This window comes from Aotus nancymaae, unplaced genomic scaffold (genome assembly GCF_030222135.1).
Source record: "Aotus nancymaae isolate 86718 unplaced genomic scaffold, 86718_ANA_hifiasm-v0.15.2.pri h1tg000008l, whole genome shotgun sequence".
NCBI classification, from domain to species: Eukaryota; Metazoa; Chordata; class Mammalia; order Primates; family Aotidae; genus Aotus; species Aotus nancymaae.
This window is the reverse complement of record NW_026988419.1, coordinates 12,956,070-14,109,502: the sequence shown is the minus strand read 5'-3', so window position 1 is coordinate 14,109,502 and position 1,153,433 is coordinate 12,956,070. Positions and strand designations below refer to the sequence as shown.

Sequence of the window (1,153,433 nt, the reverse complement as noted above, 5' to 3'; positions counted from 1 at the left end):
AGGACAAGGGAGAGTGAGCAGGAAGCTAAGCAGGGTGAGATTTCAGGTGATCTTCTAGCCTCAGCCTCATCTGTGAAGTGATCTGGAGCATAAATCACCCCACAGAGTTTGCACCAACTGAAGTGAGGGTGCTGGGCTTTCATATTCCTTCACCAATCAGGTGATGGCTATGGGCAACCCCCTGTAAGCTCACAGGTGCTTCTGGGTCTCCAAATATGTGGCCAGAATGGTACTAGGAACCCAAGGGCTGCCACCTGCAGGTGCAGCCAACCAAAGCACATGGAAGCTGGAGAGGAGCACACAGAACCTATGTGAGATCTGAGGGCATCTGGGTGGCACACCGGCAGGTGCTATGATATCTCAGAAGAGAGCCTTTGTCCACAGAAGCTTGGGGCCTGTCTCATTTACATTTCTTGACCAAATCCCCCTCTTTTCTGTGCCTATCTGTGCTCTAGTCAAAGGCGTTGCTATACTATTATCTACTTATATCTTCCCTTTTATCCCTGTATACTTTTAGTCTCTTTGCAGAGAATGACTCCTCCCAGCCCCCTCTTCTCTAACTCAAAGACTCTGCATCTTTTCTTTGCCTGTTTATATGCCAACTTTGCAAGAATGCCCCATTTTTTATACCTTCTCGGTCAGAGGCATCTTCCCATCTGTACTCCCCAGAACTTTGTACATTCTAGTGGCATCACTACCTACTGCAATGCAGTGACTACATGCTCCCTGCCCTTCCTCTTATCATTCACACAGCAGTAAGTTTTATAGGAACATGAGAAACTAGAAAAGATGGTAATGGATGACGGAAGTCTCTGAGAGTGAGCTGAGCACCCTGGGTTGCTAGCTATGTAATACCTTGGTACAAATTAGGCAAAACAGCCTCTCTGTATGGATGCTGCTCTGAGCAAGGGGCGTGACTAGATAAGAGCACACAACTTGGCTGGTTCCCTTTGTGCAGTGTACAGTCTTCACAACCGTATACTGTGGTGCTACCTGGAACACTCCTCCTTGAGCTGGGTCCAGGGAGGGAACCAGATATACATGTGATCGAATTGTAGAAGAAAGGAACTGTTGCCTGGTTCCCAGAGATAGCCAGGAGATTGTTAGGTAACACAGTACATATGGGGAAGGGTGGAATTGACTAAGAAAGATGCAGCCCAGGCCCACTCTGCCCTCAGCATTGGTGCCATCACTTCTGATAGCACTGTAGCAGATTTAAAGACTTACCACAAATTCTTTGATGCTTCTCAAATGGAGACATGGAATACATTCCTCTCTCCTTGAATCTTAGTGGCCTCAGTGACCCACTCATAGCCATCAGATTGCAGTGAAAGTAAAAAACATGACTCCTGAGGTTAGGTAAGAAGAAGCTGTATACCTTCTGCCTTTGTTTCTTGAAACATTTACTCTTGGGATGCTTCATTTCAGAACCCAGTTGCCATGGTGTGAAAAATTGAAACCACATATAGAGGCCACATGTAGGTGCTTGCTACAGACAATGGCCCCAGCTGAGTTCCCAGCCAATGGCCAGCACCAACTGCCAGCCATAGGAGTGTATGATATCCAGCCCAGTTGGGCCTTCTGATGACTGCAGCACCAGCTACCCTGGGACTGCAATGGCATAAAAGGTCTTGAGCTGATCCTTTCCCCAATTCATGATCCATAAGATCATGAGCAAAAGATCTTACTGGTTGTTTTAAACCACTAAGTTTTAGGGGATTTGTTATACTGAATAGGTGCTTAAAATTGCCTTTCTGCAAACCTTTGCATCAATAAGTTAAAATCTGAACCTTGATTTAGGATTTTAGGGGGGTAGAGAGAATCAGCTTTATGCTGCCTTGATTGAAGGTTACTTAGGATGAATTAATTTAGGAAAAGGATGCACTCAACATGAGGGGTTAGCGTGAAAATCTCGGGTCATAATAAAATGTTACTTTACTTTGCCAAAGTGTTTTGTGTTGGGTCTGGATAGAGAGAATATAAATTTTCAACAAAGCTCCCCAAGGTTTCCACACTGGTTTTCCCATGTTTTTGCCTAGATGTTTTCTTGTTTATATTTTTTGTGGTATTTCACAAATATTTGGGGCTGGGAAGGCTCAGATGTAATGGGTTAAATTTAGAGGTCACTTGCTTGCATTGTCAATAAGAACAGAAGCTCTTTAAATAAGATTTAAAATGCCTTTCAATTATTTGCAGTTGGTTAAAGCCATTTGAGGAATGTGCATAGCAATGCCATGTTAAAGAGAAAAAGTAAGTAAAGGAAAAAAAAGTCCGCAAGTTCTTTAATAGAGTCTGAGTTACTGTTTCTAAAAATTCTTGGCCAAGATGTTGCTGGATTGTGCTACATGGAATTGGTGCCATATTTATTGTCCAGAAATCTTCCATGGAACTTGGAGAAAGACAAAAGAGAATCCCATCTAAAGTCTTCCATTAGCTCAAAGTTGCCAAAATATTTGGGGTTTGAAGTTGAGCAATTTCACTTTCTTCCTTCATTTGTTGGAGACTGATAACTAAAAGTTGGATTTAGGGATTCAAAGAGATTATTACCCAAACAAAATTTTTATTCAGTTTTGTACAAGTACACTTCAGGAAATTAATGAAACCTGTTAAGTTTTAATATTCTGTGGGGCCATAGATTTATTTGGAAGAGTTCTCACATCGGAGGCATGGTTATTACCATGTTCTGACTGGCTGCTACACTAGGTAACCTATTCATAGCTGGCTGATTTAACATGTCCTCTGTGAGGGCGTCACTGGTCACTGCAGATCCAGTATTTGGACTTAGGGAGATAAGTCTGATTCAGAAGTTGTCTCAAACAGATTCATTGATCCCCATTCTTCAATTTCCAGGTTGCACTGTGATTTTACGCATGTTTCAGAAGAACAGTCCTCCTGCATATTAATCCATGCATGTGGGAATGGAGCAGGGAAGTAGGATGTGAACACAAAATTCCTTTTTTTGAGTTCTTTAGCTCCCCAGGGCAGATGGGGGTACAGGCAACAAGCCAATTTAGTGAGTTTGTTTTCTAACCCTTTTAGGAATCAATTGATACCTTTTTTCCCTTTACTGTTTCATGTTTTCTTCCCTTCTTCTCATCCCATTGGGTCAGTCTAACAGAGCTCTGGCTTTGAGAATGAACCCTTGGGCTGGGCGCGGGGCTCATGCCTGTAATCCCAGCACTTTGGGAGGCTGAAGTTGGTGGATCACTTGAGGTCAGGAGTTTGAAACCAGCCTGGCCAACATGATAAAACCCCTTCTCTACTAAAAATACAAAAATTAGCTGGGCGTGGTGGTGTGGGCCTGTTGTCCCAGCTAATTGGGAGGCTGAGGCAGGAGAATCCCTTGAATTTGGGAGGTGGAGGGTGTAGTGAGCCAAGATTGCACCATTACACTCTAGCCTGGGTGACAGAGTGAGACATTGTCTCAAAAAAATAAAAAAAAAAGAACACTTAGATATTCCTTGTACAAATTATACTTTACAGCCTTGAGCTTAAAGGATAGAGCAAAAGAGATGGGCTGACATCAGGTTGGGTTCTACCATGAGAGAGGTACTCAGATGGTGATGAGGGTTAGCAGTCTATCCACATGGAGATGCCACAGGTGGCAGAAGCTCTGAAGCTGGGTTTTCCCAGATTCCTGGGCTCCCATCCACATCTCCCTGAAATTCTAGCCTTGCAACAACTTTTTTAAGACAACCATGTTACCTGGGATTTATTATTAGGGCTCTGGGTATAAGCCCATGCTATGTGAAGTGTGCTATATTTTTGCATTAGCCGTAGGCTGTACACTTGCACTAATAGAAAGCGCATGTGCCTGGTGGCATTGTGATTACATAACGATGTTTGGTCTGTTGGCACACCCAGTCATTTACCTGTGGTAGCAAGAAGCTGGGAGGACTGTGCCCCATAGTCTGGCGTTGGCATACCACACAGTTTTATCTCCTTCTACCCACTGGTCAGCATCTTCTTGGGAGCATAAACGTTATTGGTTTTTCATGAATTTAACAACATTCATGAAGAACCTATTATGCCCCAGGCATCATGCTGGGCATAAGTGTAGGATGGGTGAGCAAGATAAATGTGATCTCTTTCCTCAAGGAGTTTAGAATTGAAGGGGGAGTAGGTATTTATACCTAGAGTGTGGCCCAGCACAGAGGGGTATGAAGGATGTGCACAGGGAGCTATGATCAAGATTCACAGATCTCTCTGAGTCAGTGGCATTTAACCTCCAGCCTGAAGGATAAGAAGGTCCTGTCTTTGAGAAAAGGCAGCACTGGCGGAAGGGGAGGACAATCTCAATGAGGAGTGGTTTATGCTTCACAGTGAGTTTTGAGGGAGGTTTATTACATCTCCTTGGTGGATTGACCACCTGAGTCTTGGCTCTCACTGGGGGATGAAAGGCTGTGTCTCATCTGAAGACATTTCCAGGCCCTGTGGACTGGAGGAAGATGTTTATTTGGCAGCTGAGGGCACTTACTATCACCTTTACGTGCAGGTCGAACTTGGGGTAGTCTCCTGGGAGTTCCTGAAGTATAGCAAAGGTCCCTAATGCCTGCTTTTTTTCAATGTAGGCTGACTGTGATTCTACAGGAGAAAGGAGCCAAGAAGCTTTGGGCCCAATAGGTCTCTGCAGGGCACTGGAGCTGGAGGGGCTCCCTGTGGTGTCATTCTGCCACCCCAGAGCTTGGTGGAAGGGGGCGTAGGCCTCATGTGGAGAACCCTGAGAAAGCAGGGCCCTCTAACCCCATTGCTGGCCCTGGTATCACTAAAACCACCTATTCTGTTTCCTTGAGTCCCATATATGAAGATGCAGCAGGCCAACCCACCACCAAGAAAAAGAGGTGTGGCCCACATGCACACGCATGCTGCTCATTAATCTAGCCACGGCAGGACAGAGATAGTGCCTACAAACTCCCCAAACTCATTTAAAATTAAGAAAATTCCTCAAAGTCTTCTTTATCTATTAGAAGGTCAATTTCATTCAGTTGTTCTATGTCAAGGTTATTTATATAGAATTTGCTGGAGGGTAATGCTTTTTCTTCTCAAGAGCTTTTGACACAACTCAGCATCCATCTTCTTGGAATCTGGTTCTGGACTCTGCCTCATGTCTTGATTACAGTGGCCTTTTACCCATAGCTCACCCCAATCCCTCATGTCCTGGGATAAGCATGTTTTTGTTTGTCAGTCTATCCACTAGGGACTCACAGGATATCTTATTGTGAATAATGTCAGATGAGATTTAGGGAGTCTCACCAACTATAAATCAGTGCCTGGAGGCTTTGGGATTATTCCTACTCACTTTTTCTCTTGGAATTAGGCAGTTTAGTCCCTGTGGGTATGGTTTAGCAAGATCTCAGAGTAGAAATTTATTGAAAATAATTTCCAACGCAAGTCTAGACTTTCTTGAACATCTCTATTAGCATAAAATCTAGTTTTTTCCCTCTCCAATAAATAAACACAGCATTCAGTTCTTCCACCCTAATTTGTGAGAGAAGGAAGTGTTATAACCCTAGGTTGGGATCATGTTTGTTTGTCACTGAAAGTTCCTGAGATGCATGAAGTCATGGTTTAACTTCACAGGATGTGCTGAGCACCTCCTCTGTGCCACGTCCTGTGCTATGCATTGGGTGTGTAATGCTGTTCAAGATACAGCATCTACCTTGGAGAAACTAAGGTCTGCCTTGAGAGAACACACAGGTAGAGAATTAATCATAGAATGAAATGACAAGGCCTATAAGGGAGATATTTATGTATTAGTTATATATACTACAGGAATGAAAATGTAGAAGAGAAAATCCTTCTGCTGTTTGGGGTGGTGGAGAAGAGGCATGGAAGGGAGGGATCTTGGCCTTTAAAGGACATTTGGCAGTGTCTGGAGACATTTTTGTTCTTTCAACTAGGGGAATGGAATTTGTTACTGGCATCTAGAGGCCAGGGATGCTGCTGAGTAACCTACAATGCACGAATAGCCTCCGACAGGAAAAACTTATCTGGTCACAAACGTCAAGGCTGAGAAAGAGTGCTATAACGGGGATGTTTGAGTTGAGCCTTGAAGATGACTGGAGTCTGCTAGGCAGCAACTCGGGAAGGCCATTTTGCTCAAAGGCTTCATTCCACTGCTAACTTTGTGGACCAGAGAGGAAACAAGACCAAGAAGAGATGAGGCTCTGGGTTTGGAGGGTCAGCTCATAGTGATGGTGTTCCTGGGCGGCTCAGAGTCGGCTCCAGGTGGTTCCTGCTCCCACTGTGGTGCAAATTAGGGGTAGTCGGGCAGGAGGATGACATTTTCTCCTTTTTTTGTGGTAGTTTAAAAAGGAGAATTGAGGAATTTGTCCTTCTCTTGATTCTGAAGAGGGTGGGTGGCCAGTGTTCCAGGAAAGGCATGCAGGAAAGAGCAGAGAAGACATCTCCCATTATAAGTAAATTGATTTAAGCCTGTGGCTTGCAACAGTATATGAAGTGGCCAGACCACTATATATGAACACTCAGAGGTAGAGACTTAGGTGTCAGTTGTTAAACCCGTTCTACTCCAAAATCTGGAATGGAAGGACTAAGCTGTACCATTGATTCTGCAAAAGTATCTTTGGATTGCTATCAGAAAAATGTTCTTTTTTTAAATTTTTATTTATTTATATTTTATTGCATTTTAGGTTTGGGGGTACATGTGAAGAACATGCAAGATTGTTGCATAGGTACACACGTGGCAATGTGATTTGCTGCCTTCCTCCCCTTCACCTATATCTGGCATTTCTCCCCATGCTATCTCTCCCCAACTCCCCACCCCCCACTGTCCCTCCCCTATTTCCCCCCAACAGACCCCAGTGTGTAGTGCTCCCCTTCCTGTACAGAACAGAATGTTATTAAGTGAAGTGCAACATTATCTAAATGGACCCTCTCAATAACCTTGTGAGGCTGGCTGATAAAGGCAATAGAACATTGAAGCGTAATAGTACAATGAAGGAAACAAACCCAGGGCAACTGAGGGTGCTGCTCTGTCCACAAGTGTCACTGATTGGGAGAGTAGAAGGCCAGAATCCTGGTCTGGCTCGTGGACCAAGTTGAGCTCTTTGCAGGGATTGTCTCTAGTCCTGAGCCAGTCCTGCGCTTTATCCATTGGACTGTTCCTCTCATCCATGCTGGGTTTTGTTTGTTGTTTTTCTGTTTTCCCCCATGTCTTAGTCAGTTTTTTGCTGCTATAACAGAATACATGAGACTGTGTAATTTATAAACAAGAGGAGCTTATTTAGCTCAAGGTTCTGGAGGCTGGGAAGTCCGAGAATGAGGGGCTGCATCTTGCAAGGGCCTTCTTGCTGCATCATAACCTGGAGGAAGACGTTACGTGGTGAACATGTGAGATCAAGAGAGGAAATAAGGCAAAACTTGTTCTTTTTTGAGGACCCCACTTCTGAGATAACTAACCCACTCCCACAAAAATGGCATTAATCCATTTGTGAAGGTGGAGCTCTTATGACCTAATCACCTCTTAAAGGTCCTGTCTTTTAATACTGTCACAATGGCCATTACATCTCAAAGTGAGTTTTGGAGAACACATTCAAACTACAGCACCCCAACATTTATTAATCCTCACAATAAGAACATTATAAGGTATAAGAACTCCCACAATTCCTCTCCCTAGGACAGTTGTTCGGTTTTGTTTCCTGCCATCATCCACATGGATCCATAGTTAGCAACATAATGTAATTGCCATTGAATTCTTTTTCACATAATATGATGTGCTTGTTCATGTTCTCACATAGACCCCATGAATCATTTCAGTGAACCCCTATTATCCATCAAGGTCATGTGTCATCATTTACCTATCAATTCTCCTTTTTGGTCACTGTGGAGGTTTTCAGAGTTTCGGTATCACCAGTAACATTGCAGTGAGCATCTTTGTATAAATAGGTTTTTTTTTTTTTGCTTCCTTTCAAAGATTTCTTTACGATACATTTCCAACAGTGGGATTAATGTGTCAAAGGGTATGAATATCTTCATGGATCCTGACATATATTGTCAAATTGCTTTCCAGCAGAGTGTAGCAATTTATATACCTGACATGAATAAATGAGTGTAGCAGGCTTGCAAAATATTGCCAGCATTGGATGTTATTATTTTATTTTCAAACTTCTTTTGCTGATTTAATAAATATAAAATGATACCAATCACACCTAGGTAACATGCCTAGCAAACTGTTTGACACTGGTTGTTTTTGCTAGTGTTTCCCTGCAGCTTAGGATTCCTATCCTTATCCTTGGACTACAGCCTAGACCTTCTGTCTGTCCTACATGGCTTCCAGCCTGACCTTGATTGCTGTCAGTCTCTAGGGAGCATTTGGCCTTGGCTTGACCCAGTTTAATGATGATGCTGAGTGTCTAGATAGAGCCCACAAGTAGCATTGTGGGTTAAAGGATGCCCATATTTATCTTTTGGATCCCCAGTTTATAAGCCGTGTGACCTTTGATAAATTTTAATTTCTCTAAACCTGAGATTAATCGAGATCATGTATGTTAAGCAAGTAACACTGTGCTTGATACAGAGTAAGTTATGTTAGTCTTAATAATAGTAATAATAATAATCTATTTTAATAACTCACAACCTTTGAGATAGGTGCTGATATTATCCTCATTTTAAAGATAGACAATTGAGGCTCCAAGAGGTTAAGCCCTTTGCCCAATATGTGCAGTCTAATGCAGAGTGACTTCTGCCCTCTGTCCCCAGCTTTGTGACATGGGTGAGTGGTCTCAGTGAGTAGTAGGTGTATTCATGAAAACCATTTCTGTAACAGGACAGCCAGCACTAACTTACTTACACACAAAAGTGACTACAGATTGCATACACGTAGACCTCCAAACTCAAACTAAAGATGAACCCTTATCTAGATTCCAGAAATGCCAGCAGCCACTCCAGTACTCTGCAGTCTGAGGGGAAGTAGGCTGGAGGAAAAGTTAGAATGGCAAGAGAGGTGAGTCATAACCAATTGTGGTTAAAATGTCTTTCTGTCGAAAAACTTACAAAAACCTATGACCTTAAAACTTACAAAAACCTATGAACTTATTTCTTGGGGCCCTGGAGCCGGAGCCTCATTAGCTTCATGGTAAATTGGACACTGTCCTGAACTCATGACTAGCAGTCAACCAAAAATGGGACGGCTAGTTACTTTTGATTGCTTGTTGCTTTTTTTCTGAATTAAAACTTTGTTATTAGCATAGTTCAGTCTGAGAGTTACTGCCAGGGTGGAATTACTCTAATTAAGAGGAAAAGAAAAATATGTTGCTAGTCATTAATTTTTCTTGATTAGAGGGTGACCCAGTTTGAGGTTAAACGAAGAGGACTGAGGTAGTAATTTAGCACTCTAGGGGGTTTGTGGAGATTTTTGTGAGCTGGAGAAGCAACAGCTGGATCTTGGGGTTGCCACCATATTTGAATTCATAACTAGTTGTAAAAAGATGTGTAAGAAATCTTCAGGAATGTCATGCTTATTTTTAAAATGAATAAAAACAAGGATAGGGTCAGGGCACAGCACTATAATTTAAATGCTACCAGTGCTGCATCTGTGTCCCAATAAATGAATGAAAGCTTTTTCTGTGTTAAATGTGAAAATATCGTATTATCTTGATTTCAGGATCCTGGCTTTGACTTGTCAAATTCTGGGGTAGCTAGAAATTTTACCTTTGGCATATGCCCATAACACTGAATATATGTTAAAATGGGTATAATATTTCACTCACTTAAGTACACATTATTTGAGGTGTCTGTGATGAAAGCAAAGCGCCCTTTAGTGCAAAGGGCACAGACTTGGAGCCAGAAGACCTGGATGTGAGTCCTGCCTTTGCTAGCCCTGTACTTTGAAGGTAATCTTTTTGAGCCTCTGAACTAGTTTCCATATGGTAAATTGTAAGTATCCTCACTCATATATTATACACCTAGTTTAATAAAACATATGGAAAAGTAAAGTGATACATAAATGTTATTATGATATCATTGAGTTCTCATATCACTTGTAAGTTGGGACTTTGTATAGTATCTTTGAGAAGGCCAGGGGAGGAAAGAGTGAAAACCTTGGGGTAGCTTCAAGACTGTAGGAATCATTCTTTTTTTTTTAAGAAAAGCTTTATTGAAGTATAATTGACAAATAAAAACTGTATATATTCAAAGTGTACAATATAATGTTTTGATATACACATATACTGTGAAATGATATTCCTAATGAAGTTAATTGACATGTTCATAAACTTAAGATCTACTGCCTTAGGGATTTTCAAGTATTCAATACAGTGTTGTTAGCTATAGTCACCATGCTGTACATTAGGTATCCAGAAGTTACTCGTCTTATAACTGCAACTTTCTATCCTTTGACATTTCCCTTACTCTGCAACCCTTGGTAACCACCATTCTATTCTCTGCTTCTATGTGTCAACTCTTTTACATTCCACATATAAGTGAGATCATGTAATATTTGTCTTTCTGTGTTTGGCTTATTTCACTTTGCATAATGTCCTCCAGGTTTATACATATTGTCACAAATGGCAAGATTTACTTCTTTTGAAAGGTTGAATGGTATTTTGTTTATAATATATATGTGTATATGTATGTGTATATATATATGTATTATATATATATCAATTTCTTTATCCATTCATCTATCGATGAACCATTAGGTTGTTTCCATATCTTACAATGCTGCAGCAAATGTGGGAGTGCAGTTATCTCTTTGACACACTATTCATTTGCTTTGGATATCATATCCAGAAGCGAAATTGATGGATTATATGATAGTACTATTTTTAACTTTTTGAGGAGCCTCCTTACCATTTTCTGTAATGGCTGCACTAATTTACGTTCCCACCGGCAGTGGACAGGGGTCCTCTTTTCTCTATATTGTCACCAATACTTGTTATTTTTCGACTTTTTGATAATAGCTATTCTTTTTTTATTATATTAATTTTTTTTTATTTTTCATTTTTGTGGATACATAGTACATATATACATTTATGAGGTATATGAGATGTTTTGATACAGGCATGCCATGCATAATAATTACATTATGAAAAATGGAGCTTCCATCCCCTCAAGTATTTACCAAGTTGTAGAGTTCGTATCCCCTTTGTGTTACAAACAATCTAGTTACGCTTTTAGTTATGTAACTTATCCAGAAGATTCAACACCAATTCAATGTAAAATTTATTATGTAACTAAAAGGTGTAATTGGATTGTTTGTAACACAAAAGGGATACAAACTATATATATTTTCAGTTATTTAAATTACTATTGACGATGGTCACCATCTTGTACCATCAAATTCTAGGTCTTATTCATTCTTCCTATTTTTTGGTACCTTTTAACCACCCCTGTCTTTTTCCCAGTCCCCACTACCCTTCTCAGCCTCTAGTAACCATCCTTCTATTTCCTTTCTTCATGAGTGACTTCAATTGTTTCGATTTTTACATCCTATAAATAAGTGAGATCATACGATGTTTGTCTTCCTATACCTAGCTTATTTCACTGAGCATAATGACCTCCAGTTTCATCCATATTGTTGCAAAGGATAGGATCTCATTCTTTTTTATGGCTGAATAGTACTCCACTGTGTTTACGTACCATATTTTCTTTATTTATTCTCTGCTGATGGACACTTAGGTTGCTTCCAAATCTTGGCTTTTGTGAATAGTGCTGCAATAAACATGGTGGTGCATATATCTCTTCTTTGATAATAGCTATTTTAATAGGTGTGAGGTGATATAGTTTTAACTTGCATTTCCCTGACGAGTAGTAATGTTGAATATTTTTTCATATACTTGTTGGCCATTTGTATGTCTTCTTTGAAAAATGTCCATTTGGGTCCACTGCCCTTTAGAAAATTTGTTTATTTACTTGTTTTTGCTCTTGAGTTGTGAGTTCCTTATATATTTTGGATATTAAACCCTTATTGGATATATGGTTGGCAAAAATTTCATGGGCTGCTTCTCATTTGGTTGATGGTCTCCTTTGCTGTGCAGAAATGTAGTTTGATGTAGTCTCATTTGTTCATTTCGCTTTTGCTGTTTGTACTTTTGGTGTCATATCCAAAAATATCATTGCCAAGACCAATATCATGAAACTTTTCCCTTTTGTTTTCTTCAAGAAGTTTTATAGTTTTAGGTATTATATTTAAATCTTTAATTCATTTTGAGTTGATTTTTGTGTATAGTATAAGGTAGTACCCAATTTCACTTTAATTATTTATTTTTTTTGGCATGTGAATATTCAGTTTTCCCAACACTATTTATTGAAGAGACTATCTTTTCCCTGTTGTGTATTCATGGCACCTTTGTCAAAGATTAGAACACCAGGTATGAATGGGTTTATTTCTGGGCTTTCTATTCTGTCCCATTAGTCTATGTGTTTGCTTTTATGTTAGTAGCATCCTGTTTTGATTATTATAAATTTGTAATATAACTTGAAATAAGGAAGTGTGATGCCTCCAGCTTTGCTCTTCCTGCTCAAAATTACTTTAGCTATGCAGGGTCTTTTGTTCATTCCATATGAACTTCAGGATTGGTTTTCTATTTCTTTGCAAAATGCTGTGGAAGTTTTGATCTGTAGATTGCTTTAGGTAGTAAGGACATTTTGGCAATATTGATTTTTCCAATCTACAAACATATACCTTTGCATTTCTTTGTGCCTTCTTCAATTTCTTTCCTCAGTGTTTTCCTTTATAGTTTTTAGGTACAGATCTTTCATGTGCTTAAGTTTTTTCACAGGTATTTTATTTTTTGATGCTATTATAAGTGAGACTATTCCCTTAATTTCTTTTTTCAATTGTTTGTTGTTAGTGTATCAAAATGCAACTGGTTTTTGTATGTTGATTTTGTATTTTGCAAGTGACTGAATTAATGTATTTTAAATAATTTTTAAAATAAATAATTTAAAAATAATTTTTAAAGATCGTGTCATGTGCAAACAGAGACGGTTTTTTTTTTCCTTTTTCCTTTCCAATTTGGGTGTCTTTTATTTCTTTTTCTTGCCTAATTGCTCTGGCTAGGAGTTCTAATACTGTATTGAGTAGAAATGGCAAGAGTGTGCGTTCTTGTTATATTCCTGATCTTAGAGGAAAAACTTCCAACTTTTTATTATTAAATATGAGGTTAGCTCTGGGCTTGTCATATATGACTTTTACTATATTGAAGTACATTACTTCTGTAACTAGTTTGTTGAGAATTTTTATCATGAAAGGATGTTGAATTTTGTCAAGTGCTTTTTCTGCATCTATTGAGGTGATTGTATCATTTTCACCCTTCATTCTGTTGTGTAGTATATCACATATTTTGACTGGCATATATAGAATCATTCTTTCATCTCACCTGGTGATGGTGGATGATTCTTTTAGTGTGGTGTTTAATTCAGTCTGCTAGTATTTTGTTGAGAATTTTTGCATCTATTTTCCTTAGGGATATTTGGAAAATAGATGCAAATTTTTGGAAATAATAATAATAATTTTATTATTATTTTTAGTGTCTATATCTGGATTTGGTATTAATCTGGCCTCCAATATGAGTTTGGAAGTATTCCCTGCTCTTCAGTTTTTTGATGGAGTTAGAGAGTGTTGATATTAATTCTTTAAATGTTTAGTAGAATTTATCAGTGAAGCCATCAGGTCCTGGGCTTTTCTTTCTTTTTTAAAAATTAAACAAATGTAATCCCAGCACTTTGGGAGGCCGAGGCGGGTGGATCACGAGGTCAAGAGATCGAGACCATCCTGGTCAACATGGTGAAACCCCGTCTCTACTGAAAATACAAAAATTAGCTGGGCATGGTAGCGTGCCCCTGTAATCCCAGCTACTCGGGAGGCTGAGGCAGGAGAATTGCCTGAACCCAGGAGGCAGAGGTTGCGGTGAGCCGAGATCGTGCCATTGCACTCTAGCCTGGGTAACAAGAGTGAAACTCTGTCTCAAAAAAAAAAAAAAAAAAAAAAAAAATTAAAAAAATTGATTGACACAAAATTGTACATATTTTGGGGGGTACATGGTGATATTGCAATACATACAATGTATAGTGATCAGATTGGGGTAGTTAGTATATCCATCATCTAAAACATTTATCATTTCTTTGCTAAATATCCTCCAATATTCAATATCCTCTAGCCAGATATTTGAAACATATTATTGTTAACTATTATCATCCTACAGTGCTATAAAACATTAGAATGAGATTTTCTTTGATGGAAAATTTTTGAATACTGATTCAGTTACTACTCATTTTTGTTCTTAGATTTTCTGCTTCTCCATGATTCAGTTTTGGTAGTTTGTATATTTCTAGGAGTTGATCTGTTTTTTTCTAGGATATCCAATTTGTTGACATATAAGTGTTCATAGTAGTCTCTTATGATCCTTTGTACTTCTGTGCTATCAGTTATAATGCTACCTCTTTCATTTCTGATTTTATTTGAGTCTTCTCTATATTTTCTTAGTCTTGCTAAAGATTTGTCAGTTTTGTTTATCTTAAAAAACTCTCGGTTTCATTGATCTTTTCTATTGCTTTTTACTATTTTATTTATTTTTGCTCTGATCTTTGTTATTCTTCTTTCTACTAACTTTGGGCTTAGTTCTCTTTTTAGTTCATTGAGCATAACATTATTAGGTTGTTTGAGATCTTTGCTCTTTTTAATGGGAGTGTTTTCACTATAAATTTCCTTTGTAGAAATGTTTTTGCTGGGGGGATGGTGGCGTATGCCTGTAGTCCCAGCTATCAGGAGACTGAGACAGGAGGATTACTTGAGCCCAGGAGTTCAAGTACAGCCTGCAGAACATAGTGAAACCCAGTATCTAATTTTTTTTTTTAAAGTCTTCTTTAGGACAAAAGACTGGATAACTGTTTTGCTGGATCCCATAAGTTTTAGTATGTTGTGTCTCCATTTTTATTTGTCTCATGATACTTTTAAATTTCCCTTTTGATTTCTTCTTTGACCCATTGGTTGTTCAGGAGTATGTTGTTTAATAGTCACATATTGGTGAATTTCCCAGTTTTCCCCCTTTAATGATTTCTAGTTTCATATCATTGTGGTCAGAAAGGATACTTGATATGGTTTCAATCTAAAATGTGTTCACACTTGTTTTGTGGCCTAACAAATAATCTATCTTGGAGAATGTTTCAGTGCACTTTAGAAAAATGTGTATTTTGCTGCTGTTGGATGGAATGCTTTGTATATGTCTTTTTAGTCCATTTTATCTATAGTGTGGTTCACATCCTCTATTTCCTTATTGATTTTTTGTCCAGATGATTCATTGATGTTGAGCATGGGATACTGAACTTCCCTACAATTATTGTATTGCTGCCTGTCTCTCCCTTCATATCTATTAATATTTGCTTCAGCTAGTTAGGTGCTGTAATGTTGAGTGAATATGTATTTACAATTGTCATATCCTTTTAATGAATTGATTCCTTTATCACTATATAATGACCTTCCTTGTTTCTTTTTAGTTTTTGAATTAGTCTATTTTGTATAAGCATAGCTATCTCTGCTCTCTTTTGGTTTTCTTTGCATAAAATATCATTTTTCATTCCTTCACTTTCAGTGTAAGTATGTTCTTAAAGCTGAAGTGAGTCTTGTAGGCAGCATATAATTATATTATATATATATATATATATATATTTTAATCCATTCAGCCATTCTATGTCTTTTGATTGGATAATTTAATTCACTTACTTTAAAAGTAACTATTTTTAGGTAATAACTTACTGTTGCCATTAAAAACTGTTTTCTGGCAGTTTTATAGATCTTTTGTTCCTTCCATCTTCTCTTATTGTATTCTGTTGTGATTTGCTGCACTGGTATGCTTTGATTCCCTGTACTGATATGCTTTTATTTCTTTCTATTTTTCTCTCTTGTGTATCTACTAGATTTTGCTTTGTGGTAACTTTGAGACTTACAAATAATACCTTATAGTTATAGCAGTGTATTTTAAGCTGATAATAACTCAACTTTGACTGATAGAAGTCTACACTTTTACTCCCCTTCCCCACATTTTATTTTTTTGATGTCACAATTTACTCTTTTTACATAATCTGTCAAATAGAAAATTATTGTCACTATAATCATTTTCAATAGTTTTGCTTTTAACCTTTATATTAGAGACACAAATGATTTACATACCACTATTACAGTATCTGGGTATTCTAAATTTTACTGTATGTTTACTTTTACCAGTTAATCTAATACTTTTATATGTTTTTTTTTTTTTTTTTTTTTTTTTTTTTGAGACGGAGTTTCGCTCTTGTTACCCAGGCTGGAGTGCAATGGCGCGATCTCGGCTCACCGCAACCTCCGCCTCCTGGGTTCAGGCAATTCTCCTGCCTCAGCCTCCTGAGTAGCTGGGATTACAGGCACGCGCCACCGTGCCCAGCTAATTTTTTGTATTTTAGTAGAGACGGGGTTTCACCATGTTGACCAGGATGGTCTTGATCTCTCGACCTCGTGATCCACCCGCCTCGGCCTCCCAAAGTGCTGGGATTACAGGCTTGAGCCACCGCGCCCGGCCACTTTTATATGTTTTTATGAAACCTATTATATATATTTCATAAACATATGCTACTAATTAGCATCCTTTTGTTTCAGCTTGAAAAATTTCCTTAGTGTTTCTTGTAAAGCAGGTCTAGTGGTGATGAACTCCTTTAGTTTTTGCTTGTCTGAGAAAGTCTATTTCTCCTTCATTCCTGTAGATAGTTTTGCCAGGCAAAGTACTCTTGGTTGGCAGAAATTTTTTTTTTCTTTCAGGGCTTTGAAAATATTCCATTTTTTCCTGGCCTGTAAACTTTCTGCTAAGAAGTCTGCTAGTTGCCTTATGGAGGATCCTTTATATGTGAGGAGTTTCTTTTCTCTCGCTGTTTTCAAGATTCTCTCTTTGTGTTTGCTGTTTGACAATTTGTTGTAATATGTCTTGGTGAAGTCTTCTTTGGGTTGAACCTTACTGGAGACCTTTGAGCTTCGTATACCTGGATGTTAATATCTTTCTTCAGATTTGAGAAGTTTTCATCCATTATTTTTTTAAATAAGCTTTCTTTTTTTTTTCCCCCATATCTTCTCTTTCTAAAATTCCTGTAGTGCAATGTTAGCTCTCTATGGTGTCTCATACATTGTGCAGGCTTTCTTCAAGCCTGCTCTTGGTGCTATTTATTTTTTATTTTATTAATTGTATTCTTCAGCTCCTGAATTTGTTTGGTTCTTTTTAATTTTTTTTTTAAATCTCTGTTGAACTTCTAGTTTTATTTATTGTTTTCCTGATTTTTTTTGAAGTTGTCTATCAGTGTCTTGTAGCTTGGTCCAAAGTAATTACTTTGAATTCTTTGTATGTATATTTCTGTTTGTTTGGTATTGGTTACTGGAAAATTATTGTGTTTTGTTGGTGGTGACATGTTTCCTTAGTTTTTCATAGCTAGTTGCCTTGCATTGATGTCTGTGTCTTTGATGAAACAGTCACCTCTTCCAGATACTACAGACTGGTTTTCGTAGGGAAAGAACCTTGCCAATAGGTGGGTATGAGGGCACTGGCTGGGTGGGGTACAGTGGCTTCCACTCCAGTGAAGGTACAGTGGCATAGTGTTCATGCAGCTCTGTCAGATGAAGTTGGCATCAGCAAAGCATCCAAAGACCCTCAGTGGCCAAGGCTGTGGTGGGTATCCACAGTTATAGTGAGGGTTATTAGGATCTCCAGTGTTAAAGGCGGCTGGAGTTTTTTTGATCTCTTTTTCTTACATGGGGCAACTTGTGGCTGAGAGGATTCCTCTTGGCATTGAGCCTGGCTCACGGTGGGCTCATGGCATGGGAAGCACTGGCATCTGAAGCTCAGTGCCAATGGAGCAGTCATAGAGCCAGAGTCTGAAGTGTGTGCTCATGTGGAACTGACAGTGGCTCCAGGGTCTGGAGTGTGGGCGTGTGCAGAGCTACCACTGCTTCAGAGATCAGGGTAGTGGTTCCTATGTTGCTACAGTGGTTGCTATTGCATCTGCAGTGCTGGTGCTCACAGAGCAGCCACAGAACCAGGGTCTGGAATGCTGGTACACATGGGCTGATAGTGGCTTCAGGGTCTGAGGCAGGGCTAGCACATAGTGGTGGTGACTCTGGTGTCTGAGCTTCAGCTGTGAATGGTACAGCCATGGATTTGGGATCTGGAGTGCAGACATGCACAGAGTAGCTCAGCTCTGAGGTCTAGGGTGCAGGCAGGGTTGGGGGGTGGCAACCCCAGGCCCAGGGTGGCACAACATGGCTTTTTCTTGGTGGGAGTGGGCAACAGTGTCACCCTATCCCAGAAGTTCTCAGTGGTGATGGCTGTTGGTTACTTCAGTGGTGAAGACTGCCAGTGTCCTCTGCAGAGCAGGCCACTGGGGAGCAAGGTGGCACCTGCCATATGGCTGATACTGATCGCCTCTACCCTTCTTTGTTCCTAGCTATCTCTAGATGTCTCAAGTATGTCTATCACAACAGCGATTCTTTCTGTGTGTCAATTCTTTATTTTTTGTTCCACTGTGTTTCTGCAGGTTCTTTTTTGAAACCTTGAGCCCTCCCAGGACTATTTTCATTTGTGGACAGCTGTCTCATTGTTTTTTGTAGGGGGATTAAGGCTGGTATCTCCTACTCTGCCATCTTGCTGACATCCTTCTCAAGGACCATTAATCTTTAGTTAATGTGGAAGAACCTCTTTTCACTGCAGTTGAGTTGCCGCAGCACCTCTGTGCTGGTTGCCTGTTGGTTCTATTAATGTCTCCTTATTATTCTATTTATCTTTCTTCTGAATTGCAGTGTTCAATCTTTCAAAGAATAACTATTGCTTCTCTACATTAAGTGCTTCCAGAGACATTGCCTCTAGTCTTGGCCATAGCAGTGGACATAAAATCCAAGCCTGGTCAACTACAATATTTGCCATGGGATGGCAAAAGTGAGTCAATCAGAATGCTTCTTGGGGACTTATATGGATACTAGGCAGGAGAGCCCTTTCTTTCTTCTAGGACTGATAAACTGAAGTATCATATGCCACACAATACAAAGAGAAAAATAGACAACACTTTTTGAGACCTTGCTGTCTCTGAACCAGATCTATCTATTATCAAGGTTTAAAAACAGTAAAGAGAGATTTGGTTTTGGGAACAGGGATCTCTTTTGCTCCTTAAATCATATGACATTGTGGGTGGCTTCTGAAGAGGCCACAGTAATTTCCCAGAACCCCACATCATCCTCTGTTCTTTATATGGACACTTTCTGTTCACACAAGAACAAATGGGACAACAACATCATCAACAACAACAACAAAACTGATAGAAGAGAAGGAACTGGTGACCTAATCCAGACTTAACTGCCTCACTTAAGTGCCTTCATGTTCTACCACATCAGAAGTGCCATAAGAAGTCACAGAGTAATGAAGAAAACCTGTTTTAAACAGGTTCTTCATGTGGTTATTAATGCAATAAATTTACTGAGTGTCTGTGTGTTCAGGTCCTTCTCCAAGGACTGGAACTAACTGCAGTGAATAAAATGGACAAACACCCCTGCCCTCAGGAGCTTACTATTGGGGGTGGGAGACAGGGAGGATGTATATGTATGCACACACATGTGTGTGTGTGTGTGTGTGCGTGCACACGCGTGCATGTATGTGTGTAAGAGGGGAGTTTGGAGGGTTGCAGTTTTAAATGGGGCAGTCAGAGAATACCTCACTGAGAGGGTGATAATCGTGTAAAGATTTAGAGGAGATGAGCAAGGGGCCCAGCTGGTGTTGGGGGAAGAGTGTGCAGAGGGAACAGCTGACACAAAGGCCCTAAAGCAGAAATGCACCTGCTGTGTTCTGGGAATGGGAGCAGAGCAAGGCAGGGAGATGTCGGGGAGGTCGGCAATGGGAAGATGGTGCAGAACCTGGTGGGCCTACTGTGGACATTTGAGCTTTGGCTCTGAGTGGGGTGAGAAGCCTGTGGCAGCTGCCAGGCTGAGGTTTTATCAGACTCATGCTGGCATCTCTGCTGAAGGTATTCTGAAGCCATGGCAGCTGCCAGGCTGAGGTTTTATCAGACTCATGCTGGCATCTCTGCTGAAGGTATTCTGAAACCATGGCCATCTGCAGCCCCTGCTAATCTAAGCTGCCTCCCATATAGAGCCAAGGTGGATGTGAAATAAGCCAGTGTATGGGAAGTCTCCAGCATGAAAGTGATTGGCTTCCAGTACCCTCCTCAAAGCAGGGTTGAGGGGGCAGGGAGAGAAAGTTTGTCATTGAAAAGAGGCAGCGAGAGAGAGAAAGAGCAGCTCCAAGAGAGTAAGTGGAGGTCGGGCCGTTCCCTACATATCCCAGATTTTCTAAGGGCTGGTCCAAGAGCCTGCTTAGATCTTCATGCTACTCCGAAGTCCTTATGCCATATGCAATATTGCCTGGCACAGAATGGATCTTCATAAATTAGTGTTGAAAGAATGAATGAATGCAATCCAGTTTTGCAGTTTCTTTTCTGAGTCTCCAGTCACACCAGTCACCCATGCCCTGAGCCACTGAGTCACAACTAACTCAAGGACAGTTGGAAGAAAAGTGAGGTCTCCAAGACTGCATCTGAGTACTAGGAACATGTGGTAATGGTCATTATGCCCATGTTCACTTCTAATCTGAGTATCTGTTGCTGTCTGTTAGCGTCTAAGTTTCATTTTAAGGGCAAAACTGCAGGAATTACAAGATGTGGATGCATCTCTGAGCTGCAGGAATAGGCTGCTCAAGCCCCCTGGGACCACACACCTTCCTCTTTGATCTGCAAAGTCTCGCTTGGCCCCGGAGACTGTGCACATTTTGGAACGATGTAAGTTCATAATATTTTTACGGTCTTTGGGGCTGAGTTTAAAGAAGAGATGGTGGCTTATAAAATTTTTTTATTTATGACATGACTTTCAGAATTCAGTGTTCACAAATACTGGCAAGGTTGAATTTATGAAAGCAGAGGCTATTTTAATATGTTATCTTCCTAGTTCATAAAACGTTGCCTCTGAAGGGGATGTTAGAATTGGATGCAGTGAATAGCATCATGGGAGCTGCTTGTCCTCAATAAGCACGTTCCTGAAATTGTATTATGACCTGCGGTTGAAAGGCTAAACAGTATGCATTCAACTAGTAATTCACATATAGATTTCAATTTGGCTGAAGAAAGTTTTGTTTTCCTGGGTCTGTTCTTAATTAGTAATTCGATTCGAGTTTAATTAACATTGCCTAGTGATTGTTTTTGCTTCCTTAGCATTCTTCAACCTATTAGCTTTGAAATTTGAAGTAGCTATCTCAAGTGGATAAAGAACATTTTTTTTTCTTAAAGACAATTTCTTCAGTAGGAAATATTGTAATTCAGTTATTTGCAATTGGTAGCAGCTGGTGGAACAGAGACTAGGGGTTTCAGCAGAGGTCGCAGTAGTGACCATCCCCTAAGACCCCTGCTGCCCACCTGCCTGCTGATGTAAACACAGGATTGGACCGACTCACAACCAGTCTTGATCCAGTGTGTGGACGTAAAAACCTTCCTGGCATATTTTTGAAACCCAAGCTGCTCTTTGCAAAGGAGGTTTTTTTGTTTATTTGTTTTTTAAAGGGAAAGGCTGAGTATTTAAGAGGCATGAAAAGAATGGATCATTTTAGAGAGATTCTATATGACAAGGGAAATAAATAATGTCATGCATTCAACTTTTCTTTTTAAAAAAGCTTTTCAGAAATGTGTAGAGAAACCCAATTATGGAAACAATTGATAATTGCTAGAACTGATGTTCTTTACAACAGAGTGTATTCAGAAAGAGAAACCTAGGAGAAAATTCATTAGCTTGATCTACAATGTAGCAAAAGTGTTGGAAGAAAAGCAACTCCCAAGTGGAAGGGAACAGGCTGTTGCAGTTGTTCAAAGCCTCTTAGGGACTATTCCCAGAGGCCTTCCTTCAGGAACTGGAGGATGACAATATACGTTTGAGCCCAGGCTCAAACAACTGCCCCGTTGATGACTTTTTTTTTTTTTTTTTTTTTTTTTTGAGACAGAGTCTTGCTCTGTTACCCAGGCTGGAGTGCAATGGCACGATCTCGGCTCACTGCAACCTCTGCCTCCTGGGTTCAAGCAATTCTCCTGCCTCAGCCTCCCGAGTAGCTGGAACTATAGTCATGTGCCACTGTGCCTGGCTAATTTTTTTGTATTTTTTGATAGAGATGGGTTTCACATGTTGGCCAGGCTGGTGCCAAACTCCTGGCCTCAAGTGATCTGCCTGCCTCAGCTTCCCAAAGTGCCTGTTGATGACTCTTTTGTGGCAGGTCTTTTAAGTTAGTGGTAAAGAGCTCAGATCTGGGCTGGAATCGTATGACCACCGACAGGTCATATGATATTGGACGAGTCACTTTATCTCTGGGTCTATAAAATGGGGAGAGCAATCATGGGTAGCTCTTACGTGGTTGTGGCGGGTTAAATGAGATCGTGTATGATAAGTGTCCTAGCCTGTGGTTCCCTCCTAGTTTTAGCCACTGAGAGCACAACTGGTCAACCTCTCAGAAAGACAAGGGGGGTTATTCTCAAGAGAGACGGGACAAATCAGCCTGCTTTAGAGACCCTTGTCCTTCACTTGGAGATGTTCTCCTTTCGGCAGAGGCTGGCATTTTGTGGTCACCCACCAGCAAGGAGAGGCTCGGGCTAGGACATAGTGTAGTATCTTGGCATTTGGATTCCTCCTCTGGGTCTCAGGTGAATGGCCCAGCAGATAAATACTCATGATTCCCTAGGGCTTGGGAGGTGAACTGGGAAAGGTGAAGCATTCTGAGAGCAGATGTACACAGGGGGTCACCTTGTTCCTGGGCAGCTCATTCTGGCAGGGATTATAATGTGGCTTAATCCAGGTATTGCTTCTGCACCAGGGTCAGATAGACATGAACATGCCTCTGAGTCTCACTGAGCTGTGTGTCTTGTCTTCCTCAATTCTGAGCAAGGCCTGGGTTTTTACAGATTAGAACCTCTTGGGGGGCCGGGTATGATGGCTCACACCTGTAATCCCTGCACTTTTGGAGGCTGAGGCGGATGGATCACCTGAGGTCAGGAGTTCAAGACCAGCCTGGCCAAGATGGTGAAGCCCTGTTTCTACTAAAAATACAAAATTAGCTGGGTGTGGTGGCAGGCCCCTGTAATCCCAGCTACTCAGGAGGCTGAGGCAGGAAAATGGCTTGAACCCGGGAGGCGGAGGTTGAAGTGAGCCGAGATCACGCCTCTGCACTCCAGCCTGGGCGACAGAGCGAGACTCCATCTCAGAAAAAAAAAAAAGAAACTCTCTTGAGGGGTTTTATAAATTCTCTCTGGTGGATGTGTGATTACCCCATGTCCTTGCCTTGCTGATGCTTTTATATTACTCTCTCGGCTTTAAAGTGTGAGAAGCAAAGAAAAAAGATTCAGATATTTAAAGGCTTAATTTCTAATTATGTTTACAACCCAGAAGTAGATGATTCCATGTACGTTGTCGAGTGCTGGTTTGATTTTCCTCTGTGTTCTTCCTTCTTCCCTCCTGGGAAGTGGAAGCAAGCAACTTTTGGTGACTCTCCCTACTTTTTCTGATCTCATCTCTCCATGTAATTAGTTTTATCTTTCTAAAAGCAAGTGATGAGCCCGAGATAAGGTACCATCATATTGTGTATGTGTGTGTGTTTAGAGATTCTATACATGTATTTTCTTCCCCACAAAATGAGTAAAAATGGAAGTGCCAAACCCAGGTTCCATTATTGTAAACGCCAACAAGGGCAAACTGAATGAAAGATCAAAAGCAAGTTCTTCATTGCTCTTTCCTTTCCACCTCTGCCCTGGAATGTCCCAATTTCCAAGAAGCACTCTGGGGGACAGTGAATCACAGCTGTCTCCATCCTAGTCCACAAAATAACAAATGAAAGGAAAAGAGTGAATACAGGGTTAGCACAACGAGAGCCGCCTGATTGGCTCATGTCCTCTGCCGACCATCTCTCATTCCTCTAGTTCCAGGAGGGCTTTCCTGAGGCCTGGGCAGTGGGGAGTATGAGATGCAGCGTGCTTGAAGCCTTTATGTTAAAAAGCTTAGCTTTGTCCTTTGAAGGTGGGAAATGGTTTCAAAAGAAATAACCTTTTTTGTCAGGATCAGACTGGAGAGACTGCAACCTTCACAGAACTGTAGAATTTCAGAGTCGGATGGATCTTGTCCAATTTCATTTTTCAAAGGAGGAATGGGAGCCCAGGGATATTAAATGTCTTCCTGCATGTCCTACCACATCCACCTTATGCTAAATCTGGCTTCCAGGGAGTGGAGAGACAGTGAGGACCCAAAGTCCGCGCTGTGAAGAATAAAGAGTAGGCAGGCTCTTGACTGGAGCTCTTTGTTCCTTGATAAGGAGATGATTGCCACTGTTTCATTCACACAGTATCTTGTCTGTGGAAAAAAGTTTCTAAAAGCCAAATTTGAGCATACATTGCTGAATATTCATTACCTACCTAGTGGATACCTGCTATCAATATGGTGCCATAGAAAAAGTTCTGGGGGCTGGGCACAGTGGCTCATGCCTGTAATCCCAGCACTTTGGAAGGCCGAAGTGGGCAGATCATTTGAGGCCAGGAGTTTGAGACCAGCCTGGATGACATGATGAAACCCCTTCTCTACTAAAATTACAAAAATTAGCTGGGTGTGGTGGCTCATGTCTGTATTCCCAGCTTCTCGGGAGGCTGAAGCATGAGAATTGCTGTATCCGGGAGGAAGAGGTTGCAGTGAGTCAAGATCATGCTACTGCATTCCAGCCTGGGCGACAGTGAGGCTCTGTCTCGGAAAAAAAAAAAAAAAAAGAAAAAAAGTCCTGGATCGCTCTGGGAATGGGTGGGGAGGGGTCAGAAGACCTGGTCTAGTCTAATATGTGTAATGGCAAAGTCACTTCTCTCTTCTGGGTCACAAAATCCTCATTTGTACTATGCAGTGTTGGACTGAATAATTTCTAAATTAGATAATAACACTAAAGTTCTGAAACTTTATGATTGTACAAGCAGTATTTGTTGGGACATGGATATGGGGCCATTTGCTGGAATATGGGTATTATTATAATACTCAACCCAAAAGTGGTGGGGTGCCATGTTTTGTCACGAGTATGGGAAATCAGAGCAAGCTGGTTCTGGGACAGAGAGGGATGAAGCAGGTGTTCAGAGAGAGCAGCCCCCAAACACTGCAGGGCCGGAGGAGGAAAGGGGCTGTCCCTTTCCTCATGGCTCTGCCAACCATGATTCAGTTTCCCTTAAGGTTAAGATGCGTTTAGATTTATTAAAGCTCTCTTTAAAATACAACGTGTAACATAGGGAAAGCTTTTTCTTTTTTAAAAAGGATTCCTAAACAGTTGAGTTTTTTTCTAAATTAAAACAAATCTTAAAATCTCGTGTACCATCTTAACAGCTAATGGCTTGCAAATTTTAATTTTCTGCTTGTCACTAAAAGTGACAACTCAGAGGAGACTATAGAAATTGATTCACCTAGCCAAACTTATCCAAAATCGGGAAGCTAAATAGGTCAGTCGATGGAGACCAAAACCACAGTGTCTTTTTCCAAATAACACAGCAAGAAATCCACATGGGAAGGAACGGAATGCAATGCAATGGTTCAGAAAGGATATTGGAAACAGCTCATCTTTATTTTAAAGTATCTTCCTCTAAGTTAAATGAACATGTGAATTTGAAAAAGATCATAAGTTGGTATTAGAAGACAGCACTCACTATACATTTATAAGTTGACTTCAAAGGAAAAAATAGATAGGTAAGTCATCCAATTGCTTAAATAAAATTTAAGAGTGGAGATTCTAATGAGAAAGAGTTCATGCTGTGAATCTCCCTGTATGAAATATGGAATCTACTAAAAGAAATATATTAGAGTAACATTTCAATTAACTGGAACCCAATTCATCAGAGCTTTCAATTATTATTATTCTTCTTAAGCCCACTTAAATCAGGGATGTAATAAAAACAAATCAAGTCCTAGGGATTGTCCTAGCTTTGGGCCTTTGTAATTTTTTTTTAACCTCTGACACATATCTAGAACCAGATAGAATTGGCTAAATAATTGGGTTTTTGAACTAGTAAGACTTGAAGGCCATCTAGTATAATGGTTTTCAACGTTTGTCATACATTATGATCACCTGGGGAGATTGAAAAAAATCCTGATGTCCAGGCTGTACCCAACATCAATTAAAGCAGAATCTCTGGGAGGTAGGGCCAACCTGTATTTAAAAAACAAATTCCAGATGATTCCAATGTGTAGTCAAGCTTGAAAACCAGGGGTCTTCTTCTGCAACTGTCCCAAGAAATGAAGTGACTACTCAGATAGCCAGCTAGTAACAGAACCAGGCCTGTAATCTGGGACTTTCCAAAGCAGTCCAGTCTCTTCCCCCATTGTACTACTCAGGCCCCTAGCTACACAGGGCCAGCACGCACCATCCCACGCTGACAGATCAGCCTGTGCCACTCTAACTTTGATGTGCGTCCCGCTCATCTGGAGATCTTGTTAAGGGCAGCTTCTGATTAGTAGTGCCCGTATTTCTAACAAGCTCTCAGGCGGGGCTGATGCTGCTCATCCGAGGACCGTACACACTTAGAGAATCTGTTCTAAGCTGCAATGGGGCTTTCTCTTCACCCACAGCACACCTGCCTAGCACCCGCGGGTAGATCCGAACTCTTCTCATCCTGGTTCCAAGGACACCACTGCTGTTTGTTGAGGCATCTCCTTATTTCTCCAAAAGCCACTCTGTTCACCCAGAAGCTCAGAATCATCCAGAGCTGCACTTTCTTATTTGTGGGATTCTCTAGCCGTTGTGCTTTGCTGAATAGCAGCATTTGGCTGCAGCATTCCTGAGCAGGGTTTTTTTTTATTCTTTTCTTTTGCTTAGCTTCATGGAGGGAGTAAAAGATGTGCTTCATAATGGGCAACACCAAGGAGGTGAAAGTTCACTGACAAGGACCATTCGTTAGGTGGGATGAGTGTCTAGCTCCGCTTATCAGCCTGCACATGTGGCTAAAGATGGAAAAACTGGCAGGCGGTAGAATGCAACCTGGGCACCTGAGGAAATCCAGGCCTAATCCCCTCCCATAAAACGAAGTGGAAACGGTTGAAATCTGAAAGCAGATGGCTGAGTTCCTCCATATTGTGCTATAAAGGGGGACTTTCGTGATAGGGTATTTATAGATTTGGGGAAACCTGACAAGGTGTTGCTATAAATGCCAAGAAATACACAGCATAGTGATTTTGTTATTGGAACACATCTCATGAAGACTGTAGTGAGGATGGGGAAAGATAGCTGCTGTGTGTGTGTGTGTGTGTGTGTGCGTGCATGTGTGTGTGTTTGCATGAGTGTGGGTGGAAGGTGCTGCTTTGAACAAGACTGATTTGGTCCTTGTGGGGAAAGGGCTGCAAAGGGAGACCCCTTCAAGGGCATATGCAGAGACAAGATGAGCATTTGGTCACAGAGGGGCTGTATGTGGGGTCTGAAAGTGGAAGCTGGAGAGTTGGGGCTCATAGCTTTAGTGTTCAACTTAAAGAGCTGCTCAAAAGAAAACTGGGTCCAAAGAGTTGCAGAATGAAACAGGTACAAGTTTATATGGCCCTTCTTGTCCCAGGTGATTCCATTACCTGATGAGGCCACAATCTTGCCTTATGCATTTCAGAGCGATGCTGCCTTCTGTGTATAGGTATTGAGCTGTGATGACTATCTTTCACTGATCAGTCAGTTATTCCTCATCTTTTAAGGTTCTATGCTTGTTCCTGGTCTGACCCAGAGAATACCTGTGATAGATTAAAAAAAAAAAAAAAAGAATTCCTTAATATACAAAGGATTAGCCAGCTGGACCTTTGAAAGCCATTCTCTCTGTTAGAAAAAAAAAGTACCATATGGACTATTTAGAAATCCAAAGAGCTTTTAAAATCCAAAGAGCCCCTTCGAATTGCAGTCCTGAAACAATCCTGCCAAACCACGTGATTTGGGAGAAGGGGCGGCCCTTTTGTCTCCAACTCTGAGGAACGCATGCTCTCTCTGTTTCAAAGTGGGTTAATCAAGGAAGATTTTTGATTGTAGTTTAAACCAAGTGGACCCTTCGGACTTTCCTGGAGCTTGGCGAAATTCTATTTCTGGGAAACTGCATTGTGATAGAGAAAGACAAGAAGGGGGAGAGGGGAATCAGAATGAGAAACACGCGAAGGGAAAACAGATGTCTCGAAGTCACATGCAGAGCTCTCATTTGCAGTGTTCGGGTAAACAGAGCCCAGTCTGGAGAAGCAGCTTTAGACATGAACAGTAAACATAAACAAGAAGGGAGCAGTGGCCTGGGAGCCCCACTGTGGGATCACTCCACACCTGCCAAGCCTGAGTCCTCAGACAGCAACCGTAGCTGCCCCCATGCTGGGAGCTCGCTGGCAGTGTGGCCTCCTGGCAGGAAAAAGAAGCAGGGGTCCCTCTACTTCTGACCTGATCCCCCAGTGAGTTCCTCCTCCCTAGAGCTGGCTGGTGTAGGTTGGATCCTTGAGCAGAATGAGATGTGCTGGAGCGGCACCTTCCCTCGGTTTATCTTTCTTAGCATCTGCTGTTGAAATTTACAGCTCCAGGGTCAATATTTAGAAGCAATATTCACAGCAAATATTGCTCCTAAAAGTTTGTATGGGTGGTTCTCAAACTCCAGGAGGAATCATCAGAAGGTCCATTAAATCACATGGTGCTGGGCCTCACCCCCAGAGCTTCTGGCTCAGTAGATCTATGGTGAGATCTAATAATTTCCACTTCAAGTCCCTGCGGTATCTGCCCTTGCCAAATGGCAGATGCCAGTTCAGTGAAACCATCAGTGTCTATCAGTGTGGCCTAGTGGTTCTCAACCTGTGGTCTGTGAGCAACAGCAGCAGCAGCACCACTTGGAAACTTGTAGAAGTGGAAATTCTCCGGCCTCATCCAAGATCTACTGAGCCAGAAGCTCTGGGGGTGGGGCCCAGCACTTTGAGATTGAACGGACTTTCTGATGATTCCTCCTGGAGTTTGAGAACCACCCATACAGACTTTTATGAGCAATATTTGCAGTGCAACAGAGGAAATCATCTATGGGCAGAGATGAATCTCCTGATGGGAATTTGGGCGTTGCAGCACGTCAGTGGAGGAGATAAAATTTAGGGGAGCAGCTGGGACCATTTTTAGCCCATTAGATGGCTACCTATTTTGCCCATGTGTTAGACCCACCATGGGGCCATCCTTTATGAAGCTGGCCTTGGGTAGGTGATGCTCCACTGATAACAGGGTTATTATGTCCTTGAGAGGGCTCCCCAGGCAGCAGGTTGCCTGCTCACCCACTGCCAACGCGCCTTCCTGTCACTCCTCCTAATTCTCCAGCATGACTTGAATGTGTTCCCTCTTGGGGCTGCCTTCTTTGAAATTGCTCTCACTCCTACCCTCACATGGCCCCAAATGTGCAAACGCACACACACCATACATACAAGTTCCACATACCAAATACACACACACTCCCTCACGCACACTCTTACACTTGCTCTCACATACACTCTCACACGCACATTCTCTCATACACTCTTTTCTTACACACACTCACTTTCTTACACACACTCTTGCATTGTCTTTCTTACACACTCACAGTCTCTTACCCACACGTATGCAATGCCGAAGACACAGAAGGCATTCTGCATGCTTTTACTTTCTTTCCTCCTGGGAAATGAGCCCAAGAGAGGTAGGCAGCAGAGTTTCTTTGATGAAAACGCTGTGAAGTGTTGCTCACAGAGCCGCTTTCCACATGTTTTGGCTATAGAATTTCCAGTCGCAGATTAAATAGTGCATGCGTCTACTTAAATTTACTCCTTCTTGCCCTCCATCCTCAAGTCAACCATGCTGTGTTACTGGTTTCCCCTGCTTGCTGCCTGGATGCTGATGGGTGATTTAATGTGACATATTTAGCAGAGTCTGGCTTGGACACCTGTCATCCGTGGTGCTCTCTCTCTCTCCTTGGGACTCAGGGTTTGAGTCTGGCTTTTGGTTGCAAGGACCAACCTCCTCTTGGGTCCTCCACACATTCTGGGCCTTTTTCTAAGTGTCACTGGAGGAGGCTGGCTACACCCTTTCCATTTTCCATCCATCTCCCTGGAAGGAGAAGAAAATTAAATCCTGACCTTTCTAGAAGGATCCATTATGCTAATCAGGGGGCAGCCATCTAAAGATAAGAAGGCCCCTTTCCTCTTGAGTTTGGCTCCCAAGATGGAGCTGAGAAGAAACCCTCCTGCATTTCTTTTTGGATGATGCTGGGGGAAGATTTAAGTTATGAAGAACTTCAATTGGTCCTCTCTCATGTCATATTCCCTTTTGCAACTTGTCCTAACTCTGCAGTAAAGAACCTCCCAAATTCCTGCCCAGCCTTATATGGGTTTCTAGGAGAGCGAGGGGACAGAGTGTAAAGGGGCAGGGAGGCTCCCCACTTCATAACCTTGGAGACTTCAGGGGGGAGAAGGCAGGAAAAGGGTACAGAACCCTCAAGTGGTGGCCCACTGAGTCCTGGGAGAAGAAAGTCCCAGGTGGGGAGAAGAGGTCCTGTGGGAGCTCCAGAAGGGCAGTCAAGGTTACCTCACACATCGTGGATATCTTGGTATTTAAGGGACAATGTCATGGGAACCCAGGCAGGGACCAAAAAGTCAGGCCTTGAGAAGAGCAGGATTGGAGGTTGAGCTCAGAGCCCTGAAGCTCTGAGGCTATGGGGAACACAAGCATTTATGAATGTGGACGTATGCATCATCATTTCAGGGACTCTGCTCCGCTCACAGTCTGCTCATTTTGTGGCTCCCTTTCCTCTGTTTGCCTGAATAGCTTCATTTAGCCCTCCAGATCCACCTTTCACCCTTCCTTCCCTGCTCTGTGCCTGGGAGGTTGGACCATGTAAAACAAAGACCATTAGAAGCCAAGACATGCAAATTGAGTTCGTTTACTTGCCAGACAAATGAAAACACACACTAGTGAATAAATCCACTGAGTTGTTCTCAGAGGATGAAGAATCAAGTTTTTTTTTTTGTTTTTTTTTTGTTTTTTTTTAAGACTTAGGAAGAGGGTTTCAGGGTGGCTATCCCAATTAAGGATGGAAAACTACCACTCTTGATATGTGTGAGTCAGATTGGTTAAAACAAGTTCTATTCTTTATTGGTGAAGGAGGAACCTGTAGAAGGGTCCAGTAAGGGCCTGGCCTACCTGAGTCATTCAAAGTTCACAGTCGATTCTCCGTTTCAGCTCATCAGAACCAGCTGCAATACAACCCAAGCCCGGTTTTGCTATCTCCTCTGCAAAGAGCTACTATAAGGGGAAAAGTTTCCCTCTGCACTTGAATGGATTGCACTGGCTGTGGTTTGGTTTGACCCATAGAGGCAGGGCAGGAGAAAAGGAGGCAGGAGGAGGGTGAGGTTGAGGCAGCATTCCCCTAGCTCCTTTCCTGTGGGGTTGGTGTGGGCGAGCTGCAGCCCTCTGCCCAAGGCAGCTCTCTGAGTTCAGCTCCTCTCTCGTGGTTCTGATACTCTTCCCTGCCTGGCCCCTGCTGTGACTAGCTCTCAGGCAGTGTGTCCTCCTTCATTAGTTCCCTTAAACCCTGCCCCCAGCTCTGAACATGAGCTCTTCATCCAACCTTTCTCAAATCACTTGGTTTGAGTGTGCAGTCCTTTGCCTGCCAGGACCTTGACACGTAGGTTGACAGGCACAACCTACAGTGGTTAACTTTTTTCCGCCTTCTTATTAATACTTTTTATATCCTTCAAACTTTAGATTGCACGGGGTCTATCATGGTCCTATCTTCTGCATTATGACTTTTCAGCTTTAGCTCTTACTACGAAGGACCTCCATTCCTTTGCATTTCTAGTTAAAATTTTTTCAGCAAATATTAGATGGGCTGTGTATTAGTCTGGGTTTTCTAGAGGGACAGAACTAATAGGATATATATATGTATATACACACATATATATATATAATGTGAGTTAATACTACTTAATAAACTCCCATACATAAATATAAATTTGTGAGGAACATCTGTTTTCTGTAACGTCTGTACTAATTTACATTCTCACCAATAGTGTATAAGGTTTTCCTTTTATATATGAGAGTTTATATATATATGGGAGTTTATTGAGTAGTATTAACTCACACAATCACAAGGTCCCACAATAGGCTGTCTGCAAGCCGAGGGGTAAGGAAGCCAGTCTAAGTCCCAAGGCTGAAAAACTTGGGAGTCCGATGTTCAAGGGCAGGAAGCATCCAGCACCGGAGGAAGATGTAGGCTGGGAGTCTAAGCCAGTCTAGCTTTTTCACGTTTTTCTGCCTGCTTTATATTCCCTGCCAGCTGATTAGATGGTGCCCACCCAGATTGAGGGTGGGTCTGCCTTCCTCAGCCCACGGACTCAAATGTTAATCTCCTTTGGCAACACCCTCACAGACACACCCAGGATCAGTACTTTGCATCTTTCAAGCCAATCAAGTTGACACTCAGTATTAACCATCACAAGCTCAGACCCTGTTCTTACATTTGGACCACATCATATATGCCTTGTACACCTATAAACTGGCTCATTTGTTCAACACTCTTGGTTTCATCTCCTATGGCTAGGGGTGGAGGAAGTAACATAGTACAGAATGTGTGAGGTGGGGGCTGTCTGGGGGTGTAGCCTTGGCAGACGCTGTAATGGACATAGACCTTTTAAAAATTGTGCTAAACTATGTATAATGTAAAAGTTGCCATTTTAACCATTTCCTCCCAGCTTTATTAAGGTATAATTGAAAATTTAAAACTATATATATTTATGGTATAAAGCATGATGTTTTGATATAGGTATACATTGTGAAATAATTAATTCAAGCTAATGAACATATCCATGACCTCAAATACTAATCATTTCTTTGTGGTCAGAGCATTTGAGATCTACTCTCCTGGGAATTTTGTAGTATATAAAAATAGATAGTATATAAAATCTATATGCCTGTAGATTACAGACATGAGAACTCATTCATCCTGTCTGACTGAATGTTTGCATCCTTCTTTGACCAACATCTCCCCAGTTCCCCCCATGCTCTACCCTCTTTACCCCTGGCAGCCACTGTTCTGCTGTCTGCTTTTATGAGTTCACCTTTTTTTGGTTCTGCATATAAGTGAAATCATGCAGTATTTGCTTTTCTGTGCCTGGCTTATTTTACTTTGCACAACATTCTCCAATTTCACCCATGTTGTTGCAAATGTCAGGATTTCTTTCTTTTTAAAGGCTGAATAGTACTCCATTGTGTGTGTGTGTGTGTGTGTGTGTGTGTGTGTGTAGTCCACATTTTCTTTACCCATTCATTTGTCAATGAACACTTAAATTGATTTCATGTCTTGACTATTGCTAATAATACTGGAATACATGCGAGAGTGCAGCTATCTCTTCAAGACAGTGATTTTATTTTCTTTGGATATATACCTAGAACTGGGATTGCTAGATTACATGATAGCTCTATTTTTAATTTGTGAGGAAACTCCATATGTTTTCTGTAATGTCTGTACTAATTTACATTCCCACCAATAGCACACAACGGTTCTCTTTTCTCCACATCCTCACCAACATTTGTTAGCTTTTGACATTTTGATAATAACTGTCTTAACAGGTGTGAAGTGATAGCTCATTGTCGCTTTGAGTTGCATTTCCATGATGATTGGTGATGTTGAGCATATTTGCATATACCCATTGGGTATTTGTATATCCTCTTTTGAGAAATGTCTATTTGCATCCTTTTGCCTATTTTTAAATTGGGTTATTTGTTTTCTTGCTATTGAATTGTCTGAGTTTTAAAAATATGTTTTGATTATTAACCCCTTATCAGATGTATGATTTGCAAAAGCCTTCTCCCATTCTGTAGATTTTCTCTTCACTGTGTTGATTGCTGGGCAGAAACATTTTTAGTTTGATCCAACCCCATGTTTATTTTTGCTTTATTGTCTGACCTTTTGAGTCATATCCAAAAAATCATTGCTTAGATCAATGTCAAGTAGCTTTTTCTTGGCTGTGCGTGGTGGCTTAGGCCTATAATTCCAACTCTTTGGGAGGCTGAGGCAGGAGGATTGCTTGAGGCCAGGAGTTTGAGACCGGCCTGGGCAACATAGCAATACCCTGTCTCTTTAAAAATGTTTTTTCAAAAATAGCCAGGTGTGGTGGTGCATGCCTGTAGTTCTAGTTGGGAAGCTAAGGCAGAAGAATTGCTTGAACCCAGGAGTTAGAGGTTACAGTGAGCTATAATCGTGACACTCCACTTTGGCCTGGGTGACAGAGTGAGACCTTGTCTCAAAAAAAAAAAAAAAAAAAAAAACCACCCAAAGAAGTGAGGGTTCAGTTTCATTCTTCTGCATGTGGATATCAGTTTTTCCAATATTATTTATTGAAGAGTCTGGTTGTTTCCTATCATGTGTTCCTGGAAACCTTGTAGAAGATCAGTTGACTGTAAAAGTGTGGATTTATTCCTGGGCTCACTGTTCTGTTCCATTGATCTATATGTCTGCTTTCATGCTAGTACATGCTGTTTTGATGCTGTATTGAAATCAGGTAGTATGATGTCTTCAGCTTTGTTCTTTTTGCTCAATATTGCTTTGACTATTTGGGATTCGCATGAATATTTGTGGTCCCACATTAATTTTAGGATTATTTTCTTTTTAACCATTTTAAAGTATATAAATTCAGTGTCATTAAATACATTTACAGTGTGTGCAACCATCACTGCTATCCATTTTCAGAACTTTTTCATCTTCCCAAACAGAAACTTTGTACCCTTAGAGGGTTTAATACAATAATTCTTCATTCTCCCTCTTCCTAGACCCTGGTTTCCTCTGTTTTATTTATGAATTTGCCAGTTCGAGGTACCTCGTGTAAGTGAAATCACACAATAATTGTCTTTTTGCTTGGCTTATTTCACTTAGCATAATGTCCTCAAAGCGTAACCACATTTTAGCATGTATCACAATTTCATTCCTTTTTAAGGTTGAATAATATTCCATTGCACATATGTGCAACATTCTGTCCATTCATCATTCTTGGACATTTGTGTTACTTCCACCTTTTGGCTATTGTGAATAGTGCTTCTACAAACACTGGTGTACAAAACAGATAACGTTAAAAAAAATTTAAAAACTATTTTGTAGAGATGAGATCTTGCTTTATTGCCCAGGCTGGTCTTGAACTTCTGGCCTTTACTGATCCTTCTGCCTTGGCCTTCCAAAGTGCCGGGATTACAGGCATAAGCCACCGTACTTGGCCAAACAAGTAACTTTTAATCCATATCTTTCTCCTCTCCCTGACTGACTTGTAGGCTCCTTGGGGGCCAGAACCACATCTTTACTGTCCTTATATCCACCAACGCGCTTAGCCCAGTTCTTTGCCTGTGGGTGTTCATGGAGTCTAGTGAGTAGGGGTCTCTGCCTTTGTAGAGACCCTCCCCTTCCCTGAGGAAGGGAGCCCTCACTGGCTGTCCAGTTCAGTTACAAAGAGGGAGGAATGGCTTTGGAAACTGTCTATTCACATTAGCTTTTCACTTTCTGAAATGCCTCAATCATCTTTCTCATGGTTGGATCCAATTTCTCTCCACTCCAAGGCAATTCTCTTTCTTATCAGCCCTGCAGCAGTGAGCAGGTGAGCTGACAGGGCCAGAGTCGGCTGGGGAGCTTGTCTGCCCTTGTACCAGACACAAGGGCGGGGGAGTAGAGTTCATGTTTCTCTGTGCCAGCCTTGAGCCCTTGCTAACGACATTCTTCATGAAAAGAGAAGTAGCTGACAATTTTTCAGCACCTACTTGGCTTCGGGCACTCTAGCATTCTACCTATGACTTTAATCTTCCCCACACTCCCATGATATAGGTATTATTCTCTCTATTTTACAGATGAAGAAACCGAGCCCCAAATAAATTAAGCACGTTGCCAAAATCCAGTGGCATGACTAGGACTTGGACACTCATTCAAGCCCTTGCCATTTCTACTCAGCCACATTTACAAACACCTAGGGTGTGAAGGATGATGTCCCATGGCAGGTGGACCCTCCACTGCCCATCTGCAAGGGGCCTCTAGGAGCTACCAGCTGCCTCTCTCACCTTGATTTGGCTGGATAGTTTTGGAGTCACCTGAGTGAGGGACCTGTCATAAGCATATTCCCCCCTACGTGCCCTGTACTGTTCCACAGATAGGAGACCCTCAATGAGTTCACAGAAAATTTGAGTTGCAAATGAGAAACAATTGGAAGTAGTTTTGATTAGGTAATTTCTTTTGGAGGGGGACCAAGGTGGAGGAGAAATGGCTATAAAATAATTTCCCCTGGCGATCATGCTGACATTATTTCTTACTTTTCATCTCTTTGTCAGAGCCTTATAAGAGTAGACATTTGCTGGCCTCCATAAGTTGGAATCCAATCAAAGTGCAGCAAAACTCAGCCCTTTGATATCCTATGTCAGCAGACTATAATTTTGAGAATTGCTTTTTTGATTGGCTATTGTGGCTAGGTAAGAAGAGGCTGGCGCTCAGGTAGGGCAGCAGAAATGCTTCTGGAATTCCAATGGAGATATGCTTTGAATGCTGGGTACTTATTCATGAGAACTCTTTTACACAGAATCACACTTTCCTCACAAATGAAAATATTTATATGATGGTATTCATGCAATTTGAAAAAAATTGCAGCCTGCAATGCTTCCCTTTCCTCTGTGCCTGGCATCTCAGAGTATTTTCTTTCCTCCCCCAATATTAATGAAAAAGAAATCAAACTTTTGCAGGCTTCACTTAGTTCCTGACTTTCAATCAGATAAATTTGTGACCTGAATATTTCCTTCTCCTCTTTCAGTATTCATGAAGGATTGTTTGTGGCTAGACCGGTGGATTTAAGCATTTGTGTAGTTCAGGAAAAACAGATTTATTCCCTAGGAGTTGTGTGTAACTTACAACCTACGTATTTCTGCCCCCTCCCCTGCTTTCCCCATCCTTTTTCTGTCTTTGGATTTAGAAGGCATCATGTTTTCCCCCGCTGGTTTGTTGGTAGTACAACATTAAGGAGTTTGCGTTTAAAATATTGATCTAGCTTCTCCCACAAAGACTTTGGTTGTTGAGTTTTGCAGCTTGCCATGGCTGACTGAAAGTAGTCTGGGTTGAATTTGCTTAATAGGATGTTCCACTCCCCTGAGAGTCAATTTTTATTCACTTTATCAAGTTACTTATTGATTACAGCTCTTGTCATGTGCACATTGGTTTGCTGGGAAACTTAAAGATATGTTTTGTTTCTTGCTTACAGTAGGCCAGGAATGTCATGCAGTCTAGTTCACCTGGCACCCCAAATGCCCTAATATTTAAAGAGGATTCCATTCTCTCTTAGGCACTTGGCTCAGAATTGCAGGAATGACATTAGTCATCTTGAGTAGGAACACAAATAAGAAGTTTCTGGGTTTTTGTTTTCATTTTACTTTCTGGTAATGTATAGAGGCAATCTCATTCTTCTTCTTCTTCTTCCCCTTCCTCTTTCCCTTTCCCCCTCCTCCTCCTCCTCTTCTTTTCCTCCTCCTTCTTCTTCCTTCCTTCCTTCCCTCCTCCTCCTCCTCTTCCTCCTCCTCCTCTTCCTCCTCCTCCTCCTCCTCCTCCTCCTCCTCCTTCTCGACGGTCTTGCTCTGTCACTTAAGCTGGAATGCAATGCTGCTATCTCAGCTCACTCCACCTCCGGTTCAAGCGATTCTTGTGTCTTGGCCTCCTGAGTAGCTGGCATTACAGGCATGTGTCACCAGCTGGGCTAACTTTTGTATTTTTTGCAGAGATTGTGTTTCACCATGTTGGCCAGGCTGCAGCAATCTCATTTTTGAGTAAAGGAAATAGAAGGAATGTACTGGAGCAGAAATTCTGGACTGGAAAAGAGGAATAGAACAGAGACAAGTAAAAGTCACTGGTCAAGTTCAGGAGAGGATGCGGCTACGTGTTTCATGCCTACGAAGAAAGTGATTTGGAGAAGGGAAGGATAATAAGCTTTCTGCTTTTTTACCTTGGGCCTGGCCAGCTTTTCAAACATCTTCACTGTCTTTAATTTGCTATCAGATATGGAAAAGTCTGTCATGAAAGCAGTGGACTCTAATGAGCTTGATTTGGAAGATTTGGAATGCCTTAGTAAGTCATGTATTTCCCTAATTATCGGGGTTATTGCTGCCAAAGGAACACAGAGCACCTAGGAACACACTAAAAATGGAAACTTATTTTTCTCTCGAATTGCAACTTTGTATGTGCAAATGTTGTTTCTAAGCCCAAGTCCAAGTAGAATTGTAAAGTTGCCTTCTGTGCTATCTTATCTCCATTTCTTTACATAACTCAGAGTAGTGAATGTTAACCAGAACATATATAATTTGACATTTACTTATATTAAAATAAGAAAACATTATTATTGTTATTTTGAGACAGAGTTTCGCTCTTGTTGCCCAGGTCTGGAGTGAGATCTTGGATCACTGCAACCTCTGCCTCCCAGGTTCAAGCAATTCTCCTGCCTCAGCTTCCCGAGTAGCTGGGATCACAGGCACTCACCACCATGCCTCGTTAATTTTTTTGTATTTTTAGTAGAGTTGAGATTTCACCACGTTGGCCAGGCTGGTCTTGAACTCCTGATCTCAGGTGATCCACCTGTCTTGGCCTCCCAAAGTGCTGGGATTACAGGTATAAGCCACTGTGCTTGGCCTGAGAAAACATTATTTTATATGTTATTAGTTTTTTCTTCTACCAAAGTGTCAACAACTAGAAGGCAGCCTTTGTACCTAGGAAGTACCAGCAATGAATATTCACTGTTATGGGCTGTCCAGTCTTTTAACACCTTTCTTCGTTTTGGAGAAACCCAAGTGTAGTAGCCAGGCTCCGAGAAAGCTGACACTGACCCCTGTCCCTTGTCTTCATGCCCTTGTGTTGCCCCTTCTCACATTGTGCCAGGGTTATTCTGTGTGACCAATCGCAAATGGCAGAAGTGATGGTATGTGAGTATGAAGCTAGCTTATAGAAGACACTGTGGCTTCTGCTTTGCTCTCTCAGATCCCTTGCTCTGCGGAGAGCCAGCTGCCATATTATGAGTGCACCCCAGCAGCTTGCTGGACAGGTCTACGTGGTCAAGCACCAAGGCCTCCTCCCAATAACTAGCTGGCCATGTGAGTGAACCACCTGGGGAGGGCATCCTTCAGCTTCTGTAAGCTTCTAGATGACCACAGCCCCGGCCAGCATCTTATCTGCAACTTCATGAGAGACTCTGAGCCAGAACTATCCAGCTAAGCTGCTCCCAGAGCTCCAGCTCTCAGAAACCGTATAAGAGAATACATATGTATTGTTTTAAGCTGCTAAACTATGCGCTGATTTGTTGCACAGCAATAGACAGCTAATACATGAAGGAAAGCATGTCCCATCTCCCACAGTGCCAGCCAGAGGAGGGTAGAATTTTTCTCTCCCAGCTTGGCACTAACTGGGACTAACTGGCAGTTAGGGCTTGGGCATGCAACCTTAACTAAGCCAATTAGATATTTATGCTTGGGCTTGTAATGTACAGTGGGCCAATCAAATACTTGTTTGTAAGACTTTGACTCGGCATTATAATAAAACAGAGGCCAGTTTAGAATTATCTCCTCCAGCAGCAGCAATAGCAGCGGACGGTGTCTCTGGTTGGTAGGGCCCTCGGGTGGTGCATGATGTCTGTAGCCTGATTTTTGCCATGGCATAATTTTGGATGTTATTCTGCCTGTTTGGCCTCTGTTTGTTTCCCGTGTTTTCAGAGTTGCATACTCTAGCCTTCCTAGTAATCCCTCCAATGAACTCATTTTTATTTAAGTTAAACTACATTAGTTTATATATTTTATGCAACCAGGAGCCGTGACTAGGGCAACATAGACGTACATTTTTATAACGATGATGGGATCTTCTTTTTCAATACATCCATTGCACTGAATGCAGGCTAGGCACAAAGCGGGTGATGAGTAGACCTTTGTGGATTGTACATCTAGTTAGTGATTATCTTTTTTTGTGTGTGTGACTCTATAATTTACTAGTGGCTTTGTGGAAATGGCAATGCGGTACTTGCTTTAAGGGAGTTTAATCTAGACTAGAGATTACCTATTGCCGTAGCAATCTGTTCCAGGGATTTGTGAGAAGAGGTCTCTCTCTCTGGAGACTGAGCCACTCCACCTATTGCCGTGCAATTTAGGAAAAGTTTTGACATCTCAGAGTCTTGTTTATCTAAATGGCAAAATCACAACCCTTGCCACACTGGCTTGCTGTGAGATTAGATCAGGTAACATGTGTGAGTACACAGTAGTCAAGGAAGGTCATTACTGAGCACTTACTGCTAAGCTCTGGTTAGGGGCTGGGCTGCCTTGCTCTGATAAATGAACGGTGAAACCTTAGTCATTCCTCACCTTTACTTCTGCTCAGTTTCCTCATCTGAAAAATAAGCAAGTTGGATTAGAACTGTGGTTTTCAAACCTTTGTTTCTTTATTTTCTTGAAAAACAAAATCGTATATAGACTTCAACATAAAATAAATGGTGTTTTATTAGCATGGATTTTTAAAATAAATTTGCCTATTGTAAACTGAGTCATGGAGAACAATGGGGGCCATTCTGATGAATGTAAACATTTGAAATTAGGATTATAGATAACATTTTCAATCCAGGCTTAAGTATTAAATTTAATTCTGCAAATTATTTTGGATGTACATCAATGAGAAACTCCTGTTTTATCTACATATGTAGTTGCAAATGGTAATTGTTTTCAATAGCATGTTTTGTAGTCTCAGTGTAGTTCAACGGAGAAGGCAGGAGAAGCTATGGAGACTGTATGAACAGGAGCTCCTGGAAGTACATGCTGATGTGCAGTGGGTTTAAGTGTGGTCTCTACCCCACGTAGGTGTGTCTGTGGAACCCTAGAGAAAGCAATTTACAACCCCCTGAAATAGATGATGCCATGGCTCATTTCCGCTCCCGGGTTTAGTGGATCTAAGGATTGACAAAAGGTTGATATCTACATAACACCGGTCAGTCATTTATTTAACGTACAAAAGTAGTATGCGAACATATGCTCACTGCAAACAATTCAAACAACACAGAAGCATAGATCGTATCCATTAGGATATAATAGCTTTTTAAATTCCTAATTGGTATCTGATTTTTTAAAATTGCTATTTGATATACAAAACTATAGCCAACACGCCTGGCTAATTTTTGTATTTTTGGTAGAGACGGGGTTTTGCCACATGTTGGTCAGGCTGGTCTGGAACTCCTGACCCCAAGTGATCTGCCCTCCATCACCTCCTGAAATGCTGGGATTACAGGTGTGAGCCACTGCACCTGGCCCTATATCTCATTTTAATTTACGCTTCTCTGGTTCCTAGTGAAGCTGAGCATCTTTCCATGCTTACTAGCCATGTATGTTTCTATTTTGATGCATTGCCTGTGACTTTGGTTTCCCATTTTTCCATTGTGATGTAATAGCTTTTTAAATAAAAAAGAGTTTAATCCATGTGACCACTTCCCCTTATGTCCAGTTCCTTTCCCTTTTCTCTGGGTCTTGTCGATTGCTGTGTGTTCACACATATACAGACATAGGTTGTTTCTGTTCACATAAATGGGATCATACTATGCATATCATTCTGTGACTCTCTCTCTCTCTCAATAACATATCTTGGCAGGCATTCTATGAGAAAAGCTCCACCTTATCATTTGAATCTCTTATTTAATATTTGATAATACAAATATTTGTAATTCATTGTGTTCTTCTATTAACAAATATTTAAAATATTTCCTATTTTTGTTATTATAAGCAGTGTTCTGATAAAAACCCTTGGGTAGATATCTTTGCTGGTCTCTCAGTAGAATAAGCTCTGAAAATTGAAATTGCTCCATCAAAAGGAATGTACATACATTTTAAAATTTGATATATGGCCCAATTTCCCTTCCAAAAGTCTGTGCCAATTTATACTACAACAAGGATACATGAGAGGGCTTTTTGCCTATACTCTTGTCAGCATCGAATATGTTTCCTCTTATTAATATCTGCCCATCTGATGGGTAAAAAACCATATATTTTTTTTTGAGACAGAGTCTCACTGTAATGCCCAGGTGAAGTGGTGCAATCTTGGCTCACTGCAACCCCTACCTCTCGGGTTCAAGCGATTTCTCATGCCTCAGCCTCCCAAGTAGCTAAGATTATAGGCACACACCACCACGCCTGGCTAATTTTTGTATTTTTGGTAGGGATGGGGTTTTGCCACATGTAGATCAGGCTGGTCTGGAACTCCTGGCCTCAAGTGATCTGCCCGTCTTAGCCTCCCGAAGTACTGGGATTAGAGGTGTGAGCCACTCCGCCTGGCCCCACATCTCATTTTAATTTACCTTCTCTGGTTCCTAGTGAAGCTGAGCATCTTTCCATGCTTACTAGCCACATATGTTTCTATTTTGACGCATTGCCTGTGACTTTTGTTTCCCATTTTTGCATTGGGGTATAATAGCTCTTTAAATTCCTAATTGGTATCTCATGTTTTTAAAGCAGTATTTGATATACAAAACTATTCCAGAGAACCAACAAATCTGAATGGATTTCTTGGAACTTGATGCAGCAGCAATTGATCATATAAGTAAATGTTTTTATTCATTCATTAATTTACTCAATGAACATTAAAAAGTTATTATTATGTGCTAGGTATTAGAAAAACTAAAATACCAAAGATAGCTTCCTTAAACTCAAGATGCCCACAATTTACTTGAAGATAGATACTTTTATCAACTACAATATTCTGTGATAAGTACCCCGACAGGTATATCTGGGGAGCTGTGGGAGTACCAGGTACGCCAGGTGTGGGTTATATGTATAGCATCATACCCTATTAACCCTGAAATCGAGCAGTGGAGGTAGCCATTCCTTTCTTTATGTTAACATTTTTTCAGGGAATACATTTTAGAAAGCTGAAATTTCAATAAATGTTTGAAAAGCTGGAGAGGGAAGCTTAGCAGGCTTAGGGGAAAAAAAAAAAAAAAGAAAATGGCATGGGAGAAAGCCTCGAGTCTATCATGGGAAAATTACTTGAGTAAGGGAGTGAGTAGGAGAGATTGGGAGTAATAAAAGAGAAAGTGAGGAGTAAAGAAAAAAAGATGATGAATAGTTCCTGAAGTTAAGAGGATCTTAATATAGATATTCATGGAGTTTGGGGACAAGGAATTATAATGTCAAACAAGTCAAGAAAGAAGACTTCATAACTGCCACTGAAGATTTATGAATGCCGACTATTGCGGGAGGAGGCTGAGTCCCTGAGGGGAATTATATCAGCTCTCCTAGGAAGCAGTCAAGAGCGTGGCTAAAGAATTGGGTTTCAGGGACCGGGAGAAAATAAGCACTTACACCTTTTTTCTTTTCTTTTTTTTTTAGAGGCAAGAAGGTAACATTTAGTGTTAGAAAGTGGTAGCGTAGGATTAAAGCTGGGAATCAAGATAATGGTTGTCTCAGCCTAGAGTTCTCCTAGAGTTCTCTGAAACGAGAGCTTGAGACAATGGTTAAAGGGTTGACGCTGTTTGGGAGGTTCAGGCTTAGGGCAGTGAGGATGAGGAAAAAAAGGAAGTGAGGCAAGGAAAGTCGTGAAACGCCAATGTGTAAAGCATGATTACACTGGTAACTGCTTCTCAGTGAACCTCAACAAAACACAGACGTGGCGGATCATCAGCAGGTGTGTTTGCTTCGTAGTAGGACTTTTTAGGGAAAGAATTGGAAAGATAAACTACATGTTAAGGAGAAACTGCATCTCAGCGTTGTCCACAGAAGAAATAAAGGGAGGGGAGTTTAATGGCCTGCTTCTTTCTTCCTACTATTTTCCATGTATCCAATTTCACTCCATGGGCAGTTGATTGCCCTGTGCTCCAGGTTGTGACATTCAGCATTTTATCTGTGTCCAGAAGCTAAAGTGCTGACCAAGAAATGAAGGAGGCAGTTGAGGCAGGATGAGGAGGAATCCAAGGTGGGTTTTTGTCCTGGCTAATTCTCAGGCTCTGGTCTCCAAATCCCTTAACTGTCATGAACGATACTCGTGTATGTCAGATCGGGACAATAGCAGACCTGGACTCTTGTCCCAGTTTGCCACCTCCTTCGGGAGGTGACTTGCTCCTGCTGATCTCAGGCTCCTTGTCTATAGAATGAGGCCTTGTCTATAGTAGAGGGCCTCTAAGATTCCTCCAAGTGTCAGTGTTCTTGGTATATCCCTGCTGGCCTTGCCTATATTTTATTTTATTTTATTTTTTTGTAGAAGGTAGCCAGGTACATTGAAGAGAACCTTGCATTTGTAGGCAGAAAGCCTTGCTTTGAAGCTTAGTTCCGTCAAATACTAGCCATGTGACCTTGGGCAGGTCATCCAATTTCTTTGTGCTTCAGTTGTCTCATCTGAAAAATGGAGAACTAATACCTGTTCCATAGCATTGCTGTGACAATGAGTGTGAGAGCATATTAACGTGTACAGGCATAGTAGGCACTTGATAAATATTGGTACAAAGTTTCATAGTGCTGTGAAGGTAATAGTAGGTTCACAATGGACAGAATTAAATATGGAACAGCAGGAAAAATAGTCTAAGCCTGGGTATGTAGAAAGCCAAAAGGATTTAATTAAACCAACGGTTAAACTCCAAACAAAACTATGCCACATTGATTTGTCAAGCTCTGGAGTGAACTGAAATAATGAAATAGTGCATTTGTTTGTTGTTGTTGTTATCAAGCTGCTGGGCACTAATATTTTTGGATTTCCAGTAATTTTTGACACACACACACACACACACACACACACAGAATGAGGAATTGGTCACATGATTGTGGAGGCTGAGAAGTCCAATGATCTGCTCTCTGCAAGATGGAGACCCAGGAAAGTAAGAGGTATGATTCAATCTCAGTCTAAAGGCCTGAGAACCAGGAAAGGTGATGGAATAAGTCTCAGTCCAAGGTTAGGAGAAGACCAATGTCCCAGCTCAACAGTTACACAGAAGCGGTAAATTCTCCCTTCCTCTGCCTTTTGTTCTATTCAGGCCCTCATGGGGTTGGATAATGCTCACTCAAACTGGGAAGACAATGTGCTTTACTGAGTTCAGATCTTACCTAATTCTATTCAAATGTCAATCTCTTCCAGAAACACTCTCATAGACACACCCAGAACAATGTTTAACCAGATATCTGGGCACTTGTTGATATAGTCAAGTTGACAGATAAAATTGACCATCATGCCTTGTAAAAACACAGGGAGATGATGGCTATCTCCAAGCCAAAAAGAGGTGTCCCAGAATAAACCAACCCTACCTTGATCTGGCACATCTAGCCTCCAGAACTGTGAGAAAATAAATTTCTGTTGTTTAAGCCACCTAGTCTGTGATACTTTATAATGAAAAGTCAAGCAAGCTAGCACAGAGCCCCATTTTCTCAAAATAGGAACCTGAAAAGTAAATTTCCTACTTCCTTCACAGCCAGAGCACAGGCTGGTGACCTCAGTTTCACCCACTAGAGGTCACAAAGGTAGACTTTGGCTTAGACATGAGCAACATGAGGACACAGGCTCAGTGTGGATTCCATTGGTCTGGGGAGGGTGGCAGTAAAGACATCTGCCTGTTGAGGGTGGCAGTGGCTACAAGTCAAACTTGCAAAGCAGACGTGGGAGGCTTTCACCCTGGGCAGCGGATGGTCTGTCACATTTGTGTATGCACTCAAGACTTGGTGGTATCAATGTCGGAGGCTTTTTTTTTTAACCAGGAAAAATCCTGTATCTTTGTGCATGGTGTTGAATGTCATTTCTGAAAACTTAGCTTAGAGCTGTTTCTCCAGCTTACTCAAGGAGTTTATAAGCTGTTCAATACCCTTCTAATAAACTCCTTTTGCTTCATCCACCAGAGTCAGCTTCTGTTGCTTGCAATGAATGACTCTGACAGATCCAAACGCTGATGACCTGATGGGTCCCCATCTCCATAGCTTGCCTCTCCCCATACTTGATTCAGCCTGTAGTTGCCAGGACCAATGGCGTCCTTAGAAAATTTAATTAGCTGAGGTGATTCACCATCAAACTGGCCATTTTCTAGCTGGTCCCTCTCTGATCATAGGCTCTGCCTGTGGAAACTCCATTTCTAGCTGTTCTGTACTCCATGGTCGGTTCTATGTCTTATCCCTACATCCCTTCCTTATAACCTAGGTGAGATTTATAAGGAAGTAGATTTGAAATTAATATAACTCAACCCCAAACTGGGCCTCATGTGGTACAGCCTTGGCAGAGAATTGCACTCCAAGGAGCACAGTCCAGCAACCAAAAGCAATTAAATTAAATGAAAACTATAGTGATATCTCTGGAGAGAATATCAAGGGAAGTAAATATAATTTTAATGTACAGTAAAACTTTAACATTTCCCCATCTCTGATATTCTCTATATCCCTCATCCCATCAAACTTTTCTCTCCTCCATTCTGATTCTAAACCCACAATTACCCCTATCACTCTGGTTTTGTGGGTTCCTTTTTTCCCTCTTCCACCTTTTCTTCTACATTAATCCTTTTTTATTTTCATCATTTGAGAAAGAATTGGCTAACAATCAGAACTACTCAATGATGGAATGGACTGCCTTATTAGGTAGTGATTCTCCTATCACTGCAAAATCAAACCAAGGCTGATGCTCACTGCTCACGGATATCGTGGGAGGGCTCTGTTTCTGGGCGAGGTTGGATCAGATGATTTAGAAGCTCTCACTATATCTAAGATCTCAGGTTTAGGGTTGTGTCTCTGTTTTAAACTGTATTGGGATTGAGTTACATTACTTTTTCCTCTCTTTAGAAATCTCTATGCCAGCAATGGGGAGTCCTGGACCTTGAGCTTGATGTAACTCTTGTCTTGGTTTTAATTTCTTTGAGAAAAGTTGATCTTTTCTGCATTCCTGCCCTTTCTGATAGAATCAATAAGCACAATGACACATGTGTTCAAGTGTCTCAGACTCCCCATCATTGCATCAACTTCACAACCTAGCTGTGCCAGGTCCTCACTCAAGGACTCTTTGTTTTGCTCTGAGACAGTATTTTCCAGGGAAGGAATGGGCACTGGCAGATGCTGGAGTAGAGGGAGGCAGCAGCCAGGAGCGTGGGTTTCCCAGGTGAGGGGATGGGGCAGGATGGTGGGCTTGCCAGGGCCACCGTGCTCTGGGGTAGCCATGTTGGGGGAGAGGAAGTGCATGCACTTGGGGGCAGGTGGCTCTGGTCTGAATCTGCTGCTCCCACATGAGGAGTATTAGTTGGGACACCTTGGGTTGCAAGTGACAGAATTCAAACTTGTTTGAAAAAAAATTAAAAGGGAGAGAGATTTCTTGGCTCCCCAAACTGGGAAGAGCAGCCATTGCCGTGTCCAAGAACTAGGGGCTTGTGAAGCCTTCCTTGCCTCTTCCTCAGTCTCTTTCTGTCTCCCTGCCCTTAGCACCCCCTTCTACATTACTTCATTTTCAATCCCAGTGGGAAGAAATCTTCTTTCTGAATAGCTCGAACTAAATTCTCAGAGTTGAATCTCACTGGCCTGGATGGAATCACACGTTCGCCTCTAACCCAGTCTTGGTGGCTGTGGGATAGAGTGTGCCTAGTGGCCACTTTCCCTAAAGGGAAAGTTAGATTTTGTGACTCAAGACAGGGAAATGGATCTTTGACTGACAGAAACAGCTCACATCCACTACAATATAATATTAGCAGTTAGTCATGTCTCTGAGCCCAGTTTCTTCCTGGGTAAAATTCCCACTTCATAGCACTGTGGGGAAGACTGTAAATAATAAATGCATAGCACCTGTCACATAGCAGGCCTTCGATAATTAGTAGCAATTCTTATTGTTAGGTGCAGAGAACCAGCTGGCAGGAGGGAGAATTTTTTTTTTCTTTTAAAAAAATTTTTTTTGAGATGGAGTCTCGCTCTTGTCACCTAGACTAGGGTGCAGAGGCATGATCTTGGCTCACTGCAACCTCCACCAGAAGGGGAATTTTGCCCAATGGGAAGATGTGTGTGTGTGTGTGTGTATGCATGATTGTGTGTCCATGTGTGCACACCTGTGTTAGTTATCAGGGAGGAGCAGGTGAATAAACCTTGCTTTCTACCATCACAACCCAACCTTTCTTTCTTTTACTTCCCCCTTTGCTCTCTGACTCACTCTTTATTTTTCCATCTTTCCTTCTCACCCATCCTCTCCCTCCCCACCTTCTTTTTCCTTTCATTAGCCATATATATATATATATATATATATATATATATAATATATATAATATATATACACACAGAACAACATGGTATTTTCTTGTGACGTGAATTAAATTTTTTTAAACATATTGACTTTATAAAATGATTTGAGATAGACACAGAAACATATGCCATAGAATAATATAAATAGCTGCAGAAATTGGAGTGGAGAGAATAAATAAAGAGAAAATCAAATTACAAAACAAAATATAAGCCACCCTGTCTTATATAGTTGCTACAGGTATGCTCTATTTACTGAAAATAAAGCTTCATGTTCTCTAGTCTTAATTTAAAAATGGAGCAAGTTGCAAATTTTCTATTTTCTCTAAAACAAGTCAAGCAATAAAGTCAATTGCACATGACTGTGCATGTGTAGCCCTTGATCTTGTCCATGGGACGGTGGCTCTCGATAGCAAAAAGGTCCCACCTTAGTTTATAGGGACTAGAGAGGGTGTTAAAGATAAATCAAGATGGAGGGCTAACCAGCCTCCAGGCAGACAGGAGAAAGGAAATAGCAAAAATATCTTCTGAGGTCCATAGACTTTTAGAGAGGAAAGAGATTAGTACAATGGAGGTATCTGTTGGAATGAAAATGTAAGTAAAGATGAAGAGGAAAATCTGCCTTGTTAAAACCCAGCTCCCAAAAGAATTAGACACGTGAGTTTGCTTCTGTGCGGAGGCCATCTTTGGCCAGCAGGCTAGCTGTTTTCAGGCTGATGCTTTTTGTGAATGTCATTGTTGCTGGGAAAGATAGTCCCATGTCAGAGCTATCAGCAGAATGCCGCCATCTGGACAGCCATGTATAAGCCAACTTACCGCTTCTTGAATGCCACCCACAAACATGGTTACCTATCCTTTCTTGTTTGAAGGGGCACCAACGATACTTGGTAAGATGGAAAGCAGACAGGACATTAAGGCGGAGATGAGGAATTCTGCCTTGCCTCGTGCACTCCATGGAAAAGGGAGGAGGAACGGTAGCTGGGAAAGCTGTTGAGCTTGAGCTGTGGATGGTCTGATGGGAAGCGGGTGTGCACAGACTGGAAGCAGGAAGAGAGGTTTGGGTATAAGGCTAAGCCATAGTTTACCAGATTGCAAAGGACCTTAGCCTGACTGTGGACATGAGAGTGCAGGAGGGTGTACACTTTCTATCCACTGTCATGTTGTCACAGGAGAGTGAAAGAAAGAAGGCTCTATTGATCTCAAAACTCACCCGACCCCTCACACCCTGGCTGAGTCTGGGGGATCTTTTCTGGGCCTTGCCCTCCTCTTCTGTAAGCGAGGACCCTAATCCTTGCTTCAAGTCCTCCGTGGAGCTGTTGCGGAATTCCTTTATTTGGAAAGAATTCACCAAGCTCCTACCGCACATTCAGCTCTGGGTCAGACACTTTGGGGAATAGGGAACGAGGTTAAATCTCAGCCTTTATCCTTAAAGAACTAGCAGATGTGAAGGGACTTTCAGGAGTGGTTAGGGGTGTCTGTAGATGAGATATGCTGACTGAGGTGGGTAACCCACCTGGCCAGGCCTGGGCTCCGTCCTGCTCTGCCCCTCACTGGTGGGGCTGGGAACCGCCTTTCTGGGCTTCGGGGACAAAACAAGTGGGTGGGAATGGTTTCTCTAGGGGGTCTCTTCGCGGTTGGGCCTACGTTAACCTGACCACTCAAACCCTTCACTTGTGAGGTGCAGAGTAGGAACAAAACCTAACACCTGGAGGTGCTAGGTTGTTTTTTTTTTTTCTTTCTGATGGAGTCTCACTCTTGTGGCCCAGGCTGGAGTGCCACTGGCTCACTGCAACCTCCGCCTCCAGGAGGTGCTAGGTTTTTATGGCAAAGCCGGGTCATCTTCCCCACCCCAAAAGTTTCTTCAAAGTACTGCGACCTTCCAAGTTGGAGCTGTGTGAAAGCAGCCTGGTTGTTCTAACCCTGGCCCCCTGCCTCTGGTGCCGGGGTGAACTGGCCTGTCCTGACAGGTAAAGGCTGAGCCTGACCTGCTGGCTTTGCTTGCGGAGGGACAGGGGCACTGGCTAGTGTCCTGATATCAGGTGGAGGGTGTGTGGCCGTGGGCAGTGGGTGCCTCTGCCTTTGGTACAGGTGCCATCTTTGTTCTTTTCTCCTTATGGGTCTGATCAAGGCAGCTGGATACTCGCGGAGGCTTTCCACAGCCACGTGTTTTCCTTTTTGTCTTGGCTGGGCTCCTGGTGCTGTCACTCTCAGAGGCTGCGGGCAGGCTGCTGTTCCAGGAATGTTCTGCGCACCCCGCGGGTCTTCTCCAAGAGCCACCTTCGTGGGGAGTTGAGGGCATTCCCCGAGCTGGAGTCTACACTGCAACTCACTCACAAGCCAGAGGCAAATGCCCGCACCTCGCCCTCCTCACAGCGTGCGCGCAGCCCGCCTCAAGCAGACGCTCCCCAGGCGTCCTGCTTTAAGACAGTGTAAAGAAAAACAGGTGCCTGCTGGTCTAGTCACATCCCCTATAAAACGGCTGGAGTCTCTATTTTTTATAGGGAAACAGCAGAGGGGGTTGGGCTAATTAGTTACCTCCCAGGAATCTGATGAAGGGAAGGTTAAGCAGTGTGGGAAAAAAAAGGGAACGGCTCTGAAGAACTGTCACCAAAGAGAGGGTTTGAAAGTTAATGGCTGCCCAGAGGCAGAGGAGCGTCCTGGCCCAGGCCCTGCTCCAGCAGGGGCCTCAGTCATCTTGGGGAGGAACGGGCACAGAGGTGACTAATGAACTCGGCAGAGGTTGGTGTGGAAAACCTCGAAGGTTGGCATTGACTCTGAAATGGTTGCAAAGCTGAGATTCAGGAGAGAGGACAGCTTTTCCTCCTATTTCTACTCTCATGATTAGCCAGACACCAAGATTTTGACTCTTATAAATGCCTCTACTCCTGGCAGGGTGCTATGGCTCACGCCTGTAATCACAGCACTTTGGGAGGCCAAGGCAGGTGGATCACCTGAAGTCAGGAGTTCGAGACCAGCCTGACCAACATGATGAAACCCTGTCTCTACTAAGAATATAAAAGTTAGCCGGGCATGGTTGAGGGTACCTGTAATCCCAGCTACTCGGGAGGCTGAGGCAGGAGAATTGCTTGAACCTGGGAGGCAGAGGTTGCAGTGAGTCAAGATCGAGCCACTGCACTCCAGCCTGGGCAACAGAGTGAGACCCTGTCTCTAAAAATAAATAAATAAAATAAATAAATGCCTCTACTCCTTTTTAAAAACATTTTTTTTAATGTGGTAAAATACACATAACATAAAAGTTGCCAATTTAACCACTTTTGAGTGTACAGTTCAGTGGCATTAAGTACATTTGCATTGTTGTGCGATCTCCATCATCTGTCTCCGGAATGTTCCATCTTCCCAAGCTGAAACTCCATACTCGTTAAATAACTCCCTGTTCTCTCCTCCTCGGCCCCCGATAACCACCATTTTGCTTTTGTTTTCATGAGTTTCACCACTCTAGGTACCTTGTGTAAGTGAAATCATACAGTATTTATCCTTTTTTTTTTTTTTTTTTGCAACTGGCTTACCTCACTTAGCACAGATCTTCAGGGCTCATGCATGTGGCAGCCTGTGCCAGAATTTCCTTCCTTCTGAAGACTGAAGAGTATTTCATGATGTGTCTATAGCACGTTTTGTTTATCCACTCTGTTATTGGACATTTAGATTGTTCCCATTTTTTGGCTATTGTCAATAATGTTCCTATGAACATAGGTGTACAAATATCTGAGTCCCTGCTTTTAATTATTTTGAGTATATACCCAGAATTGGAATAGGTCAATCACATGGTAATTCTGTTTGATTTTTTCAGGCACTGCCATGCTGTTTTCCACAGCAGCTGCACCATTTTACACTCCCACCAGCAACACACCAGGGTTCAGTGCCTCTCCTCTTAATGAGCCCCTTTTTCTTCAGTGCCCTAGCACTGAGAGGAAGTCTGATAAGAGATGCGCCATTGTGCTTGCCTCTGCCAGGACCATCAAAAGGGAGACAGAAGGGCAGTCAGCTCCGTCTGGCCTCAAATGCCGGAAAGCTGGAAGGTAAATAACCCTGGAGTAGTTGGACTGCATGAAACATTTTACAGGAAGGGCCCAGTCACCATCACAAAGGTAGGAGAGACCTGGGTCTTCTTTATTCCTATTCTAAGGAGCATCTGTGGCTCTTTAAGGCAAGGTTTGTTAATTTCATATGTCTCTTTCAGCGCGGGTATCAGTATTTGTGTGTTTTTTTCTCTTCTCCTACAGCCCTAACAGAGCCAAGCACATCTTCAGGACCCAACATTTATTAAACACTTACTATGCACCAGGCGTTGTAGAAGTACTTTAAGTTCATCTCCTCCTGAATCCTTGTTAACATTTGGAAGGCGTGTGTCCTGAGAGTCACTGAAATCAAAAATACCTCTGTAGCCTGACTCCCTCCCCCATAAAATGCAGTAGAGTATGACCAAAGTTTCAAGTGAGCACTGAAGACCCTTAATGAGGGTTTCTGAGAGTGGGACAATAGGAGGACAATAAACTTCCATGTAGATTTGGAGGCTGAACTTTTGGACTCTGACCTTAGGCTGTATGCCTTTTAATTTTCCTGCTTAATGAATCTTCACTGATTATCTTGCTTCTACAGTGACTCAAAGTCACGTCAATTAGCTGTTTCCTAGCCTGAGTCTTCTGCCTAATTGTCAACTCAACTTAAGACAAAGATCTAAGTGATGAGTTTATTCTTATTCCTCTCTGGAGTCAGAAAGGGGGTTATAGAGCTGCCTTTCTAAATCCAGAATGGAAAAGCATTTTTCTTTGCTTTCTGGACTGGTAGGTGCATCTCTGGCACGCTTGATTTAGTAGATGTGGTTTGTATTTGCTCTTCCTTCCTGGCTCTGACCTTTACCCTCTCTCTTTGCCCAGGTCTCCCAAGGGCACCTAAAATCTGTCTTCCTAAGCATTCTGACATCTCCAATGCCCATGGTCATCAGGGGCATCCTGGCCTTCCAAGCCTTCAGCCTTGGAGTCACCTTTGACTGCTTCCTCTCTCGGACTGTTTCTTTCAGAATGGGCTGGCAATTCTGTCTCTGGGATCTGACCTTCTCGAGCCAATGACACAGCCAAGCCTCCCGCGGAGTCCAGGCTCTGATCTCCTCACATGCTGATTTCTGGAGCAGCTTCCTTCCTAGAGGGTGTTTTCACCTGCAGCCTCACCCCTCCTGGTACATTCTGTAACCAACAGCTAGGCTAATTTTCTCCGAGTGCTATTTTGATTTTGTCACTCGTCCATTCAGAAATCGGCAGGAACTCCCATTTGCCTCCTACCTTTAATCTAAACTCCTCAGCATGTGTTTCAAGACCTTTGCAAACTTGCATTTAACTACCCTCATCTTCTGCAACCTTCTGGCTTCTCATCTTAGCTCATGGCACACAGGTTGCTAGTTTTGGGGCACGACTCTGCCCTTGTCCCTGAGTCATGTCTATTCCTATTAGGACACAACAAAGATATTATGAGCAGGGACCCGCCAGGTTTGTTTGACATTATATCCCTAAGTCCTTGCTTGTCACATAATAGTTGATCAATAAATATTCATTTAATGCATGAATGTTAAAGACACATCTCTTTGAATAACACTCCTTGCATTAATCAACACACACATAAAAGACTTTGAGCTAAGTGTTTAGGCCACAAAATGAATAAGCTTCTTCTCAAGAAGCTTGCATTTTAAACCTAGAAACATATGCCACATTTCCTTGATTATAAGATGGATTGAGGCCCGGCATGGTGGCTCATGCCTGTAATCCTAGCATTTTGGGAGGCCAAGGTGGGCAGATCACTTGAGGTTAGGAGTTCGAGACCAACCTGGCCAACATGATGAAAACCAAACTTGTCTTTACTAAAAATGCAAAAATCATGGCAAGATGTGGTGGTGGGTGCCTGTAATCCCAGTTACTTGGGAGGCTGAGGCAAGAGAATTGCTTGACCCCGGGAGGTGGAAGTTGCAATGAGCTGAGATCACACCACTGTACTCCAGCCTGGGACACAGAGTGAGATTCTGTCTACAAAAAAAGAAAAAAAGATGGATGGCTTGTAAGATGCAGTGTTAATTTAAAAGGAGATTTTGGGGATAAAAGAAACATTACCACTTTAATTATACATAATGAATATTAAGCCTTCATTTCAGAAACTATGAAATGGAAAAATGCAATACATCATGGAATGGAAAAAATGAAGTGTTGCCATATGGGGCTTTGGTGCTGTAACAGAGGGATGTACAAGATTCAGGGAAGGACCTTTTGGACTCTGTCTGAGCTGGATCTTGATTGGTTTCCCAGGTAGGCTGGGGATGGAAGTAGACATTAGTAGGCTTTGAACACTTGCATTTCGACCTCTCAAAGCTGTGGGGCCTGAGGTAAATGACTTAATCTCTTTTAGCCAAGTTTCCCCTTCTGTGAAATGGAGATAATAATAGAACCTACCTAGTCTCCAGTAGCTGCCATTTACCAAGCAGCTACTATGTACCCAGCCTGGGCCAAGTGCTTTATATGTATGTTATTTAATCTTCAGTCATAGAAACTGTTAGCCTAATGCTGGCACATGGTAAGCACTCACCAAATGGATTGATTTAGTGGATATGAGTTTTGGTTGTTGTAGATGTTGTGGTGTCTGTCTGCTCAGTGTTCATTCACCCTTTTTCTGGTAACAGCATTCAGAATAGAATACCCTTTGGGGAAACACCTCTCCCACTGTGGGCCCATATTGGTGAGGCTGCTCCCTCTGCCCCTCCTCGTGGGACCCAAGGGTAGGTATACGACCCCGTCTTAGCCAATGAGATGTTGAATCTCCAGGCAGCAGTGATTGGTCCAGAGATGGTGCCTGACCTCAGGCTCTTGGAACTAGGAAGAGGATGCTTCTATCTGTTGGGGTTGGTAGATTGGTGGGAAGTGAATGTGAAGGAGCAGGGAGCATCTTGTATGATATCCTGAGTACCTGGCTAGGGGGAGGGCTGGCAGGAAGGAGATGGATCCTGCTGGGGCATTCGGATTCAGCTGCACTGGTTCACCCCAAGGATTTTCAGGGAACATCTCAGTTACTTGAGTCAATACCTTTCCTTTTAAATTTTTTGGCTTAAACTTATTTTGCTTGGAATGTTATACTTTACTTAAAAAGTCTTCTTTGATCCAAACAGAAATTCTTCTTATAATTATATAATTATTATAATGATTCTTAGTGTGTTCTTGGAGGGTGAGAAGAAACTCAGTGTAACTGGAGCATAGGGGTGTGTGTGCGGAGTGAAGCCCATGTCAGGCACTTGAATATCTTAGCTGCAGTAAGCTTAGCTACCCATGAACAGCCTATGGGTTAAGTAATTGCACAAGACTGGAAACATGTTCAGAGAAAGAGTGGGGCACCTGCGAGTTGTTGGAAGACTTCCAAAGAGGGAGGGAGCTTGCTGGGTGGTTGAATTTTTTAGGACTTGGGAAAGGTGAGATTTGAGCCTGTTGGGAAGACTGTGTCCTAGTAAGGAGGAGGGGCTGGTGCTGCAGGGAGCCGATGAGCTGTGCACACAGAGGGCAATACAAATGCATATGGGGACAAAGGGAGTAGATGGGAGAGGAGGGGATGCAGAGCAGGCAGACCAGTCTGGGAGCTGACGCCAAGGACTTTGGGTCTAGCCTGGAAGTGGACGCCAGGTCCTCCCTCTTCAGTAGCCCCTCATTATGGAAGCACCACGCTTTCATCTGTGAAGCAGGGTTGTCAAGCAGTTGCCTGTGTGCTTTCTTTGCTCTTCTCATGTGTCTTTCACTTTTCTACATGAGAGCGTGAGCTCCCCCGTAGGAAGCAGTTCTGTCTTTTGTTGCCATTTTAGCATGGTGGTGGCTCATGCTCAGCCTGTGGAGTGGTCTGCCTGCGTTTGAATCCTGGCCCAGCACTTGCCAGCCCTGACCCCTTGGGCAAATCTCTCATTCTCTGGGTGTCTCGGTTTCCTCATCTGTAAGATGGGAATACTAAGAGTATCTTTCTCAGACAGGTGCTGGGAATATTAAATGAGCCAGCACCCGGTACATAGTAAGGGCTACATAGTGTAAGCTATTCATGATTGTTATTATTATTTCCACTCGACAGTGTTTTTTGGAGAATATTAAAGTTTTCAAAAGAGGAAGCCCAGGCAGAGTGGTGAAGGCCCTTGCCTAAGGCATTAACTGACTGGGGGAGGATCAGTACATTTTTGCAGTCTGGGGAGGAGCCTTAACATCTCTAATGAAAACCTAGCTTGAGGGCGTTTGTGGGGGAATTGGCTTTTCTCCCGATTCCCCTGCCCATTCAATCCTTTGGGGTTCCATCATTGACATCACCTGTCTGGGGGCTGCTGGCGGGGCAGAGGCCCTGGTCGGTGCAGCAGTGAAATGCCCCCTGGCTGTGGTCTTGCCTTGAGTTTCCTCTCCTCCTCAGGCTGCTTTTATTTTGAATGCCAGGAGCATCTGTTTGCAGGGTTTCCAGCACTCCTGGGCTCTCACAGCAATGGGGTCTCACTGACGTACGGCTCCTCGTTACTACACGGAAAGACGATTTACCTAACAGATGGGCTCTTTTGAATATTTATGTCTGGACACATCTGTTCCGGACTTGAAAGTTTAATAAAGCTTTTCATTTTCTGACGCGCTGGTGAAGCCTGTCTGTGGTGAGCTGACAGCCCCCCCGGTCAGCTCCTCTGTCGTGACTCTGGGGTATGGGGTCCAGCTTGGGTCACCCCATTTGGCAGGCAGCCACCCTCTCCAACCCCTCCTTTCTCTCCGTGGCAAAGGAAGGCAGGGCTGAGGGGCCAGAGACAGGTGGTGGGGTGCTAACTCAGTGGTCCAGTTGACTATATCCACAGAGAGGGAAGTAGCAACAGTTATTTGCAGAAGGGAAAGTGTTTTCTTGCACTCTGTTGGTCCCTAGGAAGGCAGGTTCTCTGTGATTGGGTAAATATGGAGCAGCCTCGCCCTGTCTAGGTCTTTGCCCCTACAGCATCCTGGGGCTCCTGGGGATGTCTACACGGATGTGTAGAAAGAGGGATTGGACAACAGTACTCTCAAAGCTGGGATGTCAGGGGAATTTGTCTTGAGTACCTCGGCTTCTTAGTTCTTACAGTCCATTCGGTCCTCTCCTGACCTTGGTCGCGTGCCCTAACAGCCCCACCCACATGGGCCCTGTTCCAGTCCAAACAGGCTCCCGGGAGAGAATAATAAAGTAGTTTCAAACCTGCCATGCAAACATGCATTGAATTCTCACCTGTGCCCAGCACTGTGCTAAGCTTTTTAGCTTTATTATCATTCTGGTTTTCACCACAGCACCAAGGTAATAACTCTCTCTTATTACCTCAATTTTCCAGATGAGGAAACTGATGCACAGAGAATTTAATTGATTCGCCAAAAGCCACACAATTACTAAGTAGGGCAGCCAGGATTTGAACCCAGGCCATCTTACACCAGAATCTAAAGTGTCAATGCTTCATTGCCTGCTGTTTGGAATCTGTCGGCCAGTATTTTGTAAAGCGTTGTTTTTTGGAATGCAAGGTGCAATGATCAGGTAACTCCAAAGGCTATTTCTCTTCAAGTGAATTTAAAATAGCCATCAATTTCATAAAGTCTCTGAGGAGTTCTGCTGTAAAGAAACTTTGCATAATGATGTTTTCAGAATTTCTTTAAGCACAAAAATTTCTTTTCCTTAATACCAATTAACAAAGCTACTTTGGGAAACGTTATTGAAAATGAGTGTTGGCTTAAAGTCTTCTCTCTCCAAGGTACACTTGCTCTGAACAAAGTTCAGAACTTTAAGTCCGAGAAAGCAGGAGGATGGGAGTGGGTAGAAATAATTATTGATGGGATTTTAAGTATCATTAGGTAGAGAGAGTTTTCTTAAGGGGGACACTTTAAAAAGCACTGATTACTGTCTATATACATTTAAAATTTTTATTTTAAAACTGTTTTAAGCTTACAGAAATTTGCAAAAATTGTACAGAGAACTCCTGTACATCCTTTGCCCTGAGACCCCACTGAAGTTTTGCCAATGTCCCAGAGACATCCTTTATAGCAATGGATCTGTGCTAGGGTCACAGGTAGCCCTCAGTCATTGTGTCCCTCTAGGCTATTTCAACCTGGAACTGTTCCTCCTCTGTTTTTCTTGGACTTTTATGACTTTGAAAATTCTGAAGTCAACAGGACAGTTATTTTGTAGAATGTCCCTAAGTTTGTGTTTCTTCTTGATTAGACCAAAGTTATGTATTTTGAGCCCAAATATCAGGAATGCTGGGTTCTTTCCATTGAAATCTACGGGTGGTAGGCACATGATGTCCATTTGACCTGCTACTGGTGATATTAACTTTGCTCTCTTGATTAAAATGGTGTCTGCAGATTTCTCTGCTATAAAGATACCCTCCTCCCACCTTGGTATTTAATAAATGTTTTGTGGGAGGTATTTCAATATTGCGTAAAATCTCATCTCTCTCTCCACCTTAAGCCACTAGTTGTAGCCTCGCTTGACGTTTCCTGCCTGAATTAATGTTATTATGGTGGTTGTCAAGAGGTGAATTTCTAATGTCAGGACTCCTTCTGCATTTAGTAGTTGTCTTTCTACCACAAAAAAGCTTTCCTTCTGCCCATTCATTTATTTGTGTAAAACGTATATCTATATATAGATTTATGGATTTCGATTTTATTCTATGGCTATAATCTGTTAGTATAATAATTTATTTTGATGCTCCAAGTTTTCCAGATTTGGCCATTGGGAGCCCATCCAAACTGGCTCCTCTATTTTTGACATGCCCCGTCATTCTCAAAGCACTTCCTTACTTTTTGGCAGCACAAGATGTTCCAGCTCATCTTCTGCATTCCCTGCCCCAGCCCCGGAATCAACGATTTCTCCAAAAAACCCTGGCTCCTTTTAGCGAAAAATTATTTTTAGAAATGAAAAGTTGGGTAATAGATGTGCTCACTGCCAGGGGGATATCACTGCCCTCGGGCGCTATCAATGGGTAGAGCTAGGGAATTACACATTATATTTATCCATATAAATTTACATCTCTATTTATTTCACATAATATAGACATCATCTTTTTCTATATATTGAATTCCATGAATTCATACTGATGCTTCCAATTCCAATCCAATATCAGAGGGTACATTCTAGTTTTCTTCCTTTCTGTATTCGCACCTTCCTTTTTGATTGTGAGAAACCCGGCTTCTCCTAGCTCAGTCCCCCTCTACATAGTTAATCTCTCAGTTCGCTGATTCCTGCCTCCCTTGCATGCGGGCCCTGACACCAGCGTGGGTCTGCCTCTCCCAGGGCTGCTATCTCATTTGGGCCTGCCCAATGATGATTCGATGGAAAAAGGAAAAGAAGGAAGGAAGAAGGGAGGGAGGAAGTGAGACAGGGAGAGAGGAAAGAAAGATGGAAGCTAATAAAAGAAGAGAGAGGAAGAGAATGGGAGAAGGAGAGCTATATGGATTTTGAAACTTGATTTTTATACTCAAGATGAAAAAATTGGGGTTTGTGGTAAAATCAGTATGCTTTGATACTCCGAGATGTTAATTTATTGTAGTCTTAGTATTCTCATGGGCAGAACTGAGACCAGTAAGTAGAAATTAATGGGTGGCATATTTCGCCATAGTATAAAAAACATTCTCCAGTCAGAGCTACTCAACAATATGGCCTTGGTTGTAAAGGAGTGAGCTCACTGTCAAGAGATGAGTTCATTTCAGGACCACAGGACCATCAGCAAGAGTGACCTTGCACTGGGAAAGAAGTTGGTTAAATGTCCATGGCGTTCTGTGCTGAGGTGGTGATAGTGGCATAGCTAGAGGTCAGCATTTGACCAGGCTCCCCAAGGAGCAGTGACAGCAAACACCCCCACGGGTGGCTGAGGAGGCAGCCAGCCAGCAGTGACGGGGTCTCCCGAAGTCCTCTGGGGATACAGCTCCGGAGCTGCACAGCATACGCTGCCCCCACGTGAAGAGATATGTGTGTATTTGCAGGATGAATTTGCATCTCGAGATGAAACATAGCTCCAGATTGAGACAGCTCTTAGTTCCAGTGCCAACAATCTAACGTTGGCTTCAAAGGAGAAACTAAAAATGTTCTTGGAGCTGGTTCTGGCCCTTGTAGTTCTTTTATGGTTCCCAAATGGACCACATACTGGGGCGCCTTTGTGATTGCCTAACAACAGTAACCTGTCAAACACAACAAGCAAAGTCCTAAACGGCTTCTTCTCGGGAGCAAATCCCAGCATCAGATGTTTCTATTCTCTCACCGCCTCATTTTTACAGCCTCTGCCCAATCAATCTACCTAGAACTTTACCCTAAAGAAGCTAGAGTTTTGACATCTTTTAAATGTTCAAACAAACTAAAGACTAAAAGGTGTTTTTTTTTGTTGTTGTTGTTGTTTTGAGATGGAGTCTTGCTCTGTTGCCCAGGTTGGAGTACAGTGGCACAATCTCAGCTCAGCAACCTCTGCCTTCCAGGTGCAAGCGATTCTCCTGCCTTAGCCTCCTGAGCAGTTGGGATTACAGGCGCCCACCACCATGTCCGGCTAATTTTTGTATTTTTGGTAGAGACGGGGTTTCACCATGTTAGCCAGGCTGGTCTCAAACTCCTGACTTCAGGTGATCCGCCCGCCTCGGCCTCCCAAAGTGCTGGGATTCCAGGCATGAGCCATCCCGCCCAGCCTGAAAGTTTTATATAGTGCCAGAAGACATGCCATCAGCTGCCTGGCACCAGTAACAGTTCAACAAGCATGAGTTGAGGGTCTTCCTTGTGCCCAGCTGCTATGCAAGAATGAAACAAGATATTCAGGGTCCCATTTCATAGAGGAAAAAACTGAGGCAGAATCACAAGCAATGACCGGCAGTGTCAGGCTGCATCTTCCCTTCTCACTTCCCACAGAGTGAAGCGGTTGCCTTGTTGCTGGGGAGGCATGGAGGGGGGCTTACCCATCTTTCCCAAAGTAAAACTAAATGGCAGCTTTCATGACTGTCTTTTGTTTTGCCAACGAAGGGGCTGCAAATCAGAACCATTTTGGACTGGCAGTCGGATCTTGTAACACCCTGCATCTGGGCACTTCTTTCATACGAAGTCCGATGCTTGTCATCTGGTTTGTGTTGCTAGCTGGTTTATGTAAATGTTTATGTGCATATATTTTTTTTCAGTACGAACCGTTTGTGCTTTGGATGCATCTTTTGTAGGCAGGTACACACTTTAGTCACTGTGAATCCTGAAGAACAAGCTGTACCACCAGAGAATAGCAATAATAGTGGCTGTTTATTGAGCAAATTGCTGCACACTAGGCCCATATGTGCCTTATCGCCTTAAACCTTCACAACAGCAGAGTGAGGGGGGTTAAATTGCAGATGAGGAAACTGAGGCACAGAGAGGTTGTCGTGTATTTCACCCAAAGCCCCACAGCTAGAAAGTGGGAGAGTCAGATTTTAAACTCAGACTTGTCTGACTCCAAAGGGGCAGTGCCCACCATCCAACACTGCCCCTTAGAGAGCACTGCCCCCAAAACCAGTGGGCAAACATTGGAAGCAGTTATAATGGGTGGCGATGGGCCACAAAGGGGCCTGAAGAAATGGGATGCATGAGAGTTAAAAAAAATTCTGCCAGGGAGGTTTTTCATGTGTCTTTTCCAAAGTCCAGAGTTCAGATGTATGATGTTGGAATATTTATGAGTTGCTGCAGTGTGCAATATTAGGGTACTAGGGAGAAAAGTTTCCTGTGATAGAAATTAACCTAAGGCGAGGGCTTCTCTGAACTAAGGTTCAGATATGGCAGATGTGATCAAAGCAACCACACATCCCCCCTAGGAGGCTGGGGATTCACGTCTTAAAATGGTAATTAATGATTTGGAACGTGGCAGTTCCTATTTTCAGTCGTCTGCCCAACCATCTATCCATCCATCTGTTTGTTATCAGCTATTTGTAAAACCTGCTACTGGAGCCAAAAGAGGTATACCAAGACCAACCCAAACCAGACCAACCAAACGAATCCCTCATAAGTAGCTTTGGATCAAGTTGGGATGTGATAGATACATGTAAGAATAGATAAACTGTAGGGCAAAGATGTGTCTGATTAAGTATCAAAATGAGTGATCCAGACAGCAGATGTTTTGCATCCAGAAGAGGGAGGTCTTTGAGGATGTGGTGTGGTCTGGCCATGTTGGTTGCCTACAGGGATTATTGTGGCACTCTTTTTTTTTTTTGAGATGGAGTTTCGCTCTTGTTACCCAGGCTGGAGTGCAATGGCGCGATATCGGCTCGCCGCAACCTCCGCCTCCTGGGTTCAGGCAATTCTCCTGCCTCAGCCTCCTGAGTAGCTGGGATTAGCGGCACGCGCCACCATGCCCCCATGCCCAGCTAATTTTTTGTATTTTTAGTAGAGACGGGGTTTCACCATGTTGACCAGGATGGTCTCGATCTCTTGACCTCGTGATCCACCCGCCTCGGCCTCACAAAGTTCTGGGATTACAGGCGTGAGCCACCGCACCCGGCCTATTGTGGCACTCTTGAGACTGCCTGGAGTCCAGTTAGTTTCCATCTTGATATAAGATGAATGGAAAAATTGGATTTATGGTCTGCCCACTACTGAGATACAGTCTGGGTCTTTTTAGCCCTGTTTGGAAGTGAGATGCCACCTTTAATCTTGAATACCAGTGTGGTGGTTCTAAAAGATTGAAAGAAGATGAAACAAGCAGGTATTCATTTGAGAAGGACTGTTACTCTGCATCCCCTCGTTTGACTGCCAAAATATAATGAGAGTTTGTATGTCCAACCAAAGCCAGAAAACACAGGTACAAAACCAGCTTTCCAGCAGCAGACTCCCCTGGCTTTTATGACCTCAAGGGCTACAAGGTTGACAGTAGGGGACCCAGACACTGAGGGGGCTTTGAATATGAGGTGCAGGCATATGTGGCATAATTAGGCAGCCTTTATGAGGCAAGCAGGGAGAAGTCATTAGGGCTGCTGTTTAACAAAGGGAAACTTCCTGCTCCCACCACCCCTATTAAAGAGCTGCTTTTCAACTGTGTTGTGCTTCTTTGATCCCCAAAGGCTCCTGATGTTTTGCTCACATCCTGTCATGATATTTAATGATGCTTCACATGTGCACCAGGAGCACGGCCCAACTTAGCATCATTTGGGGAAGGGCATTGTAACATGACAAGGGTTTGATGTGGTTCCTTGCACGGCCAGGTTAGTGAGGCAGCTATGCAGACATCAGTGACTGTACTGATTCCACTTGGCGGTGAAATCAGTTGAAAGAAATGATGGAGAGATCAAGATATTGCCAAGTTCTTCTGCATTTCTTTATTTTGGGGTCTATATATCAGCTGGTACTCTGCTCAGGAGAAGAGAGAAGGAATTTGGTCTTGGACAGTCTTCTTTCAAAAGGCTGGGGAATGTTCTGGAGGAATGGGTCTTCTTCCAACCTGTGGTCATATACATGAACAGCTGCTAAAAGAAAGACGAATAGGCCCTTAGGGACCACACAGCTCATGCCAGATGTATGACTCCTACAAAATGCCTGGGAGGCACTGTTCAGTATTCTGCTGTCTGCCTAAATACCTCTGGAAAAGAGGAACTTACCACCGTAAGGAAGCACAGCTATTGTACTTGTTCTGATGATTTAAAAGCTCCTCTTCATTTAGTTGTTTTTGCAGCTCCTAACATGGGCCAGAGTGTTGCTTGGTGACTGGCTACACAGAACTGGGCTCCTCTTGGTCAGGGTTCTTAAAAACTGAAAGGCACTTGGGGCGGGGGGTGTCCCCTGATTATTCTCATTTCCAGGTAAGAACCCTATTTCTGGGCCAGGTGCTGTGGCTCACGCCTGTAATCCCAGCACTTTGGGAGGCCGAGGCGGGTGGATCATGAGGTCAAGAGATCGAGACCATCCTGGTCAACATGGTGAAACCCCGTCCCTACTAAAAATACAAAAAATTAGCTGGGCATGGTGGCGCGTGCCTGTAATCCCAGCTACTCAGGAGGCTGAGGCAGGAGAATTGCCAGGAGGTGGAGGTTGTGTTGAGCCGAGATCGCACCATTGCACTCCAGCCTGGGTAACAAGAGTGAAACTCCGTCTCAAAAAAAAAAAAAAAAAAAGAACCCTATTTCTGCTACTGTTCCTCCCATTCCCCGGTTTCTACACCCGATGGTCCTTGGAATGTCCTGGTAGGACAGCTTTACCACCCTTGTTCTTTAAATGCTGATTAACTTTGCTTTGGCCTTTTTGGTAGATATCAAGCCCAAATCTCTGAAATGGGGCAATAATCTCAACATACAAAGGCAATAATTTGGGTTTCCTGTGAAGTTCCAGCACGAATCCCAGTTCATATTTCAAGTGTTGGCATGTGTGAACATTCCTTTTCCCTTCCAGACTATTTGGGTTAAAAGCATATCAAAGGCTAACTGCTTGGACTTCTCTCTTTGGTGCTGTCACCCAGAGGACAGTCTGACTGCCTCCTAAGTGAACACACAGTGGACTGAAGCAACCTTTCCTAGCTGCCGTGCAGGGGAGATGCTACTCAGTCCATCCACTTCCATCCATCTACATTGGTACCAACTTGTCTGGGCCCTGACATTGCTCTCTTGGATCATAGCCAGAGTGTCCTAATGATTTCCTACACATATTCCTGCCCCTTTCTAATCTGTTCTCTACATAGCCTCAGAATATATATAAAACATAAATTGCTAGTAAAACCCAAACATGTTATCATGGCTTTCAAGGTCCTGCAAGGTCTGGCCCCTGCTTACTTCTCCAGGGTCATTTCGTACCTCTCTTCCCCCCACCCTGCAGTATTCACAGGGGACACCTTTCAGGTCACTGAGCCTGCTGGCTTCTTTCTCCCACACTGAGCTTTTACATGTGGTTCCCTTCACCTGGAATGTTCCCCTTTCCCATCTCCCTGCCTGGGTGCTTTCTTTGTAACTTCAGACCTTAAATATCATCAGCTTCCATACTGCATGAAGAGAGAGACCCTCCCATATCTCAGATTTCCTGTTATTATTATTATTATTTTTGGTAGAGACAGGGTCTCACTATGTTGCCCAGGCTGGTCTTGAACTCCTGGACTCAAATGATCCTCCTACCTCAGCCTCCTAAAGTGCTTGTCCCCCTGTTATTATTATCTGACCCTACACTATTTACTCTAAGGGAGTGATCATTATATATTGTCATTATATATTTGTTGGTTCACTTGCTTATTTTCTGTCTCCCCTTGCCTCCCCCACCACTACCTGCCTCTAGATTCTAACTCTGTCTAGAGTTAGGGGTCTCTCTGCTCTGGTCTCATATATATCCTTAGCCAGAAGCTTAGCTCGTGGTGCATGATGAAGGTTCAGTGTATAGTTGTGGTTGAATGAATGAATAAGTGAATGGGTGAATAGATGCAGTGGGATAGTTGAGTGTTACCTGTCCATCAACTTGAATACAAGATTTATTATTGAGTTAAAGCCTTTACATTTTAAGAGAAACTTTTAAAGACAAAACAGTCTTGCTGAAATAATCATCTCTTTTGATTTCTTTATTCTTCGTGTCCCAATAAGATGGAGTTTTATTAGCATCTCATCAACAATGCAAATGCAGGCCTCAGTTGTCCTGGCCAAATTACAGATCTTCCTCTTAGATTTACATCACTTTTATTTTTGACAGGTTGAGAATATTTTTAAAACAGCCCTTTCTGAGTGCTTTAATGCCTCATCCAGATGAAAAAAGAAAAGAACAAGAAGTTGAGACTTTGAGCACCATTCCTCTAATTCCAAAACAAATGATTCAGATGCCTTTATTTTTTATGTAAATTTAATTTCCCTGCAACTCCACCCAAAAATCACACAATGAAGCGGGATGATTGTAATCCATCTAATGCTTTTTAGGTGTAATCTCTGAACTGGAAAATCTCTCAAGGCTGCTGTAACAAAGTACCACACACTGGATAAAAACAACAAAGTGTATTCTTTCACAGTTCTGGAGGCCGGAGTCAGAAATCAAGATGTCGGCGGGCTGGTTCCTTTGGAGGCCCGGATGGAAAATCTGTTCCGTGCCTCTCTCCCAGCTTCTGGTGGCTGCCGACGGCCCTTGGCATTCTTTGGCTTGTAGATGCATCACTCTCGCCTCTGTCTCCATGTCTCCCTTGATTTCTTCTTATAAAGACGCCAATCATTGGATTTAGAGGCCAGCTTTCCAGGATGATTTTGAGATCCTTAATTTCATTACATCTGTAGCGACTCTATTTCCAAATAAGGTCATGCTCTCAGATACCAGGAATTAGGACTTGGACATATCATTCTGGAGAGCACAAAAAACTGGGTTGTGAGATTCAGAGGGGCAAAATGACTTGCCCAAGACACATAGGTCCTTACTGATACAATCAGAAGCACAACAAATCTTTTGACTTTGTGCTGTACTATATGATATATTGTCTCTCAAAGGAATGCACTCTTTTGCTTCTAAGGCAGTTTTTACATGTATATATTGATATGGTTTGACTGTGTTCCCACCCAAATCTCATCTTGAATTATAGCTCCCAGAAGTCCCAAGTGTTGTGGGAGGGACCCAGTGGGAGATAATGGAATCATGGGAGTGGTTTCCCCCGTACTTTCTCATGGTACTGAATAAGTCTCACAAGATCTGATGGTTTTATAAGACGTTTCCCTTTTCACTTGGTTCTCATTCTCTCTTGTCTGCTGCCATGTAAGATATGCCTTTTGCCTTCTGCCATGATTGTGAGACCTCCTCAGTCATGTGGAACTCTGAGTCAATTAAACCTCTTTTTCTTGATAAATTACCCAGTCTTGGGTATGTCTTTATCAGCAGTAAGGTGGCTGCTGGCAGCTCTTGGCATTCTTTGGAGAACATAGTGATACAGTAAATATATATTTATATTTTATACACATACATACATACACACACACATAAATATAGTTTCTTTATTAGAACTCCTTTGATCACCTGGAAATCAGCTGTGCAAGCCTCTATAGGCCCAAACCACATTAGTCAATCTAGTCCACATAGTAAACTAGTTTGTGAAGGTGATTTCTTTTCTGTTTGGAAAAGAAGATAAAGGATCACAAAATAAATTTCTTATTGAGCTGATTATATCTATCTAGCATAATTATATTTGTTGATGATCAATGGCAGCCACTAAAGTCCTTGTTAATTATAATCTCCTCAACCTTGTCTTTGACTGTACAAGCTGGAAGCATTTGGTGCCTCTAGTTAGAGCTTAACAGGTAGCAGCCATGGTTGGAGTGGTTGGCCACAGGTGGGGTAGTGGCCCTTGGCCGTGTTCTGCCCCAATACCCACCCCAGATGATGGTCAGATAGAGTATACACTCCAGTAACTCCACCTAGGTTTTCATAGGATTCAAAGCATTTTGCAGGAAAATAAAGCAAATGGAACCACAGTCATTTCCTTTTTCTCATTTTCTTTTCTGTTTTTGGTGGGGGAGGAGTGTGAAGAGACTTGATATTCATGAAAGCATTTTACAAGCATGTGAGTAATGAAATCCATGTTTTAAAGATGTAATGCATTTTACAGGCTCCCTTAATCTGCCGTTGCTTTCCTTCTTCCTTATAAAAAATTTAGTGATGATTAAATTAAAAGAAAACGGAAGTCATAATAAAATAAAAACTCACAAGCTCCACAGTAATTTGTCATTGCCACAAGTATTCATGGTACATCCTTAACTGGCACCCACTACTCCTGCGGTCTGGATAGGATACGAGTGTTAAGTTCCTTTTATTTGGCTGCTGTACTACCCCTTCGTCTTCTATCCGAGAGTATTTGGAAGGCAAGCGACTGGATAGAAAACTAAAAACAATCCATTCCTAAACTATAAGGCTAAAGATTATAATTATTCAGCCATATAATAGAAAATCCAACTTGAAATCCCTTTAACAATAAAGATTCATCAACCTCAGCACATGAACTTTGTCCTCAGACCACTGCCCCTCATAGTTGCAAGACGGCTGGTGCAGTTCCGTGTAGGTGACATCCAAGCAAGAGGACATTCAAAAGTGTGTTAGTCTGTTTTTATACTGCTACAAAGACATACCTGAGACTGGGCAATTTATAAAGGAAAGAGGTTTAATTGACTCACAGTTCCACATGGCTGGGGAGGCCTCAGGAAACTTATGATAATGGTGGAAAGCAAAGGGGAAGTGGCACCTTCTTCACAAAACGGCAGGAAGGAGAAGTGCTGAGCAAGGGGGAAGCGCCCCTTATAAACCATCAGATCTCGTGAGAACTCACTCGCTATCTTGAGAACAGAATGAGGGAACCACTTCCATGATTCAATTACCTCCACCTGGTGTCTCCCTTGACAATGGAGATTATGGGGATTACAATTCAAGATGAGATTTTGGGTGGGGACACAGGCAACCCACATCAGCAGGGAAAGAAAAGTCCCTCTTGTATGTTTTTTCTCCTAAACAAGAAACCTTTCTTAGAAGCCCCCACAGAAACCTCTACCTCCATTTGATTGGCAGATTTAGGTCACATTCGCACCCTAAACCAATCTCTGGTGAGGAAACGGAACGTCCACCATTAGTTTACTTACCATATTAGTTCAGTAGGGGTATAGGTTACCCAAACAAAATTGAGATTCTGTCCCCCCAAAACAAGGAGGTATAGCAGGACGATTTTGTTTACAAGTATTAGGACATCCAGATAAAAATGGCTTAACAATAATAAAAATATCATTGTCTCACATAACAGGAAGACAGCAGCAGGTGATTTGAGAACTGGTAGCTTCAGCAGTGCAGGGATGCCAGGCTTCTGCTGGCCTCTTGTGATTCCCTTGGCTTTATCTTGGTTTTACTTGTGTCTGCCACAGCTCAAAGCATTGTCTACATTTCAAATGCAGGAAAAGGCCAAAGTCCCAGGCTTTTGCCTTCGTTTTAGAGAACTGGAAAATTTCCCAATGATTCACAACTTTCTCCTTGTATCTTAAGGGTCAGGGTTACATCACAGGCCTACATCACAGGCCTAGGTCTGTATCTATCACTGAGAGGGGAATGGAATCAACAGGATTGGCTTAAATAACTTAACGTTTAACATTTACCCTTGGGATGGGAGGGGGTGTCCTTGGCTGAAGACCCAGGGGAGGAAGGGAGGCTTGCTGCAAACATCTGGAGAATATTCTAGCCTCTGCAAGGAAGGAAGAGGCTGGGAATGGCTTTTGGGGAGTGCGCCACACATGAGAGTCTTTATCTCACTAGTGGGAAGGATTATAGCATGTATCTAACATGAATGAGGGATGTTGATGTTGGATTGGAAAGATTTAAGGGCCACAGACTTCTCAGTGAGAAAGATACAGAATGTCGTAGTCACCTCTAACTCATGGGAGCAGAAGCCAGGAATGCTATTTTCAGGATTTCTTCTTTGGGTTAGAAGCAGAAAGAACTGAGACTCCTTTAGTAAATATGAGAGATACTGAGATGGGCTACTCATAAGAACCCTCCTGGTGGGCCCCTGGCATGCAGGGACTGGGAGAGGTACTGACCTCTTGGTTCAGCTTCTTGATTTATATCTGGGAAGGGAGATTCAGCTCCTCTCTTCTGATGCTCCTGATGGCCTTTTATCTCCCATTTTCTCCTAGTCATCTAGAATACCTCTGGAACCTGTGGGTTTTCTTCCTCCTTGACTTTTCCATGGGACACCACTGAAAGTAGGCAAAGCAAGTCAGGGGGTTGTCTATTATAACTTTTCATCAGGATACAAGAGAGCTGTGCACTTTTACTGTTCCAGGGAGTCAGTTTGGAGGGCATCCCCGCTAGACTCCAGTCTCCACTCTATTACCTTCTAGCTTCTTACTTTTAGCAGTTTGTCTTAACTTGGTTCCCCAGCTTTGTCACTGGCTGTTCTGCAGGCTGGAGTGGGGGTAAAGCCCTGTCACGGAGGAGTGGTAAGGCCCTGAATAAGTCTCCACAGTTATGAGGCCTAAGTTCTTTGTCTCAAAAATTGGGACAATTACCCTGGCTTGGTAAAAGTGATGCATACTATGCAATGGAAGACGTTTGTACTGTGCAAGAATCCCCTTTTTCCCTCCTCTGAAGCTTTGCTACTGCTCCTTTGCATTTTAGAATCTGCTTGTTTGCTTGTTTACTTATTTATTTATTTATGGCAGTGAGAGCGAGACCCCTTTACCTGATGGCCAGGCTCAACAGCGACTCCTCTGAACTCATCCTTCATTAATATTCACCCGGTGCAATGCAAATCGCTCTGGAGGCCTCTCCTCTATGGGACGCTTTAATGTGGCAGTTATGAAAGCAGCTCAGACCAAGCTCGATTAGCATAATAATGAGGGCTTGGCAGCAGTGTTCCCATCCTCAAAGGAAATAGCTGGAGTGGTCACAGAGCCTTTAACAAGTACTGCTTTAGGATAAAAAAAAGACAGGGTAGGAGGTGATGGATGGCAAATGTGGAATACGGGAGGGGACTAGTGGGGGGTGGGAACTAGCAGGGGAAGGGGGAAGAGATTGTTTGCTTTTCTTTTGCCTGGTTCCTAAGAGATGTCATCTGCAATGACAGAACTTCCATTAGTAGTGACCCTTTAGAAATGCATAGGTTTCTGCATTTCCAGAAAAATGTAACATTAGTGCCTCTTCCAGCTGTAGAAGAAAAAAAAATACCCAGCTTACAAGAACACCGCACTCTGTCAGATGTTCAGTAACTCCCGAAAATAGGTGGGTGGGCATTATTATCTCCCTTTGACAGATGAATGCCCATCCATATATCCATCTGTTCGTCCACCTTCTGTCTTCCTCCAGAAGTGATTTAAGGCAGTTTCCAGATGAAGTACCCAAATTCTCAATGCCAGGCAGAAGCATTGCTCCCATTTGAACTCGAATCTGCTGCTACTCTTCTCCAACACCACTATTCTCTTAAAATCAATTCAGAATTCGAACCAAGGGCCCTACTTTCCCAACCCTTGCGGTTAATTGCCAAGAAACAGGTTCAGCTGGGTTTCAGCGGATCCACACGTCTTGCCTCCCAGTTGTTTTTGTGGCAGAAGGATCCTCACCTGAATGTGGAGTGTGCCTCCACAGGGCACCTTAATTGGCCATTGACCCAACCTGGGCCAGTGTAGTAACTTCCATTTGCTCATTTAAGCTGTTGACTCTTTTGCTGGATTTTTACAAATCGGGGATCAGCTGTTCTCTCATTATACAGACATGGGAACCAGCAGGAAATCTGAAGCACACCTAGGCTCTCTCCAGCCATGAAAAATCAAGCACTAAGTGGGAGGAACAGACTGAAAAATTCAAGAAAATCTCAAGGCCCTTGCTGTCCTTCACCAGCACAGGCATATGGAGCAGAAAGAAAAAAAAATCTCTGTTGAAAACAAGACCCAAGTGGCTGAGCATGATGGCTCACACCTGTAATTCTAGCACTTTGGAAGGCCGAGGCGGGCAGATCACTTGAGGTCAGGAGTTCAAGACCAGCCTGGTCAACATGGCAAAACCCCATCTCTACTTAAAATGCAAAAATTAGCTGGGCATGGTGGTGGGTGCCTGTGGTACCAGCTACTGGGATGGCTGAGGCAGGAGAATCGCTTGAGCCTGGGAGGTGGAGGTTGCAGTGAGCTAAGATTCTGCCGCTGCACTCCAGCTTGGGCGACAGAGTGAGACTCCATCTCCAGAAAAAAAAATGCAAAGGGCTGCAGCGGGTTTTCTCTGCCAGGCCAATGGCAGACTCACTTTAGGGAGATGGCTCTTTGTTTAGGAAATGACCATAATGGCCTATTTGGTGTGAAAGATGAAGCCTCTCCTCCCTACTGCCTCAACTCCAGAGGATGGTTTGGAAGAGACAAAGGGAAATCAGGACGACTTTGCATAATGAAAGTGAGAGAGCACAGAGCAGAAGTCAATGGGAAGAGCAGGGGAAACGACGCCCAGACAGAAGCCCTTTGATGGGGGAGTGGGATGCGGAGAATGACCAATGTCCAGTATGGGAGGCCCTGGGGTGGGAATGGCCCAGAAGCTCTAGTCTTAGGTAGTTTGTAGAGTTCTGATAGAACTCTCTCTATAATCCCCAATTTTCAGTAAAGGTCTGTTTGCAATATGCAACAGCTTCGAAGGGTCAACAGACAAGGGCACCTCAGCTTGGTTCAGGACAGAAAGTAGAGGGTGGTCGCAGAAGGGGAGATGTGACAGTGTGAGAGATCACCAGGACAGGCAATCTGAGCCAGAGGTGACCCTGGAAGACCCCTGGGAGTCAGCCAGAAGCCTTTCAATTCATGGGATGGAGTTTAAGTCATGTTTCCTCCCAGATGAAGAGCAATGGGTCCCCAGCGGTTTACCTAGGCAGAATATATTTGCTTCTGTTTTCATGAAGTTTCGATAGAAGTCTGAGTTACAATGATGTCGCTGCTTCAGGCCTCTGTATCTTTTTGCAGCTTGCCTTCCATGATCAATTGCCGAGACGTCACATTCCTATAGTTCTTTACAATTTATGAGCACTTTGCGTTATTTTACTTAATCTTCACAGCCACGTTGGGAGGGAAGCTGAAAACCCAAATCACCTTGGAAATACTGGTCTATTGTCATTAACTTAGTTTCCTCTCACAAAATGACTTAACTAGTTGTATATGCAAACACAATACACAAGCCATTGTGTATACAGGAAAATATTACCATTGCAAGGCTCTGGGTTGATGGAGGAACAGGTAAGGGGTATCAGTTGCAGCAATAGAGCAGTTTCTCTTCTGATTTCTTTTTAAGTTTCTCAGTTTCTCTACAAGTTTTACGTACAAGCGAAGGATTAGCGCATGCAACCCTACTGAAGCTGTGACCACATGTGTTCCAGTTTCATAGCTGTAGTTAAAAACAAAAGCCTGAAAGGCAATTTTATGAAATCTTCAGTTCTTACAAATTTTGTAAACATCATGAATTGGATACAAGCCAAGAGCAACACTTCCAAACATTTGCCATTTCTGTTTGATTAATTCTATCGGATTACCTTAGTTCTCCAGAGTGGCTCTTCCTTAAACTTTCTGAAAAACTACTCCCCCAACATCAGGCCCAGCCTTGGTGTCTCTATTCCTTCTATCCCTTGGTCTTCCCCACCCCTCCCCTAAATTCTGCCTCACAAAAGCTCCAAAGAACAAACCTGGCAATAGCAGATCCCTCCTTAAAATGAAAGGAGGGGAGGAAACTGAGTCAGCAAAGTTCGAATATGCTTTTGTGGTAGTGGAAAGAGAAGGGTTAAAAATGTTACTGATAACTGTATGCCATTACATTTACACAAACATTTCAGGATTGTAAGAAATAAATGTTAAAAGTTAATGCAGCATTTACTAATATTCATGCTTTTTTTGGTTGTGTATTAATTAGGTCATAAATGGTAATGGTTTATGCCAATGATGGTACTATTTATTTTTAAGGAAGAAACTGTGTTTTTATAGTTGTTTTTTACTGGCTTTGCAAGTTCTTCAGTGTTTTTAGATAATGCTATCCTGTCGATTCTTTGCCTGACATCATATAGTTTGATTCTCATCTCAGACACCCAAACCAAGCATACTCACTGACATAGATGTGTCAAAAGACAGATACTTACATCTAATTCCTCAGAAACGTCAGTTCCAATAATATTTCTTTTTTTTTTTTTTTTGAGACAGTCTTGCTCTGTCAAGCTGGAGTGCAGTGGCGCGATCTCGGCTCACTGCAATCTCCACCTCCCAGGTTTAAGCCATTCTCCTGCTTCACCTCTTAAGTAGCTGGGACTTCAGGTGCGTGCCACCATGCTCAGCTCACTTTTGTATTTTTAGTAGAGATGGGGTTTCACCATGTTGGCCAGGATGGTCTCGATCTTTTGACCTTGTGATCCATCTGCCTCAGCCTCCCAAAGTGCTGGAATTACAAGTGTGAGCTACTACACCTGGCCAATATTTCCACTATTCCTTTATGGCCTAAGGCTGCAGATTACTGTGCAAACATTTCTTTATTTCCATATATTTTAAGCTGGCTTGTCTTTAAGATCAGCCTTATGGGGTGATCTACACACAGGTGTGATGTCATTTTGAGGGCAAAAGGAAGGTCCTTCTTTTCCTTTCCCCTGGGTCGTCTCTTGCTACGTGCTGAAATTATTTTCAATATTCTGAGCATTCCGTTCTTCTGAGCTCAGGGAGAGGTAACACTTCTCCCTGAAGTGGGGGCTGAAGTCATTCTCACCTTTCCAAATAAGCTGAGTTGGGAGGTGTTTTAGGTGCTAAAAGGGTAACTCTTACCCAGTTTTGAGGGCACCACATGCTAAGATACCCATGTCTGACTTTTTAGGAACTTAGAGTCCACACTTTTGACTGTCAATGAAGAGTCAAACTCTGTAAAATATTTAAAGGTGTTTTAATCTGAGCCAAATATGAGTGACCAAGGCCTGAGGACTAGTCCCAGGAGGTTCTGAGAACACGTGCCCAAGGTGGTCAGGCTACAGCCTGGTTTTGTACATAGGGAGACGTAAGATAACAATAACATACCAATCAATACATGTGAGGTATGCATTGGTTTGGTCTGAAAAGGTGGGATGACTTGAAGTGGGGTGCTTACAGGTCAGAGGTGGCTTCAGAGGTTTTCTCATTGCAAACCAATTGCAAAAGCAATTGGTTGAAAGAGTTATTATCTAAAGGCCTGCAATCAATAGAAAGGGGTGCCAGGGTAAAGATAAGGAATTATGGAGACCAGGATTCTTATTACGTAGATGAAGGCCCTTGGAGAAAACGGATGGTAAGTGTATCCTGTTCAGACCTTGAAAAGATGCTGGACTCTCAGTTAATCTCTCTTCAAGATTGGGAGGGCCTGGAAGGGGAAAGATCTAGTTATGTTAAAGGAGATTCTTTATAGATTCAATTTCCCCCCACAAGAACCGCTTTGCAGGTTATTTAAAAATATGGTAAGCACTTTGGGAGGCTGAGGTGGGCAGATCACGAGGTCAAGAGATCAAGACCATCCTGGCCAACATGGTGAAACCCTGTCTCTACGAAAAACACACAAAAATTAGCTGGGCATGGTAGTGTGCACCTGTAGTCCCAGCTACTCAGGAGGCTGAGGCAGGAGAATTGCTTGAACCCGGGAGGCGGAGGTTGCAGTGAGCCGAGGTCGTGCCATTGCACTCCGGCCTGGCGCGTGGTGACGGAGTGAGACTCTGTCTCAAAAAAAAAAAAAAAAATATGGTAAAGAAGCATATTTGGACATAAAATATTTTGATTTCCTTCTTTATAAGTAAAATTTCGATGCTGCAAAAGAAATAGCACTAGAAGATAAATCCTCTCAGCAAGGCAGTTTATTTCTATAGAAGGGTGCAGCTCACAGATGGAGCAATGGTGACCGTATGCTTGGACAAGGTGGGGAGGGGTACTTATGCCAGATGGAGGTTGTCCCTACTGCTGTGTCATTCCCCTATTGGCTAGGGTTAGGCTGCACAAGCTATACTAATCCTGATTGGCTATTTTAAAGAGAGCAGGGGTCCAAGTTGGAGTGGCAGGGTGGGTGGTTTGGCAGGAAGGACAGTTATGGGCAGGTCAGCAGGTAGCCAGGGGTGACCTAGGTCAAAGGTGACTGGAGCAGGTGACTGGAGCAGGTGACTGGGATGAGTCAGGATGGAGCAAGGGGCTGGGGGAACAGATGTGAAATACTGAGTAGAACCAGTGGAGAAGGTTGTTTACTGGAATTTCAAGGAAGTTAAACTTTAAAACAGAGAATTAAAGAATAAGAGAGCTGAACATACTGACATACTGATTTTTGAAGAGAAGCTTGGGGTTCACTATAACATTTATTTGTCATGTGATATTATGCCCAGAGTCAGGTTGGAAATTAAGCCATGTTATGTATGGTTAAATACTGATTCTTTGAAGAGAAACTTGGGGTTCACTGTAACACTTATCTGTCATTTGATATTATGCCCAGAGTCAGGTTGGAAATTAAGCCATGTTATATATGGTTAAATACTGATTCTTTGAAGAGAAGCTTGGGGTTCACTATAACACTTATCTGTCATGTGATGTTATGCCCAGAGTCAGGTTGGAAATTAAGCCCTGTTATATAGGGTTAAATGAAACTGTCATGGGCATGCAAACCAGAGCAACTCCATCTTGCATAGGGGCTGGGTAAAATAAAGCTGAGACCTACTGGGCTGCATCCCCAGACAGTCAGGCATTCTAAGTCACAGGATGAGATAGGAGGTTGGCACAAGATACAGGTCATAAAGAACTTGCTGATAAAACAGGTTGCAGTAGTAGAGACGGGGTTTCACCATGTTGGCCAGGATGGTCTCGATCTCTTGACCTTGTGATCCGTCCGCCTCAGCCTCCCAAAGTGCTTACCATATTTTTAAACCACCAAACCCAAGACGATCATGAGAGTGACCTCTGGTCATCCTCACTGCTACACTCTCACCAGTGCCATGACAGTTTTCAGATGCCATGGCAATGTCAGGAAGTTACCCTATGTGGTCTAAAAAGGGAAGGCACGAATAATCCACCCCTCGTTTAGCATATCATCAAGAAAAAAACATAAAAATGGGCAACCAGCAGCCCTTGGGGCTGCTCTGTCTATGGAGTAGCCATTCTTTATTCCTTTACTTTACTGATAAACTTGCTTTCACTTACTTTATGGACTCATCCTGAATTGTTTCTTCAATGAGTTTCAAGAACCCTGTCTTGGGGTCTGGATCGGGATCCCTTTCCTATAACAAAACTTCTCTGATGAGACTTTACGGTTTAGGGTATGACACCCCAGTCACCTTAGAAAGAAATTTGGACAAGAGAAAGAAAAGGTCAGAGTTCAGTCCCTAGCCAATTCTGCAAAATAGGCATGAAAGCACACAACTGCCACACTGGGTTGTGTAGGTGGTTAGGTCAACATGACCAGCAGGAAAGGGAATTTTGGTGAGATTTTCTACAGCTTGTAAGAGACTTCTCCCAAGGCACTTGGAAGTTGACTGCTGATGTCTTGCAGGCCTTGACTGTTCTTTCCCCCAGCTGCAGGCAGGGGAGCTTGTATTTCCCTTCCAGGTAAGGATGGGAAGGGAATGGTTGTCCATTTACCATGATATTTTGGGGCTTTGGGTCCTCTTGTCAGAGGCCTTTGGACCAGAGTGACTCCATCTTGAATAGGGGCTGCGTAAAATAAGGCTGAGACCTACTGGGCTGCAATCCCAGGAGGTTAGACATTCATAGTCACAGGATGAGATAGGAGGTTAGCACAAGATACAGGTCACAAAGATGTTGCTGATGAAACAGGTTGTGGTAAAGAAGTCAGCCAAAACCAAGATGGTGACAAAAGTGACCTCTGGTCATCCTCACTGCTCAATATATGCTAATTATAATGCATTCATGCTAAAAGATACTCCCACCGGTGCCGTGACAGTTTACAAATGCCGTGACAATGTCTGGAAGTTACCCCATATGGTCTAATTAGGGGAGGAAACTTCAGTTTTGGGAATTGCCTGCCCCTTTCCCAGAACGCTTTTGAATAATCCACCCCTTGTTTAGTATATATCAGAAATAACTGTAAGTATATTCAGTCGAGCAGCCATGTTGCTGCTCTGACTATGGAGTAGCCATTCTTTCATTTCTTTACTTTCTTACAAACTTGGTTTCACTTTATTCTGTGGACTTGCCCTGAATTCTTTCTTGCACGAGGTTCAAGAATCCTCTCTTGGGGTCTAGACAGGGATTCCTTTCTGGTAACACTATAGTTTTTGACCTACTGAAGAACAAAGAGGAGGAAAAACAGCTGAAAGTCTTACCTGGAGCCCAGTCTGGCTGTAATTTTCTTATTTTTCATTCTATCTTTAGCTCTTCTTTCTTCTCTGCAGGTAATCCAAGGCTACTCTCCCCCACGCTCTTCCTCTCCCACGTTGTTATTTAAAGTCCAAGGGTTTCTGGATACCTCCTCTTTGCCTCTGAGCTGCAGGGAGGGCAGGCAGGGCAGGCAGGGATCGAGGGGGCAGGTGCTCACTGTCATTCTTCCAGACAAGGTGGGGCAGGCTCTCTCCTCCAAAGCCTCAGAGCTAGGGTTGATAAGCGGCTGTGTCAACTGCTTTCTGCCAGAATGGTCCCTGAATCTCCCTGGAGTGAAACACCTGCTCCTTGGGTGGTCTGCAAGCAGGAGAGGCAAGGGGCGAGAAAATTGCTGGAGGTTGCACTAGTCAATTAATTAACATCATATAACCAAGGGGAGAGGGAGCTCTTGAACTTGATATGCAGACTTATGCAAAATAATATGTAGATTTTTTTCAGGTTTGGAATGGAGAGTTCTGGAGTTCTGGCATTTTTCTTAAATAGGAATTTAGTACTGCTGAAGCTCAGAGAGAACAGGAAGTGGGCATATTTTGAGTTAAACAGTTAAGTCCTTCCTAAGTCAAGTGCATGATAATACCCACTGTGTAAAATTTGGCAAATATAGATAAGGCTCACTCCACCTATCTGTTTAGCTATATCACCCTATTCCCCAGAAAGTTCAGTCTTGAAGGCTCTAATTGACCTTTTGTCAGAGGTGTGGAACCAGAGAAACTCCATCTTGAATAGAGGCTGGGTAAAATGAGGCTGAGATCTGTGGGGCTGTATTCCCAGGAGGTTAGGCATTCTTAGTCACAGGATGAGATAGCAGGTCAGCACAAGATACAGGTCACAAAGACCCCACTGATAAAACAGGATACAGTAAAGAAGCTGGCCAAACCCCACCAAAACCAAAATGGTGATGAAAGTGACCTCTGGTAGTCCTTACTGCTCATTATACGCTAAAACTTTAACATGCTAAAAGACATCCCCATCAGTGCCATGACAGTTAACAGATGCCGTGGCAACGTCCTGAAGTTACCCTATATGATCTAAAAAGGGGAGGAACCCTCAGTTCTGGGAATTGCCCCCTGTTTCCAGAAAAAGTCATGAATAAGCCACCCCTTGTTTAGCATATAATCAAGAAATAACTATAATTAGTTGAGCAGCCCATCCTGCTTTTCTGCCTATGGAGTAGCCATTCTTGTTTTTATTTTTATTTTTTATTTTTACTTTAAGTTCTGGGGTACATGTCCAGAATGTGCAGGTTTGTTACATAGGTATACACGTGCCGGTGGTTTGCTATATGTATCAACCCGCCGCCATCTAGATTTTAGGCCCCACATGCATTAAGTATTTGTCCTAATGCCATTCTTTCATTCCTTTGCTTTCTTAATAAACTTACTCCCACTTTACTCCAAGAACTTGCCCTGAATTCTTTTTTTGCGTGAGATCCAAGAACCTTCTCTGGGGTCTGGTTCCAGACCCCTTTCCCATAACACTTCCAGTCATGCTGGACCAGTATATTCAGTGCTCCCGGCCACTGTGCGTTTCCATCCCTGAGTTTTGCTTAAATCTTTACGGAGTATCAAAAAGCCATGCAATATGTTGTGGGGGGTGGGTTTCAGAACTAGACTTGGGTTTGAAATCTGACCTTGGACGACATTACATAACCTTAATGAGCCTTAATTTTCTCTTCTATAAAATGGAGATAATACCAATTCTACCACGGTTTGGTGACAAGTAAATGAGATATGTTGCCAGGCACATCGTAAGCTCTGATGATTATCCAAATCTGATGCAAATTTTAAGGCCCAGCTTGAGTTCTACTTCCTTCGTGAAAGTTTTCATTTCCACCACAGCTTGAAGTAATCTCTATGTTCTCTTGAAGTATTAGCTATGCAATTCATCTGGAAATTAAAAATGCATTGCTTTATGATTTGTCTTTTGTTATTGTCTTATTAATTAACCTTGTGTTGTTCTTTAATTAACTCTTTGCTTCTTTATTTCTTGTCTTCCTAACTTGACTACGTCTTTGAGGATGGAAACTATGTCTTATGGTTTTTAGCCTCCCAAGATACCTGGAATACATCTGCGCAACAAATACTTGAACATGTTACTTTCCACAGATTAAGAACCAGAAACAGACACATCGTTAAATACTCGTAAGTGGTCACCTAGACCACAGAGGCTTTCTTCCACAAGGAGCTTATACTCTGACAACATGAAAAGCCCCATTTGTGCTCCTACCCTCGTTTTCCATCTTGCATGCATGATCTTAACGAGGAACAATAACGTCCAATGCCAGCCCACAGTTTCCAGCAGAAGTGAATAGCAGTGGACAGAAAACTCATGGAAAAACCAAAGGAAGAGGTGGGAAGTCTTCTTAATTAGATGCTGCTTAAGGATCAGGAATAGGACTTATCAGGCGTTACACCTCTCCGTCTGATCTTAACAAGCCTTGAGAGAACCAGCTGTAGCTCAGCTATCCCGTAGCCCTGTTCTGAGCCCCGGGTGTCTGGGTTTCCGGGTTGGAGCATTGTCATTGCAGAATTCCTGCTTTTCCCTGGACTGAAGCAGATGCTCTCAGTGAAGTTCAGGATGTCATTTACAGAGTGAAATACGTTGATATGTTGCTTATAGCTCTGGAGAAATCTTAGGGAGCAGATAAGAAGGTTTATGTAAAATTGGTCAGTGTTTTAGGAGAAATCTTAGGGAGCAGATAAGAATGTTTATGTAAAATTGGTCAGTGTTTTAAAAGACACACACATACACACACACACAAGCACACACAATTTTCCACTTTAACCACACTATGATAAACAGGGTTATTCTGTAAAGTGAGACACTCTATATTTGGGGTTATGTTTATCAGACAAGGCCTCTTATTTTGTATACAAGTTCCAACATGAGACCAGAAAATGTGTACAATCATAAAAGTTCTATATTTCTCCCAGGGTCGTTGTGAGGATGAATGAAATCTGCCAGAACCTCAGTTTTATATCCTTGGTAGAAACAGCTGAATACAAAAACAGGTTCCGAATACTCTGTTTTCCTTTTGAATGGCATGGTTAATACTAAATACTCCATGAACATTTGTTACATTTGCATATAAATATGAGTTTGTCTGAGGATCTGGGTGTTCACAAGAATTCAGACCAAATAACAAAGCCATGTAGATAAACCTGGTGTCTTCAGTACCTTGTCTTGGGTTGGCTCTGCCCTTTGCTCTACTGGGTGGATGGTTGGCACCTACCCTCAGGTTGCTGCCCGGTGGGTTCAATGTCTTCTTTCTTTTTGATCTTCTGCTCTTTCTTTTATTCTCTCTTGCTTCTCTTTTTTCTACTGCATCTTTTTCTTTCTACCTCTCTCTTCCTTCCACCTCCACCTCTTTTTCTGCCTTTTCTTTCTCCCTTGACCAGTTTTTCCCCCAGTAAAAGACCAGTAAGTTATACATTCAGTAAGTGATATCTGGCAGGCTCTTTATTCTTAAAAAGTACTTGCTGGGTATAAATAAACAGGTTTCAGATATAACAGAATTCTTGTAAAAGAAAAATAAATAAACAGGCCAAGTGGCCCCTGCCTGTAATCTCAGTACTTTGGGAGGCCAAGGCAGGAAGATCACTTAAGACCAGGAGTTTGAGAACAGTCCAGGCAACATAGTAAGATCCTGTCTCTAGAAAAAAATTAAAAAAAAAAAAAAATCCAGGCATAGTGGTATATACCTATAGTCCCAGCAACTGGGAGGGCTTAGGCGAGAGGATTGCTTGAGCCCAGGAGTTTGGGGCTGCAGTAAGCTATGATCATACTACTGCACTCCAGCCTAGATAACAGTGAGACCCTGTTTCAAAGCAAAACCAAAAATAGCCATAACATTGATAAAGATTATCTTCTTGAGAAAACATCATAGTCAGGCACTCCTGGACTTTTTTTTCTACTAGGTGTCTCTGCGTTGTCCAATTTTACCAAGAATTCTGCTAAGACAATTTAACCAGAACCACCCCCGAGCATCTTACCTCCTCTGTATCTGATCACCTTCAGTATCCAATATGTAACCAGATTCCTCATTTTCCTTCATTCCCCAGGGTGATTATTGATCACTCTGGTCTGCCTTTGAAAGCATTTTATTAGATTGGTTTAGCCAGAATTGCCCCCTTTCCCCTGGTATTTTCTTTCAGTAATTTTCCTTCCACTGACCTCCCCCTTCCTCCTTGGCTGTAAAATTCCCGCTTGTTCATGCTGTATTCAGAATTGAGCCAAATTCTATACTGAGGTCTCTTTTCCCTTATTGCAACAGTCCTGAATAAAATCTGTTTTTACTGTTTTAACTACTGTCTAGCTCTGATTGACAGTATCCACAAACAAACTGCACACACAATTTTGCTCTAGTGGAATTATGGAAAGGAGAATTTTTTGGTGATTAATGCTATCCAGTGGGCCATGTTTCCAGACTCTCACATAGGTACAGGTGGGAAGGAAGTGATTCAGTTTTTAGCCCTTTTCTTTTCTTTTCTTTTCTTTTTTTTTTTTTTTGAGATAGAGTCTTGCTCTATTGCCCAGGCTGGAGTGCAGTATCACCATGTTGGCTCACTGCAACCTCCACCTCCCGCGTTCAAGCGATTCTCATGCCTCAGCCTCCTGAGTAGCTGACATTACAGGCACGCATCACCATGCCTAGCTAATTTTTTTTTGTGTTTTTAGTTTTTGTTTTGTGTGTTTTTAGTGGAGATGGGGTTTTGCCATATTGGCCATGCTGGTCTCGAACACTTGACCTCAGATGATCTGCCCATCTGATGACTGAACTCAATGGGAGATGGAAGAGTAGCCATTGGGTCTGGGCCCAGGAGGAGACCCAAAGATCCACAGGGTCCTTTTCCTGCTATGAAAAGGAATTGAGAAAACTTCCTGTAGGTTGTTAATGGTAGGCAATTGAAACTCTATAGTAGCATAAAATTTTTTTAACTGTTATATTTTGATTTCTTAAACTTAGGTTTTGGGATGAATCTACCACAGGTTTTAAGTTGTGAGTCCTGAAAATTTGAATGCCCAAGTCATATTAAATCTATATATTTAGCCTATATAGGTAGAGGTATGTGTATAAATTTATATGTAAATTTCTCTCTATATATGTGTTTTATTTATTTATTGTTTATTTATGTTACCGAAAGAGTAATAAGAGAAAGTACTAACTAGGTTGTTTTAAGTGTGTCAACTTACTTCTGTCTAGAAAGTTAGAATACTCCCTGTCCATAAAATCACAGTTGTGGGCCATTATTATTATTATATTTTATTTTTTATGAAACATTTGGTTTATTATTTTCACAACAATTTAAACACGTGTACAATTTGCCAATTTTGTGTATTTTCTGCTTTGCAGGTCTCTGCATATCTCTTTAATATCTTTTTTCAAAACATTTTTATTTCCATACGTTTTTGGGGAACAGGTAGTATTTGGTTACACAAGTTCTTTAGCTGTGATTTGTGAGATTTTGGTGCACCTATCTTCCCTGGGCCATTATTTTTGAAGATATTGAAAAATACTATGTACGAGGTCCTGTTCTGTTTGCCTTTGATTTTTAGCAGTGTTCTCATACTGTCCCTAGATTTTCTTTTACAATGAATCCCCCTGGAGTTCTAGATCTGTAGTGTAATTCCTTTTATGAATTTTGTAAAAATCCCAGTCACCATTGCTTCAAATATTGTTTCTTCCCAATTCTTTCTCCTGTCTTCCAAATACAATTACACATTATTAAATCTCTTCAGCATATTCTTTATGTGTCTTATCCTTTGCTGTTATATTGCTCATTTTGTTAGTATTTTCATTTTTTTAATTCTGTCTTCCAGGTCACTAATTCTCAGCTGGTCTCATCAGTTGTTAAATACATCCATTGGATTATTAATTTCTGTAATTGTATTATTTTGTTCTAGTATCGCCACTGAATTATTTCTTAGTTTCAATTCTCTGATGAAATGGTACATTTTATAATTTAATATTTTGAGCATGGTAGTTGTAGTTATTTATTTATTTATTTATTTTTGAGACGGAGTCTCACTTTGTCTCCCAGGCTAGAGTGCAGTGGCGTGATCTTGGCTTGCTGCAACCTCTGCCTCATGGGTGCAAGCAATCCTCCTGCCTCAGCCTCCTGGATAACTGGGATTATAGGCATGCGCCACTACACCCAGCTAATTTTTGTATTTTTAGCGGAGACATGGCGAGGTGGTGGGAGGGATTCATCATGTTGGCCAGGCTGGTCTCAAACTCCTGACCTCAGGTGATTCGCCCACCTGGGCCTCCCAAAGTGTTGGGATTACAGGCTTGAGCCACTGAGCCCAGCTAGGTATAGTTATTTTAAAGCACAAGTTGAATAACATCAATGTCTAGATTTTCTGTGTTTATTTTTATTGTCTTTTTTTCCACTTGGATTTTGATTATTTCTTACCTTTTTGTTTGCTTGGCTTGTTTTGACTGCATGCAATTGGGCATTATATATGAAAATTGTAAGGCAATTTGAGGCTCTGGGTCGTGCTTACTCCAGGGAGCACTGACTTCTTCTTCTAGTAGCAGTTAGGCTAAGGGCAGATAATCTTAATCCAATCAGAGACTGAGTTGATTGGAACTTCATTCTTTGCAAGAATAAAGAGCAAGATGTGGTCTACTTATGATTTATTCTTTAGATTGACCAGGGTGCATTATGTTGGTAGGTCTTGGAGTGGAGCATTTGATCCTCCAATCCATGGGGTTCTGGTTGGCTCTACTTACCTTCTCATCTATCAGTTGCTTTTACTTTCAGAATCAGCAATTTCTTCAAGGGCAAAAGTGGCCCTAAGACGCTAGGATTACCTGTCTGTATTTCTTTTTCCAGATCTTGGCCCCTCAAGTTGTCACCATCTTAACTTGCCAATGCTGTCAAATATATATGATATATATATTACATCTATTATATATATTACATCTATTATAGGTGTAATATATATATCATATATAACATATGTCATATAGCATATAACATATGTTATATATAATATTTTATATAATATATATGATATATAAAATATGTATATTATATATGATATATAATATATATATCATGATATATATGATATATATATTTTAAGATGGAGTCTCGCCCTGTCGCCCAGGCTGGAGTGCAATGGTGTGATCTCAGCTCACTGCAACCTCCATCTCCTGGGTTCAGGTGATTCGCCTGCCTCAGCCTCCTGAGTAGCTGAGATTACAGACGTGTGTCACCACACCTGGCTAATTTTTTGTATCTTTAGTAGAGATGGGGTTTCACCATGTTGGCCAGCCTGGTCTTGAACTCCTGACCTCGTGATCCACCCGCCTTGACCTCCCAAAGAGCTGGGATTACAGGCGTGAGCCCCGCGCCTGGCCCTAGATAATGTTTTTAGTAAACAATTTGTTCAGTTTTTCTGAGTCATCTCGGTGGGAATGTTGGTCCATAACAACCACCTGTGATTGCCAGAAATGGAACTCTAACAGGCATACATTATTGTTTTGGTTATTCCCCACAACAGCTGTATAAAGAAAGTAGTATTATTATAATCCTCTTTCACAGGTGAAGAAAATTCTCAGAGAGGGTTAGGTAAATAGTCCAGGTCACTTGATTAAGATGTCCTGGGGCTGGAAATTGAACCTGGGAAGTCTGACTATAAAGCCTCCTCAATCTGTTTCAAAGATATTGCCTCTGTATACTGTAATTAACAGTTTATTTGTATTTATTTCACTTGCTTTATTTTACATTTTACTTTATCTCATTGTCAATACCACAATACTTGCCATTTCCATGATGTCTAAGTTATGTATGTTCTTCAGGGCTGCCCTGATGCCAGATGAAAGTTTGGTCATCAGACTCCTATCTTTTTCTTTTAAATTTTGTTCTTTTTTGTTTTCTTCCTCTCTGCCTCCCATTCAGCCTTCCAACATTTAGTGGTTTCAGTTCTGGAATTATAATCAGAGATCTCTAGTTTTGAGGGTTAGCTTTATCTAGAATAGAAAGGCTTTGGCTCAATTCTCCATCCCAGGTATTTCTGGAGCCTGGAGCTCCACTGGTATTTCTCCCTGGTATTTTTGCTGACTTGTAAAGGATGCATGTTCCTGTGGTTGCCTCTCATTCTGATTTCTTGTTCCTGCTGAGCTTCTAGCTCTCCTACATGTCTTGCTGCTTTTATCTCATTTTTCTGTCCTGCATCATCTTGAACGTTGTATGCAGCCCCCACTTTTTTCACAAAGTTCCTCCAAACCCAGGCCCTTGCCTATAGTATATGTTACCAAAGGGTTGGGACCACATTGCAAAGTAGAGATGATATTTTACTGACAGTTACTTGACCCTTTCCCTCATGGGAATTTCTCTCTCACTCCCATCCTTAAATCTCTGAACTCTCTCATTCAGCTGGGGGTCCTGCCACTCTCAACTTTTTTCTCCTTTTCATATTCCCCAAATCTCTACCAGTAAGCAGCTAACTTCCCAATTCCGATGACTTACCTAGATAAAACAATTTACCACTTCTTTGTGCAAAGCTTTTCCAGGGGCCCTCATCTTCCAAAATAAAATGTTTTGATACTTTTTTTTTTTAACCAAAAGAAAAGTTTGCTCCTCCAAGAGAAATATTGTCTTCCTTCTAAATCTCCTGGCTCAAAATATACTTTGCTTATAAAAATAATAGTTTTCTTCCTTCCTATTACATCATCGGCAGGAGACTCACATCCGTGCTGTATCATTTTATTTTCTGTTGGCTTCTAGAAATAAGGTGATATATAGTACAGAGTTCTCATAGTTATTCAGTTGGTATTTAACCCTTATTTGTGCATTATTATGTTTTTCTTTTAAACATCAAATGAATTGTTTAGGATCAATGATTAAAATCATTTTTATCTTAGAATCAAGTTGAAATCCACACTCTAAGATGAAACCATAAACTGAAGCAATCAGGTTTCATAGCCCCTTTTTTATTCATTTGCACAAGTGTGGAAGAGATTGTAGGGCAAAATAAAACAATGCTATCTGATCATAAACCCACATGGAGCCTAGACTGTGGGTCATAACATTTCTTTACTTCACCATCAATTGGAGTTTCAGTTGATATGGATTTATACTGGATGAGCACCTGAGTCTCTTGTCTCTTGGTCTCACTGCCTTTCCTTCCTACTGCCCACCCTCAAGTTATCACCCACCCCCAGGTCCTGGTGTCACCCCAGTTTACCAGGCAAAGTTGGGGGCTCCTTGATGTTGTTCCTGGCACCATCCTAATGGCTATGGCTCTATAGAGTCCACTAGGCTTATGGGGAGAAAGAGCCACATTAGTGAAAGGAAAGAAAACGTCCTCCAGGCATGCATCATTCATGAATGACATGGGTTTGTAGCTGGGTAGCAGTGGGCCGAGGGAAAAGGTGATACAAAAGCCAAGATCTGGGTTTCTAGGGCTTTGCCCATAGGAGAAGCTCATGGTCTGGCATATATTGAGAATACTTATTTTGGAACTGTGTGGAGTAGTGATCCTGTGCATTTGTTGGAGTGTTTGCATTTATCAAACTCTCTGATTTTTGTAACATCCCAACAAATTTCCTCTCTCCACTAGTAATTACTATGTAGGGTTCTAATTTTGCTTGGTGTCCAGACTGGCTTCTCCCTCGGGCAGTGTCCGTGTTTGCTGTAATTGGATGATGCCACACAACCCACTGCCGTTGCCAGATTTCATTATAACTTGGCGTCTTCTGTATTAATTCCCCCACTTTGGGGGCTGTTTTGCAGCAAGTGAGACCAATTTCCTTTTCAATAGCACAAATCTGTAGACTCAATTTGAGCTGTGAGCTAAGTGGGTACATTTGCTTGGCTCTGATTGACTGACAGTGTTCTCTTTGTTTGACTTGATTTTTTTTTTTTTTTAATGAGAGCTTGATCCTGAGAGGCAGCTGGCACTCGCTGGAAGCCAGAGGACCCATCCTTGGAAAGCCCAGCAATACATTTGGGCAGCTGGCTTTGTCCAGAATTATTTTGATCTAGTTTAAGTTGTTGGGGAATGGGACCTGAGGTCTGCAGTTCTCAGGTCAGGGCTGCTTCTCTGCAGCTCTCACCCCAGGAGACCAAGAGGCCCTTGTGGTCCAGTCACTGGAGGAATCTGGATCAGAAGGATGTAGGAGGGTGTGAATAGATTCACTGAGTAAAATACAAGATTCCTAGTTAAATTTGAATTCCAAATAAACAACAACTAATCTTTAGTATATCTCATGCAATATTTGCCCAGTACTTTTAAGTGTAGGTATGAGCCTTGCAGTTTCTGGGAAGAATTGCCTGGTACATGTTTATACTAAAATATTATTGATCAATTATATGAAATTCGAATTTAATTGGGTGTCCTGCATTTCTATTTGCTAAATCTGGCAACCCTACGTAGGTATAATATGAAAGAGTAAGTGTGGTTGGGATTACTGTAAAAAGCCAGGAGGATGAATGGATAAAATCCAAACCCAAGGGGGAAAGAAGGTTCCAATGGATTATTTGAAAAACAAGAGCACACCTATGAAAAGCTCACTTAATTGGCACAAAATAAAAATAAACATAGCTCATGGGAAACAAATTTGCTATTTTAGCTTTCCTAGCAACAGTAAAACAGGAAGAGTTAGTTTCTTAATGATTCATATCCCCACTTAGACATTGGTGAAGATTAAGCATTTGTGATTTGGCAGCACATAGACCAATAAGTGTGCCTCACACTTACCGGGAGGGCTTGTGAACACACAAATCGCTGAGCTGCATGCTGAGTGTCCAACTCAGTAGTTCTGGTGTGGGGCTGGGATTTCGTGTTTCTAACAAGTTCCTGGTTGATGTGCATGTGGCTGATCTGGGCACCACATTTGGGGCATTTTGGTTTAAACTTGTGCTATCAAATATAGTGGCCGCTAGCTCTTGAAATATGGCTAGTCTGAATTGAGATACATGGTGTAAAAACACACCTGGTTTTGAAGACGTAATATGAGAAAAGAATGTATAGCATCTCCTTAGTAATTTAAAAATACTATCATTTTGACTATGCACCAAAAAGATATTTTGGATATACTGGTTTAAGTAAGAAATATTATTAACGTTAATTTTACCTGTTTCTCTTTTTTAAAAAAATATGGCTACTAGAAAATGTAAAATCACACAAATGTAAATTGCACATTTGTAATTTAACTGGCCATCCTATTAACACAGCTATTTCCATTGGCTGGTGTTGTTTCAGGCCACCATTTGGGTCTAAATCTGGACATCCATTCAAGACAGATAAGAATGCCTTGAAATTTCGTGACTCATTCTTGAGTTTAGTCTTTTCTAAGACTTACTAAATTCTCTTCCTTGGGTATATCTTTTGAAAGGTTAATCATATTCCAGCATCCGGTGTTTGATGCAAGTAGGATTTGGGGAGAGCCCAAGTGGTGGTAGAGTGGGCTGTGAAAGGCAGGCTTTATCCTGGGGGAGGGGATGCGAAAGAGGACCAGCTGTTACTCCTGCTCAGGGACCTCTGCTCTGATAAAGGGGAGATGGTCACCATCAGGAAGGTGACCACTTCCATCCCTACAGTTACCTCCTTGCCCTGTTTTGGCTATTTGTTGGACTGGAAAAAGAACTCAGTGATGGTGGAATCTATAAATAAACATGGGATGCCCAGTCCTTAAGAGGTCCCCGTTTTCTCCCTTTTTTCTCTGCAGTCAAAACTCAGCAAGAAGCCTGGGTCCAGGTCTGGGTTCTACAGCTAATAAGGACATGCTGAACTTGAACAAGATTAGAAAGAAAGCCCCAGAGAAGGTTAAAGCATCAGAAAATTGAATTTCTGACAAAAGGCCAACGTTGGACTATTTCCTTTGGAAAAGAAAAGCCTTCAAGTACCTGAAAGGTTACTCTACAGATGTTGTAGATAATTGTTCTGCCTCTACCAAGAATAAAACTAGTAGAAAAACATTTGAACTGCTACACGGGGGATTTGGTTTTCAGGCAAAGAAGAATTTCCTGACATTGAGAATAGTTTATCACTGGAAGACTTTCTGTTATTGTCTACCCGGCCCTTTGCCTCAAATTTCTTGCCTAGACTGCAATGACATTCGTGGGTGATCTCTACTCCTTCAGTATGGGATCAGGAATTGTACCCTGAGATGTAGTGGAAAGCCTGGTGTCATTTTGGGCAGGGAAAAGATGCCAGAAGACATACCTATTGTACATACCTTTGATACAATACCACTGGTCTTTGCCCAATTTCTTATTCCCAACCTTTGTAATCATCCCTCTTGTAGCTGATTATAGTTACCCATATTTTTAGTTTAAAACATTAAGTGAGCTTAACCAGAAAAAGAATTTATTAAGAGATTTTAAGCAGTGGTGGGCTGGAGCCAGTATAAGCTCCAGAGCCTCAGATGGGTGGACTCAAATTGTTATAATTTCAGAAATTTTGTAAACTGGTTGGTGTTACATTGTTAGCTTGAAATCAGCAGTAGTAGGAATATTTACACCATGGAAATTGGCAAACAATACAATTTGGAGCCCTCTGCCCCATCTTTCCCCAGGAAAGCCAGTTGTTAAACACTGGCACCCACAACCAGAGGTTCAGTAGCATAACAAATGCTTCTTGTGCTCATGTCACGTCCCCTTGGGTGACCTCTGTCTAACGTTAGCTGTGGCTGTCTAGTTGGTTCAGCTGCCCACGAATTGCATCTCACCCCGTGTCCTCTGTCTGCATGCTCTTCTCTGACTCAGGGCTTCTCCTGAGGCCATGAAGTTTGCCCAGTTCTTACAGAGGGCAGCCTGGCAGTACTGGGGAGTTAACACTTCCAAGTGCTACCTCAACAAATGGGGTTGGAAGCCAGGGGATAGATGCTTCAGACATTTATCCTTTGGAAGGAGAATTTTGCGTTTCATTCTGCATGATCCTTTAGTGGGTCCCCACTAGGACTGAGCCCCAATAACTCATTAACTTTTCTTTCTTCTTTGTTTTCCTCTCCTCTTTCCTTTACTCCTGATTCCTGGGATCACCAAATAAATTACTTGCACTCGTATCCTAGGCTTAGGCTCTGCTTGAGGGAACTCAAATTGAGACAGTTAGCTCAGAGAGTTCCTAGAGAGGCCAGAAAATCAGGTTGGAGGCCACATAGCCAGAAATGATGGCCCACATTGTCCACAGAGCTGAGTGTGGATATTGCTGCCACCCCCACTGGGCCACAGAGATGTCACTGCTGATCCTGGGCATTAAACATTACTGCTAGAAGCTCTGCCACTGCCCTCTGGAAACCAGACATGGTTGCTCCTACTCTTGACAGATGCTTTTTAAAGCCATTAGCTTCTGGGGAAAGCCTACAGTGAATAAAGGCATGTGTCTAATTGGTGGGCCTTAGATCACATCACATTTACACTTTCTTTCTAGCTGTAAGGAAGATTGGGATGTGTTTCAGTCATTTATTGCTGTGTAACAGACTGCTCCCAAGTGTAGTTGCTTGTAACAACTATTTTATTTGCTCATGATTAATAAGTAGCAGGTTGTGCTGGGCTCAGCCGGACAATTTGTTCACCTTTCTCGCCTGGAGTCACTCATGTGGCTGCACCACCTGGCCGCTCTCCCGGGCCTGGATGGTCTATGGTGGCCTCACTTCCATGACTGGTGGTTGGCCTTGCTGTCTGGGCCTCTCTTTCTCCATTGGCTTTCATCTTCACGGAGACTATCCTAGGTTTCCTCCCGTGGCAGCACTGAGTTCCCAGAGGGTGATAATGGCAATTGCAACATCTCTTGAGGCCTAGGTTCCAAAGTCACTAAATATTACCTGTGCTCAGACTCAAGGGGTCACGTAATAGATTACCAGCTTCTGATGGGAGGAACAGCAAAATCATATTGCAAAGGGACAGGCAAATGGGGATAAGATTATTGTGGTCATGCTGCTAACAATCAGTGTCCTTCACGAGGGAAGACAGAAATTCACAGGGTGGAGAATTCCCCACTATAGAGAAGGCATTCAAAGGTGTTGGGTGGGTCAGAGGAGTGCACATGTTCACTATAATTGGCTTTTTCCCCAGCTGGGTGATTGCATCTCCCATTCTTATCCCCCAGACCTCTCCTGTGCTACTGATCTGCTAGAGGGACCCCTTCCTGCTTCCAGTCTCATAGGTACATAACCAGGGAGGGATTGATCCTGGCTTTTGTGACCCACGTGATACTGAGTGGATGCAGCATAGAAACTGTACAGAACTGGAGTCTGATGATGAATTTCACTTTTGAATAATTAAGATGAGAGTTCTTAAGAAGGCATTGTTTAGAAGAAACACACTGATTTGTATAGGCATGTACTGTTTATTAACATTTAATAATTCAAAAAAATTGTGGATATTGACACTTAGAATCAGACCAAGGCTCATACCAGTGATAAATCTTGCTTAAATTATTGACTTTCTTCAAAGGAGAGTATGATAATTAGACAGGAAGAGGTAAGAAAATGAGGAAGGGAAGCTAATGTTTCTGGGCACTGATGCTGTGGCGGATGCTAGGCTAGATACTGGCTCATGCATGCATTGCTATCTCCTTACCATCCCTATGAGATGGGGAAGCTGAGGCTCAGAAAGTTAACACATCTTGACCAGAGTCAAGACTCACTGAGACTACCTGACACAGTGAATCAAGATTTACGTTTGTCTGACTCCAAAACCTTTGGTTTCTGCAACTACTATCCTTTCTACCAGGGTATAAAATTTCAGCACCTGCCCGAGGTTTCTCTAAAGAGCTCAATCATCTGCTGGTGTGTTTGCTGTTTAAAGGCTTGTGCCCTAGATTTGGAACAGACCTAGACGTTCTAATTCTGATTTTGCTACTCAGGAACTCTGATCTCAACTTCTTAGATCCTCAGTTTCATCATCTGTAAAATGGGAATCATAACTGTAAGTCTCTACAATGTTAGTAAGCATTTAGCATGGTGCCTGAGCTAGTACATTATGGGAATACCAGCTGCTATTGTTAATGATAACTATTAGCAAGTAGTTTCCTTTCCTGAATATGTTTTATGCTCTGTTTATACCGTTTAGTCCAACTGAAAAAATATTGTTGATTTACTTGTTGGGGTAATTATAAGTGCTGACTATGGTACAGTTGGTAGAGTTCCTGCATAGATAATCTAATTTAGTTATTAGGTGCTTAAATTCTTGTTGAAATGAATTGTGGAAAAAAAAAAATCCTGAAAGCATTGTTTCAGCTGTTTAATGATATGTTTGGTAGAGATGTGATAATGATGGAATTGGATTAATTATGGGGTCTTTCAATGGACTATTTAGTAGTAAATTTGCAGATATCTTTTCAGATAAGTCCAGGTGTCAGATGAATGGTTTGCGTTTTAGGTTTACCTGTAGCAGCATGACAGATGGAACAGGTCATTTCTGAAGAAAGACTTGTAAAAACAAGTATCTTGAGTCTTTCAGGATGTGGAAGTTGATATCATTAAACTGCAAAGAAAAGAGAAGGAAGAGTTGTGCGTCGCTGATTTATGTTTATTTCTCTCTTGGCAAAACTCACACTGGGCTTCGTGGGAAACATTCTGCATAATCGTAATCACCAGAATCTATTTAGTGCTCACTGGTTTCCAGGCACCATGCTAAGTTCTTTACATGTATTTCCTTATTTATTCCTTGCATGAAACCTAAACTAGTAGAAACTATAAGCTTTTCCCTGTCTATACACAAAGAAAGTAGTCTTTTACTAAGAGAGTCTAAGTAACTTGCTCAAGATCACAAAGCTCAAGAAGCGATAGGATGGATGTAAACCCAGGCCGGCTGACTGCAAATCCCTCACTCTTATCGAAACAAAACTTGTGAATGAAAGTCCTTTGTGTGCAATGAGATTCCTGTTGACTGAGGAAAAAGGAATGGTCTTCAGTATGTATCAGGCACAGTTTAATGTCTATGCTTAAAAGTGGCCCCTTACTTCCTTGCTCTTAAGAGAGATGGATGGGAAGCCAGACTCTCCTGCTGGATATGAACAGGAGGCATGTAGCCTAATTGCTATCAGCAGCTGGCCATAAAATGGAAGGGAGCTGGCCTTAGGCTGAAGCCAATGCTGCAAACAGCGGAGTGGGGAGATGGGAAACTCCTGGGTCTTTGATGACATCACTAGATTGACCCAGAAGCCAGCTCTGTTTCTGAACTTTGGCTAATGTAATCTATTTCCTTATTGAATATGGCAGAGACAGCTAGTTGCCTCTCCAGTGTCAGTCTTTCCTCTAATGAAACCCCAATTTTGTTCAATGTGGCCATTGCCAGTTAGAGCCTTGTATTTCCCTGTCCCTTTTGTGTGGGGTGGCTGTGCAAAATAGTTCTGGCCAATGAAATATAAATAGAAACCCATGCTGGGCAGTTCTAGGAAAGTTGTGCTTTTCTGATAAAGACATTACTTCTTCCTTCCTGATTCCTGGAATACTGGTGGTTGGAGCTGGATGCATGAGGAAAAACAAGAAAATTGCAGAGACCTGGGCTCTGGGCTGCCAAGGTAATGCCAGGAGGCCTTGCCTTCATGTTATGTGAGAGAAAAGAAAATCCTAATATGTTTAAGGCATTGTTTCTCTGTCTTTGATATTGGCATACAAATGCAATTCTTTGTGGTTTTTGTTTGTTTGTTTTGAGACAGGGTCTCACTCTATCACCCAGGCTGGAGTGCTGTGGCATGATCTCGGCTCACTGCAACCTCTGCCTCTGGGGTTCGAGCGATCCTCCCACCTCAGCCTCTTGAATATCTGGGATTACAAGTGCCCATCACCATGCCTGGATAATTTTTTTTTTTTTTTTGTATTTTTAATACAGTTGGGGTTTCACCACATTGGCCAGGTTGGTCTCAAACTCCTGACATCAAGTAATCTGCCTATCTCAGCCTCCCAAAGTGCTGGGATTACAGGCATGAGCCACTGCACCTGGCCTACAAATGCAATTCTTAGTCCAGACATTGAAATATTTCCTTAACGTGAATCCTTTCTTGGTTTTCTCGATATCTATTGCTGTATAACAAACTATCCTAAAACTTAATGCCTTACACTTATTTTATTATTTTTCATGTTTCTGTGGGTCAGAAATTTGGAAGAGCCAGAGAAGACGGCTCATCCCTGTTTCAGAAGAATGTTTTGGGCCTCAGATGGGAGGACTAGAGTAGATGGACTGGGATATCGAAGGTGGTTTCTTGATTCACATGTGGCGCTTTAGTGATGTCCTCACATGGCCTTTGTCTCTATCAGCAGAACCTGGTCTTACATGGTGGCTTAGACTCCAAGAGGGAGAAAGCAGAAAGTGCCAATCCTTTTAAGGGCTGTGCCCAGAGCTGGTACTGTGTCTCCTCCACCCCATTTGATTGCTCACAGCTGCTCAGGTTGAAGGGAGTAGAGATCTACTTTTCACTTCTTGATGGGAGGAGGGAAGAAATTGTTGGTGACCGTCTTTGGAGACGAGTATCACACTTGGTAAATTGGGAAGGAAGGATTTGTGGATTTGTAGGCAACTCCCCCTTTTTAGATATAAAGGCTAGTCTTAGAACTTAACCTGTATCTGCAGAGTTCAGTGCTCCCTTGTGGGTTATATGGTGCTGTTTAGCTCTTTATATTTTTCATTATTAGGCAAGACTGACAATTTGCCATTTTGCCGTGGCACGTTTGCAAGGTTGGCAGAGAAGACAGTCATGTGCAAAGACAGGAGAATGCCAGTGGTGGATTAGAGCATGAGGATCTGGGAGGGGTGTGTGTGAGTGAAAGTGGTCTTTCACTAAGAAGGAGATCATTTAAAATTGAGTGTGTTGAAGTGAATTAATGAAGAAAGAATCTGCTAGTTGATATTTGTGCCCAGAAATAATGGGGGCTTGGTTGCCATCTGAGAGATGTTGAATCGTTTACCTACCACCAGCCCGGAACTGTGCAGCTATGAACATGGCAGATGTAGGTCCCTTTACGTTCAGTAAGGAAATGGGGTCTTCACAAGATGAAGAGGTCAGAGTTATTTCCAGTTATGGGGTTTCAATAGATTACAAAAGGAAGTAAAGCCAAAATCTGTAGTAGATTTCAGTGCTTTCATTCAACAAATGAGTACTTTGAACATCGACCCCCTAAGCAAGTAAACCCAAACCAGACTAAGCCAGTGACTGTGTATGCCCTCATGCGGAGGAAGAACTAAGGTTTTTAATCTCAGGCCCATGTGGCAGGCCTCACAGATTCTAGACATGGGTCTCTACTGCCAGAGGCAAAAGGATAATGGAACTTTATAAAAAGTTGACCCCGAAACCTGAGGGTCATGTGGTAGTAGAAGGGTTGACAAGGGTTAGGATGCAGCCTGCACTGCCCATGGAGCAGCTGTCCTGGTGGACTCCACTCCTGAACCAGGGCTTGGTTGAGACTGATGCAGGTTGATATGGTGTAGAGTCGGGTCCCTGTCCAAATATCATGTTGAATTGGGCGGACCCAAATCTAAACCATATCACCCCGCATCCCTGTGATGCAATCACCTGGTGAATATCAACCCGCATCCCTGTGATGCAATCACCTGGTGAATATCACCCCGAATCCCTGTGATGCAATCACCTTGTGAATATCAACCTGCATCCCTGTGATGCAATCACCTGGTGAATATCACCCCGCATCCCTGTGATACAATCACCTTGTGAATATCACCCCCCACCCCCCGCATCCCTGTGATGCAATCACCTGGTGAATATCAACCCGCATCCCTGTGATGCAATCACCTGGTGAATATCACCCTGCATCCCTGTGATGCAATCACCTGGTGATAGGCGATGGTAGTATCACAGGGATGAACTTCCCTCTCGCTGGTCATGTGATAGTGAGCGACTTGTCATGAGATCTGGTTGTTTACACGTGTGTAGCACCTCCTCCTTCACTGTCTTCCTCTTGCTCTGGCCAAGTAAGATGTGCCTCCTTTCTCTATGCTCTCTGCCATGATTGTAAGTTTCCTGCAGCCTCCCTAGCCCTGCTTTCTGTACAGCCTGTGGAACTGTGAGACAATTAAACCTCTTTTCTTTACAAATTACTCAGTCTCAAGTAGCTCTTTATAGCAAGGTAGAACGGACTAATTCACAGGTGTCATCACAGACTGACCATGAGAGACCCTACACACAATCTTGTGACAGAGCTGGAGAGCGTCCTGGGAGAAGATTCTAATGGTTGGGATTAGACTTTTATAAAGCCACCCTTCACGAGTGCCTATTTGTGGTCACTCACCATAAACATGTATTCAATTTCTGCTGCCAGGCACTGGTCAGGAGTCTTTTCTTGCCTGTGGTTTAGAGAACACAGAGTGGGTGAGAAACCTATCTTAGTCTATTTTCTGTTAATCAACCCTAGAAGGAGACTTATGTGTTTGTTTATAGGTGGGGAGGGTGTTTATGTATGATATCAGTTTTCTTCAGGTTTAAACTAGAAATTCTGGGCTCATCCACAATACTTCCCTCTTTCAAAAAATTTCATTTTATACTACCCTCCCTAGAGGGAATAGGGAGATAGATTGATGGAAAGATGCATGGGTGGTTATAGGTTGAGGACAAAGATGCTATGACGAGGGTGTGTGGAGATAAATTGGCATTAGGGCTCCCCTGCCAACCACTGAGCTACATGGCATGGCCCGTGCTTCTAAGAAATGACTCCTACTGACCAGGCCCCAAATCCTTTGGTTTACTGTACATTTTGGTTTTGTTGAGGCATGAGGCAGGTAGATAACCTTGAACCAAAATGGGAGAGATGGTTGCTGATGTTTGTGTCAATCAGGAGAGCATCTGGAGGCAGTCTGCCAGCATCTATCTTATTCCAGGCCACAGAGGAACCCAGAGAAGATTGGAAGAGGGTCTGGGGAGACTCCTGGCTTCCCCTGTATGAAGAAGGGTAGATTAGTCTATTTCATATTGCTGTAAAGGAATATCTGAGGCTGGGCAATTTGTAAAGAAAAGTGGTTTATTGGGCTTATGATTCTTCAGGCTGTACAAGAGGCAGGACACCAGCATCTGCTTCTGGTGAGGGCCTTAGGGAGCTTCCAATCATGGTATAAGGGTAACGGGAGCCAGTGTGTCACATGGTAAGAAAGAAAGCAAGAAAGAGAGGGGATGGAGGTGCCAAACCGTTTTTTACAACCAGAACTTGTGAGAACGAACAGTGAGAATGCACCCAATCCTGCAAGAACGGCATCAAGCTGTTCATGAGGGAGGTACCCCCATGACCCAAGCATCTCCCACCAGGCCCCACCTCCAACATCAGGGATCAACTTTCAACATGAGACTTGGAGGGGACAAGTGCCCAGACTGTGTCAACTGGCAACTCATTGCTTACCTCTCCTGAGCTCGAAAGAGGGAAATAGATTCATTTTCAGAACGAAACTCTAGGACCTGGATTGGCCCAGAGGCCACATCACTGTGGGAGGTAGAAAGGAGCAAACAGGGGAAATACTCTCTCCAAAAGCACCAGCCTGATGCCTATTTTTCCACTATTAGAGACGCATTCCTCCTACCCTTCCAGTTTTTCCCAGCCTCAGGAGTCTTCTACTGAAATGCAACTACCTTCAAAAACTGATACTTTAAATTTGTGCTTCTCCAATTGCCATGTGCAGTGGTATAAATGGGGGTGGAGAAGCCCATGTGTTAAAGGTAATGCAGTTGCCTGCCCCAGAAAAGGTTGCCATTTGCCTGGTAAGAAATGCACAGTATTCTTTCCATATTAAGATTAGCCCAGATGCAGTGTGACACAGCACACATTTGCATGAGTGTTTGAGATGTATCTTTGAAGAATCCAGAACACCATGTCACAGGGTCAGGCTTTTTTGCAATAAGGGGTATGCAGTCAGGCTTATGTGATTAGAGCAATTGCATCTTAAATTAGTCCTCTGCTGAGATCAGGGCTTTGTGGGAATCCTCCAAACACCACAGTGGTAGGGGGTAAAGGGGGACATCAGACAGAGTTGCCTATGTGGGAGCTGTCGAGGAAATGATTCTTAACTTTCCTTTTATCATCTGAAGTAAATTTCACAGATTTTCTTAGGACTAGTCCAGACTAGGACTGTGCATTAATTTCAAAAACCCAGTTACCTGGTATTAGCTACAGGCATATGCCAGGAATATCATGAATATCACAAGAAATCAAGCCACCCAATTTTTTTGGTTTCCCAGTGCATACATAAAGGTTATGTTTATACTACACTGTAGTCTATTCAGTGTGCAATAGCATTATGCCTAGAAAAACAATACTTTATTGCTAAAAAATGCTAATGATCATCTGAGCCTTCAGTGAGTTGTAATCGTTTTGCCTTTGTGGAAGGTCTTGCCTTGATGTTGATGGCGGCTGATTGATCAGGTGGGTGGTATCTGAAGGCTCAGTTGGCTGTGGTAATTTCTTTAAACAATGACAAAGTTTGCCACATTAAAAGACTTTTCCTTTCACAAAAGATTTCTCTGTAGCACATAATGCTGTGTGATAGCATTTTACTTAACAGTAAAAATTCTTTCAAAATTGGAGTCAATTCTCTCAAATCCTGCCATTGCTTCATCAACAAAGGTTATATAATACTCTAAATCCTTTGTATTCATTTCGACGATGTTCATAGCATCTTCACCAGGAGTAGATTCCATCTCAAGAAGCCACTTTCTTCGCTCATCCATAAGAAGCTACTTTCATCCATTCAAGTTTTATCATGAGATTGCAGCAACATCTTCAGGCCCCACTTCTGATTCTCATTCTCTTGGTATTTCTATCACATCGGCAGTGACTTCCTCCACTGAAGTCTTGAATCCCTCAACGTCATTCATGAGGGTTGGAATAAATTTCTCTCAAACTCATGTTCATATTGATATTTTCACTTCTTTCCATGGATCACAGCTGTTCTTAATGGCATCTACAATGGTGAATCCTTTCCAGTTTTCAATTTACTTTGTCCAGATCCATCTAAGGAATCACTATCTATGGCAGGTATAGACTTACATAATTTTATTTATTAAATCGTTAGACTTGAAGTAGAAATTACTCCTTGCTTCAGGATCTGCAGAATGGATGTGGTGTTAGAAGGCATGAAAACAGGATTAATCTCTTTTAACATCTCCAGCAGACATGTTGGGTGACCAGGTGTATTGTGAATGAGAAATAACATCTTAACAGGAATCTTTTTTTTCTGAACAGGTCTCAACAGTGGGCTTAAAATATTTAGCAAACTATGCTGTCAACAAATGTGTTGTCACCCAGCACACAAATGGAATGTGTCATTCCATTTATAGAGCACACACAGAGTGGATTTAGCATAATTCTTAGGGTTCCTAGGAATGGTAAATGAGCATTGGCTTCAACTTAAGGTCACCAGCTGCATTAGCCCCTAGCAAGAGAGCAGCCTGTCCTTTGAAGCTGTGAGGCCAGGCATTGACTTCTGCTCTCTAGCTATGAAAGTCCTAATGAGATTATCTTCCATTCGAAGGCTGTTACACTTACCTTGAAAATCTTTTGTTTAGTGAAGCCACCTTCGTCGATGATCTGAGCTAGATCCCCTGGAAAACTTGCTGCAGCTTCTCCTTCAGCACTTGCTGCGTCACCTTGCACTTTTATGTTACGGAGATGGCATCTTTCCTTCAACCTCATGAACCTTTGCTACCTTCTCACTCCTCTTCTGCAGGTTTCTCACCTCTTTCAGCCTTCATAGAATTGAAGAGAGTTAGGGCCTTGCTCTGGATTGCCTCCTTTGACTTAAAGGAATGTTGTGGCTGGTTTGATCTTCTATCCAGGTCACTGAAACTTTCTCTATCTTTATCAGCAATAAAGCTGTTAGCTTTCTTATCATTCATGTGTTCACTGGAGTACCACTTTTAATTTTTTTCCAGAATTTTTCCTTTGCATTCATGATTTGACTGTTTGGTGCAAGAGGCCTATCTCAGCTTTTGACATGCCCTTCTCACTAATTGTAATCGTTTCTATCTTTTGATTTAAAGTGAGAGATGTGAGATACTTCCTTTCACTTGAACACTTGGAGGTCATTATAGGGTAATTCATTATCCTACCTTCAGTATTGCTGTGTCCCAGGATTTAGGGAGGCCCGAGGAGAATGGGAGAGACAGGGGAACGGCTGGTCAGTGGAGCAATCAGAACACACACATTAAGCTCTCCATCTTGTGTGAGCATGGTTCATGGTGCTCTCCCCCCAAAAAAATTACAATAGAAACATCAAAGATCACTGACTGCAGATCACCATAACAGACAGAATAATAACAAATTGTTTGAAATATTGTGAGATTTACCAAAATGTGACACAGAGATAGGAGGTGAGCACATGCTGTTGAAAAAATGGTGCTGATAGACTTGCTCAAAGCAGGATGGCCACAAATCACCTGTTTGTAAAAAATGCCATATTTGGGAAATGCAATAAAGTAACGTGCAATAAAACCCAACATGCCTGTATTTGAATATGTGTATGTGCTGTCTAACTATCTAACTTTCAGTAGTCTCATTGCTGTCTCCTTCCCCTTTTAGAATCTCAGAATCTATTGTCTGACCACCAGCCTCCCTTCTGTGGGACTTTCTTGCGTGGTTGGTCTTTGTGGCCATCGCCTGGGTGACTGACCTGGGGCTCATTAATTCTGACACCTTGACACCTCGTTGATGCTGCTTATGCTAATTGTAGGTGCTGCTACAGCCTCCGTTCTACTTGATCCTTTTTGCTCTTTTAGCTAAAACCTCGGGGGACTGGTTTTGTCATGTTGCTCATTTCCATTTTTCATTGCTTTTCATTATTTCTGTAGTAGACACAGTGTCAGGCTGAAAAACGTGTCTTCCTATTTTTAACACAATCTAGGAAAATCCAGAAGGAGAGAAGACATAAGCATGATTTTTACTAAAACCTATACAGTTCTTCATTTTTCCCTGTGGTATTTATTATTTATTTTTAAAACAAAGACGTTGGACAGTCTTAGGCAACTTAAACACACAAAAAAACAAAACAAAAGCTGTCATACCTGCTCAGACATTCTCCCGCATGTGGTGTGAAAACAAAGTGAAGCAATCGCTTACTCCAGCAGATTCCTACACTTTGCTAAATACCCTAACAACTGGGCTCCAAATATGACTATCTGGACGAAGGGGACTTGGGCTGAACAATGACAACAAACGAACCCCGCTGACTGGTTGATGAGATGGAGGATAGATGATTACAGATCCGAAGTTGGGGATGTGCTGAAATAGCACAGAGCCACAATGGGCAATGGTTCTCAGCTCTTATTTTTTTATTTTTATTTTTTTTGAGACAGAGTCTCACTCTGGTGCCCAGACTGGGGTGTAGTGGCACAGTCTTGGCTCATTGCAACCTCCACCTCCTGGGTTAAATCAATTCTCCTGCCTCAGCCTCCCGAGTAACTGGGATTACGGGCACTCACCACCAAACCTGGCTAATTTTTGTATTTTCAGTAGAGATAGGGTTTCACCATGTTGGTCAGGCCAGTCTCACACTTCTGACCTCAGGTGATCCACCCGTCTTCGCCTCCCAAAGTGCTGGGATTACAGGTGTGAGCTACCACACCCAGCTCTCTTGTTCATTTTTAAATTACCAGTCTGTGGTTGTTTGGTAATGTGCACAGGGCCCTGTGGGGTGCTGACATCCAGAGAAAGTGACAGAGGCTTTGGAGTGGGGGTGCTCTGTTGGGGAGAGCTGCAGTCTGGTGAGAATACTGACTATATTACTGTATGTTTTTGTGTGTCTTTGGAGCGAATGAATATGGTGGGAAAAGACCCTGGAAGGAGAGGTTGAGGTCAGACAAGAAAGACCCTGAATGCCACATCAACTTTGCCATGGGCCCCACATTCTGGTGACACTCGTGTTAGTCAAGGTTCCAGGAGACTCATCGTAGGATAAATTGAGGAGAAGTTAATAAGAGGATCATTTGTCAAGGGGTGAGCATGGTGTGGGGAAACCATTCAGGGTTAGTGCAGTCCCTGGATTTAAGAAAAGAGAGTGCAGCTATCACCTGCAGGCCTGAGGGTGTGAGAGGAGGGCGTGGCTCCTTTACCCTGAGATGGCTGGGGCTGTTTGCAGACCCCGCAGGGGAGGAGCTAGGAGATAAGTACTTGCTTCCCTTTCCCCATCTGGTCTGATTTCCTAGCGTTGCTGCCGGTACTAGTCAGGGTGCTTCAGAGAAACATAACCACTGTGGTGGTGGTGGTGGGGTGTGTGTGTGTGTGTGTGTGTGTGTGTGTGTGTGTGTGACAGACAGAGAGACAGACGGAGAGAGGAGAGAGAGATTCATTGGTTTACTTAAGGAACTGGCTCATGCGATTGTGGAGGCGTGGTGAGTCTGAAGACTGATGGGGTAGGCTGGTGAGGCTGGAGACTCAGGGAACATTCGCAGTTTAAGTTCAAAGGCTGTCTGCTGGCAGAATTCCTTCTTGCTCAGGGGGAGGTCAGTATTTGTTCTATGAAAGGCTTCCACAGATTGGATAAAGCTCACCCCCCTTAGGTAGGGTATTCTGCTTCAAGTCCGCTGATTTAAATGTTATTCTCTCCACAAAACAGCTTCATAGAATCATCTAGAATAATGTTCGACCGTGTATTTGTGTACTGTGTCCGACCAACAGATGATACATTAAAATTAATGATCACACTGCCCATCCGTCGATCTCAATCAGAAGCCAGAGGGCAGAGAACCTGGATGCTTTGGGGATGTGCCAGCCTCCGAGGCAGAGTGGTAAAGGCTGGACATCGAGGGGCAAACCACTTACCCCAATGTGATGTGGAAGAAAGCAAGGGGAGGGTTTTGCCTTTGCACCCTCTCTCTTCTGTCTAGAAGCTTGGATTGGGGTCATGGGTCTTTCTGAAATTTAAGTGCTTCCAGAGACCCTGTATAATACAAGCCCTCCTCCTGCCTGCCTGCAAATGAGTACAAGCATCAGGTAGAAATGAAATCTCTTAAAACACTGCTGGTTTTCCTTTATACTTTTATTCAATTTTTTTTCTTAAATTACATGAATGGCAGTATAAGCCATGTGCGATTTCAAAAGGCAGTCACCTAGACAGTCTGGAGAAACAGCAAACTTCTTTAATCTTGAGATCTGTGTGCCGATTTCACTGTAATAATCCCCCCACACCCTGCAACCTGCACCCTGGCTGTTCTGCACTTGCAGAGGATGGCAGAGAAAGACTATGTTGTTTCAAGAAAGATTTAAGTGAGATCGGATAAGCAGCCTTGTTACCGAGGCTGTGGAATATTGGGAGGGGTTCTCTCCATTGGGCTATTTTGGATTTTGGACTTTACTTAAAAGCAAATAGGCCAGGGTCAAATTCACATCAGAGCAACACATGTAAAATGGAGACTTGAAGAGTTATTTAGCTATTCGAATGAGAAATGGTTTTTAATAATTGGATAATTGCCTTAATTCTCCACTTCATTTTGTATGATGCAATGTGTTTTGAGTTCTGCAATGATGTTCTACAGGAAGTGGCAAGAATTTGAAAACTATTATCACCAACAGATGACAAAGTGCTGTACTGGAGATACCATAGGTCTAAATTCAGCTGACCTCAGGGATGGCTTCTAGAAGCAGAAAAGCCATGACGGCAGGGGCCACCCGGGTAGGGGGTGCAGACCAGCCTCTGCCGTGGTTAGCAGGGAAGGAGCAGGCTGCTGCTGCCTGGGCAAGTCTACTTCCCTCTCTTGGGTCTTCCTTCCTAAAATGAGGGTCTGCTCGTGTCCCGGAACATGGAGCAGAGCTGTGAGCATCATCTCCACCAGAAAACACAGCTCAGATCATTATTCACATGCATGTCATGTATGGCATGGCTCGTGGGTAGAGAGAAACCAACCTTTCTATTCTGGCTATAACTGATTGGATTGGGCAGATATGCTGAGGTCACAGAAGGGCTGTGTCTGGGTTGGACATAAGGGATGTCAGAGGCCCCTGGGGTTCCTGGGGGAGAGTCTGCCTAATCAAGGTGCCCATTCGACTAGTAGAAATCAAATCAAATCAAATGAAATCAATTAAGTGTGTTATTATCTTTCAAGTTAATGCTAAGAAATCTGGCAGGTCGCTTGAACTTGCTACCACCCCGAAATGCCGAGTGATGAATCTGTCTCCATGAGGTCGCTGCATGTTTCAGAACTGGGATGCAAAGTTCAACTTCTCGTGACACCCCATTTTCATAGGTATCCTTGCAATACATTACCATAATTCCAGGTGATCTGAGTCCCTCTTTCTTGTCTGCTTGACTGGTTTGACTCACTTGACCAGTACAATCCCATCAAGCTCTAACAGTGTGAAATTCCAATTTGACTGTGATGCAGTGGGGTGGCTGGGAGGCAGGGTGGTGAAGGAGCTAAGCTAATGGGCTCTGGGGTCACACTACTTGGGTCCATTTTGAGCTCTGCCAGTTAGGTTGGGGTAAGTTCAACTCCTGTAGCACAAACACCAAGTAAGAATGCCTTCAACAAGCAAGGTGGACGTTTATTTCATGATCACGTAACAGTGTGAGTGTAAGCAGTTCAGGACTGATATGGCAATCCTAAAATCTGTGGGATCCAGGCTCTTCTTGTCTTGTGGCTTCACCGTCTTCAGGGCGTTTCTCTCACCCCTATGTTTTAGGTGCCTTCCTACAACCATAATCCTATCAGAAGAAAAAGGAAGTGGGGAAGGGAAGGCACGGAAGGGAAGCTGGTCACCGGGCAACACCGACTGCAAAGGCATTTGGGAAGTGTAACCTGCATTAGTTTGTATTGCTGTATACCAGATGAGCATAGACTCAGTGGCTTAAATGACACAACTTTGTTATCTCTCAGTTTCTGTGGATCAGGAGTGCTTGTCCTTTGCTCTGGGTCTCATCAGGCTGCAATCAAAGTGTCATCCAGGGCTACGATCTCATCTGAGGCTCAGGATGCTTGTCCAAGGTCCCTGGTTATGGGCAGGATTTAGTTCCTTGCGATTGCAGGATTGATGTCCCACTTTCTTGCTGACTGTCAGTTAGTCCATTCCCAGCTCCTAGAGGCTGCCTGCTAGTCCCTGCCCTGTGGCCCCTTTCCACAACAAGGCATTGCATCTTCAAGGCCAGCAAGAACATTCCTTTGAATCTTTCTTTTCAGCAAAGGCCCAGTTTCTTTTAAGGGCTCACCTGATTAGGCCAGGCCCATCCAGAGTCATCTGCCTTTTGACTGACTCAAAGACAACTGATGTGGGACCTTAACTCTGTCTGTAACATCCCTTTACTGCTGTCATATAATACAGCCTAATATAAGGGAGCGATCATTTCATCCTATTACCAGTCCCACTTGTACTCAAGAGAAAGGGGTTTAAAGGGTATATACACCAGGGGGTAGGAATCTTGGGGACCATTTAGAATTCTGCCTACTTCATAATCTTTATTTGGGTGGCTATATGCTCAGTCAATAGTAATCAATACGATTCTGATTTCTGAAGTTCTATGACTGGAGAAGAACGGGAAAAATGATATTGGGGTTATCTAGCGGTCTCTGCTATAATAACTTATTATCCATGTTACCTTGTTATTTAATTTTTCTGTGCTTCAGCTTCTCCTATAAAACAGGGATGATGAAAGTACTTCACTGATAGGTTTGTCGTGAGGCTTAACTTAGCTTGCATGCAGAGCAGTGCTCTACACATATGAAAATACTCATTAATGGTCAGCAATAATTCTCCTCTTCTTCCTCCTCCTTCTTCTCTCTCTCCTCCTCCTCCTCCTCCTTCCAAATCATGGATGAAACACAGAAATAAAATAAGGGAAAAAATTCAAGAGTCATCAAAAAATACAGCCATATCTTAATGACTAGGAAGTACAAAAGGGGCTTGTTGAAGTCTTTCCAATCTTGACCTTTTTTAGACAAGTGCTAGACAGGTGGAAATCTGCAGAATATTCCCAGCACCTCAAACTCACCATTGCATAACAAATGATGTCACGCCGTGGAGATGCCCGTAGCTGACATCACATCCTGGGAGGAGGAGCTGCTAGGGTCAAACCTCTAGAACCTGATGCACACTTTGCCAGGGAAACCAGAGTTGCACAATTTCTATGAACTTAAAAGTGAATCCTGCCCAGTATGGAGACGAAGCAAGAGCGTGCAAATGTGTGTGGCATGCCCGTGTGTGAAATCAGCCGCATACTGATCATACTTTCCTACATGCTGAAGGGATGGGGTGGTTTTGAGAGCTGCTGGAAGAGACAAAGCGATGAACTTATCATGTTGCTTGACTCAGTGAGCTCTGGGATTTAGAAACAAAATCTGAGCCATTAGCGTGTGGCCTTACTTTTTTTAATAGGAAAATGTTCCACACAGGTCTAGCGACGTTCGTGTTAGGGTTTTTAACACTTTTGTATGCGTCTCAGATAGCCAACCTGGAGTGGTCCTTGAGTAACTCACAATACAAACAATTATTTCAGACATTTCAAAAACGAAGTGCTACCAGCTTCATTGTGTCCCTCAGCTCTGTTGAGTAATGAAAGACATATTCTTAATGTGAAACAAAAGAGGATTGTGAATATTAAAAAAGCAGCCCAGCCAGCTAGAGTTAAACCGTCGGGATAAGATATTAACTTAAACCACATGTGAAGTGCAGCTGTTTCTGGTGAAGCTTTCATCAGGCTCAAGTGGAAAGATTGGTGGGTTTTAATATGTGGTTTCCAGCAAAGCCAATAGGAATCTGGGGAAAATGTGTGTGAAATCAGGCCTCTGCCAGGGGGGTCTCGGGCTCTGGGCTGGCTTTTCTTTCTGTGAACATAAACAAAGGTAACCTAATGCTGAGGGCAAGGCCTGCTCCATCCAAAGCTTTAGCTGAAAGACTCTGGAGTGACCAGCCAGCCTGTGGAGTTTCTGGACTCTTCATTCTAGCTTTCAAGAGGAATGCATGAATAGGTCCCATGGTGTTAGGAGTGGGGATGAAGGAGGAGTCTTCTTCTGTCTGTCCTCTGCCACTTCATCTCAGAAACATCTAGAATTTGTTCAGCTCCGAATTACTGACAGCATCAGAAGGTGCCAACTGTATTCGAACTTACTGGCATGCTGGTTGGGTTTCACCTCTGAGGATTTAAATTTGCTAAGCAAAGTGGTGCTTTACACGATGCAGTACATACCTGTTATATGAACACAAAGATATTAGGAATTAATGAAAGAATATGAGATGAGTGTAAAAACAAGGATTCATTGCACATTACTTCTTTACAAAGACTAAATTAGTTAAATAGCTTAGAGGCTGGCTGGGCTGCTGCCTGATTTTGTCCAGCCAGTTCTGGAGGCCCTAGATGATTGCTTCTGGACTCACTGCTGGGTGATGCTGTCAGCCTTCCACTGTGCACCTCCAGCATCACGATATCGCTTTCAGCTTCAGAGGTGTGGAACAGAAATAATCTTTATGGGCCCACAAATTCAGGAGTTGTGGGAGAAAAGTGGAAATGTCTGATCTGTACTCATTGACCTTATGAAAGCAGTTGAAATATTACCATTTCTATGTATTGATTCATGTATTTAACATTTATTAGGCAGCTAGACGATTCAAGAGACTTTGCAAAATGCTTTTGGGGATGCAAAGATGTGTAAGAGGGAAAGGAATTGACATTTATTGAGAGTATACTATATGCCAGACATCATAGAGGCCATTGGATTACATTTTCTCATTTAATTCCCAAAACCTTGAAAGGGAAAGATTATAAGATAAGATCTGTGCTCTCAAAAGCCTTCCAGTCTGTGATTAAATAGTAGGTAAAAGGCATATTCAAACATCCATGAAATAAGATATTCTAACTATATGCCAAAGGAGAGGTTTTAATGGGAGTTAAGAGTCTGGAGTCATTACTTGGGGAATGAAAGAAAGTTTATTGGAGAAGACCACATTTGAGTTGGACATTGAAGTCTGGGTAGGATTTAGATTCACGGAGAGGGAGGACAAGGCATGACCCAGGTGAAGCAGAGGATGAGTATAGGGAAAGCAAAAGGAAGAAGTAATCCCTATGAGTCTCATGCTACTCAGAGGTCAAGGGAAAATCACTTATAGAAATTTCCCTTATTATCACTTCATGGGTCTTGTACCAGGTGAGGTCCATACCTTAAGGCCACACTGTATGAAAAATGCAGGGCTTTAAACACTTGATGCACATTCAGTGTGGTGAGATGCTGACACCATCAGAGGCCTGATCAGATTAAGGCCTGGTGAGGGCAGGGCAGGTCCTCCTTTCCAATCTCATGCGCACCCTGGGCCCCAAGTGCGTGAAGTGGGATGGTTGGCCCAGTGGCCAGCACTGTTTCATGTGTGGTCATCACTCTGTCTAGTTACGATGGGGCTGTGCCATTGAACTTCAAAGGTTAACTTCACTTAAAATTTGATTATGAAGACTGAGATAGGGACCAAAATACAGAGTCAAGTCACTGTGGGTGAGTGTACATGTGTGTGGAGGTGCAGACAGTGTTGGAAGGTCAGGGTGTCGGGCAGGCCAACCCTAGGGGGTGACAGAGAGCCAAGGATGGGTGTTTGGACTGCATTCGGTGCAGGGTTTGGTGGGAATAGGGTGTAAGGAAAAGTTTCAGGTAAGCTTGTTTTAGTACATTGGGGCTATTGGATTGCAGCTAAGAAGTAGAGTTGTATTCTCTGAGAATTAGTTTCCCACATTCTACTTCATCATGTTGTGGCAAAAACCGCAATTACTTTTGCTCCAACTGAATAGAACTTGTTGAATCTGAGAAGAAAGTAAGTGCCTTTTCTAAAGCAGCCCGATTCCTGAAAGGATGTTGAGGCCGAATCCTCATGCTTGAGGCTAAATCAATCAAGTCACTAGGCACCAGGCTCTAGGGAGGCTGCAAGGAAGTTTGGGGGACAGTTTCTATCCTCAGGCAGTGAATTGGCCTATTATATGCTCATGAGAAGGTGACCAGTAGTATACGGTGAGTCAGGTGCCTATAAACCCAACCAGTGGCCTGAGATGTACTGGTCTCCTAGGGCTGATTTAACAAAATACCCCAAACTGGGTGGCTTAAACAATGGAAATTTATTCTCTCATAGTTTTTGAGGTTGGAAGTCCCAATTCAAGGTGTCAGCAGGGCTGCACTCTCTCTAAAGGCTCTAGGGAAGAATGCTTCCTTGTCTTTTCTGGCTTCTGGTAGTTTCCAGCAATCCTTGGTTTGTACCAGCATAACTCCAATCTTCTCTGTGTCTTCAAATCTCCCTCCATAGAGGGACACAAGTTTTTGGATTTAGGGCACACTCTGATCCAGTATGACTTTATATTAATTCTATCTGCAGATACCCTATTTCCAATTAAGATCACATTCATAGGTATGGGGTGTAGGACTTCAGCATATATTCTTGGGAGACACAATTAAAGCCTCAGCAGATGTCAATGTGCAGGCTGGCTAGATAAAAGGACCCTATGAACTGGGTGACATCTTGGCATGATGGAACTTGAGCTCTTTCTCAAGGATTTGTGGTATTTGGATGGAGAAGTGGTGGCCTGGACTTCAAGGTGGGTGGAAGGGGAAAAGGGAAGGGATTATATGGCTGGGATCACAGAGATTGATGGAAGCAGATTAGAGACTGGCAAGGAGGCAGCTTGGCAGGGACAGAGGAATGAACTTTGGAATGAACTTCATTGAGACCGGGGGAAGATTGAGACTGGGGGAAGAAACTGGCGCCAGATTGTGGAGATACCCAAGAATACTGGAAAACTGAATGGCTGGGCTGCAACCGTATTTCCCATATTCTGGAAAAACTATTCAACATCCCCCAAAACCTTCAGAAGACAGAGGCGGTCATACATGAAGAGTTTTATGCCCAGTCTGCTTCTGAGTATATCCACAGACATCTTGCAAAAGCTTATGGGCCACCCAGTGAAGTGGGTGCCTTGGGTTTAGCCTGAAGAAGATCTATCAGCCCTGGCAAGGGCACTCATCAGGTTAGCCAATATGTCATTAGCAAGGCAGAGCAGCAAGCAAAAGACCTGGGATCCGCAGTTCTTCTCTTTGGGGATCAGTTTTCCCATCTGCAAAAGCAATGGATTTGCATGTGACATGCTGCAGTTACTTGACTCTGTAAAATGGTGTAAGTTATATTTGAATAGATTTAAACTAAGCTCATCTGTAAATATTCCTTCATTTGATATAGTATCTCTATGAGATGGATAGAGAAAAGTTTTTACCACATTTTGATAGATGAGAACATGAATTCAGAGGAAGTTCACTGACTTGCAGAGACACTCAGCTGGTTAATTGTGGAGCCAGAAATTGAACACAGGTCTTTAGGATGCTAGTCAAGTGTTTTCCATTCCACACAATGCCTCCTTTATAATCAGAATCTCTCCATTTGCTCATTCATTCAACAAGCAAACATGTATTAAGGGTCCAATATGTGACAGGTAGTCTGTTAGGCCCTAGCAATACATGGATAATTAAAGCAGGGTCCCTACCTCAAGAAGTTCACAGAGTGCTGGTCCAATGCAAAATCTTGTACATAACAGTTGGGCAGAGACTAGAATTCAGGTCGGGTGTCCTCATCCCACCAAACCAAGCCTACCATGAGATCAAGGGTCTACTGGGCAATGCTCTTGGGCCAGTTTTTTAAAATTTCAGTTTATAAACATGGAGCTGCTACTGAAGGCACTTCTGACTTGTTGATTAGTTTAGTCAGTATCTACTATATCAGCAACACTTAACATCAACTAGAGAGAGGATTGTCAAAAGGGAGCGTCTGAAGTTGAGTCAACTACTCTTACTAAACTTGTAACTGCTGTGAAATCACTCTCAGGCCACGGTCTCTTAGATTTGCCTTGCATCTCTTAGTTTACAAAGTCTTTTAATATGTGGTAGCACTTTGGTAGGTGTTACGGTCTGAGACAGCATCTCCTTTAGGATCATGCAGACCTCAGACCCCACCAACTCTAGGTGACTGACCTTCACAATTGCTTAGCACAATGAAACCTCCAGCTCCTCATCTGCAAAATAAAGGTGGATGATAATGGTGCCAGTCTCATAGGGTTTCTGTGTAGGAGGATGTGTGTGAGGTGCCTGGTTGACCTTCTAGAAACCTGAGTTCTTTCCCCAACAGGGCAATGAATAGCTCTCTTGAGTGAGGGAAGCATCCCAGAACGCTCAGCTGGCAGGCTGTTCTCCACATATGTTTTAGACGATGCTGGCCTTTGAGGGAAAAGAACGTTGTTCTTCTTACTCCTGTCTCTGCTAAGATTTTCACATAGTTCCGTAGATTAGCTTGGTGCAAAAGTGATTGCGGTTTTTGCCATTCGCTTTCATTGAAAATAATGGCAAAAACCGCAATCGCTTTTGCACCAACCTAATAGAGATCAGTAAGGTAGACAAATCAGTGAGGTATAACTTGGGAGACCTCTGACTGAATCTACCATTTTTAGTTGCTTTTAATTTTATCACATTTGTGCCCAGATGCTTAGAGTGATATGCCCCAGGTCATGGTCACTGGCCTGTGCCTTCAAACACAGAGTTCTTTCCGTTAAGCCACTTGTCCAAGATACAGCTCTCAGAGGTGGCAACATCCTCCATGTGTACAAGAAAGGAAATCTTTGGAGATGCTGGATTCAGAGGCTACCATTCTCAAAGTTCAGCTGGGAGATGTGGAATGAAACACAGGGCTTTGTTTTACAGCTAATGTTTTAACTTAATTTGTTCTGTTCAGCTTGTCTGAATTCTAGGTTGCTAATAAATCAGGATGATGGCTCACACTCTGGTCCCACCTACCAGGGATAAAAGTGATCCAGAAATATGTGGAAGCCCCGGGAGCGTTTAGATAGATTCCTTAAAATATGATTCTCCACCCAATTGCCTTGCTAGGGTTGGAGTGTCACAGGCATAAAAATACGACTTAGGGCGATGAACAGTTAAAGTCTAAGAACTTGCAAGCAATAGAAGTGGGAATTATTCACTCTTACCAGGGCTGGCTGTGTGTCCAGCGTCTGCTCGCCATCTCATACATCTCTTCAGAAGGAAAAAAACAGCTAGAGCTTGCCACTGGGACACATGTATTCTTTCCTGCACTGGAGCCGATGGAGCTGTTGGAAACACTCTATAAATCTCGTCTCCTGTACCGTGACCTTCAGCCCTTGGGGGCAGCTCTCACTTTATGTTCATCCTGCAAACTGCAGTAGATGAGACTTGTAGCAAGACCCAAGGGCTCTGTATCCAGCATCCTTGCCAGGTGAACAAAGGGAAAGGAGCTGCCGAGGCCTGGACTGTTGTTAGGGGTTGGGCTCCATTTTCCCAGCCAGAAATCAAGCTTACATTCCAGCCGCCAGAGAACAGCAATGCACTAAATGAGGTCACTGTGCTTGGAAGGGGAAAACAATTATGTGCTTTTCCTCTCACACTTATTACTCACAGTACTTAATAAGGAGGACATAGCATCTTTTTTGTCTGCCCCCGAAGAAGGTTTAGAAAATAAAACTGGGCGCAGAAAGAGGCTGACTTTGGAAGAAGGTGCCTCACATTTTATTGGCTAGAAGGTAGATTCCTTTTGATTTTATTTTCCAATTTAATACAAAGTGTGCCTTGAGAAATGCTTATGTTAATTTGAAACAGGAGTAAAACAGTGCCAGGCCCCTGTGTGGCAAGGCCCCGTATGTCTGATCGTGCCGGGCACCTGGTCTATAAATCCACACCAGGGCTTAGACTGGAGGCTGGCTCCCAGGGCTGGGGGAACCAGGGCAATGCTGGGAGTTGTCTGGCTGCAGGAGACCAGCCTGCCTTGCTCTCCAACCATGCGGTGTGTGACACATTATCTGGGGTAGGAGATTCAGAAGGAGACATTGCAGAGAGATTTGTAGAGAGGACAGTAGCCTTGCCCTAAGTTGAGGTGTGGTGTTGAAGGGTATATTAGTTTGTTTTCATGCTGCTGAAAAGACATACCCAAGACTGGGTAATCTGTAAAGAAAAAGAGGTTTAATGGACCCATAGTTCCATGTGGCTGGGGAGACCTCACAATCATGGTGGAAGGTGAAAGTCACGTTTTACATGGCGGCAGCAAAGAGAGAATGAGGGCCAAGTGAAAGGGGTTTCCCCTTATGAAACCATCAGATCTCATAAGACTGATTCACTACCAGGAGAACAGTATGGGGGAGCTGCCCCCATGATTTAATCATCTCCCATTGGGTCCCTTCCACGTGGGAATTATGGAAGCTACAGTTTAAGATGCGATTTGGGTGGGGACAGAGCCAAACCATATTAAAGAGGTTCAGAGGTGGCTCTGTTTAAAATTCTGTGTTGCATCACGAACTTCTGAGTGCAGCCCAATCATCAGAATGGTCATGGTACACTCCCCAGTGATCACCGTAGGGCTCCCTCTCATTTCAGAACCTTTGACAAGCTCGAGTTTGGTACGGTACTTCATTTTGGCATGTAACTTTCTTCAGCTATTGTCTGTGACTTTTATTTTTCCCCACTGAGACTGCCCAGTTTTTGAGGGCTCCCTACAAGTTTCCTGCCCATGTCTTACTTTAAGCAGACCGAGACAGGAGAATGAAACCCGCACCAGCACAATCCTGCCTCGGCCTCTACTCTGCCCTGTTGATGATCTGGCCCTTTTGTTAACGATTCTGCATTCTCAAGGCTGAGAGGCCCAGGAACTGAAGAATGGTCCAAGGCAGAAAGAGGAGGGCATCCTTTCTCTGCATTATGCCCTCTGGCCAGGCTTGCACGGTTCCCAGGGAGGATGGGCTATGGGAGAGTGGGATGCAGGAAGCAGAGGTGCTTCATGGCTCCTCCTCTGAGAGTACGTCTGCAGTGGCTGGCTGTGTGTCTCAATTTGTGTCTTACCTGGCTGCCAGCTCTACCTTTGCCCACCTTCCTGCCTCGGGGAACCATTGTTGGGGGAGACATTGTCATGTAGTGCAGCCATGAGACCCAGGTTGCAGTACTAGCATTGGCAAATCCAATCTCTGACCCTGAGCTTGACTCAGTGGCCTTATCTGTCAAAATCAAGTAATAGCTTATACCCTCTGAATCTTAGCCAAGCTAAGATCCAATGCCAGATCTGCCTGGTTCTGAGGGCTGAGCCCTCCTCACTGCCCTGAACTTCAAGGGGTTAAGCATGCAGTCTCTGTGGAAGCACAGAGTGGGGATGACAGACGACACCCCTGAAACTGTCTACAGAGCCACCCACCTGCTGGCTTGTCCAGGCTGTCTTCATTTCAGCTCTCGTGTGAGTAGCTGGTGTGGGGCAGGATGGAAGCCAGCACCAGCGAGGACAGACAGACAGAACTTATGGCTCCCTTCTCAGTGTCCCAGATCCAAGGCTCTGTCCTGGCCTTTGAGGAGCCTCAGTTAGGACTGCACTGTTCCACGATGACGTGCTCTTGGGCATCTGCAGATGGTTGGAGAGAAGATATTTTCAGCATTTTCTTAGGCATAGCAAGCAGACTTATTTGCCTGTCATTTGCAGGGCTAAAAACAACAAACCCCCCCCGCAAAATCAAAAAAAAACCCAGGTCTCATGCTGGCCGTTTCTCAGCTCTTCCTTAGTTACTACCACCGTCCTGGCTCATGAGAACCAGTGCAGATCTTTCAGTTTTCTAAATGTTTCTGATAAGTTGTAGGGTGCAGCTTTAGCACAGACAGTCTATCTTTCTAGCCCGTATAATTTGCCTTAGAGAATGCTTCTATGTGAGCTCGATTTCCCTCCTCCCTCATTCATGTTGGCCGTCCTGATTCTAGTTTAATGATCTTGGGGGTGAAGTGGGGAGGGCGCTGGGGATGAGGATGAGTGACTTTGCATAAAAATAATACTAAAAGCTCTGTCTCTGGGATCACCTGACATTTGCTTTTTCTCAGCAATCGATAAAAGTACAATAATGTTCTTTGGTTTCATCTTTCTGATAAGTTTGATGTTGGTCTGGTGGACGGGAATAGATTTTGGAATCAGTGAGATTTAGGTTCAAACTGCTCCTCTGTCACTTATAGGCTATTTAATCTTGTACAAGTTTGGGAATAACTGGAGCTTCTATAAGAAAAGGAAGGGACCTTTTGTGACAAAGGAGGGCTATGGGATAGCTGTCAACAGCCCTCAGGTTTTGGGGGGGGGAGTGCTCACTGTACTAAGAATAGATTACTTATTGATTATTATTATTATTTTTCTAGTAATTCAGACAGAAGAAATAGTAATTAAATGCCATTTACTGCTTATCAGGTGCTAGAAGCTGTCTATTCATGCCTTTGGTCCTCACAATGAGCCTATGGGGGGAGGTATGATTATTATCTCCATTTTTCAGACATGGAAATTAGGGCTCAAATAAGAAATTTGTCCCAGGCAACCCTGCCTGTAAGTGGCAAATCCAGGGCTTAAATCATGGTGAATTTACTTCTTGTTTTAGGAGATTTTCCTTTGAGTTCTTCCATTTTGTTAAAACTCCTTTAATATTAAGTTCTACTTTCACCCTGTGGACAGAAGAGTTTTAACAGTAGAGAAGATGAGGACTCACTGGTTAGAAAAGACTTAAAGAAACAGAAACCCCCCACCCTGCTATGTATCCTCAGAAAAGCAGTGCGGTGTAGATTATCGGTGGAATGGGTCTCAGCTGTGGCAAGAGAAGGGCGAACAAAGTTTGAGGGATCGAAGACACTGTGGCCACCCAATGAGTTTTATCTTAAGCATTACGAGAAATTAAGTGGCTCTTCTGAGTCTTGGAACTTTGATTCTGTCATCTCTGCCTTGAGCCACTAGAGATGTTTAGTCTTTCTCTTTATCATTCATCATGGAGGCCAGCTCAGACTTGGTTGAGTTCCTTTAGCTATTGATCCAGAAAAATGGAACCCAAGTTGGCTCCCTGTTCAATGAGCCGGATAATAAGCACCCACAGGGCTTGTCCCCGAACCATGGCGACGATGCCGTGTGAATGTCAACGGGGAATTTGTATTTGAAGCCTCTTTGTAAGCTCTAAATGGATAAGCAAATACAAAGACGTATTATTACAAGTGTAGTGGGTATTGAAGGTTGTAGTGTTGGGGTTGTGAAAGGAAGAGGAACTGTTCGAGTTCTCTGTTGGAAAGAAATGGTAGGTAACTGGATAGAAATCATTTTAAGTAAGCAATGTTTAGAGGCAGATTAGAAATTGGGCCCCTACAAGGCTAACTGTGAGTGGGCGTGATGCTTGGAAAAGATAGAAGGGCCTGAATTATTGGAGGAATTTAGGAAAGGGTTGGTAGAAAAGCACCTGAACATTGTGTTAAACTAAAAATACGTTAACGGAGTATGGGGTGAGATCAAGGAGAAGAGAGTTCTTGGCAGAGATTGCTTCTGTAATTTATCCCAGACCCTTTAATTCCTGACCGTGACCCTGGGGAGGAGATTATCACCTCCCCCAGCTAGCACAATTGGTTGGTATGGAGGTTGTTAACTTGAGAAAATCACCAGAGATAGTACTGGGCAACTTCAAAAGTCCACTGTCTTTTTCAATGAGCTTGTTGTGAAAGGGCTTAAACAGAACACTAATAACAGCTAAAGATCTAGCTGCAGGTGGCTGTCTAATTCCAATCAAAATAATCTTCCCCCAGTCTTAGTGGATAAAGGAGGGCAGAATTAAAAAGGGAACCGAGAGTGATTTTTGGCACGGGCACCAAGTCTGTTGTGGAGGAAGACTATTGGTGTTGGCAGTGCACAGTTAGGTTTTTTTCCCAGCAACCAATTTTTGTCTTCCCTTGATGGCTTGGAAGGTCTGTACACAAATGCCTTTGTGTCAGTTGTATACAGCTGCACACACCATGTGGTATTTGCTTTAGTTAACGGTACAGTGGAGGGAGAGTAGGTTGTTGGTTTTTGTAAGAATCAGAATTACTATATACAGGCATCTTTCTCCCTTTCCTAGAAGCTCTCATGCTGACTTGAAAATATACTGTTTTTGAATTACAGATTTAATGCCCTTAGAGCTTCTTTCTTTGGGGTAGTTTGTGTTTAATCAATGTTCTACTACACTTTCCAAGACACTGATCCTTGGTAATGGACGTTACTTGAATAAGGTTTTCTGTAGTCAGATAAGATTGCCAAATGCTAGATCTCACAAATTTTAACAGGTATCTTTATTGCAGGACTTTCCAGAGCCTTCAATGTGCAAATTAGTTTCAAATCATCTACTAAGTGGTATTTTCAATCCCCAAAATAAAAAAAAGTTTGCTCCAAATCCCAAATTATCTGGTTTTGTTTCACAGATGCATCCTGGGAAATACTGTTCTCTTTAAAACTGCAGGAGTGGCCCCCATTGAGATACAGATAGAGCAAGCATTTCCCTAGAGTCCTGTGGTCCATAGCATTTCCACTAAGATGCCAGGCTGTCCTGGAGGGAGACTGGAGTCAGGTTCAAATGCAGCATCTGGCAGCACACGGCACAGGTGTGTGTGTGTGTGGCATGCGTTTGAGCTGGTGGTTGGAATGAGGACCACAGAAAGAGGAATTTGGAAGAAGAACCTGCTCCTCCCCTTAGGAACACCCAAACTTGTGCATTCCTCCAAGAATCTTCCTTCCTGGGCCTCAAGTGTCAAAGCCTAGTCATAGGTGGAATTGTTGTAAAAGTCATTCCCAAGTGGCTCAGTATTTATAGCTTGTCATTGACGTGAGCGGATTTCTGCAGCTGAAAATAGTGACATCCAGTCATTTGGGCCAATTGATGAATTTTCCTCAGGGATGTGAGCTCAGGGAGGTAATTTCATGCCAAGAAGAAAGTCACTGGAAACAGTTGTTTTCCTGAGAAGACATGCCCCCTATTTCCCTTAAAAAGAAGACAGGAACTCTCAAATGGCTCTAGTCCAGGCACCTCAAATACAGTTGGTGAATAATCCTCCATAGCTTCATGAATTCTCTTGGGGTCCGTCATTTTGCCAGTCTTCCTTCTTGTTCCCTAAAAGGGTTTGAACTCAAGGTTTCTGGATCTGTGAAAGCTTCCACCTTTTCCATCGAAATCATTTTTATTTTGCTAGACTGCAAGAAAAAACCACACCAAAAGGACTCTCTCCATATCTCTCAGACTTCACGAGTGAAAGGAGAGCATGCCAGTAATGGCAGAGCCAGAAAAGCCAGAAAGATACACTTTTTGAACTACAGTCTGGAAATGGAGCTTACAAAGGTTTTTGCTAAGCCTTGATTATGCCAAGTGAATTCTCCTTCAGTGATTAAAGAAGGAAACCTAGCCCCCTAAGAACTGAAGTTAGCAGCTATATCAGGTCAAAGGAAATTGGGAAGAGAACACAATTGTTTATTAATCTTATAGTATCTCTTTCCCAATAAAACCCCAATAGTCTGCCTTATGCATGTCACCATAACACTCAAACCAGGTCTGTTGGTTATTTATTTATTTATTTAAGATGTTTGGCCTGTTTGGAAATTAAACACTTTCTTGGATTTCATCTCTTTGGGCCAATGGCAGACCTGCTGGGGGGTGATCCTAAGAGGATACAATAATAAAAGCCTTAATAGGGTAGCACAACGGGAAAAAGCCAAAATGAATTAGCTTGCTGTGACATGGCTAACATCATTGCATTTATATATGTTTCATTAAGTGGGGGCTTGACAGCTTTATGAGGAAACAGTGGGGTTTGCAATGGAGGAAGGCCCTGTAACCCTGCCAAAGCTGATCTCGGCCTGTGCCATGCATGCTCTTTAATAGAATAATATTTGCACAGTGAAAATGTCATTTTAAATGACTGGTTTGATAATCCCTTAAGCTTTTAAATGATCTGCAAAGTCTGGAAATTCTACCCGTGTTTGAAATTGACGGGAACATTAACGAATGCAAACATTAAAGGATGGTCCCCAGCTTTGTTTCCCGAGTCAGACATCACTTACTGGGGTTTCTTTCCTTTTTGTCCCTTGTGCTCTTTCTGCAGCACAAGTGTGCTCACTGAGCGGCTGCATCCCTTTCATGGCAGAGATGTTTTTGGGGAGGGAGAGCTCAGTCCATGGTGGGACGTGGACTTACCAGCATTGCTGCTAGCATGCGGTTCTTTCCTGCAGAGTAGAAAAGGCATCCGCTCTGGGAGGGAGCCTGCAGAAACAAACCCCTTTGGACAGAACAATTAGCAAAGGGCATGTGTCTCTCCAGCTGGTGCGTCCCGAGCCAGGGTCTTAGCCTGGTGAGCACAGAGTAGGAAGAATTTAGCCCCAACTGGAGCCCTCTCAGGGAAAGTCCTGCACAACCATCTGCAGCATCCCTGGTGATGTCTATCTTGTTTTGTTCAAACCCCCTTTGGACCAGGATAAAAGCCTCCCTGTCCCCTGGACAAATATCTTGTGCTATATGAGATTTTGGGAGGGCTTTTCCTTGGGAGGGCAAAGCCCCACTCAATCCCTTCCTCCTTTCAATGACTCTGGAATAGGGTAGGAACGTTTGTGTAAGGATTGCCTTCTCATGAATAGATCAACAGATAGAAAGGTTGACAAACTAAAGCCTTGGGGCCAAATCTGGCCCTCTGTTGTTATAAATAAAGTTTTATCGGAACACAGTCATATCCATTTATGTATTGTCCGTGGCTGCTTTCCTTAATAAAGTTTTATTGAAACCCAATCATATGCATTTATGTATTGTCCGTGGCTGCTCTCCTGTGACAATGGCAGTGCTGGATAGTTGCAATAGAGACTGCATGGTCTACAGACCCTAAAAGATTTGCCATCTGGCTTTTTACAGAAAATTCCTGCAGATTCCTGCCCCAGAACACTGGACAAAATGAGGTAGAATCCCTGTCTGGAGTCCTGGCTATGGCAATTTTTGTATATCCTTGTGCAAGTTACTTAATATCTGTTTCTTAGTTTTCTCATAAGTAACATGGGGATATTTCTGCTCTGCCTACTTCATGCAGCTGCTGTGAGGATTTAATGGTTAAATAGAAAAGTGCTGTACATGTGTGAGTTATCCATCTGAGGTCTGCCAAGGTCTAGCTACGGGATCTTGGGGAAAGCCTCTTGACCTCTTTAGAGCTATTTCTTCATCTGTAAAACAAGAGAGGTGCTCTAGATGAACACTCCTCAGACTTTAATGCCCATATGTTCACCTGGAGGTTTTGGTAAAATGCAGATTCTGATTTGGTAGGTCTGGGGTGGGGGATGAGATTCTGCATTTTTTACCAGCTCCCAGAAGATGCTGATGCTGCTGGGCTGGTGTATTTGTTACGGTGCTCCAGAGAAACAGAACCAATAGGATGTATATATATCGAAAAAGATTTAAGGAATTGGCTCACTTAATAATGGAGGCTGGCAAGTCCAAAATATACTGGGTGGGCCATCAGCTCGGAAACTCAGGAAAGAGACTTTATTGCTGTTCGAGTCCAAAGGCCATCTGCAGCAGAATTCCCTCTTGCTTGCAGAGGCCTTTTGTTCAATTCAGGTCCTCAGCTGATTGGACGAGGTCCAATAGGGAGGGCAACTGCTTTGCTCAAAGTCCGCTGATTTATATGTTAACTTTATGTAAAACCACTCACAGAAAGATCCAAAATAATGTTTGACCAACTATTTGGGCACCCTGTAGCCCAGCCAACTCATAAAACCAACCATTACAACTGGGTACCGCACTCGGAGGAGCAAGGGGCCAGATGATCTTGCTGGTACCCTCTGCTGGTGTAATTGATGAGCAACCTGCAAATGCTGTTGTAACCAGAACAGCCACTTTCCCAGGCAGCCCTCTCCCACCACATGCCTCAGCAGAGGGGTCCTGCATTTGTCCCAGCTCGCAGCCTAACCCTGCATCTGCTGAGGAGGGATGGTTATTTTCCCACTTCCAGGAGGGCTCTGGTCAAACCCTTCTTCTGGCAGCCAGGTGGCTTGGCAGAGCAGCTAGTGGCTGGCTGAACCCTTCCTGACTGGCCCCAGCCTGGATGCAGCTGGAAGATATCCCACCTCCCTGCTTTCTGCCCTAGAAAACAAAACTAGTTAGTGGCAAGCTGGCATGTGGAGATTGCAGAATTTGAATCCTCCTGCATTTCACTGGAGTGATGTGTCTCCCATGCTCCCACTGGCTGCTAGCGCTGCCAGAAAAGTCTCTGAGGCTTTTGTTTCTGACCACATTTTCCACAGGCCAGAAGAGGCTACTGGCTGTTTGTCTCAATTGCCGCCTGAAGCCGATAGGGCCTTTTAAGGAGAGGATTGTCCTGTAGGCAGGGTCAGAGCCAGGGTTTCTGTCTCTATGGGGTGGAGCAGGTGAGAGAGGAGGGAGCGGGAAGATGGGTCTGCGGGTGGTGGTAGAGAAACACATTAAGGTGATTATTTGCCACCAATTGCCCATCAGGTCAGGGTGCTAGATTAGACCCAGACACACTGGGCAGCAATACAGGACTATGATGTAAAAAGATGTAATTTTAGACTCAGACGAACCTGGGTTCAAATCTCACCTTTGCCTCTTTTCCCAGTGGCACTTGGGCAAGATTCCTAACCTCTCTGTAGTTCAGTTTTTTTTATAGCTTTGTTGTGAGAATAAATGAAATGATACTGATTTTTCCATTCAGAAACCTCTGGGGCTCCCTGTTTCCTTCTCGTCAGCTTCCAGATTCCCTCTGACTGGATCTGGGATCCTACTTAGCTCAGTCTCTGGCACTAATAGAAATCCAGCAAACATTCAGCCAACAAATATCAGGCCATGAAGGCCATCCACACAATCTATGTTTTTTACAAAGGAAAATGAAGCAGACTAAAGCACTAACTTGATCGATTCACATTTCAATCCTTCAGCTCATGGGATCTGGAAACTTCAGCAAGTTCCTTGACTTGTTTGTGTTTTGGTTTCTTCTGTAACAGGATAACCGCTGGGCTTGCTGGCCGGGATTGTTGCGAGGATTAGATGAGATAATACGCCAAAGTTTTAGTGCAGACCTGGTACACAGTAAACCCTAGCTCTTGGCTTTTGTTGCACCTGTTACTTCAAGATCCCCAGGTGTGCTCAGCTGTGTTAAGAAAGGGTTTGCAGAGTAGTGGATGTGGATTCCCTGTGCAACTATGGCCTTCAAGGTGCTTTAAAACCTAGCTGGGGTACCAGGCCTAAATCTCTGGGCTATGCTTCCTCACAAACCTCGGGTAGAGAAAACTTAGGGTAGACCTGGCCCACAGTTTCACTTGAACTGGACTCTTGAGCCTTCTTTTTAACCCTTGCCCTTTTCGCCCAGCACACAAGGCTGTTTGAGCGCTTTATTGCTCATTCCTTGAAGCCACCTATATGCTTTCTTCTTTACACCCTGTATCTAGTTTCTCATCAGGACCCTTGAGTCTTTCTTTACCATGTTTCACGCCAGCGCTTCTTTGCTGTTTCTATTAGCCCACCTCGCCTTGGCCTTCTTCCTTGGCCATCTGGCCTGCTGTAATATCTTGAGGCCAGCAGCTTTCAACCCTGGCCACAGCAAAATCACCTGGGGGAAGTTTTAACGAGAGAATGCAGTCCTAAAGCACCAAGCCCCAAGATTTTGATTCGGCGTGTCAGGGATGGAACCACATCTGTGTTTTAAAGTCTCCCCAGGTGATTCCAATTTGGAGCCTGGGTTAAGAACCTCTATTAGAGGCTTTCCTGTGTTCAGCTGCAAAATCAGGAGCCCAGAAGCTTTTAGAACTTCGCTTTTCTCACCTGCAGAGGATAAAGTCCTGCCGTTCACCCAATGAGATGGATGGACACTTCAACCCCAGCTCAAACGCCTCTTCTCCCATGAAACAACCAACCATGCTTCTCTCTGATCATGTTTTGCCTTGCATTGTATTTACTGAGCACTTATGTGCTTCATTAGACAGTAAGCTGCTTGGGAAAGGATCCACAGCTTGTTTAACTTTGTACTTCCCATAATGTTTAGTATAGGGCTTGACACATAGTAAATATTCAATATTTGATCATTGGATTGATTTTCAGTTGTTTTGTGTGCCCTGCAGGGCCTGGAAGAGTACTGAGAGCATAGTAAACACTCAATAAACACTGAGTGATTGATTAATGTATCTACTCAAAACCTGTATAGAGAAAATGGAGGGCACAGAAACAGACCCAGCCCTATATTAACTGAGTGGCAGTTGGGAAGTAATTTGACCCTGAGTGCCTTTGCCTTTGGCGTGGGTAAATGCAAGAGCCCATGGAAATATGTGTACACAGGCACTGACATTAACACACACATACGGAGTTCTTGGAAATTCAAGAACTGATCATCTGCTTAGGCGATCCTATCTGCTACCACTTGGTAGAAACTGAAATGTCAAATGAGGACATTGTTAGGGTTAGTTTAGTCATGCTTACAGTAATAAGATAATTTAATATAAAAGTGTTTTGGAGAGTACCAACACATGCAAGTTATTACAAATGAGTTAGGAACCAACAGGTTGGGGCTGTAGATGCTTGGGCACCACTCACCTGTTGGACAATATTGGCCGTATCTCTTAACGCCCGTGAACTTCCATTTCCATGTCTGGAAATAAAGCTTTGGATTAAATCAGCAATTCTTAGGTCCTGAAATGCAACCTAAAGAACACTGATTTCTCAGAATATTAAAGATGTTAATAGATCAAGACAAAGCAACCAGTAAAAAAAAACTCTGGGAAACAAGCAAAAGTTGTTTTGGACATTCTATTATACTTCAGCCAAATGAGATAACTTTTTCTAGGACTTCTCAGAGACGTTATTATTATTATTATTATTTTATAAAGATGGGGTTTCACCATGATGGCCAGGCTGGTCTTGAACTCCTGACCTCAGGTGATCCACCTACCTCGGCCTTCCAAAGTGCTAGGATTACAGGCATGAGCCACCGTGCCCAGCCTGAGATGTTATTTTTTGATTGTGACTCACCAAGGGAATGTGGACAGGTTTCTTGCAAGCCATTTGGCTCTGAAACACTCTCCCTCCACCCCAGAAAGCTTATTAATGATCAGAGGCATTTGCAAAGTGTCACTCAGCAGTGGCTGGTCCTCAGTATACCCTGGTATTTTGCTAGCATAACCACCTCACAGGTTGCCTCTAGGCACTGGCTCATTACGAAGAAAATCTCCTTGTCTGTGACGCTCTTACCTCAGTTTTGTTGGTATATAGTCTTACCTGTCCTTCATTAATTCACTCTTTCAGGAAGTCGTCCCACCTTGCTCCATCCCATAGTGATAGCCCCTGGCTTGAAAGCAATTAATGCAGCAGAGTGAAAAGAGGAAGGACTTCACAGTCACACAGCCAGGGTTTGAATCCTAGCTCCACCAGCTGTGTGGGTGCCTGGTCAAGCCACAGCCTCTCTGAGTCTCATTGCGCTTGTCTGTACTTTGTGGGTAATATCCTATGGGCATTTGGGGTTTGTACCATGCAGTATTTACGTGTCCTTTTTTTTTTTTTTTTGAGATGGCGTCTCACTCTGTCCCCCAGGCTGGAGTGCAGTGGTGCGATCTCGGCTCACTGCCACCTCCACCTCCTGGATTCAAGCAATTCTCCTGCCTCAGCCTCCTGAGTAGCTCAGATTACAGGCACACACCACCATGCCTGGCTAATTTTTTGTATTTTTGGTAGAGATGGGGTTTCACCATGCTGGCCAGGCTGGTCTCGAACTCCAGACCTTGTGATCCTCTCACCTTGGCCTCCTAAAGTGTTGGGGTTATAGGTGTGAGCCACTGCATCCAGCCTACTTGGCCTTTTTTTAGTACAACATTAGGCAAAATTTCTCTCTGGGGCCCATCCCAGCCATGCTCTGAGCCCAGGTGTGGGTAGGTGGCCAAGCCCTAGGCACCATGGTGTCACATTCTCCTGGTCAAAGCAATGGACCTAGGACACAATCAGGATCAATGAAACACAGTATTATTTTGCTAATATTTCTGAAAAAGAGGCTCTCGCTTTTTTCTACTGGATTTGAAACAGAAAAGATAAAGCCTGAGGATGCCACAATCATCTTACAACTATGAGGGAAGAGCCTTTCTGTTAATAGAATCAACACAGTAGAATATAGGCTTAATGGCTGGAGTTTCAGCAGCCATCTTGGACCATGAGGTGACGTTGGGAATAGAAGCCATAGAAGATGCCTAGGTTCCTGCCACCATGAACACTATTCCAGTTTTGAACTATTTCTTATCATTTCAAAGTGAGAAGTAAATGTCTATTACATTTAAGCCATGGTCACTTTTTTCTATTATTCACAGCTGAACCTCTCTTAACCCATAGTTTGAATCAGCTTTTTTTTTTTTTTTTTTTTTTTTAAACACAAAGGGTCCTATCTGACATAGTCTCCCACCCCCATGGTAGGATTATGTTATGGGTTGAACTATGTTACCCCCAATTTCATATGCTGTCATTCTAATCCCTAGTCAACAAATGTGACTGCATTTGGAGACAGGGTATTTAAAGAGGTAATTCTATTAAAATTGGGTCTTTAGTGTGGGCCCCAATCCAATATGGCTGGGAGCTTTGTAAGAAGAAGGAATTTGGACACAGTCATGTGTGCTGAACAGAGGAAGGGGAAGAGAGAGAAGGTGGCCACATGCAAGCCAAGGAGAGAGGCCTCGGGATAGAACCAGCTCTATCAAAACCTTCATCTTTGACCTTCCACCTCTGCAACTATGATGAAGTAAATTTTTGTTGTTTAAAACCACCCAGTCTGTAGGACTTTGTTACGGCAGTCCTAGCAGACTGCTACAGAGCACATGAAATAATAATGTACCGTATGCATCTAGCTCCATGTTTGTAGCTAGGAACCCTCAACAAATGTGACTTCCTGCTCCCCATGCACTAACTCATACTGTCAGGAAACTCTCTATGGGGCAGTGTGCTCCATTTTCCTAACTAGATCCTTGAAGGCTCCAAAGCACCTGAGTCAGGACTATTATGCATGTTAGAATGCTCAATAGATGCTTATTGATTAATTAAGACTCCCTAGGCCATGCTAGGCAGGCAGAGATGGATTAAGTTGTTTAATAAAGTCTACCCTAATGCACCATCCTTCTCTGGCAGCCTTTTTCTTTAAAGGGAGAAAAGAAGGAGAAGGCAGATTTTACAGCTGGTTGAAATATCCTGGAAAAACTGTCAGGGGAAATAGTCGTGGAGATGAAGTTGACAGAGTGATGGCCAGGCAGCCCTTTACGATTAGTTTCATGCTACCAGTTATGTCTGTTTTAATCTGGAGGATGTTTCACTAATGAAGCGAGTGCGTGAATCTCAATAATGCAAAGTTAATGTTGTGAACACTGGCCACCGTCATGGCTTCACTTTTGTCCAACAGGGATTTTTTTTTTTTTTTTATCCTCCTTCAGAGCTGCAATAGGATGGAAATATTCTCACTCACTGTTATTTTTGAGAACAGTAAGTGAATGTTAGCCCTTCTGCCCCTTAAATCCATAGCAACAAACCTATTCCTTTTAAAACCTAATTTCAAAACGGTGGCTAGACCTAGAAATCTATCCTTTTAAGCTCACATGTGGTATGGCAGAGGTTATATCTTCTCTCCTGTAATTTTCCTCTGGACAACGACTAGACCTTCGCTAACAAAGTATTGGTTAAATTTCACCCACTGGGAAAAAGAAAACTGACAAAAATGTGTCACATTGCCTGGGTGTAGGGCTGCAGACGAGTTCTGTTTTCCTCCTGTAGCTGGTAAAGATGTAATGATGTCATTTGATCCTGCGCCCTTCTCTGGGTAAAGTGGAAAATAAGGTATTTATCTGGATAATTAAGGAAACGTGAAAAACAGAAGGAAAACCAAGGAAACAAAATACATATTTTGTCTGGGCTTTCTGAAGTTTTTCCTGAGATAAGAGCGGGGAGGAAAGGTGAGATGAAATTATTCAGATAATTGCCTCACTTCTCTAGTTCACTTTGCGTGGGGAGATGGTCTCATCCTTGGAGGTCTAGCCTTTCTGTGGTGCTGGCTCTTTTTACACCGTTATCAGGATAAGCTGTTTGAGAGTATCCCCTGTAAAACCATGCAATTTTCTTCGAAGGGATGCCACAGAAGGTCCCTTAGATAGCTAACTCCTATTAAGTACTTTAGAGGAATAATCTTGTCTCATCGGGGCTACTGGTTGAACTGATACATCTTATTTTAAAAATTTCCTTGTATCTGATTCTGTCAAAAGGAATATTATTTTAAGAAATATCCTGATTACTAAGCATTCTATTAAATGCTTTATGGCTATTTTTTTCCCTTACCAATTAGCATTAGATAGCATCAGCTTCTAAAGGCCCTATTTCAAAAGAAAATTTTAGAAAAACTCACCATTATTTCTATGTTTCAACCTTGACTAACATAAGGAGAATCTCATTGTTAACTGTTAGTTTTCGGATGTTTATCCTTATTTGTCTATAGTTTGCAAAAAGAGTCTGTAGACAGGTGTGTGTGTGTGTGTGTGTGTGTGTGTGTGTGTGTGTGTGTAAACAGAAGAAGAGTCTATTTTTGATTCTTAGAGATACCTGGAAGGACTATTGGTTTACCCATGGTCAGCAAACCGTGATGGTCTGAGACAGGGAGAGATTCTCATCCTGCCCTGGATACATAGGGCATCCTTGGAGTTGTTGGCCAGGTCTGCTCCAGTTACCGCCTTCAATAAGAGTTCCCCTCTCTCCCCAGCGTCATCCTGTGGGTGATAGACTGGGCTCTGTGGGTGGGAGAGGGGTTAGCATGGAGGCAGCAACCAAGGGCCTGCGATGGTGGCCTCTTCCAAGGGGGGTGATGGGCACTCAGCAGGTGTTATATAAATGGGCCAAAGATAGTCTCTATATATTGGCCCCTGGGTTTATTTCTTCACTCCAGGCTGAGACTCATTAGCTCAAAATCCTATCGGTGCCAAACTCACACTTTTACATGTCCAGTTATTTTAAAAATAGCCCAAACAAGCAGATTTTTAGCCACTTAGGGCCTGCTTGCTTTGCATATCCTGCAAAGCCTCACCTCCCATCTGCTGGCCTTTGAAAGGCAGCGCCTTATGCTTGTAAGACCCAAGCAGCTCCCATGCTTCCATGTTCTCTGACCTAGACGCTCTCCACCATCCTGCTGAGCAACGTCTCCTGGACATAACCCTCCTCTTTGGTCCCCCTTCTGGTCACCCTCTCTCCCAAGACTTCCCTGGCTCTCTTCCTTTTCTGAGCAGTAGTTCCCTCTGGATGGTCTCATAATATGAAGGGCTTCTCCTCTAATGCAACCTTGTCCAAGTGTCTCCCAGTAAAACTCACTGTTTTTCCCCCACTTTATTAGCCCTCAAATTCTTTGAATCCTCACGGTATATTACAATCAAGGTCCTGTTGCTCTTGGCCATCAGCTTCATATCCTGTCCTTGAACTAAAGGGCTATACATAGGTTTGACTGCACTGCTTTTTTTCTTTGTGTGTGTGTGTGTGTGTGTGTGTGTGTGTGTGTGTGTATGTCCCTCTTCTAATTGGGACAATGTTCAGTCTTCCAAATCCTGTCTATTCTGAAACACTCACAGAAATAAATTATCTTACCTACTAAGAGGCAATCATTGGTAATGTTATCGCTGCTTAAGTATAATGGAAAGTATATAGATGTCATTTTATTATTATTCTATAAACTGCAGTGGATATTTCAGCCTTTGTGATTATATATACACACACACACACACACACACACATACATATATATAAAAGGAGTCAACTTTTTTTTTTAACAGAAGAGAAGGGAAAGAGTGGAGTTTGTGGTGGAGAAAGAATGAGACATAGAAATAAAATTAGTATTCAATGATTTAAGACTGCTTCATGTCATTTGCTAATCTTGTTTTTATAACTAGATTACAAACTTCCTAAGATTGTGGATAAATATCTTATTCCTTTACCATCTGTGTCCTGCTGCAATATTGGATTAGTATTTGTTGTCAATAAATTTCGTGAAGGCAAAGATAGAGAAGAGGGAGTTGACTGGGGGAAAGAAGAGATGGAGGGAAATAAGAGGATAAGGGCTTAGCAAGGAAGAGAGAAAACTAGGAAAGGAAGCTTAGCAAGTGACCTTAGGCAAGTCTTTGAGCTTCAAATTACTAACCTATACATGAGGAAAAGATGGCAGGTGTGACTGGATAGGGATATGAAATAATGTTTTTTTTTTTTTTTTTGAGATGGAGCTTGCTTTGTCACTCAGGCTGGAGTGCAGTGGCAGGGTCTCATCTCACTGCAACCTCCACCTCCCGGGTTCAAGTGATTCCCCTGCCTCAGCCTTCAGAGTGGCTGGGACTACAGGTGTGCGCCACCATGCCCAGCTAATTTTTTGTATTTTAGTAGAGACGGGGTTTGACCATGTTGGCCAGGATGGTCTCCATCTCCTGACCTCTAGATCCGCCCGCCTCGGATTCCCAAAGTGCTGCGATTACAGGTGTGAGCCACTGCACCCAGCCTGGAATGACTTTTAGTGGGACATAGATACACTTCTGGGTTGCGTCTTTTCCTAGGCCAAAAAACCCATGAAGATGGCCCTCAGAAGAGCAGGTCCCCTGGACTCTGGAATCACCTGGAAAGTCTCAGAGCATTAGTTAGGAAGAATGTGCCAGGGGCCCAATTTAGAGGAGTAGCCCCTTTGTCTGGGGAAGATGTTATCTAGTTAGGCTCCTTGCATTTTTAGGGCTCAGAAAGCAAAGTCCAGACCTCTGGGCAATGGATCCTAGGGCAGGAAAGGAGCCCCGGGACTAGGAGCCCTGGGACTCTGTGTTGGAAGATCCTGGTCCCTCCTTCACCAAGCGCTCTAGGCTCACGTGGCAGCTGGTTGTGGTCACGCGGTTTCCACCTGGTTTACAGCTGGATGTAAAGCAAAGCTCTCAGAGCTAGATTTGGGGGCCCAGCCAGGAGGCTTCCTCAGAGAAGCTGAGCACTGAGGGAGTGGTCGATGTTCCTAGAAAGAGGTGTAACCACCGGTTCTGCAGAAATGTTCACAGCCAGTGTGGATTATCAAAGGGTGAGAGGAATCTTAAAAGGGAGACATCAGACTCCCTTCTAATAAGGCCTGTGGAGATTTGGATGATTGATTAGAAGAAGAAGAGACAATGGGATTCACACTTGACATTTGCGAAGCAGTTCCACCGGTTATACTGTGATTAGACGTGCAGCCTGCCTCCCCGCGCACGAGGCACTGAATGTGTATTCCAAGGCAAGACAAGGACAATTAGAAAAAGATTTAGGAAGATGCCAGGGTTATGGATTGGAAACCTCTGTTGTTCTAAATTGTGTGGCATCACTTGGGCTTTCTCCCTGGTGCAATTATGTTACAGAAAATCACGTTCATACTGGTGTCCACAGCACGTGGGTAAAATCAGGAAGTTTAAAAGGCCTTCATGGTTGAGGATCTTGGATTGAACACCATATAACTGGTTTCAAAAAGTCTGAAAAAAATGGATACTTGAAAATTTATAATAACTTACCTAGAGGATCACTTGATTTTTTATTGAAGGTAATTAAAAATAAAATGACTTCTTCTTGATTCAATTTGTTATTCTTCACCCTCACCTGCCATTGCCAAAAGTTATCCATTTCATTGAAATTTACTAATATGTTTATATACTGGATACATTTTTTACTTATAATTTAAAAATCTCCTCTGCATTCTACTATCATCTTTCATTCCTAAATGCATTTATTTATGATTTTGCTTTTTATATTTATCGATTAGCTTATTCAGAGGAATTTTACTGAATTTTCAAGGAAACAATTCTTGGTATCATTTATCAACTTTGCTTTTCTATTTTTAATTCATTTGGGTATTTATTTATCTTTATTATCTTCTTCCCTTGCTTGAGTTTTATTTTGCTATTTTTTTTTGTTTCTTGAGTTGAACACTTTATTATCTTACCATTAGTAGCAAGTATTTGTGGTTATGTTATTATATGAAAGTACAGTTTTAACCATATCCTATAAGTACGTGTGTGCATAGAAATATAAATATGTGTGTATAAATAAAAATAAACGTAAAAACAAAAATACTGTACAATATTGCAGATATCTGTTGGTAAGGCCCGGTGAGGCCTCAGGAAGCTTCCAATCATGGTAGAAGGTAAGGTGGGAACAGGCATATAACATGGCAAGAGAGGGAGCAAGAGAGATGCCAGGCTGTTTTAAACAACCAGCTCTTGTGTTAACTCACAGAGTGAAAACTCACTCGTTAGCATGGGGAGGGCACCAAGCCATTCATGAAGGATCTGCCCGCATGACCCAAACACCTCCCACCAGGCCCCACCTCCAACACTGGGAATCACATTTCAACATGATATTTGGAAGGGACAAATATCCAAACATATAACATTTGTTATTAATTTCCAGTTTTATTGTGTTGCATTCAGAGAATGTGGCCTAATCACTTCTAATTTTTAGAAAGCATTAAGGAGTTTTAGTACAATACTTAAAAAGCAGGTGTGTTCTCTGTAAGATAGAATATGCACACACACACACACACACATACATGCAATGTAACCTTATAGATTCAAAACATCATTTTTTCTTTTCTGATTTCTTGACCTGTCATAGATTGATACTGATATAACAAAGTCTTTATTTGTAAGTGTGTGTCAAATGCAGTGTGATGAATTAATGCTTTGGAATTAGAAAAACCTGTTTTTGGATCTCAGCTCCATCACTTAGTAGCAAAGATTTTCCCAAAAGCAGTACCTAAGACAAGGATTTGCGTACAAGTCAATTATTTGGGAGGTGACAGGAACACTGGTCAGGAAGTTAAGAAATGAATCGGAGAAGACGAGGCAGCACTATTTTAGTAAAATAGGTTCCTGTGTTGCTTGATATTTATTTATTCTTTTAAAATTGAGGTTTAATTTATTTGCTGTGGAAACCATAGATCTTAATTATACAGTTTGGTGAATTTTTATAAATACAAACATCCGTGTAACTCATACCCCTATTAAGGTATAGAACATTTCTATCACCCCAGAAAACTCCTTCCTAGTCGATTCTGTCATCCTCTAGAGGCAATCATTATCCTGACTTCTATCCCATAAATTGGTTTCACCCACTCTACGACTACATAAATGGAATTCTGTACCGTGCACTCTTTTGTATCCAACTTCTTTCACTCAGCATGTCAGTGAGATTCATCATGTTTTTGCATGTTTCAGTGGTTAATTTTTATTGCTGAGTAGTATTCCATTGTATTAATATATTATAATTTATTTTTCTATTGTTTGTTGATAGTCATTTGCACTGTTTTCTGAAGAATATGAATAAAGCTGCTGTGAACATTCTTGTATCCTGTTTCCTTTGGGAAATTTGTCTTTATTTATTTTGAGGAATGTTGTGGTTTGAATGCATTCTTTCCAAAATTTAGGTGTTGCCAGTGTGATAGTATTAAGAGACAGGGCTTTAAAGAGGTAATTAGATCACAAGGGCTCCCCCCTGCTGCATGGGATTGAATAGAAGAGGTTTCAGGCAGTCTTTGGCTCACTTGCCCTGTCACCTTCTGCCAGATGAGGACACAGCGTTCCCCCCTCTGCAGGATGCAGTCCTCACCAGACAGCTGCACCTGCTGGTGCCCTGATCTTAGACCTCTCAGCCTCCAACACTGCAAGCAAGAAATTTCTATTCTTTATAAATTAACCGGGCTCAGGTAATCTGTTGTAGTGGCGACAGAATGAATAAAGACAGAAATTAGTACCAGAGAAGTGGGGGTGTTGCTATAACAAAAACCTAAAATTATGAAAGTGGCTTTGGAACTGGGAAGTGAGTAGAGGCTGAGACCGTTTTAAAGTGAATGCTGGAAAAAGCCTGTATGGTTGTGAACAGACCATGAAGGGCAGTTCTAGTGAGGGCTTGAAGAAGAGAGGTGTAGGAATAGTCTGTCTTCTTAGTGATCACCTAAATGGTTGTAACCAGAATGCTCACAGAAACACGGGCAGTAATGACTGTCTTGATGAAGCCTCAGATAGAAGTGAGGAATAAGGTATTGGAAACTGCAGGAAAGGCCACTCTTGCTATGATGGCAGAGAACTTGGCTGAATTGTGTCCATATCCTAGGACTTCTAAAAGGCAATAAACTAGGATATTTGGCAGGAGAAATCTCTAAGCAGCAAAGTGTTCAGGGTGCTGCATGGCTTCTCTTAACTTCTTATGGCAAGATGTGAGAAAATAGAAATGACTTAAAGACAGAAGTTATAATGAAAAGGGAAGTAGAACATAAAAATTTGAAAAATTCTCAGCCTGGCCATGTAAAGAATAAAAAAGCATGTTTAAGAGAGAAAACCAATGGTATGACCAGGTGACCATTTGTAAGGGGGTTAGTGTGGCTAGAAGGAAGCCAGATGCTCTTCATCAGGACAATGAGACAATGACCCTAAAGCTTTTCATAGATCTTGAAGGCTGTCTGCCCATCACAGGCTACGAGTGCCAGGGTCTTGAGGGCATAATGGCTTTAATAGAGGAGTACAGGGCACCCATGGAACCTTGGATCTCATTGCTCGGCTACCTTATGTCTCTGCTCCCTGCATTCTAGTGCAATGCTCCATGGCTGCCCCAGCTGTGGCTCAGGCACACCCAGATGCAGCTCAAGCTGCTGCTCTAGAGGGCACAAGCAATGAGCCTTGGTGGTGTCCATATGGTGCTAATTCTGCAGGCACACAGAGTTCAAGAACTGTGGAGGTATGGCTTCCCCCACCTATGTTTTAAAGGATGCCTCAGAGACCTTTAGGACTTAGGCAGAAACCTGGTGCAGGGGCAGAGTCACCATAGTGTCCTCACTAGGGAAATACCCGCATAGCCATGGGGCTGGTGCCATCACAGAGAGTAGTTACTAGGGCAATGCCTAGTAGAGCTGTGGGAATGGGGCCACTCCTGAGATCCCAGACATGCAGAGCCACCGGTGTGTAATACCAGGCTGAGAGCTGCAGGCAGTGTACTGCAGCCCATGAGAGGTGACGCACGGGCTGCTCCCGGCAAAGCCAACGGGGCAGAGTCCCCTGGAATCTTGGGGATCCAGCCTCCACCCCAGTGTGTCTGGAAGGTAGGACATGGAGTCAGAGATTATTCTCAAACCTTCAGATTTAATTTTATTTGTCTTGTTGGGCTTTGGACTTAATCTAATACTGGTTACCCCTTTCTTATTGCCCATTTCTCCCTTTTGGAACAGAAATGTCTGTCCTGTGCCTGTTCCACTGCTGTATTTTGGAACCATGTAACTTGTTTGATTCCACAAGTTTGCAGCTGGAGGGCAATTTGCCTCAGGATGAAACACACCTTTGAATCTCACCCATATCTAATTTAGATGATAGCTAGATGAGATGCTAAACTTTAGACGTTTGAGTTGATTTTGGCATAAGCTAAAACTTTTGGGAGGCTACTGGAATAAAATGCATGTAATTTGCCTGTGAGAATAACATGAATTTTGGAGGGCCAGGGGCAGAATGCTATGGTTTAAAGATGTTCCCACTAAAATTCAGGTGTTGCCAATGTGATAGTGTTAAGAGGTGGGGCCTTTAAAAGGTGATTAGGCCACGAAGCTCGAGTGGGATTAAGGCCCTTATCAAAGAGGCTTCTTGCAGCATTTGGTTTGCTTGCTCTTCTGCTTTCTGCTGGGACATGGTGTTCGTCTACTGTCGTGGATGCAGCCCTCACCAGACGATTGAATCTGCCAGTGCCTTGTTCTTGGACTTCCCAGCCTCCAGAACTGTGAGTAGTCTGTTTCTGTTCTTTATAATAATTACCTAGTTCCAGGTATTCTGTTATACCAGTGCAAAATGGATGAAGACAGGAAAATATCCAGGGATTAAATTGATGGGCCACAGGGTAGAAGTATGTGTAACTTCATCAAAAACTATCAAATAGCTTTTCAAAAATGGCTGTGCCATGTTATGCTCCTACCAGCAGTGGATGCACGTTCTAGATGTCACACTTTCTCACCCACCTTTGGTGGTGTTAGTGCTTTTAATATCAGCTATTTGTGGGATGTGAAATAATATATCATTGTGATTTTTAATGTGCATTTTCCTATCGATTAATGGAGTTGAATATGATTTCATGTGCTAATTGACGAGTTTTATAGTTTTCTTTTTGCAGTGCTTAAGTCTTGGGTTGTATCTTTTTTATTATATAGTTGTAGGAATTCATTATTCTGCATACAATGTTTTTTTGTCAGATGTATGTGTTGAATATATTTTCTCCCAGTTTGTGACTTGCCTATTTATTTTCTTAAAAGTATCTTTTCATGATCAGAAGGTTCTAATTTGTATGCAATCCAATGTATCAATTTATCCTTTATAGTCAGTAGTTTCTTCCTCCTGCAGTGTACAGATCTTTACCTCCTATATTAAATTCATTCTTGAGTATTTCATTTTCTTTTTGTTGCTATTGTAAATGGGATTGTTTTCTTAATTTCTTTTTCAGATAGTTTGTTAGTGTTAGTGTATAGATACACAAATAATTTTTGTGTGTTGATTTTTGTACCCTGAAACTTTATTAAATTTGTTTATTAGTTCTAAGATTTTTGGTGGAGTCTTTAGGGATTTCTAGACAACAGGTTATATCATTTGCAAACAGGCAATTTTACTTCTTCCTTTCTAACTTATGTGCCTTTTCTTCCTTTTTCTTGCTTAACTGCTTTTGCTAGGACTTTCATTACTATACTGAATAAAAGAGGTGAGTGAGTATGGGTATCCTTGTCTTGTTCCTGATCTTATAGAAAAACTTTCAGCATTTTAGCATTGAGTATGATGTTAGCTGTGGGCTTTTCATATATGGCCTTTATTGTGTTAAGGCACATTTTTTTATAACCAGTTTGAGAGTTTTTATCATGAAGGAATTTTGACTTTTTCAAATTCTTTTTCTGCATTTATTGAGATAATCATATGATTTTTATTTTTTATTCTGTTAATGTAAAATATCAAATTCATTGCTTTGTGTACACTGAACCATCTTTCCATCCTAGGGATAAATCCCACTTCATCATTGTGTGTGATCCTTTTAATGTGCTGTTGAATTTGGTTTGCTAGTATTTTTAAAGGATATTTGCATCTATCTTTACCATGGATAGTGGACCTACAAATTTTTTTCTTGTAATGTGGCTGTCTGGCTTTGGTATGCAGGTAATACTGAACTCATAAAATGAACATGGACGCATTTCCCCCTCTTTAATTTTTGGGCAGAATTTGAGAAACATTGACATGACTTCTTTAAATGTTTAATAGAATTCACCATCAAACCATCAGCTCCTGGACTTTTCTTTGAGAGATTTTTGACTACTGATTCAATCCCGGTCTGTTCAGATTTTCTACTCTCTCATGATTCAATCTTGGTAGATTGTATGTTTCTAGAAATTTATCTATTTCTTCTAGGTTATCTAGTTTGCTGGTAAATAATTGTTCATAGTTGTTTCTTATGATCTTTTATATTTCAGTGATATTAATTATGTTTCCTTTTTATTTTATTTGAATCATCTCTCTTTAGTTATTCTAGCTAAATGTCAATTTTGTTTATCTTTTCGAAATAGCAACTCTTAGTTCCATTGATGCTTTCTGTTGTTATTCAAATCACTACTTCATTTATTTCTGCTCTGATTTTTATTATGTCCTTCTTACTGCTAACTTTGGGCTGAAGTTTATTCTTTTTCTAGTTCCTTGATGTTTTGTAGTTAGGTTGTTTATCTGAGATCTTTTTGTTCTTAATGTAGGCATTTATTCATATAAATTTTCATATTAGAATAGCTTTTGCTACATTTTGTAAGTCTCAATACGTTTTGTTTACATTTTGTTTGTCTCTCTATATATCTGTGTGTGTGTATATATATATTTAATTTCTCTTTTGATCTCTGAGCTATTGGTTGTTCAGGAATTTGTTGTTTAATTTCCATGTATTTGTGAAATTTCCAATTTTTCTCATTTTTCTCCTGGTTTTATACAATGGTTATAGAAAATGCACTTGATATGATTTTCATCTTAAATTTGTTAAGACTTGTGGCCTAACATATGATCAATCGTAGAGAATATTCCATGAGCATTTGAAAAGAATGTTACCTCCCTATTTGTTTATTCTTATACTAATGTCATACTTTCTTAATTACTGTGGCTTTATAGTAAGTCTTGAAAACAAGTTGTGTAAAAAAAACTCTTCTGGGATTTTGATTGGGATTGTATTAAAACTATAGATCAATTTTAGAGAACTGGTATCTTAGCAATATTGAGTTTTCCAATGAATGAATATAGTATCTTTCTTTATTTAAGTCTTCTTTAATTTTCTCTGCAACGTTTATGGTTTCCAGTGTAGTGGTCTTACATGTCTTTTGTTAAACTTATTCTGAAGTATTTTATGTTTTTGATTATATTATGTTATTTTTAAAATTTTAATTTTTCAAATACTTGTTGCAAGTATGTAGAAATACAGTTGGTTTTTTTTAAACATTGACATTATATAGAGCAACTCTGCTAAATTCACTTATTAATTCTGGTAGGTTTTAATTTTGATAGATTCCTTAGAATTTTCTACACAGACAACCCATGTTGTCTGCAAATAGATAGTTTTACCTATTTCTTTCTAATATTTATGCCTTATAGTTTCTCTTTTTATTGCTTGGGTTAAGACCTCCAGGTATTAAATGTTTGGTGGAACTGATGAAAGCAGACATATTTGTTTCCATCTTAGGAGGAAAGTGTTTATTCTTCTACCATTACATATGATGCTTCCTTTCGGTTTGTGTTTATTTTTTTCTAGATGCCCTTTGTAAGACTACATGATTTTCCTTCTGTTCAAAGTTTACTGAGCAGTTTTAAAAAATATAAAATTAGAATTATGAGTGGGTACTGAATTTGGTCAAATCTGTATTTATTTAGATAATCAGGTGATATTTTTCTTTATTCTGACTTGTTACGTATTTATTGGCTGGTCTATTGCTGATCAATAAGTCAGAAAATCTGTCAGAGATTATAGCTTAGCAGCAATGCTGAGGAATTTCTGGTGAGTTCTCCTCGGGGGAAAGTAACTGAACATGGGAACTCTGTGTTTCTGCACACAGGGCACTGCACCAGAGTGTGACACCATTAGAGGTGGCTTAGCTAAAAGGTAACATTGATAATCTACCACTAAGTATTCCCTTGAGAAAAGATTTTGTGTGCTTCTGGGCTAGTCAGTTCCGATATTCTGGCAAGTCGACAGTCACAAACCATTAAAGTCCTGTCAGTGTCTGCCAATCAAAAATGGAGACAACCTCAGAAACAGAGTGTGAAGAAATGTCAGGGAGAAATGCAGTGAGATTTGGACGCTGTAATCCTTCAATATAGGTCCATGAACTGGCTGCTTTGGAATTATTGCAACCTTTGTTAAAGGTTCCTCAGCTCTACCTCAGATAGTCTGTACAAGATTCTTGGTCAAGGTGAACTCTGGGAATCAGCACTTTATACCAGTACTCTTGGTGATTCTGACACAGTCAGGATTACAAACCTGTGGGATAGAAGGAACACCGGATTGGACATTGAATGACCCAGAGTGATCCCACTTTATTCACTAGCTCAGTTTCTCCATCTGGTTCTCGGTGTCCCCATCTGTACAATGAGGGGATTGTACCAGTTGGCAGCTGAAGCCCCTCTGGGTTTGAGGTTTTTGGTATTATCATCTGCACTAAGATTCTCCAGCTTGGCAAATGGAAGATGGGCTGGCATGCATGGTACCAGCCAAGTTACTCGTGCATCACCACACATCATTTCTGACAATCCCGTCAAGGCAAGAGAACCGAAAACAGAAACTGCAGCTCCAGCATGGGAGTAGTCTCCGAAGGACCCGACAGAACAGCCGTTGGCTAGAAGTTGTCGAGTAGCAGCTGGTTGGGTCTATGAGCTTCTTGCAGCTGTTTGTGATATGTCACATGAATTTTTGTTTTTATGTGTTAATGTACTCTGAGCTATTTTACAGTGCATTTGACATTTTACTGTATAGTAAAGTGTGTACATGCCTAATTAAAACAGATGTGCATTTGATAAAATAATTACTGGATATGCTAAAGAAAAATGGCTAATTATATATACAGCATAAACACCTAAACATACGCTATAAATATATACTTGAAGTACTGGAAAGTAGGTATAATTGGCTGCATTCTCTGTTCATGCCCAGACTTAGAGTCATTCCTTTAGATTTTCCTGGCCTTGGAATTCTCCAGTATTAGAATTTTCTGCCCAAAATGTGACCCCCGCCCCTCCATATTATCCTTTTTTCTCTCCTGGAATGAAGATGAAGAAACATCCTCCATTGAAATGAGGCAGAGTTAATACAACCAAAACATTTAAAAAAGACAGTTAATGTGTGTTACTATGTTCCAGGCATAGTGCTAGACACATTATCTCATTTAATCTTCACACAAGCCCCGTGAGGTAGCTGCTATTCTTCGTCTTTTACAGACAGGGAAACTAGAGGCTCAGAGAGTTGTTAATTTGCCCAAGATCTCTAAACTGGGAAATGGAAGATCCGAGATTCAAACCAAGGTTTCATTGCCGAGCCTATTCTCTTTAATCACGACCTTATACTGCTTCTCTGAGAACGTCTTTCTGCCCAACCACTGTGCTCTCAGTTGGGAAATATTGCTGGTGTGGGAAGCTCATCTTAAATGTCTCTGCTACCACTTTGTACACTTCAGAATATCCCAGCTTAGGAATTCTATGATCCAGGCTGAGTGGCAGAGTGAAGCCTGTCTCTAGAAAAAAGAAGAAAAAGAAAGAAAGAAAGAAAAAGAATATCCCAGACCAGACTTCTTTAATAAAAGGTCTTCGTGCTTTTTTTTCGAGTGAGTGGGAAGTCCTCACTAAATGCCCACGTGCCCGGGTTGTGGTACATGCTCCCAGGCTCTGGGATGCTGTCAGCTGGGTGAATGTGTTGATGTTAGGTGTTCAGAGGCAGAGTTGGACGCCTGTGACTGCTGGAGGTGGTGGGGTAAAAAGTGTTTGGGATGTGAGAAATGTAGAAAATATTGAGAAGCCCTTTAAAAACTAAACAAGGATTTGTTTTCTCAAGAGGTGTCAAGTGGACGTGGCCTTTTTATAAATCCTCCAGTTTGCTTAGAGTGTGGAGAAGACTGAAACAGTTATCAGATCCTACTCATGGGAAGCAGCTACAATCAACCTGTTTTCTGACATTTTGGGGAAATGGGTTATCCTGGTTCTCTATGACTGCATATAATTCTACAAGGATCCTGAAAATAATGCAGGTAGTGATGATTCAGGAAATGCCTGAATCAGAAAGTGGCCATACCACCCAACACAACAGGAATATTGAATGTCAGAGAGTATAAAATGTATGGTTAAAGGCATGAGCTCTTCCTTCCATCTGCTGTGTGACCTCCGGTCAATGTTTTCAATAGGCTTCAGTTTCATCTGTAACATGGGAATAGAGTACCCGCCTCATAGATTGTCATGAGGTTTAAATGTGATCATCTCTGAAGTGAGGCACTCAGCACAGTGCGTGGCAGCAGTGAGCAAGCGTGCATTAGATCAGTTTACTGATCACCAAATTATAATCCTGGGTTGGATTAGAGGGTAGCCACACCTACCCTCTCTTGACCATAGTGCTTTCATCTGTAAAACAAAACGAATGGATTAGAGGACCCTTTAGGTCACTCTGGCTCTAGGAATTGATGACTCCAGGTTACACATTCTCTAACCTTCTTTGGCCTTCTCAGTTCATTTCTTAGCTTATGAGAACCGTGCATCCTTAGAACCCAAGTGGAGGGAAAGCCTCATGTATGGTGCAAGAGTAAATGCTGTGAAGATTTGCAAAGGGCCAGTTTTATTGGAAATACGATGTTCTAAGCTGGTTTTCTTCCTCTCCTTTAAGTTCCTTCTACTCTAGAGTCTCACTTGGCAGGCATGAGAGTGAAGGTGGAGGACCCGGGAAAACTCCCCTGGGCTCCTGTGGTGAGCAAATTCTAGCCAAGGCCTGAGGTCTGTGAGCCACTTTGCTAGTTCAATCAACTGGCCCACCAGCAAGTGTTTATTACAGCAACCTGATGGAAGAACTGTTCCAAAGTGTCATGATTATAGCTCTGCTCAAGTGCGGGGAGGAGGCAAGGAGGAAGACAACCATTGGCACAGGTGGCTTGAGAATTCTAGGGTACTGGCCCACCCTTGTTGTGCCCCAGGCTGTAACCCTTCTTGGGCTCTGCATTGGCAGCTCACTAGGGTGGCATGAGCTGAGTTTCTTTCCTCATCCTGTACCCACAGGTGGACTTATTGTTAAAGGGATTAACCATGTTTGGATATATATGTGATATTGGGAAAGCATTACTAATGTATGGTTTAAATAATTACCATGTGTTGTGAATTTTTTTAAGGAGCAAAATCAGTGCCTCTGCTTATTAAGATGGTGTTTGAGCTGTAAGAATGCTATTTTCAGATTCCCTCACACCTCTGCTGCTCATTGCATTGTGAATTTGGCCTCAAGCAGACCAATTTTTTTTTTTTTGTCACAAGAGGGCACACCTACATAAATGGCATAGACCATGTTTTTCTTTTTCTTGTGACTGCAGAGATGAAGGGAATGAAGGTTAGCTCATGAATGGTATGAGGCTGGTGTTTTGGAGTATACTGGGAGTGGCAGCAGGAGTAACTATTTGGGAGTTAAGAGGTCCTGGGGCTGGATCTAAAGATGGATTGTGGCAAAGGACTACTATGAGAAAATAGAAAAGAAGGCAAGCTGTAATTGTGTTTGTCAGTCCTTTTGAATTTTACAACTTCAATTTCTACAGAAGAACTGATTGATGGATGTCAAGAAAAATGTGTTTGGGGACTTAATCCTTGGAGTAATTAACACATAAGTGAATGAAATACACTGTTCTCAACTGATACTCAGTCTGTTTCTTTAGCTAAATCTTATGTTTGGATTTAAAATGACACGTCTCACAATGGAAAATATTCTTGTTAAGAAATAAATCAAGCATTTAATATTTATGAAAATGGAATATTCCCCTTATCCTAAAGGCAGAAACTGAAATCTAGATTGATACAGATGTAGTTACCATTGCCTATGGTTTATGAGAGTAGATACATCCAGAGTCCCTGAAAGAAAGAGTAATTCATTTCATCCTGGCCATAATTTTGTACCCACAGAGTCACAGTGTGGGTGGGCCAACTAAATTTGTAGTCACCAAGCAGATATAAGTACAAATTAAGGTTACAGAAGGAGATGATGCAAATTAATGGGTCAATGGATTTTTTGGCTCAAGTCTTTTTTTCATCTTTTCTGATGAAAAGCAATAAGGTCATTATATAAATTACTTCTGAAGTGACTTCTTGTTTTGGAAAAAAAATCCAATTTATTTAGCTTGATTCTCCAACTTAGCGGTTGGAGAGCAAGCTTTACAGTATACAGTTGGAGGAAAGATGAAAATTGGCAGGAGAGACTCAGAGCCTATGCTAATTTCTAGTGAAGAATTTGGAAGGGTTATAGAGAGAAGTAGTTCCCTAGAACTTCTTTTCAAGATTGTTAGTGATGGAGAGGATAATTGTGTAGACTGATTTTATTCTTTTCCTAAGTAAAGAGGTAACATTTTTGATGTCCTGAATATGAGTAATTTACTGTGCTTTAAGTAGATGGGAAGCTACATCTCATATGAAAAAAAAAAAAAAAAAAAAAAAAAACCCTGACAAATAACACATTTTCTACCAAAACAACGTTCTCTCTCATAAGAAAAAAAAAATCCCTGGTGGGTGTTTTGAATCCCACCTAAAAATAATAAGATGAAGAGAAAATTGAATACTATAAGAGACTAACGACATGTGTGGTACAGCTTAACATTTGGTTCTTTTGAGAGGCAAATTTAGTGTTCTGAAGCCGTCACATCTCATATGGCCATCTGATAGCTAGTGATGTGCTGTGTGGGGGTGTCTAGTTAAGACTGTTAGGGAAGGAACTGCTGCACCATTTCCAGATCTATTTGTGAGATGAGAGCTTTTCTTCTTGCCCCCACCCCACCCTCTCTCGTAAGGAGGAAGAAACAGATAATTAATCTGGCCTTTAACTATCCAACTTTAGTTTTAAAATATTGTTCTAAAGTATGGATCCCTTTTAGGCGTGTATCTTTTTCTAGGTGTGGTTTATCTGAAGATGGTCATTCTAGACTCTGCCCAGCTCTGGGTTTACAAGTGGCTAAGTTCTGGAAGAAAATGTATGACCCTTCTGATGATGTTCTTAATATACACAAAACCTAGCGATCAGAATTAATCTGTCAAGCACACAAAGAGGTATTTCATGACTTTCATCATTAGGGGAATTCAAATTAAAACTGCACAATGAGATAGCAATATGAGCCATCAGTATTGATGAGGATGTGGAACAACCAGAATCCTTATACATTTCTGGTGGGAATGCAATTTCTTATAAAGTCTAACATATACTTATCCCGTGACTTAGCAATTTTACTTCTAAGAATTTACCCAAGAAAACCTAAAACATGACCATACAAAGACTTATATTTGCCTGTCCATAGCCATTTTATTCATACTGCTCAAAACTGAAAACAATCCGGATACCCATCAACTTTGGTATATCCGCATAATACTACCCAGAAACAAGAATGGATCAGGCATGATGCCGCATGCCTGTGATCCCAGCAAGTTGGGAAGATGAGGCAAAAGAATCACTTGGGACCAGCCTGGGCAACATCATGAGATCCCATCTTTACCAAAAAAAAAAAAAAAAAAAAAAAAGGCTGAGTGTGGTGGCTGGCATCTGTAGTCCCAGCCACTTGGGGTTCTGAGGTGGGAGGATCGCTTGAGCCTAGGAGGTTGAGGCTGCAGTGAGCCGTGATTGTGACACTGAACTCCAGCCTGGGTAACAGAGCAAGACCCTGTCTCAAAAAAAGTTTTAAAAAAATGAGTTGATACAACAGTATGGATAAATATCAAATGCATTATGTTAAGTGAAAGAAGCCTGACACTATGATTCAACTTGTATAAAATTCTAGAAAACCTAAACCAATAGTGATAGACAGTGGTTTCCTGGGGTTGGGGAGTAGGGAGATGGCATTGGTGATGAAAGAGCAGGAAAAAACCTTTTTGGGGTGATGGCAATTTTTTATGTCTTGATTATAGTGGTAGTTACATGATTATAAACATTTGTTAAAATTCATCCAATTGTACTCTTAAAACTGGTGAATTTTATGTAAAATTGTAGCTCAATAAAGCTAGTTTAACAATATATAGTCACTTGTAAACATAGCTCCTTGTAAATCCAGAGCTTGGCAATTTCTTATAAAGTCAAACGTGTAGTTACCACATGACTTAGCAATTCCACTTCTAAGAATTTACTCAAAAAAACATAAAATATATGACCATACAGAGATTTGTACTTGCCTGACCATATTAACCAGTCAACATGTATTTGTAGAGAGGCTAAATGTGCCACCTTTGCTAGGTGCAATGGGATAAATGTTGGGTCCCTTTCTAAAAAGAAAGAGGTTATGGTCTGATTGAGGGGAAAAAATTTTTCTCTCATGTTTCATTATAGAACAAGACCATATGTTAAAATACAACTTCACATATTCATAAATTCATTCATCCAAAATGTATATTGAGACATGATTAAAGCCTAGCACTAAACAGTACGTAAGTGATTGTTGCAGATATATCTGTTGCTCAAAAAACTACAAAACTGAAAAATTTGGATGTTTAATGAAAATAATACAAGGCTTTACAAACTAGATCATCCTGGAATTCACTGGCTATGTTAGGTTCAAATCACTGGGCTGTTTGTGATAATGAGAAAACAGTGGCACTGACTGAACTCTTGATTTCAGTTTCACTCTTGAGCCAGAGAAATGGAATTCTCCCCGACTGCAATTCTCCATCTAGTCTTCAAAGACTGTGGGCCCTCCCTGAAGGACAGCTCTTCCGGTTAGTGAGAGGATGAGGTAGACGTATTTTCACTCTGTGTATATTCTTAGAACTTCATGGTTAGTTTTCAGTGTGATTATATAATCCCCATGCAAATGCCATCTGCCATATTTGGCACTTATAAAATATTTGAGATATTTATTCATTTTGCTTGAAAAACAGATTTTAAGAAGTCAGATCCCCCTCTTCCTGAGAACACAACTCTGTAGAGAGTTTGTACAAGTTCTTTCATGCGTGACTATGATTACTATTTTTATCTATGGCTTAGGCTATCAACTTGGTGTAAAATTTTTGTTTAAGTTTTTGTTTGCCATTTGGAACCAGAAATTATAAGATCAGCTTTAAGGTTTGCCTGCTTTTTGTTTTCTCATTAGTATGATTTTTTACTGTTCTTTTTAAAAGGCAGTTGTACTTTTAGAGTAATATAGTGAAGGCTAACTTCTAGACTTGGATGACTAAAATCTAAAAGAAAAAAGAAAAAGGGAAAAGACAAAAATCGATCATTATTTGGGTTAAAAAGGAGACTAGTTTTCTCTAACATAGTTGATCTCTGATGCATAAGCATGTAACTTACAAATGATGTTTACATGTAAGTAACCGATCCAATCATTCAGAGAGTTGATTGCTGGCCTCTACCCACATCCTAATTTCTTCCTTCTATTCCTGGATTCCTGGGAAGAAGAGAAACAATAAACTATGAGCTTGGTGCAAAAGGAATTACGATTTTTTGCCATTAAAAGTAATGACAAAAACTGCAATAACTTTTGCACCAGCCTAATATAACAACACATCTTGGGTATTTGGAGCTGTGGGTTCAAAAGTAGAAGAGGAAATAAACAATGGTAATGCCTGAGGGAATGGGATGCAGGAGAGCTTCCAGGCCAGGCTCACCTCCCTGTGTGCTGGATTCCTTAAATGAAAACAATGATTTCTTCTACATTCTCCAGAAAATTTTACTTCACTTTCCCTCCTACTGATTGTAATTTTATCAATCATTAGGAGATAAATCAAATTAATGGAATTTTATCAATTTTATTACTCAGGACAATTAAAATTCTAATGACTCACAAGGGTTCTACTTAAAACTTTTTTAATTTTTATTTATTTATTTTTATTTTATTATTTTAAATATATATATATTTTATTGTACTTTAGGTTCTGGGGTACATGTGCAGATCATGCAGGATTGTTGCATAGGTACATACATGGCAATGTGGTTTGCTGCCTCTATTCCCCCATCACATATATCTGACATTTCTCCCCATGTTATCCCTCCATAACCTACCTACCTCCTGCTCTCCTACCCTAGTCCCCCTCAACAGACCCTAGTGTGTGATGCTCCCCTCCCTGTGTCCATGTGTTCTCATTATTCAACACCCACCTATGAGTGAGAACATGCGGTGATTGATTTTCTGTTCTTGTGTCAGTTTGCTGAGAATGATGGTTTCCAGGTTCTTCCATGTCCTTACAAAGGACACGAACTCATTGTTTTTTAAGGCTGCATAGTATTCCATGGCATATTTGTGCCACATTTTCCTTGTCCAGTCTATCATCAATGGGCATTTGGGTTGGTTCCAGGTCTTTGTTATTGTAAACAGTGCTGCAATGAACATACATGTGTATGTGTCTTTATAATAGAATGATTTATAATCCTTTGGATATATACCCAGTAATGGGATTGCTGGGTCAAATGGAATTTCTATTTCTAGGTCCTTGAGGAATCGCCACACTGTCTTCCACAATGGTTAAACTAATTTACACTCCCACCAACAGTATAAAAGTGTTCCTATTTCTCCACATCCTCTCCAGCATCTATTGTCTCCAGATTTTTTAATGATCATCATTCTAACTGACGTGAGGTGCTATCTCAATGTGGTTTTGATTTGCATTTCCCTAATGACCAGTGATGAGGAGCATTTTTTCATATGTTTGTTGGCCTCATATATATCTTCTTTTGGAAAGTGTCTGTTCATGTCTTTCATGAACTTTTGAATGGGCTTGTTTTTTTTTCTTGTAAATCTGTTTTAGTTCTTTGTAGATTCTGGATATTAGTCATTTGTCAGATGGGTAGATTACAAAAAATTTTTCCCATTCTGTTGGTTGCTGGTTCACTCTAATGATTGTTTCTTTTGCTGTATAAAAGCTCTGGAGTTCAATTAGATCCCATTTTCTATTTTGGCTTTTGTAGCCAATGCTTTTGATGTTTTAGTCATGAAGTCCTTGCCTTTGCCTAGGTTTTCTTCTAGAGTTTTTATGGTGTTAGGTCTTATGTTTAAGTCTTTAATCCATCTGGAGTTAATTTTAGTGCAAGGTGTCAGGAAGGGGTCCAGTTTCTGCGTTCTGCACATGGCTAGCCAGTTATCTCAACACCATTTATTAAACAGGGAATCCTTTCCCCATTGCTTCTTTTTGTCAGGTTTGTCAAAGATCAGATGTTTGTAGATGTGTGGTGTTGCCTCCAAGGCCTCTTTTCTGTTCCATTGGTCTATAGCTCTGTTTTGGTACCAGTAAGCATGCTGTTTTGATTACTGTAGCTTTGTTGTATTGTTTGAAGTCAGGTAGCATGATGCCTCCAGCTTTGTTCCTTTTGCTTAGGATTGTCTTGGTTATGCGGGCTCTCTTTTGGTTCCATATGAAGTTTAAGGTGGTTTTTTCCAGTTCCATGAAGAAGGTCATAGGTAGCTTGTTGGGGATAGCATTGAATCTACAATTTACTTTGAGCAGTATGGCCATTTTCACAATACTGATTTTTCCTAACCATGAGTGTGGAATGTTTTTCCATCTGTTTGTGTCCTCTCTTATTTCTTTGAGCAGTGGTTTGTAGTGTTCCTTGAAGAGGTCCTTTACATCCTTTGTTAGTTGTATTCCTAGGTATTTTATTCTCTTTGTAGCAATTGTGAATGGGCGTTTGCTCTTGATTTGGCTCTCTTTTAGTCTGTTATTGGTGTATAGGAATGCTTGTGATTTCTGCACATTGATTTTGTATCCTGAGACTTTGCTGAAGTTGCTTGTCAGTTTCAGGAGATTTTGGGCAGAGATGATGGGGTCTTTTAAATGTACAATCATGTCATCTGCAAATAGAGACAATTTGACTTCCTCCTTTCCTAATTGAATGCCCTTTATTTCTTTTTCTTGCCTGATTGCTCTGGCTAGAACTTCCAATAGTATATTGAATAGGAGTGATGAGAGAGGGCATCCTTGTCTAGTGCCAGTTTTCAAAGGGAATACTGCCAGTTTTTGCCCATTCAATATGATATTGGTTATGGGTTTGCTGTAAATACCTTTTATCATGTTGAGATACGTTCCATCGATACCTAGTTTGTTGAGAGTTTTTAGCATAAAGGGCTGTTGAATTTTGTCAAAGGCCTTCTCTGCATCTATTGAGATAATCATGTAGTTTTTGTCTTTGGTTCTGTTTATGTGGTGGATTACATTTATAGACTTGCATATGTTGAACCACTCTTGCATCTCCAGGATGAAGCCTACTTGATTGTGATGGATAAGCTTTTTGATGTGCTGTTGCAATCAGTTTGCCAGTATTTTATTGAAGATTTTTGCATCTATGTTAATTATGGATGTTGGCCTGAAGTTTTCTTTATTTATCGAGTCTCTGCCAGCTTTTGGTATCAGGATGATGTTGGTCTCATAAAATGATTTGGGAAGGATTCCTTCTTTTTGGATTGTTTGGAATAGTTTCAGGAGTGTTACCAGCTCCTCTCTGTATGTCTGGTAGAATTCTGCTGTTAATCCATCTGGATCTGGGCTTTTCTTGGTTGGTAGGCTATTAATTGCTGCCTCAACTTCAGCCCTTGTTATTGGTCTATTCAGGGTTTCAACTTCTTCCTGGTTTATGCTTGGGAGGGTGCAAGTTTCCAGGAATTTATCCATTTCTTCCAGGTTTACTGGTTTATGTGCCTACAGTTCTTTTTAGTAATCTCTGATGGTAGTTTGTATTTCTGTGGAATCGGTGGTGATATCTCCTTTGTCATTTTTTATGACATTTATTTGATTCTTCTCTCTTTTTTATTAATCTGGCTAGTGGTCTATTTTGTTGATCTTTTCAAAAAACCAGCTCTGGATTTATTGATTTTTTTGAAGGGTTTTTTTGTATCTCTATCTCCTTCAGTTCTGCTCTGATCTTAGTTATTTCTTGTCTTCTGCTAGCTTTTGAGTTTTTTTTATCTTGCTCCTCTAGCTTTTTCAATTTTGACGATGGGGTGTTGATTTTAGATCTTTCTTCACTTCTCTGGTGGGCATTTATTGCTATAAATTTCCCTCTAGACAGTGCTTTAAATGTGTCCCAGAGATTCTGGTACATTGTGTCTTCATTCTCGTTGGTTTCGAAGAACATATTTATTTCTGCCTTCATTTCATTGTTTACCCAGTCAACATTCAAGAGCCAGTTGTTCAGTTTCCATGAAGTTGTGTGGTTCTGAGTTAGTTTCTTAATCCTGAGTTCTAAATTTGATTGCACTGTGGTCTGAAAGACTGTTTGTTATGATTTATGTTCTTTTGCATTTGCTGAGGAATGATTTACTTCCAATTATGTGGTCAATTTTAGAGTAGGTGCAATGTGGTGCTGAGAAGAATGTATATGCTGTGGATTTGGGGTAGAGAGTTCTGTAGATGTCTATTAGATTTGCTTGGTCCAGATGTGACTTCAAGTCCTGGATATTCTTGTTTTCTGTCTCGTAAATCTATCTAATATCGATAGTGGAGTGTTAAAGTCTCCCACTATTATTGTGTGGGAGTCTAAGTCTCTTTGTAGGTCGTTAAGAACTTGCTTTATGTATCTGGATGCTCTTGTATTGGGTGTATATATATTTAGGATCATTAGCTTTTCTTGTTGCATTAATCCTTTTACCATTATGTAATGCCCTTCTTTGTCTCTTTTGATCTTTGTTGGTTTAAAGTCTATTTTATCAGAGTCGAGGATTGCAACTCCTGCTTTTTCTTTTTTTTTGCTCTCTATTTGCTTGGTAAATCTTCCTCCATCCTTTTACTTTGAGCCTGTGTGTGTCTTTGCATGTGAGATGGTTTCCTGAATACAGCACACCGATGGGTTTTGACTTTTTATCCAATTTACCAGTCTATGTCTTTTGATTGGGGCATTTAGCTCATTTACATTTAAGGTTAATATTATTATGTGTGAATTTGATCCTGCCATTTTGATGCTAGCTGGTTGTTTGGCTGGTTAGTTGACGCAGTTTCTTCATTGTGTTAATGCTCTTTACCATTTGGTACGTTTTTGGAGTGGCTGGTACTGATTGTTTCTTTCCATGTTTAGTGCTTCATTCAGGAGCTCTTGAAAGGCAGGCCTGGTGGTGATGAAATCTCTCAGCAATTGTTCGTTCGTAAAAGATTTTATTTCTCCTTTGCTTATGAAGCTTAGTTTGGCTGGATATGAAATTCTAGATTGAAAGTTCTTTTCTTTAAGGATGTTGAATATTGGCCCCCACTCTCTTCTGGCTTGTAGGGTTTCTGCTGAGAGATCCACTGTGAGTCTGATGGGCTTCCCTTTGTGGGTAACCCGACCTTTCTCTCTGGCTGCCCTTAGCATTTTCTCCTTCATTTCAACCCTGGTGAATCTGACAATTATGTGCCTTTGGATTGCTCTTCTTGAGGAATATCTTTGTGGTGTTCTCTCTATTTCCTGGACTCGAATATTGGCCTGCTTTTCTAGGTTGGGGAAGTTCTCCTGGGTAATATCCTGAAGAGTGTTTTCCAGTTTGGATTCATTCTCTCCATCACATTCAGGTATACCTATCGAATGTAGATTAGGTCTTTTCACATAATCCCATATTTCTTGAAAGCTTTGTTCATTTCTTTTCACTCTTTTTTCTTTCATCTTGCCTTCTCATTTTATTTCATTGAGTTGATCTTCAATCTCTGATATCCTTTCTTCTACTTGATCGATTCGGCTATTGAAACTTGTGTATTCTTTAATGTTCTTGTATTGTGTTTTTCAGCTCCATCAAGTCATTTATATTCTTCTCCAAGCTGTTTATTCTCATTAGCATTTCATCTAACCTTTTTTCAACGTTCTTAGTTTCTTTGCATTGGGTTAGAACATGTTCTTTTAGCTCAGAGAAGTTTGTTATTACCGACCTTCTGAAGCCTGTTTCTGTCAATTCATCATACTCATTCTCCATCCAGCCTTGTTCCCTTGCTGGTGAGGAGTTGTGACCCCTTGGTGGAGGAGAGGCATTCTAGTTTTTTGGTGTTTTCATCATTTTTGTGCTGATTTCTTCCAGTCTTTGTGGATTTATCTCCTGTGGTCTTTGTAGTTGGTGACTTTTGGATGGGGTCTCTGAGTGGATATCCTTTTTGTTGATGTTGAAGTTATTTCTTTCTGTAAAAATATGGAACGCTTCATGAACTTGTGTGTCATCCTTGCGCAGGGGCCATGCTAATCTTATCTGTATTGTTCCAATTTTAGTATACGTGCTGCCAAAGCAAGCACTACTTAAAACTTTTAAATAACTTTGAGAGGATTGAGAAGTTGTTAGCTGATCAGATATTGGCGTAACATTGTTCAGTTAACTTGCCTTTGACCTATTCCTACCTTTGGCCAATGAAAGCTTTTAAAATTTTCAACATTTTAAAATGGAAATTTTCAAATATACAGAAAAATTCAAATAATTATGTAATGTACAGCCATATGTGTATTATATTTATGTATAAGAATCCTGTTGCTCCTATACAAATTACCATGAATTTAGTGGCTTAAAAGAACACAAATGTATTCTCTTACAATTCTGATGGTCAGAGGTCTAAAATGAGGCTTATAAAAAATCAAGGTACTAGCAGGATGTGTTACTTCTGGAAATTCTAGGGGTATCTATTCCTTGCCTTTTCTGGCTTTTAGAAGATGTGCAAATTACTTGGCTTGTGGTCAAATCATCCTTTGCTTCTGCAGTGATAGCACTTTTTCCACCTCTGGCCTTCTGCCAGGATCCTCCCTCTTTAAAGACCCTGAGATTACATTGCCTCCATTCTGATAGTCTAGGATAATCTTTGCATTTTAAGACTCTTAATCCCATTGGCAAAATCCCTCTTGTTGTGTAAGGTAACATAGTCACAGGTTTTAGGGAGTAGGGTGTGCACACGTTTGGGGATCATTATTCAGCTTACTATAAGCTACCTCCTATGTTTTCACATTGGCATTTTGCTTTATTACATAGCTGTCTCTTCATTCCTGTGTTGGCTGTGTCCCCACCCAAATCTCATCTTGAATTCCTATGTGTTGTGGGAGGAACCTGGTGGGAGGTAATTGAATCATGGGAGCAGGTCTTTCTCCCACGATTTGGAAGCTATATGAGCATTTAAAGCAAAAATCTAAAGTCCTATTTATTGTGTGGTTTATGACACACAGCACTCAGCATTCTCCTAAGCAAGACTCCCTCTACCCTCCTCCATTTTCTCACTGCTTTGGTGAGTTTCTAAGGCCTTAGGGTTAATTTTTATATTTTTAAAAGAGTTTATAGTTGTTTCCTATGAGAGGGTTAGTCTGGTAGGAACATCTCCTCTATTCCCAATGGAGTTCTGATTTAAACAGATAAAGATGAGTTTTTAGCACTGGGTGAAGAAAGTGTAGGCCTGAGTGCTACTTTGATGAAGCACTGGGAATGTAATTCACAATGTGAGATTGAGAAATGTCAAACATAAATGTTTATTACTTCAGAATTTTGTTTCAGGCCAACATATTTCTCTACCTCTACCTTCTACTTTTTCCTCTATGTCTATCTTCTTCACTTCCTCATTCTCTTCCCCCAGTATCATGTCACCTGACTCATTTTAAGGCCCAAACCTTAGCAAAGCTAGTGTCTGGGCTATTCTCCAAGAATGTTAAGGACTAAATAAGCATTTCTAGGCTACTTAGGGAATGAAACCACCACCTGTGAATTTGGGTTCTGAACATTTAGAAGCCAGCCTCCGAATAAAGCCTGCTCATACTTCAGCATGCAACTTGTTCTAAGTTCCAGTCCAGTGCCAGGGGTTTGTTCCGTGTTCCATCCCCTTCTTTTGCCAGTAGCTCCTAAGAGGTTATCTCTGTTAGGCCCCTAGGATATAATTGTTGCACTTGGTTGCTAACTTGTAAAATATATTACTTTTCAGTTCTCTTTTTAGAAGGAACACTCTTCTGTTCTAAAGTCCTATGCCTCTGTTTATTTCTCTGCCTATGGTACAACCCACTAGACCATTTCAGCCAAGTTAGGTTTTTCTCGTGTTACTAACAGCAGAGTACAGAACAGCCAGTTGGGTTAGGGATGGTCCATGTTGTTGTTTTAGCCAACCAAGTCACCCAGCCTTTCAGCAGACAGTCGACCCATCTGCCACAATAACAGAAAATGGATGATAGAAAGGCCACTTAGGTAGGGTGGAGAGAAATGGTCTTAAATTCTATTAGACTCAGATATTCTTTTAGGAAGAAATGACTCAAATTTTACAGCTGGAAAATTGAGAGAAGGAGGGAGTTTAAAATTTCCTTATCATTATTACGTTAGAGGGCAGACTTTGAAAGCTTACTACTCCTGTTCAGAACACTTGTTTTCTTAAATCTTCTCTTATTTACTCATACACTCTTTGGGATATGCATTGAAAACAGATTCAGTTTACTGGAAAAAAAATCAACTCTAAAAAACACCTAACTCACAAAACAGCTACATTAAGAGTTCAATGTCCACAGCACTAAAGGGTTATTTGTTTTTATAAAATATTTCTCTGAAGTGTTCCCTAAAAATACCAAATTCTCTTGATGCCTTTAAAGTGAGAATCACATTACAAAAATCCTATTTAACAGAACATTCTGGGAACATACAAGGTGTGATTGTAAAATATTATGGCTGATTTGAAGAAAAATTCCAGGACTTATACATTCAAAGGAGCAGTGTTCCCTTCAAAGTAATCACTGTGTGGGCCTTTACACTTACCTCATGAAACATGAGGATGACAGTGTCTCCCTCACTGTGTTGCCCTAGAGGCTGACGTGAGATAACTAAGAAAATGCACGGGTGCAGTAAATGTTCAAGAAAAGAATAGGTTTTGTTTTCAGTTCCAAGGAAACTATAATTACTCATTCATCACTAGAATTCCAATGTGAAAATTATTCTGTGTGCCCCAATGACGGTTAATCTCTGGTCTGGGGGGGATGAATTTGGAGTCAACCATGGAGAGTAAGGTGCCTGGTTAATGGACTGTGTGTGTGTGTGTTTGTGTGTGTGTGTATTGTGGGTGTGTACATGCTGCAATTTTTTTTTTGGAGAGACTGAGTCTTGCTCTGTCTCTACCGGCCAGGCTGGAGAGCAGTGGTACAATCTTGGCTTACTGAAACCTCTGCCTCCCAGGTTCAAGGATTCAAGCAATTCTCCTGCCTCAGTCTCCCTTGTAGCTGGGACTACAGGTGCATGCCACCCCGCCCGGCTACCGGCTAATGTCTTTTGTATTTTAGTAGAGATGGGGTTTCACCATGTTGCTCAGGCTGGTCTCGAACTCCTGAGCTCAGGCAATCTGCCTGCTTCTGTTTCTTATTTTTATAAGCTCTTAAATTACTAATCTCATAGGATGTGTGTGTGTGTGTGTGTGTGTGTGTGTGTGTGTTTGTGTCTTGTAGACAAAGTAACAAATGTAAGAAGCCATGTTTGGTCATTTCTACTTGCCAGCATAATTTCTCAAAGCCCTGACTCTGTGACAACCTGTAGCTCTGTGGAAAGATGCTTTGAAGACAAAATAGGGTAAGGCATGTGCTTCCCATGTCTCTTGCCTGAGTCATACTTAGCTTTGCTTTAGAAGATAATGTCCCCGAGGCGGGTGGATCACGAGGTCAAGAGATCGAGACCATCCTGGTCAACATGGTGAAACCCCGTCTCTACTAAAAATACAAAAAATTAGCTGGGCATGGTGGTGCATGCCTGTAATCCCAGCTACTCAGGAGGCTGAGGCAGGAGAATTGTGTGAACCCAGGAGGCGGAGGTTGCGGTGAGCCGAGATGGCGCCATTGCACTCTAGCCTGGGTAACAAGAGTGAAACTCCATCTCAAAAAAAAAAAGAAGATACTGTCCAATGGGGTTGGTGACTATGCTTCTATAATCTATGACCAGATATACTCTCACACATAAGCCTTGATGTGATCTTTGCTTCGATGTAACATCTGAACAAGTTGGAGATGAATTTGCACATTCGGAACCTCTACCATCTGTATATAAGCAATGGGCTAAAACACTGCCTTGGTGCAGTCTGGTGGGCCTGCTCCGTGGCTGGAGGACTTGGTTTATAGTCTTACTGTCCACTGTAAGGTTTTCAAATGAAACTAACTTTAATTCTTTAAAAGCTTGACATCTTGTTCCTTTAGCCAATAGTGTGTATGTATACACAAATATGTATATATAACATATAACATAGTCGTATGAGTTATTTACATATTTAATTTGGCAGGGTGGTGGGGTAAAGGTGAAACAAGTGCTGTGTGTCTGCAGCATGGGATATAAACTCAAATGCCCACGGTAGTGGATCTCAATCTTTGCCATATATTCAATTGCCCAGTAAACTTAATTCTGATCTCCTGCCACACCCTATGCCAATTAATTCAGAACCCATAGGAAGAGACGACAGTCATTTTTAAATCTCGCCAGGTAATACCAATGTGCAGCCAAGTCCCAGAGCAGGAACCCGGAGGGTCCTCAGTGGTGGATGCCTCTTAGAATCACCTGGAGAGCTCTCATAACTTACCAGTGCCTGGGCCCTGCCCCTCCCACTTATCTGGGTTGGAGCCTGGGATATGATTTGGGGTATTTTTTGAAAGTTCTCCTGCTGATTCCAGTGTGTAGCTCTGAACCTCCAAAATTTGAGACAGGTCTCAGTTAATTTAGAAAGTTTATTTTGTCAAGGTTGAGGACCTGCAACCACGACACAGCCTCAGGAGGTCCTGACGACATGGTCTTAAGGAGGTCAGAGCACAGCGTGGTTTTATATATTTTAGGTCGACATGAGACATCAATCAACATATATAAAATGAACATTGGTTCAGCATGGAAAGGCAGGACAACTCAGAGCAAAAGCGGGAGAACTCAAAGCAACTTGAAGCAACTCGAAGTAGGAAGGGGGCTTCTAGGCCACAGCTAGATGAGAGACAAGCAGTTGCATTCTTTTGAGTTTCTGATTAGCTTTTCCAAAGGAGCCAATCAGGTATGCATTTATCTCAGCAGAGGGATGATTTTGAATAGAATGGGAGACAGGTTTGCTCCATGCAGTTCCCAGCTTGAATTTTCCCTTTAGCTTAGTGATTTTGAGGGCCCAAGATATTTTGCTTTCACATAGCCAGGTCTGGAACTGGTGGCTGCAGGTGCCCAGCTGGTGAGGGAGAGGGATGAAGAGGGCATAGGCGGTGGTCACACAAAATGGGAGAGCATCTTCTCTAAGAGGGCAGCTGCTGTGCAGATTTCTGTGGGGATGTGGGCCCACTGTCACCAGCTCCTCTATTTTTCAAGTGACACTGGAAGTCTGGGTATTTATGTAGAAACATCTAATTTTTAAATTGTGATAAAGTAGATGTAACATACAATTTACCATTTAAACTGTCTTTAAGTATACCTTCAGTACATTCACATTGCTGTGTAATCATCACTACTGTCCATCTCCAGAACGTTTTTCATCTTCCCAAATGAAAACTCCAAACTGTTAAACAATAACTCCCCATTCCTGGTAACCAGCGTTCTATTTTTTGTCTTCATGAATTTGACTACTCTAGGTCCATCCTGTAAGTGGAATCATACAGTATTTGCCCATTTGCGACTGGCTTATTTCACTTAGCATCATGCTTGCAAGGTCCATTCACGCTATAGCACGTGTCAGAAGTTCCTTCCTTTTTAAAACTGAATAATATTTCACTTATGAAGGTTTGCACTACGCTTTGTTTATCCATCTATCTGTTGATGAACACGTGGGTTGCTTCCACCTTTTGGCTATTGTGAATGATGGCTGTACAAATATCTGTTTTACTGACCTGCCTTCAATTCTTTTGGATACATATGTAGAAGTAGAATTGTGGGAGCACATGGTGATTCTGTGTTTAGGAACCACCATACTGAGCTTTCTAATTGTTAAATGTTTGCAAGTAATTCCAATTTAAGCAGCAATGACAGCAAACAGCCATTCTGCTAGACTGGCCTTGTGATCTCAAGACTGGCATTTTCCAGAACAGTCTGTAAGTCCACAGGTTCCTTCTTTCTGGGTCTCAGTTTCCTCATCTGTAAAATGAGGAGACTGGACTACATCTTTCCTGCTTCTGTTTTGTTCAAAGAGTCCATGGTGTTGGAGTCAGTATTCTAAATTGATTGCAGTTCTTATTCTTGTTTGTGGAGGTTGAGTCTCAAGACCAGCATTCAGTATCCTGGGGCTCAAATCTCCAAAGCCCACATGATCCCAGCTGTCTGGATAAGATAGAGGGAATCAGACCAGACACATTGTTTGGGTCCAATTTGACACAAGTAAAGTCTAAATCAGCCAAGATATAACCTGCTCGTGTTAGCCACAGAGCAGTCAGCATGCCCTTTTAAGGAGAGAATAATCTATTTTCCAGTCCCAACAAACTTCAACCACATTTGAACAGAAAAGATCACATTTCCAAGCTGTAAGTAAGACTGCTGAGGTTGTAATATGATTCTTTGTATGTTTGTGACAGTCTCTTAGTGGGAGCTCTTTGTTGGCTTTTTAGAGGAAGATGTAGGTCCAGACTTTTGAAAGTTTGTTTGCTTATTTTTATGAGCCCCTTAAATTACTAACCTCTCAGGACTAAAGCACATAGCAGACAGCTGCTCCCAGAGTCCTGTGGGTCCCCCCACTCTCAGGCAGATTTTACCTCTCCATGCTTTTGTACCTAAAGGACTTTAGTTTGTGTTTTTATTACTATTTAAACAGGTATAACAGCTTCTTCAGACACTTTTCTCTCCTTGCTTATTTTGAATTTGACTCTGATTTTTTTTCATAACGTACTCACCAAAAGGAAACCGATGTTTTTCATACCCTTGAAAAAAATTTATCTACTATTTATTGAGTCATGTCAGGGTGAGATGGAGCATGGACCCCTCTTAGGGGCCTGCTGGCTCCTCCCCAGGGTTGAAAATAAAGAAGTACCTGGAGTTTCTTTAAGGGAAATTCCAGGCATCTAGTTAGCCCCGAGAAGTCAGTGAGTGACTTGAGAAAGAAAGTAATAATAGCCTCAAACAATAGCCAAAGAAGTTAGTCAGGAGATGTTTGGTTCCCTTTAGAAACTAAAGATAACATCTCAGTCCCTGGGTTGCTTTTCTGAATCCCAGACCCCCACCTAGTGACTCCACTGGCACACAGACCTCAGATAAGGGGGAACTGAGGACTGAGTTTTGAGAGTCATTCTTTGTCCTAAATTTCATCCAGAGGGGCCTGGAAGAAGTCACATCTGTGGGCCAGATCTAACATTCTTTTCTGCTGACCCCAAGTGTCTAGAGAAAACTTCCCTTCCTTAACCAGTGAGAAAATCTTCGAATCTACCTATGACCTATAAGCCTGTGCTTCAAGATATCACATCTTTTTAGGACAAACCAATGTATCACCTCATCTGTTGATTTATAATTTTGCCTGTAACTTCCACTTTCCTGAAATTTACCCCTGCCTTTAAAAACCCTTGCTTACAAGCCAGGCTTGTCTAACCCACAGCCCGTGGGCCGCATGTGGCCCAGGATGGCTTTGAATGCGGACCAACACAAATTTGCAAGCTTTCCTAAAACATTATGAGATCTGTTTTGTTATTTATTTATTTATTTATTTTATCACCTATCGTTAGGGTTAGTACATTTTATGTGGGGCCCAGGACAAATCTTCCAATGTGGCCCATGGAAGCCAAAAGATTGGGTACCCCTGTTATAAGCCATTGTGGAGGTTTGGTCTTAAGCATGAACTGCCTGATTCTCTTACACAGTGCCCTGTAAACAAACATCCTCCTTTCTCTTTCCTTTTCTGAAAAAATCTCAGCTGTAGATGTTTGGCCTTACTGCACTAGGAGAGTGGCCCCCAGTGTGGTTTGGTAACAAAGGTTTTATGCCATTCGTGATTTATTTCAACAAATGTTTTTGGTTTCTGATCATTAGGGAGGAGATGATGCCGGAGTGAGAAAGCATGGGATGTGGGGACAGGCCACCCTGCCCCACTCACCAGCTCTACCATATTCTTGCTCTGTGACTTTGGACAAATGCCTCCTTTGGTTGAGCATTTGTAAAATAGAGACTATCTATCATCTAAGGTTGCAACAGAGATTAATAATGTATGCATAGTACCAGGGGAGGGATATGGCACCTAAGTATTCAATAAGTGGAAGCCATTATTAATAATCTCTGACCCCTTTCAGATAGGGACAAGAGGCAGAGAAATTCTGGGCAGAAAAGGGTGGGTCCCTGGTGAAGGCCCCACCCTCAAACTAAAAAACCTGATAGTGTGGCCCAAAGTGAGAACTTACATGCCTGTTTTCCTGCTTGAATGTTGCCTTTTCCAAAACCACGAATGGCCCACCCTGCCCCCCACCCTGTGCCCATAAAAACCCCAGGCTCAGTCAGTAGAGAGGAGAAGCAGCTGGATGTTAGAGACTGTCAGAGACTGTTGGAGACTGTCTGAGGCTATGGTTGGATGTCAGACAGAAGTGGCTTGACTTCAGAGGGACAGCTTGATGTCGTAGCTTTGAAGATTACCTTTCCTACTCTGTCCCCTTGTCAGCTCATCTTCCAGCTGAGAACCAATTGGCAATAAAATCCCCTGCATTCCCCATCTCCAATTCGTTCATGCAACCTCATTCCTCCTGGATGCCAGGTAAGAACTCAGGTGCCACAAATGTGGGTGCAAAAGGCTGTCACACTGACCCTCCACTGAGCTGTTAACACTTAAGCTGTTTGCAGATGGAGAAGCTAAAAGGGCACTGTAACACTCCTTCTGGGGCCTCAGGGGTCATGGGCACCCCACAAGATGCTGCTATGGGGCCTACACAGAGTTTTGCTCCTGTTGGGGCCCAAAAATGCTTGCCTTGCCTCCTGCACCCACTCATCTGTGCATCCCCTCCTCCCTTGAGGGGTGGAACACAGTGGGGCTGAGCAAGTGGAGTCCACCCCTGCTGGCATCAAAGCAGCTGGCTAGTTCTAGCTCCTGTGCACTGCAGTTCCCACCTGTGAAGGGGTCAGGAAAATATCCCACTTCATTTCTAGGCATTGAGAAGAAAACACAAGGGGCTGGGAATTGGGAGACTTAGGTTGATTCTGTTCCTAATTAGCTGTGATCTTGGGCAAGAGACAAACTTGCTGGGGGTCAAACTCTGCATCATTTATTTAACAAGCACATATTAATTGCCTACCAGTAGGCAGGTCTTGCCATAGAAGTTGAGAGTAGGAAGATGAATGGGATTTGGCCAGCTCTAAGGAGCTCACCAGTTGGTTGAAGAAGACAGGGACTCCAAGGTTGGGGGTAGGCATCAGAAGGGCTAGATGAAACTTTAGTTAGAACATCAGAGACTCAGCAGTACAAAGATGCATTAACATTTGCTGTGAGTTACAATAATTTTAGGTAGAGGCAGTTATGGGGCTCCCGAGAGCTTTAGAGGTCTTGGTTACCATGTTCTAATTGGAATTACCTTCTGTGTACAGGGATTATTTACTAACCCCTGTAGTGAGGCAGAGAACCCCTCCCTGGGCATCAAGGCAGAAAATTAGGTTTTGTACAAACTGTTATATATAAATTCTTGTTGGCTGGCTCTGATAAGAAAGTCAGAGTAAACCCCCAGTGCTTTGTTATTTGCTTTGCAGCAACTTTGCCACCAAGAGTGACCGGCAGGGTGTCTGTGTTTTACTTCAGCTCCTAGTTGAAAGAAAATCATTCTTTGTTAATCGTTGTGTTGTAATTGTGAAACACCATGTTTGAGGAAGAGTTTCAAGGCAGAAATAGCCTTAAGGTCTAGTTCTCTTGTTTTTTAATTTGGAATGAAGAAAATTCTCTCATCTGAATTATCCTATAGCCTGCAGGCATTGGCATTCTAAGCAGCCTGCACACAAAAAAACAGATCATGTTTTAAAAGAGTCTTCTTTCTCTCATTCCATTTACCTCTGTACCATTCAGGAGAATGTGAAAAAATGGGAATCTTCATTTTTTAAAAAGTGCCTTAAAAAATAACATCAAAAAGTCAGTCTTTGCTATTTTCCAGTGCCTGGGGAATTGGCACATGTCTTCCATGCTAAAAGAATGTACTTTTCATGTTGCTTTGCATTGCAAGTGAGCTTCATTCTTGGAAGACCTGACAGAGCAGGGGTGACACCTTCACCATTTGGTTTCCTGATGCCCAGAATGACATGGGGATTCATGAAGTCCAGAGTGGCTGGTGGATAGGATACTGGCTGGCAAAAACTAGTAGCTCTGGCTCCTTGTCAATTCTGAGACTCAAGACCTCTGTGCTCATCACATGTGCAGGAAGCAAGGATTTAGGATCAGCAGGGGGGCTGGCACCACCCCTTCTAAATGTAGGCATGGAAACTACAAGGCGGGCAAATTTCTGAGAACGAGAGAGAGAGAGAGAGAGAGAGAGAGAGAGAGAGAGAGAGAGAGAGAGCGCACACGAGAGACAGAGAGAGAGAGACTATGAAACTTTGAAAATCATCTGTAGTGATTGAAATACCAGAAAAACACATTGGTTTCTTGAATCATTTTCAAATTATTTAGTTCCCAAATGCCACTCCCCCATGGATCCTCTTCTGAATTCCCATTGTCTGTTCCTCCTCACCCATGGTCTTGAACTTTCCCCTTTCAAGCCCTAGAACACTTGTGAAACTGCCTTTGCAAAAACTGTAACAGTGAGAAAATTATGATGGTAAAAGAGATCTAATAAACCAACCCACATCTCATCTTTAACCTCCACACTGCTCTTAATCATTCCTGGGCTTAGGCCATGCTAACTTTGGGAGCTATTTAGTTTATAATTTGAATGATAATAGCCCTTCTCCAAAACTAAACCACCTTTGTAAAGCTAATGAAAGACCAGGGGGTTAGGAGAAAGAGGAGTCTTGCCAGCCATTATTCCAGAGGTCACAAGATTTGCAACATACCCAATTACTCCTGAAGATAACATCACTATTGTAGAACCTAAGATTGGCCTTTTGAAATGTCTTTTTGGGTGTTTGCATTTCTGGCAACTGATGGCTCCAACCGGGAACTGGAACCGTCAACCAGTCCTTTGGCCCCACTCAGAAGTCAATTCCCTAGTCTGCCAAACTATCCTTGAGAAATCCTAGCCTCTGAATTGTCAGGGAGATTGATTTGAATAATAACTCTGACTCCCAAGTGGCATGACTGGCCTTGGGTCAATTAAACTTTTTCTTTATTGCAATGCCACAGTCTCAGTGAAATGGTTTTGTCTGTGAGATGGGCAGGAAGAACCCATAGGTGGTTACACTTGTGCTTCCTTTGGCCTGACCTCCAGCTTGGAAAGAGCAGCTGGGCCCCAGGGTCCCTGTGGGGAACTGAGCTGGGCCCTCCGGTTGGGTTAGTGAATGCATTAGACAGTTCCCAGTCCTCTGCTGCCTTTGTACACATTTCCACACATCTTGCTTTCCCATTACTTCCCTCAACATTTTTTCCCTTAGTGTCCTAGCAACTGTCATGTCCACATATTAACCTGAGAAAAATGTTGAAAAGGCACCACTCTACAGCCTGTGCTCCAGCTCCCCTGCTTCCTCCCAGCTCTGCCTCTGCTTCCTCTGCCTTATGGTACAGTCATTAGTGGCTCCTCGGATTCCCCACTGGGCTGGCTCAGCTGCCTCTCTGCGTGCCCCATTCCCATCTTTCTGTGTGCTGTGATCCTCCCTGTCTCCTCCACTAGACCATAAGCTTCTTGAGCAAAGGGGCTGTCCCTTTCCACTGTGTAGTCCTGGTACCCCCAGCACAGTTAGGATGCACCCAGTAGGCATTCAGCAAATGCTTGCTGCATTAGGTTGCACATATGGTTCATATTTTCTAGGAATGTCTGTTTGTTCTGATTATCTGCCAGCCAAGTATACTCTTGGGTAGAAAAAGGGAAATGGACTAAAAGATGTGGTTCAAGGAGTAGTCAACAGCCTGCTCATAATTACTAGTGGGAATGGAATAAGCATAAACTTACTTGCATAACTAATCAATATCTTAATATATCTCCATTAGTGAGGGTGTATTTTATGTTATTGATATTAAAATATACCTATTGTGTCAAAAAGGTTTCAGGGTAATTGTTATTGATGGTTAAAATCTTGTCAGCTGCTGAATGTAGATTTTTTTTTTAATGGATGATGATTGGCTGAGATTTATTTTTCCTGTATTGCTATAAGCCAGATTCTCCATTAAGCTATAAAATATTATGATACACTTGAAGCAATGTAATGTGATCCAAACACGCAGTTATAAGTCATTTCATTATTAGTCACATGTGCCAAGACATTAGAATAGCAGTTTACTAGTACTGGGATAAGTGGTACTCAGGAATATTTTTTAACAATCTAATTGCATTAGTGCCAGTTATAGTTTAACTATCTGATGGTTATAATCACATGCTTAATGATAATTGGGCAATAGAATGCTGACATGGATTTTGGAGGCAGAATCTCTGTTTTTATCTTTAAATACAAAAATCCAATCTAGAGAACAGTGTGGTATCTACCAGCATTTGGTAGATTTCAGTTTGTTAGAAGAGGCTCCAGTGCCCTTACTGTCCTCTGTGGTTGGTACCTTAGTTGTAGCTATTTAGAGATGAATTTCTGGAACAGTCTAAATTTTCTGTGCTATTCTCATTTTTCCCTGTACTATCCCAGAGATATTGAGGAAGGAGAACCCCTCCTCTTGAGCTTCTAAGGCCATTTCCCCTTTAGCCTTCTACACTGCATCTCAAAAGGAGAATTTAAAAGTCAGCCAGAGGAGGGATCCGTTGGTAACGCTAGTCAGGTCTAAAGAATCAAATCCCCTACTGCTAACCACAACTCTATCTATAGATCATGGACATGGTATGGAGGAATTTTCCCCGGAAGGCATTGTTCTTGCTCAACTGCTCAGACCCCCACCTAGTCACATTCCCCACGCTCTCGACCCTCTCACACGTGCACCTCTCAGACTGTAAGCCTTTAAAAGGGCCAAGGTTTTCTTTGTCGGGGAGCTTGGTTGTTGAGGCATCTATGCTGCCACAGCTCCTGGCTGAATAAAATTACCACTTCCTTCCCTGTTCTGTGTTCGAGAGGTTTGATTGCGGCCCTCCTGCTTCATTCTTTGGTTCCCTAATCAGGAAGTGAGTTTCGGTTGGTGGACAGCCAGGACACCTCCCAGGCGGTTTTGTCTTGCCCTGCAGAGCATCCCTGCAGGGGACTCCAGCCTGCTTGGGCGACGTGAGTCCTGAGAGCCCTCCTGGGTAGGCATTGGCCCCGATGGAATGCCTTGCCAGAGCAAAGCAGGGTAGGCCCCCACAGTGGATCCACCCAGTGGCTGAACGCTGAGCAGGAACGGGTGCCTGGAGTGTCTGGATGACAGAAACACAGTAGGACCGGTCCTGAGACACTTGCCCACCTTCTTTAGGTGGCAGCGTGGCCTGATCACCCACATGTGCTGAATTTGGCACTCCTGAACTTGGTGCTCTCTCTCTCTCTGTAACTAACCTTGAAAGTCTTGCTTTTGGTTTCAATTTGGGTGGTGGGAGATGTATGACTGTGTAAGTGATTGGAGGAGTCCAGTTGAACTCACTAGCCATGAAATGTGGGAGCGGCAAGTCCGTTAGAGGGGGCCATAAGCTCCGAGCATATTGTGGGGCTGGCTGGAATTAGGGGTGATCCGCATGTGGCTAGAAGGAGGTACCCTCACAATCTAGGTATTCTGGGGGAAGTAACAAACTCTTCAATGCCAAGCAGTGTCTGAAACACTCCTGAGAGGGAGATGGTCCTACTGGCTTGAAGTGAAATTGAAAGCAAGTATGTCACACGGTGCAGGGTGGGAGAAACTGAGGGTGGAGTAAGACTCTCTTTACTGCCTGTGAGTGCTGTTTCTGTGCAAAAAACATGAGTCACACTCATAGCAAGCCTACTTCTCTGGGGACCATGCTGAAAAATTTCAAGAAGGGCTTTAGTGGAGATTATGGAGTGAATATGACACCAGGAAAGCTGAGGACCTTATGTGAGGTGGACTGGTCAGCATTTGGGGTGGATTGACCCTCAGACGGAAGCTTAGACAGGTCTCTTGTCTCCAAAGTATAGCATAAGGTTACATGCAGGCAATACATCCTGATCAATAGCCATATATAGATTAATGGCTGCAGCTAGTTCTAAACCCCCCACAGTGGCTAAGAGGACAGGCAGCAACTGTACTGATGGCAAAGGGGCAGGCAGCCAGGGAAAAACCCCGCTCTACCCACCGAGGGACACAGACTCCTAAGGTCCTGGCAGATCCAATGGCAGAAGAGCCTTTGCCAATGATACCTCCCCCTTATCAGGAGGAAGGAGTCCTTGCCCCTGAGCCTGAAACCTCAGCACCCCTGCTAGAATTGCATACCCCTAAACCACCCAGGGTAAACAAGAAAGAATGTGGAGGGACTCCTCCCATAGCTGCCCACCTCCCGAGAGGAACTCCTCCTCTAGCAGCTCATCTGCGACCCAAGGCAGGGGTGCAGATGCCTTTAAGAGAGCAGAGGTATACCAGAGTGGATGAGGATGGCCACATGGTGGAAAGACATGTTTTCACATACCACGTACCTGCCATTCACCTCAGCTGATCTTATTAACTGGAAAGTAACAAATAATACCCTGTCTTATACCAAGAAGCCACAAGCTCTCATTGACTTACTGCAAACGATTGTCCAGACTCATACCCCACTTGGGCTGACTGCCACCAGCTGTTTATGTATCTTTTTAACACTGATGAAATGTGGAGAGTACTCTAAGCCGCTTCCAAATTGTTGGAGGAGCATGTTCCAGCAGATTATCAGAATCCCCAAGAGTATGTCAAGCCCAGCTACCGGGGATTGACCCCCAGTGGGCTCTAAACACCCCAGAGGGCATGCAAAGGCTAATCGGGTATAGAGAGGCCTTATTGGAAGGATTGAAAAAGGGAGCCCAGAAAGCTACAAACATCAATAAAGTCTTTGAGGTTATTCAAGGGAAAGAGGAAAGCCCAGCACAGTTCTATGAGAGGCTATGTGAAGCCTATCACATGTATACTCCTTTCGATTCTGAGAGCCCCGAAAACCAACGCATGGTAAATATGACGTTAGTCAGTCAGTGTGCAGAAGACGTTAGGAGAAAGCTACAGGAGCAGGCAGGATTTGCGGGCATGAATACCTCAGTTACTGGAAACAGGTAACCAGGTGTTTGTGAACAGAGACACAATAAGCCTTAGAGAAAGGTGTAGAGAAAATGAGCGTCAAGCTCCACGAAGTGCTGACTTGGTAGCTGCTGCTATTAGAGGAGCGCCCCCAAAAGGGTGGGGAAAGGGGTGCTCCTGGAAGGCTACACAGTCTAATCACCTGTGCCTGCAGTGTAACCAGTGTGCTTACTGTAAGGAAGTGGGACACTGGAAGGACAAGTGCCCCCAGTTGACAGGAAAACAAGAGATCTTAAGCCCAAGGCTTCAGATGAAAGTAAAGGAGCTCTGTTGAATCTAATGAAAGGGCCACTGGACTGAAGGGACTGGGCTCAATTGCCCCCAAAGAGCCCCTGGTCAGGATGACAGTGTGGGGCAAGGACATTGACTTCTTGGTCAGCACCGGGGTGGAGCACTCAGTGGTGATGCAACCCATGGCCCCGTTGTCCAGCAAGGCAATAGACATACTTGGGGCAAGTGGAATTTCAGAAAAGCAGGTTTTTTGCCTACCACGAACCTGTTCGGTGTGATTATACGTCAGTTCTTGTACATGCTGGACTGCCCCCCACACCTCTTGGGGAGAGACTTGTTAGCAAACTAAAAGCTACTATCACCTTCACTGATAAGGGCTCCTTGCAGCTAAAACTGCCTCAGGTGGGGATTATCATAGCTCTCACAGTCCCTCTGGAGGAGTGGAGACTCTTCCTGACTGAACCAGGACGAGAATTAATAACCCCTGCTCTAGCCAAGTGATAGCCATGGGTCTGGGCAGAGGACAACCCCCTAGGGCGGGCAGTAAACCAAGCCCCAGTGGTTATTGAAGTAAAGCCAGGGGCATTACCCATCAGACAGAGACAGTACCTGGTCCCAAGTGAAGCTCTTGCAGGCATCCAAGTCCATCTCAAATGCTCAAAGGACTATGGAATTATAGTTCCCTGCCAGTCTCCATGGAACATGCCCTCTTGCCTGTTCCTAAACCAGGGACCAAAGACTACAGGCCAGTGCAGGACTTGCATTTGGTTAATCAGGCGACTGTGACTTTGCACCCAACTGTACCCAACACGCTGTTGGGATTATTGCCAGTGGAGGATAGTTGGTTCACCTGCTTGGACTTAAAGGATGCTTTCTTTTGCATTAGACTGACCTCAGAGAGTCAGAAACTGTTTGCTTTTCAATGGGAAAATCCAGAAACAGGTATAACCACCCAGTACACCTGGAGCTGGCTACCCTAGGGGTTCAAGAACTCTTCTATCATCTTTGGGGGGGGGGGCACTAGCACATGACCTCCAGAAGTTTCCTGCTAAGGACTTAGGCTGCATGTTGCTCCAATATGCTGATGAACTTTTATTGGGACACCCCATGGCAGTTGGGTGTGCAAAAGGAACAGATGCCTTACTTCAGCACCTGGAGGACTGTGGGTATAAAGTGTCTAAAAGGAAAGCCCAGATTTGCCAAGAGCAAGTGCGATATCTGGGGTTCACTGTCTGGCAGGGAGAGCGCAGCCTAGGAGCAGAGAGGAAACAAGTCATTTGCAACCTGTCGGAACCCGGGACCAGAAGGCAGGTGAGGGAGTTCCTGGGAGCTGTGGGTTTTTGTAGATTGTGGGTTCCACACTTCGCAGTACTGGCAAAACCCCTATATGAAGTTACGAAGCAGGGAGACAAGGAACGCTTTGAATGGGGATCCCAGCAGCAGCAGGCCTTTCAGGAGCTGAAAGAGAAACTTATGTCAGCCCTGGCTTTGGGGTTACTTGGCTTAACAAAGCCCTTCACATTGTATGTGTCGGAAAGAGAAAACATAGCAGTTGGAGTTCTAACACAAACAATGGGACCTTGGCCCAGGCCTGTAGCTTAACTCTCCAAGCACCTGGATGTAGTTTCCAAGGGATGGCCCCCATGTTTAAGGGCCCTGGCAGCAACCACTCTGCTAGCACAAGAGGCTGATAAGCTAACTCTGGGGCAAAACTTAAATATCAAAGCACCCCATGCAGTAGTGACTCTAATGAATACCAAAGGACATCATTGATTGACAAATGCTAGGTTAACCAAATACCAGGGCCTGCTATGTGAAAATCCCCACATCACCGTCAAGGTCTGTAACACCTTAAACCCCGCCACTTTGCTCCTGGTGTCAGAGGGCCTGGTCAAACACAACTGTGTTGAAGTATTGGACTCAGTTTATTCTGGCAGGCCCTATCTTTGGGATCAACCATGGATGGTAGCAGACCGGGAGTTGTATGTGGATGGAGGCAGTTCTGTTAGTCCACGAGGAGACAGGTGTGCAGGCTATGCAGTAGTAACTCAGGACACTGTAATCAAGGCCATGCCACTGCCTCAGGGTACTTCGGCTCAGAAGGCTGAACTTATTGCTCTGACCCGAGCCCTAGAACTGAGTGACAGTAAAGCTGTGAACATTTATACTGATTCCTGCTATGCCTTTCTAACTCTTCAAGTACGTGGGGCACTGTACAAGGAAAGAGGATTGTTAATTTCAGGGGGAAAAGAAATAAAGTACCGATATGAAATCTTGCAGTTGTTAGAAGCAGTTTGGAAGCCCCGAAGGGTGGCAGTCATGTACTGCCGAGGACATCAGTGGGCCCATACCTCTGTGGCCCTGGGAAATTCCCAAGTTGATTCAGCAGCTCTTAAGGAGGCATCTACTCCCTATCAAGCAGCAGTTACAGCGCCTCTAATTCTCCAGATACCTGACTTGGTGCCCACTTATTCTAAGGAAGAAAAGGATTTTCTCCAAGCGGGGGGTGGGGGTGGGGAAAATAATTAAAGAGGGATGGGTCCAGCTATCAGATGGAAGAGTAGTGGTGCTGCAGCTATTAGGGGCTGCAGTCATACAGACCGTACATGAAACCACTCATATAGGCCAAGTCACTCGAGAAGTTGTTAGGCTGGTATTTTTACATCTCACATTTATTGGCCCTGACCAAAACTGTGGCACAGCGATGCATTACCTGTCGGCAGCACAAGAGGCAAGGTTCATCTATTCCCCCAGGCATTCAAGCTTATGGAGCAGCTCCGTTTGAAGATCTCCAGGTAGATTTCACTGAAATGCCCAAGTGTGGTGGACATAAGCATTTGTTGGTCCTGGTCTGCACATATTACGGGTGGGTAGAGGCCTTCCTGACTAGGACTGAAAAGGCCCGTGAAGTAACCTGTGTGTTTCATCAAGATCTCATCCCCAGGTTTGGACTGCTGTTGAGCACTGATTCAGACAACAGACCAGCATTTGTGGCTGAATTGGTCCAGAATATAGCAATGGCATTGGGTATCACTTGGAAGCTGCATGCCGCCTACCTACCATAGAGTTCTGGAAAGGTGGAACAGATGAACTGGACCATTAAGAATAGCTTAAAGAAAATGTGTCAGGAAACAGGATTAAATGGGTGCAGGCACTTCCCTTGGTGTTATTCAAAATTAGATGTACTCCCTCTAAGAAAACAAGATATTCCCCCTATGAAGTCTTATATCATGGGCCTCTTCCCATGCTGTGGGCACTACCGGGAACTCCTCAGGTGTGGGGAGAAATTGAGCTAGGATGACAATTACAAGCTCTAGGAAAAATCACTCAGGATATTTCAACCTGGGTAAATGAAAAATGCCCTGTAAGCTTATTCTCCCCAGTTCACCCTTTCTCACCAGGTGATCACTTGTGGATAAAAGACTAGAATGTTTTCCCTCTGAAGTCATGGTGGAAAGGACCCTGGACCATGATCCTGACCACCCCCACAGCCATAAATGTAGAGGGAATCCCAGCCTAGATCCACCACAGCTGTGTAAAGCCTGCAGCAGCTGAAAACTTGGGAAGCTAGACCAGACCCAGACAATGACTGCCAAATCACCTTGAAAAGGACAACAAGCCTTGCTCCAGCCACATCCTGGAAGCTGGCTGGTCCATGCATGGCTGAAGCATGAAGAAACTCATCGTGGCACTTGTTCTTCTTAAAATTTAGACTTACACCGTAGGGAAATTAACTGATTTGGGAGAATGCTTTCAGTGTATGTACCAGGTTACTGAGGTAGGACAGAAAGTTACTGCCATTCTTTTGTTCTACAGTTATTATGAATGTGCAGGGATGCAGAAGGGAACTTGTTTATATAGTGGTATTCAGTATAAGGTGTGTAACCCAGGGGATGGACAACCCAATATCTGCTATGATCCATCAGAACCCTCTATGCATACAACTTTTGAAATTAAATTCATAACCAGGTGATGGCACAGCCCTACTAAGTTAATAGCTAAAACAGAGGAAAAGGGAAGCCCAAAATAGGTCACCCTAAGGTTTGATGCCTGTGCAGCCATCGATGCCTATCATTCCAATGTGGGGGAAGTGGGGGCTGTGGTTCACTCAGATGGGAACAAAGTTACACAAAAGAGTAGAAGTATATCCGCCAGAGAAACTACTAGTGCAGTGAATGTGTTTATTGGTCATGCCTCATCTGGGCCACATGGAAAAATGATAAAAATTATCCTGTTCACCTTATAAAAAGGAGGGACACCATTCCATGGGATAATGTTCCCTGCATCTTGGGACGTTGTAATCCAGTAGAATTAATAATCACAAACCACCAAGACCCCAAATGGGAAAAAGGGAATAGTGTAATGTTAGCAATTGATGGAAAAGGACTTGATCCTGAAGTCAGTATCCAGATTCAGGGAAAAATCCGAAAATGCTCATCCCAGCTAGTGTACAAGACCTTCTGTGATATATTAAATGAGCCAGTGCTGGAGCTTCCAAAAAAGACAAAGAACTTGTTCCTCCATCTTGCTGAAAAAGTAGCCCATTCCCTTAATGTCACTTCTTGCTGTATACGTGGAGGAACTACTATGGGTGATCGGTGGCCGTGGGAATCTCATGAGTTAGTATCCTCTGACCCTGTCCCTGACCCTGTCTCAGTTCAAAGAATTCAGACCAACAGTTTTTGGCTTTTAAAGTTTTCAATTATTTGACAATACTGTTTGGTCAGAGAAGGAAAAGTCTTCCCTGTTCCAGTAGGAAAGCTTAGCTGCTTAGGGCAACAATTGTGTAAGGGAACAGTGGACACTGCAACCTGGTGGAGTTCAACTTACACAGAAAAGAACCCCCTTCTGAAATTCCCAAAATTACAGGATGCTTGGAACCATCCTGGGTATTGGAGAGACTGGACAGCCCCGCCTGGGTTGAACTGGATATGTGGACATAGAGCATATGTGCAACTGCCTGAAAGATGGACAGGTAGCTGTGTCATAGGCACCATTAAGCCTTCTTTTTTCCTATTATCCGTTAAGACAGGTGAGCTGTTAGGATATCCAGTCTACTCCACTCGGGAGAAAAGAATTCTAAAGATAGGCGAATGGAAAGATGATGGGTGGCCACCTGAGAGAATTATTGAATATTACACGTCAGCCACATGGGCAGAGGACGGTCATGGGGATACCAGACTCCTATTTACAGGCTCATCAGATCATCCAGTTGCAGGCTGTCTTGGAAATACTCACTAATGAAACAGGCAAAGCTCTGTCCATTTTGGCCTGACAAGAAATTCAAATGAGAAATGCGATTTATCAGAACTGGTTGGCCTTAGATTATTTGCTAGCAGCTGAAGGAAGAGTCTGGAAAATTCAATCTAACCAACTGCTGCCTACACATAGACAACCAGGGTCAAGCAGTTGAGGACACTGTAAGAGACGTGACCAAACTGGCACACGTGCCTGTGCAGGTATGGCACAGATTTAACCCTGAGTCCTTGTTTGGAGGTTGGTTCTCATCCTTGGGAGGATTCAAGACTCGCATCATAAGTGTTGTAATAATAATAGGTGTTTGCTTGCTACTCCCTTGTTTGTCCCCCCCATTCCTTCAGATGATTAGAAGATTCATCACTGCTGTAGTTAACCAGAGAACCACATCACAAGTATATTATATGAATCATTATCAATCAGTTTCTTTAGAGGATCAGGAGAATGAGAATGAGAGTGAGAATGTTCACTGTTATAGGTGAAGCTCTTAAAGTGGGGGATGAGGAAGGAGACCCCCCTCCTCTTGAGCTTCTAGGGTCATTTCTCCTTTAGTCTTCTACATTGCATTTCAAAAGGAGAAGTTAAAAGTCAGCCAGAGGAGGGCCAGGTTGGCACTGGTCAGGTCTAAAGGATTAAGCCCCCTACGGCTAACCACAACCCTATCTATACATCATGGACATGATATGGAGGAATTTTCCCCAGAAGGCATTGTTCTTGCTCAACTGCTCAGACCCCCACTTAGTCACATTCCCCATGCTCTTGACCCTCTCACACGTGCATCTCTCAGACCGTAAGCCTTTAAAAGGGCCAAGGTTTTTTTTTGTTGGAGAGCTTGGTTATTGAGGCACCTATGCCACCACAGCTCCTGGCTGAATAAAATTCCCACTTCCTTCCCTGTTCGGTGTTTGAAAGGTTTGATTGCGGCCCTCCTGCTTCAGTATGAAACCACATCATCCAGACTGCGGTTTATACCCAAATGTGGTTCAGAAATTCACTTTGTCTGAGCTGTTGTCCAGATTTCTGCTGTAGGCACTTAACACCTCTTCCACGGAATGCTGCTGGGATAGAGTGCACGAATGGCCCCAATCCTTCATTCTCCCCATGCTTGCATCCTCTACATTGTGACTTTGCAGTTTCTGCCACTAAAAAGGAGTGACATCTCCCTGCCCTTTGACTTTGGGTTTGGCCATGTGACTCGCATTGGGCTGTTAGATGTCACGTGACTTATTCTTCACTTCCTGACTTTCCCCACCTGGTGTTCCTTTGTGCTAAATCATGCATTTTCCTGGAATGCATCACAAACCTTTGCATCACTTATTTCCTGTTAATAGTTCTACAATATTTTCTCATGCATCCCCATATCCACCAAACCCCAAGGACACCACACTCTTTCAGGACATTGCTTTCATTCTTCAGTCAACACATAGTCAAGAATCATCTCCCAAAACCTCCTGCCCTCATCCCCCACGTGCCCCAGTGTCCTTCGGGACCACCTTCTGTTGCTGCACTTGTTGTCTTGTTTTGTAATTTCTGCCATCTTTTTTTATGAGTTCCTGAAGGGCAGGGACGTATTCTTCTCTATATTCCCATGGCCCAACACAGTTCCTTGTGTGTAAGAGGTAAGCCAGCCAGTTTCAGCCCTTTTTCCTTTGGTTGTCACCTGCTTTATTCCAAAATAGGATGAGTCATGCTAAAAAAAAAAAAAAAAACGGAAAAACACAGGGTAAAAATTAAGTAGATGAAAAATTGAGAGAGAAAGGAAATAAGGGGATAAAGAGATGATGAAATAAAAATTCAAGTTGGAGTCCCAACCTGCCAGAAAAATCCTTCATAGTTATTATATTTAGGCCTTTAATTAAGCTCTAAGCTTCCAAGTAGCCAAAGCAAAGGAGTAAAAACAGGAAGAGTTATAATGTTCACAGTTTAGATACTTCACAAAAGAAGATGTATGTATGGCCAATAAGCACACTGAAAGATGATCAACATGATTAGTCATGAAGAAAATGTAAGTTAAAATCATGAGATACCACATTGTACTCACTATATTGGTTTAAATGAAAAAGACTGACAATATCAACTGCTATTAGGATATAATGCAACTGGGACTCTGATACATTGCTGGTGAGAGACCCAAAGTCTGGCAGTGTTTTATGAAGTTAAACACATACCTGTCCTGTGACCCAGCCATTCCACTAAGTAACTGAGGGACTCGGTCATGACTTGCATTCAAAAGACTTGTACATGAATGACAGCAGCAGATTTATTCATAATCGCTAAGAACTGGAAACAACTTAGTTGTCCCAAGGTGAATAGATAATTGAATTGTTGGTGTATTCATACAATGGAATAGTACTCAACAATAAAAATGAACAAGTTGCTGATATATGCAACATGGATGTATTTCACAGATATTTGAGAGACAGGAGCCAGAGAAATAACATATATATTATATCTTGCCTGGGATGGGTATAGTATGTGGAGAATTTACTGTAAAGAGACATGAGACAATTTTCTGGTATGATAGCACTGTTCTAAATCGAAGTCAATTTCTTCTGCAGAAGGTAAGATGGTAAACATATTAGACTTTTCCTATCACATGGTCTGTGTTACAACTACTTAGCTCTGCCATTATAGCCAAAATGTAGCCATAGACATGTAAACAAATGAACATAGCTGTGTCTCAATAAAATTTTATTTGTACATTGAAATTTGAATGTCATATATAGTTCACATGCAATGAAATGTTATTAATTTTTTTTCAACTATATGAAAGTATAAAATCCATTATTTTCTGACTGTACAAAAATAGATGGCAGGCTATAGTTTGCCAGCTCCCATTCTAAATCTCAACCAGGGTGGCGGTTACTGGGTATATCCATCTGTAAAACTCATCAAACTACTGTCTAAGTTTTTGTGTTTATTTTGTACTTAATTTTAAGCATAATGTAAATTATATTTAAAAAAGGATTTAAAGTTTACATGTAAGATAAAAAATGTATAACCCAGATTTTCAGGATAGAAATTTCTCCTCTGGGTTTAAACAAGGTAGAGATTGGTAGTTGCTGTGTGGCCACTGGTGGGCTGGCTCTTGCCTGCAGATAGGTTTTGCTTGGCCTCAGAGTGTTAAAAATACGTGATTTGAATTGCACTCGCTCTTTGGGCAACCCTCGCTAGTTCCGCCGACCCCATCATTTCCTGCTATCTTAATTGGGCTCCTTTTTTTTTCAGTCAACCTCTCACTATTCTTTTTTTAAAAAGACATATTATTATGATATTTTATTATTTATTGAGACAGGGTCTCACTATTTCTTCTAAGCTAGAGTGTGTGGTGTGAATGTGGCTCACTACAGCCCTGAACTCCTGGGCTCAAGGGATCCTCCTGCCTTGGGCTCCTGAGTAGCTGGGACCACAGATACATGCTACATCTGGCTGGCTTTCTTTCTTTTTTTGCAGAGACAGGGTTTTGCCATGTTGCCCAGGCTAGTCTTGAACTCCCGGCCTCAAGCAGTCCGCTTACCTTGGCTTCTCAAAGTGTTGGGATTACAGGCATCAGCCACCATATTTAAGTTGCATCCCCTGGAAGTAGTGTATATTTGGAACATGTGCTCATTTTTATTCATTTTTATTTTTTAGCATCTTTAAATCATTTGGGGAACAAAATGTGAGGGTAGGGACCCTCATGCATAAGTACATTGATGAAAAAGTGTCCTTCAGACAATCTTCACCGTATTCATTCCTCACAAGGGAGTTTTGATAAGAATTAAGATGACGTTGTCTGGTAGGAAAGTAGAGTGATAAAGTCAGTAGTTGTCCCCTTCTATGTGTGCACAGTGTGAAGAAAGCACAGACAAATAGCATGTGATCTAGACCTGCGTTGCTCAGTATGGTTCAAGTGTGGCTATTGAAATTTAAATTAATTAAAATAAATTAAAATTGAACTTCTCAGGTGCACCAGCCACATTCCAAGTGCTCAACACCACACATGGCTAGTGTATGAGATGGCACAAATATAGAACATCTCCATCATCAGAGAAACTTCCATTGGACAGTTCTGATCTAGAAACACACCATTTGTGCTAAACAATTACAGAAAAGAGAAAAATAGTATAGTTAAATAATTTCTAAACCTTCAATATCAGATATTGCTATACAGTAGGCAAACTGTGGCCCCAAATGCAGTTTTTGTACATAAAATTTTATTAGTACACAGTCATATTGATTAGATTACATTGTGTCTGGCTTCTTTTGCAGTGCTGTGGCAGAGCTGAGTAGTTGCAACAGAGATCATATGAATGGAAAAGCCTAAAATATTTATTATTTGGCCCTTTACAGAAAAAAAAAAAAACTTGCTGATCCTTGATACACAGCATGAAACTGAATTGTATTTATGGCATTAATATTTTAAGTGTGTTTTGTCAAAAATTCTATATACCGAAAAGCAATTGGAAGAAAATAGAAATCTTATTTTTCAACTCAGATAATCACTGTTATCCTTTTGGCAGATATCCTTTTAGTCTTCCCCCCATCACACCCCACCCCACCCCACCTACCCCACCCCACTCCACCCCGTGTTTGTATATTTTTTAACCTAAAATACATAATATATAAAATATTATGTTTTTCAAAATTGAGATCACAGGGCACAAACTTTTTGAAACTCTCACTCCTACTTCCTATACTGTCTACATTTTCTTTCTCAAGACAAAGTATTTTATGATGTGATTTTTTTTAATGGCTGTATTTTATTCCTTTATGATTCTAGAGTAATAGCAATTTATTTAATCAACATCCTATGGATAGATATTTGGATTGTTTATAGTTATTGCTAAATGCTAAGTTTTCGTTATTTTGTCTTTCCCAAGTATGCATTCTCTTTCACATTCTATTAATGAGTAATTTTAAGGTCCTCAAGAAGATTCTTTAACTTGTATTTTTCCAATTGTAAAAATCCAGCCAAAACTGTATCTCTGAGTCACTTCTAGATAATATTTGAAATTTAGCATACTATCACAGTGTTCCCCTTTTCTTCCCCAACTTTGTTTATATAATCCGGATTTTAAATCCTGGTAACTGTAATATAATGCATTTTTTTTTTTTACATTATATGACTTGGCATTCAAGAACAAATTTTGACATTTGTATATGGTGTTACAGTCACATTTGCCACAATTATTTAGACTTATCTTTATGGTTAGCTGGGTTTAGTGTGCATCATCAGTTCATTTACATCTTGATATCTTCATTCTTAAAATCTTAATTCTGTTTAATCTCTTGGTTGATTGAATTACATCAAGTGATTTTTTAAAAAGAAAAACTAGATGAGTAATATATATTTTTGGCCTTTGTATATCTGAGAATAATTTTATATTGTATTTACACATGAAAGACAAATGGGCTTCTGCCCTTCAAACTCATTAGATACTATTTAATTTTTTTTGGCAATTAGTGTTATGGAAGAGAAGTCTGAGGCTGAGTCAATTATTTTTTCTTTCATAGATAACCTATTGTTCCTTATTTGGATGTTTGAAGGATATTTTCTTTATTTATATACTTTTTAGAAATTGCAAAATTTAATCTAGGTGAAATGTCCCTTTCCATTGATTTTTTTTTTCTGGTTTATAATAAATCCTTTCAAGCAGAATCCAGCATATCCATATTTCTTTTACCTAAGATAGTTTCCCTTCATCTTTTATTATTGTTTTTGTTTCATTTATTCTGGTATTTTCTTTAGAAACACCAGTTATCCCAATTTTTACTTTTTATTTTTTATTTTTCCTCTTCTATTTCCTTCTGTATTTACTCTCATTGTTTCATCACTGCCCATTGCATTTTCAGATAGCATCTCAAGTTAGTCCTGTGATTCATTGATTTGACTTTTTATTGTATTTTATTACCTTTCTCATTGTGAATGTGTTACTGTTTTTGGTTTGGGATAGTCTTTTCCTATTGTATTAGTCCATTCTCACACTGCTAATAAAGATATAGCTGAGACTGGGTAATTTATAAAGGAAAGAGGCTTAATTGACTCACAGTTCTGCATGGCTGGGGAGGCCTCAGGAAACCAGTCATGGTGGACAGGGAAGCAAACATGACCTTCTTCACATGGTGGCAGCAGGGAGAAGTGCCATGCAAAGGGGGAAAATCCCCCTCATTAAACCATCAGATCTCGTGAGAACTCACTCACTATCATGAGAACAGCAGCATGAGAGTACACTCCTGAGATTTAGTTACCTCCCACTGGGTCCCTCCCATGGCATGTGGGGATTATGGGAACTACAATTCAAGGTGAGATTTGGGTGGAACCATATCACTTATCTGACCTGATTTTTCTCTTCATATCATTCTGTTGTTTTCTTTTATATGTTGACTTTTTAATAGAAGCCTTGCCTTGTATCCTTTTAAATTTCAGCTTTCCTTAACATTTTCAGCTTTTCAGAAGTATATCCTATCTCTTAGTCTTCAGGACACTGTCCCCTTTCTCTTGTCTGGCTGCATTTCCCCATAGACCCTATGATGTTTGGTCTTCCTTCCTTGAATAAGGCAAGATCTACATAGACCCAGAGTTTGCCAAATGACAGTGTTAGTCTATTCACCTGCCATTCACCCTTTTCTCAGTCCATCCAGCTGATGGTTAATGCTCCTCATTTCTTGAGTGGAAGTATGCTGAAGATACAATTCTATGAATGAAAATCCCCATATAGAATCCCCATATAGAACAGGCAACTCAGCTTCTGGGAGTCCACTGCCCATTTCATTGGTTGTTTGAAACAGTGCATACACAAAGAAAATCACAACTCCCAGAATGCTCTCCTCGCCCTCCCTGACCCCAAAGGACTACTTTACCTTTGGAGACCACACTTACCAGGATGTAGTACGCCACAGGTAGCTTGTATTATTTTGAGGGGAGGCAGAAAACCAGCTTCTGGGTATGTTTTTATTAGTAGCATGAGTACAGACTACTATAGAGGTGGATCCTTCATATGGTACAATGGGGGATTTGGGTGTCCAGTTTAGTTTAATATACACTAGAGACTCTTTGTGGATTCCAGAATTAGATTGACCTCCACACTGGTTTTTGTTGTTGGGAGTTTTGGCATTTCCCAGTGCCATGATACTCTTTTAGTGGGAAGTTAGGAGAGGCTGTGCTGGGTGGGTGATTGCTAGCTCAATAATATTTTCAGCTGAATGCTTGACTTATTTTTTCTAAATTAGGATTTTCCTGGCAACTGTGTTGTTTATCATTCAATCACTCTTCCTTCCAAAGCCAGCAGTGGCATTGCTGAGAAGCTCCATGATTTCAGCTTTCCTTTTAATGGGCTTCTGCCTAGGTTTGCCTCTAATGGGGCCACCCTTTCCTCTCATTCTGAACAATTCAAACCACATTTGAAAAGACCATTTGAAAACAGGGTTATAGAGTGATTTCTTCAAATCTAAGGAAGCATTAAAAAAAAAAAAAAAAACACCTCAGATAGCAGGTGAAAAAGGTGAATCCTTCTTTCCCTGTCTGGTTTGGCTTGACAAAGGGATAACGAAGCTATTGTTGGTCTCACTGGCAACTCACAACAAGGATTTTCTAGTTGTCCTGTTGAAGTTTTGAAGGACTTTCTGAGTTAAAAAAGGTCAGTTTTGTATTGAGGACTTGCTATTTATTTTAGAATTTAATTACACAGTGTAGTGACATCTTGGCTCAAGAGACCTGGGTGGGTGTACCTAATTTTGAACAAAGTAGGAGATCACTGAAAAAAAAAAAAAAAAAAAAAAAGATGTGAAATGGAATTTAATGGAATTTACTTCATCACTCTACAGCACTTACTAGGAAATAATTTTCTCAATGATGCATTAATAATAGACGTTGATGTACAAATGCCCAATGAGGGATTCCATGAGGTATGGTATTTATGGAAACACATATTATTAATGAGAAATTTGAAGTTATTTGCAGATATTCACACATAGCACCACTTACTGAAAGCCACAATGGTAATGTGATACTTGACTTCAAAGTTGAGAATGTGAGTCTAATTAGTGGCTGAGTTTACTGTTCTTGCTATATCCATGGGTTTTTATTTTGTGTTTATTTTGTCAGAAAAAGGGAAGGACTAACAGCAAGTCTAACCCCAATTCACTGTGTTGCTTTAGAGAATTCATGTCATCTCTCTGGGCCTCCTTTCTTCAAGTACAGAAAAAGGATGTCTCGGAGGCTCCTCCCAGCCTACATTGTCTGACTCTTTGTTAAATATGCTTTGCAAGCACAAGGTGGGTTTTGTGTGGTCAGTCCACATTAACTACCCCACGAGCAGCAGGGATCTAGAATTATTTGCTGTGCTTGTTCTCTAGGGCATTCTAATGAGCTATGGCAAATTGGAGCTGTTGAATCTTTCAGGCAAGTCTGTTCCCCCAGTGATATGTCCTGAGATAGCACATTACAGAAATGAAGATGTGTTTTCATGGACTCTATGCTATAAAATATTTATGCCCTGCCTTTGGTTATATAAAGTATTTTGCAGTGTAGGTCATCTTCTCAGCAAAATGTTCTACTCTGAGAACAGCTTCCTAAAGCCCCCATGGATCTTTAGGGCAAGCGCATAAGACAGCCCTATAGAATAAGACACTGTCAAGGCTAATGCCTGAATATAAATGGATCATGCATGACTTAACCCTAAAGGAAGATTTGGTGTGAATAGAATTTCCAAGATGTATAATTAACTCTTTTATATTAATGAGAAATATAACCTCCAAAGATGTTAGCTGTCTCAGGATATAGCGAACTAAATTTTAACTCTTTCCCTCCTCCACATGGAAGAGTGCTCCACTATTCAAATCTGCCTAGGTGTGCAGGGCACAGAATGATTAGAATTGCTGACCCTTTTGTCCTGTGTTTCTTTTTTGGGGGACAGTTTGATGTCATAGTTATTTATTGGGTCTCTGTGCTCTACCTGCCAAGGTTTTGGCTACTCTGCTGGAGGCTGCAGAAAAATATAATATGATTGCTGCCCACAAAAGACTGTTTCATTGTTTCATTTATTGGAGAGTTAAGACATCTCCCAAAGAAAGAAACAAGTTAAAGCAGCATATGATGAAATATGTATTATGTGTGATGGGGTTGAATTCTAATTTATATGATGCTGATAATGAGTATGATCCTAAGAACAAATAGTAATGATTAATGCCAGCTGTGGGGGTTAAGGAAAGCCTTTTGAGCAGCAGAGATTTTAGCTGCCCCATGAAAGATGGGCAGGATATGGGCAAGTAGTAAAAGGGGAGAACTTGTGTGGCTCACCGGGTGAGAAGGTTTACCAGCTGCTATACACACAGAGAAGGCCCTTAACAGCTGTATCAGGCAGGATAGTCTAGGTTATGCTTCAGTAATGAATAAGCCCAAATCTTAGCTTACATCAGTTAGAGTTTCTTTTGCACTTGAGTTACAAAACCAGGCTGAGGACTCTGCATTGTCCTCTCTCAGGGATGCAGGCTGATAGAGCCACCACTCTCTGGAATGCCTGTGGTTACCATGGTGGAAAGAGAGAAAAGAAGATCACACACTGGCACTGGCTCTTACAGGCTTCTAACTGGATAGGGCACATGCAGCTTCTTAGGTCTATGGCTAAAGCAAATCACATATATATGCTTAATGTCAAGGGGGAAGTGGATTCCTCCTTTGTTCCTAGAAGAAAAAGTACGGGAAATATCAATGAGTATCTCTTAGAGCACTGCAATGCTCTGAATAGGTCCCCACAAGTTCCTGTGTTGAAACAATCCCCAGTGTGGTAGTTTTAAGAGCTGGAGCTTTTTGGGAGATGATTAAGTCATGAAAGAGGGCTTTGCTTTCGTAAAAGGATTAGTGCTTTGTGAAATGACTGGAAGGAACTAGCTTAGGCTTCTTCCTCTTCCTCTCTTCTGCCATGCGAGGACACAGTGTTTGTCCCCTCCAGAGGACCCAGCAATAAGGTGCACTATCTTGAAAGTTAAGATCAGGCTCTTACCAGCTCCCAAATGTCCTCATTTTAGACTTCCCAGCTTCCAGAATGATGAGAAATACATTTCCATTCTTTACAAATTACCCAGTCTCAGATATTTTGTCATGACAGCACAAACAGACTAAGAAACACCAACCACATGTCCAAGGCGAGAGAGGCTGTGTCAAATAGTGGACAGCACAAGGGCATTGTTGATAAGTGCACCTAGATTGGAACATTCTGTCACTTACCAGCTGGGACTGCATCCATGGAATGAGATTATTCTGATATCACAAGGTTGTTGTAAGGACCACACATGCCAGTGACTGCTGGTCTGTTTGGTTATTACCTCCCTCTACTAACAGCTAGTTTTTTGTTCTAATCTTACATGATATCTACTATATCTCTTGCTCTTGGGTTTCAATAAAATACCTCTAGTCTTTCAATAATTTTCCCTGTTTTGCTTAAGCTAGCCCAGGTGGATTTTACCCAAGGTCTCTGCTGGTCCATGGGGTGCCTTTGCAAAGTAGAAAAAGGCATACCTTATGGGTGGGGCTGCCTAGGTTTGTAGGCATACAATGACACAGTGACTTTGTATGATTTAAGAAAGGTTCCTTTTCTTTTGATAGTGCTATGCCAGGATGTATGGTTTGGTAGCAGAGCATGGGTCAAATTTCAGCCTCGCTTTCCTTTTTGGGGGATACCCCTATGCAGTGAATATTGTATATAATCACAAGTGTTGGTCCTGGCTTTAGCACCTTTTAACAGATTCCTGAGAAAGACAATAGTCTGTTTATTGTCCATCTTCATTTTGTAAGATGAGAGAGAACCTTTAAATGTTATATATTTGGTCTTACAGAGTGCTACACATAGAATCCCAATATATGAATTCCCAAGAAAATAACTAAGAAGCATTATGCTCTCATACTCTTAGAATATCCTCACTTCTCTGCTATGTTTCAACTCAGTACTATAGTTATTTATAAGCAAATCCCACTGATCTTAATGAGTTTAATGAATAAAGAATGAGTATAATAAATGAGTTTAACTTCACCAGGAAATAATTCCTCATACAAAAGAAGTGTGATATTAAACTACCCCCAAATATAATATAATTAAATCACATTAATTCTCTTAGGTATAATGCAATTGTCTGTGCTGTGCATAGATAAGAAGCTGAAAGCAAATTTCTGGCCTGCCTTTGAGAAGAATTTGTATAACTTTAAAAATAACTCAGAGGAAAACAAGGCCAGAATTGAGTTTTCTAGTATTTTTTTGGTTTAATTTTTTTCAGGCTAGATCTTGCTCTATTGCCTAGGCTGGAGTGCAGTGGCATGATCGGGGGCTCACTGCAGCCTCAACTTCGGAGCTCAAGTGATCCTCCCGCCTCAACCTCCTGAGTAGCTGGGACCACAGGTGCATGCCACCACACCTGGCTAATTTTTGTACTAGGATTGAGAGAGTTTTCAAAGATTTAGGAGTTGACATCACTTACTGGAACAGTGTCTGGTTTAATGATCTTAATTCATAGGTGAGATTAGACCTTCCTAGGGTGAAGTTGGGAAAACATTGACCTCAGCTTTCCCCTTGCTCTGTGGGGAGAGGGGACCTCTTATTGGAGGCAATAAGGAGAGAAGGGAAATCACCTTCTGTGTGGACACAGAGTCTCTGCATGCTAAGTGGGGCCACCTTCTTTTGTGTGCACCAACACTGAAAATCTGAACAAGAGTGTAGTTGGCTGAACAGTACCCTGCCTCCCCTAGATGTCTGAGATGTCCCAACCTCAGGAACTTGTGAATATTTCACTTTACATGGCAAATGAGATTTTGCAGATACAATTATATTATGGATTTTTACATGGACAGATTATTTTGCATTATCCAGTGGGTCCAATGTAGTCACAAGGGTCTTTGTAAGTAAAAGAGAAGAAGGCAGGAGAGTCAATCCTAGGCGATGTGAGGACAGAAACAAATCGGAGTCATGCAGCCAGAAATGCCCACAGCCTCTGGAAGTTGGAAGAAGCAAGGAACAGATGTTTCCCAGGAGTTTCCAGAAAGAATCGTATCTACTGACACCTCAAGTTTTAGCTCTGTAAAACTCATGTTTGAATTCTGACCACCAGGACTGTAAGAGATTAAGCTTATGTTGTTTTAATCCACTAAATTTGGGATGATTTGTACAGAAGAAATAGAGAACTATTACAAGGAACAAGGGTGTGGGGTCTTGTTGAGGAAACAACTAGGGAGGGTGAGGGTGGAAGATATATAGCTGGGTCAGGAGTCAGCAAACTATGGCCCAAGGGTCAAACCCAGCTGGCCACCATTTTTGTACAGCCTGTGAGCTAGGAATGATTTTTAGCCAGGCACAGTGGCTCACACCTGTAATCCCAGCATGTTGGGAGGCTAAGGCAGGATTGCTTGAGCCCAGGGGTTCAAGACCAGCCTGGGCAACATAGTGAGACTCCATCTCTAAAAAAATTAAAAAAAAAAATTAGCCAGGTGTGGTGGTGCATACCCTGGTCCCAGCTACTCAGGAGGCTGATGTAGGAGGGTGGCTTGAGCCCAGGAGTTTGCACCTGCAGTGAGCTGTGTTCATGCCTGGGTGACAGAGTAAGACCCGGTCTTTAAAAAAAAGGAAGGCCAGGAATAGTGGTTCACGCCTGTAATCCCAGCACTTTAGGAGGCTAAGGTGAGTGGATCAGCTGAGGTGGTCAGGAGTTTGAGACTAGTCTGGCCAACATGGTGAAACCCTGTCTCTACTAAAAATACAAAAAATTAGCCGGGTGTGGTGGCGGGCAACTGTAATTCCAGCTACTCATGAGGCTGAGGCAGGAAAATCGCTTGAACCCAGAAAGCAGAGGTTCAAATTTATTTTATTTTTATATTTTAATTATTTATAGGGATGGAGTCTCTCTATGTTGCCCAGGCTAATCTCCAGCTCCTGGGCTCAAAGTGATCCTCCCACTTCAGCGTCCCAAAGTGCTGTGATTACAGGTGTGAGTCATCATGCCCAGCTACATTCTTATTTTCAACAAAATTTGTTTTGCACCTTCTATGTTCTTGGCTCTGTTCTGTGGATCCCTGGAGGACTATTAAAAAGCATTGACTGGTGCTACAAATTATCTTTCTTGTTGTTAGTGTTTTGTTTTTCTCATATGGCAAGGAAATGACATTTTTGACCTGATTTCACTGCTACTATGGTTCACATGTTTATGAAATGTAATCTAGTCAAGAGAAAAGCAGACATTTGTCTCTCTGTTAAGGCCTGTAGGTTTGCCATTGAACAATAATGATGGAATTTCCAAATTCCTATTAGTAAGAAAACAACATATTCTTAGTGGGAAGGAGGAGGGTGAGTCTTTGAGGGGAGGAAACCTTGGTCAAGAATTATGTAGGAAAATGAGACAGAAAAAGAATACAAATTCCTAAGGGTTTTAGTGACAACCCTTCTAATTTGTGCCTAGAAGATTGTGCCTAGAGAGATTACTACACTGCGTTTGAATTCCAACAAATAAGATCATCCACCCAAAGCATCTGGCTTGACCCAGGAATTGAGGAATATAAAAATAGTTATGGGGAAGAAGTTTTAAAGAAAACCGGAATAGTTTTAAAGTTGGAATGGGATCCATTTGGTCAATGACTGTATTTTACAGGTGAGATCAAATCAGACATACTTGAATTATTTACTTTTAATAATTTACTGCAACTCGTTATAAATGGCAGGGTTGCACTAGTATAAGTATAGATTGCTTTAAGAAAACCCAATATTTATAACCTCACAAATGTATAAATTTTGAATTATGAATTAGGGGATGAGTATCTCCATTATAAAATAATTCACCTTCAGGATTCTCTCTTAGAATATTCTATTTAAAATATGACTTGATTTACAAATATGGTTTACAGAAATACATCTGGGAAAAGTAAGAGTACATACACACAAATGCTCTACTGGGTTTAGATTCTTCATAAAGCTAGACAGATGGCATATTATGTCTCAGGATAACTATACCTGCTGTAGGCTTGTCCTTATGCAAACAGCCAACTCTCTTAACAATCAGGGACTACCTATTGTTGCAAGAGGCAATCCACCATAGCGTCTGAGCATCCCTGCAGTTTTTGCTGGCTATGCTAACAATGCAAAGCTCTGACCATTCTTTACCTGGCCATTTCTTAGGATTGTGTTTGCTATGAGCAGATTTGAGAAATATGGTAATACCTTTATTTGGGATAGGAAACAGGGTTGCTTACTGCTTACTATAAAACAACATGTTCACTAAGCTCAGTGTCCCTCATCTGTGCTGCGAGCCTACTGTGTGCACGGCATCCATCTGGGCCCACAACACTGCTCCAGTAGGATTTGGGGGCAAGGAGAACTGATAAACATACTAATGCTTGTGCTTCTTGATGTGCCATAAGTAATAACGTCCTTTGTCTCTGACCCAGGAATCTCTTGCATTCTGCCAGAACCCGTGAAACAGTAACCAGCTAACTTATTAGCTTGTATGCAAGGATAAAACCAGATCTCAGTCCTGACACTTTTCAGTTTGGCTGTGCTGGGTCTAGATCTACGGATTTGGGATTATCTGAGTACTTTGTTGACTTAGCATAAAAGTATTTAGTACTTTATTTTCTCAACTTTTGTTTGCTTTGGACTGCATGCTATATTATTTTTAAGTTTTAATTTAATTTTTAAATTCAAATTTTTCTAGAGATAGGGTCTTGCTCTGTTACCCAGACTGGAATGCAGTGGCATGATTATAGTTCCCTGCAGCCTCTAACTCCTGGACTCAAGGGATCCTCCTTTCTCAGCCTCCCAAGTGGATAGAACTAGAGGTATGTGCCACTACATCCAGCTAATTTTTTTAAAAGACATTTTTCACAGAGCTGGAGTCTTGCTATGTTTTAATTTTTTGTAGAGACAGAGTTTTGTCATGTTCTGTAGGCTGGTCTCAAGCAGCTGGCCTCAAGCCGCTGGCCTCAAGTGATCCACCCACCTTGGCCTCCCAAAGTGCTGTGATTATAGGTGTGAGCCACCACACCCAGCTACTGTTGCCGTCGTTATGGTCATGAGAACCCAATGTTTAGGTAGTTTTGAACTCCTGGCCTCAAGCAATCCTTCTGCCTTGGCCTCTCAAAGTGCTGGGATGACAGGGGTGAGCCACCTTGCTCAGCCAGCATGAAACAGTAGTAGCTTCTTTCCACATAGCTTGTATACAAGGGTAAAATTTTATGTCTTAGGGCTAAGCTAGAGGAGCTGGTGTTTAGCTTAGATTTTTGTGGTTGTTCTCTTTTGTATATAGGAAGGGAAAATCACTGATACTATTGAATTAATGTCATATTCTCCAAATATAACTACTGATTATACATGGAAGGGAGAAATTGATGACTATCAGTGAATCATTGAGGGAAAAAAAGTGAGACCGAGCCTGTATATAGGATTTATGAACTGACTACATATATATGATGTGTATTTTAAAGGTATCTTTAAAATGCTCCTGTGCTATGTATGGAGTGCATCTTACTAGGATGTATCTACTTGGGCCACATGAGATGGTACTTTGTGTTCTGAGGATTAGAATTATAGCTCTAGGAAGAGGTTTCTCTTTTGCCTTCCCTCACCTGAGTCAGGTACCTCATCTCTTAAGCAGGTTTCTCTTCTACCAAAACATCTGGGAAGCAATAAATACTACTCTTAAGGTAGAATATATGTGTGGAGTATATATGAGTGCTTTTTTTTTTTTGAGACAGAGTTTCGCTCTTGTTACCCAGGCTGGAGTGCAATGGCGTGATCTCAGTGTACGAGTATTTGTAGATCTGATTTGATGCATATATTTGCAAATGGGCATGGCAATGAGCTGGATTTGTTTTAAGTGAACATCAGAAATTTTCCAAAGGGATGTCGTTTTCTTTAAATCATCACCTCAGAAATCTAAGTGTTATTCCCAAGTTATTTCCAATATCATGGCTCAAACTTTCCTATTACTCCTTTTATGGGAGTGCATTCAGGGTCCAAGGTCCAGTGGTGATCAAACTTTGTGCTTTTTAAAAATTTTCCAAAAATCATGCAGAGCCAATTCTATGAGTAAAGTGTGGGATCAAATGGTGTTAAAAAAAAAAGAAGACACACAAAGTAGTAAAATTGATATTCTTGAGTGGTTTGCAAATAGACCTCAGAGGCTCTTGCTGAGCAAACTTCTGAAAACTCTTTAGATCAGGGGCCCCCAACCCCAGGCCGTGGACTGGCACCAGTCTGTGACCTGTTAGGAACCGGCTGCACAGCAGGAGGTGAGTGGTGGGCGAACTAGCATTCCTGCCTGAGCTCCACCTCCTGTCAGATCAGCGGTGGCATTAGATTCTCCCAGGAGCACAAGCCCTATTGTGAACTGCACATGCAAGGGATCTAGGCTGCGTGCTCCTTATGAGAATATAACTAATGCCTGATGATCTGAGGTGGAACAGTTTCATCCTGAAGCCACACCCATCCTGTCCGTGGAAGAATTGTCTTCCATGAAACCAGCCCCTGGTGCCAAAAAGGTTGGGGACTGCTGCTTTGGGTGATGGCAGCCACTCAGTGTATGGCTTTTCAATGTCAGCTGTGAAGGGACCAATGAATGTGTTCAACCTATTATACTTAGCTTCATGACTGAACTATGCCAGCATGTCAGTATCACCATGTGTCTATGTGGGATGGTGGACAAATAAGTAGGTGCTTCGTGGTCACCTGCACAATTTGATTAGAATGGGTCCCAGCCAGTTGATTTTTACTATTCAATTTCTTGCTTTGAGCTCTGTGAAAAGCCAGCTTCTTTAATAGCAGTGAAAAACTATTTTAATGACCAGTGACATGTTGGTCATGTTAGACCAACATTTACGGCTTACGTGGAGACGTGGTCTGTTTTCCACTTTCAGGATTACGGGAGAGGTGCAGGGACCTGGGGCATTCATCTGGCCCAGTGTTTTCCAAGTTTCCATCATTTTGTATCACGATTTTGCAGCATATAGCCAATGATGTTATCTTCTTGAAAATAACTCATTTGAAAAATTATACATTTATTAAGAAAGGAAACTTTATATTACTGCTATGAATGAATAAAACAATTGATACAAATACAAGAAAACCATAAAATAAATATTCTGAAATAAAATAATGCTATTAAATTCTTACTAGATACTGACTCTCTGAACCTGAGTTTTGTTTTTGTTTGCTAACAAGGGAGATTACTAAGTGCTGGAAGGATGTAAAAGACATAGTAAGCCTGTGGTGAATCACTGACTCTGAATCTGTTTATGCTGTTGTTTATCCACAACTTTGGGCAGTCTCTTTCCACACTGAGTTCATTCTTGGCCATGTGACTTGCTTTGACCAATGGGCAATAGTAAATGTCATGTTAGCAGTGACTTGAAAAGTACTTGCACACTGGGGCTTTTTTTCTCTGGCTGTTCTTGGAACCTTTGACCAGCACATGAATAAGCCCAGGCTAACCTGCTGGATGATGAGAGACACATGCTCCAACCACCCCATCCCTCCAGTCAACAGCCAACCAATGAGCAGACGTGTGACTAGGTAGTTACCCCTTGTGAATCCTCCAGCTGCAAAAGTGAGTTCAGCCAAGATCAGCTGAGCCTGGCCCAGGTTAGCAGAACCAATAATCCCATAGACATGAGAGCACTAATAAATTATTGTTGTGCCACTAAAACATTTCTAGGTGGTTTGTATTTTCTCTACTTGAGTGATTTTCTTTTTGTTTGTTTTTAGTTTTTAGAATTTGTTTGTTTGAGACAGGGTCTTGCCGTGTGGCCCAGGCTGGTCTCAGACTCCTGGGGTTCACGTGATCCTCTTGCCTCAGCCTCCCAAGTGGCTGGGACTACAGGCACGTGTTACTGTACCTGGTCAGGGTGGTTTGTTATTCATCTAGAGTTAACTTGGACCCTAACCTAAGATTTGTGTCAGGCATTTCATAGCATAAAATTTATCAGTACTATTTCTTTAGTGTTGGTTTTGAGTACAACCACGTGGTCTACAATGAATGGTATATATCTCATACTTCAAGTAACACTGATCTAGTCCAAGCCCTATCTTTTAGGTTTAACAAATAAAGTCTTAGAGAGGTGAAGTGACTTCACTCAGACTTCATACTTAGCTAGTAACAAAGATGATACTACACATCAGGTCTTATGTGTCCAACCTGAGTTTATTTCCAGCATTTTGCTGCCTTCAGGATTGGTGTGTTTAATCATATTGAAGTAATGAGTAGGATTTTAGGAAGTTACTGTGTCAGCTTACGATATCTTTATCCTCTCCTGAAGGGAGCAGGAATAAAGTTAACTCACAGAATTGAAAAAAAAATGTTTTTAAAGTTTTGGATTATCTTGTGTTGTGGATCGAATTGTATCCCCTTCCCTCAAAGATAGGCTGAAGTCCTAACCATCAGTAGCTGCAAATTGACCTTATTTAGAAATAGGATCTTTGTAGATATAATCAAGTTAAGATAAGGTCACGCGGGATTAGGGTGAGCTCTAAATCCAGTGTGTCTCTGTGTCTGTATTCGGATACAGCCACAGGAAGACAGAGTCAGAGACTGGAATTATTCTGCCATGAAATGCCAAGGATTGCTGAATATCACTAGAAATGAGGAAGAGGCTAGAAAGGCTTCTTCCCTAGAGGCTGCACAGAGACTATGGCTGTGTCTTGGTTTCAGAATGTGAGAAAATAAATTTCTGTTGTTTGAAGCCACCTGGTTTGCGGTATTTATCTTGCTTGTTTACTTTTGTTTGGAATCATGTTCTACGTTGCACACTAATATGTGCAGTACAGAAATTAACAGAGAAAACAGGAAAGTCAGGACCTCAAAACCAAAAACCAACCCTGTCCCTTTCCTAGAAATAAGCCACCAAATAGAAAATACCTGCGTGACTGAGAGCTGAGTGTGTGCGCAGACACAAGTGCAGCCCTGTCTTAGATTTCTTTCCATCAACAAAGAAGAAGGCTCGTTGCATTCCCTTGGGCAATTCTGTCTTAGCCCTTGTGCAACAGAGCGAGTCTATCAGGCATTATCTTTTCCAGAGTTCATAAAAAATGTAGACATTCAGTCTTCGTAGGGGAATTAACATTCACTAAAGAATTCTCTGTAAATTCATTTTATTGGGGGCGTGACAGACATCTGTATCTTCTGTCAGCGAAACCGTCTTCTAGGAGTGAAGATGGGTATGCACAGAATTGACGTTACCTCCTTTCTTCCTCCTAGTGGCATTGTTATCCTAATGCTGGTCTTCCTATTCAGCAGCAAGCGATGTTGGCGCTCACTGTGAATTACCACCTCTGCACTTTGTGCAGTCAGCAGCACCTCCTTTTCTTGGTTGCCTTAGTCATAATCCATTTACAGTCGTTTGCATTTTGAAATCCTTATCCTGCTGCATCAAAGCATTAATGAGGCAGCGGGGCAGGGTTTGCAGGGCAGCTGCACCAAGGCAATCTGCTTGGCTTCTGAAAACCTCCTCCAGATAATCCAGAAAAATCCTTTACTATGGGGACCCTAATTGTCTGATTACCTTTTTCCAGCAGATGCTGGGGTCATATCCTTAGACTTTCATATTTGTCACTCTCATTTGGTTAATTCTATTAGTGGCTTATTCCAGACATGAAAGTCATTTGCTATTAGAAACAACTGTTGTCATCTTCAAAGGGAAATCCCAGGGCCTCCTTTCCTTCTGAACTTCATATTGACAGCAAAATCTGGATGCTCAAAAGTGCTACTTTGCATTAATTGTCTTCTATCCACCTACACCTCTTTAGTATTTGGGAAATAGTGCCCTACAGTGAAGAAAATGAGGCCGTGATTAACACAGGGGATGGAACACGTGAAACTGTCCCTCAAACTGGATCTGGATGACACAACCAAGGCTCATTCCAACTTGGAAAATTTAGTGGGTGAGTTTCTCAGTGACTCCTAGCTGCCTCAGAATAACCTCTCACCGCTTTTTCCCTAAGTGTGATTTCATTGGGGCCACCAATGTGCTTGATATGGTTTCGCTGTGTCCCCCTCCAAATCTCATCTAGAATAGTAGCTCCCCTAATCCCCCTATGTCATGAGAGGGACCGGTGGGAGGTCTCTGAATCATGCGGGCAGATCATCCTCTGTTGAGGATGTCTGGGAAAATTTTCCTCTTTAAATATAGACATCTTTCCTTCCTCTTCCTGGCCCAATTCTCGTCCCTCTTGCTTGGAATGCCTGTGAAATTTCTGGAGCTGGATCTGTCATCTTGGGACCATGCAGGAAAGGCCAACAGAGCTGCAGAGACCTTGCCCTGAGGCACTCAGCTATCAGACCAATGCCAGGAACTGTCTATCTCTGGACTTCTAGTGTCATGAGGAAAAATAATCTCCATTCTATGCATATCACTGTTAAGTGGGCTTTCCATTCCTTGCAGCCAGAGTAGATGTCTGGGTGATATGGGGGGTTTCCAAGAGTCTAGTGTGCTGCTGATGTCTTCGGTTAAAGGGTTATTGGGAGCCGGAAGGAAACTTGAGTCGGGCAGGGAGGAGGAGCCCAGCAGAGTAGGAAGCTCTGGTGTCCCCTATGTGTGACCCTCTGGGTCTCTTATAATTTCAGTTCACCCTATGGTTCAGAGTTTTATTAGTGTTCTTAATAATTTGTCAGATGAATTCCTTGGGTTTCTGTGCCCTTTGAGGAATTTCATTTAGTGAACAACTACTTTGCTCATTTCCTCACTAATTTTCTATTGCTTGAGAGAAAAAGAAAGCTCTGACTGAGATGAAGATGAACTACTATGCCTTAGGAAAGAGCTGTGCACCTCTGAGTGGATTGGGGAGGAGCAGGATACATTTCGGGGAATTAAAAATGTCACTTAGTACACAGAAGTCATTCTGATTAAGGACAAATATATTCCCTAAAAGCAGAAATGTGGCTGGACTACCTCATCCCTTTTCCCCACACGCTTTAAAAAGCTTGTTTGAGAATGTTCAAGTAATTATTTACCACCTCAATCTGAAAATTAGGAGTCTACTGGGGTCTCATGAAATAGTTCTGCTGCAACGATGATTGGGGGGTAGAGTATCCGTGGGGGTCCCTAGTGCATGGTAGGGAGCTCTGAGCTTGCTCCTGGTTTCGGGGGTTTCTGTGGATCCCCCTCATGGCCTTGAACCTAAACTTAGAGAAGGACAGTCGGTGTGGGCAGGGCTGGAGGGTGCAGAGGCACAAATGTCTGTACAAAGAGAGCTGGAAATGCCGCTCGGCTTCACTCTCAGCATCTTTCTGGTTAGGCCCTGGGATATCTTGTTTTCTTTTAATTGCTCTGGCTATTCTCTGCACACAGCCTGACACAAAACACACCTCCTTCGACAACACAGAGGAGGCAGAATCCAGTCTCTAGGATCTAGAAGAACTGGGTTCTGCCCTAGTTCTGCCATGTATATGCTAGCTGACCTTAAGTAAGTTACCTAGACTCTCTGAGTCTTGGTTTTCCCACCTATAAAATTAATTATTAATAGTACCTACTATTGCTACATAATAAACAACCACAAAAATCTCAGTGGCACCCATCAGGAAGCATTTATTTCTCATTCACAGGACTGCTGGTCAACTGGGGCACCCTTTCTCAGATCACAGAAGCATGAACCTTGGACCAAGTTTGGGTCTGTTCCATGTGGGTTGCTCTGGGCCCCAGCTGGAGGGCAGTGGTTGCTGGCGCTGGCTTTTCTGGTGGAGCTATGAAGCTTCCAGATGGGTGACAGGGAACCTGAAACTCTTCTTAAGCGTACAGTTCACGTGCTGTCACTTTTGCCATTTCATTGGCCAAAGCAAGATACGTGGCCAAGTTCTATATCTACAAGCTGCATTTCCTACAGAGCAGGAAATGCATTCCTACTATGGAGGGAGGTGGGAGTGAATATTTACTAAACCATAATCTAATTGCCACTCCCGTTGGAAACAGATATTTTAGAGACTTAATGAGATAACGATGAGGGGCATTTAGCACAGAGCCATACACATAGTTTACTCTCATTGAATATAACTTTTTTTTTCTGCTGCTGCTGTTGTTGCTATCTATTCCTGTGATACTCCCATCCTCAGCCTAAGAGATGGAGTTCTAGAGAGGAATGCATGTGAGCAGGCTGTGTACCAGTCCAAGCCTTGCTGGCTTGGAGAATCGAAGCTCCCTCCTTTCACCCCAACATGTAATGTTCTTCCCTTTGACCTCAAACGGGTCCATGGAAGCTTCTGAAAACTCCAAGTCCTTGTATATCCTATTACATTTAAAGCACATTCATGCCCGTTCTCATTTGACTCTCTCTCATTACTTGGGAAGTAAACTCAGAAGCCATTGCCACTGTCATTTTACAGAGAAGAGGTTGGGTTGATCCCAGGTGACATCTGTCCTTCGGGACTTTCTAGTCTAAAGCTCAGATGGCACAAAGTGTCATTCTCGTTTCTATTTTTTTCACTTTTTTTTGAGATGGAGTCTCACTCTATGGCCAGGCTGGAGTATAGTGGCACAATCTCAGCTCACTGCAACCTCTGCCTCCTGGGTTCAAGCGATTCTCCGATTCTCCTGCCTCAGCCTCCCGAGTAGCTGGGAGTATAGGCGAGTGCAACCACGCCCAGCTAAGCTTTGTATTTTAGTAGAGATTGGGTTTCACCATGTTGGCTAGGATGGTCTTGATCTCTTGACCTTGTGATCTGCCCACCTTGGACTTCCAAAGTGCGGGGATTACAGGTGTGAGCCAATGCTCCGGCCTCTCATTTCTATTTTTAATTTTAAATTTTTTTGGAGACAAGATCTTGCTCTGTCACGCACGCAGGAGCATAGTGGCACAATCTTTACTCATGGCAGCCTCTGCCTCCCAGGATCAAGTGATCCTTCCGCCTCAGCCTCCTGAGTAGCCGGGACTACACGTGCTTGCCACCACACTGGGTTAATTTTTTGTTTGTTTTTGGTAGAGATGGGATTTCTACCCAAAAGCCCAGGCTGGTTTCAAACTCCTGGGCTCAAGTGATCTGCCTGCTTTGACCTCCCAAAGTGCTGGGATTATAGGCATGAGCCATGGCGCCCAGCCGCGGGGTGTCATTTTCATGATACAGGTATTAGTTGAGGTTAGTAGAAATCAAACATAAGCATTTGAAAATTTAGTCTTCATTTCATCATTCATTCATTCACTCCTTTAACAAAGCGGGCCCTTTTGGAACCCTCATTATATGGTCCGTAAGCATGTTACGGTGGACGTTAGCAAAGTCCTATAAGGTGTTAGGGGCTCAGCAGGCTCTGTGGCAATTTCAGGCACATTTGGGGTTCAGATATTGGCAAGGTGTTGGCAGCAAGGGCCGGAGACAGGAAGCCTGAGCCTTCTCATTGCTCCTGCCTTGCCCATTCCTGCGTGCCCTTCATCAGCCATGTGCTGTCTCCTCCCACATCACCTTAGAGCACCCACTAGGTCCAACTAAACCACCCTTTTAGGATGCATCAGGGCAGTTCAGGGTCCCAACATAGCTCTACTCTAATAGGCACACTTTGATGATAGGGCAGCCAGGTCTGATGCCTAGAGTTGGGGTCTGGAATCTGCGCTGCTGCACTGACTCTGTGGCCGGTCGGGAGTTTGGGAGGCATCTAAACGCATCCTCTTCTCTTTCCTTTTTCATCTTCCTGTCTCTGAGCTGGAACTTGTAATAGATTGAATGGAGATGGTCTTGATTACTTAGTTCCTTTTTCTGAAACCATAGCTAAATGTCATAACAATTTAAACTTATGAAATAGACGGGGACCATTTATCCCCATTTTACAGATGAAGAAACAGGCTCAGAGTGAGCAAGAGACTTGTTTACTGTGCTGCTACAATCCCAGCTGACCTTACACATCCTTCCTAGTCTTCAGATTCCTTAGTACTTTTGAATTCGCAAATGCCTACTGTGTGTTGTCCTTGCGGTGCCCAGGGCTTGCCAACCCTTAGCTGTCAGTGGTGTGAGGACGCGTGCGGTAGGAGCAAACAAGGAAGGAGAATTTTTCCCTCTTCCTCCCGGGGATTCCTGGTTATCTACCACAACTCTTTTGTTCTCTACCACCCCACAACCCTGGATATTGCAGGGGAAGGAAAGACCCATTCAGGACCTAAGCCCGTTGTAGCCATTCATGTCCTGGGTTGAGCTGGGCATGGCTGCTCTGTGTGGGGTGGGCACCCTTGCACCTCTACCAGTCCTGGTCCCTTGGCCTTTGATCGTCTCTGGCCTTGGCCTGTTGTGGACCTGAGGTCTCTTACTTGCTTTGTCAGTCTCCCTCCTACCCTCTTGATGAAGCTCTTGACTTCAGAGGACCTTTCACAAATAACAAAGGTGTCTGGGCTGCCTGGAGTGTCTGCTCTATGCCAGCACTCCACTAAGTGCTTGTATCTGCAGTTTGCTCTGAGTGAACTGAATCCCCAGACTCCTGTGGTATAGATGATGTCTTCTTCGTTTTACAGACAGGGAAACTGTGAAGCTGGGAAAGTCTATGTATTTTTCTCAGGGTGACACAGCTGGTAAATGAAGCTTATGCCTTCTATCACATAATTTTGTCTCATCAACAATTGCTGATATGGGCCAGGGGCTTCTTATCTATTATTTGCAATCCTCATAACAACTCTGCTGTCTCATCCCCTTTGTTTACCGGGTGATGGAATTGAGGCACAGAGGGGTTAATAACTTGCACTGGGTCACACAGCTAGTAAGCTGTAGCTGTGAGATTTAAGTGTGAGGCTCTAAGACTCCCAAACTCCTCTTTTATTCTCTTTCTCTTGAGATTTCTTAGACTTCCTCATGATTTCACTAAGCCCTTGTCAAATAACTGTATGTGTTAGAAATCTGGTTAAAAGAACATCAAGAACAGAGGTAACAGGGAAACCATGTCTCATTTACAGGGCAGCCTGCGTGTGTGGTGTGCAGAGGGCAATGGTGGGAAGTGAAATCCCATCCCTGGTCTTGGTAGTTCATGGGTTGATTATAAGAATTTGAGACCCTTTCTTTTTGAGCATCTCCTGTGGCCGCTACCTCTTTTTCTCTTCCTTTTGACTTGTAGGGTCTTTGGTCAGTGTTGCCACTCCACACACTGACTTGCCTCTGGCTGGGCCTGTACCCACGCCCCCTCAAATCATTTGAGTGTCTGCCTTAGTAAGGGAGTCCACGAGGCACTAAAGGTACCAGGAAGTGAATCAGGGCCTTGTCTGGACCCCCGCCCAAGCCCAGACCATGCAGCCAGGAGGAGATCACTGGAAAAGGGTATTAGCTCATTGCGAACTTTAGCACCATTGCTGTGGCTTCTTTCCTGCCTTGGAAAAAACTGCCTCCTTTCTCTGATGACTCCCCAACTCCCTCATATAAACCCAGATGCTTAGGGCCAAAATCCATTAGGGCAAAACACACCCTGCTCACCCCCAGGCTGTGAGAATGGCTAGACTTTGTGCATCTTCTAATCTGATTACATTTCCAGTCCCAACCAGCTGCATTTTTTAGCTCCTAATTGATTTCCCTGCTTCCACCTCTCCAATTTATTCTTTGCTCAGCAGCCACCCCAATCCTCCTAAATTGTGAGTCTGCTCATGTCACTCCTCTAAAGAACATGTCTCATGTTCTTTAGAGAAAAGCTGAATTCCTCACAGTAGCCTACAGTGATCAAGGGAGGGACTGGCATCTTTTTTTTGGGCAAAGGGGCAGATGGTAAATACTTTTGGTTATGTGGACCATTGGTGTCTCTGGCAACTATCAGCTCAGCCGCAGCAGGAAAGCAGCCACAGTATGTGACGCACAAAGTCTAGCCGATCTCACAGCCTGGGGTGAGCACACAGGAGGGTAGCGGGGAGAGCGTTCGCCCTTTATATTCCTTGACTGATGGAAATAAAAGTCCCTGCCTACCTCATAGGGAGTGAAAATGCAGTCATGCTGGTGGAAGGACTCTGGAACCACACAGTGCTGGGAAAATGGAAGTGATTGCAATTCTAGTGGACCTTGTAGGAGTGTCAGGAGCCAGCAGCCTCTTCCAGATGCTGCCTGTATCCTGTATAATGAGCCATCTACAGGCAGCATCCCTGCCCGCCCTCCCTTGTCCATCTACTAGGAATGACTACCACGCTGGTGGGTCAGGTTAGAACATGGGGAGCCCAAGCACTTTCTTCTTTCCTCCCGCTTCTTCTCCAGAGTAGGGAGGGTTTAATGACCACGATGCCAGGCCCTGCATCTTTCTCACTGGCCTTGTCTTTTCGAATTGCCTTATTAGTCATGGAGAGTGTTTTGCTATTTCAGTGTGCCCCAGTGCGTGTCCACCTTTACTTCTCACATTCACACTGAGGCTCCTCTTGGCAGGACTGCCTCAGGACACTGGAGCACTTCGCACACACAGCTAGCCAGGAGTTCCGGGGAACCTGCTTGTCCCCAGGAGGCTCTTGACCAGTGGTGTGGAGGTACACAGGCCCAGTTCCCTTGGATGACTCAGAGTGTAACTTACACCCCACAGTGCCTCTATCCATCAGGGTGAAGTCACTTCTGGAACCTTTGGCCTGAGATTGCACTTGCTCATCGACATCCCCTTCTCTGACCTGGGAGTGCCTCCTTAATAAGTCTTTTGCAGGCAAATCCTCTCTTCAACATCTAAGAAACCAGACCTAGAACTTTCACCTCCCTTCTCCCCTTTGCAGCGGGTCTTGTGTTTGGGAGGTGCTGCCTCTATAGACACATGGCTGCTTTCCTGTAAAGAACAAAACAAAGGCCTTGTTTTCATTGTACTTTAAGTCCAAAGGGGAAGACAGACAACAAAGGTCGTAAAAATAAATTGAAACACTGGTAAAGATAAGCGCTATAGTGAAAATTAGGCTGGGCGGGGGACAGATCGTGGTGGAGGCTCACGTCTCTGTTTCTCTGGTAGTATTTGACTTCTGCCTGGCCTCATCGCTAAGATTTCACGAGTTACAGCAACAGTGACATTAGCTCCCATTGCTCAGCTTAGAGGCTGTTGCTGCAGAGCTGGCGCATCTGACAAAATCCCAGCGCCAATAGGGGGCGCCACAGACTGGGGAGAACTGTGTGCAAAAAGGTGTGATCAAGGCAGGGGCAGCCAAGCTTCTGCACGCAGTGGCAGGGAAGATGAAGGCTGCAGCACAGGGGCAGGGAAGTTGGAAGCTGTGGGATGTAACCGGATCTGAGCACAACTGCCTGCACTACCTGTGTTTTTCATGGAGTGCTGCCTAAACTACAAGGTGTTACCGAAGAATGCGCCTCTAAGTTGGATGCTTCATAAATCAGCCAGGCATGCCTTCTTGTGCTGCAACAGAGCCCTGGTTATGTCTTAATGCTCAGTGATACAGCACTGAATCTGGGTTGGGCTCTCTATCATCTCGGACGTGCGGCAGGAACTCGCACGGTTCTAATTGCTCTACGTGGGAATGGATTCATTTGTGCTTTGGCAGAGTGACTCATTCTGATCAACATGTAGATTGAAGGGGCCTTACCTGGAATCACAGGCTCAGAGAGATCTAGAGACCTTAGAGTTGATCCTAGTCTAATCTGCTCATGCTGCAGATGGGAAAAACGAGGCTCACGGAGAGGAAGTCACCTGCCCAAGGTCAAAAGTGGCACCTAGGGACACAAGTCAGACTACTGATTCTGAGTTAAATACTTGGGTCACCATCCCAGATTCTCAGGACAGCCACTGTGCCCCTTCTTAAGTCTGCAGCAGGTGCCTCTGATGGTGACATTCTCTTGCCGTCCGACTCAAGCTGGAGACTGACTGGAAGACGCTGTGCCTCGTTTACTTGAACACAAATGGACGACCCGTTAAAAAACAACAACAGACTTTCATATTTTATGGATCCTTAGGGACTTAGTGAACTCATGCTCCCAGATTAAAGGAAAGAGGAAAACCATACCCTTCTTGCTGAACTATGCTGCCTGCTGGTTCCCCAGCGCACCCCGGTGTTCTCCGGAATGAAGACAGCCTTTAGGACAGCTGGAGAGCATTATCACTTGAAGGCTTGCATTCTGGCTTTTATATTTGATTTACATAGATCTGCATACTGTAGGCTCTGGGCATTGTTTTCTGTGTCATGCCATCTTCACAGCCCCCCTTCTCCAAGCTCACTTGGCATTTTGGCTTCCTCAGCTCTGCTGGGTGAGATGAACGCAGGGTTGAAGTTTGATCTGGAGAAGCATGTGGAAGTTTCACCTTAGTGGGAGGAGACTCTGAGACAGAGAGTGGCTGCTGAGGTTAGTGATGTGTCAGAGTCCAGTGGCCAAAAGTTTCCTGAATGTTCTATAGTAAGATCTTCTTATCATACTCCTTATCTGTCTCTGTTCTAAGGGCCAGGGTTAGCCCATGGGATTGGAGTGACTGTCTATATGTCAGGCAAAGTAGAAACTTTAAGATGCCATGGAAGAGATGGCCTGCTTTTGGACACTCTAGGTAAGAAATGCAAATTAAAGCCACAGTGAGATTCTACTACCCTAGTGGGCTAAGAAGACTGCTAATACTAAGAGTTGACAAGGTTGTGGGTCAAGTAGAGCTCTTATACATAGGTGGTAGGAGTCTAAATTGATACAATTGTTTAGAAAATTACATGACAGCACCACCTAGAGGTAAATATATGTCTCCCCTGTGACCCAGTCATTCTATTCTGAAGGCTTTCACCAAGGAAAGGGAGCACACGTCCATCAAAACACATGTACAAAAATGTTCATAGCAGTTTGATTCATTATAGTAAGATATTGGGATCTTACTTACATTCATTAAATAAGATCTAACTGAGTGGACAAGTAGATTGGACATAGTGGACTAGTGCCTGACAACAAAAAAGAATGAACTACTTATATTCCACTTCTACATGCAACAACATAGATGAGTCTCACAGATGTAATGTGCAGCAAAAGAAAATAGATACAAAAGAATCTATCTTATAGCATTCCATTCCTGTGACATCTAAGAGCAGCCAAAGCTGGTTTATGGTGATAGAAGCAGAACTGTGGTGAAGGGAGTGGACTAGGAAGGGGTAAGGGGAAGCCTTCTGGGGTTGATGGAAATGTTACATCGATATGTAAAAATTCACTCATTAACTTAAGTAAGGTTTATGCACTTTACAGGGTGTCTGTCATAACTCAATAAAGCCGAAGGAGGAAGAAAAGGGGACTTGAGTGAGAAAGCCTCAGGGTCATTCTGGTAACATCCATGTCTCTGACTTTCAGGACTTGGCCTCTATTTTCAGACTCCTGACACCAGCTTGCTTGATGGACCATGCTCTTCAGCATCTCCCAGTATCAGCTCTGCTACTTGCCTACGGGCTTGATGTTCAAACACATTCTGAGATTGGTACTAACCTCTGACACTTGTACAGTGTACGCTCAACTTCAGGTTTGCCCAACTCCAAGTTGAGCTGATGCTATCAGAGTTTGCCTGCACCAAAGTAGCTTTTCTGGGGCCTGTCTTTCCCACTCTCCAGCCCTCTTAATCTAACACTTGGTACTCATGATGAGATAGGTCCAGGAACTCCTCATACCATATCTTCCATAAGCTGCCCACAGCTGCCACAAATTCCTAGGGGAACCTACAGAGTTGATCAATCACTTCAGGTCAATGTACAGTCAGTTCCTGGTTGTACAATAAACCCAGGGAGTCTTAGTGAGGTAGACTACTTAGAAAACTCTGGACTCCTTTGGGCTATGCTAGAGGCTGGTTTCAGGCCTAGAATAAAAAGACCTTCTTGCATCCTTTCCTCTAGGCCAGGGATGGCAGATACTTCACATATGGGCTAATACATCTTCTCCAGCTCCTTCCTATCCCACAGCAGACATTAATAATCGACTACAACAAAAATCCTGGATAGAAAAGAGGTCCAAGGAATGCACAAGAAACCAACAATGTGTCTAAGCCTCTGGAGAAGAGTTGTTTTCTTAAGACCTCGCTAGGCAGCACCTCCCAAACACCAGGCCAGCTGCAAAGGGGAGAAGGGAGATGAAAGTTCTAGGTCTGTTTTCTTAGAAGTAGATGCTGAAGAGAGGATTTGCCTGCAAAAGACTTATTAAGGAGGGACTCCCAGGTCAGAGAAGGGGATGTCGATGAGCAAGTGCAATCTCAGGCCAAAGGTTCGAGAAGTGACTTCACTCTGATGGATAGAGGCACTGTGGGGTGTAAGTTACGCTCTGAGTCGTCCAAGGGAACTGGGCCTGTGTACCTCCACACCACTGGTCAAGGGCCTCCTGGGGACAAGCAGGTTCCCCGGAACTCCTGGCTAGCTGTGTGTGCGAAGTGCTCCAGAGTCCTGAGGCAGTCCTGCCAAGAGGAACCTCAGTGTGAATGTGAGAAGCAAAGGTGTACACACACTGGGGCACACTGAAATAGCAAAACACTCTCCATGACTAATAATAAGGCAATTCGAAAAGACAAGGCCAGTGAGAAAGATGCAGGGCATGGCATCATGGTCGTTAGTCCCTCCCTACTCTGGAGAAGAAGCGGGAGGAAAGAAGAAAGTGCTTGGGCTCCCCATGTTCTAACCTGACCCACCAGCGTGGTAGTCATTCCTAGTAGATGGACAAGGGAGGGCGGGCAGGGATGCTGCCTGTAGATGGCTCATTATACAGGATACAGGCAGTTTCTGGAAGAGGCTGCTGGCTCCTGACACTCCTGCAAGGTCCACTAGAATAGCAATCACTTCCATTTTCCCAGCACTGTGTGGTTCCAGAGTCCTTCCACCAGCATGACTGCATTTTCACTCCCTATGAGGTAGGCAGGGACTTTTATTTCCATCAGTCATGGAATACAAAGGGTGAACGCTCTCCTCACTACCCTCCTGTGTGCTGCTTCTTTAATTAGTTTATATTTTTGTCTGAAAGTGACCCTTGATTGTATAGATCCATGGCTGAGCTGGGGAGGGTAAGGAACTTGTGTTAATTTTCCACCTTTAAATGGCTCTCTCCTTACTCTGTGTAATAGAATGATTTCTTCTTCTTTTGTTCAAAAAGATTTGGACTCTGGACACCTGGCCCAAGTATTGGCTCAGCACCTGCTTGCTATTAAGATTCTTGAAACTCTCTGGGCCTCAGTTTCCTCATTTGCAGTATAAAGAGGTTGGCCTAGATTACAGCTTCCGTCCTCGCTCTGAAATTGTGTGCACACATGGCTCCAGGTTACGAGAGTTGTGTTTCTTTGTTCGTTAGGAACAAAGAGCAGGCCATACTTTCAAAGGTTGCTACTCTCTTTTGGCTTCAGTACCTTAATTTTTAGGTAGCATTTTTCTTTAAGAGGAGGGAACTGGCTGGTATAAGGAGACCTGCTTTTCTCTTTTCTTTCTTTTTCTTTCTTCTTCTTCTTTTTTTAAACATTAAAGCCCCTGTCTTTAGGGAAGAAGAGGCTGTTGGATGTGTTTTGAATGTTTCAAATCAAAGCCTGCCAAGGGATGGAGAGCTATAGGTTTCAATAAGCACCTCTTTCAGTAATTTTAAGAATTTCACTTATGAGGATAATGAAATCTTCAGAAACCCTAGGAGACATACCAGAAAAAATATGACTCATCAGTGGAATTTTCCTAAATACTCTATCCCTCTTCTACATTTGTCCATCAGGAGGGTCTCCTCTGCAGATTGTGGAGACGTCTGCAGCCTAATTGGATGATTTGATTTGGGAGCGGGAGAACCTTGGGAGCTTGAGTACCAATTCCCACACTTCTCGGCTCCCCTCAGGTCCGCTGTTGAGCAAGCTGACTCTGGGGGCCAGGCTCATCACCATTTGTTGGCCTGTTTGCTTGTGGCAAATGTTCCTGCCAGAAGTCTGGGCCATCGAGAGCAAATGCCTGTTTCCTTGCATCCATGGCTTCTTTTTTTTTTTTTTTTGAGATGGAGTCTCGCTCTGTTGCCCAGGCTGGAGTGCAGTAGCGTGATCTCAGCTCACTGCAATCTCTGCCTCCCTGGTTCAAGCAATTCTCCTGCTTCAGCCTCTTGAGTAGTTAGGATTACAGACGTGTGCCAATACGCCCAGCCAATTTTTATATTTTTAGTAGAGACAGGGTTTCACCAGGTTGGCCAGGCTGGTCTTGAACTCCCCACCTCGTGATCTGCCCGCCTTGGCCTCCCAAAATGCTGGGGTTACAGGTGTGACATGATGTGGCTTTAATAAAAACAGGTAGAAACTGTCACTGTTTCTGTGACAAGTCGTGTAGCCTTCTTCAGATGTGGAATCTCTACCCTGGGTTTACAGGCCTCAGTTGGATGTTAAATGCCCTGAGGTCTATGTGTGTAGACCCTGTACCATGAGCCCTGCTCTCATGCAGGAGAGAGGGGTAGAGCCGACTTCTTCCCTTTTGTAGATTTTCTTGAGCTGTTGCCAAAACTCACTCCCAGCTATTTAAAGATTAAGAAATACATTTTTGAGAACTTGATTGGGTGTAATTTCAGAAAAAGACAGGTACATTTAGAAAAGACAATGTAAAATCCTAAAAGACCCCATTGAAAGAGCTAGTCAATGTTTAATTAAAAGCAGTGGGCATAAATGGATTCTGAACATTTTCAAGGATCAAATTACCTGGAAAGAAAGAAGACTTGTGGGATGGGTATAATATAAACAAAAAGGGGAGTTAAAATGAAGACTTTAAGAAATTAAAATCAAAAGGGACTCTTCAAAAAGAGTGTCCATCTTGGGCCTTAACCTCCAACATTGAAATGAAAACAGTTTTGAGAAGCTTAAGAAAAAAGACAGCCCACATTGGGGCCTGCTTCAGATCTGTGTGCTTGAGCTTTCTGTGGGAAGCTACAGTTTCCTGTCATTTGCTTGCTGGGTCTAGCATTTGTTCTTTGCCATGTGCACCTATGATTTCTTACTAACTATCCAGAGTCACGCTGCCTTGAAAGAAGAGGACACGTGGACGTTCTTCTAAGCAAGGCCCTCACTACACTAACCTCAGTGCAGTGGTTAAAAAATGCTGAGCAGAGACCAGGAAGCTTAGGTAAGAACCTAAGCCAGAGCTTATGTTTCTGTTTCTCACTCATTGCGTGACTCGGGGGAAATTACTTTCCTTCTCTGAGACTCAATTCTCTCATCATAAATGAGAACCTTTTCAGTGCTGTCCAAAGGGACTTTCTGCCATGATGGAAATGTTCTTGTATCTGTGCCTTTCCATGCAGTAGCCTCTAGACAGGGGCTTTTGAGTCCTAGAAAAATGGCTAGTATGTCTGAGGCCTTCCGACTTCATTTAATTTCAGTTAATTTGGATATACTCTTAAATAGCCGCATGTAGCTAGTGGCTAACATATTGTACAGAGCAGTTTGAGATGTTGCCGAAATCCTTTCCGGTCCTAACATTCTACGATTCCATACTCTGGTGCTGAGGTTTGCATTGCTGGCCAATCTCAAGCATTCATCAAACTGTTATGCAGAACCTTGCCTGACCCACTTCTCATTTCTAGGGAAAAAAAAAAGAGCAGCCAGGCAGAATTCTTCTTCCCAAAGAGCTCATAGTCTTGGAGAGAATCATACACTTCCAGAAATTGTAGGATGTTTAGGTGGGGACTCCTGGGAAAATGAAAAGTAGAATCAGCCTTCATCAGAATTTGTTACACAGGGATTAACATTCCCTGAGCAAGGATGCACCGCCAGGTAGTTTGTTCTGTCTAGGTCTGGCCCACTTTTCCTCCTTAACCCAGAAACTAAAAGTAACCTGGACATTCACCCGCTGCTGAGTTGAATGTGGTTATTTTTAGCTTTGGGAGCCTGGAAACCTAGTGAGGGTAAATGACCTAAAAGAACAGGAGTGTGGGATTCTGGGTTTCATTCAGCAGGTAAGCACTTATTGCATGCATCTTGAGTGTCAGACACTGGGTTAGGCATTGGGGGATATGATCGTGCATGAGACAGGCAGCTTAGGAGAGGAGGCAGGCAATGCTCGGGATAGAGGAGGATTTCAGATAGTGTTAAGAAAAGAAGATGGTGGCACTCATGCAAATAATAATTTAAAAAATCATTCAGGACACCCCAACAAAATCTGCTGGTCTTTACCTTGTGGTCTCTGGTTAGCTGTTGGTGTGAGAATAGTGAACTTGGAGTTAAAAAAAAAATGAGTTCTGGGCCTGGTTGTGCTGCTTACTTTGGTGTGAAGTTGGGGAAGTACAGGTTTGTTCTGGGGATGGAATAATGTGTGTGAAAAGGCCGTATCATCAGCTGAGCAGTCTACAATGGTAAGATTCCATTACTATCGTGTAGGCTGCAAAATCTCCTTGTAGATGGCAATTGACTAGTTGAGGACCTCTAATTTGGAACACAGGAGGGAAGGAGGGACTCTCCAGAGGGACAGAGAATGTCGCAAGGAACGTGAGAGGGACGCTGTGGGTGGAGGGGTCCTCAAACTGTCTTCTCTGGAGTCCCTGGCTTCTACTGAGGGGCTTCAGCTGCAGTATAGGCTAACCTGCTAGCCCAGTGGGTCTGACCCTAATTTAGCTAGAACCAAGTATCTTAACTCTTCCCTATGCTGTACATACTAGCTACGTGTGAAGTGTTACTAAAGGTATGTTTTGGCAATTAAAAAAAAATACTGGTTGGGTGGATGCTCAGAGTAGGTGAACTCAACAGGGGAGAGGGGTCAAGGAGTGTTGCGGGAGCTCGGGCCAACCTGCCCTCACTTTAAGATCGTGCTTCCTCTTAGGAAGTGGGTGTGAAACTGTGAGGCTGGTGGGAACCTGGGAGAGTCCCTGGACCAGGCTGGGAAGGGGCAACGGCTGCACCAGGCGTCTCCACCTTATTTGTAGAGCACCTACAATTCCCATTGTGTTGCCCAAGTCCTGCAATTCATCTGTCCCAAAACAAATACAGTTAGGACTGACTGGTTATAAATTGCATTAAATTGTGGGTATAAACACACAATGTGCTTGAATCATAGCACATTAGACCGGAAAATACCTCGACTCCTTGAATCACAGCACAGTACACCGAAACATACCTAAACTCATCTTATCCCCTAACGTTTTAATTTAACGGACAAGGAAGCAAAGGCCAGAGTGGGGAAGGGACTCGCCGAAGGTCCCAGAGTCAGTGGCAGGGCGATGACACCGAGGTTCTAGATTCTCCCGCAGAGGCAGAAACTTCAGAACCAGGAGAGGGTGAGGCTGAGTGGTCTCTTCCCGGCCCCCAGTTTTCCTTCCCTAGGGTGCCTCATCTGTGTGGCGCCCCCTGCTGGTAACACACAGGAAGCTGTTGGTACGCACTGCAAGCGTGTTCCAGGCACAGCACTAAGGAATCTACCACCTTGCCTCGTCGAGTTCTTGGTGCTCAGTGTCTCCCATTGCCCCTGCAGATCCACTAGCTGCTGGGTGCCCTGTATGGAATGCGTTAGGGGCTGCCTTGTCTGCTGGGTTCTTTCGATTTCAGCTGAAGGGACGTATGGAGACCCCAGGGGAAGGAGGAGAGTGCGGTTGATGCATTTATTCATAAGCCTCCCTTGCTGTCAGGTTGCTACCAGCTGGCTGCATGCCTGCATCGAAGGTCATAGCTCACATCATGGAGCTCCCACTTTCTTTGGATGCGGATACCCACACTCCTCCGCGTGCCTCTTCGGGACTGCTAATGACACCCTCTTTACTGGCCTCCGGGTGCTGCACCCTCCCTTGTGCCTTTGCTTCACTTTCCACAGTCCTTTGTCAATAGTTCTTTTATGAAACCCTCCTTGGGTTATCCCAGTGTGAGTGCACCATCTGCTTCCTCCTGGGGCTCTGACGAATGTTCCACACAGCGACCCCATGAGTGTACATTCATTACTCCCATCTCACAGGTGAGGAAATGGAGACACAAAGTTAGGAATGGACCCAAAATCACACAGTTAAGTGAACGCAGGGGGTTCCAGAAGCTTTGCTCTTGAGCGAGGCATTACAGCTCCTTGAAGAGCAAGTGAGGAAGGTGGGTGGGTGGGTGGGTGAGAGGACGGTCCGGGGCTTGACTTCCATCACAGAGAGCTTCTGCCCTCTGTCCAAAGTCTCTTTGCTATTTGGGCTTCCTCATTAGTCCCTCCTGTCTATCAGCCCAGCCAGGGCCACTAAATGCCTGGCGGACAGCCTGTAAGAGGTGGCAGCATGGTGGGGCCTAGAGAAAGTGGACCACAAAGTTTATTTCTGTGGTTAAAATAAAAACTAAAACAAGACAACCCCTAATTAATTGGAGCAGAAATTGCTCTGGATGTGGCCAGGGCTGACGGCTTCTCCTCGATGGTTTCATTTGGTGGTGATGCTTTTGCCAATACTACATACTGCCCAGAACCACACATAGTCTCTTCTTCTGTCTGGGAATGTTTTTCCCCCTTTGAGTTGCACAAGCTCAGGCTGGGAGTGACAGAAGCCAGCCTATAGCTTCGCTGACCTACTTCCCGCTGTCTCTCCAGCCAGCAGCCCACGCATCATCCATTTTAACCAGCTTTTCAAGGTCAGGACTTTTCAATGCAGAGGATGGCTTTTGCTTGACACAAAGCCAGGTACCATCAATTGTCCTGTTTACTAAATTGTCAGTATTCTCTTTCTTTAGCTGAGCAAAAAGTATGGGTTGGGCTCCTGTTTAGGACAGATAACAAATGCAGTGACTTTAAGCCTAAATTGGCCACTTGGTCTATACTTCAGGTGCTGAAAAAGCAGGTTTTCCACTATTAATGGAGCACCTGGGCCAGACCAAATGCAAACAGTCAAGGATTTAGGATGTCCCAGTAGACGGCCACACTCCCCCCTTTTATTGTGATGCAGACAAATGTATGCTCCACGTAAACACAATGTCTTATTTTTCACTTTTATGAAAGAATCATATAAAACCAGCTCTTCACAGATAAAAAGCAACTGCTTTGTGTATCTATTACTGTACCTTTCATCTCGACAGGCTTTGTGAGAAACTTCCAGCTGGAGGTACATTCTTTTCTGGTTTGATAAAGATAAATTGTATTCAGTAAGAGAGAAAGGGGAGTATTTTCTTGATTATTCTCTAAATACAAAGTCAGGGGAAATGTGATTTTTTTCCCCCAGTATTCTAAGAAGTTAGTCCCTCTTCAAAATGACCCCAAATTTTCTGTGCTCCTCAGCATACTAAAACTGTTTGATCTTGAGAGAAGCTTGTTACATATGGAGTTCTGGGATCTCATTAGAGAATAATGAGGACACAGCGCTCTCTCTACTAATATCTGCTAATCATTGATGGTAAGGCACAGGCAAGATGGTGTGGTGGTTTATGGCGTAGACTCTGGAGTTTGAATGTCAGCTTTTCTCCTGCTATTGTGTGAATTTTTACAAGTTATTTAAATTGTCCATGCCTCAGTTTCCTCATCTGCAGCATAGAGATAAATAATAGTACCCTCATAAGGAATTGTAATGGGTAACTATTAGGCGTTTCAAACAGTGATTGTGTGTAGTTAGCTTTTGTCTTAGCCTGTTCTGATTGTTGTAACAAACAAAAAAATAGAGTGGATAATTTATAAACAACAGAAGTTTATTACTGACAGTTCTGGGGCCTTGGAAGACCACAATCAGAGAGCAGGTAGATTTGGTATCAGGTGAGGGCCTCTTCCTCATAGGTGGCTCCTTCTCACTGTGTCTTTTTGTGGCAGAAGGAGCAAACAAGCTCCCTCGGGCCTCTCTGGATGCCTAATCGTGAATCCCATTCACCTACATCACTTGCTAAAGGCCACATCTCTTAGTACTATTGTGTTGAGAATTAGATTTCAACATAGGAATTTTGGGGGGGCACAAACTTTCAGATCATAGCAGCTTTTTATAAATGTTAACAGTTATTTGTCATACGAAGGATAGAAAGTCAGTAAGAAATGCAGCCATGTATGTATGAATACATGTGTGTGCACATGAGTGTGGAACTGAGCTGGTTGTTTGCTGAGAGAAGGGAGCCTGGAGAAACAGGGAGCAAAGGAAGAGGGAGATTGGCGGATATTCTAAAAAAGGCTCAGTGAGATCCTGAGGACTGATTCTCTTCTCTGCTGACTTTCAGCACAAGAAGGAAGACAGGAAGAGAGAGTCACTGCCTCTCAGGTTGTTGTCCTTGCCTGGATGATGAAGCAGAGAAACGTAAAGGAATACATTCACAAATACACGTACACAAAGGCAGAGAGGAAAATACACAGAGAAAGGCGTAGACTAGACTCAGGGAAAGTGAGAGATTTACAGAGGCAGCCACACAAAGAGTGAGGGAGACAGGGAAAGAGACACATTACATACAGGTGCAGAGAGGTGCATGTACACACACATATACACACACATACACACACACACTCACACACTCACACACACCATACACACACACACACACACACTCACACACACCATACCAAGGAGATGATAGTTGTTCTGGCGTGTTGACTGCTAAATTTTTGGATGTAGCAGGATCAACAAACTGCTAGAGTCAAATTGTGAGGTTGAATTATCTTTTTGATCAAATGGCAACATTAAGATTATGTATATAAAGTTCCTCACACAGTGCTTGATAAAGAAAAGTTATTAATTTTAATAGAATCATCTTTTAGTGCAGATACTGGCAGGAGAACTCCTTTCCTGGTTGGAGGACCACTTTTATGTGCCCTCACAGAATTTTTCCTTCCCAGGATGAGTGCATCTTGGTTCCAGAACCTCCTCATCTATTGACATGTCCCCACCCCTTTCTGATTTGCTCCTGGGAGTCATGATGGACAAATGGGATATAACTACTATTTCCTCTCCACTAGCAAGCTGGCAAATGTTACTTGGAGAGGAGGAATGGGGGCTGGTGGGCAAAGGAATTTGATCAAAGAACAGACAGAAATAAAATGTCCCTGACTGGGGCACCATATACTGTAAGACCCATGCCAAGCAGTGTTTCATGTGACTGTTTCACAATCTCAAAATCCTTACGGTTTCTTAAATCCCAAGGAAATGGACCTGAAGACACAGAGAATGTAAACTAGATCTTTGAAATCCCCTTCAGTTATTCTCTAGAAACTCATTTCTGCAGAAGTGCCTTCTGATTGACAAAAGCTCACTTTTATATTCACAATCTCACCCTGTCAAGGCTTAGTCTGAAATCACCCTCAGAGAATATTGTGCAGTAACTTTTAAAAAGCCCAAATCCTCTCGATTTATGCATTTAATTTATTGTTTTCCTTGGTCAGAGCTTTGCTTTGGACATAACCAAATCCCAATTTTGAGTGCCTATCGCATTCTGCTAAGCCATGATGTTGGAAGGCATTTTTTAATTTAGAGCTTGAAATTCCCTTAGTTTACTTTCAAGTCCCTAGTCCTTTGGAAATTTATATAAAACTTCCCACCCCCTCCCAACCTCCTATTTTCTGCTCCCTTTGGAAGCAGTTAATTAATTTTATTTCTCAAAGATGCTTTGTTTCCTTAAGTAGTTCAGTCTGTCTAGTCCTCCTCTGGATATCACTTTTCACCAGCATTTTATGCAAACTCATTCAGAAATAGCTCATTGTGGGCCAGTTTTCTCTGTTTGGAAGGACAATTGCTTATGAGGTCAAGGTCCTTATGCATCACTAAAGTTATTCAACAGCCTTCCATGAGTCCCTGATTTGGACCATGTCCTCAGGATAAAAAGACTTGACTTCTGTCAATCCCTACCTCCACCCCATAGAGGCCCCGGTGGATGTGATTGGAGCTGAGTGGGGTCCTCACAGGCACCTTGTGTGTATGTTGGGTGGGGGGTTATCCCGAAAATAAAAAGCATGAGAGCTGATGAGTAAGACCAAGCCAGTGCCTTTGACAGGGCATTGAGAGATCAGGAGAATACACTCATCTGTCAAGCCAGCAGGACTATAAATGGGAGATAGAACCAAGAGTCAGTTGCCAGACAAACAGCAGATCAGAAAGGGATTAGGGAGAATCAGTTCCAGGATGCCTGCTATGAGCTCTGTTGGGGTGTTGACAGCTCAGATTTATGGTCTGGCAGGTACGCAGTGCATGGAATATAGCTCAGGTGCACAGTGGCTGGACTAAACGTACATAATCTGGAAGGGGTCTGTCCTGACTTACCAGCCCTCAGGTCTTCCATGCAATATGGGATGGAGTGGGCAGCCCCCATTTCACTCAATGAAAGTACGGTGGAATATTCTGGGACATTCACACCCAAAGCCTGAGGACTGACTTCTTTTCTGGGTCATCTCCTTTGCATAGTTCTAGGTGTGGAGCTGGAAAAAGTGTCTGTGATAATCTAGTGTTTCTTTTATTGCCTTCTCCAGCTTCCTGTCTTGAGCTAGAGGCTGACTCTTGGACTAGAGACTAGGAGAAGATCACAGGTGCAGACAGGTCAGGATAGAAGGAAGTGGTAATCAAGAAAGTGAAGGGGCATAGATGGTGTGGCTTGAGGCAAAAGTCAACATGGTCATTTACTGGTACGACTTAGGGTGGGTCTTTGGCAGAGGCAGATAATGATGACTGAGACACTTCAAGAGTGGCTGGGCTGATGGAAGCAGACAGAAGTCCAGTGTAGACTCCAGCCTGGGTAACAAGAGTGAAACTCCGTCTCAAAAAAAAAAAAAAAAAGTCCAGTGTAGAAGTTTATCATTTCAGTTAGTGCATTATCAGAATTGCATGTGGCCTTAGAGAGGTGATAGCTCTATTATAAAATCTACAATGATGATTTTCAAGGAGTTTTCAGGTTTGAGAGCAAGGGGTCCCTTTGGTTGTCCCTCGTGGGCGTTATATTAATCAGAATTGCATTGGATTTAAAATTGTGCCCAGGCCTCAGGGATTTGCTTACCCCTTGTACCCACTGCTACTTCCAAGCCCTGTTGTGTGGGCTTCTCCATGGCTTGTGGGGCTCGATGTTGGGTAGAGGAGACCCACTTACAATCTGCTCATTTAGGGGATACCCAGAGTGTCTCAAGTCATAGACAATCCCTGCCTTTTATGCTGAATTACCTTAATGAAGATCACCTGTGCCTGGCGTAAGGCACCAGTTTCCTGGGCAGGAAATTCCTCGGAGTAGGGTATTTGTCTGTTGTGTCATAGGATAAGAAAACTGCTTAGCAGTGCGAAGGTACAGCATTAAATAGAATTTCACCACATTTGAAGGTCCAGAAGTAAGACAGTTGATGTTCTAACACAGGCCAGTGTAGAGCACAGACAAGATGGGTCACAGATGACGGATGAAGGATGAGGTGCTTTAGCAGTAGGAAGTGGCAGTGTGGTGGTGTTTTTTAATATATAAAATCATTATTTTGATTTTCATCCACAGTTCTTGGTTCTTAACTCCCACAGCCCTTGTTACAGTCTTTTGTTACAACATTGGGTGTGTTAGGTGTCAGGGGCAGGCCTCAGGAAACAGAATCTAATCTTCCCTCACCTTTCTGATTGAGTCAAGAGACTCTCATTCCAGAGGGGGTCCCATGCTGCCTCATATTGTCTGGGAAGGACTGCTGACATCATGAAACTTCCATAGAAACCCCAGAGGACAGCGTTCAGGGAGCTTCTGGATAGCTGAACACATGGCGGTTCCTGGAGGGTGGCACACCCACAGAGGACAGGGAAGTTCGGCACCCTTTCCCCATACTCCACCCTACACATCTCTTCATCTGTATTATTTGTAATATCCTTTAAAATAAATGACTAAACATAGGCAAATGCCTCTCTGAGTTCTGTGAGCCATTCCAGCAAATTAATTGAACACAAAGAGGGGGGTCTTGGGAACCCCAGCTTGAAGTAGGTTGATTGGAAGTTCCAGAGGCCTGGACTTGTGACTAGTGTCTTATGGGGAGGGCGTCTTGGAGACTGAGCCCTCAACCTATGAGCTCTGACACTCTTTCCAGGTGGGTAGTATTGGAACAGAACTGGAAGACACCCAGCTGGTCTCTGCTGCAGAACTCGTGGCTTCTGTGGTAGTGGGGAGAAAACCCCACCCATTTGTTCACAGAAGTCTTCTCTGCTGATTGTTGTGATGGTGTGAGAGCAGAGGAAAAATGGGACTTGTGAGTTTTCCTGAAATAGGCAGAGATGACAGTTCTCGGCCTAAGCTTTAAAGAGGCCAGGTAGTTTCCCCCCTTTCACCCTGGGGAATTCTGGGTGGCTATATCATAACTGAGAAGTGAGGCACAGCATCTGGGACTGAGCTGTCTGTGTTCTTGCTGAGTCCAGCCTATCACCCACCCCTGCCGAGGTGCCAGACAGGTGAATGTTCAAGTCCAGGTGAATATTGATACCCTAGATTCCTTCAGATATAGAAAACATCACATAGAGCAGAAAAGTCACCCAGATGGACCCAGTCAATGCACAGAATCATGAGATAATCAAATAATTGCTTTAAGCCACTAGGATTTGGGGTGTACGTATGTTATGAAGCCATAGGTGGTAAAAACAAGAGACATATATATCCTTTATGGTTTAATCTATTATAAGACTGGTAAGTTATGACTCATGGACCAAATCTGGCCCACCATCTATTTTTGTAAATAAAGTATTATTAGAACACAGTTATGTCCCTACTCATTTAATTGTTGCCTATGGCTGCTTTTGCACTACAATGGCAGAGTTGAGCCGTTGCAATAGAGACCATATAGCTCACAGAGCCAAAAATATTTACTGTCTGGTCCCTTATAAGCTGACTGCCGACTCATGAACTACCATAGTAATCTATAAAAAGGAGAAAAATAAGCAGACTGATCTCTTTTAGAATGGCATGTAAGACCCAGTGTGCAAAAAGCGGAGGGGTACAGGAAATGGTTTGTCTCAATGTGGAGGTACTTTCTAATATTTCTTGGGCTGTAACAGAATTGGGCTTTTGCGACAACATGTCTTCCTGCTACCATAGAGTACAATAGAGTAGATCTGTGGCAGGATTCACTCTCCCTCCTCCACCTCCGTGGGAGTCAGTTACTTCCCTACCACCCCTCGGAGGTACTTGGCCACGACGCTTGTTTTGGTGAGTGGAAGGTAAGAGAATGTGACATGAACAAAGTTTTAGCTGTGCTTATGTGGTTTGGCTTAACTTCTGGAGCCCCTGCTGTCTGCCGTGAGGTGAGCATGCTCCAGGTAGCTGTAGCTGATGTTGCCTGGATCTCAGAATGAGTGACCATAGAGCGGAACTAAACCTGGCCTGAGGTCTTGCTGGCAAGTGAGTCCAAATCCAGCTGAGTCCAGCAGAGCACAACAAACCTACAGACACATGAAAAATAAATAAATCTTCCTCCTTTTCCTCCCCCTCCCCCTCCCCCTCCCCTCCCCCTCCCCCTCCCCCTTCCCTTCTCCTTCCCCTTCCCCTTCTTTTCCTTCCCCTTCCCTTTCCCTTTCCATTCTTTCTCTTTCTCTTTCCTTTATCTTTCTCTTTCTTTCTCTTTTTCTCTTCCTCTTTCTCTCTTTCAATATTCAGTGACCTACAGCAGCAGCTCTGCATTAGTCACTGAATTTTTTGGAGTTGTTACTTAGCATCATTGCAACCATAGCTAACTAATAGCCCCAGAAACATAGAAAGAAAGAGAATATTCTGTATGTATGAATTCTGAGAGCCCATTTAGTACCTTTGTGAAAATTGAAAAAGGTGGTCCTCTGCCAAGATGCTTTCTTTTCCATCTTTCAAAAATTCCCATGTAGTGTAGTAATCTCCCCTTACCCATGGGGACACATTCCCAGACCCCTAGTGGATGTCTAAAACTGCCGATAGTACCAAACCCTAGATATACCATGTTTTTTCCGATACATACATATCTATGATAAAGTTTAATTTATAAATTGGCTCAGTAAGAGATTAACAACAACAACTAAAATAAAATAGAACAATTATAATATCCTATAATACAAGGTACGTGAATGTGGTCTCTTTTACATGTGGTCTCTTACTGTACTCACCGATTTTCGGACTGTGGTTGACCTCCGGTAACTGAAACTACAGAAGGCAAAACTGGATAAGGGAACTACTCTAATGCTTATGCTATTACAAGACACTCGATTGCGAACATCAGACATTGTTATGATAGATAAGTGAAGGTATGAGATCCACAATGTGAACGTCACGCAATCAGAGGTGTTACCTTTGTGCCATGTACAACATACACGGCTGTCAGTGATGACTCTATACCTTGAGAGAACTCAATGAATTGTATTGTCCTGAATTAACTCTTAAATGTTAGAGGCAGGAAGCAGAGTTGGTATCGTGAAAGACGTTAGCTTGCTGCAGAATATTATTTTTGAATGACAAAAGGTATAACTTATTTTGCATAGCTACCTCTTTGCATTTTTTCATGAACAAATTTGATTTGCCCCCCTTGCAGATTAGAATCTGATTGCGAAGTTGGAGGAGGGCAAAAGTAGTGTACTCAGAAAGGGAGAAAAGAAAAGCTCATTTAAAATGTTAAAATATTACCATTGCTTATGGATGGAAAGATTTTACACTCGCTGGTCTTCCTATTGGGGCAAATGCAAAAACAATGCCTCTCTCTTCGTCTTTCTCATTTCTTTTATTCTCCCCTAGGGTGAAGAGAAATACATAGACCTTGGTTTACTGGAGAGTCAGAACTGAACTGGGTATGATTAGATGAAATTTTCCCAGTGACTTATCTAAATTAGTTCAGGCTGAGGTGTATAACTTCCCAAACGGCGTCAGTTATCTAACTAAGGTCTGTGCATCTTAAAGCCCTGGTGAGCACACCATACACCGTAATGGAGAAAACCTAGATTGGATCGTTGTTTTTTTTTTTTTTTTTAATTTATTAGTGACCCAAGTTTCAGTCTTCTCATTTATATAATAGCAAAATGAATTCTTATTTCAAAGAGTTGTTATGAAGGTTAAATGAGATAATACACAAGAATAATCCAGAAGAACGTGCTGTATATTAGGCATTTGCTGTTAGTAATCTTTCCATTTCTCTTCAGACCAAAGGAAAAAAAAAGCACAGTGAAAAGCTTATATCTTTGATGTCTTCTCATCTCTCTTTTCTCATCTTTAGTGTTTTATCTGCTATTTCTCTAGCTCCTCTCTTGCTATCATTTTGTGAATGCTCAGGTCTAGATTTTTGTTCACACAAAGTTGTAGAAACAAGTGCATGATTGTAGCATGTGTGCTCCTTGCTCAGTTAGATCTAGGCAAGCCCCCGGCACATCTGCATCTCTTACTAGATTCTAAACTCCCTCAAGACAGGGACCTATAAATCTCATCCACACTATATGCAAAGGCCCCAGCCAGCACCCAAGTTAATCATGAGCAAGTAGTGATGCCGATTGAATTACAAGTGTATTGCGCAGTAATAGTGAAATTATAACTGTATCACGTTGTAATAATTCTTCCATCTGCCCATTTAATAAATACTTATTTCTTGTTCATTGTCTTCATGCCCGAATTTTATGGCTATAAGTAGAAATGGTGATATTGTTGGAGATTTAACTTGGAAAGCAAATGTTTCCTAGCAGTCTTCTTCAAGCTTCTGGGTCAGTTTAAGATATGCTGAAAAACAGCTAACTAGAAGTATAAACTGTACATCAATGCTGATGATGTGACTGCTATTAAACTCTATAAACTCCTTATTTTAAAATGTTGTGTTACTCAAAGCTACGTTTCACAAAGGTTGATCAAATTTCCAACAAGTAAATGTTATATAAGTTTGAATTTATAAAATGCAGTGCTAACAATATTTACCTATTTATCTATTCTGTATATTGAACATCCTGATAAGATTTTTATTTGAGAAAATTGCTGTCATACATTTGTTTAATATTGTTGCTGCCTTGGCATCCATTTTTAGGCCTGACAGAAGTTATTTAGTTATTCGGGCTTGATGCAAGTTATCACCCTTGGCCTAAAGTATCTCTTCTTCCTGTTTGTGATACGGCCCATTTGTTCCTCATCTCACCGCTCCAAAACCTAACAGATCACACAGCTGCTGACCATGTGATATGGTTTTTGCTGTGTCCCCACCCAAATCTCATTTTGAACTACAGTTCCCATAATCCCCAAGTGTCGTGGGAGGGACCCAGTGGGAGGTTACTGAATCATGGGGGCAGTTACCCCCAGGCTGCTGTTCTTGTGACAGTGAGTGAGTTCTCATGATATCTGATGGTTTAATGAGGGGATTTTTTCCCCCTTTGCTTGGCATTTCTCCTTGCTGCCATTATGTGAAGAGAGACATGTTTGCTTCCCCTTCCTCATGATTGTAAGTTTCCTGAGGCCTCCCAAGCCCTGTGGGACTCTGAGTCAATTAAACCTTTCTTTTATAAATTACCCAGTCTCAGGTATGTCTTTAGTAGCAGCATGAGAACGGATTAATATACCACACTAAAACCTAATGGTCAACCAGGGTTATGTAAATAAGTTTCTCCCCTTCATAGAGATTTTCTTTAAATTAGCTAATCAATAGCCTCTTAGGAAAGCCTAAAGGATAATAGTACCCATGAAGCTCAATAAAGGGATAGTCTCATAGGTTTTCCCTCTTTCTCTCTCCTTTCTCTCCCTCTCCCCTCTCTCCCTCTGTCTTCTCTTTTTTTCCCCACTTATCCCTACTGGTTGAGTTTCCTGCTGCCTCCAGACTCCCGCTGTGGGTACCTGTAACCTCTCTGAGACTTGTGAGTAATAAATTTATTTTGTTTTATTAATTTTTGTTCAATTCCTCATTTTGTCTTATTTGACACACACCCAAATGTAACTTTCCCCTATCAGAGCTCACCTAGAGAGTGGCTATCTTGGCTTGCGGTCATCCTCAATAAATAGGATCCTCAAGACCAAATTAAAAAGAAATCACAATAATAAAAATCACAACAACACAACTGCTGAGAACACTACTCTAGAGCCATTAGCAAACTTTTTCTGCAAAGATCTAGATAGTAAATATTTCCAGCTTTGTAGACCATATGGTCTCTTTTGCAATCTCTCAGTCTGTTGCAGCATGAAAATATCACAGATAATAAGTACAAAAATGGGTATGGCTGGGATCTAATAAAACTTTATTTACAAGCAGGCAGCGCACTCGGGTTTGGCTTGTGGGCTCTAGTTTGCCAACCCCTCATCTACGGGAGAGAGGGTGGGCTTTATGATCTATGGACTTGGGTGAGTCAGTCAATCTCTCTCATCCTTAGTGTCCTTACTTGTGGAGGAGGGATAATAAAACCTACCTCACCAAGTGTTGAGAAGATTAACTAAGATGGGGCATAAAAACACCTAGCATTGTCATAGGTTTCTTTCTTGATTTTTTTTCCTCCAAATAGCCAATGCTGCAATTCATTCTTTGCTTTTTTTATTACCTTGATTGGAAGAGTTGCATTGCTTTGGTACAGCTACTTGATCTAGTAATTGTTATAATTTAATACTCACAAAAAAGATTACTAACACTTAATGCTCCCAGAGGAATTTGCATTAGAAACAAGAATTGACTAGCCTAACTGATAGAAGACACTTTGAAAGTGTAAACTAGACCAGTGGATTTTAATGTAACAGAGTATAATCAATTACTTGATAGGGTTTCGGATTCCACATTGTAACCAACATTTAAGTTATCACTAACTGAGTTTTGATGAAATATCAAAGAAAAATATCTGTAATTATCTGAAAAGGCTATTAAAACATTTGTTCATTTTGTTTTCACTGCTTATCCTCACACAGCTGTTTGAGGCCAGGTTTTCTTTATGTTTGGACCAAAACAACATATCATAACAAATTGAATGTAGAAACAGATATGATAATCCAGCTCATTTGACCAAGCTAAACATGAAAACTGACCTTCCAAAATAGAAAACAATGCATTTCTTCTCATAATCTTGTTTTTGAGAATAGTAATTTGTCCTAAGAAAATATTTATTGCATTGAACATGAATTGTGTTTAGATTTTAACATTTTCTGAGTTTTAATTTTTAATATAGTGAATATTTATAGATATAAAGCACATAAACAGAAACGTTTTGGTGCTTAATAATTTTGAAGAGTATAAAGGGATCCTGAGACCAAATATTCAAGAACTGCTACCATAGTATAAGAAGCAAAGGAGCTCAAGAATGATGAGAAGTAGCAGCTAATGCTTGGCTTGGCTTCACTGTCAGGGAGCGATTAGGGAGTGGTGGGGTTTGTGGCAGCCTGTGAAATGCATACTTTGTGTAAGCAGCACAGCTCTCCTTCAGTGCAGGCTGATTTTTGCCTTGGGGGAAGGCATATTCAGAATAGCCAGATGTTCCGGTTTTTAAAGAAAAGCCAGCATTCCAAATCTTAATGCAAAATATCTCGAGACTAATATTGGCCATGCATTCAAGAAATTGTTAGCACCCTGTGTAGGCCAAAATAAGTCCACCCAGGGACAGGATGCTGCCTGGGAGACGTCAGGTGTAGCCTGTGGTCCAGGTTTGTGGGTTGACAAAGCTCTGTAGTACCGGGGAACAGTATATGTCTATGATGATAATATTTATCAGTAAGGGTTTCAAGAATGGGTAAGGATTTCAGAATTTTGTGTAGAGGATAAAAGACTCTTTTTTAAAAAAAAATCACAAAAAGCACAAATAGCTTGATTATCGTGTTCAGCCCATTGGGGAGCCTGGAGGAAGAGGGGGCTTTTCTTTTTTTCTCTGAATTCTTTTTCTGAAAATGAGTGCTTTTTGTTTCTACCCCTCACTGTAAAGAACACCAACTCCACACAACATAATAGCTCTTTGTTTTGTTAGTGTGGTTGTGTTCTGTTCTCAACTATTTGTCTCCTTATACGTTGGCAAAAAAAGATATGTTGCTGGATTCCTTAAAGTTCTGCAGTTTATAGCTCCACTTGTAACAAAAATGAGAGACAACTCAAAAGCAGCACGATTGGAAAATTTGTTGGGATTGTCTGAATAAAATGCTTTTGCATTTAATCTAACAGGCTAATTTTAAGAGAAAACCAATCCATACAAAAAGTGCTTTTATGTTTCTAAATTAAATAGCTCTAGATTTGTAAAAGGTTTGAAATAACAAGTATTGCATATACCCAAATTTTCTTTAACATTTTTTGATATTCTGTTTATTTACAACAAACAAGCCCTTCTACAGCCCAACCATCAATTATTATTTTCCTCCTAGCAATTATGTCAACATTTTTTTAGCCCTGACATAATCCATCTTTTTCCTTTGTGTGATGTGAGAATAAAATCGATTTTTGAGGTCTTTGGTATAATGGAAACAGGGAGGGTGGAGTCAGATAGATGTTCATGGATCTGAATTTTCCCTCTTTAATTCATATTAACTACGTGATGTAATTTTAAACAAATGGTGGAACTCTATAAAACCTACTTCATCTTTTGCAGCATGGAAATGATAAGGCTGGTTATGCTAGCACTGAACACAGGGCCTGGCAGGTGGGAATAACTACAACGATAATAAGAGTTAACCTTTAGTGGGAGTTTATCACTGCGTACTAAGTATTGATTTAAACCCTCTACACAGATCAACTCATTTAATACAAAGGCCTCTTGATGGAGGTACTACAATAATTCCCAGAGATTAAGTAATTTACCCCAAATTACATAGCAAGAAAATTGAAGAGTCAGGATTTGAACCCCCGACAGTAGAGCTTAATAAATCTTTTCTTCATCCTCTTCTACTCCCTCTCTGCTTTAGACACTTGGATTGTGAGGCTACTGGGTCTGTGATGCATTTGTGTAAAAGGAAAGGAGAGTTGGTGGGTGGAGCACGTCAGTGATACAGCAGAGCGTGCCTCTGCCAAGAGCTCCAAGGGTTGGGTGGAGCCGAGAGCTATGTTCAGACTCAAACCCCGTTGTGATGATCACTCTAAGTTTAACACAACTTTGGAAATCAAATTTCATGGATGCGTTTGAAGAAAAAGAATACAAAATTTGTCTAAAGGTGAACAGTTATTTAGGATGATAAAGAAGCAATCTATTTTTAACAAGCTGATCAGTTTCACAAGCACCACAAAATCCAGATACAAATGCATGTTTTCATATGTCAATGATTTCATAATATAGTTTTCCATACCAAGAATATAAAGATAATTCAGTTTGTTGGAACTTTAAAAAAATTATAAATAGTTGAGTAAAGTTCCTTTGAACTTCATAATTTGTTCTTGGTAATGTCATTTACATTCAGGTTGGCTGTTGGCTTTGAGAAAACCGCTAGCAAGTTTCATTTGTAATTGAGCTGTTACAGGCGACGTATTCAGTTTGTGGTGCTGCTATGGGTTTTTTTCCAGGAGATCCAATAATTCTGATAAATTTATTTCACATGTTTCCCATCAAAAAGAAAAAAAATCAATGGTGCATTTATAATTGTATATGCTACATTACTGAGTGTATTTCCTCAGTAAGAGGGAACTTCTGTTCTTATTAGGCATTAATAAGAACCAAATCTACTTACAATTGTAAATCTCTGATGATTGGAAGAATTTTTCACAGACTGCCTTCTGGTTCCATACATTTCCAATTATGTTTCTTCTCTAATACATACTTCCATCCTGGATACCATAAGATCTCTGAGTATTTTGATATGGCCTTTGGCCCTGATCCTAGTGCCACATAAGTGGGCACAGTGGCTGATAGGGGTGTTCCTACACCAGGACCGTCAACAGTAACTTCACTTTGCACAGAAGTGACTGTGAATCACCAAAAGACACCCACTGAACTCTAGCGAAATGTGCCCCAACTCATCTTCCTTTTGGCTTGATTTCTAAAATGGCTGTAGCCACTCTAACACCTGGCACAAGGGGAAAGCTGGATGGAGAGTACATGTGAATAGAAAGCCTTACTAGTCTTAACACACAGCAGCTAAACTATCTTACTTTTGCACATTTTAAAAAGCAGTTGACTATGTGAACCATCGCTACGTATCTTCAACTGAACTTTGTGGCAAACTCACCAAGTAATTGAAGAAAGATCATGTCACTGGCTGGTAGAGAACGGTTTAAAAAAGACACATTATCTTGAAATGATTTTGATGAATGTTAGCTAATCACCTAACTCAGAGGTTAAAAAAGAAGGAGGCAAAACATTTAGTTCAATTTATTAATTAATCCTGAGGTGATGGCCTCATAATTACAAGCATTGGATGCCACTATCAGCCAGCCTTTTAAAGACCACTTGAAAAAGCAATAGATATTACGTTATAGGAATTTTGATGAATGACAATACACCCTGTTCTACAGTTATGAGACTGGGTACTTGTGCATTGGGATAAAATATCCAGTGCAACACTTAACAGTTCAGTCTCATACACAACCTAGATAGGAGTGAAGATGGTCTGCTCTGGAAAACTATGTAATATAAAAACACTGCTATCTGAATTGTTTGTGAATTGAAAAGGCAGTGTTGTATGACTTTTTATAAATCTTTAAGTATATATGTATAACTAAATAAAATATTATAGCTAGATTTAATGATTTCAACCATATCTCCACTATATTCAACCATATTCCAATGATAACAAGCAGCTGCAAAATCTCAGTAGTATAAGCGACAGGCATGCATTTGTCACTCTTGTGTGTGTGTGCAGGCCTCCTGGGGTTGCCCTGGGCAAGCCTAGGCTCTCCCTGGGCCAGGCTCCAGGCTGTGGGCTCTGTCCAAGTTGGTGTCAGGTGCTCTCATTCTTCTGAAACAAGCAGGCTGTCCAGGCATTTTCTTCCCTGGCAAGGCAGAAGCATGTAAGATGAAGCCCAGCTATGTAAGATGCATGTAAGGTAAAGCCCAACTATGCAAACACAGCTCAAGCCTCTGCCTGTGTCCTATCCACTAACATGCTATTGGCCAGCAAGTGATGGGGCTGAGTTCAAAGACAAGGGGCAGAGACACAGTTTCCTTTTGTTTTGAGATGATAATCAGTCGCATGGCCAAGTTCTGCATCAGTGGGGCAGGGTCTATGTGGGGTGATGAGGTGAAAAGCTTTCAAACAATAATCTAATGTACCTCTTAGTTTCTGAAGTCTGCTATAACAAATTACCTCAACCTTGATGGTTTAAAACAACAGAAATTTATTCTCTCCAAGTTATGGGGGCCAGAAATTCAAAATCAGTGTGGCTTGACTGAAACCAAGATGCTGGCAGAGCTGTGCTCTCCCCAAAGGTTCTGGAGGAGAAGGCATTCCTTGCTTCTTCAGTTTCTGGTGGAGGCCGGCATTCCTTGGCTTGTGGCCACATCACTCCAATCTTTAAGGCAAGCATCTGCAAGTCTCTTTTTCCTCCTTCTTCATATTGCCTTCTCTGTGTGTGCCAAATCTCTGTCTGCCTCCCTTTTCTGAAGACACTTGTGATGGCACTTAGGTCTCACTTGGACAATTCAGAAAACCACACAGATGTCATGATCTTTGATGTAATCACATCTGTGAAGTCATTGCCATGTAAGGCAACATCTACAGTTTTCAGGGATTAGGACCTGAAATTTCTGGTGGTCACTGTTCTGCCTATGAACACCACAATTCCTAAAAATATATAGGTAAGAATTAAATCTTGTATTTGGAAATGATGAATTGTGGCATACTTAGAATGGCATTATATTTGGTAATTTAATTGACCATGTGGAATTAGAAAGATTGGGAATTAGGGCAAACACTTGTATTCAGGTGTTCAAGCCTTAAATCCAAAGCCTTTAACAGCTCAGCTGCGCAGCCCTACTAAACTTCCCTGCCTGTTGCCTTTAAGTCTCTGACCTCTTGACCATTCCCTTTCTGATAAGATACAGAAGCATGGTCAAGGAGAGATTGATTTCAGTGGTTACGTGGAGCTACAAGATACAGACAAGAGGTAATAAAACCTGTATTTTGTTGATATTCAGGCCAGAATGCTGCTAGGACATCTCTGCCTGTGAAGGGAAGGCTGGATGGCACACTGGGAATGGCTTTCTAGGATGACTTCCTGGTGCTACAGAGTCCACGCAGCACTTCTGGCCTTTATGATGTCTGAATAAAGAAGGCATAGGATTTTCACCCAAGGGGAGAGTCTCTTGTGACCAGTTTCTTAAAGACTTTGGAGATTTGCTTTGGGGGCGAGGAAACTGTGTAACTTAGAGTTTTCAAGTGCACAGCAGCTTAAGGAGGTGCCTCCTAAGAAGATAAAGCTTGTGCTTTTATCAAATATTATGCAACCTTCTTAGGGGTGGAAATAATAGGGCAAGCTTAATCCAGTTGCCTAACTTTACAAATGGAGTAACTGACACCTGATTGATTAAGATTTGCCAAAGATATATTACTTGCACCAGGGCATGGACTAGAACCAGGGTGTTTGGAGGCCAGGCTCAGTGATTTCCCATTGCCATCGCAATGGGAAAAGTAATGTAATAGTTGCCATTTGTTTGGGTTGCCTGGCTTACAAGGACTTCTCTTTCTCTGGGAAGAGACACAGGGGGACTTTTACCAGCATATTTATTCCATTCATTGAATGGCATGAAGGCCTCTTATGGAATTACACAGAAATATCCTGAAGTTGCTTTTAGACATTGCCATTTTTTATTCTGTAGAGTTAATTGAAACTGCTGCTATATATCTAATTTATGCAAAGCTTGTGACACGGGGGGATTGATCCCAAAGGCCATAGTTGTACAGTATGGCCCTGCCTCCCTGTTGAGGGAGGGTCTCCTACCCACTTCTGCCCATGAATCTGAAATCTGAAGTAGGGGCACCTGGATAATGGCAGCAAATGCAGCCGTCCCTTTGCTCTATAAAGAAGGTGGCATGTGGGGGTCGCTTGCAATCTTGGCTCCAACACTCATCAGCTCTGTAACTTCGAACAAGTTACTGACTTACCTTGCCCCAGTTTTCTCACCTGTCAAATGAAGATAGTGACACCTACCTTGCAACATTGTTTTGAGGACTAAATGAGAAAACCCCTTTAAAATGTATACAGCTTTATCAGTTACACAGTAAATACTGAGCGTTCCTCAGTTCTTTATCTCCTGCCGGCGGGCAGGAGAGCCCCCTGAGGCACCTGTACTTTCTGAGTCCTGCTTGTTCAAGTCTCCTTTGATCCTGGCTAATAACTTGGGATCCTTCCAATAAACATCTTTTCTTTCCCACCTTTCCTTAAACAGGCCAGAATCGGCTTGTGTTTCTTGAAACAGAAATAACTTAAAAAAAATTATTGATGGTCATGCATAAGAGCATCTACATTCTAGAGAAATTATATAGAATGTGATGGCTTTCGCCCCGATGTGTGAGTGTGTATGTGTGTGTATCCTGGTAGCAAAAAATGAGAGCACACGTTCTATTTGACAAAAAAATTAAAAATCAATATTTGAGGGAAGGCATACTAAAAAGTAATGTGTGCTGATGATACTTTACGTCTGTGAATGGAAGTTGAGCCAGTTAAATCTATATAAAGAGAGGATAGACAAATTGATCCAGATAATGATGTGTAGTGAAATGGATCATCATTAATATATTCAAGAGCTTGTTATCAATGCTTAAATTACCAAAATATTGACTTAAGTGACTTTATCTGTCAACGCTAGTAGAGAAAATTGCTGCATCTCACCATATTTATCAGCTCACATAGATCTAAATAGATATAATATACAACTATAAATAAAGTTCAGCTATTCTATTTAGGGGAGAAAGATCATTTTGTTAGCCTATATTTCATAACATTAGAGGGAGTGATTCCTAATATTATGCACCAAATACACTATTGTTTAGCAACTTGCTGTCTTTGTGCTTTGCATAAATTAGATATATAGCAGCAGGTTCAATTAACTCTACAGAATAAAAATAGCAATTTCTAAAAGTAACTTCAGGATGTTTCTGTGTAATTCTACAAGATGCCGTCATGCCATTCAATGAATGTAATAAATATTCTGGTAAAAATAGCATTTGCATTGAATCTGGAGTGGAAAATAGAATCAGTGGGGGATAATAATAAATACTAAATCTCCAAATGAATCTCCAAGTCCATTAAGACTTTTAATGTTGTATCTGAAGCTCGTAACTCCAGGCAATTCCCTGTCTAACTTAGCTTTGGCAAATGTTTATTTTGAGAAATGCTCAGTCATCTGTTTTACAAGCTCGTTCTTTTTCACCTAAAACTTTTCATAAGGAAGTTGTTGGCATAAAAATTAATTCCATGTTTTGAAGTCTTCAGCTCACCTGCTTTAGGGTTGAGGACATACATGAAACGAATTATGACCATCTGAACAAGGAAGAATCTGAGAGGATATCATAACCAGCCCTGCATTCACAGATTGGAAATTGAAGCTGAGAGTGAGGAGGTACCTGTGCAAGATCACACAGGAATTTGGTAGGGCCAGGATCATGCTCAGTCCCAATCCAAAAGTCTTTTCACCACATCCATGTTAACTGTCATTTTACACACAAAGGGACAGTATCCTGGAGAGGTTAAGTGACTTACTAAGAACGTCAGATGGCTAGTTAATGGCTGATGGTGACTAGCAGCCCTCTTAAGGTTTGTCTTCTGGTTTTGATCTAATTCTGATAAAGATCTGAGCCAATGGGCCCTGCAAACTGTCCTGTGATCTAAAGATGATTCTATATCTTCTCAAGTATATATCTTCTTAGGTTTTGTTTTAATGAGGAAGATACCCCTTTTGTTCATGATTAGACATTGGGCTGAAAATGAAAACTACCCTTGGGAAAAATAATGGCTCAAATTTGTCCTAAAGCATTCTGGATTTACAGAGACCTCAGCACCTAGTGAGTACAAACAAGATACCAGTAACATTAGGACCCACATTTTTATGGCTCATGGCCTCTACTGGCATAGACAAAAGTAGACTGGGCTCCTAGCTTAGGCTTTTCTGGGATATATGGCCATATAGGGGTATAAATGACAAGTAGGAATGAGAAGCAGAGGTACTAGAATGAAACTTCGCCTATTGTACCATTGTGCCTTTAGACAGTCCTGCATATACCCAGAGGAGTTTCAACAACCTGGCAGTGGCTTTCAGTAGCCCTGTTGCTCATGTCAATGATTAATTTTTCTTCTTCTATTAAACTTGTGACTTTCCTTCCTCAATTCATTCACTCAACAAATTTGTATGGAGCTCCCATCTACTAGGTTCCAGGAACTAGGGATGCCATGATGAATGGCCACATGTGGTTCCGAGCCTAGAGCTTATATTCTGGAGGGAGACACAAACAAGAAATAAATAAGCAAACAAATATACCAAATATTTACAGATTATGATAAGTGCAAAGTAGGAACTATACAAAGTGTTAGTTTATATAAAGAATAATGGTGGATGTGAGAGCAAACCCACTTTGTGTAGGGGTGTCAAGAAAGGCCCCTGAGAGGATGACACAGGATGAGACATGACAGATGAGGAAGGGCCAGACATATGGGGACCCAGGGAGGCAGCGATTCCAGGTGGAGGCATCAACAAAGGTGCTGACAGAAGGCTAATATGGCTGAGGGGTGTTGAGCAAGGTAGAGAGAGCCAGGGGATACATTTCTAAAAGAGACCTAGGATTTTTTGCTGCTCCTGGGTATATGCGGTATCTGTGTATAGTGGATACTGTAATGCTGTGTGCAGATCTCTACTCCAGGGTTGTTGTACCCACCCTAATCCTAGCAATATGACCGTTCACAGCTGTACCTATTACTGGGAGTTCCCTTTTCCCTACAGAAGGCAACTACCCAACATTATGTCCATCACCGCTCTTCTGAGAGCAGCCCATGACCAATGACTTCTCGATGTGGGGATCCAAAAGTCTGGGATTCTTGACTCAATTTGGGGTGACTTTCAAGGACCATTCTAGCTCCCCAAAGCATTGTGAGGTCTCTTCCCAATCTCACATTTCTTGTTGATTCTTTATGGGCTTATCTCCTGTAAAATATCCACAACCCGATAAACATTCAGCATGCTATTCTCCATCTTAGAGACTATTTCTGAGCAATTCAATCTAGTATAGTTAGTCCTAGGTGTGGCCCTAGAATGCTGACTCTAAAGTGGAATTTTTTATATGAGTCACCATTTTTTCATAGTGCCAGTGATGGCTGGGAATATCTATCCCTGGTGGGACAGACCCGAGCAGACTGAGGCATTGCAAATGTTAAAACTTTCACTAGCAGTGAGCTGAAATGGGATACTAGTGGAAGGGAGGCTGGCACAGTATTATCGGCCACTGAGGGGTGTGAGGAAAGGGGTAACTTTAAGGACTATGGCATTGGGTGACTGTTGCTGAGCGCAATTAATTCCTTGAAGAGCAGCAATAGCAGGCTCAGGGTGATTAATCACCATTTCAGGGCAAAATGTGAAAGCAACAGGTCTCCTTGGCAGCATTTAAGAAAACCCTAATTTACAGTTAGGGGGATGACAAAGTAGAGAACTTATTCTTAAGAGTAGTGGAGCTTCAGTGAGGATTGAATTCTGAAGCCTTGGCAGGTCTCCTTTGCTTAAGTTGAGGACCTTACAGAGAAGGAGAGGGAGCTATCACGTGTGACGGGAATATCCGCGTAGATGCACTTTAGAATTTTGAACTCTCGCGTTCTTCTAAACCTGCTGGGCCTGCAGAAGTGGCCCATCCCCCAGTTAGAAAATTGTGGTTCCCCTTTGTTTGCTTGAAGTTCACGCGGGGGCTAAAGTGAAACAGATGAGTTGTAAGATAATGTCCTGCTCTCTCAGCATCCACCTCTCCATCCCCCCTCCATTTTTTTTTTGCCATTTCACAAATAATGAGGGTCAAATTATGACACAACCAGGCTGGGGAGGAGCTGGACCTGCTGGGGGAGGAGCGGGACCATGCAACAAAGTAGCCACAGATCCTGGCCAATACGTGCGAGCAAGAGCTAAGAGACTATGCATGGGACTGGAGCCTGAAGAATAAGCAGGGCATCAATTTGGATGGGGAGAGTTTACAGATATGGAATTCTATAATACATAATTTAATACGCTGGCAAGGATTCCAAGAGATGGTACTTACAAGCTTCTAAAATGGCTCGTAAAACTTGGAGAAAGTGAAGGTCCACCTACACTAAGTGAAGTAGCGGGTATGACAAATGACAGAGGGAGGAATAAAAAGATCCCCAAAAGTGGGCATGCTAGAGTAGATACACTGTGTAAGACCAGAAAACTCACCTGTTGACTAAGCTCTGCGGGGAATCCCAGAGAGGCACCAGCATTGGTAAGAATCTCAATAGGGATTGGCTTCTGTAGGCCAGGAATGATGGCAGGAGATGTTGTTGTAGAACAAGACTCCCTGATGAGGAGGATGTGAGGCTGTTGGAGGGAGAGAGGCCAGGTGGCTGCATCAAGGAGTGGGATGAATGATTACAATGAGCAGTCAAAGCCAGAAGAACAGCCATGAGGCCAGCCGATAGAAAGATAAGGGGCTTGTTAGCAGAGCATGGAACATGGAACTCCTAGATGCAAGATGGAAGGACAGCCAACAAGGATATTGCTTAGTTTATGCACATCAAAAGAAATCCAGAATTAAGAGGCTGGTGGTTGTCACCTCAATAAAAACTTGTGATATCTTGTCAAGTTTCTAGGCCTGAACTATTTCTCAGATCCAGACCCATTGATAAGAATCTGGGCTGTGCCCTATGAAGAAGAACTCTGGTGTGGCAAGTGTAGTCAGTAGTATTTCCCTAGAGTGTTTCACAAAAGACCCATTTACTCGGATAATTGTGCATTGGGGAAAGAGAAATAACAAGCTATTTTGATGATTGTTAGAGAGAGAGTCTGAACTGATAGTAGTATCAGGAACCCTAAAACCTTTAAAGTAAAGGTTATCAGAGCCAGGTAGCAAAGAAATCCTGGGACAGACCTAGATTACAGTGGTTCCTCTGGATCTAGACCTACTTGATGGTCATTTTCCTAGTCCCTGAATATGTAACTGGAATGGACCTACTTGGGAGTTGGCAAAATCCCCTTGACCTGAAGGATAAGAGCTATCTTAGTGGAAGAAGCCGAGTGGAAGTCTCGGCCAGTGCCTCCTCCCTCCCGAGCCAAGAATGAATCAGAGACAGTACTGCATCTCAGACATCAAGTAACTAAAGAAGGCAGGAGTGATCATATTCCCATTTTATTCTCCAATATAGCTAGCTCCCCCCAGACCAGGTGGATCATGGCGGATGACAGTGGCTACTCTAAACTTGACCAAGTAGCTTCCACAGTTGTAGTTCTTAGCCGGAGGTGAGGTTTTTGTTTGGTTGTTGTTTTTTGTTTGCTGGAGTAGATTAACACAGCCTTGGGCTAGGTATGTGGTCATTAATCTGACAAATGTGTTTTCTTCCATTTTTATTGAAAACACAGTTTATATTTAATGTAACACATAAGAATAGTCATTTATAATTTTGTTCCAGGTCTATGTTAACTTTTCTCCCTTGTCCTGTGTAGTCTGAAGGGACAAGAACCATCTAAATATTCCTTAGAATATCAAAATAGTCTACTATATTGATCATGCTGTGTTAATCAGACTAGATGAACAGGAAGTGGCAGGCACATTGGAGATCGTGATAAGTCATGTGTCCTCCAGAGTATGGGAACAAACTCTGTGAAGATTCAGGGTCCTGTCCCATTAATGAAGCTTTTAAGGTTCAATGGTGTGTGTAATGCTGGGACATATTCTTCAAGTAAAGGAAAATTTATTGCAATTTGCATTTCTCACTCACAAAAAAGAAGCACAGTGCTTCAGGTTCTGGGGGCAGCATATTTTGTACCATTCCTACCCGTTGACATGAGGTCATAGAAGTCTGTCTGGTTGAAGTGGGGTCCAGAGAAGGAAAGGGCTCTGCAGTAGGCCTAGGCAATGAAGGAAGCAGCTCTGTTGCTTGGGCCACATGGCCTGGAAATGTCTATGGAACTAGATCTACTGTTGGTAGTAAAAAAAAAACAAAAAACAAAAAAAACCCAACAACTGCATGGTATTTATGGGAAACACCAGTAGGAAAATACCAATGTGGACTCCTAGGACTTTGGAGCTAGGCCATTTTATCAGCAGCAAAGAAGCAATGCCTGGCACACTGCTGGACCTTGGTGGATATTGCATTTCTGACTGTGGGACATCAAATGACTTGTCCATTATGAACAGTTTGTGTCTAACCCCTTCCAAGTCATAAGGCAAGGTTAGCCATCAGTATTCCATTTTTAAAATGGGAGTGGGGCACCCAATGGCCGCTGTATGGTGTTTTCTCCTAGGTCTGGAAACCGTGGGAGAAGTAGTAGTGGTCCCTTGCCATCACCCTTGGCGACTTGCTTGGAGAATTCCTCCTTCCATTTCCCGCCACTGTAGGCTCTGTGGGTCTGGAAGTCCTAGTTCTCAGAGGAAGGATGCTTCTGCCACTGGCTGTACCCCTTTTGCCTTTAAACTGTGGGTACTACCTAGTCACTTTGAGCTTCTTTTGCCAAGAGACCAGCAGCCAAGGAAAGAAATTCCATTCTGTTACATGTAATTGATCCTCACTGTTAGGAAGAGGGAAGGCTACTGCTATAAACAGAGGGTGAGGAAGAAAATATTTGACTCCTCTGTGATCTGCTGGGGTACCTTACCTGGTTTTAATGAAAAAAGAAAAGAAAAGAAAAGCCACTACTGCCTGAGAATGACATGAGAATCAGGAGCTAGGAACCCTCAGAGAAAAAGGTCTGGGTCATCCCCTGAGATGTAGCATTTGGACTAACAGAAGTTCTAGCCAAGAGTGAAAGGAATCTAGAATAAATGTGGTCAAAGAGAATGGTGAGTATCAGTTACAGCCTTGAGACCAACTGTAGCAGTAAGAATTTTCTTTTGTAAGTTTTTGTCTTAGAAGGTTTTTTCTTTTTTTTTTTCTTGAAGGTTAATAGTTTTTTTTAAATTAATTTATTTTACTTTAGGTGCATACTATATCTGGCATTTCTCCCCATGTTATCCCTCCCCACCCTCCCCTCCCTCCCCACTCCCCACTCCCCACTGTCTCTCCCCTACACCCCCCCAACTGCCCCCAGTGTGTGATGCTCCTCTCCCTGAGTCCACGTGTTCTTGTTGTTCAATACCCACCAATGAGTGAGAACATCTGGTGTTTGACTTTCTATTCTTGTGTCAGTTTGCTGAGAATGATGGTTTCCAGATTCATCCAAGTCCCTACAAAGGACACGAACTCATCGTTTTTTATGGCTGCATAGTATTCCATGATGTATACGTACCACATTTTTTTTGTCCAGTCTATCATTGATGGGCATTTGGGTTGGTTCCAGGCCTTTGCTATTGTACACAGGGCTGCAATGAACATACGTGTGCATGTGTCTTTATAGTAGAACGATTTATAGTTCTTTGGGTATATATCCAGTAATGGGGTTGCTGGGTCAAATGGAATTTCTATTTCTAGATCCTTGAGAAATCGCCACACTGTCTTCCACAATGGTTGAACTAATTTACACTCCCACCAACTGTGTGAGAGTGTTCCTATTTCTCCACATACTCTCCAGCATCTGTTGTCTCCAGATTTTTTAATGATCGCCATTCTAACTGGCATGAGATGATATCTCAGTGTGGTTTTGATTTGCATTTCTCTAATGACTAGTGATGATGAGCATTTTTTCATATGTTTGTTGGCCTCATGTATGTCTTTTTTTGAAAAGTGTCTTTTCATATCCTTTGCCCACTTTTGAATGGGGTTGTTTGTTTTTTTCTTGTATATCCATTTTAGTTCTTTGTAGATTCTGGATATTAGCCCTTTGTCAGATGGGTAGGTTGCAAAAATTTTTTCCCATTCTGTTGGTTGCCGATTCGCTCTAACAATGGTTTCTTTTGCTGTACAGAAGCTCTGGAGTTTAATTAGATCCCATTTGTCTATCTTGGCTTTTATTGCCATTGCTTTTGATGTTTTAGTCATGAAGTCCTTGCCTATACCTATGTCCTGGATGGTTTGGCCTATGTTTTCTTCTAGTGTTTTTATGATGTTAGGTTTTATGTTTAAATCTTTGATCCATCTGGAGTTAATTTTAGCATAAGGTGACAGGTAGGGGTTCAGTTTCTGCTTTCTGCACATTGCTAGCCAGTTTTCCCAACACCATTTATTAAACATGGAGTCCTTTCTCCATTGCTTGTTTTTGCTGGGTTTGTCAAAGATCAGATGGTTGTAGATGTGTGGTGTTTCTTCTGGGGTCTCTGTTCTGTTCCATTGGTCTATGTCTCTGTTTTGGTACCAGTACCATGCTGTTTTGATTACTGTAGCCTTGTAGTATAGTTTGAAGTCCGGCAGTGTGGTGCCTCCGGCTTTGTTCTTTTTGCTTAGGATTGTCTTGGCTATGTGGGGTCTTTTGTGATTCCATATGAGGTTTAAAGTGTTTTTTTCCAGTTCTGTGAAGAAGGTCATGGGTAGCTTGATAGGGATAGCATTGAATCAACCAGAATACTAGATGATGGGGGCAGGTTTGCTATAAAAAGCCAGTGGATTTGAGTTTGCAACGGGGTAGGCTGCAATTCATACTGTTCTGCTCCATCCAGATCCCTCTTCAGAACAGATGGATCCATTCCTAGCTCCTGGGACTATTTGCTGATAATGGCTCACGGCTCTGTCCCTCAATTAAAATTGCTTTGCAGTTCCAGAGAACTGCCTCATCTAAGATGTGCACCCCTTCCTACGAGGTAGCCATGGCCACATAACTGGCTAATGTGTGTATAGAAGGCCTGGCCTCTTATTTCAGTTTGGGACAACTCTCAGGGGCCAGCCCAGCAACACAGTCTGCAATCTGTGTTGCAACCACATCGTGGGTCAGTTTTTTCCTCTGCACAATCCTGCCTTCCTCATTTCCCTACATCCTGACAGCACTCCCCAGTAAACCTTCAGCAGGCAACTTTCCATTTCGGGGCCTATTTCCAAGAACTCCAGTTTAAGATGCGATAGAAGTGGAAACATAAACCAATTATTTGGTGCTTGTCCTTGAAGTCAAGGCCTAGAACCTTGATTGGACGGTATGTATCTGTCCTCCTGGGAAAAGGGTATAAACAAGTTTGAACGATGTTGCTCTGAGCTATTTGCATCTGGAGCCCAGGCCTCTGTTGGGGGTTTAAATTCATGAATGATCATTACTCTGTGCCTCAGGGAAAATGTATGGGTTTTGGGAAAAGGGGCGGTAGAGTTGGGGGTTGTGGAGAGGACTTGGACTGATGTTCTTGTAAAGGGAAGTACATTTTGTAACAGTGACAGTGTGATAAGGAATTCAGAGTAAAAGAGGGAGATGGAGGAAGGAGATAACTGTTTCAAAAACATCCTGGGCTGCTTGTACTGGAGGTTTTGTTGGAGAAATACATTTGGGAGCAAAGGACCCCTTCCAGCATCTCAGAAATCACACCTTCCTTTCCTTTTGAGCTGTAAGCTGTGCCTCCCCCGTTTTCTACCAGCAATGATGGGAAGGTAACCTTCATCACCTCATTCACCAGCCTCTCCTGATTGCCATCGACTTGAATAAACAAAGCCTCCGGGGGATGGGAACTGTGGGGGAGTATTCAGGGTGACCTCGTTTAGCTTACCGTGTGTTCTTGTGCTCTTGTTAGGGGAAGGGGGCTTGCTTGTGTGGTGAGATCTTAGTATTGGCTCCACTTCCTGCTGGGCCGTGGGTGGCCATGTGCCATGGCTGGGGGCTGGAACTGTAGCTGGATACTCTCGCATGCTTTATTCTTGCCCTCCTGGGTGGTACTCTACCCCTAAGGCCATGGGGACCGGTCCAGATTGTGCAAAAATGGGTTCCCTGCTCAGGTCTATAGATGAATTGCCAGGCAGAAAAATGAGATCTGCAGTAGGCTCTGCCAGCTGCAGCCTGTGGGCTGGGAGGTAGAGTGGGGGAAGGCTGCTGAATAGGCAGGGGGTTGTCATTTTTAGACCATGACTAATAAGAAATCTGGATTTTCTCAGTTGTAAAACCTCTTCCCACTCTTTCCTTTCCCTCTCCACAATGTAATTGCAAAAGTCTAGAGCTCTGGAGTTATTTTATGCTCTCTTTTGATGGCCTAAAGTGAATTAGAAGCTGGAAAACATTGTACATGGGAAACACTATATGTGCATTGTGTATTACATCTTAAGCTAAATGTTATATGAGAACAAATGGTTTAAGGGAGCTTGTGTGCACAAGAGGTTGGCAATCATTTTGAGCCCAACATTTGGCTCACATTAGCAATTTTCAAATATTCATGTTTACATTTGAATACAAAGATTTCTTATTTCAAACCAATTGCTGCTGATCAGTAGCATAACTTCAAATTTGTTATAGCCTACAGAAATGGGGAAGCAAGAAGGGATGGAGTGAAGTGGAAACTTTGAACTTGAAGTTAGAAGACATTGGCACTCAGCTCTTCCATCTGCTAGCTGTATGATCTTGGGCAACTTATTTTTTATCTTCCCCCAGTTTACTCAGTAATTAAATGAGGATAACAGTTTTATCTCATAGGGATATGGGGATGGTCAAAAGAGATAATAAATGTGAAAGTGTTTTGAAACGCATTAAATTCTACGTAAATGTTAATTATTATTATTATAAGTGTTTGTGAAAGTGGTACCAAAGCTTAAGAGGATTCTGGTAAAATTCAGGTCTCAGTCCTAATTTTAAAATCCTAATGAAAAATTCAGGCCCAAAAAGGGTCAGATGTGAGTCACAAACAGGAATATATAAAGCCCTGGGAAACGTGGCTGTCACTGAACCCAACTCCTAGTTCCACTGAGTATTTTTCCATGTGTCCTGTATCCTCACAAAATAACTTTCTTTTTCTCTCCACATTTTATGATTTTATGTAGTTATTCGTCACTAACCTTCTAGTCTTGAACAAGAGATACTTCTGTTCCATGGTCTACTTCCCTTGGAAGTCATTACTATTGCTTCCAGGTTTATCTCTTAGGATTTTTTTCAGCCACCGGGACTTCAAACTCTGCAGATTTTGTCTTAAAAAAAAAAAAGAGTCATTCCAGTTCTACAACATACCAGTTTCACAGAATAGTTCACTAAAGCCATCAAACATTTAATATAATTGCAACGTTAAGAGTTTAGTGCAAACTAAGCACTTCTACCCGTACATCTTCTCATCACATTACAGACACTTCTGACAGCAATCTGACTGTGTGTTAGGGCGAGGAGAGAGGGATGCAACCAAGTTAAATCTGTGTTCTAAAGCCTTTGCTAAGCTTTTCTATTTGCTATAGGACCTTGTAGCTATTAGGGTGTTTTGGGCTGCAAGTAACAGAAAAATTCCCATTCAATCTGGACTAATCATTAAAAAAATGTATTAACTCACCTAAGAAGACCCTAGAGATTGGTTACAGGCTACAGGTTCAGTTCATCAAGGCCTGGCCTTCCCCTCTCTTTTTGTAGCCCTGTTCTCTTCCGTATGTTGATCTCATCCTCATACTATTAGTTAGATGGCTCTAGTAGTTCTAGGTGTGAAAATGGGATGCAGAAGTTCTCCTAAAGAAGAGGGCACATCTCTTCCAGTCTTACCTTTTTAGCAGTGAGAAGCTTTTCCTTGAAGCTTCAAGTACATTTTCTTTCATGTCTCATTGGTCAGAATTTTGGGTCCTATGCCAGTTTATAGATCAACATTTGGCAAAGGAGGATATGATTACCATACTTGGATAAGAACAAATCAGGATCTACCCCCTGGAGCTTTGAGTGAAGTTGCCTTTCTCTGAGTCTTGTAGACACCTGAACAAATTCGAGTTCTGAAAGGATGGAAAAATGGGAAGAAATTGGTTGGGTGGGCAACCCAATGTATCTACTTCTTACCTTTCAGAACAGACTTCTTACTGTGCAACTTAAAATGTTGAAAATTGCTATCCCTTGCTGAGAGTACTATTGTATACAAAATGCTTTAAATAAGAACCCAGACAGGAAAGAAACCAAAAGGGGTGACAGTGGAGCAGTGGTAAAAGTGAGCGGACGTGGGAAAGTGCTCTTCCACTCCTTCCAAAAAAAAAAAAAATCACACATACCGGAAAACGTCCTTTAGACAGAAAAATCCCCACAAAGCTTTGTAGAGAATTCTGGCAGAACTTTTGTTTTGTTTCCTTTTATTTAAAGTATACAGAAGGAAAGTAGAACTCTGTGGCTGAAAGTTGTGATAAGTTATTTCAGAATTAAGCTGTAAAAGAAGAAAATCACAATTTCCTAGGCTGAAACAACCACAGCTGGCAGTTGGGAAAAGCAATATAGGTTTTTGATTCTAAGTTGGCTTAAAGTCCAAAGCAATCCCAAGGAGGGTTTGACTCTGAAGTAATTATAATTCTGGGTGATTTGGAAAGAATTCTAAACGAATCCCAAGAATAAGGCTACATTAAAAAGCTACCATTGATAATAGATATTATTTACTCTTTTTACAGACACTTAAATGTGCTTTCTATAAAAGCGTGCTCCATAAAAATCATCAACTATATTGGTTACTATTGTTCAGGTAAAGAATTCTTGTTATGCTCCTGTGAAGCAGCCTGGCAGAAGAATCCCCAGTGCAATAACATCCAAGAGGGAAAGCACCCATCTGTCCGATGCAGCCACTGCAGTTCTACAGTTGGGAAGGGAGGCAGTCATCAGAGGGGTGGGGTGACACTCAGCTTTTGTGGGTGTTCCTGCCCTTTGCTTCGGGTCTGTGATACCACTGCAGCCTAGGTGGTCTGCTTCTACTCAAGAAGGGTCACCTCTTCACCTATACTCCTTGTCCCCTGCCTTGATTTCTGTCTGCGTTTTGCTAGATCTGCCTCATTGGAGATGATATACGTGGAAGTCTGAAGCATCTCTTCTCATTTCCAAGCCCAGCCACTCCATTTTAATTGTCCATTTTTAACTTCTTGGCTTTTGAAAGGCCCCTAGTTCCTTAACTTTGCATATGTCTTTCTAGGCAAGGCTGTTTTCCGACTTAGTCCTGTTTTCTTTCTTTTTGTAAGATGAATCTTCCAGGACTGTTGTTGGTGAGCTAGACTTGTCACCTGCTGTCATCAGGCTCTGTTGATGAAACATCTCAAGAAGACAGATGGGACAGTCTGATCAAGCCATGGGCTGTCAGAGGAGGTGGCCTTTCATAGAGCAGATTATTGGGGTCCCCAAAGGATTTAATGCCCTTATAAGTTTCAGGTGACGCTCAGATTTTAATACTGCAAGGATAACTGTGGATAAACTCTAGCAGTTGCTCAGCAGGGTCCCACTGAAAATTTTAGATGTGCATGCTTGTATTATAAGACACAGAGTCCTATTCCTAACCAGTTGTTGACTGACATCAAGTCTGCTGGCAGGGTTAGAGACTATGGAGTGGTGAGTGCTATGGAGAGGATCAGACCAATCTGAGCACCAATCTGGGGTCCATGGCCGAGGCTGGGCCCGTCAGATAGAGATACTACACAAGAAGGAGTGGAAGAGGCAGATGAGTTGTAACAGGGTGTTATTAAAGAGGAAGCTGGACAAACTGAAGTCCTAGTAATGACCAGCAGGGCTATGAATATTCAGATCTAAAAGTCTGTGAATATTTGACTTTTAGATCTTTAGTCAGTCATGCTGATGGGGGCCCCACAGTTTTTGCCCATTTCCTAAGGATGATATAGGAATTTGTGGGTAAGTTGATTTCTTTCTTTCTCTATGAGATCTGTGTTGGGAAGATGTGAGAGGCAGCTCTGTGCCCGGGAAAGGTGAGCGAATAGATCAGTTTAATGTGAGGCTTCCTTATGAAGTTGTTTATATCCTACCCAGCTCTTGCATATGTTCTAAATATCATTACATTCTTAGGTGAATATGCTTTTACTTTGTTTTTATTTTGTCTTTGATAATAATAATAATATCATTTACTGATTTTCTTCTATTTTGTGCTGTTTTATATACCTATCTAATTATATCTTTTTACCTCTCACAAAAACCCTACAAGTTATTATTACTCACATTTTATGAATAAAGAAATTGAGGCTCAGAGACTTGACTAACAGCACATAGTAAATGGTGGAGGTGGGAAATAAATCCAGGTCTGTGATTCTCCGAAGCTTCAATCTACCCAGTATACCATGCTTCCCCATCAAGCCAGGACGGAAAGTGAACATATGATTCTTTGCAACCCTCCTCCTAGGTGACTTAAAGGTTAGAGGATGATGGTTATGCAAATTAGTCTTTCATAATTTAAGGATTCCCACATAACCCCACAAGTACCAGATAATATGATTTATTTTCACAGAAGACTATAATGATCCTACCACTTTAAGATGTCAGCATTTCTGTATGAGAGATATTGTTTCTCTCCAAGCCTTGTGACTGAGAGGAAGTCAAATCAACATATCCTAAATTCTATTTTAAAGTAGTGATTAGATCCCACCCTGTACTGCACATAAGAAAGTGAATTTAGAGTTAGAATTGATGGGTACCAGATGGCCTGAAAAGCAGTGGGATTGTGGAGGGGAGTAACATTCAGCAAGAAAAGGTTAAGCTTGAGTGTTATTCAAAGTTGTACAAAGCAAAATTTTAGCCTTGACCACTGCTCTAAGGCATCTTTCTATCTTCCTCCTACCGTGTAATTAATTAGGATTGAGGCTAAGAGAATGAGGGGAGAAATGTCAATGGAGTAGAACAGATGAACAGTTGAGTGGAGGCCTTGTTGAGGTTTGAGTAAAAAACTGGCTCGAAGTTTCTTTACCTTATTTGTGTTTTGTTTCTAGACTTAAAAATATGTATGTGTGTGGTGTTAATGTGTTTAACAGTATGATTGATTTAACAGATACTTGGAGAGACTGACCAGGAGTCCATTCTTTCAATGGCAGAACATCAAGCTTGAGCACATTTCATTTTGAGTCGCCAGCCTATAAAACAGCAACTTCCCTGGGCTTGTTCCTGCCCTCTTTGGACTTGCTGATGAGCTGAGCATGATACTTGGCAATGGTGCCATTATGAGACAGGGTGGCTGGGGAAATGGCAGCGCCATTGCACTTACTACTCTAAATCGAGGCATTGGGTATATAAATAAAAGACTGTCATGGCTTTCTTGGTTTTGGAAGAAAAAAGCTTTTCAACAGCAATGTTATTCAATTCAGCTCCTGCTTTCTTTGCCAGCAGCTCATTGAGGAGAAAGGGGCTTGAAAGGGGATGGGGTGGAAGCGGGGCAGCCAGTGAGCCTCATTAGCCAGCCACTGGAATCATCTGGGGTCAATATGTGGTGACCTCCCACTATGGCTCCATTGCAACAAAAGACGTTGAGGCCTCCCAAACACATATCAACCCTCATATATCTGGAGGAGTGACTTGAAAAAACAATGTTTAATACATAGAAGAAGGCTTTTCTCTCCTTGATTGCGAAGGTGATGCTTCTTTGACTCAGGAGGGTCTACAGTTATAGCTTACCACTTCAGGAGCAACATAATCAGGATTATTCAGCGGAATCTCCTGAAATCCAGAATATATTTCTTTAGGCAGAGACTGGAGAGGATCAATCCTGAAACCTGTATTGTGCACGACCTTCACTTGGCTTCTGTTCTGGATTGCTCTAGAATGTCCTGGGCAGTGTGGAACTGGGCTGTGACGGTGTTTAGTGTTGTATGTTGCAGGAAGGTTACTGGTTCCCAGTGATCTGAGCCTGTCACGGTGTTTTCACTGCCAGAGAACCTGGGCTCGTCATTCGTGCTCTTGGCAGATCTGAACTTATTAGTTAATCTTGGTGTGTGAAAGCTGGAAAGGACTTTGGATACTATTTTTAGGTAATCCTTTTCATTTTATTGCTGAGAAAGCAAGCCCAAGGAGGACAAGTGACCCATCTAAGACCACAGAGCCCTGGCTACAGAACCAGGGACTAACCTCTCCTCTTGTCTCCTAGCCTCAGTTTCTCTGCTCGGTCCATTGCCCTGCTTCTTCTGGGTCTCCTATGGGGCTTTTCCTGGGTTGGGTCTCTGGGATTTGCCGAATCCTGGTCCTGCCACAGCAGAGACTTGGCTGAGGTCCTTAGAATGTCCTTGGGAAGCTGCTGCCGAAGAGGCTTCATTTTTGAGCAGCAGACAAGCTTGTTTAGCACCTTCCAGGAGGTGAAAGACAGTGGAGCCAATTCCATGTCCAGAATACTGGAACCTTCTTTTCCACATCTGATTCTCTGGTCTCCCATGGTGTATGAGATTCTTGTTAAATTAATGTTTGCCTGTCTGGAATGCCAGAGGGATAGACATTATAGGCCAATTAGAGATAAAAATCAAACCAACCAGAGTTGTCCTTTTAAAAATTAAAAGTCCTTTTTATGTGCTGTGGAGGTGTTGGCATTATCATAAAGACTAATTAGGACATTTTACAACATCCTGGTAACAGGAGGAAACAATATTGTTGGTAACTTTAAAGATTATTAAGCATCTTTAGCACTTCAGGTCAGATATTTAAGACGCTTTCTGTGCTCACCTGCTGTTGCTGCAGGAAGTATTTTATTGTCTCATAAGAAGAAATGAGCATTTTGAAGGCATAAATGCCCGGCTGTAATGGACGGTCCTTCACTTTGCAGAGCCCTAAAACAGGGTCTCCAGGAAGAGTTGACTGTGACTCCACATGAGATTTGTAACACAGTGTTTATCAGCCTGCGTTGAAGGCAGTTTCCATCTTGACCACCTGGAGAAAAGCAATCCCCTCAAAGGCAGAAATTACTTACAAGGAGGAGGCTTCGTTATGGCATTGGCAGCAGGAACATGGAAAGCAGACTGTGCATGTTTCTGTGAAAAATGCTGCCTTCACTTGTAGGCAGATGATTCTCCCACATTCTAGCAGACAGGTTCGAAAGCACCGAAGCATGAAAGAGTGAGAGTGGGAATGGGGTCCATGGAGCAATTCTCGAGGGAGATCTTGTTTGTGATTTGCCAATTTCTCCTAGAAAGCACTGTGAACTCCAGCAGATTCTTCCGAACTTGATTGAAGACAAAAGGCTTGTGGCAGATGCCGACTGGATGCTCAAATTGCATGCCATTGTCATTGAAAGTCTTGAAATTCAAGTTGTCTTGAAATTCAAATATCCTTTAACAAATACGGAAATTAATGTGAAGGTCAGACAAAGCAGAAGGGTAAGTTTTAGTGTCATGAAAATACCTAAAACATAAGATCTATGTGCAGAGATTTCCAGGAAGCTAAGGAAATCTTAAACAGTTCCCAGTTCCAATCTTAAACACTTTATAGGCTGTGCATTTTTATCTGTGAGACTATTCGAGAGACTTCCACATTTTCAGCAATTTTAATTGAGACTAAAACCACACAATTAGGTTTTACTTAGTTATCAGTGAGAATAGTAGCTATTTACTTTATAGTCCTAATGATATTACAAATGTAAAGAAAGTGCGGGGCAGAGTTAATACTTAATTCTCAGCTTTGTACTCTGGTATTTTGCCACATGAACTCTTCACTTTAATTGGGATTTTTATAGTGTGATTTCAGAATATGACTTTGAAACTTTGCCATTTCCTGCAGGCTGGTCTGCCACACTCCGATTCTCAAACAACAATTTCTATTTTTTAAAGGGTATTTTAAAAATAGTAACTAAAATGTGGTCTTATTAAGCAGAATCTGAAAAAAAAAGGAAAAACTTACCAACATACACTACCCACATATAGTTAATGTCTTTGTGTATTTCTTTTCACCTTTTCACCCTTATGAATAGATTTATTTAGGTTTTATTTAATTGTAACCACAGTATTTATATGATTTTATATCCTACTCCTTTCACCTAATATATTGTAACCTTTGCCCATGTTATTTTATGGTATTTGTAAACATAATGTTTAAGGGCCTCATAATCTGTTATTAAGTGACTATATTACAGTTCCCATAACCAACCTTCTCTTTTAGACTTATAGGTTGCTTCTAGTCTTTCCGGATAGGTTGCAGAGCTAGTTAGAATTAGGTTTGAAATCCTTATCTAAATTTGTTTTTTGCCCCTTTCCAGACTGCAAATATGCAATGTGAAAGTCTGTTTCACTACACCCTAGCCAGCATGGGTCTCTTTTTTCTATCTGAAAACCCTTTGCTAACTTGATAGATTACAAATGGTATTTTGGATTAACTCTCATCTCTTTGATTATTTATTCAGACTCTTTCCCCCAATGTTTTGTCAATGAGTTGTACTTCCTTCACCATGCAAAATTATTTCTCAATTAACCTCTTTATTTTAGTTATTTTATCTTATTATGTTCAGAGGTTTAAAGTTTTTATTCAGTTAAATCCATGTAGCTTTCTCTGTGGCTTTTTCTAAGCTCTTAAACTTAGAAATTTCTCTTCATTCCAGAGGTTTGACAAATATTCAATTTAGTTGAATAGTTTTAGTTTCTTTCGATGGCTTAATTCTTTTACCGTTTACTCTTTAGTGCACCCGGTATTTATTTTGGTTTATGGTGTAAGATATAGATATACACTGTTTTTGTTTCCAAATTACAGAACTATTTTGCTGACTGAGTTCCTTTTTGCGTTGTGATGACTTCTTTATCAGATATTAAGTATACATATGTGTGTGTGCGTGTATGTGTGTTTGTGTGTGTGCAAGCTTTAGGCATTTTTCATAAGAACTATATCAAAAGCCATTGGGATCAGTCACTTTTATTTACATATAAAAGTATTTACGTATTTGCATTGTGGTAGGCTCCTTTGACTAGGCAATTGTATGGCTTATTTTGGAGTAAAAAAAATTGGGTGATTGTGAACAGCAGACTGTTGTGTGAAAATCCCTGAGAAGGTCAAGAAAGAGTAGACTCTTGAGTACCCTGTCTGCATTAAGGGTGCTCATCAGATTTGTTTATGGAAACCAAAAAATGTACACATACAACCTTGGGCTCTATCAATAGCAATTTTCACTTAGTAGGTCTTAATTGGGGCCTGAGCATTTCTGTTGTATAAATGCTGCACAAATGATCCTAATTTGCACCCCCAGTTGAGAATAGTCTGGAGCAGGGGTCTGTAAACTATGGACCACATATCAAATCCCAGCCCACTGCCTGCTTTTGTGTGACTCATGAGCTAAGAATGGTTTTTATATTTTTAAATGGTTAAAAAAATTTAAAGAATAGTATTTCATGACATGTGAAAATTATATGAAATCCAAATTCCAGCATTCAAAAATAAAGTTTTATTGACACCCACCTGTGCTCACGCATTTACGTTTTGTTTATGGCTGCTTTTGTGCTATTGTGGTGGAGTTTATTCATTGTGACAGAGACTGTATGGCCTACAAAGCCGAAGATATTTACTATCTGCTACTTTATGGAAAAAGTTTGTGACCTCTGGTCTAGAGCACTGAAATGAGAATTAGAGTTCCTTGGTTCTATCTAGGGTGTTATGGAAGCACACTGCTAGAATGTTTTGTTGTTGTTCATCTCAGTCAAAAATACTATAGTTGTGTCAAGGTTCTAAGGGCAAGAAACAGTGCTGAAAAACATTATAAATTGCAGGTCTGCCATCCTTTGCAATGATGTGAATTTGACATCCTGAAATCCTGCTAAAGAATCGTCCAAAATACTGCATAAAATAGAAATAAACCACTCTTTAAATACATGGCTGAACTGGAAAGAAATTTAGGGTAATTTTTAAAGGCATCAAACAAGTTAGAAGGACAAGCCCAGATGGCTGAGAGTACACCGAAGCTGGCAGTTGGCTTAAGGGAATCTTCTGATCCCTGATGATCACGTGGGGAAACCAGAGACAAGGCCTTGGGCCAATGACAGCAGGGAGTTGGAGCGTCACTCCCCCACAGTAACACCAGGACAGTATCCTGAAGGACAACATCCTTACTGAAAGGGTGACCTAGAAAATAAAGGCACACAAGGGGAGATAAGAAAGAAACTTGCTATCTTGGCCTTTGGTTCAGAATAAGGAAAAAATTCTCCCCTGAGAATTCATAACACAAACTAGCCCATATGCAGATTTGGGGCCTGGATTCACACAAAGTACAAGTTGTGAAGATTCAACAATTTAGTTTAGTTTCAAGTTGATGGTGCCCCTAGGTACCTGGCAGTAGCAAATACCTATCTTCTCTGGAGGAATAAACTATTCAACATGTGGCTTTTATAATTCTCACATATAAAGTTCCAGTAGGCATGAACTCACACATGGATATATACACAAATAACAAAACACATGAGGAACTAAGGCACCATGAGTGAGAGTCGAAACAGATAACAAATAGTGGAAGTGGTCTTACAAAGGAACTATTGGATATAGAATATAAAGTAAGTTTAAAAAAATTAAAAAGTCAAAAATATGAGTAACAAAACAAGAGTCCATTCAAAATGACCAACGGATTTGAAAAAGGATAAAATAGAACTTCTAGGAACACCCACACACGCAAATAATTAAATAGTGCAATGTCAATTTAATCCACTGTCTGACCTTTCAGGAGAACAAGTGACTGCACTAGATGGGTGATATAGGTGGATATAAGATAGTTTAACAATGACCTGTAGAGAGCTCGGAAGCACAGGCTGAGGAGTTTGGAACTTATTTTGTATGCCCTGAGGAACCTCTGACATCTTTTGAGCAGGATTGATGATAGGAAGATTCAGGTCTCATCATATTTAACTCCAAGCCTACCATCTTTCAGAGAACACAGTTATATACCTCCTTAAAAGAGTCAGGGGCCAGGCACAGTAGCTCTCGCTTGTAATCCCAGAACTTTAGGAGACTGAGGCAGGTAGGTCACTTGAGCCTAGGAGTTCAAGACCAGTCTGGGCAACAGGGTGAAACCCTGTTTCTAAAAAAAATACAAAAATTAGCCAGGCATGGTGGTGTACACCTGTAGTCCCAGCTACTTGGGAGCCTGAAGCAGGAGGATCATTAAGCCCAGGAGGTGGAGGTTGCAGTGAGCCAAGGTCAGGTTATTTCATTTCAGCCTAGGCAACAGAGTGAGATCCTGTTTCAAAAAAAAAAAAAAAGTCTTAAGAACCTCAAATATTGCAACTCAGTTGCAGGGTGAAAATAAGGGGCATGGCGTGCAAATGGCAAGTCCAATCCTATCATCAAACAGACAAACCAAGACATTAATGTATGTGTTATTGATGTAAGCACGGCCACCAAGAGGCAGGAAAATGAAGAGCAAAAGAAAGATGGTGGGCTGAGATAGAGAAATTCTGTAGGCAAATGGGAATTGTGGCAGGGTGAGTAGGCAGGTAAGTTAACAATGCGTACAAGTGAAGATGCGAAGGAAAACAGTCAAGAATGAAAACACAAAAAGGCCAGTGGTTGTTTAACCTCAGGACACACAGTATCAGCATGTTATGCTCTGAACGTTGGTGTCCCCCTGCAAATTCATGTGTTGGAACTTAATCCCCAATGTGATAGTACTAAAAGGTGGAGACTTTAGGAAGTGATTAGGTCAGAAGGATGGAGCCCTCGTGAATAGAATGCCTGCACTTGTACAAGAGGCCTGAGGAAGCCTGCTTGCTTCTTCTACCATGTGAGGACGTAGCAAGGAGGCGCCATCTTGGAAGCAGAGAGCAGCCCCCAGCAGACGCTGAATCTGCTGCTGCCTTGACTTTGGATTTCCCGTGATCCAAAACTGTGAGCAGAAAATTTCCATTGTTTGTAAATTACCCAGTCTAAGGCATTTTGTTATAGCAGCTGAAGAGATTAAGACACAGCACCAGGGAGTTATCAGAAAACCAATCTTATGTGGATCCCAGGACATATGTAGCTGAGAGGGAGAGAATTTTCTCTCATTCTGAAGACCGAAGCCTTGATTTTATAATCATTCCTAAAATTATTTGTTAGTATTATTTCCCTAAGAACTCATCTTTCAAAATTACACATTAACCCTTCTTTGTAACACTTATTATTTTGTTTGATGATGTTATTCATTTAACATTGCAGCCCCCCGCCACCCGACCCCACTGGCCTCTTAACACCCTGACTCCACTTTCTGAAGCTTAACTTTTTCAAAAATTTCCCAGACGGCTCTGAGGAGGTTCTCTGATTCTGCTTACATCCCGTTTTCTGTCTGATCTTCGTAGGTTAATCTCACTGTGAGATGGCAGGCAATTAATGAGACATTATGTTAATGAACACACCAGTTATTATTTAATAATTATGTTAGCGATAAAAACAGTTATGGGCTAATTGTTACAATTACTGTTAAAATAACAAACCGAAGATTTAATTTATGTCTACAGTTCAGTTAAAAAGAAATTTAAACATAGAATTGTGAGCAAATGACTGATATATAGGAGACAAAGAATGCGTTCATACGTGTACATGTTGACAGCTGTCAACCCCAACCAACAAACGTGGCACAAGAAAGATGTGGATGCTGAGAGACTTTGTGAAGAGTAATCGTAGGCATTTCCTAAGGAAAGCAAAACTACTAGAAAAAATCTCAGTTTGGAAGAACATCAGTGAATAAGATACTGGGATTTTATGACTGATTATAGTGACAAGGTCAAAAAGGTATCTACACAGGACACAAGCCATAACCAGATCAGGTGAGCTGTCTTCTTAGTCACCAAATAGCCATTGACTTTTGGCAGTTCATCATGGTCTCTTAAATAAGAAATGAGTATTTATAGAGATGTTGCTTCCCAGACATCAAAGTAACCTTTACTAGAGTTGGCCTCTGTATCGATGGTTGTGTGTGTGTGGGTACGTGTGTACATGCACGTACACAGGCACATGCAGGCACGAGACTGCAGGCAGACTTCTATGATTAGTCTATTTGCAATGAGGATTCCTTGTCCATAAATCATTTATCTTAAAATTTCCTTCTTGAGATAATACATGCAAAAACTATTTGTTGTTAATGGCAAATCAGGCTATGAGGACATACCTGGATTTGTGAAGAGAGTGTCACGATCATAAGTCATGTCTGCCTTTCTGTATCTTCTTTATTATTATTTTAAAATGTAGTCTTTTAAAAAACACATCATTTGATCTTAACTAGTTTTCTTCTTTTTTTTTTGGCTTGGACTCATAGGCTATTCATCTGGGAGGGAGGCTGGAGCTCAGCTAGTCCAATCCATTCATTTTCCAGATGAGACAACCAAGGACCTGAAAGAGAAAGTTATTCGCCCAGAGTTACCAGGTCAATTTGTGTCAGATTTGGAACTAAAATTCCAGCCTTTCACTACTTCTCAGACACTGTCTCTGCTCTGTCCTTTCCAGGACTCATCATCAAGTACATCATAAATAATGATTTCATTTTATATTTGTAAAAAATTGTACAGTTTTTAAAATACTTTGGTATATATCATCTCACTGACCCTCATAACACCCAATGAGATAAGCTCAGGCATTTTTATCTATATCTTATTATTTTTTTAAAATACTTACTGTTGTATTCTTTTTTTGTGTGTGTGACGAAGTCTTGCTGTGTTGCCAGGCTGTAGTGCAATGGCAACATCTCGGCTCACTGCAACCTCTGCCTCCCAGGTTCCAGCGATTCTCCTGCCTCAGCCTTCCGATTAGCTAGAACTACAGGCACATGCCACCACGCACGGCTAATTTTTTATTATTAGTAGAGATGGGGTTTCACCATGTTGGCCAGACTGATCTCGAAGTCCTGACTTCAGGTGATCCACCCACTTCAGCCTCCCAAAGTGCTAGGATTATAGGCGTGAGCCACCGTGCCTGGCTTTTATCTGTATTTTAAATAGATGAGAATCCTGAAATGTATTTGTCCAAGGTCATGTGCTAAGTCAATGTTAGAAGTGCTACCGAAAGCCAGTCTTGACAGTTCTGGCTTACTGCTCTTGCATTGCTCCAAGAAACAGGAAAACAAGGGCTGAGATAATAGGGATTTATTGAAAAAACTGGGAAGCTACTTTAAGTTTCCCTCATAAATATTTTTTCAAAATATCAGCCCATCACATCTGAAGAATTTCCCCTAGGCATGTTCTGCACGAATTCTACAGAGTCTATGTGGCAGTGAGGAAAGCCAGACAGACATTTGAGCTGTGAACAGTATGAATCTATACAAACTTTTCATAGACTGTTTAGGGTCGGCATTCCTAATCCAGTGATGCTAAGCAGTGCCACTCACGAAGCCCAAAGCCCTACCTCCTCTATAGGCATTAAAGAAGGAATGCTAAAAGGTAAGAAGTTAGAAGAATAAGAATGAAAGAAATGACATAGGAGACAGGGGTAAAAGAAGAAGATGGAACAGTGGTGATGGGTATTATACCAGTTGCCATTGCCTGAAAGTCTACTGGAGTGTCAGGGGTGGGAGATTACCAGTGTCAGACACTCTGAGTTGGCATTTAGAATCACCCCTTTTTCTAGCTCTTAACCGATCTATGTCCTTGCTCCATTTGGGATGGCCTGGGGTAGTAGTCCACATAAGCGAACCTTTCACTTAGGTTTTTTCAGGTCCCGGTAGACATGGCCAAAATTAATGAAAACAGCTGATAGCTATTAAGAGGAGCTGAAACAACAAAGCTAACATTTATTGAGAGTCTTCTGAGTGCCAGGCTCTATTCTAAGTCTTCTATGCATTTTAGCTCATTGAATTCTCACAGCTCTATGAAGTAATTTTCTTTTATAGATGAGAAAAATTGATGCACAAAGAAGTGAATTATCTTGTTCAAAGTCACATAAGTGGCAGAGTTGAGATTCAAACCAGGGCACTTGGGATTAATCACCATGCTTTTTAGGTAAACGCTGAGTAAATATTAAATGATTCCAGCAAGGACTGAGTCCCTCAGCCCTCTAATGCCATCGAGGCTTCTAGGCATGCTGCTGTGTTACTTGGTGCAAACTGCGTGCAAATAAGAGAAACAAGAGCAAAATAAGCCCTCTGTGGACTGACTTTGTGTAGACTGGTGATTCCATACCAAATATGTTATTCTCCTAAAAGGCTGTAAAAATCAGTTAGCTGAAGGTTAGGCAAACCACAGCCTCATGAAGAAGCACTTCTTCCTGTGATTTAGAATATGCCATTCTCAATGGACTTCAGCTCAAGAGTGTGGATGTGACATTTCCAAGTCCTCCTTCACCATTGAGTTCCAGGGATATACGGTATTCAGCCTTTCAAAGGCAGAGGGAGAATCGGTCCTGAGAGGTGTTAGAGTCAGGCCAGGGTTACTGGCAGCTTTCTGTGAAGGAGGAAAAATAAATTAGGAACAAAAGTAATTCTCTGTCTTCATTGATTTCAGAAGCTGTTTATTTACAAGTGTTCCTGCAACTTTCCTTCTCTTTTTCAACAAATTTATCGCTGGTGGAGGGAAAAGGTTTGCTCAATGGTGGCTCCAAGAGTCTTGCAGAGCTTAGAGCTGCCAAGATCAGGAAATGAAACACATACTTTTTGCCAAGGCAGCTTTTTTCCTCATCAGATCAGTGGTCATGCAGCGAAAAGGAACATTTGACAGGTACTCAGGCAAATTTAGTGGCAAGAAAATAGCCACAGCCTCAAATGTGTTGTAGCTTCTGATCAGAGCCACTTGAAATAGTCTGTTCAGTTAAAACAGGGGCCGGCCTTCCAGTGTTGACTTCTGAGTCCCTGGCTTGAGAAAGGTTGAGTAGAATCTAGGTCGTTGCTTCTGTGTAGCTGTTACAAGGCATTATAGGACTCAAGAATCCAATTAGAGTAGAGCAATAGGAATGAAAACAACGAGAAATGATCAACCTTTGGGGTTAGAGCATGCAACATTTCCTTTGTTCTCCCAAGATGATTTGGCATTTTATAGATTACAGGTCTGTGATGATGCCAAATATTGTTTGAACCTATCTAGTTATCCAGCACATTTAGGAGACATTGGGGAGGAGATAGCATTTTACTCACCCCTGTGAAGCATTTTCAGTACCTATGCAACCATCTGTTGTTCACTTTCAGTCTTGTATTCAATAAATTACATGAGGTATTCAACACTTTATCATAAAATAGGTTTTGTGTTAGATGATTTTGCCTAACTGTGGGGTAATGTAGGCATTCCGAGCACACTTAAGGTGGACTAGGCTAAGCTCTAATGTTCATTCGGTTAAGTGTATTACATGTATTTTTGGCTTATGATATTTTCAACTTATGATGGGTTTATTGGGATATAAGTTGAGAAGCAGCTGCATGTGTTTTTCAGATCAGAAGGGAGAAGATGTGAATGTTATCTGGCAAGTCCAGGACATTATCACTAGCTGTACCTATTACAAACATTTCATACGTTCTCATTTCTTTTGAGTACAGCAAGGCATAAAGAGTGAGAAGGGCCCCCCTCTGCTTCCCCGAAGGGTTTCTCCCTAGGGTTTTGATTTTGAGTAACTTCAGCAAAAGAGAAGCAAGCTCCTTGCTGCAAAGCCTAGAGAGCTCCTGGGGAGGACATTTGCTCCCTGCTTTCAAGTCAGCATGGCACAACCAGCTGAATGGTGGCAGAATCTCCACTCCCCGCTGGACCTGGGCTCTGCCCTTGAGTGTCCCCTTTGGGAAGTGCTACTAAGAGCTGCTCAACCATTGAGGCAAAGGTGGGCACTTGGAAAAATATGTCACAATCTAAGCATCTAACAGGAGCTTGGTGCTTAGGAAAAATTGAAGTATAACCAATCAGCAGTTGTTGCTGTTGGGACCCTAGAGTTAGATGTGTGTTTCTCTTTGAATGATGTTGTCTATCCCATGCTAAAGATGTCACCATTAAGGGAAGGGGAAGAGTCTGTAGGCAGGCCGCTTATGATAGATCAAAGCAAGGAACATTTCTCCATCAGAAGCTTTGTGGAGCAGACCATACGGTTAGGGTTCTTACTCTTTGAAGATTGTGTGGGAAGACTGATTTTCTGCAATACAGCAGGCTGGAGGTGGAGGTATCGTACAAGGACAGCTGGGCATCAGAACAGCTTTGTCTGCTCTAACAAGGATAAGGCCTTGACTGATGCCAAATTTGGTTTAAGAACTGGGAAGACCTGAGGTTCCTATGCATTCCTGCAACGGAAGTACGCAGATTGTTGCTGTCATGGCAATGTAAGCCTGAGCATAAATGGACAAGAATTCTGCTTTTTTCCCAAATCTGGCAGCTGGAGAAGCTGGGGCAGAGTGTCTACACTTGCGTCTGGTCCAGGAATTCTCCTTGTTGCCTCCTCTGGATTCCCTACTTTAGCTGTGCCTGTGCGGCCTCTTCTCACCATTTGTAATGCTGCAAATCATTTCTCCGATATAACTATGTTCGTTGTAAGATGGCGGGTGGGAGGGTAAGTCAAGCCAAATATGGCAACTAAGTCTACTCAATTTTCTGAAATTTGAGTTCAACCAAGGTGTTATATAATGGCTAAACTGTAAATGAACCACCTTAAAAAAGATCTAATGAGTTAATTTGAGTCAGAATTAAGGTAGTACTGTTTTTAACTTTTTATTTTGACATATGTTCAGACTGAAGAACAAAGTTGCCAGAATAGTACAAAGTTTTTTCAAATGCCTTTAATCCAGAGTCCCCCAGTGTTCACACTTTACCGCTTTTGTTTTCTCTCTTGCATTCTCTCTCTATATTTATTTGACAGATTAAGGAAAAGTTGCAGGCAGATGGTTCTTTACTTGTGAATTCCTCAGGATGTGTTTCCTAAAAATAAGAACATTCTCTTACACAACCACAGTACAATCGAAATAAAATTAGTATTAATGCAGTACAATCAGTTGATCTGTAAACCTTAATCTGATTTTGCCAGTTGTTCTAATAATGTCCTTTAGAGTGAGTGTTGCATTTAGTCTTCATATTCCTTTAGCTCAGTCTGCTCTGGAACAGTTTACTAGTCTTCCTTCAAAGCAATACATATTTAAAAGCATCTAGAGTAGATTAAAGGAAAGAATCAAAATGTTACTGAAGGCAACAGTTTTCCCTTGATCTTTGTAATAGAATTACACACTGATAGAATTTTTAGTTGGATACATGGTCACCCTCTTAAAGACTTCATTTTCCAGATGTGTCCATCACACTTCTCTGGATGTGACCATGGGGCTAAAATCCTGGGTAGTAAGAAGTGAGTAGAAGTAATGTGTACAACTTCCAGATCAAGTCCTTATAGGCAAAGAATATGGTTTTCCTTTCTCCTATTTTAAATTTTTGCAGTATGGGATAGGATGTGCTGGTAAAAGCAGGAGTGCTCCTTGCACAAGGAGAATGATCAACAAGATATCTCTAACTGTGAAGGAACACTACCAGCTCTTGGTTGTCTTACCTAATCACCTCCACTCCACTCACTCTTCTCTAAAATTTAAGGACTTAAAATAAAATAAAACAAAATATAACTACCATGCTGTTATCACATATAAGAAAATAAAGTTATTATTTAATATTACTAAATATTCATATTTTATTTTGTTTTTATTATTATTTTTAAAAGTTTTATTTAATTTCTTTTATTTCTGAGACAGAGTCTCAGTTTGTCACCCAGGCTGAAGTGCAATGGTATGATCATGGCTCACTGAAGCCTCAACCTCCTGGGCTCAAGTGATCCTCCCATCTCAGCCTCCCAAGTAGCTGGGACTGCAGGCGCGTGCCATCGCACCAGGCTAATTACTTATTGTATTTATTGTAGAGACAGGAGCTGATCTCCAACTCCTGTGCTCAAGTGATCTGCCTGCTTTGGCCTCCCAAAGTTTTGGGTTCCAGTATGAGCCACTATGCCTGACCCTTTGTTTGTTTAAATGAGGAAAAAATATCTATCTTGTATGTGTCATTATGATTTGGGATTTCTTTCTGACAGCAGGTGTACCAGTAATCTGACCCATGCAATTGTGTAAGCCACTGTTTAAGAAAATGTTCAAATCTCTGGAAGTATTTTTGCCAAAGGAAAAAAAGAACACCAAATTTTACAGTATAATAGTGTAACAGTGAGGTGAAATCATGTAAAAATTTTATATTGCTAATTTTATCATGACTGAAAAATTTTGCCTCCTTTAGACTTTTAATTAGCTTTTAAAAATCATTACATTTTCTCATTTGCATTAATGTCAAAGTGTATTCCTTGTGAAATTACAAGGCTGTTTTTGTTATGCAAATTTAGTCTCCTTAGAAGAATTTTTGCTTTAAAGGTCTACCCTTGCAATTTTAGTATATTGGCATCAGGTGGCAGTAGAGTTGTGCATGTTCTGAGCATCCTCGCCCACAGTTCCACTGATGACCTTAGTGTGAATCCCTAAGCTCAATGTTGGACAAAAATATGATGTACTTTAAAAATGTGATACAAACTGAAGAAAATTGGCTTTACAGAAAATACAAACAGATCGTATATTTTTTCATGTGTTCTTTAGCATAATGAAGCTAAAACATGGTCTTAATGTTAAACTGGCATAAATTCCACTTTCTAATTCTCCTAGAACCATTCTCATTAACACCCCTTTTTCTTAATTGCTTTTTTCAAGTCAGGGAGTTCTCTCTCTCTTGTAATCTAGACACAGTTAGCCTTTCTGGTTATCTAAAATGTCCTGAATTTAAACTTTTCTCTTTAGCTTCTTGCTGAAATTTTTCTCTTATTCCTAAAATATTGAGAGAAAATATTGTAAATGGTAGCTCTTTAAGCCTATTAAGATCTTGTGTTTATCACTGATTATACTACATATGGTGTTTTGCTACTCAGAATTCTTTCAAAATTTTCCCCTCATATAAGTTAACAGAGTTTGGAAACCTATTGGACCTAATCTGCATATATATATTTTTTCCTTTATTAACAGTCTTGTTTAGCATTTGGGTTACCAAAGGTAACACCACAAAGAAGACAGAAAATGGAAATAAAGCGAATAAGATTTGAATTAGTTTTTGTTACTTGCATAAAGATAAATCTTCTCACTTGATTTGCTTTTTACCACCAACAGGGTCTACAGGGGAGAATGAGAAGGGAATTCTCTACATTTCCCAGTGAAGCTGCAAAGAAGCAAGGAACATTTTGGTTATAAAGCCGGGTGGGAATAAGTCTGGTGTAACTATGTTGCCTGATCTTTTTCCTGTGTCTAAGTCACTGTATATGGCATTTAGGGGCATTTCCTCCTTGTTGCATTTTATTTGGAATTACCTGTGTCATTTGAACTAGAAATAACTGTTATAAATGTTAGGCACAGATTTTATGATTTGGGCTTTGAAATCATTGCATAAATTAGAAAATAAAATCTGTAGCTCTTTGTCCTACCCAGGGGCAAATATGTCCTTGGAAAGTTGCTTCCTGTTACAGGTAGATTTGGACCTAGAGTCCTCGACAGTGTGACCTAGATGTTAGATCTGGAGTCAAAGGAGATCATTTTGGAGCTTTAAAATTTGTATGCCCCACTGGAATTTAGTCTTGCATGGTTCCTATAACTTTGTTTTGGCCGATTTCTCTCATTTGGAATGGCTGTTTTTACCCAATACCTGTACCCTCATTGTATCTAGGAGGTAACTAGCTTGCTTTCGATTTTTACAGCCTCATAGGCAGAAGGCACTTGCTTTGTCTCAGATGAGACTTTGGACTGTGGACTTTTAGGTTAATGCTGAAATTAGTTAAGACCTTGGGGTCTGTTGGGAAGGCATGATTGGCTTTGAAATGTGAGGACATGAGATTTGGAGGAGCCAGGGGTAGAAGGATATGTCCTCACACAGATTTCTTCCTGAATTATACTCCCATAATTCCCGTATGTTACGGGCAGGACCTGGTGGGAGGTAAGTTGAATCGTGGGGGTGGTTTCCCCACGATTGTTCTCATGGTAGTGAATAAGTCTCATGAGATCTGATGGTTTTATCAGAGGTTTCTGCTTTTCCATCTTCCTCATTTGCTTTTGCTGCCACCATGGAAGAAGTGCCTTTCATCTCCTGACATAATTCTGAGGCTTCTCCAGCCATGGGGAAGTGTAAGTCCAATTAAACCTCTTTTCTTCCCAGTCTTGGGTTTGTCTTTATCAGCAGTGGATGAATACACACACACGCATATATATGTATCAATGTAATTTATAGCTTTATTTATAACAAGGAAATACATAAAAATATGATCCAAAATAAAATGAGCTATTTATTCATGAAATATTTATTGAGAACTTACTATACATCGGATGCTATATTAAGTGATATGACATTAAAGATTTTAAAAATAAGATTTCTTCTTCCATGGGGCTCACATCTCTTCTATGTAACACATACTAGAGTAGATTAATGAGAGACTTGAAATATTATTGAGACTGTTAGTTTTCATTTAATTCTCACTTTTTGAAGGTATGAACCACTGAGCTATATAACACATACTTAGTCTTTGTTAGAGCCTCTCTTTAACAAAAAGAAAAATTAAGGGAAAACTTCTAAAGTGTGGGACTGAGACTCAGCTACCATGTGACTCAGACTCCAAAATGGGCAACTTTCTGGAAATAGCAAATCCATTTATAATAGGAAACAGTTTTCCAGTGACATTTTTGCCCCTAGGGAGGACAAATTTTGCAAGATTTCCCCCTTCTGTTCTTACCCACTCAAATTCTTTTCCATTTATTAAAACATTCAGACCTCACGACAATGCGAGGCAGTAATATTTCTATCTTCATTTTGTATATGAGAAAACTGGCACACAGTGTGTACTAACAACTTATCCCAAGGTCACATAGCCAGTACGTGCTAACCAGGATCTAAACACAGACAACTGGACTCCAGGATCTGTGCTTTTAGCCACTTCTCTATGTATTGATAGCCTTAAGCAAGGGGAGAGGGATCGGGTATCTATGACAAAAAACATATCCCTCATTTTGAAATTTGAGGGATATGCAATGCCTCTAGCATGAGTTGAGAAATCAACATGACCCAGCAGTGGTTTAGGCATCAGGGACTGAGTCTTCATGAACTTACCATGGAGTAGGGGTGATAGACATATCTACAAATAGCTATAGTGAAAGGCAGAAAGCAACCAATGCTCTAAGAAGCTGATGCTTTGTCAGCACAAAGGAGGAAGAAAAGATATTTCATCAGGATCTTAGTAATTGGAAAATCTTACCTAGAGATAATTGTTGGTTTGGGTTCTGTTTGTTTTGGATAGAACTTTTGCTGCCCCTTTTATTTGGAATGGACGATTCTTGGTTTTATTCTTGTTGGATGAGCTTTTTTTTTTGACCCCTGTTATTTGGGAGTAATACCTATCGACGATCAGCAAATTTATAGATTTGTGCTTAGGCTGGCACTTCTGTTCAGCCCGATGGTTACTTTATTCAGCAATCTTGTTTTGGCTCAGAGAGTTTCAGGGTACTCACGTCATTGTTGTGTGATTTTAAACTGGTTGATATTATCCACTGAGCATAGCTCTTTTTGGATGGAGGGAGCACTTTTCAGCTGGAGGCCCCAGACCTAGCCTGGGACCAGGCACTCACATAACAGGCACTCAAAAGTGAATGTTCATGGAATGAATGAAATGCAAACAATTCACCATGAGAATGAGGACTCCTCCCTATCTATTTATCATATTGCCGAGTCCAATACACTTTTGACATCCTACCCTTTTAATGAGGACAGAAGTGGTTCATTAAATAAATTAACCATTAATTTGAGAACATGAATGTCAATATAGACACAGGCTGTTAATTTGCCGATCACTGATGCGTCCAGTGCCCAAAGGACCTGAGACCTCACACATATTGAAACAGCAGGGGATTGGTACACGACTGAGACAGACTGGGCCAATATGGAGCCCACACAATTCCACGGAATTGCAAAATGAAATTCTCTTCTCCCTTGAAAAATGGATACTCCTTGGCATCAAACTTTGAAAATATCTAAGTGATTAAGCCCTTCCGTTCCCCTTTGACTGTTTTATTTCCATTTTAAAATAGATTGTACACTTTCTTACTTGTAATTTGGCCTAATGTTGCCTTGAAATAAGAGGGTGATAAAGAAAAGGAGAAGAAATCTTTGATCATCTGTCATACTGTGGAAAATCTGACAGTGTCTTCAATTAACAGATGAGTCCTCAGAGCATTTCCTAGCCTGATCTTCCTCTAGTCCACTGACTAATTGAGCGGAGGAAAACAGCCTTTGCTGGGACCTTGGATGGCTGCCGAATGAAGCCATCGTGTTTCAGTGAGGCTAAAATCTCTACCATGCTCCGGGCTTTTTTTGCATGCTGCTCTTGCTGGCTGCTGAAGCATAGCAGTCCAAGGATGATGGCATTAGTGAGGTGCAGTGAAAAAAGCACTGGCATGGAACACGGGAGAGTTGAGTTCCCGCCGCCTCTGCTGCAACCAGCCTTCAGCTTGCAGGTGCTCCTTGCCCTTTCTGGGCCTCAGTTTTCGTATTTGTACATGCCTGGATCAGGGTCTCCAGGGTCTCTTTCAATTCTGACATTTGGTGAGTCCTTCTTGCCATGGAGAAAAGAGAAAGGAGCTTAAAAAGGATAGGTTTGAAAGATCTTTGCTTGGCATTTATAAAATGAATATCCTAGAAATGGAATGTTTAGAGTGTTTTTGGTAAATGTGAAGACAGGTGAGGCCAGAGGGCAGGATAGACTATGAGGATGGTTTTGGAAATGCGTCTGCAAAATGCTTCACTCTCCCCGCCGCCACCCCCGTCCACCTCCATGCCTACTCATTCCCTACAAAACTGCTAAAGGGATCATATCTGCTAAAATATGAATTCAATTGTATATTTTTTCTTCTGAACCATAAATGCAACAAGGGTAGGGACCAAATCTATCTTGTCCACTGACGTATCCCTACTGCTACGCCAGTATAAGGCCTTGCTCGGGGGGATGTTCCATTAATATTTGTTGAATGAATGAATGCATGCATGCTCAAAGCTTTTCAGTGGTTAACCATGGATTCTAATTTCCAAATTGAAACTCAATACTTTTACCCATAAATAACCTTTGTGATTTTGCCCTAGTGACCTCTTTATCCTCATCTTCCACAAGCCTCCTGAAAGTATTCTTCCCTCCAACTATCCTACATTATTTCCAGTTCTCCCAGCTTGTCACGATGTTTTGCACTCTGAGTCATTGTGCGTGTTGCATTTTCCAGGAATATTTTTCTTCTAGTTTTCCTTCTGGTTCACTAGTTCATCAAAACTCACTTCAACTCTCCATTACTCCTGAAAGCCTTTTTTAACTCCTCTTTCTTGATTGCGACGTATTTCTCTTCACCAGTCTGCCGTGGCATCTGATGCACACCTCCATCTGAATAACATGCTGTTCTCCAGCTCTCACAGTGTCTAGCACACTGTCTAAATATAATACATGCTCAGTTAATGTTTGTTCAGTGAAGATTCAAGGAGTTAAGCTTTCAGCCCCTATTTCAGGCTCCAAGTGCTTCCACGTTTTCTCCTCTTCTTCCATGGGGCAGGTCCCAGAGCCTGTCTGCTTGGGGTTCTTCTACCCCTAGAACCTTGGCTGCAGAGTAGAGGTCCATTTTTTCTGTTCAGTCCTGGTTGTTGTCCCAGTGAAAGTTCACAGGTTCTTTTTGTTTATTTGTTGATTACTTCATGGAAATAGGAGATAATAAAAATAACACGCTGGTCCTGGTAGTTACAGAGTTATCACAGTGGCTATTTCCCACTACCCTCTCTACCCAATTCTGATCGTTTTCCCCTGAGTTTGATCCTACCTTTAGATATCTTGTAAAACTCTTCCTTTATAATCTATCTCTCTTAGGCTTGAGGATATAGTCAAGGCAGAATATTAATTATTTATTGTTATGTAATAACTTATCTACTTAAGATAGCAAACATCTGTTATTTCACACAGTGTTTGAGGGCCATGAATCCAAAAGTGATATAGTTGGGTAGGTTTTGACTCAGAATATCCCGTGAGCTGCCATGTTGTTGGCTGGGCCTGCAGTCTCATCTGAAGGCTCAACTGAGGGAGGATCGTCTTCTAGTTCATTCCCACGGTTGTTGTTGGCAGACCTCAGTTTTGGCAGGCTCCTGGCTGTTGGCTGGAGGCCTTCCCTCAGCCCCCCTGCGTGTGAACCTTTCCATAGGTCAGTTTACAACATGGAAACTCAGAAGTCTCATATCATTACTTTTGCCTATGCTATTGGTCACATAGACCCAGCCCTGGAACAGGTGGGAGGGACTACACCAGAGTGTGACTATCAGGAGGGCAGAGCATCGGCAGCCATCTTGAAGGCTGATGACCGTAGGCAGAATTAGGGCCTTTCATCTCAAGAAGAAAATAGTATTTTAAGAGATTCCCACCTAGGTGATGCCTAGCTTGGATGATTTCTGGTGTATTTGGGGATAATTTTCTCTTTTTCTTCTTTTGTTATGGTCTATAGGTTTGTGTTCCCCCTCAAATTCATATGTTGACACCTACTCCAGTTCAATAGTATTAAGAGATGGGGCATGCAGAAGGTGATGAGGTCATGAGTGCAGATCCCTCATGAATGGGCTGAGTGCCCTTGTAAAGGAAGCTCCAGGGAACTTGTTTGCCCCTTCCACCATGTGAGCACAAAGTGAGAATATGCCTTCTATGAGAAACAGGCTTTCACCAGACACCAAATAGGGGAGGAACTTGGTTTTGAAGTCTGGCATTAAAGGTCATAGCAAATGTTTGTGATAGAGCATAGGTTTCTCTTTCAGTTTCTCCTAGGAAGTTCCCTGAATGTCTCATTTTTCTAAGATGATCCTGGTGCCTTGATCTTGGGCTTCCCAGCCTTTAGAATTGTAAAAAGAATACATTTTTGATGTTTATAAATTACCAAGTCTAAGCTAGTTTGTTATAGTGGCCTAAATGAACTGACACATTTCCTTATCAATGTTATGAAATTATAATCCAAATGCATTTTTATAATTTAGGTACATTATTTCAGCTGATGCCACTTTTGACTATTTGGAACAGAGCTGAGCAGCCCATGCAGTTAGGAGTGTAGAATGCAATCTTGGCCTTAAGCCATCACATTTTCTAGAGTCCAAATGGCAAATTAGAATCAAAATTTCTAATTTTTGCTTTATAAGCGTAGCATTATTTTCAGCACACTGAAAGGAGGTGTCAGGAGGGCAGAAAAGTGCCTAGGCATGCGAAAATGATAGATTTTAAAAAATCACCTGCTTTGTGGTTACTTCTATTGCTTATAAATTATACTTATGCATTATTCACATAAGTGATTTTCTAATTAGTTAGAATAGAAGTCCTTAAGGAAAGACAGCCAATGCTGTTGCTCCTCAGAATCTAGTAGATAAATTGACTTGACAGAAACATTTCCAAGGGAATATACTTTAGGGCCCAAGGGTCAGAATGTGGTGTCATGAAGTGGATCAGCACACCACCACACAAAGCCTCCTGAGCCACACAGCTCTGCACCTTCGTGGCTCAGTGCTGGTCGGTGATCTTCAAGGTAACACTTGCAGAGTCTTAGGAACAGGGTACCATGGGGAAGGGCGGTGACAGTTAAGGGTGGCCATGAACAAGGAAGGTTCCAGCCCTTCCCGTCTACCCTTTATGCAAGCAGAGAAACTCTGTATTTTTTGTTTTTAATATTGAGCTTCACATAATCACAATTTCATTTTAAGAAGGGATTTAGCAGCTTCAAAAAGAAAGCTAAGAACCTGTAGCCTGGGAGACAGTGTAACCGGAGCATCTCAGGAAGGCATCCCTGAGCACACGGCAGCTTTCTTGGTAACCAGCCGAGTAAGCAGAGAGATCAAATGAGTTGTTCCTCTTCAAAATTTTCCTTTGGGGATACTAAATTTTTTTCCTAGTGATGTTGATTTTGTTCAATATGCTGTTAACTGATAAAATCCTATCAAAAGACTCAAGAAATTCTTCCTAATAATATCTCAATCTTCTGAGGGAGGATTTCACTGTCCTGAAGTCCGTTGCAGCTGAGTCCAACATGGGGTTTCTCAATTGTGGTATTGCTGATATTTTTGGCTGGATGATTCTTCACTGTGGAGGACTGTCCTATGCACAGCAGCATCCTCGGCCTTTACCGCCAGATGCCAGTAGCACCCCACTTCCTAGTTGTGACAATCAAATGTGTCTCCAGACACTGAGTAATGTCCTCTGTTGGAGGGCAAAATCATCCTCCCCTGACCTCTGTGGAGAAGCACTGGTCTTTTGAGTATCATGAACCGCCAAAACAACAATGCCGTTTTTGGCCCTAAATCTGAGGTTGAGTATGATGCACTGCTCCAGCTTTTCATGTGGTTGGCTCAGAAACAGACTTTGAAGGAATTCTCCAAAGAGAAATGCCAAGACGTTTTGAATAGAGTCCTGGCATTGCTGGAATAAGTGTTAAGTGTTTGGTCTCCTCAGATAATTTCTTGGAAGCTGGCAGATTCGTTTGGTTGTACCAGTCTAGTAGGTTTGTCGTAATCCAGGCCTGCCTGGTACATTACAGGTTCGTGTTGTTTCTCACCAAAGTGTCTTCCTCACCCAAGGAAAAATGGAAGAGGAAAGAAACAGCACTGTGCAATTAATCTTGTTGTTTTAGTAAAATTTTGGAGGGAAAAATAGGAGAGAAACTCGGTTTTGAAGTCAGGCATTAAAGATCACAGCAAATGTTTGTAATAGAGCGTAGGTTTCTACTCCAGTTTCCTTCTGGAAGTTTCCTGGATATCTCATTCTTCTTAGCTATCAGTGCAATCTCTTTTTGTTATTTAATCACAAAAGATACTTTGTTTCCCTAGCTGACACTTGAATAAGTTCCCGTTTTTCCCTTCTGCCTGACTTCAGGCTAAGAACAACATAAACAATAACAACAAAAGAAAAGCTTTATTTGAAGAGAATCTGTCTCTAATCAATTGCAGCTGTAACTTATGACACCACCAATTAAAAAGCCTGGGCTTCAACTGTTCTCAAATGGGGAGGCCACGTGCTGACCTAGTGATTGGTCACCTTGGGGGCACCAAGAGTCGAGGGGCACATGTTTGTCATTTCCTGTCACAACAGTGCCATTTGCAGGAATGTCCAGGGTGCACACAAGGATGGTATGGGCGTTCTTCATCAGACATCTCCTCTGATTATTTTTTGGAGAGGGGCCCCAGGAAAGAAAGTGATTGCTTGGTGCTGAGCTGGGGGACTCTGTTACAGGAACAGAGACCCCTGAACAGCATGTGATCCCAGGCTGGGCTACCCTTTGGAGGAGAAGCCCGTGTGTTTCCTCAGTGAAGACCAAAAGCAAGAATAGAAATTCTACAGAAAAATGCAGTTCAAGAGACCTATGGAGTCCCTAGTTGCCACGGTGTGAGGAATAAATGAACAGAAAACTAGAATTTTTATAGGTTAGATGCTTTCAGCAGAAAAAGCTATGTAAATATCTAGAAGAATAAACTGAATATATTTCCAGGTTACTTTTTTGTTATGGGCTAAGGTCTTCAAAGGATGGGGTTGATAATGAGATCTGCCTGATGTAGGAAACATACTGAGATAATTGCTGTAAGCTACCAGAGCTTGGTACCTAATAAATGATAGATCAAATTATAAAAATAATGACCATCATTAGTATTAATAGCTCAGAGGCTGTTACATATCCCTGTACATATCCAAAGGAAAGGAGAGAACAAGGTAAATATCGAGATGACTTAGATCTTCAAGCTAATTGTGTCTCAGTTACCTGTTTTAGGCAAACTGGGAATGATGCAGATAATTCTCTCTGCCCTTATATTAGTTTCTTGTGGCTGCTGTGACACATTACCAAAAAATAGGTGGCTTAAAACAGCAGAAATTTATTCTCTCACAATTCTGGGAGTGTGAGATCTGAAATCAAGGTGTCCGTGGCGCTGCGTGCGCTCCCATTCATCCCCAGAACAAATCCTGTCTCAGTGGCCTGTGTCCTCACGGGCAGAAGAGAAGGCTGTGACCAGGGTGGTGATCCAGGCAGGATGTCCTGACAATGGCATTCCCTGATTCATCCATGTCCCTATGAAGGACACGAACTCATCGTATTTTTATGGCTGTGTAGTATTTCATGGTGTATATGTGCCACGTTTTCTTTATCCAGTCTATTGTTGATGGACATTTGGGTTGGTTCCAGGTCTTTGCTACTGTAAACAGTGCCGCAGTGAACATACGTGTGTATGTGTCTAGGGAGGGATAACATGGGGAGAAATACCAGATATAGGTGATGGAGGGAGGAAGGCAGCAAACCACCTTGCCACGTATGTACCTATGCAACAGTCCTGCATGATCTGCAGCATGTACCCCAGAACCTAAAGTACAATAAAAAAAAAATGGCATTCCCTTGGGTTTGTTCACACTTAAAACAACTCTTCCCTGTGGTTGAGGAAGAGTGAATGGAGAGGCTTTGAATGGAGATGACAGGGCTTGGTCCCAGATTGCGTGTAGGGTTGGAGGCCGAGAGTAGCCAATGATGACGGATTTCTTGCTTCGGAGACTGGCAGTGTTACTGACAGATGTAAGGAAGCCAGGAAGGTGACCCATGCTGAGAGGGCAGCTGGTGAATTTGCTTTTAAAGCGTAGATGGCCTCATTAAAGCGTAGACAGCTCCTCCCTTCTCCATAGAGTCACCGTAACTTCCTGTCACCAAGGCCACTTCTACATTTCGGCTTTTCTGTTACCTTGTCTGTGTGTGTGTGTTTTGGGGGAAGGGCAGGTAACACGTCAGCTTCACATCTCCAGGATGTCAGTAGTTGGAAAATAAAAGCTCCTTGAAGCCTCTTTTTTTGATTGGTCTGCAGAACAATTTCTACCAACTGTTTGTAAATGATGTGTGTCGCTTCAAATGATTTATTATTTTCAAAGGTAGGAAAATATACAACTTCTTATACTTAGTCAATAATTAGTTAATAATAAATTCCCCCAAAGAACTTCTGTAATTTTCCAAGTACCAGATGTTTTACTTCTCCGATATCTGTTTTTCCAAGTCATTGACTGCTATTTGACATTTAACTGGTTAATATGAGCACCAAGATAAATAAATGAAGACCTTTTAACCCACAGAGTTTGAGTGACAGCTTGGACTAAACCATCAGTCCCCTGCTAAAAGAAAACACAAAGGCAACCCTTAATGAAGTTAGACTCAGACGTGTTTTGAAGGTCAGGTAATTTATTTTTTTGAGCGAGAAGAAGGGTAAAGAATTAAATTTTATTAATTATATGTATATTTTTAGTCTCAGGAAGAAATATCCATTTAGTTTTGCAATACTAAGGAACTGCACAGAATGACTCAAAGTATTATAAATTACAGAAGAGGTCTAGACACAGAACGTTTTCTAAATTAAAGTTGTTTTTCTCTACCTCCTGGGTTTTTGTGTTCTGTCACAAAAATGTTTTTCGCTACAATGATTTTGTACCATTTCAGTACTTCTGATCAGATGTAAACACCTGAAAAAAATATATAATGTTTTTGTTCTCTCAATGTGATTTAGCCTTGAATTGGAAACACTGTCATATGAATTTATGGTTTGTACAATCCAGGAAAATGAAATACTAAAACATCCTGTGGTTTTGCAAACTGCAATTCAAACATGCACACATGCCCAGGCACACACATGTACGCACATGCCTAAACAGGTATATACACACGTATGCACATACACAATATCTGAGAAAAATATGTCCAGTCGGAAGGCTGAAGATTAGAAGTAGAATCAAAACATCAGACACCCTGGAGAAAGCTCCCAGAGACAGGTTGCCTCATCAGTAAAACACTTTCTTGTCACTTCCTCAGCTCAATATTGAATTGCTCCAGCATTCTCATGAGATTGTATATTAATTTAATAGACACTTCTGTTGGAAATATTTCTCCCCCAGTCATGCAGATTTTTTTTTCTCTTTGCCTTTTCATTCCTCCTTTCCCAAAGTGAGTCATTAGAAACGTGGGATGTGATCCCACACTTGGTTGTGTTGAAGCGTAAGTCATTAATAGATATTAAAGATTCTTGGTCCTGAAGGGAGATCCTCTTTCCAGGTGGGGAAGAGGAGGGATGGGTTAAAATCTGGGAGTGTCTTTGGTTTGTCTGTTTACACCCTGGCACTCCATCAACAGGGAATATCACTCAGGAGCCCAATTAAGGGGCAGGTTTGCTGGACAATTCTTCAGAAGTGTTAAGACGTCACTGGAAAATTTGGAAAGGGCCTGCCAATTAATTCAGGTTATTATACTTAACCAGAGAAGTAGGCAGCACCTCCAAATGGAACTTCAAAGATGAAACATTCCTTTCCAATGCCTTCTCTACCCCACTAAATAAATACTGGATTTAAAGAATATCAATCTGAAGTGACCCCCCAATTGTTGGGCTGCCTGGTGCACCCAGATGCCTAGAGACAACTCTGACCAGGGCCACTCAGTGTGGTCACTCACTTTTCTGACCATTGCCTGTCACAAGTGATGGGCAGCCCAAGAGTGCCCAGAGTAGGACAGATGGCAGGGCAGCACTTCTTGGTTGTGTCCGTAATGAACTCTTGGCCCTAATCCCTGCCTCTTACAAACATTAGTCCAGTCTATCTGCAATTATTTTCCCATTAAATAACAATGACTAATATTATTTCTTGCAAATGGCTCTCCTTGTTTCTGCCTGAAATAAATGACTTGCAAAGTCATAGTCTGCGTTCACAACATTGGCCTTGCTCCTGGCTTCTCTCTCCTGACCTCTATTAATCCCATCCTCCCATCCTCCAGTCCCACCTTCCCAAATTTCTACCTGTGCCCACCCTCACTCTACTGTCTGGGGCCAGCCTCCACAGAAGCCCTGCCTGTGGGTCGGATGAGCTTGGCTGTGGAATGGAGTATTGCTGGCTGACTTTAGTCAGGATTATGTTTTAAAGTAACTATATCCAGACCTTGATAAGAGTGAAAAAAATTTCCACAGTAGTAAAAACTTAGAAAACAGTCTCAAATTAGCCACAATAAAAAAGGTGCATTATACATGATTATAGAATGCCTGGTAAGTTACAGACAAGTTTGACCTTCTCTGGAAAACTTGAAAGGGTCTGATGTGCAGAGTGAGGTGAGAGTCTTTGTCTTAGGAGCTCTATCTCTCTCCGCTTCAAGTCAAGTCTCAAGTATCATATCCCAGATCACAAAGAGATTTAAGAATGTAAATGGTCACAACTCTCCTAAAAATGTTGCCTGATAATAAACCTACAGGAGTTACCTGTAATTTGTACATTTACACATTCCTAGAAAACTCTTGCTCCAAAACAAAAATTCCCACATTTTATTGGTGTATTTTCAGGGGGGTAGCAGACCCATGAATAGAAAGGAATTAACCATTACTGAGCTATTACGACGCAGGACTCAGGAGGATATTGAGCTATTATGATAGCTCAAATTTATGACAGCTCAAATTTATGATAGCTCAAACTCCTGAGTCATAGTAGCTCATTGTTATATATATATGACACACACACACACACACACACACACACACACACACACACACATCTTTACTTTTTATCAAAGTATCACAAGTTTTTATGGACAAATATTAGGATTAGTGTTAAATAAACTCCTGAATTTCAGTAGCTTAACAACATAGCTCTATTTGTTTTCAGGACAATGATATCGAAGATGAGGTGAGTGTCAGAGGTGGAGCCTCTGCTCCACATAGAGATTCAGGGACCCAGGCCGATGGAAACCTTCTACAACATATTGCTTTCAAGTGTACCTTTGATCTCAGCATCCAGAGGGAGAGAGTGAAAAGAGCATGGAGAAGTGAGTGTGGGAGGTTTTATAATTCTGGCTTCGAAGTTACATGTGATCATTTCTGTATCCATTTCATTGACTAGAACTAAGTCTCAGGGACACCCAGGACTTCAAGGTTGACTGGTAAATGTAGCCTAGCTGATAGGAAGAAGAGGACTGGAATGTCTAATGGATAGCTAGTGGTCTTTGTCACAGCCACCAAACTATAGAAAGTATGATTCCCATTTTACAGGTAAGGAAGCTGTAACTTGTCCAAGATAACTCAGCTAGTGAGAGGAAGGATATAGGGAGTACAGGGACCCTGGGGGTACAGGAAGCCCTGAGACCTCCAAAAATTTATGATTAAGGCACTGTAGTAATTATGCTTACTATTTATGAAGCACTGTGCCTTTGTTTTTTTTTTGAGACAGGATCTCATTCTGTCGCCCAAGCTGAAATGCAGTGGCCTGATCCCGACTCACTACAGCCTTCATCTCTCAGGCTCAAATGATCCTCTCACCTCGGCCTCCCAAGTAGCTGGGACTACGAGATTCTTGCCACTGTGCCTGGCTAATTTTTGTATTTTCAGTGGAGACAGGATTTTGTCATGTTGCCTAAGCTGGTCTTGAACTTCTGGGCTCAAGTGATCCATCTGCCCCAGCCTCCCAAAGTGCTGGGATTACAGGCATGAGCCACTGCTCTCAGCAGAGCATCATGCCTTTACTTCACAATGATAGTAAAACGTGTATTTTATTATCCTAGAAGAGCCAGGCAGGGAAGTTGAGGCTAAGCATTGTACTGTGTATACAACAAGAACAAAGTTGGACTAAGATGCAAACTCATTTCTTTCAGGCTCAATAACCTATTTTTGGCCAAACATCTATAGTGCTTCTTACCTTGTTTCCTTAGATTCATCCCTGAATTCATAATAGCAACTGGATGGAGGTTGGGGGAGGATTGGGTCAACTAGGTTAGGTATAAGTACGTTTTGAGTACAGTTTGTCATTAATTAAATACAACTTTCTTACTTCCACTATTTTAAGAAACAATCCTCCCACTGATTGATGCAACTTTGATTGAAAGTCACAGCAGCAAAACGTGCATTTAAATTGTGTAAATATTATGGTTCTTCTTTCCCCCACATATTTGCAGTCATTATTCTGCAAAAAATGGGGGACCGGTGTTATCATTGTAAACAAATGTTTATTGGGTACCTTATTCCAGAAAAGCTCATGATGCTGAGAAATGGGAAAGTGTACCATAGGATCCCTGTTCTCCCCAGACTTACCGATGGACTGGGGAGATGGAGCATGGATATATAAAAAGATAAATGATAACACAGGGTGGAGTTTGCTAGGAGCTGAAGGACCAGTGCCAGTAATAAGTGCTATAGGATGTCTGAGAGATGGTTTTTGAGCAGCTGCTAATGTGCTGGCCTCAGTCCTGGGTGATTTCATGTTATCACATGAATCCTGCAGGAATTCAGTGGTGGGAGTAATCGCTGTGGATTGGGATGGCCAGAAAGTCTTCAGAGAGGAGGTTAGACTTGAGCTAGGTTGAATTATATGGTGATATTTCTCAAGAGTAATGAAAGCTGGCTGAGCTAAAACCCAGAGCATAATTTCTCACTGACTGGCTGCTCCAGATAGTAATAGCTTCAGTGCCCTTCAGAATGGAATTTTTCTGAGCCTGTGAAGATGTGTGAGGTGTGCCCGGCAGGTAAGCATTCTTCCATTTGCCTTCTACCCATTGCTTTAATTAAATGCACTTTGCTTCTCCTGGTTAGTTCTTCCAAGCCTCCAGAAGTTCTGGAATGTTGCAGCAGCAGCTGAAATGACAGTTCATTGAGTGGAAATGATGCAGACAGGGGAAGGGATCTTTTAAGTCCTTTTTTTCACATTGGTGATGGGAGTGGAGGCAAGGAGAGGGTGGGGTTGGGCTATCGGACCAAGGGAAAGAACGATTCCTGGGAAGATTTCCTCTAATCTCTGACTCCTTTTCTGATTTGATCGCTGCTGCTTTTTTTTTTTTTTTTTCTAATATAGAATTCAGTTAGATTTGTGGCAGGAGGCTTGCAGATTTACACTGTTCCTCCAGGAATTGGGAAATCACACAAAAAATAACTACAGTTATCGAGGGTTTTATATGATAATTTTAAACCCTCCATATGGATTATTTTATTTAATCCTTACAATATGCAGGTATATTTTACTGATGAGGAAAAATAGAAGCCTAGAATGGTTAAACAAGTTGCTTGAGATTATATTGCTATTGCTACTAAGAGGTTTAAAGAGGAATTGGAATTTTCAATATTCTTTAAACTTTAAAAAAGTATCGACTTTATTAAGATATAACTCATGTACCTTACAATTCACCCATTTAAAGCATATAATTCAATGGTTTTTAGCATATTCAGGTGTGCAACTGTTACCATAATTGTTTTGGAGAATTCTCATCTTTCCAAAAAGAAACTCTGTGACCACTAGCAGCCACTCCCTATTTCTCCCCAACCCCTTGCTCCCCTTCAGCCCTAGATAACCACTAATAAACTTTCTGCCTCTATGGGTTTGCCTGCTTCATGTGAATGGGGTAATATTACAGGCAGCCCTCTGTCACTGGCTTCTTTCACTTAGCATAATACTTTCAAAGTTCATCCATAGTATAGCATGTGTCTGTATTTCAATTTTTACAATGGCTGAATATTGTGTGGCTATAACACGTTACTTAACCATTAATCAGTTAATGGAAATTTATGTTGTTTTCATTTTTTGCTACTATGAATAATGCTGCTATGAATATTTATGTACAAGTTTTTTTTCCGTAGGCATGTGTTTTTTATGTCTCCAGGATTACACCTAGGAGTGGACTTGATGGATCATAGAGTAACTCTATGTTTAAACTTTTGAGGAACTGACAGATTATTTTTCAAAGTGACTGCACCATTATAGATTTCTACCAGCATGGAATCCTCCGTGTAAACAACTTACAGGGTCATTTATATCTGGTCACTTTTTGTACACACAAAATATCCGTACAGCTTACTCTGGCTCTAATAAAAACCAGTGAGAAACTAGAGAATTTTCTTAATGAGGAACTTTAAAGCTGAACTCCAGGTTTGGAAGCTTCAGTGCTTTTTGATTTGAAGATGCCACTTGAGCTAAGTGCTGAAGAGGTAAATGGTGAGAGCTGCCATATTTGTATGTCCCTACGTCCCTTCATTTCCTGAGGCATTAGGAAGATTTTCTTGTTTCTTGTTTCTAGAACTGAGTGGTTTTTAGCAGTACTTGTGCAGGTGTGGCAATAGCCCAGGACTATTATTCTGAAAAGCCATTGACATTTGCTGAAAGACAGCACACAAAAGAAGACACACGTAATATCTATGCATATGTCATGCTGATCTCTTGAAATGTTAGGTACTCTGGGCATCAAGTTTACTGTCACTTAATTGCAACCGACATAAACCCAAGACCATTCTTTTAAGAGGAAATAGGAGAAAGGAAACCCAAAAAGTCGTTCTTTTTTCCTCCTTGTAACAGATATCTGAAAGGGGCCTAAAAGGTGATTTTCAACAAGGCATACTTGAATGAGTCTTGAGACTTTCTGTCTGGGAATGGAGGAGCATTTGCTGAGTGTTTATTCTGAGTGCACTGGCAGATGTGAGAAGAGCATCAGCCATGGTCTCTCCCCTCTGGCAGTTTCTATCCTGTGTTACCACAGAATAACTCGATGCTAAGCTGTGACTGTAAGAGCTACAGGGGTTGAGGGAAGGGAGAGGTGGAGTGTGCAGGAGTGGCAGCTAAGAGAGCTTATGCAGGAAATGAGAGCAGCCGTAAAGAAAGCCAAGCCTAGGACGGAGTTAGGCTGGAAGAAATGGCGTGACTCTTCCAGGTGGGATCAGTGGCACCAACATGACAGAAGCCACAATGTATTTAGGGGTCAGTGGACAGATGGGCCTGGCTGGAGCAGATGACGTATGATAAAGTTGGAGTGAGGAAAGGTTAGAAAGCAGAATAGCATCATGGGAGGAGCATGGGACAGGGAATCTGGACATATGGATTCTGCTTTTATTTTTGCTACAAACTAGTTTTCGATGTAGGTTCTGTGATTTAGCACCTTGGGCCTTCTGTTTCCTTTTTCTTTTCTTTTTTTTGAGACAGAGTCTTGCTCTGTTGCCCAGGCTGGAGAGTAGTGGCATGATCTTGGCTCACTGCAACCTCCGCCTCCCGGGTTCAAGTGATTCCCCTGCCTCAGCCTCCTGAGTAGCTAAGACTACAGGCATGCACCACCATGCCTGGCTAATTTTTTGTATTTTAGTAGAGACAGGGTTTCACCATGTTGGCCAGGATTGTCTCAATCTCCTGACCTTGTGATCTGCCCACGTTGGCCTCCCAAAGTACTGGGATTACAGGCATGAGCTACTCCGCCTGGTCGGGACTTCTGTTTCTTAATCTATCGACTATGAAAGCTGAACTAGTCCTAGTTCACAAATCTGGTTTTATATTACAATTTTTTTGAGTGTTTATTTAAAATACAGACTCCTGAGTCCAACCTGTGAATGCCATGTTTCCCTAGATATGAAGTGTGGTCCCAGGGTCGTGGTTCTCTTGCTGCACAGTGGAATCATTTGGGACGTTTTTAAAGCTAGGGATGCCTTGGTTCCACCTGTAGAGATTCTGATTCAGTGGGTCTTGGGAACAGTGTAGACTTTGGGAGTTTGCAAGGCTCACCAAGTGATTCCCAGGGGCAGCTAGGCTGAGAAGCACTTATCTCTGGTGGGTTTGGTGCCCCTGGAAGTACTGGAGGCCTGGCTGGAGACCCCATGGGAACAGAAGGACTCCAGATCTAGTTCTAACTCTGAAGGACTTTGATTCTGTGAGAAGCATGTTGAAATCAGGCGGTGAAGGGCCTTAAATGCTAGACTGACTTATACCATATCTTGTTTTATAGGGAGCAGGAAACAAGTAAGATGTTTGAACCGAAGAGTAGTTTAAGACGTCTCACCGTTGTTCATTGTTTTAGGGCATGAGAGCCACCAACAGGGGAAGAAAAGAGAAAACTGCCTCTTCATTCATGAGTTTATCTGGAAGGGTGACCATTGCCAGTTCCACTGTGTGACGGGACCTAGTGTCTCTGCACAGCACAAACAGAAACAGTCAAGGGGGAGAGGCGGGACACCACCTGAGGCCGCAGGGTGGTGTAGTGTGGCTGTCACCAAAGCGCAGGCATCCTTAACCAAAGGGCGGGCCACACTGGTGGACTGGAGAGGACGGCAGGCAGGGTGGATTTTAAATTATGTTTTAAATTACATCCCCTTCTCAATTCTTCTTTTAATCCTCAGATGAATCAAGGCAAGCCTCGCATGGTTCTAATGGTTCTCTAACATTTGCCAATTTCCCCTTTTGACAAAGAAGCAGCAGGATCCTCAGGCTTAGAGCCCCAGACAGGTAACATATCTAGCTAGAATTTAGCAATAGGACGTTCCCCCTGCAACCCCTTGTCTAAATCTGTCTGGTCCTTCCCTTCCGGGGAGTTCAGATAGGGAGGATTGGGACCTTCTATAAATTTGCCTCTTGAATAAACTTGACTAAAAACATTAGTTTTAAGAGAAAGTTAATAATAGCACAGATGGAAAGGGGAGGCAGAAGGAAAATGAAACTTTGACAGGCTGTACAAATAAATGATCCTCAGGAGACACTGGTGGGATCTCTCCAGAATCTGACTAGAAGTCAGAAACCCCAATCCAGGTTCGTAGTACTGATGGGCTCCTCCTGTCTTTAGTCTATGACAATAACAGTTGGAGTCTCCACCTTACAATCTTTAAATTTCTTTTCAGGTCTGAAATACTACATTTCCATAACAATATTTCTAAAATACAACCCCTTCTTGGAAGACTGATCATATCTGGTTATTGACAAGGGGTCATGCTGCCACCCTCTCTCCCACTGGCATTATTCCTGTGGAACCACCAGCTCCAGGGTTCCTCAGAAATTGCAGGGCAAAAACATTTTAAGGAATGTGGGCCTGCAGACTAAAACATCAAAATATTTCAAGAGGAAAAAAAAACAAAACAAAATGAAATGAAACAAAACAAAGCTGATGAAAACCAAACAAACCAAATAGCCTTGTAGTGAACTGGATTTTCTCCACTTTTTCAATTTTTTTTTTGTTGTTGTTGATGGGGGAATGTTTTTCTTTCCTAAAAATGTTTTGTCAGGGAACAGATGATGTGTTCTACTAAAAATGCATTTGTTGCCACTATTGGGATGCTTCACAGATCAACATGAGAAATTCTTCCCCAAACTCCTCTTCTTACCAGGAAAAAAAAAGTGTCAAGTATCATTCCATAGATGACTTGGGAGAAGTTTTGTGGTTCTCTAATCTGTGATTCTCAAATGGAAAGCTTGCTAAACACGAAGATCCTTGGCTCGGCCTCAGTAATGTGATTTCAGAGCTGTGAGACAGGGCCTAGGAGCAAGGGTCTTTTACGAGCTTCCCAGGTGGTTTTGATACTGATGGCTTAAGACCACCGTCCAAGATCCTGCACTGAGGGAAGGTAGGTGATGTAGTCTCTAGCCAGGGCATCCTGAGGGTTGTGACAGGAACCTCTGCCCCCTACCCATCCCCTGCCCAATTTTTACTCAGGTCTTAGATTAATATCAAGGGCAACCCTGATGTAATTAGTATCTCAACAACAGCGGGTAGGATAGGTTTAAGGGCGTAGTTGGAGAAGTTCAAAAATCTATCTTTAAATCCCTGTTTGCTAGCTTTGTGACATTGGGCAGTATTATGGTTAGGCTTTGCATCCTGGCCCAAATCACATCTTGAATTGCAATCCCCATAATTCCCATGTGCCAAGGGAGAGACCTGGTGAAGGTAATTGAATCATGGGGGCAGTTTCTCCAATGCTGTTCTCATGTTAGTGAGTTCTCACGAGATCTGATGGCTTTACAAGGGGCTCTCCCTGTCTTCGCTTGGCACTTTGCCTTCCTGCTGCCTTGTGAAGAAGGTGCCTTGCTTCCCCTTCGAGTTCCACCACGATTGTAAGTTTCCTGTGGCCTCCCTAGTCATGCAGAATTGTGAGCCAATTAAACCTCTTTCCTTTATAAATTACCCAGTCTCGGGTATTTCTTTATAGCAGTATGAAAATGGACTCACACAGGCAGGTTGCTTGTATCAGATAACCTTCCCATCTCAACCTCCTCATTGTTAAAATGAGCGTCCTAACAGGGTTGACTCTGTTAATCCACAGAAAGCCCCTGGGTTGTGGTAAGCATTCAACAAAAGTTAGCTCTTATTATCATGGTAGGAGTTAGGAGATGGGAGGCATTGTGAAAGTGGAAACAGAAAGTAACAAGTGTAGGCGAGGATGTCAAAACACTGAAAGCTTTGTGCACAGCCCTTGTTTGTGGGAGTGTAAAATGGTGTAGCTACTATGGAGAACAAAAAAAACAAGTGGAGCTTGGATCCTATGGGTTACAGATAACAGGGGTGAAAGGTACCTCATCCTGTCCCAGGCCAACTTCTGTGGCTCCCTGGTACCCTGAGTAGCAGCAAAAGTCAAATATCACATGGGGTTGGAGTCCAAAGCTTGGATCCTAAGCAGGAGAGGAAAGTGATTCTCAGCTTGGCAGGCACAGGATGGAGGTGACTCAATGTCAAGTTTCTGAGCATTTGAGGGCACCTGGCGACATAACGGAGCTCATAGCTAGGCATCCCATCTCCAAGTGTACCTTGACTATATCCTGGGCTGTTCTCAACACACCAGCCCCTGGGCAGCCTCCAGCACTTGGGGTGTTGGCTAATGCCTCCTGGAAAAGGCTTTCTGGGGGTGACTCAGCAAACAGGGGACTGTTGCTTCCAGAAGGTCAGCAGGGCTTTGTTGGTAGATTGCTCCTGAGCCAAAACATATGCTCTAGTTTTCCCAGGTGCCTCTCAAAATTTGTGCACAAACAGTGCAGGCTTGAGGTATGTGAAATAAATTCCCCGTATCATTTTTCTGTATGCAAAAGCCCTGTACCTTGACTTTGACAGAGACAGCAAACCCTTCTCCCCAGGGGTGTGTCTGAGTCTCAGAGCATGAATTGAGCCTTTTTGAGCTCTTACAATGTTTTGTTTCAGTGGTAAAGTCTGCTGACAAGGAAATATGAATAAATTTGAAGAGTAAAATGAGGGAGAATTTTCCTGTACGGAAGACAGAAAAACTAAGGTAGTCAGTCTAGCTGCTGATCCCTGCTGGCATTGATGCTGGAGAGGAGGAGAAAGTCTCTTTCCTAAACTTACCTATCCATTTTCCCTTTCCCTACATCCCTTTTTTCTTTTCTCTAACCACTTACTTCCATGAGATGATGAGGAGGAAGGGAACAAACACAAGAGCAGAGCAAGGAATTGTCTTTTTGGAGATAAATCTCTGATTTTTATCATATTTGAAATTTCTAAAGTTACCTTCCAGTCTTGGAATCCAACTTTATAAATATCTCCCACATAGCAGAAAAATAATTATTTTGACTTAAACACCAACAATGACAGGTTTTATTATACTTAAGACACAAGTTGTTACAATGTACAAACAAACTGCGAAGTTTGAAAAAGGGAGAACTTCCTCCCTTTGTTCTCTGGCCACCAGGATATGCTCTTTCTCTGCCTCCTTGCATCTTGAGCCGTTCTTTTCTGCCCACTGTCAGCCCGGCATGAATCCAATAAGGGGCTTCCCCCTGTGCCGCCAAACAAACTCCTGATGCAGGGGAAAGATGCAGAGCTCTGACTCCAGCCAATAATAACAATGTTGTAACATGTTCTAGATTTGCCTCTTAGGCACACTGCTTGCTTTCCCCACCTGCCTTTAATTTTGCCCTTACCACAAACCGATAGAGATATGCATCAAAGACTTATCAGATGAGTGCCTCCAATAGAACTGAAACATTCAGTCTGTCTAATTTAGCAAATTCTAAATAGCTACCTTCAACTAAGTTCAAAGAATATTATTGTTCCCATGTTCCTTCTTTAAAAAACAAAGACGAAAAACGCTCCTTTGGTGAACTGAATCAAGATAGCCACTAAGAGCATGTCACAAGGTATTTTTTATATATGGAAATGCAAGAAAATGGAAAGTGAACAGAATATTTTCAAGTGGCAATTTTAGTATTCACAAAGGCTTAGGTCCTAGTATTCTGATGTCATTGAAATATCCCTGGTTTAAATGTAAGTGCCTTAATAACTAGTTAGGGAAAGAAAAACTTTCTTTCCCAGGCAAGCAGCTCAGGGAAGCTTTCTGTTAGATGCCTTTGATTACAATAGTTCTTTGTTAACAGATTGTAAATTTGCCCCAGGATGGGCGATAAGCTCCTAAAAGTGAGAAGACTTGTCCCTCCTGGGAAGAGAAACTGTTGACCCTGAAGATGGATTGAAAGGAAAATACTCAATGCCTGGCACCTAAACTCTCTTCTTATTTGTCTTTACTGTCTCTTTGCCTGAGAGGTCTGACAAAAATCAACATTAGTGTGGAAATAACGTAAAGCCAAAACAGTTATCCAGCAGGGGTAGATTTTACACCCAAATGGAAAATATTATTCACACTTGTTGCTTGGAAACCCTTCCCAAATGGGAAAAATATCGTCATCAGGAGGTGTGTCCCTGCCACTCTAAGCAGAAGTTTGGCAATGATGGGATTCATTTGATTAAGTGAGATATCAAGAGAAGAAAATACCCACCTTCGAAGACCTAAATAAGCTAGCCTGATTTAATAGTGATCGAGTTAAACAAGTCACCAACTCAGAAAGTCACACGGGAGTAGGGAAGTTAATGGGGTTTGGGTCTCACGTAGGAATAATTTCATCAGAGAGTGGACCAATTCTTTTATAATAATGTTTTAGGCCATATTTCCTATAATGAAATCTAGGGTGCAGAACTGAGGAGGAACTTGAAAGATAATTCCATTTCCTCCCATTTTAAAGTCAAAGAAACAGAGGCTTGAGATGTTACACCCAGCTGGTCAGGATTAGAATCCAGAGCTACCTATTTCTAGGCCTGAGGGGCTTTCTGTCTCCTGCCACTGCCTTGTTATTTGCTAGTAGAGGTTTACAAATGAGTTCAGATATACCCCAACCCCATCTTGTGAATGCAATTTCCCCTCCTCTGGGTACCCTCCTATCTGTGTCTCCTTTCAGTTCATTGACTGTCATGGTCAAGGGAAAAGGAAGATTGCATAAAGAAGACAGAGGTAGAAAATGAAGGATTAAGAAAGATTTGGAGGAAGAAGTCAGAGAAGGAGCCCAGGAAAATGGCTGGACCAGCTGGGGCGGGTTTCCCTTCGCCCAAAACAGGGAGGAAGAACCCTGCTGTCCTTCTCTTTACCCATCCCGACACCAGCATTGCTTGCTAAGCGTCTCTTCCACACTCCATCTCCATTTCCCCCTACGGTGGATGAGTGTTTCATTCCTGTTATGCCTGAGAAAGTTCCAAAAATACACAGAGAAAGTCTGGTTCTATGGTATTTAGAATTGGCCCCAGAACAGAAACTACTTTGGAAAGGAGCTTGTTTTCAGTGTCTGTTTGCCAGGACCCAGCCTCATTGGGGAGATGGGAAATTTGAAATAAGCGCTTGCATATTTGTGTTTTGTTCCAGCCCATCTCAAGCATTTGAGTTCTTCTCATTGGCTAGGCCCAGTTGATTTAATGATAATACTGCAGGGAAGAGCCCAGAACCTTTAATCAGGCAGACAGGAGTTGAATCCTGGCTGGAGTGCTGCTTAACCGTGGGCAAATTTCTTAATCACTGCAGGCTCTGATTTTCTCACTGACAGTAGGAATAATACGTCTCCTGGGGTTAATGAGGAGTAAATAAGATAGTGTTACTAAGGGGCTACCACAGTGTGTGGCAGGTGGTTACAGTGTAGTAAGCGGTGATTGGCATTGTCATCCAGTTGTAACCATGCACCAGGTCTTGACACGCATCTGTGCTTAACACAATGTTAAACCTGAATTCGGGGCTTTCATAGAGTAATCTAGAATTCTTTTTTCCCTTTTTTTGAGGATATAACTATAAGTTTAATTTTCTTTAGCTACCTACTTTGGGAGGATCTTGGCAGAAGCAGAGTCTGGGCATGCCAGGCTGAACCTGCTGGTGATGAACTGGCTTCAGTCTGAACACATCATCTGAGAGGAGGGTGGCAGGCATGGGGAGAGAGGGGTCAGTCATTTGGTTCACACTGAGGTTCTGAGATTTATTCTGGGCAAAGCCACAACCTGAAGGTCTCCATGGAAACTTTACCCTCATCACCTGCAACAGGGACCACTCCAGGTGCAAAACTACTTCTCTCTGGGGATCTTGCATGGCAGGATTATAAAGTTCATGAGATTCTTTCGTGCTGAGAATTCTTGACTCTAATATGATGTACAAAGAGAATGTAACTTCCCAATTGTCAGGGATTTCTAGGAATCCCTGAATCCCACCTTACCATGCCTACTCTTAAGACTTGGAATTACACCAATTTTAAGTTAATACCCTAGTGCCACCATAGACTAGTTGTGGACTTTGGCAAGTTACTCAATATCCTTGAGCCTCACTGAGAATGCTTCGGTGGGAACTGACTTGTCAGGCTACTTGCCCATATAAGGGCTGGATGAAGAGGTGGGCAAGGGAACGCAATCAAACACTTCTGATAAATGTCCATGGTGTTGGCATTGACCTTAGGTAGTAGAAGAGGGGGGCATGATCAGGAGAGTTGGCATAGCCCGAGTTCCTGGAATTTCTTAGGATCTCTAATTTTGCAAGAAAGCTAGATCCAGGCAGATGTCTTAGTAGCTTTTCAAAAAAGTGATGGGTAGGTCCTAAATACAAGTTGGACTATGTGTTTGGGTTTGAGAGTCATCATGACATAGGAAAAATTCCCTGACTTCTCTGATCCTTAGTTTTCTTGCGTTGAAAAGGGAACAATAACTACTTCCCTGTTCACTCTGCAGTGTGCCGGGAGACTCAAGGTTATTTTTGTGAAAGTGCTTTGTAAAGTTGCTTATGCAAGTGAAACAAATTCATAATATTTTCTTACCAAAGGAGATGACAGAGTAATCCATAGCTGACTTCCTTCTATCCTTTTTAATACTCCCCTTTCATTCTTCTTATCACCACTTACGTGAGGAAGGGGGGCATTGTGCTACTTAGTGCAATATAAGAAAACCAGTTGAAATGATGAGGTATTTAGAAGACTTATCAACATGCAAGCGAAAAAAGTTCCCATTTTAATTATATTAGACAAAAGGTAAATAAATGATTAATTTGTGTTTGACATTTGCAGTCAGAAGTGGGCTTTGCTTTTTCCTAATAATGTAAAAACAAAAGGACTTGAAAAACAATTAGCTGATTTGATGGCTTATAGCATAGTTTTGGGATCAGGGAGGGGGATGGTGATGGAGACTTGTAATTGAAAAATCAGCCAGAGAGATTAAAGTCTGGAAAATGCCCATAGAACCTATTCAGTTCTACAAAGGAAATTTCCATATCAGAACAGACCACTTGACCATATGCATTATAGCTCTGCCTGCCCCTGGTTTGAACTTTTATTAGGTTATTCCATCTGGCTCCTGGTCACAATTAGAAAGTATTCAACGTGAGAAATCTCTACAGTCTGAGGTTTTAGTTCACAGAGAATTTGGATAATTCTACTTATCTTTATTGGGCTGCTTGTAAAGAGATTGAAGCTCTTTAACCAAACACTGTCTCCAAACCCATATGGAAAGAAGATGATGGGTAAGCGATTAAGATGTTAAAATGGAGAAAATGCAGGATCCGTTAATGGTCAGAAGGGAGATGCCAGGTAGAAGATGTACTAAGCTATTCGGCTGCTTGTCTGGAATACTTAATGAGTGGTGTGTGTGTGTGTGTGTGTGTGTGCGCGCGCGCGCGAGCGTGTGTATGCACATGTGTGCATCATATCCAGCTTAGGTAAAATTGTGATCGAGGCTATTTCTAATCATTCCTCCCTCTTCTTCTTTGTGTTTTCACTGCTTCTCCCTCCTAGCCTGATACTCTGATACTTTATTTCTCTTCTTCCTCTCCTCTCTAACTTTGCTCTTCCAAATCTGCCCTAGGCACTCTCCTGCATACCAAGGGTAATTGATCATTAACAGCTCAGAGTGGCATTAGCGGGGGTAAGGGAGACCTTTGCTATTTTAAGTTTATGCTTCAAAGAAACTCTTGAGCTGAGAAGGGTGGAAATGTTGACTAGGACTTCATGACAGGGGTCTAGTGCTTGGAAAAGTCCCTTTGCCCAACCACCGGAGGATGTTTTACCTGGAGAAGTGTTTGCGAAAGGGAAAAATGAGAGCTGTCTTTAAAAGGCAGTAACAGAGATGAGGGAGATGACTTTGGTGTTGGTTCACTGCGTCGAGTAGAAGGAGCTGGGGATGTAAACTGTAAAGGGAGAGATTTCATCTCAGCTCGTGACGGGGCAGGGTCCCCCATGAAGTGAGGCAGCGGGCTCTGAGACCCTGGCATGGCTATGGAGAGCATTCTTGCAGTGAGCAGGGAGGCAGGGCGGGACTCTAAGTACTCCTTGGACCAGTTGTCGGGGGAGGTCGTCCGTGGAGTCAAAGTCAACCTATGTTTTTAATAGAAAATGCAGCTTTCCTTTACTCTTTTGGGTTGCGAAAGCAATATCAGGTTTTTAAGAAGGTTTAGGCTGTGCCGCTTTTCCTGCCAAATGCTATTTTTTGCTGCTTCTTCAGTGCTTTGTTCTATATTTTTCAAGTGGTGCTTGGATAGCTCAAATTTGCTAATTTAGACTTTCACAATTTCCTGGAGACCGAATAAATTCCTGCCTTGCAGTTCTCAAGTGCAAGGTCGTTCAGATGACATGAGATACAGCGGAAAAATGGCATCGTTCTCATTTTCAATAAACATCTCCGATTAGTATTCATTGGAGGTATTAAGAGTGCCGAGAGTAAACACCAGGGTTTTATCCCCTCATCTAAATGGGCATTAGCTCAAGGTATGTCCCTTCTGTGTTGTCCTGATTCATAAATCACCTGCCTGTAAAAATCAAAGGCTGAGAATATTTGGTCAACTGTGGCAATGATGGACTTTCTATCAATGACATTTGCCTTCCTGCACTGGTTTCTTTGTAAGTTCGGGAGCCTTTCTCCCTTCACCTTTGACCTGGACTTCCCGTCCCAGCATAAACATCTCCTCTGTTTAATTCTGAGTGACTCCTATAGAAGAGCAGTGAAACGTTACAAGACTTGGGTTTGTTTGTGTTTGTTTGGTTGTCTCTGCAAAGTGGTCTGGCTGAATATAATCAATGTTATTCCTCTGCTTTGTCGAATGAGCTTCGAGTAATGATGTGCAGATGCCAAATGTGACATGTCTGGGCACAAGGTAGTTTAATTCTAGTCTCATTTGCAGAGATGACTTGGTATCATTAGAGGCTTTGTCTCCAAGAAGCCAGCTGACAGAAAGAGAAAGCCAGCCCCTGCTCGGCGGTGAGGCAAATGCACGCTATAAAAATGCCGGAGCATTCACTTAGCTATAGACTCCAAGTAGGAGCATTTGAGAATGGAGCTAAATCATTGTGGCCTTTCTTTTTTTTCTTAAATGGCAGTTATGAGTCTGTCCCTCAGTTTGCAGCATTTGATGTAGGGAATTAGGAAGATTGCGTCAAGAAAGCAGACCAATTCAAAAGGTCTTGAGGCTGGGAGTTTGGACTGAAACTCAGACTATAAATACCTTGTTAGCATTCTGATTATGGAGTCTGTTGAGTGGAAGGTCTATGTGTTGATTCTTTGGTGACCTCCTGGCATTAAGTGCCATTAGTTACAAATGAAGAATCTTCCCTTGTCTTCAGATGTCTGGCACTGGGAATAAATCCTGATGAAATTATTTATATTAATCATTTTTTATTGTGATGAAATATACTTAACCAGGTGCGGTGGCTCATGCCTGTAATCCCAGCACTTTGGGAGGCCGAGGTAGGCAGATCACGAGGTCAAGAGATCGAGACCATCTTGGTCAACGTGGTGAAACCCCATCTCTACTAAAAATACAAAAATTAGCCAGGCATGGTGCCACGCGCCTGTGGTCTCAGCTACTTGGGTGGCTGAGGTGGAAGAAGAATCGCTTGAACCATGGAGGCGGAGATTGCAGTGAGCCGAGATTGCGCCACTGCACTCTAGCCTGACGACAGAGCAAGACTCCGTCTCAAAAAAAAAAAATGTTACCACTTCAACCATTTAAAAATGTGCAGTTCAATGGCATTAAATGCATACACATTGTTCTGCAACTGTTACCACCATCCATCTCTAAAACCTTTTCATCATCCCAAACACAATGATGTTACAGTAAACAGTAACTCCCATCTCTCCTCCCTGCAGCTCAAAGTAGCCACTATACTACTTGCTGTCTCTATGAATTTGTTCCAGGTACTTCATGTATCTGGGAGATTGTGGATATCCCCCTTTTACCCCCACTTAATCACTGCTTCTCTCCTTAGAGATGTCCACTGCCAGTAGTGTGGTGCATCCTTCCAGCTTCTTTTCATGCATTTACATGCTTATATCCCTCCCTATACACATTTCTTAAAAAACAAATCAATGGGTACTCAGTATTCTAACTGCTCCGCAATTTGCTCTTTTTATGTAATATGTCAAAATTTCCTCTTTTACTGGTTTCATAGTATTCCATAATACCACAATTTATTTATTTATTTATTTAATTTTTTTTTTTGGAGATGGGTTGTTACCATGTTGGCCAGGATTGTCTTGAACTCCTGACCTCAGGTGATCCACCTGCCTTGGTCTCCCAGAGTGCTGGGATTACAAGCATGAGCCACCGTGCCCAGCCTCACAATTTATTTAAATTGCTCTCCAATTGATGATCATTTAAATTGTCTCCAGTTTTGTACTATATTGTACTATATGATATTTATAAACAACTTTTAACATCCTCCTCTGTGCACATGAGCAAGTACTTTTTAACACATGATTCCTGAAAGTGGATTGCTCAGCCAAAAGATGTACACTTACAATTTTCATAGACGCTGCCAAATTGTTCTTGAAAAAGGCATCACTAAGTTACACATTCCCTAAATGAATGATAATGTTGCATTTCCTGGCATCTATTTCAGCATTTGATATTATTAGTCTTTTAAACTTCTGCCAATCTGAAAAGAAAATCTTAAAACTTGGGATTCATTGGCTGGGTGCGGTGGCTCATGCTTGTAATCCCAGCACTTTGGGAGGCTGAGGCAGGTGGATCATGGGGCTAGAGTTCGAGACCAGCCTAACCAACATGATGAAACCCCGTCTCTGCTAAAAATAAAAAAATTAGCCGGGCGTGGTAGTACACACCTGTAATCCCAGCTACTCAGGAGGCTGAGGCAGGGGGAATCTCTTGAACCTGGTAGGCAGAAGTTGTGGTGAGCCAACATTGTACCACTGCACTCCAGCCTGGGTGACAGAGCAAGACTCCATTTCAAAACAAAACAAAACACAACCAAACTTGGAATTCACGTTCATCTACTATTGTAAAAGACGAATCTAAAGAGGGATTAGGAAAGCAGATGCATGGAAAGGGGAAAGGGAAGGGAAGGATAAAAGAATTGTTCTGGATGTATTGGCACCCTCTGAGGAATGAGAGGCTAGATTAAGGCCAGTAAGAACAGGGATTCCTAAAGGCATTTGCCAGCTCACTTATGCTGCATTCACAAGCATGTGGCCTCTTGCTGTGTGGCTGGGGAGTGCTCCAAGGCTACCTGTGTCCCCATGAGTTGGCCACAGTTGCCTCTGTCCACGGCAGAGGCCAACTCTTTTTTGCTCTCAGAAGAGCAATGCTTTTTGCTGTCCTGAAGCTTAGCTTGAATCCGCTTTCCCCTCCTCACTAAAGATTTCCTACACTCCCCTGTGGTTACCATACCCTCTCTCAGATTATTACAACAGTGGCTTTTGAGCCCATCTTCCTTGTCCCTAAAATCCCTTTTCTCCAGCTAACCCAGTCTTTCTGCAGCAGCAGGAGTAATATAAGGTTGAAAAATCAGATCATATCCCTCTGTGCTCACAACCCTAGAGCTATTTCTTGTGGGATAAAGTTCAGAATCTTTAATATGACCTTCTACGCCCTGATTGCACATGACCTCGATCTTGCCTTCACCTGCTTCTCACCCTCAGCCATTCTCTTCTCGACTCCTACTGCTTTTCTCACCATTACTGGGATGGTCAGCTTCAGCCTCAAGGTTTTACCCACAGTGGTCTCTCTGCCTGGAACTCTTTTCCCCTAACTCTTCATCTACCCAACTGCTCACCTTCAAGTTAATTTGAAGGTCATTTCCCAGGGAGACTTTCCCAGGGCCCCATTGGTCCGATTCTTTTCCTTCAAAGCACTTGTAACAGCGCGGCTAAATGTTTGTGTGCTGATTGTCACTGCCTGTTCATAATTGTCAAGAATATCTGTCTCTCCTGCGGTGTAAGCTCAATGACAGAGGGAAATGGGTACATGAGAGTCATTGTGGCATCCTGCCTGTCACTTAGTAGGCATTTAATAAATACTTGTTGGATAAATCAAGGAAGGCTGGGCATTTCCAATTTAGAACATTATTGCTTTCATTTTAGAAATGAGATAACTAAGGTCTAAGGAGGTTACACTGAGTGATCACCGCCTACCAGGCACAGTTTTCGGCACTTTGCTTAGTATGCAGAACAGTGTCTACTGCACGCTTGATTCTTTTCACCTTGAAGCAACCCTATGAGGTGGTTATTATCTTTATTCCCATTTTGCAGAAGAGAAAATACAGAACTTCTACTGGTAGTGAAATGAGGAAGATCTATTTGCATCATAGCTAGGGTTGGTCCCTGACAACTTTGTAAGAAAGGGAAAGCCAGTTAACCCTGAATTTGTTTGTCTTCATTTAAACACTGACAGGCAATTGGCTAACTTCTCTCACACCAAATGAGCTAAGGAATGAATTACTTAGGTATTTCTACTGGGGTCCTGTGCATTTAAAAACGATTCCTGGTGGACACTGCTTAACCAAAAGGATAGCTCTCCTGTGGAAATGCCAGAGTCTGTATGTAGCATGCTGGGGGAAAGATTCACAGTGTGACCTCACCCTTCCTGATGTCACATCAGAGAGGATCAGTCCCCAACTCTCCCAGGTGAAGATGTCTGGCCTTGGATGAGGCTATGCTTGTATCACTCTCTGCCTAGGTGAAACTGCCTCTTACAGGGGAAATTGTCTGAATTGCTTCATGGAGATGGACGAATGGCCTTAGGACTTTTGCTTTCTCCTGGGCTCCAGAACGCATTTAAGAATCACATTCGCAGTCTCAAAATAGAGACAAAAACCTACTTTAATTCATTTAATTTACTGATTTATATCCCAGATTTTCCACAAAGGGAACCTATGCTTGATAGCTTTGAGGCAGCCTGGAATCGTGCAGAGAATGTCTGGGGTCAGACTGGCTTGAGTTTGACTTGCCTTGAAAATAGTTGTCCTTGAATTGCGGCCCTGCTGCTTATTAACTGTGTTTTAAGCTTTCTGATCTAAAATTTTCCCTTCTGTAAAATGGAGGTGAGAATTCTTACTCTACATGTTGGACTGGGAGGATTAGAATAATATCAGTAAAGCATCCAAATGAGAGCCTGGCAGATCTCAGGTAAACATCAAAATAGTAACTACAAATTTTCAATTTAAAGAAATTTACAAAGTCAAGTTTTTTTTTTCACCCCGAGACAGAGTCTTGCTTTGTCGCCAGGCTGGAAAGTAGTGGTTCGCGATCTCGGCTCACTGCAACCTCCGCCTCTTGGGTTCAAGCAATTCTCCTGCCTCAGCCTCCCCAGTAGCTGGGATTACAGGTGCCCAACATCACACCTGGCTAATTTTTGTATTTTTAGTAGAGACAGGTTTCACCATGTTGGCCAGGCTGGTCTCAAACTCTTGAGCTTAAATGCTGTGTCCACCTTGGCCTCCCAAAGTACTGGGATTACAGGCCTGAGCTACCACATCCAGCCTGAAGTTAAGTTTTGGGGCCAGCAAATTCTCCTCAACTCTGCCCTTATAAATTTATTAGGTTTTGCAAGACTTTAGAAGCATCGTTGTGTGTTTGATTTATGTGTTTTGTTTCTACTTCCTCCTAATTCATTTCACATTATAACGTTATGAAAAAATGTGTGACTCATCTAATAGTCGCATTAATCCTGGAGAATGCTTTTTAAAATTAGCATGTATCTTTCAATTATTTTTATATTTTAAAATCCTTACCTGCGTTATGTTTTCTCTCTTTAGCTACCCGTAAAACCATAAATGATTTTATTTTATTGACAGTCATTATCCTGGGACCACAGTTAGGACACATCTCTGAAAACATAATAATTGTCTTTGAAACTTCTAATGATGTGGAATGATTTTTATTTCTGACATTAGGATTTTCAAGTAATATATGTAATAAACAGCAAAGCTTAATAAGTATTATATAATTTAAAAAAATCTCAGCATTTTGATATTTTGTTTATACTTAGTCAAAAATTGATTGAAGATTGAATATAAAGGGGAAAGGAAATACGGTTCTATAGGATAATAACCTGCAGAGGGCTTGCTTTGATACCTACCTATCCTATTTATCCTTGTGTTCTCTGGACCTAGCACACAGTAGGTGCTGAATAAATGTTGATTGCATGAATAAGCGACTAGGGAGGAAAAGTTTTTATATCTCCATGTTGACCTGTGCAGTTACAATACATCTCAAGCCCTTTGTTAAAGTTTTCATTTGTTCATTTGTTCCACAAACTATTATCAAGGGCCTGTATGCCAAGTACTGAACCTGGGGGTAAACTGGTGAGCAAAGCCAGATATTATTCTTTGTACTCTTGGATCTCTGATTCTTATGAGGGCAAGCCATCACCTGGATAAGAATAAAATCACAACTGTTATGTCACTGGTGCAATCTAAGAAAGGGATAAACCAGAGCGGTGAAGGGTAGAGTGTAAGTGTTAATGGCATGTGAGGGGTCTGGAGAGGCGGCCCGAGGACAAGCCCAACAAGGCCATTGTATGGACTGAATTATGTGCCCCTCAAATTCATATCTTGAAGCCCTCACTCTCAATGTGGCTATATATGAAGACAGGGTCTTTGTGGAGATAACTAAGATTAGATGAGGTCATAAGGTCATAATTCAACAGGACTGGTGTCCTCAGACAGACATCTGGGTGCACACACACAGAGGAATGCATTTGAGGACACGGAGACAAGTTGGTCATCTACAAGCCAAGAAGAGAACCCTCACCAGACACCAACCCTGCTGCCCCTTGATCTTGGACTTCCAGCCTCCACAACTATGAGAAAATAAATTTATGTGGGCTAAGCCATCCAGCATGTGATATTTGTTATGGCAGATGGAGCAGACAAATATAGCCACATAGGCATCTTGAGGAATCTGGCTGCTACTCCAAGAGTAATGGAAAACTCTGGAAGGTTTTTAAACTGAGGTAGCATGATCAGTTTTGTATTTTGGAAAGATTACTCTGGCTGGAGTATGAAAAAGCAATTGGGAGGAAATAAGAGAAAATATGGGTCCCTTTGGGGGTGAAAAAAAATCTCAGGAGTATCAATGTAGAGTCTTTCCGTTACGCTGCTCAGAGTTGGGTCTCAAACGTTTCTTCCAGGGTGGTTTCTGAGATGAATGATCAAAAATGACCATAAAGCCTCATTTGGTCGCCAATAATGGCTGTTACAGTTTATGGAAATCTCTTCCTTGGCTTCTCTGATATCAAACCAACCAGGAAACATCTTGCAGGAAGACAGGGGATGTTGGTGAAAATGTGCCTCATCTGCATTGCTCTTCGTAGGCCTGGCTCCTTTCTCTCTGCCTCTGAGGTTATTTTTGGTTGAATTCACAGGCCAACGAGAGAAGGGGAGAAAAGTAAGTGGAGTTCAAAGCAGAATGCTACAAGATACCTTCCTTGCCCAGCCATCCCACCTTCTTCCAAACTATCTCAGTGTTTGCGATGGCTAATACAGAGTATCACCTTGATTGGATTGAAGGATACAAAGTATTGATCCTGGGTGTGTCTGTGAGGGTGTTGCCAAAAGAGATTAAAATTTGAGTCCATGGGCTGGGGAAGGCAGATACACCCTTAATCTGGTGGGCACCATCTAATCAGCTTCCAATGAATATAAAGCAGGCAGAAAAACACGAAAAGGAGAGATAGGCCTAGCCTCCCAGCCTACATCTTTCTCTTGAGCTGGATGCTTCCTGGATATATATATATGTAATATAATAATATATATTATATTAGTCAGGGTTCTCTTAGAGGAACAGAATTAATAGGATATATATTATCCTATTAAGGGGAGTTCATTAAGTATATATATATATATATATATATATATATATCCTATTAATTGTGTCCCTCTAAGAGAACCCTGACTAATACAGTGTTTCATCCCCAACCAACATTTCTGATGTCCTAAAAGCAACTTTAATGAGAAAATTACCCCCAAATTGGTAAAACTATTATCTGTTATATTCACTAGGCAAAATAAACAGAAAATTGATTAGAAAGTTTGATGGATAGTTTTAAAGAATAAACTTTTCTTCCTTTCCTTTTTAAACTGAAGATTCTGCAGGTTGGCAATTTCGGCTGGGTTCGACTAGATGGCTCTGCTAACATAGACAAGGGGCTGGCCAGCCTCGTCTGGGGCACAAGTCTGTGTCTGGAGTCCGCAGCTGGGTCAGCTTAGGGGCTGCTGATGTTAGCTGGTTGTCTCAGTTCGGCTTCATGTCATCTCTCTCACTTTTCAGCAGGGTGGCCTGGGAGAGAGGGCAAGCCCAATGAGCAAGCATTTTAAGCTTCCCCTTAGGGCACACTTGCTAATCTGGCCAAAGCAAACCAGAAGAGCAGCCAGAATAAAGGGGTGGAGAAATAGACTCCACCTCTTGATGGGAATTGCTGCAAGGGCACATCGTAAAGGACTGAGGAAACAGGGAGGGGATCATTTATGGCTGGTTTTACAGTTAAGCTCACTCTCCAGCTTCTGTCATTCTCTGGGCAATGTCGACCAATTTTGCCATGGGTGTTCACGTATCATCCTTATTTGGATTTAAAAGCATCAGGTGAAACTTAACGAAAGCTATTCTAGCCTCATCCTAAGCAATATCATCTGTGAAATCACAGACTTCATGGGCTAGTTATTGTCAATGAGTTGAATGGTGCCCCTCCAAAATTTATGTTGAAGTCCTAACCTCCACTACCTCTGAATTTGACCATATTTGGAAGTGGGGTCATTGTAGATATAATTAGTTAAGATGGGGTCATACCGAAGTAGGATGGGACCCTGATCCAATGTGACTGGTGTCCTTGTAAGAAGACGGAGAATGCCATGTGATGACAAAGACCTCTGTCTTTAGAGTTTTGCATCTTTGAGTCAAGTAATGCCAAAGATTGCAGGCAAGTCCCAAAGCCAGGAAAAGGCAAGGAAAGATCCCCCTTCAGGTTTCAGAGGAAGCATGGCCTGCTGCCACCTTGATTTCAAATTCTTAGCATCCAGAACTGTGAACCAATAGATTTTCATTTATTTGAGCCACCTAATTTGTGATACATTGTCATAGCAGCTCTGGGAAGTGAATACAGTTATTTTTAAAGATGAAACATTAAGCAAAACGATATGAAATTGCCACTTTTTAGAAAATGTTTGAACAATAGCACTGTCACATTAATAACTACTTGACTATTAAGAAAGTTTGTGGACTACCTAAATTTGTCTTGTATACAGTCACTAGTATATCACTATACTTTTGAAGATGTTGATTTAAAATGTTCTATTCAAAGATAAGGCATTTAAATTTTCTGGGAAGGTCAGGCTGTAGTTAACGTTTCTCCCCTATGATACTGTCTTTCCTCGTTTTATACACTTGGGGAAGGATTAGGATAAAAATCATAAGAATTCATTTGCAAATGCTCTAAACCTGGCTATTTTTTTTTAAGTACCAAACTTAATTTTTTTAAAGCATGTAAATTATCTGCTGACCTTGACATATTAGAAAATCAAGGAGTAAATTTTCTGAAATAGGCAAAATGTGCCATTTGGCTGCTAAATAAAATATGTGAATTGAATCACGTTTCCTTTATCAAGGCAGTCCAAATTAACTTGTAACTACTTTAGTAGAATTAGATCCCAGTTATTTTTGCATGGAAATAATAAAAAGAAAGTAATGAAATCTAAAATTTCTGAATCTTGCAAATACAAGCTCATTAGGAGACTTTATCTGTCATGATTATTTTGAGCAACTGATCATTTCCATCAATCAACCAAGCAACCCTGATAAGCCAATCATTTTTTAATCGATGTTGAGCCACTGAAAAGTTGCCATAGATACCAGATTCTACAGCCATCACAACAGAAAGTAAGGTTAGAATTGGAAGTGACAGGTGTATTCATCACATAGTTAACAAGCCTTTGAAGGGAAAGAGAGAGTTTGTCAGAGTCCTTAGGCTGGGTATAAAAGATTGCTAAGAACACTCAAACAATTCCCAAAGAGCACTTCAAAAGAAGGGAGAAGAATCCGTTTTTCATTAGAAATGCAGGAGGATGTTTGCCTGAAATTCAAGCTCTAAGTAACAAGTTCCTTGAAGTCCTGCTTGGCTGTCATTTACCAGGGGTCACCAGCAAGTTATCTTAAAAGTAGAGAGTTTCCTTTTTTTTTTTGTTTCCTTTCCTTTCTGCATCAAAAGTAATAAGGATTGTTGAGAACATGGGGTAATGATGACTATGGAATGCAGTCGTGATTGTGCTGTATATAAATGTGGAAATTTGAATGTATATGCATATATATATTTGCCCATACATGTGTGTATACATTTATATGTATATTTACTTGTTCATACTTTTAGAATCAAAAAGTAGAACCAAAAAGTATATTTTGAGAGTCACTGTACATAAGCCAGTGTATATTACTAGTAAAAATATTGCATGTCTAGAACTTTGGGGAATTGGTAAAAAAGGAAAGGACTCATTTCAGGTGAAAAAAATTAATATATTTCAAAAGTATAGCACACGACTTCCTTCGGAGCAGGTGGGGCAAACTGGCTTCTCGTCCTCATTATGCACATCAGCAGTGGGACTGTGTGGAAACATAGGGGCATCCCCAGGCTCCAGGAATGAGCACTGGAGACAGAGTCAGGGGAACAGGGTTCCTACCCTGGATCTGCCATTTACTCAGGAAATGCAAGTTTCTCCAAGACTGTGCAGACCAGGAAGGGAGGAGGGTCTGTCTAGATTGCTAAAAGTTTCATCTTGCTCTAACATTCTTTGAGTCTGGGGTTATTTGTATCTATGCTACACAGCCAGCTGTGGCTTACGGGGACCAGTGTGTGGTTTGTGGATCCTGTCAATCATCGGCTCTCATCGGCTTCCTAACGCTGTATTCTAGGGATCCCTGTGCACCATTTCGGTTTCATGCTCCTAAAATGCTCCCTAACATCTGGGCACCACAAAAACAAACCAGTCCAAACAGTCTGATATTAAAGGAAAGTAGGTCTGAGTAAGTTCCTGAAGGGCATGCAGTGAGCCGGGTGTGGAACCAAAGCAGGAAGAGGCTCTGTTCATCCCCTAGGAGGGTGGTTTCCCTGGGTTGCTCGCTCTGGGGAGCAGAATCTTGACCTTCATGCCCACTTGTCCAAGCATTTTGTTTCTCTCTCCTCTATGGTACCTGGAGGAGGAATTTGATTTGGAACTTTATTATCACAACCAAAATGTCAATGGAGAGGAACCAAATCCATATCATGGCATAAACAGTTTACCAAGCAGTCTCTCTAGCTGTCTGTCTGTCTGTCTGTCTGTCTACCTACCCACCTACCTACCTACCTGCCTACCTCCCTCTATCTATCTATCTATCTATCTATCTATCTATCTATCTAATATATCATCTATTTATCTTTCTGTTATCTATATCGTCTATCTAATATCTGCCATCTCTCTCTCTCCATCATCTATCTAAACTTATGTGTAAAACCCAGTGTGAGTCTGATTATTAAGTACTTCTAACATTCCCTCTTCTTTTTTTCTGTATCTCAGGTCATGGGTATGATCATAATCAATCCGTGGTGAGTAGTGGCTTCTTTCTAGTTTGTATGTTTGTCTGTGTGCCACTTAAAAAATTCCTACACTTCAGTCCTCTCCTGTCCTCAATATAGTCAATGATTTAATGTATTAATGCCTTGCACACCTGCATTTCTAATATGCAGAAATGGATTTTTTGTGGTAGATCTCCTTCTGTTTCTTACCTTTTTTTTTTTTTTTTTTTTGAGACTGAGTCTTGCTCTGTTGCCCAGGCTGGAGTGTAGTGGCATGATCTTGGCTCACTGTAACCTCAACCTCCTGGTTTCAAGCAATTCTCATGCCTCAGCTTCCTGAGTAGCTGGGACTACAGTTGTGCACTGTTACTCCTGGCTAATTTTTGTATTTTTAGTAGAGACAGGGTTTCAGCATGTTTCCCAGGCTAGTCTCAAACTCCTCGCCTCAAGTGATCTGCCCACCTCAGGCTCCGGAAGTGCTGGAATTACAGGTGTGAGCCACCATGCCCAAAGTGCTCCTTGCATTTTTAGTCACCAAACTATACAGATCCATCCTTATTGCTGTGTATCTTCATCTTTTTGATTTGATATTCATTCAGCAAAATATTCATTGAGAATATAGTATGTGCCAAGAACTGTTCCTAACTGGAAGATACAGTAATGAACTCTGAAAACAGGATCTCTACTCTCTTGGAACCTACATTTTACCGGGAAGAAATAGACAATAAAGTTAACACAAAAACAGGATAATTTTGGGGAGTGATCAGAATAATCACTGTGAACAGAATGAAAGATGGGAAAATGATGATGCCTGGAGGTCTACTGTAGATGTGGGGATGGGTCAAGGTTGATGTAAGGAGGTCATAGTTCAGTTGTGACCTGGGAAAGATCATTCCAGGCAGAGGGTACAGCAGTGTGGTGTTTACAAAAGACTTATATGTTCAGAAGCAGAACTTCGTAACCTATTGAGTGATTGGTGAACCTCATAGGCAGGAGCAGCTAAGGACACTGTGATGCACTTTGAACTTTTTCAGTCCTTTGTTCCTTTGCGTCCTTTCCTGGGCCTGACGTGAGGTGTGGGTTTGGGTGGACAGCAGTGGGCAGCAGCCACAGGACAGTCACTGAGTTGCCAAATGTTCTTCCTTGATCACAATGAATGGTTCTCTTTTTCTCCTGCTTCCCTCCCTCCCTCCCTGTCTTCCTTCCGTTCTTTCTGCCTATATTTAATATTTATGATGTGCTAGGTGCATTGCTAAGGGAGCACACTGGTCAGCATAGTCCTTTCTCCCACAGAGCTTATACTCCAAACATTTCTTCTTCTGTGTTACATCTGAGGATGTCCTATTTCCTTCCTATCTTCTTCAAAAGCTGAAAGATAATGGGAGAAATAACATACTCCCTTCTTCTCCATGTTTCCCAATAGGGAAACCCCTCTTCATCACTACCTTCTCTTATCCTAGTGATTGCCCAGGGTTTGCAGTCTGTCAAAGCCTATTCAGAAGGATTTTATTTAGTTTTTTGCTAGAGCCATTCACAAATAAATAAAATTAGATTTGCTAAAAAACAAAATGAAGAATCCAGTTGAGTTTCACAACTTCAGATGCACATGATGAGTTCAGTAAACAAATGCGTATGTTGGAAGAACGATCCTGTGTTCTGTTGGCACAGAGGATAGTACCTGATGAATACCACAGTGCTCTCTCTAAGGATGGGCTGGTACTAAATGGTCATTTGTAAGAGAGATGTTAAGGAGGATGGGCACGTTCCTGTGAACACGGGTCCTGTGGCGTTGGGTCTTGAACCCTAAGCACAAACCGCTAGTTAACTCAGAGTATATTTAATGAATTGTCCAAGTTGTCCAGTTGCACTCTGAAACCTAGCCAATGTGTAACGGTGTCCAAAGGCATTCCCCATCAAGATGATTCCCTCAGCTGCTGGTCTGATTCACCATCTCCTCTCTCTTTCCTGCCTCTCCCCAACAATGTCCTCACTGGTCTTTTTGCCTCTGTCCTATGTATCTCATCAGTATCACAGCCACCTAGAATGAGATTTCCAAAATACAAATCTGGTTACAGTCCCCTACTCCTCAGTCGCCCAAACTCAGCAATGGTTCCTTGTTGCCTGCAGAATGAGACTAGACTCCTAACCAGGATTCAGGATCTGCATGGTCACTGTGTCACTCACCTTTCAAGTCTCCGTCGCCATGCTCTCCCCTCTGTGGCCGCCTGCCTCTGCTGTGCTCCTTTGGGCCTTCACTTTGTGCCTTTGCTCATGTTGCTTCTCTTCTCAGAATACCACTTCCCCTTGGCTGTCTGGAAATTGCTTCTCCTTTTCAGGATTTCAATCAGGAGTTCTCTCTTTCTCGGTTACTCTTCCCACTCCTGGGAGTTGTCTGTTCCTCTTCCCTAAGCATCATCCCAGTATCTTGCACTTACTTCTTTGCATGTCTCTCTCCCCAGTTGGATGTGGAGCTCCTTGAAGCCAAGAACTATTCTTATTCACTTGAATCTTGAGGTCTTGGTGCAGCAAAGGTGGTCAACAAGTATTTACATAGATGAATGTGTTCCTACTCACGATACTGGGACCAGAAATAAGGGTTAGGAACAAGGTTCCACATCCTCACCCCAGGGGCAAAGACTCGAAGTGGGTTCTGGGATGAGGAGCACAGTGATGGCTTAGGACGGGCTGGGCTCTGAGTGGTCAGTGTATGCAGATGTGTGTGGGTGTGTGTGTGTGTGTGTGTGAGAGAGAGAGAGAGAGAAAGAGAGAGAGAGAGTGTGTGTTAGTTCTTGTGGGCTGAACCCTAGGGTTTGTGCACAAGAGTTAAGAGAAATAAGCCTGGAAAGTTAGGTTAAGTTCTCAAATGCTAGACTAAGGCATTTTTACTACTCTCTTTGCAATGGGAAATGCCAAATGTTATTTGAACCTGGAAATGACATAATCCCAAAGGCATTCACTTGGGATTGACACACTGCAAAAAGCACTTTGGGACACTAATTAGTCCTTTGCAGCTGGTTTGACGTGGGGGAGAGTTCAAGCAGGGAGACTAGTTTCAGGATGGCTGGGATAGACTAGGGACGACCTGATATGAATCTGAAGGGCAGAAGTGTCAGTAGGAATGGAAGACAAGGCCTTGTAGAGTTTGTCCTGATCATCAGGCTATTTAACATGGACTCTGTGAAACGTTTGACATTCCTTGAAATATTTTATCAGTGGCCCATGTCTTTGAGCTGCTTTAGAGCTCTTTCAGGGTGGGCCTATGACTGCTGGCTCTCCAAAGCAAAGCAGAGTCAGGAGTGAGGAGGATAGAGCTGAAGCTTGCATCTGAGGAGACGGTGACCCACCTAAGGATGGATGATCTTTCCTCCTAATTTGAGATGGAGATATGTTGTTTTATATTGAGGCTAACAAGAATTTTGTGATCAGCAGGACTTCTTCACTCAAATTCACATCTCACTGGGCATGAAGACAACATCCACAATTAGGCTTCATGTATAGGCTTCAACTGCTCAAATGTGCATAGTGTAAGCTAATGTCATCCCATGTCAGATGAGCTCTACCTCTCAACTTTGGTGACTGCAGAGCCATGATAATATCTTTACATTAAATCTACACCTAAAAGCAGAGTAGGGGCACTCAATGTCAGAGACTCTTAGAGGTCTTCTTTAGCTGCTAAATGTATCCAAGTCCTAAATGCTGGTGGATAAATTGACACAAAGGATCCACAAAACAGCGAAAATGTTTGGAAGAAGTAACATTGGCTTACCTTTCCATTGAGGTGTGAAAGCTAGGACATCCCTCATGCCCTGACCCCATTCCTCTTTGCCGGCCATGTACTGCTGTGGCACAGCTTCGTGGAGGTGCGTGAGAGAACCTTGCCCAGCTACCCTGTGCATTCCTCACTTACTTCTGTGAAGCTTCTCTGATGATGAGGTGTAGGACATTCTAGGAGCCCCCTCAACACTCAGGCCCGTATTGCCTGGAAGTGTGAGTGAGTTATTGTCTGATGGGGAGATTCTTGCCAATGGGGACAGGAGCTGGTGTTAAGTACTGTCTTTTGTCTCTCAGGTGGACAGTTCCAAGGGGCATTCTGCACAGAGTAAGCCCTAGTTTCTTTAGTTGTGCCCAACTCAACAATATAATGTATTGACCTGCCTTCCTTCTCAGTTTCATTCTTCAATCCCTTTCTCCTGTTCCTTGGGATCACCTCTAAAAAGAAACCACTGGCATGTGAGCTTGTGTCTCAGGTTCTTCTTTGTGGTGGGCAGGGAATCAAGTCAACCCCAGGATTAAGGGATTATCCTTTCCTGCAAGTGGGTTTATTAGAAGTGGTGGCTGGAAAGGCAACATCAAGACTTAGTCTGTTTAGACTTTCATGCCAGTCTCAAGTGCATTGTGAATGTCTTCACCATGTATGCAGAAGAAACTGGGCAAGAAAATGTGTGTTCCATGTCTTTTTGGGATAAAGCAATTCAATCAAGCTGGAATATCACTCCAAGCACAGGCCTTAGTGGAGAATAATCATGTCGGCATGCTTAACCTGTGACCAGAGTCAATGATGACGGTGAGAGATAGACCACTGGGTTTTGGCTTGTTGCTCCAAGGGCTTTTTAAAAGGCAAAAGATGTTTTAGATGAACAAATTCTCACTGTGCAATTGTCATCTTACACTGCAGTAAATTTTCCCTCAATCATGAATGCATCTGAATATAAAAGGACCATTTGGATTTTCTGGTATATATTTTATTTTCATAATTCTTCTCTTTCTTCCATTTCTGCTCCTTTTTCTTCTCTTCTTTCTCTTCCTCTTTGTCATCCTTCCTCTGGCTAGGAGCTCAGTGCTCTGGGTATCTCTGGCCCTCTGAGAGGGTCAATGCTTGCCCTCATATCATGGAGCCATGTTACCTGCTACATCCCCCATCACCTTCCACCATGTTCTCAGTGCATGTGCTTTGGCTCTGTCACTCCCTCTGGGCTTCTCTGTCCTGAGTGTCTTCCACACCCACCACCTCCAATCTCCAGTGGTAGAAATAAGACAGATATAAAAACCTTTAGACCCTCTATTACCATCTAAAATATTTCTTTGCTTCTCACATCCCCATCTGGGTTTCTGACTGCCAGTGGAGTATCCTTTCTCAGGAGGAAAATTCCCAAGCACTTCCAAGCAGAGCATGAAGAGGAATATGAAACCACCTTTATGGCCAAGTCTCAGGAGAAGTCCAGCTCTTACCTTAGCTAGGCTAGACTGGCACGTTTAACAGTCCCCAGTTCCCTACCTGGAGGATCAGAACCTAGGAGTGGTTATCCTCATTCCCTCACAGAAGGACTCCAATCCTCTGCTCTGAACCCCAGATCAGTTCCGCCAACTTGTGCCCAGTATTCCCTGTTCAGCCCATCCTCGTTGGATGGTGACTTTTTCAGATAACAAGGGTGACACTCCCACTGGCAGAAACCCTTCCCCTCCTTGTGGCTGCTGCCCTTCCCTGGGCTGGGACGTTGAACAGATAAAGAAGCACATGGAGAAGAAGAGTTGAACTCTTAGCCCTGCAGTCCTCACTGCTATCTCCAGGACTGCTCTTAAGGCGCTATTGATACCAAAGTCTTTCCCAGCAACCATTGAACTTGCTCTGACCTAGGCGAATGTTGAACCTTGGCTTAGCAGGGACAAGTGTTCAGCCCACTGTAGGAGGAAGCATTATGCAGATGGGGTGAGCAACAGCAGGACTGTGTTTAGTATGACCACAGGGGTTAACGTAGGCCATGGAAGCAGACAAGGTTAGCCACGATTCATGGTCAAGCAAGTGAAGGTTCCACAAGTAAGAGGTCCTGGGCTTCCAGCCAAACAAGGCCTCTTCACTCACTGATCAAGGGCTGTGCTTCTGGCATATGGTTTTCTTCTCATGCATCTTCTGTCTTACCTCTTTATAATTGCAATTTGTGATGTTCCGTAGGTGTGATCTTCTCAGGAGAGTGAAGCTCTTTCCTTTGTTTCATGTAAAAGTAGAGAAGGCAGCCAGAAAAAGCAGCCAGGTCCTGCATCCTGATAGGTTGCCCATGGCAATAGGGCTGGCTTGGCCACAGATGAGTGGTTTGGGAGAAGATCAAGGACAGAGAAGATGATGAATTGCATTGTGTGAGTGGAACTCCCATCACTCTGAAGTTGATAGTTAGGACTCTAGTTCTTAAAGTGTGGGCCCCAGACCGTAAGAGGCACCTCACCTGGGACCATGCTAGAAATGCAGTTTGAGGGCACTGCCCCATAACTACTTAATCAGAAACTCTGGGGTTGAGGTCTGTCTAGCAATCATCTTTTTTTTTTTTTTTTTTTTTTGAGACAAGGCCTTGCTCTGTTACCCAAGCTGGAGGGCAGTGGCGTGATGTTGGCTTACTGCAACCTCTACCTCCCATGTTTAAGCGATTCTTGTGCCTCAGCCTCCTGACTACCTGGGATTACATGTGCATACCACCATGCCTGGCTAATTTTTGTATTTTTAGTAGAGACTAGATTTTGCCATGTCGGCCAGGCTGGTCTCTAACTTCTGGCCTCATGTGATCTGCCTGCCTCAGCCTCCCAAAGTGCTGGGATTACAGGTGTGAGTCATTGCACTGGCCATAGCAATCATCTTCTAAAAAGTCCTCACCTCCAGGTGATTCTGATGTCTGATAAAGTTTGAGAACCACCGAATTCAAGGGAGTTGACTGCCTGATTAAATTACTGAATTATCTGGGAAAGTGATTAGAAATATCAGTTCCCCAGGTGGCACCCCAGAGTAATTAAAATGAAATCTCTGAGGATGGGACCCAGGTATCAGTATTTTTTGGAAGCTTCCTGTGTGATACCAATGAGCAGGCAAAGTTGAGAATCACTGGCCTATTAGCTCCTAGGGAAAGGGAACATCAATGAGCTGAAAGTGTTTCCACCTCACCACATCTTTTCCTTCTCCTCCATCTCTCCAAACTCAGGGAGAAGACTGCTTAAAAGAGCATTCAAAATGCCCTCACTGGCTGAGTGCAGTGGCTCATGCCTGTAATCCCAGCACTTTGGGAGGCTGAGGTGGGTGGATCACAAGGTCAAGAGATAGAAATCATCCTGGCCAACATGGTGAAACCCCATCTCTACTAAAAATACAAAAATTAGCTGGCCGTGGTGGCAGGCACCTGTAATCCCAGCTACTCAGAAGGCTGAGGCAGGAGAATCGCTTGAGCCCAGGAGGTAGAACTTGCAGTGAGCTGAGATTGTACCATTGCACTCCAGCCTGGTGACAGAGCAAGACTCTGTCTCAAAAAAAAAAAAAAAAAAAAAAAAAATGCCCTCACTATTGGATAATGTATTTCTTGTATATCTGTTTTATCATAGTCTAAATATGCATATGTTAATCACTTGTCATAATTTCCTTTCTTCCTGAAGCGTGTGTCCCTGGCTAGGCTATGGGCTGGTTCAGGCACTTTTTGCCTAATACTGGCCTGGCTTCTGGAGCTAACCACGTGCTGTAGAGGCCCTTGGATTAGGTGCCTCCATCCTGCAAACTGAGGAATCCAACAATTCTCTTTTCTTTTTTTGAAAATATCTTTGGACTTCATCTGAGATAGTCCTGAGAATTTATAAAATTGAGTTCTGCTCAGAAGAGCATCATCACTGTAATATGTGGCGCTCTTTGGGGCCCCTCTTAATTCTGTAACTGGGAATGTAGACAGAGAAAGAGGGAGAATTTAGAAATGTTTTTGTCTTTAGATTGGAAAATGACTAGGTCATAAGCACATGGTTTAAAGGGGTCTTCCCCTGGGAAGCTTTAAAATCATGGCCTGTCAGTGCGTGAAGGGGCCTGAGAACACCCTTTCAAACTCCCTCATTTTAGAGATCTGGCAACCAAGGCCCAAGGAGGGTTCATATTTGCCCCAAATCACACAGCAAATTAGCGGCAGAATCAATCCCAGAAACCAGATTTCTCAACTCCCACTCGGGTGCCCTTACCCTCCTACATCATGCTGCCTCTTATATTTTAATTTTTTTTTTTGGTAACATGGGCTTTATTCCATCCTCTCTCTCCCGCTAAGGGTTTTTATTAAGCATGCCTGTTTTATTTTTAAGTGGCTGATAGAACTCATCAATTAGGTAATTGAAATGGTTCTGAGGATGCATTAAGTCATTTTTATATATGCTGGAAAATGAGTCTGTAAAAGTATAATGCAGGGGTAATGAGATGTCAAAAGTCATGGAAATGAGAGGATCTGAGTAGAATCATGGAGACCCTGAAATAGGCTTTGGAATTTTCCAGGATTTTTGGTGCATTTTTGTTGTTTATATTTTATTGGTTGTATAATAATTGACATGAAAAACCCAAATAGCCACATTTTTCCATTTGGGCCCGTGATTCAGAAGACCAAGGATCTTTTTAGAGGATTTTAACTATTTACCACACCTTTAATGAGAAAAAAAGGTTCAAAAATTCCTTTATTTACTTTTTCACATGTTTTATATTTTCTGGATTTCTTAGTGGCAGCTGTAAAAAGGGCTTTTCATGTGATCATTTCATTCAGTAATTTGTCTAAACTGAGGCCTTTTCCCTTTTTTTAAATGCATGCCCAGCTGTCACTGTTGCCTGCTAAAGTGATTTTTCTCTATTATGTTGTCACTTTACACTCCCACAGGGTCCAATCCTGCGGGCCGTACATGCATGGAACTTGCATTAAAGTCATGGGAAGCTTTAACATGTGAGAATGTGTATTTAGGGCTCAGAGAAAGGGCCTGACTGTGGTGAAACCTCAGCTCTGGAGTGCTGACCCGCACCGCAGTCGGAATGCTGGGATTCGGGCTTATCTCTTATCTCCCTGGGGACCTTGTGACGCTGATACGGCCAGTGGCCAGGGGATCTGGGGGCAGATTCTGCATCTATCCAAAGGGTAAGCTTTCTAGAGTTTCATACTCCAAAGTGTATCCTCTCCATCCTGATTCTACCATTTGAAGTTGACATCCAAAGCAGAAAAGTGAAGAACCACAAGGGAGGTGAGGACATATTATATTAGATTCAGTATTTTCTTTTGTGTTTTCTAAGAGGAGTGGGGTTGGGCAGTCAGAAAATGCATTCAGCAAGTATGAGAGGAAGTGGAATTGTGCTTAGAGAACGAAAATACCCTGGGAGCGGGAGGAAAGCTGGTCAGTATGGAGAAGGCCTTGGTTTTCCGATAGTGAGTGTTATTTTTTTTCCTTCTGATGGCTTGCTTCTGCCTGCTCACATATGGTTTCAAGGTGTATGTTCAATTGATCTCCTGTGAACAAATCAGGACCAAGTGGTTCTTGGGTCTGAAGTGTTCCATTTTACCTTTTCATCCCCATTTTTCCTTTAAGAATTGAAAGTACTACTGCTTCCACCAGGAAGCCCTCCAGGAGTACTCCACCCCCCCACCCCCCGCCCAATGGCAGCTTTGTCAGCCTCTCAGAGCATGCATGACAGGAAGGGGTAGCTTCAGCTGGCACCGTTGCTACTTGCGGATCTGACATGAAGTACGACTGGGATGGGTGTGTGTTGGGTTGGAAGAAGAAGTAGGACTTTTCCCATGGAGAGGGAATTCTCTGAAATGAGAAGACTGGCTATCTCTCTACATACCTCAAAGGAGGGCTTGAAAAACAGGATCCCTGCTGAATTGTGAGATCCTGGGCATATACACAGGGGAATTTAGGGCCCAGAGATACAGAACTGGGGACAGGGCTCTTTTCTCCAAACGCCTCACAAATCTCCATGTAGTTCTGGTACTGGGAGCCCCATGTGGGTAGCCCCAGTGAGCCCTACAGACCGAGCCCTGCAGAATCTCACTGAAGTTACTACCACACAGACGGAGGCCCAGCCCCTGCCTAGGAGGCCAGAGAAAAGAAACTCCACAGACTTATTCAGGAGCACAGGGACACACCCAGGACCTCCTTAACATAACCAGGGGAGATTTTGAGGAAAGACTGCAGTGCTGTGAGAACAGATACGGGCTCAGAGCTCTACAAATTTGGATATTAATACTAAGGCGGACGTCATAGATGCTTAAACTCTTTTTGAGAACTGTAGGAATGTGACTTATTTTAGAATGAAGGACAACCCTGGATGTGGCCAGAGGGAAGACCTAGGTATGAGGGAGGGGCCCAAATGAAGACCCCTCCACCTCGTCTCACCCTCTACTTCCCAGGCCAGTCCTGGGATGAGGCTGGGCTCCTATCTGCACACTCTAAGCACTCTCGAAGCTAAGCACCTTCCCAGAGGGAACATTCCTCTGTTGGTTTAAGTATTTATCCATGTTTCCGGAGCTATTGACCTTGAACTTCCTGCTCCTGAGGGATCTATACCAATCTGGGGTTTGTTTACATGCTGTTTTATTGTAGACATTTTGTTGCTGACTGTCCAATGACACCATGGGGCAAGTGCCACCAATGCAGTTAGGCATGCATGCCACAGGATAATTTTTTGAGACCTCTTACTATGTTGTGGGCTAATACATGAAAAAAATGAAAACAAAAGAAGTAGGGAAAAGATACTTGATCTTGAATCAGAAAAGCCAACTTGAATGGTTCTGCCATTTCTAGCTTTATGTTTTGGGGCAAGTCACTCAAATGATGAATCTCAATTTCATCCATCTATTTCCCAGAGTTTGAATGAGGCTCAAATATTTTACATATATATTACATATGCAAAGATGTATAATATTCATGCACATAATATGTAATTGACACATAAATACATGGTATTTATCTGTGTATGTTATATATGTGTAAATAGTATGTATGTAAGCATACTAAAATCTTATTATACATATACAGTTTGGAAAACTCTAAAACATTGAACTGCATATATATTTGGCATTTTTATTTTTGAGATAATGTGGTTCTCACAATCCTCGTTATGTGTTAGTTTTGCTGAAACATGTTTCCAATGACGTTGGAATTTTAAACAAGAATCGCTGTGATATAAGAGCTCAGTTGTTTTAAATGAACTGTCCCTTTTCCTCTTGGGGAAAATGAAAGTAACCACAGAAAATCATCTAGTATGCGCCTCTGTTTCTACCTTCGATTTACTGTGTAGGCACAGGAACAAAGAGAAAGGTAAGTCGATCAGCTGTAAAGGGAACGGTGACCTTCATTCATTTTTACTCTCTCTTTTTGTGACTGAGAAACAATAATAATAAATTCTCTCTTCTCCTGCCTAGTTCAAGAGAGAGAGAATTTAAGTGTGTTTTATGACTTGAGCTTCTCTTAGGCCAATCTGCTTCCCTAGTAATGGTGAGTTAACCCTGGACGTCCATTAGCATAAATGAATGTTATTTTATTAACTCTGATGGGGGCCTAATCAACGCTGATTCTCCCTTTGGCATTGTATTTTGGAGGGTGCACCCAGGTGCTCTCCCAGATGTGAAAAGGAGAGAGTACTGCCTGGCTCCCTCCCTGCCACCACCCCAGAACCTTCAGCTGCAGACGGTTCATGCCTGACTGAGAACCACTCAAGTGTTCTGTGAGCCACACACTCTGCTGCATCTAATAAAATCTTTCTGCCCTAGTCCTTCTCTAGGAAAACAGACACAAATGTGAGTGGCGAGAGCCTGCTCATGGCCCAGGCTGGCTGGCAGCCACGTGCGGAAGAGGGTGGCAATCACATGCTCTGGCATCTCTGCCAAGAGAGAGCAGATCCGCAGCCGGGGATCCGTCACGTGACATTGACAAAGTTCCGGCACAAACGTTCAGGGGTTTCATCTTCTTTTCCTACAGGGGGGGTCCTTGCACTGTGTAGCTTAGCTCCTTCCTGGCAGTGTGTGGGCTAGCGAATGAGTGTGTTTGCAGGTGTGCCTGTGTATGCTGGGTGGAGAGAGGAAGGAGGGGGAAAACAAAGCCTTGAGATGCTAAACCATGAAGAGAGAAAAAGTTCCCAGCAATTGCACTTAGCTCTGCAGGGCAGAAAGTAGATGGATAAGCGCATTCGGGAGTTAGAAGATCTGAGATTCAACACAAACTTGAGCATCTCCTGGAAATTAATCTTTCTGTGTCTTAGAGTCTACAGTCTATCTGTAGAATAGAAAACGATACTTGTCCTACATTCTTTTTTTTTTTGAGACGGAGTTTCGCTCTTGTTACCCAGGCTGGAGTGCAGTGGCGCGATCTCGGCTCACCGCAACCTCAGCCTCCTGGATTCAAGCAATTCTCCTGCCGCGCCACCATGCCCAGCTAATTTTTGTATTTTTAGTAGAGACGGGGTTTCACCATGTTGACCAGGAAGGTCTTGATCTCTTGACCTCGTGATCCACCCGCCTCGGCCTCCCGAAGTGCTGGGATTATAGGCTTGAGCCACCACACCCGGACTCATTCTTTCCAGAATAGCTTGAACTCCTAATGACAGCTATTCTTTGTAAAGGATTGTCCAGTTTCTAAAGTGCACTTAAAAGTAACAAGGTGAGCTGTAGTATCTCTCGGAGTGTGGGCTGACTATCCCCTGGGGATTAATTCTGTGATCAGAATTAACCACACAGCTCCTCTGGAGGCGCCCCTAAGGGACCCCCAAGCTTGGGGACATGACCCAAAAGTCAGTCAGCAAGATGCTCTGTCCCGGGAGTTTACATCTGTTTATGAGCCACAAGAGAACAGAGGGCAGCTTGCAGTGAGATCACAGCCATTCTCCTGGAACTGCCCCACAGAGGCTGTCTCCGAGACCCTTTTGCTGGGTCCCCAGCACTGCTGTGGCTCCCCTTCTTCCTGGAATTCCATCTCCTTCAGTTCAGTAAGTCTCTCAGGTATTCTTCTAATAAATTCCCTTGTTTGGCTTAAGTTAGCCTCAGATCCTAACTGATAGCACTTCCAAGCTTTCTCAACTAGAAACTTTCCATGAAGGACCACTGTGAGCTGGCCTGAGTGGGAGAAGTTTTCTCCATCACATTGGGTTTGGTCTCGCTCTGGGTTTCACAGCAACAGTGCCTTCCACTTCGATCAAAATAGAAGAGGCACAGCAGAGGTCTCCAGGGAAGTCCTTGCTATCAGTGTGTAACTCTTCTGGGATGTCTGGAAAATAGTCATGTTATGAGGCAATACCGTGGTGGAGCTTCTTGATGGGCAGAACAAAGAGGTGTTTGAGATCACAGGTTCCTGAACCAGTTTACCTGGCTTCATATCCTGGCTCTGCTGCTTACCAGCTATGTGACCTCCCAGGCTACTGTGTGCTTCACTTTCTTCCTCTGTAAAATGGGGGCAATGATAATATGACATCACAGGCTATTATAATAATCAAATAACTTAAAACACATATGATGCCAAGAATGGTTCTTGGTATGCAGTAAATGCTTAATAAATGTCAGCTGTTAGTATTATCCTGATACTGGATACTCTTCTGTTATCACCATGAGAGTAAACATATAGAAGAAAATCTCAAGTTGGGTTAATGGAAAAATAAAAGCATTTTTAAAAATAAAAAATAAATGAAATGAATGAACTGCTTTTTGCTGGTGTCTAGAGAGATGTGCTAATGGCAGAGTTCTCTTGGATGGAGGCAAAACTTCATACTGTTGACTCCAGACTGGACAGTTCCATCCAATAAAGGAGAGGTTTCTAGCCCAGCTTTCTCTCAGCAGTTAGGCTGGAAGCTACAAGGGAGCTAATATGGCCAAGTGCAGAGATTGCATCATGTTTTAAAAAACAGACTTTGCTTTTAGACATATTTTAGGTTCACAGCAAAATTGAGCATAAGATACAGAGATTTCCCATATGCCTCTTACCCCCTATCTGTACAGCCTCCCCCATTTTCAATATCCCTTTCCGGAGTGGCACGTTCGTTACAGTGGATGAACCCACATTGACACATCATTATCAGTCGAGGTCCACAGTTTAGAGTTCATTCCTGGTGTTGTGCATTCTATGGATTTGCAGAAATTTATAATGACACGTATCTATTATACCATTATAATAGCATGCAGAGAAGTCTGACTGCCCTAGAATCATGAGATTTTTTGCTTACCTGGGTCTCTTGAGCAGGCATTGAGCACACAAGGGCTCTCCTGTTGGTGAGAGAAACAGACTTCAGGGCACCTTGGAGGGCATGGGGACTGATGACAAATGTGTGTGTGCACCACAACACCCATGTAAAACGAGTCTACCTGCCCCGTGATGAAAAACTGCTCACCTTGACAAAACAGGCATGATATTCATTTGGAGCCTTGCTTCTAAGAAAGATAAATCCTGCTGTCACTGCACAAAGAGATAAGAAAGACCGGATGACAGTTTTTCATTGATAAAAGATTCTGTCTGTATTTTAAAAGAATTTACTTTCTTCCCCTCTACTGATACCCACATGAGTTAAGGCAGAGATACGCTATCTTTCATGTTTTTGTCAGAATGTGTTATTACTGCGGGTGGCGGTGACTCAATTGCTTCATTTAGTGATCTGACTGAAGCAGAATATCGCCTGTGCATGAGCTACAGGGCCCAAATAAAGTACAACCTCCAGAATTAAGAAGCAAGACCTGGAAGCATTCTTGGCTGGAAGGGAAGCTAACAAGAGTTCATGTAAAATGGGGGAGGTTCGCTGTGTGCAGAATTCTTCCTAGAAATTAATCTTTCCTGATAGAAGTTTAAAAAATTTGCTGATGTCCAGGTTGTTTCTGAAAACCTCACTGGGAAGACAATATTGTACAATAATTAATATAAGATAAGCAGTCATCCAATTGATTTTCACATAAAGTAATGTGTCAATAATGTTGAAAGAAAAGAAGTAGAGAGTAGCCATTCTGTTTACAGAGTATGGGGCAGAAGTGAAAGTTCTGTTCCTCCCGCTGGGTCCAAATCTGAGTGAGCATGCTCTCAGTTATAAGTGTGAGCCGAATGATGAGAACAATGGACACATGTGGGGAGAACGACACACACTGAAGCCTGTTGGAGGAAGTGGGGCAGGGGGAGGGAGAGCATTGGGAAGAATAGCTAATGGATGCTGGGCCTAATAACTAGGTGATAGGGTGATTTGTGCAACAAGCCACCATGCCACATGTTTACCTGTATAACAAACCTGCACATCCTCCACATGTACCCCTGAACTTAATAAAAGTTGAAAAAAATAACAATAGATACACTTAGAGACTTACCTATGCATATATTCATCATGGTTACTTATAGTAAAGAAATGGAAAACCTTCAATATCTAACAAGAGAGGACTGGGGCTGGGCGCGGTGGCTCATGCCTGTAATCCCAGCAATTTGGCAGGCTGAGCCAGGCAGATCGCCTGAGGTCAGGAGTTTGAGACCAGCCTGGCCAATATGGCGAAACCCTGTCTCTACTAAAAATACAAAAATTAGCTGGGCATGGTGGCGTGCACCATTGTAATCCCATCTACTGGTGTGTGCCTGTAATCTCAACTACCTGGGAGGCTGACGCAGGAGAATTGCTTGAACCCAGGAGGCAGAGGTTACAGTGAGCTGAGATTGTGCCACTGCACTCCAGCCTGGGTGAGAGAGAAAGACTTTGCCTCAAAAAAAAAAAAAACAGAGATGACTGGTTAAAGAAACGCTAGTTTACCCACCCATTCTAATGTAGCCATTACAAATGATAAGGTTAAGAAACTTAAGGCATGGAAAATAGTCATAATTTTATAAAATGTATAAAGTATTTATAAAATAAAATATGTGAAAAAAACACCTTAATAAGAGTATAAGGCAAATTTGTGGAAAACTTACCTCTGTTTTACACTTCAGTAAATTCAGGCTAAACCAATATCAAATTAACCAGAATTAAGATTAGGGCTCAAATCTTCTGACTTCTGGTCTAAATTGTTAGGCTTTCCCCACCCCCCCACACTATGTATACTTTCTTAAATCTAACACTTTCTGAAACTGGAAGTTTTACTTCTGAGGATTATAATACAGCATGTCATATACTGAGACTGGATATAGCACAAGAAGCTGAGTAAAATTCATTTTAGAAATAGGTGAAATTTAATGATGAATGTATTTGAAAAAAAAATCTGGGTGAGCAGGCATAGTCCTTCCAGATCACACTAAGCAAAGAAACTTCTGATCCTCATTTGGTTCCCCAGGTAGATTTTTCCATCGGGAAGAGAATGCAGTGGCCAGTTGGTGTGAATAGTCCAGTCTGCTTATCACTGTTACTTATTAACAGTACATTAATCCTCCCAGCAACCCAAAGAAATAGGAACTCTTATTAACCTAGCTTTAAAGAGTAGGAAACTAAAGCCCCGACATATTAACTTACATTTAAAGGGTTTTGGCATAGAAGATGTTATTGTCCCCATTTGACAGATAAAAACACTGCAGGTCAGCACACAGTGGATAAGAACTGGGCTCTGGAGTCAAAGTTTTGTATCCCAAGCTCCTTCACTCACTAAGGCCATCTTCCTGGTGGCCTTAGGAAGATACTTGTGACAGAGTGTCTTGACTGATAATAACCACAGCAACATTTCTGCTCCCATGTGCTCTTCTAGAATCTAGCCTTTCAAGGGGTAGAGTCTGTTTTCCCTCCTCTTCAAGACTTTATAGGCAAGACTTTATAACTACCTCCATGAATACAATGAGATGGAAGTGATGCTGCCTGACTTCTAAGGGTAGGCTATAAAGATGATGCCATTTCCACCAGGCTCTCCTTCTCTGGGGGGTCTTTTCCCTTGGAACCTGCCGCCATGCTGGGAGGAAACCCTCACAGAGAGACTCCTGTGGAGAGGAACTGAATGAAGTTCCCAGCTCACAGCATCAAACTCCAGACATGTGAGTGAATAAGACTTCAGATGATTCCTGCCCTCTCCATTTGAGTCTTCCAGTTGAGGCCCCAGACATGGTGGAGCTGAGATGAATCATCCTTGCTATGTCCTATTCATACTTCTGGGCCCCAGCATCCATAGGCTAATAAATGACTTCTTTAGAGCATAAGTTTGGGGGTAATTTTCTACACAGATAATAGTAACTGGAACAGTATTTAAGATGCTCTTTGCTATCTTCCTGTCCTTGTCTGCAAAATGGGAGCAACAGCAGTATCTATTTCATGGTGGTGGTGAGAGTTTGATGTGCACAAATTGCTCAGTGTACTTCCTGGAAAATAATAAACTAATGTTTACATAGCACTTACTCTGGGTCAGGTATTGCCCTAAGAACTTTACATATGTTAACTTTAAATCTTTAAAACCATCTTTTTTTATTTTTTATTTTTGAGACAGAGTTTCGCTCTTGTTACCCAGGCTGGAGTGCAATGGTGCAATCTCGGCTCACCGCAACCTCCGCCTCCTGGGTTCAGGGCAATTCTTCCTGCCTCAGCCTCCTGAGTAGCTGGGATTACAGGCATGCGCCACCATGCCCAGCTAATTTTTTGTATTTTTAGTAGAGACGGGGTTTCACCATGTTGACCAGGATGGTCTCGATCTCTTGACCTTGTGATCCACCCGCCTTGGCCTCCCAAAGTGCTGGGATTACAGGCGTGAGCCACCGCGCCTGACCTTTAAAACAATCTTATGACGTAAGTGCTACTTAAATTTTATTTTGTTGAGATGAAATGGATATAGTAACAATTAACCTTTTTGAAGTGAGCAATTCGGTGGCATTTAATACATTCACCATGTTGTACAACCACCACCTCTCTCTGGTTCCAAAACCAGGGAGTACTACAAGGTTACTACTTTACAGTTTAAAGGGTACTACACAGTTTACAGAGGAGGAAATTCAGGCAAAGAGAGGTCACGTAACTTGTCCACGGTTAGACAGATAGTAATGGCAGAGCTGGGATTAGAACACACTTGGACTTCAGGGTCTGTGATCCTTGCTGTCACTCTGGGCTGCCTGGTGTACAAGTGAAGTGACTTGCCCCAAACCGCACAACTGCTACATCCACTGGCAAAGCCTGGATTGCTCTGCTCTGTTCCTAGAGCTTGTGTATTTTCTGCTGAAAGAAAGCTTACATTGACCGCATCAGTCAAGCTTCTGAACACCCTGAGTCAATATGCAGGATCTGATCATTCCATAAACTCACCATGCTGAGGGTCAGACCCTGAACCTTCCTAAACAACACCCACCCTCCCCCACAAGGTGTGGTGGTCACCCACTGAGGTTGCACTAGAGATGGCCAGCTCCTCTGAATATCTTAATTGCCACATTGATCTCTTCGGAGTGAAAAATGTGTACTACCACTCTGCAGTAAAAAGGCTATTTGTCAGAGAAAAACATCCCTGGTCCAAAATGAATAATTCTTTTACTCTGTGGCCTACCAAAATATTTGCATAATTGCTTTAGCTAGAGCTGCCCAATCTTAGACTTCCTGGCCCACGGTGGTCCTTCTGTAGCTGCGTAGACTCTGCATGCATATGTGTGCTGCCCTCATAAGAATAGAGTTTTATGCTCTACAGACTCAGTGTAGATTGGATTGATTGCTTTTCCTTTCTTTCACAGTGTCAACACTAAAAATACAGAATCCTACACATGAGTTGAGGCTCGAGTCTTAGGCAGGTCCAAGGAGCTGTGAATGGTATGGGTGTAGCAGTCAGGCTCCAGTTAGGAGACAGAAACCATATCTGTTATTGACCAGAGGTTAAAATCAGTTCTGACTAGTGTGGGTGGGGTAGGGTAGAGGTTGTTTATGTGGGCCTGGGAGCCCGCTCAGAGGTGGAATGCCAGGAATTGAGGGAACATGCAACTAGGACCTGACTGTTAAGCATGAGGCTAGCGGAAGACATCTGGGCCTGACGGGGCAGTGGAGTGGAAGCTTTGTCTCTTGTTACTTGGGCCTCATACACACACCATATTTACCACATGTGACAGGGAAAAGGATGTCTGAGGCCCTAAGGGCAGGCACTCAGTGTGCTAAGAATAACCATGCTACATGTTCTGCAGGGACATGCCACTATTAATCCATCAGCAGCAAAGCATGTGCTTTGAGTGGTTTTGCTTTTTCCAGCAGTCCTGGGTCTGTACTGCACCATCCACAACAGTTTGACAAAGAGGAAGGAACAGAGATTTTGGATTCAGTCAGATCCTGGTTTGAGCTCTGGTCATGTCGTTTATTAGTTGTGTCACTAGGTCACGATCTTCCTGGGTCTCAATGTCCTCATATGTATTATGGGACTAATAACATCCTTATGGCTTATTTTTGAAAATGAATGCATGGAATGCTGTAACGTGTACCACATGTAGAAGGTGTGCGATGACACGCAGTAGGTCAGCATGGCTTGCATATGCAAGAGAGTGGGGACTTTCTGACTATAAACGGAGCCAGTTAATTAGGCCACACATTGAACTTTAATCTTGGCCTTCACAGCATCCTACTCTAACCAATGTGCCAGGCATATACTTATGGTGTTGAGTTTATAGAAACTTCAGCTTCAGTGATTTGAATCAACATCAATGTTTTATTCTGGAGGCAATTAGCAACTCCTCCGTCACTTTGTAAATCCACTTTGCAGTTGCCATTTTGAGACAGAGCTGGCATTACGAGGCTTAATTCTGGCAGGTAACCGTCGCAGTTGCCCAGCGGAGCTGCAATCTAGTAATGGAAAAGTGTTTCATTTTAACTATGAAATTTAACACAAAGAATACAGCTGCTCAACCGGGCAGTGACAATATATGTTAATTTGATTTATATACATGCAATGTACCGTGCCTAATGTTGAATGTTGGAAGACTCCAGCAAGCCTGATACCAGCCACATAAATGAGACACTACCATTACGAATTGACTTCACGTGTAAAAGCTCACCTGCTTGGAGCAAATAAAGCTGTGGGAGTCAGTCTGTGCAAGAGAAACGAGAAGGGACATTCTCCTGCCTGGCACACATGAGGGCTGGATTTTCCCAAACCAAGGATGTGGCTTTTTGAGAGGTAGTCCACAGGATTCTCACTATATGCCCAGTTCATTGGCAGGACTGGGACATTGCGACCAAGTAAATAAAGAATCTGTGGAGTGGGAAGTGGCTTAGAGCTCCCTGTTGGCTCACAGCGTGTCCTACTTGGATAAGAAACTTCTGGTTAACCAGAATCCCTGAGAGCAAAATTCTTACAGAAACTGACAGCCATGTGGAATGCACATGGCAAAAAAAGCACATGAATATGCCTCTGTGGGGCATGTGGGGGTGTGTGTGGTATTATATGTTGTATGTATGGTATGTGTTGTGTGTACTGTGTCTATGGTGCATATGGTATGTGTGTGTTGTGTGTCTGTGTGTTGTATGTATGGTGTATGTTGTGTGTATTGTCTCTAGGTATGGTGCATGTAGTATGTGTGTGCTGTGTGTCTGTGTGTTGTATGCATGGTGTGTGTTGTGTGTATATATGGCATGTATATATGTGTTGCATGTGGCATATATATGTTATGTGTGTGTTGTGTGTATTATGTGTGTTGTGTGTGGTATGTGTGTTTGTGTTGGGTGCATTGTGTGTATTCGTTCATGCTGGGTGCGTGTGTGACATCTGGCACTCATATTCACTTTGGACCAATACTGTGTAGAGATCTAGGTTCATCTTGGGTACCCTGGTGCATGGCCAGATCACTTTCTGTCTTCATTTTCCCACATTATAGTAAAGACAGGCTATTGACATATGGACAATGTTGAAAGTAGAGGGGAGAAATCACCCCATTCCTGCAGCCCCCTTACTCTAAACTACTGCTAATTTGAGATCTTCTCTTATGATGTTTATCCACGAGTTTGAGAGTGTATTTGTATTAATCAGTGGATGCTGCATCTTATGATAACTTTCCATGTTAAATTTCTACTTAGTCTTCATAACTCTCATCCTTAATGGCTGTATAATATTCCATCAGCACTGAATCATTACTTCTAGTTAGATGGCTTTAGAGCGTTCTGTATAATAAATAGCACCACTCTGAATATTCTCCATTCCGTCTGCCCTGGTCCACCTTGTCTTCTTTAACTCTGAGATTGGTGCAAGCAGTGGTGGCTGTGGCTGTGGCTGGAACAGCTCATCTCTTGGCATGGACTGGTTTCTGCACAGTTGAGGGCATGGTTGGCTAATTCATCTGCCTCCCGTTTCAGCCCTTCATCAAGGCCTTGCATAGGCTGCCACTCCGGTTAAAAATGCCACGAGACAGCTCTTTCACCTCACCCCCGAGTGTGCTGCCATTTCTTCAGTGCCCAGTACAGTGGCACCCGTTGCTGGCGCTTCAAAGCCCTTTATGCTATGTTTACCCTTTTGCTTTTCCTCTTTGTCCCATAATAATCAATTTCCAGAAGATGTTTCCTCTTTATCTTGAAATGGGCAGGACTTTTTAGAGTGGGCTAGAGCCCTGTGAAGCAATTTATTCTGTGGCCCTCCTGGAAAGGGTAGACTGCTTAAGTGATTTTCTCAGGATTTCCATGGTTCTCAGGACTTTGTGCTGTGTTCCTTGCTGTCCCCGGCCCCCAACACACAATCCTTTGTTGGGTCTGCAGGTGGGAGGTCGTGCATTTTTCCTCGGCGCTCTTCCCTAAGGTGTCCCTTATGCTTCCTCATGAAGCCTCTCGTCCATGTCTCCAGTCTCCCTGATGACCCCACAACCTGCCCTGCTCTGCCCTGCCCCTGAGCTGGCACCTCGTCATCCATTGGCCCCTGTGCTTCTTTCCCAGCTCTTTATTCCGAGGCTGCTGGTCTTGGTCTCTGGAATCATCTAATTGTGTGAGGATCATATTATTTTCCAGCATGTAAATCACCTGTCATGGGGTAGGCACCATATACCCTGGAGCAGTAGGGTAACTAGGAGGGAGGAGTTGGCAGAAATGACTCATTGGTACCACTTCCAGTTTCCTGCTATGCTCTTAACACTGGAATTCGGAGTTGCCACCCCAACTGGGAAAGTCAACCTTCCACTTGCTCAGGCCATCTCCCTCATTCCTCTTGGAGCTCATCTAACTTGGTCTCCTTTTCACTGACGCAGGAAGTAGAAGACTCTGGGCTTATGCCCTCAGTGTCCTCTTCCTCTACCTTCTCTTCTTTCTCTAACTGGTCTTTTGCAACACCCAGTGCCCGTTCCCCTAGGAAATGCTGCTCTCAGAAAGGAGTACCGCAGAAGTGATCCTCACCTCGCTGAGGAGTTGGGGCTTCGTTTCCTTTTTCTGGGGAGGCAGTGTGGTGGTGAAAGACTGTTTGGTCAGGCAGAGCTGAGTTAAAATTCATACTCTGCAACTATTAGTTCTTTGGCTTCAGCTTTCTGAACCTTAGTTTTCTCATCTGTGAAATGGAAATAACACCTACCACTGATGTCATAAGGTTTGTAAAATACCAAAGTTTCCACGCATAACGACTACTTATTGACATGGATTATTTTTATTTGAACCTTTGGTCTATTTGTGGGATGAAAATATTTGAAAAAAATTTGAACTGCAGCAGCAGATTCTGGTGAGCGCTGGTGTGTGTGTGTGTGTGTGTGTGCACATGTGCATGCATGGATATCCATGGATGCCTGCATGTGCAATGATTTGGGGGAAGCTGGGAAATCTCTGAAATCATACGAAGAAAGGAGTCTTCTCTTCCTGCTATTAACTTCATCCTACCCATTTCACATGGATGCCAGTTCTCTTTGGCTCTCTTGTTTTAGTCTTTAACCAGCCAATTGTATAGTTTTTCTAAGAGTGGTGCTTTTCATGATCATACCTCTTGCTTTCCAAACATCCACAACCTTGCCTTGAAGTATCCCCAGGCCTCTGCCCTTCAGGCACAGCAGTGTCAAGCCATGAATCTCCAGGGAAACCAGAGTTCAGAGCCCTGTTTAGTGAACATGGGCAGAGTTGTTGGCATGGCAAGAACATTTTGGAAAATGTAGTCTTTTGGAAAGCAATTTGATAATATCTATAGACATTAAAAATATATACACCTGATTATTAACACCATTAGGAATCAACCCTAACTCTAAAGAACATTTGCATAATATGCATAAAGAAATGTATCTCAAAAGTTCATTGCAGTGTTATTTGTTGGTATGGAAAACTGGATACAACTTAGCTGTTTATCAATGTGGGAATGGTTAAATAAGTCTTCCATATAATGGAATACTATATAGCCGTGAAGAAATGAGGTTAATTTATCTGTCTTGCCACAGAAATCTTGCCAAGGTGTTGTTGAGTTTAAAACACAGACACACACATACACACACTCACATATACACTAACATTTACAATCTGACCACATCTAAAGAAAAATGACAGAGAAATATTTGGGTATATACCTCTATATTGAAAAAGAAGTGACAGGATGAACACCAAACTGTTGATAGCTATATCAGTCAGAGTCAGTCAGGGAAGCAGAAGTATGAAGTATTATGGAATAAGGATTTTTATTGTAGAAATTAGTCCGTATACATTATGAGAAGAGCTGACCAGGAAGGATCCAAAAAGGGAAGTTGAAGGATCAGAGAACAGTTACTCCCCTGCTCTGGTACAGCAAATGGGTGAGAGTACACAGGGAAATCTAGAATCTAGCATGTTCAGCTGCTGCAGCAGGATGCAAAGGGGGTTTGGGGAAGGTTGTTGACTGTTCATGGCTTCCACCTCTGTAAGTTTATAATGAAGCATCCAGAGGTTGCCAAGAGTCACTGTTGGTCAAGAGGCTGGCAGTTGGAAAGGAAAGCTGGAAGTGGAAAGGAGAAGACCGTGATAAACTGGACTTGGCTGGCATCTCTGCTCTGTCTCTCATCACCTTTGACCAATAACAACCTTTAGGATGTAATGACTGCTGCTTCACTGTTGTCTCCCAAATCTCAAGCAACTTCACTTTTTGCCAACTCTAACCCACAAAGGGAAGGCAATTCTGGGAAATATTGTTCCAAATTAACCAGGTTGACAGTAGAATAATTCAGCAGAATAGGATTTTCCCTCTGAGGAAGGGAGTAAGAGCTAGGAGGTCAAGGGTTACTTGTACACTATGCTTCACACTGTCCTGAATCCTTCACCACAGAAATGCGCACATGGAGTGCTTGTGTGTGGAAACCAGGACAAAAAGGAAATCAGAGTCTCTTGACTTTTTTTTTTTTTTCAAACTCTTAGCGGGCTTTCTTCTATTCTTCCATATAATTATCTCCTGTTGCCTTATTGGTATTATTCTTTTCCTCCACGAGATTGCTAATGATTTCATTTGTTAAAAACAAAAACCTGAAAAGGTGCACATGTGTACAAGTGTGTACGTATGCACATATGTGAGTGTGTATATGTGCATGTGTGCTGCATGTGTGTGACCCCCTATCTGGTTTACTCTTGGGTCCTTTCCCTTTAGTAATGGTCCTGTGACCTATGCCAAAGACACCCAGGGGGCAGGAGAACCCAGGAGGGGGGTTTGGTGAGAGAACAATGGAAATGTAAGCTCCCTGGGAGATAAAACTCATGTAGCACACAGGGGGGTTTTGTTCCATTAATTTTTACTGGGAGAGGCACATCCCCTGCTGCTATAGACTGCCTCTCCCTCAGGCACAAAGCCAACTGTGTGTTCTAATGCAACTGCCTCTTTGCAAATAACATAGGAAAGAAGATGCAGGGTTGAGATAGGTGCATCCAGCACGGAAGCTACAGTTCAAGGCCCTTGGCTTCCTCCTGTGGGGCATAGGAGATTGGGGGGAAATGGTGTGAGCCAGGAGGGGCGCTGCTTGCACCCCATCAGTGTGCAGCACAGTCCCCTTCAGATGCTGCTTGGGAGTAGAAGTGTCAGTGGACCAACATCGCAAAGGAGAACTTGGTGTTGGGGCCTCTTGTTCTCCTGGGGCCAGAGCCTTTGGCGTTTGTCTTCTATCAGACTGAACATCTGCCAAGGAGCAGGGGAAGTCACTTGAGATGAATATTCCCTTTTCTGAATTGGCCACCAAGTGACCCATGTCCAAGACGTATCACCATTTTCTGAGGGTGGTGGTGGAGCAGTCTGTGGCACAGACAGCATCTGAGATGCCCCAGTGATCTGTAGTTGAACAAAGAACTAGGATACGGACATTAACCCCTTTACACCTTATAATGAGTTCCTCTGTAAGTCCAGCATCCAAGAATTCAGCTGGGCTCACTCAGAGCCCCTTTGTTCCTCCCCTCTGGTAACACCTTCCTCTGGTGGTTAGCAAGCTCCTTGCAGCAGGAACCCAGTTGCTGGATTTGCATCCTCAGTACCTAGTACAATGACTGGCTTAAAATTGAGCTCCCTCTGCATTTGTCCATTGCCTCAGATACTCCCTGCGATCCACCTGACTCCATTTTCTACTCCTAGTTTCCTTCCTCACTCTGCCTCTGTCATGATGATCTCCTCCTTGTAGGCATTTGGATGCACCAGGCATACTCCAACCTAAGTAACTTTGCGTTGACTATTCCCTATGCTCTTCCCCAGAGACCCGCAAGGCTAATTCCTCACCTGTTCCCAAATCTCGCTCCCAACCATGCTGCCTCATTTAAGACTGCAACCTGCCTCCTCACTCCTCCCACTGCACTACACCTTTTACTTTACTTGCCTTTCCTTCCAGAGTATTTATCATCTTCTAACATAATATGTAACTCACTTTTTGATTACACGTTTTTGTTTATTGTTTATATCCTCCCATGTAAAAAGTAAGTCTTTTGAGGGCAGGGATCCTTGTCTATTTTGCTCACTGATATATCCTAAGAGCACATAGAGCCTTTAAATGAATATTTGTTGACATTTGTTGCAATTCATGGACAATCTTTCATGAAGAAATTGCTTAGAGATATTTCACGTTTTGGGACATTCAGCTGAGAGGACTTTTGCAAGTTAGCACTAAAATGAAAGAAGACTGGTATTTCAGAGCTTCCTCAAATTCCTGCAGTGTCAACACAGACTCAGGATGGTGTAGTGACAACAACAATAATCATAAATCACAACAAAGAATTGATTCCTAACCACTATATAGTGTTCTACAGATGTTGAATGCCTTGTATTTGAGCTTCACGATTAGAGAAAGGCAAGGCAGATAGCATTACTCTCATTTTGCTTATGTGTAAACAGCTTCAGAAAGCTTAAATGATGTCCTGGAGGTCACACAGCTAGGAAATGATGTAGATGGTTCATCAGCTTAGGTATTGTGATTGTTAGTCTGTTCTTCTCTGTCACGAGGACTGCCTTTCATATACAGGCTGTTCTTGATTGCCACATCAAAGATGTTCAGGACAGAATGGCAGGATGAGGCACAGAGGCTGGAAACATAAGCTTGGAGGTTCCCCTTGTGCTGTGGGATTCCTAGGAGTAAGCTATAAGCTGGAGCTTTCAATATCAAGAGGTAGGATTTTAGAACAGAGCAAGATGGAGCTGTCTGCAGAGGTTTTGTTATTTATTTATTCTTAATTGCATAAAATCATAAACGTATGCAGATAATTTTTTTTCTTTTTGAGACAGAGTCTCACTCTGTCACCTAGGCTGGAGTGCAGTGGTGCTATCTCAGCTCACTGCAACCTCTACCTCCTGGGTTCAAGTAATTCTCCTATCTCATCCTCTTGAGTAGCTGGGATTACAGGCATATGCCACTACACCTGGCTAATTTTTATATTTTTAATACAGACACGGTTTCACCATGTTGGCCAGGCTGGTCTTGAACTCTTGGCCTCAGGTGATCCGTCCACCTCAGCCTCCCAAAGTGATAGGATTACAGGTGTGAGCCACCATGCCTGGCCATATGCAGAGAATTTTGATTGAGATTTCACTGTGAAGAGTGGGTAATATTGCCTTTAGCCAGCCTGGTTTGTCTAGTACCTTTTGTGGGCAACATTTTTTAGAGTCGTGTTTCTCAATTAGACAAATCTGGGGGACATTTGGCAATGTCTGGAAATATTTTTTGTTGTCACAGCTGGAGACAGGGGTGCTATTGACATATTGTGGTTAAAGGTCAGAGATGCTGCTATACATGCACAGGACAGCCCACAAGAAAAAATTATCCAGCCCAAAATATCAATGGTGTTGAGATTGAGAAACCTTGCCTTAGACTATGCTGGGAATGACTGTTCCTGGTCCCCACCTTACCCTGGTTTTTCTGGATCTCTAGTTCTTTTCCTTCAGAAGGAGTAGAGAATGGGCTAAAAATCTCTCTTTAAAATGATTCCTTCTAGGGAATTAATTGGCAAAAGGAACAAGGAGTTGCAAGCTTCCAGAGCCATCAGCTTGCCACCTGCTGCAGCATCAATCACGTTCCTGCCTATGCCAAGCCTGGAGGTGGAGAGTTGTGCTGCTGGTGCGGGTCTGCAGACTTCAGATGCCCTCCCTGGACCAGGGATGAGCCAGTGAACACCAAGGTAGGAGGGTCAGCACTCTATGTTGTCAATTGCCTAGATGCCTAAGGCATCATGTAACCCAAATGGACTCCTGGATCTTATCTTTGTCTTGACAGTTCTCTGGTACTGCTAGAATGCCCAGGGATATTTGTTCTAACTTATCCAATTGGTATTGAAATACTTTCCAAATGAAGGATAAGGCTGTCAGCGACTACTCTGAACATTAGCATATGCCTGCCAGTGTTTGCTTCCCTTACCAACAGAGTCAAATCACAGTTTCTCTCCTGTACACAGTGCCTTCCAGTTCCCAGAGAATAATATTGGGTCATGAATGGACACACACACATATCTTCACATACATAATTTTTAATAGAATGTTAAAACTGATAGTAGAATGAGAAAGAAAAACAACTCCTTAAATATTATTTCTTCCTTCACTATTAGCGGCACGGAAACAGATCCTGAAGTGATTTAAATTATATTCTAAGACTCCAGAGTTAGTAGCAGACCAGGACTGGAACTGTGGTCTACAGGACTCCTAGCTGTGAGCTATTTCTGCTATCCAAGGATTAAATAAACTATCAATTACTAGGATAAAGTTAGCCCTTGTTTAGATGAAACTCATTTTACAAAATGTTAAGTTTAGAGATTTGAGCAAGCAGGACGTTAATCCGCATCACAGAGACATGAGGCTTGGCCACCTCGTGCTTGGGTATGCCATGCCTTTGACTTAAAACACCTTTTACTGTCTGGTTTTCCTCTAAGCTCTAGGAAACCTGATTTCTAGTCTCCTTGGCAGGCCCTTCTTTCTCTGGCAGTCCTTAACTTCTGGGGTTCCTTAGGATGCTTGGGAGTTCTTTTCTTTTGTACTTGACGATTTCTCCTGGGATAACCTCAGCTCTCCCTTGTCACCAGTTGCTGTATTAGTTAGCTGTTGCTGTGTAACAAATTATCCCAAAACTTAGATGTCTCTTTGATGATGTGTGCCCAATCTGTCCTCAGCCCAGTGTATGTGTGGGGTGAGTTTCAGGCTCTGTGGGGAAGGGCAGGGATGGAACTAGGAGGCTAACAACAGGCTTTGTGGGATGTACATCTCATTGGGTGAGGGTCTAATCTCTCACAAGATCCTGAGTTCCACCAGGCTCTGTATTTCTTCAGGGCCTAGCAAAATGCCCAGCATCTTGATACGTAATCAATGAATAGATGAATGCAGAAGGAGTTGCTGCATTGATGTGCCTCCAGGACTAGTGGGCTGTGGAGTTGCCTACGTTCTTTAGTTATTTACCACCCAGTGTTGGTTGTGCAGTGGAAGAATCTAGAGGACTTCTTTATAGCTAAGGATGCCAAGGCCTCACTTCAGACCTCCTGAATCAGGACATTGGGATGTGAAGTCTGGGCATGTGTGGTTGTAGAAAGTTCTGCTGATAATTCTGTTGTCTGCCTGAATGAAGAATGAATAATTCACAAATTATCTACTGGTTGATTTGCTTTTCTGTGAAAACACATCTTTAGTATTCCATAGGAAAATAGGATCCCCTTTTTGTCATTCCTTCGCATACCTGTCGAGGTGTCTGTTGTATTGTCAAGTGTAATCATTGTCTGTACTATCTGAACTCAAGTAATATATATTCTTGCTTCCACTAGGTATGTGTTTGAATGTCCTGTTTTTGCTGATTCCTGATCCACTAATGTGTGGATATCTTAGATACCCACCTCATTTATTATTAAAAGTAAAAGATTAATTTATTTAACTATTTTAGGTATGGCAATCATAGTAATGAACACAAATAGACAAGTATTTTTGCCCTCACAGAACTTATAGTCCTTGAGGGAAACAAACAGTCAATAAACAAGATAATTAAAAAAGATGTATATATCTGGATGGTGATAAAGGCTGTATTAGTTAGCTATTGCTATATAACAAATTATCCCAAAACTTAGATCTTAACACCATAACAATTTATTTCATCAAAGTTTTTGTGGGTCAGGAATCTGAGAGTAGCTCAGCTGGGTGTTTCTGGTTCAGGATTTCTTAGGAGGTTGAAGTAAAAATATTGACTGGGGCCGTGGTAAGTCAATGGCTTGTCTGGGGCCAGAGGCTCCTCTCCCAAGATGGCTTACCCTGTGACTCCTGACAAGAAGTCTCCATTTCTTTCCATGTGGACCTCTCCATAGAGTTGCCTGGGTGCCCTCTTTACATGACAGCTTATGTCCAAATCTACATCAGCAATCTAAGAGCAAGAGAGTGAGCAGGAGGAAGCCATGACACCTTTATATGAGCTTGTTTTAGAAGAGTATCCCATCACTTCCACCTGCTTGTCCTTGTTAAAAGTGAATCACTCAGAAAAGCCCATACTTTAGAGGAGAGAAATTGGCTTCTACCTTTTGAAGGGAGAAATATCAAAGAACGTGTTGATATGTTTTAAAACCACTGCAAAGGCTAGGGGGAAAAATAAAAGCAGAGAAGGGAGATATGGAGAGCTGGTGCAGGCTGAGCTGTCATTTGGGATAGGATGACTGGGGAAGAACTTGAGACTCACATGAATGTCTGGAGGAGGCCATTGTGGCTGGAGCAGAGCGTGCAAGAGGAGAGAAGCAGGAGGTAAAGTCAGGGAAGTGACAAGAGGCTGTGGAGCGATTGGGAAGGGCTTTTTAGACCATTGTAAGGACTTTAGCTTTTACTACAAGTGAAATAGGAAGTTAATGGAAGCTTTTGAGAATGGTGATTTTCTGTCCTATGAAGAATAAGACAAGGAAACTAAGGATAAAATGGGAAGATCAGTTAGGGGTTCTTGTCATAATCTAGGTGGAAGAGGACCATGGTTTGACCTTAGAAGGGGTCAGGGTGTGGGTGATAGTGAACAACCAAAGACATGGTCAGGAGTGGCTGCATTCGGGATGTATTTTGTAGGTAGTGCTTCTAGATTTGCTGATAGATTGGATATGGGATGTGAGTGAAATACAAACATAAAAGTAAGGATTGTTTGCAAGGGCTTTGCCTCATGCAACTGAAAGAATGGAGTTGGCATATGTTAAGATGCGAAGAAAGTACCATACGTCTGGACAAGCCTGCTGCACGAAGCAAATTCAAGCTTCTTCAGCGAAGGTGACCATTTTTCCTTGAACATTTTTAAGGCAGCACAAAGACTCAAAAGCAAACTGATTATTGAAACCTCTGGTGTCTATTTTTTCAATTAATACTCAAAAACCATCATTATTGATAACCTAAAAAATAAAGAAGACGGTTATTAGCAGTGTCTACAAATGACCATAGTCCCTGACAGTAGTAAGCATAACTTTAGAGATGAACTAGAAGATGTCTTGGACAGAAAGATAATCAATGAAGGTGAGAAAAAGAAATCCATATAACAAGAATGTTCTACATGCAAAACAACCAAGCAAACTCTTGCTCATTCAGTTTAACATTCTCATTTAAAATATTTGAAAATTCATTTATCAGTCATCTATCCTACAAATATTTATTGATAACATAATATGCGTTAGATGTTGTTCAGAGTTCTCATTTAAGGCAGAAATATTGAGTTGAATCACATCAACTTGCTGATATTTGACCATTTGTGGTTTACCACGATGGCCATTTCATATTGTTCAAGGTAATATTTTATGAAAAAAATTTGATGTACAGGTTGCTTGCTCTAATCAACATGTCATTTCATCACGTATGCATATGCTAACGTTCGAGATTTTAAGGTCCATTCCTCCTACACTATCCTAATAATGTGGTTCTTATTTAATAACTTAGTTGTCCTCATTTCTGTCTTTTTACACCTGTCACACCTGCCTATTGTAATTGAAATGTCATTCTCTCTTTTCCTGTCCCTTGTGTAAATGGAGCACAGCTGTTTCCTGTCACCTGTGTGGACAATGTCCCTTCATGTACTTGAACCTATCTGTAAGGTCGTATTATGAGGTATTACTAGGCCTGAGGATGTACTTATAACTAAGTACATCACATCTCAGCTGTTTTTGGTATCAGTTTAGAGTATTAAAGACCAGTCTGAGCCAGTTATAGCCTGACTCTGAGCCCCAGCTGTGTGGATCTTGCACAGATATGCTGTCTTGCATGTAACATTTGTGACAAGCTTAAGCTGCTGGTAATAGTGTCCCAGCCTTGAGGGCAGGTTTAGCCAACACCAGTTTACAGTTACGATCATCATTTGATAATACTTTTCAATTTCTTATTTCAGAGCTGAATGTCTGTGAACCAAACCAGAACTGTCTCTAGGTACACAGGCAATTTTATTTAAGATTGCAATAAGAAGTGGTGTGTTTCTCACTTCCCTTGGACTCACCTGCATTTTTTATTCCAACACAACATATGCTCAGCTCTGTACATCTCAGAAACAGAACATCTTATCACTCTGTGGGGATGTTACTCTCTTCCTATTATGTGGCTTCTCTTGTGCTCTACAACTTCATTTTGTATCATCTCATTCTAGAAAATGACATTCTCAGAGGCTTTCCTGAATTAAGTAATACAGTTACATTGGAATAGCTGCAGCTTGTGTCCAGGCTGGAATACGATGCTTGTGCTATGTGAAACAGGGTTGCTGTTATTTTTGCCTGTCTTACTTAATTAGTATTCACACAGCATGACTGGGGTCCAGTCCCTACCCTGTTTATTGGGGTACATCATGAGGTAGAAAGAACATCTATAGAAATTGAGAAAAGAATTTTTTTTGATGGTACATAAACAATTAGATGAACACAGAGAGAGAATTATCCAGCACCTGTATTCTCAGAGACTCATCTGATTGCCTTGAAACCCATTATATTGTTTTTCTCCCCTTTCTTTATTGCATTTGGCTACGGGTGCAGCGGCTGTCTCTTACAACATCTATTGTTTGATTGCATCCGTTGCTTTTAAAAATCCAGGTCTGTGAGCCCAGTTCCAACTTCAAATGGAATTGGTGCAAAGGGATGGAGACAGCAGATCCTTGCCAGACATGGAGTGATGACTCCATTCCAATTGCATTTCCCTTTAATGAGGATCCTGATGCGGCTCTCATTCCTCTGCAAGTGCCATGCTGCATCCGGTGTAATGGCTGCACTTGATGGATAATTTATGCAAACAGAACACAAACAAGAAGTCATTAAGCCACCCAACGAGGGTCCTTGACTTTTGCAAAACCAAACAGTTATTCTGATCCTGATGAGTTTAATTTTACTTTTGGTTGAGTACCGATGAATACATTATATTTTAAATAAATATAATATTATCAATATTCATGATCAAACTGAATGTCATTTGGTGTTTAGTGTTTCTTTTTTTTTTAAAGAGTGATACACAGAGCTTGAATTCAGAGTCACAAAGTATTCATATTTAGATCTTTAATCCTAAGTCTGTTTTTAATGGATTCCAGCATAGCTAGTGAATAAAGGAGGCAGAGGGGAATCTATTATTTGCATATGTGTGAACATGTTTACTTTTCATTTGAATAGTTCTTGTTTGGTATTTGCAGCTCTAGAATGTAGGTAAATGTGAATTTGAGAATTTGACATGAAGAAACTGTAAAACCCTGGACCACATAAAGAAAATTGATATCTACTTACAAGGAAATTAAAATTAAAAAAATAAGTCTTTAGCATGCATAATGCCTTTGTTGTAACTCAAGGGCCATGTACGTGTACAATGTTTGGATGTCAGTTTACATAATGTGTTGTGTTCTCAGTGCTTTCCAGATGCCCAGCAGTTTATTTTAGTAATTTTAATTTTATTACAACAGCATCCTATGACTCGGTTGCTGTACAGCTTCTCCGGGAGCACTCACGTGAAAATCATTAAAGCCTAAATGATCCTGGCAGGTAATCTCACCATCTTTTCGTCTTCCATTCCCTGGAAGGTGGCCCCTGTCGATTGTTTAAAGGAAAAGAAACACTGTTACATGAGGCACAAATAACAATGCTGCATCCTGATCCATTCCCTGTAGGGAGGAAAATAAGGCGGTTGTCAATCTGTGGAGTGGAGGCTTATCTCTGGGGTTTCCTGGGAAGAAAATATGCCTCCCAGTATTAGGAGCCACATGGCACCAGCCTCTGGGGTTCACTGAGGCCCTTTAACCTCAGTCAACCCCAGAGAGGACAGGACCTCCTGACATGTGATGGATAAGCCTCCCAGACCAGCAGCTGGGGCAGCCAGATCTACTACAGCCACCTCTTCTGTCACTTTAGGGTGACATGGGAAATGAGGAACTGGTGTGTTGGGTCCCCCAGTTTCAGGAGAAGGGGTCTCTTGGGGAGGTCAATGTGAAGCAAAAAAAGAGGGAGACTGGAGGAGGACTGCAGGGAGGAAGGGAAGCAAGCTTTTTCAACTGTCAGGCCCCACTCGTTTTCCCCAGGAAAGGGGAAAAGGGAAGGAAGAACTATAAATACACAGTCAAGAGGTGGAATAGATCCCCAGGAATAGGACTGGACAGTGGGCAGGCCTTCTTATGGATGATCGATCGAACAGAGCAATACACCATTGACAGCTATAGGTGAGGTGAATTGTTAGCATCACTGGCTCACCTTGGAAGGAATGCTGGGAGCTACAGCCTGAATTTCTGGTTGATGCCAAGGATTTCCTACTCCTGGCACCCTTATTCCCAAAGTATCTTAGAGCCTCTACCAAAGATACAATACTCAGGTTCTATGTCTAGATTTACTAGTACTATGGGTCTGGAGGTTAGGTATCTAACAATAGCCTCTAAGTGGTTCTGATTTAGACAGCCAGGATCATGTTTTGACAATCATTGTCTTAGACTCTGAAGTTGGGCATCTTGCAGCTACAGAACTCCCTCCAATCTATAGTTTGAAGACATTTTCATTTAACTTATGAGTCTCTGAGGACAGCTAATTTTCTTTGTCTTCCCTTTCTGATAATTTCCCTCTTCTCTCAATGCCTTAAACCTTCATACAAGAGTTGGAGTGATTTGGATAGGAGATTATTTTTAGTTTGGCATCTGTGCAAAATTTCAAGACTTCTGTAGGTAATATGCCAGTCTGTGTCCCTTGACTGCGAGGCTGGAGGCATGAGACTCAAGAACAAAGAAAAGATTCTTGCCTGCTCCATTTGAGAGAGGGGAGATGTTTTTGTTTATTAATAGGAAAATGTTAATGGATTAGGGAGAAAAAACTGGGCATATCCCTAGGATATGGACATAGCCTAGCTGCCCCCACCCCCTTTTTAAAACCTTATGGCCTGAAATCATATCTGTATTTATCTATTTATCTAGCAATATATTATTTTATCTGTAACTGCTTTGCTTATAATCATGTGGCTGTTATTTCTCAGGCTTTCTTGGTAACTGGTATATGAGTGGGTTTGGTCAATGGAGACACTTACAGAAGACTACAGCAGGGAGAAGCCTTCGTTTTTTCATTGTGGCTGCATCTCTTCTATGATTCTAGCTCCCCACGGTTTCTCCCTCCCTAGTTCCATCTCTTACCTGGAAGCTGCTAAACTGGTTCAGGGAATATTACCTTCTTCTTGTGTTCTTTCAGTCTAAGGATGACAGCAACTTTCTGCTGTTACTAATTCCCTGATTGCTTCACCAGTTTTGCTTCTTAGCTCTCCAGTTATGTGTAACAAATTCCCTAATTAATTTCCTCTGCTTAAAATACCTGGAGAGGAGAGGTTTCTGCTTCCTGGTTGGATCTTGATTGATTCACTGATCACAGGTAGGCAATCCCTTGCGTAGAGCTTGGTAGCATTTAAGGAAGGTGGGGTGGTGGAGTATGACAGCTCTGGACTCAGAATGCTGGAATTCAAGTTTTGACTACAGGCAAGGAATTTCATTTCTTTGGACTTCTGTTTTTTTGGTTGTGAACCTCCAGTGCATAGACCCATTCTTGACTTCTCTTTGTCCCCACAATAACTCTCTCACACAGGGAATAGAATTTAGACTTTAATAGGCTGATTGAGAGCAATAGAAATAGCGTGATGATCTGCCTTGTGTTATGGCTTATTATAATTACTCATCATAAATGCTCACTATATATAAATACTCATTATAAATATAAGCACTCTTTTATGCCGAGCCCAGGCATAGCTTCACTGATGCTTTTCAACATAATGACCCTGGCAAAGGATGAGATTTGGCAAGCAAGTTGAAACCCATTTTCCACCCATGAGTCCAAGTCTTTATTTTTGTTCAGATTCAGAGACTGAAGCCCAGAGAGACTAAATGCATATCAGATGCAAGGGAAAATACATTTTTATATTAAAATTATGTTGACATGTCAGCATAGTAACTCTTTTGTTGTATATGTGTAAATACACACATATATATATACACATATATATGCACATAGATGTATGCTTATGTGTGCATTTTTTTTTTTTTTTGAGACGGAGTTTCGCTCATTACCCAGGCTGGAGTGCAATGGCGCGATCTCGGCTCACCACAACCTCTGCCTCCTGGGTTCAGGCAATTCTCCTTCCTCAGCCTCCTGAGTAGCTGGGTTTACAGGCACGCGCCACCATGACCAGCTAATTTTTTGTATTTTTAGTAGAGACGGGGTTTCACCATGTTGACCAAGATGATCTCAATCTCTTGACCTCGTGATCCACCCTCCTCGGCCTCCCAAAGTGCTGGGATTACAGGCTTGAGCCACCGCGCCAGGCCATGTGTGCATTTTATATATTATGTATATATGATATATGTATGCATATATTTAAAATTATAGAATTTGTTTCACTTGGGAAGGCAGCTGTGCATTCATTCAATCCAATACTTTCATTTTATGGATGTGAAAAATTAACCTCAGTTCCTGAAAATGGGTATGTGTGTAAGTTCTATAGGGAAGTTGAAGGAAAACAAATTTTTTTCTTTCATTTTAAACTATCAGTACATCCTTTTTTTTTTTTTGACTGGGAAGTAGTCCACCACCACTAGATGTGGTATAGTTTTTGTACCTTTATTTTGACAGTTAACACACTTACCAACTTTATGTTTCATTTTTGGAGTTTGGAGAATGAAAAAGTTATTCTGTGCATTGTCACAGAAAATAGAGGGAATGAGAAACCCATACATACTTTTAATTTCTCTTAAAATCTGCCATGTCTCAAGTCTGATGAAGTCAGCTTGTCTTGAGTCCCCTGAAGTTCTATCTTTTATAGTCCTATATAGAGGTAAGAAAACAAAAGATGGCAGGCAAACATAAAACTTCTGAGATTTCCTTTAGTGGTTCGTTTTTGGCAGAGATGATGAGATTGCAGAATATATGAAACTCTGCTTTACTTTCTGTAATCTGTCTACCTGATGAATTTTTTTAAACGTAAGTGGTGTAACAGTGATTGCTGCAGATTTCCCATTCACTGTAAAAATGTAGGCGTTTGAACTAAGGAGCAGAGGAGTCGATTTGTTTGGTACATTTCGCAGGGACAGTCCATTCCCCATGTATGTGCTCCAGATGTTGGTGATCATTAAGGCAGAGCATTTCAGAAACCCGAGGTCGAGATTTTTCCTTGCAGTTTTGTCCATTCTGTTATTTGCATGCCATAGGTTCTCTCAAATTCACCCCTCTGCTATATCAATCAAAGCCTTTAACTTTTTTTTTTTTTAGTGGGGGGTGATTGTTGTTGTTAAACTGTGATTGTCTCTGTCTTGAAGCATTTTCATTTAAATGTTTATTGTTCATGATGCACAGCTCCTGAGCCATACCCACCAGAGGGAGGGAGGAGAAACAGGAGGACATCAGTGTCTCACCAGCTGGGTTTACAGCTTCATCGTCTGGCCTGATTTTATGAGAAGAAAGTGCATGGTGGTGGAAGAGAGAAATTGCTAGGGGGTAAACGTGTCCTTTGAAATGCCACTCTTGGCTTCCTGACAAGGAAGAAAGAAAAAGCCTATGGTGGATTCGTTCAAGTACCTTGATGGAAAAGAAGCCAGGGCTGAGATTTTGGCAGGGAGCTGAATTTTCCCTTCTCACGTAGAGATTAATGTTCATGGAGGGCACCCTCCCTCCCTGTGTGGGAACAGCATTATCTATCTGCTCAGCTAAATAGAGGGTTGGATTGTCTGGAGAGCCTGGGGGGCCTCAGCAGGATCTCATTGGCCAAGCAGCTTGATTTGTCATTAACTCTGCATCCTAATTATCAGCCCTAATTCCAAGAATCCAGTCAGCCCTCCGATTATTAATAGTGATCTCAGCCATCAACCAGCTCCCATACTTACCTGCCTCAGGGAAAAAGAAGGGGCAGTATTCTGAGGCTGAAGAAGCTGCACCTTGGATTTAGGTTGCCTGCGTACAAATGTTATCTTTGCTTTCCACCAACTGTATGAATTGAGCAAATTTCTCATTTCTTTAAATCTCAGTTTTCCTAGCTATAAAATGGGCACAAAACTATAACGTTATCTTACTGGATTGTGGGGCTTCAGGAAGATCATTTGTGAACAGAAATTTGCACAGTGTCCGACCCGTACTGAATGCTCAGTAAATGTTGACCTTTTTTTTTTTTCTTAAGAGATCTTGCCATGCATTAAAAACCTCATATATGGGCCAGTCATGATGGTTCATGCTTGTAATACTGGCACTTCAGAAGGCCGAGATGGGTGGATCACTTGAGCCTAAGAGCTTGAGACCATCCTGGGTAGCATGGCAAAACAATCTATACCAAAAATAATACAAAAGTTAATTGGGTATAGTGGCACGTGCCTATAGTCCCAGCTACTCATGAGGTGGAGCAGGACGAACACTTGGGCCTGGGAGGTGGATGTTACAGTGAGCCAAGATCATGTCACTGCACTTCAGACTGGGCAACAGGGCAAGATTTTCACACACACACACACACACACACACACACACCCACCCCATATCATCATATATGCACCAAATACATGTTTAGGCAACCTCTAGGACTGAGGAATGTTAGGCAAAGACAGAGGGAGACTTCGGATGGGGTGTTGGAAGTTTGTCTTTCTTTGATTTCTTTCTCCTTTCTATAGGAAGTGTGCACTCCCTACTCATAATGGTGAGATGCAGCCTGGTGTCTTCTTCTTGGGAGGCACATTTGGCTCTGGAAGACTGAGTAAGCCAAGGGTGTGACCAAAGTATAAGGAAACACATTTCTGTCTGCTTAGTGCTGATTCTGATGGGATATTGAAGTATGAGAGGGATGAAGGAAACCATGAGGTTTCTGTATTGTCCATCTCAGCTGGGTATCACAGAAAAAGAGTGGAGCAGGAGCTCTGTCAGGAGTATCATGAATTCAATTGAACAGCACTTTGGTTTTAAATCTTGGAGATAGTATTTAGTTGTAGAGTTGTAGATAGGTATCAAGACCACATCTGACCACGTAATGTGAAAAGTTGGTTAATTTCTGATAATTATGGCCTATTAATACCAAACTAGAGAAGTCAGGGCTATTTTCCTACCCCAATTTCCATAGTGTTTCTTAAAAGTAAATCTCTTTGAGGGTATATACATGTTTTGCTGAGGGAGAAACTGGGATATGAAGTCTTGCTGGACACTTGCTGGAGTGCAGTGGCATGATCTCAGCTCACTGCAACCTCTGCCTCCCCAGTTCAAGGGATTCTCCTGCCTCAGCCTCCGGAGTAGCTGGGACTACAGGCACGCACCACCACACGCAGCTAAGTTTTGTATTTTTAGTAGAGATGGGGTTTCACCATGTTGGCCAGGATTTTCTCGATCTCTTGCCCTTGTGATCTGCCCATCTTGGCCTTCCAAAGTGCTAGGATTACAGGCATGAGCCACTGCACCCACCTGGATACATCTTATTCATAAATTTAGTAAGTAGTTATTGCGTACGTGTTATGTGTCAGGAAGTGTAGTAGGCATTGGGGTACTCTTGCCCTCACAGAGCTCCTGGCCTCTCATCTCCTCACAGGCAAGTGTGGTGTGTAAGTTTGTCCACAAGATGGCTGCCATCAATCCCTTCCCTCTCTTTACTCAAATGTCACTGCTTCGACCAACAGAACATGGTGGAACTGATGCTATACCAGTTCAGAGCCTGGCCTTTAAGGGGACTAATAGGTTCTGCTTTCCTTATTTCCATTTCTCTGGATCCATGGCTAGTCATGTAAGAAGTCTGACTACCCTGCAACTTCCATGTGAGGAAGTCATTTGAATAGGCCATGTCAGGGAAGAACCGAGGAATCTGACAGATAGCCAGAAACTACGCCACACACATATAGTTCTAGCAAGGCTATCCCAGTCTTTTCAAGCTGTTTGATCTACTCCTTTGTGTTCTCACTAATTCCTTGACTTCCACAAAACCATGAGCATGTTAAAACAGTGGTTTTGTGCCGCACATTTTGGGGGTGGTTTGTGAGGCAGCTGTTGATGGTTGGAACACTCAGTGTTTGGTCCATCTTTGATTCCCCAGCCAAGTCCAGTGATGAACACAGCATGTGCTCAATAAACATGCTTTGGACTTTAATAAGCTGTGCTTCACTCTTCCCTCACATTTATACCCTTGCATTTGAGGACCCCCATATTTATCCTGAAGAAGAGTCAGACCCAAACTTCTCAGAGGAAAAGTGACACAGAAGCAGAAATTAGGGCATAAGCTGTTAAGGTTTAGGCTGATTCCATGTGATCTGATTTCCCCAGACACCCCAAAGACAACCTTGGTCTCTCTTCACCTCCCTGCCCGCTATACACCCCTTTCAGAATTTCAAAATTGGCTCAGCCTTTACATGTAGATTCTTGAAGATGTGGCTCTTGAAGATGTACCACATGCAGTTGAGGATGCCTTGCCTCTGTGCTAAGAAAGCTCTGTGTCCTATGTCAGTGTATTAGGAGGCATGTGGAGGCATGCTTAGTTCTTCAAATTACCCTTACAAGGCCTGAGGCTTGGCCTTGAACTTGGCTGACTCTGAAACTCTCCAGCTCTGACTCTCGGCTTGTCTCTGGTGATGACCTTCAGAGAACTTAATGCTGAGCCAATTGGCTGCTCTACCCACTCTGGTTTTTTTAAGTCAACCTTTCTTAGTTCCTGAGACATCCTCATGTTCTGTGCTGAGTCCTGGTGCTCCCATGAAATCCTTTGTAGCTTCCTAAAGGATTTTTTTCTGCATTCAAAAGGACTCAATTCAGTGGCATTTTGCTCATTTGGAACCTCTGTGACCGGCCACCATCTACAGGCTGCATCTCAGACTTCTTGATCTATCTCAAGTCTTCCATATTCAGATTCCAGGCTATCCTCGCGTTCCTCCTGCTCACAACATGCCCCTTGCCTAACTCCTTTGCTTTGGTCAGATTTACTCCCTCACTCATGATCTCCATCCCTGTGTCTTCCCCTAATAATGCTCAGGGGTTTCCTGTTTTCCTGACTTGGCTTATGTTCCACTTCCCCCTGGGGGGCCCCTGCCACTCCCCCGCTCCTCCCTGCTTATCTAAAGCCATCCCATTCTTGGTGCAAATTCCCTTTTCTCCTTGAAGCAGTCCTGGTTCATTTTCCCCCAGCTCTGTCTCTGGTCTTTGCATGGCTCTAATCCTCCCCTGCATCACTGTTAGGCAATTAAGCATGCACTGGCTTGTGACACTTCTTGTACGGCATTGAGCTGTTATCTCTTGTATATGCTTTCACTTTCTTACATTTATGTCTTATCCCTTTGAGTTCCCTGAGATCACAGAGCATCTCTTTGGCATTCTTTTTTATCCTCCTCAGTGCCTTGCTTGCATGTCATAGCTGCCCTATAAATATTTCTGTAATATCAAGATTTAACCTTCCTCAGGTTTTGCTACATTTCTTTCATAAAAGTGGTCTCTGAGGCTCTAAGCCAGATAGTGACTATTGTGGACTTTTTCCAATGAATAGGGAAGCAGTGGAGGGATACATTTTGGCATATAGAAGCCTTCAGGTGTTCTTTAAGTCTGTTAATAACTATGACTCACTCATCCTATGGGCTACCATGCGCCAGGCTCTGTGCTAAACCCTCTATTGTAATACTGTTTTAGTCCTTACCATAGTCTTATGGGAGTAATTACTATCATGGTTCTAATTTTCCAGATTAGGAAACTGAGGTACAGAGAACTTCCATCATTTTCCTGAGACCCATAGCTCATATATGTGATATGCTGAGACTTTAAATCCTCTGATCTGACTCCAGAGTGTGAAATTTTAGCCATTATTCATAGCACACCCTGACCATATAAGCAAAAAATTCAGCCCTTGTCTATATACTGTTATGCCATTTATAAACCACTTTCATACATAGTGCCTTTATCTGAATCAACATTCCTAAGAAAAAATTAGGGCACTCTTATTTACTCCTATTTTTATTATTTATATCCTAAATTTTGTTTATATTCTAGATATAATTATTTCCTGTAATCTCAGATGTTTTATGCTGTTGTTAAAATGTAATACAAGTAACATGTAAATGCATTCTCATTGCTAAAATAAAATCCAGAATGCCAAAGAACGCAGGATAAAGTGAAAAATCCATTCTTAACCCACCCCAACCATACTCCCTTCCCTGGAGAGAATTACTGCTGTATCTGTATAATGCATAACTATCCCTTCACACATATGTATAAGCACGGAAGGGTATGTCTCTCTCTCTCTCTCTCTCACACACACACACACACACACACACGTATACACAGGTTGAGATCCCTAATCCAACATCTGAAATCTGAAATGTTCTAAAATCCAAAACATTTTGAGTGCTGACATGAAGCAACAAGTGAAAAATCCCACACCTGACCTTATGTGATGGGTCATGTGTTTCTTGCACAAAATTATAAAAAATACTGTATAAAATCACATTCAGTCTCTCTATAAGGTGTATATGAAACATAAATATATTTTATGTTTATATTTGGGTTCCATTCCCAAAATGTCTCATTACATATTCAGAAATACTTGAGAATATAAAAAAAAATCTGAAATTTGAGACACTTCTGGTCCCAAGCATCTTATATGAGAGATATTCAACCTGTATATATCTATAAATACAGACACATATTAATATGTATTTTTCTGTAAACATATGGAAATTTACAGTTTTCTACATAGAATTTGCTTTTTCTGTAAGTGAGAAGATCTTGTCAGTTTTGATTCTTTGATTTGCTCTTTTTCCCTTTGTAGTAGTCAGTGTGTCTTAGAAATCTTTCCATGCTTGCACTAATAGAGCTCTCTCATTTTTTATCCCAACTCTAGAGTATTCCCTCTATCAGATGTGCTATGGCTTAGTCTTTCCTCTGTTTCTGAATGTTTAGATTGTCTTACCTGGAACAATAACCTGAGTTTTGAACTAAGAAGGTACAGTTCCATAGGGGAGCAGTGAGCTACGTCATTTGCACAGCTAGTTATTTAGGTGGAATGCTTCCGAGCCAGGTGTCAGGATTCTCCCACCCTGTCCATTTCCCAAAGCTGGCATACAGCTGAGTAAGGCTGTGGCTGAAGCCGCTCTGTGGGACTCCACAAGGAACTTGAAGTCACCTGCGACAATTCCTTTGGCAGTACTAATTGGTGTGAAGATCACACATTGAAAGACTTCTAACCAAATAGCTGCCAGAGACATAGACATGTTTTTATAAAAAGTGACCTCACAAGTTTTTCTTCCTAAAATGATGTATTTCAAGCATTCATGATTTCTTAAAAGGAGGTGATTTTGGGAGTTTCCTAGGTATAAAGGGGACAACAATGCTGAATCTCTTGGACTTTACATTCTTCTGAAGATCACAGTGGGAATTATCATGCCACATTAGGATGGTTCCAGAGAGTCATCAAAGTCTTTTTTACCTTGTTTTGGAATGGGAGTATATTTGCAACAGAGCTTGTTTGAAAGTGTAACATGTACATTAACACTAACACAGGCAAAAGGCAATGTGATCATACAATGCTCTATTAAAATCTTCAAAAGATCAAATAAAAGCTCAGCATATCTGTATGTTCTGCGGATTGGCAGGAAAAAACCACCTGCTAGAGTGTAGTTTGTGGCAGTTCTCAGTGAGCAACTACTTGAATGAATGCACAACGTTCATTGCATTGTGTAGAAATGCTCTCTGATTTCCTTAGGTATGGAGTAAGACCTGGACAGTCAGGGCATAGGTTGTCAACTGTTCCAGATATTAATCAAGGTCAAGTGAAGGTGAGTGCTGGATGGCAGTAGAAGATTTTCCTTTTGACCTTAGTTGGTGCATACAAACCAGAAGGAGAAAATTTCATTATAGGAAAGGAAAAACATCATTTTCTCTTATTTCTTTCAAAGGCAAAGATTATTTACATAGACTAAAATGTTCATTTTCTCAGAAATCAAAGCCACTGGCAGACTGTTAAGTAAAATTCATGTGTGTCTGATTAATATTGGATGACCTCTTGCTCTAGTAGAACCTTGTTTTTTCAAAAGACATATGGAACTCATTCATGCTTATATTACACATATCTGTGTGTTCTTATAGAACTTTGACTCTGTGTTCATGAAATGTCATAATTTCTTTTACAACAGACTTGGAAGAGAAAATGCTGCTTAGAGCAGAATGTTATGAATGGCAAAGGAAATGAAAGTGTGTGTCAGTGAACTGAAGATCATGACAGTGACCTGTGTTTCTATACTGGATAGAAAACTTTTAATAAAAGCTAGAATGCAAGGGCCAAATTTTAGAAATGGGATTTTGCCTTTGATTATAATTCTCTGGGTTTGGACTGCCAATCTGATGTTCTGTTGATGAATGTTTGCTTTTGCATTAGCATCTAATAGGGGAGATTTATGTCTGTTTAGGAGCTACCAGCTTTGTTAATTCATTGGCTTGCAAATGTAATCAAAGAGGATAAGTTTGCTTTGGGGAGGTGCAAATACCAGTTTCTCTTGGGCTTCCAGCAGAAGAAAAGGGAGTCCTTTTACAGATATTAAAATGGATAATTTTAGGAAATTAGATAAAACATACCAAAATTTTCAGAAATAATTTTCATGGTAAGTGCTCTGATTTCAAAAACAAATAAAATTATTCCCACCTTCAGAGAATTCTCTGATTACAAAGAGTGTGCAATTACATAATTCAGGCAATGAAGGCTTCTTATTAACTCCATAAAAATATAGTGATATTGGAACAATTAAGCAACCACTGGTAATTAAGTGCCTTGGTAGTTCAGATAGTCATGGCTGCACTGAGGTCTGGGCTTTGGCTAGCAACACTAGGCAGATGGGAAACTGAAGCACTGAGAACAAGAAAGTAATCTGGGAGGTCATAACAATTCTCCTCCTCCTTCTCTTCTTCCTTCTTCCTCTCCTGATGTTTCTTTTGCTAAAATCAATGCCTACCTCTTGGTTCTCACTTTTCTGATCACTCTTTCACCATCTCTTTTGCTGGTTCCTTTGCAGGCTTCTGACTTCTAAAAACTCAAGGGCCACATGGTTCATTCCCAATCTGTACACATCTCCTCGGTGATCTTATTCAGCCACATGGCTTTTATACCATCTGTCTGCTAATGGCTTCCAAATAGATCTTCTAGCTTGAACATCTCCCGTGAATCACATATCCATATTTCCAATTGCCTGCTTGGTCATTTCAGATGGTCCAGTAAGCATCTCAAACTTGACATTTCGAAACCTGAGCTTCTGATAATCTTTGCTAACCAACTCTACCAGAAATTTCTTCGTCTTGATTAATGCAATCTATTTTTAAAAAATCTTGGCACTGTCCTTTTTTAAAAAGTTTTATTTTTAATGGACAAATAATAATTGCTCATATTTATGGAGTACAACATGTTTTGATACATGTATGCATTGTGGAATTATCAAATCAGGCTAATTAGCATATCTGTCACAAATATTTATTATCTCTGGCGAGAAGACTTAAAATCCTCTTTTAGCTATTTTGAAATATATATTATTATTAACTAATTATAACTAAACTATTAACTGTTAACAGTCATGTGCTATGCAATAGAAAACCAGAACTTATTCCTTTTATCTAGCTGAAACTTTGTAACCACTGATGAAGATCTTCCCTTTCTGACCCCTCACCTACACCCTAGCCTCTGGTAACCACCATTCTACTCTCTACTTCTATGAGTTCAACATCTGTAGGTTCCACACGTAAGTGAGATCTTGGTGTCTCTGTGCCTTTTAAATTTCATTATATTAATATCTTTAATATCTTCACTTAATATCTTGTTTCATTTAATGTCTTCTAGATTTATGCATGTTGTCACAAATGACAGAATTTTCTATTTTTTTTTTAGGCTGAATAGTATTCCATTGTGCATATAGACCACATTTAGAAAATCCATTCATCCATTGATGGGCACTCAAGTTGTTTCTATATCTTGGCTATAGTGAGTAGTGCTGCAGTAAATATGAGAGTGCAGACATCTCTTTGACAAACTGATTTTAATTACTTTGGGTAAATAAATACCCAGTAGTGGGATTGTAGAATCATACGGTAACTCTATTTTTAGTTTTTTGAGGAACATTTGTACAGTTTTCCAAAATGGCTATACTAATTTATGATACTACTAACAGTCTATAAAGAAGGGTTCCCCATTCTTCACATTCTTGACAACCTTTTTATCTTTTTGATAATAGCCAATCTAACAGGTGTGAGATGACATCTCATTGTGATGTTAATTTGCATTTCTCTTATAATTAGACACGTTGAGCATTTAAAAATTTATCTGTTGGTCATTTATATATCTTCTTTTGACAAATGTTTGTTCAAGCCCTTTGCCCATTTTTTTAATTGGGTAATTTGTTTTCTTGTTATTAAATAGTTTGAGTTCCTGGTTTATTGTGAACGTTAGCCTCTTAACCAATGTATAAGTTGCAAATATCTTCTCCCAGTCAGTGGGTTGTCTCTTCATTCTATTTACTGTTTCCTTCTCTGTGTGGAAGCTTTTATTGCTTGTGCTTTTGGGGTTGTGCTGAAGAAATCATTGCCCAGACTAATGTCATGGAACTTTGCCCCTATGTTTTCTTCTAGTAGTTTTATAGTTTTGGATCTTAATATTTAAGTCTCTACTTTGAGTTGATTCTTGTATAAAAGGTGACATCAGAGTTCATTTATATTATTCTGTATGTCAATATCTAGTTTTCTCAGTACCATTTATTAAAAGATACTGTCCTTTCTCCATTGTGTGTGATCTTGGAACCCTTGTTAAAAATCAATTGTCCAGAGATGTGTTTTTTTTTCCCCTAGGCTTTCTATCCTATTCCACTGGTCAATGTGTCTGTCTTTGTGCTGGTAGCATCCTGTTTTGATTATTATATCTTTGTAATTTATTTTGAAATCTGGTAGTGTAATGCCTCCAGCTTTGTTCTTTTTAGTCAAGATTGCTTCAGCTATTAGGGGTGTTTTGTGTGTCCATATGAATTTTAAAATTATTTTCTTGATTTCTGTGAGGAATGACATTGAAATTTTGATAGGGATTGCATTGAATCTGTAGATTGCTTTGGGTAGTATGGACATTTTAATAATATTAGTTCTTCCAATTCATGAACACAGATATCTTTCCATTTATTTGTGTCATCTTCAGTTTCTTTCATCAATGTTTTATAGTTTTCAGCATACAGATCTTTCACTTTCTTAAATTTCCTTTTTTTGTATTTTTTATATTATATTTTAAGTTCTGGGGTACATATGCAGATCACGCAGGATTGTTACATAGGTATACATATGCCATGGTGGTTTGACTTCCTCAAGTACAAAGGTAGCATTTTATTCATTTGTGTCTTCAATATCTTGTACAGTCTGACATAAATAGCTCCCAATAAATATTTGGTGAATGAGTGGGTGAATGAATGAATGGACAGGCTGAGAACATGAACACCCTGTTTTAAGATAGCTCTTATATACCAAAGAGTGGGAGTAAGGTAAAGATTAAGAAAACATGCAAACTGCTGAGGCATGATGAAATGAACATGTTTCAGAAATCAGGTTAAATAGGATGCAGGACTCTAACAGGGCAGGGAGAGAAAGCAGGACTGGGAAGCACAGATATTGAAATGAATTGGATTTGAGATGATGGCTGCCTGCCTTTTGGCCTCTTGGTGATTCCTGATGGTGTGGCTGGCTTTGGCCCCATGGATGACTGTAGGAAGATGTGTCCTGCCAGAGGGTGAGCTAGAGGCCTGTGGGCTGCACTCTGTTTCTGAGTGATGTGCTGCGGAAGCCCGAGGATGGTGAGCAGGTTGAAACAGCTGTCTTTTTAGAGGCCCCAGGCTACACTGGCCTTGGAATAGAATCTCAAATAATTTTTAATTCAAATGAAATAATGGAGGAAAATTCCCCTGTATGATGGAACATTCTGGCCTGGCCTCAAAGCTGGTGGTTTAGGGCTGAGGGTGAATCTGGAAAGGTCCTGCCCCTGCTTGTTGAAGTGGGCCCTTCCTTTACAGACTGTCGACCTGGACATGAAAAGTGCTGGTCTGGAAAGAAACCTTCTTGTGTGATAGCTGCATTTCCCTACAGTGCCTAGGAGTGAAATGAAGTGATAGTTATAGGAAAGATAAAGTTAAATAGTGCTAAGATCCTGCTCAGTTAGATTCTTTATTCTGCTAGGATGTTTCCCAACAAGAATACATAGGGTTGGATAATAACAGGCTATCTGTCTGGTTACATATACTCCCATGTGCCTTCTGGGGCCTAGTGCAGTGCCTTGCAGATGGTCAGTGTGCAGTGAATTATCCTACAACATACAGAAAAACAGTTTGTATGTACAACATACAAACAACAGAAAAACTGGCCAGGGAGTGAGAAATTTAGCGGGTCCATTTTGCTGGGATTTATCTCAGATAGTGAGACTGAAAGGACAAGATCTCCTGTAATTTTGTTTCATAGCTTAGCTATAGAAGACAGGTTCACCCCAAATTTTTCAGTCTGATCTGAGTTCATGGCCTTTAAAATATATGTTATCGTTAGTGAGGGGAAGAGAATGATTTCATAGCATGCTTGCAGTTAAGGGAAATTTACAAGCATGGATTTTCGGAGGCAGAATCTCTGCTTAAAAATCTTGTCTCTGACACATGCTAACCAAATGATACAGAAATCTTTTGTGTCTCAGCTCCCTGTTTGTAAGGTGGGAGTAACAGTGGTACCTATGCCATTGGATTAAATAGATATGTAAGGTGGTTGGCATAGTACTTGACAATGAATTACTGTGAACTAATAACACTGGGCTTGATTTCTACAGAATAAAGAAGATGAATTGGTAGTGTGAAGCTATGTCCCCTTTGTGCAGGCAGCTGTGAGGCCTCAAACCTTAAGAAGGTCAAACTCCCAAGAAGAAAATCCTAGTCTGGCTCTCTAAGAATGGAAGCTCCCGATGGGGAGGAGTAAACTGAAAGTCAGTGGCTTTTTGTCTGAGACCGACCTGTGGAATAACATATGTTGGGTAGTGGAAAGATGTCAGACAGAGTAGTTGGACTTTTCCTTCCCTAGAGACTGCCAAGCTTCATGAAGATTTGCTGGATCTTCTTTGAGTGCTCATAACACGGATTTCTTTGTATATATACAATACTTCACAGTTTCTAAACAACCCTGTGTGGTGAGCTTCCCAAGCTGCAATGGGGGCTTTTAGCTCCCCATTGCCCAGGGAGGAAGAAGGCTTCTTTTTTCTCCAACAGAAAAGGTAGAACAGTGAGTCCTATAGGGGCCTGGGAGACACCAAGGGGGGATGCCCTTGGGGTTTAAGTGTGGGGTTCAGATATGCTGTGGAATCTTGAATCCCTGATTACCCCTGGGGTTGTCCATTGGAGCTTCACCCATGCAATGTGCCTGTAGCTAATTTTCCACAGGAAAATGAGAGTCTACAAGGAGAAAAAAGCCATGGTCTTCCATATCAGTAGTGATATCCAACCCTTGACTTCTGAAATCAAACTTTTCTGGGACTTCAGCTTGATGTCTGTAAATCCCACTTCCTTTTGGATCTGCATATTAACCACTTTCCCCATTGTGGCCCTGAAATGGTTCGGTTCTGTGTCCCTACCCAAATCTCATGTTGAATTATGACCTTCAGTGTTGGAGGAGGGACTTGGGGGAGGCGGTTTCTCATGTTGAATTATGACTTTCAGTGTTGGAGGAGGGACTTGAGGGGAGGCGGTTTGATCTTGGGGACAGATTTCCTATTTGCTGTTCTCATGATAGAGAGTGAGTGCTCATGAGATCTGGTTGTTTAAAAGCATGTAGCATCTCCCCTTTTTTTCTTTCTCCTCCTCCACCATAGTAAGATGTGCTTGCTTCCTCTTCGCCTTCCACCATGATTGTAAGTCTTCTGAGCCCACTCATCTCTCCCAGCCATGCTTTCTAGACAGCCTGCAGAACTGTCAGTCAATTAAACCTCTTTTCTTCGTAAATTACCTGGTCTCTGGTAGTTCTTTATAGCAGTGTGAGAACAGACTAATACAGGCCCCAAGCATAAGGGACCCTGAAGAGGGCAGAATGGGAAGATGGGAGCTCTTCCAGGCCCACCCAGTCACTGCCCTAAAGGGGCTGGAGTGAGAAGGGCAGCTGAGCCTGCATGTGTTGAAGGAACTACAGGCAGTGGACGCTTGTCAAAAGTTCAATCATCGGTAATAGCTGGGAAAGGTCTCACTGCTAACTCTCAATCCCCATGAAAAAGAATTGAGGGTATCAATAGGCTCACAAGATATTATTATTTATTGGAGTGACCTTTGTTGCTAAGTAACAGCATGATTTTCAGACTGTATTAAAAAATTATAATTGGCATGAGCTTTAAATAATGTGAGCTGGCTTCAGAGACATTAAGCCACATGGCGGGGATGTAAATTAGCCAGAAAGGTTCACAGGGGGGTCAGTGCAATTGTCAGATAATGCTGAACCAAGTCAAATTAATTTCTAATAATTTGTAGAGGGTAGGCAGCAGAGAATCACCAAGCTCCTGGAAGCTGTAGGGACCGCAAAGCTTGGGTGTCAGGCTAGAAATATGAGGACTCACCCATGCCAAAAAGCATTAAAACCAGTAGTTGGAATTCAAGGAATGACATTTTTGAAGTTCGGACTTAATCTCATTCCAAGTCCTATTTCCTTAACTTTGCTTGGCAGAAAATTAAGTAATGACAGAGAGCTAGAGAGGATCTCCAATGCCTGGGCTACCTGCCTAAATGCTGTCCCTGAATTTTTACCAGAGTTAGAACACCTTCAAGTGTCAGCAACAGGTTAACTGTTGAACTGATCATTAAGCTAGATCCAATTCCTTCTCAGCAGGCTGAAAAATCTAAATAAGCTAGGCAGGCAGAACACCAGGTAAATTAAGATACATCTTATCCTTTCACCCCACTGTGAAATGCAATCTTAATATACAGAGGCCCTGTGGGGAGAAGAGTAAACTCTGGCTATGGAGTTGGAGTGGAGGGGTAAGAGAAGCTGGAACGAGAGATGCCTCCAGTGGGCCTTGCTGCCATTCCCCAGGGTATAGACATGTGAAGGGCAGAACACATGTCTACTAGTTAATTCTTGTGAGCTCCTGAAGCTAGGAAAGACAAAGCTGAGATTCTGTGGCTGGGGCTGTTTAAGAGGCTTTAGTGTCTTGCTTGGTACTAGGCTGTGCGTGGCACTGCAGACCAGCCTCTTGGTGGGGCTATTCTGGAATGATGCTGAGAGCAGAGGAAGGGATTTGAGTGGAGGCTACACCTCTTGCTGGACCATTTTAGGAGCCTTTGCTCCTTCTGCTTCTCAGGGATGAGCTCTGGGATTGAGGACTCAGAGAAGGAGCTCCTATTCTGTCTCTGGTAGACACTGTGAATGCTCACCAACGTCTATGCCCTTCTCTTCTTCTTGGGCACATAGGCTGACGACATTTCTTGCTTGGAGGAGAGGCTGGGGAAGGAACTCACACTGGGGAAAGGAGCTCCATCATAGAAAGATGTCCTTGCAGTAAGATTTTGAGTATCATGAAAGCCAGTGGGAAACATTATTATTAAGTACTAATAAGTATGGCTGATTTATTATTCTATGACTTTCTCAAAGAAGCATGGCCTACCTCCCCATCTGATTAATAAGCCCCAAGTGACTGGGTTTTGTGGTCAGACAAATCTGCATTCACATCCCAGTTTGCCACTTACTTAGCTGTTTGATCCTGGGCTAGTTATTATACTTAAGTTCTCTGGGACTTGATGTCTTTTTGGATAGGACAGGGATAGTAATAGGCTTTCCCCAGAAGCTTGTGAGGATGAAATGAAATGAGTAGAAAAGCATGTTGCTCAGTGCCTGGCACAGAGTCACTGCTCGGTACAGCTTTGGCTGTATAACACTGAGAGCAGCAAACTTCTTTATTTTATTTTATTTTTGAGACAGAGTTTCATTCTTGTCACCAGGCTGGAGGAATGCAGTGGCGCGATTTCGGCTCACCACAACCTCTGAATCCTGGGTTCAAGCGATTCTCCTGCCTCAACCTCCCGAGTAGCTGGGATTACAGGCACCCACCCACCAAACCTAGCTATTGTTCGAATTTTTAGTAGAGACAGGGTTTCAGCATGTTGGCCAGGCTGGTCTTAAACTCTTGATTTCAAGTGATCCACCTGCTTTGGGCTCCCTAAGTGTTGGGATTACAGGTATGAGCCACTGCACCCAGCCTGAGATCACCAAACTTCTTATTCTGAAGACTTTATGAATGGAACACGAGACAAGACATGTTCCTGTGAGCTCCATGGAACTTCTAGATCTTAATTGTTAGCTCAGAATGCCTAGGAAGTGTTTAGGAAATGTCTGTTGGAGTACAGTTCTTTAGATTCCTAATTAATCAAGGAGAAATTGTTTCTGGAGGTTAGGGGTGTTCAAGAGATGGCCTAGCTCCTCCTTGGAACAAGCACTGACTTTGAAATCAGACAATCTGGTTCAAGTCCTAACTCTGTCACTTTCTAGTGGCATGAACTTGTTTAGGTGATACAGTTTCTCTAAGCCTCGGTCATATTGTCTATAAAAGGAAGTGATGATTCCTTTGTCACAGGGTTGCTATGAAGATACATTATAAAACAAACAACTGACTTTGAGCCGTCTGGAAAATAACCAACACATAATTTGATATCAATAGAAAAACAGATTTTTTTTGTTTCTTGTTTTTTCGTTGTGTTGAGAATTCAAGAGTTACACAGAGCTAAGGATTTTTAACATTTTATTCTACAGAATTTCTGAAGAATTTAAGAAAATCTGCAAATATATATTCCACGTTATAATAATATATGCTCATTATAGAACATTTGCAAAAAATAAACACACAACATGAAAATCATAAAAAATCATAGCCATAAACTATAATTCTGCAACCCAGAAATAATACCCAGTGATGTTCACATTTCTGTGTCTTTCCTTCCAGCCTTTCTTTCTTTCAAGAATATTCAGAATCATACTATGTGTGCAGATTTTTTAAAAAAGACTTAGAAATCCTGAATTTTTGTTACATTATGAGCATACTTATATTATTGTTACTCATTAAGAATAATGATGGCTTGTCATGGCTACACAAATATTCTATTGTTTGCAGGAGTGATTGTATATTTAATTATTCTCCAAATGTTGGGAGTATAGGTTGGTTTTTAACTATAAATAATACTTTGAAGACACCTGGGTTGGGTATCTTCCTTTTGCCTCTGTAGATCCGTTCCTTACCTTTCTCTATCCAGCTTTCTGCTCCAGGAGGCTCAGAATCTGCTTTACCTCAGTTGTGCTTTTGCCCTTTTACTTGCTCTTGGTTTTGGCCCATTTAGGACCCAGGCAATTGGTTTATCTATTTTGTTAGCTTGCTGCCTGCTTTGACGGAAGGTCACAGAACCTCCTAAGATGGCCCTCTTCTTACAGCTCTTTCTCAATTGTAGCGCCTGCTTTCTCCCCATACACTTTCAGACTGGGAATGTAACAGCCACACTGTGAGTCCTGGAGTACCAGTCTATCCATTGTGTACTTTCTACACCTGCCCCCCACTTCTGTAAATAGTTCCTCATAAAACCTCTTAAAATTAGCCCATTTTGGGTCTGCCATCTACTTCCTGCTGGAGCCCTGACTGTGTTTATACATTGTATACACAGTTGTATGTTTGGCAGTCTTTATATATATTCCAATCATTCCTTCTATCTAATATTAATACATTTCTACAAGCCAGTTTAAAATAGCTGATCCTTAGTTCTCTCACCTGTAAAGAGACATTAATAATATCCAAATGGTGGCTTGGAGGATAAATGTGATAATGTATGAAAATTCTTTATAACCTATAAATTGACTTTTACATGTAAGACATAAGCTGAAAGGCTTTGATCTGGTTCCAGGATGAAGTTTTGCAATATCAACCCTTGAAATGTTTTCAAACTCCCAAAGCAGCTGTGGCTAACAGATTTTGGCACCCTGCTACCATAAACTTTACATTCTTGGCTTTACTTTTTTATTTTTTGAGACAGATTCTCACTCTGTTGCCCAGGCTGGGGTGCAGTAGAGCAATCTCAGCTCACTACAACCTCCGCCTCCTGGGTTCAAGCAATTCTCCTCCCTCAGCCTCCAGAGAAGCTGGGACTACAGGTATGTGCCGCCATACCCAGCTAATTTTTTTTTTTTTTTTTTAGTAGAGATGTGGTTTCACCATGCTGGCCAGGTTGGTCTTGAACTCCTGACCTTGTGATCTGCCCACCTCAGCCTCCCAAAGTGCTGGGATTACAGGCATGAGGCTTTACTTTAAGAAGAGGTGATCTTAGGAATCTCTGTGTTGTCTGCATACCTGGTAAGTCGTTGTTTTTGCATTAAATTTATTAAGGATCTATAAGCTAAGTATTCTCTTGGGAGGTATATACTAATATGTGTTTTGAAGTACTACTAACCCAGGAGAAGTCATTTTTCAAACCAAAGTGAGCAGTCTCTTTTGAGCTTCTGGGCTGATCGAGTCCATTACATTCAGCATGGATCTGTTTTTAAACAATCCATTCAAACACATAAGGTGAAATTTGCCTTAATGACTTTTTGTCTGAAATTCTGGCAGAGCATAGACAGATTTCAGCATTTATTGCTCTTTGAGTGATTTCCAGCTTTGTTCCAGGAAAAATACAATTAATCTTGTGGCAGCCATGATATCAATCCGTATGAGGGACAAATTGTTTCAGATATCACCAGGGTCTCTAACTCCTTTGACTTGCTCATCTTTTTGGCTGAATGTGAGTGTAATATCTGCCCAGGGAAGCCTCTTGCCTCCACTTGTGCAATTGTCTGCAAAGCCCCAAGACTTGCATGGGTAGGGGTAGGGGTCTTGTGGATCCAGCTGTGCTCTATCAGCCCCAGGAACACATCTGGGAAAGTAGGTGTGAGAGGCCCCCATGAGTAGATGGGAAGCGGGGGTACGATAAGCGTCATGAAGGAGCATGAGTAAGATCTGGTTGACTTGCATTTGTCCTTTACACAATGGATGCTGTTTGACTCTGGCTGGGTGAAAGAAGTGAGGGCTGTAGTCCTCATAGTTGGAGAGAGTGCCATTGGCTTCCTTCTTCACACAATCTTTGTTTTCGTAGTGGTGTGCTGTAGCATGGAGCTTTAGTAGGTCCAGGACAGCAGAAGGCCCTAGGGCCACTGAACATATTTCTTTGTAACAGCTTTGCTGAGCCTAGTCTTAGCCCCACTCTGAATCTAGCCCCAGTTGATTTAATTTCTCCACCATGATTATCACCCATGCTGATCTGGGGGCACAGAGTATTTCAGCCCTCACTCTGTAACCCAACCAAACTGTGTTCTTAAACAAGCTGCTTAATGTCTCTGGGTCAGAACTTCCTCGTCTGTGTAAGAAGTTGGATTAGATCACAATTTCTCAAACTTCTTTCTTTGAACTGCGAGGACACCTCCGACTCCTTCCCACAAGTGCCCTGCTCTTCTGCCAAACTGAATACATTGTGACTCTTTTGTTTCCCAATAAAAACTCTAATTCATCCCTTGCTAATTTTATCCATGAAAACTGTCCATTTCCTCCCATCTCCACAGCTGTTGCCATGGCCACATTACGTGGGCAGACAATAGCCCTAATTGTCTCCTGGTGTCCAAGCTTGCTCCCATTCTGGTGTCAGAGTGCTCTTGTCAACTCCTCTCTCTGCATTGCTTGCAACCCTTTCATGCTGTTCCCATTGCTCAAGTGATAATCCAAAATGTTAGGCAGATGACCCACAAGGCATTGATCAGCTTCTGTGGTGTCACTGCATGTCACTCACTCTTCCCTCACTCTCTCAGAAGGCCACCCTGGCCTCAGTCCAGTAGGACTTTTGTGTAAACTGTTTCCTCTGCCTGGATTATCTTTGCCAGTTAACTGACTTTGCTAATCAATTTCTCCTCATCTTTATATTTCATGGGTCAGTTTTCCAGATGCAGTCAGATTCCTCTGTGATGGGCTATGCAGCTTAGTGCCCCTCCCTCGCAGCATCCTCTCAGGGGGTCATCATGTGGGATCTGCCCAACCAGACCAAGGCTGTACCTACACCAGGCCCAGCATGGTATCCCAGCATTTAGCACAGGGCCTGGTACATAGTAGGCACACCATAGATAAACATTAAAGCAAGAAAGGAGGGAAGGAGAAAGGGAGCCCTAATACCTCCCTTGTTTTGGATAAATTTCTAGTTTCCACTGGAATCTTTTAAACAATGGGTATAATGTGAAATGCCCCATCTTCAGGGTACTCGCACTCAGGCTGGAACTCCAGTTGCAGGCAGCGGGAGAGGGATCTGTCTCTCCCTACTTCCAGTGGTACCATCCTTTTTATCACTGCCGTGGGTGGAGGGAGGTGATGCTGGTGCCAGTAACAGTGTGCAATCTGTTCTTCTGAGTGGGCACTGCAGGGGTCAGGTAGAGTAGTAATACAGAGTGCAATTTGACACAGGGATTATTAGTGGTGGCGACAGACGTGAACAATGATGGTAACATGGATAATAGGTTTTCTTTTTTCTCCTACTGCAGAGAAGCTTAGAAACCATCCAGCCCAATATGTCTGCAGTTTCCTTATTCATCAGCATTTCCTGGGAATTTTGCTGAAATACAGATTCCCAGGTCCAATGCACACATTCTGATTCAATGAGTTATGGAAAGTCTGATTCAGTAGGCCCGTGGAAGGACTTAGACCTCAGTTTTATCAAGTAGGTTGGGAACCACTGACCTAGCCCCCAGTCCCCTTATTTTACTGCATCTTCATTATAATGCTTTGAATATCATATCAACATGAAACTACCAATACAGAATTTTTTTGTTTTGTTTTGTTTACTCTCATTAAGAAGGCCTAGGCCAGGCTCAGTGGCTCGTGCCAGTAATTCCCACACTTTGGGAGGCCGAAGCAGGAGGATCACTTGAGGTCAAGAGTTCAAAACCAGCTTGGGCAACACAGGGAGACCTTGTCTACAAATTAGCCAGGGATGGTGACACATGCCTGTGGTCCCAGCTGCTCAGGAGGCTGAGGTGGGAGGATCACTTGAGCCCAGGAGCTTGAGGCTGCAGTGAGCCATGATAGCACCACTGCTCTCCAGCCTAGGTGACAGAGTGAGGCCCTATCTCAGAAAGAAAGAACGAGGGAAAGACAGAGAGAGAGAACGAGAAAGAAGGAAGGAAGGAAGGGAAAGGAAAGAAAGAAAGAGGGAGGGAGGGAAGGAAGGAAGGAAAAGAAAGAAAGAAAAGAAAAGGAAGGAAGGAAAAGGAAGGAAGGCAAGCGTACATCTTTCGGTTTCATATTACATTTAATTTTTTAAAGTGCTCTCACTTCTCTTATCTCATTTGATTCTCATAAAGACCCTTTAAAGTCATTGGGACTGCCACCCACCACCCTCTTGAAGCTTTTGTGGGTGCCGAGAGGGAAGGTGGCCCAGGGGAGCACTTGTGGAGGGTCCCACAACATGTCAGTGGCAGCTCTGGTTCCACAGTCTTGACATTTGTTTTCCTCTCTGGGAGATGCTTTCATTTAATTCTAGAATGCCACATGCCTTATTTCATACTTTATAGTATTTAACTTCTGTATTAAACACTGCAATTAGCCTTAACAAAAATAACTGATGGCTGGAAACCCTTTTGGGTGCCCCCTTCCTCTGCATGAGGAAGCTCTCTCTCTCTCTTTCTCTCTCTCTCTCTCTCTCCCCCTCTTCCTCTCTTTTCTTTTTTTGTCTATTAAACTTTCCGCTCCAAAAAAAAAAAAAAAAAAAAGATTGATGGCCTTTCCTCATTTTTAAAAGGGGTGCTTAACAGATACATGAAGGTAAGAAACTGTTAGAGGAGCTTTTATGGCAGATGGTTCTTGGCAGCAACTGCTTTACTTTTATGGCAGTCTGGAAATTTTCCTGGGTAATAACTTTCTTTTCTTTTAACATAAAACAAAGAGGTTCTAGATAGTTGGATCATTATCAAATGATTTTCCAAAGACAACCATAAATTGTCCATAGCATTTAGGCAAAAACAAGAGTTGCCCACATCTGGAAATGTAATGCATAAATTTAAATATTTTCCTCTTTTGTGGGTCATGATATTCAGCTACCCAAACTGTTATTCCTTAAAGGGCAATTAGAGTGGGGAGCTGGGGGAAAGAAGTTTGGGGAAAGGTATTCATGTAACTTCCCCAAATGGTAATATTTCTCCTGTGAGCAGAGAAATTTACCTTTGGTCTTGCTCTCTGCAAACACAGTGAACAAAGCAAGCTTCAGTTTAGGCAAAGGAGGCAGAACATTTAAACTGTGAAAATTTGCACATAGAGAAGTTTGATGGGACTGAAAATAAAACATGCTACTTGTGTCCATTAATTCACTTAACCACTATTTTAAACCCCTGTTATATGATTATATGCCAGGCTTTGGGCTGGGCACTGCAGATTAAGGTGCCAAAGAAGCAAATGTAGATTACAGCCTGACAGGAGAATGTCATTGGCTAGAAGCCTCGTACTGTGCTGTGTAAAGAAATCATCATCCAAATCACAAATGCTGATTTATCGAGTGTTCACTTTATGCCAGGAACTGTGCCTTATACACACTAACTGGCTTAACCCTTACAACAACCCTGAGATGTAGACACCTTTATTACTTTGATTTTGTCACTAAGCAAGGCAAGCAGAAGTTAAGTAACCTACCCAAGGTCATCCAGATAGTAAGCAGTACTGGGATAGAAATCCATCAGTCCAGTTCCTAAGCCCACGCACTTTTAGGGCAGCCTCTCTCTCAACAAACCCTTGCTACATGAATGAATGGATGAAGTAATTGCAAGTGTGCTGAGATTTCTCAAAGGGGAAGTACAATATGGCAGAGGGGTTTAATCCAGTCTACCTTAGACGGCCTTTCTGAGAAAGCAACATTTAAGCCGAGTCCTAGGATGGGCCATGGAAGGAAGTGGTAGAACTTTGTAGAATGCGAAGGTCAGGAAGACAGCAAAGATCTTGAACCAGCAGGAATCTTAAACCTTAAAGATCATCTAGTATGATCTCATTTCATAGATGAGAAGATAGGGGCACAAATGATGGTGCAGAAACCTGGGATGACTGGCTTTAGGAAAAACCCTGACATGGCTAACTATAGTAAAAATTGAGAGATACATTCTTAAAAATCCATTTACTCTGTTACAGCACATCATGGCACACATAAAAAATGGCAATATTGGCTGGGTGCAGTGGCTCACGCCTGTAATTCTAGCACTTTGGGAGGCCGAGACGGGCAGATCACGAGGTCAAGAGATCGAGACCACCCTGGCCAATATGGTAAAACCCTGTCTCTACTAAAAATACAAAAAAATTAGCTGGGTGTGGTGGCACGTGCCTGTGGTCCCAGCTACTCGGGAGGCTGAGGTGGAAGAATCGCTTGAACCCAGGAGGTAGACTGCAGTGAGCCGAGATTGTGCCAGTGCACTCCAGCCTGGCAACAGAGCAAGACTCCATCTCAAAAAAAAAAAAAAAAAAAAAAAAGGCACTATTTGGATGGTAAAAGTAGGTTAAAAGGAGGCAGCTGTTTGTGGCTAGTGAGGGCCACAAGGACTCTGGGTGCTCTAGGCCCGACTAGACAGCAGCTGGGCACATCTGTGACCATCCCCGGTACGGAAGACCCAGCTCAGATGCATGTGAGTGGCTCCCTGGCACCACACTTCTCTGTTTCTGTCTCCCACTTTGCTGTCCTCCTGGTCTCATCCCTTGTATCTTCAGTGTGTGGGTCCACACAGGCCCACCCTCATAGACACCTCTGAAAGCCTGGAATCTGCACTTGGAAATCCCTTCTCCTCCCCAGCATAGCCTAGTGCTCTAAGCCGACCTTTTTTCCTCCAATCCAACCAAATGGCCGTTCTGTCACCGTGAACCTTTTTCTGTTGGACAGAAACAACCAATCACACTCACGTTTAGTTGTGAATGATTCGTTCTCTATTCCCTTACGACAGTATCAGGGTTTATTTACCCTGTGAAGGAAGTGCTAGTTAACTAAAGGGAGTGAATATTAAGTCACAGTCATGTTGCCTGCTGAAGAAGGCCTCCCTCCACTAGTTCCACGAAGATACCTGGGAAACAAGTCCCTTTTCCCCAGCAATGTTAGCAGCGTCCTGCCTCTCCTTTCAGCTATAATGCGTGCTATAGTTCCATAAGCCCAGACTAGGTAAACTTTCTTATGTTTTTCTATCTGGGAGCTTACTGGTAGACTCTAGGTTCTCTTAGTTGCTGGTTGGTTGCATAGGGAATGCTTAATGTTACATGGAGAAAAGACATTGACAAGGTGAAGTAGATCTGGCACCTTAGATGTATTTGCATGTGGATGAGAGTGTCTGATTGAAAGTGTAGCTTGTTTGTTTTTATTATCAGTTCCAGGTTGGGCAGAATCTTAGAGGTTACCTTCTGGTGGGAGGGAGAGAAGAACTGTTAGTGTCTAAGAGTCAAGGAAACCTAACTTGAGAACTTCAGAAGTAAGTAGTGAATTCAGTGGTGGACAAGTAGAGGTTGCTTGCCTGGCTTATAAATTGTCCTCTGTGTCATCTGTGTACACTGCTATTGGGCTAGAGGCTCCCGCGGCACTCCATCTCCAACCTTTTTGCCTCTCTCAGTTACCAGTTTGATGTGCCAATTTCTGGTTGATAACGACACGCCTGACCTTGTCTCTTTCTGTGCTTGGATTCGACAAGTGGGAGACACACAACTCTTCCTGATAGAGCATTCTTTGGTCAATTAAATATTCAGATGATGGCTGCTTAGCAGAAGTTCGATTTATCTTAGCAGTGTGGGCCTGGCCAACAGTTATCTTATCAGCAATTTGAGTGGTAAGGCCTTAGGTGGAGGTCAGGGCAGGTTAACAATAATTAAGGATTCACCCCAACTTCACTTATGTAATGTCAAGCGTGAGATGTTTGCTGTGCCTGTTACACCTGAGCAAAGGGCACTGCAGCCTCAGCCACTCTCTAGACCAGACTGCAATCTGAGGTTGTTACTCAAATTCTAGAGGTGGATCCCTAGTGGGAGTTTCTTAGCTGTTGCCTGGAAGAAAAGAAATTTGGGCTTCACTTAGCAGATGCCACTGTTCTAATTTCTAGGGAGTACTACCCAACTGGGATGTTCAGATATATCTTTAATCTATATGTTCTTTCTTTTGGAGGGAGACAGGAGTTTTATTATTATTCAAATTAGTCACCCTGAGCATTTGGGGATCAGAGTTTTTAAGGACAACTTGGTAGGGGCAGCAAAGCCAGTGAGCTGGGAGTGCTGATGGGTCAGGTCAGAGATGAAATCATAGGGAGCTGAAGCTGTCTTCTTGTGCTGAGTCAGTTCCTGGGTGGTGGCACATGATCGGATGAACCAGTTTATTGATCTGGGTGGTGCCAGCTGATCCATCAAGTGCAGGGTCTATAAAATATCTCAAGGCACTGGTCTTAGGTTTTACTCTAGTGATTTTATTCCCAGGAGCAATTTGGGGAGGGTCAGAATCAGAATTTTGTAGTCTCCTGCTGCATAACTCTTAAACCATAATTTCTAATCTTGTGGCTAATTTGTTAGTCCTACAAAGGGAGTCTAGTTCTGGGGCAAAAAAGGGGTTTGTTTAGGAAAAGGGCTGTTACTATCTTTGTTTCAAATTATGAACTGTAAACTACGTTCCTCTCAAAGTTAGTTTGGCCTATGCCCAGGAATGAACAAGGATAGTCTGGAGGTTAGAAGCAAGATGGACTGGGTTAGGTCAGATCTCTTTCATTGTCTGAGTTATAATTTTGCAGTGACAGTTTCAATGCCTCCCTTCGGGTTTTATAACACAGACCACCCTTCTTTCTGCTGACCCGTGGTGGAGTTGGGGTAGCTGTTGACCCCAAGGTGAGAGGAGTGGAACTGCTTTGCAACTGAGTGTCTTCACACAGGCCTGGCTGGGATCCCAAGGCTTGCATGACAAAGGCATTAGTATTGTCATCTGTAGCTTTAGTACCACATTGAAGGGGAACAAGGTACTATAAGGTAAATAATGAGTACTAGGATAATGAGTGCAATTCCCAGTTTTAAAAGGGAAAATTTGAAAGCATTACTTTGGGGACTTGTAGCCCACAAAGAATTTAGGATTTAGTCCAAACTGCAGAAAAAAACTGAAGAACAACTGACAATAGGTGTACTATAGATTTTGAAGCATATTTTTTCTCTCTCCAGTCCCCATTTTTATTAAAAACAAATCATGATGGGACTGATTTGTTTGTGAAATAAACTTTAGTCTTGTTATACTTGGCCTGATTATTTGCATAAAGTACAGCAAGAATAATTATTAAATTTTTTTAACATACGTTCTTTTTAATATTGGGTTTGCCAAAACTTTGTTTTATAAGGAATCTCAGACTGTACTTTTTAAAAGCCTTGAAGCCCAGCCATGAATTTATCTATGCCTGCAAGTACCTGTGAATTTCTCACCTTGAGGTCCCAAGATAACGTGGGGCTCCTGGGTCTGTCAGAAAGTGACATTCTTTACTTACCACAGGTCAGGAATCCTGTATAGGAACTGTGTAGACAAGGTATGAGGCCAGCTTTCTTGAGAGACTTTTATTGGCTCTATAAGTCAACGTTGATTCCTTAAAGAAAGCATTGGTAAAATAACCAGTCAAAGCTTTGGTAAAATAACCAGTTTATCCAACTGTGGCCTGTTGCTAAAGAAAACAGGTTCTTATTGCACTATGCTGCTATAGTTGAGAATACTCACAAATGGTTTCTAAGTTCTGGAGAAATCAGGTAGACAGAAAGCAATATGCTTCAAATTATGCTCCCAGGAGTATACTTTTCTCACTTTCTAAAAGTTGTAAATAAGTCAAAAGAGATAAGTTTTCTTGACTCTGAAAACAAGATTTAATCAATATTTAATACATCAGCTCTCCACGAGAGTCCTAGAAGTTTGGTTTTTTCCTCTATTCCAATAGCACAATTTTTAAAGTTATCAGAGACCTGCATTCAAAGGTAGCCATCAGAGTCTTATATCTGATTATAAACTACTTTTTGAAAGGGATCAAAGAAAGACAAAATTGTCTGTGGATGACAAAATTCTTAGGACAGCCACTGTTGAAGATAACATACACATGTCAGAATTATAGGAATATTACACAATTCTGTGTAGTAGGATAAAGAGTACAATTCCCTTACACAATTACACAGAATATTACACAATTCTTTGTAACATTCCTATAATGTTCTCACATAGAGATGTCAGAATTATAGGAATCTTAAACAATTTTGTAACACATACTAATAACATATTTATATAAATATAAACAAAAGAAAGTTAAACATCATTTTGTATTTAACCTATATGTTCTTATGCAAAGGAATAATCTGTAATGAGACCACATCCCCATCAATCTTAACAAACACCTGTTATCTACCTGGGTGTGTGAGTTCAGTCACTACTTTAATGTGTGTCCTTTCAAGTAATGACCTCTGGAGTAGAAGAGTTTTGCTCCTTCCCTCTTCCTCCTCCTACTCTTCTTTCTCCTTTTCTCTTTCCCTACCTCCCTTCTTTTCCCTTTCTCTCTCTCTCTCTTTCTTTCTTTCTTTCTTTCTTTCTTTCTTTCTTTCTTTCTTTCTTTCTTTCTTTCTTTCTTTCTTTCTTTCTTTCTTTCTTTCTTTTGAGACAGAGTCTCGCTCTATCACCAGGCTGGAGTGCAGTGGCACGATCCCTGCTTACTGCAACTTCCGTTTTCCGATTTCAAGCAATTCTCCTGCCTCAGCCTCCTGAGTAGCTGGGACTACAGGCATGCACCACCATGCCTGGCTAATTTTTTGTACTTTTAGTAGAGACAGGGTTTCACCATGTTGGCCAGGATGGTCTCGATCTCTTGACCTTGTGATCCGCCTGCCTCAGCTTCTAAAAGTTCTGGGATTACAGGCATGAGCCACCATGCCCAACCTCCCTTTCTTTTTCTTTCTCTTTCTTTCACCTTTCAATGTATCATAGCATAATCCTTTATGTTCCTCTGTGTGAGTTTTGTAGCATAATAAACTTACGGACATTTAATTTTTGTGATACCTTGGGAAGGTAACAGTATCAGCTTTTGCATACAGATGGGAGAAGTAAATCACTGACGGGAAGTGTCTTCACCATACTTGAAATATATTAGGATGAGATCTCATTTGTTGAATTTTAAAATAAATCTAATATGGTTACATGTCACTTAATGACAGGGATATGTTCTAAGAAATGGGACATGGATAATGTCATTGTTATGTGAACATCTTAGATTGTACTTATACAAACTTAGATGGTATAGCCTGCTACACACGTAGGCTATATGATATAGCCCACTGCTTCTAGGCTGCAAACATGTACAGCATGTTACTGTATGAAATACTGTAGGCAATTGTTATACAATGGTAAGTATTTGTGCATCTAAACATAGAAAAGGTAGAGTAAAAATACAGTATTATAATCTTATGGGACCACAATTGTATAATAATCTTATAATAGGACCACCATTGTATAATAATCTTTATTTATTTATTTTTATTATACTTTAAGTTCTGGGGTACATGTGCAGATCATGCAGGATTGTTGACATAGGTATACACATGCATTCCCCTGTCACCTACTTAGGTATTTCTCCTAATGTTATCCCTCCCCAATCCCTCCACCCCCTGCTATTCCTCCCCTACCCCCTCCATCCCACAACAGGTCCCAGCATGTGATGTTGCCCTCCCTGTGTCCATATGTTCTCATTGTTAAACACCCACTTATGAGTGAGAACATGCAGTGTTTTGTTTTCTGTTCTTGTGTCAGTTTGCTGCGAATGATGGTTTCCAGCTTTATCCATGTCCCTGCAAAGGACATGAACTCATCATTTTTTATGGCTGCATAGTATTCTATGGTGTATATGTGCCACATTTTCTTTATCCAGTCTATCATTGATGGGCATTTGGGTTGGTTCCAAGTCTTTGGTATATACCGGGTAATGGGATAGCTGGGTCCATGGTATTTCTAGTTCTAGATCCTTGAGGAATTGCCACACTGTCTTCCGCAATGGTTGAACTAATTTACACTCCCACCAACAATGTGAAAGTGTTCCTATTTCACCACATCCTCTCCGGCATCTGTTGTCTCCAGATTTTTTAATGATCGCCGTTCTAACTGGTGTGAGATGGTATCCCAATGTGGTTTTGATTTGCATTTCTTTAATGACCAGTGATGATAAGCATTTTTTCATATGTTTGTTGGCTGTATAAATATCTTCTTTTGAAAAGTGTCTGTTCATATCCTTTGCCCATTTTTTGATGGGGTTGTTTTTTTTTTCTTGCAAACTTATTTAAGTTCTTTGTAGATTCTGGATATTAGCCCTTTGTCAGATGGGTAGATTGCAAAAATTTTTTTCCCATTCTGTTGGTTGCTGGTTGACTCTAATGATAGTTTCTTTTGCTGTGCAGAAGCTCTTAAGTTTAATTAGATCCCATCTGTCTATTTTGGCTTTTGTTGCCAATGCTTTTGGTGTTTTAGTCATGAAGTCCTTGCCTATGCCTATGTTCTGAATGGTATTGCCTAGGTTTTCTTCTAGGGCTTTTATGGTGTTAGGTCTTATGTTTAAATCTTTAATCTATTTTGAGTTAATTTTTTGTATAAGGTGTAAGGAAGGGGTCCAGTTTCATCTTTCTGCACATGGCTAGCCAGTTTTCCCAACACCATTTATTAAACAGGGAATCCTTTCCGCATTGCTTGTTTTTGTCAGGTTTGTCAAAGATCAGATGGTTGTAGATGTGTGGTGTTACTTCTGAGGCCTCTGTTCTGTTCCATTGGTCTATATCTCTGTTTGGGTACCAGTACCATGCTGTTTTGATTACCGTAGCCTTGTAGTATAGTTTGAAGTCAGGTAGCCTAATGCCTCCAGCTTTGTTCTTTTTTGCTTAGGATTGTCTTAGCTATGCAGGCTTTTTTTTGGTTCCATATGAAGTTTAAGGTGGTTTCTATAGTTCTGTGAAGAAGGTCAGTGGTAGCTTGATGGGGATAGCATTGAATCTATAAATTACTTTGGGCAGTATGGCCATTTTCACAATATTGTTTCTTCCTAACCATGAGGATGGAATGGTTTTCCATCTGTTTGTGTCCTCTTATTTCCTTGAGCAGTGATTTGTAGTTCTCCTTGAAGAAGTCCTTCAAGTCCCTTGTTATTTGTATTTCTAGGTATTTTATTCTCTTTGTAGCAATTGTGAATGGGAGTTCGCCCTTGATTTGGCTCTCTGTTAGTCTATTATTTGTGTATAGAAATGCTTGTGATTTCTGCACATTGATTTTGTATCCTGAGACTTTGCTGAAGTTGCTCACCAGTTTCAGGGCTGAGATAATGGGGTCTTCTAAATATACAATTATGTCATCTGCAAATAGAGATAAGTTGACTCCCTCTTTTCCTAATTGAATACCCTTTATTTCTTTTTCTTTCCTGATTGCTCTGACCAGAACTTCCAATACTATGTTGAATAGGAGTGGTGAGAGAGGGAACCCTTATCTAGTGCCAGTTTTCAAAGGGAATGCTTCCAGTTTTTGCCTGTTCAGTATGATATTGGCTGTGGGTTTATCATAAATAGCTTTTATTATTTTGAGATATGTTCCATCGATACCTAGTTTATTAAGAGTTTTTAGCATAAAGGGCTGTTGAATTTTGTCAGAGGCCTTCTCTGCCTCTATTGAGATAATCATATGGTTTTTGTCTTGGGTTCTGTTTATGTGATGGATCCTGTTTATAGATTTATACATGTTGAACCAGCCTTGCATCCCTGGGATGAAGCCGACTTGATCGTGATGGATAAGCTTTTTGATGTGCTGTTGGATTCTGTTTGCTAGTGTTTTACTGAAGATTTTGCATCTATGTTCATCATGGATATTGGCCTGAGATTTTCTTTTTTAGCTGTGTCTCTGCCAGGTTTTCATATCTGGATGATGTTGGTCTCATAAAATGAGTTAGGGAGGAGTCCCTCTTTTTGTATTGTTTGGAATAGTTTCAGAAGGAATGGTACCAGCTCCTCTTCGTATGTCTGGTAGAATTTGACTGTGAACCCTTCTGGTCCTGAACTTTTTTTGGTTGGTAGGCTATTAATTGCTGCCTCAATTTCAGACCTTGTTATTGGTCTATTCAGGGATTCAGCTTCTTCCTGGTTTAGTCTCAGGAGGGTGTAAATGTCCAGGAATTTATCCATTTTTCTATATTTACTGGTTTATGTGCATAGAGTTGTTTGTAGTAATCTCTGATGGTAGTTTGTATTTCTATGGAATTGGTAGTGATATTCCCTTTATCATTTTTTATTGCATCTATTTGATTCTTCTCTCTTTTCTTTTTTATTAGTCTGGCTAGTAGTCTTTTGTTGATCTTTTCAAAAAATCAGCTCCTGGATTTATTAATTGTTTGTAGGTTTTTTTTGTCTCTATCTCCTTCAGTTCTCCTCTGATCTTAGTTATTTCTTGTCTTCTGCTAGCTTTTGAATTTGTTTGATCTTGCTCCTCTAGTTCTTTTAATTGTGACAATAGGGTGTCTGTTTTATATATTTCCTTGCTTCTCATGTGGGCATTTAGTGCTACATATTTACCTCTAGAAACTGCTTTAAATATGTCCCAGAGATTCTGGTATGTCATGTCTTCATTCTCATTGGTTTCGAAGAACATCTTTATTTCTGCCTTCATTTCATTATTTATCCAGTAGTCATTCAGGAGCAGGTTGTTCAGTTTCCATGTAGTTGTGCAATTTTGAGTGAGTTTCTTAATCCTGAGTTCTAATTTGATTGCACTGTGGTCTGAGAGACTGGTTGTAATGATTTCGTTGTTTTGTATTTGCTGGGGAGTGACTTACTTCCAATTACATGGTCAATTTTAGAGTAAATGTGATGTAGTACTGAGAAGAACATATATTCTGTGGATTTGGGGTGGAGAATTCTGTAGATGTCTATTAGTTCCACTTGGTTCAGATCTGAGTTGAAGTCCTGGATATCCTTGTTAATTTTCTGTCTCATCGATCTGTCTAATCTTGACAGTGGAGTGTGAGTCTCCCATTATTATTGTGTGGGCATCTAAGTCTCTTTGTAGGTCATTAAGAACTTGCTTTACGTATCTGGGTGCTCCTGTATTGGGTGCATATATAGTTAGGATAGTTAGCTCTTCTTGTTGCATTGATCCCTTTACCATTATGTAATGCCCTTCTTTGTCTCTTTTGATCTTTGTTGGTTTAAAGTCTGTTTTATCAGAGACTAGGATTGCAACCCCTGCTTCTTTTTTGCTCTCCATTTGCTTGGTAAATCTTCCTCCATCCCTTTATTTTGAGTCTATGTCTGTCTATGCACATGAGATGGGTCTTCTGAATACAGCACACTGATGGGTCTAGACTCTTTATCCAATTTGCCAGTCTGTGTCTTTTGATTGGGACATTTAGCATATTTACAGATTAATTTTGATTAATTTAAGATTAGTATTGTTATGTGTGAATTGGATCCTGCCATTTTGATACCAGCTGGTTGTTTTGTCCATTAGTTGATGCAGTTTCTTCATTGTATTGATGGTCTTTACCACTTGGTCTATTTTTGCAGTGGCTGGTACTGGTTGTTCCTTTCCATGTTTAGTGCTTCCTTCAGGAGCTCTTGTAAGCCAGTCCTGGTGGTACAGAATCTCTCAGCAGTTGCTTGTCCATAAAGGATTTTATTTCTCTTTCACTTATGAAGCTGAGTTTGGCTGGATATGAAAATTCTGGGTTGAAATTTCTTTTCTTTAAGAATGTTAAATATTGGCCCCTCACTCTCTTCTGGCTTGTAGAGTTTCTGCAGAGAGAGCCACTGTGAGTCTGATGGGCTTCAGTTTGTGGGTAACCCGACCTTTCTCTCTGACTGCTCTTAGCATTTTTTCCTTCATTTCAACCCTGGTGAATCTTATGATCATGTGACTTGGGGTTGCTCTTCTTGAGGAATATCTTTGTGGTGTTCTCTATATTTCCTGGATTTGAATGTTGGCCTGCCTTGCTAGATTGGGAAAGTTCTCCTGGATAATATCTTTAAGAGTGTTTTCCAGCTTGGTTTCATTCTCCCCATCACATCCAGGTACACTGGATCAAATGTAGATTAGGGCTTTTCACATAATCCCATATTTCTTGGAGGTTTTGTTTATTTGTTTTCACTCTTTTTTTCTCTAATCTTGCCTTTTCATTTTATTTCACTGAGTTGATCTTCAATCTCCAATAGCCTTTCTTCTTTTTGATCGATTCAACTGTTGAAACTTGCGTATGCTTTGCAAAGTTCTTGTGCTGTGTTTTTCAGCTCCATCAAGTCATTTATGTTTTTCTCTAAGCTGGCTATTCTAGTTAACATTTCATCTAACCTTTTTTCAATGTTCTTAGTTTCTTTGCATTGGGTTAGAACATGCTCCTTTAGCTCGGAGAAGTTTGTTATGACCCACCTTCTGAAGCCTGCTTCTGTCAATTCATCAAACTCATTCTCCATCCAGTTTTGTTCCCTTGCTGGTATGGAATTGTGATCCCTTGGAGAAGAGGCATTCTGGTTTTTGGTTTCAGCCTTTTTGTGCTGGTTTCTTCCCATCTTTGTGGATTTATCTACCTTTGGTCCTTGAAGTTGGTGACTTTCAGATGGGGTCTCTGACTGGATGTCCTTTCTATTGATGTTGACGATATTTCTTTCTGCAATTTTGTTTACACAGGCAAGGTTAGAACTGGCTCTGTAATGGCAGACACCCTTCCCTGCACTGAGCTCGACCATCCAAGGTCGAGCTCAAACTGCTGTGTTGGCTGTGAATATCTCAAGCCAGTGGGTTTCAGTTTGCTGATCTTTGTGGGGGTGGGACCTGCCGAGCCAGATCACATGGCTCCCTGCCTTCAGCCCCCTTTTTTTCAGGGGAATGGGTGGTTCTGTCTTGCAGGCATTCCAGGTGCTGGCTAAAATGGCTACCTGCTTTTGTGCTGGAAACCTGTGGTGCTGGCTAAAACGGCCACCCAGTTTTGTGCTGGAAACCTGCAGCACTGGTGTTATGGGCATCAGTGGGCATCTCCTGGTCTGTGGGCTGTAGAGACCATGGGAAAAGCACAGTATCTGAGCCAGAGTGCCGGAGTATCTGGAAAAGTCCCCAGTGGCCTCCCTTGGGTAGGAGGGTAGTCCTTCGGCCTCTGTATAATAATCTTATACAGTATAATAATATTAAAAGTGATCTGTTCACTTACAAGATCTGTTCTACAACAGATCACTTATAAAATTATTATACTGTATAAAATTATTATACTGTACTTTTACTTGTACCTTTTGTGTGCATGGGACATGTGACTGTAGAGATGTTGGCTATTTCTGTGTAATAAGCCATTCTATAACTCAGGAGCTTAAAACAACAATTATTATTATGTTTACAATATAACATAGTAGTTATTATTATATTATTATATATTATGTTATTATATTATTATTATAGCTCAGGAACCTGTGGGTTGGCTGTGGGCCTGCTGATCTTGGCTGGACTTGCCTGGGTGGCTCTGCTGATCTTGGCTGACTCATGTGGTCCCTCTAGGCTGGGCATGGCCAGATTTGTTCTGTTCTTATATCCCTCATCTTCCTCTTGGGCTAGCAGGTTAGTCTTGGCAGGCTTTTTGCATCATGATAGCAGAGACACAAGAGGGCAAGCAGAAACTTGCAAGGCATTTTAAGTCCCTGGCACACCATACCATCATATCTATTCCACTCTATTGGCCAAAGTGAGTCCCATGCTGAACATAAATGAAGGGTGCAAGGAAGGGTGAAGAACTGGAGCCTAGAATGCAATGTATCACATCTAGTAGATGACAGATTCACATATTAAATATATATTTTTTCTTGGTGGGAGTGGTAAGAAATGAATATGGACAGTACAGGAATTAGTCAAAACAGATGTGATCCCAAGACCAACAGTACAGCTTGTTTTGTGTGCATGTGCATGCACACACAATGTTAAATAACAAAGAGATACAGTCATTTTTAAAGACTTAGAAAACAAATATTCCTACTGTTTTACTGGAACATGTTTATCCCCTATTCTTCCACATATTGTCTGCGTTTTTATGCTTTAATTTATGATTTAATTCCTACCTTAGCTTATTTACTCAATTAAAAAAGAGATTCAACCATGGAAAACTCCATCACTCATCATTCAGTAAGATTTGCTCTGGGAAGGAGTGCATATAATTTTGCAGACTCATTAACTATTCATTTTTTTAATTGCACATTCTCGGTGCTGTTGGTTTATGTAAATGTTTCTTTGGTGTTAAAAGTGACCTTGTTTATTACCTCCTAGCCTAAAAGAAACTACTGCTTATTAAAGAATGAGAAGATAGGTCACCTTTTGAGGTTTGCAGAAAAGGTTGTCACCAGATGAACTGGAAAGGTTTAACTCAATCAATACCAACTTGTCCTTTCAAGTCATGGAAGGAACATTTATTTAAAAAACTGCAAGAACAGGCCCTTGCCCTAAATAAAATTATGTAAGTATTAGCCTACAGGCAAATTTGGAAAAACAAAAAACAAGTGTACCAAAGGAGAGATTAAGTGAAATTTCTTAAACAGATTTTTAAAAACCGTTGTGAACTCCCTTTGTCTGTCTTGAGTAAGTGTGTTACTGTTTAATGAGATTATTTTGATGTTTTCACCAGGTTTGAGTGCAATGTATAACAAAGCGTCCTTTCTGTTCTCCTTTCCTTCCAAGGAAATGTCTTTCTGTTAGGCTAACAGTTGATAGCTGAGTTATTGTACCCAATTGTTCTGATTTATATATTCCAGTTCTGCCTGTAGGATTTTATATTCTGCCTGCCTTTGGGCTATGTCTACACTGGGGAACCAGCTCAACTGCCTTTTTTCTTTTGCCATCTCTGGCAAGTTAGTGGCACTGGCTGTGCTGATTCTCCATCTTTGCCCACTCAAATGTTGCTCTCTGACTCGTGTCCCTGAGATGTAGTAAAATGTTCTCTGTGCTACAAAGAAGGTAGTCTTAGGTTTGGCTCCCATGGAAACAGCCTATGATATTGGGAGAAATGCTTTCATCCTCACAGTCTCAGTTTTCTTATTGCAAAACAAGAGAGTTAAATTAAGTAATCTCTTTACAGCTCTAACATTCTTGGATTTTACGTGCCCTCCAGTCTCTGCTGTGACTCTTTGATGCCGACTGAGAACTTCAGGGAAGTGAGGAGACTTGCAAGTACCTGGAGTTGGTTGGAAGCAGCGTAGGGATAGCATGTGCACTCCAGAGTCCAGGGCAGTGCCCATGCTCTCACCCATATCCCTCTTCACAAACCATTCCCCTTGCTAGACCTCTAGTATACAAAATGTCTGCTCTATGCACTTTGACACACACACACACCCCCACACACACAAATATACAAATATACAGTATAACTTAGTGGTTCCTTTCTTAACTTCAGTTACCATTTTCTGAAGTGTTCATGAGCTCCTGGAAGATAGGACTATGGCTTTTCTTTCTTATTTTCATCTGACAGTAGTGTATTCAACAATGAATGCTTATGATGTGTTAAGGCACTGCACTGCATGTTGGGGATGCAGTGGTGATTGAAAAAGATAGATGTGAATTAGGGCAGAAGCTGGAGGTGGGTTTGATTTCAAATAGGCAAAACTTTGCCTGGGACCCAGTGTCAGGTTACTTTTGCTCTGGTTTCCTTCTAAGCCAACACATTAGAAGATACAAAGGAGATGAAGATGCAGGTTGCTGATGACACTCCCCCAGGTCTCTCATGTAATTGTATGGAGATGTGTCAGAGGTTTTGTGGTCTTGGCAATCTATGTGGAGGGGGTGCTCTTTGAATTTGATAACTCCAGCTACTTTAACATCTGTAAACTATATATATGTGTGTATGTATGTGACTATATGTATACACACACATATATTCGCATGTACATATAAATGTATATATGACTCAATTGTTTTGACACTCATTGAGGCATGTGATCCAAGTCTAACGCCCAAGTCCCATATTCTAGGCCTGGAAAAATCTTGTTGTATCAGCACTGAGACAATCTCTCTTAGCCTGATTTCAAGACCAAAAGATTTTAAACTTACATCCTCAAAGTATCTTCCTATAATCTCTTTCCATAGTCCTGGAGCTCACATGCTCTGTGATTGTCTGGTGTGGACTCACAGTGATCTCAAGGAAAACCAGAAATCCACATTTAACCATTTGTTGTTTTCCTCCTCTAGGAGTGGAAAAATTCAGATAATTTATGTACACTACTTAGTGTTTTCCCATGAAATTTTTCTATGATTCAGCCACAGTCCTTTCTCATAGAAAGAGGAGCTTACTTTTTCTCCTGTTTAGGCTGATTTTGTCTGTGTGCTTCTGCTTCCCATGTTGATTTATGGAAGCCCATAGAGTTTGCTCTCTTGTGTTTGTAGTTGAGGTCTCAATAAAAAATTAGGTAACATCTGTCTTATTTTTTTTAATCTCTAAAATAAAGATAATCATCTCAATGGCATTAGATTCTTGTAAACATTTGGTACCATGATGCCTATGAGAGAATTTAGCTCTATACAAGAGACTTAATATATGCTCAAGCATTTGTCCTACCTGATTTAGTTATAAAGTTATTAAAAAATATACAAAGATAGGGAAATCTAATAGTACCATTCGTTATTATTACTTGTATTTTCATGTTAAAGGCTTAAGTGTTAAGGACTTGGAAGCCAAAAGACTTGAGTCCTGTCACTTACTAACTTGGAAAATTTACTTTTGCTCCTTATGGCTTAGTTTCCTCATCTGTAAAGTGGAATTGGTACTACTACCTACCCCATAAAGTTGTTGAGAGGATGCAGTTATTTGTATAAAACACCCAGTACAGCAGTAGTGTATAGCGGGCGTAAATGTTAGCAACTGTCCTTGTTCCTTTAAAATTTTTCTTCACTTCCACGTGCATGTTTATTTCACTGTAATTTTAATATCGGTACAATTTTGTATTCTGAGATTTTACTTTAAACAAGTTTGCACAGAAATTTAATTTTAATTAACTTTAATGGATTATGATAGTCAATAAAACTGATATACTGTCTGCTACTCTTGAATATTTAGATCATTCCTTTTTTAAGTGTATAAATATTCCAATAATGAGCAGATTAATATATTTGATTTTGTCCCCTCTATTGAATAATAGCTTTACAATAAATTCCCCAAAGTGGATTACTGCATTAAGGGGTATATATGTATATATGCCTTATGGATAATTATCTAGTGCTATACTGCTTTCCAAATAGATTGCACAAGTAGGCATGGATGTTTCAAAGGTTTGCAGAAGGATTTTGGCAATTCAGCCACTAGGTCTAGTCTTTTAAGCAGTCACCTTGAGGACTTAGCAAAGAAATGAGAGTAATGTCTGCTTTGTCCCTCTCCTTCCCTGCTTCTCCCCTACTGCTCCCCTACATGTATTTTCATGCTGCTGATAAAGACATACTAGAGACTGGGTAATTTATAAAGAAAAAGAGGTTTAATGGACTCACAGTTCCAGGTGGCTGGGGAGGCCTCACAATCATGGTGGAAGGTGAAGGGCATGTCTTAACATGGAGGCAGGCAAGAGAGAATGAGAGCCAAGTGAAAGGGGAAACCCCTTTTAAACCATCAGGTCTCTTGAGACTTATTCACTACCAGGAGAACAATATGGGGGAAACAGCCCCCATGATTCAGTTATCTCCCACCAGGTTCCTCCCACAACACCTGGGAATTATGGGAGCTACAATTCAAGATGAGATTTGTGTGGGGACAGAGCCAAGCCATATCACCTACCTATTACCACACTGTGGGAGAGAAGAGGCAGCTGTTGGTGGGCAGCTGCCCTGGACTGAGGTATTGCACCACGCTGCCTTCTTCTTGGCCATTCAGTAGTTTCCTCTTACATGCTCACTCCCAACTCATTCCTCAGTATTTGCCCAGGCAGGTCTCAGGTCTTGGAAGCCTGTTTTTGGATCCTGTGTCCTGGTTTCCTAACCTGACTCTTTACGCCAGCCTTCTCCCAACACTTATCTCCAATCAAATCCTCCCTCACTTGACGCCAGGTGGCTCCTAAAGCCCAGGGTAAACTATCCTCTCAGCTGTGGGAAATTTCCACCAGCCTTCCCGGGGAGTACCTAAGCTCTTGATTTGATGCTGGCATTTTGCACCTGCCCAGCAGGTAATAAAAACAGTCTCCCCTGAGCACAAAGAGCAAACACAAAGAGGGGAACTGAACTGAGAGCTATGAGTGCAGGTCCTAGAATCCACTTCTTAGATCCCACAGAGTCAGACCTCCATGAAAGAACTGCTATTTCTCTAGAATAGCAGCAGCACCTTCTTCAAAAATACCTGCAGAAGAGGAGAATCATTTGGAACTATGTATTAAAGTTGAATATCTGCATATACTATGACTTAGCAATTCCATTCCTAGGTGTTAACTCAACAGAAAGGAGTTTCTATGTCAACCAAAACGCATTGTGCTAGAATGTTAATAGCAACACTACTCATAATACCACAAAAATTGGAAAAACAATGTGCATTTAAGGCAAATGGATAAGTAAAGTGGAAAATAATCATGCAAAGGAGTTCCATTCAAAAATATGAATGAACACATGGAATATACATGCAACCACATGAATGAATGTTACAACCATAATGATAAATGAAAGACACCAGTCACACAGGAGTGCACACTGTGTGCACCCATGCAACGTCAGCCCAGTGGCTCCCAGTGGTGGGGAATAGATGGGAAAGAGCATGAGAGGGCTGCTGGCATTCTCACAATGTTCTGTTTCTTCATCTGGGAGCTGAATATAAAGATTCGTTGAGTTCCACATTTATGATTGGTATACTTCTCTGCAAATGTAATCAACAAAGAATATTCCAGAACCCAGCCTAAGTGATACTTTATTTAGAATTTAGGATTTTTTTTTCTTTTTGGCTACCTATGTCAGCATTGCTTGGCAGTTCGAATGGAAGGAGATGACTAGCAATGGCATCTCTGTCTGTGATTCTTCTGTCTTGGTATTATCTCTTAGTAGGATGCAAGATTGTCTTATACATCTCTCTGCCTCTGGTGCTTACCTGAGTGCTTGGCACATACAAAGTGATCAATATGTTTAGATAAACCATTTGCTGAAGAGGGCAAAAGTCCTCTCTAGGATTTAGGTAACTAAGGATTCATCCAAATAATTGTAGCAAAAAAAATAAAAAAATCAGAACTTGCTTAGCAATGTGGTGAGTATTGAGTAGTCCCAGGAGAGTTGGTTCTCTGGAAGAGGATGAGCTGTTTTCACAACAATCCTAATGAGGACGAGTAAATCAGAAGGGTCAAGTCCCTTGGTCAGGCCTGTTAGGCCGCAAGCGGGGAGAAGGCAAAGAGAGGTTTGTGCTTGAGCCCATCAAGCTGCAGTGAAGGGAACTTGGTTTGAAGGTGCTGCGGTGAACCAAATGGGTGCAGTGCTGGGAGCGTGGGCCACAGCCACCAGTGTGCACTCTACATATCAGTTGCTGGGGCCAATCCAAAGAGTGGGAAGTAGAAGGTTGAAGCATGGGAGCAGTCAGGGATTGGTGGTTAATGCAAGCAGAGGCTTGAAACTCAGGGAGTCAAATAGCAGGAATATGACGTTAATATGTAAAATTTTGACACATGTTGGATTGAAGGATCAAGGCCAGTTTATGAAGCATTTTACTATGTGCAGACATTTTTGTAAGTAATTAAAAATACTAATTTAATACCACAACAACCTAATAAGTTTAATATTACTGTACCTATTCACAGTTAAGGAGCTGAGTTCAGCAAGGTATAATTCATTCAAGATCACATAGCTTTTCTGCCTCAGAAATGTAGCTTCTTAGCCACCAGTAGTAGTAGTAGTAGTAGTAGTAGTTCTTCTTCTTATTATTATTCTTATTCTTCTTCAACAGGGTCTTGTTTGATCATCCAGGCAAAGTGTGGTGGCGTGATCATAGCTCATTACAGCCTCAAACTCCTGGGCTCAAGTGGTCTTCCCACCTTAGCCTCCTGAGTAGCTGGGACTACAGGTGACACCACCATGCCTGGCTGGCTTTGTTATTATTATTGTTATTTTCTAGAGAGACAGGGTCTTACTGTGTTGACCAGGCTGGTCCTAAACTCCTGGGCTTCAGCCATCCTCCTGCCCCAGACTCTCAGAATGCCAAGATTAGGCATGAGCCTGTGCATCCCATCCAGTTTTATAGTCAAGATTCAAGTGCAGAACTCCAGTTTTTAGATAAAAGTAAGGAGGGAGATCAGGGCTGGGAAGAGGAGGCAGGGCGTAGTTTGGTAGGCACCAGAATACTTGCACAGGTATTCAGGGCAGAGGTGGCAATATAAAGAAAATGGAACCCTGTGCTGGAAATGAACGCATCAGACACAAAGATGAACTAATAATAATTTTCTGAGCTATTCAGCTGTACCTCTCAAAGCCTGAAAAAGGTGAAGGATCAAGTGGCTTTAGCCATAGGGGAAGTGAACTTTGGGAAGGACAAAGGCTGGGTCAGGGCTATTCTGCTTGCCCGGCATCCATTCCCTGTTCTTCTAAAAAGAGCACCTGGGTTTGCTTTGGGGAACTGCTGCTTTTCCTTTTGAGACAATCTTAGTGAGTCTGTGAATCAGGGTGCCCCACCCTTATGTGGTGAAGGGGTGGCTATGTGGCACAACAGAAGCTGACTAAAATCTCGTGTGGCATGACAAAAGCTGAAAAAAGAGCATTAAGCTACAGAGAAGCAACCTGAAGGCTCCATGTACTTTTCTTACCAAAAGGAATCTGGCTCCTGTCCTTTCTGAGACTTTGTTCTTGGCTTCTATGAACTCACCCTCATCCTTCTGAAAATTTCTATATTTTAAAGCTAAGTAGAAAAGGTTTCTGTTTCTTACAACTTGAAAACCCTGTCTGATTCAAAGGCAATGCATATGAGGATAGTAAAAGGCCCAGATGATGAGTTTCTTGTAAGAAGGGACACTTTCTTTTTTGATTCAGAGGTCCTAGTTCAATGCCTTGCTCATGATAAGTGCTCAATAAGTGTTGGTTTAATGAACAAATAAATAAATGAATACAAAGAAGACCTTATATCATTCAGCCCACTGTAGTCTGGTAAGGCAAATCCGTCAATAAGGCAGCATTTTTAAGCCTTCATGCCAATCATTTTAATTCAGCCAAGAATACTTCCTGTTGTGGAAGTAAAACAAAGCACATCTTCATTTTTACTGCAGCCACCATTTCTCCCGAGAGAAATGGGGTTATTGTAATTCTTAGTTGAAATACGTAAGGCTTACTCATCCTGTGCATAAAATTGATAACTTGTACATCTGGGACTGCCTATTTCTTTCCTATTAATCCATTTTAGACTTTATAAGTCAACTGAGCATTCAGCTTTTGAAAAATGATTCTGGAAAATTATTTTGCATAAGTACTAGTAAATACTGGCATGTGTTCCTGGCAGGGGATGAAAATATTCCATTTAGACTCTGGTGGCCCCATGAGCAGAAATAGTGGCTGGAGAATTGGCTGAGTTGGACGGCAACAAAGCATGTGCATGCTGGTCAGTTGTACTTTCCGAGTTCCTTTCTATTTAATGAAGATGATTTATTTTAAAATTTCACAAGGGAGGACCAGGCAGATGAGAGAAACACACACACACGCATACATATCAATAATGAGAATGACTAGTAGGGGAAAATTCTTAGCTTTCTTCCTTGGGTTCATGTATGTGGCAAATTGGAAGAGTCAAATGATGTCATTAAGTTTATGTCTGTAGACTATAAGCAAGGCCAAGCTGTTAATCTTTTTATAAATTGTAAGCAACAGAATATTTTGCAGAAAATGACATGGCCCCTGGCAAGTTTAGCCTATTTAATTCTACTATTGGCCATCTCTCTGTGCTGAAGGAATGGAAATAGTGGCTCCTTAAAAATGCCTTTTTGTGGACCTGTGAGATACTAAAATCTTTATAAGATGACCCAGCACTATTGTTTAGATCAAGGGTTATTGGATTAGCTGTGGTTGCTACTATAGGCGCATCTGACTTTAGAACAGGTCTCTGTCAAAATGGTAAATGGAAGATTAATAGAATTAATCCTATAATTAAAGTGAAAGCAAAATTTGCAATCTAATATTTTGTGGATCAGACTTATTTTAAGATCCAAAACTTGGAAAATTGTTGCAGCTTTCCATTTACATTTTTGTTAGTATAAACCTGAACTAATGTAATCATTTCATCTTTGAAGAAATTAATTTATTTTTTATAACTGGCCCCTCTACTAGTCTATTTTATTTCCTGCCTTGCTGTGAAGTTAACTAATTTTTTTTCTGCTTCTCAAAATTAGTTTGAGAAACTATGGTAACTATGTGTGAATGCCTAAAGCTGTATGAGAATTGCATGGGTACAGGTGGATGGATTATCGTTTTCACCATTATGAATGTGATCCTTATTTGAAATGTATAAAAAGCAAACTTGAAAAAAATTCACCTTTGGAGAATGAATGCTCTGGTTGGACTGTGCCAGGTCTGGCAGGTGGTGGAAGCCAGTTTTGGATCCAGTGAAGGGAGATCTCAGGAAGCCTCTGGCTGAACTCAGGATGGACTTAGTGGCAGTGGCTGTGGCAGAGCCCGAGGCCTGGTGCTGGAGACAGATGTGACTTATTCCCTGAAACCACCTGTATTAGCCTCAAAATCTGGGTAGTCAGGCCAATGCCAAAGGATCAATCAGTTTTTCAGGTTGGGTCCAGCGAATACAAGTCTGATTTGTCAGTCAAGAAGAACAAAAACACAAAAAAAGAGTTAACAGGAGGTAAGTCTTCGGAAGGATTTTGGAATCAGCAAGTCAGAAACCAGGCAAAGAAGCTGAGCCCCAGATGAGGCAAGAGTTTGAGGTCAGAGTCTTGTCATGGGTTAAATTGTGCCCCTCAAAAGACATAGTTCCAAATCCCAGGACCTGTGAATGTGGCCTTATTTGGAAATAGGGTCTTTGTGATGTTATCAAGTTAAGATGAGGACATTAGGGTGCGTCTTAAGCCAAGATGACTAGTGTCCTAATAAGAAGAGGAAATCATCCCAGGAAGACAGGCACACAGGGAGAATGCCATGTGAGGACAGAGGCAGAGACTGGGGTGGTGCAGCTGCAAGCCAAAGAATGCCCAGATTTGGCCGGGTATGGGGGCTCATGCTTGCCATCCCAGCACTTTGGGAGGCTGAGGTAGGCGGATTACTTGAGGTCAGGAGTCTGAGACCTGCCCTGCCAACATGGTGAAACCCCACATCTACTAAAAATACAAAAATTTGTCGGGCACAGTGGTCATCTGTAATCCCAGCTACTTGAGAGGTGGAGGCATGAGAATTGCTTCAACCTGGGAGGCAGAGGTTGCAATGAGCTGAGATTGTGCCACTGCACTCCCACCTGACAGTGAGACTCTGTCTCAAAAAAAAAGGAAAAAAAGAATGCCCAGGGTCTACCTCCCCAATCACTGGAGGTTAGGAAGAGGCAAGGAATTCTACCCAGAGCCTCAGTGGGAACATGTCCCCACTGACACCTTGATTTTGGACTTGCAGCCCCCAGAATTGTGAGACAATCAATTTGTTGTTTTTAGCCAACCAGTTTGTAATAGTTTGTTATGCAGCCCTAGGAAACTAAGGCAAGTCTCCTTGTATGTTTCCCACTGTGCTGGCTGAAACCCTGAGTAGATTCAGTTTCTTAGATGGTGGAAAATTTCCAGATAGAAGTGGGAAATGGGAAGAGGGTGAGGAACAGTTCTTGTCTACATTAGCGGATCATAAACCTGAGGGCTGACCGGTCTTTCCTCTGCCCACGTCATGGGCATCTTGGATGGGCAAAGCACGCCTATGTTCAAAGTATGAACAGGAGGAGCATGATATAAAAAATGGTTGTATACCTCATTCTGTTTCTCCAGTTTTGCATTCAAAAGCTCACATCTTATGTTATCCATATGGTAGAGCAGAGAGGCAGAGAGGTAAATGTTGGCAGAAGCACAAAAGAATTTTCTTAGAAATTAACCCCTAGTCTTCAGGGAGTGCTCATGGCACAGAGAGATGCTGACACTAGTTCTCTTGGCTGAAGACCCGCTCTAATGTCCTCATCTTAACTTAATTATATCAAAAAGAGCCTATTTCCAAATAAGGCTCTATTCACAGGCACTGGGGTTTGGGACTATGACATACATTTTGGAGGGCACAAGTCAACCCGTAGCAAGACTCAAGAATCCACTCTTGGTTGTTTGCATTGAGTTGGTGAATGCTGGACTGGAAGCTGCCTGGGCGCCATGTGGTTAGAAGTGGTGGGGATGGGGGTAAACTGGAAAGCATTCCGATACGGCGTTTTTCTTCAAATGCTACTGCCCTTTTTCTCTGCTGCCCCCAACACCAGCAGGCTGAATTCTCTCCAAGCACCAGTGTCCCGATGCAGATATGTTGGGAGGCTCTGGAACTAGAATCATCTCTTGGTTCCTAAACTGGCATCCAATATAGCACTGCAGAGCCACATGCGCTGACTCCTCACAGAGGCTTTTACCTTGGGCTGTGCTGATCTGAGCACCAGAGCCAGCCCTGAACTGACCAGGGGCTGACATAGCCACCAGCTAGGCCATCCAAGAGTCCTGTCTTCCATCCTGGGCCACAGTTTCAGGGATGCCCTCTTCTTTCTCAAGGGCCCTGGGATGCCACCTGCTTGCCTTCCCTACCACACTTTGCTTTTCCTTCTGGGGCTCTCATTTTCCCAGACTGGCTGCAAAGCAGATAAGAACACCAGGCTTCCCCACTTCCTGCTGTTTCTCAAGCTTTTTCTCCACATCTAACCTCCACCCCTAGCCTCAGGAAGTTTCTTTTTTTCTCTCTAATTTTTTTTTCTTGCTAACCATCACAGGGGAAACAGAAGAGGTTACAAAGTAAAACTCATGAACAAAGTTACAGAAGCTCACAAAAGGCTGTAGGGATAAAAATTATTATTTCTTTTGGTCCTTTCCCATTTTAGTTCTCTGTGACTGCAGTCTCTGACTTTCTAGATAGTTCTATAGGATGATTTGTGTCAATTATTGTCTGTTTATCCTTGAGAGAGGGGCTTACTAACTTTTTTGTTTTTAATGAAAGACCAAATGATATAATCTTAATTTGTTTGTCAAAATATTGTAAACTCATTAGCACTATGACTACTGAGTATCAACCCAGCATAAAATAATAAAAATAACCTTTTCAGAGTGCCAGGACTCTGAATAACCTCACTGGGGACACCAAAGAATGTCCATCTTTTCAAAGAAAATAGAGGTCAAATGTATCACAAACATAGCATGACAGGACAACTATTATATGATTCCACTTATATGAGATACCAAAATAGTTAAACTCATACAGACAGACAGTAGAACAGTGGTTACCAGGGACTGGAAGAGAAGAAGGAAAGGGAGTTATTGGGCTTTTGGAGGGGATGGAGTTTTGCTGTTGTCGCTCAGACTGGAGTGCAATGGTGTGATCTCAGCTCACTGCAACCTCCATCTCCTGGGCTCAAGCAATTCTCCTGCCTCAGCCTTCAGAGTAGCTGGGATTATAGGTGGCCACCACCACACCCAGCTAATTTTTGTATTTTTAGTAGAGACGGGGTTTAACCATGTTGGCCAGGATAGTCTTGAACTCTTGACCTCAAGTGATCCACCTGCCTTGGCCTCCCAAAGTGCTGAGATTCCAGGCGTGAGCCACCATACCCGGCTGGGAGTTATTGTTTGATGAGTACAGAGATTCTGTTTGGGAAGATGAAAAACTTCTGGAGGTGAATGCTGGTGATAGTTGCACAATAATGTAAACGTACTTAATGCTACTATACCGTATTTTTAAAAGTGGTTAAAATGGTATATTCGATGTTATATTTATTTTCACATATGCCCCCACGCACACGCACACACACACAGACTGAGAAATGCATGGCCAAAAGTAAGGGTAAAAGCAGATGAATGTGAGGTGTCTGGAGTAGGCTTTGCAAGGCACTATTCCTTCTGTTGTCTTCCCTTTTCCACGGAGGTCATCTCAAAAACAGATGACTCTGAGGTAATGTGGCTCGGGGAAAGTGATATTCCACAGACCTTTTAGCAACAGTTCTGGAGCTGCGAATCTGCACCATGAAATCTGTGGGCTTCTCATATTAAAAGGAAAAAAAGGTAACACAATACCACTCACCAAATGATGTAAAACGAACATTCTTGTTTTCTCTGGCTTCTCACAGCCTGCCAAAAAAAAAAAAAAAAAAAAAAAAAAGAGGTGCTTTATTTGTAATGCAAATAGAAGAAAACAGAGAGTATTTTTGAGACCCTTTTGAAATTTTCTTTTGAAACTAGCATTTTCTTGGAGAGATTTATTAAATTCTTAGAAACTGAGAAGCAGCTTTTTCTGATATGATAGAATTTGCCTCAATAAAGATTCTTAAATACTTGGGCTTTTAAGAATTATCTATGAAAAAAAAAAAAAAAGAATATGCTTTCTGGCATCAGCATTGAGGTCCATGTCACATGAGAGTACTTTCTGAGAATATTAACATTATAATATCATCCTGAAATTATTCATTAATAAAAAATCATTCTTCATATACCTACAGTAATTAATTATTAAACACTACAATAAGCTATTCCAATCTTATTTAAACACGCACTGAAAATACCTACCTAATATTAACTTATTCTGGGAAGAGTTCCCTAGGATGTCAGAGAATGTTCAACCTCTTTAGAATTACGTTTTAAAAAGGATTTTAGAGTCAGACGAAATTGGTTTATACCCTTGTCCTATGACTTTTTGGTTTATATGACCTTGGACAAGTCACTTAATTTTCCTGAACCCCAGATTTCTAATATGTAAAATGAGGCTGATGATAGTTCATATCCAACAGATTGGTAAGATAATTAAATGAGATAATAAGAGACTTCGAAGGGGAAGGAAGAGCTGGGGAATCTATGAATGCTTCCTTTGGCCTTTTCATTTATGCTCATTCTGGGCCACATATTGCATTTCCTACTAGGAATTGCCTGAATACAGAATTGGTTTTATGAAAATCACTGTGAGAACGTATGAAAAATACTTAATACAGTGCTTGGCGCATATAAGGGCATCAGTAGCAGTAGCCTTGCTCATTCACAACCAACTCACCCATTGATTCATCCATCTATTTAATCATTTATTTAAGCAAATATTTATTGAAAACCTTATCTATACCAGGGTCTCTTCTAGCAGCTATAAATGAGATAGACAAGGGTTTTGTCCTCATCGAGTTCATATTCTAGTTGTGGAAAAGCGACAATAAAGAGTAAAACATAAACAATTCTGTAAGTTATCTAATGCCAGAAAGTAAATACTCTTAATTGGCTAGAGGGTGATTCAGGTGGAGGCCAGGCTTGCTCTTTGGCAGTTATGCAGTGTGGTTAGGGAATTCTTCCCTGAGAATTTGATATCTGAGTAAACACCAGAGCAAGAGGAAGTTAGGCCTATGAAGATATCGAAGAATGGTGTCCAGGGACTTGAAAATCCATTTGAAAATCCAGAGTTTGGGGAAGACATTTATGAACTAAAGCTGTGGCAAATTCTGCCCATTTCTCGTTTAGGCTCTGGGACCCCAGGCCTGACTTCAAAGACTTCAGATGCTGGTGTTGTCTGTGTGCTCACCACTCTCTAAGGAGCTGCAAGTTGCTAGCTCCTGTCTCAGCTCTTGTACCAGCAGCAGGCTCTATGCAGCAACCACTTTCTGGGCCTTAGGCATGCATCCCTGGGCTTTGGGAGGTATGTAGACAGGGCCCTTGAAGTAACACAAAATGATACTGTGGTTGATGTGAGCAGAGAGAATCCTGCTTTTTAAAAAATATTTCTGTCTGGGCATGTTAGCTCCTTTCTATAATCCCAGTACTTTCAGAGGCTGAGGCAGGAGGATCCTGTGAGCCCAGGAGTGTCAGATCAGCCTAGGCAACACAGTGAGAACTCATCTCTATAAAAAATTTGAAAATTAGCTGAGCATGGTGGCATGCACCTGAGGTCCTAGCTATTAGGGAGGTTGAAGCTACAGTGAGCTATAATCATGCCACTGCACTTCAGCCTGGGCGACAGAGAGAGACCCGTCTCTGAAAAAACAACCTACAATTCTTCCCAGCCACACAGGACATTGTGGCTTTGTTGTGCTGGAGACAACACTAAGGGAGGGATGAAAATCAGTGAATGAACAGACAATCTTGACAAAACCATTCCTTCGAATTCGTGCAGCAGGTCAGAAATGGAAAAAATAAGCAATAGTGGAGATCCAAAGGTGGGGTGAAGGGAGGTTAAGGGCTGGATGAATTCTCTGAGACACACTGGCAGCCACACATCCTCTAAGTAGAGTGTCTGCTGCCTTGGTCTTGGGTCTGAAAGTTGCTGGTTCAGTCACTGAATGGAGCTGTTTGTGAGGGAAGCCTTGGGTCTCTAGCAAGGCAGACTCTGAATCATCACAAGGAAAGAGGAGAATGTGGTGGGATTGTTTAGTTGTTGGGTGTGTAAGGGCTCTGGCAGATGGTCCAAGGAAATCAGAGAGTATTAGCTCGATGTGTATGATTTGTTCCAGATTATATCTAGGCATTGTGGGGGACACATTTTGGGGCACTCTATAGTAGTAAACCCCATAATTTCAGATACCTCAGAGGCCATGTGGTCTAACCAGTGCTTGGAATCCCTCTCTAGAAGGATTCTAGATGACATTCCACTACTTCATTGTATTGTAAACCGTGGAAGTATTACCTCACCCCTCAGAAATGACTTCTTCCTCTGTAAGCTGTGAATAATCCCACTCTGATAATGTGTAGGTAGGTACCTTATAAACCAGCAAATGCTGTACAAATACAACACTTTGTTTCAGTGAAAAGAAGAGCAAAAGACACCATGGAAATAGTGGATGGTTATAGATGGTACAACATGAATGTGGCTACCAGGGCATGAGACCCTTCCAGAGTAGAGTCTCACTGATGGCAGGACCTTGATGAGGCCGAGTCTTCAATATTCAGAAGTTTAAAGTCTTCAGATTTGGAGATACTCAGATTGATTTTTGTCAGTTAGTTCAGAATGATCAGTCCCTAGGGGACTGACCCATGCTATTTAAACTCAAAACAGACTGATGTACACCAAATCACTAATGATCTATTCAAATGCTTTCCAGTATCAACATTCTAAGGTGTTTTTTTTTATTTTTGGTTTGGTGATAATCTTTATTCTGTGATTAAATAGATTTTACCAGTAGTCTGGGTTTGGATTAAAGCATGTAACTCAACTGTTTTTTAGGTTTGAAACTAAAGCTCAACTCTTTTTGATTGTGGAGCAAAGAGACAAACATAGGTTAAATAACTCTCACATGTTGCATAAGGTTTCAGGGGAGTGGAGTGGAGAACAGGGTGGTGACCTCCCGAGTGCTTGGTTTTACCACTTCTTGGAGAGACCTGGTGTAAGAAACTAATTTTAGACCTCTTTTTACTAGTCATTGTCCTCCCATTAAGTGGCTTCAAAAAAATGCCCTTACACAGCCTTGATTCAGACTTTTACAAGGTGTTGGTACATTTTTTCAGAATACAATTGGAGAAATAAATTTGGCTTGCCTGTAATATTACAGGCAAGAGTCTAATACTAATACCAATATTAGATTGTTAGCATACCAATTTGTATAAACTCCCCCATCTACCCTGGTTGCCATTTGGATGCCTCCCTGCCCACCACACTCACGTTTCTCCACGGATCAGGAGGGAAAAATAAAATCTAAAATATTTACCAATTACCTCTTTAGTATAGAAAATGTGCATAGGATTCCTCAGAGAAAAAGAAATGAACTACTAAAATGTTAAAAACATGAAACTAGACTTTCCTTAGTTTGCCCTGGGAAACACAAGGGACTCTTTCGTGAGCTAATTTAATAATAAGCCAGCGGTCTGCATCTATGTGTGTATTCAGAGACTCAATACATTTTCAGAGGAAGGCTCCCGCTGAATTGGTTTTTGATAAGACATTTTAAGGGAATATTGGGGGCTAGATGAGTGACCGTCACAGATCTCTTCAAATCAAGAAGGTTATTCCCATTGATATTCGAAGGATCAGGTTGGAAATTTCAGTCCACCCTACATCTGATTTGATAGCCAGCCAATGCTATTTTTTCCCACACTGTTGCATAGTACTAGTAGTCTGTAATAGTCTACAAAACACTCTGATATTAAAAATACAAACCTTATTAATTCTTTGAAGAGTCTGGGAAGTAAAAATTATCATTACCCTCCATCCACAGATGGTGAAGTTCACAGAGGTCCAGCAATTTTCCCAATGTTACCTGGCAGGTCAAAGATCCAGGTCATCTGACTATGGACTTTGTATATATATATTTTGAGACAAACTCTTGTTCTGTGGCCCACACTGGAGCACAGTGGTATGATTTCAGTTCACTGTAACCTCTGTCTCCCAGGTTTCAAGTGATTTTTCTGCCTTAGTCTCCCAAGTAACTGGGATTACAGGCACACACCACCATGCCCGGCTGAGTTTTGTATTTTAGTAGAGACAGGGTTTCACCATGTTGACAAGGCTGGTCCAAAACTGACCTCAAGTGATCCACCCACCTCGGTCTCCCAAAGTGCTGGATTACAGAGTCGCGTTCTGTACCCCAGACTAGAGTACAGTGGCTGGATCTGAGCTCACTTCAGCCTCTGCCTCCTGGGTTCAAGAGATTCTCCTGCCTCACCCTCCCAAGTAGCCGAGATTACAGGCACATGCAACTGGCTAACATTTTGTATTTTTTAGTAGAGACGGAGTTTCTTCATGTTGGCCAGGCTGGTCTCGAACTCCTGACCTCAGGTGGTCCACCTGTCTCAGCATCCCAAAGTGTTGGAGTTACAGGTGTGAGCCACTGTGCCCAGCTCACTTTGTATTCTTAATAAAATTTTATCTATTAGGGGCCAGATGAAAACACTCCTTTTAGGTAAATTTACTTAAATGTAATCCAAATTCACAGAAAATACATTATTCACTTTACAGAACAATTCACAACAAAGTTCCTTAAACTATTAGGATCTCCAGTGTACTTAAAATGTGGTCTAATTTACAAGCCACTATTCATATCACTTGAGAAACACAACTCCAGCATGAAGATTCCTTCGCACAGCAGGGCTGAAGGTGAGGGAAGGGAGCCATTCTTGTTTGCAATAGCAAAACACTGGTAGATCTCAAAATCACCTTTGGGTGGCGCCATTTGACAAATCCCTTCGTGAGGGTGTGGTCTATGTTCAAGACAAAAAATATTTAATTATCCAAATGCTCAGAACTTAAATACTCCAGGGAGTTGTTTATCTCGTTTCAGGAATGATGGGAAACTTCAGTAGGGATTTCAGCCTTTTTATTGTCATTGTGGCTAAAGCTACCTTTTGAGTGCTGATGAAAGAAAGTATTTCAATTGCTCAAGTTGGATCGGATCAGAGAAGACGTTTAAGAAATCAGGCAAAATCATTCTACCAACAGGATTAGTCCAGAGGATGATGACTAAAGAAAACAGAGAAACTGAAAGGAAAGACCAAAAGAACTTTCATTAGAGTAAGCCCATCTTATTAAAAGCTCAACCCTGTGGTCTTGCTGACACCCTCACATCACTGAAATTGGCTGCTGGTAGGGTGTGATTAAAGCTATGTCAATACAATAGCAAAATACTAGGTTGAAAAGTGGAAGTTTCAATTAATAAACTGTTTTGTTTTTCTCCTAAAAGATGCTGAACAACTGGTTTTGTGACATTTTTCCTCATTAAACCGAGCCAACCAGCTGGTCTGGTATCTCAGGAATATGGTCTATGAAGTCTCTTTGAAGGCTGCTTCTCTTTGCTTTTAAGTGTTCATTTGTAGATTTCCTTTCTTTCTTTTATCTGGGATTCTATAACAATGCCTAGGACTTTTGAAACCGCTATCCAAAGGTTTCTATGGAATTGAATGTACCCCAAGTATTTTGAGTTAACTAACTTTATTCAGTGATTATCACAGATTCTTCATTTCCCAATGTTTGCTTAAACTGATCTCATCTGTGCATTCAAGGATCAATGTGGGTGGGAAATCTAATTACATCAATATTTTATTTTCAGAAAAATAGCAAGCAGGAGGGTCCACGGAGACCCATTATATTTTCAGAGTTCAGCACGATTGAGTGCTATTAAATAAATCATTGACATCTGATCAACTGCCATTTATTTTAGTGTGAAATGATCTGTTACACTAGATAGAAACCATTCAATACCATCGACAAACAGAGAGTTCATAGCCTTAAATTAGTTAGCCTATTTTTGTAATGAATAGAGACTTAATTTGAGTTTTCTCATCCTGGGAACATGAAACAAAATTATATCATACAGTGAGTAACGGTTTGAAAAATTTTAATTTAGTTTGGCACTGTGGGTTCTTCTAATTATTGCTGACTCTTCACACAGCAGAGACAGTGACCCTAAGCCCAGGGGCAAAACAGCTGCTTTTCACCTGCAGACTCATTATCGAACTAATTATCCTTCAAATAATTTTATAATATTCATGCTGAACACAATTCTGAACCTATAAATATAGGTTTAAGTCGTTATAGTATGTGCTCCTGCTCATTCCTCTGCCCCAACCCCACACCGCATGGTAGAGAAATTGCATGTTCCAGCTACTCAGAGGGAAATTTTTTGTTTTCTATCTTGGAGAAGAATTAGTGATCTGCACTTGTGTTTCTAAGCCCAGTGCGGCCCGGCTTTGCTTGTGGCCGAAAGACTGTAGATTAAAATCCTGAATCAGTTGTCAACATTTGGAAATGGGAAATGCTGCATAAGAATCCAGATTCCTGACTTTGCTTGGAAATTGGACTACCTGGCAGCACGGAAACGCTTTTCCCAGGAGATAATTAACTAGAGCTAAGTGACAAGTGTCTTTTAGAAGGAACATGCACTTGCCCATTTCCGGAGCCAACATGAAAGCTCAGTGTCAGTTACTGATCATTATTTTACACCTTTCTCTATTCATTTTATTTCCTGCTTGCTTCTAAGATTGTTTAAGAATTTCATGGGCTCTAGGCATTCTTACTTTAAAGGATCCTGTTCCCCATCATATGAAATATATTTAATCTACATCTCACATTAAATATGGAATTTCTTTTTTGGTCGTAAATGGTTTAGTAAGGATTGTATAATTTTATTTTTGAAAATAATTCCCATTTTTCATTTTTATTTTTTATGTTACAGAATACATATGCTATATAAACACAAATATATATATTTTTCCATTTTCAGGCAATTATCATAGGCCATGAAAAAGCCCAGGCTGGGCACGGTGGCACATGCTTGTAAGCCCAGTTACTTGGGATGTTGAGGTAGGAAAATTGCTTGAGCTCAGGAGTTAGAATTCAGCCTGGGCAATATAGTGAGACCCTGTCTCAAAAAAAAAAAAAATAAATAAAAAGTACACAGGCCCAAGCTACTGTGGCTGTAATGCTGTAATACTTAAGGAGTCAACTGGTCCCCTGGATCCCCACAGGCATTTGAAGCTCTGACCCCTGGCTAGATTCAAATCGGCATTTTAGAGAGCTTATTGGAGACTGGGCAGTGTCCCAAGGAATAAAGAAGGCAGAATTCCACTGGCCTGGGGGTGGAAAGAAGGGTGTGACTTCCCTGATCTTTTTGAGTTTTTGAGATTTGAGGTTTCCTTAAATGACAGCTTCGGTCTTGCTTGTCTTGCACCATGCTTCCTAGCTTAGAGTGGGCCAGGGCTGTGGGGTGCTGAAGGGATGGTTTTGGGTATTAGAGATCTTTTAAGACCTTGTTGTTTCTAGGTATGTTCACTTTTTTTGGTTTGTTTGTTTGAGATGGAGTCTTGTTCTATCACCCAGGCTGGAGTGCAGTGGTGCAAACTTGGCTTACTACAACCTCTGCCTCCTGGGTTGAAGCGATTCTTGTGCCTCAGCCTCCTGAGCAGCTGGGATTACAGGTACATGCCACCATGTCTCGTTAATTTTTGTAGTTTTGGTAGAGATGGGGTTTCACCTTGTTGGCCAGGCTGGTCTTGAATTCCTGACCTTAGGTGATCCTTCCGCTTCAGCTTCCCAAAGAGCTGGGATTACAGCCGTGAGCCACCGTGCCCAGCCTACATTCACTTTTGAAAGCATCGCTTGCATGTACAGTCACACTGCATGATAATGTTTCAGTCAGTGACCGTGGATCTATAAGATTACATAATAATACAGTATTTTTACTGTGTTTTTTCTATGTTTAGATATGTTTAGATACACAAATACTTGCCATTGTGTTACAATTGTCTACAGCAAGCTTGTCCAATCCATGGCCCACAGGCCACATGTGACCCAGAACGGCTTTGAATGTGGCCCAACACAAATTTGTAAATGTTCTTGAAATATTATGAGACTTTGTGTATGTGTGATTTTTTTTTCCAGCTCATTGCCTATCGTTAGTGTTAGTGTATTTTATGTGTGACCCAAGACAATTCTTCTTCCAATGTGGCCCAGGGAAGCCAAAAGATTGGACACCCCTGGTCTACAGTATTCAGAAGAGTGACGTGCTATGCAGGTAGCCTAGCTGCCATGGCCTGTACCCTAGAATGCAGGCATGCCGTCAGTACACTCTATGATGGTCACGTGGTGATGAAATTGCCTAATGATGCTTTTCTCAGAATGTATTTGTGTCATTACGCAACACATGACTATGATTTAATTTCTTTTTAGTTGCAGTTGACTAGTTTACTAAATTTTACAGTGTAGACTTTTAATTGAACCATACATTAATTTTAGATTTTATAGCTTTCTTTTATATAGATATATATTTTGAGGCCAATGCGTTTCTTTCTTCAGTGCCCCAACTCTTTGATTTGTCCTCAGCACTGTCTTTGGCATGAGACCTGTTCCTTTGCTGACTTAGAGGTGTAGCACCTCCTCTGTAAACAAGTCCATGGTATCTCAGAGGTCTGTAAGGTTTCTGTGTAGACGGATGATACTTCACTCTGAGTTTCTGTGGCTTAGATTCTCCTCCCAGGGTTTAGCAGATGATGCATATTCGTAGGGAGAGCTGCTTTTTCTAATATGGCTCTTTTGAAAGGTCCTTGAGACCCAAGTCCATAATGGTATTGTAGGCCCCTTGATGGGACAAAGGGGAAACTCAATGCAAGCCAAGGCAAACAACTTCCCGATATATGACATTCCTTCCTTCACTGTTTGTCCTAGCCTTGCACAGCACCGTCACAGGTGGAACCACTTGGGAGCTGTTACAAAAGCAGATTCCTGGCTCTGCTCCATTCTTACTGAAGCCTTAAGCCAGGAATTATTTCAGGATGCCTTTTAACTTGATGGTAAACAACAACAACAAACACAAAAGCCCTTTATTTTCTCTAATTTCTAATTGAAATATTAGCAGTTATGATAATAGGCAACAAGCCACAGTGGTATTAGCAACGCCTATGACTTGTCACCTATGGAAATCACAGATAGTTTCACATCACATTATGGTGTTTGTAGGTATTTTGAAATGTCTTCTCTGCTCATTACTTCAAAGTCAATGATGGTTATTAGACTAACTAGATCTTACTATTTAATGTAATAATAAAGAAGCTTCTATATTATATCACCTGTTTCTTTAATATTTGGATAACTGCATTCCAATATTGGTTTTCTTTTTTTTTTTGAGATGGAGTTTCGCTCTTATTATCCAGGCTGGAGTGCAATGGTGCGATCTCGGCTCACCGCAACCTCTGCCTCCTGGGTTCAGGCAATTCTTCTGCCTCAGCCTCCTGAGTAGCTGGGACTACAGGCACGTGCCACCATGCCCAGCTAATTTTTTGTATTTTTAGTAGAGACAGGGTTTCACCATGTTGACCAGGATGGTCTCGATTTCTTGACCTTGTGATCCACCCGCCTTGGCCTCCCAAAGTGCTGGAATTACAGGCGTGAGCCACCGCGCCCGGCCCTGGTTTTCTTTATTAGTCCTTGTGTTTTATTTCAGATGTTTAAGAACATTATCCTGAGAAGGTGCCCACAGACTTTCTGAGACTGTCCCCAGGATTGATGCCACTGTAAGGTCAGGAAGCCTGGACTGGAGCTGAGACTGGATGATCAGCAGATTCACTTTCTGTGATCAGGAGAAATAAATGCCAGGCTATGGGTTGGAGGTGGTTAGAACAAAAGCCCCCGTGTGAGAAAGTGGCAAGGATTTAAAGAATAGAAAGGGGCTGATGAGTTTCGAGTGTAGAGAGTATGGGAAAAGTGAATGTAGATGGATCAGGGCCCAGGGCAGGACTGTGAATTGTACTCTGTGTGACTAAAGGCAGTGGAGGGTTTTGGCAGGGAAGAGATATGATTGCGGCTTAGAGTAGACAGTGGAGTAGAAAGTAAATTTAAGGGAAGGTGTTTTCTTTTTCTTTTCTTTTCTTTTTTTTTTGAGACAGAGTCTCACCCTGTCATCCAGGCTGGAGTGCAGCGGTGTGATCTCAGCTCACTTCAACCTCTGACTCCTGGGTTCAAGTGATTTTCCTGCCTCATCCTCCTGAGTAGCTGGGATTACAGGCACCTGCCACCACATCTGGATAATTTTTATATTTTTAGTAGAGATGGGGTTTTGTCATGTTAGCCAGGCTGGTCTCGAACTCCTGACCTCAGGTGATCAGCCTACCTCAGCCGCCCAAAGTGCTGGGATTACAGGATTGAGCCACCATGCGTGACCTAGGGAAAGGTGTTTTTAAGTACAAAAACCTCCCCAAAATTCTAGGTATAAATGGAAATGCAAAAGATAATGATGTTAGAATACAGTATCAAAATATGTTCTTAAATTGTTACATAATATATGTTATATAAAAATATATAAAATACACACACACACACACACACACACACACACACACACACACAACAATTACCATGGTATAGCAAGAATTGACAAAGATTCTCTGCTTGGCCTAACTTTAGTCAGGTTTCTGAATCTTCTCCTTGGCCCATCTGTGTGTACTTCCTTGTAAAATCCAGTTTTAAGAAAGAGCCCTGCTAAGTCAGTCTAGCAAGACCCCCCTCACCTTTGATATCTGATCATCCTTAATATCTGATCAGGTTCCTCATCCTCCACCATCTCCGAGGTGATGTTTAATCATTCTGGCCTGTCTTCAGCAAGAATTCTGTTAGGTTGGTTTAGTCAGAATCTTTCTTAACCCTAATGTTTCCTCTTAGTAATTTTCCATCCACTGACTTCCATACTACTTCTTGGCTATAAATTTCCACCTGCCAAGGCTGTATTCAGAGTTGAGCCCAATCTTTCTCTCCCACTACAAGACCCATTTAAGTGGTCCTTATACCTATCTTACTGGTTCTGAATAAAGTCTTCCTTACTGGGCTTCAACAATATTAAATTTTTTTTCCCTCAATGGAATAGAAGCAGAAAAGAGAAGAACAGAGTTGGAAGACTCACTTCAAAACTTACTGCAAAGCTACAGTAGTTAAGACTGTGTGATACTGGCATCAAGATAGGTATATAGATCATTGAATAGAATTTGTGGTCTAGGAATAAACTCTTTCATTTATCGTCAACTGATTTTCAACAATGGTGGCAAAACAATCCGATAGGGAAGGAATAGTCATCTCAACAAATGGAAAACTGGATGTCTACATATAAGAGAACAAAGTTGGACCTTTTTCTGACACCACACACAAACATTAACTCAAAATGGATCACTGACTTAAATAAAAGAGCTAAGACTATAAAACTCTCAGTATGAAGAATAGGAGTAAGTCTTAATCTTGGGTTAGGCAATTATTTCTTAGATATGACATAAAAAGGGCAAGGTTAAAAGGAAAAAATGGATAAATAAGACTATAAAAATTAAAAATTTTTATATTTAAAATGTCACTGTCAAGAAAGTGAAAAGGCATCCTGCAGAATGGGAGAAAATAATTTTACTTTTTTTTTTTTTTTTTGAGATGGAGTTTCACTCTTTTTGCCCAGGCTGGAGTGCAGTGGTGGGATCTCAACTCACTGCAGCCATCACCTCCTGGGTTCAGGTGATTCTTCTGCCTCACCCTCCTGAGTAGCTGGAATTACAAGCACCCACCACCATGCCTGGCTAATTTTGTGTTTTTAGTAGAGACAGGGTTTCACCATATTGGCCAGGCTGGACTCTAACTCTTCTCAGGTGATCCACCCACCTTGGCCTCCCAAAGTGTTGGGATTACAGGTGTAAGCCATTTCGCCCAGCCAAGAAAATATTTTCAAATTATATATCTGATAGGAAATGAGCATCTAGAATAGAAAAAGTCTTACTACTCAATGTCAAAAATACAGACAACCCAATCATAAAATGGACAAGGGATTTGAACAGATATTTCTTCAAAGAAGCTATGCAAATGACCAATAAGAACGTGATAAGATGGTCCACATTGTTAAAATTAGAAAAATGCAACTTAAAATCATGATGCAATACTAATTTATACTCACTAGGATGGCTATAATCAAAACACAGGTTATAACAAGTATCAGTGAGAATGTGGAGAAATTAGAACTGTCCCTCACACATTGCTGGTTGGGAATATAAAAGGGTGCAGCCACTTTGCAAAAACAGTTGATAAATTCTTCACAGTGTTAAACACAGATTTACCATATGACCTAGGAGTTCCGCTCTGGGTATCTACCCAAGATAAATGAAAACATATGTCTATACAAAAATTTGTATTACAGTGATATTCATAGCAGGGTTATTCACAATAGCCCCAAAGTGGAAGCAACCTAAACGCCCATTAACTTTTAAATAGATAAACAAGATGGGCACATCCATACAATAGAATACCATTGGACAATGAGAAGGAATAAAGTTCTGATGCATGCTACAAGTCTGATGAACCTCAAAAATAGTATGCTGTCAAAGAGTCCAACCACAAAAGGCCACGTAGTGTATGATTCTATATGTAGGCAAAGATAGGAAGTAGATGAGTGGTTATCTTGGACTTGGTCTTCGGAGGTAGTTATGTAGATGGAGAGAATGAATGGATTCTGCCCACTATGTTATTATGTTTACGTAGTAAAGGTGCTAAGACTTGCTGGTAGAGGGGATGGGGATACATGTGAAAGAGAGGGCTTAGAAGTGAAGCAAATCTGGTTCTCCTCACAGTCCTCTCCTGCTCTGCACATTCACCATGCGGCAGTTGGGTGGCCAATGAATTCATCCAGCTGGGTTACCTGGGCTCTAGCTAGTTGGCTCTGGCATGGGGAACTAAAGAGATCAAACTACAGTTACATGCATGGTGCTTGATGTAGTATTTATCTTGCTAGAAACAAAGGGAGGTGTCCAGCATTCAGTAAGAATGATGTCTCTGAATTTTCTCTTCAATTCTGGAAAAGTTGGCTATTTGCAGGGCTCTTGAAGAGTAATAACCACTTTAGTCTCAAATGTTCGTATATAGGTCAAAATCATCTTTCTTCCTTATAAGCATTTCCTCTGAGTGTTGAGGGTCTGCTTTCAAGATTAAAGCAGCTTTTTAGTGGTATCATCTCTTTTAAAACAGGATCAGAAGGTAAATGTTCTGGAGAGACTAAAATCACCTGGGTAACCATTATAAAAGACGCACGCACATTTAAAGACCACAGTGCTACTGAGATAGGAAACTTTCAGTGTAAATTCAGCCCAAGCTGAGAACATTTATTTTTTTTTCCCCTGGCTTTTCTGATGAGAAATAAGAACGGATATTTGGAGAGGAGGAAATTTCATATCCAAAGGGTTTTTTTCATCAGGATCCAGCTTGAACATGATTACCAAGAGACTTGTGAAATGCATAGCCACTCTGAAAGAAGATGCTGGCCTTGCTAAAAGTGACAAATTGCCATCCAGCATTCTAGTTTTATTTCAGAAAACTTACGGACGCTATGCATAGCCAAGGGACCTAGGGACAGAACAAGCTACAGGTTTATACAAGAGAAAGTAAAGCTGCCTGGGCTACTGAAGGTTTTTTTTTTTTTTTTTTTTTTTTTTCCTTTCAATATTGACAGCCATTGACAAAGCATGAGAATAAAATTCCTTTGAAGATGGACTGTTACCTGGACAGGATGCACTATTTAAATCAGTGACCTTAACCTATTCAGACTCATATGAGGGTAGGATAAGCACAGTCTCCCCTGTACACCAGGATTCCCAGTCACTTAATCAACTAAAGTTTGTGTAGCTTAATGCTTTTGAGCACTAGCTTTTTGTTCAGACTTCCTAAGTTCAGATCCCAGATTCTTTGCTTATTGTACATATATCATAAGGCAAATTACGTAACTATTTTGTGCTACAGCTTGCATATTTTACAGTGCAGATGATTAGTACCTAACTCATAGGGTTGTTTGAGAATCAAATGAACTTATTTGTAAAAAATACTTAGAACAGTGCCTTGGTACATACATGTGCTCAGTAAATATTAGCTAGTATCATTTACTGAGTGGCCATTATATGTCAGGGAAGGTACTAGATGCTGAGGATACAGTCATAAGCAAGATAGGAAAGATCCTTGTGCTTACAGAGCTTATGGTACGTTGGAGTCTTATTCACATGGTTAGCCTCATGACACGTGGGGTCCAGAGATAAGAGATTCTGTTCTAGAACTGTCCCAACCTCCACTTCCCTGTGGTGATAGGGAATTTATTCATGACAAAGATGTGGAATATGAATGCATGCACATGAAAGTCAAAAAGGGGTTCTTAGATGTGGGCAGAATTGTGGCTGCCCAAATGACTCACTGTTAGTGATGGTAGTCATTTAGGGCGGAAATAAGCCTGTAAATCACTGGCTCACACCTGAGGAGGTGCTGAGTGTGCTAACATCTTTGTTCCTGACTTGGTAGTGACTGTCTGAGGAAAGGGAAGAAGTGAGTTGACAAGCAGGTTTTCCAGAGGGAATTACAGCTGTGATGGCATTGGTTTATCTACCTCCTCTTGGTTTCATTGTTTTTCTCTTTTAACTATTATTGGGATGCATTAGTATTTTGTTATGAGAGTGGATTGGTATTAGCAAGAGGGAGGTTTAATGATGTGGAGAAACAGGAAGACATAAGTCTGCTCCTCTGAAGGGCTGAGTTACTACGAATGGTGAAGAATCCATTACTACACTCGTGATACAAAGTCTGCAGTGATAGTTTCTATGATATTGATGAACAGCCTTCTGCTGGAGGGACTTAAAGGCCACCCAGTAGAAAGAGTAATTATTTTCTCTTGTTCTCTAGACTCCATGTATATTCTTGATCAAATACTGGTATGATTACTTTCTTTGGGATAATATTCTATATTTTCATGCTTCTGTTATGCATGGGGGAAGAAAGGAAAGATTGCAGAATCTTAGAATTCTAATTTTCATTGAGATTCTACAGGCTACAACCAGCTATCTTCTGCCAGTTCTCATCATTGAGCCAATTACCTATGATCATTCTCATTTCTTTAAGAAACTAGAATCTGCCTTAAGAGTAGTAACAAGAACAAACAAAGAAAGTCCTAAAACAAGCCCATGCCTGGGATGGGATATGCATTCATTCTGAAGTAGCTCGATGTATGTGAATATGGGAGTCTCCATATTCTTTAGCTACTTAATAGTCATCTTGCAGGGACCTCAATTTATCTGATTACATAATGGAAAGAAGAAAATTATCTTATTAAGTTCATCAGTCAGGAAACTGCAAGGTTTAATTCTTACTCACTAAATGATCGTAGATTATAACACGTTCTGAGACTCAGTGTCCTCATCTGAAAAAAAACCCCTAACTCATGGGTTTATGAGACTTGTGAGATGTGTTTAAAATTACACAGTAAATTTTGAAGGACCACACAAATGTAGGGGATGATTATGGTATATCCCTCACAAGTGCATATTTATCTTCCTCCCAGCATGGTGAGTTACTGGCCCTAGGGACCAGAGGGTAGTAGGTTAAATTGAATTATTAGTATGATCTTGCTCTGGTAATATTTTTTTGTTCCTCTCTCTATCTTGTCTCTCATAGAGCTACTATTTAATACCGTGTGTCTCAAGTGATCCATCTAAATTACAAATTGTAAATGTAACCATGCTATTTTACTGATTTAAAAAGTCAGGAAACAACAGATGCTGGAGAGGATGTGGAGAAATAGGAATGCTTTTACATTGTTGGTGGGAGGGTAAATTAGTTCAACCATGGTGGAAGACAGTGTGGCAATTCCTCAAGGATCTAGAACCAGAAACACCATTTGACCCAGCAATTCCATTACTGGATATATATTCAAAGGATTATAAATCATTCTACTATAAAGATACATACACATGTATGTTTATTGCAGCACTGTTCACAATAACACAGACTTGGAACCAACCCAAATGCCCATCAATGATAGACTGGATAAAGAAAATGTGGCCCATATACACCATGGAATACTATGCAGCCATAAAAAAGGATGAGTTTATGTCCTTGCAAAGGACATGGATGAAGCTGGAAGCCATCATTCTCAGCAAACTAACTCAGGAACAGAAAACCAGACACCACATGTTCTCACTCATAAGTGGGAGCTGAACAATGAGAACACATGGACACAGGGAGGAGATCATCACACACCAGAGCCTGTCAGGAGGTTGGGGGCTAGGGGAGGGATAGCAGGAGGGTGGGAGACTAGAGGAGAGATAGCATTAGGAGAAATACCTAATGTAGATGACAGGGTGACGAATGCAGCAAACCTTCTGCTCCCTGGCCTCTTCCTGCTCCTGGTGCCCTCTTTGGAGAGGAGCAAGGATGTGGTTGAGTCCAGGTGCTATTGCAACCTGGCTGGGTGTGCATGTGCTCAGGGTGGTACTGACACACTAGCCCCCTGATGCCCTGACCTTCTCCAGACTTTGAGCACTGACAAGCACAGGAGGGAGCCCAAACAGGGGTTGAGAGTGGCTCAGGGCATGCCTATAGGTGCCCCTCGGCATGAACAGCCTGGGTGCCATGGATAGCATGTTGATGGCAGGAGGCAGAGAGGTTCCCAGGTAGAAGGAGGTGAGTCCTGGTGAAACCCCATCATAAGCCTGGGGGCTGGGCTGCCAGTTCTGGGTGGAGTCTGTGGCTGGAAGGGAAAACTTACGGTGCTATTTTTGGGCCCTCCTGTGGATCAATCAGCATGTACTTCCTCCCTTCTGAGTCCATAAAACCCCTATGCTAGCACATGGAGCTGATCACCCTGCCACAGCCAGAGTGCCTGGCTATGCACAGTGGCTGGACCCTGTGCTCACTCACATACCCCGTGCTGCTCTATGCCTGGCTCGCCGTTGGCAGGTGTGGGATCTGGGCCGGTAGCGGGAGCCAAACACAGCCTGCTGGGTTGAGTGGGCAGAACAAGTCCAGTGGGCCTGAGCAAAACTCAGGCAAAGATGCCACCTGCCACAGAGGTTTTGAGCTGGAAAACTGATACCCCCAAGGATTTTGTGACAGTATTTCAGTTTAAAAGATTCATTTGTATGGAATTACATTATTTGGACAATTACCTTAAATATGAATTTCAGCTTGTCTGTGTAGACATAACCTACATCATACTACAAGAGATAAAATATAAGAAAAAAATGTTACACAGATCTTACGTTCCATGAATGGTTCCACCTACACAAATATAGTACATTATTCTGGTGATTCTAATGTGGATTGGCACGATTTTTTTAACATGATGGCTAGCATAGCTGCTTTTTAAAAATATAAAATAATTTCCTTTTTAAGCATTGGGCTATCCATCTATTTTTGTCTAATCTTGCCTATACAAATTCCACAATAATTGTTTTGAAACATTGAAAATTTTTAAAATTATTGAATCATGAACAATACATGTCTGTATTCAGAATTGCTGCTTATATTTTTAAAGTTCTGGGAAAAGAAAGCGTAAAAGTAATAGAACCTTGCTTACATCGATGATGATTTAATCATGGGGATGCTGAGCACATAAAATATCTCATTGTTAAAAATCTCTATTTGGCATTTAAAAATACATGGATTCAAGGGTGCTTTATTTTATCTTCAGCATACCACTCATCACAACTTAACATTTTTAATCGTTACTTTTTTTACATTTTTATCACTAATATGTTTTGGCTCCGTGTCTCACCCAAATCTCTTGTTGAATCCTAATTCCCCATGTTGGGGGCAGGGACCTGGTAGGAGGTGATTGGATCATGGGGGCCGATTTCCCCTTGCTGTTCTTATGATAATGAGTGAGTTCTCACAAAATCTCATGGTTTAAAAATGTGTGGCGCTCCCCCATTCACTCTATCTCTTGCTGACACATGAAGATGTGCTTGCTTCTCCTTTATCCTTCTGCCATCACTGTAAGTTTCCTGAGGCTTCTCTGCAATACTTCCTGTACAGCCTGTGGGACTGTGAGTGGATTAAACCTCTTTTCTTCATAAATCAGGTAGTTCTTTATAGCAATGCGAGAATGGACTCATACAATTGCCATTCTGCACTGCTGTCGGGGGAGGGGTTCTACGGTCTTGTTTTCTGCTCTGTCCCTGGTGCCTAGAACAGTCCCCAGTACACAGAGGTGGCTTCATAAATATTTGTTGTCTGACTCACCGCTTTCCTTTTTGCATTACTTCTGAATGAAATATGAGAAAGATAAAGAAGTGACTGACCTTCCTGGCAAACACTTCTCTGGGAAGATGTTGTCTAGATCTTCTTCCACTCCACCCAGCTGGGCCAAGCTCTGAATACCCACTTATGTGCACAGGCACTAAAAGAAGAGGGAGCCTGTTAATTGCAAACTGTTTTTCAGTGTTGTTGAAAGGTCACCACTATCAATTATGACATATATTTGAAGAGAAGGAAGTCCTGTCTATATGGCAATATATTCCACGGTGTCTAATTTGTTTGCTGTAATAAGGCCAGGCCCAGTTATTGATGAATCAATCATCCGTGTCTTGTATGCTGATGACACCACCTAAGTCTCTCTCTCAGATAATGGTGTTGCATACAGAGCTTGTTGCTGGGCTGTATATTATTAAACTCCATAAACATGTTGAACATTAATTGCAACTGCTGTGCAAGAAAACATTTCTTTTCCTTTTTGTGGTGGAGAGTTAAGTAATTTATACAGGATGACTCAAGCCGTGTCTCTAGGCAGTGGTGAAATGCTGTTAAATCAATCCATATGGCCGATCTCTGCAAGAGAATCAATTGTATGACCTGCATGGGTGAATGACACAGGGTCTCTCAGCTGTGCTGAGTTCTTTCTTGCTGTAAATGGACTAGCCTTGAGGTGTTGTCTCCACATATTTCTTGAGCAAAGAAGTAGCAAAAATTACAGGGTCAATTTAAACCAAAATCCAATGCTCATCTCAATTAAGTCAAGTGAATAGGACTTTTCCTTGATTTTCTTTTCTGTGTGCGTTCTGCCTTCAGTATACAAATAATGATGTTAATGCCTCATTTCACTTTTCTGGCACAAATAGCTTAGTTCAGGGGAATAAACATCTTCTGATAAAGATAGGAGGTGAGGTCTGGGGCCAGGTCTGGGACAAGGGGGCTTGAGGTTTTAGTTCCCTGGAGAACCAGATGTAAGGCTGGTGCTACCTTTTGATTATTTTCTTTCTGCATGTTAGGGCTTTGCTTCAACTCTTTTACTTTCATTTATTTTCACTGTAGTCTTTCAACTAATTTATTACTTTTAAAAGTGTTTTAAAGGGCAACTTTTAAGAATGTCATCAGAGAAAGCAACTGCTTTCTCACTCCTCTGTTCTCCTAACCCCCCCAGCTTTGCTGCTGGCTTGGTTTGATTGTAATGTATTAGGGAATAATAATACTCCCTTAATGGTAAGGACTCACCTGCATTTTCTAAGAAAAATATGCTTCTTAAATGGTAGATTCAGAGTTAGTTTTCCCTATGCATCCACGAATGACATTTATGTAGAGTTATAGACTAAAGAATAATTGGACTCATAGATTTATAAAAATTTAGCTACTCTCAGTTTTCAAGAGAAGCCTGGTTAGATTGTATCTTGGATTTTCTTTAATGGAGAATGAAGAAAATGAATCTTATAGAATGCAGGGCAGGTCAAAGCATATGTATTCGTTTTTTAGTCCTTGATTTTCCATTGGCAAGCATCAGTTGGAAGCCAGGATGACCCATCTTGATAGTGATTTGTAGAGGATATATGTAGGTTTTCTGTGAATTTCTTCATGCAACCCTTATTCTGATATTATTACTTCTTCTTTCGATGAGCGTATGTGGGTGGAGAGAAGATTCCTTTCCATTATGTATTAGTCCATTTTCGTACTGCAATGAAGAAATACCCAAGACTGTGTAATTTATAAAGAAAAAGAGGTTTAATGGACTTACAGTTCCACATAGCTGGGGAGGCCTCACAATCATGGCAGAAGGTGAAGGAGGAGCAAAGGGACATCTTATGTGGCAGCAGGCAAGAGAGCATGTGCAGGGCAACTGCCCTTTATAACACCATCAGATCTCATGAGACTTATTCACTATCATGAGAACAGCACAGGAAAAACCCACCCCCATGGTTTAATTACCTCCCACTGGATCCCTCCCATGATACATGGGGATTATGAGAGCTATGATTCATAATGAAATTTGGGTGGGGACACAGTCACACCACTTTATTGGATTCTGATAGTGTAGAAGACAACTGCATTAACCATAGCACATAGAAGGGGTCATGTGGTGGGGACCAGATTAATCTTAGTGTCCCATCCTCTTGGTGGTAGTGATCAGCCCAATGATGGATTTGAGACTCAAATCAAGTTGATGAGAATTTTCCCATGGAATTTTTTATGGACACAATATTTTTGGGTTGCTAGTTGAGATGTTATAAGTCTGAATTGTCTAACTGGGCATTCCCTAGCACCCTCTCAGCCTATCCTTACTCATGGAGGGAATGTTGTATGAAAGAGAGAATGAGAGCAACATACAAAGATAAGCAGTGGGCAGCAGAGAGAGAGAGAGAGAAAGAGAGAGAGAGAGAGAGAGCACAAGTGAGAGGAAACTATGGAAAGTATTTAAGTGCCCATATTCCATTGTTTCTTGAAGCCAACTCCTCTGAACTCCCTTGTTTCAAGTGCTCATTACATTTCAGAGGTTTTGTGTTAGTTTTCTGTCATGTTCAACTACAGGTTCAAAATAATATATATACTTGATATTAAGCAACAACCACTGCCTTACTTGCTGGGAAGGACTGAAAAATCTCAGATTCTTGGGAGACCCAGAGTTTCAGAGAAAATATTATAGAATGGCCTTGGAGTTTAACCTGCCTGAAGACGAAGTGGCAAGAAGTTGCATTTATACATCAACCTTAGGCACAAGTAATTTTTCATCCTAACCAACACCCTAACATTCTTTTGTAATGCCCTCAAGCTTTTAAGACATGACTTTTTTTTCCTTCAGTTCATTTTATGTTTCTAGATTCAGCTGTCAACAGTTGCTTCTTTATTTTCTTGCTTCTATTTCTTAGTTTTTTTTTTCATCTTTTGAGATATACTTGCATGACTGGTAGTTAGTACAAAGCCATGTTGACTATTTTCTTTGAGCAGGGGAAAATATGTCTCCCCTAATTCTCTAGGAATGCAGACACCTAAGCAACCATGATCCTTTGATAATTTGGTGATCAGAGTCTTTGCTTTGTTCTCCTGATCTCGGACTTCTACAGATTCATGACTACATGTTGCAAAGAATAGCTGCCTTCCCTGTGGAAGTCTCAGGATCTGATGTTAGGTTTGTCATGTGGCCTTAAAAAATGTGAATCAAGTCTGAGAAGATTCAAGGGTTGAAGGAAGCTTCCACCCCTAGGAATTACCTCTTATCTTTCAGGTGGTGCAAGATTCTGCCTGCTGTGTGCTGGTTCATTTTTTAGATATGTGACCATTTTTGATAGCTATTGAAAAGGAATGCAGAAGAGAAAATCCTTTGAGGTGATTCGAGGTCTCCCATTTGCCGCCCTTATTGCCAAGAGTACAGCTTCATTATAACATTTACTGGGGAAGGAGATGGCACAGAGTGGAATGAGTATTGGACGTCAAGTTGGAGAGCCTGAGATGGGAGTCTCAGCTTTGTTCAAACTAGCTCTGAGGCCCTGGGTATGTTACTTATGTTTCGTAACCCTCAGATCAAGCATCTGTGAAATGAAAGAGATGGTAGTACTTGCTTCATGGACTTCTTGTGAGATTCAAAATAAAAATGAGGATATAAATATGAAAGTACTCTGTGTATGGAAGAGAGTGGCTGGAACATAAGGCAGTGTTCTTGTTAAGATGCCATACGTTAAAAGGCACAACACATTCTAGGAGCATAACGCAAAATAAAAATCAATTCCGCGTGGTGTAAGTTTGTTTTTTTGGAACAAAATATTTTTATTAGGAACTAGCCATTTGAGGAGGATTCTGTGTTTATAATCTTTGTGTAACTTTAAAATGAAAAACTTTGTATCTACACTGGGGGACAGGTAAAGTCTATGAATTGAACCAGCATGTGCGTTCACAGTGAGTAAGATTGTTCTGCTTAAAAATTGCTAATATGTATTTACTAGTTTGGTGCATTCAGAATTGTCGATTCAGATTGTATAATTTCATAAAACTCAATATGGATGTGTAGACACGTGCAGTTCTGTTGGTTATTTTGGCTGTGCTTAAACGTTTTCCCAAGAGAGAAATTGGGATCTGGGTTTTCCTCATTGCAGCATGTGCAACTCTACGCTATGCACACACATACGCATACTTCCCATCCACCCACCAAAATTGCCAAATCACTGGAGTACTGAGGCTTCTGTGATATTAGTCAGGAGCGTTATGAATCATCTAAGAATCTGCAAACTGTGGAGACTGACTTTGCCTGCGCATGAAGCCTGCCACTCCCCTTGGTCATTAGGTCAGATGGTATAGGCTTTTAGGGGCCCTATAACTTGCCATCCCCAAACCCCCAGGGACCATGAAGCCAGGAAAGGGTTGCAGTGTTTAAACTGACAACTTGACAAGGGGATGCTGTTTCTCATAGCCCTCCTGGTGTATCACAGAATGGCTTGATTGCATGGGCACGTGATGAAAGGCTCACTGTGATATACTAGGGTTCTCTGCCTCTGTTCATGGATGATTTTGAAAAATAGCTCCAGAACAGCTAATTATAAAATAAATAAAAGCAAGTCTTTCTGTGCAGAAGAGTTCTGAAAACAAAAATAATGTCTTTTTTCCTCACAGCTTCCTTTCCAGATAAGCCTAAGGCCAAGAAATAACTCCCTGAGAGCAGGTTAGAAGGGGAAGTCTGAGAATATTTTAGAAATAGAGTTCACCAATTTATTCACATGTATAAAAGATGATTATATCAATACAGGGAGGCCTGGACTTTCATTAAGAAGAAAATAACGCAGAAGGGTTTTAACTAGCCAATTACTGAGAAATCTGTGGAATTATTTGGCAAAAATAAATAAATAGCAGGCAACAGTGAATAATTAAATGTGCACTGTAACACAAGACTTCTTCAAGAACTTACTGGAGAAAGGAAAACAGCAAACCAAATGTATAATCCACTAGCTAAGTCTGGTTAAGAAGGAATCAACAAGAGAATCCCATGGAAGGCAGATGCAAATTATTTTGTTTTCTAAGCATCTAATTCCCATTAATGCCACCCAGACCTGCAGCACAGGCTTAGCTGGGTACGGTGGCTCACGCTTGTAATCCCAGCACTTTGGGGGGCTGAGGCGGGTGGATCATGAGGTCAGGAGTTCAAGACCAGCCTTGCTAGCGTGGTGAAACCCCATCTCTACTTAAAAAAAAATGCAAAAATTAGCCAGGTGTGGTGGTGTGCACCAGTAATCCCAGCTATTTGGGAGGCTGAGGCAGGAGAATTGCTTGAACCCAGGAGGCAGACGTTGCATGAGCCGAGATCGTGCTACTGGACTCCAGCCTGGGTGACAGAGCAAGACTCTGTCTCAATACAAAACAAAATGACAAAACAAAAAAACCCCACAGGCCATCAGCTCCATGGGAGAAAAAAGGAATGGAAGAGGCTACAGGGAGGAGAGCTACAGAGAGTGGTACTCAGGTGCATAAGGCTCAGGATGAAAGAAGAACAGGGAAATCCTGGGGAGAAGGTTGGAGAGGGAGTGACAGAGAGAAATGCAGGGGCCTAAGGGAACAAAATGGGGCACTACGTGGGGAATTGCTGTAGGGAAAGCCTGTGTCCCAGCCCAAGATAAAACGTGGAACCTTTTTAGTGGCGAGCTGGAATTAGTTGAGAATTTGTTGCCTGAGTAGGTTTAGCATGCTTTCTTCCAGAGTGTGTCTTCCTCTGAAGCTTCCTACAAGAGCCCCAGTCTCAGGCAGAAACATGTGAACTTCCCTGCAGTATCTGTCTTGTGCTCCTGCAGAATGCTTTTGCTCAGGGAGAATCCGTGTTCCGATGGTTGGAGATGGGGAGGCTCCAATGGGCAGAGCTTCCTATGGCTTTCAATCTGTCCTGGGTGAGTTCCTTCTGAACATTTTCTACGCACAATGAAAGTGAGAACTCCAGACGGCAGGTCTGAGACCAGCAGAAACCTAGAGTAGAAGCAGATACACAATTTTAATCATGAAGGTCTTGCTATATCAAATTACACTGGAGACAGAGCGCCTCAAGTGCAACGGGTTGTAGCCCGTTTCCTCATCTGTCACACAGAATAGACTAGATGAGATAAATGTGCTCAAAAAGGGTGGGATACTTGAGAAAGGCAAGTGACAATTATTGCTATTTTGTATCAGAAGATATGTGCCTCTATTTTCACATGGTTTAAACTAGGGCATACTTCTGATGTGATTATCTGACGTTTAGGCCCAATAAACAGGTTTCTATAAACCATTCACAGAAAACATGGAAACTCCTCTTCTTCTTGCTCTTCACTTTGTTAACATGGGGTATTAGGACTCAGAAATGGACATCTGTGTTCATGTAGTCCTAATTGAAGGAACTGAGTTTCAAGTGCAGGAACTGAGGGCCCGAGAGGTTAGGTCATTTGCCAAGTCAAGCCTTTTCCCTGCCAAGGGCCCATTATAGGATACCACTGTGCCACTCCAGAGTGGTGCTTAGGTGCATAAGACTCTGTGCCTTGCAGGTTCACTATCTGTACCTCATCTCTGCTCTGGCCTGGTGTCCAGGATGGGACACAAATGAGCTGACCATAATGAACCCCACTTAGTGCTGAGAGGAAAAGCTGCAAAACACAGGCATGTAAAGGATTTGGGAAATGAGTTAAGCCAAATTCTACATGAATCCAAGGGATGAAAGTCTGGCTAAAAGGTTGGTTTTGAGGTAGTTGGCAGTGTTCACAAGCAGGTGACTACAGTCAGTCCTGTGTGATGACAGTGCTGGGTGGTCAGATTTGTGTGTGTGGGAGCCAGAAAGTTCCTAAATTACATGGAACCAGGAATCTGGAGGAACGTTGAGCAGGTGGAAAACCTGGAAAGAAGCCTAATCAACAGCCAATTAAGCCTGGATCTCTTTGCAGCAGTGGTGGCAGTCTTGATGGCACCAGCATTCTAACTTCCCGGTATAGAATACAAGGAAGGCACTTTTGAGTAAAACCAACGCCCTTTTGATTTGTCTCCATCTGTATGCTCCCCAGCACCTTCCTCACATGCATAAGCTTCTGGAGATGCTCCAGATCCATGAGGAGGCTGCCTAGATAAGCAACAAACAACTCCTCTTTACCTGGTCTAACCAGCGTTCTCTGTTGCAGATGTAGCTCTTCCAGGCAGAACCACAGTTTTAGTTGAGTGAGAAAGAACACATCCTACCAATCTCATTTAAAGAGTCCTGTGAAATTAGAGATAAGAGGTTATTTTATGGAAACCATCACAATGTTTTCTTGGCAGATTGCATATAGAGACAGGATATAGAGACAGGAATTCCCACACAATCACAGTCTTTTGAGTATCACTGTAGATCATGCACTGTCACCAACATGGGGAAAGGAGGTTTTCTTATTCTCCTGCTGCATCCTGTGTGCTATATTCACCTTCCCCTTCTCCTTTCAGGTCCTGTAGAGGAAGCTATACTTGCTACCAGCCATCTTGGTCTATGGGACACTGGCTGGCAACCAAATAGGGTCAGTTCTGTTTCTGGAGGCCATGGCATCTGGACCCATGGCATCTCCTCTGGCCTCAGGACCACAGACTGGCCTTTACCAGAGCTCTACTCAGGTGCTTCCCCTAGCGATGGAGTCTGTGTTGCTTCCTCCTCAGCATGCACCAGTTCTTAAACACCATGCTCCTCATTGTTCATCTGCGAGCACTCCTGCCATTCCCCTATACACGCAGCTTCCTTCTTCTTGAAGAACACATTAAAGTTAGTTATTGTCTCCAGAAACAAACAAACCAAAAGCCCTCTTGCTTCTTTGGGGGTTCACCCATCCCAGGGTGTGTTTGTATCCAGCTGGACTTTTAGACCATAAGAAAGGTCCGTCCTAACAATCCCATAACCAGGCTGATTGAGGGCAGCCTAGGGTGCATGCTCTTCAGTGTGCAGTCTCACCCTGGGTATACGCATCATGCGCCCTTTCATTTTGAGGGGTTATTTTGCCCGGAACTCTGCTTTGGGGTTTCTTGTCCTCACTTCTTCATAGTTAAGGTGCTTCCTTGTTCATTCCTTTTGATGTAGTTTGGCTGTGTCCCCACCCAAATCTCATCTTGAAATGTAGCTCCCATAATTCCCACATGTTGTGGGAATGACCAAGTGGGAGGTAATGGAATCATGGGGATGGGTCTTTCCCATGCTGTTCTCATGATAGTGAATAAGTCTCATGAGATCTGATAGTTTTATAAAGGGAGTTTCCCTGCACAAGTTCTCTCTTGCCTGCCTCCATGTAAGATGCCCCTTTGCTCTTTCATCTTCCAATGAGCCAATTAAACATCTTTGCTTTATAAATTTCCCAGCTTCAGGTATTTCTTTATCAGCAGTGTGAAAACAGACTAATACACCTTTTGATGAAATAAAAGAAAATCTGGCTTGGTGCAGTGGCTCACACCTGTAATCCCAGCACTGTAGGAGGCTGAGGTGGGTGGGTCACCTACAGTCAGGGGTTCAAGACCATCCTGGCCAACATGGTGAAACCCTGCCTGTACTAAAAATACAAAAATTAGCTGGGTGTGGTGGTACATACTGTAATCCCAACTACTCGGGAGGCTGAGGGAGGAGAATTGCTTGAACCCAGGAGGTAGAGGTTGCAGTGAGCCAAGATTGTACCAATACACTCCAGCCGGGTGACAGAGTAAGACTGCATCTCTAAAAAAAAGAAAGAGCAAAAAATCTCTGAAACCTGAGCTTGGCTCCTGATGTGGCCCAGACACATTCTAAGACCTAATTCCTTTTCAAGTTTAGTGTCCTTTACAGACTGGGAAGTTTGAGGTAAAGAAAGGTCAGGAGGACCAAAGACTATTTAATTAATGCATTATACAGAAACCACTGCAGATATTTTAAGTAGAAGGACATTTAATACAAGGAATAAGGTGGTTATAAAATCCACTGGGCCGGTACTACTAGGCCAGATTTTCAGGAATGACTTCCAGAAAATTATGGAATTGATCTTCCAGGGTATCACCTCTCTAGCTACCACTGTTTGTATATTCAAGAGCACATCTCATCAAGAAGCTGCCATCACTGCTACCACTGTGTTAACCTTCCAGGAAGCTGGAGGAGGGACCCTGCACACTTGCAGAAAAGCCTCATGTTTCCTGGACTGTGCTTGTCAGGGGGATAGCAGCCAAGAGGAGCAGGCAGGTGGTCACTGCCTCACTCCTGCCTTTGAAATCTTATAGGAGTTAGTGCATCCAGGCTTCAGGCAGAGCCCTAACTGCAGGAGAGTCTGGGAAACATAGCTTTTGGGTTTCAACTTCTCTAACTGAAAGGATGGTAGCACAGAGGTTTAGGAACCTAATTCACAGCATTCACCTCAACTGTTGATGGCTTTTATGCATCTGCTGCATAAATTTTCAGAGTTACAATATCATTATAGGAAAATATATTGTAGAAAGAGATCTTGAAAATTATATATGTAGTATCTGATTTTAGAGGTGGACAAACTGAGGTACAGAGAAGTGAAGTGACTCTTCTAAAAGCCACAATGCTCATTCTCTGCAGAGTCAGAGCAATAATGCCCACCTCTTGGCTCTAGATTATTTCCAATTCAGCACTTTTCACTTAGGAGTCCCTGGGCCTGCAGGAGGGCATACAGGGTTGTGTTAAGTATACAAGCTAACAGGCCAGGTGTGGTGGCTCACGCCTATAAGCCCAGCACTTTGGGAGGCTGAGGCAAGCAGATCACGTGAGGCCAGGAGAATTGCTTGAACCTGGGATGTGGAGGTTACAGTGAGCCGAGATTGCACCACTGCATTCCACATTCCAGCCTGGGCGATAGAGTGAGACTCAGACTCAAAAACAAAACAAAACAAAACAAAACAAAACAAAACAAAACAAAAGGGCCGGGCGCGGTGGCTCACGCCTGTAATCCCAGCACTTTGGGAGGCCTAGGTGGGTGGATCACAAGGTCAGGAGTTCGAGACCAGCCTGGCCAATGTGATGAAACCTCATCTCTACTAAAAACACAAAAATTAGCTGGGCGTGGTGGCACACGCCTGTAATCCCAGCACTTTGGGAGGCCGAGGTGGGTGGATCACGAGGTCAGGAGTTCGAGACCAGCCTGGCCAACGTGATGAAACCTCGTTTCTACTAAAAACACAAAAATTAGCTGGGCGTGGTGGCACATGCCTGTAATCCCAGCTACTCAGGAGGCTGAGGCAGGAGAATTGCCTGAACCTGGGAGGCAGAGGTTGCAGTGAGCCAAGATGGTGCCACTGCACTCCAGCCTGGGCGACAGAGTGAGACTTGTCTCAAAAAAAAAAGTGCAAGAAATCAGAGCAAAATAAGGTTAATGCTGAATTAATTTTACATGTAATTTTAATTATGGGGGAAATAGTGTTGTTTGCCTTAAACCAAAGCACTATGTTAATGTGCACACATTTGTATGTGCACACATTTGTATTATAAATGGGATTTCCTGCAAGGGTGAGACAGGCCAGGTTTCAGGACTTGCTTCCAGGGCCTACTCACTTCCTTGTGCTGTTGGGGATCATTCTGGGAAAGAGCTTGAGAAGCTTGGCAGCACCCCATGCTGCCTTTCTCGTCTCAGATATTGTCATAATATACTTCTGATGAGTGCCATGTAAAAGTAAGTTTCATTTTCACTCAAATGCCACTTGTTCTGTGAAGTCTTCTCTCATGCTCCCACTGTAATTAATTGCTCCTTTCTCTGCACTTCCAGTGCCCCATATTTATTGCTGGATTAGAGAACAAATTACAGTGTGCCTTGTTTTATGGTAAAATCCACATATTCCTATCTCTTTTATAAGGATGTGAGGCCATCCTTATAAAAGAGAATTTTTTGCATTCTGTATATATACATTCTGAATTGTATGTGTACATTCTGAATCCCAACACCTAGCACAGTGCCTTTTCATATGGAATGAAGTGGTGGTGGGCATGTGAGTGTTTCCTCTCATTCTTTCCTCCTCTTTGGGTAGCATAGGATGGGACTACTCTGTTCCCTGTGGCAGGGCCATGTGCCTTGGTCTAGCTGATGAAATGAGGTTGACACGGGTCACTTCTAGTCTGAAGCAGTGAAATGGTCTTGTGTGAGCCTCCAGCATTTTCTCTTCTGCTTTGATAACTGTGGAGGTCTTATATTGAGATGACAAAGTCACAAGAAGGAAATCGGGTGGCTTCCCTGGAGAGTCGCTCCAACCCAGAAAGGACTTGGCCGAGGGGAAATAAACTTTTGCTGTGTTCAGCCATAGAGACTCTAGGGTTTGTTTTCCCAGCCTGGCTTAGCCTTTCTTGACTCAGACAAGTGGCCTATAATTCATGGAATTGCATAGAGAGCCCAGGTACCTATAGATGTATTTCCTCAATCATACAATTTATTTGCAACTTTCCTCTTCCTCCTTGATATAACCTCACTTAGACGTTGGGAATTCTGAATGAGAAAGTGTAACATGTTGTTTAACTCTACAGGGGCCATAACTGGAAAGAAGTTGTCACCCAATTCAATTATGTCATTACCCAGTCTAGGAAGGACTGAGGGCGTTTGGAAAGCCGTGAATGTCCCCAGCAGATGGGAAGTTACCATATCTCACCCAGGAGTTGCTGTACCTTTGACATGTGAGGGAAATTTACAACCCCAGTGGCTCACCTCCCTCACCTTGGCACATGCTAATTTTACTTTATTGTCTGTAGGGAGCACAGGGAGACATGGGTTGACTCAATGACGTTTTACTCTCCCTGCACAAATTTTACTTTGTGTATGTGTTCTTGGTAGCTTTCTGCATTCATTATAGATGTGCATTTATCTTTTATACATACATTGCGATCACATATATGCAACATTTGGAGATGATTTCTGGGAACTTCAAAAAAAAATCAGAAGACAATAACTGTTTCAAACTGATCTTGTCTTTTACTGGTTTAGTCTCAGAATATTTTTCCATCATTGACAGAAAATTTTATTCTGGCTCAACCTCAGGCAGGATAGTTCTCCTCTCTGCACATCCATGTCCCTCTCTGAAAAGTGAGGCTAAAACTTACTCTTCAGGTTGTGGGGGGATTGGAGAGAATGTTTAAAGGATCCAGCTCATTACTTGGCAATTTGTAGATATTTTATAACAATAATTGGTAATACATATGTGCTATATTCAGATAGAACATCGCTGCTTGAAAATACTTTATTTTTGAATTTCAATTGACCCTCACCATGGCTCTTTGAAGTAAATTTTATTTATTTTGTAGCAGAAGAAAGTGACGCTTAGGGAGGGCACAGTGAGTTGTGCAAGGTTGTAGACTTAAAAAGTCTATGGGAGAGCTAGAATCGAATCTGACTCTCATCCTGGTGCTGTAGTTGGGAGGTGCCTTGAAGCAGGGATTAACAGCAGAGCAGGGAAGAAAACAGCCTGGGGTTCGTTAGTACAGTGCCTGAAAGAAAGTAGGGCTTCAACAAATGGTTATGATTATTGTGTGATAGGTACTGGTACCCATTAACCACGTCTCCCAGTTCATTATTTCAAAGTAATTTATCATCAGGGACACTTTGGCCTCATCCAATTGAGTTCTACAAATAAAGCAGATGTATTGTTCAGACCATGCAATGTAAACCACTGTGAATAATCAAAGCATTTGAACAAAAGAGGAACAAATTATTAAAAATTATCAGGTGGTACGAAAGTAACTGTGTTTTGGCCATTGAAAGTAATGACAAAAACTGCAATGACTTTTGCACCAAACTTATAGTTTGTATATAGTCATTCACCAGTCAGAAAGCCATTCTCTGTACATTAAAATGTTAGAAATAAAATATGGCACTTCTCTGGGGTACAATATAAGAACCAGAGGTTTGTGCCTTAAAGAAGTTACCATGTATCACATGTCATATGCTTCTTTTCCTCCCAGATGCCAGAGAGCCAAGATGCTGGCTTAGTTTAGGATGGAGAATAATTGTGCATGTCAATATTTATCCTATCCCAACACTCAAATTAGCTCCTCTAATAATCAAGCTGGAAAACACACCTCCCCGCTTGTAACCTGCTCTCCTACATGCAGCATTCTTCTGATACAGTTACTCATTTCAATTAATCTGAAAACAGAGGGAGTTGAGCTGCCCATCCATTTGGCAAGGGATTTGGGAATAGGATCAAAGTTGGTTTTATTTCAATAGGGTCCCTGGTGAGCTGTTAATTACTTGGGTTTCAAATCTGATGGCATTTGAAATAGAATATTGAATTACACCTGTGTTTGGGGGTCGGTTTATCTTCTGATATGAAGGTAGATTTGTGGCAGGAAGGAACAGGAGGAAATGAAGTTAGTTTTCTTCCTGTGTTTGATGGGGGAAGGTCTTTGTTGCTGAAATATTCCTCAGGGCTTTGCATACTGGGTTAAACCAATCGGGAAAATTATGTTTCAGGAACTCTGAGCAAGAGCAGACCTCCAATTATCCCTCAAACAGATTAAAAACTGTAATCTTAGACGTGTTAATATGAAATATCACTTGCATAGTTATACAATTTCATTTTTATTTTTTTAGTTTTCAGTACATAAGGTGAATTGAAAACCAGTTTGGTGGAAACCTGAAAGTGGAATTAATGTTTCTGACTTTACTATTCTAATATTTGTCTAGAACATTTAGATTCTAAATTTATTGAAAAATAAGCGTTTTGTCTATTTGCAAATTTACACTTGTCAGAGGGAGATATCTTATTTTGGAATATTTCACTTGCTCACTAATCTCCAAATACGCCTGCCTCCTTTCTGTTCCTTAGACTCCCCAAGCTCTTCCTTGCCCTGAGCTGCTTGCTTTCTGCCCCATCTGCCATTTCCTAGCTCTGTGTGTTTTATTGTCTAGGCTTCAACTCCAATTTCACTTCCTCCCAGAGGCTTTCTCTCCCACTGACGGGGTCTCATCACCCTATGTATTCCTTCCAAGCATTGACCACAATTTGTATGTATTTAATTAGTTTATTTGTCACAGTATGTGGTGTGCTTTGCTCATGGGAGAAGGCAGGGGAGGGGTGTAGGCTGTCTCCCATACTCCTGTATCTTCAGTACTTAGCATGGTACCTAGTATCTTGTAAGAATCTGGTATTTCTTTAGTGAATGAACAAACACATGGAATGAACACAAACCATGGCCAAACCTTCTCTTTTAGTGCACTGACCAAACCATTTGGATAGTATGCTATTCAGGTTCAGTCTTTATGGCTTAAAATATAATTTTATGAAGCTGGACAGTAACTGAAAATCTGTTGCAAACCTAAGCCATTTTTGGCCGGAGAAAACTTTGACAACACTCTGTATTTGGGAGCCGAGCTGTTTATACACTAAGGACTGCTGCAGCTTCTTTCCTGATTTCCCTTTAGAATGTATCTTTGTTTCTACATCTGTGGGTCTTTCCTCTTGTTTCCCCCTCTCCCTTTTTTTTACATTCTGCTTTTTGCCTTTATTTCTGCCTCACACAAACTGCTGACCATTTTCTCATGGGTTAGCTAAGAAATAAATACAAGCTATCTTTCTTTTATCAAATTCATAATAGCTATTACTAGTAGAACTGATGGCAGCAGAATAAAACTGACAACGACTAAAACAACTTATGGTAGAATTTGTCATTGGCTAAAAAAAATTGATGGCAAAATTAAATCTTCTTGACAAAACTTAGAAATGCAAAATTTGATTTAGGAAAATTGAACTTTCTCGAAGTAAAGAAAACTCAAAATGGCAGAAGCCATAACTGTTAAAATTTGATCTGGCTAAAAGAAAACGCTGATTTTAAAAATACTTTTATAAAATGTCTAAGGAAAAGGATTGATGCTGACTAAATAATGTCAATACAATGAAAATGACGACAAGATGAAAGCATTTGCCTTTTAATCAAGAGAAGGTGAGGCTGGAGGAAACTCAGTAAATACATCTTAAAGTAGAGGAACAGCTATTGCGCTGAAGAACGGATCGTGTTCTTTTCCACTGACAAAGAGAAAGGTCTGGGAACATAGGAGGGAGCTTTGGAAGATCTTCTCATCCACAGCGGGCTGGGAGGCCCTAAAATGCATTAACACAACCTGACCAGTGAGGGATTGTAGAAGTACGTATGTGGTGGGGGGAGCCCACTCTGAAGTTTCTGAAAGAAAATGTAGTAGGAAGCTCTCATTCTGAGGTGGTTTAAGTGCATTCCTTTCTGTCTGAAGACACAAAGATGAATGAGGAGTTTTCACCCTCTCAAGGACTCTTTTAGGCTCATATTTCTGTGACTCTATGACATTTAAAAATTCTGTTTTGCTCTTTGGTAAGAAAGTGAAATTATGCTGTTTCGAAAATGGAATGATAAAGCTTTGTTGAGAAGTTGCTTTATATTTTAGTGTTAAAACTTTAGTGTGGTTTAAGTGGTTTAAAGATTGTTGTGTTCCTTTGACTTAGGTTTTGTAACTCTAATATTTTTTAGGAATTAGTTTTGTGTGCGTGCAATTCTGTGAATAAAATGGTCACTGTGATGACTCCTAAGGATCATGGGTTTAAATTTGGAATAACAGAAGTTTTCACTTCAAAGTAGGAAACATCTAAAGGTTGAGGAAGAAAAAACGATCCTTTGTGATAGCAAAAATGTAATTACAATCTTTTGGAGAAATAACATACAGGCTGTATAAATGAAAAATCTTTGATGATAGCTTCATATACATATATATGAAAAATGCAGTCTATCATATAACTGATTGTGATTTCTAGAGCTACAAGTCTGTAATAAAGGGTTGCACCAAACAGGTGGGATGGGAGACTGAATGAAAAGATAGGTCCCCAGAATCATCCCAGAGGACAGGAAGTGACTCTGATCAAAACGGGAAAAGGTTACTATGAATGGAACCAAGATGACAACCATCAGTAACAGGCAAGATAGCTCTTCCTCTGATGACTGGGTGAGTTACTCTGCTTTCTCTGCTCCTCTAGCATGTGGGCATCATGGGGGAGGCAGTAATTGTGAAGAAGGGATCATTAGCATTCAGGATGAAAGAAGCAAAGATATATAGTATGTGGAAGGAGGCTGTGAACTAGAGAGAAACTGAAAGAGAATTCTAGCCTGTTTCTCAGTAATTACATTCAATAAAATCCTGGGAAATGCTAGACCAAATATAGCAGTGAGGACTATACTTCTCAGAAAAGTGGTAGGTAATAAACCATCAGTGGTTATGGATGAGGTTAATGTATTTTGCAGACCTAAATGCCAGGAATTCTAAGGTACTGTTGGCCATCTCTCAGGCTAATGTTAGGTACAGACCATATAGCATGTTTTGTTAATATAACTTTGTGGTAAGAATATTTGTCTTGTATTTCAAATACTCCAGGAGTGCAGGAAAATGGAATATATGCCATCTGCTGACAAAACATGAAACAAAATACCTGGAGGAAATCATGGAGTCTTGCACAAGTATGTTATGGCACCAGGAAGGCAATGCATATTTTTCTCTTTGCTTAGCTTAGAAAATAGTCACATATCTAGTTTTTAAAAATATCAACTTTCATGGGGATGATACCAGTAGAAAAGGAAAGCTACAAGGGCTGGATTAAGTTATTGATGCCTTTTGTTGAGGATTAGAAATTGCTAAAAGAACCATGTGAATATACATAGACACACCCATAAATATGCACACACACATGCATATACTTGTTTTTATCCATGTTCTTCTATTGAATTTCTTACAGTGATTAGTAATAAAGTTAAGTGTTTATTTTTGTTTTTAAAACTAAAGTATTTTTATTGTTATTTTTTATTAAAGTGTGTGTAATTAAATTATTTATTTTTAAAGGCATATCTGAGCATATCATACTTTTTATTTAATAATCTTGTCATTTAGACCTCAAAGCCACATCTATGACTCTCATCTATCTAGAGAAGAATACCCTTGTTTCAGGCAAAGTACCTAGGAGGGACAGTCTTACACACCCAGATTTCTAAATTGATGGTTTATGCCAGGGCATATCTTTTCCATAATCCTCTGAATAATTAACGTTTGATATAGAGGAAAAACATAGAGAATTGACCTTAAACAAGATGCTTTAGTTCTGTATATTTTTATATGAATTATGGGTCTAACAGAAGCCTGGATGTTCAAGCCAGTTTTGAACATTAGGAATGTAGGCTGTTAAAACGTTAGTTTATTATAGACAGACATGAATTTTTAAGTGATTTACATTGGTCAGATGAAGTTGTTTTATCTGCACTTCTTGCTGAATAGACAAAAAGTCTTCTTATGTAAATTGTTTAAAGATAGTTTTTTTGCATGTGAAAAAGTGTTGACAAGTAAATCTAATATCGACAGGATTATATCTTATGAATATTTATGACAACTAAGTACCCTTATATGGATTTCCTGTTGTCTCCTGCAACCCTCTCCTCTCCAAGAAATTTCAGTGTGGAGAGAAAGAAAGTTTTACCATTAATTTGTGCCTGAAACACAAGATGAACAGACGTCTTCTGCATTAAAAAAGGACATAGGCATGCATTAAATCCCTTATGTCTTACTTTTTAATGATGCAATTGTGAATTATGTTCTTGTTGCATTTGTAATTAGAGGCTGCAGCAGATGGTGAAGACTTATTTTAAAGTGATGTGTCTATTAAAATAAGCCACACTGCCAAATGATTGTTCACTCTAACAGCATCTTTACACCCCTGAAACACTCTGATGCTTTGTTGATGTGCAGTTGATTACCACAGCTGATTACATATGTGCACATATTTGCTCAAAAATGTATCAGGGATATTTGATATGTGCAATACTTTATTTTAAAGTTTGTGTTATCACAATTACAGATAATGAAGCTTTCAATGAATTATTCAGTTACACCATCTACAAAGGGAAAGCACTGATTTCCCTTTTCAATAAAATTAGGCATGAATCTTTCTAAACTATTGAGGCTGATCCTCCCCACACAGTGGAGAATAGGGAATTTCTGAGTATTGAAAGATTCTCTTATCCAAAATCTTGAAAAGAGCAGGTTTTGTAAGGTGCATTCAGTCCATGAATAGTGATGGTTTCTCCAGCTAAATGTGGGGATATGGGGAGACAGGGATTGAGTAAGGGCCAGGTAAAAATACAGTAGAGTAAGTAGTGAAATTGATGGCACGTAGGAGAACAGGTTAATCTGTGATAACAAACAATACCTAAATCTCAGTGGCTTACAAAGAGTCACTTCTCTCTGACTACATGTCTAGCACGGTTTATAAAAGGGACTCTGCATCACAGTCCATAGGGACCAGGCTGATGGAGACAACACCTCCATACAGCCTTCTGCAATCCCTTTGCCAATTTAAAAAAGATGTGGTGGCCTATATACTAGCCTTTAAACTTCTTTCTGGAAGAGTCACATGACATTTCCATTTATATTCAATTGGCCATAGCAAGTCATGTGATGAAACCTAACATGAAGAGGGCAGAGAAGTACAACACTACTCTATGCTTGGACACATTTAGTGAACTACAGTCATGACCAACTCATGGTGTGATTTGCTGCTAGGCTGTGTGCGCTTTTTCTACCATCTACTCTGACTGTTCCAGTTCTAATGTTGTGGCCTTGAAATAACACCAGATTGACCCTTTTATGTTGAGCAATGTATGTAGAGACTTTTAGAAAAAGGTTCAAGTTACCTGGAGGGGCAGAGAAGTCCTCAGTTTAACATTTCCCAAACTGTGCTATTTTAAGAGGTGTTAATGCAGAAGAAACAATTCCGTGGTCAACTGAATCTGGGAATCTTGGGTAAGCAAAGTTATACAAATGTCTTTACTGCTTAGGGCCTTTAATATGTTACTTTAAATATTCATATGGCCACTACTGTGTGGATGATTTCTCAATCCCGCAGCATCCCTTTTCAGGGAAATTTTTATGGGACACGATTCTGTGGGAACATGCTTTGGCAGTGCTGCTCTGGTCTCTCCCAGTGGTGCCCGATAGTAGGTTTGGTCATCATTTTGGCTTTTGGGTTGGTGAACACATTGAGGTGCTGGGAGGATGTTGCATTTGGAGAGGGTCTGGAAGCTGCTGGCCCCCACCCATCATACCTTGCCCTACATATTTCCACCTGGGTAGATTGTGTCAGAATTGAACTTAATTATTGAATACTCATTTGGTGTCTGTAGAATCAGAGAATCAGTTATTAATTTGGGAAAATGCTGCAGAATCGGTTTTGTTTATCATCTAGAAGATATAGAGAACTTCCATTGCTATATCCTCTTCCCCAACCCTCACCATCTCTCTATCCTGGAAAGGTAGGAATATGATTTTGATGGAGTAGGGGCAGAGAAGAAATTCTGTGATAGGAAAATGCATATGTTCTTTGAAGATTGAGCAAGGCTGACAGTTTTAGGGTTGGGAATGCTCTGTGCCCTGATTCCAATCCCAAGAGACAGTTAAAATACTTCTCTGATATTGAATAATTTATATGTATAAAACACTTAGAACCAGGTACATTGTAAGCAGTATGTGTTATTATTGTTATTATTATTATTATTGGGCTACTAAAACAATAGCAATGACAAAAATAGCTAGTAGCTTTGAATACGTTATAGGTTCTAAACACTGTGCTAGGTTCCTGGATGATCTCATTTGGTCATTAAAACACCCTGTAAGAAGTAGCTACTCTTATGCCCATTTTATAGATAAGGATACTCAGGTTAAGATAGGTTAACATATTTGTCTAAGGTCACATAGCTAACAAGAAGCAAAGGTAAGATTAGATGAACCCTGGCAAGTTGACTATGTTCTTAACCATTCTGCCACTGTAACAATTATTCCTTACACCTACTAGTGTTTTATGGTCTTTAAAGCACATTTGTGTAGGCTATGCCACTTGTTCTCCACACTCAGTCAAATGGCATGTTCATTTTTAGGGATAAAGAAATGAATCTGAAAGAATTTGTTGAATCCTCTAAGAACAGGCATCTTAGCACTTTTCTATATTTCTTTTTCTATGATATATCTTATTCCTTTTCGTTTTATTTTTCTCTAGCTTTTTTCCATTTTATTTAATTTTTTTCTCACTTATCCCTCCATTCTGTAGTTTGAATTTGCAGCCTGTGAAGAACTAAAAAACAATTCCTTAGGATAGTCACAAAAATATCCAGAGAAGTATTAATATAAACTGCAAATAATGTATCTGATCACCTGAGTCCAAAATATGTTAATTCAAATGCCACTGGATTTTATTTAATTTAATAAAATCTTCACTCAATGTAGTCTGTGTGGCAGGTCTTTGGGGAAGTAAAAAGTATGTCCAAAACAGACACACACACACACACATACACATACACACACACACCAGACACACCTCAATGACAGAAGATTGAAAGATCCAGGCTACACAAATCCTCTGAGATGAGCATGGTGGGAGGCTTCAACAGCCATGGTCTCTGTGCTTTGGTCTCCTCTGTTCTCCTTCAAAACTTCCCCTTCATCATGCTTTATTCAAGAAATAAAAACAGAGGGGAAGACAGGTCTATAGGGACAAGGAACTGGAAAAGGGGAACTAGGAAAGCTCTGGAAAAGTGTGAAAAGAAAGGGTGATTAACCTGCATGAACATGGTTTACTGAGCGGAATTTTAGCTGCCTTTCAGCTACACAGTCCAAGTGCTAGGTATGCTGGGAGAACTCCAGGAAGCCATGTGGGAATGACACCACCACACTCTCCATGTAGATGAAGGGTATCTTGAGTGTAATAATGACCAGCTGTCTTTTTACTCAAATGACAACATGAAAGGGAGAGGCTTGGAATTTCAGCATTTGCCACCAATGTTTAATGCAAGGTCAAGTGGCAGCTGTTCTGGTCCTGGGTCAGGAAATGTGTGTGAGGGGCAGGGTAGCACCAGTGAGCACAGCAAAGGTGGGACCTTCAGGAAACCAAAGAGCCTGAATGCCTGAAGGTTCTGAGCCTTCAGAGTTCTATCCTTTTACTTAAATAATAAAGGTTTTTTTTTTTTTTTTGTAATAGGCTGAATTACTAAAATGTTGAAAAAATTTTTAAGAAATGTATACAGGATTACAGCAGTCAGACAATTTTGATGAAGTGTTTTATTTGAGTTGATCAATGTTTATAAAAAATTGATTTTCAGTGCCTAAGTTAGCATGCATGCATTCTCCAGGTAGTCCAGGAGTCGCTTGGTGGAAGTGGCTGGCTCTCCAGAAATTTGTGAGGGCTCCCTGAGGGATCCACAGGTGGGTTCACTTTAAATGTCAGTATTTAGAATAACAATAAATCTGCTTGTGATCTTCACAAAAATAAGTAACTGCAGTTATGTAAACACACTCAGGCCTTCATAAATAGACGTAGTAGAACAATTAATCTAATGAGAATATCAGGGAAGTGGCTGAGGTAGCCTTTAAGCAGCCTTCGTGCTGTAAGTCAATGACCATTGTATTTTTCCAAGAGATGAGCCAAGGTGGCTTCTCAGCTAATAAGAAGGCAATAGGATATAGCTGAATGTATATGTGGAGTCCGGGACCTTTATTTTAATTCTGGCTTTGCCAATAGCACCGGGTCACCTTGTGAAAATTGCTGATTATCTCTGATTTTGGTAACTCATCTGAAAAATGTGGAAGTTGGTGGGATGATCTCCAAGGTCCTGTCTAGCTTTAAAATTCTATGATGCTAGGAATATGGTTTGCCCATCAGTGAAAAGTCACTGAGCCGACCTTGGAAATTGCTTCATGCCAATTAATCTCTTTCCTCCCTTTAGTGGCAAATGATCAGAAAATGGTTTCATCTTATAAATCATGAGTGTTTCCTTGGAACTCCTCCTCCACTGCCATATGAAAACCGGTGGCCGAAATCCACTTGTGTCTGAGATAAATGTTAATAAACAGACACTTCGAGTACTTCCATGAAGTTAACTCTTGATATTGAGCTTGCTCAGGAGTACAAAGAGGTGGTTCTGAGAAAATTTTCACTTTTATGGCGCTTTTTAAAGCTGCCCTGCTGGGAAATCACTTTGATCAGCACACATACACACAGAACGGATCATTTTTGGCTATTCTTATATTGTAAAGCCCCCAGTGGTGCTAGGCATTTGTGAGAATGAGAGTTGTTAGCTGGGCACAGCCTCTGTTTTGAATTATCTTTTCTGTGCTTGTCCCTCAGTCCCTCCCCCTTGCTTATTTGCCATTCACTGAAGCTCTGAACTTGATTCTGGTTGTCCTCTCAGTATCCTCTGCTCCACTGTCTAACTGGTCCCAAACTTCCTTGGGGTTTGGGTTCATTTTGATGGGATGTCAGAGATGTATTCCAAAAGACTCACATACTTTCATGGTTTTCTTCTGCAGCAAAGAATTCAGGTCAGATACATAGAATAAACAGACCTAAGAGTGCATCTCATACTAATCTCAGACTCTTATTATCATTTGACCAGGCTTATTTTCTAGAACAAATCACAGGAATTAAAAAATTTCTCTGCCCTATTAGTGATCATATGTTCCAAATTCTCAAATTAATATAATTTATTTATTCTTATTTAAAAAGGTGACAATTTGACAATATAAAAATAAAGAATACTGAATTTTATATCATTGGGATGATATAAAATTTTCTTTTTCTAATGATTCCTTTTATGTCAGTTTACATATAGGAAATATTTCTTCATCAGACTGTGCCACTGAATTCTGGTTTCAGAAATTGGAGTCCCAGTGACTATAGACCTATGTCTGATAGCCCAGAAAGAATATTCAAGCTGAGGTTTTTTTTTTGAAAATCAAATAGTATTGTCATATAACAACATGGTTACGTATCTTCATCAGAACCAAACCAAGAACAACAACAAAGACTCATTAACTTAGGTTCACTCCTCACATTGGATTAGTGGCTGAAATTAGATGATGAACTTGATTGTTTGTTGAGCTGCATACTAATTGGATTAGCTTGTTTCTATGTATCCTTGATGAGTACCTATTTAGGCCCAGACACACAGGCAGGGCATTTATGGGTTTCCAGTGAACTAACAGACAGAGTTCAGTGCTGGAGACTGAGGACGTTTAGAAAACAGCAAAGAGATGGGATTTTCCTTGGAGGGGTGTGTGTGGAGTACTCCATCATGAGGCATACCATAATCAGTAAGAAAGACACAGTAAAACAATACAGCCCAACCCAAAGTCAGACAAATGAGCAGCTGCTCAGGAGCATCGGTTAGAGTTACTTTAGCAGTGTGATAGAGATTTCTGAAAAGGCTTCTTCCTTCTTCCAGTCAAGCAGCCTTTAGAAGAAGAAAGGCTATAAGCAGATCCATGGGGCTAGATTCAGAGATAGAAGGGGGATGCCCAGGCAGGAGCAGCCAGTTTGGAGAGGATAGGTGGTGAATGTGAACTTGGATTCTGAAGGAGGTGAGGGCATTCAGGAAGGTCAGAGGAAGATGATGAAATCTTATGACAGAGACATACTTGAGGAGCTGAAATTTAAAATGAAATTAAGGACTGGTTGAATTACCTTCCTGGATGAAAAGACGAAGGAAAGTTTCAGAAAATGGGCAAAATATATTCTAGCCCTGAGGAAAGTCAATGTGTTGGTTCATTCTCATGCTGCTAATAAAGATATACCCAAGGCTGGGTAGTTTATTAAAGGAAAGAGGTTTAATTGACTCACAGTTCAGCATGGCTGGGAAGGCCTCAGGAAACTTACCATCATGGTAGAATGGGAAGCAAACACATCCTTCTTCACATGGTGGCAGGGAGAAGAAGAATGAGAGCCAAGTGAAGGGGGAAGCCCCTTATAAAACTATCAGATCTTATGAGAACTCACTATCAGGAGAAGAGTAGGGGAAAACTGCCCCCCATGATTTAATTATCTCCACCTGGTCCCACCCTTGACACATGGTGATTATTATAATTCAAGATGAGATTTTGGGTGGGAACACAGTCAAACCATATCAGTTAACAAACCTGAACACTGGACTCATATTGGTTCTTCTCCTTTTGCTTGCTCCTAGGTATGGTTTTTAGTGTACAGTCCTACTTTGTGATACTAAAAAATCTAATTCCTCTCTTTTTTTTTCTCCCTTCCATTACTAAACTCTATTTATGGATTAGAACCAGCAACGAGAGGTCGGTCCCCACAAGGCAGATTTTTATTTTGGTGGCAGGTCAGAAGTAGGGTATTGGGTTCTCCCCTGCCGTTTCACCTCCTGGTGAGGACTATCAGACATCAGCAGACAGAACAGCCTGGAGTCAGCTGCCAGTTCCCAGGGCACATCTGCCTGCCCTGACTTGTTTGGGATGACTTCTTTGAGGGCAGCAAACCAATTCTCAAACCAAGTCATCTGAGCCTCCCAGAAAGGGTGTGTTTCACTTGTACTGACCCAGGGAATATGATTCCTGTTCTTTTGAGTAAACAGTTCTATACAGTAGAGGGTGGGGCCAGATTAGAAAACAAAAGCCTAGAATGACATTGTTTATCTAGCGCCAACTTCCCTGGGGTGAGTTCATTGCTCAGAATGACACCCTGCTAGTCTGACCCACCTTTTTTGAAATTTAGGGTAGCATCTGCTGTCCTCTGCTCTGTTGCAACTGGAATTCACTTCTTTTGCATGCCACTTATAATCAGACGGAGTCCCTTTAAGATCCCCAGATAAAACATGTGTAGATATGTCAGTTGTTAACCTGCATTGGATTGATGCACAATTTTCATTTCTATTTAGACATGTTTTCTTGAGAAATACAGATAACACCAACACATATTCTTTAATGCTATTGGAGCTAGTGGCAAGGTATACCCTGTTTTCTACTTTATAGTTTTAAAATTCAAACTATAAATGCGAATTACTTTTCTGTCTGATTCCTCTGGTGTAGGCTATTGTTATGCTAATTCAAGTGTATGTCTTCCCAGACCTTCTAAGTATATAAATCTTGTGTTCTTTTGAACAAATTAGATGGTTAATCCTTTAATCAGTTATTGGGAAATTGCTACAAGCACAGAGAGAAAGCTGGACTTCTAAGCTTAGCCATTTGAAGGTCGCCATTGTTATTCATTTCGTGTTTCTCCTTTGTTTTTTTTCTTCTATTAAATGGGAAAGTTAGGCTAATCCTACAGCAAGCACTTTCCTTGAAAGTGGAAAGGTGGAACTGTGGGAGGAGAAGGAGGTTCTAGTGATCTAAACCACAGGTAATGCTGCTTATGGGAGCAGTCTCTTGCTCTCCCTCTTTCTGTCCCTCCCCCACTACTTCTCCTTTTACATGTGTTAAAATAAAATCCTTTGCCAAATTAAATTTAAGGGAGTTTAACTGAGCAAAGAACAATTCATGAATCCAGCAGCCTCCCAAGCCAGAGTAGGCTCAGAGAGGTTCCATGCCAGCCACGTGGTGGAAGAAGATTTATGGACAGAAAAGGAAAGTGACATACAGAAAATGGAAATGAGGTACAGAAACAGCTGGGTTGGTTTCAGCTCAGTGTTTGCCTTATTTGAACAGAGTTTGAACAGTTGGCCTCCTTTGATTGACCAAAACTTGGTGAGTGGCACAAGAATAGGTTGCAGTCTGTTTACACCTCCATTTGGGTTATAGTTGATGATGTACAGAGAAACTTTTAGGCCAAACTTAAAATATGTAAGGAGGCAGCTTTAGGTTAAACTTAATTTAACACATATTTTCTGAGAACAAAGATCTGTCTCCCGCAGGCTAGCTGTATTTGTCATTTAGATGATCCGTTTTCTTAGCAAAGTGTTTATATGGATTATGTAGAGAACCTTTTATTAGCATAAATAATTAGGCTGTTTTCCCTTGATCTGTCCCTGAAAATATCAGTTGAGACTCCATTAATTGCTCAAATAGGTGAAATTCAAACACATTATCATCTGTTGGCAGTGTCTGATCTGTCATCGAGGGAGGAGGTTTAAGTTCACGTGAATGGTTAATGCTGACAGTAGAAGTACAGTGAGACTTGTGGCCCTCAGGTCATCTTTTGTAAAGGGCCCTGGCTGGAACTCTGTCCTACTTGGGTTGATGATGGTCTCTTGTCCTACTTTGTTTCTACAGAAACGTGTTCTGAATCTATATATTTATAAGGACTGGGTCCACCTTTCTGCAACTCAGGCTGACCAAAGGCACACCATTTTATAGATTCCCTTCTCCCTAGGCTTCAATCCACAGAGTCTGGGCAGAACCATTTTAGGGGTGCTTGTCCAGTGGAAATGGACAAGTTCCATGTGGAAATGGCATCAAGGTGGTACAGTGACCACTATCCACTTGGAAAATTGAAGCAAGGTGCAGAAATTGGAGGAAGTGATAGACATTGCGATTCTGACTTAGAAGAAGAAAAAATTCTTTGTAAACCTTCTCCCATGGAATAAAGTTGAGACCCAAATCAGAATCTGAAGTGCCAATGGGAGTCACAGACAAATGTCATTTACATTTTTGTGACTCTGAGGATTTAAAAATGTTCTTCTTTTTAAAAAGTTGCTGCCTAAGATCTGTTTAAAATCTAAAGTACCTTACCTGATGTTCTTCCATTGGCTCCTGTGTCTAACACGGGGCAGCTGGTGTGATCACAACTGTTTCTTTGTAGGACTTATGTTGAATAGATACAGGTGTTCAAAGAATTCTACGTTGGGCTGCACAAACTTATAACGGAGGAAGATTGCTTAGGCAACAAAAATAGAAGTTCCTCACATTGAAAATGAAATCAATGTATTTAGAAATACAGGCCTACAGTGATGTGATAATCATAGTTACAAATTTGTGAGCATTCATGATGTTTACTACTGCAAACTGGGCATTACCATGTACCATTTTATAAAGGAGAACACTGAAGTTCCAATTAGTTAAGTGAGCTAGTAATAACAGAGCGGGGGTTTACACTTTGATCTTTTGGCCACAGTGATTGTTTCAGAGATAATCATGTGCTGAAAGCCAGGCCAATGGACAATTTTAGAAATAATTGGAAAGAGAAGCTCTCTTGGGAATCCCAAAAAGTGGATGTAAGCCTGAAGCTCCTGTGATAATGTCCTAACAGGAGCTTGTTTAAGAATAAAGCCAAAGCAGAAGAAAGCAGAAGAAATGGAAAAAACGGGATCTCTGAGGACATGATTTCAACACGTGGACACAGCTATGCCTGAAGCCCAGCTGCTTCTGGAACGTTTAGTTACATGAAACAATATATTCCTTTCTTGGTTTAAGCTTCTTTGAAAGACTTTTCTGTCCTAAAAAATGAAAAAAGAAAAGGTCTTGACCATTCTGTCCTTTTTTTGCCAAACTTTCTGAGTTCCCAAGAGATTTTTTATCTCTTGCCTCAGCCTCCTGAGCAGCTGGAATTACAGGCATCCACCACCAAGCCTAGCTAATTTTTGTATTTTTAGTAGAGACAGGGTTTCACCATGTTGGCCAGGCTGGTCTCAAACTCTTGACCTCAGGTGGTTCACCCACCTTGGCCTTCCAAAGTGCTGGGATTACAGGCATGAGCCACCATGCCCAGCCTTCTTCTACCCTTTTCTTACACCTGAAACCACAATCAGTATTACACCATCACAATGAATGGTGGTTGCTTTTTGAAGCACTTCAGTCCTTTACTAGACTGAAAAATTCTGCAGGGCAGAGATAATGTCTTTCTCTCAGTGTGTGTGTGTGTGTGTGTGTGTGTGTGTGTGTGTGTGTGTGTGTGTGTGTATGTGTGTAATTACTACCTATAGACCCAAGTTGACCCCAAATATGCAAAGTAATCTTCAGAATTTATGCAACAAATTCTTTAGGTAGCATTATGCATCAAGAAGATGGTTTTCCAACCCCTTCCCAGTATAATAGGGCCTTGCTTTTTAAACTTTAATATGCAAAAAAATCCTCTGAAGGTCTTGTCAAAATGTAGATTCTTTTTCAGAAGGTGTGGGATAGGGTCAGACATTCTCATATGAGTAGCAAAATATTGGATATGTGTCACCAGTCCTCTTAAGGGAAGATGTCAGGTCAGAACATGTAAGGACATTCTCATAAATCTTTGACTTGTTAAGTGGTGAAGATATATTTTTTAAGGGTTAATCTTGAATCCAGACTTAGAGATTAACTTAATATAATGTGAGATGCATAGAGCTGTGATTTTCTTAATGTGTGTTGAACCAATGAATGTTGACACATTTCCCAAGTGATCAATGTATGCTGTTACAAAGTCATGCATAAGTGAAAGATCCAAATGTAGGTTTATTGATATAGTTTTGGATTATTCATTGTAACTAGACATTAAGAAACTACCACTTGTAGAGTTTTAATGTTGCATCAGAGACTGTGCATGCAGTCTGTGGTGTTGCATCCACAATTAATTGAAAAGGCTAGTGAAATACTTTTCCCTTTCCACATAAAACATCTGGATGAGGCTGGATTTTCTCCATATAGGTTCATGCAATTGACATATCACAACTGATTGCATGAAGAAGTGGATATAAGAATCCAGCAGATACTCTTAAGGTAGGCAATAAAGAGGTTTGAAAAAATATAAAACAGTGCTGCTCTTCTCAATAAATGATTAGTTTTGGAAAATATAGTTATTTTTCATAAAAAGATATATAAACATAATGGATTTATCATTTTTTAAATGAGCTCATTTATATTTATAAATAAAAGTTTTTTTCAGTTGTGTATTAAAATATGAGAAATATTGACAGATATAATCTACACAAACAAATACTCTATGGGATCCTCAATAATTTTAAGAGTATAAATTGATCCTGAGACTAAAACTTTTGACAGCTACTTCTTAAGAGCAATTCATCTCTTTGGTTGCTATCCCAGTTCTGCCATACAAATATTTGAATTTGCTTAAGCAGTGACTAAATTCCAGGTGCTTAATTGTTGCTAAACATGGGAAGGAGGTGTAATTATTAGTCTCATTTACAGTCAAGGAAATTGAGATTTACAGAGATTTAAAAACTTGCCCAGTATCTCATATCTAGGAAGTAGTAAAGATTTGAACTTAGGTGCCTGACTCCAGAAATTCCACTCTTAACAACCTTACAACCCAGCTCAGCTGAAAAGAAAGGTTTAAAAAAGGAAAAGAGTAAAAGGTTTTTTTTTTTGTTAACATACTACACTCTTCTTTGATAGCAGTGGTGTTACAGGTTTATTATAAAAACACTTTTGTTGTTGTTTTGGTTATACTCCTATAACTCCTCCTGCAAGGAGGACCACTTTACTTCATCTCTGTGAGCTGAATGACTCCTCCACTCCTGGCTGCAGCCTGGGAGACAAGGTCCCAAATGTGCCTTTGTCCTTAGACCACAGGCACAGATTGGCTTTCTTCTCTGATTGCCCAGCAGTTTTTCTCCTTGGCTGTTTTTTTCAGCACAGTTTCCATGTCTCTTCCAAATTTGCCATTTCTCCAGTGGATGCTCAGCTCTCAGCCCACAGCTGAGCCTGAATAAGCACATGGAGCACAGGGATTCCATCAAGTGTGCACGTGGCACCAAAGCCACCCGCTGGGTTCCTGATAGGGTGAATTGCACAGCCCAGTGACTTTTTCAGGAGATGTTCTCTTCTGGGTCTTCCAGAGCCATAGTCATGCCCATGTAGGCTCAGGAAACAGGAGCCCTCTGGGTCATGTGATAATTGGTGATCACCTTGTCACCACTGGTTCTTGCTGTAAAGATGAAGTCTGGAGGTGCCTTGACTGGAGGGTCTCGGTTTGTGTAACAACAAGTGGCATTTCAAGGCACACCATCTGGAAAATTCTCCCATGATATAAACACTGTAAATATTTATTTAAACTTCCCCCACCTCCCACTGCCATTTCAGAAGCAAATTATACAAGAGGCTAGATTTTTACACATAGTGTACATAAAGAATACTATGGGCAGTGAGAGTGTAAACAACCCAGCCGTGCAATCTAACTCTTAGTAGAAATTACTCTCCTTGGGACTGAGATGGCATTCCAGATTAGAAATGGTGATTTATGGTGCTTAACCAGTTTGCTCAAAGTCGTACAGTTAGTAAATGACTTTGGAGTCAGACAGAATTTGGATTAAATTCTGTTCTTGTTAGTTATCTGTGCAATTTCTGCATGTTGCTTAATGTTACTGAGTCTTGAGTTCTTTACCTATAAAATGGGGATAGGAATGCTGTGATGATTAAATAAAATAAGGAATTTCAAGTTCTGAGCATATTGGTGCATAACATATGCTCAATAAATTTTCAATAATGATCATTGTACTGTTATCTATCTTATTATTTTACAACTCTTATCTATTCCCATGACCATTCCTCTACCTACTGGTGCTGTGAACAGTAAGTTGTCTGTGTTCAGTCAATGCCTAGGTCAATGCTTAATATTTGGGGTTCTTAATAACTGTTTGAACGAGTGAATGAAAAAAAGAATGAACAAATAATGAGATCATGACAGATTTTTATTGATCAGTGAATTTCTAAATGGAAATGTTGGGAAATCTTGTTGGAATTATTGGAGGCTCAGCAATTACTGCTTAGTGTGAACAGTGAGGAACTGGGTGAAAGAACTTCCTTGGGCGGGAAGAAATCTAGAAGGCAGAACCTCTGCCTCACTCACGGGGGGAACCATGCACTGTCTCTGACTGATGACAAACCTGTCCTAGAGGGCTATTAAAATGGTTATATATTTAGGTAACTTTTGAACTAGGTGTTGTGCAGGGAAATAGGAAGTTTCTTTGACTTTTGAAAATCTGCCCCTAATTGAGTTTCTCTGGTTAGGAAATGATTCCTCTGGATTAACTAGTGTTTAGGGTAGTATAACTACAGTTAAAAAACAAAGACCCAAGTGTGCATTTCTTGCTCTTTAACCACATTGGGAGGGAAAATATGTATTAATACATGGGATGGCTATCTTCCATTAAATAATTCAAGGAATCTAGGTTAAGAGAAGTTTGCCAGGGGGTTATCTCCCTTCCAGTCAGCTGAATGTGGAAAGAAACATGGGCTGCATGGAAGGTTTCTTAATAGTAGCACTCTTGTCTATGTCTCATTGGCCAGAACTCAGTCACATGACCACACCAGACTGCAAGGGACTCTGGGAAATGTAGTGTTTGGCTGGCACTTTCTAGTAACGATGTGGAATATATGAGGAGGAATATAAATATGTTGTGAACCATAAGCTGTCTTTGCCATACTTTCAAGGAGACAATACCTCTGGGAAGGATGATTTAGTGTAAATTAGTTTGTCCCTGCCAGAGAAAGGAGATCCTTAGCAGGAAGGTTTTATCCTAGAAAAGGTTGAGGTAAAAGGTTCCGAGCCATCAAAGCTGAGCAGTGTAGTCCAACTGTGGGAAAGAGAATGAGGCAAGCCTATGTCCTATGGTCCTGGACTCTTCAATGTGAGAAGTGATGCTTCAGGACAGGATAGAAATATAAGATAGAGGCATAAAGTCACCTAAGTCATAGTCTGCCAAGGGTAAGAAATGTCTGCCCTCCAAGGAGGAAAATGGTGCTTGTGGGCGGCCTTTGCAATAAAGCACTTACAAGCCATTTGGGGGCTCTGCTCAGGTGCCTCAAGCTGTGGGGAAAGAATAAGGACATGTTTCCCCCATACTACTTTTACCCCTTCAAGAAGGAGAGGCAGGCTCATTATGTCTCTAGGTGGATTTTATAGTTCTGGATTTGAGCCTACAAGTTGCATGTGGTTTTCAAATACTTATTTTATCACACTCCATGATTACCTCCATTATGTGTGGCTAACATTGAGTCTTTTCAGATTTAGTAGGGATATAAAAGGTTTAAATAAGACCAATATCAGATGTGTCTGGGATTCCATTTCTTGCATGCACACTGTAAATAAACGTTGATGAAAAATATTTGAGTTCCAAATTCTGCCACCCCAAATCCTACAAATATGCACATTAAAGCCCCATAATCCCATAAAAGCCTTTTTACTTGTAAATAACACTATCTTGTTTTCCATCTCAAATTTCTTCTCCTGTAGTTACACAATATTTGGTTTCCCCTTTTTAGGCAATTCAAATTAAAACTTATTTCATTTCATAATTACAAACATTCATTTTGAGTAAAGACTAATCTGTCGGGAATTTGGTTCCAGTGATATTGTAACCCAGACTTATAATAGCAAAGCAATCCATCTCCTGACTAATGTCTTGGAATTTTTTACAACTCTACCCCAGCTAAACATTTGCATTTGGAAAGTTTTATCCTTTTCCTTGAAATAATAATGCTTTATTAAGAGCACTGTGTGATTTGATTTTTTTAAAAAAATAATGATTTAAATCAAAGACTTCAAGATATAAAGAATTTAAAGGGTAAGCCATCCCACTCTCTTAGTTTTGGGTTATTTTATAACTCCCATGAGCTTTAGAGTGAAACATTGCTTAGAAAATGTTCATTATTAAGTTAGGTTTCAACTGTTTCCTGAAAAAGGATAAAGAAAATATTCTTTGTCTGGGTATCATAATAGGTGATAATTTTGAAATACTAGATAAAGTAAATGTTATTGCTATTCTGTGTATAGATAGAATAGAATAAGATCATGGCTGACTGATCATTTAGGTATAGAGAGTCAATATCTAGGAAAACACAGTGTTCATTAACTAAAATGAGAGAAAAATGTCAGATGGAGTGTTTGCAGGGTGATCATGGCTTATCCATTAAAGTGTAAAAACTGCTCCAAAACATGGTGGTTAAAAACAATGATTCATTATGTCGATTACAACGATTCATTCCTCTCCTGCGTCCTGGGGATTGGTGAACTCAGCTGGACGGTTCTTGCTTGTTGGGGTCCCTCACGTGGTTGCAGTCAGATAGTTGCTGATGCGGAGACATCTGAAGCTTCTACTCCTCGTATGTCCAGCCCTGAGGCTGGAACACCTGGGGGCTGTTGGACGTTTCTCTCTCCAATGGTCTCAATGTGTGGCTAGCTTGGTCTTGTGCACAGCATGGGGGTGTCTCATGTTGTGAAGAAGTGCAAGTAGTAGTCAGTTTTCTCACATGGCAGCTTGCTTCCCTCCCAAGGAGGTGCTCTAAGAGACCAAGGCAGGTGCTGCAAGGTTTTTGTGAGCCTGGATTTGGAATTCCTGGAGGATCACTTCTGCTTCATTCTGTCTTGTGAGTAAGTCACAGGGCCAGTTAAGTTCAATGGAAGGGGATTACCTACAGTCATGAGTAGAGGAATGCGCAGGTCATTGGAGGGCCATCTTTGGAGACTGCTGACCACAATCATCAAGCATTTGGTTCGTTTGCCTACTTAGATTATTTTAATAGGTGAAATGATCACACTAAATCACAAGTGTTTATATTCAGAAGGATTTGAAGTTTGCAGGAGCACAGGGAGCAGAAGAACCAGAGGAACGTTCTTTGTTAGGTCTACCTCACAACTCTTTGAATAACCTGTGAGTGTGTGTGTGTGTGTGTGTGTGTGTGTGTGTGAGAGAGAGAGAGAGAGAGAGATATATTGGTGGAATTTTAGATTACTTTGACTACAGTTGTACAATTGACCCCTGAACAATGTGGGGTTAGGGACACTGATCCCTCACAGTTGAAAGCCCACATATAACTTTGGTTCTCCCAAAAGTGAACTACTAATAACCTGTTGACCAGAAGCCATATTGATAACATAAACAGTAGAATATCATGTAAATAGACTGGTATGTAGATTTGTTTTATTCATTCACTACATACCTAACTTTTCCTAGGCTCTGTGGCTCATCTTTGAGGTTTTTCAAATTGTTGCAAATCATTAAAGATTTTTACAAAATATTTATTTTAAAAAGTATTCAGACAAATTGTTCCACACAGTTCAAACTCATGTTGTTCAAGGGTCAAGTATAGTTTGATTCAGAAGGAGAGAAATATTAAGTGCTTCCGTTGTGCCAAGTGTTGTGCTACACACTTGAAGCACTTAATATGATTATTGGGAAACTGGTAGGTTAGTGGTCATGTTCAAATCCTTGGTGGCTTTGAAACGCACGAGGGTGAGTTACTTAACTTCAGTGGGCCTCTGTTTTATGATGTGTAACATATTTGAGGGGCTTTTGTTCATGGAGCGAAGCAGTCAGTTCCTTTTGCACTTTTTCAGTATCCAGTTTATTAGCATTATGAATGTATTAATCAATGAGTATTTTTAAAAATAAAAAAGCTTAACATTCCTCTACCTCTTTATATACTATTTATACAACAAATAAATTAAAAGTTATGAATTTAGCAAATTATATTTTCTCAAATATGTAAATAATTATTGGTTAAATCTAGGATTTCTAAATATTTAATTAAAATTATAAGTCTAACTTATCATATTCTTGTGAATGTTTTAAACACTCTAGAAGGCAGACAACACTCATACAATATTAATGATTTTATGGTACTAATCAAGAATCTTACACGAAAACCTGGTATAAAAATGTGAATACATTTGTTTGTTTCTTCATTATCTCTATTCTAATTCTGTTTGCTTTTCACCTGGTAGGTTGATTTGGTGCATTTACTCATCTGGAGATTCAGATGACCTTCCCAGACCTATTGATGTTGTGGAGACGTTATAACATTTTTGTTCTCTGCCCCTTCCCTCAGTCAGAGTTCCATAACAGCTTCTACCGTTACGGTCTGCATGTATACCCCTAAAAAACATGTGTTGGAACTTAACTGTGAATGTGACAGTATTAAGAGATGGAATCTTTAGGAGATGATTAAGTCATGAGGGTGAGGCCATTATTTTTTATTTATTTATTTTTATAATTTATTTATTATACTTTAAGTTCTGAGGTACATGTGTAGATTGTGCAGGTTTGTTATATAGGTATACACGTGCCATGGTGGTGGCTTGCTGTATCCATCGCCCTGTCATCTATGTTAGGTATTTCTCCTAATGCTATCCCTCCCCAATCCCCCCCACCCCCTGCTATTCCTCCCCTGGCCCCCACCCGAGGCCCCAGTATGTGATATTCCCCTCCCTGTGTCCATGTGTTCTCATTATTCAACACCCACTTATAACTGAGAACATGCGGTGTTTTGTTTTCCGTTCTTGTGTCAGTTTGTTGAGAATAATGGTTTCCAGCTTCATCCATGTCCTTGCAAAGGACGTGAACTCATCCTTTTTTTATGGCTGCATAGTATTCCATGGTGTATATGTGCCACATTTTCTTTATCCAGTCTATCATTGATGGGCATTTGGGTTGATTCCAAGTCCTTGCTATGGTGAACAGTGCCGCTATTAAAGGACTTGAGGGAATAGGTTCCCTTTCTTTCACTCTCTTGTCATGTTCGGACACCTAAATGGTGCCATTTATTAGAAATAGTTCTTCACCAGACACCAAACTTGCTGGCACCTTGATGTTGGACTTGCCAGCTTCCAGAACCATGATAAATAAATTTCTAGTGTTTATAAATGACCCAATCTGTGGTATTTTGTTATAGCAGCACAAATGAACTAAGATAGCTACCCTTTATTTTTCTTCATATCAATTGTTATCAGCTGCTATGCATATTTTATGTATTTTTTTGTCTGTATATCCATGCAAGAATATAAAATCTATGTGGACACATTTTTTTTTGGTCTGTTTTGTGCCCTGCTGTGTTCTTAATGTTCAGAACAGCACCTAGAGCATAGAAATTGGCCACAAAAATATTAAATAAACAGATGATGAATTTTGGACCATGATAATAATTAGCCTACACGAGTCAGGTGCTTTCTCTGTAGAGATTCCCAGGTGGGCAGGCTCTGATCTAAGTCAGGTGTTTTCCATTATGTGATGAACTGTTCAAATTATTGCCTTTGACTGAGGTCAAGAATTTCTCCTGAATCACACTGATTTGTAGCCTATATTTATAGAAACTAATATAAGTCCATTTTAGAGCTCCATTTTGAACTGGAGCCTAGATTATGTTAGACTAAAATCTAAAATTTAGAGTCGCTTTGCTGCCTTGCAATGACAAGTTTATTTCTCATTGGCCATAAAGACCTATAGTATTGAAACCTATATCACAATATTGAAGAATTAGATGGGATAATCCACATTAGGTAAGTGGAACAGCACCTGACAGATATTAAGATCTCAATATTATTATTCTTATCAATAGTGCTGTTTTCAATTGTCCTTGCTACAAGGGCATTTGTTTTCTTATTGGTGTTTCTGAGGAATTCCTTAGTCCAGTCTGAATGACAAGATATGTTACAAGTTATACATAGAAATAGTTACTTGACAGCAAACCTGTCCATTATATGTTATACCTATAGAACCGAATGCTGTATCTCTCACAATGAGCTGATAAGCAAATATAGGAAAATAAATAACTCCTAGAGTAGTAAAGGGTTATCTGATCTCAACTTTTCCTTTTTGCACAGATCCTTGGTCTACAGAGTGTATGAGTACAAATGTATAGGAAGCTAATATTTGTTGATTGCATCGTATGTGCCAGGAATTTTGCTATTTTTTATTTATTATAACTAATAGCCAACTGAGATAGGAGCTTTTTCTTAAAGATATGCCTTTTTCTTTTGTTTGACATGTACTTTATGGATATGGGAACTAAGGCCTAGCTAGAAAGGTGAAAAAGGCCAGGCACAGTGAATTATGCTTGTAATCCCAGCACTTTGGGAGGCCAAGGCAGGTGAAGCACTTGAAGTCAGAAGTTGACTGACTTCTGGTCAACATGGTGAAACCCTGTCTCTACTAAAGAATAAAAAAAATTAGCCAGGGGTGGTGGCACATACTTGTAAATCTCAGTTACTAAGGCGGCTGAGGCAGGAGAATCGCTTGAAACCGGGAAGTGGAGGTTGCAGTGAGCCAAGATGATGCCACTGCACTCCAGCCTGAGTGACAGAGACTCCATTTCAAAAACAAAAACAAAATAAGAAAGGTGAAAAAAAAAATCCTAAAGTCATGTAGTTAGCAAGCATCAGAATAAGAGTTAGAACTCAAACATGACTCACATAAGGCCGACTGGTTTTTTTCCATTGGACCTTGTTTTGGGGGAAGGGCAGTGCTTCTGTAGAACATACATTGTTATGGCTTTGACTGTTTAATTAGTTTTTCAATACCATCCAATATGAGTTTATCACTTAGCCTCTACACAAATTTTATTAAGTAAATTTTCCAGATGAAAACTTGAATCCACTATGGCCAGATACCTGTTGCCAAATATATGAATACAAATGGCATTTATTTGTTGAATATAAAGTAAAATTATTTAAATGTAATAACAGTTTGTTATGCTAACATATAATTATGCTAGTACTTCAAGAAGATAAAGTCCTAGAAATGGAATCACAAGTATACACATTTTAAAATTAAATGGATATTGTAAAATTATCCTCTATAATAATTGTAGTAATTTACCCCTCAAAATTCTTTTGCTTGTATAGATGTTTCCAACTTTTAAGTTTTTAACTGCTATTCTAGATACATTCTATTTTAATATGTATTAATTTGTTAGTGATATTGTGTGTCTTTTTCTTTATTAGCCATACAATTTCATGTGTTCTATGAATTCTTGTTCATGTTTTTGCTCATTTTAATGGTAAAGGTGTTTTCTTATTCACTTTTAGGAGATTTTCTTATACTCGAGATATTAACCCTGCCCATTATAAGTGTTACAGATGATTTTTCACATATTCTATCATTTGTCTTTCAACTTTGGCTACAAAATTTATTTTTCTAACAAAATCATTTCAAGAATAAGTTTAATTATTAACATAAGTAACAATTTATATAACCATAACTTATGTAAATAATTTTAACAATATAATTTATTATGAATGCTGGTATGATAACAGTATTTAATAAACATCTGTTTAATGAATGAGGCAATATTCACAGAACTATCTATCTTCAGGGAAAAAAAATACCTAATTCAGTATATGAGAGAGTTAACCATGAAAGACATAACAATATAATTTTTAATTGACCAAGAGTTTAAAAATATACCTTAAACAACATAATTTTTGGAGAAATCGGCCACAAATTAGAATGAAAATAGAAATATTTGAGACTGTAATAGCCAAAGATGCTCAAGAGAGGAGCATCACACACTGGGGGCAGTTGTGGGGGGAGGGTAGGGGAAGGACAGCGGGGAGTAGGGAGGGTGGGGAGGGATAACATGGGGAGAAATGCTGGATATAGTATACACCTAAAGTAAAATAAAAAAAAAAAATAGGTAGAAGGAATGAATAAGACCTACTATTTGATAGCACAACAGAGTGACCATAGTCAATAATAACTGAACTGTACATTTTAAAATAAAGAGTGTAATTGAATTGCTTGTAACTCAAAGGATAAATGTTTGAGGGGGTGGATACCCTGTTCTCCATGATGTGCTTATTACATATTGCATGCCTGTATCGAAATATCTTATGTACCCCATAAATGTATATATCTACTGTGGGGAAAAAAAAAAAAGAGTTGAGGGGAAAAATAGAGTACTAAGGAAAATTCTCTCTTAGTAGCTCAAAATGAAAAAAAAAAAAACCCACCAATTTGAAGAAAGGACTCTTGGGGCCAGACACGGTGGCTCACACCTGTAATCTCAGCACTTCAGGAGGCTGAGGCAGGTGGATCACCTGAGGTCAGGAGTTCAAGACAAGCCTGGCCAACGTAGTGAAACCCCATCTCTACAAAAAGTACAAAAATTAGCTGGGTGTGGTGGTGCATGCCTGTAGTCCTGGCTACTTGGGAGGCTGAGGCATGAGAATTGCTTGAAACTAGGAGGTGGAGGTTGCAGTGAGCCGAGACTGCACCACTGCACTTCAGCCTGAGTGACAGAGTAAGAATTCATCTCAAAAAGAAAAAAAAAAAAAAAAAAGAAAGGACTCTTTTCTGTTACCAAACAAACCACCGGGTAATCTCTGTTGATGGGTGCATGCATCTCTTGCCTTTCATTTGTCGCCAGTGGCCTGCAAGGGTTTTTACTAAGCAGTTTGACTGAGAGAGCAGTGGGGCAGAGCAAAATGTTTTGTCTCTACAACTTATTATCTGTGTAGAATTAAGTGGTTTACTTAACTCACCAGCCTCAGTTTCCCCTCTGTCAAATGGGAATGAGAATGCTGACTCATGGGATGGTTGTGAAGATTAATGTGAGCCAGGACATATGACACTATTTTAAAATCCATACATTCTTATAAATCATATGTTGTTTTCGATGACCATTCATAACATCATTTTCAAATAATGGGCAAATTAGGCAATTCAGTTATCTTTTACTGAGGAAATGAGACATGAGAAGAAAAGAAGACATAGGTTCTGCTTTAATAGACCTTAAAAATCTAATAATTATAATTAGCATTTATATAGCATCATAGAATTTACCAAGTGCTTTCACCCTCTGTATTATTTATTCATTCATTCATTCAACCATGGAACTACAATGGTGATAAATTAGATAGAGCCCCTGACCTTGTGGTTAGGGAAAAACAAATACACACAAGAGTAAATAAAATACTTAAAAGTTTTAATACTTCCTGTGAAGGAATTAAGCATAGGGTAGAATGGCAAATAATAGATATGAGTGAGAGGGTGTATTTTAGGAGAATGGTTGGAGAATGTCTATCTGAGGCAGTCATAGACAAGCTGAGACCTAAAAAGACCAGCAGGGTTTGGCTATGTACAGAATTGGGAAGAGTGTTCCAAGCAGAAGAATCAAGTGGCCAAGAGGTCTGGCAGCAGGACAGACTAGAACACACTAGGCTCAAAGCCAGAGGGGAGATGCAGAGCCGGGTTGGGTCACAGACGGCTGGCGAGGCCACACTAAGAAGTCTGGATTTTATTCTTAGTGCAGTGCCAACCTGCTGGAGGCTTGTAAGCCAAGTAATTTCTAAACGATGAGAAGATCATTTTACTGCTCTGAGGAGAATGGATTGAAGGGGATAAGAATGGAAATGAGGAAACCACTAAAGGGGCTGTTGCATTAGTCAGGAGAGAGAAAGAGAATCTTTATTTAATTGTGACCAGTGGAATTTGTTAGATATGAGAGTAGACACATAAGCTCTACAGAACTAACTCTTATCTCATCCCTGGGGTGTCAGGGGTTCAGAGGAGGAGATATTATTTCATCTAGTTCCAGGATGGCAGTACTCTTTATTTCAGTGGTTTTGAGAGTTGAATTAAAATGATCATTGAAATTAAGCAATTGTTTTGCAGATTTACTTTAACTGATCTGTCATGGATTTATCCATGTCAAACATCTACAGTTTGGGATTCTGATATGGCTTGGCTCGTGTCCCCACCCAAATCTCATGTTGCATTGTAATCCCCATTTGTTGAAGGAGGGGCCAGGTGGGAGGTGATTGCATCATGGAAGTGGATTACCCCATGCTGTGCTCATGATAGTTAATGAGTTCTCCTGAAATGGTTTAGATCTGTGGTTTAAATCTGATCGTTTAGAAGTGTGGCACGTTCCCCCACCCCATCTCTCCTGCCACCATATAAGACATGTTTGTTTCCCCTTCACCTTCTGCCATGATTGTAAGTTTCCTGAGGGCTCCCCAGACTTGCAGAACTGTGAGTCAATTAAACCTCCTTTGTTTATAAATTACCCAGTGTCAGGTAGTTCTTTACAGCAGTGTGAGAACATACTAATACAGATTCTGTATTAATTTGCTATGGCTGTGAAAACAAAGTACCACAGACTGGGTGGCTTAAACAACAAGAATTAATTTTGTCACAATTCTGGAGGCTGGAAGTCTGAGATCAGATTGTCACTGGAGTTGATTTCTTCTGAGGACTCCCTCTCTGGCTTGTAGATGGCATCTTCTCCTATGTTCTCACATGGTCTTCTCTCCATGTCTGTCTGTTGTAATCTCTTCTTAAAGGGACACCCATCATATTGGACCAGTGCTCCTCTTAATTATCTCATTTTAGCAACCTCGCTCTCTCTCTTTTTTTTTTTTTTTTTTTGGACACAGAGTCTTGCTCTGTTGCTCAGGGTGGAGTGCAGTCGGGTGATCTCAGCTCACTGCAACGTCCACCTCCTGGGTTCAAGTGGTTCTCCTGTCTCAGCCTCCTGAGTATCTGGGATTATAGGTGCATGCCACCATCCACCATGCCTGGATAATTTTTGTATTTTTAGTAGAGACGGGGTTTTGCTATGTTGGTCAGGCTGGTCTCGAACTCCTGACCTCAGGTGATCGGCCTGGCTCGGCCTCCCAAAGTGCTGGGATTACAGGTGTGAGCCAACATTCCCAGCCTTAGACTACCTCTCTTTAAAGATGCTACCTCCAAATACAGTCTGAGGTACTGGGGGTTAGGTGTAAACACTTACATTTGGGGGAGATGCAATTCCTCCTAGGGCAGATTTTAAGAGGATATCTGTTTTGTGGGAATCAAGTGTGATCATAAAAGTCAGAATACAGTTAACTTATTTCTGGCATTTGCTGAAATCGTTACATTTCTCCTAAGTCTTCAAGAAAAAGATGTGGTTTTCTTTCCTAATTAGTACCAACTGTGATGACTTAAATGCCTCCTCAAGGGATTGTTCGGCACATTCACTAAAACTTTGTTAGACCACCAGGCTACCTCTTGTTAATATTCATGCGATTTGTGCTTTGTTTGAGAGTAATATATTAACTTCTCTTCAGCTAGGGAAAATTTGGGGAGAAATGTGATAGGAACAAACAGGAGCTAGTGTTGATGCATTTTGCAGTTATGTGCTTTCTCCACTTTCTCTCTGGTACATAGTTGAAAGAGTCAATTTTCATGCACATTTTGTAGCCGTGATGCTTAGAGGCACCACCTTCTCTGCTGAAGCAACCATAGGTCAAATCACAAGTTGTTCAGGAGATATTAGCACCTCTCTTGCTGTACACAGCCTGAGCACCTGAAAAGAAGACACTGATCAACCTGAGAAGAGGCCCAGGTCAGTGAACCTCAGAAGTCTCTCTGTGGGCACTATGTGGACCCATGCTCACTCACTGGTTAGCAGTTTTAGATTTTCTTTCCTTTGGTGAGGAGAGAGGTTTATTGGTAAATGGAATTCAGTTGGGTTTTGATATTTTTGTGTCATGAAAATTTTGATTGAGCTAGTTACAAGGCTTTGAGACTAATAAGGTACATGAGTGTTTACCAGCCCATGAGTAATGGGGAGTCGCAACCCTTGGAAAAGCTCTCTGTTCCCCACGTGAATTATCATGATCAGAACCAGGAATGACTATTGGCATCTTCAGGAATCAAAGCTTGAAGCCAGAGAGTTTTTCTGGAAATTGGTGTTGCGCTGTAACCTGTGGTGTTGGGCAAGGTCCTTCAATGAGGAAGGCCTTGATATTCCACCAGAGAACTTTCACTGGGTTACTTAGGAAGTTGCTGGGGACTTTGGTTTCTGTCACCCTAGATGAAGCAGAAAGATAACTGGATTTGGACTCAGATGCTAGCTGGACCACTACTAATTGTGTGAACTCCCTGAGCCTCAGTTTCTATACTTGAAAATAGGGATAACTCATAAATGGCTTGGGTCATAAAACAAGCTTAGTAAATACTTGGAGACTGAATGAACACTTCCCTCCTTACCTCAGTTCGTCCTCCCTCCAGCCTGCTGTCTTCTAATTCTTTGTCTCTGTCTTTATCAAAAGCACTTTTTAGAGATGGTTTCTTTAGATATTAATATATCTTCATGTAGATTTAGCATACTGTCATCCATCTTAGGGCTATCTTTAATCTGTGTCCTTTACTAAGAAGAGAAAATTCTGTGTCCTCTTAAAGGGTTTTAAAGTATCATTATTTAGGAAATAGGTGGGTAGGCATTGGTGGCACCACCCGAAGTATGGAACAAAGTGAATGGTTATAGGAGTGACTGTTTTGATAGCCTCAAAACTGTTGAGCTTCCATATCATAGCTATTAGTCTTTCTGTCCCTATTGTCTATACCATCACTCAACCAATGGAAATAACATGGTCTTTCAGACAAAAACGATTTCAAGGCTGACTTTGCTACTTCAAACTGTGTGAACTTGGGTAAGTTTCTTAACTTCTCTGAACCTCAGTTTCCTCATCTGTAAAATAGGAATAATATATAAATGACAACATTGAAGAGGTATTAGAAGCCTAAATAAAAAGAATGCATTTAGTGCACCTAGCACAGTTGTAGACACATGTAAGTGCTCAGTGAATGGTAATTATTATTATTCTTATAATATTGATTCTAATGTATTTTTAAAAAGCGCCTAAGAAAATGTATAGAATAGAGTATGCTTAGTATATAGTAGTAATGGTTACTTTATTTTGATTGTTACAAGAAACCTTTAAATCTAACATAAGGCCAGGCACGGTGGCTCACGCCTGTAATCCCAGCACTTTGGGAGGCCGAGGTGGGCGGATCACGAGGTCAAGAGATCGAGACCATCCTGGCCAACATGGTGAAACCCCATCTCTACTAAAAATATAAAAATTAGTCGGGCATGGTGGCATGCGCCTGTGGTCCCAGCTACTTGGGAGGCTGAGATGGAAGAATTCCTTGAACCCAGGAGGCAGAGGTTGCAGTGAGTCGAGATTGTGCCACTGCACTCCAGCCTGGGGACAGAGCAAGACTCCATCTTAAAAACAACAACAAAAAAAAACTAACATAAATATTCTACCCAATGCTATACCTATAAAGGAGCCTAACTAAACCAGGACCTAAACTGCTGAGACCCAACAAAGGTGAGCCTTTAACCTGCAGCCTCAATGCCAGCAGTTGTCTTGGACTTTCTTATTTTCATAATCCCTTTTGCTCTTCTATTATCTGCTGTACTCCTTGCCTTCTTACTTCTGATTTCTCAGCCTGGCCTTGCACTCCTAGCTCTGTACATGTCCCTAAGGACCATGGATCAGGTGGCCGGCCTGATCCTTCTGTTTTAGCTTGGGGACTGTGTACATGGCTTACCTTATCTTCGACTCCCACAAACTCCTGCCTTTCCCCTGGCCTCTGCTGGGCTCTGGATCCCCAACAAGGGCTTGGGTAAAATTTAGCCATGATCTGGGTTTGGCCATTAGGAAGTCCTTGATCATTTTTTTTTAATGTATTACTTCCAAATATCTATTTGGTACCAAATTCCATCTTGATTACTTAACTATACTCTTTAAATGATCTCCCTTCATCTCTGCTGATTTATTTTGCTTGTAAGAAGATTCTAAGATCATTCATCTTGTCCTCATGGTGAGAAAGCTGCTAGCTATCTTCTGCTCATAGTATTAGCAATATTTTGTTGATTCTGACTCTGTCACTCTCTGGCACATAATTTTTATGAAGATTGCTTTACAGGATGTCTCAGTCCATTTTGTGTTGCTATAACAGAATAATACAGACTTGGTAATTTATAAAGAAATAATTTTTTTTCTCATCATTCTGAGAACTGAGAAGTCCAATATCAAGGTGCTGGCCTCTGGTAAAGGCCTTTTTGTTGTGTCATCTCATGGGGGAAGACAGAAGGGCAAAAGAGCATGTGAGACAGCAAGAGAAAGCTGAGTTCACTTTTATCAGGAGACCACTCCTGAGATAATTAACCCACTTCTGTGATAATAATGTTACTCCATTCACGAGGGCTCTGCCTTTTAAAGGTTCTACCTCTCAACACTATTGATTAGGGATTAAGTTTCCAACACATGTACTTTGGCGGACATATTCAAAGCACCAGAGAGCCTGGTCTAATGATTAGGAGGATCATTGACCAATGGGTAGAACAAACTGAAACACTTTTGTCAAAACTGCCCTGGGTCTGTGCCAAAATGTCTAGAGAGGAGAGACCAAAGATCTTGCCAAAGCCCCTAGTCCCACTGCTGGCCCATGAATTCTGCTAGTTAAGGGGTTCAGCCAGCTTTAATTAAAAGCTTGATTCTATAGTTAGTTGCTTGATATCTATGCTATTTCTTACCCATTTGAATTCTGCAGACTTCCATAACCTATTACCAAGCGCTATTTAATACAGGTTGAGCATCCCTTATCTGAAATGCTTGGGAGCAGAAGCTTTTCCATTTTGATTTTTTTTTGGGGGGGATTTGGAAATATTTGCATTATGCTTATTGGTTGAGCATCCATAATCTGAAAATCCTAAACGCTCCAATGAGCATTTTTTAAAGCAATCATGTTGGTGTTCAGAATGTTTTTAATTTTGGAGCATTTTGGATTTCTGATTTTCAGATTAAGGATACTCAACCTGAATATACACTTCAGCAAATCCTTGTCAAAGTAAGCCCAATAAATAAATATGCTGGCTTAGCTCTCTAAACTGTGATTTCCTGTCATGCAGAAGCTTCTTGATAACAATTAGTAAACTGTGGTCATGCTGTCTGTGCCCCTTGGGATCTGAATAGATTTTCATTCCATGCAGAGAAGTGGACAGGTCGAATGCTTAAAAGAAAATACATACCCACACTCCAGTAAAAACAACCCAACATTTATTTCAGGGTCATTCCATCAGGCAAAAAGGATGCCTTTTAGCTGCTTCGGTGCTTTGTGAAACCTTTCAAGCTAGGAAGAGAGTGATTCTGGTTTGTGTGGCTAAAACACTAGAGAGGATGATTGGTTTCATTAGTCAGAGAGGAGTGATAATATGCTGCAATACTTCTCCAGTTATTGGGCACTTTATGCTAATAACTCATAATGGCTTGAGTGTTTAGGTATATATTTCAAACTCAGTGTAAAATACCATGCCATTAAGAATTTAAACACATTCTAATTTAATTATGGCCAAGAACTGGTTCAAGCAATCTTGTGTTTTTGTTGGCTAGTTTTAGTATTGCAAATTTCAAATATAGAAAGATTTATTTTCTTTTACTCTTTGCTGTATTTAGTCTGGATTGTTAGAAACCTTAATCATTTAAAAGAGCACAGATTTGGAAAATGAAGTGCAATTGAAGTTATGGAAAATTGTATTTTTCTTCAATACTATTTTGTTTTCCATTTAGTTTTGTGCCAAATTTTTCCTGCCCATAATAGATTGATTACTCACATGTTCTTTTTACCTTCTTTTTGTCCTTAAATGACTTTTCCATTCTTTGAGCAGCTACACAGTTGACACATAATTTTTCTGCCATGGCCTAAAGTGAAAAAAAACCCTACCAGTTGAAAAATATATCAAAGAGATTATCATTTAATTACCATCCCACTCAACTTGGGATATAACAAATTGAGATGATTTCCCGGGTCCTGACTTCTGGGGACTCCTGTGTAGTGACTTAGCCAGGCTACTGTGAGGGGGCTGCGGGGGGAAGAGTTGGCACAGGACAACTGGTAGTAAATAATATCTGGACTTATGTATAAATCACAAAAGACTACCTTGTCCTATGGTTCCAGAATCCTTCAACACACTCTTCATACTAACTCCTTTTGGTTTTCTTTGATAATCAGTTTAACTAGCTTATATAAAAATATTTTTACAAATAAAATCAGGGCAAGAAAGGGGTTCCTGTTGCAGGATTTCCCTTAAATCTGAACACCCTGAATCTCTTGATCTGGACTTTTCAACTTCTAGGGATGAACTTGGTTATCAAAGCCATTTGGGGAACTGATGAATGGTATGCATTTAATGCCTATGTGTAGCTTATATTCCTGATGGCAGCTTTTTGGGGCCAATCCTCAGTTCTCTGCTATCTCTAGCATGGGGTAGACAATAGGCTCCCTAAATGTAAATCTTGGGTCTTTGAGTTCTCTGTGACTTTAAATTGGTAGCAAGCAGTGAAATGATGGATCCCTAGGGTGGGACAATGTGTCCCAATAATTTTGTATTATGTTATTTAATTTTGAAAAAAATATAATATTTAACTCGGAAAAAGTACAAGCATGTCAATCTGGTTTTCTTATATAAACTACAAAATGAGAAAAATAATTGGTTGCTTGAAATATGAAGACAAAAAATTGTAAAGATTTAGATATAACTTTAGGGATAGAGTGGAATTATCTTCTTAATTAGCCTATGAATTAGCTTCATAATTATATAATATGTGCAAGTTATAGATATACGTATATATGTGTCTGTATATATATAATGTATAGAGGCCATTTTACCCTCCAGGTTTTTTAGTTAGCCATTTATAAATATTTTTCCATGTGGCTTCAGAAGCCTTCATGCGTTATATGTCTAATAGATGAGAGCTATCTCATTGAGTTGCTATAAGATAATTTTATTGAACTTTATGCCCTGTTGAATTTTTGGTGTGAGATTTTTGAGTAAAGGGTAATAGACAGAGTGATAACTCTTGCTTTAATTGCCTTATTGACCAAAAAGCTGGCCCAGATTTACATGACAATCAGCGTAGAGAAGTGAACCAATTTTCAATTCGACTTTACCAGCACATTCCCTCCCAGAAGCCACTTTCAAAATATTACCTCCCACATTGCACACTCCCCTTACCATGAACACCCACAGCCATTTCCTGAGACTTGTCTCTATAGGACACCAAAACATTTAAGGGGAAAGTAAAATGCTCCAAATGCTTCCCAGATGTCTGAATGTGTGGCATAATTTGGCATCAAAATGATTGGAGTTTTCATTTTCCAACTAGATGGTTTGGTAACATGCAAATGCAACCTTAATCTAGTAAGTAAGTTTTTTTGTTTTTCTCAAGTAGACAAATTCATAAAGTATTTAATGAACACAAACTATGCACCAGGTACAGTAGCAGGGATTAGAAAGCTTTAGTAAGTATGGACCCATAATGAGGTATATGCTTTCATGAAAAGTATGCATACTGCATGTATGGTACAAATATAGTAAATATTCATGGTTTTAAGCAAGGAGATTGTATTTGTTATACACCTCTTTAAATTGATAAGTTTAGTATATTAGATTCTGGACAATGTGTCAATTATCTATCAAAATATTTTTCACATGTCAGAGGACAGAAAATGGAGACAAGGATGGAACAAGTCCAGGATTGTGAGAAGAGGGCAACACAGAAACGTGCTGCCCTGTTCTCAGCGGCTCATCTTCCTCCCTCCAGGCTGTAAGAATGTCGAGTTGTCCTGCTGGTGTGGACTCATCTCAAGGAGATACAAAAAATAAAAAAATTGTGCTCATCACCTCCCCTAGTCAGGATTGTTGTTCTGAGGTCTGATTGTTCCAATCATACAATCTCAGTGCAAGAGGCAGACTTAGAAATCTATCAATAAATATGTATCCAGTGCTACTCTGATCAAAGCATTTTTTTTGCTAGAGAATACCCATGTGTGCACCTCCAACACACGCTGTAGGTTCGTGGCTAATTGGAAAGCTCTAGAGCACTGGTCCTTGATCTTTTTGGCACCAGGAACTGGTTTTGTGGAAGACATTTTTCCATAGACTGGGATCGGGGGACATAGTTTTAGAATGAAAGTGTTCCACCTCAGATAATCAGGCATTAGTTACATTCTCATAAGGAGCACACAGCCTCGATCCTTCACATGCACAGTTCACTGTAGGGTTTGTACTCCTATGAGAATCTAATGCCGCTGCTGATCTGACAGGAGGCGGAGCACAGGTGGTAATACTTGCTCAGCTGCTGCTCACCTCCTATTGTGCGGCCCAGTTCCTACCTTCCTCCCATGTGTTAGTCTCCTGGATGCTTGCTTTCTTTTCCACCACTTGATGCTCCATGTTCATTCCCTAGTGAGGAAGAGGCATAAATGGGAAGAAGTGAATGATTATGTGGAGCTAATTTTATTTATTAAGCAATCTCTATTTCCCAGATTCCACTTCTGTTATAGATTGCAAAGATGGCCCCAGGTCTTTACCCCATCCTGTATCCATATGATTTACTATGCAACTCTGTGGCTTTTCCTATCAAGAGGCAGTATCCATTGCCAACCCCTTGAATTTAGGCTGGCCTTGAGACTGGCTTTGACTCATGGAGATTACCAAAGTCTCACTGTGCCAGTTCTGAGCCTAAGCCTCAAGAGGCTTGCATGCTTCTGCCCTCTCTTGGAAATGTGCCAACATCTTGAGATTAAGCCTGGGCAACCACATAGCCCAATCTCCCTTGTCATCCCAGACTGCAGCTATCCTAGACCAGCTACTCCACAGCCCACCTGCCACCTGGCTGCAGTCTTATGAGTGAGTCCAAAAGTCAGCCATGTCTGCCCTAGGTCAACTACACCACCCAGTTGGGCAATAATAAACGCTTACTGTTTTTATCCAGTGAGTTTTGGAATTTTTTTTTTTTTTCTCAACAACAACAACAGATACAACTATAATAGTGTCTAGTCATGTGATCTTGATTTTGGTGCATATTTTTCAAGTCTCTGCATTCTGAAGGGCAGGAAAAGTGTCTGGCACACATTTATCCTGGCTCAGCTGGATTCGTGCAGCTTTCAAAAACTGTGGCACCAACATAGGTGTTGTCCTTGTGTGGCATCTCTCAGAGAGACAGGCTTCTAGGAGGATGCGGTTAGCAGCTAGAGGGCTATAATGAAGTCAGGGGTCATGCAGCTTCTGATACTCTGGTTCACTGAGTCTTTGCTTATGGGATCCCCCATGAACATCAAAGGTTTGTCCTACTTAATACTCAGATGCAGCCTGCTAGGGACTGAATTGTATCCCTCGACACCCTCAATTGTATATTGAAGCTCTAATCCCAAATGTGATGGTATTTGGACATGAGTCTTTGGGAGCTGATTAGCTTTAGGTGAAGTCATGAAGGTGGGGCCCTCATGGTGGGATTAGTGCCCTTAAAAGAAGAGACACCAGAAAGCTTGCTGTCTCTCTCTTCCGTATGAGGACAGAGTGAGAAGGCAGCCCTCTGGAAGCCAAGAAGAGAGCCCTCACCAGGATCAGACCGTGCTGGCACCCTGATCCCAGACTTCCAGTCTGCAGAACTGTGAGAAAATAAACGTCTTTTACTTAAGCCACCAGTCTATGGCATTTTGTTATGGCAGCCCAAGCAAACTAATACATAGCTGTTTCTAGTTAGACAGATGTTTAGCATTGCTTCAGGGGAAAATAATCTGAATGGGCAAATGCATTTTTGATCCAAGATGTTTTCAAAATGTGAAGAGTTAGCCAACATGTGCTTGTGGCTGTCCCGGGGAGTAGTTTCTGGGCAAAGAGAGAAATTTCAGGAGGGGCCAGAAGAAGCTTCCTTCTCTTCCCTGCCAGGAAAGCACATGTTTCTTTTTGGAAAGAGGGTGACAGAAATCTACATGCAAGTCACTGGCCCATGGAGATTTATGAAAAGCCTATAACCCCCTTCTTTTAGCTGTAAACAGACTGTAGTAAGCAACCCCCCTGCTAGTGTGCGATTCTCTCCCTTCTTTCAGATACTGGTAGCCTCTGTTGAATTTGTGATTGAAAATTGCAATAAGTAAAGTCTTCACAAAGTCAAATGAATGAGAAGCAAAATGCAAAAAAGAGGAAAAGTGATGACTAGGGCTTGTGCCAAGCAGAATTCCCAGTACCCACCCAACTGGCGGGTCTAGAGGCTTAAATATTAGGCATAGACAAATGTGCCCCGCTGAGACTTCCTCCGTTTCCTGAAAACCAATAATTCTGATAAACAATTCTAAATTTCTCAGGTGTGACTTGGAGAGTCGGGTTTTATGACCACACAACTGCAGGTTGAGCAGTTTTTCTGTACGTGCCAGATAACAAATATTTTCAGCTTTCCTAGCTACATATGCAATAATAGCTTTAGTTCTACAGTCGTCTCATGAAAGCAGCCATATACGGTGCTTGAATGAATGAGTGTGACCATGTTCCTAAAACACACCTAAAAGAGGTGACAGGCTAGATTTGGCCTGTGGGCTGTGTGTTTGCCAAGGCTTGCTCTACTGGGTTAAATGAATCAATGGCCACAAGGTGCTTTAAGCAGTGCCTGTAACATGGTGATCTCTTCTGAACTGTTCGCTATTGGTTTTCCTTGCCTGGCATGGAGCAAGACAGCAGGGGCTGTGTGCTAAGAAGAGTGGGTTAGGAAGTAGTAAATTTAAGATTCAGTCAAATAAATATAAGAACGGGGTAAATTGGGTGGAGGCACACATAGCCCCAGAACTTGGTAGAGAATTAATTTAAAGAATGTAATTCTCGGGCCGGGCGCAGTGGCTCACGCCTATAATCCCAGCACTTTGGGAGGTCGAGACGGGTGGATCACGAGGTCAAGAGATCGAGACCATCCTGGTCAACATGGTGAAACCCCGTCTCTACTAAAAATACAAAAAATTAGCTGGGCACAGTGGCATGTGCCTGTAATCCCAGCTACTCAGGAGGCTGAGGCAGGAGAATTGCCTGAACCCAGGAGGCGGAAGTTGCAGTGAGCCGAGATTGCGCCATTGCACTCCAGTCTGGGTAACAAGAGCGAAACTCCGTCTCAAAAAAAAAATAATAATAAATAAAATAAAATAAAATAAAGAATATAATTCTCTTGTGGTGCCAGAAAATTAACATGTCATGTCCCATCATGAAATAAGCTATCTTCCCTTTCTCTTCCATGTTAGCTTTATGAACTAACCGTCCATAGACATTCTGCATGCATAAACTCCCCTGATACCCTGTACCCCACTGTATCCAGCAGAATTATGAGGCTATCATTGTGACAAGACAAAGCAAACAGAGCTTTAAATCTCAAGGCATATCATCTTGCATGACCCAGATTGTGTCCACACTAATGTTATGTCCAAAATTCTTACATGATTTACAAATCTTTTCACTCCGTTCTGGTTGCATTGGCTCAATTCTGGATGCATTGCTATATTAGCTTTGTGCAGGTGTGTGAAAATATTTGAGCATGATGAATTGTTTCTCCAAGAGCCAAAAGGTAAATGATGAAAGAATTGGATAGAAAACATGTTAACAAGATATTTTATATTAGCTCCAAGGAGCTAGATCAATTACTATGACGTGTTACATGTTCAGAAGTCAGGAAACTGAATTATGGTTCCCAGTATGAACATAACTCAGCCCCTTTGCACATGCAATATTTTATATGACTGTATATGGTGTTAACTTTAATGCTTTAACATCTATGCTTAATGTGGCAACTATAAATTTGAATTTCTTGACTTTAGAGGTTATAACATTTAACCATACAGCTGCATTGACATACTTACTGCTTTCAAATATTTCTTGGGGTAACAATTTGAAAAATAAATCTCCTATATGTATGAACCTGGTCTTTTTAATTAATATGAAGAAAAAAAAAAAGTGTGGTCTTGTCAGCGTTTAGCTCTATGGGCCTCTCCAGATCATTTGAACTAAGTGGCTTGTGACTGAACAACTTTCACTTCCTGGTGGTTTCTACATCAGATCATATCTTGAGGAAGAAGGATTTTCTGAACTTTGTTGTGTTATTTATTTTAGGAAGTTTGATCATCCTAGAGGTGATATGAAAAATGTAAGACATGTGAAGAGCTTAATTCCAGGTTGCATTATTTTCACTATAATAACTGTGAATAGAATCCCCTTCATTTTAAAATCCAACAAGAGAGTCAGATAGATTTATAAATTATAAAATTCTGCATGGCTGAGGTATAACAATTTTTTCCCATTAAGAAAACTGATATTGTGGCTAAGTGTGGTAGCTCAGACCTATAATTCCACCACTTTGGGAGGCTGAGATGAAGGATCCCATGAGCCCAGGAGTTTGAGAACAGCCTGGGCAACACAGTGAAACCTTGTCTCTCTCTGTCTCTCTGTCTCTGACTCTGTCTGTCTGGCTGTCTGTCTCTCTCTCTCTCTCTCTTTAAAGAAACTGGTATCAGGGGCACTTGTTTCTTCTAGATATATTCTTTGCTACCATATGCACATTGTTTTATGCAAAGAACTTTCTCTAGTTTTAGGAAAATCCATCTCTCTTTTCCTCATTCCCATACTATTCAGGGATACAGCTTTCTCTGGTTTTAGCAAATAGGTTGTGAGACAGCTGTTCGGACCACTCTTGGCGAGAAGCCGGAAGAGTCAGGAGGGAGTCTGTACTCTTAAACCACTTTGCCATTATAACTACTCCCAAGTTTCTTGTTCTTGAGCCAGGTACTCGGCCCCTCCACACAAACCTACCTGTAGGTACAGTCAGTATGGATCTTATTTCATAAGATCAGGTGTACAGGAAATTTGGTTTTCTTTATTTTCTTTAAATTGATTAAATTTTAACTCCTGGCACCCATTCTACCAGGCTGTATTATATGCTGCTCATAAGAGCCATATTTTAAGTATAAGGATATAGAACAGTTGAAAGCAAAATAATGAAAGATGATATTGACATAGTTTGAATATATGTACCCACCAAATCTCACGTTGAGTTGCGATTCCCAGCCTTGGAGGTGGGGCCTGATGGGAGGTGTTGGAGTCATGGGGGCAGATCCTTCATGGCTTGGTTTGGTGCTGTTCTCATGAGATTTGGTTGTTTACGTTTGTAGCACCTTTCCCGCACTCTCTTGCTCCTGCTGTCACCCTGTAAAGAGCCTGCTCCCACTTCACTTTCTGCCATGAGTAAAAGCTCCCTAAGGCCCCCCAGAAGCTGAGCAGATGCCAGCCCATGCTTCCTGTAAAGCCTGCAGAACTATGAGCCAATTAAACTTCCTTCCTTCCTTCCTCTCTCTCTCTCTCTCTCTTTCTCTTTCTCCTTCCCTCCCTCCCTCCCTCCCTCCCTCCTTCCTTCCTTCCTTCCTTCCTTTCTTCTTTCCTTCCTGCCCTCCTTCCTCTCTTTCTCTCTGTCTCTCTCTTTCAACAGAGTCCTGCTCTGTTGCCCAGGCTGGAGTGCAATGGTGCCATCTCAGCTCACTGCAACCTGTGCCTCCCACATATAAGTGATTTTCCTGCCTCAGTCTCCCAAGTAGCTGGGATTATGGGCACATGCCACTACAACTGGCTAACTTTTGTATTTTTAGTAGAGATTGGGTTTCACCATGTTCACTAGGCTGGTCTTGAACTCCTGACCTCAAGTGATCCACCCTCCTCCACCTCCCAAAATGCTGAGATTTGCAGCATCCTGGATGAGACTGGAGACTATTTTTCTAAGTGAAGTAAGTCAGGAATGGAAAACCAAACATCCTGTCTTCTCATTGATAGGTGGGAGCTAAGCTATGAGGACGCAAAGGCATAAGCATTATACAATGGACTCTGGGGACTTGGGGGAGATAGGTGGGGGGACAGCGAGGGATAAAAGACTACAAATATGGTTCAGTGTATACTGCTCAGTTGATGGGTGCACCAAAATCTCACAAATCACCGCTAAAAAACTTACTCATGTAACCAAATAGTACCTGTATCCCAATAACTTATGAAAAAAAAAAAGTAAAATAAAAAATGTAATACTAAATTTTTATGACCCTAATAGTAAAAATCAAAATATATAAAGTAAAATCCAGCTGAAGTAAAAGGAGATCTTGGCAAATCCACAATTACAATTGGATTTGTTAGAATAAATAGCCAAAGCTATTATAATAAGCAATTATTCTAATACAACTGTGGTTAGAATTTCTACACAACTGTTAGAATCTGTAGACAAATAATAAATAAGGATGTAGAAGAGTTTATCAACATTGTCTACCAACTTGACTCAATTGACATGTATAAAATTCTTCACTCAGCAACTGTGTAAGATAAATTACTTTCAAGTACACACAGAACATTTATTTAGCAAATATTGACCACATGCTGGGTAATAAAATAAGTCTCAACAAATGTCTAAAGATTAAAATCGTGCATAGTAAATTCTCCAACCATAGTGAAATCAAGCTAGAAATAAATGCAAAATGATCACTAGAAAACCCTCGAATGTGTGGAAATTAAGCAATACACTTTCAAGTAAATCCATGGGTCAAAGAAGAAATCACAATAAAACTTAAAAACTTTTTATCACTGAATGATAATGAAAACATAACACAGTAAAACTTCTGGGATAAATCTAAATAAGTGATTTGAGGGAAATCTATGGCTTTAAATGAACATGTCTAAGAGGAAAGGCTGAAAATCAAAGGTGTTATCTCACATTTTAGGAGGTTAAAAACAGAAGAGAAAATTAAAAGGTAGGAAAATGGAAGGAAATGATAAAGAACAAAAATCAATGAGATACAAAACAAATTTATAATAAAGAGAATCAACAAACCAAAAGTTGTTTTTCAAAGTATTCTAATGAAATTGAGAAAACTCTAGAAAACTAACAAAGCAAGCAAACACAAATGACCAATATCAAGAATGAAGAAGGGAATTATCGTAGAGGTCCTGTAGATATTAAATGTATAATGAGAGGTAATTATGAACAAATAATGCCATAAATTAAAAAATTGACAAGATGAACAAATTCCTAGAAAAATTTAACAAGGCTGAAAGAAAAAAGTAGACAACCTGAATTTTATAGTTTAATTTTAAAAATGGAATGTGTGATGAAAATTCCCCCAAAGACAATGATGGGCTCAGATGACTTCAGGATTAATTTTTTTCTAAATATCTAAGAAAGAATTCACACCAACCTTTCACACATTCTTTTATAAAATAGGAAAAGAGACATCACTTCCCAACTTGTTTTATGAAGATGAAGATGGAATAATTTATATGCCAAAACTTGACAAATGTATTATTAAAAATTCAAAATCACAGATCAACATTTTTTATGAACATAGATATAAAAATATAAATAAAATACTAAGTAATGCAGTATGATTAATATATATAAACTGTGCGTACACACACACACACGCACACATGCACACGCATACAGCACTACTGCTGTCAAGTTGAATTTATTTCAAGAATATAGGCTAGTTTAACATTAAAAAATTAATCAATGTGATTCATAATAACAGAATAAAAGAAAAAAGCTTATTATATCAACTTCATAAAATTCAGTACTCATTCATGATTAAAAATACTTTTAGCCAACTAAAAACTGAGGGAAATTTCTTAATCTAAAAGGTATCTGAAGAAAATCTAGAGCAACATCATATTTAATCATAAAATATTAAGTGCCTTCTCCTGAGGTAGGGAATGAAATAGGTTGATTACCATTACTTCTCCTATATAACATTGTACCGAGGAGCCTAGCCAGTGGAATAAGGAAAGGAATGAAGTAAAAGATATATGGATTGGAATGGAAGAGATTAAAATATTTTCTTTGATGAAAATATTATTCAGTTTGTAGAATATTTGAAAAAATATTATCAATCAGAATTCTGCAAAGTCATTGAATGAATGTAAGGTCAGTATGCAAAGTGTTTCTGTAAATTAGCAAGAAACATTAAGAAATCACTTTAAAATGATACCATTTTCACATGAAAACTATCAAACATTTAAAAATAAACTTAATGCAAGATATGTATAACCCCAACAAAGAAAACTATAGATGATTATTGAAATAAATTATAGAAGAACTAAATAATGGAGAAATATACCATGTTCATGGATTAAAAGACTTAAAATTATAACAATTTCAATTGATTTATAGATCAATTCAATGCAATCCCAATGAAAAATCTCAGCAGGTTTTTCTTTTCATGGAAATTGACAAGCTATGTCTAAAATTTATATAGAAATCCGGAGACAAGAATAAGATCAACAATCTTGAAGAATAACAAAGCTAAGAGATTTATAATACCAGATACCAGATTTTACTATAAAGCAAAATGAATTAAAATGTGATAATAGTGGCACGAGCACAAAGCGTACAACAGAATAAGGAATACAAATATAGACTCTCACATATGCGATCACCTGATTTATAATACAGGCATCACTGCATTGCAGTGGTGAAAGGAATGCCTTTTTAATAAATTTGTTCATTTCTAACCATCAAGAGAAAAAATAAATCTTTACCCCTATTTCACACCATATACAAAATGTCAAATTCAGAGGGAACAGTAACCTAACCATAAAAGCTAAGACAATAAAGCTGTTAGAAAATAACATTTGAGAATGTCTTCGAAATCTTAGGTTTAGGGAAAATGTCCTAAACAGAACACAAAAAGCACTAACCATGAAATGTACGAATTGTAAATTGCAGTACATTAAAATTAAGAACTTCTGCTCATCAAAAACTCTAGTAAGGAAGTAAAAAGGGAAGCCAAAGGATAGATATATATGCAATACAAATAACCGAGAAAGGATTCATGTTCAGATTTTAAAACAACAGAAACACAAACAACTCTTGCCTTAGCCTGCTTGCCTGCTTGAGTTGCCATCACAATATACCACGGACTGCATGCCTTAAATAACAGAAATTTATTTTCTCATAGTTTTGGAGGCTGAGAAGTACAAAATCAAGGTTCTGGTGGGGTTTGGTTCTTCTTGACTTGCAGATGGCTGCCTTTTTGTATCCTTACATGGTGGGGGGAGAATGAGAGAGAGAGAGAGAGAGAGAGAGATCATCTGAATTGCTCTCTGCCTTAGGAATCAATTTTTGCTCACTTGAGGGCATTCACACCTCTGTTGAGCATGTATATTTAGAGAGAAAATTCCTATGGCTACTCACTTAGAACATTCCTATTTCTTTTTATTTATTTTTTCTCAGCCTTGTTTGTTCAACTCTTTGTTGAATTTTGTGAGATACTGCTTCATCTTTTACTAACATTCCCTTTCTGTTACTTATAACTAAAATAACCTAAAGAGAAAAGCAAAATATTTACTAGTAAAGGCTTTAAAAAAATCTATTATGTTTAAAACACCTGGGGGGCTACTACAGGAATTTATGCCACGATACTCTTTATCAGATATGTTTTCATGTTAGCACCTGCTTTTTGTGCAAAAAAAGGTAGATACTAGTTTTTAATTCAAACTGAAGATACTCTGAATGCCACATTTATATCTACATGTTATAGAAAAGGCAACAGAAAATTGCTTTGAATAATGGAAAATACCTCTGTATCTGAATAATTTAGATACTGAACCTATTTTCATTTGCATTTTACACATGTATACTAGCCAGCCCACAAAATGCTGAACAAGTAGAAGAATCAATATCTGAATTTAATTTTGCAAAGAAATTTAAAAGCTGGCAGAAATGGAAGATTAGAAGAAGGATCTTATTTCATCTCATCTCATGCACTATTATACCATCAAATCAAATCTGAGATTAGAGTGTGAGTTGTTGTTTTCTTTTAAGAAACTTACTTTTAAAAGTACTATCTATATTTAAATTTATTTTAAGATATCTTTAATAAGACTGGAGTTCTGATTATTATATTAGGTTTTTATTCCTGACAGTGTACATACGTGTTTTTGTTTTTACTTTTGTTGGTAATGCAACTTAAAGATTCTGTTTTCTATTATCTTTATAACTTATTAATCTGGTTGTTGGTGGTCTATCTTTTGTTCTCTTTATATTGTCATTCTCCTAGATTGGAGAATCATTATTGTAACTTTTAAGTCTTGTCTCTTTTGCATATATGTTCTTTTCTTCACTACTTCCATGTTTTTGATAACACCCATCTTGAAATCTTTAGATCATTTTTCCATGACTCTTGATTTTAAGAGAGTTCTTAGTGCTTCTTTATAATTGTGTTATCTTCTCTAATATGCAATTGTTAACAACCATAACATAGAAGTAGGATCAAGCATCTCTCCTCTGCATTCCTGGCTTTACATAGCTTCCACTGGGGCTTTACAAATCTCTGCCTTCAATGGCACAGGTGAATATCAATCCTTTATTAACATATACATTTGAAGGAAATGTGGCTGCTTCTGCTTTTTCCTTTGGATGGGAAGACAATTTTTAGATAATGTTTAATAATGTAATTGATTAAAATAAAAGCCTCCATTCATTGAGTGCTTTCCTGGACATAAAGCATTATATAAGCTTTTTACATATGTGATATGAGTTAATCTCAGGACAATGCTAGGATGTAAAGTTATAATTCCACACCTCAGAGGGTTGCTTAACGAAACTGAACCTTGCAGAGGTTGCTGGTGAATAAATGTCACAGGGCTGGAGAGTGGTAGGAAAAAATAACATTCAAATTGAAATAAAATATAGGTCTATATAATCCCAAAGCCTAAGCTCTTTCCACTCAGGTAAATATTTCTGAAAAGTTTGAAAATATTAACTTAAAGGATAACAGATCCATGAAGATTTATGAAAGAACCTGAAGCGTTTAAGGGATATATGTGTGCCAGGAGCATACTAGGTACTCACTCCTTGTTTGCTTTAGACTGGATGATTGATGGATTTGTTAATAAATCAATGATTTAGAAGATTAATTGTTTTGTGGAGTCTTTTTGAGCCAGAAGACTAACCAGGTTGGCCTCTTTTTCTAATGTACTTTGCATGTTTGTGTATTTGGTGCTGTGGAGATGTTTCAGTCAAGTGGGGAAATTCATGGTTTGTGTAGGTGACTGGGAGTTGATTAAAGAAACATTGTACGCCTTTTCCCCATGTGTCTTGCTTTGGCTCTCACACCGCCCGAGCTAACAGCCAGGGCACCTGCAGTCTGTGGGCTCAGCAATTGCTTTTTGGGCTGACAGCAGCTGTCAGCTGAGGGCCCAGGGGATTTCTCATCACAAAGTGATCAGATGATCTCATCACAAAGAGGAGGTTGGAACTTTGTCCATTTCCTGGGCAAAGAAGAGCTCTCTTCTGGTTAGGATGTAATCAGGCACCCTCTTCTAATCAAATTGCACATGGGTGCTTCCAGTTACTTTGAGCTGGTATCTTTGCATCCATCAGCAGATTGACTGGGGAGAGACCCGAGGGGAGGGGGCCTGTGTTTCCGTTGAAGACAGCAGAATTGTCTTCTATGAGGCATTGGAACAGTTTTCATTTTTATTTGGCCAAATCACAAGATTCAGCAGCAATGGGGAAGGCCGCAGAAGTCAGGAACTAAGCCTAAGAATATGTAGGTGTCAGAGCAAGTATTGTGGGTCAGAGAGGCATGTTCTTGTTTTCATGGGAACAGACGGGAACCATAGATGCACATCCATTCTGGCCTCCCAGCCAAATCTCTGCAAGAATGAAAGCCTGGCTCACTTCCTGTATTATCCTTTCTGTTCTGTGTTCATTGGTATTTGGATAAATGATATTTATACAACATCTACAAGAAGCCAATCTCAGTGCTAGATGACATTGTAGAAAAAATGAGAGAAGAAAAATTCTGGAATTTAATAGAATGTCCGGGCAGAAGATTTTTATACAGATAAGACTTATATGACCACATGAGATGGCATGGAATTAAAAGATTAATGATGATGCATGCAGCTGGCAACACCACTAGACTGCAAGCTTCATGAGGGAAGCTGCTTTGGGTCTTCACTAGTGTATCCCCAGCACCTAGAAAAGTGCAGGACTCACAAATTTGCTGAATGAGTGAATGATCAGAGCATAGAGGAAGGTGAAGCAGTGTGTATTATAGCTAAAAGATTAAGCTATGAGACTTCAATCATGGGCCTGCGCCTCACTGTCTAGTACTGGGCTAGATTACTGTTGTAATCTCTCCAAATCTCAGTGTCCTTATCTGCAAAATGAAATTTACATGAGCACCTAATTCATTGCATTGTTATGAAAATGAAATGAGATCATATATAAAAGGAGATAAGAGCATTGCAAGGTTTATAGTAAAGGGTCAATACATCTTAGTTATTTTTGATATTGATGGCTAGAGTGTCAGTGTGGTCGATTTTACATGGAGATGAAATCAGTAGATTGAGGCAAGACTTGTAATCTACTAGCAGCTCTGACACTCACAAGATGGAACTTTTGGGGCAAGTCAGTTCCTTTTTCTGGATCTCCAGTTCTTCATTTAGAAAAGGAGGTGGCTGGAGAAGATGGTCTCCAGGATTGCATTAGACATTTTCAGTTTGGAGTGGGGTTGCAAAATCAAATGCCTGCAGAAACCTGGCAGGTAATAGTAACATGCCGAGTGAGCTAAGTGTAAGAAAAACTTGATCTCTACAAAAATACAAAAAATTAGCTAGGCATGGTGGCGCGTGCCTGTAATCCCAGCTACTCAGGAGGCTGAGGCAGGAGAATTGCCTGAACCCAGGAGGTGGAGGTTGCGGTAAGCTGAGATCACGCCATTGCACTCCAGCCTGGGTAACAGGAGCGAAACTCTATCTCAAAACAAAACAAAACAAAACAAAACAAAACAAAACAAAACAAAACAAAACAAAACAAAGCTTGATCTCAGCATCAGGGACAACTGAAAGGAGTGGAGACTCAGTAAACTGTGTTCTGCTGCTGAATGCTGCTATGGGGAAATGTGTGCTCCGCAGTACCATATATTCTGAATTTTTTCAGAGAAGCTGGGAATTCACATTTTCTATGAATTCTTGCAGTTTTTGAGAGCTAGGAATGATTTCAGTTATTTGTCAATTTGTTTCAAATGTTGTTTGGGCCACTACTTGTGAGCCAAACAAAATATGTCCGTGGGTCACTGTGGTTTGCTGCTTCCTTTTGGGTCCAGGAAGTTAAGAAGAAACTAGGGTCTGGAAAATGAGAGTTTTCAGGGCAAGTCTTAACAAAAGCAACATCACTTGCTGACTGTGAGATAGAGTGGCTTAGCTTCTGCTTTGCTTATAAAAATTTCTGGGGATGGACGATCACATGCCTACCAATACAGAAAACCATCTGCAGGTAGTGAGAGGACTGAAATTCAATCCTGTTGCTGGCTGGGATAGAAGTATTTAGGTTTTTTCTTTCTCTGCTATTTTCAGCCACATTTGGGCTGTTTGAGATCCTTAAGGGTGTTAAGAATGGCATAGGACTCCTGAGAGGGAACCTAAGTTGATACATACCCATGTGCCACTTTTCATGTATATGTTAAAACTCGCTTTAAATAGGAGATTATCAATTGGAAAGGGGGATGACCTTTCAGAGTTTCAAGATTAGGGGGAGATATAGTAGGAAGAAGCCTCCACACCCAGGTATTTTTGATAGGTTTTCTGTAGGATGGAAGCAGGAGACATGGGATTTAACCACATTATCCAGAATCACAATTTCTGAGTGTGAGGTCTTGGGAAAGACAGAAAATCTCAGTGAATCTCAGTCTAGCCAGGGCCAATCAAGGATTGCGTGAGATCTAGGCTGCTGGTCCAGTAAGAATGCCCTTTTGGATGTGTGGCAGTCAATTTCTACAGATGGAAAATTCATCTTGATTCAACCGACTGACCTCATGTAGGCATCAGCAGGAATCAAACTGAGCATGATATGGTCTTTAGATCATTTAGCAGCTGACCAGATCAATTGCTTTTTTTGTAACTGCAGCTTTTCATTTGGCATTGTAAAGATGCAACCTAAATAAAGCATTAGCTTCTAGAATGTGTTTAAATTGAGTTTCTGGATACTTTGGCATGTATCCAGTTTTAAATATGTTCTGATCTAACTCTAATCTCTAATCAAAGGATCCTAGTATATGGAACATTCCCGTTAATAATGATACCTTAGACATCCATTAAGTCTGGACATTAATTTTATGGAAATTCTCAATACATCTCCATTAGAATTTTTTTCTGGGGAAAATTAGTAATAAAAGCTTTTAATAAATGTCATAAATATCTATGTTCAATCACACTATTATCCAAATTAAAGCCAGACCAAAATAGAAAATAGTTACCCCTGCTGAAAGTCATGACCTTCAGAAGACATTTTGAAGAAAGAAATTATGTGCTCTGTGATTACTCAGAATGCATTTGTTACAAAGAATAATTAGCTAGTGGGAGCAAATTTGACTAGTGCGTGAATTCCCTAGTCTTTCATTGCATGCCTAGCAGCTCATACAATAAACCCTATGGTCCCTCCAAGTTGTAAAAACAGGCATAGCAGCCAGGAAAGTCAAGGTTTGAGTCCTGAGCTCTTCTTTGACTAGATCTGAGATCCTGAGCAAGTTATTTACATTTCTTGAATCTTGCTTCCACCATCTTTAAAAGGAGTCTTACCAAGTAGGCGTATGATAGATTATGAATGAGGAACGTCTAACACTGCTTTTGACTCATGGGTGGTGCTAGCTAAGTGCAAGCCATTATTGTTAATATCTGGCATTGAGGGGGACGTAGGTGTACAGGTTTTCAGAGGATGGGAAAGAAGGATAACGAGGAGTGAGTGCTGGCTTTTATGCAGACACTTTCCTGCCCTTCTTGGGCCCTTTCTTGTATTCTTGGTAACCACTGAGCTAGAAGTGACAGAGGGAAACACATGCTCATGAGCTCTAGTTCTTTTTTTTCACACCTAAAGCTATGCGCTAGGGTATGATTACTGCCTAATATTTGCCCCATTTGACCTGGCCTCTAAAACCACAATAAAGCAAATCCAGTTCTTAAGAAATGAGGGTGGTAGAAGCTTACTGGAAATGTGGAAAGACAAGACACAGAACCAGAAACACTGGCTTCCCAGCTGCCAGATGGGTGTTGCCTTGCTTTCAGCCTTTATTATTTGGCCAACACCTCATACTTTCAAGCTTCAGGCATCTGGCCTGAGACTCCTTTGTTTCCTGACCTTTTGGCCACCACCTGCTGTCCTTATATGTAGGTGGCTATAATTTGGAAACATTAGAAGTTATCTAGTTAAAGGATTTTCAAACTGTTTTTTAAAGACAGCATGACTGTTTCTTTAAACAAAATCTTATGAGGAAATATAAATGAATAAAAGAGATAAAAACTATAATTGCTCTGGTTTTAAGCAAGAGTGGATGGAGTAGTTTTTCCCATTCATCCTCCTCATTCCAGCCCCCTGCTATTTCCAGGAATAGCAGTTAGAACCATAGATTCTAGTTTGATCTTCCCTGAAAATAAGTTCTGAGAGGATAATTGATCTGCTCAAGGTCACATAGTTAATTAATGGAATGATGAGTCTAGGGCACAGGTGTTCTTACTTGAGGGTGATCATATTATTTGCAGCTCTGGTGTTGGACTATAACATCAGAAAATTCTCTCCCCTTTATTCCCTGTGCCCCTGCCTACCACAACGCTGAGAGAATCTTAGGTCAGTGCTTCTGAATGTAACAGAATAAATGTCTGGTTTGCACACATAAATACATGTGTGGGGAATGGATGGTAATATTAACAATGGCATCACATAGAATGAGTAGCATGGACCCATTATTTCTGAAGACTTTAACCACTCAAGTTCTGTCTGCATCCAACCCAGGATTAAAAAAAGCTTTTTAGTTTTTTTTTTTTTTTTTTAACTATCTCCAACTCCTCTATCCTTCCTCTGGCTCTTTCTTGCTTTTATGTCTGACTTAAATGCAGCTTAAATTTCCTAAGAACTAGGAAAGCGCTATCTCTTGCCTGAATCTCAGATTGTAGATCAACTGGCTCATGGGAGGGTGGGTCTGGCTCAGGCAGATTTTAACTGAACTCCATCTTTCTATGTTGCAATGTAAAATCAACAGACTCCACAGACAAACAAGATGAGATTGAGTCTATTACAAAGGAGAAAACTGTAGAAAATTTGGTACACAAAGCTAAGCAAATGGAAAAAAATAAAAGTCACCCACAATTAACTATAATGCAATAGTTAAAACATTTTGGTATGCTCCTTCTCTTTTGTTTTTCTTCCTTTTTTCCTTTTAAATATAGACTTAGTTTATCTTAAGTTTTCCATGATTAACAATGTGTTTTTCATTCTTTTTTCCTTTTATCAACAATGTTGTTACAAATACTCTTGTACCTAAGTTTTCCCATGTTCTTTTGATATACTCTAGTACGTTGGCCAAATGGGTTATTGGAAATGTGCAATTTTAAGGCTTTTGATATATGTTGCCTGTTTCCCAATTTTGATCTTTCTTTTGAGCTTAGGTATGGTTTATTTACTTATTTTTCTACTAGGCTCTTTTTTTTCAGTCTATTACTGAAGCTCTAAGCAATCCTTCTGTCTTATAACACACTCCAGTTCTGATCATCACTAACAAAAACCATCAAGAGACATTATCTCCACATGATTATAAAGGTGTCTTTCACAGGTGGGCAGTGAAAAAACGAACACAATTTGAGTTGGTGGCTCAGGCCACTTGCACCATTCTTTTGTTCTATTTTTGTTTTTCGTGTTGTGGGTTACACTTATTGAGCACTTGGTCTGTGAGCCAGGCCCAGTGCTGACTAGTTGACCCTCATCATTTCATTTAATCCTCAAAGTAATGAATGTTTCTCATTTGACAGAGAAAGAAACTGAGGTCCAGCAAGACTGCACCTTGTCGAACGGTACACAGTTGATTTGGTCGGCAGAATAGTAGCCCCTAAAGGTCCATGTCCTGATTGCTGAACCTGTGAACATGTGATAAAATAGATTTAGGAGATACGACTAAATTAAGTATCTTGAGATGGAATGATTATTCTGGATTATCTGGGTGGAGGCCTGGTGTAAACCACTAAGGGCCGGGCACAGTGGCTCACGCCTATAATCCCAGCGCTTTGGGAGGCCGAGGCGGGTGGATCACGAGGTCAAGAGATTGAGACCATCCTGGTCAACATGGTGAAACCCCGTCTCTACTAAAAATACAAAAAAAATTAGCTGGGCATGGTGGTGCATGCCTGTAATCCCAGCTACTCAGGAGGCTGAGGCAGGAGAATTGCCTGAACCCAGGAGGCGGAGGTTACAGTGAGCAGAGATCGCACCACTGCACTCCAGCCTGGGTAACAAGAGCGAAACTCCGTCTCAAAAAAAAAAAAAAACGGGCCTTATAAATAACAGAGGGAGGTGGGAGGGTTAGAGGAAGAGGAGACATGAGGATGGAAGCAGAGTGATGTGATTGCTGAAAGGGGGTGCATGCACCAGGGGGCACAGGTGACCTCCAGGAGCTGGAAGAGGCAAGGACACCGACTTCCAGAAGGAGAAGTTAAAGAACTTTCCTAGGATCTTATAATTAGTACAACTGTCACCCAGATGACCCCAAGCCTATACCCTTTTTATTTTCTACTCCTTTTTATTTTCTACTGTCTTTGTGGACAGTTTCAACTATTTATGGAGAACCAAGAATGATTTTAGCCAAAGTTGCTTCTTCAAACAAACTTCCAAACTCTTTGAGGGAAACTGGTTTGGATAGAAAGACTTTGCTACCCACACCTGTAAAAGCTGATCTATTCCTTAGAAACGTATTTGACTGTCAACCAGAGTGGGTGTACAGCTGTCAAGCTAGCTTTCTGCAATGACAGGTGTATTGCAGATTGGCATTCTGTGTCATCTTGACTGATTTTAATTATTCTTTGGGTTGGAGTGAATACAACTTTTGTTCTAAAGTTGATAATGATAGCCTTCTATTGCCCCTTTTATTTCCACGAGGGATATATCTACATTTTAAAATTCCATTACATACACATCTGTGGTTACTCTCTTAGTTTTCTAAATGTAATTATCCAGCTAGGCTAAATTATGGAAAAGAAATTAGAAAAATCTTTTCCTGCCAACAATCTGAATGTGGCCAGCACATTCTTGGTGGTTCAAATGTTGGGTATAGTTTCTTTTTATTCTTTCTTCTTCCCCGCTGCTGCCCCCAGATCCTTTTAAATTCCAACGTACTTTTTAGTGGGACTGATATTTCTTAAGGTGTTTCTCTGAGCAGTGCACTATTGCCAACTACATATTTGTACATATTTTGTAGGAATTAGGTATATTATAACTTTTATATTAATTTTGAATTATAGTTATATAGAAAACAAAAATACACATGGTAGCTTTTATACATTATGAAATATTCATAGAATGAAGTCATATTTAAAAATCACAACTGGGATTTGGAATGTGGCATTAACACTATGTAATACACAATCTATTTTTAGTGAGAATAAAAATAATGGCAACAATTCTTAACAAAATTGGCTTAAGTTAAAAGGGGTTTAGGTAGAACCATGGCAATTAAAAAATAAGAGATTCTAAATTGTTTTTAGTTATTCAGTTGTGCTTGGTCACAGACCCTATAAAGTGCTAACTGTTCTTACTCACACATCATTGATGGGAGGGTAAACTGTTATAGCGTTCCCGGAGGGTGAACCGACAATAGCATAATGTATATAAACTTAAATATGTGATTGCCTTACACCCTGGAAATTTCACTCCTGGGTAGGTGCCTCAGAAACTTGCAAAATTTCTCAAGAGACAGATACAAATTAAGATGCACCCTGCTTACTATTTATGGTAGCAAGAGTTGGGAGTAACCTGGGTCTCCATCCCTGGAGGAATGGCTTTCTCAAATCTGTTCTGTGTTTTTGATGGAACACAATAGTCAGAAGCAATGTGCTGGGTTGCCCTATAGCAACGTGGAAGTCTTACAGATAAGCTGGGCTGCAAAAGTAAACATTGCATTAGGAAGCATGTGGTCTAAAGCAGTGGCCCCAACCTTTTTGTCACCAGGGACTGGTTTCGTGGAGGACAGTTTTTCCATGGATGGTTGGTGGAGTGGGAGATGGTTTCAGGATGAAACTGTTCCACCTCAGATCATCAGTCATTAGATTCTCATGAGGAGCGTGCAACCTAGATCCCTTGCATGTACAGTTCACAATAGGGTTCGCACTCCTGTGAGAATCTAATGCTGCCACTGATCTGACAGGAGGTAGAGCTCAGGCTCTAATGCTTACTTGCTTGCCCCTCACCTCCTGTTGTGCGGTCTGATTCCTAACATGCTAGAGAATAGTCTGTAGCCTTGGAGTTGGGACCCCTGGTCTAAAGGAAGAAACAGTAATAAGGAAAAGTCTTCATCATTCACTCACTCTTTACAAAGAGGCAACTGCTGGAGCTGGCTGGCCTGGCTTGAAATCCTAAGTCTAGCTTTGTGATTTCTTTCTAGTTCTGTGACTTTAATCAAGTGATTTAACCTCTTTATGTTTCTGTGGCCTCAACTGCAGAATTGGCTAATACTAGTACAGAGCTCCTAGGGCTTAAATGCGTGAGGCACAAATGAGTTAATATTTATAAAGTACTTAGAACAGTGACTGGGCCATAGTAAATACCAAATCAGTATGCTATTATTATTATTCACTGGTCAATGAATGTTTATTTATTATTAAGTATCAAATGTCTGAGATATACAGTGTTTGTGTCATCCAATCAGAGAAGGAGGAGCCAGAAAAACTGAGAATTTGATATTCAACTGTAACTAGGGTCATATGGTATGATTCTGGCCCTGGGAATGTCAATAAATAGCAGGGTATTAAAGCAACTTTGTTAGTAATTTTCCTTTGATTGTGTAAATTTAATATTGAGTAAAATACACAACTCTGAATTGAATCTTACTAGCTGGCTACAGTGTATGACAGAATACTTCCTTGGATTTCAGAGATAACCGCAGCTGCCCATTTCTGCATTCTGGCCGCATTCACACACCTGGCTCTCTGAAGTCAAAGCTTGTTTGTCACCATAACTTTGCTCCCAGATGCCTTGTACCCCCAAGAAGCATGCAAACAGAAGTAGGAAAGTAGAGTGAATAGGGAAGGGCCTGGAAAAACTGGAAATGAGCACTGTGACATTGGACTCTGTTCATACCCCAAAAAAGTTTTATGGATGTTGATCAGTTGCAGCCTAAGAAGGCGGAAATCATTTCCGCCTGAGTGCTGAGAGCCCCAGAAGTATCTTTGCCCTGCATTTTCTCCCAGCTTGTTCTCTTTTCTAAGCTTGGCAAGAAAGGTTCATTCAGTCCTACTCAACTCATGGTGGAGTATGGTATCCTGCACGAACAAACCATAGCAGTCAGTGGGCCTCTATTCAAACTTCACTGGGTCCTTTTATTTTCTCCCTAGTTCTTGGGGTGGCTGACCCTAAAACATCATTGGGTGTTGGCTTGGCTCCATTCCAACCAAGTCACAATAATGAGATGTTTACTGACCTTTGGGTTTGTGTTTGTTTTTTTTTTGGGGGGGATCCTTAACCCTAAATCATTTCTTCTCAAACTTGGTGGCACATTAGAATGATCCAAGGGCCCTTAAAAAGTACGGATGCCTTTGTAGGGGTCTCACATTGGGAGCTTTAAAGGTCTTCTGGTGATTCTAACATGTAGCAATATGTGAGAACTTCTGCCCTAACCCATGATCCACATGGGCTTCTCAGGGGTCAAGTGCACCCTTGGATATAGGCTGTTGCGTGTGACCATGCAGTGTAGAGAATTATCCTCCAAGAGTCTCATGTTACCCATCTGAGGGCTGCTAGAAACTTTTGCAGTTTTTCCAAGATCAGTGTTCCCATCACTGAGGACTGAGGTGACAAAGGCTGAATTGAGATACAAATAAAAGCAGCACAACTTGAATCTTAAAAATGTCTGGCTGGTTCATAATGACGTGATTTCTTCTTTTCACTAAACTTTGTTCAGAAAAACTCTTAAGGAGGTTTTCTCTGAAAGGGAGACATATTCTTTTGTTTTCTGTTATCAGATAAAAATTACAATGGGTGTACAATTATAAATAAAGAAAAACATATATGTGTATGTATATATGTATATATAATATTAATGTGCACACATTTGCATGTGCACACGTGCACACACAGACACACACACAGACACCCTACAGTGGAGACCACGAGACAAGGTCTGAAATGGGTGGGGGCCAAGTGTTTTCCATTTACTTCTTGTACATATTTTCAAGAAGGAAACGAAAAACAAAAGAGAGAATTTCAGGATCTGTTGTTGTGGAGGTGGTTAAAATCCTTCCGGGTGAGCCTCACAGGTTCTGATGAACTGTTACAGGCAGTTCAGTTTATGTACATTTCATTTAGCAAATTGCCTTTCTTTTATGGTTTTTATTTTCTTGATTTTGTGTATTCAAATACTACTCCATCTGCCAAAGGTCACAGATCCATCCAGGCACCAGCAAGACTTCCCCTTGAGGAATGGAGTTATTGATGCCCTCAGCAGGGGGTTTCCTGCCCCTGATGCTACAAAGTTAATTACTGGAACTAACACCATTTCTAGTCTGTCATTCTTCAGGCCATGCGTACTGCTGCAACTTCCAAAAAATTGTTTTGGGGCTTCTTAGGATACTGATAACCCTGTGTGGCATATAGTATCATTGTATTCTAAGCACACACCCCAGGAGATCTAGAGATGTGCGGTGGAGAGGCTTGCGCCTCAGCATGTGCTGTTTAAACACTTTTCAGTGTTATCCAGACTTCTATCTTACAGATGCTTACCAGAATGTGAAACGAATTAACCATTACAGACTGTGGATTTCAGCATGACTAAATAGATCTGCGTTGGCAAGACAAGTTTTTCAATATTTGAGAAAAATATCTGAGTACATGCTCTGATATGAGCCGATATATTACTTGGGAAGTGGGACTTACTCTCTGAAACCAGAAAGGCTCCATATAATATGAAATGCACATTCTTCCCACTATTATAAGCTTATTTCCTCTTAAATATTATTCCTATACTTTTGGTAGCTTTCAAATGGTAAATGGTAGTCCCCCGATCCATGCATAGACAATTGAGAGATCTAATAGAACAACGGTCTAATGGCTTAACTCTACTGTTAAATAAAATACATTGTTAAAATAGACCAACCAACATCTGTTATTTTCAACACACATCGATTTTGTGTTTAAACTAAAATAGCATTTGGAGCAAGTTTTCATAAAATTATAGAGCTGAGAAATACTTGAGATGTTACTATGTCTGACCATGCTTAATCCCTTTAAAAATCTGCCCCAGCAATGAACTCTGTAGGCCTCTGCATGAATGGAACACCTAGTGGAAGCTCTCTATTCCAGGAGTCTGCTCCACGGCTATCCTAAGTCACCTGCTCATACATCTGTCTTTTTTTTTTCTTCCACGTCAATACCTTTTACTTGTTTTCTGGGTCATTTTCCTAGAGCTTCAGCTTTATGGATTGAGTACTTTTCAATAGTTTCCAGCCTGGGGCCTCCTTTTCTGGCTTCTCAGCTAATTACTTACCCCTAGAGTTAATTATTTCCTTCATGGTAAGAAAGAAAAGTGCCTCCTCTGACCCTTGTCTGCTTGGAGCTGTCTGCTTGTAACAGCTAGACCATAGTGCTCTATAGGACATAGACAATTTCACAGAATGTCAGTATTAGACAATACCCATCTCCAGCGTGGATGGAGCAAGACAAAAATAAAAGAACTCTAGACATGTTCGATCAGAGTCAAAGACAAGAGCATGTCCAGTCCGAAATGGCCAAACATTTTCCCTTTCTGGGCTAATATGAATCGTTGCTGCTGCTTTACCAATTGTAGCTTTAGCCTCACTGTTTCTCCTATAAGAAAAAAAAGTATTAAGATACCCAATAATATAATTGCCCTCCTTTTTGATAGTGCCTTATGTGAAACAAAGCTGCTTTCTTGAGCCTTTCTTTAAATTACCAAATCCAAATCCAAATCCTAACACAAGGCAATTCTAAAACCCTGTAACTGAGATGCCCATTTCATGGTTCTCCATAATATGGTGTCTTCTTCAATATAATGAACCAATACACCTGATTTTGTTGAATATGGCTATATGTCTGGTGCTCTTGGGCATTAGCAATGGAGACCTAATCTCTGTGGAATAATTATTCAATGACAGCAACCCTTCTTGCCATAATCTGTGGTCTCTCAAATATCTAGTACCAGCCTCGTAAGCAGTCCCACCAGGAACAGATCTGTCCTATGAGCAGACATGGGCCATCTAACCCAATTTCTTCAATTTTCAAATGAAACAAAACCAAACACAAGCATTTTTCCTTTCTGAGGCCATTAGGTAGTTGGTGGCAAAGTGGTGATTAGCACCCAATTTTCTGACGCCTGGTCTAGTGTTTTTCTGCTTTACAGTGCTGACTATTCAAAGAAGTACAAATCCCAAAGTATAATGCACCTTTGAGCACTAAATTCAATTTACTATCCATCTCTACTTAATTGAGTTTGTTTCCATTCTCTCCTTAGAAAACACTTTAACCTTCAAATATTGGGCTCTGTCCAAGGCATGGCTACCCACACGTTACTTTGAGCTTTGATTTTAAAAGCTCCTATGGGTACTTTTGGTAGGGGCATTAATTTCTTAGGTGTAAGAATCTTATTTAGCTGTTAACTCCGGTCAAAGCTCCTGTTCCCTTTTCTGTTTAGAATTGGCAGTGAGTTCTGTAGTGTAGCTAACCAATGAGAGTTTTTATTTTATTTTTTAAAATCTCTTACCTTCCATAGTTAAGACAGAGAAAGCTTCAGAAAGGAAAAAAAAAAAATGAAACAAAATACAAAAATTCTACCACCTGGCTTTCCTGTGTTAAGAAATGGTTACTAGTGAGACTGGATTCTCCCAGACGATGTTTTTTGCCCCAGCTCTTTTACTTCCCTTCTTTGTTAATCTCTAAGTTTTCTACCTTTCAAAGAGAATTCTTTAAATACACTATAGTTTTGCTACGTGGGTTCATATCAGAGACACATTGCTTTTTGAAAAGACTTTCTTAAAAAATACACTTTTGAAGAGACAGAATAGTTTGTTTATGGAAATCACAAAAATAATATTAAGGAGTTTTTAAGTAAGAAAATGGAACTTTGCTATACAACAAACCTGTATTTATTATTTTCATATTGCACGCATTTCTATGTCTTTTGAAAGAGGGTAGGCAGATATACTATTTTCCACTTAACATTATATAATAAATATGGCTTCTTATTTTTTTATGGATTCCATTGTAAATAATTTCAAGGAAGCAGAATATTATTAAGTTAATGTGTCATAAACCTGTTTTGGACATTTAATTGTTTCTAGTTTTTGAGGTTTTTTTTGTTTGCTTTGGCAGTGTAGAAAAGACTATAATAAATACCTTTGTGTAGATAGCCATTTGATTTTTCTGAATTCTTTTATGTTAATTCTCAGAATTTGGATAATAGTATTGCTCTTTAGAGAACAGGGTCATCTCTATGGCTCTCGTTATAGATTACCCTATTGCTCACCAAAAGGTTGTAGGCTGCCAGGAGTCCTTGCATTACGGAAACCTCATCAAAATTGCATATTATCACTAAAAATATTTGCTCCTTGATTTTGAAACTGTGCTATCACACCTCTGCATTATTTTGTTTTGCATTTCTTTTCCATTAAAAGGGAAAATTATCTTTTATCATGTGTTTACTATTTTTTTTTTTTTTTGCAATGGCAATTTCAAGTTCTCATGCTGACCTAAGGTAAATAGGAGGCTATTTATCTTTTGCTGCATCTCCAGTTGTGCACTCTTTAAAGTATTCAAATTCCCACCCTGGAAAGGGGCCAGACTTCTCTGAAATTTGGGAAACATTTGAGAACAGAAAAGCATGAATCTTGTAGTCTTTATCTAGTGAAGAAATGGGAACTTTTAATATGCTTCTTTGTGCCCAGAATTTATTTTTAAGACCTATTCTGCTCTCCTGGCTTTTGTGGGCATTTTAATTTTAATTCTATAATAATTTTCATTCTTTCTGGTTTTCTTTAGCTGTAATATTTCTATTGGGCACTTGCCTTCTCTTCATAAGTTGGGAGTAGTATATATGCAGTATGGCAGATTTTCTTTTTTTTCTTCTTATTTAAAAGGCAAAAGTAACAATCATTAGAGTGAATCAGCAACCAACAGAATGGAAAAAAATTTTTGCAATCTACCCATCTGACAAAGGGATGATATTCAGAATCTACAAAGAACTAAAACAGATAGACAAGAAAAAAACAAACAAGCCCATTCAAAAGTGGGCGAAGGATATTAACAGACACTTTACAAAAGAAAACATATATGAGGCCAACAAACATAGGAAAAAATGCTCATCATCACTGGTCATTAGAGAAATGCAAATCAAAACTACATTGAGATACCATCTCACGCCAGTTAGAATGGCGATCATTAAAAAATCTGGAGACAACAGACGTTGGAAAGGATGTGGAGAAATAGGACCACTTTTAAGTGGGAGTGTAAATTAGTTCAACCATTGTGGAAGACAGTGTGGCGATTTCTCAAGGACCTACAAATAGAAATTCCATTTGACCCAGCAATCCCATTACTGGGTATATACCCAAAGGATTATAAATCGTTCTGTTATAAGGACACATATACACAAATGTTCATTGTGGCACTGTTTACAATAGCAAAGACTTGGAACCAACCCAAATGCCCATCGATGGTAGACTGGACAGGGAAAATGTGGCACATATACACCATGGAATACTATGCAGCCATAAAAAAGGATGAGTTCGTGTCCTTTGTAGGGACTTGGATGAACCTGGAAACCATCATTCTCAGCAAACTGACACAAGAACAGAAAATCAAACACCGCATGTTCTCACTCATAGGTGGGTGTTGAACAATGAGAACACCTGGACACGGAGGGGAGCATCACACACTGGGGTCTGTGTGGGGGGAACTAGGGGAGGGACAGTGAGGGGTGGGGAGTTGGGGAGGGATAACATGGGGAGAAATGCCAGATATAGGTGATGCGGAGGAAGACAGCAAACCACATTGCCATGTATGTACCTATGCAACAATCTTGCATGTTCTTCACATGTACCCCAAAACCTAAAACACAATAAAAAATATATGTATATAAAAGGAGGCCAAGAGAAAAATTTCCTTTCTTTAAAGGAAGTCGGAGTAACCTTTTGTTGGAAGGGAAGTTTCACTTGCTTGTGAGAAGCCTACGTTACATGTTTTCTACATGTTTAGCAATATTCCCTTTTAGCTGAGAAAAGCATGATGGTTCTTTCCTTATAAAATTCAACAATTCCAAAATGATAATACTCTTTGGACGATACTTCATGTTTTCTAAGTTAAATTTAAGATTATGGGGACAATGGGATAAATTATTTATAGATAATACTGGATGTCCCAGAAAATTCAGAAAGCCATTCACTATAACTCTGGGCTATCTATGCATAGTCTTTTAACCATATATGTGAAAACATAAAACTTTATTTTTATGGTGGACCTCACCTTGCTTTGAACCCCTCAGTTTTGTTTATGGTGGAATGGGGGGGGCTTGATCTCATCAATCAAAGATGATTTAATCAGTGGCATTTCTATTAGTTTCTTTCAAATCGTCATTTGAAAGCTCAAAGCAAGTTTTCTTCCTTTGAAGAGATCTCCTCTATTCTTCCTTCTTCCCAATCACATATAGTGCAAGAGGAAGTCTTCATAAGCTATGGAGGGTGGGGATTGGGTGGTAGGTGTTGGTGGGTCCTTGCTGGATTCCTCTGAGAGGTCCTTTGTTCTCTCTGGTCACTGGCATCTGGTGCTACGGCATGCTGAGTGTAGCTGGGCTCACCTGGTTTAGGGGAATCACGTTGGCTACTTTTGCTGAAGACCACGGTCCATGCCCTGGCTGACCTACAATCTCAATAATCCCATGCCAGCCCACTGGTCCCCATAGCACTCCTTGCTGACAGGATTTGCTGAAATTTCTGGGCTCCCAGATGTCACACTTGGTCACAAAGATACCTATCTCATCAATTTGGCTGTATGCCCAAGTTTTATCTTCTCAAGGAAGCTAATGCTTTCTGTAGTGTTCATCTTGAAAAGCAAGAGGCAGGTACCCACCCCTTTGGGGATCACCCAGATTAGTCTGGGAGCTCCCACCACTTCCTTTTCAAGCCTGAGGGTTTATGCTCTCCCCTCCTTTAGGCAGTAATAATGGGATAGTTTGTTTTTTGTTTTTGTTTTTGTTTTTCCAGGTGGCAGGACTCAGATTACTGAAAAGGGAAATATATCAGAAGCCATATCCAAAATGTCATTCTCATTCTAGCGTTCTGGAAGATCCAGGTGAGGTTAGAATGAATGGGAGAAATGAAGAGGTGAATTCCTTGATATACATTTTAGAGAAAACAAAAAATTGCTTATCATATTTAAAAAGATGCTTGAAGGCTGCCTTTATAGCTGTCTCCAGGGCTGCTTTAAATAGTTGACATGTACATATACATGGCACACATATATACACATGTATTAACACATACACATGGTGTTTGCCATTACTAATAACTAGGAGGGCATGGCCACTCAGTTTTTATAACCAGGGAGATAATCATGGTTCTAAGTTTTTTTTTTTAATCGGAATTTTGCAGCCAATTACACATTTTTTCTATGTCTCAAGTCTAGTTAATAAACTGATTTCCTCATTCTCTCCTTGTTTACTTATAATTTGAAAAGGAATTGCTTGACATATTTGGGCTGACTACTGAATAATAGCAGTAAAATAGCTGTTACTTACAGGATACGTCCTGTGTAGCAGGTAGTTCTAAGCCCTTCAATTTATTAATTCATTGAATCTTCCTAACAACCTTATGGGGTAGTTACTCATCAGTGGCCGGAGATTATTCTGATTGGTAGTCATCCAGTCCTTCTGCAACTCTGTAAGTTTGGCAGAGACTAAGAACCTGGGGCAGTTTCTGGGGTGGTGAGATGTAGACTCTCTAGCTGGCTTCCCCTTGGCCTGCACCAGAATGCATATAAGTGGTGCAAGGCAGAGTTGATGCCACCCTGAATTGTGTCCCATCTCTGCCCATGCAAGGACTTTTCTGCTGTAGTGAATGCTCCTTTTGATGAGTAATACAGGAATCTTGTTTAAATGACAGGTATTTGGGATTGTTACTTGTGCTCATGGCAAATTCCTAAGAGGACCATGAATGGTTTGGAAGGGATATGGGGGAATAGGTCATGTATCAAGAAGTTCTTCATGACGATGAAACGAAATCAGTCTCTTCTTGTACTGCTATACAGAAATACCTGAGATTGAGTAATTTATACAGAAAAGATGTTTAATTGGCTCACAGTTCTGCAGGCTGTACAGGAAGCATGGCTGGTGGTGGTGGTGGTATCTCAGGAAACTTTCAATTATGGCTCAAAGTGATGGGGAAACCAGGCACATCTTGCAGGCACATCTTAAGTGGCTGGAGTGGGAGGAAGAAGAGAGGAGGGGGCAGTGCTACACACTTTTAAACAATTAGATAACCCACTCAGTATACTAAGAACCGCACCAAAGGGGAAATTCACCCACATGATCCCGTCACTTCCCACCAAGCCCACCTCCAACACAGGGGATTACAATTTGACATGAGATTTGGGTGAGGACCCGGACCCAAACCATGTCACCACATTAGACCCATTTGCAACAACTCTTCATCATTTCACGCTAAAGTCTCAGGATGACTAAAGCATTTCTTCTTGGTTCTCACTCAAATGGACTTCTTCCTGCCTTAAAATATAAACTACTCCTCAGGAAGCACTGTGACTTACTAAATAAACAGTGAGTGATTCTCAGTGCTCATCACAGTGCTGGGCACTTAGTCAATGCTAAAAAATGTGCTGAATAAATGAATGAACAAAGTTCCTCCTTATGATAGAATTCACTGGTCTTAGCTTTTATACTGTTTCTTTTTGTAGACCTTTCCACATTAAGTATTTGCGTATGTCTGTAATTTCTGCATAAATAACTCTCAGTTTCTTGAGGATAGGGGCCTGTTTCCTATTAATTTCTCTAAGTCCAGCACATTGTACAGTGCCAAGCGCAGAGTGGAGGCCCTCAATATAGGTCTTCTGAAATTCGGTGAAATGAAGGCAGTGTGATCTGATATTTTGGCTGGCTTTCAGAAAAATCATCTAGTGTAGGAATAGGAAAAAAAAAAAAAATGAAGGGAGTCAGGGCTACACTCCTCAGGAGTGATAAATTGAGAAGTAAGTTTTAAGCCTAGGAGTGCATTTCAAAGCAAATTGGCAAGAGATATGGGCCATAAGCATATTTCAAGATCTGTGTCATTCCTTCGTGGAATTTTCAGAGGCTGACATAGCCTGGAATGGTCTTCTCCTTCACTGACCTCCTGTGTCTGCCATTAACATCTTTTTGTTATTGGTTTCCTGCCCTGTGCTATTAAGGGTATCTTTCAATGTTTATATTTCATCTTTACAGCTTGATTCAGAGCTATTTGAGGGTGATTCTTTCTTGGGCTTTCTTATATCTCCCTTTCACCAGGTTCTGGGAGCCTGCTCCCCTCTTCCAACATCTCTTTCTTTATGGCGAGCCTCAGGGAAACTCCCTACCCTCCAAAAGCCTCTTCCCCACCATTGTGCTTGAGGTTTCTGGCTCTAGTCTTGTAACTCTCTGATTTCTTTCTGCCTTTTCTGCTTTTGCAGAGAGGTTTTGGTTCAATCACCTGTTTCCTTCTGATTTGCAACTTTGCCTTCAATGAAATCCTTTGGATTCCTTGCCCTTAAAACTCTGGTTGCAGGCCAGTCCTGCCTCTTTCTCATTTCTCCATCCAGTCTGATTCTCATAGTTTTCCCAGGTTCTTGGTCGCGGGTCCTGGCTTGTCTTGGAGGAGAGTTTGCCCAAAGTGAAGCACTGAGTAAATATTTGATACCTGATGACACATGCTCTCCATAACTATTTCTCCCAGTCAAAGAGCTGTCATTATTAGTTTTTTTAATCAGAGGAATTTTATCATATATATATATATATATATATATATATATATATGTATGTTTATTAGGTTATTTAATTCCATCTAGATCTTAGGAAAGCGTGGATTACTAAAATTTCATATGTGGTACAATATTTTGCTGCCTCCTTATGAAGCATGACTTGGAAAAAGAAATACAAAGTCAGCTGGCTGACCCTGGTTGCTGTCTTGGGCAAGTCATTTACCTCTCTGAACTTGGCTCTTTTCTGTAAAATGAAAACAGAAACAGAGATCATAGATATGGCATAGAAGTTTTGTGAGGCTCAGTTGTGTTAACATTTGTGAAAGAATTGGTAAACATTAAAGTTTAAACTTTATTTGTTATGCACATATAAACATTACTATTCTTATACGTGCCTAAAACTGTAGCCAAGCAGTCTAAAAGAAAGTTTTCCTCCTACCCAAGAGATATCAAAACAGAATACTGGGTTTTATTATAACTAGCTAAAACAATTAAAGAACTTGGAACCTGAGTGACTCCCTTACATCAGTCCTTACTGAAAACTTTCTTTACCTACAAACAATAGGACCTGTTGGAACACTCAGGTACATAGCGCAGCACTATTGGCTCATTCCGCACTGTGCAGAGAGCAAGTTTGACATAACCACTGTCAACTCATTTGCAAATACAGGTTGAACATCCCAAATCCAAAAGTCAAAAACTAAAACGATCAAACATCCAAAATGTTTTGAGCACCAACATCATGCTCAAGGGGTATGCTCATCGGAACATTTAAGATTTTAGATTTTTGGATTTAAGATGGTCAATCAGCAAGTCTAATGTAAATATTCCCAAATTTAAAAACGTCCAAAATCTGAAACACTTCTGATCCCAACCATTTTGAATATGAAATATTCAACTTTAAAACTCCCAACTTTTACCTTTCACTTAGTTCAGCATATTTCTTCACTGGAATATATTCTCTTGCCTGGCAATCAAATAAAATGATGCATTTTAAAAATATGTATATATTTATTATTGCTACTTAAGTCCAATGAATTTTATTGCTTTGACAGCATTATCTGCTGTCCTAACCTCACCTCTTCCTGCATTAATCATGAGTTTTCTTCTTGCTCCATCTAATTAAGTGCTGGGAACACATCTACCAACCTCAAGTCCCACCTCCTCCATGATTCTTCTCTGATTCATGTCCAGAGATCTCCTCCTCTGCTGAATTTCTTTCATGGTAAGGAGCATTTGCCATCTTTTGGTGGCACTTCTTGCATTCCTCCCTCCTGACAGCACCTCGGTGCCCTTTGGGGGAACTACTCAATGGGTGGCAGCGTAGATTAATGATAAACCCAGAGGCTGAGAAGTCCATGCAGGTCTCTTTCACTAGATCCTTCCTGTTATTGCCCCAATATGGACAAAGGGACCAGCTCACTGGACTCTTGCTACTGAGACTTTGAATCTTGAATAGAATCTTGGAAGACACAAAGAACTGTTAATTCATTTTGAGGCTTCATGCCTCTTCAGCCTTCTTTTCTATCCCATGATACCCCATGGGCTTATGCTAAGTTTCCTTTCTACTTCAGTCACTGTTTCATGCAGCAAACAGAACCCTAAATGGTGTGTTATTTCTTTCATTTAATTAAGCCTGCCATCTAATGCAGGTTTAAACATTTCCTGAGTGCTTGTCTTGTCAGCTAGATTATTCAACTAGATTATTGTATTAGCCTATTAGTCTATTCGTCAAGTAGATTCTTTGCTCCATGAGGTCAGAAACCACATCTTATTTTTCTCTGGATGCCTCTCCCTGTCAGTATCCTAGGGTGTATTTTATTACAAATAGCTAAAACACTTAAAGAGCTATAAACCTGATTGACTCCCTTACACCACTCCTTACTGAACTTAACTGAAAATTTTCTTTGCCTACAAACAATAGGATGTGTTGGAACACCTATGTACCCTGTACAGATCTTTCAGCTTATTCCACTCTGTCCAAAAAACTAAGATTGCATGAAGTTTTGTTGATTAGTAGATTATAGACAGCTGGAGCTTTTAATATCAGACTTGCCCTCCTAAAATTTTGGGTCAATGTGCTCTAAAGAGCTGTGGCAAGGACGCTGGCTCCACTGCTGCATGTTTGAGTGCCTCTGGACAAGTCTTTAGAAATTTTCCTTTAATTTTCTTTTCTTCCTCCAAGGGGAAAATGAGATGAATAAATGACCTCCATCAACTAACTACACAGGAGTGATTTGATGCCAAATGTGGCTGTGCTTTGAGCTTCTTAGAAGGATGTACTGTATAAATACTATATGGGTGTAACCAGAAAGATTTTTTAAAACTCATAGATTTATTTTCGAAAAAAAAAATGTACCCTTCCTGCTCCTCATAACCCTTTCTTATTAATCTTCCCCAGGGATATGTATATTTCAATAGGAAGAGTAAAGCTGGAGTTTGGCACTTCCCTGTTTCTTCTCTCCCTCTTCCTTTCTCTTTTGCTCACAGAATCTGCCGTCATTACACACTGACACGTTACCTGGTTAGGTCTGTTTATCCACTCAATATATCTTTATTGGGCACCTACTCTGTGTGAGGTCCTGGAACAGGTTCTGCAAACATGATGTATAAAAATACTAAAATACTGTGCTCGGGCCGGGTGTGGTGGCTTATGCCTGTAATCTCAGCACTTCGGGAGGCCGAGGCGGTTGGATCATCTGAGGTCAGGAGTTCAAGACCAGTTGGCCAACATGGTGAAAACCCATCTCCACGAAAAATACAAAAATTTAGCTGGGCATGGTGACATGTGCCTGTAATCCCAATTAGTCGGGAGGCTGAGGTGGGATAATTGCTTGAACTTGGGAGGCAGAGGTTGCAGTGAGCCAAGACCACACCACTGCCCTCTAGCCTAGGTGACAGAGTGAGACTCTGTGTCACAAAAAACAACAACAACAGAACTGTCCTTGGTCACTAGGTAAGACAGACAGGCGTGCATACCTTCATTTATTTATTCAACAAATATTTATGGGGTTGACTATGTGCCAGATACTCTTCTAGGTTCTGGGATATGGTAATGAATAATGTAAGCAACTCTTTGAATTTTCTAGGACACATGCTACAATAGAGGCACATGCAAGTTTCAGTGAGAATGATCTCCCAAGGGAGCCCTCCTGGGACTGAGTCTCAAAGGGTATACATGGCAGGAATTAATAGGAGTGGAGGAGGACACAGATGAACTTGTGTGGGTTGTGGGGACTGGAGTTCCATATCATTATAGAAGAGCACAGAAATGTGAAGATGGAACAGATTAAGGACCAGGAGCCAGCAGCAGAAAGGACTGATTATTTTATGAATATAAAACAAGTCCCTGATAACCTGAAAAAAACATTTAACTGTTTGAAGCTTCCTCCTCCAAATTCGACCCACCAATGATGGGTCTGAGAAATCTTACCTGCTTGGTTTGCAAGAGGCATTTGATGTTTACTATTCAATTTTTCTATGGAGCAATGATTGCAGGATTGGAAATTCTTTGGATTAAAAGCAGCAGCTACATAGTGTGGTATTCCTGAATTTCTCTCATAGTCAGAGGGCATTTTTATTGTTTTAAGATGCAAGCCAAGTATTATCAGAAGGCATAGGCACTTGGGAGTTACCAAAATTTCAGATGATTCACAAGCTGGCGGTTACAGACCGTGACATCTTGATTGAACATTCTCCTGGTGAAGAGAGAAACGCAGCAATTTTTAAAACTGCATCCATGACTCTGTTTGGGTCACTTTTGAACCATTTGTATGTAATTTAGGATTTATTGGATTTTTTTGAACATTCATGTGTAATTCCAGGCTTAAGAGTTACTCTGCAAACGATCAAATATTTATATTGTTTTTGCCAAATGTATTTATTATTTACTGTACAGTCTATGAAATATTTACACTGATTTTTAAAGAAAAAATATACATTATTTACATTGTCTCGAACTTTCTCTTGAAGCAGGTAAAATGACAGCACAGAAGGCTGGAAGACTCCCAGGCTGCCTCTCAGGTTTGTCAGTAACCACACGGAGCCTCTGTCCCTCAGGAAAACACCTGACAGTGGAGTTACGTAATTAAAACAAGGTGAGGACCACCCGGGTTTCCTAGGAGCCCCTACTTCCTCTTAGTTCTTGGGTCTCTAATGGCAAGAGGGAAAGTTGAAACGGTCCCTACCAACGTCTCTCTTTATTCTCCCAGGTTTCCAAGTGACTTTCTCTATAGGACGGGCAGAACCTTGATTTTCTCTCTAGGACCCAAAATATTCCTAGGTGCAGAAGGAATGATTTTTTTTTCAGGAAAATAGAATTGAGGTTGCCTAGATCAAACTGATCATCAAACATAACCGACAATAGTAGTATTCAAGTATTCTCTGTCTTATCCCAGGAGATTCGAAGTGTGTCAGTTTGGGATGCTGCCTGGTAATCTGTATTCTTAAAAATATGTCTGTATGGGAGGATTGCATGAGGCTAGGAGTTTGAGATCAGCCTGGGCAACATAGTGAGACCCTGTATCTATAAAAAAGTACTTAAAAAATAGCCAGGTAGGCCGGCTGTGATGGTTTACACCTGTAATACCAGTGCTTTGGGAGGCTGAGGCAGGAGGATCATGAGGTCAAGAGATTGAGACTATCCTGGCCAATATGGTGAAGCCCTGTCTCTACTAAAAAATACAAAAATTAGCTGGGCGTGGTGGCATGTGCCTGTAGTCCTAGCTACTCAGGAAGCTGAGGCAGGAGAATCACTTGAACCTGGGAGGCGGAGGTTGTAATGAGCCGAGATTGAGCCACTACACTCCAGCCTGGTGACAGAGCAAGACTTCGTCTTAAAAAAAAAACAATAATAATAGCCAGGTACAGTGTCATGCACCTGTAGTCCTGGCTACTCTAGAGGCTGAGGTAGGGGGGAGCACTTGAGCTGAGCCCAGGAATTGGAGAATTCAGTGAACCGTGATTGTGCCATTGCACTCCAGTCTGGGCAGCAGAATGAGACCCTGTCTCTAAAAGGAAAAGTGTGCCTATTGATTCTGATTGTCTACTAAGTGTCGAAGCCTTTGAAGGAGAACCTTATTTATGTGCATTTTCTTTTAGTTTAAAACATACTTAGATGATCCTCAGTCTCCTCTCATCTGGCTGTCAGCCCTCTCTTACCTTGTTTGTAGATGTCTGAAATCACCCTACTAAGTCTTGGTGTATGACTCACCCCTACTCAGGGATGGTGTGGGATATTGGTATGGAACATTATCAGGCCTGCCATTAGCACATAACCTAGCAAAACAAAGTGGATTGTTCTCTGGGTTATCTGAACTGTTCTATTTTGTTGATAACTGTCATGTGATTTTTCTCCATGAAATGCATGATTTTTGGGGGCCGAACAATTATTTTGTAAATATACTGAACAGTGTCAGAAATATCACGGAGAGATCAAGCAAATTGTCCTTTTTTTTCACTGAGAGATCAAGCAAATTGTCCTTTTTTTTAAAATTTTACTTTAAGTTCTGGGATACATGTGCAGAATGTGCAGGTTTGTTACACAGGTATACATGTGCCATGTTTTTTGTTGCACCTACCAACCCGTCATCTAGGTTTTAAGCCCTGCATGCACTCGTATTTGTCATAATGCTCTCCCTCCTCTCTCCCTCCATCTCCCAGCAGGCCCTGGTGTGTGATGTTCCCCTTCCTGTGTCCATATGTTCTGATTGTTCAACTCCCACTTATGAGTGAGAACATGCAGTGTTTGGTTTTCTGTTCCTGTGTTAGTTTGCTGAGAATGATGGCTTCCAGCTTCATCCATGTCCCTGAAAATGACATGAAGTCATTCTTTTTTTATGGCTGCATAGTATTCCATGGTGATTTGGGTTGGTTACAAGTTTTGCTATTGTAAATAGTGCTGCAATAAACATACGTGTGCATGTGTCTTTATAATAGAATGATTTATAATCTTTTGGGTATATACCCAGTAATAGAATCGCTGGTATTTCTGGTTCTAGATCCTTGAGGAATCACTTACTGTATTCCACAATGGAATACAGTGAACTAATTTACACTCCCATCAACAGTGTAAAAGCTTTCCTATTTCTCCATAGCCTTGCCAGCATCTGTTGTTTCCTGATTTTTTCAATAATCGCCATTCTAACTGGTATGAGATGGTATCTCACTGTGGTTTTGATTTGCGTTTGTCTAATGACCAAATGGTCCTTTTCTTAGGCAGATGTACTCAGGACAAATTGATTTCAGGAAATGATACTTTGATGTTTTTATCTTTGCAATTACTCCTTAACTTTCTTTCCTGATAGTAACATCTTCAGTCCATGCTTCCCTGAGTCACATGAGCTACTTCAGCTTGGTTTACAGCTACTATTACAACTCTGCCATACCTGGTGTTAGATTTGCCATTAGATTCTCTTAGGATCTGTCTTGAATGAAGAATATAGGACCTAGGATACTATTTAAATATGGTTTTTTGTTTGTTTGTTTGTTTTCCACTTAGTGACTAGAAACCGGTTTCTGGGAACATTTTTCCTTTTGGATCTCAATTGCAATGTTGAAATTTTTAGGTTGGCCCAAGTCAAGTAGAAGATACTGTGTATCTAGGCCTGTGATTAATGCTGTGGGGTAGAAAGAAGGGTAAGACTTTGCCCCTTCTCCATGAACACGGATAAAGCTGGAAACCATCATTCTCAGCAAACTGACACAATAACAGAAAACCAAACACCACATGTTCTCACTCATAAGTGGGTGTTGAACAATGAGAACACATGGACACAGGGAGGTGAACATCATGCACTGGGGGGCCTGTTGCGGGGTGGGGGGCTAGGAGAGGGACAGCATTAGGAAAAATATCTAATGTGGATGACAGGGTGATGGATACAGCAAACCACCATGGCATGTGTATACCTATGTAACAAACCTGCACATGTACCCTAGAACTTAAAGTATAATTAAAAGAAAAAAGAAAAAAAAAGTTGACATTCTGGTCAAGAGGATAAAATCAATGTATATATGTTAGTTAGGATAAGCTGCAGTAACAAACAACCTTCTTTCTAGTTTCAGAAACTTAAAACAGGATTTATTTCTTAGTAAATTACAAATCCAGCAAGAATTATCAGAAAGATGCTGCTTATTTTTGTTTTGTTTTGTTTCTAAATCACTCCATTGAGGTAGAATTTATGTACAATGTACTGCATTTATTTTAAGAGTCCAGTCCAATGAGTTATGAAAAATCACCATAATCTAGATATAGATCATTCCTATCACCCACAAAATTCTCCTGGTGCCCTTTCACAGTATGCCCCTATCCTGTGCCCTATGCAGCCACTGATCCAGCACTACCGATTTCTGTCACTATAGATTAGTTTTATCTGTTCCACAATTTAATAGATATGCAATTATACAGAATATATTCTTTTCTATCTAGCTTCTTTCGGTTAACATGTTTTTGTGATTCATCCATGTTAGTGTGTGTATCAGTAGTTCATTCGTTTTATTGTTGGAATAGTGTAGATTCTGCTTATCACGGTCACTTAGGATCTAGGCTGATAGGGGCTTGTCTCAACAAATGCTTCCAGGATTGATGACTGGAGATGAGGAAAGGGTTCTAGAGGGTCTCTTACCAGCAATTAAATGCCGTAGCCTGAAAGGGATATGTCACTTCTGACTACAACTCCTTGGCCAGAACTATTCATGTGGGCTTGCCCCACTCCAAATGGCAGGAAGGGTGGGAAAGGACAATTCCCTTGTGTGCCTAGAAGAACAGAGTATTGGCATTTACAATAGTATGAGGAAGATATAGATTAACCCTGGAACAATGTGGGGATTAAGGGTGCTGAACCCCCATGCAGTAAAAAATTTGTACAAAACGTTTGACTCTCCTAAACTTAACCAATAGCCCACTGTTAATCAGAAGCCTTACCTATAACAAAAACAGTCAATTAACAGATTTTTTTGGTTAGATGTATTATATACTATGTTCTTATAATACAGCAAGCTAGAGATAAAGAAATGTTACTAAGAAAATCATAAAGAAGAGAAAATATGTTTACTATTCATTAAGTAGAAGTGGGTTATCAAAAAGGTGTTCATCCTTTTCATCTTTACACTGAGTAGGCAGAGGAGGAGGAAGAGGGAGGGTTGGTCTTTTTGTCTCAGGGTTGACAGAGAAGGAAGAAAATCCAGGTGTAAGTGGACCCATAAGTTCAAACCCATGTTGTTCATGGGAAATATATATATAATATCAAGTGCTGAGTGCAACTCATACAGTACACACAGTGAAGACAGAAACTACCTGAGAATATAGGGTAAACCTTTGTAGGTGGGTGGAATAGACTAGGCAGCATAACAGCAGCAACAATGTATTTGGTCATGAAGTGTATGTTATATAGTGCCAGGAAAAGGGCTAAAAAATTAAATCACCCTCCAATTTAATCATGATGACAACCATTTGAGATAGATGCTATTTTTATTAATATCTCCATTTTATAGATGAGGAAATTGAGGTTTAGAGAATGTTAAATACATTTTCCAAGATCTCAGAGCTAATAAATGGTGCAGCCCAGGATTTGAACAGAGAGAGTATTTGTTTAGAGGATGGAGAAAATTTGAGTAAAAGCAAGAAAATGGAAATGGGCCTGGTGTATTTGTGGCATGAGGAAGAGACCACCCTGCCACAAACAGCAGGGTGGTCTGCAATTAGTAGAGGACCAAAGTTAGCTTTATTTCCAATTCCACTTACAGTACAAGCAAATTTTGAAGACCTTTTGGGAAATAAGAGTGTTTGTGGTCTTAAGTAAAATAAGATTGCTGCCTTTGGTAAATAACTTTGACTTTTGAGGATTTGACCTTTAGTTTTTAACATGCTTTAAGACATTGCTGACCTATGGGATTATGCATAATTTACTCCTACCATCAATTTATAAACCTCCCCTTCCCTTGCCAAATCTTGATGGGAATGAAAATGACTAAAACTGATGTATATGGAAATTTGGATTTGTGGTTCCTTTCTTTTCAGGAATAACACCATAGAACTTATTTGTGAATGGAAACAAATTTGAGTGACGGACACATATGGTAATTTGGAATCATGAAAACAGCCGTGTCCATCATTTTGAAATATTCACAGAGGATGATGTCTGTTGAAATGGTTCTAAATTGGAATCCCTGTTGATTCAATGTGTAGTGAGTTACCCAGCCCTGAATTACTGGGCACCTGAATTATTGGCCATTTCTTCTAATAAAGAGAGGGAGAAAACTGAGGAAAGTGTAAGCATGATTCAGATAAAAGGGTAACACCACACAGCAAAACCCTCAAAAAGATACAAAAATATACGCCAGCAAGAACAAACAACGAATGATTCTGAAAATTTAACTCTTGCAAAATGTGGTTATCAGAAGTCAAAGGGATAGCTTTATGTTAATCATTCGTAGTACCTAACATTCATTTAATTTTTATTATATATTAGGAGCTTGGCTAAGCATCTTTCTAGAAATTTTCTTATTTAATTGTCACAACTCTTTGAGGTGCGTAGTATTGTACCCATTGTACAGATGATGGAATTAGGGCTTCTAAGGAAAAGTAACTTGTTCAAGGTAACAGAACAAAAATACAATTAGGCTAATGCTGTTATGTCTCAGTTTTTCCTCTTAATTGATATTTGAAGATACAGTCATCATAAGGATTTGAAGCCTTTACAGATAACTTACTTATTCAACCCATATTTACTGAGCTCCTAGTATGTACCAGAGGCTATACAGGGCTTCAGAGTATGTAGATGAATGAGACACAATCCTTGACTTTGGGGACTTATTCAACCTATATTTACTAAACTCCTACTATACATCAGAGGCTATACAGAGCTTCAGAGTATGTAGATAAATAAAACACAGTCCTTGACTTTGGAGACCTCACAGTGTTTGAAGGAAACATATAAATTAATAGGCAATGGTAAGAAATTCGTCTCACTGGAATGAGAGACCCATATGCAAGACATTATGGGAGCAAAGAGAAGCAAAGGAAGTTCTCTGGGAGGATAGTTATTACAGGATCTCTGATGTTAGCCAGGGTACAACAGTTGGGGGATTCTAGACAGATGGCAGAACCTAAGCAAAGGTCCAGAAGTGAAAACAGCCTGGGATATGTAGGGTCTCTGAAAAGTTTACACAAGTGGTCAAGGAGTGACAAGAAACAGTTAGAGTTGAACCAAGGTCACAGACACCACTCACGTGCCCGGTTAAAGCCCTTGGTGCTTAGCCTGTGAGTGAGGGAGCCTCTGAGGGATTTTAAACAGGCGTAACTGTCAGAGTGAGCCTCTCAGTGTTCAAGGTCAAAGGCTATGGCATTTGAGTTGATGAAGGACAGTATTTGGAATTTCCTGATTGCTGTCTTCAACAATCTGTCCTTCCTCATGTTCTATGATGTTTGAATAATATCAGTATTGACACTCCTTTCCTTTCTTATTTAAAACCAGGATGTATGTCATCTTCCTTTTATGTTTTCTTACCATAACCCATGAGAACAGGCCTGTGGGAAAACACTGCATTTGCTTTTCAAGTAACATCCCGGCCCAGGACAGTGAGGGAGACAGTTGTGGAGCAGGACAAGGGAGAAGAGCCTGGTTGTGGTCATGCCATTATCACCAGTAATCCCTGCCTTTTTGTGACAGCAAGGTGTCTGTTGTCTATTGGCACAATGAAATTCAACAGATGATTAACAAAGAATCAATAATAAGGGGCCATTTCTAAAACCAGGATACATTCCACAAAGTGACACATACATGTTGTAATAGAAAATAAGTCTGGTGATGCTTTCTATCAGGAATCAAGGGCTACAGTGTATATAGCATATCCAAGGAAAAGGTTTTGTTTAACAGCATTATTGAAATTAGGGCTCCAAATATTTTTCATGAGACAACATAGCTTTTAATTTCTAAGTGTGCTTTTTCCTTCTTATACAAGTATAATAAAAAATTTAGTTTGCAAAAAAAAAATCATCCTACATTTGGTTCTACAAGGTCACAGCCAACTGTCTCTGGAAACTTGGTCTTGATAGGATAGCAAATTTGTGGTTTAGGATAATCAACTACAAATTTGGTAGAATGTAGAGCCTCATATGATAAACAATTATTACTACAACAAAGCTGTTCAGAAAAAATAAATTCAACAAACCAGGAAGAGATATCCTATACTGATGAGAATTGTGGGCACTTCAGATTTTAACTGAAAAGAAATCCCAATGGAAATACTATAATGTTGAGATGAAATTTTATTTTTCAAACACAAAACTTTACGATGGCAAAAGTAATCATTTAGTCAATCAATGAATACAAGATTTTGTAAATGATCACACATAGTTTTCTGTTTTGTGAATGGAAAGTGTCTTCTTCCTTTTGCTTCATACAAAGTCTCTTGTTCTGATAATCATGTCGCATGCTATTTACAGAGCACATGCCTGTTCTATTGTCCTTGAACGCTGAGTTGGTCCAAATTTTCCTGAGTGCAGTGGTCATGAGCAAGGAAACTCAGAGGCTGCCTGCTGAAATGCCGGACTGCTCAGAGTATGAGAGGCTGCCTGGCTGAGCGACAGGTTCACATTTTAAGGCCATGAATCCACTGCTCTGAATTAGGAGTCATGAAATTGTTGATAGCAAATCACCACCATGGCCACATAATTCTTGAGGAGGCCTAAAATTGTGCTGCCACAGCACGGGTGCCATATGTTTCTTCCTGCTCTGCTGCCTTGGAATATAGAGAGAGTTCAAGGGCAATTGTATCATTTAATCAAACTGCAGCATTAATGAGTATCAGAGGCAAAATGAAACCAACTATGAAAACACTATATATACATACACACACATATATATGTGTGTATATATATTTTATAGGGAAAATATTTTACAGGAAATCAAGAAATGTTTAAATTAAGTTTGTCTATACTGCAAAATCAACCATCCATGTTTTGTAGAGAGCTATGTCCATGGAGCACATTATCTGACCTAGTAGGTATATGTTTATGACCAATTTTGCTCTTGGCAAATATTATCACCTTATTGCATAGATTTGGGGGTTGAAAAGGACGTAGGTGATGCCTTTTACAAAAGAATGAGTTTGGACAAATTGCTTCATCTCTTTAGACCCCATAGTTTTCCCATAGGCAAAATTGAGAAAATAAAAAAGCAGTTTCCTATAGTTGGGAGGACGAAGTGAAATAATGCACTTCTACAGCCTAGTAGGTAGCAGAGACCAAGGGATGCATTGCTGTTGCTATATGCATTGATATTGTTGTAAATGTATCCTAATTAGTTATGAATAACACCTGGCTTCCAAATGCTTTATTTGTATTATTATTATTATTTGAGATGGAGTCTCACTGTTGCCCAGGCTGGAGTGCAGTGGTGTGATCTCGGCTCACTGCAACCTCTGCCTCCTGGGTTCAACTGACTCTCCTGCCTCAGTCTCCTGAGTAGCTGGGAGTATAGGTGCCTGCCACCACACCCAGCTAATTTTTGTATTTTTAGTAGGGATGAGGTTTCACCATGTTGGCCATGTTTGGCCCGGTTGGTCTCGAACTCCTGACCTCAGGTGATCTGCCCACCTCGGCTTCCCAAAGTGCTGGGATTACAGGCATGAGCCACCGCACCTAGCCCCAAATGCTTTAAGGTGATTATAAAACAAAGTAACCAGTTGTGGATCCTCTTATAATTATGAAGTCAATCATTTTGACCAACTAATTAGAAGATGAGAATTCATCCAATTCTAGAATGTACTTCCTCCACTAAACTGTAAACTCCCTGAGAGCTCTTAGCTCACCTCTAAGCTCCCAAAGCCTAATAATACCACAAGTTCACCAACTAAATAAAAATGTATTGAATTATATATATTTATTTTCTTGACCAGTAATTTTTTTTTCTTAAAGATTTATAAGGGCTTTTTAAGTATTAATAACATTAACTAACCCGTTTGACTGCCATATTGTTGCAAATGCTTCTTTATTTCTTTGTCTTTTTATGATATCTAGAAAATCACTTTCCAACTAGATATAAATTAAATTTTTCCTTTACAGTTTCTTTTGTTTTTATTTTCTGATATGGGATCTTTCTATGTTTTTTAGGCTGTTCTCAAAGCCCTGGGCTCAAGTAGTCCTCCTTGCTCAGCCTTCTGAGTAGCTGGGAATACAGGGATGCACCACTGTGGCTGGCTTTGTTTTATTTTATTTTTTTACATTTATCTCTTTTATTGGTTTGGAATTTATTTTAATACAAGGTAAAAAATCTAATCTGATTTTAAAATTTTTTTTAAGCAAAATTTATTGGCCAACTTATTATTTACTCTGTGAGTTTGTGATACTTCTTTGAATATACACACATACTCTTACATACACAGACATTTATTAAATGCTAAGAAATATATATTTATATGTATATATGTATACATATGTATGTGAATATATATATATCTATATCTATAAATATGTAGTTTCTTGCTCTTATTGATTTTATTTTATCTTTTTTCAAAGTATTAACAATTGTACCAAAAGAAATGCAAAGAAAAGTAAGTCTTCTTCAATTTTATACCATTTTTCCACCCAAGAAAGAAGAATCGTTATTAATACTTTCTTCTGTGGACCTCCAGAAACATGCCCTGACTATACAAATATTTGTTGTGTGTGTATCTGTGTTTATGTACAGTGAATATATATATATATATGTATATGTATATGTATATATTTTACATAAGTGGAAAAATCCTCTATATACTAGTTGACTTTTTTTTTTCCCTTTACCTGGTAACTTAACAGTTGTTTTAAAAAAAACTCGATCTCATTTCTTAAATAATTCTATGCTATTCCTTTGTGTGGATATTCCAAAAGTTATTTAATCAGTTCTATTTTGATGGCCCTATTTACTTTACTTTTGCTTTTACAAACTACATTGCCAGTATTTTTTATTTGTAGTGTTTCTTTCTTTTGTTTATATTTTTTACACCTCTCATTATTTAGCTTATATTGTTTTAATTTAATTTTTATGTTTTTTAATGATTTAAAAATATAACTTCTGTTTCTCATCTTTTAATAGTCCTTTTTGTCTCTCATAGATGAAGAAATTAATATTTATTATTTTTCTTATCTTTCTTCCTTCCCTTCCACAACCCAACTTGTACTGTTTATATTATTTCTCTTAATTTCTCTAGAAGTTATTTTGTACTTTAACATACTACACTGAAGCCTGAGATTTTTCTGCTTTAAACTGTATCTTTTGACCCCAACTTGGAAAGAAGAGGAGATTAGTTTATTTACACTATTCTCTTACCTCCTTTCTTTACCTCTCAACATTTTTAGGTATAATATTTCTTCATTGCTTTGGTCTATAAAACTCATATCCTCTGCTCACAGTCATTTAGCCTGAATCCTATATTTAAATTTGTTCAATGCTCACAACCAGTCTTTTCATTATGGCTTCTCCATTCATGTCTTGATTGGCTGAGATTTATTTTCAAGTCTTTTCCCCAAGCAGTCTCCATAGAAACTCTATTACCTGAAATTTGGAATATGTGACGGTATATGTCTTTGGCCTTTCTAGTTGCAAGTATATAATTACATACTTTTTTAAGACCACACTTTCCCCCAGAACTCTGTAGAAGGTTTAGCAATTTCTAGCATTGCATGTTGCTGTAGGAAGGCTGAGGCTAAGCTGATTAATTTTTACTCTCATAGTTGATTTGGTGTTCTTGGCGTCATGCCCACAAGAGTCTGGTAACTTAAACAGGGCAAGTCTACATTTATCAGTCAGTGTTATCCCCCTTGGAATAAGATGTGGTCTTTTAATCTATACATTTTGGTCCTATTTTATTTCTTGAATTTTTCTTTTATCTTTTTGGGAATATTAGTTTTGGTTCCAGATTTTTTTAGTGTCTTTAAACACCAATTATGTATATGTTGGATCTTTGTTTGTCTTCCAAATGTGCCATTTTCTGTTGAATGCTATTTTAATAATCTCCATGTTTTCATTTCCTCTTGCTTGACTTTCATCATTGATTAATCTTGACATTCTTACTCATTTTAGGAGTACTCCTTGAAAGTCTGAAGAAATTTTCCTTAAGCTTTATTTGATTTTAGTAGTCACTGCATTTTGGTGTCTATCTTTGAGTAGTATGTAAATCTACAAAGGAGAAAAAAAAAACACCTGAAATGTTTGGCTCTATTATTTCCTCCATCCAGTTTATTCTTCTACAAATACCTCTTCTTTCTCTGTAGATGTAACATGCAATTCTATGTGCCAAATTTCAGTGAAAGTGTTAAAAATCTATTTCATGCAAACTGGCTAAGTAATGTTCATGACTGATTCCGTCTTCTGCACTCCAGGATACAGAATATTTCTGCTCATTTAATATGCATAAAAGGACCATTAGTACATTCTCCATAACCTACATAATTAAACATTGATTAAAAAGGACCAATTTAATAGTGCAAGTTCTCATTTACTCTTCAATAGATAACATGAGGGGAGGTAAGTCTCCTCTTGCCATTGCTCTTATAAGTCATTTAGTCATTTACTAGAACTTATAAAAGCCAAAATTCCTTCAAAAGCAGTTATATTCAATGTTTCCTGTACTTGTATATGCCTACCAATTGGAAGACAACCTGCACTTTAAGAAAAAAAGATTGGTAGTTTCTTTCTTTTAGGTTCTTAGAAATTAATATTCTCAAAGAATGTTTAAGTTTATTAACATGGTAGATTGTATATGTAACTTTTGCTTTCAAAAGTGTTACTTGTGTTATCAGCCTATATTTTTCATTATTAGAGTAACTAAATCTATCAACAAATTATTATTGGATAACCACTTTGTAAAAGATATTGCATCCTGCACTCGACTAAAACTGGTGTTTTCAAAGCAAATCTCTATCATTGAAAGAGGTCATCAGCGTATTGTTAAACAATTGATTAAATTGGCTGTTTGGTTGACCTGATTTAGTCAATAAGGCAACAGAAAAGGCAAGCAATGACATTTGAATGAATGTGACATACAAAAGCACACAAAATCCTCCCTTTGACTGCAGATAGGTTTTGCCATTTCTTGGACTGCTCACTTTTTGTTTGAGTTAATTTTGAAACTAAGCTTCTGTCCTTCCTTTTGCACTCCCTCCCTTCGTCTTCCTCCCTTGTTTTTATGTAGCTTGCTGTGTCACTCTGGCTTGTGTTGTTACAATGTTTTAGCATCAGTAAAATAAATAAATAAAAACTGTAGTTCAATATGATTGGTGAGTTAATCCTACTTGCTGAAAAATACTAATGTACATGGGTTTTTAAAACTTTAATGAGGTTATAGTCTTTATCTGGTATTTCTCTGCCAAACCTCATGCCTGTCAGGTACATTTTATCAAGTTACTCTTAAGAAGGAGCCAGAAATCACGTAGCCATACAACTCATGGACTTTTGAGTATATTTTGGCTTGTGTTTGGCTGCAATTGGTGAATGTGGTTTGACACTGCCTAATTCTGGAAACATCTGTGTCCTGGCCCAATGTTCTCAATTTTATAGCAGGGCTGCTGGTGGTGTCAAACCCTCAGGGACACTCTAAATGACTCACTTGTATTTAGACTAGTAATATTTTGGAGTATGTAAAAATCTACAAGGGTGGCTGCCAATGGAAAGTCCCTTCTTGGGATTCATGTTGAGATCTATCTTAATAAAACCAAATTTTTGAATGTGACCTAATCATGAATATAGACTGAATATAGCCTCCCAAAATTGAGTCTTCTGAATCATTTTGAAGAAGGTGCTTATAAAGATGCAAATCAATCTAATCCATAAATAAACACAAGATGTACAATGAAATGAAGCAATATTAAAAGTAAGCTTATCTTTCATTCATCTATTTTCTCCTTGGTAGAGCCTTTATTTATACTTCTGTTCTTCCTTTATCTTCCACCAAATACTTTTTTATAAGCTTATTTTCAATAAATTGATAAATAAGTAAAATTTATCAATATGGTTTCGCTGTGTCCCCACCCAAATATCATCTTGAATTGTAGCTCCCATAATCCCCATGTGTCATGGGCAGGACCCAGTGAGAAGTAATTGAATCATGGGAGTGAGTTTTTCCTGTGCTTGTCTCATGATAGTGAATAAGTCTCACAAGATCTGATGATTTTATAAAGGGCAGTTCCCCTGCAACACACTCTGTTGCCTGCCGCCATGTAAGATGTGACTTTGCTCCTCACCAACTTTCCACCATGATTGTGAGTCCTCTGCAGCCATGTAGAACTGTGAGTCCATTAAACATCTTTTTCATTATAAAGTACCTAGTCTCAGGTATGTCATACATCTATTTACAACAGAATATAAACTCAAACGGGTATAGTATTGTTCTTTTTATAGTGTAAAAGAAATCTTGACTTCAGCAAGTAGCATTTATTTATTTTGTAACAAAGGATCTCTGTCCTAGTTCCTGCAATTACTCCACTTTTGCAGGTCTGCCTCTGACCAAACGTGTGGCAGAGAATCCTCTCATATGTGTGCAGTGATTGTATTCTCTCTGACCGCTAGATGCATAATACACCTCACATCAGCAAACATTTGCTACATGTTTACTAGGTAACAGGCACTATAACAACTGTTTTGTATAGTTTTTTTCTATTAGATCTTAGCAACTGTATGAGGTATGGGTACTATTATTGCCTCACTTTAACGATGAAAAAATGGAGACACAGAAAGTTTAGGTAACTTGTCCTAAGTCACACAGATGGCAAGTGGTAAGATAAAATTGGACCTGAGCAATATAAGAGCCCACATTCTTAACTACCACCATTTCCCTCCCACCACGAATCCACCACAAATTAACAATGGCCCCTAACTACTTCATAGGAAGGAGGAGGGAAATATGAGAAAAATGATAGAGTCTGAAGGTCAGAGTGGAAAGGACCTCAATGATAATTGAATCCAGCCCCTTTATGCTATAAAGCAAAAGAGGAATAGGGATACTCATTTATCCGTTCATATCCACCTAGCCTTCGTGGGTGGCTAGATAATAGATCTGTTTCTGCAAGTCTCTTTCTACTATACAAGTTATAGGGATGAAGGACCATTAAAGATTCATGTTCTATAGATAAATTTCCCTGCAGTCCTTTATTTAATTTGGCCCAGTGCATCTAGGGAATTGACTAATGTCACTGTAAACACAGAAGGCTCAGGATTCCAATTATGAGAAAGAAAAAAATCATTATTGATGAGAACTTGGAAGAGCTGAGCCCCAAATTGCATAGTAACACCCCAGTGTTTCCAACTTCTTTACGTAAACTAAATTTGTGATATTATTTAAATTTAAAGGCTTCCTTGGTGAGGATGCAGATTTCCTGGGTTGAGTTACAGAAGCAGTTAATATCTGAGATGCCAGTATACAGCCACTAATGTGAATACTGCAGTTTGATGGAGCCCCCGAGCCCTGCCTCTGAGATCTCTCGTATTGCGAAGATGTGGGCTTCCTTTTTTTTTTTCCTTTGCTCCCCAAAGACTCTTATGATGGGCACTTTTAATTAGGACACTTCTGATGCACAAAAAGGATCTACATCTGACAGCTTCCTTCTCAACACATGTTTTCCCTCTCATCCATCCATCTTACTTGTCAGCCTCCTTTTTCCTCTGTGACTATGTTTGAAATGCTGTCCCACACATCCTTCCATTATAGAAAGGAAATCTGACACCTGGGGAGGCAATATTTCCTTTTACTCTCTAACGGCGGAGGGCATGCTGGCTATTTCTCAAAATAGCGCAGTCAGCAGTATTGAGAACATTAGTGCTTTGTAGAGGAAACCAACGAATTTTTTTTTTCTGATGAGATGCAAATTGTACATTCTATATCTCCCATCAGCGAGAACATCATTTTGCCTTGAATAGTTATGCAAGCACCTTCACATCAATTAAGGGGCTGTGATGACACTGCTTTGACATCCCATTAGCCCTTGCCTTTAGTTATGTGTCTATTAGAAGCAGAAATAAAAAGTGATTTTGCCAGTCAGAGGTGGAACGTGAAATATCCTGGTGTTCCAAGGCAGATAAAACATCATGAATCTAAGGTGTTTTGTTTGCTCCATGGTTGTTTGTCATTGCAGCTAATATTGGGCTAAATTTTGAGTTCTATGACAGCAGGGACAATATCTTAGTCCTTTCTGAGACACCGTGGTGCCCAGGGCAACATCTTGCTTACACTAGAATCAGAAATTATAGACCATTCAGTTGTGTCTTCATGTGTACCTTGAATATTTAATGAGTGGTTGTGACATGCGGGCCCTGTGCTAGATGCTCTTCTAACTGAGAAGGACTTTGGGGTTTATTTAATGTAATTCTTCATCGTGGAGTTGTTTGTTAATCAAAAATTTATGGAGTGCTTACTAAGTGCAGAGATAAAAATGAGACGGTTTCTGGGTTCAAGAGGATTCTAGTCTACTGGAAGACACTGAGCTCCAGAAATGTCAAGTGCCATTCCTAAAGTTATGCACGTCGTTACTACAGAGGTGACAGACTTGGCTCGCTTTACTCAAATACTTAATACTCATTTGAATCTCAGCATTCTAGAAATGTAGGGCTACAGGGTCATCCCACTCATTTGGAATTCAAATTCTTCAACAACAGCTGTCAAATTGAATGTCCATGGTATATTCAACAAGGGCTAGAGTGGCTCAAAAATGTGTGCTTATAAACATTTATCAGATGAATTGCTCTTAATTTTCTACTTACCAAAGATAATTGAATTTATTTTAGTGTGGCTTAAATGTAGTAGACATCTTCAAAAATGACAGAAACAGATGGTTTATATGGTGTAATTTCAGAGCTATGGAAAGGTCCTGTGAATCTTTAAAAAAAAAAAGAACAACTCCTTTCCCAGTATACCAGTGTGCTTAAAATTTGACCACTAATACATTGCTTTGGTTGTTTCTTTCAGGAGGCAGAGCTGAAGATAGATTTAATGTAGGGGGAGTAGACAGGGAAAGTGTAGACACTTAGGACATAGCAGGCACTCAGTAATTGTTGCCCAAGTAATTGATTATTTTAAATGTGCAAATCAAGGTACAAAGTGCTATGGAAGTGCAAACGAGGAGGGAATTCTTTTTTTGTTGTACATTAAGTTCTGAGGTATATGTGCAGATCATGCAGGATTATTACATAGGTACATGCATGGCAAGGTGGTTTGCTGCCCCCATCCCTCCATCACCTGTATTTGGCATTTTTCCCCATGTTATCCCTCCCCAACCTCCCCACCCCCTGCTGTCCCTCCCCAACAGACCCCAGTGTATGATGCTCCCCTCCCTGTGTCCTCATTGTTCAACACCCGCCTGAGTGAGAACGTGCAGTGTTTGATTTTCTGTTCTTGTGTCAGTTTGCTGAGAATGATAGTTTCTAGGTTCATCCATGTCCCTACAAAGGACATGAACTGATCTTTTTTATGGCTGCATAGTATTCCATGGTGTATTTGTGCCACATTTTATTTATCCAGTCTATCATTGATGGGCATTTGGGTTGGTTCCAGGTCTTTGCTATTGTAAATAGTGCCGCAGTGAACATACGTGTGCATGTGTCTTTATAATAGAGCGATTTATAATCCTTTGGGAAGGAATTCTTACTGCAGAGGGAGGAAGTTTCATAAAAATGTGACACTTCAAGCATTGATGGGTGGATTGAGTTTTAGTAGGCAGAAACTAAGGGGGAAGAACCTTCTAAAGAGAGGAAATGCCACAAGCTCGGTCGGGTGAACTAGTGTGAAAGCAAGACATAATTTACATAAAGCAGTGGTTCTCAATGTGTGGTCCAAGGACTTTAGGGGTTCCTCACAACGTTTTCAGGGCATTCATGAGATTAAAAAAACCTCTTATCATAATAATACTAAGATGTTATCTGCCTTTTCACTTTCATTTTCTCATAAGCCTACAGTGGAGCTTTCTGGAGGCTCCAAGATGTGTGATAGTGCCAGAGCCTGAATGTAGAAGCAGATACGAGAATTTAGCTGTCCTCTATTAAGCCAGACAGCAGAGAAATTTGCAGATATAAAACCACTGTTTGAACTCAGTATTCTGTTTTATTTCATAAAGAATGGTTATTTTTCATATTATTTACATCAATATATAATGGATTTTTCTTCTTTTTAAATGAACTAATGCTTCAGTATTTTAAAAATTTCAGGGCTGGGCGCACTGGCTCACGCCTGTAGTCCCAGCACTTTGGGAGGTCGAGGCGGGTGGATCACGAGGTCAAGAGATCAAGACTATCCTGGTCAACATGGTGAAACCCCGTCTCTACTAAAAATACAAAAATTAGCTGGGCGTGGTGGCGCGTGCCTGTAATCCCAGCTACTCAAGGAGGTTGAGGCAGAAGAATTGCCTGAACCCAGGAGGCGGAGGTTGCGGTGAGCCGAGATCGCGCCATCGCACTCCAGCCTGGGTAACAAGAGCTAAACTTCATTTCAAAAAAAAAAAAAAAATTTTCAGTTTAATTTCTAATGGGAGTAAACACTGATAGACATAACCCACTCAACCACTAACTATGGGGAGAGTGTGCTGGCTATTTCTCAAAATAGCATAGTCAGCAGTGTTAAAAACACCTTGCTTTGTAAAGGAAAGGCGTAATTTGTGGTTCTCAATAGTATTTTTCATGTATAAAGGGATCCTGAAGCCACAACATTTGAGAATTACTGGCCTGGTCTGGATATAAGGTAAGGTATGTGAATCCCAAATTTTGGAGACAGGTCTCAGTCAATTTAAGAAGTTTATTTTGCCAAAGTGAAGGATATGCCTGTGACACAGCCTCAGGAGGTCCTGATGACATGTTCCCAAGGCGATCGGGTCACACTTGGTTTGATACATTGTAGAGAGACATGGGACATGAATTAGTATACATTAAATGTATTTTAATTTTGCTTGGGAAGGCGGGGCAACTGGAAGCCCCGAAGTGGGGAGCAAGCTTTCAATTAGCCTTTCCAAAGGAGGCATTCAGATACTCATTATTCTCAGTGAGCAGAAGGATGACTTTTGAGTTCTGTCTGTCCTTTGTCCACAAGCAAATTTCTTATGAGTGGATTTGTAGCTTTTTTTTTTTTTAAATCTTAGTAGCTATCTTTTCAAGGAATAGAATGGGAGGCAGGTTTGCCCTAAGCAGTTTCCAGCTTGACTTTTCCCTTTGGCTTAATGATTTTGGGGTTCCAAGACTGATTTTCATTTCACAGATGCATGGTGTTAATGGGGATATACCAAGGAAGACAGGTTAGAGTATTGATTGCCACTAACAGAGTGTTGGTTCCATTCTGCAAGCAAAGAGGAGCCATTGGAGGTTTGTGGGGAGAGACGACCACAATCAGAATTGTGCCTTGAAAGAAACTCTGGCAAGAGTGTGAAGGGTGGGTTAGAGTTGAGGAGGAATTAAAGACCAGAAATGTCACATACAGAGCTCTGGCAGTGTCCTGGTGAGAAAGAATGAAGGAATGAAAACCAGACCTAAGGCAGCAGCAGTGGGAATGTAAAGAAGGTAAGGAACTCTTTAAGGTATTAATGAGCTTGGTGATTGCTTTAATATAAGGCAGAAGGAAGAATCAAAGATGACTCCAATTTGCTTGCTATATCAACACAATTATCAACCACATTCTTTGAGTTCTGACTAAATGCAAAGCCTGGGCCAGTTGTTATCATTAAAAGGCCACACTGCTTCATTTCAAGTACTAGCTTCAGTGGTTCCCAACTATGTTGGGCAAGTTACTAAGCTCTTCATGCCTCCCTTTCCTCATCCATAAAATGGTGAGAATATTCAGTATCTACTTTATTAGGTGGATGTGAAGTGAATTTTCACTAATAGAGTACTTGGAAAGGTGCCTGGCTTACAGCCAACCCTTTATAAATGTTTGTTCAGGAAAAGATGGTGTGTAGGCAATACGAGGATGCAGAAACTGAGATTCATAGGCTTCTTGCTCCTGCATGGAAGCGCAGGAAGGTCAATGACATTTACTGAATCATTAAAAATGGAAGGGATCTTATATACCCAATCTTTATTTCCCATACTTACATCCTTCATATAGAGGATGGGGTTGGAGACATTGGCTGTTAGAAACCTTTGTAAATTTTTGTCTTGGCGCAGTGGCTCACCCCTTTAATTCCAGCACTTTGGGAGGCTGAGGAGGTGGATCACTTGAGGTCAGGAGTTCAAGACCAGCCTGACCAACATGGTGAAACCCTGTCTCTACTAAAAATACCAAAATTAATCAGGTATGGTGGTACATGCCTGTAATCGCAGCTACTCAGGAGGCTGAGGCAGGAGAATTGCTTTGAGCCCAAGAGACAGGTGCAGTGAGCTGAGATTGCACCATTGCACTCCAGCCTGAGTGACAGAGCAAAACTCCATTTCAAAAAGAAATGAAAAAAAAAGAAAGAAATCTTCAATAACTTTTTTCAGAAGAATTTTCTTTTGTTGATTTAAATTTTAGCCAGGTGCTTTAGTTAACCAAGGACTTCAAAGAGCAGAGGAGAGTGCCCACCTGTGGGTTAGGGATGTGGGGAGACTGTGGGAAAGTGGTAGGAAGTAGAGAAGGTTGTGACTAGTGGCTTATGCAAAATGGCCTTACGTTTTCTCCTTAAATTCATGTGAGTTTTGCATTTGATTCTGTAGTACATCTGAGTTTATTTTGGTACATAAAGATCTTTCAAATTACTTGCCATTTAGGAAAAATGATGCTTCAGAAGGAGGCTCCATGTTTATGGAGTCCCTCCAGCTCTCTGCTGCATACTCCCAGTGGTCCTCTGGTTTGAGCAGTACTGATCTAACCCAATTATACAGCCCCAGTAGGAGAAAAAAAAAAAAAAACACTAAAAATTCAACTTAGTTTATGCTTTAGTTCTTTGCAGGAGAAACAATGAATCATAAAGATTAATTGTGTCTTTTCTTGTGAGTTTAATAAATAATATCAGTTTACAGGAAAAATGAAAAGTTGATATATGTAATTAATGCTGAACAAAAATGCTATAGTTAAAGATTTGTACAAAATGCTGTCTTTTTAAATATATGGAGGGGTGCTTTTATTTTAAAATTCATGATTACTTGAGTAAGCTCAGCAACATTTTCCTGCAAAGGTAATTGAAGAACCCTTCACACAGCCATCCACCCTAAAAGAAAGGGGATAAAGAAGTTCTACAAATAAACTAAGCATTTTGGATTGCATTAAGTCCTAGGGAAAGGAATTTAACTTGGATTTCAATTATAAATAAATTTTGGAATGTTTGCTTGAATGAGTTCCTGCTAGTATGAAGGGGGAGAATGCCCCAATATAGCAGACAAATCAGGTGGTGACCATCTTGATCTCGTGGTTAACCTTGGTGTCCCCAGTGGTGAACAAGTTGGCACTGTGTGCACCCTGTTGGTATGCAATATTAAGTAGGAAGCATTGCCTATCAATCATTCTTAGAAAACACCTTTAACTGAATCTAATCAAGGTGTTAGGTCTGACTTCTAGTTTCCAGTATATGTGGGAACTGGAAGAACAAGTTAAATGACATCATAAGGAGGCAAGTAGACAAATCCAGAATGTGGAACACTCTAGAAGACAATTGAATTACTTCAAGATTTCAGTACAAAGTAATAAAAATAATAGTAACAAGAATAATAGTGTGTTTGTGTATGTATTGGTTAGGGGCTTTCAGAATCTTTTTTTTTTCAGATGAAGTCTCACTCTGTCGCCCAAGCTGGAGTGCAGTGGTGCGATCTCGGCTCACTCTGCCTCCCACGTTTAAGTGATTCTCATGCCTCAACCTCCGGAGTAGTAACTTCTGGGATTACAGGCACCTGCCACCACGCCTGGCTAATATTTGCTTTTTAGTAGAGACGGGGTTTCACCATATTGGCCAGGCTGGTCTTGAACTCCTGACCTCAGGTGGTCCACCCACCTTGGCCTCCCAAGATTCCAAAATCTTGATTGGAAACTAGTTTGAAAGTAAAAAGAGCCTTAAATATCAGTTGGTGAGATCTGAATGTGTTTTATATATTGGAGGAGAGTGGAATATTATTGTTAGTTTCTTTAAGCTGGCTTATGGTATTGGGGTTCTGCAGAGCAGACACCTTAATTTTAGAGGTGTGCTGAAATATTTAAAGAAGAAAGTAAGTGACATCAGTCACTTACTTTCAAATAATTTAGCAATAAAACTAGAGAGATTAACAAATGAGAAACACACACACTAGAGAGAGATATTTGTTTGCTTATGGCACAATTTTCAGTTTTTCTGTAAATTTTTATTTTTTTAATAATTAAAAGCTGGTAAAATTTTGCTGTAGAGAAAACTTATGTATATTCATTTATCCAAACACTCACTGACTATAATTTTCACAACCATCACATGCTAAGTACTATATAAGATGTTAGGGAGACAGTGGTGAGAACAATATATACGGTCCTTTTGCTGTTGTGAATTTTTAATTTTCACAACTGACTATTAAACAGTGAGACATATAAATAAATAAATAATCATATATTGCAATACGTTATTAAAAAAACAAGAGTAAAGTTCATAAGAGAGAGTGATAGAGGAGACATAATTGGGATGAGGGTAGAGTAAGTGTCTGGAAGGACCTTTCCAGAAAAGGAGTTTCTTTCCAACAGGCTCCTTGGGACCCTCCAGTCCCCAGCAACCTCTCTGTCCCACAGGCTCCCAGGTCTTCACACTGTTCCTTCAGAACTTCCTCAAGCAGTGTAGTAACGGTTCCCTTCCTGTGCATTTAATCTTGGCATCTCAGTTGGAGGGTATGCTCCTTGAAGGTGAATCTTTTGATTTATTCATCTCTACATTCCTCAAAGCCCCATGTCACACAGGAGTTTGTTATTTACTAAATAACTATATTTGTGCAGTTCTTTGCATCTTTGAGATTCTTTTACTATGCATGAACTCATTTGATGTGAACTTTGAAATGGTCCTGTGGTAGTTCATTTTATGTATCCACTTGGCTAGGTTAGGGTACCTGGCTGTTTGGTCAAACACTAGTCTAAATGCTGCTTGAAGGTATTTGTGGATGTGATTAATTTAGAATGAATTGACTTTAAGTAAACCGATTGCCATCCATAGGTGGGTGGGTCTTACCTAATCAGTTGAAGGCCTTAAGACTAAGATTTTTTGAAGAGAAGAAATTCTGCCTCAAGATTGCAACACAGAAACCCTGCTTCACTTCCCAGTCTACTACTGCCCTATGGAATTCAGACAGTAACATCAGTTCTTACTGGAATTTCCAGCCTGCTGACCTTACATACAGATTTTGGACTTGTCATTCCCCATGACTATGTGAACTCATTCCTTAAAATAATCTCTGTCTCTGTCTCTGTCTCTCTCTCTCTCTCTCTCTCTCTCTCTCTGTGTGTGTAGGTATGCACACAGACATACTATTGCTTTTAGTGTTTCTATTTTACTAGATAACCTTGGCTAATCCAAGCCCTGAAAGATAAGGACAGTGACTTTTTCCACTTTACAGATATCTAAAGAGAGGCATGGAGCAATTACATACTTAATCTAAGGCTCCACACTAAGTTTGTGAGACCTGAAGGAAGCAAGTTCCTTCTAACTCAGAGTTTTTAAAATGGAGAGGCAGCTGCTTGATAAAATATCCATCCGGTAGCTGAGAGAGCTTGAATGTCTGGGAGTGACGGTTTAACAACATTTTGTGTCTTTGGCACTGTACTTGGTCTGGATGTTAAGCTGGGTGACCCTGAAGGGATTCCAGGATCCACACACATATTTAACAGCCGCTGTTTCGATGGGCTTGCTTCAAACGATAGATAAGACTTCAGCTGAGCAAAACAATCACCTCACTGTAAATGCGTATGGGGACATGAAACCATCAGCAAGATGAAAGATTTTTATCCTTTGCAGTCTGTAATGAAAGCCTGAAAAGGATTTCTCTTGAGATATTCCCTTTTTGATGGATTTTCATTGTTTACAATGAACCTGGGACTTAAATATTGTAGGCTATTCTTGCTTGACCGAATAACTGAACCACAATATCTGGAACAATAACTTGGGTGTTATTTGAAGTACAGTGGCCCGAATCTTGACTCAGTTCATACTAGGTGGAAAATTAAACAAGAGACAATTACAGTCTGGTGGCTCCCTATACAGTGGGCTCCTGAATCTCACAGGCAAGTGAGTCTACCAAGCCTCTGGGTAGGAAAGTCCTCTGTACATGCTTTGGGGAAAGATCTGATCTTCTCCTTATCAGGATTACATTTCTCTTTGATGCCTGGACTAAGCTGTTTTCTCTTGCCAAGAGGTTAAGAACCTGCAACCTAAGGGTAGATATAGGCTTAACTGCTTTCCTTCTCTGCTCATCTATCAGAAAATCTGGGAATCTAAACTCTGTAGAGGCTGCAAACCACAAGATTGCTGGGCTCCCATGTGTGGCATGGCTTTGGTGTTGGGCCCTGGCACTCCACCTTCCCAAAGTGTATGTGGTCTTGTACAAGATCCTTTACATTCTATGCTTTATTTTGCTCAGCTGTGCAATGGGAATAACACTCGCTTCTTAATAACACAGGATTCTTAAGAAGATGAAAGGACATTAAATAATATCAACAACCAAGCCTGGAACAGCACTGAGCCAATCATTTCTCATTCTTTCTCTTGCCTGAAAGTCATTGTAATTGCACAGAGGCAGGTGTAATTGGTCCTGTTTTAAAGATGAGGAAATGGCAGTTAGGCAGGTTAAGAACCTTTCCAGTGGTCCCTTACTGAGTCATTGGCAAGCCATATACTACACTCAATGACTCAGGAACCCACCAGGGGTGCTCAGGACAGGTCAATTTTCTCTTCCTTGGTATAGCTTCTTGCCCCCCTTTTTTCCACCTCCTCTTGGGGCCTCTTAAATGGAATCCCAAACAGAAGTAGTATAAGGGATACAGTGTTTCTGCTGTAGCTGATGGGCTCTCCCTGAAGTGAGACTGAAAACAACTTAGGATCCTTCCATGCCAGAAACGGGGAGGGTATATCGAATACAAATAGAAGTAAAGTCATTTCGTTCTTTAAGTGACACTGTGCTCTGTGCTCCCAAGAAATTATAAGCTGCTGGAGGTATGGGGGCAAGTCTGTTAACTTATGGTAGACTCCTGGGTTTTCTGTTAAACAAATGATTTTTGATGAGGAAGTTGCAGTTTCCTCCAATGATAATCTGCCCTGTGCGTTGCCTGTCTCATTGTCAAACTCGGCTGGTAGAGCTTTGTGAGTTCTCATGAAAAGCTTTATTTCCAGGCAGTGAGGAAGTTAAAGGTCAGAAGAAGGACACAGTGCTGAGACTGTAAAAGCTCACGGGATTTGTTGAGTGAGGAGACCCTCTCTGGCACACAGAAAAACAGAAAGCCCTTTCTATCTGTCAAACTAAAAATGTATTGAGACAAGTGAAAAACAAACACAGGAAAAATTATTCTGCAAGGATTACACTTTCAGGCTTCCCATTCTATTGGGAAAAAACCCACATTCTCCATCAGCAAGGGGTAGAAAATGAATATTGTAGTGAACAGGATAGGATGAAAAGAGACACCTGGCATTTATAGTAGGAGATTGGACTAGAATGGGAACTCAAGGCCTGAGGCATTATTGCCGTCCATGTTAAACACACTGTGCTAGATGTCCTGCTTAAGATTTCAGCAGATGAAGAGTGAGGTATCTACATAAGGAGCAGTAAGCCCTACTTTGTATCTAAACATCATAGATGTCAACTCATAGTCTCCCAAGGGCATGGCTGGCTAGTTGTCTGGAGCATGGATCAAGAGAGACAGGATTATATTACATGCTCTGGTCTATTACATTAAGCTAGGTCCTGATTCAGGGCCAGTATTTTTGTTCAGTGATGTCTGTTGCCTCAGATCTCTCTCCGGCTGAATTTATCTCCCTGAGGAAGCATGGTAGTAAGTCTGATGAGCAGCCTGTAGACTATGAAACAAAATGCTGAAGCACTTTTCTGTCTCAGGATAGAGACACCTAGGAAAATGAGCACTGGACTGAGAGTCACATGTACTATATTCTAGACCTGACGCTGCCATTGAGCAGGTGTTTGACTCAGGGCAAATCTGTTGTATTCACAGAAAAACTCCATTTTCTAATCTATAAACTGAGAGAAAATGATGGTTTTCCTGAAATTATAACCAACCAGAAAACCTGATATAAACAAGAGATAAATTCAGAGAGCCACTGGTTGTGTGACAAAGGACTGGGGACACATCGCTTACCTTGTCTGCTGCTTCCTGCTATCCATCCCTTCAAGTGGCTTCTACGAATATTTAGGGATCCATAGTTCCCAAAATAGCCTCCCACGCTAATCCAGAGATCACGAAGCGGAAGTGTCAGGCTTTTATTACCTTAATTTTAGATTTGTGGGCTTTCTCCTAAAATTGCAGTAAGAGAATAACTCCTGAAGGTGATTTTTACAAAGATAGAAGTGTGCAGGAGGATGTTCTGCGATGCGCAGAGTTCACAAACATTTCAGTCCTTCTCTGTAGTGTGGAAAACTGTATTTATTTTTCTTCAAATTAAACTATGTTGATAAAATGTTATCATCTGGGTCATGGTTGTATATTGTTATTAGTTTTTTTTAAAAATCCACTTTGTTGGTCAGTTTCAAAAGAAACAGTGTGTGAAGACAAAAGCTTATTTAGTAGATGTCTTGCCCTGACTCGGAGAAGAAAAGGAGCAGTGGGGAAATAACAGAAAGCAGACATTTATGGAAAGAGTTGTGTTAAGGCTCTTGAGTGAAGGCTCTTGTTAGACCAAACTGTCAGGTGAAAAAAACAGGAAGTGGGGAGATAGACACATTTGAACCACTGGTTTTCTTTCTTTGTTTAAAGAATGTGTCTACATTATGAATAGGTTTTATAGAATCATAAAGTATTAAAATGTTAAAGGTAGCAAAGATCAAAATGATTTTCTCCCAAGCGAGGCTTTAGATTTTGAGAAAGAAGTTTTTCCTTTTTCTTTTAATGAATGTTCATACATAAGCAAAGGATTTTGGTCCTTTGAATAGCCACTTTAGAGAATGTTCTTTCCAATGTTCATACGGTTTTGGAAAAACTAGCAAAGCCACTCTGAGAAAGAGCATGTGTTAGTACATTGGGGTAGAATAAGAAATCTAAGCAATTACCCTAAATGTACCAAGATAATTCTATTAATACTGGTCATTATCAAAAATTATTTTCGAGGTTACTAAACAGTTCTCAACTGAACTGCAATTACTTCTGTAGTTTCGTGATTATATATATTTGTATTACCATTTTACTCAAAAGAGAGAATGCAATCAATTAAACCACGTGTCTGGGAAAAAAGACCACATTTTAGCAATTATTTTACTATAAAGAAGTGTTGCGTATAGAGTCACTGTCAATTACTAGAAATAATTACATATTTTCTTTGGTAATTTCTTGGTAATTAAAGTGTCACTGAAGCATAAGATGCTTTGTTAATGAAAATTTAAAAAATTCATATGAGTTTATCACTTTTTGTTGAACTGTGGTTCAATATTTATTATAATAATTTCTGATTGTTATTGTATAACCTTGAATGGTATTAATGCACAAATCATGAGTGTAAGCCAAATAATAGCTCACTGAGTAAAAAATACATCACTTGAGGTGGTGCAATAGCAATCAAAATTATGATAATAAACATTGAATGTTTCAACAAAGAAAGAACAAAACAGTCTTAACGTATTTTTACTCCTGATTTTGAAAGAATTCCATGACACTAATTACAAAAGAATTACTGAAGAGAAAAAGCAAACAAATGTTGAGCTGTTTATTTCCAAACATTCTATACTGAATAGTATAAGTGAACAAAACTGTAAATGTAATTTTATAAACAAGGAGATTCCAAAATGGGAGTTTGAGCTGTTTTTCACATCTGACACACTGTAGAAAAGACAATACACTATTTTCTATTTTGAACCTAACAGTAGTAACTTACTCTCAGCTAGGTGAGGGTTTTCAGTTGTTACTTTAGAAGGAGGAGATGAATTTAAATTAACTCACTCTTTCATTTCCCAACCTTCTTGAGACCAGTAAAGATGTGAAAAGAGAGTGAATGGACCATTGTGCCCTTCTTGTTTCCAGATTTATGGACATTTTGTGGGAGGAGGTAGAGAAACTCAGTAAATTTCACAGGAACACAGGCAAGTTCATCTCAAGCAATATTCACCCTAGGATGCCCAAGGAAGCCAAACCTTAGAAGAAAGGTACAAGATAAGTGCATTTCAAAGATGAAAAGTTTAGGAGTTGGTTTAATGGTGTGCTAGAATTGGTTATTCTAGCTTGCAAGGGTCGGTTTTGTGCATCTCTTTTTAACTCTATTTTTAGTGACCTCCCTCATGCTGGAAGCTTGAAATTGGTCATGGAGGGGATATTTACACAACGGAAATAGAAAATTGCTACCAAACAGGGCATTTTCTTTTTTTTGCAGAGAGCCAGTTTTTTCAGCACACTAGTGATGGGAAGAGAAGTGGACCATGGATTTTAAAGTTGTCAATCAAAATAGGGACCAATGTAGAGCTCAGACAGCTAATGTTAAGTACAGACAGGCATTTGCATTTATTTACCTCATTGAAAATGACCCTAGTTTGATAGATAAACCTGAATCAGTCAGGAGAATCTGGTCCAGTGCTCTTGATTTGACTCTACCATTCACAAGATGCTCCCAATAAGCATATGACATCAGTTCCCCTTTCCTCCCACACACTCTCATTAGTCATGAATCTTTCTTCAAAAATCCAAAAGAAATGAATATTATCAAAAGGTACATTTGCAAGACAAGTCTTGGATTGCACTCCTTTAATTTTCCAAGGAGTCGTCATCACTTATGAAAGCTCGTGCACACTGTGCGGAAGACATTCCACGGTCCGGACCCCCACGATGTCTGCCTTCCCGCTCCCAATTCTGCACCACACGAGTGCCTTGCTCTTATCAGATTCCTCCTCGTCTCTCTCAGTCTCTTAGGCATGTTGGGTGCAAACAGATCTAAGTGCCTTTGCCAGGATTGCGCTCCCACTTCTTTACCACCTGTCTAACCTTCAAGACTAAACCAAAGTCACACTCCTCAGAGAAAACTTTCCCCACAGTAGCTCATTTTGTCTGCAATACTCATTGATTTATATGTCACACTACCAAACACAGAGAGCTTTACTAAGTGGCAATTCAGTAGATATTTTTGTATAACTTGGAGTGGCAGTTCCAAGTATGTTCCATGTCCTACAGCCAAGGGTTTCATTAACCTTGGAAAAAGTTTGGGAATTCACTCTTCATAAATGAAGGGATTGTCACCCACACGATGGGTTGGTTTAGTTGCCTGGTGGGTGTCAACCCAATGACCACAACCAGGGAGGATTTAGCAAGGGAATTTTATTACTTGTAACAAGTAAGGAGAACACCAGAGACAGCTCCCAAAGCAGTGTCTCCCCAAGCTAGGGGCTGGGTCAGGTTTTATAAGCATAGGGTAATGAGTCATGGTCTGACTAGATCTTGCAATGAGGTGGTGCAGGGAGGTGGGATCTGATTGGATTCTGCTATGGGGTGATGCCAGAGCTCCATCTGATTGGACAATAGATCTTGCCTTATGGTGTGCACCTTGGTCCCAGCACTTAGGTTCCCCCAGTGGTTACATGCTTGGTTCGTCTGGGCATCCTCGGGTTACATGACCTAAGGGCCCATGGCAAATGAAAAACACTGTTATAAAAAAGGTTGAACAAGATTGGTCTGGTGTGGCTACAGGATGAGGGGAAAGTGAAGAATAGAGGACATCTATTCAGGATCAGATTGTCCTTGAATTCTCAGAACTCTTTAACTCTTTAATGATGATTTAATTCAGGATTAATATTTGTGGCTAGATAAGTTTACATTGTAGCATTATGCTATAGAGAGACTAATCTAAGATCTTTAACAAATTCTGACTTACAGCCAATAATTGAGCCTTAGAAATCCAGATTTACATTTTAGTCTGATTACTGAGGGATGGCTGTCTAACTGGACCATCTGGGAGAAAGGGTTCAGGGCATTTTTGTATATTTGATAACATAGCTCTTTCTTTTCACATCTTCCTGTTTGTCATCTTCAAATAACTACATTATAATTTATTAATAAATATTTACATTTTAAAGTGGGAATATTTAAATATGGCTTTTGTTGGGATGCCATTTTAATAATATTTGCTTTATAGTTATTTTTTTATCTTGGGAAGTTACCTGACTTTTATTTGTTGTTATTGTTAATCCATCTTTTAAAATCCAATGATCTAATTCTAGACAGAGGGTTTTAGAGAGATTTACTTAGGGTTTTGAAGCTGCTAGACCCACATCTGAACATCTAATCACTTCCCTTTCATCTCCTTGTATTGTCAAACTTTTCTGATTTGTGTCCCTGAGTAAGTCTTGTTTCCACTTTTCTGGGGAACAGCATTGTCTTAAACATTTCTGTCTCCTCACTTTGCTCAAATGTGTTTCTTTTGGCAAGAATCCTAACTTTCCTGGATTTGCTTTGGTGTAGGTGTTACCTCAGCATTTCTTACAGCCAAAATTTTGTATGGCTTTGCCAGTTTGGAGAGCCAAGCTCTCTCTTCTGACTGAAGATTATAAAATGGCAAAGATAAGTGCTCAAGGCACTTTTCCTGAGATGATGATTTAAATTTATCATGCTCTCCTGGGGTCCTTGAGAAATAGGCCACTCTCTGATCATTCTTGAGCACTTGCCAGCATGCCTGAAATATGAGGAGAGGGAGAAGATGTGTCTGCTTTTCTAATTAGTTTTTTCCTCCAGTAAGTCATATCCCCTTCCTTTTAAGTGATGGAAAACATTAGAGTTCTTAAGAGATGTCTATTTTCCACTGGGGTTTACATCATCGTTTTATCTAATTATTTCCCAATTATGAATAATAATTAAACCAAATGGTGATGCAAACTGGAGCAGTAACAATATATCTTTTTAGAAGCTCCCCAAAGGAGACAGAACACCAGGGTTGAACATTCTTTGTTCAGTCTTGACAGTGAGTGTTCAATGATGCAAAAGTCACCAGTCCTGATTTTCAAACCATGTCTGATGTTCCTTGGCCCAGACCTAAGACGGAAGACTGAAGAGTCCAGTATTCAACTGTTTTTGACACCTCAGTGCTGTTTTAGTAGTTGAAATAAACAGTCCTGCAGAAGTTAATAACTGTTGATTGAATTATTTTGATGGAAACTATCTAGGATGACATTTAACCATTGTTTTAATGGGAATTTTTAATGTTGATTGAATTATTTTAATGGGAACTATCTAGGATGATTCAGTTAGAAGACTTGAATCTGGAGTGATGATATGCCCAAGTCTGCTTGGAAAGTCTTGGCAAGTCTCTTGTTTTGGCATTATTATGGATGTTGTCTAGCATCCCCCTTTCCACTGTCAGGGTGCCCTACTTCAAACTCTTTACAATTTGCCAGGTGGAAAAATGGAATGAGATTAGACTTAAATACTCCTATTGATTCTTATAGGTGTTAATGGATATCTATCTGCAAGAGTCTAAGTCTTGAAACAAGTTGCCGAAATTGTACTTCTCAACCTCAGACATCTTATTTAAGACCCAATAAGAAACTAAAAAATGAAAATATATACTTCTCGTCATTGCCCTTAATATAAAAACTAAATTTGTAAATCTTCTGCAAGAAAATATAAGAGAATATCTTTTTGTCTCTCTTGATATAGAAAAATAATTTTTAGATGAGACTTCATAAAAATTAAAAGCATTCTGCTCTTCAAAGACACTATTAAGAAAGTGAAAAGCCACAGACAGGGAAAAAATATTAACAATATGCATATATGACAAAGGAATCTTATTCAGAATATATAATGAACACTTACAAACCAATGATAAAAAGACAAACCATGCAACAATTTTTAAATGGGAAAAACACTTAAATATTAACAGTCCTTCAAAAAGGCTATTAGAATGGGTAATGTGTATATTAGCATGTGCTTAAATCAAGGAAATGCAAATTAAAACCACAATGAGATATTCTGAACCTACTAAACTTGTTAAAATTAAAAACACTGACACCCTCCAATGCTGGCGAGGATGTGAACGATGAAAATGCTCTTACTTTGCTGGTGGGAGTATCAAATGATGTGACCACTTGGGGAAATTGATTTTCTTATAAAGTTAAACATAGACTTACCCTATAGCCTACCAATTCCATTAAGTATTTATCCAAGAGAAATAAAAACAGATGACCACATAAAAGATTAAATATGAATATTGACAGCAGCTTAATTTGTAATAGCTCCAAACTGGAAACTGCTCCATAGATTGTTAGCATGTTAATAGAGAAAGAAGTTTATGGCATCTTCATATGATAGAACACTATGTGGCGCAGAGAAAAATTAACTGCAACTATATGTAATAACATGGATGAGTCTTATAGATATTATGCTGAGAGAGAGAGAAGCCAGATACAGAAGCATACATACTACATAATTGCATTTATATGAAGGCAAAAATAATCTGTGGCTATAGAGCTCAGCTCAGTGGTTGCCTAAGGGTAGGGGTGTGTGTGTGTGTGTGTGTGTGTGTGTGTGTGTGTGTGTAGACACAGAGAGAGAGGGCTATTAAATGGAAAGTGGAATGAAGGAACTTTCTAAGGAAAGAAAATGTTCGATATCTTTATTTGAGTGATATGTAAAGAGTATGCATACATACATAAACAAGTCATAGAGTGTGCATTTGAGATGTGTATATTTTTCTTTAAGTAAATTATACCTCAATACAATACTGTAAAAATAAGTTACACTGCTTCTCACTTTAGCAAGCACATTCTCACACAGTACTGTTTTCCAAATATTTCTAAGCATTGCAATGCTTTCTTTATACTAAAATTTATATGGAATTCCAAGATATGAAATAGATATAAGTGGAGCTGCTGGAGCTGAAGTGAGAAGGGGGTCCTGAAGCCCCATAATGTCTGCTGCCCTCTGTCCAGTTCTCCACCCCTGGCATTGTACTTCATTCTTTTAACAACTCTATGCTAGAGGCACTAAAGATTTTTATGATGTTAACTATGCAGATTAAGAAACAGGCCCCATGAAATTGTGACTTACCTAAATTAGATGGCTAAGAGATAATACGACAAGGACCTGGAAATCATTGCTTGTAATCCACAATCTGAATACTGTATTTATTGAATAAAGCAAGTGCTCCAGGCTGAGTGCAGCGTCTCACGCCTGTAATCCCAACACTTTGGGAAGTCGAGTTGGGCAGATTGCTTGAGCTCAGGAGTTCGAGACCAGTCTGGCCGATATGGTGAAACCCCGTCTTTACTATAAAGTACAAAAATTAGCCAAGCATGGTGTTGCATGCCTGTTATCCCAGCTACTTGGGAGGCTGAGGCATGAGAATCGCATGAACCTGGGAGGTGGAGGTTGCAGCGAGCCAAGGTTGTACCCCTGCACTACAGCCTGGTGTCAGAGCAAGACTCCTTCTTAGCAAAGAAATAAACAAACAAAAAACAAAGCAAGTTTTTCAAACACCGTGAAGGATATAAAGCAGTATAAAAAATGCTCTTAGTTTCCAAAGTGTTTATGGCTTACTTGGAGACTTGCTGAAAGCTCATGTGGCTGAAGGCATCACCTTTGGTCAATGAGAAGTACTTTTAGGTAAGGGGCTACCATTCGTCAGACCACAGGTGACCCTTTCCAGTCAATCCAGTAAGTTCAACAACCAGGCTGGGGCTGTCTTTTGCCCTCTTGGGGTTGCTTTTTTGTGAATTCTTTCTTACTTGGCATGAGATAGACTTGGTCAAGTTTATCCTAAATTTCTTTCTAGGATTTTCTATCCTAAATTTCTTTCTTGTCTTGTTTCAGTGGATCATCTATATAAAGCTTCAAGTTTGCATTTTGATGTGATCACCCATGATTGCTGAAAACACCTTTATTTCCCTATTTAGGGCCATATGAAAAACACTGACTGGATGTTTTCAGATCAATCGATGCTGAGGTTTCTTCTCTCACAAAGTCCTACTCATATATCTCTGCATTTCCCATCCCATAGCAGCTGCTTCTATTCATTTATTTATTTTAAAGTTCAATTTGCGATGCAGTTAGAAGAGACGGTCAGCAAGAGAGAGTCAAGCAGAAAGTTTATTTTTTTTCCCCAGCAGGGAAAACCAGAGGAGAAGGGGGATCACTGGTAGGGGGTTTATTGGATTTATTTGGTTTATTTTTTTCTAAAAGTCCTTCTCTCTAAGAGGACAAAGTTTTTTCTCTTTAAGTGCAAAGCCTAAAGTGGGAAAATTTTAAATTTGATTTAATTTTTTTGATGTGGAACAAACTAAAAGAAACAATGATGACAAAATTTCTTTAATTGAAATGAAAGAGAAGTTGGAATTCTCCTCAAGGGGACTGATTGTTTAGATTCTTATTTCTTTCTTATTTATTTATTTATCTATCACTAGAGATGCATTGATTTAGACTGATAAAACGAGCTCAACAAACACATGTGAAATTGAGCCATAGAAACAATAAAATATTGAAACCTATGATGGCCCCACAGACAGAGAGAAGTCAGGTCCTGAAGCTGTGAAAAAATCCCTTTCCTCAACTATTGCCCTCACTGGCTCTCTCTTGGGCTTTCAATTCCCTACCTTAGAAATATTTCATGACTTGTGTAAGAGTTATGCAAAAACAAAAAGAAATGATAAAACCAAAAACCAAAAAATAACAAATAACAAATAAATTCCATGGTCGAAAAGTTTGGAAAAAATGGAATAAACAAAAAAAAAAAATCTGAGGTCTTTACTGCAGGATTTCTCAGGATCTGTAATATTGTCATGTAAATTATGCATCTTTAAGAGGAAGAACTACAGTATATAGCCATGTACTCAGCATACAAAAGTGTTTCTTGGCATATGGAGAACTGATACTCAAATTCAGAGTTTAGCTGGTTTATGGTGATACCACTAGTGCTGCACCAAACCTGTTTCCTTTCATTTCTTTGCGCACATTTCAGTGATATTTCCCAGTGTCTCATCCAGCTAGATAAAGCCACATGATTAAGTTCTGACTAGTGCAATGTGGGCAGAGGTGATAAACTTCGCCTCTCGTCCTGATGTATACAGAAAGTCCTGCACATTCCTGCATTTTTTTCCAACCCTCCCATATGCCAGTTATATTCTACCAGGGCAATAAGACAGGAGAATCACATGATTGAAGCAGTCTGGGTTCCTGAGTCACTGTATGGAGTAGAGTCACACAAGCATACATACTGGACGTTCTGTGGATTAGAAAGTTTTTTTTTTTTCTTTTTTTTTTTTGAGACGGAGTTTCGCTCTTGTTACCCAGGCTGGAGTGCAATGGCGCAATCTCAGCTCACCGCAACCTCCGCCTCCTGGGTTCAGGCAATTCTCCTGCCTCAGCCTCCTGAGTAGCTGGGATTACAGGCACGCACCACCATGCCCAGCTAATTTTTTGTGTTTTTAGTAGAGACGGGGTTTCACCATGTTGACCAGGATGGTCTCGATCTCTTGACCTTGTGATCCACCCACCTCGGCCTCCCAAAGTGCTGGGATTACAGGCGTGAGCCATCGCGCCCGGCCGGGTTAGAAAGTTTTAAGCCACTGAGATTTTTATTTTAAGCCACTGAGATCTCGCCTTTTTGCAGGGAAGAGGTTGTTAGTATAGCTCATGATAATTACCTTGACTGAGACAAATTCAGACACTAAGAACATGTATAATTGCAGAAACTAAATCTAGAGTAAGGCATTGCTTATAACTAATTCTTTTCATGTTGACTGCAACAGGATGGGCGTTGTCTTACTCCTGACTTGTCCCAGGGGAGCTATATTAAAATCAGATTATGTAAGATTAACACTAAAGCGTTCCAGCTTTCTGATATCTCCCACTGGTATTCTATTCTTCTCTTCCATCTGCTGCATTAAAAGTGACCACCCTAAACTCAAACATTCAGATTCCACTGTGGTGTGTTTTTGGTCATATACAGCACATGGGGCTGTGGGAGACAGTTTCCCCAGTGATGAAGTGTAGAACCACCCCTCAGAGAATGAGGCTTAGGCAGAACCCAGCCAGAGTTCTGCTGACCTCCTGGACTTCCCATATTTGCACATATTGGCCCTTAGCCCAACCCTGCACAGCTGGCTATAACAGTCCTTGTTACTTTAGGAACTTCTCCCAAGAGAATTCCATAAAAGTAGGAGCTGGTAGGAAAACAAAGATGAAATTAATGTAAACCTTGCTTAGGAATTAAAAATGAATTTTCAGGAACAGGAAACTGCCAGGCACAATATTTTTCAGCCTTCTGACAGAATGAAGAGGTTAGGGATTATTTGTGTGCATGTTTACATCTGGTGAAAATCTCATTTGGTAAGAATATATGTATTTATTTGATTTTATATGTGAATGACTCCTTTCGGGGAGTAAATGCTGTACTTGCTACCCAGAGGAACTCATAAATCTATGCGTCTTTTTTTTTATATAGCTAACTACAAATTTCAATTGACAACTCAGCTATTTTGAAGCTGTGTAAGATGTGGCCTTAGTAACAGGGATGGATCTAGGCATTGTGAACCTAGAAATGTATGTAGTTTTGAGGGCCTTCTTTAAAAAAATAAACTCAAAATTGGGCATTAAAGTTAATATTTGTTTAGAGTGAGAAAAATCACAGCAAGCTACGAAATATAAATGTTACTGCTATAAACATCACAAAACTTAGAAACATAGCTCTATTAATAGAGTAGGATATCTTTATAATACTTTTCTATATTTTTGGTTGATCTTCACTGAACCCAAATTGAGAAAATGCTGCATCAAAGCATTGATAAATGCTTGTTAAAATGCAAACCAGGGCTGGGTGCAATGGCCCAAGCCTATAATCCCAGCACTTTGGGAGGCCAAGGCAGGTGGATCACCTGTGGTCAGGAGTTCAAGACTAGCCTGACCAACATGGTGAAACCCTGTCTCTACTAAAAATACAAAAATTAGCTGGGTGTGGGGGTGCACGCCTATAATCCTAGCTACTCAGGAGGCTTAGGCAGGAAAATCACTTGAACCTGGGAGGCAGAGTTTGCAGTGAGCTGAGATTGCGCCACTGCACTCCAGCCTGGGTGAAAGAGTGAGACTCCATCTTAAAAAAAAAAAAAAAAAAAAAAAAAGACAACAAAAAAATGTTAATCTGCAAACCAGAACAGGGAGATGATACTATTTGAAGTCATTATTAACCAGCCTAACTCCTTAGTTCAAATTACTTTACCAAATTAACTCAAATTAACTGCAAGTGCCTTACAAAACTCCTGTGGGAAGGAGCTTGGACGTAAAATATGTCAGGGGCCAGAGAGTATCAAGGGTGCTAAGCGGGAGACCTGGAAGATGTGGTAGATTGATTAAATGACCTTAATGATTCTTTGGCCATCTTACTATGTGACAGTATTTTGTAATATTTGCTGTATAGAAAATAGTTCAGTCTCACTCTTGACATGTTTAGAAGCTTCTTTGATCTCACAACTCATTATTGGTAATTTCATGTAAATTATTACAATTATTGTTAAATTTGGGGAAATTTCTATCATGTTCATTTCATAAGTGAGATATTAAGATTGACAAACTTTCCCACAGACTGTCTTCTGATTCCCTACTTTTAAACTTGGTTTCTCATCACTACCTGTGACACACATTCTTTTGGCACAATGTCACACCTTATTGTGGTGTCTGGCCCTGCTCCTGTGCATCACAATGTTGGGCGAGTTGGTACAGTGGGTAGTAGAAATTCCTGGAAGACATTTTTTTTTTTTTTTTTGCACTAGGATGGCTGGCAGAAACTTAATTATACATGAAAGTGATGGCAACCCAAATACCTATATTAACCCCAACTAAATGTGTAGGAAGACACATTTAGTTGGGGTTAATATAGGTATTTATCAGCATCCTCTTAACAGCCTATCACAAGTGACTGTTTCCAATATTGCCTTCAGACTCCAGCCAGCAGAACCCCCAACCCCGAACACTAAGCCTCAGGGAACAGTGCACTGTGGAGTGACTTCCTCAAAATTGTCGAAGTTTCCTTCTAGTTCCTGAGATTGGCTGGGGCCACCATTGCTACCTGGGTGGGGCACATCCAGGCTTGGATCTAGACCTGCATGTGCCCTGGTCCTCATTTGAGCCTGGGATGTTCTTGGACCCTCTACTGCATGTTTCAGGTTGGCCATATACCCCAAAGATCTGTGGGACTCAGGGTTTGAGACGCCTGGTGAGTATATTGTACCCACTAACCAATATGGCATTTTTTTTCATGATACCCTGTGGTGTTGGGCCACCATAATAGTGCTGACAGACTGATTTTGGGTGACACAGGATGAGTACAGGGCTCTGTGCTACTGACCATCTACTATTAAACCTGGGGCCTAAGCTCTGGGTGTGGGCCTATGGATAGGCTGTTACCAGTCCTTGCTCCAATGGCAGGGCTGCCTCTGATCTACAGCCCCTAAGGGCAGTTAGGGATGGCAGCAGTTGTCTACTTTGTAGGACCCTTACCATGGGCATCCAGAGCTGTTATTCTAGCTCCTCTGCAGGTTCCATACCATCTGTCAGGGATCCTCCAGAATGGCTGTGCTTCTGTCCTCTGAGGGTTTCTCAAGACCATTGCTCTGTAATGTCAGTGGGCCCTTCTGATTGATGCAGTCCATTGCCTCCTGGGAAGGTGGTATAATAAAATATGGTGATGTCCCACTGATTCCACAGAAATACAAACTACCATCAGAGATTACTACAAACAGTTCTATGTACACAAACCAGTAAATCTGGAAGAAATCAATAAAATCCTGGACACTTGCACTTTATCATGACTAAACCAGGAAGAAGTTGAAACCCTGAACAGACCAATAACAAGGGCTGAAGTTGAGGCAGCAACCAATAGCCTAACCACCAAAAAAAGTCCAGGTCCAGACGGGTTCACAGCCGAATTCTACCAGATGTGTAAAGAGGAGCTGGTTGCATTCCTTCTGAAACTATACCAAACAATACAAAAAGAGGGAATCATCCCTAACTCATTTTATGAGACTAATATCATCCTGATACTAAAACCAGGCAGAGACTCAACTAAAAAAGAAAACTTCAGGCCAATATCCATGGTGAACATAGATGCAGAAATCTTCAATAAAATACTGGCAAACCAAATGCAACAGCACATTAAAAAGATTATTCATCACGATCAAGTAGGCTTCATCCTGGGAATGCAAGTCTGGTTCAACATATGCAAGTCCATAAATGTAATCCATCACATAAACAAAACCAAAGACAAAAACCACATGATTATCTCAGTAGGTGCAGAGAATGCCTTTGACAAAAATTCAACAGCCCTTAATGCTAAAAACTCTCAATAAACTAGGTATTGACGGAACATATCATAAAACAATAAAAGCTATTTATGACAAACATACAGCCAATATCATATTGAATGGGCAAAAGCTGGAAGCATTCCATTTGAAATCAGGCACTAGACAAGGATGCACTCTCTCACCACTTTTATTCAATATAGTATTGGAAGTTCTAGCCAGAGCAATCAGGCAAGAAAAAGAAATAGAGGGTATTCAATCAGGAAAGGAGGAAGTCAAATTGTCTCTATTTGCAGATGACATGATTGAATATTTAGAAGACCCCATCATCTCAGCCCCAAATCTCCTCAAACTGATAAGCAACTTTAGCAAAGTCTCAGGATACAAAAATCAATGTGCAGAAATCACAAGTATTCCTATATACCAATAACAGACAAACAGAGAGCCAAATTGAGAGCAAACTCCCATTCACAATTGCTACAAAGAGAATAAAGTACTTAGGAATACAACTAACAAAGGATGTAAAAGACCTCTTCAAGGAGAACTACGAACCATTGCTCAACGAAATAAGAGAGGACACAAACAGATGGAAAAACATCCCATGCTCATGGTTAGGAGGAATCAATATCATGAAAATGGCCATAATTCCTAAAGTAATTTATAAATTCAATGCTATCCCCATCAAGCTACCAATGACCTTCTTCACAGAACTGGAAAAAACCACTTTAAACTTCATATGGAACCACAAGAGAGCCTGCATAGCCAAGACAATCCTAAGCAAAAAGAACAAAGCTGGAGGCATCACACTGCCCAACTTTAAACTATACTACAGGGCTACAGTAATCAAAACAGCATGGTACTGGTACTAAAACAGAGACATAGACCAATGGAACAGAGCGGAGGCCTCAGAAGCAACACTGCAAATCTACAACTGTCTGATTTTTGACAAACCTGACAAAAACAAGGAATGGGGAAAGGACTCCATGTTTAATAAATGGTGTTGGGAAAACTGGCTAGCAATGTGCAGAAAACAGAAACTGGACCCCTTTCTGTACCTTACACTAAAATTAACTTCAGATGGATTAAAGATTTAAACATAAAACCTAACACCAAAGAAACTCTAGAAGAAAATGTAGGCAAAACCATCCAGGACATAGGCATAGGCAAGGACTTCATGACTAAAACACCAAAAGCAATGGCAACAAAAACCAAAATAGACAAATGGGATCTATGTGTCTATTAAACTTCAGAGATTCTGTACAGCAAAAGAAACAATCATTAGAGTGAACCAGTAACCAACAGAATGGGAAAAATTTTTTTGCAATCTATCCATCTGACAAAGGGCTAATATCCAGAATCTACAAAGAACTAAAACAGATTTACAAGAAAAAAAAAACCATTCAAAAGTGGGCAAAGGATATGAACAGACACTTCTCAAAAGGAGACATATATGAGGCCAACAAATATATATAAAATGCTCATCATCACTGGTCATGAGAGAAATGCAAATTAAAACCACATTGAGGTATCATCTCATGCCAGTTAGAATGGTGATCATTAAAATATCTGTAGACAACAGATTCTGGAGAGGATGTGGAGAAAGAGGAACACTCTTACACAGTTGGTGGGAGTATAAATTAGTTCAACCATTGTGGAAGACAGTGTGGCTATTCCTCTGGGATCTAGAAACAGAAATACCATTTGACCCAGCAATCTCATTACTGGTATATACCCACTATAAATTGTTCCATCATAAAGACACATGCACATGTATATTCCTTGCAGCACTGTGTACAATAGCAAAGACCTGGAACCAACCCAAATGCCCATCAATGATAGACTGGACAAAGAAAATGTGACACATATACACCATGGAATACTACATGGCCATAAAACATAATGAGTTCATATCCTTTGTAGGGACTTGGATGAATCTGGAAACCATCATTCTCAGGAAACTGACACAAGAACAGAAAACCAAACACCTCATGCTCTAACTCATAGGTGGGTGTTGGACAATGAGTACATGTGGACTCAGGGAGAGAAGCATCACATACTGGGGGCAGTTGGGGGGTCTAGGGGAGGGACAGTGAGGGAGGGGAAGTTGAGGAGGGATAACGTGGGAAGAAATGCCAGATATAGATGAAGGGGGAATAGAGGCAGCAAACCACCTGGTTATGTATGCACCTATGCAACAACCCTGCATGACCTGCACATGTACCCCGGAACCTAAAGTTAAAAAAAAAAATATGGTGATGTCATGTTCCCTCAGGTCATGCTATGGTCCTTAAGCCATACTGAATGAGGGATGGACATTCTTTATAGGAATGGGATAACTCTTCTCCCTCTCTTCCTCCATGATCCTTCTTCCTCTCCTCACCAGTGGTACAGTCAAAATGGTAAACGATTACATTCTAGAAACACAATGATTATGGCCTAAAGAGTTTAAGAGGAGGAATAGATGGTAGGTATGTTGTTCTGTATTTAAGCTCTAAAGTAACAAATGGTAAATTGAACTTGACCAGCAGATAAATCATTGTTCATGCTTTCCTGCATACTTTGGGTAAGACTTGAATTTATGGTCATAATCAAATATAGTAACAACTTTGAGAGTCACTGGAAGCCAGTATCCCTAGGTGGCACAATGGGTGATGTGGCTTATGAGTAATCATGCAAATACCATTAAATAAATAGCATTAGGAGACTGCAGAGGCTAGAGGATTAGGATTGTTTCAGCACAAACAGGTTTCAAAAAGCCATGGCAGGATGCAGTGACTCACACCTGTAACTCAGTATTTTGAGAGGCTGAAGTGGGAGGATTGTTTGAGACCCAGAGTTTGAAATCAACCTGGGTGACATAGTGAGACCTTGTATCCACACACACACACACACACACACACACACACACAAAATTAGCCAAGCATGGTGGCCCCCACCTGTAGTCCTATCTACTGGGGAGACTGAGAGAATCACTTGAGCCTGGAAGTTCAAAATTTCAGTGAACTGTGATTGTGCCACTGCACTCCAGCCTGGGCAACAGAGTGAGACTCTGTCTCAAAACAAGCAGTGCACACACACACACACACACACACATGCACGCATATGCACCCCACCCCCTGCCCACACACTAAGCCATGCATTGTGAGTAATGAGTATGCTACTTTTTTCTCATGATGGGTATTATGAAATTAGCCGGGAACCACACATTTGATTCTATAGAACAAAAAGAAATGGTTTCTGGCCCAGAATGGGCAGAGATGGTCCCTGGATACTACAAAGGATATTCATGTGTCTTGATGAGACAACAAACATATACACAAATTTCTCATCTACTTGTTTTTCTAAGTCTTTGTTGATATATCCCTATACCTCCTACAGGCCCATGAATTTTGTAATAGTCCATAAAGCTGTTTATATAGACAGGGGTTTCACAAAAATATTTTTTTGGGGCTCTGCACACCCTATGGAAAGTTCTGCCTGTGGCCCCTGTAGTGCCACCTGATGAAAGGAAAATGTGGGCTGGGTGTGGAGGCTCATGCCTGTAATCCCAGCACTTTGGGAGACTGAGGTGGGTGGATCACTTGAGGTCAGGAGTTAGAGACCAGCCTGGTGAATGTGGTGAAACCCCATCTCTACTAAAAATACAAAAATTAGCTGGGTGTGGTGGTGTGTGCCTGTAATCCCAGCTACTTGGAAGGCTGAGGAAGGAGAATCACTTAAACCTGGGAGGTGGAGGTTGCAGTGAGCCGAGATCATATCATTGCACTCCAGCCTGGAGAACAAGCGCAAAATTCCACCTCAGAAAAAAAAAAAAGGTTAAATGTGAAAGAGGAAAGTCTGTTCAAAAAAGGCACATGCCAGTCTAAACTGATTGAGGTAAAAGTCTTTTTGTCAAATTAACAAAAACATATGGCCATTGAGTAGCTTGCAAAGTCCTCTCCCACAGCCCATGCAAATAAAGGACCCTGAAGCTTTGGGCCTAGGAGCTTCACTGGAAACCTATCTCTGCCAATTAACTTGAATCTCCAAACTGGTGGGATTCATACAGACTACTAGTAAGGCTTCATCCAGACAACGGATTTAGGGTTTATTTAAAAATAAAATCATTTTTTATTTTTTTACACAATCCTCTCTGCTGCATCCTACTGTAAACCCTGCAGAGTGACTTTTTTTCCCTACACAATTGACCTTAATAGCAAATACAGCAGAATTTGATTAATTCATCTTATATGTCCGTAATTAATGTAAAAGGGCCAACAGTCTCTCAACTCTCTTCTCAGAAAAGATCTAATAATGGAGTTCAAGTGCAGTTTAATATGACCTAATTTTAAGAAATATAATGGCTGGAGAATTACTTTGAAAAGCGAGGAGTGCTATGCAAATGTAAAGTATCCTCATCATTGTGGCCATTATCAGTGGAGTATCTATAAGTGTATTTGCTGCATTAAAAAAATAAAAAGTACAATAGTCTCTTGACATCTTTCTCCCTTGGCTCCTTGAGGGATCATATCTGTCTTATTAACTGTAGTATGCTGGCACCTAGCCCTGTTCCTGGTATTTAGTGGTAGTTTATAAGTGTTTGTTGAATTCAGGGATTAATAATCTCTGATCACATGTTTAGGTACTTTTTCAAATTTTTGCTCTGATGAATAATTTTTTCAATACTCAATTTTACTGAAATGTAAATGTTTTCTGAGGATGAATTTCTAGAAGTTTAACATTTAGGCTATAGTACACATTTTTAAGGCTTTTGATACACACTGCCAAACTACTGTTCTTTTGTTCAACAAGTATTTATTAAATACTTATTAGTGTCCAGGCATTGTTTCAAGCACTGGGGAAACAGTGATGAATAAGACATACCATTCTCCTGAAGCTCATGTTTGACTCAGAAAGAAAGAAGATGAAAGATAACCAAATAACAACAACAAATGTAATTTGGTAGTTATCAGTGCTATGAAGAAAAAAGAAGCAAGAGAGTTGAGTAGATTTGTATTATTGTTTTTAAATATTCACTTAACTCTTCCATTTATGAGTGACTATGGAAAAGGGGAAGGAGAGAAGAAAATACTTGAGACAGGGAAACACTCAGACAATGGGAGATCAGTGAGCACTGGCTCTGAAATTATGCTCATTCCTGAGGCCCAAAAGAAATTCTATAGCGCACTAGTCAACTAAGGCCTTATGGTGGCCAAGCAATCAATGAAATTTTACTCAAGTCTGTCTCACCACTGGTCAAGACAGAGGCATTTCTTGTTAACCTATTAAACATTCTATTTTTTTTTTGAGAACGGAGTTTCACTTTTATTGCCCAGGTTGGAGGGCGATCTTGGCTCATGGCAACCTCTGCCTCCCAGGTTCAAGTGATTCTCCTGCCTTAGCCTCCTGAGTAGCTGGGATTATAGGCATGCACCACCACGCCTGGCTAATTTTGTATTTATTTATTTTTTTGTAGGGGCGAGGTTTCTCCATGGTGGTCAGTCTGGTCTCCAACTCCTGACCTTAGGTGAGCTGCCTGCCTTGACCTCCCAAAGTGCTGGGATTACAGGCGTGAACCACTGCACCTGGCTTAACCTACTAAATTCTTAATTTTGGTGGATCCCCTCCATCATTTCAGGGTATTCTCAGATGCCTGCAGAACTCTGTAGAATACCTTAGAAAAATTCCCTTTCAGCCATCTCTAGCTTAATACGTAGAGACTTTACAGAAAATGATTGACTCCCAAACTACTCTTGTTCAATTTCCTGTGTAACTGCATGAGTGTCTCCATGGGACAGTGATGTGATTGGTGGTAAGAGGCCAGTAGACACACTTATGAAATATGATGTTTCTATAATGGCAAAGGATATGGAAACTGGAGTGTTACAGAAAGAAGAGACAATAAGGCATGCTCCCGGGAGACGACTTCTTAGGTCCCTGAGTTTCTGTAGGAACATATAACAGCTGCTGATACCACCTGCATAGAGTTCGAGTTCTTGCTCAGTTAAAAAGTGGCTATTTGCCATTATTGGGGTACAGTCATATTATCCTGTTTCTTACTGATGACGTGGAGACTCAGCTGCCTGTCAGTTCGCAGTGCAAAAGCAACCTTGGTGCCATCTTGAGTGTTCACCGTAAAAGCAGCTGAATCAAAGGTTGGTTTCCCAGGTGTAGCATCTCTGAGGAGACCCATGTGCCAGACCTGCTAAAGATCCATTCCTGTACTTCTGCGCACAACCATGGGTAGCTCATACATTACAATGGAAAGTATCTGCTCCTAAGATAGTGAAAGAGCAAAGTGAGTGCCTTACATTTTCCATTTATTTCATCATGATTTTCCTCCTAAGTCACCAATATGATAAATGATACAAGTTTAATTGTGTTGCATTAGCAAAACTGGGGTACATGAACATATTTCTGTAGGAACGCTTTTCTCCTGAGAAATGTTAGTAAAAATTGAGTGAATTTATAAGATCATAGAATGCAAGAATTAAAGGTAAACCTAGAGATGCTCTAATTTACAAAAAATTTGATGAAGTTATTATTTTGAAGACAGAATATATTGATCTCTCTGTAGGATTCACATGTAGCCATTTGTAAACCAAAATACTATAGTGGACAGTTTCTAAACCAAAACAGTATAGTGACCCTCCAAAAATTATTCCATTCCAGATGAGTCATCTGACTCAATCAGTTTATGTCACTTCCCTGGTGGCTATTTTGGTCTAGGGTCATGTATGTGCCCTAGGTTGCCCCAGTTACATTGGGATAGAGACTTCTATTGCAATGTATGTTAAGAGCTAAGTTTTTTTTCTCTCTTAGTCCAGATGCAGAAAGGGTAACCTGTATCCAAAAGGTGAAATCAAAATCAATAAATGTATTTAAAAATGCATATGGAAAGACAGATAGATGGACAGAACTTGGGTCCGTTTTTGGAGATGGAATCTCACTTCGTTGCCCAGGCTGGAGTGCAGTGGTGTGGTCTTGGCTTACTGCAACCTCTGACTCCTGAGTTCAGGCGGTTCTCCTGCCTCAGCCTCCTGAGTAGCTGGGACCACAAGTATGTGCCACCACTACTGGCTAATTTTTGTATTTTTAGTAGAGATGGGGTTTCATTATGTTGGCCTTGCTGGTGTGGAACTTCTGAACTTCAAGTGATTTACCCACCTTGGCCTCCCAAAGTGCTGGGATTACAGATGTAAGCCACCGGCCCTGGCCACTTGGGTTCTTTTGAGGTAAAAATATAGATTACTGGATGTACCAACCTTAGAACTTATTCTACCTTTGCACTACTGATGCATTTTTAAATTATTTAAGCCAATCAGAGTAAAGTTTTCAGAAAGCAGAGTCATTAGAACAGGAACTCTGGAACCAGACTGCCAAATCCTGTTCTGCTACTTACTGGATGTGGTGTGGTCTTTGGCAAGTTACTTAATATTTCTGAGCTTCATTTTCTTATTTATAAATAGAAAATGAAAATAGTGCCTAATCTTCTAGGGTTACTCAGGTTAAACGAGTTAACACATAAACTGCTTGGAATGGTGCCCGGCTAATAAGTACACTAAGAAAGTGTTGGTTATTATTATTACTACTCGACTAATATTGCTGATAATAATCTGAAACTTCTCATCCATTTCCTCATTCATTCACTAAATGTGTATCAAGTGACCACAGTGTATGTGGTGGTTTGATTGAGCTGAGATTTAAACACATATTTCTGCCTACTATTTAAACTCTTTTCCCCTTTCTCCCATCCTTCCTCTCTCCTTTCCTTCCTCCCTCTGTTTCTTCCTCTTCCCTTCTTCTCTCTCACTTTCTTTTTGCATGTGGCTTGTGATATAGAAATGGTACATTTTGGGGCAATAAATATATGAAAATATTGTGGAAACTTTATGATTGAGTTATACTGTTTATTAATTTTCAAAAACATAGTTTTTTTTTTTCCTGGGTCAAATGGAAGGTTTTATCTAGTATGAATCAGTAAAAACGCAGTAATATTAGTCACTCCCAAACTGGTCATGTGAAATGCACTCTTTACCATCCATAACACTTTGGACGAAGTTATTCAGTGGAGGCCCAAGAATGAAAAAGCAGACTGTCTGACTCTAAAGAATATTAAAAGGAATAGTGCAGGGCATTCTGGTTAATAAAATACCTTTTTGCTGATGTAATGTGTTATAAATAAAGGCACATTCACTGCCTTCTTTCCCCAGTCCATTGGTAAGCATTCTTACTCTGGAATGTACTTCCCAGTAGAGCATCTCACAAAACATGGCAATTATGTTGATCTGTGGCATCGTCAAAATGTTTGCTTGTTGGTAGCCTGGTGATCGGCCACTTTAGAAGAAGCAGGGAAGCTCCATGAAGTGCAGCTCCTACAGAAGCATTAACATGAAACTCATTTTGCTAGAGAATTAAAACATTTGACATATGTGGTGCTAGGTAGCTTACCTTCAATCCCTATCATGTGATGTGCCAAATCTCCCTGGATTTAGAGAAAATAATATGAGTTTTGTAAGGAAACTTCCTCTGGATTCCCAAAAGAAATGTGGAAAAATGATTTTTGGACTGAGATCTTTTGATTCTAGGTGTGTTTCTTTTTTAAGGCTGTAGTAAAGCCGTCTGAGTCCAGTGTACATGGTTGGCATGCCCTCTGCCTAAGTGCATTAGTTGTTTGAACTGAATTTTCTCATGCCATAGCAGTAACAGAATGTTATTTTTAGGATGGGAAAGAATTAAGTTAGAATCTGGAAATCATAATATCCTAAAACCTGAATCTAGCTTCAGCATTTTTTATTATTCCAAGATGCCTGCTCACAAGTACTAAAATATATGAGTTGAAAGTGGGTGCTGCAGTTTTTGAATTTCTCTTTTATTTCTTGTGGTACTGAAGCAATGGGAACACAGTATAGAGAACTAAATGAGATACCATATGTCACAGTGGCTACTAGTGTACAACTGGGACTTGAGGAGAACCAAGAAGTCCTCATTTTTTAGTGTCCATTTATCAATAACTTTTTAAAATCTTGGAACGTAAAAACTTCAGATGTAATTTTCTCATATTATAACAGAAATGCCAGAGGAATTTCTAAGGAACATTTTTTCCTCTTTTTCCATGGGGAAAAAAGGTTTTCCATTTCCCGTCTTCCCTAAAAATTGTTGAAGTTGACCCCTGGAAAAACACATAACTCTTGTGGTCTGTCCTTTCCCACCACCTACTATGTTTTGGAAGTATAGAGAAGTTTAATATTAATCATAATTTTAATTGGTGGTGTTTCTTTGCCTATAAATAACTTGTTGGGGAGTTTTAAAAATGACTTCAAGGAATCAGGAAACAGTGCCACGACTGATTAAGCAATTCAGTTAGTTAATAAGTGCCCAAGATTAGTATCTTCTATTCACATCTAGAGACAAATACCATATAATATTTTAAGTGACAGTTGATGCTTACCATTTATCTTTCACTGTGCTTGTCTTCTAATGTATGGTATTTCATTCATGCTTCAAAACTATGTAAATTTTACTATTATAATTAATAGTTACTATTAATATTTGCTATTATTATTACCTACTGTTAACTATGATCACTACTATTAACATTTTACAGGTAAGGAAACAAATCTTGTGAGATGACATGACTTGCTCAGGTATCATAGATAATAAATATTGGAACAAGAATGTGGAATTATATAATATTTTTAACCAATATGACACCCAGTACATGAATCATTGGTAAGCTCTCTACCCAATGCAAAACATGAAGGTAGTAAACACATAGCACTTTCCCACCATTTAGCTGCTTCTTCGTTTTACTTTAGGCCTATTTCCTTTTTAATTTGTCTTTCAATTCTTGTGAGTAAATAGTAGTGTATATGTTTATGGAGTACATGAAATATTTTGATACAGGCATGCAATGAGTAATAATCACATTGGGGTAAATGAGATATTCATCACTTCAGGCATTTAACCTTTCTTTGTGTTATAAACAATCCAATGATACCCTTTCAGTTATTTTGAAATGTACAATAAATTATTGTTGACTATAATCACAGTGTTGTGCTACCAAATACTACATCTTATTTATTCTAACTATATTTTTATACCCATTAGCCATGCCCACTCCTCCCTCAGCCCTCATTTCTCCCTTTCCAGGCTCTGGTAACCATCATTCTACTCTCTATCTCCAGGAGTTTAATTATTTTAATTTTTAGCTCCCATAAGTAAGTGAGAACACGTGAAGTTTGTCTTTCTGTGCTTGGCTTATTTCACTTTACATAATGACCTCCAGTTCCATCCAGGTTGTTGCAAATGAAAGGGTCTCTTTCTTTTTTATAGCTGACTGGAACTCTTGCATATATGTGCCACATTTTCTTCATCCATTTGTCTATTGATGGACATTTAGGTTGTTTCTAAATTTTAGCTACTGTGAATAGGCTGCAATAAAAGTGGGATTGAAGATATCTCTTCGATATACTAATTTCCTTCCTTTGGGTATGTACCTAGCAGTTGGATAGCTGGATCATGTGGTAGTTCTATTTTTAGTTTTTTGGGGAACCTCCAAACTGTTCTCCATGGTAGTTGTACTAATTTACATTCCAACTAACAGTTTATGAAGGTTTGCTTTCCTCTACATTCTCACCAGCATTCATTATTTCCTATCTTTTGAATAAAAGCCACTTTAGTTGGGATGAGATGATACCTCATTGTACTTTTAATTTGCATTTCTCTGATGATCAGTGATGCAGAGCATCTTTTCATATACCTATTTGCCATTTATGTCTTCTTTTGAGAAATGTCTATTCAGATCTTTTGTCCATTTTTAAATCAGATTATTAGATTTCTTTTCCTATAGAGTTGTTAGAGCCCCTTTTGTATTCTGGTTATTAATCTCTTGCCAGATGGATAGTTTGTATAACTTTATCCCGTTCTGTGGGTTTTCTCATCACTTTGTTGATTGTTTCCTTTGGTGTTAAATAGCTTTTTAACTTTTTGCGATCCAATTTGTCCATTTTTGCTTTTGTTGCTCATGCTTGTGGGATATTACTCAAGAAATTTTTACCCAGACCAATGTCCTGGAGTGTTTCCCAGATGTTTTCTTGTCATAGTTTCAGAGTGTGAGGTCTTCACTTTAAGCCTTTTTATTTATTTATTTGTTTTATTTTATTTTATTTTTTTATTGTACTTTAGGTTCTGGGGTACATGTGCAGATCATGCAGGATTGTTGCATAGGTACGTACATGGCAAGGTGGTTTGCTGCCTCCATCCCCACAATCACCTATATCTGGCATTTCTCCCCATGTTATCTCTCCCCAACTCCCCATCCCTGCTGTCCTTCCCCTAGCCTACCCCAACAGACCCCAGTGTGTGATGCTCCCCTCCCTGTGTTCATGTGTTCTCATTGTTCAACACCTGCCTATAAGTGAGAACATGCGGTGTTTGATTTTCTGTTCTTATGTCAGTTTGCTAAGAATGATGATTCCCGGATTCATCCATGTCCCTATAAAGGACACGAACTCATCATTTTTTATGGCTGCACAGTATTGCATGGTGTATATGTGCCACATTTTCCTCGTCTACTATTGATGGACATTTGGGTTGGTTCCAGGTCTTTGCTATTGTAAACACAGCAATGGATGTACGTGTGCATATGTCTTTATGATAGAACGATTTATAATCCTTTGAGTATATACTCAGTAATGGGATTGCTGAGTCAAATGGAATTTCTATTTCTAGATGCTTGAGGAATCGCCACACTGTTTTCCACAATGGTTGAACTAATTTACATTCCTATCAACAGTGTAAAAGTGTTCCTATTTCTCCACATCCTCTCCAGCATCTGTTGTCTCCAGATTTTTTAATGATTGCCATTCTAACTGGCGTGAGATGGTATCTCAATGTGGTTTTGATTTGCATTTCTCTAATGACCAGTGATGATGAGCATTTTTTCATATGTTTATTGGCCTCATATATGTCTTCTTTTGAAAATTGTCTGTTCATATCCTTCAGCCACTTTTTTTTTTTTTTTTTGAGATGGAGTTTTGCTCTTGTTACTGAGGCTGGAGTGCAATGGCGCGATCTTGGCTCACTGCAACCTCCGCCTCCTGGGTTCAGGCAATCCTCCTGCCTCAGCCTCCTGAGTAGCTGGGATTACAGGCATGCACCACCATGCCCAGCTAATTTTTTGTATTTTTAGTAGAGACGGGGTTTCACCATGTTGACCAGGATGATCTCGATCTCTCGACCTCATGATCCACCTGCCTCGGACTCCCAAAGTGCTGGGATTACAGGCGTGAGCCACCACGCCCGGCTTTCACCCACTTTTGGATGGTTTTTTTTTTCTTGTAAATCTGTTTTAGTTCTCTGTAGATTCTGGCTATTAGCCCTTTGTCAGATGGATAGATTGCAAAAATTTTTCCCCATTCTGTTGGTTGCTGGTTTACTCTAATGATTGTTTCTTTTGCTGTGCAGAAGCTCTGGAGTTTAATTAGATCCCGTTTGTCTATTTTGGCTTTTGTTGCCAATGCTTTTGGTGTTTTAGTCACGAAGTTCTTGCCTATGCCCATGTCCTGAATTGTTTTGCCTAGGTTTTCTTCTGGAGTTTTTATGGTGTTAGATTTTATGTTTAAATCTTTAATCCATCTGGAGTTAATTTTAGTGTAAAATATGAGGAAGGGGTCCAGTTTCTGCTTTCTGCACATGGCTAGCCAGTTTTCCCAACACCATTTATTAAACATGGAGTCCTTTCCCCATTGCTTGTTTTTGTTTGGTTTGTCAAAGATCAGATGGTTGTAGATGTGGCATTGCCTCCGAGGCCTCTGTTCTTTCCATTGGTCTTTATATATGTTTTGGTACTAGTAGCATACTGTTTTGATTACTGTAGCCTTGTAGTATAGTTTGACCTCCCCTACCCTGCCTTGGCTCACCCTTCTTGTACCCACTGTACAAACAGTCCCATTGAGACACACCTGTTACCTCATTTGTAAATGTGGTGATAACTCATTCTCTGCATTGCTCTCTCTGGGAGCTGCACTCCAGAGCTGTTCCTTTTAGGCTATCTTGGATCTCCCCCCAACTTTAAGTCTTTAATTTATTTTTATTTGATTTTTGTTTATGTCAAGAAATAGGGATCTAGTTTCATTCTTCTGCATATGGATATCCAGTCTTCCCAGCACCATTTATTGAAAAGACTGTCCTTTCCCCAGTGTGTTTTTGGCACCTTTGTCAAAAATGTGTTTACTGTAATGCCGTGATTTATTTCTGGGTTTTCTATTGTGTTTCATTGATCTATGTATCTGTTTTTATGCCAGTACCATGCTGTATTGGTTACTATAGATCTGTAGTATAATTTGAAGTCAGATAATGTGATTCCTCTAGTTTTGTTCATTTTGTTCAAGATAATTTTTGTAATTCTGAGTTGTTTATGGTTCCACATACATTTTAGGAATTTTTTTCTATTTCTGTGAAGAATATTCTTGGTATTTTGATAGGGATTGCATTGAATTCATAGATTCTTTTTCTAGTATGAAAATTTTAACAATATTCTTTCTATCCATAAACACCAAATATCTTTCCATTTTTTGTGTCTTCTTCAATTTCTTGCATCAGTGCTTTATAGTTTTTATCATAGAGATCTTTCATTTTTGTGGTTAAGTTCATACCTACATATTATATTTTATTTGTAGCTATTGTAAATGGGATTACTTTTTAAAATTTATTTTTCAGATTGTTCACTGTTGGCATATAGAAATGCTACTGACTTTTGTGTGTTGATTTTGTACCCTGCAACTTTACTAAATTTGTTTTTCGGTTCTAAGTTTTTCAGTGGAGTCTTCAGGTTTTCCAAATTTAAGATCATATCATTGGCAAACAAAAATAATTTGACTTTTTCCCTTTTAATTTGAATGTCATTTATTTATTTCTCTTGTGTAATTGCCCTACCTAGGACTTCAAGTACAACGTTGAATATCAGTGGCAAAAGTGGGAATTCTTGTTTTATTCCAGGTCATAGAGGAAAGGCTTTCAGTTTTTCCCCATTTAGTGGGATACTAGCTGCAGGTCCTTTGTATATGGCTTTTGTTGTGTTGAGCTATGTTTTGTCTAAACCCAGTTTTCTGAGAATTATTTTTTTAATCATTAAGAGATGTTGAATTTTATCAAATGCTTTTTTTAAACATCAATAGAAATGATCATATGGTTTTTTTCCTTCATTCTGTTGATACGATGTATCATGTTGATTGATTTGTATAAGTTGAACCATCCTTGCATCCCTGGAATAAATCCCACTTGGTCATGATGAGTGATCTTTTTAATGTGTTGTTGTTTTTGAGGATTTTTCCATCAATATTCGTTAGAAATACTGGCCTGTAGTTTTCTTTTTTTGAAGTAATTTTTTCTGTTCTCAGTATCAAGGTAACATTGGCCTTGTAGAATGAGTTTGGAAGTATTTCTTCTTGCTCTGTTTTTCAGAACAGTTTGAATAGGATTGGTTTTAGTTCTTCTTTACATGCTTGGTAAAATTCATTTATTTCTGCTCTGATCTTTATTATTTCTTTTCTTTTGCTAATTTTGGGTTTCATTTGCTCTTACCTTTCTAATTTTTTAAGATGCATTGTTAGGTTGTTTATTTGAAGTTTTTCTACTTTGATGTTTGCAGTTATTGGTATAATCTTTCCTGTTACTACTGCTTTTGCTGTATTGGAAAGGATTTGGTATGTTGTGTTTCCATTATCATTTGTTTTAAGAAAATTTTCAGTTTTCTTCATAATTTCTTTATTGACCTCCTAGTCATTCAGGAGCACATTGTTTAATTTCTATGTGTTTGTATAGTTTCCAAAATTCCTCTTGTTATTGATTTCTAGTTTTATTTCATTGTTTTCAGAGAAGATACTTGATATAATTTCAATTAAAAATTTTTTAAGATGTTTTGTGACTTAACATATGATCTGTCCTAGAGAATGACTCATGTGCTGAGGAGAAGAATGTGTATTCTGCAACCATTGGATAAAATGTTCTGTAAATATCTGTTAGGTCCCTTTGGTCTATAGTACAGATTAAGATAAAATGTTCTGTAAACATCTGTTAGGTCCCTTTGGTCTATAGTGCAGATTAAATCCAGTGTTTCTCAATTGACTTTATGTCTGAATGGCCTGTCCAATGCTGAAAGTGGGGTGTTGAAGTCTCCAGCTATTATTGTATTGAGGCCTAAGAATATCCTTAGTTCTAATAATATTTGCTTTTAGTATCAGGGTGCTCCAGTGTTGGGTGCATATACAGTTACAATTTTTATGCCCTCTTGCTTAACTCACTGCTTTATCGTTAGATAGTGATACTCTTTGTCTTTTCTTTTTTTCTTTTTTTTTTTTATTACATTTTAGGTTTTGGGGTACATGTGAAAAACATGCAAGGTTGTTGCATAGGTGCATAAGTGGCAGTGTGATTTGCTGCCTTCCTCCCCTTCACCTATATCTGGCATTTCTCCCCATGCTATCCCTCCCCAACTCCCCCCCGCCGCTGTCCCCTCCACTCCCCCAACAGACCCCAATGTATAGTGCTCCCCTCCCTGTGTCCATGTGTTCTCATTGTTCAACACCCTCCTATGAGTGAGAACATGCGGTGTTTGATTTTGTGTTCTTGTGTCAGTTTGCTGAGAATGATGGTTTCCAGGTTCATCTATGTCCCTACAAAGGACGCAAACTCATCAGTTTTGATGGCTGCATAATATTCCATGGTGTATATGTGCCACATTTTTCCTGTCCAGTCTATCATCGATGGGCATTTGGGTTGGTTCCAGGTCTTTGCTATTGTAAACTGTGACGCAATGAACATTTGTGTGCATGTGTCCTTATAGTAGAACGATTTATAATCCTTTGGATATATGCCCAGTAATGGGATTGCTGGGTCAAATGGAATTTCTATTTCTAGGTCCTTGAGGAATCGCCACACTGTCTTCAACAATGGTTGAACTAATTTACACTCCCACCAACAGTGTAAAAGTGTTCCTATTTCTCCACATCCTCTCCAGCATCTGTTTTCTCCAGATTTTTTAATGATCGCCATTCTAACTGGCGTGAGATGGTATCTCAATGTAGTTTTGATTTGCATTTCTCTAATGACCAGTGATGATGAGCATTTTTTCACATGCTTGTTGGCCTCATATATGTCTTCTTTTGTAAAGTATCTGTTCATATCCTTCGCCCATTTTTGAATGGGCTTGTTTGTTTTTTTCTTGTAAATCTGTTTTAGCTCATTGTAAATTCTGGATATCTGCCCTTTGTCAGACGGGTAGGCTGCAAAAATTTCTTCCCATTCTGTTGGTTGCCAATTCACTCTATTGACTGTTTCTTTTGCCGTGCAGAACCTGTGGAGTTTGATTAGGTCCCATTTGTCTATTTTGGCCTTTGTTGCCAATGCTTTTGGTGTTTTGGTCATAAAGTCCTTGCCTATGCCTATGTCCTGAATGGTTTTCCCTAGGTTTCCTTCTAGTGTTTTTATGGTGTTAGGTCTTATGTTTAAGTCTTTAATCCATCTGGAGTCGATTTTAGTGTAAGGTGTCAGGAACGGGTCTAGTTTCTGCTTTCTGCATATGGCTAGCCAGTTTTCCCAACACCACTTATTGAACAGGGAATCCTTTCCCCATTGCTTGTTTTTATCAGGTTTGTCAAAGATCGGGTGGTTGTAGATATGTTGTGTCGCCTCCGACGCCTCTGTTCTGTTCCATTGGTTTATATCTCTGTTTTGGTACCAGTACCATGCTGTTTTGATTACTGTAGCCTTGTAGTACAGTTTGATGTCTGGTAGTGTGATGCCTCCCGCTTTGTTCTTTTTGCTTAGAATTGACTTGGCTATGCGGGCTCTCTTTTGGTTCCATATGAAGTTTAAGGTGGTTTTTTCCAGTTCTGTGAGGAAGGTCATTGGTAGCTTGATGGGGATAGCGTTGAAACTGTAAATTACTTTGGGCAGTATGGCCATTTTCACGATATTAATTCTTCCTAACCATGAACATGGAATGTTTCTCCATCTGTTTGTGTCCTCTCTTATTTCGTTGAGCAGTGGTTTGTAGTTCTCCTTGAAGAGGTCCTTTACGTTCCTTGTTAGTTGTATTCCTAGGTATTTTATTCTCTTTGTAGCAATTGTGAATGGCAGTTCGTTCTTAATTTGGTTCTCTTTAAGTCTGTTATTGGTGTATAGGAATGCTTGTGATTTTTGCACATTGATTTTGTATCCTGAGACTTTGCTGAAGTTGCTTATCAGTTTCAGGAGATTTTGGGCTGAGATGATGGGGTCTTCTAGATATACAATCATGTCATCTGCAAATAGAGACAATTTGACTTCCTCCTTTCCTAATTGAATACCCTTTATTTCTTTTCTTGCCTGATTGCTGTGGCTAGAACTTCCAGTACTATATTGAATAGGAGTGGTGAGAGAGGGCATCCTTGTCTAGTGCCCGATTTCAAAGGGAATGCTTCCAGTTTTTGCCCATTCAGTATGATATTGGCTGTCGGTTTGTCATAAATAGCTTTTATTATTTTGAGATACGTCCTGTCAATACCTAGTTTATTGAGAGTTTTTAGCATAAAGGGCTGTTGAATTTTGTCGAAGGCCTTCTCTGCATCAATTGAGATAATCATGTGGTTTTTGTCTTTGGTTCTGTTTATGTGGTGAATTACATTTATAGACTTGCGTATATTGAACCAGCCTTGCATCCCCGGGATGAATCCTACTTGATCATGGTGGATAAGCTTTTTGATGTGCTGTTGCAATCAGCTTGCCAGTATTTTATTGAAGATTTTTGCATCTATGTTCATCATGGATATTGGCCTGTAGTTTTCTTTTCTTGTTGAGTCTCTGCTGGGTTTTGGTATTAGGATGATGTTGGTCTCATAAAATGATTTGGGAAGGATTCCCTCTTTTTGGATTATTTGGAATAGTTTCAGTAGGAATGATACCAGTTCCTCTTTGTATGTCTGGTAGAATTCAGCTGTGAACCCATCTGGACCTGGGCTTTTTTTGGGTGGTAGGCTCTTAATTGCTGCCTCGACTTCAGACCTTGTTATTGGTCTATTCAGGGTTCCGACTTCTTCCTGGTTTATGCGTGGGAGGAGGCAACTGTCCAGGAATTTATCCATTTCTTTCAGGTTTTCTAGTTTATGTGCGTAGAGTTGTTTGTAATAATCTCTGATGATGGTTTGAATTTCTGTGGAATCTGTGGTGATATCCCCTTTATCATTTTTTATTGCATCTATTTGGTTATTCTCTCTTTTCTTTTTTATTAGTCTGGATAGTGGTCTGTCTACTTTGTTGATCTTTTCAAAAAACTGGCTCCTGGATTTTTTGATTTTTTTTGTAGGGTTTTTCGTATCTCTATCTCCTTCAATTCTGCTTTGATCTTAATTATTTCTTGTCTTCTGCTAGGTTTTGAGTTTTTTTGATCTTGCTCCTCTAGCTCTTTCAATTTTGATGATAGGGTGTCAATTTTAGATCTCTCCTTTCTTCTCATGTGTGCACTTATTGCTATATATTTTCCTCTAGAGACTGCTTTAAATGTGTCCCAGAGATTCTGGTATGTGGTGTCTTCATTCTTGTTGGTTTCGAAGAACATCTTTATTTCTGCCTTCATTTCATTGTTTATCCAGTCAACATTCAGGAGAAAGTTGTTCATTTTCCATGAGGCTGTGCGGTTCTGGGTTGGCTTCTGAATTCTGAGTTCTAACTTGATTGCACTGTGGTCTGAGAGACTGTTTGTTATGGTTTCTGTTCTTTTGCATTTGCTGAGGAGTGATTTACTTCCAATTATGTGGTCAATTTTAGAGTAGGTGTGATGTGGTGCTGAGAAGAATGTATATTCTGTGGATTTGGGGTGGAGAGTTCTGTATATGTCTATTAGGCTTGCTTGTTCCAGGTCTGAGTTCAAATCCTGGATATCCTTGTTAATTTTCTGTCTCGTTGATCTGTCTAATATTGACAATGGTGTGTTGAAGTCTCCCACTATTATTGTGTGGGAGTCTAGGTCTCTTTGCAAGTCTTTAAGATCTTGCCTTATGTATCTGGGTGCTCCTGTATTAGGTGCATATATATTTAGGATCGTTAGCTCTTCTTGTTGCATTGATCCTTTTACCATTATGTAATGTCCTTCTTTGTCTCTTTTGATCTTTGTTGCTTTAAAGTCTATTTTATCAGAGATGAGAATTGCAACTCCTGCTTTTTTTTGTTCTCCATTTGCTTGGTAAATCTTCCTCCATCCCTTTATTTTGAGCCTTTGTGTATCCTTGCATGTTAGGTGGGTTTCCTGGATACAGCACACTGATGGGTTTTGGCTTTTTATCCAATTTGCCAGTCTGTGTCTTTTGATTGGGGCATTTAGTCCGTTTACATTTAGGGTTAATATTGTTAAGTGTGAATTCGATCCTGTCATTTTGATGCTAGCTGGCTGTTTTGCCCATTGGTTGCTGCAGATTCTTCATTGTGTTGATGCTCCTTACCATTTCATGTGTTTTTGGAGTGGCTGGTACTGGTTGTTCTTTTCTATCTGTAGTGCCTCCTTCAGGAGCTCTTGTAAAGCTGGTCTGGTGGTGATGAAATCTCTGAGAACTTGCTTGTTCTCAAAGGCTTTTATTTTTCCTTCACTTATGAAGCTTAGTTTGGCTGGATATGAAATTCTGGGTTGAAAGTTCTTTTCTTTAAGGATGTTGAATATCGGCCCCCACTCTCTTCTGGCCTGTAGGGTTTCTGCTGAGAGATCTGCTGTGAGTCTGATGGACTTCCCTTTATGGGTAACCTGACCCTTCTCTCTGGCTGCCCTTAGTATTTTCTCCTTCATTTCAACCCTGGTGAATCTGATGATTATGTGCCTTGGGGTTGCTCTTCTAGAGGAATATCTTTGTGGTGCTCTCTGTATTTCCTGGTCTTGAATATTGGTCTGCCTTGCTAGGTTGGGGAAGTTTTCCTGGATAATATCCTGAAGAGTATTTTCCAGCTTGGATGCATTCTCTTCGTCACATTCAGGTACTCCTATCAAACGTAGATTAGGTTTTTTCACATAGTCCCATAATTCTTGTTGACTTTGTTCATTTCTTTTTACCCTGTTTTCTCTAATCTTGCCTTCTCATTTTATTTCATTGAGTTGATCTTCTACCTCTGATATCCTTTCTTCTGCTTGGTCAATTCGGCTGTTGAAACTTGTGCATGCTTCGTGAAGTTCTCGTGTTGTGTTTTTCAGCTCCATCAATTCACTCATATTCCTCTCTAAGTTGTCCATTCTCGTTAGCATTTCGTCAAGTCTTTTTTCAAGGTTCTTGGTTTCTTTGCATTGGGTTAGAACATGTTCTTTTAGCTCACAGAAGTTTCTTATTATCCATTTTCTGAAAGCTGATTCTGTCATTTCATCACACTCATTCTCCATCCAGTCTTGTTCCCTTGCTGGTGAGGAGTTGCGCTCCCTTGTAGAAGGAGAGGTGTTCTGGTTTTGGGTGTTTTCATCCTTTTTGCGCTGATTTCTTCCCATCTTTGTGGTTTATCCACCTATCGACTGTAGTTGCTGTCTTTCTGATTTTGGTAATTTTAATTCTGCAGCAGCAGAACTCATAAACCCCCTTTTCTTCCCCCGAGGTGTTCTGTCCCAGGGAGTTAGGGCTTTATGATTTCCCGCTGTCTTGCTATCGTTTTCCCTGCCCACAAGGTGGCAGCCTAGTCACACTCAGCCTGCAGAGGCTTCGCTGAGCTGCTGTGGGCTCCGCCCAGCTTCCCTGTGAACTTCCCTGCAATCCTGTTTATATGGGTGTAGTTAGAACTGCTTCCTCTATGTTGGCCCGCCCCTGTAGTGACGGAGTCTCTGTAGTGGCGGGTTACCTTGGTTACTGCAAATTGCCCTGGGAACTGCAGGGTGTTTCCCGGTGGGGGACGCCCCTCCCCCACTTAGCTGGACTGTCCCGGGTTCAGCCGTGCTTCCCGTGGCACCCTCTTTGCCCAGGAATCTCTTGGCTTTACTCCCTGCCTCAGCTCCCCTTGCTGGCCCAGAGGGGACCCAGTCTTGTTCACTCTGCACAAGGAGCTGCTGCCCCCTGCACCAGATGTTGGCCGAGCGTCCGCTGCGGTCCAACCAGCGGCGCTGGCAACCCGTGGAGCTCCTCTGTCTGTGAATTTCTTGGTCCATGAGCAGTAAAAATCTGCTGCCCTGTGAGCCGCTGCGTCAGCTGAAGCAGCGGCTCTGAGATTCGTGGTGCGCCCTTGCCCAGGAATCTCCTGGCTTGACTTCCTGCTTTAGCTCCCCTTGCTGGCTCAGAGGGGACTCAGTCTTTCTCACTCTGCTCAATGAGCCGCTGCCCCCTGCCCCAGGGCATAGGCCGAGTGGCCACGCCGGTGAGACCAGCGGTGCTGGCGATCCGTGGGGCTCCTCCTCCTGTGAATCTCCTGGTCTGTGGGCAGTAAAAATCCATCTGGAAATGCGGCGTCCACTCACCCTCTGTGCCTTCTCTTGGAGCTGCAATCCCGAGTTCCTCCTAATCGGCCATCTTCTCTTTGTCTTTTCTTATAGCTTTTGTCTTGAACTCTATTTTGTCTGATATAGCTATAACTACTTCCACCATTTTTGGGCTTCCATTTGCATGGAATATCATATGGTACTCCTTTATTTTCAGACTATGTTTGTCCTTGCTACAGGTGAAGTATATTTCCTATAGGCAACAAATCCCTTGCATCTTTTTTTTTTTTTTTTTTTTTGTTGTTGTTGTTTTAATCCATTCAGCTACTTTATGTTTTCTGATTGAAGAGTTTAGTTCATTTACATTTCATGTAATGATTGATAAGTAAGAACTTACTCTTGCAATTTCATTATGTTGTCTGGTTGTTTTGTGATCTTTCTTCTTCCTTCCTGTTTTTACTGTAAGTGATTTTCTCTGATGATATGTTTTAACATCTTGCTTTTTATTTGTTGTGTATCTGTTGTATAATTTTCGATTTGAGGTTATCATGGGGCCTGCAAATAATATCTTATAACCAATTCTTTTAAACTGATGACAACTTAACACTGATGGAATACACTAACAAGCAAAAAGAAAACTAATAAAAATTCTACACTTTATCTTCATCACACTACTTTTTAACATTTTATTATTTATATTTATATCTTGTTATACTGCCTATATCTTGAAAAGTTGTTGTAGTTATTATTTTTAATAGGTTCATCTTTTAGACTTTCTAGTCAAGATCTGAGTAGTTTATATACTACAGTACCAGTGTTATAATAATCTGTGTTTTTCTGTGTATTTACTATTGCCAGTGAGTTTTGTACTTTCAGAGGATTTCTCATTACTCATTAACATCCTTTTCTTTCAGGCTGAAGAACTCCCTTTAGCATTTCTTGTAGAACAGGTCTGGTGTTTTTAAAATTCCTCAGCTATTGTTTGTCTGGGAAAGTTTTCATATTTCCTTTATGCTTGAAGGATATTTTCACTAGATATACTAATTTAGGATAAAAGGTTTTTCCTTCAGCACTTTAAATATGTCATGCTACTCTCTCTTGGCCTGTTAGATTTCCACTAAGAAGTCTGCTGCCATGGGCATTGGAGCTCTTTTTATGTTGTTTTCTTTCTCTTGCTGCTTTTAGAATCCTTTTTTTATCCTTGACCTTTGGGAGTTTGATTATTAGATATATTGAGGTAGTCTTATCTGTGTTACATCTGCTAGGTGTTCTATAAGCTTCTTGTACTTAAATATTGATATCTTTTTCTAGTTTTGGAAAGTTCTCTGTTATTATCCCTCTGAATAAACTGTCTACCATGATCTCTCTTTCTGTATACTTCCTCTTTAAGGCCAATCAATAACTCTTAGATCTGCCCTTTTGAGGCTATTTTCTAGATATCATAGGTGTGCTTCATTCTTTTTTATTCTTCTTTCTTTTGTCTTCTCTGACTGTGTATTTTCCATTAGCCTTTCTTTACGTTTACTAATTATTTCTTCTGCTTGATCAATTTTACTGTTAAGAAACTCCAATATATTGTTTAGCATGTCAATTGCATTTTTCAGCTCTAGAATGTCTGCTTGATTCTTTTAAATTATTTCAATCTCTTTGTTAAATTGACCTGATAGGATTCTGAATTCCTTCTCTGTGTTATCTTGATTTTCATTGCACTTCCTCAAAACAGCTATTTTGAATTCTCTGAGGTGACATATTTCTGTCTCTTGGAGATTCTTCACTGGTGCCTTATTTAGTTCCTTTGACAAGGTTGTGTTTTCCTAGTTGGTATTGATACTTGTAGATATTCCTTGGTGTCTGGGTATTGAAGAGTTAGATATTTATTGTAGTCTTTACAATACAGTCTGGGCTTGTTTGTATTCATCTTTCTTGGGAAGGCTTTTAAGTATTTGAAGGGGCTTGGGTGTTGTGATCTAAGTCTTTGGTAACTGCAGTTGAAATCTGTACTGGGGGGACCCTAAGCCCAGTAACACTGTGGCTCTTGCAGACTCATAGAGGTACTGCCTTGGTGGTCTTAGGTAAGAACCAGAAGAATTCCCTGGCTTACCAAGCAGAGACTCTAGTTCACTTTCCTTACTCTCCCCCAAACACCGAAGTCTCTCTCTGTGCTGAGGTGCTTGGAGCTGAGGGAGGGGTGACACAAATACATCTGTGGTCACCATCACTGGGTCTACACTGGGTCAGACCCAAAGCTAGCACAGCACTGGGTCTTGCCCAAGGCCTGTGGTGACCACTTCCTGGCTACTGCCCATGTTCACTCAAGGCCCAACGACTCTACAATTGGAATGTCGTAAATCTAGCTAGGATTGTGTCCTTCCCTTCAGGACAATGAGTTTCCCAGTCCCCAGGCAAGTTTAGAGATGCCATCAGGAAGCCAGAGCATAGAGCTGGGAACCTTAGGAACCTAGCTGGTGCTCTATTCTACTGTAGCTGAGCTGGCATCCAAGTTGCAAGACGAAGTCCTTCCCACTCTTCCCTCACCTTTTTTCCCTTTACTTTTCTCAGGCAGAAGAGTCTCTCTGTGTGGCAACCACTGCCCTGGACCCATGGTGATTACTGCCTGGATTCTGTTAATGTTCACTTAAGGCCCAAGGTCTCTTCATCAGCTTGTGGTGAATGCTGCCAGTCCTAAGTCTCTCCCTTCAGGGAAGTGAGCTCCCCTCTGGCCCTGAGTGGTCCAGAAATGCTGTCCATGAGCAAAGGCCTAGAATCAGGGACTCTAGGAGCCTGCATATTGCTATACCCCACTGTGGCTGATCTAGTGCCCAAGCTGTAAGACAAAGTTCTCTTTACTCTTCCTGTCCTTTACTCAAGCAGAAAGGATCTCTCCCCACAGTTGGGAATGTGCTGAGTCACACCAGAAGCCAACATGGCTCTGAGTCTCACCCAAGGCCCATGGTGAGCATGACCTTATTGCCACTACTGGTTATTCAGAGCCCCAGGGCTCTTTAATTAGCAGCTGTGAATCCTGGCCAGGACTGGGTCTTTCCCTTCAAGGCGATGGGTTCCCTTCTGTCCTGGGAATGTCTAGAAATGTCATCAAGGACGTAGGGCATGGAAGAGGGCCTTAGGATTCTTAAAGGGAGAGTTAAGAGTTCCTGTGGGTGAGCTGGTTCTACCTGGTTTAAGATAAAAGTCTTTGCTTTCACCTCTCCTCTCCTGAAGCAGAAGGAAGAGTCACTTCCAGAGCTGTGAGCAGCACTGCCAGGAGTGGGGTAAGGAGTGACACAAGCAGGCTCTTGGCTGCCCCAGCTGGTGTCTCATTAGGTCGTGTGCTCCCCAAGTCCCCGGGCTCTGAGCCCAGCACGGCACCAGGACTTGTCCAGGAATCACAGTCCTTGTGACCCAGAGTGCCTTTCAGTTTTATTTAGGACCCAGAACACTTTAACCCACCATGACGGGGCTTGCTGGAGTTCAGGTCCTGAACTGGAATGGACAATTCCCCTCTGGCCAGGGTTGTTCTAAATGTTCCCTCTGTGTGGGCCAGCTGAGTTCTACCTGTGTAGCTTTCTGCTGTGACAGGGCAGCACTGAGTTACAACTCCCACAGTTGCCACACTCTTCCTGCCCCAGGTGCACAGATTTTCTCTCTGTGTCACTGGGCTGCTGCCAGGGGATGGGGCTGGTGGTGTCAGTGGTTCAAGACTATCTCTTCTACCCTCTTTGGTGCCCGTTTCCTTAACATGATGTTAAAACCACTGCGATCACTCACCTGATTTCTGGTTCTTATGAAGGTGCTTTTTTATGTGGATAGTTGTTCAGTTTGGTGTTCCTGCAGGGAGGGAGGAGGATCACTGGAGGCTTCTCTTTGGCTATCTTGCTCTACCTCCCTATCACTTATTCCTTTTTTTAAGTGACTTGAACAAGAAAAAAAATCATTAGCCTATGTCTCCATACAGGGATGCAACACATTAATAACTTTTATTTTACTGTGTTTATCTGCTTTGAAAATTCCAACCTGCCCCAAGAACGTTTTGCATAAACTGGGACGCATTCTGTTAAAATTAGCTCTAAGTCAGTCAGGTAGGGTTTCAATAATCCAATCAGTACATGTTATCTGTAGATAAAACTGATGTTCAAAGCATAGAAGAGAACAGTTGATATAGTAGTGAGGAGCATTTGAAGGGACTTGGGTGTTGTGATCTAAGTCTTTGGTAACTGCAGCTTTGAATTTATTGCAGGAGTTTTGGGAGTATAAAAAGTATTAAGTGGGAAAAGCAGAAGGCCTGATTCCAATCATGACTTCACTGCTCATGAGGTGTGCAACTGTGGTCATGTTTCTTGGCCTTCCTAAGCCTTAGTGTCTTCATCTGTAAAAGCAATAACTGTAATTACTCAATAGGATTATTATGAATGCTAAGTGTATTATTGTAAGTGTAACACTAAGATGCCATATGGTACAGTGGCCAGTAGTGAGCAATTGGGACTGAATAAATAATATTGGAAACTGTACTTTAGCAGTTTTATAAGTTGTACAGAGATAAGTGTTAACCTTTCTTCTCAAGAGGCCATTTCTAGTCATTCTAATAATTGCTTATTTTTATACTAAAATATGGATGAAATGAAAAGAGAAGTAAAAGACAGTCTTGATAGTTAATCTTATTAAACTCACGTTCCGGGAAATAGTCCTTGGTTAGGCACAGTGTTTAATAACAATAGCCACAACAATGACAATAACAACGATGAAATAAGGCCCAGAATTGCACGTTTTGGCAGACTGACAATCTGTTCTTATGATTTGTGATTGGACACATTTTTCTCAGAGTAACAAAGTGCTTGTACGAGTCACCAGCAGAATCCTCTGAACATCTGTAGTCAAAGGGAGCTAATTTTGCTACTTTAAGAAGGTGCAGAGACAGGGAAGTGTGTCTGTGGAATTCTTTACATAACTCTGAGATGCCCAGTGGATGCTTGGTGACGGTGATGGACATTTGCATGTGAGAAATCATCAAGTGGTGAGAGGGGAGCCCCACCTGTCTTGGCCAAAATACAATATGTGTCATTGTTGATCAGGGCTCATCTGCTTCCTTTTCATAAAAAGGAGATTCTGTTTTTTGTTTTTAAACTTGTTTCCTTGAAAATTAAACTGGAAAGTTACACCTCAGGAAATTGGTCTTGATTCTTTCCAGAATAAAAATTAAAAAACAAATCCTGCTGGGCTAAAAGTATTTCATTAATTCAGTAATAGCCGAATTCCCTTAACTCCAGGCCTGAGTCAGGTTCTATTTCAGCCTTGTGAGATCAGCTTTTTATCAGCACGCTTTCCTGATTCTTCACCCACAACCTGGTAGATTACTTTGGAGTTCATATTAATACATTGAAACTTCCAATTTCCTTAATTAAATGAGATGTATGGAAAAGCACTTAGACAGTCTAGGGATACAATAAAGCAAATAAAGCACTAGTCTCTTTCCTTATTTTCGTCTTTCTTTCTTCTTTGGCCCTAACAATGACTGATGAAAACTTTACATGAATATGCTACTGATTTCTAAGAGGATCTTTTTAAACAATGTTTTGTGCAAACACAAAAGCAAAAATAACAACAGACAGCTTCTTCCACTTTTTGATCTATTTTTGTAAGCCCACAAGATACATTGGGTCATTTATGGCTTCCTGGAGAGTTTTTCTTAATTGGATCTCAATGAGGTTCCATTTTATTCAATCAACACCTCAGAGAGAAAATTATTTGTATCAATTTGTGGCCTATTTTTGCTTTTGTTTTGATCATAGTGAGCTATTTACAATTCAAAATTGTATTATTGATTGACGGAGAACATTCATGAAAAGTTAAAATTTAATTGTCCTACATGACAGAATATATTTACTTTTATTTTTCTTCTGGGAAGTTTTATGGAAGAATTTTTCCTTTTACATCCAGACTGGCAGAATCTTTTAACATAATACATCAAAAAATATTCCTCCTAAACTGGTATATTTATTCAAACTCCCCTCCCTCCCTTCCTTCCTTCCTTCTTTATCCTATCTTACTGTGTGGTAAGAAGTTGGTATAAATAGGTAAAAAGACACGTTTTCACTCTCAGTCTACAGGCAAAGATGAGGCAAGTTTCCATAAAGTAGTGATATCATTGCTAAAAAAAAAAAAAAAAAAACAAAACCTTTTGGCTTATTCACAATTACAAATTCTATATAGGATATCCTATGTAGGGTATTTGTTAAAGAATTTGTAATAAGTGAAATGATGGACTATTATGCAGACATTTAAAAGTTATATTTTAAAATAACATTTATTAATGTGGACTGAGGATCACTGTAACTTCCAAACAAAGAGACTGCATACATATATACACACAGAGCTCTCATTTGGAATACTGTAGTAATAATAATAATACAAAAAACAAGTGCTGGCCAGGCAGGTAGTTCACACCTGTAATCCCAGCACTTTAGGAGGCTGAGGCAGTTGATCACTGCAGTCAGAAGTTAAAGACCAGCCTGGCCAACATGGTGAAACTTGTCTCTACTAAAACTACAAAAAATTAGCAGGGCATGGTGGCAGGCACCTGTTAATCCAGGTACCTGGGAGGCTGAGGCAGGAGAATCGCTTGAATCCAGGAGGCGAAGTTTGCAGTGAGCCAAGATCATGCCATTGCACTTCAGCTTGGGTGACAGAACAAGACTCCACCTCAAAATAAAAACAAAAAACGAAACAATAACACAGTGCCAACACTTACTGAGCCCCCTTTGTGTGGCAGACATTGTACTGAGCATGCCTTACAAATGTTCATTTAATTCTCATATAAGGTCAGCCTTATTAGCTATTCCAATCATGAGGAACCAGACTTAGGAATTACCTATCTTGCTCAAGATTAAACTGATCAGAAGGTGTAGATTTAAATTTAGCAGGCATAATACTGGACTCATGACCACTATTCCAATTTCCACCCACTATTTTATGTTGCTGCTCTGCTTCAGGTATGAAAAATGAATGCAGTTACTGTGGGAATTGTGAATAAACCAAAGCTTATTTTTTGTATGCTGCAGCCAAATTGTCCAAATCTGGATAAGCCCATGGGAATGTCCTGTGTGCAGAAGCGTGTGCCACACAGAAAACAATACATGCCGAAATCATGGGCCAGATGAAATAAAAATGTGAATAGTGGTCATCTTGAAGCCATAGACTGTGGACAATTTTTATTTTCTTCTTTTGCTTACCCAAGTTTACTAATTTTTCTAAAGGCATTTTCTACATGTTTAGTAAACACATATTGCTTCTTAAATTAGAAAACAGTTACCAGAAATAAATGAATGAACATAGTTAAGAAAAACATCTACAGAATAGAGTTGTGCCTATGTAATGACACATAGTTATTAACTTTAAAATGTAATAGTCGTAATGCCTCAATTTAGCAGCACCCCCTCCATCTATCAATTAGAGTTTTAGAGTCTCATAGACAGTGGCTGAGAAAAACTGTTAAGCAGTAGCTGTGAATGCCTAAGAGTCAAACAAGTGTGGAAAATGTTTGTTCTTGCCCAGGTGATGGGCTGTTTTCCAATTTGAGAATCTGAAAAACATTCATCAGTGTTTATGGATAGTCGTCAATTAGAAGGGATGTGGGAGGCCATGAACCATATCCTTCATTTAAGAGGGACTTATTGAACCTTAGCCAAAAAGGGTTATTGCATTGTCAGAGTTTTACAAGAGAGATTCCCATATTATCCACTTAAATCTTTATTTTTACTCTCCCCAAATTTCCTTTATATATACCCTTGTGAAGTAGATTAGACCCATTTAAAAGAAGTACCACCGTAAGTAAATGGAAAATATCTGGTTACCTCCATGAGACCTCTATTAGATCACCCTTGAAGCTGAAAAGCCCAAGTTACTTTATCTTTTAAATTGAAGTCTTGCATTTTAAGCCATTTGTTCTGTGCCTCTCCCTCAATAGTCTTCCAGTCTTCATGCTTCCTCCAAAGCTGAGGAAAACTTCCTCAGTTGTAGCCCCTAGTAAATCATGTTGCTTTATCAAAAATGATCCATTGGAAACATAGAGTAATGGTGGCTGTATTTACATATCTCAGCGTCACATCAGCTGGCCCAGAGTAGGTGCTTGAAAAATATTATAAAGTTAATACCCAAATGGCTTCTTTTAAAATCGAAGCACAATGATTGGTCCAATGTCATCATGCCTTCAATTCTGACTGTTTATCTTTTTTGGTTGCTATCCTTTTTCAAAACTGGTAGGGCCTCTCTTCTTTGTGTTTCTTAGTTAGCTGCTCACATTGTTTCTCTCCAGTGAAACTCTCCTTCACATATCCTTTTCATGTTCAATTGTCTTTATTTCTGGATACTCTTCAAATACAAAAGGGCATTTAATCTTCCAATGCAAAATGCCAGCCACTTTAAATTTGTGTCACCTGCAAAGCTTAATGTTGTGCTAACTATTTCATCATGCAGATCACTGGCAGAAACACAGAATACCAATATTCTTAAGTCAAAGTCAAAAAGAAATCCACTAGTGATGTTCCTCCAGTGCACCTCAGGTTGACACCAATCTATTGATTATCCTTCTGAGCACAGCCTCTGTAATAACACAGTGGATTACTCGGGCTATCTATCAAGTATTGTGGTCTCCCGAAGAGCCACAGATGATGCATTGAAATAGTTTATTGGCAGAGAACATCTTTAGTCTCAGGAGAACAAGACATTTTATACAACAAGTGAGTGGTAAATCACATTTTTGAAAATTGAATTATTTTTAAAATGCTCTTAGGTACTGTTTAGGGAAGACCTATAATAAAACCTATTGTCAAATGAAAAACTTGTGAGAAAAGTTAATAACTATCCCCTAATGTATTTCTTTGAGATTGGCTATTTTATAGCAGATTTTCTCCAAGGAGATCGCCTCTACTCATTTTCCTCCCATAAGCTTTATAAAGTCTGTAAGGGCTAATAGCTCTTGGAACTGTATGTGACTTATCTGAGGATTAATGACTCAACCTCAGTGCTTCCTTGCTGGTGGCCTGGGCTCTCCCTTAGACCTCACAGCCTCAAATGCCTTGAAGAAAAATGGCTTATCTGCCTAAATCATCCATTACCAAAGCTGACTCTTTCCAGTTTGCTTACCTTTCTTGTGTTGAGGTGTTATTTAAATATAGCACAACTAGAGAAGTTGCTGGTGAGATTAGTTCTAATTGCGTTCACTGCTATTGGGAAACAAAATTTGGCTGGCCATGTTCCAGTGAAGTAGGGTGGAAGTGTGATGAATTTGTGATTTCTCATTCAGCATTAATTTGGGACAGATACGTTTGTCCATCATTAAGCCCATTTTTAGCCTATAGGAGACTTATGAAATTACATGTAAAATTTTGTGGGTACATCTGCCACACTTAACGGTTGTTTTCAGATTCTCAGGGGTCCACAACCTAAAGAACTTTAAGAACTAATACGTTATGATTATCTTTAGTCTGGTCTCCTGTTTCTAAATTCTTTATTAGATATGTCTTTTAAAAACAAATTATCTTTAAACTTTTTGACTTTATTGGTAGTCAAAGCAATGTAAATATGTACATCAGATATTACATTTTATTTATCATGTTGGTGAAATTTACAAGGATGAAACTTCTCAGTGTTGACAAAAATGTGAGAAAGGTGACATTCATATTATCCTGGTGAGAGTTGATATTCTGGCAGTTTGGCAAAAGTCTTGAAATACGCATATGATTGGAGCAGCAATTCTGTTTTGAGGAACTTATCCTAAGGAAAAGAATCAGACAAGTATACAAACAGATGTATCTAAAGATCTTAACTGCAGTCTTGTTTATAATAGCAAGACGTTTATAACTGTGCAATAGTAGGAATTCATTTGAGTCAGTTATCATGTACTCATAAATAGGATTTCCACAAAATAATATAGTTGTGATTCATCATTATGGAAGATACTCATATTAAATAATAATGGTAGCTATAAAATAATATGCATAGTATTGAATAGAAATTATATTTGTTAGGCATGAATGGGAAAGCAGTCAAAGGATATAGACTGAAAAGATAACCAACAAAAGTATATTTCTGTTTATACTTAAATAACTAGACTTTTGGTGGTTTTTCTTATTTACCTAATTTTTAAAATGTATATTTTGTCAACAAATATATATAACCTAATTTTTAAACTTATATGTCATAAAATTATAAAAGGTTATAAAATCCTAATTTAAAAAAGGGTGTGTTTTTGAGAACACACAAACATTTTCTACCATAATCTAGTAGGTAAAATTTCATCTTCCTGTTACATACACTAACCATCCACTTATTTAGCTATTGATTTGTAGAAAGAAGAACATTTCGTTTTGAGAAATCAGTTTATGTGTACATTTTGTGTTTGAGCATGGAATTATCACCTGCTGTGTGCTCTATCTAGGATCACCAAACGCTTCACTAAAGGCAGGAAGAATGCCATGAGCTTCTTATACTTTATCCTCTTTTCTTTTGCTTAACCTCCAGCACAAGGCTGAGAACAAAGTTTTCACTGAGTTAATATTTGGCCTGTGCAAATAAAAGCTGAAGATTAACTCATTTCATCATCAAAACTTTTATGGCACTTACTAGGTTCCGGGCACTATTCTAAGAGCTTTGCAAATATAAACTCCTTAATCCTCCAAGCCACCATAGGATTGCAGGATTATTATTATCCCCATTTGATAGATGAAGGAACAGATCCCTTACACATAGGTCAGGTAACTTGCCTGAGATCAAGGAGCTAAGGAATGAGAGGTTAACCTTCAAAGTTGGTAATTGCAGTGACATAGATGAAAACAAGAAGTGAAAAAAGCCTGGCTGTTTCTGTAGTAGGGAAGGTTTAAACAGATGATGACAAATGTTTGCATTGGAATAGTATGCAGCCACCAAAATGTTTTTGATAACTCTTTTCCTTTTTTTCTTAAAAAACAGCTTTATTGAGCTATAATTTTCATATCACACAATTAATCTGTTTAAAGTGTAAGGTCCAATGGTGTTTAGTTTGATCACAGAATTGTGCAACCATTATCATAATCAATTTTAGAAAATTTTCATCACCCCTCAAAGACACTTAATAAATTGTCCTTTGACATTTCTCTCCTCACCCTCCACTTATCCTTTCCCCTTTTCTCCCCACTCTAGGCAGTCACCCCTAACTTCTACCTCTATATATTTGCCTATTACAGACATCTTCAGACATTCTAACTGTGATTATATATTCTTTGACGAACATCTCCCCGTCCCTCGTCTCCCCTGACCACTCAAGCCTCTGGTAACCACCATGCTACTCACTACTTCTATGAGACCAACTTCTATGAATTTCACATATAAGTGAGATCATGCAGTACTTTGATAAATTTTTAATGATGTGAGAAAATGTTTCCAATAAAATATACATCAAAGATATCAAATGTATAATTAACACCACAATTTTGTGAAAAAAATTGCTAAATAAATAACACAGAAAATAAAGACTGGTAAGTGACTATAACCAAATGTTAATGGTAGCTGCTCCAAGGAGGAGTGAGATTGTGAACAATTTTAATTTATATTAGTCATTTTGTGATTTTCACGATCAGTAGCGTGAACAATATTACTTTAAAATATCAGTTATGGTTTTTTTCCTTTCTATTACTATCTAGCAATGAAAGCAACACATCTCAAGAAAAATAGCACTATAGTTTAAAATCTGGAAACATGATGTCTGTTTCAGTGGTAGCACCAATACGTGTTACCCTGAGCAGATATGTTAGGGAACCTACTGTAAATGAATTTATGAATTGCCCATGAGTCCTGCTCAAACATCAGTCTCTGGGGAACACAGGTCATTTCTTTCTTCCAGTGCTGAAATTCTGTTAGGCTTCTCACTTTGTAAAAGTGCAAAAATTGAAAAGTGTGAAGCAAGAGTGTGATAAATAAAAAAGAGCATAGTAAACAGTAGATGGCCATCTAAGTAGAGGGTTTTGAGGTCTGCCGGGAAAGTCTCTATTGCTTTTTCTTATCTGTCCAAAATTCTGATGCATGTTACTAAACAACAATAATGTTTTAGTGTGGAGGGTGACACATTCAACAGATTACCAGTAAGGTATTAGATCTTCTTTTCTGTAGCTAGAAGCACAGACAGCTAGAAATAGCAAAACTGAGAGTGGATCTTTTCCATAAAGAAAATTAATTATTCTGAGACAGGAATGGAATCTGATCTGGGGACTGAGATGCAGAGAACTTGCTCTGCTCTCTCTTTTGCTGGGATGAAAAGGTTGTGAGAGGTACTTTAGGCAGATAGCATAGTTAAATTACTCAGCTAAGAGTGTGGGAGTAAATGCATGAGCATGTGATTAAAACTTAACAGCAGAAACACTGGACTCAGGAGAAGAATGAAATTTTGACAGTGGAGTGTAACCTCACAGGGAAGGGAGATTCCTTTTCTGCCCCTGGGTGAAAAGAAAATTACCGGAGGACTGTGGCAGTGATTCTCAGACAATAAGTGCATCTCTTTTCTAGAGAGGCATTGGACCAGCTCTGGGTTAACAGGTTCACTGATGATGCATAACCCAACTAGAGTTCATCAGCCTGTGAAATGCCAGTCTGCCATGTTCAATGACCACACTCTAAGGCACCTGTGTCCCCTGTGTGGCAATTGTCTCTTTTTTAATCCTGTCTATACTCCTTCTCTTATCTTCTTTCCTCACTATTAGACAAGCTGGATTAACCTTTATACACAAACTGTGTATTTCTTGTTCCTTGGAATTTCTAACATAACTGGGCTTCTTGGAGGGAGCAATGTTTATTTTGTTTGTTTTACTTTTTCTTCTCAAAGTACTGACATTCGCAACTGATCCCTTGGATTGAACAGGCATTCCTCAAAGTCTTGGAGTTATCATGGAAGGAAGAACCTGGAGAATAAGGAGCAAGGGAATTTCTAGAGTTACTTGGCATTAGAACTGTTAAAAGAAAGTGACTTCATTTTGTACCTTAAGCTCTTGAAGGGGTACCGGTTGCCAGGATGGGGAAGCTATGGATTACCTCTCTACTGTGTTCCTCCAGAACCCTGATTTGTACATATCGACACTTTGAAAAGATTCTGCTATTGTTCTTTTTTAAATCTATTTTCTCCCTTTTTTCTTTTTTTTTCTTTTTGCCTTAGTAGACAGAAGATATAAACCTTCTCTCCAATATTGACCTTAGTTTAATACTCAATCCCAATGTCCCAATGAGTATTTGCTCTTAGATGTCCTGCTGTCTTCAAATTAATAATAATCAATATTATGTAGACAGCACCCTCACATTTGCATCAGACGTTCTGAACTTCATGCTGTTTGTCATTCTCCCAGACACGCAGACATAAAAATTCAGAATTGCCTTTGACTCCTGACTTACTAGCTGTGGGAAAATTACCTTCACCTATTTCCACCGCTAGTAAGTTCCTAAACGCTCTTGTGCTCTTCCTTTGGTCTACTGTTTTCCAGAATCAATGTGACATTTTCTATCTAAACCAATAGTTAGGGTGCTTATATTAGTTCTTGTTTTATTAATTTTCATTTAGAAACAGCACAATTTAGACATTATGAGTCACTTAGGCATGCCATATAATAGCATATCTACTAGCACAATAGCATATCAGCATTAGGCATAGCAGAATAGCAGAAGCTACATTAACTAACCCCTATTTAGTCAGCTCATCAGTCTGATTCTTATTCTATCTTGCAAACATATTCAGTGATACCAGTGATCTGCTGTATGCTTTTAGTTGATTCGTATGTTTTCCAAAATCGTTATGTTTCTTCTCAAACCTGTTTATGCACATGAAAACTTGCTATTATAATTATGCAGACCGTTTAAATATAACCCCCCTGGTTAGTCCGTTCTCACACTTCTATAAAGAACTACCTGAGACTGGGTAGTTTATGAAGAAAAGAGGTTTAATTGGCTCATGATTCTGCAGGCTGTACAAACTCTGCTTCTGGGGAGGCGTCAGGAAACCTGCAATCATGGCAGAAGGGTGAAGGAAAAGCAAGAATGCCCTTACATGGCAAAGGGGAGATGCTACACAATTTCAAATGACCAGATCTCCTGAGAACTCTATCAGGAGAACAGCGGGGGGGAAGTCCACCCCCATGATTCAGTCCTCTCGACCAGGTCTCTCCTCCAACACTGGGAATAACAATTTGACATGGGATTTGGGTGGGGACACAGAGCAAACCATATTACCCCTGTTTGAAGAATGACTTGTTTCTTGAAAAATGAAGCTGAATGGTTTTGAAAAACTTGAGAAACAAGTTGCTGAAAAGATGCTGCTTTAACTTAAATGTGTAGAATAAATATAGATGTGTATTTATATTTTAATGACTTCCTGCTTTAGCTAACTTTTCAATTAATGACACAACTATTCAACCTGACCATGGGGATCAGAGGCTTTAGTTTGTGCCTTGAGGGAGCGCAGCACAGGAATCCCAAGCATGGGCTCTGGCAGCTGTCTGTGTTCAAGTCCTGTTTCTATTTCTAACTACCTGCACTTGGCTTTCCTCATCTGTGAAATGAGGAAAAGACCAATTTCTATCTCATCTGTAGATCAAATGAGTTAACTTTTGCAATGCCCTATAAAAAGTGCCTGGCATGTAGTAAGTACTCAATAAATACAATTTATTGGTAATTTTTTGGTAAAGGTGAGAAATGGGAAACGTTAACGATTTTTAGGTAAAGCTGGGAAATTAGAATCCTTAAGACATAGAATTGACCTGGAAGGAAACCTAAACGTTGCCCTTGATGTCATGCAATTCATAAAATAAGGAGCCACTTCTGTCCCTTTTCTGAGGAAAGACAATAGAAAAGATAATTCTAGCTATTGTAATTGATAAAAATACTGACAGGATAAATAACAACAGCGTTTTCATGGTACATTAATCACTCTTGAATGTTTGTATGACTTTTCTCTTTGATCCATTGGAATAAACATAAGAATTAGAATCAGGCCCCCAGTTCTAATTCTAGCTTTGCCACAAATTACGTAAGTGACCTCTGGCCAGATACATTTCCTTTCTAGACTGAAGGATCCTTCTTTGAGTAGTCAGAGGTAATAGTATCTGTCTGTCTACTTCTTGGGGTCTAGGGTAATAAGGGTACAGAAAGATAGGTAGGAGAGAATGGATTAGGGAGAGGCTGTGGACCCCCTGTAAGAATGAGGTTACTACATGACAGCTGTAAGAAAGTGTTATTTCTGGGGGCTGGAATTTAAGGTGTATTCATTTTTTTATAGGTCATATACCTGTTCATGACTTAGCTCTGTGTTCTCCAATTCCCACTTGTTGTATAAACGGGAATGATTGGGACTTAAATGACAGGATACAGAGCAGAAAAATAAAATAGATGGGGGTGATTAGTGTGGGATCTGGACTCATTCTACATCTCTCTGAGGACAAGTCTGCTCAGAGAATATCTTTTGGGCTATATTGGGCTGGAGTTGCTTCAGATTTAAAGGTGTTGAGAAGCTTGGCTGTCCATTGTTCAAATAAGGTATATGCAACTGATGTCAACACAATGTGTTGAGGAAATGTCACATCTGTCTGCAATTGGCTACCTCTCCATAGGAGAAACACTGCTGGAAGCCTGGAGACCAGATGTTGCTTTCAATCAAATAGAGGTCAAGCAGCTTCAGACCAAGAATATCTGCACCTCTCCATCACTGGCCCTAAGAGAAACATGCAAACCATTTCAATGGAATCATAATTTTTTTAGTTTATGTTCCCATTTTTCCTTGTATATGACATTGAAGCCACTAGTCTAAAGCAAACAAAACAGTGGCCTCTGGTTCAGAGACTCAAAAGAAGACGTCGGAGCAGTGGGATTCTCATTCACAATGTCACAAGCCTCAGTTCCAGCCCTGGCTTTGCCATTGCAGTTGTTGAGGGAGCCTGAAAATATCACTTGCTCTCTCTGGACTTCAGTATTTTAAACTGAGGAATGAGAGCATTATCCTAAATGGTTTGTGTTATCCTTTCTGGGTTTAACGTTTTATAATTATGCTGATATGAAGGAAGCTTGGCCTTGGCTAAGCCTTGGAACAGCCACCTGGAAAATCAGTAAGGACAGTGAAGTTTCCAAGGCAAAGGCTCTTTTGGTATTTTTCTACTAGCCCACGAGGGAAAAACAGACTAGAACAGCTGGTTGGAAACATGTCCTGAGCCAGAGTGAGAGAAGACTGATTGTGAACTTAATTTTAAGGGACTTTCCAATTAAACCTCTTAGATTCAGTTAAAAAATCTCATCCCTTAACTAACTCTGTGTGCTGGGAGTTGGAGGGGGATCTAGGAATTAATGTGCATTCCAGGTGGGTTTGCTTCTTGCACATTTGCAAAGGTCTTCTGTTGAAGTGACAGTAAAACAGAAGAGGAAAAACATCCAGGTTTCTTTCCAAGTCAATTTCATGCCAATAACTATGTATATATTGAGCATTCATTAAATGAAAAGCTCTCTGTTAGGTGCTGCTTGGGATGAAAAGGACATTGTGAAGGGGCAATTGTTCACCCAGTCCTGATGTTTTTTCCTCTATCTGAGTACATCTCCTGACTTTTCTCTCCCATGTAGCTCACTTCTCATTGCTGAAGTTGGGGGACAGATTGACTAGGAAACTTGGGAAGAACAACTAGCTTGATTTTGCCCTTCGTCCAGGAATCCCACCTCCCTGTACAGGATATTTGCTCTGGGTTGCTTTGTTTCATGGCACTTTCTGCTACTAAGTTGTTGGCAGGAGGAGTGGAACTACAGTTTTCAGGTAAATGACTTTATAATCTTCCAGTATTTTTGGTATTGGCCAGACGTATTGAAAAATTAAAGGAGTGAAATTTGGAAAGCAAATTATACTTGTGGCAAGATAGGCCAAGATGCGTGGTGTTTGATCATGGAATTAGTATGAGGGAAGAGTCTTCTGACTTAGGCAGTTTGTGAAGGTTTGACAAAATTGCAGATGCATTTTTATAGTTATGCAGTTGACATTTAACTACTGTGACCTGGGTGAGAGTCTTTAAGACAGCCACACAATATTTTGTCTTTGGTGAATGACAGAAGTTTGTAAAGGTTTTTGTCCATAGGCGAGAGGCTATTTTTATGGAGAGAACAGCATGTGTGGGAAACTTCAACTGGTCCATATGGGTGCCAGAGAGCTCACACCTTGGTTTCTTGCAGAGTTCTGCCGGATAGACACGAAGCTGAGATACGATTATTGAGAAAGAGCTTTTTCATTGGTCTTTTAGGTACTGGTGGGGATAACAATACTAGCTGCACTTAAAAGTCAAGGCAGCTGGGTTTTACAAAGCACTGGTGAGGTTATGGATTACTAATGTTAGGTCTGGATGTTAACCCAGGTAATGCTAGATTGGCTGTTCTAAATCCCATTCTACATTCAGGAGCAGGGAGGAAGCCTGAATTAACATAAATAGCCCACAGGTTCAAGAATGGAAAGTATTCAAGAAACTCCTGGGTGAGTTTCAAGGAGGTTCAGTCTTTATAGGTGGGTATGCATCCTAAAATCCATGCCAAAGAAGGTATGGAATTCAAGTCAGCGGAAGCCAGTGTCTTGAGGAACATATGGGGCAAAGGGTCTGGACTAAGCCCCTGGGAGCCTATGGGCATGGAAATAACATTAAAGTTTCAGTTCAGGGATACATTCAGGGGGTGGGGGTGGTTTCAGCTGAAACAAACGTGGGAATTAAGTAAAAAATCTTCTCTGGTAGGTAGGTTTCTTGGGACTAAGAAGAGAGGCATGGAAGTGGCCCATATGACAAAGACTGGACATTCCTGGTCAACAGAGGGTGGGTGTTGTGAATAGATAGAGCCCAGACTCAGGGCAGTATCAGGAAGCAAGAGTGTATGGGGGAAATTAACAAGTGTGGGATACAGGGAACACAGTTCAAAATATTAACCCTTGCTGGTAGGTGTCTGCTCATTGAGCTTCACAGATTGTGGATTTTAGGTAACTGACATAGCCATGCTTTGGCTAAAACCAAAATGCTTACACCTTGCTCTTTTTCACTCAGATACCACTGAGTGACTGTTACGGTTTTGGCAATCCTATGTTCTCAGGTTATAATTTTGTCTCAGGCAGCTCCTTTAGGGGTTAGGAATTGGCTTTCTCCAAGTTTGGTGCATGGATTTTCTTGGAAGGCCTATTAACTCCTTGGATGCTTTAAAACATGAAGCTCATCTAAGCTTAGCATTAGATTGATGTAACTTCAAAGGCTTTGAATGAACCACATTTAAGTCTGAAGGAGACAGCCCGAGCTGTTGCTGTTAAAGGGAACTAATGGGACCACACTGGTGAAATCAGAGAATAAGTGGAAGAGGATTGACATGGTTCGGCTCTGTGTCCCCACCCAAATCTCATCTGAAATTATAATCCCCACATGTCAAGGGAGGAACCTGTAATGCCCACGTGTCGAGAGAGGGAGGTGATTAGATCATGGAGGCTGTTGTCTCCATGGGGAGATCTGATGATTTTATAAGTGTTTGGAAGTTTCTCCCTTGCTCATCTCTTTCCTGCCACCATGTGAAGAAGGTCTTTGCTTCTCCTTCGCCTTCTGTCATGATTATAAGTTTTCTAAGGCCTCCCCAGCCAGGCAGAACTGTGAGTCAATTAAACCTCTTTCGTTTATAAATTGTGTGAAAACAGACTAACACAAGGATGAATTCTAGAATTTAATTTTATTCAACTTAACAAGGTAAAAGAATTAAATTTCAACATCAATTCCTTTGAACTTCAATTGCTTTGGATTTTAACAGGCTCAATGGCATAAGATATTTTTAAGTGAGAAAAGTGGGCTACATAAGCAAAGGAAAACATGCTTGGGAGACAGTAAGAAGTCAACTTTGACTAAAGAATTGGCTCTGAGTAGATGAGAAGGAGAGATAAAACTGTAAAGGTAACAGGAGTCAAGTTTTTTTGAGCTGGAAGAGTCCTTTGTGGGCATCTGGTCAAGTCTTGAAGTGGAATCAAGACACCTGTGTTCAAACCAACTTTATGCCAATTAGTAGCTATGTAACTTTATTTAAGGGAACATCATTTGACTTCACTTTGCTGATCATTAGAATGAGGTTTAAATAACATATAATATGTGGAAATACCTAGTGGAATTCAGACATATATTAGGTGTTCAAAGAGGAATTCTTAAACGCGTTGAATCTATATCTATTCCCTCTCCCAATTTAGTACATGAGATAATTGGGGCTTAAAGAAGTTAACTTATTTAAGTTTCCAGAGTTAATAGTGGCAGAGATGAGATTCAATCTACATTTCTCTTTTCTCCCTATCCAGTGGGCTTTCTGTTGCATCATGGTTAAAGTGGCATGATTATTTCAGTAACAGCCTTACAGATGGCTTATTACATTAGGATCACACCAGGGCTCTTGAAAGATGAGAAAGATTGTGCTGTCTTTGTCAAATCACTGATGATTTTGGTGACATGAGCCTGGGTGATCTGCAGATGGAAAAAGGAAAGGAAGCCTTCTAGAGGACATTGATTTCCATTTCATTGTAAATTTCAAGAATACAGGTGGCTAGGCTGTCCTGTTCACAATATATACAGTTCAAGTAGTATTCAGTTCATAGATGTACAATAAATATATGTTAAATGAAAGAATAATTAAAAGACATTTTAATAAATCAAGTAAGTAAATAAATAAGATACAGGCGTGAGTGAATGTAGTGGTGTTTAATTACATACTGGGCTTTTACTTCCTTTTTCTAGCTGAACAGTAGAATATTCAAAGTTTAAAAACTCCTGAGAACATAGTCAATGTCTTCTGGATCATTACTGTTAGAAATATACTAATTTTACCAAGACCTGTTCTTTCTTGAGAATAGGTAATGAGAATCCAGTCTGGTTAAAAGCATTAGATTCAGAATCCAACAAAATTGGATTTGAGTCTTGACTTGGCTCTACTACTTATTAACTGTGTGATTTTGAGCAAGGACTCAAGGGGAGGAAATAGAGCAGGATAGGAAAAAGTGGCCAATATATGATGACTGACAGAGGTTTTTTTTTTTTTTACAAATAAGTTTGCCAACCCATGCAAACTCCTGGAAACACTTATTGTATTGTCATATTTTTTTGCTTTAGCCTGGGCCCTACTTTAGCTGATGGGATAAGGACCAACAAGGACCAGGAAAATACAAATTGTTCATAGATCCAAAGCTATTGTGATGCAAGGGTGGCAGTGATACATTTATTTCCAAATATACTGGAAGGCAGACATGTAGTCAGTTCCATGCTTTTCAGTTTGTGGAGTATTCATTTACTTTGCTTCACTTTTTTTATACCTTCCATTTGTGGAGAAGAAACAGAAGCGATATCTCAGTAGCACTCAGTTTTCTATTTATTACCAAGTTCTGGGAAAAAAATGTTCAACAAAGAGAAGTGCTCTCTCCTTTGTCTAAATTCTCAGAGTACATTGCAACTCCCTTGTCACGCTGCACCTATCACCCAGCAATGCAGTTGTTTCTGTTTGTGTTTTATTGTCCTTTTTTCTGATTCTCTTCCTTTCTCTCTGATGCTGCCTAGATCATAGTAGACATTCATATCAGTTCCCTTACTGTTTTGAAGGAGCACCTTCAGATGGCCAAATTTGTTACCCGAAAAGTGTTTCTATTTATGTTTTTAAAATTTATTATTATAGATGATAATAAATAAATATCCATGATATTTGCTTGACATAGCTAAATTTCTCTTTATGCTGAAGGATTTGAACATCTAAATATTGCCTTGAGGCAAGAGCTACCTAAAAGCTTTTTGTATGTCAAAGCCAAGGCAAACCAGGAAAATGATGTACCCCTTCTGCTCAGAATTTAGCTGACTACATTAAAGAATCTCGAGATTTTGGGAAGTCTGTTCTCTCTTGAAAATGTCCCAAATGACTTTAAGCAAGAGGGTTCCCTAGAACCAGAACCACATTATAATTCTCATCCAACAGAATTTCTTTGTGAACAGGACATAGAGGGTGGGAACTACTTTTTTTTCTTTTCTTTTCCTTTCATACACACACACACACACACACACACACACACACACACACACACACACACAGGGTCTCATTCCGTCACCTAAGCTGGAGGGCAGTGGCATGATCATAGCTCACAGCAGCCTTCAACTGGTGAGCTGAAGCAACCCTCCTGCTTCAGCCTCCTGGGTACCTGGGACCACAGGCATGCATCGCCATGTTCAGCTAATTTATTTATTTATTTTTTTGTAGAAATGGGGTTTTACTATGTTGTCCAGGCTGACCTTGAACTCCTGGCCTCAAGTGATCCTTGAAGGTGGAAACTTTCTCCTGCTGAAGGAATCCCTGTTACTATAATCCCTTATCTTTATCAGAGTTTTGTGCTAGTGGAAAGCCATGGAAAGCTTGAGCTACCCAAATTATAGTTATTGTTGCTTAAGACAAGCACCCTGGAGAGAGAGGGCATTTATTTTTCAGCCCTCACGTCCTACCATAGCAATTGATTAGCAGAGCAAAGAGGCAGCAGGATAGATCTATGGAGGTGGGGGCATCCATCTCTTCTTTATACTGTAAACATAATGGTGAGAGAGAGGAAAAATTCTCCCAAGTATTCCACGCTGCCTAATAGATTTATTTCAAAGTCTAGATATAGCTTTTGCAGATATGGTCCTTATCTCAATTTCTTGCCTTTTTCCCATAGGATTTCTCCTGTATTGCATCCTAAGCACATTAAACTGCTATAATTTCCTTAATTCCTCCTACTTTTTCACACATAGTGTCTTGCATGCGTGTTTCTCCGTGCCTGGCATGCCCCCTTGGGCAAGTTACTCACCTTTCTAAGCCTGTTTCATCATCTGTTGGGTAAAGATAATGAAAACATCTTCCTCATTGGGGCTACTGTGAGGATTAAATAAGATGATCCGTGGAAAGGGCTTAGCACAGTCTCCGGCACCAATGAGCTCAATAATTGTTATTTGCAATTTTTTTATTCCCTTGTCTGCTTGACAAAGTTGTGCTCATCCCCTCATAAGCATCTGAAATATAGTTTTTGCTTTGAAATCTCCCTTGTCTGTCAATCAAATCGTTGCTTTTTCTTCTATGCTTCCATATGATTCTATACTTATTTACATTACACTCCATTGAAATTTATTTAGTTGCCTGTCTTCTCAGAAGGACTGTGACCTTTTGAAGATGGAGACCATGTCTTGGTCATTTTTTTTTCAGCATCTGAGTTCCTCTGTAAATAGAAAAATTAATGTTTGCTAAATTAATTTTTGATTGAGCAGGTAAGTGAGTCAGTGAATGCATAAATAAAAGAAAGATTCTTAAAAAGATGTACCATGGCAGAATAAATTGAGGTTTCTAAAAGCATAATTGAGAGACAGTAGGTTTTGACTAGCTCATTGCTACTTCATTTTTCTGAAAAAAGTTCAAGATTTTATAAGCATTTGTTCTATGAGTGGTGCAATATGTAAGAATGTTACAGGGGTGAATCAAGAGAGTAAACTGACTTAAGGTTAATTTTCTAGCTGAGGACTAAAAGGATGCACTAGGAAAATGTGAACAGCTTTATGATGAAGAGAAGAAGAACAGAGAATGTGATTGGAGAAAGGGAGCTAAGATAGGAGTGGCTGGAGGAATTTTAGGAGAGAGATAATTGGGACCGAAAAGAGAAGCTGTTTGGCAGAAGGTGAGAGAGAATTCAAAAAGAATTTTTAGGAAACTTCAAAGCAACTCTCTTTTTCTTCTATCCAAAGAAGCCATCCTTAAACCAAACTCTAATTTAATGAACTTTCTGATTAACCAGCTCTCCCCATTTCCTCTGTAAAACACAGATACTTGGTGCCAGTGCTTGGATGTTTCTCTTACATTTTCTCTAAAAATGCCAGATGATAGATTAGAGAGACAAATCTTCCCTCATTTGTTTCTTGTCTTCCCTAGATTTGTTTTCTGGAAATCCTTTTCAACACTCTGCATGAACTTCCCTGGTTAATGACCAGGTTTTCATCTGACCTTCCTAGATGCTCCTTCCACAACTTCTAAGAACATGTCCTTCCTAGATTCTTTCAGAGAGGTATCCTTGCTCACAGATGCAGGTCTGTGTTGGATTTCAGCCTTAAGTACATGCCCTCAGTACTGCCTCTTCCCCGGGAAGAGGTACCGCCTCTCCTGCCCTGCATTTTCTGTACTCCACATTATTGATTTATCTCAGAGTATTACTCATGGAGCGTGCTGGGTAGCTGGGAACATGGTACATGGCATTTAATCTCTATCTTCTTTGAAGTCTATCAAAACATTAACATCAGCCAGCCTCTTACATAAAGCCATACTGTAAACATGTCTTTGGTTATATCATATTTTTGCTCTGTGATGTAGGAAGTGAAAAAGTTATTCTCTCTGTATGTATCCCCTTATTATGTTGCAAGTAGATAAGCTTTGGAGGAAATAACTAAAATGTGATGTACCTTGTTAGAAACAGATTCTGTAAATTGATCATATAGCAGTAAACACAGTAAAATGGGTGATTTCCTCATGAGTAGAAGGAGAATTGCTGCAGAAATATCAAAGGGCAAGCAAAGCTACAGGATTAATGGCCATATACCCTTTTGAGTTTATCAAAGCGTGAATTTTTTGCAGGGAGCTGGAGAGGATCGCTGATTGAGTAGATTACTTTGTAAAAGTACAAAAACAGATTTTTATCGCACTGGGATGTTTACAAGCTGATATTTATGGGCTAAAATTAGAAGGTGAGAATATGAAGATGAATTCATCGTATTGTTTTTGTACCACATTGCATGATTTCCCAAAGGTTGTCTTGACACAGGACATGCATTTTTACTAACACTGTTTGCAAGAAAGGGAAAATTTGAGGTGCTGGTGGATTTGTCTTGAGCCCAGTTCTTTGTGCCACAGTGAAAAGAAGCTCCCTGTCCTATCTGGTGTAATTCCAGGGGCAATGGCAAGAGCCTTCTTTTTATGATACCTGAGCCTGATGTACTAATGACTCATGCCTCTGGAGTTAAGCATTGACCTCGTTATGTGACCAATTTAAAAGCACTCCTTAATAGGCATTAACTCCTTAGCCTCTTACTTAGCTTAAGGGATTTTTATTTCCAATACTAGGGCCTGAAGGCTTTATGTGTGTCATGGTGAAGGTGAAAGAAATCCTTAAAAAGGATGAAAAATTGAATAAATAAATTGCAATTTTGTTTTAATGCAAAGCTATTTTAAAAATGGATTCTTAAAAGCAGCGTTTAGATTGTCAGTTCTAATCATCTGGGATTTGTTTGATGAATTTAATCTCATAAACTTCTGAAGATAATATAAAATCAAAGATGCCTTCCAGCTCAAATAAAAGATTGGTCCCACAATAAGACAGGATTCATGAGTGGGATCCTTCCTGGGCTGTTTAATACCTTTTGGCTCTTGGGCATACCACTTCACACTAAATGAAACTCTGAACTTGACCTGGAAATTGAAGTTGGGTAGGAAAGGAAGGAGAGTTGGATTAGATGATCTTGGGTCAGGTAAAATCACAGCTTATTTCTATACTGCTGGCCCCATGATGCCTAACTTTGACACTCAGTTAAAACATCTGCAAAAAAATATGAGGGAAATGGATCCACAAACCTACTCAAAAGCGGCCCCTTCACATGTGGCTGTTGGAATTGTTAACCATATAAGGCAAGTCATAGACTAAAAGTTCATTGTAAACATGCAACTGCAGATCTAACCGAGGTATGGTTTCCTAACAATCCATGCTTTGTTTCAGTGTTAAATAATTCCCATAAATAACAGAACAACAACTTACTCTTTCTGGTTCTTTAATGTGCACAAAGCTCCTTTGGGGAATTAGGCTATGGATTACAATTGCAATCTCATATTGCAGATGGGGAAACTGAGGCTTCATGAAATTTTGCTTTTCCCAGGTTCGTACAGTAGAGCCCAAGCTTATATGCAGGTCCTAGATAATCACACTACTTTTTGGAACTCAATTACAAATTGTTATGGTATATCATGTTTTTGAAAATCATTTCTTACAGGTACTCTATAAAAGTTCTTTTAGAGGAGGTTAAAACTGATTTAGTGAATTTAAGTATTATTGGGGTAAATTTAAGAAATAACCCAGCTTTGCCCCCTCTGTCTGCCAGTTTCACTGTTGGAATGAATGAGGTGGACACTTTAATGTCCATCTGGAAGATATTCACTTTATAAGATTGCTATACATCACCATATGGGTCAGAGAACCAGGCTAATCATCTAAGTAAATATTGTTGTTAAATTATTTCCCATTGTGTGGGTTTAAGCTTCATTAGATCTAGAGTGGAAAGAATACCATTAGCTCAGTGTTTATGGCTAACTACTGTTTTTCATTTTGGATTTGGTGTGATAAATTTAGCAAATAACACTGAAAACAGCTCTTATGCTTGAAAGACATAATTGAATTGCACTGTAGCATTAAAATATTACAACTGGATACAAACTTTATCTATTACCAGTTCACTTTTATTCTAAAACTTCTGGTTTGAGGAACCAACAGGCACAATTTGAAAAGTGCAAGGAATGAAATCATGAGGTGTGCCAGTGGCTGGGATCTTTTTGTTTCAGTTTTTTTGTATGCCTTTTATAGGATAGTTGCAAAGTCTTGAAGAGTTGGAAAAAATTTGCAAGTGAACTTGCAAAGTCAGTTTTAAAAGGACAACCTCTACCACTTAGAATATTTATGCTACAACTAGGCACCCAATTTAATATGCTGGAAGTCTGCTGATTGCACAAGCAACGGGCCACTTGCATCTGCAATTAACCACTTACACCCTTGTTTTTCCTCCAAACCCAAGAGGTTGATTATGTGATTGTAGGTATAACAATTAGCACACATGAAAAGAAAAACCCAGCAGAAGCCTCCTAAGAGTGTCCTTTTATTGAAAGCCTCAAATGGGAACTAATTAGGTTAGAAGGTACAGTAGATGCCCCCCAATACGTGCTATATCAAAACACTTTGCCTGTAGTCTAGTTGCTCTTATTGTGTAATAGAAATTGCTCCCCCACCAGTCCTATGTAGGGATGGCTCTCTGGGATAGTGTAGAAAAGGAGAAATGACATATATGAAATGAATTGGGAAGCCTCCCAATTCTCAGTTATATCCTTGTCACTGTGGGATAACTCAGTGGAACTTTTAAAGTGTGTAGACCAAAGACAGGTCAGAGGAATATACAAGACCCATCCATCTTTTAGAATGCCTTCTTTCTTTTCCTTCCTTCTGTCTTTCTTTGCAATTACATTTTTGCTTCTGAAAATATGGCAAATTAAAAAAATAATAAGAACACTTTTGGTTTCCTACTTAGAAAAGATAAAGTATTTAAAATATCACAAATACAGGGTTGAGCACATAGAAAAGATAGTGCAACACTCATATAATTGTTAGTAGTAATAAGTTAAGTATATGAACCAATTTGGATACTTGGGGTTAGTATATAAGCCAAAAGTCAGCAGAATTACAAGGAGAATGTGAGAAATACCTCAACACATAAAACTTTAATACTTTAAAAAAATTAGAACTTATATGTCAAATAGATATCATTTAGAAAAATATATAGAATTTTGAAACAACAAAATTAATAGATTTGATGGACATGTGGTAATAGATGATATCTATGGAACCTAGCATTCTGCATTCAAGAATGTACGTTCTTCAGAAACATACAGAAAACTTTAACAAAAAATGACCACATACAAGCCCACAAATAAAAAATGAAATAATTTCATGGACTATTTACTCTAATCACATGAAATAAAAGTAGAAGTAAGCAGGGAGAGAAAAAAAAATCCTCTTTTCTATACATTTGAAAATAAAACAAGACATTTCTACATGATGTATGAGTGAGAGAAAAAATAAAATTAGAAATCAGAAAATGAGAAAATGTTGAGAACTGAATAACACTGAAACCACTAAACATAAAAACTGTTGGGATGTAGCTAAAGCAGCACTTAGAGGTAAATGTGCAGCATTATTGCCCATATTACAGAAGAAGAAAGACTAAAAGGTAATGATTATATCCAAATAAGAGGGTTATGGGAAAAACAAAAACAGAATAAATCCAAAGAAAACAGAATGAAAGAAACTCTAAGATAAGAATAGAAAATTATATCGTGCTATTGCACTCCAGCCTGGGTAACAAGAGTGAAACTCGGTCCACAAAAAAAAAAAAAAAAAAAAAAATAGAAAATAATAAATTAGAGCACAGGAATTAAAAGGAATATTAACAAAGCTCAAATCTGGTTCTTTGAAAGAATAACAATAAAGAAAATAAGTATGGAAGCACAAACACTACATTATATTACACTGATAAATAATATTATGAAAATGGGATTATTTTTACAATTAGAGATTTAAAAAGTCATAAGATAATACTATATAATGACTGTATGATAATAAATTTGAAAATATAGACCAAATAGACAATTCTTAGGTAAAGGAAATTTACCGTAACTGACAAATGGAAAGCTTAAATAAATCTGTCATGGTCATGTATATCAAATTGGTAGCAAAATTTCTGGATACCAAACCTATTAGACCGAAATGGTTTTCAGGTGATTGTTACTAAAATGTCAAGAAAAGTAATATACAAACTCTTTCAGAACATAGAAAAAGAGATAAAACCCAACTAATTTAAGAAACTAGTATTACTTTATTAAAAAAAAAAAAGTCAAGAACAATATAAAAATATATAAACCAATTTTACTTGCAAATATAAATGAAAAAAGAAAAAATAAAATCTGACAACCTAAATTCAGGAGTGTGTGTCAAAAATTAATTCTCATGACAAATAAATTTTTATTCAATTAACATAAAAAGATTTTAACCTCAGTGAAATCTATCCTTACAATATACCACAATAACATTTTAAAATGGAAAAAAATTATGATATTTCCAATAAATGAATAACAAAGCATTTAAAGAATTCAAAACTATAATTATTAGGAAATACTAATAGAAAATTATGAGTAAGAATGGAACTTAAGCACTTCTATAAAAAATCTACAACAAACATCACTGTTAGTGGTGAATTATTAATAGTATTCTATTAAAATCAAAAAACAAAAAAGGATGCTCACTATCATGATTTCTAGTCTACATTCTCCAAGGCAATGTAGTAAGATGAGAAAAGAAAAAGATAAATATTAGTTAGGGAGGAAGAAACAGTTATTATTATTCACTTATTATTGTTTATATAGGATATCAAAGAGGTTCTACAAACTATTTGAGCTAATAAGAGTTCATAAGGTTGCTGAATTTAAGGTCAATATATAAAAATTGTATTCTATGGATGGACAGTGAGTAAGTACAATGTAAATTAAAAATAAGATGCCATTAGCAACAAAAATAAAAGTGATATGCCTATGGTTAAATCTAACAAAAGATGGGAAAAATTATAAACCTAAAGTTTCATACTTGAAAAAACATAAAAGAAGACTTCAGTAAATCAGAAAATATAACTTGTTTCTTTAGAGGTAAAATCAATGCTGTGTGGATCACAATGACTTCCCATATTAGTCTATAACTACAATGAAACCCCAATCAAATTTACAATAGAACTTCACAAACTCCTATTCTTTTTTTTTTTTGAAAAGCAAGGAGCCAAAATAACCATAAGAATCTTAAGAAGATAGTCATAAAACAACAGATGCTGCTGAGGTTGTGGAGTAAAGGGAAGGCTTGTATGGTGTTGGTGAGAATGTAGATTCAGCTACTGTGAAAAGCAGTTTGGAGACTTCTCAAAGAACTTAGAACAGAGCTACCATTCAGCCCAGCAATATCATCGCCGGATATATATATATATATATATATATATATATATATGCATATACACACATAAATCTTTCTACCAAAAAGACACATGCACTTACATGTTCATTGCAGCACTATTTACAATAGCAAAGACATGGAATAATCCTAGGTGCCTGTCAGCATTGGACTGGAAAAAGAAAATGTGGTACATATACACCATGGAATACTATACAACCATCAAAAAAGAATGAAATAATGTCCTTCACAACAACAGGGATGCAGCTGAAGTCCATTATCCTAAGCAAATTAGTGCAGGGACAGAAAACCAAATACTGCATGTTCTCACTTACGAGTGTGAGCTAAACGTTGGGTAATCATGGACATAGAAATGGCAACAACAGACACTGGGGAATGTTGGGGAGTGGAGCAAAGGTTGAAAAACTAACCGTTGGGTTCTATACTCAGTACCTAAGTGAGGGGATCATTCATATGCCAAACCTCAGCATTGTGTAATATACCCAGGTAACAAACCTGCACACGCACCTCCTGAATCTAAAATAAAAGTTTTATTTTATTTTTTTAAAGAAAGAAGACCAGGCATTTGACTTACCTGACACAAAACCTACAATAAAGTCTAGAAATATAAACAGTATGATAATGACACAGAAGTATACAAACAGACCAGAAACAGAAAAGGAAGACCAAGTAACAGACTTATTTATACATGGGATAAAGTATATGACAAACAGTGGGGGAAGAATAGGCTACTCAGAATTACACAAGCCATAACCGTTTTTAACATATGAAAATAAATTACATATGGGTTGAACAACAAATTGTGAGAAGAATGACTATTAAGCATTTAGAAGAAAATACAAATTTTTAAATAATACTATGATAGAAAAAGATTTCTTAAATAAGATTAAAAAAATAAAGCATAAAAAATTACATCAAACCAATACTTATAATACATAACACTATAAACAAGAAGCAAAGAGACTGGTATAATAGTGATGATGGGTGCCCAGGTATCTGTTACTTAATTTTCTGTATACTTTAAATGCCTTTACAAGATGCACAATTAGAAATTAAAACAATAAAGACTAAAAATCATTCAGGAAATGTAGAATGGAGAGTAGGGCAGGAGAGCTGAAGATAAGCTTGTTTTTTTTAAACCTCTGCTTCTCCTCTCTCAATCTCTCCCTCTATTCAGCTGCAGTATTATTTATGCTACTGATATATACCTCCCTCTAGCCTCTTCTTAGTTCAGCTCAGGATATGATGCTTTAACCATGCTGAGAGCATTTGGGATTGACTACAGACAGAGTCATGACTAAGAGGTGTCTCTGCTTCAAGCCCTTGCAAGCATTTTCTGTCCAAGTTACCATGAAGTATTTCTTGAGTCTCTGACAAAATAACTCTTGTGGGGTGGATGCATACCAATTTCCATAAGCTGGCACCCAGTTACAGCATGCCAATTCACTTATGTATCTTGAAAATGCTCATTCAGTGGTAATCCAGCTTGTGGATTTGCACAGACAATTCCCAGAGAGGTTTGATTGGAACTTAACCTGTTATGGCACTCCCATTTGATTTTGCAACTGCTCAAAGCTGTCAGACCACACATCCCCATGGATGGTAAGTAGATGAGGACCTCATTATACTCATTCATTTTTATTATCTTAGGTCTCTTCCCTAGCATATTGATATCATATGGGGGCTTGTTCTTCTTAAAGTCCACATTTGGATATTACTAGGTCATTGGGCTCCTGGTACCAGGAGAAAGCTGAGTTTAGGGCAATATGCAAAGAATATTGAAGTGAACCTGGCCTGAGCTGCCTTCTTGTTTTGCATGTCCATGGAGGCAAGGAAACAAGGCTGTTCATTTACAGTTCTGTCACTGGAGATGGCCCCAAAGTGCTAAGTGAAGTATTGCACCAAGATTAGTTGGAGATAAAGCTGGATGAATATTGGCTTGATAAATGAAATGAAATCATATGTAGTTACATGTAAAAAAGAGACAGAACAATTTATACCTGTTACCTTGCTCACTGTGGTTTTGAGTCAAGGCTGGACTTGTTTAATGGTTAAAGTCTATTTTTATAGTCTGATTTTGAAGGGCTTTTGGGAAGTACACATATTAAAAGATATTTCAACTCAAGATGGTGATTTCTGAAATTCTAAAGTCATTTCATTAGCTCACACTACTGAAATACAATGATCCATCAACTCCAGCAGGTGCTATGCAGTAGACAGTACTGGAGCTCCGCACTGACATCCTTGGATGACTTTTATCATTTCTGTGCTTCTCTCCCCAGACTTTGATATGTGTTTACTTCCAATGGTCCAAACTGAACCTTCAGGAGCTGCTTTGCCTCCTTGGGAGTGTATGGGGAGTTTAGGTCCCACCCCAGCCCTACTTCCAGATGTTCTTAGCCAATAACTGCTAGGGATGCAGCTTTGAAAGGCCAATTCCTAGCTTCTAGTAGGATCGGGGTAATTCTGAGGAGTAACTTACTCTGCAGACTTCCTCCAGGGAATCAGGCTTCTTCCTTATCCCTATCCTGTCTCTCTCCTCCTTTTCTGTTTTCTTCTGGGAGCACCTTCCTAATAAGTCACTGACATCTATATCATGGCACCTGCTTCTGGGGAACCCAACCTAATAGGTGGGTGATGTATTAAAGCTTTCCAAAGATTATCAAGACAGCTGAAGGGTCTGAAGCACTTGAGGTGGCTAAAACTCAATCTATGAAATTAGAAGGGGTAGGAAGAGAAGGTTTTTTTCAGAGGGGTCTGAATATTCAAAGAAAAGATTGAGCCACTTAAAGCATAGCCTCTGAACAACATTTGTCTAAGTTATTGGATAATTTCCTCAGTTCTTTGGATTTTTTTTTGCTCATAATGTTTCTTTCTTGAAACTGTGTCTTTCTGCTCCTCTTCCTTCCCTCAGAATGATATTCATATGTGAGTTTAAATAAATATAAGTTTTCTGTTTTCTTTAGAGACAGACTTTACAATCCTTGGATTGGTAGGCTACTTGGAAACATGGCTCACACATCATCTGGTTTGGGGAAACATTCACGTTTTATAAGGATATAAAACTCTCTACTAGTTAAGAATCCCGTCAACTGAGAGACACATTATGGTTGTAGGAACACTTAAAGAATTCTGTCTTTGTTTATGAATATATATATAGTAAAAGTTAAAAGCATGACTGGAAATGATAAACATTGAGTGAAGATGATGGTCCCATGATGGAAAGGAGGGAGGGAAATAGAACTGAAGAAATATATATAGGGATTCAGTTTTTAGTGTAACTGAACTATTATTAACTAAAATATTCAGTTATACTAATATATAGTTTTTAATTTAAGCAGACTGGCAGGAACATAAGCATTAAACAAATAAAAAAATCTCTTAATATTTTCAAGTGAAGGGCTAAGGGAAGTAGCATGAAGGGGAATAGAGAATGCCTTTTGCTCAAGATGCATGATCAGCTGGCCAGGGAGTGAGCGCTGTTCTCCACATTCTGAATGTATAGCACTATTCACTGAAAACTTCTTCATTTTTGGAAATGTTCTACACTTGTGCTGCCTGATATGGTAGCCATTGACATCAGGTGACTATTTAAATTAAATAAAATTTTGAGAGATTAAAAGTTTGGTTTGTCAGTTATGCTAGCTGCATTTCAAGTGTCCAGGAGCTATTTTAGGCAGAATAGCTGTAGAATGAAGCCTCAAAGCACAGATTTTACAGACCCACCAATGGGAAAACTGAAGCCCAAATTTTTTCTACAGAGGTGGGGGAATTAATTGAGTAAACACAGCTAGTAAGCGACTGAGGCCCAGTTTTCTGATTCCTAGTCAATGTTTTAGTCTGTAGCACCCACCTCAAGTGGGGTGTAGGGAGGAAGGTGAGATGAGGTGTGTGTATACAGACATGGATGCTTTCTGCTTCTGTGTAAGAATAACTCTAGGATATAGGGGTATCTCTTCTTTGCTCTCTAAGCACCCTCTTCACCCTCTCCATCATCAGACTTTTTCACCCTCTGACTTCCTGTTGAGTTTGTGAAGAGCACTGGGAGGATTTGAGTCTAAGACAGTTGAACAGGAGAGAGAGCCCAGAAATATAATCACATATTTACAGTCAATTGATTTTCCACAAAGGTGCCAAAAACACACAATGGAAGAAGAAAATTCTCTTCAATAACTTACATTGGAAAACTAGATCTCTATATGCAGAAGAATAAAATTGGACCCTTATCTCACACCATTTACCAAAATCCATTCAAAATGGAATAAACATTTAAATGTGACTTGAAAGTATAAAACCATTAGAAGAAAACAGAAGAAAAGCTCAAAGACACTGGCCTGGGAAATAATTTCTTGGATATGACCCCAAAAGTATAGACAATAAAAGCAAAAATAGACAAATGGGTTGTACCAAAAGAAAAGCATCTGTACAGCAAAGGATACAATTAACAAATGAAGAGACAATCCATGGATTGAGAGAAAATATTTACAAACCATATTCTGATAAGGGGTTAATATAAAAAATATATAAAGCATTCAGACAACTTAATACTAAGAAAACATACAACCTAATTTTTAAAATGAGCAAGGGACCTGAAAAGACATTTCTCAAAAGGAGACACACAAATGGCCAACAGATATATGAAAAAAGTGCTTAACATCACTAATCATCAGGAAATATGAATTAAAACCACATGAAATGTCACCTTATACCTGTTACAGTGGCTACTAATAAAAAAGACAAAAGGATGATGAGTGTTGATAATAATGTAGAGAAGAGAGAATTCTCATACAGTGTTGGTGGAGTGTAAATTGGTGCACCCATTATGAAAAGAGTATGGAGATTCCTCAAAAAATTAAAAATTGAACTAACATATGATGTAGTAATCTCATTTCTGGGTATATATCCAACAGAATTGACACCAGTATGCCAAAGAGATTTAATGATTAATTAATTGCACAGAATGGAATGTATTATGTATTCCAAAATTGCTTACAAATTAGATTTTAAATCTTTTGACCACACAAAATAAGTATGTGAAATGACAGTATGCTAATGTGCTTGATTTATTCATTCTACAATGTATTCAGATATCAAAACATCACATTGTACCCCACAAATATATACAATTATTATTTGTCAATTAAAAATAAAATAAAATAAGAATTTGGGTCAAAAGATGGTAAATAAGAGTAGGGTATGTGTTCTCCCAATTCACCTCCTTGATATCCTCTGTGTACCCAATTCTTATCCCCCAGACGGCTCTATAGAGCTGTCCCTGAATCAGGCAGAGCTTCAGTAGGAAACGTATAGCAATTCAAATAGGATGATTTGAGGAGAACTTAATGAACAGATACTTATAGCTGTTCATTATAGTAACTTTTAGTCACATTATAGTAACATATAGCTACTTATAGTAACAATGGGGAGCCAATATAAACCCTGGGCTTGGAAGGGAGAGCCAAGAGAGCAGTTTCTCCATACAGAGATAGAGTCACATTGTCACCCTGTCTGCTTCTAAGACACATGCAAGTTTTGTTGGTGATAAGAGAATTTTACCTGGGGACCAGGGCACAGGAGAGAGCTTATATTTTCCTCCAGCTTCTAAATTCTTCTTTGTTCAGTTAAATCAATTGTTATTGGGTATCTACAATTGATAAAGTACTGTATTAGCTAATTTGGAGATATGGAATTGAGTTAGGCCTTGTTCCTACCTTTGAAGCTCTTTGCTACATATTAAGACATGTGAGACACATGCATGAAATCATTGGACCAATAAATCTCAAATTAAATGAAATATGTTAGCACATTATGTATATGTATGTAAGATCTGCTACTTTCTGGCTCTATAGTTTTGGACAGGTTTTCTTCTTCCTCTGAGCCCTTATTCACCTGAAAAATTAAGTTCTCTTTCGAGGTTGCTTTGATTAAAATAATAATTTGTAAAGTGCATCCACTTCTCTAGTGAACTTCTCTACTTGGATGTTGAACAGGCATCTGAACTCTTAATTTTAGGAGTTGAAATTCAACTCCAGTTGAATTTCCAATCTACTTTGCAAATCTATTTACCTTATAGTCTTTCCATTTGAAGGAATGAAACTTTGTTAAGACTCCTTACTTTTTCGCATATCCCATAATCTAGACATTAGGAAATAATGTTGGTTCTACCTGTCTTAGTCTGTTTTGTGCTGCTATAACAAAATACCTGAGAGTGGGAAAGTTATGATGAACAGAAACATCTTGGCTCAAAGTTCTGGAGACTGGAAAGTCCAACATCAAGGTGTTGGCATCTGTTGAGGGCTTTCTTGCTGTTTCACCACATGGTACAAGGTGGAAGGGTCAAGAGAGAGAGAACCCACTCATGAAAACTCTTTTTTAAAGGCATTAAACCAACCAATGAGGGCAGCCTAACCACCTCTTAGAGGTCCCACCTCCCGATACCATTACATTGTCAATTTGTGTTTCAACATGGGTTTTGGAGGGGACAAACATTCAAACCATAGCAATCTTATATCTCAAGCCCACCCACTTTTCACTACCTGCACTGTGAACACTGTGTTCTAAGCTACCATCATCTGTGATCTGATCACTGGAACATCTCATTACTAGTATCCCTGTTTTCATCTAAATCTCCTAAGCATGACCATATGATATAATTGACCTTTGTCTTTTCTTAATTTCTGTTAACTTACCTTTAACAACATGTTTTTGTTTTGTTTTGTTTTTTGTATGTTTTTGTTTTTGTTTTGGTAATCTGTCCTCTTCGGAGACCCATTTGTGGCAATTTTCCCTAAGGCTTTGTGACTCTTATACCTTTTTGTAAGGATAACATACACATTATTAAACATTTTCTTATTTTATGGAGAACCCACAGAGTCAAGCACTGAGCTATACGTTTAAAAAATAACATTTAATAATCATATTAATCTGAATAGGTAGGCATTCTATCCCCATTTTGCTTAGAAATCACTAAGAAACAGCTTCCAACAAAAGTCAGAACTTTGCTTAATGATCTTTGGCTCGAGACATTATTCTTCCTTCCAAAGATAGATGTTTGAGAGTCTCTGTCACCAAGAGATTCTGAACCCAAACTTAGCCATGGCACATCAATCAAATCTTATTTACCTCTGGACTATGTGTATAATGCATTTGGTAAGCATTTCCTGGAGAACAACTTTATTCAAGGAGTGCTAAGCTAATTCAGAGAAGAATAAGGCATTAACCTTGTTTTCAAAGTGGCAGAGATAGAAATGTGCACAACTTACTTCAGTCTACTTCAGAACAATATGATAAGGGTGTTTAAGTCATGTCAGAAGACTAAGCAGATATTAATGTCCTCAGTATGGAAAATAATTACCAAAATGATTCTAAATCAGAGTTTATTTACACTTTCATTGTGAAAGAGAATCATTTGCCAGTTTAACTAAAATGTTATGATTTGATAACAGGTGTTGAAAAAGAAAACTGTTAATAGGATCTGGGTCCCTGCCATAAAATTTAGAGGTTATGGAAATTCAAACACAGTTTACATTCTCTCCATGGCACTGAAACATTTTTGAAGGCAAGAAAATCCTTTTTCTTAAAACAAGTAGTCATTTGCCTAAAGAAGTGACATGTAAACAAGATCCTTATTCTAAACTTGTCTTCCCTGTGTAGATATGAATATAGACATTTGGATTTAAGTTGTGACATGTGTATCTCTGTCTTGCAGATTGACATATCCTTTCCTCTTTTAATTCTTTTGGTTAGTATAAGTTTCTTTATCAATCCCATGGGTTTTTTTTTTTTTCTATTTAAGGAACATTTTGAAAGCTAATAACTTCAGTTATTTTTTCATGTCCTTTCCAGAGGCACATTTCAGACAATCACATGCTCTCCTCATTTATCTCACTGCAGCCTAGAATTTCTTGAGTGTCTTCTGGCGCTCAGGTCATTCCTAAGATCAGTGTGTATGACACTTTCTTTTAGGATTTATTGATCCATTCCCACCAAGTCCACTGATGGACGCAGGGTTAAATTTGCTTTCAGCTGTATGTAAGGAGAATTAGTTTCAGTTAGTTATTTCCAGAGAGAATGGTATCAATGCATATGTTATTTCATGTTATGAAGATGGCTCATAATAAGTTCTTTGTCTATGGAGAACGTTCAGAAGAATTGTCAGTAATTTCACTAATTTTATGGTTTGTCTCTCTCTGCACAAAAGGGCTTACTGGATATATATTTAAAAGAATGTTAGAAATAAGCAAATAACCCATAAAATCCAAGACAAATATCCATTAGGAAAAATAATTATTTTTTTGTGAATGATAGGTAAATTCCCATTAGAGTTTCTCATAAATTGTAATAGCTTCATATTATATTAAAACTGGATTTATTATATACACAGTATTTGGTAATGTATAAAAAGACAACTCTGACTCCCCACACAATAAGTTCTGTTGAATAAAATAATCGATTTGTGCTTTGCAGTCCTCAAGTGTACAGATTTAAAAAAAAAAAAACCGTGGCGGGAACAATAATGTTTGCCAAATGTCAGATTGCTCCTCTACATTTCCCAGGCTCTCTTGTACTTCGCGTAAGGTCATAAGACCAGTTCTGGTCAATGTCCTTGGAGCGAAAGTGATTCTTTTCACTGCAGATTTAAGGGAATAAGGGTGGTTGTGAGTTCTGTATGCTCCCTTCCCCTGATGTGGTAATCTTGAATGTCATGTGTGGAAGACATGGTGATGTTACAAGAGGATGGAGTAGCCTCAGTCTGGGCCCCTTGTCGAATATGGAGCAAAGCCTGCTGATCTGTGTTGGATACATCTTGTAAACATGCATGTTAACATTTACAGTGTGGAGTCAGTGAGATTTGGGTCTATTTGTGGCACCAAAATTAGCTTGCCTAAAACAAGTACCTTTTTAAGGGAAATAAGGTTTATTTCCTGGCTTCTCTTAACATACTGCCTACAGGTAAATGTAGGTATTTACCGTAGAACAAGAGTTTATGTCCCTTTTCATGGAAAAGGGAAAGAACTATGACATCTAAACTTATACAAAAATGTCATTGCTAAACAAAGTGTTCTCATTTACACAGCATATAAAAATGAAATTAATAAGAAAAAAACTAAAAAAGGCATGCTACGAATATAAAATATTTTCCATCTGATATTTCTTCCTTTCTAAATATACTACACAGATGTAAAGGCACCTGGCTGTCTTAGGAATCAAAATTGTGACCATCTAATGTGGAAATTCAGCATATTAAACATGTAAAAATGCAATGAGATGTTTCCCTGCAGCTGTTTCTGATGCACAGTTCATTGTCTGTCTCAATTAGAAACTCATCTTTTGCAATACCATTTCCTTCTCTGTGGTTGATTTGATCAAACATCCTATTGTGTAAGCCAAAAACATAGTTTTACCAAATCAGCCATAGTATTGTTTAAAACTCAGCATTCATTACATTATTCTTCATCAAAGCTTATGATACTAATATCTGTGAAGAAAAACTGAATCTCAGATGAAGATTTTCAAATCCACTTGACTAGAAGTAGTCTGTGAACAGAACTTTTCTCCCACTTTTTATATTTTTTAAAGGAAAACAAAATGATTTGGTCTTGTATGGATCATGACAATACCAAACAGATGCAAATAAATATTAAAGTAATATATTTTAGCATTGGATCACAGCCCAAATTCTTTGCCCCAGAAAATTACATAAGTGTTCTAGCGTGCATGTGGTTTACATTTAAGGTGTAATGAACTGTTCAAATAGAGAAGGGCAGGCAACCATATTAAAAATAAACATCAAATTTTAACAAAGACACATCCATTTAGTTTACAAATAACCCTAATGGTTTCAGTTTGTTGCAGCTACTCCAGCATACAGCATCTTTGGTGGAACCCAACTTCTAATTTTAGGGTTCACAGTGAATCTGGGAAGGTTGCTATGTATAATTCTTTCATGGAATAATTGTTTAACTGTGATCACATTGCCAGAGTGAGCACAGTCTCTAACAAAAGGCTAGAAGCAAGAGTAAAATAGGAAAACAAATGGTATATAAACACCCAAGACTGTGTAACCAAGGCCACTGACTCAGAAGTCAGTCACAATCTATTTGTGACATGCATCATTATAATAGCACTTCCTGACTAGTATTGTGATACTCCCCTCTTGGTTCTGATGCCATCGTGTTACATAGCTCTATTGAGAAAGCCTGAGAAGAAATGGAAACGGTGTACTCTTCCCATATTACTTTAGGTTTCAAGACACCAGCAAGGCATATTTCAAATGTTTGTAACTCACACACACACTCTGAAAGCTTAGTGTTTGCCACCTTTGTTTATAATGACAAATGCACCTTGCTTTTTGCCTCAGTAAGTGGGTCTTTGTAACCAGGGAAATAATCTTGATTTTCAGACCAAAGAAAGACTGGGATATTATCTTTGTAAAAGATCAGTAAGTGGAATCTATTGTTCCAGTAAACCCCTATGTTCTAGTTTACAGTTACAAACTATAAACTGTTAACTTCTCCTGGGGTCTTTCAAGATTCAACTGATAAAAATGACAACCACTCTTGAAATGACACAATCAGTCCCTGATTTTGAAATTGCTTAGAGTTCTCTCATTGGCAACACCACCTCCCTCTTTGCTTGCTAGAGACTGAGGGAGCAATTGTGCCACCCATTTGGGCTGACCAATGGATGAGTGGCAGGATTCCAACTTCGCAGAAATGATGTGAGAAACCTAAGCAAAGAAAGTAGGTGGAATTAGCCCCTCCAGGTTGTCTAACACCCGTCAGTGTATTAATTAAATCTTCAAATTAGTTACTGACCCCAATATTTATTTCTGTTGTAATGGTCAGTAAGGTGAACCTGGATTTGCTATAATATCAAAATAATTCCAAATCCCTTCTTAGCTTCTTATAGTTCTTTTAGATTTTCATTTCTAAAAGTCAGATGCTATTTTTCACTTACCCATTGAGTGAGACTTTTCCCAACTATCTGAATCTTCTCTGGTTTCCAAAACTCTGTAGTCTCACAAAAAAATTCATGAACACAGATTTACAAAAGAGATTTGCAAAAAACAAAAAAAACAAAAAAAAAAAAAAGAAAGACAAAAATGGAATAAAATACAATCAGTTACCTAAGAGGAATTTAACATGTGTAACTTTCTTTGAACCACTTTTTGCAGGCTGGGTCACTGAAGGATTTTGCAAAAAGGTGGAGTTGACCTAGTTGTCCTGGGGTTACTTCATGGTATACCTGATTTTACATGTCCTATAAAGAGTTGGCATTGTCTCAGGCAGGAAATTCTATTATTTACCCTCATTCTGAAGAATTTTGTATTTTACAAAGAGGGGGAAGCTCTAGGAGCTTTTACAAGTGCTGAATGCACTTGGGGCCACTAGGAAAATAACAAGAACAAGGGCTAAAGGAAGTTAAAAGCCTGTGGGTAGGTGGTTAAAAAAAATCTGAAAAAGTAGAGGCAGGAAAAATAGAAAATTAAGAATCCCTACAGAAATCTTATAGTAATATTAGGAAACTCATTTATAGTGAAGGGAATGAAAGTAGTCCACCTGATTACTACTGGAAGTAGAAAAAATATTTTAATCTACTTGCTGTTTATTAAAATTGTCTTATTGCCCATGCCAAATTTTCTGTTTTTTAATGACTAAAGTGATATGTACATTATACCAAATTCCAACAATACATGTGTTAAAAATACTGCTTTTCACTCTTACACATTTCATTTTTAATCTTTACCACTCTTCCTCATTTTAATAACTATAATAACTATAAAAATTTTTCCTATAGTCTTGCTACTCAAAGCATGGTCCTTGAATCAGCAGCATTGGCAACCTGGGAGTTTGGTGGTAACAGAAAATTTTAGGCTAGATCTTTTGAATTGGAATCTGCATTTTAATAAGATCCTTCATCATTTATATGCCTATTAAAGTTAAGAAGTGCTGTCCTATTACACTGAAATTTCACTTGCTGGACTCTCTCTTTCTAATATATATATATATGTATATAATAGCAAAAAATTAGAAATAATAAAAATGTCTATTAGTAGGGAAAAAATAAATAAATCATGATGTAGTCATAAGGTGCAATGCATTGCAGAGTAATACTTCTTTCTTTCAGTCTTAGTCATGTATCATCCAGCTGATGCTTTGGGGCCTATCTTTTCATAATCAAGAGACCTGCCAATATGTTTTACTAAATGAAATAAGATCTACCATAAAGAGATGCTATTTATATCCTTTACGGATGAAAGTATCTAGAGTTAAGTTTTTCAATAACTTTAAAAAATATTGTATATTATATTACTACACATTATAATTTCTAGATTATATAACACATAAACATACTTTACGTAATAAATTAAACAAATGGTAAATATCCGTCTAGTATCTCTTGCGTCCCTCACTGTCTCCATTTATCCCCAGTTGCTGCCTGTTAGTGAACCAAGCAGCATGGAGGTATACTCAGTTCATTTCAAAGGGACACAGACCTGTTCCCAAATCTGAAGGTGTGAAAGAGCCAGAGTGCATGGTCTGTTCACTAGGGAAGACCTGTTGTCTTCCAGCATTGCTTTAGTTGTTGCTACCTGGAGTCATGTTGAACCAGGGGCATCTATGCAGTCTAATATATAGTGTCCGTAATTTCAAGGCTGCCCTTACTGGGCCTAAACCTTGTCTGGACCACAGGGATATTTGCAGGACACTTAATCCCACTCCCAATGTTACTCACTTCTATGTAGTTTCCATGGGTTTCTTGTCAAAGGTTTAGCCATTATTCCTAAAGTGCATTTACTGTGTCTGAGTGACTGAGTTAGGAAGAGGAGTACCTGGTTCAATAATGAATCCAGGCAGCAACAACTGAAGCAATGATGGGAGAGAACAGGGCTTCCCTAGCAACTGACCACATAATCTGTTCTTTCTCAACTTGGCATTTGGGAGTAGGTCTATCTCCCTAACCACATGCTGTGCTGTAGCTGTGTATTTGTAGATCAAAATTCTACATAACGGAAGAGCCTCCAGAGCAATACTTTAACTCAAGGATTCTCAACCCTACATTACCTAGGGAGCTTTATATAATGCTGATAGCCAGGTCCTACCCCCTGAGATCCTGATCCAATTGGGTTGCATTGAAAAACATTTAAAATGATTTTATTTAATCATCAGAATAACTACAGAGAAATAGGGATGAAGAATTGAAGGGCTTAAAAACCTCAGAATGAATGCCCAGGTCTCCTGCCTATAGGTGACTTGCTATTCCACCACTCACTCCCTTGTTTTGCAATGAGACATGAAGTTCAAGCACCAGAATATTGCTGAGCTCTGGTATGGATTTGAGCACCTGGATGTGCTTGTTTTAGAATGGCGTTCAGAAGTGTGACTGACATGCAGCATACCTTACAAGCTGGAAGGGTCTGGATTCTCCATTCAGATCACAACCTGAGACCCATCAGACACTCCTGCTGGGAGAGATGAAAAAGACCACAGTGTTCAATACTTTGTCTTAAAATGTAAAGTTAATGGAGCAGCCTGACTAATAAAATGTGTTTATTTTGATCTACAACATACTGTTTGATATGTTAGAATGAATTTTAAATTAGCTATAGTAAACAACAAAGAAATGTACTGAACTCATTCTAGAAACAGCTTTTTAAAAATAACCAGGATAATTTTTCAATTTGATATGGAATTCAGATACCAGTAGAAGGAGCTATTGTTGGTTGGTTCAGTTGTATGATTAAATGCTCTTTTGGACAGGATCTGTGAGCACTGGATGTAGATTACTAAGTCATTTACAATTCATTACTGCATTGTAGGTATTAATATCACTTTCATTTTTATCACATCTTGGGGCTAAAAATGTTTTTAAAAGGTCATTTAGCGTTCAGAAAACTATGACTTATGGCGAAAGCATTGTTCCTTCTCTGACTTTAATGTGCTCATTTAGAGAAAAGTTACAGGGAAATACTTTTGCTTAAGCTCTGAATCTGACCCTCCTGCAATCCCTCACATAAAATAACTTGTCATTAATGACTTCTTGTATTCTCCGTACTCATTGTTGATTACATAAACATTTTCTTAACCTACAAATAGCATTCAGAGTAAAAGGATGTTTATCATTTTTAGAATAATACAACTCCAATTGTAAAAACTGAGGGACTGACTCACCAGAACGATTTAAAATTGGAATTATTGAATCAATCAGAGAGGATAAGGAGAATTTACCTATGAAGTGTCAAGCACAGAAAATGAAGCCATTTGGTTTTCATTATAACAAGAATAAAATAAAATGTTGGCCTGTTGCCTTGTTGGGTGACTTTCAAAAAATACCTAAGGTGGGAAGTGGTTAATGATTAATATATTTAAATTACAATAGGAGAGAAAACTTGGTTAAAAAATGTGAAGGATTGAAGCACAGCACTTCTCTAACTAGCTGCTAATTATTTATTCTGCATTTCATTTTCATTACTTAAGATTCAAAGAAGAAACTAATATTTTATTTTGTTTATTTTTAATTTTTGTGGGTACATAGTGGGTGTATATATTTATGGTATACATGAGATGTTTTGATACAGACATGCAATGTGTAATAATCACATAATGGAAAAATGGGGTATCCATCCCTGAAGCTTTTATTCTTTGTGTTACAAACAATCTAATTATGTTCTTTTGTCATTTAAAAATGTCTAATTAAATTATTATTGAGCATAGATTCCCTGTTGTTCTGTCAAATACTAAGTCTTACTCATCCTTTCTAGCTAATTTTTTGTACCCATTAACCTTCCTTGCCTCCCCACCACCTTACTATCCTTTTCAGCCTCTGGTAACCATCCTTCTATTCTATCTCCATAAGTTCAATTGTTTTGATTTTTAGATCCCACAAATAAGTGGGAACATGCAGTGTTTGTCTTTCTGTGCCTGTCTTGTTTCACCTAACATAATGATTTCCAGTTCCATCCATGTTGTTGCAAATGATAGAATCTCATTCCTTTTTATGGCTGAATAGTATTCCCTTGTGTATATGTACCACATTTTCTTTATCCATTCATCTTTGATGGACACTTAGGTTGCTTCCACATTGTGGCTATTGTGAACAGTGCTGTAACAAACATGAGAGTGCAGCTGTTTCTTCAATATACTGTTTTCCTTTTTCTTGGGTGTGTACCCAGCAATGGGATAGTTGCTGATCACATGGTAGCTCTATTATTAGTTTTTTTGAGGAAGCTGTAAACTATTCTTTTTCTTTTGAGACGGAGTTTCACTCCTTTGCCCAGGCTGGAGTAAAGTGGTATGATCTCGGTTCACTGCAACTTCTGCTCCCCAGGTTCAAGCGATTCTTCTGCCTCAGCCTCCCAAGTAGCTGGGATTACAGGTGCCTTCCACCATACTCGGCTAACTTTTTGTAATTTTAGTAGAGATGGGGTTTCACCATGTTGGCCAGGCTGGTCTCAGACTCCTGACCTCAGGTTATCCATGCGCCTTAGCCTCCAGAAGTGCTTAGGATTACAGGTGTGAGTCACCGTGCTTGGCCTAACCTATTCTTCATAGAGGTTGTATTAATTTACATTCCCACCAAAAATATATGAAGGTTTCCTTTTCTCTGCATCCTTGCCACCATTTATTGTTGTCTGTCTTTTGGATAAAAGCCATCTTAACTGAGGTAAAATATTATCTCATTGTAGTTTTGACTTGTATGTCTCTGATGATTAATGACGTTGAGCACCTTTTCAAATACCTGTTTGCCATTTGTATTCTTCTTTTGAGAAATGTCTGTTCAAATCTTTCATCCATTTTTAAAATTGGATTATTAGCTTTTTTTCCTATAGAGTGGTTTCAGCTCCTTATATATTCTGATTATTAATCACTTGTCAGATGAGTAGTTTTCAAATATTTTCTCCCATTCTGTGGACTGACTTTTCACATTGTTGATTGTTTTTCTCCATCTTATTAGTCAAGAAATTTTTGCCCAGACCAATGTCCTGGAGAGTTTCACCAATTTTTTTTGTTTGTTTAGTAGTTTCATAGCTTGTGGTCCTAGATTTAAGTCTTTAAACCATTTTCATTTTATTTTTGTCTATGGTAAGGGTCTAGTTTCATTCTTCTGCATATGGATATCCAGTTTTTCCAGCACCATTTATTGAAGAGACTGTTCTTTCCCAGGTGTATGTTCTTGGTGCCCAGTGAATGTTCTTGGTGTATATCAAAATGAGTTCTCTGTAGGAGTGTGTTTCTATTCTGTTCCATTGTTCTACGTGTCTGTTTTTATGCCAGTACCATGTTGTTTTGATTACTGTATCTCTGTGGTATAGTTTGAAGTCAGGTAATGTGATTCCTCCAGTTTTGTTATTTTTGCTCAAAATAGCTTTGGCTATTCTGAGTTTTTTGTGGTTCCATAAAAGAAATTTTAGGACTGGTTTTTCTATTTCTGTGAAGAATGTCATTGGTAATTTAGTAGAGATTGCATTGAATCTATAGATTACTTTAGACAGTATGGACATTTTAATAATATTGATTATTTCAATCCATGAACACAGAACATTTTTCCCTTTTTTGTGTCCTCTTCCATTTCTTTTATCAATGTTTTATTATTTTCATTGCAGAGATTTTTCACTTCTTTGATTAATTCCTAGGTACTTAATTTTATTTGTGGCTATTACAAATGCGATAACTTTTTAAATTTCTTTTTTCGATTGTTTGCTGCTGGCATACAGAAGTGCCACTAATTTTTATATGTCAATTCAGTATCCTGCAACTTTGCTGTATTTGTTGATCAGTTCTAGTACTTTTTTAGTGGAATCTTTAGATTTTTCCAAATTTAATATCATATCATCTGCAAACAAGGATAATTTGACTTCTTCCTTTCCAATTCAAATGTCGTTTCTTTCTTTCTTTTGTGTAATTGCTCTACCTAGGACTTCCAGTATTATGTTGAATAATGGTGATAAAAGTGAGTATTCTTGTCTTATACAAGACATTAGAGAAAAGGCTTTCAGTTTCTCACCATTCAGTGTGATACTAGCTGCAAGTCCTTGTATATGTCTTTTACTGTGCTGTGGTATACCTAGTTTTATGAGGGTTTTTTTTTTTATTATGAAGAGGCATTTTTATCAAATGCCTTCTAAATATGAATTGAAATGATTATACAGTTTTTGTCCTTCACTCTGTTGATACTATGTATCATTTATTTATTTGCATAAGTTGAACCATCCTTGCATCTTTGAAATAAATCCCACTTGGTCATGATGAATGACCTTTTTAATGTGTTGTTGAACTTGGTTTGCTAGTATGTTTTTGAGGATTTTTGCATCAATATTCATCAGAGATATTGGCCTGTGGTTTTCTTTTTTTGATGTGTCTTTATCTGTTTTCAGTATTAGGGTAGGGTAATATTGTCCTTGTAGAATGAGTTTGGAAGTGTTCCCTCCTCCTCTATTTTTCAGAATAGTTTGAGTAGGATTGGTATTAGTTCTTCTTTAAATATTTGGTAAAATTCAGCAGTGTAGCCATCAGGCCCAGGGCTTTACTTTACTGAGGAACTTTTTATTATGGCTTCAATCTCATTACTTGTCATTGGTCTGTTCAGGTTTTGGATTTCTTCTTGGTTCAATCTTGCTGGGTTGAATGTGTCTAGGAGCTTTTTCATTTCTCTAGATTTTCCAATTTATTGGCATATAGTTGCTCATAGCAGCCACTTATGATCCTTTGAATTTCTGCAGTATCAGTAGTCATGTCTCCTTTTCCATCTCTGATTTTGTTTATTTGAATCCCCTCTTTTTCTCCCTCTAATTAGTCTCTGACTAAAGGTTCATCAATTTTGTTTAATTTTTCAGAAAACCAACTTCTTGTTTTGTCAATTTTTTGTTTTCATTTTAATTTCATTTATTTCTGCTTTGATCATATTATTTCTCTTCTTCTACTAATTGTGGGTTTGATTTTATTTTGCTTTTCTAGTTCTTCAAGATGCATTGTAAGGCTGTTTATTTGAAGATCTTCCTTTTTTTGTAGGCACTTATAAACTTCCCTTTTAGTACTGTTTTTGCTGTATTTCAGAGGTTTTGGTTTGTTGTGTTTCCTTTATCATTTGTTTCAAGAAATTCTTCAATGTATTTTCCAATTTCTTTATGACTCACTGGTCATTTAGGTACATATTGTTTAATTTCTATGTGTTTGTATAGTTTCAAAATTCCTCTTGTTATTGATGTTTAGTTTTATTCCATTGTGGTCAGAAGAAATGCTTGATATTATTTCAAGTTTTTTTTCAATGTTTTGACACCTATTTGGGATTTAACACACAATCCTTGAGAATGATTCATGTGCTGAAGAAAAGAATGTGTGTTCTGCAGTCATTTAACGAAATGTTCTGTAAATTACTATTAGATCCATTTAGTCTATAGTGCAGATTAAGTCTAATGTTTCTTTGTTGATTTTCTGTCTGGAAGATCTGTCTAATGCTGAAAGTGGGGTGTTGAAGTCTCCAGCTATTATTGTATTGGTGCCTGTCTCTCTCTTTAGTGCTAATAACATTTGCTTTACATATCTGGGTGTTCCAGTGCTGGGTGCACATATATTTATAAATGCTATATCCTCTTGTTGAATTGACCTATTCATCATTATATAGTGACCTTCTTTGTGTCTTCTTATAGTTTTTGTTCTGAAATCTATTTTGTCTGATATAAGTATAGCCACTCTTTTTCTTTATTGATTTCCATTGACATGGACTATCTTTTCATACCTTTATTTTCAGCCAATATGTGTCTTTATAAATGAAGTGTGTTTCTTATTGTGCCTTGTTATTTAAAATATATTCAAGCATTCTATGTCTTTTGATTGGAAAGTTTAATTCATTTACATTTAATGTCACTATTTATAAGTAAGGACTTACCTGCCATTTTGTTATTTGTTTTCTGGTTGTTTTGTGGTCTCCACTTCCTTCTTTCTTTCCTTCCTGTCTAGAAGGAGCTAATATTTAACATAAGAGAGATTAGAGAGTGGATTGATTTGGTGAACATTCAATTTTATTTCAGCATCTGGGAGAGCAAACTTGTTCCTATTAGTCATTACAAAATTATTTGGTTGTCATTATGTATAATTCTAGAATTTGCTCACATGAATGTTATAATCATAATACATTAAAGGAAACATTAATAAAGAAAGGTTGACAGCATAATATTTATTGGAAATCGAATCCAAACCAGGCAGCTTCTGGTTCAAATAATTACTTAGACAGGAGTTTGATCTGTGCTCATCTTGGCTTAAGATCATTACATTTCCTAAAGTAAGTATCTAAGAACATTTTGCTTATGATGAACATTTACCCTGGAATATATATTATGGGAAATATTTTTGCATCATAAATCAATAATGAAATAGCCTAATTCTCATTGATCTGTGTGGCTAAATGGAAAGTGAGCCACAGCTCAGACATGCACATAGAAAAACCTGAAGCCTCCCAAATCTCATGGGTTGTCACTTCACACGGAATGTTTCTGGGCAGGAGCTTTCCTTTTTCTGGGGTTCCTATATCTAGGGAATGTGAGAGGAACTCAAAGGAATCATACACTCTTGTCACTTTTAAAGGTCCAAGGTTAACTCAATGGACTATACTGAAAGAAGACACTAAATCTTTACTGAGTTTCTATTAGTTAATAATTAATTAATAAATAAATAATACAATGAAAAAAGTACTTAGAAATACATCTGACATAAAAACACACACACTAAAATAATGAAGAATGATTAATAAACTCCCAGATGTCAGGTTTGTGAATATTTTTTAAGTAATTCTTTCTTTTTGGGAACATTTTACCATGGGTAAGAAAAAATAATTCCCTTAAATAATCTATTAGCTGCAAAAAAGCAAACCAAAAATTAACAAAGAATGGCAACACTAACTATGATGTTTCAGTACAATTCTGTTAGGAGACAGGTTTAGTATGCTCCAAAGCTAGAGGGCAACTCAACTAAAAGAAACCATAAGAACACAGTCCCCAAACTGTATGAAGGCCTCTAAAAACTCATTCTTCAAAAGTCATTTTGCAGATCTATGGCTATCCCAGAGATCACAACCTTCGGCATCAGGTAGAGTGGCAGAGGTTTGTATTGGATGTCTCACAGATAGTGGTTGTGTGACTTTAGGCAAGTTAATACTCTGAGGATGATTTGTTTGTTTCCAAAGTGAGGATGATAGTGAAGTTAGAATAATGTGCAGTTAATCATTATTATTCATAGAGTACCCATTTGCAAATGTATATACTCACTAAAATTTATGTGTAGCCCCCAAATTAATACTCAGCAGTGCTCTAGTGGTCATTTGTGGACATGTGCATGCACAGAGCCACAAACATTCTCGGATATGAGATGCTACATTCCCAGTGGAGATAGAACAAGGTGACAACAACATGCCTGATGCTCTGCCTTTTTTTGCAGCTCTCATACTGTAAACAAGCACTTTAAAGGTACATTTAGCACGATGTTTTTTCTCATTTTTGTGTTTTTTTGGGTGATTTTGCTATTTAAAATAGCCCATGCCTGGTTCTGAAGTGCTAAGTGTTACTAAGCATAAGAAGGCGGTGATGTGCCTTATAGAGAAAATATGGGTGTTAGCTACGCTTCATCAGGCTTATGTTATAGTGCTGTTGGTTGTGAGTTCAAGGTTAATGAATCAACTATATATTAAATAAGATACTATTGAACAGAAACACATCTAGAACAAGGTTGTATATTGATGAAAACACTGTCACTAGAGGCGTGCAGGTCCTTAACCCTGTATTTCCCCTAGGAACAACTGTTCAGTATTAGCAGGGACTTTATAGAGCATAACTACTGTGAATAATGAGAGACAACTGTATAGAAAGTGTCTGTACACTTTGGATTTAAGCCTATTTCAAAATTGGAATCTCTTTCATCCAACTTGCTGGACCTAAAATATAATTGTGTGAATCTGGTTTCTCTCCATTTTCTCAATTTCTATCAGCCCCAACATTATCCTCTGGCCTTTTTCATGCAGAAAAATAGATTATACTCTAACAAAATTTAAGAAAAATATGTTCATTAAGTATAGAATGTATGTGAAGCACCTTGCTAAGAAATAGATGCCCTGCAGCTGTTTGTAGATCTGTGATCTGCTAAGATAGAGACATACATATTGGTTCACAATTAAACATGCCCCTGATGTGATGGATTATGGACAAAGCACAGTGGCGACACAGAGGATGGACCAGCTGAATGGCTTTGAAGGGAGAGGGATAGAGGAAGAGAGGGCTTAATATGGGATGTGGTATTTTGCTTGGGCTTTAATGTATGTAATAATGTTCACCAGGCAAAGAAGGTAAAAGCAGACCAAGAGAAGAGAACTGCATGTGGAAAGACACAAAGGTGTAAAAGAACATCTTATGGTCAATGTGGCTGGAAGGTAGAGTGTGAGGTGGGTGCAGGAGACGAGGGAGGACCAGAGAGAGGGGCAGGGTGTGCCTAGAGATGAGACTTGCAGGAGAAGCTGAGACCGTATTGTGAGGACCAGGTATCCAGGATAATTTAATAGAGACTATTAGGCATGTTTTTAAAATATTTTTTAATGTGAAAAAAATACATATATTAAAATGCACAACATAAAAATGTATACTTTAAACATTCTTTTAAAGTGAATTCTCACATAACTACCCCCGGGTCAGAAAACAGAAAATTTCCAGACCCCTACAAGCTTGCTTCCACCAGCTTCTTTCTAACTCCAATCCCTTCCTCCATGATAAAGATAAACTCTGTAATGACTTTTATGGTCACCGCATCCTTGCTTTTCTTTATTGTCTCACCACCGATGGTAGGCAGAATAATGATTTCCCCAAATCTGAGTGCCCATGTCCTAGTCTCCCAGAACCTGTGACTGGATTATCTTATGTGATGAAAGAGATGTTGCATATGTGATTAAAATAGGGATCTTGAGATGGGAGAGCACCCTGGATTACCTAGGCGGGCCCAATATAATTGCAGGTGTCCTTAAAATTGAAAGATGGAGGCAGAATGCTCAGAGAAAGAGACAGGAAAACAGAAGCAGATCACGGAGTGATCCGATTGCTGGAAAAGAGCCACATGTGAAGGAACACAGGAAGCCTCAAGGAAATGAAAAAGGACAAGTGGATTTTCCTCTAGAACCTCTGGAAGAAACACAGTTCTGCTGGCCTCTTATTTTTTTTAATTTATTTTATTTTTAATTTATTTTTATTTTTTGAGATGGAGTCTCTCTCTTTTGCTAGGCTGGAGTGCAATGGTACGATCTTGGCTCACTGCAACCTCCACCTCCATCATTCAAGTGATTCTCCTGCCTCAGCCTCCCGAGTAGCTGGGATTACAGGTGCCCGCCACCCTGCCGGCTAAATATATATATATATATATAGTAACTTGTAGTAGAGATGGGGTTTCACTATGTTGTCCAGGCTGGTCTCTAATTCCTGGCTTCAGGTGATCCACCTACCTCGGCCTCCCAAAGTGGTGGGATTACAGGCGTGAGCCACCACATCCTGTATGGCCTCTTAAATTTAGCTCCATAATACCCATTTCAGACTTCTGTCTTCCCAAATGGTAAGATAATAAGTTTTTGTTGTTTGAAGTCACCAAGTTTATGGTAACTTGTTACAGCAGCAATGGGATACTAATATACCACACAGCATTGCATCCATGAAATGCTTTTTTTTTTTTTTAACTTTCTGTAAGTAGAATCCTTGATAATGTTTTTGTTTTCTTTTGTTTGTTTGTTTGTTTATTGGGTTTTTTTTTAAGGCATAGTCTCCCCTTGTCACCCAGGCTAGGATGACTCACTGCAACCTCTGCCTCCCAGGTTGAAGCGATTCTCCTGCCTTAGCCTCCCAAGTAGCTGGCATTACAGATACGTACTACCACGCCCAGCTAATTTTTTGTGTCTTTAGTAGAGATGGGGTTTCACCATGTTAGCCAGGCTGGTCTCAAAGTCTTGACCTTGTGATCTGCCTGGCTCAGCCTCCCAGAGTGCTGAGACTATAGGTGTGAGCTAGAGAATGTTCCTTCTTCTCTGGCTTCTTTTTCTGTGTTGTTGGACTTAGGCAATTTATTTTGAGGCAGAAGAGTGACAAGACCAGATCTGTATTGTAGAAGCTGACTTTGATGTCAGTATTCTGCCTGGGAAGCATAAGGCTAAGAGTGGCAGCACCTGGCAAGAGGCCAATGTAGAGAGCCTGGCAAGAAATGGCCAGGACTCAAAAACTAAACAGTGGAGACAGAGACTGGGGAGGAGGGCTCCTAACTGAGTTTGGAACATAGAGCTGGTAGGAACTGATTTCCAAATAGATGTAAGGGATGTGAGGGGAGATAAAAATAACTCCAAATACTCTAGTTTATACAATTGCGGGAGTGAATTTTGGTGGACACAGGAGAAATCCCTGGTATAGGAAGAAAGATAATGTCTTCATTTTGAAATCTTTAAAGTGCATACCAGTGGATGTTTCCAGATATCAAAAAGTTTCACCTGCGGATAACATTCCAGCTGCTGGGCTGACCTTTTTAGGTCAAAAAGATGCAGAGGGAGCAACAGAAACCTCAATGAATGAATCCAATCTTAAAATACAATGGGGATGCCCTACCTTATCTTCAATAATGGATAATTACTTTGTTGTTCAATAGAAGTTAATTTCTACTCCCTCTTTTCTGCTCCAATCACATAATAGGTGTAATTATATCTCACACTTAGGGTGATATAATTAATATAAACCTTTGCAGAGAAGCATCTCCAGAGTGTCTTCTTAGGCAGCTGATTTAGACACTTGTCAGGTTTATCACACAATAAATAAATGTTTTCTTCATGTAGCTTACTATAACAGGGTATCTGCCTCTGAATGGGAGTGTTTCCAGAGAGTCCAGGCAAACAGTCCGTTTATTGCATCTGACAGCTTTATTGCTTTATCAGTTATTTGCCTAGGGAGGATTTTATTATATGTAAAATACTGACATAAATTATGGGGAGGAGAACTGATTTTTTTTACATAGGTTTGATTCATTTTTCATTGTTTGTATGTGCCAAGTTTGATATTGCACATTTTCTCCTGGTGTATTTATTTAGTTTACAAGTTATTTCCCTGGTTCTACAAACAGTGGTATTTAGTTCTCAATTCTTTTATTTCTGTGAGTGTACATGTTCTCAAATTAAGTCACATAAATAGTTAATACATAAAATATAGCTATATATATGAATAAAATATATAGCTAATTAGATTAAATACATTAACTCTAAGAAGAATTTTAGAGTTTGGCATTTCAAAATTCAGAGAGATGTGATTCCAGCTTCCCTCCTGGCAATCCGGAGAAAAGCAAGTAGAAAATGGCTGGGGAAAGTCATGTAGATCATCATGGTCAGGTAGATCCAAGGAGTCAGCCCAGAAAGGACGCCTCAAAGCCATTGTCATGGGGGCTGGCATGAGAAGGTCTGGGTTCAAAAGGCATATCCAGATCTCAAGCGGAGGAGAGCCAGGAATAGGGGAAATGTGCTCAGTTAGTGGAGAGGTTCAAATAGGCAGATACTAAGCTTGGAAAGTTGCCAACAGATTTCATGAATTTAGTCATAGGAAGCCGTAGCAGGCACAGTTGGCAGCCTGCCCAGATCCCCTCAGATCTCATTGACTGCTTTCCTGGGCCCACAGTGTTCTTCTCAAACCTTCAGAGGATTTTCCTTAGGCACCTGGCATTGCCTTACCCCAGTGGAGGGCCTAAGTTCAGAAGTTACATCCTCTAGGGTCAGTTTCACACCCCCTCCCATCCCTTAACCAATGACAGGCAGGTGCAGAAGTATAAAAATCCAGCTCTTTTGCTTTCAGTTGGGACAAACTCTCAGGTACTGTTTACACTTTAAAGTTCCATCTGAGACCAGGCCGAGTCTGAACTTCACCTGAAATCACATCACTCCTTGACTTCTTTCCATCTTACCCTGCTTCCCTAACTCCTGTACTGACTTCTCCTAGGAACAGTCCCTTAGTAAGTCACTTGCATTTGAATCCTTAGCTCAGTGTCTGCTTCTGGGAAAAACTGCCCTGAGAAAATCGGTGAACCAACTGCCAAGGCAACAGGGTTACAACAGCAAAGATAATAGTGATCATGGTAATAATAACCAACCTTGACTGAATTCTCATTATTTTCCAGGCTTGGTATTAATTGTCTTCTATGTAGTTTTCCATTTAATTCTTCCAAGAGCCCAATGCCAGTAGATGTTATTATTATCTCTATTTTACAGGTGAAAAAAAACTGAGGCTTAGGGACGTTAAGCAACTTGTTCCAAGATCTGATGGTTAAAAATTAGAAAGGACTTTAGAGAGGTCAGTCGGATTTCTACGATTAGATTTCTACGATTTAGAAATCATAATTTTGATTTCATTATGGCATATTAAATGTTGAATGTTATATTTTAGAGCTCCTCATCTTTATTTGCTCCAACCCAGTGAGAATGTGTGTTTCTGAGCCTATATTTGGAGTAATGTAGATTTACCTGCTATATAGATGAACTCTTGGGATATAAGACAAAGCCAATTATTTTAGTGATTCTTTTTTTTTTTTTTTGAGACGGAGTTTCACTCTTGTTACCCAGGCTGGAGTGCAATGGCGTGATCTTGGCTCACTGCAACCTCCGCCTCTTGGGATCAAGCAATTCTCCTGCCTCAGTCTCCTGAGTAGTTGGGACTTCAGGCGTGCACCACCCCACCCAGCTAATTTTTGTATTTTTAGTAGAGATGGGGTTTCACCATGTTGACCAGGATGGTCTCGCTCTCTTGACCTCATGATCTGCCCGCCTCAGCCTCTCAAATTGCTGGGATTACAGGCGTGAGCCACCACGCCTGGCCATTTTAGTAATTCTTATCATCAGCCTTGAGTATTAATATTTTTATGGCTAACAGGAAGCTAAATAAAGAAGTCTGGATGGTTTTGGGGCAAATCCAATACTATTGCTAGAACAATATAATGGCAATGATTTTTGGTATCTAGTACACAAATGTGAATTGTGTTGAATGACTATATTGAATGTGTGAATATGCTCAGGTGATCAGTATAGGCAATCTGTATAGTCAATGGAAAGTGAAGAGGATGCTGTAAGTGCAAGGACAAGTGTCCAGATGCAATGTTTGAACTTTTCACCCAGGCTTGACCATTTGCTTACAGGAGGACAGGAGGCCCGGGGCACTAGAACACTCACGGTCCGGAGCTTTTTTTTCAATATGCAAAAATTTTTTCATTTCTACATATTTAATGGAAGAATAATATATTGAGTTAAAGAGCAAGTGTTTTATAGAGAACTTCAATATGTTTTCTTATCCAGAAGAATCTTGTGTGGTTAAATAATGCCAGGCTAAGTCATGGTGTCTGGTGGCTGAGTCATGGTATCTGGTTTCTAGTCTAACTCTATCATCAAAAAGATGTTTAACCTTGAGAAACCTTTTTAAAATTCCCCACAAGATTTTGATTTCAGGGTTTCCCCTCTGTAAAACCAAATTAATAAGTGATTTTTGGAAAAGATTCTTGATCCCCTGGGATCCTCAACCCTTTCCTTGATAAAAAAAAATTATATACATTTTAATACGTGGCATGAAGTCATCAATAAAACTTTGTAAGTACATTTCACTAGTTCTTATCAATTTATTTAAGTAACTCATTGAAATATGAGATAATAGTGACAGTGAAATGTGCACAAATTATAAGAATACAGCTCAATGAATGTTCTTAAAGTAAAGACATTCATGTAGCAAGCACTTAGATCAAGAAACAGGACTTAGCAGAGCCCAGGAAATGCTCCACGCCTTTCCAGTCACTTATCTGCCCCATCCTGAAGAGTAAATACTATCTTAACTTCTAGGATCATAGTGTGAGACTGCCTGTTTATACACCTAATACGAATGGAAGAAAACTGCAGGTGTTCTTTTGTTATCAGGCTTCTTTACTGAATATTGTCCATGAGATTCGCCCATGTTCTGTGTAACTGTAGTCTGTTCGTTCTATTTTCTGTAAATAATTCCATTGTATGAATGTCTCAATTTATGTTCTATTAGAGAGGACTATTTGGTTTGTTGGTTTGTTTCCAGTTTTTTTTCTTTTTTGTATATTACCAAGAGAGTTGCTATGAATATTCTTTTTTTTTTTTTTTCTGAACACGTGTGAGCATTTTTGATGGGTATGTATATACTTAAGAGTAGAAAGGCTGGGTCCTAATTAACACATATATTTAGCTTTTGTCAACACTTCCAAATAGTTTTCCAAAGTGGTTCTTCGGGGATATTGCATGTTAACATGTGAAAAAAGGCACAGAAAAGTCCCTGGACACCTTAGAACATCTCTCCCTTGGTGAGCTGGTGGGTATGAACCTGGGTTATTTGTACATATTAAGCTAGAGGTGAGTGCCAGACAACAGAAATGAGAAAATCATGGTTAGTAGTAATTGAGTTAGAAGCTGTGGGAAGGCAGGTGGATCTTCCATGCTAAGACTGTGAAATAGGAGCAGTGTCTTACTCTCTTACTGGTGACTTGAGAATAAAGCTGCTCAATAGGGAGGCCATTATCTGGTTGGATAGGGACCTGGGTGCCTGACTCTTTGTGTTGGCATTGAATATGTGATCAGGAGCCCTGTTCTTTTTTGGGAAGGAGAAGTGACCAGAACTGACTAATGAGCATGACATAAACAAGTCCAGTCAGGGATAGATGGATAATTTAGGCCCTGGATTACACAATTAAGATTTTTGGGTTGTCCATAATACATTTCGTTTAAGAATCAGAGATGCGGTTAAGAAATAATTTGTAGGACAGGCGCAATGGCTCACACCTGTAATCCCAGCCCTTTGGGAGGCTGAGGTCGGTGGATCACGAGGTCAGGAGTTCCAGACCAGCCTGACCAATATGATGAAACCCTGTCTCTACTAAAAAATACAAAAATTAGCCAGGCGTGGTGGTGCCATGTCTGTAGTCCCAGCTACTGGAGAGGCTGATGCAGGAGAATTGCTTGAAACCAGGAGGTGGAGGTTGCAGTGAGCTGAGATTGTGCCACTGCACTCCAGCCTGGGCAACAGAGTGAGATTCCATCTGAAAAAAAAAAAAAAGAGAAAAATAATTTGTAACAAAGAGTAGATAAAACCACTGTGGTTCTAATTTTTCGAGAATGTTCCTTATATCTCATTCTTCCCATAATTGCCTTTACTTAATGTCTTTAAACTCATGGACAGCTTTTTGAATGGTTTCTGCAGTACAGAATGTGGAGTGAGTAATATGCAGACAAAGCAAGATAATCAGTGGGGAGACATTGGTCACTGTGAGGCTTGATGCACCTTCTGCTGATCCTATAGATCTAGGACTTTGAAGACAAGAAAACCTTGGGTGGAGAACTTGGCAACCTTTAGGGAAAAAAGTATTAGTTGTGAGGAGGGACAGGGAGGAGGATGGGACTCCAAATAGCACTTAGTGGGCTCTCTCCCACCCAAACTTCAGTTCATGTCTGCATTCATAACTCCTCCCAGGGTGTATCATTATGACTCATAATGTACTTGTTTAATTTTGACCTTTCAGTAAGTCCAATAATATCAGTGAGTTTCCACTGGCCAGTAACTGAACATTATAGTGATGATTGTTGTATGTCTATAAATCTATGAAAGTAAGGCACATTCCAAATGAGGAGGGCTGCTGGGGAGCAAGTTTAATGAGATGAGAAATTATCTGAGTAGTTTCAGGGTGGTATTACTAAAAAAGGGGCAGCGGTAGCCATTCAGTTTATTCTTAGGTCCTAGGCCTGCCTCTAGGCTGGGCAGAATTCTTCAGCCTGGATGCTCATCATTGAGTTCAAAGCGCTAGTAAAACTCTGTAATTATAAAGAGTTTACATTTCCCTGATCTTGTCCTCTATGCACATAAATCTCTTAAGATCTTCACATGGGAAAAGGGGATTGGTGGAGTACAGGATTTTCTGTTCTGGCTTTCTGCCATCTCCCATTCTCTCAATGCAAATATAATTTTCTCTTAAAAGTACAGGGAATTATCAAATACTCCCTGCTCCACACACACACACAGTCTCCCCCGCTATCAATGTCTCAGACCACAGTGGTACATTTGCTATAATCAATAAATCTACATGGATACGTAATTATCACTCAAAGTCCAGAGTTTATATTAGGATTCACTAATGTATTGTACAACCCATGGGCTTTGACAAATCTATGTATCATTATAGTATCATGCAGAATCATTTCACTGTCCTAAAAATCTTTTGTGCTCCAACGATTCATACCTTTCTCCTCCTAACCTGTAATAACCCCTGAATTTTATATTGCTGCCATAATTTTGCCTTTTTCAGGTTTTCATATAGTTAGAAGCATGCAGTCTTTTCATATTTGCTTCTTTTCTTAGTAATATACATTTAATGTTCTTCTATGTCCTTTCACGGCTTGATAACTCATTTCTTTTTAGCACTGAATAATATTCCATTGTTTGGCTATATCATAGTTTATTTATCCATTCACCTACTGAAAGACATCTTGATTGCTTCCAAGTTTTGGCAATTATGAATAAAACTGCTATAACCTGAATATAATGATATGCAGGTTTTTGTGTAGTTGTGTTTTCAACTCCTTTGAGTAAATTACCAAGAAGCGTGTTTGCTGGATCTATGGTACAAGTTATGTTTAGTTTTGTAACAAACTGCCAAACTGTCTTCCGAAGTGACTGTGTCCTCATTTTGCATTTCCGCTAGCAATGAACGAGAGTTCTTGTGACTCTACATCTGTGCGAACCAGCATTTGATGTTGTTAGTGTTTTGGATTTTAGCCATTCAAGTAACTACGTAGTGGTATCTCATTGTTTTAATTTGCATTTCCCTGATGACATATGATGTGAAGCATCTGTTCATATGCTTACTTGCCATCTGTATATCTTCTTCTGTGAGGTGTCTGTTCAGATTATTTGCCCCATTAAAAGAATGAGGTTGTTTATTTTCTTATTGTTGAGTTTTAAGAGTTTTTTGTATATTTGGGATAATAGGGTTTTTAAAACATTTATTTTAAAAATTTATTTTTTATTTATTTATGATCCAGGTTCCTCTGTTTTTTTTTTTGTTTTTGTTTTTGTTTTTTGTAGTTTTCAAAGTCATTATCGTTGGCTTACTGCAAAACAAAGACAGTGTTTTTGCTAGCGTAAATTGATGGATAACAGTTCTTTACCAGATATGTTATTTTGCAAATGTTTTCTTCTAGCCTGTCTTCTTATTCTCTTCATCTCAAAGTGCTTTTAAGGACCTTCATACCTGATTCTTTCACACCATGATAAACAAAACCTACCTCAAAGTTTCTAAAAAAGGACTCTCTTTTCATTTTTCTTGCCTGATTGTCTTGGCTAGAGCCTCCAATACAGTATTGAAGAGAAGGATGAAGGCAGATACCCTTCCCTTGTTCCTGCTTTTGGGTAGAGGACATTCCATCTTTCACTATTAAGTACAATATTTCCTGCAGTTTTTTTTTGTGGAATATACTTTACCAAATTGAAGAAGTTTCTTTCCAGTCATAAAATTTAGAGAGCTTCTATCAGGAATGAATATTGGATTTTAAAATGCTCTTTCTCCATCTGTAGAGCTGATAAAAATGTTTTTGTTTGTTTTTGGTTTGTAAATATGGTGAATTACATCAACTTATTTTAAAATGTTAAATCACCTTTCATTCCTGGGATATATTTCACTTGGTCATCATTTATTATCATTTTTGTCTATTATTAGTATAAATTTGCTATAATTTTCCTATAGTTTTTGCATCTATATTCATTAAAAATATCAATCTGTAGTTTTCTTTTCCTTAATATATTTTCTGGTTGTTGGTATCAGGAAAACGTTGCTCCTAGTATGAGGCGGAAATCAGTATCTTCTATAAAATTGTATAAAAGAGTTTGCATAGAATTGATATTATTTCTTCATTAAAAGTTTAGTAGAATTCATGGTGAAGTCAATGGGCCTGAGGTTTTTCTACATGGATAGCTTTTAAGCTATATTTTCAATTTCAAGAATAGTTAGAGGGCTACTGATTCTATCTACTTCTTATATGAATCTTGGTAATTTGTATCATTAAAAAATTAGTCTGCTTTCTCTGTGCCAAATCTATTGTCAAAAGGTCATAACATTGCCTTATTATGCTCTCAATATCTTTAGAATCTCTAATGATCACTGTATTTCCAGTTGATATAGTTTAGATGTTTGTCCCCTCCACATCTCATGTTGAAAGGTAATTCCCGTTGGAGGTGGGGCCTGGTGGGAGGTGTTTGTGTCATGGAGGCAGATCCCTCACGAATGGTTTGGTGCTTTCCTCACAGCAATGAGTTGATGTGAGATCTGGTTGTTTAAAAGATCCTGGTTATTTGTCCTCACTTGCTTGCTCTTTCTTTTGCCAGATGAATTATCTGCTCCCTCATAACCTTCTGCCATGATAAGGAGCTTACTGAGTCCCTCACCAGGAGCAGATGCCAGGGCCATGCTTCTTGTATAGCCTGCAGAACTGTGAGCCCCAAATACCTCTTTCCTTTATAAATTACCCAGTGTTAAGCATTATTTTATGGCAATGCTAATGAACTAACCCAGAACAATGACACTGATGAATGAGACATTCCTAGAAAGATACCTGAAGATGTGAAAATGGCTTTGAAACTAGGTAATAGGCATAAAATAGGAGAGTTCACAAGAAGAGAAGAAGATGAGAGAAAGTTTGGAACTTCCTAGAGACTGGATAAATGGTTGTGATTAAAATGCTGATAGAAATATGAACAGTAAAGGCCAGGCTGATGAAGTCTTAGATGGAAATGAGGAAGTTTTTGGGAACTGGAGTAAAGGCCACTTGTATTACACCCTAGCAGTGAACTTGGCTGCATTGTGTCCATGTCCTAGGAATCTGTGGAAGTTGCAGCTTAAGAGTGGTGACAGGATATCTGGTGGAAGAAATTTTAAAGCAGCATAGCAATCAAGAAGTGGCCTAGCTGCTTCTAACAGCTTTCAATCAGATATGAGAGCAAAGGAATGACTTAAAGTTGGAACTTATAATTAAAAGGGAAGCAGAGCATAAACGTTTAGAAAATTCACAGCTTTGCCATGTGGTAGAGAAGAAAACAGCATTTTCAGGAGAGGAATATAAGTGGACTCTGGACCAACCACTTACTAAATAAACTAGCATGACTAAAAAGGAGCCAAAAGCTAATAAACAAGACAATGACAAAAAAGGCTTGAAGGTGTTTCAGGGACCTTCCAGGAAGCCCATCCAATCACAGGACCAGAGGCCTACGAAGATAGAATGGTTTCAGAGGCTAGGGCCAAGGCCAGGCACAGGGTCCTGCTGCCCTGAGCAGTCTTGGGAGACTGCTCCCCACATTCCTGCCTCTCAAGCTTTAGCTACAGCTCAAAGCACCTCAGATACAGCTTGGGCTGCCATTTTGGAGGGCACTAACAGTAAGCCTTGGCATCATTCATGTGGTGTTAAGTCTGCAGGTGTACAGAATGTAAGAGTGAAGGAGGCTTGGCAGCTTCTGCCTTGATTTCAGAAGATACATTGGAAAGCCTGTGTACTCAGGAAGAAGCTTGCCACAAGTGTAGAGCAACCCTCCAGACTTCCACACAGCCTCTATCAGGGCAGTGCTAAGGGGGAAATGTGGGGTTTGAGCCTGCACACAGTCCCCTCTGAAGCACTACTTAGTGGAAGTATGGGGATGAGGCTGCTTCTCTCCAGGTCCCAGAAAGGTAGAGCCACTAACAGCTTGCACTCTGATCCCGAAAAAGCTGCAGACTCTTAATTCCAACCCATGAGAGCAGCCACAGGGGCTGCACCCTGCAAAGCCACAGGAGTGGAGGTGCCCAAAACCTTAGGAGCCCACCCCTTGCACTAGCATGCTCTGGATGCAGGATGTGAAGTCAAAGGAGATTATTTTGGAGCTTTAAGATTTAATGAATGCCCTGCTGGACTTTAGACTGGAGTGGAGCCTATTGCCCCTTTCTTTTGGTTGGCTTCTCCCTTTTTGAATAGGAATGTTTACCTAATGCCTGTACCATCACTGTATCTGGGAAGTTAATGGCTTTAAAAAAAATCTTACAGGCTCATAGGTGCAAGGAATGCGCTTTGAGTCTCAGATAAGAGTTTGTTGATGCTAGAATAAGTTGAGACTTTGGGGGACTATTGGGAAGGGGTGATTGTATTTAGCAATGTGAGAAGGACATGAGATTTGAAGGACTGGGTGAAATGGTTTGGATGTTTTGTCCCCTCCAAGTCTCATGCTGAAATGTGATCTCCAGTGTTGAAGGTGGGCTTAGTGGGAAGTGTTTGGGTCATAGGGGTGGATTCCTTATAAATGGTGTGGTTCTGTACTCAACAATAAGTGAGTTCTCATTCTGTGAGTTCTCATTCTGTGAGTTCACATGAGATCTGGCTGTTTAAAAAAGCCTGGTACCTCCACCCTCTCTCTCATTCCCTCTCTCACCATGTGATATGCTAGCTGCGCCTTTGCCTACTTCCATCATTGTAAGCTTTATGAGGCCTCACCAGAGGCCAAGCAGATCTTGGTGCCATGCTTGTACAGTCTGCAGAACCATGAGCCAAATAAATCTCTTGTTTAAATAAATTAGTTAGGTTCAGTTATTCCTTCATAGCAATACAAATGGACTATAACACATTAATGTTTTTATTTTTTCTGATTTGTTTGGCTGGATGTTTATTAATTTTGTTAATCTTCTTAAAACATTAGCCTTAGATTTCATTCATTTTTATCTACCATTTTTCTGTTTTCTATTTTGTTAATTGTTTTTGTGATGTTCATTATTTATTCTCTTCTGCTTACTTTTTTTTAACACTTATTTTAGGTCTAGGAGTACATGTGCATGTTTGTTATATAGGCAAACTTCATGTCACAGATTTAGTGTACAGATAATTTCATCACTCAGGTAATAAGCATAGTACCTGATAGGTATTTTTTTTCTGATCCTCTCTCTCTTCCCACCCTCTACCCTCAAGTACATTCCACTGTCTGTTGTTCCCCTTCTAGTATCCATAGGTTCTTGTTATTTAGCTCTCACTTATAAGTGAGAACATGTAGTATTTTGTTTTCTGTTCCTGGGTTAATTTGTAAAGGATGATAACCTCTACTTCCATCCATGATCCCACAAAAGACATGATCTTGTTCTCTTTAATTCTGCATATTTCATGGTATATATGTATCACATTGTCTTTATCCAGTCTTTCATTGATGGGCATTTAGGTTGATTCCAGTGCTGCAATGAACATTCTTGTGCATGTGTCTTTATAGTAGAATGCTTTATATTACTTTTGGTATTGTATTAGTTTGTTTTCATACTGCTATGAAGAAATACCCAAGACTGCATAATTTATTATGAAAAGAGTTTTAATTTATAATGAAAAGAGTTTTAAGTGACCCACAATTCTCCATGACTGGGAGGCCTCAGAAAACTTACAATCAAAAGAAGAAGCAAATACAGCCTGCTTCACATGGTGGCAGGAGAGAGAATGCAGAACTAAGGGAGGAAAACCCATTTATAAAGTCAGCAGATCTCATGAGAACTCACTCACTACCATGAGAACAGCATGGGGGAACCACCCCTTTGATCTAATCACCTCCCACAAGGTCCCTCCCACAACATGGAGGGATTACAATTCAAGATGAGATTTGGGTGGGGACACAGAGCCAGAGCATATCATACCACCCCTGTCCCCTCCCAAATCTCATCTTTCTCACATTTCAAAACGCAATTATGCCTTCCTAACAGTTCCCCTAATTGTTAACTCATTTCATCATTAACCCAAAGTCCAAGTCCATAGGCTCATCTGAGATAAGGCAAGTCCCTCTGCCCATGGGCCTGTAAAATCAAAAGCAAGTTAGTTACTTCCTAGATACAATGTGGGTACAGACATTGGGTAAATACATTCATTCCAAATGGGATAAAATGGCCAAAACAAAGGGGCTACAGGACCCATGCAAGTCCAAAATCCAATAGGGCAGGCACTGAGCTTTAAAGTTCCAAAATGATCTCCTTTGATTCCATGTCTCACATCCAGTTCACACTGATGAAAGAGGTGGGATCCCATGGTTTTGGGCAGCTCTGCCTCTGTGGCTTTGCAGGGTACAGCTCCCTACCCTTGGCTGCTTTCACAAGCTGGTATTAAGTGTCTGTGGCTTTTCCAGGTGCACAGTGCAAGCTGTTGGTGGATCTACCATTCTGGGATCTGGAGGACTGTGGTCTTCTTCTCATAGCTCCACTAGGCAGTGCCCAAGTAGGGACACTGTGTGGGGGACTCATACCCACATTTCCCTTCTGCACTGCCCTAGCATGTTTACCCAGTGTAATCCTCATTGTAGAGATCTTTTATCTCCCTGGTTAGCTGTATTCCTAGGTATTTTATGATTTTTCTGTGGCAATTATAAGGGAATTGTTTTCCTAATTTGGCTCTTGGTGTGGCTGTGTTGGTAGGAATGCTAGTGATTTCTGCATGTTGATTTTGTACCCCAGAACTTGGCTTATTGTATTAAGGAGCTTTTGGGCAGACACTATTGGGTTTTCAAGACATAGAATTATGTTGTCTGCCAACAGGGATACTTTGGCTTCCTCTCTTCCTATTTAGATTTCTTCATTTCTTTCTCTTGCTTGATTGCTGTGGCCAAGACTTCTAACAAAATGTTAAATAGTAGTGGTGAGAGACAGCATCCTTGTCTTGTACCAGTTTTCAAAAGGAATGCCTCCAGCTTTTGCCCACTCAGTGTGATGTTGGCTGTGGGCTTGTCATAGATGGCTCTTATTATTTTGAAGTATCTTCTTCTATGCATGGTTTATTTAGAGTTTTTAATATGAATGGGTGTTGAATTTTATCAAAAGTCTTTTCTGCTTCTATTGAGATAATCACATGGTTTTTGTTTTTTAGCTCTGTTTATATAATGAATACCATTCATTGATTAGCATGTGTTGAACTAACCTTGCATCTCAGGGACAAAACCTACTTGATCATGGTAAATTAGCTTATTGATGTGCTCTTGGATTTGATTTGCTAGTATTTTGTTGAGTATTTCTGCATCTATGTTCATCAAAAATATTTGCCTAAAGTTTTCTTTTTTTTCTATTGCATCTCTGCCAGGTTTTGGTATTAGAATGTTGCTGGCCTCATAGAATGAGTTGTGGAGGAGTCTCTTCTCAATTCTTTTTTTGGAAAAGTTTCACTAAGAATGGAACCAGATCTTCTTTATATATCTGATAGAATCAGGCTTTGAATCCATTTGGTCCTGGTCATTTTTTGGTTGGTAGGCTTTTTTCATGACTGATTCAGTTTTAGAACTTTTTATTGGTCTATTCAGGGATTCAATTTCTTCCTGGTTCAGTCCTGGAAGATTGTATGTGTTCAGGAATTTATTCATTTCTTCTAAATTTTTTGGTTTGTGTGCACAGAGGTATTCATAGTAATTCCTGATGATTTTTTTTTAAATTTCTGTGGGGTCAGTGCTAACATTGCCTTTGTTATTTCTAATTGTATTTATTTGGATCTTCTCTTTTCTCTTTATCAGTCTAGCTAGCAGTCTATCTTATTATTTTTTTCAAAGAACTAACTCCTGTATTTGTTGGACATTTCAATAGTTTTTCATGTCTCAACTTCCTTCAGTGCAGCTCTGATTTTGGTTATCTCTTGTCTTCTGCTAGCTTTGGGGTTGGTTTGCTCTTTCTTCTCTAGTTCTCATTGTGATGTTAGGTTGTTAACGTGAGATCTTTCTAAGTTTTTGATGTGGGCATTTAGTACTATAAACTTCCCTCTTACCACTGCCTTAGCTGTGTCCCAGAGATACTGGTATGTTGTATCTTTCTTCTTATTAGTTTAGAAAAATTTCTTAATCGCATTTAGGAACAGGTTGTTTAATTTCCATGTAATCGTATGACTTGGTCATTTTCTTAATATTGATTTCTATTTTTATTGTGCTGAGTCTGAGAGAGTGATTGGTATAATTTCATTTTTTAAAAAATTGCTGAGTATTGTTTTATGTCCAATTGTGTGGTTGATTTTGGAGTATGCGCCATGTGGTGATAAAAATAATGTATATTCTGTTGTTTTGGGGTGGAGAATTCTGTGGATGGTTGTCAGATCCATTTGGTTCAGTTTTGAGTTCAGGTCCTAAATATCTTTGTTAATTTCCTGTCTCAGTGACCTATCTAATACTGCCAGTGGGTGTTGAAGTCTCCCACTATTATTGTATGTGAATCTAAGTCTTTTTAAAGGTCTCTAAGAAATTGCTGTATAAATCTGGGTAGTCCTGAGTTGGGTGTGTACATATTTAGGATAGTCAGATCTTGTTGAATTGAACTCTTTGCCATTATATAATGCTCTTTATTTTATTTTTTTTAATTGTTGTTGGTTTAAAATCTACTTTGATTGACATTAGAATTGCAACTCCTGCTTTTTTCTGTTCTCCATTCCTTGGTAGATTTTTCTCCATCCCTTTATTTTGAGCCTATAGAGGTCATTGCATGTGAGATAGGTGTCTTGGAGACAGCATGCCATTGGGTCTTGCTTCTTTAAGAAAGCATGCCATTGGGTCTTGCTTGCCATTCTGTGCCTTTTAATTTGTACATTTAGCCAACTTACATTCAAGGTTAGTATTGGTAAGTGAAGATTTGATCCTGTCCTCATGTTGTTAGCTGGTTATTATGAAGACTTATTTGTGTGGTTGCATGTGTCACTGGGCTGCATACTTAAATGAATTTTTGTAGTGGCTGGTAATGGTCTTTCCATATTTAGTGTTCCTTTCAGGACTGTTTGTAAGGCAGGTCTGGTAGCAATAAATTTTCTTAGCATTTGCTTATCTGAAAAGAATCTTATTTCTTCTTCACTTTTGAATTAATTTGGCTGGATATGAAATTCTTGCTTAGGAATGCTTTTCTTTAAGAATGCTTGATATAGGCCCCCACTCTCCTCTGACCTGTAACGTTTTTGCTGAAAGATCTGCTGTTAGCCTGATGGGGTTCCCTTTGTAGGTGACATGCCCCTTCTCTTTAGTTGCCTTACACATTTTTTCTTCTATTTTGACCTTGGAGAATTTGATGATTATGTGTCTTGGGATGGTCTTCTTGTGTAATATATTGCAGGGGTTCTCTGCATTTTCAGGATTTGAATGTTGACCTGCCTAGTGAGGTTGTGAACATTTTCATGAACTATGTGTTAAAATATGTTTTCCAAGAAGGTTGCTTCCTCCCTGTCTCTTACAGGGGATGCCATTGAGTCATAGATTTGTTCTCTTTACATAATCCCATATTTCTCAGAGGTTTGTTCATTCTTTTTTCTTTATTTTTGTCTGGCTGAATTATTTTAGAGAGGCAGTTCCAAGCTCTGAGATTCTTTCCTCAGCTTGATCTATTCTGTTGTGAAAACTTGCAATTGTATTATGCAATTTTTGTAGTGTGTTTTTCAGCACTATCAGATTAGATTGGCTCTTTTTAAAAATGACTATTTTGTCCATGTATTGTTTTATTGTTATTCTTAACTTCCTGGGATTAGGTTTTGATGTTCTCCTGACTCTTGATAATCTTCATTCCTATCCATATTCTGAATTCCATTTGTGCCATTTCAGCTACTTCAGCCCAGGTAAGAACCAGTGTAATGGTCTGGAGGAAAGAAGATACTCCAGCTTTTTGAGTTGCCAAAGTTCTTGTGCTGGTCTTTCTCATTTTAGTGAGCTGAAGTTTCTTCAGTCTTTTAAGTTACTGTTCACTGAATTTTTGTTTTCTTTTTCCTTCTTTGTTGTTCTTGGGGGTTTGATTATGGTATATGGTGAGTTTGGTTGACTAGCTTTGATTCTACTCCACTCCTAGGTCTTGGAGAAGCCCCCTCTGATTACTATCTATGTGCCTGCTTTTTTTGTTTTTGAGTGTTCTGGTCCGTGGGGCTCCCTCAGGTAGGGGTTGCCGTTGGCAGACAAGCCATGCCCTTTCCAGGCCAATCCTAATCTGCTGTCCATGTGCTTCCTGGGGAAACACAGGGTTATGCCTGTCTACTGAGTTCAGGCAGAAGCAGGACCCCTGGGTTGGAAGCTCTTTGGGTGTGGCCTCGATGGCTATAGGAGGCAGGGGTGGATGGAGTTGCCTGCCCTGCTGTCAAGGTGTTTCCAGGGCTGCAAGAGCCTTTGCCTCTCAGCAAATTCAGGCAGAAGTTGGACCCCTGAGCCAGAAGCTGTAGCAGGCATGGCTTGCCAGGCTACCAGTGGTGGGCATGGATGCAGAAACCTGCCTTGCTGCCTGGTTGCTTCTTGGGACAACAGGGGGCTGTGCCTCTTGGCAAATTCAGGCAGAAGTAGGACCACTAAGCTGGTAGCTCTAGCAGGAGCTTCCCACTTGGCTTCCAGTGGCTGCAGTGGGTGGGGTCACATGCTCTCCTGTCTGGGTATTTCCTGGGGTAATCATAGAAAACTGTCCTCTCAAGCTGAGTTCACACAGAAGTGGGGATGCTGGGCCAGAAGCTCCAACAAACATTGCCTGCCTGGCTACCAGTTGTGGGAGGGTTTGGAGTCATACAATCTGATATTTGGTTGTTTCCTGGGACATAAGAAGGGTGCACCCCCCAGCTGAGTTCACACAAAAGTGAGACTGCTGGGTTGGAAGCTCTAGCAAGTGTTGCCCACCTGGATACCAGTGGTGAGGGTGAGTGGAGTGGCCAGCTGAGTTCAGGCCAAAGTAGGACTTTGGGTTGAAAGCAGGAAATGAGCCCCATCCGGCAAAGGTAGGGTGGGACAATCTTACTGATCTCAGGCACCACAGCTATGTCCTCTGCTGGGGCTGTGGTGCTGCTGTTTGTCTGCTCTGGGGCACAAGGATTGTAGAGGTCCCCTTGGACTAGAGAGTTGCCCCAAGAAATGTCCAGGTGGCCCTCTGCCTCAGTCCGAAGCACAGTGTGGGAGGCCAGAGTGATTCCCCAACTCTCAGTCTTGTGCAGGTCTCTGTGGAGACTATGAATCTCTCTGAGGGCTCTCACTCACTCACCCTTTCCTGGTCAGAGAGGTTCTCTTGGCTCTATACTGAGCCCAAACAGGGAGAGGGTAGAGAGAAGCAAAGCTGGGCACCAGCCTATCTGGGCTCAGCACAGAGCCAGGACAACCTCTCCAACAAAGGAAACAGTGAGTGAATGTTACACTACATTTTTATAATTTGAGGAAAAATTGTCAATTATCTTCCAAAGAGATTTAAATTATAAGAATAATATCTCATATATTTACCCACGTAGTTACCATACCTACTGCTCTTTCTTTGTGTAGATTCATGTTTCTATCTGTTATTATTTTCCTTCTGCCTGGAGGACTTCCTTTAATAGTTCTTGTATTGAGGGTCTGCTCTTTCAGCTTTTGTATGTCTAAATATGTTTTTATTTCACTTTCATTTTTGAAAGATGCTATTACCAGATGCAGAATTCCTGACTGACATTTTTTACAGTACTTTAAAGATGTTGCTCCACTTTCCCATTTACATTACGTTTGATGAGAAATCTACGGTCATCCTTATCTTTTTTCCTCCATATGAATCTTCTTCTCTAGCTACTTTAAACATATTTTTCACTTATTCTGAGTAATTTAAAAATGTGTCTTGCTGCAGTCCTCACCTCCTCCTCTTCCCTCCTTTCCTTCCCTCCTTTCCCTCCCTTCTCATTTTCCTCCCTCCCTCCCTTCCTCCCTTCCTTCCTCCCTTCCTTCCTTTCAACCTTCCCTCCCTCTCTCCTTTTCTTTCTCCTTCTCCTTCTTCTCCTTTCACTCATTGAGCCTCTTAGATACTATACTAAACCCAAGATTCTTGAGTTTATAGTATCACTACATTTGGAAAAATTTGGGCCATGATTCAATCAAATTTTTTCTGTCCCATGTCTCTCTTTTTTCCTTCAGTGAATCCAATTGACCATGTATAAGAGGGCTTGAAATTAACCCACAGTTTACTGATTATTGGTTTACTTTTTAAATTGTTTTTCTCTTTGTTTAATTTTGGATTTATTTTGCCATTTTTTTTTCTTCTGCAAGGTTTAATCTGTTATTAATTCTATCCAGTATATATTTTTTTCATCTTAAATATTGTAGTTTTTACCACAAGAAGTTCAATATGGTTCTTTAAAAAAATCTTTCTTTTTTCTACTTACTTTTTGGAACATGTCAGATAGCATTAAAATAGCTGTTTTAATGTCCTTGTCTGCTGATTCTAACATCTGTATCCATTGGGGGTTTATTCTGGATGATTGGTTTTTCTTCTCATCGTGGGTCTTATTTTTCTTCTTCTTTGCATGCCAATTGTCTTTTAGTGGATAGCGGGTATCATAAATGTTACATCACGGGTGCTGGCTATTGTTTGTATTTCTGTAAATATTTTTTAGTCTTGTTATGCGACATGGTTATGTTACTTGGAAACAATTTGATTCTTTCAAATCTTGCTTTTAAAATTTGTTAGGTGGGACCTGAGTATTATTTAGTTTAAGGCTAATTATTCTCTACTACAGAGGCAAGACATTTCTGGGTGATCTACCCAGTGCTCTGTGAATTCTGAGATTTCTATTCTGGCTGTTGGGACCAGGTTCTGTTTCTATCCCGTTATAAGCACTAAGCATTGTGGCCTTTATCTTTTCCATTGTTTTTGTCCCCCCAGCCTCAGCTTTGGGTAGTATCCTCATAACCATGCACTGATCAGGACTATTCTGAATACTCAAGGGGAATTCTCTGCTGCTCTCCAGAGTTCCTTCTCTGAACAACTCTCTGCGCCCAAGTACCCTGCATGTCAACTCTGACCATCTTGGTCTCCCCAGGCTCAGCTGTTTCTTCAATTCAGAGAATTTGCTGGGCTTTCCCGGCATTTTCTTTCTTGTATCACAGCCTAGAAGCTTTCTCAAGGCCACAATCTGGGACAATCATAGGGCTTCTCTTATTTGTTTCCTGTTTCTCAGGGCTAATGATCCTTTGTTGTCTAATAATGTCTTGAAACCTGTTGTTTCAAGACATATATTTTGTCTTTGTTGCTTTGGAGGGAGTGGGAGGGATGTAAATTTGGTCCATGTTATTCCATTTTGCCTAGAAGCAGAAGCTCTCTACAGACTTTTGTTTGAATATAACCATTATGAACCCTGATGCTCTAACTCTTAAAGAGAGTTTGCCAGTTGCCTGCTACTAACTTTAAAAATTTACTACTGCTGCGCACGGTGGCACGTGCCTGTAGTCTCAGCTACTCAGGAGGCTGAGGCTAGAGGATTGCTTGAGGCCAGGAGTTCTGGGCTGTAGTGCGCTATGCCAATCGAGTGTCTGCACTAAGTTCGGCATCAATATGGTGACCTCCTGAGAGTGGGGGACCACCAGGTTGCCTAAGGAAGGGTGAACCGGCCCAGATTGGAAATGAAGCAGGTCAACCCCTGTTGATCAGTAGTGGGATCACGCCTGTGAATAGTCACTGCACTCCAGCCTAAGCAATATAGTGAGACCCCTCCCGACTCTAAAAAAATTTACTAGTACTAGGTTCTTCTCTCTTGTCACCTTGTCCTGGTTCCCAATTGGCTTTTGCAACTCAAACATGTTCTATAGTGAAATGCAATCCGGCAGATTTTTTTTTTTTTTTACTGCATCCGTGGGAGAGGAAAGAGAACCCTTCATAAGGTAGATATGGACAGTGACCCCCTTGCTTTCATCCAAGAGTTTTCCATTCAAGGTGATATCCTCACTGCATGTCCACCATGAGTACTTGAGGAATACCAGTATTTCCCCTTGAATTAGAGTTGAGAAGGGTGAGGGTAAGAATAAAAAAGCTGTTGGGACTCTAACAAGGTTCCGTTGGCTTTATATTCATCTCTGTGGGAAAAGAAGTATAAGAAATGCTATCTCTTACACATAAGAGGCTGTTTCAAAAGCCTTGAGAAAATGGGCATGAATAGATTATCCAGATAGACTTATGTGATAGACACATAAAATGATGTGCTGATATTCTGAGCATGTTTTAGAAAGAGATTTGTGCAGCCAAATAATGATGAAATAGATGTCCTAAATATGCCATGAGCATAACATTGAAAAAGTATTTTTTTCACAGAACACAGTTCTTATCTCTATAGTCAATATTTGATGTATGCTTATTTCTATTTCCTCATATTCAGTCAAGGAGGGAAAAAGTGGATTCATCTCTAAGTGATTGATTACCATAGCTTTACTCTGCAACATTAGGAGAAAGATAAATTATGAGAGAACGCAGACTTTAAACAGCCATTCTGATTAGTAAAAGTCCTCTTGATGGAGTCAGAAGAATTGGAGTTGAGTTTTCAGAAGCACCATTGTTTCTTCAGAGTGTTAAGGGTGATTGACACATGTTGCAAAAAATAAAAATTCTGCTAGTTATTCTGAAGATTAAATGGAGGATAACAAGTAGCATATGATTTGCCTTTTAAAAAGAATCCCAATTAAAAAGTCAGTTTTAGTTTCATGGGGAGGTGTTTATTGACTGAATGGGCAATGTCATAAAGTATGGTATCCAATAAGTAGAGAGATTAAAGTGAAAGTATATACACTCTGATTAATGGAAGATAAGAAAAACCAAGTGCCCGGGCAGAAATAAGACTTGTACGAAATCCACAGTACCGAAACCATAGCAGGTTCTCACAAGAAATATCTTCCAGGGTCAATATTAACATGCACTTGCTGCGTTTGATGTGCTGAGCTCGGAGGTATCTCAGGACACACAAGGTGTTTTTGTTGTTAAGAAACCCCAATCTAATTAGGGATAGTGGACACAACCTTAAAAAGATAAGTGGTCTCAAATGTGAGCCTGAGCCATTCTGGGAAGGCATAATTGAAAAACTGGTTGTAGAAGAAATAATAGTATTTGTGTCTGGTAATGTTCTAATAGCTGGTAATACAGCAGTTAGGAAAATAGGGACACTGCTCTCATGAAATTTAATTCTAGTGGGATTAATCAAATTAAACATGCTAAAGGCAGAATCAAGCAGGGTACATTTTGAAGGCAGACAAATAGACAACAGACAAGAACAAACTTTACCTCTTCAAGAAAATACCCTTTCTTACAGATAAAAAACTGAAAAAGCACCTTGAAGGTAGTTGGCATTTTATATACAAGGTACTCTACGTACACCATGTCCCTTCCTCCTGAAACATATCTTACTCTCACTTGCAAATGAGAAAACAGAAGTTCAGTCAAACGGCACTTAGCTAAAATACAAAAGCTTGAATCAAATCTAAGTCTATTAGACGCCAGTGCCTATGCTCATCTCGCGGCACTAGGGTAATCATGATCCCTGCTTTCTTACCAGTTGTTTTCCACGAGTATTTCAGCAAGTTCATCTTCAAGTCATTCCTGACAGAGTCTTCTTACTCTGTCTCCTTTTAGAAGGCATCATGGATCTTAAAGGTTGTAGTCTCTTTGCAATACAGGCCAAAGAAGATAAAACAAAAAAATGAAAGAAAAATAAGAGAAGGGTAACTGAAGCATGTCCTCAAATCATCTACAGAACATCTTCCTCTTGCACGGTGTGACTGATTGCAGCCTCAGAGTGCTGAAAGAACTTGGCCTTGGCTCATTTGGCTGGGAAAGCCCTCTAGAGTTGGTCTGGATGATTCATCAGGAAATGAAGCTCCCTCATGCCCGTGGTTTGTGGAGCCGTGGGGGATGACTTGGAATCTTGCCGATCACTTCAGAACCGGAGAAGTTACTGTGCTTATGTTAAAACCTCAAATGTAGGGCACAGGCCAGGGAATATTTGGAGCTTGCTATTTATCCAGGGTACTCTATGATACAGATTTGATTTAATTGCTCTCATGACTGCTTAAGATGTATTTAAGCAGGCATAAAACTTACACTAGGGTTGATGTTTTCCCAAAAGCTGGTAAAAACTTTTCAGCACAGATGTGAAGCAGGCTGACTGTTGGGATCTGTGAAGACAACAGCAGACTTCATGGTGTAATACTGGGGGTCCTTTCAATTCTGAACAGCCCGCCTCTATATCTACTACCTCCATTCCAGGAGGACTGCGGGGCAGCTTTCAAGAAACTGGGCTTCAAAGCACCCAGGAGGCTCCTCAAACTGAGAGGAGTCCCATGACCAGTAGGAATCTCTTTAAGAAACTGTAAATGTGTGACCTTGAGGAAAAGGTGCACTTTCATGAAGAGAAAAAAGCCCCCATGGTGGCTGGCAGGATATTGAAGCCAGAGGAGCCGAACAGTGGCATCAAGCTGCGCTGTAAATCCTAGACATTCACAAGCCCCAGGCTGCAGAATCTGTCCTAAGTTTTGCTTTGTTTCCTATCAATGGTGTTAACAGCTCTGCCAACGTTCCGCAGTTGTGCACGGAGGACAATGCTCTAAGAAAAATCAGTACAGTATTGTTTTATTTTTATGCCATATCCAGAAAGAAAGATCTCATCTATTCATTGTAATACATTTGTCATTTGAGTCTGAATAAATGCAAGGCTATGAGAAAACGCTGATACCAGTTGTCAGAGAAAACTATTTACAATTGTCCCTCCCTTCTTTCTTTAGGCAGTTTCATTATAATCTTTTCAGCTTCACAGAGAGATGAACAAAACTTGTGCACTGAGTGTAAAGTGGACGACTGAACTGCATCAATTATGACCTTCACTTTTAAGGTTAACAGTAGGGGGAAAAAATGTTGACTTTTCAGAAGTTTGGTTAATATCTTCCAGGAGAGGAGGTACTTTTTTCTTTTCTCTATTATGTCTCATGGAATTGGATTTCGTGTGAAGACCTTAAATTCATTTGTTAATTCATTCGTTTATTACTCATTCAATACTTAATGAGTGTTGGCTACAAACAAAACACTGGATTTGTCCCTGGAGATACCGCTGTGAACATGACCTCTGAGGTTTTACTACAACCTAGCAAGGGAGATGTCTTCATAAGGAAAGAGGAAATTCTACCATCGAAATCAGAGTTTTCAAAGAAAAAGAAGAGAACTCTATCAGGCACAGGCTTCCCTATCCTACATTCTTATACATCCCTCTGCCAAGTGTCTGATGAGGTTAAATTAAATCTCTGACTTTTGACTTTTCAGTCAAAATACACTTATTTTTCTAAGTTTGAGAATAAGCCACTTTGAATAGAATGCAGGAGAGGCAAGGAATCAAATACTGTTAACTCCTTTTTCATTTGACTTTGCTGAATTCCTTTTTGTTAGCTTTTGAAACATCAGTCTGTTGTCCCTGTGAATTTAATACTGATTTTATTTCAGTATCTGCATGTTTTTTTTCTACTGTTTTTATCATCACATTAGGGACTTACCTTAGGCCCTTCTACGTGTTTTAAATTTTTTTTTTTTTTTTTTTTTTGCACAAATCCTTATCAGTATTTTGGTTTATCCAAAACAAGCATTTCCCAAACTTCAATCATTTGTGCAAAACCTTAACAATTTTTTTTCATATATTCATCCTATGGCTTTTCTCTTTCAATTATTTTTCCGTATCTGATTGTCAAGTCTACTACTATGCACATAATATTTTGTTTAAATGCACTTGCTCTTTTTTTAAAAAAAAACTCTTAAGCTAGTTTATTTTTAAAAGAAGCTTTATATTATTACATAAATGGAAAAATCCCAGTTTTGCTTACAATAAACAGAAAGCAAGAGCAAAACAAAAATAAAATGTAAACTGACATTCCTAAATTCTATACAGAGGGTTCAGAGTCTTCTCACCTTTTGTTAAACCAGAGGATTCAGCCCATGATGGCTGATGTTAAAGACATACTCAGACCCATCTAAGACTTACTTAGATATAGGAAGGACTAAAAATAGAAACAATGCTTTCCTTGCTATGTGATTGAGGATATTTAATGCAAGATCTGGAATCTCGTAAGGTCATCTCCTGAATTTCTTGGGGCACTTCAAAGGGCTACGATATGGCCACACTCTAGGCTCTGGTGGGAGTGACTTTGGTCTGTGAAGAGCTTGCCTTCCCCATTGCCAAGGAGTTATTGTAGTAAACAGGGGCAAGTGGTTATTTCAAACAACTGTTTCTTTCCTTCAACGTCTATAACAATTGACTTTATTCTGCTATTCAGAGATAGGGGATAATTTAAGAGAATCCACGTGTCTCCTCAACAAAGCTTTAACACCTGCAGTCTGTGACATCCGTCACCAACTTTCCATGGCATGCTTCCTGTATTAATTCTTTTTCTCTTTAATTAACAGTCTGATTCTTAAAAATAAACTTTACAGTATGTGGATATGAGTGATTGTTTCTAGTCAGCAGAACAGAAGGCAATAACACTAGATCATGGCTGAACTCCCTCCAGTAACATACTACCCGGCAATAATGACAACAGGAAGCCATTTATCAGGCCTGGGTTTCTCTTATTTCATCTAGAAATATAAATATCTTATTTTTAATAGAGAGAAAGATGAGCTGAGAAGATGATGATGGATCAAGTGGATGACATCAGGGTCCAGCCAAAGCTTTTAAACATGACATTTTTCAAATCATGGGGAAGGGAGAGCAGAAGGAAGAAGAGGAGTGAATATCAAACTGCATTTTAGAAAAGCAGACCAAGCTAAAACGATCACCCATCACGTTCTTTCCCGAGTCTGAGAGCAAATCTGAAGTTTCTTCAGGTCTATTCATCCTTTGATATTGTCACATTGCCGAGAAATGGACTTACAATCAGAAAGGATGGTTTGTTGACAGTGAAGGGAAATAGTCGATTCCTTACTACAAATTCATCATGTGGTATCTTTACAGAAGAGCTTGTTGTTTCAGGAAAATAAGAAGTACAGAGATAGAAATTGCTAAGGCTGACCTAGGTCAAGAGAGAGAAAGGCTATCCAGGTATGTGCTCGTAAAATACAAGGACAGGTTCTGAACAGAATATTCCAGGCTTTCATAGATGATGGAGTGCAGACGATTTTCAGTAAATGTGCACATGACACTAAGCTGAGAGTTCGGATCATATTTTTTAAAAAATGAACCATTTAATAAAATGTATTTCCCTATAGAAAGAATACTTTGAAAAATGTGAATTGGGAAGGAAGAAGCTTGAAGCTGGGATAATATTTACCGTAATCTTTTCTTCCCCTGTGGAGTAAGTATTCCTATGGATAGAGCGATATCTTTCTAAGTATCTCAGATCTTTTTCTTTCCCCAGGATTCTTGTACTTAAAAAGTAAAAATATACAAGCAAACAAAAGAGGAAAAGTTACCATGGGAGCCTCTGAAGGGAATCAAAGAAGAGAGTTTTAGGAATTGATCTCATTCCACCATTTGCTATATTGTACCTGTCCCTAGTTTGCAAATAACAGAACCCCTGTAGAAGCTGGTTCTTAGAAGTTCTACATGGCCTGCAGACGAACCATGCTGTAGAAGGTAAAAGAAGATGGATAGCAGTTATAGGAAACCTTCACTGTAGAAAGGAGCAGGGGGTTGCTGCTAAATTGTCTAATTTTTTTTTACAAAAAGATACTATACAAAGCTTTTGGCCATAAAAACGGCCTGTAGCAAGCAATGCGTTTTACATAAAGGAAACCTTCCGAGGAAGGATGGTTATGAATTTAATTATAAACTCTTCTCTTTGCATAAATTTGGTTTAGTCTAAATAAGACTTGAAACATGAAACAATGTCCATGGAGTACAATTCACCAATTGTACTTTTAATTATGTTCACATGCATAATTCATAAATACGCTGCATGGACAAGAGGGAAGAAAAGATAAGAAGGAACAAAAGAGATGAATTTTCCATCAAACAATTACTATATAAATAGACAACATATTTAATACATTAGTTAGCAAACTGATTCTTTGTTCTCGCCAGTCTGGGGCTTAAAAACGTTAAAAGAATCCCCAAATGTACATTGTTACATTTTGCTAATGTCTCTTTTAAATGAAAGAAATAGGGATTATCCTTTTTTATGGGAAAAAAAAAACAAAGTAAAAAAGTTTTCCTAAAATGTGCAGATTTCGGTGTGGTCGACATAGCATATCACAATATATAATATTATAGTAGATTCTAGTGTGACTTCTTAACATGAAAACATTAAAGAATGGCATTATTTTCTCATTAAGTGGTCTCTCTCTCTCTCTCTCTCTCTCTCTCTCTCTCTCTTTTCTTGGTACTAGGTATTGTCATTTCATGTTGCTATGAAGTATTTGCTTTGTATAATTTAGTCAACAGTACAGTATATGCATCATATTGGAATAAAAAGAAGCCTGAGAAACAGTGGTGGAAGACATTACCAAAGAGTCTAAACTATTTCTCCAACTCTATAATTTTTATGAGAGCATTTGATTTGATAGAGTCAATAATGGCCTTATTTCTGAGATGAAAAAATTAAATACAATATTGGTTAGCAAAATTATATGTTAAATACTGAATGTAAGCTTTGCATTTAAGCATTCTTATTGCAAATTCTTCTTTTTTTTTTTTAATGTAAAGAAAACCCTTTTGGTTCCTGGTGCAGTTTTTAGACAGCCTGATAAATCATACCACATTTTCATGATCAATTTCAGAACCATTAGCGCTAGATACAGTCAGGGACATAGCAACCAAAATGTCAGTTCCACTTACGGTATAGCTATGGAGATCTTCGTTCGGGTATGTAGCAACAGAGTGCTCCTTAATACTAAATGTTGAAATAATACAGGTTTACTCACCCAGTCTCAAACAGCACTCCAACTGTGGGCTCTTTGCTAGTTCATCAGCAGAACTCACTCTATTAAATGTAGGTTCCTGAAGGAACCAAGAAAAATGTGCACAGCTTGCAGACACCAAGTTATACCTGCTCAGATCCTTCTTCTAAACTTTTCAATCAGATCCCTCACTCTTCCTACCTCAGGGCAGGTGTGGGTGGTTAAGGCAGGAGGCAGCGTGAAAATCTAATAGAACCTCCCTCCGTATAGAACTGATAGTCAAGTATTTATTGTTAAATGCTGATATTCCTGCCATACAGGTTGTTAACATTTTTACATATCATGCCTGCTTTCATGTGGACAGAAACAATGCAAGTATGGAATTCGTGTTTTAACAGATAAGGGAATATTTACCCTTAAAAATCTTATGAAAATCTGAATTCATTTAAAATACGAATCAGCCTATATGGTATAGCCATGAAAGGAAATTTTCTGCCTAGAAAATTTTTTGACTTTTTATGATCAGCATTTGATATCTAATTTTCTTCTACCAAAAATGGTGATAATAACAATGTGTATCTTAGATGACTGTGCCGAAGATTAAATGAAATAATACATATCAGTGCTTTGAAAAGTGTCTGGCATACTGAAAATACTTAAAAATATAACTGCTATTGTTATAAATGTCATCATCATCATCATCATTATCATGATAATCATCATCATTTTGTAGCTCAGGTCAAGACCTGAGAATGAGTTTTGAGGATTCAATGACAGATGCACAGTTCATTGGGAGGAAGGTTTCTTTTTATGATTTGGTCAGTAAGAATTATTAAGAGCCCACATCATGCCTAATATTGTAAGCACACAGTGTGACACACAGTAAGTGTAAGGTGTAACACCTCTATATGCAAAGCTCAAAATCTACATGATTGCACGAATATTTCAGGCTGCCTACAACGTAGTTCAGGAAACAGTGCTTTCCATGGCCCTAAAGGAGGTGGCTTTGCCATCTGACCTTGAAAATCAGGTAGGATGTATCCTACGAGCAGCATCAGGAAAGGGAAGGATTTTGAAGAAATTTGGGTGTTTAGAGATTAACGAGGGGATTGTTCTGATTGGACAGGGCTGGCTTAAACCCTAGAAGAGAACCTAGATACCAAAGTTTGTTCTGGAAAATGCAAGAGGGAAAGTGTTTGCTTTTCCTTTGACTCCTGCTGCCCTTACCTGAGGTCTCTTCCGCTTGGTGCCCCTAGTCTCTACTGCATTCCGAGTGTGGTGCTGCCTGCCCGGCCAGGCCCATGCCCTGTGTTCTTTCCTCGGCCCACTCTCTTCCTTTCTGCTCTTTGAAATTTTATCCCTCTGTCATAGTCCCTTTGGATGGCTCAAAATGCCATAAACTGGATTATAAACAACAGACATGTATTGCTCACAGTTCTGGAGGCTGGGGAGTCCAAGATCAAGGTGCTAGCAGCTGGCAGATTGAGTGTCTGGTGAGGGCTGTTTTCTCCTGATAACCTCACATGGTGGAAAGAAACAAGGCAGCTTTCTGGGGCCTATTTTATAAGGACACTAATCCCAGTCATGAGGATTACCTGATCACCTCCCAAAGGCCCCACCTAATGCCATCCCACTGGTGACTAGGTTTTCAACATATGAATTTTGGGAGGGGAACACAAACATTTAGACCATAACATCCATTTTTAAGGCCTACTTTTTATTGTCATTGTTTGTTTCTTTTCTTTGTGTTCTTTCTTTTAAAAAAAATTATGCACTCAGTAAAACTTTTTGAGCCTACTGTGTTATGTAGTCGTGTCTCTCCTTGTTGATGATTAGAACATACAATCTGATCCTGAGCCAGAATAACTATCTATGTGACCACAGGTGAACTGTTTAATCTGTCTTCATCTCATTTTCCTCAACTACAAAAGGATGAGTTTAGACTGGATGGTCTTTAATGGCTCACTTAACATCGTTGAACTTTGTCCTAGGGTTTTTATTTCTATTGCTTATTGCATGTTATTATTATTCAATTTTATGATGTCTGTCTTATTTTTTCCCGTGAAATGTTAAGCCCATTGAGAGCAGAGACTTTGATACCAGCCCATCACCTAACTCAGTGACTTTCAATTGTAGTGATTGAGTGCATCCCTCATAAAACTCACTGCTACCTATTCTTAACCTATTATGAACGTCATCTTCCTATCCCTTCCATTGCTTCCCAAAATGCCCTCAATTTCTGATCTCTGCATAATCCAAACAGTACGTATTTCATATTGACTTCCTGTGAGTGTTGGTATTTGTATTTTATAAACAATGGTAATTCATTGTATATAACAAAGGCAAACATCAAGAAGATGGGCTGCCAAGGTGAGTCTGTCATTTGCCCTCATTTAGCAAGCACGACTCAGCCTTGTGAAGCATAATGCAAGAGAAATAAAGCTCCCCAAATCTAAATAAGACCTCAAAAGGCCACCATCTATTGCAGGCTGATGTGTTTATTTCTACAGTGTTACCGCAGAGGGAACTGCCTTACCCTTTAGGCACTAAACGCTGTCAGAGTTTCAGAGAGTTTTGTTTTTAATGCCATATCCTTTTTATGCCAATTAGAGATAATCTCCTTGGGCTCTTAAGTAATTTGTCTATGTAATCTCAGGCACACTGAAAAGAGTCACAAATTCTTTGCTGATTGGAAGATATTGTGGAAACTCCTCAGGCATTGTTAGAAATTAGTAGAAACTTTTAAGTCAGTGTGATGTCTTTTTCCCTCCATTCTTTATCATATAAAGAAAGCTTCCTACACAGATTAATGTATAAATTGAACATACACACACACACACACACACACACACACATGCACATACCATCCACAGCTGAACAATTTTAATGAACCTAGGAGTTAGAAATTTTTTCCCAAGGAAACAAAATGCTTAGATTAAATACTGAGATAATTTTACTTTCTTATGGTCCTTTACTATCCCAGATATTTAGAAGGATTAACAACCCTGGAGTTTATTAGGAGCTCTCTTTACTACGTTAGGCAACAAACTTCAGTAGAAGGAGCAGACTGGAGTGGCTTAATTAATTCCTGATTAATTATAACCATTATTTTTCTCATTCTGCCCTTATTTATTATGCTAAAACACCTGAAAATGACCCTAGCAACATTTAAGTAGTAACCTTCACATAGAGAAATACACTTTTATGTTAGCGAATGGTCAGTTTTAACTATCTTGGAAAGGCCCTTGTGACCAGCTTTGTACACAAGGGAAAGAGAGTGGGCTCTAATCCAAATGCCCCTCATTACATGCCCCACTGCTGCTGTAGCCATGTCAAAGTGCTTTGCCCTATTTCCCAGTAACCACCAGTCCCAGAACACAAATTTTTGGCAGGTTTGTTTGAATTGAGCTTCTTGACTCAAAATAAGAATATCTTTTTTTTTTTTTTTTTTTTTGAGACAGAGTCTCACTCCATCACCAGGCGCCAGGCTGGAGTACAGTGGCGCGACCTAGGCTCACTGCAACCTCCGCCTCCTGGGTTCAAGCAATTCTCCTGCCTCAGCCTCCCGAGTAGCTGGGACTACAGGCGTGTGCCACCATGCCCAGCTAATTTTTTTGTATTTTTAGTAGAGACGGGGTTTCACCATGTTGGCCAGGATGGTCTCGATCTCTTGACCTCGTGATCCGCCTGCCTCAGCCTCCCAAAGTGCTGGGATTACAGGCGTGAGCCACCACGCCCAGCCAATAAGAATATCTTTTGTCTTTCAGCCCTGAATTAATGTATATTATCATCTAAAATCCAAGCTTTGTAGCCAGTATCAGACAGAATTCATAGATTAAGTCCCAGTTTGACCAAGTGAGCATTTCTTTGTCTTTTGTGGCATGTATTCCCCCTCATAACTCTTTTGTATGTATATACAACTAGTTTTTTATGCATACAATATGGATATTGTTTCTCATTTATTCAAATTTTGCTTGGTAATTTATATTTCTTTCTTCTTTTTTTTTCTTTTGGGGTGGAGTCTTGCTCAGTTGTCCAAGCTGGAGTGCAGTGACACAATCTTAGCTCACCACAGTCTCTGCCTCCCGGGTTCAAGCAATTATCCTCCCTAGCAGCTGAGACTACAGGTGTGCACCACCATGCCTGGCTAAGTTTTGCCTTTTCAGTAGAGACGTGATTTCACTGTGTTAACCAGGCTGGTCTCAAACTCCTGACCTTGTGATCTGCCTACTTTGGCCTCCCAAAGTGCTGGGATTGCAGGCATTCTTTAATAAACGTTGATAACCTACTTTATGACACACAATCACAGTATATATAGGCATCCAAAGACATGTAGAAACAAATGGTCAAAAAATGGTTGAAACTTTTCCTTTATTTTATCTACACAAACACATGCACAGCTAAGGAAGCTCTCCGGCCATTTATGATACTTTCTTGTTTTTTGTATTTTGGGCTTCAGAAAAGATCCTTGTTCTCATCTTGTGAAAATATGGGCTTGAGTGAAGAGCTATTAGGATTACTTAAAGTTTAATAAGAAATTTATATAGCATAATAGCTTTCCAATACACTAACCGTAACTGCTCTAGAAAATGGAATTATCACATGCCATTCACAAGAGCATAAAACATAAAAGTGCTTAAGAAATATTTAAAGAGTATGAGAACTTTTAGATTTTATTAAGAAAACTATAGAACTTCACTGAGAGATTTAAATACACATGGAGACATATTTCTATGTAGAAAAATGGAACATTTAAGTATACAAATTTATTCCAAGTATAATTGTGGATTTGCTGCAATTCCTATTAATTGGATGAGGATAATTTTTACTGGTGTTAGGACTTGAAGAAGTGATCTATTTCTTTTACAAAAAACGACTGAAAGGAAATACATCAACATCTTTACAACAATATTCTCTTAATACTTTTAAGTCTCAAATTTCCTGAAGTAAACATGTTTCCCTATCATTTGTTATTTTCTTATGACGAAAGCACTTTTTGGAAGAAATTCAGTGTAACAATCTATGTGCCTTTCCAGATTTTGAAATCCTGTGACAGTGGCATGATAAAACAAAGGGCAGGTATCTCTTGGTTGGCCTTAGAGATAGACTTTGAAGAGTATGCAGGGTGATTTAGAGGCAATGAATACAGGAAAAAAATATTTTCAGATCGCCATATGAAGGAATCCAAATTAACAGAGGACAAAATTCGGGTACCGGAGAGACATAAACCACGAGAAACTTCTCTAGGAGATATGCAGTTACACTGACAGGAAGGTGGAGGTCACTGGTCTTTACCCCTACCTAATTTGCATGGGTTACTATCCTTTGCAGGAGCCAAATTGCTGAAGGGATGGAAGTCATCTTCCATGTCAACTGCTATTTACTTAGAAGGAGAACATGTATTCAGGGGATAAGATGAGGTGTGTAGGGACTATGTTGTGCAGGCAGGGCAGTGTGGGGAAAGACGAGTTTGTCTTTCTCCCTAATGGAAGCCCTGACCCCCTAGAGAGCTACAGGTCTGCTCCCGAAGGGCCTTGGGCCTGACTTGTCCACACAGGGCCGTGTCAGCAGCAGTGACTCGAGGGACGTGTGTACATATGTAAATGAGAAACAGAGATGTGTCAACAGATGCAAAAAAAAAAAAAAAAAAAGTATATACGTTGAGGTCTTTTAACCACGACAGAATATTCAGGCAGAACTTTTTTAGATTATCAGGTCTTTAACTGTTTATACCTTGTACAGACAATGCTTTGATTATTTTCAATTTCAAATGTCATTTAAAAAATAAAAAGATCTTATCTAGGTAATCGGAAATTCAGCGACAATTAATTGCAGGGAGAAAAATGGTCTGTTCTGAAATGTTCCACTCAAGAAAGCGTATCACGAATATTATACTGAAAGACAAAAAAGTAAATCAATTTTTCTTTCCAAACAAACTAAATAAAAACAATTTCACTCATGAGCTGAGAAGCTAACTGCTAGCTCCTTGTGTAAAGGTAGCAGAACCAGCAGTGATGCCACTTTTGAGAACCCAGGCTCAAAACAGAAGCACTCCCAGAACTTCAGGTGTCTCCAGCCCACACGATCGCCCATAATATTTCATGTATGAATTTGCAAGACATCTGAGAGAATAAGAAATTGCATTCATTTATTTCTCTTCAGGTTCCCAGAACACCACTCAGTTTTATGTAATGCAAGAACAGTGCAGTTTGACGTGGGGAGTCATCACGGCTCCAACCGGCTGCCTCTTCGGGATTTGTAGCACTGTTTTAGATTTCGGCTTCCTGCTTCACGTTTCTGCTTTGGTTTCCTGATGATGTTTCACCATCACACCAAATGTGCTTTCAGAGCAGAGTTCTGTTTAAACACTTTCTTTTATTAAATGTGGTGCAGTTAGTAGAGCTGGGTTATATTACATAAAACTACCTTGGCAAATTAATTACTACGCATCATCTTGTCATGGCAAACTTATATGTGCACACACACAAATGCAGTAAATCATTACTGTGGAGTAAATGAGTTGCTATAAAACATGTATTGCTACAGTTATAGGAGTTGTAATTACTTTGTCATCATGGACCTCATAGGTCTACCCAACAGCACCACAAATGTCCGTACAGTCAAACAGCAGACAATCAAACAGTTGTGTTGATACATACAAAACGAAACAAAACAAAAAAATCAGGTTTAATTATTCTCCATCCACCATCCCAAATCTATCAGGTCCCTTGCTACCAAATGGAAATAATGGAGGGCTGTTGTCAGGTTCTGTTTGCATTAAGGTTTTCTGGAAGGAATGTATCTTTGTTTTTTGTTTTTGAGATAATCATTTTCAAGAATTTTTAATCACCTGTCAAGTGAAGTCATGAGTTTTTATGCTTGTTTTCTAGTATTCGATTTTTCATGATTTCCAGAGAAAACAGAGATAATCACAGAAATTTTTGCAAATTTCACACTGATAATTACTTTTTAATATATTTATAATAGCAACTAAAGCTGTACACATTTCTAACTAATACAGATTAGTTGAAGTTACTAAGCAAAATTACATAAGCCAATATTAATTGTGTACATGTTTACTTCATCTAGTACTTCCAATAGTCCAGCTGTCCATAGAAATTTTTGGATGAGGAAAATGAGGCACAGTAAAATTCAGTAAGTTACCCAGGTCACACACCTAGTGAGCAATGGAGTCAGAATTCAGTCTCTGGTAGCCTGGCCCCAGAACCCTGCTCCTAACCACTGTGCTGGGCTCTACCGCTTCTCTGTTCCTTCCTGATCCTAAGACCCTTCCCACTGCATTCATCATTGGCCTGAGTTTTTACTAGAGTACAAGGTCTGGAGGCAGAGCCTTGTTTTCACTGTTCACCACTGTGAATGCAGCCCCTGGGAAAAATGGTAGGCACTTAATAAATGCCAAATGAATGAGTGAATGATTAAAGCATTGTATCTCTCTTTTAAATTGTTTTCAGACTACCCTTTACCATGAGTCTGTGCTTGAGCCATACAAAGAGAAAGGTGGAAAAAGCAGAAGCAATGTGAGGCCTGGAGAACCAGGGCAGGGATGCTTGGAGCCCCCTGGTGTAACAATGGTGATACCAAGGTGGGGAAAGAGGCAGAGGGCACCTGCAGCCTTTTAAATACCACAGTTACTATCATCCCTATGCTTCCAGAGACTTTAGCACCAATGGAATTTAGGACCATAGTGCTGGTACCAGAAGGAAGAGCAACAGCGATGCACCCTTTCAGCACTGCTACCGGCCTTTCAGATTCAGCTCAGTGTTGCTGTACAAATGGCATCAAGCAGCATGATACTGAGCCATGGCTTTATCCCTGTGGTCCTTCTCAAGACTCCTGCAGTAGGGAGGTACCTTCATCGTACTTTATGGGTCTGGAAGCTTCGTTGGCATAAATTTGTGAAGGAAGATGGAAATGGTCGAGAAAACAAGGTAGATTCTAGATTCTGGTAGAATGGTCTACATTTGGGATGACATATAATACATCTCCCAGAAAAATTTAGAAGGATGAAGAGAAGGGAGAAGCTGTTTTAATAGTTCAAGACAGAGTTAGGTAAATACCACTTTTATACCCAGACTGGTGTAAAAACTCCATTTTTACACCCAGACTGGTATGGCCTGAGGATCTACAGATTACATTTGATTATGTACAGACAAATGACGTAGGGACAACAAGCCAACCTACCAATTTATAAGGTGTTTGTCCAGTGGGGGGGACATGGAGTGAAGGGAAAGTTCACTAAATCAAAAATGGTTCCTGTGTAAAGCCTGAAGAGCCTTGGGTCTTGAAAACATGTGCTTGTGTTACATACCTACATGTGATGTGTTGGAAACACGTTAGCAGAGCAAGGGATACCCAGTCTATGTGATTCGCTGGCCAGTTATTTCACAGAAATAACTAGTGGCAATAAATGTAAATTTAATGGACACAACTAATGCTCTGGAGAACACATCAAGTTTCTTGGATAAAATGTCTATATCTTTTAATAACAGTTGAAAAATGGTTCTCCCTTAATTAAAGTGAGTGGGGAGAGGGTCCATAGGAAATGAAACAGAAGTGTTGGATCATGGGTTGGGGTATGAATTCCAGAGCTGGGGCAGGATTAAGGTTTCCAACTTAGGGCTTCAACTTGGGGACTTTTTAATAAAACAAGCATACCTTGCTTGGTAGACAGAGGCTGTTTGGACACTGCTTTTTTGGGGGGGGCAGGGTTCATGTTTGATAAGAGTCAAGAGCCTTCTCTAGCTGGGCAACAGTGTTTGTGGAAGGCAGTAATGTTTTTGTTCAACCACAAAGGGACAGAGTCAGGAAAGAAGTTAAAGACTTCAAAGGTATCACACTTCATAGAGAAAAAGAATATTTACAAGGGCATTCTGAACCTTAAAGAAGGAGGAGACAACCTGCCCAACCTTTTTGCTCCAACCTGTCTGATGTGACTTTCTACACATTTGCCATCTACATTTCTGTAGTTGGACTAGCCCTTGCAGAAAGCCTCCTTAATTACGTAGTTGCACAAATACCCCTTCTTCTTGATCAATCAGTACTGTTTTGCCTGTTCTCTTTTTCTATTCGCTAATATTGGCACACTGAAGAGCTGCCTATAAACCTGCTCTCTTTCTCTATTCTCCACTTCTTTTCCCTGCCAGTCCACAAAGGTCTAGGGAAGTGTCTGGGATGGCAGAACAGGTTAGAGGTGAGAGATGAGAAAAAGCAAAGTCCCAATGTCTGCTTCTCTCCTTTGCCATCACTATCCCAGATTTAATGTCCCGAGTCAGCTCTCCATTCTCACACTAGAAAATTGCGAAGACTGCTATTCTACTAGAAATTGGAGGATTTTCTTCCCTGACTTATTCTGGATTTGCTGCTGCCTAACAACTCAAACCTTTTGCTATTATTGCAGGAGCCCTCCGCACATCCATACCTGGCCTTGATTTCTGTAATTATATATTAGGGACAGCTGGGTCTGAGGCTGCATTGTTTTTTTCTTGTAAGATGAGATAAATCTTACTCTTCTCTTTTGTGTACCCTACTCAAAGACTTCTGTGCATGGAAGAGAGCCTTACTGTTCCAATATTTTACTTATGCAGGTGTCACCACTATCACACTTGAAAATTGCAAAGACTGCTATTCTGCTAGAAATTAGAGGATTTTTTCCCTGCCTTAATCTGAGTTTGCTGGTGCCATTGAGTTGGGGCTAGAGAGTTGTAATACCCTCTTCACAGCAAACATGAAGGTCTGGAAGGTCACAGAAGGTTGAGAAGTTCCACATCCTTAGAGACATTCCAGACATCCCAGAGCAGAGGAATTCTCATGCTATGTAATATTAAAAAAATATGTTTACACAGATTTTATCTACGTTGTTATAGAATACATGTTGTGGAATAAACAGACTTTTTGTGGGCTACCCTGAGACACTAATTATGTAACAGCTGGGCTGTCTTAAGTTCCAAATAAATGGCTTTCTTGAGAGGACCCATCTCTAAATCAGGTGCTACATGTGATAGGTAAAATAATAGCTATAAAAAGATATGAATTATTGCATTATACATATGTGTGTCTGTGTGTGTATTTTGTGTATATTTTCTTGAAACAACAGTTTTAAAAAATACCTATTTTATTTAGATTTAAAATTATACCACAAATTTGCCTTTTTTGAAAAAAGTATTAATGGATATACTCCAGCTAATCAAGAGTTGAACTAAAACCAGAGACAAATTTACGGTGAAGCTATTAAAGCTTTGGCTTCAGGGCCCAAAGCTTTGGCTTATGGGCCCATCTAAGGCTCTTGGGGTGGAAACTGTGACTGATATTTTTACTGTAATTGGTTAAAACCACTGTCCCCTTCTACTCTGATTCCTCTCCATTCCTCTCCTCATGCCCGATAACTCTAGGATGGCCCTAAAAATTTTTCTAAATAATCATTTTATACCTAATTTTGAATTCACAATTTAGTGGTTTTTTTTTCTTAAGGAGTTCTCCTCCAAAGGTTATAAAATTCACATTCCTCAAAACCTAGATCTGCCCTGCTTAAAGTCAAAACTAGGGTTTTTGATGTGAAAGGACTGATGGTGAAGGTCCATGTGAGAAAGCATAGAATGGAAGCTAAAGAATTCTTTGAAATATGCTGACAACATTGAACACAAACGTACACATATTTTTGAAGCATGTTTGTCACATAAAATATTTTATGTTATGCCATGAAGCAGAATACAATCCTCTTAATAAGTTACCGATTGAGACCTGCTTTCAAAATTCTTCTCCTTAATCCAGGCTATGGGCATTCAGTCTGCAAGCTGAGCCACAACTGTACTATGATGGTGAGCAGGTTGAGCAATTAGCAAGATTTTTGTTTAATTTCTTGCTACTCAAAGTGTGGTTCATGAATCATCAGCATCTACATCTCCCAGGGGCTTGTTAGAAATTCAGAATCTTCTAGCCCTGGCTCCATTGAATCAGAATCTGCATTTTAATAAGATTTACATGTGCTTTTATACACAGTAAACATCACTACAAAAGTCTATTACACTTTTGATTGGGAAAGAATATTTGGAAATTGATTATTTCTTTGAATTTAGATATATACAGTAATCTTACTGTTGGAACACAGCATAAAATTTATCCCAGAGATCTGGACCTGACATGTTCACCATATCAAATTGAATACTTTGGGAAGTCTGAATGGTTTTTCTTGGAATTCTGGTCTCCTACCCTTTCTGCCAATGTTTCAACATTAAGAAGGAGGTCTCTTGGTGTCAGTTGCTTAACGAACCTTTCCTTGCAGGTGATTGACAAAAGAACCCAGTGGAAGGAGTGTGTCTGCCCCTTCTACCTGTGGCTCTCATTATTGACTGCCCATGGTTTTCATGACCTCTTTAGTTTCATGGCCTCTCTAGTGCTTTCTCTTTTGCTTTCTAAATAGACAACAGCACTTTCACAAGTTGACATTTTCAGACTGCAGGGAAGGCTGTAGTTAGTTAAAGGTTGGGAGCAAGTTTGATATTGGATTCATTCTGAAACACCCATCCCTGCTTCCTCAGGCTCCTCTGCCATATTGCTTATTCCTCTGTTAGGAGCACTTATTTCATTTCATTCATTTTGTCTTTTATTATATTTGCTATATGCCTACCCTTCCAACTGGATTATAAATTCCTTAGAGGCAAAGATAATTCATATTCATTTTTATCCACCCCATCACATCTACATTTTGTACAAGGTCTTACATATACTGCATACTTAGTAAATTCACATGTCAGAAATTCGCTATATACAGATCTGTGTATTGACAATCTCTCTCTTTTTAAAATTAGATTTGTTGTCATGGAGACATCAATGATTATGACTTGTAGATTAGAGATAGGAATTGAACAATAAGTCTTGGTTATTGACTAGTAGGATGCTAATGTTGTATTTCCACAGCCCCAGTTACAGCAGATGGACTATAGCACTCTAAAATTTGATCTAGTAACATTCATTAAAATCTGTGAATGAACCAGATGGTAAAAAGTTGTACTAGAGAGAGTGGGCTTAGATGTGATAGAGTCATAATTTTCTGGTAACATTTTTTCTTTTCAAATGTTATGACCTTTCAAAAAGTTTCTTTCATCCCTCATTCCACTATTTCATGTCATCCATAAAATCATGGAGAGACAGAGTAGACTCCCTGGTTTGAATTCTGGCTCGGTCACTTCTCAGTCCTGAAACTGCTCTGTGTCTCCAATTCTTTTTGCAAACTGAGGATGATAAAAATGTTTTTAAAAAATATTTAATTGAGACATAGAGCAGTGCCTGCTACATAGATGTTACAGGCGCTGTATGTTTGATGTTATTATCTTTTAATTCAAAGAATAAAAATAACAAGTCTCTGGTTCAGCTTAGAAGTACAAACACCTGCATATTTTGCATACCCATTAGATTTCAGTAAAAACCTGAGGGTACACACTGACAGAGAATCCCTTCCATCCAGTGAAAACTTCAGCTAATGGGCTAAATGCCATTTCTCATAGATCTGAAGCTTCCCCACAGGCTATGGTGTTCCAGTGTGTTATGTTTTGGGTTGCTGTTCTTGTTTTCTCAGTCTTCCCATTGGCCCATGTGGTGGACAGACCCTAAGGTGACTTCCAATGAGTCTCCTCCTCCTGGTGTCCACACTTTTGTTCAATCCCCTTTCCTGAGTGTGTATGTGACCCGTGACTTGCTTCTAACAAATAGAATATGGCAAAGATGGTGGAATGTCATGCCTGTGTTTACACTGTGCTATACAACCACTTCTGAGCAGATGCAGAGAGATTCTCCTGGCTGGCTTATCAAGTAAACGGCCATATTGAGGAAGCCCACATGGTAAGGAACTATGAGCCTCCAACCTCTATGGTATGAGTGTGGCCTTCAGTCAACAGTCAGCCAAAAGCTATTCACTACAACAAAATAAATTTTGCCAACAACTTGAATGAACTTGGAAACAGATTCTTCCCCCATCAAGCCTCCAGATGAGTTGCAGCTCAGTCAGCATCTTGACTGTAGCCTGTAAGAGCTTAACAGAGCCCCACCTCAGCCAAGCTCAGACACCTGATCTGCAAAAGCAGTGACATAATAAATACGTGTAGCTTTATGTCACCACATTTGTGGTAATTTGTTACACAGTCATAGAAAACTAATATGTTACCAGCACATAAGCAGGGCTTACATGTGGCAATGGGTCCAGCAGTCTGGCATCTTCTTTGCTGTGTCTTATCAGCTATTTGTGGTGTTTGGAATCTTTTGAGGTGGGCTTGCATGAGCCAGCCCAAATTATTTTTAGGCTCAATTCCACCTACAAGAAGGAGTCAGTTTCAGGTCATGTTAGAGCTACAAATACTTTTTCTTCTTTAATCATATTATTCTTTACATTCTCCTTACCTTTTACAAAATTAATAGACTTAATTTTTTAAGAAAAATTTCAGATGTCCAGAAGAATTGAGCAGATAGTATAGAGAACTTCTACAACCTCCCCAGCCATACACACCTGAACACAGTTTGCCCTATTGTTGACATTTTACCTTAATGTGATACATTTGTTACAACTAATGAGTTAGTATTAATATACTATTATTCACTATTTATTAACTACAGCGTAATATCATGTATCCATTATTATAGTAGTTTTTCACCTAAAAACCTTCAATGCTCTGCCTATTCATCCCTCCCTTTCCACCCACCTCTTGTGACCACTGATTTTTTTACTGTCTCCATAGTTTTGCGTTTTCCAGAATGTCCCATGGTTGAAGCAAGGTTTCTCTCTATTTTTTTTTTTATGACTTAATAGCTTATTTCTTTTTTATTGCTGAATAATATTCCATTGTAAGGACACACCACAGTTTGTTTATCCATTCATTTATTGAAGGACCTCCAGTATGGGGCAGGTGCTGTAATCATTTGTATGCAGGTTTTTGTATGGATGCGAGTTTTCAACCTAATTGGTGAATACCTGGGAACTTGAATGGTATAGTAAGAGCTAGATTGTATGGTAAGACTGTGTTTAGTTTTCTGAGAAACTGTCAAGCTTTTTTACAGGGTTGATTTGCCATTTCGCATCACCAAAGGCAACACATGAGAGCTCCCTCTGCCCCATATCCTCCCCAGTATTGTCAGTCTTTTTTTTTTTTTTTTAAAGAAAGAAAGAAAAAGAATAAAGAAGAGGAAAAAGGAAGAGAAAGAGAGAGAGAATGGGAGTATTGCTTTCTTGCCCAGGCTAGAATGCAGTTTAGTAATGGGTATTGAAAACCTCTTTTATACCAATAATTATACTTGATGTAAACAGGAAGGAATAAGGGAAGAAAATAACAAATGAGCAGCCAACCAATATTTCACTTAAACCTATGAAATGCTATGCAATTACTGAGGAGTGATTTACTTCCAATTATATAGTCACTTATGGAATAGGTGTGAGGTGGTAATGTATGTTTTGTGTATTTGGAGTGGAGAGTTCTATAAATGTTTATTAAGTTTACTTGTTCCTGGTCTGAGTTCAAGTCCTGGATGTCCTTGTTAATTTTCTGTCTCGTTGATCTATAAAATCGTTAGCTCTTCTAGTTACATTGATCCTTTTGCCATTATGTAATGTCCTTCTTTGCCTCTTTTGCTCTTTGTTGCTTTAAAGTCTACTTTATCAGAGGCGAGAATTGCATCTCCTGCTTTTTATTTGTTTATTTTTACTCTCTGATTGGTTGATAAATCTTCCTCCTTCTCTTTGAGTCTTTGTGTATTGTTGCATGTGAGATGGGTCTGGATGCAGCATAGCAATGGGTTTTGGCTTTTTATCTAATTAGAATATATATAACTTTAATACTAGCATTTGATGCTAGTTGGCTGTTTTGCCCATTAGTTAGTGTAAATTTTTCGTTGTGTTAATGTTCTTTTCTTTTTGATATATTTTTGGAAAGGCTGATATTGGTTGTTCCTTTATATGTATAGTGCTTCTTTCAGAAGCTCTTGTAAAGCAGGCCTGGTGGTGGTGAACTCTCTAAGTACTTGTTTGTTCGCAAAGGATTTAATTTTTCCTTCGATTATAAAGCTTAGTTTGGCTGGATAGGAAATTCTGGGTTGAAAGTTCTTTTCTTTAAGGATGTTAAATATTGGTCCCCACTCTTTTCTGGCTTGTAGGGTTTCTGCTGAGAGATCTGCTGTAAGTCTGATAGGTTTCCCTTTATGGGTGACCTGACCTTTCTCTCTGGCTGCCCTTAGTATTTTCTCCTTCATTTCAACCCTAATAAATCTGGCAATTATGTGCCTTGGGGTTGGTCTTCTTGAAGAATATCTTTGTGGTGTTCTCTGTATTACCTGGAGTTGAATATTACCCTGCCTTGCCAGGTTGGGAAAATTTTCCTGAATGATATCCTGAAGAGTATTTTCCAACTTGGATTCATTCTCTTCATCACATTCAGGTACACCTATCAAACGTAAATTAGGTCTTTTCACATAGTCCCATATTTCCTGGAGACTTTGCTCATTCCTTTTCATCCTTTTTTCTCCAATCTTGTCTTCTCGTTTCATTTCACTGAGCTGGTTCTTGACTTCTGATGTCCTTTCTTCTACTTGATCAATTCAACTGTTTAAACTTGTGCATGCTTCGTGAAGTTCTCGTGTTGTGTTTTTCAGCTCCATCAATTCACTTATATTCCTCTCTAAATTGTCCATTCTCATTAACATTTCGTCAAACCTTTTTTCAAGGTTCTTAGTTTCTTTGCATTGGGTTAGAACAAGTTCTTTTAATTCACAGAAGTTTCTTATCACCCACGTTTTGAAGCCTGCTTCTGTTATTGGAACATGTCAGTCTTTTTTAAACTCCAAGCATTCTAATAGGTGGCTAGTGGTTTCTCATTGTTTTAATTTACAATCCCCTGATGACATATATACTGAACATCTTTTTGTATGTTTATTTTCCATCTATACATCTTCTCTGATGAGATGTCTATTAAGAAATTTTGCCTGTTTTTTAATTAGTTTTCTTAAATTGTTTTAAAAGTATAAAGTATTTAAAATCTTTGTATACAGTATTTTGAATAACAGTTCTTTAACAGATATATATTTTGCTAATATTTTTTCCCAATCTAGGGTTTGCCTTTTCATTCTTTTAACAATGTCTTTGTCAGAGCAGGTTTTAAATTTTGGTTAGAAGTGATCTATTTTTCAGTGTCATGGTTGGCTTGGGATAACCTCTGAATACAGGAAGTACCTGGTTTTGAAAACTCTGGGAAAGAGACGACTAATGTGTTGCTACTGATATTTTTCCTCTTGGCTGGTCTCAGAAACCCACACTGTATTTTAAGTACATAGAAAAACAAGGTTTTGCTAAAACTTACAATTGAAGCTCAGCAGGATATTGAATCCCCAAATGCAAATACATAACTGATGATTAATTTTATGCCCTCTCAAGTCTTTTTTTCCTAATAATTCAGCTATGTAGGATCATATGAAGTGAAACTAGATAATTTAATTTATGTTCTCAAAATTTGGATCACTTTGGCTTTTAAAGTAGTTATTAGAAGGGAACTAGGGAACTAAGTAATTCACTATATAACCTTTTCTTTTAGAACAATTATTGTTTATTTGAAGATGGACTTTAGTGTTTTTTTTAAATAAGATACCCAATTGCTATAGGGTCACTTGTGCAGCCCCTTTCATACATTTAAAACTTCTTTTTATGGCAAAAAAAAATCATACATTCAAAACTCCTTTTTATGGCAGAAATTCATATATTCAAAACTTTTTTTTATGGCAAAAAAAAAGCTCTTCACAATTTGGCTGTGACTTTCCTTCCCAAGATTATCAATTCCATTTCCACTCTCCTCACAGATGTATGTGATAATACTCAAAATTCTGTTAAACTTTGGACTTTTGCATGAGCTTTCTGCTGCTTGAAAGGCCCATTCCACCGCAATCTTTGCCTCTCCTGGAAAGTGCTACTCATCCTTCAAGGCCCATTTCAATGATCACTTCAGATCAGAGGAGGCACTTTACGTCCATATAGAACTCAAATCTACATCTATTGAGCTTCGAGTATGATATGCTTTGGTTGCATCTCTGCCCAAATCTCATCTTGATTTGTAGCTCCTGTAATTCCCATGTGTCATGGGAGGGACCTGGTGGGAGGTAATTGAATCATGGGGACAGGTCTTTCCCATGCCGTTCTCATGATTGTAAGTCTCATGAGATCTGATGGTTTTTATAAAGGAGAGTTCCCCTGCACATTCCCTCTTGCCTGCTGCCATGTATGGTGGCTTCCCTTTCCACCATGATTATAAGTTCACTGAGATCTCCTCAGCCCTGCAGAGCTAACTATGTGTCAATTAAACCTCCTTCCTTCATAAATTACCTAGTGTCAGGTATATCTTTATTACCAGCATGAGAACAGACTAATACAGAGCACTTTCCATAGTAATTGTTTACTCTTTAAGACTTTCTCCTGGAGAGAAAGTTCCTGAAAGGAGGGAACATTTTTTTCTTTACATTTTTGCCTCTACAGCATTTAGTATGATGTTTGACTCATGGTAGCTACTCACAATGGTACCTGGGATATCACAGATAGTTGAACTCTCTCCTGCAATCTCTACCTATTGCTAGGGAAGCAACTGGTTGTACTAATGACTCATGAAAACTTTATGACTGCCAGTCATAGCAGAAACAATTTTTTTTTCAAATGTTTGCTGCTTTCATATACTCGAAGAAAAGAGGATAAGTTATTTTTCTCTTTCTGCTGGTTAACAGATGTTACTCAGGTTGCACGTGGATACCACATTACATGCAAAGCATACCACTTGTTTAATGTTGGATAATCTTAAAAGGCAAAAGAAGAAACTGTAAATGATGACCTTTCTCTAGGGATTGTTGTATTTCTTGGTGACAGGTTGCTATGTAATAAAGAAATAAATTTTCTTTGGGAGAAAGCAAATAGAGGAGAAGATTCCTTCTTGATGAATTCTTTTATTGTTAATACATTTCTTCTAAGCCCAACATTAACCTTATGTTTTACTATAATATTCTGAAGATACATGTGACTTCAGTCCTGGCTAATTCATAGTATAGAACTTGATTCCTATAAATAGTTATTGACTCAACAGGTATTTGTTAAGTCAACTCAACAGGTATTTATTGACTCATATTGATTCATATAGTTCTTTATTGACTCAATACCTATAAATAAGTTTTAACTGATCAATCAAAGAGAAAAATGAATAAATTAATGAATTCAAAGGAGTTTGTCCCACCCTAATACTTTCTAAATAAGTGTGGCAAAATTATTTTTAGCACTTCTTTCAAGGTTTTTTTAATGTCAGATAGGATTAGAAAAAAAGATGGTGAACAGTCTTGCATATTCAACCATGTATTGTGGGTTAACTTTCACGCGTGATAATGAGGGTGAGTCAGCAAGGCCATGGTGTTTGCTGTACTCATTCCTGGAGTGTGCATTGAGTTTCATATCTTATCTCTGTTCAGTCTTACGATTCTGAAGGAATCTGAAGGTTGACACATGGTTGCTACCCACAGAGCTAACCATTTAGCCATATGGAAGATTAAATGACATATGAAACACATAGAAAACTATTACAATAATGAGTTGAAGGAGGGAGTTATGGAAAATAGTCTGACTGGCACTGTCCCAATCCTACACATTGTCCATCTGACCCAGGTTCATTCTTGACTATTTATCTTCTTGTTTATTTATTCAGTCAACTGTCCATTCATTAAATAATCATGTATTGACCACTAGTATATGTCAGGTACATTGCTAGATACAAGGGTATAACAGTAAGTAAAAACAGATGCTATTCTTGGCAGTAAATGAAAAGCTATACCAACATCTGTTAAATCACAACTCTGGCAAGAACTGCAAGGAGAGAGGCAGCAATAAAGCCAAAGATTATGGCATAGTTGTCTTTTAAAAATTATTTTAAATTTTTGTTGGTACATAGTAGGTGGATATATTTATGGAGTATATGAGATATTGATAAAGGAATACAAGGCATATAGTAATTACATCAGGGTAAATGAGTATCCATCACCTCAAGCATTTATTATTTATTTGTGTTACAGATATATCCATTATACTCTTTAGTTATTTTAGAATGTGTAATAAATTCTTGTCAACTGTAATTACCCTGTTGCTATGAAATACTAGAACTTATTCATTCTATCTAACTCTATTTTTGTACCCATTAGCCATTCCCATTTCCCCCAACCACTACCCTTTCCAGCCTCTGGTAACCATCATTCTACTCTCTATCTCCAAGAGTTTAATTGTTTTAATTTTTAGCTCCCACAAATAAGTGAGAACATGGGAAGCTTTTTCTTTCTCTGCCTGGCTTACTTAACTTAATGTCTTCCAGTTCCATCCATGTTATTGTAAATAACATGATCCCATTCTTTTTTTTATGACTGAATAGTACTCTGTTGTGTTTTTGTACCATATTTGCTTTATCTATATGTTTCTTTTCTTTTTCTTTTTTTTTTTTTTTGAGATGGAGTCTTGCTCTGTCACCAGGCTGGAGTGCAATGGCGCTATCTAAGCTCACCACAACCTCTGCCTCCCAGGTTTAAGTGATTCTCCTGCCTCAGCGTCCCAAGTAGCTGGGAGTACAGGTGGCCGTCACTATGCCTGGCTAATTTTTGTATTTTTTTTTTTAGTAGAGATGGGGTTTCACCATGCTGGCCAGGATGGTTTCGATCTCCTGACCTCATGATCTGCCAGCCTTGGCCTACTGAAGTGCTGGGATTACAGGTGTGAGCCACTGCACCCGGGCCTATTTGTTTCTTGATAGATACTTAGATTGTTTCCAAATCTTGGCTATTGTGAACAGTCATGCAATAAACTTGAAAGTGCAGGTATCCCTTTGATAAACTGATTTCCTCTTTTTTGGTCATATTCATAGCAGTGGGATTGCTGCATCATATGGTAGTTTTATTTTTAGTTTTTTGAGAAATCTGTAAACTGCTCTCCATAGTGGCTGTACTAGTTTACATTCCAACTAGCAGGCATTCATTATTTCCTGTCTTTTGAATAAAAACTGTTTTAACTGGGGTGAGATGATATCTCATTGTAGCTTTAATTTGTATTTTTCAGATAAGTGATGCTGAGCACCTTTTCATATGCCTGTTTGCTATTTGTATGTCATCTTTTGAGCAGTGTCTATTTATTATATTCTTTGCCCATTTTAAATCAGATTATTACATTATTTTCTTATTGAATTGCTTGAGCTCCTTATATATTGTAGTTATTAATCCCTTGTCAGATAAATATTTCAAATATTTTTTGTGATTCTGTGAGTTGTCTCTTCAGTTTGTTGATTGTTTGCTTTGCTATGCAAAAGCTTTTTTTAAACTTAATGTGATCCCATTTGTCCATTTTTGTTTTGCTTGCCTGTGTTTAGGGGGTATTACTCAAGAAATCTTTGCTCAATCCAATGTCCTAGAGAGTTTCCCCATTGTTTTCTTTTAGTAGTCTCATATTTTGAGGTCTTAGTTTAAGTCTTTAATCCATTTTGATTTGATTTTTGTATATGAGGATAGATTGGGGTCTGATTTTGTTCTTCTGCAAATGGATATGCAATTTACCCAGTACCATTTATTGAAGAGACTGGCCTTTCCCCAATGTATGTTGTTGGCACTTTTGTCAAAAATGAGTTCACTGTAGATGTATGGATATGGCACATTTATCTTTGACCTTCAGTGTCCTGTATGCTGCCTCAAGCATTGTAGCTACTTAAAAGGTCTTGGAAATTGATTAGAACAAATTTTGGATGCACTGCAGTATATTCCATCAATAAATGGAAAACTCCAACCAGATACCGTGGCTCACGAGGCAGGCGGACCATGAGGTCAAGAGATCGAGACCATCCTGACCAACATGGTGAAACCCCATCTCTAGTAAAAATACAAAAATTAGCTGGACATGGTGGTGTGCACCTGTAGTCCCAGCTACTCGGGAGGCTGAGGTAGGAGAATCAATTTAACCTGAGAGGTGGAGGTTGCAGTGAGCCGAGATTGCGCCACTGCACTCCAACCTGGCAACAGAGCAAGACTGTGTCTCAAATAAATAAATAAAAGGAAAATTCCATTTGCTTTGCCCAGTACCTACCCACCATATTCTTTTAATGCTTATTGACTATCTCATTATAAATGAATATATCCTTATTTTTTCTTTAAGAGTCCTTAGTTATTTATGAAGACATAAACTTCAAGTTTGGTCAAACCATATTTAAGTTTTCCTTGTATTGAGACTGACTGAAATCCTCATTTCTAGGTCCTTGACCATTTCCACTTTCCACAAAACCATGACATGTTAGAGGTAGTGTGTTGTGGGAGGAGGAATGTGGATTTACAATTTGGCGAGGATATTTGCTAACTCTGGGATCTTGGTATAATTTAGCTGCCCTATCACTTACCTTTATGAGAATCATTTGAGACTATGTTATGCAAATATAGATATAGATATATAATAATTACATTGAACATTAATCATCATTTTCTGAACACACAGCAATAGTGGGTTGGGGAAAGATAAATGAGAAGGTTTCAAAAAACAGAATCAGCAAAAAACTGTGTTGATTTTAATTCATTTTATTATTTTAAGTTATATTTGAAAATAGTTTTAGAATAAAATAGTTCTATAATATTTGTTATGAAAAACAACACTCCCCTATCTATTTCTTCACATTTTTCCCACTTCAAAGGCAGCATCTTTCAATTCCATTAGCTGATTATTTTTGTTTTTACTTTCATGTTTCCAAATAACATTCTTGAATTGGCATTTAAATTTTTTTTAAAAATTCATCATTATATATTTACTTCACCTCTGTAAAATTAATTAAATAAAAAATCCTTTCCTATTTTCTTCACTTTGATTATGCTTCCTATTCTACTACTTTACTAATATAGTTGTGTTTTACTTAGATCAATATGCAGAGTTTATAGATTAATGATTAAATAATTGCTATTTGTAGCAGAGCTCCATAGCAAATTCTAACTCTTTATTTATTTATTTTTTATTTTTTTGAGACAGAGTCTTGCTCTGTTGCCAGGCACCAGGCTGGAGTGCAGTGGCACAATCTCGGCTCACTGCAACCCCCGCCTCCCGGGTTCAAGCAATTCTCCTGCCTCAGCCTCCCGAGTAGCTGGGACTACAGGCACACACCACCACATCCAGCTAATTTTTGTATTTTTAGTAGAGATAGGGTTTCACCATGTTGGCCAGGATGGTCTTGATCTCTTGACCTGGTGATCCGCCTGCCTCAGCCTCCCAAAGTGCTGGGATTACAGGCTTGAGCCACTGCGCCCGGCCACTCTTTTTTTAATATAAAACTTTTATTATAGTTAAGAGTCATCTTGCTTTTATGTGTGTTAGTTTACTATGTATTGATAAGGAATTTAACCTCAAAAATTTTGCCAATTGCCTAACTCTCATCCAGAATTCAGATTCATTATCTATTTTCTCATTTTTTTCTTTTTCTTTTTTTGTCTGTCTGGGAGCTTTTGGACCTGCTTCCATGTGAACAGGGCGCTTTGTATTGCCTGTTGTACAGCTATCATCCCAAGATATGTTCCATTATCCTGGGAATTGAAGTCATCTCTTTTCTATGGTGAATTTTCTTTTTTCCTATATTTCATGTCAATCTAGCACCAAAATATGAGTCAATTCACATGACAGAAGTTGTTAATCTCTTGAACAAAGTTCACGGTGTGTCTAAATGACTCAGGATGACTCCTTAGAGCAGCTGTGTTGAGCCAGCATCCAGGGTGACTTATAGAGTGGTGTCACCACATTGACATGTGTTTCTGTGGTTGTGGAGGCAGGGGATGGGAGCATAGAGCATCGTGAACCCATTTTTAAGTGCTTCAGTCTAGAAGTAGCCAAACCAAATTATTGAACAAAGCAAACACATGGTCATCCCTAATTGCAGGGTGTGGAGAAATATGCACTTTGAAAGAGAGGATAACAGAAAATATGGGGTAGCCCCATATTACTTAACTCCTCTTGCCTCACTTCAGATTCTTACTGTCTCATCTCTTTCTTAACCCTGCCACACTGTAATGACCAGTTCTGTGAGTACCCTGTCCAGCTCCAAAAGGAAGCAATCTCGGAGCCCCTAAGGTTGGGCCTGAACCGCATGCCTCTTGCTTCTGGTCTTGAGCATTGTGGTCATCTGAATGGTATATACTCCTGGAACCCACTAGATGCTCATGCATGTGCTCCCTGGAAGGGCAAGAGAATTAGTTCCCTGGAGTGGGGAAATATTGACCAACAGCAAACAGGAACAAAACCACAAATGCTTCATCATTTTCCGGACAGGAATTCTGAAATTTTCCTCTTCCTCTTTCCTTGACTTTTTTCTATGCCACTCACTCTTATTCTCTGGATCATACCTTATAGCACACTGCTCATCCCTGGCTATGCTTTCCGTATAACATGAGCTAAGACACTTTGTCTTCTACTTTCTTGCTTTTCTGCCTTGCCATATCAGAGGAAGGTCCTTCCTAAGAGAAAGTGCATGGGGGGGTAAATGTTTTGTAAACTTGGTGGCTGAAAACATGTTTATTTTACTCTAATAGTTGATGAGAATTTGACTTTATATGGAATTTAAGGTTGGAAACAAGTTTCCTTTAGAATCCTGAAGGCATTGCTTCATTACCTTCTAGCTTTTAGCTGTTGAGAAATCTAAAATCAATTTCTAACTCTCTTATGCAACTTCATTTTTATGTTTACATTTCTGAAGTTTTCTGGATCATTTCTGTCTCAATCTGAAATGTATAAATTTATGTTTTGGTGGGTCTAACATTCATTGTGCTGGGCATTTAATTCCCTTGGATTATTTTATTGCTGATTTTCATCATTGTTTTCTCTCTGGAAGTCTTACAATTCAGGTACTAAATCTTCTAAACTTGTCCCTTAATTTGCTAATTGTTTGTGTGTCTTTTTCCTTTGCTATATATGATGGAAGTTTTCTTCAACTTTATCTTTCAACTCATCTATTGAATTTTTCCTTTATGTTATAGTTTTACATTTCTCAGAACCTTTGTTTTTTTCTTTTCAAATCTGTAAAAATATGTCCTTGTTCTTGTTTAGTGTTTGCAGTTTTCTTCCTATCTCTGCCACCATGCTAGGTGTCAAGTGACAATGAGATATGGAGTTGTAGATGGGTTCTCAGCATCTGATAGGCCTTTGTTTTCCTCACTCCTCTGTTCTTAGTACAGTGTTAACCACTAATCATGATCTGGTGTGCTCTATTCCAGAGAACCTCTGCATTTAACTCTTTGCAGGGTGGGAGAGAGACAGTGATCCATTTGCTCAGAGTGAAGGAGGGGATCCGAGCCTCTGATTCTTCCTTTTCCAGACTTTCAATCCTTTGTACATTTGCCATTAGCTTCAGCTCTCCTTCCAAAGGACTTGTTTTGCCAGTTTCTGAGGTTTTGGGAAACTATTTGGTGAAAATCTGGTTAGTTTCCAGCCTTATCTCACTCTGTCTTGGAATGCAGTTTCTAAGGTCTGCTATTATTTATCACTGGTCCATCTGCTCCCCAGCTTCCAAAGTGTTATTGCCACAATCACTGCCATCATCCCTGTTCTTGAAGGTTATAACTTCAAAATATCTCTTTACTGTCACGTTAGTTGGCTTTTAAGAGAATGTCAAAATAGAGGATTATGTTCCATCAGACATCCTTACACAGAAGTCTTCAGATGACCTATTTTATGAATTTATATTTGCATAATGCAGTAACACCAAACATACAGCTGGCAAATTACTTTATGGAAGAAGCAATATCTTGAAAATTCTAGTTGATGTTTAACTTACTAGTGTAGTAACATATACTAAAATTGCCAAATATTTAGCCATTGCCATAGAATTAAAATTGGATGTTTTATAAAGGTTTGTAATGAAACTATGCAAATTTCATCAGATGAAAGATTTGGGCTGGTTAATTCCCTATTGTAGGGAGCTTCTTCTGCACTGAAGGTGTTTGGAACTAGCATGCCGGTAGCACCCCCAAGTTGAGACAACCAGAAAAGGTCTCCAGACACTGCCAAATTGCCCATTTGAGACCTATTGTGGTATGATATAATGCTGGAATCAGAAAACCCTGTTCTGTAAAGGGCCAGATAATAAATATTTTCAGTCTTGTGACATGGTCTTTGCTATTGGGCAGTCACTCAAATTAGCTCTTTTGGCTAGAAAGCAGGCATGTAGATGATAATATGTAGAAAAGAATAGGTGTGAGTGTGTTTAATAAAACTTCATTTACAAAAACAGGCAGCAAATCATATTTAGCCCACAGGTTATAGCTTGCCAAACTCTGATATTACACAAAGATCAAGGGCTTTAGAGAGAGTTGGTTTAAGCCACTTACTGGCTACATAATCTCAAATAAACTTAATAAAAATAATAATGTCTATTGGTGGGTTTGTAGTGGAGGCCAGATGGAACCTTAAATATGAAGGTTTCTGACATATAGTAATATGATTCGCCTTTTCTGATCCTTGACAAAAGGGTTGTAATGAAAACAGTGTTAATGCCCATCAGAAACCCTTTGTGTGGTAATTAAATATTCCTTTCTTCTTCACCAGATGATGAGTTCTGTAAGCTAATGAATTATGGTCATCTTTGTATGCCTTTGGTGAAATTAGTGCCTGGCACAGTGTTGTTTATTAGATGTTTGGTGAAGGAACAAAGAATTCAGTGCATTCTGTTGCACTCAATGCAATTTTTATCTTATATTTATATTGGTATTGGTTCTTAGAAGAAACACATCTTTATAAGACTTTTTAAAAGAAAATCTTTGCTTACAACACTAATAGAAGTATTTTTGCCAGACAATTTATAGATCAAATTGCTTCACAGAGACTTGTAAAAAACATTTTGTACTTTGCCACAAACTCCAAAGAGCTGTAATGAAGCATTTTCTATTATCTATATGCTATTAAAAGCACAAAAACATAATGATATAATTTTTATATTAGAATCGAATAATTTTTTAACACATTAAACCAAAACCATGTACTGCATATTGTTACTACATATGTTTACAAAACCTGACCTTTTTTTTAGGGTCCAAGAATCTACTGCAAATATTTGTAGTACCTTTTTTTCCTGATGAAATATATACAATTAAATTAATCTTAATTCTTCAGAAAGATTGATGTATTGAGAGAGATTTAACCTGCATATTATAGGCAAACTGAATGAGTTAAAAATATTAATAATAAAACTGGGCCAAGTGTTTGGAATTCTAGAACTATTGCTAGATTTCAATTCTTATGTTTTCCCTTATGTCCAAAGAAGGTGTGGAATGTGAAGAATTTAGGATATTGTTGAGCCTTAAAAGAAGTGAGTCACTTTACTGTGAAACAACTTTAGAAGACAGTTTTGTGGGGAGATTGCTAATTCTAGAGAGTATTAAGGGAGCTATCTTCTGTCTTAAAAACGAAAGAAGAAGGTTGGGTCTTCCAAAGAAATTGTAATATCTCCAAATTCACAAAAGTGGAAACAAGTTTTTGTATTTACCACTTCTACCATTGATTTCTTGAGGTCTGCAATAAAAGAGAAGTATAAGCAATACCATGTATAAGAAATGAATGACACCAAAGCCAAATTCACAGCAGAGCAACCACCCACTGTGCAGGGAGGATCCAGACCCAGGTTAGGGGTGTGGGTAGGCTGACAGCTGCTCTACATCAATCTTCTGGGTATACTAAAGTATTACTGGGGAAAAAAATCAGAAATGTGCTCTATTTCCCTGTGATAATCTGTACAGAGACAGTGGTGTGATTGATAAGGCTTGGCTCCGTGTTCTCACCCAAATCTCATCTTGTAGCTCCCATAATTCCCATGTGTTGTGGAAGGGACCTGGTGGGAGATCATCGAATTATGGGGGTAGGTCTTTCCTGTGCTGTTCTTGTGATAGCAAATTAAGTCTCATGACATCTGATGGCTTTAAAATGGGAGATAGAGGAGATCCAAGATGGCTGAATAGGAACAGCTCTGGAGTGCATTTACCAGTGAGAACAATGCAGGACGTGAGTGATCACCACATTTCTGAATGAAATTTTACTGCCCACAGACCAGGAAATTCCTCGGCTGAAAAGCACCATGAGTTTCCAGCATGACTGTTGCAGCTGATTCTGCGGGTTTCTGCACAAAAACTTACACAAATCTGGGTGGCTGTTTCAACTGGCACCTGGAATGCCTGGGAGACAGAGCTGATCATTCAACTGAAAAAGAGGGTGCTGAAACAGGGAGCCAGCTGATCTGGCTCAGTGGGTCCCACCCCCACAAAGACAAGCAATCTGAAATGCTCTGGATTGAGAGTTTTGCAGCAAGCATAGCTGGACCCAGGATGGTGGGGGGAAGGGCATCCACCATTACCAAGGTAGTCTGCCATTACTGAGGAAGTCCATAATTACCGAGGCAGTCCACCATTACTGAAGGAGTCCACCATTACTGAGGCAGACTGCCATTACTGACGCAGTTCTAACTGTACCTCTGTAAACAATACCACAAGGAAGTTTACACAGCAGCTGGGCAGAACCTGCAGCAGCTCAGCAATGCCTCTGTTGGCAGACTGTGACTAGACTACCTCCTTGCTGGGCAGGACATCTCTTAAAAAAGGCAGCAGCATGTCAGGAACTTATAAATAAAGCCCCACCTTCTCAGGACAGAGGACCTGGAAAAAAGGCAGTTATGAGTTCCGCTGCAGCAGACTTAAACATACCTGCCCAGCAGCTCTGAATGGAACAAGGGAGCTCCCAGCATATCACTTGAGCTCTGATAAGGGACAGACTATCTCCTCAAGCAGCTCCCCGACCCCCGTATATTCAAAGAGACACCTCATAAAGGAGAGCTCAGACTGTCATCTGGCAGGTACCCTTCTGTGACGAAGATAACAAAAGAAGAAACCAGCAGTAACCCTTATTGTTCTGAATCTCCTGCGGGTGATTCCCAGGCAAGCAGGGTCTGGAGTGGACCTCCAGCAGTCCTGCAGCAGAGGGGCCTGACTGTTAGAAGGAAAACTAAAAAGCACAAAGAAATAGCTTCAACATCAACAAAAAGGATGTCCACTCAGAGACCCCATCCAAAAGTCACGAACTACAAAGATCACAGGTAGATAAATCCACAAAGATGGGAAGAAACCAGTGCAAAAAGGATGAAAACACCAAAGACCAGAACGCCTCTCCTCCTCTAAGGGATCACAACTCCTCTCCAGCAAAAGAACAAAACTGGATGGGGAATGAGTCTGATAGATTGACAGAAACAGTCTTCAGAAAGTAGGTAATAACAAACTTCTCTGAGATAAAAGAACATGTTCTAACCCAATGCAAAGAAACTAAGAACCTTGAAAAAAGGTTTGACTAAATGCTAACGAGAATAAACAGCTTCAAGTAGAATATAAATGACTTGATGGAGGTGAAAAACACAACACGAGAACTTTGCAAAGCATACACAAGTTTTAATAGCTGAATTGACCAAGCAGAAGAAAGGATATCAGAGATTGAAGATGAACTCAATGAAATAAAATGATAAGGTAAGATTAGAGAAAAAAAGAGTGAAAAGAAATGAACAAATCCTCCAAGAAATATGGGATTATGTGAAAAGACCTAATCTACATTTGATCGGTGTACCTGAATGTGATAGAGAGAGTGAATCCAAGCTGGAAAACACTCTTCAGGATATTATCCAGAAGAACTTCCCCAACCTAGCAAAGCAAAACAACATTCAAATACAGGAAATACAGAGAACACCACAAATATATTCCTCAAGAAGAGCAATCCCAAGGCACACAATCATTCAGATTCACCAGGGTTGAAATGAAGGAAAAAATGCTAAAGACAGCCAGAGATAAAGGTCGGGATACCCACAAAGGGAAGCCCATCAGACTCACAGCAGATCTCTTGTCATAAACCCTACAAGACAGAATAGAGTGGGAGCCAATATTCAACATCCTTAAAGAAAAGAAATTTCAACCTAGAATTTCATATCCAACCAAACTAAGCTTCATAAGCAAAGGAGGAATAAAATCCTTTATGAACAAGCAATTGCTCAGAGATTTTGTCAACACCAGGCCTGCCTTACAAGAGATCCTGAAAGAAGCACTAAACATGGAAAGAAACAACCAATACTAGCCACTCCAAAAATGTACCAAATGGTAAAGAGCAGCAACACAATGAAGAAACTGCATCAACTAACTGGCAAAACAACCAGCTAGCATTAAAATGGCAGGATCAAATTCACACATAGTAATATTAACCTTAAATGTAAATGGGCTAAATGCCCCAATCAAAAGATATAGACTGGCAAATTGAATAAAAAGTCAAGACCCATCGGTGTGCTGTATTCAGGAAACACATCTCACATGCAGGGACACACAGGCTCAAAATAAAGGGATGGAGGAAGATTTACCAAGCAAATGGAGAGAAAAAAAAAAAAAAGCAGGAATTGCAATCCTAGTCTCGGGTAAAATGAACTTTAAACCAACAAAGATCAAAAGAGACAAAGAAGGGCATTGCATAATGGTAAAAGGAGCAATGCAACAAGAAGAGCAAACAATCCTAAATAAATATGCACTGAATACAGGAGCACCCAGATAAATAAAGCAAGTTCTTAATGACCTACAAAAAGACTTAGACTCCCATACAATAATACTGGGAGATTTTAACTCTCTACTGTTAATATTAGAAAGACCAACAAGACAGAAAATTAACAAGGATATCTAGGACTTGATATCCTTGAACTCAGATCTGGATCAAGTGGGCCTAATAGATATCTACAGAACTCTCCACCCTAAATCCACAGAATGTACATTATTCTCAGCACCACATCACACCTACTCTAAAATCGACGACATAATTGGAAGTAAATCACTACTCAGTAAATGCAAAAGAATGGAAATCATAACACTCTCTCAGACCACAATGCAATCAAATTAGAACTCAGGATTAAGAAACTAACTCAGAACTGCACAACTTCATGGAAACTGAACAACTAGCTCCTGAATGTTGAATGGATAAACAATGAAATGAAGGCAGAAATAAAGATGTTCTTCAAAACAAATGAGAATGAAGATACAATGTACCAGAATCACTGGGACACATTTAAAGCAGTGTCTAGAGGGAAATTTATGGCAATAAATGCCAACATGGGAAATGAGGAAAGATCTAAAATCTACACCCTATCATCAAAATTGAAAGAGCTAAAGGAGCAAGATAAAAAAACTCAAAAGCTAGCAGAAGGTAAGAAATAACTAAGATCAGAGCAGAATTGAAGGAGACAGAGAAACAAAAATCCCTTCAAAAAAATCAATAAATCTAGGAGCTGCTTTTTGAAAAGATCAACAAAATAGATAGACCACTACCCAGATTAATATAAAAGAAAAGAGAGAAGAATCAAATAGATGCAATAAAAAACAATAAAGAGGATATCACCACCGATTCCACAGAAATACAAACTACCATCAGAGATTACTACAAACAACTCTATGCACATAAACCAGTAAACCTGGAAGAAATGAATAAATTCATGGACACTTGCACCCTCCCAAGCCTAAACCATGAAGAAGTTGAAACCCTGAATAGACCAATAACAAGGACTGAAGTTGAGACAGCAATTAATAGCCTACCAACCAAAAAAGCCAAGGTCCAGATGGTTTCACAACTGAATTCTACCAGATGTACAAAGTAGAGCTGGTACTGCTCCTTCTGAAACTATTCCAAACAATACAAAAAGAGGGAATCCTTCCCAAATTATTTTATGAGATCAACATCATCCTGATATCAAAACCCGGCAGAGACTCAACCATAAAAGAAAACTTCATGCCAATATCCATAATGAACATAGATGCAAAAATCTTCAATAAAATACTGGCAAACCGATTGCAACAGCACATCAAAAAGCTTATCCATCACGATCTAGTAAGCTTCATCCTGGGGATGCAAGCCTGGTTCAACATACAAAAGTCTATAAACATAATCCACCACATAAACAGAACCAAAGACAAAAACCACATGATTATCTCAATAGATACAGAGAAGGCCTTCAACAAAATTCAACAGCCCTTTATACTAAAACTCTCAATAAACTAGGCATCAATGGAATGTATCTCAAAATAATAAAAGCTATTTATGACAGACCCACAGCCAATATCATACTGAATGGGCAAAACCCAGAAACATTCCCTTTGAAATATGGCAGTAGACAAGGATGCCCTCTCTAACCACTCCTATTCAATATAGTATTGAAAGCTCTATCTAGAGCAATCAGGCAAGAAAAAGAAAGAAAACGTATTCAATTAGGAAAGGAGGAAGACAAATTGTCTCTATTTGCAGACAATATGATTGTATATTTAGAAGACCCCATCGTCTCAGCCCAAAATCTCCTTAAGCTGATAAGCAACTTCAGCAAAGTCTAAGGGTAAAAAATCAATGTGCAGAAATTACAAGCATTCCTATATGCCAATACCAGACTAACAGAGAGCCAAAGCAAGAGTGAACTGCCATTCACAATATCTACAAAGAGAATAACATACCTATAAATACAATTAGCAAAGGAGGTAAAGGACCTCTTTGAGGAAAACTACAAACCACTGCTCAAGGAAGTAAGAGAGGACACAAACAGATGGAAAAACATTCCATGCTCATGGTTAGGAAGAATCAATATTGTGAAAATGGCCATACTGCCCAAAGTAATTTATAGATTCAATGCTATCCCCATCAAGCTACCAACGACCATCTTCACAGAACTAGAAAAAAGCACCTTAAACTTCATATGGAACCAAAAGAGAGCCTGCATAGCCAAGACAATCCTAAGCAAAAAGAACAAAGCTGGAGGCATCACGCTACCTTAATTCAAACTATACTACAAGACTACAGTAATCAAAACAGCCTGGTACTGGTACCAAAACAGAGACATAGACCAATGGAACAGAACAGAGGCCTCTGGAGCAACACCACACATCTACAACCATCTGATCTTTGACAAACTGGACAAAAACAAGCAATGGGGAAAGGATTCCCTGTTTAATAAATGGTGTTGGGAAAACCGGCTAGCAATGTGCAGAAAGCAGAATCTAGATCCCTTTTTGCACCTTACACTAAAATTAACTCCAGATGGATTAAAGACTTAAACATAAGACCTAACACCATAAAAACCCTAGAATAAAACCTAGGCAAAACCATTCAGGACATAGGCATAGGCAAGGACTTCATGACTAAAACACCAAAAGCATTGGCAACAAAAGCCAAGATAGACAAATGGGATCTAATTAAACTCCAGAGCTTCTGTACAGCAAAATAAACAATCATTAGAGTAGACAAACAACCAACAGAATGGGAAAAAATTTTTGAAATATACCATCTGACAAAGGGCTAATATCCAGAATCCACAAAGAACTGACAGATTTACAAGAAAAATATATACAAACCCATTCAAAAGTGGGTGAAGGATATGAACAGATACTTTTCAAAAGAAGACGTAGATGAGGCCAACAAACATATGAAAAAATACTCATCATCACTGATCATTAGAGAAATGCAAATCAAAACCACATTGAGATACCATTTCACACCAGTTAGAATGGTGATCATTAAAAAATTTGCAGACAACAGATGCTGTAGAGGATGTGGAGAAATAGGAGCACTTTTACACTGTTGGTGGGAGTGTAAATTAGTTCAATTATTGTGGAAGACAGTGTGGTGATTCCTTAAAAATCTAGAAATAGAAATTCCATTTGACCCAGCAATCCCATACTGGGTATATAACCAAAGGATTATAAATTTTTCCATTACAAAGACACACACACACATATGTTCATTGCAGCACTGTTTACAATAGCAAAGACCTGGAACCAACAACCTAAATGCCCATGAATGATAGACTGGACAAGGAAAATGTGGCACATATATACCATGTAATACTATGCAGTTGTAAAAAGGATGAGTTCGTGTCCTTTGTAGGGACATGGATGAATCTAGAAACTACCATTCTCAGAAAACTGACACAATAACAGAAAATCAAACACTGCATGTTCTCACTCATAGGTGGGCATTTAAACAATGAGAACACATGGACACAGGGAGGAGAACCTCACACACTGGGGTCTGTTGGGGAGTCTGGGGGGTAACAGTGGGGGATGGGGAGGCTGGGGAGGGATAACATGGGGAGAAATGCCAGATATAGGTGACGGGGGAGATGGAGGCAGCAAACCACTTTGCCATATATGTACCTGTGCAACAATCCTGCATGATCTGCACGTGTACCCCAGAACCTAAAGTACAATTAAAAACAAAACAAAACAAAATGAAACAGGAGTTAGGCCGGGTGTGGTGACTCATGCCTGTAATACCAGCACTTTGGGAAGCTAAGGTGGGTGGATCATGAGGTTAAGAAATTGAGATCATCCTGGCCAACATGGTGAAACCGCATCTCTACTAAAAATACAAAAATTAACTAGGTTTGATGGCTCGCTCCTGTGATCGCAGCTAATCAGGAGGCTGAGGCATGAGAATAGCTTAAACTGGGGAGGCAGAGTTTGCAGTGAGCTGAGATCATGCCACCATACTCCAACCTGGTGACAAAGTGAGACTCTGTCTCAAAACAAACAAACGAACAAACAAAAAACAGGAGTTTGCTTGCACAAGATCTCTCTTTGCCTGCTGACATCTGTGTAAGATGTGACTTGCTCCTCCTTGCCTTCTGCCATGATTGTGAGGCTTCCCCAGTCATGTGGAAATGTGAGTTCTCCATTAAACCTCTTTCTTTTGTAAATTGCTCACTTAGGGTATGTCTTTAACAGCAGCATGAAAGCAGACTAATATAGTGACCCACTGAAAATTGATCTATTTTTTTCTTCTCTCCTTCCCTCTATCCCCACACTCTCTTTATTGGTCCCTTTCCTCCTTCCTTTCCTTTCCTTCCTTCCTTCCTTCCTTCTTTTCTTTTCTTTCTTCTCTTTTTCTGTAGTGATATTCCTCTATCTTTAGAGTTTCAGTTGACAGTGTGACTTCTTTGGTAAAAATAGAAATAGTTTTCTTTCTACTGTTCCATGTAGAATGCATTGGTCTTTGTGATCTTAATATTCAGGACCATCAAGCATTTCTTACATGGTGTAAAGCTTTATTATGGGAAGGAATTGTGGACTTAATGCTTCTTGTTTTGAAGTAGGATAAGGAAAGAGGCTTGGTCATGAGATAGAACAGCAGAATCAGTGATGAACTACCAAGACACCATCGGACTTCTCACCATCACTCCCAGGACCAAGGGTGTGACTGATTAAGATTGGCTCTCCAGGAATTGCCCTTGACTGAGGGAAGCTGCCTCTCCCAAGGACCTGAGGACACTTCATTTACCAAATAATAATCAATGTGCTAATGAGAGAGACACCAGAATTTTTAAAAAGTACAAAGTGGACTGTACTCTGTAGACCAGCACTGATACAGGGAGATGTTAAAGAATTGTGTTCCCTAAAAGCAATGTGGATGATAGGATTTTGTAAGAATAGACACTAGCTGAAGATGTTTAACTGGCAAAAGCAAAGTGGGTACATTTATTATAATGAGGAGCAATGTTCTAGGAGAACCAGAAGCCTGACCTAAAAAGAGCTATGTAGATGACGGATAGAACATCGTGTTCCTTGGGACAGTTTTATGGCTTGAATATGTCCCTCAAAGTTCATGAGTTGGAAACTTAATCTTTAAAGCAGTGGTGTTGAGAGGTGGGACCTTGAAGGGGTGATTGGGTCAGGAGTGCTCTGCCCTCATAAATGGATTAATGCACTAATGCATATTCCTCTGCTCTTCTGCCTTCATTATACCACGGTATAATGTAGCAAGAAATCCCTCAGTAGAAAGATACTGGCCCCTCAATTTTGGACTTCCCAGCCTCTAGAACTGTAAGAAACAAATCTCTTAGTTTTAAACATTGTCCAGTCTCAGGTATTCTATTATAGCAGCATGGAACAAACAAAGACTGGCAGGATAAAAGGTCAGTCAGCAAGAATATTGCTTGGTGTATACAAGAAAAGAAAACAAGAATGATCAGTAGACAGAAATCAACAGAAATCAAATAAAAAAGTCGTAATCTTGTGACCAGTTCTCTAACTCAGAACCCATGGGTAAGAGGGAGATGTCAGGTCCTTACAAGGATGAACTCTGCAACATCATGGCAAATATTCTCAATAGTGATTATTCTGAGGCTTCTTCAAAGACACCTACAACCCTTTACTCAAATTATCATATATTGAAGTGATATGGTTTGGCTGCAGTCCCCACTCAAATCTCATCTTGAATTCCCATGTAAGGTAGGAAGGACCCAGTGGGAGGTAATTGAATCATGGGGGTAGGTCCTTCACCTGCTAGTCTCATGATAGTAAGTCTCATGAGATCAGATGGTTATTATAAGCAGGAGTTTTCCTGCACAAGATCTCTTTGCCTGCTGCCATCCATGTGAGGTGTGACTTGCTCCTCCTTGCCTTCTGCCATAATTGTGAGGCCTCCACAACCACGTGGAACTCTAAGTCCAATTAAATCTCTTTCTTTTGTAAATTGCCCAGTCTTGGGTATGTCTTTATCAGAGAAAATATCAAAAAAAATTTTTAATTTTTAAAAATTGTTCTTTAGATTCTAGGGTCCACGTGCAGATCATGCAAGATTGCTGCATAGGTACATTCATGGCAAGGTGGTTTGTTGCCACCATCCCCCCCCATCACCTATACCTGACATTTCTCCCCATGTTATCCCTCCCCCACCTCCCTCCCACTATCCCTCCTATACCCCCCAGTGTGTGATACCCGACTTTGTGTCCAAGTGTTCTCATTGTTCAACACCTGCCTATGAGTGAGAACATGTGGTATTTGATTTTCTGTTCTTGTGTCAGTTTGCTGAGAATGATGGTTTCCAGGTTCATCCATGTCCCTACAAAGGACATGAACTCATCATTTTTTGTGGCTGCATAGTATTCCATGGTGTATATGTACCACATTTTTTTTTGTACAATCTATCATTGATGGGCATTTGGGTTGGTTCCAGGTCTTTGCTATTGTAAACAATGCTGCGATGAACATGTGTGTGCATGTGTCCTTATAATAGAATGATTTATAGCCATTCTAACTGGTGTGAGATGGTATCTCAGTGTGGTTTTGATTTGCATTTCTCTAATGACCACTGATTATAAGTATTTTTTCATATGTTTGTTGGCTTCATATATGTCTTCTTTTGAAAAGTGTCTTTTCATATCCTTTGCCCAATTTTGGATTTTTTATTTTTTTCTTGTAAATCTGTTTCAGTTCTTTGTAGATTCTGGATATTAGCCCTTTGTCAGATGGGTAGATTGTAAAATTTTTTCCCATTCTGTTGGTTGCCAGTTTGCTCTAATCATTCTTTTGCTCTACAGAAGCTCTGAATTTTAATTAGATCCCATTTGTCTATTTTGGCTTTTGTTGTCCTCTCTTATTTCCTTGAGCAGTGGTTTGTAGTTCTTCTTGAAGAGATCCTTTTCCTCCTTTGTTATTTGTATTCCTAGGTATTTTATTATTATTGTAGCAATTGTGAATGGGAGTTTGCTCTTGATTTGGCTCTCTGTTCATCTGGTATTGGCATATAGGAATGCTTGTGATTTCTGCACATTGATTTTGATTTTGTATCCTGAGATTTTGCTGAGTTGCTTATCAGCTTAAGGAGAGTGTGGGCTGAGACAATGCGGTCTTCTAAATATACTATCATGTAGTCTGCAAATAAAGACAATTTGACTTCCTCCTTTTCTAATTGAATACCTTTTCCTTCTTTTTCTTGTCTGATTGCTCTAGCTAAAACTTCCAATACTATATTGAATAAGAGTGGAGAGAGAGGGCTAGTGCCAGATTTCAAAGGGAATCCTTTTGGTTTTTGCCCATTCAGTATGATATTGGTTGTGGGTTTGTCATAATTATCTTCTATTATTTTGTGATGTGTTCCATCGATACCTAGTTTATTGAGAGTTTTTAGCATAAAGGGCTGTTGAATTTTGTCAAAGGCCTTCTTTGCATCTATTGAGATAATCATGTGGTTTTTGTCTTTGGTTCTGTTTATGTGGTGGATTAGATTTATGGACTTGCAAATGTTGAACAAGCCTTGCATCCCTGGGATGAAGCCTACTTAATCATGATAAGCTTTTTGATGTGCTGTTGCAATCGGTTTGCCAGTATTTTATTAAAGATTTTTGCATCTATGTTCATCATGGATATTGGCGTGAAGTTTTCTTTTTTTGTTGAGTCTCTGCCAGGTTTTGGTATCAGGATGATGTTGGTCTCATAAAACGATTTGGGAAGGATTCTCTCTTTTTGTATTGTTTGGAATGGTTTCAGAATGATTGATACCAGCTCTTCTTTGTACATCTGGTAGAATTCGGCTGTGAACCCTTCTGGACCTGGACTTATTTTGGTTGGTAAGCTGTTAATTGTTGCTTCAACGTCAGTCCTTGTTGTTGGTCTATTCAGGGTTTTAAATTCTTCCTGGTTTAATTTTGGTAGGGTGCAAGTGTCCATGAATTTATCCATTTCTTTCAGATTTACTGGTTTATGTGTATAGAATTGTTTGTAGTATTTTCTGATGGTAGTTTGTATTTCTGTGGAATCGGTGGTGATATCTCCTTTATTGTTTTTAATTGAATCTATTTGATTCTTCTCTCTTGTCTTTTTTATTAATCTGGGTAGCAGTCTGTCTATTTTGTTGATCTTTTCAAAGAACTAGCTCCTGGATTTATTGATTTTGAAGGTTATTTTTTGTGTCTCTATCACTTAATTTCTGCTCTGATCTTAGTTATTTCTTGTCTTCTGCTAGCTTTTGAGTTTTTTTTTTTTATTTATTTTTATTTATTTTTTTTATCTTGCTCCTCTAGCTCTTTCAATTTTGATGATAGGGTGTTGATTTTAGATCTTTACTTGTTTCTCATGTGGGCATTTATTGCTATAAATTTCCCTCTAGACACTGCCTTAAATGTGTCCCAGAGAATCTGGTATATTGTGTCCTTGTTCTCATTGGTTTTGAATAACATCTTTATTTCTGCCTTTGTTTCATTGTTTATCCAGTCAACATTCAGGAGCCAGTTGTTCAGTTTCCATGAAGTTGTGTGGTTTTGAGTTATTTTCTTAATCCTAAGATCTAATTTGATTGCACTGTGGTCTGAAACACCGTTTAGTATGATTTCTGTTTTTCTTTTTTTTTGCATTTGCTGAGGAGTGATTTACTTCCAATTATGTGGTCAATTTTAAGTAAGTGTGATGTGGTGCTGAGAAGAATGTATATTCTGTGACTGTGGAGTGGAGAGTCCTATAGATGTATATTAGGTCTACTTGTTCTAGTTCTGCATTCAAGTCTTGTATATCCTTGTTGATTTTCTGTCTTGTTGATCTGTCTGATGTTGACAGTGGAGTGTTAACGTCTCCCCCTATTATTGTGTGGAAGTCTAAATCTCTTTGTAGGTCATTAAGAACTTGCTTTATGTATCTGGGTGCTCCTGTATTGGGTGCATATATATTTAGGATAGTTAGCTCTTCTCGTTGTATTGATCCTTTCACCATTATGTAGTGCCCTTCTTTGTCTCTTCTGATCTTTGTTGGTTTAAAGTCAATTTTATCAGAGACTAAAATTGCAACCCCTGCTTTTTTTTGTTCTCCATTTGCTTGGTAGATCTTCCATCCCTTTATTTTGAGTCTATGTGTGTCTTTGAGTGTGAGATGGGTTTCTGAATACAGTACAGCAATGGGTTTTGACTTTTTATCCAGTTTGCCTGTCTGTGTCTTTTGATTGGGACATTTAGGCCATTTACATTTAATGTTAACATTGTTATGTGTGAATTTGATGCTGCCATTTTGTTACTGGTTGTTTGTTTTGCCCGTTGATCAATGCAGTTTCCTCATTGCTACATTGGTCTTTACCATTTTGTTGTTTTTGCAGTGGCTGGTACTGGATTTTTTCTCCTTTGTTTAATGTGTCCTTCAGGAGCTCTTATAGGGCAGGTCTGGTGTCAACAGAATCTCTCAGTAATTGCTTGTCTGTAAAGGATTTTATTTCTCCTTCACTTATGAATCTTAGTTTGGCTGGATATGAGATTCTGGATTGAAAGTTCTTTTCTTTAAGGATGTTGAATATTGGTCCCCACTCTCTTCTGGCTTGTAGGGTTTCTGCCAAGAGATCTGCTGTGAGTCTGATGGGCTTTCCTTTGTAGATGACCCGAACTTCCTCTCTGGCTGCCCTTAGCATTTTTTCCTTGATTTTAACCCTGGTGAATCTGACCATTATGTGCCTTGGGGTTGCTCTTCTTGAGGAGCATCTCTGTGGTGTTCTTTGTCTTTCCTGTATTTGAATGTTGGCCTGCTTTGCTAGGTTGGGGAAGTTCTCCTGGATAATATTTTGAAGAGTGTTTTCCAGCTTGGATTCACTTTCCCCGTCCTCTTCAGGTACACTGATCAAGCGTAGATTAGGTCTTTTCACATAATCCCATATTTCTTGGAGGCTTTGTTCATTTCTTTTCACTCCTTTTTCTCTTTTCTTGCCTTCTCTTTTATTTCGTTGAGTTGATCTTCAATCTCTGATATCCTTTCTTCTGCTTGATTGATTCGGCTATTGAAACTTGTGTATGCTTCACGAAGTTCTCATGCTGTGTTTTTCAGCTCCATCAAGTTGTTTATGTTCTTCTCTAGGCTGGTTATTCTGTTATCATTTCATCTAATCTTTTTTCAAGGTTCTTAGTTTCTTTGCATTAGGTTAAAACACATTCTTTTAGCTCAGAGAAGTTTGTTATTACCCATCTTCTGAAGCCTGCTTCTGTCAGCTCGTCAAAATCATTTTCTGACCTGTTGGGTTGCTATGCTGGTGAGTTGTTGTGATCTCTCTGGGGAGGAGAGGCATTCTGGACTTTAATGTTTTTGTCCTTTTTGCACTGGTTTCTTCCCATCTTCTCTGAGTGCATGTCCTGTCTGTTAAAGTTGGGGTTATTTCTCCTGTATGAGAGTTTCGTTTTTTAAACGCAGGTGTCAGTGTGCCACTTGAGACAATCTGTCCATTGTCTGCCTGTGGAGGTGCTTCTGGGCTGCCTCAGTCTCAACCAGGCTGCTGTTTACTCTTCACCTGGTTTCTCTACTGGTGGGGTTAGCCCTGCCTTCCCAATGGCAGACTCTTTCCCTCTGCAGAGCCTGCTGCTCCCAGATGGAGGATGTGTTAACTGCAAAACTCTCCCAGGAGAGGGACTCCAGTTGCTGAATCTTGTGGGGGAGGGGCCTGTCTGGTCATATCCCCCTCCCTACTTTCTACTCTCCTTTCTGTGGAATGGGCAGTTCCTTTTCTCAAGCTTTCTCGGTATTAGTCCTAATCTCTGCCCTGATCTGCGCTAACAAGGCACCGGTCTATCACCTGGATCTGTGATTCTGGGTGGTTCTCAGCAAGGAGGCATTTTCCTGGTCTGTGTGTTGCTGAAGTCTCGGAGTAAATTGCTGTATCTGATTCAGAGAACTAAGGAGGTGATGCCTTCCCGATCCTCCATGCCTGATACACTTTCCAGGTGGGGCAGTGTCCTGCCTTGCCTCAGCTGGAATGCCTTTGGGCTGCTTTTGCTGCCTTTTTTTGGGGTTAATCCCACTGTTCAATCAGTCCCTCTAAAACAAAACCAGTGCCTCACTTGTAGATACGGATATCACTTTGGTTCTGTCTCACTGGGTGGTAGCTGCACTCCAGAGAAGCTTCCTTTTGGCCATCTTCCCCTGAATCAAATATCAAAATATTTTAAGGCTATTTCAACATAGGATCTGAGTTGACAGGAAAGAGTGAAGACATTTGAGAACCAAGCAATAAAGGGATTTTTGGCCCAGGTCTTCTGGCTCACAGGTCTTCTGAGTTCACAACCAGGGAGTCCCTGAATAAATAAATGGCATGGATATACTTGGTAGTTCGAAGAACACCAATGTTGGTTTCTTATGTTGGCTCTGATTGATTGACCAGGTAACATGAAAAGCTATCAGCTTTGAATGGGACATAAAGCAACCAGGACAGGGCTCTGCAGTGGGTCCAGGCTGTGATCAAAGCATATGACCCAGCAGAAGCTATGGTACTAGAGGGACATGAGGTGGGAAATGGCATTGTGATGCTTAGCTGGTTGGTCAAGGGCTGGAAGGGAAACAATTGGGGATAAAGGATCTGGGGAAGACACATCATTCTTTGAGGGAACCAACTCACTACTTGGTAGGAATTTCATTAGATTGGGTCCCCTTCCCCTGGAAATGGAAAGTATCTATTCTGATAGGAATAGACTGATGTTTTGGGTACGGATTTGCCTTTCTTGCCTACAGGGCTTTAACTAGCAGCATTGAAAGCTTAGACAGTTTGATCCATAATATTGCATCAGACTAAGAGACCTGCCTCACAGTAAAAGGGAACGTGGCAGTAGGCACTTGGTCATGGAATCCACTGGTCCTGTTATGAACCATAAAGTCTGATGACCTGACACAGTGATGGAATGATCCTTTGAAGACCAAGATGAAGTAACAGATTAGAGATGATACCCCAGGGGGAAGGTTGCCCTCCTCTAGGCTGCAGTATATACTCAACGTGAATATCAACTGTATGGTGCTATGCCCCAAAGATGAGGAATATTTGGTCCAGGACCATGAGGTGGTAGTAGTAGTGGCTTTGCTATCATCACATCTAGCAATTCCTTGGGAAATTTGTTGCTTCCACAACACAACTCTAGACTCTGTAGGTCTTGAAATTCCTGAGTCATAGAGAAGGAGCACTTCCACCCTCTCAGTGGTTGTTCCACTGAGGACACAGTGAAGATCTCCTTACACTTTACACCTTGGCTGCCTACAAATTACTTTGAGATACTTGTGCCAAAAGACTAACAGGCAAGAAACAGAGTTACCATTCTAGAAGAAATAATTGACTCTGATCATCCAAAAAAGATAAGACCTGTCTTACATAATGAAGGCAGGAAGAATTTGCTGGGCACCAGATGATTCACTGGGACAAGTCTTGGCACAACCTTACTCATTTTGTGATTCACTGGGACAAGTCTTGGCACACCCTTACTCATTTTGATAGTACAGTCCTCTCTTGGTATTTTGAGGGCACTGGTTCCAGGACCCCCATGCATAGCAAAGTCTGATGATGTTCAAACCCCTTATAAAATGGCATAGTATTTGTATATAACCCATACACATCTTCCCATGTGCTTTAAACCATCTCTAAGTTGCTTATACAATGTAAAAGCTATGTAAATAGTTGTTATACTATAGTTTTTATTTGCACTATTTTTATTATTGTATTTTTATTTTTATTTTTTCCTACAAATAGTTTGATCTGCAGTACTTTGAATCTGAGGATGCTGAACCCATGGATAAGGAGGCTGTAATTTTCTTGGATAAATGCCCTGCATCAGAAGAGTGTGTTAAACAGAAGCTCAGCTCCTTCAAGGATAACAGTCTTGGCTACCCCACCAGGTGAGTTACCAAGACCAGAAAAGGTACTAATCAAGGATGAGAGGAGTCTAGAATGGGCAGTAAAGGAGAGAGAAGAGGAGTGCCAGCTGCAGTTTAAAAATCAACTTCAGTGGTAGTGATTTAAATCTATCCCATTAACTTTCCTCTTATAAGTTTTTCTAGGAAAAGAGACCAATTAAAGTCAGGGAGCAGTCATTTTCAGATGGGATGAACTCAGTGTAAGAGGCAAGCGGAGTGTGGAAGATTAGAAGGTAGTGGATACTATTATGCCATCCAGATTCCTCTTCAGGACCAAGGACTCATTCTCCAGCTGGCAGGAACATTAGCTACTGACAGCCATGGCTGAGTTCCTCTTCAGGAATTATCCTCCACTTGAGGGGAATTGCTTTGTTCAATGTTACATTCTCTCCATAGTGGCAGCCCACATCCGTCCACTGGTTGATATAGGGTACAAAGTCCTGGACCTTGTCTTAGGTAGGATAATTCTGAAGGGCTCTTTCAGTTCGAGAACTCCTCATAGGATTGGCTGAGGTCTCCTGTGCAACTGGATCACAGTTCAACTTTTTCTTCTGCCCAGTCCTGCTTCTCTCATCTGTTGCCAGTTTTATTCTTGAGTGTGTTTCCCAATAAATCCCCTGCATGTAAATCTCAGAGTTTCTTTCCCAGAGAACACAGTCTATGATGGCTCGTGAAAGGAACTTTTACATGTATTTGGAAGAAGCCTTTGGATGTATATTTATGTTAGCTCCCTCTAACCTAAGTGAGTGTGAGTGACTAATGCAATCAGTTATGGATGAAGGAAAAATTGTAAAATGGAATGTAGTTCCAAATAGTCAAAATGATTTGTTATCCTCAGGAAAATCCCTTCAGTTGATCATGAATAAAGATGAATAGAATTTTTAAGAATAGAAAGCCCCTCAAAAATAGTAGGTACATAGCTAGTAAATAATATTGGATTAGAAGAATACAAAAATATAAAGCTGCCTGTGTCACCAATGCATCCTTTGGCTTTCGGAATAGTTTTTGAACCCAAGAGTGAAATACAGAGGAGGGGGCCACAGGGCTCTGATGGTAGATATGCTGTCCCAAGGTACCCAGGGCTTGGTTAGCACCTGTCCCCTTCCCACAAACCCCTCGGATTTCCCTGAGAGTAAATTCCTCCTCTGTCCCTTAGCATTTGTTTAGGAAGAAGAAGAAATCCTGGCACCTGCCTCCCAGTGCTGCTCCCAGCATTAGGTGCCAGCGCCCTCTTCTACCTCTTTGCTAGCAGATGGGTAGGCACACATCTAACCCTGACCAAATGGATTGCTGGCTGGGGCTCTGAAGCTTAAGTGTGGAACATGAGGAAATGGGGACAGTAAGAAGTCACATCACTATCCATAAAGATGGCAAGACAAGCAATGATACCCGTGATGACTGTCCCCAAGTGATGTTGCTTTGTCCATCTTATGTTTACCTCCCATGCCCCATGCATAGTCTTCCTCTTCCATCATTTTGATGAGATTCCAAGAGGCTTCCAGTAAGTTCTATGCTTTACTTAAGATGGTCAGAGTTGGTTTTCGTTGCTTACAACTAATTATATTGGCTTATTCAGTTACTTACCAGTCTGTCACTCTCTAAAATGGTGAGTTACTGGGAAAGAAGAAATAGGCATGTTCATGCTTCTTTTACTTGCTCTCTGCTCAAACTAGAGTATCAAAATCTGTACGAGAGGAGAAAATTCAACCATTAGATATTTGGTTAATGGTTTAATTTGTGGTAGAGAGCAGCAGATACAATTTGAGAAGGTGACATATTTATGCTTATCGATGTGAATCTCCAGATTTCAAAGACTTAAAGATGTAAGGAGAAGACACTAAAACTGTTCTGTGTATATTGAATCTGAGGTTGAGAAGAATCTGAGGACACAGACTCATTTCAGAATCATAAGGAACGTGGATGTTTCAGAAGATGGGGCCCAATTGCTATTGAGCTTTGGGTATTGAATACATCTCTGATGACAGCTTACTTATCATTTGTCTCTTTCTCATAAAAGAGTATAAAACATGCAAAACTGCTTTTGCTTTCTGTTTTTGTAATTGTTTGCAAGCTGTCTAAATGGTAATTTACTGTATTTTATTTTCAGTTTGGAGATGCTCCACCTTCTTTAAAACATTTTCTACATTGTTCTTTGTTATCTAATACTAGGAAATAGTGCTTGTTCTGAAGCCTACATTTCTATCCCATTAGAGATCCCTGAAAGAGTCTATTTCCCAAGGAAGCAGGCAGGGATGGGGAGTAGGCAGAATGTGCTAAGCAATCTGCCACTGTTCCATGGTATGTTTTACCCACACAAATGGAGAATAAGAAAAGCCCTCCATCTCAGAAGCACTAGTGCAGTTCTGTCTGGATTTATTCCAAGCTCCTTGCTTCAAAGTTCTACAACTGGGAAAATCAGTTTATAGTCTTTTTTTAATACAGAGCATGTAGAGAGAGTCGGATTATTTTCAAATACAATGGTGCCATCTGGCCACAGGGACCTTAGAGACTGACATTGTCAAAAGATTCCTTTTCTTTTTTGGTTTCTGTATTTGGTATCCATCCTAAGTGAGCTGGGAATAAGTACAGTGAATGATGATTAAGTCATTCCCACTCAGAAGCCACTTTGTGTGAGCGTTAGAGTTGCTGAATGGAAGACACTTTCACCTTTCTGGATACCAATGGCAACAATGAACTCGTAGGACCTCTATCTATCTATCTATCTATCTATCTATCTATCTATCTATCTATCTATCTATCATCTATTTATCTATCTGTATCTATCTATCTATCATCTATTTATCTATCTAATCTATCTATCTATCTATCATCTATCTATCTATCTATCTATCTATCTATCTATCTATCTATCTATCTGTCTATCAGGATTATTTTTAAAGCTTGATATTAAGGGAATATTTCTATTTTCTTGAGTTTAGCTAACATTGTGGGATGATTAGGATCATGCCATGTCCTTCACGATTCAGTTTTGACATTAGATGCCCTAATTAGTCTATGTGTCTGATTTTTTTCTATCTCTAGCTAAAAAGTATAGTTATATATGCAATAGCTGGAATCACAACCCCTGCAGCTTTCCACAGGAGGACAGGAATGCCTCACATATAAAGAGCTTCCAAAGTCATGACCCTCTGAGCTTTGAGAAAGAAGACAGACTCTCTAGGATGATCACTTCTAAAACCAGGGCAGAATAATTACAACTGGAGGGACTGTACTGATGAGGGGGAAAGAGAGGCAGAAAGAGAAGAGAGAGAGACAAACAGAGGGACATGCTGTTGAGGTTGGGAAGACAGAGAGAAATGAGAGAGAGAGAGAGAGAGAGAGACAAAGAAGGGGAAAGAGAGACACAGAGAAAGGAGAAAGTGAGACAGAGACACAAAGAGAGGTGGTGGGGGCAGAATTAGGTTTTCCTCTTATTCTTCATACATTTTCTTAGCCCAGCCAAGCAGGATAATCTAGGTGTTTTATCCGAATACTTTTTTACAAATGTGATTAATCTCAATTTATAAATAAGGAAGAAGCGGGCTTTCTAGGGTGATGCTGCTAGGGTGCGTACTCAGAGCACACACCTGCTTCCTCTTTCCAGGTAGTTTCTCAGGCTGCTGCTCAACCTACTTGGGAACCATAAAAGCCTGAAAGCTCTAACAAAAACTGTTTGAAAAATTCTACTCCGATTAAGTAATAATATCATATGTTTGAAATTCTAATAGCTTCATTCTGTGAAAAGTTTAAACAGAGGGAAACTCCTGGGGGATCTCACTTGAGAAGATCTAGCAATTTCTGCCTCATGGGGCCCTGCTAGGTACGCTTTCTCCTATTTTTGATTATCACTTCCACTTTGGAATTATTTCTTTGGCACTATTGCTATTGTGGGCTTCTGTTAGGAAAACAAAACTTTATCTCAAATGATCACCATATTCAAATTGAACCTATCATTGCATGCCCAATGGGTACTTTTTCACACCCAGGCAGAGATAGGTTAGAACAGTTCCACCAGCAAAACTGAGTGTAGGTGAGACACCCTTTGTAGACTGTGATTCTGTGAGGTCAGACGTTGGACAGAGAAGTATTGATGTGAGGGAGGGGTATGAGGTATTTTCTTACCTTAAATAGGAGATACTGTCTATGGCAGCAGATTCTGCAGCTATCTTGGGCCATCCTATGTAACCAAATGCCAAAAGAAGAAATGTAGACAACTTCCATTAAGAAAAAAAAAAGATGGTAATACATACACTAGGCTTTGACTGCATCATGATTTTCTGGAGGACCAGTTGACTGTCATTTCCAAGTGTCAACTGGAATTAAAGGACATTAGTGAATGAACTTGTCACTGATGCCTAAATAGTATAATGTGGAAAATCATGAATGAAGAAAAGCTCTGCTATAAATGTAGGAGGTTAGATGGCATGCCATATAGTTATCAAAAATGTCAGTCCACGGGTTTATTAGATTTGGGGTAGGAGAACTTCTTTCAAATCCTGTTTTAATATTCTGTCTTTATTCCTTAAAAACAGTTATCAAATTTGTTTCCTGTGTCTGCCTTTATTGATTACAAATGTTCCCAAATGTTAAGACCATGGAAAATGGCAACAAACTATCAATTCCTCATGCTAACAAGCACCACATTTACTCCAAAAGTTTATGAAGAATAGGAAAAGAATCACACACAGATGATTTAAATCATACAGTTTATAAAGATATAGAGAAACAGGCTTTGGTTAGGGTGCAAGTTGCTTGGATTTGAATTTCATTTAAAGATGGACAGTTTTTCTACAGGGTAGGCATTTTGTCTTCCTGAAGCCAGAATAGATTCCATCCAGATGCTTCATGTTTTTGCCCTGAGAGCAAACATTACATGGGAACTGAGCTGAAGGAGCTGAACAAAGCAGCCTTATAAATTCTAAATTCAGGCGATTGCATCATTGAAGTCCTAAACGTACTAAGAGTCAAATCCAGCTTTTATTTTTATTGAGCATTTGCAACTAATTCCCACTGATCAAAGACAACTTAGTCCTCGTTTTTTCCTATTTTTGTTTTTGGCAAATAAATAGTACTCTGGAAGGATGACATGGGAATCACTCTTCTTTCCAACAGGCATACAAATCCGCTGTTGCAAGGAGCAAGTGAAATGGGGAAAAGCAGTGCATTTCGGGAATTCATTAAGTGGCTGAATTCATTAAGTGCTGGAAGGAGATAATTTAGATCTTTTTTGTTAACACAATAATTTGCAACTGTATAATTATCAGGGTTTGCTTTAGTCTGGGACAAAATCTGATATTTATACTTAAATGAAAATTACCTACCACTTACACTGAGAAAAATATGAGCTTCTTAGTTGTGGTTATTGGTAAGATGTGGGGTTACAGAATCTCCACTTTTCTTTTTCCTAATTAGATTTTTTTTTATAGTCTAGGGGGTGGGTTTTATCGCCTGATGTGACCCAGAGGGAGATGGTGCCTGTCTAAGGCATGCGAGTTAAGTAAAGCCTAAGCCTGAAGCTGGAGCAAAGAAGCACATGTCTTACTCCTGGTCATCTCAGGGCTTTCTTTATTTAGCTATAACATAATGCAGACACTATCACTGTGGTGAGCCCAGGGGCAAATCTATATATTTGGGGGTCCAGAAATTATACAATTTGAGAGGTCATCTCTAAGAAAAAGAATACAAATATGAATTCTAAGTTGGGTATAAAAAGAATACAAATATTACGAATTCTAAGTTGGGTATAAGGGATTGAAATAGGCTCTTGAAATTGAAGGGCCCTGAAACTTAAGCATTATTAAAGATAAATCCACCTAGGTGTGTGCTAATATCACTGGAAGTAAGGAAAACTGACTCTCATAGTTTCCCCCAACAATCCATAAACGAACTGCTAGTTGTGCTGGCTGGTCTGCCTTTGAGAGGGAGGTAGTAAGGTCTTCTGAGGAACTGGAGAGTACGGAAGCAGATGTCTGTCTGCTGGCAAGCGAAGACTTTTTGTAAGAATTATTAGGAGTTGTCCCAGCCTAAGCCTCCGCTGATAAGGCATCCTGTTTTGTAAACATGATTATTCCTAGGTGTAAGTTTCCTAGGTGGGGATGATTATGTGTTTTGAGCTACTATGTTTCAGGAAGTCATAAACTATATCATGCAACTCTCACAGCAGCCCTGGGAATGTTTTCAACTTCATTTTATAGATTTGGAAACTGACATATCAAAAGCTCAAGTGATTTGATCACCATCCAGGGCCAGTAAAGAATGTGGACCTCAGCTTATAGCCCTGAAGTCTATGCTCTGCTCATCCAACCCTTGCAGAAGAGTTCTTAGGGGCTGCAGCCTCCAGGAGTTTGTAGGTGGTTTGAGCTCTCTTGAGTGCTTTCACTGGCAAGCTGTTCACTCAGCCAAAGTGACACACTACTTCTTGGGACAATGGCCCAGACATGATTATAACATGAGGACTGTGTCCTCCCTGTGGGTTGACAGCTGGTCACTGGAATGAAAACATTTTCTCTGCTTCAAGTTCAGAGAAGTCCTGACCTGGAAAGTTGTTAACAAGAAAGACTTTTGGAGCAGCAAAGCACCATGAAGGGTTACAGTACATTCTTGTAGGAGTGTTTTCTAGAGTATATCCTCATTCTCATGCTGTTCATGGAGTCTATTTCATGAATTCCCAAACAGATGAGATTCCCTGGGCAATTATTATGAGTGCTGGGCCACACCAAACATGGTGATGGGTGGGAAGGAAGAGACGTCTTGCTAGATAAGACAGAGAAAAAATTCTGACCCAGAATAGGGCTTTTTTAAACTTAGAAATCCACCTTTTCTATAGTTATTTTGCTTTTTCTTCTCTACTATCCCATTCTAGCAACACACACACACACACACACACACACACACACACACACACACATACCTTTTTACTACTTAAAGGTAGTAATAAAAAGTTAACTAGGATCCAATAGCATTTGGTTGCCTACTTTTCTTAAGAAACTGCTCAAAACTTGGAAGAGAAGATTTTGATTGTTTTAAACACAAAGAAATAATAAATGTTTGAGGTGATGGATATCTCAATTACCCTGATTTGATCATTACATATTGTATGCATGTATCAAAATATCATATGTACCCCATAAATATGTACACTATATGGATCAATTAAGAAAAATCTTTGGGCAGGAATGGAGTCCTCTTTCTCACAGATTAATCTCTATAAATTTCATATTTAGAAATATGATCTGCTCTGATGGCAACCAGAATATATTGTTATGCTCTGTATCCATGGTGATTGAATACATATTTCTTTTTTTTTTTTTTGAAATCATTAAGAACCACAGAGGTTACTTCCCCTTAAGGCGGGACGTTTTTAAAGGCAGTTAAGTGGAGGCTTTTGAGGTGAAGGTTTATGTAAAGGAGGCAGCTCTGGCTCCTTCAAAGCCTCCCAGCCTGGTAATCAAACCAAACTCACTCCCATTTCTGTGACTGTGCTTAGGAGCTTGGAAACAATAACTGTGCTGAGGCAGGTTTGGAATACATTGAAATAGGCCTGTCAAGTGTCAGTCTATACAGGAGGTGATGGAGTATGCACTGACATCATGTAATCAAAAGGAAAAAATTACACTGTGTGTCTTGCCTGGGAAAAATAGACTGCAACTTAGCAAGCTGCATTTCATGCTCCTTGAACAGAACTGCAATTCCTTCCTCTATTTACTCATGGAGCACCTATTTAACTACATGGTGGTGGCTTACAAATAATCAAAGTGTGGGACTGTGTGGTGTGTTTTAAAGATATCAGCTCTGGTGGATCAGATAAAATCCAACCCATCTCAGCAGGTACTAACTTGTTTAAGAAAACCAGCTGTCAACAGGAAAGAAACTCAGAGGGCTCACCAAGTTAATCATTCCTTTGGCAGGCCCTGAGAAATTTGCTGCTTGATCTTTTGGTAAAATGCTGGGTAAATGCAGAAAGTCAGCTGCCTTCCATCAACTGGGAATCAATTATGAGGCTGATTGAGGTGTTTGTTTTTTTCAGTTACTCAAACAGATCGAGATGCATGGAATGGCAGAAACCTTCCGGTCTTCACTAAAGGAGCACACGGTGTAGGGATACAGGTGAGAAGTTCTGAGCAGCGATGAAGGGCTGGGGAAAGCCTAGATTCTCTTCTCTCTTTAGACTGCAGGAGGTTCAGTCTCCCTTCAATTTGCTGACCTGAAAACCTTTATCTTCTCATAGCTGCCATTGAGTTTTTTTACCTGGAGCATTACCAGGCAGGGTTACATGCATCACTGTTACAGAAATTCATTCCCTGCCTTTGCCTTCCCTTGACCTTCCAGCCTGTCCTAGAATAACCTTTGCTGCATTACTGTTAATTTCAGGTGTGCAATAAAAATGCCAAATACATAGTCTATGGGACATTGCTGATATTGTCTCTAAATAGGTTTTTAATCCACCTGGGAATTCACAAGGCCTTTGTTCTGGAAACCCCCAATATTATCTGCTTGTTGTTAGATTGCCTAACAGTCAGCATTTTTCTGGAAGGAATTTTAAAAGCATACCTCTTTGGATAGTACAAAGGGATTTTTTTTGTACTACAGATATATTTTATAAACTTGAGTTAATTGTGAAGTATAACACACCTACCAAAAAGGGCAAGACATGCCATAGATATTAGGTAGCTTTCTGACAGGGAGATTAAATAGACTTGTCATAAGCATACTAGCCAAAGTCTGTTTTACATTTTGCTTTTGTTAGTGGAGGTGGAGGTTGGTGGGAAGGGATGAGTGGATATAAGTTTGACTCTGATGATGTACTCTATGAATGAAATCAGGCCCTTCTCAAGTTTGATATTTCCCCATTTGTGTAATACTTCATAAATCAGGATGGCAGGCTTCTCATCTAGGAAGACAACTAGACCCAAATCACAAGCAAATACAAGCACGCAGATAGGGCACTTTCTTTCTGCATGGTACTCATGGATAAAATCGACTTATGGAGAAGGATTTTTAGGTCAAAGAGAAGTTACAGGAAACAATGAGAAAGAAGGTGGATATATTATGATTCAAAAGGTTTACATTAAAAATATTAAATAGCAATGTTGAATGGAAAGCATGGACAGTGTGGCATTTAAGAGCAGATACTCTGGGGTCAGGATGCTCGATTTAGAATCTAAGTTCCACCACTTTCTAGCTACATGACATTCAGGGACTGGTTTGTTGTCTAAGCCTTAGACCCTGTAGCTGTCTAATGGGGATAGTAATACTCCTATCACATAAGGACAGTTACATACTGGTCCTCCATGTAAAATCATAGTACAGTGGCTGGCACCTAGAAAAAACTTGATAGATACAAGCTGCTGCTACTGTTACTGCTCCCATCACCACCACTGCTGGGCTTCTCAGAGCCTTCACTCTGCCAACAAGTGCTGTAAGTCTGTAGAAGAGACCTGTATTGTTTAGCCTGTTGAAAATTTATTTCACCACTAATGCTTTTTCTGCAGAACATCTGGTTGGAGTCAGGGTTTTTGGAATACCGTTTGGTAAATATTGTGACAGACATATCTCCAAGAGCCCCTGGCTCATATTCTTTGACATTTGATAGAGAAATCTCTCTCACTTCTGTCTACTTACTCAAATGCTATTCATTCTAATAAGTGCAACTCCAGTTCCTTTTCCAAGTGCCCACTCTGACATCCCCAGCCAGTGCTTGGCTTCACTCTCTTGATTCAGTTGGCCCATGTCACTTGCATTGTGTTGTCTCTTGGACTTTTTGTCTTGGTGTCCTCACTGTTGTAATGAATTTCTAGCCATACTAAACTTGTATTTTTTGATTTTATTTTACATAGAAAGTGTTCAGTTTTATAACCCTTCATTGACAATTATTAGATCTACTGTGCCCCCCTCAATTTCTGCTAGAGTTTAGGTTTCATCAATATTTGAAGACTTGCATTGGATTTTGATTTCCCATTTATGTAAGTCTCAAGCTCACTCATCACTTCCTACGTTTAACCCTAGAGGAGCTAGTGTTGCTAGCTTTTAGTCCAGATGTAGTAAGTTACCCCTCCTTCCGATGTCCATCCTAACCCATAAAACAATTGCCTGGATTTGTATTTCCCTTTTCATTACATTTCTTTTCTCCGAAGTCAATATTTCATACTATTTCTTGGGAATATGTTTGTCTCTCTTTTAAAACAATTTATTTTGTTTTTGTATATTACATAGTGGGGCTTTGGTTTAACAACATTTTATTGACCATTATTTGATCTATTGCACCTAAAAATTTTGCCTGCGGGTGGAGAGCTGGTTATTAAAATAGATGTGATCCTTTGTTGAAGAGATTCAGAGCACAGGCTCTGATGTTAAGATAATCTGGCTTCTGTTCCATCATTTGTTAGCTATGTGACCTTGGGCAAGTTACTTAAACTCTCCCTCCTGAAGTTTTCCCATGTATAAAAAGAGATCACCTCATAAGGTTGCTGTTTATTTTAAAGAAGACAACGGAAGTGTATCTTTTAGCAAAGTGCTTTAGTGCTTTATACCACATAAAGCTCATAGACATTGTCTGTAATTAAAACACATTTTCTGCTTTCTTGAATCTCGCCATCTGGAGTAGAAGCAGAGGGGGCTTTGTGAAGGAGAAAGGATTTGAGCAGGAAGTTGCAGATTGTGTAAGGGGAAGTTTGGAAAGACTGTTTCTACTGAGGGCACTGTGTGAGATGAGGTTGGAACAATGGATAGGAGCTGAGTAATGGGCGCTTTGAATCCCAAGTTATGAAATTCTGTAGGCATCAGGGAGTCACTGGACTTCTTGAAACAAAATGGTAATATGTATAGTTTTTTGTTTCAGGATGCTAACTTTGGGAATAGTCAGGAGTAGGGATGGGAACAGAGAGACAACTGAAGCAAAGAGAACGATTAAGAGATGAAGTTCCACTGTTCTTTTTTTTTTTTTCTTGTTTCTATTTCCCCTGGTTCTTTCTTTTTATATAATAGGATTTTTTCATGCAACTTCCATTGATAATCATTGATGACACTCTCCTTGGACTTTTTAATCCTCTATCAGACTAGATCTATTTGGTTCACTTCACCCCCAGGAATGCATTCAGAAACAAAATATATTGTATGTTGTATGTTTTATTTATAAACCTCAATTCCCTTAACTGCTGACCACTATCATGATATTGCTTCAGAGATTTTCTTGGTGCTATGTGTTCTCAGTTTAGTGCCCAGTTCCAGTGGCTAGGGCTATATTCATCCTCAAAATGGAATAATAATGGTAAGAGAGATTTGGATAACTGTCAGCCTCTTGATACAACAGGGGTATAACCTTGGGGAAACAGAGCTGGCTGTTCTGTTCTAGAATCTTCTGAAACAATAACCCTGTTTACATTAGGTACAGTTGTATGATGCAGATTTTCAATCCAGTGAGACTCACAGCAGTGTCTACTGATGACCTTACAGGTGCTTGTCAGAACCTTCCTATTAAACTCTCAGTCTGCTTAAAATAGAGCACCAATACCTCTGGGCACCTCACTTTTGAGAAACAAACTAAACCATCAGATAAGACCATGGGGACTTGGGCTTTATCTAATTCTACACACTCTTAAAAATTGATTCTCTTTTCTGCCAACCCAATATATCCATGAAAGAGCCTAGCTGCTGCTACAAGAACAATTATTATTCTGTCCGAGGTGATTCTTATGGTCTCAAGGCTCTGCAAACATCCATTTATACTGAGATGGATTGGAGATAAAGCAGGCATGGGCTGGCACTTCAGAAGATACCCATTGTCAGACATGCCACACGGTAACAGCTGGAGAACTGCCCCATGGCCTTATGGGAAAGCACGCTTCCCAGTTTCTCACAGACCAGTATGCGTGGGAACAGCCTCAATTTTGTTTGGAGACAGGTACCATGAAAGTCCAAAGGCCTTCAAATCTGAGTTGTCCAAATTTTCAAACTGACAGACCTAAAGTCTGTAAGCAAACAGGGAAGTTCCCATGGAAATTACAGTTCACTTGTGCTGTATCTTTCCCCATAATCGAATGCCACGTTGCAATTAGATGTAATTCAAGCTATACATAATTGCAATTCATTCAGAAGAGATTTATTTTTTGAGAGGTTCAAAATGAGAAAATGGGCATAATCCTTTATAGGTTTCATTGATGCAAAGTGGATTTAAATAAATGCACATATATACCCTGCAGTGATTCATTTACCCAAAACAAAATATACTGTTGACTTTTGTAGAAATTTACATCCTAAGATATTCTCAAACTAATATTAATCTCATTGTGGAAATATTATTTCAGTAGCCATTTTGTAATTTCTGTATAAAATTCCAGTCAGTGTTTGGCCTTCTAAGACATAGTAAGTGTTTACAAGTCTGAACTAGGTGTATTTGTATTTTATAGTTACAAATTAGTTCCCAGTAATCCACGAGATCATCTCAGGTAAATTTAATAGACCCCAGAGGTACGTCATAATATATTCCCTAGAAGGGAAATAAATATTAACATCTGAAGCCGTGAGAACAGAGACGTCTTTATTTTTAAAGAAAAACAGACACAAGAAATGTCAATCCTCTCATGAAAATGATTTGCAATAAAATTATATTCCATTTCTTTCCAGAGTCACTGAAGGATATCTACATGAGATAACTGGAATAACCACCCAAAACATTAAAGATAAAGGTGAATATTGTTTAATCAAAATGTTTATTTTATTAGTCAATTCAATTACTTCAGCAAAATAAAAAGCAATACTAAATGTTTGAATTCAATTCCAATTTAGTCAGAATTATTAATCACATAGACTTGTATTTTCATACACCAACCATAAAAATGAAGAATTGTGTTTTGTATCTAGGGATTCAAATATAGAAGATAAGAACAAAATTACATCAAGTTCTGTTTTTGACTTTGATTTCAGTGAGTCATACAAATCCCCCCTTGTCACAAAATGAAGAATCGCAAGTAAGGTTCTCACAGGTCAGTGATTTCAGAGCAGCAAATACTCATTCTTCCCAGACCACTCAGTTCCTAGATTATTTTCAGCCTTGCCATTGCTACAAAGGTCTACTTGAGTCTTAAGGGAGGGGGGTGCACTCCCTTCACCACCACCACAGTGGAAAATAAACCAAGTCAGCTGATGCAGGTTCACGTCTTCTTGAAACATTCAAAGGTCTTCTGTGGCCTTAGGGAATTTCCATTCTATTCTAGATCTGAGACTTCCGAGTGCCCAAGGAACTCATGGTGACTGGGTGAGGGCCATGGGAACCTACAGCAAAATGCTGCTGGGAAGTACCCCAGAGAAGACCCAGTGTGTGGTTTATAACAATCTGAACCTCAGGGACCTGTCCTCTACTTTTAGCATTAAAATCTGACCAAATTAGAATGTTGTTATTGGCAATAGGAACTGGTTTTTGACTATATTTTGGATTTTTGCTCCCATTAGGAATTAGATACTGAATTGGAATTAACTTCTCCCTTGCCCATTGTCTTAGTTCAGGCTGCTATAACAAATTACTGTCGATTAGGTGGCTTAAACAACACATTTATTTCTCAAAGTTCTGGAGGCTGGAAGTTTGAGATCAGGGTGCCAGCATGGTTGGGCTCTTGATGAGAACCACGCCTTCCTCCTAGTTCACAGAAGACTGTCTTCTCATGGTGTCCTCACATGGTGGATATGGAAATATCTCTTGTCTGTTACTCCCTTATAAGAGAAGGCATTAATCTCATAATGATGGCTGCACCCTCAAGACCTAATTACCTCTCAAATTTCCTACCTCCTAATAGCATCACATTGGAGGTTAAAATTTCAACATATAAATTTTAGAGGGACACAAACATTCAGTCTATGATACCCCAATCCAAGAGTGATATTTACGAGTTAATAATTGCAATATGCCTTTAATTAGTTTCGAAACATAGGGTTGACCATATAATTCTTCTTCAGGCTTTCAATATTTCTTGGCTTGGTAGTTAATACACTTTCAGATCTGGCCCCAACATGCATGCTTACTATCTCCTTTCACTTTTTTCAACATACTCCATATCATGGCCATATCAGGTTATTTGCTGATTCTAACCATGACATCAATTTGTGCCGTTGCTTGCACTGTTTCCTCTGCCCTCTGCCATTATCCAGCTTGTGACTGATGACTTTCAGGATCTATCACAAATGCTAGCCATGCCATACACGTGTTCTTAATTCCCTCAAAAGGATTTAATGGTACCCCTCAAGTTTGTTTCTCTAGTATTTTACACGTCTTTTATCGTAGTACTTAACACATTATATAACTAGTGGGATAGTAGAGCTTCCTGGTTCCTGAGCTAAATCTTGTATTATTTGAGGTCTGACAGCCTATCCCTGGGTAGGAGGAGACCTAGAGTCTGAGGGGTTAGGGATTTTAATGATTCCTCCATGTTTATGATGAGTCATGAGATAATAACCATAGCTGAGTCATAGAAGAAGACTGGAGCTAGTGGCTAACATATCTTCTATGAATCAAGAGAGTGATCAGGAGATTTGTAGATACCTACAACTGATAGTGGACAAAGGTGGTATCTTTGCATGATGTGAGCCTCAAGAAAGCAGTGGTTTTGGCAGGATGTAGGGGGAAGTGCTGGACTATGAGTGGTAAGAAGAGGCAGGGAGGATGCCTTGACATGTGTGTGCAAATTCAAAACCTCTCTGTGCACAGTCTTCAAAGCAGTCTTCAGAAGACAAATGAGTTTTAGTTAAGTCAAGAAGTGAGGATAATGGAAGGGTTTGAGAAAGAGGGTAAAGGATAGTGAGTGGGTCAGACTAATTGTACAAAGCAAGAAGAAGATAGATCTGGGACTTGGATTTTTAATGACAGGCAAGAAGATGGTGGTGTGAGGCCTAATATATTGGTCTTGATGGTCTCTGCTGCGTGGCTGGTCAACTGAACCAAGCACCGGGGTTCTCAAATACTTTTCTCTTTGATATGGTAGCTCACAGGACTGGAACTCTCTGAGGTTTTTTTTTGTGGGGGAGGGGGCAGGGGTGGTTATTGACTCATGTGGATGAGGACTTAAATGGGTCTTTGTCTCTTGGGAATGCACAAATGTAGCAGATAGGTTGACCTCACTAGACTTCTGTTTTCCTTACATGTAATATAAGAAAATTAGATTTAAGAATCTCAGAGATTGGTTCTAGCTATTATCACATGAAAGTTCTGTTTGGCTTTTCAGTAAGTTTAGGCAATTCTGATTCCTTCAGTTATTTTACCAATTAGGAAAGTTACTTCCTAAAGACTAAAAGGAGAATATAATTTCACAGTTTCATGCAAGAAAAATTAGCTAAGCATCTACTCTGTGTCCCACACTGAGGGGTTATTAAAGAAATGAATACATTTTGCACTTTCCAAGACGTTTTAAACTATTGGGAGAAGTGATAAATCCTAAAAATAAATGGCATCTGTTGAAGTAATGCACACTCCCACCCTCAACTACTCACTGCTGAGACCAATGCCCTTTGAAATTCACCATTTTTATTAAATCCTCAGTTTCTTATAAGTCATACCTTTGTCTCCAGTACTTGTATATTCCAGTGCTAGGGTCAGTTTTAAAGTATCTGGTATGTTTAAAGATAATACCAAAGACAGTGCCAGAAATGGAGCTGGTAAAATATGTGTATTACCTCCCCCCTCTTTTTTACTTTGACCTGTTTATTTTTCTCTGAGAAACTTCAGGGGCAAGAGGTGAGAAGATTTTTCTTGGTTCCTGCTCATAGGAAAGCAAAAACATCCACCTAGCTGTGAGTCGACTAATCCTAAGAATTGTTGCTTAGGGGACCAGCCATCTTTTTCGTATATGGAGTCATAGCAGAGAAACTGGAAACAGGGACTGGAGACTTTTGTTTTTAAGTTTGGCTCAGAATTTAAGTTTGTGTAACCTACAAAATTGTATTTCTTGTCATCGGCCTTTCTCCTTGGGAAAACTGAGAGGCTTGGACTAGGAGGTCTAAATTCCCTTCAGGTTTAAACATCTGTGATTCTAAAACTCCACATTTGAAGTGCTGTGTAGGAAGCTGGCTGAGTATTACGTGTTTGAAGGACTTTCTGTTCTGAGGACTACTAATATGTTGGATCATTCTATTCAAATTAAAAACTGTATTTTTAAAGATAAATTGTTTTTGCTCAGATATTTTTCAAATAGGTTTTGCTTCTGTTCCCAGACACAGGTGTCTAGAAATGAAGAGAGGCGAGAAAGGGAGCAAGACACAGAATTTGACAATACCAATAATTCGTGTGTAAGGCTGTTTTGTTGAAAGCACATCCCGGAGCCCCTGGAAACCTGAGGAGGGACGTATTACGTGTATTTCAGACCTGGCAGCAGATGAATTCACCACAGGCTGGCTGCAAAGAGGTATGTGCCAGCATTTGTTATCTTGGAGTGTCTTGTCCTGAGTGCTCTTGATTACTGCTGGTCTGCCGTCTTCCACAGGCCACCAATCGGTCATCTCTGATTAGGAAAACACTGCCAGTGAATGAGATTGTCTAGTTTGGTAAAAAAAAAAAAAAAAAAAAAAGAGGCTGTGCCACAATCTGGCAAATTCTAACGAATGGTTGCTGATATGGTTTGGCTGTGTCCCCACTTAAATCTCATGTTGAATTGTAGCTTCCATGATTCCCATGTGTTATGGGAGGGAACTGGTGGGAGGGACCTGGTGGGAGGTAATTGAATTATGTGGGTGCTTTCCGCCATACCATTCTTGTGATAGTGAATTAGTCTCATGAGATCTGATGGTTTTATAAGGGGGTTTCTTTTTTACTTGGTTTTCATTCTTTCTGGCCCGTGGCCATGTAAGATGTGCCTTTTGCCTTCCGCCATGATTGTGAGGCCTCCCCAGCCATGTGGAACTGTGATTCAATTAAACCTCTTTCCTTTATAAATTACCCAGTCTCAGGTATGCCTTTATTAGCAGCATAAGAACGGATTGATACAGTTGCTTTGAGCTATTTATTTTGTAGTTTCAGCTGTTTTTATAGCTGTTTGAACCATATCTGCATGATTTTAGGGAAGTTATTTAACTGTCCAGAGCTTCTGTGTCTTTATCAAGTGCATTTCATGGACTTCTGGGTTGTGTTGAGATTTTTATGAGATAACGTTTGTGAGAACATATTTGACACTGTTAAACGTAATGCACATGTTGGTTATTACAGCCAGTTGGACAAGTCATGGTTAAGAAGTTATTTTTCTTTCCCAATTTCCCAGAAACAATCAGATTTTTTTGTCATCACTGTCTTGTGAAGTATAATCTGTTACATCTACTTCTAGTAAACGTGCCAATTTGGTAGCTTTGGATCAGATTGACCAAATTTTCCGTAAATCCATTCTGAGCAGGACTCTGTTATTGTTGGAACTGCAGTTCATTAATTGATGTTTGCAGCTGCCAAGACTTTACCACAACTGAAGAAATAGCTATGGAAGTCAGACTTACACCTGAATTTCTTTACATTTATTCATTTAAATTTGATCCTTGAAGTATTTGCTTTACTCATTATGCTGCCTAATTTGCCTAAAATAAATCGGGAATCGGTCAGTACTCAAATCCTGCGGTAATTGGAGTTTTTGGTGTCAGCAGCAGCATTAACAGCTATTCCATCATAAGTGCCTGCAACTGTGTGTGTGTGTGTGTGTGTCTGTACAAGAAAGAAAGTTCCTTTTGTCTGCAAATTGCAAGTAATATTGGGAGGATATTTTTAGTCTATCTATAAATGAACATAAAATGCTGCTGTCTAAAAGAGATAAAAGGCTGTTTGTTTTCAAATGTCAATATTACCTGAAGAAAAAAGGCTGGAGAATAAATTGGACGAATATATTTCAATTTATCACCACGGAAATATGTATAGTATCTTTCCAAACTAATATCTGATTTTGGTGCAACAATCATAGGAAACAAGTGAGCATCTGGATATAATCCTTAGACAAATAATGTTATGATTTAGACAGTTGAATTGACTCCTATAAAGGCAAGTAAAAGAACACACATATGACAGAGGGCAGATTGGATTGGATTGGATTGATAGTCTGCAATGGTGTCTTGCTTACTTAGAGTCTGCACCATGTTTTGCAGAAAGGGAGGGATTTGGGCAAGTAGAGCCTTCATTTACTCAACAGAGTTGTAAATGAAACTTGGAAACGGAGTTGTTCAAGTTCAAGGTTTTGGTGGTTAGGGATGTCTCCTCTGCTTTAGAGTACTGACTAAAGAAGGGATTGCTGCACACTAGGAGTCGGTAGGCAAAGGAGACCCATTTGCTTTCTGCCTGATCTATATTTTGGGACTTGGGTCTGTATTGACAGCTTCTCCTGCCTCACCCAGTCAGTCACCAGTGGAGATGATGGATGAGCAGGGAAATTGCAGGGTTGGTCCTGTGCCATGAGGCTTGTCACAGTGGACAGGAAGCAGAGGAGTGGGGCTGTACGGAGTGGTGACCTTAAACACCAGTGAGGTGGCCCAGTGGCAGACAGGCCGACACAGTGAAATCAGCTGCTTTTCCCTTGGGGAGGAGTGAGCAAGAATTGAGAGCGTAAGGCTGGACAGAGGCTCAGGCCAATGCAGATTGTGGAAAAGAGGAGTTTTTTCCCCAGCCAGGGCCCAGATGGCACGTTCTGGAGGATACAGAAGTGCTGGGACTTGGGCCTGCCTTAAAGAAGCAATACACCTGTAAGAACAAACACCGTGTATTGTCTTTTTGCACAGAATGAAGGCAAAAAATTCCCGTAGATTTCAAAAGATAGCATCCAAGAAAAGTGTCTTTTTAGTTCATTCTCCTTAAGAGAAATTGGAGGCTGTTCTGGGTGGACAAGCCTGGCATTTTGGGGATAATATAAATCTGTTATCCTGAGGTCTGTTCTCCATTTTGACTTCTTTTTGTGGTTTGATAACAAGAACAATAATTTCTGTGACAAAATCAGTACATTTTTTTCTATAGTTAGATGCAACATTTGAAATGAGGATTGATCTAGAGGCCAAAACATTTGACCTCTTTTTTCCATAGGCCATAAGCATAACCTGCAGCAGCCAGACCAAGACACTGCCCTTGCCCAGATGCCGCCTTCAGTTATTTGGTCCAACAGGTGAATGCCAGAAATTGCTGGCCTGCTTATTGGAAATGGAATAGCCACCTTTACTAGAGGTCTTAAGTGATGCCCAAACATAGATTGCACAAATATTATTTGTAATAATATTTAAAAACTAGCAAAGACTGTGGCTCTTTAAGGAGAATATCCACAAGATTGACCAAATCCTTTAGATTTTCCAAATATCTGGCACTTATTAATATTGGGTGCCATGTAATTAAACAGCAGTGTCCTGAGCTGCTTCCTGAAGGGATTTGTCACTGAGAGTTATACTGAAATTGCCAGACAGTGGGTTGTTCCTGCCAAGTGGGGGAAGTGTTTTAAGATCAGACAAAACAGAGAGAAACTCTTCATGGCATAGGGATTCAAACTCTTCCCTGTCACGTGCCCCTAGCCCAGCTTTCCCCTCTCTGCAGAAGATGCTGAACCCCTAAACTTCCATGACAAAAACCCTGAGATGATTTGACACAGTGCTGCAGCCTCACACACCTGTAATGAGCAGGGCATATTGAAGGCCATTAAAGGGCTCTACAGAAACCCATTGGGGAGGAATAATTTTTAAAATATTGGTCGGAGACATTGTGACATCAACATAGTAGACTTCCCAAAAGGAAAAGCTGCCAGGACACAAGGCAAAACTCAGAGGCTCTGTAAGGCAAGCAGAACTGGAAAAGATCCACTACAGCTAGTGAGGAGGGACTAGAGATTCATCCCCACATCCACCATATTCTCCTTAAGCAATCACGTAAAATGCCATTTACGTCCTATTGGGTGTAGGTTTTATTGCCATTATCAACAAATTCCTGTGATGTCTTCATTATGACCAATTTAAAGAACCCTGTCCAGTGTTAGTATAAAGAATACTTGCCCCAAGATCCCATCTTTTAGAGTCAAAAGCTTTGTGCATGGGGTTAGTAAAGCCAGATACCCAGCCCCCCTCTGTTTTAATGAGGTTTCCAGAAATGTGGACGGAGCAGAGGTCAGCAAACTATCGCCCATGAGGCAAATCTGTCTTTAGCCAAGTTTTATTGGAACAGAGCCGTAGCTGTCCTCATGTGTTTACATATTGTCTATAGCTGCCTTTTCACTACAATGGCAGAGTTGAGAGGTTGCCACAGAGACCTTATGACTCACAAAGCTGAAAATATTTCCATTTGGTCCTTTATGGAAAAAGTTTGCTTTTCTGTAGAGAAAAGCATAGACTAAATGAAATATCACCAAACTGTCATGAAGCAGGAGCCAGCCACCTACAATTAGAACCAAAGACATTGATCTATTCATTCTTTTTGTTCATTTCCAAACAGTCATTGAGCACCTACTATGTGCCAGTACTATTTGGGGATGCTTACGTGAGCAAAAATTAGATGAGAATGTCTATTTTGATGGAACTTACTATCTAGTGCAGGAGAGACAAACACTAAATAAAAGCAACAATAATAAATAGGTTAATTATATTATATTATAGAAAGTAACAAGTGCTATAGAAAAATTAGAGCAGGGATGCCTAGGTGGGAAGCCCTTGGAAGGGGTTGCAATTTGTGAGAGTCAAAGGAAGCCTCTTTGAGGAGGTGGCATCTGAATGAAGATGAGAAGGCTAAGGGATTGAGTTCCTTGGGCCTGGAAGAAGAATGTTTCAGGCCAGAGAACAGCAAGCAGGAAGGTCTTTGGCAACCTCTACAGGATCCCACCTTAGCCCCCAGCTCAGCACCACAGGTTGGTTTTCAAGCTGAATGAAAATAATCTCAGAAGTTTTTCTCCCCTCTTGATATGGCTTGGCCATGTCCCCACCCAAATCCCACTTTGAGTTGTAATAATCCTCATGTGTCAAGGGTGGGGCCAGCTGTAGATAAATGAATCATGTGAGCGGTTTCCCCATACTGTCCCCGTGGTAGTGACTAAGTCTCACGAGATCTGATGGTTTTATAAATTGGAGTTTCCCTGCACAAGTTTTCTTGCCTCCCGCTTTGAAAGATGTGCCTTTGCTGCTTCTTCTTTGCTTTCTGCCATAATTATAAGGCCTCCCCAGCAGTGTGGAACTGTGAGTCCATTAAACTTCATTCCTTTATAAATTACCCAGTCTCAGGTATGTCTTTATTAGCAGTGTGAGAACAAATTAACATACCCCCCACCCCAGCAAATTCTAACAATTCCTGCAGGTTTTCCAGGGATTCCATTCAACTACTACAGATTTTGACGCAATAAACCTGTGTCAGGGGCTGGAAATTTGTGTTTTGTGAAATGGGAGAGTATTTTAGGTTTTCCAGGTGCCTCTGTTTGAGAACCATTGATCTAAATCAAAATAAGAATGCCCTCCAAATATGCTGAGAGTCATTCAGCATCTGCTTAAACACTTCTAGTAATGGGAAGCTATTAACTCTTTTAGAGAGTTAACTTCATAAAATATTTATAACATTTAATTAATTTATTCATTTATTCAACAAAACTGTGTAGCCTTCTTACTGTGAGTCAGGTACTGGAAATGCACAAACACATATTCTGTGCCTTCATTGTTTTTCATTTGTTTGTTTCGGATGGCAAAATCCATATGTTTTTATTTTAGACAGATCAGGAAAAAATAGTAAAACATGTAAGAAAAAAATTAGCTCTTTATTTTACAGATAGCAATATTAATACTTTAGCTTATTTTGATTTTTTTCTCTCTAAATTTAAAAGACTGGAATCTCTTTTTCTACTAATAATGTATTATGACTATTTCTGTGTCTACAAAACATTTTTCTCTTCTGTGCTTTTTAAGAAAGAACATAATATCCCATATGTTATATATGTATGTGTGTGTGTTTCATATATGTTTCATATGTGTATATATATATATATATATATATATATGATGGCTAGATTATTTCAAAATATTCACCCCCTACAAAAAATGCTGCAATTAATTTTCTTATAAACTTTGTCTAGCATTTCTAATTATTCATGTAAATGTACATGAAATTTCTAGACTAAAGGATATAGGCTTTCAATGTTTTAAAAATATTTTATAAAATTTCTTACCTAGAAAAAACTCAAATTTCCATCCCCATTTCAATTATATGAAAATATCCATCTTCATACCCTTGGCAATTCTGATATTTCATTCTTTTGATTAAAAATGGTACAATTTTTGAAATGTTATTTCTTGAACTGGGTTGAAATTTGCCTATTGAAATCTTCAATCTATTGGTCAGATTTTCCTCTTCTGCAGATTTGTGAAATAAGCTCAATCCCTCTTCTTTAAAATGTAATTTCAGATATCTGAAAATAATTATCATGCCTCCACTGTGCTCTGTCAACAGTTATAGTATTGTTTTTGCTCTAATAATTACTCCTCCTATAATCTAGTTTCTAGTCTCTTCACAGGACTGGTATTACATATAGCAGTCCTGATAAGCCTCAGTTAATCAGGACTGCTGTATGTGTGTGTGTGTGACATACCCATGTATGTATATGTGAATATATATTCACACTTCTATAGACTGCCTGTCCCCCACTCACTCCCCGAGTTCATATGTTGAAACCTAATCCCCAATGTGATAGCATGAAGAGATGGGGGCTTTGGAAGGTGATCAGGTCTTATGGGTGGAGGTCTCATAAATGGCATTAGTTTCTTTATAAAAGAGATCCCAGAAAGATCCCTCACTTCTTTCACCACATGAGGAATGTCTATACACCAGGAAGTGGGTTCTCACCAGACATGGAATCTGAAGATGTTTTAATCTTGGGTTTCTCAGCCACAGAACTGCGAGAAATAAATGACTGTTGTTCATAAGTCACTCAGTCTATGGTACTTTGTTATAGAAGTCCAAATGGACTACCACAAGGATTAAACCAATGACTCTTGCTATAAGAGCACTATCTTCTTTGTTTCTACATGATACTGCTACTGGTGTGAGCTAAGTAGGTATTAGTTTTTCTTGGCAACTATTGGCTCCTAAAAAGATTGATATCAACCAAAATTCCCAAGCATTTTATAAACAATCTCATAGTGACATCAGGTAACCACTGTACTCCACTGACACAGTTGCTTTCTGAGGCCCAAGTACAGGACTTTATTAGGAATCAATGCAATCTTTAATTCTAGTTGTTCAAGTTCTTTTTGAAAACTGATTTTATCACCAGATATGTATTTAATACAAACTTGATAAGGATATATCTTGACTTGTAGTAATTAAGAAAAATACTGGATGACATCTATTGCAGACATCTTGCTGCACCCTACTAGTCTGTTACTGCTCTGTTATCAACAGACAACGTGTGTGCAGGTATGTACAGATATAGAGGGAAACTTCATAAAATAAATCACAAACAAAATATTTTCAACTTGCTGGTATCAAAATATATTCTTTGTATAGTATTTTTCTGACCTTCTTGCCTGTATTTTTTTTAAATGAAAATTAGCATGATTGGCTAATTATCTATGTTGGCTCTTTCACTTCAGAATACAGCCAGGGTCAACATCAAGCTCAGCTGTATGTAGTCTCTAGTTCCTAATTTTATTTCTCTATTTTAAAATGTATCTCATCTACTAGAACACCTTGCTTTTAGAGTAACATAAGCATGTGTTAATAAGTTGGCCTTGTATATAACTCATTTGGGTCTGATGACTTCTATTTATTTCAAACAGAGAGATGTTACTTACTAACTCCTAGCATCTTTGCTTCTAGTTCCCTAATAATTGTGCTTGTAACCTGTGTTTTCCAGTTTTAAAATCATTGTGGTAGAAGTAGAAGATGGAAAAGGTGATCTTAAATAGGAGTCAGGTACTCATGCTTTTGCATCATTTGTTAATGATGTTATTTATCTGAATTTGTGGATTTAAGCCTTTCTCAATATTAATATTACGGCTATAATTTTAATAACCCAGTATATTGCTCTTGACACTTTTACTACATCTGTTTTTCAACTTAGATTTTACCTTCATATATAAAATCAATTGTCCTTATCATAACTGACCTATACATTTCAAATAGTTCAGATTACAAAAATAGTTTAGTCCTAGTGGTATTTAATAAGAACAGATCAGTAGTAGCATCAGTAGTAGCTTACTTCCTCACATGTATGCTGCTTTTAAGTTTTCAAAGTATTTTGTACTTTTTAATCTTAAAAACTAGACCCAGTCATAGGATTAGATTTGATCATAAGTCTAAGTTACTTCCTGGCTCATGCAATGTGAGATGATGCTGAGTAAGGTAGAGAATACTTCATTTCCTTAAGAGCAATGTGTGTGTGTGTGTGTGTGTGTGTGTGTGTGTGTGTTTCATATATATATGTGTATATGTGAATATATATCCAGATGATGTACTCCTTATTTAAGAGTTTCCACATTACATAAAAATAAATAGAGAAAAAAAACTAATTCGTATCTAAATACAGAAAGAGAGACGTAATAAGTTCAATGTGAGGGACATTTTAAAATAAAACAAGAATGTAATCTTACAGTTTTTTTCAAGGGTGACTAACCATATTCATTTGCCTGAGAACTGAATTTCCCAAGATGCAGAAATTTCAGTCTTCAAACTGAGAAACTCCTGGGCAAATTGGGATGAGTTGGTCATCTTATCTTCTCCTAATTCTTTCCAGATGATGCCTCCTCCTGCTTTTTTTTAACACCTAGAATTGTTGACTACCTTCCAATTATTTTATTGTTATTATTATTATACTTTAAGTTCTGGGGTACATGTACAGAATGAGCAGGTTTGTTACGTAGGTATACATGTGCCATGGTGGTTTGCTGCACCCATCAACCTGTCATCTATAGTAGAAATTCCTCTTAATGCTATTCCTCCCCTAGTCCCCTACCCACTGACAGGCTCTGGTGTATGATGTTCCCCTCTCTGTGTCCATGTGATCTCATTGTTCAACTCCCACTTTTGAGTGAGAACATGCAGTGTTTGATTTTCCGTTCCTGTGTTAGTTTGCTGAGAATAATGGTTTCTAGCTTCATCTATGTCCCTGCAAAGAACATGAACTCATTCTTTTCTTATGGCTGCATAGTATTCCATGGTATATATGTGCCACATTTTCCTTATCCAGTCTATCATTGATGGGCATTTGGGTTGGTTTCAAATCTTTGCTATTGTGAACAGTGCTGCAATAAACACATATATGGATGTATTTTTATGGTAGAATGATTTATAATCCTTTGGGTATATACCCAGTAATGGGATTGCTGGGTCAATAAACTAGATATGATGAAACATATCTCAAAATAATAAGAACTATTTATGACAAATCCATAGCCAATATAATACTGAAAGGCAAAAGCTGGAAGCATTCCCTTTGAAAACGAGCACAAGACAAGGATGTCCTCTCTCACCACTCCTATTGAACATAGTATTGGGAGTTCTGGCCAGAGCAATCAGGCAAGAGAAAGAAATAAACCTCTTCAAATAGGAAGAGAGGAAGTCAAATTGTCTCTGTTTGCAGATGACATGATTATATATTTAGAGAACCCCATCGTTTCAGCCCGAAATCTCCTTAAGCTGATAAGCAACTTCAACAAAGTCTCACAATACAAATCAATGTGCAAAAATCACAAGCATTCCCACACACCAATAATAGACAAATAGAGAGCCAAATCATGAGTGAACTCCTATTCACAATTGCTACAAAGAGGATAAAATACCTAGGAATACAACTTGTAAGGGATATGAAGGACCTCTTCAAGGAGAAGTACAAACCACTGCTCAAAGAAATAAAGGAGGGCACAAACAAATGGGAAAACATTCCACGCTCATGGATAGGAAGAATCAATATCATGAAAATGGCCACACTGCCCAAAGTAATTTATAGATTCAATGCTATCCCCATCAAGCTACCATTAACTTTCTTCACAGAATTAGAAAAAACTACTTTAAATTTTATATGGAACAAAAAAAGAGCCCATATAGCCAAGACAATCCTAAGCAAAAAGAACAAAGCTGGAGGCATCACGCTACCTGACTTCAAACTATACTATAAGGCCACAGTAACCAAAACAGCATGGTACTCATCTCAAAGCAGATATATAAACCAATGGAACAGAACAGAGGCCTCAGAAATAATGCCACACATCTACAATCATCTGATCTTTGACAAACCTGGCAAAAACAAGCAATGGGGAAATGATTCCCTATTTAATAAATGGTGTTCAGTAAAGTGGCTGGCCATATGCAGAAAACTGAAACTGGACACCTTTCTTACACCTTATACAAAAATTAATTTAAGATGGATTAAAGACTTAAATGTAAGACCTAAAACCATGAAAACCCTAGAAGAAAACCTAGGCCTTGTTTTCCACTCTATGCTGTTGAGAAAAATGGCATGGAGGAAATGAAGCAATACAGGAGAGAATTGTTCGTGATCCAGCCTCCTTATAGCCATCTCTGCTGGAAACAGGCTTGAAACAACTTCGTAAACTATTGTATCTCTTCTACTTGCTTCCTTTTTGGCCACCTTGAAGACTAAGAATCTTACAAGGAACCAACATTGGGGTCACTGGCTTTCATATTTTGTTCTTGTTCATCATTGCCCAGAGTTGGCCTCTAATCCATGCCTTACTCTTCTCCTCTTCATTCTTTAATATTAAATTCTCTGAAACTCCCATCTCATCTGGCTTAGTGACTGCCTAGAACATTTATCTAATTGGTCAATGACAAGCAGAAGATGGCTGATGTGGGAGTGGTCACCCTCAAAAAAGTAAGAGTTCCTCCCTATATGCTTTTATCTTTATTCCTGGCTTTCAAACCTGGCTCACCATATAACTTATTATCACTGTTTGGTACAAAGCCTCTCTGTAACTAGCAATCACTATTGTTGAACACCATACGCCACTAAAGCCTAACTCCTGTAAGGTTTGCTTTTTTATTTTTATTTTTTTCTTATCCAAAGAAAATTATATGTCTCCTTTAAAACAGCCATGGCGGGGGGAAGTATGTTCTAAAGCCTAATAGATAAGGCTTAATGAATTAATGAATAATTATTTTTAAATTAACTTTTTATGTCAGAACAAGTCTAAAATTACAAAAACGCTGTAAAAATAGCACATAGAAGTTCATAATACTTTTCATACCATTTACCCTAATGTGAACATCTTATATAACTACATTTGTCAAAACTGAGAAATGAATGTTTGGACATACTATTGACTAAATTGCAGACTTTATTTGTATTTCACCAGTTTTCTGTTGATGGCATTTTTCCATTCCAAGATTCAACTCATGGTACTGAGCTGCATCGTGTGTTCGTGTTCTTTGTCAATCTGTGACAATTTCAAAGTCTTCTCTTAATTTTCATAATTTTGGCAGTTTTGAAGAACCCTGATGAAGCATTTTGTAGAATGCCTTTTGCTTAGCCTGTTTGGGTTTCTATAACAGAATACCACAGCATGGGTGGCTTAAACAACAAACACTTATTTCTGGAGGCTGGAAAGTCCAAGAATAAGATTTCAGCATATTTGGTGTCTGGTGAGGGTCTGCTTCCTGGTTTGCAGATGACCATTTTCTCATTGTGTCCTCACGTGGCCAAGAAAAAAATTATCTCTCTAATGTCTCTTATAAAAACACTAATCTTGTGCACAAGTGTTCCATCCTCATGGAGCCAGTAATTAATCCCCAAAGATCACACCACCAAAACCATCACATTAGGGGTTAGGATTTCAACATGTAAATTTCATGGGGATACAAACATTTAGTCCACAGCATCTCTAATGTGGGTTTAGCAGATATTCAGACTGGATTGGGTTTAGGGGAAAAGGTCATGGAGGTGAGGTATTCCTCTCATCACATCATTTCAGGGAGTATGATGTTAAGCTTAATTACTTGACTAAGTTAGCGTTTACCAAGTTCCTTCTTTATACATTTGCTGTCTTTTCCCTATCTATGCTCTATTCTTCAAAGCGAGTCACCAAGTCCAGCCCACACTCAAGGGGAGAGAGAATTAAGCTATAACCTAGAATCCTTTTACCTATGGCATCTCTGCCTGTAAAGTTGTTTCATTTTGGATTCTGGGCAGCTCCGCCACTAGATGGACCACATTTATTTTAAGTTTTCTACTCCTTTTCAATACACTTCCCATCTTCCCTTTTCTTGGGACCAACTCTCTAAAACTTTCCAATTTTCATCTATTCTGCAACTGTTCTCAGCAGCATTCATCTGATTTTGTCTTCCTCTGATGAAACTTGGCATGGCATAGCACAACTACGTTACTTCTCTACTTCCCAGTGTTTTGAATTGAAAGACGTGTGTTGAGTTAGAAAATTACTGATAAAGAAACAAGGATTCTAAGCCAGATTCAATAGATAAAGAGGTAACTCCCCTCATGAGTTAAGAACTGATTTTGTGGACTAACTACCCCATGAATGTTGCGATGTGAGGATTGTAAAGAGGATCTGGGGAGATACAGAGCTTCTTGGGGGAGCAGGCCCCTCTTTGTTGATCTTTTTACATTCATCTCCTAAATCGTTACATGACACTAAGTACATATCCAATACATGTGTGTATTGGATATGTACTTAGTGCATATTGAAAGTGCATTGAACAACACACATGTATTGGATATGTACTTAGTGCATATTGAAAGTGCATTGAAAGTAATGGCAAAAACTACAATTACTTTTGCCCCAACCTAATATATAGCTGTAGATTGAAATACACACATTTCTGTGTAATAGGCACTCACAGAAAAAGCAGAGCACTAGGAAAAACAAAGCTTTTGCAGCTGGACCTCCTAGACGATGCTGTAATTTAGACTTTGGATTTGAATCCCAGCTCAGCTACTTATTAGCTGTGTGATCATGGGCAAGATATTTACCCTCCTTGTGCTTATCTGTAAAATATATATATTATGAGCACCTATGATATAGAGACATGAGAAATAAATGAATTAATGTAGGTAAAGCACTTAGCAGAGTAGAATGCTGGTACATAAACATTTAATCAATATTCATTTTTATACTGTTATTACTCATAATGCTTTAGGTATGGAGTAAGCCACAAGTTATTTTATAAAACTACTGCACCACAAAAATACTAAAACAATTCACTCAGCACGTTAACTGCAAAATATTAAATAGTTCCTATGTAGTGAATAGTTCCATTTCTCTCTTTTAAAACAAAATTGTCAATTTACTTCTATCTTTTATGGTAAATTTACTTACAGTTTGGGTTCATTAATTTAAAATATTTTAAATTAAGATGCCTTTATTTAAAATATTTTAAACAAAATTGTATGACTAAATATGAAGCGACGATCATGCCCACAAATTTTGGCTTTCTTTCCCTTGATAAGTGATTTCTAAGATGACTCCTGACTTAGGTGTCCTGGACTTTGGGCATCCAGAGCAAGGCATAGATCCTTTCCCCGACTCTGAGTTTAAGTTATGCAAATGACCTTGGCAGCATCTGAATATCTATCAATAGTGATCTTTATATTTGCATTAATTTTGGATATTCTAAAACACAGATTAATTAAAACATACATCTTTACCAATTAGGCTTCTTCCTCATTGGTAAATATGGTCATGAATTTTTTGCAGACATAGTTTTGAGATTAGCTATGGACAACTCTTCCACCAAGTAATTTAGTTAGTGAGTTTAAAATATTGTGTGCGCCTACACGTAGCTGATCCAAAAGAACTGCTGAGCTGGGTTACTGTGTATTAGCCTTCATTATGCAAATAGCTGTCCCAAGAGAGCCATCCCAAAGACTATTAGCCTCTTTCACCTTTAATAACCTAAGATCTCCCCTTCGTGATGTGTGCAGATGAAAATATGTTCTGCCTGTGGGTAACGGTGTTATTAATGCATAATTCTTTAGCTTCTTTCCCCCTACACTGGAATTCTATTTTGGCAAACCTCTTGGGTTCGGTTGTCAGAGAGATAAAAATCTTGTGAACACTGCAATGGAATCTTGAGTGAATCTTGGTAAATTTAGAGAGCCAGGTTACTCTTTGAGGACCACTCTTTATCTGCGAGTAATTCTACATCTTCTCTTGCCTGTTGTACAGCTGATTGTGTTGCACATGCTCTAACTGGCTCTCCCTGGGTTGGAAACCTTTTAAATGTGACCCTTTGTTCTCATCTATAGATGTGCTGAAATTGCCAGTTACATTTCAGATACAGCCCGTGCTGCTGGAACAGCCAATTCATGGGCAATGTTAGTCTTTTTTTGTTTTTATTGCTTTTTAGGTTTTGGGGTACATGTGAAGAACATGAAAAATGGTTGCATGGGTACACACATGACAGTGTGATGTGCTGCCTTCCTCCCCATCACCTATATCTGGTGCAATGTTCGTCTTATGCAGATAGTGACTTTATCTGGAAGAAAGTCAGCCAAGATCTTGGAAGGCTCAGAGAAAGCACTGCCATTTGGTGGCTAGAATGGTCACTGTCACTTCCAAAATCAAAATCTAACATTACAGCCTTCTAAAAAGTTACTCGCTCGATTCAGGCGTCTGCTGACATGCCTTGTGTGACATGAAGAGGGTGTGATAGTTCACAGGTCTGAAATAGTTACCATGGGTATTCCCGGAAATTAATCAGAGGTAACTTCAACCTTGGAAAAGTTTGAGAAGGCTACCAGAGTAAGTGTTAAACCTGATAGGCAGGATTTTCCAACTTTGCTGATGTCGTTTAATTAGTGTCCTACGAACAAAATAAACAAAAGATTTTTTCTTTCTGTTACCCAGATTTCTGTGAAGTATTCCCTGTCTCGAGGAGACTTTGGGGCTTAGAAGGCAGACTGCTTTTCTTGGAATGGCCCATCAAAAGAGCCTCCTTATTGAGCCCTAGTGTACCTGAAAACTTCATAACGACTTTATCTCATGTCTGAAGCAATATATGGCTGAGCAGTTACTGGAAGATGGGCTAGTTTTGCATGTCCCAGGCACTTAAAAATGTCAGGCTAGCACAGTGGCTCATGCCTGTAATCTCAGCATTTTGGGAGGCTGAAGTGTGAGGATTGCTTGCGTCCAGGGGTTTGAGACCACCCTGGGCAAGATAGCAAGACCCCATCCCTAACAAATAAAATAAAATAATATAAATTAGTTGGCCATGGTGGCACATGCCTGTAATTCTAGCTACTTGGGAGGCTGAGGTGAAAGGATCACTTGAGCTCAGGAAGTAGAGGCTATAGTGAGCTGTGATTGGGCTACTGCACTCAGCCCGGGCAACAGAGCAAAACCCTGTCTCAAAAAAAAAAAAAAAAAAAAAGTCAAAAAGCAAAGAAAAAATTACATTAAAAATCAATCCAACATTTTGGGGAAATAAGTGGTTGAATTTGTTTCTTTTATCATTTATTTTAAATAATTTGTTGTATTTTATTCAAAGGTTTTCTTTTCTTTTCTTTTTCCTAAATACACTACATCACCTTCTTCCTTACCTCTCTCTGCAGATCTGCCCTTTGTAAAACACTGTGCTCATCATTTTTTGTATATTAAAGCATATTTCACATTATTCTCATTTCTGCTTTGCTGAAGCCTGACTTCCCTTCACCTGACTCTCTTCACAGAACTTTATTTTTTTTCTCACTGTTTAAAAAATTCTTTTGTTTATGGTTTATCTTCCAGTGAGATCTATCTGTTTACATTTTGTTCTCTGTCTTTAAGACCTTATTTTTCACTCTTCTGATGTTTTTCACATCCTGTAACATATTTACTTGGCCAAACCTGTTCATATAACATCTTTAATTCTCTTCAAGGTTCTATATCAGCACGATCTCTTTATCCTTAGTAGTTCTTCATAGATGAGAAACAGGCATATCTAGGTCAGACACTGTTTCTAAAATCATACAGTGGAGTACTGGAAGAATGAGAATTGTGCTGTTTTTTTATTTCCAAGAGAAATTATTAATCAGTGGAAACCCCACTATTAAATATGTGGTACCTGGGCCAGCAGCATGGGCATCACCTGGGAACTGGTTAGATATTCCGAATCTCTGGCTCTGCCCCAAGTCTACCAAATTAGCATCTGCATTTTATCAAGATCTCAAAGGATTCATAGACACATTAACATTTGAGCAGTCCTGAATCAGACCCCTCTGTTTTGGAGGACTGGTCTCTGAAAGAAACTGCATACCAGTGGTAAGTTTCCTTTGTGTTTATGAGGCTTCTCCTGAGTCCTAGCTCCCTGATTGAAGCTGAGAAGACAAATGAAAAACCTGGGACTTGGTTTCAGTATCTGTCTGATCTCTATTCTGCAATTTAGATTTCAGTTAAGTTGCACTTGTAGAGAATTTCAAGTAGCAAATGACGAAGCAAGTGGAGCATTCTTTTCTAAGCAATTAGTTTTCTCTGTGCTTATTTGTTGGTGGTTCGCTGATTCAACTTAGAATCCTCAAACTTGTGGGTGACGATAGGGACATCATAGCTTTAACACAGTATTTAGTTGACATCTGTTTCTTTGAATATATTGTCTGCAATTTCCTGAGCACAGAGTAAAATATATCCAAGTGTTTCATGGGATATTTCAATATCCAAAATTATTTTTATTATTTTCCCCAAACTGTAATAAAAGAGGTGTTATTGCCTTCATTCTCTTGACTGAATTTTAAATTTAAAGGAGGGAAACAGTATATGTATTTGACTGCCACAGGTGTAAAGGAAAATCTATTTGCTATCAGAATTAAAATGAATCACTGGCATAGAAAACAGTTGTGGTTTTCTCATGAGGAGAAAGTATGGTAAGATTTAACCACTATCATATCTGTTCATGTAGAAGGTGGACATCTCAGTTTAGGATTTCACAGGACAAGAGTGGAGTAATCATGAGAAATGGGTGGTAAAGCAATTTCCAGCTGGAAAAGAAGAAAGAAAATGAAGATGGACCTTGAGGGATTTAAATAAACACTTTTGAAATGTTTGTCTTTAAAATAAATTTTATTTCCAAATAAACAACCTTTTCATTTGAAAGACTATCAAGAAGGAATTGTAATTTGAGCCAGGATCCTGCAAATTCGTGCATATCTCAGAGGTTTGAGATAGAATTTACTTTACGTTCCTGAATGTTTGTACCAACTGAGAGCAGTCTCTCCGAAGTTTACATGTATTCAAGAGGATATGTGGCAATCTGGGAATATTCTGCAGATGGGAAGCCTCTGCCCAACATGATTTCAACCCAGAATATCACTGTCACTTTTTTAAATTAATTAATTATTTTTTTTGAGGCAGTCTTTCTCTGTTGCCCAGACTGGAGTGCAGTGGTGTGATCTCAGCTCACTGCAACCTCTGCCTCCCAGGTTCAAGTGATTCTCCTACCTTCAGCCTCCTAAGTAGCTGGGACTACAGGTGCATGCCACCACAACTGGCTAATATTTGTATTCTTAGTAGAGATGGGGTTTCACTAAGTTGGCCAGGTTGTTCTTGAACTCCTGACCTCAAGTAATCTGCCTACCTTGGCCTCTAAAAGTACTGGAATTACAGGCATGAGCCACCACACCTGGCCTCACTGTTGCATTTTTATTTTTATTTTTTGTATTTTTAGTAGAGATGGGGTTTCACTATGCTGGCCAGCCTGGTCTCGAACTCCCGACATCAGGTGATCCACCCCCCACCCACCTTGGCCTCCCAAAGTGCTGGGATTACCGGTGTGAACCACCACGCCTGGCCACTGTTGCTAGACACTGTGGCAGGCCTCTGCAGGCTGATTTCCAGAAGCCCATCTCAAAATTAGAATAATTGGTAGAATTATAACCTCTTTCACCTACAATTCACCAAACCCACCACTTCTTTATTTTTTTATTTTTTTATTTTTTTGAGACGGAGTTTCGCTCTTGTTACCCAGGCTGGAGTGCAATGGCGCGATCTCGGCTCACCGCAACCTCCGCCTCCTGGATTCAGGCAATTCTCCTGCCTCAGCCTCCCGAGTAGCTGGGATTACACGCACGCGCCACTATGCCCAGCTAATTTTTTGTATTTTTAGTAGAGACGGGGTTTCACCATGTTGACCAGGATGGTCTCGATCTCTTGACCTCGTGATCCACCCGCCTCGGCCTCCCAAAGTGCTGGGATTACAGGTGTGAGCCACCACGCCCAACTCCCCACTTCTGTTTTTATTATAGTAGCAAGTCTGAATGGGACTTAAAGGCCTTTAGACAAAGGTCACTAGTAAAAAGCTCTCATCTTCAGAAATGTGCAGATAAGACATCCAAACACCTGTAATAAAATATATCTTCTCCTTATTCACACACAAGGTTAACCCCCCTTTATAAACTCATAGCAGATTAGAATGCAGATGAGAAAAATAAACAACCTAGCAACGTCATGCCTGCAGAATGGGAATAAGAAATGACGGTTGATGAGATTTTCCACCCCAACCCCTCATGGATTCATTACCCATAGGTCTGCAACGAGGAACATAATAGTGACTCCAAAATGGCTTTAGACTCTGGCCATGGGCTGGGCTGACAGCTGTCTTCACACACATTCCCACTTTTGTGACCTGGAGGGAGACCTACTGTACTCTCCCCATGCTTTCATTCCACTACTGAAGATTTATCGCCTAGATCTATTAACATTCCTTACCAGTTATCCATGATGATAACCTCACAATGACAGAAAGTTATGCAACTCTGGAAAGCAAGATAAAATGCATCTTACTTCCTCTTTGCTATGCTGATGCAGTTATCTTCCCTTCAATTTTGAAATTCTTAAACTGCAAGAGATAGCATGTTCTTTGACATTTGTGCTGATGCTGTTGTTAGCTCAGTCTTTGTTGTTTGGGAGGTGCAAATTGATGTGATCTGAGAGAAAAATTTGAAATTCCCTGGCTTCCATGCTAAAAGTATTATAACTTTTCATTTGAAATAGAGGGTTGTCTTAGTACCCAAAGTGAACTTTCTGTTGAAAATCTAAGTTGAAAATTCACAGTGATTCCCAGCAGAGTGCCAGTGATGAGCCTTCTGTAGTTTACACTGGAGATAACCTAGAATATGTTTGTTTTGTTATTCTAATTTCCTTCTTAGAATTACCTGCTACTGACTCTTGAACATTAAGAACATACCATAATGTGTGCTTAAAATTGTAGCTACATTGCAAAGCAGTTCCAGTGCACTTTTAAGGCATCTCAGGCAAAACAAAACACATTATAGAAACCTTCAAGTTTGTATCCCCATGTATTATTTTTCTTTATGATGACTTCCATGTACCTTTGATGTCTATTCCTGGAAAGGGAAGTAATGGAAAATGATAGCATTCTTAAATAGGATTGAATCATTGGCATGTAGCATAGGATGTGGCTCTTGGCTATGTCTGTGAAAAGTTTGTGTGAAGAGTGGCCTGTGTCCCTCCCACCTGCTCTGCCATTGCCTGAAGTGCTATTTCCATCAGCATCTCAAGGTCCTGGATTTCTGTGAGATAGATGTTTCAGCTTACTGAGTTCCAATGTGGTGGAGATGTTTTAAGGCTGAATTCAGGTAAGAATCATAGAGTACACACGTAGATGTTGTCCATGCTGTGCCACAGTTGAGTATTGGTGGTTTATTTCATTCATTCGTTCAACAAATACTGAGTGCCCATTATAGGAAGAGCCAGGCTGTGGGGCTGCCTGTGTTCTAGCCTTTGTGGTATCAATCATCAGCAAAACAGGTGTGGTTGTGAGCATAGTTGTCCTTTTCTGCCCTTGAAATACAGCACTGAACAAGAAAAATGTCCCTGCACTTAAAAGGCTTACTTCCCAGTGGGGGAATCAGAGAGCAAGCAAACAGATGTAGTTATGGGTACTCTGTAGAAAAACGAAAGCAAGTAAGTGGTGGAGGATGGAGGCTGTCTTAGTGTGATCAGGGAAGACTGTTTGAAGAATTCATATTTGAGCAGAGATGGGAATTAAAATTGCAAATGAGTGATAATGAACAAGAGATGTAGGTCTGGAAGAACATTCTAGTCATAGGAAGAAACAAGTATAAAGACCCTGGAGGCAGAACTGAATTAGATAGAACAGACAGCCTATCTGTTCTATGACAGATAGAAATATGACAGCCACATGTGCAATTAAATTTTTTAAGTAATCACATTTAAGAAGTAAAAATAAAATAAGATTGAAAAGCAAGACACAAAATAAATTATAGTTTTCATTTAAACATGTAATCAGTATAAAAATTATGTAATAGTTTATTTTTATACTTTTTTCAAAATTATGTATATTGTACTTAAAACACATCTCGATTTGGAAGCTAAATTTTTATAAGAAATAATTGATCATTCTGATCTCATGATATCTATCATTGAGAGCATAGATTCATACATCTGTGTCATCTGAACATACTTAAGAGTTTTCTGATAGTTAAATAGGTACTTGTTTTTGTTTTCTTTTTCTTTCTTTCTTTCTTTTTTTTTTTTTTGAGACAGAGTCTTGCTTTCTCGCCCAGGCTAGAAAGCAGTGGTGTGATCTTGGCACACTGCAACCTCTGCTTCCCAGGTTCAAGCGATTCTCCTGCTCAGCCTCCCAGGTAGCTAGGATTATAGGTGTCCACCAACACACCCGGCTAATTTTTGTATTTTTAGTAGAAACTGAGTTTCACCATGTTGGCCAGTCTGGTCTGAAACTCCTGACCTCAGGTGATCCACCCACCTCAGCTTTTCAAAGTGCTTGGATTACAGGTGTGAGCCACTGTGCCTGGCCATTTTTAAATTTAAAATTTTAATGTAAATTGAATGAAATAGGAAATTTGGCCTCTCAGTCTTACTACCTAGATTTCAGGAGCCCAGTAGGCACACGTGGCAGTGGCTGCTGCACTGGAAATAGCGAGGCCAGAGTGTCTGGAAAAGAGGAAAGCTGTTGGAGAGCTAGACTGGAACCAGATGACAGAGGACTCTGGAAGCCATGGGAAAATGTTTGGATTTCATTTGGCTTGTGATGGAATGTCATGGAAGTTGAGTGAATGGGTGAGTGACATGCTTTGATTTGTGCTTTAGAGAGATCTACTCTGACTTTGGTAGAGGAGAGAGTGGAAGAATAGAGACATGACATGAGACTGCTAGGTAGTTAAGTGACAGATGAAGGTGATGGTTTAAAGCAATCATCACGCTGCAAGTGTGAGACGTTGTTGGTTTCAGGCATTTCCGGAAGGTAGAGTTGATAATACTTGCTGCTTTATTGTCTGCAGGACAGTCAGCAAAGAGGAATCAAAGGATACTTCTAGGCTTTTGAATTGACCAACTAGATAAACAGTGATGCCACAGTTGAGATGGAAAGGACCAAGGAACAGACAGTTTTGGTGAATAAAATGATTTGGGCAAATTAAGTTTTGTTTGTCTATTAGACTTCAGAGTAGATAGCTGAGTTTGGAATTCAGGGGAAAGCTTAAGTCTGGAGATTAAACGCAACAGTTAGAGTATAGATGGTATCTAACGTCATCTGAATGAGGTAGTCAGGGCACTGAGGGTACTTTGAGGAAAGAAGTCTGAAAAGTGAGTTTCAGGGCAGTCTGAAATCTACATATTGAGAAAATTAGATGAAGCCAGAAAGTGACATTAAGATAGAGAGGCTAGTGAGGTAGGAGAGAAATCAAGAGTCTGATATGTCAAAGCTAAGTTTATCAGTCTTGGCAAGTAAAAGTTTGTGCACTCAAGGGAGAAAGAGAATAAAGGTTTTATTGGTTTGTTTTTTTGAGAGGCAGTCTTGCTCTGTCACCCAGGCTGAAATGTAATGGCATGATCTCGGCTCACTGCAACCTCCACCTCCCAGTCTCAAGTGATTCTCCTGCCTCAGCCTCCCGAGTAGCTGGGAGGCTAACCCACTTACACACCTGGCTATTTTTTTTGTGTGTGTATTTTTAGTAGAGATGGGGTTTCGCCATGTTGATCAGGCTGGTCTTGAACTCCTGACCTCAAGTGATCTGCCCACCTCAGCCTCCCGAAGAGCTGGGATTACGGGCATAAGCCACTGTGCCCAGCTGAGAAGAGAGTTTTATAAAGGAAATTTTGCAATGATGTGATCAGGGTATAGGGAAAACCTGAAGGAAACTGTTCAGTTATTCAAAGGGTGAAAATGGAGTTACCAAAGCTAAGTTGAAACAGATGAAAGAGAGAGAGAGACAGAGAGAGAGACAGAGAGACAGAGAGAGAGACAGAGACAGAGAGAGAGACAGAGAGAAACTGTGGGGAGAGGTCACCTAAGAGAAAATGTGGTCTTGGTTTAAGGAAGCCAATCCGTAGCAATGCTGCAGGGAATGAGCAAGGAATTGGTCATTCAACCTCCCTTTCCTTTCATCTTGCAATCTTTGGCCATTTGCTAAATTCAACCAGAAGACAGAAGGCGAGAGATCCTATTGACTTGGTCTTTGCCACTCAGTCTCCCAGGGCACAGTGCAAGATGGAGAAGGGTGAGTAGTGGATCTGGGAGTGGGGGTACAAATATCTGGTGGATATTCAGCTCACCAAGTGAAGAAAGCCATTAACAGGATAATAAATGAGAATTATATGAAGTAGAATCAACCCCTAAATTTTTTTTGCTTATGTCTTTATTGAGGTGCTTAGCAAGAGACAAGAGATCCCAACTGGAGAATCTGTAATCATTGTCTATGTCCATTGATTTATTTCTCTTTTTTTGTCTTTTCTACTTCGGTCTTCATCTACACAATCCTATTAGCTTTTCATATTCCTATCACTCTTCTAATCACTTCTCTTTTTTCTTCTTTCTTGACCTTCTTCTCTTATTCCCATTCTTTTTTACTCCCCTCTCACACACTTCTGTTTATTCTAGTCTTTTTCCCAATTTGTTTATTAAAGTGGATCCATGGAAAGTACCTAGAATAGCTTAGAAACAAAATAATATGTAAATGTCATTCATATCAGCTTAGCCTATGAGAAAAAAGAACCAGTATTTAAAAATTATATGTGGTTTGAGAGTAGCCCTTTACACGTGTATGTTTTAGAACAATAATTGTTCCTCTCCTAGAAGAGTGGATGACTACTTATTTGAACAAGAATAAGTTGAGGCTGGAGCAATCTAAATGTATTAGGTTATAGAAAGGATAATCTATAGCAGTGTTGCTCAAACTTGAGCAAGCATTAGAGTCACCCGAAGGACTTGTGAAAACATAAGTTGTGAAATCCCACCCCCAGCATTTCTGATTCAGTAGGTTTGGAGCGAGGACCAAGAATTTGTATTTCTCACAAGTTTCTAGGTGCTGCTGCTGTTGCTGGTCTAGAAAGAACCACTGATATATTGAGATAGGAATTTATAGTCGATCCTTAAATGGGATTGGGAGTGGGAAGAGTAAACACAGGGCTAACAACTAGATACCTTAAGAGGGAAGACAATGGATGGTATTTGGTGATAAATTTGATGACATTCAGAGGCATAGAGGTGTTGAAAAGCATTGCCTAGTTATTGTGGATTCCAGTACAGTGGATATATCCCACACAACTGACATCTCAGGGGAGGTCCATGCACTCAGGGAAACATAGTTTGAATACCTATTATATGCTTGTATTGCCCACTGCCTACTAGACATCTCTATTTGAATGCTTCACAAGTGCTTTAAACTCTATCTGTCCAGAAGTCTTATTATCACATCTCCTTCATCCCCAGTCCTCTTCTCCCATCTGTATTTGCTATCTGCATCAGTGACTGCACTAACAACTTCACCATGCCAAGAATCTGAGAGTCTTTCTATGCTCCAATATTCCTTTTGTCTTTCTGTATAACTTGCAAACCCATTTTTTTTGTTTTTCTGCTCTCCTAATAACTGAACTAGCTTAGGTAAAACTCTTAACACTTCTCAGATGGATATTGACTCCCGCATCTAATTTATTCCTCTGTGAATTTTTCTACCATGCTTTCAGGAATGTTACGTTTTTTGTATTTTTCTGAAATACAGATCTCGTCTCTTTTACCCCTTTCTAATCCTCTCCTGTGTGGCTTCACATGGTGCACACAGCCTCATGACAGGGCACCTACCTAGCTTCCTTTTCTGTCTCTTTTTGCCCCCTCCCTAAACTCATTTTCTAACAATAACAAGTGATCTGTTTCCCTAAGCACACTGTATGTCACAAGCCTGAGTGATTGGCTTGGACTATCTTCTACACTCTGGTTTCCTCTCTTAACTTCTTTTTCCTTACAAGCCCTGTTAAAGTCCAGTTTCTTGATGAAATCTACCTTATGCAAAAGCAACATTCCTCTTATGTATTCCTTCTGTTCCTTAGGCAAACTTTTATTTTAGCCCTTAGTATAATAGTGGTTACTACTGGTTTATGTGTCTGTAATAACTTTAGAGGATGTCTCTTGCTTGAAGGGTTGAGGCAGGTGTCTCTTTGTATCTTGAGGGTCTGAAAACTTGTTTGCATGGGTTGTAGAATTATTTCAGGATACTCAGCAAACTAGTTCTAGATTTCGGTTAAAATAAGGATGAACTAGGAACTCAGGAAAAAAAAAGTTGAGGCAATCTGATCTTGTATGAACTGTACCAAGATCAACAGATGGCCAAAATCTGTGTAGAAAGGATCCTGACAGAGGCTAACCCATCCAGAAAATGTCCTGTGTGAAGGATGCTCTTTAAGCACTCTCAGTACACTCTGTTCAACTTCCACCCTTTTGTGTAGCATCATAGTATATATTCTTCACTTGAACTAGATAAGTCTGCCATCTATCTTTTCACATCATTAATGATGCACTTCACTTCTTTAAACATCATTTTTCCAAGGCCTATAATAAGCAGTTGACCTACATTGCCTTATTTAACTCTTCCAACAACCAAGCAATTACACGGAGAGGCAGCAAACCCCTCCAGTTAATAGCATGGACTCAAGCCAGGTTTCCAAGTCCTTGGGAAAGTTATTTAATATCTTTGGGTTTTAGTTTCGGCATCTTTAAAATGGGGCTATAGTGCTTGCCTTATAGGATTGATATGAGCATTGCTGAGTCAATATTTATAACATAGTTAAGACTGCCTAAAATATACCAATGACTGTGCAAGGGGTTATTAAATGGATTGTACAATTTTCTCTCCTGGATTTCTTCAACTTCTCCATCTTCCTTTCATCAGACCAAGCATCTCCCCTCACAGTTCCTCTCATCTGTAATGAACCTCCAAAGGTGATGCAGTTTATCAGAAAATATGAGATTGACTATCAAAGGGACTGGGATCTGTTTCAGGGTCTACCACTGTTGCCTGCATCATTGTGGGCCAAATCATTGACTTTTCTTGTCCTCAGATCACTCATAATGGGTTGATAATACCACCACATTTGGAAGACTTCTGGGAAGGTCTAATGAGATTGCATATGCATTAAACATATATAACTGTAAGCTATAAGAGGGTAGAGCAGTGGTAGGCAAAACACAGTAGTAGCAGTAATGATGAACATAGCTGCTGTACTTGGCCCAGTCTTCAGATTACTCTGGTGACCTCATTTGGTGGGAGGCTTATACCTACTACCACTGTCTGATCCTTCTAGGTTAAGGTGTCCCTAGAGCCACATCTAACATTCCTTCCTTTACCAAATATAAAGAAGTATAGACAATGAAGGTCTGGAATCTATTTAAGGTCTGGAATTCTTCAATCATCTCCCTTTTATGATTAAAACACAGTCAAGTATTACATGACACACAAACTAGGAAGACCACATGTTACATGGCGGCTTTTGTCTGCTTACACTTGACTCCTGGGAGCTTAGTAACTACATTGCCTCCCTTTTCGCTTTCCCATCCCACCCAGACCTAACTGTTCCCTTTTTGCTTTGCTTAAAATGGCAACTCAGGACTGTAAATGATTCAGTTTTATCTCCTAGGAATTGCTTTTTGGTAATCCTAGCTTTGCACAAAGAAATCATGAAAACAATTGAGTTATTTGTATTCTCATCCAATGAATGCTCAGTAATTTAAAAAATCTACTTCTCCCTATGATTTTGACAATTCGTTAATAGTCACATAATCCAAGTAATCTGAAATTTGAAAATTGTTATCTTTACAAATTGAAATTTTTCTTTTGAAAACAGGAAGTGGTATTTAATGTCATATGTTAAGGAAGGATATTCCTTTGACTTTAAAGACTACTCCAAGTATTTTTGCAACACTATGCAATTTGTGGTGAATCTTTCCATTTAAATGATATTGCAGTAAAAAGATAAAGGTCAGAGTCCAGAAGGAGAATGGCAGAATATTACTTAAGACAATATGCTATGGACTCGCAGGTTTTAATTCTGAACACATCTAACAGTGAGTTTCCAAAAAGTCTGGTATCCATTTTGATGATTATGATATACTCACAAATAAATCACAGTTGAGTTCATAGACTCAAATTATTTATTGTAAAGAAATGAACATAGCAATATGTTTTCTGTGCCTTTCCAATTAGAGTTTAGATCAATTTATCTTTGTGACGATATTGCCTAGTTGAATTTTAAAGAATATATTATGACATGTTCTTGGAGTCAACTAGCTGGAACACAAGGTTTCTGAAACTCAACATGCATTATTTATCCATTTATACTAATAAACCTTCATATCCCACATGTCCCCTGCTCAGATTTGAATGGGACCTCAAAAGCACAAACTGTTTTAAATTTATGACACAATTGCTTATGACAAAGAAAAATGAGTTTAAAAAAATGCATCTATTTCCCCCCAGAGGAAGACAAATGATACATCTTTTTTAAAAAAGAAATGGCATTCTTCTTTCTTTTATAGAAGAAAAATCATTTATCAAAAAATTTAAAGATGATAAATCATTAAAAAAAGGAAGAGAAATGATTTGAAGATGCAAGATGGGTTGAGTTGTAATATAAGAGTTCCTGGTCTTTTCCTACTGAAAGGCTGGAACAACTGATTTATAATCACAATTTTGAGCTTGCTTTCTTTCTCCTCCTCTTCCTCTCCTTCCTCCTTCCTGTCCCTTCCCATTGGGAAGGGAGTGTAGACATGAGGTTGGCATGTCTCTTTTGATTTACCACACTATGTCTTCATTATGAGTGCTGGCGATCAGGCGGTAGTGTTTTCTGACTTCAAAGACTTCAGCAGCCTGCGCAGCATGCAGGGGAACTGATGTGCCAGGATATACAGTAACAACAATATGGCGTCGTCATATTTTAGGAGTGTCAGCTTATTCTTTATTTGTGGCACATCAAAGTGAAAATGAGGACACAAGGAAGCTTTTCCTCCTTGTTATTCTCTTCTTCCGTGACAATAATGTCTTCCAACCCAATGCCCAAGCCAGAGTCCTAAAAAAAATAATTCATTTAGATTTAATGTTTCTTATACTTAAAGAACTCTGGGGGAAAAAGGCTACCAATAACAAACTGGAACAGAAAAGCTGTGTGCTGCTTATTGAGAAACATGATTAGAGAATCCAAGAGCATATTTAGAGTTACATAAGTATTCCTAGGTATTAGTGAGGAATAATAAGGTAACAGTAAAATAATATTAGCAGAAGCTGATGTATATTGAGTGTTTACAAATTACCAGACATTGTTTTAATCACTCTTACGGATATTGGAAGTGTGGCTTAGAGAGCTTAAACTCAACTAATATACAATGTGGTGTGGAGCTTGGACTCTAACCCATTGGACTCAGAGCCCACTCACATGACTATCAATAATTTAGCAGAGTATCGTCTTTATTGGGAGTTAGTTTCTTAATTCAGTACTTGGGGCAAACATCAAAAATAGTCAAAAAATACTGTTAACTTGGTCACAAAATACAGCATACTTTTTTATTTCTGGGTGTATGGATACAACTTCCAAGTAATACTTATAAAAATATTTAATAAATAAAAGAACACCATAGCAAAATGAAACTTTAGATTCCTTTAAGGTACAAAAAGGAGCAAGCATACATAGCCGCATTTGCTTATATAATATTGATATGTAATGTGACTTCAGTGAAATATAAAAGTGAGGTTACTGGAGGTTGATCTCTTTATTTAAAAAGAAGCTACGTAGACATAGGTTACAATCATTTAATCCCATGGATTTATGACCTGTTTTCCCAAGAAATGACCTTTATACGAGAGCCCAAGCAAGAGTGTAATCGGGGGAAGTAAAAGCTGCTTGTGACTCAGAGTAAGAGCTTCAGGTGATACAAACACTATCATTTTTGCTTTACTCCTTCCCCTAAATGCCTGATTTAGCCCTCACAGTGACTGTGTGGGCTTGGAGATATTTCCATTATTTTTAGAGTAGATGGACCTTCAAGGATGTTAAGTAACTTGTCCAAAGTCACAGAGTCAGTCACTGTTTTAAGAGTTTGGTACGAAATCCTTGGAAAGCTTTGCTTCCAGTGTTCTTTTGTCAGGTGGTGATCATTCCTTCATATGTGAAAAAAATATGAGCTCAATAAAATTGCTACCAGGAGAGGTTGTGCCACCAAAATTGGCTCTGATTCTCCAGGGATGCCCTGTCTGTATCAATAAGAGGAGGAGATAAAGGACGGGCGTGTTCAGCAAAAATGTTTCTATTTCGCCCTGTGTCATGATAAATTATGCTTGCTGGTTGCATCGAATATCTCTGTTGAAGAAGAGAGAACGCCCCGCCTCAGCATCCAAATTGAGAAAAAGGTAGCTGTTCTTGGACGTCATCACTGCTAATCTTCCCTGAAATAAAAGAGAGAGTCCATTTCTGCTGACCTTCAAGGAAGCAGTGAGCCCCAGAACTTGACAGGTCTCTCTTTCTGCCCCTTCTCATCGAGGGAAAGGGAGAACTTCTGAAACAAAAAGAAGGAAACCTCACAAGCAGAGGGCCGAGAAACGTAGGTAGATAACATCTCCTTATTTCCTAACACTCTCTTAGAAAATTAAAAGGACTTGATAGAAAAATCCTTTTGACTGATGGAGTAGCTCCGAGGGACAGAGAAAGACAGACAGATTAACATGATGAAAGAACAGGAGCCAGAGGACCCAGACCAGGAGCAGAGGACCCAGACACTTCGAGGGCAACATCCTCCTTTTGTTGGAAATAATTAAATGGTTCCTCTTATCAGGCTACGAGTGAGGTATTGAACACTCCAGCAGTCACCTGCACAGAACTCCATTCTTTGAGACCTTCCTGCCAACAATTCTGCAAGCACTCAATTCCAATAAAATCCTTTTTCTGTTTAAAATATCTAGAAAAAATTCTGTTTTCCTGACCAATTTTCACAGATACAAACAGAAAATGTGCTGCCAGGTCCTGCAACCATCATATTGCAGACAATCCTTTCACAATATTCCAATGTGCTGAGGATGCCAAGACAGAAAGACAACAGATTCTCAGATGATGTCATTGAGCCACTGCCCCCAGATCCCAACAGTGTCACATTTTCACTGCTTTTTAGGTAAAGAAAAATGAAATATATTCGGGTCAGCCAAATTAGTTTAGTTGTAGTCAGAGCAATCCTGTTTTTTACCCAAATTTTTCATCTGAAAAATGTGGATACAGCATGGCTTAATATATATTTAATGGGATATATGCAGGGTGCTTGGCATCAAGTAACCTCTGAATGTTGGTAATTAATGCTGATAATTTTACTAGTCCTTAAGTTCAAAAAAAAGACGTATCTTTTCCTCTCAGTGAAATTTCCATGGAGGAAAATTATGCCAGTGGAATGTGCTTTTTAATTCAAACCTGGACATTCAGTTAAATAAGTTAATGCTAAGTGATAATGTTTTCAGTTGATTCTTTTCTATTGCATTTACAAATAGAATCAGTGGGTGTGTTACATAGAGAGCCATGTGTAAAGTGTGAACTGTGTCTTAAAAATGTAAGGAAGCGATTGGGCATGAGATAGCCCTGTGTGATGTAAAGGAAAACAAACTTTAATGTTATGGGTATAACTTTCTCTCCTAATGGAATGTTCTATAAATATTTCTCATTCTATAATAACTTACTTTAAATAGGGTGACCATTTATAAATGCTCTGCTGGAGACAAAAAAAAAAAAAAAGGAAAATGTTGATTATATCTCATCAGCAGAAGATGACTGGGAGGTCGTTATATTTCTTACTGTTTTCTGAAACCAAGGCTATAATCAGTGCTTTGGTTGGGAAAATCTATTTTCCTCACCCAGTGGTTTTACCTAGTTAGTGTCTTTAATATGGAAAGGTATTTGGCTTGTCCAACTTCTCTAGCTGTGTTCATAAATCAGGATAATCATTATCAGCAGAACAAACAAGAGAACAATATTATGATAAAATGTGAGACGTGAAAGAACATTTTTAAAGGTACGATGCTAATGAAAAACAGAAAATCATTATTTTGTTTTTCTTTCTAAAGTGATTTATTTGCTCATGCAGAATCTTTCCAAATTTGTTTCACTTGTAGGATACTGAAAGACTATAAAGATGTATTAATATTTTGTCCCTGAACTCTTGGAGTTACCTATATTTTCAAATCAAACTTTCCCTTCTTTGAGGTCTATAAAAATAAAATTGTATTCGGTGCTATCACTGGGACTCCATATTTATCTTTGCATTTTTGCTGTAATCTGTAATTTCTTCAAAAAGTTGAGGCTTTACAAACATGATTTAAATATCTGCCACAGCAATATAAAACGCATTTAAGTGGCTCTCTTTTTTATTCTTACCACCTTGAACAATATTCTGGTCTCGGTGGACTGACACCAAATTGACAAACCACAGCAAAATTGCTCATACACTGAGCCTGGGAGATAAAATGGCTGAGTGACAGGTGGGACTAATCAGTTCATAGGTAAAAATCAAGATTGGATTTGATGAGGGGATTTCTTGATCCGTGGTGGATTCAATCCTCTTTTCAATATACTGAAAAGCCATTTTTGCCAAGTTTGATTTTCATTATTCCCAACCCTAGCTCTGTCAGTTTTCTTCAAGGGGACGCCTCAACCCTGGCTTTCCCTAATTCTACAGCTAACCAAATAGCCTGGGGGAAGATCGGAGTTAACAAAAGGGTGGGGAGAAAATTAAATGCCTGGTCCCCTGTGAAATCTATTTTAGAGAGCTGCTATTAGTTATGCCAGCAGTTAGTTGCAAAAAAAGAAAGAAAGAAAAAGAAAAAAGCCATATAGTGAGGTGGCACCAAGACCATTATCATACTTACCTCTTCTCCTTATCACCAACAAGGACGAAGAGAAGTGATTATTTTAACATTCAAATTAATTTTCTCATAGCAGCAATTATGTCTCTGCCAAGATAACATTTTCTTTATTCCTTAGATCAGATATTTCCAACAAAAGGATATTTCCCAGTCACTGGACGAACATTTTGTGAATAACACAATGAATCTTTTCTCTGCTTCTTTAACATGCATTTTGAAAAAAAAAAAAAAAACTTCCCCAAGAATCTTCATGCCTCTCTCCTCCTCCCTCCTCAGTGTGAACCTTGGAGGCTTTTACCTGGTTGCTCTGAAGAGCTACAGGGGTAGCTGAGATCCAGAGAGCTTTGTGAGTGATTGCACTGAGGTAGATGGACAAGCTGAAGGAAGGAGCATCTTGTGGTCATCTGGTGGCAGCTTGAGGGGTGTGGACTGTGCCTCTGTGACTCCAGGCCAATGTGAGCATTTGAAGATAACGTCTTGACATCACTGACACAAAGTCCAGGAGTTTGTGGCTGTGAGGGACTTCATCCACCTTTGCTCACAAGATTCATTTACTTTAAAGAAATGAAACAAAAAATTGTGTTTCTGAGTCAGCTAGTACTAAAATGCTTGTGATAAAAACAGCCACCCGCTGGCCGATCCTAGTGCTGCCTTCTCAGTAGCAACCTCCTTCAGTTCTTCTGGCTGTGTCCTCGATGATTTACATTCAGATTTTAACTAATATGCTTACATTCCTATTTCATTCCTTCAACAAATATTTAATGAGGCTCAGCTCTAGGTGCAGGCTCCCAGCAGTGAATCAAATTGTCAAGTCACTGTCCCCATGGAGCTGACATCCTCATCATGGGAGGAGCACAGTGAGCAAATAAATAAGTGAAATATATGATATATGTTAGTGCTACGGCGAAGAACAAAACAGGCAAGGGGACAGTGAATGTGAGAACAGGGTGGACAATTTTCAACACAGTAGAGAAGGGAGGTCAAAAGAAGAATGTGATGTTTCAATTAAAAACACATACACACACACGAGAAAATGGAGACAGTGACTTGTAAGCATATCTCTATGAGTCAGTGTTCTCCAGAGGGACAGGACTAATAGAATAGATGTATATATGAGGGGGAGTTTATTAAGGAGTATTGACTCACATGATCACAAGGTGAAGTCTCACAATAGCCAGTGTGCAAGCTGAGGAGCAAGGCAGCCAGTTCAAGTCCCAAAACCTCAAAAGTAGAGAAGCCAAAATTATAGCCTTCAGTCTGTGGCTGAAGGCCCGGGAGACCCTGGCAAACCACTGGTATAAGTCCAAGAGTCCAAAAGCTAAAGTACTTGGAGTCTGATGTTCGAGGGCAGGAAGCATCCAGCACTGGAGAAGGATGAAGGCTGGAAGACTGAGCCAGTCTATTCTTCCCACGTTCTTCTGCCTGCTGAAGACAGCTGATTAGATTGTGCCCACCCAGAATGACGGTGGGTCTGCCTCTCCCAGTCCACTGACTCAAATGTTAATTTCCTTCAGCAACACCTTCACAGACACACCCAGGAATAATACTTTGCATCCTTCAATCCAATCAGGTTGACATTCAATATTGACCATCACAATATCTAAGGGTGAAGACCGTAGGTAGTGAAAACATAAAAATGCAAAGTCCTTAGGTGTAGGATATGTTGCCTGAAGAACAGCCAGGAGGATCACAGGCTGGGGTGGAGTGAGCAGGGTGCCTAGGTGATGATGTGGCCAGACAGGACACATGGGGTGTGCACAGGGACAGATCGTATAAGACCTTGCACCTGTCAAGGCCTCCAGCTTTCACTCTGAGGGAGCCTGTGAGGGGTTCAAGTAGGGAAGAGACAAGATCCTAAGATAGGACTTAGATTTAGAAAGAACTTCTCTGCTTCCTGGAATCAGAACAGGTGGAACAGGGGCAAGATTCAAAGAACCAGGAAGGACGCTTCTGCAATCCAGCCTAGAGTTAATGTTTGCTTGGATTAAGAAGAGGGTGGGAAATGAGGGGATTTAAAACATTTTGAAGGTAGAAGTTGGGAGGAGTAGCTGATAGATTGAATGTAGGTACATCAGGAGGAAGGAAGTCAGGGCTGACTCCAAGCTTCTTGGCCTCAGGAGCTAGAAGAATGAGATTTCCACTAACAAAGGAAGGTAAGAGTTTAGGAAAAGCAAGTTTGAGAATTCAGTTTGGTCATGCTAGTTAATTTTGAAATGTCTCTTGGAAAGAATGACCCACAGCATGGTTGGACTAGAAAAGTCTTAGTTTACTTTGTTGTCATGAAAAATTATCGATATTGTATTGATTGTCAGTATCTTCCTTTCACCCTGAACAGTACCCCTGTTCAGATGATATGTTCACCTTGCTGCAGGCACCTGACTAAGGAAGTCAAAGAGACATAAGAATGTGAGTTCAGGAAGAGGTTGTGCTGGTGCAGAACCTGGAATGAGGAAACATCAGCAAAGGAGACATAATGAATAGATAATGATGTAGGTGGAAAGCCAGCTAAGGAAGAGGCATGGCAAACTCTGCAGATGTTACACTGGGCCAAATAAGATGAAACTGGTATTGACCACTGGATTTGGCTCTGTGGACGGCAACTGTGGTCTTAGTTTCTGGAGAAGAATGGAACTGAAGGCCTGATTAGAAAGCTGCTTCCTTTTTGGACATTGACTTCCCACTATGGTAGAGCAAGTCTGGAGACTTGTATCTCCCTTAACCCCTCATTATACTTCCTCTCCCATCTCTTCTCCTCCACTCTTGTTATATCACATTCTCTTTTGCTTACATCCATCATCTTTTCTTTCTTCATTTTGGATGCTATAAATAATGTTCACTGCTGACCCAAGTAGTAGCCTAGAGATACATCATTTTTTCTTAACTAACCCTCTGTTCATTTTTTTCTAGCATTAAAAATGACGTTTTAATTTTTTGGCCTTATTTTCTGTGTACTTTTAGGCCTTTAGCATCTCTATCATATGCCCATCAATAAAATGTTTAAAATGCTAAAACACATCACTCTCATTTCCCACCGGAGACTTTGCTCTGAGTGTATGCCGGTTTTGTACAGTTGGAGAGGGAAAGGAAATAAATGCATATTTGCCATGTTTAGCAGCTCATTGACCTTTGATCTGAAACCTGTTCACAAAAAGAAAGAAGGAAAAGAGACATCCTATTTTATCTACATTTTTGAATCAGATAAAAACTATATTTTGAGTTTCCAATCAAGTTATGCCTCTACATCTTATGCGATTCAATCTTTCCCTTGGGGGAAAAAAAACAAACACATAAGTCAGATCAATATCTTTAAAGCCAATCTTAAAATGCATTGAATGAAAAAGAAAGCACTACTTTACTTTTTTTGTGTGTGTTGAAAATGTTCCATATTTTATGAAACTTGATCAGTTGTTTTAAGAGAAGCTAGTTCCCCTGAATGTCAAGAGGCAGGCCTTTCTTTGCCTTGTTAACAGTGCTTTGCTCTACTTTTGACTTCTTTTATGGCAGTGGGTTCGGTTGAGAGCAGTTTTCTGTGAAGAGCTCCTGATCTCCCACCAGAAGCAGAGTCAAGTGTTGTGATGCACATATTGCAGCATTTTTGTTCTCAGATGATGGAACTGTCTGTCTCCCAACAGAGCTGGCAGGGCCTCTGGTGATTCAGATCAGAGCTTTAGGAGCCATTCAGAACACAGTGGTTAAACACGAAGCTGGAGCCAGTCTGCCTGCATGTCAATCCCAGCTCCTCCACTTACCGTCTTGCAACTCTGGGGACACTTGGGTAGAATAGTGAACCCTTGAGCATTGATCACCTCTTTTACAAAATGAGTTTATATATAATGATAGGGCCTGCCTCATAGGGGTTGTGTAATGATTAAATAAATTAAAACATGTAAAACACTTGAAAGAGCATCCGACATGATGAGGATTTAGTACAAGTTAGCTACTATCATTATTTTAGTCCATTTTGTATTTTTTCATTTTTGAAATTTTATCCCTCGTTTATTAGATGGATGGCTTCTTTGACAATCAGCTTTAACCCGCCTTCCAGATACAACCATGCTGATGAGTTTGGTGATTCTCACATTTCAAACCTTTTCATTATTATAATATTATTATTATGGTGATCTGTGATTAGTGATCTTTGATGTTACTATTGTAATTGTTTTGGGGTACCCCAAGGTATGCCCATATAAGATGGTGAACCTAATTGATAAATGTATATGTTCTGACTGCTCTACTGAACTTTACATCCTGTTTCTCCCTCTCCTTTGGCCTCCCTATCGCCTGAGACACAAGGATATTGAAATTAATCCAGTTAGTAACCCTACAATGGTTTCTAAGTGTTCAAGTAAAAGGGAGAGTCACACATCTCTCACTTTAAATAAAAAGCTAGAAATAATTAAGCTTTTATAGTGTATGTTCTTTTAGGTTTTAAAATAATTATATATAGTTGATCCTCCGTATCTATGGATTCTAGCATTCTAGCAATTTTGATAACCACACAGGGTCCTGGAACCAATCCCCTATGGATATACTACATATAATACATATAGTATATAAGAATATATATCATACATATGTATATATTTAGATAATATGTTCAAAACAAAAGCTGAAATTTAGCCAGTTGACTTATTCCTAAGCTACTGGGGAAAAATTACTTTTCTGGCATATTAATCCACTTTTTTTCCTTAGAACCTTCCTAAATGTTCTTGAAAGATTTCCAACTAACATGCACAAAATCACTTTTTTATGGTTTACACATGTATATGTACATACAGGCATATCTCATTTTGTCAAGTTCTGTTTTATGCTCTTCACAGATACTGCATTTTTTACAAATTAAAGGTTTGTAGCAACTCTTCCTTGAGCAAGTCTATCAGCATCAGTTTTCCAACAGCATGGGTTTACTTTGTGTCTCTGTGTCAAATTTAGGTAATTCTCACATTTCAAACTTTTTCATTATTATTATACTATTCTCATTATTATAATATTATAATTTTGGTGATCTGTGATTAGTGATCTTTGATGTTACTATTTGATGTAATTGTTTTGGGGTACCCCAAGCTGTGCCCATATAAAATAGGGACTAGTGTGGCTGATGCTTTTAATGCTGCTTTTTGGAGCAGATGTTCATTCACCATTCTAAAAATCCTAGAAGTCTTCAGAATTGTGTTAAATCTACTCTACCTGTGCTCAATAAATGGAACCAAAAAGTCTGGATGGCAGCATATCTTTTTACAGCATGGTTTACTGAATATTTTAAGTCCACTATTGAGATCTACTGCTCAGAACAAAAGATTCCTTTCAAAATATTACTGCTCATTAACAATGCACCTGGTCAGCCAAGAGCTCTGATGAAGAGATACAAGGAGATTAATGTGCATACATTTTTAAGACATAATGCTATTGCAGACTTAACAGACTCCAGTATAGCTTAAACATAACTTTTATACACACTGGGAAACCAAAAACTTTTTGTGACTCACTTTATTGTGATGTTACTTTACTGTGGTGGTCTGGAACCACATTTTTAAAATCACCAACGTATGCCTGTACATAGAAAAAAAAGATTTTCTACTATAAGGTGCATATGTGTTTTTTTGTACACAAATGGCATCATGCTATATATGCTGTCTGCAAGTTGTGTTTTACTCAGAATTTATTTTTGAGATTTATCCATGTTGATTTATGTAAACTTAATTCTTTGCTTTTAACTTCTGAATACCATTCTGGTGAATAAATATAGCACATTTTATACATTGGAGAGTATTCTAGATTTTCCAGTTGCCTCTTAACTTAAGAAGCCTATAGAAGTGTGTCTGAGTGATGCAGTGAGAGAGAGGTTACTCCCCGAAACTGAAGTTTCCAGTCCTTTCAGCAAGTTTCCCATCCTCTGCTGGGTTAGGTGTGATTCCTCCTTTGCCAGAGCAGGTACACTTGGAGGAGTGCCCTCAGACTTCCATCTCCTGCTTATGAATTGATTGGATCAGCAGGAGGTCACAGCAGAAGTCTTATGAATGCATATCTTGCAAATGCCAAAGGGCAATCAGGTGCCTAGCCCACTATTAATGCCATGGTAGGCAGGTGTGTTCCTAAGAGGATGTAGAATACATTGCTGCAGATGGGTCCAGCCCAGTTGAACTGGTCTGAAATCAGACACCAAGAAATTGTTCAGGGCATGTTTTGAGCAAGTCAACTGAATCATACAAGATAAATAAGTCATCTTAACTGCCATAATGGTTGTGAGCAATAGCTAATTGAATAGATGGTAAAGCATTTTTTATTTGCAAAGTTCCCCACCCGAGGAAGAGGCTGAGAGGTTGGCATCAGGTCAGCACAAAGTCTCCTTTGCAGGAAAACAGACTTCATCTTTGAATTCATGATGCCATAAAATTTCTAATTTGAGGATTTGTGACAAGATGCACAATCTGTTGCTTCATACAGTCCATAGCTGGAAATGCTGGGGCCCATCTGTTCACTGGGGAATGACATGAGTGTGCCTTCTCTTCAGTATTTTAATTTCAGGTGTAGGTGTTTAGAAAAGGCAGTTACTAAAATTAATCATATGAGGACATGGTATATAAACTTTTAAAGTCAAGCTGCATGCTTGGGCCATGCTGTGTAGTAATTTCATCCCATGATCTCTGCAGAAAGTTCCAGTGGGTACAGATATGTAAAACCAAACTCCAGGCTAGCCTAATTCTAGGGCTGTATTAGTCCTTTCTCATGCTGCTGGTAAAGACATACCCAAGACTGGTTAATTCATGAAAAAAAAAAAAAAAGACATTTAGTGAACTCATAGTTCCACATGGCTGGGGAGGCCTCGCAATCGTGGCAGAAAGCAAAAGGCACATCTTACATGGTGGCAGAAAAGAGAACGAATGAGAGCCAAGTGAAAGGGGCTTCCCCTTATAAAACCATCAGATTTCATGAGACTTATTCACTACCACAGGAACAGTATGGGGGAAACCACCCCCATGATTCAGTTATCTCCCACTGGGTCCCTCCCACAATATGTGAAAGTTGTGGGAGCTACAATTCAAAATGAGATTTGGGTGGGGACACATCCAAACCACATCAAGGGACGTAGGATGGAACGGGGTGGATAGGACCAAGGCCCTGAGGCTGTTCATTGGTGAAGTCCTCCTCTGGGTTTCACTAACGGAGCTCTGACTTTTGCTTTATGAATTTCTGTATACCTGGGAGGCTATGCACCATGAAAAAGTACTTTTGTGCACAGTAGTTTGAATTCTCCCAGGAAACATCCAGTGACAATGTAAGAGAAAAAAAAAGTTGATTCTCCTGGGCCATATATATTTTTCTCTAGTAGCTTGGGAATATGTCAAGTAGCTGAATTTCATCTTTTCACTTCTTTTTCTACAAAAAATGATACCGAAGCACATAAAGCAATTTTATCTGACATTTATCATCATCTTTGTAATTGTTCATTTTAATATATTAACCACCCTGATATTAAGATGGGAGGATACAATTTAAAATGTGTTTTATAATTAGCTCAGAATTTAGGGAAAAACGTTTCAACCGTGGCATTGAAAATGTAGAGGTGCAGTAAGTTGCAGTTACTTAATTAACAAATGGTTTTTGCCTATTTTATGTCAGATCGTGTATAAAATGCAAGATTAGGGAAATCAAACATGGTCTTTGCCTTTGCAGAACTTCAAGTCTCATGGGAGGCTCAGAAACAAGTAATCACGCCAATCCATATGTAATTTCTAATTCTGGAAGTGCTTTTGGTTGCTATGAGATGTATCACGGTGAGGAATGCCCCAGCCTGGAAATCAGGGAGTGCGGCCCCTAGGGTGCCTGTTTTGATGGAGATCTGAAGAGTGAATAGGGTTGGGATGAGCCAGAGCAGGTGGGCCAGCCTGTGGGTGTGAACAGCTTCCCCTGAGAGGGACAACATGTTTAAAAGGCCTTGTGGTCAAAAAGGCTGAGAGTCCTTTGAGGAATTGAAAGTGGGCCTCTGTTACTGAAGAACAGAGACAAGGGGCAGTCGGGAAAGGGGAGGCCAGGAGTGTAAGAAGGGAGGAAGAGGCAGGGCTGGAGGCTATGTTAAGGCCATGCTCAACACAAAGGGAAGTCCCTGAACCATTGTGAAAACATCATTCTGGTTGCAGAGTAAACAAGGAAATGAGTGAGGCTGAGATCATTAGTGAGCAGGCTTCAGCATTTGTCTAGGTGTGGATTATTTTATGGGACACACAACACACTCTTACACACAAGGACAAAGAGATAATGAAAGTAAAAGAAAGAGACAGAAAGACAGTGTGTTTGCATAGTTGTATGTGTGTGTGTGAGAGAGAGACAGAGAGAGAGAGAGAGAAGCAGAGAGACAGCAAGGACGAGAAGGAGAGGAATCGAGAGAGATGTTGATAGAGCAAGAACTGAATTGATAAGAGTAGAGACGGTGGATTTTAAAGTTAGAGCTAACTATTCAAATCTGAGCTAATGATAAAAATACATTTTTAAATGTGGTCTTCTCTCTTAATATCAGGGTGGTTAATATAGGACAATGCATAAAAAGAAATATAAGCTTCAGGTAAAATTGTTTGTAGAACTTTTCTATCATTTTCATGCAGCAACAAAAATGAAAAACACTGGTTTGAATCTTGGCCCAGCTGCTTTGTAACTAAGTGAATTTGAGCAAGTTTTTTATAGAACTCACCTTCAGCGTCTTCCTTCCAGCTGGTGCTAACACTGTTCTGCAAGCTGAATGGGGTCACGTACGTAAGGTACCTGACTTAGTACCTGCACTTAATCTTTACTAACATTACTGCTATTATTATTGTCATGTCAACAACATTCCAAAAACAAATACATAACTCTTTCATCTAGAAAAGCAGGATACATATTACACTGTGAATACAAGTATATTTGTATTATGTGAACTCACTAGCTCATGAATACTTTTGCCATATGGCCATATCTCAGTTGCACTTCTTCATTATTCCATCCTTTTCTAGAAAATCACTGAATATGGATAATCTCTCTCCATCTCCTTATTTGACATTGGAATGAGAGAAGATTTAAGTAAGCTAAAACCAGTTGGTAATTCTCTGATATTTAGAAGGATATTTTGAGACATTTTGTACTGAGCATTGAGTGAAAAGTATGAATTTTAGCTTCAATAAGTTAATAAAATAAAAAGTGATGGAATGGGGAAAGGCTTCGCATTGCTGGTGGAACTCACTGCCAGAGGCCTGGTGGGAGCCCTAGCCCTGCTGCTGAGTTCATACCAGCTCGTTTGCTAAATAAAACAGACAATTCGTGCCAATTCCTATCATCAGAATGTTAGAAGTACCTTAGTGCTATGACTTGTCCAGATTTTCCTATCGTTTTTCCTCTGTGTGTGTGTGTAGGGGTGTTTTTGTTTTGTTTTGTTTTGTGTGTGTGTGTGTGTGTGTGTGTGTGTGTGTGTGTGTGTAAACTGGCTTCCCCTTCTGTTAAGGCATTGGCAAACCAGGCATTTCCTAAATGTCTCAACATATACTTGCTCCCTCCTCTTCCTCAGTGACTTTGTCCAAGCCCACAATTTCTATTGTTGCTTCTAGGCAGTGACACCACAATCGTAGCCTGAATACACCTTACTCTTGAGTGAAAGCCTGAACTCAGACCTGTATTTCTAAGTATCTGTGAGTACCTTCTTTTCAGTGTATAATTAATATTTTAAGTTCACATGGGTCTATATTGAGATTCTGTAGAAAAAAAATATACTGGAGGAGAAGATCTGAGTATTCATCTAACAGAACAACTCAGTAGCTTTGTGCAGTTAACTATTTGGGGTCCCATTGCCTTCAGTTGATAGGTCCTTGGCCTAGAATCAGGGATCAGCCACTGCCTGGTTTTGTAAATTTTATTTACAGCAGTAGCCATTTGTTTACCCAAAACTGCCACAGAGGCCAATGGCTGTAAATCCTAAAATATTTACTTTCTAACCCTTTACTGAAAAAGGTTTGCCAATTCCTGGATTAGATCAGTAGTTTCTAAACTTCCCTTTTCTCCTCTCCCTCTTCCATTTTTTCCCTCCCTCCCTCCCTTCCTTCCTTCCTTCCTCTCCCTTCCTTCCTCCCTCCCTCCCTCCCTCTCTTCCTTCCTTCCTTCTTCCTTCCTTCCTTCCTTTCCTTCCTTCTTTCCTCTCCCTTCCTCCCTTCCTTCCTTCCTTTCTCCCTCCCTCTCTTCCTTCCTTCCTTCTTCCTTCCTTTCCTTCCTTCTTTCCTCTCCCTTCCTCTCTTCCTTCCTCCCTTCCTCCTTTCTTCCTTGCCTCCCTTCCTTCCTTCTGTATTTTTCTTTCTTTCCTAACAACTGAATCCTTTCTCCAAACAATATATTACACAGAAGCCCAGTAGAGAACATGGGTAAAAGTAGGCCTCCTCTATTTTGAAGGTTTGGCTGTGGGAGTGGTTTTCAGTTATTTTAATTTAAAAGTCACTGAACTAAATTATTTTTTAAATTCTTCAATTATAATGATGTATGCAGAAGCCCTGAAACCTGAGAGCTACGTATAGTCTTTAGCAAATAGTCAAGTGATAAAATGTGTTTTGGTGGCCGCCTCTTCCCACACTTTCCCCTCTAAGCGTCCCTTCTTCAACTTTGCTCTCATCTTCATTCCCCATCTGTTCCTGCCCTCCATGTAGCTGTCTAGCTGCCCAGGAGCCCTAACTGGGCACACACGTGGCCAGGCCCCTTGCAGCAGTGACCAGAGTGTCAGACTTACTCTATCTCATCTCTGAAGGCAAAATTTCAGCTTGGTGTTCTCCCCTTAGTGTCTGTTTTCTACTGAATGACAGCTGGCTAATCAGATAAATTCAGCCTGTTAATTTTATAAAGACTGTTAATTTTTACTAATAGTTTAATGAATTTATTCCTCCCAGGTAACACATTTATATTTTAATCAGGGCTTTCTGGAGATGGTGGCTTCGTTAACTCAAAGGAAGGAGTTTAGTGGAAGGAATCCAGGCAACATTCTGACAGCTTAAGAGGTATTTAGAGCAAAGGAAGGCTCTGGACACTGCTCAAAACATGCTACAAAGGTGGCTGTCCATTGCCTCCGCTAATTTTAATTGACTCAGTCTTCTTCCATTTCACAGCCACTTTGCTCATTTGGGTGGACAGCCTTGCAGGCTGGATCATGTTTCCCTCACTGTGGGTCATGTCACCATGGGCATGTAACATAGCACCTTTGGGTCTCCGACTCCTCGTCTGTCCTTTGTAGAGTTATGGGGGATCAAATTAAATAATATGCATAAAAAGCGTGGCACATTATTAGAATCTTAGTAAATGCTTCTTCTTTTCCCATCAAAGTGCAACCCAGATCTCTTTCATTTAGAAGAAACCATCATTTCAGTTGTTTTCAGAATTTGTTCCTTAATTTAGAAGGGAATAACTTTTTTCCTTTTTGTATGTTTTTATCTCACTGTCAGTAAATTAGCTAGCTAGAAGACATAGTAACTGGAATGAGAGACATCCATAACTGTAAGGGACATTAGAAAACATCTAATTTGCTTCTTTTATTTCCCAGACGCACTGAGAGGTTAAATGGTTTATGCAGGGTCTCTGGCTGTCTGGTGAGTGGCAGATCTAGAACTAAAAACCAGGCCTCCCAAACTCCCACTTTCCCCCAAGTCAACAAACAAACAACATACTTTCTTCCCTGAGGCCTCTCTCCTATACTGAAGAAAATGCTGAATCAAAACTTGCCTTTGGCATAACACAGGTAGAGATTTGCTCAGCATACCTCCACGACTGGCAAGGCTGCATATTTCATCCTGTTTGTGACGAGGGAAATGGTCAATCTCTCAAATCCCCTTCATGAAGCAAGAAAATCGGTCATTTTACCTTGACTATCACTTGGCATCTTCTTTTTAAGTCTGCTTCCATAAGTAGCAATGAAATCTGCCTTCATCACATTTATTATGGGATGAAAACCAAGCTTCTGCATGTCAAAGGCATAACTCCAGGGAGTCACCCTGCCACTTGAACCTTCAATAGGCCTCTTATGCTGTATTCATTTCTTCATGCAAAGCACTCTCTCCCCGTGGCTGGATAGCCTGACAAGAAAGTGGCTAGCACAGCTGCTTCCCTGTGCCCTAGCATTTGGGGTAATAACCTGGCAGGCTGCGGTCTTTTTTCCCACCCCTCTCCCCAACCCCCATGCAACTGTTTGAATTTCTCCTTGCACCAGCTGCCCCACCCTCCCTTTCAAAAATTACTTTCAGTAATTACTACAGCTCAAGGATGCTGTCCAATCTAAAATAGCTAATGAGAACCAGTCCTTCAATCTAAACTGTAATCAGCTTATAACAAGCTCCCTTTTCCTGTGCTTCATTACAGTGACACAATCTATTTTTCATACCTCAAAATGATAAGGCAGAGTTGGGGAAAAAGAATCGCTCTCCATCACCAGGCTTGCATGAAAGGGAGATGGGCTTAAGCATGCAGAATTGATTTATTTGCATTCATCTATTGCTTTGGTGGCTGCATCTTTGAAAGAAGTTAATATTGTATTTTTGATTTGGCCCTAAGAACAGCAGGGCCTGGCAATCAAGCATGCTTATTACAGCCAGAAAAAAAAAAAAAAAAAAGAAGAAAAAGAAATCGCCCAGCATAGCTCAAGTGCATCATGATTTATTTGGACATGTGCAGACTTGGAGCAGAAAGTATTTTAATTTTGTTGCAGAACCTGACAATGCTGTCTTTATCTATGTGCTTCTTCTCTCTGAAATTTGTATGTCTGCTACCTATAACCCCACCAGCTACTTACCTGCCTTTCTTTTTTTGGGCCTATGCAAAGCCTTCATTGTTTATTTTCAAAGAAAGAACATAGAAGGCGCCCACGACAGGGATTCTCACTAGAAGTTTGTGGAATCTGCTTGGCTAATATTGTACAATCTGTTGATAAACACCCAGGCTATTTTAATCTCCTTTCCAAGTTTATCCTCCTGAGTTAATTTCAAAACTGTCATTTTTTGCCTGGTGTGATTAAGGTTTGGCCTGTTTAAGCGTCTGCATTCTCCTGGCGTGATTTCCTAGGCATTGAGGCTGTGGCAGAGCGTGCCTATTAATCCCACCCTAATGATTAGAGCATCTGAGGAGCTGCAACATTTGATGGGTTAATACTGGTAGCTGAGTCCTTGGATTTAATCCAACTCAGTCATCACTTTGAATGAGGCAGTTTGATGAGCTTCAGTAAGGCTGGGACTGCTGTCATTGTCCATTTGAGACCCCAAATACGAGGAAAAAAATAAAAGCCAGTCTCTGACAGCTAGACAGGTCCTAGGAGTATGAATGTCACTAACATACAGATGTAAAATGCAGATTGAGGCATCTTTGTTATATAATTGTTAATGGGCAGAAAAACCTCACAGAGAACTCCCTGCCCTATTCTATTTATCTCCCTGCCCTAAAAAGAAAATAACAGAAACATTAAAATACATCAGCCAGATTTTAAAAGTTGTTTTTCTCTGCTTTGTCTAAAAATGTGTAAAAGATAAGGCTAAATTAGAAAATCTTTTACCCAGCCTCTTCATTTGTGTAAAATAAATGCACCCAATTCATTTAAAGTGGGAGGCTTGCAAATTTACTCATTAGATACAATAACCAGTAAGCTGGTGTCTCAACTCAAGAGGAGTCTTCATCAGGCAATTAGGGAAGGTGGTTCTCGGCTGCCTCTCCATCTTCAAGAGCGCTGAGATCCAACTTGCTTTTAAAATAGTGAGGCTGTCAGAGGACTCAGATTGAGCATCTGCACTTCAGGAGAGTCCATAAATTAACTTCTAGTACTTACGGCATTCTGAAAGAATGAACCATTCATTGCAATTCATGATTTGTCTGTTTCAGGAATGTTATGTAACCATGCCTGTTATACAGGGAGAATTTTCTACCTGCATCGTTTATAGGAAGTTATTTTTCTTGCCACAACAAGACATTATATTATCCTCCTCTCTCTCTCCTTCTCCTTCTTTCCCTCTCTCATCGAACGTGACCCACTGAAAACAAGTAAAGTGGGATACCTTTACAACTTGGTGACATGAGACGGAATTCACAGCCTCCTCCTGATTTTCTTTTTTTTTTTTTTTTTTTTTTTTTTTTTTTTTTTTTTGAGACGGAGTTTCACTCTTGATACCCAGGCTGGAGCGCAATGGCGCGATCTCGGCTCACCGCAATCTCCACCTCCTGGGTTCAGGCAATTCTCCTGCCTCAGCCTCCTGAGTAGCCGGGATTACAGGCACGCGCCACCGTGCCCAGCTAATTTTTTGTATTAGTAGAGACGGGGTTTCACCCCTCCTCCTGATTTTCAATCAGGCCTTCCTTGTTTGAGTGTTCAGTTTAAGTGAACTTGAGTCAGCTGGCAGAATATCTGGATTTATATCTTACTGAATTATTTTCTTAAGGAGTATTGATTTCCAATATGCATAGTCCTTACCATACTCTCTACACCTGCCGATAAGTGTCAAGATTCTGACTTGTACTGCAAGTCAAAATACCAGTTAGCTGATTCACATACAAGTCTTTGCTAAAGATGAAGATGAAAGCACCAAGTTGTTTCAGGAATAATGTAAATTTACAATCCTGTATCGTTATGTTTTCCTTAGCCAATATGCACATAATATAATATGCAGTGAATCTTTATTTTTAATTAAGAACATGTTTTAATACCTTCTATGTGCTGAGCTAGTCGTGAGGCATTGAAGATGTTCAGACTGGCAGCACTAAGTCTGAAAGTTGATGGTCTCCCACTTGGAATCTTTAAGTAAATAGACTTTTACTGACAGCATTAATAGAAAGGGGAAAATAATAATATTAAAAAGTCTGCTCCTAAGGTGGTATTTAAAAAAATGTTTTTCAGATTACATATTCTGAAGTTATCTTCATATCAGTGATATTAACAATACTATACAGTTTATCCATGACTAAGTATTTAAAGATGTTTGCATTGTTTGGTAACCAATTGAGAATTTCATCCTATGTCTTCTCAAAATAAACTAGGGAATATATAAATGATTTTAAACATGGACTATTTGTAATGCAATTTTTTAAGGATAAAGAGATACATGAAATATTCTTTATTATTATTCTTATTCTACTTTAAGTTCTGGGGTACATGTGCAGAACATGCAGGCTTGTTACATAGGTATACACGTACCATGGTGGTTTGTTTGCTGCATCCATCACCCCATCATCTATATTAGGTATTTCTCCTAATGCTATCCCTCCCCTAGCCCCCTGCTCCCCTGCTATCCCTCCCCTAGCCCCTCAGCTCCCAACAGGCCCTAGTGTGTGAAGTTCTCCTCCCTGTGTCCATGTGTTCTAATTGTTCAACACCCACTTATGAGTGAAAACATGCAGTATTTGGTTTTCTGTTCTTGTTTCAGTTTTCTGAGAATGGCAGTTTCCAGCTTCACCCATGTCCCTGCAAAGGACGTGAACTCATCCTTTTTTATGACTGCATAGTATTCCATGGTGTATATGTGCCACATTTTCTTTATCCAGTTTATCATTAATGGGCATTTGGGTTGGTTCCAAGTCGTTGCTGTTGTGAACAGTGCTGCGATAAACATAAGTGTGCTTGTGTCTTTATAATAGAATGATTTTATAACCCTTTGGGTATATACCCAGTAATGGGATTGTTGGGTCAAATGGTATTTCTAGTTCTAGATCCTTGAGGAATTGCCACACTGTCTTCCACAGTGGTTGAACTAATTTATACTCCCACCAACAGTGTAAAAGTGTTCCTATTTCACCACATCCTCTCCAGCATCTGTTGTCTTCTGATGTTTTAATGACAGCCATTCTAACTGGCATGAGATGGTATCTCAATGTGGTTTTCATTTGAATTTCTCTAATGACCAGTGATGATTGCTTTTTTTTCATTGTTTATTGGCTGCATAAATGTCTTCTTTTGAGAAGTGTCTGTTCATATCCTTCACCCATTTTTTGACAGGGTTGTGTATTTTTTTCTTGTAAATTTGTTTAAGCTCTTTGTAGATTCTGGATATTAGCCCTTTGTCAGATGAGTAGATTGCAAAAATTTTTTCCCATTTGGTTGCTGGTTTGCTTTAATGATAGTTCCTTTTTCTGTGCAGAAGCTTTTAAGTTTAATTAGATCCCATTTGTCTATTTTGACTTGCATTGCCATTGCTTTTAGTGTTTTAGTCATGAAGTCCTTGCCGGCACCTATGTCCTGAATGGTATTGCCTAAGTTTTCTTCTAGGGTTTTTATGGTGTTAGGTCTTATATTTAAATCTTTAGTCCATCTTGAGTTAATTTTTTATGAGGTGTAAGGAAGGGATCCAGTTTCAGCTTTCTGCATATGGCTAGTCAGTTTTCCCACCACCATTTGTTAAGTAGGGAATCTTTTCCCCATTGCTTGTTTTTGTCAGGTTTGTCAAAGATCAGATGGTTGTAGATGTGTGGCATTACTTACTTCTAAGGCCTTTGTTCTGTTCCATTGGTCTATATATCTGTTTTGGCACCAGTACCATGCTGTTTTGATTACCATAGCTTTGTAGCATAGTTTGAAGTCAGGTAGTGTGATGCCTCCAGCTTTGTTTTTTTTTGCTTGTTTGTTTGTCTTTGTTTTTTTGCTTGGGATTGTCTTGGATATGCAGGCACTTTTTTGGTTCCATATGAAGTTTAAGGTGTTTTTTTTTTTTTCAATTCTATGAAGAAAGTCAATGGTAGCTTGATGGGGATAGCATTTAATCTATAAATTACTTTGAGCAGTATGGCCATTTTCACAATATTGATTCTTCCTAACCATGAGCATGCAATGTTTTTCCATCTGTTTGTATCCTCTCTTATTTCCTTCAGCAGTGGTTTGTAGTTCTCCTTGAGGAGGTCCTTCACATCCCTTGTTAGTTGTAATATTCTTATCATCAAGGAGGTTAAAATGTGGTAGAGGAAATGGATTCACTGAAATCAAAGTTTACATGTTCCTTATATTGTATTTACAGACACAGCTTAAAAAATTACAGTAATGCTTTTTAAAGGGTTTTAAGTTAAAAAAATAAGAGTTTAAAAAGTTATCTAGAAAATTACATTGATGAAGTATTTTTCAGTAAACTACTTACGAGTTGTGTGAGAAAGCAAATTTTATATCTACCTTGTGTTAAGGGCCACATTGAAGGTGGAGAATAAGGTAAAGATAAAATGGCTAAGATTTGTACACTTGGATTTCAGAGCTAGTACTTTGTGTTCAAATTTCTTTTTTTTTTTCCTGTCTCCCATTTTTCTTCTTTCCCCACTCCCAAAACATAGATGATATATCATGTAACTAATTTGTTCCTTTTTTGTCTTTAAAATATGAGCAGTCAATGACCTCTCTGGATATTATAGGAGGAGATTATTCAAACAAGTTTTGTTTTAGAAAAAATCTAAATTTTTAAAATAAAGTTTTATAAAGTCTAATTTATTATCATGATTACCCTCACCAAGAACACCTAATGATGTAACATTTTTTAATGAAAAAAATTGAAATATCTCCTTACATATTCAGTTAGTAGTTTTCATATGAAGTGATCATGGGTTAATCTTTCAGATAATGACTTAATGACAATGAAATTCTAGTGATGAAAAAATGCTGTAATTATAAGTGAATTCTAGTTAGTACACTTTTATCATCTCAATGGAATTTAGACACAATTCTCTGCAGGTTTATTAGTCTGATATCTGGGTCTTACTTATGGATTTTCTCCTCACAGTCCATTTGATCATCTGGCAAAATTAAATTTTAGGCTGTTCTGGGACGGAAAATGGTGACATAGCAAAGATCCTGAGGAGAAGGAGAAAAATGAAATTAGGAAGCACTGCTCATTGCTGTAACCTCTAATTTGAGCAAGAAATGTACATGATGATCAAAGGTGGCAATGAGTCACTGTTATAAATCAGGGCAGTGGCACCAGGGATTCTCAGACTTTGCTTTTCCAATTCCCATTACTGGAGTCAGAGTGAGCCCAAAATGCATGGCAGGAGATGTTACAAGAGGGGCACACAAGGAGATGGTACAAGAGTGAGACAGTCGGAAGGCCTCAAGTACATGGGCTAGTGTTTTGGAATTCTGCTTTGGGGCAGTCGAGCTAGAGGTACACATCAGTAACAGTAATAGTATTAATAATGCTAGCTACTATATACGGCTGAATGACAGTGAAGGGGATATCTGGAAAGACTTCATGGAAGTGGCAGCCTGTAAGCTGAGAAATGAAGGACAGCAAAACTTGAATATTCAGAAATAGAGTAAGGACATTGAAGACAGAGTGAGCAGGGCATCAAGAGAGCCGATTGTGAAGCTATTCAAATTCCACATTGTGGAAACCATCTAAAACCACTTTTGGTAGCTGCATTTGACCAATGTGGCAAGAATGTTCTCTTATTAAGGAAAAAAATGGTACAAATTAGCCTATTAAGGTACCTAAAATATTTATTCATACTTATTTGCCACTGTGAACTCAATCTGTACATACAGTGATCACTGAATATCAAAAAATCAAGAAAAATTTTTGGTAATTTTACTAAACTCTATGAACTGGTGAATGTCAGTACAAAGAACAAAATCAGGGGTTGTCAAGGTTCATGACCAGTGTTCAGCCGGGAAAAGTACACTAAAAAAATACGCATAGAATCACTTATTGTTAATTAAAAGAAAAGAAAAAAATATTTCTTGATTTAGCAACACAGTCACAGTCTTACAGATTTTCTCTTTTTAGACCAAAGTAAATCCAACTCTTAGAGGATATTTTCTGTCTGAGTCACACTGATAAAACTCTCTGAATAAAGATGGAAAGATGACACCAGAACAGTTTCTACCCCCTGGGGATGATCAAAATGGTAAAGAACTAAAAATCTTGTTTTTTGTTAGCTATCTAATCCCATTTTGCATCAAAATAAACCTGGAATGCCTGGCAAACTATTTTTTTTACACTAAAAACATATTTTCAATTAATGCAATGGCTTTTAATCACCCTTTCAATCCTTAGATTGAAATGTTTTTAAGTTTAGTTTTGGTTTGGGGTAATTTTTGCTTTTCTCAATTATTCATGGTGAAAAGTGTAACATCTGGTGATTAACACATATTTATTGAACAGGCTTTCTATGAGTACAGCACTGAGTAAAGCTCAGTGCTTTAATAATAAAGGATTACAGCAATTTATTTTACTTTTGAAATACTCTCCTAGCCTTCCAGGGCTGCAGAATCTGTGCTTTGGGAGGGTGGTGATTAGCACATAAATTATGCTGAAGGAAACCTAGGTAGTAAGTGTGGTGAGACTAAGAGGTCAGGATTCGTTGGTTCTGAGAGAGGGCTTCTTGGAGAAGGCCTCTGTACTTGTTGAGGGTTTTATGTTCAAAGTCGCTCATTTGCATACTCACATTGGCCTTACCCTTGACTCTGCTGAGAGCTGGAGTTGTGGCTATAGAATTCCCAGAATTCTCTACTCCAGAACCTCTGTGCTTTTCATTTTCTAGGTAGATGGAATCATTGCTTCTTTGTTCATCTATACATCTTCAAAATATTTGCATTTGATAACCAATCACTAAGTCATTTAGCATATAATTTTTACATTAAAAATACAATTCTTTAATGGAATGTAAGAGTCACATGAATTTTTCAAGATAAAATAAAACTTAACAAAGTTTTGCATTTATAGCAAGAAACTGCTGGAGGAACACATTTACTTTCTCCTGTTATTTGTGGTATTCTAGGGAGATTTGGGAAGATTCTGCAGTGGTGACCACAATAGGATAAAAAAGGGCCCAATCCTCTCAACTAAGTATAATAACCCATTCTTTTAGATTGCATGTTTGTCTATATGTTTTACTTATGAATGCAGAATTTTTTTCATAAGCTTGAAGAGCATTTCCTGGAACAGTTTTAGTATGTTAAAAAATATTTTATCTAATGCTTAAAATGATTCTTCAAGTAGGTATGGTAATATTTACTTTATAGGTGAGTTACCTGAACCTCAGGGAGATAGATTTGCTTAGGATTTTAGTCAGTAAGTGGTGGAGCTGAGCTTTGAACCCAATTATTATTATTATTATTTTTCCATTCCACTTGACTGCCTCCCACTGGATTTATATGAAATGGTTTGTCCACACAAAGGCTTTGCTTGAATTGTGTGTTTGCAGTAGATCGATGTCACTGAGGCTGAATTGCGTTTCCCAGAATTACTTTCTCTGTAGAATTCCTTGTTAGTGTAGGCCACTGAGGACATCTGTGTGTGTGTTTGTGTGAGTGTGTGTGTGTGTGTGTGTCGATTTGGAAGGTGGAAGTGAAGGAGTGGCCATATTTCTTTTCCGTGGGGAGGTTGCTGCTAGGCATGAGACCCCAGTGGAGCTCACACATGTTTACCTGCTGGCTTCTTTTGTGGGTGTCAGGCAATGGTTGGGTCCTGAGTGTCTGCAGCTCATGCTGGATTTTCTGGTTCTGCTGCTTCAGCTCCTAAGCCAAGTGTATGATGAGGGGCACCAGTTTCTCCAGCAGGCACGATTGGTTACATAATTTGTGGGGCCCAGTGTAATATGAAAATGAGGTCTCTTTTATTCAAAAGTTATTTAAAATTTTAAGATGGAAATACAGAGCACTAAAATAAGCATGAGGTTCTTCTAAGCGAAGAACCCTATATGGCTTCATGGGCCCTAGCAGCCACCTCTATCCTCAAGGTTTGAGACTTGGAAATGATCAAAGACCAGTGTGAATTCCAGGTCAGTCTTGTGATTGATTCTAGCTTGCCTTTGCTTCCCCACCTCAAGCCTACTTTCCTAGATCATTGCCTGTCCTGCAGGATTCAGTTATACAAGTAACAGACTCCCATCAGCAGAATAATTAGCTTTCACAATGGCATAGAGTCAAACACCTTGAGATAATTGAGAAAATAATTCTCAGTGCATTTTGGGGGGATTCTGTGGTTCAGATAAGGACCCAAGATGAGAAAGCCTTAAAGAAGTAGACATTAAAGAGATAATCTCGGAAGTGTCACTGTGATTGTCATTATGATCACTGCTGCAAAAGAAGGATTCAGGGTCCTCAAATGTACTGCCTTTTTTTATTCAGGTATTGTTTCTGTATCGGACTCAGAAGTTTGGTTTTGGATGCATTTTGTGGATAGAAGGCACAAGGGAAAATGTCTCCATAGATTTCTAGGTAGGCAGAGTAGAAGATATAAATCGATAAATCATTGATTTTGAGTTTGGACTAAACTTTGAAGTCAATATTTCAAAGAATCTTGATTTTTTTTTTTTATTATTATTATCTAGCATCCTCCTGACATTCTGGAGTCCATAACTTTCCCTGGATAACTCTGGGAAGGAGGAGGTCTCTGTACCATCAAGCCATTCATTCTGTTATGGTATTATTTCAGGGATACCAATGGATAATCTGTGTTTTCTCTCATCTCTCCATTGAGCTTTACTTTATTTTTTTAATAGTGGAAATAATATTTAAAATTTATGATAAGAGCCAAGACATACAATGAGAAAATTCCTGAAGATGAAGAGCATATACTGTCAGTTCCTTCTTTGGGAACATAGGGAGGCTGGAAGAGGCAGAACAGCATGACCCATGTGGACATAAAGACCACTGGCAGAATGGGGAAGTGGCTCTAGGACAGGGTTGGAAAACTTCTTCTGTTGAGGACCACAGAGCAAATGCTTTAGGCTTTGTGGGGCCTGTGGTCTCTGTTGTGACTGTTCACCTCTAGTGTTGTAGCCAGAAAACTTCCATAGAGGAGACATAAAACAACAAATGTGGCTGTATTATAATAAAACTTTATTGATGGATGCTTGCATTTCATATAATTTTCACGTCATGAAATATGATTTCTTTGACTTTTTTCAACCATTTGAAAATGTAAAAATCATTGTCAGCTCTCAGGCCGAACAAAAATACACAGTAGACTTAAGTTTGCTGACCTTTTCTTAGAGGCAAACATCCCTGATGGTAATTTTGCCTAAAATTGGCTTGGCCACAAGGTCAGTGTGTTTATAGTGTGTCGCTGGGCATTAGCACCACTGAGGGAGTTGTTACCATGCAGAATCCTACACGGTAGAAATTAGCAAATTTTACAAGTAGTCCAGATAAAGCATCTGTATAGCAAAGTAGTATTTAGGTAGCCCTTTCTCTGATTTCTCCCCTTTTGCTTGTGAGAAGAAAGAAAAGTTAAATGGCAGACATGGTCTTATTTGTAGTAACTGAAACAAGACTACATATATAAACACATACGGACACATTTACACACTCATGTTTGCATAATATTCTAGATGCAAAGTGCATATCATATATATATATTTATTTGAACATGCATACATGCGTATATGAACATGTACACACACACACATAAACATCCACACTTTTATGCATATGAAAATGTATAGATATGGATACACTTGTGCATGCCCATGAACCAGTTCATGTACAAAGTCTTGCTTGGCAGTTCTTTAGTTTGGTTATAAAGATGCTCAAATGCTCATCTGAAAATAATTGCTGATTCCATACCATGCACATGTACTGACATAGAATGAAGTAGAAATTATCATATGATACTCTCACATCTGCTGAAGTTGGAGGCATGTGCGGAAGCAAACATGATTTCTTTCAGGCTTTAAGCCTCATTAACATGTGTTGATGAAGTCCTTTATCACATCAAAGCAATACTATCTTTTAAAGATGGTTGCTTTGAATAAAAGGTTTAAAACATGGGCGCAAAGTAAAATTCATTAAAATATCTAAATAAACAAATTTGAATATTATCAATAAAAATATTAGTCTTAATGGACTTTATAGTTATCTGATTAATTTGAGGTATTTTTCAGATGAAAGACCGTTTAATCTCCTTCTTTTGTGCTATTCTTTTATTTTAGCATACTTGTTTATTCCTTTAATTTGTGTAGTTTAGCTTTCAACTTGACTTTCTCCATTCCATTTAGAGAGATGTTCCCAAACACAAGAATAATTCCTGCTGGTAATATTGCTCATTAGGAACATTTCCAGAAAGAGAGGTGAATGGTGCTGCAAATAACTCTTCATTTCCAGCCTGGCAAATAGTCTGTCAAGACAACACCCCAGCCAATTGTTTAATTGTATATCAGGTTTAGGTGACAGGACTTGGATATGACATGATCAAAGGGCTTAGGAAGAGTTATCCATTTTCCTTCCTCTTAGAACAGCATAGTCTTCAATAAAGACATCTGTTAAGTCTTTATTTCCTAAGGCATAGAGAATCAGACTTCTTACCTTTCAATTAGAAGTGGATGAACTTCAAAAAGGTAAGGTTTTCATTTCCATTTTTGCTGTTGCTGGTAGGTCTTAGATACTTGGAGAGTTTAATGGATTCCATCCCCTCCTCTTCTCTGTTTCTTTTTGTTCATACCCTTAGGATGACTCCTATTAACTACAAGTTCTTTGGTTTCTTTTACTTATTTGCATGCATTTAATTATTTTTGAGATGTTGGCCAGGAGAGAAAGAATAGAAAATCTCTTTGCAGAAAAGGTTTTTTGTTCTTATTTTTTTAATGGCCACTTTTTAAAGCTGTTTAATGAGTTCATTTGAGGTACAACTTCACCCAGTTTACCCATCATCACTTACCAATCAATCTTTCCCAAGCTCAGTGTTCCTGCAATATTCCCCAAAAAGAAAAGAAAAAAAAAAAAAAAAGAATGTGCCCAAGATTAAAGAGGGTCTTTCTGGATTAATCCTGTTTTTATTTCAAAGTTTAGTAAATTTTTGGATTCTCCTCTTTTTCAGAGTTCCTAAACTGGTTTTGTTCAATACGGAGATTGAGACTTCCAAATTATACTTCTTATTATAAGCATACCTGGAGATCTGAACTGTGACACTGGATGTAGCTACTGTAAATAATGTCTTGGAATCTCTCATTCATATGTATTTACTCTTATCTCTATGTAAAATGAGACATAGCCTTACTTTCACTTTAACCTAAGTCTGACCTTAATGACCTCTCTGATAGTAACTAAATTATCCATCCATCCATCCATCCTTCCATCCACCCACCCACCCACCCACCCAATATGTATTACTAGGTACCTACTGTATGTCTAACACTTTGCTAGCTGCTGGAGAAATAACAGTGAGGAAGAAAAAGAAACAGTCTCTGCCTCAGGGAACTTACAATCTAGTGTGGAATAAGATATTATTTCAAAAAATCATGCAAATGATTATGTATTTTCAGGGAAGAAATACATACTTGATACCATGACCATGAAAAGTTTTAGTAAGACAAGTTGGGCTCGTTAGGACAGGCAAGGAAGCCTTCCCTGAGAAAATAATGGCCAAGGTGAAGATTGGAAGAGGGAGGAAGGAATGTTAACCGGAAAAGGAATGGAAGAGTGGATATTAGACAGGCAACACATTTGTCCTCCCTCCCAAATTTCACATTAAAACAGAAACGTTTTACATTTATATGGTGAATGACTGAATGACGAGGACTTTACACAACATTCTTTTCATGCAGTGTTTCTCATTTCTGCATTGTCTATAGCTTATAAACAGCTAATGACAGAAGCTTTGTCATCTTAAGCAAGTGTCCCATCTTCTGCAAATGATAATCAATGCTTATAGATGATGATAATTATCTCATATCTTGGTTAAGATCCTAATCACTAATAAAATAAAACTAAGAGACAGTGACTGGGGACCCAGAGTAGATAGCCACAATTCCAAAATCTAACCAGCTCTAACCACTTAAAAAATTGTAACTCAGGGCTGGGCGTGGTGGTGCATGCCTATAACCCTAGCACTTTGGGAGGCCGAGGTGGGTGGATCACCTGAGGTTGGGAGTTTGAGACCAGCCTGACCAACATAGAGAAACCCCGTCTCTACTAAAAATATAAAAAACTAGCTGGGCATGGTGGTGTATGCCTGTCATCTCAGCTACTTGGGAGGCTGAGGCAGGAGAATCATTTGAACCTGGGAGGCGGAGGCTATAGTGAGCTGAGATCATGCCATTGCACTCCAACCTGGGCAACAAGAGTGAAACTCCATCTAAAAAAAAAAAAATTGTAACTGAGTTACTAATTGAAACTTTTTGGTAAAATCTGACCTGCACTGATGTAAGGATATTTATTACTTTTATGATTCTCGAAGTGTTTTCTTGTGAAGTGCATATGAGAGTGTTATGGAACTGTTAGAGATTCCATTTCTTCCTCTTTTTTATTTTCTTTTCTTCCTTTTTGTTTGATCCAATCTTCAAAATTCTGTATGCAAAAAAAATATGGTGCCAGGTGCAGTGACTCACGCCTGTAATCTCAGCACTTTGGGAGGGCAAGGTGGACTATCACTTGAGACCAGCCTGGCCAACATGAGGAAACACCATCTCTACTAAGAATACAAAAAAAAAAAAAAAAGAAAGAAAGAAAAGAAATTAGTCAGGTTTGGTGGTGCACAACTGTAGTCTCAGCTACTTGGGAAGCTGAGGCAGGAGAATCACTTGAACCTGGGAGGCAGAGGTTGCAGTGAGCTGAGATTGCGCCACTGCACTCCAGCCCGGGTGACAGAGCAAGACTCCATCTCAAAAAAAAAAAAAGGGTTCCAGAATTTCATATATGTACTCTTGTTCCCTCTTTCTTTTTAATGTTTACTTTATTTTTTAAAAATAATTATGTGTGGTGTGTGGGTGTGTGCATGTCCAAGCACATGTGTTTAAATAGGGGCGGTAGAAAGAAAGAATCAGTTTTTAAGGCAATGTGAAATAAAGCATCTGAGGATCAATTGCCTTGGAAAAAGCTTCATGACACGTTTACAAATAGACTTCTATTTCTATTCCCATCTATCAGTCTTTGATATGTCGATTATCTGTAGGAGAGATATTTGACTGTTTTTATTCTTAAACAATTAGGTAAAGACATTCCTAGATCAGATCATACATTATTTCTCACTGACTTCTGTTGTTCTGGCCATGAAAGAGTCAGCAGGTGACTTGTCTATGATGATGGGTGAGATATGTACTTCTCCAGTGATCAGGAGGAATGGGAAAGATAAAGGCTAGTGAGAAGCCTGGACAGTGAATTTCAGGGAGGGGAAGGGTCGGCAGCCCATATTTTCAGCAATTTCAATTTTCACTTCTTAGCAGAGTCCTCCCCTTGATGCAGGTAGAGTGTATTGGGTATTGGGGAAAAGTCCTATTGACTAGAGACTGTGCCTGACAATACACAACTTCCTTGTGACAATTCTGATTTTTCAATAGGGACCCACATGACAGTGTAAATCATCTTCTCTAAGAATGATAAAGAATCACAGGGTTCATCAATCCAAGTCTCTTTTCTCACCATTGGGGTCCCCTTTGCAAATCTGAAGAAAGCCTTCCATTCTAAGACAACTGTACATTCCCACGGTATTTCACATGCCATTTTTTTTTTCTTTAGATTTCATAGTGTTGGTGAGAGAGGTCCTTAGACAACAGACTAAGAAACAGCTCTTGATGCAATCTGCTAGTTATAGTCCATTTCACACTAAGTAAAACAGAAACCCTTGGAAGCAATGATATATCATCAAGACCACAAAATAAGTGTATGTTAAAGCTTGGCTTAAAATCCAAATCTAGTTACTTCCACCTCGATGTTTTTTTTTTTTTTCCCACAATGTCAGGAGTGTATCGCCTGAGCAGATTTATTTTTCAGTTTTTAAGGAAAGAAAAGTCTTAGCTTTTCTCAGCAGTTTTAAATCCTAGAAGGGCATTAGGCAGGATGAATTTCCCACTAATTTTCCCTCTTCCATTTTATCTGAATTTTCCAGTCTCTATTTTACTTTCTTTAAAAATCTAGCCAATCTTTCTTCTCTCATGTCCAGGGCTGATCAGGGATGTGACCACTCACCCGCTGCTGACCCTTCACCATTTAGTATTTTGCAGCGTTGACCTCCCTGCTGAGCCCGAAAGCCTGGACCAGCCTGGGAAGGAATGCGTGTGAGCCACTGTCCTTTGTTCTGATCTTGGCTCCTTGCTCTGACCATGTGTTCCAGGCAAGACTTCCAATTAGAATGCCTGAAAGAAAAGAGCAGATTGGAGATGCTATGTCCTCCTCCGCCGCCAGCAGGCCTGGGGGTGGCATAATATGCTGCCCAAAAACTCACTGGGAAAGACTTGCTTCCAAGGAAAGAAAATGTGGCGTTTCAGCCCACAGGTAGAGAATAGGAGAAATGGAAAGTGTGGCAGACCTGAGGCAGGGTTCTGCGGAGATTGATCAATGTATTCATAGCCTTGCAATGAAATTAACATGTCCTAAAGCTGAGTGTAATCTTTTCTTATAATTGTTGCATCTTTTATATGCTGTGTCTCTATGTGAGCTGAAAGGAGCTTAAGACTTATTTTACCTTTGGTATACTTACCAGAGATACTATATCTTTCATACATGTAACTATAGGTCATAATGTAAATTCCATAAATACAGAGATTTGAGCTTTTGTTCACTGCTGTATCTCCAGTGCCAGAACGGAACTTTAGTAGATAGTGAATACTAGGGTGATATTTAAAATATTTAGCTACCAGTTCAGCATGGGCAGCCAGTCAGAAAGCTATAAACAATCAGTGTGCTGGCATGAATATCGGTCCCAGAAAGCACTCATTGAAATTTGGTTGAATGAGGTACTAGTTAATAAGAGGTACTATTCTCATACAGGTGATGAATATATAATTTTGAATTGATTTTTGAATTTACCCATTTAAAATAAGTATTGGGCAATTCACATGCACACAAACATACGAAAATGTGTGCATGAATATACTTACATGTATGTGAGAAATGGTCAGCCTAATAATCAAAGGAATACAAATAAAAACAATAGAACTTTGTGTTGTTTTTGTTGTTTCTTTGAACTTCAAAGACTAAGACAAATAAGATTCCTTGAATTTGAGTGGATATGGGGACTGAATAGCTATAAGTCTGTTATTCTACTGAGCCACTATGTCCTGGAAGACAGTTTTATTCACATTGACCTGTAAGGGACTAAACTGATAAAATATTACTGGACAGCAATCATATTGTAATTTGGTAATATGTTCCCAAAAACTTAAGTATATGTTGAAGAGTGTTTGGCTGAGTAATTATGCCTCTAAAATTTTATTCTAAAGAAATATTTAAAGTAATTCTACTAGTGTACAAGATTATATATTAAATATACAGTGATATTTCTTACACCATTGTTAATAATAATAATAAATTGGGAGCTGCTTAAATGTCCAACAACAGGATATTGATAAAGTGCATGATATTGCATCTATACAAGTTTATTCTGTGCAGCTCTGTTAAATGTTCATGAAGCCCCTGAACTGACGGCACCTTGCACATTATGATCATATGAGTAGAAAAAGAAAAAAAGGAAAAAGCAGTATTTAAAATCTTTTCATTTCTTGTTAAAAAAACATACACCTAGATGGACTGTTTGACAGTTAAAAGAGATTAGATGGCACAAAATGTAGTCATATAGTTTGGATGTGTGTCCCCACCCAAATCTCATGTTGAATTGTAATTCCTAGGATTGGAGATGGGGACTGGTTGGAGGTGACTGGATCATGGAGGTAAATTTTTCATAAATGGTTTAGCACCATCCCTTGGTGCTGTCCTCATGACAGTAATCTTGCAAGATCTGGCTGTTTAAAACTGTGTGGTACCTCATTCTCTTGCTCCTTCTTGGGCCATGTGACATGCCTGCTCCGTGTTTGCCTTCTGCAATGATTGTAAGTTTCCTGAGACCTCCCCAGAAGCCAGGAAGATGCCAGCATTGTGCTTCCTGTACAGTCTGTGGAGCCTCTTTTCAAAATTACCAAGTCTCAGGTATTTCTTTATAGCAATGCAAGAACAGACAAACACTTATAAGCTACTTGGATAGATATACAGGTTTATATAATAGATAGATATAATACCTATAAAATAGTTACTATATAGTTATCTATGTACCACCATATAGACATAGTTGGTAAGAATAATCTGAAGTAATACACTTCAATATGTTAATGGTGGTAATTTATTGGTAATTAGGGTAATAATATTTCTCTTTTTATATCTTGGTTAATGCATATCTTCTAAATTTTCTACAATTGCCATGTATTTTTTTGTGAAGTTCAGAATAAATAATAAGTGGAAAAAAAGTAGCTCCAAGAGACATTTGTAAGAACAAGTAGTCCTGCTCAAGTGAAGTGTTATGGGCTTTGAACCTGGACAGATCCCAGTTTGATTTCTTGACATTTTCTGTGTGATCCTGGACAAATCAGTCAACCATCCAGTTTCTCATTTAGCTATTGAATAGGTGAACAACTCCTGCTTTGAAGGACAGTCTTAAGGATTCGAGATGATTTGTATAAAAGTCCTCACATGCTACCCAGCATAAGATAGACCATTGGTCCATTGTGATTATTACTAGTGTTGGGAGACTATCCCTTCTTAAATTTGGAAGATGTCAACCTTTGGCTCTTCTCTTTAACATCCATCTTCATGAGCCCCAGTTGGAAACCTGCCAATTAGGGAACTCGGTGTTGTTGTGAGTGGTAACCATGCAATGCCATGTTGATAAAGGAGCCACGTGTTAGTCCATTTTGTATGGATACAAAGGAACATCTGGGGCTGAGTAATTTATAAAGAAAAGAGGTTTATCCAGCTCATGGTTCTGCAGGCTGCACAGGAAGCATGGCACCAGTACCTGCTTCTGGTGAGGCCTTAGGAAGCTGACACTCATGGTGAAAGGCAAAGGGGGAGCAGATGTGTCACATAGCAAAAGAGGGAAGCAAGAGAGGGGAGGAGGTGCCAGGCTCTTTCAAACAATTAGTTCTCGCATTTATAAAATAGAGCAAGGACTCACTCATTACCACGAGGAGGTAACCAAGCTATTCATGAGGAGTCCACTTCCATGATCCAAACACTTCCCACTAGCCCCCACCCCACATAGGACATTGCATTTCAACATGAGATTTGTCAGGGAGGACAAACATCCAAACTATCAAGCCCTGTATAATAAAAAGAAGCTCAGTCGAGGAATAGTTTAAAAATCAGTTTAGGTTTTTTAATTTCCATCCTTAGGTTAGGGGTATAGTACATATCTGCTCAAGTAGAGTATATTGTATTTTGAGGATGACATCGCCTCCTTGACACACATATGCATGCATGCACGTTCAATGTTTTTGTAAATCAAGAAGTGCTTTGTGTGCTGAGTTTTTCCTTTAAAACTAAAATAAAGCTGGGCACAGTGGCTTATGCCTGTAATCCCAGCACTTTGGGAGACCGAGGTGGGTAGATCATCTGAGGTCAGGAATTTGATATCAGCCTGGCCAACATGATGAAACCTCATCTCTACTAAAAACACAAAAATTGGCTGGCCGTGATGGTGCATGCCTGTAATCCCAACTACTTAGGAGGCTGAGGCATGAGAATCACTTCAACCCGGGAAGTGGAGGCTGCAGTGAGCCAAGATTGTACCACTGCATTCAATCCTGGGTGACAGTGAGACTCTGTCTGAATAAATACATAAATAAATAAAATAATTAGCAAATGCATAGATATATAAACATAGACCCACAAACACACACATATACATTCATACACACATACATACATACCTCTTTATCATCACAACTAGAAGAACCGAGTGACATTGGAGTTTTTGTCCTCATCTTCTCTTCTTCCCATCCTTTCCCACATTTCTTTGCCTCCTGGGAATCGAAGTGACACTCCAAGGGTATTTCCAGGGAACTAAGTGCAGAATCCAGGGAGTAGAACAGGTCTCTGAGAGTTGTCTTGTGGATATGAACTGAAGTTGTCTGAGGTTGGCAGGGAGGAAGGACAGCCCTCAGCCATCCTTAGTTTCCACCTTGTTTCCATGTGGCCAGTTCCACCCTAGTCAGACCAGGCTGTTTACAAAACAGAGTTGATGTCAGTGCAAAATCCTCAGCCATTACCTTTGCACTTACAACTTGGTTTGTTTAAATTTAAACAGCTCTTTAAATTAAAAAAATAAATTGCTATGATATAGGCAAGAATATTATGTAGATTACAGCAACTAATCACAATTAATACATCTTTTTAAAGTTAGATCTATAAAGATATGTTAATACCAAAGGTGGGGCTGTGAATTTTTTAGGCACAGTCAATTTAATTCCATACTGGAACTTAATATCCCAACAAACAACTGCTTTTAACCTATCGTTATGGCATTATTATTAAAAGATAAGTATTATTTGAGGAAATGATTCTATCACTGTTTAGCTGTTCTCATAAAATGCTTTCCTCTTTTACAACTTGTAATTTTGGCTTCTGGAAAAATAGCAATACTGTAGGTAAGGATGGCATTCTTAGAATTAAATTTTTTTTTTGGTGTGGGGGCTGTTGTAATTGAGTTAGGATTAAATTTTTTTTAAATATATGCATGAATGAATATGGGAAAATATAGTAAGAGTCCAGAAAACACAATTAAATAGCTTTTTCTTACCAAATTTTTGTATAACCAGGCCTGAGTCTTCACAATGTTGGTAAAGATTTAAAGCTTCTATTGAATAAGTAAATGTTTCTGTCTAAACCCTGTCATTATTCCTGGTGTTACTGGCTTTACCACAAGTTCCCAACATGTGTTCCATTCCCAGTTGGTCTAGTTCTATGCTAATTAAGATAATTCCCTATGGTGAGCTATTTCTTATACCCAGGGAAACTTTCTTAAGAGGGAGGAGCATTTAATAGGGAATCTGAGACCTGGATGCAAGACTCAACTATACCTCTCACCAGCTATGCAACCACTGGTAAATAAACTACACTTCCTTTATCTGAATGTCTCATCTTAATATACATGTAAATATAATTCCCCATTTTGTAATATACATTATAGATGTGTTATAGTATTCTGTGAAGAATAATTTAGATGACATATCAAAACTGTAGAGCGTTATATAATATAAGCTCTGATTACAATTTGGTACAGATTGGCCATTTGCATGGATGACATGTGAACTTGACCAGTGATGTAGCTAATTAAATCAATGTAGATAGACAGTCATCTAAACAAGTCCGCAAAGAATAGCCCATAGTTGGGTGATTAGGAGTACACCTGGATGAAAAATATTTTACCTTTCCAGGTCTCAGTTTTCTAAGTTGACCAAAAATATGCTGCATGTAAAGACTTAAAGACTTAACCAGCACTGAGTTCTAGATGATAAAGACTATTTTCAGAAAAAGTTATTGTCTACATTGTTTTAAAGTAAGGTATTTTTCACAGCTCAAATGTCCTTTGATCTTTTTTTTTGTAACAGAAAGGGAAGCTGCCACTGAGATATGCTATATTGGTATCACAGTATCCAAAAATATTCAATAACAGATACATAGAAAATGAAAACAAAAAGATCAGAATGTCCCTTGGGAATCTGGCAAACAGCATGGTGCCCAGCCATTTCAATCACAGGCCAGATTAGAGGTTCAGGTGCAATAGGTTTCATTTAATTCATTGGGAGACTTGAGCCTACCAGTTTTCTCATCTAGACTCTGCTGACATCCAGGGTTTAATGCCTAACACAGAATTGGCAAGTCAGCTTTACCAACAGTCTCTGGTATATCACTGGACTTCCAGTTCCTCAAAGACTTTTGTGTTACAAAATGGCCCCACTGGGTGACCACAGAATTTTCACATTGCTACTACATGGTGAAGTAGGGCAGCTATAAGTTAGATTTGAAAAGTATGTTGAACGAATAGGTCCTATGGAAACTGCAAACTGTCCACATGGATCCCCCTGGTAAAATGGAATGATTAAGTTTGAATGACTAAACCATTATATAAAATGAGGAGTTGGATAGCATAGCAAACATTTATTGAGCACTTACTATGCGTCAGGTACTATCTTGCATTTCATATGCATCATTTGACTTATCCTCTCAACATCTATTTAAGGAAGGTTCTGTTGGCCCAATTCTCATCAACAGAAGAAAGAACTGAGGCATGGAGAGGTTGGGTAACTTTCTCAAAGCCACACCTACTTAGGAAGCTTCCTCCAGAGTGAAAGAGCCAGAGTAGCAGCTAATTGCAGACGTGACCCAAATTGCAAGTTTAACTCTGTTCGGCATTGAGTACTGAGCTGTACACAACATTTTCAACTGGACATGTATACGTCTATGAACTGTAACACCTTTAGTATCATTAAATTAATTTCATTAAATCTCTGCACAGAGAACACCTCATGCCTCCAAAGCAGATGTTCAATGTTGCAGGTTTCAGGTGGCACATATAATTGGTTTTCTATTTCACTAGAAAGAAACAAGAATGACCATTTCACGTTCATTTCATCCTGAGCAGAGATGAGAAAAGATGATTGATTCTTTTAGTTTCATGCTCTTTGATACCATTTAAAATTTTAGGATAGACTGAATAAAAATTGATTATAGTACTTTGATAGTTCCACCAATCTGTGTGTGCATGAGAGAGGGAGAGGAAGAATGTGTGAATGCAAGCATGTGCCCATGAATCATGAGGTTATCTAAGGACAGAGTATGCTTGAAAAAAAAAAAAAAAGCAAAACTAAATAGAATAAATAGATTTCTAAGAATGTTTCTAAAGTTTTCCAGTTATATTCAGATTGCTATTTATTACAGAAAAGTGGGGCAGTCTTGTGTTATTTTCAGCACTTCTGTGCAGAGGAGAGAATGACTGCTGCTAGAGCTGAATCGTAGCAGTGATTTTGTGTCATGGAAAATGATGTCAATACAGCTTGAAGTAGATAAGTCTGAATGGGATCTAATCCTTTGGGCAGCAATAGTTGAGATATTGCCTAAGGGAAAAGTTGAACAAGTTCAATACCGGACATATTTTAGCTCTCTAAAGTATCGTTTCAAGCTTTACCTAAAACAAAAGCTTTATGAGAAGTTCATTTAAGTCTCTGCATTAGAACCTATTGTCACCTTGGTAGGGATTAGAATCTAAATGTAAAGCTGAAAAGAACCTTAATGAAAGCTGTGTAGTGGTGATATTGTTGGATGTATTCCTATGGGCTGAAACTGTACATCATTTCAGAAGGCAGATTCCCATTGTCATGCTGCTGCCAGTGCACACCTCTAGGGGCATGCTGCTCACATAGAGTGCATCTTCTTCAGCTGTATAGTGCGTCAGCTTGGGGAGGGTAGGGAGTGGGAGAGATTTAAAAAAAATGGGTCATAGCAAAATGGAAAGGTAATCATGGCGATATTCTAAATTAAAATTCAAATTATACAGTTCTATCTATGAAATTGTGGCCAATATGTAAAAACTAAATGTCTGTTTTTTCAATGACTAGAAAATGCCCTACAAATGAAAATACTGATTTGGTTAAATGACAAGATTATGGACAGTTTTGTCTTGAGTTTATCTTCTTGTTTTAATATTGCTATTTAAGCAAAATGTTATTATTTTGAATAACCACAGCCTCCAAGTGACTGTGGACGCGTATTTAGAGGAAATGCACACTTGAGGATTTCTACTCAATAGAAAAATCAGGCAGTCAAGCTCCATCATCTGACAATGGGAGAAATGAGGTCTAAACTGCTGAGGCCACTTGGTTAGGGACACACAAGCAGGGACCAAATGGGATTTCAGCTCATAGATTTCTACCCCTACAACAAGGTGACTTCCTACCATCTCTCACCCTTGGGAATTTTTCTCCGTCCTTACTAATCACTCATATTCCGATAACTTCTGTAGTAGGCTGAAAAATGGCAGTCCAAATATATCAGGTCCTAATTTCTGAAACCTATAATTTTATCATATTTGTAAAAAGAGTCTTTGCAGATGTGATTAAATTAAGAATATTGTGATGAAGGGATTATCCTATATTATCTGGGTGGGACCTAAATGTTATCATCAGTGTCCTTGTGATACTTGGGGACAGAGAGTCAACACAACATAGAAGACATACAAAGATGGAGACAGAGACTGCAGTAATGTGGCCACAAGCCAAAAACACCTAGGAGAACTGATGATCACCAGAAGTTGAAAGAGGCTTCCCTAGAGCCTCTGGGAGGAGCACAGCTCCATCATCACCTTGATTTCTGACTTCCAGCTTCTAGCAGTATGAGAGAATACATGTCTATTGTTTTAAGCCAGTTTGGAATAATTTATAATGGCAGCCATAGGAAACTAATACAACTCCCAACTTTATTTCTCTAATGCTGACCTCTCTTCTGAATCTTCTGAATTGAGATTCAAATTTCTATTTTGTGGGTGCCTCAATTTCAATTCCGAAATTCCCACTAGCTGCCTTCTTCCCTCCCCTCAATATGCATCCTAGTTCAGGTAATCACTCACCAATTCTTAATCACACTAAGTTTTACTTCTTTTCTCTTATTCTCCACATCTGGTTAGTTACTGAATCATGGTGATGCCATCCCGAAAACATTGCATGGGTCATCACCCACTGCCCACTCTCAGCACTGCTAATCTGAGCTAGGTCCTTATCATTTACATCTCATCTTAGCTTTTTGCATACTTTGTACTCCCATTCTCTAATTTGCTCTCTATTATACCAACAGAATCACCTTTCTAAAACGGCAAAGATGGTAGATATCCCCATATTTGAAAATTCCTGTAGAATTAAGTCCAGTATTAGAGTGTTGCTAAGGCAGCGAGAAAGTGCAGGCTCCAGGGATGTGACCACCTGGGTTTCATTCCTCTGGACTCTGCCACTTACTAGCTTTGGGAGTTTAGGCAGGTTGCTTGTCTGTATTTCATTGCTGCTTCTATAAATTGAGGATAATGTTAGTGTCTCCCTTATAAAGGGGCCATCAGGAATAAATAAACAGATACCTGTAAAGTCCTCAGAAGAGTATCTTGATCACCAATTAAATAAGCAGGAAAAGTATAGTTTGTCAGTAATAATTATAATATCTAAAATAAATATTGGCTGTGTTTAATATGCCTCACTCTATCACCCAGGCTAGAGTGCAGTGGCCCAATCATAGTTTACTGCTAACTTCAAGTCCTTGGCTCAAGCAATCCTCCTACCTCAACCTCCTGAGTAGCTAGTACTGTTCATGCCACCATGCCCAGATAATTACCAATTTTTTTTTTTTTTTTTTTTTTTTTTTTTTTTTTTTTTTTTGTAGAGACAGCATTTTGCTATGTTGCCGAGGCTGGTCTCAAACTCCTGGCCTTAAGTGATTCTCCCACCTCAATCTCCAAAAATGCTGAGATTGCAAGCATGAGTCATTGCATCTGGCAGCTTTGGAGTTTTTACATTCCAGTTATGTTTACTGTTACAATCTCATGTTATGCCAACTTTTCTGTATTTGTCAGTTTTTTCCCCAAAGAAATGGGACCAATGGGAAATATATATATTACTGGCTGAGCATCTCTGTTCCAAAAGTCTCGATCTGATGTGCTTCCAACTCTGAAACTTTTTAAGGACCAGTATGATACCATAAGTGGAAAGTTCCACACCTGGCTTCATGTGATGGATCACAGTCAAAATGCAATAAAAATATTTTTTCATGCACAAAATTATTTAAAATATTGTAGAAAATGACCTCCAGGTTGTATGTATAAACTATATATACATAAATACATTTTATCTAGAGAATTGGGTTTCATTCCCATGACATCTCATTATGTGTATGCAAATATTTTTAAAAATCCCAAATCTGAAACAATTCTGGTCCCATGCATTTCAGGTGAAGGATACTCAACCTGCATAAAGAATTGCTCATCTAACTACTGAGGTTGAAAAGTCCCAAGACCTGCAGTTAGCAAGCTGTAGACCCCATAAAGCAGATGGCATAGCTCCAGTCTGAAGGCTGGCAGGCAGGAGACCCAGAAGAGCACATATTTCAGTTTGAGTCTGATGGCAGAAAACAACCAGTGTCCCAGATTGAAGGCACTTGGGCAGAAGGAGTTCCCTCTTACTCAAGGGACAGTCAGCTTTTTTGCTCTATTCAGTCCTTCGACTCATTGAATGAGGCCCACCAACCTTAGGGAGGGTAATCTGCTTTACCCAGTCTACTGATTCAGATGCTAATCCCATTCAAAACACTGTCATAGAATCCCTTAGAATGTTTTGCCAAGTATCTCAGCACTATGTGGACGAGTCAAGTACACACCTAAAATCAACCATCACACCTTTCTAACCACACTCTGTGCTAGCTCAGCAGACTCTTGGCAATTTCTTGAACAGAGCTGGCCCTCTTGTGTCTTCTTGCTTTGGCTCGTATTGGATTTCTTTTTTCTTTTTTCTTTTTTTAGATTATTTCATTCTTCATTCACATCATTCACATTGTTCCTCTGCTCTGACTGGAAAAGCCCTATTTATTCTTCACAATTCAGTTCAAATGTTACCATCTTCTCTACTGGAGAACTCAATTCTTTCTTTTGCCATAATGACATTAGGCTATTCCTATCTCTGTTACCCAAAAGCAGTTAATGCATGGAATGTATCACATTGTTTTAAAATTAGATATGCAGCCTCTACTCAAAGTCAGACATTTATAGAGGACAGAAACATAGCTTGATTTCTTAGTATCCCTAGTGCCTGGCCCAGTGCCTGATATATCCTAGATCCTGGGTGTACAACACATATATGTTGAACTAATTGGTAGCCCTTCATGAAAACAGAAAAGATGAGCCTTTTTAGTGAGCAAATTGAAGTTCCAGTTAACTGCAGATTTGCCATTCCCTAAGTGAAGTTTTTCCCAGAAGGCATTCTGCCACTCATTCCCTGCAGAGGGAATTTGGGGACAACCAGCAGGAGTGCCCTGGCTAAGCTGAATTACTGTGATGGTGCCTAGGGAGAGAGGCAATCTTTGAGGCACCCAGGTGGTAACCTTTATTTAATTGGCAAGATGGAAATCAATGACACATATGGCATTAACAATTTTAGATTTTGGATTAGTTTGTGGTGATATCTGTTGATAAAAAGATAGATTCAAATAATCTTCAAACCATTTTGTGTCCAGGAAAATTCCCAAGGCATTTGTTACATTTCTTAATAAGTAATCAGATATTTAAGCTTGCATAAAGAACAAAAAAATAAAACCCAGCAATTACATAAAAGTTATCTAAAAAGATATATATGTTAAATAAAACATACATGTTGTAGAAATATTACTCCCCCTGCCTTTTTCTTGCCCAAGAAATATGTCTGTTACCCTTTATTTTTATTTTAAATTATATATCTCAGGTTAGAGTCCCCTATAACAGATCCTGAGATGATGATCTGGGTGGAAGTGATTTGTTTAAAATATGATCATAGAGGGAAAAGGGAAAAAAATTGGTGGGGGCAGGAAGAAGTTAAATAAATGTATGATTTTAGGTGAGTTGAGCCTTGCCCTAATCCTGTGTAGATTTCTGATACCACAGTGGCAGAATGTTAAAAGAAAATGGACAGAGAAGGTGGTGACTAGACAGAAATAGCAAAATGAATCTAAGAGGATATGAGCAGAGTATCAATAATGTCAAAAAAAGTTTTTTTGTGTGTGAGTGTGTGTGTGCGTGTGTGCATGTGTGTTGACATATACTGCACATACCCTTTTATTTTTTGGTGAACCATTTGAAAGAAAGCTGTAGGCATCCTTGACACTTTATCAATAAATACTTCTGCTTTTACTGCATATTCTAAATAACCTACATAACCATGATACCATGATCACATTCAAGAAATTTAACATTATGATCTAATATTAATCTAATATATAAAGTCCATATTCAAATTATCCCAGTAATTTTTTTTGAATATTTTTTCCCAAGATCTAATCAAAGATTGCACATTTCATTTAGTTGTCATATCTCTTTAGACCACTCTGACCTGCATTAAATTAGTTCTTTCGACTCTTTTTGTCTCTTATGAATTTAATAGTTTTGCAAAGCCCAGGCAAGTTGTTTTGTAGAAGATCCCACAGTTTACATTTGTCGGATTGTTTTCTCACAATCAATGCAAGTTAAATAATTTGGGAACAGTACAAATAGATGATATTTTGTTCTTCTCAGTGTGTCATATCAGGAGACATATAATGCTAGCCTCCCCAAAATTGGTGGTATTAAATTTTGTCAGATGGTTGAGATGTCTACCAGATTATGATACTCTGAAAGTATGATATAACATAGCTATTTTAGAATTTCTTGTCCATACCACAATCCTTTCTCACCTCTCTTACTGACAATGTCTTCATCAATTTCTAGTTCTCCAGACACATAGTTTTGAAGTCATCAAAAATTAGCAAAAACCAAAACCCTTTTCATCGAAGCCTACACATTCATGATCTGTTCTCTTGTTAATCCTAAGTTTTGCTTTTGCTTTCTTTTTGGTAATATTCTTTTTTCTCCATTACATAACCACAATACTGGTTTATTCCTTAAAATTTTATTCTATTAACTCTTGGGAAAATGTATAGGCCACACTCATCTTCCACCTTCTACTACACCACCTTCTACCTTTTTTGGTTCCATTCTGTATGCATTCAATTATACAGTTAAATTTTCTTGAAGGTATTTAGCTGTTAATGTGGTAGCTATGAGAGACTGATATGTCATATTCTTTGTCTTAAGTGTAGTTGATATGAAAATTATCTTTCAAGTAAAACTAAACTTTAATTGTGAGATTTCATGCTATTCCTCAGTTTCACCTACTATATCTGTATTAGTCAGGGTTCTCTAGAGGGAAAAACTAATAGGATATATATGTGTGTATATATACACACATATATAAAGGGGAGTTTATTAAGTATTGACTTACATGATCGCAAGGTCCCAAAATAGGCCGTCTACAATCTGAGAAGCAAGGAGAGCCAGTCCAAGTCCCAGAACTGAAGAACTTGGAACTTGATGTTTGAGCTCAAGAAGCATCCAGCACAGGAGAAAGATGTAGGCTGGGAGGCTAGTCTAGTCTTGCCTTTTCACATTTTTCTGCCTGTTTTGTATTTGCTGGGAGATATTAGATGGTGCCCATCAGATTAAGGGTGGGTCTGCCTTCCCTAGCCCACAGACTCAAATGTTAATCTCCATTGGCAACCCACTCACAGAAAGATACACCCTGGATTAATACTTTGCATCCTTCAATCCCGTCAAGTTGACACTCAGTATTAACCATCACAAGTCTACCCCTTGTCAACACGAACCCATACACACCTCCTGAGATCATACATAATCTTTAAATACAGCAATGAAAAAATCATAATTATGCATAATATAATACAACTATCCTTCATACAACCAGAAACACACCAATCCCCAACCCAAATACTATTACATAAAGTTAACAATACTTAAATGCTGATGTGAAGTCAATAAATCTTATGTCACATGATAAAGGACAAAGAAAGGAAATGAAGATATTTTCATAGTATAAATGTATACAGGTACAAACATGTTTTTAACTAAAGAAGGAGGAACTATTCATGACAGTTATGGTCTTCATTTCTGCAGGTGGTCACGTGGTCGTATATTGTATTGATGACTACCTTCTACTACCCCATTCTGTGTTCCCTTTGCCTTCAACAAGCACCTCAGCAGGTCGTGGTTTTTTTTTTTTTTTCCTGGTAGAATGACCCAAACTTTCTATCCTGAAAGGTCTGGGTCATTCGTACTTGTACCTGGATTGGGCTGTTGCAGTTTCCTGCTGACCTTAATCACAAGGCATGGTAATAACAAGAGATGCCCTAATGGATCTTCTGTATTCCATGCATACTCTTCTTTACCTCCATTATAGAGTAGTAGACTAATTTCATCTTGATACTCTGGGTCAATCACACCAGCCAACACTGTCACACGCTTCTTAGCCAGTTGACCTAGTGGCAGGAGGAGCCCAAAGTGTCCATGTGGCATTCTTAACTTCCAGTTTACTGGAACCATTGTTGTGTTACCTGGTGGCAATGTTTCTCCCTCTGGAACTAAGACCTCTAGGCCAGTAGGATATAATGTAGACTAGGAAGCAAAAGTTTTGCTAGTGATCACTAGGGGTGATGGTGAGTGATGCCACTTCCACTGATTTCTGGACCTGTGAATTCTGGCTATGGAAGAAATAGTATTATATATTGGACACTGATTCAGAGCATACATGGCCTTCTGGGGAGCCTTGCCCCAGCCCTGCAAAATATTGTCACCTAGTTGGTGTTGTAATTGTGAGTTCAAAAGGCCCTTCCACTGTTCTATCAATCCTGCTGCTTCAAGATGATGGGGAACATAGTAAGACCAGTGAATTCCACGAGCATGAGCCTAAGGCTGCACTTCTTTATCCATAAAATGAGTGCCTTGGTCAGAGGCAATGCTGTATGGAACACCATGATGGTGGATAAGGTATTCTGTGAGTCCACAGATGGTAGCCTTGGCAAAAGCATTGTGTGCAGGATAGGCAAACCCATATCCAGAGTTTCTATTCCAATGAGGACAAGTCTCTGCCTTTTCCATGATGGAAGAGATCCAATATAATCAACCTGCCATCAGGTAGCTGGCTGATCACCTCGAGGAATGGTGCCATATCAAGGGCTCAATGTTGGTCTCTGCTGCTGGCAAATTGGGCACTCAGCAGTCGCTGTACCCAGGTCAGCCTTGGTGAGTGGAAGTCTATGTTGCTGACCTGATGTGTAACCTCCGTCCCTGCCACCATGGCCACTTTGTTCATTGGCCCATTGTTTGATGACAGGGATGGCTGGGGAAAGAACTGAGTGGTGTCCACAGAATGGGTCATTCTATTCACTTGGTTATTAGAATCCTCTGCCTAGGTTACCCGTTGGTGAGCACTCACATGAGGTACAAATATCTTCAGTTTTTGGCCACTCAGAAAGGTTCATCCATATACCTCTTCCTCAAGTGTCTTTGTCACAAATTTTTGAATCCTGCTTCTTCCAAGTCTCTGGACTATCTAGCGAAACCATTGGCTATAGCCCACAAATCAGTAAATAATTGCACATCTGGCCATTTCTCCTTCCATGCAAAGTGCACAACCAGGTACACTGCTCGAAGTTCTGCCCACTAGGAAGATTTCCCTTCACTACTGTCCTTCGGGAATGTCCTAGAAAGGGGCTGTAGTGCTGCAGCCGTCCACTTTCAGGTGGTGCCTGCATATCGTGCAGAATCATCTGTGAACCAGGCCCTGGTCTTCTCTTCCTCTGTCAACTGATCATAGGGAACTCTGCATGAGGCCACTGGGGAGAGAAGGCAGAGTGGCAGGAGTGGAAAACCTGGGCATCTGAGCCACTTTCTCATGTAACTTACTTGTGCCTCAGGACCTGCTTGAGCCAGATCACGTATATATTACTTTAATTTGATGATGGAATGCTGCGGTGCATGACCTATTTTATGGCTAGATGCATTAGAAAATACCCAGTTCATGATAGGCAGTTCAGGTCACATGTGTACTTGATGACCTGTAGTCAAACGTTCAGTTTCCACCAAAGCCCAGTAATGGGCCAAGAGCTGTCTCTAAAGAGGAGAGTAGTTATCTGCAGAAGATGGCAGGGCCTTGCTCCAAAATCCTAGAGGCCTCTGCTGTGATTCACCTATGGGTGAATCTCTGGGGAAGGTCACCCTGCCCAAGGCTCCAAACAGCATCTCTATCTGCTACTGACACCTCAGGCATCATTGGATCTGGTGGGTCATATGACCCAAGTGGCAGAGCAGCTTGCACAGCAGCCTGGACCTGTTGCAGAGCCTTCTCCTGTTCTAAATCCCACTCAAAACTGGCAGCCTTTCAGGTCACTCAATAAATGGGCTAGAGTAACACACCCAAATGAGGGGTGTGTTGCCTCCAAAATCCAAACAGGCCCATTAGGCGTTGTGCCTCTTTCTTGGTCATAGGAGGGGCCGAATGCAGCAACTTATCCTTTACTTTAGAAGGAATATCTTGGCAGGCCCCATGCCACTGGACCTCTAGAAATTTTACTGAGGTGGAAGGTCCCTGAATTTTGGCCAGATTTACTTTCCATCTCTGGCACACAAATGTCTCACTACGAAGTCCAGTGTTTTTGCTGCTTTTTGATCACTAGATCCAATCAGTACAATATCATTAATGTGATGGACCAGTGTGATATCTTACAGAACGGAAAAGCAATCAAGTTCTCTCTGAATAAAAGTATGACACAAAGCCAGAGAGTTGATATACTCTCAACCTATACAGTAGTAAAGGTATATTGCTGGCCTTGCCAGCTGAAGGAAAATTGTTTTTGGTGGGCCTTATGGACAGGAATGTTATTTACCAAGTCAATGGCTACATACCAGGTACCAGAAGATGTGTTAATTTGCTCAAGTGATGAAACCACATCTGTTACAGCAACTATAATTGGAGTAACCACTTGGTTAAGCTTATAATCCACTGTCATTCTCCAAGATCCATCTATCTTCTGCACAGACCAAACCAACCCTGTGTCTTTCAAGTCCTTGATGGTGGCACTAATTTCTGCAATTCCTCAAGGGATGCAATATTGTTTTTGATTTACCACTTTTCTAGGTAGAGGCAGCTCTAATGGCTTCCATTTGACCTTTCCCACCATAATATCCTTCATTCTACCTGTCAGGGAGCCAATGTGGGGGTTTTGCCAACTGCTAAGAATGTCTATGCCAATTATGCATTCTGGTACTGAAGAAATGACCACAGGATGAGTCTGGGCACCCACTGGACCCACCAGACCCACTGTAAGTCAGACTTGAGCTAAAACTCCATTTATTAGCTGACCTCCATAAGCCCCTCCTTTAACTGGAGGACCACAAAGACATATTGGGTCCTCTGGAATCATCATCATCAGTTCAGAGTCAGCATCCAGTAGTCCCTGAAATGTCTGATCTTTTCCCTTTTCCCAGTGCACAGTTACTCTGGTGAAAGGCTGCAGGTCTCCTTGGGGAAAGATAGGAGAAAGATTTACTGCATAAATTGTCAGTGACATAGTGGGATCCTTCCTCAAGAGAACCCAGCCTTCCCTTCATTCAAGGGGTTCTAGGACTGTAAAGTGGTTCAAGTCTAGAAATTGATTGAGGGGCCATGATTCTCTGTTTTTATAGTTCAAATTAGTCTTTTGTTCATTCTACCTAGAGGTTTTCTGCTTATAAAAGTAAATAGGAATGCAGTATGCTTTCAGTTTCACTTCTAGGAGCACCATGATTAATTAGCCAATGCCAGAGCTCTACATGAGTCAGATTATTCTTATTGCTGCTTTGCCTCTGCTGTTCATTGTGGTAGCTACACTCATCTTGTCTTTGATGGTTGAGTGCTGCCACTTGGCACCTGCCACCTTGGGATCCAATTATTCCCATTGTATTTAAATTTTACAGTTGAATGACTGTGGTTCCCACTGTTAGATCTGACATATGGAAAAGAGGAATTACAGGGCTCTTCAAAGATGCAGGTGCTGCCCTCAAAAATCCATTTTGCAAGGCATTGGTCAAGGTTATATTTCTAGACCCTCCCAGCTGGGATGAGTAGGTCTGAAGTGACTAATTCACTCCACCATCCCAATCTCCCTAAGCCTTTGGATCCCTTCTACTACGTCAAATCAAGGGAGACCAGACATTTCCAGCTTGCCCACAGTGAGCCATCTTTTAATGCATATTTCAGCTAACCAAGCAAATAAACTCTTAGAACCTTTTTTAACTCCCCCAGCTGTAACATTAAAAGCAGAGTCCCTAGTTAGTGTGCCCGAATCAACAAATTCAGCCTGATCCAACTCTGTTTCTTCCACCATTACCCCATACCCTTCATATCCACTCCCTTGCCTGTCCTCCAGATTTCTGTCTACGTAAATTAGAGAACTCAAACAGTTATTTTCAAGTGAGCACATCTCCTCCTGGGTCACACTCCCTACCTTACCTCCAGGGGCCCACTGGTACTTTAGTTATAGGTCTAGAAGCAAGCAGGGGTGTTGAGGTGTTGAGGGTGTCTCCTGAGGAGAATCGACATTACTTTGCCTGGCAACTGCCTCAGGAGAGGTCATCACTGTTGCCTCAGGCAGTGCAGGGTTTATTTCCTTAGACAAAGGTGGAAAGGCTGATGGCAGCATGGGCTGGGGAGGGAATGTTGGCACTACTGGGGATGGGGAAGCTGTTCCTGCTGACAAAAAAGGTTCATCAGAGTTTACAAACTCAGTGTCCCCAGCTTCACCAGGATCTTTTTACACATCCCCATGCCAAATTTCAGGGTCCCATTCTTTTCCAATCAATGTCCTCACTTTAACAGTAGACACCTGGTGAGGCTGTACATACATCTTTCAGCCACTCGTATGATAAGAGCTTGTCTGTTTTCCCACTATTTCAGCTCTTTCTCTACAGGAGATAAGACTTGAATTCAAGGCAATCTTAGCAAATTCGAAGCTCAGTGTCTGCTTCTGAAGCTCAGAGACAAAATCCCTGAATTCATCATTCTCTTTCATCACTTTATCCACTGAACTTAGGAGCAACCAACCAGCATCATTACATTTTTTTGTTCTCCAAATATGGACAAAGGTATTATGCATAGAGTCATTAAACTCCTTGCCTCTCACAAACGGTGAATCAGAAGTGTCTAATGTGCTTATTTTGCATAATTCTCTAAACAGTTCATGCCAAGTACTATCAGTGTTCTCCATAGTATTAGAAGTAGAGTCCTTAGCATTTTGGGGTCTAATCATATTAGGCAGCCAACTCCAGAAATCCCAAAACCAACAAAAGAAATCCATCCTTAATATTCTGTTCCTCTAGATCTGCTCCTGGTACCAAAATCTGTATTCAGGGTTCTCTAGAGGGATATATATATATCCCTTAATAAACTTCCATACACACACACACACACACACACACACACACACACATATATATATATATATATATATATATATATATATATATATATACACAAGGTCACACAATAGGCTCTCTGAAAGCTGTGAAGCAAGGACAGCCAGTCCAAGTCCCAGAACTGAAGAACTTGGAGTCTGATATTTGAGGGAAAGAAGCATCCAGCACAGGAGAAACATGTAGACTAGGAGGCTAGGCCAATCTCTCCTTTACATGTTTTTCCACCTGCTTAAATTTGCTGGATGCTGATTAGATGGTGCCCACCAGATTATGGGTGGGTCCGCCCTCTGCAGCCCCCTGACTCAAATGTTAATTTACTTAGGCAACACCCTCACAGACACATTTTGTATCCTTCAATCCAGCCAAGTTGATACTCAGTAATAACCTTCACAATATCCAACTAAAATTTAAGTTACCTCTGATCTAAAAAAGAGAAAATTATCTCCTATTGTTTAGATCTTGATTGGTGCTCTCCTATTTCATTTTAATTTTATTTCTATCCCAAGGAATTTTTGCATTTTTATCTTAATTATCTGTAAATCCTGTGTTAGTTTGCAAGAGCAGCTATAACAAAGTACCACAGACTGAGTGGCTTCAACAACAGAAATTGATAATCTCTCAATTCTAGAGGACAGAGTCCAAGATCAAGGTGTCATCTGAGTTCATTCTTTCTGAGGGTATGCAGAAGAATCTTCTCTATGTCTGTCCCATATCCTCTGGTGATTTGTTGCTAATCTTTGGCATTCCTTAGCTTATAGAAGCATTACCCTTTACCTGCCTTCAGCTCCACCTAGAATCCTTCCTGTTTATGTCTCTTTCCAAATTTTCTGTTTGTAAAAAAGGACACCAGCCCATATTGGATTAGCGGCTCACCCTATTCCAGTATGACCTCATCTTGAGGAATTACATTCAATGACCCCATTTCCATGTAAGATCGCATTTTGACATACTAGGGGTTAGGACTTTAACACATAAACTTTGAGGGAAAGACAAAATTCAGTTCATAACAAACCCTTATATAAACTCCTCCTGTATGCCAATATATGAGCTATTACTTGCTACTTCTTTGATGTAGTTAAAACATTGTTTATAATGTCTTTCTTATTTAATCCCATCTAGTTCTTTTGATTTAAAATATCTCACTAAAATTTCCTTCACACCTACCATCTGCTATTGTAGTAAAACTGGATCCTTACTTATGTCTATAGGCACTGATTGTGCTTATATACTAAGTAGGTGCCATTCATTTTTCAACTGAAAAGAACCCATTTCATGTAACAACAGTTGTGGTTGGATCTGGGACCTCAAATGACCGCAGCAGGCTACTGCCTCTCTCAGCTTCCACAATCTAGTTTCTCCCTGCTTTGATTGCATTTTCAGACATAATTTTTTTCTGTGTAGCCATTTGACATGGCCAGGTTATATTAATACCCTACAAACTGACCAATCCCAATGGAAATAAAATACATGTTCATTTCTGAAAGAGTTCTTCTGACTCCTGACCCTGCATCCCATTGTTCAAGAAGAGGGCCAGGTGTGGTGGCTCAAGCCTGTAATCCCAGCACTTTGGGAGGCCGAGGCGGACAGATCATGAGGTCAAGAGCCTATCCTGGCCAACATGGTGAAACCCCGTCTCTACTAAAAATACAAAAATTAGCTGGGCATGGTGGCATGCACCTGTAGTCCCAGCTACTTGGGAGGCTGAGGCAGGAGAATTGCTTGAACCTGGGAGGCGGAGGTTGCAGTGAGCTCAGATAGCGCCACTGCACTCCAGCCTGGCACCTGGCAACGGAGTGAGACTCTGTCTCAAAAAAAAAAAAAAAAAAAAAGCGATCACATATTTGTCCCTGAGCCAATCATTATACCTGTGTAACTGGTCAAGCTCTGGAGTTGCAAGCAGTGTGCAATGAGGATAAATTTTACCCAAAGGAAAGTTTTACCCAGGCCTTTTAATTTTTTTGTACAAGAAAGTAGTGGATGCTGAGAAGACAAAACAAACAAACAACTCACTATAGTTTGTGCTTATGCGTCTTTTATCATTTGATTGGCACCTTCCATAAGTAAAAATATATGCATTTACAGAAATATATGTGACTGTCATAACTTCTGTAGCAAATGTAGTTGGTGTCATAGCAAATGAAGTGGATGTAATTCTCTAAATCTTGATTAAGAGAGCTTTCAGAAACATACTTCTTCAGAGCAAAGTGTGGCATGTTTTTATCTTGTAGGAATAATACATGGATTATCCAGTACTTTGAATATAAAACGTACAATATAAATGTATCCTTTAATTATGATCCTGAAAGTAATATCTGTTTTCCCTTTCTAGTAGGAATAACATCAGGTAACAGAAATAAAATATAATGAAAGAGACCAAAATTGATCATGCTGGGACCAAATGAGGAATAGAGACAAAATAGCTAGGCAGATTCTTTCCTCTTGAACACAAAAGCAAATCCAAACATGAGTTCAACTTGCTAAAAAATAAATCACATCTACTTTCTTCACAGGCTTCTTTATGTATTGCAAAAAAAAAAAAAAAAGAAAGAAAAATGACCTTTAAACTACCGTGAGAGATAGCAGCTGACTAGAAAATTACAGTTATTAGCAGAATAACCAGAGATTAGCATATTTAGAGTATTGCAAAAGAAAAAATACTAGAGACAGATGTTAATAATTTGCAACCTCAAAAGACAACTACAATAAAACCCTATATTATAATGTTTTTAAAGGATGATTGGGGGATTCATGATAATATACATACCTAGAAATTTGAATGCAAATACATAAAATTACCTTTTTAAAGAAATTTATGATAAAAGTTTGATTTTTAAAAATCATGGAAAATTACTGATTACATTTATCAAGTATTCACCTTTGCCTCAAAGATTTTTAAGTGTAATGCTTTCCTTCATTATACATATCTAACATGTATGTTTACATCTTTTGAAAGACAGTCCTAAAATAAAGACAACATAATGATTATAGTCTGTTCACTGTTAAACCTTCGGCAGAAGGGCAACAGAAACTACTGTTGAAACTCTAAATTGAATGTTAGGAATCCTATTATAGACATCACGATTAATTTTTGCTTGATCCTGGACCAATCATTCAACAATCTTTTTTCTTCTTCTTCTCAGAGGGGGAATCCTGCAAAGTTATCTCTGGGAAAAAGTGGAAGGAAATAATGTGTTCTGGCACTAGCCAGACATGGGTCCCAAACACACTGTCCCACTGACGTCTGCAGGGGCCGTGTAAGAGGACCATGAAACTCAGAGACCCCAGCACCAGCCTTCTTGAGTTTGAATCCTGCCTCTGCCTCTTCTTTTTGCTGTGGTCTTTCTCTAATTACTTAACTTTCTATGCTGGGATTTCTTCATACCTCAGATGGAGATAATTCTTGTTCCTGCAGTTATGAGAAGTAGAAGACCATATATATATATATATATATATATATATATATATATATATATATATATAACTTTATATATAAATACTATATATATAAATTGTACTTTATATATATAAATACAACATATATAAATTGTACTTTAGGTTCTGGGGTACATGTGCAGATCATGCGGGATTGTTGCATAGGTACACACATGGCAATGTGGTTTGCTGCCTCCATCCCCCCGTCACCTACATCTGGCATTTCTCCCCATGTTATCCCTCCCTTACCTCCCCACCCACCTGCTGTCCCTCCCTTGGCCCCCCTCAACAGACCTCAGTGTGTGATGCTCCCCTCCCTGTGTCCATGTGTTTTCATTGTTCAACACCCACCTATGAGTGAGAACATGCTGTGTTTGATTTTCTGTTCTTGTGTCAGTTTGCTGATAATTATGGTTTCTAGATTCATCCATGTCCCTACAAAGGATACAAACTCATCATTTAGGAATTGAAACATTGCCTGGGTAAGAATTTGCTGTAACATGCTATTTAAAAACTCTTGGATAACTAAATCCTGACTACCTCTTTAGTAAAACAGAGTCAGGATGACGTGGTGCCTTATAGCTCATGAAGTACCTACCTAAATGCTTTATCTACCTCTGCCACCCAGTGCATGATAGCTGCTTTCCAATGGAGGTGAATTTTACATGATGATAGTGGGACATGGGACAGTGGCGTTGCTGTCTCCCTTGATGACAACCTCAAGTTTTAATGATGTCTCTAGATGTTTAGAGGTGTCCCCACATACCTTTAATGCTTACTATAGATTCATATGAATTCAGCAAACATTTATTTTGACATATTTTATATGTGATTCTGTCAGGCAGTGGAATGGGAGGCACAGCTAAAGAGAAGAAGATGTACTTGACATCTCTACTGGGAATCATTTCTTGCCCCCATCTAATCTGTGTAATCCTCACATGTTCTTTGCTTTAGTCAGCATCACCATCCCCCCAGTTCTTGAGGGCCTCTTCCTTTCTCTCCCTTGCCCTCCATATACAACCAACAGCCAAGACTCATTGAGACTCTGTACAGAGCCTCTGTCCCCACTGCCATTGTCTCAGGTTTGGTTCATGTTATCTTTTTCTGGCACTATTGATGCAGCCTACCTGACCAACTCCCTACCCCCGTCTCCACCACGCCCAACCTCCTCCTCCTTTTTTGTCCACTTCTTTTGTGGGTCAGATTAATGGCATTCGCTTCCAAGCTAGCATTCCAAGAGTTTCTTACTGTTTCTCTTTATGTATTTCATGATGTACTCAAAGTGATCTTCTTGTTCTTCCTGTTCATGCCTTTCCTCATGCTGCTTCTCTTATTCAGGGGAACCCACATCCCCACACCTCCAAAGGCTATCCATATTCAGTGGACAATTTCAAACTATTTCCTGTTCCATGACATCTTCTCCAGTTGTCCCTGTTCCTCTATCATTGCTGGAATGATCTTCCCCCTCATTCCTAATTTTCCTGCATTTCAACTCTACCTCTCTTGTGTCACTTACGTTGAAATGCCTTGCATTGTATTTATTTTTCTGCCTGTCTTCTATTTTCTATGCTGTAAATTCTTAGAGAATAAAACACAGACTGATTTATCTTTTTATCTTCATAATGCTGAGCACAATGAATATAGACACTCAAAAATACTTATTTAATGATTAAAGAAATAAATGGTGAAAACCTTATGGCATTTATCTTCCATGAGTTCAGCATCTAGTGGAGACAACATTTATGTATATACACACACAAATACACATACACACTATGATGCAAAGGCTAACTCTGAAAAGGCAAAAAACAGTATTTGTACAAACATCTTGCTAAGCAGGTGTAAAAAAAATGAGTACTTAACACTGACTGGGAAATTTGAGGGGAGTAGGCATCTAAGAGTGGGCGGAATTTCAGTCAAACATTGAAGGAAGGATAGAAAACATAAACAAATGGGAAACTAAGATGTTTTGGATTGAACTAACAGTCTCAGCCAAGACCTGGAGGCAGGTGAGGGCGGGGCTATGTTTAGGAAACAGTGTCCTTTTTGGTCTCATTGAATATGTTATCCATGAACTTATTTAAGCCTTTTATTATCTGGAAGGATTGCAGGTATATTTCCCTGGATATGTTTTTCTCCTCAGTACAGTTTAGCTGATTCAAGGTTACAGAACCATTTTCTTAATAGTTATGTGGAGACAACTCTATTATTGAATAATAGTTATTTTGTGAACTATAGACCTCTCCCTTACTGAATATAATCAATAGTTACTAAAATCTGTGGGAAGAAATGTGCTCATCTCAACATTTTTATAACTCACCATTTTGTTTCATGATAGCAGAGTGTGCTACAAATCAAACTTAATATGTATCAGTATTTTTTTAGTGGTGCACTACATTTAATTTTAAAAGAGTTAATTCATTTAAGTGTTATAATACGGCATATAGATTGACAAGCATGAAAAGTTGAGTGGTGTAATGCCCTGCACATAAAAAATGTGCTTAATAAATACTGGCCATTCTGAACTGGAATAGTGTCCACTCATCAGATTGTCTGGCCAATATTTTTCTACTTACCCATCCACACAGGAGCAACAGGAGCCACTAAGTTGAAAATTTACACATACACATCCTGGCCTGGGGTTTGATGAAACACTCCACTGTTTCTATAAATGAATCCCCCCTTTCTTGTATTTATATTTTTTCTGACTGTGCTTTGGTCTTTTTCTACCCAAAGAATTGGAACAAATGTAATTCATCATTGCTTCCTTTTGTATCTTTAAATTAAAAAAGATTCTTTCTATATACCATTTAAAAAATCAAAATTGAAACTTTGTAGTAACAATTTTCAACTTGAACAAGGCTATAAAGACTCCATACATCCTATCATAGATTGAAAAACATTATTTTCTATATCAGTATTAGAGGGTGAAGACTTTTTGTCCAGAGAATAGAAGGGCCTCTCAAATGTCTATCCTCTCCCTTGGCAGACTGCATCAAGTTTTCTAATTTTTTTTTTTCTAGGAATAAAACACAAGACTTAATATCTTAACTTCACTGTGAGGCAAAAAAAAAAAAAAAAAAAAAAAAAAAAAAGATGTCTACAATATGATTGTCTTCCAACATTTTCCTTTTATCTTGGGTAGTCTTTCCTCCTACACAACCAAAACTCATGGTTGGTGTGAAATTTGATTACATCAGTGAAACTTTCACAAGGATTTCTAGAACTTGGGATCCAAGAGTTGAAATAAAACCCATCTAATGACAAAAGCCATAAAAATAGAATTCAGGTGTTGTGTGCTGCAGTATTCCCTACAAAATAGAGAACAATCGTAAGAGAAAATCATCTTCATATCCAGAGGAAACAGAATAAATAGAAAGAGATGGCCTTGAAAACAAGGTCTACAGCTGGGTCCAGTTACAGCTTTGTCCTCCCATTAGCTGGGCTCTATCTTTGGATTCTGCTAGTCAATGCATTCCCCTTTTGTTTGAGCTTGTTGGAGGTGTGTATTTGTCTCTTGTCACCAAACTACTATAAGTAAGAATTCTGACTCATGTTGGGAGTCAGGAAGCTGGAGCTAATCATACCAGTGGGGAAAGCCTGGCCGATAGCCACAGGATGTAGAGCAAATGACAACTGGTGGCAATGCTTAAGCTTGAAAGAGCCAGAACAAAAGCAAATTACCTGACTTGAAGCAAAGGGTCTAGAATGGCAGTCAGATTTGACTATTCCTCTGGCAGCCACTAGGAGAGAGTACCCTATGTAGGAAAAATAGGTTTATTCTCAAATGCCTGTGGCCTTATCCTTGGGGTTAGGGAGCAACCTTGAAGACCCTGAGTCAGTTCTTATGCTTGTGGGCTGACTCCAATGCAGGGCACTCTTTACAGCAGTGCACAAAGGGCCAGAAACTAGAAATTCAATGTAAGTTACGGTTTAAGAACAAACATCATAGGAAAGAGCAATGGTCCTTGTTCCTCTCATACCTGGTGTCTTAGTTCATTAGTGCTGCTATGACAAACTATCATAGCCTGGGTGACTGAGAGACAACAGAAACGTATTGCTGATAGTCCTGGAAGCTAGGAAGTTCTAGATTGAAGTGCTGGCTGACTTAGTTTCTGGTGATGGTCAGCTTCTTGGTTCCTAGAGAGCCATCTTTCCAGTGTGCCCTTACTTGGCAAAAGGGGCCAGGGAGCTCTCAGGGGTCACTTTTATAAAGTTGCTAATCCCATTCTTGAGAGTTCCACCCTCATGCCCTAATCACCTCCCAAAGACCCTACCTCCTAATAACCGTCACTTTGGGGGTTAGGATTAAAACATGAATTTTAGGGGAGGAAGTGCATACATTCAGTCTATATACCTAAGGAATGAATCAACATCATCTACTCCTTTTAGATCCAGATGGCCCTGAACACTGTTAATAAATATATAACTGTAAGAGAGCCAAGTAAAGCACTATGCCATTTTAGTGATGCAACTGGCTCTTCATTACAGCATTAACATCTTAGAATATGTTTACATGAAAGAGAGAATTCAGATGAGAACATTGCAGACAAAACTTTTGAAATTATATAATCTGAAATAGATGCTTGGCCTACATTCTTCTCTGAGAAGTCCAAATATCAGTAATTGCGGGGTCCTAGAGTCCATCTGGGCTCTTAGTTTTTGATGCTGGCTATAAAGCAGATAAGCACATCAGAGGACACAGTTAGGTGCTTTCTGTGCTTCAGAGAAGTAAAACTGTTTAGTTGCACAATTGACTGACTAAGAATTATGAAACACCTTATGATTTAATTCAGTGGAAACTGCCAGAAGCCTCTCACCTAAAATCCCCATCTTACCTTGAGAGGTGAGGCAATGCAAAGCTTTTTTGGATACCATGCCTTAACTTTTCAAATTAGTTTACTGCAAGTCTATAAATCAAAACTATTTTTCATTCTTCATTCTGGTGGGCATCCTTGGTCTAGTAGCTACATCTTAGGGTGGAAGACCTTTCCTCTTACCCAGATGTGTTCAGAATGCAATAATTTTCTCCCTCTCTCTTTGTTGCTAATTGCCTTGTCTCTTAAAGCAGGCAATTGCAAGTTGAGTGTATGGGAGGATATGACCATGAGGCTTTGTTAAATCAGGATCAGTCAGGCTAGACACTGTGGCATAACTTACATCTACATTTCTGAGCATGAACTTACCCAGATTCCTGATCCTGAACTCTTTATAGTCTATCACATTAATAATGACTATATGAAAATTAAAAATAAAACCCCAAAAAGCCCCTTTTTTAAATATTTGAGCCAAAGAACTGTTTGAGGACTTCACAGGGTTTTCCTGGTTTGGTTTGGGTTAAACTAGTGAAGAATTTAATTTGTCCACTTTTTCCAGCCACCCCTTTTCTTAGAGAGAAACTTCATTTTCCCACAGTTCTTCTCATAATATACTGAGCTGAAGAACATGCTAAGCTAAAAATAAGTGGTAATTTAAATTATTTAACATTCGTATATGATTAGCACACAAAGGCTTGCACAGACCCTGGGCAGTAGGAATTAATTTATCAAGGTGAGCAGCCCTGCTTTATCGTGGTGGCCTAGACAGGAATTATACAAGTTATATCCATCTTAAATTCTTTTCTAAGGAGGAATGTCGTAGGGCTTAAAATATATATAAATGAATGAGAGGTGAGTTTGAAACCTATAAGCCTCTTTCGACGAACGGAGCTCTATACACACTATCCAGGCAAATGGATTGCATTTCTGTTTTTATTAATCACAAAGGAGGCACATACTCAACCAGCCAAGACCGGCTTTATTAGTGAATGTACATTCCTTGCGCCTAGGTTTATAGTCTGCATGCTGAAAGTGTTTTATAGTCTTCCTTCTGGTTATGGCTGTTCAGAGTGATTGAGCTCAAACCCAGTCCTCATGAATTCACCAAATAACCCAGTTCACTGATGAGGAGAGTGATGCCTGTCTTTCTGATTGGGTCTGCAGGATGCCACATGCTCCCAGGTAAAAACAAAAGCCAAAATAGCAAATATCTTGTGAAGATTTGATTTGACTGCTGCTAAGGACTCAGGAGGTTGATGGGATTTTCCACTCTTCTGCTGGATCTCTCCCTGGTTTGTCCAAAGACTGTGCAGACCAGGACTGTAGTTCTGAACCCTGTATACTTTGCTTCTTACCCGGAATTCACTGACGGGACATTTGATGAATGATCAGATCTGCTTGCCTGTCATAAATCTCAGCCATTAGGGGAGGGAGGGACTGGACTGACACATCACCTCTGAGGACTGGGTTACAGACTCCTCACTGATTTATTGGCCCATTTCTCCTCATTATGAAAGAAGGAAATGGTTTAACTCAAACATTTTACAGAGACATTTGGTCAGGGTGAACCTCTTCCAGGGGGAAGACACTCCTGTCTTCATCTTGTTTATTACTTTCCAAAAGCCATTGTTCTTCTATCTAGACACAACCACTAGGCCTCCATCAACAGATATTTTTTTTTCTTGGAAATAATAAATGTTAAACCTTGGAACTTGCTAAGGCCTGTTTGCTTTAGGAAGGAATTTGTTATGATTAACTTGGGTACTTGGAGCCCAAGGGTTCCTGATAGCAAGTGCTGGCTAAAATGAGCAATGATGAAGAGCCAGGGAGATACAGGCTCAAGTCCTACCAGCCACTTCCCAGCTGTGTGGGGGCCATGCATGTTATTTAACTTCTCAGTCTCAGTTCTTCATCTGCTAAATGATGACAATCATAATGCTGATCTCCTAGAGTCAAACGAGTTAGTGCTTGTCACATAGTAAGTGCTCAATAAATAATTGTTGTCATCCATCAGCATCAATCCCGTCATCCCCACAGCATGAGCACCAAGATACGAGCAACTAGTGGGACGAGGACAGTGTATAATTTTTAGCCTTGTTGTCTCCATTATGTTTTAATTCTTTTCTACTGAGGAAACTGACAATCATCTCCTTGTCTTGGGATTGTGCAGACTTAGTCTTGCATTAAACGTTGCAATCATCTGCATGTACATACAGAATAAATTCCAGTCTCCTTAGTCACATATACACATTCACATCCTTCCCTTAGATCTGGCTTCTAGTTACCTCTCCAGCACTGCACTCCCTATCTCAAAATATATTTTATGAAAAAGACAACATTGTCTGCGGTTTTCTGCTCAGTGCCACTTTCATGACTTGTACATGCTGCTTCCTCTGTCACAAACATAGTTTCCAATTTTCTTATAACATTTTTATTTCTCGTTCAGAAATATTTGATAGGCACGCTTTCTCCTAAACTCTTAGATTGATCTCAGTGACCAGAGTCTCCCTGACTCTCAGTGACATATATTACTCATTTTAGCCAGCACTTGCTAACTCAGTGACTCAACAATTATGTATTGAGCACTTACTATGGATGAAATAATTTCCCTAGAGATTATAAAATTGCTGCATTTTAATGAAATTGTGTGCATGTAAGTGTATCTTTCCCACTAGACTGGAAGCTCCTCAAGGGTAGGGATTGTCAAATCAATGCCTGACACCGGAAGTTTTCTAAACATGATTTTAAGGGGGTTTTAAGCTTCACGTTGAGATAAAAGGATTATACATGACACTTTCTTCATGTATAAGAACACGGGAGAAGCAAATGACTCACATACAGATTATTATATATAGAAATATTTATCGATATGTATATAGATGCACAGATTAATATACACACATATATTTATTTGCTCTGTTAGCTAAGAGGGCATGAAGAAAGGACAGCCCAGCATCAGTGAACACATCTAGCACCCAGATGTTGGTTTCAAATAAAGAACTCCAGGGTTCTTTGGAGAAATGAGGATTCTAGGATATGGCAGGAAACACACAAGATAAGGTTGGAGCATCTTTTAGTGCCATAAAATAAGGAAGTCTTAAAACACAAGCACACACATATACATACACATTGGGAGTATGACAAAAGGGAAGAAGAATTTTTAAAAAGAGCTCCTGATGACCAGAAGCTGAAATAATTTGATCAAAAAATTTTGTTGAATTATAACTCATAAAATAAATATTCATGAATATGTACTAAATAAATAGTATAAATACTAACAATAAATAGATAATTTAATAAGTCAGGAAGGAGAGACAAATCCCCTAAGCACAAGAATTTATATAACTACTCCAACCTAAAGGATTAGAATGGCATAACTCTCCATTCTTTAGCTATAGGCTGTGTATTGAGACCTCCTTCCAAAAGGTAGAGTATGGAAAGGGAGGGAGAAAATAACTCTAGAGTTACATACAGAAAACTGATGACTACAACTTCAGCCCAGTGATTGTAGTTACCATCAACAGTGATAAGCCATGTTGATAGCATGCACCCTTGCCATGATATGATGAAAATGAAGCTTTTCCTCTATGCTCTTCCTCCTCGAAACTCATAACCCAGACTAATTATAAGAAATAATCAGACAAATTCTATACTAGGGCCACCCTATAATATTCCTAGCCAGTACAAACCAGTCAGGATCATCAAAAACAAGGACAAGTCTGAGAAACTGTCATAGCCAAGAGGAGCCTAAGGAGATATGATGACTAAATTCAGCATGGTACCTGGGTGAGATCCTGGAATAGAAAAAAAAAAACAACAACATTAGGCTGGGCACGGTGGCTCACGCCTGTAATCCCAACACTTTGGGAGGCCGAGGCGGGAGGATCACGAGGTCAAGAGATCAAGACCATCCTGGCCAACATGGTGAAACCCCATCTCTACTAAAAAATACAAAAATTAGCTAGGCATGGTGGTGCGCCCCTGTAGTCCTAGCTACTCAGGAGGCTGAGGCAGGAGAATTGCTTGAACTCAGGAGGTGGAGATTGCAGTGAGCCAAGATTGCACCACTGCACTCCAGTCTGGCACCTGGCAACAGAGTGAGACTGTCCAAAAAAAAAAAAAAAAACCATTAGGTAAAAGCTAAGGAAATCTGAATAAAGCATAGACTTTAGTTGATAATAATGTGTGTCAATAGTGGTACATTAATTGTAACAAATGTGCTATACTAAGATATGATGTTAATAATAGGTGCAACTGTGTGTGGGGTGGGGATGGAAACATGAGAACCCTGGGAACTATCTCCTCAATTTTTCTGTAAATTTAAAACCGCTTTAAAAATGAAATCCAGTAAAAATTACTAAATAGCCAGGAATGGTGGCTCACACCTAAAATCTCAACACTTTGGGAGGCTGAGATGGGAGGATTGCTTGAGGCCAGGAGTTCAAGACCAGCTTGGGCAACAGAGTGAGACCCCATTCCTACAAGAAATAATAATAATAATTAGCTGGCCATGGTGTTGCAGGCATGTAGTCACAGCTATTCAGAGGCTGAGGTGGAAGGATCACTTGAGCCTGAAAGGCTGGGGCTACAGTAAGCTATGAGTCACTGTACTCCAGCCTGGGTGACAGAGTGTGAGGCTCTGTCTCAAGCCAAAAGACTAACTAAAAAATGAAAAAAGCAAATGAAAGAAACAAAATCAGGATTTGTTGAATAACGCTGAAGAAATGTACCACTTATTTCTTAACACAGATGCACCTTTTCCTAACATATCTAAATAGTTCATGCAAACAAATTTATGCTACAGGTTAAGTCAATAATTGCCTCTACTTTCTGCTGTATTATGTGTGTAGTTATGTCTGGAATGAGGATACTTCACATGGAATCTTTCCCACCATAAGAACAACATGTTCTACCAACACTCAGATTGTTTTCCGTTCAGTCACAATCCTATCTAAAGATGCATCCACTCTCATCCTTGCTTAGTGTAGACTGGTATACTGGTCATGAGAAAGGACTATTCCAATTTTATTTAAGGGCTGACTTAGCAATGATCAAATGTACTTGGTTAGAAAAATTAAAAGCATTATAATGGCCACTTAAGTATTTTGGGAAATGAAAGGTGGGTGAGAGAAGGCTAGGCATCAGCCTCTTTGGGTGAGTTTAGGCAGAGAGAGGTGTTCGCTTATCTCACATCAACAAGGAATGAACTTAGATGCTGGCACTCAGAAACCATCACATTCCACATGAGCTCCATTTTGCTCTGTGCTTGTGACCACAACCAGTGACTTATTTTCTGGGCAATAAATGTTTTGGTTCAAGCAGAAACTGCTGAAGTTAGCACTCTTAAAGTGTTAACTTCAGACTTGATAAAGAAAAGCTGAAAAGTTAGCTTGCAACTCCTAAATGACCCTGCGTTTAGATTTGTGCTTAATTTTATCTACGTGGTTCTGTGTCTTTGCTGAGAGTCTCAGCTAAGTCCTTTTGACAAACAGTGGTGTGGGAGAAAAAGAGAGGATGTCTGCTTGACAAGGTGGCCCAGGTCAGCAAATTAATGTTCCTCCTCGGGGCCAGAGCTGACCAGGAGAAGGATGGTTCTGACCTTGAGAGTTTCACACTGGAGACCTGCAGAGGTGGTCCATCATGAAGGGAGAAAGACAGGGAGGAAAAAACCATAGCAATTTTGATGAAGTTATTGGATACATTCACTTCCCGTTTAAACTCTAAGACCCATTCCTACTAATGTAGACAAAGCATCCAAGCGATGGAATGAATGCCTTTCATTATCAGACATTTGTAGGGTTGTCAGACCAACATGCCCTGAGGTACAAGAAACCTTTGTTAAGATTTCATTCACAATTCCTTATACCTATGCCAAGGCTTCAGCTTTTCAAACTGCTTTGCAGACCTGCAGTCACCCACTGACTCCAGCCCAATTCTCCAGACAGTATCTTCTCCCATTTTCCCTCAGGGGAAAAAAAAAATCAAGAGATGAAATGGTTTTACACTGCCTTGGAAAGTTGACACACTATGATTTTATAAGTCAGTGGGAACAGGTGGTGGTGGGAGGAGGGCTGTAAGGTATAGGAGTTAAAGAGCGTAGGGTCCTGTGCAAAAGGAAAAGGGGGCTTTTGGCAAAAACTCACTAAATATTTCAAGATGGTGACAGTGGAGCATTAAAGGAAGGACACTCCGTGGGAGTGTCCAGGTATATGCCCATGAAGCTAGCCCTGGTCTGGAGTATCACAAAGATGGCCTCGGATCCTGGCTTTGCTTTTTGCAGGTTGTGTCACTTTGGGCAAGTTTCTCAAACTCTTGAAAAAGGAGAGTAACAGTATCTACCTCATTTTTAGAGCATTATGTAAGACCATGGATACAAAGAAGAAAGTATATCGTATTATGCATAAGCACTCAAGAAACTAATAAAGGGCCAGGCACAGTGGCTCATGCCTGTAATCCGAGCACTTTGGGAGGCCGAGGCAGTTGGATCACCTGAGGTCAGGAGTTCAAGACTAGCATGGCCAATATGGCAAAACCTCATCTTCACTAAAAAATATAAAAGTTAGCCAGGCATGATGGCAGGTGCTAATCCAGCTACTTGAGAGGCTGAGGCAGGGAGAATTGCTTGAACCCGGGAGTGGACGTTGCAGTGAGCCAAGATCTTTCCATTGTACTCCAGCCTGGGCGACAGTTTAAATAATAATAAAAAAAACTAATAAGAATAATAACAACATTAATAATAGTATAACCAGGAGTCAGGGGTTGGGTTGGTGGCACTGAATCACAGCCCCCTAGAGCTGTCCCTGGAAGGCAGATTCAGTGTGGCCAGGGGAAACTGCTGCCGGTTCCCACCTGCAGGCCTCAGAAAACACCACCTGAAACTGGCATTCGACACTCCTCGTAGCATAGAAAAGACCAGAAAGTAATGTCAGGAAACTTCTCCTCTGGTTCCCTCCTTGACAGGGGCATATGTTTCCGTTTACCTTACATGGTCTTGTGCTCCCAGAACCCTAGTTCCTTACCACAGTCTGAAATTTCCTGAGGGCCTAGTGCTTGACCTCCACACCTGGGTCTGTTGAGTTGGCTTCCTGCTGTCGCCCCTGCCCTTCGGCCTGCCGTCCACCCGCTTGATGCCCGTCCACCCCCTTGTTGACCTCCTGTGGGCCAGACCTCATATCGTGTGTGCCCTGTGGCCTTTCTGTCTCTACACTCTCTCTGACCTGACACCGTGACGTCTGTATTTGCCCTCGGGCTGCCTGCTGACTCTTTGTGCAGCCCTTTGCCTCTGTTGTACACTCCCCACCCCCAGTTTTGGCTCTTTGCCCAAAACAGTGACCCTGAGGGGCCGGGGGCTTGTCTGCCAATGCCCCAAAATACACTGGCAAAATGCAGTTCATTTATCCACCGAGAATAGCCTAGCCCTGCTATCCCCGTGGTCATAAGGACATGGAACAACAGTTAGCGGAAATTTCTCCACCTGCCTTGATCTGGGTGCGCTTCAAGCAGCAATTCATTGAGTTCAACCACCGACAGTGTCAGTCACTGAGCTTTAATCAGCAACATTGAAGAAACTGTTCTCTTCCCACAGCGTCCTCCTCCCTTTCCCCTGACTCTGGAAAGGCAGAATGGTTGGGCAATCTTTCCTTAGGGGTCAGCAAGAGTTCTCCATGAACATGTTTCTTTGTTCTTTATGCTTTGATCATATTCAGTTGAAAAAAAATTCAAGTAGGCTTAGTGCAGAATTAACCCTTTGGGATTATTTGTAAGTTGACAATCCCTAATACCAAGCCATTAATTTTTCATTTTGTAGGTATTGTGGCAGTGAGCCGAGTTGCAGTGGGAAGATTAATAGTCCATCTACCCAGGTTTTGGTGTGTTTAACATTGTGCTAGAGCAGTGTGAACTTCCCTCACACCAGTAGGTGCTTATGGTCTAGCTGAGGCAACCCAATGTGATTTTAAAACATACACCTGCAGGCACTTGAAATTTATTCCAGGCAATGGTTTTCCTGACAGATAAGTGCTTCTCAAAGCAGGGTCTGGGCATTTGATAGTTTGCAGGTATCTCCACCAGTCTACAACTCGGGAGTCTCTCAAGAAGTGATTATATTAACATTATATTACTTAGCAACCTTATGTGTAATCACTTTCTTCTTCCTGAAATCCTTTCTTCACTCATGGAGACATCTCTTTCTAGATTCTCCCTCTACCTCATAGGCAACTTTTCTGTCTCCCTGAAGTTCCTTCTCATATCTCAGACTTCCAGATATTGGAGCATCCCTTACCTTTGTGCTAAGGGAAACGCTTCCAGGTGCTCCTGCAGGTTCTCTCTTCACTCACCCCTTCTCTGCCCAGCTTTGTGCCCTGGGAGGCTGACCTCTATGAATGACATCATGGACTTTAGTGCCTGTTTGGTTGTGTCCTCCCAAAATTCATGTGTTGAAGTCCTAACCCCAGTACCTCAGTATGTGGCTTCAGTAGGTTTTTGCAGATGTAATTAGTTAAAATGGGGCATACTAGAGTAGGGTGAGCTCCTGTCCAAAATGACTGGTGTTCTCATAAGAAGGGGAGTTTGCACAGAGGCGGGCAGACTGGGAGAACACCGTGTGAAGGTGAAGGTAGAGAAGATGACGCATTGTTGTGCCAAACTTCTATTGACCCCTGTGGGGATGGCACCAGGTTCAAGAGCCAAAGAAAAGACCCAGAGCCAGCAAATGAGATGTAGAGTTTACATACAGGGAAGAAAGTCCAGTAGTGGCAGGCTGGGCAGGAGGACTGCCTTACATACAGTCCAGTGTTTGGACAGGATAGGCCAGTGGCAGCAGGCTAAGCAGAAGAACCATAACCACCTGCAAAAGACATGCATTTTCTACAGCATTTTCACTTAGCACCCTTTCTCTAACAACCTCCACCTGGAAACCTTCATTCAAACTTGGGGGCTTGAGTATGACCAGTGGGCTCAGATGTTCCTTATAGACAGGGGACAGATGTCCAGGTTAACCACTCCCAGATTCTTTGGAATCACATTCCGTGCATCTGCCATAGAGGGTCATTCTCAGGGTATGCTTAAACTATCGCTATCAGGTGCATCTACCATACACACATCTGCAAGCCAAGGAATGCCAGCATTGCCAGCAAACCACCAGAAGCTATGGAGAGGAATGGAACAGATTCTAACAGCACAGTGTCTCGTGTAATTGCCTTATGCCTTCCTACAGCTTTGAAATCCTTTAAAATAAATATTCCTCTTGCTGTGCGGAAGATCTTTAGTTTAATTAGATCCCATTTTTCAAGTTTTGCTCTTGTTGCAATTGCTTTTGGGAATTTCATCATAAAATCTTTGCCCATTCTTATGTCCTGAATGTTATTGCCTAGATTTTCTTCTGGGGATTTTATAGTTTTGGGTTTTACATTTAAGTACAGACAGCTTACAGAATGGGAGAAAGTTTTTACAATTGATGCATCTGACAAAGTTCTAATATCAAGAATCTACAAGGAACTTAAGCAAATTTACAAGAAAAAAGAAACAACCCCATTAAAAAGTGGGCAAAGGACATGAACCAGACACTTATCAAAAGAAGACATACATGTGGCCCACAAATATATGGAAAAAAGCTCAACATCACTGATCATTAGAGAAATGCAAATCAAAACCACAATAATATACTATCTCATGCCAGTCAGAGTGGTGATTATTAAAAAATCGAGAATTAACAGGTGCTGTCATGGTTGTGGAGAAGTAGGAACACTTTTACACTGTTGGTGGGGATATAAATTAGTTCAATCACTGTGGAAGACAGCATAACAATTCCTGAAAGATTTAGAACCAGAAATACCATTTGACCCAGGAATCCTATTACTAGGTATATACCCAAGGGAATATAAATAATTTTATTATAAAGATACATGCACACATATGTTCATTGCAGCACTATTCATAATAACAAAGACATGGAACCAACTGAAATACCTATCAATACTAGACTGAATAAAGAAAATGTACATATATACCATGGAACACTATGCAGCCATAAAAAAGAATGAGATCATGTCCTTTGTAAGGACATGAATGAAGCTGGAAGTCATTAACCTCATCAAACTAACCAGGAACAGAAAACCAAATACCTCATATTCTCACTTACAAGTAGGAGTTGAATGATGAGAACACATGGACACAGAGAGGAGAACGACACAGTAGGGCTTGTTGGAGAATAGTGTGGAGGAGAGAGCATCAGGAAAAATAGCTAATGCATGTGGTGCTTAATATCTAGGTGTTGGGTTGATAGGTGCAGCAAACCACCAAGGTTTACCTATGTAACAAACCTGCACATGCTGCACAGGTACCTTAGAACTTAAAATAAAAAATAAATAAATAAATAAATAAATAAATAAATGTTTCTCAACTTATCCTAAATTTGAGCATGCCACTTGTCTCTCAGGGCACTAGTTTGTACAGATCTTCCCTCTTTTCTATACACGCTACTCTCTTCCTCATCTCCTATAGGCACAAGACTATCCAAATACTGTCTCTATGCTAGATGTCTCCAGTGAATTCCAGACTCTTCTAATTGCCCACTCATAACTTCTCCTTAGTTGTTTAATAGGCATCATAAACCTTTACATATCCAAAGTTAAGTTTTTGATATTGTCTCACACTTGTTCCTCTTACAATCTTCTGCCTCACTAATTGTCACCCATTCTTCTAATAGCTTGGGCCAAAAATTCTGGAGTGGCCTAGGTTTTTGTTACTCCAAGATGTGTCTCTGACATCTCACATTCAATCCACTAACACATTTTGTTCTGTCTCCATAAAAGCATCAGTATATCCAGTTTGGAGAAGTTGGTTGTCTTGTGCATTGTTAGTGGGAATAGAAAATGGTGTAGCTACAGTGGAAAACAGTTTGCCAGTTTCTCAAACGATTAAACATAAAACTACTATATGACTCTGCAATTCTATTTTTTGGCATTGTATCCAAAAGAATTAAAATCAGGGACTGGGACAGATATGTGTATACAATTTCCATATCATCTTTATTCACAATAACCAAACAATGGAAACAACTCAAATGTTCATCAATGGATAAGTGGATTACCAAATGTGATATCAGTATACAGTGGAATATTATTCAGCAATAAAACACAATGAAACTTTGAGACATGCTACAACATGGATAGACCTTGTAAACATTACACTTAGTGAAATAAGCCAGACACAGAAGGACAAGCATGATTCTGCTTATATAAGGTACCCAGAATAGTCAAATTCAGAGAGAGAAAATGGATGGTGGTTGCCAGGGGCTTGGGGAGCAAGAGAGGGAGAGTTATTATTTAATGGATACAGAGTCTCTTCTGGGGGTGATAAAAAAGTTTTGGGGCTGGGGATGGTGGCTCACACCTATAATCCAAGCACTTTGAGAGGCCAAGGCGGGTGGATCACCTGAGGTCAGGAGTTCAAGATCAGCCTGATCAACATGGCAAAACCCTGTCTCCACTAAAAATACAAAAATTAGCTGGGTGTGGTAGAGGGTAGTCCCAGCTTCTTGGAGGGCTAAAGCAGGAGAATCACTTGAACACAGGAGGCAGAGCTTGTGGTGAGCTGAGACCACACCACTGCACTCCAGTCTGGGTGACAAAGTAAGACTCTGCCTCAAAAATAAAAAAAGTTTTGCATATAGGTAGTGGGATGGCTGCACAGCATTGGGGAGGTATTTAAAGCCACTTGATTGTATACTTATGAATGGCTAAAGTGATAAATATTATGGTATGTATACTTTAACATGAGAAAAAATTATATACACACACATCTATGTAACATAAATACACATATATATGTTCAGAATTTTCTCCCTTCTCACCACTTCTGCTAACACACCCGGGTATGGGCCCCATCGTGCCTCACAGTGATGATTGCAGTAGCTCCCTTCCTGGTCTCTTCACTTCCAAGTTGCTTCACCGTAGTTTATGCTACACAAGAGTCAGCCAGAACAATCTTGTTAACATCACAGTATTCAGATTGTGCCATTCCTCCATTTGACACCCTTAGGCATTTCCCATGTCTTCAAGAGTAAAAGTTCAAGTCTTTAGAGTGGCCTGCAAGGCTTCCATGATCAGGCGTCAAGCAGCCTAAGTCTAGTCTCCTACCTTCTCCTCTTCCTCTCCGCTCTCACACCATGTCTGGTCTCCTTATAAGTCTCCCTCTTCTTGCTCTTCCTCAGTCACCTTAGGCCTAGTCTCTTTCCATCCCGCCCCCCTTCCTCTGCCCAGCCACCCTGGCCTCCTTGCTTCTTCCTGAACATGCCTCATCACAAACTCAAGTCAAGTGCATGCTGGGTGCCAGACATCATTCGCTGATCCTCCTGCATAGAAGGTCCTCTCCTTCACTTCTGTCAGGCCACTGCCCAGCTCCCATCTCATCACTGAGGCCTTTCTCCACACAAACTAGGTAATATTAAGCAACCCCCACCTAGACAGTCCCTAGGCTGCTTTATTTGCTGCCATAGAAATTACAACTATCTGGTGCATGGAATGTACAGCATTGCTTACTTGATTATTGCTGGTATTTATCTCCCCACCAGGACCCTCGAAGGCAGGAACTTTGTTCCTGGTGCCTCCCCTGCACCTAGAATGATGTCTGGCAACCAGTATACATTTGACACATATTCACTGAATAAATGAATGAAGGAAATATCTATGCTTCTATTCCTGACCCAGTTGAATAATTAATGCGATTAATACAACTTCGGACATTTCTAATTGGGGTCTGTCTCTGACATTTAGCCTATTTTTGTTTTCTTTATGATGTCAACTTTTTTTTTTTTTTTTTTTTTTTAAATAGGGTCTTGCCCTGTTTCCTGTGCTGGAGTGCAGTGGTGTGATCTTGGCCCACTACAACCTCTGCCTCCCGGGCTCAAACTGTTCTCATGCCTCAGCCTTTCGAGTAGCTAGGATTACAGATACCCGCCACCATGCTGGCTGATTTTTGTACTTTTAGTAGAGACAGGGTTTCACCATGTTATCCAGGCTGGTCTTGAACTCCTAAGCCCAGGTGATCCACCTGCCTTGCCCTCCCTAAGTGCTGAGATCCACTTTTAGATTCGAGGGTACATGTGCAGGTGTGTTACATGGGTATACAGCATGATTTTGAGGTTTGAGATACATATTATTCCCTGTCACCCAAAGCCCATCATTTAAAAAGAAACTATTTACTTTCCACTCAAAACAAGAGCACATAGAAGAAGTGAGCCACAGAGACTTGAGGCCAGTTATATCTCCTTATGCCTGATCTGCCTTGCTTAGGTCTCCAGGCTTATGGCTTGCCTTTCTCCATGCACTATTTTAGACTCTGGCAGCACTAGACTCTACTGAGTGCATCTTACGGTGCACTGTGACCTTCCTTATCCCTAGCCCCTTACTCAGTACGTCAGTCAGGGTTCTCCAGAAGAAGAGAACGAACCGGATAGATAGATGATTGATAGATAGATGATAGATAGATAGATAGATAGATAGATAGATAGATAGATATAGATAATAGATAAATAGGAAGATAGATGAGAGATAGATACATTATAGGTAATTATTACTTACGCAGTGATGGAGACAGTGAAGTCTCAAGGTCTGCCATCTGAAAGCTGAAGACCTAGGAGAACCAAGGGCTGAACCCAAAAGCCCTTAGTCTGAACCCAAAGGACTGATAACCAGGATAACCAGTGCTGTAAGTTTTAGTGTGAAAGCCAAGAAACTTGACAGCCAAGAAGAGCTGATGTTTCAGTTTGAGTTCAAAGGCAGAAAAGACCAATGTTCTAGCACCTGCAGTCAGGCAGGAGTTCCCTCTAACTCGTAGTTGGATCATCCTTTTTGTTCTGCTCAGGCCTTTGACTGATTGGTTGCTGGCCACCCACATTAAGGAAGAAAATCTGCTTTACTCAGTTCTAATGATACAAATGTTAGTCTCATCAAAACACCCTCACACACATACCCAGAATATTGTTTGATCAGATATCTGGGCACCCATGGCCCAGGTCATTTGACATACAGAATTAACCGTCACACTCTATTTTAGCCCTCCCTTCACCTGACTATCTTTTACTCATAGGTCTCAGTTGGGATGCCCCTTTTGGGAAGTGGGTTCCAAGCACCTCAGGTCATGATTAACTTTTTGTTCAATGTACTCAGATCAAACGCTTTCTTCCTATCATGGTTCTCCACCTCTGGATTGTAATTTTGGTTTGATTTAAGGAGCAGCTTTTTCTGCTTATGATTGCATACTAAAGCCTGGCACAATGCCTGCAGCAGAAAAGCCTCTCCAGATTATTTTCTCCAACTGTGCATATGAGCGATGGTCCACAGAGGGCCTGGAATCCCAAATTCCTTTGAGCAGGGAACATGAGCAAGAGGTGCTAAGACAGTGAAAGAAAAGGAAGATAGTGAAATGTGCGTGGTAGTAAGATGCATGGTGTGATAGCATCTCACAAATTCTAAGGCAAAATGGAAGACAGAGTCTGAATTCAGTGGCAGTCTGTGTAATCATTACACAATTTATTGCATCAGAAAAACTTCAAGGGACCCAGCCTCTGACCTGGCAGGCTTTCAGGACCCTCATACTTCAATTCTATTCAAATAGTGGACATGGGCTAACAGCTTCATCTTCATAGGGGCTCTGTCAGAAATGCATACTCTTAGACCTACTGAATAAAAATCTGCATCTTAATGTAATCTCCAGGTGATGTGAGAAGCCCGAGAACCTCTAAGCTATGGCTACTAACCAGCTGCATAAATATGGGGAACTTGCTTAACCTCTAGACCAACATCTCCTCATCTGTAAAGTGGGGACAGTGATACACAGACTTGTTGTAATAACTACATGAGATCCTTCCTGCTGGCTGCAGTGCCTGGAGAAGAGTAGATGTTCAATGGGTTTTAATTTTTCTTTCATCGTGAAAGCCATGGGTCAATGGAAGTGGATAGAATGATCACTGTGTCTGCGCTCTAGCTGCCATGGTGGGTTTCTGCTCACCTCAGTACCGACACTCCCAACAAAAGCTTGCTTTTGCTAATTTCCTGATGAGTTTTATGCAGAGAGCTTCATCAATGCCATAAGGTTTGCCCATACCAACCATAGTTTTGTTTGTTTTTTTGTTTTTACTTTGAATATTGGTTTCTTTCATTTCTGGGATCCACTTTTGATATATTCTTGGATATTTACCAACGTTCACTGAGTGCCAGTTATACTAAAGTTCTGTGTTAGATGCTGTTACAGACTCAGAAGATAAATAAAACCAATGCCCTGTCCTGAATGAATTCATAAAATAGTAGAGGGACATAAACACATATGAAGTCAGAAATTGAGAAGTGCCAGCCAAGGTGCTAAGAAAGTTAGAGAATGGAAACATTTCTTCTTAGTATATATTTTACATTTCCCTAGTAGCTGTTGTCTCAATTTATTTCTCATTATTGAAATACATATTTAATAAGTGGTACTCAGGCTCACCCTACAAAATTAATGTTCACTTTTTACTGTGCTCTTGTTTTGAGCGAGACTTATTCTCTTTCATATTTTAAAAATTGGAATTAATATGCTCTTTCAGAATAGTTCAATTTAATTACTACTTTAAAATTCAAAGAGAAACATCATTAAATATTAATAGGCCAATCTGCAAAAACAAATTTCTCTGGAAGTTTGGCATAGGTGAATGCAGATTTGAGAAAGTATGACAGCCGTTGAGAAATAATAGGACTAAGAAGCAGTTTGCATTCTGTAGGCCTCATTTCCTTACTCATAAAATTGACTCTTAGAACTGTGATCACCAGGTTCTACAGGTCTCTGCTGGTGGCATTAAGAAAAATAGATGTTAAAGATGCAGCAAACCACCATGGCATGTGTATACCTATGTAACAATCCTGCACGATCTGCACATGTACCCCAGGACTTAAAGTATAATAATTTTTTAAAAAGCCATGTAGGTACTGTTGATGAGAGAAGGGAACTGACGTGATATGCAAAGCAGAGTGACTAGGACTGTGGAGAACCGGAGAGACCTGCTTTGGGTGAGAGGGTAGACGTCACGTCATTTGGGTCCAGCCAACGTGCCCTGCAGAATGTCCAGAACTTCCTTTTTAGAGGAAGCCAGAAATCTGTATTTTAATGTAAAATATCCTGTTTTTATTTTTATATTTTAAAATATTGGCTCAATTTTAAGCATAATCCTTGCCAAACCAAGCATGTCTATATCTAAATTAAGTCTTCCGGCTTCAAGTTTGCAACTTCTCACCTATGCCAAGGGCCTAGGAGCAGTCAATCATCAATCACAGTTACCTAGCAGAGTTGACCCACAAGTCAGTGATTCTCAGCCCAGACAAAGCATTCACCTCATCTGGAGAGTATTTTACAACTAGCAGGTCCTGGGTCCCACCTGCAGCGATTCTGATTCAATCAGTCTTGGGTTGGTCTCTGACTTCAGCAGCTTTCAAAATTCCTCAGATGATTCCAATGTGCAGCTGGGTTTGAGAACCACTGGTCTCCAGGAATCGTCTCTCTCTCTACCTGGCTGCCACTGCTCACCTTGCTCCCGTGGCTCTCGGGTCCCCAGGACTGCCTAAGACCTTCTTCAGCAACACTCACCTTTTTCATTGTTCCAGAACATTTATTGGTGATGAGGGACTATAAAGAAGGCATAGCTTGCTTCCTTTCTGAAGGATGTTGTGATTTTGGCTCATTTGCAGTTCACGACAACTCTTCTCCAACAGCATGCCATAGGCCGTTGTCTCAGGTTCCCATTTTTCCACCAGCTGCAGAGCAGGAAAAGAAGAATCAAAGTGGATATCCTCTTGCAATTTTTCAATTTTATGCTGCCTAAACAATATTCATAACAAGCGCTGTGGTAAATCTCTCATTTACTGTCACAGTTGTTCTACTGTTTTGGTGTACTTTTATATTTTTACTCCCTCTAAGTATTGAAAACAAATTAAATTCAGCAAAATAGAAGATCCAGGGAATACAACAAATAATTATTCCTGCCAAGCATGAGTATTTAGCACCTGCATGTTTGGGAAACGTTCAAATTGGTTTGCTTTGTATATGCTGTAAAAGTGCTCCCTGGAGCTAAGGAAATCTCTTTTGGATTTACTTGTTATTTATGTATTTATTTGATTTTTAAAATGTAGGCAATAGGCAAATTAGGTTAAGTTCCAAGGTCTCTGGGTACAGCCACAAGATTTCGGAATATTGCATTTGGTGTGGGTCTCATATTGGAGTCAGGTTTGGGTTATTAATCTGTGGACCTGGGGGTGGATGGATTATATTAAAGTAAGACTTTGTACGCTTTCATATCACTCATTTTTGTCATGCAGCATTATATTTCTCAGTGGCTAAAGCTTCACAAATGGCTCGTAAATATTTTGTGAATGAAGGTTTGGGGATGATAGTTTGTCATAGCAAGAGTGAATTGATGCAAGGGATAGAAGAAAAGGAAAGTGAGCTGCAGAATTTTCACTGCTCCTGCATATCATGGAGAACTGATTTAGAGGCCTGTGTAGTTTCTCCTTAATTACTTCAGAGATGGTTTTGGAAAATGCAACTCTAAATGGCGCGCAGGATGATTTATGGCACTATTTTATGAGATGGAATTAAAAATTCAAACCAGAATGTGTAACTGTGGCAGCATGGGGCTAGTCATTAAGAGGCAGTGAACGCTGCCATTCATTTGCCTGCACCTGCTGGGGGTGGGGGGGAAACACACTGATACCTGCCCACTTGACTGGCCTTGGCAAGAGCAAGAGCTTCCTGGATCAGTGACTGGAGAAAAACTCTTTGGGGAGGTGGGAGAAACTCCCCAACTTCTGTAATGAGAACAGTTGGCAACTTACACGGTACAGGACAGTCGGCATCCTCGCAGTGTGGAATCCAGACACACAGCTCGGCAATATAAGAGCCTGTGGCTCAGCTTTCTTTGTCTGTCAAATGGGATTGGTAACAACCACAGGCTGCTCTGTAAAGATGACATAAAATCATACATGGAGAAGCCGCTGGTGATCTAGATCGGGGGATACAAATGTGAATTATAGTGTTATTATAAAAATCTCTAAGGAAACTGCCTCAGTGTCTTTTACTATTATTATTAGCATGAAGCAGACCAGTTGCTTCACAGCTTGGTGGTCTACCTAGGAGGTATGCCGGAGGTCACGAAGAACCCGATTTTGTGAAAATTCTCTGGATTTTGCCCATTAGCATCCATCTAACCTTGAGGGAATTCTGGTTGTGTACAGGATATTGGGTCAGTACTCATGGTCTACTCACATGTGCAAAAAAGATGCAGTTTCTCCATCTCATCCATAAGTGATAGGCTTTTTCTTAAGATCACCCTTCTGCTACATTGTGGGGATAGATCAACTTGGTAACTTGAGTCTCAGAGAGGCAAAATTATCTTTTCAGATTTCTCAGCCTCTAAGAAAAAATGCTAAGACCTCTCAATTTCCCTTATTTCTACCCCAACAGCCCTCTAAAATGGTTCATGTGATCTTGAGGAAGCAGACTGATGGAATCCTAAGTCCGAGGCAGAATCTTTTGCTGGCTTTGCTCTCTGAGTGATGTTCTTGTGTCCACCTGGTCTGTCAGCATCTGTAGCCAGCGTAACTTGTGGTGGGTTGGTTCACTCTTGCTCCATTGGGTTCAGTAGCCTTCTTCTGCAACTTGACCCCACCTGGATTCTTTGTCGTCCTCTGAGTTTCAGCCACATCCCCTTTCCACCCCTGGTGTGGTCTTGATATAAGGTTCCTTCTCTCCTCATGATTAGAAGCCTATTGCTTCCAAACTCCACTGCCTTGAAGTTATCCCTCACAGGCTGGCAGGAGGTCCCAGGCCCCACCCGCACTACACCAGAAACAAGAGGGGCTCCAGTAAGTTAAACCCTGGCCATTCCTCTGTTGACAATGTTGGGGTCGCTAATTACCTTGATGTCACCCTCACTCCTCGCCTACTCCTCACCAATCTCTACCAGAATCTGTTCTAGAGTTCTCTGCTTTTGACTTTTTCATCTGTTAGCTAGATTATCTAAAATTTTTTTCTTCATCTCTGAGTCAAAGTCTTGACTCTTGCCCTCCTGCCTCATGGACTCAGTAACCAAGAACTGCCAAAGGCTGGCTGGTCTTGCATTTGCTCCATAGCACATATTCCTTCTGTTTTGGCAAACAATCTTATGGCTTGGTTGTCCTGGATGGAAGGGTCATCTTACAACACTATGGAAAACACTTTAACATCTGAGTCCTCCAGGTTTGGTTCTGGTTATGCAAAATTGCTTTAACCTTTAGATAAATATTTTTCAACAAAGCCTGGCTTCAGAGGCTTTTGTCTTACTGAAACATCTTATTCTGAATGATAAACATAAACGTAGCTATTTCTTTCACATGTACTCCCTCTCCTAAACACTCAGAGACCATGTATCAGATACTGTTCTAGGTGCTAGGGATACAACAGAGAAGAAAACAATAAATTCCTGCTTCCAAGAAGCTGTCTTTCTAATGCAGAGTGACAGGCAGTAAACCAATTGAATAAGCAAAATAAATATAAGAGATGTTGATATGTGATGTGGAGGAAAATAAAGCGAGAGAGGATAAGTGATGCAGATGAGTTTCTGGACTTTAAGAGTGATATTTGAACTAGACTTGATGGATGCAAGAAAGAAAATCATGGCATATGGATTATCTGAAAGAAGGCCATGCTAACAAAGGTCATATAAAAAAATTAAAAATAGAAAAGCATGTTAATATTTTCAAAATATCCTGACACTTTGCCATCACTGATCCTAAAACTGTTTGATGCTTTGTTTTAGGCAGGTATATCCAGACAAAATATTATTCACAAATTATTATTTCTAAAATGCCACAAAGATCAAGTCAAAAATCTCTGGAGACTCTTTATTACTTATATGACAAAGTCATTTATTTATTCATATAGAATATAATAAGAGCTGTGGATAAACAAAAATGAATCTGACAGTGTGATATATAGTTCCTGCTTTCAAGGAGCTCTTGATGAGTCAGAGAGGATAGACTTAATAATAAGACTGTGTAATAAGATTGACGCCAGACCTGAGTATGGGGTCTTTTGGAAATATAGAGGCATCTAATATGACCTAGGTGGGAGAGGGAAGTCAGAAGAGAACTTCTCAGAGAAAGCAATACTGATCTGGATCTTAAAGGGCGAGTAGAAGTTACCCAAACAATGCTGTGGAAGAGGTGAACAAAGCAGAAGGGGCAACATGAGTTAGTGCATCCAGATGGGCCATGCAAGGTGAGCTAAATGTGGCTTATAGCTTCTGGAAGGAAGGCATGAGGTGGGTGATGATGAGAAACGAGGCTGGAGATGTGGACACAAGTAGGAAAGCCAAATTAAGTCCAGATTCCTTCACCAGCACATCTTCCTTACAAGGCACATTTCCAGTTGCGAGTCAACTCCAGCCTTTGCTCTGTTTAGGCTGAGCCGGGTGTCTGGAGTGTCTTCCCTCTGCTGCTCATTCCTATAAAGAGTATGTGTTTCTCAAGTCCTGACTACAGCCACCATAGCCTGGGAGCCCTCCTTCATTGTGGCTGCCCAGGTGACCTAACCAATATTTGCCTTAGGTTCCACTCAGGCTAGCTCAGTCACTGCCCCCTCTTGTTGTCATTTAAATGTTTCACGTATATATTTTCATTTTATGGATTAACAATTTGAGGGCACAAACTGCCCCATGTTTCTCCCACATCGTCCAGCATAATGCTCTGCATACTCAGAATGTATTTGTTAAAAAATGCATTTTATTATTTTAAGTCTGCATTGTCCAATATGGTAACCATAAGCCCTGGACAATTACTTAAATTTAAATTAAGATGATATATGAACCTTCAGTTTCTTGATCTCGTTAGTCACGTTTCAAGTATTTTGTACGTGCATGGCTAGCGGCTAATGTCTTGGGCAGCACAGAAAACATTTCCATCATCACAATTGGCCATCACTGCTTTAGAATACTTTTTAAGAGGAATTTCCAGGTGAGAACTGCTTCAGGCCATTTTTGGAATCATACCTATAAATTGTCAAAAGAGTGCCAGTCAAATGCTATTGCACATGATATTAAAGTTATTGATGAAACATTAAAATATGACTCCAGGTAATTTATTTTTACAAGCTTGGCAATACACAAAATGTAGATATTTATTGAATAAATAAAAATAATAGCGTTTTATTGATGTCTACTCTGTGCCAGGTAGTATACTAATATGCTATATATTTTTATGCTATACATCTTTTAATCTTTAGCCCTTTGAAATATATATTATTAAAGAAGAGGAAACTGAGGTCATTCTTGTGAAATAAATTACTTAGGATGTACAGTCAGGAAGAAGTAGAGCCAGTATCCTAACCCAGAACTGTTGACCCAAAAGCCTGTCTAGAGAATATTTTACCTATCTATCTATCTATCTATCTATCTATCTATCTATCTATCTATCTATATTGGTCTCACTTTCTCATATATATATATATATATATATATATATATATATATGCATAATTTGTCAATATCAGCCACCCAGATCCAAGAAATGTTACCATTTTCCATATTCACATCTTTCTATGAAATAAAGACCTAAACATTTAAAGACATCTTTAGCCCTTCTATACTAGTCCATTTTCACACTGCTATAAAGAACTACCTGAGACTGGGTAATTTATTTAAAAAACAAAAACACATTTAATTGACTTAAAGTCCTCCTGGCTGAGGAGGCCTCAGGAAACTTACTATCATGATGAAAGGCAAAGGGGAAGTAAGCACGTCTTACATGGCAGCAGGAGAGAGAGAGTGAAGGAGGAAGTGCCACTTTTAAACCATCAGATCTCATGAGAACTCACTAACATGAGAACAGCATTAGGGAAACTGCCCCCATGATCCAATTACCTCCCACTCGGTCCCTCCCTTGACATGTGGAGATTACAATTCATGATGAGATTTGGGTGGGGACAGAGAGCCAAACCGTATCATCTTCCCTGTTCATTCTTTTTTCTTCTTCCCTCTACAAGGATAACTACGATGCTGAAGTTAGCTTGTTCCTTTCCATTCAGGTGTCAGTAGTTTTATTATGTTTACATTATCCAAAAGCAGCATATAGTATTATTTTGAAAATTTTTAATGTAACTAAAAGGAATGTAGTATTCTGTGGTTGACATTTCTTTTTTTTTTTTTTTTTTTTTGAGACAGAGTTTCACTCTTGTTACCCAGGCTGGAGTGCAATGGCGCGATCTCAGCTCACCGCAACCTCCACCTCCTGGGTTCAGGCAATTCTTCTGCCTCAGCCTCCTGAGTAGCTGGGATTACAGGCATGCACCACCACGCCCAGCTAATTTTTTGTATTTTTAGTAGAGACAGGGTTTCACCATGTTGACCAGGATGGTCTCGATCTCTTGACCTCGTGATCCACCCGCCTCGGCCTCCCAAAGTGCTGGGATTACAGGCATGAGCCACCGTGCCCGGCCCTGTGGTTGACATTTCTACCCAATATTTTGTTTCAGGATTTATTTCTGTTGATGCATGTAGCTTTGGTTCGTTTATCTCTACTGTTCAATGTTATTCCACATGTCAATTTAGTACAATTTACTCATTCTCTTATTGATAGCTATTTCTGTTGTTCCTAATTTTTGTCCATTGCACAAAAAGCTGCAGATAAAGTCTGCATATATGTTTCCTTAAGCTTATTACAAGCATTCATCTAGGATATATATTTCAGAAGAAAATCACAGGGTGCTTGATACTAAATTGTTTTTTAAATGGAGATTTCAGTTTATATTCCCATTGACAATGTTTGAAACTTTTTGTTTTCACTCACTTCTGTATACTTGGAATATTCATACTTTTAAATTTTTGCTTGTTTGATGAGTATGAAATAAATGGTTTTCACCTTAATTTTTATTTTCCTAGTGAAATTGAGCATATTTTCTATTTAGTGACGATCTATATATCCTCTTCTGTGGCTTGCCTAATGCCATTCATTGGCCAAATTTCTATTGGGCTGTTGATTTACTTTTTAGTGATTTGTGGGAATTCTTTATATGTTTTGATTACAGATTCTTTGTTATTTATGTGGGTTGCAAATGACTTCCTGATTTGTCTTTTCTTTGTCTTTTCATTTTGTTCATAGGTGCTTTCAATTTTAATGTAGTTAGGTTTATAATTCTTTCTTTGGAGTTTGTACTTTTAGTATCTTAAGATTTTTTTCATACATCAACATTGGAAAGATAATTTCATATTTTTTTCTAAAAGTTTTAAAGCTTTGCTATTTACAGTAAGGATATCTGTCCATTTGGATTTTATTTTGTGTATAATGTAATACAGGTATCTACTGTTTTCATATAGATCACCAACTTGTCTATTTTAGTTGTGACAAGCCACCCTTCTCATTATGCAGAATGCAATGGTGTCATTTATGGAGTCACCTTATGTGTGTGGGCCTGGGTCTGATCTCTCTTCTTTGCTGTTGGTCTCCTTATTTATCCCATTGTTTATAATCTTGTGATTTTTGATATGTTATATTACACTTATTTTCCCTTTGTATCATTCTTTGAATTGGTTTGGCTAGTCTTAGCCCTTTCTTTTTCACTCTTAGTTTTTGGAACAGCCTGCCAAGTTTTGGTTTATGATTTTTCCATTCTGCCAAACTACTTTTAAGTCCCACTGTGGTGCTAGCAGCTTTTTAAAAAATTACTTTATGCTGTTTCTAAAAGATAAGAGTCTCTCTCAGGAAGGATGGTGAGATCAAATCTGAAGATGACACTGGGAAAGAGGTAGTAGTTGATCCTGTCAAGCCACAGGGACTTTGGCCAAGATCAGATGGACAGATATAGGTGAGAACTGGTCATTGGCTATGCAGAACTGAGGTTAAATGCATCATCCACCTGAGCAGGGTTAGAATTAAGATGTCAGACACATCATGTGCAGGACGATAAGCCAAGATCTTGGAAGGATAAGGGTATTGGAACAGCCGGGGCCTATGACAATTGCCTAGATACCTAGGGGGGAATGTTAGTTACCTCACAAAAAGCTAACAGAAGTAAGGTCACTGCAACTGGAAGCATTTCTACACTAGTTGTCAGCCCATCCCCAGATTGAGAACTTCTTTTATAAGGCAGCATGGCACAATGGGGTAAGGAGCAGGACTTTCAAATCCAACAGGTGTGGACTCCAGCCCAGAGCCACCACAGGGGAGCTGAATGATCTTGGATGAGGTTCTCTGTCTTTTCTAAGCCTCTGTAAAATGAGGAGGATTCTAATTTCTACTTCACAAGTGGGAAAAGCAACAAGAAAAATGCATGGCAAAGGGTGCTTAAAAATGTCATTTTATTCCATTACGAATGACCATGGACCTATTAAAAGTGAGTCACTTCCCAAATGCCAAAAAGTATGTCCTCATCCCTCCAGCATCCTCTTTGTCAACTTTGGGGGATTCACTTCATTCCAGTCATGTGCAAAATCATGCATCATAAGGACATTTCAGTCAACAGTGGACTACTTATATGACAGTGGTCCTATAAGATTATAACATCACATTTTGCTGTACCTCTTCTATGTTTAGATTTATCTAGATATACAAATATTTACCATTGCATTGCAATTCCCTACAATATTCAGTACAGTAACATGCTGTACAGGTTGGTAGCCTAGAAGCTACAGGCTATATCACATAGCCTAGGTGTGTAGCAGACTATACCATCTAGGTTTGTATAAGTACACTCAGTGATGTTCGCATGACAACAAAATCACCTAATAATGCATTTCTCAGAATATATCCCCATCATTAAAGGATTCATGACTGTATTTCCTTCTGCTGCGAATAGTGATTAATAGCAGCTTGTCACTGCATTGGACTCTGTGCCTATGGATGCCATAAGCCTCAGCTCATAATCTTTTCTCTTCCAGGTCTTAATCTGGGCTCAGAAACCAGCCAGTCTTCACTTCTTAGACAGGGAAAGTAATAATATTTCCTCTCTGCCTCAGTTTCCTCATCTGGAAATGGGTCAAATCTTAGTTTCGGTTATGAACACAAGTAAATGGGTGGATATGCAAAAGTGCTTAGCTGAGTGCTCAGTGTATATGTGCCTTCTATAAACATTGATTAAATAAATGTCCTATGCTAGACAGCATAGAGTTTAAGAGTCTTCACAGATTGATGACAGACAGTTGGGTCAAATGTAGGCTCTGCCACTCATTACATGTTGGGGAAATGTGCTTAAAGTTACTTTCTCTCAGCCTTAGGTCCTCCCTTGTGAACTAGGAAAAGGAATAATCTTCATCTCAGGGGGTTTGTTCTGAGGATTAGTAGAAATAAGGTATATAAACTGGCTGGCACACTGGAACCACTCAGCAAATTGGAGCTTTTATTAAATATTATAACTACACTCCTACCAGAAGATTGCTTGCTCAGGGGCTTGTTCAATTTTGGATAGTATTTGAGTCAAGGATGAGGGTGACAGACAGACTAATGCAATAGAAATTCTAGACTTTAATTTTTAGCACATCATTTGGTGGGCAAGACTGGTGAACCCCTCCTTACCCCTCCACACAGCTTAATTTACCAAACCATAACCCATCACTTCCATATTGGGTGTGGTTGGTATATGCATGAGCCATGATCTGAGACCTTCCTGGTTTGGGTCTAGGGGCTGCTCTGCCCCCTTATAGAACTTGGCCACTTCCCCTCTTTTGGCCTTCTTTCCATCCTAAGTGGCTGGAGGGTGACACAGAAGCATTTGAGTTTTCCTCTTTCTCTCTGTGTGTTTCAGGATAGGCATCCCGAGCTCCCCCAAGGATGTGACAAGAGCAATATGAGAGATTGGAATCACAGGTGTGCTAGTCACTAAACTCAGTATGCAAGTTGGAAAAAAAGAGAAAGGGAAAGGAGAGGGGAGTTGGAATTATTTTAATCTTAAAGAAGTTAGATATAATTACAAAACAAAACCTCAGTATCACAGCTGTGGTTATCCACCCAAACACAATCTTCACAGTTTGTGAATTTAGCTTCCTATTCATTAGTGGCTCTCCCCCAGTTGGTGAATGTGTTCTAATCATAAATGAATTTTTAATAGCTTCAAACCAAAGGAATTACAGCACAAAGGTCACTGTTTATTTTTAAATGGCTTTTTGTAATATAATACCAAAGACCCATAATAAGAAAAGTCACTCCTCTATAACTGGTTGGAGGATAAAAGACCACTTTCCTCAAAGCTCCAGAGTGACAATGTCACATTAAAGCCACTGAAATAAATGGAGGCCCCAAGAGTGGCACTATGCCCTCATGCATATACTCACAGGCTTCTGTTTCAGGAAAAACTATCTGTAGGTCAGTCTCAGAGGGTCTGACAATATTGACTAGACTATAAGAGCAGGTATAGCAAGAAAAACCAAATTAACAGTAACTTAAGTCAAATGAAAATTAATTTACTGTGCTCCTTAAAATCCAGGCTGATGTGGAAGTTCTGTTGTAGTACATAGTCCTCAGCAGTTCAAATGCCTTTATAATGTTCCTCATTTGTGGTCAACACATGTCTGGATGCCAGACACTATAAAGAGGAAAGGGGAAGGGGCAGGCACACATCTTGATTTTAAGGACATGACCCAGAAGTCCCACATGTCTTTTCTGCTCACAGGCCATTGGTCCGAACGTGGTCATGTGACACATTCTGCAAGGGAAGCTGGCATATATAGTCCTAGCCTTGGGCAGCCATGTTGTCAGCTAAAAATCCAAAAGTGACAGAGGTGATAGGAAAGATCAGATGAGACCTGGGGCAAACTTTGTGTTCATAAGGCCTAAAGACATTAATTTGGGTGTACCAAAGGGCCTAGGAGAGGTTCCCATTATGAGCAAGCTCTCAAAGCCTTCATCCATCTAGGTAGAACTAGTCATCCATTGCTACCTAGAAACATATGCCACAGTCATAGATTTTTCATACGATGCCCATATTTTAGACCCTTTTAATCTACGTAGTCTAGTAGAAGAGATAAAGAGATAATTTAATGATTATACAAGCAGACGGCTATATATACCATAGGGAGATTCCAGTCAAGTGTCAAAAAATTCAGTAAGTGCAGGTTATACTTGCCATACAAGTGCCACCTTTTTCCTGGTCCACTCATTTGCCACTTCTTATCCATTCATAAAGCCAAGTGATGTTAGTTCTTGACTCTTCTAGCAAAGGTGGCAGCCAAGGAGAAAGTGTTCTAAGCTAAGCAAATTAATGTGTGTAGTTTCACTTTGGCTAGGATATAGGGAGCTGAGACTGGGAAATGGCAGATAGATATGGAAGGCTGGGGCAAGATTTTACAAAAGATGTTGGTATTATGTCTTCCTAAACAGCTATTGATAACATTGGACAGGTTCGTAGAATTCCACTTACTAAGGGCACTCACTGACTTAGCAGAAAATAAAATGGAATGTATAGACTCTGTTCCACATGGATTAAAAGAACTGGCTACTATAAACTGTGGCAACCAGGCAACCAGCATTTCTCTCTTCTCTCCTTCCCTGGAATCAGTCTTAGGTGAGAAAGGATGCAGCAGTAACTGTCTATCTGTTGAGTTTCTAGGACTACCAAAACTTGCTCACCGATTTCTGATAACAGAAAATTCCCAGGTATTAACTCTCAGTTTTATCTGGAGTATGATCATAACTGCTGCTTTTATCCCCTCTTTTTCTTTCTCCTCCTTCTTTTTCTTTGTTACAAATGGAAACATTGGACTACAGAGGCCTCATTTGTTAATGCATGAAGAAAAATGAGGAATAGACATCTGTGTACCAGCTCCAGGTCAACCTTGAAAGTGTAACCCTGGCTCAGGATATGCCTAGCTCAGCTCTTTGAAACAGATACTTAACTGTTTCATACTATTAGGGGCTCTGAGAAGAAGGGACTCCACAATGACCTAGTTGAAAGAAATATGGCCTTTTCTCACCAAGATCACTATGGAAAAGAAGGTAGTGGTGAATAAGTGATCTAAGAAAGGAGATAAAATCAATTTTGTTTTTCCAATCACTGGCACTTGGGCAAGGCATTCGAGTCTTTATAGGGTAAAGACATGAGGATTCTAGACAACTTTCTGTAGACCCAATGAGTCTGAGTGACACTGGGCATTATGTGGATTACACATGAATAGAGAACATAATGAAGCTACAATTGACACATTAAATTATTATGGTGATTATGGGCACTCAATTATACATTTAACATGTGTCCCATTAATCACTAGGAAATCAATTAACAATTTAGGTAGATGTAATTACATTTTTCAGATAATGTAGTCTAAACACACGAAGATATGGAAATGTGAGAGGCTAAGAAAGGATTAGCAAAATAACTTGATAAGTACTGTATATCTTCTGAATTCTTCAAAAGTTTAGAATAATCAATGTATCTGACTTTATTTGCCATGGGTGAAGAAGACGTATCCTGAATGCACACTTAGCACAGAGTTGTCTTTCCATCTTTGTATTCAGGAAGTACAGTTTGTATTTTACAGAATGACCTTCAGCTATGTGAAAACATAGCAAGATGAAGGGTAAAAAAATGAGTTAGAAAAAAGAGAATTTTTTGTTTTGTTTTTGTGTTTCCTCAGGAAAGTGCTTTGATTCTTCTTGTTTTTTAAGAACACACTTTCTAAATGTAAAGTTTTAACCTCAGAGGCATCTTGGAAAGAAAATAATAGATTCAACTTACATCTCTAGCACTATAGGTTAAGTATCTTGAAGAACTTAAATACTTTAAAATACTAGCCCTAGTCCTACCCCTGAGCAGCTATGTAAAATATTTTACATAAATTATGAAAAAAAACCATATCCATGAACATTCATGAAGGAACCAAATGCACGTATCCTAAATACAAAGAGAAAGTGGAATCCTAGGATATAAACAGGCACCAAAGCTGGCTTTTACCTTAAAGGTCTCTGTTAAACCTTGGGAACTCTGAAATTTCAACTTTGATTGCTTCATGGGGTTAGGGGTGGATATAAGGGTACAGAAATTAAATTCTGAGCCCACTAAAGTGGAGAAATTTTAAAAGAAATTTCTGAATAAGGCTCAGGTATGAATAAGAAATAAAACCTGCCCTTCAGAAAAAAACAGCAACAAAACTTCCCCTTCTTAAACATGGCTCTTGGTAGGAGGAAAAGAATGTCACCAAGTATGTATAGCTAAAAGCCAGTCTCCCTGCAGTTTTTTGGTCAAACATTATGTTACCTGTATAATCTAAAATAAATATCTAATTTATTTTAACATAATCTTGAGCTAGTAGTCTCCCAAATTTACTTTCCCTTCCTTATTCTCCAATAAGAGAAAGGGCAAGCAAACTCAAATTCCCCCCAGATTAACACTGTGTTTTAACCTAGACCTCAAGAAATTCCCACTGAAAAATTTATGAGGAAAAGATGCTTCCCACGTTTAGTATCAAAAAGCTTGTACACACACACACACACACAGACACACACACACACATCCCTCCATCAGTGAGAACCAGCAGAAATGAGATAGCAAAACCAAAACTTCAATATTGAAAGTATCTTGATTTTGTGAAAACCTGTAAAGTGCTCAATTGCCAGAATTATTAGATATGAAATATAAAATAATATGTTTAATATGCTTAAAAAGAGCTTGAAGGCGTGTGTAGAAAATATTAGACATTAAGAAATGAATAAGCAGATTTGAATAAGAACCAAATAAAACTTCTAGAAATTAAAAGTACAATAATAATTAACATTAATACTCAATGGATGAAATAACAACTTAGGCATAGGTAAAGAAAGAATTAGTGTGCTGCAAGATAGATCCAAATACATTGTCCAAAGATAGATCCAAATACATTGTCCAAAAAGCAGTCTATACAGACGAAACATCAAAAGATGTGAAAGATATAATCCCAGCACTTTGGGAGGCCGAGGTGGGTGGATCACGAGGTCAAGAGATCGAGACCATCCTGGTCAACATGGTGAAACCCCGTCTCTAGTAAAAATACAAAAATTAGCTGTGCATGGTGGCATATGCCTGTAGTCCCAGCTACTCGGGAGGCTGAGGCAGGAGAATTGCTTGAACCCAGGAGGCGGAGGTTTCAGTGAGCCCGGATCGTGCCATTGCACTCCAGCCTGGGTAACAAGAGCGAAACTCCATCTCAAATAAAAAAAAAAAAAGGATATGAAAGAGATGTTAAGAGATATGATAGAGTGAGAAAGATTAAGATTTGCCTAAACGAAATTTCAGAAAGAATGGATAGAATGGAACAGAGAATATATTTTAATATCTAATGATTTGATAACATACACTGGCTTGACATGTTAAAAGATACCAACTTAACATATAGGAAGCTCACTATACTCCACCTCCCCTCCAAGGGCAAAAAATGTAAGTCCACATACAAACACCAGAAAGTACAGAGTCCAAAGATAAAGACATCTTAAAAGCAGCTAAAGAGAAAGATCAAGCTGCAAAGAGATTAGGTGGACAACTGATTCCTCTATCACCTTAAGAGAAAATAGAAGACACTATGGAAAGAAAAAAATCTCTGCATATAAAATTCTCTACCCAGTGAAGCTATCTTTCCAAAATTAAGATGATATAAAGACATGTCAAACATAATCTCAGTTTACAATCTAAATGTCACTTCTAAGGGATATTATGCAGAATATATTTCAAGTAGAAAAAAAAGGATCTAAAGTAGAAAGTCTGAGAGGTAAGGAATGATGGACTTGGAAATTGGTAAATAGCTGCATAGAGCTAAACATTGTCAATTGCTTAAAGCAATGAAACATTATAATATTTCATTTTTGGATAAAAGACGTTTAGTACTAAATTATTAAAGTACAATGGTATATAAGTCATAAGCAACTAAAGGCTTCCTAATTTCAGAAGGGTAAATCATCTTCGGACCCTGATAGATATTTGTGTTAAAACAGCTTTGATAAACACTAGATTATTAAGCAGAGAACATATAACTTCCAAACCAGTGATAGTGGAAAGAGGGAAATGGAATTAGAAAATGAAGAAACAAATAAAATGAAACAAACAAACAAAAACCAAAAAACCCTCTATTGTTTTGAGAGAAAGCAATGAAGAATAGGAGAAGTGGGTTCAAAGAGACAGCATGAAGCAACATGAAAAATAAATTCAAGCCGGGTGTGGTTGCTCACGCCTGTAATCCCCGCACTTTGGGAGGCTGAGGCAGGTGGATCACCTGAGCTCAGGAGTTCAAGACCAGCCTGGCCAACGTGGTGAAACCCCATCTCTACTAAAAATACAAGAATCAGCCGGGTGTGGTTGCATGTGCCTGTAGTCCCAGCTACTGGAAGGCTGAGTCAAGAGAATTGCTTGAATCGGGAGGCTGAGGTTGCAGTGAGCCAAGATCGCACCATTGCACTCCAGCCTGGGCGACAAAGCAAAACTCCAAAAAATTGAATTAATTAGTTAATTAATTAAAATATCACAGTGATATACAAATAGTGGTTATTTAGATATTTTAATACTGTACAGTACTGAAAATTAACAAACTGTTCCCCAAAACATGTTCTTTCCTTCTGCCTGGCACATGTCAGCTCTGTCAGCTACAGCTGATGTTCCGGCCTCCAGTGAAGCTAGGTCCTTCTCTAGAACTAAGTTTCTGCCAAATAAATATTTGTAAATATGATACACTTTTCTTTAGCTTTGCTTTTACAATGAGATCCCAACATTTCTTGTCTAGACTTTTTTTTTTTTCCTCTTCTCTGGGATGAAATTGACCATGCCTAGAACCCAGATTTGACCAGACAGATACAGTCATAGCTCTAGGGGGTGCCATGGCAACCAGTTGAGTGATCCTGAGTCCTGTATGACCATGTAGAGTAAAGTCACATCCCGGCTTCCATTGCTGTCTAAAAAACTCTTACCGGAAAGGGAAATTAACTTGTCTTTGTTTAAGCCACTGCATTTTTTTGTTGTTTGTTTGTTTTTTAGTAGAGATGGGGTTTTGCCATGTTGGCCAGCCACACTAGTCTGGAAATCCTGACCTCAGGTGATCCGCCCTCCTTGGCCTCCCAAACAGCTGGGATTACAGGCATAAGCCACCGCGACCAGCCTGCATTAGTTTTGTTGTTGTTATAGTAACTTAGCCCCTATCCTAATAAATGCCATGTGCATCAATACGAATAAAGCTCTAAAGTATAATGTTCAAGTAAAGAATAATGTCACAGAAGATAGCATATAGTGCTCTTCCATACCTAAACACACACATATATATTATGTAAGTGGGGAAAGATAGTGCATATATTACATACACACACAGAGAGACATTCAAAGCTAAGCAATATTTTATTTGGAGATTTACATAGATGGTAAAATTATGATCTCAGCAAATAATCTACAACTCAGAATAATGATTCATGATGACCTTTGAGGAGTACTGTGGAAAATGTAACTGAGGAGTGATATACAAGGGATGATTTATTAACTTAGGTGGTGAGTACATGGATGTTTTCTATTATTATTATTTAAAATATACAGGAATGTGCCATATACTATTTTATAAGTGTGAATAGTTAACAATGAAAATAAATAGCAGAAAATAGTGAGCCAGGAGGCCTAGGCTCTAGGTCAGGTAGTTCAATTAAGTATATGCACAAACTTTGGCAAGTTACTTCTATCTCTATGTCTCACTTTCTTTATCTGTAATAACAGATTCTTTTGGATTTAGCTTCTATACATTTTCATTAAATCTTCGTACAGGCTGGACCATGTTTTCACAGAAGTCATAAGATTCCCTTAACATTGGACTAGTTTTAGAGAATAAAGGTTTTCCTCTCTGTAGTTTTAGAAGAGAGCTACATAATTTTGTAGATTATGGAACAGAAAGTAGAGAATAGATTATATTAAGAAAATTTTAGAAAAAGAAGTTCAAGGAGCTAAATGAGGTTATCACAGTATCAGAAACAGATGTAAATAAAGATATATGTAAATTCTTTTTCATGTACTGGATCCAAAATATGTTTAAAAATATTAGAATACTATGCAGCCATAAAAAACAATGAGTTTGTGTCCTTTGTAGGGACATGGATGAACCTGGAAACCATCATTCTCAGCAAACTGACACAAGAACAGAAAATCAAACACCACATGTTCTCACTCATAGGCGTGTGTTGAACAATGAGAACACATGGACACAGGGATGGGAGTGTCACACACTGGGGTCTGTTGGGGGGGACTAGGGGAGGGACAGTGGGGGGTAGGGAGTTGGGGATGGGTAACATGGGTAGAAATGCCAGATATAGGTGATGGGGATGGAGGCAGCAAACCACATTGCCATGTATGTACCTATGCAACAATCCTGCATGTTCTTCACGTGTACCCCAGAATCTAAAGTGCAATAAAATCAATCAATCTATCTATCTATCTATCTATCTATCTATCTATCTATCTATCTATCTAAAATATATCCCTGGGAAGTTTTTGTTTGTTTTTTGCTTCGTTTGTTATTTTGTTTTTCTTGGGGAAAGTTTTTTTTCTAATGTGTTTGTTCCACATTAAACCACGAAATTGTTTAACTTTACCAAACTTCAGTTCCTTATCTGTAAATGCAGAAAGATACTACTTATAGCATAGGATTATTTTCAGGATTAAAAGAGATAATGCAAGCGTAGGGCCAAGTACAACATTTAGCACTTAGTAAGCATTCAATCAAGGTTAGAAGTGATGATGATCATGAGAAAGGAGAGAAAAATAATGAGATGGGAACTTCTGTATTTTAAGCAGTGCAATGTTTTCCAGTAAAAATTCTGGGGTTTTAAGTTCATTTTAATACAGTTATATTTGTGTGAATGTAACTATATCAAGAAAAAAATCAGTGCCTCTGATGGTGAAGCACTCATTCCATGACCGTAAGGAGAGTGTATAAAAAAGTGCCCCCACAGGCAGGCATGGCTGCAAAGCCACGGATTCACCAAAAGTGTGAGCCTTGGTCATTCAATGACAGATTTTTCAACATCTTTTTTTTTTTTATTCCTATTGATATGGGCTTGCTTTTCAGATGTGCTTCTGAATGCCAGTTAAACAAATTGGTAGTGTATCAGCAACAACTATTCTTACTCTTTCTTATTACTTACTCCCCTCTGTCTTCCTCCTTCTCCTTCTTTCCTTTTTCCTCCCCTTTTCTTCTTCCTCTTCCTCTTTTACTTTTGTTTCTTCGATTCTGCCTCCAATTTTTTTTTTTTAATAATCATCACACCATCATCATTTATCAATCATAGCAAACAACTTTTTTCTCTCCGGCACTCTTTTTCCTCCTCTTTTTCTTGATGCTTCTTTCCCCCATTTTACGTGAGTAAGAGGGGCATGGCCCTTCCTTTCCAATTGGCTACCCAGCCACAGGTGAAGACCCAGGTAGGAATCTGGCTAAACAGAGTAACCTAGCTCCCTGAACATGGTAATTGATGAAGTGTTGATATTTGCCTCAAGCAAAGCCAATTAGACACATGTCAGATAGTTGAGATTTGATATATAGAAGGTGCAAAGAAGGTAGGGCCTCCTTCTTCGTGATTAAAAATAAAATAAAGATGTATATAGAAGTTAATTATGGCTTTTTTAACCATAATCATTTGGAAGAATTTGTTTGAAGGAGGAAGGAGGCCAAAATAAAATTAGAATAAATGAAAGCAAGAGGGCAAGAGAGGATGACAGGAAGAGAGAGACAGAGAAAGAGAGAGCAAGAGATAGAAAGAACTAGGGAAGAATTTGATGATAATTTTTGATAACTGGATTCAAAATTTCTCAAGCCACATATATACATAAAATCTTATAGTTACATGAAAACATACCTTTTAAAAATTGAACCAGTTTGAGTTGGGTTTTTGTCATTAATACCACAAATATTTATTACATGATTATTTGAATGAATTAACTTATTATGATTCAAGGTATAAGTACTAGCATGTAAATTTGTAATCAAAAAAGACATGCAACATAAAAAATACATATTTTTCAGAGCACTCTTATTAAACATGGGTGTTAGATCAACTAAATTTTTCTGGCTGGTCTGAATAAGTCATAGTCAGTAGACGACTCAATTTGAGATAAAGTTTCTTACTTAAAAGTTTTTAAGCGTGAAACCATCATCTTTCTTATTGTATTGTTCTGTGAACAGCAGTATACTGATATAATATTTATAAAATTTGTATGGTTTATAAACAGTAGTATTAGAAAAATTTAACATTTGTCATGCGTTGCATGAGTGGCCGAAACAGACACCACGTTTGAAGAAAATTTTAAAAACAACAAAATCAGTTATTCTTCACTTGTTTTTGGCTCCATATTTAAACAGAACAAAGTGAATATAGTAAATATTTCACATATGTAAATACTGGTATCACTTCTCTATTAATCACGTAGCACAACATTGATATTCTCAATTAAAACCCTTAATTTGCCTGCTATGATGTCTGCAGTCCCTGGAGTAATTGCTCTCTTATTTTCTTGGATAACTTATTTAGGGAAAAATAAAATAATGAAATGATCTTAAAAATGAAAAGGCCTGAAAATAGCGCTCTTATTTAAATTACAATACTTCACACTCATCTGAGATTTCTTCATCTTTGCAATAACGCAGCTGTTTTCCTCAGGGTGTTCTCACAAGTTCATAAAGAAAAAAATTGTTATGAGCCTTTGGAAACCCCAAGGAAGGCAGCTGTGTTTTTGATAAACTGGCTAGAGTTTCAACACTTCAAGCTATGGAGAAATTTACACGGGAATTTTCTGCATTATATATCCATGAGCAATATATTTTCAGCAGTAACAACATACACTGTATTTAGTCAAAGTTTACACGGCAGAGCTGCCAGGCTGAACACTGTGAAATTAAAAACCTGACCTTTAGCAGAAGACTCTGCCCTAAACATACAGAGTGTCATTCCCTCCAACCTCTACAAAAACAGGAGGGAAATCAGGGCATGGTAAAGAGATGCATCGGCTGAACTTCCCATCAAGTGTCACATGTTTCTTCACTTTCGGTAGAAGGGATACGTCATAAATCAGTGGCATTAACCAAGGATTTTAGTAAAGAAAAAGTTGACCATATCTTGAATTATTGAAGGGTTGGGATGCTGCCAGTCTGAAATTCTCTTGTGCACGAGGTTGTACTGAATCTTCCCTGCTCCCTCACCTTCACTGTCAAAGCACTTATCCTTCAGATTCTGGATAAGGAAGGAAAATCCCCAGATTGAACGTATTTTAATATTTTGTATGTACCTTTTTAGGAAGTGTCCCAGGTTGTGTCCACCCAGTTGCACAGGGCAAATACTCATCAGTGCGTCCTGTGGTGGAGGGTACTCACTTCTCCCTGATGTGCTTTCACCCCCTGTAGTTGCCTTTGCCTTGCATTGAACAGTCTCCTAGATGATTCCTCCAGGCACAGCCATCATTCTTTGTTAGATCTGTTCTCCATCAAGCCAACTCTCATTATTCAGTGCTTAGTTTTTCCTTTGTGTACCATTTATCCTGCTGACTTTTCTTTTACGGTTGCTCCTGGCTGTTCTCCTAGGCTTCCAGACAATGGCCATTGCAATAGATTATCTAAGAAAAGTCCAACTTGAACTTATTCTGTGAGTGACATCTCTCTTAAGAGCTCTGTAGTTGTTTTTACCATTTATTTGTTTGCTTTGAGGGAGAGTGACATTGTTTCTGTGACTGTTCATCAATCTCATTTATGGAGCACCTATGAATTCCTGTTATGGGTTATTTTGTGTGTTTTCTAATGAAGAGGACAGAGACAGACAAGGAAACAAGTGACTGTGTTGCAGCATGATGTACGCAGTTGGAGGAACAGGCAGCACGGACAGTGCTGGAACTGAGGGCCTTTTTGTGGGGTGAAAGTAGCAGCCTAACCATTCCTGTGCATTGATCATCACATGAGTAGTGTACATGCATTCTAGAGCTTCAAGTGGGTTGTGCTGTTGAATCAGCTACTTCGTGTTAGTCTCCTTTTGTAGGTGAGTCTGCGAGGTAAAATAATTTTCCAGAGATCATAGAGCTGGTAAATGACAGCAGCAGGATTCACAGGTGTGTCTGTTTCCAAAGCTCATTTGTATCCCAACACCAAGAGAGACAATCTCTTTTCTCCTTTATAAACCTGGTTTTATATCTCTGCTATACAGTCCTGAAATTGAAAATCCAAGCTCATGTTTGTCACACATTAAGAATAAGTGGCATCTAATATAGATGAAAATAAATTATGATAATTTGATGAACTTACCATGTTAATACCTTTACTACCTCTCTTTCACTAGGGCTGGGACAATCAGTAGTGTCACAGACATCAAAACAACTTCATCTGTCTTATGCTAGACATCACCAATCAAGCACCACATACATTGCATACACCCAAACAACTCCATCTGTCCCATGGTAGACCTCATCAGTCAAGCACCACATTCTGCTCTGCTTGTGCCAGGTATAGCCAGTGAGGCCTTCTTCACACAGTGCTCAGGATGCTGTACCTACAATCAGCCAGCTTTGGCAGATGTCATGGGCTAAACTGTGTTTCCCCCAAAGTCATATGTTGAAGTCCTAACCTCTGATACCTCAGAATCTTACTTCATTTGAAGATATGGTCTTTGCAGTAGTAATCAAGGTAAAATGAGGTCATTAGGGTGAGCTTTAATCCAATAAGACTGGGTTCCTTATAAAAAGGGGAAATTTCGAGACAGACATGAACACAGGGAGAATACCATGTAAAGATGAAGTAGAGATTCACAATCCAGGGAGTGTAAAAGGCTTCCAACAAACCACTGGAATCCAAGAGAGAAGGAAGCAACAGAAGCCCTCAGAGGAAACCAGCCCCACTGGCTGACACCTTGACCTCAGACTTCCAGCCTCTAGAACCCTAAAACAATCAATTACTGTTGTTTAAACCACTCAGTTTGTGATAATTTGTTATGGCAGTCCGACCAAACAAATATAGTAGATAAGATAAAAGCTATTTTCCACTCCCATACTTGGGAAGGTAGGCAAAATACAGAACAAACAAAAAAAGAAATTAGTTGATTCTACTTTTTCCTCTGCCACTTTGATGTCATGTACTGCCAAAACATTTTTGTTCTTAATCCAAATTCAGTTTTCCTGTTAGAGTCAGTATAATGTATGGTTCCATGTGACAGAATAAGTTAGCAATGGATGAAATTAGATGTTCTCTACCTCAACTGTTCTGTAGACTAAGGAAATTAACACATCACATAGCAAATCATGGCCACACTCATATGCAAAGAACTAATAGCATTCATTGGGAGTGTGAAGCTGGGAGCAGTAGAAGTCTCTTTTCATCAGTATTCCTCAGCTCCTACCCAAATTGTACCACTAATAAAGAATACCTGCTCATGACACAACCATGCTAGTAAATAATGATATTAGGCACTATGATGCTTATATATGTTATTTCAGCAAATGGCTATTATCACAAAGTAGAAGGATAAAAGTTAAAGGATGTGTGTGTGTGACTGTATGTGTGTACATGCTTAATACTAGCTGAAAATCAGACTATCTTGTATACTATTGCTAAATGAATAAATGAATGAATGAATGAATAATTTATCACACAGTGCCCAAAAAAGAGCATGGGTTTTGGCATGAGGCAGAATTATGTTGCAAAGAATAAAGCACCACCACAGTAATGTTACTTTATTTCACACTCCTTGCTTTCATTGCCACTTTTATGCAAGGACCGCAGGCTTTCTTTTATTGAGCACCTTGATTTAGCTTTTTTGGTCTTATTTCTAGCTTTGGAGAAGATTTATCTAAGGAGAACTAGGTGAATTCAGTTGAGTAAGTTTCACTTCAGGTACAATGATAACCTCTTTTAGGAAAGAGTGACTCTATTGAAAAACCAATGTTTTGTAAATTAAGGTTTTATTCATCAATTACCATCCTGCAATAAGTGAGTTCATTAGCAGAAACCAAGCATGATACACCACACTAGTAATCAAAGAGTATGTAGGAATGACATACCCATTTATGTCTCTCAAAGTGCATATTACAGTCATAGCTCCCACATTTCCAAGTTCTCTGTGCTGAATGGTACCTATTTTGTTCCTCATTATTCTAAATTGCCCAATCAACCAGCTGGCCCTGAAGACACATTCAGCACTTATGGAACTTTGCATAAGGTAGCTAACTATTGCTTGTGCCTCGAGGATTCCTTTTCTGTGACACCAGAGTTCTTCCTGGTGTCAGACCTGGGTCTTTCTGACTTTTGAAGGTCATAAATAAAGCCAGAGAATTTTTAAAATTTGCTCATATACTTTCACATCATACCTTAAGTTCTCTTAAATCAGTAAGTTGTGGCCAGTTGCGGTGGCTCACACCCGTAATCCCAGCTCTTTGGGAGGTTGATGTGGGAGGATCGCTTTAGCCCAGGAATTTGAGGATATGGTGAGCTGTGATTGCACCACTGTACTCCAGTCTGGACAACAGAGACCTTGTCTCTCCACTCAGCCAAAATGGTTGCCTAAAACCAACCTCAGAATATAGCAAGGCAGTAAATACTTCACCAAAGAGAGGCACAGATTCAGCATCACTTGACACAAAGGTCGTGGCCTTCTTCAGATGGTATTGGTTGACTTAACTGCCCTTTTATTGTCAGAATTATAGATAGGAAGCTCTATTAAAAGTTAATTCTAGTTAATAATTTTTTTCCAACTTTTGCTTTTATTTTCTTTTTCTAAATCTTCTGCTCCTAAAATAGGAGCTCCATTTAATACCAATGAAAATTAGTACAAGCATATCTATGAAATATTTGAGATATATACTAAAAATTATTCTTTATCTGAAATTCAAATTTAACTGGTTGTCCTCTATTTTATTTGCAAAATCTGGCAACTCTAGTTATGTGTAATTTTCAAAGTAGTGTGTTTCCCGCTCCAAAAGAAACTAGCATCAATATAAATTTAACTTGTGGGAAATTTTTGTATATATGTTCAACTTACTAATAAAGGCAACTGAATGGAAAAAAAAGATTGAGAGGTACTGTCACCATGGATGTAGTTTATTTTTTAAGTCAGCTTTTTCTCTTAAGTAGTCAAGGAATCTTTGATAGGAGTTTGGCATCTCTGAATGATAATCTCTTCTTCTCAGTGTCAGAAAAAGTAATATTAGAGAAATATTTTTCATTACCAAATACGCTTATTTGTATCCCAGGAAGAAAATTGTAAAGCTGACATTATAACTAACTTAGCCAATGTCATACAATTTTTTTTGGTGTTTTTACCTGAAGATGCTGGAAGAAGATAGTATTGCTTTTCTGAAAGTGGAAAGGATGTCTTAATATACCAATCCAACTGCACAATCTCACCAAAGACTGTAGTGGCAGGCAAAGCCGCTTGGTTCATGTTGAAGTAAGATGTGGAGTGAGCTCACTTGGAAGTAGAACTGCATTTACAGAAGAAATGTTATAGCTGCACGTGTCAACTTTTTCTGCTCTGTAACAAATGTGCCAACTGGAAGCCCACCTGAAAGTCTGCTGCAAAGCCTAGTGCTGAAATAATAGATCAACCTTGATAGTTTGCAAACAACTTTTTTTGTCTATACTATTATCTTGCCTCAATGATATCACCATGTAATGAGAGAAAGTGATGAGAGAAAAGATAATTATAACTGTCTTCGTAAAAGGTAATTCAGAGCATAGCAAATAAAATTATACGTAACTGGTGAAGAATAAGGACTTGAATTTGAGGACAATCAGGTATAGGATGTCTTCCATCTTCCTTTGGAATGCAGCTCCGCGAGACAGCAGGTACATATTTGCTGCAGAAGCATAACATATGGTGAAGGAAATTGAAACAGGCTAAGTGGCAAACCAAATACAGTATTTCCTCTTTTCTTTACAATACAAGTGATACGTTGCTAACAAAAAAATAGGATTCAAATTATTTAGAACTTGAATATAAGGGTGATACCCTTTTGGAAACATAGTGACTGACATTAGATACATATAATTTTTAATGATGTATGAATTTAGTTAAGGTACAGACATCATTTTCTAGTGGTCCAGAACAGAGAATACAAATTGTCAAGCCAAGAGACTTATAAATACAGCAGACTTTTCTGTTCTCAGATAAACTGTAAAAACAAATGAAGTCATCAACAATATCAAGTGTAATTTAATAATAATTTTTTATTCAACATTTAATGGTTTCCAGATGGCTTGATATTTCTCCAAAAATAAAGATAGTATATACATTTATAAAATAAAAGCAAGCAGTTATTTTCCAGAAATAGAAGCAAAAATCTGATAAAACATGCACTTTAGATTTATCAAATACATTTATCTATAATCACTGATATCATAGAGAAGAATATTTAGTAAAGATATGTCTTTAATATACTTCAGAAGATTTGCCTCACTCAGGAAGTGTTCATTTTTTTCTCTGCTTAATTTTCTCCTTTCTATCCATGGTTTTATTCGTGAAGTATGCTTGTCTTCTATTATGAGTTATTTGATGGTAAAACATACTATTTTAATTTTTCTTCTTTAACACAGCTTGGACAATGGCTTTAGATAACTGTCCACAGGAACTTAGGAAATGCTTGTCATTCTACTAAACGCTGTAAATCTTAAATGCCCAAGGATAAGAGGATGTAATAGGATATTTTGATGTGTTTTGCACTTGCTTCATTGTGCATGGATAAGGAGCAAAACAAGGACTTCAACATTACTTCTGTGGTGTCAACTTTTTCCTTATGTCCTGGAACTCATGATTTTTCTAAACCCCAAGATGTTAATAATATAGTTTAAGGCATTCTACAATTCAAAAAAAGTTTAAGGCACTCCACAACTCAAAAAAAGTTTAAGGCACCCCACAGCTCAAAAAAGTTCATGGGAATTTAAAATAAAATGAAAAGTAAACAAAATTTCCATACGTGGCAGCCCTGGTGGGTATGGCAGGAGACATTCACAAAGATACATACATAACACAAAACTTATAAATTTTTTAAAAAGAGATATCACACAGCACATGTTCTTAGACTATAATGGAATTAAAATATAAACCAATAACAGAAAGATATGGAAAAAGTCCCCAAACAGTTGGATATTAAACCACACACTTCTATGTAACCCAAAGGTCAAAGAGGAAGTCTCAAAGGAAAGTAACTAAACAAAGATGAAACCATATTAAAATCTGTGGAATGCAGCTAAGGCAGTGCTTACAGGGAAATTTTATGTTAAATATTTATATTAAAAAGGAAGAAACATCTTGAATCAGTAATCTTAGCTTCCATATTAAGGGCTTAAAGTGAAGAGAGAGAGAGAGAGAGAGAGAGAGAGAGAGAGAGAGAGAGAGAGAGAGAGAGAGAGAGAAATACAATTAGCAAGTTAAACCTAAAGGAAAGAAAGAAAAGCTATAGTAAAGGTAATATCAGAAATCAATAAAGATGAAAACAAAAAAAAAGTGAGAAAAATCATTCAAACCAAAATCTGATACTTTGAAAAGATCAGTAAAATGGATAAACCTCTGTAATGGTTCATTGTCAACATGATTGGATTGGAGGATGCAAAGTATTGCTCCTGGAGGTGTCCCTAAGGGTGTTGCTAAAAGAGATTAGCATTTGAGTTAGTGGACTGGGAGAAACAGACCCACCCTCAGTCTGGGTGGGCACCATCTAATCAGCTGCCAGCCTGGCTAGAATAAAGCAAGCAGAAGAACGTGGAAAGACTAGACTGGTTTAGTTTTCTGGCCTACATCTTTCTCCTGTGGTGGATGCTTCCTGCACTTGAACATCATACTCCAAGTTCTTCAGCTTTTGGACTCTTGGACTCAGAACAGTAGTTTGCCAGAGGTTCTTAGGCCTTTGGTCACAGACTGAAGTCTACACTGTCAGCTTCATGACTTTTGAGGTTGTGGGACTCTGACTGATCCACCACTGGCTTCCTTGCTCCTCAACTTGTAGACAGCCTACCATGGGGCTTTACCTTGTAATCATGCAAGTCAATTCTCCTTAATAAACTCTCACATATACATCTATTCTATTAGTTCTGTCCCTCTAGAGAACCCTGATTAATACAACCTCTAACCAGACTGACAAAGAAAAAAAAGGAGAAGACAAAAATTATTAACATTAGGAATGAGAGAGATGGTATCACCATTCACTTCATAGATACTCAAAAGCTAGTAAGAGAATGCTACAAATAATACTACATCTATAAATTTAAGAATAGAGAGAAAAATGGCAAGTCATTGAAATGTCCAAACTATCAAAACATGCAAAATATATATGTGTGTATGTTGTAACTTAAGCATTCTTAGATTACTGTATCTATTAAAGATTGACACTACAGATACAAACCTTTCAAAAATAAAAGCTTTAGGCTCAGATGGTTTCTCTTCTAGAGTCTACCCAACAGTTAAGGAAGACACAATTCCTCTTTTACAGTCTCTTCCAAGAAATGAGAAAAATAAACATTGCATTAATGTAAAAATCAGATAATTTTACTATATAGCAGCACATCATCATCAACTTACATAAAAATTTTCAATGCCATTAAAATGTAGCTATATATATATATAAAAATGTGTATGTGCGTGTGTCTGTGTTTATATATAGATACAGCATTTTGAGATGAACCCCACTTGTCATGGCTATATATATTTATATAAAATATATAAGAATATATATAATACATATTTATATATATACTATATAAACAAATATTTATATATAAAATATAAACAAATATATAAAAACCATTATTATTAAGGTTCATCCCAAAATATAAAAGGTTCAATATTTAATGTAGTTCACCATATTAGTAAACCAAATAAACACATGATTATTTCAGTAGATGCAGAACAAAGCATTCAACATAATTCAAATCTGTTGTAGATAAAGGCTCTCAGCAGCCTGGGCGCTGTGGTTCACACCTGTATTCCGAGCACTTTGTGAGGCCAAGGTGGGTGGATCACCTGAGGTCAGGCATCTGAGACCAGCCTGGCCAACATGGCGAAACCCCATTTCTACTAATAATACAAAAATTAGCCTGGTATGGTGGTGCGCACTTGTAATCCCAGCTACTTGGGAGACTGAGGCAGGAGAATTGCTTGAACCTGGGCGGTGGAGGTTGCAGTGAGTCAAGATCATACCACTGCACTCCAACCTGGGAAATGGCGTGACACTCTGTCTCAAAAAAAAAAAAAAAAAAAAGGCTCTCAGCAAACTGATTACAGAACTCCCGTAATCTAATAAAAGAAATCTCTGAAAGTATCTGTACTAATATTATGCCTCATGATGAGAGATTGTTTTTCCTTAAGATTGAAAAGGACTGTCCTGTCTCACCACACTATTCAATGTTATACTGAAAGCACTAGCCATGTAATAAAAAAAAGAAAAAAGCAAAGAAAAGCATAAAGACTAGAAAGGAAGAAATAAAACTTCTTCAATCTGTAGACTAAATTATTGTGTAAGAAAATTGCAAAGAATCTTTATAAAGGCCCCTAGATCTAATAAATGAATTCAGCAAGTTGCAGGACACAAGGTCAATATATATAAGTTAATCATATTCTCACACACAAACAGTCTATAATTGGAAATTAAAATTTTAAAAAATATCTTCATAAAGCATTAAAAGAACAGTGCTTAGATATTAATCTAAGAAAACATGTAAGATCTGTATGCTAAAAACTACACAAAACTGAACAAGTTATTCAAATATCGAAATAAACAAAGAGAAATATCGTGTTTATGGATTAGAAGACTCAATATTTCCAAAAAGTTAATTCCCCCAACTTGATCTATAGATTTAGGCATTGCCATTGAAAATCTGGGAAACATATTTTGTAGATGTTTATAAACTGGTTTCAAAATTTGTATGGAAATACAAAGGAAGTAGAATAGCCAAAATTATTCTGAAAAAAAAAAAATAAAGTTAGAGGACTCACATTATCTAATTCCAAGATATACCATAACCTACAGTAATCAAGAAAATGTGGTATTGACAAATGGGTAGATCAATGGAAGAGAATAGCCCGTATATAGACCCATAAACATATACCAACTGATTTTTGACAAACGTGTGAAAGCAATTAGATGGAGAAAGGATAGTATTTTCAACAATTGTTGCTGGAACACTTGAATACCCACATGAAAAAAGTGAATCTCAACACCTACCTTATTTGTTCCTGATACAAAAATTAACTCAAAGGAGATCATGAATCTAAATGTAGAATATTAAAAAATAAAATTTTAAGAAAACATAGGAGAAAATCTACATGATATTTGGTTTGTTAGAGGATTTTTAGATGTGACATGACAAGTATGATCCATAAAAGAAAACCTGTTAAGTTGGACTCTATCAATATTAAAAACTTATGCTCAATGAAAAACACTGTTAGGAGAATGTAAAGATAACTCCCAGGCAGAGAGAAAATATTTACAAGCCATGTATCCGATAAAGGACCTATATCCAGATTATGTCAAGAACACTCATTCTATTATAAAGACACATGCACACATATGTCCATTGTGGCACTGTTTACATAGCAAAGGCTTGGAACCAACCCAAATACCCATCAACGATAGACTGGATGAAGAAAATGTGGCACATATACACCATGGAATACTATGCAGCCATAAAAAAAAAGGATGAATTCATGTCCTTTGCAGAAACATGGATGAAGCTGGAAACCATCATTCTCAGCAAACTGACACAAGAACAGAAAACCAAACATCACATGTTCTCACTCATAAGTGGGTGTTGAGCAATGAGAACACATGGACACAGGGAAGGGAAGATCATACAATGAGGCCTGTTGGGGTGTGGGGGAGCTAGGGGAGGAATAGCAGGGGGTGGGGGGATTGGGGAGGGCTAACATTAGCAGAAATATCTAATGTAGATGATGGGGGGATGGATGCAGCAAACCACCATGGCACATGTATACCTATGTAACAATTCTGCACGATCTGTACATGTGCCCCTGAACTTAAAGAATAACAAAAAATTTTTAAAAAATAACACTTAAAATTCAGCAATATGTAAACAAACGTATACTTTTTCAATTATCACAAGCAGATGCACTTTCTGGGCTTCTTTACCTATATTTTCTTCCTGAGTATCATTGGTAGTGTAAATGGGGTTAAGGGAATGGATTTTTATCTGTCTTTTCATAAAGTTCATTTTCTTTAAAAAAAATCATGGATTTAGAGTTAGTTTTGTGACCTACTAGTTTTGTAGTCTTGATCAGAATATTTATCTGAAATTGTTTTCTTTATATCCAAATCAAACAACTAACATGCTTGTTGTAAAAATTAAATAGACAATGGTAAGAGATAATGTCTGGTACATAATAGTTTCTCAATGAAAGTTAGTCAATAGCTTCTTCTCTTTTCTCCTTTCCTTTTCTTGATTCCTCTGAGAGAATAGTCTATACATTTTGTTGTTGTTGATACCCAAGAATGCTGAAAGTTTAGTAGAATGTAGTCGGAAATAATAGAAGTTTATCTATTTTATAAGGTTACATGGATTGATGCCTTATAAATTGAAGGTTGAAGCCCTTACCATGTAGGAATGTTGCTGATGTAATATCAAAGTATTCTGGAAGGAAATCAAGTCAATTTATCTGAGACTTTAGGGCACCCCAAATCCTTCATAAACCTTCATGTTATGAGTGTGCTTAGAGACATAAAGATGAACAGGAATAGTCCTGGCTCTTAAGGTGCAACTAATTTGATAGAGACATAAAATAAGCTACAAAGTACCCATAAAACAGAGCAGAATAAAATAAATGCTAGGTTGAGGTATAAACAGTGTGCTGTGAGATAGGAGAAAGAAAAACTTTGTTTTTATTTGAATTTTAGTGAAAGGTACTGCAAAAAAAAAAAAAAAAAAATAGATACACAAAACAGCAAAAAGTGACTGGATTTTTCCCATGATGCTACATTCTCATTTCACGTAACTTTGGAGTTGAACTACCACATATGTCATCTAATGTGCCAAGTTTAGGCTAAAAGATGGATGGCACTGTAAAAAACAAAGGAAAAGGTATTTTTGTCCCAATACATTAATCTGTTAATAAGGGAGTCATGTAGGTCAGCCAGCATATTGCTCCATAAATTTGCTAATTTACAAATATGTGTCAAAGTAATCTGAAAATTATTTTCATGTTCCATGTAGTAGTAGTAGCAGTGGTAGTAATAGTAGTAATGTGGCAGCAGTAGAAACAGCAGCTGAGTGCTACTCCATAAGTTAACCACTGTCTTTTTTGTTCTGTCAGTTGGCTATATTACGTATCTGTTCGATTTGTGTTTTTACTAGGAGTTTCAATGTCGTTTGATTGTTTTTCTACTTTGGTAAAATTTCAGTCATTATTTCTTCAGTTTTTTTTTAAATGAATTCATTCCTTTTTCCATTCTGAGATTCTAACTATAAACAAGTGAGGCCCCTTGATAGTGCCCTACATTTTTGAGGCCTTGATTATTCTTTTTATTTCAGTACTTTTTTCTCTTGATTGATTGTATATGCTTTCTATTGCTCTGTCTTCAAGTCTACTGATCTTTCATTTTTAGAGTTTTTAGTCTGTTATCAAGCCCATTTATTAAATTTGATGTATTAATTATTTTATTTTTCAGTTCTAAGATACTCATATGGCTATTTTTATTTGCTTGTTTTAAATGAAAGGAAATGCCTGGCTGAAATTCTCTTTCTGTTCACTCATTGTGATCATGATTTTTATAAATCCTGAGCACACACATATTGCATTAGTTGTTGGTGGGTGTGTGTGTGTGTGTGTGTGTGTGTGTGTGTGTGTGTGTTTCTATTTTGGGGGCATTTGGGCCTTTCTGACCCTGGAAGAAATGCCCCTTTCAGGACTAGTCAGTTCCTTCAGATAGTAAATAACCTCTCTGTGAGTCTAATTGTCATATGCAAACCAATCCAGAGCCCACACTGCCCTAATTACCTTTGGACCAAGTACCAGGCAACTAGGGACAGTTCCTATGCCCTAGAGTCCACTAAAATTATTCAAATTAACCAGTCCTAAGCCTGCTTACTCTGCCTTAACCATATGAATATAGTACAGTTTATTTTTAACTGTATGAATATAGTATAACTTGTTTCAATAATATAACTTTTGTATTATGATGACTAAAGCAACTACAAATATTCTTATGCAAGGTTTTGGGTAAAAACACATTTCCATTTCTCCTAGATAAACACCTAGAAGTAGAGTTGCTTAGTCATAGGGTACATGTATGTTTAACTTTATAAGAAAAAAATGCCAAACATTTTTTTCAAAGATATTGCAACATTTTGTACATTTAACAAAGTCTAGCAATTCTAGTTGCTCCATATGTTTGATAATATTTGGTATTGTCACTTTTTAAAACTTTAGCCATTTTGATGAAAGTCATGTCTCATTGTGAGACATTTGAACACAGACACTGAAAACACAGGCTATCTTTTCCCCTTGCTCCCTCTGCCTCCTGACTGGCTATGGTGATCCCCCAGTTGGCTCCCCAGGGTATGGTGTACCCCTTCTCTTAAAATATGTGAGTATAATACATGATCTTTCAATGTCAATCATATCCTGATCTGTTGGCATTGTTGTATCTAAGTAATAATAAAACATATTTAGAAACACTCACAAATATATAAACACACTTATACCCACATTTAAGCAAACATATATGTTAACATATTAACATAACATTTTTTTTTTTTTTTTAGAGAAAGAGAGAGAGAGAATAGGAAGGAGAAAAAAGGAAGAGAAAGAGAGAGAGAGAATGGGGAGGAGGGAGAAGGAAAAGAAAGAGGGAGAGAGAATGGGAGTATTGCTTTCTTGCCCAGGCTAGAATGCAATTTAGTAATGGGTATTGAAAACCTCTTTTATACTGATAATTATACTTAATGATGTAGTCAGGAAGGAATAAGGGAAGAAGATAACAAACAAACAGCCAACCAATATTTAATTTAAACCTATGAAATGCTATGCGATTACTGAGGAGTGATTTACTTCCAATTATATAGTCACCTTTGGAATAGGTGTGAGGTGGTAATGTATGTTTTGTGTATTTGAAGTGGAGAGTTCTATAAATATTTATTAAGTTTACTTGTTCCGGGTCTGAGTTCAAGTTCTGAATATCCTTGTTAATTTTCTATCTCGTTGATCTATAGAATCGTTAGCTCTTCTTGTTGCATTGATCCTTTTGCCATTATGTAATGTCATTCCTCGCCTCTTTTGATCTTTGTTGCTTTAAAGTCTACTTTATCAGAGGCGAGAATTGCATCTCCTGCTTTTTGTTTATTAGTTTATTTTTACTCTCTGTTCAATTGGTAAATCTTCCTCCTTCTCTCTGAGTCTTTGTGTATTGTTGGATGTAAGATGGGCCCGGATGCAGCATACCGATGGGTTTTGGCTTTTTATCCAATTAAAATATATATTAGTTTAATACCGGCGTTTGATGCTAGCTGGCTGTTTTGCCCATTAGTTGATGTGAATTTTTTATTGTGTTAAAGTTCTTTGCTTTTTGATATATTTTTGGAAAGGCTGATATTGGTTGTTCCTTTATATGTATAGTGCTTCTTTCAGAAGCTCTTGTAAAGCAGGCCTGGTGGTGGTGAACTCTCTAAGTACTTGTTTGTTCGCAAAAGATTTAATTTTTCCTTTGCACATAAAGCTTAGTTTGGCTGGATAGGAAATTCTGGGTTGAAAGTTCTTTTCTTTAAGGATGTTAAATATTGGTCCCCACTCTTTTCTGGCTTGTAGGGTTTCTGCTGAGAGATCTGCTGTAAGTCTGATAGGTTTCCCTTTATGGGTAACCTGACCTTTCTCTCTGGCTGCCCTTAGTATTTTCTCCTTCATTTCAACCCTAATAAATCTGGCGATTATGTGCCTTGGGGTTGGTCTTCTTGAAGAATATCTTTGTGGTGTTCTCTGTATTACCTGGAGTTGAATATTACCCTGCCTTGCCAGGTTGGGAAAATTTTCCTGAATGATATCCTGAAGAGTATTTTCCAACTTGGATTCATTCTCTTCATCACATTCAGGTACACCTATCAAACGTAAATTAGGTCTTTTCACATAGTCCCATATTTCCTGGAGACTTTGCTCATTCCTTTTCATCCTTTTTTCTGCATTCTTGTCTTCTCGTTTCATTTCACTGAGCTGGTCCTTGACTTCTGATATCCTTCCTTCTGCTTGATCAATTCGACTGTTTAAACTGGTGCATGCTTCGCGAAGTTCTCGTGTTGTGTTTTTCAGCTCCATCAATTCACTTATATTCTTCTCTAAATTGTCCATTCTTGTTAACATTTCGTCAAACCTTTTTTCAAGGTTCTTAGTTTCTTTGCATTGGGTTAGAACAAGTTCTTTTAATTCACAGAAGTTTCTTATCACCCACGTTTTGAAACCTGCTTCTGTTATTGGAACACACGTATAATCTATTAAGCCTTGTTCCGTTACTGATGAGGAATTGCAATCCCCTGTAGAGGGAGAGGCATTCTGATTTTGAGTATTCTCTACCTTTTTACGCTGGTTTCTTCCCTTCATTATATATTTGTCCGTCTGTCGTCTTTATAATTACCGACTTTCTAACTGGGTCTCTGACGTCCAACTTGTTGATTCCCTGCGCCGAAATCTGAGCAATCCACTGAGCCGGCCACAACAGCAGTGTTAAGATTGATGGTGCTTTTCTGCCCGGGAATATTCGGACTCTGCACCAAGAACTGGCGTGCTAAGGCACCAGCAAAACCGCCATGCCGGCCACAAGAGTCGCCCTGGTGACCCGTGGAACTCCTCCACCGGGAATCTCGTGGTCCGTGAGCAACTAATATTCGTCTGAAAGTGTGGCGTCCTCTCGTTCTTTGCGCTTTCACTGGGAGGTACGTGCCCGAGCTGCTAATCATCAGCCATCTTGGATCTCTCTCCCAACATTTGTTAATAATACATCTCAGTGATCTTTTTTGCAATTATGGGTCACATTTTCATGCTTCTTTATATATTTGATTTTTATTTCGTTGAATGCTGGAAATTGTTGATGATATTTTACAATAATTCTGAACTTTATTTTCATTAGACAGTGTTAAGTTTATTTTGTGAGGCAATTACTTTATTGATACATCAGCTTGATCTCATCAAGACTTGGTTTTAGGCTTTGTTAGATTGAATCCAGTAGAGACCTCGCTCTAGGGCATAGTTTTTTTCCCTAACACATGTCATTTCTAGGTTTTAGCTGAATAACCATTGTCTTAATAAGACCACCTCACCCTAGCTGGAGAGAGCTCTAATATTTTCCTGACCATATAAGCTCTAAAATCTCCATTCTTCTCACAGCTCCCAGAAGGTCTTGCAGAGTCTCACCTATTGAATCCACAGCTTAGTATTTAGCCAAAGATGGAAGGAGAACCCTATTCATATCCTTGGGGTATCATCTCCAGACAGCTCTTTATCCTGCTGTTATCCTGCTCCATAATTACAACTGCCTCAGTAGCCTTGAAATTGGTCTTGACTTTCTCTACACAGTGAGACTGCAGTTACCTGTTTGTACAGTGGTACAAACATTCTTGTACCGATGTTTGAATGTGAACACAGGAAGTTCAGGTGAATGTGACACTAAAATTCTGAATATACTTTCTCCTAAGGATTGTAGACCTGTGTCTCTGTTTTCCAATGCATAGACAGAATTGCTTCTTGTAGTTTGTCCAATATTTATATGTATTTATAGCTGAAGATCAAGTGTGATACTCATTCCTTTGTCAAAACCAGAACCAGAATGCCAACATATGCTTTTATTTGGAAAATGTTTTGTTTTTTTAATGGCCGTTTTCTGAAAGATGCAAAATGTAGAAATTTCTTACCTTTTTCCTGTTACTCATTCTGGTATTGCTTTAGGATTGTTTTTCAATATTATGCCAACTTCAAGTGACATCTGTGAATTTTGTTCTTTTTTTATTTCAAATCTTCCATACATGCTATAATTCTTCCACAAATTGCTCTCTTACACAATGAATTTCTCTATGAACTTGTCTCATGCATTCAGGTTTTTGAGACCTCAATTGTTCACTCTATTATGATGAGCACATTAGGGACTATGTGGAGAACTCATTATGATTTTAGTGCTTTCAAAGAACTATAATGATAAAAACTTGAAGGGAAAAGTACCTTAATAAAGTATATTTTACAATTTCGAATTTTATGAGCTATAATAGGATTTATTGTAAAGTTTCACAGAATATGATTAACTTTAGTCTGCACAGATTTAGTCATTATTTTGAGATAGATTTAGTTGATTTCTTAACAATTAATTGGTTCAGCATAGGATCTGTTTGATTTAATTGCTAAAAGAGCCTAAGACAATTTGACCACATTTCAGAATAAGGAGATAAGGTTGATCATATGTTGATATGAATGCAATTCATAGATCAGATCAGTAAATGGAGAAATAACTCCTCCAGTGTTTCAGGCCATTCCAATAGTTAATTTGGGTCACTGTATAGTAAGTTCTATCGAATGACACTTGCTCAATAAACACTAATTGAACCTACACCCTACAAAGGGATTGAACTCAGAGCATGAGAAAACACAAGGAAATCAAGGTTACATTTAACATCTTTGTATTCATCTGCCAGGGCTATTATAACAAAATATTACAGACTAGGTGGCTTAAACAATGAAAATTTACTTCCTACATTTCTGGAATTTTGAAAGTGCAAGACCAAGGTGGTAATGGATTTGATTTTAGCTGAAGCCTCTCCTTGGCTTGCAGCCTTCACGCTGTGTCCTCACACGGTCTTTCCTCTGCACCCAGGCATCCCGATGTCTCTTTCTGTTCTATCGACATGAGTCATATTGAATTAGGGCTCCCCCTCATGAGTAGTTAGCCTTAATTACCTCCTTAAAGACTTTTTCTCCATGTACAGTCACATTGGGGGTTAGGGCTTCAACATACAAATTTTGGAAGGGGACACAGTTCAGTCCATGACGATCTTCATGTGACAGTATATTCATATGTAAGAATGTATGTCAAATGACAAGAAAAATACTAAGCTATGATGTTTCAGCTCTTAAGTTTGCAAACAGGATTAAATATTTTTTTCTCTAAAGAGGACATAAAAATCCCATGACCTGGTGGTAATGATTTGAAGATAAAATTAGATAAAATAGAAAATATGCAAATACAATTTGAAATTTATAAACATGATAGAAACATGCTTATAAAGGTTTCTATTGTTATTTGTTTTAACGTTCAGTCTTCCTAACCTTTCTTTTAATGTCCTCTCTGGTGATGTTCTCTCAGGCAAAGACCTCACACCTTAGTGTAGACCTAATTCTACACTTTTTCCCTCTTGATTTTGAGACAGAGTCTCGCTCTGTTGCCCAGGCTGGAGTGCAGTGGCACGACCTTAGCTCACTGCAGCCTCTGCCTCCTGGGTTCAAGCGATTCTTCTGCCTCAGCCTCCCGAGTAGCCAGGACCACAGGTGCATGCTACCATGTCTGGCTAATTTTTGTATTTTTAGTAGAGGTTTCACCATATTGGTCAGGCTGGTCTCAAACTCCTGACCTCGTGATTTGCCCACCTCGGCCTCCTAAAGTGCTGAGATTACAGGCATGAGCCACCGCGCCCAGTCCACTTTTTCCCCTCTTAAAGATGAAATCTGCATTAGTCAGTGTCCTCTAGAGGGACAGAACTAATAGTAAAGATGCATATATGACAGGAATTTGATTGAGGAGTATTGACTCACACGATCACAAGGTGAAGTCCCACAATAGGCCCTCTGCAAGCTGAGGAGCAAAGAAGCCAGTTCAAGTCCCAAAATCTCAAAAGTAGAAGAGCCAACAGTGCAGCCTTCAGTCTGTGGCCGAAGGCCCAAGAGCCCTTGGCAAACCACTGGTGTAAGTCCAAGAGTCCAAAAGATTAAGAACTTGGAGTCTGATGTTCGAGTTCAGGAAGCATCCAGCATGGGAGAAAGATGAAGGCCGAAACACTCAGCAAGTCTGCTCTTCCACCTTCTCCTGCCTGCTTTATTCTGGGTGCACTGGCAACTGATTAGATGGTGCATGCACGTATTGAGGGTGGATCTGCTTTTTCAAGTCCACTGACTCAAATGTTAATCTCCTTTGGCAATATCCTCACAGACATACCCAGGATCAGTACTTTGCATGTTTCAATCCAATCAAGTTGACAACATTAACCATCACAAGTTCACCCTTTGTCAAATTGAATCCATACACATCTCCTGAAATCATACATAATCTTCAAATAAAGACAATAATAAGGTCATAATTGCTCCTAACATAATACAGCTATCTTTCATGCAAGTGGAAGCATAAAATTCCCAACCCAAGTGCTAATACATAAAGTTAACACTTAAGTGCTGATAAAATAAATAAATCTTATGTCACGTGATAAAGGACTAAGAAAGGAAATTAAATGAAGATATTTTCTTAGTGCAAGTGTATAGATGCACAAACATGCTCTTAATAAAATTAGGAGGAAATACTCATGACAATTACAGTACTTGTTTCTGCAACTGGTCACGTAGTTGTAGTTGGTATTGACAACTACCTTCTTTTATTACCCATTCTGTATTCCCTTTGCCGTCAGCAGCCACCTCAGCAGGTCGTGGTTTTTTACCTGGTGGAGTGACTCAAACCTTCATTCCTGAAGGGTCTGGCCCATTTGTAGTCTTGCCTGGATTGGGTTGTTGTAGTTTCCCACTGGTTAATCAGAGGGCATGGTAAAACTAGAAGACACCCTAAGGAATCATCTGTATTTCATACATACTCTTTCTTACCTCCATTATGGAGTAGTGGACTGATTTTGTCTTGACAGTCTGGGCCACTCAACTGCAGCCAACACTGTAACTCTGTTTTTAGCCTGTTGACTTATACGTTGGAGGAGCCCAAAGTGGCCAGGTGGCAATCTAACTTTCAGTTTAATGGAATCGTGGTTGTGTCTCCTGGTGGTAGCATTCCTCCCTCTGGAACTAAGACCTCTAGGCCAGCAAAACGTAATGTCATGGGAATAGGAAGCAAACATTTTGCTAGTGGGTCACTAGGGGTGATGGCAAGTGGTGCCACTTTCACTTCCACCCCGTGATACCTGGACTCGTGAATCCTGGCTATGGGAGAAATAGTACCATATATTGCATACTGATTCAGAACATATACAGCCTTCTGGAGAACTTTGCCCAAACTTGTCACTTAGTTGGCATTGTAATTGTGGTATCAAAGGACCACTTCACCATTCTATCAAACCAGGTGCTTCAGCATGATGGGAAACACGGCAAGATCAGTGAATTCCATGAGCATGAGTCCTCTGCTGCACTTATTTAGCCATAAAGTGAGTAGCTGGGTCAGAGACAATGCTCTGTGGAATACTATGATGCTGTATAAGGAATTCCATCAGTCCATGGATGGTAGTATTGGCGGAAGCATTGTGTGCAGGATAGGTCAACCTATATCCGGAGTAACTGTCTATTCTGTTGGGGACAAACTGCTGCCCTTTCCGTGATGGAAGAGGTCCAATTTACTTTATTAGTTTGTTCTCATCCTGCTTTAAAGGACTGCCCCAGACTGGGTAATTTATAAAGGAAAGGGGTTTAATTGACTCACGTTCTGAAATGGCTGGGGAGGCCTCAGGAAACTTAACAATCATGGCAGAAGGGGAAGAAAACATGTTCTACTTCACACGATGGCTGGAAGGAGAAGTGCCAAGCAAAATGGGGAAAAGTCTGTTATAAAAACCACCAGATCATGTGAGAACTCACTATCATGAGAACAGCAACTTGGAGGTAACTGCTCCCATGATTCAATTACCTTCCAGCAGATCCTTCCCATGATATATAGGCATTATGGGAACTACAATTCAAGATGAGATTTGGATGGGGACATAGCAAAACCATATTAATATCTTAATCCATATTGCTAATCATAAACCTTTGCCATCTGGTTATAGGTTTGGGGACAGGAAAATCGCTAAGTTCACATAAACTCATTTTGCCTATAGATAAGTTTAGTCTATGGAGTGGAGCCTGCAAGGGCAGGATGTGTCCTTAGAACCCCAAGAAGTCATGGTTGACAAAGAGAACCCAGGTTTACAGAGGCCCTGACATTCAGAAGAGTGTAATCAGAAAGTGTAAGGAAAAGTCAGACAAAACAAAAAGGTCAATACAGCACATAAATGTAGACTTTTTTGAATGTCCCCTTGAAGGGAAAATTATTTCTGCCACTCTACTCATTTCAGCCTGAATTCCCCAATATAGACTTTGATCTTTTGCAGAGGTTACAACTGATCACCTACAGTTATATGTGGTTCTTAGTCATGCGTATTGGCATTCCCCAGGGCTTAACATTTTTTTTCTTATTCTCCCTGCTTCATTTTTGAATTTGGGATATTTTCCAGATAAACTTGATATCTGGTGTCTTCTGAAAAACTGAAACTATCTGACTACACCAAATGCACAATCATCTGACACTGAGTAGCAGTTATCCCTTAAAGGGACACATACTCTGTGTTCCGTCCTCGTCTCAGTAGTCCTACTTCACACATGTGTGTTATCTGCCTGGACCCAGTAGCCATTTAAATTTATGATTCCTTCATTTCTTAGTGGTAGGAAATTTCCATATGTGAAGACAGGCTGCTTTTTCTCCAAACCATTCTCCTGACATGCACATCTTCCCTCAGTGCTAAACTTGTCATTTCTTTGTACCAGAGATAAGAGATTATTGACAATATTCTCCAGCTTGGCTTAACAGTATATATTTTTTTTATTTGGGGGAATTGCTATTTGGAAATATATTTCTTATTTGGGAGGATCTTTGCAAATGAAGTATATTATTTGGGGAAAAAAGACTATTTTAAGTTCTTCTCAGAGCCAAGCACATTGTTATTTGTACAAAACAAGCTTTCAGAAATTTTACCATAAGAATCTGATTGGGTATGGTCCTTGCCATTGGACCCAAAGTGGCCATAACTTTTGCCATAGGAACAGGAGACTGCAGGGTCAAAGGGACATGGATGCTCAGAGACCAGGCTTCCTCCCTATCCTCCTATCCTGGACCATGCTTCTAGAAGTTTTTGCCCCAGTGACTGAAAGCCCAATTCCTGGGGTTGTGCAGGTTTCTTTTCTGGTTTGCTCTTTGAGGGTTGACTGAGCCACCACTGTGATTACTCCTAGGCCTTGGGGGTGCCAAGTGTTAGCTGTTTGGGAGGGGGCTATGGACATGTGCTCTGGGTTATCCACACACATTTGTATTAGGTCACTCAAGACGTGAGACATATAAAAAAATGGCAGCTCAGGGGCCAGGGATCTCCAGCTGTAGCCTTTCCACTAACCCACAAATCTTAGAAGTGGCTCCAGCTCTTTCCCGGCCTTCACATCTCAACTCTGCCTTTCCCCCAACACTCTAGTCATACAAGTTTTCTTTCTGTCCCTTAAACAGTTCAAATTTGCTGCCTCTGTATATGTTATTTCCTTTTCTTGGATTATACTTCTTCTAATTCTTCCACGGCTGGCGCCATCTCACTATTCAAATCTGAGCTTAAAAATCATTTCCTCTCCTAAGCCTTCTTCCTCACTACCAGTCGCTTTCTTTCATATACTCCTTTGATTGCCACATAGGACATTTCATGATGTTAAATAAGTTTCTAAAGGCACTTACCTGTGTATTGTTCATCTCTTCCTAGTTAAATACAAACTCCATGAGAACAGAGAATGTGTCCTGCCTACCACAGTCTCCCTAGAACCCAGCACAGAGTCCATGCTCAATCATACTGTTAATAAATGATTGACTGAGCAACCACACACGTGAATACTTGTCGTCTCTGTGCAATGTAATGACAACCACATGCAAAGCTAAAAGTACAGTTTCAGTGTCAGTATTAATCAAGATAGGCCAGGATGAGCTGCAATAACTCTGGCTGAAAACAGCAAGGTTTACCTCTCATTCACCTTTTATCACCATGTGGGACAGCTGGCACTTGATCTTGTGTAGTCTTCATTCTGGGATCCAAGTGACACTGTTCTCCATTGGGAGCATCACTGGTCACCTTGAAGGGAGAAGGCTGTCAAATCATTAGCTGGCTCTTGCAGCATCCTCCTGGAAGTACACACCTCAGCTCTGGGTCAGATGCTGTTGGTCAAAGAAAGCCACAGGACTGCATGACTTTATGAGTGTCCTGAAGGAGCTTCAGAAACATGGGTAAATAGCCTCAGTCATGACCATATTTGTACTTGGCAGATTCTTTACTCCCACTGATTTTCGTGGATATTTTGCTTAACACCGACACAACTTAAATTTGGGATACAAGTCAACATCTCATTTGTGAGTAGTCATTAGTATTTTAAATACATGTATTCTTAAAAACTAAGTCTCATTAAAACTAAAGACTGTTTTTCTACATATTTATTCTTGTCATATTTTAGTTTTAAATGATTTTAAATCTTTAAATTTGTTGATAACATTTCATCTAATTTCTTTGCCCCTTTAAATGTGATTGCTTCTGACATATTAACCAGTATGTTTAAAATAAAATGATGGGAAATCAAATGGTTTATTCCCCTGCATACGTATAGTTCCATAATGAAATTTTTCCTGCTGTGAAAAATAAGTTTGCATTTTGCAGCTGGTCATACTTAGTGAGAACAGAGGGTGTATACCTCTTTAATGGAGTGTGTTTCTGAGATTCTTATGACAAGTGTGACATCCCTTATTCTCTCCTACAATTGAGTAAGCAACTCTTGATTTCAAGCTTTCATTAAGGAGATGGGATACATCACACACAGAAACAGCCTCTTGCAGGTTGCCTTTTAATCTATGGTCTCTTGTTTCTCCTTCTGCCTGTCTCTTCCTAACTCCCAATGATCTGTTCTTCCAGACTCTGCGTAAACATGTGGGTGTATGCAGAGGATTTAGATAAATTTCATTAATGTTCTCACATATTTCATTTAAAAAAGAATTAAAAAGACTTAAAGTTTGCCCTTGTGAGTCCTTTATTTTCCTATACATCTATTCTTTTTAATTTAGGAAATAGTTTCCTTATTTTTTTAAGTTGATAGAAGCCTCTGGGTTCAGGGAAACGGGAAAGAAAAGAAGAGTCCCTCAACATTTCTCTGCTTTATCAGAGAAGGTTGGCTCTGCGTGACAAACTGCCAAATGGTTTTAAGAAGCATGTCAACTATTGCTTTTGGTCAAGCTACTGAATGTGGCCTATCTCCATGGGTAACAGTCAGTAGAGCTCACAACTATTTTTATTTTTAACAACATATGGAAATATGAACCATAATGAATGGTCATAACATATTTAAAGAGAGGCAATTTAAAATACTAATTTTAGAAATGCTTACTTTTACAACAAATCAAGTATTTTTAAGTATGTCTTACATATTTCTATGAAAAACGTCTCCATCTTTATGGAAAAAACAAGAAGGAAATGGGGGAGAGGTGATTGATAGGTATTAAACCTCCATATGTGCTAATCACAATGGTATTGCTTTACTTAAGTTATCCAAGTATCTCTCCCTCAGCTACCTGTGAAATAGCAATTATTCTCATTTACATGTTTGGCTTTAACAAAGAAATAAGGGTATCCAGAGCTTTACAGAATAAAAAGCCAACAGGAGCCCATCTCACAGTCTTAGACTTAGGAAGAAGTATGGTAACCTCACTATCCAAGCAGTTAGGATGGCCATGCTTGTAACATTGTTATTAAATCATGTCCTCCAATATGTGATTTTCCAAGGGTTTCTGATACTGCTTAAATTATTTTATCGAGTTTAATTTTCAGGTTGGTTATATAAAATTTTAGCCTAATAGAGACAAATATGCATTATTATTGCATTCCTTTATTTGGGAAGCCAAGGCAGGAGGACCACTTGAGCCCAGGAGTTCAAGACAAGCCTAATCCACATAGTGAGGTGTCATCTCTACAAAAAAAAAAAAAAAATTAAAAATTAGGCAGAAGGATCACTTGAGCCCAGGAAGTAGAGGCTGCAGTGAGCCGTGGTCCTACCAGTGCACTCCTTCCTGGGTAACAGAGTGAAACTGTGTCCCCACCAAAAAAAAGGATATATTTACTTCTAGTCTAATTTAGTTTCATGTATAATATACCATATTGATCTTAGGTCTATTTTAGTTTTATAAAACATAGATTTTACCATGTACATAGTTTTACACTTTCTTCACTTAAACTGTCATAATAAGCATTTTCACTTGACTTTATCGTTAATCAAAAACATAATTTTAATAGCTATCCATTTTTTCATTTATGGATATGCAATAATAAATATAGCCTTTTCTCTACTGTTTCCTAGATGTTTTTGTGTGTCTGTGTGTAGGATAAAATTACATTATCTCTACCTCTTCCTTCAGTTGTTCTCAGTTTCATTCAACAAATCAGATTACTAAACAATGTATTTTAATTTCCCATGAATGTATCACTCCTGAATCTGCTTTTAAATGGTTTAGTATTATTTCTCCTCCATTTGCCATTGTGAGACCTTTATTTTCCTATATATCTATTCTTTTTAATTTAGGAAATACTTTCCTTATTTTTAAAGTTGATAGAAGCCTCTGGGTTCTGGGAAATAGGAAAGAAGAGTCCTTCAGCATTTCTCTGCTTTATCAGAGAAGTGGTTGGCTCTGCACGGCAAACTGCCAAATGGTTCTAAGAAGCATGTCAACTATTGTTTTTGGTTCAGTATTATTTCTGCAGCAATTATTAGGAGTCTACATTAAAAAAAAAAGGCAACATGAAAAACATTGCTGTGTCCTCTATAAAACCATTACAGCAAGGAATTATTCACTGCATGGAGAAGGTCTCTGAAATATATTTCTATTAGATATTAGGGATGAAAAAGAGACCACTTCTCTGAATAACAAGCGCATTTCCTTCGACCAGTTTGTTTTAGTTCACGACATCTTCTTTGTTTCCTACGACTAACAGGAAGTACAAGCCTAAATATAGTGTTCAACTATAGAAATATTTGTAGTCTGGATCTATGCTGTCCAGTAGAGTAATCACTAACCACATGTGGCCATTTAACCACATATGACTATTTAAATTTAAATTAACTAAATGAAACTAAAATACTTAAAAATACAGTTCCTCAGTCCCACTAGCCACATTTCAAGTGCTCAATAACCACATGTTTCTATGGGCTACCATAGTGAACAGCACACATACAGAATATTTCTGTCATTATAGAAAGTTCTGTTGGACGGCACTGGTCTAGATTATGGATCAAATTATAAATTTATAGCATTTGATACATCTTTATATTTTAATTGAAACTGTCTGGATGATTGTTTACTTAATACCGCATGCTACTTTCTGTGACTTTCAAAATTAAGTGTCTGTGAATTGCAAATATGTGGTTAAAAATGGTATCTGTATGGTGGCTCATGCCTGTAATCCTAGCACTTTGGGAGGCCAAGGCAGGCAGATCACCTGAGGTCAGGAGTTCAAGACCAGCCTGGCCAACATGGTGAAAACCCGCCTCTACTAAAAATACAAAAATTAGCCAGGCGTGGTGGCACATGCCTGTAATCTCAGCTACTTAGGAGGCTGAGGCAGGAGAGTCACTTGGACCTGGGAAGTGGAGGTTGCAGTGAGCCAAGATTGCACCACTGTACTCCAGCCTGGGCGACAAAGCAAGACTCCATCTCAAATAATAATAATAATAATAATATCCTAAGTTCTTACAATGTGGATACCCAACTGTTAGATGACTAGAGAAGTTATCAAGGCTTATACAAAAGGGATTTAAAAATTGATTATCTAGGTTATCTAGATTTTCATTATTACCTTTTGTATGACTCCTGTCCACCTAAGCTTATAGGAATGTCCCAATCTCATTCCCCTCATGCAATCTCATTAGCTACATTCCTTATAATAAATGTAACTGAGTACCTGCCTTCTCAGTCTCATTAGGGTGGTGCATCCCATTAGGATGGTGCTGGAAATGATGATGGTTCAATGATTCTGTGCTTCTATTTCTGCTGTGCAGTGTCCTGGTCACCATTACTAAGCACAACTGCAGTTAGGTGAACACCAGGGAGAGTTTCAGGAATAGCTGTGTCAGTTTTGGCTGGATGACATGGAATGTTTTATATGCTATTTGGGACATTTGGCTCAATTTGAAAATCCTAAGGCAACATTCATATTTTGGAATTAGAAATTCCTCATACCTGTCCATAGTATGCACTGATTTGAGCTGGATTTGAAATAAACATCTTCTTAGGGCTAGTGGTGGCACATACTTTTGAAATGCTTAGGTATAAACAAAGCAAACATATATTTTCTAGGTCTCACTATACAGTCATAAAACGCTTGGCCATAAATCAGCATGGATCACTTTAATTTCATTTCATAATCAAAACATGAAGCTCCCTTTTCTTTAACACATAATTCTTCTCAATCATTACATAAATTGCCATATTTCTTAATAACAAAGTAAATGCTTGGGTTCAGCTATGATTTAGAGATTGGGTAAATTATTAGCTATACGGTCGTAATATTCTGATCTGCTTACAAAATATGTGTTTTAAGTAAATACATCTATGACTACAAAAGAGAATGCTATCCATTACTATTTAAATCTTTTAAACATCTTCTCTATACCAGGGCAAATACTTCCAGCTGGGTTATATTATTTGTGTTAAGTTTTTTCAAGTCTTTATCATTGAAACCTGCAAAAGTCGATAAGGGCATGCCTTCATACTTCCACATTTATCATTTACTATGAAGATGTCATATAACTTTTTGTCACCAATTCACTTTCCAACTTTCAGAAATTATTTGACTACGTTGAATTTGTTATATTTTCCGGGTACCCAGATGGCATTGATTGTATAGGGCACCATCGACTTATAGATAATCTTTCTGAGGGTTAAGCAGGGATCAATTTCAGTAAAAGTAATGTTGATTGGCAATGAGGTGGCAAACACGTTCTGCCATTATCATCTAGCACTAGAAATTTTTCTGCAGGAAAGAGTTGTTCTGGTTGGCAAAATATTTTGTTGAAGATTTGGATTTGCTGCTCAGCAATGTGTGAGTGAGTGTGTGTGTGTGTGTGTGTGCGTGCACGTGTGTACATGTGCATTAGGGATTGAGTATGGAGGTGTGATGAAGCTCTACATACAGACCAAAGATTTTGGAGCTTGGGGTGGAGCAATCCTGGAGATACCAAAGAAGCAGGGAGAGTGATGAGAAGGGCATGAACAAATTGAAAGTGAAGGCTTCCAGTTTGACTTCTTCATACCTCTCACCAAATCTTCAGCAAACCGTGCATGCTCACAGAAATCCTAATGGCAAGATATTTTGTAGAACTTGGTGAAAAGGCCAAAAATGTTTCACACCTGAGCAGTGGCAAAGATGTAGGAATCAGAGTCAGAAGAACTATGGAGTGTAAGTTCAAGAGTCAGTCTATGTTGATATCAATAGATGTAGTCTGTTTACTGAAAGAATGTATCAGTGTAGTTAAGCATGCTCTATGGAGAGAACTCAGTTCTTGTCAGCATTTCTTCAGTATAGTCAAAAGAACACCTCTACATGTCTCCCTAAACACATAGAGAAGAATTTCTCTCAAACATGCACCTAGAAGTATCATTTTGGGTTCATGGTAAATTTACTACATATTTTCATATTATCCTCCAAAGCAACTATATAAATTTATGCTTTGATTTTAGTGTATGAAAGTTTTCCTTTACCCTTACTTTTGTGAACAAAAGAGATTATCATTCTGATTGAGTATGGGATGCTATTTTATTATTTTATTAATTTATTTTTATTTAATTTATTTTTTGCTGGTTGTTAGTGAGACTGGGTAACTTTTTTTTATTACATTTTAGGTTTTGGGGTACATGTGACGAACATGCAAGATTGTTGCATAGGTATACACATGGCAATGTGATTTCCTGCCTTCTTCCCCATCACCTATATCTGGCATTTCTCCCCATGCTATCTCTCCCCAACTCCCCACCCACCACTGTCCCTCCCCTATTTCCCCTGACAGACCCCAGTGTGTGATGCTCCCCTCCCTGTGTGCACGTGTTCTCATTGTTCAACACCCACCTATGAGTGAGAACTTGCGGTGTTTGATTTTCTGTTCTTGTGTCAGTTTGCTGAGAATGATGGTTTCCAGGTTCATCCATGTCCCTACAAAGGACACGAACTCATCGTTTTTGATGCCTGCATAATAGTCCATGGTGTATATGTGTCACATTTTCCCTGTCCAGTCTATCATCGATGGGCATTTGGGTTGGTTCCAGGTCTTTGCTATTGTAAACAGTGCCACAATGAATATTCGTGTGTGCATGTGTCCTTATAGTAGAATGATTTATAATCCTTTGGATATATACCCAGTAACGGGATTGCTGGGTCAAATGGAATTTCTGTTTCTAGGTCTTTGAGGAATTACCACACTGTCTTCCACAATGGTTGAACTAATTTACACTCCCACCAACAGTGTAAAAGTGTTCCTATTTCTCTACATCCTCTCCAGCATCTGTTGTCTCCAGATTTTTTAATGATTGCTATTCTAACTGGTGTGAGATGGTATCTCAATGTAGTTTTGATTTGCATTTCTCTAATGTAGCTTTTCATAACTGTATTAGCCATTATGTTTCTCTCTTCTGTGTATTGCCTCACGTTTTCTTTGGCAGGCATTGCTAATTGTCTCTTCCTATCCCTCCTTCACTTCTTTATCAACATATTCTCATTTTATTTGAGATCCCAATATGCCCAGGTAAACTTATTTTCCCCCTTCTCTTGAGTCTGGAGGAGGGCTGTGTAACCCAGCTCTGGAAAATGGAAAGTGGGAGTCACTGGGGTCTCCAGGTGAATTTTTAAAAGGCAGATCTTTTACTTTCGTTCCTGGCACATCACTTCTGTTTATTTCTCGGGCACAGACCCAATATCTGGAGAAGGGAAAGAAGGTTGTCCTAGGTGAAGAGAAAGCCTATTGAACAGGAAAGAAGCCAAGCCCTCGATGACTTCCTCAGATGGCTGTGCTGACCTTAGATGGCCTTCCTCCCAACCTCTGATTATGAGAGAAAAATCAGCCCATATTCACTTACACCACTCTAACCATATTTCTTTAATAAGTAGCAACAAGTCACATTATTATAGTATCTTTGTCCCATTTTTAATTAGTTTATTTTTTCTTATTGATTTCCAAGAGTTCTTAATATATGATAGCTAAAAATCCTTTGTCAGTTGTATATGCCACAAATATCTTCTCCCAGAGACAGATTTTGTTCTGGCTCTTTCTCTAACTTCACTATGTGTTCTGAAAACATTGCTTTCCCTTTCTAGGTTTTGGGTTAGTATTTTGTGAAATGAAGAGTACACAGTATCCAAGGACTTTTCCAGCCCTTATATTCTGAGTTCACTGATATGTTCTTAATAAACACATCTCTGAACAGCTGCACAGACTGGCTGGTCAGCCACAGCCCGTAATCTTGATAAAACTCTTTCTGTCCCTACTGATCGATCACACAATCCAGACTGATTACTTAAGAGACTATTTGCAAACCATTCTGGTTAGCTGTAGAGTGATCCATCTTTTTGAGCCTCTATAAAAATACCCTTACAGCTATAGAGTTGAAAATTGTCTTACATTACCCAAGGCAAAAAAAACAAAATATATAGGCAAACAAAAGAACAATATTACAACATTCAGCACATGTAATATTAAACTAAATGGACATGAATTGTCAACAGAACTTGAAAACAGCATATTCTACTAATAGACAATAGAAGAAAATGGTAATTGTTGATATGTTTCAGAAATATTCATTAAGTTATTATAAAGAACAACTTATTGAGGTAAAGTAGTTTGCTAGCTGTCAGTTTCAGGTTTGATTTAAAAGCAAATTGTGGATAAATCCTATAAGACAAATAAAACAACAGGTAGATTATACTGAGTATTCATTCACGATGGTCTGTTTTCCAGTGTTACTGGAAAAAGAAAATTATTTAAAAACTGAGAAAAAACCTCCCCTAAACTTCAGTTTTTCCTTTGTGCTTGTGTAGAAGCCTATATAGAAAGGATTATGAGAAACAATTTGCATGAAATTGAGAGAATACGTTTTTAGGAGTCAGGACCATCTTGGACTTCAGCCTAGCAACACCAGCCCCTACATGAGTACTGAGTTTGCCAAAGGGCTTTTCATGACCCTTTTATTTTCATTCCTATGCTCTTGAAGAGATGAACCTGCCAAGGTGTCTAGAGCTGCAAGTCTCAAGTTCATAACAGGTTACATGAGGTTTACGTGGGAACTGACTGCATGAATGCACTAACCTGATTCTAGTAAATGATATCTATGAGTAAATAAATTTTGAATGCAGGGAATGGAAAAACAAACAGAAAAACCCTAAGGTGGTTAATCACTCCCATTCTTCCCTTACAACTCTATCTGTGGAAAATCTAAGAGCTGCCTACTTTATCTCATCCCTCATCTCCTGACTCATTACCTTTTCTTTGTTATAAGTCCCCTACAGTTTTCTAGAGTCTAATGTGGTTGTTAGCCTAATGTCACTAACTGATCTGGATGGGTAGTCCTGACTTTCCAATGCTAGGTCTTGGGCTTCTCTCTTTCTCTTGCTTCTCTGTGAGATACAGAAGAGGCTTCTTCCTTAAATCCACACAGACTCCTGCTGCTGCCTTCTACCTATTTGTGGCAATGCTGACCCACCTCAGACAAGGTTCCAGCATGTCCCCCTGCTCCAGTGCCACCCAAACTGCAGCAGCAACACCCAGGAGGCCCACAAACTGAGACACCTCTTGGGGTAGCTTATCTCTCCATGGTGGCCACTGGGAGCTGCTTCCCTTTCTTACTTTATTCTGGGTTCCATGTCTTGAGATTCTTACTTGCTGCTAGCAAAATGGATTCCCTTGTCTTGCCCTGCTTCACATCTTCATTTCGGTGAGGGTCAGAGGTGGGTTAAGAGCCCTGCAGTCAATTTGTTTGTATCTGGCGGATGCAACTGAATCCACAGCCCCTCCTCCACAGGTCAGCTTAAGAGTAGTTGAGACCGGCTGTGGTGGCACAGTCCTGTAACCCTAGCACTTTGGGAGGCCAAGGCCGGTGGACCACCTGAGGTCAGGAGTTCATGACCAGCCTGATTAACATGGAGAAACCCCATCTCTACTAAATACAAAAAAGTTAGTCGGGAGTGGTGGCTCATGCCTATAATCCAAGCTACTTGGGAGGCTGAGACAGGAGAATGACTTGTGCCTGGGAGGCGGAGGTTGCAGTGAGCCACGATCACATCATTGCACTCCAGCCTGGGCAACAAGAGTGAAACTCTGTCTCAAAAGAAAAAAAAATGGGTAGTTGAACCTAGACCTGAGAAACCCTCCCTTGCAAGGTCTTGCAAGGTGTTGGGTCCTGGTGTTACTTCTGCCCCTCATCCCAGGCTCCTTGCTCACTGATGAAGGGGAATCCTCAGTGCACCTACCACTGGCTGCATACCTCCAGGAATCTCTTTCATTTTCTCCTCTCCTCTCACTTTACTTACTATTGTCTGTGAATTTGAACAGATTTCTTTAAACTTCAATTTTTGGCCAGGGTTAAATTATTTCCTTTTCTGTGCATGTTTGTGTTTTTGTTTGTGTGATAGACTAGTAATGATTTCCATAAAGGTTCATAAGAGGTCTTTGTGTGAATTTGTTGAGTATATTGATTCTTTTTCTCTTGGAATGGGGCAGTAGAAACCTTTAATGCCCTTTTCTATATTTATGGGACCATCTGAGTTTACCAGGAGTGCTGGTTAAGTGTTTCCAGCCCACTGAATTTTTTGATATAAATTCTGAAATATACATCTAACTTGATTTAGAAAATGTCCCCCTCACACACACACAAAGAGTAAAAAACTACCCTTGGTCTCCTTTGTTGAGTAATCAATCCCTTCATTTCTTCCCCATAAGTTAACATCTTATGGATGCCAGCCTTGATTTCCATGCTTATCTGTTCTTTCATTATTAAAATTAGATAAAGACCTGAAAGTGTCTATGTGAACAAGATACATAATATTTTTGTTTATGTAAAAAGTTCTTCCATTCTTCTCCATTTTTCCATAATTCATATTTTATGCCAAAATAATATGTTTTCCATTACAGTAGTTTTATAGTCAGTTTTTATATCTGGTAAGGTAATCATGATCAATAGTAATCTTTTAAAAAACAGTCATTGATATTCTTACTGATTTTTAAATGTGGATTTATAATAATTTTGTCCTCAGAACCACCGCATCAAGATATCACTAACAGTTAAGTCATACCCATTGTATTGGTAATAGTGATAGTTTTGTAAAATTTCATTTTTCCATTCAGTTATATAGTATATATCTTCATTTATTAAAATGTCCTAGTAAGATTTGCTAGTCAGTGTTCACCAGAGAAACATAAATGGCAGGACATATGTCTATTACCTAAGTTGACCCATAAAGGTACCCATTGCAATAAGTTTTTTTAAATTTTCTTCAAATCTTGTGCATAATTTTAAAGTTTATTCCATGATAGTTCATGTTTTTGCTTGCTATTACAAATTAGGATGCTTTCTCACACTATGTTTTTAAAATAGAACATTCTGGCATAAGTAATGCATATAAAACTTGTAGAAAAGTTCTTGGCATATGAAAAAGTCTTAATGAATGCTGCTGTTCTGTGTATATTTATTTTCCATCCAGGTACCTGTGTTAGTCTATTTTATATTGCTATAACAGAATACCAGACTAGGTAATTTATAAAAAGCAAAGCCTTATTTCTGACAGTTCTTGGGGGCTGGGAAGTCCAAAAGCATGGTGCCAGCATCTGGTGAGGGTCTTCATGCTGTGTGATAACATGGCAGAAGTGCAAGTGAGAATGAGAAATAGGGAGAGAAAAGTGGGCTACACTCATCCTTTTATGAGCCCACTTCCGGGATAACTAACCCACTTCTACAATAATAGCATTAATCCACTGACCTAATTACTTCTTAAAGGCCCCAATTTTTAATAACATTATAATTTGAATTAAGTTTCAACATAAGTTTTGGAGGGAACATTCAAACCATAGCAACACTTAATACTCTCATACTAGTTTTAAATTTTCCTTTTGTTAAATATTTTATTTTATATTTATAAATAATATAATCTATAATAAGTTAAATTTTTACCCATTATTTCAATAAATGCCTTGACAAATGGAGTTGCCTGAAAGTAAAAAGCATCTGCATGGCAAAAAACAAAACAAAGCAAAAAAAGAATGAAGAGGAGACAACCCACAGATTGGGAGAAAATATTTGCAAATCATACATTGGATAAGACACTAATATAAAAAAATACATTAGGAACTCAAACTACTCAATAACAAGAACATGAATAACCTTATTAAAAATGGGTAAAGGACTCAAACATTTCTCGGAAAAAGACATACCAATGGCCAACAGACATATTAAAAATGATCAATATCTCTAATCATCATAGAAAGGCAAATTAAAGCCACAATAAAAATCACCTCATAACCTGTTAAAATAGCTACTATTAAAAAGATGAAAAAGCAAGGGTTGGTGAGGATGTGGAGAAAACAGAGCTCTTGTGCTCTTGTACACTGTTGGTAGGGATGTAAATCAATAAATGTATTGCTTATTGTTTTGGCTGGATCCCCAAAAACACATCTTAATAGTATTAACAAAAGAAGACATCTTGGTTTTATTCCTGAGAATAAAGGGAACCCCCTTCTTGCATGTTAATTTTCTCCACTAAATTTCTTTTGTTTTATTTAGGGACAGTTTTTCACTTTGTGTATCCTGCCCTCTTTCATACTTCGTATTTTTCTCATTTTCAGGCCACCCTTAGTTGTCTATTTTTAGCGATGTGACAATAAAAAGCCATTTGGCAACTCTTCCTACAAGAGCAGAGCTTTTAGTCTGATGGACTTTACTGAAGAGTGATGGGGATGGGAACTTTTTGTGATGCTGCCTCAAATGTCAGAAATTAGGGCCTTTCAATTTCTCCAGCTTTTAGATCTCTTGGACTCCTTTATTTGAAAGCGTTAGCAAGGGCTTCAGGAGAGTTGCAAACAGTTTGTGTGCAGAATTAACTACATAGACTTTAAGTGACTTCTTTTTGCTGTCAGGCTCATGTCTTATTCTTTCTTTCTCTTCTGTACCTTGTACCTAATCTTTCTGAGATTCTGAAGGGTGGGATAGCTTTTTCTCCTGGATTATCATTTTAAATTTTAATTTGGGGGGGGTTGTTTGTTTTTTGTTTTTTGAGACAAAATCTTGCCCCGTCACCCAGGTTGGAGTACAGTGAGGCAATCTCGGCTCACTGCAACCTCCACCTCCAGAGTTCAAGTGATTCTAGTGCATCAGCCTCCCAAGTAGCTGGTACTATAGGTATCCATCACCATGCCCAGCTAATTTTTGTATTTTTAGTAGCGAGACGGGGTTTCACCATGCTGGCCAGGCCAGGCTGATCTGGAACTCCTGACTTCAGGTGATCAGCTTGCCTTGGTTTTCCAAAGTAATGGAATTACAGGCGTGAGCCACTGTGCCCAGCCAAATTCTAACAAGTCTTTAAATTCAATAATTTTGTTAGTTGCTTGATTTAGCCTTCTAACATGTAAAAACATTATTTGATTTCTAATCTTCTAAAAGTTTTTAAAATTAGGAATTTCAATGCCTTTTGAAAACTCTTGAATTTTTGGATTGTTTTTATTATTTACCCATTATTAAACTTTTCCTCCTCATTCTCTAAGTCTTCAACACTAATTGAGTATTTGATATGCTGTAGATGCTTCTTAGAGAATACAAAACTAAGTAGAAGATACCCTGGGCCATCACAAAGCTTTTAATATAATTGAGAACCTGTTTAAACAATTAAGTATAATTAAATAAGTGTAAAATAGATGTACAGGGAAAATGCTGTGGGGATCAAAGGAAGAAGCAATTAATTAGAAATGAGAATATTAGGGAAAGTTCCACATTGCTGTTGTCATTTGGGTTGGAATTTGAAGCATGAGAATCTCTTTTCTATAGTACAAACAGGGAGTTGTGATGGACTTGCAATAATATTCTGGGCCAAAGGAAGAGTAGGAGAAAACCAAAAGTGTGGGGAAAAACGTGAGAATACATGGATAATGGCAAATAACCTTCTCTGGTTTTCTTTAAGCTGTATGGAAGAGGAGATGTATTTCAAAGTTGAAGGAGTCAGATTAATGAAAGCCTTGAAGGATTTTTGTCTTTATGCCATGTGTGTGGACATTCAGACTTGTCGAATAGTTTTTATAATAGCAACATGATCAAAACTCTGCCTTACAAAGCTAAATCTGGGGAAAGCATAAAGAATGGACTGGAAAGGTGAAAGATCAGAACCAGGGAGCCTGTTAAAAGGCTGGAGTTCAGAAAGAGATTAATAGAGCCCAAACTAAGGCATTGGGCATAGTAACTGGAAGAAAGGGATAGATAGGAAAGTCATTTGGAGTATACAGATAGAAATCACAAACTCATTGGAAATAAGGACTAATAAAAAACAGAAGTGAAGAATACATCAAGCTTTCCAGCCCGAGTAACACAGAGAGTTGCAGGATGATTCCCCTAAGTAAACACAAGAAGTGAACAGAAGGGAATAAAGGAAAGGTAATAGGATGTTCATGAAAGATACCATGTTAGGAAGTACCACTCAAAGATTTTCTGCTCACAGGAAGGAAAAAATTTCCTACACTTTGGAGTAGTCAAAATTTCTCCATGTGGAGCAAAGTTCTAGCTTCATTATATTGCTGCTATACCTAAGAAGTTTCAGAATTTGAGGAAGAATAGCTTGGAGATTCACTTAGGCTATAATGAAAAACCAGATTATAGATACCTGAATAATAAAATGCAATCAGAAATGGTGGCTTTCCAACAAAGATGGTGACACTTGAGGGTGAGGTTTACACATACACACACACAACACATGAACACACGCTCACCTGTGGTTGGCCATTCACGGTGGGAAAATTGCATTACTAAGAACCTGGGTGCTCTTCCACCCAGGACTGAAAGACAAAATTGACTCTGCCTTGGAATCACCCCCATTGAGCTAAAATTATGTTGGAATGCAACTGTGCATGACTACATAACTTAAGGCTGTGCCAAGGAAAGGTAACCCCAAGCTTCTTTCTTCCATCCATTCAGAACAAGCAGAGACACCCACTTAATTTCTTGGATGCCTAATCATGGCCATAGATCAGTCTGTTATTCTGACTCCTCCTGGGCCGCTGTGGAGTGATGCTGGCTGTCTCCTTAGAACAGAGGAAACTCTTCCGGGAGGCAGAGTTGAATATCCAGCACTAAAAGTGCTGCCTGCTGCCCCTAACTCTAAATCATACTGGGTTCTCTCAGAAGCATGGTGTCAAGCAAAGCAAGGAGATGGGGGATGGGAGCAAGGGACTTCTCTTGTGCTGGAACTTCTGTAAGAGCTAAACTTTGCCACTCTGATTCCTAAAAAACCCGACTTCCCAAGGGCAGTAATGCGGCCCCTAGAGAAAATAAACAAGGGCAGAAATGCGTTCTCTCTGAAAAGAAGAATGTCTAGCTCTCTGTGTTACTTTGAGTATCCGCTTTTGCCAAATGATCTAGCCACATTATTTAGATTAAGCTAATATAACTATCAGCCATAATTTGCTAATTTCCCTTTTCTGATTTCCTGATCAGGGTGAGTGTCGCCTTCTAAAACTCTTCAAGCCACTTGTTGTTCTTTGGATGTATCAACTTTTCCTTTCTCCTACCTGCCATCTACTATACTTCTTGAAATTTTCCATCCTTAGTTATATTAATTAGTCCAGGATTTCCTTGATATTGATTTTGTAACCACACTATAACTTTGTTAAAACATTCTTCCACAGTATAATTTCCCTTGGGCACTACCATGACCTGGGGAAGATCTATAATGGAGAGACTCTGAGTGAGGATAACAATAATAAAATTTTACACTTAATCCAAAAACTTATGGATGAGAAGCTTCAGAACATTTTTGTGGTTACCTCTGCAGCATTAGGCAAAAGCTAACCTCTGATCTTCAGATGGTAGACTATAAAGGCTGGGCTGATGTTACAAAGCCACTTAGTGTGGGAGCCAGGGTTTTAGGTAAGGCACATCCCCTTGAAGGCCTTAAAACAGAGAATGCCTGGTCATGCAAGACACAGCAAGCTGGTAGGACCTGGCCTCTATCCTACTTGGTATGGCATCATGAAAAAATACTATGCCTGTCTGTACAACAGATCAGCGTCTCCTTAACAATACCTTTTTTTTTTTTTTTTTTTTTTTTTTTGCCAGAAAGTAGTTTATATACTGAAGGTATTAGTCATTATAATCATTTATAATCCCTCAGTCTATACTTCTCAGTTTATAAAACTCTGCACACACTTGATCTCATTTAATCTTCCTATGACCTCAGGCAGTATACTTTATTAACCTGCCTTTGCAAGTGTGTTGACTTAGAACCATGGGGATTAAAGCAACTTTTCCAGGGCTTTTGCTCCTCCTCCTCCTCAAGTACTTTGTCCAGTAAACCACAACTGCCCCATGATCAAGGACCTGGATACTTAATGCAAGCCTCAAGACTGGCTTGGACAACATGCATCAGCAGTTGCTCTTGATACTCCTTTAGAACTGGGCTGTATGTCCCTGGTCATCATTTCCACTGACATACGTACACATTCCTTCCCTCCTTGCCTTAGTTACAAACTGCTCACCCCTCCAATCTCAGCTGAGTTGTTGATCCCTTTTGGAAGCTTTCTCTGACCTCACTTACATCCACCTCACCCTTACTCCGTCCTATAAAAACCTTCTCTTTTGTGTAATTATGTGATAAATGTTTATGTCCCTTGGAGGGGCTTGTATGTCTATTGAGCAAGAGAAATCTGTTTTTGTTCATTGTTATGTCTCAGTGTCCAGAAGTTTCTACACCATAATAAGCACTCAATATATATGTTTTTGAATGGATCAATGAATAATTAAGTCTTACTTGAATAAGTTCACCCATTTGTTAGAAAAGCAATAATTTAATAATCTGGTACTGGAAATGTCTTTAAAGACTTTTTCCCCAACTAAGCACATTTTCTTATTGTGAAACAGACCATGAATCCAATTCCCCTGGTACTTAAACTATTCCATGGAAGTAAATGAAGCTACATAAAATTAGTTAAGTCAAGCAGAGGAGTACTTAAGAAGTTTCAGTTTGAGCACATAAAACTAGTTTCATCCAGAATGAATTATTGAATCTATCAAAGATGTCAGGTTTTTTTCCCCACAAGAAGGCTAGCCACAGAAAGACTTTTATACTAGTGGATCAAATTAATTTCCAAGTATACATTTTAGTTTAAGGTAAAGGTAAATGTATCTCAACTGGCCCAAAACATAAATGTCAACTTGTGAGGCACTTGTCTGTCATGCACAAGCTTTTCTCATGAGGATACTGAGTCATGAACTGACACTCTGATTTGTCCGTTTTCTCTTTGATGCTAATGCTGTAGCAGAAATGCCTACTCATATTGTTATTTATAGGAAATCTGTCACAGAGAGGTTTGAGAGGTAACATAGAATTTATTATCTTTATCCATGCTTTTAATTTCACTAACAGACAATTCAGTGAGAGCTGGTGTAATTCCCACTGTACAGACAGAGTAAACGAGGCAGAGCACATTGCTGGCTCTGTGCTTCAAGAATTAGATGAGCCAGAAAAAAATGCCTTTTGTGAAACAAGTTTCTTGCATTGACCTGTGAGAGGTTTTACTGTGAAATTTTGTCTTCTTTAAAAAGTGAATTTGCAATGAAAGATTATCTGAGAATACAACCAGTGAAGAGCTATAGGAAGCTGCACAGAGGTTGCTACATGACACCCCTATTGCTCTAGTGGAAGGCAGCCAAGCAGAAAGGGAAGAACTGGGAGCTGGGAGACCTGGGTTCCAGTTCTGGTGTGCAGCAACTTTCTGTCTAATCATTGGCAAGTCACTTTACTACTCTGGCTCACAGTTTTTATATCTATAAAATGAGGAAAATAAATTATGTATGGTTCCAAATGTGAAATTGCTGCTGTGCTGCATCAGAAGGACCAGGGACTTTTTAAAATGCAGATTTCTGGTTCCTTTCCAAGACATAACAAATCAGAACCTTTGGGAGAAGAGTCAAAACTTGGGAATCTAAATTTTTAATAGCTCCATAGATGATTCTTGCAAATTAATGAAATATAGCTGGAATATGTCCAGCCACAGACTGTAAGCTCTGGCTCCTACATTCAACAACCTAAGCACAGTCCATATCTCCAGGGCAGCAATGGAGAAGTATCCCTGGTTTTGATATAGTACAACTGTTTATCAGAATGTACTGCCTGGGATGGTTAATAGGTACAAAAAATAGGTAGAAATAATTAATAAGAACTAGTATTTGATAGCATAACAGGTTGACTAGTCAATAATAACTTAATTTTACATTTTAAATAATGAAGAGTGTAACTGGAGTGTTTGTAACTCAAAGAATAAATGATTAATGGGATGGATATCCCATTTTCTATGGTGTCACTATTTCACATTGCATGCCTGTATCAAAACATCTCATGTATCCCACAATTATATGCACTTCATATATATCAACAAAAATTAAAAATTTGAAAAAATTTGAAAAAGATGTAATGCCTGGGTTTTTTTTTTTTTTTTTAGGCAATGCATAATTTGAAGAATACAGAGCTAAATTATTACTAGTCTCTTCAGAGTCAATAAATGTTATAAAATAGAAATGCGACATAGCTCTGCCAGCAAAGGAGACCCATGAAAAGCTTTTGAGAATACTGTCATTCATTCACATCTTGCTTCTTAGGAAGTTATCTCTTGCAGTACGTTGGTAGACTACCTGTTGCTGCCACCTAGGCAATGGGTCATGAGCACCAGAACCAGGGCAGTGAGCTACTGCATCCCTAAATCAAGCCAAAGACTGTCAAGCTGACCCCATTGCCATTTAGAATGACTGGTGGCACTTCAGAGGCAGTGTGTGTGTGTGTGTGTGTGTGTGTGTGTGTGTGTGTGTATTCTATCCCACTGTGTTTCTTACTTAGACATTTAAGGACATTTGTGCTCTTTCATATACCTAGATGTGGTGTATGTATGTACGTGTGTTTACGCAGTTTTGGTGGTGTTTCAGGACATAGGATCCAGAACTGCCAGAAATTCCAGTAGGAATTTGGAACTGGGAAAGTGATAATTTGCAGACTTGTATTTCTTTCATTTAAAACAACTGACTCATAGTTAAGACATACTTTCAGCATACTGTGTATAATTAACTTTGTTTCTTCTGAAAACCTTTAAATTTAGAATCAAGATAATGGTTTTTAGTTAAGACCTTTTGGCACAACATTTTTAAAAATTGAAATGAGTTTTAGTGTTAAAACCTTTACATTTCAAAGTAGTAAGAGTTGTATATTGAAGCTAGAATTTTTAAAAGCCAATTAATGTTTGGGGTATTTAGTGCATCTTGGCTTGTTTTTCTTGTTGTACCTCCTAACTGCTGGTTTATCCTGATACAAGATAACAGTTTAAGCAGTTTATGTGAATATTCATATTTGCATCTTAATTTCTGCTCTCAAAATCTTGTTTTAGGGAACTTATGGGTTGTGGAAATCTCTGTATGATGGCTTTGGTCTAAGCTACTTGGTTATCAGGATACCAGTTCAAGAACTAATGACAATTGATATTCATGATTGTACTTGTTTCAGGCAATCAATGCCATGGTTCCTTGAAGGTCTTCCGAATGGTAGCCTTCTGTAGGCCATATTGTCCACTCTTTTATGCTATCAACCAAAGATTCTCTGGCTTTTCTCTTTGGCTCCACAGAAATTTATTGAGATACCATCGTGAGCTCATTGCTATACCCAGTGCTTTTAGACAGAGATCTATGAGCTGCCTGGAAACACAGAGCCAACAACAGGCTTCATTTGAAATCTCACAGTTGAAATATGTGATTTATTAATGTTCACCTTGCAGGTGTGAGCATTCGGATCACCAATGCTGTGACCTCGCTGTGTGAACGAGAGCTTCTACAGGAAGGAAGCTTACAAATGAGCTGCATGGATCCCACATTTTGCTAAAATCAAATAGGACCTTTCCTCTTTGTTGAATGCCGTAATACACAAGAAATAAGCCAGCAGGATGTGCATGTCCAAGGTACTCATTCTTTTCACCCAATTCAAAGAGAGCCAGTTTCATAACCTTTATTCTGCAAGAAAAAATTTCACCATTAGACAACCATTTTCCCAAAAGAAAGTAAAATCTTTTATGTCATAAGAGAGTAAAAAGTAAATTTTTCTATGTATTTTAATGAAGGATTTCTAGTCAAACAACCCTTGCTTCTCATCAGAAGTTGCCTTTATATAGGAGAAATAACCTGGACTTTGGTGTCAAACAGACCTCAGTTCTAATCCTGAATCCAGAACTTAATAGCTTTTGCCTTTTCATATTATTTATGCACTGAACTTCCATTATTTTATTCATGAAATAGAGATAATAATTTATGGGACTATTTTGAGGGTTAAATATTAATTTTGAAAAAGCTACTGTACTCAGGTTATGTAAGCCTATGAGTACCACCTAAACAGATTCCCAAATTGTCTCAGGAATAGGGGTGTGTGTGTGTGTGTGTGTGTGTGTGTGTGTGTGTTAATACATGTGCATGTAAACTTTCTGTAGTAGAATAAGTATGGGCTGGGCACTGGAGACTTGGGTTTCAGGCTCTCTCTCTTTCTGTCTCTGTCTCTTCGTCTTAGCCTCAGTTTCCTCATCTTTAAAAGGAACATACCTCAGGCAGATGTCATGATGACTAGTTGAGATAATCTAAGTAAAGTACCTGGATGTGGCCAACACTGTGTGAATACTAGTTTTCTTCCCCTTTTCCTGTATGCCTTTGCATATGGAGAGAAAGGGTGAGCAGGAGAAAATTAAATGTAGTATATTTCACACTTGCAAAATGATTTCCTAATTATGCTGCTGTTGATATTGAACATCCTTGCTTATTTTGAACAGTGAAAATCACTTATACATATTATCTCCTGTAATTCTTCCTCCAGCCTTTCTGAGAGATGCTGTTATTACCTCTGTTTTATAGATAGCAAGGTTCAGAGATTTAGGTAACTCACCTGAGATTGAACATGGGTCTCCCAGATTCCAAATCCAACCAGTGCGTTCAAGCATTTGCTTTTCTGCTTCTCTAACCAAGCTTCCTTGTCCTTTATTCATGAGCACTTTGTTTTTTTGTTTTTGTTTTTGTTTGTTTGTCTTTTACCAATCTTTAAATCTTTAAATTTCGACCAGAAAGAGTACTGTCTTAAAAATACAGACAGGACTAACCTCAGCTGTCTTTAGACCTATGCTAGTCTAGAAGGTATCATTGTTTTCAGCCTGAGTATTTGATTGTTCCTTTTATAAGTACATAATTGAGATGCACTGAGGAAAAAAGACAGCACTGCACTTTTTCATTTGCTTTGCAACAAAGGTATATGGTTTCAAGAAGCCTTGCCCTTAAATGATTAGACAGCTTGTGTGACTAATAAGAATATTGTCCCTAAAGGAAAGTGGAACATCTTACGAATACAAGAGCACTCAATTACAGTTTTAAATTAGAATGTAATTATGTGGTTTTTCCCCTCTTTTTTTGAGGAAGAAAAAGAGAGAGCTTTTAATCTTTTAGGTGGCTTAATTTTGGTGAAAAAAACCATTTTAGGAAGTGTTTAAATTTAAGAAGCAACTCTGTGTGTTGCTTAATTTTGGACCTAGTCCAATCCATGAAGAACTAGAAGGAGATAAGTTTGCTTATACCTGGCTTTTTAAGTCACTTCATTTTATAATTCAAAACAGGGATGAGCTGTTGATATGGATTACTGCACTCAGTATAATGAAATTGTCAATATGCTTAGAGATGCACGACATGTAATCAGACATGTAGAGAAATAGCCCATTCAACCTCTGAAACAAAAGCTTTGCCTTTGAGACCATGACTGTACAAAAGCAACCATGCTCTTTATTTAGGAAATGAACTGGAAAAGTGGTAGATCTCTTAGCGTGAAACCAAATGTACTCTTTGACCCAAAACACTCTCCTTTATACTTTCCATGGACATTTTCCAGGTGGATAAATAAAAGGTTAGTGTTTGATTCTGGTAGGCCAGGCTCTTATCTTGTCTGATCAATAATATTATACTTCCTATGACTTTATAGAGAAGAACAACATGGATAATAAAGACCAATGTGGTTATTTGTAAATCTCTTCTTGTGAAAGGTCTCCTGTTATCTACCACCTAAGTTGGCACAAAACAACTTCTTGGGTTCATACTTTATGAACAATGATTCAAGTCTTAGCAAATTTCAGGAACAATCTAAAGAGGAAATAAATAGCCTTTTGTTTAACTTGGATCAATTTCTCCTTTTGGTAAGAATCTATTCCCATCCTGTGTATTTCTTGTCTGCTCTGTCATTTGAACTTAGATGTTTTCTGATAGGAACATTAGTAGAAACTATCAACTGGGCCCTGCAATGTTCTGGGTATGGTTGTAAATGCTTTACACTTATATTTTATCTAATGCTTTAAATGTTGTCATTCTATGAGTGATTGAAGAAACAAAGTGACTTGAAATTTCCATAACTATTATATGGTAAAAGTCAGGTTTACCAACCTTCACTCTTAATCATACAGACATACTCATTAAGGATTGCTCTTAATTATATAGGTAGACTCATTCAGGATTATGAGGTGGGGTCTAGCTCATTCTGCCAGTATTCTTTGCAATCAGACCCATCATCAATTACTGGCTATGCTTTCCTAAAGCCAGTCATACCAACACAAATTTGGTTAGGATAAGTTTCCTAGAAGCCAAGAAATTCAGAGTTTCCAAAAATGCTAGAGGTCACAGGATCCAGTTCCTCATATATACTTGTGAGAAACTGAAGGCCAGGAAGGCAAACAAATAAATAAAACAACTACAACAAAAACCTTGTCACGATTCACTCAGATGGTAAGTGGCAGCACTGAAATTAATATTCACTCGTTTCTGCTGTGTTCAAATCACGCTGCTTCCACATTACCTCCGATATATTTGCATCTTTCCTTGTTTCTGAGAACACATTGCAGAATTTTGCAGCATTTTTCAAGTTTCTTTAAAAAAAACTACATAGGAATTTTAAAACCCTTGCTGAGAAAATAATTATAGATGAAAACACAAATAACTGGAATACTATTTTGAGACATCTCAAACCAGAGTAGGAGACTGAAAGTAACAGGGTAAACAAGTCACTGAATATAGGAGCTAGGAATGGTATTAAGAAATCATACCATTCAAAGTTTTCTGAAAAATGCTCAGGTAGTGGGATTATTAGGGGGTATACGATGTGATTTTTGATGATATAAACAAAATTCTAGTATTTATTTGATATTAGTTTATATGTGCACGGGTTTATGTGTGTGTGTGTGTGTGTGTGTATATATGTCTGTATGTATCTATGCATATTTATGTGTATATATTTTTTCAGCTCCTCCTTCATGCCGGGTACTCTCCATTGTGCCTGGGAAATATGAATCCTTGCCGTCATGAAAACAACATCGGCCATGAGGATTGTCCCTACAACCCAAGGACTATTTGAAGTTTGAAGTCTTTCAGCCCAGACAACAGTGGCTATTTTCACTTTTGCCTTCAACTATAAAAGCTGGGCTCTCTCTGCAGGAGTGGGTAAGTACAGCCTGTGGCGGAGAAGAGAGAAAAAGTCTTTCAATGCAATACAGGCTATATCACAATAGATGGGCCTCATTAGCCATTCTCAGCCTCATAGATAATGCAGTCGTGGATGGCATCGTTTGGTCTAGTGAAGAATTGCCCAGGAGATTGTGTTGACATCTGAGATTTATTTTAATCCTTTTTTGCAGATTTTATAATGAGCATTGTAACAAAGTACGCCAAAGAATCATTACATATCTTATAAAATCTTAATAATACAAAAATTAGAAACGTTTTTCATGCATATGTTCAATTTGTTCAAATTACTGATTTCACTTTGCTCATTAGCATACAGTGCCCCGTGAAGGGACTCTGCCTTTAGGAGGTCATGCTCCCTGGATTGCTCTGTGTGTTTTTAAATGAATAGTATGCATATTATGTTTACAGGCTGCTTACTGTCAGATCTTATAGTTTGAACTAAACGATGTAGAATGGACACATACCTATGCACATGGGTTCTTTTTTCTTTCACTTATTCATTAAATCCTTATTGACTGTCTAGCTTAAGCATAAAAAATAAAGTGAAAAAATAAGGTTTCAAAAATAAAGAGACATTTCCAATGTGGAGCAGAAGATGTATGAGGGGGATCTGTCTGGAAAAGTAAGTGATTTCTACAAGGGCATGCAGCCGGAGGAGTAGCTGCAGCAAGAATGAGGGACCCAGGGTTGGATGCATGCCTTCTTTCCCTGAGTCCACACTGAATAGCTGCATGATCCCAAACAAAGAATTCAATCATTTTGACCCTCTTTCCTCAACTAGAAAATGAGATTAATGTCATCTACTTTATAGTGCTATTGTGAAGATGAAAGGGAATATTGTGTGCAAAATTACCTAGCACAGAGGAGATAGCCAGTAAAGTTTTTTACTTTTTCTCTTTCTGTTATTTAGTGGTAAGATCTCAAGCAATTCAGTATCCTCAAAATGCAGTGTATGGCACATAAGTCATTGCAACACGTCTCCTTCCTGAAACTCTTCCTGGCCTTGACTTGGCATCTCATGCAATGGTCTTCCTTTCTCCTTCCCTCTCCCAATCCAGAAATCAGGTTGTTTGTTTATTCTTTCCCCCAATTTCTGTTTTCTTGATCTTCCAGGCTTCCTTTCCTCTTGAGCATCTATTTGCTTCCTTTTCCTTTCTACAGCTTTTTCTTTTTCTTTTTGATTATACTTTAAGTTCTGGGATACATGTGCAGAACATGCAGGTTTGTTACATAGGTATACATGTCATGGTCGTTTGCTGCACCCATCACCCCGTCATCTGCACTAGATATTTCTTCTAATGCTATCCCTACCCTAGTCCCCCACCCTCCAACAGGTCCCGGTGTGTGATGCTCCCCTCCTTGTGTCCATGTGTTCTCATTGTTTAACTCCCACTTATGAGTGAGAACATGTGGTGTTTGGTTTTCTGTTCTTGTGTCAGTTTGCTGAGAATGATGGTTTCCAGGTTCATCCATGTCTCTACAAAGGACACGAACTCATCATTTTTGATGGCTGCATAATATTCTATGGCATATATGTGCCACATTTTCCCTGTCCAGTCTATCATCGATGGGCATTTGGGATGGTTCCAAGTCTTTGCTATCATAAACAGTGCCGCAATGAACATTCATGTGCATGTGTCCTTATAACAGAACAATTTATAATCCTTTGGCAATGTACCCAGTAATGGGATTGCTGGGTCAAATGGAATTTCTATTTCTAGGTCCTTGAGGAATCACCACACTGTCTTCCACAATGGTTGAACTAATTTATACTCCCACCAACAGTGTAAAACGTTTCTTTAAATTCTATTAATCTCAAAACCTATATGTATGTCTGTAGGTACTGGTACCCATGAATATTTATGTGCATACTTTTTTTTAGCTCCTGTTGTATGCTGCTACTGTGTAACACTACTTTCAGGTCCCTTATTTTCCTGATATCAAAATAGTATCACTGAAATCATTTTAATTTGGAGGCTTTCTTGATAATAAATAGGGATAAGAAAAACATGAACGATTAAAAAAGAAAAATATTCTGAAATCTCCCAAAATTCTTACTTATGCTTGCATCAAGACTTTGTTACAATAATAACAGATCTTTTGTTTTTTGTACTGTATTTTTTCTCCCACCTCTACCCATCCAATCCAAGGGGATAATCAGGCTTTTCAACTCAAGGGTTTCCAGTTTAAAGCTTGCCTGTAAGTCCTGTCCACTGTTCATCACCCCTGCCCAATCCTCACTCTCCTTCAGACACTACAGATTTTGTTTTCTAAAGTTAAAGTAACTGAAGAGATATTTTAAGGGGAGGAAAAAGAGGCAAATATATTGAGTATTGGGAGAGGTGATAAAACAATATTAGGAGAAATTGTTAAGGACTGGGAAGGAGATGGTGGCCTGAATTTCTCTGAACAAAGAGAAATGATGCAAAACTCCAGGGAGGTGGGGCAGACCTGCTTCCCAGGGAATCTGGGAACCCAGGAAGTGAACTCAGCAATTGTAAACTGTAGACACCAGGGCCCCAAGCTGGCAGGGTCTACTGTGCCCAACTGTAGCAAGGCAGCTCTGGAATCAATTTAATACATTATGAGTTACCATCACTCCCAGGACTTTCACACAACTCTGGAGTGGAAGGAAGGAGCTTCAATAATAATTTAATGAAACTTCCTACCAGTCTAGTTGCATGAGAGCTTAGTGTTAGATTAAATTTGATTTAAGAACGTGTGTGTGTGGATGTGTGTGTGTGTGTGTGTGTGTGTGTGTGTATTTATTAGGTAACTTGCTAGAATCTGTTAAATACAATGAAGAAAATAAATCAAGGAATGTTGATAGGAAATGTTACAATTGGAAGAGGTTGGAATTTGAATATTGTAGACAGAGAAGATCTTACTAAACAGAAAACACTTGAACCAAGTTTGGAAAAGGGTTAAGGAAAGAACCATAAAGAGATCCAAAGGAAACAGTGTTACAGATAGAAGGAAGAGCAAGGTCTGTGAGACCTAGAGGTAGGAGCATGCCTGCTCTAATCAGAGGCACTGAGAAGTTGTAAAACTGCACCATCCCTGGTCACATATGGCTATCGAGCACTTGTGGTGTGGCTAGCCTGAATTGAGATATATTGTATGTATCAACTACACACCAGACTTCAGAAACTTTGTAACGAAAGAAAAACCTAAACTAAATCATATGCAGTTTGTATTGATTAAATGTTGAAAAAACAATATTTTGGCTATATTACGTCAAATGAAGTAGATTATTAAAATTAATTACATCTGTTTTACACATTTTTTGATGTTGCTACTGGAAAATTCAAAATTACACTTCTTTCATGTAGCTTACGTTATATTCTTCTGGCAGTGCTGTTGTAGATGAGACCTGAAAGGTGATGATGCCCATTTTCTAATGCTTCTTAGGCCATTATAAGACACTTGTATTTGTTCTAATAGGGAGGCTATTAATTTCAAATTATTTGCCAAAATTGGGATATCACTAAGAACTTATTGTGTTATACTGCAATATATATTATACTATAATATATATATATAACTATATATACATACATATATATGTATGTATATATAGTTGAGGGTTTTGAGCAGAAGATGAGCATAATCTACCATTTTTATAAGTGGATCATGCTGGCTACTCTTTTATAGGCTGTAGGAGGACAAGGATGAAATCAAGGAGACCTATTAAGAGGCATTCCAATAATCCAGGCTAGACATGGTGCTGACTTGTGTAGTACATAGATAATGATATGTGGTCAGTTACTAGAGGGATTTCTGATATATTCAAAGTGGGATATAAGAAAAAAAGAATGAGGATTACTCCCCAGAATGTTTGTCTTAAATATCTATACAGATTTGTTTTTCATTCAGTGAGATGGAGAGTGGAATGGGGCAGAAGCTCAGGAGTTTAGCTTTGTACATGTTAAGTTTGAAACACTTATTGGGCATCAGGTAGACGTTTATAGAGGTAGTTTGATACAAATCAGGGAGAGGTCTTGGCAGAACATAAACTTCAGAGGATCATCAATATAAAATTTGGCATTTGGGTCTGGATGCAGTGGCTCACGCCTATAATCCCAGCACTTTGAAAGGCCAAGTGGGTGAATCACCTCAGATGAGGAGTTTGAGACCAGCCTGGGCAATGTGGTGAAACCCCATCTCTACTAAAAACACAAAAATTAATCGGGCGTGGTGGCACATGCCTGTAGTCTCAGCTACTCAGGAGGCTAAGGCAGGAGGATCACTTGAACCCAGGAGGCAGAGATTTCAGTGAGCTGAGATAATGCCACTGCATTCCAGCCTAGGTTACAAGAGTGAAACTCTGTCTCAATAAATAAAAATAAAGAAAGAAAAAGAGAAAAAAATGGCATTTGGTACCAGGAGATTAAATGGTATCATCAAGGGAGCAAATCAGAGACAGGGAGGAAAAGAGGCAGGAGGATTGAGGCAGGGGGACTCAGAGCACTGATGAGCAGAGTTATTGCTACGGCTGCCCTGGAACACACTTCCTAGCACTGGCAGCTGGAGTTGTCATTGATGTAGACTTATTCAGAAGGAGAAACACCAGTACTAATAGGAAAGGTCCTGTTTGTTCTGGGCTGGATAGTTATAGCAGAAAGAGTGTTAATCAGTGTGAGAAAACTCAGATGTAAAGTATATTCCCCCATATGTAGATATTGCATTATTTAACTAGACAAATTATACTGCAGTAAGCTCTTAGATATATCCCAATTTTGGTAAATAATTTGAAATTTTAGCGATCTCAATATCATAGTGTGACATCGATTATCTTAAAGCCTCCCTGCAATTTCTTAGTAAAATGTTAATTTTATATCACCTTAATTTTTTAATGCTACCCAGTATCAAATTCGAAGTCCAAATGAAGATGACAGGGTCTTAGAACTCTACAATAGTGGAATCACTGTGACACAGACTTTCTAAATACACATTATGAAGACATTTTCAGGTGCTCTTGACCTTGTCCTCTGGAAAATTTGCTCCTTATATATCCACTTAGTACTACATTTTTTTTTAACCATTGCCTCAGAGGTTTCTGAGTCTCTTTTCCCCCTTGAACTGGATCAACATGTTCATTTCTTAAAGGTGAAGATTCCTCAGAGGAATAGAAGGTAGAGGCTGAGTGACCAAAAGCAGAATAATATTATCCTACTGCAGAATACCTAGGATATAATATGAAAAATTGGCTGCTTCTTCTAGAAGAAGGATTTCCCTCTATTCATCTAGCTTGAAAGTGAATACAGTGTGGGTAGCTAAGAATTCAGTCTCTGGGGCTGTACTTCCTGAGTTCAAACATTGGTTCTCCCATTCTGTAGTCATTTGATCTTGGGTAAAAATTTAATCTCTGTATTTCATATTTCTCATCTGCACAATGGGGATAATATTGTTATTGACATCATAGAGTTGTTGAAAGGATCAAATGACTTAATGCTTGTTAAACCTTATAATACTGCCTAGCTAAGCACTCTATACGTGTTAACTATTTTTATTTTCTATGTACTCACTGCACTCTGTATTCTGAAATTGCTGTCATCAGGAAGTATTTGTTCCTATTTTGCACACAAAAAAAATCAATTTTAGTTTCTGAGCCCCCATCCTTTTGAAATTGAGGATGTCATTAAAGCCCAAATTTTGCAGTATTTCCTACTGCCTTGACTCCTCAGGCCATTAGTCATAGACTCACATGAATTAATTAAAGGCCATTCTTTGTTATAACCCTTTTGATTCCTTTATGTCCCCAACTTCTGCTGCTTTTGTGCTACATACCACATTGTCATTTCTTCTGGTGGCTTTCCATGTCCTTTAGGTACAATGAGAACATAATTCAATAGTTCAAGATGGTGTAACAAAGATCAGATTTAGCCATTTGCCTGAAACCACTACAAAATGAATATAATACATAAAACATGCTTTGTGGGACACTGAACACCAGGCAGTGAAATTCAGTGATACCTGAAAGACAGCACACAGTGTGAGTCCTACAATTGCCCCAGTTTATGGCCAGGAGAGAGTTTCCAAGGTTTAGTGCAGAAGAGGGCACCCAGGCAGAGTCTGGCATACTCCTGGAGCTGAGGAGATAGATCTGAGACCCTGGTAAAACCAAAACAGCTAGAGTTTTCTGGACAGTACTAGAGAAGAGAGAGCTGCACACAGAGAGAATTCCAGAGAACTGCAGAGGGTTCTCCTCTAGCATTCAAATGAATATTCATGTACACATGCATGTGAGGAAGCTACCCAACATCAAGGAAAGAACCACCTGAAAGGATTAGAGGCAGCATTTTTCAACATTCAAACAGGTCTGGGAATAGTGCCTGTTCCCATCACCCATGCTGAAAAACCTCAAGATTATGCAGCATTCGATAGAATATGTAGGAGGATCTTGCATCAGAAGTGGGGAAAATTAGTCCAAGGCTGAGCACAGCTCTGATCTCACATAAGGAATCATAAGTGCAAGACCCAAAAGGATCTAAGTACTTCCAAATAACTGCATCCTGGAACAAAGATTCAAAATATTCATAGAAACACAAAATCTCCTAGCTTCAACAAGGTCATAGCTAGGTTATGTAGCAACCACTAAAAACTTACTGATTATGAACAAAAGCAAAACTATCAATCAATTAAAGCCAACTCAGTACTGACAAAGATGTTAAATCTATCAAATAAAGGCATAAATGAGCTATTCTATCTATATCGCATATAGCTAAAAAATTAAATAGAGACGTAGAAAATGTAAGAAGTAAATCAAACTTTTACAGCTGAAAACTTCAATGTCCAAGATAAAAAACATGCTGGATGCAACTAATGGTAGATTAGACATTGTAAATGAAAGTTCAGTGAACTCAAAGGCATAACGATAAAAACTATGAAAAATGAAATACAGATTTAAAAAAATAGAAAGAGAAAAATAACAAAGCATCAGTGGGGCAAATTGCAGTTGCCTGATATCTGTGTAATTGGAGTCTCTGAAGGAGTAAGGAGGAAGAACATACATCCAAAGAAATAATAACTGAACATTTTTCCTATTTGCTGAAAATTATAAACTTACAGATTTTAAAAGCTCAATGAACATCAAGCACAAGAAACATGAGAAAACTACAGCAAGGCATATAACAATCAAATTTCTCAACACCAATGATAAAGAGAAAAATCTTATAAATAGTCAGTAGGAAAAATAAGACACATGCTGTACAGAAGAACAAGATAAGTATAACAAGAGATTTCCTATCAGAGTCAGAAGAAGCAAGAAGGAAATGGAGCAACATCTTTCAAGTACAGAAAGAAAAAATGGACAATCTACAGTTCTAGACAGTGAAAATATCTTTAAAACCAAAGCTGAAATAAAGACTACCTTCATACCTAGAAGGTTCACAGAATATAATCACCAGCAGATCAGCACTTTAAGAATGTTAAAGGAAGTCCGTAGGGCAGAAGGACGATTATATCACATAGAAATATGGATCAACACGAAGGACTGGAAACTGCCAAAATCACTAACTGCAAAGGAAAAAATAGAAGTTTCTTATTTCAGTCTTTTTAAATATAATTTAATCTTTAAACAAATAAAATGTAAAAGCAATTTTATAATATATATACAAGTGAAATATATGACAACAATAACACAAGGGTCAGAACAGAGAAATGGAACTGTACTACTGTGAAGTTCTTATGCTAGATCTGAAGTGGTATCATATCACTTGAAGGTAGATTGTGACAAGTTAAAATATACACTGCAAACCCTAAAGCAATCACTACGTTAAAGAGTGATAGCTAAGAAGGCAAAGAGGCAATCAAACAGAAGCATCAAATGTGCTGTCTAATAGTATGTTTTGTTTTAAATAAATATCTTGACATGGCACATGGCTTCTGGAAATCTATTCTTTTGAAAAACAGAAAAGTTAATTCTGAAGAAATAGAAAAACACCTGGGAAAGTGGAGACTAAATCAAGCTCAGAAAAGATGGATCTTACCCTGATTCCAGGGTATGTCAACCATCTTTGTCGTGCACATAACCTGAAAACAATCAGTTTATCCCAAGACTGTTGTAGGGATTAGTTGGAATTTCCACAGGAAGTACAAGACTTGAATCAGGAAGCAATCCACTTCCTGATTCAAGTCTTGTACTTCCTGTGGAAATCCTGATCCACGGCATAGGGCAGATTGCAAACTTAAGTGTTGGGTTTCATTTCCAACATTCAGCCCGTATATGAAGGCCCCGTAAGGCTGTAGGAATTGGCTTACAGTACTGATTTTGCTTTAGGTACTAGCTAAAGCAAATCAGTCTCAACAACTAGCCTGTGTCTATTAAAATACATTTTATGACAATAAATAAGTTTTGTAAAAATGGGCCAGGCGTGGTGGCTCACTCCTGTAATCCCAGCACTTTGGGAGGCCGAGGTGGGTAATCACAATGTCAAGAGTTCAAGACCAGCCTGGCCAAGATGGTGAAACCCTGTCTCTACTAAAAATACAAAAATTAGCCAGGCACAGTGGTGGGCACCTGTAATCCCAGCTACTTGGGAGGCTGAGGCGAGAGAATCGCTTGGGCCCAGGAGGCAGAGGTTGCAGTGAGCTGAGATTGCGCCACTGCACTCTAGCCTGGGTGACAGGGCAAGTCTCTGTCTCAAAAAAAAAAAAAAAAAGAAAAGAAAAAAGAAAGAAAGAAAAAAAAAATTACAAAAATGGCACAGCCTTACCAAAACAGTAAATGCCTTTCTACCTGCAGATGTCAACTAATTCTTGAAAGAAAAACCACAGATGGAAGAATGTTAACTGAGAAAACAGAGTGGGAGAAATATCAACTTAAAGTACCAACAATGAGATTCCTGTAATAGGGAGAGAAATTGACCTGCCTATCAGAGAATCCCAACCAGAGGATGGAAGCGAGAAGTAGAATAGAAATCAGAGGCATTTTAGAGGTATTATTAGTCTATATACATAACAGCTGTCAACTCTTATTTTCTACTCCTGCTTGAAAAACACCTGACTGCTATATGTTTATTCCCCAGTCAAAACAACAGCAAAGAGTTTTGGAGTTTTGTTTTTTTGCTTGTAAAACTGGAAGGCATTGTTACAAGGAAGCAGAGTAGATAGTGTGAATGCTAGTCACCTTGAAAAAACCCTCCTCGTTCTGGCATTTGAGGAAGGCTACCTCCAGTATAATGGTGAGCCCATGCCCATTCCTGCTGAATTAAAGCTTGCAGCTAATAAACAACCACCCTCAGTAAATCTTTCTATTGCTTAGTTTTTAAATGTGAAAATATAACCGAGGATCATCAGGCATTTGAGGAAACAATTCACGCAAATAGAAAAACTGATTGAAAGGCAAATGAGGTGACTTACAAACAGAGAATAACTTAAAAATCTGAAATCCATATTTATAAAAACCCAAGGAAATTTTACAGCTGTAAAACCAAATCAGGATGCTATTAAAAAGGATCCATCAGAAAATAAGAAAGGGCTCTCGTACATTTAAAATACCTTTGCCAGAACTAAAAGAAGACAGCAAAAAGGTTGAAAGAAAATGTTTAAAGACAAAGAAAACCACCAACATGTAGAGCAAAAGACAAGAAGTCAGAAAACGAGGAGGAAAAGTGAGGCATAAATTGAAGACAAGTTGGTTAGTTTCTGAAGAAAAGGAAACAAGAGAAACTATCAATGTCCTCAGAAGGTACTCAGCAAATATTTGAAGATTGGGAAAATTTAACAGAATCTTGGGTTGGCTGTTTATGAACAATGTGAGGTTGCACAAATTGCTCATTCTGTCTGGAGTTTCTTCTTTTGCAGCACGATGAGTGTTGGGTATGAGGCTTTACATTTTGTAAATTATTTTGCATTTATTTTAACTACCTTTTTAAATGTAATAATTGTTATAAAATAGGGCTTAGCCCTATAATGTAATATTATCATTGCTGCCATAACTAGTATTAGTTTTTAAAACTAGGGCATTGATAAAAAAATTCCCTTTTACCTATCACATGTGCAGACTGATGCTCCTATGTCCTATTTAAGGGATTACTTTATACTTTAAAAATGCTTTATTGAAAGGGTACTTCTCAACGTACATTGGCCAGGCTACTCATGCCACACAGAATTATGATAGAGTTGATACATGTTGAAATTCCCTTTTCTTGTCAATTATTCTCTTCTGCTACTTCCCTTCTAGGCTCATTTAGAAACAAATGGAATTTACTTTATTGCAAACTATTGAATTTTAGGTAGCTTTGGCTAGCATACTTTATCTGTGAAGATTTAATTCATAAATACATTCATATGAATAGTTTTGTAATGCCAATCATTGTTTTTTGGCATTTTTTTCTATTTTAAATAGAAGCTGATTGAAGGCAGCTTCAAAACATGACATCCAAGTAGCTTTTCCCAAAATCATATAAATTCTGAACCTAGGACACACTTAAGAGTTTATGCAGTGTAATTCAGTATCCTCATGTTAGAAATCAGGAAACTAATTAAGGACAAGATTAGTGAAGTCTATTCTTCATGGCAGAGCCAAGTTTGATTCCAACTCTTCTAACACCTACAAGAGTGTCCATTCTGGTAATTTTTTAAAAAAATGTTGACCAACTATGTATTCTAAAAAGAAATACATAAATTCATAAAAAATAGGTATTTCCAAAGTAAATGTAGTCTCAGGGGATGAACTAATCATGTGTACAGAAAGTGTCAAGCACAGTGTAAAAGCAATGAACAAAATTGAAATGTGTTCTTTAATTATTCAAATCAGATAAGTGAGAACGTATGTTCCTACATGATATCATAAAGCCATTCTATTTTCTAATCTTGTTACAGCATCACCAAAGGGTATTATTTTCTGTCTTACTTTCTACTTTTCTTGGTTTAGTAATCCTTTTAAAGGAAAAAAAAAAACTCCCTAAAATTGAAGTGAATACATTTAATGCAGCATAATCAGCTTCTAAATCTACTTAACTGGAGCCCCATCATGCATTTAGTGCATTGAATGAATGGCACAAATGGGAAACGTATTATAATGAGGACCAGGTGAATTTTGTAAGACTAAAACTTCACTTTCCTTAAATGTTTTTAAGCATCTGATTTTGTAGTCAAGTATAACTCAATTTGCATAGCTCCTTATTTGCATTTGACCTAGACACCTGCATTGCTTTTTGGAGAATTCTACTTTTATGGTGCTTTCGAACACTTCGCTGCCACCCCACTATGACAAAATGCATTGTGCTTGCTGTGGATCTTTGAGGGGTGCACAGTATGATGATTTTTAACTTTTCATTTGTATTCATTTACGTTAGAACAAGTTGTTTACTTACATTACAAGGCTGTTTTGCTTTTCATAGGTTTATTTCCTTGTTCAGTTTTGAAAAAACTAGTTTCTGTTTTAGAGATGTGGACTTTTTGTGACAATAGACTACAAATTACACCGATGGATACTGTCACTGTTCATGTCAACATAAAGCGCTTCCCACTTCTGCTGTACTAATATCTAGATTACATTTTTCTGTCTTCACTGATCTTGAGGAAATAAATATCCAAAACTCACGTGTCCTAAATTCAACTCGTAGGTTTCCCACTTCACTTTGCTACAAAACAGTGCATTACTCTAAATGCCGTCGTTGTTCTTCTTTTTATTTTTTTGCAATTTGAAAACATGGGAATTACCTTGATTCTTTTCTTTCTCACCCTCCCGCATGCAATCAATCCCCAAGCTCAAACGAATCGGCCTCCTTCAGAGGAGAGATTCGGTATGTTGCTTTGCTTCTCCATTCCCATAGCCCTTGTCTCTGTTCAGGCCCAGATCATTCTGCTAATAGACCAGTTCAACATCCAATTTTCCTCCTTTTCAATGTAGTATTATTTCCAGAATTAAAGTGGAAACAGCACACTGCCTTGCTCAACACGAGCAATGCAAAATATCCCGATTGTTTTTAGGATTAAAAAGTAAACACCTTTCATGCTATACATGACATCTTCCATATCTGGCCTCTAACTCCTTCTTCAACCTTATACTCCCCACTGATTTTGCCTCATTTGACTCTCCAGCCGTACTAAATTCCTTCTTAGATATCATTGTATTGGTCATTCACTTACTTCTTAACCTGTGTATATACTTCCCCTAGAATTCCTGACTTCATGGCTGGTGGTATATGTCAAGAAGAATAATGGGTTTTCAGAGTATAGGTGGCAATATAGGGTGTTCATTCCCGTCTTCCCACCTATTAACTGTGGGTCCTTGACCAAGTTACTGAGGGGAACCAAGTGTCAGTTTCTCATCTCGAAAACTGTGATAGTAATACTGTCTACCTCGATGGATTTTTGTGATGAGTATGTGTGTAAAGAGTGACGTGTTGTGTCTGGAACATGGTGATCAATGAACGTTAGCTGTTACCAATGCTAATAACTGGAAATAAGAAGCCATTTTCATCAAAGAAGATCAAAGCTACTAAAGATATCCTGTTGTATTTCATAAAAACTGCCTAGAGGTAAACTTGATAGCTACGGCAAAGAAAAAAAAAAAAAAAGCTTTTTCTCTACCATGCCTTAAATAATCTTCTAATCTGTAAGTCAAATCTGCGATTATATATAACGTAATTTATCTTCTATGGATGTCCGTGGAAAGAGCTGAGAAATTACAGCCACCAAGAACATATTGACTACTAGACATTACTTATTTGATTAATAAATTAAAAACTTCTGAGGCTCATTCTCTTGAATTTTCTTGCATAGGGGAAGAGTCATCGGCAATTTCCTGGCCCTAGGTTTCACAGGGGGCATCTCCAGAGAGGTACAAGGTGCAACTGAGTCTTTAGTCCAGAAAACCCCTGCTGTTTCCACACTCTGCCTTTTTCTTTCTTCTCTTGGTTAGCCTTTCCTATTATTTTTACTTTGCCTCTGGGTTCAGACTCCAGGGCCTGCTGGAGGGGAATGGGGGTGGTCAAGAGAAGGCCCTGATTTTACAAGTTCTTTAAACACTCTCTCCAGGGCTCACCCAAAGGGCTGAGCTGCTTCCTTCCTCTCCTTTCTTTTTGACATCCTCTGCAGTCTGCTCTTGTTTTCACTTTCTTTGTGGTCAGAACTACCTCTGCTATTGAAGTGATCCTTTCACCCCAACTCCCAGAACAGCCATCAGTGCCTGCCTCTTGATAGTCCAGAGAGCAGAAGAAAGTCTCTGCTTCACTGTTGTGTGAAATAAGTAATTATTAGAGTACCCAAGAGTGGATGGCAAAACGGTAAATTGAGTAGGAAGTTTCACTGGGTGATGCCAAGGTCTTTTCCTCACTGACATCTTATGATTCTAGGTTTAGAGGCATTTATTTTAAAATCTCCCATTGACCAAAAAAAAAAAAAAAAGCAAAAATATAAGTAAAGGGCACACACTGCTCTCTTACATTAAAGAGCAGTCTGTCTGCCATAGTGAGAAACAGAGGAGTTCGAGCTTCTAATCCTCTGGCAGGGCCCCTGGGATCACCGGCCATGCAGCCTGATACCCAGGTTCTCTGCCTTGCATCTGCCCAGCTTTAGTTGCTACTTGGTGGGTTCAAGGAACCATCTATGATCTCAAGGGAGGGTGGGATTAAGGAGTTCTAGTCTTATTCCCCAGGACAGTTCCTGGGCACCCTGTTGTCTCACTAAGGTGCCACCAAAAAGTCAAGATGTGGAGGGAAGGAAGAGGACTGAGGCTTAGGCTTGGAGCTTCCATCGGAGCTTTCCATTTACCATTCTTTCACCTGACAAATGTTTACTGAGCCCCTCCAGGGGCCAGGTACTGTGCTGGATCCTGCTGGGATACAGGTGACACAATCAACAAGGATTCTACTTCTTGGACAAGAGCCAGGAGGATGGTTTTGTGGAGTGCAGGCCAGTGGTGGGGGAGCTGGTGGGGGTAAGAGCAAATAAGACAATTTCAGTGAGTGATAAGTGCTATAAACATTAATTAACCACTTATGAAAAGAGTGATTTGAGGGGCTGCCTTAAATAAGGTGCTGCCTGAGGAGAGGGCGGTAGCTCTGCCAGGAAGTTCACAGAGAGGGTTTTCTAGGTAGATGGTCTGAAGACTGTAGCGCGCTAAGCCAGAAAGGAAGTCTTGTGTATTCTGGAACCAAGATTACTTATGAGGGTGTCAGAGAGAAGGCAGGAGGCAGGTCACTTGGGCCTCATAGATTACAATACAGAGTTTGGATGTCAATGCTAACATACTGGGTTTTAGGTAGAATTTCAAATGACAAAAGGATTTATCATACAATGAGTAGAATCTGGAGATAGAAACCATAAACTAGGTTGAAAAGAAGTTTAATAGAAGTACTTATGAATTCTGTTGGAAGAGTAACTGCAAAATCACAGAGGGACTGTGTTCTGGACCTGCGGCTGGGCCAGGCTTTACCTGATGGACCAGGCTTTACGTGGTGGTTGGAGGGGCTCACAAGACATTTGTCCATCCACCTACACTGCCAAGCCCTCCTGCCAACACTGTAAATTGTTCCTGCAATCTTCCTCCAGCACCCTTTACAGAGAAAGGTTACAGGTTGTGCTGACTTTAAAGGAGAAACATTTAAAAGGATTCTGTTATCAGAAAGCATGTGTTGAAGGGTGTATTTGGAGCTGAGAGGCAATAAATTAATAATAAAACAGAGATCCAGTGGCTAAAAGTAAAATAAAATAAGAACCCTACTTGATGTCAAGTTTACTTGGTAATGTCTCTGCTCTGATCTTGGCCTTCATTTCCATTATCTGTGCCTATCAGAAGAGGCATTGCCCTCTGCCCTTGGATCTTGCTGTCATCTCTGGATTTCACTGCAGTTCTCTAGGCATGGGTGTATATTTTTCATATTCTTTCTAGTCCTCTAATCTTGGGATGGGAGACGTGCTCTGCTGTTCTTGCATTCTTCTCCTGGAGCCTCCCTGATGTCCAGCTTAACATCTGTCTCACCCTTGCTGATGGACTTCCTGGGGCTAGACTACCTGCCTACCAGTCTGAGTTCCTAAGTACCACTGCCCTGGATTCTCCTCTGCTTTCCACCATTGCAATAGAGACCACCCTCTCACCATCTATTCCACCTGCCCCAGGACAGCAGAAGCTGCCACGTGCCAGAGGAAAGAGCCCAGGCTCCCGCATTAGCTCTGCTTGCTCCATTGCAGGGTTGTTGTGAGGAATAAAAGAAAGAAGAATTTAAAATCCAAAGCATAAACCACCTAACACAATGCCTGGCACATAGCAAGTGCTCCAGTCACATTAATTTCCTTTCATCCCCAAGGGCAGCTCCCAATCTTGCTGTGAGCATCTCCTAGCTGGTCCCATCCTCTGGTATACCCCAGTTCATGGCCAATGTTTCCAAAAATAAGTAGAACAACAGCAACAACAACAATAGTTGCTATTTACTGAGCCCTTATTATTCTCCAAGGATTGAAAAGCATTAACTCATTCAAACATTAAAATAGCCTTCTATGGAGATAGCATCAATGTCTTTCAATAAATGAGGAAACTGAAGCTCAAAGATCTTAAATAACTCATCTGGAGTCACCCATTTATATGAAGACTTGGAGCTGGGGCTCTAGGTCACACATCACAGATTCTGCTTTTGATGCTTTTAACCAAAGTTGCCTCCTAAGACAGAATATCAAGAGCTGATTAGCCCTCCTGGCTCTGAGCAAGTGCTCAGGTTTCACACTGGGCATCTCCTGGGAAAGGCACTAAACCCTAGTGTTTCAAAATGTTATTTGGGGATGATGATACTCATCACTCTCAACACAATATAATAAAGATTAATTAGTGAATGTTGGTAAAGCACTTTGAAGGGGAGTGATTCAGGCATAATCACAAGTCTTACCTCTCATTGATCTTGAGCATCCTTTTTATTTGGTATTGATTCATTGTTATTGACCAGCTTGATGGCCATTAATCAGTCCAGCTCAGGTTTTACCATTTCCGAATACATTTCTGCAAATGGGTAGTATAAGTTATTTTTGTCATAATGCATGTAGGCTTCCAGATGTCATTTTAACTGAGAATTTGAAAGGTTGAATTAATTCAACCTTCAATGACAGTTTTTTCACACTTTTATTATAGCTATTAATACATGGTATTATAATTTATTGCAGTTGTGTCATCTGAGGCTTCTCCACTTGAACTCTTTAGAGCAAGGATTATAATTTCTTAGTTATCACCAAATGAAATGGCTCCTGTAAGTGCCAAACATAATATCTAACATGCACTTCAGCCAAATATTAGTTGAATGGAGGGGATTGTCTAAAACAGTTTAGCATACTTGAGGCAGACTCTGTTGAGATGGGGTTTGAGGACAGACACTTAAAGACAATTAAAACTTTTAGGTGGTTAAATTATCCAATTATTTTCTCTCCTCACCTGTTGTATACTATACTAGTTCAGTAACTACCATGGCCATCTTTGCAATCACCTCGATTTCTAACTTCTGTTTTTTTGCTAGAACTTATGTAGCAACAGCACAAGAGTTCTGAACTGTTTTTTTTTTTTTTTCCTTTCAGGAAGGAAGCATTGGTACTAGAGATGCAGTTATGCATATACATACCACTGCTAGGCATAGAACTGTACATGATTAGGTGAGAAACTGTCATTAGCCAGGCATTGTAGGAAGGCAAACTGAGGCTCACAAAGATTGGGTACTTTGTCTCAGTCACACAGCTAGTAAGTAGAAGCTTCTGGACTTGAAACCAGGTTTTGACTGGCTTTGAGTCTTGTAGCTTTCAGCCACAACACAGTTCCTTCCAGGGTTGCTAATCAATCATCCCTCTCCCCTTTCTCATCAGAGAAAATGTTTCAGCAAATATTTGATCAATACTAACAATATGAGATTCTCCAAGTAATTCATTACCACTTATTTTCATTTTATTTTACAGCTTGATCATAATAAAAATAGAACAGAGGGCTATTGTGCTGGTGCTGAGAGAGGCTCTGAACAGGCAGGAGAGAATGAGCAAAACTGGATAACTCTAGCAGAAAACAGATGCTGAATGGCACTGATTGCCTAGGCACATCTGTGTGTTCAGGGAAAATGATCAGAAAGAACCGGGTCAATCTCAGAAACATTTGCAGAGTTCAAGTCTTGAAGAAAGGGACATGAGTTCTCCCTTGTGTATTAGTGGACTGCTGAAGTGAAGCCCCGGAAACCCACTTTGCAGTGGATACTGTGACACTGGAGCAGGTATAGCCCTGTGGTGTCTGCAGAGATGATGTGAGAATCTTGTTGTAAATATAATCAGCCTGTAGGGGAACATCACATACGCACACACCGGGGTTGTTGGGGGATGGGGGGCTAGGGGAGGGATAACAGCAGGTGAGAGGATAGGAGAGGGATAGCATTAGGAGAAATACCTAATGTAGATGACGGGGTGATGGATGCATCAAACCACCGTGGCATGTGCATACCTATGTAACAAACCTGCACATTCTGCACATGTACCCCAGAACTTAAAGTATAATTTAAAAAATGAAATTATAAAAAAAAAAATATATATATATATATATATATATATATATATATAGAGAGAGAGAGAGAGAGAGAGAGAGAGAGAGAGAGAGAAAACCACGAGCTCTTAAGTACAAGACAGGGTGATTTAATATAAATATATCCATTACATAAATTTAATATAAATATATATATCAAATCACCCTGTCCTGTACTTAAGAGCCTCGTGGTCTTCTATGGCTGCTTCTTTCTCCTCTTCCTTCTCATTTCTGCACCACCTTTCACTCCTGCTCACTCCACAATCCCCTGCCGGAGTCCCGCCATGAAAGTGAGCCCCACTGCAAGGAATACTCAATAGGAAGCGAGTGTTTGGGCCACAGACATGGCAGTTTTTCTCTTACTATCACACACCCTTTGGCAAGCAGGAAGAAAAGATGAAAGAAGAAGGCAGCAAGGCTGTGGCTAAGGTGAAGTTCTCAGTATCAATCTGAGTTGGAAAGGCTAATCTGTGTAGCCTGTGATCAACCTCTCCACCAATATTGGCAGCACCAGGTAGGCCGAGGTGAAAATACTTGAACTTCAGCACAAGAAGAAGCTCTGTCTCCACGTTAGTAATGCAAAAATGAAGCAGAACATACCCACAGAACATGGAATCTGTAGGACCCTCAGAGACCTGAGTAGCTTCTTCCCATGACTCATCCGCTTGCGGGACTAGGGAACAGTGCATTGCCAGAGAGCCCACATTCAGAGGTGGGAAGCTTAATTCACCCTTCGATTCATTCATCACATAGTTTTAAGTATCTACTACATGCCAAGCAGTGTGTTATGTATAATATGTGTGAAGTATTGAACAAAACAGATTCGGACTTGCCCTACAGGAGTCTACACTTCAATGGAAAGGAAAAAGCAAGACTCGAACTCTTCTGCTGACTCCCACTGGATGCTCCCACCTGAAGGCCTCAGCATGACTCAGGACTGCAGGCCATTCTCCGTCCTTCTCTTGGTCGGTGCCTCTAGACTTACATTCTCCCAGAGAAGCTCAAAGAGACGTTTGTGTTTTTTAGATAAGATTCCTATGCTGAGAGGGAAGAAGGGAACGGGGAAAGAGAGAAGGAGAGACAGAAAGAACATACTGTTTCTCCACAGTTGACTGGACTCCAGAGAGAGTGTTTCTGCAGCAGCACAGAATGCCCTGGTCCTCATGTGCCCTGCAGTACCTCACTAGAGATTGGTCCACAGGGTCAGCCGATCCCTGTCCAGCATACCCTGAGCCTCCTCCTCCAGCCCTATCTCTCTGATGGCACCTGTTTCTTCTTGTCCCATGGCTTATAAACTAGTTCCCTAGATCTGTAAATGTGGGTGATTAATATAGTTAGCCATTGTTCCAATGAACCTGGGACAATTCCTTCCTCTTTCTATTATTATATCAAGAATCCAACTTGATTGAAGCTTACAGGACATTAAAAACATACATATATGGTGGCTCATGCCTGTAATCTCAGCCCTCTGGGAGGCTAAGGCCGTCAGATCACTTGAGACTAGGAGTTAGAGATCAGCCTGAGCAACGCGGCAAAACCCCATCTCTACTAAAAATTAGCGCAGCATGGTGGGGTGTGCCTTTAGTCACAACTACTTGGGAGGCTGAAATGGGAGGATCACTTGAACCTGGGAGGCAGAGGTTGCAGTGAGCTGGGATCTCACCACTGCACTCCAGTCTGGGCAACAGAGCAATACTCTGTCTCAAAAAAAAAAAAGCATCTACATATATATTATAGTTATGTAAATAAATTATATATATATATGTATATATATTACTTCAGCTAAAGAGACACTGGTCTATGCCAAACTCCTCTCTTATTTTCACAAATATGTTGAAGACATTTGTGAAAAGAATCCTCTTCCTTAGGCTTTTTAAAAAACCTGACAACATGCATTGACCACTCTCAGGGTTACAAATTCATAAAAGATTCAAAGACTGCAGCTCTCCTAAGAGGAAGAAGCCAAAACTGTGTAGGGAGAGAAAGGGTCAATGGAACTGGAGAAATCTGGGATTCCTAGCTCCAAAATGACCCCCAGGACCTTGAGACTATCTTGGCGTATCTTTATGTTGCTGCACAAGAAAATGCAAATACGAGTGGGGCTGAGATGTTTCCTAACTCCTTCAACTTACCCGAGCTTCAATTGGCCCAATGATACTACAGCATCTTGGGCTCTAAAAAGACAATCCAAACTGGTAGTAGTGCTGAAATTATTTGGAATAAAGATTTACTTTCAATCGCTACCAAACAGATTAAATAGCATAGATATTACTCTGTTTTTGTCTATTTTTTATGACTTGAACTATTGCAAGTGTACCCCATCCAGCTCCATAATTGCCTAGCAGATTGTTGAAGGGTAGTTTTGGATTGCTGCAGATGGTGCCACCTACAGCCAGCCCTTCAGTTCTTGTTTACTCTGCCGGTAGCCTTGGTCATGATCTTCCAATAGCTCATTTAGGAGAGAAGAGGGAACCATGTGGCCTTTCTGTTCACAGTTCACTCATAATCAGCAGCCAGTGTTATATTGTCATGGATACAGTGGTACAAGGGGTGGGCAACTGCTGATTTTGCCAAATTCATTTCCATATTATTGCTCAGGATATGTACTGAAGAATAGAGATATACGGTATATGTGGCAAAAACATATTAAAATGATCACAACCAAAGCCTGTTTATCAAATATTCAAGGCTGCAATAATTATTGATGGATAGTTCTGTTTAAAATTATAGAAACACTTGTTCAGATAGTGCCAGAGCTGAATTTAACTGCAATTTCTGAAAGTAGCTATTATCATGTTTCTAGGTTATTTTTATTCCTATATGTGCTATGAATGGTTATCAGAGTTTTCATTGCTTTAAAAAAAAATTTAGATAATAGCAAATCTCAAAAAGTTCTTTTCAGGTCCATGAAGTTCTTTGTTTGAAGGCCCTTGAAACAGTCAGTAGTTATTCAAATAATATTTATAATCTTACTGATCACAATTCTTCTCCTTCTTCTTCTCCTCCTCCTCCTTCTTTTCAGGACAATAAGAGCATATTTTGGAAAAATTATAAAGTAGTAAAAAAGTTACTCTGCAGTCAATGTACTTTTCAAAACAAAATAATATATAGAGAAAAGAAATGCTTGACTATTTAGATATCAGGTATAACTAACGTGTTAGTCTCTATCAAATTGTAGGTTACACTCTTTGCATGTCTAGACTAGCAGTGTAATGGAAATTTTATGCAATTGCTAAGATGATTCAAGCTCCTGTCTGATTTTTTCAGGTAACTGGAGCAAATACGTAGGTAATATGGGATAATTATTGGATAATTACAGTTGCTTTGGTACACCATTTCATCATGAGAATAAAACCGTAACTTATATTTCAACTACAAACTCTATTAGGTGATTGTAAAATTACTGAAAGTAAGAGAGGGAGATTGAGAAAGGCAGAAGAAGAGAAGGAAAGAGAAAGAGAGAAACAGAGAGACAAGGCATCCAGGTATATATTATGAAGAGCAATAAAAAAATGTGTTGGCACATTTTGCTGTCCTCTGAGATATCACCAAAGGCACGAGAGTGATTTGACTCAGTGTTGATTGATGTTATTATCAGCAGTATACTCTCTGTGAGGGTTTTGCTCATTACAAAGTGAACACCTAGGAAACTCATTGACCACCTGGAGTTTAATCTCTCATGGAGCCTAACATGGGGGTGGGGTAACCATAGAAGAGCATTTCAAAGGAGGAAGAAAGAGCTGACTAAGGTTAATGTATTTTTGATGGAGAGATCAAATAATCTATTCAATATGTAATAGATTTGAAGTTAAATATGTAAGGATTGCTTAGAACATAAAATCGATTAAATATCTAAAAATAAGTTATTTAATAACTACATTTAGTAGATAAAATAAATCTATAAGAAAAAACAGGTTTATTAAAAATACCATCACAGATGTATCAAAATTACTGCCATGATGCAGAGAAATTTAGATTCTTCTTAAACCTGCACAGTCCAAATTCCAATGCTGGCATTTGTGATTGAAAAATCTTTAAAAGTTGATTAGATGAACAAAATTCTGTTCATCAAACAAAATGTCTGTGACATTTTAAGTCATGACCGTGAAAGTGACCAAGTTTGAATTTTTTTCATTTTGTTTCTTCTTGTCTTGTAAGATGTTTCTAAAATCTTTGTCCAAGTTTCTCTTTTATAATGGGATTTATTTGGAAAGAAGGAAAATAGAAAATATTTGATGTTTGAAGGATATAAATGAATTAATACCAGGTAAGTTTTAAGATTAAAGGAGAAAAGGAGGAACAATGAGCTATACTCTCCTCAAATATTTTTTAAAGTGACATACTATATATATATATATACCATTTCTGCCAGAGGTAAAGTTAGAAAAATGATGATGACAACTGCAGGTCATGATAAGAAGGTCAATTGCTTGTCTAGACACTGTCTTTGATAACAATAAGCAATTTAAGATAGCAGGAAAGCATATCCCTTTCAAAAAGGTAACTAAATAGGGTGATGAGTTCTTATATTACTGATAATTGACCCTGGGATTAAAAGTAGAACATTTTCCTTTCAGTAACTGGTTTGTGCATCAGACTAGATACTGCCTTCTCCTTTGTAAGTGAAATTCAGAGAAAAGAGAATAATTCTGGTTTTAATGAAGGTGATGCATTAGTAGAGACCACACATGAACAGATTTCATATTCATTATTGTGTTAGATACTATATGGAATTGATGATGACCTCTTTCAATAGATTATATGCAGCTATATGGACTAGACAGTATTCACACTCAGTTTTTAAAAATCCTCCTTTTATTCTTGGTTTTCATGGTTTCTTATGGGATTTTGCTGTCATTCGTTTCTACTTATACTTTTATTATCAATGGTACATATATGATATCTCATAAGACACTGTAAGCATTTCTCTTCATTTCAGTTTTTTCTTATTGCAAGGGTGAGTTTCGTTGTTATTCTGAGTAGAATTGAACCTGCTAAAGCATGCTGCAGCTAGCTGAATTTAAACTTCGTCAGGTTACGATGCAAAATACCACGACAAGAGTGTTTCATCTTGTCTTTTGATGAGCACAGCACAAAGTAGGAAATGTTCCCTTTTAGCACTGACTGCCAAATTTCTAAACTGGTACCCTAATTACACCCTTGCAACATGAAGGCTTGTCCATTGAGGGGCTGGTGCTGTCAAGTGAACTGGGACAGTGGCTAAATGACTCTGTCCTATAATCTTTTTTCCTAACGTTTCGTAATAAAGATTTTCAAACACATCACGAAGTTTTGAATACCTGTGTACTTTCCACCCTGCATTCTACCATTAACATTTTGCTACACTTGCTTTATCTCATATCTATCCCTCTATCCATCCCATTACCTGTAGGCAATCCATCTTATTTTTGAGATACATTTCAAAGTGAATTGCAGTGCTGTTCCTCTAAATACTTCAGCTTGCTATAATCGTTTTGATGGAGAAAATGGATGCATTTCTCCCAATCAACTCTGAAAAAGCAATTTTTGAGAGACAAATAAAGGTAGAGGAAATTATTTTCCAGGAACAAAGATATGGGAAAAAGTAAGTTTTGAGATGCCACACAGGGTCATTTTATAACACGCTGTTCTAGTCCTGCTGCAAGTGATGATTAAAATATGAGAATTGCTAGTGGATTTTGTTGTTATCCCACTAAGCAGATAGAGGACAATTTTGTTTATATATGTTGTTGAAAGCAAATAGTAGAGTCAGGATGACCTGACCTTAAAATGACATAAAAGTTATCGTTTTATTAGACCATTGTTTTGCTAAAATGATAAGCATTAACACATGTAACAAAGAGATGGAGATACATGTTCATTTCTGCACATTGTTGCATTGTTCTTTGGCTGCGCAGTGACTCAAACTTACTTAGTAAATGTGGTTGAGTGTGTTACAAAGGAATGCCAGGCTGTGGAAAGTGAGTGGAACTAGGAGTTCTGAACAGAAGATGTTAGAACAATCCCTTTGGCAGAAATTCTTAAATTGGAACCAAAGATAAATTATATAAGGCAGCCCTCAATCTGCCATACACATAGAATTAGAGATAATTTAACTTTGGGGTTCTTCATGTTTCAGTGATTCAGGAATTGATAAATGGGGCAGGATGGTGCATAATGTAAAATGATTGTACTGTGCAACTTGTGTGGCAAAGAAAGATATACTCACTCCTGTTGCCTAGGGGTGGGAGATGATGATGAAATGGGAGAGTTCCCCGATTCCCCTTGCAGGATGTGTAACAGAGATGTGCCTCGCCTGTTGGGTCACTCAAACCCCTTGAAGAAGGGGGAGCATACAGATGGACAAGTGCAGAGGCTGGGGCCAGCACTTTGGGCTGATATCTAGGGGTGGGTACCTGCAACCCTGGTGTTACAAAGCTTTGCCACCTGCAGATGGCTTGAGTGTTAACCAGCTCAGTGTATCCCCTGCCTTTTCACAAGGGCAGAGGGCCACTATGACCGCTTTCTGTATCCCAAGCACTTGTCCAGCATCCTGGCAAAATAAGGTCACACGGACTTAAAGGATGAAGGCGAGGTTTTATGGATTGGTGGAGGTGGCTTTCAGTGAGATGGATGGAGAACCAGAAGTGGGGAATGGAGTGGGAAGGTGATCCTCCCCTGGAGTTGGGCTACCAAGCAGCCGGATTCCTCTCCCACCACCCCCAGACGAACTCCTCTCAGTGTTCAGATGTTCCCCCTCTCCTCCCTTTCTCTGCTGTGTTGTTCTGCCTCTGTCTGCTGGTCTTCTGGCTTGCTGGTCTGCTCAGGATCTCAGGTTTGGAGGTTTACATGGGTGCAAGATAAGGGACATGGTGGCCAAAAGGCAACTTTTTGGGCTTGAAAACAGGAATGCCTGTTCTCATTTAGGGCTGTGAGTCTCCAGCCTTCAGGGTGGGGCCTTTGCCGGGGAACCGCTGTCTCCTACCCGGTATTTTCCCATCTGCTGTCCCTATCAATAGGATGGTGGAGAACATCCATGGAAGTCTACAGAGGTTGACTTGTACCCAATCTAAGGGTAAGTCAGAGGAGGAGGATTTGTAATTCCACCAGGGTTAGAAAAAGAGAGTGTTTCAGAGGGTTATAAAGAACAGAGAGAAAACTGATTATGGTAGTTGAAGTTTGGAAGGAAAAAATGGCCACTGAGTAGGTAAGGAGAAAGAATGGGAGGTATACAGGCCTTTTCCATGAAATAACATGGCATTTGGTCTACCTGGTCCTCCAGATGGGGGACCTCTGATTCTTTTGCCCAGAAGTATCTACACATCCATGTGTAAGGTCACATGGATATCAGGTCTCATATCTTCCGGTCAACACTCCCCAGTCCTTATACCCATAGAGATCTTGTGCCTGATGATACACCCCCTCCCACCTGGGAAGCTGACACAGAGCAGCATCTGGAGAGAAGGAAAAGGACGGTGGCTATGAATTATGTATTATTTTGGTTAAACAGAGAAATATCACAAAATAAGAGGCCTGGAGGAAAGTCAGCCTTCTAACTTTAAAAAAGTTTAAGTGATTCACCTAAGTTCATACAGCAAGTTAATTAAAAGCACCGGGCTTTACCTTTTCTTCTAGTCCAACTTGTTAAGCGAAAGTGAGAGATGAAGGAAAATAGAAAGGGAAGGAAAAAGAGAGAGAGAGAAGGAGGAGAAGGGAGAAAGAGAACAAGGGAAAAAGAGAAAAAAATAAGAAAAGAAAAATATAGGTAAGACATCCCTCAGTCCCCTAAAATATTTTATTTCTTAATTTTTAAAATACAACACACCCGCTCACACACACACAAATACTCCTTTTTATAGAAAAACTATATTATTCATTTAAACATACCAACCCTTACTTTCTCCTGGCTGATCAAATGACTCAGTTTGGTAAATGACTGCAGTAATTACTTTGGATGTCATTTGTTCACCAATATTTTTATTAAAAAGAGAAAAGATCCCACTATTTTTAAATGTCCATAAATTCTAATATTATGTCTTTAACTTCCTCGTCTTGTTTTGGTTTAAAAGATTCTGCCATCCTCCTGACCTCCAACCATGACCGGGTGAGTGTTCTCACCTCACGGAGGCTGCAAGCTGTTAACTTGTAGAGAGTGATACCAGACAAACACATTCAATGCCTTCTTCCCTTCCTAGTTCTCCTTTAAATATACTATATGTATATAAACATTTTCCTAAGAAAAAAATCAAGAATTAAGTAATAAGCTAATTTAGATAGTTTTTCTCAAAACTTCTGTAGAAGAGAAAAAAGATTATTTCTTGACATTTTCTGGAAAATCCCTCAAAAATTCCAATTAGCCCCTCTTTGCCATCCACGGACCACAGCCGATCACCCCAACCTCCACCCTTACCCTCAGACAGCCTTACCTTCCTTTCCTTTCACCTGCGCTTGACACACGTTAACTCTTTGCTCGACAAATGTTCATCACATTGTTAAGAAATGGTTTTAAATTGATAATATGAAGATGCATGTCTTCTTCTCCTCTGTTCTTTTCTACAAAACAAAAGTCAATGGTAATCTACTTTATAGTCACCTTTGTGGGAACCCTTTCTTTTCTGCTTGGTAATGGAAGAAATTTGAATTTTAGCAAAGGCACAGTTTAGAATAGGTACAATCAATAAACAATAAATATAGCCCACAGAGATTTTGAAAATGAAAATATTTCTTACATTATGCCATTATGCATGCTAAAGGAAAAAGGCCTACTCTGAATCAGAGAAAAGAATTAATGAGGTAAATTAGATTTAGAAGTTTTCTTTTGGACCTTTGCCAAAGGACACTCATATGAGTGCATTCTTTATTTTCATATCTTATATAGGGTTTTCATATTTATGTCAACAACGGTTACAGCATTGTGCAAAAGGTGAAGAGACCATAAGGCTAATTATAGGGTATACTTTTAAAATTCTATGTGATTGGCAAAAACAGATGTTTTTCTCTTTGCTTAGTGTCATCTATTGCTTTTATATCATTTATCCACCTATCCAGTCAGCCCAGCCAGCTAATATATAATACATCTGAGACATGTGCTAGGGTTACAAAGAGGACTGAGACACATTCCCTGTCTTGACTAAGTTCACAGTATAACGATATGTCCTGACTTTCAACTTGGGCTTCACCCCAGAGGTTCATGTAAGGCAGTCCGTAAGGCCAGAGGATAAATATAGCATGTTTTTCTGCAGCCTCACTGTAAGGCTAAGCTATTGAGAGCATTTTTGCTGGGCGAGGTGGGATTACACCTGTAATCCCAGTACTTTGGGAGGCTGAGGCAGGAGGATCCCCTGCGGTCGGGAGTTCGAGACCAGCCTGACCAACATGGAGAAACCCCATCTCTACTAAAAATACAAAATTAGCGGGGCATGGTGGCACATGCCCGTAATCCTAGCTACTCAGGAGGCTGAGGAAGGAGAATCACTTGAAGCCAGGAGGCAGAGGTTGTGGTGAGCCGAGATCACGCCATTGCACTCCAGCTTGGGCAACAAGAGTGAAACTCTGTCTCAAAAACAAAAAAAAACAAGTCACTTCAACATTATTATAGATAAAACAAATATGACTATTTCATGGAATACAGGCAAAATTTGCAAGGATATAATAACATTTAAGAGTAAACAAAGAACCTGACAGATATTCTATGATTCCAGAGGAGGGATGGCTGTTTGGGTCAAATCCCCAGAAGGAAGCATAGCAGGCATAGATGCACCAGGGAAGAGTGTGGGGACTTACACTGCCTGAGCAGGTAGAGCCAGTCTAGGAAGGGCTTCAAATGCTATGTTGATGAACTTGAACTTTATCCCAGAGGCTCTGGGAACCCTCGATGAGTGAACCAACACAATGAAGCTCTCCAAATAGTTTCACTCTTATTGGTAAGCTGTTATCAGGCATTGTCTAAAACTTGTTGAGGCAGCAGAATAAAATGGATATTGTGCTATAAATGATGAGCTAAATAAACCTCCCTTTTGGGTCCACCAACCAACCACTGACCATGTAAGTGCACTTGTATAAGTAACTCAGGCTATCTGAGACCTAGACACCTAATCTACTAAAGAGAGAGAAAACCATTCTCCCTTTTGCCCTGACAGGGTCATTGTATGTCCCAAGGGAGACTATATCCAGGAAAGCTCTGGGTAAATGGTGAAGCACTGAACAATACATTAATGAGTCATCACAACTGTGAAATAAAAGCACTCTGTAAATATTCTCATAATTTGTATGTGTTTCCAAATCCTGCTTCTATTATTTTTAATTCACATAGCATGCCCTTAGTCACAGGATTAAGGGGTCATGTTCTATCAAGACATGTTTTTCTTTGTTTGTTTGCTTTTTACAACATCTAAGTAGAGCCTCTAGTGCAATAATTCAGTAGTAGCTCAATAAACATTTCTTGCATGACTGTTCTTATGGCCAACTGCTTTACATCTAGCCTTGTTTATGTCCCCATCAAACAAGTGCAATCTCCTTCTCTCCCTTTTTCTTGATGTTTCTCAACTCCATGTTCAGAATGATGCTTTGATCTTGCACTACCTGAGACCATCTGGGTATCTCTATGTTTCTACAGAGCCATTCATCTCAGGGCTTCCTGATCATTGTTCTCTGTGTTCTTTTTCTTTCCTTTTTTTTTTTTTTTTTTTTTGAGACAGAGTTTTGCTCTTGTCGTCCAGGCTGGAGTGCAATGGTGTGATCTCAGCTCACTGCAACCTCTGCTTCACAGGTTCAAGTGATTCTCCTGCCTCAGCCACCTGAGTAGCTGGGATCACAATTGCCCACCACCACAGCCAGCTAATTTTTGTATTTTTAGTACAGAAGGGGTTTCGCCATGTTGGCCAGGATGGTCTCAAACTCCTGCCCTCAGGTGGTCCACCCACCTCGGTCTCCCAAAGTGCTGGGATTACAGGTGTGAGCCACTGTGCCCAGCCTATTCTCTGTATTCCTTTACCCCATTCGCTGCTTTCTTAACAAATACATGTAACCCAAGTTTCTTTTATGTTATCGTTATTTATTTATTCATACAGCAAGAATTAAATGTGTCCCTACATACAACATAAGATTTTGGGAAAACAACAGGGAAAATAAAATTTTTTATTCCTGGCTTGAAGGTACTCCAGAATGGTGGGATGAATGAAATGTAAGTGATTTCTTGTAAAGCAGTGCAGAAGGACTAAAATATGTGTCAACAAAGCATGCAGACTTTCCAAGCAGACACTGACCAACTCTGCCTTGCAGAATCTGAGAAGGCTTCACACACACGCACACACACACAAAAGGTGGCATTAGAGAATCTTAAATAATGATGACTTGTTTCTTTATTTACTCTTCTGGTCATGTGTAACCCAACTTTTTTCTAAAACTATTTCAGATGGATCTCAAAACGATAGGCAATCCCTGTAAAATTAAGTGAGGAAATCAGGATATTGAGAAAATAGGAAGAATCAAATAAAATAAAGGCATGGTGAGATTAGCCCACAAACATAATAAAAAGAGATCCTTAGGCTCACTAGACATGGGTCACAGATTCTGCTCTGAGCTAAAGCAAAGAAGAGAAACATCTGAAATGAATCAGAGTGTGCTTCAGATAAACACAAACCAGCCCTAGGAGATCCCAACTATTCCAGGTACTGAGAGACATTTCCTTGGTGGCCCCCATAAAGAAAATCCTGTGAAACATGACAAACAATACCTTCAAACAACATCACTACAGTCAAGAGGGTAGCAAATTTCATGGGTTTGTTCTCACATCTTATGGGAACCAATGGCAGAATGTCCATGCCAAGTTCAGTAAAAGCAATTCTGTGTTGTCAGGTATACAACTCAGAACAATGATATAGTTTTGTCAGGTGGGGCTGGCATTTGGAGCTGAAGAAACAAGATGAACTGTGCAGAGAGTTGTGAAAGTGCCTGAAGTGGATGTAGAACCAGCCAGAGTTTGGCACGGCTGTAGCGTAAGGTGTGTCTGGGAGCTCCTGCTGCCTGTAGGATGGAATCCAAACTCGTTAGCATTGCAAACAAGGTCTCTGATGATATGGCTCCGTGCCTACATTTTCTGCCCTAAGCATCACTACACCTCATCCCCACCCTTGAACTATAAGATTCAATCTTTCTAAATGTTTAATTTTTTATTTCCTAGATATCCCATGCTCTTTCATGCCTACATACTTTTGTTCAGGCAAGGCTTTTGGTCCAGATTGCTGTACTCTACCACATACCTATCTCTATCTGCCAGGTCTGTTTCTCTTGTTTTTTCAAGACTCGCCATCCTCCATCAGCTCCATAAAGAACCTCCTAGGTTGCCTCCAGTGCCTCTGCTCTAGATTCCATGATGCCCTGGCCTATCTCCTTTGTGCCCCTCCTTAGTTTTGTAATTGTATGTATGTGGATATCTTTGCCTTGTGTCTAGTCTGCAGAAATGTGATAAGATTCTATCTCATTCATTTTTATTTCCCTACCACCTGACAGAATGTCTTACCTAAGTAGGCATTGCATAAATATTTGTGGAGAAAGGAAGGGAGGGAGGAGGGAGGCAGGGAAGGAAGGAGGGAGGCAGGCAGGGAAGGAAGGAAGGAAGGAAAGGAAGGGAAGGAAGGAAGGAAAGGAAGGAAGGAAGGAAAGATGATTGAAGTGACAGGCAGGTGATGATACTGGAGTAGTTAGTTGGCTGGGAAAAGATTGCAGAAGAGTCCATATCTATGCTAAAGATTGTGAACTTGGAGCACCAATGAAGATGGTTACATGAAGGAGTTAATGGGACAATTCAACATTTAGGAAGGATAACTGGATGTGTTGCGTGGGTGGACTGAAGGACAGGCAGACCACTTGGTGCTTATTGCAATTGCCCTGGTGTGAAATAGTGCAGATCTGAACCAAGACAGTATAAAGGGCATGAAGAAACAAATGGTTAAGCCTAAATTATTAACCTTGGAACCAGTTTTTTTTCTGAAACTGCTTTAAAGACACTGCTTGACATATACTTCACCAGCTCACCAAGTTCTTTTCCTGCTCATCATTTATTATTTTTAAATTGAGATGTAATATACATAAAGTACAGCGATCTTAAATACACAAGTCAATGAATTTGATATATTTATACAGCTGTAACTACCACCCAGATCAAGAGAAAGTACATTTTTTTTTCATATCAGAGGGCTTTTCATGTCACCTCCTAGTCAATATCACTCCATAATAAGAAAGCTATTATTTTTATCATCATTGATTGGTTTCGCTTGTTCTTTATGTAAATAGACTGCATAGAACACACCCCCTTATCTCTTTCTTCTGTGTTGCTGCATGTGATTATAATTCATTCATTTTCATTAATGCATAGTATTTCATTTTATGAATATATCAAAATATATTTATCTGTCCTGTTGATGGGTATGTGTCATTTTTTTTCCAGTTTGTGGCTATTTTGAATAAAATTTCATCATTTTCTTATCTTAAATTGTTCCATGAATCCTACTTGGACTATAAAAGGCAATTATATTGCAGAGTCTTGGGCTTGGAATCTAGCATTGGCTCTGACAGTTATTAACTTTATAACGTTGGCAATTTATTTCACAAGTTTGTCTCAGTGTTTTCAGCAAAATGTGAATAACTCCCTGAACTCACTCGATCCTAAAAACTAAGTAGGGCCAGATCTAGTATTTGGGGGATGGAGGCCTGCATGAGATTATCAGGAGGGGAGTCTGATTCACTCACTGTTGTAGCTGCTGAGCCTGACATGTATTTAACGCCCCCAAACTATTGAATAAGTAAATGAATGTTAATAATAGTTGATAATTTTACCATTAATCTTCCCTGTCTAAACAATAAGCCTTCCTCGTAGACTTTTTAGTCATATACCAAGCCATTATGGGATTCATGGATAAGTGATTAAAATACATATAGTACACAAGCATGTTCTAGTGACTCCTACATTTATCTTAGCTGAAATATGCAATGTGGACATTGCCCAATTTTTGCTGCTTTCTCAGTCACTGTTTTCTTAACGTGACATTCTACAAATGGAGGGACTGTTGTTTGAACAGGCTTTGGGCCCTGTGGAGTGCTTCTCAACACTGACTTTTATGATTGAGAGCAGATGTTACTTCTCCTTGTGTTTGGCTTTTAGTGCCATTTTAATCCCATTCCACCAAATGCACTTAGCTCTTCTTATTCACTGTAAATACTTGTAACATTTACCAAATATGTGCATTTGTTTAACATCAGCCAATTTGCGACCCTGTCTTTCAGAAGTACACCCACCTATACCGCTACCTTTCCTTGAAGCTTCTGGGTAAAGATCCTGTTGGTGCTCATCAGCTCAGTGCCAAAACAACTATTTACTGAGGGAATGATGAAATCAGCCAGCTGTTTGGGTTTCGTGATACAAAAATAACTGCTTTGACTCCTGTAGAAAGAATGACAGGTTTTTGTTTTTGTTAAGAGAGGGGCTCACTCTGATTAAAGCTAATTTTCACACTTTATGTTAGCCAAAGTGGGAACATTATGATGATAAACAATGAAAATTTGTTAAATTTGGAAACCCTTTCCTATGTCCCTTAATTCTGGGTCAAGTCTGACTTCTAAGAAATTTTACCTGATCAATTGTGAGGCTCCTATGAATTGTTAAGGGGCCATTCAACTCTTTGTGCCAAACACCAGACTCTTCTCACAAATACTAATTAGGCATCTCCTCCTGGGTTTTTATAGGACATGAAAATGTAACCCATCCCAAACGAACTCTTTTTTTCTAAATTTGTGCCTTCTTTTCTATACCCTTCTTGGTGACTGACAATACTGTTGTACAAACTGGAGGCCTCTCTCCTGGATGCCACCTCACCCACACCACACGGGGCCGTACTGAACCTGTGACTTACTTCCTTGGCCCCAGCCTCTTTACCCCTCGCCTCTGCTCCCTTATCTCCCTCTCCCCTTCCACTACCATAACTCCAGCCCTTTGCATCATTCTCCTGGGTTATTGCTTTTGGTTCCTCTACTTCCAAAATCAACCCCCCTCCTATTTTTTCCCAAACTTTTTTTCAACACATTTTTTTTTCTAAAATTAATACTAAACAATGCCATTTCCTCTTTAAAATCTATCATTGTTTTCTCAAAGCATTCAGGGCACATTTATAGATGCCTTCTTTGATATGTAAGGGCTCCTTGCATGAGGTGGCCCTGGCCTGGTGTTCCAGGCTCAGCCCCACCCCACTCTGAAAGATATTTGTCACTCCAATAGTAACAAACTTTTTCAAAAGTATCATGCAATGCTTTTTGTGTCCTTGTGTTTCATTTTTCCTTTTAATATTGATACAACTTGTTTATGAATAAATTCTCATTATGCAAAATCTGAGCATCCTAAGCTATGAAAAACATAATATGGAAGTTCCTTTTCTCCACACTCCAGGCTTCCCCAATGCCATGCTGTTTCAACCTTCTGCATGTACACATATCCTTCTCTTTGTCTGGGAGGCCATTCTTCCATGTTACCTAGCAAATTCCATGTCAGCCTTCAATGCTCAGGTGGAATTCTGGCTGCTCTGAGAAGGTTTCTCTGATCCCCTTTGTACACATATCTTTCTCTTTGTCTGGGAGGCCATTCTTCCATGTTACCTAGCAAATTCCATGTCAGCCTTCAATGCTCAGGTGGAATTCTGGCTGCTCTGAGAAGGCTTCTCTGATCCCCTTTCTAAAATAGATGTGGGCTGGGCACAGTGACTCCCAGCACTTTGGGAAGCTGAGGTGAGTGGATCACCTGAGTGTGAGAGTTCAAGACCAGTCTGGTCAACATAGTGAAATCCTGTCTCTCCTAAAAATGCAAAAAGTTAGCTGGATACAGTGGTGTATGCCTGTAATTCTGGCTACTCAGGAGGCTGAGGCAGGAGAATCACTTGAATCCAGGAGGGGGAGGTTGCAGTGAACTGAGATCAGGCTACTGCACTCCAGGCTGGGCAACAGAGCAAAAGTCTGTCTCAAAAATAAAATAAAATAAAATAAACCAAAATAAAACAAAATAAAAAATAGGTGTGCATCCCTAGGCTTGCGTTTCACCTTGTACGTGCCTGAACGCTAACATTTGCACTTGTCCTGTAATTACTGATTTGCTTGTCTTTCTCCTCAGCTAGAAGACAGGCTTCTTAAAGGAAGGGAAATTTGTCTTGCTTGGTTTTGTGTCCCAAAATCATGCTCAGTAACTGTTTGCTGAAACAATGAATGAGCAAGTTGTTTAACTTGCTGTAGGATCCATTTGCAGCAAGAGGAAGGAAACAGTCACAAGAAAAGGACTTTTGAGTAATGGAAAATGATCTTCTCTACAGTGATATTTTCTTCCAACCTGAAATCATAGAGATAGAGAAACATTCCCCATAGCAGCAGCACAAGACAAAAGACATGTATAGGGATGTAAAGAATGTCAGGGAGTGGTGGCTATTCTACGTGGATTAATGAGCTAGCAGTTAGGAAAGTAATTAGAAATAACAACTTCTTTAAACATATGTATGATGCCTTCTATGCAGCCTGTATATCAAGGTTTGAACTCTGGAGTTTACATGTGAAGAGTCTGAGATATCCCCACAGTGAAACGTCAGATGCAGTCAGTCTGGCATGGGTTGGCTTGGGGCACTGAGGGTCAGACACTTCAGGAGATAAAAAGAAAATCAGAGGCAGGCAGAGATGGCTCATGAGCACTCCCTGTTTGAGTTTTAACAAAGCCTTAAACTGGTAAAGTAGTTCATGCAATTCGGACATAATGACTTCTGAATATTGTTTGCAAATTGCTGAACCTATTTAAGTTAACTTAGCTATATGTATAGAATTTATTCCATAATGCAAAGTGATCTTTTCCAAATAATATGTCAGTTGTTTTGATAAGGTCTCAAGTTAATGAAATCCTAAGATATTATCAGAATGTCACCTGAACCAAAGACGTACAAATCGTATTATTTTGCTCTGCTGGTGACCTGATTGACTAAAGCAATTGAGGAATCCCTACATAGGCCCATTTCATGTCTAAATACACCTCACAGTACATGAATAAAAATGAAAAGTTATATTAATACAATGTGAACGTCTACATAACAATACATACACTTTCTTTTATTTTCAAGATACATTATTTTCCCTAACTGAGCTAAACTGATTATCTATAATGTGATAGTAAAACATAATGTCATTATAAGTAAAACAGGCAAAAAAGGACAAATAAAACAAAAACCAAACCCAGATGCAGAAGTAACAAGATGTCGTAGGAAGCAGTGATTGGAAGCCTGGCATGAATTATTATGTGGATTGTATTAAAACTGAGGTCAGAAATGAGAGAAAGTCAAGCAAGACTGAACAAGGCTAACAATGACATTTTATGAACAAGTTATAACTATAAAATTTTCATAGGGCATTAAATATTGAATAATGGCTTTTAAGGAAAGATAAATATCAAGAGGTCAAGAGATTGAGAAAGGTGAGTGAATATAAAGGAATTAGGGTACATGCATCCCTGTATTTAGTTTCTTCAATGTTGCTAATTTTAAAAAGCCTATGCACTGAAAAATGAATAAAAGTTAATTGATTGTAAGGAAAATATATTAGCAAGACAAAATTATTGCAATTTAATATAAATCACATAGTTAATTTACCTGTGACAGTAAGAAATATTTTAAATGCAGTATCTTGTGAAAAGGGAGGTCTACAAAACTGCTTCCCATGTTCTGAGTGAAAGAAACATACCCCTAAATTTTCTTCCCATTCTTTCAGTGCTCACATCGCCCCATCTTCCTCTTACCCTGTCCAATGAAACCATTTTCTGCTGACGTATTGGTGGCCTCCTTTTTGCCAAATTCCAATGGAGTCATTCAACTTTTCTTTTAACTGACCTCTCTGACACAGGTGACCATTTTCAACTTCTTGAAAATTTCTCTTCTCTTGATTTATCTGCGGTCTTTCTTTGGTGATTTTCTTCATGTCTCTCAAAGTCCTCATTTCCAGGTTTCCTTACTAGATTCTTTTTCTTAAACTAGCCCTTGCATTTTTATATATACTAAACTATCAGCTCTCTTCTACTGCCCCATGGGCTCTCTGAGGTCTTAGACACTTCTACGGTTTCATCTATCAATTGCACAGCACTGACACCCCACAATTTGCCAGTTACCTCTACCATCTGTACTCTGTTCTGGTTTGTTCTGCCAACTGCTCAGATTCCCTATGTGGGCACCTCATTATTTTCTTAAAATTGACACGTTTTTCTCTATCCCAGATTCTCTTTCTCATTTATATCTCATCAGAAATGGCTCCATAGTTCCCACCATAAATTGCTGAAGTAAACTTGTGTTCATCTTTGGTTCTTTCTTCTTTTTTACCCACTGTGCCAAATGGTCAAGTTCCGTCAACTCTACATTCTAATGTTTGGTTTTTAAATACATCTCCTCCACTTTTTCTTCTTGCCAGCCTCTTAGCCCAGACCTACGTTCTCTCTTGCCTGCACTATTTCTGCAGGTGAGTTAGAATCATGGCCTCCTTAATGATCTTTCTGTTGTCTATCTCTCCGTCTAGCCATTCATTGTCCACGTTTCTTCCAGAGTCGTTCTGCAGAAATGCAATAAGGATCATGTCACTTTCCAGATTTAAATCCTCAAATGATTCTCAATCACAATGTAGCTAAAATCCAAACCACTCAGCAGGGCAATAACAAACAAACAAAAAACAAACAACAGCAACAACGACAGACATTCGTGCTTTATTCCCCCAAGTGCACCAATTATACACAGGTTGACCACTTCCCTTCCCCACCCACAATGCTGATTCTTTGTCTTATATTTTGCCTTTTGTTTTGTTGTTTTTCCATCCATTTTCTGCCTGGTGAAATTCTCCTCTTCCTCTCAGATACAACTCACAAATTTCCTTCTTTAAGAAACCTTTCCTGTGGGTAACTCTTACCTTGGCTGCTTCATGATCTTGTGCACATGCCCCAATCATAGCACCAGACAGACAGTCTTGTGACCATCTGTTTACACACCCGTTTTTCCCATTAAGCAGAGATCTTAACATTTTTTCAGATGTGACACATTTCACAGATGACATTCAATAGTGCAACACATTTCCACCAGTATTCCCAATGAGGTGGCTATAACTCCAACATTTTTTCTCCAATCAAGAAAACACATTAATAGGAGTGAGAATGACAGATGATAATGACCTTGGATCTGTCCATGCACACATGCATGTGAGTTTATTTGTATTTGGAAAATCATTTAGCACTCTCATTTTGAAGTCAGACTGCCCAGGTTTCAATTCTGGGTTTATAATTTATTGCCCAGGGCCTCTAATGTATTGTTTAACCCCTATCAGCCCAGTTTCTTTCTCTGTACAACAAGAAGTATAATAGTAAAAAGGACTCTTGAGAGGATAAGAAAAACTTTAAAAAATAACTAATTTATGTGACTCACTTATACAGTGGTAGGAATATGAAGTGTTCTCAGTACATTTTAGCTATTATGATTATTACTACTACTGTTTGGTATAGATGGGTCAATTTCTCCTTCAGTGGATCAAAGTAACTCACCTTTAATTTCCTGCTACAGAATCTGACTTCACGTGAGTACATTTGTTAAGAGACAGAAATGATTATCCCTGAGGCTTGTGTTACTCATGAAATTGGAAAAATAATGCTCACGATATTGGACAAAACATAAAAATAACACTATTTGAGATCATCGCATGCATAAGGCTTGTGCAGTAGGCATTCTATGTTCCTTCCCTTCCCCCAACCAAACCTGTGAGCCAGAGGTAAAAAAGAGGGCAAAGCTCTTCAAATCTTTGGAAGCAGAACGGTGTTCAGAGACCACAATGAGATCGACTTTGCTCAGTTATATAAAAAGAAAAACACTTTACCAGGAGAGGCTCCATCAGCCTGAACACTGAAGAGAAAAAAACAAATCTGGTGATTGGAAAGGAAATTCTTTAAGTGTGAATTGCTCCGAGTACAATATAAACCTTGTCAGTTATGGGATTCCAGCTGTTGTTTTATTGCCTTTAATTTCCCATTAGTGGTTCAATGTCTGGGAAAGGTATCCAGCCTTCAGGAGGGGAACTAAGGTCTAAGGTCGGAATTGTTGTTCCTGTCTCCGCCAACATTTTGAATAGTGTTTGAAGGAAGCCATTCAAATGATTATCTTATGCCTAATTCTTATAAGAAGCATTTGTGACTAAAATAAGCTCTTCAGGTGCCCTTTCTTCCTCTCCTATGTCTCTTCCTCTACTCTTATTTTACCCTCACCAAAAAATGAGATGCTGAAGTAATACAAAAAAGTCATTATGATGAAGTCTTACAGTGGTAGCTATCCCTTGCCTGGGGTGGTGTGGGGATGGAGGGGGATGGAGTGTGTGGCAGTAGAGAATGGGCTTTCTTATCTCATCTTACCTTTCCTCATCCATGGAGTAAGCATCTTCCAAATGTGTAATACCAAAAGGGATTTGTTTCAGTGGGTGTACTTTGATTCCACCCCTTACCCAACAGATTGTTGGGGGTATCTAGCCGGTGGAATTAAGTAATGTGTACTGCCACAGTACAATAAGATAGTCATTTCTCGATCATTATGAAATCTATTAGTGTCTGTACTTCATCCTAGCTGCAGACTGAAGCATGAGGGGGACAAGCATTTAAACTAAGATAGGGCTGGGCACAATAGCTTACACCTGTAACGCCAGCACTTTGGGAGGCTGAGATGAGAGGATTGAGGCCAAGAGCTAGAGGCGAACCTGGGCAACATATTGAAACCCTGATTCTACCATTTTTTTTTTAATTAGCTGGATGTGGTGGCGAGTGCCTGTAGTCAGCTACTCAGGAGGCTAAAATGGGGGATAGTTTGAGCCCAGGAGTTCAAGGCTGCAGTGAGCCATGATCACACCACTTCCCTCCAGCCTGGGCAATAGAGCAAGACCCTGTCTCTAAATAAATACATGAATGAATAAACTAAGATGGAAAAAATTGATAGATAGGTATTTGGGACCTACAGTTAAATATGTTTAGTTTATATCATCACACTTATTCTCACAGTATTCACGTGAGGTATAGAACAGCATTCTTCACATTTTGAGACCAGGATTTAAAGATTCTGAGAAGTGAAGACCTATAGCCATTAAGTAGAAGGGATGGAACTCAAACTCACATTTTATTAAATAAAAATTATTTGCTCTTCTATCTGTCCAACTTTCCCAAAAGAGGACAGTCAAATTTCTTCTCTCTTCTGAACCTGAGAGTTTGAATTGCTGAGAAACTTTAGGTAGTAAGAGGGAGAGCTACTCCCTGTCACCAGTGTAAAGGGGGCTACATCTTCAGATCTAAATTTACCACCACTTAGTTTATGCATCCAGAGACAGTCATCTATTCAGTCTTTCAGGGCTGAATACAAACTTACTATTTGTATCTCCCATCAAATACATTGAGGTTTCTACAGAAAAGATAAAAAAGACTCTCTTTTTTGTATGTCTGATTTTCAAATCTTTCTGTGGAGTTTCAGGGAGTCAGGTAATGAAATGCAGGTGTGTTCCTCTGACAGCCAGAATGCGAAGGTTACAAATATTTGGTTAGAGTATTCAGCACTTATAAATGCTAACCTCATAATAGCAGCATTCTTATTACTCCAAACCCTGGAGTCAGGACTTCCTGGTCCTGAGCTCTAATATGAGCCGTATTTTTCCTGTTCAGCCACAATGGTCACCTTAAAATGCCCACAGGTTAAATCAATTGCAATAGGAAGATATAACGTATACAAGAAAACACACACTAGCAGTTAATACCTGAAAGGTCAATTGAATTCAATGAGAATTTTTATTGGAATCTATGACCGAAGAGCAATCACTTAGCTTCTGTTCATGGCCTATGTTTGAGAGAAACAATCATAACTATTAGTTGGGGCATATTGTTTTCTATTAAGCAATACATAAATATTGTTGATCCTGTCTATACTACTAGGCCCTACTTAATTCTACATATTTCAACTCTTTCCAGTTAAGGGATGGATTCTTATGGTGCTTTGTTTGTAATCTTGTAACTTATACAAGATTAAACATGACAATTCCATTATAAACAATGACATTGCCATTACAAACCCATTCCGCAGCTGGCTTAAAAAATATATATACACACACATATATATGTGTGTATGTGTATTTGTGTATATATATATACACACACACACAAACACACACACATATATATGTGTATTGCCAAAATGCAGTATTTTATGTGTGTGTATATGTATATACATAAATATATATATGTGTGTGTGTATATATATAAAAATATATATATGTGTCTGTGTGTGTATATATATATAGGATATATATATATATATATAGGATATATATATATATTTTGGACCTATAGTTAAATATAGGTCCAAAATATATATATATATTTAAATATATATATACACACACATATATATATTTATATATACACACACACACATATATATTTTTATATATATACACACAAACACACACACACAAAATACTGTACACACACACACACACACACACACACAAAAAAAATACTGCATTTTGGCAATATTTTTCCCATACCATTACATAGCAGATATCAAAATTCAAAATACTGCAGTTTTTTAGAGATGACTGTCACGTATGCTCCCTGAGCAGGGTTGAGGCAGATGGCGGTGCAGAAGGGGTGGGAGACCTCGCCTCCCATGTTCTCAAAATGCAGAGCAAAGCAGGTCTCATTCTGCCAAAGCCGTGTGATGTTTGGCCCCAAATAAAGTTGGACCTTGTCCTCTGTTTCTCCATCTTTTCCCCACCTTCTGTGTGGAGACCGTTGCCTGTCTTAGTTACCATTCTGCTGTGCAAATTCTGCCAATATTGGCATGCGTATGTGGCCCAAAGTGGAAAATGCAGACCCAGAAGGAAGCACACCAGTCACTCTCTCTCTCTGCAAGCCAGAGCAGACGTCACCTCAGGTATAAAGTTATCCCCAAAATGAAAATTCTAAAATTCCCTTCGCTAAGAATTTTTTGCCAATTCCTGATCTGGCAATTTTTCTCTTTATGTCTAACTATTAGTCATGTCTCCATGATATATAATTACTGATTTTATAAAAATTAAATCAGTCATCCAAGTGGTTGGTTCTTGTGCCATTTATATTGAGAGGCAGAATTTTAGTCATTAGGGACATGAGAAAACTTCCATTATCAGCTCTAAACATTGATTTGGTTTCATCCTTTGGTCTTAATTACTGTCATTGATACTTTCATACCTATAATTACAGAAGAGTATATCATGGAAGCAAATTTCATAGTGATCCTAACAATAGAAATATGAATAGAAACTTTAATTTAGAAATGTTTTAGTGGCATGCTCCTTGCAGCAGCTGGTAGCATCTGTACTGACTTTTTGTTGGTTTTATGATTTTGCTTCTCTTGGAGGACTTAAAGGATATAAGGAAAAGTGGTAATCTGATATTTTTCTACTTTATTCTATCATTTTAGAAAGCAAGTTTGAATAAGATATGCAGGTTTCTTATCCCTTTGACCAAAACTATGGAGGAGCGGAAAAGCGAAACATGACCATAGCCCTCTCCAGGCAAAATTTTGAAGTGATTGGAAAGTACATGCCTCCATGCCTTTCCTCGCTAAGCCCATTTTCCTTCTAGTTCCTTTGTCTCTCTATCCTTCAGTGATGTTATGCTTATTATGTCTTTGTCCCTGACAACACTTGCTCTTCAGCTGTATCCGCACTGAACTGGAGGGATGCATCTTCATTCAGTTTCTTTTAAATCAAAGTCAATGAATCACCTCTCTTAAGAGAATTGCCTTTTATTTCTTATCCATAAATACTAAGAGGGAAGCTTTGAAATTGTTTTAGAATGAGGAAATGTAGAGCTGTCATGAACCTTAAAAATGTCTGATACATTCTTATAATTCATCCATTTGTCTACTTTTTAATTAAAAAAAAATTTCTAGACCGGGCACAGTGGCTCACACCTGTAATTCCAGCACTTTAGGAGGCTGAGGTGGTGGATCACAAGACCAGGAGATCAAGACCATCCTGGTAAACATGGTGAAACTCCATCTCTACTAAAAATACAAAAATTAGCTGGGCGTGGTGCCGCTCACCTTTAGTCTCAGCTACTCGGGAGGCTGAGGCAGGAGAGTCGCTTGAACCAGGAAGACAGAGGTTGCAGTTAGCGAACATCATGCCACTACACTCCAGCCTGATGACAGAGTAAGACTCTGTCTCAAAAACAACTAACAAAAAAATTCTGAATGTCTCTGTGCTCTGGGTGCCATAGCAGGTGTTGGTAATAAATAAAATATAGTTTCTTTTTGAAAGTGACTTATCTTATCAATCTAGTAAATGAGGAAGCAGATGTAAATACAGTCATGTAATTGAATTCAAATTTGCAGATGCAATTATATTGCCTTTGCAAAGTGCAGTACAGATGAAAAAGAGAGAATTTCGTATATCCGATGAGAGAAGTCAGACAAGACTTCACAGAGGAGGTTATATTTGTGCAGAATCTTAGAGGAAAAGTATGTGTTTACCAGGAAAGCAGAGGGGAGAAGGGCATTCAAGGCAAAAAAGTTGGGAGGATAAGGGAGGAAAAGATATTCTAGAGATAGAAAAATCACAGGGGCATAAGATGGTATTGCACATTCAGGGACCTACAAGGAGTTCATTTAGCTAGAACGTGAGATGCAAAGAAGAAGAAACTTCATGGGAACTGATAAATCGTGAAAAGAAGTTAGGGGCTATGTGTGCTATGTCAGTGTTTGCTCTGAATTAATTTCTGGCCTTTGTGCAACCCTAGATGTATCCATTTAATGGTGACTCTTAAGGCAGGTATTTTGTGTAACAGTACTCCAGACATAACGATGCTCCCATTTCTCTGGTAAGCTTCTTGGAAATGGCAAGAAGCCTCAGCTTGTTTGATGGGAAAGACCTTGAAGGATTTTAGACAGAAAAGGAACATGACCAGAAGTGCTATGTTGGCAGCAAGGAGAATAGATTGAAATAGGACAAGCCTGAGAGCACATCAATGATAAATACTTGAAACATCCCACACAACAGAGTCTGAATACAGTTGGTAACAACAAGAAAGCTGCAGGAGACCTCGAGCAGATAGAATCAATTGGATTTGGCCACCAATTAAATGTAAGAGATGAAGAAGCAGTCTTGGGAAAATTTCAGGTTTCTGATGAGAATGCTTGCATGGTATGGCATTTCAAATATGACCGAGTCTGTGGGAAAAGGTGAGCTAAGACGAGGGCATGTGGAACTGGGGATGTAAGTGAGACATCCAGGGAAACTGTTTTGTAGACATTAAATTACAGGGGTCTGATGTTAGGCTATTCTTGTATCACTGTAGAGAAATACTGGATGCCAGGTAATTTGCAAGAAAAGAGGTTTAGTTGTCTCACATTTCTGCAGGCTGTACAGCAGCATAGCAGCCAGTGTCTGCTTCTGGAAAGGACTCAGGAAGCTTCCAGTCATGTCAGAAGGCAAAGGGGGAGCAGGCACATCACAGTTGTAAGGAGCAAGAGAGAGACGGGGGAGGTGCCAAACACTTTGAAACAACCAGATCTCAAGAGAACCCACTTGCTATTGCGAGAACATTACCAAGGGGATGGTACTAAGCCATTTATGAAAAACCCACCCCTTGATTTAATCACCTCCCCCAGCCCCCACCTCCAATGCTGGGAATTACAATTGAACATGAGATTTGGGTGGGGACGCAGATCCAAACCGTATCAGGTCTGGTGCTCAGAAAATGCGCCGAGTGAGGCTGGAGGCACACATTGGAGAGTCACTGGCATCACAGGGGCAAACCACTCAGTGGAAGTGATTATCCAGCAAGCATTTGGGGAGAGAAAAGCATCAATGTTGAAACCCTGCTGTGTGAAGACATTTAAGAAGGGAGAAGAGTTATCACCAGAAGAGGTCAAGAAAGAACAGTCAGAGGCACACAAAGAGAGCTAAGAGTTGAGGGTAGGGAGAGGAGTTATAGAAAATAATATAAGAACCAGCCAGGCGTGGTGGCTCACGCCTGTAATCCCAACACTTTGGGAGGCCGAGGTGGGCAGATCACAAGGTCGGGAGTTCGAGACTAGCCTGGCCAACACTGTGAAATCCCATCAGTACTAAAAGTACAAAACTTAGGCAGGCATGGTGGCATGTGCCTGTAATCCCAGCTACTCAGGAGGCTGAAGCAGGAGAATCATTTGAACCTGGGAGGCAGAGGTTGTAGTTAGCTCAGATTGTACCACTGCACTCCAGCCTGGGCAAAAGAGCGAGACTCCATCTCAAAAATAAATAAATAAATAAATAACCATAAGTTATAAAATAATTAAATCAGAGTTTTAATGACACAGAGAAATACTTATTTGGAAAGAAAGAAAAAGAAAAGGGGGAAGAAAAAGGGGGACAGAGAAGCAGCACAGTAAAAAGGCTTTCTTCTTTGCGGACTTTTTTTCAGTAAAAATACCGACTAGACTCCTGGCTAATGTGGCAGTGACAGGAAAAGGTTGCATTAGCCAGAAGAGAGAGATGAGAAGGGACATTTTCACATCTGAGTTTGGAACTTGATGTGCATGAAAGAGGGTGTCAAAAGATGAAGTCAGCATCTAGGCCATGCTAAGGAGCTTGAACTTTGTCTCAAAGGAAACATCAAAGCATTTTAAGCAGGGCAGAGATAAATCCAGGGTGGTGCTTTAGAAAGAACATTCTGACAGCTATGCAGAGGAAGCCTGGACCAGAACAGGCCTACAAAAGGAGATCAGTCAAGCGGTTGGTGAAATCCCGGCCAGAGAGGATGAGACCCTTCATGAGGGTATGCCAAGTGGGCACCAACCCCATGACTGCTCTGAGATTTTCTTATCTGTCTTTGATAGAGTGTGGCTTGTTCATCCATCCTGGGGATCCTAATAATAGCCAACAGTATGAGCAGCCAACAAATTGCTCAACTTGCTCAGAAGGCAGATACTAAGCATTGCTGCTACTTTGTATGACCATTCTTGGCTTTCAGCAGAACAGTGTTTCTGTTCTCCACTTTACCATGCCACAGCTGTAGTCTTGAAGAAGGACTGTGATTTCAGCACCACACAGTTGCTCAGCTCAGCTCTAGAGGTGCATTTGCATCTGAGCTCTATGAATGGCACCCACCAAAGGCTTGCAGTATGTGGCTTTTAGCCCTTAAAGGGATTTTCCACTTCCCCCCGCAACACCATCCCTCACATAGGAGAATTACTAACAGTAATTCTGCAATCTTCTTGACCTATATTTTAAAGCTGTGGTTCTCAACCAGAGGAAATTTCACTGGCCCAGGGGACATGTGACAATGTCTGCAGACATTTTGGTTGTCACAGCTGGGAAGAAAGGGTCAGAGTGTTACTGGCATCTGGTGGGTAGAGGTCAAGGATGTTGCAAAATATTCTACAATGCGCTGGACAGTTTCCCACCTGCCCCATCCCCCTACAACAAAGGGTTATCTGGCTCTCAATGCCAGTAGTGTCAAGGTTGAGAAACTGTATCTAAAAAAGCTGGACAATTTTTTCTTAAAAACAAACATTTAATTTTATTGCTTATCATAAAAACGCATTTATCAGGTTATCTCTTTCCAGCCATCCTGTAACTACTAGGAAGTGAAATGAAGAATTGAATAAGTTGTCTGGCTATGTCCAACCAAAGATTTAAAAGAATTTTTACTCAATTATTAATACTCTAATTATTATTTTTTTAATTTAATGGTTTGAAATGTGCCTAAAGGTGCTGGAAATCCTCACTGTACTTTCAGCTTTGGACTGTGAATTGATTAATACAACAAAAGTTGAAACATGCAGATAGGTTATCTTACAAGATTTGGGCCAAAAATATTAGCATTTTCAGGTACCTGTAAGCTTAGATTATCTTACTAGATTTGGGCTAAGAATATTTGTTTTTTCAAGTACCTGTAAGCTTTTTCTAAATATACTTAAATTCTGGTAAATCAGAAAAGACACTATTCCCCTCTCACCCACTCCACTGATACAGGATCCAAGAAACAAATGCCCTGACCTTCATATTTATACATTGAGATTCAGCCAACAGGTATAGGGTATTGATTCTATTGAGAAGTAGCATCATACAATAGTTTCTCTCTAGAATATTAGCTTCATTTTGTTTTATTTTACTCAAAAAAGAGATTGTATGCATGTTATAATCCTCTCTTCCGGGATATTTCGAGGAAAGAACAAATTCTGGCAGAATGCAATAGATCTGTGCCTCTATGAGGCAGAAGACAATTCACACATCCCACAACTACTAAAAATGTATTAGGTTTATATTAGAAAGATAATCTGTCTTCTTAGCAAAGTTTCACTTAGTTTTTTCGCCACTTTCTGACTTCTGTTTTTTCCTAGCCATTATTTATAATGTAAAAAAATGAAATTCAAACAGAACACTGCATTTATCATAAACTAAAACTTAAACATGTCATGAGGGCAGGTATTTAAGCATTCAACAACTCAAGTGAATCGTAAAAAAAAAGTGTTCTCTGGAAGGATTATTTTATACTGCAGTAAATGAACTCCTTAGAATTACTATGGGAACCAATGAGTCACACAGGAACCCCAGAAAGGTAGACAGGGTGGAGTAGGAGCCCACTGCATTCTTCCTTTTGGCAGCGTGCTGATCAGGACCTTTGTCTAAATCGCATCTGCAATTGCTTTTCAGTGTCATCTTGGAATTCCTAGAAGGGCACTCTGGCACCATATTTTCCCTTCTGACTTTGAGTAGGATTACCATGAGAGGCAAAGTTCTAAAATGTACTGAAAGTCATTTTTCTTATGGTTAAAAAATTTTCAAATAAAATAAAAATCTGATATGATTGTAGAAAAAGCTGTTGCTGTTGTTTGCTTTGGAACATACTCCTAATCTTTGGTTATAGGATTTCAAAATAAGGGGAGCATAGCCATTTAGACAATAGTTTGTATTATTAAATACCCTCCACTCAGAGCTTGTTTAATAATCCATGCATATCTCTGCCACTGCATTTATCATATTAAATTTGAATTATCCCTTTATGTGCTGTCTCCTTCATTAGAGTGGAGGACTTTGAGATAGAGACTATGTATTTATCCATGTTTCATTCCCAATGCCTGGGTCCAATTACAAAAATAAATAAATGCACAGATAGGTGGATGGAATGGAATTGAGCACTGAGAGATAGCACTGAGAACAGGTCAGAAGTGGCAATAATTTGGGCTCAGGGATAGCTGGAGCATATACTATTAATGAATTTTTGGAGAAAACAGTCAAAGCATAAGGGTAAAACATATTTAGAAAATGCTGAGTTTGTTTCTTGTAAACTGAAAGACTTAGAGTTCATAATTTGTCCATATGAGCACTGTGAAATTTTGAGGAGAAATAGAGCATATAATGTTTCAGAAATTTATTTGACCACGTCACACCTATTAACTATTTCAGAAATGGTATTCTGTGAAATGTCATTTGGAGAGCACTGGCCTGCATCCAGAGGCCTTCTTTCATGAACCATCTTTATTTTATTTTATTGATGTTATTATTACTGTTTTTAGAGACAGGGTCTTGCTCTGTTGCCCAGGCTGGAATGTTGATGTGTGATCAAAGCTCATCGCAACCTCAACCTCCTGGCGTCAAGTGAGCCTCCCTCTTTGGTCTCCCAAAGTACTGGGATTGCAGGCATGAGCCACCATGCCCTGTCCGCTGCACTATCTTTAAAAAGAAGTCCAGAGCTATTGGTAAGAAATAAAAAAAAGAAGAAAATAGGAACTTGAAAGGTTAGGTTTGGGAAACTTAATTTTCAGAGTGAGTAGTGTGGGTTTGTAGAAAAGGTAAATTATTTTTAGAAAACTATGAATTGGGTAAGTGCCAAGCTTCAGTTAAAAAAAAGAAAAACACAAAAAAAAACCATAGAGATTTGGAGAAGTAGGGTTCTTAAGTCAAACTAGTGACAAGATACCCAATTGTACTTGTTTTTAATACATTATTAATCCTCCATAGTTATTTATGAAAGTGGCTTTAACAACTGTTTTTTTCTTGCCTAATCAGTGACCAAAATACCTTCAAACCACTACCTCAGTGATGTCATCTCTTAAGACTCTTTGCCTCTGTCTTCCCACTTTAGCCACATGAAATAATTGCTGTCCTTCAAACACACTGATCACACTCCCATTTTGGAGTCCATGTGTCATTTTTTTCCCTATGTCTGAAAAACAGTTCCCTAAGTACCACTGATTATTCTGCTCTCCCAAGTGGCACTTCCTCAAAGATTCCTTCTCTAGCTAAAATATCCTGCCACTACTCTCTCTTAATCTTATTTACTTTTCTTCATCATGCTTACCACTGCCTGAAATATTACATATATGTGTATGGTTTATTTTCCTTTACAGGAGTATAATCTTAATAAGGGGATCAGATGTTAAGGGTATAAAGACAAATAAGAGACAGTCCTTGCCTCCATGGAGCTTCCAGGCTTAGCTGAATATAGGTCCCTCTCTGTCCTCCATTCCCTGGACACCCCAGTCCTAATGGAGACTCCTTAGCATCAGTGACAAAGTAAGAAAACTAAGAATAGTTCAATCATACCAAATTTTGCACAAATTTGCCAAAGATGTGAGAAAATCCTAGTCATAGAACTTCCTCACAATGTGACTGTGAATTAAACACACCTTTGTAAAGGTGAAATACTGTAGAATGACATATTTATTATTATTATTAGTGTTGAACCAGCACTTACTTTTTATTTAAGCTTGTATTTCTGAGCTAAACTAATAAATTCATCTTTCATATGAACAGCTTGTCTCTAGGCATAAATTGGGTACATTCAGAAACACATTAGCAATTTCAGGCTCACCAACTTTTAGAATTCTAATGCTGGAAGGGACCTCAGAGATCGCCTAGTGCAACCCCCTCATTTTCGTATTTATGGTTACGGCACTAATTATTACAGTCTACTGCAATGAACAGTGGTCAGCAGGCATTAACAGACCCAGAGGAGTGCTCTACCAACTTGGTCTCTAATTGGCGGTTGCAACTCAATCTTGGCATAAGAGAAGGGATTATTTTTTCTTTCTTATAAACATATAACCTTGGTCTACATAAAATGCTTCTTTCCATATTGAAGAGTGAGATAGTGGGAGAAATTATGCATTAGATATTAACCGAGCTTGCCTGTCTTTGCCAAATTACATTTTGTCATTTGGAGAAAATAATCTGGATTGACAATTGTTCATTTAATGTTCAGAGCCATTCTGAGATAAATATTCTGATGTGAAAATTCAATGGACTGCATGATCTAAAGGAACATTCAAACAGAAAGTAGTCTAATCAATAGTGCAACGATCACACTAGAGCAAGATAAATGTGTTCTTTTATCAAGACACATTTCAGGAGCCAGGGTGGCCTTCCTTGATAATTCACTTCAAAAATCAGCTTGTGGAAATGAGTGCAGACATTTGTCAGTGACTCTGAGGACTTGAAGAAGTCTTTGCACTGTTTATATAATTCCACTATCAATTTTTTTAATCCCCTGCTATAAAGTACAAACGTTAATAAAGGGTCATCTTTTTTTTAAATTGTTGTTGTTGGAGGGGGGATAAGAAGTGAATATTATCCAAATTTTACCTTTCTTTCTTTCTTTCTCTTTCTTTCTCTTTCTTCTTTCTTTCTCTTTCCTTTCTTTCTCTTTCTTTCTTTCTTTCCTTCTTTCTTTCCTTCTTTCTTTCCTTTCTTTATCTTTTTCTTTCCTTCCTTTCTTGCTTTCTTTCCTTTCTTTCTCTTTCTCTTTCTTTCTTCTTTCTTTCATCTCTTTCTTTTTCTTTCTTTCTTTCCTTCCTTTCTTGCTTTCTTTCCTTTCTCTCTCTCTCTCTTTCTTTCTTTCTTCTTTCTCTCTTTCTTTCTCTCCTTCTTTCTTTCTCTCCTTTCAAGAGTCCCACTCTGTTGCCTAGGCTGGAGTGCAGTAGCATGATCTCGGTTCGCTGCAAGTTCCACCTCCCCGATTCAAGCTATTCTCATGCCTCAGTCTCCCAAGTAGCTGGAATTACAGGTGTAGGCCACTGCACCTGGCTAATTTTTGTACTTTTTGTAGAGACAGGGTTTCACCATGTTTCCCAGGCTGGCCTTGAACTCCTGGCCTCAAGTGATCCACCCACCTCAGCCTCCCAAAGTGCTAAGATTACAGGCATGAGCCACTATGCCTAGTCCCCTTTTTATTCTTCATTAAAGTACTTTCATCAAGTAAATTTAAGATGACTGAAATATTCTTATAACCATAATTATTACTTAAAATTTGCAGATCTGACCTAAATTTTTATTATAATTGGTCTTAAATTTTAAAAAAAGTTTGCAAGGAGCAGGATTGATCAATTGAACATATAAAGGATAGCAAAATAATACTCTGGACTTGGATATAAACTCTATTATATGTTGGAGTTTATATTTATATATACTGCACACTAAAAAAACCTTTTAAAACTTGTACACTATTTAAATGACTTTTTAATTCTGCAATACACAACATCGAGTTTAACTGACTCTTACAGGCATTCACATGTCACTTTGGGATGGTGGACAGAGGCTAAACTGTTTAGCAAATGGAAACCCCAGCAAAGCTCCACTGTTACAATTGAACAGGAATAACAGCACTCAAGCATCAAAACAGCATATGACTAACAAGCTGCCTGAGATATAGATCTGTGTTTTGTAATGAAAATGTAATCATAAAACTTAGACTGGATTTTCTATCCTGCTAAGCCAAGTCACCATCAACAAACATGTTAATACTTGACAGCACATTTCAGCACCTTAATGTCAGAAAATAAGGGCATGCCAATTTTATTCAGAGCTCAACGAATTCCACCTACTTTGGCATCTCCCAGCTTGTGGGTTAAATGTAATTTTAAAATTCTGATTGCTCAATAATTGATAGTCATATTTTAGGAATTGTGTTTCTTTTTTTTGAGATGGAGTCTTGCTCTTGTTGCTCAGGCTGGAGAGCAGTGGCATGATCTTAGCTCACTGCAACCTCCACCTCCTGGGTTCAAGCAATTCTCTTGTCTCAGCCTTCTGAGTAGGTGGGATTACAGGTACCCACCACCATGCCTGGCTAATTTTTGTACTTTTTTAGTAGAGATGGAGTTTCGCCCTGTCGGCCAGGCTGGTCTCGAACTCCTGACCTCAGGTGATCCGCCCACCTTGACCTCCCAAAGTGTTGGGATTACAGGCATGAGCCACTACTCCTGACCGGAATTGGGTTTCTTATTCAAAAGGCAAATAGTAATTTATAGTAAAGGTTTTTTTTTTTTTTTTTTAAATAAAATGTATCTAATGTTTCACAGTTAAAAATACTCTGTGGCTTAATTTAACAAGGATATTTTGTAATAGAATTATTCTATTCCTCTTTTTCCTTCTCATGTCCTGTGTTATACCTTAGTCCATGTGTCAAGACAAATGTTTCCTGTTAACAAGACTGCTTTATAAATTTTAGGACTTATTTTTAGTCATTCATTCCACAAACATTTAATAAGTTTCTTTTCTAGGGCAAACAACACTGTTAGGTGCTAAGGCTACAAAAATGAATAAAACAGAGTCCCTTCTCACTGAGAGCACACAGAATAGACGTTCATGTAAACAGACACCCACAATACATTTTTGTAAATAGTGTAATCAAATTAGGAACAAAGACAGTGGAAGTTCACCCTCACCCCCAGCTGTCTCTCCCCTAGCCCCTACTCCCTACTGACCGCAGTATGTGATGCTCCCCTCCCTGTGTCCTCATGTTCTAATTGTTCAACACCCGCCTATGAGATGGTGGGCAATATTTTTAAGAACCTTAAATGGGCTGTGCCAAACTAGTTGGACTTTATCCTGGCAAAACGAAATGGTACATGGTATTAAAATACTAATTTAGACATTTAAGATTATGTTTTTTCACCTGTCAGTTAAGAAAAATAATAACGTTTTGATTGACTTAACTTACTTTGTACATGTTTCCAAGAATTACTTTAACACCAGAATCGCATCTGTGGAAAACAATCTGAGCCCAAGACTATAGTCTAAATGTACAGGGTTTCTCTGAATGACAGTGTCCAAGAGACTCACACAAAGACCTTATCCTCAATTCCCCAGAAAGATTAATGCCCAGAACAAGTTCGGAAGATCAATGAGGGAACGTCAGAACAAAGCCAAGACTTTTTCCGGCTTTTGGCCGGACCTATACATGGGTGGAGTAGGCAGATGGCTGCATATTGATATTTACGGAACACTAAAATAAAAACTATCTCCAAATATCTGACATCCGTAATTGAGTTTGTTGAGATGGGCAAGGCACTGTCCCCTGAAATTGCTATTAAAGCACTAGCATCTTGCCTAGGAGTTACTGTTTGAGCATATCAGCATCAGGTGCCCTGGACACCTAAAGGGTACCAGGTATTCAATTACCTCTCAATTGGAAAGGAAAGGTAAGTAAATTTGGCTCTGAGGTATCGCCTTCCCCACACTGGCCAAAGAATGGCATGGCAGAAAGTTCAAAGGAGGCAGAAAGTTTGGGTAGGACTAGGGAGAGATGTGAAAATGCTTTTGTTTCTTCTGACCCAACTATCACATCTATCATCTTTCTGAAGGTTTAGAAGCCTGAGTCACTAAAAGTCATAGAAACTGAATTGGGGAAAACAGAAGAAAAACAAAAACACTTGCAGCTAAGTACATGCAGGTGTCTGCAAGGTAGCAGGTGATAGAGTTGAGTTAACTCCTTCTCCAGATGCGAAAGGACCGTCAGGTCTCCCTACATCTTTGTCATTTGGTTTGGGTACCATCCGCCTTCTTTTCTGGCATCATTTCGTTCCACTTGCCCCCTGGAATGAAAAGATCTTTCTTATATAAACTCAGTAATTTATCTCTCTGAGTTCAGACTGACTTCACAGTTGCTCCCATCCAGTGTCCTAGAGAATTCCAGAGTTCCTGGCAGGGTCCGACCAGTCTGTGGCAGCTTTTGCGACATGCTGGTCACTGTCTGACACCTGTCACTAGCCAGCTTAAGGCTGAATGTCTCTAGCTTCCTGCAGTCGACCTCAGTGGTGGTCCTGCCTCATGCTGCACTGTTCTCTGCCTTGTCAGCCCTCTGTGACAGCTTAGGGCAGAGTCCTCCTCTTCTCCCATATCAAATCCCGTTGTAGCCTTCTTTCCACGTGGTGTCCATTCTAGTTGAATGTAGAAAACATCAAGGACTGACAACCCAGAACTCACTAACTGATGAAGCATCCAGTCCAGATTACTTCATCGATAATAATTTCCCCGAGGCATTATATGTGTGAAGGGAGGATGGAGCTAGTGTTGCTTAGCAGAATCCCGGGGTCTCCCTTATCACTGTGTGTATTCACATAAATGAAATATGTGCTACAATAATCATTATTATAAACTGAAAATAGTTATTGAACACTTACTGTGTGCCAACCATGTAAAAATATTTTTTGTAATTTTACAATTTTAGCTCTAAACGTCATACTGTACTGCCCTTAGAACAAAAGAAGCCAGTTCTCTACATTTACAGAGCATTAGGCTTGATATGACATTTTTCCAGAGCTCCTTTGCTGGTTTCCTCAATAGAAATCACCACTCTGCCTCTCTTGACTTAAAGTGGGAATATTGCCTGTCTCTCAGACATGTACACACACATGCACATGGGCGCGCGCGCACACACACACACACATTTTCAATTTCCTCCTGCTTTGTGTTTCATTGGGGTTATGGTCACAGCGGCTCCCCTGCGGGCCCCCCACATTGTTAGCATTCTGATGTTCACTTATGAGTGAGTGAATCAAGAACAACATATTCCCTGGTAAACTGGGGTTGAAAAGGTGTAGTTACAATGCAACAAAAAATGTGTGTAAGACGTTATGAGCCAAATTGAAGATTTTGAGCAATATTTTTTTTAAAAAGCATTTTTCTGCAGCATTTCTCACTTAAAAATAGCAAAGTTGGAACATAAAGACAAATTTCTTAAGCCTCCCAGAAAGCCCAGGATTTAAAGAAAGTGAAAGAAAGCACAGATCCCACCTGTGCCTTGACCCATTTTCCAAGATAATAAACCAAAGATCCCCTGCCTCCCCACTCACCCTCCCTCCCAGAAAAAAAAAAAAACTTACTGTGCTATACAGAATTCTTCATTATTTCCACAATTTGTCAATACCCTATTTTCAATTTTCCCATGGAGAAGGAATTTCTGCCTGGTTGAAAGGAACATAAAAAAGCTATCTGGATATAATTCTGCTAAATACCCATGATTTCATAATAAAGCACTCAATTTAAATAGCTGTTCTCCAGGGCACTGATTACGGTATTTCCTCCATAAACTGAACAAATTTTCCTTCCCTTTTCATAGATAAGTGCCAAATCTTAGACATAACAACCTGCTTTCATAAATTCCGAGTATTTCCAAAGTGACAGGACATCAAATCTGAAATATGTAATATCACCAAACTAGTGTTTTGGCTTGTCCTTAGAGCCCAAATCATGTTTTAAATCAACATCAGCAAGCACTTCACTAAAGATCTCTGAAAAGTTAAAAAGATCATATAATATGTCAGAAAAAAGTAGCATATTTTCCTTATATATACATATTTAACTGTGTTAATTATATAATCACAGATTTAATGCATTCGAGTTTTACTTCTTTTTTATTGGGTAGCAACTAAAATATTTTTCTTACCTTAAAGATATTCTATTATGTAATAGGACTATTAAAGCACCTCAAATATCACAATATGTTTAGATTTACCCATATTTGAGACTTCCAAAAGTCATTATTCTTGAAACAGGTATTGTTTTGATAGATGTCCATTTTAATTATTTGAAAGATTAAAGTTTAGGCTCCACCCTAGGGATGCCTTTGATCTGGGCTAGTTGGTACTTGATGTCCACAAATTCAGTATTCTCTTTGGACTGTTTTCTTCCCTTCCCTGCATGTAACTTTTAATACACGATGCTTCCACCTTACAGAGCTTATTTTAGTGTATGTGTCCTTCAGAATGGATTGTTATTAAATTGTAGTAACCAACAACCCCTAAACTGCAGAGAGGCTTCTGATGAGGAAGGTGTATTTCAGTCATACTGTGCTTCCATCTGGAGTCAGCAGGGGGCTCTGTTCTACACTGTTCTCACTCCGGGACCCAGCCCGTCCAAGCAGGACAATCTAAAATATTGCAGATCATGGTCACAAAGGGAGGAAACATGGCGAATCACACACTTCGGCTCTACCCAAAAAGTAAGAAACATTTTTGTTTTTTGGTTTCTACCCAAAGGTGACACACATCACTTTTGCTTACATCCTAATGGCCAGAACAAGTGAAGACTAACTTCAAAGACTAACTTCAAGGGGTTAGTGTGAAGACTAACTTCAAAGGGGTGTAGCAGTGCAATGGTATCACGTGCCTGGATGAAGGGGACCTGGAAACACCAGTGAAGAGCACTGCGGACCCATTTGATCCTGAAATATTTAGTACACTCTCCTTTTCACGTGCAAAATATGCTCACCCTTTTTATTCCAGGAGAGATAACCCAAAATTGCCATTCGGTCACAGCATCTAGCTCAAAGAGTAGGATCTCTGGATGACAGGAAGGATGGGCAGTCTCCGTAGCAAGGGGTGATGTGTGATAGTCTGTAAGTCCAGTGCCAGTTATGCCCCCCACATGCTCAGGACCCCAAAATGGAGCAAACAAAGGACCACGGAAATAAATACTCGCGTTCAGACAGAAGAATGGGGGCACACACAGCACACATAGGGCTGGCTGTAGCAACTCTAAATTCTCATTTCTCAAGTATCTTTAGGACTACCTTTACTTTTTGTCTTTATTTTTTTGAGACGAGGTTTCACTCTGTCACCCAGGCTGGAGTGCAGTGACACGATCTCCACTCACTGAAGCCTTGACTTCCGGTGCTCAGGCTCTCCTCCCGTCTCAGCCTCCCAAGTAGCTGGGACTACAGGCATGCACCACCACACCCAGCTAACTTTGTTTTTTGATAGGGACAGGATTTCGCTACATTGCCCAGGCTGGTTCTGAACCCCTGATCTGAAGTGATCCACCCATCTCGGCCTCCCAAAGTGTTGGGATTACAGGAGGACTACATTTAATTAGGTACTGTTTTCACTTACTGGAGGTAACCCCCTTGTCTTTGGTTCTCTGTGGCTCCTGGTTCTGCCCTCTGGGAGAGTCCTCCTTTCCATTACTCTCCTTCAAATCCAAAGTGAGTACCCTAGGAATATGCCCACCTGAAAACTGAGCCGTCTGCACTTCCTGCCTGCAGACAATTGGAGGTCCCTGGGTCATTTGGAGTTTCAGTCAGTCCATTTTAATGTAAGTTGATGATCCTTTTGGTAGTATAACTCTCTTAAAAATTAAGCTGGCTTCCTACGTACTTGACAGTGAGCTCTATTTTCAAATAGTCTCACCCACAGTCCTTTTTAAGACAAAATTCTGACATTCTTTGGCTTTCTCCTGTCCATGCCTTTCGCTTCCTGCTTCATTAAAGCTCTGCTGAGCCCATCAAGTTTTTCTGGAAGAAACACATACTTAGTCTCCTATTTGTTCAACTGAGTGGATTTAATGGACACCACATCCTTGGTGAGAGCTTTGATATAAGACCCCTTAATTCTTTCCGTGACTTTAACAGTCAGTGTGAAGGCCATACTCCAAATTTACCGTTGTGAAAAGGCCACATGTTGCTTGCCTTCCTTTCTTTAAGATTTTTTAGTTTTATCTTTTGCTGTTAAGGAATGAAACATAATTGCTACTTCAAATTCTAAATGTTCTCTAATTTAAGGACTCTCTCTATTTCCCTTCAGCTTATTGTAGATTTGCCATTTGTTCTCTGGGCTCATCCTTTTTTTTGTAATATACCTTCCAAAAGCAACCACCGGCAACCAATACATACTAGCAGTTTCAAAACTCTTCCCCTAAAGCTACCAGTGCATTGGGTACATAATCTGCTGCCCAGACTACTGTGAGGTTTTTGAGACAATTTTAATAAAAGGTTTCACTGTGGCATTGCATCGGTCATCACCTTGTTTGCCTTCAGCAGTAGCTTCCTTGTCGCTTGCTGCCTGAACACTAAGCCATTGCCATAGAGTTCGGGATTTTGATCTCCTAGTACTCCCCTTCAAGTTTCCATGTTCTGTGTTAGTCCAGAATGACTGGATTAATGCTGTGGTAAGAAGAAATTTCCCGAATCTCAGTGGCTTAAAACAACACAAGTTTATTTTTTCTGGTTCTACTTGTCTGAGGCTGTGATTACATGTCTATCACCCAGAGATCCAGGACACAGAGCCTCTACTGCCTGCTCTGTCCCCAGGGAAGAGGGAAAAACATGTAGTGAATCAAAAGGGGACTTTTTAAGTCTTCTGCCTTGAAATGGCCATTTTGAATCATTGGCCAGAGAAAGTCACATTGTGGTGCCTAATTTTAAGTGGTTGCTGGGAAGTGCGAAGTCCTTCACTAAGCACGCTGTAAACCCTTGAGTACTAACTTTTGCTTCATCTCTGAGCATTTGCACATGCTGTTTTCTCTTCCTGGAACATCCTTTCCTTTCTCTCCTCTGCCTTATGAAGTCCTAATTCAAAACACAGTTCACAGGTCCCCTATGCCAGTGGTCCCCAACCTTTTTGGTACCAGGGACCAGATCCATAGAAGACAGTTTTTCCACAGACAAGGTGTGGTGTGTGTGTCAGGGGGTTTTGGGATGAAACTGTTCCATCTCAGATCATCAGGCATTAGATTCTCATGAGGAGCTCACAAGATAGATTGCGTGCATGCAAAGGTCACAATAGGGTTTGCGCTCCTGCGAGAATCTAATGCCGTGCACTGATCTGACAGGAGGAGGAGCTCAGAGAGTAACGCTCACCACCTGCTCTGCAGCCCAGTTACTAACAGGACATGGACCAGTAGCAGTCTGCCGTCCAGGGGTTGGAGGCACCTGCCCTATGCTGCAAAACATTTCTCAATGTGAGACTGAAGAATAAATCCTACTCTCTGGTGTTCTTATGGAATGTTGCTCCAGCATTTGCCAAATTGCATTCTTAATTATGCATTCATGTGATTTTCTCACTAGACTTTGGACTCTTTGAGAGTATGATTTGACTAATTTTTTCAATTCCAAGTACCTACACAGTGCCAGGCTCATGGTGGATGCTAAATGAATTATTATGGAGTGAATTTGTTTCGAGATATCAATGATAAAATCTATGATGGATTCTTTCTTCAGATTAAGATTTTAATTATACTTTTTTGATGTAATAATTTTGAATGATGGATTTGGTCTTGCAATTATTTTTATTTGAAATGGTCTTCCATTTCTTTCCTTTCGTTCCTTCTATTATCATAGTCGAGGCTTTCAAAACAATGCATTTAGACTACTCTAACAGCTTCTTAGCTAATGTGCTTAGTTTTACTCCTTCTCATTCATTCTATGGCTAAGATAATTACTTCTCATCATGAAAAAGTCATTGTTTTGACCATACCATGCCCTAGAACCTACAATGATTTTCTATCATTCGTCAGTTCTCACTCTTAAAACACTATCAAATTTGGAACTCAGTTTTCATCTCACAGCCTATTTCTGGTTGTCATTATCCATTCCTTCTCAAAGCTTCCACTCTCCTTCAGTCTCAGATAACTTCCCACTGATTTCAAGATAAAGTCAAGACAACCTTAGGATTTTCTAAGACCCTTCATGACCTGCCTCCTTTCTTTCAACTCTAGACTCACCTTTCTCCTTATCCAATTCTCTACTTCCATTTACAACTGGACCTACATCTAACTTATCCAAGTTCTTCACATCCATCGCATCTCTCTCATTTCTAGAACTTTGACCTGCTGGCCTGAAACTCTCTTCCCCTTTCTTTTAACAGGCCAAATTCTGCTTTCAGTATGACATTCTTCTAGTATGTCTTTAAACGTTACTTCATTGGAATGTAATCATTCTTGACTCTCCTGGACTTGGTCATGGGTCTGTTTAGTATGCTATACTCCCACATGACCTCACCTGCCACATTTTATTATTTTCATCCATTTAATGGTCTAGGGGTGAGTGCTGAATTGTATCTGCATGCCTACAGTAATAATCACAATGGTTAATATTTATTAGGTACTTTTGTGTCAGACATTTTGATAGGAATTTTGTATAACGTTGCGGATACTAGCTAGTAGTTCACTAAATCCTTTATATCTTCTGGCATTTCCCAGGCTCCTAGGTAGTTTGATGTAAACAGGTCATCACATTCTAGCCAATGAGAGGTGAGTGAGATAATAAGTGTCACTGTAAGATCTAATGTATAAATCCTCTCACCCAAGATCATCTGTGTTCTCTCCTGTTCCTTTGAATATGGCTGTCTGCCTCACTGCCTAGTAGAATGCAGTGGATGTGATGCTGTGTGTCGTTAGGGGCCAGACCTTAAGACAGCTGCAGCTTGTGCCTTTGTCTTCTTAGAGTGCTGCTTCTAGAAGGCAAGCCACCATGTAAGAAGTCTGTGTTAGTTTGCTGAAAATAACATGATCTCATTCCTTTTGATAGCTGCGTAGTATTCCATAGTGTATATGTACCACATTTTCTTTATCCAGTCTATCCTTGATAGGCATTTGAGTCGATCCCATGTTTTTGTTATTGTGAATGGTGCTGCATTTATTGAACACACACGTGCATGTATCTTTATAATAAAATGACTTATATTCCTTTATGTATATACCCAGTGATGGGATTGCTGCATCGAATGGTATTTCCCATTCTAATTCTTTGAGGAATCACCAAACTGTCTCCCACAATGGTTGAATTAATTTATATTCCCACCAACAGTGTAAAAGCATTAGGAAAAATAGCTAATGCATGCTGGGCTTTACCTAGGTGATGGGTTGGTAGGTGCAGCAAACCACTATGCACACATTTACCAATGTAACAAACCTGCACATCCTGCACATGTACTCCAGAACTTAAAATAAAATAAGAAGTCTGTGATGAGAGTAGCCAAAGATGTTTCTTTATGCGTCCAGCTGTTCCTTCTAGTATGCATGCCTTTGGGAGTTCCCTTTGCTAAAATCTGGGCTGGGCCTGCCACTTGCTCTTGATTAACAGGGTGTGGCCAGGGTGATGCTATATCACTTTGAATTCAGGTCATTAGAAGCCTAGAAATTTCTTGTCTGAACTTTATGAGACACACAGTCTCGGGATGTCCCTCTTAGCACCCAGTCACCATGATGTGTGAAGTCAAAGTCACATAGAGGGGCCAGGTGTAGATGCTTCAGGTGATGTTTATAGCTGTGCTCCCAGAAACGGTCAACATCAATTGCCAGTCTAGGGCCTGAGCTTTTGGGCATCCAGATCAGTCAAGCCTTAGGATAACTATAACCCAGTCGATATCTGGCAGCAACCATATGACAGACCTCAATCCCATGAGAAATTATCATGAATTATTGTCCCGTTACCAGCAATGGACAGCTGGAGCAAAATCTGACTACTCTGAGACCTTCATAACAAAGCAGCCTTCTCTGCTACTGTGAAGGATGGCAGCCTGACTACCCTAGAGGAGCTGCTGCATTGACTGAGGGTCTTATTATCTCTTAGCCATGCAAGAGGAAAGAGGCCACATTCAAGAATACAAAGAACCAGATATGCAAGTGAAATCTTTTGGACTGGCTGACCCAGGTTAGCCACTGATGAACACGATGAGTGAATGACCCCAGGTGATACCACAGGGAGCAGAGAAATGCTTCTCTGAGCCCTGCCTAAGCTCCTAGCACCCAGAATGGTGAGCAAATGAAAGGTTGTTGCTTTGCACCATGATGTTGTGACATAATTTGTAATGCCGCACTAGATAATCTCAAAATACAGAGTATTTGAGATTAGACCTATTGAATTCAAAGCCAGATCTTTTTAGACTGTGATTTTAATATGCCTATAAATTAACAGGAGCAATGGACTAAAGTCTGAAGGTGCTTCAGGATAAGTTACTGAGTGCGTCGAGAAGAAATAAAGTTATTTAAATACTTACGTCCAAATTGTTGGATGTTAACGGTGATGGAAAAGCGCAGAGGAGGAGACTCAGCTGCTCCTGCATTTGTGGAGGGCATCAGATACATTACAGAGGAGGATGCAGGACTCTGGTTGCTCAGACCTGTAGCTATCTGCCCATGGCACACAGAGTATGCATTTGTGGGCTGCTTCTCTCTCCTACCTCCTTCCCTTTGACACCTCTTTCTTCACTTCTTCATGTCCCCAGAAACATAGGCATATTCTCACTCCTTGCTGTAGTGCCTCCAGCATATCAACTGCTCACCAACATCTGAGTTGTTTGGAGAAAACCAAAGAACGCAACCAATACAGAAATCTCCCTATGACTGACAATTCTCTGCTCCACTTGCTTTTTCCTTTAGCCACTTCTCCAGATAGACAACAAGCTCAGCGGGTGCTGCTAGAATCAAGACATCTGTTCACCCACAGACCCCTGCACTAGAGCCGTCAGCAGTTTGTATGTACATCAGGGAAGCCATTTGATATTAGCTGCTCCCCAAAACCATGCACCCTGTCACATCTCTTCACATTGTCATGTTTGAAACCCAAAACTTTCCAGCAAGCTCCACCCCCAGAGCTTGGTTGTTTGTTTCTGGACAACATACACTTGGACCCTAAAATCCTGATTGCAGTTTGATCTGAGCAATTGTTAATTGTACAGTGTAATTGGGACAGAAAACAGAGCAGCTGTCTCTGCCACTGCGATGGGCAGCAACATGACTGCCCCAGAGGAGCTGCTGTATTTGTTGGGAGTTCTACCCTTCTGAGCACTGACACTGCTCCCTTGGATCCAACCCTCAGAGAAAGAGTGCTTTTCCAGAGTGTCTGCCTGTCCCTCTCTGTGCTCAGGTCAGCTCTGCAGAGCACGGCCTGAGATTTTTCATTTCTTCTATTAAAAAAAAATCTAAAGTATGCAAATGCTTAGCCTGAAGGAAGAGCTGGCACTTTCATCTTTCAGAAAGCAAAAGAAGCAGTGGTGGGAACGACTAGTCTGGATTTAATTCTAACCTACAAGGAAGGACATGTCGATGGGCTCTGAATAATAGGAAACTTAGAAGAAAGAAATGATCTCATCTTAGAGTTGCTAATTATCAAACACAAATGTAATGAGTATATCAGACTCAGACCCAGGCTTTATAAAAGCAGATTTCAAAAGTTTCCAAGAAAATGTATAAAATAAATGTCTCAGTTGGCTAGAAATTCTAAAGTAGTAGAAGATGGACGTTCTTAAAATAAGCAAACCAGGAGCAAGGAAACAGAAAAGGACATGACATTCCCATACATGTTTTCAATGAGGAAAACATCTGGAGGAGCCTGGAGTGGAGGGTGATATGAAAAGAAATCAGTAGCTGAGTGTGGTGGCTCACACCTGTAATCCCAGCACATTGGGAGGCCCAGGCGGGCAGATGATGAGGTCCGGAAATCGAGACCATCCTGGCCAACATGGTGAAATCCCGTCTCTACTAAAAATAGAAAAATTAGCTGGATGTGGTGGTATGCGCGTCTAGTCCCAGCTACTCAGGAGGCTGAGGCAGGAGAATCGCTTGAACCCAGGAGGTGGAGGTTACAGTGAGTCAAGATTGTGCCACTGCACTCCAGCCTGGTGACGGAGCAAGACTTTGTCACACACACACACACACACACACACACACACACACACACACATCAGTGTGGCTGCACAAGAAACCTCCTACCCATTTATATTTTAAAATACCATACATGGAAGACAGAAGGAAGAATGATGGCCTAAGCCAAATAAAAATGAGTGACAAACTCGGCAGGTATAGTGACAAGGAAGTTAATGATTCAGAGTAAATTAAGGCTTGTAGAAAATGCATGTAACACTTAAAACATCTTTGGGTGGATTTAGGTTTTGAAGGATAGGGAAGAAATAGACTTGTTGCTGAGGCAGGATTATTTACAAATGAAAGAGAATAAAATAACAAAACCAATAAGCAGATACTTTACTTCAATAATTCCTATAAGGAAAAAGAAATTCTAGATGTTAAAAGGCTAACAGACTGTATTTAAATGGAATTGGTGTCTGAAATGGGTTAACAAGGCAGTGACCCAACAGCCTGAAATGGTTCCCTTCTCTGCACCAAGCAGATTGTTCCCCAGAGTGATGCAGAAGAGAAGCACGGCCAATATGAGGGACGGTGGCGGAGAAGAAGCCTCACTAATTCAAGTGTGCTCCACAGCCTGGCAGTGCGAATATCACCTGGAGACTTGATGAAAATACAGTCACAGACTTCACTTCAAGCCTTCTGAAGCTGCATTGTAACCATATGTCTTACATGATACACACGCACAGTAAAGTTTGGAAAGCTCTGTTCTAAAAAAAAAAAAAAAAAAAACAGAGACAAATAAATAATATGATTTTCAATACAGGTCAATTCTGTACACAAAAGCATGCTGAGTTTTGACACTAATCTCAGCAGAACTGGAGGAAGAATGATTCCAGAGATGGCTTCTTTGTATATTGAAGGGCCATAGTCATCTCTAGGCCTGGGAGAAGTTCACTAGGAGTTGAGCACACCCACTCAAGCCATCTTAAAATAAAATGAGGGTGGTATATCAGAATATCAGGTACTGTTGTGTGTTTGTGAGAGAACACAGCATAAGGGTTTTTTTAAAAAAGGCTCTGGAGCCAGAGTACTGAGTTCAGATCCTAGTTTTGCCACTTGCTGTGTGACTTTCATCAGTTGCTTATATTCTCTGTGTCAGTTTCCTCATCTGTAAAACAGAAAAAACAAACAGCAACTACAAACAACAACATTGCTTGTCTCATAGGTGACTGTGAGGATGAAATAAGCTGATAAAAGTAAAGCACTTCTAAATGCATATGGAACCCGGATTGTATCTTGGAACAGAAAGAGAACAGTGATGAAAACTGATAAATTCCAAATAAAACCTGTAGTTGTAGTTAATAGCATCGCTGTTAATTTCTTAGTTTTGACAAATGTGCACAGTTCTGTAGGAAGCCAGCATTAGAGGGAATGGGGTGAAGGGTATAAGAACTTCCTGTACTATCTTTGCAGTTTTTCTGCAAATCTAAAATGTTTTCAAGATAAAGTTTAATTTTCCAAAAAATAAATACTTCCTAACATAATAAACACTCTATAAATGCAAACCTAATTGTGCCTAACACATAACAGCACCTACCATATAACACTGCCTAACATGTAATAAACACTCAGTAGTGTGAGCTATTATAATGGTTTTAAAAGTTTGTTTATTGATAGTATATAAAAATCGAGAGCATCTAATATAGGCATACTAATCCTGATTCAGCAATGCCTCTTGGATAAAGATTTATAAGATGCAATTATCATGTTTTGAGCTAGGATAAAACCCAAAGAGAGCTAGTGTATTTAAAGCTTGAACCCACTAGTTTTCCTTTAAGCAAAAGACATCCACTTTAGCTTTAGTGTGGCTTATGAAATCAGAGGAGGTGCAGGATAACAGGCCCTGGAAAGGGAGGATTAGGGAAACTCTGGCAGTCTAAGAAGCAGGAATGAATGGACAGTCTATTCAGTAGGCAGCTCAGGGAGGTATAAACCACGGTAATTTTCATCTTTGGGTCCCTGCAAGACTCATATTCCAAGGAGCAAGAACAACTAATTAGTCTAGTCTGAGTTATACGTCCCCTCTGGAGTCCAGCACAAAACCAGAGAAGGGAGGAGGGAGCTGTAACAAGAAGGAAGGGCAGTAGACCCTAGGCAGGCAAAAGAAACAGACATCCAGAAAAGACCGGAGTTTCAAAAGGATCTTAACAAACTGGAAAACGATTCTAATAGTATAAAGTCTATACTATTCAGTGGTGGAACTCACCCTGCCACCTACCTGCCCGGACACCTCTCTAGGAGGAGGTTAGAGAGCATCCTTGGTGAGTGAAGGTCCTCCTGACACAGCACTGATAAGAAGACTTTCTGCTCTTGTTTGGGTTTCATATTTTAGTGGAAATTTTTAATCTGAAATAAATAAGGTAATGTTCCTGGAGATTCCATTGCTGGGTACCTTGATCTCCAAAGTGAGATATATGCAATCCAGAGGGGGGCAAAATCGTTCTTTGTGGGAAGGTAAAATTATTACAACTGCTATTAATATTTACATTTTATAGAGAGAAAGAAATTCGTTGAACTTAAGTGATCTTTGTTCTACAGATTCCCACTGGCATGCTCTTTGGGACCGGAAGCTAGATGATCACACGTCCTGTACCCCATACCATACATGGGTTTGGAGCAAAGGTTTCACCCTGGTGCCCACACTCTTGTGTGCTCCAGGGATTGTGACATACCTCAACTTAAACAGGCCCAGTTAAGTGGGTTGGAGAAGTAACTTGAGAAGTTTCTCTCAATGAGGCACCAGATCAAGAGTAAAACTAACGACAGAACAAGGAAACCAAACAATATAGGAGAACTCGTACTTCTCATTCCCAGCACAGACGCCTCATCAGCCACGTGAAGGGATAAAAGCGATAGAAATCTAAATAAGTCTAAAGAAGCTGGCCAACAAATTTGAAATTGTCAAGAAGAACATCTGAACTATGGGTTTAGATCTATAACATTGAATAATAAAATTTGCTCTAGGCCAGCACTTGGGGAGGCCGAGAGGGGAGGATCACTTGAGGTCAGGAGTTCAGAACCATCCTAGCCAACATGCTGAAGCCCTGTCTTTACAAAAAATACAAAAATTAGCCAGGTATGGTGGCGCATGCCTATAATTCCAGCTACTCAGGAGGCTGAGGCAGGAGAATCGCTTGAACCTGGAAGGCAGAGGTTGCAGTGAGCTGAGGTCGAGACATTGCACTCCAGCCTGGGTTACAGAGTGAGATTCCATCTAAAAAAAAAAACAAAAACAAAAAACCTTGCCCTAAATCAATGGTTTTAAACGGGGGTCCCTTTGCCCCTGAGAGGACATTTGGAATATTAGGAAGGTCTAGACATTTTTAGTTATTAAAACTAAGAGGGACTACTGGTCTCTAATAGGGAGAGACCAGGAATGTGGTTAAACCTCCTATAATGTACATTTTATAGCCCCCACTGCCAACAAAGAATTATCTGGCCCCAAATCAATAGTGTCATGGTTGAGAAATCTTGAACTAAATTAAATATGTACTGTGCCTTGAGATTGCAAATGTATATATTCTAGGCATATACAATTTATAAAGTAACGTATAAAGTTAAACATGTAACAATATGTATTCAAAGTACGTTTATCACAGACAACTGTAAATCAAAAAAAGAGTTTGGACAACATCAGAATAGCACATAATAGATACTTCATAAAAGTTATTGTTTGCCTTTATTTAAAGGCTGGTTAAAGTTTTTGAAACCATGTCACTGAAATTATTGAAGAATCTGTGATTGTAAAATATAAAATAGAAGATGAAGAAGCAGGTTAGCTGCCTTCAGAAAGCTGAAGGAGTATTCTGTAGAAGAAAGATTTGTCTTAGTGGTGTACCTCCAGGGAGTTGGAACTAAGATCACTGAAATCAAACACCAAAAGACTATTTTGATGCGATAGAAGGAAGATTTTTCTAACAATTTTCGTGGCCAGGTGATGAAATGAGCTAAAGCACTACAGGCTGTTCTCACTTGGGATGGAATGTGGACCAAGATGAGCTATCTGGGCCTCAGCTTGACAATTCCGCAAATTTGTTCTCAAAAGTGTGAACAGCTTTTCAAGTGGTTTGTGCTATATTCCAATGCGCCACACTGTGTGTTTAAAGTAGAGCTTGCAAACTTGTGGTCCTTAGGAGTGTGTTGTGCTTTCCAGAATGGTGTTTAAAAACATTTATAAAAATAATATTCAATATTTAGCAATATTTATTTATTTTTCTTATTCAACTTTTAGTTTAGAATAAAGGGGATACATGTGCAGGTTTGTTACAAAGGTATATTGTGTGATGCTAAGGTTTAGAGTATGAACGAATCCATCACCCAAGTAGTGAGCAGGGTACCCAACAGGAAGTTATTCAGCCCTTTCCTTCCTCCTCTTGTTCCTGCTCTAGTTGTCCCCAGTGTTTATTATTCCCATCTTTATGTTTAGCTCCCACTTATAAGAGAACATGTGGTATTTGGATTTCTGTTTCTACATTAGTTCACTTAGGATAATGGTCCCCAGCTGCATCCATGTTGCTATAAAAAACGTGATTTCATTCTTTTTGATAGCTGCATAGTATTCCACAATGTGTGTGTACATTTCCTTCGTCCAATCCACCATTTATGAGTACTTGGGTTGATTCCAAGTTTTTGCTATTGTGAATATTGCTGCAATGAACATAGGGTTGCATGTGTCCTTTCAGTAGAATGGCTTATTTCCCTTTGGGTACATACTTAGGAATGAAATTACTGGGTTGATGGTAGTTCAACTCTTCATTTTTGAAAACTCTTCAAACTACTCTCCACAGTGGCTGGACTAATTTACATTCCCACCAACAGTTTGTAAGTGTCCCCTTTACTCCACAACCTTGCTAATATCTGCTGGTTTTTTTTTTTTTTTAAACTTTCTAACAAAAGCCATTCTGACTGGTGTGAGAGGGTATCTCATTGTGGTTTTGATTTACATTTCTCTGATGATTTATGATGGTGAACATTTTTTCATATGTTTATGGGCCAGTTGCAAGTTTTCTGTTGAGAAGTCTGTTCATGTCTTTTGCCAGTTTTTAAATGAGGTTATTTGCTTTTTGCTTATTGATTTGTTTAAGTCCCTCATAGATTTGGGATCTTTGTCAGATGTATGGTTTGCAAATATTTCTCCCATTCTGTATGTTGTCTGTTTACTCTTTTGATAGTTTCTCTTGCTGTGCAGAAGTGCTTCATTTAGGTTCCACTTGCACATTTTTGTTTTAGTGGCAATTTCTTTGGAGAATACCTCCATAAATTCTTTGCCAAGGTTAACATGGGGAAAAGTATTTTCTGGGTTTTCTTCTAGCATTTTTGTAGTTTGAAGTCTTACATTTAAGTCTTTAATCTATATTGAGTTAATTTTTATATCTGGTAATAGGTAGGGGTTCAGTTTCATTCTTTTGCATATGGATAGCCAGTTATCCCAGCACAATTTGTTTAACAGAGGGTCTTTTTCCCATTGCTTATTTTTGTTGAATTTGTTGAAAATCAACTGGTTATAAATATGGCTTCATTTCTGGGTTCTGTAATCTGGTCTATTGGTCTATGTGTCTGTTTTGTGCCATTACCATGCTCTTTTGGTTACTGTAGGCTTATAGTGTAGTTTGAAGTTAGGTAATGTGATGCCTCTGGCTTCATTCTTTTTGCTTAGGATTGCTTTGGCAATTTGTGCTCTTTTTTGGTTCCATATGAATTTTACAGTTTATTATACCTATATGAAAAGTGATGTTGGTAGTTTTATAGAAATACCATTGATCTGTAAATAGCTTTGGGCAGTATGGCATTTTAACACTATTGATTCTTCCAGTTCATGAGTATGGAATGTTTTTCCATTTATTTGTGTCATCTCTGACTTTTTCAGCAGTGTTTTGTAGTTCTTGTAAAGATCTTTCACCTCCTTGGTTAGCTGTATTCCTAGGTATTTCATTTTTTTATGGTTATTATAAATGGAATTGTGTTCTTAATTTGGCTCTCAAATAGAACATTATTGGTGTATAGGAATGCTACTGATTTTTGTATATTGATTTTGTATCCTAAAACTTTATTGAAGCCATTTGTCACTTCTAAGAGCTTTCGGGTGAAGTCTTTAGGGTCGTCTAGGTATAGAACCATATTGTTAGCCTAAGAGCTTTTGGGTGAAGTCTTTAGGGTTGTCTGGGTATAGAACCATATCGTTAGCAAAGAGACATAGTTTGAGTTCTCTCCCTATTTGGATGCCTTTCATTTCTTTCTCTTGCCTAATTGCTCTGGCTAGGACTTCCAGTGCTGTGTGGAATAGGAGTGGTAGGAATAGGCATCCTTGTCTTGTTCCAGTTTTTAACATTTAGAAATCAAATGACTTAACATAAGTAATACAGATTTCAGGTTTCTTCTGTAATATGAATAGATGTGTCGGTATCAAGTCCATGGACCTACCTAGCAATCAGAAGCTGGGATTGTCTGCTTTGCTCATTTCTATAACCTGCTTTAACCCTAAAGTACTTGAGTTTTGGAGGTAAGTAGTAGTTTAGGAAGCCAACTATAGCCACAAGAGTTGGCTGCTAATCCTTCTGCCTTCATTTACTAGTGGTGCAACCTTTGGCAAGGTACTTAACTTCTCTTTAATCTTTTCATCTGGGATATGACAATAACAATAATACCCACCTCATAGGGGTGTATGAAGATTAATTGAATTCACTACATACAAAGTCCCTGGAATAGTTTCTGACACACAGCAAGTATTCAGTGAGTGTGACAATCATTTCAGTTTGTGGCCCCTGGCAGAAAGACTTCCTGCATGCACACATTCTTGGCAGAGTGTTTGAGTCAGCACGGGTCCATTGAGCTGATGTTACCATTTTAATGGATGTTACACTAGGAACACAAGTTATGTTTCCATGCAGAAGTTGAAACAATAGTCTAGACCATTTTTTTTTTATGTCAGCCCTATGACTACGTAGAGTAATGAGCATGAAATAAAGATGTGGTTGGGGAGATGAGAAAGGACAGTTTGCTCTGTTTTATGTGTCTTTGATAATTTCATGTCAGAAGTTCACAGTGGAAACATGAATCTACAAAATTACAACTTTGGGAGAACAATGGGCACTATCACTATAGTTCAGCACAATGACACTGGGGACTAGAGGAGAGAGCTTGAAAGAGAAATTTAGAGGAGATGGAAAGAATACTGTTCAAAGATGTCTATTCAAGCACCAAAGGATAACTTCAGTTCCCAAGGACCACTGACCTAGCACTTCATCATCTAGAATATTCCAATCGGTTAATTTCAAATGAAGTGTGAGTTAAAATTGCATTATCATCTTGCCTTGCTGGAATTAAAGGTTTATTTTTATTATTTGGGTAGACTTTCTTTCAGTTTTATGGAAAAAAATTGAAAAATGGATAGAGTCCATTAGGAGATAAATGGAATTTAGTGAATTTTTACCCGATGAACAAAAAATGGCTTTGAAATTGGTTGTATAACCTTCTTATTTCAGGATCAGGCCGCACAGAGATGCCACACATACCTTTTGCTATTGGCTGCTATTCAGAGCAAAACCACAAAGCCTAGAAATTGCAGGTTCGTTCATTCTTCAGTGCTTAACAATCTCCCAAGGAAGGCAGATGCATTTTCCAAGATAGCAGTTTCATCAAAGAACAGCCGATAATGAGAGATAAAGAGCTGCCTGGCGGCTTGAGCTTACGTCTGTTTCAAGGATTTACTGAATACTAATAGAACATGGCTTTTGTTGGAGAAGCCTTTGCAGTCAGTGATTGCCTTGTGTCATTAAACCTAGCCACCAATCGGTTTGCCCCACAGGATCTATAATAGTTTACCAAGTCAGGGAAAAAATATTAATTAGATTTTTTTTAATTTAGAAAGAAGATGGACTTTAAGTCTGTATTTGTTCATTCAATAGTGAAAAGATTTGTGTGTGTGATGAGTGATTTCCGTTTCATTTCTACAGAGTGGCACATGGTACATGTAGGAGGCAGAATGAAGTGACCTGGAATCGCATCCCAGTGAAGGGAGTTTGAAACCCCACATATTATCTTACGTTTTCTCTATTTGTGTACATCACTTTTGCTTCCCAAAGTATGATATACATTTCACAAGATCATGGTCCTAGCACTTCTTTTACTCTTCCATGTTGTTATTAGGAGAAACTGGGCACATGTCATAGGTTGAAAATACATGTTGATTGAGTGTCACAGATTGTGGGTTCAGAACATGATGGAAGGAAAGAAGAAGGCTTTAGCAGATTCCAAGTTTTTAAAGGAGTAAATGGCAACATATGAAAAATTTGACCTAAGTGATGAAAAAAATAAAACTCCATTAAGGTGGCTTGTTCCAACTTTCTCCTAAGACAAGACCTTCAAAACAGAAACTGACAATTTTGAATGATGAAGAGAAGTCTTTGGCTATACCAAAATGGATGTAATCTTCAAACCATATTTGATTTCCTCATGATATGATAGATTAGGGGGATGTAAAACCAGATTAAAAATCTGAGTTCTTTGAATATTTGATATTCAGGTTTCCCTTTCACTTCTCTCTGTTTTTCATCTCCATGATTTTTAACCTAATAAAGGCTTAGTTAAAAATAGATAAACAAAAAGGTGTCCGGTTGCCTTTTTTACTGGTGACAATCATAGGAAATACGTTTACTTTCCTTCTGGAACCAATGGTCTTATCCCCATTCGTTTGTGGTATCAATGAAAGGTATTTGGAATTTATGTGAAAATTAGTATCATATAAGAATTTCAACCTGGTATCTTAACATGATATCAGTCAAATACTTGGGCTAAGGTTCCAAACACAGCCATTGGGTGGGATTGGTGCCTTCAGCACTTTCTCTGAAGTTGTTAGAGAGGGAGTGAATGTCATCCCCACTGTTCCATGGCTTTTCTACAAAAGCTATGATGATTTTTTATGTGCATACCAGCATTTTTGACATGTACAATTAATCTGTGTGTGAATCAAAATACTGCCTCTCCTACAACGAGTGAGTGATGGATTTTGATTGTATCAGGGCATACTCAGGCCCTCCTGTGTTTGGGTAGCTTTCATAAAATCAATACATCATTGAAGTCCTTCCTACAGAACTAAGTAATGGAAGCCACCACCTTGAGTTACCACGTCTATAAATTTTTATAGTACAGTTCACCGGACATATTTCCTCTATTCTTTTATTTATTGTATAAGAGAAAAGATGATAACTTAACATTTGCTGAACAACTCCTGTGGTCAAATTTTTGTATAGGGGCTTAACATTATTGACTCTTCCATAACGCTCTGAGTGAATGTGGTTTCATTTGTACAAAATGAAATTGAAGCACAGCAGTTAAGTGACTTGCTCAGGGTACACACACTAATGGACGTTAGAGTGGGGATTTGAATCTAGATCTGTCTTAAAACATAGTCTATGATGATTATTCTTTTTCTTTGTCTCCTGTTTAAAGTAACAATTTTCAATCTTCGGCAATTCTACCACTCTACTTACATCATATGTATAGAGCTGACGTTTATCAGGTAGGACCACATTTCACAGCTTCACGTACTGTTTTAAATGTACACTTTTAATCCTCATCATAATTCTGCAAAGTCAGTAAAATTATTACCTCTTTTATATTACAAATGTGGAAACTAAGGCATAAGAATGCCATTTAAATTGCCCAAGGTCATGTGACTATTTAGTGGCAAAGCAGGATTTAAGCCCAGGCATGTGGCTCTAGAGTCTGTCCTTGTAATCACTATCCTCAGCTGATATGCTCTGTATGCGCACTGTGTTGAACAGTGCACAGACACAGCTCTGACCTTGAAGAATGCCATTTAGTATATTGATATCTAATTATCTAATAGGTACTCAAAATAGTTTCTCTTGGTGTCTCCTTTCAAAATGGTTTATGCACTAGCTGAATTGGGCTGAATAAATAACATTTCTCTATGCTATGAGTTATACATGTTTAGGAGTTGTTAATTTCTCCTATTTAATAACACTGTATATGTGAAAGACCAATTCTCTCTATTCTATTAAAAACACAGGAGAAATTATGCTTTTTATTCTTTTAATAAAAGTATAATTTCTGTGATGTTTGTCCACCAAATTATCTTTTCTGTTCACTACAAATTAATTACAGATGGTATGTGGGCCAAGGGGGGTTACAATATATTCAGCCATTCACATTATTTCCAATAGAGGACTCAAAGTAACATCTTACAATTGCTTTGAGTTTTTTTTTTTTAATAAAATAAAATAAATGGGCATCTTGCTTGCCTTCGAAGATTCCTTTGCTAATCTCAGATTGCCATCTGAAATTTTAATTAGTGATTTGAAATGTGCTTACACAAAGAACCTTGTCCAAGTTGTCTGTTTCTGCCAAATTAAACTATTAAACTAAGTAACCTAATTAAAATCCTTTTAGCTTTTAATCAATATTTTATTTACATCCATATTTCTCAGGAAGCTTAATGAGTTTTTTGGAAGTGATAGTTATTTCTGTCCCATTTATCAAAGGTCAATTTTAAGAAGTCTAAGTTCTCTTCTCTAAGGCCATGGAGGCAGCAAGAAACAGATGAGGACACGTTTGGTGCGAGCCCTTCTGTCCTCTACAAGCCCTGGGTGCACAGGAAGCTGGGCAGTGCTCCTGCAGCTTCTGGGTGAGGTAGCTGAAAGGAGCAGCTCCACTGCCCTACACACAGCCAGTCCCCCTGCCCTTTCCTCTCAGGGGCCCTGGCAACATGCCTGGCAGTGATTACAGGGAGTGAAAACCACAATGTGCTCTCCAAGCAAAAAAGTAGGTTCCCCTATTCCATATTCTTAAGAGTCAAATAGTTTCATGAGGGTTCTGGGTGCAGTAGCCTGTTACCCCAGCACTTAGGGAGGCCGGGGCAGGTGGATCACTTGAGGACAGGAGTTCGAGACCAGCCTGGCCAACATGGTGAAATCCTATCTCTATAAAAAAACGCAAAAATTAGCCAGTCATGGTGGCAGGCACCCATAATCCCAACTACTCAGGTGACTGGGGCCTTTGTATTGCTTGAACCTGGCAGGCAGAGGCTGGAGTGAGCAGAGATTGCACCACTGTATTCCAGCTTGAGCAACAGAGTGAGACTCCATTTCAAAAAAAATAGTTTAATGAGGTTTATGAAAATAGCATTCTGTTTATTCATTTCCTGGTCATCCCTCCTCACTCATCCCATTTACCTGAGGCAAGCACTTTCAGATCACATTATAAATTTATTTATCGAAGTCTCTAAAAAGCATACATGACTTCCTACATTTCTAAATATTAGACATAAACCATTAATTTCCAACTGTAGAAAATAATGACTTAGCTTCTCCAATCTCCCCTACTCCTATCCACATCATATTTCAACCAATCATCCCATTGTCTCAATACAAATACAGCAGAATTTTGATTCTATAGGCATTTAATGTTGATATTTTTATGATCATATAAACACTATTCTCACTTAAGTCAATAGGACAACATAATTTATTTTCTTTCCTTGAAAACTCATTATTTTTGGAATTTGACTATCTTATTTTCTTGTTCCCTTAGTTTTCTTTTTTTAAAATTATTACACTTTAATTTCTGGGGTACATGTGCAGAACGAACAGGTTTGTTACATAGGTATACGCGTGCCATGGTGGTTTGCTGCATCCATCACCCCATCATCTATATTAGGTATTTCTCCTAATGCTATCCCTACCCTAGCCCTCCACCCCTCTGTTATCCCTCCTCTAGTTTCCCAGCCCCAACAGGCCTCAATGTGTGATGTTCCCCTCCCTGCATCCATGTGTTCTCATTGTTTAACACCCACTTATGAATGAGAACATGCGGTGTTTGGTTTTCTGTTCTTGTGTTAGTTTGCTGAGAATGATGATTTCCAGCTTCATCCATGTCCCGCAAAGAACATGAACTCACCCTTTTTTATGACTGCATAGTATTCTATAGCATATATGTGCCACATTTTCTTTATCCAGTCTATCATTGATGGGCATTTGGGTTGGTTCCAAGTCTTTTTTATTGTGAACAGTGCCACAATAAACACACGTATATGTGTCTTTATAATAGAATAATTTATAATCCTTTGGGTATATACCCAGTACTGGGATTGCTGGGTCAAATGGTATTTCTAGTTCTAGATCCATGAGGAATTGCCACACTATCTTCCACAATGGTTGAACTAATTTACACTCCCACCAACAGTGTAAAGGTGTTTCTTTAGGTTCTAACTAACAAGAGATGTGAAGGACCTCTTCAAGGAGAACTACAAACCACTGCCCAAGGAAATAAGAGAGGACACAATAGAAAACTGAGGATTTTATATTTAGAAAATACCATTGTCTCAGCCTAAAATCTCCATATGCTGATAAGCAACTTCAGCAAAGTCTCAGGATACAAAATCAATGTGCAAAAATCACAAGCATTTCTGTACACCAATTACAGACAAACAGATAGCTATCATGACTGAACTTCCATTCACAATTGCTACAAAGATAATAAAATACCTAGGAATACAACTGAGAGGTGAATGGAAAAAGAGAGCTGGAGATCACAACATGCAGATTATGAGATTTCACTGAATTCTCTGTTTCTCAGCCTTCATGAGGACCCTCAACTGTTCCTGGTGTTCTCTACTCCAGAGACCCTTTCTTTTACCATCTCATTCATACCAAAGGAGTGAAGCATAATAAAACTTCACTCATTTTCTCTGAATGGCCTATAGAGAGAGTAGGGATTGGATCTCAAGCTGTTTCTCAAAGAAACTTTAAAAAATTGTTCGTTTTATTATCTCTCACACAAACATATGCTTCCAAGGGCCCTGGTGCTGTACATTTCTGATCATCTTGGAGTTTCTGCACAAAGAATTGTGTTTCTTCTCATTGTTTTCCTATAGCTGAGCCAGGTTGTGTGTGTGTCTCTGTGTGTGTGTGTGTGTGTGTGTGTGTCTGCTAAATCTATTATTAAGTGGTCTTTTTGTTTTTGAGCTTCCAAAATGTTGTTTCTCTATTCTGTCCATTTTTTTCTTTATTCTTATGGGTTAGAAACAAAACTACAATAATGGATACAACTCTTTATTGTCATTAGATTGAATTTTTGAAAGAGGTGGAGATAAATATCAATATCATTATGCTCTTTTGTGTGAAAACCTGTCAAACCACTCTAAAACTGAGTGTCGTAAAGCAATAAATATTTAATATTGCTGAGAGTCCGCGAATCAGCTGGATAATTCAGGTAATCTCAGTCAGATCTAGCTGATCTCTCCTGGACTCACTCAGGTATTATGGTGAGCTGACAAGTTGGCTGGACTCTGGTCTAGGATGGTCTGATTTCACATATCAGAACATCAGCTGGTTCACCAGCTGTTTGCTGAGGTGATGAGTTTGCCTAAGCCATGGTTCTCTCATCATCCAGGCTGTACTAAGCTTGTTCTCTGATGGTTCTTAGGATGAGCTTTCCAAAAGCAAAAGCAGAAGGATGTAACCCTCATGATTGCACATGGCACATCATCACTTCCACCACATTCCATTTGCCAAAACAGGTCACAAGTACAACCCAGACTCAAATAGTGAGGAAATCTTGGTGGACAGAACTACAAAGAGACATTTCAAAGTCTTCAATAGAGGGAGTGGTGAAGATATGAACACATTCTTGCAATCAGTCTACTACTTATGTTCTATCCAATGATTTTAATCAGAATTCCCCTTGTGATAGATAGAATAATGATTCCCCCAAAGATGTTCACAGAATAATCCCTGAAACCAGTGAACATGTTATCTTGCATGGCAAATGGGGCTTTGCCATTAGATTAAATTAAGGATGTTAATGTGGGAATGGGGAGGTAATCTGAGATTATCCCGGTGGGTTCAATGTAATCATAAGGGTCCTTCTAAGCAGGTGGTAGGAGAGGAGGAGTCAGAGGAGATGCGAAGACAAAGCAGAAGTCTGAAAGATGCCGTCACAGGTAGGGCCCACAAACCAAGGAAGGCAGAGAGTTCTTATAATATGGTTTGGCTGTGTCCCCACCCAGATCTCATCTTGAATTGTAACTCCCACAATTTCCACATATCCTGGGAGGAACCTGGTGGGAGGTAATGGAATCATGGGGGCAGGTCTTTCCCATGCTTTTCTTGTGATAGTAAATAAGTCTCATGAGATCTGATGGTTTATTATTATTATTACTATTATTACTACTACTATTATTATTATTTTGAGACAGAGTCTTCCTCTGTCACCCAGGATGGAGTGCAATGGTGTAGTCTTGGCTCATGCAACCTCCACCTCTCGGGTTCAAATGATTCTCGTGCCTTAGCCTGATGAGTAGCAGGGTTTACAGGTACCTGCCACCATGCCCAGCTAATTTTTGTATTTTAGTAGAGACAGGGTTTCACCATATTGGCCAGGCTGGTCTTGAACTCCTGACCTCCTGATCTGCCTGCCTCCACCTCCCAAAGTGCTGGGATTACAGACATGAGCCACTGTACCTGGCCTGATCTGATAGTTTTAAAAATGGGAATTTCCCTGCACAAGATCTCTTCTCTTGTCTGCCACCATGTGAGATGTGACTTTCACCTTCCGTGATGATTGTGAGGCCTTCACAGCCACATAGAACTCTAAGTCTATAAACTTCTTTCTTTTGTAAATTGCCCAGTCTTGGGGATGTCTTCATCAGCAGCATAAAAATGAACCAATACATCCTCGAAGGTAGAAAAAGTGAACAACAGATTCTCCTCTAGAGCCTTCAGAAGTTATACAGCTATTCCAACATATGGATTTTAGGACTTTTAATTTCTGAAAGTTTTAGATAATAAAGTTATGTTGTTTTTTAAACCATTACATTTTTGGTAGTTTATTGTATATTATTAGTAAGGACAAGCTAACACATCTCACTTTCCTTTCAGTTCAACCATGATATATTTAGATTTTTTGCCATATCCACATGCCGGTTCTATTATTATTTTCTTCACAAAAGGAAATCTATTTTGAAAAAAAATATATTCCTATTGTAACCATTAATATATCTGAAATAAAGAGGTATTCCAGTTTTTTTTCTAACACATGTAAAATAAATGAAGTTATTAAGAAAAATGTTTGTTCATATTCCACAAGAGGGGTATATAGTATTCAGTATTTCTCAGTTTTATTTGACTATGTTGCTCTTTCTTTGTGCAACTCTAATTTACTAATTAGCTCATTGAATAAATATTTTATTGAGCATTTACCCTGCGTCAGACATGTGTGAATAAGAAAGATGAAATCTTGTCTTCAGAGCGAACACTTCAGTGCAGAACACATACCATACATACATTTTTTTAAAGTGAGTAATAAAATTACAGGCTCTGATAAAAGAAATAAAGTGCTGTGCTAGAGAACAACTGGGCACTGTGAGGTGAAGGTCTGGGGTATGGGCTAGGCTAGTATCTGGCTAGATTAGTTCCCTGGAAAGAGGTCATTTACAGGCTCATAGTCTACTTATTTTAACATTGAAATCTTCCAGCTCGCTGTTAAGGAAAGAAAATTTCTCATTCTGGCCTCTCTAATTTTTGGCCCCTCTAATCCATCAGCAAATTCTATTGATCATTGTTTGCACATCCTCTTGCATCACTTACTTATTTCCATTCTCAATTTCTCACCCAGGCTAAAATTCTTACAGCAATTCTCATAAAGCTTCTTATAAGGTAACTTTTCATCTTTTCCTGCCTCAGTAGCCTGAATGGATGCAACATGCTCTCCAGGGATTGAAATAAGTTCTGAAGATGAGGGTCAGGGCTAGAAGTCCCACAGGTGATTGACAATGTTTCCACAGGCAGGGACAGTTATACTTTAGTGACTCCATCACTTTGAGTAGGAGGTGCCTCATTGCTACTTTAGGATGACAGAAGTGTGTCTTCTTGGCTGGGCGCAGTGGTTCACGCCTGTAATCCCAGCACTTTGGGAGGCTGAAGTGGGCAAATCACAAGGTCAGGAATTTGAGACCAGCCTGGCCAATATGATGAAACCCCATCTCTACTAAAAATACAAAAAATTAAGTGGGCATGCTGGCAGGTGCCTGTAATCCCAGCTACTCAAGAGGCTGAGGCAGGAGAATCACTTGAACCCAGGAGGCGGAGGTTGCAGTGAGCCGAGATGGTGCCACTGCACTCCAGCCCAGGCGACAGATTTCTTTTTCTGTCCTGGTAGCCTGGATGGATGCAATATGCTCCCCAGGAATTGAAATAAGTTCTGAAGAAGCATGTTGCATCCATCCAGGCTACCGGGGGAAAAAAATAGTGTGCCTTCTCTAGAGAAGCAACTGAGAGCTGGAGGTGTTAAAACGGAACCTGTGGGTCTACTTCTCTGCCCCCTTGTGCCCTTCCTGACCCAAGGCTCTCTTCTTTACAGTGCCAACTAGGAGCAATCCTGAGAGCTGTCAGGGTGCACCAAGATAAAGGTAATCTGTTTCCCAGTCTTCTTTAAGCTGCCCATCCATGAAGGCAAATAGGAGAAGGTTTACATCAGTTTTAGGCTTGTCTTCAAGTTCACCCTTTCCCACCAAGTGCAATCTCTGACCACTTGTTTTGGTGTGTAGGTGGGTGTGCTTTCTTCTTTATATAACATCATCATGCTTTTTAGAGTAAAAATATGTTTTAGGGATTATTTAATCCAAACAAAATAGTTTAAGAGATAAAGTTAAAGTCTAGAGACATCATGAAACTGGCTAGAAATCACATACCTGGTTGCTGACAAATTTAGGATTCGAATTTGGGATTCCTGACTCATATTCCAAGTCAAACCTACCATATTTACCATCCTGCTGAGAAAATGGAGAATTGAGACAAATAGTTGCTTTAAAGTTTATTTACTGTTGTTTGAAATTATATAACATACTCTTAGATTTATTTTATCAGTGTATAAATAGTTTTTGGCAGTGATTGCCTACAATACAGTCTATGAAATATGTATTTTTGGCTGAGTTCTTTCTTAACTTGTGTGCCCTTGATTGTAAATGATTCATTATCTTCTCACTGTACTTATGTCTGGGGAATTTTACAACAAATGCTTCATAAATTCTTTTTGTTTCTCCTGCAACAATTTTCCGTGTCCTTACTACTCATAAACTAGAAGAAAATATAGCAATGCTTCAGAGATGTCCTGAAGGACCAGTTCTTGAAACTTCCTCTGATATAAATCACAATGTGTTTTCTTTCTTTTTGAGATGGGGGGAATACAGCCTTAAATGTAGACCTTCCAAGAACAAATTGCAAGATCTTTTTCTCCAATTAGCTACTCTCAGAAATATATTTAGAATAGTTTCTGCACAGTATCATTCTTTAGCAGTCCCCAGATATTGTAGGAAATCATTAGATAACAGCTATTTCAATTCCCTGTTCTTCATCCAAACAGTGCGAAGTGACCACCGATGCATTTGATTTCTCATGTTCTGATTTTTTAAAAAAAATCTTTAAAACTCTTTATAAACAAACTATTCACTGTGTTGACAGGAAAATGGAATGCACAAAGCTAATCAAAGATTTTTATACTCTACCTAGCATCATGGGCAAAATTAAACTATGGTATTCCTGACCAGTCCATGTTTGCATGTACTTTGGGTACATCAGGCACAACAAAGTGCAGCACGTATGCCATTTCTCTCATTCCCTGAGCCAGGCAGACATAACCAACCAAACACATAACCAGGATGCCAAGGCTTTCTTTATGTGTCCTCAGAATCTTTCTTAACACAGCCTCTAGGCAGTCACTACACAATAGTCACCTTATATATGTGGATTTCCAACCTAGTAAGCAAAGTTATACTACTATAGTTATTATAGCTACCTTTAAAAAGCACAGATAAGAAATCCTAAACATAAACTAATAAGTGATTCATATAATATATTGTTACTCTTTTTTTTTTTTTTTTTTTTTTTTGAGATGGAGTCTCACTCTGTTGCCCAGGCTGGAGTGGAGTGGCACAATCTTGGTTCACTGAAGCCTCCACCTCCCAGGTTCAAGTGATTCTCCTGCCTCGGCCTCCCAAGTAGCCAGGATTACAGGTGCCCACCACCACGCCTGGCTAATTTTTGTATTTTTAGTAGAGACAAGTTTTCACCATGTTGGCCAAGCTGGTCTCAACCTCCTGACCTCAAATGATCTGCCCAACTTGGCCTCCCAAAGTGCTGGGATTACAGGCATGAGCCACCACACGGGGCCAATATATTGTTACTCTTACTGCTTTCCCTTGATGTTGCCCATTGAAAGCCTTTTCTTCTTTTAGTTGACAATGGCTTCCCAGAAATTTGTCTTTCTTTAGTGTAAAAAACCTTTCAAAACCTTAATATTCCCTGTATTAGTCCATTCTCACACTGCTATAACAAACCACCTGAGACTGAGTAATTTATAACGAAGAGAAATTTAATTGACTCACAGTTCATCATGGCTGGGGAGACCTCAGAAAACTTACAATCATGGCGAAAGGTGAAGGAGAAGCGAGGCACCTTCTTCAAAAAGTGGCAGGAGAGAGAGCGCAAGAAGGAAAGTGCCACACTTTTAAAGCATCAGATCTCATGAGAAGTCACTCACTATCACAAGAACAGGAAATAAAAAATCTGCCCTTGTGATTCAATCATCTCTCACCAGGCTCTTCCACTGACACATGAAGATTAAAATTTGACACAAGATTTGAGTGGGGACAGAGAGCCAAACCATATTATTCTGCCCCTGGTCCCCCCCACCAAATCTCATATCCTTTTCACATTTCAAAACCAATTATCCCTTCCCAACGGTCCCCCAAAGTCTTCATTCATTCCAGCATTAACTCAAAATTCCAAGTTCATCTGAGACAAGAAAAGCCCCTTCCATCTATGAGCCTGTAAAATCTGAAACAAATTAGTTACTTCAAAGATACAATGTGAGTATAGGCCTTGGGTAAATGCTCCCTTTCTAAATGGGAGAAATTGACCAAAAACCCAACAGGGCAGCCATTAAATCTTAAAGCTCCAAAATCTCCTTTGACTCCATGTCTCACATCCAGGACACACTGACACAAGAGGTGGGCTCCTAAGGCCTTGGGGTGAGTCTGTCTCTGTGGCTCTGCAGGGTACAACCCCCTTGGCTGCTTTCACAGGCTGGTGTTGAGTGCCTGCAGCTTTTCCATGCACACAGTGCAAGCTGTTGATGGACCCACCATTCTGGGGTCTGGATGTTGGTGTCCCTCTTCTCACAGCTCCACTAGGCAGTGCCCCAGTGGAACTCTGTGTGGGGCTCCAACCCCACATTTCCCCAGTGCATGCCCTAGTAGAGGTTCTCCATGAGAGCTCCCTGCAGCAGACTTCTGCCTGGACATCCAGGCAATTCCCCCCATCCTCTAAAATCTAGGTGGAGGCTGCTCAGCTCTTGACCTCTGTGCACCCATAGGCTCAACATCACATGGAAGCCACCAAAGCTTGGGGCTTGCACCCTCTGAAGCAATGGCACACACTGTACCTTTGCTGCTTTTAGCCATAGCTGGATCTAGAGCCACTGAGATGCTGGGCACCAAGTCCCAGGGCTGCACAGAGCAGAAGCACCCTGGGCCCACAAAACCATTTATTCCTCCTAGGCCTCCAGGCCTCTGATAGGAGGGGCTGCCATGAAGATCTCTGAAATTCCCTGGAGAAATTTTCCCCATTGTCTTGGCTATTAACATTCAGCTATTCCTTACTCATGCAAATTTCTGCAGCTAGCTTGAATTTCTCCCCAGAAAAAAATGAGTTTTTATTTTTTACTACATGGTGAGGCTGCAAATTTTTGAAACCTTTATTTTACTTCCCTTTTAAACATAAGTTCTAATTTCAGATCCTCTCTTTATGGACACATATGAGCATACGGTTTTGGAAAAAAACAGGTCACATCTTGAATGCTTTGCTGCTTAGAAATTTCTTGCACCAGATACCCTACATTATCTCTCTCAAGTTCGAAGTTCCACAGATGTCTAAGGCAGGGGAACAATGCTTCCAGTCTCTTTGCTAAAGCATAGCCAGAGTGACTTTTGCTCCAGTTCCCAATAAGTTCCTCATCTCCATCTGAGAACACATTAGCCTGGACTTTATTGTTCATATTACTCTCGGTATTTTGGTCACAACCATTCAATAAGTATCTAGGAAGTTCCAGACTCTCCTTCAACTTTCTGTCTTGTTCTGAGTCCTCTGAACTGTTTCAACCTTTGCCTGTGACCCAGTTACAAAGTCACTTCCACGTTTCTAGGTATGTTTATAGCAGTACCCTACTGTTAATACCTGTCTTCTGTATTAGTTTGTTCTCACACTGCTATAAAAAAACTACCAGAGACTGGGTAATTTATAAAGTGAGGAAGTTTAATGAATCACAGTTCTGCATGGTTGAGGAGACCTCAGAAAACTTACAATCATGGCAGAAAGTACAGAAGAAGCAAGTATCTTTTTTGTAAGGTGGCAGGAAAGAAAAAGGGAGAGGGGTAGTGCCATACTTTTAAACCGTCAGAACTGTGAGAATGCACTCACTATCATGAGGACAGCAAGGGGAAAATTCACCTTCATGATGCAATTACCTCCCACCAGGCCCCTCCCCTGACATGTGGGGATTACAGTTTGACATGAGATTTGTATGGGGACACAGAGCAAAACCATACCTTTTTCCTTGGTAAAATAAAGATGTGACTTGAATTAAGTTTCTCAGTTCTAAAAATATGTATGTCTATTATTTGTATCCAAGAACATTTGCTAAGAAAACATTTAAATTGATGGAGAAATTAATATATAACTAGAGATGGTATCTATTTAAAAATTTTCCAAGAAGAGGCCTAGCATGGTGGCTCAGGCCTATAATCCCAGCACTTTGGGAGTCAGAGGCGGGCAGATCACACGAGGTTGGGAAGTTCGAGACCAGCCTGACCAACATGGAGAAACCCTGTCTCTACCAAAAATACAAAATTTGCTGGGCATGGTGGTGCATGCCTGTAATCTCAGCTACTCAGGAGGTTGAGGCAGGAGAATCGTTTGAACTAGGGAGGCGGAAATTGTGGTGAGCTGAGATTACACCATTGTACTCCAGCCTGGGAAACAAGAGCAAAACTCTGTCTCAAATAGACAAACAACAACAACAACAAAAACTTCCTGAAAAGAAATGTGTCTGAAACTCTAGTGTGTATATAAAGTACTAAAAATGTTTTCAAGTTACATGATTATATATACCAATAATATGTAAGTAGAACTGGTATATAATACATTTTTCTATTATTAGTAAAATGTAATATTTCAAAATGGAATTAGTGCCATCATGTAACATGTTTGTGAATGTGACTTTGTCACTCAACCAGCATCTAGCTTAAAAAGAATAAACAAACAAAAATCGGGAAAAATTTGGCTTAATATGGCCAAGGACAGGAAAACCTTTGGATATTGGAGTCATGAAGTATGGATATCCTTCTTAGAATTATACTGCTAATTTTCCCCATTGCAGGTAGGTCTTCTACTTTTCAGCAGTGTTAGGAATGCATTTTAGTTGAGGGAAATGGAGGACGTGATTCATTGACATTTACAAATCTCAATTTGTAGAGAATCTGTCATGTTCAGGAGAGATGGAGATTAGGCTTACCTTCTACACTAGTTTCTACACAGGGAGAGATAAAATGAAAATAAGAAAAGGTCAATTCAGAGCACTACCATATAAAACCTCAGGAAGTCCAACAACAGCAAGAACTGAAAACAAAAGAAAGTCAGGTGATTAAACCGCAAAGCCCTCAGGCAGAAATTAGCTTTAGAAACCTAGCCAGCTCTGTTTGTGATGGGCTGGGTATCGCTCTAGATTCATATCAATAAAGTGAATTTGAAAGAGAAGTTGACCTAGCTAAATAAATGAATGAGAATAAGCTTTCTCCTAGAGATATAGTTTGTGCACTGCTCATTTAGAAATAATCATGTTCTTCCTTTTAAAACATATTTTTGTACTGATTGTATAGTAGATATTGATGCTATCTCAGAGAGAAATATACACATAAGACACAAGACAAATACGTTTACTTATGTAGATAGTTTTTTATCATGCAAATTTAGCCAAAAGTTTTACTCTCTCTAATTATTAATGGTAGACACCTAAGCTGTGGTAATCTTTAGGACTGTTACCAGTGTTTCAATTCTGGTGGAATATTACATCACTTAGACCATGTGACTTGCATTGGCCTAACATGATAAGGAACGTGAGCAGCAATGGTGTGTTTACTTCTGGGTGGAAGCCTTGGTGAGCCCATATGTGGTCAACCATGTTCCTTTTTTCATGCTCTCGTGACACTGTAGATGTAAAGATTCTATCATCCTGAGACCCTGAGTGGGAGTGACATGGAACAGAGCTGCTTTCAACCTAAGAAAGCAATGTAACATACATGGGAAATATATTTTGGTTAAGACACTCAGATTTGGAGGTTGTTTGTTACTGCAGCCTAGTGTAGCCCATTCTAATTGATAAGAAAGCTTTCTCTAGGATTTAGTGTTGTAGCAGAACTACATGATGAAAAAACCAGTAACTACAACTTAGCTGGAGAGAATATTGGATCCAAATCACTTAACTATAATCTAACCCCTTCTCAATACTCTATAGTTAGGTAAGTGCAAATCTCTCTGGTGGCTTAAACTCTCTTTCCTTCGTGGATACTCCCAAATCATAGAAATAGATTGATCCACAGTCCACTGGGGGAAGAGAATCAAAGTAACCATTAAATGTGGGAGACTCAATGGATGGAGGGATCAGTTTTACTGGAATACATGTTGGAAAGAATCCAATTAATTCTACAAAGTGAATGGTAAGGATTTCTAAATTAGTTATGAGGTTTGAAAATTCAATAACCTTGTTCTTCTGTATATCAAGAATCTATAATAGGCTGAAACTGTAAGACAACAAATAATTAAGTTGTTTGAACAAAGGTTAGATAGTAAAAATATGAAAATCAGGATGCTATTTACTTACAGCATGACTTACTGAAGTTGCTTTAACCTGTTGGCTTCAGCCTCCTCATCTGCAAAACAAAAAAAGTCTTAAATAGAGATGAAATTAATATTTGAACTAGATTTTGATAAATTCCCTTACATATGATGGTAGGTTGTTAAATTTTTCAACTTTTTTTTTCCCTAGTGTTTGCCTCTTTTTTTGGTATAAAAATACTTCCAACCAGGACAGTTTCATGCTGTTAACCTAACATGACTGAATGCAGAGTGGCAGAACTTGCTGATGATCATCCTTCATTGCAGCCAGAACAGGCTAGCTTCAGCACAACAAGATTATATTAGGTTGTTGCAAAAGTGATTGCGATTTCTTGTTATTACTTTCAGTGACGAAAGCAGCAATTACTTTTGCATCAACCAATATCTTTACTGCTATGATCCTTGCAAGTAAGATGACTTCTGAGAGCTTCATGATTTATTCTGATTCCCACGATCTTGACCCTTCTCTGAATTTTTAGGATTTATTGTATGTGCCATTCACTTGGCATTTAACTGCATATTTTCTTAGACATGTCTCACATTTACATCTTGTTTTGTTTAATTAAAAAAAATTTTCGGTTTGGTAGTGGTATGCCTTTTTTTTTCAAGCTAGAAAATACATTATATAAGGGTAAATTTTCATTGTTTTTGGCTCTCAGTGTCTCTTCCATATCTTGGCCCATTTAATGGTTTTTCAGGTAAAAGTGACATTTAAATGTTTCCCCTGATTATTTCTTTGCTGAATAAATTCAGCTTAATATTTTCAGGTACATACATGTTTAGCAAACAATAAGCCTAAGTGGCTATTTTGCATGTAAGATTCTCTGCCAAATGACATTTGTCAGTTTTATGTGCACCTATTTTAAATTACAGATTTCAAATATAGTAATAATTATGAGGAAGAGGTTGAGAAAAAAATGAATATTTCAGAGAGTTTTACATGAAGATACATTCTTCATAAAATTAGTTTATAATAGAGCCTACTTTCAATATAAGTGATCAGATTGTAAAATGCTGAGAGAGCTGCAGATTTAAAGAATAATTCACCATTTTATTGTTTATAGGCACGAATGCCCAATATGATGGCAAAATATGCTTTAAACATCTGTTAAAAGGTTCTTTGGTTCATTTTTGTTTCAAAGAAAGGGAATATTAATATTGTTGAATGTTCAAATTATTCAAGTGGCATTCATTGTAGAGCATAGTATTAATTACCAACTGAATCAATGAGAGAAACAAAAAGCAATTGTTTGATTCAAAATAAAAGGTTGGAGACATTTATGTGTGTGTATGTGTTTATTTTCTGTTTCTCTAATATCCTGCATCAAGAGACAAACTGGTATTCATCAAAATGAGCTAGTTTTATGGAAAAATCAGTGCAATTCAGCATCCTTTCCCAAATTGGAGTAATTTAGATAGAAATAAATCATAATGGTGCTTATTTCAGGCTTCTTAGCATGTGCCAAAAAGTGTTCATTAGCTGTCCCCGTAGAGATTCAGGACACTAAGAAACAACGTATCTGGATGGCGGCACACAGCCATAGCACCACCACAAATAGCATTGGTCGATACAATCACTCATCTTTTCAAGACCAAGAAAACTAAGGAACATAAATCATTTCAGTTATGTGTGAATGTGCTAAAAAAAAAAAATGAGAAAATAACTTTTCTCCTAATAGCTTCATTTACACTGAGTTTGGGGTTGTGTGTTGTTGTTATTTTCAAAAAGGAAAGAAAAGGTGAAACACCAGAAGTCATGGTCTGTGTCTAGGAAGTACATGGAAAACCAACAGCTGAGTGAGTAAATTCAAATTCTATAGGCTATTTCTGTAATTCATAGGCTATCACAAGTGATAAATAAAAGCGTGTCCTAGTTCCTGCAGTTAGCCAATTTTATCAAAATGTAAATCTTTGGTGGCTTTTTTTTGGTTTATGTGATTTTAATGTAACCATTTTATATCAGTAACTTGAGGAAGGATCAATCGAATTTATAAAGTCTGAACAATAAACTAGAAAAACATGAATGAAACCTCAAGGACCTGTGGAACAATAGCAGAAGATCCAGCATTGGCATTATTGTGGTCAATAATACAAATTGACTATTTCTGTAGACTACTATTATTGTAGTCAAAGAAGGGCAGGAAGAAGAGAGAGGCGCTAAAATAGTATTTGAATAAATAGTGGGTGAGAACTTCCTAAATTTAGTGAAATATGCAAACCTACAGATTCAGGAAACTGAATAAAATTCACATATTCACAGTTATTTAATTTTAATTTTTTATTTTCATAGGTTTTGGGGAACAGGTGGAGTTTGGTTACATGAATAAGTTCTTTACTGGTGATTGCTGACATTTTGGGGCACTTGTCACCTAAGCAGTATACACTGTACCCAATTTGTAGTCTTTCATTCATCATCCCTCTTCCATCATTTCCCGAGTCCCCAAAGTCCACTATATCGTTCTTAAGACTTTGCATCCTCATAGCTTAGTTCCACTTCTAAGTGAGAACATATGATGTCTGATTTTCTATTCCTGAGTTACTTCACTTAGAATAATGATCTCCAGTTCCATCCAGATTGCTGCAAGTGCCATTATTTTGTTCCTTTTTACAGTAAGTAGTATTCTGTGGTATATGCATAACATGAATTCTTTATCCACTAATTGATGATAGGCATTTGGTCTGGTTCTATATTTTTGCAATTGCAAATTGTGCTGCTATCAACATGTGTGTGCAAGTATCTATTTAATATAATGACTTCTTTTCTTCTGGGTAGATACCTAGAAGGGGGATTGCTAGATCAAATTGTAGTTCTACTTTTAGTTCCTTAAGGAATGCCCACAGTGTTTTCCATAGCGGTTGTATTCGTTTACATTCCCACAAGCAGTGTAAAAAGTATTCCTTTTCACCAAATTCCCTCCAAAATCTTTTTTAAAACATGTTTTCATTATGGCCATTCATGCAGTAGTAAGGTGGTATCACATTGTAGTTCTCATTTGCATTTCCCTGATCATTAGTAATGTTGATCATTTTTTCGTATTTTTGTTGGCCATTTGTATATCTTTTCTTGAGAATTGTCTATTCATATCCTTAGCCCACTTTTTGATGGGTTTGGTTTTTTCTTGCTGATTTGTTTGAGTTCCTTGTAGATTCTGGATATTAGTTCTTTGTCAAATACATAGATTGGGAAGATTTTTCTCCCACTCTGTGGGTTGTCTGTTTACTCTGCCGATTGTTTCTTTTGCTGTGAAGCTTTTTAGTTAATGTAGTCACATCTATTTATCTTTACTTTTGTTGCATTTGCTTTTGGGCTCTTAGTCATGAACTCTTTGCCTAAGCCAATGTCTAGAAGGGAGTTACTGATGTTATCTTCTAGAATTTTTATGGTTTCAGGTGTTAGATTTTAGACTTTGACCCATCTTAAGTTGGTTTTTGTATAAGGTAAGAGATGAGGATCCACTTCCACTCTTTTACTGGTGGTTTGCCAATTATCCCAGCACCCTTTGTTGAATAGGGTGTTCTTTCTCCACTTTATATTTTTGTTTCTTTGTTAAAGATCAGCTGGCTCTAAGGTTTTTTTTTTTTTTTTTTTTTTTTTTTTTTTTGACAGCGTTTTTGCTCTTGTTTCCCAGGCTGGAGTGCAATGGTGTGATCTCGGCTCACTGCAACCTCCACCTCACAGGTCCTAGCAATTCTCCTGCTTCAGCCTCCCTAGCAGCTGGGGTTACAGGCGCCCACCACCATGCCCAGGTAATTTTTTATATTTTTAGTAGAGATGGGGTTTCACTATGTTAGCCAGGCTGGTCTCATACTCCTGACCTCAGGCAATCCACCTGCCTCACCCTCCCAAAGTTCTGGGATTACAGGTGTGAGCCACCGTGCCAGCTTTTTTTTTTTTTTTTTAAGACAGAGTCTCGCTGTTGTTGTCCAAGCTGGAGTGCAGTGGTGCAATCTCAGCTCTCCGTAACCTCTGCCTCCCAGGTTCAAGTGATTCTCCTGCCTCAGCCTCCTGAGTAGCTGGGATTACAGGCACCTGCCACCACACCTGGCTAATTTTTGTACTTTTAGTAGAGACCAGTTTTGCTATGTTTACCAGGCTGGTCTTGAACTCCTGATTTCAGGTGATCCACCTGCCTCGGCCTCCCAAAGTGCTGGGATTACAGGCATGAGCCACCACACCTGGCCATACTTGGCTTTATTTCTGGTTTCTTTATTCTGTTTCATTGGTGTATGTGCCAATTTTGATTCCAGTACCATGCTGTTTTAGTGACTATGGCCTTATAGTATAATTTGAAGACAGGTAATGTGATGCCTCCAGATTTCTTTTTGCTTTGGCTATGTGGGCTCTTTTTTGTTTTATACGAATTTTAGGATTGTTTCTTCTAGTTCTGAGAAGAATGATGGTGGTATTTTGATGGGAATTGCATTGAATTTGTGGATTGCTTTTGGCAGTATAGTCATTTTCAAAATATTGACTCTACCCATCAACGAACATGGGATATGTTTCCATTTGTTTGTGATCTATTTCTTTCAGCAGTGTTTTGGAGTTTACCTTGTAGAGGTCTTTCATCTCCTTTGTTAGGCATATTCCTAAGTGTTTTACTTTTCTCGCAGTTATTTTAAAAGGGATTGAGGTCTTGATTTGATTCTCAGCTTGGTGTCTGTTGGTGTATAGCAGGGCTACTGATTTATGTACATTACTTTTGTATCCTGAAACTTTGCTGATTCATCTATTAGTTCTAGGAGCTTTTGGGAGGAGTCTTTAAGGTTTTCTAGGTATAAAATCATATCAGCAAACAGCAACAATTTGACTTCCTTTTTACTGATTTGAATGGTCTTTATTTCTTTCTCTTGTCTGATTCCTCTGGCTGTGACTTCTAGTACTATGTTTAATAGAAGTCATGACAGTAGGCATCCTTGTCTTGTTCCAGTTCTCAGGGAAAATGCCTTCATCTTTCCCCCATTCAGTATTATGTTGGCTGTGAGTTTGTCATAGATGGCTTTTATTACATTAAGGAGTATCCCTTCTATGTTGATTTTGCTGAGGGTTTTAATCAAAAAGGGATGCTGCGTTTTGTCAAGTGCTTTTTATGTGTCTATTGAGATGATCATGTGATTTTTGTTTTTAATTCTGTTTATATGGTATATCACATTTATTGACTTCATATGTTAAACCATCCCTGCATCCTTTGTATGAAAACCACTTGATCATGGTGGATTATCTTTTTGACATGCTGTTGGATTTGATTACCTAGTTTTTTGTTAGGAATTTTCACATCTATATTCATCAGGGATATTGTTCTGTAATTTTCTTTTTTCGTTATGTCCTTTTCTTGTTTTGGTATTAGGGTGATACTGGATTCATAGAATTATTTAGGGAGGATTCCCTCTTTATCTTGGGAATGGTGTCAGTCAATAGGATTGGTAACAATTCTTTGAATGTCTGATAGGATTCAGCTGTGAATCTATCTGATCTTGGACTCTTTTTTTGGCAATTTTTAAAATTACCATTTCTATCTCACTGTTAGTGGTCTTTGCAGAGTTTCTAATCCTTCCTGGTTTAATCTGGAAGGATTGTATATTTCCAGGAATTTATTCATCTCCACTAGGTTTTCTAGTTTATGTGCATAAAGGTGTTCATAGTCGTCTTGAATGATTGTTTGTATTTCTGTGGTATTGGTTGTAATATCTCCTGTTTTGTTTCTAATTAAGCTTATTTGTATATTCTGTCTTCTTTTCTTGGTTAATATTACTAATGGTCTATCAATTTTATTTATCTTTTCAAATAACCAGCTTTTTGTTCTATTTATCTTTTGTATTAAAACTCACATATTTAAAAGTGAGAAAGGTTAAGGAACCTAAATGGGATGGAAGTTTATACATTAACTTGAGTGGTAAGATGCTGAAATATCTATATTTATATCTATATCTATGTCCATATTAACAGAGACCCAGAGCAACAACTACAAAGATCATACAAAAGATACACTCTTATATACTGCAAAGAAATACTAAAAATAAATCAAGATGAAATCTCCAAAAATGTTCAAGAAACCCACTAACAGACAGGGAAAGAGAGACATAGGAATGGGGAAACAGACAAGACAATCAGAAAACAAATTTTAAAACTGGTAAATTTAAGCTTTAAATGGTAATTAGTACCTTCAACATAAATCGTCTAAATACACTACTCAAAAGATGGAAATTGGCAGAGTGGATAAAAAGCATGACCATCTTCATGTATATGCTATTTGTAAGAAATTCACTCAAAGTTCAATAACATAGGAAGGTGGAAAAGAAAATGGAAACACACACACACACACACACACACACACACGGATACCTTTTAAACAATCAAAAAACCCAAGCAGAATTGACACTATTAATATCTGATAAAAAGATTCCAGAACAAAGAAAATTATTACAGACAAATGGAACATTATATAATGATAAAAGAATCAATCCACCAGGAAGATATAGCAATTTGATTTGTATGCACACAAAACAACAGAGCCTCAAGATACATAAAGCAAAAATTCAAAGATTAAAGAAGAAATAGACAAATTCACAATTATAATTGGGGACTTGAACACTATTTTCAGCAATTGATAGAATTAGTACATACAAATCAGCAGGAATACAGAAATTCTGAAAAATACAATAAACCAGGAGAATCTAAATGACATACATGGAACACTTCACTCAACAATAGCAAAATACATAATTTTTTCAAATGTCATGGAACATTCACCAATATATATCATATCTGACCATAAAACAAATGTCAACCATTTAAATGCATTGATGTCACACCGAGTGTGTTCTCTAATTATAACATAGTAGTTAGCCAATAATGGAAAACTACAGTAAAATACCTAAGTATGTGGAAATTAAACATCACCGTTCTAAATAACTCAAGAGTCAAAGAGAAAGTCTCAAAGGAAAGAAAAAAATATGTTGGACTAAAGGGAAATGAAAAAGAAACATAAAAATATTTGGGGCATAGCAAAAGCAGTATGGAGAGGGAAATTTGTCACACTCAGTGCTTACATTAGAAATGAAGAAAAGTCTCAAATCAGTACTATAAGTTACTACATAAAGAAACTAGATAAACAACAAACTGAAAGCAAGCAGGGGAAGGAAATAAAGAGCAGAAATTAATAAAATTGAAAATAAGAAAACAATAGAAAATATCAATGAAACAAAAATCTAGTTGTTTTTAAAAATCAATAACATTGATCAATCTCTAGCAAGTCTAAAGAAAATAAAACTGAGAAGACATAAATCATCAATATCAGGAATAAAATGTAGTACCTCATTACAGATCATGCAGCCATGAAAAGACTCTTAAGGGAATCATATGAACAACTTTGCACTATTGAATTAGGCAATTTAGTAGAAATAAACCAATTCCTTGAAAACCGCAAGCAAGTAAAACTCAATCTAGATGAAATAAATGATCTAAATTGTTATATACTCCATTAAAGAAATGTAATTTATAATTTAAAATCTCTCTAAAATAATTCCAGACTCAAATTGCTTCTCTGGTGATGTCTACCAAAATTTAAAAATTAACACAAATTTTAGTTTAAAAAAATTTAAATCTTTTCCTGAAAATAAAAGAGAGAATGTCCCACAACAATTTATAAGGCCGGTATCAGACTGATATCAAAAACAGACAAAGATGGTATAAAACAAGAAAACTAAATGAACTTAAATTCTCAAGGAAATAGTAGAAAATATAATACATAATATATGTAAAAAAACTATGCATCATGACCAAGTGGAATTCATTCCAAGTACACAAGGCTCTCTATGTATTTTTTTAATTTCCTTTGAATATTTGAAAACTGATAGGGTAATCTATCACATCAATAGGCTAAAGAAGAAAAATCATATGATCATATCAATTGATGCAGAAAAAGCATTTGACAAAATCTGACATTTATTCCTGACAAAACCTCCCAGAAATTTAGAAATAGAGAAAAATTATTTCAACTTGATATAGAACTAATAAGTTAGTTTGCAAAATCACAGGGTCCAAGATCAACACACAAAAATCAATTACAATTGTATATACTAACACTGAACATGAGGAAATTAAAATAAAAAATACAATTTACAATAACTACAAAGAATACTTAACAAACATGTATGGGTTCTGTGTGCTAGAAATTACAAATTTCTGATAGAAGAAATTAAAGAAGACCTAAATGGACTGAGAAACACAATATATTTATGGATTGGAAGGTTCAACATAGTAAAGATGTCAACTGTTCCCAAATTGATTTATAGATTTAATATAGTTCCTATTAAAAATCACAGCAATAATTTATTAAATGTAGATATGTTTATTTTTTAAATTATATAAAAGCAATGCCCTAGATTGGCCAAAACAATCCTGGCTAGGAATATAGTAAAGCAGAAGTCACTCTACCCAATAGTAAGTCTTGTAATATAGCTATCCTAATCGTGCAATGGAAAAATGAAAAAGACATTAAAAGATACTTAATAAAATGGCAAATAAACTATAAAAAGTGTCAATGTAAGTAATTTAGTAAATATAATACAAAATAAAAAGATGTTATATTTTACCTAAATTCTTAAACATTCAAAAGTTTGTCAATAAGTGCATGAGACAATATATATTCTTACAGACTTTCTATAGAGCCCTAATTTTCTATTACTTCTTTGTAAAGTGCCTTTTCAGTATCTGTCGATCTTTAAAATATGCTTGTGCTTTTGAGAGATTTTGTTTGTTTTCTTCTGGTCCTTATGTTATTTCTTTTTCCTGTAGGGCTGGTGGTTGTAATTCTTTCTCTTTATGATAAGGATTGTATTGTTGTTTTAATTTGCTTAGTAGAAGGGCTTCTTTAAGTATTTTAGAGTGAGACAATGTAAAGTTGCTTATTGTTTGTCTACATAAGTAATATTATTCTATAAGTGTAATCTGTCACAGTGTGAAGTCTTTTCTCTAAAATAATTCCATGTTTTTGGAGAAAGAAATTTTAAAATATTTTTTCCACAGCTGAAGAAATTCTCTGAAAGAAAACATAGGGTGTAGTGGGAAGGAGAAACCTCCATGCACAGATTTTCAATTCATCCTCCTAGTTTCAGCCCAATGCTGCTCTCGCATCTTTCTTTTTTCTGTTTTCTATTTTTCTCATCATTTTTGTGTCTCTTTTCTGTTTTCTGCAAGGTAAATTGGCTCATTCTTTGGATTTACCTCTCTCTGTGGTTTTCCAAGTACTGCTTTAGCAATTTCTACTCTTCCATCAACTCTCTAGAAATATGTTCAGATCACTCCTATCATACAGATCATCTCTCTGTTAAAAAAAAATTATTCATTATGGTTTTTAAAATCTTTTAGGTCTCTCTATTATTGCTCTACAGAGGCCTCTGAGGAGGGAGGATACAAGGTTTATCTGCTTTTTAAAAATATATGGTTACATTAACATTAGAATAATCTCTCTCACATTTTTTTCCATATACACTCGTTTTTACTTTTATTAGAAACATAATACCAAGTCCACAGTAAATTTAGATTTTGCAAGCAATTTTGTGGAGATGGAAAGCATCTTCCCAGAAAATTCAATCCCTAAAGCAAGAGGCCAGAGTCTTCTCCTGGCAGTCTATCTCTGCTGGCAGAATTAGAGAAAATAAAAGAGGAAAAACACATAATAATGACTCAAATATTGATTCTATATACACTGTCCTTTACATTGATTTTTATATTATTTTATTATTTAATAAATGAGAAAAATGAGATTATAATACAAAGGCAAATTAGAAAAAAAATAGAAAACAAAGTCAATTAGAGACTCCAGGGAAAACAGAAAGCTATACAAGAAGGAATAAAATCAAATGAAAATAAAGAAAACAAAAATGGAAGGCTAGCTCTGTCATGAAATATTTATATTTCAAAATGATAAAATATTGTTATTGATTTATTAATAAAACATTCATTAATTTTAAACTTTTTAAGATAATTTTATAAAAAGTATATAAAATAGGACTATCATTTATGTTAAAAATGCAATATAATTAACCTTCATAGTGCAAAAGAAAAAAATTCTGATACTAGAAGTTGAAAAGATACTGAAGGAAAGTAGTTAGAGAGCTAAAGATAATTCAGTTTTCCTACAAACCTCATTTTGTAAAGTAAGGTGTAGTCAAAAAGAAAATAAAAATATTAATTATCCTAGTAAAATACCTAATATTTCAAATGTTTTCAACAAAATAACTTAAGGTATAGATAGATCTACACTGGAATCTTTTAAGTAAAGGTAGCAATATAAATACACTAAAATAAAAAAACAAGATGAACTGATTGAAGCATATTATCTAGACAAGTGAATATAATTATCAGAAAAAGCTAACAGAATTATAAGTGTTCATTCCTTGGAGAATGGGATTTGATGGCGAGAAGTTTGGGAAGGAGGCAGATAATAATATTTTTGAACCTGTGTACTTAATTACTTTAAATAAATGTAAAAGTTATCTAAACCTATGTTTATTTATTTACAAGAATAATTTATCGTTCACTGTGATTTGAAGGGTTTTTTGTTCCCATAATGACAGAGAAATATGTAAATCTTTTAAGAGAATTTCAAAAACAGAGAAAATTTCAAAATACATGGATACTTGGCATATTATTAACATCCTGCTATTTGTCTACCTTATTCTTAGCACAAATATATATTTTATAAAACTTGTATAAAAAGCTCTCTTTTTAAAAACCTATGTCTTGAATATTTTTATATTAGTTTATAAAAAGTTTTAAACTAACTTATTGTATTACTTTTTATATAAGTATAATCATTTAACTAATCATTTATTGTTAGACTTTTCTCTTTTAAAAATATCTTTCTCAACAAATATTTTTATGGTTAACCATGATTATTCCTCAGGACAAATTTCTACATATATATTGTCATAGAGGCAGGCACTCTTCATAAAGATTGTATGAATTCATATTCTCAACTAAAGTGCAAACTATAATCATATCTATGTTCATTCAAACAAGATAAGAAGATTATTTTAATCTTTGCAAAATGTAAAAAGGGAACAGGCATTTTCTTCCAATTCTTTGAAAACTAGTAAGGCTGATTTGGTGTGTGCATTGGCCATTTTTAATTTTTTGAAATTATCTTTTTTATATTGATTTGTACCATTTTTATATTGATTTATAAGAAGTATTTTCATACTAGTTTGTAAGACTTCTTTACATATTAAGGGTATTAGCAGATCTTCAAAATGATTAATAAAATGTAAGCATGGTAATATAATAGACACACATTTTATAAAGAGACTATTAGGAAGGAGGAGATGTTTATGGGTCCTGTTAGAATTGGGAACTCATATTCTGATGCTGGATAGGGAACTGGGGAGTCTGAAAGAGGTTAACAGAAAGAGGTTTTTAGCTTTATTAAACATCCCTCTGCAGAGGATGACTTAATTTGAATTTCATAGCTGGCTGGAAGCTAGATGTTGATATTTAGTTGGTTCTAGGAAAATAAGTACAATATTTCTTGCATATGTTAATTTGTGGACTGAGACCTATGCCCACTATATTGATTATATACGCATGTGTTCTATAATTTCATGGAAAGATTTTGCAAAGACAGGCCTTGACAACTCTTGATAATTGCTACTTCTGAGAAGTGGCGTGAAATCTAGGGACGTAAGGTAGAATGGAACTCACTATTGACGACATATTTGTAGAGTTCGGTTTTGTTAAACCAAACTGAACATTTAATTTTTTATTAGCTCTATAATAAAAAACTAAAAATAAAGACCTCCATATACCACATGTTTACAAGTTATATAATATGCATATTTATCCATCACATTACATGAATACTATGTATGAATATCAATATTTTAATATTTGAAATAGTTATTTTTTATGGCTTTAAAAAATCATTTTAAGGTTTGCAATACATTATCATACTATGAATCTGCATTCTGTACCAACTGTTGATTTTCTAATGTCTACCATAGGAAGGATATTTTTTAAATGAAGGGCATGTAATGTGCCTAATAAAAGACAAATGGCCTGCTGTTTAAATATATCTGGAGAGAGAATACAAAAAAATACATTGATTTTAACTGCTCTTAATTTTCTCTTTCTGTATCTTTTTATTGCTACTTTTATCTCTGTCTCTGTCTCTATCTATCTCTCTCTGCTAACCACATATAATACTCTTGTTGAGATGAAGAAAAGATGCTCCATTTTTGGCTTCCTAATCCCACCTTTAATCTCTCTTTAGAATTCAACAGGCATAAAGTTATATTGTCATGGACACTACTGACACTTCTTCAGCCAAAATGGGCTAATCTTTATTATTCTCTTGAACAGAGGCAAATGACTGTCCATGCTTTCTGAAACTGGAGCTAGAATATATAGAAATTTAAAGACACTTTTCATTACATGAGCTGCTTCTCTGTTAGATTCTTTTGTGTCAGAGGATGACTCCCAGACAATGACATCCAAATACTTGACTCAGGATAGTTTGACAAAAGGATTTCTCAAAGTTGCTTTTCAAAAGATTTCATATACCACATGTAATGAAAGACATGTATTATTAATTAATTTATTTATTTGTTCATTCATTCATTTTGAGGCGCAGTCTTGCTCTGTCATCCAGGCTGGAGTGCAGTGGTGTGATCTCAACTCACTGAAACCGCCTTCTCCCAGGCTCAAGCAATTCTCCTGCCTCAGCCTCCTGAGTAGCTGGGGTTACAGGCCCATGCCACCATACCCAGCTAATTTTTTCTATTTTTTAGTAGAGACAGGATTTTACCATGCTGGCCAGGCTGGTCTTGAACTCCTGATCTCAAGTGATCCTCCAGCCTTGGCCTCCCAAAGTGCTGGGATTATAGGCGTAACCCACTGTGTCTGGCCAAAATCCGTATTTAAAGAGAAAAAAATATGACAAATATTTTAAATGAATTTGTAAAACCTTTCTTTAAAGTGAAACTCACAATCATCAGACTTTTGTGTGGGTTGATATTATTCTTCTAGTAAATGTACTTTTTACCATCTTAATTTGATGAAAAAGAGAAAGAGATTATCCTCCAAATACAACTTTTCCCACTAACATAAATCTGAGAGAGAAAGAGAGAAAGAGAGTGACTCAAGGAAAGGCAGCCAAATATTTATTCTTTGGCCAAGGCATGAAATTATATTTTGGCCTGATTATAGATTACAAAACCAAATCATCAAGCCATTGGCAAGTATGATATGCTATGATACTGGCTGGCCCTGTGTATACATAAATCAATCAAAAATTGATCATCCTTGTGCATTTGATCCAACTTCCTCCATCAACATAAGTGGCCTGGTAAAAGGCCATCATTTTCAGTAGTAAATCAGCTGTGATGGATCAAATTTATCAACTGGTATGCTAAGAGATTATTTGACTAAATCTCTTTTTTTAATCCAACCATTATAGACAGAAGTTTTGATCTTTACCTTCTTGCTCAGCAAGAGAAATATGATCAGAAGTATATATTTAAAAACACTCAGTGCAGTGCTGGAGATGTCTGTAACTGGATCTGAATGAATGGTAACTTGGATGTATTCACCTTCTAAAAATTTATCCAACTTTAGATTTATGATGTGTGTGGTTTTGTGAATGTATGTTATACGGAGATTTTTAAAAAGCAGTAAAGAGTCATTATTCTCTAAGATGTGTTGATGTGATTTTTATCCAGAGGCAATGAAATTAACCACAAGTGACATTTGGAAGCTTTTTAAATCATCATTTTCTGACTCATGCCCAAGCATAATTTTTCCAACCAAAGGAGTTGCTTGAATACAATTGTTCTCTCATCTGTATAGTTTCATATTCCATAGCCCTTTAAAATTATTTTCTTTGGTTTTGTCAGATTAATATATGAGTTGGTCGTTTTGAGCACTTTGATTATGATTGTATAATTTCCAGTTCAAGGGACAGAAGCATTATTGAAAATAATTGTTTTCTGGATGAGCACAAAGGAGAGGTAAATGCAATAAAATCTTAACCGCAAGTATTATCCACAGATTTAAAGCATCACCTTAGGTCGAAAGCGTGGCTCATAAATTTTGAAATGTTTGAAACAAATCTGTGATGAATAAAAATTTTCTGCAGGATCCAGTTGATTTTTCTATGAACTCACAAGAGATCCTTGTTTCCCAAAGTTCCATGGATCTCAAGATTTCCTCCCTTCCCCAGTACGTGTGCATTCTTACAGGAGTCTTCATTTGATGTAGCAGTTCTCCACCTTAAAAAAAATGAATAAGTCTTGTGTCTTCAGGAAACTAACAAGTAGTATAATGCTTTGTTGAACATAAAGATGAACAAAAGCAATAGTAAACATGACAATGTTAAGCTTATCCATCATTACTATCACTGTTGTCACAATGGCTTTTTTTATTCATTTCTCTGCTCAGTCAAATGCCAGATGTTTTACCTGTAACACCTGGAATAAAAACTAATCTATTACTATCCATAACCTATTAAATACTACGCATAATATTTAACCCTATATTTAATGGGGTTATTGAATTCTCTATTATATTCATTTTATAGGTTAAAAACAAACAAACAAACAAAAAAACAGAAAACCTGTGACATTAATTTTCCAAAATTCAAGATAATAACTTCTTGAGAGAGGGAGAAAGATGGGATTCAGACAGAGCATGTAAGGAGCTTCACAGAACAAATTTTTTACTTTCTTGAGCTAGAGAGATGAATAGTATATTCAAGAATGAATGCTGTATCACTCTTATACCTTTTGATTACTTATAAATATTATTGTGTATTTAGTCAAAATATTAACAAGCAAAACCTGAGACACAGGTGTGGAGGGACGGGTACAGTGTCTACTATGCAATACCGCCTCTCACATTCATTTTATAACCATTTTAAGACTTCACTGTATTTCTGCTTTTCAATGTAGCAACCAATTATATCTCTCTTCCGTCTGCTTTTTGACTACTCATTAAAATCAGTGTGCCTATAGTTGAGAATTGTGCAATTTAGTTACTTCAGTGTAGGAGGGCTAAGGTGTTACAAACATGGTGTTTTAACAATGGGTCCCAATCTCAAAGCACTATAGTAGTTTTAATTTAGTGAAAGCTAGGAATCAGAAAAGGACACATGTATTTCTTATTAAACTGAAGTACTGAAGTTAAGAAATCTAGGTGATCTAGACCAACCTAAATGACGCAGCTGGACTGAGGAAGACCAAAAAAAAAAAAAAAAAAACACTTCAAGGAGATAGATATGGAGATTCTAGAAGGTAATAAGGTAAGATTAGGATGGGAATAAGGAAGTTGAAGGGAAATATCTAAGGTGAAATATTTTAACTGAACTTGTGAGTCCAGACATTTAAAACGTTTAACAGACCAGAAGGGGACTAAAACAGGGAACCTGCAAATAATATTTTGATTAACCTCTGACTCCATTCACCTTGGAAAAAAATTAGTTGTTGAACAAATGAGACATGGCAATCTCTCCTAGATAACTGGAATGTCCAATATTGGTTTGAACATGTATGGATAACACTGCAAATAATTCAAAAGCATATTAATTAATGAGAGGAAAATTATTTCCTAGTTGGTGACCTATCTGATGCATGACTCAAAAGAATAATATTTATCAAAATTTTACTTAAGTTTACTTAGTGTTAACCATGAAAGAAAATGAGGACGTATTCATTTTTAACTTCAGCAAGTGTTCCATTTGGGAATAGCGGAATTAAATGCAAACCCTTAGCCTCTGTGCTGAGAGTAAGCAGAGAGAGAGCCTGGAGGTAAGTAAAATGCTCCAGTCAGATTTAGCATGATACTAAAATACAGAAAATGCTTTGGATAAAGCAAGTTCTGAGGCTATGTCAAAAAAAAAGTATCCTATAATTATAGCTGTGATAAATATCCTCACTACAACATGAATTTGGTCCAATAAACCCATTCCAAATCTCCTAATTACCTTTCTTACATCTAGTCTCTGTTCAAGATATTTCAGGAATTGACAGACATTTTTCAACTAGTTGAATTGGAGAAATTGTTTTTATTGACTGGACTGGTTTCCAGTAAGTCAGAAGCGTGAGGAAGAATCTGTCAAGGCAGGCCAAACAAATTCAACTGATTCTTACCCAACCTAGCAGTAAATAAGCCAACAATAATGATGTGTTCCTCACATAGCATATGTAAATGCTGTTTGTAAAAGTTGAAATTGAATATCTCATAAGTTTTAATTAATGCTCAATGTTTCAATTAAATTTATGAGAACAGTAATACAGATTGAAAATCCCTAATCTGAAAATCTGAAACTTGAAGTGCTCCAAAATCTGAAAATTTTGTCGTGCCAACATGATGCCAGAAACAGATTTCACACATAAGTATTTAACACAAAATTTTGTTTCATGCAGAAAATTATTTTACAATATTGTATAAAATAATCTTTTGACTACATGTATAAGGTGTACATAAAATATAAGTGAACTTAGTGTTTACACTTGAGTCCCATCCCCAAGCTATCTCACAATGCATCAGCAAATATTCCAAAATCCCAAAAAAAATCAAAATCCAAAACACTTCTTGTCCTAAGCATTTAGAATAAGGGATACTCTATTTATAGTATATAATCTGTAGTCTATGGACCTGAAATCAAAACTTCCTAATTAAGCTATATCAATACCAATTTTAAATATCCATCTTGTTCATTCATATAAAAAGAAATGAATATGTTTTGATAAATTAGTAAACAGGGTAAATATTTAAGTGTAATAAATATCCAAGGGTGACAACACTAAACTGGGAGTTAGGAGGTATTAATTTCAGGATTGTTTTGGCTGCCTTAATAAAAGCTAAATAAAAGTGGCTTGAGCAAGGTAGAATATTTATTTCTCTCTCATGTAAAGTCTGCGTTGGTGGGTGGTTCAGGCAGGTGGGGCATCCTTGCTTTGTAATGCCATCCACGTTCCTTAGGATCCTTCTGAGTTGTTACTTGTTCATTCTCACAAGAATGGCAAAGCTGGCTTGCTTCTGCCACACTTCATGTCCCCCACACATCTTCATTCCAGCAGAGGAAGAGGATAGAGAGTAAGCATTTTTCATTCAAGAACATGACCCAGAAGGGCTACACATCAGTTCTACTCATTCATTGGCCAGAACTGTCACATGATAACATATGCTGCAAGGAAGGCTGGGAAATGTAGTCTCTGGGAGAGCCGCCACATACCTCCATGAAGACTAGGTTGGCTCTTTTCACAAAAGAAAAATGGGGAAAATGGGTATTAAGGAAAATTATGAGTCTCATCAAATAAGGTAGCTAAGCTTTGGAAAGGACCTTAGTTTTCTCATCCAGGAATTAATTCTGTTACCCAATAATATCATTTTTCCATGTCACAACATCACTCTTCAGCTTATTTGGAAGTTATTCCTGCTACTCAACATACCATCAACAATGCAGTTATCTTGTGGATTTGGAGAAACACCACCAGCCCTCAAATGTTACTCCACAACTTTGCTTTCATGGCTCCTGAAATTTCCATTTATTCTTTAAAGAAAAGCATAAATTTTAGGTTAGATTGATCCAGCTAGTAGGTTTCAAATCTGGTTTGATCTAACCTAAAATCTATATTTTATTCTTTATATAATAGAGTGGTACTAACTTCTTGTATGAGATTTGGGGATAACATATGTAAGGCACCTTTTAGTCTAGGAATTATTATATCTTCAGATAATCTTTATTTAAATGCAGAACTATATATTATTAAATTAAGATAACATCTATAAAGTAGACTTAGATAGTGCTTACTTCATCGAAAGTACATTTTAGACATTGAGTTTTATGGGAACAGCAATTTTACTTAGTTCTCTGCCTTTACTATAACCTCCAAAGGTTTTAAATTTATTTAGATTACAGGATACTTTCAAATTTTCAAGCTCCTTTTTAACACCCTGTGTGTTTACCTTATTTTTTTAGTAAGTCACCCTGCCAGCAGCATGCTTTTTCCCCTCTCAGCCAATTATTTTTTATGTTTTAGAGAAGTTTTAGTTTGTAGATAAAATTCACTGAAATTACAGAATTCCCATATATTCCCTCACTGCTTCCTCATTAGTTTCCCCTATTATTAACATCTTGCATTAGTGTAATATGTGTGTTACAATTGATAAGTCAATATTGATACATTTTTCTTAACTAAAACCTATATTTTACATTAGAGTTCACTCTTTACATTATACATTCCATGGGTTTTGACAAGCATATAGTGGCATGTATCCACCATTACAAGATCATACAGAGTAGTTTCACTATCCCCCAAATTCCCTGCACTCCACTTATTTATCCCTCTTCCCTCCCCCAGAGTCCCTTGCAAACATTGATCTTTTTATTGTCTCCAGAGTTTTGCCTTTTCCAGAATGTCATAAAGCTTAAATATTCACTACATAGCCATTTTAGACTGGTGTCTTTAACTTAGCAATATGTATTTAAAATTTCTCCATGTCTTTTTGTAGCTTGATTGCTCATTTATTTTCACTGCTGAAGAATATTCCATTGTACATATGTAGCATAATTAGTTTACGTGTTTACCTATTGAAGGGCATTTTGGTTCTTTCAAGTTTGGGCAATTATGAATAAAGCTGCTATAAACATCTACGTGCAGGTTTTTGTGTGAACAGAAGTTTTCATCTTATTTGGGTAGATACCAAGGAATATAATTAATTGCTGGATAATTATGATTAAGTGTTCATTTAATTTGGTAAGAAACTGCCAAACTGAATTACAAAGTGGTGGTACTATTTTACATTCCCATCAGCAATGATGAAAATTCCTTTTTGCTCTATAAGAGCATTTGATGTTAATGTTTTGGATTTTAGCCATTCTAATAGATTCATAGAGGTATCTCACTGTTGTTTTAATTTGTAATCCACTAATGACATATGATGCTGAACATCTTTTCATGTACTTATTTACATCTGTATATCTTCTTTGGTGAGATTTCTGTTTAGATCTTTTGCCCATTTTATTTTCTTTTTAATTAGGTTGGTTGTTTTCTTATTGTAGAATTTTAAGAGTTCTTTGTATATGCTGAATATTAGTCCTTTATAAAATGTATTCTCCAAACATTTTCTGCAAATATGTGGCTTGTTTTTTCATTGTCATAATGTCTTTTGTACAGCAGAAGTTTCTAATTTTAATTAAGTTCAACATACTGATTTTTTTTTTCCTTCGTGGATTGTACTTTGGGTATTGCATCTAAAGAGTCATCACCAAACCCAAGATCATCTAGATTTCCTCCCATGCTATCTTCTATGGGTTGTGGTTTTCCATTTGTTAGCATGCTATATTTTTACCAGCTGTTTTATATACACACACGTAACTGATGGCATGTTTTTGTGGAAATTTATAGCAGAAATCTCTCTGACTAACCTGCAGAAGCTACAATTTAATTATGGCATGAATTAATAAAGTTTAAACAAATTTATTACCCCAAATTTGTTTTCCTTTTTCAAAATTGTTTTGACTAGTCTAGTCTTTTGCATTTTAATACAAATTAGAATCAGTTTGCCAAGTATGACCAAAAAGCCTGCTAGAATTTTTGTTGAAATTGCACTGAACCTATAGATCAATTAGTGAGAATTGACACCTGTGCTTCATGAGCAGGGTAATCTCTATATTTGATTAAGTGTTTTTTGATTTCACTGAGCAAGGCTTTGTAGTTTTTACTGTACATAATTTTGCATTTTTATGTATTTTAAAAACTTATTTCTGATTATGCAGTGCAAGTATACAGTAATACAACTGATTTTTGTCTGTTGACCTTACTAAGCTCTCTTACTGGTTCAATAGCCTTTTCATAGTTTTGGGGATTACAGACAATCATGTCATCTGCATTTAGAAACAATTTTATTTCTTCCTTTCCAATCTGTGGCTTTTTATTTCTTTTCCTTGTCTTACTGCACTTCCTAGAACTTCCTGTTCAGTGTTGAAAATGATTGGTGAGAGTTGCCATGCTTGCCTTATTCCCGATCTTAGTGGGAAAATATTCAGTCTTTCACTCTCTAGTATGATGTTAGTAGCAGCAACATTTTATAATGACTCTTTATCAGTTGAGGAAGTTCCTTTTTATTCCTAATTTGCTGAGAGTTTTCATCATGTATGCAAATGAAATTCCGTTATGTGCTTTTTCTGCGTCTATAGGATAAGCATGTGATTTTATTTTATTTTATTATTATTTTGTGGCTGAGTCTTGCTCTTGCTGCCCTGGTTGGAGTGCAGTGATGTGATCATGGCTCACTGCAGGCTCCCCAGAATATCCTTTATTTGGAGGAGTCAGGGAAGTAGCATCCATGTTAAATATATTTGTATGAACAGTCTAAGTTACTTCAATTATTAAGATAGTTGTCTGGTAGCAGAATATAAGAACCTGTAGTAACAGAAAAATTATATTTTAAAGAGAAAGATTTTGGAAGTCTAAAATTTTAGGTGTGTAGGTACCAAGAAAGGAAGGGCAGTTAGGGGACCCTTTGCCCATCTCATAGGTCTGCCAAATTTGGCCTTAGTTTTTACAATATTTATAAATCACCTAATTTTTAGTTACAATTTATGTTCGTAGATTCAATTGTCTTGATGAGATTCAATTTCTTCTTAAAAGGGTATTACCATTACAACACATTTTATTATACATTTATGGCTATCCATCAGCAACACATGACTCGTTCAAAATTAAAACTATATTTTTATGTGAGTTACATTTGGTGACACCTCAAACTAATTTTGAAGATTCACTGAGTATAATCAAGATGATAACAAATTTCCCCACATATTTTGTAGATAAAAAATGTATTTATAGATATTAGTAAGACTATTTGGGAACATAAACTATAAGATTAAACAAACAGTTATAATTTTTTCTTGTTGGGGATTATCTGTTATTTAATTTCAAACTAGAGTCTAAGATGACATAGAAAATATGTTAGCTATTTCTTAAAGTGAACTTACTAAAAATGAGGAATTTTAATATAATTCCAAGATTAAAGAGTGACAAAATATCTTTTGTTTGTGATCTTTTCCCCTCATTCGAAATCATATGATTAAAAATAGGTGTGAAATTGCAAGCAATTAACATTTATATTATTTTTGAGACTCTTGTAGAGTTAGATTTCTAATTAACAAGACAAAATTGCATCAAAAACTGTGGTTTTGCCTTCAATTTCCCATAATGTTAAATATTCTTACTTAAAAGGAGTATGTTGGCATTTTCTATGCAATATGGTACAAAAGAAAACTTATTTATTAATTATCTCTCTTCTTGGAGTATCAAAATATATTAGCCATTAGTAATGAATGAACAGGCTAAATTTTGAGAAGGTGAGTTTCCTTCTCTTTTTTCTTTTTTTAGACACTAGAACATCACAAAGTCAAATAGCAGATGGTTTGAGAGTCCCACCACAGACATTTTACATAGCAATTTCAAACGAAAATTGTTTTATTTTTCTATAGCTTCATAAAGAAATTATTTCAAAAGTTAAGGCTGAAATAAGAAACATTTATTGTAACACACGGTTTCTAAGAGTTAGGGAACTGATTGCTGCTGGTGCTTCTGGCTGGATGGTTCTCTTAGAGTTTCAGTGAAGATGTCATCCAGGACTACAATCATTTGAAGGGTTGATTGGGTAACTCATGTGACAGTTGTCTAGAAGTCTCAATTCCTTGTCTCATGGGCTTTTCCAGAAGGCTATGTAAGTGTCCTCAAGACACTGCAGCTGGCTTCCCCTCCATATCTCCCAGAAAAAGCAAGACAGAAACCACAATGTTTTTCATAATCCAGACTCAGAGGCATCAAACCATCACTTTTGCCATGTTCTATTGGTTACCTAAACCCACCCCGATACAACATGGGAAAAAAACTACACAATAGCATAAATATCAGGAGGTGGAGATTGTTGGGTATCATCTTGGAGGCTGGGCACCACAAAATAAGGATAAATTTAGTGTGAGGAAGTTAGTTTGATTTCTTCTCCTCCTCCTTGTCCTCTGCCTTCTCCCCCTGCTTCTCCTCTTCCTCTTCTAATTTTTAAGAGACATATTGTAATCACCATTAGCCATGCATTAGCTACAAATCTAAGAACACTCATACTCATGTATATAAATGAGTCAATAAACAAATGGACCCATTTATTTGCAATTTAGCATATAAAATTTTCCCACATGCCAAACAATTTAAAATGCTGATTCAGAGCCTAAAAAGAATCCATATCCAAATAATCACTTACTATTTTACTGGAAAAGTGTCATGTTGGCAATCTTTATTAAGTTAATAGTGACAATTTTCATAATTTTACTAACTTTTATTGGCTTGGTTCACTTAATAGTTTCTGAACATTGTAAAATATCTTGAAATGTATTTTAAGAAAATGAAGACTTCTCATCATTTCAGTAAATCTTTTCTACTAATTTGCACATGGGTAGATTAATCATAGGTAATGAATACATAAATAATTGAATGAGACATTTTACATAGAAACTTTCATACATGTGTTTTTGTATGATTCTTATCAAAATGGTCTTTTCAAATATTTTTCAGTGTGATTCATTAACCAGCAGCATTACTAGTAATGCTTACCAAAAAAGGTAGATTCTTAGACGCTACCCAAAGCCTACTGAAGTTTGAAGCTACTGAGTTTGAATTCCACATTTTAGCAAGCTGTTAGGTGATCCTTATGGCTACCAAAGAGGTCAAACTGCTTATCTTTGCAATATATATTTCACATTTAGCAAAACCCCATTTTGCATATTTGCATTATCCATGCCCTTTTCAGTGCTAGGTTTTCTTGTTGTACTTGGCCTTTATTTTACTGCATAGCCATAACATGGAATCACAGTATAAAGAAGGGCGTGTTCCTCACTTGGGTGGAACCTTGCCAGATTGTCCCACTTTAAGTGGGAGGAAAAGAATGTGAAAGTTGGGGTGCCAATTCAGGGCTAGCAAGTCAATGCACACATCAGCACCACTTAATCCTTTAAAATGCTCTTATATTTAAAATGTTTTCAATTTTTCTTTAGTGGAAATAATAAAGTGCCTTTGAATAAACAGTTTCTTCTGTTTCAGAAAGTTGTGTGTTTATCTCAGTGTGCCCAATCAATGAATTCCAAAAGGTTTATGGTTTTTTGACTCCTATGGGGCAATCAAAGGCTAAATTCTAAAGGATTTGGAAATGTCAACTCATAATACAAACTGGGTTGGCCTCAGGGCCTGAGATCAGAACCATAACTCACCACGTTTACAAATTATATCATTTGGTCTAGTGTACTAACTGTAAACTCACCGACAATTATAGTAGAGAAAGAATTACAGTAAGCCTTTTTCCTTTTTTCTTGTTGTCTGAACTGTCATGGCATATGGATTCTTCATCAGTCCTCAAATCACACCGAGGGCCTCCCTAGAAGCTACTCTTGAAATCAATAGGCAGCTAGGCTTTCAGATGAAATATGGAATTGCTATAGACTTTTTAGGAAGGAGAGCAAATGATTTCACTAAATGAGTACCGTATGTTATTCCAGGCAGTTGTACACACATCTGTGATCTTTAATAGAAAGGATGAAAATATTACATTTTGTTAGGTAGCCTACACATTTGAAAAGTCAGTCTTTTCTTTAGGCTATTATTTTTCTGTTTGTGGTTCCTTCTCAACCATTTCTCTCCAGTTGTGCTCAGAAAGGCATGATTGTGCACCCTTCTGAGGACAGAGTGGAGATACTTTACTTCTCTCTCAATATCCTCTTTTCCTGTTTCCTTCTCTACCCTACTTCCTCTTTTCTATCTGTCCTCTTCTCTTCCCGTTAATGTAGCTTTCAAAGCTGTATTAACGTTTCACTTGGCCTAAACAAGATATGCTCACTTCATGACTTTACATAAGAGAAAGGTAAGTAGTTTGTGGCTCTTCCCAACTGGCTGCTTCCATTGCCAAGTTGTGCAGTCTAGGGAATGCATAAATCCTAAACTGTCAAATATTGCCATTGAACTTATGCTCAAAGGATTTGGCAACTTTAACAGAGTAAAGAAACACTGGCCAGGCATGGCAGCTCATGCCTGCAATCCGAGCACTTTGGGAGGCGAGACGGGTGAATCACCTGAGGTCAGGAGTTCAAGACCAGCCTGGCCAACATGGTGAAACCCTGTCTCTACTAAAAATACAAAAATCAGCCAGGTGTGCTGGCATGCCCCTGTAATCCCAGATACTCAGGAGGCTGAGGTGGGAGAATTGCTTAAACCCTAGCTCAGGAGGCGGAGGCTGCTGTGAACCAAGATGGCACCACTGCACTCCAGTCTGGGCAACAGAACAAGACCCCATCTCAAAAAAAAAAAAAAAAGAAAGAAAGAAAGAAAGAAAGAAAGAAAGAAAGAAAGAAAGAAAGAAAGAAAGAAAGAAAGAAACACTACTTATCTGCTAAGATCCCAACAGCCTCATGGGTAGTACATTTACTTTTAGAACATTGTGCAATATTGACTCTGGATTATATTGATATAGATACAAATACAGATATATAGATACTAATATAGATATACCTGAGAAAATGTAACTCCTTTACATTTCATATACTATATATATAATTATTTAATATTTCATATGAAATTATGTATTTCATATATAGTATGTGAAATATACTAATATATATGAAATTGTACTAATATATATGAAATTATACTAATACATATGAAATACATATACACAAAATTATGTATTTCATATATATTATTTTTCCATTATATGCATAATATGTATTTCATATATATTAGTATATCCACATTTGGAGGGGCTAAAAAAGGTGGCAGAAATTAAGGGACAAAAAGGAATAGTGATAAGACAGGTGATATATTTATATTTTTATATTAATAAATACATTAGCTGACATATTAAGAAGTACTAGTGCCCGTGGAGAGGGGATGTGTGTGTATGTGTGTCTATATGTGTGTGACACCATCTGTGAATATTTGCTTTTGAGGCGAAAGGTGTTGTGAAGCATCAGCCATCCTATTTATTGGGTAGTTGTCATTGATCTACATCTTATATTCTAGGCAAGATCCCATCAGAAATTGCCAATCCAGTAAAGACAGAAGCCAAGAGGATGGGTCACAAGAAAAGATGAGCATTTGTAGGAAAATACTATATATTTTAAGTATAGTATTTAAAGTCCCATTAAGAAATAATGGGACTTTGTTAAAAGTTCTTAGAAAATAATATGTTTTAGAAATTATTTGTAGGATAATATTGAGAAAGTGGAGAATCTAGTTATTTCCAAAAAAATGAGTTTTTTTGTGTCTCCAACTTCAAAACTGTATTAGCGCATCAATTGGCAAGACTGATCAGAACCATCCAGGAAAATTCAATAGTGAGGGCAGCCCATCACAGAATCTAGCCGGTCGTATTTCCTAGAGTTCCTTCAGCCTCCACCCAGCTGCTACAGGAGCTAAGGGCTTTGCACTTACCCAGGAAAACAGTCTGATGGAAACAGAACAGCTCCTATTAGGTGATTCTTTGGGTCTGAAACTCAAAGTCCGTCTCCAAACCCCCAATATTTGCCAAGGCCAAGCACTGAGCTCTGTTCCCTCCTATCTATGCATAATTTTTTATCTCTTTTCTTCCTTAGGAACTAACTTAGGGTTTATTATAATTTGATATGATGTCTAAAAACTACATTTTCCTTGGCCCCAAACACTTTCCAGAAGTATGGTAATCATCCTGTCCTATGTAATCAGTGTAATTATGGGAGCTTCATCATATTTTATTGTGGCATGTATTTATGTGAAGAGTAATGTTTATATGTATTTTTAAAATAATCTAGCTTAAGGTTATCCACTAGTGAATTTTCTCTCTCAGGTCAACACTATTTCTTATTTAATTATTAGCTTGGTTTTTTAAAATACCACAACTCTCTCTAAATTCAATATTGATCTATTACTTTGGCTTCCTTTTTTCGTCTATAAAAATAAAAAATGAGATAGTGATGTTCTATCAGCACCTTTATGAATATTGATATTTCTCAAAAGTATGCTCTTATACTTCAGACCTACTGTAAAGAAAATATGGAAAGAGCTTCTGGTTTCTTTGAAAAAAAATCAATGAAAATCCCAAGACAAGGCATAATGTCAAGTAAGTCCAATAATCAGACCACAGCTAATGACTAAAAAATCATGAGGTGGCAAAAATAAAGTTTTATGTCTGTTCAGGTTACTAAACAAAAAACTGACTGATCTTCAATCAAAGTAAAAATAATGGAGAATATATTGTACACCCCAATCAAATATTCTGAAAGGTCATCTAATTAACATTTTGCATTAACTCTCACTCTTCATTTTGACCTCAAAACACCAGAATATACTGTGGCATATTAGAGATTCATAGTGATTATAAAGAGAAAGCTAGAAAGCACTGCAAGTAGGGAGGACTGTTTCCTTTGCATCAGAGATGTCAGAAGAGGTAAGGATACTGAGCAGACAGCTGGACGTAGAGGTGAGCATAAGATGGAAGCTGGATGGTGATCCAAATACCCTGATACAGACAAAGGCGGCTTAGTTCAAGAGTTCTTAAATAGGAGTCATCAGAGACCCACAGCTATGTTGCTCTCAGGACAAAGGCAGTCCTGAGTCTTGATTATATTAAATCTCTTTAGGCCTATTTGCAGAGTTGGCTGCACAAATAGATTGGAGAGGATGCTTATAAAATGTAGATACTCAAATAAAATATTTCCTATTTTGCTTATCATGGTGGTTCAAATTTTGCCACTATTGATTACTCTCTGAAATGCTGAGTTGCTACAAACAGTAAGAGATTGGGAGTATAGAAGAAACAAGACATATAAAAGGTTGATTAAAAGTCAATAAAATATTTAATAAGCGACTACTAAATCAATATATTTGTATGAAGAAGAAGGGAGGGATATAAGGTGGAATTTATTTTTTCAATGGGTAAACATTTACAGAATACCCAGTATGCATCATGCATTGCATTTGCAGATAGATCAAATGACAAAAAACAACTCAGCCCTAGAGAAGCTTTAACTTTTATAATGCTTTCCTAATTTTCATATTAAAGAGACAAACTACCATTGACATTCTTCACAAAATTAGAAAAAAAACTACCTTAAATTTCATATGGAATCAAAGAAGACCCTGTATAGCCAAGGCAATCCTAAGCAAAAAAAAAAGAAAAAAAAAAAAACCAAGCTGGAGGCATCACTCTACCTGACTTCAAACTATACTACAAGGCTGCAGTCATCAAGACAGCATGGTACTGGTGCCAAAACAGACATACAGAGCAATGGAACAAAACGAAGACCTCAGAAATAACACCACACATCTATAACCATGTGCTCTTCAACAAACCAGACAGAAACAAGCAATGGGGTAAAGATTCCCTATTTAATAAATGGTGCTGGAAAAACTGGCTAGCCATATGCAGAAAACTGAAACTGGACCCCTTCCTTACACCCTATGCAAAAATTAACTCAAGATGGATTAAAGATTTAAATGTAAAAACCAACACCATAAAAACCCTAGAAGAAAACATAGACAATACTATTCAGGACATAGCCATGGGCAAAGACTTCATGATGAAAATGCCAAAATCAATTGCAACAATAGCCAAAATTGACAAATGGGATCTAATTAAACTAAAGAGCTTCTGCACAGCAAAAGAAACTATCATCAGAGCGAACAGGCAATTTCAAAATGAGAGAAAATGTTTGTAATCTACCTATCTGACAAATGTCTAATATCCAGAATCTATAAGTAACTTAAACAAATTTATAAGAAAATACAAACAACTGCATTAAAAAGTGGAAAAAGGATATGAACAGACACTTCTCAAAAGAAGACATTTGTATAGCTAACAAACATGAAGAAAAGCTCATCATCACTGATCATCAGGGAAATATAAATCAAAACCACAATGAGATACCATCTCACACTAGTCAGAATGGGGATTATTAAAAAGTCAAGAAACAATAGATGTGGCAAGGCTGTGGAGAAATAGGAATGCTTTTACACTGTTGGTGGGAATGTAAATTAGTTCAACCATTGTGGAAAACAGTATGGCGATTTCTCAAGGATTTAGAACCAGAAATTACCATTTGACACACCAATCCCATTACTGGGCATATACCCAAAGGAATAGAAATAATTCTACTATAAAGATACATGCACATGTACATTTATTGCAGCACTATTTACAATAGCAAAGACATGGAACCAACCCAAATGCCCACCAATGATAGGCTGGATTAAAAAAAAATACAGTACATATACACCATGGAATACAATGCAGCCATAAAAAAGAATGAGACCATGTCCTTTGCAGGGACATGGATGAAGCTGGAACCTATCATCCTTAGCAAACTAACACAGGAACAGAAAACCAAATACCGCATGTTCTCACTCATAAGTGGGATTTGAACAATAAGAACACATGAACACAGAGAGGAGAACAACACACACCAGGGTCTGTTGGGCAATGGGGGTTGATGGGAGGGAACATAGGGGATGGGTCAATGGGTACAGCAAACCACCATGGCACACATATGCCTATGTAACAAACCTGCGTGTTCTGCACAGGTATCCCATTCTTATTAGGAGAGATAAAGAGAAACAACACAAAAAAACAAAAACAAAAAAATTTCTCTACATGCACCTATTGTCTTAAATCTTAGCATAAAGAACCCCATCCCCTGCCCCTTTCATCAATCCCTCCCACTTTCAGACTTCTGCTTTAAGTCTGAAGCTGAAGCAGAGAATCTACCTTCCAGCATTTTCAATGGACACCTGCTCACCCCATAGCCTTTTATCAAAGTTTTCTTCCAAGATCTTCATCATTAGTATTCAGAGAAGGATGGGGTTGAATGGACGTGGGAGCCAGGAGCACTGCTAGCTATATCCCCTTCATCATCTCCTCCCTGGGAACTGCTGTCTCCAGCCCTTTTGACCCCATTTTACATGGACATACCTGTCCACTGCTTTCTATGTGCAAGAAGAGGTGTTCTGAGTCAGAGTTTGTCTTCTAAACATTCAGTAAGTAGAATCATTATCATGTCTCTACCTTCCAACACACAAGATGCACCAGATAGGCAACAATTTTGCTGACATCTGCTTGAAGCTTTATGGGAGGGAGGAGCGAATGACAGCAGCCAAGAGCAAGTTGCTAGTGTCCATCCAGACAGAAAGGGGAAAATTATGTGCCTTATTGAGTATAACAGCAGAAGTGGGTCTAGACATGGCTAATTGATCAGCAGTTATTCCATAAACGATCATCCTATTTTCTCTTACCTTTCTCCTTTCTCACTTCTCACAAATCTTTACTTTGAAAAGAATGGCCCATAATATAAATGTAAGCTACCAACTAGCCGTGGGCATCTAAATCAATAAAAGTGCCTTGTAAATTATAAAGTAGTACCAAAATGTTAACATGATTATTAAATTCACAAATGAGGCAGGAGAATGAGAAATAATTTCTGCCTTGCACAGGGGAAACATAACCACCTCAGTCACAGCAGGACAAACTCAGGTATGTAGTTGTTTTCTTCCAAATAATAGAATGCAGGGTTATAAATACAACATAATCAACTTAATGTCAAATTTAAAATAAAATAACAAGCTCCATGCACTGTCATCATCAAGGTCAAGGTGACAAAAGTCTAGCCCTCCTTCTGGTAAATTCTGAGTCATTCTTCAATCTCCAGGACAAAAACACTTTGCAATTGTGCCTGGTTTAGTTCCAAGTCTTATGCTAACAGGCTTTAAACTCAATTACGATTTACCTGAGAAAATGTAACTCCTTTACTTATTAGCAGAAAGTTACTCTGAGTGTGAATGGAGGATCTGACTGAGAAGCTTAACAGAGGAGTGAGGGCATGGAAGGACCATACAGAGTCAACGCACCTTTCCATGATTGAAGGCCTAGAATAGGGAGAGGTGTGGCCCTTGCCTTTGGACACGGGACATAGGACACCTGCGTGTAGGGATATATGTGCAGAGATAGCTGGATGCCCCTCAACTTAAGATGAAGTAACACCCCAACAAACCCATCCTAAGTTAAAGATATTCTAAGTCAAGAATGCATGTAATATACCTAACGGAACATCACAGCTTAGCTTAGCCTACCTTAAATGTGCTCAGAACACTTACATTAGCCTAGAACTGGGCAAAATTGTCTAACACAAAGACTGTTTTATAATAAAGTGTTGAATATTGCATGTAATTTACTGAATACTATACTAAAAGTGAAAAACAGAATGGCTGTATGGGCACTCAAAGTACGGTTTTTACTCAATGTGTATCACTTTGCACCATCCAAAGTCGAAAATGGTAAGTGGAACCATCATGAGTCAGGGACCTTCCTCACGGGGATAGGTGGAGCCTTCCCAATTCAGGAAAATGGGACTTAATGAGTACAGGGGAACATGGAAGACTGGACAATTTGGCGTAAAGGGAATATGCACTATGAGCCTAGAAAAATTGGAAGCATAATATTTTATATTTTCACTGCATTTTCTTGTAAATGTGAGCAGTCAATGGATGCTTCAGGTAATTAGAAAATCTGGTCAATGAGTGTTAGCATTTATATAATATTTTGGTCCCTTAAGTTGTTTTCCTAGAGCTTGTTTTTATATTAGTCAATAAGTATGCACAGTTTCATCAATTGTTTTAACAAATTCCTTCATTGTTTTTTTTTTTTTTTTACCAGCTTTAATTTTTGCATCTGGCCAGAGTTTCTGCAAATCCCCTGTGGTAAAGATGGCAGGCTGCCCTGGAGATCTTTTCTTCCTTGTGGGGTGCTGTGGCTTGGAAGTGGTGCCTCCCTGGAGGCTGTGTGTCCATTTTCCACTTCCTTGCATCTGGATAAGACCTCATGACTAAATTCTGGTCAATAAAATATGAGCAGAATTGATGTTCACCACTTACAGGCCTCAGTCATGTTAAAAAACAAACAAACAAACAAAAAACCTCCCATGCAGTCCTGTGCTCTCTTACTTGGTGCCAGTTGGATGTTATCTCCCAGGATCCCAGGATAACCCCCCGACCCATGTGTTGAAGATGATAGTTTGGTCAGTCTGGATCCCTCTGTCTCCCACTCCAGCTGTAGATTGAACTTTCTGTGAGCAAGAAATGAATCTCTGTTTAAAGTCACTTAGGTCTTGCATGTGATGTGACTTTGTGTCTTTTCTTATATAATCCGGTACACTCTTGGTGCGCAATGGAACCCACTTATTAATTCTTTTTAATGTTGGTGTTTTGGCTCTAAAGAGCTAGCATATTGCATATGTGTCTGCTAAGAAACCTGTAAATAGCTTGCAGTCAACTGTTTGCCTCTGGTCTCAGACTCCTTCATAGAGACAGGTCCCCTTTGAAAGACGTGTCTCACAAACTTGACCATCATGTGATATGGCCTTGTCGGCAACAGAGAGTTGGGGGTTCAACTTCAGGAAGATCCTAACTACAGTCATTATCGCCAAAGGTCATTCACAGGTGGTGGCCATTATGCAATTAAAATGGGATTCCAAATCAAATAAACAAATGAGGCAAGAAGACTTATTTTTTGTATCCTGTCTTTTTTCCTTCCGAAGCTTTAGAGAAGTGACAGAACAAGGGCAAAAGTAGCTTGTACTTGTTACCCAAATACTCTATTCTGAATGCTATGGGAAACAGGCACAGCAGGACCAGACATGGATAAAATGAAAAGGTTGTACTTAGGTATTTGTAGCAAAAAAAGAAACACCAGGAACAAATAGTTCTGCCATCCATGGCCAGAATTTTGATTATGAATCTTGAGATGTATTTAACAGAAGATATCTAAATGATGAACTTCATAGAAAGTCAATGACAATGTTTAGTCAAATAGAATAAAGTTAAACTAAGGGATGAAGAAAATGCCCCTATCAAGAAGAAATCGCTTAAGCCACTGCTGTGTTTTGATTTTTGTAGGATAATTAAACCAATTTAAGGGAAAGATGGGATTAAGAAACAGAAAGTGAGAGGTCATCTAATCTACCAGTTTTTCAAAAGCCAATTCTCTGATCTATACTAGTCTAAGGTAATGTCTTCCCAGTTAATGAACAAATAAAATAAATTAGAAAAATGAATGAGTTTTTAATATAGTATGCAACATAAGTTATTCTTTATCCTATGATCATATGCTTCTTAATTTTTATACTAAATATTCTTTCTTCAAATAAATTTTAGTCATAATAGTGTTTATTGGTGGTTTTATTTTTCTTTTTGATATCTTTTACTGAAAAATAAAGTAACCCTTAGCTCCTTCAATTTTTTTTTTTTTTTTTTTTTTTTTGGAAATTGTACTGGTTTCTGAAATTCTAGAAGCTGTTCTAATTTATTGAATTCTAATTATATCTAATTCCCTGAATTCAAGTAGGACTATAATTCAGACTTGAAAACAGAATCCTACATAAGGATTTTTAGAAAGAGAGAACATTTTATAACATCTCTGAATAATACTTGTTTATGCTAAAGATATTTCACTATTAGAAATGCTCTATTTTCTCTGATACTAAGGGTTAGATGGGTTAAATAACTTTATATATTTTTTCCTGTCCAGTATCATAGAAATGTAGAGTTAGAAAGAGCATTTAAAAACAGCTAGTTTCATTACTTTCTTTTATATAGAGATGCAGGTGGAGACACACAACAATAAGGTTGCTGGATCTGTATTCTATGATCGGGTAATTGCACAAATAGGTCCTCTGAACCCTTGGCCATACTGTTTTCTATATACCATATCGGCACCTTGATTTAAAAGCAAATCCCACTTCTCAGGTGAAGCTCTTTCAAGTTTTGGCAAGCTTTGGTTTCATCTGATTCTTACCTGAACCAGGTAAGAACATCTATATTATGTTTATTATATTATATATATATATTATAAAAATAATAATTCTTAAGAGAAATTGCATGTCATTTGAATGTTAAAGTAATTGTATATACTCTACATATCCTGTGTTGGGCAAGCCTTCATATGGGGAAGCACTTGCCAACAGGGGGATCATGGTGCCAATGAAGGTTCTATAATTGTGAGAGTTGGGCTTGCCTCAAGGGTAGAGAAGGGAGGAGAGCCAAACTAAAATCATTTTTTTCCTTAAAATAGCTTACATTTTGGCAAACAACAATTTTTATTTACAACTGATACACAAATGAAAACAAGATACGGAGAAAACTTGTACAGTTTTTAAACAAACTGAACTCTTTTACGTCCCATATTATGATAGAATTACAAACTTTTACAGGAAATGGAGGTCCCCTAAAACATGATCCAGCCTGAATCTGTGTCGCTGGCAGTTTTGAGTCTTCAAAAGACAGCTATTTTAAGCTAAAGATTTTAAAATGTATTTCCTTATAATTATATACGTAAAAAACGTACTATCACAGGAATATTAATACAATCCCTGTTTACAAACTGTAGAGGCGATGTAAGTGGAAAATATGAAATAGAAAATTCAGAATGGTTCAGAAAATGAAATGAGAAATTGCTGCTGCTGTGTTAGCCTTCTATCTTCCAGAATCCAGAGAAAATAACACCTCTCCTCTCCTCAGCTGTGAAAGCAGGGAGGGTGCTTGGGGAGAGGATCAGAGCACACCCCATGTGGGTGTCAAAATTGTGCTTTGCCTGGTTGGAAAATGGGTGTGTGGCTTTGGGAAGAATCATCCTTTGACACATCTGACATTTATAAAACTTGCCTCAGTGGAGTATCCCACTAGCATGAAGCAAGTATTGCATAGATGAAAACCTCTATGATACTATAATTTACATGTGAATGTGTATACAGATGTATAACAAGCATGTGTGTGTGTGTGTGTTTCTGTACAACCATATGTTTAACTGAATCAGCCTGTCTTCTTTCACTATCTTATTCTACCTGCACATTTAGGAGTAGTAGGGATCACTTATAACCCTGGCCTGTCCGCTCCTACCCCCACTCCTTTCCACTTCCTTGCTACAAAGGCTCTAACTGTGCTCACCTGGGCTCCCTGGAAGTGCCCTTTCCTCTGGGTACTTACTGCCATAAACAGCACTTCCTGCTGTATGAAATTTAACTCATTCCTTCCTGCCTACCTACCAAGTTCAAAACTTCTGGTCCTATCTGTAACTGCCTGCCTTTCCAACTCAATCCCTTACCAGAGTTGACATTTTTCCCTTTTCCTTAATAATTGCCCCCATTCTGCTCACACCAACTGTCACATTCTTGAGAGCTGTCTTTCTTTTTTTATTTTTTGGTTTACTCTATCAAGAGTTTATATTAAACAAAAGAGTGCAGTTTAGATAAGTATGTGTGTATTATTACTGTAGACAGAATTTTTTTCCTAATGAGATAATTGATGTGCATTTCTCCATAAAAATCAAGATTTAAACGGAAGCTGTAGGCATGTAAACTTACATGGGAACTAGAATAATGACCCTTGGATTTGGTACTGTGGTGTTTGTTTTTGAATTGAAAATTTCTACTCTCAGTTGATTCACTTGCTAACCTAGGTAAAATACTAAATGGTTTTGTTTTGTTTTGTTTTGTTTTGTTTTAGCATGTGTGTGTGTGTGTGTTTGTGTAGAAATACATTTTGACATTATGGAGGTAGAGTTAGCACTGTTCTAATTCCTAGTTCAATCTCTATATGTCTACTTCATGCCCCACCAGTCATGCTGAATAAATAGTGAATTCTAGAAAGTTTGAAATACATGTTTTCCATAGTCAAATTAATTATAATTAAGGTAAAAAATATACCAGTTGCCAAAATTAACCAAGTAAATATTATTTAGACGCAGAGACTGACTCCTAACGTGTAGACTTCAGCATCTGTTGTAATGTTTTCATGTTTCTGCTTACAATTGACTACTTGGAAGCCTTTATTTCATAGAGTTTACATCACTGGGCGGTTCACTGAATGTAGACTAGAAGTGATGGGCATGGTATGTGCATCCTCTGGTATTCGTAACTGTGTTTTAAGAAGTGTATCAGCATGCCTGTTATCAGTCAATGGGCTAAGGGAATTCTGTTGCTATTCTGTAATGTTTCAAATATAGAGAAGCGCTCATGAGTTCATGGGTCATTATACTCTTGCTGATTTTACATGTGGATAAAGATGGATGACTCCCTGGTGTAACGTGACAGGCTCCACAAAAACCTTTCCCCAACATTTTCTCTCTTCTCTTTGCTTCTTACTCTGTTTAAAACAGAAACAACAGGGGACTAGCCTGTGGGGTTAAGGCAGTACGGCCTGGTGATTACAAGCATGGACTCTGGAGCTGGATTACTGAGTCCAAAGTTCAGTTCCAGTAACTATCAGCTGTGTGGCTTTGATCATCTACCTCATCCTCCCTGAGCTCCAATTTCCTCATCCTTATTGATGAAGAAAATAATAGCACCTGATCATTGTTGTGGGGTTAAATAAGTAGATATGTACGAAGTATTTAGAACAGTAGCTGCAAGCCACATAAGATGTGCCAATATAGCTATTATGATTGAGCATTTTCCTGGAGTTAAAAAACACTGAACTAAAACCAGAAGTCAGTAAATTTACTGTGTCTTTAGGAAGTCTACTGGATAGAGGAACTCTGAAAGAAAGAGAGGATATCAAAGATAAACTAATTTGTTTGGAGGTTCACCAAATGTTCATAGTTCTAAATATCATATCCTCTGAAAAGCAGATATTTTGCATTTTTACAGCCAAAGAAAAGTATTCTGAGAAATGCTAGAATGGCAGCCTCTGGCAAATGACTTGGGATACAAAGCAACATGCCATCTTAAGGTAGTAATTTGGGCTTCCAGGTACACTTATTTATGCCTACTGTATCGAGTTGGTCCTGCCCCCAGAGTAACACCAGAGGAGCCAAGCTTTTCAAGCCATTCTAGTTTCTTCTTGGCTGTCCCCAGAACAACAAATTCCAGGAAGGTAATTTTCTCACTGGGGCAATCCCAGAATACAGAATACTAAGTTTCTCTGATGATGAGTTCTTGGGTATATAAATGACAAAAATGCTCCCTAAGGACAATCCTTAAGAGCAAAGAGTATATGAAGTTGTTCTTTGCTCTTAAGCAAATGTCACTTAAGATAATAAGGGGATGTCTTGCCACCCCAAAACAGAATTTAGAAATGAAATAATATAAACATTCAAAGAGACTTTAAATGTAAATTATTCTAGTAAGCATTATTCTCATTGTCTGGCATATAGTAGTTGCTCAATAAAAGTCTAAGAAATGAATGAGTTAATTAAAATGTGGCCCAACTTCTGATGTAAGCTATAACTTTCATTGTGTAAAGCTGGAACATTGCTAGTAATAAGAAATTTACCACCCAATCCAAGATTAATCAACCTCTTTTCTGTGCCATGAATTTCTTTGGCAGTCTGATGAAGATCATGAACATCTATTTAGGATAAGGTTTTTTGTTTTTTAATGACTTTATGGATATATAATTGAAGCACAATAAACTTTACATATTTATGATGAACAATATGATGAGTTTTTACATGCACAAAAATCCATGAATATATCACCACAATCAAGATAAAAACATTTAATCACTTTTCAAGGATCCTCCATGCTCATTTGCAACCTATTATTCTCCCTATCCCATCCTCAGGCAACCACTGATCTTCTTTCTTATACTTATTTTAAATTTCCTAGAACTTTTTGTAAGTGGGACCACACAGTATATGCGCTTATTGTCATTTATGAATGTCAGTTCAGTCAAGACGATTGATAATGTTATTCAAATCTGTGTCTTTGCTCGTTTTTTTGCTTCGTGTGTTATCAACGGCTAAGAGGGAGTTTAAAGATTTCTGCTATAATGGTGAACTTGTCTTTTCTCTGTTTCATTCAGTCGATTGTTGCTTCATGTATTTTGACGCTCTGCTATTAGACCTTTACACATTTATAATTGTTATCTCCCTTTTATCATTTGAAAAAAATCCTCTGTATAAGTAGTAGGACTTTCTATATTGAAGTATTCTTATCAGATATCAAAACAATAAGTCAGCCTTTTATTGCTTACTGTTTGTGTGGTATATTTTTTTCGTTTCATTCACTTTCAACTTATCTGTATTTTTATAGTCTTTAATAGGAAATATAAAATAAGATCTAGCTTGAAGATCCACTCTGTTAATATATGCTTCTTAATTGTAGTTTTTGGACTCTTGACATTTAATGCAATTATTAATATGGTTTGATTTAGTTCTACCATTTTATTGTTTGTTTTCTGTTTTTCTCCTATATATTCTGTTTCTGTTCCCTTTTTTCTTTTCTTTTTTTTTTTTGCAAGTTATATAATTGACATTTATTTCTTCTTTACAGGTCTTCTTGATAATGTAACAGTTCTTACTGGAATTGCTTATGAAGGAAAAGCCATAGCAGGAATTATTAACCAGCCATATTACAACTATGAGGTATTACTACAAGTGATACAAAGTTATTTCATTAGATAAATAATTATAGTGTTATATGATTCTTTATGTTATCTAAGTGAGTAGTTTTTAGCTTGGTTGCACATGCAATCATCTGGGGAACTTTTCATTTTTAAAATTTTATTTATTATCTTCAACGTTTTTTAGCTATGCTATTAACTGTTGAGAAACTTAAAAATATGGATTGCCAGGCCATTCCAGAGACCTACTGAATCAAAATCTCTGGTGGCATTGGTACTGGGCATGGAAATATATGTATGTGTATATACACAGATATACTGTATGCATTATCTATTTTTAAATTAATTCCTTATGATTCAAATACAAATGTTAGAGAATTACTGACATAGTTCTTGATTAGCTTGGGCATCAAGACACCTGATTTACAGTTGGTTCTTGAAGCACATTAAAGAAATGAACCATTTCAACCAAGGAAAGATGCTAGCCATGTTGTTTTCCAGGTAATGCTGCATAGTGCCTGAATTACAGTCCGTGTTGGTAACAGAACTTACTATGCTCTTGCACTCTTTTCTCTTGTCTCTTCTAATCTGCTTTGATTTTCTATTATATATTAGAGAAATTGCCTTCCATAGAAGCAAGAGACTATCGTAATTTCAAAGCAAGAATAAGAATATACCATTAAATTATATTAAATTTTGTAGCAAATTGTTGAGATAAAGTAGTTAAGGTATTTATATTAATGTGACCCTGATAGAACTTCAGAGAAACAAAATAATCAGAGTGGGCAATATTACTTCTGATTTTCCACTCTGAGTTGAAAGCAGGGTTAATCTTTATTTCTAATATAAATTTGTTTTTTTCTGCTGTTCATATGATTATAAATTTTATTTAAAGAGTCATGTGTTTCTTAGGATTTACCAAAATAGTTATATGTTATTGAGAAAGTCTCTTGGGTTAAATTTTTTGTGTCTATTAATTCTTTAAAAAGGATTTTAATATTCATACTGTTATATGCAGACACAAGTTTGTAGTTTTTAGGTAAACTTTAAGTTAAGACTATTATTATTATTATTATTTTGAGACAGAATCTCACTCTGTTGCCCAGACTGGAGTGCAGTGGTGCAATCTTGGATCACTGCAACCTCCGCCTCCTGGATTCAAGGATTCTTCTGCCTCAGCCTCCAAAGTATCTGGGATTATAGGCGTGCGCCACCACATCTGGGTAATTTTTTTTTTTTGCATTTTTAGCAGAGACGGGGTTTCACCATATTGGCCAGGCTGGTCTCAAACCCCTGACCTCGTAAACCGCCCACCTTGGCCTCCCAAAGTGCTCACAGTGTTTCCTTTTTTCTTCCTTTCTTTGGACTACCTGAATATTTTTTAACATTTTAATTTAAGTTTTCAATACTTGGCTATATTCCTTTAGATTTTCTTTTTTCTTAGTGGTTGTTCTAGTGATTAAAATATACACATCTAACCTAGTAAGTCTATCTATATTATACTACCTCATTCAAATGTAGACTTTCATATTGCATTCATCATATATGTACTAATACTATACATATGAACATAGTTTATATGTTACTTATATATACATACATATATATAGATATACCCCATTTGATAATTTTATTTTTTGCTTTCTATAATTACATACATTTTAAGGAACTTAAGAGGATAATACACTCTACTATATTTACCCATATTTTTACCATTTATGTTGCTGTTCCTTTATTTCTGAAGAAAATCTTACCCTTGGATATAATTTCCCTTCAGCCTGTAGACCTTCCTTGACTGTTTGTAGAGTTGGCTGGTGGCAGGAAATTCTTTTAGTTTCTCTACATCTGAGAATTTCTTCATTTCACCTTCATTTCTGAAGAATATTTTTACTATATATTGTACTCCAATTTCATTTTTTTTTCTTTCAGTACTTTAAAGATGTCATTTTACTGTTTTCTCACCTCCACATTAGCTGGTAAGAAGTCCATGGCCATTTAGGTCATCGCTACACTGTCCACTATGTGTCTTTCTCTCTAGCCACTTTCAGGATACATATTTATCTTTGGTTTATAACAATTTCATGATAAAGTTTACAAGCATGGTTTTCAATGAGTTTATCCTGCTTGCAATTAACTGAACTCTTTGAATCTCTAAATTGATGTCTTTCCTCAAAATTGGGGAGTTTAGAGCCATGATTTCTTCCTACTTTCTTCTGTTCCAAACTTTTTCTTTTACTTCAAACACTCCAGTGATGTGTATATTTGAATCTTTTAGTATCATCTCACAGATTCCTAGACGTGTTTTCTCCCCTAGCCCCTATTTCATTTCTCTCTCTGTTCTTCAAATTGGATAATTTCCATTGCTCTACCTTCAAATTGGCTGAGTTTTTCCTTTGTATCTCAATTTTGTTGATGATCCCATTCAATAACTTTTTTTCATCTAGAAGTTCCATTTTGGGGTTCGAATTTATCATTTCGTTCTTTTTTATATATGGTTTCTGTTTCTCTGATGAGAGTTCATCTTTCCATTCTTGTCAAGTGTATTCTCTTTAACTTTGTTATAATAGCTACTTTAAAGCCTTATCTAATAATTCTAACACCTTGGTCATTTCAGAGTTGGTATCTGCCAGTTGCCTGGTCCCTTGAAAATTGGTCACATTTTCCTGGTTCTCTCTTGTTGTATATTATAAATATTGGGAGCATATCCTAGATCTTGTGCAAATTATGTTGCTTAGACTCTGATTCCTCTAGAGAATGTTGAGGTGTATGTTTTAGTAGAAATTCACTCAATGAGGGTCAGACGGCAAACTCGGCTCATCTTCTTAGGGCTGTGTTCAAACTTCAGTTCAGTTTTAAAATATTTGCTATGGTTTGGGTCTGCTGTATGCGTATATAGAACCTGAGATTTTGATGACTTCAGATACAGAAATAAGGGAACTCTTCTGGATTTCTCCCCACCAAGGTTTGCTCTCAGAATCTCCAACCCACGGTCACCTCTTATTCTGGTTTCTCTGGCAAGAAAAAGATCTTTCTTGGAGCTTAACTGCCTGCATCACAAAGACCACCTTGCTGTAACTGGGGCTTTCCCTCAGAGGAAACCACGTGTGAAAAAAAAAAAAGTATAGAAAAAAGTGAAACTCACCTACATACGGTTTATTTCTACAAGATGTGAATCCCCTTAAGAAGCAACCCGTATAGTTGTTTTTTTGTTTCTTATCCATGAGTTTCTAGTTGTAATCAGTGGGATACAAGGGCTGTTCTGTGTTTAGGCTCCACGATGCTGAAACTGAAACTCTCAGATAAGGATTTTGTTATTTTGTTTTTCAAACATAAACAGGTGTATTTTATTATCCATTTTGGGTTGAGAGATTTTACCAATTCTCCAGTGAGAAGAAATTTTAAGTATAATCAGAATGCCATCATTTGTGGATTTGTTGTATATTATATTATTGGGCTTCAATTAACTATATGATAATATGTTCATAATTCTTTTTGAATGTTGTTGCCACTTGTTTTGCTGTCTTTGCAAAATGAAGTCCCAAACTGAAGAAACAAGTCATTCAAAATCTTGATACAATTTTAGAATAAGATTTTGAACGCTGAAAATAAATAGATAAGACAAAGAAAGTTAATTGTGTAATATCCTCATTGGATTGGGCATGATATCTTAATTCTACCAGTAAGCCATGTCATTATAAACTGCTAAACTGGGGAAGTCCTTCCAAGTCACTCAGTTTACTCTCATTATACAAGTCAATGGTTGAAGACAATAAAAACAGAGTGACATTTCAAAAGTCTAGAGTCAGCCAAGGCAAGCGGATCATGAGGTTTAGAGATCGAGAATATCCTGGCAAACATGGGGAAACCCTGTCTCTACTAAAAATACAAAAATTAGCTGGGCATGGTGGCACATGCCTGTAGTCCCAGCTTCTTGGGAGGCTGAGGCAGGAGAATCGCTTGAAGCTGGGAGGCGGAGGTTGCAGTGAGCTGAGATCGCACCACTGCACTCCAGCCTGGTGATAGAGCGAGACTCCATCTCAAAAAACAAACAAACAAAAAAAGCCTAGAGTCAATTAATATCAGAACTCTACTTTAATTCAGATCAATTCTATTCTGATCAATTCTATTGGTCTAGTCCAATTCAATTTCCCCACATTATAATTAGATATTCAGTCCTTTAAACCGAGGCATTGTATTTTCAAGATTTTCATGGAAAGATCATTATCCTTACTTATGTGGCCATAATCCTTATTAACTGCAAAAAAGTTTAAGTGAGTTTTATTTCCAAGAGTATTATAAGAATCATTTTATTTAATCAACAAATAATGCTCTGAACTATGGATCATTTTTAGCCCCATTTTCCAGATGAGGAAACTGTTAAGAGATTTGAGATATTAAGTGTCTCATCCAAGGATGCAAAGCAAGTATATTGGCCAAAGCTAACTCCAAAATTTATAAACTGACCATTCTGACCCCAAAGGTTATAGTCCTAAACCTATGAAATGGTATCTCATGATCTGGCAAAAAACAAACAAAAGCTTTTGTAAATTTTTTCATGTGAAAGTATGTAACATTATATGTAATATGATTTATCTTGAGAAATCTGGGCTGTGATTTATACATGGGTACTCCATAGATGGTTATTGAATAAATGAATGATACCATCATCATCACTACTAATAAATATTATGTAACATTTATCATGTGTCATACACTATTATAAACATGTCATATGCATTGTCTTTCTAAGATCTCAGAACAAGTCTTTTTTTAATATAACAGATGTGGAAATTGAGACACAAAGAAGTTGAGTAACTTTCCCAAGTTTGTAAAGTTAGTTAATGGTAAAGCGGAGGCAAAAGCCCAGGCAGATCTGCAGACAGTGCTTTTACCCAGTGTAAAAAGAAGAGCATATGTCCAGTACATTTTCAGTGAGGAAATTATCTTTAAATATTGGTTTTATTTAGTAACACATCATTAGGCACCATTTGACATTGGTTATCACGTCATTATTTGCTTTTGCAATTTCAACACCCCCACCCCTGCCATCTTGGCTACCATGCCTCAAATGGAAGCGGTATGGAAGAGTTCAATCTTGCTTTCTGGCCCTCTTTCCTTAATCATGAACATTTTACTCTTTTAAAAAATTTAAGTAGAAACAGACCTATTTAGAAAAATAGATTAAATAATCATATAATAGTGTTTTTAAAGACAGCTTTTAATAAATCTATTAAAGGCAAAATAAATACAGTGTGATTCTGTGCCCTTACCAGTAGAATCCCATTTCCTTTACCTGTTTTCCCCCAGTTCCTCCCTGATGGCCATTATGAAGCCTACCTCAGTCAAAGCTTTCATGTCAATAAGTGTGTTCCCTGCATTTTGGTATGTCACCTGTGTCTTTAGAATTATCTTTCCAGTTGTATCATTCTAATAAAGTATATTCTCTTTTTCAGAGAGATTGGAGAAAGATTCTTTAAGGCTAGAGGGACCATCTGTTATTCTTCTTCATACTCACCATCTGTCTTATCCTCAAAGTGTTTGATAAAGTCTCACTTAATGATTGAATGGGGAAAGCCCCTAGCCAGGTTATCACAAGTGCTGATAAATGTTCAACTGAAACAGAATGAGCAAGAAAAACTGCATAAAATACCCTTCCTCCATTTCCACACTCTTCCACAATGATTTTATTTATTTGTTTATTTATTTCTGAAGAGAGGAGCTCCAACTGTTTTCTTTCTGGTCCTCAATTTCTCTTCCCTTCACTTTATAATTTTCTAACCTGGCTGGGTGGCACAATGCCTGCATTTGACCTTTATTTTCTTCTTTAATTTTCTCCTTCATCTGGCTTTTGATTGCCAAGCATTTCTTCAAAATAATTTTCTCAAAAAAACAGTTTTCCTTCCCCAAACAAAGTATTTTAAATAAAACCTGAATGTGGCCATTGAACAGATGTTTAGTTCAATGTCATGATATCTAGAGCTAATTTTTGGGAAGCAATGCCTTAGTGAGAAAACTTAAACCTGAAATATCTTTCAGTACTTGCAATTTCATAAAGAAGAATTTTTGAAAAGTGCAAACATAGACTTGCTTATTGTAATGTCTGTGGATGTAAAACTAAAATTAATAGGCAAAATAACATATGAATTATCTTGCCTCAAATCAAAGATTATTTCGTTAGCATCAAGTGGAAGAAAAAAGCAAAAAACCAAAACCAAACATGGGTTCTGAAGGCATCCATGCTCATTACAGCAGAAAAATAAAATATTTTACAAGTTAAGTTAATATTTGGTAATGTACAAGATGTGTCCCAGGTTTGGATTCTGTGCTACTCTCCTGGGAACTTGTTCAGTAACATATGTGTGAGCTGGAGATAGGAAGTGCTTTAAATGAACCTCTCCAGGTTCTCTGAAACAATTTCAGCTCAGCTCTACATCTCCTTATTAAACTCATGTGGGACTTGAGGGTGCTTGGACAGGAAAGCTGCAAATTCCTGACACAGTTGTGACCCTCGGTAGTGGGCTTTGCAAGACAATAAAAAGGGTAAGTCCCCAGCTGTGTACATGTCAACTAGTGAACCTCAAAAATAGGGTCATTGACAAGAGAGAAAGACTTAATTTTATATAGGTTAAAAAAGGGAGCACAGGCAGAGAACAGAGAGATGACAAAATGCGGAATAAGAAATAGGCTTACAGATGTAGGGGAGGATGGAAACCTGTACATTGCTGGCCTCTTAAATAGAAAAAGGAGAAAGCAATAAGCAACAGAAGATTCTTAATGATCTGAATATGGCCACAGATGCCTGAGGCTGAGCCTATCTCAGGGCAATAATGAGCTTTTGGGCTTATGGAGTCATTTATTTGGCTCTGCAGCGTGGAGCCTAAGGGCACTGTTCATTAGGAAGCAGGAACTTTACCTAAGGGTTGTTTGTGTTGGTGTTTCTTGCCAGAATGAACTTTTCATTAGCATCTGAGAGAGATCCACTCTTTCTCTCTCTCTCTCTACAGATAAATGGTTTAAAATAAAACTTGTTGATTGGGGTTGGGGTAAGGAAAGGGAAAGAAGTGTTCAGTAAAATCTGCTAAGTCCCTTTGATGATGGTTGAGGTGCAAAGAAGCCTGCCCAGCATAGATAAATCCCAAATCACTGCCTGACTAACCTGGTTTTATCACGAAAATGGCACATTAACTTGGCCCTGTGTATGGTCCAGTCATTTGGGTTTACTTAATGATGTAATTGGATCAACTAAGTGGAATCCACTTGCTAATACAAGCTATCACCTGTACCTCCATTGGATCGTTACTGCACCTAACCACCACCTTCAACCAGCCCAAGGATTTTTCCTGCACTGTGGAAGCATCTAGAGGTGAGTAGAAAATGGAGAGTTCTAGAATTTGGAATGCCAAAGGTTTGGAGAACGTAGCAGTGATGCAGCAACTCCTTGCTTGTCTGACTCCGTGTGAGATAGTATAGCGATTTCTTGCTTTTTACTGGAAAATTTGGGTTTAATCATATTTTACACGTGATTATTCCTTTTCATTGTAGAGCTTTTATCAGTAATGCAATGGTCATGTTAACATGTTTCTTTGTTTCTCTTTTTACTGAAATTTTCCAGAAGTATTTTGGAGAGTTGAAAATATATGTAGCCTAGAGACTATAGTAGAAAAACTGTAAAAATAAAAATAAATTAACCAAAATTAAACTTTCTTTCCAGATGGAGATTTTGGTAGTCTGGGATGAAATGCACAAGGTTTATGTAATTGATTAGTAACTGGAAGGCTGAAAAACAAATGCTAAACTACATGAAAGGCGCTCCTGGTGACACTGGCAGTGCAGATTTGATGAACACTTTCCCAAAGGGTAGAAGCAACCCACTGCTGCAAATCAGAAAACCAACTTTGTCCTGGAGGATCCTCTTAATTGAGGTGAATTACTATGTTATCTTAATTACTGTTCTTTGCCCTAGTACTTCTGGCAAATATTCCATTGGCCTTGATTCCAGCACTATCCATTGAAATGTTGTAAAATTACCGATGACTGAAAGAGGGAGCAACACATTAGAGAGACCCTTAAAGATTGGATTCCTTTTTGTGAAGGTCCACTGCTAATGACTTCTCAGCAAACTGCCCTGTGTAATTTAAGCAGAACACATCTTTTTTAACAATAGACTTGTAGGATATGGAAACATACAGATGCTTTCACAGCCCAAAATGACGAATTAATAACCTATAAATTAATTATAAATGTCTTTGTATCTTTCCCCCTGATTAGTTTAATGTTCCTTTCCTTTTTTATTTAAAAAGCTCTCTTTCCATCAATTCTGCCACGACTGGGAATCTCAAACCTTTCAGCTATTTCTAATCTTCAGTACTTGGAATCACTAAGCAGTAAGGACTGTCAACATAAAAATTCCTTGTGCCCACCAGCTGCATTAACATATTTTTTTTTTCCAGGAGCATCTCCTGCTGCTGGTTTTCATGTTAATGCATTTCCAGTGTCTCACTTCAAGTGAAAAGTGTCCTGTTCTCTCTGCCCTAGGTCTGTATGAATCTTTTCCAATGAACAATATAGCTATTATCACTCTTGGAAAGTGTGAAATTTTGTGAATGTACCAGAGTAAATTATTATTTTAAAAAATCAATTTAGCTACCCTCTGTCTGTTTTACTTGGCTTAAAAAGAATCAAATTACCAGTGCCAAGCTCAGCAGTTGGAACTGTCTACCTACAGAATCAGATTAAAGAAATGAGAAAATGATATGCATTTCCTCCAAAGCAAATGTTTGCCATTTGCTCTACAACTTCTAATGCCTTATAATTTAATAACGTAATGAGCTATGAATCAGCAAAAGTTGCTTTATTATTTGACCTTGTTACTATTTCTGATCACATATTGCCTAGACTATGTCATGTCTTCCTGATATTGGCAGTATATACCTTTCATTATAAGAGACAATATTTAGATCATTTGAAGGCGTTGCAGACTGGAGATTCAAATGGATTTCTTTTCACCAGGGGCATTTTCTTGGAACAGTAATTTCTTGACTACTTCTTGTTGTCTCTGGATGCCTGCCATTTATAGATTTCATAGCATGTTTCAAAAACTGACAGCTTAGTTGTGAATTACTAAGGAAACTTTGTAAGAAATACACAACTGAGCAAACCATGGCTCTTCATCCATATGCATCATTGTAATACCAGCATAGAGAATGGAAGGGGCACATAATATATTAATACTTTTAAAAAATGGTAAGCATAAATACAAAAAATTATGAGAATAGTATTAAAATTCTCATACGCCCAGTAATCAGTGTTAAAAATTATAAAACTGGGCTGGGTGCAGTGATTCACACTTGTAATTCCAGCACTTTGGGAGGCCGAGGTGGGCAGGTCACCTGAGGTCAGGAGTTTGAGACCAGCCTGGCCAACATGGTGAAACCCCGTCTCCACTAAAAAATACAAAAACAAAAAAATTAGCTTGGTGTGGTGATGGGCGCCTGTAATCCCAGCTACTCAGGAAGCTGAGGCAGAGAACCAACCACCTGAACTAGGGAGGTGGAGGTTGCAGTGAGCCGAGATCACGCCACTGCATTCCAGCCTCGGTGACAGAGCAAGACTTCATCTCTAAAAACAAAACGAGTTGAAGGAGTTGACCTAACACTATCCTTCATCAATGTGTGAATGCTATGTTTGTCACATCCCAAATTCTGAGACATGCTTGGTCTTTCTATGGGCTCTGAATTCTGTTGCATCAAGTCCCTCATCTGTTCCTTCATTGCTATAGACTGCTTTAATTCTGCAGCTTTTAAAAACAGTTTTTACTTTCTGCTGGAGTAAGTCCCCAAACCTTGTTTATTCTTTTAAATGGTCACGCTACTATTTGAACTGTATTCTTTAATATGAATTTCAATAATAGTTTTTCTAGTTCCATAAAAAATATGTTTGAGATTTTTATAAAATATGTAAATATATAGACTAATAGAGAGGGGAGTATAGATATGATATTAAATATTTCTATCCATAAATACGAAATATATCCCTGTTTCATCAACGGTTCTGTGGGAGCTTTTAATTGTATTTTGTACATTCTGTTTCTGTTCATCTTTTGTTTGAGTTATTACTGGGTTGCTGAAAATTTTTTGATACTATTTAACTATATCTTTTAAAAATATTTTAAATGACTGTTCCATTTTTTATGCTTATATTAATTCCAGCAACCCTAATGAAAACTCTTATACATTTTAATACTTTTAGTTTCTTTTGGATTTTCTTTATAGAGCATTATCTCTTTATCTTGCTCATTTCTTTTTCTTTATTATTAGCTAGGAAAAAAAAACTGCTAGTAAAATGTTGAGGAGTAGTGGTGATACTGAGCATCCTTATCTTATTTCTGGCTTAATTACAATTGCTTCGGAACTCTACCACTAAGTACTGTTTGATGCAGATAAAATTTACCAGGAAAAGAAAGCCTTTTCAATTAAATATTGAAAGCATATCAATTGAATATTAAATTGAGCAATTGCTTTTGCTATGACGATTGAGATGATTATATGATTTCTATTTCCTGATCTGTTAATGTCGTGAATTACATTAATATATTGACATGGAATACTATAGTATGTTTTGAATAGTTTAATGTATGCATTATGTATATTTGGATATTTGACCACAACACATTGTTGAACTTGGTTTTCTTTATTTTATATATATATATTTTTTCCATCTACATTCATAATCAGATTTGGCTATAATTTTATTTTTGAACTGTCTGTAACAGATTTAAGCATCAAAGATGTACTAGATACATACTCTGAAAAGCATGGATCTCTTTCTTTCTCTCTTTTCTCAAATAGTTCAAATAAGATAGAATTCATATATTCCATAAAAGTTCACTGAGATGCCAGTAACACAGTTCAAAACTGGTGCTTTTTGCATCGTATGTGTATAAAAAGTGTTACAATGTGGAAAGTAAACATTTAATGTCAATTCAATTCTTCCAATGGTATTATCTGTCTAACCATTTCATGTTACATATTCTATAATAAATTATAGTTAATTATGATTTTGTGTGAAATTTTACAGTGACCTAAGTTTGCAAATTTATTGGCATACATTTTTTCATAGAATTCTCTTATGAGTCTTAAAATTACTAATACATTTGAAATCATGGCACCTTTGATTATCATTGATATTGCTTCTCTGTGCCTTCTGTCTTACTTTCTGTGACTGAGGCCCGCCATGAGCATTCTTGGCTGTCATTTTCATCATTATGTCCTTTTTCAGTGGAAATGCCCTTCCCCTCCATGTGTCAATGTGTCTCCTCTCTTGTCTGTTTCAAAATATGAGAAGTCCTGGTAGGCTCCTATGGTCTTATGAGAATCAAAGCAATAATTTTTTCCTAGGAATATTTATAGTTCAGATGAAACAAAGAAGGATGGGTTAGATGAAGGGATCTGTAATAGAAGTTCCAGCTCAGCAAAGTAGTGCACATTTGTGGATTCAGGAATACCTTCATAACTTTCCTAAAATCATGTTAGATAAATGATTGCCTCTGACCAAAGGCCAGCTCTACCATTAATAAAAATCAAACTTAGAAATATTTGTGTCTGAGACTATTTTGCTGGTATGGTTTGAGAATATTGTTCAGAAGTATAACAAATACATTCAAATAATTATTTGGGAATTTCTTATATTTAGAATCATTCTATCTGCTTCAGTATTTGAGCTTTATATCATAAGCTTAAAACACAGTAAAAAAGTGATAAGGATTTATTTTAACTTCATTGTATATCTTCTAAACAATCAAGTATGAAATAAGAATACATAAATAAAAAATTATTTGATGAGATCATGTGCCAGAGAGTCTTACAGGGAGTTTTCAATTTTGTTGAGTTTCTCACTGTTATGAGAAAATAACAAGAGATTTCAACAATTCTCCCAGAAAAACATTTGCATAAAATTTGGAGGTATAATGTTCCTAAAGCCCAAATCAGAATTCAGGTGATAACCTCTGATTCTGGACCATCCAATATGTTGTAGCATATGGGTAAAATTAATCCTCAACTATTCCAGAAATAGAACTGTTAATTTGTTTTAATGTGATAGTAGATTGTTCTTAACAAGTTTTCTGAAATCAGATGTGTGAGGCCAGTGATATCAGTTTTAATTCAGGTCCATTAAGCAAAACAAACAAAAATAGAAGATGCCTTTTTTATGAAAATCATGAAATTCCTGATTTCTGTTGGAAAGATAGTCTTTCTTCTCAGGTTTCCTTACCCTCTTGTCTTCACGTATGTTCTTTTGCTACTTACTTGAATTAGATGACATTTAGCCCTAAGGATCAGATATAATATTCTGTAAGATTTTTTTTCTAAATCTCTTTTGCACTGTTATATTTTTGCAATTTTAGAGTAAAATAAACCTCAGGGACATAAGGCCCCTGAGAAATAAAATTTAAATCTATTTCTGGTTACTATTTTGTGACTCCCAACTTAAACATATTCTCTTTCTTCATTTTTTTTGTCTCTCTCTAGCCCACAAAAGCCCAAACTGGCATATATTTATTTTTTGAAGTTAATCAGGTGAGGTATGTATTCTGTTTGTTTTTTAAGCATTTGGGAAGAGTTTCTGGAAAACTTGTAAGATAATTAAGATAGTTAATGAGTGTTGAAAAATCACTATTTTTATATGTTATATGTTCATATTAAACCAACTCTTCTGGAACATTGCTTGGGTAAATTAAAGTGATTTTGCACTCTTAATGCTTTCAGAATTTTATGATGTTTTACGGACTTGGAATAACTCATCTCTATGTAGCAGATAATTTATTTTACCCATTAAAAGGGGTCTGTTGGGTCAAAAGTGATGTTCACTATAATCTAAATAAATCATTTGGCTTTTTACAAATAATATTTATTAAAACCTCTATCAGAAATGGAAAAACAAAATGTGAAGTTTCCAAACAGAAGTTCATCTTTCTTAACCAATAATGGAACATTAACATGATTATTCATGAGACTTATTCTTGAAGGATATTCTAATTAAAGGATATACTAGAGTTCATGAGTTTCAATTTGGAAGGAAAGAAACTCTACTTTTCATATAAATATCTTGATACTCATTAGGAATAATCATTGAAATGATTTTCTAAAATGAAGGATTATGTTATAGTTAATGAAGCTAGTATTCAATAGTGCATATTAAGAAAAGGCAAATTTCCTCACGTATAAAATTTCCCAGGATGTTAAAAGATGTAGCATTGATCTCACTGCTGTGCTTGTGTGCTGAGAAGCAGAGCCTGGCTTCATCTGTACCCCTGCATAATGTGGAGGATTTATGCAAATGATACTACTGCAGGTGCTAGGAGACTGGACAATTCCTTTCATGGGATCTCAGTAAAATGACACTGAACTAAATCCTTGAATTCAACAAAGCAACCAGCTGGGCAAAGCTGTAGCTCATTCTCTTTATCTAACATAAAGGATGAAAGGAGCACATAATATATTAAAATACTTTAATAATTTATTTAATATACTTTAATAATGCCACAAGTCACTTTAGTTTTTATAATTTTATGAAATGTGCGTGTGTGTGTGTGTGTGTGTGTGTGTGATGTATATGTCCTCTCTCATAATTTTTGCATTTATGGCTGACCTTCTCAATTGATAAATGTAAGCTTGTAGTCTGTTGCAGTAAAGCTCTCAGGCTGCATAATCAAACTTGTAAGTCCTGCAAATAGTTCTGCTTACTACCTGTGTGATCTTGGACATGTTTCTGTAAATTCTCAATATCTAGATATGTACAAAGGTGGCCTGCTCTATTTGAGCTACTATAACAACATAGCAGGAAACATGGCAAACTGGGTAGCTTTAATTCTCTTTATTTCTCACAGTTCTGGAGGCTGGGAAGTCCAAGATGCAGGCATCAATAGGTTTGGTGTCTGGTGAGGGCCCCCTTTCTGATTCATAGATACAGCTTCTAGCTGTGTCTTCACATGGTGGAAAGGGCAAGGCAGCCTTCTGGGGCCTCTTTTATAAGGGCACTAATAATATTATGAGGATAAAAGGGTAGGGTGACCAACCATCTCAGTTCCTCCAGAATTGAGGAGTTTTCCTAAACACAGGTATTTTAATACTAACATCAAGAAAGTCCCAGGCAAACTGGGAGGACCTGGTCACCCTAACGAAGGGGAAAGTAAAGGTATCTACCCCCAGTGGTGTGCCAGAACCAGCTTCTACTAGCTAGGAGACCCAACTGTTAAATAGTCAGGAATTTAGTGGGCCAACTTTAATATATTCAGAAATTTTGTGAGCTGTTGGTAGTTTTAAATTATCTATGCTAGGAATGTTTACACCATAGTAATAAGCAGATGCTACAAATTAGGGTATTTTGTTTTTCTCCTCAGACATCCAGTTAACTAGCATATCACTGCCTATCGCAAAACAAGGCTGATGAAATTACTATTGAAATAATCCATGTAAAATGCTCAGTGGAGTGCATGATACAAGGTAAATGCTAATTCAGTGTTGCTGATTAGTAATTTATTATCATCCCTATTAATTATGCATTAGCAGTCAGTAAATATCTGCTACATTGAACTGAACTGTGCCTGAAGTCACTCTTCATAAATTATTTCAATGAATTAAAAAAATACTCAGAAGATAGACTCAGTTTATCTTCTAGGTCTCCAAATGGGTGTTTTTTTCTCTCTCTCTTCACTTTCTCTAAATTTCCTCTCTATGAACCTAAAAAGATACTCGTCCCCTAGTCTGGCTGGGCCAGTGTCTCTAGCTCCAGGAGTGTGTGAGAATTATTGCATTGGTGCTGTATATGGGGTGAAGCAAATGGGGTTATGCTAATTAGGTCTCTTCCGAGAGGACACAATAAAGGGGGCCCCTCTGTTGTGACTGATGCCACCACCACTTGGCTTGTTCTTGTCCACTGACCAAATCTTCCCCTATTTCTCTGATATCCAAAACCACTGGAAGTTCCTATTTTTAGTCTTTGAATTATAGAATTTCAGACACTTCTTTCAGTGCAAGTCTGTTGCATATCTGGAAAAGCTAACACACATATTAGGTCATCAACGAAACACAAATTGGGTTATCAGGTTAACTCTAGCGAAGATCCTTGCTCTAAAGAAATTGGTCCAGGAAGGTAGCTAGAGGAAGTTCTCGGCAACTGGAATGTTACAGGAGAGGGCAGGCTTCAGGAGACAGGTTATGGACATCCAGTAGGCAGCACTGGAAAATTCAAGTTCTTGAGATGAAGAAGTGAATTAGAGGTACGGAGGGCAGAGCTGGTACACAAATAAAGCCAAGATAAATAAAGGCAAACACGCATCTCCAATTCTTGATTTTAGGATAGCAACCCACTGAATGTCCAGATTATAGAAAGAAGTTGGAGTGAAGAGTGGTAAAACGGTTTTAAGCCTCATCATAGCTTTGTCGGGCCAAGCCTAGATCTTCAAGCCTAAAATTGTATGACTAAGAGTAAATATGTCTAAGTAATTTAACCTCTGGTTTATTAGGAATCCTAAGTTATGAAAATGAAGACACTGCCTGGACTGATGTAAGACAGTTGCATCCTAATCCCAATGTATTAATCGTCATTTAAAGGTTTTGTTCCCTCTCAGGCCCTGTCCAGCCAAAGTCAGCAGGCATTCCGTCGTAGGGAGGAACAGATCAATCTCTTAGGATGTTGATTTGTGCTGAAGAGCCCTACTGGTCTTCCCGCAAGCTATTTCAAGGAGAAGCAGTGTGTGAGCCAGTCAGCTCCTTCTCAGTGTTGAGGGATTTCCAGCTGATCACTCTGATTGCTCTCATAGAGATAATGTAGCATCATAAAAGGGGAGTTTCTGTAGCAGCTTACTTGCAATCAATGGCTGCCTGTGGCGATCCAGCTTTCCCTGATGTGAATGCTAGTTTCAGTCTTCTATACGGTTTAAGAGAGAAAGGGAAGGGATGGCTAAGGGGTACAGGGGAATTTCTGTCCAGGCCTAGGTCTTCAAAAGTGCTGGCATAGTAAGAGGGGCCAACTAGAAACAGCAGCTGCCAAGGTATTTCCAATACATGCACATGCATTAAACACCCCAGCTTTTTTTTTTTTTTTTAAGATTCAATCTCTCTATTGAACCATATGCTCTTTCCTGTATCTGTTTATATTCTCACTCTCTTTTCAATGGCCCCTTGGCTTTTAAAACTATTGACTGAACGCTCTTTTCTTTTCTCAAGTCAATCACTTCAGAAAGTATCTACCCTCATGTCTCCAGCAGCACACTCCATCCATACCACGAAGCAAACAGAAACAGACCTAAAACTTGGTCTGTGTGCTGCTGCCACCCACATCCATGACGAGTATCCACTGCACATTTTATTTTTGAGATGGAGTCTTGCTCTGTTGCCCAGGCTGGAGTGCGGTGGTGCAGTCTCGGCTCACTGCAACTTCCACCTCCCGGGGGCTCAAGCGATTCTCCTGCCTCAGCCTCCTAAGTAGCTGGGACTACAGGTATGTGCCACTGTGCCCAGCTGATTATTGTATTTATAATAGAGATGTGGTTTCACCATATTGGCCAGGCTGGTCTTGAACTCCTGACCCTAGGTGATCCACCCGCATCGGCCTCCAAAGTGCTGGGATTACAGGCATCAACCACCAGGCCCTACTGCACATTTTTTAAAGAAGTGAAAGATTAAGTAGTTACAACGTCATACATGACATTAGGAAACAAAGAATTTATTGTGGATAAAGAAAAACTGGAGCACATGTTCTAGACCTTTTTGGAAATATTGCTAATTATGAAGTCAAAGATAATGCAAAGAAAATAAAAAAATTAAAATTTTAAATTAAAGCATTGAAAGCACAGGGTTTGGAATAAATAGCATGTGGTGTTGGGGTGTTTGTGTGTATGTGTTGTTCTTTCATGCAACAAATATATCCTGAGCTGCTACGTGTGCTGGTATTGTTCCAGGGAGCTGGGATGCAGCCTTGAAAGGAACAGCCACTGGTCCCCTGCAGTTCATTTTCTAGTAGAGCCAATAAGTAAGTGAATGATTTTTAAAATATTAGAGATTAGTACAAGCAAGACAATAATAGAGGATAAAGTGACAGAAAGTATCTGGGGCAGGAGGGATGCTTGGAGTTAGGATGGCCAGGGTAGGTTTTTCTTAGTTGATGGCAATGAAGAGAAAACAAGACGTGGAATGGACGCAGAGCTTCACAGACAGAAAGACCAAGTCAAGGCCCCAACAAGGAAACATTCTGGCAGGCTCGAGGCAACCCTGATTCTACATTAGAATTACCTGCAGACCTTTTATAAACATATCCCTAGTTGGTTCCACCTCCAGAGAAACTGAGTTAATTGTTTTGCGGTGGTGCCCAGACATGAGTAATTTTAAAAACCTCCTCAGGAGATTCAGATGTCAACGAAAGCTGAGAGCTACTGGGGTGGAGCGCAGTGATTCTCGATCTCAGGCATCAGAATCATTAGCGAGGCTTATCAGGTAGAGATGGCTTAGCTCCGCCCCTAGAGTTTCTGATTCAGTAAGTCTGGGGTGAGGCCCAAGGAGTTGTAGTTTTAACAAGTTTCCAGCTGTTGCTGATGCTGGTCTGGGAACCTCACGTGAAAACCATTGGGTCAGATAATAGAAACAGGAGCCAGTGTTAAAAGAGGAGGTGAGTGATGTGGAAGAAAATAGAAGGAAGTTGGAACTTCTGTTCTGTAAAGGAGAAAATACAGAGCACAATTGCTATCACAGAAATGATGAGGGCAGAGGCAAAACTGAGGGGGTTGTTTTGGACAACAAAGGAGAAGATATGCAATGCAAAGTCCAGACACAGATGGCAGGACAGAGGAGACACCAGAGGAACTGTTCTGGATGAGCCAGGTAAGACATGGATGTGGAGAGGTAGACACACACACACAGAAAAGACAAGCGCAGAAATGGCTGGGGAAAGAGGAACAATTGGAAGACTATTCTGGAGTTTGAGAGAATGACAAAATGTGGAGTCATCAGCACTTATAGATGGTGTTTCAGCAACAGAACTGGATTTGATCTTGTAGAGTGCATTTAGGTAGGTAAGTGGATCTAGAAGCAAAGGCAGGCTGGGAATGAGAGAAAGTTGAGGAGGTAGAGGGAAATCACATGCATATCTCTGAAACCACTATGGGTCTGCCCTCATTCAGGGAGCAGGCAGGTAATGGAAGTCAGTGAACAGGGTCAGTTGTGAGCACCTCAAACAGGCAGGCTCTGTTTAAATAGATAGCAGGGGCAGCTCCAGGTGATTGTGGTCATTCAGAATTACGTCTACTTACTGCCCTGCTCAAAGTGTCAATGTATGCAGCCCTTGAAAATGGGCTTCAATTTTTTTTTTTTTGAGATGGAGTCTTGCTCTGTTGCCTAGACTGGAGTGCAATAGTGCGACCTCAGCTCACTGCAGCCTCCACTTCCCGGGTCCAAGCAATTCTCCTGCCTCAGCCTCCTGAGTAGCTGGGATTACAGGTGTGTGCCACCACACCCAGCTAATTTTTGTATTTTTAGTAGAGACAGGGTTTCACCATGTTTGTCAGGCTGGTCTCAAACTCCTGACCTTGTGATCTGCCTGTTTCGGCCTCCTAAAGTGCTAAAATTACAGGCATGAACCACCACCCCCAACCTAATTTTTCTTTAAGATATCATACATGCCAAATCTGTGTATACCAAATCAACTGGGTTTGTGGGCTAGTTTGCTACCTCTGGACTACTTATTAGCTGTGATCCTTTATATCTCTCAATTTTTGTGAAGGATTAGAGAGATGTCACCCAGGAGTGTTGTCCAGTACTTTAAAAAAAAAATGGAGACTGACAGTTGCCTTACACATGTGAGTTGCCTATGTAAGCATAATGGGAGTCAAGAATAGTCACTAACAGGCTGCCTTGATCAAAGCATACAACTAAACCAAAGAGTGTGATACTTTGTATCACACTTATGGATCTGTTCTCAGTTTGGAGCATGAACTATAAAAAATAGCAAGCTTGGCCACTTGTATGTCTTTTCTTTGAAGAAGTGTCTGTTCACATCTTTTGTCCACTTTTTCATGGGGTTGTTTATTCTTGTCAAGTTCCTTAGAGATTCTTTTGTCCACTTTTTCATGGGGTTGTTTATTCTTGTCAAGTTCCTTAGAGATTCTGGGTATTAGACCTTTGTCAGATGTATCGTTTGCAAATATATTCTCCCATCCTTTAGACTGCCTGTTTAGTCTGTTGATAGCTCCTTTTGCTGTGCAGAAGTTCTTTAGTTTAATTAGGTCCCACTCATAAATTTTCGTTTTTGTTGCAATTGCTTTTGAGGACTTAGTTATAAATTCTTTCCCAAGGCTGATATCCAGAATGATGTTTCCTATGTTATTAATAATCAGATAAATGCAAACTGAAACCACAATGAGATACCATCTCACACCAGTCAGAATGGCTATCATTAAAAAGTCAAATAACAACAGATGCTGGTGAGGCTGTGGAGAAAAAGGAATGGTTATACACTGTTGGTGAGAATGTAAATTAGTTCAGCTACTGTGGAAAGTAGTTTGGAGATTTCTCAAAGAACTTTAAAAGGAACTACCATTCACCCCAGCAATCTCATTACTGGGTATATATCTAAAAAAAATTAAAACATTCTACCAAAAGACACACGCACTCATATGTTCATTGCAGCAGTATTCACAATAGCAAATACATGGAATCAACCTAGGTGCCCATCAGTAGATTGGATTAAAAAAAAAAAGTCATATACTCTGTGGCATACACGCAGCCATAAATAAGAATAAAATCATGTTTTTTGCAGAAAACTAGATACAGCTGGAGGCCATTAACTTAAACAAATTGACCCAGGAATAGAAAGCCAAATACCACATGTTTTTACTTATAAGTGTGAGCCAAACATTGGGTAGTCATGGACATAATGATGGCAACAATGACACTGGGGACTACTAGAATGGGAAGGGAAGGAGAGGGCAAGGGTGGAAAAGCCAATGGGTAATATGATCACTACCTGGGTGACAGGTTCAGTTATATCCCAAACCTCAGCATCACACAATATACCTTGCTAACAAATGTGCATGTGTACCCACCTTATTCTAAAGTAAAAGTTGAAATTATATATAAAAAATGATAAGGATACACTGGAGGGCATTCAGAGAAAACTGGCCAGGAATGTGAGCTTCTTTTTTTCCAAGTCTAAGGAGAAATTGTTGAATGACTTGGCGATCATTCAACAATGAGTCAGTGGAACTGTTTTCACATTTAGAAAGAATGTATTTAGTAAGAGGAATTTAATTTATTCCAACCAGCATAAATGGACTTTGTGATGGAATTTACCCCCATTGAATGAACATCTTTCCATTGTCAGAACCATCTGTGTGGGAGTGAGCTGCCCAGGGAGCAGCGAGCTTCCCATCTCTAGAAGGGACCGTGCACAAAATGCACAGCCACTAGAATTTGCATTGAAGGGACTCAAACATGCATTGGATTTTTGTAAGATGACCATTCATGAGCCTGGAAGTCTGTGTTTTTATTATTCTATGTTTCTTTGCAAATGAACAAAATTTTGGAGAACTTTTGTGAAGTCAACCCAAGTATGTGCCTCAAGCATTCTGTAGCTCTGATTTGTCACCATTGTGCCTCAAGGATCCTGTAGCTCTGATTTGTCACTATCACTTCCCTCGCTAACTCAGTAAGCCACAAGGCATGAGTGATCACAATTATGGGCCATGTTCAGTCTGAACACACTTCCTGATTCTTTAACATGTTTGCAACATCAAAGGATAGGAAGCAGGAGAGACAATCAGATGCAATACTTGGGTAATCAAGTTGAAATCCTTTTACTACTTCTAAGGAGCATTTATTAAGCCTCTGCTAGGTACCATGTCTATGCTAAGCCTTTCCTTAATTTATCTCATTTGGTCTTTGTAGCATGCCTGTGTGGTTGCTACACTTTCAGTACCTACTAACACTTGAGAGAAGTTATGGCCCCAAATCAGAGCCAACAAAGGAACCCAGGTCTCCTAAGATCCTTACAGCGTTGGATGAGGCATTTCGTCCCTGTAAAAATTAGTTTTGACATTTTTTTAAATGAAGATACTCTTTTTAGCTTGTAAGTTTGTAGTTCCAAGTGAGCACCTCCATGTGAACTTTCCGTAAGTTCTAACATGGAGATATTACAGTAAAAATATGTGAATCCCTGAAAGAGAGCTTCAATGTGTTTTTCTAATACTATATAGGTGGAAGACGTAGAAGAAGCTGTCTTGTGATTATGGGCTTTTGGAGTTAGGAGTGATTTAAAACCATTTATAATTCTATGCTATGCCCTGGAAGTAATGAAGAAAAGAATTAAAAAGAGAAACTGCTACATAGGCAGATCTCAGTATTTAAAAATCAAGCCTATAATGGGATAAGCAATTGTCTCTATGTGAGACCAGGCAATTTAAATGCTAAAAGTAGAAAAACTGGAAAATAATAATATTTACATTTTAATGAAATATTCAACTAAATGGCTCCTCACCTTTAAAATATTTGAGAAGCCTGATTTTCTAAAATATAAAAATAATTATATTGTATTTCTTTGAACAGGAGTGGTTATGAACTAGCAGTGAGAGGGCACTAGGTACAATTCATCTTAATTAAAATCAGCCAATTCTTCCTTGGTCTTTATTGAGTGTGTGTGTTTCATTTAAATAAAGTCACAATCTCTTCTCCAGATGCATGTACCCTTTCGCCAAGCTCCTTAGAAAATGAGCTCCCGTTTTATTGTATTTATGTAAACAGAACAGTTATTCCAAAAAAAAGTATCTGAGAGTCCACATATCTAGCTGACAATGATACGTTCAATTTGTGGGTTTTTCTTAATCCTCTTGTTCTTACGCTTTGAAAAATATCTTCACAATTAGAAACCATTTATGTCTATATTGTGAACATATTTGACACTACTTAAGGTAGCCTGATGTTTGTATCACATTTCCTTCTGAGAAGAGCATCTGGTTCCTTTTGCTGCTTAGTCAAGATTAAGGTTATTTTTCTCCATCTTAGGTTTTTGCCTTCTATCAGGCCTGTCTTGCCTATCCTTTGGTTGGTTCTGGCCCTATTGCCTCCTTAAAGCCTGAATCAAATACCGGAGTTTGCTTTCTTTCCTATCTCTACAGCAATTAGTGTTGACACTACCTACTAATACACTTACAAGACAGCAGGACTCAATTGTTTTTCCCCTCAGCAGAATACATTAGTGAAAGAGAATCCTTAAATGGATGCCTAATATGTAAAATAGGGAAGAGCCTAGCAGGGCCTTTCTGTTAGAATCCATTAGGCCTGAGTTAGGAACCTCTAGTGAATTCTAATAATTTTATGTTGCCTTGACATCTATTTTCAATACAAGTTTAGCTTTTCCATACCATGAGCAGGCCTCAGTCACCCTTCACAGTTTCTACTTCTACTCTACACTCAGACGGCTCAAGCCTATGGCCAGTGATAAAAACTTAGAGGCTTTTTTGTCTTCTTTCCCAAAAACTCCCTTTAAAGGGATCATTAGGTATTTATTTTTTAATTGGTGCAAAGAAATGCAATTACTTTTGCACCAACCTAATATTTGCCCATGAACTTAAAGTGATATGTATCGTATTCCTTTATATACACTGCTAATTGCCTTATATACACTGCTGTGCACTCTCTCTCTCTCTTTCTCTCTGACTCTTCATTCCTGCCTCATGTGACTGGGACAGACATTATTGCCAGAGCAATGGTCAGGCAGCTGCACACAGGTCACACAAGGGCTACAAGGGCATCTTCCAGTATAAACAAGTTTCTCATGTGAGGGACCCCCTTTCACGGGTTGAAAAATGAGACATTAGGCTGTCTGCCAGGTAAAAAGATACCCCGTGAAAGCTCATGTCCAGCTCCGCTTTGTTTTCTGTTATGGGAGGGTTGCTGGTCACCTCTGTTTATCTGGGGGTTCTCAAAACAGAACCCCTCTGTATCTGACCAGCTGAGGCCCTCATCAGAAGCCCTAAGATTCCACGGAGAATAATTTGAAAACCACTAGGTAAAAAGTGACAAATTCCAGTTTCTACAGGGGCAAGGCAGATAATACAGAGGGAGGAAATGAGCTGGTGGGATGCGGGCTATACGAGGGATGTGTGCTCAGTCTAAAGGGACTGCTACATCTCACAATGATGTCAAGTAGAAAATAAAGGCCCAGTGTTTCCAGATCAGATTATTCTTCAAGAGAAGCCAAATTTCCAGATTGCCTTTAATATAGTACTCTCAACTTATGAATATTGGCATAAATTTATTTTAATTTTTTATAAAACGATGAATAGGCAAAATAAAGCATATCTGCTGCCTAAATCTGGCCTACAGACTGCCAGATAATGACCTCTGCATCTTTAAATGTAGACCTGAGTAAAGAAAAGGTCATGCTTGTTGTATTTATTTCTTTATCTTCTGTGCCAAGCATAATACCTGGTGGAAAGCAGGTGTCCACATTTGTTGAAGGAAAGAATAAGTAATGAATGGCTAGATTGTCTAGACCACTATCATGAGGTTTCCAGTAACTGCATTGTTTCCTGCCTTAAGTAAAGGCAATGGGATATGGTAGAAAGAACACCTGGTAAGAAGAGAGGTGTGGTTCATAGTATAAATCTACTATTTTACTTCAATCTTGGTTTGCTTATCTACAAAATTAGGCTGGGATTAGATGACAGTATTGTTTTTTTCAACCAATACTTCAAGGAGCTTTTAAAATTTGGGTAAGAGATGATTCAAGGAGCTTCTGGAGGGATGAGATGAATGCCTGAGAAGGAGAGGATCTTTGGGATTTAGGGATTCAGAAGGTTATATTTGCTTTTTGAGTAAATGATAGCAGTGTAAACACAATTATTTTTCTACTTCTTTCCAGAACCTTGCAGAAATGACAAGAAAGGTTTAAATGTTTGAATTTGTAATATAAGGCATAAGAGAACAGATCATGAGACAGACCAAGAGAATGAAGAACAATACAAGAGCAAAAAGAAATGAGAAACTGGGAATTTAGCAAACTCAAGAATGTTTAAATCTAAGTCAACCTGCTACTTTTTACAGCAAGTCCGATCTTGTAGGATTCTTTGATTCTTTGGACTATGTCCATGTATAATCTTTAAAATGTATTTTAAAAGGATACATTTGAGCAGAAATTTCTGATGCTAAACATATTGTAAACCCTTTGAATAGAAAGTCCTCCAGGATTTACTATTCTATGATTGTATGTGGCACAGTAGGCTGCATTGCATGGAGTTGTGGGGTTTTATACATTCCTCCAAGTCCTAACACAACAATGTTAGATGGGCATACAGCTTCAGGTTCATAAATGCTTCTTGTCAAGACCACATCATTCTGGCATCTTTACTCACAAAAATCAGAAGAGTCTGAGGAAAGACACATAGCACCCTCTCTGGTAATGAGTTCTGTGAAATTCCGTGCTTTTAAAGTTCATTGTCAAATCTTTCATTTATGAAACCTCTGTAAGAATCCAGGATCCAAGTCATTTGTTTTAGTAATTCATTAATTGGCATTTCAGAGCCAAGACAACAAGTGTGGCCAAAGAATCACTTCTGATGAGATCAGCAATAGCATAACTGAAGCAATCTCATTTTAGAAAATATCTAAATGGGTCTCACTCATCAATGTGTTTCACATTCTTTCATGGCTTCAAATATAATGGACAGAGCTGGGTTTCCTTGAGATAGCATTTCAGTGAAACACTTTTTAATTCATTTTACACAGCTCTTATTAGATTTGTAAGAGGATACACACTGCATAAGCACTCCATGGTCACTTGAGAGGAGAGTAGTTACGTGACTCATTTAACAGGCAATTACCTGTTTAAAAAGAGACAATATCCTGTGTCTGACAGAGGCTATGACTGCATGACATGAACCAAATGTTTCAGACTATTGAAAAATCCTACAATGAAGCGGATTCTGTGCTCCTATACAGAATTCACTGGTCTTCAACTAGCAAAAAATAGATGCTTGATGAAACTGTTCTGAATCTCGACATCTTAATCGTGGTAATGGTTACACAGAGCTACACATGTGATAAAAATGCATAAAAATAAACAGATACACACGAGAGTGCACATAAAACAGTAAAATCTGAATAAGGTTGGTGAATTGTGTCAATGTCAATGTTCTGGTTGTGATATTATACTGCACTGTTAAAAGATTTTATCATTAGGGGAAACTGGGTGAGCAGTATACAGGATCTATATTATATCTTTCACCGCATGTGAATCTACAATTATCTCAAAATAAAAATTCACAAAACCTAGCAGTTTTTGACTGTGTCTATTGAAGCACTCCACCTGCTGACTTACTGTCACCATCCCACTTATATGTACTGCGAGATAAGGGTGTGGCTCTTACTTCTGGGCAGGTGGGCTTCACATGGAAGAACAACTTCTAAAAGACTCTTCTGTTTCAGAATATTATTGCTGATGCTAGAATTTAGGTTAAGATGTCATTCTTTTTATTCCCTCTTCTCATGTATGCTTTGGAATTTGGGATCAAGAGAGTTAGCATGGTACCCTGCCTTTGTTTCCTATATTATATATGCTGATGGTTTTGTTTAGCTCTGGATCAGTTTGATAGAGATATTGGAGATGGTCACCTGACGACAGGTTATTGGGTTCTTCTGAAAGCATATTTGTGAATTGCATTAATGGTTTCTTTCTGTGCCCTTTGCCATATAACTTTGTAGACCTCCTTCTATGAATAGGGCTTTGTTTCTACCCCTTGACTCTGGGCTTGGCCTTGTGCTTGTTTGGGGCGATGTTAGCAGACATGAGCAAGCGGGGACTTGAAAATCATTTGTGCAGTTGAACTTTCCCTCTTGTACTTAGAACATTGCCAGGACAAAAACGTGCCTGGACTAGCCCATCCTTCCCTCTAGCAGGAGGATGATGAGAGAAATGTGAGGCAGAGCTGCCCAATTAAATTGCACCAGCAAAAGCTCAGCCTGAAGCAGAGTCCCTGGTTGACCCACTGATGTATAATAAGCCCAGTCCAGAGTAGCTGCCCTGTGGACACATGAATTCTAATTGTTGATTATTGTTTGAAGTCATAGGGGTTTGAGGTGATTTCATATGCAGGGAGTAGTTGGTAACCACTATAATTGTGAAGGATGACCATTTGGATTTCAGATAGCTGACGGATATCTGAAAGACTGAAATAGAAGGGCAGTGTGTGTGGTAGGGGAGCGTCTGATAATTCTCCACACTTGTAGGAACTAGAATACCACATGGCAACTCAGTTACAGAAAATGGACAGATACCCATTATTAGAGTGTAGGAGATAAGGTCTCCTTAGGTCATGAAGTTAAACTGATGCTCAGATACCTGAGCTTTTTAATTAAGTTCATTTGAATAAAGACCAAGTGGGGTTGAACCAGCAACAGTGAATTAAGTGACCTTAACTGTTAGGTCTATCGAGGAAGAAATCAAGCAGTAGTTTTAGGTTAGATCCAGATCAGGGGTTGGAATTGTTTTCTGTGAAGCTCCAGATAGAAAAAATTTTATACTTTGTGGGCTCTACAATCTCTATTTCAACATGCCTATGTTGCACAAAAGCAGCCACTGATAACATGCAAATAATTGTGGTGGCTGTGTACAATAAAATTTTATTACGAAAACATAGTGTGTCTGGAATTGGCCCACAGATTATAGTTTGCTTACTTCTCACCTAGATCTTTGTAATTATATTGTATTATTGAATAAAACGTTTAAAACTAATTCTTGTGAGAAATTTAAGGTAAAAATGGCATATATGTGGCATGTATACTCAAAGTTCCACCTTTGAGCTAACAATAGACATCACAAATCTTTCCTGGAATTCTTTCTCCCAGTTTGGAAATGTTCTCTGCATTCTTCATATCTCAGCAATCCAGACAGTCATTATCAATCTGTCATTTCTTGTAAGCTACATAAAGGAAAATAATCATAATTACAACTCAAAAGCTTCTCTTTTATCAGCCATAGAAAAATGTTATAACTTTACAAAGTGACTGTGAATTTAAGTTAAACCCTCTGACAAGAAATTGGAGGTAAGTGTAATAGAACAATAATAAAAACATTGAATTTGTAAAAATTTATTAATATTATTTTATGTCAAAGCATTTCTTTTGATGTATACATATTTACTTTTGAAGCTGGGAAACTTGGGTTGAAGATACAGTCGGGAACATGAAGACCCATACTAGGGACCATCTGGTTAAGGTGGAGTATGGAGTTGTAAAAAGGAGAGACATTGGAGGTGGAGTGAGGGAAGAGTTGTTTGTAAAATTAGATTGGTTCCTTGGTGTGATGCTCCATGAATTTAGCTATGCCACGTGTCTGTGGACAGTGATATATGACGATGAGACAGATTGGCTAAGAATCTTGGTGACTAATTCCCTAAGCTCAGTGGAGGTGAATGTAGTCATTGCCACAGAGCTGTGATGGCTGCAGATGGAAGAAGGTTTGAAGGAAAACTGTGAACACTGTAAGCTATTTTGAGGAAATCTGTCAAAATTGGAAAGTATTTTCTCCTCAGTGGTCCAACACAAATGCAATATGGATTATTGATCAGGGTTTTTGGTAATTTCACTTGAACTGAGCCTAGATCATCAGGCACGTGCTGAGCTGAGTACTGCCAACGTTGTTTAATTGCAAAATCAATTTCAAGGCACTGTAGCTCCTAGCCAAGGCCTCTTTGCTAATCAGGCCTGAATATGTTGGGTCCGGGGTCGGTAGCCAATAAGATGCAATACTGGCCTTCTGTTATAACAATGGGATTTCCTTTTTGCAGTTCTTTATGGGGCCCTCATCCCTTGGTAATGGCTTGTGAACAGCTTGAACTCCTCAGGCAATTCTTGAATAATCTTTTCCTCCACACAGCCATAAAGAAGGCCAGCCTGGAAACTTGCAATTTATCACATGATTTGATCAGTCTGCTGAGAGGGTTGGAGAGTTCTCTTGATACTGACACTTGCGAAGTGGTAGTAAAGCTGGGTCTGATCCACAGTGGCAGGTGGCTCAGGCATCGGCGATGCAGTCATTTAATAAGATAAACTCGAAAACACCAAGCAAAAATCTGGAGGACTGCATGTTTAGTGAGAAAACGAGTAGAGTTATTCTTTGGAGAGGGTCCCACCAAAGCCTTGGAAGAAGCAAATGTTGTAGGGCTATGATTTTTGAGTGAGCCATAAAACTTTCTAATTCTTGCTAAAACAGAAAGGGTTTTAAAACGTCAAGTTTGATGAGGTTCCTCTTGAAGCAGAAATTACAGTTGCCCTAGAGTCACAGAGAGTTGGGGCCAGGACAGCTTTGACTTAATTTGCATTTTCCCAGCCATATTAGTCCATTTTCACACTGCTGTAAAGATACTACCTGAGACTGCGTAATTTACAAACAAAGATATTTAATTGAATCACAGTTCGGCACAGAGGCCTCAGAAAACCTACAATCATGGCAGAAGGGGAAGGGGAAGCAAGGCATGTCTTACATGGTGGCAGGAGAGAAAGAGATATGGGGGAAGCTGCAACTTTTAAACCATCAGATCTCATGAGAACTCCCTCAGTATCAGGAGAATAGCATGGGGGAAACCAACTTCATGGTCCAATCACTTCCCTTCCCCCAGGTCCCTCCCTCGGTACATGGGGATTACAATTTGAGATAAGATTTGAGTGGAGACACAGAGCCTAACCCTGTCACCGACCTATGCCCTACTGAAAGACAGGTATTCTGGGATTAAGTGACACTAATCATCCTGCGCTGAGATTTCCTGGCACTCCTCTCTACCTCCACTCTTTCTCTGACACCTCTCTGACTACTTCTCAACCGCCAACCCCCATGCACATCTTCAATCATGAGAAAAATAAAAGAAGAAAGGACCTCTCCTCTTTATCTTGTTTTTGCTTTCTAAACTCAGTCTCTTGTCCAAAATGGTTGGTCAGACCACTTATCAGTGAAGCTGCATCTAACAGTGTCATATGTCTATAAATTGTTAAGCTCTCTTGTCCACTAAATCTCAGGTAGAAAATATCTGTCAAAAGTATAGATACTCCCAGTATGTCAAAACATGAAGTCCCTAGACACAAACTCCATTGACCCAATTCCTAAAATTCTTCCAAAATTCTTCTCTTCACCCTGAATCCCCTGAGAGGGGGGATAAAGATGAGAGGCGTGTTCAAGGCTATGGGGCCAAGAGTTAGGGGAGGGATAAAAAATGTTGTAAGATCGTGAATGTGTGAGGCTTCTGAAGGAGTCTTTGTAAGACAAGAGCTGGTTTTTATTTGCCATAAAGTCTTTCAGTAACGATGGTCCTCATATGACTCATGCACTTGTAGTCTGGCCAGTTAACAAAACGTCTGTTTACAGAAAAGTGATGAAATATAGAAACTACCACTGCTAATTGTATTTCTATTTTACTCCTTTCATTTTCTTTCCAGACTAGAAGCTCAGGAGCTTTCCTCATTCTTTTATTAAGAAGAAAATGACCAACAGGAGAATGATGTGAAATTTGCTGAGACCTGAATGAAATGCAAGAAAATATGATTATGAAATGGTCTACCTAATTAATAATGTTGCTAAATTGAACTTCAGTGTCTGGTTGACAGCTGACTTAATATAACCTAAATAGGAAGACAACAAAGCTCATCTAGGAAAACTCATTTTAAAGTTTATTAATGCTGTTGTCCATACGCCTGCTGGCAGATCATTTTATTTTCAGTGATAGAGTCCTGCAGAACCCCATTATAGTCCATATAACCTACGTTATGGTCCTTCTGTGTTGAGTGGGAGTGACACACAGTCCATCCCCATCTGGAAACATCATTTGATGCACGCTATGACTGATTAGATGGAACAACCTCTTTCTACATAATGAAGTTTACTGCAGAGAAATTTACAGGGAAAATATTCAGTAAACACTAAGATACCAAATATTTGCATCTCTATCAATGATCATATGGTCTCTCTCTCTCAAATACTATAACTGTACAATTTAACATAGCTGTAAACATAGTGTGTGCATATGGTTTTGTGTTTTTGCTTTCTTCACCTAACATATCGCATGCATGTTTCCATAATGGAATACACAATACAATTTTAAAGCCCACAGACGGTTTAACATATTGATGTATTTAGTGAATATTTTAATACCACTTCTCTGTGCTGAAGCTAATATCCTAGCATCTGCCAATTGGAAGTAATTTTTAACTGAATTAAATATGTATGTACTTGTTTCCCAGGACACAGAAGCCTAAAAGATGAAAGATACGGTGTTTATACATCTCCCTAGGAAGAGCCATAGGCCTTGGGCCCCACAAAGGTAATTCTGGACCCTAGCTCCAGGTCCCTTTCTTGTGATGATAGAATTCTCTTGAGGCTTTGCACATGTTCTTGGAAAGCCATTATCATTTTCCTCTTTGCCCCCATATGGCTCTCCAGCTGCTACATATTGAGCATGCTTAGTGTCTATCACCCTTGACTGCCTTCCCAGCTTTCTGAACATTGGTATTTCCTTCCTCAGTGTGGTTCTAGCTGCACTAACCCTCAGGAAGTTGTCATCCTGACTGGGGGGAAGGAATCTCCACCATGGATAAAATCAGGCTGTTGGTTCTCAGCTTTTATCCATGCACTCATTCATTCATCAGATAGCAATGAGCACTTTTTTTTTTTTGAGATGGAGTCTCACTCTATTGCCCAGGCTGTAGTGCAGTGGTGCAATCTTGGCTCGCTGCAACATCTGCCTCCCGGGTTCAAGAAATTCTCCTGCCTCAGCCTCCAAAGTAACTGGAATTACAGGCACCCACCACCATGCCTAGCTAATTTTTGTATTTTTAGTAGAGATGGGGTTTCACCATGTTGGACAGGCTGATCTTGAACTCCTGACCTCAGGTGATCCACCCACCTTGGCCTCCCAAATTGCTGGGATTACAGGCGTGAGCCACGGCACCCAGCACAATGAACACTTTGTAAGGCTTTGGTCCAATGCATGCCACTGGAGATGTAGTGGTGGACAAACAGACACAGTCTCTCCCTATGAAGATTACAGTCTTGCAGTTGTCTTCCATTACTCCATGTTAGCGTTGTCATTATTAATTTTACTTACTTTTTAAATGTAGCATTTCCTCACTGCCACCAACCTCCGTGAACATAGTGAATTTAGATGATACTCTTACCACTGATATCCAGTCAATATCCCCAGGGCATTATAATATACTGTCACCCCTAACAAGTAAAATTTTTCCTCCTCTAACTTATTCATTGAGAGGTTAAATTTGTCCCCTGAACTTCCTCCCAGCCTCATTTTTCAAAGTATGAATGCATCTCATCCATCTGCTGCTTCACTCCCAGACTCCAGCAATGAGTGCTTTTGGGAACACACAGAATACCACCATTTGGAACTTCATTACCTGTATGTAAATTTTTATACCTAAAAATGTATGTAAGGTACCTCACTTTGAATTAAAGTAATGTGGACTCATGTATTTCATACGTTGATATGATACAACATGCTAAAATGGCTAAAAATGAGCGCTATAGAAATAAACTTGCTGTTCGTATTCAGGGGCTTCTGAAGCTTGTCGTAGTATCCTAGCAACCACCACCTGTTACTTGAAGCCACCTAAGTTGGATGTTGATCACAGAATGAGGAGATGAAGGGGGTTAGAAAGGAAGGTGAAATGGAAAATCAACCATTGAAAACTCCAGGGATGAAACTCTTCTATTTTATTATCTTAAAATGTCTGAAGTGTAATATGGGAGAGGATTTTGTGAAGTTCCTTCAACATTTTATATAATACCCTGGGGCAGAGAGGAATGTCGAACTTCCTCCTCTCCTTGAAAGAGCTCTTATATCCCTTGTGTTTTCACTCAATATCCCCAGTGTGCTAGCTACTGCAGGTACACAAAGACAAATAGAACATCTGGCATTTCCCCTGCTGGTACTCACTCCGTCCTGCTGCCCTGTGAAGAAGGTGCCTGCTTCTCCTTTGCCTTCCACCATGTCCTAAGGCCTCCCAAGCAATGCAGAACTGTGAGTCAATTAAACGTCTTCCCTTTGTAAATTACCCAGTCTTGGGCAGTTCTTTATAAAAAGATGTATTCATAATTTCATAAAACATTACGATCTATGTTTTGTAGATAAACACAGAATCTTATTGAGAAAATCAAAGTGATATTCATGATTAAAAAACAACACAATATTTATGATAGTAACAATAAAAGCACAAGAACATTTATTAGGGATTTATGCATAGATTATCTCTTCTGATCCTCGCTAGAATCCTGTGACACAGGTTTTATTGTCACCTTCAGAAAGACTAAAAAAATTTAAGGTATGAGATCCCTATGAAATGGTAGAGGTAGAATTTGAATCCAACTTTTACAATTCTAAATGCTAGGTTCCTACTCTTATACTCTGCTGCTCATGTTTTCAAATAATTATAGATAAGAAGCCTTCTCTCAAAGAAGTATAAAAGTTTGTATCAAAGTTTAGGGGAGAAAACTGTAGTTCTTCTCACCACCTTCCCTTACCCATGTCACATCTAACATAAGACACACACACACATTTTCATACACTGTTGTAACCAAATGGAGCCTTCATGTCTTTTGTTGCAGATACATGTTGTTACATATTTTAGTACATTTTTAAGTAACCCTTTATGAAGCTCTGTGACATTCCTATTCTAGTCTAGCAGGTTTTTCTGGAATGATGACTTCTAAAAGAATAGATTAGATTTTTAAATGAATTTACTCTTTCATTTTGAACAAATGATTTAATCTTGAACAATATTTATTTAGTACTTACTGAATAGACATACTTGGAATTTTATGTCATTAGTCAATGTACATTAATCCCTTTGGCTCTTACGTTATTTTACAAACCTTTAAGAATGGCATCAATTCTTTTGTTGCAACTGAAATTGCCTTCTATCAGCAAGGAACTCTGCTACCGACTATGGTAACATATCTGTACTTGAGTGTGCAATGAGGGCTATGATAATGGCAGAGAGAAAGGAAATGAATTTCCCAATGAAAAAGGCAAGAGAAGAAAGAAGAATTTTTGTGTCCATTGGAGACATAAATGAAATAGTTTGAATTCTGGCTCAAGTTTTGTGCTCTTTTAACTCAGTCCCCATCTCTACCACCATATCTTCTGCTATGGTTTGAATGTGTCCCCTCCAAAATACATGCGTTGAAACTTAGTGGCCAATATAATGATATTAAGAAGTGGGGCCTTTAAGAGGTGATTACGTCACGAGGGCTCCTCCACTTATTAATGGAATTAGGCCTTTATGAAAGAGGCTTTGCACAGCACTGAGCTGGCTTACCCTTTGCCTTTCACTGTGTGAGGACACAGCATCTGAAGGATGCAACAACAAGCTGACATCTTGAAAGCAGAGAGCAGTTCTCACCAGATAACCTACTAGCACCCTGATTTTGAACTTCCCAGTCTCTACAACTGTAAGAAAATATCTTTCTTTTCTTCATAAATCACCCAGTCTCATGTATTTTGTTAGAGCAGCACAAATGGACTAAGACATCTGCCTCTACATGTTTGATAGGTTTGAACAAGCAGTGGCAATTAACAATGGGGAAAGAATAGGACCTCAGCTATTGGCAGGTGCATAAGTTACCATGGTACTGGTTGGAGGAGAGAGATGACCCTGTGAAAGAATGAGCAATACTCAGTTCAACAGGAAATTCAGCCAAGTCATGAGCAAGAGATGGACTGCGGCAGTCTTGTGGGAACCCCTCTATCAGCAGCTTTAGAAATATGCCTTCTTGGCTAGGACTCAGCTATGGATTGGAATGGGTCTCAATGTGGAGCCAGGGTTCCAGAGATTACAGCACAGCAGTTTTCAAGGACAAGAATGATGTCATTCTGAGCCACACATGTCACAGTACTGAAAAGATTAAACCTTAATTAGTTAGATTGTAGTGAGTAAAACTTACTCAAATTGTGTAACCCTCCAGCTACACACACAATCACCTACAAACACAAAGTGATAATAAGAATGTACACAAGGCTTTATTTTAGACTTCCTCTGTAGGTCTGAAGGCATCTCTTTTGAACTGTAATACAAGCAAAAGTATAACACATACATTAAAAAGAATATTCTTCAGAGATGGTGAAAATGAGCTCAATTTGTATGAAATGATAGAAAATGAAACCATCCAAATATCAGTAGTCTCATTCTTCTCTGAGGCACAAAATGCCACAGTTTAATAGGAAAGTTACAAATGAGCTACAAGGGAGAAAAGAAGAAAATCTTCATACCTACAGAGAGAGCCTTTTCTTTATTGTTACCTTGATAAAACTATAATCTTTCAAGAAAAATTACCATCATCACAAACTCTGATCATTCATATTACAACCAGTGATGAGAAAGTAATGGTTAAGGACAAAGTTAAAAGATTTGCCTCAAATTATTACCACCACCACTGCATTTTGGTATACAAATATGGAATAACAATTACTTGGCAATCATTTATAAATTCTAAATTATACCAAATAGTACACGTTCTTAGATACAATGAAGAAACACGAAGGAATTCTATTAGCTAGTAAGTGCCTCTATCCATATGCCAGCCTAAATCTCTGCTTACCCATTATGTTGTAATGAATTCAAATCTCTATGGTAACTTCTAGACACATATATATCCAAATAACTGAGTATTTTCCATTTGCCTCACATATTTTACTTTTTTATTTTTTATCATTTTTAAAATTGTACTTTAGGTTCTGGGGTACACATATTTTATTTTACACATGGACTTGCCTTGCCACCTGACTGCATTTATGTGAACATTATATACACACATACAAACATATGTGTATATGCAAATACACATCCAAATTTCTAAAAATAATTTCAAAAAACTCAGGAAAAACTGATACAGTTAGTACAGAGCAGTTGAAGACATTTTATTGAGATTGTTAGAAGGAGGAAGATAATTGTACTAGAGAAATGAGATAATTTAAATGTTCTGATGGTTCAGTAGTCTGGGCAGAAAAAAAAAATGTATTTCTTCCTTATATAGTTGTCATTTGACAAAAAAGAAGTAGAAGACAAACTCGTCCTCATCCTTAATTGAAATACTACAAGACCACAGTAATCAAAACAGCATGGTACTGGTACCAAAACAAAGACGTAGACCAATGGAACAGAACAGAGGCCTCAGAAGCAATGCCACACATCTACAATCATCTGATCTTTGACAAATCTGAGAAAGACAAGCAGTGGGGAAAGGATTCCCTGTTTAATAAATGGTGTTGGGGAAACTGGCTAGCAATGTATGGAAAGCAGAAAATGGACCCCTTCCTGACACCTTACACTAAAATTCACTCAAGATGGATTAAAGACTTAAACATAAGACCTAACACCATAAAACCCTAGAAGAAAACCTAGGCAAAATAATTCAGGACATAGGCATAGGCAAGGACTTCATGGCTAAAACACCAAAAGCAATGGCAAGAAAAGCCAAAACAGAAAAATGGGATCTAATTAAACTCCAGAGCTTCTGTACAGCAAAGGAAACATCATTAGCATGAACCAGCAATCAACAGAATGGGAAAAAATTTTTTCAGTCTACCCATCTAGAACTAAAGTAGATTTACAAGAAAAAAAAAAACAAACCCATTCAAAAGTGGGCAAAGGATATGAACAGACACTTTACAAAAGAAGACATCCATAAGGCCAACACACATGAAAAAATGTTCACCATCACTGGTCATTAGAGAAATGCAAATCAAAACCGCTTTAAGATACCATCTCACACCAATTAGAATGGCGATCCTTAAAAAATCTGGAGACAACAGATGCTGGAGAGGCTGTGGAGAAATAGGAACACTTTTACACTGTTGATGGGAGTGTAAATTAGTGCAACCATTGTGGAAGACAGTGTGGTGATTCCTCAAGGACCTAGAAACAGAAATACCATTTGACCCAGCAATCCCATTACTAGGTATATACCCAAAGAATTATAAATTGTTCTATTATAAAGACACATGCACATGTATGTTCATTGTGGCACTGTTTACAATAGCAAAGATCTGGAACCAACCCAAATGTCCACCAACGATAGGACTGGATAAAGAAAACGAGGCACATATACACCATGGAATACTATGCAGCCATAAAAAATGATGATTTCATGTCCTTCATAGGGACATGGATGAATCTGGAAACTATCATTCTTAGCAAACTGCCACAAGAACAGAAAACCAAACACAGCACATGTTCTCACTCATAGGCAGTTGTTGAACAATTGGAACACATGGACACAGGGAGGGGAGAATCACATACTGTGGCCAGTTGGGGGCTGCTAGGGGAGGGATAGTCGGGGGTGGGGAGGGATAACGAGGGGAGAAATACAACATATAGGTGAGGGGGAGGATGAAGGCAGCAAACCATCTTGCCATGTATGTACCTATGCAACAATCCTGCATGATCTGCACATGTACCCCAGAACCTAAAGTACAATAAAAAAAAAAAAAGTAGAAATTAACTGAGCTGTAGCTTACAGAAAAGACATTCATATTGTCATTAAAAAAATACTCCTACCAAAGTGAGGAAAGCATCTAAACACAAGCTGTATAGAAGCATATGTCAATTTCATTTACAGTGGACAAAGGCCAAGGGATGGAGTTGACACAATACAAGTCTCGACTACCTTTATGGAGGTAACATGCCTGGATCTGCTCTGAGAGGTCAACCAAAGGGTACCTGGGTACCTAGTGAACTAGGTGAGATTGTTCCATACTCTTTCATATAATTTTCCCTGCTGCCATCCAGTCACATTCTGCTCACTCCTACACATTGAAACCTATTCCTAGGGAGGATCTGATATTTCCTTAATTAAGTCTTTTTATTTTAGGAATCTTCAGTGTTTGAATTTTAAGATTTGCTTCCAATGTGAAATGCAAGGATTTTGCCTTATTACTATTGAGCTTGGAAAAAGAGGAAGAGATTTATTTGGGGTGGAGAATGAGAAGCCTTCCTGGTGACTGCCTCTTCCCGAATTGTCTTTCTGCTACAAGGTAATGACTTCCGTGTTGTCAACGAGAAAGTACCTGAGCTAGTAAAGAGAAGCCAAGCAAGAGAGAGATTCACCCCATTGCCACTCATTAAATACTTTGCTCATAAAACATTTTGGAAATATATTTATTAAAGATCACTCTGTGTAACAGTTTCTAAAATGTCATTTGGGATGTTGCATGAGTGATCAATGTTAGGATGACATGAAAATCCTGAACTATTTCTAGCAGATTTTAGCAGTGGAAGGCATTTGGTTTAATACTGTAAATACAGTACCAAAGTTTTCAAACTGCTGAACCATGGACCACAGAGAGCTTAAAAGCATGGGTATTTGAGGCAGATGGCCTGAAGGTTTATATCCCTGCTGCATCATTTACAATCTCCATGATCACGGGCAAGTTACTTAACTTCTGCAAGCCTTAGTTTTCTGCCTATAAGTTAAAATAAAGCTTTACCTTCCTTATGAGTTTGGTAAGACAAATACCTTAGATAATGCATATAAAGTAAACAACACCATGCCTTGAACACAGTAATTGCTCCAAAAATGTTAATTATTGCCACTACCATTCTATTATTATTACAGTTGTTATTTTTTCATATATTTGCTCAAAAATACAGTGGAAGTATAAGCATGTAAATGTTATTGTGTTCAGTATAATGTACAAACATTAGCATAAGTATTTCCTGTCTCATGAGCTTTGCATGGAGATCACCTGCAAATGAATGTGGAAAAATAGAAATAAATTTAGAATATTTCTGTAGAATTGAAGTTATTTTCAGGTTCTCTGTTAGAAACAATAAAAGCATTAAAAAAAATTTTATCTCAAAGAACTCCCTTAAATCAAATGCTTTGAAATATTTTATTTAAAGAAATGCTAATTTGGATATCTTAAAAAAGAATGAGATCTAAAAGATATCAGATGGCAGACCAAAAGAAAACTGGGCATAATTTTCCAAAAAATATTTTATACTCTGTCCTTGGTTTTCATTTATTTTGGGGTAAGTTTCCATGGAGTTCTATCTTTGTGGAGTAATTGAACTAGGCTGATGTTTAAAAAGCCAGAAAATATTCCAGAAAATTAAGACTGAAAGCTAACATACATAACTTTCCCTTTTGAAGCATTTAAGAGAGATGGGATTTCTCTAACCTGTAATCAAAGATTACCTGGATCAGAATCACCTGGGGGCATTTGTTAACAAGGCAGATTCCTAAACCCCAGAGGCCACATTAAATCAGACTATTGTCCCAATAATACATATTTTTTAAATAAACTCTTTACATTGTTTAAAAGTCATGTTGATAAATGCTGGGCAAATAAATGCCTTCTTTGAATATTTTAAAGGAAAGTATTTCTTTTGCTAGTATTTATTTATTTATTTTTTATTGCATTTTAGGTTTGGTGGTACATGTGAAGAACATGCAAAATTATTGCATAGGTACACACATGGCAGTGTGATGTGCTGCCTACCTCCCCATCACCTGTATCTGGCATTTCTCCCCATGCTGTCTCTCCCCAACTCCCCACCCCCCAATGTCCCTCCCTATTTCCCCCCTACAGATCCCAGTGTGTTATGCTCCCTTCCCTGTTTCCATGTGTTCTCATTGTTCAACACCCACCTATGAGTGAGAACATGTGGTGTTTGATTTTCTGTTCTTGTGTCAGTTTGCTGAGAATGATGGTTTCCAGGTTCATCCATGTCCCTACAAAGGACACAAACTCATCGTTTTTGATGGCTGCATAGTATTCCATGGTGTACATGTGCCACATTTTCCCTGTCCAAAAAAGAGAGCCTGAATAGCCAAGTCAATTCTAAGCCAAAACAAAACAAAACAAAACAAAGCGGGAGGCATCACACTACCAGACTTCAAACTACACTACAAGGCTACAGTAATCAAAACAGCATGGTACTGGTATCAAAACAGAGATATAGACCAATGGAACAGAACAGAGGCCTTGGAGGCAACACCACACATCTACAGTGATCTGATCTTTGACAAACCTGACAAAAACAAGTAATGGGGAATGGAGTCCCTGTTTAATAAATGGTGTTGGGAAAACTGGCTAGCCATGTGCAGAAAGCAGAAACTGGACCCCTTCCTGACACCTTACACTAAAATTCACTTTAGATGGATTAAAGACTTAAACATAAGACCTAACACCATAAAAACCCTAGAAGAAAACCTAGGCAAAACCATTCAGGACATAGGCATAGGCAAGGACTTCATGACCAAAACACCAAAAGCATTGGCAACAAAAGCCAGAATAGACAAATGGGACCTAATCAAACTCCACAGCTTCTGCACAGCAAAAGAAACAGTCATTAGAGTGAATTGGCAACCAACAGAATGGGAAACAATTTTTGCAATCTACCCATCTGACAAAGGGCTGATATCCAGAATCTACAAAGAACTAAAACAGATTTACAAGAAAAAACAAACAAACCCATTCAAAAGTGGGCAAAGGACATGAACAGACACTTTATAAAAGAAGACATACATGAGGCCAACAAACATGAAAAAATGCTCATCATCACTGGTTACTAGAGAAATGCATATCAAAACCACATTGAGATACCACCTCATGCCAGTTAGAATGGTGATCATTAAAAAATCTGGAGACAACAGATGCTGGAGAGGATATGGAGAAATAGGAACACTTTTACACTGTTGGTGGGAGTGTAAATTAGTTCAACCATTGTGGAAGACAGTGTGGCTATTCCTCAAGGACCTAGAAATAGAAATTCCATTTGACCCAGCAATCCCATTACTGGGTATATATCCAAAGGATGATAAATTGTTCTACTATGAGGACACATGCACACGAATGTTCATTGCAGCACTGTTTACAATAGCAAAGACCTGGAACCAACCCAATTGCTAGTATTTATTTTAAATGAAAGCTCCTCATGGCCAGGTTTTTAAAAATTATTGTTACTAAGCTTTGGCTTTATGAGGCTAGCAAATATGATTCTCATTTCTGGCAATAGCCAAGTATTAGAAATGGGTCATCACAGCCTTAATGAATGAATGCACTGAACTAAAGGCATGAATGAGGTAGGGACATTTCCTGTGCAGTCTCCATGCGGTTGCTTGCCTGCTCGATCGAGTGTTCGTTTACACCTCCAGGACATTTCCTAATTGAAATGGGTCTATTTAACCCAGTCTATATAATACATAAAAGCCGCCTTATATACATATACATGGAATCTCAGATAATAGGCAGAATGTGAGGGAGAATAATAGCTGTCTCTGTGCAAAAATGTTTAAATAAATTATTAAATGAAACATTAAAACCAGTCTTCAAAGGATAGCATTTTTTACCAGCCTCCCATAGGCTATATCTTTTTTGCAATAGACCTATTCATGTAAATTGGGAGCCATATTCTATGAAATCTGTGAGTAGCATTTCCACATGTGGTGTTAGAATCATTGAAAGAAAGAGATACTAAATTTCAGAAAGATGAAAGAAAAAACACATTAAATGGCCTAATAAAATTTAAATTTGCAAAATATGATTTTACATTTTCATCTGGGCATAAATTTAATAGATCACCACCTAGATGTATTTAGGGTTTCTGCCAAATCTCTTTAATTTCTTTGAGATGGAAATTATAAAAGCAGAGAAGAGGGTGTGCGTGTGTGTGTGTGTGTGTGTGTGTAAAACAGTCAAATGTTATAAATTGTCTTTTAAAGTTATATAAATCTACTTGAATTTTTTTTCTTTTTGAGATGGAGTCTTGCTCTATCACCCAGTCTGGAGTACAATGGTGCAATCTCAGCTCACTGCAACCTCTGCCTCCTGGATTCAAGAGATTCTTCTGCCTCAGCTTCCTGAGTATCTGGGATTATAGGAGAGCACTACCACACCAGACTAATTTTTGTATTTTTAGTAGAAATGGGGATTTCACCCTGTTGGCCAGGGTGGTCTCAAACTCCTGACCTCAGGAGATCTGCTTGCCTTGGCCTTCCAAAGTGCTGGGATTAAAGGTGTGAGCCACTGTGCCCTGCCTACTTAAAATTCTTTAATATGATTTTAAAAACATGAAAAAGGGCTTGAAAATTCAAAGATTTCCTAGAAAATGAGGTAAGTTTGTGCCTGCCAGGATTTTTGAGTACTATCATTAAAAAAGCACTCAGAATACTCAGAATAACATTTTTAAAAACTATAGCACAGTAAAATAAAACTAACCAAAACACACACACACACACACACACACACACACTCCTTACTACTAAGAAATATCTAACTTCAGAGGAAAAAATCCCCATGAATTTCAGGGGATTGGAGATTGCTTATTCACACCTTGTGTTCTTCCAAATGCTGAAAGTTTCTTTGCCTAATATTCCTTTATTTTTCTCTTTCTTAATATTGCTTTCTGGTATGGACAGGCATTTGGGTAACAGCCAATTAGCACTTGGGAAATTACTGGAAATCACACAGTTACTCGTTGTTGCTGCACGGTGTAAATGCTTAGATCATGCCTGCAATGGCATTCACCATCCATCCCACCCTTGATTCTTGAGGAATTTGTTTTCTAGGCCCCAGAACTGGCTTTAATGGTTTTCTTAATGAATCCAAAGCCATGTGACTAACATGGTAATTGTTAATATCTTTGTTTTATTTCCAGCAACTTAGAAATTCGTGGCCAATGATTACCATTTTCTGATTTCCATCCCCAAACTTTTGGCATGTTAGATTGGTGTCGATTTTGGATTGGGTTCGTTTGTGAGACCCAGTGAGAATGACCTCCTTTCTTAATCCATCATGGCTTTCTGGTAACTCCCCTAAAGTTTCTGAGATGGGGCCTTTCATCAATCCAATGCATCCCCTAATTTTATCCCAGGATGTGTTCTGAGCCTTCTGATCCTTTCTGTGTCCCTGCTTCTTAGAGAATCCCATCTTTAGGTCAATACTGGCTTTCCTTTACAGATTTCACTGTTTCTTACAATCAATCCTAAGATCTTTTCCATCATCTTGGAGATAAGATGGTCTGGTTGATGCTTCATCTTCAGTGTTTGAAAAAAGATCTCCATTTCTCCTGGGCTCTGCCATTGGCTGGTTTCTACACAACCCTATTCATGTTGCCAATGCCCAAACAACTCCCAGACTTGGAATCAATAAACTGACTCACTCATCTCTTGCTGCATGTGTTGAGGGGCAGCATATCTGAGTTCTTTCTTTGTACAATATCTCCAGGATCTTCAGATTATCTTCTAGCACGACAGCAAAGTTTTGGAAGTTCACATACACATCCAGCCTCTTCCCACCCTCCCTCAGTGTCACCTTTAAATTACTTCTGCAGGATTTGAACTGATTGTAGGCAGTAAGACTCTACCTCAAGGATTCTCTAGGAGTTCAGGGATTTTTGAAGAAAATGTGAGAGAATCCATGGGGAGATCACTTTAAGGAAAACCAAATCCAATGGTTTTTAGGTGGTGTATTTGGCTATTCTTTCATTGCTATAAAGAAATACCTGAGACTAGGTAATTTATAAGAAAAGAGGCTTCATTGGCTCACAGTTATGCAGGCTGTACAGGGCGCATAATGGCATCTGTTTCTGGGGAGGCCTCAAGAGGTTTACAATCATGGCAGAAGGTGAAGTGGGAGCAGGCGCATCACGTGGCAAAAGCAAGAGCAAGAGTGAGCGAGCAGGTCCTGCCCACTTTTTTTTTTGAGACAGAGTCTTGCTCTGTCACCCAGGCTGGAGCTCAGTGGCATGATCTCAGCTCACTGCGACCTATGCCTCCCAGGTTCAAGCAATTCTCTTTCTCAGCCTTCCTAGTAGCTGGGATTACAGGCACGCACCACCACGCCTGGCTAATTTTTTGTATTTTTAGTAGCGACAGGGTTTCACTGTGTTAGCCAGGATGGTCTCGATCTCCTGACCTCGTGATCCGCCCACCTTGGGCTCCCAAAGTGCTGGGATTACAGGTGTGAACCACCATGTCAGGGCAGTGCCACTCACAGCCAGACCCCGTGAGAACTCACTAACTATCGTGAGAAGAGCACCATGTGGATAGTGAAATTTACTTATGAGATATCCACCACCACGATCCAGTCACCTCTCACCAGGCCCCACCTCCAATACTAAGGATTACATTTCAATATGAGATTTGGGCGGGACAAATATCCAAACTATATCAGCTGAGGACCACATATGATAATGTCTCATTAGCAAAATGTTAATGTTCTCTTGACACTCAGGGTGCCCAGGGCTTCTTTCTTATTGTCACCACCTCCATCATCACACTGTAGCCATATATTTGGATGGTACTTTTTTTTTTAACTTTCAAAAGTGCTATCACCCCTCTTGTTCACATAACCTCACAACCACTCATTAGCTCTGACATTTACTAGAGTGCATTCATTACTTAAATGAGATTAAATCTAAAATCAGCACATCAGGCAAAAATTGTGTAGAATCAAAACTGCCCTTCAAAAATATCTTTAAAAGCTCATAAAATGTAGCACAAATGATTTTGTGTTTACTTCTTCTTCCTTATGAGGGCAATCTAACCATTTTCCTATTGCATTGAAAAAGATTACTATTTTTTTTTTTTTTGGTTGAGTATCAGAAGTAGTAGTTTATATGCATTTGAGGCCTTGTGGTAGGAAAACTATCGCTGCTGTTGTGGTTATTTGCTGAATATGTATAGTTGAATTTGTAAAGTCAAATGCTTATATGACATAATGCTACTGAAGTCTGTCCATGTAAAGATCAGAAGGGATACAGGCGAAGCAAAATTAAACAATTTGGCTAACGTCACAGCTAGATACTGAAAGAAATGAGTTTGATTCCCCAATCCTAAATTAGAGTTTCCTCCTATTAGATGGAAATTGGCTAATTACTTCTATCTCTGGGAACTGATTGATTGCTAATGTTTGCCTGGTTTCCTGAATTGATTAGGGTTCTGAAGCTGAGTCTAGGCTCAGCAAAGAAGAGCACAAAAATCATCAGCCTGGCTGGGCATGGTGACTCATACCTGCATTTTGGGAGGCCTAGGTGGGAGGATCACTTGAGGTCATGAGTTCGAGACCAGACTGACCAATATGGTGAAACCCCATCTCTACTAAAAATACAAAAAATTTAGGTGGGCATGGTAGTGCACCCCTGTTATCCCAGTTAGTAATGAGGCTGAAACAGGAGAATTGCTTGAACCCAGAGGGTAGAGGTTGCAGTGAGCTGAGATCGTGCCCCACTGCACTTCAGCCTGGGCAACAGAGTGAGACTCTGTATCAACAACAACAACATCAACAGCAAATCATCAGCCCGCCATGGGGCAGAGGTGAAATGCTCATCTCAAATTTGCAATTTTCCTGCTAGACCATACTACCCAAGAACGTGAAATGGGAATATGAAGCAAAAACAGAGGGAAAATTAGAAATACTTCTTCCTTTCTCAACCTATCTGTACAATCACATGAAAATTTTAAATTCAAGAACTAATCAAATCCTTCCAATATGGTTTCAGTTAAATGAGGAAGTATAAGAAACAGGAGAAAAATTAAGAGAAGAGATAATTGATTAATGTTTAAGTGTATCTTTCTGATGGACAAGTTCTTAGAGTATTCATTAACTAATGGAATTATGGCAGTGTGTGATTGCTGTCTCTATAGAACAGGAGGTTAAAAAGTGCAAGGGCGTAATAGCCCCTCATCTCTCAAAGAGCTGGGAAATGGCCCCGGCACATTCACCTATGCTGAGAAGGATCAAGGATCTTATTGATATTCATGGTTATATTCGTCAAAGCCTCAGTAGACGCTTCCACTTACGGACAGTCCTAGAGGATTAGGGGAAAAGAGAAAAGAAAAACCTGACACTACATGCGGGAAACAGCCATTTAGAGATGATGTGGCACTGGGTTCATGATTCCAGGGGGATTCATTTTGACAAAACATTTTACCCAAACTCCTTCAAGACTGCTGGAAACCAAGTCCTCTTAGCCAAGCATTTATGGTGTTTGCCCCAAGTAGTGGTCCCTGGTTAAGCATGATGACAGGACAGCATGAGAACCATCTTACATGCCTGCCTCTTAGAAGTATCTTTTCACAGAAACAGCAGGGTTGGGTTTCTTTCACTCTGACATAAAGGGTCACCTTCTAACTCAATGGGAAGGGGAGGCTCATCTGTATCTATTGCAGAATGTCCAAGAAAGTAGCCTGATTCCTGCTGTTACTAGACATTGTTTGTCTTCAATACCTCTTACTGCATGTGTGGGCCACCCATCCTCCTTCAGGATTTAGGAAAAACTTTATCTGCCCGGAGTCTTTGTCGGTGGCAAATTTTTACTCAAGATTTGAGTGTTAATCATGGTGTCAGGGTACATTGAGGAGGATTTCTAATACTTCAGAATTGGAGACAACTTCATCTTGAATAATAGACATTAGCTCTTCTAACCTGTTCTTTGATTCTTCTGGCCATCTGGATTCTCTCCCTGCCATCTCCCCTCTTAGTGGTCACTGCCTCCTTCATGGCCTCTTCCTGGCCTCTCCTTGCTTGCCTCAGACATGTCTAGAATAGCTCTTCTGGGCTACTGATACTCTGGAGGAGTCCTCACCCCTAGACTTCTTGGTTGCCAACTGGAACTCCTAAATTCCTAAGTCCATTATTTTACGATGCCTTAACTCTGATGTGGAACTGTAGCGAGTTTTTGTTCATTTTGTTAATTAGTTAATTGTTTCAGAGAGAGAAAGCAAGAACTAAAATGTACTGAGTCTCTACTAAATGCTAGGTATGATACTGGGAACACTTAAATGGTTTTATCATTTAAGAAATAAACTACCTCTATTTCTCACAGTGTTTTGGCACCTGGGTGCTGAATTCAGACAGACTAGGTTCTAATCCCAGCCCCAATTCTCTCATAAACTCTTAGGCTATTTAGGTTATTTAACATTTCAATTTGTTCATCTGTAAAGCAGGCATAACAATCCCTGAAACACAGGCTTCATGTGAAAATTAAATAACTCACTCTGTGAAAGAAATGCGCAGAGAACTTTGATTAACCACATACCACTGCTACAATTACTAGTAATATTATTATGAAATTATTAACTCTTTCTGAACAGTTCAGTTGGAGAGACAAGATACATGCTTACTTCCATTTCTATGGCATGATCACTCCCTGGGAGTTCAAAGCCAAAGTAGTCCAAAGATAATTCCCATCAAAGCACCCTCATAGCATCAGAGGCCTTTAAACCAGAACAGCTCCATGTTGAACAAGGGCTAGGTAAAATAAGGCTCAGACCTACTGAGCTATATAGTTAGGGCTATATAATTAGACATTCCCAGTTAGTTAGGCATTCTAAATCACAGGATGAGATAAGAGGTGGGTACAAGATACAGGCCATAAAGACCTTGCTGATAAAACAGATTGCAGTAAAGAAACTGGCTAAAACCCACCCGAACCAAAATGGTGATGGGAGTGTCCTCTGGTCATCCTCACTGATACACTCCCATCAGCACCATAAGAGTTTACAAATGTCATGACAACGTCCAGAAATTACCCTATATGGTCTAAAAAGGGGAGGAACCCTAAGCTCTGGAATTACCAGCGCCATTCTCAGGAAATTCATGAATAATGCACTCTTGTTTAGCATTTCATCAAGAAATAACCATAAAAAGGGGCAATCAGAGGTCCATGATGCTGCTCTGACTAGGCACTGGCCATTCTTTGTTTCTTTACTTTCTTAACAAACTTGCTTTCACTTTATTCTGTGGATTAGCCTCAAATTCTTTCTTGCACAAGATCCAAGAACCCTCTTTTGGGGTCTGGATTGGGACCCCTTTCCGATAACAATAGCATACTGTGTTTATAGAGTGCTGGGTTTACTGAGGACCCCTCAGGAAGGGGATCACTCCCATCATCAAAGGTCTCAAGGGTTATACACCAGCCTGTCCATTCTTGTTTTCAGAGACTGATAGTGATAGAAAATCCCTTCCATATTTCACAGCTTCAGATATACTTAATTATATATTAGTGTTTTCTCATTACTAACATAGTATAAGAAAAGAATGGTGAACGTTAAGAAAACAAATAAAAATGCAACATGCATCTCTTACCTTGTGCCCTGAATGCTCCTTGATGGCTGCTCTCCATCTGTCCAGCTTCTGTTGTACCCTGGCCATGCTTGTTTTTCTCCAGCTAGGCTCTTACAGAAATAGAATAGAGTGCCATTTTACAAAAACAAAAAAACAACAAACAAAACATCGAAACTAAGAGCTTTCCTCCCCCACTTAATTCTTTCTGTGCCAGCAATAGAATAGAACACTGTTTCATGTGAAACACAAAAAAATGAGAGCTTTCCTAAAGGCTAGTAATAACTACTTATCATTTCATAATGGATACAAATATTTCATTTATTATCTCAATAGAAGCTATTAGCGTATGTAGGAGTAAAATTAATCCTGAAAAATATGTGAGCCCTATATAAAGGATAAACAAGAAATTTTAGTGAAAGTCTTAAACAGCAGGGATATGACAGTTGATATTCATGGAACATGGGGAGTTTTTGATGACCTTAAAATAAATATATTAAGTTAATGCCTCATCTATCTATGTGGTTGGATACAAAGTTAAGCTGGCAAAGACTGTCTAAAACTTACAGTTGGTTCTCCCATCCACTAACACCCCTCCTCCTAATTTCTTCATATTAATGATCCCAACATTCCCCTTATCATTTAATCTTAACCTCACCTTTAATGCCCCCTTCTTCATACAATGAATCTGTTTCCATATCTTATTGAACACATACACTATACCAGGAGCTACTTGATAAAAACTTACAAGGCTGACATTTCCTAACAGTGATGTACTATTCTCTAGTATATTAGAAGATACTCCTAAGTGTCCCTGCTTCCCCTCCCTGTGGTCACTAACCTAGTCTAGGCAGAACCATGGCAATTCTCTTCTTGCTGATCTTGTTTTACACCCTCAGTCTTCATTCTTATCTTAGAAAGTCATTGCAGTCATCTCCCAATGCAGTTCTGAATGTGCTACTCCCCCGATTACAAAGTCTCAATTGCTTTCCATTTTATGCCTTCAAAAGTCCCAAATTTAGAATTGTCATGAAAGCCTTCCACAGTGTACTTCTTTTTTTTTAATTGAATTTTAGGTTTTGGGGTACATATGAAGAACATGCAAGATTGTTGCATAGGTACACACATGGCAGTGTGATTTGCTGCCTTCCTCCCCATCACCTATATCTGGCACTTCTCCCCATGCTATCTCTCCCCAACTCCCCACCCTCCGCTGTCCCTCCCCTATTTCCCCCCGACAGACCCCAGTGTGTGCTTCTGCACAGCAAAAGAAACAATCATTAGAGTGAATCGGCAACCAACACGATGGGAAAAAATTTTTGCAGTCTACCCATCTGACAAAGGGCTGATATCCAGAATCTACAAAGAACTAAAACAGATTTACAAGAAAAAAACAAGCCCATTCAAAAGTGGGTGAAGGATATGCACAGTGTACTTCTTATAGTCTTATGGCCTTCTGTTGATTATTTTAAATTTTAATTTCATTGTGAAATACATACAACCTTCAAAAAGTATAGGAGGTTCGCACATTGCTAAGCCTAAACAAAATTAAACACTACTATTGTTAAAAGGAACAGTTCTTCCCTATTTCTTTTGTTTCTTTTCATGCAAGGGGCACCCCGTTGGCATAATGCACCAATGCATCTTGGGAGGTGGAGTAATTCGCAGATGGAAACCTTCTGCCATGTGGAGCTCAGTTTCTCCTGCTTTTCTCTGGAGAATGGATCTGACTGCAGAAAGCTCAAGTTTGTATCTGCAACTTCGTGATAGGATTACCCGTGAAAAGGTGGTTGAATTTGCCTAATCCTAAAATCCGTTTAGCAGATCCGAGCTACGGTTTTGAATTTTGTCTTTGTTGATACTAAACAGGTACTTCGCCGTATAAATGGAGTCATGACGATATAACACTTGAGTATGGCTTTTTTCCTTCAACCCAATTCTTTTGATCAATGGTAGACAGAATAATGCTTCCCCACCTCAAAAGATTTCCACGTTTTTATTCCCTGAAACTATAAATATAGAAAATACAGCAAAAGAGGCATCATTGCTGTGATTAAGGACTTTGAGATGAGAAGAGCATCCTGGGCTGTCTAGGTGGACTCAAAACAATCCCAAGGGCCCTTTTAAGAGGGAGATTAGAAGGTTAAAGAAAAGTAAGAGATGTGACAATGGAAGCAAGAGATTAGAGTGATATGAGGAAAGGATCATGAGCCAGTGATTGCAGACAGCTTCTAGTAGACAAAAAGAGGGAAGGAAACAGCTTCTTCCCTGAAGCTTCTGGAAGGGAGTCAGCCTAGCCAACATATTGATTGCATACTTTCAACTCCAGACCTGTCAGAGAAGAAATGTGTGCTGTTCTAAGCCACTGTATTTGTGGTCATTTATTACAGAAGCCAATAGGAAGCTAATACAAAATCAGTCTATTCTGTGCATGTATCAATAGTTTGTCTCTTTTAATTGCTGAGTACTATTCCATCGTATGGAGGTACCGCAGAGTTTGTTTAATTGTTCTCCTGTTGAAGGTATATTTGGATCAATTCTAGATTTGAGCTATTACAAATAAACCCGATATGTACATTTTCATACGGGTTGTTGAATGAACATATATTTTCACTTTCCTGGCATTAGGGCTGTAGAGTATAATGGCTTAGTCATATGGTAAGCAGATGTTCAGCTTTGTAAGGGACTTCCATATTTTCCCCCCGCTAATTTTTTTTGAGATAACTAAATTGAAAGATACTGTAAGACCGGTATAAAACTGTCTTTGACCATTTGAGCTCTAATACAAGTCTTGAATCCCCAAAGTTATATAAGCAGGAAGGAGGATCCAATTTCTATATAGCCCCCAAGGATTATACCCGTCCTAACCCATTTCAGATATTGTATAAAGAATGATGGACAAAAGGAATCTCTAGGGGTGCCAAGGACAAGATAGTTCCTCCCAAAGAGCGGAATTGAGATCTAACCAAGGAATGATTCCACTGTGAGGCAGAGGGGACTCATAGTACTCATCCAACAGGATTCGATCACTGAAGTTCCTGGTATGTGCTCCCATTTTCACTTTTGTGCATGGATACGTTTATTGAAGTTATTCTATCCATGATGATAGTGGAGGTAGGGGCAGGAGGGAGTATATGATTTTTCTTTTGATTCATAAATCACTGGATGACAAAAAGCCCCATTCAGACATAATGCAGAGGAATGCATGTCACCTGGAACGCTGACTTTGAACTGAATTTCCCACAAGATAGGACTTTGGATATTTCTTGGGGCAAGAGTGGATAAGCTTTATATACGATGTTTTAATGCACAATTTAATTTAAGAGTTTAAGAGTTTAATATGTTTTAATAGGTATTTGGTAACTACAAAATAAAGAGTCAGCAGCTGCTAGATGAATAGCAAACTCATTTTCTCTTCTCTCTGGTCTAAATTTCCAGTCTAAATTTCTTAACCTCTTTTAGGTAGCTGTGGCAGTGTTACCTGTTGACCAGAAATGCCTTTGCTCATTGTGTTAAAATTCTGCTAATGTGGGATTTATCTGCTAACAGCAGTAAGCATTGCCCCTATTCCATAAGAGGAATAGGGGTACTTATTCCATAAATAATTTATTCCATAAATAATTCTAATATTTTACAAAAATTATATTTATTAAAGTTTGCATAGCTATTGTTCTTCAGGTTAAAGAAGTTTCTATTCCTGATTTTCTAAGAATTCACCATAATATAAATGCACATCGAATTTTATCAAAAGATTTTCCTTTCTATAGCAGTTAATGTAATTATATATTTTTTAATCCAATAATATGGTGAATTGCATATACAGATTTTCCATTGTTAAAATACCCCCATATTTCTCAACCCCTATTTGTTTTACATATAGTGCTGAATATGGTTTTATTTGTGATTTTCATATCTATATTCATAATTAATACTGTCCTATACCATGATTTTACTTTACTATTCTTCTCTGATGTTTCTCTGAATGCCATATTACCTCATAAAATGAGTTATCTTTCAAGGGAGTTAGTCTGCCATATATGTCAAGTCACATGTAGATTTATAGAGAAGCTCATCCATAAGTAACAGATTTTCATTCTGAATAGATGCCATTTATGAATTCCTTGGTCCCTTTTTCTCGGGCTCCCCCATGGACCCTTAAGTAGTCCAAATAGATCTCTTAAAAGAGTGGCATGCAAGGCTTGGCTTGGTTTATTTCTTGGATGAGAGTTATAGAAGGAGATCTATTTGGACTCTTTCTCTGACTTACTGAGCTTACTTTGCTAAATTGTACACTAAACTTTATGTGTTTATCTCTTTTTTTGGCTTCAAATAAGAGCTAGCCCTACATCTAGCCTCAACATCACAAAACCAACAACTTTGGAGTAAATGGGAGAGACTAATGTTGCAATCAAACAAGATTACTTGATGTTTGCCTAGTCCTTGGCAAATCATCACCTCTGTAGCCTTGCACATGTTGTTCTGTCTACCTAGAATGGGCTGCTTTCTCATCCCTGCACTTCCAAATCCTGTCATGTTTCAAGATTTCGCTCAAATGCTATGTCTTCCATGAAACCTTTGCTTATAACCCCTATAACACTTGGAACTTTTCTTAGAGTGTCTTTTCTTTACTATTTAGTTAATTATTGCTGCAAAACATTACTCCAAACCGTACTAGTTTAAATGACAAAAACATTTATATCTCAGTTTCTATCAGTTAGGAATTCAGGAGTAGTTTAGGTCCTTCTGTTTCAGGGTCTCTCCTGGAGTTTCAGTCAAGAAGTAGGCTTGACTGGATCTGGAATATTGGCTTCCACACTGGCTCCTTGCATGGCTGCCAGGCTGATGCTGGCTACTGATGGCAGGCCTGAGTTTCTCTCTACACAACCCTTGGCTGTTTAAGTGTCTTCGCATGCAACTGGCTTCCTCCAGAGCAGGTGGTTCAAGAAAGAGCAAAGCAGAACCTAGAATACTGTTGATGACTAAATTTCAGAAGTCACTCCCTATCATTTCCTTATTATCTTTTTGGTAACACAGGTAGCCACAATTCAGCATGGGAGGGGACTACGCAAAGGTGTAAAAACCAGGAGGCAATCACTGAGGGTCATCTTGAAAGCTGAGTACCGAACTTACTGTTTTGCATTATGATTGGTTTTGCTTAATGGCATACCATCCTTAGAGGGAAAATTCATTTTGGGGTTTTCTTTTTCATCTTTTTATCTTCTACATAATCAGCATGTGGTAAATACTTGATGGATGTTTCATGACAGAATAAACAATGATAAGAAATTCAGGTGGCATCATAGAGACTATTAGTCTTCCCATTTAATGATACCATCCAGACAGACAAATGTTAGTCATAGTTCTTGGAATAGGAACAGAAGTGCCTGTCTGGAAACTACCGTAATTGCAAAAACAAAGTGACCTATGTTTGCTATTTGCTTTTGCCTTAATATATTTTATATACGTCATTGAAAAATATATGTGTTTAGGAGAAGGTGCTCAGTCTTTGACATATGGCATACTCAGAAATGTTTCAATCATATGGTAGTATCTACCATTACAGAACAAATACTTTATGGAAAAGATTGATGTCACTTTAGTTTAAGGTGTCACACTTCTATTTTGCACTCATTTTAGGCCATTTTATGTTTGGTAAAAAATTAGACAAAACCAAAAACAAAAACAAAAAAAACCTAACACTAAAATATTAAGTCATTCTTCTTGCTGTAAAGAAATTCACAATACATTTCAGCACCTATAATATGATGCAGAATTTATAGAGTTAAGTTATAGAAGGAAGGCACTGAGGTTTTCATACATTCAATTATCTAGAAAAGCAAATCAATTTTGTTTTTGTTAATAGCACTGAAATATGCATACCACTCTTTTAATTAAAGCCATTGAGAACACATGTGTTCATTTTATGCCTATAGATTTCCTCTGGGAACAAGTCAAGCTCTATGATAAAGCATAGTAAAAATAATTTATATGTAAAACAATAAACTCAATTCACTAACCTAGAATGTTTCAAATGAGGTATTTTCAGATCACCCATCTCAGGATCTTTCTGGGAAAGAGGGTGGTATTAGCTAAATTGTTGATTACTAGGATTCACCTCAAACCTACAAATAAATTGTCCTAGGAGGAGGCCAGGAAATTTGTAATAAATGACTCAGGTAATTTGTATACATACTAATTTTGGAAACCAGTTATCTAACAGCAAAACCAGTGTACAATAAACGGTAAAGGACAAACTTCAGAAGTATAATCCTGAACCTAAAAGAAAGGAAAAGGGCAGCTCTCTGCACCTCTCTCTTGACCTGCCAAGTGCCTGGAGATTGTGAACAACTTCCAATACACTTCCTGTTAGACATTGTGATATGAATTCTTTCCATGTCTAGCAGTCCTGACCTGAGAAGAGAATAATAATACATATAGCCACAAAATGAGTCAGTCCATTTCTGCTTTGCCTGGGACAAAAAAAGAGGAATTTTCTGATTTTTTTTTTCTTTTTGTAATTTTGCAAAATCTACTGTTGCAACAAGTATGAGTTTGGAGCTGAGGCCAATAGTTTCCACTATTGAGGAAATATGTCTCATTCTCATTTTCTTCAGACACCTAGAGAAGAGAGGAGGTAGAGAAAAGCCAAAAAAATGAAAGGAAGCAAAAAGATACAGAGAGTAGTGCAATGAAACTATTTGCACATATTCCCTATAGAAACAATGTTGAAGCTGACCAAATTCATCCAGGTTTATTTTCCATACCTCACAAGTTTTATTCTATGAGGTTGGTGTAAAACTAATTGTGGTTTTTGACATTGAAAGTAATTGCTGGCCAGGTGGGGTGGCTCATGTCTGTAATCCCAGCACATAGGGAGGCTGAGGCGGGAAGATCACCAGGTCAGGAGTTTGAGACCAGCCTGACCAACATGGAAAAACCCCATCTCTACTAAAAATACAAAAATTAGCTGGGTGTGGCAGTGCATGCCTGTAATCCTAGCTACTCAGGAGGCTGAGGCAGGTGAATAACTTGAACCCAGGAGGCAGACGTTGCAGTGAGCTGAGATCGCACCACTGCACTCTAGCCTGGGCAACAGAGCAAGACTCCATCACAAAAAAAAAAGAAAAAGAAATTGCAAAAACCGCAATTGCTTTTGCACTAACCTAATATTCTGAGACATGGTAGAGGAAAACTAAAGAGACCACGGTCATCCACTCTCCTACCCATAAGATGTTCCTTATAAGAAGAGGTACACACTCAAAAAAGAATACTGAGCATACTTTCCCTGAAAATGGAAACAATGCTTCTGGTTGGTCAAAGCACCGTCTTGTTTTATTTCATTGAACAGTTAGCGTATGTGCACACAGGTTATAAACACAATAGAAGCAACACTGAGGGAAATCAAACTTTAAATTGTTTTTTTGCTTAATCATTGTTAACATTTGCATCATCTTCCTCTTAATTTCACTTCAGTGACTACTGAAGAGTTCTACTCTAAATCAGGATAAATAAAGGCTAACCCATGAAACACATTCACCCCCGAATCTTGGTGACTTAAGAACGGTTTGATTTTCTCATATCACTGTCCACAACAAGGATTCAGGTGTGTAGCATGGCTCCATTTCCAGGTTTCTGTGATTTCAAGGCAGTACAAAGGAAACAGAAGGAAACATACACAAGGCAACTCTGTTACAAAAGGAAGCAACTGAAAAATATTTGGCAACCAACACTAATAATGACTGTAAGTCTCAATCAAACCTAACATCCACATTCACCAAGAAACTGTAGTCCCAACTTGAGGCATTTTTAACTGAACTTTTTTCCTATTTTTAATTTTCCTTAGATAGTGAATAGCATCTGCTCAAATGCATTTAATATATATTCAGACATCCCATAGTTCTTTTCCTATTTGGTTCACCTTATTTAAGGTGATGTATATCAATACCTCCTCCTCCTACTCTTGTGATTTTGCTACATTTTTGCTTTCATTTTTCTCTTGATAAATATGTGTGTATATATATGTATGTATATAGGTAAATTAAAATACTGAATTGTTTGTCCTGTAATGGCTCATAGTTATTAGAGCTTTGTTTATGGATTGTACCTTCATTATAGAGCAGGAGTTAGTTATGTGAAGATATGTGTATAGAGGAATAACATTCCAACACCTATAAAAAGATACATACACAGTATAAAGAGGTACATTCTAGATAGTAGAAAACTTACATTCCAGCACGTTAATGAGAAACAACATAGAGCTTGTACTAAGAATTACAAGAAGTAGTTGCTTCCTTTCAGAGCAACAGTATTGGGCAAGGAATTGTGAGAAATTGGAACTGGAGAGTTAGACAGGGTCTGGGTGATCATGTACCTTGTTTATCTTTCTTATTCCTGAGATGATTATGCTGAAGAAAAAATAAGTGGAATAACTCTCATCAAAAATGTTTTGAGAATGATGTGATCATTAAAGTCATCTCACATTGAAACAAACATGTTCAATCAAAACGACTTTAATCTCAATTATAGAGTCACTGAGATTGCAGGAATTAGTTTTAGCGTGGAGTTATGTTACCACAGAAACACTATGATCTGGTGGAAGAAATTCTCAATGGGGCGCATGAAAATTCATGCCCTATTCCTGCTTTGTGTGGTTAAGCAGTTTTACAACTTTAGATAACTCAGGTAACCTTTGTGTCTCAACTTCTTCATAAATAAGATTGATATTTTTACAGTTTTCATATTTAAAGCATAAGGTTATAACATAATGGGTGTGTAAAGGTCTCTTGAAAAATAAAATTAAAATTACCATAAATAATCAAGATATTCTTGATCCCCATGATAAACAATTCATAGAACATGCCATCAATATTCAAAGTAATAAAAATCTGACATTTAGTCTGGACCTTCAGTCCTGATGAAATATTCTATTAGATTTTTTTGCAATAAATCCCATCAAGATTAGAATTACTTCTTGAATAAATAAAAATGTAATATTTGAAGATCAAGCCTCTCAAAAAAATCAAATTGATGTAAATGAGACCAAATTTTAAATATCTCTTTTAAACATACATATGTATGACTTATACTAAGGGCATCGTCATGACTGGCTGCTTGGGCATTCATTTAAGAACCCATCACAATAATTAGGCTGGTCGCTTTTAATTCTGGATGGTGTCATTTTGTAAACCATTGTAATTTTCCATTAATTATAAATGTTGACCTCTTGACCAATCAGAACATTTTCAATCAGTTTAATTATTCCTCAAGAATCCAAATTACTTTGTCAATAATCAAAATAAATGCCATTAGTCATAAACTTTTATGTGCCATTTAGTGAAATCTACATTCATTTGAAAGTTAAACCAACCACCTTTCCATGTTCCCTTTGAATTTGATTCTCATGATGCTCAATGGAATGGCAAGAGCTATGAGGAACTTGGGGACCAAAAGTACCGGGAAGCAGGGAGTCATCTAAACATACCCTAAAAAGGTGGAATCGTCAGATTTCTCGCAGGATCCAGTGCATTGATAAGAATTAGGCCTTGCCTTCCTATTTTAACAAAACACTTTATTCAATATGTGTTTAATGTGTCTTTAATATATACCAAGCACTGTAATCATCCTTGAAATTTCAGTAAAAAGGTAAAGTAGACAATATCTCTGACTACGAAAAAACCATAGCTTTTTGTTTTTGTTTTCAATTAAGGCAAAATATACATAGTACGATGCTCAGAAATTAAATGGACAATTGCATGAATATTGACAAATGTATTCACCTGTGTCACTGTGACATATGGAGTTTTCAGCCTCACCTGCATCCTCCAGGGAAGGAAGAGGGGCTGGAGATTGATTTAATAATGGATCATGCCTACATGATGAAGCTTTCATTAGAAAAATCCATACAATTTAGAGTTCAGAGAATTTCTGGGTTTGTGAATGTGTTCACATGACAGCAGAGTGGCGCATTTCAGCTCCATGGGGACAGACTCTCCTGTACTCAGACCCTTCCAGAACATACCCAATGTACCTCTTCCTCCGCCTATTTATTTATATCCTTTATAATAAACCAGCAAATGTAAGTAAAATGTTTCTTTGAGTTTTGTGCAAAATTACAGTAAATTATTGAAACTGAGGAGGGGGTTGTGGGACCACTGATGTGTAGACAAGTTGGACAGAAATGTGGGCGCCCTGGAGTCTACTACTTGCAATCAGCACCAGAAATAGGAGGCAACCTTGTGGGACTGAGTTCTTAATCTGTGGGTTTGCTCTAACTCTAGGTAGAATTAGTGTCAGAAATTAAATGAATTATTGGACACCCAGTTGGTTGGTTGGTTTGGAAAACAAACAAAACTAAACCGACTTCCACACTTTCACATTTGGTGTCAGAAGTGTTGTGAACAGAGGAACAGCTTTTCTTCAGGAAACAGCAACCCACTGAAGATGGAGACTTTAGGCATCACCTCAGTTCCCCGTGCTCCTTCCAGTGGATTTCCAACCCTCACGGGCAAACTCTCTCCTCATTTCTAATCAACACAGATTCTTTGGCCTGTCTCAGAAATTCATGGAGGGGGTGGATTCCTATAATTCATCTTATTTTGTGTCTAGCATCTTCTGCTTTCATATCATGTAACATTCTCAAGATTCATTTTTTCTTCATCATGTTCCAGTAGTTCATTCTTTTTTATTACTCGGGTGGTATTCCGTTGTATAAACATGTTACTGTTTATAGTATCTGTTTTTGAAATTTTGTGTTATTTCCTGTTTTGGCTATAATTAATAAAGCTGCTATAAATATTCAATAATGGACTTTTTATGAATATACGTTTCTATTTCCCTTGGGTATATACCTAGAAGGGAATAGGTGAATTGTATGGTAAGAGCATGTTTAACTTTAAAGGAAATTGCCAGACAGTTTTCCAACATGATTGTAACATTTTACACTTTAACCAGAAATGTATTTTTTGTTTGTTTGATTTGAGACAGGGTCTCACTCTTTCATCCAGGCTGGAGTACAGTAGTATGATCTCAGCTCACCACAGCCTCAACCTTCTTGGCTGAAGCAGTCCTTCCACCTGAGCCTCCCTAGTAGCTGAGACTACAGGCATGCAACACCACACCACACTTAGCTGACTTTTGCACTTTTTGTAGAGACAGTGTCTCGCCATGTTGTTCAGGATGGTTTGAACACCTGGGCTCAAGTGATCTGCCCACCTAGACCACTCAAAGTGCTGGAATTGCAGATGTAATCAGAAATGTTTGATCCTTCCAATTGTTCCCTATCATTGTCAACATTTGGTGGTGTTAGTCAAGCTTCCCTTTTCGTGTGCTCATTAGACATTTCTACATCTTTTTTTGTAAAGCTTCTGTTCAAGTCATACAATTTTTAAACTTGAGTTGTTGTGTTATAACTGTTTAAAGAGTTTCTAAAAATATATTCTGAACATAAATGTTCTGTTAGATATGTGTATTTCAAATATTTCTCTCAGTTCGGGGCTTATCTTTTATATTTTCTTAATACTATGTTTTTGAGTAGGAAAGTCATTTAATTTTGGTGAAGTCTACCTTATGACTTCTATTTTTTACAGTGATTTTTGCATTTTCCCATAAATTTTTTTACTATAATAAATATATTTTCAAAAATCTTTAGAGTATTAGCTTTTATATGTAGGTCTATGATACACTTCAAATAAATTTTGGGTGTGATGTGAGGTAGAGATCAATGATCATACTTTTCCATTCATTTATCTAGTTGATCCAGTGCCATTTGTAGGTGAAAACAACAACAAAAAAAAACTTTCTCCATTAAATTGCCTTGAATCCTTACTGAAAATCAATTGACTTGATATTTGTGAATTTATTTCTGGACTCTCTTTTCTTTCATCGATCTATTTGTCTATCTACGTGCCAATACCACTGTTGTAACTTATGGCAAGCCATGAAATCAAGTGGTATACAACCTCCATTTCCCCTTTATTTTTCAAGATTGTTTCAACTTTTTGTAGGTCTTTTTTGTTTCCATACTAATTTTTAAAATTGACTTGCCCATTTCAGTAAAAGCAGCTGCTTTGGTTGTGACTGGGATTTCATTCAATACATCCATTTGGTATTTCATTCAATTGGGATTTCATATTTGGGATTTCATTCAATACATCCAATACTGGGATTTCATTTATACATCCATTTGGTGAGAACTGTTATCTTAACTGTTAACAGTATTGAGTCTTCCAGTCCACGAACACACTGGTTGGACCAGACATCCCTCATCTTGCATTTCTATGTGAAATCATCTACCGCCGCAAAGCTCTCAGTCCTGCAGCAAGCACTGCCACCTTCTCCTTGGCTTTGTGGGTTCTCTTTCTATGAAGGCACAGCTCAGCCTTCAGTCCAGAACCTACTGGAAACTCTCAGGCAGACTTTTCCTTAGTGCCTTTCTCCTTAGCTCTACCATTTCCATTCCCTCCAGCAACACCGTATTTCAGTCTCAGCCTTCAGCTCAGCAAGACCACCTGGCGCTGCCTGAGATCCACCTCTGCGTGCACTGGTTTAGAATATATTCACCAAGGTAAGCAAACATGACACTAAACTCGTGTGTATTCCCTTTCTTGAAGGTCACAATCTTATGCAGATTTTTTTTTTAATGTACAGAAACAGTTGCCTCATAATTTCTCAAATTTTATGGGATTTTTTTTTTTAATGGCAAGAGGGCAGTCTGGATCAGTTACATCATCATGACAAGCAGCAGATTTATTGCAATTTATGGTTTTAAAGAGTTGGACAAACACTGAACATGTGATTTTTAAATTTCAAAAGAAAATACTGTACTGTGTATGAGTGTGTGTGTGTAAGAGAGAAGCTGCTATAGTTTAGAGGTTCAAAAAGGGCCTCTCGGAGCAAGTGATGTTAAGTATACACCTGAAAGTTAAAGTGGGAATCAGGCAGATGAAGAGAGTGGGAGAGTGTTAAAGTGCTCTGTTTTTAAATGATGGAGCATGATGACTATCATCAGATGCTATTGCCAAGGAATCAGTGGCTAAGACTCAAGCACATGTGTAAACATCATTATATTCCTCAAATGCCCTTCTCCCTAGGGAGCTGTCATGTTGCCACCTGCTTCCAGAGGAAGGGCGTGACTTGCACTGCTAGGACTCCCAGTAACTGAAGTTTAAATAGTATTTCTATGATGCATACTTTCTGTCTCTAAAAGGTTACATGCCAAATTATCTAGATAATTCAGAATTCCTTTTTATAATGTCAGTTTTCTAGATAAAGGTATAAGAAACAATTTTAGACTAGAATTAGCAAAATAGGCTTTTATTTTCACATTTTATCATGAAAATTTCCATATTTAATTAATTTGTTTGAGGAACACGGGAATCTCATCTCTACTAAAAAAGAGAAACCTTAAAATATATCCATAAACTGCACTAATTACCTTTTTCAAAAAAATACAATATTCTATTATCTAAATGACAAAGGAACTGACTTACGATCTCTGTCTTAGACTGTCCACTGGAAGCTGCCCCAAAAGGACCCAAGGAAGAGCCCTTCTCTGCCATCTTGGTTTTGATCTTGGTATTGTTGTAACTCTCCAGGGATACCAAAGACTTGTATATAATACAACTGGGGTTTACCTTTTTCTCATCTTAGCAACATTAAAGATTAGTAACATTTTTCTGATATACTCATTTATGTATTGAGAATTTAAATTACATTAGGAATTCCCATTTTCAATTAAATTTTATTCCCTATATCTTTCAAATATCAGGAGAGAAAGTATTAGGCAAAAGGAAAAGTTATTAGCCAAGGATGTAATCTCAATGTGTCTTGTTATCGCACGGTTTTTAGTGTCTTTCTCTTCTTCTGTACCTTGGAGACTGTAGTCAAGCTACATTCATACTTGAAATCTTATGGTCTATTTTGGATTTGTAGCTATACCGGCTTTCAAAAAAATTCTGTTCACTCTGCAGTCACATACATTTATAGTCCTCTGGAGGATAACTCATCTCCAAGGCATTAAACTTACAGATTCAGGTCATACTCCAGTCTCTGTTGTCTGAGGTTCAGAAAGTACAATAACATTTGGTCATTCTGGTTTGTTTTTGAACATCTGTTTTTTGGTTGAAATGTCAGAAAACCCATTCTCAAGTCAAAAGATAAAAAATGGCATTGATTCTCTCTTTATGTGAACCGAGGTAGGCATTCATGCAAAATACTAATGAAACTCCCAGTAGGGGTGAGGGAGGAGAGATTTGGTAAGAAGCAAGTTGAATTATTTAGATGATGTTAACATTATTTTACAACTAAATACAGACCTTTTCCTTTTTAAAAATAAACCTAACATTTTAGAATCTATTTAGGTTTACAGAAAAGTTGCAAAGGCAGTGCAGAGATTTCCCATATACCTCATACCCAGTTTCCCTTGTTATCAGCAGTTTTATTAGCATGGTGTATTTGTCACAACTAATAAACTAATAATTATGTATTATTGTTCACTACAGTCCATATTTTATTCAGACTTTTTAAGATTTGACTACTGTTCTTTCTCTGACCCTGCACAGGATAACACATCACATTTAATCATCATGGCTTCTTAGGTTCCTCCTGCATGGACAGTGTCTCAGACTTTCCTTTCTTTTGATGACTTTGACAGGAATCTTGTAGGTTTTCTCTCAGTTGAATTTGTTTTTTCATAATTAGGCTGTGATTATAGATTTTTGGGAAAAAAATCACAGAATTAAAAGGCCATTCTCAGCTGGGCATGGAGGTTCACCCTTGTAATCCCAGAACTTTGGGAGGCAGAGGCAGGCAGATCAGTTGAGGCCAGGAGTTTGAGACCAGCCTGGCAAACATGTTGAGACCCCCCATCTATAAAAAATATAAAAATTAGCCAGGCGTGGAGGCACACACCTGTAGTCCCGGCTACTTGGGAGACTAAGGCAGGAGAATTACTTGAGCCTGGGAGGCAAAGATTGCAGTGAGCCAAGATTGCACCATTGTACTCCAATCTGGCTGATGGAAGTGAAAAAATTAAAATTAAAATTTCTCAAATTTATTTAAATTTCTCAAATAAAATAAAAACGTCTCAAAAATAAAATTATAATTAAATAAAGTCATTCTCATTCTAACTCACCAAGGGTATATATGATCAATATGAGTGATCTCTATTGATATTAATCTTGATCATTTGGCTGAGGTAGTGTTTGTCAGGTTTCTCTACCTTAATGTTACTTTTTTCTCCTTCCTTCTTCACCCTATCCTCTTTGGAAGGATATCATTATTATAGCACACACTTTAAGAGTGTGAGATATTATTCTCCACCTCCTTGAGGGCAAGAGTATCTACACAAATAATTAGAAATTCTTCTGCGTGGGAATTTGTCTGTTCATCCTCATTTGTTTATTCAATGGTTTCTTTATATCCTTGTGGACTCATGAATATTTATTTATACTCAGCTTATCATCCAATACTACTTCATTGATTTTGTTGCTCAACTTGGTCCATTTTTGGCCATTGAGAGGTCTTTCAATTGGCTCCTGTGTCCCCTTGACATGAACAATGTGTTTTTGTTGTTTATCATCTTTTTGTTGAAATGCAATAAAGAAAAAGAAAACGGTAGGACAAAATTTATAGTGCATAAATATGTTGGGAAAATATAAAATGAGTAAAATTTGTTTGGAACTGGAAATTTCATCATGGACCCAACAGTAGGTTATCCCTGCAGTCATTTCAACAGCACCGAAAATGTATATGGAGTTTCTAGGAAATGCAAGTTTTTTAAAATATTGATTTTTACTTTAATTTCTCTGTGAAATGCTTAAAACAATAGAGCAAATGCACAACTTACTGCCTAGGTTAGAGAAATAGATGAAATGTACTTCCTTTAACTTTTTTTTCTTTTGGAGGTAATATCACTGATGCCAGTGCCTGAGCCTTTGAGTTGCTTTTATCTAGTGCTTGTATCATCCTTTGTGATTCCTTTTAGTTGTTTTTTCCTCTTAATCTTGTTTCAAATACCATCTTCCTCTCTTTGATCCCCTTCCTCATCTGTCCCTCCAGGGAAGTCTCTGCTATTTGGTTATCCCCAGACAACAATTTCTTGATACAAACTAGACCTTGTATAAGATACTCTTCCTTCTGGGCTTGAAGTCTTTCATTTGAAAATATAATGTTTGGACTAGATGATATCCCAAATTCCATATATTTCTAAAATTTCATGATTCTGGCAACTTATGGTTTTGCCAAGTATTAAGAGATTATGCCACAGAATCCCCTGCCTAGCTGCAAATTGAGAAAACAAGTTGCACACAGAGTAAGTGACAAAACGAGAAATAGCTCCAAGTCTCTGACCATCAAGAACTGCCTCCCCTAGCCTATCCACTGTACTGCTTTATGCATGATGTGTATCCTTCCTTCCCTTCCTTCCCTCCTTCCTTCCTTCCTAGCCTGTCCACTCTACCTGCTTTATGCGTGGTGTGTATCCTTCCTTCCCTTCCTTGCCTTCCTTCCTTCCTTGCCTGTCCACTCTACTGCTTTATGTATGGTGTGTTTCCTTGTTTCCTTCCTTCCTTCCTCTCTCCTTCCCTCCTTTCCTCCCTTCCTCCCTCCCTCCTTTCCTCCTTTCCTTCCTCCCTGCCTCCTTTCCTCCCTTCCTCCCTCCCTCCCTCCTTTCCTCCCTTCCTTCTTCCTTCTCTCTTTTCTCTCTCCAAGCTCTGAAATTAATACTCTCACAATTCCTTGAAGCCTTTACTCTACTCTATTAGATCAGCACCAATAGCTTAAGAAGATAACTTCATCTTCATGATTCTTAGTATATTGCACTGTGAAAAGGGCCTCTACTCTTCTCCAAGCAGACTGAAATGCATGATTTTTCACCTGAATGCAAAAGAGGAACAACAAAGATTATTTAATATAGTGACTAATTCCCTTTCTCTCTCCACTTAGTCTGGGTTTAAAGATGTGAAAACAAAATACAAGGATTTCCAGAGAATTAGCTCTGTTTCAAGTGCTTTGAGAGATAGGAAAGAAAAATTAAATACATTGTAGGTATGAAATTAACAGTCTGCCATTGGAAGGGCAGTATTAGTATACTTGAAATAATCAGTTTACAGTACAACATTGTGTAATTAATGGCTAAGTTGTGTGGGACTGCCTCCCTGCTTCTCATGATACCTAATTAATTCTGGATATCCTTTCAAATAGACTTTTGACGCAGAATAACAAAGTTATATCAAGTCGAAAATAACACAAAAGTACTTTCTTTGCCTGAGAATAAGTGGCTGGCTTCCGAATCATTATTTATATTTTCCCTTTAGTGCTGCCATTATAAATATGAACGGTATACTGTATGGGGTACTTCTAGACATGTTTTCTAAACAGGGCTTCAGGCCAGGTGATGTTCCTGAATATTTGTAACAAAAGTGACAATTAAGGAGAAAGATTATGGCATCTGATACAATGTGGCCATTTAGTGGCAGCTCAATAAATATATAGAGAGACTGCTTCCCTTCCAGGTGTGATGAAAGATCATGTGGTTGCCTTAGAATCACAAAAGTAGAGAAGTAGTCAGGATTCATCAGAGCGTGCTGTGCCAGCTTCTCAGATGAGTGCAATCCTTGAATACCCAGTATCCAGAGCTGCTCTCTGCATCCCTTTGACTTGTACCCTGTAAGGCTCTTTTCCCTTTACTCAGAATGAGCTTGCCAACCTTTTAGTATTTTTTTCAAGTCTTACTAGTAACCTTTTGTAGAATCCACCAGGTAACTCTTCTTAAAAGAGAGAAACTAGAGCTATCTATGGCCAGTCTCTTATCTTTCTATTCTGGTACATAAAAGCTTCTGCAAGCTTACTCCATATTTCTTTTCTCAGTACATTTTCTCAGTGGAAAACATTTCTGCCTTCAACCCAAGATTAACTTATCTGCTTGAGTCCCATTTCTGCCTTCAATCCAAGATTAACTTCTCTGCCTGTGTCCCTGGGTTTCTGTGATGAGTATTCTCTCTCCCTAGAACTCCCTTTTCTCACTGCCTGCATAATGGAACTCAGTTCCAGTCTTGCCTCCTCTACGAAGTGTGTGTTCTCTTTTTCTAGGCACCATTACCCACTCAGACCCCTCAAAGGAATGCAATCCCATGGCTGCTATTTCATCTTCCCTACCATGTTAGGTTGCTGTCCTCATTAGAACTGTTGGATCCTCAAATGAGGAAGCTTATCTCGTTTGATGAATGAATATTTGTCTGAAATTTTCCATATTTGTTTTAATACTTCTTATTAAAAGTATAATACATCTTTACTGAGGAAAGTTTAGAAAACAGAAACACATAAGAACATACAAATAATTACTGATATCCCACTTCAGAGAAATGGTTACTCTTCAGTTGTATAAATTTCCCTCTAGTCCTTTTCTTTACCAAATACGTAGAAATGACATTCTACTTTACATTTGTAAAATATTTATAACTTTATATATTTCTTCCCTGGCTCAACATTATATTATAAGCAGTACTTCACAACATTAAAAGGCCTTCAAATATATATTTGTTTCTATAACTTATTTAATATTACCAGAAATGAAATGTTTTTTGTTTCTGTTGCTGTTGCAAATTTCTACATAAAGTTATGGTAAAAAATGCTTATACATAAATACTGTGCATATGTATTAAGATTTTTTCCCCTTAAATCAGCATTATTTGCTCAAAGGTATATCACCTCATAAATATTATTAAAAATATTTAAGACTTTTTACATGGCAATTTGTTTCCTAGAAGTCAGCACTAACTCATATTTTAACGTGTATCATATGAAAATGTCAATGTCAGTGTCCACTTATTAGTATTAATGACTATTTTTGAAATCTGCTAATTTGGAAAAACTAGTATCTGACTTTTAAACTGGCATTTCCTTGATAATAAGTTGAAAATGTATCATTTACAGGCATGAGTTATTTGTATATCTGCCTTTGTGAACAGTCTACATTAGTATTTTTGGGGAGACTATTTTTTCTGCTGGTGTCTTAACAACAAATTCTTTATGTATTAAAGACATAAATATTTATTATTTATATGTTTTAAAGTTTATGAAATTTTAAATGCAATTTTTAAAAGTTTAAATTTATCCTTTTGGTTTATATAATTTATTCTCCTTTTATATTTATCAAATACTTCTTCCTCTAGATAAAATAAATATATAATTATATGTGAGATTTTTATGGTTTATTTGCATGGTACTAGAATTTTCTTTAATGTTGGATAGGATTCTAAATAAAGTTTTTATTTCCTTATAACCTAATTTTCTATAGCATGTTTAGCCCATTTTTCACCAATGTTCAGTATTATTCTATTACATATTTACCAAGTTTATTAACTGTTTATGTAAAATGCTTTATATATTTATTAATATATTATGTTTATATATACTTATAATATCCGTATATAAAACTTAATTATACTTATCTGCACACCTATATGCATTATGCCTATGAATACTGCTTTATACATGAAATGTATATATAACAGATACTTAGTATGTAATAATGTATCCTGACTATATATTTTTATATGACTATTGTGTATGAATATCTGTGTATTTGTTTCCTGGGCTATTCAATCAATTTCATGGAACTGCTAATCTATTTATGCAATAGTAAGACTATTTTAATTATTGCAGTTTAAAAACACTTGATAAGAAGGCCCACCCTTTATTCTTCTTTTTCAATTTTATAACAATAGCCCAACTTTTTATGTAATAAAAATATTATATAAATAACTTGAGAATAGCTACTGCTATCATATGAATGTTTGTGTCTTCCCAAAATTCATATATTCAAAACCTGGTCCCAAAGACGATGGGATTAGGAGGTATGGCCTTTGGGAGCTGGGAGGTGATTCGGTCTGAGGGCCTCATGAATGGGATTTGTGGCCTTATATAAGAGGCCCAAGGGAGCTCAGTTGCCTTTCTATCATGTTAGGACATGAGAAAAGGTGGGATCTATGAACCAGGAGGTAGGCCCTGGACAGACATCAAATATGCCAGCATCTTGATCTTGGACTTTCCAGACTCTAGAAGTGTGAGAAATCAAAAGGCGCTTGTTTACAAACCACCCCATTTATACTATTTTGCCAGAGCAGACTGAATGGATTAATAGTTCACTATGTCATCTCTGCTCCTTCCTTACTGTCCACCGTCAAAATCCTTAAAATTCACTTGAAATTTTATGGATTCTATGTATTATCTTAGAAACAATTAGAATTTTTATAATATTCACTTTTGTGTTTGGGAATATGACCTGTTTCTCTAAATCTTCAAATCTTCTTTGATATTGCATTGAAGTTTTATAGTTTTGTTCATATAGGTCTAGTCCAATTTGGGGCTGTTATTGAATTTTTATCAATTTTCTAAATGGTTATTTATGATCTACAGAAAATGATTTGTATGTTTATCTTATAACAATCTGATATCTATATTTTATTTAACTCAGAAAGGTTTTGCAGTTAGTTTTTATTATTAAAAATTACAGATCTACAGGAAGTTTTATATGATAATATAATAATAAATAACCTCTGTAAGGGATTTTGTATCTATACTTATATATGAATTTATATTTTCATTTTGTTAATTAATTATTCCTTTAAAAAGTATTATGCATATATTATGGTTTTTAGATTATGTTTAATACCTTCTTAATATTTCAGAAACAGCAATATTTTGAAAATAGTTAAATATCTTTGGTATGTGTTATTAAATAGTTAAAAATAGATTTAAACTTTTTATTGAATTATTGCTGAGATATATATTAATAAGGTATTGGAAAGACATTCTGTGATGAGAAAATAGGTTTTATCTTTTGTGTCGGCTACACCTACCTGTTAGTGGCTTCTTGAAGCCTTCTCTTGAAAAGGATAGTAAGTCAAAGACTAAACCCAATGAAAAAGAACGGTACGCTTGATTACTAATGCCTGCCATGGATGCAGAAGAAAGAAAAAATGACATCTGCAGCACAAAATTGACATCTGTGAGCCAAATCCTTACTAGATTAAGCAAAAGCCTTAAGTTATATTTAAACAAAACATCCAATTTTTTATTTTTGTGTGTTGAGTATAATTTCATGCTAATAAAAATTAACATTATCAAACTTCAACTTATGAATAGCTATCACACATTTCACACCATAATATATTATGTGTGAAATCACAAAGTTTGAAAGGTATACAAGATATAAAGTAAAAAACTCTGCTTCCTATTAAATCATAAACTTTGAAAGGTATACAAAATATAAAGTAAAAAAATTCTGCTTCCTATTACAAAAAAAAAAAAGACCATTATTCAGAGTAGTTTCAGGTTCACAGCAAAATTGAGAGGAAGGTACAAAAATTTATTTCCCCTCTACTCCCACACATGCCTAGCTTCCATTATCAATGGCCTCCTCCAGAAGGGTACGTTTGCTACAATTTATGAAGCTTCTTCGATACATCATTTTTACCCATAGTCCATAGTGTACATTAGGGCTCACTCTTTGGTGTGGTACACTCAATGGTTTTTTTTAAAAGCAGTTATTTCTAGACTTGTACTTTTGAAGATTTCTTTTTTTTTCTTTTTAATGATAGAACTATCATGGGCTACACTGTAGCATTTTAAGATTACATGTTTTCTCAAGCAATGGATATTTAAAGTCCAACTATCATAAGCCCAATTAACATGATTAAATTAATTGTGGCCAGGCACGGTGGCCCAGGCCTGTAATCCTAACACTTTGGGAGGCTGAGGCCAGCAGATCACGAGGCCAGGAGTTCGAGACCAGCCCAGCCAACACGGTGAAACCTTATCTCTACTAAAAATACAAAGAAAATTGGCCGGGTGTGGTGGCGTGCACCTGTAATCCCACCTACTCAAGAGGCTGTGATAGGAGAATTACTTGAACCTGGGAGGCAGAGGTAGCAGTGAACCGAGATCCCGGCACTGCACTCCATCCTGGGCCACAGAGTAAGACTCTGGTCTCAAAAAAAAAGGAAAAAGAAAAGAAAAAAAGAAAGAAAAATAAATACACACATAATTTGTTGTTTTGTTAATTACAATTGCATCCACATGCACTTGAAAAAATTATTTACAAAACATATGGTTTTATTTATTCAGCATATTGACAGTGCTTGAAAGACATATAGACTCAACACCTTTTGCAGTTAAATGGTAAAATAACCAAAACAATTAGAGAAACAAATTCTATAACAATAAAGTAATGGAAAATTTTAAGTCATGATAATTTGTAGGGTTTCTATTCATGGAGTGTTTGCTGTCTGTCAAGGATTAAACCACATACTTTTCATTCCTCCTTTCTTTTAGTTATCATGACCATGCTATGACCACATATTATAAATTCCTAAGTTACTCTCTGGCTTCGACACAAATACCATATGTAAGGTTACACCTATAAATGCTGTGCACCTAGGCTTTAAGGATCGATCTTGCTGGCTCCAATCCTTGTGTTGTTACCAGACATCTCCAGCCCATCTAAGCATCAAGTTAGTCTAAGGTGCTCTGCTTTGGGGTTTAGAATACATTCTATATTGTACATTTTATTTTAGGTTTATCCTTTAATTATCATTGTCTTAAGTCAAGATTAAGATAAACTTGTATGTTTTGAGTGAGCATTAACTGAGGACCACTTGGGATAATCCAGAATAAAATATGTGGTAAGAAAAATTTAGATGGTTATTAGATTATGACAATGGGTGACTGGGAACTGGGATGTCCTATATCCAAGAATACACTCATGGTTGTAAATACATATTTCAGTTAACGCTATATAAAGGGAGATAAGGGCCAGGCGTGCTGGCTCACGCCTGCAATCCCAGTACTTTGGGAGGCTGAAGTGGGAGGATCATGAGGTCAAGAGTTTGAGACCAGCCAGGCCAAAATAGCAAAACCCCAACTCTACTAAAAATAGAAAAATTAGACAGCCGTGGTGGCACAGACCTGCAGTCCCAGCTACTTGGGAGGCTGAGGCAGGCGATTCTCTTGAACCCGGGAGGCGGAGGTTGCAGTGAGCCGAGATCAGGCCATTGCACACCAGCCTAGGTGACAGAGTGAGACTTCATCTCAAAAAAAAAAAGGGGGGGAGATAAGAAGAAGCAATAAAGCTCAAATGGCTTACGTTTGATAAACTGAAGAAATAATGTTTAAATGACATAGAAGTAGTGAAAAATTAGGTGTCTTAGAATAAAAGAAGGCTCACTTTTAATTTCACTTTTACTATTTGACCAGTCTTGGCTATATTACATAGGTAATTTAAACACACACACACACACACACACAATTTTTTAATGTTTGAACAAAATTTGAAACTTAAGTTTCAGTTTCCCTTACAATCACCATTTTCCAGTCCCCCTGGATAATGCAGTAGTCCTTATGTGAACTGCTTTTTTTAAAAAAAAACTTGGCTCAAATGCACACATTCTATTAGCCTTTGTATCTATAAAAGGGAAATCTTTCATAAACACTTTTCATTGCCAGTACTGTAGGAAATGCAAATGTACCACACGGCATCTGTTTTGCAATTAATTGGCGATAAAAAGAGACAGCAGGTTTATTATTATTTCTCCAATAGTTATTTCCCAAGGCAAGATATGCTTCTTTACTTACCATTGTAAGAATAGTTCTTTATTGAGTGCCCTGTGACTAGAAGAACTGAAAACATAAACATTTAAATTCACCACCTCCCCTTAGCTGGAGAACTGAAATATTACATCACAAATGTTCCATCACTTCTATAGGCTATGAATCAGGGAACAGGGTGAAATATTGCAGAATTACATCAAGAAATATTGTGACATGGCATGAATCCTTATATAGATATAGTTAAAGCAGTAGCCATTATTATTATAAAAAGTATTAATTATATACTATTAATCCATCTTCCTCAGTGGGTTGACTCTTACTAATAAACATTAAAAATGATTCAGATTATATTTGAGATCATTTTAGTCTCTTTTAATTCGTGCAAATTGAGAAATATTAAAAGGTTTACTTCCTGGGTTAGTTCATTAAGATTATCTTATATCACCCCCTAGATTGGTGAGAATAGAGAAGTCACTAATTGATAGCCAGCCTCGGTGGCTCACACCTGTTATCCCAGCACTTTGGGAAGTCAAGGTGGGTGGACCACCTGAGGTCAGGGGTTCAAGACCAGCCTGGGCAACATGGTGAAATCCTATCTCTAATAAAAATACAAAAATTCGTGGGTATGGTGGCGCTTGCCTGTAATCCGAGCTACTCGGAAGGCTGAAGCAGGAGAATCACTTGAGCCCGGGAGGCGGAGGTTGCAGTGAGCTGAAATTGCGCCTTGGCGCTCCGGTCTGGGTGATAGAGGAGATTTCATCTAAAGAAAAAAAAAGTAATTAATTAGACTAAAAATATCTTATTTGTGAAGAATGAAAGCACTTTGTAAACACAAATGCAGTTGTGTCTACACAAATGTGTTTGCTGTTTACTAAGCAAAGATTATCTCTTTGCCAAAAAATCAAGTGCCGTAACTTTGTTTCCTTTTGTGTAAGATCGGTTAAGAGTTTATGTAAAGTACGTGCTTTTATCTAAATAGCATTTTAATATTACACTGAAGACAATTCAAAATACAAACACGAAAGCTACTATTTTGTTGTTGTTGTTTCTTATTCTTTCATTTATTTTGGTTGGCAAACAGTCTAGTCGTGTTCCTTAATATGGTGCTTTTGGTCAATTCATCATATTAAACAACTGTACGTTGACTCAACAGGAGAACTTTAAGAAGCTTGTTGCAAGTTAGGAATGGAAAAAGAATGTCAAAACCACTAATATAGGAAAATGTTTTAATGTTGTATTCCAGTCTGTCTCATCTCTACTTTTTCTCTGGTTTCTGTATTTTCTGTTAAAAAAATAAATTATACTATGGTCTGAAAGTTGACATTCAGTTTATTAGACTGTAATAATTTTTAAGACAACAGTTTAAATAGTCTGCTAGGCAATAGAAGTTTTACTCTTTAGTCAAACGCCATTGGTAATTTTAGAATGATGTATTTCCCTTCAGCACTATAGAAGTTGAAGATTATATGCTCTGACAGTCACATTCTGTGATAAATCCGAGTAAATTTACATAACATTTCATCAACTCCCTGTGGGGGAAGGGCATTTACAAAGGAATTACAGGTCCTTAGAAAGACAGCGCTACACAGTGCAAATGATCACATAAATTAGGTTTTTGTAATAATCAAATTTGGGAAAAGTTTAATTGAATTCTGAGGAAAGGGGTCAGCAGAGGAATGCAGAGACGGTAGGATTTAGCCTGTCATTTGTGCTCAGCTCAGATGCAAAATTTAAAACTCCAAAGGAAACTAAGACATGGTGGACATTTTATATTCTCTGTCCTTTATAGGATTTCAGTGGACATGTGGAAATATGTAATTTACTACAGAGAGTAAAAGGAACTGTACAGATCTACAGAACTGACACAAGATTAGTGATGCCATTACCGGTATCAAAAATTCAAAATCATGAAAGTTACGATGACTCATGACAGAGCAGGACATTGTGATGTGGCTCATCTGGTACCGTAGGTATTCTGGGATCCTTTTTCCCAGACCCCCACTGTACCCATGACTTCAGCCACATCCCTGAGATGGACCTCACCCCTGACCCTCACCGCTTATACTCACTGTAGCCCCGACTCCTACCTTTTCATTGCTCTTTTATTGTCACTTTCTCCTTTATTCTTACTCCCCCCAAAATAAGCTCCTTTTCTGAGCTGCATCCTACAGTTGGGAGATGCAGCTATCAGTGATAGGGTCAGGCTCAGAGACAGGATGAATGATACATCTTACTTGATAAAGAGAAAAGAATAATAACATCAAAGTAGCAATGGTTGGGCCAGGCATGGTGGCTCATACCTGTAATCTCAGCACTTTGAGTGGCCGAGGTGGGCAGATCACGAGGTCAGGAGATCAAGACCATCCTGGCCAACATGGTGAAACCCTGTCTCTACTAACAATTCACAAAATAGATGGGAGTGGTGGCGTGCACCTGTAGTCCTAGCTACTCAGGAGGCTGAAGCAGGAGAATCACTTGAACCCAGGAGGCTGAGGCTGCAGTGAGCAGAGATGGCAGCACTCCAGCCTGGGCAACAGTGCGTCTCAAAAAAAAAAAAAAAAAAAAAAGTCAATGGTTGTTGTTTTGAGCCTTAATGTAAACTGGATGTGAGAATCAAATGTTCCTCCTATTAAAGTATGTGGTGTCCAAATGCCACACACCCTCTGTTGCCATATTGTCTGGAGCAGTGGCTTGACCCTGAGAACCAAGTAAAAAAATGCCCTGTTGATTCTGATGGGTTGCAGTCAAATCCTACCCAACATGCAGGGAGTTGGATAGAGACTCATGCTATTGTCACTGCTAATTTGATTCTGAAGAGACTTAGATCCAAATTCATCAGGCATTCATCTGCTCAAGTGTGGAGTATTTAGTTTATCCATATGACTCTATGAAGGCAGCATTGTTCTAAGATGGAGGAGACAATTCTTGTGTAAAAGACTGTATACCTTTTCCTTGACATTTTAATGTCGATGGTGTGGGATCATATATTTCAGAAGCTGAAAGAAACTTAAGGTGACTATTTGCTTTATTAGAGTTTGTTTTTCAGATAGGAACACCCGAGGTTGAATGGCACACAGAGGGAAAGAGCTTCTGACACTATTTAAATCTCTTGGTGCCGAATAGCTGGTGGATTTGTCAAGGCTGAGAATGTAGAGGAGTTGTAACTGGGTGGCAGAGTTAAGAAAAAGTGACAAAGCGAGAGCTGGATTTTTTTGAACTCATATTCTCCTCTTTCTCTCCTGTGAAAATCTGATCACTTTACTGTATTGGGAGACAGCAGGTCCTGAAGTAATGTCTCACCTCGTATTATGAATTGGAAACAAAATTCCTCATAAATCTCTAAACAGTTGGTCTGGTTTTGACATTAAAGAAAAGCAGGGGAAGTAGAGGAGGGGTGAAGAAGAGAAGCAGGCAGGGAGGGGAAGCAAGGGGACCAAGATGAAGGGAGAGTGTTAGAGCTGCAACACAGAGCATCGCCTCTGTCATGATGGCAGCACCTTTCCCAGGTGGGACTAAGCTCTCCAGGGAGCTCCTTTCCTCCTCCCTGCCCTGGGAATTTTTAACATCAGCTGCTTGCAAAAGCAGCTGGATCCCTAAATATGTTGTTGACTTCTCCAGCCCTTCTGTAGGATACTGGCTCAGTCACCACACACACAGCATCAGTCGAAGGTGAAAAGTGTTCGGGGAGCTGTGGAGAGACACCAAGCTGTCTCTAGGATAGCCATGCAGCTGGCCTCTCTCCAGACCTTCCTGCTGTAACTAACCAGGCTTCTTAGAACAAATATTTCCCTGAAAGATTCACTGAAGTGGTGTCACATGTCATGTTCGCAAACCTAAACTCATATATAAACACATGAATCATAATGTTTCTTCCTCAACCAGAATGTTGTCTTTTGGTAGATAAAAGTACTACTGGGTTTTCATAAGCATTATTATTAGTAAACTAAAATGAGCATAGAAGACAGAATGCAGTTTTTCTTGGAAAATATAGTAGTGATCTCTAGACAATAATTTATCTCATTCCTATATATATATAAGGGTTCTAAATAATCTATGTTGGAAGCCTTTTAAAACATTAAAGATTAAATCATTAAAATAAAATATTGCTATATTTAATAATAGAGATGTAAAACATTTTGTAGAGATATATACTAAGCCTAAAATTTAAAAAGATAAAAACTGAAAAGGATTTGCAACCGACATGGTTAGAAAAAGTGAATAACCTTACTATGTAAAAGGTTCTTATATATCACAAGAAAATATTGCTAGAGATAATTGAAAATAAATACAAATGGCACAAATACGAATGCTTAATTTTACTAGAAATCAAATGATTGCAAATTGAAATGTTTAGACTTACAAATCTCAAATAAGACCAGATTATATTTATTGAGATATTGTTAGAAATGAAGGGTAAGAAAACTCTAAAATGCTTGTGGGAAATTAATTATTATACAAACTTTAGGCAGTTACAAAACTGACATTACTGATTCTGTTTCTAGAGATTTGTCCCATGAAATTTGGTATTAAGTTCACAATAATGTTGTAAAAAGTAATGCTCATTGAGATTTTATAATATTGGAAATAATCAAACCTTACTTTTAACAAAAGAGTATTAGAGATGTTCAGGGTATTTATATGATGGATATATTAGAAATCATGTTCTCATAAATATTAATTAATTATAAATATTAATATATAAATTAACAAACATTAATGCATTACTACATGTAAGTTTAAAATAATTTAAGTATGCAATATATGCAAATAATTTTGTTTGCTAATAATGGAAATATACATTTATATAATTCTTTTTAAACTCTGTGCATATATATGCCCATATATAGTATCTATCTCTCTATATGCATATATATGCACCTCTCACTGTTAATGATAATTAATTCTGGGTGTCATAAATGCATAAAAATATTGTGTGCTTTTATATTTAAATTTTAAAAGTTACATAAAGAAATCTTTCTCCTCCCTGTCCTTCATCTCTCTCACTAACCTATACTGACTTCCCCGACTCTATTCAGTGCCCCAGATACCAACGAAGGCTGTAGTGGTGTTGGGAAAAAGGAATAGAATAGGGTGAATATTTTGTTCACCTTGTGTTTGGAGACAGCCTGCCACTCTCTTTCAGTCTCTAAGAAACAAACAGGCACATCCTCTTCTAGAGTCTCTACTGGTATTTTGCTAGCACCTTCTGTGCTCTGACATCCCCTGCACATGCTTCAGATAGCTTTGTCCAAGAAAAAAAACCATTCCTTCACAATCCTCAATTTTTATCTAAAAAAACACTGGTCTTTTTATCTAGCTATAATATAATTCTCATAACACAATTTTTAGAAAATACTTTAGTCCGGAGATAAACAACGTCAAGTCATCCTGCGAGACGAGGCACTTCATGGTTAGTATTTACTTCTTGAAAATAAACATTTCATGAGGAGGGGAAATGAGGAAGGGTGAAGCAAAAGAAGAGGAATACAGTTATCCCTTAGTCTATGTAAATGTGGCTTTGGGGAATTTCAAAATACTGATGTGATGGAGGCAAACTAATTCACCCTAAATAATTTAAAATCTTAAATAAGATTTCCAGGCTGGATCGATTAGATGAATGATTCTACTGATCATAGGGAAGCTAAGCTCTCTTAGAAACTGTAATAGAGAATGCCTTCTGAAAAACAAGAAAGGAAGACAAAATGCACCCAGTTACGGTGGAAAAAAAATCACGGGAGACATTCTTACAGTCCAGAGACAGCAGTGAGTTTGTCAATATCAGTAGAGAGAAAGATTCTGGAGAGGCAAAATGCTGCAAAGGACAAAGAGTGACTTGCTGGATACATCTGAAAATGTAAGCCAGAATAACAGTTCTAGTGCTAAAAAGTCACCACCATGACTGAACCTAGTTCTACTACCCCTAAATTCTCCACTTAGTATACTTTTTATTTCTTTTCTCTTTAGAACAAAGTAAAAAACAAATCTCAATTTTAGGAACCAATGAAAAACGTTATTCATTCTACAGCTGATTTGGCTTGACCATTCCTATCATAGAACATGAAAGAAGAGCTGGAAAGTAAGTGTTATTAAGAGACTAGTTTTTCAAATAATAGAATCAAAGAAGTAAAAATGCATTTAGGCCTGAAAGCAATCATTTGAACATAAGGTGAACTTTAACAGTTAGTGAAAAACTGTATAAAATTATCAAGAAAGCATTCGTTTGAGTTTACGTTTAAACTTCCAGAAGAAAAATAATTTTAAAATGGGCCCAAACATTTGGAGCACTTTTGAATTAGGATTCTTTGAAGCATGAAGATAAATTGATTCCAGGAAGATTCCACAAAGGCACCAAAAGAAGTCATAAAGCTGCTGAGTGCATACAACTGTTGAATGTTTAGTCTATGAGCTCAGCACATTTTCTAGGCCTGGGATGATGGAGATTTTATTGCAGATGGGCAAGATGGTTTAAGTTGGGGTAAGGCTGTCATTCTGACATACCTGTGAGACTTAATGTCTCTAGCCCTTAAAAAGTCCTTAAAATGCAAATGTCAACCACATCTAATTGTTTCTGAAGTTTTAGCTCATTGTAAAGGACTTAGAAAGAGTCAATGTTTCCTACCTAGCATCCTACATGAATCGTATTAGTTGTGTAGAGTATATGTTAAACTTCTTAGTGTAATAATTTAATTAGACAACTTGAAAACTTTACAGACATAATGTATTAGGTAATATGGTAATTCATTAGCACATTGGGTGGTTTTACATTTTTGTTTATTTTTTTTTTTGAGAATTTGGTTGGCTGACATAAAGAGGATAGTGCAATAAACTGTTAACTACACGGAATGAGTACTTCAAATTGTTTAAATAGTCAGAATGTTAATTTGGAGTCATTTAATCAAGATACTTATTAGGTGCTATAATTTATATCCAGAAAGATAATATGAACCAGGCATTCTAGTATTTAGAATCTTGGTCCACATGTCAGTTCCAATGGAGCTGTTCATGTTTAATTGCATTCTGGGACCACATGTGTGTTCCTGCTTATTTACAAGTCTTCTCTCCCCACCTCCTGGGATTCTTTTATCAATCTTTCATTTATCCTTTTAATCTTCACAGGGCTCAGTGCATTCCTTCCTACAGAGAAAACAGAACAGCTTGTGTACCTCCCACAATTCTTTACAAGATCTCATTTCTTGATGGTGGCATGGTAGCCCATTAAGCTGCTCTCATGGAGGGTATGAGATGCTAAAGGAGAGAGGAGGTAGCTGAATGAAAAAGAAAACCGAATATGCACAGGTCCTACGAGCATATGTATCTCTGGGCTTCAGCTATATTAGAGAAAAAGGGGGAAAATCATGCTTTTGTCCATGTGGATTCCATTATATTCTTCTTCTCAGAAAGACAAGCTTGATAGGTCTGCTTTGATGGTGCAGTATTTAAAAAGGAAAAAATCGGGCTTGGAGCCAGATAGTCCCGAACTGCAATTCAAATCTTAGTTTTGCTGCATTTTGTCTCCATGGCATTGGATGAGTTGCTTGAATTCTTTAAGCTACAGTTTCCTTAACTACAAAATGTCAACAAAAGTTCTTAATTTAGCACATTATTTTGAATATGAAACAATATAAATAATTTTGATGGGATGTTTCATGGAATTCAATAAATGCTAGCAATTGCTATTATTAATCCTACTAAATGGTTCAGAAAACAGTCTAGCTACCTGTATCCCTACACACTGACTACTTATGTAGCCCTAAGGCCAAGAATAGCATTGGTTACCTTTCAAGATGGCCTAATTTAATTGGTTTAAGTCTAGAACCTGAGAACCTCTCTCCTCTCTGGTCTGAATAATCTGGTCCCTTCCAGTGCAAAAATGCTGGCTACTAGGTATCAAAATGTTTTATGGGGAAAAAAATGTAACAACCACAATGGAAAAGAAAGAGCACAGAACTGAAACTCCCTTACATTTTGTTTGTTTGTTTAGAGTTTTGGTTTCAAAATGTCTGTGTCTGGGTATGGTGGCTCACACCTGTAATCCCAGCACTTTTGGAGGCCAAGATGGGAGGAGTACAGGAGTTTGAGGGCAGCCTGGGCAACATAGTGAGACCTTGTCTCTACAAAAATAAAAATACAATAATTAGTAAGGCATGGTGGTGGGTGCTTATAGTCCCAGCTCCTCAGGAGATGAGGTGAGAGGATCACTTGGGCTCAGGAGGTTGAGGTTGCAGTGAGCTGTGATCATGCCACTGCACTTCAGCCTGGGTGACAGAGTGAGATCTTGAGACCTTGTCAAAAAGAAAAGAAAAGAAAGAGAGAGAGAGAGAGAGAGGAAGGAAGGGAGGGAGGGAGGGAAGGAGGGAGGGAGGGAGACAGGCAGGCAGGCAGGCAGAGGCAAAATATCGGTATAGGTTCAGAGAACCCAGCATACCCACTGCTCACTGATGCAATATTCACTGGATGCATTCCATTTGTGCTGTCTCTCATATGGAGAACATACTTTTTCTTTAAAAACAAACAAACAAAAACAGTGCTCCTCGGCCAGGGCCAGGTGAAGTGGCTCACACCTGTGATCCCAGCACTTTAGGAGGCCAAGGCGGGAGGATAACGAGGTCAGGAGTTCGAGACCAGCCTGACCAACATAGTGACACCCCATCTCTACTAAAAATACAAAAATCAGCCAGCTGGGTGTGGTGGCGGGCACCTGTAATCCCAGCTACTCAGGAGGCTGAGACAGGAGAATCACTTGAATCTGGGAGGCAAAGTTTGCAATGAGATAAGATCCTGCCACTACACTCTAGCCTGGGCGACAGAGCAAGACTCCATCTCCAAAAATAACAAAGTGCCCCTCATGTTTCCCAAGATGTTAATTAAAATTAGTATCTAAATGGACTTTTTCTATATACAAACAGCAAAACATAAAATGCACAGACAAAAAGAAGAGAAAATAAACATCAGACTTAAGTACTTGTCCATAACAAATTTTTGAGAATTTGCCCACATTCAGCAATCTCTAAAGTTCTTATATTACCTATATCCACCATCCAACCATGGGTGGTGACCCACCGTGAACCCTGTCCAACGCAACTTAAAGTTTCTGGGTGGTCTATGCCTATAGATCCCTCTGGCCTGACAGTTACTACTTCCTACTAGATTCAAACATACACATCAGAGAAAATCAGAAATTAAAGCCCAACAATAAATCATGTAAATGAAAATTCATTACATTTCAATTCTGAAGCCATCCAGAGACCTCAGTAGCCCAGCTGCTCTTGGTCCTTTTCTCTTGCCTTAAATTTTATATACATATATATAAAATTATATATATATATACATAATTTGTATATTTTATATATATGTATGTATGTGTGTGTGTGTGTATATATATAACTGCTTTAAATTTTTTTAATGACAAATAATATTGACACATAGTCCATCAATCTCACTACTGGGTATATTCCCAAAGGAAATGAAATCAATATGTCAAAGAGATATCTGTACTCCCATGTTTATTGCAGCATTATTCACAATAGTCAAGATACACAATCAATCCGAATGTCCATCAATAGATGAATAGATAAAGAAAATGTGATATATGTTCATAAATTCAATTTCTTTTTTTTTTTTTTGAGATGGAATCTTGCACTGTCACCCGGGCTGGAGTGCAGTGGTGTGATCTCCGCTCACTGCAACCTCCGTCTCCTGGGTTCAAGCGATTCTCCTGCCTTGGCCTCCCAAGTGGCTGGGATTACAGGTGCCCGCCACCATGCCTGGCTAATTTTTTTGTATTTTTAGTAAATATGGGGTTTCACTATGTTGGCTGGGCTGGTGTCAAACTCCTGATCTTGTTATCCACCTGCCTCGGCCTCCCAAAGTGCTGGGATTACAGGCATGAGCCACTGTGCCCGGCCACAAATTCTATTTCTTGAGCTAGAATCCAGGTTGCAGAAGATAGGAAAGGTAGAGAAGTGGTCCTTAACTGTATTAGTTTAGAAGTGCCTTGATTTCATTTCTTGGTCAAACCTTATTATATGACTCCCTATATGGGAGTAATGTAACACTCCTCTATATCTACCCTTTCCTTAAATACCACTAAATATTTGGTCAATGTTAACTCTTTGCCAGAGTATGTATGCATACATTTAAATGTGTATACACATATATGTGGGTGTGCATTTATATATAGGCATAGAATATATTGAAATACTCTGAAAGTTTCACAATCTATTATTATCCAGTATTCATGGGGAAGTGAGTGGGATTTAGTGGGTAGTGAATGGGAATTTTTAAGATTTTTAAATCTACATCTGTATTATAATTATTACAAAAATCATATTTCACTTATTATTTCTCTTTTTATTTTTTAAAGAGCAGTCTTCATTTACCTTTACCAATTCTTCATCTTCTATTGAATTGTTAATTACTACAACCCAATTTCTGTCTCCACCACTTCATAAAAACAGCACTCACAAATCTCATCAGTGACTCACTAATTGTTAAACTCAGCAACCCCACCTGAGTTTTGATTGTACTTGACTTCCTGTAGCATTTGCCACTGTTACGCTTATGGCCCTTCTGTGAAATTCTCACCTTCTATGACATTACACTCTCTTGCTTCCTCTCCTACTTCTGCAATTATTCTTCACTTTCTTTAATTTTATCCTGTTGTTTATTAGTTCCTTAATTGAAGGCATCTATACAAATTTTCTCTTGAGCTGTCTTTGTGAGCATACTATTTTCCTGAGCTGTTTAAACAATTCTCGGAGATACAACTTTCATATTTCTAAGCAGAAGATTCACAAATATTCATCCTAGTCTCTCTCAATTTTCTGTACTCAGTTTCTAGGTTATAAGCCAGAGAGCTGCATATCAATGTTTCATGGGTAACTTAAATTCTGTATGTAAATTACTGATCCTGTACCTCTTATTTCTACAACTTTCTCCCCGTCCTGGGTTTCATATCTCACTTACATCATCTGCCAGGGAATGGACTCATCTCATCTTTGCATATAGGGTTGAAAGGTAATTCCCCAAATTTACCAGCTATGTTTTTGGGAAAATTGTTAAAACTAATTAGATTCATCATCAACGAGATAAATATTAGTAATTATAATGTTCCCTAATGGTTGATGTGATTTTTATATATGTAAAGAACTCAGTAAGATTTGAAAATATTTTTTAAAATAATCTTACTAGACACTGAGACTAGAAACCTTTATGTCAGTTTCTTTCTTTCTTTCTTTCTTTCTTTTATTGCATTTTAGGTTTTGGGGTACATGTGAAAAACATGCAAGGTTGTTGCATAGGTACACACATGGCAGTGTGATTTGCTGCCTTCCTCCCCTTCACCTATATCTGGCATTTCTCCCCATGCTATCCCTCCCCTACTCCCCACCCCCCTGCTGTCCCCCCAACTCCCCCCAACAGACCCCAATGTATAGTGCTCCCCTCCCTGTGTCCATGTGTTCCCATTGTTCAATACCCGTCTATGAGTGAGAACATGTGATGTTTGATTTTGTGTTCTTGTGTCAGTTTGCTGAGAATGATGGTTTCCAGGTTCATTCATGTCCCTACAAAGGACGCGAACTCATTGTTTTTTATGGCTGCATAATATTCCATGGTGTATATGTGCCACATTTTTCCTGTCCAGTCTATCATCGATGGACATTTGGGTTGGTTCCAGGTCTTTGCTATTGTAAACTGTGCTGCAATGAACATTCGAACACCATAAAAACCCTAGAAGAAAACCTAGGCAAAACCATTCAGGACATAGGCATAGGCAAGGACTTTATGACCAAAACACCAAAAGCATTGGCAACAAAAGCCAAAATAGACAAATGGGACCTAATCAAACTCCACAGCTTCTGCACGGTGAAAGAAACAGTCAATAGAGTGAATCGGCAACCAACAGAATGGGATAAAATTTTTGCAGCCTACTTGTCTGACAAAGGGCTGATATCCAGAATCTACAATGAGCTAAAACAGATTTACAAGAAAAAAACAAACAAGTCCATTCAAAAATGGGCGAAGGATATGAACAGATACTTTACAAAAGAAGACATACATGAGGCCAACAAGCATATGAAAAAATGCTCATCATCACTGGTCATTAGAGAAATGCAAATCAAAACTACATTGAGATACCATCTCACGCCAGTTAGAATGGCGATCATTAAAAAATCTGGAGACAACAGATGCTGGAGAGGATGTGGAGAAATAGGAACACTTTTACACTGTGGGTGGGAGTGTAAATTAGTTCAACCATTGTGGAAGACAGTGTGGCTATTCCTCAAGGACCTAGAAATAGAAATTCCATTTGACCCAGCAATCCCATTACTGGGCATATATCCAAAGGATTATAAATCGTTCTACTATAAGGACACATGCACAATATGTCTTTATTAATAAAAGAGTATCAGAACCTACCAATTCTTCTACTGAATTATCTCCTATTTCACTCCCTTCTTTCAAGAACCTCTTCTTTGCTAAATTGCATTATGACAATAGCCCTCACTACTCTCCTTGCCCTCTATGTCAATAGCATTTATTGGCTCCCATTGCCATCCTAGTAATTTCCAAATTCATGAACTTATTAACACTTTAGTCCAAGACTTCTCCAGTCAGGATCCCATCTTTCCTTCCAGTCTAATTCCTTACTATCAACTCTATGTATGCTTTAACCAATTCAAACAATATACTTCTCTCTTTCTTATTTTTCCTTTTTTTTTTTAGACAGGGTCTTGTTCTGTCACCCAGGCTGGAAAGCAGTGGCACGATCTCCGCTCACTGCAACCTTTGCCTCCCAGGTTCAAGTGATTTTCGTGCCCCAGCCACCTGAGTAGCTGGGATTACAGGTGTGTACCATCATCCTCAGCTAATTGTGTGTGTGTGTGTGTATTTTTAGTAGAGATGGAGTTTTGCCATGTTGCCCAGGCTAGTCTCGAACTCCTGACTTCAAGTGCTCTACCTTCCTTGGCCTTCCAAAGTGCTAGGATTAGAGGTGTGAGCCACTGGGCACAGCCTCTTCTATACCTTTCCTCATATCTGTCCCTTTGTCTAAACACCTCTTGTTTCTTCCTTATATGTATATTGAAACACTTCTTTAAAGTTCATCTCAAAAGCTTCTGCCACCATTAGAGATTTTCTGGTAATCTGCTATCCCAGAAAGAATTCATCATATCCCAATTTTCTCTTCTACAACCATTGACTTTTATTTCTATGCTACCATTATTCATGCCTTCTTGTATCCATTCACTTATTCATTCATTCAACAAAGACTTTCTTTTTAAAAAGCATAATAGAAAAATTTATTTATTGTACTTTAAGTTCTGGGGTACATGTGCAGGTTTGTTACACAGTTATACACGTGCCATGGTGGTTTGCTGCATCCATCACCCCATCATCTACATTAGGTATTTCTCCTAATGCTATTCATCCCCAATCCCCCCACCCCCTGCTATTCCTCCCCTAGGACCCCCAACTCTCAGGCCCCACTGTGTGCTGTTCCCCTCCCTGTGTTCATGTGCTCTCATTGTTCAACACCCACTTATGAGCGAAAACATGCAGTGTTTGGTTTTCTGTTCCTGTGTTAGTTTGCTGAGAATGATGGTTTCTAGTTTCATCCACATCACTGTAAAGGACATAAACTCATCCCTTTTTTATGGCTGCATAGTATTCCATGGTGTATATGTGCCACATTTTCTTTATCCAGTCTATCATTGATGGGCATTTGAGTTGGTTCCAAGTCTTTGCTATTGTGAACAGTGTCGCAATAAACATATGTGTGCATGTGTCTTTTTAATAGAATGATTTATAATCCTTTGGGCATATACCCATGATGGGATTGCTGGGTCAAATGGTATTTCTATTTCTAGATCCTTGAGGAATCACCATATTGTCTTCCACAATGGTTGAACTAGTTTGCACTCCCACCAACAATGTAAAAGTGTTCCTATTTCTCCACATCCTCTCCAGCATCTGCTGTCTCCTGATGTTTTAATGATCACCATTCTAACTGGCATGCAGTGGAATCTCAATGTGGTTTTGATATATATTTCTCTAATGACCAGTGATGATGAGCTTTTCTTCATATATTTGTTGGCTGCATAAATGTCTTCTTATGAAAAATGTCTGTTCATATCCTTTGCCCACTTTTTGATGGGATTGTTGTTTTTCTCTTGTAAATTTGTTTAAGTTCTTTGTCGATTCTGAATATTAGCCCTTTGTCAGATGAGTAGTTTGCAAAATTTTTTTCCATTCTGTTTGTTGCCAGTTCACTCTACTGATAGTTTCTTTTGCTGTGCAGAAGCTCTTAGGTTTAATTAGATCCCATCTATTTTGGCTTTTGTTGCCATTGCTTTTGGTGTTTTAGTCATGAAGTCCTTGCCCATGCCTATGTCCTGAATGGTATTGTCTAGGTTTTCTTCTAGAGTTTTTATGGCTTAGATCTCATGTTTAAATGAGTGAACTACCATTCACAATTGCTACAAAGAGAATAAAATACTTAGGAATGCAACTAACAAGGGATGTGAAGGACCTCTTCAAGGAGAACTACAAACCACTGCTCAAGGAAATAAGAGAGGACACAAACAGATGGAGAAACATTCCATGCTCATGGTTAGGAAGAATCAATATCGTGAAAATGGCCGTACTGCCTAAAGTAATTTATAGATTCAATGCTGTCCCCATCAGGTTTCAATGCTATCTCCATCAAGCTACCAATGACTTTCTTCACAGAATTGGAAAAACCCACCTTAAACTTCATATGGAACCAAAAAAGAGCCTGCATAGCCAAGAAAATCCTAAGGAAAAAAGAAAAGCTGGAGGCATCACGCTACCTGACTTCAAACTATATTACAAGGCTACTGTGATCAAAACAGCATGGTACTGGTACGAAAACAGAGATACAGACCAATGGATCAGAAAAGAGGTCTCAGAAAGAACACCACACAACTACAACCATCTGCTCTCTGACAAACCTGACAAAAACAAGCAATGGGGCAGGATTCCCTATTGGGTGTTGGCAAAACTGGCTAGCCATATACAGAAAGCTGAAACTGGATCCCTTCCTTATACCTTATACAAAAATTAATTCAACAAAGACTTTCAGAGTGGATCTATTATGTTAGGTCCTGTGAATTACCCCAGTGGTCCAAAGAAGAGCAACCTGTGTAGTTTTCTTTATTTTACTATTTAAGTTCCTGGAAGCCATTTCTGAGTCATTTCATCAGTACTTCTTTCTGCAGTTCAGCTCATTGTTTGCATAGAATAGATGGCTATCAGATGTGCCTTCTGCAGAGTCCATCTCTAGAAATAAAGTATTATGTCAATGATACTTTCTTCAGAAGGTTAGCTCGTCTATTTGTAATCAAATTCTCTCTGAACATCTGAGGTATAAACTAGGTTTCCTTTTTTGAGGGATTCCAAACTTTTTCTTTTTAAGTCTATTTCTGCCATATTTATGAGTAAATGCTGACTGAAAGAATGCCTAAGGTCAGGCATCTCCATGGAGTTATTTATTATCAGACTTGAAATTTTCAAAGCACTCCAACCAATTACTCTTCTTGGGTACATACTGATTAACTTCTTTGGAAAGAGTGAAATTATCTTGGGCTCTCCAGGGAGGGAGAAAATCCCCAGTCCTAGATGAAGCTGGCTCTCACCTTTGAAATCTGGGTGACCAATAGTCTTGTCTTAAACACTGCTAAATCTTTTTAAGTAATATGAGAAAAGGGAATGGGAGAGTGGATGCTAGTGAAGTCAGAGAGTGAGGGCACAGAGGAGGCAGAGTCCAAGCACAGAGCTTAGAATCCTTGTTCTAACTCAGCAGACCCCGAAGAGGAAGGAGGTTTAGTGGCAATTTGTGTTTCACAGCCTGTAAATCATGTCTTCACTCTACCAGGTCATGACATTTTCAAGATTTCTTTTAGTTTCATATTGCACATCACACTCACCTTTTCCATGTAAAATGTTAGAAGTTTGATTTTTTTTCTGTTAGTACATATTTGCATATGTAAAAAATCCCTACTCTTTTTTTAAAATAAATAAGCTTCCCATATAGAAATTTTAAAAATACTCTATGTTAAATCCTTATTCTGTTTCTGAATCCATCAAATATGTAATTCCATATGCCACAATAATATATAACCTTGTAATTTTATAAGAAGACAATGAGAAAATGCTTTCAAAAATGATAGCCTTTCTATTTCCATTCCAGGTGCTTGTTTCTTTTTAGTGGCAGTTAAAATTATTTAAATAACTAGATTTTTTGTTCTATGTGAAGCTACTAATTGATTTGTGTGATTTTTAAATAGTTACTATTCTTTTACAAATGAAAGGATTTATTTCTAATTAACATCAGAGAAATAATTATGACTCTATCATCTACAGAGGAAGGAAACAATTGTATCACTGCATAACAAATGCATTCATTAAAAGTATTTTGTGGAGGGGGGAAGTTTTAACCTTGGAACAAGATTACCAGCTTTTAAAACTTATGCAATGAATATTTTAAATTTTCCTCAAAAATTTTTTAAGGAAAATTTTTATTTGGTAGTTAGGCAAAACAAGATTAAATTTTAACAATGGCATGTGGTTATGAATATCTACCATTAATTACTTCAAGTTTATTAAGATGAACACATTGGAATTATCTTTAAACAAATTTAATGACTTTTGTGAAAATATATTGTTCAGATAACTTAAACCAAAGGACTAGCATAGGAAGGAAGGAAGGAAGGAAGGAAGGAAGGAAGAGGGAGGGAGGGAGGGAGGGGAAAGGAAGGAGGGAAGGGAAAGGAAGGAGGGACGAACAGAAGAGAGAGAAGCAGGGAGAAGAGAAAGGAAGGAGGGAGGGAGGGAAAGGGAGGGGAGGGGAGAGGAGGGAGAGGGAGAGAGGGCTGCTAGTTAAGAATTTAGGAGTAATGAGAGGAATCTCATAAAAACTTTGCAATAGCTACTTGGGCAATATGTTTTCCTGAACATAGATCTAAGGTTTGATCTGTAAATTACCGAGAATTTGAACTGAGTGATATAAAGTATGCTAAATGGCACCTGATTCCCAAATGTGTAGGCATCTGATACTAAAATTAGTTTCTTAAAACATTTGCATTAAACAATGACAGTAGCTAATATTTACTGAGTACTTATCATATGCCCAGCATTGTTCTAAGTTCTTTATGTGCATCATCATCTTTCGATCACTTAAATACCCTATGAGATGGTTAATATTATTACCTCCATTTCACAGATAAGAAAACTGAGGAAAATTAAGTAATTTGCACACATTTTGTACAGTTAGGAAATGGTAACTGGAGGTCTGATTCCCAAATCTACATCATTCATCATTCTTTTTGTCCATATGAAAGTGCACATTCCATTAAGAAATGATCATTGTTAACTTTTTGTAATCTTAGAAGATCAAAGTTATATGCCTCTCTTGATACAGTGAGTCAAGGAATGCTTGGAATGGACATAGGCATCTTCCCAAATAAATAGTCTTATTTTCCCACCACTTTCTCTAAAGTTGTTTAAATAGTTATCTTAATAAACTCCATGTCAGCATATGGCCTGGCCAATAGTTATTAAGGTATAATTTTGGACAAAAGCTTTGAGCTCAGGAAGATAAAATACTCCTGCTGTTACTTCTCCACTCTCCTACCCTAACCAGCTACATTTCTGAAGTTCAGGAACATCCTTACCAATGTATTCCTTTAAGTTCCAAATATTTAATCATTCATTCCAGGAAGACAAAACATGTGGGACCCTGAAGAGCCGTGTTTTAGAAGCCCTGGTGCTGCCTGTGGTCTAAGTGAAATTACTTTGGCTTTCAAAAGTTACTGAGCTCAGTGTAAAACGACATGCAGATCCAAATGCTTCTTTGATATTTTTAATGTGAAAAGAAGCTCTCAGCATTGCTCCCTTTATGTTCACTCTTAATGCTAAAAACATTTTGCAGATTTTATGGAATTCCCACTGAGAGAGATGAAATGCTGCCTTTAGACGGCCCATGTTTTAATGATTGAATAGGCACTCAGCACATTGTAGTTGCTCAATAAAGGCTTGTTGAAAGGAATTGAGCTTTATCAATGGCTTGATTCCAAGAACAGCATCTGTTAGGATGATGCAAGTTCAAATTTGGATGTTCCTTGTGTGGCTTATTTAGGCCAGGTGTTCAGTAAAGAGACTTTGAACTGAAATGTTAAAATAAAGAAAGGTGGAAGCCTTTTAAAGGTAAATCAAGCATAGCGATACCTTACCTTTTTATCACAGTTGCCAATTTTTTTTTTTTTTAAATCACCCTGTGAGGTAGGCAGAAAATATTGTCTCCATTTGGCAGGTTAGACAATTGAGACTAGGAGCAGCAGGAGTTACATCTGCAAGATTAGTTGGTGCATGATAAGACTGAGACCAGAATGGAGGAGATTTAACTCCAGGTGACCACGCCACACTGCCACTCAAAAGAAAGCTCTCCTGAAACCAGACAGCATTGTTTCTGTGCCAGATCTACTTACTCTACCTCCACCCGAACTTTCCTTCCCACAAAACTGAATTACTCATTGCTAGCACCACGCACATTCAACAGTCATGTGTGTGGTATTCATTAAGAGGGAAAAATAACATAAAATAGCTCAGCTATGTATCTGCTTCCCCTAGGAAGAGTGAAATGACTCCCACAGACAGTGGTGGAGCCTTAGGGTGCAGATGGTGGAGAGGAAAGAGAAGGGAAGAGGAGGCGAGAAGGCCAGTCTCAGTGGGTGGGGCGGATATTTACATGAGCTCCTCACCTCACTCCATCAACTTTATAACTCACCAGTGTGCAGCAATTACTCTTCCTTCTCCAATATTTCCCTTGGACAAGCTGTCTCATTGTGCTGCTGATGTTCATAAGCTTGGGGGGATGAGTGTCCCTGAAGGTTAGATACATTTTTGTTAGAAAGGAATCCATCTTGCATAATTCTTACAGTGCAAATTAAACATAACTTTGAGTATCATAGCTGATTCTTTTATTGCTGTGTGGTGGCTGAACTGCTGTTAGAAACTTAATTTAACATTGTTCTGAACCATGCAGGGGCTCTGCAGTGTATGCATAAATGCCTAAGTTGTTTGTGATTCAGCAATAAAATAATCTCAGGCTTTGACCCAAAATATACATAAACCTGAATTCTTTATTGTCCAAAATTTGTTTGGTTTCCATGTAGGAGATGAGGAGGGGAGGTATTAAAATGTGGGAATTTGGCTGCATATGAAAATAAGAAACATTGAAAATGAAGTTAAGCATCTTTTGAAACTCTCAAATCTGTTTTGGATATCCAAATAAATGCAGCAAAAATAATTTATTGATTTACAGAATTCTGGAAGCATCCAGGTTAATGGAGCACATGCATTAATTATTAGATCGTTGTCTTTGAAAGACTTTATTGGTAACAAAACATCTAAGACCAGTTTCCTCACTGCCGTTGGAAAAGACACAAATTCCAGGAACTGGGCCTTATCCTCCAGAATGTAAAGAAATGATATCTCCTGGCTAACATGGTGAAATACTGTCTCTACTAAAAATACAAAAAATTAGCTGGGCATTATGGCATGCACCTGTAGTCCCAGCTAATTGGGAGACTGAGGCGGGAGAATCACTTGAACCTGGGAGGCAGAGGCTGCAGTGAGCCGAGAGCATGCACTCCAGCCTGGGTGACAGAGCAAGACTCCATCTCAAAAAAAAAAAAAGAAATTATATCAGTGCTAAATAGCCACATGGAGTCTAGGAGTACTTTAGTCATTAACTCGTTTTTGGCTCCCCTCTGTGTAATGGGAACTACACTCTTTTTAAGAGAAAAACATATTTTTTGTAGGTGAAATAACTAGGTACTCAAAGTATTTTAATCATAAGCCCCACATATCTGGGCTCCCTAAGTGTATTATTCCTTTTTCATGCTGCTGATAAAGACATACCTGAGACTAGGCAATTTACAAAAAAACAAACAAAAGAGGCTTAACTGGACTCACAGTTCCATGTGGCTGGGGAGGCTTCACAATCCTGGCGGAAGGCAAGGAGGAGCAAGTCACATCTTAGGTGGATGGCAGCTCACAAAGAGAGCTTGTGCAGGAAAACTCCCCCATTTAATAACAAGATCTCTTGAGACTTACTATCACGAGAACAGCATGGGAAAGATTTGCCTCCATGATTCAGTTACTTCCCACTGGGTCCCTCCCACAACACTTGATAATTCAAGATGAGATTTGGGTGGGGTCACAGCCAAACCATATCAGTAATCAAGTAAAACGGCATAGAATTCTACAAGGTAGTTAAGGTCAATGACTGGGGTTTAAACTGAACACCCATATTAGGCCGGCTTTGGATATATTTTCGAAGAGTAAGTGTCGGGAGGTGTTGTTTATCTGACCATCAAATTAGCCTGGATCACTCTGGCAACGGGTAACAAAGAAAAAAATCACAGTGCAGCTACAGGGCTCAAGGGTGGAGGGGAGCCAGGGAAAAATAACCTGGCCAAACTAAAGAAAACAGTACTGATATATTTTTCTTAGGCACAAGTACATATTGAGCACATATTATAAGGTGCAAGCCTAGGCACTTCAGCACTTTGACTTAGACGTGTATTTTACCTTCACTGAATATAACGTGCAGCTGTAAGTACCCCTAACGAATGGCAGAAAGTAATACATTTCCTAAAGGAGTGATAACAAATGTGCTTTGTCCGCTCAAAGGCGTCTAAAATCACTCCTGAGATGAGGAGGATTTTAAGTCAGAATTAAAGACATGTGGGGCATGGGGAGGTATCGACCATTTCAGACAAGGAGAATATGATTTTAATAAATGTATAATAACACAAATAATATTAACAAAAGCACAAAATTGAGGAAGTATAAAATTGGCATATGAAATGAGCTGGCTGGCTAAAAGAATGGAGTGAGGATTCAGGGTGAAAATTATGTAAGAATAAGTTGTTTGCGGTTCTTTCTTTACCTAATTATTGAAGTTTCTATGTGTCTATTTATACAGGGGCTGTATTTAGGATTAATATGACAGTTGTGTATATGTATGGTACCTGATAAAGAGACCTATAAAGACAACATTACTATAATTTAAATAAGAAGTAACAGAGCAAAGCCTTGCTAGTCCCAGTCACAGGAGAGAGACAATGAAACCAGGAATTTGGGGTGAGTTCCCAGGGAAACTAGTGGCACCATTAAAAGAATTGGGAAATCAGAAAAAGGGGAAGCTTTGCAAGGGAAAATGAATGAGCTCAGCTCCAGATAATGCCTTAGAGATCACAATTCAGATAATCTAACTCCAACAGGAGTTAGAAATCCAATCTTGAAACCCAGGAGAGAGACCAAGATGGTAAATATAGATTCGAGAGTCATCCGCTGCCTAGATGCAATCACGGAAGCTGACAGATTAGATGAGAGTATTAAGGGAATGATTGCAAGGGAAAGAGGAAAGTCAAGGACAAAGGCCCTCACGTCTTTCTTTTGGGAGTGAAAATGTTGGACTTCTAAATAGTCACTGCTTCACCAAGTGCATTTCTTTTCTTCCAAAATATTTTACGACTGTTTGCAATATTCTTAAGACAGAAATTGCCAATATGTTACTTAGCAGCAGTTAACAAATTTCTCTAGAGAGTTGAGTTTCTAATGCACCTCAAGTGTGTTGTGGGTGACAATGGTGACAAGAACAATGATAGTAGTTATCCATCTGTGTGTGTTGTGGGGCAGGTATAGCCAGATTTTCTTTATCATAAAAGAGCTAAATAGGGAAATGCATATAACTATGTCCACCATAATATTAGCAGTATTACTAAAGCAATTAATAGTTAAATTCTATACATGCCATTTACCCTTGCAACAATTATTCGAGGTGGGCACTCTTATCATCCACACTTGATACACAAAAAAGTGAGTCTCAGCATAGTTCAATATCTCTCTCAGCACCACGAAACTATTAAGCAGCAGAAAAAGATTCAGTTACTGACTCTAAAACTGAGATATTAATCACTGTATTTTTCTGCTTTGAGGTTATTTCTGAATTGACAGTAAATCACAGTCTGCTAACCTATGCTATTATCATTACTTATTTATCCATTTATACTTTGCTTGATTTACATTTTGAATTTATATGCAGTAAAATGGTCTTTTTTCGGTGGACAGTTCTATGATTTTTAACACAGGTATAAACTTCTGTAACATTCACCACAATCAGAATACACAACACTTCCATCATCCCAAAAGCTTCCTGGTGCCATCCCTTTGTAGTCAAACCCTCCCCTACTTGTACTCCCTGGAAACTGCTGATCTATTCTTTATCACTGTGTCTTTCTCTTTTCAAGAGTGTCTAATCTAAATGGAATCATGCCATATGTAATCTTTTGAGACAGGCTTCTTTATCTCAGTACAATGTCTTTGAGATTCATCCAAGTTTTTGCATATATCGTTAGTTTGTTGAGTAGTTTTCCATTTTATGGACGCAATCCCTTTGGCTTATCCATTCACCAGTGGGTGAACATTTGTTTTGTTTTGTTTTATTTTCAGTTTTTAGCAATTATTAATAGAACTGCTATAAACATTCTCATAACACTTATTCTGTAAACGTAAGTTTTCATTCCTCTAGGGTAAATACCCAGAAATGGAATCGAGCCATGTAGCAAATGTACTTGTATCACATCTTGAAAAAGCCATTTGAGGTAAGAGAAACCTGTTGTAACACCTACAGGAAGCCATGTTGGCTATCTGTGAAAAAACACTTTCCAAAATATGCTGCCAGTGAAGAAAAGAGTGCTTTGCTAATGGCAGGCTAGGACACACAGAATTTAGGAAGGCACCAGCAGAATCTCCAGACGTCCCTAGAAATCACGTAGAGCCGTCTTAATAGTCTACAGGAAAGAGATCGAGGCCCCAATCTACTGTGGCTTGTCGTGTCATGAGTTTTTATGTGGCTGAGAACAGACTAGTCTCCTTAACTCCCAAACCATGGGAAAGAACCGTTCTGGCAAGTGGAACTCTTCTCCCAAGAGAAGCCACAACCATAGTGGGAGTAGGGCTAACAATTACATGTTTTGAAGACAAAGAAATATAGGACCTGTTTTGGACTTTAAGGATTTTTAAATGGCATACATGAGTATGCTTATCAAAAATTTCTCTATTTCAATGTTCTGAAGTTATAAACACTAATTTTAAGTTTTCCGTAAATATTTAAACATGAATAATATCCTTTTGTAAATATAGCATCTTGTCAAGAAGTTGTGAGAAGTTGGTTTTCTTCTGGGCATTTTGAGGTCATTTGATGTAAAACACATGTTTAATGCGAACCAAATATTCCACTATGTAAATAACTATACCTCAAGTTATACTAAACAACATGAGGTATAATAGCTTATGAAGACTATACGTTTAAGAGCAATGTTCATTTACTATAAATAATTATTATAACTTATGTTTTCCCATTAGTTGAATTCCTCATGAAATGCTTTGTTTTAAGGTCTGCTGAGTTTGGCAGATAATAAAATATTTTAAATTCCAGTGTTTTCCAACTGAAAAAGAGAAGCATAAAGGAATTCAGTGGTCAATAAAGTTATATTTAAAAAAAACATTCATTCCTACCTCAAACATAAGGTCTGTGAGGAGGACTGATATTCAAGGAAGTGTGAATTCAGTGGAGGAGGCAGTAGTAGCAGAAAAGGGTAAAAATGATGAGATCACTGTCCATCTGATCTAAAGATTGTTGATAGAATTACACAGAAATCATGTGTGCGGCTAAGAAGACTGCCATGAGTCTGTGGTGGTCTGAGAATCTGCTATGTATTTTCGGCACGGATCAATATCCAACTCCGTGTGTGTACCTAGTAAGGATGCAGAAGCCAGCTGAGCTCCAGAATGGTGACAGATGACATTCTACATAGATCATTTACTTTCTTTGTATTCAATAAAAGGTAGTTTGCCTTTTTTTTAATGAAGAAAATGACAAAAGCACCAAGTTAGAGAAAAAAATAGAAGAGTGATACTGGGTTAAAAATAGAGACTCCCATCAAAGAGGAGAGGAAAAGGTAGTACTCACAGCACGAGAGGGTACCGTGGAGAGCCTGGTCTCCATTACTTCTCTGATGGCAACTAATAATCTTGATGTTTCTTAAGGGACTGGCTTTTTATTTGCAGGATTGGTAATATTCATGTGCAATCTGTTGACTTAATGTTTAATGTTGTTTTATGGCAAATGATACATGTTTTCAGTGGCTTGAGGGACCCCTCAGTGATTTCTTATCTACTTTGTAAATACCAGTGTCTTATTCAGGTCCTTGTGTCATTAGTCAATGAAGATAATGTCCTGGACACCAGGACCCATCTTCCTGGTGACTACTGTCCACAGTGTACCTGGGCAGAGAGGATATGGAGAGACCCCTTTATTAATCTGTAACGGAACATTAGCAGAATGAGACTAGTAGGTGATGATACAGAGGGAGAAACAATTCAGGGGCAGGAGAATGGAGGGGAAGCAAATTTGAATTAAGGGTGGGTGAGGCCAGGGCTAGAGATAAAGTTCGAGAGTGCTGGAGCTCTGGGTTTGTACTCCGGTGGTGCCATGCAAGAGCCAGTGGCTTTCCCAGTATTATTCCCCGTGGTGGATGTTGAAAAACTTTCCTCATTTGCATGAAGGTGAAGCTGTCATTGCAAGGTAGAAGCTGGAGTGAGTAGGGACTCAGGGAACAGAGTGTGAAGACCAACAGTTTTGGCCAACGGTGGCTGCATGAAGAAGTGCTGTACACCCATAGACAAATCTGGGTATACAGATAGATCATAAAGCAGAGCAAAAATTAAATTTGGGATACCAGAGCAAGCACTCATTAATTTATATGTTAATAGCAAGTATTAGTATCAATACTGAAGTTAGTGGTTATATAATAGACTGATTGACTATCTGTGACTTCTTTTTCTACCTTGCCTTAATGATAACATTCTCTTTATGCCAGATGTTCTGAAAATGGATGCCTGGTTTTAATTCACTAGTTAACATTTTTTAATGTCGCTAGGTCAAGGTACTGTATATGGGCTGGGAGAGCTAGGAAAAAGAAACCGTTGTGGAACAACTCTCTACTCTAGGGAGACACTTGCATCACAGAGCTCCAGGTGAAAGTATAGGTGCTTTTTGATTACCAAGCATTCACACCAGGCATGCTAACTGGTTAACTATCTGTCATGTGAACCTCCCTCCCCACTCTTCTCAAGGGTCTTATTTCTTATTGCTGGAGAGAGTTTACTTGCCTTAAGAGACACACTGCTTCGTTCACAGTCGCAAACACATGAAAACAATTGAAATGCCACATACAAACACACATCACCATCCATTTATCCTGCAGACACATACCATTGTGAGTAGGGTAAGTACAAGTGTACTTACAACAAGATGTAACCTTTATAAGTGCTGTTTTATACTAGATCATTATGTTGTTCATCTTTGGAATTGAGCTGATAAGAAAAGAGAGTTTTTAATCTATTACTGCTGTATTTCTCCAGATTCCTTTTACATGAAGAAGCTGGACTCAAATTCCAATATTTAATTAAAAATTATGATACACCCATCATATTAAAGGAACTCCTGACAATAAAATCTCAGTATTCCTTAATTCCTGAAATACTACGTATTCACATTTTCCACAATATTTTCTCATTTTTATCCAATGAAATGCATATTTTCACAGTTACATCTCTCATACGTTCTGCTTCTCCATATTGGATCATAATTTTTTCATATTTTTTCTATATAGCTTTCAGATTCATAATTTTAATAACTAGTAATTCTTATTTTCAGGCTGAAAATGTCCCCTACCTAATTTAAGACAAAGAGTCTTGGCTATTTATGTACAGTTAGAGAATAAATACAACTGTAATATAGCTATGGATATTCATAGGCCATATTGGAATAATAGAGATTTTTGGTTATATTACTATAACCAAGGCTAAGTCCTTGATTTAGCAGCTCAAGTACTTTAAAATGGCTTTTGTTTTCATTGTACTAAATATTAAATTTAGACATTACTTTCTGGTGGATAGTAATGATGTTAGATATATCTAGGATATAAGTAACTATCTGTATGTCTAAATATAAGAAGGAAAAATATGCCTAAATATGTTTGTGGTTCACCCATCACTAATCTCCTTAACACTGAGTCCTGCAACTCCACTGAGTGTCTTGAGGAATGTTTTGAGAATCAGTAAGCCTTTGTACTTGACTCTTCAGCTAACTCTCTGGGTCGATGACAGCTGCTCTTGCAATTAGCCCTTCCCCTGACCTCATGGTCAACCACAATAGCCTTGGAGATTTCAGGAAGGGAAACTATTACTTTTTAGGTATCTGGACAAGACCTGCATGTGTGCAAATTAATGGGGGAACTGTTTTCTGTGCTTTATTCTCCTCTCTTGGTTACAAATTGTCCCCATCCATATGTGACAGGCACATCTGGTTACCTACTCTAATGGGTGCAGAAATGGATCTAACAGGAAGGGGAAGCCATATAATACTCCCCAAGAATGTTTAAAAGAGGATTCTTCGGCATTTCATGGAAAACAGGAGTCTTAAGGGAACATCCTAGGTAAGTCATTAATAGAAAAAGGAGAATTTGCTTGCATGACTTGTCTCTCTTAGTTCTCTCTTAGAAGGTAGAAATATGTAGAGAGAATACTAGGATGTTTCAAGAGTATAAAAATACAATACATGAAGCAGTTAAAGTCTTTAACAGGTTGCCATAATAAGTTTATAATTAGCTAAATTCCCTTTTCTTTCTTTATCATTGTTTAATCTTCCCATTTTATGAAAGGATTGTAGGCCTTGAATGTCTACGCTCTTCAAGTCTGTGTCTGCTGAGTCCAGAAGGCAGAATGCAGCTCAGAATCTAGATTGGAGTCATTGGGTAAGTGATCCCATGTAAACAAGCCCAGCTCCTTTTCCCCTTCGTGCTGTCCTTTCATTTCAAGCAGGTAGAATTGTCTGTCATTTGTGAGAAACAGAGTTGAACTGGAGAAGGTCAATCAGTCAATGAGCATGCCTATAGAAACTTGTTACATAAGAAACTTAAGAATCAAGAGAAGAATTGAACAATGAGAAAGGAGGTGCTAACAGGGAAGTAGACTGAGATATGGTTCTGGGAGTTGTAGGAGAAAGGGAAAGGGGAGATTGAAAGTGGAGCTGGAGAATAAGCCGGTGGTGAGCCCTTAGTGGAACTGATGCAGGCAGTCAAAATGGTGAACACATACTAAGGCGCAATTCCATAGTAAAGCATTTTTCTAAGTCTTTTCAAGCAATGGTGACATGTGTAATGTTCCACAAAAACGTCAAGAAGAAGATTGACAAAACTAACTCTAATCCCAACTATCCTTTAGTCTCAAAGGAAATAAAAAAAGGAATGATTGTTTTCCAGAAAGCCTATGGAAACAACATTCCAGAAATGCTGTTCACTTTCTTCTTGATCAGACTTCAGAATCTTTCATAATTAAGAGGGTTACACAACCAACTTCCCCAATTATATTTTGTGTATTATGACAATCCTGCCTAATTCACTTTTGAGGAAAAAAGAGAAATATAAGTTAATAAACAACAGGAAAATTGAATTGATAAAATAAGGACATTTTTATAGTACAGGCCAAATAACCCAAGAACATATTATGATAAAAAAGATCACAGCAAAAACATTCTTTAGAATAATAGTTTTAATCTACCCATTATAGTGTCCCATTTTATGTGAGAACTCTGAAAAATTAGAACATGTTTTTCATATTTACTCATTGAACTGTTTTAGTTGACAAAACACAGAGAGAAATCCACGCCACAAAGAATATGACTTTATTATCTTTTATTGGTGTGACAACGGGAGCTACCACATTACATAGAAAATGTTTAATAAATGTTTGTCAAATGAACTAAGTAAAAAAATAAAAGGCGTTGAAACAAGTATTTAAATATCACAAACGACTTTCGAATAAACGAAAATTTTAAAAACAGTTATAAGAAGGGGGAAGTGTCCCCACCCCGAGGTATTTAACAAGGAGACCCGAGTATAGGCTAGCAGCAAGTCATTAAGGACAGTAGTCATTCCGGGAATTTCTGATGAAATTAGCATTTAAAAATATTTCCAGTAGAATTAAAATTTAAATTCTCCTGTGAAACATCATTTGGCAAAGGGTGGAGAGGTTTTTACCCGTGGAGGTCAGAGAGCATTCCCAGAAGACAGGAAGAACAGATAACTCTTTTATCTCAAGTCTCTCACGAACACTGCCAAGTTTTTGGCAGCTGCCTCTATTTAAACTGCATCAGATTGGTGCCTGAGAGATTTTGGATTTGTCTGAAGCTGCTGCTTTGACCGTATTAGTGATATTAAACCAATAAGACCATGGATTATTCAAATTGGTGTCCTTGAGTGATCTCAAGACCTTTTTAGCAGGTAACTTCTAAGCACCAAGAAATTTGACTTAATTAATGCTAACGGCATTGATATTTAATAAGAATTTTCCTGTAACAAAAGTAATTGTTAATTTCTTCAAAGTAGAGATGTAAGGTGTACACCAATGGGACTTACTGAAAGTCCATTTCTTTCCCATGACCCCAGAGGACACGTGCCAGTGTCCGGAGACATTTTTGGTGTTATGCCTGGGCAGGAAGGATGCTATGGGCATCTAATAAGTAGCAGCCAGGGATGCTGTTAAATATCTTATAGTGCTTACAACAGCCCATTTCCCCACAACAAAGAATGATTGGTCCAACATGTCTGTAGTGCCACTGTTAAGAAACTGTGATATATAAGTATAAAGATAAATTATCATGCAATTGGAGGGAGCACCAGAATAAAGACACTTGGAGATTTTGATTTATAGTCACGAAAAATTCTTACATAGTACGTTTCCCCTGTGACTAAACTACTCCCTAATAATAAATTAGGCCTCTTCTGACCCTGCATTAACTGTTTAAAACCACTAGGGAGCTATTCAGTATGTTACTACTTTGGTGTATTAAATACAGCCTTAGGGTATTTAGAAAGTTATTAGAATTTTCAAAGGTACCTAATTTACAAGTGAGCATTAAGAAAACCAACACATGTGAAAGGGACATAAATGTACTTAAAAAGGAAGACATAAACAAGCTCAAATGTTCAGAGGACAAAATCTTAGTTAGGTGTGTGTGTATCGTGTTAAAGGGAAGGGGGTCATTAGTCAGGAAGGGCCGGAGGTGAGTTTTTATCAGAGTTTTCAAGAAAAAGAAAATGATAGATTAGTTAGGAGGGCATTCTAGCAATTCAGTAGCCTTTATTAATGTAAAACAGAAAGTGGTTAATTGCTAATTCAATTTCCTAAGGGCTTTCAACAACTAGGAGTTGAAGAGAGATTAGTATCTACTGAGCAAAAACTATTTAAAATTAATACATCTTTTGATAAATTTTACATAAATTTTTATGATAACATTAATAAAATGTCCTGGATACCTAGAGTATAATTGATGACTTTAAGGTAAGTTTATATATGTATATATAAAATAACATTTTACAATGTCACAAATTTAGCCCACTAATTGCATGGGAGGAAAAGTTGACTTAAATCTCTACTGGTACTCTTTATTAAAAAGAATTGACAAGTTTCAAAGGTGGGCTCTTTAACCATGGGTCTAAAATACAATGGGAATAATTTTTGTTTTTACTTTAGAGAGATACTTCTGGAGAAAAGAATAAACTACATCTCTTGTTGTTAGACCCTGTTTCTTCCCCGACCATCTAGCAGGGTACTTTCTGCACGTGTAGACAGAGATGGGAGGAAGACTCAGTCAAGTTTGTAATAACCTAGGAGAAAGAGTAAAATACAGTTAAGAGCAGATGTTCTATTTTATTTTATCTTCTAAATATGCTGTATACAGTAACTTTGGTAGATGTATTTCATTGTCAATCTAAATAACAAAGAGAGGCTCTCTAAAAGAATTTTGGTTATTGGGGAATAGTGCATTGAAGTGAATACTCATGCCATAGTAAACTATGTGTGTATTCAGGTTGGTAAAAAGGACAAAGGGGCCAGGTGCAGTGGCTCATGCCTATAATCCCAGCACTTTGGGAAGCCAACGCAAGTGGATCACCTGAGGTCAGGAGTTTGAGACCAGCCTGATCAATATGGTGAAACCCCATCTCTGCTAAAAATACAAAAATTATCCGGGTATGGTGGTGTGCACTCGTAGTCTCAGCTACTCGGGAGGCTGAGACAGCAGAACTGCTTGAACCCAGGAGGCAGAGGTTGCAGTGAGCCAAGATTGCACCACTGCACTCCAGCCTGGGTAACAGAGCAAGACTCTGTCTCAAAAAAAAAAAAAAAAAAAAAAAGACAAAGTGTTTTTAAAGCAAATACATGAGGAGGATTGCATACTTGTCTTGAAATAATTATCCTTGGCTACGAAGATCAACAACAAAAGTGATGCCAGTCTGACACTGGACAGGCACTGTTAGGCAGTGGTCAGAAATCGGTGTAAGGTTGTGATGACCTTTGCACAGTCTTTTGTGACAGTTTTTGTTGTCAGGTATACATGTGTGAGAACTAACTCTTCATAGCCTTCCTCAGCTCTAGCTGTTAGGGTTTTTCTAACGTTAGTGACTTCATTTTGATTCTGACAACTTTCACATTATCTTTTGGGAGAACTTGAGGGGAGAAAACAATTTCATAACAGTGTCTTTTAGAGAAACCTAAGAATTTTGGAATATTATGTCCTCTGCCGAAACCTGGCTAACATTTGACTTCCATGGTGGCTAGAACTCCAAAGACAATGTGATGGTTAATACAGTGTCAACTTGATTGGATTGAAGTGTGTGCAGTATTGTTACTAAGTGTGCCTATGAAGGTATTGCCAAAGGAGATTAATATTTGAGTCAGTGGACTGGGAGAGGCAGACTCACCATCAATCTGTGTGGGCACCATCCAATCGGCTGCCAGAATGGCTAGAATAAAGCAGCAGAAGAAGTTGGAAAGAGCGCACTTGCTGAGTCTCTGGCCTTCATCTTTCTCCATGCTGGGTGCTTCCTGCCCTTGAACATCAGACAATGAGTTCTTCAGATTTTGGACTCTTGGACTTATTCCAGTGGCTCTTTGCCAGGGGCTCTGAGGCCTTTTGCCACAGACTGAAGGCTGCACTTTTGGCTTCCCTGCTTTTGAGGTTTTGGGACTCAAGACTGGCTTCCTTGCCTGTCAGCTTGCAGATGGCCTATTGTAGGACTTCACCTTGTAGTTATATGTGTCAGTACTCCTTGATAAACTCTCTTTCATTTATACATCTATCCTATTAGTTCCATCCCTTTAGAGAACCCTGACTTATACAGACAATATAATTGCCATAAAAGATTTCAACAGACCTGTGATGGTTAATTTTACGTGTCAACTTGACTAGGGTGGAGTACCCAGATATTTGGTCAAACATTATTTTAGATGTTTCTGTGAAAGTATTTTTTAGATGAGATTAACAGTTAAATGAGTAGACTTTGAGCAAAGCAGATAACCCTCCATAACGTAGGTTGATCTTATCTAATAAGTTGAAGTCCTTAAAGCGAGGACTGATGTCTCTGGAGGAAAAGAGACTTTTGCTTCAGACTGCCTCTGTACTCAAGGTGCAACTCTTCCTGAGTCTCCAGCCTGCCAGCTTACCTTACAGATTTTGGACTTGTCCTGCATGATCCTGTGAAACAACTCTTTAAACTCTGTCTCTCTCTCTCCCCGACTCTGTCTCTCTGTCTCTGTCTTTCTCTCTCTCTTGCTGGTGCCCTACTTACAATGGTTCAACTTAACAAGTTTTTGGCTTTATGGTGGTACCCATACCATCATTCTGGCTTTTGCTTTTAGTATAACATTCAATAAATTACAGAAGATATTCAACACTTTATTATAAAATAGGGTTAGTGTTGGATGATTTTTCCCAACTGTAGGCTAATATAAGTGTTCCGAGCACATTTAAGATAAGTTAGGCTAAGCTAGGATGTTTGGTAGGTTAGGTGTATTAAATGCATTTTTGACTCCAAAATTTTCAACTTACAATGGGTTTATTGGGGTGTAATTCTAAAACAAGTCAAGGAGCATCTGTGTACACACACACACACACACACACATACACACACACACACATGCCCTAGTGCTTCTGTTTCTCGAAAGACCGATCTAGAGTACAGGAAATCTATATACTACCATTCTTCACAGTCTCTTTCCTTCCACAAATATTTGGTAAATGTTGTTATGTAGAAGTTACTACAATAATGGCTGACCAAGACCAGACATTATACATGTTGATATAGAGCTACAGAATCTACACTAACCTAGCTGAAAATAGACCGTAAGGCAAGGAGAAATACTAGAGATAAGGGAGAATATTTTATAATGACTAGAGTTAAAAACGGACATTTGAAATATATCACAAATGTAATCTGCATAATCCTGATACCAGAGCTTCAAAATGTGTAAGTGGAACTGATAGAATAAAAAAAGATCAATAGATGAACCTGCAAACACAGCAAAAGACTTTAACACACCATTCTCGCCATTTGTCAGGGCAGGCAGACATGAAATGACCCCGGATATGGAAGATCTAAATAATTTACAAAGATCTGAAAATTAACAAAGTTGGCCTGATTTTTGTAAATATTATTGTATGCATATTCTTTTCATGAGCACGAAGAACATTTACAAAACTCAACCATATAGTTAGCCATAAATTTAGCCTCAATTGTTTTTCAAAATTTGGGATCGTTCAGGGTATATTCTCTTATTATATTGGCAGTAAGCTGAAACTAAACAATTGGAAACCCCAAATCACCTAAAGAGTAAATAAAACATTAAACAATACATTTCATCTTAACACATGAGTTAAAGAAGAAAACAACATAAAAATAGGAAAATATTTGAAAGTGAGTGGTACATCATATCAAAAATGCAGCCAAAGGAATACTTAGAAAAAAGTACTCTTGAAATGTACATATTACATAAGAAGACTAAAATAGTTAATCCTCCGTTTTAAGCCATGACAACAAAAATACCAAATTAAGTAAAGAAAATAAATTACAAAGATTAAAAAGAGAAATTAATTTAAAAATACAGAAAAAAATTGTACCATACAAAATTCAACAAAGCAAAATCTGTTTAAAAGATAACAAAATGGTAGCTCTCAAGGAAGGTAGATTAAAATGTAGAGAGATTTTCAATATCAGTATTAAAAGAGACTCTCACTACAGATACTATAGACATCAGAATGTTATTAAGAATAAGAGTAACAGTGTTATGACAATTTCAATTAAGTTTTTATAATTCTTTTTGAGCAAGACTTAGCAAAACAGACAAAAAATTCTTGTAAGAAATTAAAACTTATTAAAAACTTCCTCACATAAATAATTCTGGGTTTATTTGGCTTCACTGATTCTTCCAAACACATTGGTAGAAATAACACTTACCTTGTGCACATTTCTCCAACAAATGAACAAGTATTTAAGACATTTACACTGAAAACTCAAAACATTATTGGGAGAAATTTTTAAAGACTTAAATAAATAGAGGATATAATATGTTCATGGATTGGAAAACTCAATATTATAAAGATTTTTATTCTCCACAAATTATGGATTTGATATCATACTAATAGGAAATGGTAAAATCTTTCTAAAATGCACATGTTGATGAAAAGTGCTGAGAGTAACTAAGGCAATCTTAAATTTCAAAGTTGGGAGACTAAGAGTAAGAGATAGTAAGACTGAATCAGGCTGGAATTATAGCAGTTTTATACTGGTGCAAGGAAAGACAAACGGACTAATGGTATTGAATAGAGTATACAAATCAATACACACGTGCAAACACATGATTTACATCAAAACAACACTAGTGTGCGATAGAAAAGATGGCCTTTTCAATGAACAATGCTGGGTCAATTTGTTATCCATATGGGTTAGTAACATGTGCCTTGGATTCTATTTTATATCATATACAAAATGCAACTCCAGATGGGTTGCAGGTCTAAACATGGAAGGAGAAACAATAACGCTTTTAGATGAAAACACAGGAGGACATTCTTGTGACCTTGGTATTGGCAATGATTTTGTAAACAGGACACAAAAGGGTCTTACTGTAAACAACCAAACAAAAAAAGACAGATCAAAGACAAATTTATTTTAACATCAAGAACTTGTGTTCATCAAAAGACATCGCTGTGTAAAAATACAGCCTCAAAAGTGGTTGAAGTTATTCTCAATACATCTATCTGGCAATAAGTTGCATCTAGAATATGTAAACAATCCCGACAAATTAATAATAATAAAAAAAGACAGACCATAGAATATAAAAAGTCGACAGAGACTTGAATAGACCCTTAAAAACAGATGATATTAAATGATAAATATATAAGGTGTTTGTATTTATTAGTCATTTGGGAAATACCTATGAAAACCATAAAGTGATAAAAACTGAATATCCATCATAATGGCCAAAATGAAAAAGACATTTAATGCCAAGTGTTGACAAGGATGTTGAACAACTGGAGCTCGTATATACTATTCATGGGGGTGTAAGTGGTTTATCTTCTTTGTATCTTCTATAGATAAACATACATAGATCTTTTAAGATCCTATTACGTATGCAGCAGCTCCACTCTTAAGTGCATATGCAGAAGAAAGGAGTCCAGTCCTAAACTAGAAACTGCTCAAATGCCCATCAATTATCATATGGATGAGGAAATTGCCATATATTCATACAACAGAATTATACAAAAATGAACAGGCCAAGTGTGGCAGCCCAAGCCTGTAATCCCAACTTTAGGAAGCCAAGGCTGGAGGACTACTTGAGCCCAGGAGTTTAAGACCAGTCTTGGGCAACATGACAAAACCCTGTCTGTACAAATAAAAACAAAAATTAGCTGGGCCTAGTGGCACATGCCTGTAGTCCCAGGTAATTGGAGGCTGAGGTAGGAGGGCTGCTTGAGCCCAGGAGGTTGAGGCTGCAGTGCGCCTTGATCATGCCCTTGCACTCCAGCCTGGGTAACAGGATGAGACCCTATCTCAAAAAAAAAAAAAAAAAAAAAAAAGAATTATATGCACCCACATAAACAATATCAATGAATTTCACCAATAAAATACTGAATTTGAAAAAGTCAAATGCAAAAGAGCACATGCTATAATGCTTCCAATTACTTACAAAGTACAAAGTAGGCAAAGATAATCTGATAGAAGTTGTAATGGTTTAGCTGGCTTATGACTGTGGTTCAGGAGGGAAGGGGAAGCACTAAAAGGAAAACAGCAGGAATACTTCTGGGGTGTTGATAATATTATGTTTCTTGAACTGAGTGCTAGCTACACATGTGGGTTCCATCTGTAAAAATTTCCCAAACTGAGCATTTGTAATGTATTCATTTTTGTGTATTTGTACTATTTTTTTAAGCATTAGGACAAATACCTAATGCATGCGAGGCTTAAAACCTAGAAGACAGGTTGATAGATGCAGCAAACCACCATGGCACATGTATATCTATGTAACAAACCTGCACATTCTGCACATGTATCCCAGAACTTAAAGTAAAATAATAATAATAATTTAAAAAGCAGTAAGCTTAAAAATCAGAAACAAAACAAAAAAACAAAACCAGTAAACCTTGGCTCTGGAGGTCAGAGTACTTGGGTCTATATCCCACACTTACTAGCTAAGTAATCTTGGGCAGGTTATTTATCTGTACTGTGCCTGACTCTTTATACAGAAGATGACCCTAGAAGAGTACTTAGTTTCCAAGCTGTGAGGATCAACTAATGATGCATTTAAAACACACAAAACACTTCTCAAAAGAAGGCGATCCCCAAATATTGGTTGTCAAAGAATGGCTCATAGGCAATTTAGCTAGAATTCAGCTAACATTTACTCACCTAAGAGGGAATTCAATTATATATATAGATTGTCTCTCTGACAGATAGAATTTTAGAAGACAAAGTCTGCAGATGAGCTATGAAATAGAACATCTTATTTTATTTTCTCCTAGGGTAAACTGATTGATTAAATATACCAAGGAGGGCAATTTTCCCTTGAGCAGACTGGAATAGTTATTGGGGAAAGGAGGAGGTCTTTGAAGGTTTTCTAAGAAACTTCTGCTCTCTAGGTGGAAGAGTGGATGGGTCCTTACGTGAGCACCTCCTACTTAAGCCAAAGCTACAGCTTCTCTGTCATTGTGATTCTCATTTTCCTCTTCTGGTCATCCTCAGCTTTCAAAGGAACTAAGGTGACCATGAAGACTTCTATCTGTTTTGGAAGCGGTATAATCAGCTGCATGTCAGCTCAGGATAATGGCTGTGTAGCATCTTGAAGCACCTGCAAATCAAATAGTGGAGAAAAGCAAGAAATAGGAGTGACATTATAAGAAATGCTTAGGACTTATTTGGTTTCAGTTTTTTGGTTCACCAAGGCATAACCAAAAGAATAGTTCTAGTGAGGCATGGTAGCTCCCAGTGCTTTAGGAGGCCAAGGCAGGAGTATTACTTGAGCCTAGGAGTTTAAAGTTACAATGAGCCGTGATCACACCACTGCACTTCGGCCTGGGAGATAAAGCAAGACTGTCTCTAAGAATCACTTTGGCTGACTTTAGATAATCAGATGATTGTTCATCTTAGTTGATTAATTGTTTTACTTCCCAAATTGCTTTCCCAGATAAAGCAAGATATTTTAGTAATTGCATAGACTCCACCTTTGATGGCCAGTCTGTATGATTGTAGGCAATTTTATTGCCTAGAACTACTTTAATTGGTTAATACATACTGCTCTGTATTAGGCCTTTAAGACTTGTCCTGTTTCATTTTCTATCTGGACCAAAATAAGGGATAAATTACAAAACACGTTGTTTACTTGGGGAAATCCCAGGCAAGGTAGAATTTATTACAGGCCAGTGAATTCCAGTGTCTCAGACTTCTTCTAAGAAATGAATATAGGACAGGTGCAGCGGCTCATGCCTGTAATCCCATCACTTTGGGAGGCCAAGACAGGTGGATCATCTGATGTCAGGAGTTCAAGACCAACCTGCCCAACATGGTGAAATCTTGTCTCTACTAATAATACAAAAATTAGCTGGGCATGGCGGTGGGCCCTTGTAATCCCAGCTACTTGGGAGGCTGAGGCAGGAGAATTACTTGAAACCAGGAGATGGAGGTTGCAGTGAGCCAAGATGATGCTGCTGCACTCCAGCCTGGATGACAGAGCAAGACTCCATCTGAAAAAAAAAAAAAAAAAGGAGAAGAGAAGAAAAAACGAGAGAAATGAACGTAGTTTTATCTGAATGAATGAAATACAAGCAACATGTTCTGAGCTGATGAACACATCACTGTGCCGGAAGATGGCATGCTCTAATTCCATAGGGACAAAGCACCTATGCTCAGGACCCTCCCTGACTTTACTCTGTATATACTTCTTCATCTGGCCATTCATCTGTATCCTTCTTTATAATATTCTTTATAATAAATTGGCAAAATGTTTCCCTGAATTCTTTGAGCTGTCCTAGCAGGTTATTAAACCCAAGGAGAGACAGCCATGGGAATCATTTATAGCCAGTCAGTCAGATGCACAGGTCACAACTGCCACTTGTGTCATCTGAAGTGATGGGCAGTCTTGAAAGATGGAGCCTTTAACCTATAGGATCCAATGCTATCTTCAAACAGATAGTGTCAGAATTGAATTAAATTATAGGACATCTATTTGGTGTCCGCTGGATAACTGCCTCTTGGTAGGGAGAAACTCTAAACCTCCAGTCATAGAAGTGTTCTGTGCTCTGTTGAGTGTGAGAGTATGAAAAATAGTTTGGTTTTTCTATCTTATACACAGCCAGAGACAAAAATAATAAAATATAAGAAAGAAAATAGGAAAACATTAGACATTATTATTCTGATCATGGATTTTGATTCAATGGTCTTAGAAAGATGTCTACAACCAATATAGTCTTGATCCTCAGATACTTGAGATAACTCTCCACTACTGGGTTGAAACTCTTCTGCGGCATTTTAATGAGCCTCAGCTCTAGATCTCTAGGTGAAATGAGTGTCTAGATTATAAAATCTGCAGCATATTTATATTTGGAATGCTGGGTCCATTTGGAATGCTGAGAGGTATGTTGTAGAGTTGAAGAATTGGAGAGAAAAAGGTAGCATTCCTACATTGTTACCTGATGTTAGCATTATTCTCAAAAATTGTTGGCCAAAGATTCATTTGGTAAGTTCAGGTTTTCTGATATAGATGATTCTGATGCTTCAGACAATTCTGATGTGAGTTCTGTTTAGAAATAACTCCAAGAACAGTTTTCATATTTTATTGTCACATTGAAAATCAGTCATATTTGCTTCAGCATTGTATTTATCCATTCTCACACCACTGTGAAGAAATACCCAAGACTGGGTAATTTATAAAGCAAAGAGGCTTAATTGACATACAGTTCAGCATGGATGGGGAGACGTCAAGAAACTTACAATCATGGCACAAGGGGAAGCAAACACGTACGTCCTTCTTCACAAGGCAGCAGGAGAGAGAAGTGCTGAAGAAAATGGGGAGAAAGCCCCTTATAAAACCATCAGATCTCATGAGAACTCACTCACTTTCATGAGAACAGCATGGAGGTAACTGCCCCCATGATTAAATTACTTTCTACTAGGTCGTCTCACAACAAGTGGGAATTATGGAAACTACAATTCAAGATGAGATTTAGGTGGGGAAACAGCCAACCATGTCAAGCCTCAAAGAGCATGTTTATCTAAAATTAAATGAGTGCTGACAGTGAGCTGCACTTTTTTTTTTTCTAAATAGGAAAAAGGTTAAATTCCTTTTTCTCTCATTTTCATATGGTAGCAAAAAGTAATTTTTCCAAAGATTGCCTTTAGTATGAACTTATTTTCAGACAACTAAGGCAATAATTTAAATAGCTGTCTCACTACCACATGCCATGTATATCCCAATCCTTGAATAACTGTATTTTTAGTGCTTTCAGCTTTTCTAGATCAGAGAACCCACTCCAGATTTCTTCCATTTCCTCCACGTCTTGCTTTGTTGCCTGCTCTCCACTGCCAGTTCCAACTCTCTACCAATAAGGGCTTTGATCGCAAAAAACTAACTATGATTAGTTTAATCAGAAAAGAACTATATAGGGAAGATATTGGGTAGTTCAGAGAATCAACAGGAAACCAGGTAGACACAGTTTTAAAAATTGGCAGAAACCAAGGGCAACCAGGAAGACTGACGAGACCCCGCAACCTGATTAAAACTACCCTGGGCCTGGCCCCATGATGGCGACTACGCTGTAACTAATACTATCACTACTGTTGCTGCCACCATTGCTGGATAATGTCCACCAATGCCAGCACCACTGCCACAGAACCACTGGGTGAATATGAGTGGTTTTCTGTCCCTGCCTCTGTGCATCACTCCATTTAAACTAAAAGTTCAACATGGGAGCATTGGAGTGTCTGAACTTAGATTTTGCATGTGAGTTCTACATGCCAGCAATTTGGAAAAGTTGAAGGCACAAAGTAATATTCTACAAATATTAGAGGAAGTTTTAGATGCTGCATGAAAAAATGACAAATTTCCACTATTTAACCTGCAACAAGATTTTATGCTAGAAGATTTTAGGCTAGAAAAATAGATACATAGAATTATGCATGAATATATACATACATACATAAAGGAGAAAGATATTTCAGGCTTTGGGAGAAGAGCCATAGAAGAGATGTATTCTTTTATTTATCTGGCTTAAATTCATCTATGCCTCTCATCTTTTTTATGTTTACTACAACATATAGTCCTGGCAACATGGCAAGCTCTGTAAGAGAAGAGAATATATCTTATAAATCTAGCATCCCCTTTAACTCCAAACAGATGATGCTGTAGAGAATATGTCCCTGATAAGTAACTATTGATTTATTGATCCTTTATGTCAATATCTCCTTGAGCACCAATTGATTCATGAGCAAAAAGAAAGGCTGAGATGTTAGAAGTAACCCACAACTGTGAAGAAAACCATGGATATCAAGGGATGGGCAAGTTCAGAGTGTGTGGCATTGAAACTAGTAGGTATGAAAAAGACTCACGGACTTCTGTCTTTGAAATCTAAGAAAAAATAAATGAAAATCATAACCATTAAGAACTGAGAATTGAACCTAGCTGTTTCATTTCTTTAAAAGCATACTCAATGCAACTATAATATCTACTTAAAATAATACCATACTTGACTAACTTAATAACATGCACTGTTTTCCCACAGGAACATAAGGAAAGAGATGCTATTTTATTCAAAGCTGAAACCAGACCCACCTGCTGTTAAATATATATATATAAGTTTAACTTATAGATCTAGACATCTAAAGTAACTAAAGGACTCTCATAAAGTACTTGTATTGGCATACTTCATGGCCTCCATTTTGTGCCTACAATTTTGTACTAATTGGTATTGGCCAGCAAAATTATACATATTCCCTTCACCCCAAAGGATAGCCTTGCTCACACAACTAAGGCAAAACAGTGTCAAGTTATTTCAGTATTAGGCCCAATAATATTTTTTCAAGAAGATTCTGAAAGGACAGATTCTTATAAAAGAAATATACTGAACTCTGAAAAGCCCAAGAACATTTCTTAATTAAAATGTCATTGCTTGAAAAATTCAATTATGCTTTAATGTTTACTCAGCTGGCTCTATTGACATATAAAGATGTACTTCACCATGATGGCAATATTGAATGGTCTAGAATTTTAATATGTAGAACTTATTAGTGATTATGGAAACCAAGAGGCAGATCAGCAAGGGTTTAAATGACCTAGGTCATAGTAAAAGTTTTAAGAGAGAAAACGCAAAGATAAAATAACTTGGATCCCTTATAGTATTTATTATTAAAAGGAAAAAAAAATGCACCCAACAAGAAGGCATAAAAGAAAGGATGCTAATATTCTTATATATGAAAGTCAATTTGTATATGTTTACAAAGATGTTTGAACGTCAAACCTGGTGGGTACAGGTGAGGTGTACATTGGGAGAGAAGAGTAAGACTGGTAATAATGGCAAACCTGTGTCTTCAGAAAGAGCATGGCAGAGTTACCCACAAAGAGAGCATGCCATGGAGACTGAAGATGGCAATGGTCTCATGGCTAGTTGTGATGGAGATGGTCAGGACCAGATTGTCATATTCTATTTCTCATCCCCATGCTAGATTCCAAGAGGATGGATACCCAGAGGAGTCTCTAAGGATATGAGACACAGTCTATTACTAGATAGCATTTGTGTTCAAATCACCGTAGGATATTCTACACTTGAGAAGGTGAAATGAGCTTAATAAGCCCCAAGGCTTTCTTTACCTTTTTACTGCAAGTTCAGATTCAGGGTTCTGGTTCAGAAACAGGTGCAAGTGGCCTCTGTCATTGTTCCTTTTACCCAGGCCAGCCCTGGAAATTGGCCCTCTGCATTTCTGCACTGTGAGAAGATGTGTGCAAAAGTAACAGAGCACTGCAATTCAGACTTGAAACAGATGTGGCCCTCTCCACACACCTTTTCCCATGGACCTGCCTGTGCTACATGGCCTTCCTCAAATTGGCAGTGTTGGATAATCCAGGCCACTGCTTCTTAAATTTAGCTGTATACTGCATCACTGGGTAATTTTTTTTTTTTTTTTTTTGAGAAGGAGTTTCACTCTGTTGCCCAGGCTAGAGTGCAGTGGCATGATCTTGGCTCACTGCAACATCTGCCTCCTGGGTTCAAGCAATTCTCCTGCCTTAGCCTCCCGAGTAGCTGGGATTACAGGCATGTGCCACCACACCAGGCTAATTTTTGTATTTTTAGTAGAGATGGGGTTTACACCATGTTGGTCAGGCTGGTTTTGAACTCCTGACATCGTGATCTGCCTGCCTCAGCCTCCCAAAGTGCTGGGATTACAGATGTGAGCCACCACACCCAACCAGCCCACCTGGGTAAATTTAAGAACTACTGATCCCTGGGCCCCACTTCCAGAAGTTCTGATTTAATTGGTCTGAGTAATGGCCCTGGCATCAGTTAAAAGCTCTCCAGGTGATTCCAATAGGTAGCCAAGGGTGAGGACAACTGACCTGGGTCAGAGGCAATAGGCATCAGTTAAAAGTTCTCCAAGTGATTCCAATAGGTAGCCAAGGGTGAGGACAACTGTCCTAGGTCAGAGACAATACAATAGTTGCAAGCAATGGAGGGACCAATAAGAGCACCTGCAACATGGAAAGACAGTGAAGAGAAAGATATGAATAATAATGAAGGAAATGACAGCAAACCATGTAAAGGAGTTTTTTATTTCTTTGCAGCACCATGGAGGACCACTCAATACTAATTCTGACTGCCTAATCTATTTTTTTACCCCAGACTCAAAGTGGTGAATAGATAGTTCCACTGCAATCAAACTTTTTTAGATGTATGAATGTTTGGTTATTGACCTTTTCACTTTTATTCAAAAATACAGCCTCTTAACTTAATATACTATCATCATACTCTATAAGAAAATTGAGACCTGGTTAAAATAAATGAAAAGAGAAAAATCTATCCCTTGAAAGAGTAATCTTTAGCAAGTACTATAGGCAGTCAGAATTAATCAGGACAATTTTTTAAATAAACATTTTTCTAGTGTTATCAAATAGGAACTGACCTTTATAATAAAAAATAGCTACAGGAAACATGATGAGATGAAGAAACTATATAATATACTTTGAGTGGCAGGAAATGAAACTAAAACTGTTCTAAACAATGAAGGAGCTTGTATTGGTTCATTTTTACATTGCTATAAAGAAATACTTGAGACTTGGTAATTTATAAAGGAAAGAGATTTAATGAACTCACAGGGCTGCATGGCTGGGGAGGCCTCAGGAAACTTACAATCATGGCAGAAGGACAGGCAGCCACCTTTTCCTTATGGTGGCAGGAGAGAGAGAGAGAGTGTGTAAAGGAGGAACTGTCAGACACAACACTTATAAAATTAGATCTCAAGAGAAATTCCTGACTATCATGAGACCAGCATGGGGGAAACTGCCCCCATTATCCAATCGCCTCCCACCAGGTCCCTTCCTAAACACAGAGGGATTATGGGGATTATAATTCAAGATGAAATTTGAGTGGGGACACAGAGCTAAACCTTTTTCGAGATGTATTGGGTCATATGTAATGGGAAATCTAGAGGTATAAGAGGTTTTAGCTGTAGTTTGGTCAGGATTTCAACTTGATCTCTCTATTGTTGTCAGTTGTCTTTTCTGTAATGGATTTGTCCTCAGGCTAGCTATCCTTATGGGGTCAAAATGGCAGACAGAAGCTATAAGGAATCTCCTTGGTTAATGTTTTTCATTTGCAAGAAATTGTATCTTTTGGCTCTGCTCTTGAAGGCATCAAAAAAGTTCTTATATTTTCATTTCAGTCCCCAGAAAACAGCTTCTAAAATCTTATTGTCTCAAATTGGACCACATATTCATCCCTGAATCCACTACCAAAGCTAGCAGAATGGAATGGCTTGAGCAAGACAGGGTCTACTCCTGAACCTGGGTGTGACATCAGGCTTTGTAAAATTATATGAGACCCCAGATGTAAATTTTTTCAAAAACAGAAATGAGAAGATATGGGGCTGGGCACATAGCAAGCATAAGTATAAAATAAATTTCTAACAGTGAACCAAGGTTCCAATTTAAATTCTACTAGTTTTGTGTCCTTGGTAAAGAAGTCACTTTTATTGTTAAAATGAGAGTACTTGATAAGGTGATCTGATTTCTAAGGTCTTGTTAAAACCTAAAATCTTAACTTCATATATCTAAAACACCTTGTACCTGAGATACCGGCTTTCAGTTCTATTTTGGGGGACACCTTTAAAGAAATAGATTTGATTTATGATCTGGGGCAATATTGTCAAAGGAAGTTAGAAGAACATTTCCACTTTCCTTTGGTAACACAGGCACCTCTGGTCTTTTTCGCATCTACTGATGGAGTCAACTATTGGCTTCTCTTTTATTATTTCTCTGGGTGACTGATAAATGAGGGCAATTTCTCTGACTTGTATAAGAAAGGATTTTCTTATATTTGTTTTATGACTTCCTAGAATGATTCACTTTGCTACCACCATTCTGTTTCACTTGCAAAATGTTATGTGACACTGCTAAGGTAAATTTATTGAGGCTCTCAATTTTAATTAGTTTTTTTTCTCATATTTTCTCTGAAAAGTTAATCCTCTTTTAATGAAATTGTAAAATATAAGCAAATCTTACATGACACTTTTATCACCTGCTCATTGAGATCAAAAGTCTAACTGTATTGCCTTCTAAACTTCTACCAAATTTTAAGTGCATATTAAAATGGTAATTTTTATCTCAGATCAATGGTTGAGCTTTAATTTGAGCAAAATAAAACAATGCAGATAATGGTTTATTGCTGTATTTCAACATGTTTTATAGTACTAAGATATTATTATAGTGATTTTATCATTGAAGTAAAGTAGAAAGCAGATTCTTAACTTGAAAACTTAATGGGTCTAAATTTTCCATCAGAAAATAATCTACCAAATAACATCTTCATAATGAAAAAAGGATTTACTCTCATCTCTCTTCCAAGTTTTATGATGTAAAATAGTACCCACTGTTACATGTGAGTGATTGTAAAAATCTAGCACATGTGAGAGTTTGCTGGAATAATGGTACATTACTTCAGCTTAGTGCTAAGGAAAATATTTGCACTCTAATGTCTCTTCTAAATTTCCCAACTATCTCTTACATTTAAGACCTGAAATGGCATTTTTGGCACTATGAATGTTGCAGTGATATCCTCCATTTAATTTGGGCACCCAGTTTATATTGTTTTAACTTTCTTCTTTATTTATGATCAAAGTATAGGCTCACTTTGTAGCCTTATGTTGACAATTTACAACCAGCTCATAAATGCCCCATCTTGTGATTTATGGTGGGCCTCCTACTTGCTGTCCATGACCTCTTTCTCCCAGGTCCCCACTCATTGCTCATCTCAGGCAACAGTTGAAATTCATTAGCTTAGGTACCTGTTGGAAAAGAATAGCCAGCGTTTAAACAATGTCTACATTATCTCCAAGCTCTTGAAGCCAGTACGTCAAAGGAGTGAAAGATAACAATTTGCAATGATTGGGTCGGCCGACTGCTCAGAATAAGACTGAACTTTGTTGATAAGTGTAGCTAACACTCATCAGAGGAAAAATAAAAGGCAAAACTAGTGTTGGTAATGAAATTAATTGAGAAAAAAACAGTCTAACTGTCAAACTAGAAGAACCTTGAGAAGAAAGGCAGCTTCTAAAGGTCAATACTCAGCGTGCTGTAATCTTTACCATCTGTGTTCAGGCTGGTAAGATTCTGAGACTGTCATATGTAGTCTTTTTTCTGAAAATAACAGACAAGGGAAAAAAAGGCTTGCCCAACAGGGAGCCTGGATGTACTTAGCTGGATAGAAAATGAAAACATTATATGGTATAAACTTAGGATGACCCTTAATTTTCCTTTCCCTTGACCTACATGGGTCCACAGATAGTTTCAGAAAAGCAGTGCCATAGCAAATTCAAATAATTCAGTTATCAATGAAATGTAATGTTGTATTTACAAGGTGGAACACTAGGCAGCTTGATTCAATATGAACACCCTCAAACGCCTGACTCTATTCTGATGAAGGCTAACAAGGCCATCTCCACGTTTTCCTAGTAGGAAAGATTTTTTTTAATAAGAGGAAAATGGACCTGTTTCTCTTTACCTGAAGATTTAACAAATATATTAGAAATCTAGAATGTTATGATTCTATATATAGTGGCATAGCTTACTCTTGTTAGAACAGTATTTGGAGGTTTGGTATTAGGCTCTTTAGAAGACTTATATGAAATATACCAGATGTTTATTACTACAAGAGATTATTTTATGCACTCTCATTTCTTAAATCAGCAGTGTTTTCACATAATGGGAAATGATTAATATATAAATAAAAATATGTAATATTGATATACATATAACTGTATATGAATGTATATGTGTGTATATGTGTATGTAAAAATTACATATTATGTATTATTATTGTTAGATAAATTATCATGTATAAACTTTAAATGATTCTGTTGAAATTTTGTATATTCTAATTAAAGTACAAAATACTCTTGTCTTACCTCCCTCCATTATATACAAAGTACAATGTTTTCAGTATTGTTCACAGAATATCAATTTCTATTTTTTTCTAAAAACCCAAGCTTTTAGAGATTTTCAGCTCTAACTTTTTCTGTTGTACTGCCTCCATCTCTAGATGACCTCATCTATAGAGCTCATTTTTTATGCATACGACTTCATTTTATACTCACAACATCCCGAGGATTCATGAATACACATATGACTTTAAAGATCCATGATACTGTCTTATAATGAAACATTTCCCCTATTCATTGGTGCTATTTTAACCATGATAGGAGTGGCAGGTTTTACTAAGTATGCTGGCATCTAAACTTCATAAATAAAGCTGCAGGTTAACTGATTTGTATTTCTCTTCTGTGATTTCCTTGATTTGTTTTAGAAACACAAAAAAAAGGAGTTTCTAGTCTCTGCAACATTTGTCACTGCTTCCACAGCCTCGCAGGAAAACAGGATCCATAAAATCTTAGACATAAAAAATAATAACACTCTCCAAATGCTAGTTAATAAAATGCTCCGCCTCTTAGGAGAAAGAAATATTTTATTTGTATTCATTAGGGTGACCTAACCACTCACTAGTACACTTTATTATACCTCTCCTGTGTGATGTAATAACTTGAGCACCTGAAAATAAAGCATGCAGATCGCATTGCTTTCTCTCTTCATGTATTTAAAACACAGGTACCCTTTGTCACTCCCTATTCCTATCCTTCCTTTTTATTTCCTCCTCTTACTCTTCTCTTTGTTTCCTTCTCTCTCTCCTCCATGATCTGCCCACCAAGACTCCCCCTAACGAGCCATTCATTTTTATATTCTGAAGGCAATCCTGTTGGTTAAAGCCCCTGTGAGATTACTTGAGTGGGTTAGGTTTATTTTCTTGTTGCTTTGACATCGTGGGTTACATATTACTCATTTCAACTGGTTTATGTTGACCTAAAGACCTTTCCTTTTTGGAAGAATGCATTGCTTTATAACTAATTAGCAAAGAAAAAAATTATTGCAATTAATGAATATAGAACCCAGAATAAAAAGCTGTTCTAGTAAAAGAAAAATAGAGAAAGAAAGAAACTTTTTACACAAAGACTGCTAAATAAATGTCTCTCTCCTTAGTTTTAGAAAAAGGAATGTCACCATTAACAAATGATACTACTCTGAGCCTATTATGTTGAATATTATATGCCACTGTCAATCACTTGGCAATCCACAGGGCAATACTTCTCCATAACAACTGCCAACTCTAGTCAATATATTTGCATCATTTTACTTTAGAGGCTTATGAAATGCAAATAAACATTCTACTAATAGTGCTTTTTATTTAATTTGTTCTGCCTAGTGGATATTCTCTTTCTTCAGCAAGGCCTTAGAAGTAAGAATTTCAATTCCAAGCCTGATTTGGCTACTTGACCATTCTTTGCATTGTTGACCCACTGCTTTGAGGTTGTTGACCAAGGAGATAGGAATTAAGACATAAGAAATAAGACCTTTTTTTGAAAGAAGGTACACAATGCAGAAATCTGTCATACAGCATGTTATTTAAACACCCAGAGAAAAGAATCATACCCACATTGTTTCTTAAACTAATTTTAAAAAACATCTTTGGGAAATGGATACTGTGTTTCTGTCTAAAGTCAGTCATCCACTACAAATATTCTGCTCTGTTAGTCTACTGAATGTATGTGCATGTTTACCCAGCAGCATTTATTTTGAGAAAATATTGCCTACTTCAAATGTTTTATTAGAATAATATTTATTTGCATTTCCCCTTCACCCCATAGTAATTCTGTTTATATCTAGAGTAGACAAGTGACACAGTCCTGGCAAATCAGAATAACCCATTACCCTAAATAATTCAGAATAGAAACTGCCCAGCTAGTTGTTTGTGGAGCCTAGGATCATTATCTAAGATCTATTCTGCCCTCTGGAAGGGATACCCTATTTCAGAAACCTTGACAGCCAGCTTGGATTGATCAAGGTGCTTTGTTGGATGAAGCGAGACAGGTACTCACCAGCTTTGTATCCTCTTTTCACAATTTTTGGCTCCATGGAATATGACCTTAACTCAGCATTGCCAAGGAAGCAAGGCAGTGTGATTGCACTATAAGAACTTAGGTTTAAGCCATGAGGATGATGCGTTCACAGACAATTGGGAACAATGTGAATCACATTATATATAGTAAAAGCCTTTTATAAAAGATATTCCAACCTATCTATATCACCGATGTGGCACAGTCTTAAGCTGCTTTATTTCTTTGGATTAAGGTGGTGGCATTCCTTTATCTTTTTCTTTTATAACCCCATTTTAAACTACAAATCTCACATGAATCCAAAAATATACTTTGAAAAGAATTTAAGCTCCTCTTATAGAGCAAACAAGATCTTTTTTTTTTTTTGTGAGAACTTTCTTTTCCAACCTTTCACACTCCACATAGATCCTAAGATTATTCTATGAAAACATAAGTGTCTGCAGAAATACGTGTTTGAAAAAATTAAGACATTGAATTATTAAATGTATATGAATCATCTTTTCAGGTTCAATCATTCCTACATCACTAATACTCTAGAGGTTACTTATTTTAATTAGTAAGAATATATAGAAATGGGTGAATTAGTGGATAGATGGGTGGATGATTGAAAACAGGTATGTATTGTTGAAAGAGAGAATGGGAATAGATAAGTCTGGAACAATGAGTAGAGGAGATGGTAATGCCACAGTTGAGGGGAACACTGACATGCCAGCAACATTATAGTGGGTCCCTAAAGAAAAGAGTTTGGTTTAAGAAAAAATTAAGGATAACAGATATAGAGTCAGTATATTTCATCCACTTCCTAACTTTGCTGAGGGAGGGATCTATCACAAACAATTTCTTTCTTGACTTAGTATTATATAGATACAGCCATGGCTGATAATATGGGTGGACCTATTTGGGGCATTAAGACATTGCCACCCACACCCATATGTGTTAATTTGCTTCCTGCCAAAACATGTCTTTTGAATCATGTACTCTTGTGCTAAGGGGAAAATCAGGCAGCATGTTCAATGGAATGTCGAAAAATATTCATGAGATCATAGGTCTGTGACTTCCCACAGCAAGTTTTGGTTTCTGCTTTCAAATTAACCTGTCCAAGTGCCGCTCAGAGACTTACAGATTATGGAGATCAATTCAAAAAACCTACAGCAATTGCTGGTGTAGTTAAGATTCTTACTTTCTATTAGAAAATTCCTAAGTTGTTAGTAGAACAATAAGCAGAAAATAGTGTTCAAACCATTTACAGGACACGAAGGTCTAGATATGTTGCTCCAGTGTCAGGGAAGGACAAACAAAACAAAAACAAAAGCTGTAGATCACATTTAAACCCACAGGGTAAATATGAACAAAGGGTAGACTATATATTTTTTTAACGCATCTGGGTGTAAACCTTTTTTTCCCTCTTTGCCAGAAACCACAGTGTTTATAGGCATGTTTTACTGGAAATCTGCTGCTTCTCACAATGTTTCCTGCACAACTGTCTTAGTAAAACTACATCTGGAAATGACAAGCACACAGTTGTAAATCTGGAAGTCAGTGTGTTGTTGTAATAGCTTGCAGCTACAATATGGCTGTCTTGCTGAACACCAAAGAGTTATAAAGACAGAGGCCAGCTGTAGCTACTGAAATAAATTCTGTTTTTCTGAGGGGATAGAATGAGGTTTAAGAAGGTTATAATGTCTCCTATTAAACTATGAAATGGAGCATTGAACTGATTGCCCCTTGGACAAATCAATTATTTCAAAAACCTTGACAACCAGCCTGATTGACCAAAGCACGCTTTGCTGAATGAAGCAAAAACAGGGAGAGAGTCATTGAATTGTAGACTTCTAGAGTTCGGTTGGGTCATAGCAGCTACCTAAATCAAATGTCTCCCTAAATAATGAACTTCCCTTTCCAAGAACCACAAAATGCCATTCTCAAATATTAACTTGAACATTTCTACCATTCTCAGTCCTAAATGACTGATGAGATCCATATATAGGTCCCAAACACATGCTTAGCCTGAAGTTTTCCCTATGCTTTGGTTTGAATAAGTCTTCTCCAAAGCTCATGTGCTGAAATTTTATGGTCAATGTGATAGAATTAAGGCATGGAGAATTTAAGAAGTAATTAGATCATGAGAGCTTCTTTCTTATGAATGGGATTAGGTCCTTATTAAAGAGGCTCCATGTAGCGTTCAATTATTTCCCTTCTATTTCTTTGGCCTTGTAAAGACACAGCATCCTGTCTTTCAGAGAATGTAGCAATATGGCACTATCTAGGAAGGAGAGACTTGGCCCCTCATCAGACACTAAAACAACCATAAACTTGATTCTGAACTTCCCAGCCTTAATAAGTGTAAGAAATAAATTTCTGTTCTTTATAAATTACCCATTTACAGGATTTTGTTATAGCAGCACCAACAGACTAAGATACCCTTTGTGTGTTTCTTTGAATCTTTTTCAAATTAACCTGGGGAATCAAAGAATGATTCATCACCATGGGAGGTTCATAAAACCACATGTTGATATCAAAACCAGTAAGAATTGTAGTGATGAGTTAAGCAATGATTAGTTAGTAATAAACAAAGGTAAAATGTCAACCAAATTATAATTTATTCATTAAATAATAATTGAGCATTGGTATGTTCAGACACTATGGGCTTTGGTTGTAACATATATGTATATGAGCACTGTTTATCTTTAAAAATGGCTTATGATTTCAGTAGTGCCTCTAAGCCTGTATATATTAACAAGTGGATATTTAAAATAACTACAGTGCCTTATCTCTTCCATTTTTTTTTTTTTTTGAGATTGAGTCTTGCACTGTTGCCCAGGCTGTAGTGCAGTGGTGTGATCTCAGCTCACTGCAATCTCTGCCTCCTGGGTTCAAGCAATTCTCCTGCCTCAGCCTCCCAGATAGCTGGGACTACAGGCATGCACCACCACACCCAGCTAATATTTTTTGCATTTTTAGCAGAGACAGGATTTCACCATGTTGGCCAGGATGATCTCGATCTCCTGACCTCATGATCTGCCCGCCTCGGCCTCCCAAAGTGCTGGGATTACAGGTGTGAGCCACTGAGCCCAGCCACCTCTACTTTGTTTCTAGCATGTTCTTTCTTCCTTCCTTTCTGTGTCGGAGGAAGAACAGATCATCTTTCTTACAGGTCCAAACTACCTTTTTATATTTCGTTCATTTCACTTCATTCTCAATTTCAAAAAGATCGTTGTATTTTATTATTTATTTTTTCTCTGTGTCTTCAGTGTTTGAACTCCCCATTTAAACCTTTTTTCCTTGCTCTCAATCCTACACATATCTCTCCTACATGAAAAAATTTTGAAATGAATTATATGGCCTACTGAGTCTGCCAGAATTGAAGGAAAAAAAACCCTCATCTTGTCAAACAATAGCTTTTATAAGATCCGTGAGGGTAGGATCATGTCTGATTCATTGGTGTTCCCGTTTCCTAAAAGGATGCCCGGTCCAGCCACAATAGATGCTCAACAGACATGTGTCAAATAAATGAATGAAAATGGTAAATCAATGGATAAATAGTAATGCATACATACTAGCTTAGTTTTTACCTTAACTCCCTCACAATTTACTGGCTGTTTTTGTTTCCCCACACCAGATTCTTCAAAAGCACCCTGATCTGCTAGACATCAAGTTACTACACACACACACATACTCTCTCTCTCTCTCTCTCTCTCTCTCTAATAGAATTTTGTTGAGAAACTAGAATTGGTTTCATCCTACCTCTAGCTCTATGCATCTTGGTCTCCCTCTGTTTTTGACTTTTTCAAGAGACATTTTCCCCTTGCTTTCAACTCCCCTATGTACTGAACTTGGACTTGTCTGAGCTCACATCTTGGTGATCTAATGACTTCTCTTTCATGAGAGGGAGGAAGAGTGGGGAGAAAGGGAGAAATAAAAAGGTTTAAGTAGGATTTGTAGTTGGAGAAAATCTTTCTAAATAAGACTAATATTTTGCTTCTCCTGTTACCTCCTTCCTCTGTTTCTCAAATTGTGGCTTCAGTAAAACCTATGTCAGAATTGATATAAATATTGATGTCCAGGCTCTAGCTTAGTCTATTACAGAATTTCTTCTAAAATAGAATTTCAAGGATGGGGCCTCCAAAATCTACATTCAAAAACAAAACTAAAGTCATTTTTTTCTAGTTTGTAGAGAGATTTGGGGACCACTGAACTGTATAACACTGCATAGAGGTAAATAAATAATGAAAAAAATAGATGTGAAAAATTATCCATTCAAAGGCCATGACACCTGGATCATTCATCATAACCTATAAAATCTACTGCGGCCTCCTCCTCTCTCAATTTTACAAGAGTCCTGTACTGAACTTAGCTGCCTCCAGTGTGCTGAAGACTATTTATTACCTCACCTTCATATGCACAGGTATCTCATCCTACAGTAGATGACTCTAGCAAATAATTTTCTATGAAGTTGGTAAATTGCTATGGCTTTTCGGAGGAGTTTCCTCAAATCAGCAGAGATCAACCAATTTATATGATTTGCTGAGACTCTACTAATTCTATTTCATTACAAGTCCTACAAATTTCTACTTCTATTTTCTTCATCTTTTTTAATCTTTACTACCTGTACTAAATTTTTACATTTCAAACAAATTAATTTTAATAACTCTACTTTTTAAAATCAAAATATTCCATTTATGATATTATGCATATTAGCAACAAATGTAAAATTACTCCTAAAATTTTAAGAGCAGGGATAACTGCAAACACTTGGTATAAAACATGATTTACTTACATATAATAATGGAACTAGGTTATAGTCACATTCAAAATGAGTAACTTTTCTGAGACAGTTTTGCTCTGTCACCCAGGCTGGAGTGCAGATGCATGATCTCTGATCACTGCAACCTCTGACTCCCTGGTTCAAGCATTTCTCCTGCCTCAGCCTCCTGAGTAACTGGGATTACAGGCACATACCACCACACCTAGCTAATTTTTATATTTTTAGTAGAGACAGGATTTCACTCACCATGTTAGCCAGGATGGTCTCGATCTCCTGACCTTGTGATCTGCTCCTCTCGGCCTCCCAAAGTGCTAGGATTACAGGCTTGAGGCACTGTGCTTGGCCCAACCATTACTTATCTAGGTACAATTTGACTTCTCTCTTCCTACTAGGGAAAAACTATTCCTCATTACCATCTTTACATCTTTTCTCTATCTTCTTCTTAAAATTAGTTTGTTGTTTCTCTTTTTAATTATAACATTTGGAAAATACAGAAAATTCTACTGAATGTAAAAATTCATGATATAATAACACTCATGATGTCATCATCCAAAGGTACCCACTGTTAATATTTTTAGTACTTCCACTCAACCCTTTTCCTTTCCTGCCTTTTTAGAGGTAAAAATCACATCATGTATTTTAATTTTTTTCTTCACTTTTCTCAGTATTTTATTATAAGCATTTCCCATTTAATACAAAACTTCATAAATATTATTTTATTGATTTTACAATTCCCTACTAAAGAACATTAATATTATTTATTTGAACAGTTTCCTGATTGGGGATATTCGGATTTTTTCCAAGGATATGGACAGCATACATTTCAGAAATGAACATGAAAGAGCATTTTATTTATGCTTCTAACCAATTTGTTTTTCTAGAAGTGAGGAGGCAGATTCAATGAATCAGAGTGAGTATTTTTTGTAGCTTTCAATATATATGACTCCTGACTGTTTTCAAACCTGATTTTAAGTTTTACCTAGTTCCAGATAGTTGTGACTACATGTAGTTAGTGTTCATTTATGAGAATGTTGACAAACTATAACAGAAAGTAATTGAAGGGAAGTGTAATGAGAAGGGGGTAATTTTCTTGAAATTTCTATCTTGAAGAGTTATCTTATCCTTGATTAAGTTAGATGTCAATTTTAGTGTGACTTTTCTGACTAGAGAGAACATTCCAGACCTTTCAGCTTTGCTTTAGAAGTTGTCTTCAGGTTTTTTTCTTGTTTACTTTTTCTTCTAATTGTTAAGTGAATTTAAACTCTCTTCATTTTTCTGATGCAAGCATCGTGTGGTCTGGACAAAGGAGATGCATTCTTCTTTTTTCCTTCCCAACTGTTTGGTTCACTTTATTCTGTAACACAAAACAAGTTATCCCTCTGTTTTCTAAACATTTTTGTGCTCTCAGTTTTATTCTGCCCAGGTTCTTTTTTAGCTGCCTAAATTCTCCCAGCTCATTCATGCACAGTCACTTCCGGAGGGTACTTGTTGATTCAGGTTAACCACCTCTGTATTAGTCTATTTTCATGCTGTGGATACAGACATACCCAGGACTGGGCAATTTACAAAAGAAAGAGGTTTAATGGACTCACAGTTCCATGTGGCTGGGGAGGCCTCACAACCATGGTAGAAAGTGAAAGGTATATCTCACATGGTGGCAGATAAGAGAAGAGAGCTTGTGCAGGGAAACTCCCCTGTATAAAACCATCAGATCTTGTGAGACTTATTCATTATCCACAGAATAGCATGAGAAAAACCTGCTCCCATGATTCAATTACCTTCCACTGGATCCCTCCCATAACACGTGGAAATTGTGGAAGCTACAGTTCAAGATGAAATTTGGGTGGGGACACAGCCAAACGATATCAGCCTTATTCAACTGTGGCCTAAGAGCTGTGTACTCAGCAGGGTTTCCAATGCCACCATTCCGCAATCTTAGAGTACAATTTCATCAAACATCCCTGTCAAAATGTCATTCACTTTGTTTTCACTCAAACATAATTCTCTTTCTTTTCTCTCTTCAAGAAAGAGAGCTGAGTCCTTCTGCTGAGCATGAAGCAGATCATGAAGCATGAAGTCTTATAAGCAGATCACTTCTTCTCCAGGCACAGCTGTGGAAGCCATGGAAAGCACTAACACTCCAGTGATGATTTTCCTTAAGAAGATTGCATTTTAAACAGTGAGTGGGGAGATGAGTAGCTATGGCTTCTCTCTAACTTTGGTTTTGTATGTCTTTGTGTGTGAGCAGCAGAAGGCAGTGAAATGGGCAGAGGGGCAAAAATAACTAGTCCTTTTATTTTTGGATCTTAAAAAAATCATTTTGCTATGCAGTTCTGCGTTTAACATTTTTTCTTAGGTAAGTTAGACATTTAATAACAAAAGTCACTGGTGTCCTATGGAAGGACTTCACCAGTCTTCTCTGTAAACGACAAACTGTTGGAATGTAAAACATTTGGTTTTTTACAAATGCCTTTACTTGGGTCGGAAGTCGTGATCTATGTTTCAGGTCAAAGGCAAGAACATGCTTTCCCCTATCTGTTTCCTGTCTCCAACAGATCAATCATTTATTTCCCCTGGGAATTGTAGTTCTTGGGCATGTGGCCTGTTTTCCATTGGTTTCTATTATCTTTTGTTAATTAGATTACAACCTAGTATTTACCCTACTATGTGGCTTTGAGACTTTCCCCTGCAGTGTTTTTCTGTTAGCTTTATGAATGCTGCACATCATGACTTCTCTTGGCCTGCTTTGTTAAACCAGGCAAAGTGAGGAGCCCTACATCACATTTGAGAGGAAAGGAGTAAAAAAATAAAATTAAATTAAATTAATTAATCTTACTTTATGTTCAGATCTAATTCACCTTTGAGAATATGCCCTCAGGAAATTTTAGAGCTGTTGCTATCTCTAGACTGCTTTAAATTTTAAAATATAACTCTCACCTTGAATTTACATTTTGCTTAATACTTGATAAAAATTTATTATCTGATACCAAATAGTATTGCGTTTCACTGTAATGATTAATTTTATGTGTCAATTTGGTTAGGTTATGATGACCAGTTGTTTGGTCAAACACCAGTCTAGATATTGCTGTGAAGATATTTTTAAAGATGTGATTAACATTTAAATTAGTAGAATTTGAATAAAGCAGGTTACCATATATGATATGGGTAGGCTTTATTAAATCAGGCAAAGCCTTAAAAGACCAAAGACCCACAAAGAGAAAGGAAGTTTTGCCTCCAGACTGCACAGTAGAAATTCTTGATTTTCTAGCCTTTACATTCAAGACTGAGATACCAATTCTTAATCAGAATTTCTAGCCTGACTGCAGATTTTCATCTTTGAGTCCCCACAAGCACGAGTCAATTACTTGAAATTTGTCTCTCTCGCTCTCCACATGTGGGGTGTGTGTGTGTCTGTCTATGTGTTTGCACATATATGTATCCTCTGTGTTCTGTTTCTCTGGAGAACCCTGACTAATACACCCACTTTGCCCCATTCACCCTCAATCTTTTCTAATTTTTTCCCAAAGATTCTATTTATCAAGGAACTTTCTTCTAAAACTCTGTATTAATCAAACACCAAAATCCTTCAGTTTCTATTAATATCTGACCTTGTAAGGATAGATACATTGATTTCTAATCAATTAAAAGGTCTTAGGGCCTTAGGTACATAGGTATCACCAGGGAATATAAAGTAGTCTAGCTAGAAAGGCAAGAAGTCTTTGTCTACAGCACAGAAGAGACATTGATCACAATGGAATTATTGGCTGTAAAATGTCTAAGGAACATTTTCAGTTTGAATGGAATCTGGTTTGCCATAAACCATATATATTAGAGATGACATTTTAAAAGTTGGCTACAGAGGTTCTCTGTAGGGATGGGGAGCTGTGTGGGGCATATATCAAATCTCCTGTGAAGCTTTTGAGAATTTTCTCCTCCATTCTGAGAAGACACTTTGTCCAGTACATCTCTGTCCATGCTGCGTAAGCTTCCTAGGACACACTCACAGCCCTCCCTCTGCATCCCCTCCTCCTCACTGTCTTCCATCACCATTTCACTATCACTGGGCTCTTGGGAAGAACAGAACAGGCAGATGGCTTTCTGATGCAGAGTTAGATAAAATTTTCACCTGAAGGTGCAAAGTTTATTTTAGAACTTCCAAAATATTCTAGACACCCCACCAACAAAGATTAGCGTCAGACTCTTCCTGGGAGTCCTGGCAACATTTCCTATTTCTCCCTTACCTCCTCATCTCCCAAACTCTTACTATCACAATCTAAAATAAGAGATGGGAAGAACTGAGGAGCAGACAAGAGGGACACACATTTAAGAGCTCACTAATTTTGTCAACCTAAAATAACCAAAAAGATCAGAATCTAGTTTAAAGAGAGTTTATTCAAGTGCAAACATTGAGGACTGCATTGAAGTCCTGGACACACTTCCAAGATTCCTTGGTGAATGCCCTGGAGAACAAAAGAGAGGCTCGAGTTTTTAAGGAAAAAAAAAAAAAAGAATGAATCAGAAGAAGGGCAATTATGACCGCTGTTCATTGGGAATTCTCATTGGTTTACAGAAATAACACTGGTTAGTGATTGGCTGTACATTGTTGAACTATAGGGTGTATAGCATTTTATAGATACTTGGAGTCAGTTAGTCTAGAGCCTGCATAGCAAGTGGTTTCAAGACTTAATTATTTAGCTCAAGGAGGAGTGAGATGTGGCTGTTGGTACATTTTCAATGACTTCCTGAGCCTGATAATTTCAAAGGGCTTGCATTTCTCCAATGAATTTTTGTTTTCTTTCTCAATTCTTTGGGTTTTCTTGGGATGGGGGCACAGGAGAACAGCATCACACTCTGTTACCCAGGCTGGAGTGCAATGGTGCAATCATAGCTCACTGCAGCCTCATCCTGGGCTCAAGCGATCCTCCCACCTCAACTTCCCAAGTAGCTTGGAAGGTCCACAGGCACATGCCACCAAGCCTGGCTAATTTTTTTGTTTTACTTTTTTTTTTTTTTTTTGTAGAGACGAGTGTCTCCCTATGTTGCCCAGGCTGGTCTCAAACTCCTGGGCTCAAGTGCTCCTCCCACCTTGGTCACCCAAAATGCTTGGATTACAGGCATGAGTCATGGTGCCCAGCCAATTCTTTGGTTATCATTGAGCATTTCATTTAAGGGGCACATTGGGTAGAATGTGTGTTTGGTAAATGAAAGACATCATCTTCAATGTGTGGCTAGTTGAACATTTCTCATGGTTGAAAACTTAAGTGACATTAGAAAATAAAAACGTGGTATATTTTCTACCTTCACCAAGGTTCTGATTCAGTTGAGAAGAAAAAAGATATCCCAAAACATAATGATAGGACCGAAGAAATTCCCAGGGAAGAACTTTCAGTGTTAAAATTGGAAGAGCCATAGGTAACCAAGGATGAGTTTGTCATTGTTGAGTTTCAGGCAGGAGTAAAGGTCAAGAGTGGTGGAAAATAAAGAGAAACCATATAGGTGAAGCAGAATTGTGAGGGAAGACCTCCTTGATCAGGTGGAACTCTAGGAATTTAAGATTAGGGAAGAAATGCCTAGGCAGGAGGAAGGAGGCATTCCAAAAAGAAAGCTCCGGAGGAACAAGGAAATGAGGCTAAACTAAGCCTAATGCATCCAGAAGACAGCAGGAAGATAAGAAAGGAAAGGCCACTTGGATCAAACCCATGCATTTAAATTTGATTCTGTTAACATTAAGAACCAATGGTTTTTTGAGCAGGGTCCTGTCATGATCTAAAGAGTATTTTTGTTTCAGGTCATAAAAAAGTTGGATAGGAGATAGAACAGACTAGAGTCTGAGAGATCAGATATTTTCCTAATTAACATTTGAGGAAATTAAAAAATATAAATTCATTTGATTGCATTAGAAATACCAAAGTAAGAACACATACGAGAAGCATGTCAAGGAAAAAACTGGCAGAAAACTGTAACTGATTTGGAATAGGAGTGGATAAGGAACATGGAATCAATGATGCCATCAGACCTTCTGGAGTCAGAATCACCATGATCCAGGCATCCTGAGAGCTCATTCCCTACCAGGAAAAGCTGATGCCTTTGGTTCTTTTGATGATATCATCTCTGAGGCATGTAAAGGGATTTAGTCTCCTATTGCTAATGCCTTAGATCATCTGCTAACTGGTCTTGGGTACATGTTTGTTTTGGGTCTGTATCATGGGTCCACTAACTGAAAACATATTTATAAATCTATTTCAACTTAATTTCTATTTTGAGCTCACTTTAACCAGGGTAGCAACATTTTCTACACAGGCTTTTAAGCCACAGTTATTTTACTAAAATCATACCTAAAGTTTGAGTGTTTGAGGTGTGACCAGAAAAGCATGGGGGAAAGGCAGCCACAATCTGGGCTTCAAGTCGTTTTTCCAGGTGGCCTCTGAGATATCAGTCATGTTCTGGGGTCCCACAATGGTGGCTGTTAAAATAACTCTCATTCTTTCCCAACTAACTGTTGCAGGGCCATTTTCTCCTTCAGTGATGTCTCTGCCTTGCTTATGGGCTTGTCTGCAGCATGCCTTGCTGGGGCATAGAAATCTCTGCCAGTTGGCTAGGGTTCCAAGCATCCCAATCCACTGTGCAGCTGCCCCTTTTCCGGGGTTTGTTTGCTTTCATGATATTATGTGCCTTAAAAAGGAGGCAGCCAAGCCCCTTTAGTTGGGGCTCACTGATATTCCTACATTCCTTATGTGATCACCAACTAATCCAAGGCCCCTCAAACTGATGAAAAATCCATCCTCTACTCTTTTTTCTTTTTCCTTTTCTCTTCTTTTCCTTTCTTTCTTTCTCTCTCCCTCTCCTTCTTTCTCTCTCTCCCTCCCTCCTTCCCTCCCTCTTTTTCTTTCTTTCTTTCTTCTTTCCCTCTCTCTCTCCTCTTTCTCTCCCTCTCTTTTCTTTCTTTCTCTCTCTCTTTCTTTTTCTTTCTTTCTTTCTTTCTTTCTTTCTTTCTTCTTTCTTTCTTTCTTTTCTCTCCTTCTCTCCTTCTTTCTCTCTTTCTCAGACTTTTATTCTATTGCCCAGGCTGGAGTGCAGTGTTGCAATCGTGGCTCACTGCAGCCTCACCCCTCCCAAGTAGCTGGGACTACAGGCATACACCACCATGCCCAGCAAATTTTTTTTAATTTTTCTGTAGAGATGGGGTCACCTTATGTTGCCTAGGCTGGACTTGAACTCTTGGGCCCAAGTGATCCTCCTGCCTGAGCCTCCCAAAATGTTAGAATTACAGATGTGAGCCACCACACCCAACCAGCCTCCAATTCTTGACTTTGTCATGGATGGACTGATACTTTTATAAATAAAAATATAATAAATAAAAGTAAAAAGAACAAGCTAATTTTTAAAATCTGGGTCATTGGATATAAAATTACCCTGCCAATTTTGATAAACATTTCTAAATGCCTCCTCCTAATATCTGTACTCACTTTATTGAGGACTAGTCATACACATAGGTCCTCATCCATGATCCACACCTTAACTGGTATAAATCTACCTCTTCATTTTTGGCCCAAAGGTATCTTCTCTGATTGGGGATAGAATTGAAAAGAAATCACATAGATTATCAAGAGAAAAATAATATCTCAAGATTTTTTGCCACATGTTTAGCATTAAAGTTAAGCTTCTCTGAACACTGTACTCTACCCCAGACCACCCCCATCCCTACACACACATTTTAAAATTATAAACTGGGAAAATTACTGAAACTCTGGGAAACTTGATCTGTAAAATGGGATTGAACATCACGTCTATGAAAGTTCATAAGTACATGAGGATTTCATAAAAAAATGTTCATAAAGTGTGTGATTTTTCATAGGTGATTGAGGATGGAGGCTGTAGCTATTACCATGATGATACAGGCTCAGGGAAAAATGAAGTTAGGGGTGAAGGGCTCTGAAATCCATTTCAGGAAATAGGTTTTCACACTAAGAAAGATGAGAACTACTTGGTATGTCTTTGGATCTTTATCACAGAGGTTTAAGTTCTTGCTAAGTGTAATCTAATTAATCTTGCTCATACTTACGGAGGTGTCGTGTGCTAAGCAGAGTGTGAGCTATTGGCTCATTAACTACCAGGAGCCTCCCCACTCTATGACTCAGATACCTATTTGCTAGACTTCCTTACCACTTGAGAGTTAAACAAGTCCCTTGTATTTATGGGTTTTAAAGCACTTTTGGATGCTGCAGGATTAAATGCATTATAAGAATGTCAAGCTTGCAATAATATCACTGCTTATCCTTGCAATGTTAAATACTCCAGTATACAGGATTTTCAATACAATCTAGGCAAACAAATCTTTAAGCTATCTTTCTTCTTAACTAAAAATGACACAAATTTAAATTAATAACTGATATAGCAATAAAACTGCTAAAAGATAGGATTCATTGTGCATTAAACTCTAGATGCTTTATTTAGTCTAGGAGTGATTATGTGATAATAGGATAAATGCTTTGCTAAAAAAACTAAAATACTCTGTATATCACAGAGGCGTATTACATTTGCAGGACATTAATTTACCTCATTATGCAATAAAATTTTTCTTTTTAAGTGAAATTTCAAGAAGAAATCAATTTGCTGAATGGAACTCAAGATATGTTAACCTTGGATAAGGATCAGCATTTGGCGTAAGTTCCATGTCATCCAAATAGCTTTCTTTTGACCTTTAAAAAGAGGAAATGATTCTAGAGAAATCCTAACATGTCTTGGCAAAAATTCAAGCATACTCACTTGAGATTTTTTCCTTGAAAGTATCATGGCTTATCCCTAACACCTAAGGGCAATGAATAGTTTGAACAGAGTTGTGCTGCTCTAAGTCAAAATAGTTTATCACTATATCAAGAAAATAAAGTAAATGCTTAGAATTTAGTAATGACTCTACAAAGTTACTGATTTTAAAAAAGGCAATAAAATTTCATTTACATATTGTTTGACTACTAAGACGACTACCTCTGATTCCTGTTTAGATGGCCAGGGAAATAACTCCAGTAGAATCTACTCAGTTGTTCAAGTCAAAAGCCAAGAGTTAGCTCATCCTTCTGTTTCTTTCCTCCATCTTCTCCACATCCAATCCATCACTCCATCCTGCCTGTTTATCTGCCCAATTATATCTCAAACCCACACATTTCTTTTTATCTTTATCAAAATCTCAGTCTCAGCCCTCATCATCTTGTGCCTGCCTGGACAGTACAATTGCTTCCTAATTTGGCTCTCAGCTTTCTGTCTTACTCTGTTATGGTCTATTTTCTATGTAGTCTACAAGGAATTTTTTTTTTTTTTTTTTGAGACGGAGTCTCACTCTATTGCTCAGGCTGGAGTGCAGTGGCTCAGTCTCGGCTCACTGCAACCTCTGCCTCCCATATTCAAGCGATTCTCTTGCCTCACCCTCCTCATTAGCTGGGTCTACAGGCAAATGCTACCACGCCCGGCTAATTTTTTGTATTTTTAGTAGAGACAGGGTGTCACCATGTTAGCCAGGATGGTCTCAATCTCCTGACCTCGTAATCCTCCTGCCTCGGCCTCTTAAAGTGCTGGGATTACAGGCGTGAGCCACTGTGCCCAGCCACCTAGAAAGATATTTTAAAAATGTAAATCAAATCATATAGCTCCACTGAAAAAGCTTCAGGTAATATTCTATTCTACTAAGTTAGGATAAAATCTATGTCATTCTCTGGATCAGATCTCTTCTGCTGTTTATTTCATACCATTCTCCTCCCCTTTCACCATGATTTATCCAAGTAGGCCTGCTGCTTTTACTTCTGATACTCAAAAGTTGTTTCCAATTTATTTCCCAATGCTATTCACTTTGATGGAATACATTTCTCCCAAATTTTTGCAAGGATGGCTCCTCCTTATCAAGCAGGTCTTACCTCCAATGTTTTCTTCTCAGAAAGGTCTCTGACTGTCCTATATGTTGTGATTATTTCCAGTTACTTTCTATTCCACTTTTTTCTTCATATGACTTAACACAAGGAAACACCTTATAGCCTGGTTGATTGGTTTGTGATCTATTTCCCCGGACCAAAGGATTTGTGAGAATCGTGATTCGATCTGCCTTGTCGCTTCTGCATCTCTAGAGCCAGCACTGTGCCTGGCACTCAGGAGACCATCAGCAAATATTTGCTGAATGTGCTCCTTGACTAAAGCATGTGGATTCTGATAGGCAAAGTGTTGGCTGCTGAAAGGGCTTTCTGGCCTGTCTAAAATAGAAATATGAAAGGACAGGTATTCAGCCTATCTGCATCATCTTAATAAGCCCTCATCAAAGACCTCTTTTAAACAAGCAAATTCATTTAGAAATGATTGGTTTGTTAAGCCCTCTGAACTACCTCTAGAGGCTTAATGATTGACTGATGACATTTCACGCACCTTTAGAGAGGTGTTCTTAATGTTACTACATTCTCTTGTGGACTATTGCAGCAATATGTTACTATTTGCCATTTTTATTTTCACCCCATAAAGTGCATAAATCAAAAAGAATGTTGCTATCATGGATGATAGACATTTTATCAATTTTTGCTGCCAAGATTAAAAATAATGTTTGGACTGTTTCCCCAAGAGATATTTAATTCTCTTGATAAATTAATGGCTGGCCTCTGACAGAATAAATGAAACTCTTCTTAATCTATGCAATTAAGGAAATTGGCTCATATATATGCTTGCTTCGGGATGCTAGCAACATAGGCAGTACATGGTCAGAAACAGATTACAATCAGGAAGGCAACCTGGAATACTGGCAGCCAAAATCACTCAATTTGCCTTAAAACGTTTAAATACAGCTGATGTAAAATTGAAACTTCATATAGAGAAGATGGTGGGAGAAAGGCATCACCCCAAGAAAGATGACATGAAGAAAATAAAAAAGCAAAACCCCAAAATGCATTCCAGTGGATTAAGTAGAAGAGGACATATTTTGGAGATACATTTTTCATTTTTTCTTAATTAGAAATTCCTTTGAGATATTGTTTTATCTAGGCCTCCATCAGCATTTTCTCCTGTCGCTTTATTTATTTTTCTATGGCTTCATCTGGGATATTCCTCTAAAGGTCAGCCTCCTTGCCAGAACGATCTACAAAATTTTTAAATGTCAGGGATCAATGATGGGGGTGGGAGGAAGTAGGGCAAGTGTACGGGTGCACCTGGGACTTGTCGGCTCAATAGGGATGTGGGAAGAATGGAAAGGCAGGCTCAAGGAGGTGGAGAGAAGTACAAAGGGTAGAATCTAGAGTTGGTGCCTTCTGGGGCCAGAGGAAGCTGCAGCCTGACCTACAGTCATGTGGAGCACATCCTTTATACCTCCTCTGCAAGTGAGGTTGGCAAGATGCAGGTCTCACTAATGAAAAGTCATTGCTGGAGTACAAGGCAGGGGACTAAGTGGACACAGAAGGATGGAACAGACATGGAAATTTTCTAGCAAGGCACATTTGGAGTGTGCTTACCTCGGGGCATACTCTGGGCCTTCATGAAATTAGGGTGATGAAAAAAAAAATCAGGAAGCAGCCTAAAAGAAGTTTTATCTAATCGCCACTCCTGTCTTATCCCCTGTTCTTCATAATAAGTAGATTTTGATTGTTCTCCAGAATCTCTATTCTCAAGAATCCTGTATCTTTGTGCTATTAATATCCATCTGATGCATTTATCTTCCTGCTTCAGTTCCCACTGCCCCTCTGGCCTCTCCTTCCAAACTACTCTCCATTCATACTGTTGTTGGAGAAATGACCAATACATTAGCATTACTTCTTTTAGGAGTCTGTGTATTAACTACCAGCAGATACGTAAGTTAAAAAGATGAGGGAAAGCGAAAATGTAATGAAACATAAGTAATACGATCTACTTACTGTTGTTTACAAACACAGCGGTCATTTTAAAAAGATTCAATTTAGCTAACATGAATCTAAAGTCTGTTTAAAAAGTCATGTAAGAGATGTCCATTTACATTCTTTAAGTCAAACTGAACATTATGAAGTTTTCATCCTTGTCGAAAGATGGGATAGTCAATCTTAAACATTCCTACTCCTACCCCATTCTCTGATCTGATTCCTGATCGAGTTCCACCAAATACTTGGAAAGTTATGTCATGCCCAGAAAGCAGGGTCAGGGCCATGAGCTGCAGGTGTCTTCCCTGTCCAGACCTGGCCATAGGCACATCTGCAGCTTCTTAGCCACACATGCGCTGGGAAGTTTGCTGAGTCCCAACCATGCTCCTACTCCTCCTTGGGACACAGCAAGGGAGGAACGCAGGGTGAGTGCCGAGTCCGGCTTTCCATTTAAGACATACTGGTCGTGGAGACCTCACTGGGGGGTGGCTTTTCAGCAAAGGCCAGAGAAAGTGAGGGAGAATCACACAGCATGGTGGACTAAGAGCTCTACAAGCCATAGGCTTCTCAACCTAGGGGGAGATTCTTTCTTCCCAGGGAACATTTTCAATTGTGTGGGTGTGTTTGGTTGTCACAATAACTGGGTAGGGGGTGAAGGATAAAGGAGGTACTCTTTTTGGTAGGTAGGTGACAGAACCAAGGAAGCTCAAAGGCCTGGGATGCACAGGGCAGCCACAGACAATGAAGAACTCAGGAAGAGTCCAACAAAAAATGCCGGTAACATCCTTGTTGAAAAACAGGAAGCAGAAAGAGCAAGTGAAAAGCCATGAGGCTGGAGTACTCCACGCAGCCCCATGCACATTTTTTCTTAACCTTAAGCAGGACTGCTATGGTCTCCCCACCTTCACACCTTCTCCAGCCGCACTGCAACTCAGTGTTTCAGACGCAGTTTGTGCTGCGTGTCTGCCCCTCTGTGATGCGTGCATTTTATCACAGCACTTGGAATACAGCAGAGCTCAGGAGCTCCATGATGAGAGCATGCATGCTTGTCCTTCAGATGTGTGGGTGAATTTGCTGGTGGTGACTGTTTACATAAAGTAGGAAAAGACCAGTGGAGAGACCAAAGGTCCTGTGTATTCTGCTCACACGCAAAAATTGCTCTTTATCTGGAGAGTTATTTTATAAATAAAAAAATGAATAAAATAGGGGATGCTCCACAATATAAAATACTCCCCAAGAATTTTATCCACTTTGCTGGGAACTCTAGAGGAAAATAGCTAACACTTTTTTTTGAGACAGTCTCACTCTGTCACCTGTCACCCAGGCTGGAGTGCAGTGGTACGATCTCGGCTCACTGCAATCTCTGCCTCTCAGGTTCAAGCAATTCTCCCGCCTCAGCCTACTGAGTAGCTGGGACTACAGGTGCGTGCCACCACGGCTGGGTAATTTTTTGTATTTTTAGTAGAGATGGGTTTTCACCATGTTAGCCAGGACGGTCTCGATCTCCTGACCTCGTGATCCACCCGCCTCAGCCTTCCAAAGTGCTGGGATTACAGGCATAAGCTACCGAGCTAACATTTTTCATAGAAAACTTAGACTGTTAATGATCAATTTGTGGACTGTATTTGCGAAGAAATTTTGCGTGTTGCATTTTCCCTTTCCATATACATATATTCATAATTTTGTTTATCGGTGTTTTTGTTTTTTATTTTATTTAATTAATTTATTTATTTATTTTGACAGAGTCTTGCTATGTCACCCAGGCTGGAGTGCAGTGGCACGATCTAAGCTCACTGCAACCTCCGCCTTCCAGGTTCAACTGATTCTCCTGCCTCAGCTTCCCAAGTAGCTGGGATTACAGGCTCATGCCACCGTGCCTAGCTAGTTTTTGTGTTTTTTGGTAGAGATGGGGTTTCCCCATGTGGGCCAGAAGGCTGGAACTCCTGGCCTCAAATGAGCTGCCCACCTCGGCTTCCCAAAGAGATTATAGGCATGAGATACCACACCCAGCCCGTAATTTCTTTGAAAATGAAATTGTCTGGCATAGTTGTTCTACAGTTCACATCCTCTCTATAAACGTTTTCTTTCTCATCTTAGTATAAGTTTCTAAAATATAGGTTAAAAATATTAGGCTATACTTTGATAAATTTAACTTTTCTAAACAATAAACTTCCTTGTGGCTTTAAAATCCATTCAATAGAATCCTCCTGTGTGTTTGAGCTACTGTTTCTCCATATAGTGAAATCTTACATGCTTATTAATAATTCTGTTATTTTGCCACCTTTGAAGAAAAACATTAAGCCTTACATTTTTATTCCACATTTTATTTTATTTTATTGAATAGGAACCCAAAAGAGACATTTAAAAAAAAAAAAAAAAAAAAAAAACTTGCCTCCTACTGCACTTCAGAGTTCATTGCCTCACAAGGTCCACAGGCTACAAAGCCATGCTATAACCTAACTCTAACAACACATTCCAGTAAATAGAGCTGTCTTGGTTGACTGGATCAGTGCTCCCTTATCAAGTCTACTTTGTTGTAAATAAGGGAGCAAGGCCAGAATGAAGGCATGAGTTGAAGTAAGACTCTTATACCTTATCTCTGATCATTTTCTCACTGAAAGATATTGTCTGTCCTTTGATAATTCTTTAGTAACTCTTGCAGAACTGGTTGAACAGAACTATACTTCACCTAATTTCTTTTCTAGCCCTGAAGGACATAACAATACATCTTCTCTGGCAGGGAAGATGGTCTAGTCCTGCCTTTGCTCTTTGCATATTTAACCTGAGCTGAATTTATAATCAATTCCTGGGATGGAATATTTAATGCTTACTGATAGCCTGGGCAGCAACTGTTCAAGACACTTTCAGCAGACTCTGAGAGACACTTGTAAATGCTCCTGTGAATGATTTGGGTCACTCTGGACCTGGAAGTTTAAACTATGTCTTAATCTTTCCTCTTCATATTGATTATAGCCACGTGAACACCATCAGAGAAGCTAAATCCTTTCAAAAATTTAAACTGTCCTCTTAGAGGGAGATAGAAAAATTAATGTTTTATTTATTGAATAACTCAATTCTTTTGCCTGTGGTTTTTTATTTCATCCCTGGAGTAAGTTATCAATGGTTTGCAGTGGAATGAGGATACATGTAGTACTCCTTCTGCAGCGTCTGTGCATCATTCAACCTGTGGCATATTTTGAGATTTGACATGATATCCAATATTACCAAAGAGAAACCGCTAAGATGTGACACTGTCATTATCCCAAACATTGAGGGAAAACAGTTTCAATTAGGTCAGACGTTCTTCAATACCACTCCATAATTATCTCCACTTTCGAAGTCTCATTGCAATTAACTCAGACACTTATTATGGTGTTCATTCTTGTTTCTTTCTTAAACTTATACTGTTTGTTTTTATGCTTGATCTTCTGAATTGGATTATGAATCCTTTGAGGATTTTATCATTTCTGTTTTCCTACAACACCTGCAGCAGGAGGAAGCTACTGCAGATGCCCATGAAACATGGGTTAAATAAATGAATTAGAAATTAGCCATGTACCTACCCAGTATTGTTACCATTTCAAAAATTGTGAAGGATGGCTATTACTAATTAAAGGTAGAAGACTTACAGGTAAAATAGCTTGCTTCAGTAATATAAACTGTGTTGAGTTGCTCAGCTTTTAAATAAAATGCAATACACACTATTTTCATGAGCAAGAATATTTTTCCCCCAAATGCTCACAACAATCCATAAACATTATCCATTATCAAGTAAATGTGTTTAGTTCCCTAGCTAGACTGTGGATGTCATTAGGGCAGGTTTCATTCTTCCTCTAGATAGAAATTAAATCTATCTATAATGTTCATATGTGAGTGCTTTACATGAGATAAATAATAAATGTTTAATTTATTTTCTAGAAATTTCTCACATTTTGGCAGTAAATTATATGAATAATTTTAGATTTCTTTTCCTCTCTCACTAGAATCAATGCAGACTTTAGGGCTTAATGTATGGTCTTTTAAAGGGATAATAAACTGGATTATCCAAGTGTGGCATGTGGAGAAAAAACAATCAATGGCTTGGGACCTTGATAAAATCTTGCTTCTTCCCCAATCCCAGGGTCTGAGTGGTGTGGCCTATGCAAATTACCGTAAGAACAGCTTGAGCATCGTAGAAAACTGGCAATAAGTCTATGAGTATGGCAAACCCAGGGCTAAGAGAACCAGCCTTGCAGGGGAGATGATCCCCAAAGAGAAGACATGATGACCATAATTACACTGTCTATGATCTGAGATCTGACCTGACCAAGTAGGCTTCATCTGACCACACTGACAAGGACCCCAGCCTCAGGAGTCTCTGGACACCAAAGACAATTCTATTGCAATTACAAAGATTGCCAGGGATCCATTTGAGCTAAAATAGGGCCTTAGTCTGGGGTCCACAGTAAGGGGTCTGGGCTGCCATACACCAATTCTAGTAACAGCTAACACCACCCAAGGTTATTTGGCATTCAGAATAGTGCACAAGCACAGTTGAGCATTTGGCCTCAGTCCCAAAGGTAAAGGTGAGTAGGTGATGACACTGTTCAATGACATCAACTTATTGGGATATGACTTCTAATAATATCACATGTTAGCCTGTGATTGGTTCAAGGACTGGGCTAAGCTGAGCAGGTAGTGCTTAAGTATAGGTGGTCTCAGTGCTTAAGTATAAGAAAAGCCAGCCTACTCAGTCCTAGGTCTCTAAACCTGATCCTATCTCATTACATCGTGTTTCATTTCAGCATTGCTCTTACGTCCTTAAACAATCCTTGAATGGCCATCAGTATGTTATTTCTAAATCACTCTGCCTATGTGAAATGCTTTCTCTCAGTGGCTACTTTCTCAGCTGACCCCTGAAGTTTACTAAAGGGTCTTAGACACTAAATACCAGCAAGTCAACCTTGTCATAGATATGGTCGTTTTCATGACATATGTAGGAAATTGACAGACAGAAATGATATGTGACTTGTCACAGAAAAATTAGTTCCAGGGCTAGCAATACAGTAAGGCCTCTAATAGGCTCTATCATGCAATGCTGTTTTCTCTTTTTCCATTTCCAAAATGACTTTTTGCTTTACCTATTTAAAAACCTCTTATTCTAAACTAGGTTCTCTCATTATTAGTTGATTCTTAATAAACTCTCTCTGTAGCCAGCTTCAGGCTAAATTTTCCCTGTAAAGGAGCAAAAGAAGTAATCACAATATTGGGATTTTTTAATGAGAGAATCACCAAGCCAACCTAATTAAAGAAGGTCAATTAAACATAGCACTAAACCATCTGAAGTACAAAGAGCAATTTTCTGTTTAGAAATTCAGGATACAGCAATTACCTGGTTAATTTGACATGTAAGCAGGATACGGATTCCCAAAGCACAATCCTGTTTCTTAGACCTTCAAGTACTGTAGTTTCTTTACACTGATTTTAACAAGCATTCTTTTGTGGGTTAAAATTTCTTTCATAGGTTGCTTTGGAAACCACATAGTTGAGTAAGATTCAAAAATCAGCTGAATCTAGTCTGCCTCCATCCTGTTGTTATCTTACCAGACTCATCTCTTGGTTAATTCTTGATTTAGCATCCAACCGGGAAGACAGTTAAAACTAATGTCCTTTGGAAGAAAGCAGTCAAGTAAAATCATTCTCAATTAATCCAGAAAACCCTCAATTTCTCATTAAGTGGTTCTCAGAATTTAGGGTTAAAATATTACCTGGAGATGTAATAAAAACATTAATTCCCAGGCTTTCCAGAAATTTAGTTGGTAAAAGGTGAGGTCTAAGAATCTGCATTTTAATAAGAACACACTAGTGATTTTTATGTGCTCCAAAAACTATCTTTGGAAATATTCATCTTTTATAAAACAAATGATGTATTAAACATCCTCCAAAACCTCTCTCTGTACCTACTTGTCCCAATTACAATATTAACTTAATTTGATAGTCTCATATAATACAGATCCCAAGGATCAAAAGGCTGTTCAGTTCTACCTACTACTTTGTGATTTATCTTACAGAGTTAAATAGAAGCCACAACATCTTGGAACTACATCACCTTATGTTTATTCCTCCCTACCCAGACCGAAGTCCAGAACCTGTATATTTGAAACCTAATCTCCTTAATCATGTGCATCTCTTGACTTAAGATTTTTATTTACGACTTTTCTGTGTCCCTACAGAATTGATTACTAGGCAAACCATTTCTGGCTCTCTCCAAAAGTTGATTTCTGTGTGTTATATAGAGTTAGACAGACCCGTCAGGAGTTTGAAGGATATTATACAGGTGGCTGAGTAACAGAGTTAACAGGGATGTGAGAATGTGTCCCACAGGGAACAGAGGTTTTCTTTTTTCAAAAACAGAAGATGGATGTAAACAGAACATTAGCAAAGCTTCTATTCGTCAGCAGGATTTCATTTAAAAAGAGAGAGAGAGAGAATACATGCATTTTTAGGTTGAGGCCTTCTGCCTCTTGATCATGCAACAGAGATATATGAAAAATAAACTGATTCATTTTCAAAGCCTGACAATAGTCAATATGATGAATTGAATAAATGCTACCCCAAGGAGTGCTTTTTAGCCTGCTGCTCTTTTTTCATTCTTGCAAAAATGCCTGCCCTCAAAGCAGAGCCTGGGTCAAACTTCACAAACTGGCATGAACTCTAAGCCCACCTTCTGAGCACAGAGAGTCCTGACTTAGTGCATTTGAAATGCAGGTCCATTGTGATGCCCATTTAACCCCTGAAACTGAGCCATATAACCCCTGAAACTGAGTCACTGATAGCTCTGCTTGTCCACAGTCTTCAGTTCTGGGGTGTCTCAGGGCTTAACGTTAGTGTATGGTGGTCTGGAACTCTCTAAGGCAGAGTTTCATAACTCCAAGCAAATTATTTTACTACCATATCTATACATCTCTGAAACAAGCCACAAATCCAAAGAGCCCCTGGAATCACCTTTTGTTCTAGAATCCCTGAATTCCCAGGCCCTCTGATTAACCACTACAGAATCTTCTTAGGCATAAAGTGCTGTCTTAGTATGGCAAAGACACCAAGATTTTCACTGCCATATGAATGTGCTCCTAACCAAAACAGGCCAGTTATATCTGTTCATGTGCCATTTTAACTACCCATTACCCCAAATCACAGACCTGTGAGGCCTCAGAAGACATTAAACCCAAGTATAATCTATTGCTACTTAAATTGGATCATATGTAGCTCCAGGATTACCTGGTAATTGTACCAGGGAGAGACCTAAGCCCATAGGATTTAAGGCACAATTTTCTGCAACACAAAATTTGCTTTAAAAAATATGAAAGAGGGGCTGGGCACAGTGGCTCACGCCTGTAATCCCAGAATTTTGGGAAGCCAAGGTGGGCAGATCACAAGGTCAGGAGTTTGAGACTAGCTTGACCAATATGATGAAACTCTACTAAAAATACAAAAACTTTACTGAAACTACAAAAACTAGCTGGGCATGGTTGCATGCACCTGTAGTCCCAGCTACACAGGAGGCTGACACAGGAGAATCACTTGAACAGGGAGGCGAAGGTTGCAGTGAGCCAAGATTGCGCCATTGCTCTCCAGCCTGGGCAGTAGAGTGAGACTCTGTCTCAAAAGAAAAAAAAAAAAAAAACTACAAAAGAGGCCGGGCACAGTGGCTCATGCCTGTAATCCTGGCACTTGCAGAGTCTGAGGTGAGTAGATCACCTGAGATCAGGTGTTCAAGATCAGCCTGGCCAACATGGTGAAAACCCTCCTCTACCAAAAATATAAAAAATTATCCAGGTGTGGTGGGACATGCCTGTAATCCCAGCTACTCAGGAGGCTGAGGCAGGAGAATCATTTGAACCTGGGAGGCAGAGGTTGCAGTGAGCCAAGACTGTGCTGCTGTACTCTAGCCTGGGTGACAGAGCAAGACTCCATCTTAAAAACAAATAAATAAATAAAAATTAAAAGTACATTTTTTATATTCATATTTAAATATTATGGAGTAGGGTACAAAATTTGACTGGATTTTGTAACATAAAAATAAGATTCCAAAGAAAAATGTTCCTTGCGTTGGTCTCTCAGGGCACTACCTCTTAAATTCCTTAGGGAATATGTTCATTCCCTTCTGTCACTGAGGCATGTGTTTAGAAAAGTTGGGAAGCACTATGTCAATCATTTCATAGAAAAGTGAAAGTGAAGCCATGACTTGTTCAAAGTCAACAATAAACTGGTATTAGAACTATGTTTCCTTTGCATAGCCTTCACTTTTATTATTTCTTGCTCAGTCTCCCTTGTTACATCATAAATCCCAGGAAGGTCATTTTTTTTTTAGATTCTGTTAAGGTTTACATGCAAATAATTCCAATAAAGACATAAGACTGACATATTTTTAAAAATAATATGTAATTAATACATCTAATTATTTTCTTGAGTATTTTCACAGGAAAAGGGAGAGACAGAATTTAATAGTGTTCTGGGAGTGAACACAGCTTTCTTAAGAGCACGTGTTTGCATGTGTGTGCTGCACATGTATAAATGTAAATGTAAGTGGGTCTAGATTTCTGAGTTTTACGGTAGAACTGCATTAGAGTAAGACAAATATAGCATAAAATAGGGGGAAGCCCAAAGCACTGAATACACATTTCCCTATTTGCAATTTTGCACAATATGATAGCAGTTATTATAACCCAAATGTTGTGTTCCTAACCTTGGCCTTTTCCTTGGAAAAATCATGCCTTCCTGAGTGTTTTCATCACTCGTGAAAATACAGCTAAACATCTTTCCACTTACAGCTGCTCGAAGTAATGGATTATGCCTTTGAACTTGCCAGTAAACTTCACGGTCCTGGTATAAATACCAAACTTGTCAAACTTGCTTTCCATGGAAGCCCTATAATGAAAGGCTTATCTGTTTGGGGGGTAAGTTAATGCCTCAACATTACCTCAAAGCAAGATCCTGAGAAAATTTAGGTTGTAGAGAAATTCCTGCCAGCTATCGGGGTCATCTCTGGGCAGGTCCAGAGGCTGGTTTCATTGAAGTTTGGATCCAGCCACTCTTCTGGCTTCGACAAAGCCCGGCCCTCTCCCTGTGAACTCTATGCCTTCCTCTGCTCTCCCTTTCCCTTTGAATCAGCACATCAGAGGACCGAAGGCGTCCACATGCAAGAGCTACCATGGAAAAAGTCAGGAGGGTATGATGGGATTTCACCAGGGACCTAAGGGGTGCCTATTGCTGCCAGGCAGATAGTTGAACAAATACGGCTCAGCCAGCTCATTACCAGGCCTCAGGTGGCAGTCTGTGAGGGACCTAGGGCAATTTCTGTGAATCTGGGTTGTAAGGGAATAGCTAACAGTTTTCTTCTTTCTGGGAAATATAGATTTAAAAAAAGAGAGAGAGAAAGAAAAAAAACCCTAAAACTAAATATCTGCAGTCTAATAATGAAAAAAACACATTTTGGTGTCAAATTGCAGAGGGTGAAAATATTTTTTTAAAAACGAGGAGTTAGAACAGATATAATATTATTAAAAGTAATTGCCTTACTGATCTATTCCTTGCAAAAGCTTAAGTCTAAATCACGTTTTCATCATGAAAATCTTGCCTCCCGCTTGGATGGGCTGTTGATTTCTTAGCCATCCCCACTAGGTGCTGACCATCTGAGCAGTGTCAAGAGTCTTGTATGGGAAGAGCAGGGGTCTTTTGTTTTCTCCTTTAGGGTAGTTGAGGAATGATTTTCTAATGAGAACCTTCTGGTCTTCTTTAGACAAGAAACTTTGTGATCTCAAGTTTCCACACTACACCCTAGGAAAAGGCTGTGGGTTTTAATGTGCTCTGTGGTACAGAACCAGAGGAAAAACTCAGGGAACAATTGCTGGTCATCAGACAAAGCCCTCTGAACAAATGTTTCTACCTGGCCCCACTAATGAAGATGCCAGACCTGTTGTTTCTTTTTCTTTTTTCATTTTTTTTAAAACCACTTCTAGATCTGTAGCCAGCTGTATTGTAGTTAAATTTCAAAATCCTCATTTGGCAGCTTTGTATAGAGGTAGTACAATGTTTATAAAGCCCAAGGTGCTAGTTTGAAAGTGACATGCACAGATATGCACTTTAAAGGGGGCGTAAAATGAACAATATGCATTACCAAATGCAATATCCAGTATTAACCACATTCATGTGAGTTTTGTATTTACTCTAATAAACCAGTAGTGCCAGATGTAAAATTAGCCTGTAAAACTTTCCCTCTACTTTACCATCCACTATTACTACTCTCAAATACCGAGGTACAAAGGTGACATCTTTCTTTAAAACAAAAAGTTTAAGAGAAAGCTGTATAATGCATACCACATGCAGCACACATATATTTATTATATACCATATGTATTAATATGTATATAGCATACACAACATATTGCACTATTTATGATGTGTATATGTATGTATGTACACACATATATAAAATAGTTACAGTAATTTTAATTATTGAGAAAATTGAATGAGGCTCTTTCATTTCCAATTTGACTTGCTCATGCCAGATATTAAAGGGATTTAAAAAGCCATGTGTCCTTGAAATTGTTCCCCTGATGTGTATCTATATTCTATTCTTGAAAGAGAACAGTATTTTGTAAAGGACCTTGTTGCTTATGGGAGTGTGTAGGGAGGACATGACTGAGGCTTTCAAAAATGTCTTATTTAATTATTTGGTAATAGGGCAGAGTCAGTCTCCCAAAAGAGAAATCATTACTTTAGAAAGAAAAATAGAATTTTCTAGAACTCTCTTCCAAATATTTGGAATAACAACCCAGAGCCCCCATGTTACTGTTTTTGCCCAGCCAGTGCACAATATCCAATCTTGAGATAAAACCATTGGAATTTTCCTTGGGGAACCCACTTGCAGCTTAAGCCAGTTAACCCCATTCTCTCCTCTGTAAGCTGGGGAAGCAATGGGCACAGAAGCCAGGCCTGGATAAGCAGGTCACTTGGCTACCACTGTCAGCAGTTAATTGGTCTTGGATGGACATGTGAACCACACCAGGGCCATGAGCTGTGGTGTACACTTTCGTTAGAACCTTTGGGAAGAGAAGACCCTTGCATCATTACACTTGAAGCTATGAAGATGTGTGCCTATTTCGGATGAGGGGCATTTGCAGAGGAGGCCACCCAAGAATGGAGCTTACCCGTTGGAAAGCCCAGTTAAAGAATGAAAAGAAGCCAGTCCCTGAATTTATAAGTTGAGAGGTGGCTCCAAGTGTGCCTAAAGCCAGTTCTTCTGTGGACTTTCCGGGTAAATGAGTTGGTAAATCCCTTTCTTTGGCTAAGCCATTTTAAGTTAGAGTTTCCCTCTCTTGCAACTAAAAGTATATTGACTAATACATCTTTATTTCATAGGTTCCAGTTAATTTTCTCAGAATAATCTGTAAGTTAAATATTATTATCTTCATTTAACAAATTAAATATCTGAAACTCAGAGGAGAAAACTAAGTTAACTCACTAGACCAAGACAATTAGTCAGTCACAGGAGAGAGACCTGCCTAACTCCAAAACCTGAGTTTTTAATATACATGAATCTAGGCTTTTAAGTGTATCTTTAAATGTGAATATATTTGAAAGGAAAAATAGTTTAAGCAAGTTATAAATAATTTAAATCTTAATTAAATGAAAGATCTAAGTGTACTTTTAGTTCAAAAAATGAACTTCAAAGGAAGGGGAATCTGAAAGAAGGCCAGATGTGTGACTGTACTGATAAGAAACACCTGGAGAAAGCAATTAGTAAGAAGTTACATTCACTGAGGGCACCTAAACAAACTGAGGGAATCCTTCCCCAAGCCCTATGAGATAAAAACCATTATTATCCCCATTGGGTAGATGGGAAAACCAAGGCACACATCAGTATAATAGCATGTTCAAAGTTACGCTGCTTCTAGGTGCAAGCAGCCCTCCACATCTGAATCTTATCTTAATATACACAAGAATATAGAAGATGAGTTCTTAAGTAGAATTTATTACCTGTGCTAACAAATCCTTGTTCATTGCTTTGACAGAAATATTCCTCTAGAATTCTGCAGTATCTTGAATATGGTTTAATAAACTACACAATCAAACAACAAAAGATTTTACCTTTGAGACTGCACTTTAAGAAAAACTTGCTAGAAGGAGGATATTAAATGTTTCACATACACACACACACACACACACAAATGACAATTGTTTGAGGTAATGAATGTGCTAATTACCCTAATCTGATCACTCACTATACATTATATAAATGGAAACATCATGATCTACCCCATGAATATGTACAATTACTATTTGTCAATTTAAAAAATTAAATTAATGGTTTTAAAAACAACAACATTGTTGTATAGAAACGTATTATAAACCATTATTTTCCACTGAGCTATCTAGATGTTGGAAATTATAATGACAATAGCTCTCATCACTGAGAATTTTATTTAGCAAACTCTGAAGTCCTAAGGTCTTTATATTTTAGAAAAAATGGAGGGGAAACATCAAAGACTTTTCTTGACGCCTAACTGCCAGAGATGTTACTGGAAGTTATTTAATAATTACAGACACAGTGCTGGCTCTGGGGTAATCAATATGGTTTTCGATAACCATTTAACATGACTCTTGAGAATTCAGGTAAGTTCCGAAAACATAAGAGCAAAAATGGAGTATGAAAAGGTGTATTCATAGGTGACATATCTGCGCTAGTGATCTCCAAACCTTCAGAGGGTTCGTTGATAAGGAAGGGATAAAGGTCACCTAAAATGCTTCTCTTTAAGCAATGTGGATTTGAGTGCTCCTGTTCTCTGTCCATTTTCAATGGTCTGTAGCTTTTAGACAGCTATGAAAAGAGCTTTGTCTAAAGCAAATCTTTAGATGGTCCCATGTGACCTTACCCTAATTTCACAGAGACATTGGGTGACTTTCCCTTTGTGGGGAAGATCAGGCAGAGAATATCTTAAAAGAGGATAAAAAAGATGCTGAAGAAATGAAGGGAATGTAATTCTTTCAAAACCTTGCCATAAAGCTACCTCCATGTGCTAAGAATAATTTCACATTATAGATGCCTGCTACTTTTGGGTCTTTTATGTAAAAATAGTAACTTTCAAGGAGTCCATGTAATGGTCATTTTAACCAACTGTAGCAGGGTCTTCATATTAAGCCCCAGCTCCCTGACCATGACTTCCTGGGGCATAACTAAAAAATAGACTGGTCCAATTCATTGGCTCTTGAAAATGCCTATAAATGCAATTTTTATACACCTTGCTGCTTGTGGGAGTGTGTAAGGAGGACGTGACTGAGACTTTTGAAAATATCTTATTTAATTATTTGGTAATAGACTAGAGTCAGTCTCCCAAAAGAGGAATCATTACTTTAGAAAGAAAAATAGAATTTTCTAGAACTCTCTTCCAAATATTTGGAATAACAACCCAGAGCCCCCATGTTACTGTTTTTGCCTTGAAAGATTTTACAAATATAAGGAAACACACTTCAAAGTTTACAATTTTTTTAATTTTAATTTTAGTTTTTGCAGAGATGGCAGTCTTACTATATTTCCAAGGGTGGTTCAGACTCCTGGGCTCAAGAGATCCTCCTGCCCTGGCCTCCCAAAGTTCTGGGATTACAGGCATGAGCCACCACACCCAGCCCAAAGATGACAACTTATTTCTTCATTTCATTATGAATGACCATGTTAAAAAACTTGTTAAAGAAGAGAGAGAGAGAGAGATTGAAAGCAAAGCTGTGCATAATTGAATACAAATAAAAGTACTGTTCTATAAAACAGTTCACTTACATAGGCCTTACATACATCTAAAATGTAGTTTTCTTCTTAGAAATATGTCACCTATCAGTATAATATCTTACTATGTAAAGTAGATTTCAAATGTTACTTGATAAATCAAATTTTATTGCTGTTTTTACTCCCCCCAACTGGAAGTACTCACTGCCTGTATGGAAGAAAACTATCTTCTTACCATCAGATCTTAGTGTTTGGTTGATATGCATTAATACTGATACTATACTTCACAAACTGTAATACAGGATAAAACTCAGAAGCAATAAGGGAAAAATGACCATAGCTACCCTAGGCTATACCTGTATAAGTTTTCACGTTATCCATATTTTGGTTCTCCTTCATTTGTGTGAGTAATGAAGAACTGACTGTAATTGCATTCAGTTCATTGATGCTGAATTCAATCTTAGGTCTTAGATCATTACCTGAGTATTACACGTTGGCATTATAAATGCTCTCTACTGCTGCAATGGGTGTTCTTAGATTTGCTGGAAACCCAAATTTTTTAAATTTGAGTTTAAGAATTTGCCTAATGTCCTTACAAAATAAAGATTAATAAAACTCTGCCCTACATAAGATAAATCAAGCAAAGATAATTATATTCATTTTAATAATTTTCCATTATAATGGTCTTTCATAAAAGAAATCAAAAGTACTTAGATTTGATTACTAATAGATATCTCTAACTAATATATGACAGATAATAAAAGATAATTTACATAAAAAATCAATGTGATAATGTGAAACAATTCTGGAGTATCAATGCAAATAAGGTGACAGAAGAGCAATATCCTTTAAATAATTTGTTGCCACCTATATTTTGGTTAGGATGTTTTCTGTGTTTTTTCTTGTAACATTTCTTCACTCATGCTAGAATTTATTTTCAACTCTAAAATGAACCATTACTTTAATAACAGTATTTTTCTCAAAGAATAAACCTAAAGTATCCACTTTTGAATTTCCTAATCATAAAATAAATCCATATCCCTATAATTATACAACCTATTTTCTTCTGTATTGCCAAGTTTGAGTCTAATTATTTTATATTCAACATATTAAAATTGGTTGAGTCATTTTGATGTTTGTCATTACGTAGGGCTTCAAAATAACTTTTTTTCCTTTAATCTAAGTTCTCTACCTTCATGTCTTTAGTACTTTTAAGATTGATAGTATTTCAGAATATACAAAATATACTACTATATAATCTACATTTCTATTTGGTAAACTATATTACAGTTTTACATTTTTTGTTCTCAGTCAATTACCTGTTTTTAGAAGTTCTACAAGGTCATCCAATGTCAGTCAGAAGATATTGACAGATGTTCATCTCCCTTAAGCTTTCAGTTATCAAGAACAGATTATAGTAAGTTCTCCTACCTTTGAACATTTTATGATGGTTTCCAAGAGTTTTAGCAATTTCTATTGTTTTTAGTTGCAGGTAACCTGCTCCATAGAGAATGTATTTTCTTTTTGACTCCACATTCTAGTATAATGCTAAAAATAAATTTTACTTGAAAATTTGAATTTTAATTTTTAGTGAAAATTCAACTGCATGTGGAGCCACTATTGCCAAAAATGTAATTAAAGTAACAAGAGAAGGAAAGTCACCTCTACACACAGCTGATCTCACATATGTGCAGCCAAAGATCACTGCTTCACAATTACACCCTGCCTGGTACTGATAGTAACATGCAACTCAATACCACTAATGTTAAATTAAACAAAACACAAGCATGCCTTAGACTAAGGTATTTCTGCTTTCTGAAATTCCTTTAACGTCCCCCATATTTCTTTTTCAGATTCTGAAAATTTCAAGGCCTTTGTATTCTTTGGCAAAGGAAGCCTTCTCTCCTATAACCTCCTCTAATGCATTTTATTTCATGGTTATTTATGCATCTGTCATATTTATTCTGGTAGATTGTAACTGTTGGAGCATGCATGGAGGACTGCGCTTCTCCAGCTGCTTTTAGCCTGGCTTTCTGTGCCAACATATTCCCGCATAGCTCCAAGAGTTTTACCAAAATTCATTCAGTGCAAAGGTATATATAGGCACTACCACCAGCTACACTTTGTTAAAATGGCCATATTACAGAGTTAGCAAACGCAGGGATTAGTGAGAGTTTTAATCATGGGTCCCTTCTGCTGAATATCTGAGGAAATCCATTTTTCTTTCTTCCAAAATAATTATCGTAAGGATGTTCTGCGGGCCAAAAATGTTCATTCTTAGATATAAAGATAGGTTGTGAAGAAGAGGCAAGACCCATATTCCTCCTTACAGTAGCACATAGCAAATGCTGTTGAATGAGTGATTTAATATCTATTGAATGGGTGTTGAATAAGATCATATAAATTACAGTCTCTGTGTATTCATGATCTATTGCTGCATAACAAATTATCCCAAAACTTAGCAGCTCAAAACAACAAATATTAACTTACAGTTTCCATGGGTCAGGAAACTGAGTGTGCTTTTAGCTAGCTAGCTCTGGTGCAAGGTCTCTGATGATGTTGCAGTCAACTGTCTTCGGGGGCTGCAGTCATCTCAAGGCTCACATGGGCTTGAAGGATCTGCCGTCAAGCTCACTTACATGGTATTAGCAGGTTATAGTTGGACTCCACTCATCACGCTGTGAGGGATGCTCACAGCATAACAGCTTTGCTTCACCCAGCATGAGTAATCCAGAGAGAGGGAGAGAGAGAGAAACTTCACTTGCTCAAGATGGAAGCTACAGTCTATTTTTTAAATATATAACCTAATCTCAGAAGTGGCTGTTCACCACTTCTCCTGTATTCTGTATCTCAGAAAGAGATAGTCTTGTAGCCAACATTCAAGGGGAGGGGATGGCACAGGGCATGAATACTAGGAGAGAGGGAACATTGCAGGGGTCTTCTAGAGGCTGCCTACCACAAAGTACATGTGACAAAATATTGCTCTGTCATTTTGAATATAATAAGCTTACCAGAAATGGCTACATGTAGCTTGGAGTTCAAGGGAAATAAAGGGAAAGTGGCTTAGCCCTTCATATACGTAGGATACCATGTAGAACAACTTGTTTCCCACCTTGTTTGACTTCAGAGTGTGTTCTTGTTCATGTTTATTAAAGATTATTGTTGAGGACAATAAGCTACCACTTAAGCATCACATTGATAGCATCGGTATTAACCAGTGACTTCCATTTTAAAATATATTTTATGAGATGATTTAGTCCAAATACCCGGTCACACCCAGTGAGATGAATAGAAATGAATAGAAGAAGCAATTGTATTTCAGTTATTTGCAGTTATTAATTATGGGAAATCATTTGATGTAGTATCTTTTTTAAAAAATCAAGTAAAAAGAAGAAAACTATTATCTTCTTTTTTACTACTGTTTTTTTACTTCAACTCTTTTTTAAAACAATTTCGTGAGTATAGTTCAATGCAAAAGAAGAGAAAAACTTCCTACTTCAATTGTTCAGTTTGCTTTTATTAATCGAAATATCAATACAATAGAAACAACTAGAATATTAGTATGGTTGCCACATTTCTTGATATCTTGGAATTAGCCACTGCACATTCAGGCCTGAAAATGGTTCTTAAAGAGAATGCCTAACAAGGGAGAACAGCTAATAGAATATGTGGAAATTATTCTTTCTAGGATTATGAAATCCTAGAAATTAGGGAATTAGGAAATTCCTAGAAATTAGGAAATCCTAATCAGGGAGGAGCAAATTCAAGTACCATGGAAGGTTTATTCCCTCTACTTCCTTTCTGGGAGAGAACGGATCAAACATTCAGCAATAGCTATGGGTAACAGTAGGAGTCACCCCTGTGGAAGGGGAGTGGGTGACTAGAAAATCAAGGCTGCATGGAGGACAGAACCTCCGATCATGGCCTCCATCTCAGGTGAGAAAAAATCAGACTCTCAACAAGTTGCTCAAGGTCACATGCAAGTTAGTGTCGAAGTTGCCAGCAAGTAGAAACTCCCTCACTTTCCAGTATCCCCTGCAGTGCATCCCAATCACCAGCTACCCTGAACATTCCAGCTGCCTCTTTATCTGGCTGCTTTCCGAGTGTCCTCTCTCCACTTCCCAGATCTGAGTCAGAAAATCTCCAGTAGGTAGGCTTCTGGGTCAGACCTACTCCACTCTCTGCCTCTGCTTTTACCTCTGCCAACCATCCCAGACCTAAGAATTTATGAACTCAGTGACAGTATAATTCCTTTCAAAAATGCAGACATTGAGCATACACAGATTTATACCCCTGTATCTTCTCAGCAAGCAGGAACCTGTAGCTAATGATTGACTGTTCTGCACTGAATGTGCAGATTGCTCCAGTTGAAAGCCATGGAAGACACATTTGGGAAGGGGACAGGCATTTCTGTTCCCTTCTCATATCACGTTGCTGGCTTTTACTGTCTCCTTTTTTATGTTTTTAATCTCTATTGTTCTATTTATTTGATATTGATTGATAACTTGTTAGACATGCTGGGAAGGAGATATTCTTGTGCAGCTGATTTGGGAATCCAACTCCATGGAAATCTTATAGAATAGTCAGTAAGACTAGCTGTGCAAATCATGGGAGTTCCTCCTCTGCTATTGAGAAGACTGAGCAAATACGTAAAAGCATTTAATAGGGCCTGTTAAGAGTTAATTATCCTAATTGGCCTATTATTGCAAATTGCCCTATAAATTTAGACAGTCCCTAGAGCTGGGGAGGGACATAGACCTGAGCTGAGTAGATCATTGACTGAGATTAGAACACTGAATCACAAAATAATCATGACTTTGACTTTACCTAGAAAGGAAGAAATGGCATTTTTTTGTTTTGTTTTGTTCTTAGGTAGGAATGGGGATATGAAGTAGGAATTAAGGTGCATCATAGAAATATATTTTTAAATTACTGTTGTTATCTGAGTTTGTGAATTGTGAAAAGATTACAGCTACTAACCATACAATCACAATGGGGTAGAGTAAGACCTTAACCGGGAATGGAGTAGAAAGTTCAAATGCAGAATTAGCAAAAAAGATAAGGGCAGACATGGGGCAGGTAATCTAGGTGGAAAGAATCCCTTTTGTTCAGCTCAAGAAATGACAAAGAGATTGGCAATCCCAAAATGGGCATGTTTGGCAAGGCTGCAGATGGTACCTGGGAGGAAGCCTGTTAAGGATAGGGAAAGAAAGGCCAGATGATGAGGGGATTGGTAAAGCTGTTAAGAAGCTGGGACTTGACTGAATCATTGATGTTGAGTCTTTAGAGGTTGATAGGGTTTGTCTTTGTGTGCCTACCCAAATCTCACTTTTAATTGTAATTCCCATAATTCTCATGTGTCAAGGCTGGGACCTGGTGGAGGTCATTGGTTCATGGGGGCCGTTTCCCTCATGCTGTTATGAAAATGAGTGAGTCTCATGAGGTGTGATGGTTTTATAAGCATCCGGCATTTCCCCTGCTGGCACTCATTCTCTCTCCTGCCGCCATGTGAAGAGGTGTTTTTTGCCATGACTGTAAGATTCCTGAGGCTGCTCAGCCACATGGAACTGTGAGTCAATTAAACCTCTTTTCTTTATAAATTACCCAATCTCAGATATTTCGTCTTCCTTGGAACTATATGAGAGCAGATTAATACAGGGGTTTAAGCAGGAAATTTATAAAGTCGCTTGAACTTTAAATAATTAAGTTTTATTCCTCACTGTTTTCTTTTCCCAATGGACAACCCTCCTCATTGTCTACATATATATATGGTTATATAAAATATTTATATATATTTGTATATTTTATATATATATATTTCAGTAGAGCATTGTATGGAAGGAGCATAAAATGAAAAAAGGGAAGAACATCTATAGTAGGTAAAGAGAAAGATTTCTGGGAGTTGTTTTTTTCTTTTACTCAAAACAACATAATCTGTGTTTTTTTGTTTTTTAATTTCCACCTCTGTTCAGTTAGTGATTTTTGCAAAAAGGTGAGCATTCCTTGACTTTTTGAATCTCCAAGGGAGCTATTGCCAAAAGGAACTGAGAGAAAGAGAGCTTGAGTCCTCAAGAAAAGAATGTATTGGTAGAGAAAGAAAATAAAGCATTCTACCCTTATTCCCCAATGAAAGCTTCTTTTCCAACTTTGACTTGTTTTTCACTCTCTTATTCTTTCTCCCATGCATACAAACACATATATATTTTTTACATGAAGCATTTGTAAAACGTTTGGTTCCAGAGATATTCAAACACATTGAGTAAAGTGATTCCTAATATCTTGATTTTCACTCTCATCAAAAGACCTTGTAATCATTCTGTGATGATGAAAAGAAACAGAAGAATTTAAGACCAAAAACAAAGCTGTCTCTTAATCCTTGAACCATTTCTAACTCTATTTTTGGAATATACTGGTAAAGAAATGGAAGTGGATCCCTTTAGAGAGGGAAAAATGATTTGTGGAAAACATGAAGAGGTTGGAATGGACGTTCCAAACATCTCTAGTTTATAGTTTATGTTCTTTTTAAAAGGACAGAAAAATCTACTTTGGAAGAGAGTGGATCATTCAAATACACTCAGTAGTCATACAATTTTATTACCAAATTTGAGTGACTCAGAAAGTGTGAAAACCCATAGGGTAGAAGAGGGAGAGGTCAGAAGCTTCTTGTTACCTGTAACGATCTCTCGTCTTCGCTCCATGTGAACACTGAAAACAGCAAGGGACCCTCATTGTCTCAAAGCAAAAATCTATGAAAATCAATTGTTATATTTACTGCTCATTTAAGATGTAAATAATGTCATTGATTTTATCTTAATATTCTTTATTTTAAAATTTTGTTTATAAGAAGTTCTCTCTTGTATCTACCTATGTGTTTCTCTATTTGTAGCTTTCTAAGTTTTTGGTTTAACCAAGTTCTCCCAACCCTGAGTCCATAAAGTCTGGCATTGCTCAATCTTACATCTTCACTCATAATTTTTATGAGGTGTCTAACTTTTCTTATATTGCTTTGTAAATACTCTCAAGGGTTTAATGGATAGTTCAATGAACCAGATTATACCTTAAGTATGTTTGAACTGAAGAGAGTTATCCAGTCTTCAAGTGTACATGCCCCCAACAAGTCTTTTATCCCAGACAAAATGTTACATGGAACATCAATGTAACCAATGTATCAACAGGTAAGCATATAATTCCTTTCTTCTGAACCAAGGAGAAAAGACTTGAGATCCTGCCTATTTGGTTTTGACATTCTCATTCTCTTTTCTCAAGGATTGTCTTGTAGTTTAAGGCTATTCACGACCCCTTAGGAAAGCACAAATCTGTTTTAACCCATTCATAGTCAGAAATCTAAGATACAAAGTAGTTGATTCTTGTAACATCTCAGAGATAGTGGTCACCAAAACTAAGACTTTGACTCAGGGGTTCTAAAGTCAAATTTTGGCTTTTTCAACTATAAGATCCTGGATGTAGAAACCATGTTTTTTAAAATTTATTTTTAGTCTTCTCACTCACTGAAACCATGTTGTGAGTATGATATAGGCTATTTATTAATTAGATGAGTGTATTTATCTATACAGACAGAGTTGAGTGAACCATTAGTGTTGGGTATTTAAAATTTAAGTAAACAACAAAGGTATGAATGAAATTGGGGGACTGACCTTAAAGCAAGAAGAGGGGCTGATTATAAAAGTCTTGTGCCTATAGTTCTCAGAACAGTACTAGCATTGCCTAGATTCGTAATGATGCACTATGTTTCCAATAAAATAGGTTCCAAAATATTATATTGCTCATTCTGAAGTATTTCTTTGTAATGTAACTTAATTATGCTATCTAAAGTAATAAGAATGCCAATAATGTCAGACATACTCATATCCAGAAATAAGTACAAAACATTTTAAACTCAAGTTTATATGCCTTTTGGATTACCTACTATTTGGGGATTGTTTTTGGACTGTTCCTCCTCATGAACACTAATGACTAAGGACTAATGATAAAATTAGCTGATGAGAGAACATCACATGTCATAATAAATTCTTTCTGTCTTTTGTAACAAAGACCACACTCAAATGTTAACTTGTTGAAAAGTAGAAATTATAGAAAACCACAATTACATTTCACTAGAAAAGGAATGTAGATACTCGTGTTTTGGACATCTAAATCCAAATGTTTTAAAAAGGCAGTCATACATAAATATACCAAAAAAAATTTTTCAACATAGTAATATAAATATTTTTTGGCCCAAACAGTTGTTTTTATCTAAATTTTTCAGGTGTTAGAATTGTAAATAAGTCGTAATTACCATGGCATAATTTGGAAATAAATATGAGTTATTACTATTGAGGCCATGTGTTTTGGATTTTCAAGAAGAATTCTGACTTCCAGAGCAGTCATGATTGCCAATATCCTGTCCTGTTATTAGACCATGTGTTCCATGAATGTTCACCATTTTTGGTAAGGAAAATATTCACTAAGCTCCCAGTTAAGTTGTTTGGATAATAGATTATCATTCCCATTCTCCCATCTTGGAAGCCCACTCAAGCCAGAGTTTATTCCAAAAGCTCTGATCCTTCTCCCAAGACAGTGAGGAAGACCACCTGAACATTCCAATCCATTGTGGGGAAAATATGAGGCATCTATTTCAAACTATAACAACCTCAGAGACTCAGAATTACACAGGGAAAGATAAGCAGATGCAGACCCATTTTCAAACCAAACCTGGCCCTTGTCTGAAAGTAAGTTGTGAGGTTGACTTTGGTCTTTCACTGACCCAAACCCCTGGGATGATGCGAGAAGCCATTTATGTACCCTAGGAGAGGCTTATTAGTGCTTCTGTGCCCCACACCCCATTTTTGTACTTAAATTGCATACAAAGACTGCAGATTCCCAACTCTATGGTTTGATGAATGTCATGCAGCCAGAAAGCATAAGAGAGGTCAGAGTTGGTTGCCATTGGGCTAAGGTTGTCCTATTTTCATGTAAGCAAAAAAGATGACTAAGAAAATATAAAACTATTGTTCATGCAGAACAAATGCTAAACTAATGAAACTTCTTTAATAAATAACATAACTTGTCAGTGGTAAAAGTTTCATCTGGCAGTTCACATGACTTTAAATACTGTTTAGCCACCCACATGTCATAAGCAATATCAGTAGATGAGAAAAATGGTGACATCTGTTTTTTTTAATATATGTATGTGTCTATGTATGTGCATGTCCCTATCTTTAATCTGTTTAAAAACTAATGAGTACAAATGTACTGTAAGTAAAGAAATTAAATTACTACTTTTAGAAGCAGAGTCTCATTCTAGGTTGACCAAGCTGGAGTGTAGCAGCTGTCACCATCACTGTTCACTGTAGCCTCAAGCTCCTGGCCTCAAGTGATTCTCCCATCTGAGCCTCCCAAGTCATTGGGATTATAGATATGAATCACCATGCCTGGCTCCTAAATACATTTGTTTTTAAACTTCACCAGACAACAAGGGGGGAAATAAACAATAGTTCAAATGCTTACTTGATTTGGAGCATTTTCCAGATATTTTAAATTTGCCTTCACCTTGATATATTAGTTCATTCTCACATTGCTGTAAAGAAATACCTGAGACTGGGTCATTTATAAAGAAAAGAGATTTAATTGGCTCATGATTCCACAGGCTGTACAGAAAGCATGATACTGGCATCTGCTTGGCCTCTGGGGAAGCCTCAGTTCACTTACAATTGTGGCAGAAGATAAAGGAGAAATACACATATCACATGGCTGGAATAGGAGCAAGAGGGTCAGGAAGGTGCTACACACTTTTATACAACAAGATTTCATGATAAGTCACTCATTCACTATCGTGAGAACAGCACCAAGGGGATGGTGCTAAACCATTCATGAAGGACCACCCTCATGATCCAACTACCTCCCACTGGGACCCACTCCAACACGGAGGATTACAATTTGGCATGAGATTTGGATGGGGACTCAAATCCAGACCATATCACTTGGTGTGTATCAAGTAGTGGCAATGCCTTTGGATGGGATCTTGGTAGATGAACAGTTACTTCCTCCATTAGTTAGCCATTCTCAAAGGTGCTCTACTGTGACAGAATCCTCAAGTACCCTTTTAACAAGCTTCCACAAGTGGCCTCATGATCCTAACGCTTTAGGACCCCATTAGCAGAATTTATCTTGGTCTGCGCCTATGCAGCTGGTTACACAGCTGGGAAACCAGACAAAAGAACAGTCAATCAATTCATTTTGGCTATTTTCATGATTACCAGCAATTGCTCCAGCTGTACTGATATATAGTGATCAATATTCATTGTAAAGAGGCAAAAATGGACAGCATGGATGCCCCTTTGTCTTTTTATTTCACACATGTCATCCTGGCACATATACATAGAATGATTCATTCAACTGGCATCACCTAGCTTCTAATTCTTCCCTTGCAGAATGCCACTATTGACTATCAATGACTATTAAAAACAAAGCAAAACAAAACCCTCTAACAACTGGGTGCCTTAATTAATGCAAAGAATAGTTTAGAGGATAGATGGGTGGATAGAGAGGATGGCAAAATGCCAGTGGTCCAACATCTGCAGTGTTTAGATACTCAAAATTGCATCCCAGCCGGTCAGTTGAGTCCTTGAATCTACCCAAAAAGTTGGATGATAAGATGACTAAGAAAGTGAGCTCCAGTGGGGACTCCAAGGAATCCCAAATACCATAGGACAATGAGAGATGCCATCTTGTTCTTATCCTTGGGCTTTGGTCAAACATACCCCTGAAGGACAACTACCCTCTTTCTGTGTCTCCTTTGTCCATATTGAACAAGTTCCTACAGATGGCTTTCAAAAGTCTGTGTGAAGTGTCAGCCTCGAAAATGTAGAGGTTTATTGAGACCATTGCCAGGCCATTCAGAGGTTTCCAATTCTTTGTCGCAGGGGAGGGGACCAAAAAGGGAAGAAGAGAATCTTCTGGGCACCCTGATAATTGGCCTTGAAATCTCAGCCCACTTTTATTCTTTCTTTGAGAAGACCAGTGAGTTTTTGCTAACATGACTCCTTGTGTCTTACCTAAGGGTTCTTGGGTTTATTGAATGAAAGATTAAATTTCTATCGGAACATTTTAAAAATTAGGTGAATGGAAGAATGAGTGAATGAGATCAGATCTATGTATAATCAAAAATGTCTCTCTGTAGGTAGAAATATGGAAAGTTTGTGGTTCAAATTTCCTTTTTAAAATAAAACATGGATTTCAATTAAAAGCCATAAATGTGTTCTAGAGAGTAAAACACAAATGCTTAGCCATGCCAAATCTCATTTTTATAAATTGCTTCACTGTCTCACATTCAGATGCTAATATATTTTTCTCCCCTAATGGAGCTCCCCTCAACAGCATTAGTTTTGGCTTTAACTTTTACCTGGACTCAGTGTATGTTCTAAAACAATCGCTTTATCACCTGAGGCTTCAGTTATTTCATTAATAGCAAAGGTTTAACCTAGCCTTCTCCAGATGCTAGGATACTTTAGACCAGAAATTACTTATAAGGTAGGGGCATAGTAATTAATTTTGCGTTAAGAGCTCTTGAGACACAGCTCTTTACTTCACCCTCTCTCCTCTTCATAATGGAAATTTTCTTCCACTATAGATTGGAGGCCATGTAACACCAGGTATTCTCAGCAAATTGCTATCTGATTCAATTGAACAAGAATGCAATTGGTTATAAGAGAAATGTACAATATTAATCCTCATTATTACATAAAACTTTCTTTCTTATGACTTACTTTCACATACATTATTTCACTGTTATTCTCACGACACCTTATAAACTACTAATTAGGTAATGCTCTATGATTTACACTCTTACAGAGTTTTCAGGCTTTCAATTACAGGGCTGGCCCAGGTTCTACGTGACTCATTTTTCTTAGTTTGGGGTTTACAGAAAAACTGGTGTTTGGCTTTAGATGTGAACCCAAAGAGGAGCAGTAGAGCAGGTTCTGTGAAAGAGCTTGGGGTCTAGGCCTAGCACAACCTCTTGGGAAATTTGAAGAAGAAAGTAATTTTTTCCTTCCAGATTTTAGCTTCATTGGATGCAAAATAAAGGCATTTATCCTGATGATCCAGAACCCCCTTCTAGTGCTTCATGATTCTTTGGAATTGATGGCAGAGCATAATTTAAATTATGTGAATTGGCCAGGTATGGTGGCTCATGCCTGTAATCTCAACACTTTGGGAGGCTGAGACAGGAAGATCACTTGAGTCCAGGAGTTCAAGACCAGCCTGGGCTTCATAGTGAGATCCTGTCTCTATTTTAAAAAAATCAAAAAATTAATTGGGCATAGTGGTGCATACCTGTCGTCCCAGCTACTTGAGAGGCTGAGGTGGGAGGATCACTACAGCCTGGAAAGTCGAGGCTGCAGTGAGCAGTGATTTTGCCACTGCACTCCAGCCTAGGAAACAAAAAGTGAGACCTTTTCTCAAAAAATGAATAAATAAGTTATAGGTATTGAAGTTTCAAATTATTTCAAATACTGATCATATTTCACTTTTAAATTAACATTAATATTAATGACTTTCATTGTGGCTAAGTGCTTGGTTTATTCCTGGTCCTTGGTTTGGTTCATGTCACTTCAGCTGGGGTAGCAAACAGAAAATCTGGGAGTCTAAGCTGAATGTACCAAGATGCAGAAAGGTCTTTGGTTGGAAGACCATTACTAACATTAACTGGGGACAGGGTATTGCCTTTTAACTCTGTGTGAAACACAATGTTAAAGATTTAATACACTTTATTTCACTTAATTCTTTAGATAACTCTCAAATATGCCTACCAATATTCCCATTGTATGGGGAAACTGAAATGCAGAAAATTTAGATTACTTGTCAAATGACACACAGATGATGAGGATGGATCTAAGGTTCAAACTTGTGTGTGACTGATCCTAAAGTCAATATTCTTTATGATTACCTACCACTACCTACTGAGAAATTGAAAGGCACACAGAAGTACACGTACACATACACATATATACACATATGTGTACTCCAGAAAACGTGTCTGCACAAAAGTAAACAAATTGAGAAATGGGTTGCATATATGGGTGACCTTGTCTGTACTGGTTTTAAAGGGTCTAAACAAAGTGATATGCACCTAAGCCTCTCCTCCAGTTGCCAATGAGTCTGTATTAGTCTGTTCTCATGCTGGTAATAAAGACATACCAGAGACTGGGTAATTTATAAAGAAAAAGAGGTTTAATGGACTCACACTTGCCCATGGCTAGGGAGGCCTCACAATCATGGCAAAAGGTAAAGAAAAAGCAAAGGTACATTTTACATGGCAACAGGCAAGAGAGCATGTGCAGAGGAACTGCCCTTTGTAAAACTATCAGATCTCATAAGAATTATTTGCTATCATAGACAGTGTGGGAAAACTCCGCTGCCATGATTTTATTTCCTCCTACTGGGTCCCTCTCATGACACATGGGGATTATGGAAGTTACAACTCAAGATGAAATTTGGGTAAGGATATAGCCAAACCAACATCATGCTGCCCTGACCCCTCCCAAATTTAATGTCCTCAAATTTCAAAACCAATTGTGCCTTCCCAACAGTCCCCCAAAGTCATACTCATTTCAGCATTAACTTAAAAGTCCACAGTCCAAAATCTTATCTGAAACAGGATCCCTTCTGCCTATGAGCCTGTAAAATCAAGAGCAAGTTAGTTACTTCCTAGATACAATGGGAGAACAGGCATTGGGTAAATACACTCATTCCAAATGAGAGAAATTGGGTAAAACAAGGGGTTACAGGCTCCAAACATGTCCAAAATCTAATAAGGCTGTCATTAAACCTTCAAGATCCAAAATGATCTACATTGACTCCATGTCTCACATCTGGCTCATGCTGATGCAAGAGGTGGGCTCCCACAGCTTTGGGCAGCTCTGCCCTTGTAGCTCTGTGGGGTACAGTTCTTTTCCTTGCAGTTTTCATGGCCTGGCATTGAGTGCTTTCAGCTTTTCCAAAAACACACTGTAAGCTGTCAGTGAATCTACCATTCTGGGGTCTGGAGGATGGTGGCCCTCTTCTCACAGATCCACTAGGCACTGCCCTAGGGGACTCTGTGTGGGGGCTCCAACCCCATATTTCCCTTTTGCACTGCCCTAGCAGAGGTTCTCCAGGAGGGCTCCATGCCTGCAGCAAAGTTCTTTTTTCTTTTGAGATTGAGTCTCTCTCCATCACCAGGCTGGAGTGCAGTGGGGCAATCTCAGCTCATTGCAACCTCCACCTCACAGGTTCAAATGATTCTCCTGCCTCAGCCTCCAGAGTAGCCAGGACTACAGGTGTGTGCCACCACACCTGGCTAATTTTTGTATTTTTAGCAGAGATAGGGTTTCACCATGTTGGCCAGGATGGTCTTAATCTCTTGACCTCATGATCCGTCCACCTCGACCTCCCAAAGTTTTGGGATTACAGGCATAAGTCACTGCACCTGGCCCAACAATGTTTTATCTAGATATCAAGGCATTTCCATGCATCCTCTGAAATCTAGGCAGAGGTTTGCAAACTGCAATTTTTGACTTCTGTGCAACTGCAGGCTCAATACCACAAGGAAACTGCCAAGGCTTGGGGCTTACACCCTTCAAATCCACTACCTGAGCTGTACTTCGGCCCCTTTTGGCCACAGCTGGAGTGGCTGGGACACAAGGCATCAAGTACTTAGACTATACACAGCAGGGGGACCCTGGGCCTGGCCTACAAAACCATTTTTTCCTCCCAGGCCTCTGGGCCTGTTATTAGAGGGGCTGCCATGAAGGTCTCTGACATCCCCTGGATGTCTTTATTGTCTTGGTGTCTAACATTCAGCTCCTTGTTACTTATGCAAATTTCTGCAGCAGGTTTAAATTTCTTCCCAGAAAATGGGGTTTTCTCCTTTATTGCATCATCAGGCGGCAAGTTTTCCAAACTTTTATGGTCTGCTTCCCCTCGAATGCTTTGCCACTTACAAATTTCTTCTGCCGGATACCCTAAATCATCTCTTAAGTTCAAAGTTCCACAGATCTTTAGGGCAGGGGCAAAGTGCTGCCAGTCCCTTTGCATAACAAGCATCACCTTTGTGCCAGTTCCCAACAAGTTCCTCATCTCCATCTGAGATCACCTCAGCCTGGACTTTATTGTCCATATCATTTCCAGCATTCTGGTAAAAGCCATTCAACAAGTCTCTAGGAGGGTCCAAACTTTTCCACATTTTCCTGTCTTCTTCTGAGCCCTCCAAACAGTTCCAATATCTGCCTGACACCCAGTTCCAAAGCTGCTTGCACATTTTCAGGTATCTTTACAACAGTGCCCTACTCTCTGTGGTACCAACTTACTGTATTAGTTGGTATCTCACACTGCTAATAAAGACATATCTAACATTGGGTTATTTATAACAACAAAAAAAAGGTTTAATGGACTCACAGTTTCACATGGCTGGTGTATTAATCCATTTTGCTGTTCAGGAGGGGCTTGCACCCTCCAAATCCTCGGTTATAGACATAACTGAGACTGGGCAATTTATAAAAGAAACAGGTTTAATGGACTTATAGTTCCATGTGGCTGGGGAGGCCTCACAATGATGGCAGAAGGTGAAAGGCACATCTCACATGGCAGCAGACAAGAGAAGAGAGCTTGTACAGGGAGACTCCCATTTTTAAAACTATCAGATCTTATGAGACTTATTCACTATCATGAGGACAGCACGGGAAAGACCTGCCCCCATGATTCAATTACCTCTCACCAGATGCCTCCCACAACACATGGGAATTCAAGATGAGATTTTGGTGGGAACACCATCAAACCATGTCATTCTAACCTTGGCCTCTCTCAAATCTTATGTCCTCACATTTCAAAACCAATTATGCTTTCCCAACAGTCCCTGAAGTCTTAACTCATTTTAGCATTAACTCAAAAGTCTACAGTCCAAAGTCTCATCTGAGATAAGGCAAGTCCCTTTCACCTATCAGCCTGTAAGGTCAAAAGCAAGTTAGTTACTTCCTACATAAAATGGGAGTACAGGCATTAAATAAATAGACATTCCAAATAGGAGACATTGGCCAAAACAAAGGGGCTACAGGCCCCATGCAAGTCCAAAATCCAGCAGGGCAGTGAAATCTTAAAACTCCAAAATGATCTCCTTTGACTCCAGGTCTCACATCCAGGTCACGCTGATGCAAGAAGTGGGTTACCATGGTCTTAGGCAGCTCCATCCCTGTGAATTTGCAGGGTACAGCCTCCCTTCTGGCTGCTTTCACAGGCTGGCATTCAGTGTCTGCAGCTTTTCCAGATGCACAGTGCAAGCAAATCTAGGCAGAGATTTCCAAATCCCAATTCTAGACTTCTGTGCACTCACAGGCTCAACACCACATGGAATCTTCCAAGGCTTGAGACTTGCACCCTCTAAAGCCATGGCCCAAGCTCTATGTTGGCCCCTTTCAGCCACAGCCAGAGCAGCTGGGATTCAGGGCACCAAGTACTTAGACTGCACATGGGGACCCTGCTCAATTAACAAACACACTTTTTCCTCCCAAGCCTCTGGGCCTGTGATGGGAGAGGCTTCCATGAATACCTCTGACATGTCCTGGAAACATGCCCCATTGTCTTAGGGATTAACATTTGGCTTCTCATTACTTGTGTAAACTTCTGCAGCTGGCTAGAATTTCTCCTCAGAAAATGAGATTTTCTTTTCTATGCTATCATCAGCCTGCAAATTCTCCAAACTTTTATGCCCTGCTTCCCTTATAAACCTGAATGCCTTTAACATTGCCCAAGCAACCTCTTGAATGCTTTGCTGCTTAGAAATTTCTTCAGATACCCCAAATCATCTCTCTTAAGTTCAAAGTTCTACAAATCTCTAGGGCAGGGGCAAAATGCCACCAGTCTCTTTGTTAAACATAACAAGAGTCACCTTTGCTCCAATTCTCAACAAGTTCTTCATCTCCATCTGAGACCACCTCAGCCTAGATTTCATTGTTCATAACATTATCAGCATTTTGGCCAAAGCCATTCAACAAGTCTCTGGGGAGTTCCAAGCTTTTCCACATTTTTCTGTCTTTATCTGAGCCCTCCAAACTGCTCCAACCTCTGCCTTTTACCCAGTTCCAAAGTAGTTTCTAAATTTTTGAGTATCTTTTCAGCAGTGCTTCACTCTACTGGTACCAATTTACTGTATTTGTCCATTTTCACACTACCGATAAATAAATATCAGAGACTGGGCAATTTACAAAATAAACAAGTTTATTGGACTTACAGTTCAAAGTGGCTAGGGAGGCCTCAGAATAATGGTAGAAGGTGAAAGGCACATCTCACATGGCAGGAGACAAGAGAAGAGAGTTTGTGCAGGGAAATTCCATTTTTAAAATCATCAGATCTCATGAGACTTATTCACTATCACAAGAACAGCATGGGAAAGACCTGCCCCCATGATTCAGTTACTCCCTCCGGGTCCCTCCCACAACAGGTGGGAATTCAAGATGAGATCTGTTGTCCTAACATCATAGCAGAAGAGGAAGGAGGAGAAAAGGCATGTCTTATATGGTGGCAGGCAAGACACAGTGTGCAGCAAACTGCCCTTTATAAAGCCATCAGATCTCCTAGGACTTATTCACTCTCATGAACACAGCATGTGAAAAACTTTCCCCATGATTCAATTACCTCCCACTGGGTCCCTGGCAGGAAACATGGAAATTATGGGAGTTACAATTTAAGATGAGATTTGGGTGGGGACACAGCCAAACCGTATCAGAGTCAAACTGGCTGCCAATATCAAGTTTCCTTCCTTATTTTTTAATCCCTGCTACATGCAATATAACACAAATACAGAGGTGTGAAATATGTCTCATACATGTTTGCAAATATCTACCGTTCATGAGAATCAGCCTCCTCTTGTAGTGGTTGCCAGAATGTGAAGCATGTTACCTTGAACAAGTTGCTTGCAGATGGCAACTGACTTTATTTGCAATCTGGTGACTTCAACAAAGTAGGTTTTTTTTTTTTTTTTTTTTTTTTTTTCAAATAATTACCTATTTGATAGAAAAAAAACAGATTTTCCTTAGAAAAATAATTCTGCACAAATAGAATTATCACAAGTTGATTATTTGAATAACTAGAGCAGAGCAATAAAATTGCCTTTAAGAGTTTATGTATAGTACCCAAATTCCCCTGGGGTACATAATATATACTGAGTAGTTATGACCCATTGACTGACCAGAAACATATCTACCTTACTCTCTTATGACACAGCTATCATATATTTTCTTTAAGAATAAAGACGAGTTTCATTTGAAAGCTATTACCTCTTAGATGACCAAATCCTGACCCAAGTTGCCTAATGCATACTCTGCATTTGAAGCATGATATTTATTTCTCCATCTGCATGTCTCTTTTAAAAAAAAAAAACTCCTTAAAAATCTTTCTAGTTATGACAGAGACCAAGCTTCCACAATGTAAATGTGCCTCATTAATCAACTCGATTATTTGGGGGAGTAATGAACATTTTGCTATTTGACATCTGGTGGTGATTTGCAGTAACAGGAATTCCTAGTTTACAGAAGTGCACATGTATAATTTGATTCCTTTGGGTGTACAAAAAACAATCTCCTTGCTGCTTTTCTTGGAAAAAAAAATGGTGGGAGCAAGGGATTTATCAGGGTGGGGTTAGACCTTAAACTTCATGTAGATTTATAAGTAACTAACCAGCTTAGAGCGAAATGTTGTGTGAGCTTTGTAATGTGTAAAATCTGGTGTTTATGTAAGCTCTCAGGCTAGCTCAATACCAGTTACTGGTGAGTGATATCTAAACATAAAATAATTTCTACATAAACTGTGGGTTTGTAAAACTGTAAGCACTATATTTATGTGTAGTCTAAAGAAAGTATTCTTCAAAATAGATTATTAGTGTAGGGCATGATTCCATCCACTGTATTTTTTGAGTTTTTCTTCTCTTTTTTCTTTCTTGGAAGACTGATTAGTGACTTGGGTCTTTACCAAAAAGTCAACGTGTACTTATACAAAACTTGATATGTGATACACTGACTAAAATGAAGTTTATGATTTACTTTGAGTTGACCTTGCTACTGTGCAATGAAAGCTTTAACTGAATGCATAATCATTAGGAATGTGTGGGCTCCAACTAAGCTATTAGAGTACAGGCAGGCTTCTTGGTAGGATTATCATCTTACCAACCACACAATGCTATGTTAATGATTAAATGTATGGGGAAAAAAGTTACTGGGCTGGAGGCAGAAAGAAAAATGAGATTAGAAAAGATTTTCAAATCATGAGAATTAAGCATTAATGGGTAGTTGTTTAGTTTTAAGAAATGCAATACTGTCTTCTACAGTGGGAAATGAAATTAGGTATTTATCCCTTTTAACAAATTCCACATGTAATGAATAAACATGTCAGTGGGGCAGTTATGATGATTTTTCGACAACTCTTTCAAGACGCCTTTGTATAGTCAAATTTCTTCACGGTCCTCTTGTTAGTCACTTCTAGTCATTGAAAGTGACATTTGACATCTAGAGAAAGAAAAATCAAAACCAGAAGGCAAAAGTAGGGATGAGGTGGTTGGGTAATATTGGCAAGAAGAGATGCCACCCCATACATGACCCTGAATCTGAAGCAAAAAGACAAGCCCAGTGGTTTCTCTTTAATTCCTATCCACATCCTACTAACCGAGGCCAAAGCCAGCAAGACACTTCTGGTGGTTAGTGCTTTGGAAAGAGAATGGTTTCTTGCTGCATCAGTGGTGACTGCTACTTTTGCAAATGACAGAAAATGGCTTAAGAAAAGAAAAGTAATATATTATCTCATCAAATGAAAATCTCAGGGGAATGGCTGGCCTCAGAAATTTGAGACTTGGAATTGATACATTTTTATCATGAATCAGTTTCTTCCCATCAAAGTTCTCTGCCTTGCACTGTGCTGTCTTCATCTTCAAACCCCACATGGTGATTCTCAGTAACTCCAGGCTCACATTCAATACATGCCTTTAGAACCGAGCAAATTTGGGCTTCAGTCCTGCACGTGTGTGCTTTTGTGGGCCCAAATATTACAAACATAAGAAGCTCAACCTTACTAAAGACACCGGAGTACTTCCTCACTTACAGTTCTGAGCTGAGCTCTGGCCCAATGTAACCTATGACCTAAGCATCTCTTGTGACTAAGTCTCTTCGGGCCCCCAGGGGAATGCTTCTTTCTATAACCCCAAGACATTGATCAGCTGCTTCCAAAGGCTGCATCTGAGATAAGGCAAGGGTATGTGGGTTGGTAGGCTGCTGACACAAGAGGTGGGCACTTCTTTGTAGTCAGGGGCTACTTGAGCAGCAGATGCACTTAGGTAGGAGGGAAGAAAAATCCATCAACTTGTCAAATCTTTTCAGAAAGCAGGAATGGAGTACTTCTCCCATAACAAGATATCCTTCCCAGGTGGTGCTGCCTGCTCATTTTATTGCTTCTCTTTGTATTACCATCCGTAATTCTGGAAGAACACATGACTTAACACCATTCTTACAATAGTTAGACATAGTGACTGAGAAATATTTTGCAATGTTAAACAATTCATTTATTCTTAAATTTGTACCTACTTAGGTTCAGATAGAACATAAATGAGGTAGTATACAAATTTTTTACAAGGGCCACTGGATGGACATTTAATGCTAGAATATACGTAGTTTTATTTCTATGAAAGGTTTGATAAGATTTGTTTCAAAAAAAAGATAAAAGTTAGTTTTACATTTAAAACTGTATAAAAGTTAGTTCTAATTTATCTTTTAATTTTGTTAAATATTTTGAATATTTTAGAAAAAATGTGAAAATCACAATAAAATTGACTTTGTTAATTTTTCATTTTAATTTATACTTTTTATTGATATACTCAGATATGATATACTTTGGTTACAGTTATATATTATCCTTAATCTTTTAGATCATCAAGAAAAACATGACAAGTATTTTTTTTTAATTTCTAGTCATATAAAAATAGCAGAATTAAACCTATTTTAAAAATTTTACCAATATGAAAGTATGGCTGTGCTAAGATAAAAAACTAGTACATGTTTTATTTAATCATTTATTATGTTGAGGTGTAATTTTAAAATACGTCTAATGTGTAAGTCTCCATTTGCATCCCTAGTCCAGTCTCTGCAAACATTTAGGGACGGTCTGAGCAAACCATTTCAACACCAAGCCCAGCAGAAGAAGTGGCCCTAGAGAGCAGTGAAAAAAAATTTTGTTCAAACATAAAGTTCTGGAATTGAATTTCATTTGTAACAATTGGCCTCATGTATTCAAATTTCTATTAGTTTTTACCTGTCAAAGACCTGATTCATGCTGCAGTGAGACAATGAGTGAGTGGACCAATAGTTTTAGGGATCTTTAAGTTTTATAGACTTAAAAAAAAAATGTGAACATTTCTAACACACGATTTTAGAAAAAAATTAATTTGGCTGAAAGGTGAAGGTACAGACCTTAAACTACGCTTCCGGACACCACCTGTAGAGATTTATTTTCAGTTAAGGAAGCTTTGTTTTGGTATTTAAAAGTTTAAAATACAGACTAGGAACAAAAAGCCTAGAAATTATTCCCACATTCTAATGGTTTTACATGAAACTTTCTCTGTAGGTCACTCTCTGCCCGAAAGACTGCCTGCTCCTGTGTAGACACACAACAAATAGCTAGATGTTTCTCTTACTACACACATAATCAAATTATCTCTAAGCATAAAAATCAATGTTAATAATTTAGAAATACGACCCAGAAAGATATCTGATCTTAAATAGCATACAATAAAGACAGTTCCAAAGGGCCCAAAATCAAATTGAAACTTATTTATCATTATGATACCAGTTACATATTTTAAAGTTTTATATAATTTTTTCAAAATGCTCTGACATCCATCATCTTATTCGATGGCAATTTGGACAATGTAGCAAACTACACTGATTTGTTTTCCTTTTCAATTAAAAGATAATGTTGCCCTAAGAAAGACGGTGGGGCATTTCTTTAGTTTTCTCTACTGTTGAGTAGTTTTTAGCTTTGTGAATGTTTGTAAATGTTTTGATCCACATGGATGTAGTCCAAATGGATGCATGGCAGGGGTTGAAGTGGTTTCAGCAACAATGTTATTTTATTTTCTCATATATAAATAACTAGCCATACCCTCTTTCAACTAAGGGACAAGTATTGGTACCTAAACTGACAAGGTAAACTACTTGCTTAGTAGTATCCTATGATCTTATGGTGAAGATGAATCATTTCCACTTCCATAATGTGGAATTGATCAGAAACCAGTCAAAATTAAAACAAAAGTGATCATTTTCATTCATAACATCAAAATTATTGCTTTTGGCCTATTTTGGTTATGTCTAGTGCCACTGACGACTAACTAAATGAAAAGTGCAAAGAACTTGGAAAGGACAACTTACTGGAGATTGCTAGTATTAGACAAATACTAACAAGAGGGCTTGGCATCACGTAACTAATATCAGTCTTTAAGGGTGACAGATAATCCAGTTGGGTTCTTTGGCCTTTCAAATCTTCCAAGGGGCATATTTACTCCAATGACCAGGGTGGGTGCAACTCTTTAACCTACCTAGGTTATATATGAATCATTTCTCTTTATGATTGAAGTCAGTGTTTACATTTATAAAAGGTTGTTTCTTTGAAGGGCAAAGATCACTGGATTCATTCATGTATTTACTCATTCACCCAGGAAATATTTCTTGAGCAGCATGCTCTTCAGCTAAGACCATCATTCCTCAGGTAAGCCACAGGCACTAAAGCTAGGTCAATAGGGAGCTGTTCTAGAGGCACCTTACTCACCCATATCCAAACCCTGGCCTTCAGAAGAAAGTAAGGACTTGGGCTGGAACCATGTACATAATATTCCACTGAAGTTGAAATTTACCTGGGATTTCTGTCCACACAACCTTCACAGAGGATCTTTCCAATTCGCCTTTTACCCCTTCACTATCATCTCCCAAAGAGGATTCTGGAGTTGCTTCCAAATCTCACACTAAGAAGGTTACTGTCAACCAAACCTGCCATTAACATGATTTGTAAGTGAAAGGAGAAATTACCAACAACAACAAAAAAAATGGCCTTTGCTTTCAAGTATTTTTTTTTTTGTAAAAAAAATAATAAAAACATTAGCTGGGTATTTGATATGTTAAAAATCAGTTAAGATATACTGTTTAGCCAATTTATTTACTTTTTGTATTAATTTTCTTGGCCTGTTACACTTCCTACTGGCCAAGGAAACAAAGTTCCTCCTCTAGCCCTTAATTTCTTAACGTAATTCCTGTCAAAGCAAGTACCAGAATGATTGCCTTTGTGTACACTATCACTTTGCTGGAGCCAGGTTGGAAAATTTGTCTTTGGACTCTGTAATGGAAAATACTAAACTGGCTCATTGTTAAATGACAAAAGCATTTATTAAAAAGATATGAGAATACTACAAGTACAAGCCTCAAAATCGGTGTTTGTAAAGTAGGGGACCTCACACCAGCATACTCCATTTCTCAGATCTGTCTCAGCTCCTTTCTCCATAGGCACCGGCAGCCTCCCACTCTTGTCTCCAGGAGCACAGAGTTTTGCATAGGCGGGGGCTCAAGGCCAGTAGCAACAGAGACTGGTATACCAGACACTGGCTGAGCAGCTGCCTGAGAGGTCGGGTAGCGCCCAGTAGATTGCTCTCAAGGCTGGGCTCTGTTGCTCTGCCATTGTGGCACAGGGTCACTTTGAAGCACTTTCAATACACTTCTAGTGTGTGTGAAGATGACCCTCTTCAATCAAGAAAATCTGGGAGTGAGATTTCGCTATTAATTCAACTAATCTCATAATGTAAGAATGTGACTGTGTTGAGTCAAAGTTCACAGTTGCTGTCCAGCTATGACTCAAAAAAAAAAGCCTCCAGCACATTGTCTCATCCATGATAGCTGTTCAGTACATAACTGCTGTCATCATTTTTCTTATTAGAGCAGGGAACACACTGTGGAATGTCTTCACCAATTCCAGGCAACTGGGTGGGTGCTGACTCACAAACGGTGAATGGAATGAGTAAAAGTAATCTATTTTGGCTTAAATAAACTTGTATTTGCATGGTTGTTCTAGGCTTCTCTTTAAGTAGCCCCATCTTTCTTCATTCCAATCTCCTCTATCCCTCAGCTCTACCTCCATTCCATAACACACACCCGCACACACACATATACACACTCACACCACCACCACAGCCACCACAGACAACAGAATAATCTATTTGGCTGAACCCTCTCAGCCTGCGTCTCAGTCATCATCTTTCACTGTCCTTGGGTCACAACATATTCGTACATCTCTCAGTCCCCCAGAACAGCCTTAGAAGCATCTTGTTACCTAAGCATTTCCCAGGGTTGCAGGACACCACCCTTGCACATTTGTAGGTAATCCCACAGACTCCAAGAATGTCAGAATGACACGAAGCAAGTTCAGATCAATGCTCTCCATTCTCCGCCAGATTTTCACAGTTTTGTACAAAACAAAAGACCCTTTCTTTAACGTCAGTTGAAGCATAGTGGGGACTTGTTTTTTCAGGGTTGTGGACCTCTGACCTATTTAGGCAAGAGATAAGTAAACAGAAGATGAAAGAAAAGTGTACAGAACCTCTCCAGACCCAAGGGATGTCCCCAAAGCAAGAAGTTCCTTTGGGGAGACTAAAATCTGCCCGTGCTGCCTGTGCAAAAGGGTTTGGGGGAAGGGGAGGGAGAAGGGAAGTTGCTCGCCTTGTACTCAAAGCTGGAGCCAGGCATTCGCTTTGACTTTGCTCTGATGCTTTGGGCTCACTTAAGCGTCCAATTCATCCCAGCTTCCATCAGTTGCAGATCAATTTCCAAATTGTTCTGGGAAAGCCACATAATGAAAACTTGTCAGTGAAGAAAAATGACTAGCGTCAGTTCTAGTCCTGACTCGTGATTGGTTACTAGTAGGAGCTTAATGTTCCTAGGGTCTCCCTTAGTGGAATATCATATACACCACCCTTCTAATGCATTTAGTGGTGCGAATTAGCTTTTTGAAACTGCAGGAGAGCCTATAATTTAAGGACTCAGGGCCATAACCACAGCAAAGGAAAGGATTAGGGTTAAAAATAGAACGGTCCAAAAATACCATTGGAAGCATTTGTACCTAGTATCAAGATTTTGCCAAGAGAAAGAGCAGCCAGTATACTCTCAACACCTCCTTAGAGAACATTAAATTCAGAAATACAGCTTTAGGTTTGTCGATAGGATACATAAAACCCGACATTCTATGGCTATAATTAAATCACTTTAAAATCCCAATCTAAAACACAATAACACATTTTTCAAATCATTTTGTCATATGAAGAGGATAGGAACACTTTAAAAGTGCATATTTGGAAATTTTATATTTGAGCTAGTTGGTGAGTTCTGCCAGTACATAGGTAAATTGCTTACAGGTGCAGTTCCATTGTATGCAAATGAAGTTATTTCTAACTCCACCTAAACAGGCAACTAGAAAATGTTGGAGGAGTTATTGTGAATTGAGTGTGGGAGGTGCTTCATGGATCTGCTCTCATTACTAAAACATATTATGAAAAACAAATCAGTTGTTTGCTAGTCCTGATGGCAGAGTCAGAGGACAAGCCTGGGAGATCCAAGGTACCTTCTTGCATAAAAAGAAGCTATAGGTTTAGGGTCTTTACCAAGAAAGAATAAACACAGTCTACAAATTTGATGATAAGTGCATTATAATACATAAAAGTTTCTCTCAATAATTGTAAACAAGATTCTGGTTTCCTAATTTTCTTTGACCTGGTTATTCCTACTGATTACGTCATACTAAAATGCGTTGAAACGTCTTATTTAGGGAGTTAACCCTAACTGTTAATTGCAATAGTCTCCTAACTGGCTTCGCAGATTTCCCTCTTGTTCCCCTAGTGTTACGACACAGAAATAAATCAAACCACACCTTTCTACTGCTCATTAACATCTAGCCTCTTACCTTGTGTTTGCAGTGCCTGAACTTGCCCCTGACTCCTTCTTCCAGATTATCTCCCATTGTCTTCGTCCTCACTCCCTCATTTCTAGCCATCCTGGCACTTGTCATATTCCTAAGACACATTGAGCTAGTTTGCACTTGCTTTTTTCTCTGCCTGAAATGCTCTTCCCCAAGTATTTTCACACAGCTTTCTTATTTCATCCAAGTCTTGACCAATCGTTACTTTCTCAGGGAGGCTTTAATTGGCTTTTCGAAGAAAGAGCCATTCTGCCACTTCTCCTCCCCCTCTAACACCTTACCTGTCTTTTTGTTTTTTTTCTCCTTTACAGTACTTATCACTACTCGACATTAAATAACAGATGTATGTTATCATTCAATATTACCTTTATCTCCATTAGAATGTCAAATTCTGTCAGGGAGGAACCTTCTCCTCTTATTTTTCTTCACCACTATATTCTTACCACCTGGAAAAGTGAGAATCGTAAATGTTTGTTGAAATGGTGAAACATCCATAAAGAGTGAGAAAAGAACTCTGAAAGAAATAGGTACGAACTATCACAAAAATAGTCCCATCAACTCGTGCCTCCCAGATTGGCCAGATCATAAAAATCATTTCGGTAGCTTAAAACAAAACAAAACAAAAACAACAATGTGAACTCTTGGGACCCATCTCAGGCTTAGTAATTTCGGGACTTCAGAGGAAGGCCCATCTGTCTTAGCCTGCTCAGGCTGCCATAACAAAATTCCACAGACTAAAGTCTTAAAAAACAGAAATAAATTTGTTCACAGTTCTGGAGGTTGGAATTCCAAGATCAAGGTGCTTATAGATTTAATTTCTGGTGAGGTCTCTCTTTCTGTCTTGCAAGCAACACTTCTAGCTCTGCCCATATTCACATGGCTTCTTTGCGCATGTACAGAGAGAGAGAAATGTGACGTCTGCTCCTCGTATTATAGGGACACCAGTCCCATAGGAGTAGGGTCTCACATGTATTCCCTCATTTAACCTTGATTACCTCCCTAAATGCCCTATCTTTAAATATATATTATAGATTAAAGCTTCAACATATCATTTTAGGGGGACATAATTCAGTCCATAATGCTCTTAGAAGCTGTATTTATGACAACATCCTAAGTTCCTAGGTAATTTTTATGGCCAAGAAAGTCTGTGATGCGGGACTTAAGAATGAAAACAACCACCCCTGGCCATATGGAAAAAGAGTCCTGTGGTTCTTTGTGTTTAAATCAGTCTTACAATATGGGGAAATATCCTTGGAAAATGATTTTGAGATTAAGCTAAGGTTACCAGTGTATTGAAAGAAGAACTATAAAGATATGAAGGATAGTAACCAAATCCTAACCGTTTTTTTTGTTTGTTTGTTTTTTGTTTTTTACTTTAAAAGTTTCTGGAGAAAGTCAAAGTTGTTCCTCAGTTTTACTGAGATTTACCTAAATGGTCTGTTGATTGAAGAGTCTAAGCAGGGTGCCAGTGATGGGGGCTGGAGGCAGATAAATTCTAGGCAGGGAGGGGCAGGTCCCTGGCAAAGCACCATCCTCAAGCTGAAAATCCTGAGACCACGGCCCAAAGTGAGAACTTATATCCCTGTTTTCCTGCTTGAATGCTGCCTTTTCCTAAACCACCCATGCCTCCTCCCTCGGATTACAAGGTCAGAAGATGGAGACCATCCTGGCCAACCTGGTGAAACCCCGTCTCTACTAAAATACAAAAAATTAGCCAGATGTGATGGTGTGTTCCTATAGTTCCAGCTACTTGGGAAGCTGAGGCAGGGGAACTGCTTGAACCTGAGAAGCGGAAGTTGCAGTGAGCTGAGATCATGCCACTGTACTCCAGCCTGGTGACAGAGCAAGACTCCATCAGAAAGAAAGAAAGAGAGAAAGAAAGAAAAAGAAAGAAAGAAAGAAGGAAGGAAGGAAGGAAGGAAGGAAGGAAGGAAGGAAGGAAGGAAGGAAGGAAGGAAGGAAGGAACCTCCAGAACTCAGCCAACAGAGAGGAGAAGCAGCTGGGTGTTGGGGGCTGCAGCTGGATGTCAGAGAGAAGTGGCTTGACTTCAGAGGGACAGCCTGACAACATAACTTTGGAGAAGAATCCAGCAGGAAATGGCTGGACTTCAGGGGAAGACTACCTTCCCACTGCATCCCTTTTTCAACTCCCCTTCCCACTAAGACCCACTTTCGTCAGTCAAAAATTCCCCCACATTTACCATCCTTCAATTCATTCATGCAACCTCATCTTTTCTGTATGCTGGACAAGAGCTCAGGAGCCACGAGTGTGGATACAAACCTGTCACACCAGCCCTTTGCCCTTGCTGGTGGAGGGCAGCCACCTCAAATGAAAAGGCAGAGGGTCCACTGAGCTGGGCTTGCACTGAGTTTGCTCCTTCCAGCACCCAAAAGTGCTCGCCTAGCTTCTGCACCCACTCACCTGCATGCTCCCTTCCGTGAGGAGTGGAATGTAGTGGGTCCCAGTGATTGGAGTTTGTCCCTGCCATCCTTGAAGCAGCCAGCTGCTTCCAGCACTTGTGCACTCCAGTTTCACGTGTATGCTCCCTCCCACACAAAGTTGGGAGTTGCAGGGCTGAGTAAACAAGGTACCCCTTTCACAGGTCCCATAAAGGGGTCAGAGAAATATCCTGCTTCACTAGAGTAACAAGGGTGGGGCGGGTAGACAAGTATTGTTTTAATGCTCAGCATTCGCTATGGAAGTCTATGTATTCAGGTGGCTGGTCCAGTTTAGGCCAGCTTATGACTTCTATTGTAAATTCAATTTAGAGCTTCCTTCTTCTCCGGCCTGGATTTAGAGAGGGAAGGGGTTGTGCTTTGCCCTTCCACTGCTTGATTTTTCCCTGTTTTTTTTGTTTTTTTTTTTTTTCTTTCTTTTTTTTAGCTGGGGCCTTGCTCTGTCACCCAGGCTAGAGTGCAGTGGCACCATCTCGGCTCACTGCAACCTCCACCTCCTGGGTTCAAGTGATTCTCCCAAGTAGCTGAGACTACAGGCGTGCACCACCATGCCCAGCTGATTTTTGTGTTTTTAGTAGAGGTGTTTCACCATGTTGGCCGGGATGGTCTTGATCGCTCATGATCTGCCCGCCTCGGCCTCCCAAAGTGCTGGATTACAGGCGTGAGCCATTAGGCCTGGCCTTTTTCCCCTGTGTGTTTGTTTGTTTGTTTTTAGCTCTTCAGGGTTAAGAAGGGAAGTGAAGATTAAAAGGATGAAACCATTTTTCATTAGGTGGATCTTGTGGTCATCCTGTGGCTATCAATGCACCTCTGTGTGACAATAGCCTAACTACTGTCTTGAGGGAACCTAAGTGAACTGTGTAAGGCAGTAAGCAGAACATGGGGGGATCTTCCTACTTCCCAGCTCTCTGCTGGAGAGATGTTCTTTGTTTTGACCTCTTGAAATCCCCTTAGCTTCCTCCCCTGTAGATACACTGTTATCACTTGTTATTATGCTTTCTTTGACTGTATTTCACAGTATCTTAATGACTGATGGAAAATACAGGCAAAGAAGGTGAAGTAGTGAGACTTCAGAATGTTTCACTGTGGAATTTTCTCTTTCTACTTCCTTTTCCACTTGCTCAAATAGAAAAAAAGCAGACAAGTTGGCTTCCCAAGCTGGGTTACAACCAGGAACTGAGATGTCAGCCTCTTCCAGCTACAGATAGTCCTCATCCCACCAAAGGTCTTCCTGGGAGCTTTCTTTTGCTCCCATCTGGGGAAAATCCTCAGACCTTTCCTTCTAGGCCAAGCCCTCATTAAGTTGTCTTTAAATTCCCTCTCTCCGAATATCATTTGATTATGTAGGGGCTGGAAGGAGGGAGGATGTAGCGAAGCTGGCTGGTCACACCTTCAGAGGCCCAGGATAGACTTAGAAGGCTCTGGCAGTGTTATTTTCCCTTACACCAGCGGTCCTCAACCTTTTTGGCACCAGAAACTGGTCTCATAGAAGACAATTTTTCTACAGATGGTGGGTGGGGGTAGGGGATGGTTTCAGGATGAAGCTGTTCCACTTCAGATCATCAGGCATTAGAGTCTCATAAGGAGTGTGAACCTATATCCCTCACACATGCGGTTGACAATAGGCTTCACGCTCCTATGAGAATCTAATGCCACCACTGATCTCACAGGAGGGAGAGCTCAGGGAGTAATGCTCACTCACCACCACTCACCTCCTGCTGTGCAGCCCGGTTCCGTACAGGTCACGGACAGCTACCAGTCCACGGGCCAGGGACTGGGGATCCCTTCACCTTGCATTGCAATTCTGAAACAATGAGAAAAGTCCAATTCACATCCACCGTCAAAAAGTTTCATGAGGCTTACATTTTTGACACATAGTTGCAAGTTCCTGCCAAAGCAGACTCTGTATAATGTGTCCTGTGTCACTGAGGGGCTTCTGGAGGTTCTGATGAACCGCTTAGTGGTGGGTCTGGGTTTTCCTTCACACAGTAAGTAAACCCTTGGATAGACTAAATTTTAAAACTCATTGTTAATCTTCTCCCAGCATTTTAAGACTTTTTTCCTAATTCTTTTCCCATGATGCACAGATACACTTTCTAAATTTTATGTAATAACTAATATTTTCCCACTTCCCCTCCCAATAACGGTTTTCACTTCCTTAGGGCAGTATTGCCCTATTGAGAATTCATAAGGTAAAGTAATAGCATTGAAACAGCAGATTTCAGAGTACTCTTAAATATAATATTGTTTTGTAAGGCTCAATTACCATAACTCTTATCCAAGGTAGTTGTTAAAATTTTTAGAAGGAATACTTCAAGTCCGTTCTGAAGTATCCTCTTGGTCTGCACAGTAAAGTTCTTAGTTTGGGAAAACTATGATCACCAAACTGGATCCCAAAACCCAGTCTCCCATTACCTGGGCAAGCTGTTTCATAGTTTTTCCTCTTCAACTTCCATTTCAGCCAAGAAAAAAAATCCAAGAATTATAAGCCCTTACCTTCAGCAGATATCCTCTTTATAGACACTGGACTTCATTCAAATTTAACCTTTGAGGACAATGTCAGCTCTATGTTTCCTTTGACATGTAAGTGCTACACTTTGTCAAACTCGTTCTCTACTTGAGTCTATTATGTCAGAGAGGGACATAATGTGTGATTTTCTGCTTTCACCTAAACTATAAAGGTGAACTTCAAATTTCAATTAGAAGTAATAGTCTATAAACTTCCACATAAAAATGTACAATTTTCTTTCCCTATGCATAGTCTTATTCTTTCTCATTAGAGAGCCATATTGAAAAATGGGGCTTTGCTTATACATGGTAATGAAAGTGCCATGCCTAAAAAAAAAAAGCCATAAAATGAGAGCCCAAAACAAAGGCTTGAGAAATTTATATGAAAATCTGGGGTTTTGGCCTGGTGCAGTAGCTCACGCCTGTAATCCCAGCACTTTGGGAGGCCGAGGTGGGTGGATCACCTGAGGTCAGGAGTTCAAGACCAGCCTGGCTAAGATGGTGAAAACCCTTCTCTACTAAAAATATAAAAAATTAGTTAGGCATGGTGGTGGGCACCTGTAATCTCAGCTACTCGGGAGGCTGAGGCAGAGAATTGCTTGAACCTGGGAGGCGGAGGTTGCAATGAGCCAAGATCGTGCCACTGCACTCCAGCCTGGGTACAGAATGAGACTTGGTCTCACAATAAACAAACAAACAAAAAGATTTGGGGTTTTATTGTAATTCCCCTGAAATAATGCTATACACAGTACATTTTAAATCTCTTTCATGACAATAGTGAGGGAAATTGGGAAATAATCGACTATTCCTTTATTCATATACTCTCCTTACCTCTTACCCACCACCACCCACCATCATCAGCTAAGCATTCAATTGTAAGAATAATTACAAAATTAGAAGTTAGAATTTGGACTTGTATAGAGTACTTATATTGTCTACAAAAAGTATTCCACTGGAATAAAATACAAAAAGCTGAATAAAAGATAGTAATAGAAAATTAAGAATGAGAGATAAAATGCCAAGAAGTAATCTTCTTGTTTTTATAATGTACTGCATTCAGCCACAAGTAACTACAAAAAAAAAAAAAAAAGAAAAAAAGAAAGAAAAGAAAAGAAAAAAGACCATCCCAGGGATAAGGCATGGTTTGGTGACTGGCTCAATAATGGTACCCTGGACCCGGTTTCCTTCTACCTCTCTACTTTGCCATCCAGCCACAGAAGCTACTTTCCTCATGGTGATAAGATAGCTGCAGTAGCTCCTGACACCCCATCCAGGTTTGAGAAGGACAAAGTCAGATTCTTCCTTGTGTTTCTTTTTATTAGTCAGGAAAAGCTTTCCTGGAAGGTTCCTAGTACACTTCCCTTTATATCTTCCTGGCTAGATTCTTATCATGTGTCCATGTCTAAAACAGTAATTAGCTGAAGTATGTAGGGCCACCGTCAGTAGGTTAGAAAAATTCCCTAGGGCCTGCAAGTGGAAACAACTTCCTGGTAAAACCAAAGGTTAAGCAGAGGAGGACAGAAACCTGGATAACTTAGAGCACGGCCAGCCAGAAAGAGGGATGGAGTGCGGGGCTGGGGGTTAGCAGCTGGAGCGGCAGTCACCAGGTCACCAGAATCCGTTCCATATTTCTAATTATATTTAACAGAAATAGGTTTCATTTCTCTCTTGAAAGATTTTAAGCTACTAAGTATTCTGGAACAATTTTATCTGTTTCATTGGACACTATAAAGATACAATCCCAATTTGCTTACTACTGAAGTTCAATGTGCATTATCAGTATACCTGGTGAATGTAAAGGAAAGTTTTAATTTAGACCTTCTGGATAAATTCTGCAGTTTTGGTGTATACTCAAGCAACACTTCTTGAACTCTCTAGCAATTTTTGCTGCTGATCTCTTTCCCAGTCCATTCCCCTCAATCTTCTTGTAATCCCCCCTTCTCTTGGTTTTCATAACCATTCACTTCTATCCCACTCTTTTTGTTCCTTTGGTTTCACTTCACTGATCTGTGACCATCTTCTCCCTAGGACCAAGCATATTGATCAGGTTGCTCTGTCTCTGTTTCTGTTCCTTGGGAAATTTCATGTGCTTTTAGGGCATAAATGGCCTCTTCTCTGAAGCATAGCTCAGAAATTGCTAGTCCAGTAATTCTCTTGAGTTCAACTTGGCTAAAAGTTATTACCAAATCTTTCTCCCCAAACTGACTGGTGACTCTGAACTCAATAGCATCATCATTCTGTGAACTGAGACTTAAAACTTCGTATCGTGATTGAGTCATTTTTATATTAGCTTCTGTATGATCAGGTAAGTCCTACTGTTTTATTCATTTGTTTATTTTCTACTGAGCCATCTCTTACACTGGCTTCGTAAATGAGACAGTGCGTATAAAATACTTAAACTAAGAAATTAATATATGTTTGCTGCTATTGCCGTTATTATAATGGTACAGAATAGTACAGTTGGGTTACTGAAAAATCTTCCTAAGCGTTCCTACTCTATTTCATTTCTTTCCAAATTCATGTTTTGCATCTCTTTATAACAATACTAGCACCATGTTATTCCGTTAATTAAGGTTTTTGATTTAGTACCTACCTGGCAGAATCATTTCATCTCAGTGTCTCAACAATGCTATTCATGGGCTTTTATCCCAAGATTATCCTATTGACTACTCAGTAAACCTCTCCTTTCACAGAATCACTCACTTTTTTATTTCTTCTTTCCTTCTTGCCTCCCTAACCCCACATTCAGGGGTTGGTGTAAACTGGGAGTGTTTAATCTACCTTCCTCTGTGTGTAGATGTGAAAACCAAGCATCATATTGTTGCCCAAGGTCAACTGGTCACTTCTGGAGAGACAGAGGCTTGATTCAAACTCAGATGCTCTGTCTTCTCATTCAAAGCCCTTTTGAATTCACCACATCTATTGCAGCATAGTATTGCTGCTGATATATTAAATTCAAGCTCAACTAACCCTCCTGTTCATTTTTCACATCAATACAGCCTTCCTGGTGTCCTGAAACTTTTGAACCAAAACAGAAGATTTTTCAATGGAGACTCAATATTTTTTAATTGTTTACAGCTCAGTGTTCTGAGTCAATCAAGATCACATCCTCCATGATGTTCTAGGCACTAGGCCGGACTTATTAACCACCTGCTGACCTAATGCCCACCGGAGCACAGGTTTAGGTGCTCATATTAGTAAGGCACAGAGGATATAATTTAGTCCCACTTATACTTAAAGCAAACCAGTGAATCCAGTCTCATACGATTTAAACAACTTTTCTGAGCATAGAGTCAGAACTATGTTTAATGTGACACATAGCTGTACATGTAGCCCGAAAGACACTTTTACAATGACTCGATTTATTTATAAACATGGAGTGGGTTGAGATAATAAATAGCCAAAGGCTTAATCTTCAATCAGGAGTATGCTTATCAGCAGCTTCATGTTGGTAGTAGATGCTTCTAGAGCTTTGGCCTCTAGTTTTCCCTAAACAATGCAAAGATCAATTAATTAGGTCCTTGTTATGTGAATCTATTTTCATGTGTTTTTATTCCTATTTATTTATTTTTGAGACAGAGTCATGCTCTGTCATTCTGTCATGCAGGCTAGAGAACAGTGCCTTGATCACAGCTCACTGTAGTTTCAAATTCCCAGGCTCAAGCAATCCTCCTCAGCCTTTTGAGCACCTGAGAATACAGGAGTGTGCCATCCTGCCCCGCTAATATTTTTAATTTTTTGTAGAGATGGGGTCTCACTATGTTGCCCAGGCTGATCTCAAACGTCTCGCTTCAACCTTCCAAAGTGCTAGGATTACAGACGTGAGCCACCATGCACACTGAATCTGTATTTTTATATTAATGTTCTCATTTACATCATAGTCTTCCCATGTGAAAATAAGGGAAGATGCCAGTTTAAGAGAGAAAAGTAGTAATGGGAACATAAGGTAAGGAACTAGCAGAAAGAACAGGAATAATCTTTGTTTTAGAGAGTTTAAATGCGGAACATCCAGATGAATTCAGACATTATACATGATCTTGTATTAGATCCTGACACCTCCAACCAAAAAACAGGAAATACAAGTTAACCAGTCTAGTCAATATACAATAAGATATACGCAGGAGAAAATAAATTAGAAACAGAAGGAAGAAGTCATGAATGAAACAACATCTTAATGTTTAGTTCTTTGTGGTAATATCTACCCAACGAAATCATTTCTCTTCATTTTCTCATAGCTATGCATAAATGATAACATTGACTATGTGATTGGGGATAAGACTCAGAGGCCTTAGTGGTTCAGAAGTGAACAGGAATTATGTCAAAGCTGTGATCAGCAGTACAGATTCAATTGCCCTGGAATAATACAAAGTGCAAAGTTGGTTTGCAAGAGAAAAATTCGTTTCTCTTAAACCAAGAGAGTACAAATTAGCCATTAGACCACATCTTCTGCGATTGCATTGTACTGTCCAGCTGATGTACTCAGTGGCATGTAGATAAGATTTTGGTATCCTTCTTTAAATCCTCATACATTTATCTGGCTTCATTCTTCCTTCATCTGTTTAGGACTATTTGACCATTAATGAAAACAAAACTATCTCCTGAGACAGAAGTTATTTTCAAACAGTCTCTAAGCTGACTCTGAGTTTTTGTAACTGCCTCTTCAGTTATTCATATCTCTGACCTATTTTAAGTACATCATTGCCCCAGGGGAATTACTATCTCTTATTATGACATAAGATCCAATTATTCAATGCGTCAGTATTACATAGGAGATAACATATGTGTTTTCCCCTTCAGTGTTGCTTTAGAAAGATTGACTTAGTTTCCTCTATTAAAGGGACTAATAGGATTCTCTTCTAAAAGTAATCATTTATAGCATAATTAATCTCTCATTCAAACCCTTCTCAGATGTGCCATTTGTCCTCTTAGTACAAAGCAGTTATTGAACTATTATTAATATGATTAAGAGTATTTCAGCTTCTCCAAATTTAATGATAAACTCCAAATGATAATTATAAGCTACTAAAATCAGCTTATAATGTGTTTTATCTTTCATAGCCCATATAATTGCAAGACATAGAGAATCAATTGACTTTAAAATAAGTTTAATAGAAAAGATCTATTAATATTTTAATCATGCTGTTTAAAGTTACCATATTTATTTTCCACACCCTAGAAAATAGCATCATTCTGATCATTTTCATACAAATAAACTTCTCACCACACTAAAGGAAACCTGTGTCCTCAACACTAAAGGAAACCTGTGTCCTCAACTGCCTTACTTGATTTGATCTATCACCCTCTTGTTTTAATATAATATCTAGCATTTCTTAACTGAGTTCCATCCCAAGATCATCTCTGCTAAGTTAAAAATGATTTGGTTGTAGGCCGGGCGTGGTGGCTCAAGCCTGTAATCCCAGCACTTTGGGAGGCTGAGGCGGGTGGATCACGAGGTCAAGAGATCGAGACCATTCTGGTCAACATGGTGAAACCCCGTCTCTACTAAAAAAATACAAAAAATTAGCTGGGCATGGTGGCACGTGCCTGTAATCCCAGCTACTCAGGAGGCTGAGGCAGGAGAATTGCCTGAACCCAGGGGACAGAGGTTGCTGTGTGCCAAGATCGCGCCATTGCACTCCAGCCTGGGTAACAAGAGCGAAACTCCTTCTCAAAAAAAAAAAAAAAAAAAAAGCAAAACAAAATGATTTGGTTGTAAAGTAGCATTTATTTGAGAAGTTTAGGATGCCTGGATGAGAGAGATGTGACCAAAAAGGAGAGAGGGATGGAAACTGAAATAGAGAAGGGAGGTGTTCATTCACACGGCAAAGGCCCTTGGGAGCAGCAGTTACTTAAATCCACCTTTCCATTGGCCTCCTTTCTTAGGATAATTTGCTTTGTTCTAATGTTTTTTGAATTTGGAGAGGAATCTTGAAGATCTCTAAACCTCTGCAGTCCAGGGCCTTGGTTAATGAAGAGAACACATTTACAATTTGTTTGTGCAACCTGTTGACTGCACAGCTCTGGCCTGTAATGATTGCTCAGTTAACCACTGTATCTTTCAATTAAAAGTATGACCATCACCCTTCTGGAATTCTCCATTGAAATCTGTCCTTTGACACCATTCCTGTAAAGACGAAGCTCATATCATTGGCAGTTTAGGCTTTTGATTGATAAAGAAGGACAACCAGAGACCTCCCCCAATGGAGCCCAGTAACTAGAAAGAAGTATGGTCTAGCCTCCAAATGGAGGAGTTCCTTAGCCATCCTATCAAATTACATAATGTGTGCAAAATCTAAGATACACTTAGGAATGTTTACACAAGGTAGTGGTCATCTAACAACTGAACAGGCACCTTCAACACAAAGATGAATGGAAACAGATCCTGCACTTGAGGAGTAACTATTCTAACAGATAGATTCAAGAGGTGCCTGGGATATGATAAGCACTCATACATGTCTGAATTAATATACAGTTAAGTACCTAAGTGTCCAAAGTGAAAGGAGAAATTAGAGTACCCTAGGTTTATCAAGGTAAACGTCACAGAGGAAAGAAGAAAGTCAGTGTCGAAAAATGAACAAGATGTAGAATTAGTCCATAGTTAATTACACAGTCAGGATTTAATTCACTTCACTAATTACTCCTCAGCTCCACTACTGCTTGAGTGGTTTACAGTTGCTAATATTATAGTCTGACTCCAGTCGCATGTGTTTCTACATAAAGCCTGTGTTAGACTCTGCTATTAGATGATAAACGTAAGTGGGTTTCTCTCTTCCTGAGTGTGCTGCAGAGAATTTACCATGCCCTGGGAATTAGCAAGTGAAAGACTTTTTTTTTTTTTTTTTTAATTTATGAGGCCAAGTGAGGAATGGAATTGGGGTTAGATCCAAACAAAGCTTGGCCCTCTCAGTTTTGAAAATCGACTTGTTGCTCTTTAATCATTGAATTCTCAAGATCATAGATTGAACCAGCAGGACTGCAATTTTGATGAGCTTCAATTACAGGTATCTCCAAAATTTATGTCACTTTGTAGTATATGGCTATTGAGAATTGTCCTAATATTTTATGTTGACTGGTATGTGTAAATGTCTTTATGAATATTTATATTTTTTAACAACACAAATAAATGTGTGCTAAATTTATTGGATTGAGTGCCTACTCTGTTTTTAAAAAATAATCTTCTCTTTATAATAACTTTGTAAGCATTTATAGTGTCACATTACAAAAGAGAAAACTGCTCACTCAACTTCGTCTTTACAGTTTCTGCAGAACACAATGTCACATACATGCTCTGGATGAGCATCAGCTTCAGATAGCATGTTGAAACTGTATGTCTCCAAGATGACTTTTGCATTTAACCACCCTGGCCAACAGTGTAGGCTTTTTTCTCCCCCACTAGCACAGGCACCCAGTGGGACAAGAACTTAATGAATGTACATTGATTGAATTAAGAAATGATTATATTCTCTTAAATAGAATATATATTTTTCAATACCCCTTAAATCTTACAATGAGAGCCAATAAAACAAGTTAGAAAATCTATGCCAGGTTAAAGTTTCCTTTGCTTTCCTTAAGTAACCTCCAGGAAGCAAACTCCCTATGTTTCAAATGGACTAGAAATTTATGGCAGTAATAGCTTCATCCTCTACAGAAGCCTTCTTTTCTTTTTCATTTGAGACAGAGTCTGTTGCCCAGGCTGGAGTGCAATGGTGTGATCTTGACTCACTGCAAACTCTGCCTCCCGTATTGAAGCAAATCTCCTGCCTCAGCCTCCTGAGTAGCTGGGATTACAGGCACCCTCCACCATGCCCAGCTAATTTTTGTGTTTTTAGTAGAGATGGGGTTTCACCATGTTGGCCAGGTTGTTCTCAAACTCTTAACTCAGGTTATCCACTTGCCTTGGCCTCTCAAAGTGCTGGGATTACAGGAGTAAGTCACCATACCCGGCCCAGAAGCCTTCTTTTCTTATGGGCACCTCATGATAGCTGGGCCTTTTACAATAAGTTATCCTTTAAAATGCAAAAAAAGAACACAGGTAAACAAACCTTGACACTGAAGTCCATTTTTCTGCTTATAGAAAATAAGCATTTCCAGAGCTCTTTGAAACACATTGCCACCTTCTTTTAAAACATTCTCAGCAAATAAATTTTCGTCAGTAATTTTTAAATTATAAGGCCACATAAGTGGACTACTAACAAGGGAACTGGGAGAAATCTTGTGTTGCATGTTCTTGTTCTTAGCTTGTATTCTCCTTTCAAAAGCTTAAGATACAATATTTTCCTATGTGAGCTCATTAATTCCTTCCAAGGAATGAACAATTTGCAGGATGACCAAGGAAGCCACAAAACGTGGGAATCTAGTTTATGAACAAATGTATTGACCTTAAGATCAGTATTTTACAAAAGATACGTAGTTGCTTCTTAGAATCATTTGGCAACTGTCTGCTGATATTTTAGTCCATTCCAATGAAAAAAGGCATGTGGCAATATAAAAACAACAACACCATTAAAGATAAGTAGTCCTGAGCCTCACATTCCTATAATTATAATATTGGCCTTTTGCCTCTGTGAGAGCAAATGTATTAAATATTCATGTTGATGTTTATTTTCTAAATGTAAAATAGAATTAGGATAACAAATAAAGTCTACCATCTGGTGATAATATTGGTTATATATTATATTTTTTCGTTTTGTGGGCTTTTATATGTTTGACTCAAGGTAGCTTACTGAATAATGCATAAACATCTTTAAAAATGCATTTGGATAGTTGAGGTTATAGTTGGTTGTCAGGGTATCCTCTTGAACTTAAAAGTAGTGATTTTCTTTTTGTACTGAACAAAACTACGGAGAAGATAGCCATTAAAAACCTAATTGGTTTTGAGTCAAATATTTTTATGTGAGTTTACTTTCTAAGAGGAAATCACAATAGTCTCTATAAAGGTTAGGTTTCCTGAAGCTTCTTCTTAGGAGAGCTTTGTGTGTGTGTGTTTCATTGTGAGTAATCTAAAAATAACCTAAAGATCTAAGAAGTAGTCTGGATTTACAAAATCTAAAATTATAAAATGATATAAAGCTATGGAGAATGACATATCTATTTGTTATAGTTGTGTCTTTTGGAAGGGATCGTTTTACCTTTCTATTCATCATAAACTGGTAGTACATGTATTTATACTTTACTTCGGAGGCAGAATAGATATTAAAGGTTTAGCTTCTTTCTGTAGGGCTTTCGAAGTAGTAACTGTCCATAAAGCTGCCACATTCTGGCTTCTGATTTTCAGTTCTAGATGCCCAGAAACTTGATTGTAGAAACCTACCTTGTGATTTTTCACGTTTGTTGGTAAACCATCTTTAATTAAGCAAACTTGTAGAAGATACATTGATAATGTGAAATTCCCATTTATTAATTTTCAACACGAAACATAAGGATAAATTAGACTCTAGGCCAGCTACAGTTTTAGTAGAGCCCAGCACAAAATGAAAATATGCAGCCCCTTGTTCAAAGTGATTAGAAATTTCAAGGTAGTGATGGCAGAGTATTAAACCAAGCACAAGGCCCTTCTACGGGAGGGGGCCTTGTCCAACTGAGCAGGTCACATGCTCATGAAGTTGGCACTGATTAAACTCATACATCTGTCAAATATTGCTTCTTTCAAAGTATAGAAATCGAGTAGAGGGATTTGGAGATACACCTGCATTCCTGAGAACGCCGGTCGAATGACTCTTTCCAGCGTTACAGTGTGTGGAAACATATTAGCACTTCCGACCGTTGGTTCATTTTACTTAGCTCACTGCCCTTCTGCTGTAGCTAGGCAGTCGCTCTCTCCATCATGTTACAATCCAGTTGAGCTGCTAACAGCTTTTTGCAAAACACCTCGTCTTCTTAATTGGATTCAGTAGATGACCTAGTCTCATCAGCCACACTTTGAAAACATGCCTAAGTGTACATTATATTTTATACATAATGGGCTGGCTTTTAGTAATTTACATTTCAGAGGACTGCCTTTCTTAGTCCTATCCCTGGACTGAGAAGCAACTTATGACAATCCTCTCTCCACTGACTAGGCTTTATGTATTTATTTAATACACTTTTATTGAGTACCTACTATGTATTCATTGGATGCTATAGTATTTAATATTACATTACATATTTTTCACTGAGAATAAATACGTATATTTGTCTGTTGTTTTGGGCATATATATTTGTCAGGACACTTCTGATTACATTAACAAAATCCAAAACAAAGTACCCTAAAGGTAGTTAGATAGAAAGAAAGAGAAATAGATGAATGGATGGTGATCTGGTTTGGTTGTGTCCCCACCCAAATCTCATCTTGAATTGTTTTCAGCTCCCACAATTCTCATGTGTCATGAGAGGAACCCAGTGGGAGATGAGTGAATTATGGGGCCAGGTCTTTCCTGCACTGTCCTTGTGATAGCGAATGAGTCTCATGAGATCTGGTGGTTTTAAAAATGGGAGTTTCTCTGCACAAGCTCTCTTTTTACCTGCTGCCACAAATAAGACATGACCGCTCCTCCTTGCCTTCTGCCATGATTGTGAGGCCTCCCCAGCCATGTGGAACTGTAAGTCCGTTAAACCTCTTTCTTTTGCAAATTGCCCAGTCTCAGGTATGCCTTTATCAGCAGCATGAAAACATACTAATACAGATGCATAGACAGATAGATGGAGGGACAGACAGATGGATAGATAGATGGTAGATGATAGATAGATAGATAGATAGATAGATAGATAGATAGATAGATACGTGTTTCCAAGTTTGGCTGATTCAGCAATACAAAACATGCCATTAGAACCTCTTCCTTCTTCTCCTCTCTTATTCTCCCTATCTATTATCCCAATTCTTATGATCTGGATTTATTGTCAAAGCAGGTTCCCTCCATGTGGTGTCAAAAATAAACTCAAATACCTCCAAGCTCACGTGCCAGAAGAAGAGAACATCTCCTTCTTTGAGCATCCAGAATGATTATTTCAAAAGGTGCACACTGGCCTTACTCAGGTCACATGCCTAGGCTGAAACAATAAATGCATTCTGGGACTGGGGAGACTGTTATTAGCTACCTATGGGACCATGATTAACATCCTCACTGGGAAGTGAAGGGGCAATTTACAGAAGGAAAAAGGAGAGGTTTGGTTACCGAAGAAGAAAGAAGGAATTCTGGAATGGTAAAAGCAATAGATGTCTTCTCCAGCATGACTACATTAGAA

General features: G+C 39.4%; 3 long non-coding RNA genes and 1 other non-coding gene across 14 annotated transcripts; 1 reads left to right on the top strand and 3 right to left on the bottom strand.

The window, feature by feature from the left end:
- Nucleotides 1–74,869: 74,869 nt before the first annotated feature.
- LOC135273608 (uncharacterized) lies at nucleotides 74,870–78,082 on the bottom strand. The gene is made up of 3 exons (XR_010341353.1): nucleotides 78,004–78,082; nucleotides 76,862–76,995; nucleotides 74,870–75,053 (listed from the first exon to the last, which is right to left on the bottom strand). It is a non-coding gene; the product is annotated as an uncharacterized LOC135273608 (long non-coding RNA).
- Nucleotides 78,083–104,372: 26,290 nt separating this feature from the next.
- Nucleotides 104,373–105,239, bottom strand: LOC105712759 (uncharacterized). Its single transcript, XR_001106398.2, has 3 exons — nucleotides 104,851–105,239; nucleotides 104,568–104,715; nucleotides 104,373–104,476 (listed from the first exon to the last, which is right to left on the bottom strand). It is a non-coding gene; the product is annotated as an uncharacterized LOC105712759 (long non-coding RNA).
- A 46,865-nt stretch (nucleotides 105,240–152,104) lies between these two features.
- On the bottom strand, nucleotides 152,105–152,211 carry LOC135273801 (U6 spliceosomal RNA). Its single transcript, XR_010341602.1, has one exon. It is a non-coding gene; the product is annotated as a U6 spliceosomal RNA (small nuclear RNA).
- Nucleotides 152,212–302,729: 150,518 nt separating this feature from the next.
- Nucleotides 302,730–1,028,733, top strand: LOC105712861 (uncharacterized). 11 transcript variants are annotated; one of them, XR_010341406.1, is made up of 23 exons: nucleotides 302,730–302,824; nucleotides 320,829–321,011; nucleotides 476,870–476,994; nucleotides 657,450–657,595; nucleotides 665,640–665,719; nucleotides 670,235–670,296; nucleotides 673,808–673,998; nucleotides 835,612–835,791; nucleotides 839,145–839,341; nucleotides 961,873–961,964; nucleotides 963,029–963,165; nucleotides 969,654–969,864; nucleotides 970,393–970,477; nucleotides 974,470–974,522; nucleotides 976,341–976,443; nucleotides 978,903–978,973; nucleotides 991,417–992,297; nucleotides 993,273–993,386; nucleotides 993,858–994,007; nucleotides 998,855–999,017; nucleotides 1,000,411–1,000,452; nucleotides 1,002,746–1,003,100; nucleotides 1,010,665–1,010,957. It is a non-coding gene; the product is annotated as an uncharacterized LOC105712861 (long non-coding RNA). The 11 variants fall into 11 exon arrangements; XR_010341408.1 differs by lacking the exons at nucleotides 1,000,411–1,000,452; nucleotides 1,002,746–1,003,100; nucleotides 1,010,665–1,010,957 and adding exons at nucleotides 1,021,516–1,021,614; nucleotides 1,022,554–1,028,733; XR_010341399.1 differs by lacking the exons at nucleotides 1,002,746–1,003,100; nucleotides 1,010,665–1,010,957 and adding an exon at nucleotides 928,159–928,276 and having other exon boundaries at nucleotides 1,000,411–1,000,646.
- The last annotated feature ends 124,700 nt before the right edge of the window (nucleotides 1,028,734–1,153,433 follow it).